The sequence below is a fragment of the Mesoplodon mirus genome (genome assembly GCF_964341445.2).
Source record: "Mesoplodon mirus genome assembly, chromosome: 11".
NCBI lineage: Eukaryota > Metazoa > Chordata > Mammalia > Artiodactyla > Ziphiidae > Mesoplodon > Mesoplodon mirus.
The window spans coordinates 31,888,451-33,041,883 of record NC_138987.1 but is presented as its reverse complement, the minus strand read 5'-3'; the positions used below and the strand labels follow the sequence as shown (position 1 = coordinate 33,041,883).

Genomic DNA, 1,153,433 nt, shown 5'->3' with positions numbered 1-1,153,433 from the left:
TGGATGCCCATTTGCAAGTGGGAGCACGGAGAGATGGTGATCTGGTCTTTTGCCTTGCCTGGAGCCCTCAGAAAGACTCTGATGTGAGAAGGCTTTTATACTGGTATGTCTACAACTCCTTTGCCTTTAGGTACCTGGAGAAGATCTATTTTGAGGTCTTTTCTAGGCTGTGTCCCCAGGTAGGCATCTCCTTGGCTGAGGTCCTAGAGAGAAGAGAGCAAGGTGAGGGTTGGCTTCACTTCCTGCCACTGGGAGTCCTTTATGAGGCTAATGGGCATTTGTAAATGAAGATCAAGAACAAGGCAAACAATCCAGCAAGTGATAACTGCAAAGCTGGCCTAATCTTAATGAAATCTGCTACATATATTTATATAACTCAGAATGACTCTCTCTTGCTCGTTTTCCATGTAATTTGCTCAGATGGGTTTGGAATGACATGGCCAATTGTTTTGCTACTGACTTTGCCATATTTTGAAGAGCCCCTCAGCAGCCCACGCCATGCTCACAGTGACATCCAGCTGGTCCAGTGGGACCTCAAGCCCATTGAAAATGCATTACGTTTAACTCCTTCTCCTCCCAAAAGCCAGGAATTGTCTTTTAACCTGAATCTCAAAGACGATATGGTGGAGGGAAATGTGGGTATGATGACTACTACTGGGGTCTGATTGGCAATAATTTGCCTCCATCTCAAAACAATTCTCCATCCTGCTGTCCTCAGGGATTCCAGGGTTCCCAGAATGGAGCTCTTTAGCATCCACTGCTGTCGTTATGACTCAGCTTGCCAATCTGGGTACGAAGAAGCCAGAACAAACAGGTCACAACAAGGTATGGAAGCAGGATGCTGATGGTATAGTCTCACATCCTCACTCTGATTCATTTCCTCCCCTGGCACCCACACCTGTCATGCTTCTTCTGTGCTCTCCGTTCTTGTCTCTTTAATTTGATGGTTCTCCAAATGTGCTCTGAGGATGACCTGCATCAAAAGCAGCTCAGGTGTTTGTTTAAAAATTTTCTAAATATCTTGGGCTGTAGCCCCAGAATGTGCTTTTTTTTTTTTTTTTTTTTTTTTTTTTGCAGTACGCGGGGCTCTCACTGTTGTGGCCTCTCCCATTGCGGAGCACAGGCTCCGGACGCACAGGCTCAGTAGTTGTGGCTCACGGGCCCAGCCGCTCCGCGGCACGTGGGATCTTCCCAGACTGGGGCACAAACCCGCGTCCCCTGCATCGGCAGGCGGACTCTTGATGGCTGCGCCACAAGGGAAGCTCCAGAATGTGCTTTTTAAACAGACTCTCTGGATGATTCTTATGCTCATTCAAGTTTGAGAGCCATTCAGCTTAACCTAGATATTGAGGGGACTTTGTTCTGTTATTACAGTTCGGATCTGTCCTGTTTTTAATTTGTCCAGAGTCCAAGACTCCTTCCTATGATCCTCCCAATTCTTTTTACCCATGACTGAGATTACCCAGGTCATTTCTGATCCTTTTATCTTATTCTTTTATCTGTAGAGTCTTATACTTGCAGTTTTGTCTAGCTGAACCAGCCTCATCCCATCGCTCTGCATGGCTGGCTCCATCTCATTTTTTTAGGTCTCAGTTCAAATGTCACCTCCTCAGAGAGGCCTTCCCTGATCATCATATTTAAAGTTCTACCTTCAACTTGGTACCTATCACGTCATCCTGCTTCTTTTCTTCAGAGCATGTAGCACAGTCTGTAATCATGCTGCTGTTCACTCATTTGTGTTTGCTGTGTTATATCCCACGGGAATATAAACTTTATGAGGTCAGGAGCCTGCTTCATCTCATTCTCTACTGCATCCCCAGAACCTAGCCCAGTACCTCACATGTTGTAGGCATTCAATAAACATCTGCTAAGTGAACGGATGGATGATCGAATCAAGGAAGATGACAGATTTCAATAGAAGTCAAGCCATACATGCCATCCTCAGCAAATGGTCTGGGGGTCCTAGATGATGGAGCAGAGGCAGAGGTGCAGTGTCTCACTCTGGCATTCAGGCTTCCCCACCATGTGGCCTTAATCCATCTATTTGGACCCCATCTCTCATTAGACCCTAGGTGTAGCCTATACTCTGCTTATCACTCCCTATTCCTGAACCACACCTTTTGTATTCTTACCTCTAATACCTTTCCTCAACTGTTCCCTCTACTAAGAATTCCTACTCTCCCTTTGTGGCCTCATAATTCTACTCCTTTGAAAGCGCTGTGTATAAGACTCAATCAATAAATGCAGAAGGGGCTTCCCTGGTGGCACAGTGGTTGAGGATCTGCCTGCCAATGCAGGGGACACGGGTTTGAGCCCTGGTCTGGGAAGATCCCACATGCCGCGGAGCAACTAGGCCCGTGAGCCACAACTACTGAGCCTGCGCGTCTGGAGCCTGTGTTCCGCAACAAGAGAGGCCGCGACAGTGAGAGGCCCGTGCACCGCAATGAAGAGTGGCCCCCGCTCGCCACAACTAGAGAAAGCCCTCGCACAGAAACGAAGACCCAACACAGCCATAAATAAATAAATAAATAAATTTAAATAAATAAACAAACAAATAAATAAAAAGAATCACAGGGGAGCTTAACACCAAGTCTTTAAAAAAAATAAAAATAAATGCAGAAATATTTAGTGAGTGACTTGTAGGTGCCTGTCATTGGGGCTACAGGGCTGAAAAGCTGCCATTACCTCTCTGTGTGACCTCAAGAAGCCACTTCCTCACAGTGGGTCTCAGTTGACTCATTTGCCGCTGTCCAAGGTATTTGTGTCTCTACAGGTTCCTCTGGCTCTGAACTTACTCTGACGCTCATAGTGGAACCGTAGGCATTGTGTTAGGTCAGAGGAGAGAGGGAATATCTGGGGCAGATTCCACATCCCCTCTAATGCTGCCACATAGAAAAACTCCACTCTGTCTTTGATCAGCTCTTGTCTTCTCTCGCCTCAGTGCCTCTCAGACAGTCAGGCAACATGTAACATTGGGCAGAAATCAATGCAGCCAATTTCTAAAAAAACTAGCAGCCCCAGTGTCACATTGAGGGTCGTAACAGATTAGCTGCTACTTGGGTTCAGAGGAGTCCTTAAATATCGGGTTCCCCTGAGCACTTCCAGGAAAAGAGCTTCCCAAACCAGATTGAACCTGCCCCATAGTGAGACTCAGGTCACCTCCCTACAGGAAGAAGAGTTTGAATGTGAAGCTGCAAAGAGAGTTACAAGTGTACTGCCTGGCCAGCACCCCACCTGCCCCAGCTGGGGCCCTCTTACTGGAACAAAAGACAACAGAATGAACTTTAATTTTCCTTGTAGCCACATCCTTTCAATATGCATCTGAGCTGAATGAGAAAAGGCCTCTATAGATCTCCCCCCAACAAAATGACACGTAAGGGCTTTGGGGGTAGACAGACCTAGGTTTGAACCCTGAGCCCTCTCTTTATTGGCTACAGAACCTCAATCCTGTTGCTTATTGTTCTAGTTTTGTCTTTTGTCAAAGGAGCCATTGGGAGGATCATTAGCTATCATATGGAGCGTCTGGCAACATGCCGGGACATTATAGGTGATCAATAAATTATGTTTCTTTTCTCTTTGTCTATTATTCTTGTCCTTGCTCTGAGCCTATATGGTCATCTTTGAATATACAATTCTTTGAACACGCCCTGCCTCCCAACCCATTTTTCAGTCCAGGTGTTTGTTGAGAGGTATAAATCTCCACTGCCTGCCACAGGCCAAATTCATCCACCCAGCCTGCTGACTTGTACTCCTAACCTTGTGTATCTTTCCGGCATCATGCTTATCAAAGTCGATCAAGATTGTCTGAGCTGCATCCCAACTTCCCTCCCACGATACAGAGTTGTTTAAGGATCTGCGCATTGTATTTGTTTCTATATCCCTATCACCAGGCAAAGCACCTGGTACATAATAAGTGTTCTGATTTCTCGTGGTTGAGAGATTTGAAACAACACCCTGGATGAGGAGGAGACAGTGAAAGCAGGCGATTCAGCAGCCGATGGCTGGCAAAGAGGTCAAGAGGGACACATAGCTCTATTTGTTACAGAAATCCAACGTATAACAACAGCACTTCATAGGCAAGAAATGACTTTTTATTCTCTACACACTCATTCATTCAACAAATATTTATTGAACATCAATTCTGCATGAGATTCTGTGAGGCAAAACTAGAAATGAACTTTGAATCCAGCCTTCTTCAAATCAACCCAGTTCAGTTTGGAAAGGATGGATGAGGTAGCCCTGAAATGAGAGTCACTATAAAACCAAAGACTTGCTGTTTGCCTTCAAGGAGTCCAAAATCTGGCTGGAGAGACAAGACTAAAAAGCAAGGAGTAATTATGTATTTATGATATTAATCATATTATCTGTCACGTTAGTGCAAATATTTTGTCAGTTTGCTTTTTGCTTTTTATTTTGTTTATGTGGATGTTGACATGGAGAAACTTTTAATTTGTGTGTAGTCAAATCTATCAGTCATTTTCTTTCAGCCTCTTTGGGTATATGAGTGTGCCTATGAAGACTCTGATTGTTTCTGTGTTGGTGGGATTTTTATTTTTGCTAACTGGCAATTTTTATTTCTATTCAGTGAGACTATATTGAATTTGTAGTAAGAAAAACTTTTTTTTCCATTTTGCAAAGGATCATTATAAAAATCAAACAGAATACATCAGAATTGAACAAAGAACCTAAGTATATCCAGGAAGAGTGAAAATGTGTTCCAAACCTTCTGATTAAGAAAACAAGGAAATGTGTATTATCTTTAAGAATTATTCCCATGAAAAATGTCAAACTAAAAGAAAATAAATCTTAAGCTGTATTGAAAATTGAAACTGGAGACCCTCCAGAAAGTTCCCTACATGGAGTCTGAGAACCCCTTTCCCCCTTCCCCCAAGCTGCCTTGTGATGTTTTTCCTTTTAGGGGAAGCAGATGAGACTGTTAAAATGGACACCAGGTCTGAATATCCCCAAGAAGACAAAACCATTTAGGTCATGCAAGCAGAACTAAATTTAGCTTATTTCATGAACATAAGCTAAACTTAACTTAGGTTATTTCTTACAAATGTCACTGATAATCATAAATAAGATGACAAGTCATCTTCTTAAAATAGTATAGGATAATAACTTTTAACCAATCCCCCGCTGTCTGGAAACCCCATTGTAATAACCAATCCCTGTAAAGATTATTTATTAAAACAACTTCCTCATTTTTACTTTATAAGCTTCCTGTAATGTCGTGCCTCTGAGCTTCATATGAACTTTGGGTTTGAATTCTCCCAGTTTGTGAACTGTTCTTTTGTGAACCATAAACTCTTACTAGATACTATTTTACTGATCTGGTTTTAATTTTTACTGTTTCTGGATTTTAGACAAGACACACAGGCTGTGGCTATTATCAATTATTTTGAAGCAGGGTGCCCAGGTCTGATTGCCCATCTCAGAGATGTACCACCCCTTTGCCACATGGAAGAAAAGTGTTTGCAACCTCCTGTTTCATGTGCCTTTGTTGGCAAGCATACTCACTTGCCTGTTCTGTTGGTATCAACATCAGGAAGAAGTGTGCGTCCCTTTGGAGCTTAAATAAGACAAAAGATGATTATGAATTGGTTTTCCCATAAGGAATGGCCTGTCTCTCCGGGGGTAGGGGTTGGTTATCTGCAGGCTGTTCTCTGCTTCCTCCAATAGCTGAGTGAGCAGTAGCCACCCTGGGTCTTTGCCACTCACACAGTTTAAGACTCCCACCTTCACAAGGCATCTGGGTAAAGATGGTTCACTGAACACATATGTTTACTACTGCTCCTTCCATCACCAGTTTTTGTTCTTTGTTTTAAAGCTTGAACTTATAAAGACAAAGAGAATAGACAACACTTTTGGGGAACAGGGAGTCAGATGAACCTAAGAAAGCTAAACTGAAGCAGTGGTGAAAGCAATTGCAGTGCTTCAGAAAGGCTCAGAACCAGGCTCAGGTCCAAGTAAATATGGAGGTGAATGTGGGGCTGCAAATACAGGAGTGATTGAAAGTCTATGAAAGGAGTTAAACCCCATCCATTCCTCTACGCTTCCAGAAGAGTGGTGTTTCCACCTTGGAGATAATGAAAGAAAATGGCTAATAAAATGAAAACGAGGAAGTTGTTTAACCTTTACAATGATGGGTTGTTACCAAGGGTGCTTCCAGACAGCGGGTGATTGGCTAAAAGTGATGATCTTGTACCATTTTAGGAAGATGACTTCAGTTTTGTTTATGATTATCAGAGGCATTTACAGGAAATAACCTAAGTTAGGTTTAGCTTATGTTCTTGAAATAAGCTAGATTTTGTTCTGCTTATGCGGCTTAAGTGATTTTGTCTGTTTGGGGGATTTTCAAGCCTTGTCTCTATTTTATTTTATTGTAACAATTCTGACTAGAAATTCTCATAACAGATGGTCAAATGGATTACCTCATAGTAAAGCTCCCCAGCTGATACTAAGGTATAAGCCTTACTAAACCTTACCCCACCCACACAGGGCTTCCAATCATCTTGTTAATGCTCCTCTCTCGTGATGTGAATAGACAGCCAAATATATCCAGATATTTGAGGAGAGATTCCAGAGACAGAGACATAAAAGAAAAGAAAAGAAAGGAAAGAAAAAAATGAAATGAAAACAGTAACTTGGAGAAAATAGAGACGCTTTCAGAACAAGAAAACTAAGAAAATTAAATGCTCAGGCAGATAAGGAAAGATACTGTATTCGTGTAACAAAAGCAAGATGCTATAAAAAGGAACCTTCAGAGAGCCAAGCAGAACTCTTCAAAATTAAAAATATGATAGTAGAAATGAAAAACTCAGTAGCAAGTATGAAAGATCAATGTGAGTAAATATCTCAGAATAAAGATCGAAAAGAGAGAAATGGAGACTAATAGGAATTCTAGGGAGAGAGAATGCAGAAGACAGAGTGGAAAGTTATCTTTAAAAAAAAAAAGGAACGTTTCCAGAACCTCAGGACATGAGTTTCTAGGCCAAAAAGTCCCCGAATACCCAGCCTAATGGATGAAAAAGACTAACATGGAATTTCAGAACTCTAGAGAAGATCCTTAAAGTTTCTAGAGAAAAAAAAAGTCACAATCAAAAGAAAAAGTAGCAGGATGACATCAGATTGCACAACAATAGCAAAAAAAAAAAAAGATAAAAGACAAAAAAACATTTTACAATTCTGAAGAGCTTATGACAATGTTGAACGACCTTCAGTTCTATACTCAGCCAAAAGAATCAATGAAGTATGCACATATAATACATTATTAGATATGCAAACTTCTAAAGGTGTACCTACTCTGCATGCTTTCTCAGGAAGCTACTGGAGAAGGGTTCTACCCAAATGAGGAAGTGAGCGAAGAAAGAGAAGATATGGGAGCTAAGAAACAGATGAACCAATACAGGAGAGAGGAAAAGTGGATTCCCAAGATGGTTGTGGTGGTCCCTGAGATTGAAGCAAGAGGAGAGCAGGTGTCCTGAGATGATGATGTCTCTTAGAAGATGAAGCTGATAAAAATGCAGGGTGTTTGAGCATATTGAAGGGAGATTTACAAATAGGGCTTTGGAGATTTGTGATAGGGACACAGGAAATTATGTAACTGAATGAAAAATAAATTGTTAACTCCAAGGTTGGGGGGTGGGGCATGAGACAAGACAGGAAATGGAGTAAGTGTACACCACCTGGCTCAGCTGTGAATGTGGTTACACAGGAATGGTAACATAACCATAGGGTAAATTCTCATCTTCTAGTAGTGGGGAGTCAACAAATGATGGCCAAAACTGGGAGGTGATGATTTTGCAATATAGGTATATTATTTTGAGATAAGAAGTTTTATTCTAAAAGACACAACTCAAGCAGTTGAAAATGCTTGCCTCTGGGGAATGGGGAAGATGAGGATGGGAGCAGAGGCAGGCCAGGAGCAAGAACTGCTATTTGTCATTATAAGCCTTTTAGAGCTATTTGACTTCTCATACAATATTCAGTATATCCTTAACAGAAATTAAAATTGCATTTAAAAAGCAGATAGAAGGCCGGTGATGTGCAGGTCATCCTTGGATAATGTTTTGCACTGCATTTGATAGGAAATAAAAGGAGAGTGAAATGGGGCAGGGAATAATCATGCAATTTAGGAAAATTATGGAAATAAAATTACAGATCAAAGTTTGGCTTGGATATGAGGGGAGGTGGCCTAAGCCTGGCAGACCCTAGAACCTGAAATTCAAAGCTGCGAAGTGAAAGCACACACACTGTTTAACCCAGTTTCCATGTGAATTCATTATCATTATAGGAAAGGTAATAATTTATCTCCATTCTACAAATGAGGAATCTGAAACTCACAGAGATTGAATGACTTGGCAAAGGCAACTGACTCATGAGAAGCAGAGCTGGGATGTCAAATGCCAAGTTCAGCACTCTTTCCAGTTTTGCAGTGCCTGTTACTCTAAAAAAATTGAGCCTATCTCAAGGATGGATTATTGATACAGATAGCAAACAGCTCGAGAGGTACATTTATTTAAACAGTTATTGACTAACCATCTACATTCACTGAGATGGTTACACGGTGCTCAGCCAGGTGGTCAGTATTCATTGCCCACATGTTTTGGAGCTGGATCCCACAGAGAAATTGGTAAAATAAGGTGACTCAGATACTGGCAGCTTTAGCTCAAGAGTGGAGGCGGCTTTCTCAGACGTCTTGCCTTCCCTGCCTTGTTCTACTACCTATTTTCCGTTTGTCAGTGTTCCCTATTTATCTCTGCCTTTGGAAACACTCCAGCCGCACTACGTGAGGAAATAAAATCTGGTCTTGGTCTCAGCTACAGTGACCAACTTGTCTCAGTTTACCTGGGACTGTCCTCATTTTAGCACTGAAAGTCCCCCACCCTAGGAAATCCCTTAGTCTCAGGCAAAATGGGATGGCTGGTCAACCTAGGGGAGGCATTAGCCACCTTTAGGAATAAGAGCTAGTTCAATCCACATGCTCAAATATGATCCAACACTTTGAGAATGCTTCTCTGGGAACTCACTTTGTTTGTCTCTAGGCCATGGCTTCAGCTGACTTGAAAAGCAGGGGGACATTTGTGTGCACACGCATCCTTCTTGCTTTCCATCCCCTAATCTGATCTTTATTTAGCAAAGATCTGACTACATAATCTTGAGCAAGTTATTTAAACAGTTTCCACCTCCTCTCTGGGACTAACAATGCTTCATAGGGGTGATATAAAGATTGAATTATGCCATTTATCAAATGTTTACTACGTGCCAGAAATTATATACACTATAACTATTTATATTCTGTCTCCCATCAATAGAAGTTTCATGGGGCCTCCCTGGTGGCGCAGTGGTTGAGAGTCCGCCTGCCGATGCAGGGGATACGGGTTCGTGCCCCGGTCTGGGAGGATCCCATATGCCGCGGAGCGGCCGGGCCCGTGGGCCATGGCCGCTGGGCCTGCGCGTCCGGAGCCTGTGCTCCGCAACGGGAGAGGCCACAGCAGTGAGAGGCCCGTGTACCGCAAAGAAAAAAAAAAAAAAAAGAATGGGAGAAGTTTCATGAAGATGGGAATTTTATCTGTTTACTGTCGTATCCCAGTGTTGGGGGTAGGGGTGGTGTTGGAAAAAAAATATATATATATATATTTAATATATATATATATTCTGAATATTTGTTAGGTGATTAAATGAATGATTATATTTAGTCTTACACAAAACTGTAAGGTAGCGATTCCCATCCCAGTTTTACAAGTTAGGAAACTGATGCTCACAGAGTTTAAGTAACTTGCTATGCCCACGAATGAATGGCAGACTGAGAATTCAAAATCAGGTCTGCCCAACCCAAACGCCAGACTCTTGGCCACTGTGCTAAACTAAGACAAGGCATGTGACCCACATGGTACCCAGCCCACAGTAGAATGATAAACCCCCTTCTCACTCTTCTGTACCTCACTCTTTTATCATTGCTGCCACCAGCACAGAGACTTGTGGCCTATAAATTTAAAGCTCTGGAAACTGCTTCCTCCCTGCCTTCCTAGTGCAATGAGGTCTGTTCCAGTAGGAAGGCAGGGCCAATGGAGTGGCGTTAATTGCTGGTGACTAGTGTGCACATCCAAGCGAGGAAGTGGCACCTTCCATCAGCGCTTGTCTCTTCACATCATCCTGGGAGTAATCTGACCTGACACACCATCACCATTTGACAGGAATGTCACTGCCTGGAGACACAAAAAGGATAAACTGGAAAGCTCCTGCAGAGGGATAGCCAGAACATCTGTGTCTGACAGTAGTGGTGGCCAGCACAAGTGAGGTGCTTGCTCACCCCATTTCTCAGCCTGAAGTGCACCTCCTCTGTATCTGGGTCTGTCGAAAGTATAGGTGGAGGAACGCGTGCCCTCCTGGGTTTGCATCCTGCTGAAGCTCTTCTATGGCTGGATACTTACGCCAGCTCTTTGCTCTCTGCTTCCTCCCCTGTCACTTACCTTTTCATCCTTTTCCCAAGGTCCTCTGAGTTTTTGGAGTTTTGCAGCTGTTCTTTTATTCGCTTTTATTCTCTCTTCCACTCCCAGAATTCACCCGCATGTAGGACATACCCCTTGTCATTAAATTTATCTTTCTTCCAAAACAAGATGAAAATAGAAAGAATACATGTGTGCATAATGTGGATTTCACTGGAGACTTTGGAACAATGGGCAGCTGTCGAGAGCCATCAACTCAAAATTTCATAGTGGATTTTTTCCTAATACCACCAGGGGCCTCTTCTTGCCCCATCCTGCCCCCTCACACTGCTTAACGCACCACTGCCTTGCAAAATTCTCTCACCCTTCTTTCTTTGCCCTGCAACTCCTCCTTCCAGAAAGAACCCTGGACCTCTGAATTCTTCATTTATGACTCAGAACAGAGCAGATTTCCCTACCTCAAGATCATCAGAAACAAAGGGTCTTAGAAGATAGTTGAGGTTAAACTAAAAAGAAGAAACAGAATCCTGTTGTATTATTGTTAATATTAATGACTGTGTTGTCCTTGGAGATCACCTCTCTACCTCTTTGCACCCACAGCAGGTTGCCTGAGCTTTTAGGCAGTCCTCCCTGCCCCCCGCTCTGTACTGCTATGTGTTGAATTAGTGCTTATGGCACTGCCCCTTCCAGTGGACCACGGACATCGCCCCTGGTGGTCTCTAACCTAACTTATTCCCCCCTACGAGGCTTAGCACAGAGCAGGTGTGCTGGAAGCTGTGTCCATTTAGGCTAATTAGGACAGATGTAAGACCCCAAGTTTTCCAAAGGGACAATGCCATAGCAGGATGAACTGATCACTTTACCCAAAGCACACGCAGTCCCAGAATCAGCTCTCACTGACCTCTGTGCTTCCTTTGGAAGAAGCCTTTGGATTCAGGTCCCATCTTTACTTCCAGTGAAAAGTGGCTGCTCGCCTGCTGATTGGCCCAGTGTCCGCTTTCCCCGCTCCGCTTACGCTTCTTTCCCCCACTGGGATTTTTGAAACCACCTCCTCCAGCGTGCAAATAAAAGGTGAGTATGTGGCAAAATTGAATCACCTGATGCTGTACACAGTGTGTTGTCATTATTATCACTGCAGTGTAATAAGACGTTTTATTAATTTCTGAGAACTCCCAGCATTTCGTGCTTCCTTCTCACCCCTGCCTGTCACTTAGGAGAATTTATCTTTTCTCACTCAACTTTTTCTTCTTTCCCCACCCTTTAGGAGAACTCTGTGTTCGCTTGGAGGTACCCAGACATACTGGGCAGAATCAGGAATCTGAGTAAAGAGCGAGAGAAGACTGGAGGGACTGGGGAAAGAAGATGTTTGCTGTCGAGTTCAGGTGCTCCTTTATTTTGAGCAATGGACGAAACTTCAGAGAGGTCATGTCATCTACATAATAGAGCTTGGTGGAGGAGGGGAGATGGCAAAAATATGGCAGCTGGATGCAGGTGAGAACTTGAAGGATGAAGGGTAAGGCCCTCTGTAGCTGTGACATCCATCTAGTAGCCACTAGACGCATTCAACTCTAGAATTTCGACTTAAATAAAGTTAAATAAAAGTCAAAATTCATATCTTCAGTCATAGTCACGGTACAAGTCCCAGTTCAAGTGCCCACCAGTCTCGAGTGGTGAGTGGCCGCTGTATAGAACAGCATAGACATAGAACACTTCCATCATCACAGTAAGTTCTTTTGAATAGTGTTGCTCTAGAGCTATTGTAGGGTGTGAAAAAAAAGAAGAAATTTTTAAGAATTATTATTGTGAATTATAACTTAGGTATTTTTTATCCTAGATTTTCTTTATCCTATCCTATGCAAGTGAATGTTGGATTTTTCTTTCTTCTTTTCTTTTTCTTTTTTTGGTCATGGAGATACTTTAGACATCTAATCTTTGTTTTCTTTTGACTATAACTAGGTATAGAATTGGTTTCCATGAGTGCACGCTTCTATGAGTTCCATGGTTCTTCTTAGAAAAGCTTGCAAATATAGTTGTCAATTGGGGGGTGTCATTACATAGGAGAAAGACTATGGGAGTTGGCTTCAGAAAATCTAGGTTCAAATCCTAACTTCTTCACCTACTACTTAAAGTCAAGGGACACTAGGTGATAAGAAAGGCTCACTTTCCCACTGGTTTCATCTCGTTATGTGGGAAGAGAAATGTCAGGCAGTGAACATTTACTGAGCTCCCACTATGTACAAACTGTTCCACAGCTTGGTTCTGACAGCAAATCAAATGTGAACAAATGGGTCTTCTAGAGGAACTCTTAGCATAGCAAAGAGATAGAATACAAAGCAACCAAAAAATATCTCAGGGTATCTTCACCTAGATGTACAGACACAGGACAATCTCAAAGAATCTGGAATCAGATGGAACGTAGCATGATTTGAGTGGGTGAGGCATCCTTTAGTCCTCGTCTATCTCCTTGGGGCTATCTACCCACCTCTTAATTAGTCTTTTATGCCTGGAGGTGATTTTTATCTATATCCATTAAGTCAGAACACTCATTGGTACTCCATCTCCCAGACTTTTCAGGCATTCATCGGCATAAGTGAAATGAAATCACTTTTGCAAAGAGCCCATCACCAGATGAGGGTTTGCACCTGAAGGTCTTCGGGTCTAAAAAGATGTTTAGATTGGTTTTTGTCAAATCAGGAAATTATTTGGCCTTCCTTTTGTTAGTCTTCTAAAAATCCTTCCCAGGGATCCATGCATTTGTAAAGTAGGATGGTTGTTTGACGGTTTTCTTTGGAGTTTAAGATCTGGATGCCTGGTGAGAACTATCCCTAAATAAAACCATTGTTTAAGAGGCCCTATATCCTTCTCTTGCTTTGTCCAGATCATTGAACTGTGCTTCAGAAAGACTACAGAAAGATGGTGATTTCCCTAAATAGTGTAAAGACAATCAGAGGCTCAAGTGCATTATAATCACATATGCCCTAACCTCCTCCCTCAATCTTATGTTTCACCAATTCACTGACACATTTTTTTCCCTCCTGTTTTATGACTTGGGCAACTGGGCAAATGAAACAACATGCACTGAAGATGTTCTAACAAATCAAGCCCTAACAAAATATAACTTAAAAATCTTTTAGAGCCTTTGATAGCAGACCTCATTCCCTCTCAAACATCCATTGACTTTCCTTGCAAACAGATCTGTCTGTTAAGATAGGCAGTGTGCTCAGCAAATAATTCCTATTTCCAGCTTCCCATGCAGCCAAAGTTGGTCTGTGACATCGTTTTTAACAATAATGACAGCAACCCTATTATGACATGTAGCATTTGCCCATTTCTGTGATGTAAATGCTTCCAACATGGTTGATTTCAAGCCACCAATGGTTAAGAACTGGCAAGCAAAGTCCCTAAAGATTTAACAATCATCCCTTGCAAGCTAATAAAAGCCAGTTTTGGCAGACAACTAGTTCTAGCCAATTAGACATTGGCTGCGTTCTGCTTGAATATCTGGGAATTTTTTGCTTTTTTCCAAAAGAAGATAATGCTGGAGTTACCATGGTTCTTTTTCCTGTCTTGAACATCAATGTGATTCTGAAATTTCATCAGTAGCCTTGCAGTCATAAGACAACAAAACGAAATGCCAACATAGTAACGTAGAAAGATGGAAAGAACCATGGAGCCATGACTGTAGCTGTGGATTACCTACCTACAGTCTTCTTGTTATGTGATATAAACAGATCCCAGGTTTGTTAGCTGCAGGTGGAAGTACCTCATATATGAAAGGAGGCTCTAAGCTGAGTGTGGAGGTGAGAAGCAGGAAAGAGATGGGTGGTGTTGAGGAAGTCACCATCATAGCAGGAGGCTGAAGCTCATTTTACGTTCATGACCGAGGCACCATTTCCCTCCCCCCACCCATATGATATTTTCCCCCTTCAGTGTTTGGAGGTTATGTATTCTATTTTTACTATTTAAGAACTACCCTGGCAATTTTAACATACACACTTAATAAAGTCTTAAGTTAAAGTTACTCTCCTCCTGAAAACTATAAGGAACTCAGAACATTTTAAATCTGACCAACTCTTTCCTTGTTTGTATAACATTGTTGTCAATCATTTTAGTTCTATCTTGTTTTTTAACCTTCAAATTATCCTCTTCCCCATTCTCTCTATTTTCTCCTCTGACCCTTGGAGAAACATATGTTAAAATGTTTTTTATAGCTGAAGTTTGCATCTTTTGATCACCTGCAGTCACTCCCCTAACCTCCTCCCATCCCCGCCTCTGGTTCTCTGTTTCTATGAGTTTTTATTTTTAGATTCCACATATAAGTGATGTAATACACTATTTGTCCTTCTCTGACTTATTTTTCTTAGCATAATGCCCTCGAGTTTCATCCATGTTGTTGCATATTGTAGGAGTTCCTTCTTTTTTATGGGTGAATATATATATATATATATATATATTTTTTTTTCCATTCATCTCTTGATGGACACTTAGGTTGTTTCCAAGTCTTGGCTATTGTAAATAATGCTGCACTGAACGTGGAGGTGCAGATATCTTTTCAAGATCCTATTTTCATTTTCTTTGGATATATGCCCAGAAGTGGGATTGCTGGATCACATGGTAGTTCTATTTTTAATTTTTGAGGGGCTTCCATACTATTTTCTACAGCAGCTGTACCGATTTAAATTGCTACCAAAAATAAGTTCTGGGTATGTAATGTACAGCATGGTGAGTATAGTTAACAACTCTGTATTGTACATTTGAAAGTTGCTAAAAGAGTTAGATCTTAAAAGTTTTTATCACAGGAAAAAAATTTTATAACTACATGGAGTGATGGATGTTAAACTTAATGTGGTAATTATTTTGCAATATATACATATGTGAAATTGTTATGTTGTACACTTTAAGCTTGTGCATTGTTATATGTCACTTATATCTCAGTAAAATTGGAAAAAATAATAAAATCGCAATCATTTAAAAAATGAAATAAAATGTATCTCTCACCTATATCTCTTCATATTTCTTTTGTAATTTGCATTTACTTATCTCTGTGCTTACATTTTGCATTATTTCTTTTTTTTCTTTTTTTTTGCGGTACGCGGGCCTCTCACTGTTGCGGCCTCTCCCGTTGCGGAGCCATGGCTCATGGGCCCAGCCGCTCCGCGGCATGTGGGATCTTCCTGGACCGGGGCACGAACACCTGTCCCCTGCATCGGCAGGTGGAATCTCAACCACTGCGCCACCAGGGAAGCCCCTGCATTATTTCTTGAGATATATCCTACAATTCAAAATGACTCTGATTTTTTCCTAAATTTTTTTTACCATATCAATTCTTCTTTTTAATCTTTCTATTGAGGTATTAAAAAAAATACTACATATTCTGGGCTTCTTCAAGGTCTCGTTGTTCTCTTGCAAGTACACCTGATCATTTTTGTTCATTTCTTGTTCCTGTTTCTTTAATCATACCACATTTATATTATTTTATAGCCTGCATCTGGCAAGTCCATCTGTGGGATTGGGGTAAAAGTCAATCTTTCAAACTAAGGAGCAAAGTGCCCCTTGTTTGTGTGTTGGTCATGCTTAGAATCATGAAAACAGAATTGGAGATGAAGATGGCTATAAACGGATTGGAGCCCATGTCCCTAGGAGAGGCATGAATTCTGTGACATTCTTGCCAGCAGTACTGACCATGGCCTGAGTCCCCAGTGAGAGAAGGCTATCACCTACCAGAGCAGTACTTCCAGGTATCTACACTTCTGACCATTAGGCATTCTTGAAGTTATCCTTTTTCTCTAAGTAGAAACCAATGTTTCGAGTTTCTTCTCATAGGCCATGGGTCTGATTTCTGGAGTTAACAGAACCAACTTAATCTTTATTTCTCCTACAAACTTTCAGATATATGAATACAATGATATTCATCTTAAGTCAGTTTCTTCAGATACATAGAAATAGTTGGTAGAAGGAAGGCACAGGGTATGCAGTATTTCCAAATCTCTAGCTCTCTTAGGATAATAAACTCCTTTATTTGCCCTGAACCTAAGAGTTTACAGGGCATTTTCATAAGCAGCAGCTCCTTTATCTCACAACATCTCTGTGAGAAGAGTATCACATCCCCATTATGCAGACGGCACCTATGAGGCTCTGAGAGTTTAGGTGACCTGCTCAGACTACAAGTTCTGAATAGCAGAGTGGAGTGAGAGTTCAGTGCAGAGCTTCTGAGGCCAAACGCATGTTTTTCTCACTTGTTTTCTCTTAAGATCCTGCTCTCCTTCTGCCCATCCCTGTTCCTGAACAAACATTTTGATTTTATGATCAGTTGCCAGCTGCTGATTTAGTTTGGAAGCAAGGATTGGCTGGAACTGAATGATATTGTGTGACCATCCTAGGATTACAAATTGGAAAACTCATAAGGGAAGGGAACAGGGTCTTTATGAAAAAAGACACAGAGAATGCCACTCCTTCGGAAGAGGTAATGCACATGGGTTTAGGGTAGACAGCCAGCCAGCTTCAGTCCTGGGTTCACAGTGGCTTTGCTGATTATGGGAGATAAGTCAGGGCACCCCATTCTGGGGAATGTGAGGGACATGATTTCTCAAAGGCTCTTTGTCTCAGTCAGAGCCCAGGTGAAAGGCAGTGAATCTGCCTCATAGCACTCACACTGGCTCCAGCTTCTGGGTGCTGCTGGCTGGTACATGGTTTTGAGGCATCATTCCTTTATCCAGACAGATTTGATGTGGGGTTTGTGGCTTATCTTCAGAGAAGCGTCCCAGGGACTGGCATTCTAGAAGCATATAAACAGCATGGGCATGGAGCTTAAGCCATCCAGGTTACAATTGAATCATTAGCTTAGTTTATTCTACCAACAAATATTTACTCAGGGCTTACTCTACATCGGGGACTGTGCTAGGTGTGAGGGCACAGTGCGGAGCTGAATCAGACAGGTGAGGCTGCTGCTTTCAGGTAAGGTCTTGAGCTTGCCCCATCATAATAGCAGTGATCACTCTGTACCAGGGACCAGTGTCAAGTTCTTTCATGTAATTAGCCCTCACAAAGACACTATGGGGAAGGAAGATGTCACCTGATAAGACAAACTTAGAAAAGTTAAACAGTTTGTCCCCAATCCATGAATTAGTGAACAGCAGAGTCAGGATTCAAACCTACATCTGTTGACATCAAAGACAGTATTCTTAACAAATCTCAGTGCCTTAGTTTTATGACCTATGAAAAAGAACAACTAAATAACCCTGACTTTTTAATTGACTCATTGTTAGGATCAAATAAAAACAGTTTTAATTTTTAGCTAGGCGCAGGGCCACCTGGAGTTGACAATATTTTTCCTGTCCACCTGGGACCTAAGTGCAGTCACATGGCTCACCTCTCCTCTGCATTCCAGTCATCAGGTAAAAGGGATATGAGGAAAGGCAAAATATACCTCTTCCTTTTAAGAGTGTCATCGTGGGCTTCCCTGGTGGTGCAGTGGTTGAGAGTCTGCCTGCCGATGCAGGGGACATGGGTTTGTGCCCTGGTCCGGGAAGATCCCATATGCCGCGGAGCGGCTGGGTCCATGAGCCAGGGTTGCTGAGCCTGCGCATCTGGAGCTTGTGCTCCACAACGGGAGAGGCCACAGCAGTGAGAGGCCAGCGTACGGCAAAAAAAAAAAAAATAGAATTACAGCAGAAAGGACTCGTGATTAGGGATCAGGAACCCCGGGGTTCTTAGCTTTCTCAGTAACTTACTGTGTGACTTTTGGCAAGTCACTCTCCCTCTCTGAACATTAGGTCTTTCCTTGTGAAGGTAAAAGGAGTATAATGAGACATAAGGATGTCCATTCCAGCTTGTGTCTATGAATCAAATAGTTTTACTTATAACAGAGAGTTATTTATTCTATAACTATTTATAAAGTATCAACAATTTCAGGCACTGGGCTATGTACCAGAGCTATAAAGATGACCCAAAACAGCCTTGTTTTGGTTCACAAGATGTTTATAGTCTAGAGAAGCCAGTCGTGCAAGTCAGCAGTTATCAACCAATGATATTTGCAATTTGACAAACATGACTGAAGGTGTATTAGGGGCATAAAGAAAAGAGCTCCCAGATCTGTTTGGGAAATTTGGGAGGAATCTACAAAAAAAGGTGACAGCCAAAGTAAAACTTGAAGAATGAACAGAAATCTGCCCTACAGATTGAGCGGGGGAGCAGGTTAGAAAAAAGGGCATAGCAGGTGAAAAGAATAATGTCATCAAAGGCATGAGGAGGGCTTCTCTGGTGGCGCAGTGGTTGAGAGTCCGCCTGTCGATGCAGGAGACATGGGTTCGTGCCCCAGTCCGGGAAGATCCCACATGCCGCAGAGCGGCTGGGCCCGTGAGCCATGGCCGCTGAGCCTGCGTGTCTGGAGCCTGTACTCCGCAACGGGAGAGGCCACAACAGTGAGAGGCTTGCGTACCGCAAAAAAAAAAAAAAAAGGCATGAGGAATGAATTAACATGGTGGATCTGAGGAGGAGAAGACGATTCCAGATGGCCACAGTGCTGTCCTCGTGGAGAAGCTGGTAGGATGGGAGGCCGCACAGGGGAGCAGAGAACAGGTGAGGAAGAAACACTGCTTGATGATCATTACCCTGGATGTGACGAGGAGCTGATGAAGAGATTTACTAAGGAAGTGGCATGATCATATTTGCACAAAGGAGAAATGATTGTGGCCAAAGTGCTTGTGGTAGAAGAAGTTAATGGGAATAAAAACAGAGTAGGGGCACAAGTTAGAAACTATCCCAATAGCTTAAGGCAGGATGCTTTGTGCCTGACTAGTTCTATGACAAGAAGATGGATTCAAGAATATTCATCTATTTGCAAGACTGTTTTCAATATAGATGAGAGGATAAGGAGGAGATGGTGTTAAATTTAGTTTTTTGGCCAGGAGGGACCAGAGAGATGATTACCTGAGATAGACAATGTAGGAAAGTGAGCAAGCTTCTATGTTTAGGAGGAAAGAGATGAATTAGGAATGGATGTATGGAGGGGAAGTGTCTGTGGGGCATCTAGGTGGGCTTGTCTAGTGACAACAGGGCACAATAACCAAGAGTTACTAGGAGCCAGACACTGTTCCAAGTGTCTTATGTGTACAGTGAGGCTTTTAACCATCACAACAACCCTACATAGGTAGGACTACACTCCCCATTTACAGAGAAGAAAATAGAGGCACAGAGAGTTTAAGTAACCAACCCAAAGTCACGTATTTAATAAGTGGAAGAGCTGGGACATGAACCCTGGCAGAGGGGCTCCAGAACAGTGCTCCTAACACTGGATCACACAAGCACGAGCTATAACGTGATGGTGCTCCAAAGTAGAGCCAAAATTCTGAAGCAGAAATCTGGGCTGGGAGGAATCAGCACCTTCATCGCATGATGAACTATTAGGCAGAATGAGATAATTCCAGGAAGGAAATTAGAAGAGAGCCGAGTGTGTGACTCTGGAAAATATCAATATTTAAAAGTTGGGCCAAAGATCTCCAAAAAGATAACAAAAATGCAGGGATTAATATGGGTGATACCACACAAATGAAGCAATTAGTTGTATGAAATACTACTGACCACCTACCAAGCAGCAGGTATGGTGCTGTAAGCTTCACTGTTGTTCTTGCAGGTGTTTACTGGGGAAGAAGAGGCATAAAAATGCTCAATATAACGTTGTGATACAGGAAATGTCTCCAGGGTAGTGCAGAAGCCCAGAGGAGAGAGCCCCTAATGACTCTGGTAAGTTCTAGGAGGATTTCACAGATGTAGGAGAACTTGAGCAGAGATTTAAAGGAAGAGCAGGAGTTACTTGATTGAGAAGAAAATAAAAAGGTGTTCTAGTCAGAAGGAAAATGCTGTGTTCTGGATAAATTAGGACTCATGTTTGTTAGCAACAGCTAACCTGACAAACATGGCTTACTGCAGCAAGAAGCAGGCAGGAATAGGCAATGTCGTGTTGGTGTAGTGGCTCCACAATGCCACAAGGATGCTAGGCTCTTTTTATCATTTCCCTCTGCCATCCTTCCTTAGCATTCTGTCCTAGTGTTTATCACCTCATGGTCCCAAAGTAGCTGCTGGACTTCCAGACTCCTATGTTTACATTACCGTCAAAATGATAAGAAAGGGTCACAAGGCTGAAGGCGAGGGCTGAGGCTGTATTCTTTAAACTGTTTTCTCAAACACTTCATGTGGCCAGTACAGGTCCACGTGGCCACACCTGGCTGCAGGAAAATATGAAGAGGTGAGTACTATTAGCTGGGAACTTTGTTCTCTCTTAGTGAGAAGAAAGGGAGAGTGGATGATGGGTAGGTAATAGGTGTCTACCATGTTGCTGTAGAAAAATTGTGGGTCTGGAAGACAGGGAAACATGTCACTAGCAGTAGCTATGACTTCAGCCAAATCAGAGAAAGGCTCTGTGCCTCAATTTTGCCTTGTGTAAAAAATAGGCAGTGAGTGATATGAAACCCACCATGTCATGCCATTATTAGCATTAGGCCCAAAGGCACATCACAAAGTGCTTGGGACTAAACGTAAAAAGCTCCCCACTATGTAAAAAGAAGCACAGAAGTATCCTTTTAATCATTTTGATAAGGAGACTCAGGAAATGGACCATGATTCATTCAGGAAAATATTCTCCCAGGTACTAGGGGACATACGTGATGTGTCTTTAACTCTGCAGTGACATTTTTAGCATGTGCATCTAATGCCTTAGACTTTATTCCAATTGTAGCAGATAGGGTTTTTTTTAATTTAAAAAATTTTTTATTTTTAGCATTTAGATAAAGTGTGTATTGTTGGAGCATATTGAAACCAGATTAATCTAAGGAATAACAATGCTGGAAGCATGAGACTGTTGTGCTGGGAACCTGTCGCGCTGGGTGGTTAAGTAAGCAGCCATAGCAAGAAAGCTGATAATGCTCGTATCTGATGTGGAGGAGGTAGTCCATGGGGCCGCCCCCTCCAACAATGCCATCTTCCTTCTTTATTTCCTGAATAACCCCGCCGGTGGCAGGGAAGGGGGCAAGCTGGCATTCTGGCTGCCTGCCTGCTGAGTAAAGCCAGGATGATTAATTTCCATTTGCAGAAGGCTGAATTATCTCTGCTCCCCACATGTTCACATGCATTGTCCAATAATTTCTTTTTTCCTCCAACTTTATTTCAACATGAGTCTAAATGGGACTCTGGGCCAGCAAGTCAGGATCACTAAAGGGCTGTGTCTTTTGGGAATTAGTATGTTTGCCTGAAGATGATATTCAATGAATATTTATTATTAATAGTAAATGATTATTGAATACTTACTATGTATTGGACTTCAAGTGCATGATTTTACAGATGATGAAACTGAAGCATGGGGAGGGTAAGGAACCTACCTAATGCCTTACAGCTAATAAATAGTACAGTTGGGATTCAAACCCAGTTTTCTGGTTCCTGTATCCTTAACCACTACGATGTACAGTGACCAGATATGGCGCCCGCTATGTGTCAGACACTGTGTCACGTATGGGAATACTGTTACTGACCTTGAGGAAACAGGCTTGTAAACAAGTGTTATAAATGTTCATTGAAATCTGGATGGGAAGGTGACACAAAGGGAAATGGGCAGTTCTATCAGGGAGAAGAGGAAGGATCATGAGGAAGTGATGCTTGAGCTGTGTATTACTGGCCATCGAGTCAGGAGTCCTGACTGTCATTCCTTCCATATTCTTAGTGGCTCTGTGACATAGGGCAAAGTGACTTACCTCTCTGAGATTCAGTTTTCCCATCTGTAAAATTCCAGCTAGGTCACAGTGAGCCTGTGTAACTTTGCAATTGCCACAGTTGGGTAAAGTTGGAAGAGTTCACTGCTGTGGACTTCTCTCATGCTATAGGGTGGGGCAATGGGACAAGGAACATTTACTTTCTAATTCCTCTTCCTTAGCTTTCACGCTCTCCCCTTGCTCCTTTATCTATTAGTGCATTTCATTCTGATGAGCAGCCTAGGACCAGAAGCCTTTCCTTGTACCTCAGATGGAAGCCTGGTGTGCCACCCTCAGAACAGAGGATGTTGTAACTGTCCATGCATGGATGTGAGTCCCCCACATTGACAGGTTGGGTCACGAGGACTAGTGGACAGCCTGGCCAACCTCCCAGGACATCCATCCCAACTCAGCTTTGTTATTCTTTAATCTTTACAGAACATATGCTTAATAGGGAAACATTTGGGGATTCATGAATTGATTCACTCAATCAGTAAATATTTACTGAGTTCTTGCAGGCTCACCCCGCATTCCGTACCCCTCCCTCCCCCCCTGGCCTGAGTGAGCCAGAGCCCCTGAATCAGCCATTCCTTTAACCCTGTCCTGTCTGGGCAAAGAACAGATGCCCTCAGGTGACCTACATGCAGAGGTGGGGCCAAATCCAAACCTCAACCCCAGGAGCTGTGCAAAAAAAGAAGAGAAAGGGAAATTTCTCCCAGGAGCCTCAGGAGCAGTGGATTAAATCTCCACAATCAACCTGATGTAGCCTGCATTTCTGGAATACCTGAAGAGACAACAAATCATCCCAAAATTGAGGTGGTGGACTTTGGGAGCAACTGTAGACTTGGGGTTTGCTTTCTGCATCTAATTTGTTTCTGGTTTTATGTTTATCTTAGTTTAGTATATAGAGTTTATTATCATTGGTAGATTTGTTTATTGATTTGATTGCTCCCTTCCTCCTTTACATAGATATATATATATTTTTTCCTTTTTCTTTTTTTGAGTGTATATGTGTATGCTTCTTTGTGTGATTTTGTCTGTACAGCTTTGCTTTTACCATTTGTCCTAGCATTCTCTCTGTCCATTTTTTTTTTTTTTACTTAAAGTGTTTAGCACTTGTTATCATTGGTGGATTTATTTATTGGCTTGGTTGCTGTCTTCTTTCTTTTTCTCTATTTATTACTTTTAAATTTTTTAATTTTTAATAATTAAAAAATTTTTTTTATTTTAATAACTTTATTTTATTTTATTTTTTCTTTCTTTCTGTCTTTTTTCTCCCTTTTCTTCTGAGCTGTGTGGATGACAGGGTCGTGGTGCTCTGGCCAGGTGTCAGGCCTGTGTCTCTGAAGTAGGAGAGCCGAGTTCAGGACATTGGTCCACCAGAGACCTCCTGGCTCCATGTAATATCAAACAGCAAAAGCTCTCCCAGAGATCGCCATCTGACCACTAAGACCCAGCTCCACTTAACAACCAGCAAGCTACAATGCTGGACACCCCATGCCAAATAACTAGCAAGACTGGAACACAACCCCACCCATTAGCAGAGAGGCTGCCTAAAATCATAATAAGCTCACAGACACCCCAAAACACACCACCAGACGCGATCCTGTGCACCAGAAAGACAAGATCCAGCCTCATCCACCAGAACACAGGCACTAGCCCCCTCCACCAGGAAGCCCACACAACCGACTGAACCAACCTTAGCCACTGGAGGCAGACACCAAAAACAATGGGAGTTACGAACCTGCAGCCTGTGAAAAGGAGACCCCAAACACAGTAAGTTAAGCAAAATGAGAAGACAGAGAAACACAGAGCAGATGAAGGAGCAAGGTAAAAACCCACCAGACTAAACAAATGAAGAGGAAAGAGGCAGTCTACCTGAAAAATAATTCAGAGCAGTGATAGTAAATATGATCCAAAATCTTGGAAATAGAATGGAGAAAATACAAGAAACGTTTAACAAGGACCTAGAAGAACTAAAGAGCAAACAAACAATGATGAACAACACAATAAATGAAACTAAAATTTCTCTAGAAGGAATCAATAGCAGAATAACAGTGGCAGAAGAACGGATAAGTGACTTGGATGGTAAAATACTGGAAATAACTTCTGCAGAACAGAATAAAGAAAAAAGAATGAAAAGAATTTAGGACAGTCTGAGAGACCTCTGGGACAACATTAAACGCACCAACATTTGAATTATAGGGGTCCCAGAAGAAGAAGAGAAAAAGTGAGGGGCTGAGAAAATATTTGAAGAGATTATAGTTGAAAACGTCCCTAGTATAGGAAAGGAAAGAGTCAATCAAGTCCAAGAAGTGCATAGAGTCCCATACAGGAAAAAGCCAAGGAGAAACATGTCAAGACACATATATATCAAATTATCAAAAATTAAATACAAAGAAAAAATATTAAAAGCAACAAGGGAAAAACAACAAATAACATACAAGGGAATCCCCGTAAAGTTAACAGCTGATCTTTTAGCAGAAACTCTGCAAGCCAGAAGTGAGTGGCAGGACATATTTAAAGTGATGAAAGAGAAAAACTTATAGCTAAGATTACTCTACCCAGCAAGGATCTCATTCAGATTCGACAGAGAAATTAAAACCTTTACAGACAAGAAAAGCTAAGAGAATTCAGCACCACCAAACCAGCTTTACAACAAATGCTAAAGGAACTTCTCTAGGAGGAAACACAAGAGAAGGCAAAGATCTACAATAACAAACCCTCCCAAAAAAGAAAATGATAACAGGAACATACATATCGATAATTACCTTAAATGTCAATGGATTAAAGGCTCAAACCAAAAGACATAGACTGGCTGAATGGATACAAAAACAAGACCCATACATATGCTGTCTACAAGAGACCCACTTCAGACCTAGGGACACATACAGACTGAAAGTGAGGGGATGGAAAAAGGTATTCCATGCAAATGGAAATCAAAAGAAACCTGGAGTAGCAATTCTCACATCAGACAAAATAGACTTTAAAATAAAGACTATTACAAGGACAAAGAAGGACACTACGTAATGATCAAGGGATCAATCCAAGAAGAAGGTATAATAATTGTAAATATTTACGCACCCAACATAGGAGCACCTCAATACATAAGGCAAATGCTAACAGCCATAAAAGGGGAAATTGACAGTAACACAATCAGAGTAGGATACTTTAACACCCCAGTTTCACCAATGGACAGATCATCCAAAATGAAAATAAATAAGGAAACACAAGCTTTAAATGATACATTAAACAAGATGGACTTAATTGATATTTATAGGACATTCCATCCAAAAACAACAGAATGCACTTTCTTCTCAAGTGCTCATGGAACATTCCCCAGGATAGATCATATCTTGGGTCACAAATCAAGCCTTGGTAAATTTAAGAAAATTGAAATCGTATCAAGTATCTTTCCGACCACAACACTATGAGACTAGATATCAATTACAAGAAAAAAAATCTGCAAAAAGTACAAACACATGGAGGCTAAACAATACAGTACTTAATAACCAAGAGATCACTGAAGAAATCAAAGAGGAAATCAAAATATACCTAGAAACAAATGACAATGAAAACATGATAACGCAAAACCTATGGGATGTAGCAAAAGCAGTTCTAAGAGGGAAGTTTATAGCAATAGAATCCTACCTCAAGAAACAAGAAACAGCTCAAATAAACAACCTAACCTTACAACTAAAGCAATTAGAGAAAGAAGAACAAAAAACCCCAGTTAACAGATGGAAAGAAATCATAAAAATCAGATCAGAGATAAATGAAAAAGAAATGAAGGAAACAATAGCAAAGATCATTAAAATTAAAATCTGGTTCTTTGAGAAGGTAAACAAAATTGATAAAACATTAGTCAGACTCATCAAGAAAAAAAGAAGACTCAAATCAACAGAATTAGAAATGAAAAAGGAGAAGTAACAACTGACATTGCAGAAATACAAAGGATCATGAGAGACTACTACAAGCAACTATATGCCAATAAAACGGACAACCTGGAAGAAATGGACAAATTCTTAGGAACACATGAAACCTTCCCCTGCTCTTATTGGTAACATCCTTCAGCTGGCTTATCCCTGGTGCTGACAAAGGGTCCATACTTAATAACAGAGCATCTCAGAGCAAGTCCAGGCTGGCCTCTCTCCTTTGCTCCATGGGGAAGGGCACTGGCAGTGATGGAAACCAGCTTAGGTGAGTTGTGTCTGAGGTGCAGGCAGGACACTGCATGTGTCATCACCTGGTGTGGGGAAATGGAAGCTGACAAGAAGATGCTTTGAGGCAGGGTGGGGACACAGAGGCAGAAGCTGGGCCATCCTTTCTGGATACTGCCATGGGCTTGGAAATAAAGTCCTTCAATCCACCTGTGTGAGCACATTCTATGAAAGAAGTCATTGGGTTGGCTCCAAGTCAGGGTAGCATGTTGAGTCCACGGAAGTCCCTAGAGTTCTTCTTTCCTCTTGGTCCTCTTCCCAGGCTCAGATGGGCTTTATTTTAGGGCCAAAACACACAAAGTGTCAGATACCTTTCTGAGGACAGCTTCTGGATACTCAGTCTGAGATAAGGGAGACTGCCTGTAGTGATCTGAGGATACCAGTCTGTTTTCTTCCCATCTGATTTTTAACTCAGGGCATCTCTACTCTTTAGCTCATAGACTTCAGAGAGTTTATGTTCCTTTTTGGCACCTTATGAAGCGAGGGTGGGGTGAAACAAATTCGTTCTCTAGCAGAACTCTGACACATCTCTTTAAATGCTTATGTTTCCTAGGAGATTGGCAGCTTTTTGAGGGTGGGAATAGCATTCTGTTCATCTCTCTGCCTGAATAGCTTAGCATAAGCCATGGCACTGTTTCCAAATGGGCATTTATTTTCTGAGCATCGCCTACATATATTAAATATCATTGGGGGACAAAATAAAGAGAAGACATACTGTTTTTCCTTAAGGAATGTGTTCTCCTGTCATGAAGATAAAATATTTCCACATAAAACAATTAGGAAAAAAACACAAGTGAGTACAAACTTGGCTCTTGGCTTCCGTTTAGTCAATTTCCTGTTCCTCTTATGGGAAGGCAGAAATCAGGAATGGTGTGTGCAGAATGCAGTTATTATGAGCATTGTCATGGAAGGACTATATTGACCCAGTACTTGGTGGATTGGTGTAGTTTAGATAGACAGGGAGGAAAAGGGGAATGACTTCTCAGCAGAGGACTGGTATAAGTACAATCTGGAGATGTGCATTATTATTATTACCATTGTTTATCCATTTGAGACTTTCCATCTTTTTTTCTTTTCTTTTAAAGATTTTTAAAAATTAATTTATTTGATTTATTTATTTTTGGCTGTGTTGTATCTTCATTGCTGCATGCGGGCTTTCTCTAGTTGCAGCGAGCGGGGGCTACTCTTTGTTGTGGTGCGCGGGCTTCTCACTGCAGTGGCTTCTCTGGTTGCGGAGCATGGGCTCTAGGCGCATGAGCTTCAGTAGTTGCAGCACGCGGGCTTGGTAGTTGTGGCTCATGGGCTCTAGGGCGCAGGCTCAGTAGTTGTGGTGCATGGGCTTAGTTGCTCCATGGCATGTGGGATCTTCCCACACCAGGGATCAAACCAGTGTCCCCTGTGTTGGCAGGCGGACTCCCAACCACTGCACCACCAGGGAAGCCCTGAGACTTTCCATCTTAAATGTCTTCAGATTTATTATCGCCCAAAGATGTGGGCTCCTTTTTCCTCTACTCTAAGTTGTAGGATAGCAAAATCTCATTGGCAATCCAAAGAGAGCAGTCTGAATGCCTGCTCCATGAGGACACTGCTTGGCACTATAGTCAAAATTTTTTGCACAGGGGTGAAAACAATGATTTATATGCATGTATTATCTCTTCCACTGGAGTGCAGGCTCCTTGCAAATTGGTGTTATGATTCATCTCTAAGACCAACACCTTAGCACCAGGAACAGAACCATTTATAGGTTAAATACTCAGTATCTATTTGCTTTAGCAAACACAAGTTATCAGAATTTAGTGATCAGCTTTTTTTTTTCTTACAGCTAAGCCCCCTGAGAGCTGGTTTTAAAGAAGAAGAAAGGAGGAAAGAAAAGCTCAGGACCCAAGGTTTGAAAGTACAGGAAGACTATCTATGGTAATGGTATAGAAGGTATAGTCTGGGGGTATAGAGAATGGAAAACGTAAGGTTATGAGTGGGATTTAAGGGGAAAGGAACACTGGAAGGGTTGGCTGTGATCACTGCTTCACCTAACTTCTGGCTTTGTTGAGACTCAGTCCTGCAGATAGCAAAGAGCAAAGATGGCTGTGTGTGTGTGTTTCTTATTAAAAATAAAAATAATTAGCGATCGCAAAAATAACCTTAAATAGGGCTTAAGGAGACCTGGATTTGAATCCTAGACATGTTAGATTGCCTTAATAATTCTTGTTTTGTGCCCCTCCTTGTAGCCACATCCTTTGTCATGAAACTTTGCAACATTCTCCTATTATGATTCTGGGCTTAGGTATTTGATCTCCTTAAGCTGACAGAATGAAGTAGAAGCAAACCTTTTCCATTTCCAAGACTTGCTTTGGCCAACAGAATGAGACAGAAGTGACCACGTGCCAGTTCCAAGACCATGTGCATGTTTCCACTTGTTGTCTTTTACCTATGCCGTAACTGTGAGAGGGACCTTCCCATGCTCACTGCTGATCCCAGGAGGAGGATGAGAGACACGTGGAAGAAACTTGTCCAAAGCAGAGACCAGCCCTGACTGGCCAACTCCTGGAAAATAGGCAGATACATTATAAATCATAAATGATTGGTGTTTAAGTTGCTGAGTTTCACGTGGGTGTGTTCCATAGTAGTAGCAAACTAATACACTGGCCCTTACATATATTCACTGGGGGTGGGAGTGGGGCTTTAAGCGAAACATTGACCAGCCTGTCTCAGTCAGCTAGAGCTGCCATAACAAAATACCATAGACTGGATGGCTTAAACCACAGAAATTTATTTTCTCACAGTTCCGGAGGCTGGGAAGTCTAAGATCAAGGTGCTGGCAAGTTCAGTTTCTGATGAGAGCTCTCTTCTCTCTTCCTGGCTTGCAGATAGCTGCCTTCTTTATTTGTGCTCAGGTGGCTTTTTCTCAGTGCTTGTGCAAGAGCAGGAGGTGGGGTGGAGTGAGTGATTTCTCAGGTGTACCTTCCTCTAAGGACATTAATCCTATCAGATCAGGGACTCACACATATGTCCTTCTAAAATCTTAATGACCTCCTTAGAAGCTCCATCTCCAAATACAGTTACACTGAGGGTTAGGGCTTCAACATAGAGACTTGAGGGGGGGACACAAGCATTTAGTTCGTAACACCTTTCTTAGGCTTCTTTTACTCATAGGTGTGCCTAGTACATAATGTACATTCGATAAAGAATTGTTGAACTGAGAAGACTGGACTATATAATTTCTAAGAGTCCTTCCAAGGTGGTTTTCCTTTAACTTTTTTCTTTTGTTTTTGCCACAAAATCATCCAGAGTTCATGTGAAAGGGAGAAATGTCCTCTTCTATCGAAATGAAACTGTCAGTGAGTAGTGAGGGGCATGGAGATGCCCAACATTTAAATGCACATAAGTATATTTAATCTTATTGAGAAAGGAACTCAGTTATTTCATTCAGTGTGGTTTCTCTAGATTCTACATCTGCTTTTGACATATAGTAGGTACCTCAATATACTTACAGAATAAAATAAATTAATGATTGAGTTAATGAATCAAATAAGGGCTCATGCCTGCCTGTAGCTGTTCTCAAAGAGTTCAGGGAAATGAGGTAAAAAAAAGTCTGAGCCATTGGAGAGATGAGGTCCTCTGCTTGACTAATAGGAATGACAAAGACGGAGGCAGAGGAACTTCTGAGCTATCCTGGTGGGTTGAATTACCCTGGGCAGTCAGCAACTCCTGCCCCTGTCCTCTGCCTCCCTTCCTGATTATCCTTCCTCCCCAATGTCCCACAGGCCTGTCAGCTGCAACTTATTCCAAACCACACTCATTTTCCAGCTTCTTTCTCCCACACTAATTGTGCTTGTCTGCAGTGACTGCCTAGTTGTCCAAGAGAGAGATCTGAGTCATTGGCTTTCCTACAACTGCTCCACTGAGATGGAGAAATCCAACTTGACCTTAATTACAAGCACTGAGTTACCATTTGCTGAGGATTTACCATGGACCAGACATTGCTCTGGCTGACAAGCATGAAAGATCCCATCTAATCCTCAAAAAAACCCCATGAGGTGGGTATAATCTTTATATCATAGTGAATAAATATAGGCTCAGAAAGGTTAAGTGACTTTCCCAAGGTCACAGAGCTGGATAAGGGGATTTGCACCCATCAGATGGACTTTAAAACCCCTGCCCTAGGGACTTTCCTGGTGGCGCAGTGGTTAAGACTCCGCGCTCCCAATGTAGGGGGTCTGGGTTCGATCCCTAGTCTGGGAACTAGATCCCACATGCATGCCACAACTAAGGAGCCCACCTGCCACAACTAAGACCTGATGAGACCAAATAAAATATTAAACAAACAAACAAACAAACCCCTGTCCTTTCCACATGTCAGATTATCTCCAGGTCAGATGTTCCCTTCTCTCCCTTCTCCATTGTCTCCATTCTAAAACCGGGCACTCACCTCTGCTCCCAAGTACCTGTCACACCTCTCTAGGAGAGCTCTTATCACATGAGATTATTCATAATTATTCATCTGCTCACCTATGACCTGCTGAGAAGTGCCTTATTCTTCCCTCTATTCTCCATTCTCAGCTCAGTGTCAGGTCTACATAGCACCCACTCCATAAATACCTTTAGAAATTAATTAAATCATACATTTCTAATTATCAAATATGTTATCTTTCATAGAGTGGAATAGAGGGTTACATCTTACAAGAACTGTGACAGAGAAGAAAATCCTCCTATTCGTCCATTCTTTTCTTTAAGAACAAATCTTTTTGGTCCACCACGGGTACGTGGTTCTCTTCAGGCACACCTGCTGTAAGACAAGGGCAGGAGAATTATCCCCATGCCCCCCTGGTTGGAGGGCCTGGAAATCTCCAGGTCTTGATGCTCTTGAAAGGATTGACCTGCCATAGGATGCTTAGTGAGTCCAGCTAAGCCGGGCTAAATCAGAGACTCTCTTCTTTCTAGAAGTCTGAAGCTGCTTCACCCTCTTTTCTTACTGCATTTTCTAGACCTTGTGGCCACAGTATGTACTCTCCAAAAACAAACAAGCAAACAAACAACAACAACAAAAGGAAACAGTACCCTCCATCTTTCTGTATGGCTCTTGCTATATACCTGTACTTTCCCTTCCTACAACATCAAAGCTCAACTTTTCTTTAGCTATTTCATTCTCTCTGTCTTTCAGAATTCATGCTTGGGCACCAAGCAGACTCAAGAAAAGACTTCTAAAAATTGCCTGCCATTCCAAAGAGGGAAAATACAGCAGGACAAGTCCAATTTCCTGAAGAGGGAAGGGGAGGCAGCCATCTTGGCTGCCAACTCATTCCAACATCCAAGCAATCCCTGAATTTACTTGGCAAAACACAAACCAGCAATTACCCAAGACAAGAAGTGAAGTGGTTTTTATTCTTGCCTGCAATTTTTTTTTTAACCTACATGAGAGAAATGACTGAAAGATTTTTTTTTTTTTTTTTTTTTTTTTTTTGCGGTACGCGGGCCTCTCACTGTTGTGGCCTCCCCCGTTGCGGAGCACAGGCTCCGGACGCGCAGGCCCAGCGGCCACGGCTCACGGGCCCAGCCGCTCCGCGGCATATGGGATCCTCCCGGACCGGGGCACGAACCCGTGTCCCCTGCATCGGCAGGCGGACTCTCAACCACTGCGCCACCAGGGAGGCCCTGACTGAAAGATTTTTATCTTGCTCTCCAGAGAACCAATCTTGGCCCAACAGAAAAAAAGCACTGCTGTGTCATGTCCAATGATGAGAATATTTCTAGGATGTTTCAAAGAATCAATCATGGACCTAGAGCCTTAGGAAACATAGTGGGTGCCACAGTTTGGAGAAAATGGGTGTTTCTGTGAAGAAAGTAAAGCAGGGCTTACTTCTGATTGTCTTAACCTTAGCTTGTTCAGACTTATCTCTGTCCTCACGCCCTAAACTTCAGCATCTTAGGAACATGAGTGCAATGACTTCTGAAACCAACTACCTGGAGTTAAGCCAAACCTCACAGGTTAAGTTCCCAGCCCTCCATGAGACTGCTTTTAATCCAGACATCAGTCACAGCACTGGGGGTTCCCAGGCCCCCTTGTTTCTGACCAGCTGTTGCAACTCAGGGGTTCTCACTACCTCTTCAGGTTTGATAACTCACTAGAATGATTTGCAGAACTCGGGAAAACACTAGACTTATAATTACATTGTTGTCATAGCAAAAAGATACAAAGGGAGGGAAGCATAAGGTGAGGTCTGGGAGGACCCTAGACAAGAAACTTCTACTGGGCTAGGACGTGCACCCTTTGGTGCACTGTGGAGCTCACTGGAGCTTATTACTGGGATTTAATTACATGAGTATGATTGATTGGCTCATTGGCCACTGAACTCAATTTCCAGCTTCTCTGTCCTTCTAGAGGTGAGGCTGATGCCCCATGACACAAAGCCCCAACCCTCTAATCACATGGTTGGTCTTTCTGGCATGACCAGCCACCATTCTTAGGCATCTCATTAGCATAAACTATTTAGCAACCCGCCAGGAGTCACCTAGTTAGCATACATTGTCAGGTGATCAGATGTGGTCCAGGTACTCACCAGGAATAACAAAGACGCTCCTAATACTCAAGAAATTCCAAGGATTTAGAAGTTATCTCCCAGAAATGAGAACAAAGACCAACTAAATTCTTTATGACACAGTGAGGAAGCCCAGATTCAGTCTGAAACATGATCTAATGGATTTCACCATTTAACTCTTCTCAGCCTTTGTCTCTTTAGACTGAATGATCTTAACTGATTTAGGGTGCCGCCAACTCAGCATAGGATTCTGAGAGTTCAAACGCCTGAATGTCTTCTTGGATCGTCCATCTCACCGTGTAATCTTGGAAAAGTCTCTTAACTGTCTGAGCCTCAGTGTCCCCAATCACAAATGAAAATGTTAGACTGTAATATCTCTATGAACTACATCAAACTGATGATTCTATGGCTAAGCCACTAAGGCTCTCTGACACTCAATTTCCTCATCTTTAAAATGAGGGCTGGATTAAATGATTTCTAAGGTCTCTTGCTGAGCTAATAATCATGATTTAAGTACCTTAAGACCTTCTCAACGTGTAAGGAAAAGATGACTCATCCTCATTCCACATGACCATACCATTTTCTAGTTTATTGTTCTCTCCTCTCCAGGAATAAGATGTTGGCTGGCTACTACCTTATCAGCAGCCTCTCACACAGATGCATGAGAGGATGCCAAAGATTTTTCTATCTTAGTTCTGGAAAAATGAAAGAAACAGAAGGTAGGAAACAAGAATAAATTTAAAGTCTGTGCCATAGAAGGCTGGGTAATGGACCAACCAAGAAGGCATGGCTAAAAGAGTTTTTGTCCCCTAGATAGATCTTAATTTTTCATTAAATACTGTGTTGCAACATAAAGGAAACCATTTACAAAAAAAGGACCTCAATTGCAAATGTGGCCATTTTCTAACTGTCAAGCATACGTGTTTTTCTGGAGGCCCATGAAACTTTTGTACTTAAAAATATGGGGCTTCCCTGGTGGCGCAGTGGTTGAGAGTCCGCCTGCCGATACAGGGGACGCAGGTTCGTGCCCTGGTCTGGGAGGATCCCACATGCCGCAGAGCTGCTGGGCCCATGAGCCATGGCCACTGAGCCTGCGCATCCGGGTGAGGCCGCAACAGTGAGAGGCCCGCGTACCGCAAAAAAAAAAAAAGAAGTAAATAAAAACTACATGATAATGCTGCTGATACTCCCCAAAGCAAAAGCAAGAAGTGTCCCTTTTGTGGTTCCTAAAGCCCCCTGTTCCATGCCTTTGCCATTGATGTTTGAAAAAAGAAAATCTATTTATTCCTGTGTCTGACCCTCTGAACCAATAGCTTCTAAACTTTTTGATCATACGTCCCCAAAATGGGTATAAAATTTGAGCACATCCCCCAAACATATAGCTTTTATTTTTAAATCACATGTCTTATTTTATTAAAATATATCTATTTTACACAAAATAATAGAAAGAAAAGAGAGCTAAGTTAAAAATAAATTTATTTGCAATAATTTTATTTAACATGATAATGAAACAGGAGGGAAGGAAGCAGGGCACAACCTTTGAAAGAATGGCATAGCCTGAGGACATTACATAAACTGATTAGAACTTAATGGGTCCAAGATGGCGGACAAGTCGACTTATTCCACTAGACCTTGAGCCTCAGTATATGCTCACATCAGCAAGCTAAAGGACACATCCACAGGCGCCATGACAGTTCCAAGACTGACCATAAGGATCAAAAAGTGGGCAATGGCCCAATTCCTGGAAATTCCCATCCTTCCTAAAGTAGTTGGAATATTCCTCCCACTCATTAGCCTATGAAATTACCCACCCTATAAAAACTGACAACCCCATACCCTGGTGCCTTTCTCACCTTCTGAGATGGCCCACACTCTGTCTGTGGAGTGTCCTTCTCTCTAAATAAATCCACTTCTTACCTATCACTTTGTCTCTCACTGAATTCTTTCTGAGATGAGACATCAAGTACCTGAACTTCATTAAATCCTGAAACCAGGTGTGTGATCTCAGTTGGAAGACTGTGGGTTATGGCAGGGTTCGAGTCCCAGCTGCATGGGTTCAAGTCCCAATCTGGGTTTTGGCTGGGTTCAAGTCCGAGCACAGAGGTTCAAGTCCTAATCTGAGGTGCATGGTTTCAATAACACCACAAAAATCTTGTTTCTTTCACTAAAATATCTCAATATTAAAAATATTTTAGTGAAGACAATGTGATGAAATATGCTTTATTATTTTTGGAAATTATAGTTTGTTATAATGTGATACAACAGTTTGAAGATTTGGCTCAAAATCCAGTTTATTTTGATGTTTGATTTTAATGGTCATCATAGCTGAAAATTATAAAACCAAATAGTACAGGATTCAAATAGAAGAATTGTGTCATTGGCTGGGCTGATTAAATCATAATAATTATTTTTCAATTATGCAAAGGTTTTAGTTCATATCTGACAAGTATATTTTTATAATCCCTCAGATTCACCGCTTTTCCTACAAACAAAATGGGAGGTACTGCATTGCTATATATGTGCGTGTGTCTCTCTGTCTCTCTCTATGTATTATATAATACATAAAATACATATATAATATGTATATAATATTTACTATATTTATATTTAATGTTTACATATTTATAATACACTTTATATTTTTAGAACAGTTTTAGGTACATAGCAATTTAGTAGACATTAGAGAGTCCCCATAGAGCCCTGTTCCTTACCTGCACTGCTTCCCCCATAATCAATATCCCATACCAGGGTGATAGATTTATTACAATCAACCTACATTAACCCATTACTATCACCCAAAGTCCATAGTTTACATTAAGGTTCACTCTTGGTGTACATTCCATGTGTTTTGACAAATGTGTAACATGTATCCACCAACAATGTATCACATAGAATGGTTTCAGTATTCTAAAAATCCTGTGTGATCCCCTATTCATCCCTTTCTCCCCCAACTCCTGGCAACCATTGGTCTTCTATGGTTTCCATACTTTTGGCTTTTACATAATGTCATATACTTGGAATCATACAGTATGTAGACTTTTCAGATTGGTTACTTTCACTTAGTAATATGCATTTAAGGTTCACCTCTTTTCAGGGCATGATATCTCATTTCTTTTTAGGGCTGGATAACATCTCATTGTATGAATGTACCAAATTTTGGCAATTATGAATAAAGCTGCTGTAAATATCTGTGTTCAGGTTTTTGTTCAGATATAAGTTTTCAACTCTTTTGGGTAAAACCAAGGAACACATTGTCAGATTGACTAGAATTGGACACACCAGTATCAATTAATATTTTGCTTTAAAAAGATACAGTTGTCTACATATAGAAATATTTATAGATATATTATAATATAATAATAATAATATAATATAATAATAATATTATTATAATAATATAATATTATAGATACTATATATATACTATATATAAGGCAATTGATAGACACACACATATTTTCTCATTCTGTTGGCTGAGAGGACCTGGAAACAAAGTCACCTCAGTAGCAATGAGACTACCTTGCACCCAGATCTTGGTTTTTAATAACGTTTTCTAATAAAAGGATCTGGTGCTCTTGGAGAAGTGGCTGATTCTAAGACTGGGGCAGTGAATTTACAAGATGACTCTGGGGCATCTTGTAGTTCCAGAAAAATAAGAAAGTGGTTTTTGTTTTGTTTTGTTTTGTTTTAATTACAGTGATGGAGGATGTAAAAGGGACAAGGAAGCATATTGAAAGGGCTCCCAAAGGAAAAGCTGGAACAATTTGAACAACAAAATAAGATAATATTCTACTCAAAGTATAAAATTAAAATCTATGAATGCATACTGATGTAATAAATTAATGAATAGGTAAGTGAGGGAGAAGAGATACATCTCCTACACAGAAGAACTCCAAATAACTTACACAGATAATCCACCCTCAAGGAGTTGGAGCAACTCTTTCCACTCCTTAAGTGTGGACCATACATGGTGATTTCCTTCCAAAGAGCACAGTATGCAAAGAGGGAAAAAAGAATACAGGGGAGAAACCTGACAAACGCTGCCTTTACCAGATGATCAAGGTTAACATCTTGAAGTGAGCATTCATGATGCTAGTAGATACCCTTGATATGATGTAATGAGAATGGCGTTTTACCTCTGGTTTTCCTCCCAGGAACTCATCATCCCAGTCAAAACATGAGAAAAACATCAGAAAATCAATTGAGAGGCAGTCTCCAAAATACTGCCAAGGTCATCAAAAACAAGGAAATTCGGAGAAACTTCATAGCCAAGAGGAGCCTAGGAAGACATTATATAGATATTATGTAAATATAAATATAATGCGATGTCCTGGATGTATCCTGGACCAGAAGAGGCATATTAGGTAAAAACTAAGGAAATCTCAGTGAAGTAATGACTTTAGTTAATGATAATGGATCAATATTTCTTCATGAATTGTGATAAATATACCTTAGTAACGTAAGATGTCAATCAATAATAAGGGAAAGTGGGTGCAGGGCATATGAGAACTCTGTACCATTTTCTAATTTTTCTGTAAATCCAAAACAATTCTAAAACTAAAACGTTATTTAAAAATTTTAATTGATATTAACAAATTGCTCCATTAAAATGCAACAATATATACTTCCACCACCGATGTGTGAAAGTTTGTTTCTCTCTACCCTTGACAAAAGTGAATATTATCAATCCTTCTAATATTTGTATATTTGAAAGGTGGCAAATGATATCTCACTGTTTAAATTTGCATTTTTAAATTACAAAAGACATTTAGCATCCCTCTTCTCATTGATTGGTTATTTATACTTCTTTTTCTACAACTGTATGTTGCTATCTTTGCTCATTTTTCAAACTGGGTCATTGGTGTTTTTCCTGTGTAGAGCTTTTGGTATGGTTAAAAAAATAATCCTTTTCTTTAATAGGCTTGCAATTTTTTGCAGATTGTTTTCTTCTGACATTCTTTCATTTTTTAAAAATATGCAGAAATTTAAACATTTTTAGTAATCAAATCTCTCTTAATTTACAATTTCAGAGTTTCATCACACTTCTATTTTATTCTCAAACTAAGTCCTCAGAGGCTTGATTACTATACATGGGTCCCTTCAAGCTAGTCCCTAATTATTTTAGGTGTTCTTGAAAAGATGTCTCACATGGGTTCACAATCCACTGTCAGTTGAAATCCCTCCTGGGCTTTGCTCTTGTTCTTCTGCTGCCATGCCACTTGTTTTCTGAAAGCCACATGGAAACATGTGCTATGTCAACCCTGGAGACACTAATCCCCAAACCAAGAGTACTGTCCTTCCATCATGTCAGGTTCCAGTCCTCAGGATGTCGGAATAGGTCAGTTCAGTGCAAATACATTTGTAAATTTGTTTCCTGTATATATCTCTGATAACTCACCAGTTACTCTTAATATCCTTTGCTGATTTCTCCTAACTTCCTGGTGATTAAATGCCAGCTTTATGCTGCAGGACCCAGACCTTGACCTCCTCTCTAGCAACAATCATTTCTTGGATGATCTCAGTTCATTTCATTTCAGGCTCTAGCTAGTGCTTCCCAGTGATATACATTTCCAGCTGTAATTCTACTCCGGACCTCCTCTCTCCTCTCCAGACTCATATATCCAAGCCTAGGCAGCCTTTCCACTCATTTACTTAATAATCATTTCAAGGTTCACGTGTCCAAAATTGAATTCCTGATCTTTGCTCCCAGTCTTCAACACCACGGTAACCGGGAACTCCATTATTCCGGCTACTCAGGCCAAATTTTTAGAGTCATTCCTTACACTTCATCCCATACCTCATATCCAATATGTCTGGAAATTCAGTTAGCTCTAACTTCACAATATATCCACAATCCAAACATTTTCCAATACTCCTACTCATAAGACCTAGGTCACAGTCACCATCACCTCTCTTCTGGAATATGCTTACGCCTCCGAATTGGTCCTCCCACTTCAGGCTTTGCCCACATCATCTATTCTCTATACAGCTATCAGAGAGATGCTTTTAAAACATGTCAGAATATTTCACTTCTCAGCCTAAAACCCTCAAAATGGCTTCCTCTATTACTCATGAAAACCCCAAACCTTACAATTGGCCTCAGGTCCTAAATTTTTCTGGCTCCCTGCTTTCTCCCTGAGCTCTCCCCACCCGGGGCTCTTTGCTGTTCCTTGAATACACTAAGTGTGCATCCACATCATGGCCCGGGCCCTGGCTGTTTCCTCCACCAGAACACTCTTCCCCCAGATAACCACGCGATTCACTCTCACCTCATTGGGTTCTCTGCTCATATGACGTTTCTCCATGACGTCTCCTCCAAACACCCTAAAATGACAACTCCCCTCACTCTCTGTCATCCTGTTACTTGCTTTATTTTCCACCTTTGCACTTGTTGCCAGCTGACATACTATTGTTGTTTATTTGTTTATTGTATAACTTCCCCCACTAGAGTATAAACTCTGTGTGGAAGAGATACATTATTATTTCACTAGTTATATCCCTAGCAAAAAGAATAATGCCGGGCTTCCCTGGTGGCGCAGTGGTTGAGAGTCCCCCTGCCGATGCAGGGGACGCGGGTTCGTGCCCCGGTCCGGGAAGATCCCACATGCCGCGGAGCGGCTGGGCCCGTGAGCCATGGCCACTGGGCCTGCGCGTCCAGAGCCTGTGCTCCGCAACGGGAGACGCCACAACAGTGAGAGGCCCGTGTACCGCAAAAAAAAAAAAAAAAAAAAAAAGAATAATGCCTGGGGCTTAGTATATATTCACAGATATTGGTTGAATAAGTGAATACATCCCATTATGTGCCTGGCAGCCAAATGTGACGTAGCCCCCGAGCTCTAGATCTGATCCTGATCCCACCTCTTTCCCTTTTTCCTCCTAAGCTGTGGCCATATTTATTTTCCCTGGTGTTTCAGAGACCAGCACATTGGGCCACTTCATGTTTTCCTGATGAATAGAATTGAATTCCAAGCACCTTGCAAACTGGAGAGGGGTCCAGAAGGAGAGCAGAATAGGATCTCTGGGAGCAATTTCACAGTATGACATCAGGGCACGTGAGCAAAAGCACAAAGTAGAGACGGCTAATGAGTACCTTGTGCCAGATCTACAGTCAATGTGGATGCAGAGATAAGTGAACACAACTCATTTTTCTGTGCCCTTTTTCCTTCCATAGGATCTCATTTTCTCTATTGGATTCCAATTCCTAGCCACTCTTGGAAAAGGAAGTAGGGTCATGTGATGGAAAGTGTCCTAGCTTCTTAGAAAGCCTTGGGTTAGAATCCTGCCTCTGATACTGAGAGCTGAATGAACTTGGACACATCATTTAATCTTTGGAAATGTCACTTTCCTCACTTGTAAAAGGCAGCTAACAATGACTACCTCAAAAGGTAGGAAAAAACCTTAATATCCCAAACCCAACATAAAACAAGAACTCAGTAATGTAAATTGAACCTATCAAGTTGGCAGGAAGTGATCAACCTTATATATGACCTGACATCTGTCTGGCTTTATTTATAGCATCCACTGATGGAATTTGGTGTGTTTGTCTCTCTTTTAGACTCTTTCCCACTCCTTTCTTCCTTGAATATCCTCTTGTCTGATTCTCTGGACCCATGAAATTTTTACATCAATCTGATTCCTCTATGCACAAGACGGTGAACTCTAAGTTTTAGAACAAAGAGAAACAGAAGAGAAGGTAGTTGGGTATTTTTATCTGGAGAAGTAGGAACCAGTTCTCTCTCTCTCCCTCTCTCTCTCTGTCTCTCTGTCTCTCTCTCTGTCCTCTGTCTCTGTCTCTGTCTCTCTCTCTCTCTCACACACACACACACACACATTGCCCACAGAGATGGAAAGGAAGATATTTCCATATCCCTGCCCCCACACTGCCGGCTACAAAAGCTGAGCTGCCTAATAGAGCCCTGGGATGCCCCCTAAATGCATCTCCCCCGGTGTGATATCAGCAGGTTCCATCATTAGGAAGCAGCAAGGGCAGGTGAGGGTTTAGAATAACATAGGCCCCTGGGGCATGCAGAGCTGCCTTGATGAGAACAGGTTGGGGCGCCCTCAGGAGCTCTGGTTTCTGACCCACGGGAGGGAAAAAGAGGCTTCAAGAATTAGAACAAAACTTGAATTCTGGGAGGAGGAACTGTCCCCAGCACCAGTGAGAGTTATCCCAGGAGTGATATACTTGAAAACATTAGAGAAATTAAAAGCCACCTCCAGGATGTGTTTGTCTGAGCTGCTACTGCTATTTCCTTGGGCTCCCCTCTGAGTTCCAATGCACTGCAGAATAATTCTCACCTTGATAAAGACAAATTTTTCTTCCCAGCATGGTGTCCTCAAAAGGACACCTTTTAGGGCCATAAAACTCTGTTTGAATTCCATCTTTGCCAGTCAGTAGTGGTTGGCTTCAGGAAAGTTACATAACATCTCTGAGCTTCAGTTTCCTATCTATAAATTGGGAGTAATAACATTTGTCTCTCAGCGTTGTTTGAAGTATCAAAGGAGAGGGCATATGTGTAATATGAATATGGTGTTGTCAATCATTTCTCATTTGCATAGAATGTTTCCATGTGGCAAAGTCCCTGTCTCTTTCCCAGTTCTCTGGAGATTTTCTGAAGCAGGGGTATAAATGTTAACCAAAGGGAATGTGATTTACATTCCTATCATTAGTGCTCCCTGACCGTGTTATTTCTCCCATTTTCCCACCTCACCAAGATCTGTCCTCACCTCCTTTTCTCTTCAGAAAGAGAATACGGTCACCCATGGACTACTCTGCATAGCTTGTCTTCCAAAAACTGGTGTCTTTGAACTGTCTTGTATTTCTCACCTCTGCTATCAACCAGGGAGGCCCAAGTATCCTATCCTTATAAATAAAGGTAACAGAGTATGCAGCAATGCATACTTCTCTGCTTTAACTCTTTTATTTATTTATTTATTTATTTTATTTATTTATTTTTCTGTGGTACGCGGACCTCTCACTGTTGTGGCCTCTCCCTTTGTGGAGCACAGGCTCCAGACGCACAGGCTCAGCAGCCATGGCTCATGGGCCCAGCTGCTCCGTGGCATGTGGGATCTTCCCAGACCGGGGCACGAACCCATGTCCCCTGCATTGGCAGGCGGACTCTCAACCACTGCACCACCAGGGAAGCCCAACCCTTTCTTAATCCTTTCTTCATATAGTCAGGACAGAGTTTCGTTAAAATTTCCTAAGAATTTCACTCCTCTGCTAAAACGCTCAGGTGGCTTCCTATCTCAAGAAGAGGTACAGGCCTTTACAATGACCTGCAAGCCCTTCCTTTGTCCTTCCCTCTGTTTTTCAGGTTTCTTCTCTAAGCTGAGAAGCAGCTAAGAGTGCCAAGGTGTGTCATTCCTTCATTCTTCGCTCTAGGTGAGCAGCAGAATAATTTTCCTAGGTAACCAGTCTTAGTACTTCACTTTTATCTTAAAATGGTTTACCAACTTATGTTTGTTTATTGGGGAACACTGAAGAAATTAATTTAATTCATGAGCTCTGTAGTCAGGCTCCACCCCATGGGATCTGTGTAACTCTAGGAAACTAAATCCCATTTTGCCCATTTTATTTATAAAATGAGGATCATAAGAATACCATATGTAAAATCTCCAGTACACTGCCTACCAACTAGTAACTAATAAATAACTGGCAACTAGTTTTGCTGAATTATATGGCAGAACCCAGACTCTTATTGTATCAGGTAAGACCCTTTTTAATATCATCTAAACCTACCTAACTTTTAGACTGATTTATCTTGTCTCTGTGTCCTAATGGATAGTGTTTTCAAGCTATATTTAATTTTTCATTGTTACCTAAAGAAATTATGTGTTTTCATAACTGCCTTGCCTTGGTCTCCATTTCTACTTGGCAAGGACCCACTCAATTTTCAAGACCCAGTTCAAAAACTGGATCAAGATAGTAGACTGAATTCACCTGCTTTTTATACCTCTTGCATAAAAGTCCCTTTGGATGATAGAAAAGGTATTATAAAAGACAGTAAATACTGAACAGCACTGGAAAATGTAAAAGGATGCCATCAGTGGGCCATTTTTGATGTATATTTAAAATATAGAAAGAAGTCAGAATATCTCTACTTCTGACTATCTGAGAAACTTTCGGAAAAACTCCTGCATAAAAAAAAATACTTGGAAATGATGGATAAAATATTATAGGCATAATTTTAAATGCATAGCTGAGCTTCTGAGAAAGAAGGATAAATCTCCAGGGATCTGAAACAGAGGGAGATGTGAAAATTCAAGTTGTAAGCTGCCACCCATGTAGAGTTGATCCTGGGAGCATTTGCTATGCTTATTAACCAAGAGGTTTGAGTTTTAGTGGCTGTCACAGAAGAAAACAAGGTCTTTGTTTTCTTCTTGCAACTGAAACTCTGCACAAACCTGGAACCCTCAAGAGGCTACACTGTGGGTAAATAGTGTGTTAGGAAAACAATGTCTCCTGTAACAAAGGAGACTGCAAGGGTAAGCGCCTGTTGCAGCATGGGGTTTGGGAGGGAAAATGTCTTCCCTGTATATTTGTACTCCTGGGCGGCCCATTAGGATGAACTGAGGTTCTGAGACACCCCAAGCACATCAGGGTCCCTCTCAATAACAAATGAAAATCTCTCAGGAAAGAAATGCCTTCAATTTAAGCTTCACAGGGTTTTGAAAGCTGGAGATATACTGAAGAAGATAGCCAAGTTCAAGAGGGAGAGCATGAGAAAATCAAATCAGAGAGAAAGATGCAGCAGAAAGAATAAACACCAGAATTAGAGCCACAGTAACCTCAGCAAATAGAATTATTTGATTCAGAATATATATGTATAGGTAGAAAATTAAAAGCTGAATTGAAAATATACAAAATGAACAATATACAATAAAAAATACAAAGTAGGGGTGACAAAGAACCAAACAGATCTTCTTATAAATAAGATATACTTTTCCATATAGGCCATTACAGAGTACTGAGTATAGTTCCCTGTGCTATACAGTAAGTCCTTATTAGTTATCTATTTTATGTATAGTAGTGTGTATATGTCAAAAAATCTAAATTGAGTGGATATATGTATATGTATATCTGATTCACTTTGCTGTACACCTGAAACTAACACAACAATTTAAATCAACTATACTACAATAAAAAATTTAAAAAGATATACTTATTATTATTAGCAGTTTAGTAAATGGTTTTAAAAAGAGAATAGACAAATTTTTGAAATGGAATAAATATTAGGAGATTTTCAGAATGCAACCCAGAGAGTAAAAGAGAGAGAACACGTAAGGCACAGAGAGTAAACAGAGAAATTTACAAGACATATTGAACCAGATTTCTAGGGAAGAAATTGAGAGAATGGCACATGTGGCAATTGTTGAAGATATAAAGGGTAAAATTTTCCATAATTGATAAAGGAATCATGTTTTCAGATTTAGGAAACAATGAATACCAATCAGGATAAATTTTTTTAAAATCCACATTTGAACACATTGTTATTATACTGAAGAACACAAAAATAGAGGAAATTTGCTAAAGCAGGAAAGAAGGAAAGACAGAGAGAAAAATAGCTTCAATTTAAAATTAATAGCTTATTATTATTATTTTTTCCTTTCTTCCTTTCTTTGCAGTACGTGGGCCTCTCACCGTTGTGACCTCTCCCGTTGCAGAGCACAGGCTCCGGACGTGCAGGCCCTGTGGCCATGGCTCACGGGCCCAGCCGCTCCGTGGCATGTGGGATTTTCCCGGACACGTACCCATGTCCCCTCCATTGGCCGGCGGGCTCTCAACCACTGAGCCACCAGGGAAACCCTAACTTATTATTTACAAGGAAAAAAAAAGAGTCAGTTTATTACTAAAAGTTCCTTACTAACGAATGTCAGAAAGACATTCGTTAGTAAGAAGAAACTTGTGTCCAGAAGAAGGACTTAGATACGAGAAGGAGTAGTGAGCAATTTAACAGATAAATGTGGTAGAGAATCTTAGAAGTATTATCTATATGAAACAATGATAATAATAACAACAACTAACTTGGAAGTGTATTAAAGGTAACTTGGAAATAACAATATACTGGGTAATAATAAAAATAATATACTCATATGATAGCAAAACTCTTCTAAGTTCCTTGTATAATTCTGTAGGAGATTGTACACTTAATTAAATTTTAATGATTAGTACAAAGAGAAAAGCAACAGGGTGTAACTAAGAAAAAACAAACAAACAAACAAAAAACTATTTGATAAATTAAAAACAAGTCGGGACATATATACTACCAAACGTAAAATAGCTAGTGGGAAGCAGCCACATAGCACAGAGAGATCAGCTCAATGCTTTGTGACCACCTAGAGGGGTGGGATAGGGAGGGTGGGAGAGAGACACAAGTGGGAGGGGATATGAGGATATATGTATATGTATAGCTGATTCACTTTGTTATACAGCAGAAACTAACACAACATTGTAAAGCAATTATACTCCAATAAAAATGTTAAAAAAAAAGTCAGGAAAAGAGAAAAATAACTATAAAATAGATAAAATAGAAAGCAAAATAGATGTAATTTCACATATATATGAATATACAAATATATAGTATTTATATACTATGTATATACTGTATCTATATACAAGATATTTACATTATTGTATATAAGATAATCATGTGCAGTATTATATACACATGTAAATATATATATATATATATATATATATATATATATATATATATATATAGGATTTTTATAACTTGGTGTCATGGATGGAAATGTGTCTCCCCACTCCCCAAATTCATATGTTAAAGTACTAATCCTTAGTACCTCAAAATGTGATCTTATTTGGAAATAGGGTCATTGCAGGTGTAAATAGCTAAGGTGAGGTCACCCAGAAGTAGAGAAGACCCCACATCCAATATGACTGGTGTTCTTAGAAAAAGGGTAAATATGGACTCAGAGGCATACACACAGGGAGGACACATGTGAAGATTAAGGCAGAAATCAAGGTAATGCTTCTGTAAGCCAAGGACTGCCAAAAATTGTCATTAAATAACCAGAAGCTAGGGTAGAGGCATGGAACAGACTCTTCTTCACAGACCTCAGAAAGAACAAAAGCTGCTGACACCTCATCTCAGACTTCTAGCCTTCAGAACTGTGAGACTATAAATTTCTATATTTAAGTCATCCAGTTTATGGTACTTTTCACGGTATAGTTATAGCAGCCTTAACAAACTAATACACTCAGCTACATGTGTTTTGCAAGAGACGTGTATTTAAAAGATAAGTACAAACAAAGGTTGAAAGTAAAATAATTAGAATAAAGATGTATCAGGTAAATTCTGGAAAAAAGAAAATTTGTACATTATAGTAATATCAGAATTTTAAAAATAACCTTAAAACTAAAGCTTTGTGGTAATAAAAAGGATCACTATGTGATGATAAAAAATAAACTGGGAGAATTTGATAATTCCAAAATTGTATGCATGTTACATAGCTACATGCATATTACATACATGTACATATATACATACATACATAATTTATGACAGAAAAATAAACAGAATTCAAACTTAAATTGAAAAAAATCAAATTATGGTGAACAACACGAGGATATTTTAATACACCGTTCTTGGTATTCAAAGAAAAGGCAGACAAAAAAGCTGAGTATATAAAAGAATAGTACAACACCATTGACAAATAATTTGAGCAACATAATTGACAAGCTTGATCTAAGAGTACTGAGACCCTTGACCCCAACTCAAAGAATATACATTCTTCTTGAGCATATAGTCAATATTTATAAAAATTAATATCTACCAGATCATAAGGCTAGTCTCAACAAATTTCCAAAAATTATTATCACATGCATCATATTTCTTAATGCAATGCAGTTTTAATTAGAAAATTTTAAAAATTAAGTATTTCAAGAAAGAGCAAGGACTAGAACAATGTAAATAATACATATCACACTTTATGGGATACAAATGAAGTCACAATTAGAACAAAACTAATGTTTTATAAAAATTGTGCTAAAAATCTGAAAATTGATCAGATAAAAATTCACCTAAGAATTTAGAGTAAAATAAAATGGAATTAAAACAAAGAAAATCAAATAGGGGGATAACAAAGATAAGAACGTATAACAATAAATAGAAAACAAATTTAAAATGGACAGGAAATCAATGCTAATAGTTTTTTTTAGACTAATAAAACAGATGAACTAATAAAATAGATAACCTGGCATGATTTGTCATACAAAAAAGAAATAAGGGCTAAGTAAATAATATGAGGATGGAATAGAAAAGAGAGACAGTGAGTGAAGATTCAAAAGATAAGTGAAAGAATGCTATTTTAAAATAGATTTTAAAATTTTATTACATGGACAACTTCCTAAGCACAAAGAAAACATAGCTTACTAAAACTAACACAAAGGAAAAAAATCAGAATAGACCAATATCATTAAAGAAATTGAATATGAATTTAAAAAAATACCACCATAAACAGATTTACAGGTGAGTTCTACAAAAAAAAATTAAGAAACAGAATTCCAATATTATGGAAATTATCATAGAGATATCAAAGAGTATTTAGACAATACTATAGTTTTACTATATACGACTAATAAGACTTTTATACCAATACCCACAATGATTCTTTGAAAATAAAATGACAGGTTTATCACAGTTATGAACTTAGAGGCCAAAAGTTATCAAAATATCTTAGCAATCTTGATAAAGTTGGGTTTACTCCAGAATACATGAACTTAATATTAGATAATCTATTATTGAAATTCACCATATTTAGAGATTATAGAGAAAAATCATACAATTTTCTCAATAGGGAATGAGAACACAGTGGATAAAGATGAATACACATAGGGCCAAAAATTCTTAGCAATTAAATTAGAAGAGAACTTTATTTCATAAAATGTATCTCTATAAAACCTGCAGAAATTGTCACAATTATTGGGCAAAACATTAGAATCTCATGCCCTATCATATCAGAAATATAACAGGGCTGTCTGCTAGTGCTGCTTCTACCGGAGGACCTCGTCAGGGCACAGTATTGCTGCATTGCTCAAGGTGCATTACTACGTAAATGGTGTTCCTTAGAGTCCTACAGCACTCAGCCTGTATGGCGTTGCATTGAGGTCTTATTAGCAGAACTAGAAAAGAAACAAAAAATATTAGGGTTGAAAACTTTCCTAATTCCCAGATACTATGGTTGCATATGTAGAAACTCCAAGAGAATCTACGAGCAAATTATTAAAATTAATAAGCACATTTTCCAAGTTGTCTGGACATAAAATAATCATACAAAAGATATTTGTTTTCCTATACACCAGCAACAAATGGTTAATTAGATAATGATTATTTACAAGGCAGAAAAACGATTAGATACACAAAGGAAAAAAAATCTAAAGAAAGTGTGCAAGACCTTTATGATGAATATTATGACATAGTATTGTTATAAAACATTGTATAGGGACTTCCCTGGTGGTCCAGTGGTTAAGAATCTGTGCTTTCACTGCCGAGGGCCCCTGTTCAATCCCTGGTCAGGGAACAAAGATCCCACAAACCATGTGGCAGTTTGTGTAAATTACATACAAAAATGGGAAAATAGCCTGTGTATCCTGATAGCATTAAGATTACAAAGCTGTCTCTTATGCCCAAATATGTGTAAGTATTCAAATAATTCTTGTTAAAATCCCAACAGGGTTATTTGTGGACTTTAACAAATTGATTCTAAAATTTATTTGGAAAATTGATGAGCCAAAAATAGCCAATTTCTTTTTGAGAGAGAAAAATCTGGTGAGGGGACATGCCCTATCAAATATCAAAAATAAATTCCATAAATACATAATATTTTTAAAGCATGGCTTTTAAAAGGAATAGACAAATCAAACAATAGGCTAGGATAAAGAGCCTGGAAACAAAACTGCATAAATAGAAACTTAACAAATTAAAATAGGCATTGCAAACCAGTGGAAAAAGGAAAGTTTATTGAGTGAAAGATGTGGGGCTATTTGATTATGTATAGGGGAAAATGGATTCCTAACTCATTCATATATAAAAATATATTCCAGGTGAACTCAAGACCTAAATATAACAAGCAATCTTTTTAAGCTTTAAAAAAAAAATTGAGAAGGCTATCTATATAAACTTATGGTAGCAAGGTTTTATTTTAATAAAACACAAAAACATAGAGCATAAAGAAAAGTTACCTTATACTACATTAAAATCAATAATTTTATAAATCAAAGCTTATGTAAATAAGTATAAAGACAGACCACAAATTGGTAGAAGATACCTGCAATTCAATATGATCAATAAGAATTACTACCTAGAACATATAAGAAATCCCTTAGCAATAGAAAGATAAATTAACAAATAAAATGTTAATTTACAGAGGAAATAACAAAATATCTCCCAAAAATGAAAAGATACTCTATTTCACCAACATTCAGGGAAATGAAAATTAAACATACGAGATACCCTTTCATACCCACCAGTTAAGCAAAATTTTAAAAATATGACAATACTAAGTATTGTGAAGATGTGGATAAATGGGAACTCATATGCTGTGGTGAGGTTGAAAATTGTTTCAAACACTTTGGTGAACAATGTGACAATATCTATTAGAGATGAAGATGAACATACTTGATGACCCTGTGCTTATAAATCAGAACACTAAAAACAAAACATCAAAGGGAAAGAAAAATAAGGCATATTGGATTGGTCTAAAGAAGAAACAAGTACAGAAAAAGTCAACTCTGAGGAGAAGCAACTACTGATGTTAAAGCTAGTTCTCCCATAGAAACTCCAAAGAAATGCCGAGCTAAGAGTGAACATATACAAAGGTCTAGAGGGAACATGAGGAAATCATCAGATAAATTAATTAAAGGACTAAATTGGAAACAGTTGCTCACACTGAACTTCTCTCCCTCCTCCATTTTGAACATCTGGTGGCAATGGCTTTTGCCCGTGGGAAAAAGCCTTGAGAACTAATATAAAAACAAAGGGGATAATTTTTCTTGGAAGGGCTCTTAGCATAAGTGCTGGCACTGGAGAAATAAACATATAGTCTGAGGTCAATCTGTAAGAATATACATACAAACATAGAGAACATTTCATTTTTGAAAAAGTCAGTTCCTGTCAAGGTCTCCAACAAAGTAGTTGGAAGTGTAGGTTTAACTTGGGAGACTTAACATGTTCTGTGTCCAGAGAAACAAGATAGGACACTCAGGTGTTAAAGTACAGAAACTTTATATATTCACCCTTCCCTTCATTTGCCATCACTCATTAAATGCTTTTGTAATGTTCAGGATTTAGATTCATTGACAGGTAAACGAAGATATGCAGTCAATCAAATAAAGTGTATAATAGCTTCCACTCTATTGTTCAGTCTAGCCTTAATCTACTGATCAAGAACAGCCAAGAATCATCAAGTATTTGAATAAACATGCACCTTGAAAGAGGGATCATACTGAATAGTCAGAAAAACTGTCCCCCCCCAAAAAAAAGAACCCCAAGTACAATTGAGGTTATAGAGAAAGTACTTCAGAATAAATAGAATTAATATCCTTAGGGAGATTAAAAAACCATCTGCTATGAAATAGAACCATAGTTCTGGAACTTACAAATAGGATAATTAGAAAAAATATATTAATAAATAAATAACAGAATATGAATAGCTGAAGATTCAATTAATGAGCTAAAAGACTGAACCAAGTAATTAGCCTAAGACTATAGGGCAATAAGATGAAGAGTTGAAAAATATGAGAGAAGAGTTAAGCGGTATTAAGAATAGATACAGAATTTCCAATATCTGTCTGTTGATATGTTCAGAAGGAAAACTTGTAGGCAAAGGAGAGTGGTAGGCAGAATAATGGCCCCCCAAAGAGGTTTATGGCTTAATCTCCAATCTGTGAATATGTTATGGTACATAATATAGTAGACTGGATAATGGCCCCCCAGATATTTCCATGTTCTAATCCTCAGAACTTGTGAATGTTAATTTATCTGGCAAAAAGGGATTTTGCAGGGGGCTTCCCTGGTGGCGCAGTGGTTGAGAGTCCGCCTGCCGATGCAGGGGACATGGGTTCATGCCCTGGTCCAGGAAGATCCCACATGCCGTGGAGTGGCTGGGCCCATGAGCCATGGCCACTGAGCCTGCGTGTCCGGAGCCTGTGCTCCGCGACAGGAGAGGCCACAACAGTGAGAGGTCCACGTACTGCAAAAAAAAAAAAAAAAAAAAAAAAAAAATTGACTTTTAATTAACAGAGGTTCTAATTTTAAAACAATGGTGAGAGACAATATCAGGAGAATTTCTGAGGTTTTGAAACAATTGAAATTAAAAAAAAATATGAAGATTGCAAAAGAAAATATAAACGGGAGGAAGGAAGAAAGAAAAGGAAGGAGGGTGGGTGGGAGGAAGAGAGCCTTCCAGAACCAGAGCCAGAAGAAAGATGGTTGTCCATCCTGAAGATGATCAACAGGCCACAGGACTCCTAGTGAGGCACTAAGAAGAGGATTCATGTCTTATGTGGTAGGTGAGAAGAACAGAGAATCACGTTGGGGGCTGAGATTAAGCTGGTGGCTATCAAAGGCATTTGTACCAAACAGGAATTCCTGAGTTAAACATTGCTCACACTCTGAAAAGTTAATTTTTCTCACAACCAGGAAATCTAGAGTAAATGGATGCTGGTGTAGGGTCAACAATTCAAGAATGTCCAGATGATGTCTCTGGGATCTCTTGTCTTTCAGCATCTGCTTGTTGTCTCATGGTCTCGAGAAGGATGCTGTAACTTAGGATTTCATGTCCAACATCCATGGTGGAAGAAGAGAAAAAAGACAAAGAATCTAAGCTCTGTCCCTTTTAAATACTTTTCTAGAGCTCCTTCCATGATTTGGGTTTGTATCTCTTTGGCTAGGGCTCTGTCACATGGCTACACCTGGCTGCAAGGTAACCATGGAGATGGGGATCCTGGGTAGGAGTGTGTCTGTTAATCAGCAGGCTGCCACTGCACTCAATTCTAGATCTAACTGGTAGGCTTGATTCCTTGTCCAGTCTTTTAGGACTGGAATGCATCCTTGCTTAAAACTTTCTATGCTCCCCATAGCCTTAAAATGAGCTTAATCTCCTAAATATGACATCTAAGATTTTCATGATCTGGATCCTGTCTATCTCTTTGTCTTCATTTACTAATCCCCTCTGACTGGCACATAAAACTCCTCTCTGGAATAATTTGCTATTTCCTTTGCATGCTAGGCTACTTTATCTCTTCTCAGATGCAGTTCCTTCTGCCTAAAATACCTTTTACTCCCCTGTCTGTCTAATTAGTGGTTATCCTTCCTGACACCTCTTTCAGGAAGCCCTCCCTGACTCCAGCATAGAATGCTGTCAGCACCCATCCTCTGGGTTCCTGCATCACCTGTGCCCTTCCTTTCAGAGCAGCAACCAATCTTTATCACAATAGTCTGCTTATTTGTTCTATATCCCTTATTGAATTGGGAGTTTTAGTGGTAGAAACTATGTTGTTTGTCATTGCAATCACAGTCCCCGAGATAGTAGCTGCTAAATTAATGTTTATTGAATGAATAAAGGATAACAAGAAAGGAAATAATATGCCACCTCTATCATTCTACCAAGCATAAACCTCAAAACACTTGGAGAAGGCATTTCTCTCCCACAAGATAAAGCAACATCTGGCAGGCATCTGCAAGTCCTCCTCTGTTGAGAAACTTCTGGGAAATCAGAAATGCATGTAATGAAAGGTTTGGGCTTTTTTCTTCCATAGGGTGTTCACTGAGCCCCATGGAGAGCTATGGGGAGGGGCTTAAGGGAGCAGCCAAGCAGAACCTGATTATATATAAGCTGTCAAATTGCAAAAGAAATCTTTCTCATGCTGGACAGATTGCTTGCTGAGGATCATTAACCATTTAGGACACATGATTTTTTTTCCTTTAAAATTGCTTTCAAACCTAGCAATATGAAAATGAAACCCCATTATGACAAAATCATCTTTCATTCATTATCCGAATCTCATCCTTCAAGTGTGATTAGGGAGAATTTGAGGTTGTCTCCCACTCCCTGAGTTAGACCAGGATCAATAAAATGATGACGTTGGTTGAGAGGGGATGAGATTAGGTTTAGAAGAGGTGGCCTCCATCTACTTATATATATTGAGCTCCTACTATGTACAAGAAACTTAACACAAATTATTACATTTATTCTTAACATGATGAGGTATTTATTATTATAATGAAAAAAGTGAATCTTGAAGAGCATAAGTAAATGGTACAAACTCACAGGCAGTGCCAGAACCAAGATCTGCCATTATTAGTTAATTAATTTATTCATCCAATAAATAAATAATTATTGACTGCCTAATGAAAATTCCATCCCTGGATACAAGAGTCAGAAAAATGTAGTCACAAGACATAGTATTGGTTGTCACAACTGAGAGGGGTGGTACTAGCATCTAGTGAGTATTGGCCAGGGATGCTGCTAAATATCCTACAATGCACAGGACGGTCCTCCCTCCCCAGCAAAGAATTATCCAGCCCCAAGTGTCAATAGTGCTGAGGTTGAAAAACCCTGATACACACAGACACATAGGCACACACACTTCATCACCATGGCTGCCAACCCTCTCACTCACAATTTCTTTATAAATACTTCAAAACTGATGAATGTCAACTCTAAATTCAGAAAATCTATTTTTATTGAAACCATCCAGATTATGGCACTGTATAGACACATGTTATGATTGAATAAACAAATTAGGAGTAGATAAAAACTGGAATTTATAAGATTAAATTAGTGTTATTAATTTAACCCATTAGAGGTACTTTAAGCACTTTTCCATGTCTTTAATAATTATATTAAAAAGTTAAAGACCGCAGTTTTCACAAGAAATGAGTAACTAAATGGTAGGGTCCTTAGGATTCTCTGAGGTGTTTTGGTTTGAAATTTGTAATAAAATTTTTCCCTACAGAAATCCAAGAAGATACCAAGACATTCTTGTTTGTAGAAGTACAAAGCAAAATTAATTCTTTTTATAATAACAACAAGAAGAAGAACAGTAACAATTCAGTCAGACTTCCATGTCCTAAAAACTGTGTATATCTCTTAAGAGAAAGAAAATACAAAGATAGCTTAAATAATATTGGGAAAAAGCTCATAAAATATTTGCACAATTAAAAACTGAGGATACAAAAATCTAAAGATAGACACTAATGAATTCATGTAAGTGGCCTCTTCAAAAATCATCCCCAAACCCTTAATTGCCTACTCCTATGCCTGATTCACTTTACAGGAGCTGATGACAGCAAGGAATTAAAAAAAATATTTATAGAATAAAGAATGAATAGCAGGCAAAAGTCCTTGAATTTACATTTTTATGACTTGGGCAATAGCACAGAATAGTGGCAAAGGGTATGGGTCTTGGAGTTTACAGCCTAGAATCAAACTTGGCTCTGCCATTTATTACTTGTGTGACTGTGAGCAATTCACTAGCCTGTCTGTGCCTCCTTGTCCACCTCTGTAAGTAGGGTAAGAATAGAACCCAACTCACACTTTTAAATGTTTAATATAAGTAATGCACTTCAAACCATGCTTAGCTCATACTAGACGCTACATAAATATTAGGTGCTATCATATCCGTGTTGTTGCTATTGTGACAGATATCATTATTATTTTTTGTAAACTGATAAGTGGTTGGAGAGTTGGGGTCATTATAGAAGAGAAGCAGGCAAAGCAAATGATCAGAACTGTGCAGACCGGAGACCCAGTTGAATTTGCTACATCAGTTGGACCCATTCACTGTCACAAATTAGGGGTCACTTCAACTTTATTTTCTTCCTGAGCTCCCAAGCCCTAAGGAATATTCTCTTTCTGTACCGTCTTCATCTCTCACCTGCCTCCTAGTAAGACTCTGCTTTTACTCTTGCCCAATGAATAATAACAAATAATAGCTAACATTAATTGAGTGCCCTGTTCTAGTGCTTTAAGTGAATTTACTTATTTAGTCCTCATATCAACACAGTCATTTAGGCACCTTTAATATCCCTGTGTTGACAATGGAAGAAAACCAAGGCCCAGAAGGGTGAATTAAATTATCTAATGTAATTGTGAATTAAATTGTCTAATGTAGCTGGTAAGTGAGTGATTCAAACACAGTCCATTTGATTCCAAAATATCTCCTCTTTTAACCACTATATAATAGAGGAGGGCCCTTTTCTGTTCTTTCTATGCCCCAAATGTTGTCTCTGTCTAAATTAGCCATGAACTTAAAAGCATTCAGGAACCAGGCAGGTAACAAAAATATGGGAAGGCATTAGATATAATTAAAGAGAGTAGTAGGCCTGCAGTAAATTAGGAACTTATCTAGTTTTCTTACAAACACTGTATGTGTCAACCAAAATGTGTTTCTGCTGGATTCAGCCCATAGTTTGAGAATCAGCAACACTGCTTTGGCTACATCTCAGAGGTCAGTGTTAGTTACTCCCTCTTTGGTGCTCCCGTAGCCTTTGTGTACTTAGTACTTCATCTATAACAGCATCAAGTAGGTTGTTAACACACAATTGACTGAGCGCAGATACATGCAATATGGTGCTGTCCAAGGTGTCCAGGTGCCTTCCTTAACCTTCAGTCTGGTAAGGAGACAGACCTACACTAATGGTACTCAATAAGGAGATAGACCTACACTAATGATATCCAATATGGAGACAGACCTACCCTAATGGTACTCAATATTATAGCTGCTGCAGCGATAGAAACCTGTCCAGGATCAAGTAGGGGACCAAAGGAGAAAGGGGTGAAAATGGTCAGTAAAGGCAGCAAGGAGGCAAAGACTGTTGAGTCTTTAAAGATGAACAGTGACCAACTACCCGTCGGGTGAAGCCATGGAAGGAACAGAGAGCAAGGGCATTCTAGGCAGCATGACTTAAGTCTTGGAGTCTTGAACAGCCTGGAATTATCAGAGAAATTCAGAAATACCCATCTGGCCAAAACTAAGGAGGTACAAAGGGGAGGGGACAGCAGAACAAAAAGCAAGGCAAGAGTTTTTGTTTGGATACAAAATTTACCCTGTGGGCTAAAGAAAGTACTGAAGAGTTTAAAGGTGACAAATACCATGACCAGGAAGGTTAGGTACAAGATAATTTGAAAAGGTGGGTGGGAGATAACATGCTTCTGGATTTTTTGGATGGGAAAGGAGGCAATGAAAAATATTTGAGAACAATAAAAATTTTGAGAGATGGAGAATATATGGAATCTCAAGGACTTGTTAACTAACTGGGTCCAGAAGAATGAGAAATAGTCTAAGATGATGGCCAGGTTCTTGGCTTTGGAAGGATAAGCACATAGTAGTGTCATACAAGGATATAGAGAGTATGGATTAGAAGAGCAGGATTTGGGGGAGATATACTAAGTTCAGTACAATTTCAGGTGCTTGAGACATATCTGGGTGGAGGTTCTTAGCAAGGTTTTAATACATGGGTCTGAAATACAAAGAACAGCTCTGGGCAGTAGTTGAACCTGTGAAAGTAGATGATTTCAAGTGTATGCAGACTGAATAGAAGGGAAAAGATAAGATCCAGGACAGGACTCTGGGGAAATAAGAAGATATAAGGGGTAAGAAGAGAAATATAAGGCTGCCAAAGCCACTGAAGGAAGTATGATCAGAGATAAAAAGAGAACCGCAACAGAAGGAAACCAAGTCAATGTCACTGAGGATGCCAAAGTATCCATTGCATTTATCAGCAGAGTGGACAGTGGTGACTTTGCTGGGGGGCAGTGCCAGTCAATAGATAAGGAGGATCTTGGTGGCAGCGATTGAATGGTGATAAGTAAAGAAGTGGAGACAGCAAGTGTAGAAAATTATTTTTTTAAAAAAACAATATCTGCTATTTTTATTTTTTTTTAAATTTTATTGGAGTATAGTTGATTTACAATGCTGTGTTAGTTTCAGGTGTACAGCAAAGTGAATTAGTTATACATATATCCACTCTTTTTTTTTAGAATTCTTTTGAGGAGCTTGGCTCTGAAGATGAAAGAGGAAAGCAACTGGAGGGAAATAAATGGTTGAGGGAGGGTTTTCTTACTACAGAAGACATTTGAGTACTTTCCTCATCTGAAAGGAAGCAGCCAAGAGGGAGAGAGAGTCTGCAAATACAGTGTCTGGGTTGAGGTGGGAAAGCATGAGATCAACAGCACTGGTGGAGAATGTCCACACCCAGAAAAGAGACCACAGCCTATGAGCCTGGGAGAAAGGAGGTGTAAACGCAAATAAATGTATATTTTAAGCATCCCACAGGAAGTGTGGGAAAGCCTCATCTGACACCATTGATTTTCTCAAAGAAGTAGGAAGGAAGGACCTCTATTCTGAGTACCATTTTCATAATCACATGGCTCACCCTCCACAGAGTTGCTTCTGGGCTTCTGTCTCCATGTGTCCTTGTACTTTCCCAGGCAGTTGGAGGGCTTCTGCTGCCATAACAACAGGATATGGCATTTTAGATTAGTTCTTAAAGTATGTGTGTGTGTGTTCATACCCACAAATGGACTTGAGTGTTCTAGTAAATGTGGTGTAGATATAGGCTGGAGTGTCTAAGAGTGCTAGACTAGGTGTTTCTGTGATTATGCATGTGGATAATAAGTTGGCAAGAATTTGTGAGTCATTTTTCTGTGTCAGTATGTGGAGATGGAGAGGCAGCAAGTGAATGTGAGTATCTCTTTAAGGTATGAGTGTGTTTGAGTATGTTAGCATGATGATGTGTACACAAGGCAAAGTTTGGTGTCTAGGCGTGTATGTGCAGCAAGTAGGTTTCTGTGGGGAAAAGCTCATAGGTGTATGAGTTTTCAGTGGGTACGATCAAGTGAGTAGGTACATGTCTGTGTATGTATATCTGTGTGATAGTAAATGTGTGTGAATGTGCATATGGTGGTGTGAGAGTGTATATATGAATCTGAGTGTGCGTACACGGGTAGCTACCAGAGCCTACTGTATGGCGTTAAAGTCCTTATGAAGACTTGTTAAAATTTTCTGTCTGCTCTGTTGCATTCTCCACACAGATTTCAAATTTTATTTTGACCATCTTCTATGTCAGTAGACCCTGTGAGCTGGTCTTATGTTTCACCTGGTGTTAGGGGGAGTCTCATGCAGGGGACTTTGTGGAAACCTTGTAGGTGTGTAACTAAGAGAGTGATAAAGAGCAAGTGTATCAGAGGGTATGTGAGAACAGTGGTGTTGTGTATATGTTTGAGTCTGCATATAAGTTGTATGTGAGAGCCGACTTTGAGAGAAAAGGGAAAGAGCCCAGCTCTCTTTCGATGAGTATTTATAGAGCAAATTCTACATGTCAAGCTTTGTTCCAGATGCTGGGAAACAATAGTAAACAGAAAATCCAGTTCCATCTCTCCTAAAGCTTACATCTAGTGAGGTGTGACAGACCATAAATGAATAAGCTGATACATAACATGTAGGGGGTGAGAAGTATTTAGAAGAAAAATAGAGCAGATAAAGGGGCTGGAGAGTGATGAAAGGCACTCTTTTATATAAGATGGTCCAGGAAGGCCTCTCTGGGGAGGTCACCTCTGAGCAGAGGCTGGTTTGGGATGATGGAACAAAAGGTGAGGTAGCTGGGGAAGGTGTTCCTGAGAAAGGAAAAGCAGGAGTACCCAAGCGGGGAAGGCTTGTGAGGTGTTGAGAAGAGCAAGGAGGCCAACGTGGCTGGAGCAGGGTGATGCAGGGAGAGAGTGGAATAGAAGGACGAGAGATGGGTCAGGAGCCACAACATCAGAAGTTGGCGTGTTATTCTGAGTGCACTGTAGCAAGTCAGAGGAGAGTTTTATCAGGGAAGTGCCATGAATTGACAACAGTTTTATAAGGATTGCTCTGTATGCTGTGTAGCATTTAGATTCAAACAAGAATAGAAGCAGGCGGTGCTTTGTGACCTCCTGGAGGGGTGGGATAGGGAGGGTGGGAGGGAGACACAAAAGGGAGGGGATATGGGAACATATGTATATGTATAACTGATTAAATTTGTTAATAAAAGAAAAAAGAATAGAAGCAGGGAGACTGAGTAGGAGGCAGCTATGGCCGAAGTCCAGAGGCAATGAAGAAGGTGAGAAGAGGGCAGACCATCTAGAAAGTAAATCAGAAAGGACTGGATGAGGCACTGGAATGCAGTGTGAGAAAAAGCAAGGGCTCAAGGGGATTCCAGGATGTCTGGCTTAAGCTACTGGAAGGATGAAGTTACCATTTACAAAGATGGGAAAGAATACAGGAAGTGCAGGATTAGGGATGGAATCAAGAGTAAGCTACTGGACATGCTAAGTCTGAGATGCCTGTTGGATTTCTCAGTGGAGATGTCAAGTAAGCATTGCTCGTAGGAGTCAGCAGTTTGAAAAAGAGCTCTGAGATGGAACTAGAAATTTGACAGTTAACAGCCTATAGCTGGTATTTAAAGCTTTGAGACAGAGTAGAGCCTTGTAGAGAGCACCTAGAACTGAGTCCCGGCATGGAGAAGTTGCCTCAACATGCTGAGTTCAGGAAATGGCAAAAGATCTCACAGAGAGACCCTGAAAAGATGCCTCTAGGAAGGTAGCAGGAGAGCCATTTGATTCTGTTGTCCTAAGACCCAAGTGAAGAGAATAGTTCAATGAGAAGTGAGTCATTATATGTGTCAAATGCTCCTGATGAACAAGTTAGATGAAGACTGAATAGTGGCTCGGATTTGGCACCATGGAAGTCATTAGTACTTTGACTTGAGCAACTTCCATGAAAAGGTGGAGATGGGAGACTGACTGGAGCAGGTTTAAGGGATGCAGCAAGCTGGGTGGGGACAGACATATTCCAGCTTATTATAAGGCACCAATGACAGCTCTTGTGGCCTTGGGGCCGTATGGCCCATTGGCTGGGTAGGGTGTGGATTAATAACTTGTTCCTGGTTCAGAATAAGAGAAAGCAGTGGCAGGGGTTCCCTTTGGAGAAGCTAGACACATGGTGACATTCTCCAAGGGCTGATAGTCATACAAAAAGGGACTTTACAGCTCCATGTTCAGAGTTGGCCAGTGTACGGTGAGGAAAGAGAGGCACCCTATAGAGGATCTGAGTTGCCAGGATCACCAAGTCCACCCTCTCTATTAGGGGAGTAACCAAGGCCCAGAACAATCTCTATGATTAGACCAGGTCACATAGCAAGCTGAAGGAGGAACAGAACCTTGAGGGTCTATGACTCTCAGTGGTTTACTCTTTCTAATCTTAGGTGGTAAGATTTCTTGGGCCAAAAGTCCGCAAACCAGAATCTCCAAAAGATTTTACCCAGGGATATTGAAAATTATGTTTCTGGAACTTAATGATTTCAGGCAAGCATTTGAATTCTACTAAAACATAAAATCCTCCTGAATCCTTAAGTATTTAAGTTATCATAAGTTAATATAAATAAAGGATTTGAGATCAGACTTTGACCAGTGGTAGACAAAGGAAGTATGAAGGCCCTGATCACCATGAAATGTAACAGAGCTGGGGAGCCTGATGGAAAACACGGATGTGCCCAAAGTTTAAATCTACTTGGGTCACAAAGCACCGAGCTGATCTCCCTGTGCTGAGGAAGGAGATATGGGGACACATGTACATGTACAGCTGATTCACTTTGTTATAAAGCAGAAACTAACACACCATTGTAAAGCAATTATACTCCAATAAAGATATTAAAAAACAAAATCTGCTTGGGTGAGAACACCAATCAAATACAAGACAGGGCGGGAAGATCTGGTCTCCAAACCAGTCTGTGTCACTTGAGTATTACATGATCTTAAGCACGTCATTTGTCCTCTTCACGTCTTTAAGACATGAACAATAATCCTCTATCAAAGGCCTGTTCTGAGAACTGAATATTGTTTAATCCTCATTCAACAAATATTCTTTAGAATTCTTTAGAACCGCTTGAGCATTGGACATAAACAGATTTGTGCTCACTGGGCATAAACAGATTGTCCTCAGCTCATGGCTGCTCCATTCTCTTTCCAGCTGCTCCCTGGGTGGAATGCAAAGCAGGGGTGAGCTACCTGACCACACGGTCAAGGATAACACCCCAAGGAAGACAGAGGAACAGGCCAAATGCACCAAGGGTGCTCTTTACCTAATGTGTGCTCTGGAAACTGCCCTATGGAAACCGAGTTTGAAGAAAGTAAATCCTATTTTCCCTCCACCTCCCTGTAATGTCAGAGGAGGGTTATCTCCATTCATTTTTAAACTTCTGTTTAGGTTTAAGTTTCAAAGAGATCATACATGAAGTCGCTGCCATTTACACATGTGTGCTTTGGGAAGAACTTCTTACATGCCCTGTGGCTCAGCTTCTTCATTTGTAAAATGGGAGAAATATAGTATCTTTCTCATAAGGAGGAATAAATGAGTTAAAATGTGTAGAGTGCTTAGAAAAGTGCCTGGCACATAGTAAGTGCCATTATTATTATTCTGTATAAGGATAGCTTTAAGTTTAGATTGCTTCCACATAAGCCTATTAGACAAATTCTTCAAATACTAGGCTGCACTTCCAAATTTGCAAGAAAGCTATGGGTCTCTGCTAAGTATTAGGATATAGGTTTGGCTGCATGTAACAGAGACCCCAAATAAGGGTAGCTTAAGCAAGATGAAGGTTTATTCTTTCTCACAAAAAGGTTGAGCTGGAATATATTCTCCACAAAGCCAGCATGAGGCCAGTCTCCTTCTCTACTGTTACTCTGGCTTCCCTGGAGTTTAGCCCATGTCTGCATGGCCCACGGTGGCTCATCACCCTCTCCATTTCAGCCTGGGGGCAGCGGGAAAGAGGAAGGTGAGACCATGAACTGGAGGCGTGATCATCAATTTGGCTTGCCCTCCACTGGCCAGGACTAGTCCTGACGCCACATCTGGGGTGCTAATTCTCTATGGCCATATGCCTGACCTCAAATTCTGTTATTCTGGAAGAAGGGCAGAATGCATACTGGGGGACAAGCGTCTGTCACACTCTTGGAGTTCGCAATAGAACATCTGTTTCCAAATTTCAGGCATTAGGGCATAACCAGAGGTTAAGGCAGCAGTTCAGAGAAGAAATTCTGGCTGCCTCAGTTTAAATCCCAACCTTGTTGCTCACTGGCTGTATTACCTTGGGCAAGTTACTCAAGCTTTCTGTGCCTCAGTTTCCTATCTGTAAAATGCAAAAAATAGTACTATTCAACTCATAAGAATTAATTATACAGACAAATCTATATCTATATCTAACTTAGACTATGGTCACTTTATAGCAAGCACTATAAAAATGTTTGCTATTACTGTATTGATGAACTCTTTGTTTTTACAGACGTCTTTTTTTTTTTTTATTAAGTTTAACATGTATCTAACTTCTTCCAGGGCAATGGTATCTATGTGCAGGTAGTACATGAGGTATAGTGTACCAGTTACAGACAAGCTTTTTTCTAATATATTCTAATTTATAATAAAACAAAGCCATAAGTCCTAAAATATTGCTGTAGAGGTTTATACATGAGACACCTGCAATCATCTTGTCCATCACCATTGCATGTGCCCCCCGCAACCCCGCTTCAGGAAATAATACCTGACTTACAACCAGAAGACTCAGACTCCAATTATTTGCTGTTTGACCCTGGGCTGTCATTTCCCTCTTCTGACATGCAATGTCCTCCTCTATCAAATAAAAAGAGAGTAAAGTCTATCTCAGTATGGTACCGTCACAAAAACAGAAATATTGATCAATGGAACAGGATAGAAAGCCCAGAGATAAATCCACGTACATATGGTCACCTTATTTTTGATAAAGGAGGCAAGAATATACAATGGAGAAGAGAGACTCTTCAATAAGTGGTGCTGGGAAAACTGGACAGCTACATGTAAAAGAATGAAATTAGAACACTCCCTAACACCATATACAAACATAAACTCAAAATGGATTAAAGACCTAAATGGGAGGCCAGACACTATAAAACTCATAGAGGAAAACATAGGCAGAACACTCTATGACATAAATCACAGCAAGATCCTTTTTGACCCACCTCCTAGAGAAATGGAAATAAAAACAAAAATAAACAAATGGGACCTAATGAAACTTAAATCTTTTGCACAGCAAAGGAAACCATAAACAAGACCAAAAGACAACCCTCAGAATGGGAGAAAATATTTGCAAATGAAGCAACTGACAAAGGATTAATCTCCAAAATTTACAAGCAGCTCATGCAGCTCAATATCAAAAAAACAAACAACCCAATCCAAAAATGGGCAGAAGACCTAAATAGACATTTCTCCAAAGAAGATATACAGACTGCCAACAAACACATGAAAGGATGCTCAACATCACTAATCATTAGAGAAATGCAAATCAAAACTACAATGAGGTATCATCTCACACCTGTCAGAATGGCCATCATCAAAAAATCTACAAACAATTAATGCTGGAAAGGGTGTGGAGAAAAGGTAACCCTCTTGCAATGCTGATGGGAATGTAAATTCATACAGCCACTATGGAGAACAGTATGGAGTTTCCTTAAAAAACTAAAACGAGAGCTACCATACGACCCAGCAATCCCACTACTGGGCATATACCCTGAGAAAACCATAATTTAAAAAGAGTCATACACCACAGTGTTCATTGCAGCACTATTTACAATGGCCAGGACATGGAAGCAACCTAAGTGTCCACTGACGAATGGATAAAGAAGATGTGGCACATATATACAATGGAATATTACTCAGCCATAAAAAGAAACAAAACTGAGTTATTTGTAGTGAGGTGGATGGACCTAGAGTCCATCATACAGAGTGAAGTAAGCCAGAAAGAGAAAAACAAATACCTTATGCTAACACATATATATATCGGAAAAAAAGGTTCTGAAGAACCTAGGGGCAGGACAGGAATAAAGACACAAACATAGAGAATGGACTTGAGGACACGGGGAGGGGAAAGAAAGATAAGACGAAGTGAGACAGTGGCATTGACACATATCCATTATCAAATGTAAAATAGATAGCTAGTGGGAAGCAGCCGCATAGCACAGGGAGATCAGCTCGGTGCTTTGCGACCACCTAGAGGGGTGGGATAGGGAGGGTGGGAGGGAGACGCAAGAAGGAGGGGATATGGGAATATATGTATACATATAGCTGATTCACTTTGTTATACAGCAGCAACTAACACAACAATGTAAAGCAATTATACGCCATTAAAGATGTTAAAAAAAAAGTGTGTATGGTGATTCTGTGTCTCTGGCCACAGACGATTAGACCAAGAGATGGGAGGTATTTGACTCAAGTCAGCCAACCAGATTCTCTTTCCCAGGGATCTGGAAATAGGAGAGGAAGACTCCTGAATAGAGAGAGGCAGAGAGAGAGGCAAAGAGAGAGGCGGAAGGTGGAAAATCATGTGGCCAGAAAACTCCAGAGCTGTGGTTGGTTATTATCCACCAAGTGGACTGGAGAACAGAGAAATCAGACCCACCAAGCCCGAGTGGTGATATGGCTTCTGTTACCAACAGCTTCCACCAAGACTTGGCCATCTGAGATCAAGGTCCATGTCCTCCCATATTAGAATACTTTCTATTTTTATTTTGCTTAATGTGTAAGTTGGTTCCTGCTATTTAAAAAATGCCCCTACTGCTCACACACCCTAAAAAAGTTCCAGTCAGCTATGAAAAGATAGAGCTTCCTTGAGGGACAAACTCAGAAGTTCTGGGCTGAAAACAGACTCAGAATCTGTCCTGTGGGTGATGACACCTCTAATGTGCTAGGTTTCCTTAGGTCTGACCTGCATGAGTTGTCTCAGAAAAACTCCTTGTCACTCAGGTAAAGGAAGAGTTTACTAAAAAAAAAAAAAAGGTTTACACTTTACCCTAGGGGTGGAGATCCAGAGAAGTTAAGTTACCACTTATCCAGGGGCTATTTCCCACAAGTTGCATCATTCAATTCCCAGAAAACTTATCTTTACTTCCCCTCACCCCTTGCAAATGAGAAAATGAGAGTGAAAGAGGTTAAGAAATAAGAATCGAGTTAAAATAACAGTTGGGTGCTAGAAGTGGAACTTGGAGCCTGGATGCTCTACGCACAAGACAATAATTCCTCTTGCCTTGAGGACCCAATATGATTATTCCCTCAGTTTTCAGCTTCACCCACTCTCTGGTGCTGGCATCAGCCTGCCATCCACAACTTCCAGAATTTCTTCCAGGTGCAGAGAGTACTTAGCACTTGGCCAGTCCAGTGGTTCTCCAGCTTTGCTGTGGTCAGAACCTCCTGGAGGGTTTAGGTAAACACAGTTTATTGGGCTTCACCACTGGAGCATCTGATTCAATAGGTCTGGGGTGGGACCGAGGTGTGCATTTCTAATAAGATCCCAGGTAAAGTTGATGCTGCTGTTCTGGGGACTGCAGTTTAAGAACATGGCCCACCCCTTTTATTTGACGGGTGAAGATGTTGAGGTTCAGAAAGCAGACTTCCTCAGGTCACACAGTGAGTAATGGAAACTTACAACCCAGACCTGCAACTCCTCATAGACCGTCTTTAATTCTGCTTTAACCTGCTCACGCATCTTTCAGGGTGAACGTGAAGGTAAAAGTAAGTATAGCGGGAATTTTTCAGTTCCTCTGGGAAAGAATGATTCAGGATGCAATTTAGACTTACACTAAAAGCTAGAAGTTTGGTTTCCTAACTTTTGGGACTATGTACCCTTTCTCTGTTCTGTGATGTTCTCTCTTGGATGAGAGTACTGGGTTATATAAGGACTCTTGTATTTCTCAGTAGTGGGATGAGCATCCTCTTCCCTGAGTTCATGTCCTCATATAAATTAGGAAACTCTGCTACTTACTAATCATGAATGGTTTGGCCAATTTATTAATCTCTATGACCTTCTCCATCTACCTGTGAGAAAGGAGTGATCATAACTCCCTCACAGAGCGGTAGAGAACATAAAATGGTGTTTAACAGAGTATCCAACAGAGCCCCTGGAAAGAGGAAGTCCTCAAGAACTGTTAGTTCTAGGGGCCTCCCTGGTGGCGCAGTGGTTGAGAGTCCGCCTGCCGATGCAGGGGATACGGGTTCGTGCCCCGGTCTGGGAGGATCCCATGTGCCGTGGAGCGGCTGGGCCCGTGGGCCATGGCCGCTGGGCCTGCGCATCCGGAGCCTGTGCTCCGCGACGGGAGAGGCCACGACAGTGAGAGGCCCGCGTACCGCAAAAAGAAAAAAAAAAAAAAAAAAAGAACTGTTAGTTCTTCCCTCACTTCCCCTTTAAAAACAGAATAAAACAGCTCTAGATTGCTATAGGAATCAGCATAAGAATAGAGTATAAGACCTTAGAGATTACCTAGTTCAGTCTAAGTATTTTGTAGATGGAGAGACAGAAGCATGAATAATGAAAGTTGGGTAGAACAGAGAACTTTTCAAGGATGAGGCTGTACAATCTCCTCTATAGTTTTTTTTTTTTTTTTCTAGGATAGAGTGTATTTACACATGCAGTGGCCCTGCCTGAAAGCTAAAATTTAGATCAAATATATTCTAGGTGCCATTAGACAATATATGAAAAAACACATTGTAAACTGAAAAATTGAAGAAGACGACTTACCTTTGGGGGCATCTTTTACGTGTCAAACACTGTAGTAGACCCTTTGTTTGTTTGATCTTAACAACAACACTGTGGGGAGGATATTACTTCTCTGATTTGCAAATATAGGAGGAAAATGAGGTCCAGGGAGATAGAGTAGCTGGTCCAAGGGCACAAAAGATAGTAAGCAGTAGAAGTTGGTTTTTTTTTTGTGTGTGTGGTACACAGGCCTCTCACTGTTGTGGCCTCCCCTGTTGTGGAGCACAGGCTCCGGACGCGCAGGCTCAGCGGCCATGACTCACGGGCCCAGCCACTCCGCGGCATGTGGGATCTTCCCGGACCGGGGCACGAACCCGCGTCCCCTGCATCAGCAGGCGGACTCTCAACCACTGCGCCACCAGGGAAGCCCCTAGAAGTTGGTTTTGAACCAGGTCTGTCTGGTTCATAGCTCCTGCTTGTGTGTGTTTATACTCTTGTCTCTCATTCTTAAGACTTCATACTTGTGATGTACAAATGCTGTCATTGTGTGTATACAATGATGCCCCACATATACCAAGGACCACTTGACAATCTGGCACCTAAACAAGGGTGCCATTTGCATGCAAACTCCACATTTGTTAGGGTCACTGGGTATCAAAGTCAGGTCTCCTTTAGGGCACTGAGAATGAGCAATTTCATTAACAAATGAAATAGAGATGTATCAGGACGCATGACATCCATCCATAGCCATTACCTGTACCCTAGCTGTCACATTCCATTTGGCTGTGTACAGAGAGGGGATCTCAGATCAGCGGATCAACAGTGGCTTGTCTGAGCTGAATACTGAGCAGAAAAGTCAATTACAGAGAAACGGCCAACACTTGGGAATATCTCCTTCTTGTGGGTTATCAGACCTTCACATAGCTAGAGGGAATTGTAGTAAAGTTGAAGAGCTGTTACACTAAAAGGGAATAGGCTTCTTAAATTCATTCCATTTCAGCTCCGAGGGGTAGACATAGGGCCATGGGATGGAAGTTACTGGGGATCAGACTTAGCTTGACACACAAAAGAGCTTTTTATTCATTAGAAATGTGCAAAGATGAAAAAAGTGACTTTCTAAGGTAAAGAGGTCCTTGTCACTGGAGGTGTATAAATACAGCTTTCATGAATGTTTTTAGGAGATATTGATGATAACATTCAAGCAATAAATAAGTGGTTGTAATATTAGGAATTCCTTCTCTTACAAATGGGTCAAGGTTCTGATAGCAATATTGCCAAGGAAGTTAGGAATACCCAAATCCTAACCTCATCCCAGTGACATCTTCCCTGTGAGGTTCTTGAGGAAACTGTACTTACAAGGAGCAATGGAAAATGAGAAACAAAAAGAATACTTTATGATTGATTGGGCCAGTGTGTTTTACGCCAAAGCGAAAAACTTATATCGCTAGATTACAGCAAAAGCTCTACCTATACGTCCATTAGGATTTCCACCTTCCTTCAAGCCCCAGTGGGTCTTAAAATCACAAGTTTTCTGAATTGTGGGGCTGGTAATGAGAACAAAATGATGACATGCTTGTTAGACATGCATGCAAGGAAGAAAGGAGAGGAAATCATGATAACCAGATGCTATGTGGGCTCTAGCTTGGCTTCCAACCCAGCTGCATGGAAGTAGCATGGAGGGAATACCCCTGTGCATTTATGCAATGTTTTGATGCATGGTATCACTGTGCACTACCAAATGTGGTATAATGTGCGATCTGGACTGTGACACACAGACTGATAATTCTCTTGCCCTCATAGAGGATTGGCAAGGATAGGTGAGAGGAAACTTCTCCTCCCACCTGAACATTATACCCCTGGCACTTAATAGATGAATCAGACAGTGGAAGGGCCAACGAGTAAAAGCTGCAGTGAGGTGCATTTTTGAATCAGTTTTAGGAAGGAGTTTCTAATGGAGTTGTTTCCAAAATGGAACAGGCTGCCTATTATAGTACAAGTTCCCTTAGAGCAAGGACACTTTCTTTCTTATTTCTATATCCTTCAGGATATCTAGCAAAGGGCTTGTTGTGGAGCAAGTGTTGAGGAACGGTTTGCTGAATATTGGCTCAGCACATCCCCACAAAGGCCAAAAGAACATTCAGAAGGCTCCAGAGGAGCTTCTCACATGAGATTGGTCATTACGATACCTGGGCTCTAAAACATCCATATCTAAAAGTCAGTGTTTCCATGTCTTGGCTATTATAAATAGTGCTGCAATGAACATTGGGATGCTTGTATCTTTTTGAATTAGAGTTGTTGTCTAGATATATGCCCAGGAGTGGGATTGCTGGATCATATGGTAGTTCTATATTTAGTTTTTTAAGGAGCCTCCATATTGTTCTCCATAATGGTTGTACCAATTTACATTCCCACCAACAGTGTAGGAGGGTTCCCTTTTCTCCACACCCTCTCCAGCATTTATTGTGGATAAAGAAGATGTGATACATATATACAATGGAACATTACTCAGCAATAAAAAAGAATGAAATAATGCCATTTGCAGCAACATGGATGGACCTAGAGATTATCATACTAAATGAAGTAAGTCGGACAGAGAAAGACAAATGTCATATGATATCATTTATATGTGGAATCTAATAAAAAATGATACAAATGAACTTATTTACAAAACAGATTCACAGATCTCGAAATCAATCTTATGGTTACCAAGTGGGAAACATGGGGGAAAGTGATAAATTAGGAGATTGGGATTAACATATACACACTATTATCTATAAAATAGATAACTAATAAAGACCTACTGTATAGCACAGGGGACTCTACTCAATGTTCTGTAATAACCTACATGGAAAAGGAATCTGAGAAAGAATGGCTATATATAGGTATAACTGATTCACTTAACTGTACACCTGAAACTAACACAAGATTGTAAATCAACTATACTCCAATAAAAAAAAAGTGAAATGGCATAAAGCAAACTTTCAAAAATAAAATAAAATAAAATAGTCAGTGCCTTGAAGTTTGAGCCATATTTGTATATTTCAAAAGGGGTTCACGCATACTGTGAACCCTGGTAATAAACCATAAAACCAGTCTTCTAAAGACATGGATGTGATTTTTATTGATAGGGGAAATTGAGATTATCTGGAATGATAGAAAGAATTTGAATTAAGAGTCAGAGACCTGGATTGCAGTAATGATTGGAAGAGATGATAGAAGGTGATAGATTGTAAAGGAAACTTGCACAGTCATTGCCTTAGACTGGCTTGGGTCTGAAGACCAGCTCTAGCACCACAGTAAAGAGTCCAGATGAGAGGCCAAAGGTGAAGGGGGCTTAGGTTTGGTAGCATCCAAACCAAAAACAAGTGTACAGATGTTGCTATATTAACTCTCTGAGACAAACCTATGGTCACAATGGGGAAATTCCCAAGTGACAACTTCCTTCTCTTTCATGGCTGAGGGGCCATAGAGGTAGCTTTTAAAAGTTGTATCTAGACTGCTTTGGGCAGTACAGACATTTTAAAAATATTGTCTTTCAATCCATGAACACAGAATGCCTTCCCATTTATTTGTGTCTCTTTTAATTTCTTTCATCAATGTTTTGAAGTTTGCAGTGTACAAAGTCTTCACCTCCTTGGTTAAGTTTATTCCTAAGTAGTTTATTATTTTTGATACTATTGTAAGTGGGATTGTTTTCTTAATTTCCTTTGCAGATGGCTTGTTGTTAGTGTATATAAATGCAATTGATTTTTGTATGTTGATTTTTTTATCCTGCAACTTTACTGAATTTATTAGTTCTTTCAGGGTTTTTTTCTTTTTGTGGTATGTGAAGTCCTTAGGATTTTTTACATATAAGATCATGTCATCTGCAAACAGAGATACTGTTATTTCTACCTTTTACGTTTGTATTCCTTTTATTTCTTTTTGTTGACTAATTTCTCTGGCTAGAATTCCAGTACTATGTTGAATAGAAGTCATGAGAGACAAGTTGCATCCTTGTCTTGTTGCTGATCTTAGAGAGGAAGCTTTTAATTTTTCACTACTGAGCATGCTATTAGCTGTGACCTTGTTACATACAGACTTTAATATGCTGAGCTACATTTCTTCTATACCTAATTTGTTGAGTGTTTTTATCATGAAAATGTGTTGGATTTTGTCAAATATGTTTTTCTGCATCTATTGAAATGGTCATGTGATTTTTATCTTTCATTCTGTTAATGTGATGTATCACATATAGTGATTTCTGTATGTCAAACCATCCTTTCATTCTGGGGATAAATTTCACTGCATCATGATGTATGATCTTTTAAATGTGCTGTTGAATTTGGTATGCTAGTATTTTGTTGAGAATTTTTGCATCTATGTTCATCAAGGATATTGGCCTGTAATTTTCTATTCTTGTAGTATCTTTTTCTAGCTTTGGTATCAGTGTATTGTTGGTCTCATAAAATTAGTCCCAGTGGTATTTTTTGTACAGAAATAGAGAAAAATTCTAAAATTCATAGGAAACCACAAAAGATCTAGAATGGCCAAAATGACCTTGAGAAAGGAAAACAAAGGTGGAGGTGTCATACATCCTGATTTCAAAATATATTACCAAGCTACCATAATTAAAACATTATGGTTCTAGCAAAAGGACAGACATACAGACCAGTGGAATAGAATACAGAGCCCAGAAATAAACCCATGCATATAAAGTCAACTGCTTTTTGACAAAGTGCCAAGAATACACAATGGGGAAATGATAGTCTCTTCAACCAATGGTGATGTGAAAACTGGATATCCATATGAAGGAAAAGAAAGAAATTGGACCCCTGCTGTACACTATACACAAAAATCAACTTAAAGTGGATTGAAGACTTAAATGCTAAGACAAACTGTAAAACTCCTACAAAAAAACATAAGGGAAAACATTCTGGATATTGGTCTTGGCAATAATTTCTTGGCTCTGACATCAAAAACACAGGAAACAAAAGGAAAAAATATACAAGTGGGATTACATCAAATTGAAAAGTTTCTACACAGAAAAGGAAACAATCAACAGAATGGAAAGTCAACATACAGAACAGGAGAAAATATTTGCAAACCATATCTCTGATAAGGAGTTAATAACCAAAAATATATAAGGAACTCCTACAGCTCAGTAGCAATAAAATAAAATAACCCAATTAAAAAATTGGCCAAAGACTTGAACAGACATTTCTCCAAAGAAGACATACAAATGACCAACAGGTATGTAAAAAGATGCTCAACATCACTAATGATCAGGGAAATGCAAATCAAAACTACAATGAGATATCATCTTCATATCTGTTAGGATGGCTATTATCAAAAAAATAAAGGATAATATGTGTTGATAAAGATGTGGAGAAATTGGAACCCTTTTACACTATTTATGAGAAAGTAAAATAACACATTGTCTATAGATACCAGTATGGAAGTTTCTTAAAAAATTAAAAAATAGAACTACCATATGATCCAGCAATCCACTTCTCAGTATAAATCAGAAGAATTGAAATCAGGACCTCAAAGAAATACCTGCACTCTAATGTTCATTGCAGCATTAGTCAAAGCAGCCAAGACAACCTGTGTCCATTTACACGAGTGGGTAAAGAAAATGTGCTATATACATACAATGGACTATTGTTCAGCCTTACAAAAGAAGGAAACCCTGCCATTTGTGACTATATAAATGAATCTGGAGAACATTATGCAAAATGAAATAATCCAGCTATAGGAGGACAAATGCTGCATGATTCCACTTATATGAAGTACCCAAAATAGGCAAACTCATTGACACAGAGTACAGTACTCGCTACGAGGGGGTAGGAACTGGGGAAAATGGGGAGTTATCATTTAATGGGTATAAATTTTCAGCTTATGCTAGATGAATAATATCTAGATATCTGCTGCACAACATAGAACTTACAGCTAACAATACAGTATTGTGCACTTCAAAGTTTGTTAAGTGGGTAAATCTCATGCTAAGTATTCTTACTACAAAATGAAACAAAACAAAACAAAATAAAAACAAAGGGACTCAAGGAAACTTTGGGTGGTGTTGGATGTGTCTATTTCCTTGATTGTGATGATGGTATCATGGGTGTTTGCGTATGTCTAACCTATCAAATTGTATACATTAAATATGCGCAGTTCCTCGTATATCAATTATACCTCAGTACAGCTGTTCTATATGTTTCCTTTAAAAAAAATCTTTTCTGTATTTTGCATTCTTTCTGCACTGAATATGACTCCAAAATTTATTTCATCAGTCTAAACTACTTCTTTGAACTTCAGACTCAGATATCCAACTGCATCCTTGATATTTGTACTTGGATGTTTACTGTGTAGCTTATTAAACTTAGCATGCCCCACACCTGATCCTCCCACAATCATATTCATCTTGGAAAATAATAACTCTACCTTTCCATTTGTTCAAGTCAAATCCTTGAGGCCATTTTTCACTTATTTCTTTTTATCTGCAGCTCAGATCCAATCCATAGCAAATCTGTTACCTCTACCTTCAGAGCAGAACCTGAATTTGACCATGTGGTCAATTATGTATTCTCCAACTATCCTGACTTCTTTCCTTGTGATGCTCCTACCTGTGGGAGAATTTTTCATCTTTGCTTTGCTGAACTCAGGAGCAGTTCTGTGACTTGCTTTGGCCAATATCTCTTTCCACAACTGCCAGTGATCCAGATGGAAGCTATCTTGACAGCCTGGGTCTTGAAGTAAAAATGACATGAATCAGAGCCACAGACATTCCATGAAGCACATGTACTTCAACAAGAAATAAACTTTTGTTGTTCTATGCCACTGAGATATCAGATATCTTTTGTTATCATGGCATTATACTTCCTATTTTGATGGTCACAAATCATTTCTGGTCACCGTTACTGTGACTATACTAGTCCAAGCCTCCTTCATCTTCAGAAGAGAGCTTGCAATAGCTTTCCTGTTTCTATTCCTTCTTCTTCAGTTTATTCTCAACACAGTAGCTGAAGTGACCCTTTGAAGACAAATTGAATCATGTCACCCCTCCACTCAAAACCTTCCAACTCTTTTTCTTCTTACTCAAAATAAAGGATGACAGCCTCGCGCACTTGTTTACAAAGGCTTACGTGACCTTGCAGGGCCATTTCTGCCACTCCATGCTCAACACCACTGTCTTTCAGACCTCATAACCTACTCCTTTTTCCCAACCACTGAACTTCAATCACCTAATCTCCCTGATCTTCCCCAGACATGCTAAGTATGACCATACCTCTTAGCCTTTGCACCTGCTGTTCCCACTGCCTAGTTGCTCTTCTCTCAGACACCCCATGGCTCCTCTCTCACTTCCTTCTGGTCTGTGCAGTGTTCCTATGCCCCACAACTTACCTTTAAGCACTCCTTCTTTTTCTACCATTCTTTATTTTTCTCCATAAGGTATATTATCACCCGGCATGCTATACATTTACTTTATATTCACTATCCATCTCCTCCACATAAAATGTTAGCCTAGCAATTATACTCCAATAAAGATGTTTTTAAAAAACTGTAAGCCTCATGAGGGCAGGAACTTTGTTTTGTTACTAGATATATTCCCCAGTATTTTGACTTGTACTCAGCACATGGATCAATAAATATTTGCTAGTCAATGAATAAGTGAACTTTTGTATAACCATAAAAAGTAAATTAAAAACAAACTGAAAAATGGGTAGAGAAGAAAGTGTTTCTTTAAAAAAGCAGCTTAGCCATGGAGGAGACAGATATTCACATACCAACATGTCTCAAATTTTGGGACTATATTACTGAATGCTGGATTCATTCAGAGTGGCGTCACTGATATATTGAGCTTCTTACTTTGAATTCAGTTGGCACCCTATATAGTTGGCACAAAGTTACTCATGTCTCACTTAAAAATAAAATTCCTTTAAAAAACTCTCTCTGTTTTGCAGATAACATCAATTAAAAATCAACTAAGAAAAAGTTGAAGTAAAATGTTACTATATTTTATATTTTGGTACAACATTACAGCTTTCAAAGATCTTTTGCATTCTTTTTCTTGAGAAGTCTTGTTCATCCTCATTTTATAGCTGGGGAAACAAAGGCTCATAAAGGTGAAGTGACTTGCCCAAAGTCATAGCAGAAGAGAAGTGGCAACACCAGAATTCTAACTGTGGCCTCCTGCCACCAGAGCCAATGATCTTTTTTTTTTTTTTTACTCTCCAAGTTACCTCACTCTGCATAAGGTCCTGTATGAAATATAATGCCATGAACGAAAATCCCTTGCAAATGGTAAAACCTATGACAAATGCTTTTTATTGTTATTATTTTTATTACCATTACTATTACCATTCACATGGCTTATTTTGAAAACTGTGACCTCACTGAAAGGGTTTGGATGAAAGCATCTCCCGGGGTCTTTTTCAGCATCAGTAGTCAATAATTTATTTTCCTTTAAGATCCTCTGGCATTACTAAATGGGCCTGAGCAAATCCTTCCAGAAAGATCAAAGAAAAGCCTGTCAGGGAGGAGAGAGAAACATGAAAAAGTTCAGCACCTCAAAAAAAGTAATTATTTCAGAGCAGGAAAAGCCAGCCAACAAAAACACCATGCTTGAGGGTTGCAAATGAAAGTGTCTTTTCAACCATAGCTTTAATGGAAACCACTAATGAATTAGGGCACCCGGTAAGGAATAAATAACAGCTTCAATAGCGGTTGGGGCTAGGGTGGATTACAGATGCTGATCTAAGACAGCCAAACAGGACACGGAAGGTTGGTTTTATTTTGCTGGAAGACACTAGCATCAAGCGTGTTCATGACTTTTTCATTTCTTTCAACAAATGCTTATTGAATGCCTACTATGTGCCAGGCTTTGCTGTAGAGATAATTCACTTTCTAGTTGTGATAATAAGTAAGGAAGCTAACAGGAAACAAGTTAAAGAGTTTGTGATCTCTCATTGACTTAAATATTCAGCTTCTCCTTTAAATATTAAAGACTTGGAAGAAGCTGCCTAGGTAGCTAGGTGCTTGGGTAAACTGAAAAAGATGTATTTATTGGTGGGGATACGCTCTGTAGTAGTTTGCTGGGGCTGCATAATAAAGTACCACAAATGGAGCGCTTAAAGGACAACTTATGGCCTCAAGGTTCCAGAGGCTAGAAATCCAAGATCAAGGTGTCAACAGGGTTGGTTTCTCCTGAGGGCAATGGGCAAAGGATGTGCAACAGGTCTCTCTCCTTGGCCTATAGATGGCTGTCTTCTACTTGTGTTTCTTCACATCATCTTCCCTCTATGTATTTTTCTGTGTCCAAATTTCCTCTTTTTGTAAGGACACCAATCATATTGGATTAGGTCCCACCCTGATGACACCATTTTAATGCTATTACTTCTTTGAAGACCCGTTTGCCAAATAAAGTCACATCCTGAGGTACTGGAGGTGAGCTCTTCAACATATGAATTAGTGGGGGGGACATAATTCAACCCATAACGCACCCCTTCTCAGGCAAAACAAGCCATGATAGGGGGTAGACAAGGTGGTAGTTTAGTTCAATTGAACTAAAATTTAGTGAAAGCCTAGCAACCCATGAGGCACTAAGTATTGATATCTTCAGAGATGCCTGGGACATGGTCCCTGCTCTGCATAGTCATTATATTCATGTCTTACTGTTTAGTGAGCTTCACACTAGAGGCCAGGATCTCTGCTAGACACCGGGCATACAAATATGAATAAGAGGTGACCCTAATTCTCTAAGGAAAATATAGAAACACTTATTACATAATGAGAAAAAGCATCTGACCCAAAGTTGGAACACCAGGGAAAACATCACTTTGGAGGTGACAAGCTGAACTAAATCTTGAAGGAGGAATGGGAGTTATCCAAATATGATTGAGGTATCCATTCCCTTCTGTATTAGTCAGGGTTCTCTAGAGACACAGAACCAATAGAACCAATAGAATGTGCATGTATGTATGGATAGATGGATGTATGGTCTGGTAGATAGATAGATAGGTAAATAAGTTAGATAGATAGATAGATAGATCAAAGCTATCTATCAAGAGATCAATTTATTTTAAGGAACTGGCTCACATGGTTGTGGAAGGTGACAAGTCCCAAATCTGTAGGGCAGGCTGGCAGGAAAAGTAGATGTTGCAGCTTGAGTTCAAATGCAGAATATAGGGAAAATTCCCTCTTCCTTGGGGAAAGTCAGTCTTTTTTCTCTTAAATTGATTGGATGAGGTTCACTCACATTATGTAAGGTAAACTTATTTATGCAGAGTCTACTAATTTAAATGTTAATCTCATTTGAAAATACTTTGGCAGCAACATCTAGATTAGTGTTTGAACAAATACCTGGGCACTGCAGCCTAGCCATGTTGAAATATACAATTAACCATCACTACCTCTGTCCCCTGTGTACTAGGGGACACAGAGCATAGTAGCATGACCTGGTCTTACTCTCAGAGAAAACCATGGTACATCCTGCCTCATTCCACCTGGCATCTGGTGATCCTTTGGACTAGCTCACAAATGACCTAGGTGTTGCCAGGAGGCATCCTCATATGGTAGATGATCATATGATGTGTGAAGACTTTTAGCACACTTAGGTAATCGATTACACTTACTCAGTGAGAGATGGTTGGCAGACAAGTTCTTACCCAAAGTGATGCTTCCCTTCTGAGATTCCCAGATACACCATACCCAAAATCTGAGAACAAAGGGCACTGTTGCTTAGGATGATAAGACTGCCCTAGGGGGCTATCCCTTGGGCTACAGTGCAGAGTTGTTTTCCCAATCTAGAACAGCTCCTACACACTTCCATGTTTCCCCTGGCAATAGACTTGTTTCCCTACTGGCCTAGTGATATCTCTATCCCTACTGATATTAGGACCATTCCCAGGAAACAAATCTCACATCCGATTCATTCAATTTCTTCAGAGCAGCAATCAGTAACTGGCATTAAATTAGTGTGTTTTTCTATCTCCTTCACTAGTATATAAGGACCCTGTTATTGTTTTGTTCACTGCAATTTCCATTGTATCTAGAAGAGCTTCTGACACATGGTAAACATTCAGTAAATAATTGCGGAAAGAAAGGAGGAAGGGAGGAAGAGAGGGATGGGTGATCCTCAGACCCAGGCCCCTCCCTTCTCCTGACCCTTTCCTTCCCAGTATTTTCCTTGGGGTCACATCTCTCTAAGCCTCTTCCTTTCTGACTCTCTGGCTCATTAATAAATGATCATGGACCTTAGTAACATTAATCACTAATACTTATCAGTTGCTTGCTATATACCCAGCACTATTCTAGGTGCTTTATGGTAAATCCTCATGACAATCCTATGAGGTCAATACTATTATCATCTCTACTTTACAAAGAAATGGAGGCACAGAGAGATGATTAAACTTGCAAAGGCTGAAGAACTGATATATTGGGCAAAGCTTAGATTCAAGCTTAGACAGTCTAGATGCAATTCTGTCCTTTTAACCATCGCATTATTTAACACACACACACACACACACACACTACAAGCCCACTTGTTTTCTCTTCCCTTGAAGGTAACTTTGTAGAAACTTTACCTTATGCCAAGTTACCCAAATTTGACAAAGGTTGACAGAAGGACTTACTATAGCTCTGTAAACCCTCAAAGTGATATCTCAGTGAGTCACTGGGTCACACCTCCATAACTCCCTCCATATTCATTGGGAAATCTGCACTGCCTAGTCTACGACTATTGGAATCAGCAGTCCACACATATTTTGCTATAAATTGTACTGACACTTGGAAGGGTCTTAGGATTCCCAGTTCTTTTATTCTTTTAGAGTTGAATCACATATTTTGGTTTTATCTCCTAATAGCATTTATTTTTAAAAATATTATCATCATTTTGCTATGGCCTATATTGGGCAAGCTATAAATGTACTTAGAAAAAAAAATGATTTTTAACATTTTTACATATTACGCATAGTGCCTAATACAAGGCTGAGCACATAAGACAGATGCTAAATAAAATACGAAATAATTGTACTCTGACTCATTAGGGCATTTCTATCAATTCAGTTCATCAAGCTGTTAAAATCTAGGCATATTCATGCTGAATTGCCAAATCATCTAACCCCATTCACGTGCTATATGGACACAGGAATTACCCAACATTTTCCATTTCTTTCACAAACCAAACAAAAAATTCCTTAATGCAACATTCAAATACTCTCCCAATGTGGGCCATCTTACTTTTCCAGCCATGTATTTTGCCAGGTTCGCATATTTCCTAACACAGCATGTATCTTCACAGCTTTGTACTTCTGCTTATTATTGTCTCTTCTTAGAATGGACATCTCCCATTTTTTCTCAGTCTAGATAATCTTATTTATCCTTCAAAGCCCAGCTAAAAATCATTTTCCCCATGTAGTATTTATTGATAACCCTAGAGTTGGTTATTCCACTCTGTGGTCCCATAATTCTTGGTACATAAGGTAATGACAGCACATAATGTAATGCTTTGTGATTTTTAAAAGGAAACATATTCATCCCTGTATCTTTACTACCTAAGGGAGTTCCTGGCATGAGCTATGCATTCATGAAACTTTTTGCATGATTGCTTTGATCCCATATCCTTTTAAAAAAACCAAGCTGGAAAATATCCTAATATTCATTAATATTCATATAAAATATCCTAATATTCATTAATTAGAATCATTTGCATGCTTTGGCTATATATCCATCCAATACCTTGAACTACTGACTGACAACCAAGCACAAAACATTCCAGACATATTAAGATTATAAATTTAAAAAACCTGAGCAAGAAATGCTCATAATTTCATAATGCTGAATTCTACTGAGTTGGATTATAAGACCCAAAATGTGTCTTATTGGCAAGCTAAAGAAAGCAATTTTATTTTATTTTATTTTTTTTTATTATTATTATTTTTTTGTGGTACGCGGGCCTCTCGCTGTTGTGGCCTCTCCAGTTGGGGACCACAGGCTCTGGACACACAGGCTCAGCGGCCATGGCTCACGGGCCCAGCCGCTCCACGGCATGTGGGATCTTCCTGGACCAGGGCACGAACCCGTGTCCCCTGCATCGGCAGGTGGACTCTCAACCACTGCGCCACCAGGGAAGCCCCAAGAAAGCAATTTTAAAAATAGATTGTTAAAGTATCTTTTAAATAGTTGTTTTTCTTGATAATAGAATTAGTTCACACTATTTGCACAAAACTTGGAAAATACAATAATATATGAAGAAGAAAATAAAGCAAAACCTGTAATCCCACATTTCCCCCAAATAACCACTATTATGCTATTTTATTCTAGTTTTTTATTAGTGTATTATATAAAGCATTAGTGACAAAAATTCAATAAAAGTGTTTAACTATTCTATTCTTTTCACTTAATATATTCTGAGCCATTTTCCATACCATTAAATATTATTTGAAAGCATGATTTTTATGACAATACTACATGCTCACATTTGTTTAGCTGTTCTCCTCTTGTTACACATTTAGATTATTCCCTTGTTCTTTTGCTTCTATTAAGCAACATTGTGATGCACATGCTGTAGCAGAAAGTTTTCTCCAATACTGGCTTGCATGAAGTAGCAGGATAATGTTTTAAGATTCTAACTTGCATGCCCAGAGACTGTGTGGGTATAAATTTATGGACTATGTTTCTTGTCCAGACTACTTTGGAAGAGCCAGGACCTAGGAACAAGGATGAGACCTAGGAACAAGAATGGTCATTGGCCATTTGTTGACCTGTTTGACAAAAATTCTCAGGTGATGGGATTGTATGAGGGGTCTTTGGTCCTTAGAGGAGGGGCTCTGGTCCCAGAAGGATATCACATGATGCCCTTAAAGAGAATATGCCATGTGGTCACACAGGAGCTTTAACCTTCTTCAGGATGTGTGGGACCTCATTGCAGGGCTCACTGACTGTTCTTAATCAGGAGAAAGGAGAATGCTGGGGCCAAACCAGAACGCTCTTGGACAAGAAATATGGAAATCACCTCAGAAGCAGCAAAAGTAGCTCAAGACTCCATATCCAAAGAGACTGCCAGCTCAAACCCAAGCAGAAATGAAGTTCATTTCCCTAAGGGAAGATCCTAGGGCAATCTGGTCAATTCAATGCAATAAACACACGCCTCTAGCTCTGAATTCACTCAGGTTCTCATCCTGGCTTTGCCTCTTGGAGCTTTTTGAGCCGGTAGGGAACCACTCTATGTCTTGGCCTCCTTGATTTAAGACAATAAATAATATCTATCTTGAGTTATATCTGTAAGGGTTAGAAGGGCTTTATAAAATAGTAAGAACAGTGTTGTAGCATATAGTGCACAGTTTACAAATAGCAAGAAGAGGAAGAAAAAGGGAAAAGAGAAAGGAAAATTGTATTATGTCAGCTTCGCTGGGAAACAAACTCTGAGACAGAGATGTGTGTGCAAGAGGTTTCTTGGGGAATGATCTCAGGATCACCACCTCTGAGAGACTGAGGGAGGCAGATAGGACAGAGGGAGAAAATAAACGGCTGTGACATGGCAACCGAGGCTCTGGCCAATCCCAAGGGTGCTCTGAATCTGGGATGACCCTTAAGAGTTGTCCTGAATTATGGCAAAGGAGCCAGGCCCAGCTCCCGAGCAACGACCTGTCTTTGGATACAGGGTGGCCCCAGGGAGATGTGACCTTGGGTGAGGCAGCTCTCCTCAGCCAACAATCCCCGTGTGTGGGGGAATGAGTGTGTCGGTCCTAAAGAAGGGACCTAGATGGCAAACTGTTGCATCCCCTACAAGGAGAAAAGCTATTGTTCAACTAATGCTTCTACCATGTCCCAGACACATCTTCACAATAAAATGGAATATTTTCAGTGTTTGCTTTGTTCCAGGCACAGTTCCAAGTTACAAATATTGACTCATTTACACTGTAAAACAGCCCTAAAATAAGAAGTTTTAGTGACAAGCCCACTCAGAATGATTAAAAAATTGACGCACCATTACCCAGCAGTACACATCAGACGCAGGATTTGAACCCAGTGGCCTAACTCCAGAGTCTGTACTCTTAACCTCAAGGATAATAGAAGATACTCACTGCTCTGAAGGAACTTGCTGTTTCATTAGCTGTGAGACAAATTCTTGTTAAAGGCAGTGATTAGTTATCTCTTGCAGCCCTAACAAATTAACATAGATTTAGCAGGTTATAACATCACCTTCATATCATCTCACAGTTCTGTAGGTCCAAAGCCTGGTGCAACATGACTACACTGGGTCTTCTGCTGAGTTGTCATGGGGCTGAAATCAAAGTGACAAGAAGGCAGGTTCCTTTCTGGAGGCTCTGGGCATCCACCTACTTCCAAGCTCATTCAGGTTGCTCACCAAATTCAGTTCCTTATGGTTGTAAGACCGAGGTCACTATTTCCTAGCTGGTGTCACCTGGGAAACAGTGTTTGCTCTGAGAGGCTGTCAGCACTACTCCTGTTTTCTAACTTTCCTCCCCCAGTAACAACAGGTTGAGTTCTTCTCCTGCTTCAAATTTCCCTGACTTCTCCATCTGTCTCACGTTTCTTACTCCAGCCCTTTTGGTGCTTTTAAGGGCTCATGGGTTAGATTGCACCCACTCGATAATCTGAGATAATCTGCCTATCCTAATTGCAACTGCTAAGTCCCTTTTGTCGTGTGACATAACATATTCATTTGCAGTATCCAAGGATTAGGGCAAAGACATCTTTTGGGGGAGGGGGCACGTTCCACCTTCTACCGGCGTTTAGGGCAACAGTCACTCCAGGCTCATCATCACAATGACTGTTCGCTGTGATCTTTACCTTTACACCAGGCAGAGCTCCCTGGCAAGCTATCCATGCAGCCAGTATCCAATAATGATGAGGGTGGGGCACCACAATTCAACTGTCAGTATTATTTTGGCTCTTTTCCTGCTTAATATTTTACTCCCCCCTTTGCTCTTTAATTTGCCTGCACTTTGGCCTTCTTGTTTTTATCTCCCCCCTTTGAACTCTGTCCTTGTTCCTTGGGCTTAATAAAGAAGGGGGCTTCCCTGGTTTCCACCCATGTCACTTAAATAACAAGGCTCCTCTGGTTAGCCAGTCCAGGAAACCTCTCCACCTGACTAATCCCTCCTTGCACTTCTCCAAGACCTTCACTGCTCAGCCTCTGCCTCCCTCTCCAGCTCCATTTCCCTCTGCTCGGAACCTTCCCGCCACAGGAGGGCAAGAACAGTGTCTTATTCCTATCTGTAGGCACAGCTTCTATAATAGTGTCTGGCATAGGGTAAGCAATCAATACAAGCTTGTCAAATTTTGAATGGAAGAAAGGTGGATGGATGGTTGGGTGAATTAAATAAACAAAAGAACTCAATTAGTTATGGTATAAGAAACATTGCCTTTTCTTAAGTGTGATGATTCATGAGTTAGGTCAGCAGGGTGAAACCCAAATTTATTTTGCTTTATAGTGTACTTATTAAACAAATATTTACTGAGTGCCCCTATAAATGAGATTCTATAATGAGTTCTGTTGGTGATGAATAAGACATGTTCCTTGGTCTGAGAGAGGTTTACTTTCCATCAGGGAGCATAGCTATGTACACATTTGTTTCCGTTTCTCTCCTCCGTGTCTTCTGACCCATTCCTTCCTCATTTATGTTTCTGCCATTCTGCCTCTCCTTCCTAAATCAATCCCAATATGTTGACCTATGCCAGCAATTCTTCAAAGAAAGAAATTGCTCATCATAGGTTCAACTTTAAAAACTAAGTATTAGAAAGCGTTTGAGAGCCGGTTAAATGTCTTTATTGGCAAGAAAGAGAATAAAAAAAGAATTTAAAAGAATTTTGTTATTTTTATTGTTTCATGGTTACTTCTGAGGTCATTTGCATTTAACTTCCATCTTTCTGACATAGATAAACCAGTTTTGCTGCTGATTTCATGATCAAACCAAATGAGAGAAGAACCAAGGCCATGGAGAAGCAAGACGACTGCAAGCTTTGGGACCAGAGAGGCTGGGATTTTCTTGTTCTTTTTTGCTGTTGTTGCTGTTGAGGTGAAATTCACATAACATAAAAGTAACAATTTAAAAGTGAACAAGTCAGTGACATATAGCATATTCACAGTGTTGTGCAACCATTACCTCTATCTAGTTCCAAAACATTTTCACCACTCCAAAAGGAAACCCCATATCCATTAAACCATTACTCCCCATTCCCCCTCTCCAAAGCCCCTGGAAGTCACCAATCTGCTCTCTCTCCATCTCTATGGATCTTGTGGTTCTGGATATTTCATATAAATGGAATTATATAATATGTCACCTTTTGGTTTCTGGCTCATTTCCCTTAGCATAATGTTTTTGAGGTTCATATATACACATTGTTGTATGTATCAGTACTTCATTCCTTTTTATGGCTGAATAATATTCCATTGTATGTATTATATATACCATAATTTGTTTATCCATCCATCCACTGATGGTTATTTGGGTTGTTTCTACCTTTTGGCTATGGCGAATTACGTTGCTATGAACATGCATTTATGTGTGTTTGTATGAGTATCTGTTATCAATTTTGGGGTTATATACCTAAGAGAGGAATTCTTGGGTCATTTATATATATATATATATATATATATATATATATATATATATATATATACACATATATATATGTTTAACTTTTTGAGGAACCATCAAGCTGTTTTCCACAGTGGCTACACCATTTTATATTCACACCAGCAATGTATGGAAAGGTGTTCCAATTTCTGCTATTCCTTGCCAACACTAGTTATTTTCCTCTTTTTCCCCTTAAATTATAGCTATGCTAGTGTGTATGGAATAGTATCTCACTCCTTACCCATCATTTTCCATATACTCCATTTCCCACTTTCCTTCCAGTTGGAAAGGGCTTATTCTTCAGAACTTTTGCCTCTTTCATACCTCACTATCTCTAGGAAACCCCACAGTCCTCACCCACTCCAGACTAAGCCCTTTAATTTTGCAGGGATGCCTTATGGGTTCTTGCAAGTTATCAGAAGATCTGAGTTCCAGCCTCCACCCACAGTATTCTAAATAGGTGGTTTGGAGGAGGCGACTTGACCTGGAGTAGCCTTATTTGTTAAATACATGGGAATTAACATCTCTCACAGGGTTGATATGGGACTCAAAGAGGGTATGAATAGCAAATGCTTTGTTGTGCTATTGTTCTTATTGGCCAGAAGGACCGGATCTATTTTGACTGTGTTTCTCCAGCATAGGATCTGGCTAACAGTAGAAGATCTGTGATGAATGAATGAATGACTATTATTATCATTACTATTTCACTGTGGAAATGGCATAGAGTTGGAAAAGATATTCCAGCTCTTATTTAATCAAAGAAGTGTAACAGATTGAAGTATGTGCAAACTGGAGAGTGCATAAATCTAGTCCTGCAAAAGGATTCCTTCCCCTCCCATATGGTGTAATCCTCGGTCTACTTGCAAAACAAGGTAGCAGGCTCAAAAGGCAACCCACTTTCCACCAGCCACATCTTGCTGGCATAGTCCTGGCCACAATATGACATGGGAAGGCAGAGGTATTATGGTCTCAGTTCATGAGCCGTCCAGGCCCTGGCTTCACGTGGAGAACAGACGTATAGTCCTTTCCATGCATGAGGTATACTTGGTCCTCATCCCTATTTGGGAAAGGGGTCTCCAACCCCAGCTACCTGTATCTGATTCAAATCCCACATTTCATAATAGTTTAGCTTCAGGCTTACAACTCTGGGTTCTCCATTATCTTTTTAAAATGCCTTTGAATACAGCCATGTTCTTCTTATTATCATATAAAGTATTTTATGTACAGTTTCTATGCACCTGGATCAGGGAGAGAAGTTTCAGAACATGCTCACATCTCTAAATAACCCTAGAGGGATCTTTGTTGCTCTTTCTACCATTCCATCAACCAGGGCTGTCTGGTTCACATTACACTCTCTCCACCTATAATCAAATAAATAACTATCAGGGAGTAACTTATATAAGTAACTCTCATGTTTGGTCTTTAAAACAACCCTGCGTGGTAGAGGTTTTAGTATCCTCCTTTTACATCAGAGGTATTACTTTGATATGTTCAGGATGCTCATGTGAAGTTGGATTCTTGCTTTATTCTGACTCTCACTACCATTAAATTTGATGTCTGGGGCTTCCCTGGTGGCGCAGTGGTTGAGAATCTGCCTGTTAATGCAGGGGACACGGGTTCGAGCCCTGGTCTGGGAGGATCCCACATGCCGCGGAGCAACTAGGCCCATGAGCCACAACTACTGAGCCTGCGCATCTGGAGCCTGTGCTACTCAACAGGAGAGGCCACGATAGTGAGAGACCCGCGCACCGCGATGAAGAGTGGTCCCTGCTTGCCACAACTAGAGAAAGCCCTCGCACAGAAACAAAGATGCGACACAGCAAAGATAAATTAATTAATTAATAAACTCCTACCCCCAACATCTTAAAAAATTTTTTTTGATGTCTTACACACTATATGGATGTGAGAAAGGGAGCACACACACACTTATGTGCACATACATGCACAGATACCCATATACACACACTGTAGATACACTTTTTGGTCCATGCTGCTAATCAAATGTTGAAAGGATCTTTGCTTAAGGCTTTTCAACATAATTACTTACTTCTCAGCTGTTTAAATAGCAGCAGAATTGTTCAGTTGTCTTTTCCAATTGGATTGATTGAAGAAATCAAGGCCTTTTCAGTGAGCCCAGCCTATTAGCAGGCTACAGAATTGGGTGCCCTTTGCCCCTTCCCAACCCCTTTTTCCAGAAGGCAGGGGATATGGAGAGACAGGGAGCACCAAATCTGACAGTAATGGGCTATAATTGAGTTCTCAGTTTGTTTTAACTGCCTGGGTGTGATTGCCTGTGAAAATGGTTTGATTTTATGCTCTTTGTGGAGCTGCGTCAAGCCTCATTTGAAATAACAAGGGCTTTCCCTTCCTTTGCTTCTGTTCAAAGTGGGGATGAGTGGAGTGGGGGAAAGGAGGGAGGGTATGTTTCCAAGAGAGCTTGCAAGGGAAGAGCTGTAGTGATCATGTGCAGAAGTGAGCGGACAGATGGGGGAAGCAGTGCTATAAAACTGCCCTCAGGCAACCTGCAGCCTCCGCAGACGACAGGTGGAATCTGTATCTGGCACCTTACAAACTTCTCCTCCAATCAGCAGCTGTTCTGTGAGGACTGGTCAGGCAGGCATTTGATGAGACCTGCTCCCTGTCTATGTACAATGATAAAGCATAAGGGAAAAGTAGGAGAGGCCCTAACTAGGGCACCATAGAACCCATACTGTTCATACTGCCTTGTCCTGGCTATGTCTTACAGAGGCAGAACTCATAGCTGTGATGTCCAGTTCAGTAGACACTTGTAGCTACTGAGCACTGAAAATGTAGCTGAATTGAGATGTGACTGTGAGTGTAAGATACACACCAGAGTTCAAGGACTCAGTGTGATAAAAGAGCTTAAAATATCTCAGTAATAATATTTTATGCTGATTCAATATTGAAATGATAATGCTTTGGATATATTGTGTTAAATAACACATATTATTAAAATTAATTTCTCCTCTTTGTGCTTTATTAATGTGGTTACTGGAAGATGTGAAATTACATGTACGGCTCAAATCATATTTATATTCGACAGTGTTGGTCCGAAGACCAAATCCAGCACGCTTCCTTAGGCTCCCATAGGTTGCAGTGGTTAGAACTGAGTTCCCCACATGGCAAACTCACTTTGGCAACCCCAGTGTAGCTCAGTTTACTATACATAAGAATGGCTTTAAGAGTCCTTAATTGCTGCAGTAAAAGCTCAAAAATGCTTGATATTCCAACTCCAAACAGAGTCAGAGCTGCAGGATATCATGCGGGCAGAACTGGGAAAAACACTTAAGACAGCACAGAAGTCACAGTCCCCAGGAAGGCACTTGCCACCTTTGCCATCCACTTTAAATCCTTGTTCTTCTTCTCTCTGTTTATATCATCACCTTTCTTTCTTTGCTTTTCTTTTTTTCTCCTAATGCTGGAGAGTCAAACTAGTATTGATTAAATAGCTACCATGCGCTAGGTTCATGCCTATGATCGTCACAAAACATTCCTATGAGGAAGGTACCATTGTCCCCATTTGAAAGATGAGTAAACTAAGGCTCAGGGAGCTGAAGGCATTTGCCTGAGGTCACACAGACAGTATGCAGCAAAACTAGAATTCTAAATCCAGACAGTCTGAATCCAGTGCTAATGCTGATTCTGTTCCTTAATTCCACCACTCTCTTTCCCATTTTGCTAAAGCCATCTCTGGCTGTTAATTTTAATACCCTCACCTTCACTTAGTCCAAGCAGCCCTGGGCTTCATGCTTCACAGGAAGGAAAAGTATAGGACCAACAGGGAAGCAGCCTTGTCTTACCCTTTGTAATAGATGCATTGTCTTGCCTATTTTTTTCTTTTTGATTGGTTGATTTCCCACCTCCATATTCAGGATTTTGTCTACCTTGCTGACAAATCTGAGAAATGTACAAGCAGAAGTGAGGGACTACTCCATCCTGGATGTCCACTTCCAACTTAACTGGGTTGCTCACCCTTTGTCCTGTACGTTTCATTCTTGCTGGTGTGACACTTCATCTTTTGTCCCAAAGCCTAGGATGCTCAGAGCCACCTACTCTGGTATAACCTAGTCGACTTCATCTCTAAGCCTCAACTTAAGTGCCTCCTCCTGTTGGAAGTACTCCCTGATCCTGCTCAGCAAGACATGATCTCTCCCTGCACCTGTCTTATGTTGTTCAGTTAGCCCTTTTCATCCTTGTAATACAATGATGACACGTACCTCTCATCTCTCCTGCAAGGTTTTGAAGGAGAAATAGGCACTGTGATTATTACGTGGACTTTGGAGGCAGAGGGACTTGGGTTCACAGTCTGGTTCTGCCACTTACTAGCTCTGTGACCTTAGGTAAGTTATTTAAACGCTCCAACTCTCAGCTTCTTCTTCTCTAACATGGAAGGACAAATGATCCTCAATTTATGAGGGTTCAGTTTAGGATTTTTCAACTTTATGATGGTGTGAAAGAGATAAGCATTCGAACTTTGAATTTTGGTCTTTTCCCTGGCTAGTGATGTGCAGTATGATACTCTCTCTTGATGCTGGGCAGCAGCAGTGAGTCGCAGCTCCCAGCCAGCCACACGACCATGAGGGTAAACTAGCGACCCACTTACAACAATTCTGTACCACACAACCATTCTGTGTTTCATTTTCAGTACAGTATTCAATAAATTACATAAGATTTTCAACACTTGATTATAAAATAGGCTTTGGGTTAGATGATTTTGCCCAACTGTAGGCTAATGTAATTGTTCTGAGCATGTTTAAGCAGGCTAGCTAAGCTGTGATGTTTGGTAGGTTAGGTGTATAAAATACATTTTCGATTAATAATATTTTAAATTTATGATGGGCTCATCGGGATGTAACCACATTGTAAGTTGAGGAAGATCTGTACTCATATCCATATCACAGGTGTTACACTAATATCTACATCACAGGTGTTGAAACCTAGCTCTACCTCTTACTAATCCTTTGACTTTAGATATCTCCTTGAGCCTCGATTTCTTTATCCTCAGAATGGGAATAATAATACTCCTCTAATAGGTTTTGGGATTAAAAGATATCATATGTAAAATGCACAACACAGTAAAATATGACATAAAGTGGGTATTCATTCAATGTTTACTGAATGAATTAATAAACTAATAAATGAGGATAATGGTTGTCAGGTCCAAGGATACACAACAGACAAAATCAGAGTTAATTCTGGCTTATTTAAAGGCTACATGACCACTTATTGAAGATCTCACATAAAAAATGAAAGAATAATAATAAGAACAATTTAGTGAGCAATAAGCAAATATTTTTAAATGGCACCTGATAACCTTATGAGACAATAGTTATTACCACCAACGAAGTTCTGTCCAATTTAGAATTCAAGCTCCTCACCACTCCATCATGTTGATACTCATCAGATGGGGGAATCCAGGTTTTTTGGGAGTCAAGACACTGTGAGTCTAAGTGATAGAAAGGAAGCTTAAGATAGCTTAAGCCAAGGGGGAACTTATGATTCATATAGTTGGGAAGATAGAGGTCTCTGAGAATTGAAAGAACTCCTAGAACCCTTTGTTCTCCAGGAGCCCTAACTGTACCCACCCAATTTCCAGCTGTTAAAATTTGCATATTATTTAGGCATCAAATCAAGTGCCATTTCTCTTCATTACCTTTCTCCTTCTCTTCCCTTTGAAACACTAATTGCTCCAATCTCAGATTTCCCTGAATATTTTGTTTATATAAAAGTACTTGCCATATTTTGCCTTATATTGTAGTGGTAGTTATCTTTGTATTCACATATAGACCAGTTCAGCATTCTGGGCAGATTGGATGCTTAAATATTTTTGAATAGATTGATGGATAGATCAAGAGATGGCTTGATAGGTACATGGATAAATGGGTAGAGGTAAGGTGAACATGTAGATGAATGGTTAGATGGATAAATAAATGAGAGATAGAAAATATATTGATGGATAGAATTGTGGTTGGATGAATGAACTGAAGGATGGATGGGTACAAATAAAGGGACGGAAGGAGATATTGTATGGGTGACAGATTGATGTATGAATGATTTACTGAATTAGTGGATGTATAGGTGAATGGATAAATGGGCAATGAGATGGGTTGCTGAATGACTCAACCTATGCATTTGAAGGACACCTGTTCCTTTCAGGTATGCATAGACATTTAGTTCTCCCTTGTATAAATAAAATATGCAGCCAGCACAACTTTCCTTTTTTCCATGGTAAACCTCTTAGAGGACATCAGGAAAAGTTGATGTTTTCTTTAGATGGAGACTGAGGAAATACAAGTAAAATGTTACCTGTGTTGTGGTTTTTGTATTACACATCATAATGTGTCTGAGTATCTTACTGAAGAAGAAATGGAAAAACAGATTTTATATAAATATGTGAGAGTCCATTAATCTTGGATTCTGAGAGTAATGCTGCCCACTTTGACTAGGGAGAGAGAAAGAGGTTGGAGGTGAATGGAGCAGGAAGATGGACTGGTTCATCATGTATTATCACTCACGGGGGGAAAACAACACTCCAGGAGGTAAGTTCCGCTTGCTCCCTTTACCACACTCTTTGTTGCCCTCCTGCCACCAGGCTCAGCTGCTTTCTCAGCTTTGGAATGAGCAGAAACAAAGTTGTATTCTGGAGCTAAGTCATAAGGAAAAGTCATATAAGTTCTTAGAAATAAAGGTAGCACCCATATTCTAATCCGACTCAATTGAAATAGAATAGAACCATCACTACCCTGGTATTAGATGTAATATGTTTCAGAAGCTGTACAAAAAAATTGGTCCTTAGTGACAGGCAAATTTCATTTGTGTCCAAATTCTTTCTCTTATTGAGGGACTTCTCTTTCTAGCATCATGGTCACCTAGGTGTCTCCTAGTAGCTCCCTGCTACCAACCCTCTTGCTGAAAACAATGTCAATGCTAGATAAAACATTTTTATACCTTTTTGAATGCACTTTGAGCTGGCAAGAAGTTCAGTGATGCTTATAATAAGGACCTAGAGATGTAAGGGTAGCATGAGGGCATTTTTCTGATCTTTGTGAAACTTAAGTTTTTACAGCCTTACAGGGCTTAGAGACAGAATACAAAACTCAGAGTCCACCCAAGACAAGAGGATGTCTAACACAGGATGTCCCAAATAAAGCTAGGCTCTACAGGGCTTTAGTACACTTTAGTGTACAGGAGAATTAGAAATACACATTCTGGAGGATTGCAAAGAAATTTGCAATAAAAGAAGTTTGCCCAAGAAATCGTATCAATGAATGGAGAGGAAAAATATCCCATGAGAAGTTATAAACACAAACCAACCATTATACAAAGTTGCAGTCAGAAGTTGCTCTCTCTGTTGAAAGTCTAGCTAAGAATTTAGTTTAAAATGGTCCTAGTCCTCTTGTCCCAGGCAGTTGGTAGAAACCTGGGTCAATCGTCTCCAGAATAACTATAGGTAAAGTTTCAAGGAAATGTGCATGTCTCAATAAAGTAAAATATTAACTGTATACAACATTTTATAAGCTAGACCTTGCTTTCTCCCTCAAAATTACAGTTACCAGCTTTCAAAATGGCAAGCTTTCATTTGGGTCCTGGAAAATTTAGCTTTATTTGAAAGAAGAAAATAGAACGGAAGAGAAGACTAAAAATTAGAATGAGAAGGAGGAGAAGGAGAAAAAAATGCAAATGTATAGGAAGAAACGTATTTTACATGAGTGTTACTCTATTTCTGGACATACAGACTATGGCCAGTTTCAAGTAATATAAATAATGCTTAAAAGGGTATATTTGCATTCAAATGTTTGACTGGATTCTTTTTATGTATGTGAAATAATTTCCTAAAAGTATAATAACTGAATTAAAGTGACTGAACATTTTTATATCTTCTAATTCCTGATGGAATAACTTATACAAAAGAGCCTTATGAATGTCAGTGATGTAAAATATAAGGGACTTAACATTATTTTTATGAAAAGGTAGGGAAATATGAAGAGTAAGAAAGGCACTGAATTTTAGTTTGATTAATTCACTAAGTATCTCTTAAGCTCATGCTTTTTATTAAGGAAATCCAAGGTGCTGAGGATACTACCATAAGAAGTAGTCACAATCTTTGCCCCCCAGGAACTAACCATAAGTAAAAGGAGATGGATAAACAGTGTATATCCATGCTTGGAACTGTGCCAGCACATAGCAGCTGTTCCATAAATATTTTCTGAATTAAATAAACAGGTAGTTAGAATACAATGATGCCACAATAAGGATGTAGAAGGGATTTTTCTGCGAGCCTAAGCAAAGGCAGGATGTAGATTTGATGGAGAACTTACAGAACCAGTTTCATGGTAAAAAGGTGGTGCCCTGGAATAAGATGTGAAAGGTGAAATTCTATCTACTGCCAGGAGTCTCACTGGGAGATCTGGGAAGCAAATGCTAGCAGTCTTGTGACGGTGGTGGAGAGTGGAAACACACGATACCTTGAGTTTGAGCCTTACTGAAAATTCCCAAGATGCAAGCCAGAATTATGAGCTGCTAAACACCTCTTGTCTCAGGAACTTGAAATTTGCTGTTTTCCATGTCTGGACCACTCTTCCCCGAGAGAGACTATGGGGAAGAGTGGTCCAGACATGGAAAACACTTCCTGTGGATCAATATCACTTCCTCAGAGAGAATTTTCATGTCCCTCTTGAACTCCATACCCCTCTTACCCTGCCTTATTTATCTCCATTTTACTACCAGCAGACTACTCTTCTTATTTGTTAATTGTCAACCCCCTGCAAGAAAATGTAGAAGAGAAGGATATTTGTCTCTTTCATTCACTATTAGAACCCCAGTGTTCAGAACAGGCATGCAGTATGTAGCAGAAGTTCTGCATAGTTTATACTTAATAATACTCATTAAAGATGTGTTCTTACCACAAAAAAAGGTGGGGGAACTCAAGATATTTTTAGAGGTAATGGATGTCTATTACCTTACAGCGATGGTTTCACAGGTATATACATACATCCATACTCATCAAATTGTGCATATTAAATATGTGCAGTTTTTGTATATCAATTATACCTCAGTAAAGCTGTTCAAAAAGGAAGCTCAATAAATATTTGTTGAATGGATAAATGAATGAATAAGTAAATAAAGGTGATTTTGCCTGAAAACCCATCTTTTTTTTTTTTTTTTTTTTGCGGTACGCGAGCGGGCCTCTCGCTGTTGTGGCCTTTCCCATTGTGGAGCACAGGCTCCGGACGCACAGGCTCATCGGCCGTGGCTCACGGGCCTAGCCGCTCCGCGGCATGTGGGATCTTCCTGGACCGGGGCACAAACCCGTATCCCCTGCATTGGCAGGCGGACTCTCAACCACTGCGCCACCAGGGAAACCCTGAAAACCCATCTTATTTAGCTACTTAGTTCTTGTAATAACGGCCATTCACTGAGTGATTACTATTTTCAATCACCATGTTGATTTTTATTTGTACATTACTTCATGTAATCACCCAAGAAATGTATGCAATGAGTCCTATTTATTTCTCATTTTATAGAGAAAAATTTTACAAGACAGAGAGGTTTCAAAATGTTCTTGGTACAGTAGTTTTACTTACTGTTGTTGGTTTTCTTGCTTTATTTAGCATAAGGAGGGCTTTATATGTCATCTTAATTATACCATGTAACAGCTAACATAACAGAATGAGGTCATGGAGGGAACATGGGATTTGGAATGGGGTCACCTGAAGTCTAGCTCAAACTGCACGACTATGTGGGCCCTCACTTTCCCCATCCATAAAATGAAAGCTCCACCCTGCCTCCCCTACTTCACAGGGATATTGTGAGCATAATGCAAATTAATAAATGTGAAGGTTCTTGGCACGCTATAATTTGCTATACAAATCTGGCTATACTTTTGTAACTATCCCCTCAGGGGAACTAAGTGTGAAAGATCTGAAGTTTCTGAGCTTCCAAGTTTATCTTCCTTTGCATATTTCATTTGCCTAACTTTGGTGGACAGGATCATTAATATTAATGTTCATGCTTCATGAATTATGCACCTGAACCAAGAAATTTTTCTTCTACCTTTCCCATCTTATACTTCATTTCACAAGCCCAGTGAGCTTCAGCCACTAACAAAGACCCCACAGAAAAGGAAGATAAGATGTGTCCTTGGGATGGTAGAACATGGGGCCATTCCCATACCAGGCATCATCCACTGCCAGCAGAAAGTCTAGACTTATCCTTATACCAGCATGCATTTACATTTCCAAGTATTGATTTCTGTTTTCACAAAAGTCCAATTGGGCCATTTGCCACCTACTGACTCAGGTGGAAATGAGGTTGGAAATGCCTCTAGTGGAATTCTGGTTACACGCTCAGTCAATGGCTTGTCCACAAAGTAATGGACCCTGAGGAGGCACACTGAAGATGTAACTTTAAAGGAAGAGAGGGAAGAACATACATATTTGGTAAATAATGATGTTCCTACCACATTTCCACAGCAATCAACAGGTGCCAAGGGAGGTGGGAGGAAAATGCTTATGGTAGGGAGAATAATGCCCCCACCCCAAAGATGTCCACAACCTAATACCCAGAACCCGTGAAAACATTACCATACATGACAAGGCATTAATGTTGCAAATAGAATTAAGGTTGCTGATCAGCTGGCTTTGAGATGGGTCGATTATCCTGGATTATCCAGGTGGACCCAGTGTAATCACAAGAGTTTTTAAAATGGAGAAGACGGAGGCAGAAGAAAATGCATGTCAGAATGGAAAAGACTCAAGTTGCCATTGTTGGCTTTGGAGATGGAAGGCGGCCAAGAGCTAAGGTGTGTGGGCAACCTTTAGAAGCTGGAAAAGGCAGGTAAATACGTTTTCTCCTAGAGCCTTCAGAAATGAGTTCAGCCCTACCAGCACCTCGATTTTAGCCCAGTGAGACCCATTTCAGACTTCTGGTCTCCACAACTGCAATATAATAAATCTGTGTTGTTTTAAACCACTGTTTGTGGTTATTTTTTACAGAAGCAATAGGAAACTAGTACAGTGCTAACACTCTGAATATCATCTACAAGTTTCTGATCTGAGTTTCTGGCTCATTGCCCTGAAAGCTAGAATACAGAGATGCCAAATCAATCCAGAAATGACACGATCCAGGGCATTATCCCTACACTAAAAGCAGTGAGTTGAAAGATTTGCCTCTTCTTTGAGTCTCCACTTATTCATCTCTGAGAGGGCTGGACATTGGTCTCTAGAGTTCCCTTAAGTCCGTAAACAAAGTCTCCAGGAAAGTTTTGCCATGTGGCTGGTCATTACTGTCCTGATGGGAATGGAACCGCTCATGTGGCTGTAGAAGACAGGTGTACAAATACCAAGACTGTTTTAAAGACAATTCACAAATACATGAGACATTTCATAATGTTGCTGTGTTAGGTATTCATGGCTGTATAAAAAATTTCCCCCCAAATTTGCAGTGTAAGACAAGGAACATTTGTTATCTCACAGTTCCTGTGGGTGAGGACTCTGGGCACACCTTAGCTGGGTGCCAATGGCTCAGCATCTCTCACTAGGTTGTAATCAAGGTGTTATCTGGGGCTACAGTCAAGACTTTACTGGGCTAGGATCTGTTCCCAAGCTCACTTATGTGGCTGCTGGCCAACTTCAGGTCCTCACTGGCTACTGGGTAGAGAGATTACTTCCCTGCCATGTGGACTGCTCATAGAGCAGCTCACAACAGGGCAGCTGGATTCCCTCAGAGAGAACGAGCCACAGTCTTAATGGGGTCTAACATCTGAAGTGACACTTGCTGCTTCTCCTGTATTCTATTCATTAGAAGAGAATTAATACGTCCAGTTTGCAGTCAATTGCTTGGGACAGATGATGACAGAAGGACATGAATACCAAGAGGTGAAACACCTCAGATGCCCTCTATAATACACAGAATGATGAATCAGTAAATATCCCCAACTATTACAAAGGATAATGAGTTTGATTCTCAGATAAGGGGGAAAATCATATTTTAGTATGGTTGGTTTGACCGCAAGTCAGGAGATTGATCTAATGATGCTGAAGCCATGTCTTCAAACCCCTCATGGGCTTACCACCTCAGCCTGGCCTGGGTCTGCTGAGGATGAAGGATGGGAGACTTTCAACTGCACTCCTGGTACAAGATAGCATCATTTCACATCTAGATGATTGCAATAGTTCCGTAATGGCCTATTACCTTTTAATCTTGCTCCTTTTCAACTCATTTTCTACAAAGTAGCAAGAATATCTTTAAAATAAATTATGCCACTCTTCTGCTTAGAGATCTTTCAATGGTTCTTATATACTTAGGATAAAGCCTGAAATTCTTACCAGACTGCAAGACCAGCATGACCTGGCAGCTGCCTATCTCTCCAGTCTTGTTTCAGACTTTTATTTCCCCTTATTCCCTGCTCTCAAGACACCATATCCTTTTTTTAGTCCCTTGAACCTACCAAATTATTTCTTGCCCAGGGTCTTTATACAATGCTGTTGCTTCTTGCCTGACACAAGTTTCTTTGAACTCTACCTGGTTAATTTCTACTTAGTTTAAATGCCATGTATTCAAGTGATGTAATTTGTAATTTTACAAGTGGTATCCTTGTTGAAGGTCTACTTTTTCATTTGACTCCAAGTTTTAGAGGAGAAAAACCATATCTCATAAGCTCACCACTATATATCAGCATCTTTGAAAAGTGCCTAGCACATAGGAGCTTGATAAATAGTTAATGAGTGAATGAATAAAACTCAGGACCCTCCAAACTCTAGCTTGGACAAGCCACATCTCCTACCTATAGGTCTTAGAAGAACTATATACACAAAGAAATAAGAACAAGGCAGGGAACTTACATGAGAGTCGAACTCTAATAATCATGTAGGAGCTCTTTTTTCCTATACTTGTTAACTCTAAATATAGCCTTACATCAATCAAGCTGAAGGTATACTCTGTCTATTTCTTCCCATTGTTCAAATATGTATCCTAATTACTTCAATGAACATAGAGGCACCACAGATAAAGATACAGAGGAAAAAAGAATGTTTGCTCCATAGAGTAGAGCCAACCTTGCTTAGCCTGCCACAGACCTCTCAGCCTGGGGCAGCATCTATAGGACACACTGTCTCTTGGAAGAAAAGAAAATGGATAAAAGGAAGAGAAAGAGAAAAGTAAGACTGTACCATCACTGCTTGTAGAAGGAAGAAAGAGAAGGGCATGTGTACCATCCTTTTATTCCCTTGAAAGTTCTACCCATCAGGATCATGGTTCTCATAAAATAGCCTGGAATAAGATCAGCACTCCCCTTCCAACTCTTCCTCCCTAATAGGGGAATGTCGTGACCTTGAGCCTGCTACATCTTTAGGGAGGACCAAAGATAAGAGTGGAAGAAGCATGGATTGGGGCCCTGGGCTCTATTTCCTAAAGAACAATAACAGCAGTTATTGGAATGAAGTGGTTCCTGTGTATGTGGAAAATTGAGGTGCCATCTTGAGGATTTTATTCTTTCCCCTTAAATAACACTAACGTTTAAAGAGACTTCACATTTGTTATCTTATTTGATCCTTATAGCACCTCTGCAACATTGGTTGGGGTAGGACTTTGATCCTATTTGAAAGATGAGAAAATCTAAAAAAAAGAGTGGCTATATGTATACCTATAACTGATTCACTTTGCTGCACAGCAGAAACTAGCACAACATTGTAAAACAACTATACTCCAAAAAAATTAATAAAAAAAGAAAGATGAAGCAATAGACTTAGGTCAATTGCAGACATAGAGAATGGGTTTGAGGACACAGGGAGGGGGAAGGGTAAGCTGGGACGAAGTGAGAGAATGGCATGGACATATATACACTACCAAATGTAAAATAGATAGCTAGTGGGAAGCAGCCGCATAGCACAGGGAGATCAGCTCGGTGTTTTGTGACCACCCAGAGGGGTGGGATAGGGAGGGCGGGAGGGAGACGCAAGAGGGAGGAAATATGGGGATATATGTATATGTATAGTTGATTCACTTTGTTATACAGCAGAAACTAACACACCATTGTAAAGCAATTATACTCCAATAAAGATGGTAAAAAAAAACTCTCCTCATTAATTTAAGCAAATTCATTCACTCATTTAACAGCTATTTCATCTCTCCCCCTGCACCCCCTCCAAGTGTAGTTCCATGGGGACAGAGACAACCACATCAATTTCTTTGCCTTCAGGAATGTTTGCTCCCAGGAAAGTTTGATGAATGAATAAAGAGCAAAGAGAAAACAAAACAAAACAAAACAAAAAAACCGAAAAACAAAACAACAAAACCCTGCTGGCACTGAAATATTTTGAAATAACTCTTTTTTTTTAAGTCTATGATTTTCTATTAAATGATATTTCCCAAAAGTATTAGAGGATCTAAACTTTTTGTTAATTTATCCATGTATTGGTGAAAATGCCGTTTGGCTGTTAAAGATCTATTTTTTTCCTCACATATTTCTTTCTTCTTCTTCTCCCCCTCTTTTTCCACCTCCTCCCCTTGCTTGCTCATTCTTTGCTGAATAATTCAGTCCTAAGTCTATTAGGTGGGACACAAGAGGATAGGCATCTGTATCGAAAGGGGAGAAAGCTGTGGTGCTCGAGTCCCGGGCCAAGACCAGGGAGCAGGGAAGGGCCACGTGTGAGGGCTTCCCTGAGCAGAGTAACCTGAGTCCAACCAAGTGAGGAGGACGTCCGGCAAAGGGGCAGCCTGGTGTGAAATGTCAGGGCCTTGAGCATGTGTGGAGGTTGTCCACATCAGAGGAGTCATCACAAGTGTGGTAAGAGGGGCATCCACAAAGAGGAGCAGCCCTCAGGGTCCAGGTGGGATGAGAATGTCTCTTCGGGTAGGGAAGGGGAATTGCCCAGCCTAGGAAGTGAGAATCTGAACAGGAAGAAGAGCATGAGCCCCAGGAAGAGCAGGCTATGAGGAGTGTCACATGGGGTGAGGTGAGGGGATTAGCTTACTGTGGAGAGTCAGAGAATGGCCAAAGTGAGGACGGGTGACTGGCAGGGGCTCTCAAACCCCAAGCACAACCCTCAGGAGAATACTTATGTGTTGGGGAAGCCTGGTTCTGGGGTATCCAAGACACAGCAGGGTGAAGAGGTGTCCAAACAGGGGGTGGTCCTGCACAGCGTGTTGTAATTCAAAAGGAGTGTGGGTACCATCTGCTCTGGAGGAGGGAGAGGAGATAGGAGATTGGTTGTGCCAACAGATTGATCAAATAAGTAAATAGAGTAAGGATAGCAGGAACCATTTGGAGAAGGGACATACAAATACAGAAAGGCAGAAAATTAGAATGAAAACTGTAGTGCTGGGCTTCCCTGGTGGTGCAGTGGTTGAGAATCCGCCTGCCGATGCAGGGGACACGGGTTCGTGCCCCATTCTGGGAAGATCCCACATGCTGTGGAGTGGCTAGGCCCGTGAGCCATGGCCACTGAGCCTGCGCGTCCAGAGCCTGTGCTCTGCAATGGGAGAGGCTACAACAGTGAGAGGCCCGTGTACTGCAAAACAAAAAACAAAAAAACAAAAAAAACAAAACTGTAGTGCTAAATTACAATCAGAATGAATTCATGGTCTTTGATACAGACAGAAATAAATGTAAATGTGTGAATATACACACATACATTCCCTGGCTCTGTCCACCAAGAAGATGTGGGTGTAGTGACATCCCAGTAGCAATGAATACACCTAGAGCTCATATCTTGGTTTCTTAATACCATTCTCCAGTAAAAGAAACCTGAACTCCTAGGCAAATAGCTAATTTCAGGAGTGGGGCAGGGAAACTACAAGATGAGACTGAAACATCTTGTGACAGAGAGAAATAATAGGAACATTTTAAAGGGGTGTAAAACCCAGCTTGAATGGAACCTCACTGGCCAAACTGGGAACAACTTGAGTAACCAAATAAGTAAGGATAGTCATAGATTATAATACACTGAACAAAATAGAAAACCGTGAATCCATACTGAAAAAAATAACTTAAAACTGTGAAGACAATGGCATATTTACATAATGTCAAAATACTTTCCCATAAAATACTTATCAGTTACAAAAGGAAGAGTAGTGACTTTACAGTGGGGAAGCCTGGCAGACACCACCTTAATCAAGAGGTCAGATAAACAAATGGAATCAACCAACCCTTGACGGGATGCAGTGAGAAGAATGTAGCATCACTTCTGCAATATTTCTGCCAAGAATGCAGAACCTGAATCTAATCATAAGGAAATAGAATATAAAACCAAATTGAGAGACATCCTACAAAATAAATGACCGGTACTCTCAAAAGTGTCAAGGTCATGAGAGTCAAAGAAAGATTGAGAAATGACAGAAGAAGACCAAAATCACATGAAACTAGATGCAATGCATGATTTACGTCAGTCTTTTAGCTATAAGAGACAATTGGAGAAACTTGAATGGGTCTGTGGAGCAGGTGGTGGTGACGTATTGATATTTAGGCTACCTTCCCGATTTGAGTGATATCTCGTGGTCAGGTAGGAGAATGCCATTGTTTGTAGGAGATACACGCCAAAGTATTCTGAGGTAATTGGACCTCAGGTTGCCAACTCACTCTCAAAAGTTTAGAAGAAAAGTGTTTGTACTGTGTTTGTAATCTTTTGGAACATTTCAGTGTTGTTTCAAAAATTTTGAAAGGCAATTGGAGGGATAATGCTTCATTGGTTAACAAAAGTCTTTGTTTTGATTAGAATTAGTCTGATAACACTGCTGGGGTTTCCGTCCCCCTCAATCAGAAATCCTGATTTGTAGTCATGAATATCTTTGATCCACTTTAAGGAAGTGGTAGAAGAGGGAAGAAATTAAGCATTTCTTACATGGTTGAATACACCGTATTTTCCAATTTTTGCAATTCCTGGAGGAAAAGACTACAAAGAGGACCTTAGTAACAGTAACAGCTAACAATTTCTGGGAGTCTTCTATGATCTAGGTATTATTCTATGTGTTTTGTATTTATTAACTCAGGTTAATACTTTCCACAACCCTATGAGATGAGGATAGGTTTTATTAATACCACATTTTATGGACAAGGCCACAAATCTGGTTAGTAGCATAGTTGAGATTTAGACCTGGGTAGTATGACTCTTGGGTCCACAACTACTATGTTGGTAATAATAACTATTTTGGTGATAAGTATGTAAAATGTCCAAGGCACAGCACTAGTAACTTGCCTTGTTTAATAGTCAAGTGAACCCTATAAATTAGAGTTTTCAGATAAGGGAAATTTGACCAATGATACACAGTTAGTAAGTAGGGGAGCAGGAATTCAAACCTAGGTCTGTTTGACCCTGAAACCTGGGCCCTAAGCAACTATACTACATCATCTATCTGACGGTGTAAAAGTCAGGAATCCTAGAATTTTACTGTGCTTTTCCTTGTTCCCCATGAGGTTTGGATTCTTTGTGCAACGTCATTTAAAAAAAAGATAGAAATGAGGTTTGATGTTTGTCAAACCCTGTTAGCAGCTGTCATGTTTAAGTAATCCGGTCCTGTGAATTGTTGGTCAGTTAGTCAATATACATTTTTTTAAAAGATTTATTTATTATTTATTAATTTATTTTTGGCTGCTTTGGGTCTTAGTTGCAGCACATGGGATCTTTGTTGAAGCATGTGGGATCTTTCGTTGTGGTGCACAGGCTCCAGGGAGCATGGGCTGTGTAGTTGTGGCACGCAGGTTCCAGAGCACATGGGCTCTGTAGTTTGCGGCACGTGGGCTCTCTAGTTGAGGCACGCCAGCTCAGTTGTTGCAGTGCATGGGCTTTGTTGCCCCAAATCATGTGGGATCTTAGTTCCCTGACCAGGGATTGTACCCTCGTCCCCTGAATTGTAAGGCGGATCCTTTACCACTGGACTACCAGGAAAGTCCCAGTCAATATACGTTTGAACAACCTTGTCTAGCAGAAATCTGACTTTGAAAGTCTCCCTCACACACACACTGCTCTTGTAATTCATCTTTTTGAAAGGCTAAGCTGATCAAAATCTTCTAACAGGCAGCCAAGTTGTTTCCTGAAACTTCACCTAATGGCTCAGAAGCAGCGGTACTTTGCAGAATTTCCTGTGCTGTCACTTCTGAAATGGAATGACTGGAAAGGCTGGACTGTATATAAGTGAAACCAAATGTCAAAGGTAGCTCTTTCTGTTGTCTCAGAGTTTCAATAGAGATCCCAAAGGCTTAAAATGTATAATAGGTGATAGGTACCCCCATATCCTAAAATGAGATGCCATATCCCCCATATGGGACATAGAAAGGACATGATAAAACTGGTTCTGCCAGCAAAGTCCCTTACCTCCAGCCTGTAAAAATATTTGCCTGCTGCAAATATTTAGAGAGCGGAGCCCTTTGGAGAGGGCTGTTGGAATGCCATAGGGTCTCTTTTCCTTTTCCCCCTCAAGATGGAGGGAAAGGGCTATAAGTGTTGACACTAAATTAGATAATAGAAGATTAATGGGATTACAGAGAGAACTTGGCCACGTCCTTGGAGATTAGAAGAGCGTTAGAATGGCATGAGCAGCTGAGTTGACTGTGAGTAGAGGTCTACTGGGTGAAAGCCATCCTTTCACTGATGGTGGGACAGAGGCGTGTATTTTCTTAGACCAAATATCAGTCACAACTGAGAGAGATTGCCTAGAGTGTCTCTGAAGAATCCTGTCCATGAGGATATCTAGAGACACCCAATCAGAGGATGAACTACCAGAAGACCAAGGACTGATGGGAAACACAAGATTGCCCCTCAGAGAACAAGTTAGCTTCAGTAAAGGAATTGCCCTGATGGAAAATCCCAAGGAAAACACACAAAAGTGATCCAAGAAGGAGAAGTCAGTTTTAACTGTTCACCAAGCCTAGAAGCCAACATCAGCTTCCAACAATGTCAGCCATATGAAATTATTCCCCTCTTCATTTGGGCTGACCCTAAAGGTGACAGAAGCAGCACATTCCCAGTGGAGTAGAAGGTGATCAAGAGAAAGACAAAAGCCAACCATACTCTGTACCCACTAGGGGCCAGTTTCCACCTGAGAGAGGGGATGGGTTTAAATTTGAATTATGTTTGGCTTTACACTGCATTATTCGTTTGAACTATGTGAAAGTGTCCTTTACATAGATAAAAAATTATCAAACACTGGCAATTTCTCATGGTTCAGCCTAAAACACTAGATTGGATTAAACAGTTTAATTTCCAAAATGAAATTACTCTTGAGAATGAAAGGAACTCAAAAAAGTTGTGGTATCTGCATGAGATTTCTTCCAGGGTCAGGGTAAGGACTGACCCTGGTGTAGTCCCCCATGTACTCAATCCTTGGCTGTGAAAAGCCCAAGGCGACTGTGACCTCAACATAAAAATGCTTCAGTGGGTCCTGAAGGTGTCTCAACTGGGAGCTGTCAGCCAACTCCACCCCTCACAGCAGGTTCTCTCTTGAAGGGAGGTTTTAGTGGGACACTCTCATGTCTGTACATATAACCTACTTTACAAATGGGGCAATTGAGGCCTGGGGAATTTGGGTACCCTGTCCAAAGTCACTCAGTAACTGACAGCTGTTATTCTAACCCAAGTCTATCCAAAAGTGAAATGTTTTCCACCACAACAAAAGGACAGAAGAAAAATAACATAGATGAAAATGTGTAGCACATCGGACATTCTCTCACTGTTACCCCCCGTTGTTTTCACTCTCTCCTGATTTTAACCTTCACTGCCCCACCCAAGCCTTATCTTTCAGTCTTTTTTTACTCTTACCCAAAGGTCGGGCTATACAAAATTTTCATAGACATGTGAGCACCCCCATCTGTTTCCTGTCTCCATGGCTTCATACATGCTGTTCTCCCATCTGGAAAATCCTCTCTGCTCTTGTCTTCATTGGTGGCTGTTTATTTTCATCAACCATTTATGTCTGCCTTTTGCCTTTGGCCAAATGCCTTAAGTTCAGTGGTCTGTGTATGATTCATCACTGTTTCTTCATTCTGTGGTCCAGTGCCAAACACATAGTAGGGCTCAGAGAGTATTCTTGGAATGAATGAATGAACAAGTAAATGAATAAGCAGCTATTATCACTATGAAAAATCATTCCTGGATCTTTGATCTTCCTCCTTTTTTTCCCATTTGTCCAATCAGGTAAAGACGAGGGCATTACCCAAGCAGCTCCATGAGGCCATTGTAATAGACATTTCTACTGTTTACCAATACCCAGTTCATTTCTACTTTGGGGCACACAGGGATGAGTGCCCTTATTTGCCTAAAATAGAGCATTAGGATTGGCCAGTAGGGCTTAATTTGAACAGTGAAATGTAAGCAGAAGTGGTACGTGCACTTTGGAGTGGAAGTGTCCCATTGCCCGGGCTCTCTTCCCATGCCAAGGAGCATCATAGGAGCATGTATTGCCATGGAAGTGCTTTAAGTCAAGACCTGGAATGGGAGCCACCACATGGCGGACAGCTGCTCTAAAGAGGTACCCACATTGACAATAGACATAACGGGAGCAGGAAATATACTTCGGTTGTGTTAAGTCAAGCCACAAAATTTGGGATTTGTTTGTTACTCTGTAACCTGGCACGCTTGACTAACACAGGCAGGATCTCATAGAACATGATAACTAGTGAAACTGCAGTAGTTTACACATTGTTCCATGTGTCAGACATGAACTTGTTCAACTTCAGATTCCCAGGTCCCATCCACAGAGATCTGAGATTCTCTAAGCTTGAGTTAAAGTTTAGGAATCTGTTTTGATTAAGTTTCTGGTGAGATAGATGTGCAGGCATGTTTGGGAACCACTGCATTACAGACTATTAAATGTAAAGTTTTTTTCATATGAAAGGCTTTCCCACTTGGCAGAAGGGACCAGCCCAAGGATACCCCATATGTACTAGCAGTATCTGGATTGATATCACTGTATTTCTAGTTCTTCCCATTCTTCCACACTGCTCTTGTTACCAAGTCCAAGCTTATACTGCTCGCCACATGACAGGCTAATAAATCAAGAGACAAGTTGTTGGGGCAAGGAATAGTGATTTTATTCAGAAAGCCAGCAGGCTGAGAAGATGGTGGATTAGCGTCCCAAAGAATAATCTTACCCAAGTTAGAATTCAGGCTTATTTTATACTGAAAGGGGAAGGGATGTGGTTGGTTGTTTCAAACTTCTTGGTGTCAGAATCCTTTTTTCTTGCAGCTGTCCACAGAGGTCAGGCCACGATGTTCCTATAAACCTCCAACAAGAAAATTGTTATTCACTGTTCTGCAACTTTTTATCTCTATATGAATGGAAAATGTTATGCCCTTGAGAATGGACTATCCTGTATATTTCAGGCTATAGTCAACATTCTTAACTTGTAGTCAAAGTAATAGAATACAAAGGAAAAAGAAACAGATCTAATATGGAGTCAGATTTGTTCTTCCTTATTACACTCTAAGTCCAGGTTCCACTGCATATCAACTATACAACCTTGGACAAGTCACTTCACTTCTCTGAGCCTGCTTCTTTGAACATAAAATGAATAAAACCTTCCCTACTGGGTTGTTAGATGGATTAGAATGGGCCTGAATTGAATTCATTAATGACATTCAGTAAATGGTTCTTACTATCATGAAGAGACTGCAGTCCAGAGAGTCGCATGAACTTGCCCGAGATCACACAGCAAGTTTGTGTAGAGGATGGAACAGATCACAGGATTGCTTCTACCTCCCCGGCTACACATCTGTGTAACTGAACCAGGAGATGGACCTTCAGGTAAGAAACGACCTGGGCAGGGTTAAGGAGAGCAGCAAGCCAGCTCTGCTCTGTGGGGCACTGGGGCATGGCTGGCTGGCTGCCTGCCTGACACATCAGTTCCCAGATACCTGGTCCTAAGTGAAAGCCCACAGGCAGGCAGCAGGAGTGCAATCTCTCTGCAATTAAAAAGCTAATGGCTTTTAAATGGAGCTGCCCCTTAAGCCAGCAAAAGACAAGTTGCCTCCAGTTCTCCAGGTCATAATAGAAGATGGAGAGAGAGGAAGGTGGAGCTTTTAAGCCCAACCCAAAGCATTAATTTTAAATGACCCCAACTCTTCCTTTCTTCCAGCCCACAGGCAATGTCTTCTCTGAAGTGTGGGCTAGGTGTTCTTTGTATGGGTAGAGAACTCAGACCACTGGGATTTGGACCAGTTTAGCTATTCTCTTCATACCCAGCAAGTTCTGGGGCCTTCTGGTTGGGTTCAGGGATCAGTCACTCACTTGACAAACACATATGGAGCTGGTGCGATGCTGCCAAAAGAACCCTGGCTGGGAGTTATGACACTTAAATTCTCCTCCCAGCTCTGTCACCCACTAGCTGTGTGAACTTAGAAAGGTCACTACATTTCTCTGTGCCTCTTCATCTATGAAATAACAGAGAGGCTGGTTGAATCTGATGATGATGATGATGATGATGATAGGCAACATTTATTTAATGCTTACCACTTCCCAGGCACTGTTCTAAAGGCTTTACATGGATGAAATTATTCAATTCTCATTAATCTCATTAGTCATTCCCATTTTACAGATGAGTAAACTGAGGCACGGGACATTTAAATAACTTTCTGAAAGTAACACATTTGGTAAGCACAAGAGCCCTCATAGTCTCAACTCTCATAGTCTGGCTTTTAAGAATGTGTTCATAAACATTGTGTTCTTCTGGCTCTCTAGACTCTGCCTAGCCTTCCAGGACATGGTTCCAAGGAGTACTGGACCTCCTGCCCTCAGAGTTTTCTTCCTTAGTAGGGAAACAAGACCATCACCATATTGGGCATGGTGGTCTGAAACAGACTAGACTACAGGAGTTTAGGGAGGAGAGAGGACGGGTTCTAGTGGTCAGGGAAGGCTTTGTGGTAATGCTGAGATTAAATATGGTTCCTGCACGGTAGGCAGGACTTGGATAAGGAAGGGAAGAGAAGGCAGACATTTCTAGTAACAGAAATGTATCAGGCAAAAGCCTAGAGGTTAGAATGCACATGATGTCTAAGCCAGAAAGCATGGCTGAGGACACCACCCCTTTTTGTAACCATTTATTCCCTTGGAACACCCCTGCACCATCCTTCAAGGCTCAGCTCCAGCATCACCTCTTTTCCCAACCCCTTCATAACCACCCTTCACCCAACATAAAGTTGGCTACTGTCATCTCTGCTACACCTTGCCTCTTCTGCTGGACTGTGAGCTCCTTGTGGTCACAGATGGAGCTTTTTACTCTTTCCCATCTCTGTACCCTCAGTTTACATAGCCTGGCACCATGTGATATGCATTAGATGATTAATTCATACTGGACAGATTTACACCAAATGAGGTTGGGGCATGGTGAGCTCTGACTGGCTATCTGAAAAGTTTGGATTTGATATGAATTTGGGCTGAGGAATTGAATGATCCTGGGCAGAGGAGTGACCCCAAAAAATTTGTGTTCTACAAAACCCATATTGGAGTGCCAAAACTTGGGGTGGGTGGGACAATAATCTTTTGCCTGGATTTAAGACCAGAAGAAGAGGAGATACCAATGATTCACACTCTATAAACTTTATGAGGCTATTGGTAAGGATGAGGATGACGGTCATGGTGCCGTTGATGGTGGTGATGGTCAAGTTTGTCTTTTGGGTGCTGTTCTTCCAAGAATCCTTTCCCTAAATGAGGAATATTTTTTACCTATTTTTTTCCTTAGGATTTCTCTCTGCCAGCTCCCATTTTGCTTTCAGGATCTAAGACAATGACTTTCACATAGTAGGTTAAAAAAAATGAGGATGGAGGAGGTGCCTTTTACAGCTTCCAGCACTTCATAAATTTTAGGTCAAACACTCTAATTGAAGATTTCCGGGAAAAATATATTTTTTCATATTACCCAGGTAGGCTATTTTAGCATTATACTATACTTAAAACTCAGTAGTTCTTTGCAGTTAATCAACCACCCTCCAGCTACATCAGAGACACAGGAGAAGGGGGGAAAAAGTTGGATCCTAAACCTAGAAGCTCAGAAGTGCCAAGAGCATTTCTTTAAAAAAGTGAAAGTAGATGGAACTCAAGACAAATTGGGATGAACAGCTTTGAGGTCATTCAGACAAGGAGGAAGGTGCCGAAAACTGCTCTAATCCCAGAGCTGGGCAAAAGAATTAGCAGGCACTTAGAGGTCTTATCAGCAAAACTAGAAAAGACAAGCAAAAGAATAGCTTTTTAGAAATAACTAGAGAAAAAATTGAGCTTCTCTGGTTGAAGAAACAGGGAGCTGAAATTGCAGGGACACTTAAACCTTCAGAATATAATTGTTCAGATTTTAGAGAGTGTCTCCAGAACCTGAGAGGTAAAGCCCTGGCTCTTTGAAAGAACACACACACACACACCGATAACCACAGTAAATGACTGCTACAAACAAAAGAAGCCACCTGGACTTTAGAACCTCATGTTTTATAGCCACATCTTACAGGTATGCAGGAAGACCTGCTACTCATTTGAGGGACCTCTTAAGAAAAAATAATTCTATCTTCTCTTAACCCCATCTGGGCCTTATTAGGTAATTACGGCTCCTGGGACCCAGCTGTCTACACAGGACTCTTCATTAGGAAGACACAATACAGCTTCAGGTCCCTGGAACCTGGGGGGAGTCAACATCTGACAAGATACACCCCAGTGAGATTGCACATGACATTCGCTCAAACATAAATATTTACACTCCCACCTCCCTCTCCGTCAACACCAACCACATATCCTTTAAGTACACATTCAAACTTTCACTACATATTCATGTGCACACAGTACACAATCATACATAAAGCCAATCACCCCTACCCAACCTAACTCCACCTCTTCACTAACTCAGTGAGCTACCTAATCCCATTTGCACTATCATAGCAAATTCCTTACCATTCCCTTACATATACTCATATGCATAGACACCCTACTATCACATCACCTCTCATATCCTTTTATTTTTTTATAAGCCATGTGCTGTTCTAAAAAAATTGATGTTGTATCAGTAGATAAGATAGAGATGGACTCTGCTCTCACGGAACTTACATTCCAGTGGACAGATAAACAAATAAAGTATATAAATAAGATAGATTTAGACAATAGTAAGTGCAAAGAGGAAATTTAAACAACTTAATGTCATAGAGGCAGAGAGTCGTTGAGCAGGATCCATGAACTCACACCCCTACTACTCAAATGCATTATACCTCAGACTCCTTTTCTGCAAATAGTCCTGTTGCAGGAAGGAGAGTGGGGTTGGAGAGGATGGTCATGTCCCAGGTCTCAGGCGAGTCCCTAGGATGGCTGCCAAGTGTGGGTTCTTGGCTTCGCACAGGAAAGAATTCAAGAGAGAGCCATAGTAATGTGAAAGAAGTTTTATTCAGGGAGAAACACACTCCATAGGCAGAGTGTGGGCCATCTCAGAAGGCGAGAGGCCCCAGGGTATGGGGTTGTCAGTTTTTATAGGAGTGGGTAATTTCATAGGCTAATGAGTGGGAGGAATATTCCAGCTATTTTGGAGAAGGGGTGGGGATTTCCAGGAATTGGGCCACTGCCCACTTTTTGACCTTTATGGTCAGCCTCGGAACTTCCATGGCACCTGTGCGTATGTCATTTAGCTTGCTGATATGTTACAATGAGTGTATACTGAGGCTCAAGGTCTAGTGGAAGTTGACTCGTCTGCCATATTGGACCTATTTGGTTCTAATCAGTTTATGTCATGTCCTAGGGCTATGTCATTCTTTTAAAGGTTGTGCCCTGCCCCCTTCCCCTTTCTCAATCCCACATGTATACCCTAAACACAAGTACATTTTCCTCTGCCACTCCAGCACTCCTACAGACAAACAACTATACACATGACTCTTTCTCTACCATGATGTACAACACACCTGTTTATATACGAATATATCAGTTTCACACACACATTCTCCCCATCACAACTACCTTACTTGCCCACCCATCACACACTCTTATACATGGATATACCGCCACATAATTCCCCACAACCAAAGTTCAACTTCACTAACATGCAACATGTCTCTGCAGGCACCACACATCACGACACTCTGGTACCTATAGATTGCACATTCTATTTACACAAAGATGCATTCACACACACTTCATTCACACACAAACACACACAGCAGAGATCAGCTCGGTGTTTTGTGATGACCTAGAGGGGTGAGATAGGGAGGGTGGGAGGGAGGCTCAAGAGGGAGGGTATATGGGGATATATGTATACCTATAGCTGATTCACTTTGTTGTACAGCAGAAACTAACACAACAGTATAAAGCAATTATACTCCAATAAAGATGTTAAAACACACACACACACACACACACACAGCAGATCTTGCATTTAGCCCCATTTTGCTCACAAGGGAGTGCATCTGGTCTTGTTTACCAATTTACTTTAAGAAATACAACTCTTATTATTCCTCCCACCAGCCCCAAGGATCATTCAGTCTGTAGTTCTGTTAAGAAAAGACAGAGCTTACTTGGATCTCAGACTAAATGATATCTGTAAACAGTGATAGGAAGAAAAAAACAAACAACTTTATTTGGTTGAGATCCAAGTCAGGAACTTGTTTGCCATTTCCCTTGAAGTCAAAGCCATAGGGAATTTGCCTCTTCCTTTCCCTCCCCTCAGTTTCTTAGTTCCACCACTGGCCAGAAACAAAGATTGTTGGAAACAAAGATTGCTCCAAACAGAGGTCTACTGAAGTCAACAGCATGGGGATGTGGCTGACTCTACAATGAGTAAAATAGTCACATATCTGCCCACCAAGCTGGAGGGGTGGGAGTGCTTTAGAGGAGGGAATGGCCCAGAGATCATTCTGGCTTATCGGTTTTCTATTGCTTAGTGACTTGAAACAACACCCATTTATCGTCTCAAAATTTATAGATAAGGGCCCCAAACGTGGTTCTCTGCGTAGGGTCTCAAAGGCTGAAATCAATGTATCAGCCAAGATCTCATCTGAAGGCTCTGTGGAGGAATCTTCTTCCCAGCTCATTCATGATTACAATTTTGTTCCTTGCAGTTATAGGACTTAAGCCTCCATTTCTTTGTTGGCTGTCAGCCAGGAGCTGCTCTCTGCTCCTCGAAGCCCTCCATATCCTATGCCATCTAGGTTCCACCATCAAATCCCTCTCACATTTTGTATCTCTGACCTCCATCTCTGACTTCTAGACCCAGATCTAAAGGGCTCATGTGATTAGGTCAGACTCACCAGGATAATCTATCTTAAGGTCAACTGATTTAGGACCTTAATTACATCTGCAAAATATCTTCCCAGTAGAACTTAGATTAGTGTTTGAAAAACTGGGAGAAGGTGTGTGTAATCATGGGCTGGGAATCTTGGGCTCATCATAGAATTCTGCCGACCACACCCAGGGAGTTGGTATCTGTCTCACTTCTCCAGGATTTCCCTCAGCCCTTACTTAGCCAGACATCTCCATTTCCCCTTGAATGTAAGCTCCTGGCTTTATTCCATTCTTAACTAATCACTGTGCTGAGGCCTAAGAGTGTACTCTTTCTACATCCAGCCTTCAACTATTAACGATTAACATACCCCCTCCATCATCATTTTGCTTCATCTCACAAAGCCAGGGCTTTCCATTTTTCCTCATAATGTACTCTTGACAGCCTTATTTCTCCCAACTCTGGCCTGCATATTATATTCTAAGAACCATGAAAGAACCCTGAAGGGGCATTTAAAATTCACCAAGTCCAAGTCTCTCATTTTGTTGTTAGGGAAGCTCAGAGAGATTGTTCAAGGTCACACATCAAAGTGTTGTTAGAACTACAGCAACCCTGGTTACTTCTGATCCATGAGCCCCAGTGGGGAAGACATGAATCTTCTCACCCAACGAACCAGGGCAGGAGTCCTGGTACAAGTGACAGGAGGGAGAAGGAACCCAATACTTGCTGAGTCCACTCCATGTGCCAGACACTGGGCTGGGCATTTAACACTCCACATCCTAAACTCTCATATTAACCCTCTGAGTTGGTAGTTCTCAAGGGGGGCAGTTTTGCCCCCAGAGGACATCTGGAAGTCAGTGTCTGGAGAGATTTTGTGTTGTCACAACTAGGCACAGGGGGTGGATGCTACTGGAATCTAGTGGGTAGAAGCCAGGGATGCTTCAAACATCCTACTTTGTGTATGATAGCCCCTAAAACAAAAACTTCTCTGGCCTAAAATGCCAATAGTGCCAATATGGAGAAACCTTGCTTTGAGTTAAAGCCTACCATTCCCAGTTCATATGTCCCCATGATTCTCAGACTGCACCAGACTTTTAGGCAAATTGGGCTATAACAATAGTAATTATCTTTGCTGTGTAGGCTGTTACCTTCTCTCAGGCTGAAAAGACTCAGTTTCCCTCCATGTTGTCTCATGTGTGCCCATGAACAGTTTTCTCTGCATCTAAAGGCACTCACCAAGCTCCTCCTCAACTTCAGACCTTCCAGATGTCTCCTGGCTAGGGCAGTGAGTACCTGTGCAGCTATATGAAGACACCTCGTCCCTGCCTCTGAGGCTCACTGCCCAGCACCCTTCTTCTGGGCACTGTTACAGCCTCTATTTTTGGTGATACCCTGCAACCCTTGGAATTCCAAGATGGCACTCCCTTCTTAGGAACACACAAAGGGCTCCATAGAGAAAAGTTTCCCCCTCCCCAGCCTGGGCATCTCACTTGATCCTCTCAGCCCCCAATCAGGGCTGCCTGAGCAGCCATATATCAAGGATATTTTTAAATGGCAAGGGTAGAAAGCATTTCTTCCGTTTCTGCCTGCATCATCCCTTTCTCTAGGATCTGGATGCAAGGTTAGGCATCTAGGCTAAAAGAACAATTTGTGAGATAAACAATGTTTGCTTCTCCCCATTCTCCTCCCCTCCGCTCAAGCACTAATTGTGTTCCTTCCATCCAACCTCTTAAGCAAGTAAACTTATGAAAAATGAATCCTGGGGTGTCTACCCTACAGTCCTTTATAGCTGCCCCTAGACATTTTTCAGGCCAAATCTGGGATGTTTGCTACATACCAAAGAGGAAAGTGAGACTCAGAAACATTAAGAAATGTGCCTAAAAGTACACCATAGTTAAATGTTGGAGCCAAGATTCTTTCAAGCTCCAAAGTCTGTTCTGGGAGCATCTACATATATCTGCAGAGATGGAATCAACTACCTAGCTTCTTCCCAAGTGTGAGAGAATTGTGTATCCATAACTCCCTGACTCCACCTGTCAACCACAAAACTCAGTCATCCTAAGGCCATATTGTATAAAATAAATAGTGAAGACAATTCCAGCTTCTCCTTCTCTATGTTCTTTATTTCATTTAAATTAACATTTCATTTCTTTATATTATTTATCCTAAAATGTGAGTTACATTAAAAAGTCATTTGGTACAGCAGAAATTAACAAAACATTGTAAATCAACTATAATTCAATAAAAAAATTTTAAAAGTCATTTGGCTTAAATTTACTCAGTAATAGGGCAAGCCCCTTTCTACATGTGTATTAGGCCAAGATGTCCCATCTGATTTTTCTGAAGTGCATTCATTTCAGTCTTTTCTCCAAAATTTGGGGTCATTCTCCTCCCTCAGAAGAGCTGTATTTTCATCTGGTTGGAACCGTTCACCCCAACTCTCCTTCACTAGAGGTTCAAACTGCTGGCCCATTGCTTCCCTGAGTTTCTGGTTGAGCAAAGCCTGGGTCTCCCTCCTCCCAAGATTCCCCAGGCTATTCCTCTCAGTTCAGAGACACCTTTCTGTCCCAGTTCCCATGGGAACAGAGGCTCACATTGCTGAGGGCTTGTGTGACCAGAGGATCAAGATTTCTTTGTGAAAACTTATTGTGACACACAATGGGCTCTATCTCCGCACTCTGACCTCCTCCACCTCTTCTAGCCCAATGCCTGCTTAATCTTGCAATGCATAAGAATCAACTGAAGTGGGGGTCAGATTCAAGGGATCTGCAGTGGGAACCAAGAATTGGCATTCTTTTTGATTTTAGTTATCCAGGAGACTCTGATATTTAGCCAAGCTCAGGAACTACAGTTCTAACCAATCAGCAATCCTGCCAAGACATCCCAGGACCCAAGGCTTCCCACTAACGAAGGTTAGGGGCAGGTAGAATGGTCCCATTTCCAAATCGAATTTCTTGCCTCTTTCAATCATTCATTCACTCACAGATGATTATTAAGGACCTGTCATGAGTCAGACACTGCTTTCAGGTAACAGTCCATGAAGGGACAATAGTCTTCATCAAGAAAGCATCTACAAGAGCTCTCTGTCCCTGGTCCTATTCACCCAGTGTCATCTTGGCTCTAGTTCAGATTTACCCACCAGGCACTGAAATGTAAATGTACCCAGAGAGCTTGGATTTGAAATGCTGTGCGTGTGTGTTGGGGAGGGAGTGCAGGTGGTCAGGAGGACAGGATAGGAGCAGCACACGTGTAGATGAAAAAGCTCGTGTTCAAGTGGAGGTTGATGGATTGCTATACTACTAAAAAAGTAAAGACACTGGGTCAGCTGGGACCAATGATATAGCTGCATCATGAACAAAAGATTACAATGAATCCAATTCTGGTCAAATATGGTCTATCGTGGAAAGATAATTCTAATTTTTCTGACAATCACAAAAGGGTCTGTTGAGAATCACCAGGCTCACACTTTAGAATGATAACCAAATACAGTTTATTCTATAACCTTCTATATTATAAACCACAAAAGCCATGTGCTGATATTTCTAAAGTTTTCCTAAGAGTTACTAAATTTATTAGTACCACATGTTTGTAGTAGAAAATGAGTTAAGTAACATGTCAAACAAATGCATTTTATAAAATATAGAAAATAAAGTATAAAGAAGAACATTAAAATGACCCTTAATTCTGCTATCCACCTATAACCTTTGCCAAAATTTTGGTGTATGCATTTTCCTCTCTCTCTCATTCTCTCTCTCTCTCTCATACATATATGTATATGCAAATATATATGTATATATTTATATTTAGATGAAAAATTTCATGCATTGCATGTTGTCATTTAACATTGTATTTTGAGTTGTTTATCCCTACATTACATATTTTCAAAATCACCTCCATCAATAAGTATTTAAATCTGAAAGTTAGTTTTACGCCAGACACTAGGTTTGGCTCTGCAGGTTTGAAGGTGACAAAACACACGTGGTTCTTTTCTTCATGGAACTTACCATCTAGTGGGAGGTAAGAAAAGAGAATGAATGTGAATTGAGATCTAGGGGAGGAAGACAGGGCAATAGTTAACCCCTCCTCTTCTCTGGTGAAATCTCTCTCTTCTCCATTTCTCCTTTCCCCATTCAGTGTCATTTAAGAAAAGAGCTAGGAGATTTATCAGACTGCAGAACCTTTACAGTCCAATAAATCACAAAGCTCAAGTCATTTGAGCTGCCAGAGAGCTTTTACCCGGGGTCTACTGAAGGGTATATTTGTGCTTACATGTCAGCCACTTTCTGAGGTTTATTCACAGTCCTGTTCCCTGGAAATTCTTCCCCTTGTGATCCTGGGACCAAGAGTTCAGTGAATGCTCTCGCAGGAAGAGATGTTGTGGGACTAAAGGGCCTCCCATAGAATAATTCTTGCAGTCACATGGCTGGAGGAGACCTCTAAGGACATCTACTCCAAACCCTCCATTTACAGATGTGGAAGCCAAGGCTCAGCGAGATTTTCCGATGACCTTTCAATGTATGGAGGGAGTGATTTGCTCAAGGCCATCTAGTAAAGGCCACCTAGAGTGAGAGCCAAGGCTACAATCCCAAGTAGATTCCTTTGACCTCTACCAGAGAGTATCTGTATGTGCAGCTGCGATGTTTATTGATATTGCAGAATTACAAATTATATTTTGATTTTAAGTTATAATAATTATCTTCCCCTTAGGATGAGAATTGCTGGACGTCAGAGATTTTGTTTTAATCCCCATATTTTAATACTTGGCATGTAATGGGAATGGAGTGAGGGATAAATGAGTGGATACATGGATAGGTGGCTGGTTGGCTGGCTGACTGGTTGGCTAGATGAATGGATGGATTTAGGCAGAAGCTTTCTCCATCCTATCTCTTCCTCGAAATGTGATTTGCCTTTGGCATTACTCTGGTGTTTTCAAAGGTACTAAGCAGTGCCTAGCATTGAACAAGAGAAAATTGTAAAATTGAATGAATTTCTTTTTGATGCCTTGCTTTTTCCCTGGTCAGTAGGTGTCTCTCACAGAACATATATCTTCTTACCCCTAGAGATGTTAGGAAACTTCCTATTACGCCACATCACCTGAGCCTGTTCTCTTCACCTGTTTCCCCTTTGTTGGAGCTTTGATAAGAATGGTTTTTCATCAAAACTGATCTGTCGTGTCTCCCATTCACTCATCTCTTTATTAATTCTTCCTCCACAAAGAGAAACTTGGTACTTGTCACACTTTTCTCCTTTCCGTTGTCTAGATGTGAGCTCTTAGGGTCACCTTTGAGTCTTATCTTAAATTCCACAGTCAAGTTGTCATTAAATCCACGTGCTTCTCCCTCCATAGCATCTCTCTGTTCATTTGCTCTTTCCTACCTCTGGTACCATTAACTTATTTCAGGCCCTCATTCCCTTTCTCCTTGTCCATTACAATGACAACCTAATTGGTATCACTCTCTTGCATCTATTCTCTTATTTTGATTTGTTTAGTCTAGCACTAAAGTGGTTCTTTTTCTGGTCATATTACTCACTCCCCTCACACACTTGCACATACCTATTCACACATGCTCATACATATGCTCACATATACTCACATTTTCTCCTCCTAGCGATGACTTCACCATTTGCAAAATAGGGTCAGGGACTCTTTCTCATGGTTATGGTGCCATGTAAATGAGAAAATATTAACAAGTACTGTCATTTATTAGGTATTTACTCGAGTGGAGCACTGCATCATTGTATTTACAGCATTATGCCATGTATCTCTCATGATAGTCCCAGAAGGTAGGTATCTTTCACCTTCACTTTATAAATGAGGACACTGAGGCATAGGGCAGTTAAACACATTGCCCAAGTTTAAGCAATAGATTCTGAATTTAAACCCAGGAAGTTTCCTTTAAAAACCATGTACTCAACTGCTAGAGAATACCATTTATATTTTATTATAAAGCACCTAGTAAGCTGTCTGGCAAACTTAGGTGCTCACATAATATTTTCACTTATATCCCCTACAGAAATGTTGATGGCACACAAGTGGACATTTAATATGCTGTTGGATTGAATGCAATTGGGGTTGGAACTCCCAGTTTTATTCAAGTTGGAGTAGCTTGTATCAAGGCAACCCTCTTGCCAAGAACAACTATGAGAGCTGAATCAAGAGTGACAACTTCAATAACATCTACAAAAACAGCTGTCTGAGGGCTTTGGAGAGAAAGCAAGGCAGCTAGGACATGAGAGAAGGAGTGGGTTGACTTGTTTGCCATGCGGGGTGGGCTACAGCCTGCAGCAGGCAAAGACTTTGGCCATCTGAGGGGACTGGGGGGACAAACATTGGAGTTCATTGTTGCTAAATCAGCCAGGACATGAGGGGTTGATACTCTGTATTCTGGTTTGAAGACTTCTTATATCAAGGAGTTGGTTGAATTTGGACCCAAAGGCTTCAGCACTGCTCACTGCTGCTTCTGGTTCAGAGCTGATTTACCACTACTAGAAGCAACTTGAGGAAGAGATTTTCCTCCCCTCACCTCCCACATCCCATCAGTGTACTTCTGCCTTCTTAATATCTCCCTAATCTGCCCTTCTTTTCCATCCCCAAAGCCTAAGTTTGCTGCCTTGAATTGCTCAGATCTTCACTATCCCTCTCCTGGATTACTAACCCATCTCCCTGCCCCAGGCTCTCCCTGCTGTAACCTGTTCTTTTTGCAGATGCTAAACCTATCTTCCAAAAGCTAGAATCTGATCAAAAGATTCCTTGATTCCATATATATGTGTTAGCATAGCTGATTCACTTTGTTATACAGCAGAAACTAACACACCATTGTAAAGCAATTATGCTCCAATAAAGATGTTAAAAAAATACATCAAAAGATTCCTTGATTAAAAACATTCTAGACTTCCCACTGCTCTCAGAAAAGAAAAAAAAAAAGTACAATCTTGTTAGCATGATTGGACTTGTTAGCATGATCCAAATGTCTATTTATGCCCTGGTCCCTTCAAATCTTTCTAGCTTCTCACCCTCTGATCTGTCACCACAGCCCACTTCAGTTCTCCAAATTCTCTCCACACATTTCCATATAATATCTCTGCTTCAGGAGAGAGTCTCACCCTGTAACTCCTGCCTTTACCCAGTTAGTTATTATTAGCTGTCATACCCAGCACACATAATTCTACCAGGGCCTTCCTTAAGTGGCCTTTCTCTCCCTCCCTTGTGGCTGGACCACATGACCTTTCTTATGTTATTGCAGCACTTTGTGTATCACTCTCTCTCAGCATTTACTATGCCAGGGAGAACTGGCTAGCTACTCACTTCTTGCCCCACTCAATCATGACTTTGCCAAGGGTAGAGCTGATGTGGTTTGTCTGTACATCTCTAATGTATAGTGTGGCTCTTGCCCATCACAGCAATATGTTTTGAATGAATAAAAACAAAAGGCATATGGAAAGAAATGAATATTATGATAAGTGCTTCCAGCTGCCAGCTTCATTCAAACTAATCTAGGCTGAGCTGAGCCCAGAAGCAACTCAACAAGCAAGACATTTTTTTCAGGTCTTATAGCTCCAGAAATATTGGAGTGAGGTTTCACTCAGGACTCTTTGGTTGCAAGTCACAGAGGCCCAATTCAAACTAGCTTGGGAAAATAGAGGATATTACTGATTTACACACTGAGTCCACAGCAAGGTCAGGGAAGGCCCACAACAGGGAGTCTAAGCTCACCTGCAGAGTCACCCTCTCATGATTCAACTTCTGTCTTCCAGCTTCATGCTCCTAGATCAGCTTCTCCATTTGACAAGGGATTTGAGTAATGGTAACTTCAGGCTGACATCTTTACAGTCCCTTTTCTACTTTAGAAAAAAACTTTTCTTACTCTGCTTCAGTTCTCCAGTTGGGAAGTTCCAGGAAGGACTCTGATGCCCCTGGGTTGGCTCGTGTGCTCTCCTCCCAATGGACTAACCACTGTTGTTAAGAGTAAAGCACTCAGATTTTGTCCAAATTGGGCCATATGCTCATCTGTAGCCTGGGAAGAAGGTGGAGTCAATAAGAGGATGGCAGTTCTCCCTTTGGACCCTGTGGCTAGGGAAAGAATAAGAGGAGGAGAGGTTCCTCTGGCTGCCACAGTCGAGGTGGCTGGGGCATCACTGGAGCTAGAAAGCCATGCCAATTTGCATTAATGAAACATTGTTCTAGAGGACAATTTGGAAAAGTATGAAAGGGAGGTGTATCAACTTAGCTGCATTAAAAAATATATAGTATGGGGCTTCCCTGGTGGCGCAGTGGTTGAGAGTCCGCCTGCCAATGCAGGGGACGGGTTCGTGCTCCGGTCCGGGAAGATCCCACATGCCGCGGAGCAGCCCGTGAGCCATGGCCGCTGAGCCTGCGCATCCGGAGCCTGTGCTCCGCAACGGGAGAGGCCACAACAGTGAGAGGCCCGCGTACCGCAAAAATAAAATAAAATAAAATAAAATATATATATATATATATATACACACATATATATACATACACACACACACACACACACACACACACACATATATATATATATATATATAGTAGCTTAAGATAACACCCTTTAGTTAGCTCACAATTCTGTAGGTTGACAATTGGTCTTGGCTTACTTGGATGATTTTTCTGGGCTTGACTGGGTACATTCCTGAATCTATAGCCAGCTGCCAGTCAATGAGTGTTTTTGCTTTGGGGTGTTGACTGGCTCAATTAGGGTGGCAGAGGTGATGGGGCTGTGTATCCCTCATCTTCCAGCTGGATAGACTGGGGTTGTTAACACAGCAGTTCAGCGTGGTTCCAAGAGAATGAACAGAAATGTGAGACGTGCCTTCAGTCTGAGGCTCAGAATTAGCACAAGGTCACTTTTTTTTTTTTGACTCACTGACTTTTAAATATTTATTTTTTCATACATTTACTTAATTCAAAAATCCAAAAGACAAAACTGTAAACAGTGAGAAGTCTCAGACTCACCCAATCATCATCAACCTAATATACCCCACCTCATTCCACCAGAGGCAACCACTGTTATTACTTTTGGATACATCATTCTGGGGGCACAAGGTCACTTTTGCCATATTTTATTCATCAAAGAAAGTCACAGGACAACTCAGATTCAAGGAGAGAGAGAAATGGATCCTACCTTTCAATGGGAAAAGCTGGAAAGTGCAGGGAGAAGTGAGGAATTGTGGCCATTTTTGCAAACAGCCTACCATAGAGGAGAGAAGTGGGAAAGTTAGAGGAAATAGAAGTGAGGGGCTGGCATTTAGGGAGGATAAAGGAAACAGAGGGACTAGAATCATGAACAGTGTCCTCAGATGACCAGGGAGTGTAGCCTAGTGGGATTTGAGGGCCACAGAGTTAAGTTCAAGTGTCATCATGTGTCTGGGGAGCATGATGGTAGAGTCCGGAGGACAAACATGCTGTGGTCTTAGCTTCATGGCACCGAGTTCCAACACTGCCTCTTTGATGCTTCATCAAGTGTTTCTTTTCTTTGGCTATCTCTAGGAAGACATTGAGACTCTGCTTTGGCCTGGGCTGGCCAGGGACAAGAACAAGCCAAAGAAGAGAGGCGTATCTAAAGCAGATGTAAGTTTGGTTCTCTCTTTTTGCTTATGCATTTTGCTCTATAAAAATTAAAAAGATAGGGCTTCCCTGGTGGTGCAGTGGTTGAGAGTCCGCCTGCCGATGCAGGGGACACAGGTTCGTGCCCCGGTCCAGGAAGATCCCACATGCCGCAGGGCGGCTGGGCCCGTGAGCCATGGCCTCTGAGCCTGCACGTCCGGAGCCTGTGCTCCGCAACGGGAGAGGCCACAACAGTGAGAGGCCCGCGTACCACAAAAAAAAAAAAAAAAAAAAAAAAAATTAAAAAGATAAAAGGAAGGCAGCCCCTGCGTTCCACTAAACTGGCTGTTAGGAGACTCCGGGGGTGAATTAGCGATTGTGTGTTACGATGATAGCATCTGGTTAAGCTAGCAAAATGGCTCTTCGACTCCATCAGTAGAAGGGGTGGGTGGGAGTTCTCACAGTATCTGAGAAAGCCAAGCATTTGTTCCTAACAGGCAGGGTAGAAGCTGCATCTGAGAGAAACTCCTTATTCAGGAGTTTCTGCCTGGGGCAAATACACGAGGAACTGCCAAAGGAAGTGGGTGGATGGGGGGAGATTGAGGAGGAAGCCCTGGAAAGAGCTCATGGTGGCAACAGAAAGCCTGCATTTGTGAAAAGTCCTTTCTGCCACTTTCAAACTGGGTAACCTGGGGCAAGTCAGTCTCTGACCCACAGTCCCCACATCTGCAAAATAAAGATTATATTAATATCTGCTTCAATGGAAGATGTTAAGGATTCAATGAGATAAGCTGGTAGTGATGTGAAAAGTTTAAACACATGGCATAGTCCTTGCTATTTTGAGGAAGTTGAGTTCCGCAAGTCAGAAGCGAGATACTGAAGGAATGATAAAAATGTCTTCCCTGAGCTATAAAACTCCCTGCTCCCATTCCATGGTTCCAAATAAATGAAATTTCTCTAATCAGAAATTTAAAGGAAAAGAGCTCACCTATAAATGTTACCCTGCATCAGGAATTCTGGAAATATTTTCCCCACATAATTATTCAACACGTGTGGCAACATGGGTTGAATCGTGACCACTGGGCACACTATCCCAGGCTTGGGTGTCCAGAGTTTCCTCTCCCTCACTGAAACCCTGGGAAAGCCACCTTGGTTGGAGAGATCATGCACTAAGGGAGAGCAAACATATCTGCATTTAAACCAATATGATAAAAATAAATATCATCCACATTAAAAAATTATATCTCTTTTTAAAATATAAAATCAGGAAATAGAACACATACAATTGCACTAAAGAATTGTTTACTATTTCTTTGTCAGTGAAGTCAGGGAGTTTGTGTGTGACTAAAACACATCAGTAATTATGCCATTAGCATACATTGCAGCATCTGACAGTAATACACATGCATTCTTGGGCAAAGTTTGTGTGCAGTGAAGCTTGTAGCTGCTAGGTGGAGAGGCTTCAGGAACCGGAGGTGGGGAAGCAGTAAAATGGTACCAAATAATTTGGGCACAGAGGTGGGTGAGAGGGAGGAAAGGAGTAAGGAAGACAAAAGAGCATATGATGTGGGGGGAAGAGTGTAAGTTCCAAGGAGCATTGGGTATTTTCTTTTTTTCCTTTTTTTCTTTCTTCTCATCATCGTTTCCTGAGAGCATTGCAAAACGCTGGCACATAACCTGTTTTCAATAAATACTTACTGAACAAATAAATAAAAAGTAAATGAAAAGCAGACCACAAATCAGGTAGCATCTCAGCCAGGGTGGAATATACATTAAAACAATCTACTTTGAGAAAGCCATTCACAATAGACGATATTATATCAGTTCATTAAAGTGAAATGTCCAGATTAAGCAAATCTATGGAGACTAAAAGAAAGTAGATTAGTGGTTGCTTAAGGCTGGGGGTTTGGGGGGAAATGGAAGTGACTGCTAATAGGTTGAGGGTTTCTTTTGGGGATGATGAAAAAATTCTAAAATTGATTATGGTGATGGTTGCACAACTCTGCGGATATACTAAAAACTATTGAATTTTATACTTAAATGGGTGAATTGTGTGGTATGTGCATAGTATCTCAAAAAAGCTGTTACATTTTTTTAAAAAATAGTACACTCTGAATGCTATTTTTCCCCCGGACCTAATCTGTAAAACCCCTAGAAGCAAACACTTTGGCAACAACATTTCCTCGAAGGAAGAAGAAACAAGCCTTTCTACTCTTCTTCCTGGAGCCGTCTCTGTCTCTGTCTCTGTCTTTCTCATACGCATCTGGGACTGTGTCCTATGCCATGAGTCCATAGCTCGGAATGCCACCTCCCTGCCAATGTCCCTGCCAGTGTGTGTGTGATCATGGCAGCAGCAGCTTCCCTGGTTTAGTTCAGAAGCAGTACAAAGTCCGGTCGGGCTGCTCAGCCTGGGGCAGACTACAGCTCAGGGAAGCAGAGAACACAGACACACTGGATGGGCATCTCCTTTCAGTAAGAAGAAGAAGCAACAGGACTGAGCTACTCCTGAGCAGTTCCTCCTTCCCAATCCACCAAGGGAAAAAATCGCAACTTCCACAGAGGCAACAAGTGGAGCTGGAAGGGGAGAGTCGACAGATGTCACACTAATTTCTGTCCCCATACATGGAAGGGAACAGTAGGGACAGGAAGGAGATGTTCCGTCTTCACAAATACTTGAGAGGATCTCTGTAAAGCACACAGCAGATGCCATAGCAGGCATTCAGTGATAATAATAACAGCAAAAATAAAAGCAATAATAGTCATAAACGTTGCTGAGGTGCAATGGGTGCCAGAGACGAGGTTAGGACTTCCTGTGCATACTTTCATTTAATCTTCACAACAATCCTAGGAGGCAGGCATGAGTAATAGGTCGAGCCAAGTGAATCCACCAATACTTTAGTGTTGAATATAACAGGACTGCTTTATTTTCCTACTTTACAGACTGGAAAATAATTTTGATTATTATTATGGTTGTTGCTGCTGTCAATGTACTTGGTCAGTTTTTGAATTCACAGAAGCCCCTCAAATGAAATGTAATGTCAGACAGGTACAGTGGCGTCTTCTTCCTTTAATGGGGCTGAATTTGCATTGGGTCATCCTCCCCATCCTACAGCAGTCCTCCCTATGCCCTGGAGCATATTCCAAAATTGGGGTGGGGGGTATTTCGTGGCTTATTGTGTGCTCATCCTGGGACCCACCCTCATCAATAATTTTATCAGTTGGGGGAAGATTTAGCATACTGAGAAAATGTGCAGATGACATAGTGCCAAGAGAGCAAGGTGAGCAAGCATGATTCAAAAAATCTAATTTAGAGCTTACATCAAAGTGATTAAATTCAATTAGATTATACACAACAGGAATAAACTCATTCATGAATGCATGCATTCTTTCACTCAGAAGATATTTATTGGGTGTCTACATATGCCAGGCACTGTGCTGGATGCTGGGGATTCAGAGACCAACAAGGGAGACAAGGTATCTATGGTTGCTCTGTTGAGCTTACACTCTAGTTCAGGAGACCAACTATAAACAAGTAGACCAATAAGATAATTACCAACTGTGACAAGTGCTATAAAGTAGGATGAAATGAAGTGTAGGTAGGTGGAAAGGGGCTCTTTCGAGGTTTGTGGTTTGGAGTTTGGGAAGGCCCTGCATCGTAAGAAGGAGGCAGTCATGAGAAATTATGGAGTGGAAAGAGCTTTTCTGTCCATGGCCATACCTTGGACCAGGTTCCTGAGCTGGGAATGGCCTTGGTGAGTTTCAAGAATTGGACCAGAGGGACTGAAGTGGAAGAGGTGAGGAGGAGGAGAGTGGCAGGAAATGAGACGTGAGCAGGGACCAGATTGCACAGGGCTTTGGTAAGGAAAATGAGCCTTACTTTTTGTGACTAAATATGTGCTAATCCCCTCAGACTCAAAAATTACCTGCTCAAATACTTGACGAAGGAGAACTGGTGGAGACCGTGAGCTTCCTTAATGATCAAATTGTGCCATGAGTCAGCATAGCAAGAGCAGGCTATGCCTATGGAAAGCTATTAATAGAGCTATGTTGTTCCTTATAAAGGAAGTGAGCATCTAGTCCCTCTGGGACACTCAGCACACAGCTGTGATCCTCTGTTCAGACCTGAGCACCACACATTCAAAGCAGTGTCAACAAACTGAAGCACATCTAGAAGATGGAAAACAAAGTCTGGAGGGTCTGTAAATAACTTGAAGTGCAGAACCATTGAGGAAATTGTGGCTTCTCAGGCTGAAGAAAAAGAGATTCGGGATGATCTAGGAAACATGGACTTTAAAGTCATTGTCTCATTGAATCTGTCCAACAACCGTTGTGAGGCATGGAGCATTGATCCCACTTTTTATTTTCCATGAGAGGAAACTGTCACTTAGGAAAATTCCTTGCCTAGGATTTCATAACTGGTCAGTAACAAGGTAGGATTTGAACTCAGGGCCAAGTTGGCATTCTTTTCATTATGTCTTACTATCTTCAAGAGAAAGACACTCATTCACTCTTCATGAGCCCATAGGACAGAGAGAGGTAGAAGTTATATCGAGACAGGAGTGGTCTCCAGAGGAGGAGGAACTTCCTAGAAACATATGTGCTGTATAAAAATGGGGTTATGCAGCATCATCAGAGGAGGTATTTGGCCCGAGGCTGGGGGAACTTTTGTCTAGGGAGCTGTGGTGGGATTCCACATGTCAGAGGAGGATGGACTGGGGCTCTGAAGTCCCTTTCAGCACCCACAAGGTTCTCTGGTCGTGTCTCCGGAACAGTTTCCACCTATGCAGAACTAGTATGCTCAAAATAATATGGGAGGCATACAGAACCATGGAATAGAATTGAGCATCCAGAAATAAACCTATACATTTATTGCCTATTGATCTTTGACAAGGGAGCCAAAGAAAGAGAATGTCTGATAAATCCCCTCCTTCTCCTTGAACAGTCCTAGGGGATAAGCCTCCTACAGCCTCATGGCTCTAGCTCTGTTCAAGGTCATCCAACACAAAGTGGAACTAGTCCGTGGGCTCTGATTTGACTTCTGGCTCTGTTCCCCCTTTTGGATAAAGAGTCCTATCTCAAGTTGCTGGCTCAGGAATACTGCACAAACCCTTCTTCAGAACAGATTCAAGTCCATTACACAGATCTATCTGGCACAGATATGAGGCTGATGTCACTCTAGACCCAAGTTCCATAGAAGAAGAGAGGTCAGGAGAGTGGAATTTTCCTCTTTTCCTCTCTTCTTAAAGAACTAATCATTTAAAATTAGGAGGAAAATCCCTACACATAGATGGATATAAGCATGACCACACCTTCTGCAGGAGCACTATATTATTCATGTTCACTGTACATGTTAAATTAGCAAATACATCCATGCAACTTACATTCCACAAATGAGCAAACACATACACAAAATCACCATACATGACACAGTAATTCCAGATATACATACACACACCTTTCTACACACTCTGAAGCCTCCATCTCCCTCACAATCACAAATATTCAATGCATGTGCACTTTCAAATCCCCCCTCATACAAGTGCATGCACACATGTGGTACAGACATATTCACAAGTGTGTACACACACCTATTACTAACCAGAACCATTAGTAAACTATTTCCAGCCTTCTTGATTTTCCTGCAAAGTCAGAAAAGGACCCTTTCTTTCTCCCCAAGCCCCCTACATGTGGAAGCAGATGGGAAAACTTCCTGTGTGTATCAGAGGAAACAAGTGCTCCCTGCCTGCATACAATCTCATCTATAAATAAATGTAACATCACATTCCCTGGTCCCCTGGGTTTGGGGATTAGTTAGGAGCATGGGTTGGTAGTCTCTAGATAAACAATTACTCACATCTCCTAAATTGGAAACCAGGTGATCTCGGCCAGCTGGAAAAGTATGAAAAGTCCTCCCTCTTTGCCTTGAACAAATGAACTCTCTCTCTTCAAATACCCTTTAGCTAGCAGAAAAGCAGGAGATAAGAAGCAAATGGAAGGCTTTGAATCTCTCTTTTATTTCATAAGAACAATGTCTTTCTTTTTCACTTTTTTTACTCCACAGAAAGTGCTAATGAAATTGTAAACCAGTCTAAAAGCTCATGGAAGGGGAGAGAAATAAAGTTGTAGACACAGACATTCCAGCCTCAGACATGGTTTTCCTCTTCCCCCCAAGTCTCATTTTCCCCATCAATGGAATGAAAAGAACTCATACGAGACATATCCTGGTGCCATTCCACATCTAATGTCCTATGCAAGCTAATATTTATTGTAAAACAAATGTCAGACTGACCTGGGTTCAAATTCTAGCTATGCTGCTTACCAGGCAACTTCAAGTAAAATAGTTAATTTCACTAAAATTCCCACTTCTCTTCTATAAAATGGGGAGCTAATACCCACCTTGCATGATTATTAGAGGTGGTCAAAAAATGACATAATAATTGGGAAACACTCTGTAAAACATAATGAATCTAAAAGCATTAGTTGTTTGTTGACTTGGGGAAGTAACTCAGTAACTCATTTCCCATATTTGTAAAAGTTGAAAATTGTAGAGAATAAATGTATGTAAAGTGTAGTGCGTGGCACAGAAAATAAAAAGTGCTTAATTGTGTGAATTTCTTCTATTACAGTAAGATTAGGGTATTACTATAGAGCTAATATCACACACATAGTATTTTTATGAACTTTTCCTCTTTGTAGGGGTCTTGCCCTACATCTGCATATATATTATAATCTCTCTAAGGACACCAGGCAGCAAAGACAATGCTTTTTCTTGAAAGTCAGTGAAATATATTGAACCAAGGGTCGTAAGGTCAGAGATATGGTCCTGGTTTGGCACCTACATGCTGGATAATTCCAGGGACTCATCATTAGGACTCTCAGGTTCTCATTTTTCTCATTTAGACAATATGGATGCTACTAATCTATCAGTGTTCCACTTCATATGGCTATTGTGAGAATCAAATGGAATAACCAATGTGAAAGAACTTTAAAATGTATTTGGTTATTAATCAGGTCCCTCTGAAAACATCAGGTAAGACTAACACCACGGTGAAGTACTCCTTTTTATTTCTGGACCAGAGACTCTTCTGCTGAGAGATAATAAGACCAGCAGGAAGAACTAGCAGGGAAGACTCAGCCACAGCAAGCTCCCCATTCAGACAGCCTTTTTGTATGCATGGGCTACTTTTCTACTCCCCTTTCCAGAGACACCAAGGCAAATGAGGGGCCCCAGTAGGAGCCCCTCACCAAAGCCCTCCTCAACAAAGAGACCCCAGCAGCTCCCTGCCCCCCAACCCCTACCAAGGAAGTCTATTCCACTCCATCAGGCAGCACCAGCAGGGACAAAATGGGAACCCTAGTAGCACCAGATAAACCAAGCAGAACAAAAACAACACTGCAAATTCACTGAAAATTAAACTACTTTTGGAACCAGAGTCCACAAAAGTAGGCTAAGGCCCATACACAAAACCAAAATTAAATGATTGCCTGCTAAAATAAAAGATTTAAATAGAAGCAGGTGTCTCTCAACATAATCGATGTAATTGATACAATAATAAAATCATCTGTCATACCAAGAATGAAGAAAATCACAACTTGAAAGAGAAAAGGCAATTGATGCTGATACTGATCTGAATCCAATATTGGACTTATCTGACAAGGATAAGTTTTTTAAAGCAACTGTCACAAAAATTCTGCAATAATCAATTACAAGTTAAAATTTCATTAAAGAAATAGAAGTTATTTTTAAAAACCAAATGGAAATTATAGGACTGAAAAATGCAATAACAAACATAAAAAAAAAAAAACTCACAGGATGGGCTCAATAAAAGAGTGTAGATGACAGAGGATAGAATCAATTAACTTATGGACAGAACAATAGAATTCACCCAATCTGCACAGTGGAGACAAAATGAACTAGATTAAAAAAAAAAAAAAAGGAACAGATCTGTGAGAAAATAACAAAGATCCAACATTCATACATCAGAGTTGTAGGAGGAAAGAAAAAGAGCATGGGGCTAAAACAATATTTGAAGAAATAATGACTGAAAACTTAATAAATTTGGTTAAAAACAGAAACCTATGAATCCAAGAGGCTGAGCTAACCGCAGGCAGGATAAACCCAAAGTAATCTGCACCAAAATACAGAATAATCAAAATTTTGAAAGGAAGTCAAGGAAAAAAGTCTTGAAAGTGATCAGAGAGAAATGACACATCACCTATAACAGAATTCAAATAAAAGAGAATTTCTCATGTGAAACCATGCAAATTGGGAGGAAGGAGCTAATTATATATCCAGTGAAACTGTCCTCAAGAATTAAAGGGAAATAAAAACATTCTAAAATGAAAGGAAACTAAAAGTATTATTCTCTAGCAGACTTACTTTTAAAGGCAGTCTTCAAACAGAAAAAAAGAAAGAAATTATGAAAGAATATTGGAATATCAGGAAGAAAGAAAAGATCAGAAATAGGGATATACATAAAATAGATTTTTTTATTCATGAGTTTTATAAATCATATTTGATAATTGAAACAAAAATTACTAAACCACCCAATACTCAAGACAAAGATACTTAAAAATGAGAAAGGAAAAGGGTTCTAAATCTCAGTAAACAGTCTACACTTCTCTTGAATGTGCAAAATGGTGATGCTAGTTAGCTAAGTCATGTATGTATATTGGGATACTCAGAGCAACCACTCTGAAAGCTACACAAAGAGATACACTCAGAAACACTATAAATAAGTCAAGATGGAATCCTAAAACTTGTCAAGTAACCCTTGAGAAGACAAGAAAAGAGAAACAGAGGGAACAAATAGAAAACAAATAATAAAAATGTCAGACTTAAGCCCTAAGATATCAATAATTACCTTAAATGTAAATAATATAAATACACAAATCAAGAAATGCAGATTGGGAGTGTGGATTAAAAAAAAACACCCAACTACATGTTGTTTACAAGAAACTCACTTCAAATTCAGTAGCACAAGTAGGTTGAAAGTAAAAGAACAGAAAAGATACACCATGCAAACATGTTTTTTTGTTTGTTTGTTTTTTGTTTTTTGTTTTTTTTGCGGTACGTGGGCCTCTCACTGTTGTGGCCCCTCCCGTTGTGGAGCACAGGCTCTGGACGCGCAGGCTGAGTGGGCATGGCTCACGGGCCCAGCCGCTCCGTGGCATGTGGGATCTTCCCGGACTGGGGCACGAACCCGTGTCCCCTGCATTGGCAGGCGGACTCTCAAGCACTGCACCACCAGGGAAGCCTGCAAACATGTTTTTTAAAGTAGAAACAGGTATATTAATATGCAGGACCAAATAGTTTCATCAGAGAATTCAACCAAACATTTAAATATGAATTAATACCAATTTTACCAATTAATACCAATGGCTTCCAAAAAACAGAAGAGAAGGAAATATTTCCCAACTCATTTTATGAGGCCAGTATTACCCTGATACTAAAATCATACAAAAACATCACACACAGAAGAAGAAAACTACAGACCAATATCTCTCATGAACACAAACACAAAATCCTCAACATAATATTAGTAAACTGAATTCAACAGTGTATAAGAGGAATTTTACACTCCATGAAGAAAGGACATTCATTTCAGGGATACAGGGCTGGTTTGAAAATTAATGTAACTTGCCATGTCAATAAACTAAAGAAGAAAAATCACATGAACATGTCAATTAATGCAGAAAACACATTTGGCAAAATCCAACAGCCATTCATGATAAAAATCCTTCACAAGTTAGGATATGAGAGAAATCATATCCACTCAATAAAGAGTATCTACAAAAGTTCTACAGCTAACATCATATTTAATGGTGAAAGATTGAATGTTTTTCTCCTAAAATCAAGAACACAGCAAGGAATCCTACTCTCACAACATTCCATGTCACTGGGGGGTGAGAGGCAGGTGGATGTGATCATAAAAGAGCAACATAAGGGACCTTTGTCCTGTTGAAGATGTTCATTATCTTGGCAACTGTGGTGGTGGCTACATAAACTTACACCAGTGATAAAATTGTATAGCACCTAATAAACATATAAAAATGAGTGCAAGTAGAACTGCGAAATTCTAAATAAGATCAGTAGACTGTACTGTTGTCAGTTTCCTGATTGTGACATTATACTACAGTTTTGAAAAATGTTACCATTGATGAAAATGGTAAACTGTGTAAGGGATCTCTGTATTATTTTTTACAACTGCATGTGAATCTACAATTATCTCAATAAGCATTTCACTTAAAAAAAAAAAAAGAAAAATCAATCAGGTGGTGAGCCATATTTGGCTTGTGGCCTTAGTTTACAGACTTCTGATCTAGACCATTGTTTCTCAATTCTAGAACACATTAAAAATCACCTGGGGAGTTTTAAAACTAAAGATGCCTGGGCTGGGGCATTGTGGCCAAGCCGGCAGAGTAGGAAGACCCTGAGCTCACCTCCTCCCAAAGGCACATGAAAATTACAACTATTTACAGAGCAGCTGTGTACAAAAATGGCCTGAAGACTACCAGGACAATTTTTCACAACTAAAAATATAAAGAAAGAACCACAATGAGATCAGTAGGAAAGGTGGAGATGTGGTATAATCAAGGTCCATACTCCTGGGTAGGTGACTGACAAACAGAAGGATAATCACAACTGCAGAGGTTCTCCCCATGGACCAAGGGGTCTGAACCTCACATCAGGCTCCCAAGCTTGGGGGTTCTCCACTGGGAAGGCAAGCCCCCAGAATGTCTGACTTTGAAGGCCAGCAGGACTTGTGTATGAGAGAGCCAGAGGGCTATAGGAAACAGAGACTCCACTCTTAAAGGATGAGCACAAAATATCACACATTCTGAGTCCCAGGACAGAGGCAATAATTTTAAGGAGACCAGGTCAGACCCACTTGATGATCTTAGAGAGCCTCCTGGAGAGGCTGAGAACATAGACAATGTCAGCAGCCAATTTTTTTTTAACATCTTTATTGGAGTATAATTGCTTTACAATGGTGTGTTAGTTTCTGCTTTATAACAAAGTGAATCAGTTATACATATACATATGTTCCCATATCTCTTTCCTCTTGCGTCTCCCTCCCTCCCACCCTCCCTATCCGACCCCTCTAGATGGTCACCAAACCACCTAGCTGATCTCCCTGTGCTATGCAAGCAGCCAATTTTTGGAGCTCATTCTACCATGAGGAGACTGGTGCCATCAAATAACACTCTGGAGTCCTCCCTGTAGCTTATTAGCCCCAGGGAGTTACCCATCCACCAGTGGGCCAGCACCAGTCCCAGGACTCCCTGGGCTGCACAACCAGCTACACCAGGACCTGACCCCACCCACAAGCATGACAATAGCCACCTCACAAAGCAGGGCTTGGCAGCCAACTTGGCCAGAGGCCACCCCCTACATACCAGTGCACCCACAGTTATCAACCCCACAACAAGGGAAGGGCTCACACAGCCCACATAGGGAGCACCCTTAGAGGACATAGCTCTGATGACCAGAGGGAAGTGTGCTGCAGCACCCCGTAAGATGTATCCTATATAAGGCCCCTTCTCCAAGATTGGGAAACATAACAGATCTACCTAATATGTAGAAATAAACACAGAGAATTAGGCAAAATGAGGAGACAGAGGAATATGACCCAAAGAAACAAGACAAAACCCTAGAAGAACTACGTGAAGTGGAGATAAGCAATCTACCCAATAAAGAGTTCAAGGTAATGATCATAAAGATGCTCAACAAACTCCAAAGAAGAATGGATGAACACAATGAGTTCAACAGAGACTTAGAAAACAGAAAGAAGAACCAAACAGAGCTGAAGAATAGAATAACTGAAATAAAAATACACTAGAAGAAATCAACAGTAGGTTAGAAGATACAGAAGAATGATTGGAGAGCTGGAAGACAGAGAAGTGAAAATCACCAAGCTGAACACAAAAAAGGAAAAAGAATTTTTAAAATTGAGGATAGTTTAAGAGATCCCTGGAACAACATCAAGCACACGAACATTCACATTATAGGGGTTCCAAGAGAAGAGAGAGGGAAAGGGGTAGAGAACTTATTTGAAGAAACAATAGCTGAAAACTTCCCGAACTGGAGAAAAGAAATAGACATCTAGGTCCAGGAAGCACAGAGAGTTCCAAACAAGATGAACCCAAAGAGGTCCACGCCAAGACACACTGAATTAGAATGACAAAAATTAAAGGTAAAGAAAGATGAAGAAAAAACTTTTGACAAAGCCCAACATCTATTTATAATAAAATTCACAAAAGTGGGTATAGGCCATACAGACCAACATAATAAAAGCCATATATGACAAACCTACAGCCAACATTATACTTAATGGGGAGTAACTGAAAACATTTGCTCTAAAACTAGGAACAAGACAAAGATGGCCACTCTCACCATTATTATTCAACATAGTATGGGAATTCCTAGCCACAGCACTCAGACAAAAAAAGAGAAAGAATCCAAATTGGAGAGGAAGAAGTAAAACTGTCACAGTTTACAGATGACATGATACTATATATATATAAAATCCTAAAGACACTACCAAAAACTATTGGAATAAATGAATTCAGTAAAGTTGCAGGATACAAAATTAATATTTTATTAATTTTGAAATTAATGTGCTCTATACACTAACAGAAATCTGATGTGCTCTATACACTAACAATAATCTTTTAATAATACACTAACAATAATCTTTTAGAAAGAGAAATTAAGAAAGGAATGCCATTTATACCATTGGTGCAATACCATTGCACCAAAAAGAATAAAATACTTAGGAATAAATCTAATCAAAAAGATAAAATACTTGAACTCCAAAAACTGTAAGACATAAATAAATTGAAGATGACACAAACAAATGGAAAGGTATACCGTACTCATGGATTGAAAGAATTGATATTGTTAAAAAGACCATACTACCTAAGGCAATCTATAGATTCAATGCAATCCTTATTAAAATACCAATGGCATTTTTCACAGGACTAGAGCAAATAATTCCAAAATTTGTATGGAATCACAAAAGACCCTGAATAACTAAAGCAATCTTGAGAAAGAAGAACAAAGCTGGAGTTATAATGCTCCCTGATTTCAAACCATACTACAGAGTTACAATAATCAAAATAGCATGGTACAGGCACAAAAACAGACATGTAGATCAATGGAACACAACAGAGAGCCCCCAAATAAACCCACATTTATATGGGCAGTTAATCTATGATGAAGGAGGCAAAAATACACAATGGGGAAAAGATAGCCTCTTCAATAAATGGTGTTGGGAAAACTGGAAAGCTACATGCAAAAAAATCAAAATGACTACTTTCTCATGCTATACACAAAAATAAAATCAAAATGGACTATAGAGTTAAATGTAAGACCTGAAACCATAAAACTCCTAGAAGAAAACATAAGCAGTACTTCCTTTGACATAGGTCTTAGCAATAAGTTTTGGATCTGTCTCCTCAGGCAAGGGCAACAAATGCAAAACTAAACGAATGAGACTACATCCAACTAAAAATCTTTCACACAGTGAAGGAAACTATCAACAAAATGAAAAGGCAGCCTACTTAATGGAAGAAGACATTTGCAAGTGGTATACCTGATAAGGGGTTAATATCCAAAATATGTAAAGAACTCATACAACTCAACATCAAGAAAACAAACAACCAGATTTTAAAATGGGCAGAGGACCTGAATAGGCATTTTTCCAATGAAGACATACAGATAATCAACAGACACATAAAAAGATGCTCAGCATCTCTAACCATCAGGGAAATACACATCAAAACCACTATGAGGTATCACCTCATACCTGTCAGAATGGCTAACATCAAAAAGATAACAAAGAACAAGTGTTGGTGAGGATGTGGAGAAAAGGGAACCCTCATGCACTGTTGATGGGAACATAAATTGGTGCAGCCATTATGGAAAACAGTATGTAGGTTTCTCAAAAAATTAAAAATAGAAGAACCACAGGATCCAGCTATTCCACTTCTGAGTTTTTTCTCAAAGAAAACAAAAACACTAAATAGGGGAGGGAGATTAAGAGGTACAAACTTCCAGTTATAAAATAAATAAGTCATAAGGGTGCAATATATAACATAGGGAATATAGTCAATATTATTTTAATAACAATGTATGGTGACAGATGGTAACTAGACTTATCATGGTGATGGTCTTGTAATGTGTATATATTGAATCACTAAGTAGTACACCCGAAAAAATACAATTTTGTAAGTCATTATACTTCAATTAGAAAAAATAAAATAAAATTGCCTGGACTGTACCCCAGAGATTTTCATTGCTTTGGTGTGGGGGCCAGGCTTGCTTACTTTTTCAAAGCTCCCCAGGTGTTCCAGTTAGATTGGAGAACACTTGCTCCCTTAAGCATAAAATGTCAATCATTCTTGCCCTCTTTTTTCCCCCTTATCCCACATTTAATCAGACACCAAAACCTAGAAGTATACCCACAGAAAACTCTTAAACATTTTCTATCTATCTCTCAAGAATACCAGTGCCTTAATCCTGGCCTCCATCACCCATCACCTGAACCAATATAACAGACTGTAGACTGCTTTGCTTGTCGCTTGCTTTTCTAGAAAACTAGCTCTAATGGTATTTCTGAATGGCAAATCTGATGGTGGCACTCTTTCGCATCAAATCCTTTGTAAATTCCACTTTGCCTGAAAGAATACGTCTCTGTATTCTTATATTTCATTTGGCATGTTTCATCTGGGCCCCAGCTACCACTCCATACTCATCTCCATCGTATACACCTGTGTCCCTTCCACTCATATAGCACTTCTCACTATCCTCTGGACATTCCTGGATTTCTCACTTTGCAGAGGTGCTTTGTACCTCTGCACACACTAGGCCTAAAATCAACTTTTTAAACCTTCTTCACTGGGAAAATTCCTGCTTTTCTCTCAATACTCAATCTTCTCAATGAAACCTCTTCCAGGAGGAGTAGCTCTTCACTTCTCTGTGGCCCTCTCCACATCACCTTGCTCATTCCACCTCTCTGTGCATCCATCCCCACACTCCATTGTATGTTTCTAAAGTCAGTTGCCAGGTGGGTACTGGATGTCTGGTATAGGACTTGGAACATAGCAGCATTTTAAAATGCTGATATAATTGAAATGAAAAATGGAATCAAGGGACCTATTAGAACCCTAATCCTGCTACTCATCCTAGCGTCTTGGTGTAAATATCTTCAGGAAGCCTTTTCTAAGACCCATGAATGAGGTGTGATGCCTTCAGCTATTTCCCCAATAGCACCGTGTTTTTTCTACCGTAGCACTTAGCACATTTTCTCCTATACTTGATGATTTAATTGTCTGTGTTTCCTACAGGCTATAAGCTTGATGAGATATGGGTCTGAATCTTTGTTGCTTATTGCTTTAAGCCTGTGCCTGGTATAGAGTAGATGCTCAATAAACAATGGTTTCATGTGAACTGTCTCTTAGTACATAAATAATCTCTCTTCTTTGCTTCTTACTCCAAATCTACAGTTTCAATCTCTCAACATAATCTCTTAGTAACAGGATATACTATTTCACTGTCTCAACATAATCTCCTAGTAATAGGATATACTATTTCCAAGCCAAATTGTTGGACCATCTGTACTTCCCTGACTTGGGAATGTCCTTGCTGCCCAAGTGGTGAAGAGGTGACAATACATGACCAATCTGCTTTGTCAGGACTTGGATGTGACAACACTGTGCCTGCTGAGCCTACAATACTCAACAATTCCAATGGGCTTTAGGACTTGCTTACACTAATTACAGAACGTACTTCTGTATAGGGAACAGGAGAGTTTGAACTGAATGTAAGGGATCCCAAGAGGGGAGGCAGCTTTGAAATATGCAGTGTTATCATCGGTGCTCTGCAAATTGAGTTTGGGCTGAAATATGAGTTCTGTTTGCCTGACTCAAAAGCGCCCGGTGAAAACATTAGTGTTACTATAAAATATGGTGACACGCTGGAGCTCACATGTTATGCCCAGAGGCCTCCAATAAGACGATACAGCACAAACTGTTCTCCTTTATTCTTTTATTCAGTGTTTGTGGGAGTTGCCGATCTAATAATAAATTCTTCTTCTAGGGAAGAGAGCACCAGATGAGTACAAGACAGCATTTTTGATGAAAAAAAATTATGCATGTTGGGGGAGGAAATCACTTTGAATTTTTTCAGCTCCTGCCATAGAAGAGGAAGTGGTACTGGAAAAACACATTCATTTATTGTCATAGCAGCAGAACAGCAGGGACTCCACACTGTCTGTTTTTCTAAGAAAGTAAAATGGAGCCACAGAAGAGTTCCTGAAAACTAATAGCAAGATGGAACAGGGACCAGAATGTCAAAATGTGCCACCCCTCTTTTGACCAGTAAGGTTCTGGGGAGAGCCCCATCTAAAAGGAAAAAAGCATGTCCAGTCTGACTGCAAAGACATATGCTGGGTTTGTATAGAGTGGGATGAACTTGACTGTGATACACAGAAAGCCTAAATAAAATGTTTCTAAACTTTGTAAATTTAATTACTCCATAAATTTAAAAAAATGTTGAGCATGCATCACCAATATAACTCCCTGTCTCTCCCTCACCTTCCATGAGGAAAATATAAGCTCCATAAGGACAAAGACTTTGTCTTATTCCATACTGTATCTGAAGAGCCTAAAACAGTGCCTGGGGCACAGTGCGTGCTCAATAAATAATCATTGAATGAAATAATAAACATATGATAAATACATGTATAGTTATTTATAAATTATATTCATGTACTAAACAAACTAATGTATATTCATGTAGTAAAATATTATGCAAAATTTAATGCACATTGGAAAAGGGAAAACTTTAAAGAAAGAGATATAAAGATGAATAGTAGTTCTAGTGATTTCCCCCACCCTCAAGTATTTCTATCTACTCACTTTGCATTGGATATAAAATTCTTTTTATACTTCAGGGTGAATATGAATCACCAAGGAAACATTTTTTAAATGAATATTTTTATCCAGCCCTCAACTCTCTCTTCCCCCCAACCTTTGCCTCAGATTCTGATTTAATAAGCAAGGCTTGGAAATTGCATTTTTACAAGTCCAGGGAAACTATGTTCTAGGTATAGCACTTGGAATTACACGTTGAGAAACGTGTTATAGAGAAAGTGTTGACTACATGAGGTTCAATTCACTCCAGGTCCAAGTTTCTGGAGTGAGCCAGCTCTAGCTTCCACAATGATGGAGTTCTTTGGAGCCTGGCTTTACAATGGCACAATCTAAGATCACCTACAGCAATGCGCAATGCCTCGGCCAGGTTAGGTTCTGGACATCTATCTTAGAACCATGGACAGCTCCCGGGAGCCTATCAACTGCCCAACTCCAAAGAACCTCCTAAGCATCTTTCTCAGCTGTCTGCTGCCCCCTATCTGGGGCGTGCAGAGCAGTACAGATGTCTGTAAGATGTGGAGCTGGCCTCTGCTCTCCAAGCCCTCAACAGCACCTGCAACTGTTCACTGTACTGGCTTCTCAATTCCCATATCTACCTTTGTTTCTTCTCTATTTCTTCCTTCTCCAGGATGTTCATGGCACCGACCAGCAGTTCACATCAACATCAACACTTCATGGCCACATACAAAGCCAAAAAATGAATCAAGAAATGTGGGGATGAGAGAATGGCAACTTAAGTGGGGGAAACTGACTGATGAAGCATATGGTGGCAAAACAATTCTACTAGCATATATTAAATTTCTACTGTATGCCTGACACTCTGAAGGAAGCAACCAACTTAAATATCCTTTTTTTCTTTTTAAAAACTTTTAATATTTTAGATCATTTTAGACTTATGGAAAAGTTACAAAAATAGTATAGAGTGTTTACATTTCTAATGTAAACAATTTAACCATAGGTCAATTATCAAAATCAAGAGATTAACATTAAAGACTATTTAAGTCTGACCAGCTTTTCCTTAATGTCTTTTTCCTGTTCCAGCCAGCTTTTCCTTAATGTCTTTTTCCTGTTCCAGAGTCAAATCTAGAATCCCACATTCCATATATTAGTTACTAGTCATATTTCAGTACCTTTGAATTGATGACAGTTCCTCATTCTTTCCTTGTTTTTCATGGCTTTGATATTTTTGATGGATGCTGATCAGTTATTTTGTAGATTGTCTCTCAATTTGGGTTTGTCTGATGTTTTCTCATGATTAGCTTGAGGTTAGTGACATTGCTTGAGTTCTCTCAGTGGCCAGAGCTAGGAAATATAAGCATACATACATACATATCTAGTTTATTTATCTATATAGCTATCTGTATATATTTTAGAATCATAAGTTCACACCAATATCTCCAATTTCAATCCAATGCCACTAAGTTGATTCCAGCCTTTTTCCTTTCCTTACTTGTAACTTCCTTCTCTGAAAAGATACCTGGCTCTCATTACCTACAGTTTATTCACTTGTTTGTGCAACAAGTATATACATGCAGTAACAGAACTGTAATGCATACACTATGAGAATACGGTATTTATGCACAGCTTTTTTTGTCTTTAACCTTAGAGCATCCTGTTAAAAACAAAAAAACAGAAAACCAGCTTTCCAAATGTAGTGTATCGTTGATGTAAATTTATGGTATATGTGTGTATGTTTGTGAGTGTGTTTTACTCAGTACCTTCCCTGATTTAAATGCTCATACTCATCCTATTTCCCAAGTGTAAACTGAATTTAAATCAGTAGAAACAGCTGTTAATATACCAGATGACTATAGTAGGTGAAGGAACAGTATGAGTGTCACGGAAGGCATTCTGTCTCAGACATTATCTCCTTCCTGCTCTAACCCTTTTGATCTGTATTCAGACCTGCTCCACAAAGCTTAGGATTAATCGCTTGTCAGTTTTGCATTAAGCAACAGCCAAACCTTCTCTGACCACTGTTTTCCAAAGTCTGTGCTTCCACAGACATCTGTAATTGCCTCTGTCATAGCATTTATTAGAAACTATCTTTTTACTATTCTGTCCCCATCCGTCCTCTACCCAAGACCCTAAGTCTTCGAGAACAGATATTTTGCCTTACTTATATCTCTATCTCTATTGCCTCTCTTAATGCCCAGAATGGAATTGGCCCTCTATCAATGTTTTCTGAATGACTGAATGATTATGAGTCAGATTGGGGCAACTTTGTTTAAACTGTGTCCTTGAATCCCTGCAGCAGATCACCCAATGTGCTTGCCAAAAATGTCAACCTTGGGCCCTACCCGGAAGTCTTAAGATTCATTAGATTGGGGAAACACCTAAGGATCTGCAGGTTTTCAAGACACCCAAGAATTCTTATTTACTTTGAAGTTTGCTAACCACATGCATGCTGGTGGTTACTGCTGATACAGTACTGACAAGAAGAGCTTGGTGGAATGGAGTTATCAGTGGAGGCTTCTTGAAAGAGGAGTTATTATCTGACTTTTTGAAGATGGATCTGACCAAGCCAAGGCAAGGGCAATGTACCCACATAGCAAAAGGGTTGATAACAACTATTTCACGTCTCCTTCAGTGATCTGGGAGAGTGAAGAAGCCTTCAGAATTTTTTCTCAGAAGTCCCAATCCTTCCCTATGAATAAGGTTACTATTTATACATAAATGTAGAAGTGTGTTCTGGGACTGGCTCTGCCACTAAATCTCTGAATAACCTTGAGAAATACTACTAATAATAATAATTACTGCTATAGTAATACTATTATCATTATCATTATTACTTACCAAACATTTAAAATATTCCATATACTCTGCTAAGCCTTCTGTGTGCATTTTCCCTGTATATTGCCCTTAGACCTAATTACTATTATAGTTTCTATTTTTTCATGAGGACATGCAGATTCAGAAAGACTCAGAAACTTTCTCAAACTTGCACAATGACCATTTTCCTCATCTGTAAACTGGGGATAATATCACCTCCTTCATAAGGCCGTGATGAGTTTTAAATTATAGGAGTTGCTGGGAAATTTTCTGGGTGAAACTCAAAGAGCTATTGACAATCTGAGTTTGAGGAAAAGGGTTGGGAGTTGGCATAAGAGAAGAAGATCAACATTCCTCGTATATTATTAAGTACTTTATGAAATTTGTGTGAGCTTTCATTATAATAAACAATTAAAAAATAAAATAAAAATAGGATATAGTGAGACAAAGTAGAAATTGGAAAAAAAAAAAACAGAAGACGGCTACCAGCCCTGGGCTAGAGAGACAAAGAGAAGGGACAGCATTACTGGAGCCCAAGGGTCAAAGTCATCTGTAGAAACTGGAACCAAAACATGTTTGTCCAAGGAAGCTGGAGTCATTAAGGCGATATAGTTCCAAGTAGAGACAAGGCAGATTGTGAAGGAAGAAATACTCTGGTGTGACAGATTATTTAATATTCAAAAATATTTACTCCTTGTCCCACCACCATAGAAAAGTAAACTTTCCTACTCCATTGATGTTGAGCTTGGCCTTGTAACTTGCTTTGGCCAAGAGATATTAGCAGAAATGACATAGGCAGAAGCTTCAAGTATGCTTGCACAGTTGACTTGCTCACATGCACTTTTGCCATTGCCACACCAAGAACATGCCCTGAGTAGCTAACTAGTCCCTGAAGAATAAGGGACACTTGGAGTAGAGTGTGGAGTAGGGATGCCTCAGATAACTAGCAGAATTGAATCATGGAGCATAGTTCCTTCAGCCACTACAGCTCAAAGCAGAGCTTCCCCAAGAGATCCACTGACAAAGGAGCCTGAAAAACATGCTTGCTATAGCATGCCACTGAGTTTTGCTATGACATAGCAATAGCTGATGGATACTCTTAGCCTCTCCCTTCTTTCTGTTCTCCAATCTTCCACCCATGCCTCCCATTGGCTACACCCAGAAGCCAGTTGATGCAGGATCGTTGGAAATACAGCCTCCTTGTGATGAGGTCACCTTCCAGGACAGTGTCCTGGCTTCTAGTTGAAGAAGAATACTCCTGAGAAATAGAGCTACTGAGAAGCAATGAATGATGTGATAATGATGATAATAAGGATGTGATGATAAAATAGTTAAAATTTATTGAGCATTATTACATCACAAGCAGTTTTTTTTAAGTTCTTTAAATGTGGTCATTTAATCCTCAGAACAACCTTATGAGATTGGTACTAATAAATATCTATTTTACTGGTAAGAAAATTGAGGCACAGAGAGGTGACCCAAGATCACATAGCTCATAAATGTCAGGGACAGTGTTTGAACTCAGGTAGCCTGAACGTAGAATACGGAACTTTGACCACTACAATGTGGTGTGAAAACCCTGTGTTTTTTTTTTTTCTTTTTTTTTTTTTTGCGATATGCGGGCCTCTCACTGTTGTGGCCTCTCCCGTTGCGGAGCACAGGCTCCGGACGCGCAGGCCCAGCGGCCATGGCTCACGGGCCCAGCCGCTCCGCGGCATATGGGATCCTCCCAGACCGGGGCACGAACCCGTATCCCCTGCATCGGCAGGCGGACTCTCAACCACTGCGCCACCAGGGAGGCCCAAACCCTGTGTTTTACATAGCTGTAGTTAATAGATACGAGTATATGAGTAGGGGTGTGTGTGTGTGTGCATGTGTGTGCGTGCGCACACATCTGTGTATGTGTCTGGCAGTGATGTGAGGATCCCTGAAGCTTAATCATAAGCATTGTGAATTTACAAGCTTTGTTCACCCTGAGGAAGATGAATGGGGAAGAGACTGGGCTAGGGCACTGCATCTTGGAGCCAGGTTGATGAAGCTGAAGTTGTAAATCCTCCATCTGGTGGCAAACCCTTCTTCCTGGGGAGATTGCAGCTGACAAGCAGAGAAGAGGGAAGCTGTCACCTGGACTATGGACATGACTGATGGGGGCCTTCTCTGAGAGCCCGGGCAGCAGAGGGGCAGAGTAATGTGTGACAAGGGTAGCCCTCTATTCTCTTCTCAAGCATAGGAAGAAGGGACAACCCAGGGACTAACCCCAAAAGCTCCAAGGGATAACGGGCTTTGGAATGAGGGAAACCTAGGTCTCAATCAGGGCTGTTCCTCTTATCAGTTAAGTGACCCTGAGAAGTCATTTAATGTCTTTCAACCAACCCACTGATGTAGGCGATTCACCACATGAAAATTGGATGATAACATCTCTCAGACATTTGTCAGGGAGATTAGTAACATAGCATTTAATAAAATACTAGCTTGGAGGCTGGCATCTGGTAATGTTCAATGCTTGCTGGAGACAAGTTGTTTCTCTCTTTAACTGATGGTAATGAGACTACTAGTGGTAGTCAGTGGTTTACCTATAATCAGACCCCAAGCATCAATGACAGCACATTCTATAAGAAACACAGTTAAAAGTAAATGCCACCCCAGGTGTTAGATGTGGTAGAGCCAGGGGGCTATATGCATGGACTTTGGCAAAATTTACCTGATTTCTAAGTCCAACCTCACTGCTCACCTGCTCTCTGGCTTGCAGCAAGCTTGTTAAGGTCTTAAAGCCTTAGTTTCCTCAATTGTGAAATGGGTGATAATAACAGTGCCTCTACCGTGGGGGAGTGATGAGAGCTCTTTGAGTTCATGTATTTTATGCACTTGACACAGGCCCTGGCACACAGTAAACTCTTGATGCTCGCTACTCGTGATCATCCTGGTGCATGATATAGATGCATTGATCAAGGCTATGGGCTCTAGAACCAAACTAAAGAAACTCAAAACCTGGTTCTGCCAGTTCCCATTGTGTAGTAAGCAACCTTGGACAGCAACTCAGTCTTCCTGTGTCTCAGTCTGCCCACCTGTGACATGATGATAACAATGTAATCTTCATGGAGGTTGCTGTGAAGATGAACTGAGTAGGTACATGCAAAACACTCAGGATAATGCCTGGCTTGAATAAGGACTCAATAACCGTTACATTGTCTTAATTTCTAAAAAGTATCTACTGCTGGGGGGAGCAATGGGCATTTTATCAGGTCACAAGATCACTGCATATATACACAAAATTCATTGTGTCAGGGACTTGAGTAGAAACGACCAAATAAAACACCAAAGAAATACTTAGGAGAAAGGGATTAAAAATAAGCAGAGGTTATTGATTGGGCAGAAAATGAAATTAGAGGGTAGTTTCCAAACTCTATTAAACAGAAGAAAACATACAAATGACTGGTGTTTATAATACAGATGAGGTTCTTAAAATTTTATATAGATATAATTTATATATTTATATTTATGTATTTTACATATGTGTGCACATATACATTTTGACTACATAAAATACAAAAAAGTGGCAAAAGATAAAGGATTCTCTATGAATAATATCTAGGAAAGTTAACCTGGTCTATAGTTATAGGAAGCAGTGTGGTATATAACAGATGTTGAGTAATGTTTGATTGAATGAATGAATAAGTAATGGGGGTATAACTCAAAATTATGAACTAATTTAATACATGGTCAAAAGAGTGTGGAGACCTCTGGTCTAGAGAATTATTTTCCAGTTCCTAGCTCAGGAATCCAAACTCTTCCCATCTCAACCCCACCTCCCTCTACTTTCTTTTGTTGCTCCATCCATCCTCCATCTATTTGTGATTGCGCTGCATCCTCCAAACATAAGTTGCCTGCTTCCCTCTTTGTTTGAGATATCCTTCCTTTTGTCTCTGCTAATCTCCAGCTCATTCATTCAAACCCTATTTAAATGTCCCATCCCCTGTGAAGTCTTTCCTAATTCCCACAGCTGTTTCATCTTCCTTGCTTCTGTATCATCTTGTATGAACTTTTATTACAGCTCTGATAACAATGTGTTGTAATAATCCATTTTGAATCTGTCTCCCCCTTCCCTACTTAACTGTGATGGGACAGTTCTAGGAACAAAATAGATTCTTAATTTCTATTTGTGAAAAAATTGAACAAAATAATGGATGGATGGATGGATGGATGGATGGATGGATGGATGGATGATGGATGGATAGATAAGTGAATATTTTCAACTCCTGGATGGACTCCTGCCCTCCCCCCTTCCCTTCTAGTAGAGACTTCTTCCTCTTCTGATTGTCCCTGGAGGACTTACTACATTATTCTCTCACCCTTCTTAATCTTCCATCTTTGCATATCTTGCCTCCTCTTTACTTTCTTATACCTTTCTCACCACTCCCAACACTGCCCCCACTATATCCATACCTGATCTTCTGAGCTACCTGTTATTTCTCAAATGATTTTTTTGCGTCCAAGTCCCTGACTGATCTTTATGATCTCAAAAGTCTTCTAAGCTACCCACTTGGCTCTTTCTTTCTCAACATTTAGAATTCTTGTCAGGCATCACCACTTCCAGCAAGTCTTGAACAACCAACCCAGACTCTTTAAAAGAGTCTTTCAGGATTCAAGTCCAGCTACACTAGGACACCATCCTCCTCCACACCCTTGCTGTACATTCCTTTCTAGTTGATACACTTGCAATGTGCCTGGAAATCTTCCCACTGCTCTGGCTCAGCTTCCAGGCTGCCTGCTGCGACACATGGAGCTCTGTGTCAAACTCGCAATTAACAAACTACTGTATTTAAGCTAATCTCAACCTAATTAATGGTTGCTTGAGCCATCGGTGCTGATAAAGCAGGGCTGTTCCTGCTCAGGCAGCTCTGCTTCTTCCAGACTCAACCGTGTCAGAGCAAGGATGTGGCACCTACCCAGCCTCCTTCAGAGCCCAGGGGTTTCTTAGTTCAGTCACAGGGGGTTGAACATGAAGATGACTTTGCATTTTCCAGCCTTCCAGAACTCTTGGGAAGTGCTCTCCTGGGGACCCAGCTCCAGTCGCCCCCCCTACCTACCTTAGAGTTGCCTTCAGGAGCCTCCAACACTCAGTGAACTATTTGCCAGGCAAATTTGCTTACACTTAGTCAAAATGACATTTTGCTGGTGAAAACTTTTCCAAACTTTTTCTTTAAGGATTAAGGTAACATTAGCATACAGTTTTAAAAATTATACAAAATTAAAATTTCTCATTACTAAAATATTACATTCTGATCACAAACGATTTAAAAAATATGGAAGAATAAAAGGAAACACCCCCCTTCTAAAGGCAACCTCTTTACTTTTGACATATTTCCCTGCAGTCTTTTTCTATTTTTATTCTCAATGTTTGCATTGTTTCAATCATTCTATGAATGCAATTTTGAATCTTGATTTTTTTTGACCATCAAAGTTTTATTATTATTATTAGCATCATTATAACTTCATGGATTTTTAAAATAGATCTTTACTGGAGTATAATTGCTTCACAATAATGTGTTAGTTTCTGTTGTACAACAAAGTGAATCAGCCATATGCATACATATATCCCATATCCCCTCCCTCTTGAGCCTCGCTCCCACCCTCCCTATCCCACCTCTCTAGGTCCTCACAAAGCACCGAGCTGATCTCCCTGTACTATGCGGCTGCTTCCCACTAGCTAGCTATTTTACATTTGGTAGTGTATATATGTCCATGCCACTCTCACTTCGCTCCAGCTTTCCCGCCCCGACCCTGTGTCCTCAAGTCCATTCTCTAAGTCTACACCTTTATTCCTGCCCTACCACTAGATTCATCAGTATCTTTTTTTTTTTTTTAGATTCCATATGTATGTGTTAGCATATGGTATTTGTTTTTCTCTTTCTGACTTACTTCACTCTGTATGACAGACTCTAGGTCCATCCACCTCATTACAAATAACTCAATTTCATTTCTTTTTATGGCTAAGTAATATTCCATTGTATATATGTGCCACATCTTTTTTATCCATTCATCTGTCGATGGACATTTAGGTTGGTCCCATGTCCTGGCTATTGTAAATAGCGCTGCAATGAACATTGTGGTACATGTCTTTTTTTGAATTATGGTTTTCTCAGGGTATATGCCCAGTAGTGTGATTCCTGGGTCATATGGTAGTTCTATTTTTAGTTTTTTAGGGAACCTCCAAGGGAACCCTCCTGCACTGTTGATGGGAATGTAAATTGATACAACCACTATGGAGGACAGTATGGAGGTTCCTTAGAATCTTGATTTTTAATTAATATTTCCTAAGACCTTCTTTTGCCTGCTATGGATATCAATATACATCTCAAAAATAGCAAAATAATAATAGTTCATGTTGAACATTTACCTTGGTCCATAGTACATATTACTATGTTATAAATATTTTTCAAACTTGGATCTGTACACTAATCTTGGGAGGTAGATACTACCATATCCATTTACCCACTCAGGACAATGGGGCTCAGAGAAATGAAATAACCCATCCAAGTTCACAGGGCTGGGAAGCAGCAGAGGTACACTTTGAATTCCGATCTTCTAGACCTCAAAGCCTGCTCTCTTAACCATGAAGCATACCACCGCCTAAAAACACATTGACCAGTTTTCTCTACACTAACGTTTTTTGCACGTATTCATGGGAGAGAAATCTATTTAGATTTTAATAGATAAAAATCTATTTAGAGTTCAAGCATTTTGGGGATTTTTTTTTCTTCTTAGTAGGTGATTTCTAGTAAACTATGTGATAGATAAGGCAACAGCAAAAGAGAATGGAAGCCATAGGGATTTCTCTTTGTCATCAACTTAAACTTCACCCTCAAGTTCACATTATCCTTTCCCTGATTTTATTATCATAATAACATGATCCTATGGCTATCGATATAAGAAGGGCTTGGAGCATGCAGATTTAATTTGAATGCTAACTCTGTCACTTGCTGCTTCTGTGGCCTTGAATGAGTTACATACACCCTTAGTTTTCTCATCCACAAAATAGAAATAATAATGCTTTTCCTACAAAGATAATTGCTTTGAGTCTTAAATAAGCATAAATGAGTCAATAGATGTAAAGCATTTCAGAGTGTCCTTGATAATTAGCAGGGTATGGTAAATACTTCTTTATGTAAGACTCAACACATTTAGGGTTTTAGGTTTCCTAATAGTATATACGATCATTCATTCAGTCATAAATTTTTGTTTTTACTAAGAACCAGTCCTTGAGCTAAATTAGAGAGATGTAAAGATTAAAATTTTTTACTCATCTCTGCATTTTTCTCTGTCTCTTCTGAGAGGTCCAGACATTCCTGCCTAAAAGTGGGGGCTGGGAGAGAAAATAAACCATAGACCACTACAGTGGCTCCAGCTTCAAACAGCTTAATGGACCAGGAGAAGCAGCAGCTCTGCCAGCCCAGTGTTCCTCCACACAGTGGTGGTTCTGGGTGATGCACTGTGGCATGAGGGTTCCCATTTATTTCATTATTTGTACTAATCACAGTTATAGATTAGTTGTTTACCCAAGAAGAATCTGAAAATGTTGGCCCCTTAGAACTCCCTTTGCACAAGGCTCATCTTCTTCTCCTTCTGAGTTCCTTCTGTGTGGAACAAATTTTTGCCAAATAATTCTCTGGATCTGCTTAAAAATTGGAGCTGGGTAGAACATTGGTTGCTTGTCTGTAGTTATGATTGATTTTGTTAACACATGGATTGGTTCCTTATTTCAATATCATTACAGTGGGGTGGCTCCATCACCAGGATACAACTTTCAATATCTGTACCTTCTGTTCTATTCAGACAAATTCTGTATACACACACAGCTGATTTCATTTTTATGATCACATGGGTATAAACATATAGCAGCTCCTCTTTCTGATTTTCTGATGCTCCATCTGCCTGTGTACTTTTTTCTACGTCTCATTCCTGTATCTTATTCTACTTCCATTAACTCATATTGATAATTTTTCCTCATCTGATATAAAACACTTCCCTTGTGATCAATACTGTTTATTTAGAAGAGCTCACCATGTAATCGGGTAGACAGACATAAAATCAAATATGGAAAACATCATTAGGGAAAACAATCTTCCATCTGAACAGTATGCACACGGTAGAGTGGTGACATGGAGAGGAGTAGTTAATTCTGCTTAGAGCAATCAGGAAAGGCTTCTCGGGAAGTAAAATTTGATTTGAGTCTTTGGGATTCAGTATGAGACTTCCAGACATCACCCTAAACAAACAAACAAGGCGAACTGAGAAGTTAGTCTGAGGACATAACATGTGCAAAGATGTGGAAGCCCGAACCATGATGGACCAAGTAGTTATTAGGTTCTTCAATGTGGCTAGAGCATAGGGAGTGTGGGGTTGAAGGTGGAAGATGAGAATGGAAAATATGTTTGAAGCCAGATCACAAAATGCTGTAGGACTCTACAGGGCTTCAAACTGTAGGTGATAAGGAGCCATTAAATAAGAAGCAAGCAAAATAAAAATCTGTAATTAATTAGTAATCATTTAGTGAGCCCAAAATAAAGTGGCAGACACTGTACATACATTGCAAGCAGTCTACATACATTTCATGTAATTTCACTGTTAGAGATGAAAGGGAATTAAATGAGATTAAATGACAATGTCATATGGTATTTACAGTTAGTAACCCAAGAATGCCTGGACCCTGCCTAGGAAATCATTCCAATCCTACCAAGAATTTCTAATATGGATAGTAAATACACAAATTTTAAATCCAGCCTTGTCACACTAAGTCTGCACTTCTAATCTTGTTTTAGAATGATTGTTGGTGACTGGGTGGGGAAAACCTTGGAAGAAGTAGAAAGAGAAGCAGAATGTTACTGCATTAGTTAAGGTAAGAAGAAACTAAATTAAAGAAGTGACCCTGGGAAGGAAGAGAAGAAAACAGATTGGAGACATATTTAGGAGACAGAATAAACAAGACATTCATTGAAAGTGAAAAGTGAGCAAGAGAGAAAAAACTGTCTAGGCTGCAGACTCGAGATCTCAGGGGATAAAGAACAGTGTGGAGAACACTCCAGCTCTCTTGCAGCTGTCCTCCCATCCAGAACCTCAGAGTGTCACATCTTGAAACTTTTTGAAATTTCCCCCAAATGCCAGGACACTCACTGCCTCAGCCTTCCTCTGTAACTACTGCAAACCCAGAGATGATTTAACTGCCTCCTCTCAAACTTCTCCCTACTTTTGATTTGCAACTAACTCTTTCTTGTTCTGCAATAATCATTCTTCTAGACACAGCTCCTTCTCTGCCATTTCTAGCTCAGCCAGCTCCAGTCCAACACAGAGCCAATTTCTCCTGAACTCCTATAGCACTGTTTGTAGAGTGATGGTAAATTGCTATTTATTTTTGAATCTCCAATGACTGGCACAGTATCTGGCACATAGAAGACAAATGAATAAATAAAACTTGTACTTGAGTTTTCTGAGCTTAAGTTTCCTTGCACATGAAAAGGGGATAGGAAATCCTATCTCAGTGCATGGTTTTGAGGATAAAATGTGATTTTAGAAAAGAAATGGTAAAAGTGTCTTTCAGGTTGCATTGTACAATGTACATGGAAGGAAATACTATTGTCCTCATTACCATGAACAATGGTTAATTATATGTGTCAACTTGACTGAATCAGGGAGTATCCAGACATTTGGTCAAACATTATTCTGTGTGTATCTGTGAAGGTGGTTCTGGATGAGATTAACATTTGAATTGGTAGAATGAATAAAGCAGATTGCCCTCCCCAATGTAGGTGGATGCCATAAAATCAACTGAAGGCCTGAATAGAGAGAAAAGGCTGACCCTCCCCTGAATAAGAGGGAACTTCTCTTTTCTTGCATTCAGACTTGAACTGAAAACTCAACTCTGCTTAGGTCTTGAGTCTGCAGCTTTCAGATTGGAACTGCAGCCTCAGACAGGAAATACACCATAGGCTTTCCTGCGTCTCCAGCTTACCAACTGCAGATCTTCGGATTTGTCAGCCTCCATAATCACGTGAGCAAATTCTCTATAATATTGGGTTGGCCAAAAAGTTCATTCGGGGTTTTCAGTAACGTTTTAGGGAAAAACCTGAACGAACTTTTTGGCTAATCAAATACATCTCTTTCTTAGTTAGTTAGATAGATAGATAGATAGATAGATAGATAGAGATCCTATTGGTTCTATTTCTCTGTATAACGCTCGCTAATAAGACATTATTATTCCTAAGGTCAACTCCAGAATTCTTCCCTTCTAAGAAACTCACACTGAGATCCAACCCATGATGAACAGAGTAAGAAATGCTACTCTGGGGAACTTGGGCAAATACAAGTTACAGGGACTGGAGTGGACTGAACATGTGGGGATTGGGCAGGAGTGACCAGCAAAGCCAGCAGCAAAATCCACATATCTACTAAGCAAGAAACCTCAGAACAGTCCTCAAAACCAGAGCAGGAGTGACGACTGGACAATCAAGTACTGGAATGAGACATGACCAATCATGTAAAGATAAGCCACAGGGTCGCAGTCTGATGCTTCTAGTTTACTTTTTGTTGTAACGTATCAGGATACACTCTGATTATTTCAGAAAATAGAATGAGAAGTGAACAGACAAAATAGCTGTCCAGCTATGGGCATCTCTAATAGGTCATGAAAATTATTAAAAGATCCAGAAATGCAGAGTGAGTTTTGACAAGTGGTTCAACACTTTAAACAAAAAAAACCAAAAAACAAAAAAAAGGAGAGGGTGCCAGGGGCTATTTTTTAAGTGGTAGCTCCAACTTGGTGGGATAACGGGAGTGACATGGTGCCTTAAAGAAATCAGGTAAATTAAAGACTCTGGAGGAAAGTCTTTTCATTTCTTTCTTCATTTTAAAAAATATTTGAACCTAAGCATTCACTTTCCGAGAGTATTTCTCTCTAGAAACCTGAGCAGCCTGAATAGCCATGGATTTGTGTTGGAAATGAGCACTTCCAACAGAGCTTTATACTCGTCTGTCAGGTCCTAGTCTGCCCTGAAACAAATTGACTCTAAAACTGTGAAAACACCATCCCCTGGCTCTACAAGGTCCTTGGGAAACATGTCCTGGGACAGCAGATATGCAGGGGAAATATGAGTGGACTGCCCTACCTGAAGGGAGACTTTGATCAATGGATTCTTGAATGTCCAGGAAGGACCAGATATAAACAACATCGGCCTTGCTGTAAAAGACTGTGCAGAGCCCTTGATGTAGGAGCTGCCCAGTTTTGAACCAATCATAAAAGGCACAGACATGATAAAGATCAAGCTGGAGGATCAATGCTGGGTCCAGGCCAAGTCGCTGGTGGAGCCAGCTGAACGTTACTCAGTTTCAAGGTCACCTGCCTGAATCAAGAAAGGTTACCAATAATATATGAGGCAAAGTGTGTGTGGCTCGTTGGCTTGGGTTGATCTCCATGAATTCATATATTCTTATAGAGGTACCCATGCATTAGTAGAAAGAATATATTATCTTCTGAAAGAATTATTTTTTTAACATCTTTATTGGAGTATAATTGCTTTACAATGGTGTGTCAGTTTCTGCTTTATAACAAAGTGAATCAGCTACACATATACATATATCCCCATATCTCTTCCCTCTTGCATCTCCCTCCCTCCCACCCTCCCTATCGCACCCCTCTAGGTGGTCTAAAAGCACCGAGCTGATCTCCCTGTGCTATGAGGCTGCTTCCCACTAGCTATCTATTCTACATTTGGTAATATATATATGTCCATGCCACTCTCTCACTTTGTCTCAGCTTACCCTTCCCCCTCCCCATATCCTCAAGTCCATTCTCTAGTAGTAGGTCTGTGTCTTTATTCCCATCCTGCCCCTAGGTTCTTCATGACCATTTTTTTTTTTTAGATTCCATATATATGTGTTAGCATACGGTATTTGTTTTTCTCTTTCTGACTTACTTCACACTGTATGACAGACTCTAGGTCCATCCACCTCACTACAAATAACTCAATTTCGTTTCTTTTTATGGCTGAGTAATATTCCATTGTATACATGTGCCACATCTTCTTTATCCATTCATCCAATGATGGACACTTAGGTTGCTTCCATGTCCTGGCTATTGTAAATAAAGCTGCAATGAACATTGTGGTACATGACTCTTTTTGAATTATGGTTTTCTCAGGTTATATGCCCAGTAGTGGGATTGTTGGGTTGTATGGTAGTTCTATTTTTAGTTTCTTAAGGAACCTCTATACTGTTCTCCATAGTGGCTGTATCACTTTACATTCCCACCAACAGTGTAAGAGGGTTCCCTTTTCTCCACACCCTCTCCAGCATTTATTGTTTGTAGATTTTTTGATGATGGCCATTCTGACTGGTGTGAGGTGATATCTCATTGTAGTTTTGATTTACATTTCTCTAATGATTAATGATGTTGAGCATTCTGAAAGAATTATTTTTTAACACCATTTATACCACTATAAGCTCTGAGACCTTTTATAGATTTATATAGCCTCTTTGATTTATCTGTTAAATAGAAATTAAAATGCTTTGGGTACAAATAAGAGGAAACCAACTCAATCAAGCTTATGGAAAAAGGAATTTGTTGATTCATGGACTTGTATCATTAAAAAGTCCAGAAAAATACAATAGTTGGGCAAGGCCAGATCCCAGGGTTCAGTCAAAATAGTCAAGATCCTGTTACTCTCTCCAGTTCTCAGATAGCATCTTTCCATATGAAGGAAAATATGGCAGCTGGCGACTCCAGACTGATAGTTTATTTCCAATGGAAATAAGTCCTTCCAAAAATTCCAGCAGAAGGTACCATGGAAGATTCTCATTGGTCCAACTTGGACCACATTTCTATATCCCTAAACAAATCACTTTGGCAAGGAGAATAGGATATTGTTATGAAAAGAGAGATACAGGAAAGGGTAGTGCAGTGGTGAACTACATAGTATATAGATAAAAGGAACAGATGTCTGTACTTGTTTCCTTTTCTATATTTTTAGGACCAGATGAGATAACTGCTTGGAAATCGTGTTTTAAAGTGAAAATTCTTACAAAAATTCAGATATGTCTAGCACTTAACATAGGGATAGTCAATGTTAATGTTTTATTTGTCCACAAATAGCTGAGAGATAAATGTGGGATCTTTTCTTGCATTTTCTTCCCACATTGAGTAATAGAAAGGTACAATTCTGGAATAATGAGACCTGAGTTCAAATCTAGACTCCCCTCTGTTACCAGATGCATGATCTAGGACATGATCTACCAGCTCACAGGACTGCTAGGAGGATTAAAAGAAACATACTATGTGGAAGCACTTTGTAACCCAGAGAGCTGTATGCAAACATAAGACGAAATAAAGTTATGAAGCCATGTTACAGTACAAAGAGAGATGGGGAAAGTGCGAATGGCCAGGAGCTTAAATATCCCTCAAAAGCCTGCAGGGCAGCTTCAAGGCCTGAGGTGGAAAGGTCAGTGAGACTCAACTCTTTGGAGTGGTCAGTTACCAAAAAAAAGGGGCAGCTTGGGGCAGTCACTAATGCCAGGGTCTCTTGGTAGATAGTGTTAGTGGAGAGAAGACCAGGTTCAAGACTTCTCGCCATACCAGCTTCTCTCCATCATCCAACATCACTCTGGTCCTACAAACTATACTTCATTCCCTTTAGGAAGAGTCCAAGAATGAAAGGACTCTAACAAAATAAAGGCTATGCAGAAAGCAGAGCCTATTGTTAATATCTCATTACCCAAGATTCAAGGATAATATTCACAACTGCCTTTACGGGGGCTGGGAAGGGCAGGGAGAAGGAGATTGGAGAGGGTGCTTTGAATGATTGGACTAGAGTACATGGATGTCTTCTATACTAGACTCTTTGATTTGATCTTACCTGATGAGCCCTGCCAGATAGAGAAAAAGAATAGCCCTGCTTTGTGTCATGCTCCACCTAATTCATTGATTCAACTGAAATACTTTACTCTTATTCTCTAAACTTCCCACAACACTGCTCAATGCTATTCTATTACTTCATTGAGTCCCTACTCTGTGCCGGGTCCAGTGCTGGAATCTAGGGTGTGAGAATGAGCAACCCATGTTCCCTGTCATCCCAAGGAGCCCAGGAGGTAAGGACAGTGCAGCACGATGGATGCTATGGCAGGGGGAAGCACAGGTGAATTGGAAGAACAGAGGAGTGGTATCAAACACAGTCCAAGGAGGCTTTCCAAGAATGCTTCCTGAAGGAGGTGATTGCTAAGCGGAGTTGACATTATCCAGGCAAAGGAATGTGGGGAGACCATTTTGAGGTAAAGAAATACAAGAAGCAGCATAATATGTATAGAGATTATGAAAAGGTGTGTTCTACCAAAGGGCAAAGTGGAAATGAGTTTGTTGAGGGGGTAATATCAGTGTGTAAGGAGCATGGACCTTATCCTGTAGCTGTTAAGGAGCCACTGAAGGGCCTTACCTGGAGTGTATGGTCTTATTTTTATTTCAGAAATATCTTTATAGTGTCTGCATGAATGATCTATTAGAGGTGAAGCTGGATATAGGAATTAGAGAGCTAGAGCAATAATTCATTTGGAAAATAATGAGGTTTTGAATGAAGACAGAGCTCTAGTAGGGATGAGAGAAGAGAATTAATTTAAAAATATATATGTAAGGTAAACTTGGCCAGATAGGCAACTAACTGATTGAGTACAGAGCTGAGGGAGAGGACAGAATCCAGTATAACTCCCAGGCTTCTGACTACGGGAACTGGTGGTACCATCAAATGATTTAGGGAAAAGGGAGGGACAGGCTTAATGTGGACCATGATAAGTTTGCTTTAGAACATATTTGAAACAGTGATGTTCACAGAACCTCAAAATGGAGAGGTCTGTTAAGTAGCTGCATCCACAATTCTCTGTGTTGGGGAAGATACAAAGGTGAGTATCACCAGACTAGAGGTGGTAGTTAAAACCACAGAAGCATGTGTTATTGCTCAAGGATAACTTAAAGACTGATGAAAGGAGTTAGCTGTGTGTGCCAAGAATCCAAGATGTAAGGGAAGAAAGGAGGAGGTAGACCAGATACAAGATGCCAAAAAAAGAATGGCCAGAAATGGAAAGACAAAGAAGAGAGAAGTCTCAAGATGGAATGCAAGTGGTCATTATTATCAAAAGCTACTGAGACATCAGGGGAGCTACAGACTAAAAAGAGTCCTTTGGAGGTGACAATTAGGAAGTCACAGGTGAGAAGAGAGATTGCAATTGAGTGTGATCAGTTTGGGGGAACAAATTAATAGCATCCCTACCTTCCTAGTCTGTGGGCAGAATCAACTGAGACATTAAGACAGAAAACTCAAATGGAAAGCAAAATGTAGCTTAGAAGTGTAATGGAAGAGGCTGGCTACTTCTTCCTCTCCCTTGAATTCACCTCTTCCCTCCTCAATTTAGTTCTCTTGGTTGCAGAGTAGAGTGTATCTGAGTGAGCTTCCTGCAGGGATAAACAGATAAACCTGAAAGAAGGGGAGGAAAAAGTTGAGGAAGCAGGCTTCAGCTTTTTTCCAATATCATCAATCAGACAAGTCTATCCATCCCCAGAAAAGCAGAGGGAACAGTGAGGCTATCTTTTTGGTAAAGTTTCATTCTGGGAGGGAAGGAAAAGTTGCCTTCCCTCTTTGAAACAAAAATGACAGAGAAAAATATCATATGATATCACTTATATAAAAGAAATATAATATGATGGTGCTTATATGTGGACTCTAAAACAATGATACAAATGAACTTATTTATAAAACAGAAACAGACTCACAGACTTACAGAATAAACTTATGGTTACTGGGGGGAAGGGTTTTGGGTGAGAGATAGTTGGGGAGTTTGGGAGTGACATGTATACACTGCTATATTTGGGATGGATGGCCAACAGGGATGTACTGTGTAGTTTAGGGAACTCTGCTCAATATTATGTGGCAACCTAGATGGGAGGGGAGTTTGAGAAAGAATGGATGCATGTATGTGTGTGGCTGAATCATTTTTGCTGTATACCTGATGCCAGCACAGCATTGTTAATCAACTATACTCCAATATAAAATAAAAAGTTAAAATAAATAAATAAAATTAAAAACAAAACAAAAAAACCCCCCAAAAATTATAAGGGAAAATAATGTTCTCTTCTAGCAGTGGTGGGGATAAAATCCAAATTTCAAGACACTGAGGAATGAATGAAAATGAGGAAGTAGAGGCTGCCAGTGTAGATAACTCATTCTGGAGGCCCAGCTGGGAAGGGCAGGAAAGAAAGATTGGAGAGAAGAGATTTGAATAATTAGGTTAGAGCACATGAATGTCTTCGATACCAGACTCAGATTTTGTCTTACCTGTCCCAAGGCCACGACTCCTTAATTTCAATTAACATTATACCCAGAGGCAAGAGAGAGACTTCCTTGTCCTAACCAAGCTGAATCAGCAAAGTTGGTCCTTTTCCCTCAAATACAGTAGTTTGTTCTTTGATGGTAGAAGGAGCGCTGGGCTTGGAGTCAGAACATCTGGACTCCAATGCCAGCTCTTTTACTTACTCCTTATATCACCTCGAGTAAATCTTTTACTATTCTGAGCCTCGGATTTCCCATCTCTGAAATGGAAATAATTGGCCATATCTCATAGGGTTGTTGTTAAAATCGACTCAGATGGAATCATATCAGATTAGGTTAATATCAATAGGAGAATGCACATGATATGGCCTCTGCACATTGCTCAGGTGCTCCATACATGCTTATTGATTCTAAATCTATTTACTGGCAACAATGTTCTTCTATAAAAGCATCTAAGAACTACAATTTAGGACTATTACACATGACAGTTAGTATACTGTTGTCCCTCTGGGCAGACTCCCCTTTTATTTACATATAAGAAATATCAGGCTAAGAGTCTGGCTGACTGCTCAGAGCACAGTAGTGTCCTGTCAGAATCACTCTTTTCTAGAGTTAGGTACCAATTTTGCCAATTTGGATTCTCAATTTTGTTTCAATACCTAGAGGTAATCTAACTTAAAGGGCTAGATCAACACTGTCCAAAGTTACAAGAGACCTGGTATGTAATACAGGTGCCAATATGTTTTTAACAAATCTCCTATTCATTGGTGATAATATCCAATGTGTTATATTTATTTACTCAATCATTCATTCAATACTTAGTTTTGTTCTGTGCCAGATATTGTGAATACAAAGATGAACAATAATGATCTCTTACCTTGAGGAACTAATGGTCTGTTAGCAGAGAGGCATGCAAATAGATGCATGCAAAGCAAGAGATGAGTGCAAAATTCCAAGTCTAGGGACCTCAGTGCACTGAAGAGAGGTTAACCCTGCTTGGAGGAAATCAGGAGAGATTTCTTTCTTTTTTTTTTTTTTTTGTGGTACGCGGGCCTCTCACTGCTGTGGCCTCTCCCGTTGCAGAGCACAGGCTCCAGACGCGCAGGCTCAGTGGCCATGGCTCACGATCCCATCCGCTCCGCGGCATGTGGGATCTTTCCGGACCGGGGCATGAACCCGTACCCTGCATCGGCAGGCGGACTCTCAACCACTGCGCCACCAGGGAAGCCCCAGGAGAGATTTGAGAGTAGCAGCTGCTTGAGCTGAGTCTTGGAGGGTAAGTAGGAGTTTGTCAGATGAAGATGGTAAGAAAGAGCACTCCAGACAGAGGCAACTGTGCTCTGGAGACATGAAACAGCCTGCTCATTCTAGGAACTGTTCGTTCTGGAAACAAGTTTAGTGGGAATGGAGGGTTGGATGCAAGTGATGGAAGCCGCAGTGGAAAGTGGAAAAGTAGATGCCGGGATTCTGATAGTTGCTTTCCTGGAAAAGGGAAAGAAGGGAAAAATGGTGTAAATCTTCTCTCCTGCCCCCATTACAGAGCAGCCCAGAATCATGTAATGAAAGCTCTATTTTTTGGTAGGACTATACTGAGGAAACGTTGAGGGCTATTGGATTATAGTATTTCTGAGAGCTTCGGTAAACTCTCAGAAGTGAGGCAATTGAAAGAGCACAAGTTTTGTTGCTGGAGAGGTGATATTCAAACCCCAAATGTATATTTTATTAGTGAGAGTGAAAGGTTGTTCAAGGCTTAGCCTTGATTTCTCCATCTGTAAAATGAGTATGACCACAGAAGAGAAGAGAAGAGTAAATGAGAGATTGAATGTAAAATCAGAGTAAATGCTCAAAAATGTTATATACTTTATCCCAGCAGGACACTACGGGGCCTTCCCAGGACAGACACTACAACCACCCCCATGTCCTCAGCCTGCCTCTTGTCTATAGAAAAAAATTTAGCCAAAGTATAAATTTAATCACAGAATTGAGAAAATGAAGAAATAAAGGAAAACAACCAAACAAGACAAAATAATAATAGCCATTAAGTAAAGTCAAGAACATTTAGTTCCTCCTCAAGGGCTACAGATAATATTCTGAGCCATATCCTTTGAGCTGTTTTGCAGGTACTGAAACCCCCACCAGGTGGAAGAAGTTAACTATATGGTCACCAGACTGTAGCCATGACATAAGCTGCTCCATCTTGCACAATTCCAAGAATTGGCCTCAAGGAAATGGGAACATGTCTTTGGGCTAGTCATACAATGTCCTGGAATTTCATTTTCCTCATTTGTAAAATAAGGGTAAACTTTAAACACCTTGTAGAGTTGTTGTAAGAAGAGTTGAGATTTGTTTTCCAAAGTGTGCTGTTTTTTGTTTGTTTTGTTTTGTTTTGTTTTCAAAATGGTACAGGCATTTTGGAAGACAGTTTGGAGGTTTCTTACAAAACTAAACTTACTCTTAACATACAATCTATCAGTCGTACTCCTTGGTATTGACCCAGAGGAGTAGAAAACTTATGTCCACACAAAAACCTGTACAAGGATGTTTATAGCAGTTTTATTCATAGTTGCCAAAACTTGGAAGCAGCCGAGATGTCTGTCAGTAGGAGAATGGATAAACTGTGGTACAACCAGGCAATGGAATGTGACTTAGTGCTAAAAATAAATGAGTTATAAAAACATGAAAAGACATAGAGGAAACTTTTATTACTAAGTAAAAGAAGCCAATTTGAAAAGGCTACATACTGTATGATTCCAACTATATGACATTCTGGAAAAGACAAATCTATGAAGACAATAAAAAGACCAGTGGTTGCCATGGATTTGTTGGGGCAGGTGGAGGAATGAATAGGTGAAGCACAGAGGATTTTTAGAGCAATGAAAAGACTCTGTATGATATTATAATGATGGATCCATGTCATTATAAATTGGTCCAAATCCACAGAATGCACAACAGGAGTGAACCCCAAGGTAGACTATGGACTTTGGTTGATTATGATGTATCAGTGTAGGCTCATCCACTGCAACAAGTGTACCACTCTGGTGGGGGATGTTAATAACGGGGGAGGCTGTGTGTGGGAGCAGAGAGTATATGGGAAACTTCTTCACTTTCCTCTTTATTTGTTGTGAACCTAGAACTTATCTTTAAAAAGTCTTTTAAAAAATGTGTTTCTTGGGTCACTACAGTTCTGCCTTTGAAGGGGTATAAAGAAACCAAACAGATAAAGTCTGGGACCTCTCACTCCACAATCCAGAGTAGCTCCATATTGGCTCCAAGATTTTAAGCATTTGAAAACCCTTAAACTCTCATTTATTCATTCAGGTACTCACATATGTATAATTTGTTTTGCTATATGCCAGGCACTGTTGTAGACTATGGGGATATGACAGTGATCAAGACAGACAAAGTCCTGGCCTTCATGGGATCATATTCTCATCGGAAATGTTCACAGGACTGAGGGGAAAGTGATTATTATTTTACCAGAGGATTGATTCTAAGAAAACCAACAAGTCTGGCTGCCACTTGGAAAACATGTGAAATCTGAGTCTGGAAGCCAAATCTCTATGTCATATTTCTCAAGAAGTTGTGCCCATCTGGCCAAAAATGCTTTTGCTCTGGAGAAAGGGAGTTGCCAAATGCAGGATGGGTTCCAGTGGAATAGCCCAGGCATCCTTCCCCGAGTTGGGGCAAGAAGCCCACTCTTCAAAGTAACTTGCCAAACATCCTCTTTGTGATATGAAAAATTCACCACTCTCCACTCTAATCATATAGCTGCTTAATCTGCAATCAAAGGCTGTCTGTGGATTGCCTTGGGCCAGTTTTTCCTAGGCATGGGTCATTGCCGTGCCACTTTTGAGGTATTTTCTCTCTCTCTCTCTTTTTTTTTTGCCATATCCACATACCTTCATTATTATTATTTACTCACTATACAGGTTTAAATCTACTCACATTTTACTCAGATTTACTTAAATAAGAATCTCTAGTAAATAAAAAACTGGAATCATTTTCCAGAAACCATAAGGTATGCATAGGGAATAAATACTACACAGACAAAATAATGTTACTAAAATCTAAAGTGCTGTCTGCTAAAGATTTTGAGCCCAAGACTTGCTCTCTCTTTGTTAAAATGTACTATCGCAAGGGTTAGAATCCTGCTAAAGATATGCTGACACTAAACTGAGACTTTCTGCTTGCCTTAATCAGAAATATGGAAATTGAAAAAGAACTGTCTCAGTATGTGACTCAATGTTATTTAATTCCATGGTCACATACCACCTAGATGCATCTCACACACCACCCATTGACCTAAAATAAATAGACTGCCGGATAGTTCTCTAGCAAAGTTGTGTGTATTCGGGATAGGCAGAGAATTGCAATTGGGGTCTGCAACCATGGTGAGCCACGTGCAAGTCCCCACATGGCAAGGGAAGGAGAACCCTTTTATAGAGGAGAAAAAAGAAATTGGGAGGGCTGTAGTAAACAAGGAATCTATGGCTTTTCATTGGCTGAGTCCTTTCCAGGAAAGAAGAGGAGTCTTCCTTCCTCCTGTTGGGCTCAGCTGTCATGGCAGGGCATGAAAGCTCCCCCTTCAGGTCTCCTAACTCTGTTCAATTGTGATTTCTGTTTGTTAATTTTTAATACACCTAAACTCATTTCAAGCCCCACCAGTGCTGAGTGCTCCACTTTGGGGAAGCTGTTTTTTGGGAGCTTGACTTTTGTAGACCTTAACATTACACTCTGTGACTCCTCAGATCTAGCCGACCAGCCCTGGATATGCTTCCACACATCACCTGGTCTGTGAGCCAGAGATGAAGTCCCTGTGTCTCAGCTCCAAACTCATTCTTTTTTACTCTGTTTCTGATGCTGAGGCTGGGACTTTGCAAACCACAGTTCCCCCTTACCAGAGGGGTTCTCATTAAATTCTGCCAGTCGGAGGCGTTTGAAGGATTCTGCATGGCAGGAGGAGGGAGAAGGGACTTGCTCCTCTCCTTTTGCCTGTAGAAGTTTCTGTTGGTTTTGCCCGAGCAAGAGCCTTTCACCTGTCGTGGGCATTGGTTCCACTCTCCAGACTTTTTACGCACTTCCAGGATCAGCCTCATTGCACCCCTCAGAGATGCCCTTGGCAGCCGGTCAGTACCCTTCCCTTGGACCATACATCTGTACCTCATCTCCACCAGGACCTGTGAACTTCTCAGGTACCACCATCAACAGGGCAGCACTCTATCTTCAGGTATCTGAGTCCCAGCTCCTCATAGCCCCTCTTCCAAGTCATTAGGTTTTGGTGACCCCCAAGCTCTCCCTTTGTTCCTGTAACCCTAGCAGTGGTGGCTGCTTCCTAAAGTTACTATCTCTGTGGTGTTTCAGCGCTCCCTTTTGGTGTTTTCTGTTCTCCAGCATCTGTTAACCAATTCCTTTCATCAAATTCTCTTGGTTGAAATACCTAGTCATTTTTGTTTCTTGACTGCACCCTGACGGACAAGTATTTGCTTACATCTTTCTCACTAGAGGGAACTCATTAAGCACAGAGATCATTATTAAATATTCAACCAGTGTTTTCTGAATGCTTCCTTTACAGAAGGAAACAATTTCACACTCTTGTTATCACTGCTGATCATCCCTTCCTACTTCTGATTCAGTGCCCCTGAATCAGGGGGAGCTGCTAATCTGATTAGCTAGCACCCAAGACGTTGGCTTTACATCATTCCCTAGTGGTCAGTGTTCCCAGGAGCCACGCCCTCTTCCACACCACCACTTTCACTCTACATTGGGTCAGACCCCTTTTAGGATCTAGCCATCTTTTTCTTTCCCCCACAGACAACTCAAAATATGCTGTTCATAAGATTTTGATTCAGAGGAAAATAGGAATCTCACTTGGACCTCCAGGGCTAAGCCCAATAATAGCTCAAAACAACTTTTATCATACATAGTGATCCCTCTATATCCATGGGTTCTGCATCTGCATCTGCAGATTCAACCAATAACAGATTGAAAATATTGTTTTTAAAAGTCCAGAAATTTCCAAAAAGCAAAACTTGGATTTGCTGCATGCCAGCAACTATTTATGTTTCATTTTCACTGTATTAAGTATCATAAGTAACCTAGAGATGATTTAAAGTATACTGGAGGATGTGTGTAGGTTACATTCAAATATTACACCATTTTATATAAGGAACTTGGGCATCCATGGATTTTGGTATCTGCAGGGGGTCCTGGAGCCAATCCCCCATGGATATGGAGGGATGGCTGTGCATTGGGGTTTGTGGGTACTGGATCTGTTAATGATAAAGTGGAACTTCTACATATCCTCCTATTGGTTTTTGTGGGTTTTGCTTCCTTAGGAACTTGGTAGAGATGAGAGTTGTATTATTTTCTATTACTGTATATCAAACCACCCCAAAACCTAGTGGATTAAAATAATGACTATTGATTTGCACATCATTCTCTGGGTTGGCAATTTGGACAGGGTGCATCTGGGATGGCTCATTTCCACTCCACCTGGTGTCAGCTGGGCTCATTCATGTATTTGCCATCAGTTGATGGATCAACCAAGAGTTGGCTGTCCCTGGATGCCTGATGATTGCCTAGGGTGATGGGGGCAGCTGGACCACATGTCTCTCACCATCCAGTTAGTCTGAATGTCTTCATATGGTGGCTAAGTCCCAAAAGCAGCAAGACAAAGAGAGTGAGCACTAATGTGAAAGTGATTTTCATCCCTTTTCTACCATTCTATTGGCCCAAACCAACCAAGTCACATGACCAAGCCCGGAGTCAATGTGGGAAAGGATATGAGGTATAAAGCCTTGCATGGTTTGGGATCACACTCACCTTTCTGGTTGTCTTTAGCTAGACTCCCCCCCAACCCCCACCTCACCAATCTCCTTCCTCCAGCCTTCTACCTGCCTCACTTCAACCCTATCTTATGATATAGACTTATGAAACTAATTGCATTCCCTACCTTCCCCATGTTTACTCGCACCTCTGGCCCTTTGCGCATGCTATTTCCTCAGCCTCGGACTCTTTTTTTTTTTTTTTAATTACCACCATCCCTCCTCTGCTTCTTGTGACCAGCGCTGGTCATTCTTCAGCATTAAATGCAACTTCCTACTGGAAGCTTTCTGCCAATCCTCTGAGACTGTGTAAACTTTTCTTAAAACATGTTTCCATGGCACCCAGCTCCTGTCCTATTACATAAGATATGGAACTTGTCTGTTTGCTTTTCTGTACTCGCACCAGACTATGGGTTTTGTAAGGATAAAAATCATGCACATTTCTGTGCCCATAGCCCATCAGATTTGTTTTCTCTAACCTTCCTGAACAAAGAGTTCTCTAGAATAGAAGAAAATGTTTCCCTTTTGCATTATGATGGCATGAGAACAGGGCAAGCTCAGGACATTGAGACATGACATCTTCCCATCCTTTCTGGACTCATGTTTGGTTAATGTGCTCTATAATTGGCTTCCTGACTTTGAAATGTTCTCCTCAGGAAGCAGTTTACCTACCAAACACAGTTACTCTAACAACACGCTCCCTGGGGGTATTGCTGGGGTGGAGAAGAGAAGATTTAACTGCTAAATATTAAGATTTTTTCCCTATTATTTTCTTATAAAGATCTTATATTCATTGACATAAATGGAGAAAAATTGACCCGCATGGTACAACAACAGAGAGATGACTCAGACAGCTAGATTAGAATTTAACTGCTCAGAGCTGTACCTCAACAGAACCCTCAGTGTTCCTGCTTATAGGACATGTGCTGCAGGGCAAACCCCAGGAGTACCTTAGTGAATAACCATTGTTTGACCTTCCAGGCTTGGAAGGACATCTTGTTTTTGATCAGAAGGACCCCTCACACACATACCATCTGACCACCCTAAACATCAGCGTGGAAACAAGAGAAACTGTTGCAAAGTAATTAGTCACCTAAAAAGGTACATCTAAAAGTCTATCCCCCTCAACCCCAGTGGTCATTGTATTTGTATGCCATATCTTGTTCACAATGTACAAACACAGCCTCGTGCATAGAAGACACTTAATTATCATATGATGAATAAATTGATGGTGTTGGTGAACAGGAAAATAAAGTCCATATTCAAGCCTGTGTTCCAAGTGTGTAAAATTATGAACAAGGCATATCTTCTAGAAGGTGTTGAACAAGTCTTTGTTGAATGAATGAAGGAAGCTGAGGCCCTAGAGAAGGTCAACCCTTCCAATAAACACATTAATCTCAGGAGTCAGCCTCTTCATTTTGACATTTCTTCCAAAGAGAAAGTCAATTATCCTTGAAATCTGACCCAACACTTTGTCTCTGCTTATTCTTGAATATATGAACAAAAGAAAAAATAAGAAAGGTCACCTGGGGAAATAAATTTTAAGATGGTAAGCTTCGAGAGAGAGATTTGATTCAATCTGGAACATCCAAGATGGAAACTTAATATGTAGCAATGGAAGAACACAGGCAATGCCTCTGTGCAGAGACAGGAGTCCTGCCTACTGCTTTTCCCTCCAAACTTCTATCTTGGAAAGATGCAAGGTCATTAGAACATCAAGGCTGGGTCTGAATAGAAGACAACTTGGTTCTGCACCTGTTCAACTATATAAACCTACAAATTCATCTCAATATGAACAGAAAGACAGCATGTGGCATAAAGCAAGAGTTCCGTGTTACAGGTTGATAAACCTGTGTTCAAGTTCAGGCTCTCCAGATAACAAACTCTAGGAACTGCATAAATTATTTCCCCTTGGGCTTCCCTGGTGGCGCAGTGGTTGGGAGTCTGCCTGCCGGTGCAGGGGGCGCGGGTTCGTGCCCCGGTCTGGGAGGATGCCACGTGCCGCGGAGCGGCTGGGCCCGCGAGCCATGGCCACTGAGCCTGCGCGTCCGGAGCCTGTGCTCCACAATGGGAGAGGCCACAGCAGTGAGAGGCCCGTGTACCGAAAAAAAAAAATATTTCCCCTTTTCAGGCTTTAGTTTCCTCATCTGTAAATAATGGCAATAATGTTTCAGATTGTGGTAAGCAGTAAAAGAGAAAATGATTTATAAAGAAAAATGCTACATAGTGCAAGCGGTAATTGTCACTACTATAAAGACAGAGCTCTCATCTACAGAAACTTAGAATCTAATCAGAGAGATAGATCTGTGTTTAAAGCTGGAATTCATGGAAATCTGTATTCCTAATCCATTTGTTCCTTGAGTGATTTTCAACTGTTATTTGTTCATTTAACAAATATTTATTGAACATGCACAACTGGTCAGATAATGTGCTGGGCACTGAAGGGATATCATGGCAGGAAAATCTTCTCATGGGCCTTCTAAGTGAGTGGGTGACCTGCAGACACACGCAAACGGGATGTTGAAAGCTTCTTAAGATAAATCCCATTTGGTTGCCTCCTCTCTCTTTCTTGAGTGCTGTGATCACTCTAGTTATTTTAACTGCCTGATCTTTGAAGGCAAATGAGTTGGCAACAACTGGGCAAACTATTTGGCTTTTTCTGTGTGTGCTGAATGTGATATATGAGCAAAGAAGAAGGTTAAAATAAGCCTGGCCATGGAATGGAAATGAAATCTTGGGTATGGAAGGACAAAAATCTTGGGGATTGCAAGGATTCCTAGTCTGAAAGTTTTCATTGACATTAAGAATCCAGTTTAGATGAAGGAACGCCTGTGTTTTTCCCTGGACTGGCTCTTTAGACTGAAGTTTTAGAAAGGGGGCCTTTGTAGAGGTAGGTACTTGTCTATGTGGCCTTTTTCTCTAAAGTCATGACTAAAAGGAAAGAAACTTGATGACTCCTTCTTCAGGAATGTAGACAAAACAAATCGTCATCTTAGTAAGAAGGACTCTGAGGAATAGAAACATGGGAGAGCTTGGGAAAGTCCAACACTTTTTTTTTTTCATTTCCTTTTTCATACAGATCAGCAGTGAAAACCCTTAAAAAAAAAGAAAAAAGAAAAAAAATAAGGGACCACTTCTTTAGGAGAAGCTGAGAAAAGAAGATGTGAGTAAACTGTTTCCACTCTGCAGCCAGACTGGCTACCAAGCAAAAGCCTGGGTGGGGTCTGCCTCAGGCAATGCACTTCCAGGGCCTCTGCTAATGGGAGAGTGGGGAGAATTAGCTGTTTGGATGCTGACCCTGACCAAAGAAGGCAGCCTGGGCCTGACCCTCAGAAAGACCAGGGACACCTATTGCAATAGTGTTGAATAAAAGTCTTCTTTGCCATTTTAAGTGTCAGAATAATTTTATTTTTAACACGAACTCTAGAGAACCTATAGAATAAGGACCAGAGACTGTGACCCACAGCCCTGAGCTCTTTATCCCAATCATTCAAATTTATAGGTTCATACTACTCTACCCATAGCCTGACAGAGGTCCACTCTTTTATGGATCATAGGGAAGCCTTATAGCAGGTCTTACTATTTATAATCTTCTCTGTTGCTATCCACTCTCCACAATGTGTTGGAGAGTATTTCTAGAGCATGCATGACAGGATAAATTGACGGCTCAAAATCCGGCTCTGTGAAGAGTGAGGTTGGGTTACCTCTGAGTTTACATATGGAGGGCTGGAAGCCAGATGCAGCCCTCTGATGTGTTTGTTTGACTCAGAGAGTCTTTTTAAAAGAATAAGTTAGTTGGCACTTTAACAATGAAAATCAACCTGGAGAGTTAGCTAAAAGTCTAAATTTCTTCCCTTGAAAAAATGGAACATCAGGCCATAATGGGTCAGCATTTCTAAAGGCAACAATCCAATGGAGAGCAGGGGATGTTGTTCTCCTAGATAAGGCATGTATCCTCCAGTTTGTCCCAGTCCCCGCCATTCCCTATCGCCACTCCATTGAGTTATTTAACCACCTAATCTTTGAAACCATATGTGTTTTTAACAACTGGGGAAACTACTTGGCTCTTTTTTTTTTTTCTTGCTCTGTGGGGTATGCAAGTTAAGGGGAAGAGTAGAAATGTACGTAAAAAATGTTGGGTGGGGAAGGAAGAAAAATTTGGGGAAAGGTATCAGAAATGGCTAATGGAAAAGTTTGATGAAGCAACCCACATCACCTTCCATAAAATCTCTGCTTTTGAATGCTTCTGTCATTAGCTTTGAGAGTTATAGAAAAGCACTGGGAATCAGCTAAAGGTGGGCACAACTCAAGAGCAGAGACTGTCTAGTGTGTAGGCTCAACAAAGCATGGCCTGTGGATCTTCCTGGTTACATTATTCTCCTGCATTAAATCTATGTCCCTCTTTCCTACTCAACTGTGGGCTTCTCATGAGCAGGGACCATCATTTTTCCTTTGTGTCTCCTGTATCTTTCTATCACTTTCCTGATTAAATCCAAGTTCCTGAGACTAGAACAGAGGCCTCCAATATTTGATTTACTTCCCAATTCTTTTTTCTCACTACTTCCTCTGAATGATAAACTCCATCATTACCAAAATGTTTATAGTTCTCCAAATGCACTTTATTCTTCTACACCCTTGTGCCTTCACATCTGATGTTTCCACTACCTGCAATATCAAACTTCATGAAGCAAATATAAATTTTTTCTTCAAGCCTCAGTTTAAGTATCTCCTTGTCTTTGAATTAAACCTGGATTCTCATTTTTCCACAGGCCAAATGAGTCATTCAGGTGTCTTTGTACATATCTGCATTGTATCTATTACATTCATCATACTGTGGTATACTTGCATCTTTACAGGATTATCATCCCAAAGGTATTCAGGGCAAAGGATAATAGTAAATGTATAATTCCATAGCTCAGCCTCCACCAGTTAATGTTCTACAAATGGAACATTGGCCCATCCGTGAGCCTTTCTCTGACCTTTAACCCGTGTGCTCTCTGCTGAATGGATGAGTGTGGGGATGGATAAACGCATACATGGCTTAAGAAATGAAAAAATGATTCCTGAGGTATCCTAAGGAGACTGCTATCCTCCGTGCCCATGTTGTCTTGGTTCCCACACACAAGGATGAATCCCCTCACACCCAAACTATCTGTAGACTTAACATCCCTACCATTGCCTGATGGAGCCCTATACCTGTGTCCTCCTAGCCTAGAAAGTGCTATTGCAGATGCTACTGCTTAGCATCCATAGTGCCTAAGGTTCTGTCTCTGGTCACAGAATCTCTCATGCAAGGGGCCAAGTTAAGCCTCTGGCATGATTCTTCAAAGTATGCTTCATAATTGGACCAGCAGATGTTCTTTCCCTCTTGCCTGTCATTTTTCTTACCATGCAGTGAAAGTCTTCCAAAAGGGATAAACCCCACAATGGGAACGTTCTCATTTATCAGCCACTCACACCATTCTCTGGGTGTTTTTTTTTCCTGCTTCTATGGAGCAAATTCAGTGCCCTCCATAGGGGAAGTTGCCCCTTCAGAGAGCTCGCCCCAGTTTCCAGGCACCTCCCTTAGCTTTCTGCTTCCTCCTCCCATTTCCAGTTATATCTCATTCAGCAGGCTTGACTTAATTCTTGTGATTCTCTTGGATACTTTTGTCATACATAGAGGTTGACCTCTCTCACTAGACAGAGGAGGAAGAGTAGGAACCATCTCTTCTCATATTCATGGCACTTAGCCCCGCACTGGCCAAAAGCAGTTGATTAATAATTACTTGTTTAATTAATAACAGTCTTAAAACCTGGCATTTAGTTGTAATAATAACTATAATACTAATGACACCTACAATTTATTGATTACTGGCATACGTAAATTATGTCATTTAATTCTGCCCCGAATCCTGAGTGGTCATATTATTTTTTCCATTTTCCAAACCAAGGCTCAGAAAATGTATGTGACTTGCCCAAAGTTACACAGTTTAAAAGTAGTACCCACATTTTTGATTGGAAGGAAGACCTGATTTCAAAACACATGCAAGAGTAACTATGTGAACGTTTCCATTTGGAAGTAAATAAACAAATAAGTGGAGTCTAAATATTGCAGTATAGGCATGGTCATATCACATCCACAAATGCTATAAAACTGCACAGCCCTTATGAGAGGCAGATTCCTGGGGTCTTAGAAGCAAGAAGCTCGGGTACCTTTCAGTCTTCAAATTGTTGCTTGGCTGGTGAAGAAGACACAGGAGTTAGAGTAGGGAGGGGGCAGGAGGAAAGGGGGAGGAAGTCGACAGAATTTTGCTCTGTTCTGTTCCTCGTTCTTTGGCTGGACACACATTTTTCTCCAATTCAAAAAGAAAGGGAAAGACAAGACAGAGATCTCTTTTGCCTCCCTCTGCTCTTCCTAAACTCTCAAGCTCTTTCCCACAGGTCCACAAAACTATCAAGTATCCACTGAAGTGGAAAAAAAAAAGGAGATGTTTTCTATACTTCAAGTCACAATCCTAGGAGCACCTCTGGGACGGATCTTTCAAGGAAAAGGCTTGATCCGTTACCTCAGTAATTACACCGTCCTCCACAAATTCCCCCGATGATTCCAGCAGACCTGTCTCTCACTGGAAGAGGTGACCCGGGACAGGAAGAGCTTCATCTTATTGATGCAGGTGAGAGGGGACTCAGAGCCCTCTTCTTTAAGTGGATTTTGCTTGTGTCCTCAAGACTAGGGCTGAGAGCGGTGTTGAGCCTTCTTGCTGAGCACACTGTAGTTCCCCCAAAGAACTGGCATCAGGGGCATGGAGGTAGCTGGGCATTGTGAGAGGGGTAGCAGAAATCTAGGACTTCTGGACTTCCCTCAGAGGCTCAAACCTGATATGCTCTCTCTGATCTCAGGAGTTTTCCCACTTGCTGTTCTCTCATCCTCAAAATGTGCTTCTCTGGTCTCTTCATCCAAACAATTTGAACCTAGACTCATGATCTCAGCCAAAATATCACCTCCTCCAGAAAGTCTCCCCTCACCTTCAGATTTTGTCACAGTAGTAGACTGGTCAAGAGTGTGGGAGCTGGAATCCCTAGGCCTGGAGTTGTACCCATAGCTACCACTTACTAGCTATGATCTTCGGGCAAATTACTTTACCTCTCTGTGCTTCAATGTTCCTTTTTAGTATAAATTGGGAGAATAATGTTGTCAACATTAACTAAGTTACAGCATATAAATCACACAGAACAGTCCCTACTATGTAGTAAAAATTTCATAACTGTCAGTTATTGTCATTATTATTATGATTTTTCTTTATTGCACTTTGGCACTTGCAGTTATTTGTTCATCATCAGCATTTGCCCTGAGACTTCAAGATTCAAGAGGTTCAGTGAGTGTGTCTGTCTTATTTACTGCTGAATTACAACAGCTTTGCATGACACATCCAAATACTGAATAGATTTTGAATAATGAGTGACTCAATCAATGAACTGAAAATCTTCAGCAAACAGTGAAGTGACACCAGCTCTCTCTAAGAATATCTATCATGTTTTCTTTTAAATCCCTAGCACAATTTCAGCCTTCCAATAGACAAGAAAGAAGTATTTGTGGATAAAACAATGATATTTTGGGGGAAGGTGGAAGAACAGTAGAAATAAGAAACGCAATCGCCAAGCATGTGCCAAAATGCCAGAAAGGGTTTGTTCTTGCAAGCGTTTAACATCCAATGAAAATCATCTAGGATAAAGGGGCTAGCCTTGTAGCAACCTATGAAAACACATAAAAGGAAGCACAGTGGTGGCTGCCAAATGAATATGTTTCAGGCAGCTGAGGCCAGGTTGTGCTGTGGGAGGTGAAAGCAAAAATAAATACCTTGGGCTTCCCTGGTGGCACAGTGGTTGAGAGTCCGCCTGCCGATGCAGGAGACATGGGTTTGTGTCCCGGTCCGGGAAGATCCCACATGCCACGGAGCAGCTAGGCCCGTGAGCCATGCCCACTGAGCCTGCGCGTCCGGAGCCTGTGCTCCGCAATGGTAGAGGCCACAACAGTGAGAGGCCCGCGTACCGCAAAAAATAAGAATTAAAAAAAAATCTCACTACTTAAATCAATGAAGTTTGATTTCTGCTCCTGCTCTTGTGCAGCGCTGGTCTACAGGGAGTCCCTGGAATCACCCAGGCACCAGGCTAACAGGGCCTCTACCATCTTGTAATGTCACCATCTCAACACAAGACTTCACAGTTTTCAGCAGCAAGGGGAAGGGCACAGAGAACCACACACCCACCAGTTCAGGGAAAGAAACAGAGTCTTGGATCATTTGGGTTCTGATCCGAGTTGGCACCACTGGATCTGAATCTTTTATACAATTCCTAGAAAGCAAAAGTCTTTGGAAGTAGAGCGGAAGTAAAAATGCATTATCTGAAGAGCCAGTACCAGCATTTTTCTTAAGGAGGAAAATGTCTGTTTTTTTTTTAAGGAAAATACTTTAGGAAGCTACTTGGGGTAGAAGGTGGTACTCTGAAAGCATGGATGCTGGCAGGGGTTCTGGGAGCAAATACGCCATTCTGCGTGAGATAAAAGAGACAAATTATACTCCAATAAAGATGTTAAAAAAAAAGAGACGAATTCAAAGGAGAGGAAATCTCGTTTGTTCCTAAGAAGGGAAAGATGGTTAAGAGAATGAAATGATGTTCTTGAGATCTAAACCATGCCCCAACTTTCCTCTCTTACATTCATGTCTTCGGTAAAGTCAACTGACACAAAGACTGCTTAATATGAGCCTATTGTGCGTGAATGTGTGTGAGCGAGGCTGAGTTCCTATTTAGGCTGACCATGTATGGAACCAAGACACCATGCACTCTCGGGTGAGATATCCTGTAGAGCAGGGAAGCCAAAAACCCCGCCAAAGGCAGCTATGAAAAATGTAAAGCCCCTGGGAACCGTCAGAAATACGGGACAGTACTTTGAATTTCCGGAGACTAGGATGGAAGCCAAAACACATCTCATTTAGATCACACGAGATAAGAAGAGTCTGGCTGGAATTTGGGACATCTATAAATTAAACACTCATGAAAACATTTCTTCTTTAGTGCCTTGCAGTTGTAAAAATTGCACACTAAAAAACAAAAGAGTTCATGGGAAGAACGGATTGGGGAAGATCATTCAAAACTATTTATAGCCAGAGCACTCAGAAGACAATCATAACCATAGTACAAATACTAACAGACTTAAGTGCACCAGCAAATATACGCAGACCAGAGTAAGTCGTCAGCAGCTTTACACCTGGGCTTTATGTCTCCTTTGACTAACAATTTCATTAAAATTAAAAATACGACCCAGGTTGTAACTTTTTCCCTGAATCCATCCCTTTAATGAGGGGAAAATGTCTTCCCAGATCCTCTAGAAGGTTAACATGTGGAAAGCACAGTAGTTCTTGAGGCCATCAAACTAGCCATTACATGTACTAACATTTCAGGATCACCATCTTCTGTTGCAAGCTCTTCTTTAATTATTGGAAAACTTGCTCCTAATCACATCAAAGCATTAATATGCTGGGGGAAAGCTGTGAATGAACTAATGTGACTTCTGCATTACACAGACATCATGTCCTTCTTAACTGCTCACGTAGGAGATAATTCATGTCAATGAAATGTGTTGACAGAACAGACAGTACTACTTGCTTCTCTCTATCCTTTTTTTGGTTTTTTAAAGGAGGAGATGGAAAATTTAGGGCATCTTGGGACCCACTGAATTACCCATTTGAAGCCCTGCTTACTCCAGGGAGCATCCCTGACAACAGAGCGATGACAATGATCTTGGGCATAAAGTCAGAGAAGTCATGGAAATCATGAAAAGACTCTTCTCTGAGCTCCGGGATCTTAAAAATTCTGTTCCTCTTTCAAGACTGAGTTTTGTCTTAGAAACATAATTATAGTTTCAGAAACTTTTCATTGTCATATATTCATTTTTAGAGCCTTTCACTTATTCATTTGTTTTTTTCATTAAATATATATTAAGTGGCTGCTGAGTTAAAGGGAAGGATACAAGACATGGATATATATTAATGTATATGTTTGTTTTCTAGGCTATCTCCCCCTCTAGATTCTGAAATCATTTACATCAAATGTTCATCTCTCTATCCTCACGGTCTAAGTCATGGCCTAGCATAGAACAGGTCTCCATAAATCCTGCTAAGTGAATGAATAAAAGGAACTTACTTACTTGGCAGTTAAACCACATGCCTTGGATCCAGAAGAGCCACATTTGAATCCCTTTTCACCACATAGATAAAACCATAGGCAGGTTACTAAACTCCACTAGCCCCAGTTTCCTTGTATGTGCAGCAAGAGCAACAATTAGCTGTTGTGAAAACTAAATGAGTTAATGAGTGTTAAACAGCACCGTACACGGTACAATTCATACGTTCAATTAATGTTAGTTTGTTATTATTATTACTATTATTTCAAATATATGAATAAGACGTGCATCTTGCCCTCAATTTGTATATCGATAGATCAGTATGACTCTAGAGATCATTTAAGTAATCGTTTTACTGGGGAGACTGACTCAGAAATGTAGCGATTTGCTCAAGGTGGATTTAATAAAATCAGTTAAGTGATGGCACCATGACTAGAAGAGTGCTCTAAATCCTAGTCTCTCTGTTGATCCAAGTCCTCTTCTGAATCTATCTTTTACTCCTTACTCCCACCCAATGTCTGGAGAAGAGAAATAGATGCTACGATTATTCAGACATACAAGTTCTCATGTTCTTCCCTGTGTGTCACAGGTGTTACCTTGGAGACTTGCAGTATCCCATGAAGAAGATATACCAAATATCATCATCTCCATGAAGCAGTAAGTGTTCTTTACATTGCAAGGAATAGAAGATTCAACATAAGCTAGATTAAATAGTAGAGGAGATTGTTGGCTCATGTGATAAGAAAGAGTGAAATATGACAGGCTTCAGTATGGCTAATCCAGTAGCTCCATGATACAACACTAAAGACCTTGTTTGAATTTAAAAAAAAAAAAAAGGACCTTGTTTGTTTAGGTCACAGCCCTGCTCTCCAGTGTCAGCTGCATCCCAGGGCTGGCCTCCCATCATGGTCACAGAATGGTGACAAGCAGCAATCTTATGTCCAATAGAAAGCAGAGAACTCCATCTCATAATCATCAAACAACATCTTGAACTCTATGATAATTGGACCACCTCTGAACCAATCCAGGTGATGAGGAAACTTCCATGTGCCAATTGGCTTAGACCTATGATATTCTCAACCAATCACCGTGGAAAGTGAGGTGGAATTAACCTGATTGGCTTGGACCACTCAGGGTCTATTCCATAGCTGTGTGTGGGGAAAATGCCACCAAAGATAGATGGTTGTTGCATAGTGGGAAAGAAGTAGAATGGAGAGCTGATGAAATACACCCGAGTTACAAATAAGGAAGACTAAAAGGGAAGCTGGGCATATTGGAGCTATATTTAGAATAAGGTTTTCTTGATTCTCATGCCAGTATGTTTTTTCTGCTATTTCCTCACTTCCACGAGAAGTGGGTCAATTTATTATTGATTCTATTTTTGCTCTCCTGGGTGAGTGAGATGTGGGTGCCCAAGCACTGACAACAGGGATGCTTTTCTCATTGCATCACTACTCGATATGTACCTGGTCTATGCTATTGTCTGCAAAGGATTAGAATGAGCTTGGGGGACCCCAGAGGTCAAAACAAACCTGTGCAAATGCAGGTACTTTTCTTATATATATTTGTAAATGTCTTCGAGCCTTTTCATTGTTAGCACAAAAATCAACCCAACATTACACAATGCACAGTAAATAACTGAGTGAACCGTGTCAGTGTCATCTTGAAGATGCCGTCCCTGAAAAATATGGTGCTGGCACTTAAATATCAAACATCATCATAAGTTGTGTAAATAAGAATTCTTTTGTCATCTTGAGCACCAGAATTGTGCATTCAGAAATGGTTCTCCATGTCTGGTCGCTTTATACTCCTCTGGAATTTCAATTCCATGCAATGAATTTGGGTTTGGATGTCAGTGTCTGTTTTCAATTCTATTTACTTGCCTCTTTAATGAATTTTTTCTCTGATAGCATTAGCAGAAACTCTTCAGCATGAATGTCTGGGAGAGTTCTTTGAAGTACCTGCAATGGTGCTGCATTTGGTTCCCCTTCTGTGTGTCATCTTAACCTATCCAGGGTTTTCCTTACTTCACCTTCAGCACCAACATTGTGATGATGTTTTCCTGTCCCATCTTGAATGACTGCATGTTATCCACATCCTGACAAGTTGTACATTGGGCATTGCATTCTCTTCTTTTCACAGAGTCAATACTGTTTACTTCTATCTCTGTTAAAAGAATGGAAATGGCAATAAAAACTATTAATAATGTAGCATTGGCTTTTCTTTTTGTAAGCGTACTGTTTCTGCCATATTTCTCTGAGAATTTTCAAATAGAGATGTCATATTGCCAAGCAACAGTAGGGTTATTATTAATTTTTTCTTTTGTAACCATCTGGCCAATGGTCACTTGTTTACCGCTAAGGGAAATCTTACTAGTGTCTTATGGGTTCAACACCAGTTCTCCTGGGCTGGATCAGCCTAGGCACCGGCCAAGGGCATAGTGGTCTATGCTAATTGGAAGGTAAGTGTGGGAGCATACCCACTAACACCTCTCCAAATAGTGGCAGACACTTCTTGAGGTCTACCATGATCATACCTCTACAGAACATTAATTCAAGGGAAGCATTGCCCATTTGTCCCAGGTGATGGGATAGTTTTAGGGGGGTTAATGAGATGCCTGGTATCTCTTCATACCAACAAGCTCCTTCTTTCAAACTCCACCCTTATTGAATGACCCAGCCAGGTCCAACCAAATGTCCAGTGACATATTAATGCACTGTGCATGGCAAGATCCCATCCTCTACCTGTCATTCTCTGTGCATTTCTCTAACTGTAGGATTCTTCCTCCAGATGCACAGTTAATATAAATCCTGCTCTTCTGTAAAATTCAAATCCCAGCCCTCTACCTAACCCTATGTGGCATCACCAGTTAGGCTGCCAAGGCAAGAATGGTTATTGGCAATACAGTCATAACACAATTATCGGACCAATAATACCTGAGAGTATCTTTTATGTATTAATCCTATAAATCAAAGTGTAAATAAATGTTATGGGCTATTTGAACCCAGGGGTATTTTCTAAGTGTGGATACTTTTGACAGGACCAAACTTCAAGGACATTATAGTGTAGACCAAAAGTCTCAGTGGTCATTTTGGACAGGACCAAATATCAGCTAATAAATTTTAGAACATTTTCATCTCCCCCAAAAGAACCCTTAATCATCACTCCTAATCCCCACATTAACTCTTCTCAAAACTCTCTTTATTGAGAAATATGCCATAGATGCAAAGGAATAATTTAATATATATGTAAAGTTTAAAAACTGAAAATAAAACAAACAAAAAATAAGGCTTTGTTGAATAAAGAACTAATGAGTAAAAGATGATGCTAAAAAGTGAAAATAAAACAAATCTCAAATATTCATTCCCCTGATGGAAATATAAAACATTGCTAATACTATTGATGCTCCCTGTGCTTTTCTCTGATTTCATCCCCTTACTTTCCTCCTAGAGGTACTCAGTGTCCTGAATTTTTAAACATCAGTTTGATTGCATTCCCTGATAATTTTAGAAGAAATACATGTGTTCTTAAACTATGTGTTAGTTAGTTTTATCTGTTTTTGAAAGTTGAACAAATGACATCAAACTGAATATATTCTTCTGCAACTTGTTCTTTGCCCCCTCAATGCTATGGTTCTTGAGATTTATCCATGTTGATGCTTGTAGCTATAGCTAGTTTCACTGCTTATTTATGTTTGTTGTATGAATGAAGCACAATTTATCCATTTCAAAGAAGACATTTTAGTCATGGTTTTTTGCAATTCTGAGAAAAACAATGCTGCAATAAACATTCTTTACATGCCTTTTATTTATTTTTTTTTAAATTTAATTTTATTTTATTTTTTTGCTTTATAACAAATTTAATCAGTTATACATATACATATGTTTCCATATCCCCTCCCTTTTGCGTCTCCCTCCCACCCTCCCTATCCCACCCCTCCAGGCGGTCACAAAGTACCGAGCTGATCTCCCTGTGCTATGCGGCTGCTTCCCACTAGCTATCTACCTCACGTTTGGTAGTGTATATATGTCCATGCCGCTCTTTCACTTTGTCACAGCTTACCCTTCCCCCTCTCCATATCCTCAAGTCCATTCTCTAGTAGGTCTGTGTCTTTATTCCTGTCTTACCCCTATGTTCTTCATGACATTTTTTTTTCCTAAATTCCATATATATGTGTTAGCATACAGTATTTGTCTTTCTCTTTCTGACTTACTTCACTCTGTATGACAGACTCTAGGTCTATCCACCTCATTACAAATAGCTCAATTTCATTTCTTTTTATGGCTGAGTAATATTCCATTGTATATATGTGCCACATCTTCTTTATCCATTCATCCGATGATGGACACTTAGGTTGTTTCCATCTCTGGGCTATTGTAAATAGGGCTGCTATGAACATTTTGGTACATGACTCTTTTTGAATTATGGTTTTCTCAGGGTATATGCCCAGTAGTGGGATTGCTGGGTCATATGGTAGTTCTATTTGTAGTTTTTTAAGGAACCTCCATACCGTTCTCCATAGCGGCTGTACCAATTCACATTCCCACCAGCAGTGCAAGAGTGTTCCCTTTTTTCCACACCCTCTCCAGCATTTATTGTTTCTAGATTTTTTGATGATGGCCATTCTGACTGGTGTGAGATGATATCTCATTGTAGTTTTGATTTGCATTTCTCTAATGAGTAAAGATGTTGAGCATCCTTTCATGTGTTTGTTGGCAGTCTGTATATCTTCTGTGGAGAAATGTCTATTTAGGTCTTCTGCCCATTTTTGGATTGGGTTGTTTGTTTTTTTGTTATTGAGCTGCATGAGCTGCCTATAAATTTTGGAGATTAATCCTTTGTCAGTTGCTTCATTTGCAAATATTTTCTCCCATTCTGAGGGTTGTCTTTTGGTCTTGTTCATGGTTTCCTTTGCTGTGCAAAAGCTTTTAAGTTTCATTAGGTCCCATGTGTTTATTTTTGTCTTTATTTCCATTTCTCTAGGAGGTGGGTCAAAAAGGATCTTGCTGTGATTTATGTCATAGAGCGTTCTGCCTATGTGTTCCTCTAAGAGTTTGATAGTGTCTGGCCTTACATTTAGGTCTTTAATCCATTTTGAGCTTATTTTTGTGTATGGTGTTAGGGAGTGATCTAATCTCATACTTTTACATGTCCCTATCCAGTTTTCCCAGCACCACTTATTGAAGAGACTGTCCTTTCTCCACTGTACATTCCTGCCTCCTTTATCAAAGATAAGGTGACCATATGTCCGTGGGTTTAACTCTGGGCTTTCTATCCTGTTCCATTGATCTATCTTTCTGTTTTTGTGCCAGTACCATACTGTCTTGATTACTGTAGCTTTGTAGTATAGTCTGAAGTCAGGGAGCCTGATTCCTCCAGCTCCATTTTTCGTTCTCAAGGTTGCTTTGGCTATTCGGGGTCTTTTGTGTTTCCATACAAATTGTGAAATGTTTTGTTCTAGTTCTGTGAAAAATGCCAGTGGTAGTTTGATAGGGATTGCATTGAACCTGTAGATTGCTTTGGGTAGTAGAGTCATTTTCACAATGTTGATTCTTCCAATCCAAGAACATGGTACATCTCTCCATCTATTTGTATCATCTTTAATTTCTTTCATCAGTGTCTTATAATTTTCTGCATACAGGTCTTTTGTCTCCTTAGGTAGGTTTATTCCTAGATATTTTATTCTTTTTGTTGCAATGGTAAATGGGAGTGTTTCCTTGATTTCACTTTCAGATTTTTCATCATCAGTATATAGGAATGCCAGAGATTTCTGTGCATTAATTTTGTATCCTGCAACTTTACCAAATTCATTGATTAGCTCTAGTAGTTTTCTGGTAGCATCTTTAGGATTCTCTATGTATAGTATCATGTCATCTGCAAACAGTGACAGCTTTACTTCTTCTTTTCCAATTTGGATTCCTTTTATTTCCTTTTCTTCTCTGATTGCTGTGGCTAAAACTTCCAAAACTAGGTTGAATAAGAGTGGTGAAAGTGGGCAACCTTGTCTAGTTCCTGATCTTAGTGGAAATGGTTTCGGTTTTTCACCATTGAGGACGATGCTGGCTGTGGGTTTGTCATATATGGCCTTTATTATGTTGAGGAAAGTTCCCTCTATGCCTACTTTCTGCAGGGTTTTTATCATAAATGGGTGTTGAATTTTGTCGAAAGCTTTCTCTGCATCTATTGAGATGATCATATGGTTTTTCTCCTTCAATTTGTTAATATGGTGTATCACGTTGATTGATTTGCGTATATTGAAGAATCCTTGCATTCCTGGAATAAACCCCACTTGATCATGGTGTATGATCCTTTTAATGTGCTGTTGGATTCTGTTTGCTAGGATTTTGTTGAGGATTTTTGCATCTATGTTCATCAGTGATATTGGCCTGTAGTTTTCTTTCTTTGTGACATCCTTGCCTGGTTTTGGTATCAAGGTGATGGTGGCCTCGTAGAATGAGTTTGGGAGTGTTCCTCCCTCTGCTATATTTTGGAAGAGTTTCAGAAGGATAGGTGTTAGCTCTTCTCTAAATGCTTGATAGAATTCGCCTGTGAAGCCATCTGGTCCTGGGCTTTTGTTTGTTGGAAGATTTTTTATCACAGTCTCAATTTCAGTGCTTGTGATTGGTCTGTTCATATTTTCTATTTCTTCCTGATTCAGTCTTGGCAGGTTGTGCATTTCTAAGAATTTGTCCATTTCTTCCAGGTTGTCCATTTTATTGGCATAGAGTTGCTTATAGTAATCTCTCATGATCTTTTGTATTTCTGTAGTGTCAGTTGTTACTTCTCCTTTTTCATTTCTAATTCTATTGATTTGAGTCTTCTCCCTTTTTTTCTTGATGAGTCTGGCTAATGGTTTATCAATTTTGTTTATCTTCTCAAAGAACCAGCTTTTAGTTTTATTGATCTTTGCTATCGTTTCCTTCATTTCTTTTTCATTTATTTCTGATCTGATTTTTATGATTTCTTTCCTTCTGCTAACTTTGGGATGTTTTTGTTCTTCTTTCTCTAATTGCTTTAGGTGCAAGGTTAGGTTGTTTATTCGAGATGTTTCCTGTTTCTTAAGGTGGGATTGTATTGCTATAAACTTCCCTCTTAGAACTGCTTTTGCTGCATCCCATAGGTTTTGGGTCGTTGTGTCTCCATTGTCATTTGTTTCTAGGTATTTTTTAATTTCCTCTTTGATTTCTTCAGTGATCACTTCGTTATTAAGTAGTGTATTGTTTAGCCTCCATGTGTTTGTATTTTTTACAGCTCTTTTCCTGTAATTGATATCTAGTCTCATAGCATTGTGGTCGGAAAAGATACTTGATACAATTTCAATTTTCTTAAATTTACCAACGCTTGATTTGTGACCCAAGATATGATCTATCCTGGAGAATGTTCCATGAGCACTTGAGAAAAATGTGTATTCTGTTGTTTTTGGATGGAATGTCCTATAAATATCAATTAAGTCCATCTTGTTTAATGTATCATTTAAAGCTTGTGTTTCCTTATTTATTTTCATTTTGGATGATCTGTCCATTGGTGAAAGTGGGGTGTTAAAGTCCCCTACTATGAGTGTGTTACTGTCGATTTCTCCTTTTATGGCTGTTAGTATTTGCCTTATGTATTGAGGTGCTCCTATGTTGGGTGCATAAATATTTACAATTGTTATATCTTCTTCTTGGATCGATCCCTTGATCATTGTGTAGTGTCCTTCTTTGTCTCTTCTAGTAGTCCTTATTTTAAAGTCTATTTTGTCTGATATGAGAATTGCTACTCCAGCTTTCTTTTGGTTTCCATTTGCATGGAATATCTTTTTCCATCCCCTTACTTTCAGTCTGTATGTGTCTCTAGGTCTGAAGTGGGTCTCTTGTAGACAGCATATAGATGGGTCTTGTTTTTGTATCCATTCAGCCACTCTGTGTCTTTTGGTGGGAGCATTTAGTCCATTTACATTTAAGGTAATTATCGATATGTATGTTCCTATTCCCATTTTCTTAATTGTTTTGGGTTCATTATTGTAGGTCTTTTACTTCTGTTGTGTTTCTTGCCTAGAGAAGTTCCTTTAGCATTTGTTGTAAAGCTGGTTTGGTGGTGCTGAACTCTCTCAGCTTTTGCTTGTCTGTCAACGTTTTAATTTCTCCATCAAATCTGAATGAGATCCTTGCTGGGTAGAGTAATCTTGGTTGCAGGTTTTTCTCCTTCATCACTTTAATTATGTCCTGCCACTCCCTTCTGGCTTGTAGAATTTCTGCTGAGAGATCAGCTGTTATCCTGATGGGGATTCCCTTGTGTGTTATTTGTTGTTTTTGCCTTGCTGCTTTTAATATGATTTCTTTGTGTTTAATTTTTGACAGTTTGATTAATATGTGTCTTGGCGTATTTCTCCTTGGATTTATTCTGTATGGGACTCTCTGTGCCTCCTGGACTTGATTAACTATTTCCTTTCCCATATTAGGGAAGTTTTCAACTATAATCTCTTCAAATATTTTCTCAGTCCCTTTCTTTGTCTCTTCTTCTTCTGGAACCCCTATAATTCGAATGTTGGTGCGTTTAATGTTGTCCCAGAGGTCTCTGAGACTGTCCTCTGTTCTTTTCATTCTTTTTTCTTTATTTTGCTCTGCAGCAGTTATTTCCACTATTTTATCTTCCACCTCACTTATCCGTTCTTCTGCCTCAGTTATTCTGCTATTGATCCCATCTAGAGTATTTTTTATTTCATTTATTGTGTTTTTAATCGATGCTTGATTCATCTTTAGTTCTTCTAGGTCCTTGTTAACTGTTTCTTGCATTTTGTCTATTCTATTTCCAAGATTTTGGATCTGGGAAATAGAATCTTGGATCATCTTTACCATCATTATTCTGAATTCTTTTTCAGGTAGAGTGCCTATTACCTCTTCATTTGTTAGGTCTGGTGGGTTTTTATCTTGCTCCTTCTCCTGCTGTGTGTTTTTCTGTCTTCTCATTTTGCTTATGTTACTGTGTTTGGGGTCTCCTTTTTGCAGGCTGCAGGTTCGTAGTTCCTGTTGTTTTTGGTGTCTGTCCCCAGTGGCTAAGGTTGGTTTAGTGGGTTGTGTAGGCTTCCTGGTGGAGGGGACTAGTGCCTGTGTTCTGGTGGATGAGGCTGGATCTTGTCTTTCTGGTGGGCAGGTCCACGTCTGGTGGTGTGTTTTGGGGTGTCTGCAGACTTTTTATGAGTTTAGGCCACCTCTCTGCTAATGGGTGGCGTTGTGTTCCTGTCTTGCTAGTTGTTTGGCTTAGGGTGTCCAGCACTGTAGCTTGCTGGTCGTTGAGTGAAGCTGGGTGCTGGTGTTGAGATGGAGATCTCTGGAAGATTTTCGCCGTTTGATATTATGTGGAGCTGGGAGGTCTCTTGTGGACCAGTGTCCTGAAGTTGGCTCTCCCACCTCAGAGGCACAGCACTGACTCCGGGCTCCTCAATTTGGGATGATGTGTTGTCTATTCATGTATTCCACAGATGCAGGGTACATCAAGTTGATTGTTGAGCTTTAATCCGCTGCTTCTGAGGCTGCTGGGAGAGGTTTCCCTTTCTCTTCTTTGTTCTCACAGCTCCTGGGTCTCAGCTTTGGATTTGGCCCCGCCTCTGCGTGTAGGTCGCCGGAGGGCGTCTGTTCTTCGCTCAGATAGGACAGGGTTAAAGGAGCAGCCTCTTCGGGGACTCTGGCTCACTCAGGCCGGGAGGGAGGGAGGGGCACGGAGTGCGGGGCGAGCCTGCAGCGGCAGAGGTCGGCGTGACGTTGCACCAGCCCGAGGCGCACCGTGCGTTCTCCCAGGGAAGCCGCCCCTGGATCCCGGGACCCCGGCAGTGGCGGGCTGCACAGGCTCCCGGAAGGGCGGTGTGGGCAGTGACCTGCGCTCGCACACAGGCTTCTTGGCGGCGGCAGCAGCAGCCCCAGCGTCCCACGCCTGTCACTGGGTTCCGCGCTTTCAGTCGCGACTCGCGCCCGTCCGTGGAGCCCCTTTAAGCAGCGCTCTTAATCCCCTCTCCTCGCGCACCAGGAAACCAAGAGGGAAGAAAAAGTCTCTTGCCTCTTCGGCAGCTCCAGAGTTTTCACGGACTCCCTCCCGGCTAGCTGTGGCACATTAGCCCCCTTCAGGCTGAGTTCTCGCCGCCTGCCCCAGTCCTCTCCCTGCGCTCCGACCGAAGCCCGAGCCTCAGCTTCCAGCGCTGTGCGCCCCGGCGGGTGAGCAGACAAGCCTCTCGGGCTGGTGAGTGCCGCTCGGCACCGATCCTCTGTGTGGGGATCTCTCCGCTTTGCCCTACCCAGGTATGTGGGGGGTTTCTTGCCTTTTGGGAGGTCTGGGGTCTTCTGCCAGCGTTCAGTAGGTGTTCTGTAGGAGTTGTTCCACGTGTAGCTGTATTTCTGGTGTATCCGTGGGGAGGAAGGTGTTCTCCGCGTCTTACTCTTCCGCCATCTTACCCGGAAGAGCCCTACATGCCTTTTAATATTCCTAAGTATGCACTTATATAGAGTATAGCCCCAGTTGTAGAAAGCTGGGTAATAGGGGAAGACCCTGTTCAATTTTATTAAGTAGTGCCAAGTTGTTTATCAAAGCAGTTGTTCTATTTTCCACTCCTTCTGTGAATAAATGAGATTCCTATTGTTTCACATATTTGTTATTATTAGACTTAACTTTTTTTCAATTTAATATATTTATTTTGCCTTTCTCCAATTAATACTGAGGTTACAAAGTTTTGTCACATTTGTATTAGCTAGTCATGCTTCCTGTTCTGAGAAATACCTAATTTTGTCTTACACTCATTCCCTATTTTGTGATTTGTCTTTGCATATTGTTTCATAGGCCTTCACTATACATTCTGGATACTAATTCTTCCTTGGTTATACCTACTGCAAATACCTACTTCAAATTTGTGGCATATGTCTGTGGTGCCTTTTGATGAGTAAAAATTCTTAGTCAAAATTATCAAACTTTTCTTTATGGGTCACATGTTTTTGAATCTTGTTTAAAAAAATCCTATCCTTTATGAGATCAGAAAGACTTTCTTTTATACTGTCTTCTGATAATTTAAAAGGTTTTCTTTCACATTTAAATCTTAGATCCATCTGGATGTGATTTTAATGTGTGATGTGTAGAAAAGATCCATCACTAATTTTCCATATGAATAAGCACTTGTCAATATATAATGAAAAATAAGCTAATGCTTCCATTGATCTGAAACATCAGCTCCATCATATATCATGACTCCATGTAAGCAAGTGTATGTGTATGGTACTTTATTGTGTTCTTTTGGAATAATTATCTCATTTTGCACCAGTACAACAGATTACTAACTATTATAGCTTAATAGTGAGTCTTGATATCTGGCAGGGTGAGTCTCCATTGGGAGAATCTTAACTACTAATTGGTTCTCCCTTAAAATTATTAGAATCAATCTATCAAGTTATGTGAAAATTCTTCTTGCGATGTTGATTGGAATTCTGACAAATTTAAAGATGAATTTGGAAGGAATTGGCATAGTTATGATATTGAGTTTTCCTGTCCATTAGTATAGTATCTCTTTCCTAGTATTTGCGTTTTCTTTAATGACCTTCATATAACATTTTACATTTTTCACCATAAAAGTCCTGGACAACTTCTCATATATTTTGGTGATTTTAATTTTTTGTAAGTATTGTTGGTTATTGCATTTTCAACTTGACTGTTGCTAGTGTATAGAAATGGAATTGAATTTTTTGGCGGGGGTCTCAGAGCAGCCTGATGCTCTTTTTTTTTTTTTTTTTTTAAGCTTTTTAGCATCTTTATTGGAGTATAATCGCTTTACAATGGTGTGTTAGTTTCTGCTTTATAACAAAGTTATTCAGCTATATGTGTACATATATCCCCATATCCCTTCCCTCTTGCGTCTCCCTCCCTCCCACCCTCCCTATCCCACCCCTCTAGGTGGTCACAAAGCACCCAGCTGATCTCTCTGTGCTATGCGGCTGCTTCCCACTAGCTATCGGTTGTATATAGATCTTTTTACCTGGAAATTTTGCTAAACTCTCTTATGCTTTATGAGAATCTTCTATAGATTCTTTGAAATTTTTGATATAGATGATCTCATCTTCAAGTAATGACACTTTTATTCTTGGTTTTCAGTGCATTTATCTTTTACCTCCTTTTCTTGTTTTATTTTGTTGACTAGAAATTTCCAATAAAATACTGAAAATAACTGGTGATAGTTATCATTCTCATCCTTTTTCTGATTGTAAAGGGAATACATTAAATATTTTATGGCTGAGTATGATATTTACAGCAGGGTTAGCATAGGAATAATCTTTTTAAAGTTATTTTTTTAATTTACTTAATTTATTTAATTTTGGCTGTGTTGGGTCTTTGTTGCTCTGCGTGGGCTTTCTCTAGTTGCAGCGAGCAGGGGCTACCTTTCGTTGCAGTGCATGGGCTTCTCATTCTGGTGGCCTCTCTTGTTGTGGAGCACGGGCTCTAGGCGTGAGGGTTTCAGTAGTTTTGGCTCGCGGGCTCTAGAGCGCAGACTCAGTAGTTGTGGTGCACGGGCTTAGTTGCTCCGCAGCATGTGGGATCTTCCCGGACCAGGGCTCAAACCCATGTCCCCTGCAATGGCAGGCGGGTTCTTAACCACTGCACCACCAAGGAAGCCCAGGAATAATTTTTTAACTCCAAATCTGAGAAGTGTTTTAATGTTATCATGAGTGGGTGTGGAATTTTGATAAATTCATTGAGGTGATCATTTATTAATAATTTCCCTTTAACTTGGAAAGCAATGATTATAATAATAAAATTTCCTAAATTTTAAAACAACCAGACATCCTTGGAAGAAACTCAACTTGGTCATGTTATATTATGTGTTTATAGGTTTATGGATTGTTAGATTTGGAGTACATGTATGTATTCAGGAGTGAGATTGCTCTATAATTTTCTGTTATTATAATAGAAGGTTATGGTACGGTTTTGTTGTCTAAGATGTGAAAGACAAAGAGTTGGGAAATTTTTCATCATTTAATTTACTTTAAAACATTTATTTTAACTTTACATATAGTAAAATTCATTCTTTTTGATGCATATTTGTTATGGTTTATTTTTCTATTTCAGCCTCCAAATGCATAGATGTGCAGTGATAACTCGACCAGTGGCTAATGGTGTTAAATATTTTTCCATGTTCCATCCATATATCTTTTTTGTTAAAGTATCTGTTCAGATCTTCTGCTCATTTTTTAACTGTGTTATCTGTTTTCTTATTGTTGCCCTTTTAAAATTCTTTATATATTCATATACGTATACATATACATATAATACATATATATGATTTACAAATATTTTATCACCCTTACAATATTTGTCAGTTTTCAAGTTTTGATTTCCTGCTCCAACTGGCCTGTTATTAATTATTTTACAGAATCCTCAGGTAGTTGATTTTTATTTTGGGGGGGGATCTAGAGTCCTTAGTTGTAATCAGTGGGAAAGATAGGCTATAAAGAACTAATTTCATCTCAGCCTGCACCAAAAGTCAGTCAGTTTTTAATTCTCAAAAGGTTTTTATGAAAGATTGGAATGATCATTCTCTTTATGTTCTATAGAATTCACATATAAGACCATTTGAGCCTCTGCGAGTAGATTTTAATTATCCTCATGTTTTGAAATGGTCATAAGATCATTCAGTTATTCTATTTCTCCTTTAGTTGATTTGGTAATATACATTTTGGAGGGAATTTGTGATTTCACTTAAGTTTTAAAATTTATAAGCATAAAGTTATTCATAATATTTTCTTTCTAATCATTGTTTTATGTCTAGTCATGGCTCTCTTTTGTTACAGTATTCTTTAACTCTGGCTCCTCTTTTTTTGGGAGGTGGCATGCCAACCTTGACAGAGGTTGACAAATACTTTATTGTTTACAGAGAATGACTTTATCTTCTTTTTATACATTTGCATCTTTATAATTTCCTTACATCTATTTTCTTTGGATTCTTGCACATATTTTATCTGTAACTTCTGTAGTTGGATGTTTATTTCATTTCTTTCCATCTGCTCAGGACTGTAAGCATTAAAAGCTATACTTCCCCTCTATTTAATATTTTGTTTTATTCCATGAGTATAGGTTTGTGGTTAAGAATTCTTAGGATAGACTCTTGTATTTCTATCAGTTGTGTATTTCTAATAGTCTATTCCATGGGGAAAAATATAGCCTTTCTTTTGAGGCCTCTCTAGTTTCCAGCCAATTTTACTAGCCCCACATGACAAGCACATGCCCTGTTGTTCTCTCCCCAAGAAGAGCCCATCTGAGTATGACATGCCTGATTCTCAGCCTGTGTCTAGAGTGGCAGGACCCTTGGGGAATAAGTGGCTCACAAACATCCGCTCACCTAGAAAAGGCTTGTCTCTCTCGAGAATTTTCATTCTTCTATTTTCCTTTGTTTTCACAACCCTCAGATATCTTTTAAATTATGAACTTTGCAGTTCACTAATTTTTTTCCAGTTAATACAATGGGAATGTGAGCCTGCTACAACCTACAACGTATCACTTAGAAATAAAAGTCCTCTTTGTACATTTAAAAACTAGTTATTAGATTCTTATAACTCATATTCATATCTCCAGTCCTGAGCTCTGAACTCATTCTTCAGTTCATATGTTCTATTGCCCTCAGACCCATCAACCTGAACGTCCTACTTATTCTTCTAACCCAGAGTATCCAAAATGGAATTCATCAGGCACTGCCTCCCATACAGGCTCAGTCCTCTCACGCTCCCTGCCTCAGCTGATGGCACCACCATCTCTCCAGTCATCCAAGCTGTTTCCATAAACGTAATGTGAATTGCTACCTGCTTACCTTATATCTGTAACCGTAATGATTGGTTAATGAACAAAACCTTGACTCAAGATAGGCCAATCAGAATGCTTCCCTGGGAATTTCATGCCTAATTCTGAAATAAGAGGGCTTTTCCCATCTGGAAAGACATGCACCTATAGCTATTTAAGACCATGGTTCCATTCTGATGGATAAAGCAGAGCTGAGAGGGTGAGACAGTAATGATAGCTCCTGTTAACTGAGCACTCACTATGTGCCTGACACTGTTTTTAGTGCCTTGCATGTATTAACCATTTAAATCCTTACAACAACCCTATGAGGTAGGTACTATTATTCTCCCCATTATACAGATGAGAAACTGAGGCACAAAGGAATTAATTATTGGGCAAGATGGCCCAGTGCCAAGGCATGACGACAGCAGGCAGTCTGGCTCTTCTCTTAGCCACTATGCTATACTGCCCTCTGATGGTCAATCAGGCATTGCAGCTGAAGCACATCACAGGCAAAAGCATGATCATGTGCAAGTTCATGGTAACAAGAATTCCCATTTGTATGGAGTAAACATTTCTATGGAAAAGAAGCAGGAGATAAAACTGAACAACTAGCTTGTAGGTCACATCCTAAAAGCTCTTCAGCTCTTCATTGCTATGTGAGACTGGACTCCATTCTGTTTTCCTGAGGTCAGTGCAGTTAAATATATGATCAGGCCACAATGCAAATGCCAGTGTTCAGAGTCACCAGGCACAACTGTTGAAGCTGTGCACTGCACAAAGGCATTTAGCTGTAGGGACCAGTGGGGGCTGAAGTCCAGCTTGTGCATCTCTCCAAACCAGAGTTCTTGAGCAAGGAGTAGCCACCTGGAGATTGCACCTGTTTATAATTTGCACAAAGTACTATATGAACTGGCAGGCACCCATCATCTTCTCTGCTGTGTTTTCTTGCTCTTAAGAAACAGGGAAACCTTTCACAGAGGCCACTACTGAGGGCATCTCCAGTGCCAGGCAACTAGATGTTTAAATGCTCTGACTTCCAATTGTTACACAATGCAGTGTGGTAAGTTATAATGTCCCACTACAGAAAAGAGCTAAGGTGAAGAGAGGCTATGTCACTTGCTCAAGGCAGTGGGACCAACACTGAAATCCAGGTCTCACTCCAAGCAGCAGTGAGATTTTTAGTCCCCGCCCCCTACCTCTTCAACATCAATGTTACACAAAATTTTCACCCACGGACACCATGCTATTAATGTGCCAGTGCCAGGACAAAGCTGGCCCGCTGGTTCCTGATCAACCACATCTAGGACCAATGACCCTGCTGAAGTCTCCCAGCAGCCCAAGAGTGGTTAAGAAGATCAGCTTCTGGGCTGGAAAAGCGGATGGAGTGGACTGCTGTTTGCTTTGAATCCCATCAGGAAATAAAGCACGGAACACAGGTGAGCAGTGTTCCTGGCAGCAGACGAGAGTGAAAATGAAATCCAAGCTGCCAACTCGCACCTCTCCTTCAGTTTAACAAGTATATTATTGTCGAATTTGTATCTACAGACATGCCAGTTATGGTTCAAAGCCCTTTCTGTTTTAGCCACAACTCAGTCACTCAGAATTGGCAGGGAAGGATTTTAAAAAAGAATACTTTTCAGTCATTGTTCTCCAAACTGAATCTTAAGTTACTGTGACTGCATGTGAGAACCAGTCAGGGGAGTCCCCAGAGGTTTTTCTCGGGTCAGTGAAGAGGGCATTTTGCCCCACTTCCATTCTCTGGTCTTTAACTGGTACCATCTTCAAACGGAATATTTTCCCTGGAATTGTTTAAAATTTCAAACATCAAACACAGCCACCAGGGAATCCTGGTTGAGGGCATAGAATCCTTGCTGAGCCAAAGGAAAAAAAAAAGTGATTCTGAATGAAGGAACTTACTTCCTTGAAGAGATGCTACTGTTAAGACCTGCAGATGGATGAGGGGTCAGAGAAACAAGAGATTTATTGTAAGAAATAAGAAAAGGAAGGGAAGCCTGCCATTCTTGTATATGCTTAGTGTTGGGTGCTATTCTAAAAATGTATACTTATTACTTCATTTAAACATCACAACAACCTGAGTGGTCAAATACCATGATTATCATCCCCTTTTACAGATGAGGAAACTGAGTCACTAAGTTAAATAAATCACTCAAAATCAAAAACATTGGTAGAACTCTGGTTGAATGCAAGCAGTTTGGACCAAGAGGCTGTGTTGTTGACCACCATGCCACATGGCCTCTTGGTGATTTATTTGCTTCAAGAGGCATTTATGAAGACAATTCTCACACACCTGAACAGAGGAAGAGCTTAATGAAGGTACAAGCAATGTGTTATGGGTGCATACAAGAAGAAGCTGGAGAGAGTGGAAAATTAGAGACCACTTCACAGAATGGGTAGCTTTAGACTGGATCTTGGGAAGTAGGTAGGATTTTGAAGGGTTACAAACAAGAGGAGAGGCATTTAGATAGTTCCCTCTCTTGAGCTCAGTTATGCAACTTCTTTTTGGACATTCCAAATTTTGCCATTCACTGTGATTTCAACTCAGCATATCTGAAACTGAACTCAATAGTTTTCCGCTCCCTCCCAAATTGTTTCTCTTGTACTCTGCTTTAAATGGTGGTCCCTCCATTCCCTCAACCACCCAACTTAGGAATCCACCTTGATTCTCCACCTCAATATCTCATCAACAACCTTCCTGTGTCTCACAATCATATTTTGACAAAAAACCCATTTATCAGGAGGGTTTGGCCTAAGGGACACACAGAAGAGTCTTTGGGAAATTCTCCACAGGAAATACCCTGAAGTTAGTCCATGGAGAGCACACGTAGGAACAATTCAAGAAGCTTGGTTTGTTAGACTTGCACTAACTTATTTGTTAACTTGGTTTGTTAACTTGTACTGACTGCTGCAAAATGAACCCATCTCCTTGGGTCTCAAACTCCTCTTCTGTAAAATGGTAGGAGAAACAATAAAGAATAAAAGTTGGTGGACTAAATTATTTATAAATTCCCTTTTAGTTTAAGCATTCTTTTATTCTTTGCTTTCTTACCAGTCACTTGCAGACTTAAGAATTTACAATAGATCCCATTTTGTCTTCATCAAGTTTTTTTTAAATTGATTTTTATTGGAGTATAGTTGCTTTACAATGTTGTGTTATTTTCTGCTGTACAGCAAAGTGAATCAGTTAGAAGTATACATATATCCCCTCTTTTTTAGATTTCCTTCCTATTTAGGTCACCACAGAGCACTGAGTAGAGTTCCCTGTGCTATACAGTAGGTTCTCATTAGTTATCTATTTTATACATAGTGTCAATAGTGTATATATATCAATCCTAATCTCCCAATTCATCCCACCCCCTCTTCCCCCTTTGGTATCCATAAGTTTGTTCTCTATACCTGTGTCTCTATTTCTGCTTTGCAAATAAATTCATCTGTACCATTTTCTAGATTCCACATATAAGCAATATTATATGATATTTGTTTTCTTCATCAAGTTTTAATTAATCCTCTTCCTATCCTTCATAAATTCTGAAGCAAGAAAAAGCTTAATGCACCTGTGCATTCTGTTTCCTACAAGGTCAGAAGGCCCAGTGAATCACCTCACTTAAGTCTTCCTGTCCCCATCCTAGCTATGAAGGTTAGCCCATTGGTTCCTCTATCCTAGATCAGAGGGCAGATCTAAACGGCCTGAACAACACTTCCTTTTCTATAAACCACACTCTGATTCCTGCCTGGGTCTCTCAGGATGAAGATTTTTCTCAAGAAGGGGCATCCCTTGACCTGTCGTATCAAGCCAGTCATATGGCAAAGAAAAAAAGAGAAAAATTCACATGAGAAAGAGAGAGAAAAGTCTAAGACAGAACAAGAAAACGAGCATCATAAATTCCTCAAATTTGAAACAAATCACAAAATAAAAATGTACCCAAATGCAATAAGAAGTTGATTTTTCCATCCCCAAATTCCACTCCTTCCCCCTCCGCCAAGATCATAGCTCAAGACTGTGTCTTTGACAAACAAAGAAACTCTCCTTTGAGTAAAATGAGGCAGAAGAAACCTTGAGCTCTTCTTAGAAGTCAAATCGTGTCACAACTGCACAGTCTGTCAAATAAAATGTAGGTGTTCAGTCGATATCTGTCAGGTGAAGAGTGAATACATTAACATTGTTATGTTCTTCTCAACCGTATAGTTAATAAAAAACTCCAGTTCAAGCCATCATAAATATTTGACCAAATAAAGCAAAGTTTCTTTCTTTCTTTTTTTTTTCAACCACATGGCTTTTGGTTCTCTGCTAATTCTGTTTTTATTTTTGTTTTAGAAATTTGTCAATTGAAAACATACTGTTATCATTCCATTCATTTCATGGAAGAGGAAACTGAGGTTCAGAGAGTCTAGGCACTGATGACAAGTAATAAGCTGTGAGGGGAGTCAGGATTCAAATCTGTTTCTATCTGACTTCCAACTTCGTACCTTTTCCATCTCACTGTGTGTTGCTAGGGAGAGATGTGAGCAAAATTTAAGACAAACAGGTTCAAGTTTTATCATCCTCCTGCCCTCTAGCTTGCTGAGAAAGTAGAACTTTATGTTCCTCTTTGCCTGTTCAAATATGCCTCTTAGAAGCTGCATCAAGAGGGAGATAGTGTTTCTTGAAGGAGTATCCTTGTCCCATGTCTAGAAATGATGACATTACTGCAAGGCTAATATTGCATTACTATGGATTTTTTTTTTTTTTTTTTTTTTTTTTTTTTTTTTTTTTACTTAAATGAAACTAAGGAGTGTTTCAGCTGGGACCCCCTCCTCCTAAAAATCCATCTTAAGATGCTGAACGTGCTATCACGTATATCTTGTTCTTCTCTTTCATTACAAAAAAGAGTAGGGACAAAATAGCCTTCTTTCCAGGGGTGCAGGATGATGGGGAGAGGATGATAGTTTTTTCCTTTTGCTCTTTCCTATCACTGTAATCCAATCTATTCCACTTGTGGTTTAACAAAATTTTTATACCCCTATTGATTCTTGTGGAGACCACTGGTCTTTCCAAAAGACTTGGGCCAACACTGCAAAGACCTCAAAGGCCTAAGTCAAACTCTTAGAGATATCAGCATTAGCTGGCCTATCTGGACTTTAGCTTAACTGAATGTAGGCAGATACTAAATCTTGGGGGGGGGAAAGGGAATGTTTATACACTGTAAAGGTTTTGGTCTTTCAAAAGACTGCCCATACACTTGTAATTTTTAAGTTTCTGCTCTTTAAAGATAATTTTTGTGATATTTCAGTTTCTGTATCTTGTCAAGGTAAAATAATAGTAAAACTACTGCTTGGATAGTGCAGGTATTCATCAATTAGTATTGATACATATTACATTGGTACATACTCACCTATGCCCATGTATGAGTACACACACACACACACACACACACACTCACACACACACACAGAGCAGATCCTTTTCCACCCCTTTCCACTTTAGAATTGTTAGAGAGGAAGTCTTATTCCTACTACCTGATGTTTCCTTGTACATGAATTAATATCCACTAGTGTGATTCCCCTGCCTCTTGCTGACACTTCACTCCCTCCTCCTCTGGGTGGGAGGGGCAGTGCCTGTTCTGATAATGAGTTTGAGAAGAACCAGGTATGTGTAGATACACCTCTTCCACTCCTGTTATCTCTTTGGGAACACCCTGCTCTGAACCATGTGATAAGTTTACCTGTAAAGTCTCCCCTCCTGTGGGTGAACCTTTTCCCAACCCTGTCTTAGGTGGGTGGTAAGCCTGTCTCATTCTGAAGCTTAGTATCAAAAGCCCATGGTGGCAGCTCATCCAAGCCACCTACCTACCTTTAACAATGCTAATACCTTGCTCACTGTTCGCTGGATTCCTTTTTCTCTCTCAACTGGCTCAGGACACAGGCAGGGAAAAGAGGGGAATTATGTGTGTATTTATAACAACAACCCTCAAAAATTACAACTACAGTCGCCCTCACTATCCACGGGGAATAAGTTCCAGCAACTGCAGCAGATACAAAAACCTGCAGATGCTCAAGAGCCATAGTCGGCCCTCCGTACACATGATTCCACATCTGCGGATCCAGGCAACCCCAAATGGTGTAGTGCTATATGTATTTATTGAAAAAAATCTGCATATAAGTGGACCTGCGCAGTTCAAACCCATGTTCAAGGGTCAGGTATCCTTCCTTTTTCTAACCTACGAGCAGACACTGGCTAAAGGAAGGGAACAAACACAGACTATATTGATGGAACACAAAACCTCTCCCTAGATACCAGCTCTCAAATATCCCTTCCATTATATGGTGGGGGGGGAGGGGAGGGAATCCTGACTTCCTTTCTAGACTCAGCCATGAAACCAGCACCATCACAGTACTGCCAAATAAGGGACAAGCACCCCTGTGAGCATAGCAGCACTATTCATAATAGCTAAGACATGGAAACAACCTAAATGCCCATGGGCAGATGAATGGATAAAGACGATGTGGTACATATATACAATGCAATACTACTCAGCCATAAAAAAGAACGAAATAATGCCATTTGCAGCGACCTGAATAGACCTAGAGATTATCATACTAAGTGAAGGAAGTCAGAAAGAGAAAGACAAATACCATACATACCACTTATATGTGAAATCTAAAATATGACACAAATGAACCTATCTATGAAACAGAAACAAAATCAGGGACATAGAGAATAGACTGGTGGTTGCCAGGAAGGACAAGGGTGGGAGAGGGTAGGATTGAGAGTTTGGGATTAGCAGATACAAACTGGTATATGCAGAATGCATAAACAACAAGGTCCTACTGTGTGTAGCACAGGGAACCATATTCAATATCCTGTGATAAATCATAATGGAAAAGAATATGAAAAAGAATGTATATATATGTATAACTGAGTCACTTTGCTGTACAGCAGTAATTAACACAACATTGTAATTCAACTATACTTCAATAAAAAATAAATTAAAAAAGAAGACACTTCCACACTCCCCTCATGAGCACAGAGGTCCTCTTCTGACCCATTTTATAGATTCGGCACCTCTCTAGGCTGCACCTCCCACACCTATGCAATGGGGATAATAGATAATAGTGCTGCCCAGCTCATAGGGTTACTGGAGGATAAAAGAAAACAATAGATGGAAAGAACTCAGTTTCTGACACTCCAGAGGTCTCAATAGAGTTTATCTAGATTTATTACTTCTTGATTTTGTTTTTACTTTATGTTGTTAGTTTTGACAATGAGGCCCAGGAAGGTTATGCATCTTCACGCAAACACTCGTTTCACAATTCGGCATCTGTTTGCTTTGACATCTCACCCATCTTTCATCTTGTTGTTAGTGAAATGCCAAATTAGCCTAAGTGGGCAGGTCTCCTTTTTAAGTGAATTGAGTTAGTCCTAATCATTTTTTTCAAAGTAACCACGTTTAATCAAGAGAGACAAGACCTCTGTGTGCAAAAGAGTCCTCGCTCAGTCCTTCATTGATTGGTAAAGGTGTTCATGGCATCAGCCTATAATTAATTACACTGACCCCAGAGGTCAGCGTTTCCATTATCACTGGCTCTATCATGGATGTGCCTAACGTGAGGGAGAAAAGGAGCAAGGGAAGGGCCTAATGTGCCCTTCAAGACAGTTACAGTCCTGTGAGACTCATGGGAGCCACAGTTGCAGTAGGAGCAGATCAGATCAGGAGGAAGCAGTGATTTTAAGAGCGTGATAACAAAAAAACAAACGACCCAATCCAAAAATGGGCAGAAGGCCTAAATAGACATTTCTCCAAAGAAGATATACAGATGGCCAAGAAGCACATGAAAAGCTGCTCAACATCACTAATTATTAGAGAAATGAAAATCAAAACTACAATGAGATATCATCTCACATCGGTCAGAATGGCCATCATAAAAAAACCTAGAAACAATAAATGCTGGAGAGGGTGTGGAGAAAAGGGAACCCTCTTGCACTGTTGGTGGGAATGTAAATTGATACAGCCACTATGGAGAACAACATGGAGGTTCCTTAAAAAACTATAAATAGAACTACCATACGACCCAGCAATCCCACTACTGGGCATATACCCTGAGAAAACTATAGTTCAAAAAGAGTCATGTACCAAAATGTTCATTGCAGCTCTATTTACAATAGCCAGGACATGGAAGCAACCTAAGTGTCCATCATCGTGTGAATGGGTAAAGAAGATGTGGCACATATATACAATGGAATATTACTCAGCCATAAAAAGAAATGAAATTGAGATATTTGTAGTGAGGTGGATGGACCTACAGTCTGTCATACAGAGTGAAGTAAGTCAGAAAGAGAAAAACAAATACCGTATCCTAACACATATATATGGAATCTAAGAAAAAAAAAAAAAAGGTCCTGAAGAACCTAGGGGTAAGACAGGAATAAAGACACAGACCTACTAGAGAATGGACATGAGGATATGGGGATGGGGAAGGGTAAGCTGTGACAAAGTGAGAGGACATATATACACTACCAAACGTAAGGTAGATAGCTAGGGGGAAGCAGCCACATAGCACAGGGAGATCAGCTCAGTGGTTTGTGACCACCTAGAGGGGTGGGATAGGGAGGGTGGGAGGGAGGGAGACGCAAGAAGGAAGAGATATGGGAACATATGTATATGTGTAACTGATTCACTTTGTTATAAAGCAGAAACTAACACACCATTGTAAAGCAATTATACTCCAATAAAGATTTAAAAAATAAAAGAGTGCAATCAATTAAAAAAGAAAAAGAGCGTGATAGTTCAGAGCTCCAGGGCACTGAGCAGAAAAGGTATTGGCCTCTAAGTCAGGAGTTCTGGGTTCGAGTCACCTATCTGCCTCTAAGTAGCTAGATGAACCCTGGCAACAGAAGGGAACTAGCATTATTGAATGCTTGCTCTGCCAGACTGCTAAGTACATGATTTTATTTCACCTCTTTAAAATCACCATGAGAGAGACATTATTCCTCTCCAACTTACAAAGAGTAAAAATTAAGCTCAGACTAGCAAATACTTACTTGAGGGCACACAGCTAGTAGATTACAAATATGGGATTCAAACTCTAGAGACTGACTTGTTGCCCTGCATCCTTCTGTCTCCAGGATACCATGCTTCTAAACCACAAGGTGAAGGATGCCTCTGCATCACAAACTGTTCACATGTTGCTCATCAGCCAAGGAGAAGCTCTGTGCCATTTCTTTCATGATGCTGCTTCTAACCTCAGCTAGATATTATATCTCTTTATCCTTTACATGCCAGGGTTATGGTCAGTTAGTGGAATCTTGTCATTACCTATGCCTCAAATATACTAGCCCTTTTAAAAACATTTTGCTTGTGCCTATAATAGACATAAATTATTAGGTCTTCCCAAAATGTCTCCCTTCCACTGGGAACAGCAATTTCTTTTCCTGGAGCTTCTTCTCCTGCAGTTCCAGCCATGGTGTTCAAGTGGGTACCACTGTCTTCTTACAAACCCTATCTCCCTGATTACACCAAGTTCAAACCAGTCCATCACGATACCACGTCTCTCATCCTTTCTCCACTCTCAGTTGATTGGTCCAGACATGAAACAAACAAAGGAGAGACTCTGAAAAAGTGGAAACAACAAGATTAAAAATGTAGAACTCATCGGGGGCTCTGTCCCATACCAAATGGAGAAAGCAGTGTGTGTTGGAACAGACTGAAGCAGAGATGCAAGACCAAGGCAAAGGGCATCCTGGTGGTGCTCAAAACCTCCATGTCCCGTTTAGCTGCATGTCTACACTGCCTACCATTTTGAAGTTCAGCTGATACCAGGGTACCCTTGCAACAAATTCTACTTTTTGCCTTCCTAATTTCAGTATAGTGGTAACTAAAATATCCTAATTTAATATCTATCCACCCACCTTGTGGCATATATATATATATATATATAGAGAGAGAGAGAGAGAGAGAGAGAGAGAGTCAATCCTCATTATTCACAGATTTCATAGTTACAAATTTGCCTACTTGCTAAAATTATTTGCAACCCAAAATCAATGCTCATGACACTTTTGCTGTCACTGGTAGATGTGTAGAGAGATGAAATATTTGTTTCTGACATGCATGTTCTCAGCTGAGGTTGAACAAGGCATTGGTCTACCTTCTTGTTTCAGCTCATACTGTAAGACTGTAAGACTGTGTCCTTTTCACAGTCTATTTAGTGCTACCTTTTTATATTTTGTTGGGAATTCTGCTTTTTATAATGGCCCCCAAGCATAGTGCTGTGGTGCTGAAGTGCTGTCCAGTGTCCTAAGTACAAGAAGGCTATAATGCACCATATGGAGGAAATAGGTGTGTTAGATAAACTCATGCAGACATGAGTTATGGTGCTGTTGGCTATGAGTTCAATGTTAATGAATCAACCATATATATTAAACAAGGTGTCTTTAAGCAGAAACACACAAAAAAACAAAGTTATGTATTGATTGGTTAATGGAAATCCTGTGACAGGAGGTTTGCAGGAACCTAACTAACCCTGTATTTCCTCTAGGAGCAGTGGATCAGTATTTGCTAATTCAGTGTTTACAGTGACTTATAGAATATAACTACTGTGACTAACAAGAATCAACTGTGGATATAAATAATACACACATATATCATGTGTATATATCATATGTAGTATATATAATATGAATATATGTGTGTATGTGTTTATATATATAACTACTATGAAAAATGAGAATCAACTATAGATAGAAATACATGCACACATATATCATATGTTATGTATATCATATATAGTATACATAATATGTATATATGTATGTATGTGTGTGTGTGTATATACATCTAGCATAACTACTGTGAATAATGAGAATCAACTGTGTATGTACATGTCAATTCTTATTATGCATACACACATATGTATGTATGTATATAAAGAAAACATAACTACCATTAATATGTATATATACATATATATGTATACATATATGTGTGTGAGAGAGGGAGAGAGAGAGATTTATTATAAATATTTTCCAAAAATCCTTTGATGGGCTGGGACAATTTCATACACATTCTTGACCCGTTTTCTCACCAGTACCCTACTTTACTCTTACTATTGAGTAAATAAATGTCTGCTGAATGAAAAGATGTTGATTGTCTCACCTACCTAATCAGATGCTGATTATCAAGCACCTACTGCATCACCTTAGACCATGTTTTATGACTCATCTGCACAGAAATCCTGCAGGAGCAATCATAGCCACTCCCAGTGAAAGGACAGCTGCTTATCCTGGGTGTACCCACTGTCAGGGGCGTGCTGATTGAGGCTATGTGAACCCTGGTCTCTAAACCAAATTGTAGGTTTGGAGAGTAACTTCAGGAGGAAGAGATGAAGTAGAAGCATGGGCTCTGGTGGTCTAAATACCTGAATTCAGTTCTCGGCTGCATACTCATTAGCTGTGAGCCTTTGGCTGGTCACTTAATATTTGTTCCATAAAATACTCCTCTTGCTATGAGAAGGTGCTCTAGACAAACCCTTGACCAGCAGCCCTCTAAGATGTGTGCCAGTGGGGATATCCTTGCAGTCACACAAAGGATGGGGTTCTAGAGAATAACACTTTGCTCAGTGAAGTTTTAGCAAGTGTGACATTGTCAAGATTTAAAATATGCCTGCCTGTTTAGATTTTCCCTCTTGTGCTTCTGAACCATATCACTATAGGAAGAACACGTCTAAAGAAGCTATGCTCCTCTGACTTGTGCCTCCCAAAAGATATGTGGAACAGAGCTGATCTGACCAACACTCAGAACTTAAGCTCCAAGCAGAACCATCTGTGAATACCTGAGTGAGAAATACCTGCTTATTATTAAATGTCACTGCATTTTATGGTGGACTTATGTAGCATTAATATAATGATTATTGACTAATACAAGAGGGATAATAGAAATCTCAGAATGAGATTAAATTAGAAACAGAGGAATGAAAATCTTTGGAGAAGTTACAAGTGGGTATTAGTCAGGGTTTTCTAGAGAAACAGAAACAATGGTGTACATATATATGAAGGAATTGGCTCATGTGATATTAGAGGCTGACAAGTCCCAATATCTGCCACTGGTGAGCTGGAGACCCAGGAGAGCTGGTGGTGTAGTTTCAGCCTGAAGGCCAGCAGGTTCAAGACCCAGAAAGAGTCAATGTTTCAGCTCAAGTCTGAAGGGAAAAAATAATGATGTCCCAGTTCAAAGGCAGTCAGGCAGGAGGAGATTACTCTTATTCAGGAAATACTCTGCTTTTCTGTTCTATTCAGGCCTTCAACTGATTCCATGAGGCCCACCTACATTAGGAAGGGTAATCTGCTTTACTCACATTACTACATGGTCCAGTCAAGTTGACACATAAAATTAACCATTACAATGTGCAAGAATGCTCCCAAAGTAAAGAATAAGACAGAATATTGAAAAAACTCATATAATACCAAACAAGATAGAAAAGAGAAGCCCTCAACTCAACATATATATATTGAAACTGAGCACTAAAGGACAAGGAAAAAAATATATAAATGCTTATAGAGAAAAATGGCAGGTCAAGTAAAAAGGGATAACAATTGGCTTTTGGGAGTTTGGGACTAACATAAACAAACTACTATATTTAAAACAGATAACCAGGGCTTCCCTGGTGGTGCAGTGGTTGAGAGTCCGCCTGCCGATGCAGGGGACATGGGTTCATGCCTCGGTCCAGGAAGATCCCACATGCCATGGAGCTGCTGGGCCCGTGAGCCATGGCCGCTGAGCCTGCACATTCGGAGCCTGTGCTCCTCAACGGGAGAGGCCACAACTGTGAGGGCCCGCATACCGCAAAAAAAAACACAAAAAACCCCCCCCAAAAAAACAGATAACCAACAAGGACCTACTGTATAGCACAGGGAGCTCTGTTCGATATTCTGTAACAACCTAAATGGGAAAAGAATTTGAAAAAGAATAGATACATATATATGTATGAGTGAGTTAGTTTGCTGTACACCTGAAACTAACACAACATAATCAACTATACTCCATAATCATAATCAACTATAATATAATCAACTATACTCCAGTATAAAATAAAATTTTTTTAAATAAATAAGGACCATCTTTAAGAAAAAATAAAGCAATATAGCATAGTCAAATTCAGCTGGACTAATTGCTAGCAACATATCATTGGGCAAGTTACTTAAATTCTCTGTGCCTCCGTTTCCTTGTCTATAAAAAGGGCTAATAATGGTAATACCCATTTTTATGAGGGTCTTTATGAACAATAAATGGATTAATATACATTGAGTACCTAGAATAAGATGAGGCACATTGGAAGTGATATGTAAGTGTTTACTACTATTATTTATGTAAAAATTGTAAAATTAGCACCAGATGCTGGAAGACAATGACATAATATTTTAAAGTGCTGCATGATGGGAATTTTGGATTTATATTTCACTAAACTAAAAGTTAAAATTAATATAAAATGTATTCTTGGATGTTGAAGTTCTTACAATATTTACCTTTAAAAGCCCTTTATGAAAATATTCATGGAAGAAGAAATATGGCAGGAAAGGAATCAGAGAAATATGGGAACAAGAGGTGGGACTAATGGGACTCAATAAAAGTTGATGTTGTTTAAATAAATAGTAACTAAAAATACAAGGAAAGGAAAAGCATACTTGTGACAGTACAGAGCAAAAGTTTTTGAATAAATCGAATTGGTAGGGTACATGGCTAGGTAGGTATACACCATGAGAAATTAAATCAAATGTTCATGCAAAAATGTGCACAAGTGTTCATAGCAGCATTGTTCTTAATAGCCAAAAAGTAGAAACAACGCAAATGTCCACCAACCAATGAATGGATAAATAAAATATGGTGTCCATATAACGGAATATTATTCAGTAATAAAAAGTAACGAAGTGCTGATAGTTTCCACAATGTGGATGAACCTTGAAAGCATTGTGCTAAGTGAAAGGAGCAAGTCACAAAAGACCACATATTTTATGATTCAGGTTATATGAAATGTTCAAAGTAGGCAAATCTATAGCGTCAGAGAGTAGGTAAGTCGTGTCTAGGGCTCAGGGGTGGGAAGTCAGGGGAGGAACATGGGAAGTGACTACTGATGGCGCAAGGCTTCTTTTTAGGTTAATGAACATATTCTAAAATAGATCCTGGCAACGGTGGCACAACTGTGAATAGACAAACTATCAAATTGTACACTTTAAATAGGTAAAGTGTATGATACATTAATTACATCTCAAAAAAGAAAAAAGAGAAAAGTTTGAGCAAATTTAAACAAAAATGCTTCAAGAATATCATAAAAATAATTCTAGGCAATAATCATTTCAAAAAGGTCATCAAAATGAATAAAATATTAATTTCAGAGTGAATATAAAAGAATTTTACATTTTAAAGGTCAAAAATAAGACCAAAACTTTTATATATTAGATGGGAAACTTATAAAAACAATCCTTGAGAATGACTTTAATATACCTTTCTCAGACTTTGACAGAATAGGAGGTGAAAAGAAGAAAATGACAAAGAAGATTTAATATTTAAACAACATGATAAAATTAATAAGATACGTATACAATTATATTGACATCAAACAGAAAACACACCTTTGTAAGCATTCATGTGATCTTTACAGAATTTAATTATATAGTAGAAATTGTAGAGGCCATAATCTCTGCATTGCATTAAAGCTAGAAATTAATCACAAAGTGTAATCAAAACAATGTGAAAAAACCATTTGGAAATTAAACATTCTATTAAATAAGGACTGGTTCAAAGAAGAAATAAAAAGTGTAATTACATGCTATTTAGAAAATAGCAAAAATGAGAAAAACGTTTATCAAAACCAATGGGAAAAGGTTACACTTTACCTAAAGTCAAATCCCTAAAAGCTTTCATTATTAAATAGAAAATAATGTCATTAGAATCACTAAGCATTCAATCTTAAAAAAGCTAACTAAAATAACACTAAAATCAGCATCAAGAAAAGAGGAAATGATAATGTTAAAAGCAGATACTTGTGAATTACAAGTAAATAGAATTATTAATTAAACTTTGGAAGTAATTCCTGGATTCTAATAATGAGAATGTGATTAACACGTGATGTCCAGAAAGACTTCTCAGAACAGCATATAAAATGCTGGATAAAACATGGGCCTTAAGTTTTTAAACACATGGTTCAGCTGGCTAGGAAGAAATAAAAATCTTAAAAGGCCAAAAAAATTAAATAAATAAAAAATGTAGAGAGATAAGTAAGCCTTGTAGCACCATTTGCCCTCAGCAATTTTGTCATGCCCTGGTGACCTGGAGTGTGAGTTTTAAAAAATTCCACATGTGATGGGGACTAGACATGTAATCAGAAGACAAAACCTAGAACACATAGATGGAAGACCCTTGCACAAATCCAAACCCCCCTAAGGGCAATGCCATCCTTGGTAAACTAAACACACACATACACACACACACCCTCAGAGATAGACAGACAATATGGATTCTGGTCTCTCTTGAACTTGACTCAGGCTTCTGTGAAAAATATGAAATAAAAACAAAAGCAAAAGGCAAGATTTCACCCAGGAAATCCTTAACACCAAGTTTATACTCACATGAGTTTTAACTACCTTGACCATTGCCCTCAAAACTAAAAATATATATATAATGTAAAGTGTCCTGGAATAAGAACCCTCCCTAAGCCACTGGCAGTAGCAAATGTATTTCTCTCTGGAGAAATGTACCTTAAATTCACACCTCAAAAATTCCCGCAGATAATGTTTCACAAAACATCATCTTATAATCGTCAATCACAGGAGCTATGGGAAAAATTAAGCCACCATAATGTGAGGCAGCTGAAACAACTGATCATACTCACAATGACTGTAGATATGGGAATCAGCAGATAGACAACATATAACTGAATATATAATGTCTTTAAAACCAAAGGAATTAAAGTGATTTACAGTTCAATATAATCCCTTTTAAAATCCCAATAACTTTTTTTTTGAAAAAATAGATAAATCGTTCCTAAAATTCATATGGAATCTTGAGGGACCCTGTATAGCCAAACAAAGTCTTGAAAAGGAAGAATAAAGTTGGAGGACTTACACTTCCTGATTTCCTTACTACAAAGCTACCAAATCCAGCAGCAAAATTAAAAAAATTATTCACAATGACCAAATAAGACAGCTAAGAAATGCAAAGATCACTTATAAGGAGATCTATTAATGCAACATTTCATATGAATATACTTAAGGAGAAGAGAGGGGTAACAACTCTAACAGAGGAGGAAAAAACAGTCAGTAACTTTCAAAGTACATCCTATAAACCTCCCAAATTTGTTTTTTGGGGGAGAAGAGAAATGGAAGATTTTTTTTCACATATTAAGATTTTGAATCTGAAACTAACTACTAACATTATCTTTAACCATGAAAAACTAACAAGAATTCCTATTAAAACTATAGGCAAAAGCAAGCAAGCAAACAAGATGTTCGTTGTCATCATTATCATTTGCCATTGTTCTGAAAATTCTCAGCAATGCAATTAGCATGAAACACGAAGAAGAGATATGATTATCAAAAAGATGACAAAATTATCACTTTGTACAATAATGCAATTATATTCTTATAAAACTCCAGAGAATGAATTTTTCAAACATCTTTCTAGTTAGTTTTGTAAAATAGCTTCATTGAAGGTATTAAGATCTGTATTTTTCATATATATCAATGATAATCCATGAGAGATTGACAAAAAAGACATTTTACCATGGTAACCAAAACATAAAATTCTGAGGAAAAAAAAACTTGAAGAATGAGTAGGGTCTATGGGATACACTCCAAAATTTGCTGAAAAATAACAATAAACATTTTTAACATACAGCCAAAAAATATTCATGTATGAAAGATTTGTACATTAATTCTTCTGGGATTAATTTATGAACTTAATGAAATTCTCATTACAATCCTAATGGAATTTGTTTGGAACTTAATTATTGGATCCTTAAGTTCTCCTGGGGGGGAAGCAATAATAATACAAACAAAGCAGATTAATAAGAAAACTACTGAGAACTTTTAAAAAAGAGTGATTAGAGAGAATTTTCTTACAAAAAACAAATGAATCAAAACATATAACCATTAACATGTGTGATAAAAGCCAAAGGAGAAATATCATTAGAGGGGGGTGGTTAAAGAAACAGGACTGGTCCTTGGGGCTTCACTGGTGGTCCGGTGGTTGAGATTCAGCGCTATCCTAATTGACTAGGGAAACCTCACACATCAATGAGGAAGTGAGACATTATTCAGGATATTTTATTTTATTTTTGTTTTTTGTTTTTTCTATTCAGGATATTTTAATGGAAAGATTCACCATTGGGTTAGCCTCAACCAAACCACTACAACAATTCTGTGCTGATAGAGTTGAAAGTTTAAACAAACCCAGAAATCAGAAATCCAGTGGGGAGTGCAGGAGAGTTTTCAACTGTCTTCAGTTAGTCAGAGCTTCTTTATCAAGCCCTGCTTCCTTCCTCACCCCTCACCCCACCCCCATCTAGCCCCTCATCAAGTCTCATGAAACTGAGCGCAATAGCCTGTCTCTAATGCCTCCCCATCTCTCCAAATCCTCTGCCACCTCACCTGCCCAGGCCACTCTCCCCTGGACCACTGCCATTGTCTCCAGGGGTCTTCTGGTTTTGTGTCCTTCCAATCCATCCCCCATCCAGTAACAAAAGTGACCTTTGTCACACGCAAATTCATTTGCATTATTGCACTTCTTACTTCCCTTTCTGGCAATCTATTGAGCTTAAGATACATTCCAAAATCTGAAAACTCATGTTATCTGATCCCTCACTGCCTCTCTAATCCCAAATTTGCTCATCTCCTCTCCCTCATTCTTCTTCTCTGGCTACATTGCATTCATCAGTTCCTCAGAAGAAGCTTGGGAAGAAAACAGAAACAGGCAATGGAAGAAATCTCTAAGAGAAAAGATTGATAGCTTTGATTACATAAAATTTTAAACCCTCTTTACATAAAAAGTCATCATTGAAAAAAATCGTCATACGAGGATGAGAGATGATGAACTGGAGAAGAAGGATTTGCAATAAATAACTAGACCAGGACTCAGATACACTGCTACTTAACAAGGCTTTTCAAATTAGTGAGATAAGAACAAAAATTCCGTTTGGAACCTGGGTCTGGAATATGCCCAGGAAATTCACCAAATAAATGCTTAAGGCAGATAAACATGTGAAAGATTTTCTTCCTTACTTAGTCAAAGAAATGAAAGTTTGAACTACAAGATAGAATGTTTCACCTATTGCTTTTGTAAATATTTCTTTTTCTTTTTAAAAAGGTTTGTATTGAGTTATAATTTATATACACTAAAGTTTGTAAATGTTCAGCATACATAGTTTTTACATCCATGTAACCACACCCAGGTCAAGATATAGAACACTTACAGCCCCGAAGAAGTTTCTTTATGCCCCCGTCTAGTTAATACTTCCCTCATAAAAAGTAACCATCATTCAGACTTCTGTTTCATTAGCTTAGTTTTACCTGTTCTTCAATGGGACAAAGACAGGATTCTACAAAATGTCCTTTTCTGTATCTGTTTTGTTTTGCTCATACATAGAAAACACCTCAGTGCATCTCTTCATTCTCTTTTTGATGGACATTAGAGTTGTTCCAGTATGGATCTCGTATGAACAGATTTGCTATGATATTCTTGTATACTTTTTTGTGGACATATATATTCATTTCTCTTGGATATAAACCTTGGAGTTGGACAAGGATTGCCTGGGTCATATATCTGTCATACGTTCAGCTTTGGTAGATAACGCCAGGCAGTTGTCCAAAGGTATTACACCAAGGATTGGTGCTCAGGCCTTCTATAATGAAGTTTGTTGCTCTTTCCTAGAATGTGAAAACAGAATGCTCTTTCCTTCTTTTCTACCTTCCTCCCCTCCTTCCTTCCATCTTTCTCTCCCTCCCACCCGCTCTTTCCCTCCTTTAATCTCCCCACTCAACCTGTCCCTATCCCCATCCTCTCTCTCCCCCTCCTACACCATTTCAGACCACTTACAGCTACAGATGCTTCTGGCCTGAACAAGCCTGTAAACTAGATTCCGTGCTCCTTGCATCAGCAACTGCTTAATTAGAGGCACACTTTGCGGTCCAGCAAAGTCTCCGGCAGCCTAATGTGTCTCTTGGAGCTGCGCTTCTGCCCGTAATTACCTCCAACTTTCAGTTCACAGAAGGGCGAGAACATCTGCATCAAGAGTGATAGGAAAGCCCTTGCCCAGGGTTCTCTGCAACAAGAGAGTAAAGCAGGGAGCCAGCACGAATACACATTCAGCGGGCCATCCTTTACTTCCTCCGACACTCCCTCAGTATCTCCTGTCCCCTGTCTCTCTTGCCCAAGGGAGAGGAGTTCGTTTCTAACTCTGGAGCCAGTATTTATTATTTAAATGGGAGAAGAAGGAGAAAATGAGGCATGCATGGAGCATAGATTCTTAAACGTAAGAATACTGAGGCATGTTGCAAAGTTAGTTGGTCCCTAATAATTAAAGGACCAAAGTCGCCAAGTGATTCCTTTTTCCAATAGACAGAAGATTCAGGTCTTTCCTTACAATATCAGTCCTCTCATTTCCAATTCAATACCACCATGTTTAACTCTCTTCAGTACCCACCCCATGCCAGGCCATGGGAATTCAGTAGTGAGAAAAATAGAAGTGGTTCCTATCGTGGTAGTTCTACAGTCTAGTTATATATGAACAAGGCATTGCTCAATTATTTACTTAATAACTGTTTCACGTTGGGAAGAAATGTAGAGATCACGGAGGTGTAAGAGAAAATTCCAAGGGTCTTGAAGGAGGGTGAGAAGGTCAGGAAAGGCATCACCGAGGAAATGACAGCTGTGATCTACAGGATGGATGGGTGTTGGGGAGTTGAAGCGCCATGGACAAGATAACCTGGAGTGAGAGGCTGCTGTGTTGGTGGGAGACAAAGGGCCAGAATGACAATCAGGCACCAGAAATTACCAACTTCTCTGGTCGTTCCCATTAAAATACCACAGGCATGCGAAGGGTTACTCTAGTTTCGTTTGTTGGAGCAGAAAGAAGAGAAACTCCGTCTGACAGTTCCCATTTCTTGAGCACTTATGATGTCCCATGCATTAAAAGTATTTTCTCATTTAATCTTTACACGCATCTTTTGAACTCGGCCCTCTTATCATCCTCATTGTCCAGAAGTGGAAACTGAGGCACAGAGCAGTTAAGCAAACTTCACTAGGTCGCTCTACTAGTAATTTCAGAGCCAAGTACACAAAGAATTCCTGTTTGGTGGAAGCAGCAGCAGCCACCAGCCCTCTTGGGCCTCCTCTCTAGTTGCAAATATACTGTTAGCACTAGGGTTCCCACCCAGTCTTAGTGAGGCCAAGAGGCTTCCCAGGGGCCCCTTATTTCCTGAGGCCACAGTTGTTGGTCCTGACCTTGCCCAGCCAATCTTCTAAGGTATGTCCACCCAAGGGACCCAGAGAAGCCCAGGAATGGCATGAGGAAGTCAGCAGAACAAATCTTGTACATTCAGCACGATGTCACCAGTGTAGCAAGCATGAATTTGCTCCACAAATTTCAGGTTAAAAAACACTTCAAAATGTGTTCTTTTTCTGAACTGAATGGAATCTGGCTTCTAGGGCCATTAGTGGGTAGATCATTCCTCTTTCTAAGGTCACCTGAGGGCTCAGAGGGACAGAATCAGTACAAAACAATGTTGTGGGTACCACTGTTCTTTTCTTCCCTCCAGGCTCATTCTTCCCAGCTCCCTCTTCAGAGGCTTGGACCTCTCTTATTCACAGGAATTCCAGCCCTAAAGCCCACCTTTGGGGGAGAAAATGTTCATTGCCCTGTTGGGGCAAGTAGAATTCAGCCCTCCATTTGCTACCTGGCAGAAGCGAAATAATATATCACTTGGTACTTTCTATATAAGCTCATTTTCTAATGAGCTTAGGGGAGAATCAAGTTATCCTGTGTGTGTGTGTGTGTATGTGTGTGTGTGTGTGTGTGACAGAGAGAGAGAGAGAGAGAGAGAGAGAGAGAGAAGGAGAGGATAAAAATCTAACTAGTAGAAAATACTCCAAATAGGAATACCAGTTGTCTCAGCATATTGAGATTTGGGATGATTTTTATTTCTTTCTTTATACTTTTCTCTATTTTCTAAATTTTCTAAGACTGACTTGTATTGCTGTCATAATCAGAATGGAAACAGTAGAAGTCCTCCCTCTCTTCCCCCTTCCTTCCTCTTTCCCTCCCTCCCTCCCTCCTTTCTTTCCTTTTCTTTCTTTCTCTTTATTTCCTTCTTTCTTTCTCTCTCTTCCTTCCTTCCTTTCACTTTCTTTCTTTCATTCATTCTTTCTTTCTTTCTTTCTCTCTCTCTCTCTCCCTTTCTTTCTTTCTTCCTTCTTTCTTTCTTTCTTTCTTTCTTTCTTTCTTTCTTTCTTTCTTTCTCTCTTTCTCTCTTTATTCAGCTCTGTATAATTGCAGGATGCCTTCACTGAGCTCCTGGAATTCCACTGCACTTTAAGCTGCATTTTTGTTTCCTTCTGTTTAGCTGCCATGAACAACCACTGTTATTATCACCAGCTTTCCTCCTGCCTCACGGTCCAGAGAAATGGGAGCTCAGAAACCCAACCTCCTCCTCTCACAGCTGCAAATTAGATCTAAGGTTGTGGTGACTGTGACCCACGCCTGGAGTCCAGAATTGAGAGGGAATTTGTTGAGGCCACCTGGGTCTCCATTAGGCTAGGAGGAGAGAGAGGGAGACAATTGGGACAAAGGGACCTAAGGTGATGCAGTGCTGGTTCTGCAATTTTGTGTGTTTTGACAAGAGTAATTTAGTTCTAATTACTGACAATAATTATTTCGCAGCCCACAGTGGGAAGCTGTCAGGCTTGTAGCTATGTGGATTCCAAGGACCTCTACTTGGACAATGCCTCTGATGTGAAGCAGTTTGGATGCTGAGGGCTCTCTGGTATGAAAGGCTGAGCCTAGAGATGAAGGGGGAGTGGGGAGGAGGAATTCCAGGAGGGAGAGAGCTGATGGAGACCAGGCTGATGGCCAGAGCATCCCCATCAGAACATCTGCCTGTGGAAAGAACACTGGCCTCAGGACCAGGAGGCTTAGCTCTGATGCTAACTTGCTGTGCAAATGCTGACCTCTTTAAGCCTCAGTTTTCTCATCTGTAAAGTGGTGATGACATAAATGCCAACCTCACAGGCTTGTTGTCAAGATTGAATGGAAAATTCTAGAAGAGAGGGCCTTTGTTGGGTTTTGGCCTCCCAGCACTCTTTCTACTCTTTTTTTGAGTTAACTACACTTCAACTTCCATCTGAGGAACCTCTCCCTCCCCCATCTTAGCTCATATGTCTCAGGGGGCTTTTCTCTTTCAGATCAAGTGGCCCCAAGCCAATCAGTGCACGCAGCTCCAAGGCCCTCAGGTTCACACATGAAGAATGTGTGTGTGCAGGTTGAGTGACAAAAGCCAAATGGAAATAGTACATGTACCCAAAGTGACGCCAGTCAAGCAAATTGAAATGTCAAGTCTTCTTTCCTTTTTCTTTAAACCTAAGATTTGAACTATATTCATTCAGTGTAGGAAAACTGATTAATTCATGCCCATCAAAAGGTCTCTTTGTGGAATGTCTTTGGTTTTCAAAAAGCATGAGTACAAATTAATTATTACTTAACAGATGCACTCTTAGATATAGCCTTCTGAAACATTCAATCCCAGGGAGAAATTAGCTTCAGGGATGCTTGGGTGTTAAAAATGATGAGATCCTAACAAATTTCCTTCTATCTCTAACAATCTATTATCATCCTGTGGAAATTGTAAGCCTCCTGACAGGTGGAGGGGAGTACCTGAGGATCTGGGAATGTAGGTCAACAAACCTGAAACCACACTGTATTGTCAGGTGAAGGAATGGCCAAAGAAGTGACATTGCTGGTCTCTTTCCATGAGTTTTCTCAATGAGGTCTCAAAAACCTGAGAGGTAGGAAGATTATTCACATTTTACAGATGGGAAAATTGAGGCTTGAAGAAGTGAAGTAACTTCCACGAGGTCACCCATAAGAGAGCAGTGTAATCAAGTTGTAAGGCAGGGCTTTAGAACTTTAAAGGGGTGTATGCACAACATCAGGCCCAGCTCCCTCAAGCAGGCTCAGAAACAGGAGTTGAAGTTTCCTGACCCCTGGATTGTAGCTCAGTTGTTTTGTTGCTGGAGCCAGTAGTTCTAGTGTTGGAACTTCTTAATTCCCCAACTTCTTAAGAGAGACAAAAGAAGCAGTTCCATGGGTGGGTTGGTTCTGCAGTGTCATTCTGGGGTGTTCTAGGAGCCCAGACTGCTGGCCACTCCTCCAACACTTCCAAAGATTTTGAGACATCCTACTCCTCTGATGAAAATACTTCCTGCTGAAAATATCTACTGTAGTCTCTGTTACCTGCAAATGATTCCTAATCGAGTCAACTCCCAACCTCTCTCACCATAGAAATTGCCTTTCTTACCCGAGAACAGGAGGAAAGGAAACAGCCAGAGTGTTTGAACACAAAGCAGAACTCATCCGTAGGGCTTATTTTCATTTCTTTACCCAGTGGGTTCCATCTTCTTACCCTGGGATAGTTATATCTGGAGTGAGTTTGGGGCCATTGAATCCACTTCTTTCTTTCCACTTTGCTGCAGAATTGCTCACAGAACACATTTGTTTAAGGAGCAGTGATGAACCTTCTTTCTTAGATGCCCTCTAAGGGTAAATCAGCATTTAGGAAGGGTTTACAAAGGGTTTAGCAAAACTTTGTTCTAGCTATACCTTCCACTGATATACCACACTAGGCTCTGGAATACGGCCTCAGAATTCATGTTGGGGAAGCGTAAAAATTTCTGTGACCAGAGTACGAATGAGCACATTCTGGGAACTCAAAGGTACCTCCAGGACCACCTTCATCTTCCTCCTGCTGGAAGGCAACATGGTTCTCTGGAGCCCCCAGGTCTAGTGTAAGCATTTCATATTTATACCAGTTTTCCATAATACCATGAGACCATGGACATGTATTTAACTTTTTGGTGTTATTGTTGCATTGACTGGAAAATTAGGATTAAAATGGTACCTATGTACTCCGTAAAGAGGTTGTAAGAATTAAATGAAATAATGTGTACACTTCGCTTAGAAGAGGTCCAAGTAAAATTACGTTCTGTATAAGCATTCACTATTATTATTGTTCACTTACTGTACGAGGTGGACAATATTTCTCCATGTTACATTTGAGGAATCTGAAGCTCAGAGAAGTGAAATAACTTACCTAAAATTTCCGCTGACACTTCCTGTCTGTCAAACAAAATGTCGCCCTACTTCCTGACCCAGCACAAAAGCTCTCTTCTCTGTGAAGCTCTTTCTGTTACATGCACACACACACACATACACCCTCCAGGTTAGAGGTACTATTTCCTTTCACTCTATTTTGTATTTCTCATAAGACTTAACACATTTTAGCATATATAGTTTACAGGAACACTAATATCATCTCCTTTTATAAATTTCAAGACTCTACATGACAGAGACCATATATTCTAGCATTTGAATTTGCCTCAGTGGCTAGCATCGTGCCTTCCGCATAATAATTATAATGACCACAACATGGGTATGTGGACTTTCAGTTTATATCAAGCTTTCATTCAAGCCCATCATTCAGTTCTCACCATCCCCCTATGGATTGGGTATTGATCTCCACATCTTACAATACAAAAAGAGAAGCTGGGATATGTGATGTCACACAGCTCATGAGAGGTAGAGTGGGGGTTTGAACCTAAGTCTGACATCAAAGCTCGTGGTTTTTCTCATGTGCTGCTATTATTTCAATAAGAAGCTTTGGTGTGGAATGGGATGGGATGGAGTGGAATGGAGTGGGATGGAGTGGAAGAGGATGGATTGGAGACATGAAACATAGTGATGAGAGGTGAGGTGAGCATCGTGTGTACAGGTAGAGCAGGACACATTATCAGAGTCAGACAGTAGAAAAGAACAGTACAACTTGACCACTGGACCATGTTTCCACAATAAGACCACTTGACCCTTCCTTTTCTTCAAGGCTATTGTGAGAGTGAAGTGAGGAAAAAAAACCCTGAAAATGTTGAGGACAAAACCGTGCTCCCTGGAAATGTAAAGGATGGTTAATGGCATCCCATGTTATCCCAGGGACAACCAGGAGATGACAAGTCTTCTGGGCACCCTCCCAGTCAGAAAGTCTTCACCTGGCAATGCTGACATTGCAACTATTGAGGGCAAGCAGTTGTTTCCTCTCCTCTCACAAATGCAGTGTCTGTTTCTCTTCCTCTTCCCGGAGCTAAGATGCCAGAACAGAAGGTGAAAACTAGATCTACCAGGCTCAGGGCAGCTTAGAGGAGTTGAGTCCCTGAGACAAGTCTGGGTCACATTTCTAGCAGGTCAGCCAAAGACCAGAGCCCCTCTGGGGATGACATTGGAAATCTGAGGGGGGCTATGTAGTAATCCAAGACCTTATGTTTTGGTCAGCATCTGGGCACCCTGAGCTAAGGCAGCAAGGATCCACTTCATCAGAATAGGTTTCATGCTCAGAACTCCATTTTTTGATGTATTTTATACAGAAAAAAAGATGTCTTTCTCTGTCTGACTTATTTCACTTAGCATAATGTCCTCCAAGTCCATCCAAGTTGCTACAAATGGCAAAAGTTTGTTCTTTTTTACGACTGAGTAGCATTCCATTATATATATATGTATATGTGTATATATATATATATATATATATATATATATATATATATAATCTCACACCTTCTTTATCCATTCATCTGTTGATGGACACTTAGGTTGTTTCCATATCTTGGCAATTGTACATAGTACTACTATGAACATTGGGGTAAGTGAAATAAGTCAGAGAAAGGCAAATACTGTGTGATATCACTTATACGTGCAATCTAAAAAATACAACAAACTAGTAAATATAACAAAAAAGAAGCAGACTTGCAGATATGGAGAACAGACTGGTGGTTACCAGTGTGGGTGGAGGCAAGATAGGGGAGGGGGAGTGGGAGGTCCAAACTACTGGGTGTAAGATAGGCTCAAAGATGTATTGTACAATGCAGGGAATACAGCCAGTATTTTGTAATAACTGTAAATGGAAAGTAACCTTTCAAAATCATATAAAAATTTTAAAAAATTAAAATTTAAAAATGATGGACACTCTTTCCACAGGCAACATGCTGCACCCTGGACGGGAACTAGACTACAAGGAAGTTCTGAGCCACATCGACCCAGGTGGAGGCACAGGGGTCAGAGCAAGTCTAGGAACAAAAGTTTTCTGATACTGAGTCCCAGGAACTCCCTGCTAGCTGTCGTCTAAGCATCAGAATTGACCAGGCTGCTCTTCCAGGTGGAGCACAAGAGTTTCCGTCTTCAGAATTTTCCATCTTCCAGGTCCTATGTCTGCCCCATCTCCACAAAAAATAAAGATATCTGGTGCCAGTTGAATTCAAAGCAAGTCATGTCCTTGCTTTACTAAGTGATGGGATGTATCATATGTTATGGGATGGAATCTTGGAATAACATCTTGAGCTATGGACCCCCTACACTCTTAGACATTTCCAGACTCTGAAGATCTATTTATATGAGAGTCCAAGGAGCACATGGCAGGGCCGATGATTAAACACGTGGTGTGATCAGAGACCAAGGCCACACATTCATTCATTCTTTTTATTTTTCATTTATCAAACATGACAAATAAAAGATTGTCCCTGACTTTAAGGAGCTTGCACAAGACAGACATGTAAATAAATGATTATGTCCTTTGAGCAAAGCGCCATGCCGCCAGCAAGCATTTTACTGTGCCGGCTCAGAGGAAGAGCATCTTAATCAGATTCAGGGGATAGAGGGAAGGCTTCCAGGAAGAGAGGAGGCTTAGCTTGAATACTGTAGGATAAGAACACGTTCGTTGGATGACTAAGAGGGAGAAGAACATCTGTGGAAATATTTAGTTTACTCAACATGTATTTGCTGAGACTATATTACGTGCCAAATCCTCTGCTAGTGTCTGGAAATATATGGTGAATGAAATAGACATGGACCCTGGCTTCATGGAAATTGCACCTAAGTACTTACCATAATACCATATAAACTCCCGCTTGGCATCCTTGATAGAAAAATTAATTGGAGAGAGATTTATTTTATAGAAAGTGGCAGCAAGGAATGGGTGAAAGTTAAAGAAAAGCTGGAATCAATGCTTCTATGGAGACAAGCAATGACTTTCAGTTTAGGAACTTGAACCAAAATCCTAGGGAACAGAATGGTGGGATGGGGTGGCAGGTTGATGCTACAGTAAGACTGAATCTGACGAAATAGCTATATCTCTGCATCTTTGGGTAGAAACCAAAGCTTTATAACCCCGTGAGAGAAGGCAGTGTGGGTAAAATGGAAGGTGAATCCCCAGGGATCCACTTGATTTTTGGAAGAGAAGACATTTGTTAAGTTGTTAAGGAGATGGAGGGATATCTCACCTCAGTAGCCTTGAAGCAGAGACAGGATGACCCTTCAGTTCAAGGGTCACAGTGGTCTGTATCAAGGGAGGGAGAGCTAGCAGGTGCCAGGGATAGAAGGAAATGCTGGGTGCAGCCATTGGTGTCCATCATAAGGCACCCTCATGGACCGCTGCAGAGAAGGTTAGAAGGATTTGGATGGGTGTGGTCCTAAGGACTCCACGATAGGGATTGAGCGAGGGTATTAATTTTGGCGTGGCCCCAGAGAAGTCATGATACCCCAACTCGAAGGCCACCACCTCTTGTTTATTAAGACCTTCCCTCTTTGAGATCAGAACACCAGACCTCAGGCCAAGATCCCTTGAAAGACAGAATGGCCAAGGAGGTAAAGTGAGCCTGACTGACCAGTTTCAACATGGGCAGTAGCAACTCCCTTTCAAAATGGTGTAAAAGAAGTAGAAGCAAAACCAGTGGCCCATGTTGGGAATAGCAGGGTACTTTGTCACGGACTTTGACATAAAAGACAAATGCCTCCTCCCACATCAAACATCCCTTTCCCCTCTGAGCTTTCACACTCTCTCTCCCACTCTTTCTGTTTCAAAACATCCTACCTCTCCTTACTACCTGTGAACTTTCTTTATCTTACCTAACCTCACCACCACCTGCCCCATGGTGTTAGGTTGGGCTGAACCCTCCGAAAACCCAGAACTGCCTACTGTTCTCTGAAAGGCCTTTTCTAGGGGGTACAGGGCTTGATTCTCTGGGGCAGGAGCCAGGATGTGAAAGTAGAGATCCGGGAGAGGTGTTTTTGTGCCTTACACTCCTGTGTCAGCTTATTACATAGTATTTCCTGAAGGCAGCATTTACCTGGGAGGGAGAATGATGAAGAAAGAACCCAATGACAGGATGGGTGGGAGAAAGTGCATCAGGGGCGCAGCATTCAGTCTCATTTTACAAGTGATGAGAAACGGGGGCTCAGAGAGGTTAAGTGACTCAGCAAATGTTACACAGCTCACAAGTGGCAGAACTAAGCTGTGAACCCCGGTCAAATTTGAATTCCAAGTTCAACTTAGAAATTACATTATACCCACAATAACCATCCCAGTTAACACGTGTTGAGTGTTTATTATGTGCCACGCCTTGCTCTAAGCACATTTGACATGAAATAACTCACCTAGTTCTCACAGAAACCATGAAAAACGTTAATATTCTCCAAGGTAAGCACTCACACCCATTTTACAGATGAAAAAACGGGGGTCACCCAATTAGTGGGTGACAGCAGCAGGGTTTAAATCTAGACAGTCCAGCTCCAGAACTCATGTCTTAACTTCTATATCATAGTGACTTTCTAATTTTTGCTTATGATCAATGATCACTTCACTATGCCCTTGACAGAGAAATCTACACAGGACAGTGCCCAATGAATGGAAGGCAAAGTGATCCTTGATTTTATTAGCTGGGACTTGGGCTGAAAGTCCAATGCAGAGACCTCTGGCAAGATGGGCAGGGCAATGTACAGCACCCTTTCCCCTAAAATAAGCTTAAACACTTCTAACCCCAACAAGACCCAAGGCCTGCTCTATTTTAACACCAGGGCTGTATCTCAGGTCTTACCAGCATGAAGTAAAGTCAGATCCCATGGAAGGGGTCAAGATTAAGAATCCTTAATCTGCATTCCAGATTGTAAGGAGGTAGAACTCAAAGCCTGCAGAGGGATTTAAATTCAGCCAGGGAAGAGTTTGGACCCAGAAGGTCCAAATGAAAAAGATTAATGAAGAAGGTTAAAATCATTTGCTGGAGAATCTCAACCTAGAATTGTTTAGATCATATCATGGGCCACTGCTTTAGGAACCTCACTCTCCAGGCTAAGTTAGAAGCCAGTGTCTTGGAACTTGTACTCCAAGCAGATACAAGAAGGGGTAAGACTTAATGTTGAGTGTCCCAAAATCTCAACTTTGACTTTCTGAAACTGCCTTTTTGCAATCAGGCTTGAGGTCAAAGTGGCCCCAGCTGTAGGGGACAGAGAATGAGAAGGTATTAAAGACATCTTTGGCATATGGTGGTCCAGAAATTGTGCTTAACTTCCAATGGGGACATCTTGGAACCACCCTGGAGATCAGTAAGGAAGTAGAGAAGTGAAGTTATTGGCCAAATCCCACTTGTGCTGATTTATTCCCTTATCCCACTGTTGTCAGGAGTCTCAGAGGGAATGTTCCGCTTTATTCTTCCACTTTAAATAACCATTTCACAGAATGTGAAACCATTTGAATGGAGTCCCTGAAACAATGGGCTTAGCTCCTGGCACTTAGATGCCCTTTTCTTCCTCTCAGTGCCCACGTGTAAAAACACAGGTTCCAGTTCTACCTTTTCCCTTCTGAGCAGTGTGACATTGGGCATGTTACTTAACCTCTCTGAGCCCTGGATTCCCATGTGTAAAACTGTGAAAGATGTTAGTGATGGTACCTAATTCAGTGGATAATTATGAGGGTTAAATGAAAGAGGTGTAAAATGCCTAGCATCATGCTTGGCACATTGTAAGACCATAATAGATGTTGCTAATGCATTAATTTTTTTCTAGCTTTACTGAGGTATAATTGACAAACAAAACTTGCATGTATGTAAGGTGTACAACATGATGTTTTGATATACATATACATTGTGAATGATTAACACAGTCAAGTTAATTAACATATTCACCATGTCAAAAGTGGGAGGATGCCACTGAAACAAGTTCCAGTTGAAACCAACTCAGGGATTTTCACTACCCCCAGATCTGCCATGTTAGCCAGTGAAGAAATTCCACATCCTTCCCCACCAGTGTCTTCCAAGCCATCAGTGCCCGCCTCATGCTGATGTCAAGTTCCACAGCAGTCAATGGGCCACATCGGATGGGCAGGTGCATGTGGCCCGAGGGAAGGACAGACAAGAGGGACTGGCAGAAGACTCCAGGAGACATGAAGTCAGAACCCAAGATTCTGGGGACCATGCACACTACAAGGCTCCCTCTGTCCCAGGAAGTTCCAGGACTCTTCTTCCTAGAAAGTTCTTGAAAAGAAATAGAGAAAAAGAGGAAGAGAGAGAAAGCATTATTTTACTGACTTTAAGAGCCCTGACTTTTTAATCCAGCCTTCCAAAGAGAAAATGGTTTGTTTCACAATGGTTTCACAATTTCTTTGGAGTCAATGGTCCTGAATGCATTCCTTGAAACAGGCTCTCATAAATCTGTATATGCACAAGTAAAAAAGATAACGAAGTGCTCCGATTCTGAGAAGCAGAAGTCCTTGACAATTAAAAGACCCAAAATGCATTCATCTCAAATTCTTCTCTTCTTGGACCCAAAGACCTTTCTTCTCATTCTCACTCATTCTCATAATAATTCAATCAAAGCAGCACCCTGAGCATATTTTCTTGTCCAATTTGAAGCAACCCTTGTATAGAATACAAAATAAATAAGAGAATGGGGCCCCTATTCTCAAAGAACTTAGACCAGGGGCAAGGTAAATTCAATTATTTGCCCCACCAGTCAGGTGCTAGAGCTATAACAGTGTCCCATATACATTCTTTAGCCATATGGAAGTTAAAATCTATTGAAAATAGGTAGTGGGCAAAGCCAAAGTTAAACTCAGGGGCTCGGATAAGTGGTGAGGACACAGGGAAGAAGCTGAAAGTGTAACAGGACAAGGCTGATACTGAACCCAAGTTCGGCTGCTCGCCACTCAAAAGGCCAATACTTGAGAGACAAGTGTTGGTGGAAAAGGGAAAGTTGCTTTATTCAGAAAGCCAGCAACCTGGGCAGATGGTAGACTAATGTCCTAAGACCATGTTCAAGTTGCCGGTTAGGAGACAAAGCTTTTGTGTGTGTGTGTGTGTGTGTGTGTGGCACGCGGGCCTCTCACTGTTGTGGCCTCTCCCGTTGCAGAGCACAGGCTCCGGACACGCAGGCTCAGCGGCCGTGGCTCACGGACACAGCCGCTCCGCGGCCTGTGGGATCTTCCCGGACCGGGGCACGAACCCGTGTCCCCTGCATCAGCAGGTGGACTCTCAACCACTGCATCACCAGGGAAGCCCAGACAAAGCTTTTCAAGGCAGTGTGAGGGAATGGGCTGCAGGGTGTGTGATCAGCTTGTGCTCAGTTCTCGGATTGGTTGGCATCAAGGTGAAGTTCTGAGCATCACCAATCTTCTAGTTTCAACCCGTCTGGGGTCTACATGCTTGCGGTTAGCAGTTTTCATCTGGTGGAGGTCTGCTTCCTGTTAAAACAACTTAGGAGTGTGCGTCAGACCTTTATCTGTATCTTTCGGGGAACTGGGAGTTTGGTAACTCTGCTAAGTGGCTGGTTTGTAGTCTAAAGTGTTACCAGTTTCCTGGCCCAGCAAGTATTCTTTGTTTCTACATCTTCATATTTCTCAATCATTAACTCTTGAACCAACCTTTTGAGACTCAGGGGAGGACCTGGGAGACTAAAGCAAAAGGGACACAAGAGCTTGCATTGCAGTTTCAACGCCCCCCCCCCCTTTTCTTTGATACCCCTCAACCTGGAGGGGAACACGTGTTGGACAAGAAAGGGAATAACATTTTATATAGAGAGTGCAGAGGAGTGCCTGCTCTGTGCCAGCGCTCTGAAGGATGCTTTGCATGTCCTGTATCATTTAATTTGACAAGGAAAGGGTAGAGACTGTGCCACTTTGTGAGGAAATTGACTGCCTCCAGATCGTATAAAGGGTATGATGAAAGAACCCAGATTTGAAGCCAGTGTCACTCTAAGTGTGCGTTCTTTCAGCAATCACAGAAGTGCTACAGCTTAAGACGCTGGATCCAGGGAACAAAGAATTGATTGGCTCCCAAATAAGTCGTGCTAGTAAAGCAAATTCCTCATCTGGTATTGAGGGTCACTGAAACGGGCGTGATTCACCACAGATTGAATATGTGCACTGTTATTTCCCTGCCTCAGGTGAAAGCCTCCTGCTTTGGAGAGTTTCTGTTTCCAACTCCCCTTTGAGTGAAATGAAAGATTCCACCATTTGTTCCTGGGAAGCATCTGTATTGGTTCTGTAGGGTGGCCACAGCAAGTTACCACACACTTGTGGTGAAAAGTTTACACAACAGAAATGTATTGCCTCCCAGTTCTGAAAGCCAGGAGTCTCTAGTTCAATCAGGGTATCAGCAAGGCCACGCACCCTCTGAAGTTTCTAGGGGTGAATCTTCTCTTGCTTCGTCCAACTTATGGTGGCTCTGGGTGTTCCTCGGTTGTGGCAGCATAACTCCAATCTCTGCCTCTATCTTCACATGGCTTTCTTCCTTGTGTCTCTGTGTCCTCTCTTCTTTTTATTTTTTTACTTTTTATTTTTTTGGACTTAAGTATGCATTTTTAAAAATTAATTAATTTATTTATTTATATTTTTTTGTGTGTGTTAGTTTCTGCTTTATAACAAAGTGAATCAGTTATACATATACATATGTTCCCATATCTCTTCCCTCTTGCGTCTCCCTCTCTCCCACCCTCCCTATCCCAACCCCTCTAGGTGGTCACAAAGCACTGAGCTGATCTCCCTGTGCTATGCGGATGCTTCCCACTAGCTATCTATTTTACGTTTGGTAGTGTATATATGTCCATGCCACTCTCTCACTTGGTCCCAGCTTACCCTTCCCCCTCCCCATATCCTCAAGGCCATTCTCTAGTAGGTCTGTGTCTTTATTCCTGTCTTACCCCTACGTTCTTCATGACATTTTTTTCCTTAAATTCCATATACTCTCTTCTTTTTATAAAGAAACAAGTCATTGGATGTGGGACCTACCTTACAACCAGGATGATATCTTGATGTCCTTAATTAAATATATTTGCAGAGACCCTATTTCCAAATGATGTCATATTCTGAGGTTCCAAATGGATAGTTTTGGGTGATGGTATTCAACCCACTACTGAGCCTCATCATCCATTTCTTTGTTTTGTAAAGACAACTAGATGTTAGTCAACTCAAAATAGTTCTTTCCTAAGCTTCATACTAGGACATGAGGAAAAAGTGGAAAGGACATTGTCTACACTAACCTGAAAAGGTTTTATGATTTGAGAGGTGTGGTAGTGACAGCATAGCATATGAGCTGGGAGATAATGCTTTTAGTATTAACCCCATTGTTTGCCAACAGTGGGACCTTGGATAATTTATTTAACGTCTCTAGGAGCTCCATTTCTCAGATAAGGAAATGGAGGCTTAGAGAGGTTTAGAAAGAGCTAACCATCCACCAAAGATTGTTGTTCTCTTCAGTAGTATAGGTTATTGCTTCAAAGTAATTGACCAGCCAAACATTACATTTCAAGTTCACCTTTCATCTAATTGGGCCCTTTGCAAAGATCTTGCCAATGGAATGTGTGTCACCTCTAGGCTGATTGGCTAAGTGGTTACACTTCTTCTCTCCTCTATTTCCCCGTATCCAGATTGAACGAAGAGGATTCTGAGGGCTTCTGAGAGGGTGGAGCCCCCAGATGGGCAGAACCTGAGTTCCTGAATCACCATATGGAAGGCCATCCAATAACAAGGAGCACAAATGTCAAACTCTTAAGTGGGGCTTCCCTGGTGGTGCAGTGGTTGAGAGTCCGCCTGCCGATGCAGGGGACGCGGGTTCGTGCCCCGGTCCGGGAAGATCCCACATGCTGCGGAGCGGCTGAGCCCGTGAGCCATGGCCGCTGAGCCTGCGTGTCCGGAGCCTGTGCTCTGCAACGGGAGACGCCACAACAGTGAGAGGCCCGTGTACCGCAAAAAAAAAAAAAAAAAAAAACCCCAAAAAACTCTTAAGTGAACAAGAAATAAACATCTATTACATATCCCTTACATTTGGCACTTCATTTGTCATCGCATATAATATCACCCTAAATAATACCTTACCCAAAGTTATGAAATGAGTGGGCTGAGATGCAACTAAAATCTTCCTTTAAGCCCCATCTTCTTCCCACCATACTTTCCTGTTTCAAGATGTGAAAGGGAACAGGATCTGGACTCAGGCCAGAATCTCCATCCTAGAATCAAGATGAGCATTTGGCTGGAATAGAGCTTATCCTTAGGATATCTTATCCTTAGGATACCCTTAGGATATCTCTTAGGAAACTGAGTTTGATGGATGCAGTACAGAAAAGCAAGTGCTAAAGGGCGTCACAGAGTAAAACTGGAAATGTAGATTGAGTGAATCACCAGGAAGGTTGCTGAGGGTAAGTTCAAGGCCAAAATTGCAGGGAAATCTCCACATCAACCGGTGAGCCCTCAGTTTCTGCCAAAGGAGGCGTCTTTGAGATGCAGGGTAACCTCTTTCAGACCTCCACTTCCTCATTTTCCATACAACCAACCCAACACAGAAAAACTTCTCAAGATATTTTATTGTTCTTTTAATAAACCTAAGTCTCTCTTCTCTCTCCTGCCCCCACAATGTATGGGCCTACTGTTAAAAAATCCCTAACAACAAATTCAAACATCAGATATTAAAAGTCAACTGTTGAAGTTTAAAAAATAAAATTAAAAGAACGCTTTCTTGTACAGCACAGTGCTTTGAAAAGCCTTTATATTTCCCATTATTGAAGTGATGGTATTTTATTCAGCCCAACATAAGAAATTTGAAGCCATTGTAGAATATCCAGAGGAAGTTTGCAGATGGAATTTTCTGTCTGAGATTAAAAGCATGTTTGAGCAAATGCTTAGCATTTTATTATACATAGGAGATCCCATCAGAGCTCGGGCTTGGCTAGGTGGTGGAAAGTCCTTTATTGCTGCATTTAATACCTTGTGTTATACTAAATTTTGTACTTTCAGTGCACTGGATTTGAAGCCTGACAGACTTGATTTCAGGAATTCATCATAAGGTTTTGGTCTTTGGAACCCAAAACAGTTCTCAGATCCAGCCAGCCTGGATCAGAGACACTTACAAAGGACAATGACAAATGGGAAAACTCAGGAAAATTTTATTATTCATTGGGCTTGTGCCTAAAGTCCCATGCAGAACTCTCTGGTAAATTTAACTGGAGAATGAAGAGGTTCACCTGAAGCCTGGGAGAAAACGATCTACTCCAACCCCATGGGACCAAACCCTGCATTCACCAGATGACAACATTCAAGTTTGAGAGAGAAAGAGAGAAGGATGGGAAGAGAGAAAAGAAAGAGAGAGAAGCTATTATCATCCTAGTGCTGCCTTTGTTTGGATAGTCACCCTACCCATTAGGATACCGAGCCTAATCAGATTTCTCAAATTTACCTATCACATGAAGAAATCCTGCGTGAAGGGTGAAAGGAAAGCAAGGTTGAAGGGGGAAGGGAGACAAATCATTTGGATGCATCTCACATCCTAAAAACCTAGCCTTCCTCAAAACCCATCCCTTATAAAGCAGAAACTAATTTTAAAAAATTAAAAAAAAAACCCATCCCTCCCTCTTACTATCTGTGTGCCCTTGGGACAGTCATTTGTCCTTTTGCCTTGACTTTCCTCAGATGATTGACAGGGGCAATAAAAGGAATGAAATACATAAAGTTTCTAAAGCGATGCCAGGACTCTGTAGAGGTGGTGCCATTTCCAAGTCAGATCAAAATAGGGCCCTAGAGATTAGGTAGAAGTCTGAGCTGAAGATGAGGGTCAGGGGGCCTCAGGTGGCAAAGTAAGGAGGATGCAGGTCTGAGGGGGATTCAAAAGTAGGATGACAAGCCAAGAATGAGAACAAGTACTGAAATTCCTGGTTTGGAAGAAATAAGAGTCAGGCTCACCCTGGGGCTGGAGGACATGTCACCATGAGGTCCTCAGGTAGATTAGGTATCCAAGGATATTTCTTTTTCCTCTGATTAAGAGGCTGGTTAGTTCCAGAGCCTGAGGCAAGCCAAGCCTGCTATGGGGACTAACTGGCCTGTGCTGTAGGGGATTGGAGAAATATGGGGGCAGGGAGCCAGGCAGGTTTATAATGAATTCCAGGTGCCAACCTACAAAGGAAGTGGAGTCTGGCAATCACAGGCCAAAGAACTGCCAACACTTTTTTTTTTTTTTAATTTTATTTATTTATTTATTTATTTATTTATGGCTGGGTCTTCGTGTCTGTGCGAGGGCTTTCTCTAGTTGTGGCAAGTGGGGGCCACTCTTCATTGCAGTGCGTGGGGCCTCTCACTATCACGGCCTCTCTTGTTGCAGAGCACAGGCTCCAGATGCGCAGGCTCAGTAATTGTGGCCCACGGGCCCAGTTGCTCCGCGGCATGTGGGATCCTCCCAGACCAGGGCTCGAACCCGTGTCCCCTGCATTGGCAGGCAGATTCTCAACCAGTGCGCCACCAGGGAAGCCCCTGCCAACACTTTTGACAACTGTCATTTGGTTTAATTGTTCTGAGGTAGCATTGCTCAGCACTAAATACACTTAGGAGGCTTGCAGAGAACTTGGATATTCTGGTGGCCACAGTGGCATGATGAACAACTGAATAACTCTATCAAAGGTGGGGGGTGGGCAGGGGAGGGCAGGAGACAGCTGTGAAGGGAACTGTGCTGCTCTATTGTTCTGGCAGAAAAATATCCAGGACTCAGAGCTCAACAGTTCCTCTTCTGGGCATGTGCAAAGGATTTTCCTTAACCAGAGCTATTAGGTGAAGATTATAGAAAGTAAACAGTAATTACTTATATTTATTAAACATTTACAATTTTCAAAGCACTGCATAAGTGCTTTCTAAGGATTATCTCATTTAACCCTCTAAATAACCCTATGGATTCAGAACAATTATATACCAATTGTTTAGATGAGGAAACTGAGGTTTATGTACGTTAAATAATTTACCCAAGAACACATAGCTTGTCAGCAGCCCATCAGGAGCTCACACCAATGCCCATACCCCAAGCTACATTGTCATGTCGCCAGGAACCTAAGGAGCTGACGAAAGCACATATTTGGTGCCATTTCCACTAGGATACATTTGGCTGCAAGTAATAGATTGTTTAAGAGTAGCTTAGAGCCTAAGAATAGTTACTATTTGCTTAATAAATTCAGTACCTCATCAATGTAAGGTCTCTGGCCAAAGTTTCTGAAGTTTTCTTGGCCTTTCCCTTGTGGTCAAAAGGTCCTGTTACAGCTACAAGTATTACATCCCACCTAACAGCTACCACCCCATTTCTCTGCTCCCCTTTACAGGGAGGGTCCTCAAAATATTGGATTGGACAGAAAGTTCATTTGGGTAGTTAAGGAAAAACCCAAACAAACATTTTGGCCAACCCAATAATTTTTCCATGCCCTCTTGTTTCTCCTTCACCTCCAGCTATTCTCTCTGGAACCAAATCCAATCAAGCTATTTCTTTTTTCTACCAACCCCACTGAAACTGCCTCTTTGAAGGTCACCAATAATCTCCACATTGTCCAATCCAAGAGTCAATTCTCAGTCCTCATCTTACTCAACCCATTAGCAGCATTTGATACACATGACAACTCCCTCCTTTTTGAAACACGGTCTTGCTTTGCTTCCAGGATATCACTCACTCTTGGTCCCTCTTTCTGGTCATTACATCTCAGTCCCTCTGCTGGCTCCTCCCCATCTTTTCCAACTTCCAAATGTTGGTATGCTTCAGGGCGCAGGAGTTAGACCTCATGGTCCTGTGCTTCATACACAATCCTTAGGTAACATAATCCAGCAAGGCTTTAAAAACCATTCATAGGGCTTCCCTGGTGGCGCAGTGGTTGAGAGTCCTCCTGCTGATACAGGGGACACGGGTTCGTGCCCCGGTCCGGGAAGATCCCACATGCCGTGGAGCGGCTGGGCCCGTGAGCCATGACCGCTGAGCCTGCGCATCCGGAGCCTGTGCTCTGCAACTGGAGAGGCCACAGCAGTGAGAGGCCAGCATACCGCAAAAAAAAAAAAAAAGAAAAAAAAATTCATAAACTCATCACTCAAAATTTTATGTCTCCAGCCCTAACTTCCAGACCTAAATATAAAACTGACTTTTAAACATCTCCACTTAGGTGTCTTCAAAGTTTACATGCCCCAAACAGAACTTCTGATCTCATTTTCTCTCCCAAACTTAATTCTTCTTCAGTTTGACCCTCCTCAGTAAATGACAGCTCTATTCCTCCAGTCACTCCAGTCTTAAGTATTGGAATTGTCTTTGTCTTTGTCTTTCACTTTTATCGCCCCACATCCAATCTATCAGAAAATTGTGTTGGGTCTATCTTTGAAATAAATCTATAATCAGACCACTTCTCATCACTTCTACTACCTGTCTGGTCCAAACCACCCTTATCTCTTATATGGGCTATCACAACAGCCTCTGACTGTTCTCTTTGTCTCCACTTTTGGCCTATTACATTGCATTCTCCAAAGAACAGCCAGATTCATGTTTTAAACACACAAATCACTCCAGAACTCTAAATGTTTTAACAGCCTTCTTACTCACCCAGTCCCCTTCCAGAACCTAAAAAAGTCCATTCTCTGCCCTTCACTACCTCTCTGATCTTAATTCCTATCACTCTCATCCTATCTCAGTGTAACTGTGGGCTCTGACCTACTAATAGCTTATATAATCAATTTAGATAGTCATGACCAGAATTTTTAATGAAATAAACAGAATAGACAACATCAGAGTGCAACGCACAGGATAAGGGTAAGTATTCCTTTGTGAAATTTTGAATTCAGTGTGTGTGTGTGTATGTGTGTGTGTGCAAGTGAATGAGTGTGTGTGTACTCTGTTCCAATAGAAAATTTATGTCTCGCTCTAGGTCATGGTCCAAAAGTTTGAGCCCTAGCTACCTCTGCTCCAATCATTCAGATTCCTTTATAATTTCTCCAACATGCCAATCATACCACTGCCTGAAGGACTTTGCCCTCTGCCTGGAATTCTCTTGCACCAGATATCTGCTTTCTCACTTCTTTTCAATCGTTTCTCAAAGTTTCCCTGATGAGCGAGGTCTTCTCTGGTCACATTATATAAAATAGCACACCATCTCTATCTGCCCAGGCCTGCTTAAATTTTTTTTCATATTGCTTCTCACCACTTGACATACTATAGATTAATTTTTTCAACTAGTTCCTTGTCTGCCTTCCTCCAGTATAAGTTCCATCAGGGTAAGGATTTTTCTGTCCTGTTCATTAATGTTTCCTGGCAAACAGTGGGGACTTAATAAATATTTTTCAAATGAATGAATTATACAACTCAAATAATATCCTTCTAGAGATGGGAATAAGGTATTCTCCCAGGATATTTGATCTCTCTCATTAAGAAGAGGTAGGAGAAGCCTCCTTTGAAAGGCTGGGTATACTCAAAATTGGGAAGGAAGAAGATAGACACCAGGGTGGAATCGTGAGCTAAAAGCTTACAGCTTCTTTAAATGAGTTCCTTACCCAGCAGACCAGTATTGGCCTCTGTGTCTGGGCATCAGATGGGAAGCCTTCTTATCTGCCATCCCCTGTTCCTGGATCAGACTCAGGACAGGCCCCAGCTCCAATTTAAATAGCTGTGAGAGTTTAGTTGGTCCATCTCAGGGGATAACAACACATTCATATCCCAAAATGTTTAATGAACATTTCTGTGTGAGGCACTGCTCTAAGTTCTGGGGATAAAGCTGTGAATAATATAGACAAAGTCCCTGTTCTGATGATGTGATAATAAATTTTAGAATAATTAAACTAATAAAGTAGCTTCAGCTTGATGTAAGTGCTGTGAAGAAAATTAAATAGGGTACTGTGATAGAGTGACAGAAGGTGGAGGAACAGAACAATAGTAAACAAGGCAGGTTAGGGAAAACCTTTCTGAAAAGGTACATTTGAGCAGAGATAGGAAAAATTATGTGGTAGGTTATATCACTGCTCTTCCAAATATAGGCAGACCTCACTGCGCACAGGAGTGTGAGATCATAAAAATGGCCATGCAAGTGCAACAAAGCAATCTTAACAACAGGAACAATTATGATTGTTCCATGGCCTTGAAAAATGTTTGTCAAAACATCACGCTTACTACAATTTAGAAATCTATAGAGAAATGAGAAAATTTAAAAATGAATACAGTAGGGCTTCCCTGGTGGCGCAGTGGTTGAGAGTCCGCCTGCCGATGCAGGAGACACGGGTTCGTGCCCCGGTCCGGGAAGATCCCACGTGCCGTGGAGCGGCTGAGCCTGTGAGCCGTGGCCGCTGAGCCTGCGCGTCCGAAGCCTGTGCTCCGCAACGGGAGAGGCCACAACAGTGAGAGGCCCGCGTACCGCAAAAAAAAAAAAAAAAATGAATACAGTAGTTCTATTTTCCTTCCTAGGTATCCCGTCTCTGTGATAGGATTATACGTTTCTGCCTCATCCCCATTAGATTTGCTGAGGACAGTGGAACGTAACTTCAGAGCAAAGTTTTAAGAGCTAGCTCTTGGTTCATGTCTCTCTTTTCCATCTCAGTGGGGTCTGCTCCATAAGCTACCAAAGTAAGCTGATGTAGAACAAAGCTACAGACAAACCCCAGTGCTCCTGTAAGTTTAATGAGAAACAAACCTTTATTGTTCTAAGCCAGTGGTTCTTAAACTTTAGTGTACACCGAAAGCAACCAGAGGGCTTGGTAAAACAAGAGAGATGGGACCCATCCCAAAGTTTTTCATTCAGGAGGTCTAGAGTAGAGACCAAGAATCTGCATTTCTACCAAGTTCCTAGGTGATATTGATGCTGACTGTCCAGGGGCCACACTTTGAGAATCACTGTTCTAAGCCACTAAGATTTGGGGGTTCAGTTGTTATGTGGCATAACTTAGCCTACACTAACTGGTATAGAGCAGAACAAACGAGTTATGTACAGATAGAGAAAAAGAGCAATTCAAGTTGAAGTTACTTCAGGGCTTTGGAATTAAACAGTTTGGAATTAAAATCCTTACAACTACTTATCATATGTCAGGCATTGTGCCAAGATTCATGAAAATGAGTGAGAGTTCCTGATCTCAAGAAGTTTATATCCTTGGAATGTTTATCTACATTAAAAAAAAAAAGACTCTACTTTCATTACCCAGCAAAGTAATGTTTATGATTCCTCTAGGTGACTTTACACTGAATCAAAATGGACCAATTTGAATATTTCTCCCAGAAATTTAAAATTTGATTATAGGTATTCTAGTTAAGCCTGACCTATACTTACAGACGATGTTAACTCAAGATTCTATTGTGTGGCCAAAGAGAGCTTGGCATGTGTAATGAGGAGTAAAAAAAAAAAAGCCTTAGAAGAATATGAAATAATTGTTCAAAGAAAAGTAAACATTTGAGTTAAAGAGATTGTCCTGATGTCTTTCCAGATTCTGGTTCCAAATTTTTTCTGAGACTCAGCTACTTTCTTTCCCTTGGCTGACATGAGACATATATTTTTATAATGAAGTCCTCTGATCCCTCAAATATATATATATATATATATATTTTTGCTTTAGCAATCTCCAGTGGATATCTATAATTTACTCTCAAAGAATTATAAGAATGGAGATTTTAAACAAAAATACAATATACCGTGAGAAGTATAATGGCATTAGTCCATTGGATATACTCTGAATGGTTTTGATGAGTTTGATCATCCTAACAACTCTGGCAAACACATTATCCTTATGCTCTAAAACTGCAAGACAGATGTAATGATATGTTTCTTTGCCAATATTTAAATATATAATAACTCATCAAATTCTCATCTGACCAGACACTGCTTTTAGACAGGATGCCATATAGGGATTGTAGGAGGTGGGATGTTTGTTCTCAGAGCCAAGGAGGGAGTAGTCTTAGAAGGAAGAGACTTTATGTTAAGAGTTTACCTTTTCCACCCCAATCTCAACCCCAGGTACTGGAAGGGTCCCCTGCTTGGTCTTAGTAACCAACTTAGACATGTTCCTTGCACAAAAGAACTTGAATTCTTACCTTGATCATTGATGTGTGACATTATCTGCTGGAAATGTTTGTTCTCATTTTCAAACTGAGGTCTGTTCAGGGCACACACTACCAATGGACTGATGAGGCATAACTGCATCTCCAGGTGCATTCATTTCTTCATCCATCCATCTATCTATCCAGCCAACCAGCCAGCCAGCCAATCATCCATTCATTATTCATTAAAAATCTAATTCTCAATCACCTATCATGAGTCAGATCTCATGTTGTAGATATTCAGGCACTGCAGATATAAACATGAATACAATATTATTCCTACCTTCCAGAAGTCTAGAGTAGTCAAGACTACTTATGGTAGTCAAGAGCATAGACTTTAGAGTTTCTTCATCTTTAAAATGATGACTTGTTCATCATAACTTATTTTAAATATTCATTGAGGTAATGCATGTAAATAAAGCACTAAGAACAGCCTGGTATTCCGATAAGCATTTAAGTATTTGCATAGTGTGTGTGTGTGTGTATCTCCATACTTTTACTTTTAACCTATGTCCTTATATTTAAAGTGGTTTCTTGTAAATAACATAGTCTAGTGTTTATTCTTTATCCAATCTGAGCATCCTTGGAGTATTATACCATTTTGATTTAATGTAATCATCAGTATGATTGTGTTTTAAACTACCATATTGCACATTTGTTTTCTTTTTATTCCATCTGTTCTTTGTTCCTTTTTTGCTATTTTCCTTCCTTTTTTTGAATTAATTCAGTATATTTTAGTATTTTGTTTTCTCTCTATGATTGTCTTCTTGACTATACTTCTTTCATTTATTTTCTTCGTGGTTGCTCTGAAGTTTACTTTATACAATTTTAACTAATCGTGCTACCTTCAAACAATATTATACCACTTCATGGATAGCATAAGAATTTTATAGCCATGCACTTCCTTGTCCCCCCTTCACATCCTTTGTTTGTGATATTTTTATCTTACAGTTCTTTTCCTACATGTGTTATAAACCTCACAATATATCGCTAAAACTTTTGCTTTAAACAGTTAACTTCTAAAGTAATTAAAAATGAGAAAAAAGGGAGTTCCCTCGTGGTCCAGTTGTTAGGATTCAGCACTTTCACAGCTGTGGCCCCGGGTTCAGTCTCTGGTGGGGGAACTAAGATCCTGCAAGCTGGGTGGCACAGTCAAAAAAAAAAAGAGAGAGAGAGAAAGTATCTTATATTTATTCCAACATTTGCCACTTCTGGTGGTGTTTATTACTCAGAGTAGACTGAAATTTCTATCTGATATCCTTCTCCTTCTGCCTAAATAGCTTAACAATTCTCATAATGTATTTTGTTCTTAAATTGGCACAGCTTTATTTTTCCGATTATTTTTTTTAAATATTTTCACTGAATAAACAATTTTTCTGGTTCAGTCAAATATGTCACTCCAATGTCTTCTTGCTTGTATAAATTTTGATGAGAAGTCTGCTGTGATGGTTAAATTTGTTCCTCTGCATGCTATATGATTTTCTTTTGCTCTGGATTTTCTTATTTTCCCATTATTATTAGTTTTTAGCAATTTACTTACATTTGTGTAATTTTCTTTTTTTAATTTTTTGAAATTTTTATTGGAGTATAGTTGATTTACAATGTTGTGTTAGTTTCTGCTATACAGCAAAGTGAATCAGTTATACATATACATATATCCACTCTTTTTTAGATTCCTATCCCATATAGGTCATTACAGAGTATTGAGTAGAGTTCCCTGTATACAGTAGATCCTTATTAGTTATCTGTTTTATATATAGTAGTGTGTATACATCAATCCCAATCTCCCAATTTATCTCTCCCCTCCTTTCCCCCCAGTAACTATAAGATTCTTTTCTACATCTGTGACTCTATTTCTGTTTTGTTAATTTTCTTAATGTTTGGTCTTCTTAGGAATCGTGAGCTCTTTGGTTCTGTGAGCATATCGTTTTCATCAAATATGGACTTTTTTTTAGCCCTTATTTCTTTAAATACTCTTTCTGTTCCCCACTTCCTTCTGAAATTCTAAACACATATGTTAGATTGTTTGACATTCATGCACAGAACATGGCAGATTTTCTTGTAGCCTATTATGAAATATGTGAGTTATCTAAGGTTGGGGTTCCTGAGCAGTGATGCAAACACTCCTGGGCCCCTCTATGTTGCTCCTGTGGGATTTGGGAGGCCAGGAAAATCTGAAGCTGCCCGCTGTGCTGTGCTGTGAGCAATCAATGCCCTTTGGCTCTGACACAGGAATTTCATGTCTTCTGCCAGCATCCAGGAAAATGTAGCAGTACATCAGAGTTCTTGATAGTTGACTCCATGTCATACCCTATACCACACAGTCTAGGCTAATTGTGACAATTCTGTCCACTTTTATAGACATACTTAGGTATGGACATGAGCTCTGATTGTAGCCAATGAGATATGAGAGAAGCTAACATCATGGTGCTTGTGGACAAAGCTACCTGTTTTCCAAGAGAAAGAGAAGAAGGAGGAGGAGGACAGGAAGGAGAAGAAGAAGAAGAAGAAGAAGAAGAAGAAGAAGAAGAAGAAGAAGAAGAGGAAGAGGAGGAGGTGAGGGGGAGGGGAAGGAGGGGGAGAGGGAGAAGGAGAAGGAGGGAAGGAGGAGAAAGAGAGGGAGGAGATTTCTTCTCTCTGTTTCTCTGTTTCTGTAGGATGGTGATGTCTGAAACTAACAGAAACTGATTTAACCTGGTTAAAAAAAAATAAGGAAGGAAGTTTATCTCAAGGAAGCAAAGTCTAAACGTAGGAAGCTTCCAGGGCTAGTTGATCCAGTAACTCAACCATGTGGTCAAGGACGCAGATTTTTTCCATGTTTCTGCTCTGCCATTTTCAGCATTTTTTACTAATCTTTAGACTGATAACAAATGACTACTCATCCAAACACATTTAGAAGAAAAACAGGGCAACAGCCTGTGCTGCTTCCACTTGCTTCTCCATTCTGCTCCACTGCCCTGCCTTCTTCCTCCTCTACCTCTCCCCCCTTCTCCTTCTCTCCCACTTCCCCTTCCCCTCACCCACCCCGCCAACCACAGATAGCCAAGTCTGCACTAAAACCACGGAGGAGGGATGCTGCTTGAAGCACTGAAGAGGGCCATCCTGATGATGCTATGTTCACCAAGAAGGAGGCTGCTGTGGCTAAAGCTAAGATCATCCCAAAAGGATGCAGCTTTTTCTGGAGACACTGCCAAAAGCAGAAAAAGAGAAAGCAAATATAAGGCTTTTCTCCCTCTGACAGTATCTCCGTGTTGGCAAAACTGAACAAGAAGCCAGATGGCCGGGGTGTTCAGGAAATGTAATTTACACAGGCTCCCAGCCTCAGCATTACAGAAAGAGGTAAAGGCATATTATCTCTACTGGAGAAAGGAAAATGCGCCGGAAGGAAAAAGATGATGATGATGATGGTGGTGATGAAGATGATGACAACAACAATGTTGGTGATGATGAATTTGATGATGACAATAACGATGGTGACAGTGATGGTGATGATAACAGTTACAATAAAAATACTAACAACAGGGCTTCCCTGGTGGCGCAGTGGTTGAGAGTCCGTCTGCCAATGCAGGGGACATGGGTTCATGCCCCGGTCCGGGAAGATCCCACATGCCACGGAGAGGATAGGCCCGTGAGCCATGGCTGCTGAGCCTGCGTGTCCGGAGCCTGTGCTCCGCAACGGGAGAGGCCACAACAGTGAGAGGCCCACATACCGCAAAAAAAAAAAAAAAAATACTAACAACAGCAGAAAAATTAGCATTTGTGACCAGGCCCTGTTCTAAGCACTTTGAATGTATTTGCTCAGGAGGGAGAAGGAAGGAAAAGAGGAGAAATCAGAGGAAAAGAGCAAAGAAGAAGCAAGCCCACTGCTCTGAGATGTGGGTTTTCATCCCTGAGGAACTTCGTTTTGTCCTTGTTCTTGCTCACATCCCTCCTCTAAACACACAAAGGAGAAAAAAATTAGCATGTATTGGATAAGAAGCCAGGGGCTAGACATGGTGCTGAGGACTCTTCTGCCCGTTACCTCATTTGCTGTTCACGGTAATCATGTGTTAAAAAGAGAACCAGGGGCTTCCCTGGTGGCGCAGTGGTTGAGAGTCCGCCTGCCGATGCAGGGGACAGGGGTTCGTGCCCTGGTCTGGGAAGATTCCACATGCCGTGGAGTGGCTGGGCCCGTGAGCCATGGCCGCTGAGCCTGCGTGTCCGGAGCCTGTGCTCCGCAACGGGAGAGGCCACAACAGTGAGAGGCCCGCGTACCGCAAAAAAACAACAACAAAAAAAAAGGGAACCAGGACAAGACAGGTTAAATAACTTGCTCACTGCCAGCAAATAGCTCAGAGACAGTAATATTTAATTCTTTCTGATTTTAGAGGTTGTATTCCTTCAAATTAAGTGAAAAGAGTAAAAGCTGTTCTTATCCAGATATCCAAACCCGGTGCTCATACCTGCGTCCTCTCAGAATGCTGCTTCCATCCACAAGAGATCCAGGGATGCAGTGCTGTCTTTTAACTGGGAATCTGAGTGAGTCTGGAGCCTCTGGCCTGGGGCAACCCACTCTGGCTTAAAGAGGATTTGCTTTGAGAAAGGGATTTTGAAGTTAACAGTGAAAATAATCTTCTCCCCAATAGAGTGAAAATAGCAGATCATGAAAATCTGTCAAGTGTAGAGTAATTTAAAAGAAAGAAAATTAAAAGTGCTATCACAACCCACCTCCCCACCCCCCCCAAAAAGGGGATATAATTCAAGACATAATGAATTATCTAAAGTAAATAGTCACAAATGACCAATAAATCTTTTTTTCCAGCTTTATTGAGATATTATTGACATATAACATATGTTTAAGGTGTACAATGTGATAATTTGATACATGTATATATTCTGGAATTATCATAAAAATGTGAGTTAACATTTCCATCCCTCACATAATTACCATCTTTTTGTGTGGGTGATGATAACCGTTAAAATCTAGGCTTTAACAATTTTCAAGTATGTTATACAGCATTGTTAATTATAGTCACCATGCTGGATATTAGAGCCCCAGAACTTATTCATCTTATAGCTAGAAGTGTGCACACTTTGACCAACATCTCCCCATTTCCCCCACCCCCAGCCCATTGTAACCACTATTCTACTGGTCATTTCTATGAGTTAGGCTTTTTTAGATTCCACATATAAATTAGATCATACAGCATTTGTCTTTCTCTGTCTGACTTATTTCACTTAGCATTATGCCCTCAAGGTCCATCCATGTGGTCACAATGGCAGGATTTCCTTCTTTTTTATAGATGAATAACATTCCACTATACATATATATATATATATATATATATATATATATATATATATGTATATATATCACAACTATTTTATCCATTCATCCATCAGTGGACACTTAGGTTGTTTCCATGTCTTGGTTATTATAAACAATGCTGCAGTGAACATGGGAATGCAGATACCTCTGCAAGATAGTGATTTCATTTTGGATTCATACCCAAAGTGAGACTCCTGGATCATATGGTGGTTCTACTTTTAATTTTTGGAGGAATCTCCATGATGTTTTTCATGCTGGCTGTACCAATTTACATTCCCATCAACAGTGCACAAGGGTTCCTTTTCTCTATCTTTATCAGGATTTGTTATTTTATGTCTTTTTGATAATAGCCATCCTAACAGGCATGAGGTGATATCTCATTGTGGTTTTGATTTGCATTTTCTGAATGATTAGTGATATTAAGCATCTTTTCATGTACCTGTTGGTCATCTGTATGTCTTCTCTGGAAAATGTCTATTCAAGTTTTTTACCCATTTTTAAATCAGATTTTTTGGTTTTCTTGCTATTGAGTTGTATGAGTTCCTAATATATTTGATAAGGGGTTAATATGCAGCAGACTTTTTTACAAGGAGACACAGCTTATAAGGCTCCCTGTGTATGAGTGCCTCTGTTGGGAGGGTAGCTAGTCAAGTTCACGTTAGTATGAAAGGATTTACTGTCCTTTCCTAAGAGACCTTTTTGATGATTGAAGAAAATAAAAACATCCAGGCCCTGGTGCTCAAGGCCAGAAGGAAAAGGGACCGCTCCATTCATATTCTATCACTGTTGGTTTCTGCCACTGCAGACATTACACTTTTTTTTAGTGACATTGCACATTTATTATCTCATAGTCTCTGTGCATCAGGAGTTCCAGCATGGCTTATAGTTCCCTGCTCAGGGATCACAAGGCTACATTCACGGTGTTAGCCAAAGCTGGGTTCTCATCTGAGGCTAGAGGTCCTCTTCCAAGATCATTCAGGTTGTTGGCAGCATTCAGTTCATTGCAGTTGTAGGATTCCTAGTGGCTTGCTTCTTCAAAGCCAGACACAGAGAGAGAGAAAGAGAGTCTAGAGTGAACTGGTCAGCAAAATGAGCCTTACATAACATAATCGAAGGAGGTCCTATCACCTCTGACATATCCATTGGTTAGAAGCAAGTGACAGGGCCCATCCACACTGAAAGGGAAGGACTCATACAAAGTTGTAAACACCCAGGGTTGAGGATCACAGAGACCACCCTAGAGTCTGTCTGCCATAACCACTGGGGCTGTAGAACACAGTAATGACAAGATGCTGGTGAGAAGCTCCGCCGCTTTCTTACTTCCTCTCTCCCTATCTTGTGCCTATAACTCACTCTTTTCCTACCTTGCCCTCCCACTGACCCCGTAGACCATGCAGCTTCTGATCACACCTCGCATCTCCCTAGAAACAACACAAGAAGTTTTTGCTGCTCAGGGCTCTCCTGACAGGTCCGGGAGCAGGAAACAAGGCCTTTGAGTGCTGTGTGTGTGTCAGTGGATACACGCCGAAGACCCCGGCACCAGGGCCTATTGTGGGAATGGAGAGGAAGGTATTAGCAGGTGATGAGAATAGGCAGGACTGTGTTTAAACCTTCTCCCCCATTTAATCTCTTATTGACCAAGAAACATCACAAGGAGGTGTCTGGGAGGAATTAACTCTAATCCTTTCCAACTCACCAGCGCTGTCCTCTGCCTGGATGCTCCACTGGGAATCTGTCAATCACGGAGGATCCTGGGTAATCAATTATGATGTTCACACAGCACCTTCGGAAATGCATTAGCTCTGGTCCCACCAATACATTTCACATTAAGTAAATCACAATAAAAGTGAGATCTGGAGCATCACAAATGAATTAAAAGAGGAAGGTGAAAGTGGGGGATGACAGGCATGGCATAGGTTTTCATTTAAATAGGAAAGGAGAGGAGATTTTAAAAAAAGAAAAACAAAGGGAAAGGAGAGAAGAAGAAAGAGAAAGGAGCTAATTTTTCTTTTAAAACTTAATTCTGCTGCTATAAACTGAGCCAGACAAGACCCCTAGGAACCTGCTTGGAGTACTTAGGCCTGATAAAAGTGAGATTCACAGTAGTAAATATATAACAAGAGCCAGGTGGTCCAAGATCAGGGTCTTGCAGATGAGAAAGAAGTCTGGTCCCTGTGTCTTGGGTCCATATTGCCCAGCAAGCAGCCTGATACAGAGCAGATATTCTGGAAATGTTTGTTAAATGAACCAGTCTACTGATATTTTCTATACCAATGTTTAATCATGTTATCACCCCTCCAAAGTTCTGGTCACCCTATTTTCATTCACCCGTCCATCAATTCATCCATTTATCAGATGTTTATTGAGTGCTGCCCCATCTGTGCCAGTCACTGGGATAATATACGGTGACATATCAGTGATTCAGATAACAAGGTCACTTTCCCCACACATCCCTGTTACTGGGCAGATGTTCATAAAAGCTAGAAGATGTTAAAAGTGATAAGTATTACTTCAGGACCCATAGGAGAGACATTTAACTCCAGTTTTATGGGATACAGAGAACATCTGGGATCTAGTTACATCTAAGTTAACCTAACAAGTGAAAGTAGGCAAGGGGGCTTGGGACCAGGGTATTCCATTCAGAGAGAAGAGCATATTCAAAGCCCTGATGTCAAAGTAGCACATCAGAGGAAACCAACGTGGTTCAGAATGACAAGATCAGGGACCAGGTACAAGTTATGAAGTATAAGAAGTATAGGGTTGTCTGAAATATAAGCCTGGAGGAATAAGCAGGGTCAGATTATGTTTCGTATTTTGTTGTAAGGGCAACAGAGGCCTCCTGGAGAGTTTCAGGTAGGAAAATTGGCATAAGCCAATTTGTGTTTAAAAAGTTTTACCCCAAGCATAGAGAATACACTCAAGGAGGTAAAACTAAAGGTAGTAAAACTAGTTAAGAGGGAGGCTGAGACAACACAACAGTCCAGGTAAGAGATAAAGGTGACTTGAATGTGGGTAATAGTGGAGGTGATAGCGAAGCATGAAGAGATTTTGGAAACAAAACAAAACTGGCAGAACTTAATGGCCAGCTGTGCATGGAGCGATAGTCAGGAATGACTTTCATCCTGGTATCTCTCTTGCTCAACTGCGTAGTTGGTGGTGTCATTTACTGGTGGAGTAAGAAGGATTTGGGAGGGAGAAAGAGGATGGGTTTAAGTTTAGAGGAGTTCATTTATCCATGGCATATCCAAGCAGGGATGTCCAGTAGGCTTCAGGAGAGAAGTCTCGGTGAGAGGCATCAGCATATGGGTGGTGATCAAGGTCATGGAACTAGATGAGATTATTCAGGGAGATGTGGGTCCTGCAGCCATGCCTTGCCCTTCTCATTCCTTCTTCCCCAGTCAGAACCTTGACTCCCAGCCCATAGCAGAGGTATGAACATGGCTGAGCTCCACTAAAATGGACTTTGCAGCAGCTTTGGCGGGGGGGGGGGCAGCTTCTTTAGCATTAGGTTTGGACAACAGAAAAGCTTTCTGCTGTTCTCACTGTGATTCTTAGAGCCAGAAAGATGTATTTGGAACGTTGGCTATTTTTACACTGCCTGTATTCGCTGCAATTATTTCCTTTCAGTTTCCCTTTAGTGTTTAGTAAAACTCTTTCTGAAATTACCAGCCTGTCTCAGTTGTGTTAAAGGGATAGAGGAAAAGGGAGTTTTGTCAGGCTCGGATTCAACTATTGAAAGGGTAGCTGTGGCCCTTGAGTGCTTGACATGGTGTCACAGGAGGAACCAGCCAGGAAGAGACCCAAACGGAAGGTAAAACCCTGGGGAATGGAGTGGGAGCCGTGTGTACATCTATCCCCTCTTACCTGAAGATGGTCTTCCAACCTGATTCTCTGCTCTCACTTGTTCTGTGACGTATGGTGGAATATTGTGAAAAGCAAAATGATATAGAAGTCAGACAGAAATGACTTTGATCTCCATCCCTGCCATTTAACAAATTGAGAGACTTGGGGCAAGTTACTTAAAGATTCTGAGCCTCTGGGCCTCCCTGGTGGCGCAGTGGTTGAGAGTCCGCCTGCCGATGCAGGGGATGCGGGTTCGTGCCCCGGTCTGGGAGGATCCCATATGCCGCGGAGCGGCTGGGCCCGTGAGCCATGGCCGCGGAGCCTGCGCGTCCGGAGCCTGTGCTCCGCAACGGGGGAGGCCACAACAGTGAGAGGCCCGCATACCGCAAAAAAAAAAAAAAAAAAAAAAAAAAGATTCTGAGCCTCTGTTTTCTCATAGGTAAAATGGAAATAATAATAACCAACTTCTAGGTATCGCTAGAAAATCTCTGTAAAACTCAAGGCATAGAGTAGGAACTCAATAAATAGTGTCTGTTGTCATGATTATCCCCTGAGTAACCGTAAGGAGTGAAAACAGCTGAGGGTTAGAATTCAGAAGTCAAGGATGAACCTAAAGGAGCTGAATCAAGGGAACTAAAAGGCAAAACTGGGTCAACATTGAGGTCAAAGCCAGGCAATGGGTTCCAACCCATTTGGTCAGAAATAAGAGGCCTGTAGGAAACAGAAGCATAGAGCAGAGAGGAGATAAGAGGCCCAAGCCTTCAGAAGATGCCAACTTGAGACCAAGTCATGCCCCAGTCCTTGCATTTTTGTATTTTTTCTGGTGGGACAGAAGCTTACCCATCAGCACAGGTTCCCCCATGATCTGAGGTTGGCCAGTGGCCAGAGGGAGCAGGTGCCTCGAACATAAGAGGGGATTCTGATGTCCTTTCTGGGATGATGGAGTTATTAGCCTATTCACACTGAACCCCTATTGCTTGCCAGTGACTCTGGGTGTAGCCTATATGCTCTATCTACATTCTCCATCTACTCTGTCTTTCAAGTCCTAAGAAACAGAGTGGGAGGAGACCTCAGCAGCACCCCCATCTTAGCACCTTTCAAAGACTGGTGAGTGACTACAGAAAGCAACTCCTGGCCTCCAGCCCATTTCCTCCCCCTTGCTAGTTGTCTGTATTCCTCTTCCCACCTCCTACGATGGGGGAAGGTGGATGGACTTCAGTCACTTCCTAGGAATTACAGTTGCAGAGATGACAAGATGGCTAAGAAGTAGGTATTTCTGGCACAATTCACCATTTTTTTGGTAGATATTTATGATGCCAGAGATGAAAGGGCTCATGAAATCACAAAATCCAGGGGTTGCAAACTCAAATGTGGTCACCTCAATCCTGTGCTCTCTTGAACCTGGGAGACAAGGTACACAGGCCAAAGTGGTACGCTCTCTGAAGCATCTGCCAACCAGCGTGTGGCATTCTCCTGTGGGTTTAGGACTGATATGTCACAAGAGAATGAGCTTCAAGACTTTTATTCAGTGGTTGGTAGATAAAAAGTCATCTCTCTGCTCCTGGATATGAGTGGGTGAAAAGGTAGCCTTGGGAGCTGTCAGCATCTATATTATTTGTTTGTTTTTTTTTTTGTGGTACGCAGGCCTCTCACTGCTGTGGCCTCTCCTGTTGTGGAGCACAGGCTCCGGACACGCTGGCCCAGCGGCCATGGCTCACGGGCCCAGCTGCTCTGCGGCATGTGGGATCTTCCCGGACCGGGGCATGAACCCGCGTCCCCTGCATCGGCAGGCGGACTCTCAACCACTGCGCCACCAGGGAAGCCCAGCATCTATATTATTGACATGAGAAGTCAGCCTGAGATCAAAGACAAACTACAAAGGAGTAGAACCAAGACACCTGGGGGGAAATGGACCTGCAGCCCCATATCCATGGTGAGCCCCTAAATGAAACAAACCCTGAAACCTGCTCTCCTTCTAGTTTCTTTGATCACTGCCTGTAAACCACCTTGAGTCGACTTCCTATTGCTTGAAATACCAGAGCTCCCTCTTAATTTACTACCTAGAGACTCCTACTATTCTTCTCTCACTTTGGATCAACATGGGCTACAGAAAAGTAAATCCCCATTACCACACTCTTTTCTGGAATGTTGACTACCCTTTTGATCTTTGGAAAATTACTTAACCTCCACATCTCAGGTTTTCTATCAACAAAATGGGATAATAATAGACCCATCACAGAGAATGTGTTCAGACCAGCACCTGAGGGCTCACTGTACATTGGTAACTGTTAGTACCACAGTAGTAACAGCAGTGACAGTGGTCGTATCAGTATTGGTATTATTACCCACGACTCTATTTCTGGGCAAATTCTTCGTTCTCTTCCTTGCTCTGGGGCCTGGAGTAAGTCACTGAGGATAAGAGTTAACTTCGTATTCAATACCCTTAAGTCTGGGAAAGAGTCTGGGTCTAAGAGGGGCATGGGAGGGGAGACCTGGCCAGTGTCAGTCAAGTGGAGTGTGCTGGCATCTGGATGATGAGAGGTGACAGCCAGACTGAGATGTCTTATCATAAGAGAGAGGAAACAGCTGAACAGGCAAGTTCAAAGCAAAACCCTTACTGCTTTGAAGTAGCCTATCCAGGCAAACTGAAGTCAACCAAGTCTAAAGGTGAAGAGTCAGGTCAAAATTCAGGCACAAATTAGAACAGAACTAGGGTAGGGCAGGAAGAAGGGTTCTAGGGAGATTGCTCTCAGGCCATGTGATCTATGGTGAACTGGACTGTTTCCTCTAGACACTGTTGTCACCAAGGGAGTTGGCATGTTCCCAGCTCCACCTTACAGGTCATTGGTTGTGTGGGTTATGGGGATGGGGGCAGGGGGAGCTGCATTAAAGAATCAGGGTCAGGGTGGACAAGAGCTACTGAGGATTCAGTGTCAGTTATTGTGAAGCCCCTATGGGTTCTGTGATTCTGTGAACCCTAAGAAAATAGGGGCAATCATTCCTGTTGTTTATTTTGTGCAATTGTCAACATCCAATGGCATCCTGAATTTTTCTTATGGCAAAGTAGTCACCAGCCTGCCTGATGCCCTCCTGATCAGTCCCTTCTCCTGCTACCAAGTCATTCCAGGTGGATAGAACAATTTTCCTGGGAGACCAAGAGATATCACTTTGCTTTCTTCATAATACAATTTGTCTCTGATAATCCGCTTGTCATATCTAACTTTCCCCCTCTCTACCAGCAGCGACAAGGGTCCCTCTCATTACATGGCTGTCAGGCTTGCTCCAGGCCAGCCTGCTGCAGAATTAACATGTCATATCCACCTCACCATGGGGACCTGCGGGGTGTCAGAGACTCAAGCAACTGAAATGCCCGAGGGAAAGAGGACCAGCTGCCTGCGTCGTTTCCCATCTTCAGTACCACAGCCAGCTCATTAAGGAGTGCGTTGGAAAGTGCTTTTGAACTTAAAGCCAGGAGGACACAAGTTTGTAGGACATTTTACACCTTCCAAAGCACTTTCTCACATTCTCAGGTGTGAAGCAGGCCGTGGGGAGGTGATTATTTCTCTTTTCACAGAGTTAGCTGCCATGCTGCCGAAAAAAATGCCAGAACTCTGAGTATGGAGCACCCATCTAAGTAACGTCTCTGCTACTAAAAAGTTTGTGACTCTGTGCAGTCACTTAACTTTTTCAATCTTCAGTCTTCTTAGTTCCAAAATCGAGGCAATAAAACAAATGTTAAGAGGACATGATCAGATGAACATGACTTTAAAATGTTTTTATAAATTCTAAAGTGCTGTAAACATTGATCCATTATAATGATTCCATTATGAAGCTGCAGCTCAAGCTGAAGTGACTAAGTGTAAGCAAAGGCAGGAGGGCAGGAAGTACTATGGGGCCAAACTCCTCAGGTTCCAGTCTCTGTTCCTCCTCTTCCTCACTCTGTGGCCTGGGATAAGTTACTTCATTTCCTTGTGGATCCATTATTGCATCTGTAAAATGGAAAATAATAAAAGCTACCTTGAGGTTTATTTTGAGGATTAAGCAAGATAGTGCAGGCAAAGTACATACAGAGAGGCTAGAACATCATAAATGTTCAGTGAAGAGTTGGTATCATCATCATCATCATTATCCACTTCTAGTTACTAAACTACAGGATCAGAATCCAGAATCCATGATTCCTGGTCCAGTGCTGCAGAAGTCTTCCCTCGATTTCATGACTCTAATGACCCTGACCTCAGACCACAGAAGGGTAGAGCAAGGGGCACTGGCAACCACAGCCCACCTTTCTGTTATTATAAACAAGACAACTGGAAGGGCTTCCCTGGTGGTGCAGTGGTTGAGAGTCCATCTGCCGATGCAGGGGACACGGGTTCGTGCCCCTGTCCAGGAAGATCCCACATGCCACGGAGCGGCTGGGTCCATGAGCCATGGCCGCTGAGCCTGTGTGTCCGGAGCCTGTGCTCTGCAAAGGGAGAGGCCACAACAGTGAGAGGCCCGCGTAGCATAAAAAAAACCCAAAAAAACAAGACAACTGGGGTTCAGAGAGGAAACTGAACCGCCCGAGGTCATAGGAAGTAGGGAAAGAGTTCAGACTTCAACCCAAACTCCTCGGTTCTCAGTGCAGTGCTCCTTCCACCATCCTGCTGAGTTAGAGACCCACAGATCATAGAACTGCAAAATCTGTGAAGGACCATCTAGGTCTCATCCATTACTCATGATGGGAGGCAGTCATGACGCAGCAGACAAGGAAACAACATTGCTACTCCAAGGTCCTCCTCACTCACCTCAAGTCTCCTAAGAAACTTCACACTGAACACCAAAGTCAAAATGAAAATCTAAAAATTCCAAACCAAAAGAAGAAACTGCCTTCAGAGAAACAAAAGTGAGAAACATAACTTACTTGTCAACAGATACCAGCAATGGCAGAATACAAAAGAATGGCCTCTTAAAGCTCTGAAAAAAGCAATTGCCAGTCTAGAATTCTACTCAGAAAAATCGTCCTCCAAAAATGAAGGTAAAATAAAGGCATTTCCAGAAAAACACAAACGGAGAGAATTTGTGGTCCACAGACTCACATTGCAAAAAATGTAGCTTTTTGGAATGAAGAAAAATTACTCCAGATGGATGCATGACAGTTCAAGAAAGAATGACCAGCATCGGAGAAGGTAAATAAATAGGTCACTTTAAGAAATATATGGATAATTTACAGCAACAATAATAGCAATGCCTTGTGAAAAGTATAACAAAAGCTGAGGGAAATATATGGTAATAATAGAAAAAAATAAAAAAGAGATAAGTGGAGTTAAACAACAGTAAGGATGAAGGAGTGTTCTGAATGTGATAAAATATTAATTGTAGGTAGGCTATAATAAGTTTAGAATGCATTTGGTAATTTCTGAGGTAATCACAAAAAATGATGTTGAAAAATAGAAAAAAAATTAGAGGAGGCAAAATGGAGTAGTGAAAATACATAATAAATACCCCAAATGTAAACAGGGAGTAATAGAGCAAAGAACAGAAAGGACATATATAAAAATACCAACATGCTAAATTTGATAACCTTAATCTCAATTTTATCAGTAGCTGCATTGAATTAAAATAAATAGTTCAATTAAAAGATTTCCAGATTGGAGTAAGAGAAAACAAGGCCTACCTATGTGTTAATTACAAGAATTACATTTCAAATATAAGGGACGGGTTGAAAGTAAAAGGATGGAAAATATGTATCACATGATATTTAAACACTAAGCAAAAGAAAGAAAGTTTGGTTGTATTAATATCAGATGAAGGTAACATTAAGGGAAGAGTTATGGTGAGTGAAAAAGAGAAACATATAATACAATAATAAGAGTCAATTTAAATAGAACATATAGCTATCCTCAAGTTGAAAGTACTTAATAATAAACCTCTAATATATGCAAACTTTAAGTAGAGCTAATGAGAGAGATAAACAAAACAACAATAAGGGTTGGATATTTTAACACATGTATCTGAGTAAATCATAAAACAATCATAAAAAAAATAGTGAGTTTATAGAAGATTGGAACAATATGACCAAATCTGACCAATCTGACCAAATGGGATACATCCAACAATGCAGAATTCACATCTATTGCAAGAGCACATGTAACATTTATCAAAATAAACTATACTCCAGACTACAAATTAAGTCTTAAAAGAATTCCAAGGAAGGAAATAATTAATGTGTATACTCTGACAAACTCAATAACAGAAAGATAACTAGAAAATTTCCAAGTGACTGAAACTTAGATAACATCTCAAAATAAACCATGTGCAAATGGAAATCTAAATGGAATTTAGAAGATAGTTTTATCTGAACACTAAATATCTCAAATGCTAGATATCTAAATTTGAGGAATGAAGTGAAAGTAGGACCTGGGAAGAAAGTATATATTTATGTGCATATTTTAGAAAAAGAAGAAAAGTTGAAAATCAATTATCTAAGCTTCCAATTCAATAAACTTGAGAAAAACACCAAATTAAGCCCAGAGAATGTTAAAGAAAACAAAAATAGAAGCACAAAATATTATAAGAGAATATAGACATAAAATAGAGAAATTAACACAGCCAAAAGATGATTCTTAAAAAGATCAATAAAATGAATAAAACATTAGTGAGATTAGGAAATATAACAAAGAGCAACTACAAATTACAAGTATCAGAAATAAAAAGTTACATTCTTATAGAATTTGCTGGTATTTAAAGGGTAAGAAAATACTATGAAAAATTTTATGCCAATACATTTATTAAGTAGATGAAATGGACAAATTCCTTCAAAAACACAATTTACCAAAACTTTTACTGGGAGAAACTGAAAATTTCTGTGAAATTTTCACAGTGAAAAATGCTGTAACTACATGGCTTCATTATCAGATAGTGGACAAGCAAATAATACAAACCTTTTTGAAACTCTTCCAGAGAACAGTAAAACAAAGAACACTTGCTAACTTCTATTATAGTTCTGTATAATCTTGTCCCAAAACCTGAAGAAAACATTGTAAGAAACAAATTAAGGTCAATATCCTTCCTGAACAGAGAAGAAGCAAGTCAAATCAAAATATCAGCAAATCTAGACAAAAGACCTGTATGCAGAAAACTATAAGACACTGAAAAAAGAAATTAAAGATGATACAGATGGAGAGATATACCATGTTCTTGGATTAGAAGAGTCAATATTGTGAAAATGACTATACTACCCAAAGCAATCTACAGATTCAATCAAACAGATTCTATCAAACTACCTAGGGTGTTTTTCACAGAACTAGAACAAAAAAGTTTACAATTTGTATGGAAAAACAAGAGACCCCGAATAGCCAAAGCAATCTTGAGAAAGTAAAATGGAGCTGGAGGAATCAGGCTCCCTGACTTCAGACTATACTACAAAGCTACAGTAATCAAGACAGTATGGTACTGGCACAAAAACAAATATGGATCAATGGCACAGGATAGAAAGCCCAGAGATAAACCCATGCACATATGGTCACCTTATTTTTGATAAAGGAGGCAAGAATATACAATGGAGAAAAGATAGCCTCTTCAATAAGTGGTGCTGGGAAAACTGGACAGCTACATGTAAAAGAATGAAGTTAGAACACTCCCTAACACCATACATAAAAATAAACTCCATATGGATTATTAAAGACGTAGATGTAAGGCCAGACACTATAAAACTCTTAGAGGAAAACATAGGCAGAACACTCTATGACATAAATCACAGCAAGATCCTTTTTGACCCACCTCCTAGAGAAAACGAAATAAAAACAAAGAAAACCAAATGGGACCTAATGAAACTTCAAAGCTTTTGCACAGCAAAGGAAACCATAAACAAGACAAAAAGACAATCCTCAAAATGGGAGAAAATATTTGCCAATGAAGCAACTGACAAGGGATTAATCTCCAAAATTTACAAGCAGCTCATGCAGCTCGATATCAAAAAAAACAAACAACCCAATCCAAAAATGGGCAGAAGACCTAAATAGACATTTCTCCAAAGAAGATATACAGACTGCCAGCAAACACATGAAAGAATGCTCAACATCACTAATCATTAGAAAAATGCAAATCAAAACTACAATGAAGTATCACCTCACACTGGTCAGAATGGCCATCATCAAAAAATCTACAAACAATAAATGCTGGAGAGGGTGTGGAGAAAACGGAACCCTCTTGCACTGTTGGTGGGAATGTAAATTGATACAGCCACTATGAAGAACAGTAGGGGGGTTCCCTAAAAAACTAAAAATAGAACTACCATGTGACCCAGCAATCCCACTACTGAGCATATACCCTGAGAAAACCATAATTCAAAAAGAGTCATGTACCACAATGTTCATTGCACCTATATTTACAATAGCCAGGACATGGAAGCAACCTAAGTGTCCATCAACAGATGAATGGATAAAGAAGATGTGGCACATATATACAATGGAATATTACTCAGCCATAAAAAGAAACGAAATTGCATTATTTGTAGTGAGGTCGGTTGACCCAGAGACTGTCAAACAGAGTGAAGTAAGTCTGAAAGAGAAAAACAAATACTGTATGCCAACACATATATAGGGAATCTAAAAAGATAAGAAAAGATGGTTCTGAAGAACCTAGGGGCAGGACAGGAATAAGGACTCAGACGTAGAGAATGGACTTGAGGACACAGGGAGGGGAAAGGGTAAGCTGGGACGAAGTGAGAGAGTGGCATGGACATATATACACTACCAAATGTTAAATAGATAGCTAGTGGGAATCAGCTGCATGGCACAGGGAGACCAGCTCGATGCCTCGCTACCACCTAGAGGGGTGGGATAAGGAGGGTGGGAGGGAGACGCAAGAGAGAGGGGATATGGGCATATATGTATATGTATAGCTGGTTCACTTTGTTATACAGCAGGAACTAACACAACATTGTAAAGCAATTATACTCTAATAAAGATGTTAATATAAGTAAAAATAGGCCACAAACTTTAATAGGCACTTCACAAGTAAGAACACCCAAATGGCCAATAAATCCTTGTGAAGTTGTTCAACATTGGGAAAATGCAAATTAAAATCACAATAGGACACTAGCTCATGCCCACCAGAATAGCTAAAACTCAAAAGATGAATTCCAGATTTTCTCAAGAGTGGCACTTCTGTGTCATAAGTGACCAAAAATTTCCACTCCTACATATGTGTAGAAGGAAATGAGTGCTTATGTCCACCAAAGATTTGTATAGAATTTTTATATCAATTTATTCATAACAGCCAAATCCTAGAAATGACCAAAATGTCCACCAACAGAAAAAGTGATAAAATTTGATATACTGGGTATGAAATACTGCACAGTAATAATAAGAAACCATTCAAACATAGAACAGCATGAATAAACCTCATAGGTATTAGGTTGAGTAAAAGAAGCCGGTAGTTTCCATCTTCTGACTGGCCCGTGATGGATACAAGTATACACTATGTGATGTCATTAGACATTCCTGAACAGACCAAATTAAGCTACGATGATAGAAATCAGAATAGTAGTTACCTCTGGGGTGGTGATATTGACCAGGAAAGGGTAGGAAGGAATCTTCTGAGGTGTTGGTGGTATTCTATATTTTGACTAGTATGACAGCTACACAGTCATATACATATGTAAACATTCATTGAGTTCCTCCCTATGTGTAAAAAAGAGAGAGAAGTATTGAATCACCCTTTGAAATCCATTTTCTTATTACATTACCTTTTTCTTGTCAAATTATAAGCACATTTTTATTTTATAGATACCGTGTTGATCTATTAGCAATATTAAAATCTTCAGATCTATTATTTATTGATTCTTTCCATTGATTTTGTTTATGGTATCTTTTGTCATACAGAGTTTAACATTTTTATATAGACAAATATTCTTCTTTTAAAGCTTCTGGGCCTGTAACTATGGTTAGCAAGTTCTCAAGGTCCCCGATTGTACATGTTATTCCCTGGATACCATGTAAGATTTTTATTCATTCTTTTTTATGTATATATTTAAACCTTTAATCTATATAGATTTTTTGTACATAGTGTGTTCTATGGGTTGAATTGTGTCCCCTCAAAATTTATATTTTGAATCCCAGCCCCCAATGTGACTATATTTGAAAATATGGCCTATAAGGAGGAAATTAAGGTTAAATGAGGCCATTAGGGTGGGACTCTGACACTATAGAATTAGTACCCTTATAAAAAGGGACATGAGAGAGATATTGCTCTCTCTTCACTATGTGAGGACACAGTGAGAAGATGATCATCTACAAACCAGAAAGAGAATCCCCATCAGAAACCAAGCATTTCCATGAGGTTGATCTTGGAATTCTTAGTCTCCAGAACTGTGAGAAAATAAATTTTTGTTTTTTAAGCCACCCAGTCTATGATATGTTGTTATGGCAGCCAGAGGAGACCAAGACAATCTGTTATGAAAATCTATTTTTATTTTCTTCCAGGTACATAATCAAACCCAAAAGATTTTAAATAACCTTTCTTTATCCCAAATATTTTGGGATCAATGTCTGAATTCTCCATTCTATTACATTGATAAGTTTGCCATCTTTATACACATTTCAATGCCATATGAAAGAACAAAGGCCCAGGAGTATCCATTAAAAAAAGAAGAATACTAAGTATTCAGGCTATACTATAAAGCTCCTGAAATCAAATTACTATAGTGTGGCCAATGGGGATAAACTGAGAAGTGCTTTCACATATTGCTGGCAGAAATGTGAAGGCCAAAGCATTTGTAGAAAACAATTTTTCCAACATCTATTAAAATTAATAATACATATTCCCTTCAATGAGCCATTTCAATTCAGAGTATATACTTATAGAAATGAAAGCATAAGTACATAAGGGCATGAATCCTGGGGTGTTTATTTCAGTGTTGTTCTAAGTGTCAATGAACTGGAAATAAAGTGAACGTCCATTAATAGATCAATGACTGAGTAAACTATGGGACATTTACATAGAATATTATGTAATTCATTATAGAAAATTAATTAAAGCTATCTGAGGACATGGAAGAATTTCCATAAGGAACTGTTGAGTGAGAAAAGCAAGATGCCTGAAAGATTGCATACTGTGACTCCATTTGTGTAAGGTGAACAATACCAACAAACTCTTGATATGTATGTGTATATAATAAATATCTATAAAGAATCATGTGGATACTAAGAGAAATATGGAAGAATTCAACATAGGTAATTCAGTATACAGTGAGAGCAAGAGGGAGAAAAGGATTAAGGATGTGGGAAACAAAGACCATACTAAGGCGGGAGCAGAAGCAGGAGCGTCAGTGGCGGGCCCAGTGGCTGGAAGCCAGACTCACCACACACACTGCTCTCTTTTGAAAGGAAAGAACATATTTTCACTTGAAACTCTCCTTGGAAATAAAAAAGGGGAGAGGAACCTTCAAGATGGCAGAGGAGTAAGACATGGAGATCACCTTCCTCCCCACAATCACATCAAAAATACATCTACATGTGGAACAACTCCTACAGAACACTTACTGAATGCTGGCAGAAGACCTCAGACTTCCCAAAAGGCAAGAAACTCCTGGGTAGGGAAAAAGAGAAAAGAAAAAAACAGAGACAAAACAATAGGGACGGGACCTGCACCTCTGAGAGGGGAATGTGAAGGAGGAAAGGTTTCCACACACTAGGAAGGCCCTTCGTGGTCGGAGACGGGGAGCGGTGGGGGGGAAGCTTCGGAGCCACAGAGGAGAGCGCAGCAACAGGGGTGCAGAGGGCAAAGCAGAGAGATTCCCGCACAGAGGATCCGTGCGACCAGCACTCACCAGCCCGAGAGGCTTGTCTGCTCACCCGCTGGGGGTGGGGGGTGGGGGCTGGGAGCTGAGGCTCAGGCTTCGGAGGTCAGATCCCAGGGAGAGGACTTGGATTGGCTGTGTGAACACAGCCTGAAGGGGGCTAGTGCGCCACAGCTAACCGGGACAGAGTATGGGAAAAAGTCTGGACCTGCCTAAGAGGCAAGAGACCATTGTTTCGGGGTGCCAAAAGAGAGGGGATTCAGAGCACTGCCTAAATGAGCTCCAGAGACAGGCATGAGCTGCGGCTATCAGCGCAGACACAAGAGACGGGCATGAGACACTAAGGCTGCTGCTGCAGCCACAAAGAAGCCTGTGTGCAACCGCAGGCCACTATCCACACATTCCCTCCCAGGAGCCTGTGCAGCCTGCCACTACTAGGGTCCCATGATCCAGGGACAACTTCCCCGGGAGAACACATGGCGCACCTCAAGCTCTGCAACGTCACACTGGCCTCTGCCGCCGCAGGCTCACCCCGCATTCAATACCCCTCCCTCCCCCCAGCCTGAGTGAGCCAGAGCCCCCTAATCAGCTGCTACTTTAACCCTGTCCTGTTTGGGCGGGGAACACACACCCTCAGGCAACCTACACGCAGAGGTAGGGCCAAATCCAAAGCTGAACCCCAGGAGCTGTGCGAACAAAGAAGAGAAAGGGAAATCTCTCCCAGCAGCCTCAGGAGCAGCGGATTAAATCTCCACAATCAACTTGATGTACCCTGCGTCTGTGGAATACCTCAATAGGCAACAAATCCTCCCAAAATTGAGGCGATGGACTTTGGGAGCTACTGTAGACTTGGGGTTTGCTTTCTGCATAGAATTTTTTTCTGGATTTATGTTTATCTTAGTTTAGTATTTAGAGCTTATTATCATGGGTAAATATGTTTATTGATTTGATTACTTTCTCTTTTTATTTTATATATGTAAGCATTTTTTTCCTTTTTCTCCTTTTCTGAGTGTGTATGTGGATGCTTCTTTGTGTGATTTTGCCGGTATAACTTTGCCTTTACCCTTTGTCTTAGGGTTCTGTCTGTCCGTTTTGTTGTCGTTGTTGTTGCTGTTTTTAGTATAGATTTCAGTGCTTATTATCATTGGTGGATTTGTTTTTTGGTTATGTTGCTCTCTTCTTTCTCACTTTCATTTTTTTATTACTTTTTCATTTATAATAATTTTTAAAAATTTTTTATTTTAATAACTTTATTTTATTTCATTTTTTTTCTTTTCTTCTTTCTTTTTCCCCCCTCCCTTTTCTTCTGAGCCATGTGGCTGACAGGGTCTTAGTGCTCCAGCCGGGTGTCAGGCCTGAGCCTCTGAGGTGGAAGAGTCGAGTTTAGGACATTGGTCCACCAGAGACCTCCCAGCCCCTTGTAATATCAAATGGCAACAGCTCTCCCAGAGATCTCCATCTCAATGCTAAAATCCAGCTCCGCTCAACGACCAGCAAGCTCCAGTGCTGGCCACCCCATACCCAACAACTAGCAGGACAGGAACACAACTACACCCATTAGCAGAGAGCCTGCCTAAAATCATACTAAGTTCACAGAAACCCAAAAACATACCACCAGGCATGGTCCCGCCCACCAGAAAGACAAGATATAGCCTTATCCACCAGAACAGAGGCACCAGTCCCCTCCACCAGGAAGCCTACACAACCCACTGAACCAACCTCACTCACTGGGGGCAGAAACCAAAAACAACAGGAACTACGAACCTGCACACTGTGAAAAGGAGACCCCAAACACAGTAAGTTAAGCAAAATGAAAAGACAGAGAAATACACAGCAGATGAAGGAGCAAGGTAAAAACCCACCAGACTAAACAAATGAAGAGGAAATAGGCGATCTACCAGAAAAAGAACTCGGGGTAATGATAGTAAAGATGATCCAAAATCTTGGAAATAGAATGGAGAAAATATAAGAAACATATAACAAGGATCTAGAAGAACTAAAGAGCAAACAAACATGATGAACAACACAATAAATGAAATTAAAAATTCTCCAGAAGGAATCAACAGCAGAATAACTGAGTCAGAAGAAGGGATACGTGACCTGGAAGATAAAATAGTGGAAATAACTACCACAGAGCAGAATAAAGGAAAAAGAATGAAAAGAATGGAGGACAGTCTCAAAGACCTCTGGGACAGCATTAAATGCCACAACATTCAAATTATAGGGGTCCCATAAGAAGAAGAGAAAAAGAAAGGGACTGAGAAAATATCTGAAAAGATTATAGCTGAAAACTTCCCTAACATGGCAAAGGAAATAGTCTATCAAGTCCAGGAAGTGCAGAGAGTACCATACAGGACATATCCAAGGGGAAACACACCAAGACACATATTAATCAAACTATCAGAAATTATATACAAAGAAAAAATTTTAAAAGCAGCCAGGGAAAAGCAACAAATAACATACAAGGGAATCCCCATAAGGTTAACAGCTGATCTGTCAGCAGAAACTCTGCAAGCCAGAAGGGAGTGGCAGGACATACTTAAAGTGATGAAAGGGAAAAACCTACAACCAAGGTTACTTTACCCAGCAACAATCTAATTCAGATTCGACGGAGAAATTAAAACTTTTACAGACAAGAAAAAGCTAAGAGAATTCGGCAACACCAAACAAGCTTTACACTAAATGCTAAAGGAACTTCTCTAGGCAGGAAAAGACCTATAAAACAATAGAAGGAAAAGACTTACAAAAACAAACCCAAAACAATTAAGAAAATGTTAATAGGAACATACATATCGATAATTACCTTAAAGGTAAATGGATTAAATACACCAACGAAAAGACATAGACTGGCTGAATGGATACAAAAACAAGACCCATATATACTCTGTCTCCAAGAGACCCACTTCTGACCTAGGGACACATTCAGACTGAAAGTGAGGGGATGGAAAAAGATATTCCATGCAAATGGAAATCAAAAGTAAGCTGGAGTAACAATTCTCATATCAGACAAAATAGACTTTAAAATAAAGATTATTACAAGACCAAAGAAGGACACTACATAATGATCAAGGGATCAATCCAAGAAGAAGATATAAAAACTGTAAATATTTATGCATCCAACATAGGAGCACCTCAATACATAAGGCAAATGCTAACAGCCATAAAAGGGGAAATTAACAGTAACACAATCACAGTAGGGGACTTTAACACCCCACTTTCACCAATGGACAGATCATCCAAAATGAAAGTAAATAAGGAAACACAAGCTTTATATGACACATTAAACAAGATGAACTTAATTGATATTTATAGGACATTCCATCCAAAACAACAGAATACACTTTCTTCTCAAGTGCCCATGGAAAATTCTCCAGGATAGATCATATCTTGGGTCACAAATGAAGCCTTGGTAAATTTAAGAAAATTGAAATTGTATGAAATATCTTTACCGACCACAGAGCTATAAGATTAGATATCAATTACAGGAAAAAAAAACTGTAAAAAGTACAAACACAGGGAGCCTAAACAATACATTACTAAATAACCAAGAGATCATAGAAGAAGTCAAAGAGGAAATAAAAAAATACTTAGAAACAAATGACAATGAAAACACGACAACCCAAAACCAATGGGAAGCAGCAAAAGCAGTTCTAAGAGGGAAGTTTAGAGCAATACAATCCTACCTACCTCAAGAAACAAGAAACGTCTCAAAAAAAAAAAAAAAACCAACTTAACATTACACTTAAAGCAATTAGAGAAAGAAGAATGAAAAAACTCCAAAGTTAGCAGAAGGAAACAAATCTTAAAGATCAGATCAGAAATAAATGAAAAAGAAACGAAGGAAATGATAGCAAAGATCAATGAAACTGAAAGCTGGTTCTTTGAGAAGATAAACAAAATTGATAAACCATTAGCCAGACTCATCAAGAAAAAAGGTAGATGACTCAAATCAACAGAATAGAAATGAAAAAGGAGAAATAACAACTGACACTGCAGAAATACAAAGGATCATGAGGGATTACTGCAAGCAACTATATGCCAATAAAATGGACAACTTGGAAGAAATGCAGAAATTCTTAGAAAAGCACAACTTTCCAAGACTGAAGCAGGAAGAAATAGAAAATATAAACAGATAAATCACAAGCACAGAAATTGAAACTGTGATTAAAAATCTTCCAACAAACAAAAGCCCAGGACCAGATGGCTTCACAGGAGAATTCTGTCAAATGGTTAGAGAAGAGCTAACACCTATACTTCTCAAACTCTTCCAAAATATAGCAGAGGGAGGAACACTCCCAAACTCATTCTACGGAGCCACCATCACCCTGATACCAAAACCAGACAAAGATGTCACAAAGCAAGAAAACTACAGGCCAATATCACTGATGAACATAGATGTAAAAATCCTCAACAAAATACTAGCAAACAGAATCCAACATCACTTTTACAGGATCATACACCATGATCAAGTGGGATTTATCCCAGGAATGCAAGGATTCTTCAATATACACAAATCAATCAATGTGATGATACACCATATTAGCAAATTGAAGGAGAAAAACCAGATAGTCAACTCAATAGCTGCAGAAAACGTTTTTGACAAAATTCAACACTCATTTATGATAAAAACCCTCCAGAAAGGCATTACCTCAATATAATAAAGGCCATATATGACAAACCCACAGCCAACATCATTCTCAATGGTGAAAAACTGAAACCATTTCCTCTAAAATCAGGAACAAGACAAGGATGCCCACTCTCACCATTATTATTCAACATAGTTTTCGAAGTTTTAGACACAGCAACCAGAGGAAAAAAAAGAAATAAAAGGAATCCAAATTGGAAAAGAAGAAGAAAACCTGTCACTGTTTGCAGATGACATGATACTATACATAGAGAATCCTATAGATGCTACCAAAAAACTACTAGAGCTAATCAATGTATCTGGTAAAGTAGCAGGATAAAAAATTAATGCACAGAAAACTCTTGCATTTCTATATAGTAATGATTGAAAAATCTGAAAGAGAAATTATGGAAACACTCCCATTTACCATTGCAACAAAAAGAATAAAATATCTAGGAATAAACCTACCTAAGGAGATAAAAGACTTGTATGCAGAAAACTATAAGACACAGATGAAAGAAATTACAGATGATACAAACAGATGGAGAGATATACCATCTGTTTCCAACCATATATATACCATCCGTATATTCTTGGATTGGAAGAATCAACATTGTGAAAATGACTATACTACCCAAAGCAATCTACAGATTCAGTGCAATCCCTATCAAACTACCAAGGGCATTTTTCACAGAACTAGAACAAAAAAAATCACAATTTGTATGGAAACACAAAAGACTCCAAATAGACAAAACAATCTTGAGAAAGAAAAATGGAGCTGGAGGAATCAGGCTCCCTGGCTTCAGACTATACTACAAAGCTACAGTAATCAAGACAGTATGGTACTGGCACAAAAACAGAAATATAGATCAATGGAACAGGATGGAAGCCCAGAGATAAACCCATGCACATATAGTCACCTTATCTTTGATAAAGGAGGCAAGAATATACAATGGGGAAAAGACAGCCTCTTCAATAATTGGTGCTGGGAAAACTGGACACCTGCATGTAAAAGAATGAAATTAGAACACTTCCTAACACCATACACAAAAATAAACTGCAAATGGATTAAAGACCTAAATGTAAGGCCAGAGGAAATCATAAGCAGAACCGACATACATCACAGCAAGATCCTTTTTGACCCACCTCCTAGATAAATGGAAATAAAAACAAAAATAAACAAATGGGACCTAATGAAACTTAAAAGTTTCTGCACAGCAAAGGAAACCATAAACAAGATGAAAAGACAACCCTCAGAATGGGAGAAAATATTTGCAAATGAAGCAACTGACAAAGGATTAATCTCCAAAATTTATAAGCAGCTCATTCATCTCGATATCAAAAAAACAAACAACCCAATCCAAAAATGGGCAGAGACTTAAATAGACATTTCTCCAAAGAAGATATACAGATTGCCAAAAAACACATGAAAGTATGATCAACATCACTAATCGCTAGAGAAATGCAAATCAAAACTACAATGAGGTATCACCTCACACTGGTCAGAATGGCCATCATCAAAAATCTACAAACAATAAATGCTGGAGAAGGTGTGGAGAAAGGGAACCCTCTTGCACTGTTGGTGGGAATGTAAGTTGATACAGCCACTATGGAGAACAGTATGGGGGTTCCCTAAAAAAGTATAAATTGAACTACCATACGACCGAGGATTCCCACTACTGGGCATATACCCTGAGAAAACCATAATTCAAAAAGAGTCATGTAGCACAATGTTCATTGCAGCTCTATTTACAATAGCCAGGACATGGAAGCAACCTAAGTTTCCATTGACAGATGAATGGATAAAGAAGATGTGGCACATATATACAATGTAATATTACTCTGCCATAAAAAGGAATGAAATTGAGTTATTTGTGGTGAGGTGGGTTGACCTAGAGTGTGTCATACAGAGTGAAGTAAGTCAGAAAGAGAAAAACAAATACCGTATGCTAACACATATATATGGAATCTAAAAAAAAAAAAATTGTTCTGAAGAACCTAGGGGCAGGACAGGAATAGAGACGCAGATGTAGAGAATGGACTTGAGGACATGGAGAGGGGGAAGGGTAAGCTGGGACAAAGTGAGAGAGTGACATGGACATATATACATTACCAAATGTAAAATAGACAGCTAGTTTGGAAGCAGTCACATAGCACAGGGAGATCAGCTCAGTGCTTTGCGACCACCTAGAGGGGTGGGACAGGGAGGGTGGGAGGGAGACACAAGAGGGAAGAGATATGGGAATATATATATACATGTAGCTGGTTCACTTTGTTATACAGCAGAAAGTAACACACCATTGTAAAGCAATTACACTCCAATAAAGATTTTAAAAAAACCACAAACAAACAAAGATCACACTAAGGAAAAGCAGGTATATGACCACTTTCATACATTTATGTAAAATTGTGTGTGTGTGTGTGTGTGTGTGTGTGTAGTGGAATATGTACATAATCTTTTAACTAATTTTGACACTAGAAGAAAAGATACTGAAGATTAATTAACTGAGTTTAAGCCCAAGAAATTACAGTAAAAACCTGAGAAACAGGGGATGAAACAGTAGAGACAATATTAAAAAATAAAGAAATAGAAAAAACAACTATAAAGTTGAGTAATAAAATTTTTTAAAAACTAGTTATTTTTAAAGACTAATAAATTCAACCATCCTCTGGCAAGACTGATCAAGGAAAAAGGAAGGATTGCTTACAGTAGCACATAGAAAGAAATAGAGATCTGATAAAAGAAACAACAGATTTTCCTAAGAATCTAGGTTTGGAAGAGGAGTTAATGTTCACTGACTCCACCAATCTAAAAAGTGATGGAATTCTCATTCACCTTAAGAGTGTCTATAATCGTGTGTAGCTACATAACTATTCCAGCACTACAATGGGCTTACAATAGGCAGATCTGGATCAAATTACACATCTACAACAGCAGGACTATGAGAATCCAATTCAGTTTTCCAAATATTTATTGAAGCTTTACTCTGTGGCAAACCTTGTGCTATAAGCTTTATCTGCTTTCTAATTTAATCTTCACAGCAATCTTGTAAGGTAAGAACTATTTTGTTTTTCAGATGAGGAAACTTCAACATGAGGAATTAAATAATCTGTCCAGAGTTAACTAGCTTGTAAGTGATAGAGCTGAAATTATCCCAGGTACTTGGAGCCTCAGTTTCTCATCTGTAGAAAGTAGCTAAGTGACCTCTGTCTCAGAGGGAGGACATCAGAACAAAGACATCAGGGGGGTGAATGTTGAAAATTACAAAGGGTGGATGAATATTACCTGGTCTCCAGAGACAAACAGATCTGGTTCAAGTCAATCTCCGCAACTGAAAAGTGGTCTTGAGTGAGTCTCTAAACCTCCATTTACAGTTGCCAGATTTAGCAAGGAAAAAATACAGGAAGTTGAATTAAATTTGATTTCAGATAAACAATGAATAATTTTTAGCATAAGTATGTCCTAGACCATATCGGGGACATAATTGTACTAAAAAAATGTTCATTTGAAATTCAAGTTTAACTGGGCAGCCTATACTTTATCTAGCAGCCCCACCTCACTTTTCTTATCTGAAAAGATGCATAAGGTGAAAATAACTGCCCAGCACATTAGTGTCACTGAGTGTGCTAATTGTCTCCAAATATCCATCCTCTATCCTCTTCTCCCTTACTGACAGAACCTTGATTTGTAGCTGAGCATATAGCTACCCAACTAAATAACTACATTTCCTAACCTTCCTTGCAGGAAGTTGTGGTCACGTGATTTAGTTCTGTCCAATGAAGCAGTCAGAGGACTATAGAGTGGATTCCCCAGAACTTGCCTTGAAAGTTAATCAAAGGATATGTCCATCCTTTACCTCCTTTTCCTCCATTCTATTTCCCAAAACATGGATGTGATGGCTGGAATTCAAATAGCTATCTAGACCATATGGATTTGCCATGAGGCTTGTGTCTGTCCTATGGTCTGCAGTCACAAGAGTTGGAAAGACTGGGAAGTAATGACCATTAGCAGTGATCCTTAACTTGCCTGCATATTAGAATCATGTGGGCAGCATTTAAAACTCCCAATATCTCAAATGATCAAATTAGGAACTTTTTGGGCATCTGTATGTTTAAACGCCACATAGGGTTACATTATTTGGCCAAAGTTGAGAATAGCTGTTTTAAGTTCTCTTCTTTTTATTTTATTTATTTATTTTTCATTGAAGTATAGTTGATTTACAATGTTGTGTTAGTTTCATGTGTACAGTAAAGTGATTGAGTTATATATATATATATTACTATTTGTATAATTAATATATATATAAATATTAAACATATATATATATTCTTTTTCAGATTCTTTTCCCTTATAGTTTATTATAAAATACTGCATATAGTTCCCTGTGCTATACAGTAGGTCCTTGTTATTTATCTATTTCATATATAGTAGTGCATATATGTTAATCCCAAACTCCTAATTTATCCCTCCTTCCCCTTTCCCCTTTGGTAACCATAAGTTTGTTTTCTAAGTCTATGGGTCTATTTCTGTTTTGTATATAAGTTCATTTGTATCATTTTTTAAAGATTCTACATATAAGTGATATCATATTTTTGTCTCTTTCTGATTTACTTCACTTAGTATGATAATCTCTAGGTCCACCTGTGTTGCTGCAAATGGCATTATTTCATTCTTTTTTATGGCTGAGTAATAGTAATATATATGTATGGTGGACTATTACTCAGCCATAGATGTGGCATATATATATATATATATATATATATATATATATATATATATATATATTACCATAGATGTGTTATATATATATTACTCAGCCAAGATGTGGTGTATATATATATATATATATATATATATATATATATATTTATATATTTATGGTATTTAGAGAATTCGTTAAAACCCAGAACTAGCAGTGGGATGCACCCCTCAGAGATTCTCATTCAGTATAATTTGCATTTCTAACATGTTCTCAGGTGGCACTGATATTGTTGGTCCACACACCACACTTGAGGAGCACTGGTCCAGAAAATGCCAAACCACACCTGCCTAACACACCTGTATACTAAATACCATTCCCCACCAAGTGACAGGATATCATTATGAAGATTCTCTGGACATATTGTTTCATCCTGAGGAGGCTTATTGCTGGAAGTTGCCTTTTATTTTTCCTTTGTCATCTACACGTCCCTGCAAAAGTCTCAGAAGCCATTTAGAAAAATAGAGAAATCAGGTCATCAACACGTGGGAGCATTACATTTGTCTAATAACTGGGAAGCAAATGTTGAACTTCACTAATAATTTGAAGGATAAAAATTAAAATCATATTAACCTATCAAATTGTCAATGATGGATTTAAATATCAAATGCTCAGTGTTGAGGAGGGCATCATGAAATAAGTGCCCCCATTTACAGCTGGTGGAGGATTAATTGGTAAAAACATTTTGGAGGGTAACATGCAATAGTGTCTATATCAAGATCCTTAAAATGTTCATGCTCCGTTCTCTTCTTAATTCTATTTTTTAAATTAATCCTAATAAAATAAATAGAAACACACACATGGACAACTTTGTCTGAGGCAGTGTTGTTTTTCATGTTGAAAAGCTAACTGCAAATTAAGTGTCCAGAGCAGTAGGGAGAGGGGCTACACATATTTTAGTGAATTCAATATAGTATAGAGGACAAGAGGAGTGATTTTTGCTCTAATTTAGAAGAGTTCAAATCCCAGCTGTGCCAATTGCTGGCTGCATAACTGTGGACAAATCACTTAATATCTCTTTGCCTTGGTTTCCTCATCTGTAAAATGGATATAATAATATTAACTACCTCAAAATGTGTAATGGTTAATTTTATGTATCAGTTTGACTGGGACACAGAACACACAGATATTTGCTAAAACATTATTCTAGGTGTTTCTATGAAGGTGTTTTGGGGGGGCTTAGACCAATTTAAGTAAATTGTCCTTCCTTAATGTGGGCCTCATTCAATCAATCTATGGCATGAATAGAACGAAAAAGGCTGACACTTCTCCAGATAAGAGAGAATTCCTCCTACCTGACTCCCTATGAGCTGGGACATTGCGTTTTCCCAGCCCTTGAGATTCAATTGAAATATTGGTTCTCCTGGGTCTCCAGCTTGCTGACTGCGGGTCTCTGGACTTGTCAACCTCCATCATCACAGGAGTTGATTTCTTACAATAGATCTCTTTCCATAGATAGATAGATAGATAGATAGATAAAGTATATTTGTTTTATATGTGTGTGTGTGTGTGTGTGTGTGTGTGTATATATATATATATATATATACATATTGGGCATTTTTATGGCAGGGACAGAGTGGGACTAAACCTTATTAAAGGATCAAGAGGTCACACACTTCCCATCCTTGGGACAAGGGAAAAACTACGCATACACAGAAGCCTTCACGGGGTCAAAAAGGCAGGAGATGCCAGACCATAGTAAGTCCTGCTATCTCCTCCCCGAGGCCTTTGCAGTGGGATCCATCTTAACTAAAGGGTGCGTACACACCCAGGGGAGGGTCCAGAGGCAAATTAGCCATGGGGTCAAAACAATACGATTGGCCAAAAAGAAGACAAAGACCCAGAAGACTGCCCCCTCATAAAGGATTTAAACTTCCCAAAGGCGCGACTCTCAGAGTTCGCCCATGCGTTTTTCCTCATGTACTTTGCTTTTCCAATAAACTTTTTACTTTGGTCTTTACCTTCTGCCTCCTTGCCTGAACTTTTTTCTGACAAGGCAGGTAAGAACTAGGGACCCAGGCCCTAGCTGCTGGCCCCTGTGGTCCAGTGGTTAGGACTCCCGGTCCGGGACCTAAGATCTTGCTTCCTGCTACTGCTCGCTGCCGCTTACTGCTGCCTGCATCCAAAACCAATACCAGCTACAGCTTTCCACCATCCTAAGCTGGGAATGTTCACCCCATGCTTGTGCTTTTCTCTCTGCCCAGATGTATTCTTCCTAGTCTTCTGCATTTGTCAAAATACTTCCCATTTTTCAAGGCCCAAAGTGGACTGTCGTCTTTGAGCGGCCTTTCCCAACTCTCCAGGCAGAGTGGAGCTCTGCATCCTCTGAGTTGCCCGGGCAGTTGGCAACCACCCAAATGATTCTCTCGTGTTGTATCTCCCTAGACAACTAGAATGTGAGCTTCCTGAGAGCAGGGATGGTACTCAGCTTTGTAGCAGGAGCTCAATGAATACAGATCTGATATTAAAGTATTCTGTTCAGTTTCCCCTCAGCTGTGACATATCCGTAATGGTATCCACAAGCTCAAATGTTAAATGGAGAGACCATTCTTTCTTTCTTTCTTTTTTTTTTTTTTTTTTTTTTTTTGCGGTACGCGGGTCTCTCACTGTTGTGGCCTCTCCGGTTGCGGAGCACAGGCTCCGGACGCGCAGGCTCAGCGGCCATGGCTCACGGACCCAGCCGCTCCGTGGAATGTGGGATCTTCCCGGACCGGGGCACGAACCCGTGTCCCCTGTATCGGCAGGCGGACTCTCAACCACTGCACCACCAGGGAAGCCCCAGAGAGACCATTCTTGTCTACTTTGCTTGGTTGGCAGGAGAATGTGAAGCTCCAATAGGTTACTGAAAATCTCTTATTCAGAGAGTTTCAAAACGATCCCAAAGGATCATGATAATAACCATGAACTTGCCTGACTCCAACGAAGCAATCGGGGCCCAAAACAGTGCTGTGGGCAGAGCTTTGCTTTACACTGCTAGAAATGAAATCTTTCCAACTGCATTCACCTGAATAATTGAATGGTTCGTTGCTTGGGAGAGGAACAATTGGGTATTCAACTGTTGGGAGAGGAACAACTGAGTGCTCTCCATTGTTTGGGAGAGGACGGATTGAATGTGCCATTGCTTGAGAGAGGAACAATTGAGCATGAAACTATTTGGAAGAGAAATAATTAGGCATTCCATTGTTTAGGAGAGGAACAATTTAATATCCCATTCCTTGGGAGAACATTTTAAGACAGACTTTCACCAATTTAGGAGGCTGTTCTACCTAAAAATGTTACTTTCCAAGTCATTTATTTGTTTGGAACGGAGAACACTTTTACCCAGAGAAACAATGTTTGTAATGATTTATAGATTTGTAGGTTTCTAGAGTAGCACCTTCATCCCCTCAACATCTATTAACTTTCCATTATATTTGAAGTAGAGTGCTGGCTTCAATTTCACTTTCACCACACCACTTCTGATAGTGCATCAGTAAGGAAATGCATACCTAAATTCAGCCCTGGATGGTGAGAGTTTGCATTCCCTGCCTTCTCTGCAAAAATGTGACCTCTTCTTTCACTGTCCCTGTCATTTCATTTCTTCACAGGTAGAACAGACTAGATAGCCCAGCCTGGTCACTCTCTCAATCACTCTATGTAAATTGAAATCAGTTCTGTGTATTTGCAATAAAGGAAAGGAACTCTCTAGGCCATTCACTCCTCAGGATGTCCTGAATGTCCAAAAGTCAGTGTTACACCTCAGGTTACTAGAGTTCCATTGCTTTATATTTCTTATCTTCCAAGAGCGAGTGACAGTGAGTTGTACCACCTGCTAAGCCATTGGGACAAGATTTCTTTTTTTTTTCTCTAGTTTTTTTTTTTAAGTATAGTTGATTTACAATGTTGTGCAATTTCTGCTGTACAGCAAAGTGATTCAGCTATACACATATACACATTCATTTTTTATATTCTTTTCCATTATGGTTTATCCCAGGACAGTGTATATAGTTCCCTGTGCTATACAGTAGGACCTTGTTGTTTATCCATTCTAAATGTAACAGTTTGCATCTACTGATCCCAAACTCCCAGTCCATCCCTCTCTCCCCACCTCTCCCTCGGCAACCACAAGTCTGTTCTCAATGTCTCTGGGTCTGTTTCTCTTTCATAGATAAGTTCATTTGTGCCATATTTTAGATTCCCCATATAAGTGATAACATATGATACTTGTCTTTCTCTTTCTGATTTATTTCACTTAGTAAGGGACAAGGTTTCAAAGCATTCACTTTCTCGGAGCTGGTTGCCTCTTCTAAGCACAAAATAAATCTCTGACAGTGACAATGTCCTTCAGATAGGATTTTAAATACATCCTTCCATCTTTCCTTCTCTCCATCTTTATATCTGTGATAATTGTTTGCAAAACTGGCTGCCATAGTTACCCTCCCTGTGACCACACCCTTGGGTGGCCCCCTCCCATGCTGACTCTGGGCTTAGCCATATAACTTGACTGATCAATAAGACAACAGAGAATGCAGGGCAAGCAGAGAATTGAAAAGTGTTTATGTATTTAGGGCTTGCTCTATCTATTCTTAAAACTCAGCTATCATGTGAGCAAGCCTAGCCATGTTACCCCTGTTGCCCCAACTGATGGGCTTTCAACTTCCAGGTGTATGAGTGAGGTCACAGATGACTCACTCAGTCACCAGTCACTCCACCAGGTGACAACAAGCTCATGAGCAAGCCTAGCAAAGGTCAGCCAAGCTGGCTGGCCCAAACCAAAAGAAATAGTTGCTGCATGGAATCAGAAGCTGGAAAAAATGGTTGTTATCTTAATCCTGTGAGTTTTGGGTGGTTTATTACACAGCAAAAGCTAACTGGTATGGGAATGGATACCTAAAAGTTGGGAGCTGTTATAACTAAAATCTAAAACATGTGGCATTGGCTTTGGGACCAACGGATGGAGCCTGGAGAAAAGGCAAGGGAAATGTGAGTGAAGACTAGGAAAGTGGTAAGCAAACAGTTAGTGGAAACTGGAAATGTGGTGAGGAAACTGCAATAGAAATATCAAAACAATTACCTATGATATATAGTGGTGGAACAATTAGTAACACTGACATCTGTGGTAATACACGATAGCCAATGTACTTTAGGACCTTAGCAAAATTATTTCCAAGCATATTGTTGAAAGAGTCAATTGGCTTATGCCTGTGATCAGATACAGGAAAAAGAGAAGGTAATTAATGGAAGAATTGTTCATTTTGAAAGTAGAATTTTGAAGGCACAGAAGGGTCTGGATTTGCTGGATCGTAACATAAATGTGTTTTTCAATCCCAGTCCCAGTCTTTCAACCCCAGTAAAAGATTCTCAAAGTAAGTGATAACTTCAAAGTAAAGGTGAATTAAGGATGTGGCTCTCAGAAATTTCATAAAGACCTCTGAAAAATTTAATGTGCTACCTGTAGGACATTCTTAGCTAGAGAAAAGGGCTTAGAAGAATCTTACAGCAATTGTCCCAGAATAGAGACAGGCTTTATATATTTTTTCAAGAGAGAGGTCTTACAATTTGATACATAGAAAACCCACAAAGTGTTGAGGGACTTGTATCAGTAAAAGGGCCATCAGCTTTGACTGGAGTTGACTGATATTGCTCAAATTGCTAAAAGACCTCTAGGGTTCCCACTTTAAGTGGGCATAAAGCAAGCAAAAAAATCTACTCAGCTGCCAACACAGGTCATTTCTTATGGAAAAGAAAGAATACCTCAAAGGTAGTGTTGAGAGCCAAGATAATGGACCCCTGAAAAATAATAGACTTGGAGTCCCTCTCAAGATGTTAAACTGAGTCCTGATCAAGGAACACTTATTGTCTCCACAGTAGGTATACAGGGCAACATCTCCCTGGAGGGGTTTCAGAATTGCTATGGACCATGATTGCTATGTGCCTCCCATTATTTTCATTTTTATGATTGTCCTTCCCTGTGTTAGTATGGTATTTTGTGGGTCAGTTATCTCTTTTCTAGTTTAAGATCTCTAGATCAAGGGGACCCACATTCAAAGAACTGCACCCATGGAGCCTCATCCATATCTGGACCTCATGTAGTTCAGGAGATCCTAGACTTTAATCCTGATGCTCTAACTGGATGATATTTTAGAGGATCCAGAGATGGAGCAAACATATTTTGCATGTGGATGGAATGTAATTTATTTTGCACAGGGCAGACTGTGGCAGATTGTAAAGGTAACCAAAGATTCTTCTTTAAAAGGCTTGCACACTGGGGTTTTCACTCTCTTGCTTCTCTTGGAACCTGCCATCATTTGAATAAGCATGGGCTAGCCTGACATGTGAAAAAGCTTTAGCTAGCCTGCTGGCTGATAATAGATGTGTGGCACAGCTGCCCCTGCTGCTCCTAGACAGAAAACCACCAGAAATTTGAGTGAAGCCATCTAAGTCAACCTACCAATACCAAACAATAAAAAGTGAATGCAAACATATGAGCAAACTCTGCTGAGATTCATTGATCCCAGCCCATGCAGAAGATCTACCCATAAGAAATGTGAGCAAAAACTGACATACCTCCAAATACCTATGATCTACTATTAACCACCTTATTAAAATGGTACCATAAAACCATTGGAATAAATTATATATATTCTAATTTGGACACTTTAAACATGCTCCATCTATACCATGTACTTACCACTCCCCTCATCCATTCAAAACAATGTTTCCTCCTTTATTTATTACAGAGAAAAGTTTCACCTCTTCCCTATCTAGACTGTAAACTTCTTTACCAAAAAATATGGCATAGTGGTTAATTGCACATAATTTGGAGTCACACTATCTGGGTTCAACACTCAACTTCATGACTGCAATTTCTGTGACTTTGAGTAAGTCATGTGACCTCACTGTACTCAATTTTCTTAGCCCTAAAATTGGGATAAAATATTACTCACCTCTAGGGCTGTGGGAGAATTACATGAAGTAATATGTGTTATCTGCTGACAATAGTGCCTGGCACTTACTGATAGTGAGTTATATGTGTTTCCATTATTTGAGGTCCAAGATGAGTTTTAGACAATGCCAAATGCCCCTCACTTCCTGGTGCTTTGATTGGTAACACATATCTATAAATAAGTAATCATTAATCAAAGATGTGGGGAATTCCAGGGATTAATTAGACTATGAGGCAGTGAATAATAGATGTAATATATTCATAATGTTGTCAGTATAAGGTATTTGTACAGCACTTTTCCTTTGAGGATCTGGGAGTGTTCATCAACCACTATCACAACCATCTCTGCCACCTGCCCTGTTAAGTTCTAAGCTTAAAAATGGGTAGGTGAGGGCCTCCCTGGTGGTGCAGTGGTTGAGAGTCCGCCTGCCGATGCAGGGGAAACGGGTTCGTGCCCCGGTCTGGGAGGATCCCACATGCCGCGGAGCGGCTGGGCCCGTGAGCCATGGCCGCTGGGCCTGTGCGTCCGGAGCCTGTGCTCCGCAACGGGAGAGGCCACAACAGTGAGAGGCCCGCGTACCGCAAAAAAAAAAAAAAAAATGGGTAGGTGACTTCTTACACATGAGTGCTGTATTTTATTATTAGAATCTCCCTTCCTATGCAGAGAAAACAGGAAAACACCTGTTGTACCATCAGAGTCTGGCCAAGGCTGAGAAGAGGAGCCTCCAGATACTCATATCCCACCTTCTTGATAGAATCTACCATGTGGTGTGAGGGCACTGCTTTTCAAAAGACCTTTATCAAATCCCTGGACAATCAAGCAGCACAGTATCTTTGAAGGCAAAGTTACAACATTGTTGCATGAGACAAAATCTGGAAATGAGTCCTCCATAAGCCAGCACAGGTGGAATTTCCCTATAGACAGAGGAAGGATGAATAGATAATTCCATGAAAAGAGGAAGCTTCCTCAATACAAGGAGTCTTCTTCATTTCCTCAGACATGAGGCATATCATCCTCAAGCCACCTGTGGTCCCAATAAGAATGAGTACCATTGAACAAGTTGGGCATAGTATGTTGGTATCAATAAACACCTGCATTGACTTAATCTGTCCTTGCATCCTGGATATTTGTAACATATGATCCTTTACTCTGCATCAGAATCTCCAGGGAGCCCACTAAAAATTCTGATGCTGAGTTCAACCCAGATGTATGGAGTCCATGCCCCTAGGGTGGGTGGGGCCTGGGAAGCTCCTCTTAAGGATCTCCCCAGATGCCCCTTGTGCACACTAATGTGTAGCTCTGGTGATGACTGTGCTATAATGACAAGAAGCACAGCACAGAGAGGAGACTTAAATGTGAGGAAATGGTGCATCGAATATCCATTCTTTACAAGTTCCTCCTGTAATTAAAGAGAGATAGAGAGAGTGAATGTCTGTATAGAACACTTTTTACATCAAGATCTGACACACATACCCATAAACATACACACTTAACCAAAACAAAATTTTCTGGAAATAATACTTACAAAAACTTCCTGACACAACTTGAATTTCTTCTATCTTTTTAGTATATTTTTTAAGAATCCAGTCACATTCAACTAAATTGGTTTTTTCCACCCACCAATGGATTGCAAAAAGCATTGGTGTGGAAGAATTGGTGTGGTGGTGATAGTGGAAATAAAGGTACGCAAGAATCAAAGCTTGGGCAATGAGAGCAAGTGACTAGTATTGATCAGAAAAAAAGATATAATGGAACATCCTTTCCTCCTCTTGTCTCAGCGATGATTGTCTAGTCCCTTTCATGAAATGGATGTTATGAATCCCCTAAGATAACCAACAATCTTGGGGAAAATGAATTGAGAACAAGAATAGTAGTTAGGCAGGAATCAACACACTGAGCTGTGAGAAGGGAGTAGAGTAAGATGATTTTGCTATTTGTGGAGACTCTTAGGTTTATACCAAAGTTGTTTCTCATGTAGGAAAAATTGTGCTTAGGTCAATATGAATCTGCAAAGAGTCAGGAGAAATTAAGTTCTGCGTTGTGGCCGAAACACCGAATTTTCCACAACGTTCTTTTGTTCGTTCAACAAATATTTGAGTGCCTAGTAGAACTAAGGATAGAGCAGTGAACAAAAAAGACAAAATCTCCTTCCTTCATGGAGCTCATATTCCACTGGAAGAAGGCAGAAATCTTTTTTAAGTGAGCCACATATGTGATATGTTTAATGTAGGTGTTAAGGAAATAAGGAAGAAAGAGTGACAGGAGGTGTGGGGAAAGGGCTTCAATTTTAGATAAGGGTGGCCAGAGAAGGTCTCACTTGAAAGTGCTTGTAGAGGGTAGAATTGTACCCTCCCAAAAAAGATATGCCTAAGTCCTAACCCCTGGTACCTGTTAATGTTATTTGGAAATAGGGTCTTGGTAGATGTAACCAAATTGAGATGAGGTCCTACTGGGTTAGACTGGGTCACAATCTGATGACTATTGTCCTTATAAGAAGGAAATTTGGACATAGACATGGAGAAGAGAGCAGCATGTGAAGAGAGAGAGGCACACGGGAAAGGCAGCTATGTGACAGCAGAGGCAGAGATTGTAGTTGTGCAATTGCAAGGATTACCAACAACCACCAGAAGCTAAGAAGAGGTAAAAAAGAAGAATCCTCTTCTAGAGGCTTCAGAGAGACAGTGGCTCTTCCAACAACTTGATTTTGGATTTCTAAGCTCCAGAAAGGAGAGAGAACAATTTCTGTTGTTTTAGGCTACCCATTTTGTAGGACTTTGTTATGGCAGCCATAGGCAATGAATGCAATGGCATTTGAGGATATTTATGAAAGCAATGGGAGAGCATCCCATGTGGATATCTGGGGGGAAGAGAATTCCAGGCACAGGGAACAGCCAGTGCAAAGGCTCTGAGATGCGAGCGTGCCTGACATGTTCAGTGATGAGCAAGGAGACCTGTGTGGCTGGAGCAGAGTGAGCAAAGGGAGTAGCACAAAATGAGTTCAGAGAATCAGTGGGAGCCAGGTCACACTTGGCTTTGTAGTTTTATAAATAGTTCAGCACTTACTTTGAGTAAAAGGGGGAGCATTGAACAGAGGGGTTACTTGATGTGACTTCCATAGGAAGTAGGATCACTCCATCTTCTGCAAAGAGAATAAGTTAAAGTAGAGTCAGGGTGGAAACAAGGAGATCAGTTAGGAAGCTATGCAAACGATCCAGGAGAGAGATAATGGTGACTTAGATCAGAATGTGGCGGGGTTGGTGGTGAGAAAGGGTTAGGTTCCGAATATGTTTTAAGGTATTGCCAACAGGATGTTCAGTCAATCGACCCCCACAGCTGTCTCCAGAACATCACAATCCTGATTTCTATCACTGTAGATCAGATTTGCATTTTGTGTCTTGTGATTTTTGCTCAGCAAAATGTGTTTGAGATTCATCCACGTCAGTAAATGTACCAGTAGTTATTGCTAAGTACCACCACTATATGGATGTCAAATAATTTATGTATCAAGTCATCAGTTGATGGACAGTTGGGCTATCTCCAGTTTTGAGCTATTATGAATAAAGCTTTCAGGAAAAGTGATTTACAAGTCTTTGTGTGGATATATGTTTTCATTTCTCTTGGGAGAATATCTAGGACTGGTATGGCTGGGTAGTATGGTAAGTAAATGCTAAACTTTTTAAGAAACCATCAAACAATTTTCCAAGTGATTGTATCATTTTATATTCTCATCAGCAGTGTATGATTTCCAGTTGATTCATATCCCTGACAACACATGGTATGGTCAATCTTTCCAATTTCAGGCATTCTGCAGGTATGTAGTAGTGTCTCATTATGGTTTTAATTTTCCTTTTCTGCATCTCCAGTGTTGTTGAGTATCTTTTCATGTGATTGTTGGCAATTCACTCATCTTCCTTTGAAGGATGGAAATCTATAGTTTTATTGTGGTATAAATATACAATAAATGGCACATGTTTAAAGTGTGTAATCTGATAACTTTTGATATACAGATAACCTGTGAAACCATCTGTAACCTTCCTTCAAAGAGTGTTGGACTTTGTTCTAGCAAATGTTTAAGTTACTGGATAATTACCCATTCTTTCTGAGGTTTGTTTTGAAGCTTCATTAGGTTGCATTTACAGTAGACTTTAATCCAGACCAGTTTATCCTTACTACTAAAGTAAGGAAGGATTCTTAGTACTAAAGACCCCTCTGGGATCTCTACTGAATGCCTGATGTTCAACAAGGACTCTCCACTCAAGCTGGTGGGAGCTCTAACGTCTCCAGCCCTGTATGGGATCTGGGAATTATTTAACTTACAGCTCCCTGGTTGTTCTTTGTCCAACCTTGCAGTTATACCGTATGCATTTGTGTAATGTATCAGTGATTCAGTATTTGTCTACAGACTCAAGAAAACCGTGTTCAGATGTCTGGAGCTTTCTTTTTACTTCATTCTCTTCTCTGATTCTCTTTCCCGCAAATTCCAGCCATTCACCTCCTCAAGCTCCGATCTTTGTCTTCTCAACTTGGTAAGACCATAATGTTTTTCCTGAGATCCCCCTCGCTGCATCAGGGTCTAAAGAGTGCCTCCATGGAGGAATCCAGAGCACTCACTGAGCTCACGATCTTTCAGGAATCAGACTCTGTACTATCTCTTATTCAATGTCTGAAACCTGGGTTTTTTCCTGTATATTTTGTCCAGTTTTCTAGCTATTTACAGCAGGAGGGTTAGACTTGTCCCAGTTATTCCATTATAGCCAAAATAAAAATCTTGTTTGGCTTAAGTATGTTTATGAACACAGATTTAAATATATTTTGTAGTCTCTTTTTTGCCAATAGTTGTCTAATAAAGGTGGCTTCCAAGTCTTTTGGACATATTCCCATTAAGTTATAACCGCTTTCTGGGTTCTAGGAAAATGGTCCAGGCTCATCTTATTATTTTGTCTGTCCAAGATCTGGAGTCAGACATTTCTACAGAGTGCCCTAGTTTCTTCTATTTGGAAGTGGGATTTGGGGACCACACTATGAGTGCTAGGGGTACTCACAGCTACAGGATTGGGCATTGTATCTAGTTCTTTTCAGTGGACTAAGCTAGAAAATAAGGTTTTTGTTTTCTTTTTCATTTGAGGAAATTCATTATGAGTCATACTCAAACTTCTAAATCAAATTCAGGACTAAGGAGTTTTTACTTATTCTCTTCAACCTGACACCTTTACATCTTTCCCCCCACACTAATAATTCTAGTTCTCAAGAAATCAATATAAGCACTCAACTTATCCCACAATGTACACACAAGATTCTCAGAATAAACATACCAACACTACACCAACATTACCATTACTGCAGATGTTTAAGTGTATTCTATAGCTATTTTTATCCATAGAATATATGCCACTAGAGATGCAGTCAAATTATTGTGTTTTGAAGTCACTCTAAATAATTCTTCTCTATTTGGTTATTGAACACACAGTTAAAATTCATTTCTTTCACTTTGCTTTCAATCTTTAGAGATTGTTATCTTCTAAATTTGATTTTGCTTTGTAATTATGTAAAATGTCTTTCTGGTTCCAGAGTTGAGTTTAATTCAGAGATATTTAACTTCACCCCCTATGTCCCTCATCTTGTTTCTTCATTGCTCTTAGAGGTATGCGTAACCTTTTTCATTTGCAGTTTTGGTTTATCTTCCCAGCATTATTATAAATATGGACCTAGAGTCTGTCATACAGAGTGAAGTCAGAAAGAGAAAAACAAATACCGTATGCTAACACATATATATGGAATCTTAAAAAAATGTTACTGATGAACTTAGTGGCAGAGCTGGAATAAAGACGCAGATGTAGAGAATGGACTTGAGGACATGGGCAGGGGGAAGGGTAAGCTGGGACGAAGTGAAAGAGTGGCATGGACATATATACACTACCAAATGTAAAATAGCTAGTGGGAAGCAGCAACGTAGCCCAGGGAGATCAGCTTGGTGTTTTGTGACCACCTAGAGGGGTGGGATAGGGAGGGTGGGAGGGAGGCTCAAGAGAGAGGGGATATGGGGATATATGTATGCATATGGCTGATTCACTTTGTTGTACAACATAAACTAACACAGCATTGTGAGGTAATTATACTCCAATAAAGGTGTATAAAAAAATAAATATTTGTATATATACATATATATACATATATAATTTATAGCCTCACCCATATTTTCTTAAATTACACGTTTTTGTCCATTTTGTTTACTTGCTTAATTTACTTCCAGAATATATTTTGAGATCACTCCTCTGCTGTTTATAAACATACTCCTTCTTATAGCCATGTGGCCATACCAAAGTTTTTTCAACTAATGCCTTGTTGATGTACTGCATTTAAGTTTTTCCACTCTTTCATGCAGCTTTCTTTTTGCCGAGGAGTATTTTTAGTCTCTTCTTTAAATTTTATGAAATCTTTGACTCTATAGACAACATGAATCTTTAAAGATAAGTTGGGGGGTAATAGGTGGAGAGAAATACACCCTGTTTATGTCTTATTTCAACTTCACGAGCGTTATTGACCCTGTGCTATGTCCAAAGCACTGTGCTAAGTGTCACAGGGGACACCAAGATAAAGAGAACCATCTTGCCCTAAGGGGCCCCAAGTGAGTCAAAAAAGAACAAGAGACAATCAGTTGTGTAATAAAAGGCACAATAAGATCAGTGTTACAAGAGAATTATAGATGAGAAGCCAAAGAAAAAACATGTGATGACTTATAGCTGGGAAGGATCAGATACAACTTCATGATGGAAGAATAATGGATCTTTTAAACCATTGCAAAAATTTTGACCAACATAGGTAGAGGAGGATAGGCATGCCAGGAAAAATTAAGGACATAAACATAGGTGTGCTCAAGGGATGTGTGAGATGAAGCTTGGGGGATTTAAAGGGAAACATTCAGAGGTGACATAGGGATAGCACAAAGTTATGGCTTGGGAGTCAGACACTGGAGTCCAAGTCCTGGATGTTCACTTAGACTCTGTTCTTCAGCAAGTTCACTCAACATGTATGTTTGCTTATACAGGACCTATTGTGAGTTTTCCTTTGTCCAATTGAGTCCTAAAATAGAATTCCACAGTGTCCGACATTGTTGATGACCTCCTTCTTAAAACTCTTCACCTTGGATTTCTGAGATTACTTCCCCATTTTCTGAGACAAACTACTTATTCTCCTCCCCTCTCATGGGCTGCCTTTCTCCTAAGGACACGGGGAGGAGCTACAGCTTCAGAGGAAGGCTGGCCTTTGTTCTCAGCACAGAGCTCTTCTTCCCCAGGTGTCCACCTTCTTGGTTTGGAGAATGTACTGGCTTCTATGGCAACTACCTCTGCTACACACTCATCTCTACATACACATCTCTTCCCTCAGATACCTCAAGAGCATTTTTCCAAGCCTGGGATTCTGGTTTGCACCAGCAATGTCTCAGCCATCTTATGATTATATGTCAGAAGAGTTTCCCCAAATCATCTTTCCCAGCACACCTTATTCTTTGTTGCCATATAAATTCCTTCAGACATTGTGATGCAAAATTACCCTTCATCTCTCCTCAATAACAATAATACTGATTGCTTGATAGCTGACATTTTAACGTATATTCAACAAATATTTGTTGATTGCCTATTTTGTACCAGGCAATGTTCTAGACGTTGAGGATAAGGTCGTGAAAAAACACCTGGATGAGGCTGTTATGGAGTATGCGATATATGCCAGGCATTCCGCTAAATATTTTATGTCCATTGGGTGGTTGAATCCCTGCAACGTCTGTGAGATCAATATTTTTGTTAAGTCTGTTATATAGGTGAATAAAATGAGTGTTGGTTAGAGTAACTGACATGATACCCGAGCTTGTATCCTGCTCTTCCTCTGACTAGTTGTCTAATTTTACCAAGTTTCTTATGACTGCTCTGTGTCTCACTTTCCCTGTCTGAAAAATGGGGATTATAGTAATTCCCTCATAATACCTTGTGAGAAATAAATGAGCTCTCACATGGAAAGAAAGTAGAACAGCACGTGGCACATTAACAGTATTTCATAAAAGTTAACAATTATTACTGTGTTTCCAGTCTTATCAAATGATATAACATTCATTTGTTTAAGCATTTGTCCCATTAGATCATGAGATTCAAAGGATCTCGATTTTGGTTTTTTTCAGTTTCAAAATCCTCATGTGCACAATGGGGTTGTTAATTCTTACTTTGCAGCTGTGTTGAAGGATTACAGAGAAGGTTTTCTGTTTATTTAAAGCACTTAGCACAGTTCCTAATCTATAATAGATGCTTAATAAATTTCTATTTTTACAATTATTATTATTACTATTATCACTAATAATTCTTCAATGATTAGCACAGTTCTAGTAATGGAAAGAGTGTTCAAAAAACATTTTGTGACTCAAATGGAAATAAATGGGATAAAATTGATTCAGAAGCACCGCCCACCACCCATGGGACCTGAAGGATTACCATTGCCTCTCTCTGTTTCCTGAATGGCAACTCTTCACTCGCTTTGGTTAACACCAAGCAGTGAGGGCTTACCCTTGTTAACTACTTAAAAACTAATATTGGGTTTGCAAAAACTGCTTTTTAATAATCTTCAACAGCCCTCCAGAAAACCTCATTAGCAGACACCGAATCACTTGGGGCTGTGCAGAAGGAGGTTTGCATGCATGGCTAGAGGTCGTTAGCTCCCTTTTTTCTCTGACTGAAGGCAGAGCATGTGTTATGGACAAGTTCCACGGAGACCCCTCCTCCAAGTCTCTGAGTGTCACCTCTTCTTCCTCTTGCCCACCTTATCTAGGGGCTCGGAGCTCAGTCGCCTGTCAGCTGACCCGCCAGACTCCAGACTTTTCCTGCATGGATCCTCCCTGGTCCTAATAGCTAGTCATCATCCCTCGGCTCAAACGCCCAGCATGGAGCCCTATCACCTCTGCCACTAACTCTGAGTTCTTCACAGGGGCCCCTTCCCACCTCCCTCTCTTGCTTCTCATGACTCCCCCACACTGAGACCATTTAAATCAAGTGAATCAGGATGTTCTGTCCCAGACCCACATTTTCCCTGCTTCTAAGCTTTTGCACATGAGGTTGCCACCAGCCAGATTGCCACAGCTCACTCCACAATTGTCCCTGTAGCAATGTGGGAGAGGAGAAAGAACTCAGGACATGGACTCTATAGATAAGGGTTCTTATCCTATTTTTGTCCCTAAACAATTCTTTGCTGAGAGCAAATACATCACTCCATGGTCCTCTTGTTCTTCCTCATTGTTCAAAATATTGCAACAGTGTTGACATTTAGGGCCAGACAATTCTTTGTTGTTGGGGCTAGGGCAGGGCGGGGGGTGGGGGCGGGCACCCTGTACAGTGTAGACTGGAAGCATTCCGTACCTCTACCCACTAGATGCCAGTAACTGTCCCCTTTCCCCAGTCATGACAATCAAAAATGTACCCATACATTGTCCAGTGTCCCCTGGGGAGCAAAACTGCCTACAGTTAAGAAGCATTGCATCACACTGACTATAAGAACGTTTGTAATATTCTACCTGGGATACTGTAATTTTCCTCTTCACGTGTCTAGTTCCTATTGCTATCAGGAATAGCAAATACTTATGTAACACTCATTTTACACCTAACATTGTCCTTAAGAGATCTACTTATGTTAATTTATCATCACCTATCCTAAAGTAAGTACTTTTATTGTGTCCGTTTTATAGATGAGGAAAATAAGAGTCACAGAGAAGTTAAATAACTTGCCCAGAGTCACATAGTCAGAATTCACTCCCAAGCAGTATGTCTCCAGATCCCTCTTCTAAATCCATAATGTCTCTTGAAATAAGCAGGTATTTTGAAACAAGAAAGATCTAGGTTTACATTCCAGCTCTGGCACCTATGAGCTCCAGAGCTTTGGGCAAGTTGGATCTCTGATTTCCTTAGTTAGCAAAATGGAGATGAAAATACTTATGTTGCAGGACTGTTTGAAGTTTTAAAATAACATATATATGTGTGTGTGTATATATATATATATATATATATATATATACACACACACACACACACACACACACACACACACACATATATATCTAGATATATATCCATCTCCTAGAATAAGTCTGACCCGTAGAAGATGCTCCATGAAGAGAGCTGATGGTGGTGGTGGTGACCAAGATAAAAGAGGAGTTGAAAAACCAGGAGAGGAGAAACTGTAAAATCCTAGAGAAAAGGTCAGTGCTTTTTTTCTTCTATATATTCCCATAGTCCAGACAGTGCCTGGCATAGAGTAGATGCCGTATCTCTGTCTTTCTGGACCCCCAGAGCATAGGCTGGCAAACTACAGTCCACAGGCCAACCCGGCCCACCATCTATTGTTGCTAATAAAGTTTTATTGGAAGCCAGCCCCACCTGTTCACTTAGTCATTGTCAATGACCACTTTCATGCTATAGTAGCAGAGTTGAGTAGTTGCAACGGGGACCAATGCCCACAAAGTCAAAAATATTTGCTATTGGGCTTTTTACAGAAAAGGTTTGCCTACCTCTCATGTATAATTTGAAGTAGAAAACACTAAATGTGAAGATCTCCAATATCCTTTCCTGGCTCAAATACATCCAGTGATTTTCTGAATTCCCAGCTCCAAACTCACCCCTTCCACATTATCTTTTGTAACTGACTTCACTGAGTTCAGGCTTTGCTGATTACTTTTTCTCACTGTCCCCCTTGCACCCTCAGATGAAGGCACTATGCTATTAATTTTCACCATCTCTCATGTTGTCAATCTGCAGGTGTCTCACAATTGCTTCCAGCATGTCCTTCTACAGACAGACTCCCAAGGGCTGTTCAGTGTTGTTGCCAAAGTTGCCCTCTGAAGCTTTCTGACAGCCCAGCTGCCAGCTTCCAGATTGGAGAAATGACACCAGCCTCACATTCAAAGGGAATAGACTCAGGCAGGCCCACAGTTGACCATCCCTTTCCGTCTTGGTTTTCCCTCCATCCCTACTAGTGGTTCCAGATCTGGTTGGTTTCCTGTAGATCTCACCATGACACTCACCAGCTATCAAAACTCCTCTCTATCTTGATCAGTTACAATATGACAAAGTTCTCTCTTAAGAAGAATTCAGAAGCTGGATGGGAAGAATAAAACAAGCACAAAAGTATAAACAAAAAGAAGTTCTGAGTCCATTTTGCTTTCTAGAGATGAGTGCTTAATTTTTAAGGTAGCTTCCAACTCTGCAATTCCATTATTCCACAGAGTGATGCTGTGGTATTAACAGATAGGGTATTAAACAAATATAGATTGGGGCCACTTACCAGCTGTGCGACACTGAGGCATCTCTCCTCATTAGGGAAGAAAATTCTTAAAATAAGTTCATATCCTCTTGCCATAGCTGCAAGGGAGTTTGAGGAAGTGAGCACCTATCATTTTCAGCATCTGTCGTGGGAAGTGGTCTATTCCAGAAGGAAGAAGAGGGAGGGGAATGGCTGTTGTTCAGGAGCAATCAGTGTTTGTCATCATGAGTTACTACTATTCATGAGTTACTACTATTCAAATAAAACACCCCATTTCTCTATACAACTATGTAGATTATCGTTTACAAATGTCAGCTACCCAGAGGGCTCACACTGTGAGCCTCTTTTCATTTTTGCTCCCAGAAAGACAGGGCTCTATTCATTCTAACAGATGCTTTTTTCCCCTTCGAAAGGCTTGAAATTTCTAACAAATTCTTTGGGTCACCTTTCCACAGCCTGGCAAGATTGGCACATTGGAGATGAGAAGGGGGGATATGGTAGCTTAGTATCTGAATATTCACTGTCCCCATGTAGCCAACCCTCTTCTAATTACTTTCTGTGCATAATTGTATTTAATTCTCATATCAGCTATATGAGGTAGATATGATCACCACCAGAGTTAGGGGACTAGGGTGAACAAGTTGGGTGCCTAGGACTAAAATTTTAAGGAGGCACTTATTCTCAGGGCTGAGCCAGTGACCTCCCTGAACTGACATAACCTAGAGAGTGGGTACCTCCTTAAATTTTGCACTGTAGGCTTCCCATTCACCTTAGCTTCATCCTGGCCCTGATCATCACCACTGTATAGATGAGACCATCAGAGAGGTTGTAACTTATGGAAAATTACATTCCTGAAATTTGACAGTCTGCCTGACTCCAGAGAACTCACCCTTAAACACTGGATACTGCTGCTTTGAGTACGCGTGATGCAGGCAGGTACCATGGAAACAGGGTGGAGGTCTGTTAAAAGAGCTGGGCCCAACTGGTAAACCAGACATCTTAAAGAAACAAGACTCCACTTCACTGATAAGCTCAACCATTAAGGGCCACATGTTGACCACAACTGGTAGAAAGAAGCTGCCTCACTTCCCCTCCCTGGTTTGCTGTCAGTCCCACCCGTAGCTCCAGCCCATTTGTTCCATTCCTCCTCTGTGGCATTTGCCTTCCCTCCTGATGGAACACACCTGCAAGTCCCTATAGCACTCCTGAATCTCTCTTCCAGGTAATTAATTAAAATCTAAAATAGAGCATTACCCCACACCTCCCTGGTGTCATTCAACAAGAGATCATCTCCCAACTGGATATCTTGTTATTTACCACTTTTTAGTTTAGATTTCCTATATGGTAAGCATTGAGGAAACTGAGTAACAGAGTTCTTTTTCACCCCCAGGTGAATGTCACAAGACAGTTTGTCTAACTGTGCCTATGCTCTTCTAGTTAATCACAAGAATCTGAGTATAGAAAAAAAAAAGCCATCTGGTCCCTAGAAAAGGGAGAATGTTCAAATGGTGTTTAATATTTGACTGGCAAGTGCTCAGTAAGTTGTTATGATGTGTGAGACACTGTGCAAGTCTTTGCCAAGGACACAAGGACACATGTGTTGAGCTGCTGAGGCTCTGCCCTCCCTCTAACTTAAAGTTATTGGCCAATTAACACCTATCCATAGACCCATCCTGCCACAAATGTGGAGACAAATTTTTATTACTCAAGTAAGGGGTACATTGCAAAAGACATCCAAATCTGCCCAGCCCCACACTTTAGCTTTTATTTCCCTAATTAAATGAAGTGGCATTGTGCTTTATCATTTAACAGCTAAGCCTCTACATTATATCCCACATTTAGGAAGTAGGTGTCTCTTATCTCGCTAGGCACATGCAGCTCCTTTCCTATCCTTGGCTAGACTTCATGGTGTAATGGAAAGAACATGGACTTTGGAAGGAGTTAAATCTGTTTAGGAAAACCTGAGCTGAAGCAGGAAGATTCCCTCTTAGTCTAAATATAACCTGTTGATACTAGTTAACACTTAGATAGCACTGATCATTTGCCAGGGACTGTTCTGAGTGTTTTATATAGATTGACTCATTGAATCCCCATAGAAACTCTGTGATTTAAGCACGATTATTATGTCTATGTTATCAATGAAGAGATCTAAGGCACAGAGGGTTTAAATTTCTTGTCCAAGTTTGCATAGCAGAGAGTGGTAGAGCCAGGACAGCCCGGTAGTCACATGTGAGAGACTGTGATCTTAACTGCTACACTTCACTGTTTCTCATACAGAATTCTTGGACAGAAGTAACGACAACAAAAATTAAAATGCTGTTGCATTTTTAAACAATGGGGATGATTGTCAGATGCCACAAAGAGCGAATTTAAAGCAAAGAGGTAAGCAGGAGCTGAAGTAAATATCCAAACTGGTATTAGAACAAAACATGGGGTTTTGATATCCATTCAGGATCAGGGACTGAAACCCCAGTTCCTAGGTGACCAGAAGAAACTTCCTGTCATAGAATTCATAAAAATTCTAAGTAAAGTATTTGTAAAAAAATGAAAATTCCCCAGAAGTTAAAAATGATGGGAAAATAAAGAAATATGGTTCAGAAGGGAAATTATTGTTTTCCCTAGAGTTTCAATCTCTAGTGACCAAGAACTTAGGTTTTAACAAATCATGCACCCAGTGGACAGTTGACATAACCTAGGACTTGCTCAGGATGAAAGTTGAGTTAGGAATCCCTATGTAAAGACAAGACTCTCAAAGTGATTCAGGAAAAATAAATTTTTAAAAACTTGCCCTCCAGAAGGCATGGTTGGGATATTTGCTTTTCTCTGGGTAAAGCAAATTAAAGCCTCCCCAGGACTCTCTACCCCTAATCTCTACCTATCCACACATGAGTTTGGGTCCAGAATTCACATGTGCTATATAGTCCAGAAAATATCTCAGAAAAAAGATGTAGCTGTGAATAGTCCAGTGCTGTAGAAAACATGGACAGCAACAAAATTGCAGAACTGGACTCATAAAGACTCTCAGTATTAGAATTAACATAAGGGAAATTTTAAAATAAGTATAAATAACATATTTAAAGAAATAAAATATGGTATTAAAAGTAAGACAAAAGATCAACTCCCCCCCCCAAAAAAACTATCAAAATTGATCAGGAAATTTTGAAAAAGAACCAAATGGAACTTTAAAAATAATAACTGAATAAATAATACATTAAGTCCCCTACACACAAACCTAAAAGTTGCAAACTTTCAAAGATGTGAACGTGTGTTCCATCAACTTCAGGCGTGAGTAAAATTGCAGCTTGCCCGCCATCTCCTATTGCTGACAATCTTTCAGCTCTACCATCTTTCACCTCCTCTCCCTCCTCCAGTCAGTAACTCTTCTTGCCTGTTCATTTGATGCCAGCCCCTGCAAGCCAGCTGTTGTACTGTACTACTGTACTTTTCAAGGTACTTTAGTCTAAGATTGAAAATGTTTTCTTTATTTTTCTGTGGTTTTTTATGCATTACTTGTGTGAAAAGTATTATAAACCTATTACAGTACAGTACTATTTAGCCTATTGTATTAGTTGAGTACCCAGGCTAACTTTGTTGGACTTACGAACAAATTGGACTTATGAACATGCTCTCAGAATGGAACTCGTTTGTGTGTAGGGGACTTACTGTAATTAGAAACTCTATGAGTAGATTACATGGCAGATTATGAAGAGATGAAGAGTCTCGGTGAACTGGAAGATAGGTTTAATTAATTACCAAGATTGTAATCAAGAAAGACAAAAAGACAGGAAATATGAAAAAAGGAGTCATAGAGGATAGAGCTAGGAGGTCTAATAATCAACCAATTGGTTTCCACACAAGACAATAGAAAGACTAGAGAGACAAAGGTCATACTTAGGAAGATTACTATCTGAAAAATTTTCAGAAACACTAAAAGGCATAATTCCACAGGTTCAGGAAATCTAATAAATCCCAGAAGACAAAAATGCACGTTACTGTCAAAGGGGCTACAGAATGACAGAGGACTTCTCATCCACAAAAATGAAAGCCAGAAGGTGATTGAATAATATCAAAAGTAGTGAAAGAAAATCATTGCCAATCTAGAATGTATGTATTCAGAGAAAGCATCTTTTAAGAAAAAGAGTAAATAAAGATATTTTCAGAGAAAAAAAATATTTACTACCAAGAGACCTTCATAAACTATATATTTAAAAAGGAAAAAAATGTGAGCCTCAAAAAAAGCATAAGATACAAGGAGACATGATGAAGGAAAGAAAAGTAAATGTGGGAAAAGTAAATGTGGGTGAATCTAAATAATTTAGAATTGTACACAGCTATAAAATGACATCTTGTTTGTGAGGTTAAAAAGGAACTAAAAATAGGCATCATTTTTATTATTGGAGGGTAAGAAGCATAAAAGCATTCTATGGTCCTTTTAGTGTTCAGGAAGATAACAAAGATAAACTTTAGGTTACTTTAAGTTAAATATACATATTTAGACATCTAACCACTAAAAGAATAGAAATAGCTAACTTTAAGACTAACAGTAAGAAAAATATAATATGAAAGATCTCTGTTCACAAGATGACACCAAAGGAGATGACACTGATAGAAACATATAAATTAAAAACAAACAAAAGTAAAATATATTATCTTTATTCCCTTCCACTGCTTAAAGAAGGAGCAATGAACTTTGCTGATCACCTGAGCTGGAGGAAGATGTCTCCACAGAATGACTCCTTAAGTTAGGACATACAGGATTCGCAAAGTAAAACAGCTGCAACTAAAGATGAGCTTGTAGTAAAAAGAAAATTATAAACTACATGAGGAATAATTGTCAGTGAGAGTCAGTAGACATAGCAAATGTCAGAGTCACATCCCAAGAACCAAGGATGATGATGATGATCATGATGATGATAATGATGACGATAACAATAATAATAAATAAAGCACTATTCTGTAAACATAGGACTCGGTTTTACTGAAGTTAAGCAGTCTTTCTAGTATTGAGTATGTTACCTTTTACCCAACATTCTGACATTTTGGAGCCAAGGCCAGATTGGGAATGGGGCTTCCAACTTAAGTATGTTTACAGTATTCGAAGAGATAAAGGAAGGAAGAGAGTCAATAATATAATAACTATAAAAAAATTACCAACAGATTTGAAAAAGAACCAAATACAAATTGAGGAAGTGAAAAATATAGCAATAGAAAACAAATAAAACCTCAGTAAATAGATTGAATGGTAAATCTTTAATTGAATTTCAATTCTACAACCTACTGATTAACATCAGTTAGGCAAATTATTTTATTCCTCCAAGCCTTTGTTCCTACATTTATAAAATGGTCTATGAATAGCTATCACATAAGATTATTGTGACATTTAAATGAATAATATACATAAAGCCTGGCATATGGTTAATCTCAACCTTGTTCATTTTCCACATGCCTGCCTAGTTTTTTTTGGGGGGGGTTGCCTTGTATTGTAGTTATTCTTATACTTGACTTTTCCACTACCGGATTGTAAGTTCTTCACAAGCAATAATAATAAGTTTGCAAAGAGAGGGTTTTGGATAAATAGAATTTTATATATATACATAATATAAAACATAACAATATAAGGAAAATAAAATATATTTGAAAATGAAGTAAAGTAGAAAATGAAGGATCACTATCCAAACACACTCAAAAAAAAAAAAAATCTGAACAACTGCCCCAAATTTGAATTGATAGTTCCTGGCACTCAGCCACACTTATTAAAGTAGCTCAGTAGTCAGCAACTTTTTTCTGTTAAAGACGAGGGAGTAAATATTTTAGGCTTTGCAGATCATATGGTTTCTGTTGCAACTACTCAACCCTGCCATTGCAGTGCAAAAGCAGACTCTATGTAAATAATTGAGCCTGGCTGTGCTCCAATAAGATTTTATTTATAAAAACAGACAGCAGGCTGGACTTGGCCCATAGGCCATAGTTTGCCAACCTCTGAAGTAGGCTACTTTTTGCTATGCCCCTTTGCCATTTAGTTCCTGCATTTTCTAGTCCTTATCACGCTATATGGACATTATGAGTAGGCACATAGGCCTCCTTTACTAGACTAAAAAATTCTCCAGTTTTGGAGCATGAGTGATTCAATTCTGCGACCCTCAGTAGTAGCTAGCCAAACGTTGGCACAGGATAGGAGCTCTATACATACTGACTGCAGAAATGAAAGCTTGAGTGATGGGGTCTAATATCCTTTCTCTTGAATCTGTAACAGTCTTAGGACTTACTTGACTAAGAGGATGTGACAGTAATAAGAGGGGGACTTTTGAAGATGTGACATAGCAAATCTCACTGCTTCTGCTTGGGTTTTTTGAAACATTGTCTCATAGTCCTGAGCAGCTATTTAAGAAGTCAGACCGCTCTATAAAAGAGAACATTTGGAGAAGCAGGTGCAAAGACTACATGAAAAAGAAGAGTGACCTAAGACTGGCCTTCCAGTCCCCTCCATCAAGGCACCAGGGATGCAAACAAGTTTTATTAGACCCTGGAGTCCAGCCCAGCCATGGGTTGAAGACTGAGTGCTAGGTGATGCAACGTGGAATAAGAGAGTCATCCAACTGAGCCCTGTCTGAATTCCTGACCAAGTCATGAGATAAAACACAATGGTGGTTGTTTTGGGCCACTATGTTTTGGGATGGTTTGTTACACAGCATCAGATTATTGGAACTCTTGGAGATGTAACTATATCAAGGAGGTAAGCTCTATCTGTGTCTCTGGGTACCACTGTCTGAGAAGCAGTCTCCTCCAGGCAGCCTTAGAATTTTCCTGTCCCATCCTTCACTTTTCCAGAGGGTTTTCCCAGCTTATGATGACCTTTGAAAATCCTGCTTTCAGGATCTAGACCAATCCCACAGATCCCCAAAGAAAGGTCTTTCTGGACTCCTCCAGGCCATGGTCAACACTTTCTTCTCTACAAATAGATAGTATGTATTTCCTATACCACTCTTTGGAAATACTTCCATCACTATTATGTAAAATTGTTGTTTAAGTCTTACCTGGGTTTTTACATTTTATGTTCCTATATTTGTGGGAGATTGGGCTGTATGACTTCTGAGTTCTCTTTCAGCTCAGCAATTCCAAGGTCACATCTAGGATAGCTGCATACGTTAGCCAGCTTTAAACTTCTCTTTAGCGATATAGCAGGGATAAAGCCTGGAGCAAACCGCTGGGGATCACTCGATGCACAGGCAGAAGGGCAACAGGTTCGTGGGTGTCCTGTAATCTCTGCACCTTGCAGTGATGAGTACTTTGATCTGGGCACAGCTGGAGAACCAGTGGGCCTGGGCTCCAGAGAAGGGACCCCACCTTTTTTTCTCCTTTTGTACTGCGCGAGCATGTAAGTGACCTTGCAAAGGGAAATACACATTTTGGACTTGTGTACCAGGCAGACTGAGATGGGATGCTAGATATTGAGACGAGCCCTGAGGATGACCAGATGCTTAACACCTGGAGACCTTGGAAAGCGAGCGTCAGGCATAGTCCCTCCCACTAGGGGGCGGGGCTAAGACCCAGCTCACTGGTTGCCTGGCAGCTTGAAGAGAGCTGGAGGGGTCCTTCAGCCATTCTAGGCTGCACTGGGAGGCTTGTCCCATTTAGCTTTTACGTTGCCCCATAGGCTAAAACAATCCTAAACCACCGTCTTTGCATTGCCAGGCCCCCTCCCCTACCAGTGTTGCCCTATGGAGAACAAACAAACATGCCTTGTACCTCTTCAGTGCTGTCAAGAATTTCTTTTTCTCACACTCCGCATCCTTGAGCAGTCCTTCATGAATCCACAGCAGATGTTCCTTAGTCCTTTCATTTTCCTTTGTCAGAGGAATTGTAATCGGCTGCGTTTTAATTAGGATCTCCCTCAGGATATTCCGGCTTTCTTCCACACCCGGGAGTTTGCAGCTTCCCTCTTAGTGCACCAGGCTGATTAGATTTCTTAATTCTCTAAAATTTGCTGTCTCGAAGCCTAATACCCTTGTAGTGCTGAAGTCTTTTTCTCTCCCTCTCCTCTCCTTACTCTGCTCAATCCAGGCGGCCGTCCCTGGTAAGGTGCTTATTCTCTGACTTGGGATCCCTTTCTCGGGAGGGTAAGTTGGCCTCAGAGATGGAGCCTCTCCTGGGTGAACAGCTTTGATGAAGTTGAACAATGCCCTCTGCACTGATTTGGACAGTCCTCCTCCTCAGCAGACTGGCCTTCACCCCACTGGGTTGGATCCAATTTGCAAGGACCAGAATAAGCCGAGCACAGGTTGTAGCTTCTCATTCATTCACCATCACTCCTTTCATGAATTGTTATGGGGCTCCTACGATGTGCAGTGGAGATATCATGATAAACATGGTTCTTAATTGCTTCGAAATTATCAATACTATCTAGTGGGAGAGACCAATCAGTGGAAAGACAATTAAACACCCTGTGGTGCTGTGAAAGGGGCTTTGAGCAAAGCAGGACACCTAGGTGGGCATCTCACCAATCTTTGGGGTATAGAGAGGGATTTCTGGGAAGAGGGACATCTACATTGAGACTTGAAGGGTAAGTAGGAGTTTCAGGCCAAGGAGGTTGGGGATGGGGTGAGAAGGCATGGTAGAAAAGAGGAGAGTATTCTAGGCAAAATGAAGAGCTGAAGGCAAGAGAGAGTGAGGCTTGTCCCAGGACCTGCAAGTAATTCATTGCTTCTGGAGTGTGATGCAGTGGGCAAGGAAGTGAGGCAGGAGGTGTGTGTGAGGAGGGTTGAGAGCTAAAGATGGCAGAGCAGGCGGAGGCTAGAGCGTGCAAGAACCAGGGAAGCAACCAGAAACCGTGTTAATCATTTGCATTGCATCTGGTTGAAGTGTATCTCTCCCCTTTCTGCCCCTTACAGTGTGGACTTCAGGACCTGGCACATCATGCTCGCAGGAACTGGGAGAGTCCATCACTACTCACACTCTAGTTAAGGCTGGTCCTGGCTGCAAGTGCCATCAAAACCTACAACACACACCATCTCTGCTCTTTGAAATCTGCAAATCTTCTGACCAAGGAAACAGTCTGGAAAAGACAAAATGGGTCCAGCAGAGTAAATGGAAAATACTTACAGCCTCAGTGAACCAGGAGCTGGGTGTTCTGGGCCCTTGAAGAAGAAGCCAGAGTGATGGGGCAAAGCTGCTTTCGGCTTTCTATGGTCAGAAACACCCTCGCTCCATCAAGCATGGCCCAATAGCCACTCCAGGTGGATTCTGTCATTAATACTTGTCACAGATATATGGATTGCCTTTTTTGTTTTTTGAAGCTTTGAAATTTTAGAGTTTGTCTCAAAAGCTTCTTTGGGGGCTAAAGGATAGAAGAATGGAGGAACAGGGCAGTTATTTGTTATTTCTTATCCAGATTCAGGGCAAAGCAAAGGAACAGAGCTCTCAGGAGGATTCAAGGTGAGGATAAATAGGAATTCATGGAGATCAGAGATCAGAGCAGGCCTGGAGTTAGGGAACTAGGATAGGAAGAGATTAAAGGCCCAAAAACATCAAAAATGGAAGTCGGGGCTTCCCTGGTAGCCCAGTGGTTGAGAGTCCGCCTGCCGATGCAGGGGACACGGGTTCGTGCCCCGGTCCAGGAAGATCCCACATGCCGTGGAGAGGCTGGGCTCGTGAGCCATGGCCGCTGAGCCTGCGCGTCCGGAGCCTGTGCTCCGCAACGGGAGAGGCCACAACAGTGAGAGGCCCGCGTACCGGAAAAAAAAAAAAAAAAAAAAAAATTGAAGTCGGCCAAAGGACAAAAACCACAAAATCCCAGGAACAGGTTGGACCAAACTACCAGGCTGAACATCACCAATTATCAATCAATTGATAACACTGCTATCGATGTTAGTTGATAATGATTGTTATCATTAGTAACATGATAACTATTGTTATCAATTGATGACACTATCAAAGATCACCATTAATAATCACAATGTGCGTTTATCAGGCACTTACCATGTGCTGGGCACAACAATTTACAGAAGATGGATACACAAATACATACACACTTACGTACATACATACACACAGTTAGATAGCTAGGTGAGGAGGTAGATAGATAGCAGTACTGTCTGTGTCCTGTTGCCTCTGATCAGTAGATAAAATCTAATTACTTCGAAGCCATACTTGGGCAAAGTGCTTCCAAAGTTAATAAAAAAAAGTTTAAGGCTTCCCTGGTGGCGCAGTGGTTGAGAGTCCGCCTGCCGGTGCAGGGGACGCGGGTTCGTGCCCCAGTCCGGGAAGATCCCACATGCCGCGGAGTGGCTGGGCCCGTGAGCCATGGCTGCTGAGCCTGCGCGTCCGGAGCCTGTGCTCCACAACGGGAGAGGCCACAACAGTGAGAGGCCCGCGTACGGAAAAAAAAAAAAAAAAAGGTTTATATTGAGCAAGAAAGACACACAGGCCCTCTTATCAGATTGAAAAGTTATGCTAGTGAAAAACTGAATCTTATATGTTGCCCTGGGTGGGGGCGGGGACTTTTGACAGAATATTAAACCTTGAGGGACAAAGTATCTGATTTTTTTTTTTAACTCCTCCAGGCTATTGAAGAAAAACTGGGGAATAAAAAGTCAAGAGTGAACCCAGGGCAGATGGTTCCCAAGTCTCTCCCTAACCCCACTTCACCTCCGTGGTTTTCTATCTGTCCTTACCCAGCAACAGAAATAGATGCAAGCATCCTGAGATGCAGAAGGAGGCTGAACCCTTGATCACTGCTGGGGAAGGATGATGGCCTGGGAAAAGGGGGAGGGGGCTTTGTGAGAAAGGCAGGAATCTACTTGACATTCTTCACAGGCTGGGAGATTGTCTGCCAGGGCGCCTGGAGGCTGGCAGCTGGGGAGCTGCTGTAAAGGCCCTAATGCAGCACGATTAGAACCAGCTAGTTGAAAAGATGGTTAAAGAAGAGAAATCTTTAAAAATGAAAGATGCCCATCTTAAAAATTGTGTTCCAACCTGAAACATACTCATGCATATTTGTTTGCCTTTAGCCATAGGGCCCATATCTTTTTTTCCACAGCATCCTGCAGATTGGATACCCTCCATCTTCCGGTATAAACCTCCTTTACATTTCAACTTCTAGTTTCCAATCCTTTAAAATGGGATGAGAGTGTAGAAACCCACGTGAAGCAATCAGAGTGAAGACTCATTCTCCATTTGCGCTACTGTTTTCCAACCACTTACTATTACCTCACATATACTTGATGGAACAGCATTTTTAAATGACTTGGCTTTTCAAATTTTTCTGATTAATTTAACTTCATTTTTATGGAAATGCTCTATTTCCTTTTACATGCACATTTTATCAACTTATATAATTTCTAATTAGGTTAAAGTAACAGGAGTAGCAGGATATTAAATGGAATTTTTACTGTTGACCCAGAATTAGCAAATGGCAAAGTAGCATCAAGTAGCCCACATTCTAAAGGGAACTGAGAATATTGGGCAGCCACACACCCGCTCGGAGTGTCAAGGGGAGTCTGAACCCCCAAACGTCTCTTCTGTATGACCAGATCGCTTGGGGAAGGGATGGAATTCCAAGACAGCCACAGAGTCTAGGAGAAGGGATGGAATTCCAAGATAGCCACAGAGTCTAGGGGAAGGGATGGAATTCCAAGTTAGTAACAGAGTCTAGGGGAAAGGATGGAATTTCAAGCTACCAGCAGAGTCTAGGGGAAGGGAAGGAATTCCAAGATGCCGGCAGAGTCCTCATAGATGTGAGTATGGTTTTGTTCCCCTCTCCCCGCAGGGGAAAGAAAGGGTCACTCCTTCCTCCAAGACATGAAAGAAAGGCTCTGAGGGCATCACCAGTAAAGACTGGGGACACTTCATTCTTTGGTGAGATGTTGGATGTACTTTGCATTTTCTGATCTCCCCCGGTTCCATGCCTATTTGGGCAGAGGGAGAAGAGGGCTGGGAAGAAACGCCAGGACAAAGAGGAAGAAGCAGCATAAAAGCCTGCACTCCCGCAGTTGTGGTTGGGAGGAGGGGTCTCTGGTGGGCTAGTGGACACTGAAGAATGTAGCCACGGGCTGGGACCAGGGAGCTGGTCATTGTTGAGGAGACTTTCTTCACAAAAGTCTGAGTTGGAATACAGGGAATGAGCAGAAGACGCTACATCATAGCACCACGCAGCAGAGGAGCCCCCACCGAGGACCACACGTGTGTCCCAGAGAGTCAACGTTTAAGTGTCGCTGGCAATCAGTGATGGACACAGCTGGCTTACAGCACGATTCATTTCTCCCCATTGCCAATTTGTGTCCCAGGAGTTAGAGAGAAGAGACGCTGGTAATCACTGTGGAGAGAAGAGAGTACATTTAGAAACTGTATCGGAATGTACATATAAATAGATACCTAAACAATAAAAAAAAGATAGTAAATCTCTACATGGTACCTACTAATAGGTACTACTCTAAACACTTTACTTGTATATGAATCCATTCTAAATATTCATTTGCATAATTGTAAGACGATAAAAGAATATACACAACATATGCATTTTATCCAATAAAAGAATTTATTTATTCAGGAACAGGTACCTGTGGCAGATACTGTTAGTGGTTTACTCACCAGCTCTCCTTCTTTCTTCTTCCTTTTTAACAGAACCCAATTTTATTCTGGGCAAAAAATATACCCAACACCAAGTGGTGAATCATGATTTTCTTAGGCTTTTCTCCTTGCCACATGTCTGTTTCTTCTCAAGAGGTAAAAAGGAAAGTGTGCTGGGAACTTTTCAAAAAGATTTTGCTTTTCTGAGTAGAGACAGATCACTGAAGCTTCTCCTTCCCCCCTTCCTTCTCCTTGGATTTGGATGTGGTATCTGGCACAGAAGAAATCATTTTGCATTTATGAGGTAATAATTATGATTATGAAAAGCCAATGTGCTAAGGATAGTGGAGCAGAAAGATAAAAAGATTCAAAGTTTGGGGCTTCCCTGGTGGCACAGTGGTTGAGAGTCCATCTGCCGATGCAGGGGACACGGGTTCGTGCCCCGGTCCGGGAGGATCCCATGTGCCGCGGAGCTGCTGGGCCCGTGAGCCATGGCCGCTGAGCCTGCACGTCCGGAGCCTGTGCTCCGCAACGGGAGAGGCCACGGCAGTGAGAGGCCCGCGTACCGCAAAAAAAAAAAAAAAAGTGGTTTTGTTTAATCATTGCTTAGGTTTTATGCTATTAATAATAGCCACCCTCAAAGAGACTTATTCCTAAACTACTACTTATCGAGATTTAAAATCCCTTTTGATACAATTGTATCAATTGTATATTAAGAAACAAAATAAGGTTTGGAAGACTTGAAATGAGTTCATAAGAAGAATAATATATAAATAGTACTGTAACTATGAAACATAATTCCTATATAATTAGTCAACCTCAAATAAGAAGGGGTTAAATGACTCTGAAACATGGTTCTGATTAGAAATATATATATCATCACAGAGTTTTATCAAAACAAGGAAAGTTACGTTCTCATTAGTTTTCTGAGCATGTCTGTTCTAATTATAAAAGGATAAGATTTAAAAATGAAGCAGAAGAGATGTGCATCAGTAGCTGGATTTCTTGAGCAAGGCAGAAAAAATTGGGGGGGGGTACTTGATAAGTAAAAGGATTGCTTCAGTACTAATTAGGAATAAATAAGAAGATAAGTTACACTCCGTATTGAACTTCATCAACTTTGGTTACCCCAAACCATCAGAAGTTAACTTGCACTGGGATTTATCAAGCACCCTGTATGTTTCTCCTACATTTGCTGAAGATGCGCATTCAGATCCAGGCTGAAAGGTACTCCAAGTGAATATTAACCACTTGGCCCCAGGAGTCTCCTGAATAGACCACTCTTGATACACAAGTAAACCTAATCTGAGGAAGGCAGTAGCAGGACCTTCAAATTTTGAAAAGCAGTGGCTGGAAACGTATCTTGGTCAAATCTCTTTTGCCGATGACAGAACCCAACTCAAACCAGCTTTGAAAGGATGAAGGGTAGCGGTTTGTGGCTCACTCGAAGGAAAAGTTGGGTATTCTAGCTTTAAGCAAGGTTGAATCCACTTGGTCAGACAATATTGACAGAAATCAATCTCCCTGTCCCTTGACTCTGCTTTCCATTGTTTTGGCTTAATTTTCAGTCAAACCTTCTTCATCACGGTTGGAGGAGTGGGGATAAACGGCAGAAGCTCCTACGAGTTCCATGCTTGCACTATTCCAGCCTCAAGGCCAGAGGAAAGAAAGCTTCTCCTTTCTAGAAGTAGCAACAAAAGCTTTATAATTGCATCTTACTGATGCCCAGATGGGGTTGCATACGCCTTGATTTGGTCTGCTTAGACTGCTATAACAATGTACTGTAGATTGGGTGGCTTAAACAACAGACATTTATTTCTTACAGTTCTGAAGCCTGGAAGTTGAAGATGAAGATGTTAGCATGGCTGTGTTCTGATAAGAGCCCTCTTCCTGGCTTGCAGATGGCCACCTTCTCACTGTGTGTCCTCATATGGCAGAGAGAGAGGGCTCCAATCTCTCTTCCTTTTCTTATAAGGCCACTAATCTTATTATGGGGATCCCACTCTCATGACCTCATCTAAACCTAATTACCTCTCAAAGTCCCCACTTACAAGTAACATCACTTTGCAGGTTAGGGCTTCAGTGTACAAATTTGAGATGGGAGACACATTCAGTCCTTCATACCCATCCTGAGCCAACTGCTGTGGTGAAAGGGAGAAGGCTGTGCTGTGAATGGCCAAGCTCACAAGAGCTACGTACCCTTCCCTGGGGCAAGGGGTGAAGTCAGCTCTACCTGAAGCACACAGACTAAGCTAGGAGCACTTTCCCCAAGGAGTATCAGGATGCTGTAATAAGGAGAAGGGGGATGGATCCCTGGTAGGAAAAAGCAGATTTCTTCTACAGGTAAGGAAAGTTCTTTTTTTTTCTTTCTTTTTTTTTTTTTTTTTTTTTGGCAGTACGCGGGCCTCTCACTGCTGTGGCCTCTCCCGTTGTGGAGCACAGGCTCCGGACGCGCAGGCTCAGCGGCCATGGCTCACGGGCCCAGCCGCTCCATGGCATGTGGGATCTTCCCAGACCGGGGCACGAACCCGTGTCCCCTGCATCGGCAGGCGGACTCTCAACCACTGTGCCACAAGGGAAGCCCAAGCAAGGTTCTTGAACTGCCATTAATTGAGCGTGTCCTATGTGCTGAGAAAGCTACATGCACTGTGTCGTTCATCTACACAACCACTTTCAGAGATAGATTTCATTATCCCTATTTCACAGTAGAATACACTGAGACTCAGAACACTTAAGAAACTTTTCCCAGCATCACAAAACTAGTAAATAGAGTTGTGGGGACTCTACCGCAAATACATCTCATCTCAAAGTGCTACTCCCTGGTGTTCTGCCTTCTGTTGTGTCATTTACAAACCCACCAACATGTCAAGTGAGTTCCTCCTCAGTTTGAGGTGGGCGTAAGGTTGGTACTTATCTTCTACAGTCTTGGGACCAGCAGGTAATTTCAACGTTGAGCAGAGAATTGAACAGGACCTTGAAGAGGCAGAGTTAGTTACTTCTGAAGAAGACACATTCAAAATTATAAATACTGAATAGTCTAACTCCATTAGAAATGTAGAGAACAGGAAGGAAGGGAGGGAGGGAGGGAGGAAAAGCGAGCTGGAATCATATCCAAAATGTTGAGAGTATATGCTTCAAGGAGTTAAAATGTAAGGGATTATTTTCCTCTTTATATTTTTCTGATCTTTCCAAATTTTCTACCATGAGAATGATTTATTTTTAATCAGCGGAAAATTTATTTTTAACAATCCTGGAAATATAGGGTGAGGAAAGGTAAAATAACCTCTAAGATATTTGAATCAGGTCAATAACCTGGAAACAGCTGGAAAAATCTTGTCAGGTTTCTGTGAATGAACTTTTTAAAAATAAAGCATTGGAGTTAATAGCAAATTCTCTGCATGAACAGAAGTTAATATTTTGATGCCCTCCAGCACTCACTTGGAGGCCAGCAGCACACAGTTGTTATATATTAACAACCTGGACACGGGTGCAAATTGCAAAAATTTGCTGAGTCAGCCAAGCTCCCAGAGTTGGAGGAGATGAAGCAAAGACAAAATCTGAGAACTCTTTCTGGAAGACCCCGAGCTTCTGGGATCACAGGCAGATGGAAAGGTGAGCCATGGACCTGGAAAAAGAGAAAAAAATGGAATTTTCCCCAGGTATGCAAAGCGCCAGGCGATTCTTGTTGGGGGCTCCCGCCTGGTCACCACCTAAAACCTTTCTTCCTGGTGAAATCTGAGAAAATAGTCCTCATCACAGTCAGGGCCCCTCAGGCCTCTCTATTCATCACAGTTTGCAAACTACTTTCCTATTTACCGTCTCACTGTACTCCAGTTGTACAAAAGAATGTTTTTGTTTTTAGGATATACATATTGAAGTGTTGGGGGTAGGAAGGCATCAAACTAGCCACTGAAATTTTTCAGAGAGAGAGAGAGAGAGAAGGAAAGAGGGAGGGAGGGAGGGAGGGAGAGAAAGGCCTACACACAGAGAGAGAGAGAGAGAGAGAGAGAGAGAATGATAAAGCCAATCGGTATATAAAGGTAGACATAGAAATATAGGGATAGATATGAAATAATAAAGCCTGTTGATGGTTGAGAAATCTGAGTAAAGGTTACAAAATATTTCTTTGTGCTCTTCTTGCCACTTTTATGTCAGTTTGAAACTATTTCAAAATAAAAAGTTTAAAAAGAAAGAAAATAAGCACTTCTAATAGGGCAAATCTGGAGTAGATGGGCACATCTGAAGCAAGTTCTCATGGCATCTGACAAAGAGGCAGGAAGAAGGCAGAGGGTTGAATATGGTCATGGGTGGGGCTCGTGAAGTGTATATTGCTCGCTCCCAAAATGAGCTGGACCTGACTTGACTGCATTATTTTTCCTACACAAGTCACTGTCTGTAGAGGACAGTGAATCTCCAGCCACACACCTGCCTGGAGAGACATCCTAACCCATGTGAACATCTTGCCTTGGAACCAAGGATTAGAGATAAGGGGAAATTAGCTGTTTATGACTCCTCTAATAAATAGACTTAAGTCTTAGGAGTATGAGTGTTAAAATCATTTATTTCAACTGGTCCATGTGGATGAGTCATTGAGGATTGTAATAAGCTGTTCTTATAACTGAAACAATGGAGCTTACCCATGAGCTGAACACCAAGTCTCTCACCTTAGCTATAGTGAGATGGCCCAGCAGAACAAAAATCATCCTGTCTTCAGCCCAAACGAAATGGATAGACCACAGGGACCCTGCCTGTGGCAAGATGCCAGTGAGGTGCATTAGACTCAGTGCCCAGACTAGGACAACATCTGAGGAAATGGCACACAGAGACATCTTAAATAACTTGTGTGACTCGTTCACAGTGTTTCAGAGGACTGTCAATACCACCCAGTCATGGATTAAATTTCAAATCCCCTACATCAGGGTCGGGGGGCAGCTGCTTATCATCCTCAATAACCCATGGTCTATTTGGAAGAACAAGTCCCTTTTCCATTTTGAAGATGAGAAAAGCCCAGAGATTAAATGGCTTGCCCAAAGGCACACAGAACAAGACTATAGACCTGAAAAGTGCACATTTTATAGTATATCCTCTTAATTGTACATTTCACCTGAGCCACTTTTAGAACTTGTGGTTTTCCACACTGTATTACCATCTTTTATGTCCTTGTCCACTAGACAAAAAAAATTTGTCAACAAGGTCTTTGTAGATTTTGTTTTGAATTTACCCCAATCCTAGTATAATACCAGTTATGTAGTTAATGTATAATAAATGTTTGTTGAGTAGATAGTAATGAAACCCTAGTGGTCATCTAGCCCAGTGGTTTTCAGTCGTGGCCGTAGATTAGATTTATCTTGGAAGGTTTATTTAAAAATCTCAGTGCCCACAAAAAGAGTGGATATATGTATATGTATAACTGATTCACTTTGCTGTACAGCAGAAACTAACACAACACTGTAAATCAACTATACTCCAATAAAAATTCAAAAAAGAAATAGAAAAACCTGCAACTCCACTCTAATCATGAAAAAAATATCAGACACACACAAATTGAGGGACACTACAGACTACCTGACGAGCACTCCCCAGACCGTCAAGGTCATAAAGTCGGAGAAACTGTCACAACCAAGAGGAGCCTGAGGGGACATGACAGCGAAATGTCATGTGAGATCCTGGCTGGGATCTTGGAACAGAAGAAGGACATTAGGGGAAAACTGAGGAAGTCTGGATTTTAAAAAATGGACTTGAGTTAATAACAAAAAAAGAAATTACAATTAAAAAAAATTTTAATTAAAAATAAATAAAAATCTCAGTGCCCAAGACTCACCTTAGACTGACTAAATCCAAATACCTGGGGATGAGGGAGGGGATGTGGGAAGGGAGAGGTTCTATATATCTTTAAATTTCTCCAAGTGATTCTAACATGCTGCCAGGATTGAAAACAGAGATCAAACCAAATTTTTCAGGTGCAGAATTGAGGAACGGGGAGAAGAGAAATGGATTTGTCTAGGTCTTACATAATTAAATGCTATGACAGGGACTGGAAGGCTCTTTTCCTGGCTCTCTGCCCTATAATCTTTCCAGTCATTATGATGCTTCCTAATTCATTCATATTGCTTGGAATGGAATGAGATAGGATTAAATGGGGTGGCATAGAATGGAAAAGGATGGAACGAAGAGGAATAAGATGGGATGGGAAGGAGTGGAATGGGAAGGGATGGAAAGGGGTGAGATAGGATAGGATGAGATGGGTTATAATGGCCTGGAGTGGAATGGAGTGGGATAGAGCGGAATGAAATTGAAAGGAATGGGATGGGAAGAGATGATATGGTATGGAAAGGAATGAAATAGAAAGAGCTGTGATGCAATACGGTACCCTGCAACATGATGCGATAGAATTATAAAGTGGGAAAGACACCGTCAAGCAGAAAACGGAACATAGATGACAGCCCCTAGCATTCATGTCAGGAAACAACCTTGCACCTGGATAGTGCGCTCCATACTCAAAATTCTGGGTGATTTAGTTCTATGTTCTTCTATATTTTCTTCTCAGAGAGAAATCCATAATATGAGCATCTGACTTTCCAGTCAGGAAGATCTGGATGTTTTTTATCCACTTGCCAGCTAGGCAACTTTGTAAAAGCCCTTCACATCTCTAAGTACCAAGCCTCTCAATGGGAAAAATATACCTATGTCACTGGGATTTAATGAGAAAATGTGAGATATATGATAAACATGAAAGTGCCCAGAGGAGAGCTTGGCATGCAAAGGTACAAAATATATTTTATTCTGATTTTGTTCATTTTTGCTTTCTCAGCACTTGACTGCCACATGCGCAGTGCCCCAGAGTGACTGAAGGGCTAGGCTGAGCCTCAGGTTCTTCCCCCTGGAAGAACCTCATTTCACCATCCTACACTGAGTGACCATGTCTGACTTGAATGTGGGGTCATGAACTACTGGGGTTGCTTTTGGAAACTTAGCCTCTTACCAAGTAAAATTTGAAATATTTTTATCCAAAATGGAGGACAAAAACATCAGTGAACTTAATGGAAAATATAACAACATGAACCACCTTTTTTCTTAACAAAGCCACAAAAATGAGGCATCATTATTAATAATGGAAAGTGATGCTTCATTACACTTGGCACAATTTGTGATTTTATACTTATTCTTTTTTTTTTATTTTTACACTATCTCCCCTCTAGACTATAAACACTGTGAAGGCAGAAATTAAGTCCTACTCATCAATGTTTCTATAGTGCCTAGTGGTGACCAGCACATGATAAATGCTAAATAAATGTGTATTGAATGTGTGACTAAATGGATGGGATTTTCTAGGTCTGCAAGGTCTTCTTAGATCACTTGCAGCACCGTGTGACTTTTGTCTGGTTTGCATCCATCTAACTTCAAACAGTCTGTTCAATTCTAAAAAATTATCCATGGAGTGTTGAAATACAGAATATGGAATTATTCATATTCTAATCTCTTCCAACATCAGTTTACTGGGACTCATCCTGAGAAGAGGTACCTTAATTCCCCTAGGTGCAGCCACTTTGGAAGACTTTCCCTATGTCCTGATTCTCGAAAGGGCTGAAGATGAGGCTCCAGGGACCTGGACCTGGAACTATCCCCTAGAGTGATCCTGTCACCTGCAGATGCAAAATCAACAGTTTTCCAACTACTGTCTAAGGTAGCCAAGTAGTGGGGGACCTCGGCAATCAATGGAGGCTTGGAGAGGAACAGTCAGATGCCAAAGCCCATCTGGACAAGAGTCAGAGTAGAATGAGTTTCTGTTTCCTGGCTACCTGGGTGTGTATCCCAAATCCACCAAGTGAGTGCTCTGTGATCTCGGAAAATCCCGTCCATCATGAGTGCCTCAATTTCCTCACCCTTCAAGTGAAATGGGATAACAGAATATGTTTCACGTGGGCTTCCCTGGTGGCGCAGTGGTTGAGAGTCTGCCTGCCGATGCAGGGGGCACAGGTTCGGGCCCAGGTCTGGGAAGATCCCACATGCTATGGAGCGGATGGGCCCGTGAGCCATGGCTGCTGAGCCTGCGCGTCCAGAGCCTGTGCTCCGCAACGGGAGAGGCCACAACAGTGAGAGGCCTGCGTACCGCAAAAAAAAAAACAAAAAACAAACAAACAAAAAAAAAACAGAATATGTTTCACGGGATTGTTGTGAGCCATAAATGAAGTAATACAAATAAAGAAATTAGAACAGAACCCAGTACATGGTAAGCACTTTGTCTTTGCTGTTTTTATGGTTATCCATGGTAAAGAATGAACAAGTGTCAACACGAGACCAAGTAAGAAGACCTCAAAGAGGAGACACAGGAATGGTGACATCACTTCATCGGATAGAGCACTGGTGTGACCGCATGCTTTTAGAGGCCAGCACCACGCCCTCTGGACCATGCCATAGCTGTCTTAAAGTTTCCAGAAACACTTGATGCAATCCACTGCTGAATGCACGAACAGCTCCCTGGAACAAATGCATTATGTTCCTCTGCCTAAATTCAGGGTTGACTCCATCCTCCCCCATCACAGGTTCCTGAAAAGACCAACTTGAAACTCATATCAGCATTTAAATTGTCAGGATGTGATTAAGCCTTAGAGAAGATTAATTACTGACTTTCTTAGGTATTAACCCCCTCCCCTGCTCACGTTCCCTACCCCCCACTAAGCCTCTGAAGGGATCTAACATTACAAACAAGGATCTAATTAGCAACTTGAATTCAGTTTTAAGATCTTCTGTGAAGGTTTGGTCACAGATGCTGCTTTAATCTCTGAGGATTATTCTTCAGCATCCAGAGACACTTCGGTTACTTTCCTGGGCCTTTGAGGAACTTTATCTTATTTGAATACTGCTGCCAGCTTCAAGGACCTGCTGAGAAGTGGACCCAAGTTTAGCCCTTAGAGGGCTAAAAAGAGCTCTCCTTCTAGCATTGGATTTCCTTCCCATTCTATTTTCATCTTCAGAGGAAGCTAACTCCCCCAACTTGAGTTTCTCTTGGTTGGGTTGACAAGGGAAATATGAGTCTTCAAATGCTGGCTTCAAGTTGGGAAAGATACAACAGAGCTCTGTTTCGCTTGCCAACCCAAAGGAGCAATCAAGCTCTGATGGTCACGGCCATCAGTATGGCCTCTGGAGCTCATGTTCCTTCCCTCCCCCAGTTCCCACTGCTCTGCCCTCATTAGGGGTCCACATCGCCTCTTGCCTGGACCACATCTACCTCCACTCCACTCCCCGTCTGTCTTCACTCCTACATAACTTTCACACTACAGCCAGCTTCACGGTCTTCAATGCAACTTTCACCACATCCCTGTGTCCAAACAAAAGCTTCAGTGGCTCCTGGCTGCACAGTGACCAAAATCCAGAGTCCTTACTCTGGCATTCAAGAGCCTCCCTGCTATGGATCCAAACCACCATATCTACCCCTCTTTTACCCCCACTGACCCACCTCTATTCCAGCTCTTCAAGCTGTAGGCAGTGGCTCATTAAGAAGGTCCTGAAATCAACTGAGTGTATTGTGACCAGCATTTTTAATGAGGTTTACAGCAAAATGGCAAATATTTACTTGGCTTTTCCTTAAAGCAGGCTCTGTGCTAACTCCTTACAAAGACTCACAGACTTTTCACACTGACCCTATGACATAGGCAGCATTGCCATCCCTGTTTTACAGATGAAGACACTGGGGCCCTGTGAGTTTAAATAAGTTGCCTAAGGTGGTTAAGCCAAGCTTGAACACAGGCACCCTGGGGGCAGAGGCCATATTCCTAACCACTATGCTATACTGCCTCCTATGGTATAGCACTATACGGAATAGAATCAAAAATCCAGGGTGCACTGCATCCATAAGGGTAAGTGTTTCATGAAGTTTTGTTGCAGATGAATAGATAGGTATACACACAAGTATAACAGAAAATGTGTGCCACATTGAGGGCGCAGCGTAAAATGTGTCTTACAGGGGCTTGAGGTCGAAATGTGTGAAACCCACTCTTCCAACCAAACTGAAGGGCCCTCCAGTGGTTGCTCACACTTCTCTGCCTCCGTGCCTTCACCCACTCTGATCCCAGCACTTGAAATGTCTTTCCTTATCTTTTTCCACCTACACATCTTCAGTCCAAATGTCATCTCCTCCACAAAGCCTTTCTAAGTTCTTCTCTCCATTCTGTCTTCTAAAGTAGAAGCTTCTCAAGGACTTGGGTGCATTAATTTCCCCATCAAGACTCGCTTCTTGAATGAGGTTTATCCTCCTAGAGGTTTTCACTCTTACTCCCCATTAGTTTGATGGTTTTCTGGTATTCAACTTCTTTCTGTGTCAGTTCAGGGCAGAAGGAAGTGTGGTCCCCAGACCAGCAGCTTCAGTACTACTTGGAAACTTGTTAGAGATGCAGATTTTCAGATCCCATCCAAGATCTATGGAATCAGAAATTCTGAGGGTGAACAACAGGAATGTGTGATATAGCAAGCCCTCCAGATGATTCTGATGTTTGCTCAAGCCTGAGAACCCCCGGCTTAAGGAAAAGTCATTCTTATTCAATATCAGGGAAGATTTTCCTCTGTGAATCTGGGCCAGTTGGCTGCAGTGCAATGCTGATGAGGACAGGGTCATGGGATCAACCTCATGGATTCAGGTAAGTGATAGATATTTCTCACCTACATGCTGAACTCTAATTTTAACCTTTGTGAAATTCTAGGCTATTTAGTCCTAAGAGAAACTATGGATGCTTCAATGCACATCTGCCCCTTGCTCAAGGCTAACTGGCAGCTCTAATTTACTACTGCACCGCCTTTGCTCATTCATGGAGCCAGGCTTGGGCCATGAGCTATCAGCAGCCAGAAGCAGGCAGTAAAAGCAAAACCAGGAATGGACAAGTATATGTTTAGAGGCCAAGAGAACTTGGGCAGGATACCAGTCTGTAAGGCAAAAACATTTTAGGAAGTATGGCCAAGACAGATTGCAAATGATTATGAATGACAATGCAAGTCCATGTGGGTTTAGAATGGTAATAAAATTTCACAGGACATCCAAGGTCACAAAAATAACAAACATGGAAGGCTTGGGAGCTAGCTCTTGGATACAAAAGCATTTCCATGGACATTTTACATTTGGAAACTCAAATGCACATTCTAAGAAGTGAAGAAACAAGATTATACAGTCAGGAAGTGGCAAGTCCAGCTTTTGCTGTCCCCAGCCTCCCTGTCCCCAGGGAGCTGCCTAGTTTTCTGAGCCCTGCTCCAACTCTCTGTTCCTTTTCCTGTGTGCTCCAGCCACACAGTCCCAAATACCACCATGCATGATCCCACAGCTCTGCACTTTCTGTTCGTTCTCCTTTAAGTATGCTTCGGCTGCCCCCTCCTCACCCTCCCAGTCTCAAATTCAATGCTGCTTCCTCAGAGAGGTCTTCTCTGACCACTCAGCCTACCTTTGCCCCTGAATTATTTCCTGAGAGTGTCAAGATCAATGGCCACACCTGGGTGGCTTAAAACAACAGAAATGTATTCTCTCACGGTTCTGGAGGCCAAAAGTCTGAAATCAAAGTGGCAGCTGGGCCATGTCTCTCTGAAGGTTCTAGGGGAGAACCTGGTCCATACCTCTCTCTTGGTTTCTGGTGGTCGCCAGCAACCACTGGCGTTCCTTAGCTTGTCGATTCATCACTCCAGGCTCTGCCTCCATCATCCCATGGCATTGTCCTCTCTGTGTCTGTGTCCATGTTTCCTTCTGAAGGATACCACTCATGGGATTAGGGACCCACATCGACATCGTATGAACTCATCTTCATTTGATTACATCTGCAAAGACCCTATTTCCAAGTAAGGTCACATTCATAAGTACTAGGGGTTAGAACTTCAACATATCTGTTTTCAGGAGGTGCATCTCAACCCACAACAGCCCCAGACACTTCCTACCACAGTATCCTATTTTATCATCTTCATAACGCTTATCAGTTCATGAAGTTATCCTATTTATTTATAAGCATATTCATTGTCACCCACTCCCATCCTCAATTAGAAAGTTGAGTATCTTTCCAGCCAGGGTGCCTCTCTATCTGTTCACCACTGAATCTCCAGCACCTTGAATGGGGCCTGCACAAAGTGGTGTTTATCACATATTGGCTGACTAAACTGCCTCTCCCCACTGGGATCTTTAATTACATGGACCCACCAATCACAGGGATGAGTGTATGCCCTGGGCTGTCCAATCAGGATCATTTTAAGGATAGACTGTGGGAGAGAGGGAGCCATGCTCTTTCTTATGAAGCTGTTGGCTATGCAGAGGATTGATGGTACCGTAGGGATGCCAAATAAAATACGGAATGACTAATACATGTTTTAGTATAAGTATATCCCAAATATGGCATGGGACATACTTATACTAAAACATGTATTAATTGTCTATCTGAGATTCAAGTCTGAGCCTTCTGTATTTTTATTTGATAAATCTGGCATTTCTATGATGTCAGATTCAAACTCCCAGCAGCCACACCCTGGGAGAAAATGTGCCTGAGAATGAAACTTTTCTAGAAGAGAACAGAGCCAAGAGAAAAAGACTGATTCCTGATAATATTTTCCAAGTGCCTGTATCCTGTCATGCCTAAATTCTTCTTTCACCACTGGGAATTTCCAGGAATCTGGGTCAATAGAATCCTCTTTTTTTTCTTTCCTAAGCTTTTTTGAATTAAGTTTTTGTCACTTGCCAATGAAGGAGTTCTGGTGAATACAAGTCACCTTCCAATCAACGCCAATTCATAGCTTCGTGAACAGCTGAAAGTCCACGATCTCTCCATTTCACTCCTCGTTTTTCTACCAGTTTCTTCAAGTATCCCTATTTCATTCTGATGTGTTCTTTGTGTTCAGGCCAGACATCTCAGCTGTCATCCCTGGATCTGCATCATCAAGTCTCATCAAGATGCAGAGCAAGAATCAACAAGACACAAAACTTCGCATGGTGATATTGATCACTTTTCAGAGCATAAATTCATTATGTCATACTATGCAAATCAGGAGTGATGAATGAGAGGTACCACAAAAGGTGAAGAAGAAGGCAGAGAACCTCATTCTACTGTAACAGAAACCTCAACAGAGCCTCTGAAGAGACAGGCACCACTGCTTGGTCTGGATGCTGTAGGTTTCCTGAGCTGCAGGACCCCAGCCTTTCAATCCCTTTTCCAGCTTCACTGCAGAAGTCCAAGAGAAGAGCCAGTTGACTATACAAGAGTGACAGCAAAGGGTAAGGCCCACAGAGGGAAGGGAACTTCCCAGATGGCATTACCTGCAGATAATGTGTGCATTATTCCTGCTGTAAAACGTGTCCCTTTGGTTCTGCATCATTAATCTTCTCTTGTTGAAGTGGCAGACAGTTGGATTTAGTTTTGATAGATCCTGATTTGATAAAGATTGACTGTTTCATTCCAGGCAGAAGAGAAGAAAGAGGCCTAATACTACCGTGCCAGTCCCTTACCATCTGGGCAGGAGAGAAGAGAGAAAACTCATGGCAAGGCCAAGAGATCATTCAAATGGCCACAGTCAAGGTCATTGACCTCTACTCAAATTAAACACTCAGGCTTCTGATCCCAGTATTTGCCAAGCATATACTTCATAAATAAAGATATTATTTATCCACTAAATATTTATGAAGATTAAAAAATATACAAACACTGTGCTATGCACTTGGGAAACAATAGTGAGCAAATGTGAATGTAGCCCCTTCACCCTTGCTTCTCTCGTTGGGAAGATGGACATTGATAGAATAAATACTCAAGTAAATGAAAACATTATTGTTGTAAATGCTTCCAAAGAAAGAAACATGTAATATGAGAAAAATGAGAGGTTCACCAGACTTCATTCAATATTCAACAAGTATTTGTTGAGCCCCTGCTCTGTGCCAGATACTTGTGGGTAAGTGACAACCATACTTTATTCATCCAGGGTTTGAATCTGTTTACTAACTGGAATTATTTACCCCCCAGTTCAGAAGCTCATCTCAGTTCCAGCTTGTGTAATGAATATTCCTCCTATCCCATTGCCCACTTCCTGGTTATCACCATCCCAGAATAGACACTTGCCATACCTATTAGTTTAAGCCCACAGAAGTCCAGGGTCTGCAATTAGTCACCCTGGGCTCTCAGGAAAGCAGGGCACAAGCAAATGAGCTCTTGAATCAGAATAGAGCAGGCTGTTATTTTGTTTTTGGACTCCATCTGTGAGATGGGGTAGGACTGAGAGAATTAGAGAGTAAAATTAATGTAGTACCCAACTGATTAACATTCAGGAGCTCTACGCTTTGCTGATGATTCATGAGGTGGGAAGTTTGGAATTTTAACTGCTATATATTGGCCTTTGTGGGTTTTTTGCTTTGTTTTGTTTTGTTTAATATTCCTGGCTGCCCATGGCTTCTCTCCAAGTGATGGTCCCTGTAATAGACCTACCCACCACAGTCAGCTGAGGAAAACCAACTGGTTGCTTCCTTGCCACAAAGTCTTCCTTGCTCTTCTACAAAGTCTTTCGGCTGTTGGACCAGACTCAAAATTCTCAAAAATTTTGCAAACTTAGAAAGCATCTTCCAACGGCTCTGGACCCCAGCATCTCTTGGGTTAGTCAAGTCTTTTGACTGATGGTGAAAACAACCCACTTTAAATTAGCTTAAGCAGCAAAAATAAAATGGGAAAGGATTTATTAGGAGACACATGTGAGTTACAGAACCCAAGGGAGTATCACGTCACTGGGCTCCACAAGGGTCTGGAAGCAGGAACTGGGAAGGCAACAGGGAGCAAGATGGCCACAAGTCAGTATCCTCTGTGTCCCCAAAGTTTCTCATCTCCACTGACCTCTGTGTTACCTGGATCATTCTTTTCCTCTGCAGAATAGCTGTCTCTTTGCTCTGCACACAGATGGAAGGATGACTACTCTACAGTTCCTGCATTTCCACACCCTTGTTTTCTGCCACACCAGAGACAAACTAGCTGTAATTTTGCTCTGAAGTTGTAAAATTCAACCATGTATTCATTTAACTACACTTATGAAGCACCTGCCATGTGCCTTAGACGCTGTTCTAAGTGCTCGATAAATATTTACCCATTGATGGGGCTTCCCTGGTGGCGCAGTGGTTGGGGGTCCGCCTGCCAATGCAGGGGACACGGGATCGTGCCCCGGTCCGGGAAGATCCCACATGCTGCGGAGTGGCTGGGCCTGTGAGCCATGGCCGCTGAGCCTGCGCATCCGGACCCTGTGCTCCGCAACGGAAGAGGCCACAACAGGGAGAGGTCCGCGTACGGCAAAAAAAAAAAAAAAAAAAAAGTCTGAATTTCTTTTCTTTTCTTTTTAACTGTGTGGGCATGTTTTTCTGGTGATATTTTGGAAAGTTTGGGGGGTTTTTTGTTCTAGTGGTTGTCTTTAGAACTATAACTACATGTGATACTTAATTCTCTATTCTTTAGCCAGTGTCTGTCAGCTCCCTCATATGAACCACGACAACAGTACATTTCCTCTTCCTCTCACATCCTATATCTTTCATTGCCACCCAATTTTCATTGATTCGTTTTTTAAAAATTGAAGTATAGTTGACTTACAATGCTGAGTTAGTTTCAGGTGTACAACAAAGTGATTCAGTTATACATATTTATATATTTTTTCAGATTCTTTTTTTTTTTTTTTTTTTTTTTTTGCGGTACACGGGCCCCTCACTGCTGTGGCCTCTCCCGCTGCAGAGCACAGGCTCCGGACATGCAGGTTATTGCAAGATACTGAATACAGTTCCCTGTGCTCTACAGGAGGATCTTTTTGTTCATCTATTTTATATATAGTAGTGTATATCTGTTAATCCCAAACTCTAATCCCTCACTCTCTTCCCCTTTGGTAACCATAAGTTTGTTTTCTATGTCTGTGAGTCTGTTTCACAAGTAAATTCATTTGTATCCTATTTTAGATTCCACATATAAGTGATATCATATGATATTTATCTTTGTCTGACTTACTTCACTTAGTATGATAACCTCTAGGTCCATCCATGTTGCTGCAAATGGCATTATTTCATTCTTTTTTTATGGCTGAGTAATATTCCATTGTGTGTGTGTGTGTGTGTGTGTGTGTGTATATACCACATCTTCTTTATTCATTCCTCTGTCGATGGACACTTAGGTTGCTTTAGTTAATTCTTACATTTTAAAATATACTTCTGTTACATGATTTATCAGCTTTAAATAACACCTGTTGACCTCTGGTTATGAAAGATTAAGAAGGCAGCCTATGTAACATCACCTTCCACCATGTTTCCCTCTTCTTCTTCCAACTTTTCTTAATTGAAAATTTCTACACTGTGAAAGTTTACAAGGTTTTGTTCTGTAATCATAATCCCCAGGTTTATTTTAGTCTTAGTTCCGTAGTTAGATGGATGCCACACTCATTGTGAGCCTTATTTTTGTGATTCCTCCTGTCATCCTGAAGTTCATCTTCTGGTCACTTCTTCAAGCAGGGCTCTTGGGAAATGCATTCTGAGTTACCGCACACTCAAGAAGATCCATCTTCTGCCTCTACATGCAATTCATCTGTGTAAAGAAAAATCATTTTGTCACATTTTTTCTTATGAATTTTGTAAGTATTGCTCCACTGCTTTCTTCCTCTAAAAATTGCCATGGTGAAGACTGAGACATTTCCAGTGACTGGATACTTTTCCTGGTTGCCTAAAATATTGATTCTTGACTTGTAAAGTCTGTTGGCCTAATTATTGTATTATATGTCTCAGGGTTGATCATCCTAAACCAGTGTCTCCAGGGTATGCCTGTTCCTTTTAAAGTATGTGTGTGTCTGTGTGCACATGTGTATAATTTCTGAAAAATTTTCATGAATTATGTTTTGATTATTTTTCTGTTCCACTATTTTAAAAGACATATTTTATCACTATGCTAAAAAAAAACCTTAAAAGAAAAAAAAAAGTAGACCATCCATTATGTGAGTTATAGCTCCATTATCCATATTCCATTGCCATCATTTTATGTCTAATCAATTTTAATCCTCTGACCATGGCCATTTTATTTAACTCACTTTTCTTATTCTCTCTTCTGTGTCCCTTATTATGTTTTCAGCCATGCATAGTCTATTTATGTGCCTCTGCCAATAAAAAAAAACCTTCATCCTTGTGATGGTTTTACTTTTATCTTTCTCTTTTTTCCCCCCTGAGTTCTGCCAGCTCATACTTAAACTCTTTTTGTTGTTGTACCATATTTTCTCTGACCTATTGTATTCCCGCTTTAAACTAAATTTATGGAGGTGATTGTTTCATTGAGGTGGGTTATTTTTTAATGTAATGATAAAATATGTCTTTTTAAAAATCTGCTTTATAGTAATTCTTTATAGAAAGACTGATGAAGCCCCAGAGCTTGACTTGATCTTTAAATGCACCCAATCTTTCAACCAAGACACACTCACATACAAAGAAGACACTCACAACCTCAGCACTGCAGATTGTCTTGGAAATGCTCAAGACTAAACTCATCATGTCTGTATTCCTGTTTGTCAAAACCACCAGAGTTCTAAGACTCTCTGGATATCCGTTATTGTTTGGACTCTCATTCTCACATGGCAAAGTTTATCCTTTAGTCTAACCCTCCCCTACCTTGCTTCATTTCTGGAAAATTTTCTTCTCTGCCTTCTGGAATTCAGAGTCCATTATCAGCAAAATTCCTTATAGTCTCACATCTGCTCTGAAATACCCCTTCATCTTTCCCATCTAAGTGAAGCCTGGCCCTAACTGAGGACAGTTTATCTCCTACAGAGCTTTTCAGAGCTGGCTGATTTCCCCCACATCCCTCTGTACCACTGGACCTGGAGGTGTGGTGTTTACCTCTCTTATTCATCATTGATTTTTTTCCAGACAATTTTCACTCCTTTCTCCTTGAAAAACATTGGCTGTGAATTTTATACCATGAGATTATATGACAACGACCCCTCCTGCTTGAAGTTGTCTACAGAAACCTGGATCGATCCCCCTCATCCCTCAAAGATTTTAACACCTCAATCTCTGCAGCTCCCTACAATAATATCTGAATTATTTCAATATCCTCATGTAGGATCTTCCCAATACTCTATTCCCTAAGTTTCTTTGACCCTTCTGTTCCAATGATCTCATTCCCCACCTAACTTAGTCTCTTGTTCCTGTAATCAAATCACAGGTAGGTCTTATCATTGTTACTGATTGCAGTCCCTCCTGAACGGTTTCAGGCTCCTAAGCCCTACCTCCTTTGAACTTTCCAGCTCATTCTTTTTATTTTCCCAACACCAATAATTATTTAATCCAATGAGGACCTTCAGTATACTGATTCTACCATCATTTTATTGTCCCCCACTTCATATCCTTACCTCCTTCTTTATCCAGCTCAGACTTCACATTCCCTTACGTTTATCTTCAAATACCTTGCTTTTTTTCTCCCTTTAATATATTGGTCTGGGGAAAAAAAAACAGAACCTTGGTTAAGTACTTCTTACCCAGACAATTGAACATGTTCAGGAAATATGCACATGCAGGTGCATGCACGCACACACAGACACAGACACACACTTTTGCTTGGGCTTACTTTAAATCTATGACCATTAAATTCACACAAGCCCTTTAGGAACACTCAACAATCATAATAATTTCCCTTAGATCCTTCACTTTCCCTCTCCTAGACAATAATTTTGCATTTTCTCCTTTCTCCTCAAATCTCCTGCCTCATTTTGCTCTTGGTTGATTATATTGCTTTCTGTTTCTTTGAAAAAATGGAAGCAACAAGAACTCCAATCTTCTCCCCCCACCACATCCATGAAACTACCAGATTTACTCCCATATACTGTGTTCCCTTCTGTTGTCAACAATGAACTACACATGCTCCTGTTAAAAGTCAAATCCTTCTCCTCTACAGGAGATCCCATCCTGTCTCACCGCCACAAGATTATTGCTCTTACATTTGTCTCCTCCCCTTTCTCCTACATTATCAATATTTCTCTTTTAAATAATTACCATAAGCATACTAACATGCTTACACTCCTTATGTTAGTCAGGATACTCCAGAGAAACAGAATCGATACAAGATAGATAGATGATAGACAGATAAATAGATGGATAGATTGAGATAGAGACAGATACATGAAGAGGTTTATTATGAGGAATTGGCTCATGCAGTTATGGAGGTTAAGAAGTCCCACAGTCTGCCATCTGCAAGCCGTAGACCATGCAAGCAAGGAGAGCCAGTGATGTAGTTCCAACCCAAGTCCAAAGGCCTGAGAACCGGGAAAACCAGTGTTGTGGATCCTAGTCCAAGTTCAAAGTCTTGAGAACCAGATGATATAAGTCCCAGCCTGAGGGCAAGAGAAGAATCAACTTCCCAGCTCAACAGTCAAGCTGAGAGAGCAGATTCTTGCTCCCTACACATTTTTGTTCTATTCAAGCCCTCAACAGATTGGATGATGCCCATCCACATTGAGGAGGGAAATCTACGCTGAAGACTGCTTTACTTAGTCTACAAATTCAAATGCTAATCTCATCCAAAACCCACTCACAGATACACCCAGAAATAATGTTTGACCAAATATCTGGGCACACAATGACCCAGTCAAGTAGATGCATAAAAGTAACCATCACACTCTTCAACCCCACTTTCCTGCAGGTCCTACCGCATTATTCTGCTTCCCTTTATACTAAAACTGATGTACTTCCTCACCTCCCATTCTCTCCGGATGTTATCCAGTGGGTTTTCATCTTTACCCTTCTGCATCCTGATAAATGTCATTCTGTCCTTCAGAAAACTCTGGGCTCTTCTGCCTCCCCTGGCTCACCTGCAGACTGCTTCTTGGGTTTATGATTTGTCTCTGTGAATTTCTCACTCAGCGCTATCTTCTCTGCTTCTCCTTCAGGTCAAATTGGGTCCAGGGAAACTCCTGCCATAAATTTACATGTCAGTTCCTGTCCTTTCAGATAACGGCTCACCAGGTTTGCCCTCTGGATATGTCATGAACTTTGGAGAATGTGTTTGGCCATTTTCTCCTGAGATCTGTAGCTGTGAGCGTGCTTTCTCTGCACGTGTCCTCCCCTCATTTGATCTTCACTATATTTGGCAACTCCTCTCTATAAGGAGCTGTGGTTCAGGGTTACAGATGTCTCCTGGCATCACCAGAGATGGAGATTTCATTTCTTTCCACATAATCTTTGTTGCTTTGAGGGTGACCTCCAAGAGGAGGAAGAAGAAATAATCTCTCTCTCCACCATTTGAAACTGCAAATCACAGGGTATGTGATTAGTAATTTCCTTTTAAGAAGATAAATCTGACCACAGGATTTAGGTTGGATTGGGAGTAGAAAACCAACAGGCAGGGACACTACTTAGTAATGGCAGATGGTCAAAAAGAGGTGTCCAGGAAGCTGTTGGAAGTGAGAGCCCGAAGAGGTTAGAGAAGAATTGAGCAAGATGGTACCTTTAGAAATGCATTCACTCCAGTGTCCTAGTCAAGGCTGTTGTAGATAACAAAAACTAATGCTTTTTAAATTTTTTAAAGATATTAAGGCAGGGAATCAAATGCTTATAAAATCATTATAAGCTCTGGAGAAATAAGTTCTAGGTAGGGAATGATCAGGAATGACTCTCAAAGAACATTCCAGAACTGGCTCATCAAGGGAACCCCTGCAACAATAAGGCTACTAGGAAATCAGAAAGCCAGTGTTCTAACTACTGCTTCCACAATCCAGGCCTCAGGAGCCCAATGCCACAACTGTTGGATCCAGGAACAATTCACCTTAAGAGTAATGTGGGGTTTTGGAAGCCACCATTAGCATGTTGACCCCTCTAGAGCCAGAGTGGTCCTGACACTGGCAACATAGACTCTTCATATGTGCTCCCTTCCCACTCATCTCAGTTTTTTTTTTTTTTTGCGTTACGCGGGCCTCTCACTGTTGGGGCCTCTCCCATTGCGGAGCACAGGCTCCGGACGCGCAGGCTCAACGGCCATGGCTCACGGGCCTAGACGCTCCACGGCATGTGGGACCTTCCAAGACCGGGGCACGAACCCGTGTCCCCTGCATCGGCAGCCGGACTCTCAACCACTGCGCCACCAGGGAAGCCCTCATCTCAGTTTTGAATCCAAGTCTCACATGTGTCTGATTGGAAAAAATTTACATCAAAAACTATACCTTCAATGGAGAATGTCATTTTTAGATTCCTAAACTGTCTAGTTTAGAAAAGCGTAAAAGAAGAAAATTGGAGCAGGTGATGAGCAAAAATACCCAAATTTGGTCCAACTCTCTTCTCCCTCCCCTTGAGCTCACTTCATTGATACTTTTGCTGCTATTAGCGTGGATTCCCTCAAAGCCCTTTCTTTATTCCCCAATCCTCTCCCACAAATATCTCTGTTACTCTATATCACATACTATCATATTTGCTTATCCTGACAGCCCTAGGTATTATTAACCCCCATTTTATAAACAAGGAGACTGAGACCCATAAAAGGTGAAATAATTTGCCTAAGGTCACCCAGACAGTAAATGATGGATTTGGGACTTAGTCTCATGATCTAACTTTGAATCCCATTGTCTTTCTTCTGCCTGTTAAACTCATGAACTTCTTTGACTATGTCTCCTTCCAAACTGAGAAGGGCATCAGCCTCTCCTGAGAAAGTAAAATAGGTTTCCTAATCCCTATACTTTTCTGAAGCCTGGTTACTCAGTACCCCTCACTGCTGCATGTCCTAATGGTTAATGTTGTTGCCAGCCTGGCTGAGGGCTACACAGAACACTACCCTGTTCTTAAGGGGCTGCCATCTTACTGGTTGCTGCATTTTGCCTGTGTGGATCATCAATCAAGTTTTCCCTCATTGGGCAAAGTTATTGAGGGTCACTTGCTCTTGAGTGTCTAAAAGGTAACTTCTGTTCTCTCCAACCAACAGGCCTGTTCAGTCTGTAAACTGATTGGGGCCCATACTGGCCCCAACTTTTTCTGATAACCATAACTTCCCTCCATAAATCTGGCCAACTTAAACATCTCCTTAGTCCTGGACATGCCCTTGCTTTCATGACTTTGTTGATAGCTATTCTCTCTGCCTGGACTTTCCTTCTCTTTTCCAATGCCTGGGAATCCATATCTTCACTCATCTTACAAGATTTATCTCAATCAACCCCTTTTCCACACTGTTTCCCTTGAATTCTTGAGCAGTTAGAGGTAAGTTCTTCTAATTTTGAAACAATTTTGACATTTCTATATATATCTCTACTATCACATACCTGACTTTCTACTTGGTACTAAATAAACATGATGTAGGTTGATTACTGGCCCCAAACCTTTTATTCCTCTGTGGTAATACTATATACCTATACTGTTGGCATGGCCAGATGTACTTGGCTTTGGGCTTTAACACGTGACTTTCTTTGGCCAAAGGGATTGTTATAGAATGTGATACAAGGAGAGACTTGAATTGTACTTGCGTAGCCAGGCCTGTCTTCTTGCATTTCTGCCTTTTTCCAGGAAGAGAACATCTGAGGGTAGATGTTGGTCAAAGAAGAATGGAAAGCACACGGAGCAGATTTGCACCCAAACGGCAGCTTCAAACCAAGCCCAGCCTAACGTAGATAAGCCAAATCCCGGCCAATCCAACATCTACAAAAGTGAAAAATACATGCTTGTTTTGCATGCCACTGTGATTTTTCCAATGCTTTTTTTTTTTTTTTCTTTCTGGTATGCGGGCCTCTCACTGTTGTGGCCTCTCCCATTGCGGAGCACAGGCTCAGTGGCCATGGCTCACGGGCCTAGCTGCTCCGCAGCATGTGGGATCTTCCCAGACTGGGGCACGAACCCGTGTCCCCTGCATCGGCAGGCGGACTCTCAACCACTGCACCACCAGGGAAGCCCCTCCAATGCTTTTATACAGCAGTAACAGACTAACAGCCACCAATGCAACTTCACCTCCTTTCATAGATTGTGTACTCCTAGAAGGCAAGCTTTCTATCTTACTCTATGTACAGCTTTGTGACAGCAACAGTACCTAAACATTATAGGATGCTTACTATGTATCCTATGAAAAAGCTGAGGTTTAACAAGGTTTAATAGGTTATCTAAAGTTTCATAATGAAGTCGAAATGTAGGTGGGGTTCAAATCCATGCAGCCTGTCTATAGAAGCTGATACATACATCCACCTACATAAAATATGTTCAAGAAAATATTTATGGATGGAAAGGAGAAAGAAAGAGAAAAGGATAAAAGAAGAGGGGAAATAAAGAGCTCTATAATTTTTCTTTTATTTTTAAAAAATATTTCTACATTTGCTATTGATATTTTAAAAGTATAATTGTGATTTACACCCTTGAAGAGAATGTTTATCATTTTGCCTGCTCAGAGGTCATTCCTTTTTTAGAGCACCTGACATTTTAGGGAGCACTTGCTCTCACATGTCTTGGAGAAGTGTACATCCAGGCAAGGACTTCTCATTACAGAACCCTTCCACCTACAGAATTTCCTTCTCCCTGCCACAGAAGAGACAAGGGATGGGCTTGTGACCCAAGCTGACCCAGTTGGCTGCTCTGTCCAGGACTCAGGTGAATGATGGGAAAAAGAGCTGCAGTCAATATCACAGGAATGTGTGCATGCCAGACCTCCTAGTTGGGAACCATGGCTGAGGCTCCTACCATGAGTTCTCCTGAGCTCCTCAGCTCCTCCCCACTTCCGTGCCAAGTCCCAGCCCCCTTTAGGTCTATGAGTTCCCCACACTCTTCCAATTTATCTTTCACCTAAGGAAATCCAGTGTTGGTTTCCGTTGCTTGTGACAACCCCCCCCCAATAGATTCTATTCTTTTCCCCCAAACAAGCCCCTTAGTAATGGAACTGTGTGCTCCATTTTCTTGGAATCATGAATAACCTAGGTTTTGAAAGAAGTTCAAGGACACGTTGCTTGTTAGTTGCTCTTTTGTTAACTGTGGTCTGCAGGAGAACAGCTCTGAGCCAATTAGCCAGTGGTTTGCCAGAAGGGGAAAATAAACGTGATCTTCTGACACTTTTCCAGTAAAAGAAAAGATAGTAAATATTTGAGCTTTGCCAGCTCTATCACAAATACTCAACTCTGCTATTGTAGTACAAAAGTGTCCTTAGACAGTATGTAAATAAATGGAGCTCAGAAGCCTCCCAGATACCCCAGACCTTAGGCACCGTGCTCCACCTTTGACCCTCAGGGCAGTGGAAACTTCCGGTATGCCCACCCCATTTGGCCCTGCTGGACCCCCTGATCAGGTGAACCCACAGCACCTGGTGTAGTCCTGGATGGAATCACAAAATGTTCAAACTGGATATAACTTTAAGCACATCTAGGCCAACCCCTTCACTGAAAAAATGAAAATAAATGAGGCCCTTGTCCAGAGTTGAACAACTTAGCAGCAGAGCTAAGACTAGAATGAGGGTCTCCTAATTCCCATCCAGCACTCTTTCCACCCCACCACCTGTTCTCTGTTGCTAGTGTTTTGTTCTCATTTAAAAACTACACAAATTAACACAACATTGTAATTCAACCATATTTCAATAAAAAATAAATTTTAAAAAAACTACACAAGTAATATAGTGGTTAAGAGCACAGTTTTGGGGAACAGACCACTGGGCTTATATCTTAGCTAAGGCACTTACAACTCTCTGACCTTGGAAGAATCACTTTCCTGTCTGTACTTCAGTCTACTAATCTGTAAAATGGGGATAATTATAGGATTATCCCCAAAAGACTGTTATGAGGGACAAATACCATAAATATGTTAGCCTAGTACTGGGCAGATACGGCTCTAGATGAATATTAGAAATCATTATGATTATTCATAAAGGAAGTAACCTTGAATATCAATTGTTCCTCATTTTAGAATTTTAACAGAGATAAAGGGACCTGACCAAGGTCATATATCTTGAAAATGGCATACTGTTCCCACACACCATGCATGTCTTGTCCAAGCCCAGTCTACTGTCAGTAATAATTGACAGGAAATCTCAACCTATTCAGAGCTTATTGACTCATGTAACTGAGAAGGATGGTTGCTGATTTCTTCCGTGCTGGGTCCAGCTGCTTACATAATGGTCCCAGTCTCCTTCCCTATTTCTCTCTCTTCTCCCACCTTTCTCCCACCTCCTGGCCTTATTTCGCACTGGGTTGGCTTCATCCTTAAGTCCTCACATGGAGATTCTTGCATCTCCAGACTTAAATTATTTTTACAGATAAGAAGTCCTACGAAGAAAAAGAGCTATGATTTCCCAGTTGTTTCTGCAATAGTTCTGGAACCATGCTGATTGGGTCTATTGCAGTCAGGTATTCAAAGCTGAAACAATCGCTTTGGCCAGGAGCACTTCAGTGATTAAGCCAGGGCTGACTCATGTGCCCATTTCTGGATCTGGGTAGGATGGAGTCACTGCCACTTAAATCACATAGACAGGGTGTAGGAAAGAGAGCCAACACCAGAAGAAGACAGGATGGAGACTGCAGCCAAGTGTGGTCAGAATTAGGAGCCCTATCTTTTCACTCTTGTCCAATGGAAAGATACCAAAAGCACCCATTTGCCATCACTTCTCTTCCCCTCTGGCCTTCTCCATTCTGTCCATCTCTCTATTCTGCTTCATCTCCTCCTTAGGACTTAAAAATTCTAGACTCCTGTGTAGATTCCAAAAAAATATCCACATCCACACCTGAGCTCTAGCCACTGCGTACAACAACTTCCTGCACCAAACATAGAAATGTGGTAACCTACAAGCACAGTTACCTTTGAAGCTGATCTGGAGGCTCAACCAAGAGGGTGACACACTTCTCTTTTCTTTAGCACCTCAGACCCCCCTCTTGGTCAGGGACTGTTGGCTCCAGCACTGGCCTCATCCCTCAGCAGCTGGAATCCACTAAAGAAGACACAGTGGGAGCTCAGATTTGCTGAGAGCCACCATGGCTTTGAACACTGCAGGGGAAAGTCAGAGTCACCCTCTCCTACTGATTGTAGGATTTCAACAGCAAGCAGGCTGTCTATTTGCTTCTTCAGAAGGCTTGGGGCCTTAGAAAGGGGCATATGCTTTGGAGGCATTGGTTCTAATACCCGATCTCCAGTTAGTAGTCAGTGACCTTGGTTGGGCAGGGCACGTAGCCTCTAAGACAACTCAGTATTCTAATCTGTAAAATAGGAGCAACGATAGCTAAATTCCAGGGGTGATGTGGGCATTAAATGAGATAATGCATGTGTTGACCTCTAGTGGTTACTCAGCACTCTTTGGTCCCCTCCCCCTTGACCCCTTCATTTTTCCTCTTTATGGATCAGTCAGGACAGACACAGGGAGGACACAATATGAAGGCAGAAAGCGAGATTGGAGTGATACACCTATAAGCCAAGGAATGCCAAAGATTGTTGGCAAAGGGCAGAAGCTAGGAAGGATCCTCCCTTAGAGCCCATAGAGAGTATGGCCCTACCAAAACCCTGATTTTGGAAGCACGAGACAATACATTTCTGTTTTCTAAGCCACCCCATCTGCTGTACCTTGTTATGGCAACCTGCAGAAGCCAATACAATTAGCTATTATTATTATGTGGTTAAAAGGCTTCTTGAGGACTTCCCTGGTGGCACAGTGCTTAAGAATCCGCCTGCCAATGCAAGGGACATGGGTTCCATCCCTGGTCCGGGAAGATCCCACATGTCATGGGGCAACTAAGCCCGTGCACCACAACTACTGAGCCTGCGCTCTAGAGCCCATGAGCCACAACTACTGAACCCACGTGCCACAACTACTGAAGCCACGCACCTAGAGCCCGTGCTCCACCACAAGAGAAGCCACCGCAATGAGAAGCCCATGCACCACAACGAAGAGTAGCCCCCGCTCACAACTAGAGAAAAGCCCACGCACAGCAATGAAGACCCAACGCAGCCATAAAGAAAGAAAGAAAGAAAAAAAAAAAAGCCTTCTTGAATACAAGGACAATTTCATGCCCTTCAGACATCCTCTTTGGGTTTCTGGGGCCCTTTGGGAGCCTGGAGAGAGCAGTCTGGTTTGCAGAATCATAGGAGATTTTACTGAAATCATCCTTTTTATGACATCATGGAAACAAAACCATGAATATCTCCTGCCAGGTTCACTAGGTAAGTTTTAACTGAGGCTTATATAAGTCACACACACACAAAACACCCTGCTCCTTTTCTAATGGTTCCTAGTTCTCATACAGTTTCAACCTAACTTCCATCACCATAATAAGCCATATCCCACGACAAGCAACAGGAATGTCATATACAGAGACAAGGAGAGCCAACCAGGCAGTGCAGCCTCTGTCCCCATCTCAGAAGGCTTGTCATGAGAGGTCACATCCTAAGTGGTTTACTTTCTGCATTCGATTCTCTTTCCCATGAGCTCTGAAAGCACTCCACAAGGAATCAAACTTCAGACAAAATCTTGGCACCAGGTATATGACTTAAAATCTTCCTCCATGTATTTTTCCACCCAACTTCTTCCTGGTGGTCACATCAGCTAGAAGGTATATATCTTACTGGATTGATGCATACCAATAGAGGACATAATTGGTAGCCCACTCAGCATCCATTTGTCCATTTCTCCCTCTTCCTCTTCCATAAGCTATGAGTCGCAGGAAACCCACCCACCCTGAGTTCAGGAATAGGTCCTAATTGGTCAATGTGTAGTTTCATTTCCCTGGCCAGGGCTTGGTGCAGGACTGAGCAGTACCCAATTCAGAAACATAATGTAGGAGGGGAATTCTGCAGGTGGGCTAGTGAGAAAAATTTCCTCTCTCAACCAAAGAGTGGGAGAGGGAGATGGGAAAGGGAAGAGAAGACAGAGAGGAGAGAGAGAGAGATGTAATCTCTTTTCTTTTCTGGGTCTGGATATAATACCTTTAGCTTAAGGATGAAGACAACACCCAGGATAGCAGAGGAGAGATTTAGAAAGTACCTGGATCCTTGTTAAAAAATGCTGAGTTGCTAAATCAACCAATTTGGAAAACTGACATGTTTGGGGGTATTTTCTACTACACGAACTTATAACTTTTCTTTATTATTTAAGCCAGTTTGAGTCGTGTCTGATAATAGCAAAATAAAAGCATTTCAACAAATAAAATATATATATTTTAAAGCAAAATTACAATACTGAAAATAAAGTTTATCTTCTTCACTTACCAAGAGCATTTTCTTATGTTGGTAGATAAACTTTATAAATTTAATTTTATAGAGAGATTATTTTATTTTGAAAATGCATCATAATTTACTTAACTATTCACATATAATGGGCTAATTAGATAATTTCATTTTTCATTATTATAAATAACATTGAAATCAACATCTGTAAACAACCCTTTTTAGTTCCTTAAGCTAGATCAGAGAGGTAGAACTTCTGGTTCAAAAAAAAGCTTTTTGAAGTTTTTTGATATTGCCAAATTGCTTTCTAGAAAGACTAAATCCATTTAAACTTCCACTAACATGATATAAGAGAACCTATCTCACCACAATGTAAATCAAAGGCAATTTATTAAGATAAAAGAATAGTATTCTCATTTTAATTGAAATGTTTGATTACTAGTGAAGCTATATTTTCCTTTGTTTCCTGGCCACATTTATTTTTCTTCAACAAACTGCCCATTCATATGTTTACTAATTTTTAAATTGAGGGTTTATACTTCCTTGCAGACTTGTAAGAGCTCTAGGACTAATATGTGCAATAAACTTTAAATTCATAATTTATTTTAACCCTCAAAATAATTTTGTTAGGTAGGTTTGATTAAACCCATCTTACAGAAGAGAAGATGTAGTGTCAGAGAAGTTAAATAACTTTGTAGCCGTCAGAAGGGTGTGTTTCAAGGATGAGTACAGGTGTGCACACACAATACCAACTTGCCATTTGCCATTTGAAGTGACTCAGCTGTCACCCAGGCTCTGTTCTTTTTCCAGCAGGTGAACCTTTATATCTGGATAATTTTCTAGTTCTCCATGCAAAAGAGATATTGGTAAATATAAGGGTGTATGTTTTCCACCATGTATGTTTCCTATTCTTTTGATATAACCTTAGCTCCCTGAGAGTAACATATTTCCACCATCGGATTACCCCACAGTGTGGCAACTGTAGCAATAAACACAAATGTTCCTAATGCATGAAATCTGGCCAATAACTGCCTTCACCACCTGCTTCTTGCTTGTTAGCAATTGCAGGGATAATTGCATACTATGCTTGCACTGACAGGTGATACAAGTGGTAGTGGGATACTTTGAGCTCCCATTTTGGTAGAAAGTATAAGAGTAATCCAGAGGAAACTGGCGGGGTATATCAGGGTTGGGAACCATAGAGCAGTGGTTTTGAAGCTGCATATAAGAATCACCAGGGAGATTTTGAAAACCCCTATACTTCAAGTCATACTCAATACCAACTAAATCAGAATCTCAGGGGGTGGGACCCAGACATCACTGTTTTTACAGCCCCCCCAGGGGATTCCAACGTGCAGCCAAGTTTGAGCACTAGTGCTGTAGAATCACACCCCTGATTTTCTGTCTTGAAAAGGAAACCTTGCACAAAGAGATCCATAAAGGCTCCAGGGGAGAAAGAAGAAAGGAAGAGCTTAGGTAGAGCTTGGAGATCTGGCAGGACCAGCCAGCCCTCGCTGGGATGGTTTCTTCACTGCCTGCCTCAACTTGAGGGTGTCCTTTGATTTAAAAGTAAGATACCGCCACTGCTTTGGGTGATTGATGTTGAGATATTTCCACCTACCTTTGTGTAAACTCATACGCTGAAAAAGCTCATTGTCTGAAGAGAAGGGTATGGGTCAAACACGGAGGCGGGTCCTTGGCTTAGAAACCAAGTCATTGTTAGGAGATGGAGCTTTTTTTAAAAATTTAATTTATTTATGTTTTGGCTGCGTTGGGTCTTCGTTGCCGTGCGTGGGCTTTCTCTAGTTGTGGCGAGCGGGGGCTACTCTTCATTGCAGGTGCAGGCTTCTCATTGCAGTGGCTTTTCTTGTTGCACATCACAGGCTCTAGGTGCATGGGCTTCAGTAGTGGCAGCACGCGGGCTCAGTAGTTGCGGCGCACGGGCTTAGTTGCTCCACGGCTTGTGGAATCTTCCTGGACCAGGGATCGAACCCATGTCCCCTGCATTGGCAGGCGGATTCTTAACAACTGCATCACCAGGGAAGTCCCTTATTATTTTATTTTTTTTAAAAAAAGAAATCTCTCTTGAGCCCATGAAAAAGATACAAGCTTGAAGATGAAAGGACCCAGGGACCCTCCTTGATGAGCATGATGATGCTATGAGCACTTCCCAAACCCCAAACCCTTGTCACATCCTTCTGAGGGAGATGGTTTCCTAGAGGCTGGGGACTCATAAGAGGATATCCCCCGCTACTCCCATACAAACGAAAATAAAAAGGGCAAGCGTGCTGAAGGAACTCCTCCTCTAAGTGCAGTGAACTCCTGTTTCATCTTTGCCTCCTTTGGTTCTTCCACCTCCCCAGTGGGCTTTCTCCTGAGGCTAATTAAATCGTGGCTATTTATGCACAAACGTGCTTCAACATTTTTGTTGTCCCAGAAAAACCTTCCTCCCCCATGATCACAATCCGAACTACTTCTTTATCTTCCCTTATGGTTATGTGTTTTCTACTCTCTCTTTCCCATTATTGTTATCAAAACTCCTCTGATGTGGAGCAGCAACCACAGTTCCTAATTTGCAGACGAAGAGGTCAAGAGCGTTCCCAGGTCCCAGACCTACTCAGTGGAAAAGCTGAGAAACAGTGAGACACAGATGTGGCCAGAGGGATAGACAGTAGCTCAAAGACAATCAGAAAGCAGATAGATGCTCAGAGATTCGAAGAAAGAGAAAGACACAGAGATTCTGGTGGATGCAGAGACATAGAAACATAGGAGAGATTCCAAGTCAGTCATAAAAGGGCTTTACTTCCACTGGAGGCAAGTCTTAGCAACAAAACCTACTCACAGGTGGTGTTGGGTCATTTCTGCTTCTCAGTTTCCCCCTGTGCAACTGCTGGGAGTAGAACAGGGATGACAAATGAGTTTCATTTTGTGTGCCAACTCCAATCAAACGACAGTCACTTATGCACTGTATTGACAAGGATTTGAGGCTACACCTGGGTTCATAGAAAAAGACTACAGTGATGGATTAGCAACGTCTGCCAAGGATGTGGGTGACGAGAATTACAGCACACATGCCAAGTGTTCTCCGTCTCTGAAGTAGATTGTTTCTAAATTCTAATTTCGGCTCTAACACTCTATGATTCAATGCAACCATGGCAAAAATGCAAGATGTTTTCACCAGACCACATTTTCCTCTAAAATTGTAACTATTAACTGCCATCATTGGGTACAAGGAAAAAAATAGGATAGAAGGAATATTTAAAGAGAGAACATTTGTGGGTTTTCTTATTTTCTCCCAGAGCTTCTAGAAAAATGAACATTTTAGAGTGCTAGAGGCTGCTTTTTGCTTCCCTTGAAGAGATGGAAAAAGGGAGACAGCTGGAAAAATTTAGGACAGTTCTAAATTATTTAAGACACTTTGCTTTACTTGTACTTTCCAAAAAACACAGGCACCAAGTTTTCAGTCCCAAGCACCCTGCTCACTCAGTAAGACACATGGAAGCTTAGGCTGTGAAAACGAAATAACCACAGGGTGTGCTCAGAAACATCTGAAAGCTGGAGTTTAGTGATTCGTGTTTTACAGTGAGGGTAATCAGTCCTCCAGGAATTGAAATCTGTAAAGGAGTAAGGACGGTTGGCAAGGCATTCAGACCCAAGGTGTTCAGAGGGTGGTGATCTTGGGGAACAGAATTGTCTAGCGTGGGGTCTAGTACAAGGCTGCCCTTGGGGGTCTAGCCCTCCTAATTACCTTACAGAGGAGGCAGCTCTATAATGAGATGCTCTGGGCGTGGGAGTCTAAAAGCCAATTTTAGATTCTGAGTATTTCATATTTCAGAAATCTGTTTCTTTCTTTCTGACTCTTCCACTAATGCTGTAGATAAGGTCCTCATCAACTTTCACCCAGACTCCTCCTAGGGTCTTTTATCTCTTCTCTTTATCTCTTATCTTGACCCCTTGGTCTATCCTCAACACTGCAGCCAGGCTGATCTCTTCAAAACTCATACTTGACCATATGGCTCCTGCTAAAACCCCCTGAATGACTCCTTTTACCTTTGGATAAAATACAAGGTCCTGAAAATATCCTAAGAGACTTCGATCCCTACTTCATATGCTACTAGTACCAACGTAGTGGAGTTTCCCCTACATAGTGTGCTCTATCCTACCTTTAATCCTTTGATCGTGTTGCCATCTGGAATGGCTGATCTATAGCTGTCTGCCTGGATAACTCTTTAGTCCTCCATTTTGCCTCCTTCTTCATATCATGACATTTATCATATCTTGCTATAATAAATATATTTGTTTCTCTACTCTTCCAGACAGGAGCACCTTGAGGATAAGAACCACATCTTACTCATCTGTAAATTTTGCCATCTAAATACATGCCAGGCACCTTACAAATCTTTACCGAATACAATGAATGAATGAATATAAAGAAAGTACCTACCTTTTACAAGACTCAATCCTGTTCTTTAGCAAATTTACCCAAAGAAAGTTACAGTGTATCTTAAAAAGGATTAAATCAAAGTCAACTTGAAATTTTAAATGGTGTAGAATAGTCTACCTATTGCTTTTCTACTAATCTTCCCATTTTGACCATCTTCTCAGTGAAACCTTAATCAGCTCCCCACCTCTTCTTGATCATGTGGAATTATTGTTCCTTCTCATGGTTTCCTTAACATCTAATTTCACATCTTCATTTCAACACAAAGTAAATTTTAATTTTATATACCAATAGAAATATGTCTCCTCAGCTAGAATATGAGCTCCTTTCGAAGGCAAAAATTGTGGCTGATTTGTCTTTGCAGTAACAGATTCACAGTACAGATAGTAATCATTTAATAACTTTTAAAACAAACAAGTAACATTATTATATTTTATATTTATTAAGTACTTATTTAACTTTCATGGTAACTCTGTGAGGTAGGTACTATTGTTATACCTATTTTGCAGATGAATCAACTGAGTCTTCTAGATGGTAGGAGACCTGTCCAAGGTTACATTATTCCCAAGTAGCTGAACTGAAACTTGAAGCTAGACCTGCCACACTATGAAGTGCCTCTGTGGATGAATGGGTGGATGGATGGATGACAGGCAAACTACTTGGGTTCTAAAATCAAAGGGAAACATTAGACATTCTTCCCCACCACTACCACCATCAGCCCATCCCCATGTCTTGAGAAGACTGATAATTCCAGCACTCACTGAAAATAATGATTTTGTAATCGAGCAGGACACTCCGGGGCCTTTCCAGGACAGATTCCCCTCCCCATATCTTCTGCCTGCCTCTTGTCTTTGGAAAAACTTTAGCCTCCTAGGCCTCCCCCAAGTTCCAAAGAATAAATTTAATCAGAGAAGTGAGAAAATGCAGAAAGAAAGGAAAACTGTCAAGCAAGACAAAATAATAACAGCTTAGCCATTAAATAAAGTCAAGGACTTTTAGTTCCTCCTCAAGGGCTATAGATCATATTCTGAACCATATCCTCTGAGCTATTTTGCAGATACTGAAACCCCCAGAGGCATGCAGACACCAGACCAGTTGGAACAAGAAGGTTGATGATGTTGACTCCCCACTACCTCACCACCCACCAATCAGAAGAATGTCCACAAGCTGATCACGCACCCCTCCACCCTCCTCCCTCACTCTGTCTTTAAAAGCCTTTCCCTGAAAGCTATTGGTGAGTTTGAGTCTTATAAGCACTAGCTGCTTAGAGTGCTTACTTGGTGCCCTGCAGTAAACGCTGCTCTTTCCTTAACCACAACCCGGTGACGATAGCTTGGCTTTACTGTGCACAGGCAAGCGAACCCAAGTTTGGTTTGGTAGCAATCTTAGGGGGAAGCAGGGGAGAAAATCTGGGAGGAGAAGCCTAGACTGATTCACCAAGAAATGATAGTTTCTTAGTAACTGCATCCTATCTGAAAATTTATTTTAAGTTATAGGACCTAAGTCTTTGTCCAGATTTTTTCATTCTTTTTACTCGATGAATACTACTAAATTATTGGGTGTGCCTGTGTGTTGGAGTCTTTTCCCTTTTTACAAAAGAAATATTGACATTTCATTTTGTAAAAAAAAAAAAAAGATTATTGTGTTCCCTTCTAAACAGTATGGTAGATGATGGCAAGAGTTTGGTCTCTCTTGTGTCCCTAGCACTTAGCACAGCTCCTAGTATACAGTAGGTGCCTAATAAATACTTGTTTTGCACGTGAACAGACAGCACCTACCATGTAACCTGGTTCACTGGTGACCCAATAAAGACCTTTGGATCATGCTAATAAAGATGATGGCAATTCACCCACTCATTCATTTTTCCATTTACTGAGGACCTACTATACACTAGCCACCATATCTTTATTTGTGAGCAAACTAAGTTAGGAGTATTTGGTGGTCTCTCTAACTTTATTTTACATTCTCTCCTAAAGTGCATGAGCTGATATCATGTGGATCCTATGCCTTTTCATTCCTAAATTTTCGTTTTCCTTTTGCTGTTTTTGCAGTCCAAAACACTATGCCTATTTTCTAGGTATAAAGTTTGTATTTTTTAAAAACTGGGTCAGAGGATTTTGATCCCGATACACCACAATGGGATAATATGATAGATTAAGCCTAGATGGTCACAATTAATTCCTTAACAGACTTAATTTAATTTCTCTTCTCCAATAAACCCAATTTACCTCAGTGGAGGTGTGACACATCTGATTAGGCACAACACGGCTGAGAGCAGCCGGCCTTACAGAGAAAGGGTTGTGTGCGCAAAACGATAACAGATCAAAGCTGAGGGGCATCCTCAGCAGTGTGATTCGTTGTAATTTAGCAGAACCTCCAGTTTTGTTGTCCCTTAGTTGCTCTTTAATTGGAGAGATAATTACGCTGGGAGAGGGTGGGAATGGGGTTGCAGGATCAACCCTCACTTAGCATTGGAATTACAGGGAGAGAAGAGACTCCTTCAAGGAAATAATTTTATAGTTTTTGAATGCTAACTCAAAGTCAGAATTCAGCTCCCATGGAGTCCTACTGAGGAGAGAATGGGGTCAATTCCAGTGTTTCAAAGATAGCCTCTTTTCTCAAGAGCATTTACAGAAACTGATTTTTAAGTCAATGTGCAAAGTATTTTTTAATTGAACAATTGATTAAGTACCTATTGATGCTTGGAGCACAGAAATTTTGGACCACACTGTTTGATGTACTCTGCATACTGAGGGTAGCGAAATTATTAAGACACACCAATTCTTTCACTAGTTCTCCAAAATTTTAGAGGTTGAGGGTTGCAGACTTTGGATTTCCCCCAGCCAGTCATCATTGTTAATTCTCCCTGATAATTTGATAATTATAAGCATTTACTGAAGCATTGATAATTACTTCAGATATTTGAGATCTCATCCTTTATAAGGACAATTTCATCATCCTACCTCTAATTCCTTTAGTATCCTACCCCAAAACATGATAAAGACAACTGACTCTGTGTTTTTCACTCTTGCTCATGCCCTGACAAGCTGTGCAGCCTTAGGCAAGCTACCTAACCTCTCTGAGCCTCAGTTTCTTCTCAGCATGAATGAGGATAATATGACCTGCCAAATGGAGGTCAAATAAAGTAACAGAAAGTACCCATTAATATGTTCTCCATAGAACATAGTGCTTTCTTTCCTAGGAGTCACTACAATGACACACTGCCCATGGAAATATTTCAAACAATTTCCAGATTAAGCAAGAAGGCATCACGATCAGGGGTCCTCAAATGATAGCAGGAAAAAGAAAGACAAAAATACCTCTTAGTTGTGACTCTGTGAACAGAACTGAATTTTAATTAAGCAACAAGATGAGAGACACCATGCATTTCCAGGGAATTATGGAGCACCATAGGGGGTGTTGTAAAGTAAAAGGCTTCAGGCTGAGTGACTTCAGAAGTTCACCAATTCCACTGAAACATGGAGCCCAGGATGTCTTGTTGCAGACAGGAAGCAATATCTATCAGTGAAAATAGGAGAGAACTCTGGTGGCAAGACCAAGAGGATCATCAGAGGGAAACGTTTGATTCTTTTGTCTGAACAGAATAATCCAGAGCTCTTTCCATGTACTGCTGAGCACACACTCAAAAGTTCTTGATGGACAGATGTTAATATCTTATCCAAAGTTGGTTCTGCTCATGTCAGCATCAGGACCAGTGAAAGTAGGGCAGGGCACGTGCAAGGAGGGATGTAAGACCTGGAAAGCTAAGGCTGTCTGGGAGGCTAGGATAGTGAACCAGCAGAGAATAAGGAATCATCAGAGGAATGACAAATCCAGCGGAATCTGGAACCTGGTTATGGAGGCAAAGTTAGGACCGTGGCACAAGATTCTGAGTGGAAATTCTGATCACATTTCAGGACTCATTCATTTCCCCAGAGCAATGCCTCTCTACGCACAAGGCATTGTGTCGAGTGCTCAAGATATGGTTTATTACACCCATTTAATAGAAAAAGAAATTGAGCCTCAGAGAACTTAAATATATAAGTTCAGGAATTTCTCCAAAGTTACACCGCTAGTACGTGATGAGTGAGGATTTCAACCCAAGTGTTTGATTTACAACCTATACTCATGATTGCTATGATATTATGAAATATAATGGATACATTCAGCCAGATTCAAAATTCAGAGGAGACACTTTCAAATGGGAGGAAAGTTGAGGTCAGAGTACCACAAAGGGTGAGAGTGAAGCTACAATGTGGGTTACAGTCCAAAATGTTTAACTAAAATTTGAAGGACAAAGCAGTTATATGGTCCAGAATGCATGAAGATAGTCTGAGTAGCAGGGGTCAAGATCCAGACAAGTAGAACAAGGAGTCAGAACAATCTTTATATTGTGTCATCCCACTGCCTCAGCCTGGGAGCTTTTATATACTCCATGTTGGAAAGGGTCCTATCCTCAGGCTTTTTAAACTACTCCCTAGAATGCTCCTTTGCCTTGTCTGCTTGGAGAATTCTTACTCACTGGTCCAAAGGCAGAGGTTGAAAACTGGTGCCCCCATAGCATCCTGCAGACAGGTTTAGTTCACCAGCACAATGTTCTTTAAAAGGTTAAATCCAATGCCTTTGGAGAGGACAGGTATTCTCCAGGAGCACGATGCTTCTCTTTTCCCTGTTGTCCCATATCTGGTCACTTTAATATTTATTTTACCTGCCTGGTCCCTGAATTTGTAAGCCCAGCTCAGGGCATCACCACCTCCATGAAGGTGTCCCTGATTCACTCAGTCAGAACCTGCCCCCTGCTCCCTTAGCACCTTGCACCTAACTCTGTCACAGAGCTTGTCACACGGCCATTCTGCTGGTATGTCTTTCTCCTATGTTAGCCTGTGAGTTCCTGCAGCACTTGCTCCTATCCTTGTTCATTTCTCCAGTACTCAGCATACTGTAAGGAACATAGAAAGAACTCAATAAATGGTAAGTGGATGAGTAGGGCCTTGGAAGACTTCCCTGCCAAAGTGCAAAATATGAGGCCCAGGGATAGGATGACGATTGACATGGTAACTCACTGGTTGTCTTCATAGATATCTACACAGCCAGTGCTATTTTCAGACCAAAAGACCAAGAGTTTGGGCCTCAGATGGTTGCCCTAAATATGCTACTGATAAGAGCAGAGGTCTTAACCTTTGGCATAAATGCCCATAGTGGGAGCCATTCACAGTGGCATTCCAGCTGGTGGTAACCATACGGGAACCTTCTCTATTCGCAGCTTCCTTTCTCAGAATGGATATGGTTGGTGGTGCTCAACTTACGTGATCCTGGGATGCGTACCTAGTCTCTCTCTCTCTCACACACACACACACACACACACACACACACACACGTGCCACTCCAGAGTCATCATCATCTAAGTTAGCCTAATATAGAAAGTGTGGAATTAGACATCGCAGCAAGTGGTACAGCACAAGAAAGGGCAACAGGCAAGAAGATGTGGTGAAAAAGAACCCTGGACTACTAGGGAGGCTTGGGACTGAGCCCAGCTGTGTCACTAATAACTGTGTGAACCTGGGCACATCACTTATAGGGCACGTGGTGAGATGCTGGGGGAGAGCTACAGGAGACATAAAATCCAACTCAAACTGGCTTGAATAAAAGGGGATCTTATTGACTCATGTAACAGAAAAAAACCAAAACAACCAGAGTGGACTGAACTTGAAGCATGGCTCGATCCAGGTCCTTAGGTGATGCAATTGGGACTGTTTCTCCCCACCTACTGGCTCTGTTTTTCTTTGTGTTGGCTTCATTCTCAGATGGCTCTCTTCAGCTGGTGGCTCTCAGAAATCCCAGGCTTAATATTCCTGGGCTTGAGTCCAGCCCACAAGAGAACATCTTCCTCCTAATAATCTCAGAAGTCATGAGATCAGCTCCAGTGGATGTTTAGGGTTACATGATTATACTTGGAGCTGCAGCTCAAGTCAGTTCACCTTAAAGTCAGAGGACCTCTGGGCTTTTTTGTTGGTCCTCTTTTTTCTTTCTATAATTTCTCCCTAGATGGTTTATCTGGTCCCTTAGTTCTAAACATCTTCTATACCCTGAAGACTCTCGAGATAGTCCTGTAGCTCTCTTTGGAACTCCAGACTCATGTATCAAACTATCTCCTTCACACATTTCTATTTACATGTTTATTATTCACCTCAAATTTAAATTCTTAGAATAGAATTGTTGATATTCTACCCCAAACCCACTCTTCCCCTAGTCTTCTCCATTTCATTAAATGTCACCAGATGAAAACTTAAGGATCAACCTAATTCCTCACTGTCTCCACACTCCACGTTCACTCCACCAGCAAGTCCTTTTAGCTCTTCCTTCAAAAAATACATCCCACATCTAACCACTTCTAACATTTGTAGTGTCCTCCTAACCAAACTCTCAGCTTCTTCTTTTGTTTCCTATATTTTATTCTCTACATAGCAGCTGGAATCATCTTTAAAAGATATAAATCCCTCCCCTACTCAAAACTCTCCAGTGGAATATATTCACTCAGAATAAGATCCAAATTATTTCCTGTGACTCACAAGGTCCTACTTAATACAGTCCCCGCCTTTACCTCTCGCTCTTATCTCATTCTACTCCCGTTACTCACTCTATGTCAGCCACACTGATCTTCTTGCTGTTTCTCAAAAATGCCAAGCTAGTTGCCACCACAGGGACTTTGTATCTGCTCTTCTGTCTGCCTGAAATATTTGACCCCAGAACTATCATATGGCTTGTTTCCTCATGCTATTCAGTTTCTACCTCAGTGCACTTCCTTCAAGAATATTTCCCTGTCATGCATATATCCAAACAAAACTATAATTCAAAAAGATACATGCACCCCAGGTTCAGAGCAGCACTATTTACAATAACCAAGACATGGAAACAACCTATACACCCATCAATAAATGAATGGATAAAGAAGATGTGGTATATATACACAATGGAATATCACTCAGCCATAAAAAAGAATGAAATAATGCCATTTGAAGCAACATGGATGGACCTAGAGATTATCATACTAAGTGAAGTAAGTCGGAAAGAGAAAGACAAATACCATATGATATCACTTATATGTGGAATCTAAAATATGACACAAATGAGCCTATCTACCAAACAGAAAGAGACTCACAGACATAGAGAACAGACTTGCCAAGGGGAGGGGGGTGGGGAAGGAATGGATTGGGAGTTTGGGGTTAGCAGATGCAAACTGGTATATACAGAATGGATAAGCAACAAGGTCCTACTATACAGCACAGGGAACTATATTCAATATCCTATGATAAACCATAATGGTAAAGAATATAAAAAAGACTATATATATATATAAATAATTTCCATCACATATTCTTCTTTTCCAATTTTTCCCAAATTTTATATATGACCTACTTTATTTTTCTTGATAATATTTCTCTCCTCCATAACTTGTATACTTCTTTGTTTATGTCCTATTCTCCCTACTAGCATTGAGACTCCATCAGGGCAGGAATCTCATCCATCTGGCTCACCACTATGTCCTTCATACCTATAATAGTACCAAGCATGTGGTAGGAGCTCAATAATATTTCTTGAAGAAAAGAATAAACTGATAGTGGAAGATGGGTCACCATCTAAAAAGAATCAAAGTGATTTAACTGGAATAAGGATAAAAGAATGGTGGGCAGGTACTGGCCATAATGTATCCCTATATAAAATTATCTGGTAATCAGATCAACCCATTTTCTGAGAATTCCCAGTAACTAAGAGGTACCACACGTAGTAACACACATAAGAGTCCAACCTTTTCCTAACTCATCCAAAATACTAGATTTATTAAATATGTTATGTTCAAGAAAGACTATTGAGATTGATACGGGACTCATGTTCTGGGCTATTTAGACTCTTGGTTAAAAAATTAAAAAGCAGACAAGAAGTTTGTGGAGAAGCTGTCAGAAGTGAGGTTGCATGGTACCAATGAAATACAATATCATGCATTTCCTGTTAGCATCAGAACACATTGATTGAATATTTTCATTTTCCTTTTTTACACAAGAAGAACTATGAAGATGGGTATTTAAGAAATTAAAGGTAAAGATTCCATCATCCTGAGCGGGGCTGATTTGATTTCATACATAAAAGTTGAACTACTTAGAATGTGTGAACTAGATCATTCTCTTCCTATAAATACAACAGAGCAGCCTAACCTATTTTCAGATGACGTGACACCGTTTTTCTTTTTCCTTCCTAAAGCTTGTATTAAGAGTCTGATCTTAAGAGCAGGTGATCAACACCGCGACCTCATTTGCAATGATGAAAATCTGAAATTTTTTTTCACCGGTTTTCTTTACTCTCTTTCAATCAATTGCCTTGAGATTTTAGAGATAGCTTCATTGATTTCCCAAATCTCCCCAACCACCCTCCTATCAATACTGAGTTCAAGGTTACAGGAGGTACCATTTGTCTTATTGATGTAATTCCTCCTTCTATTTCCACTGGCCTAGCTTGGATCAATTTTATTAATAATACAATTGGTATCTTTCCACACTCATCTCCTCCCTCAACCCCCAAATACATTTCAACTTTAACCTCCCCATTAAAAGCATTCACTCTTTCTTAGAACATTCTGAAAAACTGCACTCTCAAGAATAAACCCTCCCTTGGTTGTCTCTGAACTGAGGGTATTCGACCTTCAATAAATGTTCTAAAAACTTCATGGTGTACTTAAGAAGGTACAAGCTTAGGGAGTCTTTGCTTCCAATGTTTGCATGTTCTTTTCATTGCAAAGTGTTCAAAAGTCCAATCTCACTTTACTTATCTTTCTACTATGAGCGATCATTCCTTTTATGTGTTTCAAATCCCATTTTTTTTATTGTAAGCTTCTTGAAGGTAGATATTGTATTTTAGCTACCTTTGAGTCTCCCCTATGGCTTAGCAAAGAGCCTGGCACATAGGAGGCATTCAATAAGTATTTGGAGAATGCATAAGTAAGTGAAATGTTAAGGTTTCCATAGGGACACATATGTTATCCTCTTACAGATTTTCTAGAACATAGACTCAAAATGAGTGAACTGACTCAACTGGACTAAGCTTCTAAGAGGCTGGGTGTCCCTTATCTCTGTATCCCCAGTTATGAACAAGCACAGCTCATGACACAGAGAAGTAAGTCTTGTTAAATGATAGAATAACAGCAATACTTCAAATTGTATGTTTACTAGAGAGAAAAGTTGCATATAAAGGTCCTTGAATTCCACAGGATGCTAGACATTTTCTGCTGGGAAGACAAACTTGATGAAAGGCACTTTATGCGTTGAATGGTACCCTGAGTCCCCAAAAAGATAAGTCCAAGTCCAAATCCACAGAACCTGTGAATGTGACTTTATTTGGAAAAAAAAAAAAAGTCTTTGAAGATGTAATTAAGGATCTTGAGATCATCCTGGATTTCCTGGTGGGCTTTAAATCCAATGACAAATGTCCTTAAAAGAGACAGAAGGAGAAAATACACAGCAAAGAAGAGAAGGTGATGTGAAGATGGAGGCACAGACTGCAGTGATGTGGCCAGCAGACAGCACAAGCTGGAAGAGGCAAAGAAGGATTCTCCCCTAGAACCTCCAGTGAAAATGCAGAACTTGACCCTGTGAGGCATTGGGCGTCATGACTGCAGAGGGATCAGGCAGCCTGAGTGGAGAGGCGCCTGCCACGACCACGCAGGAGAAGGGTCCTGGAAAGCGGCTACAGAGAAACCTCCCATCTCAGCACCTTGCTTGCTAGTCACCTCTATACACCGCGGGCCTCTTCTTGGCTTCGTAATTTTGCTCAGGTGCCTTTAATTGGATCTCATCCCAATCTCGAGTTGCAGGTGTGGGATCTGCAAAGTGTAGTTTTTCGCTTTCTGACCTCCAACCAGGAGGAGGATGATGTGAGGTTAGACAAGCCGACTGCCAGTCCCCGTGACATCCCACTCGTATGTGGAGAAGGCGGGAAAGTAACTGCCAACTGGCGGAGTGAGCAGCCTTGCTGAGCATCAGAAAAGTGGCCTAATAGAGCCAATCGGCAAGGACTGGAAAGGAAGGGCCAGATACAGCAACTTATTCAAGGCTATAAAAGGAGGAGCTTGACATGCCCACACCACTGAAACTCTAGAAACTTTCCTGAGTGAATTACAACAGGAGAAAATCAGACTTCTCTGCAGTGGACGCTTGACGCATTTTTAGAAGCCTAAGCTGTGTGGCTGACAGGGTCATGGTGCTCCGCCTGGGTGTCAGGCCTGAGCCTCTGAGGTGGGAGAGCCAAATTCAGGACATTGGTCCACCAGAGACCTCCCAGCCCCTTGTAATATCAATCAGCAAGAGCTCTCCCAGAGATATCTGTCTCAATGCAAAGACCCAGCTCCACTCAACTATCAGCAAGCTCCAGTGCTGGACACCCCATGCCAAACAGCTAGCAAGACAGGAACACAACCACACCCATTAGCAGAGAGGCTGCCTAAAATCATATTAAGTTCACAGACATGCCAAAACACACCACTGGACGTGGTCCTACCCACCAGAAAGACAAGATCCAACCTCATCCACCAGAACACAGGCACCAGTCCCCTCCACCAGGAAGCCTACACAACCCCCTGGACCAACCTTACCCACTGGGGGCAGAAACCAAAAACAACAGGAACTATGAACCTGCAGCCTGTGAAAAGGAGACCCCAAACACAGTAAGTTAAGCAAAATGAAAAGACAGAGAAATACACAGCAGATGAAGGAGCAAGGTAAAAACCCATCAGACTAAACAACTGAAGAGGAAATAGGCAGTCTACCTGAAAAAGAATTCAGAGTAATTAGAGTAAAGATGATCCAAAATCTTGGAAATAGAATGGAGAAAATACAAGAAATGTTTAACAAGGACCTAGAAGACCTAAAAAGCCTATAAACTATGATGAACAACACAATAATTGAAATTTAAAATTCTCTAGAAGGAATCAATAGCAGAATAACTGAGTCAGAAGAAGGGATAAGTGACCTGGAAGATAAAATAGTGGAAATAACTACCACAGAGCAGAATAAAGAAAAAAGAATGAAAAGAATGGAGGACAGTCTCAGAGACCTCTGGGACAACATTAAATGCACCAGCATTCGAATTATAGTGGTCCCATAAGAAGAAGAGAAATAGAAAGGAACTGAGAAAATATTTGAAGAGATTATAGTTGAAAACTTCACTAACATGTGAAAGGAAAGAGTCAATCAAGGCCAGGAAGTGCAGAGAGTCCCATACAGGATAAATCCAAGGAGAAACATACCAAGACATATATTAATCAAACTATCAAATATTAAATACAAAGAATAAATATTAAAAGCAGCCAGGGAAAAGCAACAAATAACATACAAGGGAATCCCCATAAGGTTAACAGCTGACCTGTCAGCAGAAACTCTGCAAGCCAGAAGGGAGTGGCAGGACATATTTAAAGTGATGAAAGGGAAAAACCTACAACCAAGATTAATCTACCCAGCAAGGATCTCATTCAGATTCGATGGAGAAATTAAAACTTCACAGACAAGAAAAGCTAAGAGAATTCAGCACCACCAAACCAGCTTTACAACAAATACTAAAGGAACTTCTCTACGCAGGACACACAAAAGAAGGACAAGACCTACAAAAACAAACCCAAAACAATTAAGAAAATGGTAATAGGAACAAACATATCAATAACTACCGTAAATGTAAATGGATTAAATGTTCCAACCAAAAGACATAGACTGGCTGAATGGATACAAAAACAAGACCCATATATATGTTGTCTACAAGAGACCCACCTCAGACCTAGGGACACGTACAGACTGAAAGTGAGGGGATGGAAAGAGATATTCCCTGCAAATGAAAATCAAAAGAAAGCTGGAGTAGCAATTCTCATATCAGTCAAAATAGACTTGAAAACAAAGACTATTACAAGAGACAAAGAAGGACACTACGTAATAATCAAGGGATCGATCCAAGAAGAAGATATAACAATTGTAAATATTTTTTCACCCAACATAGGAGCACCTCAATATATAAGGCAAATACTAACAGCAGAAAACTGGGAAATTGACAGTAACACAATAATAGTAGGGGACTTTAACACCTCACTTTCACCAATGGACAGATCATCCAAAATGAAAATAAATAAGGAAACACAAGCTTTATATGACACATTAAACAAGATGGACTTAAATGATATTTATAGGACGTTCCATCCAAAAACAATAGAATACACTTTCTTCTCAAGTGCTCATGGAACCTTCTCCAGGATAGATCATATCTTGGGTCACAAATCAAGCCTTGGTAAATTTAAGAAAACTGAAATCGTATCAAGTATCTTTTCTGACCACAATGCTATAACACTAGATATAAATTACAGGAAAAACTATAAAAAATACAAACACATGGAAGCTAAACAATACACTACTAAATAACCAAGAGATCACTGAATAAATCAAAGAGGAAATCAAAAAATACCTACAGAAGGGCTTCCCTGGTGGCGCAATGGTTGAGAATCTGCCTGCCGATGCAGGGGACATGGGTTTGTGCCCCGGTCCGGGAGGATCCCACATGCCATGGAGAGGCTGGGCCTGTGAGCCGTGGCCGCTGAGCCTGTGCATCCGGAGCCTGTGCTCCACAATGGGAGAGGCCACAACAGTGAGAGGCCCGCGTACAGCAAAAAAAAAAAAAAAACACCTACAGAAACAAATGACAATGAAAACATGATGACCTATATGGGATGCAGCAAAAGCAGTTCTAAGAGGGAAAATTTATAGCAATACAATCCTACCTCAAAAAACAAGAAAAATCTCAAATAAACAACCTAACCTTACACCTAAAGCAATTAAAGAAAGAAGAACCAAAAAACCCCAAAGTTAGCGGAAGGAAAGAAATCATAAAGATCAGATCAGAAATAAATGAAAAAGAAATGAAGGAAATGATAGCAAAGATCAATAAAACTAAAAGCTGGTTCTTTGAGAAGACAGACAAAATTGATAAACCATTAGAGTACGCAATCAGTGAAGAAAAACAAATAGAAGGAAACTAAATTGGAAAAGAAGTAAAGCAGTCACTGTTTGCAGATGACATGATACTATACATAGAGAATCCTAAAGATGCTACCAGAAAACTGCTAGACCTAATCAATAATTTGGTAAAGTAGCAGTATACAAAATTAATGCACAGAAATCTCTTGCATTCTTGTACACTAATGATGAAAAATCTGAAAGAGAAATTAAGGAAACACTCCCATTTACCATTGCAACAAAAAGAATAAAATACCTAGGAATAAACCTACCTAAGGAGACAAAAGACCTGTAGGCAGAAAATAAGACACTGATGAAAGAAATTAAAGATGATATAAACAGATGGAGAAACATACCATGTTCTTGGATTCGAAGAATTAACATTGTGAAAATGACTATACTACCCAAAGCAATCTATAGATTCAATCCAATCCCTATCAAACTATCAATGGCATTTTTCAAAGAACTAGAACAAAAAATTTCACCATTTGTAGAGAAACACAAAAGACCCTGAATAGCCAAAGCAATCTTGAGGAAGAAGAACGGAGCTGGAGAAATCAGACTCCCTGACTTCAGACTATACTAGAAAGCTACAGTAATCAAGACAGTATGGTACTGGCACAAAAACAGAAACATAGATCAATGGAACAGGATAGAAAGCCCAGAGATAAAGCCACGCACCTATGGTCAACTAATCTATGACAAAGGATGCAAGGATATACAATGGAGAAAAGACAGTCTCTTCAATAAGTAGTACTGGGAAAACTGGACAGCTACATGTAAAAGAAAAACACAAAAATAAACTCAAAATGGATTAAAGACCTAACTGTAAGACTGGACCCTATCAAACTCTTAGAGGAAAACATAGGAAGAACACACTTTGACATAAATCACAGCAAGATCCTTTTTGACCCTCCTCCTAGAGAAATGGAAATAAAAACAAAAATAAACAAATGGGACCCAATGAAACTTAAAAGCTTTTGCACAGCAAAGGAAACCATAAACAAGATAAAAAAACAACCCTCAGACTGGGAGAAAATATTTGCAAATGAAACAACTGACAAAGGATTAATCTCCAAAATATACAAGCAGCTCATGCAGCTCAATATCAAAAAACAAACAACTCAATCCAAAAATGGGTAGAAGACCTAAATAGACATTTCTCCAAGGAAGATATACAGATTGCCAACAAACACATGAAAGGATGCTCAATATCACTAATCATTAGAGAAATGCAAATCAAAACTACAATGAGGTATCACCTCACACTGGTCAGAATGGCCATCATAAGAAAACTACAAACTATAAATGCTGGAGAGGGTGTGGAGAGAAGGGAACCCTCTTGCACTGTTGGTGGGAATGTAAACTGATACACCCACTATGGAGAACAGTATGGAGGTTCCTTAAATAACTAAAAATAGAAGTACCATATAACCCAGCAATCTCACTACTGTGCATATACCCTGAGAAAGTCATGTACCACAATGTTCATTGCAACACTATTTACAATAGCCAGGATATGGAGGCAACTTAAGTGTCCATTGACAGATGACTGGATAAAGAAGATGTGGCACATATATACAGTGGAATATTACTCAGCCAGAAAAAGAAACGAAGTTGATTTACTTGTGGTGAGGTGGATGGACCTAGAGACTGTCATACAGAGTGAAGTAAGTCAGAAAGAGAAAAACAAATACCATATACTAACACATATGTATGGAATGTAAAAAAAAAAAAGCAGTTCTGAAGAACCTAGGGGCAGAACAGTAATAAAGACACAGACTTAGAGAATGGACTTGAGGACATGGGGAGGGGGAAGGGTAAGCTGGGACGAAGAGAGAGAGTGGCATGGACATATATACACTACCAAATGTAAAATAGCTAGCTAGTGGGAAGCAACTGCATAGCACAGGGAGATCAGCTCGGTGCTTTGTGACCACCTAGAGGGGTGGGATAGGGAAGGTGGGAGGGGATAGTTGCAAGTGGGAGGGGATATGGGGATTTATGTATACATATAGCTGATTCACTTTGTTATACAGCAGAAACTAATACAACATTGTAAAGCAATTATACTCCAATAAAGACGTAAAAAAAAAAGAAAGAAGAAAGAAAGAAAGAAAGAAAGAAAGAAAGAAAGAAAGAAAGAAAGAACAGAACTTCTGGCCTCCAGAACAGTGAGAGAATACATTTCTGTTGTTTTAAGCTACCACATTTTTGGCAATTTGTTTCAGCACTGCAGGAAATGAATACAGACACTTACATTGAATTCTTGTCCCACTGAAACCTCTCAACTTCTAGTATTTTCATTTTTTCACATGAAGAAAGGTGAAACACATAGAAGTGAAGTGATGGTGGTCTCATAGCTGGTCAATAACACAGCTGAGATTGAAAAGAAGGCTCATGTTTGAATAACAGTTCAACAAATTTTCATTGAGACCAGGCTTTTGCTCCCAGCCCAGGTGAGGCTCTGGGGATATAGACTTAAATAAGATGTGAGATCTACCTTTGAGGAGCTTTCAGGGAACATACTACATTATACCAAAGCCCATGTTCTTTCTTGTGTATGTGCTGTGAAAAGAAACTTAGAAGTTCAACCTACACACGTGTCAGTTATTTCTTCCACACTGGCTTTCCAACCTAGATACCCTGTGTACCAGAAGACCATCTAAGTTGTCTACCACAGATCCTAGGTGCAGGGAAGGAAAGGAGGAAGAAGAAAGAGAAAGCCAGTCTATAAGGAAGTGGTAATGAAGGAGTGTTTTTGCCATGGAGGACATTGGCTATCTGATACACAGCTGGAGGCCAGTTTGGCCCTCTGGGGTAACAGAGGTTTTAAAAAAAACTGTCTTTCTCAGGAATTCCTCAGACATTGAAAACCAGCTGTTATATTCTACCTATGCGTACTCTTTTTTCAAGTACCTCTATCATTTGTGCACTGCTTTATAGTTTAGAAAACATTTTCATCATATATTAACATGTTTAACCCTTCCCATGATTCAATAAGGTAGAAATATTTTTTTCACTTTGTAGGAGAAGAAGTAGTTTCATGGATATTAAGTGATTTTCCAGGTCAAAGGTAGGATCCCAACCCAAGAATTCTGAATATACATTTCCCTACATCGGCATGTGAAAAATTAGGGGCAGGGCCACTTTGTATCAGAGGAAGCTAGTCCTCCAATATCCATTCTCCCCTTCAAATTTTAGCTAGGCATGTGGCCACTCAAAATAAAAACGTTTCCTAGCCTCTCTGGCAGCTAATTATGGCATGTGACTAAATTCTAGCAAAAAGAAACATGCAGAAAGTTTACACAGAAAAACTATGTCCTTTTCTCTCTGTTCTCCCAATTCCTAGCTGGAATGCTGATGTGATGGCAAGACTCAGGCAACTATCATGGACTATGAGGTGAATGCTGTTTGAAATGGTAGATTAGCTACTAGAAAGGAGCTGGGACCCAGTGGTCATGGAAATGTCTTATCCACCTTGGATTATCTGTAGTTACCTGCATTTACATGGGGGAGAATAAATTTCTACCCATTTTGTTTAATTTATTATTACCTTGATGTTTCTGCCATTTTCTGTGAAACCTAATTTTAACTGATATGGTTTCTAAACTTACAAGGAGACCAACTGCTTTAAAATCTCTTTGTTTTAAGGTTCAGGTGGCTTACTAGTCTTTTAAATTTCTTAAAATGCTTTCATTGCCTGAAAACTGTGAAAATAGAGGGACATTAAACAATTAGAACTGCACTGAACTGTGGAATAGTTATAAGGAGTTGGGATTTCGTTAAGAATTATTGATATCAATACTGAGTCATTCTATTTCTCTTACGTCTTGCTACAGGTTGAATTATTGCCTGTTATAGAGATTGGTTAAATAATTGGGTTTTGTGTAGTCAGCTTATTTCATTCTGTTTCTTTTTTTTTTGTACCTGCTTTATTGAGACGTAATTCACACACTCTTCAATTCACTCATTTAAAGTATAAAATTCAATGGTTTTTATATTCATGGAGTTGTTGCAACCAGCACTACAGTCAATTATGGTACATTTTCATCATCCCCCGAAAGAAACCCCATGCCCTTGAGCAGTCACTCCCCACTCCACCTATCCCTCCACAGTCCTAAGCAATCTACCAATCTATCTCTATGGGTTTGCCTATTCTGGATATTTCATATAAATGGCATCATGTAATGTGAACTTTTCGCCTGGCTTCTTTCATTTAGCACAATGTTTTTAAGGTTCATCCATGTTGTAGCATGTGTCAGTGCTTTCTTTTTTTGCCAAATAGTTTTCCACTGTATGGATATACCACATTTTACTTATCTAATCATCAGCTGATGGACACTTGGGTTGATTTCAATTTGGGGCTATGATGAACAAAGCTGCTAGGAATATTCCTGTTTTATCTCCACTTTGAAGAGTTCTAACCATTAGGAAGTTCTTATTCACAGTAAACCACATTCTAGTGCTCTCTAAGTTACTACTGGTCTTAATTTAATTTCTTGATATTTATTTTAGATGACAAAATATGGTCCCATTAGTAAACTGGAGTTCTGTCATAACATCACAGGAAAAAACAACTTGTTCCTAGGGTTGGAGATTAACAACAGCAGCAAAGATATTAACACCAAAAGCAGGAGCTACCAATTGTTGAGATTCTCCTATGTGTTTATCACTTCCCATTAATTCAGTTGATGCACCTTAATTTGTTTAATAATTCCCCTATTTCTGATGGATTTGTGTTGCTCGCATTTTATAACATGAAGGTTAACATTTCAACAACCACTTTCATGCAGAAAGTTTTTTTTCTTTCTTCCAGAAGTATTTTCTCAAGATAAATTCACAATACTGCTGGTGACAAAGATAAACCGTCTTATGCCCTTAATGCTTAATTGCCATATTGATTTATAAAAGCATATAGAAATACTAATTTCAGCACACTTCACCATCCGTGGGTTCTAACCTTTAAAACTTTTACAAATTTAATCAGTGAAAAACACAAAATTCTCAATAATGCCTTAATTTGCATATCTTTGATTACTTCTTTATTGTTTTGTTGAGGACTAGGGCTGGGTTACCCTATAGAGTTTTTTTTTGCGGTACGCAGGCCTCTCACTGTTGTGGCCTCTCCCGTTGCGGAGCACAGGCTCCGGACGCGCAGGCTCAGCGGCCATGGCTCACGGGCCCAGCTGCTCTGCGGCACGTGGGATATTCCCGGACCCGGGCACGAACCCGCATCCCCTGCATCGGCAGGCGGACTCTCAACCACTGCACCACCAGGGAAGCCCCCTATGGAGTCTTTGTGGAAAATTGGAATTAAATGAACACAAACTTTAACCTAATATCCTTATGAACAACTGACCAATGGGGAGATAACATGTTTGAATTAAAGGTGATTTCCTGAAACAAGAGAGAGCCTCAGGGGAATTCCCCAGAAATGGCTGCAAAACTCAGTTGCATTGAATGTTTTATCTTCATTAATGATTTGGGAGAAAAGAGTAAACAGCACTGAAATTAACTTCACAGATGGCTCTAAATTGAGACGATTGTAAATTGCAATGATTAATGAGAAATTACACAGGGACCAGAAAGGTGAGAAGTAGCAATACATAAGCACCAATCCATCCTGGGAAACAAGGCTGCCAGAGAGGGAAAGCAGAGGCTTACATCCAATACAAAAGTGAGGAGGTGCCACATGCCCACACCCACCAGACACCCACCCAGCACAGGGCAAGCACCAAGGTCTCTCAGGTCTCCACATGCCACCTGCTCTCTCATCCCTGACCATTCACACATGCTATTCCCTTTGCCTGAATATCTTCTTCTCCCTTATTTACCCAATGGACTCCTCTGGGACTTTGTTCAGATAGCAGTTACCTCCTCTAGCTGAACTTCAACCCCTGCCCTAACTTTCCTCCACACTTTAGGGGTATGCCGCGCCTACAGCTATTTTAGCACTTTGAAACCACATTATGGAGTGATAGAAAGATGGCCACAGTGGTACAGTAGCTTTTGAATCCCTTCCCATGAAACCATACAGAGGAACTAAGATAGCAAAACTGAAATTCCACAGACAGTAAGTATCTACAATGCAACCAGGTGACAAGATAGCCTCAGGGACACCATAACAAGACCCAGTGAAGACAAACCATGGCTATTTGTGCTTCATGGTGTCAGCATCTGTATCCAGTAGGAGAGGGAAGCAGGGAGGAATCTAGCAGGCTGAGCCCAGAAAAGCCCCCAAACTAGCATCGTATATTCACTAAGAAGTGCAGTGAGTCAACTTGAGAATAACATGACACTGGGAGAAGTTTCCTTCATAATTTGTGAGTGAATGCCAGGGGGTCACACAAAGTTGAAGGAGTCTATGCCCTATAAACAGTCAAAACTATCTGGTCAACATACCATACCCTTTCAAGACCAAGCTTCACACTGAGGAAAACCTCTGGAAATAGAGTTGATATTGAGCAGGATAGAGAAAACAGGAACAAAGGTCAAAGAAGTCCAGATAAAAGTGGAGGGAGGAAAAGCAACCATGAGCTCTCAGAATTCATAAGGCCTTGACTATTTAACACTTTGCAAAAACAACAGAAAAGAGAACTCCAGAGCTCTAAAGCTAGAAAATCTATCCTGACCCATCTGTCCCTCCAAAGGGTGCAGGAAAATAAATTTTATTTGAAAATGAGCATGAGAAAAAGATTATGCTTAAATTCCATCAAAATTATTATAAAAACAGCAAAGGAAGAGAATAATAATGTCCTTATATATAATAAAAGAATGAACCCCCAAAATTTTTAAAGAAACAAATGAAGCTGTTTAAAACCTAATATTTCCAAGGGATCTAAAAAGAAATTAGAGTCAATGATAGAAGATATGAGCTAATAAGATAAATAAGAATAAGAAGTATAAAAAAAGGATGACAAAATTAAAGAAAAATTTAGAAACAAACAAACAAACAAAAAAACCCCAGTACTTCAGAAATGAAGACTGAAATAGAAAAAAACGGAAGAGTAAAGAAACACAACAGATAATGCCTTAAAAGAAAGATGAAAAGGAGGAATTTTTAAATAAAAAGAAATAAAGAAATAAGATGAATTTTTAAAAGAAAGTGACAAATATAGAAGGTAGTCAAAGATGATCCAACACGTGTCTAATTAGAGTTCTAGAACAAGAAAATCCAAAGAAGAGAACAAACCCTAAATCTATAGCTCAGAAAGACTATCCGAAAATTTTTTTAACTTGACACTGCATTTAAAATGGCACATTATATACAATCAACCCAGGTCAACTAATATAGAAATATATTCTAATAAAATTGCTTGACTTTAAGGAAAAAAAGTCTTAGGGCATCCAAGCACAAAAACCAAGTCACTTATAAGGGAAAAATAGCAGATTGTCATCAATTGTTTTCAGAGCAATACAGTATGCCAGAAGATAATAGGTAATATATTTAATATATTCAAAGAAAGACAATGTGAATGCTGAGTGCTTGAAGCCAGTCCTAAAATACCCATTTGTATGATTCCATTTATATGATATATCCAGAATAAGCAAATCTACAGAGACAAAAAGTAGATTAGTGGATGCCAGGAGCTGGAAGGAGAGGGAATGGGGAGTTACTGCTAATGGGTACAGGGTTTCTTTCAGGATGATGAAAATGTTCTGGAGTTAGTGATGATGATTTCACAACCTGCTGAATATATTAAAAACCACTGAACTGTACACTTTAAAAGAGTGAATGTTATGATATGTGAATTATATCTCAATAAAGCTGTTAAATGAAAAAAAGGAAAAGAAAGAGAATGTGAGCCAAAGATTTTCTATCTAGCCAAGCTGACTTGCAAATGTTTCTCATCAAGAAAGTGCTCCTCCTGTATATACACTTGAGTGTGAGCTTCAGTTAACCAAAATCACTGGACTATTAAATATATATAAAGGTTAAGTATATAAAAACTTGTTTGTGTACTTGTAGCGTATATATATAGAATATATATATATATTATATATACTTGTAGAACTGATGCTATTATAAAATGGGTGGGAATATAGGGAGAGTACACAAGAATTGAACTAAGTTGGTTGATGTGCAGTTATTAACTGGGAATTACAAAGTATTACTTTGGGATGGGGGATGAGAGGAGGAAGAAAAAGCTGTTAATTAATTGCAATCGTTCATAACAGAGAACCAATAGACCATAACCAAAAACTGAGGGGACTGAGGGTGTTAGTATACAGATGAAGAAAGAAATGAGACATATCTATATATACTGCTATGGAGTAAATCCCAAATTATATGTTTAAGAGAAAATTTAAAAATATAGAAACATGCATACAGCATGCTCCTGTTTATTAAGAAAGAGGGTTATATATATATATATATATATATATATTTCAATTTTTTAAAAATCAATAAAAGATAAACCATGGATTTTTTTTTTTTTTTTTTTTTTTTTTTTTTTTTTTTTGCGGTATGCGGGCCTCTCACTGTCGTGGCCTCTCCCGTCGCGGAGCACAGGCTCCGGACGCGCAGGCCCAGCCGCCATGGCTCACGGGCCCAGCCGCTCCGCGGCATGCGGGATCCTCCCAGACCGGGGCACAAACCCATATCCCCTGCATCGGCAGGCGGACTCTCAACCACTGCACTACCAGGGAAGCCCCATGGATTATTTTTAATTGTTATCTATAAGGAAAGGAAGGACTAGGGTGAAAGGTACAGAGATAGAAACTAGACTCGTCTGAATATATCTTGTCTTATACACTTGGTTTAGAATCATTATTTTATGTAATTGTAAACTAAAATAAAAAGTATTGGCTAAAAATTAAAAATAAATCAAGTTGACAACAACAACAAAAATCCCTAAAAATCTATCTGATTTGTGGCAGAGAGGAATTATTCCAAATAACTTTAAAGGACAGTAATTTTAACTGTATAGCCCTAGTGAGCTATAGTCCAAGGATTTTTTTTAAAATACAAAATAAAAATTAACTGTTCTCAGTAATCATGTTATTAGAGATAGTGTTGGTATTATTCTTCTGCTGCGATGTAATAATAAAGCAATACTAATTGCTTTCTCTAATACTCTAATTCTATTATTCCCAATTTTCATGAGATCAAGCATCTCAGAATAGAAGACAGGAGATATAGATGTAATACAGAAAAGATTAAGGAGAAACCCTACAATCCTGGCATTGAATTGGAAATATCAGTATAAACTCATGATGTAGTTTCTCTTAGAAAATATTTCTTAGCACTGTCTACTGAAAAGACCTAACACATTGAAAACCCTAATAGCAATGAGCATCCTTAAAGCACAGATTGCAGTCTTGACTTTTCTTTTCCCCGTAGAAGAAATCAGGTCTCCTGGCAGAAACGACTGAGTCTCTATCTGAGGCAAGAAATGCACAAGGTGAGCCTAAAACATTATTAATATAAGTTAATATTTTAATATAAATATTGCCATACCGGATTCCTAGGAGACTCTACAAGAAGACCAATAGCACAATGTCAGAAAGGACCCAGAACCAAAACGAAGAGACGCCCATTGACCAAAAATAGGACATTTTGAGCATCAGGGGAAAAATAACTTCAGAGGGTTAAAATATAACAAATTGATTTGCACTCGTGAGTGCATAATGATGTTTTAAAATTTTAAACTAATTGGTCACCATTGAAAGATATTAGAGAACTCAGTTTACTACTTTTAAATACTTGACTTCCTTTACTTCTAGGCAACAAAACAGTAGAGGAAAAAAGCTGATTTTTCTAGAATCAGTAATTCTATACCGAATCAAGAACTCAATCAATGAATCAAAAAGGAGCAATAAATTTGGAATGTTGCCATTTTGTAAAAAGTGATGAGTACAGCCAACCAGTGATGAGTATGTAGAGTATGCAAGAACTAAACCTCTGTGTTGAACACTACCAAGATTCTGGAGTTGTTTTTTATGACATGATAATAATAGCATTACCTGATAGAGAGTTACTGGGGTTCTGCTTTGCTTTAGTTTAGCAGGAGCAAGAACAGTAGAAGCCAGGCTTGCAGCAGCCCAGATAAGAGTTGATGAAACCATGAACTAATGGCAGTGGAAAGTGATGGGGCTGAGAGATGTCCTAGAGGTAGCATCCACAAGACCAGGAAAATGAATAGAGGGCATCAGGGAGAGAAAGATGTAAGAAGCAGTCCAGGGATGCCTGGGTGAATGGTGCTACTTTTTACGGAGAAAGGACACGCTGGGAGGTGAGGAGAAGGCTGTTATGGAAGGGGAAGATGACGACTTTTGTTTTAACTTAAAAGGGGTCAAGCAAGACTAAAAATACACTCTATTTGTGTTACCAAGTCCAAGTTCTGCTCGCCACACAACAAGCCAATAAATCAGGAGACAGGGTATTGGGGGTAGGAATAATGAGTTTATTTGGAAAGCTGGGAGTCTGAGAAGATGGAGACTAATGTCCTAGAGAACCGTTTCACCCAAGTCAGGATTCAGGCTTCTTTTATACTAAATGGGGAGGAGGTGTGGCTTGTTGTTGCAGACTTCTTGGTATCAGAATCCTTTGTTCCTGCAGCTGTCCTCGAACTCAGGTCATGATGTTCCTGTAAACCTCCAACAAGACAAATGTTATCCTCTGTTCTGCAATCTTTTATCTCTATATGAATGGAAAAGTGTTAAACAGTTAAAGGTCAGAGCCTTGAGAATGGGCTATTCTGTATATTTCAGGCTATAGGCAATACTCTTAACTGGAAGAAAAAGCAATAGAATACAAAGGTTAAAGTAAGAGAAACAGATCTAATATGGAGTTCGATTTGTTTTTCCCGATTACATTTATACAGTCCAGCTGCTCAGTAAGCAAAGCAGAATCTCAACGCAGACTGCAGGTATCAGAAAGGTGGTGATACGAGTGGAGGCCCCTCCCAAGGTCATGTGCCTTTCCTGACCTCCAAGCCGGGCTGGGCCTACAAAATCCCTGACAGATGGGTGTGTTCCTGCTTCCCCACCTCTGACAGGAAAGGCAATTTTCCTGACTTCTCCCGGACCCCAGCAGTGTCTGACAAGGCCTGTCGTTAGCAGGTTTTTCTCTTAGTAAGCAGGTAGCATTCACCCCTGGGGTGGGCAGACTACAGAGTATTCGTCAATAATCCCTTTTATCAGGGCTTTCAAGATTTGGCGTTGGAGGTAGGATTCCTGGATTTCTGGAGTCTTTCTGAGCCTCAACGTTGAAAAGGCCTCCTTCCAGAAGTCTCTTTCTTTTCCAAAAGTAAAACACACTGTGAGAGATCTAAGCCATACAACTTTATTTGGGAGCTTCCTATGGTGGCAATCTCTTACTGGTAGTGGTAATAATAAAATAAGAATTATAAAAATTATAATTTATTTACTACTTTTATTATATTCCAGATATTGTGCAAAGGGCCACTGAGCCTGGCAGGAAGCGGGCAACATGAGTCTTTCTAGTCGAAGCTGGCCTTTCCCAAACAGAGAATCAGACTTCAGTGAAGCAAGATGCTACCCACTCAACCCCATAAAAGGGCAGGACCTTCCTTCTGCCCGTCCCCACTACTGACCCCAATTACCTTACCAGAGATGCAGGGGGATATATAGTTTGAGAAGCCGAGGTTGTTCCACTTACTAAATGGATCACCTTAAGTGACATAATTTCTCAGATCCCCAGTTCCCCAATAAAATGAGGAAAATGGACAAGACCTACCTAACAGTGAGCTAGTCAAGCTAAATTTGTCTAATGTATGTGAAAGCACTAAATATCAGGCTTGGTACACATTCAGCCAAAACATGGACATAGCATCCCCCATCACCACTACTCGGGGACTCAGGACTTCTCTCTTGTGAGTCATGACTTAGAGGTTGGGTTTGGGAACTGGATACACCTGGGCACACATCTCTAGGTCATCATGAGCTCTCTGAACTCTGCTCATCTGTAAAATGGGAACAATGACAGGGGCTCCTTCTCGGGACTTTTCTCAGGTCCAAGTGAGATCTTACATATAAATCTCTCAGCATAGAGGCTGGCCCGCCATCATGTTCCTCAACAAGGTTGTTATAGAATGTTTGGTTTGGCTTTGTTTTCAAACGTCTCTTCTTTCATTTCCCCATCATGTGCTAGCAGGCACAGAGTCCACTGGCACTCATTTGAGAGGACAGTGTTTGAACCACCACTCAGGCTGGTCTGTGGATGGGCAAACTCAGAGCCTCATCACGTTCTAACAATTCACAGGGAACACGATGTGGCCCCAGACTGTATTTTGAAAGCATCCTTTTATTGGCTTCTGGGGAATTGATACCTCCTTCCAGATCTTTATTTTAGAGATATCGCTACTTAAAAGGGCAAAAAATGTTCAAGGGAAGAGAATTATATTCTTGTTCTCAGACGTTGTTCTGGAAAAGGAACAGAAAGTGCTCCCAGTAGGTCGGCATCAATACAATTCTACATTTAATGGTGTGGTTTGCTTTTGTGAATTCTTTATTAGCTGGTCATTAACAGCGTAATCACTGATCGGAATCAGTGCAGAGGGAGGAATTTCTTTTGAATCTTAATTGTAAAGCAGATGGAATGAGTTTGTGTACTGACCTGGGAATGGGCCTGAAGACATCTTTCCAGTGGAGTTGAAACAAACAAACCAGCGCACACACAGCCTGGCTCCAAACTCAGCCTAGAAGGTGACAGGGAAGGAAAACCAGACAAACCTTCCTTGGGCTGAACTCTGGCTCCGGTGACAAAGGGTTTTGAAATCTTGGTTGATCACTAGAGAGACAAAGGCTAGAAGGATGGTCAAATATATTCATCAAGCTTGTTCTGAGCCCCTAATAAGTACCCTGACCTGGAAGCTTACTACATACCAACCACACAACCCTGGGAAAGCTCCTTATTCTGCCTGAGTCTATTTACCTACCTATAAAATGGGAATAATAATGCCTACTCAAGAGGACTGCTTTGAGATTTAATGAACTTCTGTCTGGTACATGGTAACTGTTCATTATGAACGATGATAATTGCAGGTGATATTTATTAACTGTCTACTCTGTGACAAGTGTTTTATATGGGTTATCTCATGTAACACACACAATCCTGTAAGTAGGTATTCTTATTCTTTTTTAAAAAAACAGAAAATTTAGACTTAAAGAAGGTAACTTACTTTCCTTGGTTTCAAAGCCAGCAAACATATGCTAGAACCAGGTTTTAAACTCAGATAATTTTATTTCAAATCTCAGGTCTTAATTCCTATAATATCGTGGTCAGCGACTGAAGCAGGAACATCTGGATTCATCAATAGGTAAACCACCATCCTGGCCCCCCAATAGCTTGCAGACTGATGGGGGAGTCAGACATGTAAACACATCAATGACCCAGCAATGTGTTAAACACTGGAATAGAGTCCCGGACAAATGCTGTGACTATATCAAGGAGAGAGAAGCTGATCTGCCTGGTGGAGTAAGAAAAGAATCACAGAGGAGGAAATATTGAAGCTGAGGAGCTCGCCAGGCTGAGAAAAGGGAGGGGTGGTCAAAACAAGGAAATGGTATAGCAGTTACAAGTTCAAAACATCCTGAAAGGGCACGCTTTGTCCAGGCTAAGATGGGAAGTCCGGTGTGCCTTTAGTGGCTGGAGTGTGGATTGGGAAGGCAGAAAGAGCTCTGCATGGAAAGTTTACTGGAGTCAGATTATGAAAGGTCTTACGTATGGCAAGTTTGGGCATTTGTCCTGTAGAAACCAAGGGGTGAATGGCAGTTAAGCAGAACAATAAATGTATCAAATTGTGTTTTTTAAGAAAACTCTCTGATAACAGTTTGGGGTAGCAGAGGCAGAACTGAAAAAGGTGAAAACGACTTTAAAAATTCGATAAAGCACTGGTGAGTGACAGACAAATTAGAACACGGTGTCAGCAAACTGTAGCCTACAAATGAGGCAGGATGAGTGCCCTGGTCCAAGAATGAAAGGCATGTCCTAAGATGGGGAATCGTGTCTGCATAAAGGTCAGACACAGAGATGGGGAGGCTTTAAAATGAGAAATGAAAGAGGGGAAATGCCCAGATAAAAACCGTTTGCTTGAGGAAGATAAGCATGCATTCAGACATACAATAAGTTCATATTAAGTGCTTATTAAATTGTAGGCACTGGGGACACAAAGATGAACACATCGCTGTAGTTCCTGACCTCAAGGAGCACAGAGTCAATACTCATGAAGCACATAGAGCACAGGAGGGTACCAGGGGTCACATGGGAAAGACCTTGGAAAACATGCCCAGGTTTCTCTCCACCTTCCTGCAGAGCAAGCGTGGATGATTAAAAATTTGACCTGGTGGTCATCACCCAGGGGAGCAATGCACTCCCAGAGCATCACAGGGACCTGGTGAAATAGAATTTAATATAGGATGACCAGGACCTAGGAAGGTATTCTTTTTCCCTTCAAAATAAAAAGGATGTAGATTCCATAGACCCAACATTTGTGACCCTAAGTGACAATGGAGCATAAGTATCTGTATCAACATTTGAATAAGATAGAACAGCTTGTCGCCATTTTAGGAACATAAGAATTGGAGTTTTGCCAACCTAGGTTCTCTCCTGTTGAGCTTCTGAGTGATCTTGATTGGTAACTTCATCTTTCTCCTGTTTCTACAGCCTCTTCATCTGAAGAGTGTGGCCGATAATATCTTCCATCTTCCACCTAGGTTTGTGGTGAGGAATACATGAGGGGACATTATGAAATGCCTATTGAAGGGACTAGAATGCAGTAGAGTATTACAGTGCTGGAGTCTCTGAAGAAGACCTAAAATATTTATCTCTCCTCCCTGTCCAGATTTCTAAGCAAGGATAGAAACAAAACACAAGAGTATTCCATTATAACCTATATGGAAAAAAAATCTGAAAAAGAATGGATATATGTATATGTATAACTGATTCACTTTGTTGTACACCTGAAATTAACACAACCTTGTAAATCAACTATACTCCAATATAAAATAAAAATTAAATTAAAAAAAAACGAGTAAACATGGAGGTCAAATATTAACTTTTTTACTGCTTATGTGCATAAGGAACCACCTTGAAATGTAGTGACTTAAAAACAATACTTATTTTGCTCCTAAAGCTGCCATTTGGACATGGCTGAATGGGAACAGCTTGTCTCTGCTCCACTCAGCATCAGTTGGGGCAACTTGAAGGTCAAGGGCTAGAATCACGTGAAGACTCAGTCACACAACTGGCAATTGATGCTGCCGTCAGCTGGGACCCATGGCTGGGACACTGATAGATGTCTTCTCCATACACTGGCTGGGTTCCATGAACAAGGCTTCCCAGAGGACCAGGCAGAAGCTGTATTGCCTTTTATGACTTAGCCTTGGCATTCATCTGGTGTCACTTCTGCCATTTTCATAGACCTGCTCAGATGAAAGGGTGGGGACATATATTCTCGTCTCTTGATGGAGGAGTATCAACATCACATTTGGGATATATATTGGTGCAGTCATCTTTGGAAAGTACAATCTGCCCCACCGAGAGATGCTAACCTGTCAGGCTAAATTATGGAGGAGGGTTTAATAAAATGACTATTGACAAGGGTGTGGGAAAGGTTTAGAAAATGACCTGGACCTAGTTACCATGGAAGCTGTTACTACATCTTAGCCTAAAGGGATAACAGGGAGGAGGGTTGCCTGACAGAGCCACAGACTTCAGTAAGGAGGACAACCAAAGGCAGTCAGTCCAGAGAGAGCCAAGGGAATAAGTACCCCACCCTCACTCTCCTCCTTCCTTTTGATCTCCTTCTAGACCCCCCAACCCGAGTCTGCAACCAGAGGGCAAGGTAGTCTGTTGATGCAGGAGACAGTGTGAGATGCAGCAGAGAACAGAGAAAGTAGACCTGGACCTGAAGGGGCAAACAAAAGTCATACGGCACAAAATCCATGTTGGAAATGGATCAACTATCTTCCAGCCTCTCAGTCTCGAACTAGGACCATCAGTAGGAAGTTTGCATTTGCAGAGCAGATAGCTTTACCCTGACAATTGCCCCCTATGGATTGTGTAGAGAAGGAAGGAGAAAGGGACCATATCAGTCCCCTCTAGCACGTTAGTCCAAACAGAAATGGGGATGGGTCACCAACTGGACAATTCACTCCATCACTCTGGAGGTGGAAGATGCAAAGGGGGTGGAGGAAGGGAAAGTCCCAATCAAGAAATTGGGTGGGCATGGAAGGGAGATTCCCCCCAACAGGGTTCAGTCATTCTCTCCCTCTTGTCTACCTGCCCCTCGTCTCCCATTGAAAAGGAAACAATGACACCAGGTGATGTGAGCGGAGTGTAGGGTAGAGACAGAGATTTTTGTCTGTATTAAGCCAGCAGCACAATCCATCAATTTCAGGCACATCAAACAGACCAGTTTAAAACAAAAGACTTTTCATTGGATTTCTGCATTTCCCACGTACACAAATAATACGAGAGGAGACAAGCAATACCCGAGCATCTCAATCTTCCTCCTTCCAGATCCTAACAGAACCTGACATCCTTCAGCGCAACTTCTCAAATAAACAGCCAGGAATGGACAGGAGACAAATGCTTTGTGCAAACACCAATAATTCTCATTCTATCCTCTTACATATTGACATGTTCTAGCAGTAATCTTTGTTGTTTTTAAGCTGTTCTCCTTTGGGAGAAGGTGAAGAGGCTCAGAAGGCAATTCCAATGATGGAGAAAGCAGAAGAGGAAGAAGAGTGACGTGGGAGATGGTGGCCTGGCAGTGGCCTCCTCTGGGAACCCACCCCGGACCTCCCAGACCTCTCTCCCTCTCCTTTTCACTCCCCCAACACGTTGAATCATATATGGCATCTCTCTGTTCATACGGTCCACCCTCCAAAGGGCAGAGGCAGCTTCTTCCAGGTAGAGGCTGTATCTTTCTTACCTATATAGAGCTCAGTACCTGGTTCATTACACATGAGGTGTTTAACAGCATGAAATAGGGTAGGTTGGAGTGAACACACAGCTAAGGAGATAATTGTAACATTCTTCCTCTTCTTCACTTGAAATGTTCCATAAATGATACACGGGAAATTGCTGTACAAACCATAACACATATAATGCATTATACTCGTCTGAGTGCTGAGAGGTGTGTGCTAGTCAAGACCCAGGAGCTCCATGGTCAGACTAGTATAGACTATTTCAAATCCCCAAAATATGGCACTATTGTTAAAAGCAACATGGTATTGGTTCAAATCCCAGCTCAACTAGCTGTGTCACACTAGCTGTGCGATTTTGATAGAGTCACTTACCCTCTCTGTGCCTTGGTTTCATCATTTGTAAAATTGGGAATATAGGGCTTCCCTGGTGGCGCAGTGGCTGGGAGTCTGCCTGCTAATGCAGGGGACGCGGGTACGAGCCCTGGTCTGGGAAGATCCCGCATGCCCCGGAGTGGCTGGGCCCGTGAGCCACAATGGCTGAGCCTGCGCGTCTGGAGCCTGTGCTCCGCAACAAGAGAGGCCGCGATAGTGACAGGCCCGCGCACTGCGATGAAGAGTGGCCCCCGCTTGCCACAACTAGAGAAAGCCCTCGTACGGAAACGAAGACCCAACACAGCAAAAATAAATAAATTAATTAAGAAACTCTTTAAAAAAAAAAAATTGGGAATATAATAGAATCTACCTCATAGAGTGGCTTGAGAATCAAATGAGCCAATATATAAAAACTTTTGGAACAGTACCTGACATAGAGCAAGCACTATGTTAAAATTAGCTACTATTAATAAACATCTTTATTTTCATTATTAACGTTAATAACTTGTATCTGGCTACTACCCCAGTCTCCTGCAATTTTAGAAGTGGAGCAAATCTTAGAGGTCCTGCATTCCATCCTCCTGCCACTGCACCTCTGATGGGTAGGTGCACATTGCCACACTTTTGTCCCCATAAAATTCAGTGAGGTAGATATCATTATTCCTCCATTTTATAGCTGGGGGAACTGAAGTTCAAAGGGAAAGCTACCCCTGGTCACACAGCCAGGAAATGGTGGCATTTTAATTCCAACAGAGATCTCCATACCCTCAACCTTTAATCAGCTCTTTTTTAGCTGGAGTCTCACTCTGGGCTCCAGTCATTGCGTGTGAGCTAGTCTTCTCTCTCCCACCCGCTATTTCCTCTTGCTCCATCCCCTCCAACCACTTTAATAAGTGTAAAAATACTTCTACTGATCTACTTATCCATAATTTTCTGAACACCCACATGTGCCAGTCATTAGCATGTGTGCTGTGGGTACAAAAATGGAGTCTAGAGAACTCTGAGTTTCTAGTGCCAGTTAAACATCCATTGGGTCATTTCATGATGGAGACAGAGGAAGAGATGGACAGCTACAGTAAAGGTCTCAGGCTGAGGTCCCCCTGCAAAGCCAAGCCTCAGTCAGGGGTTTACATGCAGGTACTTTGTTTTGGAAAGTGAGCCTGGCAACAGGAGTGGGAGACTGGATAGTGAATCGTAGAAGAAGGGGAACCCATCTAAGGGCATGAGGCATAACGTGAAGTTGGTCCCCTGCAGTGGACAACAGGGACACAGTTCCCCTGAGGGCTTCAGAGGAACCGTCTCGAATGAATCTCAGAATCGTCTACCAACATTTATCCACCAGCTCTTATCCTCTATGGCTCAGGGGTTCACCATGAGGTGTTAATTGACTGGCACTTCCAGATAGCACACCTTGAGTGCCACCCAGGCCTCCCACAAGCATCCTCTGCTGGAAATCCAGAGATGCCCCGGGACAGAAAACAGTGCAAGTACATTCACCTGGATGCAGCAGGTGGCTTCCGTAATGGCTGGAACAAAAGGAGGACCAGCAAAATCAGCATCAGCTAAGAAATTATTATACAAACAAATTCTCATGCCCCACCCCAGACCTACCAAGCCAGATACTCTGGGGGTGGGCTCAGCAAGCTGTGCTTTACAAGCCCTCCAGATGATTCTAATGCACACTCAAGTTTGAGAACCACCCGTCTACAGAATTGTGGCACAGGATACAAGACGTGTCTAATACAGGTAACTGCACTTACCCGTAATTCTAGCAACTGAATATTCAAATAACTTCAGATCCCAAAGTAGAAATCTGCAGATCACCTTCAACTCTTCCCTCTTTTCACTGTTGTGGCCTCTCCCGTTGCGGAGCACAGGCTCCAGACGCGCAGGCTCAGCGGCCATGGCTCACGGGCCCAGCCGCTCCACGGCATGTGGGATCTTCCCGGACCGGGGTACGAACCCATGTCCCCTGCATCGGCAGGTGGACTCTCAACCACTGCGCCACCAGGGAAGCCCAAACTCTTCCCTCTTTCTCATCTCCCATGTCCAACACAGCCTCGGCCATTACAATAATTTATTGTTTATGACTACAAACGGGGGTGGAATTTGCCACCCTAAAATTTGTCTCTTTGTCATAAGGATTATTTTGAGTTGACTGTTTTTTTTCCAACATTTTATTATGAAAAATGTCAGATATATAGAAAAGTTGAAATGATTTTACAGTGAAAATTCACCATCTAGATTCTAAAATGAACATGTTACATCACTTCATCTAGATCTACATCTATCCATCTATCAATCCTTCTATTTATTTATCAGTCAACTTTTGGATACATTTCAGAGTAAGATGAGTTCTTGAGTACCCTGACCCCTAAATATTTCAGTGTGTGTAGCATAAACTAGAGTTATTACTTGTTTAAAAGAGTTTAGTATTTGTTTAAGGCTATTTTTTTTCTCTTGAGGTAAAATTTGCATAGCATGGAATGCATAAACCCTAAGGGCGCCATTTGATGTGTTTTAACAAATGCATACACCTGTGTAACCCAAACCACCAACAAGATACAGAAAATGACCATTATCCCAACCCGGTCTGTTATGCCCCTTCCCTGGCGATCCCACTCCCCATCTCTCCAGAGGAAACATCTGTTCTGATTTTCTTCACAACGGATTAGTTTTGCTTATTACAGAACTTCACACAAGTGGAATCACACAGTACTCTTGTATAAGGCTTCTTTCTCTCAATGTAACGTGTTTCAGATTCAACCACATTGTTTCTTTATCTGTATTTTTTCTGATATCCCATGTTTTTCTGAGCGACCAGTTCAGTAGTGCTCCTTTGTATGAATATACTACAGTTTGTTCTATTTATGGACACCTAGGTTGTTTTCTGGGTTATGGCTGTTATAAATAAGGTTGCTATTAACTTTTGCCTACGAGTTATTTTATGGATTTATAGTTCCATTTTTCTTGGGAAAATTTGAGCCGACTATTTTTTATGAAACAAGATACAGGAGAAGCTGTAAAAAATCAAGTCAAAGTTACACTTTTGTAAGAGACATCTATATTTATAGGGAACTCTCCATTTGTAAGGGTGTCACTCTCTCTGTACCTGGAAGAGAAAAAAGATTCTAAATCTCTAGAAATCCTTATCGATAGAGAATACATTGACTTAAATCTGTGTAACAAACATTCCCAAGTTTACTGTGCTTTTCCTAGTAACCTCCCATAACTGCCTACCACACCCCTCACACACATCATCTTTTGTCTTTAGAGGGAGATATTATTTAAAATAGTGGCTTGAGCCATTTTGGAAAATTACTGTTTTCTTGCGCCTCTCCCACATATACGGGATGGGAGGTATACATGTTATTAAACTTTTGTTTGTTTTTCTCCTGTTAATTTGTCTTCTATTACAGGAGGGTCTCAGCGAAGAACATAGAAGGAGAAAGGAAAAATTATTTTCCCTCTCCCTCAACTACTTTCACTACAAAAGAAACCACATGTCCCACAGCCTAAAATTACTATTACTATTTAGCCCTTAGAGAAAAAATTTTCCAACTCCTAAAATAGAGAGTCCAGAAATTGATCCACACAAATATGGTCAGTTGATTTTTGACCAAGTTGCAAAGGCAATTCAAACGGTAATCTTTTCAGGAAGTGGTATTGGAACAATTATGTTTCCATGTGCAAGAAAATGAACCACAATCTATATCTTGCACCTTATACAAAAATTAACTTAAAGAAGGTAATAGACATAAATGGAAAATATAATCATATAAAACTCTTATAAAAAAATTTCCGCAAAAAACAAATTGCGACCTTAGGCAAAAATTCTTAGACATGATAACAAAGGCATGATCCACAAAATAATAACTTTATAAATTATGGTTCATTTTAAAAAGTTCTACTTTGCAGAAAGGAATGTTAAGAGAATGAAAGGGAAAGCCAGATACCGAAAGAAAATATTTGCAAATCATATATCCACACACAAAAATTTGTATTTAGTATATATAAAGAAAGTAAAAACTAAGCAATAAGAAACCAAACCTGATTTTTAAAATGGGCAAAAGATTTGAACAGATACTTCACCAAAGATATTTGGATGGCAAATTAAAAAATGAAAAGATTCTCACCATTGTAAGTCATTAGGGAATGCAAATTAAAATCATGAGATATCCCTGCACACCTGTTAGAATGGCTAAAATAACAAATTTTTTTAAATCAGACACTACCAAGTGCTGGTAACTTCAGAGAGCACTGGATCTTTCATGCTTTGCTGTTGCGAATGTAAAATGATACAGGAAAATATTTCAGCAATTTCTTATAAAGTTATAAACATACATTTATTGCCTGGCCAAGAAATCACACTCCTTATATTTACCCTAAAGGAATGAAGATGTGTTTGCTTAAAAAAACTGTATGTGAATATTTATAGCAGCTCTATTCAAAATCACTCCAAAAAACTGTAAATTACAAATAAGTCCTTCAGTAGGTGAGTGGATAAACAAACTATGGTACATCCGTACAATGGAATACTACTCATCAATAAAAGAAACAACGTATCAGTAGTCACAGCAACTTGGATGAATCTCAAAGGCATTATGCTGTGTAAAGGAAGCCAAGCTTAAAAGATTATATGCAGTATACTGCATGACATCTTAGCAAAGACCAAACTATAGGTAGATGCCAAAGGCTAGGAATGGGGACAGGTGAGACAACAAAGGAACAGCATGAGGGAGATTTTCTAAATCATGGGGCTGTTCTGTGTCATGATTGTGAAGGTGGTGACACAAATCTATGTAATAAAACTCATAGAACTGTACAGCAAAATAAAATGAGTTTTGTTGTTTATAAATTAAAAACAAACAACCAAAAACAAAATCTAGAAGGTAGGCTCTGGGGTCACTTTATCTATTTGGTTCCCAGCTGCAACTCTGACTGGCTGTGTGAACTTCAGTGAGTCACTTAACCTCTCTTTGCCTCAGTTTCCCAATTTGTAAAATGAAGTTAATATTTTCTGACTCATAAAATTTTTGTGAGGATTAACTGAGAAAATCATATAAAGCACCCAGAGTGTGGCATATTAAATAAACATAATCATAATAAAAATTACTCTTATTATTAAGTTTAGTCCACTTGTTACACTGAACTGATTTTACCTTGTTCAAAAACTGATCTCGAGATAGCTACAGCTCTGCGTCTGAAGATGTGAGCCCTGTTGGTTTTCAAAGTTAGGGCTTTTGGGGGCTCGTCTCTCAGGTGCAGGTCCTAAAAGTTTCCTGAGTTTCTGGGAAGGCCTGGTTTCCCCAAAGGAACGATTTCTGGTAGAATTCGGGAGGTCTGACCCAAGAAAAAAAATCCAGTATAGCCAATGAATTGAGGACAAGAAGGTTTCCAATCAGCACTTCAAGATGGCGGAAGAGTAAGACGCGGAGATCACCTTCCTCCCCACGGATACACCAGAAATACAGCTACACGTGGAACAACTCCTACAGAACACCTACTGAACGCTGGCAGAAGACCCCAGACCTCCCAAAAGGCAAGAAACTCCCCACATACCTGGGTAGGGCAAAGCGGAGAGATCCCTACACAGAGGATCGGTGCCGAGCGGCACTCACCAGCCCGAGAGGCTTGTCTGCTCGCCCGCCGGGGCAGTCGGCACTGGGAGCTGAGGCTCGGGCTTCGGTCGGAGCGCAGGGAGAGGACTGGGGCAGGCGGCGAGAACTCAGCCTGAAGGGGGCTAATGTGCCACAGCTAGCCGGGAGGGAGTCCGGGAAAACTCTGGAGCTGCCGAAGAGGCAAGAGACTTTTTCTTCCCTCTTGGTTTCCTGGTGCGCGAGGAGAGGGGATTAAGAGCGCTGCTTAAAGGGGCTCCACAGACGGGCGCGAGTCGCGACTGAAAGCGCGGAGCCCAGTGACAGGCGTGGGACGCTGGGGCTGCTGCTGCCGCCGCCAAGAAGCCTGTGTGCGAGCGCAGGTCACTGCCCACACCGCCCTTCCGGGAGCCTGTGCAGCCCGCCACTGCCGGGGTCCCGGGATCCAGGGGCGGCTTCCCTGGGAGAACGCACGGCGCGCCTCGGGCTGGTGCAACATCACGCCGACCTCTGCCGCTGCAGGCCCGCCCCGCACTCCGTGCCCCTCCCTCCCTCCCGGCCTGAGTGAGCCAGAGTCCCCGAAGAGGCTGCTCCTTTAACCCTGTCCTGTCTGAGCGAAGAACAGACGCCCTCCGGCGACCTACACGCAGAGGCGGGGCCAAATCCAAAGCTGAGACCCAGGAGCTGTGAGAACAAAGAAGAGAAAGGGAAACCTCTCCCAGCAGCCTCAGAAGCAGCGGATTAAAGCTCCACAATCAACTTGATGTACCCTGCATCTGTGGAATACATGAATAGACAACACATCATCCCAAATTGAGGAGCCCGGAGTCAGTGCTGTGCCTCTGAGGTGGGAGAGCCAACTTCAGGACACTGGTCCACAAGAGACCTCCCAGCTCCACATAATATCAAACGGCGAAAATCTTCCAGAGATCTCCATCTCAACACCAGCACCCAGCTTCACTCAACGACCAGCAAGCTACAGTGCTGGACACCCTAAACCAAACAACTAGCAAGACAGGAACACAACGCCACCCATTAGCAGAGAGGTGGCCTAAAATCATAAAAAGTCCACAGACACCCCAAAACACACCACCAGACGTGGACCTGCCCACCAGAAAGACAAGATCCAGCCTCATCCACCAGAACACAGGCACTAGTCCCCTCTACCAGGAAGCCTACACATCCCACTAAACCAACCTTAGCCACTGGGGACAGACACCAAAAACAACAGGAACTACGAACCTGCAGCCTGCAAAAAGGAGACCCCAAACACAGTAACATAAGCAAAATGAGAAGACAGAAAAACACACAGCAGGAGAAGGAGCAAGATAAAAACCCACCAGACCTAACAAATGAAGAGGTAATAGGCACTCTACCTGAAAAAGAATTCAGAATAATGATGGTAAAGATGATCCAAGATTCTATTTCCCAGATACAAAATCTTGGAAATAGAATAGACAAAATGCAAGAAACAGTTAACAAGGACCTAGAAGAACTAAAGATGAATCAAGCATCGATTAAAAACACAATACATGAAATAAAAAATACTCTAGACGGGATCAATAGCAGAATAACTGAGGCAGAAGAACGGATAAGTGAGGTGGAAGATAAAATAGTGGAAATAACTGCTGCAGAACAAAATAAAGAAAAAAGAATGAAAAGAACAGAGGACAGTCTCAGAGACCTCTGGGACAACATTAAACGCACCAACATTCGAATTATAGGGGTTCCAGAAGAAGAAGAGAAAAAGAAAGGGACTGAGAAAATATTTGAAGAGATTATAGTTGAAAACTTCCCTAATATGGGAAAGGAAATAGTTAATCAAGTCCAGGAGGCACAGAGAGTCCCATACAGAATAAATCCAAGGAGAAATACGCCAAGACACATATTAATCAAACTGTCAAAAATTAAACACAAAGAAATCATATTAAAAGCAGCAAGGCAAAAACAACAAATAACACACAAGGGAATCCCCATCAGGATAACAGCTGATCTCTCAGCAGAAACTCTACAAGCCAGAAGGGAGTGGCAGGACATAATTAAAGTGATGAAGGAGAAAAACCTGCAACCAAGATTACTCTACCCAGCAAGGATCTCATTCAGATTTGATGGAGAAATTAAAACCTTTACAGACAAGCAAAAGCTGAGAGAGTTCAGCACCACCAAACCAGCTTTACAACAAATGCTAAAGGAACTTCTCTAGGCAAGAAACACAACAGAAGGAAAAGACCTACAATAACGAACCCAAAACAATTAAGAAAATGGGAATAGGAACATACATATCGATAATTACCTTAAATGTAAATGGACTAAATGCTCCCACCAAAAGACACAGAGTGGCTGAATGGATACAAAAACAAGACCCATCTATATGCTGTCTACAAGAGACCCACTTCAGACCTAGAGACACATACAGACTGAAAGTAAGGGGATGGAAAAAGATATTCCATGCAAATGGAAACCAAAAGAAAGCTGGAGTAGCAATTCTCATATCAGACAAAATAGACTTTAAAATAAGGACTACTAGAAGAGACAAAGAAGGACACTACACAATGATCAAGGGATCGATCCAAGAAGAAGATATAACAATTGTAAATATTTATGCACCAAACATAGGAGCACCTCAATACATAAGGCAAATACTAACAGCCATAAAAGGAGAAATCGACAGTAACACACTCATAGTAGGGGACTTTAACACCCCACTTTCACCAATGGACAGATCATCCAAAATGAAAATAAATAAGGAAACACAAGCTTTAAATGATACATTAAACAAGATGGACTTAATTGATATTTATAGGACATTCCATCCAAAAACAACAGAATACACATTTTTCTCAAGTGCTCATGGAACATTCTCCAGGATAGATCATATCTTGGGTCACAAATCAAGCCTTGGTAAATTTAAGAAAATTGAAATTGTATCAAGTATCTTTTCCGACCACAATGCTATGAGACTAGATATCAATTACAGGAAAAGAGCTGTAAAAAATACAAACACATGGAGGCTAAACAATACACTACTTAATAACGAAGTGCTCACTGAAGAAATCAAAGAGGAAATTAAAAAATACCTAGAAACAAATGACAATGGAGACACGACGACCCAAAACCTATGGGATGCAGCAAAAGCAATTCTAAGAGGGAAGTTTATAGCAATACAATCCCACCTTAAGAAACAGGAAACATCTCGAATAAACAACCTAACCTTGCACCTAAAGCAATTAGAGAAAGAAGAACAAAAACATCCCAAAGTTAGCAGAAGGAAAGAAATCATAAAAATCAGATCAGAAATAAATGAAAAAGAAATGAAGGAAACGATAGCAAAGATCAATAAAACTAAAAGCTGGTTCTTTGAGAAGATAAACAAAATTGATAAACCATTAGCCAGACTCATCAAGAAAAAAAAGGGAGAAGACTCAAATCAATAGAATTAGAAATGAAAAAGGAGAAGTAACAACTGACACTGCAGAAATACAAAAGATCATAAGAGATTACTATAAGCAACTCTATGCCAATAAAATGGACAACCTGGAAGAAATGGACAAATTCTTAGAAATGCACAACCTGCCAAGACTGAATCAGGAAGAAATAGAAAATATGAACAGACCAATCACAAGCACTGAAATTGAAACTGTGATAAAAAATCTTCCAACAAACAAAAGCCCAGGACCATGGGCCTCCCTGGTGGCGCAGTGGTTGAGAGTCCGCCTGCCGATGCAGGGGATACGGGTTCGTGCCCCGGTCTGGGAGGATCCCATATGCCGCGGAGCGGCTGGGCCCGTGAGCCATGGCCGCTGGGCCTGCGCATCCGGAGCCTGTGCTCCGCAACGGGAGAGGCCACAACATTGAGAGGTCCACATACCGCAAAAAAAAAAAGCCCAGGACCAGATGGCTTCACAGGCGAATTCTATCAAGCATTTAGAGAAGAGCTAACACCTATCCTTCTCAAACTCTTCCAAAATATAGCAGAGGGAGGAACACTCCCAAATTCATTCTACGAGGCCACCATCACCTTGATACCAAAACCAGACAAGGATGTCACAAAGAAAGAAAACTACAGGCCAATATCACTGATGAACATAGATGCAAAAATCCTCAACAAAATACTAGCAAACAGAATCCAACAGCACATTAAAAGGATCATACACCATGATCAAGTGGGGTTTATTCCAGGAATGCAAGGATTCTTCAATATCCGCAAATCAATCAACGTGATACACCATATTAACAAATTGAAGGAGAAAAACCATATGATCATCTCAATAGATGCAGAGAAAGCTTTCGACAAAATTCAACACCCATTTATGATAAAAACCCTGCAGAAAGTAGGCATAGAGGGAACTTTCCTCAACATAATAAAGGCCATATATGACAAACCCACAGCCAGCATCGTCCTCAATGGTGAAAAACTGAAACCATTTCCACTAAGATCAGGAACAAGACAAGGTTGCCCACTCTCACCACTCTTATTCAACCTAGTTTTGGAAGTTTTAGCCACAGCAATCAGAGAAGAAAAGGAAATAAAAGGAATCCAAATTGGAAAAGAAGAAGTAAAGCTGTCACTATTTGCAGATGACATGATACTATACATAGAGAATCCTAAAGATGCTACAGAAAACTACTAGAGTTAATCAATGAATTTGGTAAAGTTGCAGGATACAAAATTAATGCACAGAAATCTCTGGCATTCCTATATACTGATGATGAAAAATCTGAAAGTGAAATCAAGGAAACACTCCCATTTACCATTGCAACAAAAAGAATAAAATATCTAGGAATAAACCTACCTAAGGAGACAAAAGACCTGTATGCAGAAAATTATAAGACACTGATGAAAGAAATTAAAGATGATACAAATAGATGGAGAGATGTACCATGTTCTTGGATTGGAAGAATCAACATTGTGAAAATGACTCTACTACCCAAAGCAATCTACAGGTTCAATGCAATCCCTATCAAACTACCACTGGCATTTTTCACAGAACTAGAACAAAACATTTCACAATTTGTATGGAAACACAAAAGACCCCGAATAGCCAAAGCAATCTTGAGAACGAAAAATGGAGCTGGAGGAATCAGGCTCCCTGACTTCGGACTATACTACAAAGCTACAGTAATCAAGACAGTATGGTACTGGCACAAAAACAGAAAGATAGATCAATGGAACAGGATAGAAAGCCCAGAGTTAAACCCACGGACATATGGTCACCTTATCTTTGATAAAGGAGGCAGGAATGTACAGTGGAGAAAGGACAGTCTCTTCAATAAGTGGTGCTGGGAAAACTGGATAGGGACATGTAAAAGTATGAGATTAGATCACTCCCTAACACCATACACAAAAATAAGCTCAAAATGGATTAAAGACCTAAATGTAAGGCCAGACACTATCAAACTCTTAGAGGAAAACATAGGCAGAACACTCTATGACATAAATCACAGCAAGATCCTTTTTGACCCACCTCCTAGAGAAATGGAAATAAAGACAAAAATAAACACATGGGACCTAATGAAACTTAAAAGCTTTTGCACAGCAAAGGAAACCATAAACAAGACCAAAAGACAACCCTCAGAATGGGAGAAAATATTTGCAAATGAAGCAACTGACAAAGGATTAATCTCCAAAATTTATAAGCAGCTCATGCAGCTCAATAACAAAAAAACAAACAACCCAATCCAAAAATGGGCAGAAGACCTAGACATTTCTCCACAGAAGGTATACAGACTGCCAACAAACACATGAAAGGATGCTCAACATCTTTACTCATTAGAGAAATGCAAATCAAAACTACCATGAGATATCATCTCACACCAGTCAGAATGGCCATCATCAAAAAATCTAGAAACAATAAATGCTGGAGAGGGTGTGGAAAAAAGGGAACACTCTTGCACTGCTGGTGGGAATGTGAATTGGTACAGCCGCTATGGAGAACGGTATGGAGGTTCCTTAAAAAACTACAAATAGAACTACCATATGACCCAGCAATCCCACTACTGGGCATATACCCTGAGGAAACCATAATTCAAAAAGAGACATGTACCAAAATGTTCATAGCAGCCCTATTTACAATAGCCCGGAGATGGAAACAACCTAAGTGTCCATCATCGGATGAATGGATAAAGAAGATGTGGCACATATATACAATGGAATATTACTCAGCCATAAAAAGAAATGAAAGTGAGCTATTTGTAATGAGGTGGATAGACCTAGAGTCTGTCATACAGAGTGAAGTAAGTCAGAAAGAGAAAGACAAATACTGTATGCTAACACATATATATGGAATTTAAGAAAAAAAAATGTCATGAAGAACATAGGGGTAAGACAGGAATAAAGACACAGACCTACTAGAGAATGGACTTGAGGATATGGGGAGGGGGAAGGGTAAGCTGTGACAAAGTGAAAGAGTGGCATGGACATATATACAGTACCAAACGTGAGGTAGATAGCTAGTGGGAAGCAGCCGCATAGCACAGGGAGATCAGCTCGATACTTTGTGACTGCCTGGAGGGGTGGGATAGGGAGGGTGGGAGGGAGACGCAAAAGGGAGGGGATATGGAAACATATGTATATGTATAACTGATTAAATTTGTTATAAAGCAAAAAAAAAATTAAATTAAATTAAAAAAAAAAAACTGATCTCTTCAGGGGGTTTGCACAGCAATTCTCACTTAATTCAGAATATCCTTATTTCTCATAGCAAGTTTTTCATCTGTACCAGATTCAGAAGGATTTTATGAATTTTGTACTTTATCCTTTTAAAGACCATGAGGTCATTCCTACGTATTACACTGTCTGTCTGTCTCCCAGGTTTCAAAGGTTTTTCAAGTTTGCCAGTTTAAACTAGTTTGGGGGAGGAAGTCAGGACCGAAAATTGGAGTCCAGAAATGGCATGGTGTCATTTGTTTAACACTGCATGGTTTGAATTCTTCCCAGCTAGTCTTGAATACCGTCACTTTGATGGAGTGAATTGTGATTCTTGACACATAACAACAAATGACTCACACACTCTTCCTCAACCGTGGAATTTTCTCAGTTATTCTTTTCTTTCCTGTCCTGTGGTTCTTGAAATAATCTCTTTTATATTCCTTCCATCCCCCAGCCCCTAGGTTCCCACCAACCCTAACACTCTAAAATAAGGAGATGTTGGCCTTTGATATGCCATTTTAATCTTCAAAGGACTGTGTCTCCGTTCTCCTTCGCAAATCATCATTAGTTTTCTTTAGCATATTTTCCACCGGAGATAATTGTTGTGACATGTCCTCAATTCCTTTCTAATGAAAGTGGAGCGTAACCTAAGGCTTTTCAAAATTTGAACAAAAGGATCTCATCTCAGTCACACAAAACACAATCATAACCAGCTGTCAGTTCAATGGCTTAACAAATGTATACTGAACATCATTTGTGCCATGCACGATAGGAACAAACATGACTAAGAACGGCCCCATGGAGCCACAGGATTCTCAGATACTGCTGGTGAGAGTGTAAATTGGAATAACACTTGAGAAAACAGTTTGCCATTATTATTAAAGCTGAAGATGTATACCATGACCCAGCCATTCCACTCGTGGGTCTATATCTTAGGGAACCTATGTGCATGTGCTCCAAGAGAAGTGTCTAAAAATATTACAGAGCATTGTTCCTTACAGCACCCAAACTAGAAACAACCCGAAGGCGCATCAGCATTTGAATGGATAATATATTGCTGTATGTTTATACAATGGCACACAGAAATGTAAATTATTTAACGACAGCTATGCACAACAACGTGGTTGAGTCTCACAAACACTGTCAAAAAAAGAAGCCAGACGTAAAAGAGTACATTTGATTTATATAAAGTTTGAAAAAGGTATAACTAAGCCATACTGTGGTACAGATGGTGAGTAAAAGATAAGTATGAAATGGCTACCATAAACTCAAGAGTTAATGGTTACTTCTAGCAGGGAAGGGAACGAGTCATCATTGATGTTTCTGGGATATCAATAATGTTTTATTTCTTAACTTGGGTGGTTATCTCATAAGTGTCAATTCATACTCATTTAACTATATATACATATATACATTATATATATGTGTACCTATAGTTATATATATATCTCATGCTATTTTCTTATATCAATTTCTTATGTCAATTTATACTCATTTAACTATATATAACTATATATATGTGTATAGTTATATATATCTCCCTTATGCTATTTTCTTATGTATATCATGTTTCGTAATAAAAAGGTTTTTAAAAAGGTAAAATTAAAAGAGAAAAGTGGAGAAAGAGATCCCACCAACTTTCTCTCACTGGATGATGCAAAGTGCATGGAGCAGCTCCTTAAAGACTCTGAAAAGTAAATAGCAGCAGGTAGACGAGGGAAGATGAGAATCTGAACCACCAGATGGGAGGTGTGTTTACCACAGTTTTTCCTCCAGTATTCCCTAGCCGAATGCAGTGCGGCCTGAAGCCAGGAGGCGAGCCTCAACATGAGCAGAGAGCTCCAGAAGAAGCTTCTAGCTGTGGCTCCAGGCACAGGAAAGGAAACTGCTAGCACTCAGAGGGAGTACAGAAACACTCACTTTTTCCTTCTCTCTGTTCTTACGTACCCAGATCTGAAGAAATCTTGTGTCGTCAGTGGCAGAGGCCCCTGTGGGAGGCCACTAGGGCCAAAACTCTGAGAGAGGGGATCTGGTTCTCTGATCTGTACAACTGTGATCCCTAGAAGCTGGGACAAATATTGATTTTTTAAAAAAAAATACATGTTTTTATTTTAGAATAGTTTTAGATTTACAGAGAAGTTGTGAAGGTAGCACAGAGAATTCCCATTTACCCCACAGGCAGTTTCTCCTACTGTTAGCATCTTACGTTAGTTTCTTTTTCTTTGACCTCCCGCAGCTTGGCCCTGGATACAGGCACAGGTAAGTGGTTGGTGCAGCAGTGTACCTAAAGCCCCACCTTTCTAACCAAAGGAGGGGAAAGGGGATCCCAAAGACATAAGGGAGACAGAGGAGCTCAGGAAAGTGACTGCATAAAGTGGTCAGTGAATTCCTGTGCTCACCCCCATGCTGTGCCCACATGGGTCTGGTCCTAATCAGCATTCCTAATACTGAGAACTGAACCAACAGCTCTACCATTACTCATGTACTTAGACTGACCCCCAGGGGGTGCAGACGCGGGCAGACCTAACCGCACTGTGCAGGTTTGGAAACAATTGATATTAGAATCAGGGTCCACAGAAGGGAGGTTAGAACTTTCCACCTGAATCTAAGCAGATTGATTTCCTACTCATACAAAAACGTTCAACGGAGGGCCCAGAGTTACACAACAGACTATTCAAAATGTTCAGAATCTAATCCAAAATTACTGAGCATACCAATAACCAGAAAGCTTGTGACTCCTTTGGGGAAAAAACAGTTAAAAGATGACACAGATGTTGGAATGATATGACAAGGGGTTTAAAGCAATCAATATACAAATGCTCCAATAAGCAATTGTCTACAATTTTGAAACAAGTGGAAAAATAGAAAGTCTTGTTAAAGAAGTAAAAGATATATCAAAGAATCAAATAAACATTAAAAATAGGAAAATTGAAATTTAAAAAAAACCTCCCTGGCTGAACTCAGTTGCAGATTAGAGATGACAGAGTAGATATTTAGTGAACTTGAAGTATATGAATAGAAATGATCCAACTTCAAGAACAGAGAGAAAAACATTGAAAAAAATAAGCTGTCCCTCATAGACCTGTGGCACTATAACAAAAGTCTAATATTTGTGTTATCTGAGTGCAAAGGGGGAAGATAAAGAGTGTGATGGTAAAAAATATTTGAAGAAATAAAGGCTGAAAACTTCCCAAATTTGGCAAAAGACTTAAAGCTACAGATTGAAGAAGCTCAATGAATCCCAAACAGGATACCCTCAAAGAAATGCACATACAAAGACACATCACACTCAAACTGCTGAAACTGAAGACAAAGAAAAGGATCCTGAAAGCAACCAGACAATGTATTAACTAAAGGAGAACAGTTATTCAAATGACTATAAATTTCTCATCAGAAATCATGGAGGCCATAAAAAAAGTACTATAATATTTTTAAAGTGCCGAAAAAGAAAAATTGCCAATCTAGAATTCTGTATTTAGTGAGTTCAGAGCTGGCAGTACAGAACTGGGAGTCAGCAGCATAATAGGAAATAACAGTGCATGTAAAATCCATGCAATTAGCTGAGATTACCCGAGGAGACACATCTAATAGGAAGAACCCAGAGCCCATGGTAGAATGCTGGGAAACCACAAGGGGCTGGCAGCTGAGAACAGGGTCAGTGAAAGAGACCAAGAAGAAGTGGTCAGAATTGAGACCAAGAGAAGCAACAGCTTCACAAAAAAACAAGAGGTCAATAGTATCAAAAAAAGCAGTGTGGGGCTTCCCTGGTGGCGCAGTGGTTGAGAATCTGCCTGTTAATGCAGGAGACACGGGTTTAAGCCCTGGTCCGGAAGGATCCCACATGCCGCGGAGCAACTAGGCCCGTGAGCCACAACTACTGAGCCTGCGCGTCTGGAGCCTGTGCTCCGCAGCAAGAGAGGTCGCGATAATGAGAGGCCCGCGCACCGCAATGAAGAGTGGCCCCCGCTTGCCACAACTAGAGAAAGCCCTCGCACAGAAATGAAGACGCAACACAGCAAAAATAAATTAATTAATAAACTCCTACCCCCATTATCTTCTTTAAAAAAAAAAAAAGCAGTGTGATTCAAAATAAGAAGAAAGGTGCCTGCATTTATTGTCCACTTAAGAGTACAGCCTCCCTAAAAAGGAACCATAGTGCACTCACTGTTTGGGGGATTGTAAACTGGTTCAGCCACTATGAAGAAGAGTATGGAGTTTCCTCAAAAAAAATGAAAAATAGAACTACAGTATGATCCATCAATCCCACTTCTGGGTATATATCCAAAGGAAATGAAAACTGGTTATGGAAGAGAGACCTGCACTCCCATGTTTATTGCAGCATTATTCACAATAACCAAGCTATGGAAACAACCTAAGTGATGTCAATGGATCAATGGATAAAGAAGATGTAGTATATATACACAGTGGAATACTATTTAGCCATGAGGAAAAAAAGGAGATCCTGCCATTTCTGACAACATGGATGGACCTTGGGGACTTTATGCTAAGTGAGATAAATCAGACAGAGGAAGACAAATACTGTAGGATAGCCCTCTATCTGGAATCAAAAAAGAACTGAACTCACACAAACAGAGGGTGGAATGGTGGTTATCAGGAGCTGTGAGTTGGGGAAATAGGAGAGATGTTGTTTAAGATACATACTTGCAACTAGTAGATAAATAAGGCCTGGAGACCTAGTATACAGTAAAATGATTATAGACAACAAAACTGTATTTTAAGCATTAAACTTGCTAAGAAGATAGATCTTAATTGTTCCCACCACTGGAAGAAATGATCTTTATATGATGTGATGGAGGTGTTAGCTAACTCTACAATGGCAATCAATTGCAATATAAATGCATCAAATCAATATGATGTACCCCTTAAACTTACACAGTGTTATATGTCAATTATACCTCAATTAAAAAAAAAAGAGGGGTATAGGCTTTCAAATCCATCTCACTGGGTTCAAATCCTGGCTTCACTAACTCAGAGCCTCAGTGCCTTCATCTATAAAATGGACTGATAATAGTTCCTGCTTCATAGATTGCTGTCCAAAAAAAATGGGCTAATGTGAGTAAACACTTGGCACAGTTGCCTGGCACAAAGAAAGTGCTAGATAAATATTAGCTACTAATATTTCAGTGCCCTTCCTGCTGACTTTCCTGGCAAGAGTCAGACCTAACATATGTGGAAGCAAAATGAGGTAAGCAACCAACCCCCCACATCAGCTGGTCTCACTGCAAACACATCACGATTGCCTTCGCAGCAAATTCTGCCATCAATAGAGCTTCAGCCCTTCTCTGAAAATGCTCAGAGAGCACAGTGGAAACCCAATCATGGGTTTATTGGGACCTTATTTTCTGACTGTGCCATGTAAATAAGCCTTATCTTCCACATATAATTCAAAGGCAGCATGGTATTTATATAGGAACTGTAGGCCAGTTCTTCAAAGATCATGGTTCTAGCCCTGGATTCTGCCACCAATGGGCTGTGTGAGCCTGGGCAATTCCATTGACTTCTCTGAGCCTCGTTCCCTCTCAGTACTGACATTTATCTTCCCGTCTCATATAATGCCTGTAGGGCTTGAGCAGTAACTGACAACGGACTCTTCCCCTCCTTCAACATTCCTGAGAATCTTCAAGATGCAGCTGTGTCTAAAGTTGCCAGCCTGAGACTTACCTGGGAGATCTTGAAGATCAGCAGGCCAGTATGGATGATGGAAGGAGTGATAACATCACTCCATAGAATTTCAAATCCCCTTCCAAGAGGTCAAGAGGTTACCCAACCTTTCTGCCATAATGTCCATGATGGAGGTCTCACTACCCATCAAGACTAAACCCTAAAAGCCTGCTCCACATTTGAACAGCTCTTGCCATCCAGAAGTCCCCCTGAGGATATGGGAGGAGTAGAATCACCAGCACGAGTCAGGGGACCTGGGTGCCAAGCCGAGTCCTGACCCCAATTAACTGTGAGACCTTGGACAAGATACTTCCCCTCTGCAGGCCAGTTTTCCAGAGCCCATGGGAACCACCCAAGGAGATAAACAAAAAGCAAGTAACTTTCCAACCAGAATACTTTGTTATGGTTTAAAAAGATTTCCCACCCACCCCCGTCCTTCTCTATCTATTTGGGTGGCATTTAATGTCCATGGAAATGTAGGTTTTAAAGTTACCGTGGCAAAAATGCTAGATGACAGTGATGCAAAATGGGATGAGGGGAACTTCATCTTATAACTGCTTCTCATTCAGGGGCACAGGAAGAAATCAACTCCCCATCATTTCCCAATTATTTCTCCTCCTGAAGCCCATTAAGGCTTTCTCAATTCATAATCAATACATTAAGTCCCTCTGTTTTATAAAACAGTTCATCAATATTTTATGGTTTTAATAATTTATGTTTTATTACAGAAGCAGATGGAACTTTACAACACACAAGTTCTCAAGAGATGACAGAGGAGATAGAAAACCTGAGTTGCAGATTCTGGACTTAAATAACCAGCTTTTCCAGGCCCCTGCCTCCAATTTGGAATTTTTGGAGGCAGAATGGTGGCTGGGAGATGACCCACCTGATTAGACACTTCACGAAGGGAGACACCATGTCTGCTTATTTCTTGACCATCTACCCCGTGTCCAGCATTACACTGAATACTCTACAGGCATTATACCATCAGCTCCTGCCAATAACCTGATGACAGACTGAAATCATAGTAGAGTAATCCTAGTTCAGGCCTACAAAATACAGTTGGGCAGCCATAGAGGATCTGGTCCCAAACATGTCCCTGCACCACTGAGAACCTGAACTTTCTGAACTGTACCAAAGCCAAGGACAGAACCAGCCATTTTTAGAATATCTGCTAGCTGCAACCTGGTAGTCTCAAGGACCTCTCCTTGCAACTAGGCAACCATTTCAGACCCCAGCCAATCCTTGCTTAACAAGCACCCTTACTTCTTGCCAGCTCCAATCATAATTCTTGACAAACCACATATGTAACTAACTGTGGCCTTGTGAGTTTTGCTTTTATAAGCTTCCTTCATTTTATGGTCCAGCAGAACAAACACAGTTCAAGTGCTTCTTGAATCTGTGCTTCCCAGGCTGCAGTCCTAACATAGCCCAAATAAACTCCTCTTTTCTTCAATCAGGTCTTTGTTTCTGAAATTTTGATAAACAAACCATAGGAAAAAAGTATTATTGTCCCCACTGCCCAGATGAAGAAACTGAGGCTCAGAGTTAGCCAGTAACTTAGCCTAGTCAGCACAACTAGGAAACGGCAACACCCGGATTGAAATGAAGTCGTCTGACTCCAGCATCTATGCCGTTAACAGCATATACAATGGTCAACATATCTTCCTTTGGAAACGTTTATTTATTGAGCACAGACTTTTCTAAGCATTGAGGACTCTGAGATGGACCACACAGGCTCAGTTTTCTCCTATATTAAATAGGGCATAAAATAGTACCCACCTCACAGAGCTTTCATGAGGATTAAGTGAGCTAAGAGACATGAAACTATTAGAAGAATGCATGACCCATGATGTACACAAATTAAATGATACTTTCCTGTTTTTCACAGTGGGTATATAGTCAAGGCCATTTTCCTGATGAAAATATATATAATCTTCCTATGCATATTTTCCCAGTGAGTATTTGTCTCATTCAGGATACATCTCTGTAGGTATTTTAAATAACAAGTCTGTTTTTTCTTCCAGTATGTATTTTTCCCTGTGCATATTTTTGAGTGGTCATTTCTCCTAGAGAAAATTTTTCTTGTAGACATTTTTCCCAGAAAGGCTATTTCTCCAGAGGTTATTCCCACCCCCATCCTCCCTGTTTATTGCAATGATTTTTTTCTAATGGACACTTTTCCTAGTGAATATTTTCATGGTGAACATTTTCATAATTAACATTTTTCCTAGGGAGCATTTTTAGTGAGAATTCTTCCTGATGTGTATTTTTCACAGTAGGTACTTTGGCTAGACAGTATACATTTCCGTGGAGAAGGAAGTTTGTCTCCAGTGGTTGTTTTTCCAAATAGGCACGTCTTCTCAGAAGTTACATGTTTCTCCTTGAGTGTTTCCACCAAGAAGCATGATCCTCATTATGAACTGAATTTTGTCCCCCTCTCCCCACCATATATTGAACCCTAATCCCCAGTGTATTTGGAGATATGTCCTTTTTAGGAGGTAATAATTAAGGTTAAATGAGTTCATAAGGATGAGGCCCTGATCCAATAGGAATAGTGTCCTTATAAGAAGAGACAGAAACACCAGGAGTATGTGTGCACAGAGGAAAGGCCATGTGAGGACACAGCAAGAAGGCAGCTGACTACAAGCCATGGAGATTGGTCTCAGGAGAAACCAACCCTACTGACACCATGATCTTAGACTTCTAGCCTCCAGAACTGTGGGAAAATAAGTTTCTGATTTTTTAAACCACGCAGTCTGATGTTTTGTTATGGCAGCCCGAGAAAACTAATATAGTTCCCAGTATTTAATATTTTTCTGGCTAAAGCCAAAATAGCTATGACCTTTGGCCACTTTCTGCTGGTCCCTCCAAAGCATCCCTTGCTCACTCCACATTAAGGCTTAACGCAGTAGAAGCAGAAAGCCTATACTGGCCTATGGCTCCCTTGTGTGATGATAAAAGAAAATACCATCCTTAATCCAATTTACTTCCCAGCCTGAAGCCCTCCATAACTCCAGCCCTGCAAAACCAGCTCAACAATGAGTGCCTTGTTCCCATCCATGCAGCCCGGAGGTTGTACTACAAAGTTGCAGACACATAAAGATTCTGAGGAGTGCAGAGAGGTGGCTTGGGTCATTTTGCCTGGATAATCATATGGGAGGGGGCACCTCAAGAATCCTCTCCTCAAGGTCCATCCCTTCCATCCTGAATATGGTTCCAGAGACCTGGATTTGGGTTTGGAGTTGTTCAGACCCTCTCCACTAGAAGGCTTTCAATGGAGAGGGGCATAGCATTTGCCCATAGCATTTATACATTCACACATTAGACTTTGAATAATCATATACTAACTCTATGTGAGCATAAGGAGAAGTACTGGGCAAAACAGACCAGAAAAGCCCGAGAGCCAGGCTGGTGGGTAGAGATTATATTTGAAAAAGATATTTCACCTTTAGCCTCCCAGCATTACATTCAAAGTTCCCTTCCTCTAGCTTCTATCCACATTTAAACTTACACCCCACACACGGGCTGATGGATTCCATGCCTTCTACACAACTCCACACAAAAAATCCTTTACCTTCTTATCTCGATCTATTTTTTCTCAACAACAAAAATAATCAAAAACTGATTCATTCTGAAGTCCAAACAACTGATAACAACTAATAATTTCACTCCTTCTCCCCTTCCCATTTTTTCTCACACATTCTTTTAAAAGAATCAAAGCCTTAAATTAAAGGAATAAAGATCCACCATATAGAATTTCCAGGATTAGCTAATTGGGGGATAGATGATTGGCAGGTAGTGACCTCTGCTCTGTACTTCGCTCTACCTTTCCCACACCTGGGTGATGTTAGAGAAACAAAGGTGTCTTTCAGGGCATCAGAGTGGCACCCGAACGAGATCCTGAAGATATCAAACAAAGCACAACAAGATGCTCTCACCCCTACCCAGGACAGCACAAGGTATTCTGTAGAGTGAGAATTCCATGAAAAACAGGTTCACCAAGTGTCATAAAAAGAATAATGACCCGGGGCTTCCCTGATGGCACAGTGGTTGAGAGTCCGCCTGCCGATGCAGGGGACACAGGTTCGTGCCCCAGTCCGGGAAGATCCCACATGCCGCGGAGCAGCTGGGCCCGTGAGCCACGACAGCTGAGCCCACGCGTCCGGAGCCTGTGCTCCGCAACGGGAGAGGCCACAGCAGTGAGAGGCCCGCGTACCACACACAAAAAAAGAATAATGCCCCATCCCCCCACAAAGATGTCCATGTCCTAATCCCCAGAACCTGTGAACATGTTACCTCAACATGGAGAAAGTAATTTAGCAGAGATGAGAAGATTATCTGGGATGATCCCTATAGGCCCATCATAATCCTTATCAGAGGGAGGCAAGAGGGTCAAGGTCAGAGAGAGAATTGTAATGTTGTGCTGCCAACATTGAACCTGTGTGAAGCGATCATAAGCCAAGGAAATGAGGTGGCTTCTAGAAGCTGGAAAAGGCAAGGGAATGGATTCTCCTCTAGAGCTCTCAAGAGGGACACAGACCAGCTGGGACCTTGATTTTAGCCCAGTGAAACCCATTTCAGATTTCTATCCCCCAGGATTGAAAGATAATAAATTTGTGTTATTTGAACCACTGAGTTCATGGTAACTTGTTACCGCAACAATAGGAAACTAATATACTATGGCTAAAGCCACTGCTTTGTGGTTACATGATTTTTCCATCAGCCCAGAGCTGACCCTCAGATATCCCATTATAGTGAGGGAGTAGATTATTTATCAAGCTGATGATTGTAGTGGATGGAATGGTGGCCCCCAAAATGGTATGTCCAAATCCTAACCTCGGGTACCTGCAAATGTGAACTTATATGGAAATAGGGTCTTTGCAGGTGTGATTAGGCTAAGGATCTTGAGATGCTATTATCCTGGATTTAGGGTGGACCCTTATAAGAGAAAAGAGAGAGATTTATGAAACAGAGACACAGATGAGGTCATATAGTCAGAGATTGGAGTCATGCTTTCCCAAGGCAAGGAAAACCTGGGGCCACCAGAAGCTGGCGAAGGCAAGGATTCTCCTCTAGATTCTTTGTAGCTAGTTCAGCTCTGCCAACACCTTGATTTGGGTCTTCTGGCCTCATAAACATTGAGATAATAAATTTCTGTTTGTGAAGCCCCCAAAATTGTACTCATTTGTTATGGCAGCCAGGATACAGCTCAAATGCCGCCTGTATCATCAGCCTTCTCCCCATGATCAGGAAGAAGTTATCTCCCCCTCCTCTGGGTATCTCTGGTCTCCTCTTGGGCAAAGAAGAAGAGGGCAGCATGCGTGGAGCATAACAACATACTGTAGAGCCTCTTTGGAAACACTCATTCCATCCCAACACCACCCCCTTCAGGGTCTCTTTGTCCCCATCTTAGTTAGAAGTACAAAAATAAGCTCGGAGAGGGTAAGTAGGCCAAGGTCAAACAGCCTGCAGCTGGGCACAGGATGCTGTCAGGACTCAACCCAGCCCTCTGTGGCTCCTCCCTCATGTTTTCTCCACTGCACTCTGCCCAACTCTTGTGGCATTTATCACTCCTGCCTCTGTTCTATGTACTTACATCCATGTCTTATCTTTAAACTAGACCAAAGGCCCTTGAGGGTCCATGTTGGTTTCAGCTTGAATCTCCTCACACCTCTGGCATCTAGTAGATGTTCACCAGGTATCTGTGAAAGAGAGAGGTGAAAAGCAGGGGTAGAGGGGGAAATAAGGAAAGGAGAGATGGGGGGATGGAAAGAAAAGGTGGAGGGAAGGAATCAAACATATATTAGGCATTTCCCCTCTTTTCTGTTGTTCTATTACTCAGGCCCCAGTTCTGTCTCTTACTACCACGTGCTTCTGGTGGACATGACTGGCACTTACCAATATCCATGCTCTTTTCTCCAGGGGCACACAGTTAGAAAACATTTCCCAGTTGCGCCATAGAATTGAGTTCTAGACAATGAAATGTGAGCACAATTGATGTGTGTCACTTCTATGTCTGGCCCATAAATGCCTCCTTGGCATGATCCTCACACTCTTCCTCTAGCTAAACAAAGATGTCTCTGAGGACTTGTAGCAGGAAGGAGCCACAAGGTGGAAGGAACCTGGGTTCCCAAGAGACTGTATGCAGCAGAGCCCAGGCCTGCCCACGCTGCATGTAATGTGAGTGAGAATTACAACTTGACTGCAGTAAGCCACTAAAATCTTAGGAGTCTTCGCCAGAGTAATTAGCTTACCTTGGACCATTTATTAGCCCTCTCTGAGTCTGAATTTCCAGATTAAGTAAAATAAAGCAATTGTGCAATTTCTAAGATGACTGGCCATAAAAAATCTGCAGGTCTCTGACTTTCTCCAGAATTCATTCCAGGTCTTCAGGGATAAAATAACAAACAAACTAACAAGCATGTCCATCCACCAAGTGGGCTCTTAGTGTTATGTGTGTTATGCTCTGAAGAGATCCATTTCTTTTAATAATAGAACAGCAGATCCATCCATAATTGGCTCATTCTGAAACAGGGTTTCAATTGACTGAGCCTTGGAGCATTTGAATGCCATAACAGAAAATCAGTCAGCAATTGACTGAATTTAACTAATTTCAATTTGTGGGGTGGCTTCTGATTTAAACACCATATCTTTTTCCCCCCCTATCACACAACTCCTTGCTAGCTGAACACCTACAGAAGGATGATTATTCTAAATCTTCCAGCTAAGTTCCCTGGGGGTACCGTCTGTTTTGATGGAACAAATATGCATCTTGATCTCCTCTGTTTGGGAAGTTTGGGGCACACCTAGAGGGAGTGACAGTTCTCTCCTCAGGCTAACTCTATTCACTGACAATAGTGAAGCCTTTCCAAATTCCCTTAATACTGGCTGCAGGTGAGATCCACCTGGGAAGGTGAGAGAAAAAAGATGTGTTTTGTTTGTTTGATGACAATGATTGATCTTCCTAATGGTCCCACTATTTCCCTGCTTGCCCCCTAGAGTTTACTGTCAACACAGCAGCCAGTATGATCCTGTTAAAACACAAGTTGGACTACGTCACTCCTCTGCTTGCAGAATTCCAAAGAATTCTATCTTATTCAAAGCCAAAGCTAAAATCCTTCCAAAGGCCCATGAGGCCTTACATTTTCTGGTCTGACTACATTTTCTTCTCATCTCTTGTTCTCCCTCCATCCCAGCCACATGTACTTTCTTGCTGTGACTCAATCACCCTAACCAGACTCCTGCCTCAGGGTCTTTGCACTTCCTGTTCCCTCTTCCTGGAACACACTTCCCAAGATCTCTTTGTACCTGCCCATACTTCCTTCAGCTCTATTCCAATTGAGAGTTCCTCCCTGAAAATTCTATTTATAATTATAACTCCTCTCATCAATGGCACTGCCTAGCCCCCTTCCCTGATGTTATAGTCTCTGTAGCTCTTTTGATATTCTAACTAGCATACCTAGATTTTATTTTATTGTCTACCTAGTCCTTCTTGAATACTCTGTGAGAACTTTAAGTTGTTCTTTTGCTGCCATTCCCCTAGCACCTAGAAGACTGACCAGGACATAGTGAGCGCTCAATAAATATTTGTTGAATAGAACAAAAATTCATTCTGCCCTTGGATTTATCAAACGATATTAGAAGCACCTTGCATTTAACATATTCCATTCTGTGCCCTGGGAAGGTGTCAATTGTTTTACCGCAACTCTTCTGTAATTGCAATTTTGTCACTCAAAGGTAGAAAATGCAATGGCATTGCCCCACTCTGAAAAGCCAGCCTGGGGAGAAGGAAGGCATTGCTGATCTCAGAGACCCTTCTCACTCAGGGTTGGAGATACCTGGGCCACAGCAGAGGTTTCTAACCCAAGATGTATGGATCCCCTGCTTCAGAAGGCCTGTAAATCCCCTGAAACTACAGGCAAAAATGTGCGTGTGACATAAATATATGCTCATTCATTCTTTCCACAACACCTAAATATAAGTACCAACACCTTCCTGGTTCCTCTTGGGTTATAAAAAAAAAAAAAAAAAAAAAACCCAAAACCCAAATGCCCCTGCCCTTGTGCAGCTTACATTCTTGTGAGGGAAGAAACATTAAGCAAATATATGTTTCTGTCAATAATAAAGCTAAGAGGCCAGAGAGTGACCAAGCTGGCAGGTGCTGTTTCAGGTAACATGAGCTGGAAGCTCTCTTTGAGAAACTGAAACTTGAGCAGAGATCTGAACAGAGTAAGGGACTGAGCAGTGCAATCACCTGGGAGACAGCAATCCAGGCAGAGGGAACAGCAAAGACAGAGACCCCGAGATGAGAAAGTCTTGGCCTATTCCGGAGATGGGAAGGAGGCCAGTGTGGCTGAGTGTGGTGAGTGGCGGGGAGGATGGCAGGAGAGGAGGACAGGGATGGGGCGGAGGGAGCCATGGGGGAATGGAGGTTTGTAGCATCCTGCGGGGCAATGTGCAGACTTTGCATCTGATTTAGCTGGGAGGACAATGTGATTCCAGCTGAGGGCTGTGAGCAAAGATGTAACATGATCTGACTTGGGTTTTAAGTCTCTCTCAAGCTGCTGGGTGCAGAACAGACTGAAGGGGGCAGTGTCGAGTAGGGAGATAATTTTGGAAGCAAATGCTGTGATCCACCTGACAGTGGACAGCCTCGACAGAAAGGTGGCCACCAAGAGGTCAGAAGTGGGGTTGCTGGCTGATTACATGTGGATGTATGTGCATTTTGGGGAGCGATGGTCTTTATTGGTCATCTGTTTCTCCTGACAGCCCAGCATGCATTCCTGCTTCTTCTGGCAAAAGTATCTCCACTTTACCTTTGGTGAGTATGGAACTGTCCCTCAAAGTTCCCAAGCTTCCCCTAGCTGAGGGGCCAGCCCTGGGCTCAGCTAGGTCAATGAGGTCCCTTCCCTGGAAAACCGTGTCTTCAGCAGAGTGTCATAGGTCTGAAATTGGGACATACTCACCCCGACAGTGGGGAAGGGGCTGCCGATGAGTTCTGCTAATTCCATAGCAACAGAAATGCACACATCAAGGGGGCTGATTTGCTCCCCTTTTCCGATAATTGGAAGTTCCACATTTCCTTTGTTTGCATCATCCTATTATATATATAATATATAGAATTATATATATACAACTATATATACGAATACTGTTGACCCTTGAACAATGCGCATTTGAACTGCCCAGGTCCACTTATTGCAGACTTTTCTCGACAGTAAATACTACAGTACTACATGATCTGAGGTTGTTGAATCCAAGAATTTGGAACCACAGATACAGAAGAATCACAACTTCATATACAGAGAACCAACTGCAAGTTATATAGAGATTTTTGACTGCATGGGGGGTCAGCTCCCATAACACCAACATTGTTCAAGGGTCAACGGTATATACATATATAAATTCATATAGACCATGATATATTATTTTATATAATTGATTATGTTATGTGTTATGCTATGGTATTCTATATGTGTTAGAGTTTCTGTCATCAACCAAATAACCTTAGTTGTAATCAGATTCTCAGACCACAGACTGGTGGTTGCCAAGGGGGAGGGGTTGGGGGAGGGCTGGAGTGGGAGGTTAGGGTTAGCAGATGTAAGCTTTTATACAGAGAATGGATAAACCACAAGGTCCTACTGTATAGCACAGGGAACTATATTCAATATCCTATGATAAACCATAATGGAAAAGAATATTAAAGAAGAATGCATATATATGTATAACTGAATCACTTTGCTATACAGCAGAAATTAATGCAACATTGTAAATCAACTACACTTCAATTTAAAAAGAAAAGAATAGTGTTCTGGAGCTTTATTAATCAAATTATGGCCTGACCAGCATCAGCATCACCCAGGTGTTGGTAAAAAATGCAGACTTTCAGACCCCACCCCAGTCCTATTCAATCAGCATCTGCACTTTCGCAAAATTCCCAGGTGATCGCTATGGAAGCTCGAAGAGCACAGCAGTGTGAGCCGTGTGAGAGCCAGCACGATGTGGAAGGAAGCTGTCAGACCCGGATTCAGGAAACCTGGGTACTAGACTTGGTTCTGTGGCTAAATAGTCATGTGATGTTGCCAAGTATCTTTCCTTCTAATTCTCTGCTTTTAATTTTCTCACCTTTTACCAAAAATAGACGAAGTAGATCTATGACCCACTCGCTGTATGCTCCCATGACACTCTGTACGTACCCGTATTCCAGCATGTGACAGAGAACATTATAACCCATTAAATGTCCATATACCCCACTGGCTGGAGGAGGAAGCAGCTTTATTCATTCACAGAGAAATATCTGCGGAGTCCCTTCCGTGTGCCAGGCCTCTGCAATGTTCTGAGATACCTGTGTCTGCCCAGATCTGTACTAGTGTTCAGGAAATGGTTTTGAACAAATGATTTAATCAGAGGATTCCTTTAGAAACCAGTTAATGCATTAAATGTACCATCAAGAGTGGTTTTTAATTATTATTACAAGAATCATCTCTTTAGATACCTCTCTAGTTCCAACAGCCTATGAATCTATGGAATGAGTTGCTTATCACTTAAAGGGTTAGCAAGGATGCATTTTACCTTCTGGAAATCGCAGACCCTCAGCTAATGCTCTTCTTAAAGAAATGTCACCAGCAGGTTATTCCAACCCACTCATAGAAACCTTCTTAGAAAACAAGGATTAGTAGATAATTCACCTGCCTAGAAAAAACAGGTGCTAACTTCTACTTTATGGATAAGCTTTTGGGGAGGGGGTGATTAAAGTAACTGTTTCCATAGCAACAGAAATGCACACATTAAAGAACGTACTGTCTTGCTTAAATCTATTTATAAAAGAACGTGCCGGAAACACAATTAGGGAAACTAACAGCAGATGAAGTACTTGGGCTCTGGCTTAATTGTCTTCCATCATTTAGCACTCAAGAAAAATGCATTGCGAGAGGGTTGAGGAGTCAGTGACTGGGGGGGTGCGCACCAAGAGGAGCACGTGACTTTCCTGCATCACTGCAGAGTGCTGAGCCCCTCCAGAGCCCCGGTATTCCCAACCACAAAGCTGCAGCTCCTTCTGCCGGAACCGGAACTGGCCCCGTTCAGTTTTTCAGGGCTGGCCAGAGTTGTAAGTTAGTAAGCCATCACCTTAGAGGCCTGATTTAATTGTCCCCTATGGCTTACTAGCTGCAAAAGTCTTTATTGTTGACCTGAAATTCCCACCGTGAGATTCCCAAAGCTTCATCTATATCCCCTGCCTCTTTCCCAAAACTCATAATGCTACCTGGTGCTTCAATGGTGCCACTAACTCAACATTTTTAAAGCCACCTGCCCTTCCTGACCAGCTTCCTCTGTCCCATCACACTCTCTAGCACCCAGAACTGATACCTCCCACATCCCTAAATCTTGCCCACTTTTTCTTCTTACTTGTCTCTTGCAACCTGTCCATCATGGTGACCAAAGATTTCACAAAATGCAGCAGAGCCCGGCTGGATGCAGGTCTTCTGGGGACAGTTCTTGGCCCTTTCTTGGGCTACATCCCCTCTCCCATCACACACTCTGGTCCTAACCCAGGGAGTACCCAACTGTCTAAACCCAGTATACTAAGCAAAACCTTGACCACGCGCCTCCTGAACTTCCCAGCCCAGCCCTTGAGGGTCAGATGCTGGTGCAACTACATGCTGTTCTAATTCCCTGTACAGCATCACCAGGTGGGTTTCAGCCCTCACCTGATCTTGTGGAAGTTGTGGTTCTGTGCCTTCCCTCACCACGGACCTCTTCATGGTGCACAGCACCACACAGGGTGAGCCCAACTGTCAGTGGTGACTGCTGGTCTCTCTCCCACATCCTCTTATGCTCCACAGCATCCACAGGCTCTTGTTCAACCTGGAAAAAGACCACCCGGAATATGCCTGTGTCTCTCTCACTAATGAGGCAAACCCAATAGAGCCACCTGCAATCAACACAGACTCCTAAATGGAATACGATGTGCCTCTTCTCATCACATGGGTTGATAATGACCCAACACTGCAACAGAAAGAGGAAATCATAAACACAAGCTCAAGAATACACAGCAACCTTGCTTGTTCAACCAGCTCTCCTGGTCCATTTCTCTATCACCCTTCTCCCTCCCTGAAAAGAGTAAATCTTCCATCTTTCTTCTGTAAAGACTAAAGGTCAGGGTGCTGCTGGAGGAACTTCAACGTCAGGTCATCTTCCTCAAGCCAAGTCCAGGTTCTCCTCAAACAAGCCAGGTGCATTCCCTTGGGAAGGGCTGCCCCCTCTCCCTGAATCTCTTTCCTCCAAGTCATTGTTTGTTTGGTTCCTTTTGAACATTCTGTTCTCAGCTCGGAGTAACCTTCCTGGACCACCCTGTCTAAAGAACGCCCCCTTCCCAAAAAAGTCATCCTCTGTTTGTTCTATTTCCTCCATGTCATTCATCCCTGCTTGGGATCATTTTGTTCATTTATGGCTTCACTTACTTATTTTCTATTTCCTCCACTTGGATATAACATTTGTTGAAACAGATACCTTGTTGGTATGGTTCACCACGATACCCCCAGGGCCCAGAACAATGCCTGGCGTGAAGTAGGAGTTCAGCAAATATGCATTGCATGAATGAATGGTTTGCTCATATAGCCTAATGGTTAGAACCACAGGTTTCTTCCTTGCTGTACAGGCTGACATCCTTGCTGTAAATCCTGGATTGAACCTTTAGTAGTTACCTGAGCACAAACTGTCTAAGGTCTCATTTTTTTCATTTGTAAAATACAGTCATTTATCTCATAAGATGATTGTGAGAATTGAATAACACAGGTCAAGTACTAAACACAGTGTCTGGCCCATAACCTCAACAAATGGAAATTATCATTATCTTCCTATTTTCCCCTATTCTATTTTATAATACTTTTCATATTATTGCCAATTAATAGAAGTTAAAATTCATATTCTACCTCACCTATAGAAAGTTTTCTTAAGGAGTCTCTGGTCTAATCCAATCCTTCCCTAGTGCCGTATGGAAATCCTATCTCCTCACAAATTACTGTAAAATAAGAACAGAGTGCTTATTTTTATCGAGCATCTACTGTACTCAGGCACTTGGCATACATCCTCTCTCACCCTCAGGGAACCCTGCCAGGGAGAAGGCAGACACTGACAATTGTCACACAATATCCACTCTACTGTCCTTCTTCCCTGACAGAGCCCTGACTATTGGGGGAGGGAGAGCAAAGAGAATATTTTTCAGCCTCTTTTCCTTACCTTTATTCAAGTCAGTGGTATCTGGGCTCTTCTGTCCTTTATTCAAGTCAGTGGTATCTGGGCTCTTCTGTCCAAAGTAGCAAAACCTAATCCTAACTTTTACCATAGGCATTATAAGTCCATGTTCTTGATAAACAACCGGAAGCTCAGAATGAATGAATAATTTGCCTCAGATCACACAGCTAAAAAGTCACCAACCTGGTATTTCAATGCAGACAAACTTCATTCCCATATACAAGTCTTTCCCATTAATCTGCAAGCTCTTTCTCAACTCAGAGCAGAAGGGATCTAGAGGGGCTTACCTCAAACCCTCACACACTAGGGAATCCTGAAGGATAATGATGGTGGGTAATGCTACAGCTGTCCAAATTCCAGCCTTCAGCTCAGTGTCATACTCAACTGGCAGAGAGGCAAAGGTACCAACATGGCCCTGGGAGTGGATAGAGGGATGAGATGGAAGGGGTCCTCCTGCGTCCCCATGGCTGTACCAGTGGCCCAGGGACCAGGAACATCTACATGATCCAGGGAGAGGACACTGAGTTTCCAAGGGAAACATCAGAGCAGCAGCCTAGTGATGGAGCAAAGCTACCACAAAAGCAAATAACCAAGACCACAGACTCCAGCAGTGTCAGCACACATATCGACCCACAAAAACAGATGACACCAAACAACAATAACAGCGACAACAACAAAGCCCACAATAACGAGTATGTCAGATGAGTACAGGAGCCCCTGAAAGGACTCGCAATGGTGAAGGCTGGAAGAACTTGAGCAACAAAATAAAGTACTATTGGGTTATAACCCAAACCATAAAATAAATATTCATGAGTCTATGCAAATCCTTGAGTGAGTAGATAAATGGGAAGAAGAGAAAAATCTCCCACGCAGAAAAATTTGGAAAAACTCCACCCTCAAGCAGGTGGAGCATCATTTCCCACTCCTTAGGTGCCAGCTGTGCAGAGGGACTTCCTTCCTAAGAGGACGATGTGGCAATTGGGTAGGATAACTTTACAGTGGAGAAGCCTGGCATATGTGACCTTGACAGATCATCAAGGTCAACATCAACAGTGATAAGCCATGTTGACAATGTGTACGCTTTACCTCTGTGATCTTCCTCCCCCAAACCCATAGCCCCAGTCTGATCATGAGGAAAACATCAGACAAATCCCAATTGAGGGACAGTGTACAAAATAACTGACCAGTACTCGAGACTGTCAGAGTCGCCAAAAACAAGGTAAGTCTGAGAACATGTTACAACCGAGAGATGCCTAAGGAGACACGATGACTAAATGTAATGTGGTGTCCTGGTTGGGATCCTGGAATAGAAAGAGGATGTTGGGGGAAACTGAGGAAATCTGAATAAAGTATGGACTTTAGTCAATAATAATGTAGCATTATTGATTTCTTAATTGCGACAAATGCACCATACTAACGTAAGATGTTAAAAATAGAGGAGACCGAATGTGCTGTCTATGGGAACTTTCTGTACTATCTTTGCAATAGTTCTGTAAATTGAAAACTGTTCTAAAATTAAAAGAGTATTAAAAATACAAAACAGATGGCATCAGACAAAGTGTGCTTCAGGGCTCTGCACATCCGTGGAGATGCTCTGACCAGCCTCTCTGCAGCAATGACCAGTAAGGATCCCAAAGATTTGATCTGAATTCAAAGGCCCTGTTTCTCTCCTCCCCACCACCTCTTTAAGGTCACCTAAGACATGTTCTCCCTTTTTACTCAGATTCTAACTTGCAGAGAAACAAGAGTAGGGTAACACTCTGAAAATCAATGAATTAATTATCACAGATAAAAAAGGAGCTTAAAACACTGGACTTTGATTACTGCTTGGACCCATCCCGAGGGGTGGAGATACTTGAATGATAAGAACAGTCGTGGAGAAATAAAAAAGCTGCATTTATGCTGCACATATTTTTTTATTTTATTGAAGTATAGTTGATTTACAATGTTGTGTTAATTTCTGCTGTACACCAAAGTGACTCAGTTATACACATATATATATATCCTTTTTCATATTCTTTTTCATTATGCTTTATCACAGAATATTGAATATAGTTCCTTGTGCTATACAGTAGGACCTTGTTGTTTATCCATCCTGTATATAATAGCTTGCATCTGCTGACCCCAAACTCCCACTCCTTCCCTCCCACATCCCCCTTCCCCCTTGGCAACCACAAGTCTGTCCTCTATGTCCGTGAGTCTGTTTCTGTTTCATAGATAGGTTCATTTGTGTCGTCATGCTGCACAGTTGAATGCTATGTGAATAAACGTGTACCTCCTCTATCCATGGGGCATGTTTGGGATTCTTAGGGATCTGTGTGCCATTTTCACCAGCCCTCACAGGCTGATTACAACTCCGCATCAGGCCACCCTGAGGCTGCCGCCATGATGCCGAGAGACAAGGTATATGTAGAGGCCCCATGGGAGTCCAAGAAAGGGAGGGCGTGGAAAGGGAGGGCGTGGAGAGGAACTCTACTTCATAGAGTTCCTTGGCATGCATAATGGTCTACCACTCAAATTCATTGAACTCCGCAGATGGATTATGAGGCCTGCCCGGTACAGACCATACTTGAGCCCGCCAGAATGAAGAAATCCATACCTGTCCCTGATCCACCCCTCCGCTGGAGAAATTTCATTGATCCCAACTGATGCCGGGGTCACTTTTTCTGGAGCAGAAGAGAATGGGGGGCCAGCACTGAACAATGCCACTGGTTTTTCTCCTTATTTTTCCATGTTCAGATGGGAAACTAGACCACCCATTGTTCTCTGCTTTGGGTGAGGCGACCTCTGGAGAATTATTTAACATGTAGCTAATTTTAGAAAAGGTTTGGTGGATCCAAACCAACTAATGTGATGTGGTATTATAGAGACGAATAAGGAAGTGTGAAAAACGGGAACCATGGCTTGCTAGGGAATACTAGATAAGAAAATACAGCTAGTGGCAGGAAACACTTGCTCGTGTTCAGGAAGTTTGGCAGCCTGCCTTAAGTTCCAACTATAGAGGGAGAGTAGAACAGGGTGACCCACAAACTCAATCTAGAGCCCAGTACTTCTCCCCCTTCTCCCCCACCCACACCCCCTGACTGTGAATCAGTGGATCTGGATTGGAGTCTGTGAATTTGCATTTCTTACAAGCTTCCGGGTGATACTGACTGCTGTCCCAGGGACCACACTTTATGTCACACTGATATGAATAATTTTTTTTTTTCTTTTTTTGCAGTACGCGGGCCTCTCAGTGTTGTGGCCTCTCCCATTGCGGAGCACAGGCTCCGGACTCTCAGGCCCAGCGGCCATGGCTCACGGGCCCAGCCGCTCCGCGGCATGTGGGATCTTCCCAGACCGGGGCACGAACCCGCATCCCCCGCATCGGCAGGCGGACTCTCAACCACTGCGCCACCAGGGAAGCCCCGAATAATTTTTTTTTTAACATCAATCTCTGGCCTCCTTTCCCCGAGATTGATTCAAATGGTCTGAGTTGGGGCCCAGGCATCACTGGTGTTTTGTAAGAGCTGCCAGGTGGGGCTTCCCTGGTGGTGCAGTGGTTGGGAGTCTGCCTGCCGATGCAGGGGACATGGGTTCGGGCCCTGGTCTGGGAGGATCCCACATGCCGTGGAGCGGCTGGCCCCGTGAGCCACAATTACTGAGCCTGCGCGTCTGGGGCCTGTGCTCTGCAACGGGAGAGGCTGCGATAATGAGAGGCCCACACACCGCGATGAGGAGTGGCCCCCACTTGCCACAACTAGAGAAAGCCCTCGCACAGAAACGAAGACCCAACACAGCCATAAATAAATAAATAAAAATTAAAAAAAAAAGCAAAAAGAAATCTGAATGAAGTATGGTCTTAAAAAAAAAAAAAAAAAAAAAAAAGATCTGCCAGGTGAGTCTAATATGTAACCAGGACTGAGAAACACTGCTGTAGCCCATAGAGAACTTACAGGAGGACACGGACAGTGCACATACATACACAAACACACACATATACATAGATGGAGTCTGATGGGGTCTGACCAGGCAAGAGGCAGAAACATAACAGAAACATTCAAGGAGAAACTGAGCATCGCTACCCCTAACTCCATAGGACATCAGGAGAACAGTACAGCAGGGAGTCAAATTGTAGAGATGGGTGTGTGGGGGTGATTTGGATTGCAGGGTTCTGGGAGTTCAGCTTTGAATGGATCCTTTGGAACGTTTCAGTGTACAAGAGTGGAAGCTGAAAACATCTGAAGTAACCTAGAAGTATATGGACCCTCAAAGATTTAGGGCCATGGGCTCCAGTATAGAATTGAAGGATGTACTAGTACTTAGTCCCAAATAAAGGAGTTTAGGCTCAGTTACTAACCATACTTTGTGAATGTGCCATCCACAAAAAAATGCTTCCAGGTCTAAAAGATATGGTTCAGGTCCCTGAATCCCTGAAACCCTCCCCTATTTGGTGTGGGGTAAAGGGAATTCCTAAGCAAACCTTAATATTCTTGGGGAAGGGGAAATGCAAAATTCGCTAAGGAATGAAACAAGGGAGAAAGTGTTTAGTCATTAAGCCACTAAATAAATATTAACTGAGTAGCTATTATGTGTCAGGTAAAAGCAGTGAACAGAACATCTCTTTTCCCATCTCAGTGTATGTGAGTTTCCTCCCTGCCTGCTAGACGCATCCACATTGCCTGAAGATGTAGGATTGTCAGAGAAAGAATGAAAAGAACAGAAAGTTATAAGCTGTAGGGGATTTGATAATAAAGTGTTCTCCCATCCTGCTTGATGCACAGTTACTCTTCAAGGCTCTGCCCCCAGGATCTTCCTGCTTGAGTTCAGAGATAAGTTTTGACTTAAACTGGTGAATTTAAAAGAAAAAGTGATTAAACAAGGACTCAGTTGAACACATGGGCTGAAAAGTCAAGGTCCCATTGAACAGAGGAGAACTAGTTTCCTCCCCTGCCCTAGTTAGAAGTTTGGTTAGCAAGCCCGTCCTAACGAAAGCTGCTCTCACGGTGTCTGGAGTATAAATTGACATTCATAACACCCATCCAAGGAGTGGACAATAATTTCATCTACTATCCATTTATTTTAAAAGTAATTGCTTATCTCCTACTCTCATTAAATCATTTATTGAACACTTACTACATATTATATTCACTGGGGATAGAAACGAAGGACAAGGCCCCATTCTCAAGTGGTTCACAATCTAATGAGGAAAAAGGACAGATAAACAGACTGTGGTGGAGCAGTTTGATGTGTGCTGTGATAATATATATTTGCAGAGAGGGAACTCAACCCATGTGGGGAGAATTGAGAAAGGCTTTCCAGAGAAATTAACATCTGAACCAAAACCTGTAGGACAAGAAAGACTTGGTCTATGTCATGAGCTGAATTGTATCTCTCCCCCCACACCCACAAATTCATACATTGAAGTCTTAACCCCCAAAGTGATGGAATTTGGAGGTGGGCCTTTGGGAGGTAATTAGGGTTAGGTTAGGTCATGAGGGTGGGGCCCATCATGAACGTGGGATTAGTGGCTTTATAAAAAGAGGAAGAAAGATCACTCCCTTAACCATGTGTGGACACAGAGAGAAGGTGGTGTGAATGAAAAATGTTGCCTGCTATTATCAGCAAACAAAGGTGCTGCGGACATCAAGCCCTCAGCCACTGCATCTCCCTCAGCAGTGCATCCTGAGGGGACTCAGGATAAGAAAGAACAGATACTGGCCCTATATAGCTAAGGTGCATATCAAAGGAATGATTTCAGTGAGCCCAGACTCTTGCATCTTCCCATACATAGAAAAACGCTAAATTCATTTACTTGAAATGTCTGGTTTTCTTTAACTAACAGTAACCTTTGATGTTCACTACATGGTCTTTGTATCCGGGCTCCTCCCTTACCTCTTCAGAGCTGTCCCTCAGAGCTATCTGAGAGGCTGTCTTCTGGACTTAAGTCCTCAGTTTTGCTACCAAACAAAACATAATTCTCAACTTTTAGGTTGTGCATTTTTTTTTTAGTCGAAGTTTCCATCTGAAAACCAGGAAGTGAGTTTTCACCAGGCACCTTCATCTGAGACTTCCCAGCCTCCAGAACTGTGAGAAATAAATGCCTTTTGTTTGAGCCACCCAGTCTATGGTATTTTTTTTTAATAGCAGCCCGGGCAGATTAATACAGGCTAATAACAAAAGGAGGGACAAACATCCTAAATAGCAGGAACAGCACAAGCAGAGTCCCAAAGGGATGAGTGCCTGCCATGTTCAGGGAGCTCCAAGCACTTCTGGAGTACACAGTTCCCATATTACTTCTGCTATAAGGAAGGTAACAATGACAATGACAATTATAAGTAGAAAACAGCAGATAACCAAGAGCTAAATTGCGCACTACCAACCTAATTAAGATGTACACTCAAGGAAGGGCAAGTTCAGTGAACGCTGAGGGCAGGGGCTATGAAGCAGGGAGGATGTTTAGAGAAGGTATGGCAGCAGAGGGGGCAGGCACTGGCCCCAAGCCATGAATGGAATCCAGTACATTCCTATTTTGCATCCAACTGTAATATGAACATGGCCGCCTCTCTTTTCTCAACCCCTTTGCAGAAGTTTTCTTTCCACCAGAAGCTGTTGAGGGACTTTTATTTGCCTAAGGAAGATTGGAGAGGTCATGGCTTTGGTAAATGCACATGGAGCTCATTCAAATTGAATAAAGTACAGTTTGGCCAAAGGATTATCAAAAGGCTTTGCCAGGCTGGTTACACAGAGGCTGTGTTGAGTATCCTCTGATAACCTTCCCTGTGCTGGGCTGTACATCTATGACCACCTTTTAGAGCACTTACCCCCAGCAAAAAAATAAAATTATGCCTTGAAGTGGAGGTGTGATGTACAAGAAAGAGACACACACAACTCTATTAAACCACTTAGCACCACCATCCTCAGCCACTTGGGACCGGAAAAGATGGTGTGTTTGAAGGGAGGTGTTTAAAAAAACTCTTTCCAAACACGCACAGAATTCGTTTTTTCTAACAACTAAGAAACATTTTCAGATACTTTGCTGTGATGGGGTATTTCAGAAACATTTGTGTATTTAAATGCCAGATTCTTAAGACTGGTTATTGCAGAAGTATGAAAAAAAAAAGATTCTATTTGAAGAAATTTGTTTCAGAATTCACTCAGTGGTTTAACATGGGGGATTTTTTACTCTTTTTCAACCTTTTAAGCATATCCAGGAGTGCTTGGGACCTTTAAGGACCTTAAGACCAGCTCCCTACCTCTAAAGTTTCTTCTCTTGAAACTCTTCAGTTTATCTACTACATTCAAATACTGCCAAAATCTCAATAATTAACCAAACGTTTCATGCTTTTCAGTTCCTTTGTTTCTGTGCTGTTCCCTTGCCCTAGAATGAATTTTCACCCCTGTTTGCCTTTCCTACATCCTTTGAAATAGGTAGAGACATGACTTCCTCCAGAGCCTCCAAGATAAAATTTACTCATTTCCTCTCTTCTGCAGCAAAACCTGTGACTTCGGTCCCTACTCTTGGCCACTTGGACAGTATAAATGAGTTTCTGCCCCATGCTCCCTGGCTTATAAAAATGGAGAGTCACTGCCATAAAAAATAACGAAATAATGCCACTCGCAGTAACATGGATGGACCTAGGAATGATCATACTAAGTGAAGTAAGTCAGACAAAGACAAATATCATATGATATCATTTATATGAGGAATCTAAAAAAAAGATATAAATTAACTTATTTACAAAACAGAAATAGACTCACAGACATAGAAAACAAACTTATGATTACTGGAGGGGATGGGGGGATAAATTAGGAGTTTGGGATTAACATATACACACTACTATGTATCAAACAGATAAATAACAAGGACCTACTGTAGAGCACAGGGAACTGTATTCAATGACTCAATGTCTTGTAATAACCTGTAAGAGAAAAGAATCTGAAAAAGTCTCTCTCTCTATATATATATATATGGCTGAATCACTTTGCTGTACACCTGAGGCTAATACTGTAAATTAACTACACTTCAATTTTAAAAAGTAAACAAATAGAGACACCAGAGGGCAGACAGCTGAAGCAAGAAGAACTACAATCCTGCAGCCTGTGGGACAAAAACCACACTCACAGAAAGAGAGACAAAATGAAAAGGCGGAGGGCTATGTACCAGATGAAGGAACAAGATAAAACCCCAGAAAAACAACTAAATGAAGTGGAGAAGGCAAATTTACAAAAAAGGAATTCAGAATAATGATAGTGAAGATGATCCAGGATGTCAGAAAAAGAATGGAGGCAAAGATTGAGAAGATGCAAGACATGTTTAACAAAGACCTAGAAGAATTAAAGAACAAACAAACAGAGATAAACAATACAATGACTGAAATGAAAAATACACTAGAAGGAATCAATAGCAGAATAACTGAAGCAGAAGAACAGATAAATGACCTGGAAGACAGAATGGTGGAATTCACTGCCGCTGAACAGAATTAAAAAAAAGTATGGAAAGAAATGAAGACAGCCTAAGAGATCTCTGGGACAACATTAAACACAACAAAATTCCATTACAGAGGTCCCAGAAGGAGAAGAGACAGAGAAAGGGCCCAAGAAAATATGTGAAGAGATTATAGTTGAAAGTTTCCCTAATATGGGAAAGGAAATAGCCACCCAACTCCAGGAAATTCAGAGAGTCCCAGGTAGGATAAACCCAAGGAGAAACACACCGAGACATATAGTAATCAAACTGACAAAAATTAAAGACAAAGAAAAATTATTAAAAGCAACAAGGGGAAAATGACAAATAACATACAAGGGAACTCACATAAGGTTAACACCTGATTTCTCAGCAGAAACTCTACAAGCCAGAAGAAAGTGGCACAATATATTTAAAGTGATGAAAGGGAAGAAGGAAGAACCTACAACCAAGATTACTCTACCCGGCAAGGATCTCATTCAGATTTGATGGAGAAATCAAAAGCTTTACAGACAAGCAGAAGCTAAGAGAATTCAGCATCATCAAACCAGCTCTACAACAAATGGTAAAGGAACTTCTCTAAGTGGGAAACACAAGAGAAGAAAAGGACCTACAAAAACAAACCCAAAACAATTAAGAAAATAGTAATAAGAACATACATATCGATAATCACCTTAAATGTGAATGGATTAAATGCTCCAACCAAAAGACACAGACTTGCTGATTGGATACAAAAATAAGACCCATGTATATGCTGTCTACAAGAGACCCACTTCAGACCTAGGGAGACATACAACTGAAAGTGAGGGGATGGAAAAAGATATTCCATGCAAATGGAAATCAAAAGAAGCTGGAGTACCAATACTCATATCAGATAAAATAGACTTTAAAATAAAGAATGTTTAAAGAGACAAGGAAGGACACTACATAAGGATCAAGGGATCAATCCAAGAAGAAGATGTAACAATTATAAATATGTATGCACCCAACATAGGAGCACCTCAAAACATAAGGCAAATGTTAACAGTTATAAAAGAGGAAATCAACAGTAACACAATAATAGTGGGGGGATTTAACACCTCATTTACACCAATGGACAGATGATCCACACAGAAAATTAATAAGGAAACAGAAGCTTTAGAGGACATAATAGACCAGACAGATTTAACTGATATTTATAGGACATTCCATCCAAAAACAGTAGATTACACTTTCTTCTCAAGTGCACACGGAATATTCTCCAGGATAGATCACATCTTGGGTCACCAATCAAGCCTCGGTAAACTTAAGAAAATTAAAATCAGATCAAGCCTCTTTTCTAACCACAGCGCTATGAGATTAGAAATCAATTACAGGGAAAAAAACGTAAAAACATTAACACATGGAGGCTAAACAGTACATTACTAAATAACCAAGAGATCACTGAAGAAATCAAAGAGGAAATCAAAAAATACCTAGAGACAAATGACAATGAAAACACGATGATCCAAAACCTATGGGATGCAGCAAAAGAATTTCTAAGAGGGAAGTTTATAGCAATACAATCCTATCTCAAGAAATAAGAAAAATCTCAAATAAACAATCTACCCTTACACCTAAAGGAACTAGAGAAAGAAGAACAAACAAAACCCAAAGTTAGTAGTAGGAAAGAAATCATAAGGATCAGAGCAGAAATAAATGAAATAGAAACAAAGAAAACAATAGCAAAGATCAATGAAACTAAAAGCTGGTTCTTTGAGAAGACAAACAAAATTGATAAACCTTTAGCCAGAATCATCAAGAAAAAGAGGGAGAGGACTCAAATCAATAAAATTAGAAATGGAAAAGGAGAAGTTACAATGGACACTGCAGAAATACAAAGCGTCATAAGAGACTACTACAAGCAATAAAATGGACAATAAAATGGACAACCTCGAAGAAATGGACAAATTCTTAGAAAGGTATAATCTTCCAAGACTGAACCAGGAAGAAACAGAATATAAACAGACCAATCACAAGTAATGAAATTGAAACTGTGATGAAAAATCTTCCAAAAAACAAAAGTCCAGGACCAGATGGCTTCACAGGTGAATTCTGTCCAACAGTTAGAGAAGAGCTAACATCCATCCTTCTTTTGAGAAGAAAAAAAAAAAAACTGCAGAGGAAGGAACACTCCCAAACTCATTCTACAAGGCCACCATCATCCTGATACCAAAAACAGACAAAAATACTACAAAAAATGAAAATTACAGGCCAATATCACTGATGAATATAGATGCAAAAATCCTCAACAAAACACTAGCAAACAAAATCCAACAACACCTTAAAAGGATCATACACCATGATAAAGTGGGATTTATCCCAGGAATGCAAGGACTCTTCAATATACACAAATCAATCAGTGTGATACACCATATTAACAAATTGAAGAATAAAAACCATATGATCATCTCAATAGATGCAGAAAAAGCTTTTGACAAAATTCAACACCCGGGCTTCCCTGGTGGCGCAGTGGTTGAGAGTCCGCCTGCCAATGCAGGGGACACGGGTTCGTGCCCCAGTCCGGGAAGATCCCACATGCCGTGGAGCGGCTGGGCCCGTGAGCCATGGCCACTGAGCCTGCACATCCAGAGCCTGTGCTCCGCAACAGGAGAGGCCACAACAGTGAGAGGCCCGCATACCACAAAAAAAAAAAAAATTCAACACCCATTTATGATAAAAACTCTCCAGAAAGTGGGCATAGAGGGAATCTACTTCAACATAATAAAGGCCATATATGACAAACCCACAGCCAACATTGTTCTCAATGGTGAGAAACTGAAAGCATTTCCTGTAAGATCAGGAATGAGACAAGGATGTCCACTCTCACCACTATTATTCAACATAGTTTTGGAAGTCCTAGTCATGGCAATCAGAGTAGAAAAAGAAACAAAAGGAATCCAAATTGGAAAAGAAGTAAAGCTGTCACTGTTTGCAGATGACGTGATACTATACGTAGAGAATCCTAAAGATGCCACCAGAAAACTACTAGAGCTAATCAATGAATTTGGTAAAGTTGCAGGACACAAAATTAATGCACAGAAATCTCTTGCATTACTATACACTAACAACGAAAGATCAGAAAGAGAAATTAAGGAAACAATCCCATTCACCACTGCAACAAAAAGAATAAAATATCTAGGAATAAACCTACTTAATGAGACAAAAGACCTGTATGCAGAAAACTATAAGACACAGATGAAAGAAATCAAAGATGACACAAACAGATGGAGAGATATACCATGTTCTTGGATTGGAAGAATCAACATTGTGAAAATGACTCTACTACCCAAAGCAATCTACAGATTCAATGCAATCCCTATCAAACTACCACTGGCATTTTTCACAGAACTAGAACAAAAAAATTCACAATTTGTATGGAAACACAAAAGACCCCGAATAGCCCAAGCAATCTGGAGGAAGAAAAACGGAGCTGGAGGAATCATGCTCCCTGACTTCAGACTATACTACAAAGCTACAGTAATCAAGACCGTATGGTACTGGCACAAAAACAGAAAGATAGATCAAAGGAACAGGATGGAAAGCCCAGAGATAAACCCATGCACCTATGGTCAACTAATCTATGACAAAGGAGGCAAGAATATACAATGGAGAAAAGACATCCTCTTCAATAAGTTGTGCTGGGAAAACTGGACAGCTACATGTAAAAGAATGAAATTAGAACACTGCCTAACACCATACACAAACATCAACTCAAAATGGATTAGACACCTAAATGTAAGACCGGACACTATAAAACTCTTAGAGGAAAACATAGAAAGAACACTCTTTTTTTTTTTTTTTTTTTTTTTGCGGTACGCGGGCCTCTCACTGTCGTGGCCTCTCCCGTTGCGGAGCACAGGCTCCGGACGTGTAGGCTCAGCGGCCATGGCTCACGGGCCCAGCCGCTCCGTGGCACGTGGGATCTTCCCGGACCGGGGTACAAACCCATGTCCCCTGCATCAGCAGGCAGACTCTCAACCACTGCGCCACCAGGGAAGCCCAAAAGAACACTCTTTGACATAAATCACAGCAAGATCATTTTGACCCACCTCCTAGAGTAATGGAAATGAAAACAGAAGTAAACAAATGGGACCTAATGAAACTTAAAATCTTTTGCACAACGAAGGAAAACATATACAAGACGAAAAGACAACCCTCAGAATGGCAGAAAATATTTGCAAATGAAGCAACCAACAAGGGATTAATCTCCAAAATATACAAACAGCTCATGAAGCTCAATATTAAAAACACAAACAACCTAATCCAAAAATGGGCAGAAGTTCTAAATAGACATTTCTCCCAAAGAAGACATACAGATGGCCAAGAGGCACATGAAAAGCTGCTCAACATCACTAATTATTAGAAAAATGCAAATCAAAACTACAATGAGGTATCACCTCACACAGGTTAGAATGGTCATCATCAAGAAATCTACAAACAACAAATGCTAGAGAGGGTGTGTAGAAAAGGGAACACTCTTGCACTGGTGGTGAGAATGTAAACTGATACAACCACTATGCAGAACAGTTCGAAGGTTCCTTAAAAAACTAAAAATAGAATTACCATATGACCTAGCAATCCCACTACTGGGTATACACCCTGAGAAAATCATAATTCAAAAAGACACATGCATCCCAATGTTCATTGCATCACTCTTTACAATAGCCAGGTCATGGAAGCAACCTGAATGCCCATCAACAGACGAATGGATAAAACAGATGTGGTACATATATACAATGGAATATTACTCAGCCATAATAAGGAACGAAATTGGGTCATTTGTAGTGATGTGGATGGACCTAGAGACTGTCATAACAGAGTGAAGTAAGTCAGAAAGGGAAAAACAAATGTCATATATTAACGCATATATGTGGAATATAGAAAAATGGTAAAGACGAACCGGTTTGCAAGGTAGAAATAGAGACACAGATGTTGAGAACAAATGTATGGACACAAAGCGGGGAAATAGGGGGTAGGATGAATTGGGAAATTGGGATTGACATATATACACTAATATGTATAAAATAGATAACTAATAACCTACTGTATAAAAAATAAATAAATAAAATTAAATTTTTTAAAAAGTAAACATAAAAATGGAGAGTCAGAACCAGCTTCAGAACATGACCTTTTGCTCCTCATCCACCTCAGACACACATCTTCCCTAGCTCTCCCCCAGGCTTATTCCAAAGCTCTCTCAAAGCTCAAGTGGGCATGTTCCTTCCCTGGTAAGTGTCAGTTCTGTGTCCATTCTCTTGATGAACATATAGGTACATGGATGGATGCACATATAATGATATCTGACAGTTTGTGCTATGAGCTTTTCTAAGTACATCCGGTGTCTCAACAAGTGGATTATTTCTTACTCTCAGTCTTTATAGGCCTGGGCCTATGGGGCAGGGCAAACCAAAGGATCAGCCTCATATTGGCCAACTGGCCAAGAATGAGGATTGAATTCTAGGTATTCTGATGAGCACTTAATAAAATTTTTGGCACAAAGTGCTGTGGAAGCACAGAGGATGTACCTGCTGATTTTGCCCGGGGAACAGAGATAGCTTCACAAGGGAGATGCCCTGTGCAATCATTACATCTTTGCCAGTGCATCCCACACTGCAATATGGGCTTATATGGGCTTTTTGGTAGTACACAGATGAAGATTTAAGTTTAAAATATGTGTCAATTTAAAGATAAGAAATAGTAAAAGTGGAATATGGGTTTGGCAAAAATTCGAACAACTCTAGTTTATTACATACAATTCTATTTGCTTAATTGATGAATGCCATTCTGTCTTTACTGTGAGAGTCACTAATCTATTGTTTTCAAATATTAATTCTTTTGATCTTCAGAACAATTCTATGAAGTAGATACTTTACTGTGTTTAAATCCATAGGATAGAGAAACTAAGGCACAGAAATGTTAAATAATTTACCCAAGGTCATGGAACTAGCAAGTGGGAGGATTTGATCCCAGGCAGTATAGGGTTAGAACCTATACACTTTGATACTATAATATGTTGCCTGCTATACAGATAACCATAAGAAGAACCATAAGCTCAAGGAAGGTAGGACCTGTATCTCCTTTTTTCCCTCCACTGTATATCCAGCCCTGAGTTTACAGCATGGCTCATAATAGGAGCTAAATATTAAATATTTTTGAATACATGGATGGTAGAAACAATGAAAAGGACATCTTTTGGTTCTGCTGATCACACCATTGTTTATGTCAATTTATATATTTTTCTTCCCTTCAGACCTTCAGACCTGAGATTCTTAAATATAAGAACTGGATTTTATTCATCTCAGGTTCACTTTGCTGTACGCCTGAAACTAACACAACATTGTAAATCAACTATACTCCAATAAAAATTTTTTAGAAAAGAATATAATAGGTTTCCTCCCTTATACTGGTTCCCCTGAAATGAATTTCAAACTTATCATTTTCAAAACTTTACCTTGCACTCACTTTTCCAAGGACACTTCTGTGACATAAAATGAGTGTACCCATAAATCAATCAACTTACATTATGCACATATATCTCACAGTGATGCCCACAGGAAAGGGCACAGAGCATTCTCATCAGTTAGTTCATAATTCTTCTGACAAAATTATGAGATGGTTACCCTTTCAGTTGTAATTAGTGACATTATCCAACAGAGTATGGTACAGAATAGTGAAGAAACTATGAACTTTAAAGTTGGACCCACAGGGGTTCAAATTTCAGCCTGCCACTTCTAGTTATATGCCCTGGAACATGTGACTCCTGAAAAAAAAATGGAAATAATAATGTCCATCTACATGGGGCATTGTGAGATATCGTACGTCAAGTGCCAGACACATAGTAGTTCTGAAATAAAAATTTCTTCCTTTCCTTCTTTCACATGATCCTCTATATTCATAAAAAGTTATCAACTACATACTATTAATAAGAAACACCTAAGCTAGAAAAGAAATGCCTTGCCAATGTCTTGACCCCTTTAGTCAACTACTCAAGGAGTCTGGTTATCCAAGGAGAAGACTAAGACAGACTAGCAATTGAAATAGTGTAATAGGACTGACTTTCCCAAATACTTTCAGGAGAATTTTAGTGAGTTCTTTGAAAACTCAACAAGGGGAATTTCCATTGTACTGTTTCCTGAGGTGAGTGATGCAAGCTCCAGCAAATTATATATAAAATATGTACACATGCACATACTCAGTATTATGGTGTAGTTTTCGAAAATGTGTGTCCCAGAGTTGGACTACTTAAATTAAAACTGAGACTTCAGGGCTTCCCTGGTGGCACAGAGGTTGAGAGTCTGCCTGCTGATGCAGGGGATGTGGGTTCGTGCCCTGGTCCGAGAGGATCCCACATGCCGCGGAGCGGCTGGGCCCATGAGCCTTGGCCACTGAGCCTGTGCGTCTGGAGCCTGTGCTCCACAACGGGAGAGGCCACAACAGTGAGAGGCCTGCGTACCGCAAAAAAAAAAAAAAAAACCTGAGACTTCACATGTATTAGTTGTGTGTTCTTAGGAAATGTATATCTAACTTCTTTATGACTCAAGTTTGTCATTTGTAAAATGGAGATAAGAATATTATCTGCCTTTTAGGGTTGTTTGGAGGATTGAATGAAAGAAGACACGTAGAACACTTAGAACAGTGCCTACCATGTTGGAAGTACCCAAGAAATCATGCACAACCAAATATTAATAGGGTTATCTGGGTGGTAAGATGATGGCCAATTCTCAGTACTTTATATTATTATATATTTCCTGAATCTTTTACAGTGTGAGTGTATCAGTTTATCCTCACTCACACACACCCAAAACCTTAATTTTGTTTTGACATGAGAGATTTTTTTTAAACTGAGCAGGCTTTAATTCAAAGAGGTGAGAGTTGGAGACATATATAGAGTCAGTGGGTAGAATCCAGGAAGAACCAACAATTGAAGATTGGGCAATACCATCTAGAGCAATTTCTAGGGGGAAAGTAGCTGCAAAAGCTTTTTACTAGATGGCCTGAAACTGCAGGCCACAGGAGTGAAAAATCCTTAAAGTAAGATCCAAACTCGGACTTCCCTGGTGGCTCAGTGGTTAAGAATCCACCTGCCAATGCAGGGGACACGGGTTCTATCTCTGGTCCGGGGATAGAACATGCTGCTGAGCAACTAAGCCCATGTGCCACAACTACTGAGCCTGCACTCTAGAGCCTGCAAGCCACAACTACTGAAGCCCTCGTGCCTAGAGCCCATGCTCCACAACAAGAGAAGCCACCACAATGAGAAGCCCGTGCACCACAATGAAGAGTAGCCCCCGGCTCGCCCCAACTAGAGAAAACCCGCGCACAGCAACAAAGACCCCAACGCAGCCAAAAATTAATTAATTAATTAATTTTTAAAAATTAAAAAAAAAAAAGATCCAAACTCAAATACCAGCAGGTGATATGAATGCGTGATGCTGAGAGGTTGCCTCACCAGTAGGGAGTGGTGGGAACACTGCAGAAATGACAATACACAGCTCATCTAAAGAGGGCAGCTCTTGCTTGCTGTGACCGTGCAAAGTTTCCAGATCTTGTGATTTTTTTAAAGACAACTCAAAAACCTGGAACTTTGAGTAAAATGTCCTAAATTTTAAATGTTGGAAATTAAATTTTAAAAAAATATTGAAAGCTAAACATGTCACAAAGCCATCAGTTTACAACCAATGCATTAAAAGCTCATCTCCATCCAAAGACGTCTGTAGCAGAAGCAAAGAAAGTTCATCTAAAAACCAACAGGAGGCAGGAGGGATGCCCAGAGGACGGCGGAATCGAAGGGACGGAAGGACCTGAATTTTTTTTTTTTTTTTTTTTTTTTTGTGGTATGCGGGCCTCTCACTGTTGTGGCCTCTCCCGTTGTGGAGCACAGGCTCCGGACGCGCAGGCTCAGCGGCCATGGCTCACGGGCCCAGCCGCTCCACGGCATGTGGGATCTTCCCGGACCGGGGCACGAACCCGTGTCCCCTGCATCGGCAGGCGGACTCTCAACCACTGCGCCACCAGGGAAGCCCGACCTGAATTCTTGATGATATTGTTGAAACAATAAACCAGTTACAGCACTATCTCCTGTCTTGCTAAAAAATAATAATAATAATAAATGCTTAATGGTTTCATCTACTATCAGCCAGATCTTCTCTTACTTGGAGCCAAATGCATTCTGACATACACACGAAGCCAAAGAAGATCAGGAATAATCTAGAGAGAAAGGTAGCAGTGGGGACAGGCAACTGCCTCCAAAAAATGTAATTTGTTTGCTCAGTCTTTCTACAAATATTTATTCTGTAATGACACTTTGCACTGGGCTAGACACCAAGGGTTTTGAGGATAAACCAGATTCAGCCTCAGCTGAACATTTGCAGCTCATCTCCATGGACTCTAAGCAAAAAAAGAGCAGGTTTAAAAGATGAGGCCATGTAAATGGGCTGCTTGTAGGTACAATCTAGAGGACAGTTTCATGGCAGGCAGGGTGAAGAAATAAATCTGTAGACAGGCCTTTGGCTGGTTGCCAAGAACGTGGAGCCTGTGTACAAATGTCAAGGACAGAGTGCTCACACGGTGACTCCCATGCCTTATTTATAACCATTTTCATCTGGCTGCTATCTGGGAAGGCCCTGGCTCTCATCTCCTCGTCACTTTCTTGTACAGTCCAAATTGACAGCGTAATTTCCAGTTCTCCCTTCTCAGATACTCGCTAGGCCTGGGAATGAGTAGATAAGCAGGGTAGATGGCTCAGGAGAGAACTTAGGGAGACTGGGGCACCTGGGAGGAAGAAACTGGCTGGAAATCACTCTGCCTTAGGGAGATGAGCAGGAAGTTGTTATTCTCAGGGTGTCTGTCTGTATCTCCTCCCTCTAATCTCTCCACCACAGTCTTCCTAACTCTAACCCTAACCCTGGCATAGACACTGATGCCAGCTCTGGGGAAAAACTGAAGCAGATTCAACCATCTCAGAAAGTTGAGTAAAGTAAAAGATGAGGGCCAGGTGTGTCCATAAGAAAGAACCTCTTCTCTTCTTGTTTCTACGTCTTTATGCCCAGAAGTGGGAGCTGGGCAGATGACACAAAGGGCAGAAAAGAGAATTTCTTCCCAAAAGAGCCCCATCTCCTTCTCCAAAGACCCTCTCAAACTAGGAGAGGTTTTTTTCACCTTTCTTCCTCAAAGCAGAATTTGCCCAATGTGGCTAAGGCTGGGCAGCACTTAATTACTTACAGCACACAGAATACTGGTGTCAAGGTCCCACATAAAGTTCAAAGACTCATAAAATTTCAGATCTGGAAGTGAATTTAAACACCATATTGTCCACCCTCCACCCCATCCCAAGCTTTAATCTACTCTGCAAAATCATTTATTCACTCAACAAACATTTCTTGAACACCTACTGTGTGCCAGGCACTGAGAACAGAACAGTGAACAAAACAGGCAAAGATTGTTGCCCTCACGGGGCTCACACTTGAATGCCAAGTGGTTGTCCTAACTTTGTTTGAATAAGTGAATGAGATCTTGCAAGCTCTGGGGCCAGAATAGCCCTTCTTGTGCCAAGTCTGATTTCTACAAGGTTCTTCCTTTCAATGAACCAAAATATCCATTTAAGTCCTTCTCCTCACATGCACTGAGCACCTACACAATTCTAGGGCATTTAGCTTGACACTTTCACTTGCCTGTAATTTTATGTTCTTCATAATGACTTTGCAAGGAAAGTATTATTTATTCTCATTTTACAGCTGGGGAGCTGAGCCATAGACAGACTATGTGACTTGGCCAAACTGGAATACAGATCCTGCCACCTGAAATCAGACTTGCTGGTCAAAGGCAGCCCAGGACATCCTTGCTGGGCCCCATCCAGACAGAAGAAAGAACAACCTTTCTCCCTGAGATGGGTTCTTGGGATGAAAGCGGTTTGACCCCAGCTGACTGCGATGAATTCAAGAAAGAACATTTCTTCCTTCGATACCCTTGCTTTTATAGGAGCCTACAGAGAGGAAAGTTCCCCCACTTCATTGCTGCCTGGAAGGAATCTTAGCTGTTCCCAGGAATTGCAGAGTAATGCTCTCTTCCGGAAGCTTGTTCTCAAGGACCCCTTGAAGCCTGCAGACCACCCTTCACCAGAAAATTCTGTAGTTATTAGGCCCCCTCATTGCTGCTCATTTCATTCAAGTAGGCTTTACCACAATGCAGTGACTCAAATTTCGGGGGAGCTCTGGTCTAGTCCCTTTCTTTTTACAGATAGGGAAACTGAGCCACAGAAGCAGGCAAACTGTGGGCTTAAGGTCATGGCCAGTAGGCGGAAGAGTTGGGACCAGGAGTCAGAAGGTTGTGAAGAAAGTCTTGGTCTCATGTCACATCAATTGGGTGTTGAATAGATGCCCAGACCTGGTGCAGTGGAGCAGCAGGGACTTTGTGGCTGTCAGCAAGGGAGGCACTGTCCAGAGGGCTCTGGAGTGACCCACACCAAGCTGTGTGACCTTGAGAAAGTTACTTAGCTGCTCTGTTCAGCAGCAGCATCTAAACAAGGTAGATAATAATGATGGTAATAGTACCTCTGTCATTCACTTGGGAAGATTCACTGAGATACTCTTAGCACACAGCCTGGCCTATGGTGAGAGCTCAAAAAATAGGGGCTGCAATGGTAGGAACTGCTGGTGTGTACTGAGTATCTACAAGATACTAGATACTGCTAAACATTTTACCTGCATTAGTTCCTTTCATGCCTTCCACTCCTTTTTTGTGTGTGTGTGGTACGCAGGCCTCTCACTGTTGTGGCCTCTCCCGTTGTGGAGCACAGGCTCTGGACACGCAGGCTCAGCGGCCATGGCTCATGGGCCCAGCCACTCTGTGGCATGTGGGATCTTCCCGGACCGGGGCACAAACCCGCGACCCCTGCATCGGCAGGCGGACTCTCAACCACTGCGCCACCAGGGAAGCCCCTTCCATTCCTTTTTAACCCTACTTCACTACACAAGAAAAGACCAAGACTGCTTAAGGCAGATTAGAACCTGGTTCTAGTCAGATTCCAGAGCCTGTGCATTTAAACATGACACATATCTGCTCACACTGAGAAGGCACAGTTTCCTAGATAAAACATTGGCCAGATGGACCACCCCCACCTTTCTGTCTGCAACTGTCCCCTCCCTTGGGGACTATGAACTCCCCAAGAGTAGGGAGTTACCCATCGTGTTCATTACACATCCCTAGAACTTGATACACTTGGGTGCTCAGTATTGGTTGAGTAACTAATTGAAAGAAAAGTAGTATCTCAGACAATGTCACTTGGAGGAAGAGAATGAAGGTGAGGGATGGCTGTTCAATCCACTCCTCCTCCCTTCCTCCCTGTGATTTCTCTTTCTCCCTCCCTCCCTTCTTTTCATTACTGAGAAGATCACACAAGCAAAGCCTTGAAACCCATCTCTCCTCCTTACCCTTCCTATGTTATTTCTGCTTCTGGCAAACTGATTTTTGACTAACTGTCCTATATCTTCCACGCCCTCTCTACCGCTAACAAACTCCTAATCATCCTTCAAAACCCAACTGAAGTGCTACCTCCTCAGCAGTCTTTTCCTCTCCATCAGGGAATATAAGCACGACTCCCCAGGCTCTGAAGGACTTTGGCTGTTGTTCACAGTCCTGCTCTTGCACCTACGAGGCTGAAATCTTTTCTCGCCACCAATGCTATATCTGTCCTCCTCCCCATAGTAAAAGCTACCTAGGGGCAAGGACTGAGTCTTCCTGTCTCTACCCACATCATCAAGCAGAGAGGCTGGCAGCTAACAGGTGCTCAGGAAATGTATTGAATAAATGAATGAATGAATGACCAGCATGTGTCCAGTATTTTTTAATAGAAGAGTTGTCATTCTGAAGGCAGTAGCATTCAGATGTTCCATAGCTATTTCTTAAGTGCCTACTCTGCGCTGGGTACAGTTCAAGGCCCTGGGGCTAAAGTGTTGTACAAGGTAAGAGATATAAGAAGCAAGTACAGGAATAAACAAGATAGGTTATATAGTCATGATGCTATGCGGAAAATAATGCAGGGAAAAATGTAAGAGAGTCACTGGGGTTTCTTATAAACAAGAGGTCAGGATGGCCTCTCTGAAGAGCTGAGACCTGCATAACCAGGAGCTGGTGGGAAAGATCAGAGGGCAAAGCTATACTAGGCAGAATGAACACTGAGAGATGTGCTCTCAGGAAGAACATGCTTATCATGTTGGAGGTAGAGCAAGGGGACCTGGGTATCTGGTGGGGTGGGAATGAAAAGGGTAGAGGAGATGGGCTTGGAGACAGTATGTAAGGGTCGGGTTATTCAGGCTCATGGACCATGGTAAGGACAGCAGAGGGTTTCCAACAGAACGGTGACTTGATCTGCATTTTGTTGTTGGGAAATCACTCTGGCTCAGGTGAAAAGGATGGGTTTTGACGCAATAGTAGGAGTAGACACAGGAAAACCAGTTAGGGGGCCATTGCATGAGTCCAAGTGTGAGCTGATGACAGCTGATCCAGGATGTATAGTGGTGATCGAGAGGGGAGGTGAGATTCGGGAGGTGTTTTAGAGGTGGGACCTACAGACCTTGCTGGTGTGGTCGGTGCGAAGAGTAAGAGAAGAATGTGAGAGTAGGGTGATGGCTGTTTGCACAAGTGCATTTCTAGGCTAACACATTTCCGTGACTCCGATGCTTCTAGAGAGGATCCCTTTCGTTTCACCCCTCCACTTCCACTAGAAGGTCCTGGAGTGTGAAATCGACCAGCACACCCGGCTGCCTTCTTCCTATTCCCCAACCCTTCTCCGTTTGCCTCCTGAATCTTTTCCTCCTCAGAAGCACTGCCTGAGCCTGCAAGTCATTGCTACTGATTTCTCCAACAAATGTAATTTGGGAAGCTAGTCTACTTTTTTTAAAAGCATCATTTGTACACAGGAAAGCGTTATGTTGGGGCTGTTGGCTTCCACGGAAAGCAGTGCCATCTCGGGCATGGTACAGCACTGGATGAGTCAACAGTGCCGGGGGCTGGGGACTGTAGCATTTCATGAAGCGCTGATTCCTTGCGGGAATTTCATGTCTTGGGGGGAAGTGGCCTGAGTCGATCTCATGCCTCTTTGCCTCGTGGTTGCTAGAGCCCTTTGAGGAGGTTGGGAGCCTCATTACAACAAGAGCCTATCATAAACCACACCCCATCGACTCCTAGGCCATGCTATGAAATTGACTCCTTGCACTTTATTTTCATGGTTTAAACAACAAATGGGGGTGTTGGCGGCTGGTTTACAAAAATCCAAAGATGGAAAATGCACCCCACTTCCTGACTGCCCATTCTTCCCTCCTCCCACCGACATACATTTGTCAGACTGAGCACCTCCCCAGGTTCTCAGAGCATTTAGTCAGTCGAACAATACACATTCATTGAACACCTCCAAATGCTCTGGGGTTACAGCCATGAGCAAGATAGAGGCAACATCCCTACTCTCATGGAATTCACATTCTACTGGGGAAGGGGAGGCTGAAATAACAAACGAGGTGATTTCATAGAGTAGTGTAACAAGGAAAACAGAATTGATGGCTATAGAGTGACTCCAGAGCAGGGCCTGGCAAACATTTTCTGTCAAGAGCAAGAGAGTAAATAGTTTTAGCCTTGTGGGCTGTAGGGTCTGTGTCACAACTACTCAACTCACCTGTTGCAGGATGCAAGCAGCCACGGACAACATGTAAAGGGATGAGGAATAAAACTTTATTCCCAGAAACAGGTGGCAGGCCCAGGGACTATATTTTGCCCACCCCTGCTCTAAGGGGAGGTGGGAGGAATATTGAATAGGATGGACTGAAATAGGATGACATTTAAGCCAAGGTCTGAATAATGAGGCAGAACCGGCCACCTAAAGATTAAAAGGGAAGGCATTCCAGATAAGGAGACGACCGCATGTGCAAAGCCCTGAGTCCTGATTATTTCAGGAGCAGAAACACCCACCCACGTGGCGGGGCAACAGGAAAGAGAGGGAGAGAGAAAGGTTGGCAGGGATCAGGTTACAATGGGCCTCACAGCCCATGATGAGGCCTGGCACATAGTAGGTCTTCAATTAATTAATTATGGCTCTAGCAATGGAAATTTAAGGAGCTCTAGATCATTACCCAAATAATTTAGATGACTTTCCATAATCTATGTTCAGTTCTATGTGCACCAATTCTAGACTCTTACTTTGCTCCTGTGATCAAACTCCCACTTAGAACCTCAGTTCCCTGAATTACGCTTTAGCCTTGACTCCTAAATATTAAGGGGCCCACCTGTGCCTAAACCCTGCCTCCATAACCTAACTTGAGACCCCAAATCTTCCAAAACCTGGACCTCATTGACTTAACCCTCAGGAATTCTTGCCTGTGGCCCCTTAGAAGGGAGACCTCTACTATGTGCTAGCTGCTAACAGGTGGAGACTTGTTATGACAGTTATTAGAAATATACACAAATATTCTAGTTCTTCTTTTACCAGGTTCTTCCTCGTCCCTGGAAAGTTTTATGTAATTGGTGACTTACTTTAACCAATGAACTGTAAACAGACAGAGCATGTGTCACTTCCAAGTAGAAGCTTTAAGAGCATAGGTACAAATTGTCACCTCTCTCTCTCTGCCACCATGACTGTGGAAGTATCTGCCAAGAGGGAGCCTCTATCTCACCCATGTTGGACATACAGTAGCAGCAGAAATAAACTCGTGTTGTGTTAAGGCACAAAGACTTTGTGGTTATGACTGCAGCATGGTGATCTCCACCATCCTGACTTACACAGAAATGAGTACTTAGAAGTAAGAGACTGTCGTAACAAAAATCTAAAATATGCTACATTGACCTAGAAGTTGGACAGTGGGTGACTCCAGACATAAAAAATTAAGTCAAGAGACAGTAAGCCATGGGAACATAGGAAAACAGCAAATCTAGGAAATATGGCTACTACAAAGCTGTGGATATAACCATGGGCTCGCAGGAGCTACTAGAGGCTAATTCCGGTCTCTAGAAGCTCACACTCTGTGGAGAGCACATGTAAATAAACAAGGAAATACAATGCATTTTATAACAAATTCCATGGTAGAGTCATGAACAAAGTCATAGGAATCAGAGAAACTGAGGTGGCGTGAATACTACATTTAATTGTACAGTAATAGTAAGATAAGCGGGGCTTCCCTGGTGGCACAGTGGTTGAGAGTCCGCCTGCCGATGCAGGGGACACGGGTTCGTGCCCCGGTCCAGGAAGATCCCACATGCCGCGGAGCGGCTGGGCCCGTGAGCCATGGCCGCTGAGCCTGCGCATCTGAAGCCTGTGCTCCGCAACAGGGGAGGCCACAACAGTGAGTAGGCCCGCGTACCGCAAAAAAAAAAAAAAAAAAAAAAAAAATAGTAAGATAAGCGGGCCAGGCTAAGTTTGGTAGATTATGTAGGCTGTGTGAGGGTAGGGATTTGTCTGTCTAAACCTCTGCTACATTCCTAGAACCCTCCTAGGGACTGGTGAGTAGGTGTTTTATAGATTTTTGTTGAATAAATGAATCTTGAATTCCAGAAATATAGTGGTAAAATAGTATTTCAGGCAGAGGCAAGAGCATATGCCAAGGCATGGGGCTTACCTCTATAGTCTAAGGATTTCCACTTACCTGCATAATGTGATGTGCCCAGGATAAGAAGGAGGCTGAGGGAGACATGAGAGAAAGGGTCAGGATAGCCTTGGAGAAGTAACCTAGGACTCTGATTTGCAGACATCCTTGCATGCTACACTGTGTGTGGCTATTAGCTTAGAGAGCAGGCTACTCAAGGTTAAATATCTACAGGGATAAGGAAGAAAATATGAATGTGAAGTCATAAGATGTTGAGATAACATGTGCTGGTGAAAACCAGGCCAACTTGACGAACTGTTGGTGCATGTTCTCCTAAAGGCTTTCAATTTGGGATGTTTAAAAATATGGTGATGGCCAAACACAGCATGTCTGTAGGTCATAGACCATTTGTAAGGCACGAGTTTTCAAATCCTGCTAAAAGAGACAGAAGCCAACAGAAGTTTCTAGAAAAAGAGTACAAATCCACAATCCATTATCCGTAATCTTAAAATTCTAAAAGCCAACAACTGAAGACTTTTTCATGAGCTTGGCACAAACTCATCCTGCAGCGAACACTAAACTTACATGAAGATGTTTATAATCTTTATCTGTCCCTCTTCATGTGAATATTCATACATTTTACTCTTATGTGTCTGAGGATGAGGTGCTGGCCCAGAGTACACTGCTAGACCTACATAATGTGCTGTATCTTGATTTTATTCCGAAAGATTCTGAACTTTTGGAGCACTCTGTTTAAGTAAAGGATTATGGACCTCTAACACGACCAGATTCATAATCTTTAGGTGGAAAACTCTGGCAGCAGCGTTAATGATAAACCAGAGGAAGGAGGGAAGGAAGTTGGTGAAGGGGCTGTGAGCAAACCAGTGGTGATAAACATTGACAGATGCACCAAGATGGAAATTGTGGAAATGGAAGGGCTTGTGGGCTATTTCCCAGTCAGATCAACACAACTTGGTGCCTGATTGGAGGTGGGAGGTAAGAGAGGAAGGAATCCAGGATAAGCCTCATGCTTCTAGCTTGTAAGACTGCACAGATGGTGAGCCATCCACCACAAGAGAAAATCGAGAATGATTAGAAGTAAGAAAAAAATGATAAATGCCAGTTTGGACCTGTGCGTGTGAAGTTCTTCTGCACCATGGTGTTGGAGACATGTGGTAGGGAGTTAGCAATGTGGATCTTGAGTCCAGGGGAGAAGCTGGTGATGGAGGTACAAATTTAGGAGGGGTAGTGGTTTGAATAGGGTCCCTCCCCCAAAAGATATGTCCAAGTCCTAACCCTTGGTAACTGCACATGTGAACTTATTTGTAAGTAGGGTCTTGGCAGATGTAATTAATTTAAGGTTGAAATGAGATCATCCTGCACTTAAAGTGGGCCCTAAATCCAATGACTATTGTCCAAATAAGAGAAAGAAAAGGGAGATTTGAGACACAGGGAGAACACAGAGGGAAAGACATGTGATGATGGAGGTGGGGATTAGACTGATGGGTCTGCAAACCAAGGATTGCTGGAGCCACCAGAACCTAGGAGAGAGCCATGGAACAGAGCATGCCTCAGAGCCTCCTGAATGAACCAACCCTATGACACATTGATTTAGGACTTCTGGCCTCCAGAACTGTGAAAGAATAAATTTCTGTTATTTTAAGCCACCCAGTTTGTGGTAACTTGTTATGGCAGCCCTCAGAAACTAATACAGAAGGGTTTTCAGGTATTTTCAGTCCCAGAACATGGTGAGGGAGGAGAGAGGTGGATCAAGGACAGAAATCAGGCGACAACAACCTTGAGTAGGAAACATCACAGTGACTGAGAAAGGGCAGTCAGAGAGGTAAGACAAGAACCGGGAGAATGGAAGGTCAGAAAGGCATGAGCTCCAGGCAGGAAGCTGTGTTCCACGGTGTCAAATTTTGCAGAGAAGACATCTAGGATTAAGGCTTAGAAGAGAATATCAGATTTAGCAATAAGGTCATTGATGACATTGAGTTGGAGCAGTTTCAGTAAACTAAGCAAAAAGTAATATGTGAGAAAAGTGAAATCAGTAGAGAATTCTTTCAAGACGTTTGGTAATAGTGAAGGGGAGACGATGGCCATGTCAGTAGCTTGAGAGTGTTCAGAGTCAAGAGAAAAGGTTTGTAGGATCGGAAGCATGAATATGTCTCAGGCTTTTGTGGAAACTAGTGCTAGGCAAGGCTGTCAGTGTAGGAAAGAGCAAAGAAAGTGAAAGAGCCAGGATCATCTGACAGCGACAGTTACACGTCTGTCAGCATTTGGTAATAGAGTACAGAGTATTTCTTAATATAGAGCTGTCGTTGGGAAGCAGGTACCCAGTGAGAGGCAAAATTTTCCAGCCTCCATTGCAGCCAGATGGGGACCTGCAATCAGTTCTCGACAGTGGAGTAGAGTGGAAGTAGTGAGTCTCCCCCAAGCCATGGTGGGTGAGATGTGGGTATGCTTCGTCTACCCTTTTACTCCCCATCTCCAACTGGATGCAGAGGATCTCACAGCCCTTAGAGATGGCAGCACCACAAAACTGAAGGATTCTGAGTTCCTGAATCACCACTTCCCATTAATAGGAAAATCCACAATGGACTGTTATATGAGCAAGAAATAAAGATTGGCTTAAGTCACTGAAATATGGAAGCTCATTTGTTGTAGCAGCTAGTGTGTCTCGAATACAGACTGCATATTATATTTGTCCAGATCTTAAACTGCTGGGTTCCCAACACCTGCCAGAGAGCTCAGCTCCTACCAGACTAACCCACTAAAGACCATCTGCCTGTCAAACACCTGGTACCTGTCCCATCCTAACTGAATTCTTTCATTCATTCAATATAGAGGTATTAATCTCCTACTACGTGTAGTACACTGAGTTGGAGACAGGGATACAGCCATAGATGTGATGGAGCCCTGCCTTCAGGTATATTATATTCTAAAGGGGCAGACAGAAACTAAACAGATAGACACATAAACATATAATATCAGGTAGGAAAATACAATGTGCTATAAAAAAATAAATAAGGCAGAATAAAGGGATAGGAAGTGATGGACGGAGTATGGTGCAATTTTAAATAGATTGGCCTGGAAAGCCACTTTGAGGATGTGACACTGATGCAGAGACTTATATAAAGTGACCTAGCAAGCAAAAGAAGAGCTGGAGGAAAGGTAACCCAGACAGAGGGAGCAGGTCTTGCAAAAGCCCAGAGAAGAGCATGTGCTGGGCGTTTTGGAGAACAGCAGGGAGGCCAGTGTGGCCAGAGAAGAGCAAGAAAGGCAGGGGGGAATGATAGAGGTGAGGCAGAAAGATAACGAGGGGTCAGATTATGTCGGGCCATGGCGAGGACTTCGAGTCCTATTCTAAGAAATAGAGAGCCGCTGACCCTGCCTAGACTCCCAGGCAGGCAGGATTTCTCCCGCCACTCCTCAAGAGCCAGTTACTTCCTTGCAGACCTGTGCAGCTGCCAGCGCCCAGCTCCTGCCTCTCTGTTCCCACCCTGTCAACTTGATCTGAGCTCCCCTGGGTACTGAGCCGCCAGACTACAGGGTGCATTTGCCAAGGGTGAGCAAGGCAGAGGAAGTGGCTTTTTTTCATGGAGAGGTGATTCCTCTGCAAAGAAAATAAAGCTCATAGGTTTCCTAGGGGAGAAGCAGCACCCACGAGGCAGTGAGCGCTAGGTCTATATTTGAGCTGAAAAACATGCAGACAGGCGGGCGGGAGCCCAAACACAACTGCTTCCGCCTTCTGCAATCGCAAATGAGTAATTTTGCCTCCTGGAGTTTCAGGAAGCTCCTCCAAGCTCTGAAACAGAGCCTTTCCTCATACAAGAAGGCTGCAAAGATACGTGTGAGGGCTTTGCGGCCTCTGCAGATGGAAACACTTCTAAGAGCAGCAATAACGCACATTTGCAATCTGCACTTCACTCATCCTATCCACGCTGCTCCATCTTCACAGCAATCTAGGATGGAGCCTGGACAACTTAATTCTACAAAGGAGGACATTCTGGCCATGAGAGGTGAAGTGTTATGACTATAACATCACAAAACCAGTGATGAGATTTTTCTCATGAGCCACATTTAAAAGTAATCATTATTCTCACCAACAGTGTAGAAGGGTTCCCCTTTCTCCACACCCTCTCCAGCATTTATTTTTTGTAGATTTTTTGATGATGGCCATTCTGACATGTGTGAGGTGATACATCATTGTAGTTTTGACTTGCATTTCTCTAATAATTAGTGAAGTCAAGCATATTTTCATGTGCTTTTTGGCCATCTGGATGTCTTCTTTGGAAAAACATCTATTTAGGTTTTCTGCCCATTTTTTGATTGGGTTGTTTGGTTTTCTGTTATTGAGCTGAATGAGCTGTTTGTATATTTTGGAGATTAATCCCTTGTTGGTTGCTTCCTTTGCAAATATTTTCTCCCATTCTGTGTGTTGTCTTTTTGTTTACTTTATGGTTTCCTTTGCTGTGCAAAAGCTTATAAGTTTAATTAGGTCCCATTTGTTTATTTTTGTTTTTATTTTCATTACTCTAGGAGGTGGATCAAAAAGATCTTGCTGCAATTTATGTCAGAGAATGTTCTGCTTATATTTTCCTCTAAGAGCTTTATAGTTTCCAGCCTTATATTTAGGTCGTTAATTCATTCTGAGTTTATTTTTGTGTATGGTGTTATGGAGTGTTCCAATTTCATTCTTTTACATGTAGCTGTCCAGTTTTCCCAGTATCACTTATTGAAGAGACTGTCTTTTCCCCATTGTATATTCTTGCCTCCTTTGTCATAGATTAGTTGACCATAGGTGTGTAGATTTATCTCTGGACTTTCTATTGTGTTCCACTGATCTGTATTTCTTTTTCTGTGCCAGTACCATACTGTTTTGATTACTGTAGCTTTGTAGTATAGTCTGAAGCCAGGGAGCCTGATTCCTCCAGCTCCATTTTTCTTTCTCAAGACTGCTCTGGCTATTCGGGGTCTTTTGTGTTTCCATACAAATTGTAATTTTTTTGTTCTAATTCTGTGAAAAATGCCAGTGTTAATTCAATAGCAATTGCATTGAATCTGTAGATTGCTTTGGGTAGTTTAGTCATTTTGATAATATTGATTCTTCCAATCCAAGAACATGGTATATCTCTCCATCTGTTTGTGCATCTTTGATTTCTTTCATCAGTAAACCAGTACAGCCACTATGGAGAACAATATGGAGGTTCCTTAAAAAACTAAAACTATTTTTTACCATATCATCCAGCAATCCCATTCCTGGGCATATACCCAGAGAAAACCATAACTGGAAAAGATACATGCACCCCAATGTTCATTGCAGCACTGTTTACAATAGCCAGGACATGGAAGCAACCTAAATGTCCATTAAGAGAGGACTAGATAAAGAAGATGTGGTACATATATACAATGGAATATTATTCAGCCATAAAAAAGAACAAAATAATGCCATTTGCAGCAACATGGGTGGACCTAGAGATTGTCATACTGAGTGAAGTAAGTCAGACAGAGAAGGACAAATGTCATATGCTACCACTTACATGTGGAATCTAAAAAACTGGTACAAATGAACTTATCTACAAAACAGAAATAGAGTCACAGATGTAGAAAACAAACTTATGGTTACCAGGGAGGGAAGGAGGGAAGGGATAAATTGGGAGATTGGGATTGACATATACACACTACTATAAATAAGATAGATAACTAATAAGGACCTACTGTATAGCACAGTGAACTCTTCAATACTCTGTAATGACCAATATGGGAAAAGAATCTAAAAAATAGTGGATATATGTATATGCATAACTGATTCACTCTGCTGTACAGCAGAAAGTAACATAACATTGTGAATCAACTATACTCCAATACAAATTAAAAATGAAAAACATAAAAAATTGTTAGTATTGCCAAAGTAATTCATACAATGCAAAAATGTTGAAAATAGAAAGTGTAAGTCAACCTATAGTCCCACCACCCACAGCTGCCTTCTGGTAACAGCATGGTATGTAATTTTAGAGCTTTTTCTATACATATACATATGTGTTTTATTGTTGCTTATTAAAATATTTCATTATAAAAAATTAAAAAATAAAAGTAACCTTTATTCTCTTGCTTGAAATTATCCATAGGTACTTAAAATTCAAACCCCTCCCGAGGTCCTGCAACATCTTATACCAGGGACCAGCTAACTACAGACCACCACCCAATTCTGTAAATAAAGCTTTATTGGGACATGGCCATGCCCACTCATTTGCATATTGTCTATGGCTGCTTTTGTACTACAATGAAAGAGTTGAGTAGCTTCAGACTGTTAGGACCCCAAAGGTGAAATATTTGCCATCTGGACCTTTACAGATCAAATATGTCGACCTTGCTCTTGAGGACCAGTCCAGTCCCTTCTCTTATCTCTTCTGTCCTCCCTTTTACTCAGTTTTTTCCAGACACCTTAGTCTTCCTTCCCTTCCCCAAATAAGCCTGGATTTCCTGCCTCAGGACCTTTGCACTTGCCACTCTCCCTGCCTGAAACATTTTCCTTTGTGATTTTCACACGCTGGCTTCCTTTCACATTTCAGGTCTCAGATCAAATGCTGATTCCACAATCTCCACATCTAACAGGACCTCCCAGTCCTATCTCAAATTCATTCCTTTTTTTTTTTGATGGCCTATATTACTTTCTAAATTATCTTATTTGTTTATATACTTATTATCAGAGTCTCCCACTAGAATAATAGCTCCATGGGAATAAGTATCCAGACAGTCTCAGTCACAGTTAAATCCCTGATATATAGAATAGTGTCTGACACCTCCTGGGTGCTTCATTGTCAACTGCTAAATGAATGAGTGAATCAAACGACTAATGAGTAATTCATAACTGTCCTTACTCTACGTCATAGTTTCTCATCACTGGCTCTGTTGACATTTGGGTCTGGATAATCCTTTGCTGTGAGGGGCTGTCCTGGGCATTGTAGAATGTTCAGTAGCATCCCTGCTCTCTATACGCCAGATACCTAGAGCAACAGCCCACCACCACCACCAAATTGTGACAACCAAAAATGTCTCCAGATATTGTCAAATGTCTTCTTGGGGAAGAAGGCACCACTCCCAGCTGAGAACCTCTGGGCTATGTGGTTTAAATTTACCCCTGGAGCTTAAAACATAACAGTAAGCTTTTACACCAAACCACAATCATTCCATATTTCTAATTAATTGTAGTTGTACCTACGGGTACCCCTGCCTTGGGGCCAGCTCCTTGATAAGTTGATGGGATGGCTCCTCTAAGGAAGTAACAGCATTGATTTGGACACAAAAGTGCGAAGTTAGAGACCACTTTAGTGTTTTCAGTACAAAATGATTCATAACTGGAGAGTCAGAAGGTATAGAGCTATAAGTTATTACCACGTTCTGGGCAGACACCACAGTAAAGAGATGCTGTTGTGTAACAACGAGGGTGGCAGGGGAAGGAGGCAATGTGAACAGAGAGGCCAAGGAGCTCTCTTGGGGATTTGGCCATTTACAGGGCATCAGAATTGTCGATGTGAGTGTTTTGTTAAGTCTTCCTCCATGACAACAAGAAAAATGGATGAGAACAGGGACGGAGCAAATGTACCAACTGGCAAGGGCTGCCAGTGATCTCTGGGGTCCGCAGATGAAGGAAGGATATGGAAAGTCATTTAGTGATCTTGTTTTCTACGAGGAAAATGCTGAGTGCAGGGAGGCTGACACTGCTGCAATTTGGCTGCAGCTGCTGCCTTGGATATAAAGGCTGGTCAATGTATTTTGCTCAGTTCCTGGGCATGGAGTCTATTTTAATAGCTCTAGCCCCCTTGGGGCACAGATTAATGAGCCACCCAATGGCTAGAGCCCTGCTCACCAGATGAATGGTTGCAGATGACCCATGGGACACCGTGGTGTCAGCCAAGAGGAAGGACTCAGGTCACACAGGCTTCCCTGAACTATAAGCTGCGTTTTTCTGATGAAAGTGGGATTTGGAGGGGAGAAATTGGGTGGCACAGCCGGCATCCAGGAACCATGAATGTTGAAGTAAGTAAATTTCTCCCAGACTGACTTCCCATGGGTCCTTTTCCCCTCCTGAAAGCCTCCAGGGATGAATCCAGCTTCCTATTCCTCCTTTCTGCTGCCTCTATTTCTCAGATTTGTCTCCCACCAAAGACTAGTTTCAAATTAGGATGCAGTCCTGGCTCCCAAACTTTACTGTGGAAAACAAGCCCACAGTTTTTTCTTCCTAGGATGTCAGGACTAGGGAATAGAGAGGGATGAATATAAATAGCAAGAGAAGAGAAATGAATGTAGTGGAATCTGTTGTTTTTAATTTATCTAGCATCCATTGCCCCTTCTGATTATAACACTCACATGTTAGGGGAGATCCACTGCCCTCTACCTCTCAGTCTTAGGAATCTGAGCTATGGCTAGACTCAGCCATGCCAGATTCAGGGGTAGGCACATGGCCCAGTCCCGTGCCAATTATGGTGTTCCATCTTTGTTCATGAAAAGGGGGCCAGATGGACAAATGACCCAGGTCAATTCAATCTTCATTAATTCAAGTTCTTATGCTAAAGAATTTAAAGAGGAATGTTCCTTCTGCCTGGATTGAGGAGAGAACAGGATGAAGACTACAAGCTGCTGGAAGCCATTTTGTCTCCACTGGTAGGGAGCCCACCAATGGAGCCAACAGTGAAAGGTAGCACCAGGAGATGGGGACAGCATGACTGCATCCTGATGACCACTTGATATAGCCATGCCTGAATCTGGCCCTAGTCTGAACTTGCCAATTACATAAGATATTCATTATATAGAATACTCCTTTTGATTTTTTTTTCTCAAGCATGTGTCAGTTGGGTTTGGTATCTCTTGCAACAAAAGAATCTTGTATTTTAACTGAAAAGGTTCCCAAACTCTCCAAATTTCACAGAGACATGATCTTTGGTCAGTATTAGTTTCCTCTAGTCCCTTTGATTCCTAAGCCCCTTTCTTAAACAATGGGTGGGTACTTCCTTATATCTAAGAGTACTCCTTGTTTAATCCCAGTGCTGGAAGCTACTAAATAAGTGTTTATTGAAGACCAAATATTATATTCAGAGCACCGCACTTGGTTTTTAACTACTTTTTTTCATTTAACTTAGGTTATAAGAACTCGTGATACATAGTCTTACTCTCAGTTTAAAGATGAACAGGGGACTTCCCTGGTGGTCCAGTGGGTAAGACTCTGTACTCCCATTGCAGGGGGAGTGCAGGGGGTTCGATCCCTGGTTGGGGAACTAGATCCTGCATGCATGCCGCAACTAAGAGTACGCATGCCGCAACTAAAGATCCCATATGCCCCAACGAAGGTCCCGTGTGCTGCAACTAAGACCCTGTTCAGCCAAAATAATAAATAAAATAAATAAATAAAATATTAAAAATAATAAAGATGAACAAAGTGTGATTCAGAAAATAGATAAAGTGCTAAAAGTCATACAGCTAGTAAAGGAGAGAGTGAACATTTAAACACAAGACGCCTTTCCTTGGTCACAGAAGCTCTCCCATTGAAGCCTGAAGTTACAACTAGGAAGAGCTGTAGTTATGTACTGCTTGACGATTCAGGATTAATAATATAATTCACCATCTGAATCCTCACTAGAAGCCCAAGCTCTGGGCTAGGTACATCACCCATAATATTTCTAATACACAACACTGTAAGATAGGAATTGCTTTCTCTTCATTGTCATCTCTTTTTTTATAAAGGAAGATACTGAGACTCAGAAAATGTTAAATAACTTGCCTAAGGTTATGCAGTTAGTTCAGGGAAAGATGGAACACAAAACCACAGAGACTGTAAGTCACTGCTCTCTCCAGGAGCCAAATTTTCTCCCAAGTCTCAAGTGAGAAATTAGCATCTTAAGAACTTTGTTTTCTCCCACATCCACATATCCCTGACATATAAGAGAAAGTTCTTCTTAGGACATTTCATCATATACCATCCACTTAAATACTTCATGCAGGAAAAGCTTGAATCCCCAGTTAAAATAAGATACTTGGAGGCTAGGTCCATGACGTACACATCTACACACCCAGAGGCAGAGCTGGTGCATCTTTTTTTTTTTTTTAACATCTTTATTGGAGTATAATTGCTTTACAGTGGTGTGTTAGTTTCTGCTTTATAATAAAGTGAATCAGCTATACATATACATATATCCCCATATCCCCTCCCTCTTGAGTCTCCCTCCCACCCTCCAGGTGGTCACAAAGTACCGAGCTGATCTCCCTGTGCTATGCGGCTTACAATATATATTGATATATATAGTGTATATGTCAATGCCACTCTCTCACTTCGTCCCAGCATAGCTGGTACATCTTAAATACTTACTGAAGACATAAGGCAATCCTACATTGTTTCCATACCTTTAGAGCCTCCACTTACACATTTTCCCCAAGTGTGGTCCATGGAGATTTCCCCAGGAATTTTGCTAAAAATGAAGATGCCCAGATCTGAACCCAGGTCTACAAAATCAGAATATATAGGATGAATGGATAAAGAAAATGTGGTATAGTGGAATAGTGTGTGTGTGTGTGTGTGTGTGTGTGTGTGTGTATAAAACATATATAAATGATATAATTTATACAATACAAATTATAAATTAAACATAAAATAATATAATTTATGCTATATATAGAAGTATGTATTATATATAATATTCCAATGAGTATATTATTAATATTTATTTTTATACCTATATAAATAAATGTTATATAAGTATTTTTATATGTATAAATATATTTACATATAAATATATAAATAAATTTATATATACACTATATATAATTATATATAAATATATAAATTATATGATATTTAATTATATTGTATATATAATTATATATTGTATTATCTATAATTATATATTATACAATTACTATATACTATATATCAATTACATGATTTTTATACATTATATATAATAGGCCAGTAAGCCACACAGTCCTTATATTTATATATAACACTTACGTTGAGCTCTGAATGTTGGGTAGGAAATAACAAAGTACACAGGCAAATTGTTGCAGGCATGATGATCGGCATGTGCGAAGGTCTTGAGATGGAAAGGTGAAAAGAGGGTTCGAGAAAGGAAGGAGGAAGGAAGGAAAGGAAGAGAGTCTATGTCTTGGAGAGAGAGGGTGAAAGTTCTGTATTATGAGGCTGGTGAAGCACATCATGGAGGGGTCTGTACACCACAATCAGATCTGTAGTTTTGAACTATCAGCCCAGCTGCTTTGTAGAGAAGAGAAGGGAAGAGGACAAGGGTGAAGGCAGGAAAACCAACAGGGAGGCGATTGTTCTCCAAGCAGGAAAGGAAGGTGACATGAACTGGGTGGCTCTAGACAGTAGACACAACAGTATATTGGGAAATAGAAACAACAAATCTCAGTGACCAATCTGATACGATGGTTAGGAGAAGAAAGAGTTGCACATGACGAGGTGGAAACTCCAGAAGAGAACCAGCATCTGTCCGGGGGTATGATGATCTTGGTCTTAAAATTGTTGAATTTAAGTATATATCAATCAAGGCTCAGTTTTAAGCAACAAAAACCCCTCTAGTTATTTTAAGCATTAGTGGATTTATTTCCCAGATAGGTGTTCTCTCCGTTCTCTCTTACTGTGTAACAAACCACTCCAAATTTTGTGGCTTATAACAAGAGCCATTTACTTAGCTCACAATTCTGTGGGCTGTCGATTTGGGTTGAGCTTGGCTGGGCAGTTCTTCTGGTCTTGGCTGGGTCCCTCTTGTCTGTGCTCAATTGCAAATTAGCTAAGCCTCACTGCATCTGTTAATTGAGTGTGATGAGTACAACTGGGCCACGTATTAATGATCATTTAGCAGCCTAGCTTGAACTTTTCACACAGCTTCTGAGAGGGTTACGAAAGGGAAAATGCCTCTTAAGGAGTAGGTTCCGAATGGGCCATGTTACTTTGCCTCATTCTGTTGGTTAAACCAAGTTACAAGGCCAGCCCAAATTCTAGGAGTGGGGAAAGAGACTCCATCTCTCAATGGGATGACCTGCAAAGGTTCATTGCAAAGAGGCATGGATATTAGGAGGAATAAGGATTGTGGCCATTTTTGCAAATAATCTACCATGAGCACTTGAAAAAAAATCATTGTCAGGATTAGCAGAACATGCTCCACACTCAACCTCTAAGAACGAGTTGCTCATTCTTACCAGGCAGCTTCTGCCTCTGCCACAATCAGGAAGGCTACACCAGGACCACTGATTTCAAGAATACACTACTGTCTTGTGATCCCATGATCAAGAAGCCTCTTGAGCTGCCCCTTCAGCAGGAACTGCTGTTCCACATGCAGGAAGGCAGTGACTGGAGCCTGGAACCCTGCTGCAGAAAAATCCAACCTCCCAGCTACTCCAGCAAAAAAAAAAAAAAAATGGCCTCCACCTTCCAAACCTCATGCAAGTGCATATAATTGATGGAATTGATGGTTTTGATCCATAACTTCAAGGGAGTCTGGGAAATGTAACTGCTAACTTTCCAACCTCAGTAGTACAGGAAGGTACTCTAGAAGGAATCTGGAATGAATTCTGTGTGCCATATCACCATATATATCTTATATATTGTGAAAAAGCCAAGGAGAAATAATAAGGAAGTAACTGGATAGATGCAACTGCAACCTGGGTAGGGGTTCTGGGCTGATCTGAGATTTGAACAAAGACCCGAGCAGGTGTAGGAATTCATCACTGTATGCCTAGGACTCATGCCAAGGTCAAACATCCTAACCATTCCTTGAATGTAGTTAATATCCAATCCCTTTCCCACTGTCTCAGTGATTCTTGCTTCAGGAGAGGAATATAATAGAAACATTCTTCAATTACACCAAGGAGACCAGAGTCTAAGCTTGTTACTCAATAGCTCTGAGAATTTGACCACCCTCCCTCCTCCCGCAGCCTTGGTGTTTTCCCCTAAGCAGCAAGTTGAGTAGGATTTGTCTACATGGGTGAATGGCAAAAGCCTCTTTCAGCAATAGAATCTATGAGAGTTCCATATTCCAATCTACAGGTCTGATTCATCCTCCACCTCCAGAGTCTCTCTGTTGAATGCACACTTAGGTACAGCAGGTAAAAGGGCTTATTCACTTGACACTTGACAATTAAAGCAACGGAGGTGCGCTGGATGCCTTCCAGTCTGTCCTGTTCCCTACTCCTGAGGAGCAGCAGCTGTGCCCCCAGCACTGGGATCCCTTGTTTCTTTTTCCCATTCCACTCCTCCCTCCTATAATACCTACCCCCATCCTGCCCTGGACCTGGTCTCTAATGGTGGCCAATTATAGGACATAATCCATTTGTCCTACAAGAGCAGCTTAATAGCTGGGATCTCAGTAAACCCCTAATCCATCCATTACAGACTCAATAGTTACTCAGGGACCAGCCAGATGGTTGGTAAAGTTGTTTGAGGACCACAGAGCTTTGCCCTGAGGGGTTATTCAGTGGAAATCAAGGGTCACCTGAGAGAGGTAAGTAAAACGGAGCAAAAAATCTAGATACTCAGCAGTTCCATCTTTTTATCTAATCGAAGTATATGAGAAAGAATTCAGCCAGAGCAGTCCTCTAGACATAAAAATGAAAAATAAGAACGCTGTTTATATTTTTGGAGACCACACACACAGCACTTAGCAGAATGGTCAGCATCCAAAGTCTTGGCATCCTGGTTACAGGTCTCGAGTTGCTTCTTACACAGGAACTGAGTAAAGACCCCTCTTTCCCATCTCTCCTCCAAAATTTGAGTCCTGAAAAGATAATCTCTTCATTCCCGCTCATCACCCCCTCAAAGCCATCTTCCAACAACTAGAAGTGATCTTCTTTAATTATAATCTGTTGGTGACTCTCCGTTGTGCTCCTGTACATCATACATGAGACCTTTCATGATCTTCCACTGACCTCTCTGGCCTTGTCTCTTGTTACAACTTCCTAGTCCAGGCTACACTCCAGTCCCGCTGAGCTTCTTCTATGTTCCTGGAAACACCATATCCCCAGTGTCTTCAATTTCTTTGCACGTGCTTCTCCTTCTTCCTAAAAGAGTTCCTCACGCATCACTCCCGTCCTGTATCTGGATTCCTCTAGCTCCTGCCTTGGAACTTTATCCAGGCACCTGCTTCTAAAAGACCTCTTTGATCCCAATAGAGTGGGTTTCAAACCCCCAAATTGGGTTTCTCTTGTCCTCTTCTCAGAGGGGGAGCTCATGAGGGTAGATATCACCTTATTGCTTGTCAGTGTCTGGCTCAGAACAGACACAGAGTAAAGGTTAGATTTTGAAAATCAATCAACCAATCAATGCATTAGACAATCAACCATCTCTGAGGATATGAAGTGTCTTACTGGGTACCTCAGTAGTAGACCCAGTACAAATGAGTTCAAAATTACAAGACCAAGGCTTTGGATTCAACTCACAAATGGTCCAAATAACACTACTGTGAATCTTGGCCAGAGACGAGATCCCTAACCTCACACCAAACCTGATGATCTGTTACTAGGGGTATCCAGAGGACGGAGTACCAACCCAGTAGCCCATCCATTTCTCCAGACTGGCCAAAAAAAAATTATTGGGTGATTACTAGGAATCAGGCATGGTTCCTGGTGCTGGAGATTCAAGGGTAAACATGTTTGACAAAAGCTGTGCTGTCTTTAAGTTTCCTTCTAGAGAGGAGACAGTGAATAGAGAATTGAGCCCATAAATGAACAAGAAACTCTAGTTGAGTGTTAAGTGCTATGAAGAAATCAAAATAGGACAATGGAAGGTTGAGTGACTGAAACAATCTGCTCAATTCCAGCGACTGAGAAGGCTGCTCAAAGGCCACCGAGAGATCACCAAAGAAGTGACTCATGAGCTTGAATGATGCTCAATGGTGAGAAGCATCAGGAGGCAAAATTATGAGAGCATCAGTTTCCAGAAAGATGGGGAAACAAGTGCAAAGACTCTGAGTGGGGGTCAAGTTTGGGGCATTCAAGGACAGAGAGGCAGCCAGTGTGGCTGGAACTCAGTGAGCAAAATGTGGGAAGTGCCGAGGCCCAAGAGGTCAGCAGGGATCAATGATGTACAATTGTACAGGCCACCTGAGAAGTGTATTTTACTCTAAGAGCAATGGGGAGGGGTCAGAGGGCTTTAAGCATGGGCATGATGTAATGTAACTTAAAGGATCACTTTGGCTGCTATAGATAGAGGAGATAAAGGGGGCAAGAGAAGGAGGAGAATTGATTAGAAAGCTATTGCCACCATCTAGGTAGGAGGTGACATGAAAGATGATGGGGCCTCCATGGAGGTAATGGCAGTAGAAATGGTTAAACAGTGGTCAGATGGGGCAGGGGGAGAGTTAGCCAACAAGACTTGCCTTTGCAAGGGGTTAAGGGAAATAAAGAAACTGAGAATGACTTCTGGTTGTTTTGTTTGAGCTTCTGGGTGGGTTGTGCCAATATCACTGAGACGGAAAGTTCTGGAAGACAGATTTGAAGAATAAGTGTCAACCATTTGCCCATGTCACACTTGAGATGTCCATACAAAGAAGCTGAATTGGACATGTGAAAGGGATAATGGATATGTGGATCTGGAGCAGAGGAAGGTCAGGCCCAGAGATGATAATTTCAACATTATCACCAAATACATGGTTTATAAAAGCTTGGGCTGGATGTGATCACTCAAGAAAGAACACACACAAGAAAAGGACCCCCCCCCCTGGGCCTCCCTGGTGGCGCAGTGGTTGAGAGTCCGCCTGCCGATGCAGGGGATACGGGTTCGTGCCCCGGTCTGGGAGGATCCCATATGCCGCGGAGCGGCTGGGCCCGTGAGCCATGGCCGCTGGGCCTGCGCGTCCGGAGCCTGTGCTCCGCAACGGGAGAGGCCACAACAGTGAGAGGCCCGCATACCGCCAAAAAAAAAAAAAAAAAAAAAGAAAAGGACCCCGGACTGAGTGCAGGTACACTTCGTTATTTTGCAATCAGACAGAGGATAACAAGTCAGCAGGGGAGAAGGACAAAGCTAGTGAGGTAGAAGTGAAAGCAGGAGAGGGTGGTATCCTGAAGCCAAGAGAAGCCCAGCACCTGAGTAGATAAAGCTAGAAAAGCCCAAATCAATCACCCCTTCTGGAAGGATGTTCAATCAGTGATGCCATCTCCATGGAGAAAGAGGGGCACTTACTGAGGAAACAATGTTGGGTAAATAACTGTATGATAATCGATAACCATCATCAGGGAGAAGAACAATTTGGTTCAAACAGTAATTACAAGCTAAAATCACAGATCATGGTTTGAATTAATTTTGAGAGCTTAATCTGGAAAGCCCCAGTCCCAAAAATATGTGGAGACCATCTGGACAGGAAATATCATGAGAGATTCCACTCTATCCTTTAGATAATGTTGCCATAGTGACCATTAATTTAAAAAAAAAATTCTTAATATTTAACTCGTTTAACACATATTGGCTTTGCAGTGTTTTTAACTGTAGTTAATCACTTATAGTTTCAAAGTGAAATGAGATGCTTCTGGTACAGGAGCCAGAAGACCACCAGAGAAAAGAAGATTGATTTCAGATTGTTCTAGATGCAGGGACCCCTTGGGAAGCTGTGGATAGAACTCAGGAGTCTATAAAATTGGGTGGCAAAAAATTTTTCATCTTTATTTTTACTAACCTCTGATATTTGGCATTTCTTTCAGTGCCTTTGACTCTGTCACCAAAAGAATCAAGGTATTTCTGCATCATATCAATATTAGAGTTGTTGCAGACATCTTGAAATGTTGTTTACACTCACCTACTACTTTGAAGGAGACCTCTCTCTAGATCTTAATATTTAATGTGTTAATAAAGAAGTACAGGGACTTCGAAGCCTGGTGGTGCAGTGGTTAAGACTCCGTGCTCCCAATGCAGGGGGCCCTGGTTCGATACCTGGCCCAGGAACTAGGATCCCACATGCATGCCGCACTAAGCGTTCATATGCCAAAACTGAGGAGCCCTCACGCCACAACTATGGAGCTGGCAAGCCACAACTAAGGAGCCCTTGAGCCACAACTAGGGAGGCCACCTGCCGCAGCTAAGACCCAACGCAACCAAATAAATTAATTACGTTAATTAATTAAGTAAAAAAAGAAGTACATACACTGCTAAATCATGGTGCTTATTTGTTTTTTGTTTCATCAATATTTTGATAGCTGAATTTCAATGTAATTCCTTAGTACTCCCTTGTGTTTTATTGTATGTATTTAAAAGCATTACTCTGAGAAGGGGTCCATAATCCTCACCCTACTATGAAGGAATCTGCGATGCAAAACAGATGAAGAGACTGTGTCTAGAAGGAAGTCTGGGACCAGTTGGGGAGAACTGTTTCAGGAAAAATAGAGATGGGTGACTCCAGGGCAAACCTGTTCCAGAAGAGAAAGTATTCAAGAAGGAAGATACCACACATGAGAAGAACAGAGCTAAGTGGAAACTGCTCCTCAGAAAATCCAGAAAACATCAAGTAGCTCTTAGTACCTGGGAACAGCAAAGAAACAAGCACCCACTTTTGGAACTATCTGAGGCAGAAAAGCCCAAAGCAGGAATTTTATAATAAAGGTTGAAAAAGACAGTAGTGCAGGTGACAGATTATCACATTAATGGTTTCCAATATAGGGATGCCAGATTTAGCAAATAAAAATATTGGGTGACTGGTTAAATTTAAATTTTAGATAAACAAAAAAATAATATTTTAGGATAAGTACGTCCCAAATATTGCATAGGACATACTTATACTACAAAAGTGAACAAAGAATAATTTTTAGTGTATTTCCCAAATATTGCATGGAACCTACTTACATATATTCTTTACTTATCTGAAATTCAAATACAACTGATTGTCCTGTGTTTTATTTGGCAACCCTACTGATAAATCTTGACTCCCAGCACCCATATGTTTGCATGCCCCTCCCACATTGGCTCTGGCCATGTGACTTGCTTTGGCCAATAATACATCAGCAAATGTAACACAGACAGAGACTTGCTAAATGCTCTGCAATGAGGCTAATACTTTTGGAATGCTGCTGCCACCATGTGAGGAAGCTTGGTTTAGCCTCTTTGAGGATGGAAGACACCATGAAGAAAGAAGCCCAGTTGGCCAGTTGGCTTAACCCCAGCTGACCCTCCAGCTGAATGCAGCTGCATGAGAAGCCCATGTGGGCCCAGCAGAACTACTCAGAGTGCCAACCCACAGGATTGTGAAAAATAACAAATTGTTGCTGTTCTGTGGTGGTTTATTATGTAGCAGCAGATAACTGATACAGTGCATCTTCTTCAAATTCACTTAATGAAGATTCTGGAGCACCTACTATATGCCAACCACTAAAATAGGCAGATGAGCTGTAATTCCCAGAGTGCTGTGATTCACCTGCATTAGAATCACTCAGATTTCTTTGTTAAAAATCCATATTCATGGACCAGTACAATTGAAACAGAACCTTTGGAGGCTGGACTGAGTAATTTGCATTTCTGACAAGCTTCACTGGTGATATGTAATCCTCTTTAGAGTCTGAAGTTTACTGCACTAAAGAGACATAAATTCAGGAGACACTGCTCTGCCCCCAAGCTATGCAACCTAGGAAAGGAGACAGAGAGATACACAGGTACCTACAATAAAAGACAGAAGGAAATGACTGCCCCAAAAGTGTCTAAACAAAAACTCAGTGAGCCACAATGAAAGGTTAGATTAACTCTGAGAGGGAGGAACAAGAAGGCTTTGCAGAAAAGAAAGCTTTAGAGCTAGATCTTATAGAATGAGCATGGGTCAGGCCAGGGCAATGGGAAAGTGCTGGGCTAAGCAGTTGGGTTCCTAGGTTTGGGTCTCAGCTAATAACAGCCACCATTTATTGAGGAACTATTTACCATTTGTAAAGGAATGAGCTAGGCTCTTCATACGTACTCTTTTGCATCTTCACAAAAACTCTTCAAAGTAGGTACTATGATCCAATTTCTAAATGAGAAAAGAGGTTCAGAGAGAAGATGTCATTTGCCCAAGGACACACAGCTAGGAGTTGGCAGGTAAGGATTTAATACCTGTCTGCCTGACTCTATATATCAGGTACCTTTCACCACCAGCATCAAGGAGGCAGCTCACCCTTCTGGACTGGCCTCCGTTTCCTCATCTATGAGATGGGACAGGATGCACAAGATGATTTCTGAGGCCCCATTATTGGAGCCTAATCAACTCTACTCTGGATAATGACAGTACTTGTTGAGTGGTGGGGAGGAGGGAGTTTAGCAACTGAAGGAGTGAACCTTAGCCCTTGGGGATTTGTCTCTGTGTCAACTTGGGTTGCTACAACAGAATATCATAAACTGGGTGGTTTGTAAACAATAGAAATTTACTTCTCACAGTTCTGAAAGCTGGAAGTTCAAGATCAGGGTACCACCATGGTCTGGTTCCGGTGAGAACCCTCTTCTGGGTGGCAGATGGCCAATTTATTATACCCTCACATGGCTGAGAGCAGAGAGAAGAAGCAAATGCTCTCATGACTCTTATAAGGGCATCAATCCCATTCATGAAGGCTCCACCCTCATGACCTCAACCTCATGTAATCCTAATTATCTCCCAAAGGTTCCACCTCCTAATACCATCCCACTGTGGGGTAGGGTTTCAGCATATGAATTTGGAGGCTGGGGGACACAAACATTCAGTCCATGACAGAACCCAACCCAGACATGCCAGCCGCAAACCATCTGCCCGTCCCTTTTAATAACTGTAACTAAGGACTCCGCTTGCCTCCCTCTCGAGGAAGAGAATGAGGGGGAAAGATAGGGTGAAGGGAGGGATGCAAGTGAATAGTGAATAATTGAATGATTATTTGAGAATAAGTGAAAGACTGAATGAATGATTTAATGCATAATAAGTCAATAAATGAATAATGAAGAAACAGGTGGCTGAGGAAACTCTGGTAGATTGGTTTCCATTTCCTCAGTCAAATTAAGAGGAAAATCAAGTGCCTGAGAGCAAGGCACAGAGTGCGAATGTGTTTCTCTAGACAAGGAGAGTTTAGCAAGCATGGACTAAGGCAAGGAGTAAGACAAGGTGTGAATGGGTGGCAAGACCGACCTGCATAGCCTTGGCCTTTGACCGTCCAGGAGGAAAGGCAGAGAGGACCCAGCAGAGGGTGAAATAGCACCAGAGCCCTGGGGTGGTGACAGCAACCCTACACCAGATTGCCACGAAATGAAGGCTGAGTGGGGAGCATGTAACACTGTCTACACAAAGTTCTACCCACAGTGGGAGAGAAGCCACTAATTGATGATGAAGTAAACAGGGAGAGTTCACTGCAAAAGGTCAGAGAGGCCATTCAGATGCCTGCGTGGTGAAGTGTTGGAATCATCAGACTCTGAGACTGTGCAGGCTAGTGTGTGATGGTCAAGGGTATCAGCCCATGCTGAGAGCCCTTAATTCTGTACTAAATGAAGTCAATTCAGATCACTTAATTAACTGTGTTCTGAAGTTTTCTTACTTTGAAGAGAAAAAAAATACTTTCATTTTATTCTGATTTCTGAGACAATTAGACTAGGCTCTAAGACTATGCATGTAAGCACTTGGAAAATTATGAAGTGTTTTTAAGTGCAAGAGATTGCTTTGTTAAACAATGGAATCTGCCCAGAAGGGGAGAAAAGGGACCAACATTTATAGCGTTGGCCAAAACGTTCGTTGGGGTTTTTCCATGAGATGTGTTGGAAAGACCCAAATGAACGTTTTGGCCAACCCAATATATGCCAAGCAGTGTACTAGGCATTTGATGAACATCAAATCATGTAATCCATACAACAACCCTCAATGGTGTCTTGTTGTCTCAATTTTACAGGTAAGGAAACCCAACCCAGCAGTATCCAGCCAACAAGAAACTCCCCAGTTCAGAGGCTGGCCGGGGGCTTGCCTCCAGGACTGGGATTTGTGTGTCATTGTTTGATTTCCTTTTTCAGGGCCCAACCCAGAGAGTTCATCTCTTCCAGTATTTGCCATACGAAAGTCCCTGTTCCATTGCCAAAACACATTCTATTAATTGAATTTGGGAATCCAGACTAGGGCCTAATATTTCAATATTATTTAATCCTATTGCTTCCTCCTAGTTAAAAGGGTAAATGGACTTCCGGGTAAGATGGCGGAAGAGTAAGACGCGGAGATCACCTTCCTCCCCACGGATACACCAGAAATACAGCTACACGTGGAACAACTCCTACAGAACACCTACTGAACGCTGGCAGAAGACCCCAGACCTCCCAAAAGGCAAGAAACCCCCCACATACCTGGGTAGGGCAAAGCGGAGAGATCCCCACACAGAGGATCAGTGCCGAGCGGCACTCACCAGCCCGAGAGGCTTGTCTGCTCGCCCGCTGGGGCGCGCAGCGCTGGAAGCTGAGGCTCGGGCTTCGGTCAGAGCGCAGGGAGAGGACTGGGGCTGGCGGCGAGAACTCAGCCTGAAGGGGGCTAAAGTGCCACAGCTAGCCGGGAGGGAGTCCGGGAAAACTCTGGAGCTGCCGAAGAGGCAAGAGACTTTTTCTTCCCTCTTGGTTTCCTGGTGCGCGAGGAGAGGGGATTAAGAGCGCTGCTTAAAGGGGCTCCACAGACGGGCGCGAGTCGCGACTGAAAGCGCGGAGCCCAGAGACGGGCGTGGGACGCTGGGGCTGCTGCTGCCGCCGCCAAGAAGCCTGTGTGCGAGCGCAGGTCACTGCCCACACCGCCCTTCCGGGAGCCTGTGCAGCCCGCCACAGCCGGGGTCCCGGGATCCAGGGGCAGCTTCCCTGGGAGAACGCACGGCGCGCCTCGGGCTGGTGCAACGTCACGCCGACCTTTGCCGCTGCAGGCTCGCCCCGCACTCCGTGCCCCTCCCTCCCGCCCGGCCTGAGTGAGCCAGAGTCCCCAAAGAGGCTGCTCCTTTAACCCTGTCCTGCCTGAGCGAAGAACAGACGCCCTCCGGCGACCTACACGCAGAGGCGGGGCCAAATCCAAAGCTGAGACCCAGGAGCTGTGAGAACAAAGAAGAGAAAGGGAAACCTCTCCCAGCAGCCTCAGAAGCAGCGGATTAAAGCTCCACAATCAACTTGATGTACCCTGCATCTGTGGAATACATGAATAGACAACACATCATCCCAAATTGAGGAGCCAGGAGTCAGTGCTGTGCCTCTGAGGTGGGAGAGCCAACTTCAGGACACTGGTCCACAAGAGACCTCCCAGCTCCACATAATATCAAACGGCAAAAATCTTCCAGAGATCTCCATCTCAACACCAACACCCAGCTTCACTCAACAACCAGCAAGCTACAGTGCTGGACACCCTAAGCCAAACAGCTAGCAAGACAGGAACACAACGCCACCCATTAGCAGAGAGGTGGCCTAAACTCATAAAAAGTCTGCAGACACCCCAAAACACACCACCAGACGTGGACCTGCCCACCAGAAAGACAAGATCCAGCCTCATCCACCAGAACACAGGCACTAGTCCCCTCCACCAGGAAGCCTACACAACCCACTAAACCAACCTTAGCCACTGGGGACAGACACCAAAAACAACGGGAACTACGAACCTGCAGCCTGCAAAAAGGAGACCCCAAACACAGTAACATAAGCAAAATGAGAAGACAGAAAAACACACAGCAGGAGAAGGAGCAAGATAAAAACCCACTAGATCTAACAAATGAAGAGGTAATAGGCAGTCTACCTGAAAAAGAATTCAGAATAATGATGGTAAAGATGATCCAAGATTCTATTTCCCAGATCCAAAATCTTGGAAATAGAATAGACAAAATGCAAGAAACAGTTAACAAGGACCTAGAAGAACTAAAGATGAATCAAGCATCGATTAAAAACACAATAAATGAAATCAAAAATACTCTAGATGGGATCAATAGCAGAATAACTGAGGCAGAAGAACGGATAAGTGAGGTGGAAGATAAAATAGTGGAAATAACTGCTGCAGAGCAAAATAAAGAAAAAAGACTGAAAAGAACAGAGGACAGTCTCAGAGACCTCTGGGACAACATTAAACGCACCAACATTCGAATTATAGGGGTTCCAGAAGAAGAAGAGACAAAGAAAGGGACTGAGAAAATATTTGAAGAGATTATAATTGAAAACTTCCCTAATATGGGAAAGGAAATAGTTAATCAAGTCCAGGAGGCACAGAGAGTCCCATACAGAATAAATCCAAGGAGAAATACGCCAAGACACATATTAATCAAACTGTCAAAAATTAAACACAAAGAAATCATATTAAAAGCAGCAAGGGAAAAACAACAAATAACACACAAGGGAATCCCCATCAGGATAACAGCTGATCTCTCAGCAGAAACTCTACAAGCCAGAAGGGAGTGGCAGGACATAATTAAAGTGATGAAGGAGAAAAACCTGCAACCAAGATTACTCTACCCAGCAAGGATCTCATTCAGATTTGATGGAGAAATTAAAACCTTTACAGACAAGCAAAAGCTGAGAGAGTTCAGCACCACCAAACCAGCTTTACAACAAATGCTAAAGGAACTTCTCTAGGCAAGAAACACAACAGAAGGAAAAGACCTACAATAACGAACCCAAAACAATTAAGAAAATGGGAACAGGAACATACATATCGATAATTACCTTAAATGTAAATGGACTAAATGCTCCCACCAAAAGACACAGATTGGCTGAATGGATACAAAAACAAGACCCATATATATGCTGTCTACAAGAGACCCACTTCAGACCTAGAGACACATACAGACTGAAAGTAAGGGGATGGAAAAAGATATTCCATGCAAATGGAAACCAAAAGAAAGCTGGAGTAGCAATTCTCATATCAGACAAAATAGACTTTAAAATAAAGACTACTAGAAGAGACAAAGAAGGACACTACATAATGATCAAGGGATCGATCCAAGAAGAAGATATAACAATTGTAAATATTTATGCACCAATCATAGGAGCACCTCAATACATAAGGCAAATACTAACAGCCATAAAAGGAGAAATCGACAGTAACACAATCATAGTAGGGGACTTTAACACCCCACTTTCACCAATGGACAGATCATCCAAAATGAAAATAAATAAGGAAACACAAGCTTTAAACGATACATTAAACAAGATGGACTTAATTGATATTTATAGGACATTCCATCCAAAAACAACAGAATACACATTTTTCTCAAGTGCTCATGGAACATTCTCCAGGACAGATCATATCTTGGGTCACCAATCAAGCCTTGGTAAATTTAAGAAAATTCAAATTGTATCAAGTATGTTTTCTGACCACAATGCTATGAGGGAAGTTTATAGCAATACAATCCCACCTTAAGAAACAGGAAACATCTCGAATAAACAACCTAACCTTGCACCTAAAGCAATTAGAGAAAGAAGAACAAAAACATCCCAAAGTTAGCAGAAGGAAAGAAATCATAAAAATCAGATCAGAAATAAATGAAAAAGAAATGAAGGAAACGATAGCAAAGATCAATAAAACTAAAAGCTGGTTCTTTGAGAAGATAAACAAAATTGATAAACCATTAGCCAGACTCATCAAGAAAAAAAGGGAGAAGACTCAAATCAATAGAATTAGAAATGAAAAAGGAGAAGTAACAACTGACACTGCAGAAATACAAAAGATCATGAGAGATTACTATAAGCAACTCTATGCCAATAAAATGGACAACCTGGAAGAAATGGACAAATTCTTAGAAATGCACAACCTGCCAAGACTGAATCAGGAAGAAATAGAAAATATGAACAGACCAATCACAAGCACTGAAATTGAGACTGTGATAAAAAATCTTCCAACAAACAAAAGCCCAGGACCAGATGGCTTCACAGGCGAATTCTATCAAGCATTTAGAGAAGAGCTAACACCTATCCTTCTGAAACTCTTCCAAAATATAGCAGAGGGAGGAACACTCCCAAACTCATTCTACGAGGCCACCATCACCTTGATACCAAAACCAGACAAGGATGTCACAAAGAAAGAAAACTACAGGCCAATATCACTGATGAACATAGATGCAAAAATCCTCAACAAAATACTAGCAAACAGAATCCAACAGCACATTAAAAGGATCATACACCATGATCAAGTGGGGTTTATTCCAGGAATGCAAGGATTCTTCAGTATACGCAAATCAATCAACGTGATACACCATATTAACAAATTGAAGGAGAAAAACCATATGATCATCTCAATAGATGCAGAGAAAGCTTTCGACAAAATTCAACACCCATTTATGATAAAAACCCTGCAGAAAGTAGGCATAGAGGGAACTTTCCTCAACATAATAAAGGCCATATATGACAAACCCACAGCCAGCATCGTCCTCAATGGTGAAAAACTGAAACCATTTCCACTAAGATCAGGAACAAGACAAGGCTGCCCACTCTCACCACTCTTATTCAACCTAGTTTTGGAGGTTTTAGCCACAGCAATCAGAGAAGAAAAGGAAATAAAAGGAATCCAAATCGGAAAAGAAGAAGTAAAGCTGTCACTGTTTGCAGATGACATGATACTATACATAGAGAATCCTAAAGATGCTACCAGAAAACTACTAGAGTTAATCAATGAATTTGGTCAAGTTGCAGGATACAAAATTAATGCACAGAAATCTCTGGCATTCCTATATACTAATGATGAAAAATCTGAAAGTGAAATCAAGGAAACACTCCCATTTACCACTGCAACAAAAAGAATAAAATATCTAGGAATAAACCTACCTAAGGAGACAAAAGACCTGTATGCAGAAAATTATAAGACACTGATGAAAGAAATTAAAGATGATACAAATAGATGGAGAGATGTACCATGTTCTTGGATTGGAAGAATCAACATTGTGCAAATGACTCTACTACCCAAAGCAATCTACAGATTCAATGCAATCCCTATCAAACTACCACTGGCATTTTTCACAGAACTAGAACAAAAAATTTCACAATTTGTATGGAAACACAAAAGACCCCGAATAGCCAAAGCAATCTTGAGAACGAAAAATGGAGCTGGAGGAATCAGGCTCCCTGACTTCAGACTATACTACAAAGCTACAGTAATCAAGACAGTATGGTACTGGCACAAAAACAGAAAGCTATATCAATGGAACAGGATAGAAAGCCCAGAGTTAAACCCACGGACATATGGTCACCTTATCTTTGATAAAGGAGGCAGGAATGTACAGTGGAGAAAGGACAGTCTCTTCAATAAGTGGTGCTGGGAAAACTGGATAGGGACATGTAAAAGTATGAGATTAGATCACTCCCTAACACCATACACAAAAATAAGCTCAAAATGGATTAAAGACCTAAATGTAAGGCCAGGCACTATCAAACTCTTAGAGGAACACATAGGCAGAACACTCTATGACATAAATCACAGCAAGATCCTTTTTGACCCACCTCCTAGGGAAATGGAAATAAAGACAAAAATAAACACATGGGACCTAATGAAACTTAAAAGCTTTTGCACAGCAAAGGAAACCATAAACAAGACCAAAAGACAACCCTCAGAATGGGAGAAAATATTTGCAAATGAAGCAACTGACAAAGGATTAATCTCCAAAATTTATAAGCAGCTCATGCAGCTCAATAACAAAAAAACAAACAACCCAATCCAAAAATGGGCAGAAGACCTAAATAGACATTTCTCCACAGAAGATATACAGACTGCCAACAAACACATGAAAGGATGCTCAACATCTTTACTCATTAGAGAAATGCAAATCAAAACTACAATGAGATATCATCTCACACCAGTCAGAATGGCCATCATCAAAAAATCTAGAAACAATAAATGCTGGAGAGGGTGTGGAAAAAAGGGAACACTCTTGCACTGCTGGTGGGAATGTGAATTGGTACAGCCAGTATGGAGAACGGTATGGAGGTTCCTTAAAAAACTACAAATAGAACTACCATATGACCCAGCAATCCCACTACTGGGCATATACCCTGAGAAAACCATAATTCAAAAAGAGACATGTACCAAAATGTTCATAGCAGCCCTATTTACAATAGCCCGGAGATGGAAACAACCTAAGTGTCCATCATCGGATGAATGGATAAAGAAGATGTGGCACATATATACAATGGAATATTACTCAGCCATAAAAAGAAATGAAATTGAGCTATTTGTAATGAGGTGGATAGACCTAGAGTCTGTCATACAGAGTGAAGTAAGTCAGAAAGAGAAAGACAAATACTGTATGCTAACACATATATATGGAATTTAAGAAAAAAAAATGTCATGAAGAACCTAGGGGTAAGACAGGAATAAAGACACAGACCTACTAGAGAATGGACTTGAGGATATGGGGAGGGGTAAGGGTAAGCTGTGACAAAGTGAAAGAGTGGCATGGACATATATACACTACCAAACGTAAGGTAGATAGCTAGTGGGAAGCAGCCGCATAGCACAGGGAGATCAGCTCGGTGCCTTGTGACCGCCTGGAGGGGTGGGATAGGGAGGGTGGGAGGGAGATGCAAAAGGGAGGGGATATGGAAACATATGTATATGTATAACTGATTAAATTTGTTATAAGGCAAAAAATTAAAAAAAAAAAAAGTAAAAAAAAAAAAAGAAAAAAAAAAGGCACAGGCACCCCAATGTTCACTGCAGCACTATTTACAATAGACAGGACATGAAAGCAACCTAAATGCTCATCAACAGACAAATGGATAAAGGAGATGTGTTACACATATACAATGGAATATTACTCAGCCATAAATAGGAACAAAATTGGCTCATTTGTAGAGACGTGGATGAATCCAGAGACAGTCATACAGAGTGAAGTAAGTCAGAAAAAGAAAAGCAAATATATATTAATGCATATATGTGGAACCTAGAAAAATGATACAGATGAACTGGTTTGCAGGGCAAAAATAGAGGCACAGATGTAGAGAACAAACGTATGGACACCAACAGGGGAAAGTGGCATGTGTGGGTGGTGGTGTGATGAATTTGGAGATTAGGATTGACATATATACACTACTATGTATAAAATGGATAACTAATAACAATGTGCTGTATAAAAAAATAAATTAAATAAAATTCAAAAAAAAAAAGGGTAAACGTAAAAGTTGGAAAGAAGTATTCAATCCAATAGACCCCTAATCAAGGGTCTCTTCCAGTGGAAATCATGATACATTTTATTTACATAGAATGTCACAAAATTCCAGGCATCTCATGCCTAACACATTCAAGACTGAAGCCTGGGTTTTCTCTGAAGTTCTCCCACCCTTCACTATCCTTCCTCATCTCAGTCAACGTCACTGGTGTCGTCCTACACAGCTCAGGCTGTGTGTTTAGGAGACATTTTTTATTTTCTTTCCTTTACCCCCAACTTGTTCCCCATGAAACCCTGAGTCCCAAACTCTTTTTCTCCATCCTCATCGCCAGCCTCACGTCCTACCATCTCTCACTCAGCTCCCCACCATGGCTTTCTAACTGGTCCTCCATTTCTAGTCTTAGCCCAATCTGATTCATTCCCACTCAGACCATCTTTTTAAAACATAAGTCATCTTAAATTGTTAAGTCATCTCCCTGCTTAGAGTCTTCCAGTGATCTGGGGTGGAGTTCATAGCATTGCACCAGTGTTCATGCTAGCTTCTGAAAAAGGTACCATGGAAGACGTCAACATTAGCAGAACCTGGATAAATGGTATCAGAGAACTCTCTATTATCTTTGCGACTCTAAATCTAAAAGTATTTCAAAGTTTAAACAACTTGTTTTTAACCTTCCAGAGATTTCCCTTTGACTTGGACTAAAATTCAAACTCCTTCCTACAGCCCGCCTGCCCCCCGTAAAGAGTTCTTGTGACCATCCCATGCTCCCCTGCTCCATTCACTGCAGGTTCTTCTCCTAGAAAATGCCAGTCCTCAAAAGTCCTTCCTCACTCCTGGGTCTTTGAAACTGCCATCTTCTGGCAACGCCTTCCTCTGTTCTTCATGTTGCTTCTTTCGGGTCTTCGGGTCTCAGATGCAAGAACTGCTGCTCAGTGTGTCTTTCCTGACTCCCCACCAAAAGTGGTTTCTTCCCCTAGTCTGCCTGCACCTGACTGTGGGCTCCCTGAGGGCAGAGACCTGATCTGTCTCATCACCCTTCTATCCCAGCCTCTAACACACTGTCTGGTACATGGAACACGCTCGCTATGCGTTCTCCTTTCCATCGTCTTGCAACGTGATTCCAAGATGCACGTTTGGTGTGTTTAAGGCTCTCTATCTCTGGCACCAGGATTGCCTTCACAGGAACACTGGTCTTAGGGACCTGGAGAAACTTGTCTTCATCAAGGTATCATGGAAATAGACAAATTGTAGAATTTACATTCCCAGCCTATAGTCAAGACAGTGGACATTTTGAACAAGGTTGATAAAAAAGAATAAGAAAAACTCCCTTCTGCACACTGCTTCTGGTCCCATTTCAGCCCTCTCCCAACACAGTCTGTAAAATGGGTATGGAAAACATGATAGTGAGAAATGGAAGAAATAAGCCTGCCACTGAGAACTTCATCTTTAATTCAGATAAAGGTGACTCAGGAGACATCCTTCTGTCACCCCCTTGAAAGCTTTTGATATCATGTGAACCTCTGCTCAGCATTTTAGTGCCTGGATTCCCCCTCCCCCTTCCCCCATATCCTAGTTCTATGGATCAGGCCAATATCAAAGTTACAGAGATTCTACATGTCACCCATGGGCAAGGGACAGCCTTCAAAACAAACAGAGTGCACATCACAGTTGTTTAGTGAATAAGAAAATGTAGTGCATGTCACAGTTCTGTTTAGTGAATAAGAAAACGTAATACAAATATCTGTCATTTGATGAACACTTTATGGCATGCAAGGGGCTGAGGGAAGGGTTTTGAGTGAAGTGTTTGCCTTACATGATCTCATTTGATTCAACATATTGTTTTGTTCAATGATGTCACCTAAATGCCTAGGATAGGCACATAGTATGTACTCAGTAAATTTTCTATAAATGAATGAAGAATCCTCTGACGTAGGTATTGTTCATATCACCATTTTTTGGATGAGGACCCTGAGGCTAGGGGAGACTAATTTGGTCAACATGATACAAGCAGAAAGTGGGGAATCAGGATTGAACACATGTCCAGTCTGAGAGCATGTGCTTTCCAACTTTAACAGCTAATCATCACAGCCCCTGCTTCCCATTCAAAACTCATTTTGGATTCAAGGCTATAATATTGTCTAATTCTAAAGCACAAATGCTTAATAACCCCCATAATCTAAGGATAGTCACCCTCACACCCAAATACTTCTCTGTTGACTTTCCGGATGATTGGACCTGCATGCTATTCTGAATGAAAGAACAATCTTACAAAGAGACCTTTCTACAAAATGGCATTTGCCCTTTAAATTTGAAAGTCACCCGATACCATTTCTTTCATTAGTTCAGGGTTACTGAATTTCCACTTACTTTTCCAATCTGAAGATATACAGGGAATACATATGGGTTAGAAAGTCCAAATCAGTTTTGCTGAGTAACCCAAGCGTAGAGACACTGGTTTGATTGGTAATCTCACCAACCTGCTGGTCAGAACTCAGGGGTGGAAAGTCTTAAATAGCTCTACCAGCTCACAAGTCTTCACTTCCTTATATGGGAAACAAGAAGCCACAGGGGGAAAAAAAGTAGGCAAGAAGGCAAAATGGGAGTCAGAGCATCTCTTTGAAAATAAAAACAATGATAATAAGTGATGTTTATTGAACAGGACAATGGTCTAAGAATACAATGGGAATGAGAACCCTGGAGTTGTGCAATATGGCAGACTCATACATGTGCCAACAACTGTACTAAACACTTTACACAAATTCTCTCAATTAATTCTCACAATAAAACTTTGTATAAACAGCCTTATTGTATGCAGTTTCCAATGCAGAGAGGGAGGCTCAGAGAGAAGAAGCATCTTTCCCAAAGTCACACAGCTACCACATGAGAGAAGAATTTTACCAACTACTATGAAAATCAGCAAGACTACAGAGAGGTCCTGTGCACTTGTGAAATGCACTGGGCTTTAGGAGACTTGAGTTTAAGACCTGAGTCTGCTTCTCACCAAATATGTTTATGGGCTAATCCCTTCCCTGCTCTGAGCCTTGGTTTCCTCATCTGTAAAATGAGGAGACTGGGCCAGTTTATAGAGGGGTTGCTGCTGTGGATCATTGGCGGTTGGAAAAACAGAGGGGTCTAATCTAGTGTAGATTAAAGCGGAGAGAAGACAGAGGGGGTCACAGGAGATTATGTTGGACCTGAGATTTAAAAGATCAGTAAGAGTTTATTGGGGATTGAACTTCAGGTACTGGGAAGAGCATATTGTAAGGGATGGGTTAGTGAGCATACTTAGAAAACCAAGAGAAAATGACACTTTCAGGGAAGGGCAAGTGGGTTGGTGTGGCTGTCCGTTCACCCATTTAGCAAACATTTATTGATAGCACAGGTGTATCGGGCATGTTCTAAATTGATGGGAAGAGATGGAGTGGAAGGCAGGGACAGTGAGAGGAAATAAAGAAGTTGGGTGGGGAGATCATGAAGAGCCTGCTGTGCTAAACAAAGGAAAGCAGCGTTATCTTCGAATCTCTGGTGAAGTCCAGAAGGATTTTAAGCAGGGAATCATATCAGCACACTTGCAGGATATTCGGGGAAGGAGACCAGTTAGGATGTGGCAGATGATCAGAGGGAAGGGAGGTGTTGCCCTGAACTGGGGCAGCACTGGGAGCTGTGGGTGGAAGCAGTGGTAATGGAGGAAAGAGAGTAGATGCATAAGATCTTAAAGAGGTGAAAACTGTAATATAGAACTTGAGAACTGGTTGGATGTAGAGGGAAAGGGAAAGAAAGGAATTCAGAGGATGGATAGATGAATGGATGGTAGGTTTGGATATAACGCAGCTCAGTTCTGTTTTAGACAAAATGTGACTCATATTTTTTCTTCACATTCCATAAAGAAGCATTATGTCAAGTCCTCAATATTTTCCCAAGTAAGTTACCCCAACTTCATATCCAAGGACATTTGTAGTACACATATTCGAAAATATCAATACTTTTGTTACCTACAAGTGTTCTTGGCCTTTTCAATAAATAGAAATTGATCAGAGGCCAGACAAGAAATTCAGTCAAGGCTTTACTGGGCCCCCTGCTGCAGCAGGGAGGAATGAGGACAAACAACAGGTCTTCTTGCTTGCTGGGTCCCTGGGGGTGGGCGGAGGGGGGCAAGTTGGTTCCTTACATGGGGTGAGGGTAGGGGTGTGTCCAGGGGTCGGGTCTGAGGGGTGGCTTAGGTGTTTTGCCCACCCCATCGGTGGTGTTGTGTGCAGGGGAGTATGCAGTACCGTGCTTTTGCTCCTGGCTCTTCAGAAGTGGCAGTTGGACTTTTTGGTCTCGTTGTATCTTGTTGTCCAGAATTTACGCCAACTGCACATGCATGCAGTTATTTTTAGTCCCTATGGTTTCTTTGTATTTTGTTGCTCAAGGAGACGTCTGTCCAGGTACAAGCATTGCAGCACTGCAGCAAAGGGTCCCAGGTCCCAGCCTGTCTCACTTTGAGCTTCAGAATTACGTTTAAATAATTTCCTGTGTTTGCCTCTGGAAACCCTGTGGGTCACATTGTGAGTAGAAGAAGGTCCACTGCGTGAGAAGATAGGAAATATCTATTTCTGCATCTTATTCATAGGGGCAGGGGAGAGGGGGAGCTTCTGGAGAGCAGTGGTCTCCAATCTTTTTGGCACCAGGGACCGGTTTTGTGGAAGACAATTTTTCCACGAACTGGTGGGAATGGTTTGGGGATGGTTCAAACGTATGACATTTATTGTGCACTTTATTATTATTACATTGTAATGTATAATGAAATAATTATACAGCTCACCATAATGCAGAATCAGCTTGTTTTCACTTGCCACTCACTGATAGGGTTTTGACAGGAGCCTGCAAGCAATGGATTTATTATGGTCTCTGTGCAGTCAAACTTCTCTGCTAACGATAACCTGTATTTGCAGCCGCTCCCCCAGCGCTAGCATCTCCGCCTCAGCTCCACCTCAGATCATCAGGCATTAGATTCTCATAAGGAGTGGGCAACCTAGGTCCCTCGCATGTGCAGTTCACGGCAGGGGTCGCACTCCTATGAGAATCTAACGTTACCACTGATCTGACGGGAGGCAGAGCTCAGGAGGTCATGCGAGTGGTGGGGAGCGAGTGATGGGGAGCGACTATAAATATAGACGAAGCTTCGCTCGCTGGCCCGCCCTCACCTCCTGCTGTGTGGTCCCGTTCCTAACAGGCCACGGACCGGTGCCAGTCCACGGCTCCAGGATTGGGGACCCCTTCTGTAGATCACTTCCCTTTTCCTTCACTTTGTTTTTAATCTATGAAATGAAGTAATTGGGTATCTATCCAGCTCTAACATTTTCTATGTGGAATTAAATGTCTCCATGATATTATCTGGAACATCAGAAAATGTGTCTTATTAAATGCATTTACAGTAATGAGTATGTCCACCATTTATCTAGGTCTGTTACCTTTTAGGATAATTTCCTCCTAATCTCAACACCATATCTCAATTGCAAGATTGCCTGGATTTAAACTCAGCCCTGTCAACCACTAGCTATGGAATCTTGGGCTGGTAACATAGCCTCACTACATAAACCTATTATTTTTCAGAAGGATATTTGAGAGAAGAAACAAATGTGTCTCTCTTAAAGGTGATAAAACAGGAAATAGTCACTAGGTTAAGCTTCAGTTCTTCTCACTTCTCTCTCTTCAACCTGCTCTCCTGCTTCTAGAGCTAGAATGACTTTGGTCTTCAGTTATATTACTGGAATAAGATACGAAGGATGTCTTTATTTTCCTAACACTAACATTGCCCCTGGAAACCTGGGATTGATTTGGTAGATACCCAAGACTCAGCAGACACTTTCCCTTCCCACCTCACTCCACCAAGTGGAGTCCTCCCACCAAGAACTCCAGAAACCTTGGAACTTTAACTTACCATAAACTGAAAAAATGATCACTACTGATTTTACAGACATCATACTTACATTTTCAAATTTGATTCACTAAAACAACTTTCAATCACCATAGATGGTTAAGCCCAATCTTCAACCTTTTTTTTAAACTCCAAATGAAGTTTGAACCATAATATCTTCTTCCTGACCTGTCATACCACCTGAAAGTCTACTATAAACATACTCTTAATCAAGTCCTACTATAAATCTAAAACCTTAAATGTTTACCAGCTCATGCCAGACCACTTTCCAAATCAACAAGAATGACAAACAGAAGAATTAACCTTGGTATGGATGGACAAGTACAGGAGAGAGAAATGATAAAAGTTAATTCCTACTATGGTATAATTTTCACAGGGGCTCAGACCAAGTTAAGAAGTGCAGAGAATTAGGGGTTCTGCTCTTCAGAACTTACAAAAAGGCAGAAAGACAATGTCAAATGACCTTGATAATTAATGTATAAGAGGGCCAAAGAAAAAGAATGTGGAATCAACTATGTGAATCAAAGTCCTTTTTTTGTTTGTTTGTTACCTTACAGTTTCCAAACAATTTCCATGGCAATAATGATAGCCAAAATATAGCACATATCATGTAGGGTATTAAAGACCTCTACAGGTATTAAACGTATGTACCAAATGCACTGAGATAGAGCAGCAAACAGAAGCTCTTCTTCATTACCACGTCCAAACTTAAATTCAACAAACCACAAAAGAAAGATCCATTTCCTCTTCTAAAAAACCCCACTCAGGCTGTGGCAGTAACTCTGTGTGTTCTTGAATCTAGAGAGGCACATAGCAATCTTCCAAAGCACAGGGAGAGTGAATTGGCTGGGAACAGTAGTCTGGCTAGGGTTTGTCATCAACATAAGAAATGACATTTATCTCCCAGTGTGGAGTAAATTCAATCTGAGATGGCTCTAAAGGGCCATCTCTCTTCAAAAAGCCCTAGCACATGCTTCCTACAAAAAGGAATGTTCTGGTCTTCCCTGGTGGCGCAGTGGTTGAGAATCTGCCTGCTAATGCAGGGGACACAGGTTCGAGCCCTGGTCTGGGAGGATCCCACATGCCACGGAGCAACTAGGCCCGTGAGCCACAACTACTGAGCCTGCGCTTCTGGAGCCTGTGCTCCACAACAAGAGAGGCCGCGATAGTGAGAGGCCCGCGCACCGCGATGAAGAGTGGCCCCCACTTGCCACAGCTAGAGAAAGCCCTCGCACAGAAACGAAGACCCAACACAGCAAAAATAAATAAATAACTAGACTCCTACCCCCAACATCTTCTTAAAAAAAAAAAAAAAAAGGAATGTTCTGCCTTCTTCCTTGAAGATAGTGGGTTTTATCTGAATGGATTATTACTTTGGAGTTTAAGGGATGGGAAGGGTTTGAAAGAAGTAACACTGTGGTTTATCAAGAATTGATTCTGCGAGTGGAGAATTTTAACTCCATGTCTGTGACTGCAATCTCAAGGGTCATTTGGTGAATGCTTTCTTCTGACTCAGACATTGCCTCAAACTTCACATCCTCCTTTCCAAGCTTAGTTCCATACAAAACTCAATAGCACATCCACTAGATAATATGGCTAGAGAGGTTGATGAAAATGCTTGTTCCAAGAGATATAAACTGGAACTTAGGAAAAATCATGTAGTCATTAGAAGCATCTGCTTTGAGATCACAGTAGCAAATGACAGCCAAATGACTTGACTTTTCAGAAATGTGTTTTCCTCATTTGTAGAATGGAAGTCACAAAATTAACCCTAAAGGGCAAAGGTAAGTCTTAAATACCATGATGCCTAGAAAACACTCAGCATGGTGCATGGCATGCCGTGTGATAAGCAAACAATGAATGGAAGGCACTAATGTAAGTGAACAACGAGGAATAGCAACAGAAGAAAGTGGTATTCAGAAAATGGGCACAACCCAAGCCCTGTGGGTCCTCGAGACTTGTCACAAGCCTGGAGCTGTGAACATGCCACCAAAGTGAAGGAGAATACGACAGTGGTTTTCTATTGGAACATCCATGAGCTTGATAACAAGGACCCCTACCTTCTTATCTCTGTACTATTAATGCCTAGTAGCATGGACCTTGGCACATGGAAGATGCTCAATGAATATTTGAATGAATAAATGAATGAATCAGTCCAAAATCAACAAAGTTAAAACCAGCACAATAATAACATCAAACACTTCTATAGTATGTACTAAATGCCAGGTTCATGTGGGAAACACTCTAAATAGTTTAACTCATTCAGTCCTCATATCACCTCTACAAGGAATGTCCTACTATTATGCTCATCTTAAGAATGATGAGACTAAGACACAGAAGAGGGTACTAATTTTCCCAGTTGCACACAGATAATAAGCAGAGCTAGAATTTAAATCCAGGCAGACTGGTTTATGATTCTGTGCTCTTAAATCTAAATGTATTACCTACCTCAAAAGAGAAATTTGCTAATTTAAAAAAAAACAGTTTATATTCATTTGGGGGAAATTGGAATGTACAGAATGTTAATCTTTTGGTTTGCTTCCTTCTAGGCTTTTTTCTATCCTTATTAAACAGATTATAACCACAGCTTACATACAAATTTAAAGCCTGCTTTTAAAGGAACTCACTACATAATTAACTTTGCTACAAATATCTTTGAAAAGAATTTTCGCAAAGTAAAAATAATAAGCATATTTATTACTTGCAAGTAATAGTACCCAACCCCAAAGTTGGAGTCCTTCTCAACCCTTCTCGAACTTAGGGACTCTGACAGAGCTTTCCTCCCAGAATATGAATATGGAATGTGGAAGCTAATGGTGCTTGACTGGTGCCTTGACTTCACATGCTCCAGTACATTCCATCGCTTTCCATCTAGCATAACTGTTCCCTCCACAATCTACTCAATACCTTCCTCCCTCTGCTCCCCTCCACATCTCCCAGCTAGGGGTATATTCGGACGACTGCTATTGAACATAGCAGGGGACAATAAGTACTTGTTTTTTCCTTTAAGTCCTTGTTCGTTTACCCTCTGGGGCCTGTGAGTTATGATCTACAGAAGGTAGAGTCTGTGCTTTTCAAAAGCAGTTAATAAAGTGTTAACAGCTGAACCTTTACATCCTTTGCCCATTGCTGCTATCCAAACACAGCGTTTATTAAACCTTCCTACATGTTGAAAAGAATACACCAGGTACAAGATTTGGAAGCCTTTATTTTCCCCTGATATTGACCTGAAATATCTAAGTAAGTTCCCTTATTTCTCAACATTATTTCACCTAGGAATATATAAGCCAGGGTAAGGATTCTAAATTTGGCTGATTAGTCATATCTCCTGCATAATTTGGTTTAAATACAAATTCCTAAACTTTCCCTATCCCTCCTAGATTGGAATATCCAAGGGTAGGACCCAAGATGTTCTGTTTTTAAAAGGCCTCCCAAAATATATCTGATGGCCAGTCATGTTGGGAACCACAAAACTAAATCAAGGTATTCTTAAAGATACTGGGTAATTAAATTTCAACTGAAATGTTAGCTTTTCACACGGAAAACATTAATCACATGGAAAACATTAATCAAGATATAACTCAATAATAAAAAGACAACCCAATTGAAAGTGGGCAAAGGATCTGAATAGACATTTCTCCAGAGAAGAAATACAAATGGACACAATAAACACATGGAAAGATAACGCCATTAGCAATCAGGGAATAGCTGATTAAAACCATAATAAGATATCACTTCATAACCATTAGGACAGCTACAATCAAGAACATAGATAATAACAAGTGTTGATGTGGAGAAATTTGAGCCCTCATACACTGCTGGTGGGAAAGAAAAGCAGTGCAGCCACTGTGGAAAACAGTCTAGCAGTTCTTCAAAAGATTAAGCATAGAGTTAAAATATGACCAAACAAATCCACTCCCAGTTACACACACAAAGGAAATGAAAGCATATGTCCGTACAGAAACCTGTATGCAAATGGTCACAGCAGTACTAATTATAATAGCCAAAAAGTAGAAACAATCCAAATATCCATCAAATGATGAATGGATAGATAAAATGTGGTATATCTATATAATGAAATATTATTTGGTAATAAAAAGAAATGAAGTGCTGACAGATGCTATAGCATGGATGAACCTTGAAAACATTATGCTAAATGACAAGTCACAAAAGATCACATATCGTATGATTCTATTTATACAATATTTCCATAACAGTCAAATCTATACAGATAGAAGCAGATTAGTGGTTGCCTAGGGATGGGGGGAGGGAGTTACGGGAAGTTGGGAATGATTGCTAGTAGGTACAGGGTTTCTTTGCAGGGCTATAAAAATATTCTAAAATTGATTTGGTGATGATTATACAATTCTGAATACACTAGAAGAAAACATTAAATTATACACTTTAAATAGATGAATTGTATGGTATATAAATTACCTCTCAATAAAGCCGTTTTTTAAAAAATCAATCAAGACAACCAATTAGCTCAGTCAGACAATTGTCATTGCATCATTAAGATAGTCAGACACAACAATCAGACATTTTTGACTCAGTCCTTTCCTTTGTCTGGATATGCTAACCATCCCAAAATAGAGTATCTTACAATGGCAATCATTTATTTAGCTCATAAATCTGTGGGTCCCCTGGGTGGTGCTGCTGGGCTGATCTTTCTGGGCTAGTTCATATGTCTGTAGTCAGCTAGTCAGTCGTCTGGGGGCTGACTAGAGTGGTCTCCACTGCAGTGATTCATATCTGCCTCACGTGATCTCTCCTTCTCCAATGGGCTAGCCCAGCTTCGTTCACATGGAGACAGTGGAGTTCTAAGAGGTGAAGTAGAAATCTGCCAGACTTCTTGAGCCCTACCCTAAAATTGGAAATTGGAACACGGTCACTGCCACCACATTCAGTTGGATAAAGAAGGTCATAAAGCCAGTCAAGATTCAAGGGGGTGGAGGTATGTCCCTGAAAAACCACATTGCAAAGGGCAAGGTTACAGGAGGCATTAAATAATTGAGGCAGCTTTTGTAATCAATCTATCCCATAGTCTTTGGGGCCATAAATCTAGCTTTTAACTTAATATTAACCACTCATCTTACAGGTAGCACTGGCCATGTTTATTGCTTCTTCTTGCAAAAGAGATCAGGCATACTTGACCTTCCATCAGATTTCTTGGTTGAAATTAGATTTAAAACTTCTCTAGGCTACTTATTTCAAAAAAAATGTTAAGGTTAAATACAGAGAGTATTCCATACTTATTTGCAGTAGAAGTCTTATGATCCATGGATATAAATAAGGCAGAGTTCAAGCTACCACATACTAGAGAGATCTGAGATTTCTCAGAATTAAAAAGCTATTTAGGGGGACTTCCCTGGTGGCACAGTGGTTAAGAATCCACCTGCCAATGCAGGGGATACGGGTTCAAGCCCTGGTCCGGGAAGATCCCACATGCCGCGGAGTAACTAAGCCCATGCGTCACAACTACTGAGCCTGCACTCTAGAGCCCGTGAGCCACAACTACTGAAGCCCGCGTGCTACAACTAGTGAAGCCCACGAGCCTAGAGCCTGTGCTCTGCAACAAGAGAAGCCACCGCAATGAGAAGCCCGCACACCACAACGAAGAGCAGTCCCCGCTCACCACAACTAGAGAAAGCCCGCACGCAGCAACGGAGACCCAACGCAGCCAAAAATAAATAAGTAAATAAATAAATAACTTTATTTTAAAAAATCTATTTAGGTAATACCTTCCTTGGAATGAAAGCAGAGTACAGAAAATTCTTACATATCCAGTGTAATTCACCCATTCCAATCCGGTCAATTTACTGTGACCCCCGTGTAAGACACTGGGGATACAAGAAAGAACAATACCCTATCCTTTCCTTCTAGGAGCAGGTTGAGGTGAGAATAGGAAAAGAGAAGTTGCATTCTAGAATCCAGAGTGTGAGAGAATTTCAAGAAGGATGGCCAGTGAGCGGCAGCAAAGGCATCTGAGAAGACTGCTAGAGGGACAGTGAAAAGGATCCATTGGGTTGGGCGGAGCTCGTTCACTCTATAAATGTTAGTTGATTGCTTCTCAGACTTTTGGCTAAGACCAAGTGTAGTATCTGCTCTTATCAGTTTAATATAAACGTTAGTTGAGAAGTTACAATGTGCTAGGCCCTGTGTTGAAGGCTACAACACAGGATTAGTAAGTCTCCTGGATCTCAAAGGACAGGCCAGTGGGAGAAAATAGACATCGAAATATAGCAATACAGTGTGAAGAAGTGTTTTGATGGACGTTATTGGCCTCCTTACAAAGTGTGCTTTCAATGGAAAGAGAGCCAGAGCAAGAACAAGACCGCTGCAGGATGGATAATGAGGGAAAGATAAAGATAATAATAGTAATTGAGGAAAAGAAGAAATCAGGGAGAAGCTTGAGGGGAAGGTTGAGTTCTGGGAAGTTTTCGGCTTGTTTTGTCTTTGCTTTTATTTTGCTACGTATTTTGCCCAAGTTTCACAGTATGTTTCAAGGTTACCGGAAGAAACCAGTAAAAAAGAAGAGCTTGAAAGTAGAGGTGGGGGGAAAGCAATAGCATTGCCTCCTAGAAGGGAACTGGACCCAGGACCCATGAGGAGGATTTATGTGGAAAGGAGTGGGGACCACTTCTTCCTCTGAGCACGAAGAAAAGGAATAAACTGGGGCGAGTGCTCATATTTTTTAACCAAATATCTGAACACAGAGCAATTTGTGTCACTTTGGGTCAAACAGAGGCAGTCTAGAGAGATTTACTTCGGATTCAAAAATATTGCCATTTCCAGTTATTTCTAAAGTTTACTGGAAGAACAAAACAGAATTATTGAAACTGGGGGCTTCCAGGAAAGCACTGACATGTGTTTGCTTATATATTCTTTTTCAGAGATGGATGTGAGGGAAGTTGAAAGAAGTCATGGCAGCATGTCTCCATTTTCTTGGTGGGGTTAGAATAAGGTCATCTGTTGAGAGCAGCGGGGTGCAGTGAAGCAGGTAGCTTTCAGGAGAAAGGCAATGAGTCGGATCAACTGACACAAAGGTGGGAAAGGGTGCCAACCAGGGGTCATCTCCCCAATTATTGGGAACATCTGAAGAGGGGTTTATATATTCTGGGATAGAGGCTAACGAGGTCGTGCTGGTATACGGCAAGCCTAATTAGGAAAGTTAATCAGATGCAAGATTATCCCAATGAATTCATGCATTCCAAAGCTCAAAAGTTATGATTTGGGGGTTGCCTGCTCTTTTGGACCCTGTACGCTGCCAACTCTCCTCTGTTACTGCAGATAACTGTGTCAGTGCCATAGAGTGTCTCTATATACAGATGTTCAGGGCATGTCTCACTTTTCCTGGGTGCCACTTGTCTCCAGGCTAGCTTGTTGTCTTGAAAACAGTAGTACTTGTGTTTGTGCCTGGAAGAACCGCACAGCCAGACTAGAAGGCTACCAAGCCTTTGACAGTGTGTGAGTGATATGTGTACCGTCCTCATTCCTAAAAATACGTACTCTCCATCTCCAAAACGTCAGCTCCAATACCTCTTATTAAAATATGCTTCCTCTTTGTGACCGCCTGGAGGGGTGGGATGGGGAGGGTGGGAGGGAGGGAGATGCATGAGGGAAGGGATGTGGGAACAGATGTATATGTATGACTGATTCACTTTGTTATAAAGCAGAAACTAATAAAAAAAAAAAGAACGCAAAAAAAAAATATGCTTCCTTATTTGCTAGGAGCAAATAGTTGAGGGAGATAGCTGACATTTTTATATTTTTCCTTTCTTCCCAGTAAAGTTTAAAATGACTGTACTAAAAAAAGATTCGCTGGCTACTTTATTCATAATCTTGATGTAGTTAAAAAAAAAAATCCCAGTACAGGTTTTGGAGTCAGACAGTTCTAGACTAGAAAGTCAGCTCTGTTATCTGGGGTCTGTTAGGTTTGCTGAGCCTCTGTTTTGTTCTCTGTATTATTGGGCTAACTATACGTACACAAATATGGGCACAGAGTGTGTCGACAGATAGTAGAAAGATAGATGATTGATAGAGAAATGTAGACAAATAATAGAAATGATGATGGCGATGATGATGATGATGCAGGTAGATAGATACTATGATAGATAATAGACAGTGAAGGAGAGAGAGAAGAAGAAAAATGCACATGTAATTCAAAGTACACTAGTTAAGAGCACAGGCTCTAGAAATCCAAGATGTTTCCATTACTAGCTATGGGAACTTGGGAAAGATCTGCCTCATAGGATGGTTATGGGGATTAAACTCAATAAGCCTTTAAAATCCCTCGCCCATAGTCATATTAATAACCAATAGTTATTGCATGTCTATTTTGGGTCAGCGTCCAAGCTAAGCAATCTATGCACAGTAACCTGCTTAACTCTCCCAAGATCCCCATGAGGAAAAAATTGTCCCCATTTTCAGACAAGAGGATGAGAGTCCAGGCAGCATGAATAGCCAGGAGGTCTATGCATTGCCCAACGCTATGGCTGCCATCCACAAATGGAAATTAAGTAACTTGCCCAAGGTTATATGGGAAGCAAATAGTGGATCAATTACCTAAATCCAGGTACACCTAATATCTAAATAAATTTGTGTTTTTAACCCCTAAACACCTTCTACCCTAAGCACTATTTATTATGTTACCCAAATTAGGCTGGTTGAAAAATCAGTTTATTCTTCAGAAAGGTAAAGAAGAAGGGGGGAAAAAATTGTTGAAAAGATTCTCTTGACACGTCTCCCTTTCTTCTCTGACCCTCCGTCTGGGGCACTGCACAAATTCCACTAGCCAGCCTACAAAGCCAGCTTACACAGATTTAAATTTTGTGTGTGTGTGTGCTTAAGCTCCGGTTGTTCCCTACTCTCCATTAATTGGGTGTGGCTTGTCCTTTGCAAATCCATCTGCTAACGTCCCTTATTCCCCAACCAGTAGCTACTGGCCACTCTTGCCTCTCTGTCCTTTAGTGTTTGCCAGGGAACAAAAGCCAACTTAAATCGTAGCCCTAGGAGATCTTAATTAGGAAGTCCGTGCGCTGTTCTCTTCCTCCTTGCTCGGACAGATTCCATGGCTGAAGGCCCAGACCTCAGCACAATCAGAAGAGTGAAGACACTCACCAGCATTTAGGTAATCCAACCTGGAATAGACACTGAAGGTACCAGCATGCAGGCTCCAGCTCACTCAGAGGTTGTCAGCCTCTCACCCTAGCCTGCTCTTCCACCTGTGACTTCAGCCCACTTTTTTCCTCCTTCTTAGAGTCGTCTCCAGATGACATATGTATGTGTACCAAAGGATTTAAAGTAGGGGAGTAACATAGCCAGACTTTCATTTCAGAGAAAAATCATCTGACAGAAGAATGGATTGGAGTGGGGACAAAACTAGAAAAGGGAACTGGAAAAAGCTATTGCAACCTGGCCAGAAGTCAGATTGAAAAGTAAAAATGGAAGGACAGGTATGACTCTAGACATACCGGAGGAATTTCCTTATGTTACTTGCCCCAAGTCTCCCATTTTGCCCCAACCCCAGGCTAGAAATAGTCTCTTTCTTCTCAGAATGCCTCTTTTTATTGATAATTCTCTTATGGTCTTTACAATTTTCACCATCCATTATAGCTTTACCTACCCAACTGGATTGATGCATTTGATGAGTGGGACTTTGACTGATTCATTTCCCCTCATTGACCCAAGTCACAGTTAGCCACAAATAAATAAATTCATAGAATGAATTAATCTTTACAAGTCAGGAAAGAAAGATTTTGGCAAAGCCAGTGAAGGGTAAACCTGAAAAGAGAGCTGTAGCAGTTACTTATTGCTACATAAAAAACCATTCCCGAAACGTACTAACTTAAAACAGCAACCATGTTTTAGTGCTTACAAATTTACCGGTGAGATGGGTGGTTCTGCTGATCTGGGCCAGGCATAGCCTGTATCAGCTGACCTCACTCTTGTGTCTGTGGTCATCTGGCAGTCAGCTGAGGACTGACCAAGTGAGACAATTGTCAGCTGAGCAATGAGGACTCCTGGACCACGTGTCTCTCATCATCCAGCATGCTAGCCTGGCTTGGTTCTCATGGTAGCAAGGCAAGATTCCAAGAGAGTAAACAGAAGTGTGGGAGGCCACTTGAGGTCTGAGCACAAAACTGGAACAATAGCATTTCTTCTGTATCCAATAAGCCAAAGCAAGTTGCACAACCAGGCCAAATTCAAGAGGTAAGGAATTAGAGATGGGGAGACCTGACAAGTCACTGTTAAGGACATAGAAATAGGGAAGGGTAGATAATTGGGGGCATTTCTGCAGTGAATCTACCATGGGGAATTTCCAGACACAGTTTTGGTTGAGGCAAAACAATCCCTTATCAGCAGTGACCAAGAGAGAGATTTGCTTAATGATACAGATGATGATAATGATGATGATGATGGTGAAGGTGATGATGATGATATGATGGTGATGATGATATTGATAATGATAGTGATGGTGGTGATGATGATGATTATATAGATAACACATCACAAGATTTCTTCTCCATAAATCTCTTAGGTAAATAGAGATTTTTTTGTGATCCCCATTTTACAGATATGTAAATATAGTTTTCAAGCAGAGAAGTACCTTACTCAAGGTTATCTATCTACTAAGATAATAAATAGCAAAACTGGCAACAAACATACAGAATCACCTTATGGAATGTGGGACAGCTGGCTCGGGACCCAGCTACAGGGAAAATTTGACAGAGGTTTCCCTACTTGGCTGGGAACTGCAGAAGACTTTTTATTGAGGTTTCTTCTTCCTATTGCATCTTCTTTCTCTTCTCATCCCTCTTGACTATTCCTATTCCTGTTAAGTCTGTTTTTCAGATTTAGTTCATAATGTTTTATAATAAGACTTTTTCACTGCTTTATAGAGATATGGAGAGGATTAACACATCATTTAATGTTTTCAAAATGCCTTCAGCACCTTGGAATTAAACATGTCACGTGCAAATAAATAAATAAAGGCTTTAGAGTAGAGACATTGGTCTTCTCTGAATTATATGCTCAGAGCGTCTAAATGCATGCATGCACACAGACAGCTGAAAATCTGCTGATTCCAGTAGACAGGGACCAGGAGACCCTAAAATTTGCTCTTTCACATGTGGTATTAGAAGGAAGAGGTGCAAAACAAAATTCCATCACCCACCACATTTTCTCTCTATATATGGAGGAGATGGAAATAAAGAAAATATGCTTTCCTTAATGTTTGATAATGCAAGTACACACACACAGACACACACATATCTTTTTTTCTTTTTAACATCTTTACTGGAGTATAATTGCCTTCCAATGTTGTGTTAGTTTCTGCTTTATAACAAAGTGAATCAGCTATACATATACATATATCCCCGTATTCCCTCCCTCTTGCGTCTCCCTCCCACCCTCCCTATCCCACCCCGCTAGGTGGTCACAAAGCACTGAGCTGATCTCCCTGTGCTATGCAGCTGCTTCCTGCTAGCTATCTATTTTACATTTGGTAGTGTATATATGTCCATGCCACTCTCTCACTTTGTCCCAGCTTACCCCTTCCCCTCCCCGTGTCCTCAAGTCCATTCTCTACGTCTGCGTCTTTGTTCCTGTCCTGCCCCTAGGTTCATCAGAACCTTTTTTTTTTTCAGAGTCCATATATATGTGTTAGCATACGGTATTTGTTTTTCTCTTTCTGACTTACTTCACTCTGTATGACAGACTCTAGGTCCATCCACCTCACTACAAATAACTCAATTTCGACACACACATAGCTTTCCTATATTTTTTCATCCCCTCCTCTCCCTGTTCCCTCTCCCCAAACCTCCTCTACTTCTCCAGGATCCAATCAGCTGGTGGGTGACTGAGCAATGAGGGGGAAGTAGAGGGTCTGCTTTAAAATAGAGACAGAAGAAAGTTTGAAGCCTACAAGCAGGCAATATCTAGTTTATTAGCACATTTTTATACTGATAACCAGTTTATTGATAACCTCACTGGTTCCTGCAGAGAGGGTTTCCACCCATACTATCCAGTCCTACCTTCCTGACCCAGATAAATATCCCCCTGAGAACTGAGCATGCATGAAAGCCTGAGGTTGGAGGGAAACTCTGGAACTCATAATTTAGCTGAAATTATATGTGGATTGAATAGGCCTTTGTGGGTTTCCCTAAAACCACTTAAAACATCTTCTCTTTGGAAAATCCATTTCAAGTCCTAAACAAACTGATGTATGAATGGAGTTTCAGAGTAAAATTTATGGTTGTCAAGCGTCTGAATTTATACTCAGATAAAGCAAATCAAATGAGAAAAAGTCTCCAATGCACCCCTCCAACCACATGGTGCATTTTCAATCAACTTTTTTAGAGCAGTTTTAGGGTCACAGCAAAATTAAGAGGAAGATACATGGACTTCCCATGGACTCTATGCCCCGACACATGCATAGACTCCCCCATTATCAACATCACTCACCAGGATGGTACCTTTGTTACAACTGCTGAATCTATGTGGACACATCTCATGACCACCCAAAGCCCATATGTTACACTGGGGCTCACTCTTGGTGTTGTACATTCTATGGGTTTAGAAAATTTATAATGACATGTATCTACCATTATAGGATCCAACAGGGTAGTTTCACCTCCCTAAATCATGGTGCATGTTGGTGAATCATTTTTCCTTCAAGGCTGCTCTTGACTTTCATTTTGGCCAGATCAGAGGATTGGGCAGAATAACACATCCTGTGAGTGGCCCTAACCTCCACACAATGTTAGATGAAACTAGGGATGAAAGATGTGCAAAGAAACCAACGTGTACCGGGCATCTCCAGACACTGGTTAAATTTTGTTTTTCTGTGTCATCTCATTTAATGCCCCCTACCCTTCAGGGGTGGATATTTTTACCTACATTTTACTTATGAAGTCAATGGGGTTAAATATCTTGCCTTAGGTCACTCACACAGCTCTTAAAGGACCGTAAACTCCTTAAGGAAAGGGAAGTATCTCACTCATCTTTATATCTCCCTATGCCTCACACAGGACCTGGCAGAAAATAGGCCTTCGGTACATATTGGCTGAAGGAAACTTAAGGAAATGGCAGAAATAGATTTGAAACCCACTCCTCTCAGTCTCCAAAATCTTTGCATGTTTCTACTGAACCAACCTCTATGTGTATGTATAACCATAGAGTTTTCATCCTGGCATAGGAAATACCCAAACCTGAAAACCTGTTAAGCTATTTGTCTTTGTTAAGCTCCCTTCCTTCCTGAAAATGAAATATCACTGGAATCCATCTTCTTTGACAGTACAAGTACTTTTTACTCCTCTTAGACACCTATATTCTCATTGCCTTTTCCTACTTCCAGAGCCAGGCCCTGAGCTAGAGAAATTCCCAGTAGATAAATTCATGCTTCTCATAGAAAGACATTTTGAATAAGACCCTTGAATTCTTGGCAAATTACCTATTTAGTTTTCAGAACAATATACAGATAAGCAATTCTCATTTTGTTACTAATTAGGGTGTTGGACCCAACCCTACGAACCTGAGCATGATCTTGCCCCCAGGCAGCATGTGGCACCAGTTTCCCACCCCTGTCTTCCTTACTCACTGAGCTTCCACCACAATGGCCCCCTTGCTTTGGACAAACCCACACTGCTTTTACCACAGGGCCTTTGCACTTGCTGTTTCCTCTGCCTGGGTCTCTCTTCCTGCAGAAACTACGTTTCTCACCTCCTTACTTCCTTCTGGTCACAGCTTAAATGTCACCTTCTCAAGATGCTGTTCCTGACCACATCCCAAATACCCTCCTCTACCTCGTCATTCTCTGTGCCCTTAACCTATTTGCTTTCTTCCCAGTACACTACTGACATATCACAGGTGGATTTGTTTATTATCTTTTTCTCTTTCTCCCACTAGGATGTAAGTTCTTTATTTGCTCACAGCCTAGAACAGTGCCTGGAACTTAATAGGGATTCAGTATTTTTTGAACGAATGAGTAAATGAACGAATGGAATCCTAATGTCATGGATGGCAAACACATGTGACTTCACTCCCTTCTTCTGTGTTCATTTCAGGCCTCATTAACTTGTCATAGTAATCATTCCTGCTTGACCAAGATAGAGTCTCAGAATCCTTTCCACACAGCACTCCAGACAGCAGCTACCACCTCACTGAAGTCAGCACTTGCAAAGAAACACATTAGCCCTTCTCAGGCCAGTGTGGTCTTCTACCCTGGGGAACAAAGCTGGGCCACAGATCAGGCAGTTGGACCCTCATCTGTCCCTCTGGCTTAAGGCCAAGACTATACCCAGCCAAGTGGCTTATTCCTTTGTGTCGTAATTTCCACTAAGTCCACAACCTGGACCTCTGTCTTGCCCCTGAAGCATACTGGAGCTGCCTTGGATGGCTCACAATAGCAAATTGTGCATTCTCTCTTCTCAAATCTGCATTCTGTGACTTCATTTGGTAGCTTAAAAATAGCCATGGTGGAAATATTTACACTACAGAAATTAACAAGTGCTACAAATCGGGCTTTTTTGGGGGGGGGCAGTTGTTAGACCATCGCATCACTTCCTAACTTCCTAGACCTTCTAAGTTCCAGTAAGTAGGGGAAATGTGGAAAACAAATACAAAGGGAATGTTTCTTTCCTTATCTAGAGCAGAAGTGGCCTAAGACACGCATGAGAGTCTTCCAGCCCAGGGCCCCAGTCTGGTTTCTGAGGGAGCTAGAGGTAAGGGAAGTAGAGCCCCCCAAAAGGAAGCAGTTTGGGTTACAGGAGAGACAAAGAAGATAGCAGCTTGCTACAAGAAGGAGGCCATTCACCTCTTTGTTTTTTCCAAGGAAACTCCACTCTCCATCCTCATAAGCAGCTGGTAACTTTATAAGAGCCCCTCCTTCCAAATGGGAAGGTGAGGTGTGAGTGGGGGAAGGGACCTGGAGAGGCTCTGAAGAGTAGCATTTGTCCAAGTGCAGCTTTTCTACAACTTGCATAAGAGTCCCCCAAGATGCATGTTAACATTTTCATCACCATGGCACCACCCCACACACGTGTGCTGATCAAACCCAGAAAATGGTATTTAGAAAAATGCATTCCAATGAGCACAAGTGATTCTTAGTCTTGATAAAATGAAACAGACTCACTTAGAAAAGTCATTTAAAATGTACATATCTGGGCCTCATAACAGGATATACTGACTCAGCAGGTCCAGGGTAGGGCCTTAAAATCTACAGTTTGATGAAACTTTACAGGTGATTTTGGTGCTAGTTCAAGTCAGACTTTGCAATAAACACAGATTTTCTTTTCTTTTTTTTTTTCCCCCTAACAGGATGAGCTTTTTTGAATTTCTAACTTCTTTGCCAGAAAATCTGGGAATTTTCATCAGACTAACACTGCTAAACACATATTGGACACAATGTGAGCAGGCTTTGTTCTGAGCCTTTTTGCGCAGATTTACTTCATTTAATTCTCAAAGCAAGCCCACGAAGTGGAAATCTTTATTGCAGAAGCAAAGCTATTATTTTTCCCACTTTACAGATGAAGAAACTGAGGCTTGGAGAAGTGAAGCCATTTCTATGAGGCCAAAACGCTAATGAGGCAAAGCCAAAATTTACACCCAAGCAGTTTGATGCTAGGGCCTATACCCTTAATCATTAAGCATATTGCCTCCCAAAGACTTTCAGAATAAAAAAGATTTAAAAATTAATTTAAAAACCTCACCAACTGAGCAAAAGAATTTTTTTAATCCTAAGCATTTCTCCAAAATGTCAAATTCCATTTTTATGGATTTTCCTCATATAGAAGTCTGAACTAGTTAAAATAGATTTATATGGGTGGAAAGCAATCAGAATAATTGGTTTGAGTAGCACAAAGTAACCAATAAATTAGCTTGAACATGACCTTTCTGAGGTGGCCTTCTATTTTGTTCCTATTCTCTGGCCCTGAATTGTCGCTCACTAATTGGTAGTTTGTTCTCAGTCGGGCTGCTGTTTCTGACACTGGGTAATGCATTATGAGATAATCTACTTTCTGTGACTTCACACAGTTCCCATGGCAACTGTCAATGCCATTTCCCTGCAGAACGGCTGCTTCATTTGTTCCAAATGTGCTGCAGGAATGTAAACATCTTCTATAAAAATGTCCACTAAAATGACAGTCTAAGCAAAGGATGACATTTATATAATTACAAAAGGGAAACTATCTATAATTATCCCAACTTCTTCCCCCAGATTAAAAAAGGAGGGGTAGGATTTTTTTGGTTGTATTTTATTTTAACTTTTTTGTTTGGGGAAAAAAATAAGGGAAAGGTTTACTTAACAAGACTAAATTGAAGAGACACAACACTTCTGTGAAAAGACCTTGTTCGTTAAAGCTTTAGTTCATTGAAGTCGAGGTGGCAACATTTCTAGAAGGAAGATATCCATCAACCCAACCACCCCAAATGCAAGGCAAGTGCTCACCGGGAGCACTGCCTCAGATGACCTAGACATCTTGACATTCAAGATTTTCTTGGTCGATGGAGAGAGTTCTTTATTTTTAATTCTTTCTGGCTAGCTATCTGTGTCCTCAAAGTGAGCTCCTGAGGAAATTTCTCCAATCAAAACTTCAAGATGAAATCTCAAAGTGAAGAAAATCAGCATCTGGATTTTTTTTAAAGCTTTACTGAGGTGGAATTGATATACAAAAATATGCACATAGGGCTTCCCTGGTGGTGCAGTGGTTGAGAGTCCACCTGCCGATGCAGAGGACACGGGTTCGTGCCCCGGTCCGGGAAGATCCCACATGCCACGGAGCGGTTGGGCCTATGAGCCATGGCCACTGAGCCTGCGCATCCGGAGCCTGTGCTCCGCAACAGGAGAGGCCACAACAGTGAGAGGCCCCGCGTATCGCAAAAAATAATAATAATTATTATTATTATAATTATAAGGTAGGGCAAAAGGCAAGAAAAACCATCTGAAGAGACAAAGCAATCATCAGAACTAGACTCAGATATGACACAGATGTCACGATGATCTCTCAGAGGATTTTAAATAACTATGATTGATATATTAAGGGATCTAATGGAAAAAGTAGACAACATTCAAAAAATAGAAGGCTAGACTTCCGGGGAAGATGGCGGAAGAGTAAGACGCGGAGATCATCCTCCTCCCCACAGATACACCAAAAATATAGCTACACGTGGAAAAACTCCTACAGAACACCTACTGAACGCTGGCAGAAGACCTCAGACCTCCCAAAAGGCAAGAAACTCCCCACGTACCTGGGAAGGGCAAAGCGGAGAGATTCCCGCACAGAGGATCGGTGCCGACCGGCACTTACCAGCCCGAGAGGCTTGTCTGCTCGCCCGCCAGGGCGGGCGGCGCTGGAAGCTGAGGCTCGGGCTTCGGTCAGAGTGCAGGGAGAGGACTGGGGCTGGCGGCGAGAACTCAGCCTGAAGGGGGCTAATGCGCCACAGCTAGCAGGGAGGGAGTCTGGGAAAACTCTGGAGCTGCCGAGGAGGCAAGAGACTATTTCTTCCCTCTTGGTTTCCTGGTGCGCGAGGAGAGGGGATTAAGAGCGCTGCTTAAAGGAGCCCCACAGACGGGCGCGAGCCACGGCTGAAAGCGCGGAGCCCAGAGACGGGCGTGGGACGCTGGGGCTGCTGCTGCCGCCGCCAAGAGGCCTGTGTGCGAGCGCAGGGCACTGTCCACGCCGCCCTTCCGGGAGCCTGTACAGCCCGTCACTGCCGGGGTCCCGGGATCCAGAGACGGCTTCCCTGGGAGAACGCACAGCACGCCTTGGGCTGGTCCAACGTCACGCCGGCCTCTGCCGCTGCAGGCTCCACCCGCACTCCGTGCCCCTCCCTCCCCCCCGTCCTGAGTGAGCCAGAGTCCCCGAAGCGGCTGCTCCTTTAACCCTGTCCTGTCTGAGCGAAGAACAGATGCCCTCCGGTGACCTACACGCAGAGGCGGGGCCAAATCCAAAGCTGAGACCCGGGAGCTGTGGGAACAAAAAAGAGAAAGGGAAATCTCTCCCAGCAGCCTCAGAAGCAGCGGATTAAAGCTCCACAATCAACTTGATGTACCCTGCATCTGTGGAATACATGAATAGACAACAAATCATCCCAAATTGAGGAGCCAGGAGTCAGTGCTGTGCCTCTGAGGTGGGAGAGCCAAGTTCAGGACACTGGTCCACAAGAGACCTCCCAGCTCCACATAATATCAAACGGCGAAAATCTTCCAGAGATCTCCATCTCAACACCAACACCCAGCTTCACTCAACGACCAGCAAGCTACAGTGCTGGATACCCTATGCCAAACAACTAGCAAGACAGGAACACAACGCCACCCATTAGCAGAGAGGCTGCCTAAAATCATAAAAAGTCCACAGACACCCCAAAACACACCACCAGACGTGGACCTGCCAACCAGAAAGACAATATCCAGACTCATCCACCAGAACACAGGCACTAGTCCCCTCCACAAGGAAGCCTACACAACCCACTAAACCAACCTTAGCCACTAGGGACAGACACCAAAAACAATGGGAACTACGAACCTGCAGCCTGCAAAAAGGAGACCCCAAATGCAGTAAGATAAGCAAAATGAGAAGACAGAAAAACACACAGCAGGAGAAGGAGCAAGATAAAAACCCACCAGACCTAACAAATGAAGAGGTAATAGGCAGTCTACCTGAAAAAGAATTCGGAATAATGATAGTAAAGATGATCCAAGATTCTATTTCCAAGATCCAAAATCTTGGAAATAGAATAGACAAAATGCAAGAAACATTTAACAAGGACCTAGAAGAACTAAAGATGAATCAAGCATCGATTAAAAACACAATAAATGAAATCAAAAATACTCTAGATGGGATCAATAGCAGAATAACTGAGGCAGAAGAACGGATAAGTGAGGTGGAAGATAAAATAGTGGAAATAACTGCTGCAGAGCAAAATAAAGAAAAAAGACTGAAAAGAACAGAGGACAGTCTCAGAGACCTCTGGGACAACATTAAACGCACCAACATTCGAATTATAGGGGTTCCAGAAGAAGAAGAGACAAAGAAAGGGACTGAGAAAATATTTGAAGAGATTATAATTGAAAACTTCCCTAATATGGGAAAGGAAATAGTTAATCAAGTCCAGGAGGCACAGAGAGTCCCATACAGAATAAATCCAAGGAGAAATACGCCAAGACACATATTAATCAAACTGTCAAAAATTAAACACAAAGAAATCATATTAAAAGCAGCAAGGGAAAAACAACAAATAACACACAAGGGAATCCCCATCAGGATAACAGCTGATCTCTCAGCAGAAACTCTACAAGCCAGAAGGGAGTGGCAGGACATAATTAAAGTGATGAAAGAGAAAAACCTGCAACCAAGATTACTCTACCCAGCAACGATCTCATTCAGATTTGATGGAGAAAATAAAACATTTACAGACAAGCAAAAGCTGAGAGAGTTCAGCACCACCAAACCAGCTTTACAACAAATGCTAAAGGAACTTCTCTAGGCAAGAAACACAACAGAAGGAAAAGACCTACAATAACGAACCCAAAACAATTAAGAAAATTGGAATAGGAACATACATATTGATAATTACCTTAAATGTAAATGGACTAAATGCTCCCACCAAAAGACACAGATTGGCTGAATGGATACAAAAACAAGACCCACATATATGCTGTCTACAAGAGACACACTTCAGACCTAGAGACACATACAGACTGAAAGTAAGGGGATGGAAAAAGATATTCCATGCAAATGGAAACCAAAAGAAAGCTGGAGTAGCAATTCTCATATCAGACAAAATAGACTTTAAAATAAAGACTACTAGAAGAGATAAAGAAGGACACTACATAATGATCAAGGGATCGATCCAAGAAGAAGATATAACAATTGTAAATATTTATGCACCCAACATAGGAGCACCTCAATACATAAGGCAAATACTAACAGCCATAAAAGGAGAAATCGACAGTAACACAATCATAGTAGGGGACTTTAACACCCCACTTTCACCAATGGACAGATCATCCAAAATGAAAATAAATAAGGAAACACAAGCTTTAAACGATACATTAAACAAGATGGACTTAATTGATATTTATAGGACATTCCATCCAAAAACAACAGAATACACATTTTTCTCAAGTGCTCATGGAACATTCTCCAGGATAGATCATATCCTGGGTCACCAATCAAGCCTTGGTAAATTTAAGAAAATTCAAATTGTATCAAGTATCTTTTCTGACCCCAATGCTATGAGACTAGGTATCAATTACAGGAAAAGAGCTGTAAAAAATACAAACACATAGAGGCTAAACAATACACTACTTAATAACGAAGTGCTCACTGAAGAAATCAAAAAGGAAATTAAACAATACCTACAAACAAATGACAATGGAGACACGACGACCCAAAACCTATGGGATGCACCAAAAGCAGTTCCAAGAGGGAAGTTTATAGCAATACAATCCTACCTTAAATAACAGGAAACATCTCCAATAAACAACCTAACCTTGCACCTAAAGCAATTAGAGAAAGAAGAACAAAAACATCCCAAAGTTAGCAGAAGGAAAGAAATCATAAAAATCAGACCGGAAATAAATGAAAAAGAAATGAAGGAAACGATAGCAAAGATCAATAAAACTAAAAGCTGGTTCTTTGAGAAGATAAACAAAATTGATAAACCATTAGCCAGACTCATCAAGAAAAAAAGGGAGAAGACTCAAATCAATAGAATTAGAAATGAAAAAGGAGAAGTAACAACTGACACTGCAGAAATACAAAAGATCATGAGAGATTACTACAAGCAACTCTATGCCAATAAAATGGACAACCTGGAAGAAATGGACAAATTCTTAGAAATGCACAACCTGCCAAGACTGAATCAGGAAGAAATAGAAAATATGAACAGACCAATCACAAGCACTGAAATTGAAACTGTGATAAAAAATCTTCCAACAAACAAAAGCCCAGGACCAGATGGCTTCACAGGCGAATTCTATCAAGCATTTAGAGAAGTGCTAACACCTATCCTTCTGAAACTCTTCCAAAATATAGCAGAGGGAGGAACACTCCCAAACTCATTCTACGAGGCCACCATCACCTTGATACCAAAACCAGACAAGGATGTCACAAAGAAAGAAAACTACAGGCCAATATCACTGATGAACATAGATGCAAAAATCCTCAACAAAATACTAGCAAACAGAATCCAACAGCACATTAAAAGGATCATACACCATGATCAAGTGGGGTTTATTCCAGGAATGCAAGGATTCTTCAATATATGCAAATCAATCAATGTGATACACCATATTAACAAATTGAAGGAGAAAAACCATATGATCATCTCAATAGATGCAGAGAAAGCTTTCGACAAAATTCAACACCCATTTATGATAAAAACCCTGCAGAAAGTAGGCATAGAGGGAACTTTCCTCAACATAATAAAGGCCATATATGACAAACCCACAGCCAACATCGTCCTCAATGTTGAAAAACTGAAACCATTTCCACTAAGATCAGGAACAAGACAAGGTTGCCCACTCTCACCACTCTTATTCAACATAGTTTTGGAAGTTTTAGCCACAGCAATCAGAGAAGAAAAGGAAATAAAAGGAATCCAAATCGGAAAAGAAGAAGTAAAACGGTCACTGTTTGCAGATGACATGATACTATACATAGAGAATCCTAAAGATGCTACCAGAAAACTACTAGAGCTAATCAATGAATTTGGTAAAGTAGCAGGATACAAAATTAATGCACAGAAATCTCTGGCATTCCTATATACTAATGATGAAAAATCTGAAAGTGAAATCAAGGAAACACTCCCATTTACCATTGCAACAAAAAGAATAAAATATCTAGGAATAAACCTACCTAAGGAGACAAAAGACCTGTATGCAGAAAATTATAAGACACTGATGAAAGAAATTAAAGATGATACAAATAGATGGAGAGATATACCATGTTCTTGGATTGGAAGAATCAATATTGTGAAAATGACTCTACTACCCAAAGCAATCTACAGATTCAATGCAATCCCTATCAAACTACCACTGGCATTTTTCACAGAACTAGAACAAAAAATTTCACAATTTGTATGGAAACACAAAAGATCCCAAATAGCCAAAGCAATCTTAAGAACGAAAAATGGAGCTGGAGGAATCAGGCTCCCTGACTGCAGACTATACTACAAAGCTACAGTAATCAAGACAGTGTGGTACTGGCACAAAAACAGAAAGATAGATCAATGGAACAGGATAGAAAGCCCAGAGATAAACCCACGCACATATGGTCACCTTATCTTTGATAAAGGAGGCAGGAATGTACAGTGGAGAAAGGACAGTCTCTTCAATAAGTGGTGCTGGGAAAACTGGATAGGGACATGTAAAAGTATGAGATTAGATCACTCCCTAACACCATACACAAAAATAAGCTCAAAATGGATTAAAGACCTAAATGTAAGGCCAGAAACTATCAAACTCTTAGAGGAAAACACAGGCAGAACACTCTATAACATACATCACAGCAAGATCCTTTTTGACCCACTTCCTAGAGAAATGGAAATAAAGACAAAAATAAACACATGGGACCTAATGAAACTTAAAAGCTTTTGCACAGCAAAGGAAACCATAAACAAGACCAAAAGACAACCCTCAGAATGGGAGAAAATATTTGCCAATGAAGCAACTGACAAAGGATTAATCTCCAAAATTTATAAGCAGCTCATGCAGCTCAATAACAAAAAAACAAACAACCCAATCCAAAAATGGGCAGAAGACCTAAATAGACATTTCTCCACAGAAGATATACAGACTGCCAACAAACACATGAAAGGATGCTCAACATCTTTACTCATTAGAGAAATGCAAATCAAAACTACAATGAGATATCATCTCACACCAGTCAGAATGGCCATCATCAAAAAATCTAGAAACAATAAATGCTGGAGAGGGTGTGGAAAAAAGGGAACACTCTTGCACTGCTGGTGGGAATGTGAATTGGTACAGCCAGTATGGAGAATGGTATGGAGGTTCCTTAAAAAACTAAAAATAGAACTACCATATGACCCAGCAATCTCACTACTGGGCATATATCCTGAGAAAACCATAATTCAAAAAGAGTCATGTACCAAAATGTTCATAGCAGCCCTATTTACAATAGCCTGGAGATGGAAACAACCTAAGTGTCCATCATCGGATGAATGGATAAAGAAGATGTGGCACATATATACAATGGAATATTACTCAGCCATAAAAAAAAAACGAAATTGAACTATTTGTAATGAGGTGGATGGACCTAGAGTCTGTTATACAGAGTGAAGTAAGTCAGAAAGAGAAAGACAAATACTGTATGCTGACACATATATATGGAATTTAAGAAAAAAAAATGTCATGAAGAACATAGGGGTAAGACAGAAATAAAGACACAGATCTACTGGAGAATGGACTTGAGGATATGGGGAGGGGGAAGGGTAAGCTGTGACAAAGCAAAAGAGCGGCATGGACATATATACACTACCAAATGTAAGGTAGATAGCTAGTGGGAAGCAGCCGCATAGCACAGGGAGATCAGCTCGGTGCTTTGTGACCACCTGGAGGGGTGGGATAGGGAGGGTGGGAGGGAGATGCAAAAGGGAGGGGATATGGGAACATATGTATATGTATAACTGATTAAGTTTGTTAAATAAAAAAAAAGAAGAAGGCTAATGTAAACAGGTAGAAACTCTAAGAAACAAATCATGCTAAAAATAAAACACAGGAATAGAAATGAAAGATTCTTCCAGTGGGTTCATCAGTAGACTCGACACAGGCAAGGAAAGAATCAGTGAGCTTGAAGATAGTTAATAGAAACATCCGAAAATGAAATGTATACAAAGAGAATAAAAGAAAGGGGAAAAAATTAGAGCATCCAAGAATTGTGGGACAACATCAAAAGGTATAACATACACATAACTGAAACACTATAAGAAGAAGGAGAGAGTGAAACAAAAGAAATATTTGAAGCAATAATGGTTGAGAATTTTCCAAAATTAATAACACCATCAAACCACAGGTCCAGAAAACACCAATGAGGATAAATAAAGACAAAAACAAAAATATTAAGACATTCATATTCAAACTGCAAAAAGACAAAGAGAAAAATCTTAAAAGAAGCCAAAAGAAAAATACACTTTACCTATAGAAGAACAGCAATAAGAATCACAGGGGACTTTGCATCAGAAACCATGCAAGAGAGAAGAGAGTGGAGTGAAATCTTCAAAGTGTTGAAAGAAAAAAAATCATCAACCTAGAAATCTATATCCAGCAAAAGTATTCTCTAAAAGTAAAGGAGAAATAATGACTTTTCACACAAACAAAATTGAAGGGATTTCATTGCCAAAACACCTTTCCTATAATAAATGTTAAAAGAAGTTGTTTAGGCAGTAAGAAAATTATATGGGTCAGACTTGGATGTGCATAAAGAAAGGAAGAACAAATGAAGGTAAAATGAAAGATTTTGTTTTTCTAATTCTTAATTGATCTAAAATATAACATTTTTAAGGCAATAATGGTAACAGTGTACTGGGTGACTATATCATATGGATAAATGAAATTAACAGTAATATCACAATGGATGGGAACAAGGAGTTGGGAATACTCTGCTATGAGGCACATGTAGGACCTGTGAAGTAGTGTAGTATTATTTGAAACCAGACTCAGATTATTTGTAAATGTATGTTGCAAATTATAAATGGAGTGTCGTATCCTGAATAGGATCCTGGAACAGAAGAGGGTATTAGGAAACACATGAGGAAATTTGAATAAAATATGGATTTTAGTTAATAATAATGTATCAATATTGGTTCATTAATGATGATAAAGGTACTATATTAATGTAAGATATTAATTACAGGAGAAAGTAGGTGTGGAATATATGGAAATTCTCTGTGTCATCTTGTGACTTTTTCATAAATCTAAATCTATTCTAAAGGTAAAGGGAAAAGAGTGAAACTCAGAGAGATGATCCTGCTAGTGTCAAGGAAGGAAGCGAAGAAAGCTGCCTCTGGAGAAGGGCAGTATTTAAGAGCTGAGGGGCTCAGTCCTACAACCACAAATAACTGAATTCTGCCAACAGCCAAAAGGAGCTTGGAAGAGGACCCCAAGCTCCAACTAAGAATCACAGTGTGGTCAACACCTTGATTGCAGCCTGATGAAGCCTGAGCAGAGGCTCCATCTGATCTGTGCCTGGATTCCTAACCCAAAAAAAACTTTAAGATAATAAATTTATGTTGTTTTAATCTGTGACATGTGTGGCAATTTGTTATGCATCAATAGAAAACAAAGGCACAAGGCTTCCCTGACTATTCTAACCCCGATGTATGTGTTTCCCCTGGGGCTACTTATCCCTTTTATCCATCCAACTTACATATATTAAGACCTACTATGTGCTACACACTGTGATAAACAATGAGTAGAGAGTGGTAAATGAAATATACTCCTTGCCTTCTTGAAGCCTAGAGTGTGGTGAAAGACTCAAGCAAACATCATGTAGATGCTTAATTTACAAACAATGGTAAGTTCTATAAAGGGAAAAAATAAGATGTGGTAAGAGAAGAAATTTTTAAATACAGGAGGGTCAGAGAAAACTTCTTTGAGGAAATTGCAATTAAAGCTGAGACCTGAAAGATACACGTGAATTGGCCAGACAGCAAGTGGGAGCAGAGAAGATAGGTCCTGAGAAAGGAAGGAGCTGGAAGGTTTTTAGGACTTGAAAACCACCAGCCTGATGGAAAAACCAAAGACAAAGAGAAAATCTTGAAAAAAGCCAGAGAAAAAGGCCAGCATGGCTGCAGTGAGTGGTCAAGGGGAGAGAGGCAGGAGGTGCGTGTGGAGGAATAGACAGAGGTTGACTGTGTAGGGTCCCAAAGGTGGGGATACAGATGTTAGGAGTTTATGCTGAGAACTCTAGGAAGCCCCTGAAGGGTTTAAGCAGGAGGGTGCTCAGATTTACTGTGTTAGAAAGTTCAGTCTGCTGATGGAGATCAGACTCTATGGGGGTAAGAATGGGCTTGAATAGAACAGTGAGGAGAGGACTCCAGAAGCCCAGGTAGGAGACCAGCCAGGCAAAAATGGTTGCCATAGATATGAAGAGAAGAAGACCTGAGAGCAACTCAGATACTGGAGTAGCTGGACTTAAGGTGGGTTGATGAGAGCATGAAGGAAACAGCAATGCCAAGGAGGACTCTGAGGCATCCTTCATCCTGGATGAAAAGCAGGTGAGGGAGGCTAAGGAAGATGTCCACCAATTCTCTTTCAGGACCGCACCTTTCTATTACTATTCCCTATGCCTTACATACTCTTCCCAGGCATCTTCACTGAGCTAGATCCTATTCTACCTTCAGAACCCAGCTCAGGGGTCAATTCTTCTGGGAAGCAACCCCTGACCACTGAGCCTTGTTTCTCTTCCTCTTGTCCCCGAGCATCTGGGCACCACTCTCATAGCACAGAGTGTTCTATGACATGTCTGTGTACTCCCTTGTCCTCAAAAGCAGGAAAAAATGCACTTCAAAGCTATTTCCAACTAGAGTATATTTGGCACACAATAAAGTTTTACTGCATGAGCGAGTGGAGTAAAAATTAAGAAAGATTCAACACTGAGAACCACTGCTCCTCAGCACACAGCCCAAATGTGAGGAATAAACAACAGTTCTCCGACACACGGAAGCAAATGCCTTTAAAGGCGAGAAGTGAAGTTCATGCTCTGTACTCCAAGGCAAGACATCCTCGAAGGAACTGAGAGCCAGTTCACAATTTTAAGAAATATGACTTATCTGGTTTCTTCATCCAGAACAGATTAGTTGAAATTTATGGGGGGTTGTCTCCCTGACAATAAGCACAGAACAGGGAAACAAAATGCACTTGACTGTTGAAATTGGGGCCTCTTCCTGCAAAAATGCAGCCAATGTGTGTCTATTCTCCAGCCTGTGACCACATAACTGCAGATTTTAAAACAAGGTAATTGTAAAAATGAGCATTTACATTGCACTGTCCACAAACAAGATTCATCCAGTCTTCTTAGCAAATGTATGAGAAGTAAAGAAGCTTCCTTTCAAGGAAGGATAAATTTAAAATTTTGGAGGTAAGAGGGGGTGAGGTTGGCACAGAATACAGAGGGAGAGGAATATGAGATGGAAGAGTATTCACAGGGCTCTTCACAGGTTTGGGGATGGTCTGGGTGGTAGTATAAGGGGCTTTGCTTTTGAGCCTTTACTTTATAGTTACATGCAACATTTTTTATTTGCATGTAGGAATTTTAAGACACAGTTTGCTTGCCCAGGGTTACAAAATTAGTCTGTGGCAGAGTTGGTCGGCACTTCAGTTCAGACTTTGTGATTCTAAATCTGGTGCCACCTCTACTACTGTTTGGTGCCACTGTTGCATAGCAAGTATCGCCATGAGCTGTGTCATAGTGCATCCAAACTAGTATCTATGCGTGACAGGGGTATCCAGGGAGGAGACATGAGCATCTGCTTTGGTTAATACCACAAAGTTTAATAATAATGATGCCTTTGTTATTATTACTCTTATGGTTTTTGTAGTGCATGGATGTACATTGCCCCACTCTATATATGTGGAATCTAGAAAAATAATACAGATGAACCTATTTCCAGGGCAGGAATAGAGACACAGATGTAGAGAAAGAACATGTGGACACAGGGCGGGAAGGGGAGGGTGGGATGAACTGGGAGATTAGGTTTGACATAAATACACTACCATGTGTGAAATAGATAGTTAGTGGGAACCTGCACTATAGCACAGGGAGCTCAGCTCGGTGCTCTGTGATGGCCTAGATGGATGGGATGGGGCGGGGATGGGAGGGAGGTCCAAGAGGGAGAGGATATATGTATACATATAACTGATTCACTTTGTTCTACAGCAGAAACTAACACAATACTGTAAAGCAATTATACTCCAATTTTAAAAAATGATGATGATTGGGCTTGCCTGATGGTGCAGTGGTTAAGAATCCGCCTGCCAATGCAGGGGACATTGGTTCGTGCCCTGGTCCGGGAAGATCCCACATGCCGCGGAGCAACTAAGCCCGTGTGCCACAACTACTGAGCCCGTGCGCCTAGAGCCCATGCTCCACAACAAGAGAAGCCACCGCAGTGAGAAGCCTGCTCGCTGCAACTAGAGAAAGCCCGCGCGCAGCAACGAAGACCCAACGCGGCCAAAGATAAATAAATTTTTAAAAAGAGAGACAAGCCAACTTCTGCTGAGAAGGAACATCCACCTTGGACTGAGATACACCAGAAATACATCTACATGAGGAGCGACTCCTACAGAACACCTACTGAACGCTGACAGAAGACCTCAGACCCCCCAAAAGGCAAGAAACTCTCCCACGTACCTTGGTACGGCAAAAGAAAAAAGAATAAACAGAGACAAAAGGAAAAGGACGATACCTGCACCAGTGGGAGGGAGCTGTGAAGGAGGAAAGGTTTCCACACACTAGGAAGCCCCTTCGTTGGCGGAGACTGCGGGTGGCGGGCGGGGGAAGCTTCGGAGTCGCGGAGGAGAGCGCAGCAGCAGGGGTGCGGAGGGCAAAGCGGAGAGATTCCCGCACGGAGGATCGGTACCGACCGGCACTCACCAGCCCGAGCGGGCGGGGCTGGGAGCTGAGGCTTGGGCTTCAGTCGTATCACAGGGAGAGGACTGGGGTTGGCGGCCTGAGGCCTGAACACGGCCTGAAGAGACTAGTGCGCCACGGCTGGCCGGGAGGGAGTCCGGGAAAAAGTCTGGAGCTGCCGAAGAGGCAAGAGACTTTTTCTTCCCTCTTTGTTTCCTGGTGCGCGAGTAGAGGGGATTAAGAGCGCTGCTTAAAGGAGCTCCAGAGACGGGCGCGACCCGCGGCTAAAAGCGCGGTCCCCAGAGACAGGCGTGGGACGCTGGGGCTGCTGCTACCACCGCCAAGAGGCCTGTGTGCGAGCGCAGGTCACTATCCATGCCCCCTTTCAGGGGAGCCTGTGCAGCCCGCCACTGCCAGGGTCCCGGGATTCAGGGACTATTTCCCCGGGAGAGCGCACGGCGCGCCTTGGGCTGGTGCAACGTCACGCCAGCCTCTGCCGCCGCAGGCTCGCCCCGCCTCCGTACCCCTCCCTCCCCCCGGCCTGAGTGAGCCAGAGTCCCTGAAGCAGCTGTTCCTTTAACCCCGTCCTGTCTGAGCAAAGAACAGACGCCCTCCAGCGACCTACACGTAGAGGCGGGGCCAAATCCAAAGCTGAGCGCGGAAGCTGTGAGAACAAAGAAGAGAAAGGGAAATCTCTCCCAGCAGCCTTAGAAGCAGTGGATTAAAGCTCCACAATCAACTTGATGTACTCTGCATCTGTGGAATACATGAATAGACAACGAATCATCCCAAACTGAGGAGGTGGACTTTGAGAGCAAGATTTATGATTTTTTCCCCTTTTCCTCTTAAAGAGTGTGTATGTGTATGCTTCTGTGACATTTTGTCTGTATAGCTTTGCTTCCACCATTTGTCCCAGGGTTCTATCCGTCCGTTTTTTTATGTTTGTTTATTTGTTTTGTTTTTAATTTTTTTCTTAATAATTATTTTTATTTTAATAACTTTATTATATTTTATCAAATTTTATTTTATTTTATCTTCTTTCTTTCTTTTTTTCCTTCCTTCCCTCCTTCCTTCCCTCCTTCCTCCCTCCCTCCCTCCCTCCTTTCTTGCTTTCCTTCTTTCTCTCTTTCTACTTCTACTAATTCTTTCTTTCTACTTTTATGCCTTTTATTCTGAGCCGTGTGGAGGACAGGCTCCTGGTGCTCCAGCCAGGCATCAGGACTGTGCCTCTGAGGTGGGAGAGCCAAGTTCAGGACATTGGTCCACCAGAGACCTCCCGGCTCCACATAATATCAAACGGCGAAAATCTCCCAGAGATCTCCATCTCAACGCCAACACCCAGCTTCACTCAACGACCAGCTAGCTACAGTGCTGGACACCCTATGCCAAACAACTAGCAAGACAGGAACACAACCCCACCCATTAGCAGAGAGGCTGCCTAAAATCATAATAAGCCCACAGACACCCCAAAACACACCACCAGACGTGGACCTGCCCACCAGAAAGACAAGATCCAGACTCATCCACCAGAACACAGGCACTAGTCCCCTCCACTAGGAAGCCTACACAACCCACTGAAACAACCTTAGCCACTAGGGACAGACACCAAAAACAATGGGAACTACGAACCTGCAGCCTGCGAAAAGGAGACCCCAAATGCAGTAAGATAAGCAAAATGAGAAGACAGAAAAACACACAGCAGGTGAAGGAGCAAGATAAAAACCCACCAGACCTAACAAATGAAGAGGAAATAGGCAGTCTACCTGAAAAAGAATTCAGAATAATGATAGTAAAGATGATCCAAAATCTTGGAAATAGAATAGACAAAATGCAAGAAACATTTAACAAGGACCTAGAAGAACTAAAGATGAAACAAGCAACGATGAACAACACAATAAATGAAATTAAAGATACTCTAGATGAGATCAATAGCAGAATAACTGAGGCGGAAGAACGGATAAGTGACCTGGAAGATAAAATAGTGGAAATAACTACTGCAGAGCAGAATAAAGAAAAAAGAATGAAAAGAACTGAGGACAGTCTCAGAGACCTCTGGGACAACATTAAATGCACCAACATTCGAATCATACGGGTTCCAGAAGAAGAGAAAAAGAAAGGGACTGAGAAAATATTTGAAGAGATTATAGTTGAAAACTTCCCTAATATGGGAAAGGAAATAGTTAATCAAGTCCAGGAGGCACAGAGAGTCCCATTCAGAATAAATCCAAGGAGAAATATGCCAAGACACATATTAATCAAACTGTCAAAAATTAAATACAAAGAAAACATATTAAAAGCAGCATGGGAAAAACAACAAATAACACACAAGGGAATCCCCATAAGGTTAACAGCTGATTTCTCAGCAGAAACTCTGCAAGCCAGAAGGGACTGGCAGGACATAATTAAAGTGATGAAGGAGAAAAACCTGCAACCAAGATTACTCTACCCAGCAAGGATCTCATTCAGATTTGATGGAGAAATTAAAACGTTTACAGACAAGCAAAAGCTGAGAGAGTTCAGCACCACCAAACCAGCTTTACAACAAATGCTAAAGGAACTTCTCTAGGCAAGAACCACAACAGATAGAATAACGAACCCAAAACAATTAAGAAAATGGGAATAGGAACATACATATCGATAATTACCTTAAATGTAAATGGATTAAATGCTCCCACCAAAAGACACAGATTGGCTGAATGGATACAAAAACAAGACCCATATATATGCTGTCTACAAGACACACTTCAGACCTAGAGACACATACAGACTGAAAGTAAGGGGATGGAAAAAGATATTCCATGCAAATGGAAACCAAAAGAAAACTGGAGTAGCAATTCTCATATCAGACTAAATAGACTTTAAAATAAAGACTATTAGAAGAGAAAAAGAAGGACACTACATAATGATCAAGGGATCAATCCAAGAAGAAGATATAACAATTGTAAATACTTATGCAACCAACCTAGGAGCACCGCAATACACAAGGCAAATACTAACAGCCATAAAAGGGGAACTCGACAGTAACACATTCATAGTAGGGGACTTTAACACCCCACTTTCACCAATGGACAGATCATCCAAAATGAAAATAAATAAGGAAACACAAGCTTTAAATGATACATTAAACAAGATGGACTTAATTGATATTTATAGGACATTCCATCCAAAAACAACAGAATACACATTTTTCTCAAGTGCTCATGGAACATTCTCCAGGACAGATCATATCTTGGGTCACCAATCAAGCCTTGGTAAATTTAAGAAAATTGAAATCGTATCAAGTATCTTTTCTGACCACAACACTATGAGACTTGATATCAATTACAGGAAAAGATCTGTAAAAAATACAAACACATGGAGGCTAAAGAATACACTACTTAATAACGAAGTGCTCACTGAAGAAATCAAAGAAGAAATTAAAAAAATACCTGGAAACAAATGACAATGGAGACACGACAACCCAAAACCTATGGGATGCAGCAAAAGCAATTCTAAGAGGGAAGTTTATAGCAATTCAATCCCACCTTAAGAAACAGGAAACATCTTGAATAAACAACCTAACCTTGCACCTAAAGCAATTAGAGAAAGAAGAACAAAAAAAACCCAAAGTTAGCGGAAGGAAAGAAATCATAAAAATCAGAGCAGAAATAAAAAGAAATGAAGGAAACAATAGCAAAGATCAATAAAACTAAAAGCTGGTTCTTTGAGAAGATAAACAAAATTGATAAACCATTAGCCAGACTCATCAAGAAAAAAAGGGAGAAGACTCAAATCAATAGAATTAGAAATGAAAAAGGAGAAGTAACAACTGACACTGCAGAAATACAAAAGATCACGAGAGATTACTACAAGCAACTCTATACCAATAAAATGGGCAACCTGGAAGAAATGGACAAATTCTTAGAAATGCACAGCCTGCCAAGACTGAATCAGGAAGAAATAGAAAATATGAACAGACCAATCACAAGCACTGAAATTGAAACTGTGATAAAAAATCTTCCAACAAACAAAAGCCCAGGACCAGATGGCTTCACAGGAGAATTCTATCAAACATTTAGAGAAGAGCTAACACCTATCCTTCTCAAACTCTTCCAAAATATAGCAGAGGGAGGAACACTCCCAAACTCATTCTACGAGGCCACCATCACCTTGATACCAAAACCAGACAAGGATGTCACAAAGAAAGAAAACTACAGGCCAATATCACTGATGAACATAGATGCAAAAATCCTCAACAAAATACTAGCAAACAGAATCCAACAGCACATTAAAAGGATCATACACCATGATCAAGTGGGGTTTATTCCAGGAATGCAAGGATTCTTCAATATATGCAAATCAATCAACGTGATACACCATATTAACAAATTGAAGGAGAAAAACCATATGATCATCTCAATAGATGCAGAGAAAGCTTTCGACAAAATTCAACACCCATTTATGATAAAAACCCTGCAGAAAGTAGGCATAGAGGGAACTTTCCTCAACATAATAAAGGCCATATATGACAAACCCACAGCCAGCATCGTTCTCAATGGTGAAAAACTGAAACCATTTCCACTAAGATCAGGAACAAGACAAGGTTGCCCACTCTCACCACTCTTATTCAACCTAGTTTTGGAAGTTTTAGCCACAGCAATCAGAGAAGAAAAGGAAATAAAAGGAATCCAAATCGGAAAAGAAGAAGTAAAGCTATCACTGTTTGCAGATGACATGATACTATACATAGAGAATCCTAAAGATGCTACCAGAAAACTACTAGAGCTAATCAATGAATTTGGTAAAGTAGCAAGATACAAAATTAATGCACAGAAATCTGTGGCATTCCTATATACTAATGATGAAAAATCTGAAAGTGAAATCAAGAAAACACGCCCATTTACCACTGCAACAAAAAGAATAAAATATCTAGGAATAAACCTACCTAAGGAGACAAAAGACCTGTATGCAGAAAATTATAAGACACTGATGAAAGAAATTAAAGATGATACAAATAGATGGAGAGATGTACCATGTTCTTGGATTGGAAGAATCAATATTGTGAAAATGACTCTACTACCCAAAGCAATCTACAGATTCAATGCAATCCCTATCAAACTACCACTGGCATTTTTCACAGAACTAGAACAAAACATTTCACAATTTGTATGGAAACACAAAAGACCCTGAATAGCCAAAGCAATCTTAAGAACAAAAAATGGAGCTGGAGGAATCAGCCTCCCTGACTTCAGACTATACTACAAAGCTACAGTAATCAAGACAGTATGATACTGGCACAAAAACAGAAAGATAGATCAATGGAACAGGATAGAAAGCCCAGAGATAAACCCACGCACATATGGTCACCTTATCTTTGATAAAGGAGGCAGGAATGTACAGTGGAGAAAGGACAGCCTCTTCAATAAGTGGTGCTGGGAAAACTGGACAGGGACATGTAAAAGTATGAGATTAGATCACTCCCTAACACCATACACAAAAATAAGCTCAAAATGGATTAAAGACCTAAATGTAAGGCCAGAAACTATCAAACTCTTAGAGGAAGACATAGGCAGAACACTCTATGACATAAATCACAGCAAGATCCTTTTGGACCCACACCCTAGAGAAATGGAAATAAAAGCAAAAATAAACACATGGGACCTAATGAAACTTAAAAGCTTTTGCACAGCAAAGGAAACCATAAACAAGACCAAAAGATAACCCTCAGAATGGGAGAAAATATTTGCAAATGAAGCAACTGACAAAGGATTAATCTCCAAAATTTATAAGCAGCTCATGCAGCTCAATAACAAAAAAACAAACAACCCAATCCAAAAATGGGCAGAAGACCTAAATAGACATTTCTCCAAAGAATATATACAGACTGCCAACAAACACATGAAAGAATGCTCAACATCATTAATCATTAGAGAAATGCAAATCAAAACTACAATGAGATATCATCTCACACCAGTCAGAATGGCCATCATCAAAAAATCTAGAAACAATAAATGCTGGAGAGGGTGTGGAGAAAAGGGAACACTCTTGCACTGCTGGTGGGAATGTGAATTGGTACAGCCACTATGGAGAACGGTATGGAGGTTCCTTAAAAAACTACAAATAGAACTACCATATGACCCAGCAATCTCACTACTGGGCATATACCCTGAGAAAACCATAATTCAAAAAGAGACATGTACCAAAATATTCATTGCAGCTCTATTTACAATAGCCTGGAGATGGAAACAACCTAAGTGTCCATCATCGGATGAATGGATAAAGAAGATGTGGCACATATATACCATGGAATATTACTCAGCCATAAAAAGAAACGAAATTGAGCTATTTTTAATGAGGTGGATAGACCTAGAGTCTGTCATACAGAGTGAAGTAAGTCAGAAAGAGAGAGACAAATACCGTATGCTAACACATATATATGGAATTTAAGGAAAAAAATGTCATGAAGAACCTAGGAGTAAAACAGGAATAAAGACACAGACCTACTGGAGAATGGACTTGAGGATATAGGGAGTGGGAAGGGTAAGCTGTGCCAAAGTGAGAGAGAGGCATGGACATATATACGCTACCAAATTTAAGGTAGATAGCTAGTTGGAAGCAGCCGCATAGCATAGGGAGATCAGCTCGGTGCTTCGTGACTGACTGGAGGGGTGGGATAGGGAAGGTGGGAGGGAGGGAGACGCAAGATGGAAGGGAAATGGGAACAGATGTATATGTGTAACTGATTCACTTTGTTGTGGAGCAGAAAGTAATGCAGCATTGTGAAGCAATTATACTCCAATAAAGTTGTAAAAAAAAAATGAATGCATGTTCCAAGGCCTTGATGAGCTAAACCAATTATGCAAAGAAAAATTTAAAAAAATAAAATAAAAGATAAAATTAAAAATTGATGATGAAGTAAATTAAAAAAAAAAAAAAGAAAATTTCTCAATTGCATCACAGCCGCCCCGCAAGACAAGTCGTATTGTTCCCATTAAACAGAAAAGGAGATTCAGATTGAGTTAACTCATAGACAAGGTGGTGTTGAATTCATTTCTGCCTGATTCCAAAATGTCATTCTAGCCACTAGTCTCTTCTTATAAGGTAGGTCTCCACTCAACCTCCTTATCATGCTTCTTAGCAGTAAAGGATGGTGCGTGCAGGATTGCTCAGACCCTGACCCAGCAATCACCGTGCCTACTTACATAGGGGACAATTACAGAATGGCTATCAAGGCTGCACTTCAGCCAGAGCTTCCCATGAGCTGAATTCGTCATTGTGGCGTTCAAGTAAGATGCTGAGCGTGTGGCTCAGATCTCAGGGCTAAGCATCCCAATGCCTTCTGACACTGAGGGTGAACATGCTCAAACAGGCATGCAGCAAGAGAGACACAGACAGACAGAAAGACAGAGAACTGACTCCTCAAGAGGGTCCCTGAGCCCATCTACCCACATAGCCACCTGGATAAGAGGGTGGAGATGCTGGGGGTCATGCCTTTGTAGTCACAGTGACCTGGACCTTGGGCAATCTGATGAGTAATTCCACACCCTTTTTCCTTCCTTATAGCGGTTCGATGCTTGAACCGCGCTGATGGGAATAGACAGGGTGTTTACTCAAGACCTAGACGGTGCCTTCTGTGTTGCTTCTGACACCAGACTTAATGAGCCCAGGCAATGCACTGGCCTTCCTGTCTACTGCAGCACATCATCCTGATGTCTTCATGCAACGGTTCTCAGAGAGTTCAAGGTCCAGCTCTGGGTCATAAGTGAAAGTGACCCTTTCTCCCTTCCTTCCATGCGTGTCGCATGGGCTGGTTCCCTCCTGGCATCGTACTAGACAGGGTCTCATGTGAGCATCACACTTAACACCTTCCCACCTGGAACCCCATGACGCTCCTGCAGGTACCCCTTTGCCTTGGCATGTTATTAACCAGAAAAGCTGAGGGTCATTTGCATCCTTGGAGATGCTAATGTCAAGAGCAATTGTGAAAGTACCTAAAGTCCAAGATCTCTCTCAAATGCTGCTCTTTAAGTGTCTCCCTCAAGAGAAGGGTAACTGTCATCAGTCTGTAAACATTAAGCTGGTTTCCAAACTATAGAATAGACTCTCACCCATTCCATTCCATGAGTAATTTTTTTCTTAATATATATAATTCCCCGGAGAATAAATCTCAGCACCCACCAATCTCCCTCCCTGCTTTATTTTTCTTCACAGTTCAGATTTTCTTTTCTACATATTCTGTTATTTACTCATGTTTTGTTGATGGTTTCTCTTTTTTACCTGCACTAAACGTATGCTCCATGAGGCCAGGGCTTTTGGTCTGGTATCTTAGTGTATCTCCTATACCCAAACAGGGAGAGGTATATTCTTGTACTTGGTAAATATTTTTTGAATAATTGAACAAGTGAATATTAGAAGAGGAATTTTTTTTTACGTTTCTAGATATGCCTGACAAGGTGAGTTTTTTTCCCAAAAACACTGTGCATGAGATAATAGCGAGTCACCTCCTATTTAAGCTCTTCCTAAATCTCTATATGAGGCAGCTCACTCAGTCTTTCCTGGGTTATTACTTCACATTTGCAAAAGTTAGATGTAAGATGTTCAACATCAGATGTTAAACAAGTTCTGAAGCCATGCCTCATCTTGAACTTCCATTTTTGCCTAAGCCAGTCTGAGTTCAGTTTCTGTTGCTTGCAACCAAGATTGTTGATCGGTAGTATAGAGGAGGGAGCAAACAAACCTGTTCAGCAAAGATTCCTAGTGAAAAACTCTGCTAAAAAGTACAGACTAACGTTTATACAGCACTATTACGAGCTAACAGTGCTCTTTTGTGTGCTTTATATATATGAACCCATTTAATTCTCACAACCACTCTATGAGGTCAGGACTATTCTTATGCCCATTTCATAAATGACGAAACAAAAGCTTAGCAAGGTAATGACCCGCCCAAGTCACACAGCTGGTAAGTGTTAGAATTGGGGATTGAACATTAACAGGCCACTATGCTTTACTGCGCTCACCAGCTTAAAGTCCATGTGAGAGGATCATGGTATTAGAAGAAAAGCTATCCAGAGTAATTGGCCCCTTTTTGTGTCCTATGAGATACCTGGAGATACAAGGACAGTGTGCCTATGGGGGATACCCCTGACAGGACATATGATAATGCCCAGCTCTATGGGTAATTGACCCAGGTGCCCACACTGACTAGCTGCTGTGCCCATGCAAGCAACTCAGCATGCACATGGCCAGCAGGCTGGACTTCTAGCAGTGACCCCTACTGGCTAATCCCCACAAGCAGCTCTGGCCAGCTTTGACTTCAATCACAAAATCTTTTCCTAATTGAGTTTATTGCCTTTTTGGCAGCTCTCACAGGGCAAAGGATTACTGCTTGATAAAAGGAAAGTTTTTACTGACGTGGAGTATAGAAACTTTAACTTGTAGTTAGTGCAATATTGGTCATACATGGGGAGGGTGGGTTCCTGATGTTAAAAACCATAGAGCACAGTTGGGGATAAAAAACAGTAGAATATGTTTAACTGTCAAGAAAGAAAAAGCACCATTGTGTTCATTCCCTGCCTTAAAGTGGAGTAAACATGCAGCAATCGTTCTGGAGTCTAAACTGAGTACAAGTCAGATAGTAGGAGTGATGATTCATCCAGCCCTCAGCATGGATTTTTAGGTTGTACAGACCTAAATTCAAATGCAAGAGCCAATACGAGTTGCATGATATTAGGCAAGTGATTTAATTACATCAGAGTTGCTGTGAAATCAGGTTCCACCATGCTTAGCACGGAGTAGCTAAGAGTAGCTACACAGATGGTCATTTCCATTTCCCCTTGCTCCTGACACACTTTACAACTGTAAAGAATAATTACTCAGGGTTAAAGTACAGCAGGGAGTGCAGTGACAAAACAGTGTCTGGACATATTACGCTGAAAACACCCAGCAAAGTCCAAAGGGAAAAAAAATTAAAAGAGACAGTAGAAGAGAAGGAAAGAAAGCAGTCCAGAAGAGTCTTTTTCTAACTCTTACCCTAACCAACGTAAATCACTCAACATGCCTGGGCCTCAGTCTTCTTGCCTATAAAATGGGAGCATAGGAATTAGTCCATTTTATAATATAAATATTTAGAGCTATAAATTTCCCTCTGGGCATATCTTTAACTGCATTACAAAGATTGTTGTGTGTTTTTATTTTCATTTAACTCAAAATATTCTCCAATTTTTCTTATGATTTCTTCTTTGACCTATGGGTTATTGAGGAGTATGTTTCATATTCTGCAAATCATGGGAATATCCCAGATACCTTTGTGTTATTTATTTCTCATTTTATTCCTGGTGGTCAGAGAACATTTTGAGACTTGATTAATGCCCATTTTGGTGAATTCTACATGCACTTCAAAAGAGTGTGTATTTTGCTATCAATAGGTAGAATATTCTATAAATGTCAATAAGGTCAGGTTGACTGGTAGTGTTGTTCAGGTTTTCTATATCCTTTTCTGTCTACATGTTCTATTAATTGCTGAGAGAAGAGTGCTGAAATCTCTAATTGTAATTGTGGATTTGTCTATTTCTCTTTTCATCAGATTTTGCTTCATATATTTTACGCTCTGTTATTAGGTATATAAAGAACAAGGATTGTCATGCTTTCTTTTGAACTGACCCTCTTGCCACTATGAAAAGTGTCTCTATATTCCTTTTATCCCCCAGCTTTATTGAGGTATAATTGACAATACAAAATTGTACATTTTTAAAATGTACAACCCAATTACCTGATATACATATGCAGTGTGAAATATTCATCACCAAGCCAATCAACATATCCATCACTTCATAACTTTACCATTTTCCTTTTTTTTTCTTTCTTTTTTTTTTTTTTACGTAGTGAGAACACTCATGATCTACCTTCTCTGGAGAACTGGTGTACAGCAATGTGACTATAGTTGACAATATTGTATTCTGTGCCTTCCAAAGTCTACTTCATCTGATGTTAGTACAGCCACTCCAGCATTCTCATACTTAGTGTTTACATTGTACATCATTTTCCTGCCTTTCACTTTTTACCTATCTCTGAATCTTAAATGAATTTCTTATGGACAGCCTAGAGTTGGGTTTTGCTCTTTTTATCCATTCTGACAACCTCTGTCTTTTGATTGACCATTTATATTTAGACCATTTATATTTAATGAAATTATCAATATGACTGTCTATTTATCATCTTGCTATTTGTTTTCTATTGTCTCATCTGCTCTTTGTATTTATTTTTCTGCCCTTTTAAAAAATTATTTTGTAGCATTCCATTTTATCTCCACTGTTGGCTTATTAGATACAATTTCTCTGTTTTATTTTTCAGTGGTTTCTATAGGCCTTACAATATGAATCTTCAATCGATTATAGTCTATCTTCAAATATTGTTATACCACACATATAAGACCCTTACAGTAGTATACTTCCTTTTTTCCCATTCTTTGTGCTATGGTTGCTAAACATTTTCCTTCTACATACATTATAAACTGCAGAATACATTGTTATTAATTTTTGCTTGAAGTAGTCAATTCTTTCTTAAAGATAATTTTTAAGAGAAGGGGGAAAGTCTTTTATATTTACTTATGTATTTACAATTTCTAGAGTTATTTATTCTTTTGTATAGATTTCATCTGGCATTATTTCTCATCAGCCAGACTGAATAATTCCTTTAATAAATCTTGTAGTACAGATCTACTGGTAATAAATTCTCTCAGCTTTTGTTTGTCTAAAAATGTCTTTATTTTGTTTTCATATTTGAATGATAGTTTCACTGAGTATGGAATTCTATATTGACAGTTTTTGAGTTTTGGTAGGTATATTAATCTGCTTGGACTCCCATTAAAATACGTCATAGACTGGCTGGTTTAGACAAAAGAAATTTCTTTTCCCACCAGTCTGGAGGCTAGAAGTTCTAGATCAAGGTCCAGCGTGGTCAGTTTCTGATGAGGGCTCTCTTCATGGTTTGCACACAGCTGTCTTCTTGCTGTGTTCCCACATGGTATAGAGAGAAATCTCTAGTGGCTTTTCTTATAAGGACACTAATCCTATTGGATCAAGGCCCCACCCTTATGGCCCATTTAACCTTAACTACTTCCTTACTCAAAATACTGGCACGCTGAGGTTTAGGGCTTCAACATACAGATTTTGGGGTGAGAGGGACATATATTGATACATTCAGTCCATAACAGGGGGGGTTTTAAATTTTAGATCATTGAAGATGCAAACCCCTTGTCTTCTGGTTTGCTCCATTTCTGTCAGGAAGTCTGCAGTCATTCTTGTCTTGACACCCCTGTACATCATATGTCCTTTTTCCTGGCCACTTGGAGTTTGTTGAACTTCTTGGAACTGTGAGTTTATAGTGTTCAGCAAATTGGAAATTTTTCAATTATTATTTCTTCAAGTATCTTCTCTGTCCCTGCTCCTGTCTACCTGGAACTCCAATTACACCCATATTATATCACTTGATGTTGTCTCACAATGTCAAGAGTCACATGTCACCAAGGCTCTGTTCATTTTTTCTTGTTTTAAAATTTCTTTTGATTCAGTTTGGATGATTAGATTATTTCTGTTGCTACATCTTCAACTTCATTTGATTTTTTTGCAGTGCCTCATCTGTTAATCCCACCCAGTGAACTTTTCATTTCAGACATTGCATTTTTCATTTCCAGAAGTTTCATTTGGTTCACTTTTTATATCTTACTCTCCTTATTATGTTCATATTTTCCCTTAAATCCATGAGTATATTTAAAGTAGCTTTTTTTTCATGTCTTTGGCTGACTATACCATCAGCTCTGTTATTTCTGGATCTGTTTAGATTGCCTGGTCACATTTGTTTCTTTGTATGTGAAATTTTTTATTGGATTAGATTGTTGTCTTCCCTTAAAAAAATGTTGAGTGTTTTCTGGCAGGCAGATATTTTACTTGGAGTTCATTCTTTTTAGGGTTGTTTTTAAGCGACCTCAAGTCATCTTCCCTCTGGGTCCACTCTAGCCTCACTACTAAGGCATGACACTTCTAGATCTCCACAAATTGCCCTGGGTGTTCAAAGTCACAATTCAAATGTCTTCAGCCCTGTGTGAACCCTGAGAATTCTTCAACTTATAGGTTACCAGTCACTCTTTGCCCAGCCTCGTGGAGTTTCACCCTACACACATGGCTTAGTGCTCAGCAAAAGACTCGGATGGACTCCCATATATATTTCCAGAGTTCTCTCTTTCTATCTCTCTCTCTCTCTTTCCCCATCCTCTCTGACTCTATGCTCCATAAATACCAGCCACCACAACCTCCCTGGACTCCAATACCTGTCTCTTCATCCTAGCAAGACTACCGCGCAACACAGTCAGGACTGTGCCTACAAGCAAAAAGCCAGGACAATGGCAGGGATCACACTTTTGTTTCATTTCTCTCAGGAGCCATCATCCTAAACTGCCTACTATCCAATGACTGAAGACAGTTTCATATATTTTATCTTATTTTTTAGCAGTTTATAGTGGAGGGCAAGTCTAGTCCCAGTTACTCCATCACGACTAGTAACAGGAATCTGGTCCCGTTTTAAACTCTTTTTAGCCACAAAATTCTCTTTTTGAAGGAAATCGGTCATAGAATCACAATAGAGCAGAGGGATAAATGTGAGAAATTTGGAGTGCCTCTGAATTTAAATCGTATTCTTGGACATAATTCTTTCATTATTTATGGAACCCCTTGTTGCTCCACTGTAGGCATGACGTTTGAAAATCATCATCTAGATCAGTCTCAAAATTGCTAGACCAAAGAAGGGTCAAAATGACCCTTTGGGATACTGGGGAAAATACTAGAATTTGTCTTTATTTTCAACTCATTTTAAAATTTCCATTTTGGATAAATGTTTTATGATTAAAAAGCATATTAGCATGGTAGTACATTTAAATACTACTTTATAAATAGACAACTATACATATGTAGGTCAAAGGATGTGGGTTTTTTAACTAATAGGAGTACATGATCAAAATAGATTGAAGGCCTCTGGACTAGATCAGGGTCAGTAAACTTTTCCTGTAAAAAGCCAAATTGTAAAATATTTTAGACTTTGGAGACCATATGGTCTTTGTCAAAACTACTCAACTCTGCTTTTGTAGCATGAAAGCTATATGTACATAAATGAACATAGCTGTGTTCCAACAAAATTTTATTTGCAAAAACAGGTGGTGAGCTAGATTTGGCCTGCAAGCTGTAGTTTGTCAATGCTTGGGCTAGGTGATTTCTGAAGACCCTTTCAGCAGAAGAGTCTTTTGGCTCAATCTCCATCTACAGACTAGAATGGGACAGAGTAGAGTATCTTTGATACCCCCAGCTCCTATACGTTCTTCTTAAAGGGCTAGCATGATTTATGCCACTTAATCCTAACCCCCCACGTCTACAATCCCTTCTTTCACAGCTTTGAAATATACAACAAAAATTCTTCCAAAATCAAAAAGTGGTTAAAACTCAGGCACTGGAATAAAACAGAAGTTAAAACCCTAATGACACTATGTAGAGCTGGGCTCAGTTTCATTATTTCTGTGGCTTTCCATCCTCATCATGTGTAAAATGGGGACTCTGAGCTAACTAGCAGGTCTGCTGCACTGATTGAAAGAGATAATGTATTTGAACTTGACACAGTAGGTAGACAATAAATGCTAGATTCCTCCTCTAGTCTTCACTCTGGGCCCTTTTTGCCCTCCAAAACAAAAAATGGAAAGAGGAAAACAGGGTGAGAGCAAATGGAAAGATGGAGAGAGGGAGAGAGGGAGGGAGTTTTATTATTCCTTTGTCCCTCTACCAAAAGTTTTGCTTCTTTTTTTTTTTTTTTTTTTTTGTGGTACGCGAGCCTCTCACTGTTGTGGCCTCTCCCGTTGCGGAGCACAGGCTCCGGACACGCAGGCTCAGCGGCCATGGCTCACGGGCCTAACCGCTCCGCGGCATGTGGGATCTTCCTGGACTGGGGCATGAACCCGTGTCCCCTGCATCAGCAGGCGGACTCTCAACCACTGCGCCACCAGGGAAGCCCAGGTTTTGCTTTTTGTGTTCATGTGCTGGGAAGGGTGAAGCTCTTTTATACTTTTGTCACACACCAAGGCACTGCCCTAAGGTAATGGGGTGAGGGAAGGAAGGTAGGTAATGGCCAGCAGAATCTATTATACATCCCTTAAGTTAGCTGTCTCCAAAATAAGGTGTCTGCACCAGGGGTTTTACAAAATGATCCAATGGGGCATAGGGAGAAAACGTTAGAATTTCTCCTCATATTTACTTTTTACCTCATCTTTTAAAAATTTCTATTTCTGATGTGTTTTCTCATGTATTTAACATATAATACTGTAGTACATTCATGTAGTTCATCAATAATTATATATTTTATTTTTAAATATTTACTTATTATTTATTTATTTTTGGCTGCATTGGGTCTTAGTTGTGGCATGTAGGATTTTTTTGAGGCATGCAGGATCTACACTGTGGTGCGCAGGCTTCTCTCTAGTTGTGGAGTGCAGGTTTTTCTCTTCTCTAGTTGTGGCATGCAGGCTCCAGGGCGCGTGAGCTCTGGAGTTGTGGCACGTGGGCTCTAGTTGAGGCACGCAAGCTCAGTAGTTGTGGCACATGAACTTAGTTGCTCTGTGGCATGTGGGATCTTAGTTCTCTCACCAGGCATCTAACCTGTGTTCCCTGCATTGGAAGGCAGATTCTTTACCACTGGACCACAAGGGAAGTCCATATATATATATATATATATATATATATATATATATATATATATGTATATTAAAGAATATGCGCAAAAATTTTTCCTGATTGTGATCCATGATCAAGGAGATAAAAAGTTGGGGAGGCTTCTGTGCTTGGGCTTGACAGGTGCATTCAAACACACTGATGTGTCAGGGGATTCAAGGAGCAACAGGATAAATTTGGTGCATCATCTTGGGGGATCTATGTTGTTCAAAGATTTTTTCCTTTATATTAAAACAAACATATTTTGGAGTTGAATGCTAAATCCACATAATATATATATATTTTAATTTAAGTTCAACATAAGACTTCTAAGAAATTTTCAAGGAGTGACTGTTTCCTTCAGACATACCCCAGACCACTCAAGAGTATGAGTTTATGCTCTTCTGTCTGGAAAATTAGAGACAGTTTGAGAAACAGTCAGACTGACAAAGGACCTCCTTGAATGAAGTTGCTCTTGGGTCTCTGAATCCAACTAGTCCCAAAATACAGACTGTGGGTGATATTCTGGGTGCATAGCCTAGAGACACACATAAGACTCCTAGAACAATAAAAACAATAGTGAACATTTATTGAGCACTATTCCATGACAAGGATTTAATCCATATCATGCCATATAATCCTCCTAATAATATTATAAAGGTAGATGTTATTATTATCCTCCTACTGCTAAGGATTTGTGGTAGGCAGACTTCTCAAATGACCCTCGATGACCTATGCTCTCATATGATCCCCTCTCCTGGAGTGTGGACCAATGGATATGATGGATATCACTCCTGTGATTATGTTACACTATACATCAAAGTAGGTTTTTGCAGACATGGTTAAGATTCCTAACCAGTTGATCTGGGTTCCAGCTGGGTGGGCCTGACCTAATCAGGTGTTCTCTTAATAGGGGTCTAGCAGTCACAAACTAAAGAGATCAGAGAGACCTGCTCCTGCTGGCCTAGAGGAAAGCAGAGAGTTTTTGCTGTGAGCTGCCTATGGGGGTTACATGCTAAGGAATTACCGGCAGCCTCTGGGACCTGAAAGCGTTGCATGACCAACCTCCAGGGAAAAAAAGGGGGGACCTTGGGCTTAAACCACAAAGAAATTAGTTCTGCCAACAGTCTGGGAGCTTGAAAGAGGACCTCAAACCTCAGCTGAGAATCGTGCTCCTGGCCAACACCATGATTTCAGGCCAGTGAGACCCTACACAGAGAACTCAGCTAACTCGTACCCAGATACCCGGCCCATGGAAACTGTAAAATAATGCAACCGGGTGATTTTAAGCCACAAAGTTTGTGGTAATTTGTTATGCAAATTATGGAAAACTCATACAGGAAATTAGGAAGCTTACCTGAGTTTCCAGGTAACAAGAGGTGGTGTCAGAACTCAAACCCAAGCCATCTTGGTCTATTTATGCACCCATTCCTTCATTCAACACTCTTCCCAGTCCTGGAAATACAGCAGTGAAAAACAGGTGTTCCTACACTCATGGAGATTCCGTTCCAGCGTCTCCGGAGCTCTTGTTATTAATGCTATACTACACTGCCTACCTATCAGCCAAAGGGGCTATAAAACAAAGTCTCATATCCCTAAGTAGGAGAGGGGATTTCAGATTCTTGTGAAAGGGTGAACTTTCCCAAATAAGAGAATGGGAAAGGCAAACCAAGATGAGATCACCAAACCCAGTAAAATTCCCATATACTGTAATTTTCCTTGGGATTTCTTCTGGGATTCAGGAGGTCTTTCTCATGTAGATCAAAGAAAGTCAGTATGTGGGGCTTTTGCCACAATGTGGTTTGTGATAAATTCAATCTTATTTAATCTGGTTTGTTTCAGTGGGGTTTTCTTCTCTAAACAGGTTGTGATTCTTTTTTTTTTTTTTTTTTTGCGGTACGCTGGCCTCTCACTGTTGTGGCCTCTCCCGTTGTGGAGCACAGGCTCCGGACGCGCAGGTTCAGCGGCCATGGCTCACGGGCCCAGCCGCTCCGCGGCATGTGGGATCTTCCCGGACTGGGGCACGAACCCGTGTCCCCTGCATCGGCAGGCGGACTCAACCACTGCGCTACCAGGGAAGCCCGTGATTTTTTTTTAATAAAGATACTCAAGATAACTTACAGATTTTCCGATGTGGTCTTATTTATTTATTATTTTTAAGAGTCACTACTTTGATGGCAGTGTCTGGAGAAAACGGACTGGAACGTTGACACTTGTCTGGGAAGGCTGTAGTGGAAACAGCGACTCCCGCACGACTCCTGCACAGCAGCGCCCAGCAATGTGGCAGATGTAAAGGAGGTCTGTTGTGTGGCCGTGTCCTCAGAGAGACAGACAGAAAACCCATAAAAATGAAAACCTAAGAGGATAAAGCTCCACAGAGGCAAACACTAAGGCACACCCAGGAAAGTCCATGGACTTTGGAGCCATCCAGACCTGGGTTTGAATTCCTGCTCTACCCCTCTCTACCTTAGTAGATTTCCAGAGTAATCTTAATGATAGCAATAGCCACCATTTTATTATGTGCCTACTGTGTGCCAGGCACAGTGCTGAGTCCTATGTATACACTACTGAGATCAATAATTCTCATGAATCTGGAAAGTACAGTACGATCCTTATTTTATAGGTGAGAATGTAAATCTCAAAAGAATTCAGCAACCCGCAGAGCATCACCCAGCAGAACAGTGGTGGAGGTGAGATTTCAACTCCAGGTCTATTTAACTCCTCAACCTAAACTCTGAGCTTCAATTTCCTAATTTATAAAATGAGTTTAATAGTCTCCACTTCATTGGGTTGAGTAGAGGAATAAACGAGATAATGTCTATAAAGTGGCCAAAGGTTGGTGCTCAGGGCTTGTTAGTTTCCCTACAGAAGAAGCTATAGGGCTGCAGGAATCCCCGTAGGCTTCCTGGAGGAGGTGTGGCCTGGGAAGGATGGATTAGACTCAGAGACCATTTTGAGTTCAAAGCCTTTAAAGCTACCTTCATTTTGTTTCTGGTCAGGCTGCCGGGCACCATGCAAAAAAAGAGAAAACTCTGCCCATTCAATAACCACAATGTATTCTCTTTCTTCTCCAGGTAACTGACTAGGGGGAAGGCATCTGTGAATCAGCTGTTGATGCAAAGGCTCAGTGCTGGGCACACATCAGGATGCCCGATTCGTCTGCTTTGCAGAACAGCCTCATAAAGAGGCAACAGTGCCCTTCTCGAGAAGTTATAAGCTCTTTTCCATTTGAGTTGACAGGGAAATATTTATCCAGGGTAGAAAAATCCTCCAGGAGGGCATTACATGAAAAAAAAATAGAAAAAAGAAAAAGAAATTTCTCGCTGTCTTGGAGAAGTAGCACTTCCCTTTTGACATTTCATAAGGCATAAATTTGATAGCAACAGAAGCCCCAGAGACACGCTGTTAGCTAAACTGTGGGTGAAGGCATATTGCCAAGGAGCCCGGGGAGTGAAGTGTCCTTGCCTTTGTTATCCTGAGCACTGTCTTGTCTACAGCATCTCTGGTACACATCTTCCTTCCCAAGGTTAACTCACCGGGGACTCCAGCATCCAGTTTACCATCTTAAAAATGCATGCTTTAATCCACACCCGTGGTTCCCTTTCAGAACCCGTCCTGACACTGAACAACTCTGGGGTCTGAATTTAAGAAATCTGGCCGAGCTCTCTGGGGCCTTGCAAGAACCAATTCTTATTGTTTCTGGCTGCCTTTTAAAAGTCACCCCCTTGTTCTTGAGTAAGAGGGAGAGAGAGCTGGACTGCCATCCGGATGGTAATATTCGGGCCAAGGGGAGGCTTTAGACAAGGGTGCATTTACTCAGTGCCACCAGCAGCTCAAGGTGGGTTTCAATGAGGCATTTGCTGCACTACTTTAAAAAGAAAAATTTTTTTAAATAACAGTTGGGCAGCGTTCAGAATCTGATCCTCGCTGAGATGAATTTAGGAATCTCCTTAGTTAATGAGAGAAGGCTGGCTTGCCATGGCTCTTGAACTTTGGTGTACTTGATTTACCTGCTTGTTTTATTGAAAATATAGATTCTTAGCCCCCACTACAGGAAGGTCTGATTCAACAGGGTGGAATTCTTGACTCTGCATTTTGCAAGTAGGTATGATTTTGAGGCAAATGGCTAGGGAGTCAATTCCTGGAAACTTTGATAAAATGAAAAGAGAAAGAATTCCTGGGCATATACCTGGAGAAAACCATAATTCAAAAAGATACATGCACCCCAGTGTTCACTGCAGCACTTTTTACAATAGCCAGGACATGGAAGCAACCTAAATGTCCATCAACAGAGGAATGGATAAAGAAGATGTGGTACATATATATATATAATGGAATATTACTCAGCCATAAAAAAGAACAAAACAATGCCATTTGCAGCAACATGGATGCACCTAGAGGTTGTCATACTGAGTAAAGTAAGTCACACACTGAAAGACAAATGTCATATGATATGGCTTATATGTGGAATCTAAAAAAAAGAGTACAAATGAACTTATTTACAAAACAGAAGTAGAGTCATGGATGTAGAAAACAAACTTATGGTTACCAGGGGATTGGGCAGGGGGGAGAGGGACAAATTGGGAAATTGGGACTGATATATACACACTACTATGCATAAAATGGATAACTAATAAGAACCTGTTGTATAGCACACAGACCTGTACTCAATACTTTGTAATGACCTATATAGGAAAAGAATCTAAAAAAAAAAAAAAAAAAGTGGATATAGGTATATGTATAACTGACTCACTTTGCTGTACACCTGAAAATAACACAACTTTGTAAATCAACCATACTCCAATAAAAATTTTTTAAAAATAACAGAAAAAAACTCTGGAGTCAGAAAGCAGCATCCACTCTGATTCAAATCCCCACTAGGTCATTGACTTGCTGTGTGACTTTGGGCATGGGACTTAACCTCTCTGGGCCTGATTTCCTCATCTGTCAATAAACCTCTGTCTCGGGGAGCCCGTCACCATTTGGATTCCTAATCTACTGAATCTTTGGGTGGAAGAGAAAAGGGGAGAGGAACCAACATTTGACTGAGCCCCTACGATGTACCAGCCATGTGATCTCCCCCCTCTCAGCTAAGTATTTCTCCTTCCCAAGTCAAAGAGCCTACGCTAATCTGCTTGAGCTTCTGGAAAATACCCTCAGGGCAGTGGTTTCTGACCCGTATTCTAACCAAATTGTGTGTGGTGGGTTAATTTTGTTCAACACACCTTGGTTCTTTTGTGAAAGGAAAGTTGGTATGCACGAGTTATTTAATGCAATTCAGTTTCATTTATTCAGCAAGCATTTACTGAGTTCCTACTGCACCCCCGGCCCTGTGTGAGACACTGGGGATCCCATATGGAACAGACACCAGGCTGCCCTCCCTGAGCTGGGCACACGGGCCTTCCTGGCTGGCCGACAGTGCGAATTTATTAGAAGCGACTGGAGCAGACACTGCCCTGCTCATCCTGGGTGAGGAGAGGCTGAAGAGGAGCTGGGAGGGAACGGCCCAGGCTGAGCTGAGTCAGAGTTTGGCTGCTCTAAGATGCAAGAGACTCAAGCCAGGTGAATTCAAAACACTTGCTTAAGATAAATAGCAAAATAATGATAATGTGATATTTAAACCGTGGCATCCAGGCTTCTTATCAACTGTGCAGGCATGTAGGGAGAAGGCCAGAACAATGGAAAAGCCACACACACACCCTTAGAGAGGAACACTATGACATGAACAAGCAGGTTTTCTCCAAATGTGGTCCCCAGGCCACTGGCCACACAACCACCTGGGGAGCTTATTTAAAATTCCTCCCTCCTACACTATTGGTGGGAATGTAAATTGATGCAGCCACTGTGGAAAACAGTATGGAGGTTTCTCAAAAAACTAAAAATAGAACTACTGTAATACCCAGCAATTCCACTCTTGGGCATATAGCCGAAAAACCCAAAAACACTAATTCGAAAAGATATATGCACCCCAATATTCATAGAAGCACTATTTACAGTAGCCAAGACATGGAAACAACCTAAGTGCCCATCGACAGATGAATGGATAAAGAAGATGTGGTACATATATACAATGAATACTACTCAGTCATAAAAAAGAATGAAATTTTGCCATTTACAGCAACATGGATGGACCTGGAGGGATTGTGCTAAGTGAAATTAGTCAGACAGAGAAAGACAAACACTGTATGACACCACTTATATGTGGAATCTAAAAAATACAACAAACTAGTGAATCAAACAAAAAAGAAGGAGACTCACAGATATAGAGAGCAAACTACTGGTTACCAGTGGGGAGAGGGAAGGGGGAGGGGCAATATATGGGTGGAGGAAAAAAGGGTTATTATGGGATTATAAGAAATCATGTGTGTGAAACTTTTGAAAATCGTAAAACACTATATAGAATTTAAAGAATCTTTCATTCAATTAAAAAAATGAAAAAAATTTAATTAAAATAAAATAGAACTGAAATAAAATAAAATAAAATGCAGATTCCTGACACCCTTCCCCCACCCTCACTCCCACCTCTGCCAAAATTTGCTGATCAGAACCCAGAGGGGGAGGGCTTAAAAACTGCATGTATAACAAGCTCCTTCCCACCTCTTCCCCTCAGTGAACCTGCTACAGCTACTCTGAGAATTACTGGAATCTTTCTGTATCTAATCCACATAACTTTTGTAGTAGATGTGTCTTCCTCCTTTTTGTAATTAGTGGCAATAAAATTAATAATTTATAATGTTTCCTGAGCACTTTCTATCTGCCAGGGAGTAGTCTAGGCACCTCACATATAACTCATTTTATCCCCACAAAAAAAACCCTATTTTGGTCCTATTGTTATCCCCCATTTTACAGATGGAGAAACTGAGGCACAAAAAGTTTGGTGACTTGCAGGAGGGACGCAGCCAAGATTCAACTTCAGACCTACAGGTCACATAAGAAAAAAATCCCCATTTTCCAGACCAGGAAAACTGGTCCAGCATCCCAGGGTGAGTCAAGTCAGAGTTGGAGGGTTTTATCCCTTTCCCAAAGCCTCTTTGGACTTTATGCTAACCTGGTAGGAGGATCTAATTGTGTTCTAACTATAAGGGAATCAAAAAATACAAAATACAAAGATTTCTCCCTGGCACCCCAAATGAGTTTGAGTAACATAGTCTGAAAGATATCTACAGATGTAGACTAGTTTCAAGACCCAGAATCCAGGATGGGAGTGAGGGGTGCCAGGGAGAGGTCAGTGTTTTTATCCAATGAGACCTTTTAAAATAACATGAATGACCCCAATCTGGGCTGGCTGCAAAGGGCTTTCAGATCTTCTAGTGGTTCTCAAGCACCAGGCAGGCTAAGGACGGGCTTTGCAGAATCCTCTAAGCCTATTAAAAATACATATTTCTAGGCCCTCACCTAGACCTACAGAATCAGAATCTCTAGGGTGGCATCAGAAAATCTTTATTTTTAACACACTCTTCAGCTGCTCCTGATACAGGGCCAGGTTTAGGAGTCCTTGAGTCCTTGTCATTATGAATCTATTTATATCCTAAAATGGCAAATCTGGCTTAGAGATCATTTAGACCAACTCTTCGTTTTATAGATAAGAAAACGAAGTCTTAGAGAGGTGTTGCCTGTCCAAGTTCCTAGACCCAGGGGGGGTTAACTGTGGCCCATTTAACTTTGAGTTACAGACCCGGATCTAATTTCAGGATCAAATTGGTACCACTGAAATACTCTTGAATATTAACTTTTTTAATGGCTGAAAAGCAAAGCCAAGTTTCTCATTTAGATTCTTCTATCCAATAAAGTAGGGAATTTGAGTCAGAAGAATAGGCATCCTCACACCCCATCAGATTCAACCAAGTGATTTCCATCATGAATGGGGGGGAAATGCATCCTGTGAACCTTTTTATTTATCTGCATTGGTCTTCAAGTATTAAGCAGAGTTGGTCCTGAAATCAGGTCCCCAGCTCCTTATACGGCTCCCAGGAATGTTTTGCTCTCCATCTCTCATTGGCCCACTCAGTCGGATGGATGCCTGTGGCTGACTTAAGTCTTTCAAATCCTGAATGATCCGGTGACCTCCTTAGTCAGACCCTAATAGCCACTCACCTGCAACAAACAAAATGCAAATGCATTCTGCACGTGCTTTCTCCCTGTGGCAGGTTTGCACACAGAGGGTTGTACACACCGGTGACATCTTAGAAAAAAAAAAAAAAAAAACATGTCCCTGACCCTGGGAACAGAGGCAGATGACAGGAGAATAAACAGGCCATCTGAGTGGGTGTGAGAATTGGGAGGACAGCTGCAGCTGTTACCACCTGCAGTTCCTACCAAAATCTCTCCCTCTAGGGCTTTGTCCCTGCAGTCTTTGTTTGAGCCACCGAGTCCAGGCTTGTTTATCTTGCTGCTGGCAAGCTGGGTGCTTTCCTGGACATCTGTCTTCTTAAACCGACCAGAGCCTGCTAGGAGCCTTGAGCCCAGTGTGGTGCCTAGCATCCAGTGGGCACTCACAAAAATATTTGGTGAATCTTTGAACTGGAGTTACCCTGATATCCATATGTTTCTTGGGCTGCTTTCAACCTAATAGCTGATGCCAAAGTGAATTCCCCTGGATTTTTACCCAACAAGCACTGAGAGCCTGCTCTTTGCTGTAGCCATGTTAAGATCAGTGAAATAGATGCCCTCCTCACCAAGAGGCTGTAATCAGGGGAAAATGTGTGTCTACACATTCACGTCACCCTTATGTAAGGCAGCCTGTGATGAACACAACTCAAAGAAGTGCAAAGAGGCAGGCAGCCCAGTGGGAGAATTCCTCCCTGACTGTCTCCTTTTTGTATATATTTTTAACAGCTTTATTGAGATATCACTGACATAAAAACTGTATATATTTAAGGTGTGCAACTTGATGTTTTTATATACATATACATTGTGAAATGATCACCACCATCAAACTAATTAATATATCTACTACCTGTACGTAGTTACCGTTTGTGTGTGTTGAGATTTAAGTTTTATCTTTGTAGCAAATTTGAAGTATACAATATAGCATTGTTAACTAGAGTCAGCATACTGTACATAGATCCAGAACTTCTTCATCTTGCATAACTGAAACTTTGAACCCTCTCCCCAGCTCCTGGAAAACATTCTACTCTTTGCTTCTACGAGTTTGACAATTTTCAATTTCACACATAAGTGAGATTGTGCAGTATTTCTCTTTCTGTGTCTTTCTCAGTTTGTCTAACATAATGCCCTCAAGGTCCATCCAAGATGTTGCAAATGGCAGGATTACCTTCTTTGTTAAGACTAAGTAAGATTCCACTGTGTGTGTGTGTGTGTGTGCGTGTGTATGCCACATCTTCTTTATCCATTCATCTGTCCATGTTTTCATGTCTCGGTAATTGTGAATAATGCTGCAACCAACATGCGAGCGCATACAACCCCCAACCCACTACAGGTTGTCTACTGCCTGTGGACCCCTCTTCAGACAGTAAACTCCTCAACGGTGGGGATCTTTGTTTCTGTTTGCTGATCTTGCCAAGCACCTGAAACAGTGGCTGGCACATAGGAGGTGATTCACAAACATTTCTTTTTTTTTTTTTTTTTTTTTTACATCTTTATTGGAGTATAATTGCTTCACAATGGTGTGTTAGTTTCTGCTTTAGGACAAAGTTAATCAGTTATACATACACATATATCCCCATAACTCTTCCCTCTTGCGTCTCCCTCCCTCCCACCCTCCCTATCCCACGCCTCTAGGTGGTCACAAAGCACTGAGCTGATCTCCCTGTGCTATGCGGCTGCTTCCCACTAGCTATCTACCTTACGTTTGGTAGTGTATATATGTCCATGCCACTCTCTCACTTTGTCACAGCTTACCCTTTCCCCTCCCCATATCCTCAAGTCCATTCTCTAGTAAGTCTGTGTCTTTATTCCTGTCTTACCCCTAGGTTCTTCATGATATTTTTTTTTCTTAAATTCCATATATATGTGTTAGCATACGGTATCTGTCTTTCTCTTTCTGACTTACTGAATGATTTTGATCCAGATGGAGTCTGGATTCCAATCCTCTCTCTGTTGATTATCATCTCTGGGACCTAGGACAATGCTTTTTTTAACTTCAGTTTCCTTATCAGTGAATCCAGAATAAGGACAGTTGTGAGGATCAAAGTTCATAAAAAGAAGTGGTTTTCAACCAATGGCATTAATGTCACTGTGATCATTGTATTAACTTAGTGTTATTATTTTTAAAAGGCACAATATCTTGGGAGAGAAGGCGATTACTTATAACCAGCCACTGATTCTATCTTTTATGTATCTTTTGATAGATACTTGTGGCTTTCAGCCAAGTCACAGAAAACCAGTGGCTTAAACAATTAGGGATTTATTTTTTCTTATATAACAAGAAGTCTGGAAGTAGATCCCCAATGTCAGGCCTTTTGTCTCTACAATTCTCTTGACCAGGAGTATTAAAGTAGTAGTAAAAATGTCTATTGAGCATTTATTGTCTATCTCATACCATGTTAAATATTGTATATAAATCACATTATTTGAGTTTCATGACAACCTTATTAGGTAAAAATTGTATCCCATTTTACAGATGAAGAAAAGGAAAATGAGAAAGGTTCTTGGTTCCATTTCAGGTGAGCCGAACTAAGATTTTGAATGCTAAGAAAAAGTAGGAGGTTGCCAGGTGGATTAGGGTAGAAAAAAGACATTTTAGAGAGAAGAAACAGAAAAAAATAGGGAGTTTCACCAAAGCAGGTGATTTCCCAACAGGAGTGGCAGATGGGCAAGACCTAGAGAAAGAGGAAGAGGGGGAAGCAGGCAAAGATCAGACAGGGAAGAGCCCAGGTATCACACAGAGGTGCATGATTTTTACTCTGCAGATAATTGGAAGCCATAGAAGGAAATTACACAGACAAAGGACATCATTCAATTTGCGTTTTGGAGACAGGAAAACATTCAGGAGGTGACCCCATTCATCCAGACCAAAAAAAAAAAAAAAAAATGAGTTGTATCAGAAGGACAGTAGTAGTAGAGATTTGGGAAAGCTTCAGGACGTACCTTCAACAGTCCTGGTGGATAATTTGCACATTGGGCTGAGAAGATGAGGGTCACTCCTCAGCTTCTGATGTGGTTGTATCACTCATCTCATTTAACTCTTTATCACCCTTCGAGCTAGGTGTCAGCCTTTTTTTTTTACAAATGAGGCCATTGAGACCGGGAGAAGGTAAGTGGCTTGCTCAAGGTCACACCAAGTCTGTGATAGAGGCAGAAAGTCCATCTGGCCTCTCCAAAGCCCAGGATCTTGCTACGAATGACCCTAACTGCCTCTATCCCTAAATTAGGAAATGAGTCTCTATCCTCAGCGCTTCTTGTTTGTCAGACATTAAATATGGGATGACTTATATATAAAGTGTTTCAGTTCCTCACTAATCCGCAGAGTATTTTGCCCTCTGGTTTCTTTGCTTGACTTTCCTTTTGTTCTCTTTTGGGTAAATGCCATGTTGCAGATGGAAAACAGTAACCCCATTTAATGTATACTCATTTTTTTAAATTAATTGATATTGGAGTATAGTTGGAGTATAGTTTATTAGTAGAGGACAGGCAAGATTCACCCTAGTCTCCAGAGGAGGGATGAACAAGAAGAGTTAAGTGGCATGAACCCACATGTACCAAGGGCACGGCTTCTGTGTGGTCATGAAAATCCGTGCTTGTATCTACTCAGTTTGTGAGCAGACATGGGTTCTCTAGCTCACCCCCATCAGTACACATCCTGGGTTAATCCATGGGAGATTTTCTTAGTTGTTTGCTGTGACTGTTATACCCTCTCCACTACCTCCTCACAAAAAAATTACCAAACCTGCAAAAACCACGATACAATTGAATCCAATGTGAGAATCAGTGAAGGGTCCACCTTCATGAGAAGGCTGGCTCAAAGCCAGAGCAAAGCCAGCCCATACAGTCAGAGAGACCACTGAAGGTTGCGTTGTAAAAGGTAATGTTTCAGTTTATCAAACACCTACTGTGTGCATGAGATAATTGTACAGATTATCTCAGTTAACATTTATAATATCCCTAAGAAGCAAGTACTATTATCCTCTGCATTTTGAAATTTAAAAATAAATAAATAAATAAGGGCCAGAGAGGTCCAGTAAGGTGCTCAAGACCCTACCATCTCTAAGGAGCAGAACTTGGGTTTGAACTCTGTTCCATCCGATTCCATGTTCTTGCTCTTAAGTCCTATACTCTCCAAGTTCCCAAATTAAAGGACTGGGTCTGGCCTGCAGAGAGGAGAGTCTGGGGAAGAGACTGACAAGGAAGCCATTACTTTTTTTTTTTTTTTTTTGATTCCCCATTACCCTTTCTGCCTACCCACCAGGCACTTTGCTCTTACATTTAGATAGTGTTTAAGAAAATTGGAACAAGAGCAAAGACCAACTATGTGACCCTACATCCTGCTCTCATCCCCAAACCCTGTAACTGGTAAAATATATTTGAAAGAGCACATCTGTAGCAGGGATGAAAATCAATAAAGGACAAGTGGATCAGAGGAATATCTGAGAGACTGAAGGCAAATTGGATCAGACCACCGATAGAGGGAAAACATGACCTGAAACACCTGCAGGGGTTTCCCAGGTTCTGGGGTTGCTCCAAGATTAGAGACAATGCATGAAAAGGCTCTGAAGCAAACATCAACGTGATTGGCTGGGGAGCCCATATTTTAAGCATCCAGGCCCTTAGCCTCTTCTGTGTCTTACATCTTCTTATGCCAAGCAGTGGGCAGGGAGGTTCCTGTCCCACCCTCCCATCCAGGCTGGAGTTACGAGTGTAGGTGCTTTGGTTAAAGAACCTAAATAATGCCCAAAGATGCTTGGTAACACCAAGAAAGAATGAGGAGCCCCCATACATTAAGAGAAAAAATTACTGAAAGGCCATCCTTGGATTATGTCCTATTGTTTCCTCATAATTATTAGAGACAGGTGGTAACAAAAAGAGACGCCACAGACAGGAAGGTAGGGAATCTCAAGAACAAAGATAGGCCTATAACCTAAAATCACTGAACACCTGAGGAAAAGCAACACCCTGAGAGATGCATATGTCACCAGCCTTAAAGGAGAGGGCTTCCCTGGTGGCACAGTGGTTGAGAGTCTGCCTGCCGATGCAGGGGACGCGGGTTCGTGCCCTGGTCCGGGAAGATCCCACATGCCGCAGAGCGGCTGGGCCCGTGAGCCATGGCCACTGAGCCTGTGCGTCTGGAGCCTGTGCTCTGCAACGGGAGAGGCCACAGCAGTGAGAGGCCCACGTACCGCAAAAAAAAAAAAAAAAGGAGAAGGAAATCTTGTCATATGCTGTAACACAGATGAACCTTGAAGACATTATGATAAGTAAAATAAGCCAATCACAGAAGGACAAATACTACCTGATTCCACTTGCAAGAGGTATCTAAAGCAGTCAAACCCATAGAAGCAGACAGTAGAATGGTGGTTGCCAGAAGCAGGGGGAAGGGGAAATTGTTCAATACATATAGTTTCCGTTATGCAAGATGAAAAATATCTCCAGTTCTGCTGTACCATAATTAGCATATAGTTAATGATACTGTGCTGTACACCTAAAATTTTGTTAAGAGGGTAGATTTCATGTTATGTTTGCTACTTTTTTTTTTAACCACAATAGAAAGAGAGAGAGAGAGAGAAGGAAGGAGGGAGGGAGAGAGGGATGGAAGGAAGGGAGGGAGGGAAGGAGGGAGGGAGGAAGGAGAAAAGAAAGGACTGATTCTTTTCTAGAGCCTTCAGAGGGAGAATGGCCCTGCCAACACCTTGATTTTAGCCACCTAACCTCTGGAACTGTGAGAGAACACCTCTCTGTTGTTTTATGGTCATTCAGACATTTGTTTCAGCAGCTCTAGGAAACCAGTGTCTAAGCTCAACAAATGGAAGAACTAATGCCCAAGGAAATATCAGAGGGGAAAAAAAAAAAAAAAAAGGAAAAAGATTTTAAAAGAAAAGTAAATATTTTCGTAGTAACAAGGGAAGATATCCATGAAATAGAAATAGGCTCTTAAGAGACAGAGCCATCATGGATAACATCCTAAAACTCAAAACCAGTTGGATAGTCTGACACACAGGATGGACACACCTGGGGAACAGTGTGGGAATATGGTAGGTGGAGCCTAGGAATTCTCCCAGAATGCTGTGGAAAGGAATAAAAAGGCAGAAAATAAGAAAGAAGATTAAGACACAGAAAATAACTTGAAAAGACCAAACATCTTCAAACAGGAAGTCTAGAGAATGGAGGAAATATAGGGAATTTAAAAATGAACAAGAAGACATTTCCAGAGTTCACGAAAGACAAAAAACTTCAGACTCAACGGGTGCAAGAATGCTGAACGTTGAACAGAAAAGACAATATTTTGATGTTACAAATTTGGGTCCTTCGCACATAAGGTGCTCAGAGGGAATTGGGTTCCCCACCCTCACCCCTAACATTTATATTAGTCACATCGCTGTATAGAGGCATTCTCCTTTCTCTCTCCAATGCGACTTCTCCGTTACCTGAAATGCAATAAAAACATCGGTTCAGAATTCATCCTTGATTCTGGGCCCATATTTGTGGTGTATGGAATCGGAAGTGCCCATTTCAGAAGAGGCCTATGGTGTAATTAGAGTTTATCAGTCTCAGTAGTGTGTATTCATCAGAAGTTCATCCTGTTTGACACAGTCTTGGCCTGTGACAGGCTAAAGCTTTCATCCCTGCCAAATTAGAGGGGAAATCAAGATAAGGAATCATCTCTGAGATCCTTTATTGCATATAAAATGTGCAAAACGCTAAAAAAAAAAAAGCTCATGTAACAATCTGTTTGGATAATATTGTAACGTATTTATTGGAGATGTTGACATGTAAGTGAGAAAATTATTGTTCATAAAGTGAAATGGACTGGGGATTATAAGAATCTCTGACCAGATAACAAAAATAAAGAGCTCCATAAACTAATCAAATTTTTTAAATTAAAAGAGCATTATCTGGGCTGTGAGATATCAATTTCATAAACATGGTTCAGGGCTGGCCCTGGGTGAGGTCTAATGTCTCTTGAGGAGTCAACAAATTCATAGGATTATTTTGTTAATCAACCCTTAGGAGACAGAATCAGACAAAAAAACATTTTACTTAGTAAATGAAACATTTAATTTGGTGTCTCTTTCTATGTTAGTCTGTCTTTAGAGGAATCCATATCAAGACATATAACAACAGCTTCCCAATAATTGTTTGACAGTTACTATGCTACTGGGTGTACCTTTCAAATTTATAATTAGGAAGACTTGGCAGATGGGACATATTGATCAATAACATAGTCAATTTTCTATTATGGAAATAAATTGACATTTCCACTGTAAAAACATTTCTTTCAGTACCTCAGAACAAAACTACTTATTTATGGCAAGAAGGTAACTAAGGGGAGGTATAAATGTTAGGCAAATTATAGTAGGCACTTACCAGGTTTTTTGACTACACTACATTTTCAGTATCCCTAGGAGGTGTCAGGTTTGCTCAGCAACATCCTTGCAAGAGTTCTGCCTCAGGTCAGGACAACTGGACCCAATACTTATCTTACTGTTCATCCAACCAAGGTCACTGCTATTGGAAATGGAGTTGGCATCCATGGAAGGTGGGAGGCAGAGGGAATACAGAGCACAGATGTAGAAATCAGAGCTGTACATAAATCTTGGCCTTGAACTTGAACACATTGCTGACTCTCTCGGAACCTTAGATTCCTCATCTATAAAACGGACCCAAAGGTGCCTAGAGAGGGACTGAGGGGCCTCAGGAATGGAAAGAAAGACATTTTAAAGGTTTGGTGGCAGAGCTACAAATTTCTGCTTTCCCCCCAGGACAGACTGTATTTGCCACAGATGGCAGCAACAACCTCTCCCATCACACATGCTCTTCTACAAGGTGACCTAGATTCTCCCCCACCGACATGTGGGATCTAATTACCTCCCTTTGAAACTTTTTTTTTAATTGATTAATTTATTTTTATTTTTGGCTGCGTTGGGTCTTCGTTGCTGTGCACGGGCTTCTCATTGCGGTGGCTTCTCTTGTTGCGGAGCACGGGCTCTAGGGGCATGGGCTTCAGTAGTTGTGGCACATGGGTTCTGTAGTTGTGGCTCGCGGGCTTAGTTGCTCTGCGGCATGTGGGATCTTCCTGGATCAGGGCTTGAACCCATGTCCCCTGCATTGGCAGGTGGATTATTAACTACTGTGCCACCAGGGAAGTCCCCTCCCTTTGAAACTTGAGCTCATCTCCTGACTTGCTTGTAACCAGGAGGGTGCGTCAGAAGTGACTCTGCGACTTCCAGGACTAGGTCAGAAGAGGCCAGGCAGCTCCCACGTGGTTTTTGTGAAACCAGGCACCATGCTGTTAGAGGGCCATGCCACCTGGGTGCTCTGGATGAGTTATCCCTGCCCAGGTACCAGACCAGACCTCCACATGATCCCAGCTCCCGGGTGTCTGAGCCCCACCAGCCATTTGAGTCTCCCCAAGACAAGCCATCCCCTTTGCTCCCTGCCTGAATTCCTGACCCACATAATCTGTGAGCTGAACAACACAGTCACAATTTTACACCACTAAGTGTGGGGTGGTTTTTTATGCAGTGTTAGTGACAGGAACACTCCCCAGTGCAGATAACAGGTAAGCACATGCATACACACACATGCATCCTCACCCATAAAGGGGAGTGGGGCAAATGTTAAAGAAGAAATATTGACTCACTAACTCTCTATGTGGTCCAGTTTCCCCATCTGCTGATGATGAGAAGGTGAGATGATGCTCCCAAAGGCCCTCCCAGCTCTAACATTCTGCTCCTGTGATCTTCCCTCCCCCTCCCTTCCATTAAAGCCCAGTCTGAAATTCTTCAGGTTCTCTGAGATATACATGACTGACAACTCACTAGCAGTGGTTGTATTTTAGGTAGCATCAAAGCCTAAAAGAGAAAGGAATAAAGCTTTGATGGTAGAATTTCAGAGCCAGTGGTTACTTTTTTAGATGACAGAGATGTGGTTACCCTAAGTCTTGAAATCATAACACTATCTGCATAGCCTTGTGATGTAAATGAGTTCTACTAGACACAGTGATTGTTGTTTCACATGGAGTATTACCACGTGTTGATGCACATTTGGTGCTGAGTACTCTTCCAGGCACTGTGCAAGCATTATGCTCCCACCCCATCATGAGTGGTACCTGCCCTGACACCATGTTTGAGAACATAAAGAAATCTGTCCCCTGGGGAGATGAGTCTACTTGAGACTTCTACACTAAATGTGGGTCCGTCCAGCCCAACGTTTTTCAAATCTCACTACAGTGAAACACTTACGTTTTATAGTCTGAATCAAGGTGTTTTTCTGATAAAAATTGAATAATGTTAATTTGCAGGAGAAATATATTAATGAAGAGGATTTTCAATTTTCCTCCCGTAATTTTTTTTTTTTTTTTTTTTTTTGCAGTACGCGGGCCTCTCACCGCTGCGGCTTCTCCCGCTGCAGAGCACAGCCTCCGGACGCGCAGGCTCAGCGGCCCCGGCTCACGGGCCCAGCCGCTCGGCGGCATGTGGTATCCTTCCGGACCAGGGCTCGAAACCGCATCCCCTGCATCGGCAAGCGGACTCTCAACCACTGCGCCACCAGGGAGCCCAGGGAGGTCCCCCCCTAATTTTTTTTTAAACCTTTGACATTCGGCACCACTTGCTGGCTAGGAAAATCAGTTCTAGCTCAAAGGAAAGGAAAATGTTGAAGCAATTATGAAAATGGGCTCTGGAGTTAGACCAGGGTTCAAAAAAATGAACAAAAGTTAATCAGCCACTAACTGCTGTGTGACCTTCGGTAAGTCACTGTTCTAATGCTTAATTCCACTATCTGTAATATAGGGCACCTATAGTTCCTTCCTCATAGGGTTGAGTTGGGACTAAAGGAGATTATGCATTAGGTATAGTGCCTAGCATGCTTAAATAGTTAGTCAAAGTTTGCTGCTTTTATTAATAAACTGTTCCTGTATCACTACAGGCAGGTACAAGATAGAAGGAAATTTTCAAGGTGATTTTGACCTGCCAGAGAAAGTCTTAGGAAAAAGGGAAGTTTGTGTAAGCACACATTCACATCTGAGTTTTGCAAAGTAGATAACTTCTTACAATAAAATTTCCAGATTAGTTGTTTTATTTTCACTGTTCTGATATAAAAATACCCTAGAGAAAAATAATACAGTGAAACAGGAAAAGCATGGCCTTTGGAGTAGAACAAAAATGGATTCTAATCCTGGATTAGTTACTTATCTTCTCTGAACCTTGGTGCAGACGCTCATTAAGTGTTCCATAAATATTTACAGAACAGAATTCTAAAATTTTTATACTATCTACCTTTTACTTTTTTAGGATTAAATGAGATAGAGAGTGAAAATACCTAGTTCACAGATGCTAGCTGGCAAGTGACCGTTTTCTTTATCCATACATTATTTTTTAAGTGCCTGCCATTTTTTATTAAGAAACTCCAACTTCGATTAGTTCTTTTCATCCTGATAAATGTCAGTTCTTCTGTTTATCATACAGATAACAGTTTTAGCTACAGAGCTGGTTTCATTGAATATACTCACTCTGTTCTACCCCAGAGAGTCTCTAAAACTACATGCTTTGTGGACAAAGCAATGATGCTTCTCAGGGGAACTCAGAAGTCACACAGATATTAATCCTCATCCTTGTGAAAATAGGAACCACTTCATTTTTCATTAATTTAATAGATAGCTGAGTTTGCTTTTATCATGGACACACACACACACACCCCTTGAGTATGGTGTCTCATAACCATGAAGTCTGATATGGTCATGGAATCATTAAACTCCCTTCCTCTGGGGATAAATTTAGACCTCTGTGACTTCCTGAAAGAAGATCATTTGTTTCACCTTTAAAATTAAGGAGTAGTGAGGGAAAGTTCCGGTGATTCTTTTTTAATGTTCAGCAATTTCTACTTTTCCACTTAGAAGCAACTAAATTCACATCACATGATTCACCTTCCTGCCATAAATCTGGTGATCAATCTAAAATCCCCATCAACCAGGCATTTCCTAGGTAACCGACCCCAAGTGGCTTTAATGGACAGCCCATAACAGTCAGAAACCAGCAAGAGAAAGAAAACACCTGTCCTTCGTACTTTTTCTCAATATGCTTAAATAATTAAAAACACCATCAAGAAACTAATCCATAGATAAGATGACATGTAAAATATGATGGCATAGTCCTCCTCTACCTTCATTGATTCACCCTGAAGAGGAAAGAGCTACTCAAGCCTTTACTTGTCCCCAAAGAAATTTCTTCCAATCAGGCTTCCCTGATTGTTCCACAGTGATCAATTCTTGTGTAGCCTTCTCTCACATTCAGTCTAAACAAGGAGTGTCCAAAGCACAACCAGTGGATCAAAAACAGTCGGCCACCTGAGTCTGTAAATGAAGTTTTGTTGGAATGCAGCCAAGCATATTCATTTACTTTATCATCTATGGCTGCTTTCACACCACAACGGCCAAGTTGAGTAGCTACAACAGAGACCGTATGTCCCTCAAAGCCTAAAATATTTCCTATCTCACCCTTTGCAGAAGTTGGCCTGCCCCTTTTCTAATCACCAATAAATACATTTTGTGTGCTGTTTATGGTGATGAAGATCTACTGTTATTTGAAACCCCCCTCCTCCACATTAAGATTTTAAGTTCTTTGAAGCTGGACCACCTCATGTAGTTTTTCTCCAATAATACTATTTCACATTCACTTCTTGCTTGCCAAAGAACTTTGATGTGTGAGCTGTCATGTCCCACAGAGTCTAGTATAGTGTTGAGCAAACAGGAGACACTTGAAACATATTTGACTGATTGATTGCCTTTCTCTGATTTATTTCAAGCTCTAAGCAATTGAGCCAATGGTTATTTTTATCACTGACGTGATAGGTCATGAAGACCATCACAAATCCCTATATCAAATGGAGGCGGAATATTTCAAACCATTGTATGAAATGGCTTTTTTGTAACATTTCTGGTTGTCACTCGTTTCCATCCAAATCCTTTCAAAGTATTATGTGATTTTTTTTTTCCACAAGAGACAGTGCTGTTTCTGTAGAAAAGAACAATGTTTAGAGTCAGACTTGAGCTAAAAATCCCAGCTTAACCACTTCCTAGCTTTGAGGCCTCAGCCATATGGCTTATGTTTCAGTATCATTTAGAATCTAGACCAGTCAGAAACATGTTCTTCCTTTCACTCAGATGTCTTAGTCTCACTTTTCTACGTAGCAGCTCCACAGAAACAATGGTTTAGAATTTACCAGTTCCTGGGAAATCATATTGGTGAATCGTCTTTTTTAATTGTATACAAGGGCATAGACCAACCTAAAGTCAGATAAATTCATTAAGAAAAAGCAATGATGAGAAGCAATGTTCAAGGCAGAAAATAAGTGATGCTGAGAAATACACATGCCTACCTGAGAAGCTCTGGAGTGATGTGACATTTCTTGTCATTGATTTGACCTACTTATAGCTCTTCCATGTAATAAATGGCAAAGCACTCAACACTACTAAATATTCTATTTCTGCCCAATGTATAGTTAATTTTAACAGTGCTGTCTAGGGGCTTCTCTGGTGGCACAGTGGTTAAGAATCCGCCTGCCAACGCAGGGGACACGGCTTCGAGCCCTGGTCTGGGAAGATCCCACATGCCGCGGAGCAACTAAACCTGTGCACCACAACTACTGAGCCTGTGCTCTAGAGCCCACGAGCCACAACTACTGAAGCCTACAAGCCACAACTACTGAAGCCCGTGTACCTAGAGCCTGTGCTCCGCAACAAGAGAAGCCACCACAATGAGAAGCTCACGCACCGCAAGGAATAGTAGCCCCCGCTCGCCACAACTTGAGAAAGTTCATGCACAGCAACGAAAACCCAACACAGCCAAAATAATAATGATAATAATGCTGTCTAGTTATTTTGTGCTTGGTATCATATAAACCAGAGGACCTCTTTAAAAAAAATTGAACTTACCAAGGAGATTTCTTTACAAAAACAAGTTGAACATGGTCCAACTACTTAATACTGTGGCCAAATGTAAACCTGATGTTGAAGTTTTTAAATGGGAGATTTATGTAATTATTTTGAGTTAATTCTCTCTTTACTCCAGGTATTAGATGCTTCTTTGTTGGAATCTTGTATTTACTGGATGCTTCTTTTTGTTGGATAATTTATAGAAGAGCCTCTGACAGGGATTATGCAGCTGGAAAACAAGAGCAAGTGTGGAAAAGAGGTTTTTCAACTATATGAGAAGACAACATAGTCACTAGCAATTCTGCACACAATTGCAGGTAACCAAAGCCATGAATTACCTTCCATTTTGCTGTCAAATATATGATTATTAATACTATAATAATATAATATTATATTATTTGACAGCAAAATGGATTTTATATTTATATTTGAATATGGACAGAGCTTATGTTATGGGAATTCACTTCAAATTAAATAATGAACCATGAATACTTAAACTTGAGCATCCTTCAGAACTTTAATAATGATAAGTCTTGGCTAATAAATAATAACATTCTCCCCATGGCACTTATCTCATTTGATCATCACAGTGATCCTACAAGGTAGGCCTGGCTGGTATTAAAATTCCTATTTTATAGAGAAAGAAAGTAAGCCTCAGGGAAAACAAGAGCTTTCTCCATGCATACTACTGGGTTTTAAACTCATATCTGACTTCAAATCCGTTGTGGTTTCCAATCCTTTATCGATGTGCCATCCTCTGCTCTTCAGAAAAGGGGCAAACAAGGTCTCAACAATTGTCCTGCGTTCTCCCTCCCTACAGAGTCTATATGGCTTCTGACTTTTTCTCTGGTTTTGTCTCTCAACCCTAATCTGCACCATCCCCTTGGGAGCCATTATAGAATTCAATTTCCCTTTTGGGGCCATACTTCTGGCTCCTTGTTGTTTTAGGGTAACTATTCAGTACTACCCAATGCAGCTGCGAGACCTGAATCTATTCCTCTCTACTGCTGGCAGTTAGTACCAGCTCTAATAAGGTGTTTTGGCTTGCAAAGAGTCTCTGCACTTCATTTACTCTGGGAGCATATGTTCAGAGACTAATAGTAGAGACTAGAGTTCTGCCTGGGGGCCGGGGATTGAAGAGGAGATGAAGACTATGAAGAAAAAATTCTCCATCTGGCAGGCCACTAGAGTCAGTTTTAGTCCCTATGGCTAGAGGAACAAGACAGGTAAGATTGTTTTACTGAGAAACTTTATGAGACTGAGCAAAATCAAAACTTCTTTGGAGCCTTGTATAGACATTTATTCAGCAAATATGTAATAAGAAACTACTGAGTGCCAGACACTGTTAATAGACACTAAAGAAACATCAGGGAATGAAATAGGAAAAAATTCCTGCTGTCATAGAGCTTACATTCTGGTGGGAGATGCTGCAATAAACATAAACAAAAATATATACATTTTAGTCTTCCAATCCTTGAATATGGTATATGTTTTGATTTTAGTTATTTTACTTCTCTCAACCATGTTTTATAATTTTTAGTGTACAGATCTTGACTTTTGGTATATTTAGTTTTAAGTATGTTTTTAATGCTGTTGTAAATAGAATTTTAAAATTTCATTTTCCAATTTTTTCCTACCAACATATACAACCCAGTTGATACGTTTATATTGACCTTGAACCATGCAACCTTGCTAAATTCACAAACTATTTCTTGTAGTTATTTTGTGGATTCCTTAGACTTTTCTATGTAAATGACCATGACGTCTGCAAGTAGAGACAGTTTCACCTCTTTCTTTCTGATCCTTATGTCTTTTATTTCCTTATCTTGCCTTATTGCAAAAGCTAAGATGCTCAGTACAATATTAAATAGACTGATGATAGTGGTTGTGCTTGCCTTATTCTTGACCTTGGGGGAAAGAATTAAATATTTTACTCTTACTTATTATGTTATTCAAAGTTTTTAAATAAGTGTTCTGTAACAGATTAAGGAAGTTCCCTTCTATTCCTAGTTTGCACAGAGTTTTTACTATGACTTGGTATTGACTTTTGTCAAATGTGCTTTTACATCTACTGAAATGTTAGTATGGCTTTTCTTAGTTATTCTGTTACTATTATCAATTATATAAAATTCTTAAACACAGATATATATAAAAAGTTGTAGAATAAATGCTATAAAGAAAAATAAACAAGTTAAAGGGAATGAGACTAATGGGAAGTGCTGTTTCAAACAGAGTGAGCAAGGAAGACTTCTCTGAAGAGATAATATTTGAGTAAAGATTTAAATGAAGGGAAGGAGCAAGCTATGCAAAAGTATGAGGAAATATTCCAGGCACCAAATAGTAGAAGATGGGTTTGAAGAGATAACCAGGGGCTGAACATACAAGCCCTTGGAGGCCATTGCAAGGAGTTTGGGATTTTGTTCTGAGACCCTGGGGAATCATCAGTAGGTTTTCAGCTAAAGAGCACCATGAAGTGATTTATTATTTTAATAAGATCATTCCAGCTGTTATGTGGAGAACTGAATGTAGGTGGCAAGAGTGGAATGGGGAAATTAATCAGGAGACTGTTTTATTATGCCACCAGGGATTATAGCATCCTGGATTAGAATGGTAACAGGAGGTGGTAAAACGTGACCTGTTTTGGATTTTCTGTTGGATTGGATCTGGGCCCAAGGGAAAATGAGAGTTCAGGGAGAACTCCTAGAGTTTGGAGCCTGAGAAACTGGATGCATGATGGTGCCACTAACTGATGGAGGAGAAGAAGACTGGGAGATAGAATCAAGAGAACAGTTTTTGCCATTTAGATATTCACCTCTTTAGGTGAATTCAAAATAGACAGCTGGGGCTTCCCTGGTGGCACAGTGGTTGAGAGTCCGCCTGCCGATGCAGGGGGCACGGGTTCGTGCCCCTGTCTGGGAAGATCCCACATGCCGTGGAGCGGCTGGGCCCGTGAGTCATGGCCGCTGAGCCTGCGCATTCGGAGCCTGTACTCCACAACGGGAGAGGCCACAACAGTGAGAGGCCCCTGTACCACAAAAATAAAAGAAAAAAACATTAAAAAAAAAAAAAAAGACAGCTGGATATAGAGTCCTGGAGCTCAGGGAAGAGGCGAGAGTAGTGAAAAAAAATGGAAGTCTTAAGAACATAGATGATATTTAATTCCACAGGGCTAGGTGAGTTCACAAGGGATGTGAGAGTAAATAGAATTATGTACTGGGAAATTCTAATACATGTAGTGTCAAGAAGAAGAGGAAAGACCAGCAAAAGAGGTTGAGAAGGAGAGCCAGTGGGTTAAGAGGAAAATAGGGAGGACTAGGGTGCCTCATAGCCAAGCGAAGAAAGGATTTCGAGAAGGAGGGAATGATCCACTGTGTCCAAGGCCCTAAGAGGCAAAGTGAGATAAAAATCAAAAATTGAGAGGCTTGGGAATGTGGTGGTAACTGAGGTAACCAGGGATTGAAGGCATGATGGGATCAGAGTTGGGGATCTTATAGGGAAAGATGGGTTCCCAATTTTCATTATGGACTCCCTTTAGGGACTAACCTAGTGGATATTTAGATATGGGAGGCCGATTGTAATGGTCTTATACCAAGAGCTCATAGATTTCTGGGGGCTTCCTTCAATGCTATGATGGGTTACATCATGAGATGTCTCTCCCCGCATCTGCACAGATGCCCACACCCCCAAGTCCTGGCAGTTTGGGAAGGACTGAGTCACTCTGCTCTGCATGGACCGAGGAAGCATCATGATGAGTGTGAGGTCCAGTGACAGCTGCAGGCATTGTTTAAGCAGATTCCAGAGTCGTCAAGATCAATGATGGGAGCTGGAACAGGAGCAGAAGGTCACCCTTTTAAGGGTTCCCCCCAAATGGCCTACATTCCTGCTTGAGAGGGTATGGGTGGAAAGCTTCCTTGTCACTGTAATTTGGACGTAAGTGTGAAGTGACTCCATTCTATAGTCATGGGTGGATGAGGCCAGAGGACATAGAAGTTAAATTAGGCAACTGTTCTAATATCGAACCTCCTTGCAAAACCTTTCCCAAATAACTCACTTCCTGCTCCCTCTCTTTTTAAAAAAAATTGTAAAATTTGCCTTTTTTGAAAGCATCCCTAGAGCAGCAGTGGTTCTTCAGAAGTTAGATTTCAAGGGATATCTTCATTTGCAGAGCTATCCAGAGTCGAGATGTTAACAAAGTAAGTGAGAGAGTGGAGAACCATGGGGCCGTCACGTACACTGTGCAAGTTCTTCTGCACCAGGGCACCCAGAACAAGGAGTGCTGTTTGCTAATTTGAACGAAGGCACCATATGGGCTAATGGCAGTCCTGAGTGCATAAACTTGAAAGCAAAACCAGAGCATATGTCCAAGAGGCAACAGAGTACTCTTCCTCTGTATAAAGTGGGAGGACATGGACCTCATTTATGGGAAGATTCAGGTGAAAGATGGAGAAAGAGATCTGGTTACTTAAATACTTCTCAGGTTCAACAGCTTTTTAAGCAAATCTTTTCAAAAAAGGCAATTATGATATTTTGTCTTCAGTTCTATGTGAGGTGGAGGGTCTCTCAACATCTGTTCTAGCTCTAATAAGATATACACTTCTGTGTTTCCCTTCCCTTTCTGAGGGTTAGGATCATAGTCTAATTCATCTTATATTCCCAGGATTTGACCAAAAGTGGATACCGAGAACATGCTGATTGAATGGAACTGAGCAACTCATTGTATGTAACATGTGAAGTTTCAGTTCTAAGATAATTCTGAGCTCAGAAGTTTAATCTTACAAAATCAGAATGGATACTAAAAATAACGAATTTTTATTCAGAGCTCTATATGAATTATATTATTTAATCCTCACAGTGTAGTCTGTAAGGTAGATACTGTTATTGCCTCTTTTACAAACAATAATAACAGTAATAATAAATAATACGTAGTGTTTAATATGTTCCATGCACTGTTCTAAGCACTTTTGCTTATATTAACTAATTTAATCCTCCAAACAAACCTTTCAGGTAGGTACTGTTATTCTCCCCCTGTTAATAGCATGATAGCAGCACTGAGTTGTAATTAACACACTTAGTAAGTAGCAGAGCTTGGAAACTCTCTGGCTCCAAGGTCCATAAGATTACATTGCCTCCCCAAATTCCCCAGCCCAAATAATAAACATTCCAGGATTTTTCAAAACGTCTATATTGACTTCCATCCAAAAACCAATTATCATTCTGAACTCTGAATCCAAAAGATTCTGTGTTCTTAGGAGGGGAGGGAGTAGCAAGAAATGGGAAAGTGAGTCTTTGAACGTATTTAATCCCAATGAAGCCTTGATGGGAGAAAAAAAAATCAAGAGTTTAGAAATGTTATTGCAAAGCCTGACTGCACCCTTTCAATGATCCGTGTGCCACCCTCACAGTAAGGGGCTCAAGTACAGATTTCCCATTTGGTCGTTAACCCCGATTGTCTCACACCCCCCACAGGCTTGCCAAATTTACTTTTAACTGCTCTCAGCACTGAGACAGAAGGGGGGCAGGATAATGAGTCTCCACAATGTATAATTATTGTGAATGAGCAGAGATAAACTACACCTGTCAAGATAAATGATCAGCATCCGAAATCGCTGGTTTCTCCATTTACTGTTTTGTAAACTCAAGTTATTCACCCTTGCTAATTTCTCCCACTGCCGTTCCCACAATTTTTTCCCCTGATTTTAGCCCCTAGAGTTCTCTCAGAAGGTGCCTGTCACCCCCAAATTCTTCTGAGGTTAAGAGAAAAGCTTGAAGTAAATTGTTCCTGCAGGAAATGAATTACTAAATAGCTAGAGTTCCCTGAAAGTATGTCAGACAGGGACTGGTTCATTGTGGCTCCATCTATCAGCGTTCAGCCCTTCAATAATATCCCCTTTTTATTCTTTTCTAAGGTTCTGCCAAAGTGACAAAAAGACAATGGTGCCACAGCATAGAAGTCAGGCTAATTTTAAGTGTAACTGTATTTAAGGAATGTTCAGCCAACAGTATTTTGGATGCAGAAACACTTATTTCCATAGTCTCCGAAGTTCAAATCCAACTAACAAAACTATTGCCGGTTCTAAGTCTGAGTCCATACTTGTGTAAAGTAACTGTCTATGTGGTTTTTAATGAGAGTACACTTACATCTTTTCCCTGTGATTTTTAAAATTTCTTACTACCTGGGTCTATTGCTCTGGATTCTCAGGATGCAAGCAACAGAGAAAAGGAAGGGAGCTTTGTTAGAAGGACAATGAGGTCACTCAGCAAATCAGAGAAAGGACAGAACAATCAGACAGCATGTCGGCAATAGGGACACAGTTCCTCCTGGGGGACCAGATCAGATTAATTTTAGCACCCCTCATTCTTTTGAGAAAAGATCTGATTGACCTTGAGAGAGCCATGTGTCCAACTGCAAAGGTGAGTGAACAGGATACTATGAAAAGTGAGCCTATAACCAGAGGAAGGGGAAATAAGAACATAAAGAAAAATATATATAGCTTACACCCTGTGTTTGGTTTGTTACTCCACACAAGGAACCCTAGGCTTCCAGAATTTAGTTCCTGTTTCAGCACATACTCGGGCCCAAGACACAAGTTGGTCTTTCTTTGAGTTCTTTGATGACAAGCAGCTCTATAAAAGGAAGGGTTTCTGGGGGTCGGCACACGAGGTTGTTCAGACCATGCTGTTTCCATGGACCTGTCCCTTGTTGGACTGCTCTGGAGGTTCAGAGTTTAGGGAGAATAAAGACTGTGTAGCTGGCCTCTCAGAAAGAGCTCTCACACGCTCTCAATCTGCTGGTGATCCTGTGGTTAACTTCACCTTGAGTGTGAATACATCCAAGTATGATATTCAAAGCCTGTAGTAACCTGCTTGGCTCAGCCTCCCCTGCCCCCTCCAGAACAGATCCAGACCCTGCTGTGCCAGGAATTGCCCCTTTAGTTGCTGGATCATGGGCGGTCCAAAGGCTGCAGGGGGAGGGGAGAAACTGGGGTGGCCGGAATATTGGCAGGAGCACTCAGGGGTCTCAGCACGGCAGCTGTTTACCAACCAGTACAGAATATTTCAGTAGGTGAACATTCTGTATGGCTGTGCTGGTGTGTTTCTGATATCAGCCCTACATATAGCCTTGGAAGACTTAAGCCTATGGGTCTTTGGGATTTTTAAGCAGATAAAATCTAAGAGCAGTCTTAGTGATGAGAAATTTTGATTGAGTAAAGAGAAATAGAGGGGACCAAAAAAAAGGGAGTTGTGAAAGAGAAAGAGGCAGATACAGCACAGACCAGATGTTTACTACTCAGCCAGTCTCAGAGAGCCTGCCTTCTTCCCCAGAGCTGCAGCCTCTGGGGGCCCACCTGTTGCTGTCGTGGAAGCGCTGACTGAGACCGCCTGCCCTGGCCAGACACCACAGTAACCATTCACATGAGCTATCTTAAACAGGAGGTCCTGGTAAGGAACACGGAACTAACCAGCCACCATCAACCGGAAGAATTTGGGAAAGGTCAAAAGGAAACACCAGACCATATGTCCTACCAACCTCCAAGAATCCTCCTCGCTGGAATCCATCTTGGCTGAGCGATGCACGTGTCCCCCAGAAGGACCCTGAGTCAGAGTGATTGGCCAGAGATAACCCGGAAACTAACCCCATTCCCATAAAACCCGAGCCTGCGAGCCACGCGGCAGAGCAGCGCTCCTGGGTTCCCTTACCCTCCTGCTCTCTTCCCCGGGCGCCCCTTCCCAATAAAGTCTCCTGCTTTGTCAGCACGTGTGTCTCCTCGGACAATTCATTTCCGAGTGTTAGACAAGAGCCTGCTCTCGGGCCCTGGAAGGGGTCCCCTTCCCTACAACAGAGCCAGTCCTCAGGAGCATTCTGGGAGCTCTAGTTTGGCCTTGGCATCAAGCCCTTTGCTGCTCACCGGAATTAGACAAGTTGCTCCTGTTGGATTTGGGTTTCAGTCCTATTCTTGAGCAAGAGTTCCCACAGAGTGACCCATTATTTAGATCCTACAGTCACCCTTTGTCCCCTGGAACCAGCTTCTGTTCCAATAATATGCCTAGGATCTCATTCCCAGCCTATGACGGGGGCATGGGCTGCTACACACTGTTTCCCCTTCCATTCATCCATTGGGCCATTCACAAATATTCCCTGGGGACTCCAAGATTAATCAAAACACAATCCTTATCCTCCAAGAACAGAATATCCTACACTTTGAGCCCTACCTTGTGCTGGGAGCTGACTACCTGCTCATGGAACTCTTAGAAAGCGACAACCTACTTGGCTTTTTGGTTTACTCCCACGCCTAAAATTGCAGAAGTGGCACTCTACCCATTTGTTGGGAAAGCTGAGTACTGGAGTGGTCAGTACAGACTAGAGAACTTGGATATTAGGACTCATCCTTCCTTTAGCACTAGAAGCTGCTCCATCCCCCCGAAATGGTATTAATTTAGCTCTCTTAGCCCCCCTTTCATGTTTCCTGGTCTTACTAAGTAACAAGACACATCTAGCCACATCCCCAGTGTAGTACCCTTAAACTCCTCCAAATTTCTGGTTCATCATTATCATGGGGACTCTCATGTTTTCCCTGTTCCTTGGGAACTCTAAGGCCAAGGGCTGTACTAGTCTGTACAAAATGTGAATGTTCAGCTTTCCCCAAAGCATCTGCTTTAATATAAAAACTAGGGCTTCCCTGGTGGCGCAGTGGTTGAGAGTCCGCCTGCCGATGCAGGGGACACAGGTTCGTGCCCCGGTCCGGGAAGATCCCACATGCCACGGAGCGGCTGGGCCCGTGAGCCATGGCCGCTGGGCCTGCACGTCAGGAGCCTGTGCTCCGCAACGGGAGAGGCCACAACAGTGAGAGGCCCGTGTACCGCAAAAAAAAAAAAAAAAAAAAAAAAACTATATTAGCTTAGAGAGGTCACCATAGAAAAAGTCATCACCAAAAATAGGTTATTAATTCACAAGATGCCTGATTTTGAGATGTCCTACTTTGTTACCCTAAATTTCAGACTTTGCTATATCCATATCCATGACTAGCTGCTATATAGATATCGTGGTGTTTACAGAATATAGGAAATTGGAAGCCTTGGTTGAAATAAGTTTGAAGATATACTTGTCCTTCAGAGAGAAAATAAGCCCCCAAAGGCAAAATGTCACCTGTGGCTAACAAGCAAATTTTTGTTTTTATTCAAAGGCAACCAGGACGCATAACTGGTGAAAACTGAGAAGGTATGAGATTGTCTTCCTCCATTGGTTCTGTAGTGAAGGGAAACCTGCCAAGGTGAATGGGTAACATTGGATTGGCTGTATCTTGTCATTGCATCCTGTCAATGTCACAAGATGTAAAGAGGGAACATTGCTAGGAGCAAATGGCCATTGGCCTTCAGCCCTGCAAGAGCCTGTCTCCCTGATTCATCAACCTCGAATACCCAGTGTTACCTGGTTCTGACCCTCTTCCCAGGCCCACTCAGTACATTGCATTCTAACCTGGTCCCAACCCCCCAGGCTTCCAATCCCATCCCTCTTTCCTGTTGATGGCCATGGTTCATTTTGAAGGCCTTGTGTTCAGTCCCTCTTTCCCTCCTTCCTTACTGTGACCTTGACTAATATTTAGAAGCCATTTTCAGCTTCTTTGCCTCTGGATGCTCTGGGAAAATACCTTTCCCAATTCTTTTTGGCCACTGGGCACTAGAATGGTGCCTCCAGGAAAAAGAGGACTGATAGACAAGCAGTCATTCTCCAGAATAAGCTAACATTTATCTTTCCCATAAATACTAGCCACGGCAGGAGACCATTCCCTTACAAAGAAGCTGTGAAGTCTATTGCCTTTGTTTCTACCTGAGATTTCATGAGGTTTTGTGCAAAACAAAACAAACAAATCCCGATTTGCTGCCCAAGTGGTGAATTTGGATGGTATGTGTACACTGTGGCTTCCCTTTGGTTAGAGCAGCAGGGCCTCCCAGCTGGGTCTTCTGGGCCCGTTCTTGGCTGTTGAAGCCATCTCTACAAAAGATACTCATCACTTTTGGCAATTTGGTACATTGTAATAATTGGCAGCTTATGTGATTGACAACAGAGCCCTTAAAACAGATTTTTTCTCTCCTGTCCTCTTGTCAAAAGTTCAGGAATTAATTGTTCTTCCAGAGCATTATTGAGAGAGTTGGGGGAGGGTGTGGAACTCAAAACAAAACTGATTCCCCGTGTGAGAAATTTTCTGAACACTTTCCATCATGCACCTGCTTGCTGGGCAATGAGATTTGTTGGGAAGGATGTATGAAAAGGGAAAGTGACTCCTAGATTTAATGTGCTCCTGGATTTAGTTGTTTATAAAAGCAGGGAAGCAAAAGTGGTTTCTGGTTCTGTTCTTTAGAAAATGTTCGTGATATACCTCAGTCTCACCATGTAAAGCTCCAGCAAGTTATGTTTTGGTAGCAAGAACTCTGGACTCTGAATTCTAGATCTAACTTCTGCCCCCAGTGCGTCATGTGACATAGAATACATATGCATTTATTCATTCACAGATATTTACTGAGCACCTACTATGTGCCAAACACTCTACTAGGCACCAGGAATACCTACATAAGTACTGTAGACACCACCCCTACAGTGCAGAGGTCATGTAAAACTGGAATTAGATCCAGCAAAATGGAGGCCAATGGTGACTCTAGTGGGAGCCATCTTCCATGAAGTAATAGTGTCAGAAGCTTTGGGGTTGGGGGGATGGTTTAAAGAGTGACAGGTGGGAGAGGAATTGGAAGTAGCAAGGACAAACAAGTATTTCTAAACTTTTCAATAAGGCAAACATATCTGAATTGCCCATGCTTAGAGAAGAGACATTATAGGTCAATCCCCCTCCCTCAGATATAGCAAATGGATAATGCCAAAATTAACCACTTGATGGGAGATTTCTCTCAACAGAGTTTACATTCGGAATGATTTGGATTCTGTTCTCCTGGAACAGAATGATTGTCATCTCAGCAAGGCTTAACCAAGGAAGATTTTCTATCCTATGTCTACAGTCTTACCCTCAAATACCACTGATTCTCTGGTATGGACTTTGGCAACTGTAACATGAGCTTAGACTAAGGGCTGGGATCTTAAACACAATTTTGCTTGGGGTAGATGCTCCAAGGACTGAGAATTGACATGTTTAAAAATTTTGTGGATGTTGGGTTAGTTCTGGGAAAATCTTATGCATCCTATTGATGAAATCCTTTCTTGACTAAAGCTTCTGCTCTATGTACCTCTTTTTTTAATAGCAAAATTTATCAACAGGCAAAAGAACAGTACCTGGAACATAACAGACACACGTACACACATACGTACATATGTATGTGTACGTGTGTGTGGGTTTGTAGTTGTTGTTAGTATTAATATTATTTCCGGGACTTAATCCTCCTGCATCTGTAATCGGGACTTTGATGATGGATGTTCACATAACACTGGTAAATTTTTTTTTTTGATGTGGACCATTTTTAAAGTTTTTATTGAATTTGTTACAATATTGCTTCTGTTTTATGTTTTGGTTTTTTGACCAGGAGGCATGAGGGATCTCAGCTCCCTGACCAGGGAGAACCTGCACCCCCTGCATTAGAAGGTGAAGTCTTAACCACTGGACCTCCAGGTAACTCCCACACTGGTAATTTTGAATGCTAAGCAGGTGGTCACAGAAAGCTACCAAAAAGAAACACTTTTATACATAGTAGAATTTGAAAAACTATGAAATTGATCATTATAGTTCAGTTTGGCAGGGATGGAGAAGCCTGGGTGAATGGTTCTTGAGATACCTGTGTTAAGATGCAAGTAACAGATAACACTGATACAACCGATCTAAACAGTAAGGAAGATTTAAAATTTCAAATTGCAAGCATCCTGAGGTAAGGTGGCTTCAGAATTGATTAATAAATGTTCAGTGACATTATTAAGGACCCATCTTTCTTCCCTTTCTCGATTGTACCATAGTATGAACTTTCTGCTTGGTGAAATCATGATCATAGGACGGCTGCTGCCATTTCAAGCATTACATGCAAACACCAAAGTGTCCAAAGGAAGGATGGGGCTGTCTCTTCTACTGTGTCCCTTTTTGTCAGTAATGAGACCTATCCCTCAAAGCTGCAGCATATTTCTCACATCTCATTGGCCAGAACTGCCTTAAGTCATAACTCTAAACCAATTTCTGGCAAGGGGTATGTGCTTCAATGGTATATTTAGACTAATAAGGATTTCCCCTGGAGCTGGGGGCTTTGCCAATAAGGGAGAAGGGAGAACGGCCTTGGCAGTAGGCAGCGCACACCGTCTGTACAGCAGAATTCCTGTATGGCCAGCACGTGGGCAGTTTGCAGACTGGTTGCTTTGCAGAGAATAATCAGGCCTCCTGGGATACCTTTCAGTGAAAAGGTGTGGTACATATATACAATGGAATATTAGCCATAAGAAGGAAAGAAATTGGGTCATTTGGAGAGACATGGATGGACCTAGAGACTGTCATACAGAGTGAAGTAGGTCAGAAAGAGAAAAACAAATAGCTTAGGAGTGTTTTATAAACAAATATTTAACAATGAGCTGCTCTTCTGAGCTAGGGGTGCTAAGGGAACAGACTTGGAAATACTGCCTCAGGCTATTTCCTGCTAGATGTGCATTTATGGACACTGACCAAAAACTTTCTATGCACAATGGATATTCCAAACTTCCCTTAAGACCCCCTGGCTGGAAGAGTCAGTTACACTACAAATTTAGTGTGAGATTGTGATTTATAAAAAGAAATATGTATTTGGTCTTTGTCCTTTCGGGGCAGGGAGCTCCTAAAACCCTTGGAATTTCCTAAGTGATTGAAAGTATCTTTTGTTATGTTAATGAGATGACTTTTGGACTGCACCTAAGGTTGGGGGCTGGTTGCCAGGAAACCAACTTGTGTTATTAGAGGGTTGGAGCTTTCAGTCCCACCCCCTGACCTCTAGGGAGGGGAGAGGGGCTGGAGGTTGAATCTGTAGTCTAATGGCCAGTGCCTTAGTCAACCATGCCGATGGAAAAAAGCCTCTATAAAAACCCAGAGGATGCGGTTCAGAGATTGCAGGTTGGTGAACACGTGGAGGTGTTGGGAGAGTGCTGTGCTTGGACAGCATGGACGCTCCATGCCCTTTCCCCATACCTTGCCCTGTGCATCTCTTCCATCTGGCTGTCTTGTGTTATATCCTTTTACTGTAAACTATTGATCTAGTTAATAAAATGTCTCATGAGTTCTAGTCTCTCTAGCAAGTTAATAGAAACTAAGGGAGGAAGGGGTCATGGGAACCTCAGATTTATACAGTGGTTCCGAAGCACAGGTAACAACCTGGACTTGGGATGGGCATTCTGAATTGGAGTGTGTGGGTCATTGGAACCTCCAGTTTGTGGCCAGTCATCCTGGGCTTGCAACTGACCTCTGAAGAGGAGGGAGGTGGGGCAGTCTTGTAGACTAAAACCCTTAACCTGTGGAATCTGATGCTATTTTGGGTAGCTGGTGTCAGAATTGAGTTGAATTGTAGGACATCAGGCCGATGTTGCAGACTTGCTTGGCGGTGAGGGGGAAAGCCCCCAACATCCCCGCATGTTGGAATCAGGCCTACAAACCTAAAAGACTACCTTATACCATCTGCTAGATTCTCACGGCCTCCATTAGTCCAGAAACAATTACAGATGATTCTCTTTCCCCTGATGGTTTACTATGGCCCACAATCTACTCACTAGTACCAATTTCTATACCAATGAGTGTGGCAAACAGCAGCTAGAAAATTATTTTACTGGAAGGTTATTGCATAGCTCACAGAATTAATGGAAGGGAGGGACAAGTAGGCTCAGAACAAATGCAGAAATGAAAGGCCGCTAAGATGGCAAAACCGTAATCAACACCATGCCTCAGAAAGAGTCTGGTTAGGAGGCCACTGTGGGTCCTGTCACGCCTGGGAAGCCACTGCTGCCACCCCAGCTTTTCAATTCTACCATCGCCACAGGAACCGTCTCCAGTTGACCTGGGGGTCTGCTTTGCTCTCTCAGATGTCAAAGTCTTCAATGGGGACATTTGATTGGCTCAGCCTAAGGCACCTGCTTATGTCTTAGTTCCCAGAGAGTGGGGGGAGGGAATGTCTGCCCTGTAATAGATATTTGGATATTTATTGTGTTTTCTGGCTGCATCGTACCTTTTGATCGCCTTGTAATCTCTGGGTAATCCACCCCCTCCCTGACAGGTCCCATCTTCTCAAGGTACCAATCAGGAAAACAAACTTTTCGCGTCCCTTTGCACTCTTGGCCCAGACATGTGACCTCAGCTCCACTTATCAGCAGGGGACAACACAAGGAAATGGGTTCTATGTGGAGCTTCCATTTTGTGGCACTGCTGGTTGCAAGGTCAAGTTCCCCATGCAGAAGTGGCATCTGAGCTGCAGGAAGAAGCCTAGTTCCTAACAAGGGTGTAAGCTCTAGCATCTAGTACTCAGTGGCAGCACAGAAGTTTCCTCATTGGACCAGCTCTCCAGCATGGTGTGAGGCACGGTTCCTAATCTCTTGAGCCCATTTCTTCTGCCCTGCCAGTGATCTGTAAATGATCTCTCTTCTGCTTAGTCATCTAGAATCACTTTGTGTTGATCACAATCAAGATCCCTAGCTGATGATGTATCTCTCTTCAATTTCCACATCTGAATTTGGGAACTTGCCTTCTACCAAGATCTAAATAATGGGGATTTCCCCCAAACAGGAGTGGGTTTCTGATCCTGGAAAGCAAAAAAAAAAAAAAAAAAAAAAAGCATTACTAGTCTGAGTGTACTCTTGCATACATAATCTCCAATTCTCACAGTGGTCTCTTAATTTGTTATTACTATACCCATTTTAGAAATGAAATAAATCAAGGCTCAAAGAGATAAAGCAACTCCTGTGAAGTCACTAAGCAAGCAGAGCTGCTACTAAGCCCATTAAGTTCTGATTCCCAGCGAACATTCTAAGCCAGATCTTTCTAATTCCTAACTCTTTGCTATTTTCCACGATGACACACCTTTTTGTCAACAGATAGTAAAAACACAGCATGGCACCAAACACAAAAGCCAAGATCTACAACAAATCCTTCCCTCCAGGGAAAGCACATTCTTCCTGGTAGTAAATTTTGAGGGTTTTCTAAACAGAGTCCTTATATAGGAAGATTCAGTAGGGTGACAATGTCCTCACCAAGAGTTTCCGCAGCAAACACGGGGTAGGGGTCGTGGGGGAGAACCTCTTCTGCTGGTTCTTGAGGCCGCACTGCACCATATCTAAGAGTACAGGGTTGGGAGCCACACACACCTGACTTTGAACCCTGACTCCACCCTCGAGCTGTAGCATCCTGGGTGCATTTCTTAACCTCTCTGAGTTTCATCTTAGTCTTCTGAGCAACGGGGATAACAATAGAACCATCCCCATCGTCATGAGGGTTGAAAGATAATGCATTTAAAGCACTTAGAGAGCGCAATGTCTGACATACATTAAATGCCCAACAAAGGTTGGCTATTCCTATCCTCGGGTGACCTTTGATAAAAGACAAAGGCATTCCACAGAGGAGCAAGTCAGGGAAGGGTTCAGAGGGAGACTGCCGTTATGTAGCTGAAGCCTCACGTTGGTCCAACTTGATCCTGAACCTCTACCCGAGTGAATTAAGGCTGAGTTTTGTTTTATTTTTTCCCCAGGGAGATGATAACATCCACCCTCCCTAATTCACAGAGTCATTAAGTGGACAAAATAAGATAATGTATGTGCAAAAAAAGCACTAGGAAAAAAGTTAAGTGCCATAAAGTTGCAAGGTATTGTTGTCCTTATGGCTGTTATTGTTTTTGGAAAGCTTTTACACTGGTAAATAATAAGACTTGCCCTTGAAAGCCCGTTAAGTATGTAAGGTCTAAATATGTGGAAAAAAAAAAAGTTTGTGGAATTTAAATTAGTCTGGCAAAAGGAAGGTTGAACAGGGTGATTTAATCATTTTTTTGTAACTTGAACATTGCCTCCATAGGGAAGGTTATGACCAAATCGTCTGGTTTCTACTAAGGTCTGAACAATAGGAAATTAGTTTCAAGTGCAAGTGGAAGAGATTAGATTAACTCCAAGAGATTTCATTGGAAGGATTGAAGCTGTCATATGATAAAGGCTATCTGTATAACAGGGCTTTCTAGAATGAGGAGCCCAGGTGGATGCTTTGACAAAAAAACGTTTATAAAATAAGATCATGGCTTTTATTCTAAAGGTAAGTGGGGATGGGGCATGAATTCCTCAAAATGGAAACTCAGAGCTGCGCAACGGATTGGAAGTGGTCCCGGTAAAGCCACAATGACTGAAATCCCATCCCATTCCCACTGGGAAGGAGATGGATGAGGATGGGATGAGAGGTGCCATCACAAATTGTAATAGGGAAGAACAAATCTGACTCCATACTGGATCTGTTACTTTAACCTTTGTATTCTATTGCTTTTGCTACAAGTTTATCACTAAAGGGATGTAGCCTATAAGCTTAAATTATACATAATGGCCCATCTCTGGGAACCCGGACTCCCAGGTGATGAACCTTAAGCTAAAATACCTTTGTTTAGCTCACAGGAAACATCCTGACCAGGCCTACCTGTGAATGACTGCAGGGAGGAAGAAATTAACACATCCCCTCCAGAGGCTGACCAGAACCAGGAAATGTTTGACTTTTCTCCCTCCCCTTTTAGTATAAAAGAAACCTGAATTCTCACTCAGGCAAGATGGTTCTTTGGGATACTAGTCCACCATCTTCTCGGTATGCTGGCTTTCCAAATAAAGTCACTATTCCTTACCCTAACGACTCGTCTCTCGATTTATTGGCCTGTCATGTGGCAAGCAGTATGACTTGGACTCAGTAACAAAACCAACTCAGTTTAGAGTCAAAGAAGTATTGACAGCTTTCAGATAATCTCCCTGCTTAGGATAGGATATTCCCAGAATATGATTTAAGAATAGGCTACATAAGGAGATTAAGTAGTTCTTCTAGCACAAATTAGAGAAATGCAGAGGGAAGGGGCAGGGAGACATCACAAAGGGTAGAGCTGGGTTTCCCCACATCTCCTTAACAGAGGCAAAACTGAAAGACAAATGGAGAGATAGAATATTGTTGGAGAAAATCCCAGAACTGTGCTGACTTTGATCAGCATTAATTCATGCAAAGTTCAAGGGACCATGCTGCTCATTGGCAATCCACTTATTCATCTCTTGTTGATTCCCCCAAATGCCCTCAACAGCTGTTCATGTCCTATTCTTCTCTGCAAGATTCTCCCTCCTACTCACTAAGCTCCAGCTACCCTGGCCTTCTTTTGGTCCCTCAAACCTACCACGTTCTCCTGTTTCATTGCTTTGCACATGCTGTTTCTTCTACTCGGAATATCTTGTGCTCACTCATTGCCTGAATTACTCCTACTTCAGATCTCAGCCTAAATGTCCCTTCCTTGGAAAGATCATCCTGAACTCTAGCTTTGGTCCTTTTCCCATTATACCTATTTCGTTTCCTTTGCAGTATTTCCCTAATTAACAATTATGTATGTATTTATCTTTGCTTAATGTTTGTCTCTCCAACTAGATCACACTCTCCATGAGCGAAGGAACACATACCTTCACATCTGGCACCAGGCTAGAAGAGGAGGCCCTCAAAAAATCCGGTTAAACACATGAATGTTAAAATAAACTTGAATGTCTTCATTGGAGATATTTTCCACCAGCATTCAGCACATACTTTACCTAGGTTGGGCAGGAAAGAGTTAACTCATTACCACAGTCTCAATGGAAGGGTGAATCCAAAGCAACTGTTAAACTAATTGTTAGGGTAATCTGGCTGGCTTTGGTGTGGCTGATCTGATCACCAAATATGTCTTCTTGTGTTCTTCTTATGTTTGGTTGAAGTGGATGATTGTTTTCAAGAGAAGATGCAGTATGTAAATTCTCACAGCCTGCTTCCATTGGGAAGTTGGAGTATATACTTTTCACTAAAATTACAACACCAAGCAAATCCTTCAGCAGCTGGTGCTCATAAACAAAGGCCCTATAACCAGGCACAAGAAAATAATAAGTTGTGATTGTCTCCCTCGTGAGCATGAAATAGCTTTGGTTGGTCACACATTGCCTTTTGCAACTTCTTACAGCACAATAACATGGAAAAGTGGGCCTCTCAATTGAGTTTTTATTTTTACCAACTATGCAGCTATTGATGGGGATGGAGAAGCAAACAGTCATGGGTCACCTTTATTGAGCCAGTGGAAGCAGCAGGAGCTTGAATTCATAGATAGACCCTTCCTCTGTTTGAGAAAGTCTACGTCTCAACTAATGAGGATCTGAAAGGTATAGTCCCCACAGGTAAAGCAGTATAGTGATGAACAGTGAAAGGAAGGGTTGAGAATTGTAGTTTTGCACACCCCTCTTGTTCACAGTATCGGAGAGCCAGGTGGCAGGAAAAGAGAAGATTCATTCTCAATCCAGCAAGCCATATGTGACCCAAGTTAGCCAGGGAGGGGACATTGGGCCAGTAGCTATTTGTGCCCATCAATCTCTGCCCAGCTGTAGATCTAGAAAACAGTTCAAAGCTACCACTCTGAGGCTTAAGTTAAGGGAAATCCATCATCAGTGTATTGGTAAACACTGCATGTAGGTGGATTTGTTCTTATTTGAGGATAAACAAGCAGGAGACAACAATTATATGAAGCCAATGAAAGCACTACAGAATAAGGGAAAGGGAAGAACATCCTAAAGATTTAAGGAAAAAGGAATTCTGTCAAAATGATTTACTGTTGGAAATAAAGTAATACTTTAGAACCTGCCTGACATCCATAAAACTGGAGCAGAAAGTCCAAGATTGTCAAGACAAAGAAAATGAAGTTAAAGGGGAGACAGATGACATAAATAAGAATCGTAAGGAGAACAAAAAAATGAAATACAACTAGAAAAATTAACATGTACAATAAAGCAGTAAAGAACAGAAATGAACATATGGAAATGTGGATCAGTGCAAGGGAAGACAAACCAAGGTAGCCCTCCCTGAAGGTATATATCAATGACAGGGTGTTAAAAATAACAAGATGGTGAGTGGTATCTATATTAGATGACACATATAGACAAAATATATAGGGAACTAACCTGCATCTTTCTCCACCTCTTCCCCAGCCATTACTCAAGGTTGTGAACAACCTTTAAAAAGCTCCTACAGCTTTGTTTTAGCAGCTCAGAGATCTACCTCCAAATTCATCTCTTAGTCTGTGCTATGATCTTAATTTGTTCTGGTGCTCGCATATTACAGAGGCAAAATGGCAGAGTGGTTAAGAACACAGACTCTAGAAATAAAGTATCTGTGTTTGGATTCCAGTCCTACTATTACTGTGTAACCTTTGGTAAGTTATCTGACTTCTTTATGTCCTATTTATCTCATCTGTAAACTGGTCATGATGATGATAATACAGGTGTCCCCTGCTATCCGAAAGTAGAGCGTTCCTATGAGACCTTTTGTCAGCTGAAATGGTGTAAAGCGAAGAAGCAATGACCTTAGGACACATCTTGCTAACAGATTCTCAAAATAGAGGGACATGAAGCCCAGATGCTCACAGGCACAGTTCAAAGCTATGGCAGCTTGATGCAGAGATGCTCAGCAGAGTATAGACCTCCGGGAAGGAGCTTGGGTGGGGCCACTCTTACCGCTTGGGGTGCTTGCTGCCTCGGTCAAGGTTCCCTGCAAAACAAATGTTGAATGCTATTTTTGCTTTTTGCCTTTTTTTGTAAAAGCAAAAATTCTCTTCAGATTTCTTTTGGTTAGCGAAAACAGCTACTAATGTAGGTCTTCCATAAAAGAGACGTGGCGTAAAGTAAACTTTGGAAAAGTGTTATAATAATAACACCCTCATAAGGTTTAGTAGGATTAAATGAGCTAATGCATGAAAGTGTTGTGAACAGTACCTAGTGAATTGCAAATCCATGGCAAGTCATTATTCATATTTTCTGCATTGTCCTTGGTTTCCTCTTTTTTAATTTAATTTTTTACTTTATATCGGAGTATAGTTGATTTACAATGTTGTGTTAGTTTCAGGTGTACAGCAAAGTGATTCAGTTATACATATACATATATCCATTCTTTTTCAGATTCTTTTCCCACATAGGTTATTACAGAATAGTGAGTAGAGTTCCCTGAGCTATATGGTAGGTCCTTGTTGATTATCTATTCTATATATAGTAGTGTGTATATGTTAATCCCAAACTCCTAATTTATCACTTCCCCCCATGTTTCCCCTTTCATTACCATAAATTTGTTTTCAAAGTCTGAGTCTGTTTCTGGTTTGTAAATAAGTTCATTCATATCATTTTTTTTAGATTCCACATATAAGTGATATCATATGATATTTATCTCTGTCTGACTTACTTCACTTAGTATGATAGTCTCTAGGTTCATCCATGTTGGTGAAAATGGCATTATTTCATTCTTTTTTATGGCCGGGTAATATTCCAATTTAGTATGATTAAATGAAGTAATGCATGAAAGTGTTCTGAACAGTGCCTCTCAGATTGCAAATCCATTGCAAATCATTATTCATACTTTTTTTTTTTTTTTTTTTTTTTTTTTTTCTGTACGCGGGCCTCTCACTGTTGTGGCCTCTCCCGTTGCGGAGCACAGGCTCCGGACGTGCAGGCTCAGCGGCCATGGCTCACGGGCCCAGCCGCTCCGCGGCATGTGGGATCTTCCCGGACCGGGGCACGAACCCGTGTCCCCTGCATCGGCAGGCGGACTCTCAACCACTGCGCCACCAGGGAAGCCCTATTCATATCTTTTGCGTTGTCCCTCGTTTCTTCCTCTCTACTCAAACCTGGTTGATATTTCAGGGTTGATACTTCATTTGAGGCTTTCAAGTGAAGTTCTGGACTTTGGGCTTTCCCTTGGCTCTACTCTCTGGAGCCCATGGAGCTCTTGGATCCCCCCATACCCTGTCGGGGGCTGGTATCCCAGATCCCCACATAGGGGAGTCAGGCTAGAATTATTACTATTTTTTGCAAAGGAAGTGGAATAAATAAAACAGATGTAAACATAATTTAGTAAGAAATATGCTCAGATTTACTTTGTAGAGTTAAGTTGATTAACATGTAGGGATGGGGAAAAGTCAGTATTTGGAAGCTAGTAAGGTGGGTTTTGCAGTATTCCAGGTGAGCTAAGGCAGTAATGATTTGGATGAAGCAGTGGGAATGGATTTGAAGGATATTTTGAGGGTAGGATGGACAAGGATTGGTGACTGAGGAAAAATAGCGGATGAGTCAATGAAAAGTTAAGAATTTAACACATCACCTTTTAATTTTTCCCCCTCTATCCATTTGGCTGTGAGCCACTAAAAGAACAAGAACTGTCTTTATTTTTATTAAAATTCTCAATGGTCAGCATAGTAATTGATACACAGTAGGTAGGGATTCAGATACTATTTGTCAAATAATTCTAGACCCAACTTACCTTTCCACTTTCTGAGCCCTTAAATAAATGTGTCACCTTAGCCAGTCACACCTCCTGCTTATCATCTTTGCTGCTTCTTAAAGCTTGAAACTCCTTCCTTTTACATATGGTCAACTCTTGTCATATCTTCAGCCCAATGAGAACCTTCTGCTTTTAGACATTTTCCAAAGACTCGATGAACCATGGTAATCTCTTTCTTCCAGAGCCACAGCACTGCTTATCTTTACTGCATCTTTCAAGAATACTCAATGACAACTCTTCATATTTATCTAATATTTGCAAAGTCATTTAACTCTTCAAAATAAATGCTTGTCTCCTGAATTGGATTTGGAGATTCTCAATTCTAGGAACCACATCCATATTTCTTTCGTCCACCTTTCCCACCACTCCTACCCCATAGAATGTGTAGCACAGTAGTAATATGTGAATAGTAGCTACTATTCACATCATCATTCTAAACACTCAGGTTACATTTTTTAACTTCTTAAGTGAGCAATTAAAAAAAGTATTTAAGATGAGAAATCCCTGACTTTCCAGCAGAACTTGGTAAAACACTGTCAGAAATTGCACTTCCCTTGCTTCTAGGCATACCCTAATCTCCCATGAGAGATGAGAATAATTTGAGGCTTGGGTTTGGAGTTTAACTGGGACAGCAATGACTGCCCCACCCACACAGAGGTCATCGATCTAAATCCCCTAGTTCTGTAACCATAGCATCCTCAAGTCCAAATGTACAGAAGTAAAAGCCAACGTTCCAGTTGCCATGGTGGAGAAAAGAGCTGTTACGGGAACTTTGAGTCATCAGCAGTTCTCAAGTCAGGTTCTTGCCAGAATGTAGATCTTCAAAGGTCAAAGCAAAGGTTCTGGAGGCAGGATCCAGCCCCCATGATAGAAATACTGGCAGTAACTATGGGGTAGGGGTGAGGATGGTTAAAGGACCAACCAAGCAGTTTGGGTCTCAGGATTTGCTTCAGCCTCAGTGGGGGATTGGAGTGTTAAATAGATCCTCAGGCAAAGGAAAGTTGTGGTTCAGTAGACCAAGATGATGGGTATTAGATGAAGTGTGAGAATTGCAGGTTAATGCTCATGAGGCATCTAGGTCTCTGTTCATGCCAAGCATAAAATAGCAAATGATTCCCAATCCAAATTTCACTCTTGGGAAGAGAGGGAGTGCCTCGTACTCTTCCAGGATCAGCTGTCATTGCATCCAGGAATAGGGAGGAAGAGAATTGCTGAGTCTGAGTCTTTGGACAGGAGGCCTTTTTGTCTATATTGGTTAGGATTTTTTTGGTTCCAAGTAAGAGAAACAACTAAAACTTACACAGGTAAATTTATTGGCTCATGTAAATGAGGAATTCAGAGTGAGGTTAAGTTTCAGGGCTGGTCCTATTCAGTGGCTCAGTGGCGTCCTCAAGGGTCCTAGAGCAGGCACTATTAGTTTGTACACAAGAACCACTTCCTCTCCTTCTTTGTTAACAAAACCCAACAATGTTCCATTTCCAGAAGGTGAATCATGATTAGTGTGAGTCAATCCTAAGGGTGAAATATAGTAAAAGAGAAAGTGCTTTCTGCCTGCCTTTTTCTTTCTGCTTTGGATGCCGGTTTGAGAGCACGATGTTTGGAGCTACCACAGCCATCTTGTGACCATGAGGCAACACATAAAGCCAATATGCAGCCGATGGCAGAGTAGTAGACTGGATATAAAGATCCTGGGTCCTTCAAAGTGAAAGAGCGGCATGGACATATATACACTACCAAACGTAAGGTAGATAGCTAATGGGAAGCAGCCACATAGCACAGGGAGATCAGCTCGGTGCCTTGTGACCGCCTGGAGGGGTGGGATAGGGAGGGTGGGAGGGAGACGCAAAAGGGAGGGGATATGGAAACATATGTATATGTATAACTGATTAAATTTGTTATAAGGCAAAAAATTAAAAAAAAAAAAAAAAAGATCCTGGGTCCTTGATGAAACCACTGAGCTGCTGTACCAAACCTGGACTTGCCCACCTTGAGATTTCTCATTATGTGAGATCATTATTTAAAGTTCTATGAGCTGGGTATTCTGTTACAGGCAGCTCAAAGAAATCCTAACTGATACATATTGGGTTTTCTGTCTTTCTGTGCTCTGCTGTTCTCCGTATCAGTTTTATCCTTTGTGGCAGCAAAATGACTGCAGCTTTGTGTCTGTGAACCATGTGGTCCAGAGGTGAAAGAACACTTTCAGTAGTCCAGCATCCCAAAGTCCCAAGAGTCACCTTGATTGGACCAGCCTAGGTTGTCTACTCAGCCTAAGCACCAATGATGGTAGTCAGGAGTGTGGAATGCATTGATGAGCTTATGCTATTCAGGGTCTGCTCCTGGAATGAGAGACAGGTCATGTTCAAAACAAAAATCTGGACTCGTTTAGCAAATGCTGTCAGTACCTTGTTCATCTCCCCTAGACCCACCTTGGGGATCACCTCCATCTTTGATGGACAGCTTCCATATACACCTGTAACTCTCTGCTGTGGGTATTGTCTGGCCAGGGGAGCATGGTAGAACTACTAGGAACTGACCAATTTCCAGAAGCAACCCTCAAAAAGGAAGGGATTTGGTGGGTAAATACACCTCTAGGTTTCTTGGCCCTTAATGGGACAATTCCAAGTTATTTTCTATACCTGCCCCATCCAACACAGTAGCCACATGTGGTTATTTAAATGTAAATAAGTTAACATCAGATAAAAGAAAAGATTCAGTGTCTAAGTCACACTAACCTCATTTCAAGTGCACAGTAGTCACAGGTAGCTAGTGGCTGCCATATTGGACAGGGCAAGTATATAACATCCCCATCACAGAGAACTTGTTTTTGTTTTTGTTTTTTTGTTTTTTGGATAATGGCATTCTATACAATCTCTTAGGGGGTCCTTATCAGAAGAGCACCCACTGACCATTTATTAATTCATCCCTTATTGGTCTTCCTCCCTTTCCTATTTCATTTCCTCACTCTCACTGAAGCTTCCAAATAAGTTTCTTGCCCCCAAATCCTTGTCTCAGGGTTTACTTTTTGGGGAGCCCTACGAACACAGTACCCTTGGGATGAGAAAGGGGATATAGGATGTGGTTGACTACCGACAAGACAAGTGTCCTCCACAGCCTTACTACTCAAAGTGTGGTCCATGGACAGGAACTTGTTGGCAAAGCAGAATCTCAGGCTCCACTCCAGGCCTGCTGAATCAGTACTGGCCTTTTAATAAGATTCCCAGGTAATCTGTATGCACATTGAGGTTTGAGATGTCCTTATCTATGAGTCCCTTAGATAGAGAGAGGGGGAAAAAAGAAAGACCTCATAAAATATAGCCACACAACTATGACAGCCATTTAAACAGAAGTTTTTTGCCTAAAAGCCCCAAAAGGTGTAAGCCATCATCTTTTATTTCAGGACTTTGAAGTCTTTACCAATGTTTGAATTTTTTTTTTTTCATTTTTGTTTTGAGGGTCTTGTGATCCACTGGCTTGAGGTCCCCTTATCTTTATGGGGGCCATGATCTCAGGAGAAAAGTTCACTCTGTCCTTTAAATTGATCTCTTTAGCACTGATGTTTCCTTCCTGTCTGCAGAGGGGCTTTGGGTACCCAGTTGAGCATTTTGTCATAAGGTGATCAGGGTGCTATATACCTGGCAAGGTTTTCCTCTGATGGACTTTCACAGTTAGTGAGTGAATAAACTCTCTCTCCTAAAGACAGTGGGATTCTCCATATAGAACCAAATTTGTTCTAATTAGCTGGCTCTGAGGTTTTCGGTGGCAAGTTTTCTGGATGTTACTAATGCTATTTTGAGAATACCTGTACCTTGCCTGCTTAATGAACACGATGATGGGAACATAAACTATTTTTTTTTTCCACTCGGAAAGACTTCATCCCCATTCTCTGTCTCATGTCTCAATTCTAGACTTGCTTTGTTTTTAGTTAAATTATGTTCAAATCACATTTCTATTAGTGTTAATTTGGTGGCTTTTGCAATGTTCTTTAATTCTTCAGCTAGCAAGTAGCTTGTTCCCTGCTTAGCCCTGATGGAGGCATTTTGTTCTGCCCAGGAATGTCTTTTGATTATTGGCCTCAATGACAGAGAAGAGTTTCACACCCAGTGCTTAAATTTACATCTGAAATGTGTCTGGATATGACATCTTTTGTAGATATTTCTGCAGTATTGGTTAAAGGATAATTAGGTTTCTCCATATCTGTGCAACCTGAGTGCTGTTTGATTCTTGACCCTCATAAAAGACAGCTTAACCTTATTTACTGGTAAGATTGGGAAATATATTATGTGACAGCTAAGGATTTGGAAGCTCTGAGAATTTGATTGCTAGATATTGAAGTCTACAAAAAATTGGCGGCAAATTTATGTATAGTCAGGGCTGATATTCAGTTGTTTTGACAAACATTACTTGTTAAAATATTGAAATCCTTCCATATTGGCTGTTGTGTCCCCTCCCCCACCCGACCATTCCAGCTCTACCCTGCCTCTGCCACTGCCCTCCTCAAGGAATCCACACACACACACCCACCCCGTCCTCCCACCTCCACCTTCTCACCAGAACCCACACTAAAGATTTAATACCTGGCCTACCAGGTGCTTCTGATCTTGAGGAGACAGCAGTGAGTGGAGGCTTGCAGCAAGATCTTAGTTCCCTGCCCAGAAATTGAACCTGGGTAGCCTGGGTGAAAACCAGGAATCCTAGCCTCTAGACCAGCAAGGGCTGGAGGCTAGAAGCAAAGTTCCCCTGGCTCTTGCCCTGTTTGAAAGCAAGAATGTTTCAAGGAGGCAAAAACTGTAAAAACAGGTACAAAGTTTATTATTTGAGACACAGCACAATAAGTGGGAGAGCACACAGAGAAACAGTTTATTTAAGACAGAAGCAAGGCAGAGATGCACAGCCGGAGAGAAAAGGGTGTGGGCATCTTCTCTAATGAGGCGGAGAGCCCCAGAGAGGTGATCAAATCACTTATATAGAGCAGTTCTTCTGGGTCTTTGTTTGCCTTTGGCCAATTATCTCACTTCTTTTTCCACACCTGACCTGTCCTAGGTCCCTCTCTGACATGCATGCACATCTCTTAGCCAAGATGGATTCCAGTGCAGAGGCCTATGGGAAGGTTGACAACACCCATTATGGGGTGGCAACCCTTCCCTTTTGACTCCCAAAGAGACTTTCTGCGCATGTGTAGTCAGGGAGGTCTCCTTGACCTCAAGAATGAGAAGTATATGGTCTCTTTATCTTTTTTTTTGCAGTACGCGGGCCTCTCACTGTTGTGGCCTCTCCCGTTGCGGAGCACAGGCTCCGGACGCGCAGGCTCAGCAGCCATGGCTCACGGGCCCAGACGCTCCGCGGCACGTGGGATCTTCCCGGACCAGGGCACGAACCCATGTCTCCTGCATTGGCAGGCGGACTCTCAACCACTGAGCCACCAGGGAAGCCCGGTCTCTTTATCTTTTTTTTTTTTTTTGGCGTTACTTGGGCCTTCCACTGTTGTGGCCTCTCCTGTTGCGGAGCACAGGCTCACCGGCCATGGCTCACGGGCCCAGCCGCTCCGCGGCATGTGGGATCTTCCCAGACTGGGGCACGAACCTGTGTCCCCTGCATCGGCAGGCGGACTCCCAACCACTGCGCCACCAGGGAAGCCCCGGTCTCTTTATCTTTTATCCAAGCAGGACTCAGCTCCCCCTTGCTCCTGCCATCATCTTTATCTTGGAGTATCTGTCCACAGGGGACAGATTTCAGCTGCTCAGCGTGGGGCCCATCTATCTCCTGCCTCACTTCCAGGACTCTCGTCTATTGCTAGTGCCCCTTTGGCTGGCTTTCTTCCCTTAAGTTGGTTGGTGGATGCCCTGCTGCATAGGTTGCTTAAAAACTTTTCATGTCACCCCTGTGAGGATGCATTCATCTTGCTACCTAGCACTTGAAGAACATTCAAAACATTCAGAAAACAGCCCTAAAATCTTAGAAGGGAGGTTGTATTTGGAATAGTAAAAATAATTGGGTTGACTTAAAGATGGTGACAGTATCTGGCCACTTTCATCTCAATTAATGCAATATTCCTTTTTCTGTTGTATATCTTGGAAGCGAGAAAAGTGGGGTGACTAAACTCTCGACTCATGAGTCAAAATGGGACTCTGGTCTTTTAAGACTTAATGCCCGATTTGCCTCCAAACTTTGCACCATGCTCTTGTTTTTAGATTCCAGTTTCATCAGTACCCAGAAAATGAGACTTGGAAAAACGGAGGTGAGAGCAGGTTTTCCTTCTTCCCCTTTGAGATGCTTTTAGGGCCCCCTAGTGACTGTTTTGAGACAGGTTTCTTACGATTAGGTCTCCTTGACCCTGATTTTTAAAAAAGAGACCTTTCTGAATCTCTCCCGTGACAAGTGCAATAACTGTGTGGAGATAGATAACAGTTGGTTTAGAGGGCTCAATATTTTTTCACTTCTCAGTTCTTAGCAAAAGCAGTGCAGATTTCTTAGAAATAACAGATATATCACCTTACATATTTTATTCTGCATTCCTCATACTATATTATGTCATAGCTGAAATCCTTTGAAAACATTTATATCCGGTTTGTGTCAAAGGGCTATATAATTCATAGACAAGTACATCCTACTTTTGGAGATATAGATAAAATCTTCTGCTGGTGAGGCAAAGGAATTCTTTAAATGTGGGGCTTGATGTGATATTAACTAACAGAAAGGTTCCGTTTGTGGAATAATTGTGTGGCAACATTCCTGTCTTTTACAGCGTGAGATATTCCACTGACTTTGAAACACTGCAACACTCAATTGATAGAACGGAGCTTTTACACCTTTAAGGTGGTTATTAACTGATGCAAGTAATTTTTGTGAAATCCTTGAATAATGAATATATCTTCAGTGTACCTTGCTGACCAGGGTGACTCTTGCTCCCTCCCCGACCATGGGCATATTTTTCTTTATAAAATACAATGTCGAGAATGCACTACACTTCGGGAAGTATAATGGAGATGTTCAGTTTCCACATGCTTATCTTTTAGTTTCTGATGTTATTCCATTATTTTCTCCTTTGCTTGTAAATTTCAGGTCTCTCCTTCCTCAGTCACATTAGCCTTATTAATATGCAAATGTATTGTAATAATGTATTTTACACCACTAATGAAGTGAAGCAAAGCAATGAATAAAAAGAAAGCCCAAATTCTTGCCTTAACTTTACCCTGTTCCGGGGCAGGGGTTGGAGTAGGGGAGGAGGAATAGAGTTGGAAGCAAGGACAGTCGGCCGCAAAAAATAAAAATGATCCCTTTGTTTTCAGCACGTTCTAGAACAGAGCTGCATGTCATAGGAAGAAAGGAGCAGCTTTGGAGCTAAAAGGCTTGGCATTAAACTTTGACACTTTAATGGTCTCTAGGATATTAGATAATATTTTATCAATATAACGTTCTTCTCCGACACGGTAATGGCATCAAAACCAGATAAGATCTCCTGTCCCTGCAAACGTGCAGGGTAAGCCTCATCCCCGCAGAGATAGGACAGCAGGACCCCAGCTTCACAGTTAACTTATCCCGAAGCTCCAATGCAAACGTTTTTTACTTCTTCGCTGGGGACGCTGTTGTGCAAACGCTACCTTCTTTTGGCGTTCTCCTCGGCTCGGTGTGCCACTGAGATTAGGTAAACAGCGCTCCAGAGCCGGGGAAGAGCGGATGGTGGTAGTGGTGGTGGTGGTGGGGTAGTTCGGGGGTGGAGGGGTGGGTTGGGGGGTCGTTGCTTAAAGGGGCTGGAAGAGAGCGGATGGGGGAAGGGTCCCGGCTGGGTCAAGCTAAAGGCCGTAAGCCGGGTTATTTAGGCAGGAGCCAGGTCCGGAGGGGAGCGAGGGACGAACCTCCGAAGCACTTGGGTCAGCGCGGCAGCCCAGCTCGGGGTGCCGAGCTGGTGCGTCCTTTTCTTACGCACCCCCTCGCTTCCCCACCCTTGCACTTTATCTCTCTTTTTGCATCCTTCCCGTGCTCCTTCTAAGCACTAGGGTGGGCTTCCCGCTGCCTCCTCGGGGTCCAAGGGCTAAGAAAGCCGGCGGCCCGCCCGGCTGGGGAGAGGTGGGGATCCGGGGGGAAGGGGACCCCAGAAGCCCTGAGACCGAGCTGACCAAAATCCCGGGAGCTGGATTACGCGCCGGAGCTCCGGTCTCCCAGAGTTGTCCATCCTTCTGCGCCCTCTTTCTCTCCCTGCGTCTGCTTTCTCCTCCTCTGGGTTTTCTCTCCAGGCCTCCTCCTTTCAGCCACTCTCACACGCCCTCCCCCTTTGCCCGGACAATTTCACTCACTCCTTCCTATAGGGGACTCTCGGCGCCCCACCCTCGTCTTTAGAATTGGGAGGCTGGAAGTCCATTCAATGGGATATATTGCGCTCAGGGTTCTTGTGCCGGGAGGGAAAGAGCAAGAATGAAATCGTAACAGGGAGGGGGCGTGCTGTGCGTGCCTGGGGTGTGTGTGTTGGGGGCGGGGGGGGGCAAAAAATGCAGTTTCCCCGAAGAATAAGAAGCCTTGGACCGGATTCTTGAATACGTAGCCCCAAATGATGCTGTCAAAGCCCTTCAACGTGGGTTCTGGCAGCCTCAGCCTGTCCCATACTCTGCCCACCTTCGAGAGAAGCGGCGACCCGAGTAGAAGTGGAGGCGGGGAAACTTCCTACTTCCCACGACGGCTGTTTTTTACAAGGAAGAGTGGACAGTCTGCATGGCCTTGCGAGCCTGCAAGAGTCTCTACGGCAGCAGCTGCGGACCCGTCCCGCTTCCCTTCCCCCTCTTTCCGCGAGGCTCGCCAAGCCCGAGGCGGCCGGGAGCGGCCGGGGTGGGGGGAGAAGGGCGGGGAGCTCCCAGCTTGCTCGCTTTCTTCCCGACCCGGGCCATAATCCCGGCTCCGGGTGTTGCTTCCGCCTGCGTGTGAGCGAGCTGAAGAAACAGAAAGGAGGAGCCTCGCCGGGGGGCGGGGCCTAGGCGGGGGCGGCCTCTCGGTCCGCGCGGCTGAGGCGCCTGCCATTGGCCGGCCGCGCCGTCACGGGGTGGGGGCGGGCGGCGAGGCGGGCGCCGGCCCCGCCCCCGCTCGGAGCCCGGCCCGGGCTTGCGGTCCCCCCCAGCTGCACAGACATGACACAGACACACTGTCACTGCAGCTGCTGAGCGAGCCCGGCGCTTTGGGCACGCGGCGGCGGGGCTAGCCTGAACCCCGGACCCCAGAGCTCGCCCGCCCGCCCTCCCCACCGCCGCCCCCCGCGCGGCGGCCCCCGCCTGCCCGGGCGCGGGAGGCGGGGATCGCTCGCCGGCTCCGGCCAGTGGCGCCCGGCTGCCGGCGGCGGCTGCAACAGCCGCCCGGCTCCGAGTGCCGGGCGCTCGGGGAAGCCGGCGCGTTTCGGAGGCGGCGGCGGCCGAGGCCGGCGAGCGCTCCCGGCGGCACCGGGGCCGCCCTCCTCGGTTCCCTGCACGCACCGCGCTGTGCCCCGCCTCCGCTCCGGTGACCTTCCCGGGGCGTCTTCCCCGGCCCCGCGCCCCCGGCCCCGCGCCCCAGGCCGGGGCGAGGGCCTCTCCAGCGCTTCCTTACCGCGGAGCCGCGGGCGGGCGGCGCAGGCCCGGGGGGAGGGGTCGCCGAGGCCGGCTGCAGCGCCCCCCCCGCCTCCGCGCTCTGTGCTCGGCCGGGCCGGACCGCCGCTGCCCCGCCGCCGCGCGGGAGCCCGGGAGCCCGGGAGCCCGAAGCTGGGGGCGCGGCCGCGCTCGCCCAGCCGGGCTGGGAGCGGGCAGGCCCTGCCCTGAAGGGGCGAAGCGGCGGGGAGCGCGGGAGGTGGATCTGGCCCCGGCGGCCGCCCGGCGTCTCTCACAGCGCCCCCTCCCCGGGCTCAGACCGAGGCGAACCCAGGCCCCTGCCCATGCGGGGCGCCCCGGGCTCCGTAGAGTCCCCGGGGCAGGGAGCAGCTCCAGGCAGCAGCGCCGGAGGGAGAGGAAGACGGGACTGTGCTCAGCTCCGGCGGCCCGGACCTTCCCCGTCGCGTTGGGAGGCGGGGGCCGCCCCGAAGTCTGCGCTTGTCACCGCCGCTCGGACTAGGGCAGCGCCTGCTGGGACCCCGACCCGGAACCCCTGCGCCTCGTAGGTGGCAGCGCCGCGGCGCCACCCAGCTCCTCCGCGGTCTCCCTCTGCCTGGCGGCAGTCACGGCCAAGGTAGGAACCCCGGGGTTGCGAGAGAGCCGCCGCGGGGGCGCCCTGGTGAGCGGTGCCGGACAAGTTCTCCGAACCTGTGGCTCGTACCCCCGGTACTCGGGATGCTGGCGAAGAGAGAGGGAGTGAGGGCACAGCTTCTGCCGCCTGGGCCCGGAGCCCTGGAGAGGCTGGAGGTAGAAGTCGCCGAGTTTCTGATGTCCCCCAGGACCCGTCCCAGGGCCTGCCCTGCTCCTTAGGCTCATGGGCTGCTAACTGAGAGCGAGGAGGAGTTTCCCGTTAACACCAGGAGGCGATGTCGACCTCCCTCCCCCACAGCTTGCTGGCTGTGAGCACGTGTGCTTTGGGGGAACCTGCTATGTTTAGAGCTGTCCCTTTGGGCAGTCCCCACCTGCCTTTCCTGGCGTGATGCTGTGAAGAACTTTTCTTTGCTCCTTGTTGCAGAGTCGAGGCCGATTTGGGATGAGAGCCACAGCTTGCGAGTCTCTCTATTGGACAGAGCGGTTGGGTGGCAGCGATAGCAGTAGAGAGGAAACCCAACCAGTGTCAGTCCTGCTGGACAAAGCTGCTTGTGATGAGTGGTCACTGGGTAGCGATCTAGACAGTCTTGTGAAAGTCACTGTTTCTGAAGGGTGGAGTGACTGACTCCAAAGTTTGTGCATCCTTAAGTTATTTTGCTCAATGCCTTATTACTGTCTTTAAAATTTTACTCTTAAGGAACCTCAGTCCTGCAAGCCTACCCTTGCCCGTTTGAAATTTATTAAACCTGTGAGCTTTCCCTGGAACGATCTGATTTTAAATGGGTCACTTAGGAGGGAACAGATTGTCTCTCCTGCACTGAACCATCCCCCCGGGTGACCCTGTTTAATGGGGATGGATTTTTTTCGTCCCTGAGCCGACGTACCTCGGTTGAGCAGGTTTTTGCTGAATTCTGAATCTGTGAATTTTGTCACTCGGTCCATTAAAATGATCTCCCAAGGGAGCAAAATAGCAGCTTACACTTTGCGTGAATGTCACAGGAAGTTTTACAGGGTCTTATGTAAGTGCCGCAAGAGAGGGCTCAGGCTTCTGCTTCCTTCATGGGCTGGGGGTGGGGATGGGGAAGGGGTGGCAGGTGGACGTTCCCCTTCCCTAAATTGCAGGTGCCATCCCTCTCTGGCATTGGTGGAAACCCAAAGTGCTTATTCACTCCCTGCCAGCATGCAGTCACTTCAGGTTAATTTTCCTCCTCACCTCTCCCGTCTTACCACCTCAGGAGTCAGCTTTGGTAGACTTAAGATAAGGGAAGGTTCTAAATTAGGAAAGGAACACGTGGAGGTTTCTCTTCTCATGTCTCACAAAAGGGTGACATGAATGAATTACTCACGGGCATGGTGGGTCCTCACTGGGGATTAAAAAAAAAAACTGGCTTGAAGGTTTCACACATCTCTTAGTGTACCTTTATTTTTCAGGAGTACACTTTAGTGAAAATTGCTTGAGGGAACACACATTTATCGAGCCTGGCCCTGTTAATTCCAAACTGGGAAGAGAACTAATTGGAACAGAGAGGCAAAATCGTTAAGATTTAGATCTTAGTGGGTTTTTGAGAATGGCTGGGAAAGGAAACCAGTCTCGCTAGTGGTATAGAGAGGTTTTTAAAGAAAAGATGGTATCGCTCTGGAGTGGGTGGAAGTTGCTAACAAGTATAGGCCCTCTGGCTTCACTGAATGAAGTGTGCTGGGTTGGGGGTTAACTTTTTGGCGTGGGATAATGCAGATTCTTTTGCCTTTTAAAACATAACTAGAAGGGCCTTGGGAATGAAATGAAAGGTTTTTCCACCTCATCGTAGGTCCCAGGAGTGCTTCCACCTCTTGGGAAGGAGGTGAAGGTTTCCTGTGGTTCTGGGTTCCTGAGCTGTGCTTGAAAGTTGATGCAGCAGTGTCTCCATCTTTCAGCCACCTACAGTGGCAGGACACTAGGGGGGACTAGTTCTGTATTCCACCACTGATGAACCTGTGTTACAAAAGGCTGTGGTTTATCTTGAAGGCTCAGGAACCTAACTTTTTGCTACCCAATGCATGCTTGCACTAATGAGTGGGTTCCAAATGCTTAAGCGATGGGCCTGCTTACATCTAAAGTGTCATTTGGGCAGCTCAGAACAGGTTAACTGCAAAGTATTATGTGAGACTGAGCAGGCTCAGTGATAATCTCTAAGTAAGTGAGGGCTATAAATTTTGGGGAGACAGAACCTCCTGCAAACTCCATCCTTTGGGTATTAGACCGTGCTAACTCTAAGTTCCCTGGGGGTTTGTAATCAAAACTCCCCCCTTTGGTTTTTGGGCTGCACATCTGCCATCTTCATAAAATCATGTTACCTCCATTCTAGATGGAGTCTAGAACTGACTCCATTAAGCTTAAAATTTCTCACTGTTATCCCCTTAAAAGTACATACCTTGTATTTATACAGATGTAACGTAACATTTGGCAGTGTGGTTGCGCTTTCATCTCAGATGCTGTCTCTGCACTTTCAACGGTATTAAATCATTAGTGTCTAGGTGTCTTCCAGCAGAAATTGAAGATAATTCTATTTCCGCTGAAGAACAAAGCCGCAAGGCCCAGGCTTACCCACCGTGGCCAAGTCTTATCAAAGCTGACTCCAGAGGTGGGCAGACAGGAAAGGTTGGAGAAAGAGTGTAAGAAGAGACTACCCAACTCAGAATACTGGCACGAAGAGAGGCAGATGTCGCCAAGATTTAGGACTTCCTGGATTCTTATATATATATATATATATATATATATAATTTTTTTTTTTTTCTCCGGTATGTGGGCCTCTCACCGCCGCGGCCTCTCCCGTTGCGGAGCACAGGCTCCGGACGCGCAGGCTCAGCGGTCACGGCTCATGGGCCCGGCTGCTCCGCGGCATGTGGGATCTTCCCGGACCGGGGCACGAACCCGTGTCCCCTGCATCAGCAGGCGGACTCTCAACCACTGCACCACCAGGGAAGCCCAAGACTTCCTGGATTCTTAAAGACCCAGTGCAGCATATAGAGTTAGACTCAGCATTTGGATCTGTGAATCTGCATGAGTTATTACATTTCCTAGAACTCTGGAGTCTGGTAGACTGCATTTGTGATCCTTTACTCATATGTATAGTGCATATTTAGGTACTTTGAGGAGACCTTTTGTTGTGGCATAAGGAAGTGGTCAGCATAAAGCTTTATTTCAGTTATCGAAGGCTTTGTAGATTGATTGTCATAGGCGCAGTATAGCCAAGGGGTTAGAGATTATAACAGGAGAATGCTATTAAATTTTCCATTGAGCATCAGTTAGTGAAAACTGGTCATGGGGAATTTATATACTGTGATCTTAAGGCATGAATGAAATCTTGTGAATTTCAAGGAAGCCACATGGCAGAGGTCAAGGAAGAAAGTGACTCAGGATCCTGGCCTTCCTTAGGGTCCATGAATAAGGTGAAGGTGTCTTTGCAGCCAGAGATTCTCAGAGAGTGGGGAGCACATGGGGCCAGGGCTGTAAGACCCAGGGGACTGAGAACTCCAGGCACCCTGTCATTGACACCCCTTGGCGATACAGCCACCTCACGGGATCTGCTAGTGTTGATGAGGCTTTGCGGTTGTGCTCCAGAGCATTTGACATTGAGAGGTACTCAGGTCCTCTGTTCCTCCCTGACCACATTGACATGCGGAGAGACTTTTCTCCTTTTAACTTAGCAAGTAACAACTGAATGTCTATTATGTGACAGACGCCATGCTCTGTGTAGAGGCTGCAGAGGGTCCACGATTAGTTTATAGTCTTTTGGGGGCAGGCAGACGTTGAACCATTGCTGTGAGCTGCTCATGTACAGGTTTGTTCAAAGTAAAACCTTGAGTTTGCCAGGATAGTAGAACAGGAGGGAATCCCATGCAGAAAGAACAGCATGGAAACCTTAAAATATGTAGTGTGAATGGAGAACAGTCAGTAGTGTGGCTGGAAGATGGGCTGTTCTGGAAGAGGAAAGCTTGCTGTTAGCAGGGAAACAATTTAATAGGATTCCTAGTTTCATGCTCTGTGTGTTCAAGCCGTGGCAAGAATGTTGGCTGGATAAGCTCCAAGAGTACCAGTTGATTATCCCACATTGTTATTACAAACAGAAAAGGACATTTTTTTTCGTCCTTTATCCTTCTATATATAGCATGTTGCCTGTTCTTTAAAAACCTATTAGCAACGCAAATAAAGAAAGGGTCACTTATCAACCCTAAGTCTGCCCTCTTGTGTATGTGAATTACATCTGGGGCTTTCACTACGTGATTATGCAGCAGTGGGAGAAATGACAAAGTTACTTGACAAATGATAGAGTGGCGGAGGGACACAAATTTTCCCTGTGAGAGTGTGTTCTATGTTGTCATATTTACTTCTGGGTAAAGTTATGGCTGCAGTTAACATTTGAACAAGGTTCTTCTGTTTGAATCATCTCAGTTCTGGCCTCAACTTTCTTTGCTGTTGGAAAAGGAAGAGTTTTATAGTTTTGAGGATGGGTATGGGCCTGCCTATGTGTGTGTTTTGTGGAATGAGGAAACTATGAAATAAGGAAGAGATGCAACGATGTAATGGCCAGAGGATATTAGAGAGAATGGAAAACTGCAGTTGTTGGAGCGATCCCCAGGGTCAAATATATTTAGTTTTTCTGAAACGGGAGCCAGGAGGACAGTGGAGGTAGAAGAAGCCCCAGTGTGTGTGTGTGTGTGTGTGTGTGTGTGTGTGTTTGTGTGTGTGTGTGTGTGTGTTTATTTTGTCTCTGTCATCCTTCCCTGAGTTGAGTTGACTGATAGGCAGGGTGGTATAAGTAAAATCTGGAGATCTGCGTTCTCATCTTGCATCATCCTATGCTAACTTGCTGTGTGACCTTAGAATACATCTTGACCTCTCTGGGCTTCAGGTGCCGTCTCCAAACTTCAGTGCGTTTTTCGTCTTGTAACTAGGAATGTAGAGGCTCAGAGAAAGGGCTTGCCTAAGTTAGTGGCAAAGCTCAGACTATTTAGGTTTTCTAGCTTTCCAGCTCTGAAATGGGAAGAGGCCCGACCAGTTCCAAGGTATACTCTACCTCGCAATATCAAACACTACAGGTATGCAGTGCTGAAGAGAAGAACCACAAAGTCTTCTCTGTGTTGGTTGTAGATTCTGTAGACTTGTAGATTGCATTAGAACTTCTCTGATACCTTAAGCCATTCATAAGCAGCTGGGCTTGCTTGCTAACTTCTTATGTATTGTGGAAACCCGTGGGTTTGGGAATGTTACCTACTCTTTGAGAACTGCTTGAGGATGATGTGCTTTGTGATAAAAAGCAGTGCTGAAAATTTTAATTGTTTCCAAATTAAGTCAATGAAAGCTGAATTGAGCCTGTGGTATTCTGCAAAGCCTGGGCTCTAAACAGGGAAAGGGGAATCTTCTCATTTTGCCAGGGAGGTTACCTCGTAGGGGGAGCCGGGGGGTGAGTGTGAAGGGAGGGATGTTGGGAAGAAAAACAGATTCAGAAAAGCAGTTGTGTAAAAGTACAAGTCAGGAAAATTGCAAACCGACTCAATTTTATGCCACCAAATTTGTGTTGCTAGAGAGAGGCTTCCTCACCATTCTGGCACTGATGCTGTCCTGGGTGGAGAGGGCAGTGCTTATTGGAAAGAGGAGATTTGAAGTTAAGTACAATTATAAATGTAAGGTTTGTGACATTATTATTTCAACATTGAAGCTAAGCATAGGAATGGCCTGTTTTAGGAGAATTTTTCACTCTTCAACTGTTTATTCCATAATTGAAGCTAAGTGTAAGAATGCCCTATTTTAGGAGAATTTGGCTTATAAATCTTATTTTAAAAGCAAATAATTTAAGAGAAGTAATTGTTTGGGGTACAAAAGGATTTTTATTTTACAAAAAGGATTCATAGCAAGCATCTTTTTAATAGCTAGTCCCTTAATTGTATTTCAGGTTATTTGATTAACGCAGTCATGATGGATGCTTTTGGGAGCCTTACCTGTTACAGAAAACCAAGGGTTTTTCAAATATAAACTTTTCCATGTTTTAACAAATAACTCACCGGGTTCACCTGCCAAGGAGGCTAATATTGAACCGTGTTACAGAAAGAAGGACAGTAGTTACATAAACTTTGTAACCACTGACAGACCACGTGGTGTTACTTTGCTCACTTACTGGGGGCAGGTTTCTGGTTTAACCACTGTTCATCCTGGAGATTGCAGTCATGAGTACCACCTGTATGAGTTCCTCAGTCACCCTCACATTCTGCCTCTAAGGATATATCAGGAACAGAAGTGGTTTAAAAAGGAAATCAGGTAAGCGTTTCTAGGATTCTGAGTTTTCCTAGTTTCAGAGACACGGAATTAATTTTGTTCCGCCTAAGTATATGGTAGAGGCAATATGCATGAGATATTTACAGAAAAAACCCTCGAAATTGTGCTCGCTCACGAAATATCTAGGGCTTTTGGTTTTTTTGTTCCTTCATCTCTTGTGAAAGTTTCCAAAAAAGAATTGGTTCTAGGAATGAAAGAAAATGTAAGCGTTTAAGGCTCCAGAGGTAATTTTGGGTAACCTGGAGTGGTAGATAATCACAGACTGGGGCTAGAATGGGAAGTGCAGCCTCACCCATGATTTTAGCCGCTTTCGTCGCATTATGGGGCTGCGCTTTGGACGCGCAGCAAACGCACATGGAGATGGAGCCCTGGCTACTGGGCGAGGCTTGCTCTTAATAGAGTCCTTTTTTGACATACCCAGGCCAATTGGGAAGAAAGGACTTCCTGATCTTTCCAGCTCTCCACGGTAGCATTAGAATTTAGGGGAATTTACAGCAGAACACAGGCATGAGGGGAATTCATTCTTCCTCTTTTTTTTTTTCTTTTTAATTTAAAATCAGTAGTGAATCATGTGGACTCTTCAGTGTTGTTCTGTGACTAGAGACTGCCTTGATGCATTAAACACATGTTTGTTATTATTAAGGTTAACATTTTTGTGGCTAACTGGGAACCATTCCCTCCCCGCTTTTGTTTCCAGAACAGTTGCGTAGGTTCTTAATCTGCCAACACTGTTTGTGTACCAGCCTCCTTGGCTGATGTCAGCTCTCATCCGGGAAGGGAATGGTATTTTGTGGTTGTCCGGGGAGCTAAGAGAGGCGCAACCCAAGTGATAAGCAGGATGGGGCTTTTCTTGCTTCCAGGCATGGTGCCTGGTACTTAGTAGGTCTGCACTGAATAAACAGTTGTGTCCACACAGAATGATTTGCGTTCCAGAGTTGTGTTTCCAGCTCCGGGGTGGGGGTGATGGGGAGGGAGAGGTGAGTTGATCCCAGCAGACTCACAGCCTGGGACTCCTTCAGACCTCTCCCGAAAGCTGTTATTTTAAAAATGTGAAGGACATTTCAGATCAGCGAAATGAATTCTCTTAGGGATTCATTGTTGTGGTTCAGACATTGACGGCTTTGTAAAAAGGCAAGGAAAGTACAATCCTGGAATGCGGCGTGTGTTTCCTTTCCTCTGAGTTTGTAGGGCTTTTGACTTATCTGGCCTGGGAGGAGGGAGCAGGCTCTCATGCTTGTTCGTGTGTGCATGTCAGGGCGCCTTGAAAAGCATCTTAAATACCTCAGGATGGATTGTGGGCTATGATCTTTCCGGCACCGGTGATGAATGTGCAGTGACTTAGATGTGGATCGGGCCAGGGCTCCCACGTTCAGAGGACGAAGTGAGCCCGAGAAAACAGGGGGACTCGAGTGCTTTTCATCCAGTAGGAAGGACTCTCCTCTCTGCCATCTTGGCATCTTCTCCCCCTTCTCTGTTGGTGCGAATCCTTCCCGCCTGGGCTTTGTAAGTACTTATGGATGCCTCCTCCATAAGTGGAAGGCAGATCTGTGCTGTTGAGACAGCGCGGGGGCTGCAGGAGACCCTTGAGCCCGCTCGACCTTCATTTCACAGCTCTGGAAACTAAGGCTGAGGAGGTCGAGAGAATTATCCAGAGGGGAGGCAGGTCCAGAGCCCCTGCTGCCTGACCACCTTATGTGGCCCAAGGCTCCACTCTGCCTCCTCACGCCCCCTGCTTTCTGGTTGTCTGTTCTCTGCTCCCTGCCCTTCCATCCAGCATACTCGACTTCAGTCTTTTCCTCACACACGTTCTTCGTGCTCTGCTTTTGTGCCAGGTGCTCTTCTGTTTGATCATTTTGTGTCATTTCATCTTTACGGTAACCCTACGAGGTGGGTGGTCTTACTCTTCCATTTTCCAGGTATGGAAGCTGAGGCTTGCCCAAGTCACACAGCTGTGGAGCGTGGAGCCGGGACTTGACTCACAGCTGTTCTGCCTCCTCTGTCTGCTGTCTCTGTGCTGACCTGGTCCCTAGTCAGAATCTCTGCTTCCTGCCTACAGGCCCTATACACTCTGTCTCCTTGGTTAACATCTACTAAGCCAACATTCACTCATCAGCCAACATTCATGAAACTCCTGCTCTGAGAGGTGTCGGCTTGACATCAGGAGCAGGGAGGTGAGGAAATCACCTGCCTGCGTCATCTAGTAGCCTCGTCTCGGTGAGGGAGGTAAATACTAATAAAGACGTGCACAGGGCAGTGGGCACTGTGTCTTGGTAGCATTATGCTTGAGGGAATCAAAGAAGGAGAAAGTATTAGATTGGGTCTTGGTGAATAGGAGCTGGAAGGATAGAGTGAGAGGGAGCATCACCTAAAACACCCCAAAGGCCATGCTTGTTCCCTTCTACTTGGCGTTGTCAATATCTGTATACTTTCCCTATTCTTTTCCTTATGTGTAAGTGCCTTAAAGCCCTGGGACTGGGTTGCACCCATCCGGCTACACTTCTAGCACCTAGGAATCCTTCAATAAACATTTATTCAGTTAAATGGAAAGCCTTCTGTCCTTGCCTTCAAGCAACATAGTTAGAGAGATTGGGGGAAAAAACATGTGTGAGAGGTTAAACAACAATAGACGATTCAAGTGAACAGTTCAGAGCGACAGTGGGAATGATGTGGCAGTGCGGTGAATGTTTGTGGATTATTGGAACCCAAAGTTGATGGGAGATCAGAGGCGGGAGTTTACTTTAGCTGCTTAAAGGCAGTGGAGGTAGGATTTGCCTTGGGTCCTTGGACCCAGGATGATTAAGGTTTGAATGGAGGAGTTAAAGGGAGGTAGAGCTGCCAGCTTAGGTTGCCGAATGCACAAATATGAATTCTGGGCTTATAAAGTAAGTCGGCTTGGGTTTCCATCAGCTAGGAGCTGGAGGTGAAGTTGGCAAAGCTAGATTGGGGCCGTGGACTTTCGGAAGGCAGGGCGACTTTTGATCGGGAAGAGGGTGGACGCAAAGCTCTGTTTTAGGAAGACGAACCTAGTGGCAGTATCGGGGCCAGATTGGAGTGGGGAGAGATGGTAGCTGGGAGGTCGCTGAAGAGGCTTTTGTACTAGTTCAGATATGAAGTTCTAAAGGCCACTGAGCTAGAACTGGTACAGGCGGATGGAAACAGGGAAGCTTGGGGATTTCCTCTGATCCCAGTCATTGGTACTGAAGTCCGAGATGGTTTTCATTGCCCACTGGAAAGCGGCCTCACTGGAATGAGGTCTGCTTGTGACACCAGCACTAGTTCTTAGAATGGCACTTTCTCCCTTGGCCGGGCTGGGCGTGGGGATGGGGCTGGGCTGAAAATGTCCTCTCCGCAGCCTCTCTCGTCGGGGGTTTGTTCAGATGAGCCCAGGGCGATAGAACAACCTTTTTACCTAGTCTAGGATGACACCCAATAAGGGGTAGAATGTAGAAAATTCTTCTCTTCCTCATGAGTGGTTCCCAAAGCAGCTGTGGAGGGCCAAGAGCGAAATTATTGGAACTCTGACACGTGGGCTCCGGATCCACCTTAAAAGTGAAGCTGGGCCATGCTTCCCGTGACTGGTGGTGTGTCTCCGCCCGAGGAGGGCCTTGCTGAGAGACTACAGTACACTCTTTTCAGGAATGTGGAGTAAGCCATTCTGGATAACAGAATTTTTCAAATAGGATAGTCCAATTCCTTATAGGGAGTCTTTATTTTGAATCTTTAAAGAACGAGGGCTTTTCTAGGATGTTCTGTGTATTTACCCTCACTGGCTCACTCTCAGCCACTGGAAAACATCCATCTTTCTTATCAGGACACACAAAGCTTGTTGTGCACTGGCCCCTGCCTCTCTCTGCAGCCTCATCTTCTCTTGCCAACCGCACGCACCACCCACCAATCCCCAACTCATTATTTTCCTTCTTTACTGCTTATTTTCCCCCAAATCTGCCAAGCTGTGCACCTACCTCTCCTTCTGGCTGATAAGCTCTTTCCCTCTTTATTTGCTTGGGATACTTCTGTTTTTCCTTCAAAACACAGTTCAGGCGGTCTTTCCTTCAAGCTTCTCCTGATACTGGGCGCTGAACTGTGTCTGTCCTTGGACTGGCTCCTCCTGCTGTGCTTTTCTGCACCGTGTTTCCCGAGCTTCCAGATAGCTGGCTTGCCCGGAGTGTGGGAGCCCTTCAGTAAAGATGGCATCTCATGGCTCTGGGGAGTCTTCAGTGTTTTATTACTGTCTGCCTGTACCATGCTGTCTACCCTGTAAGTGGTGGGTGGTGGTGGTAGTGATTTTGGATTGCACTGAACTTGCTGTTCAGGCATAATACAACCTTTTCTAGTTGAACCTTGAGTATTATGCTGTACTTCAGGGGTATTCCTGAATCTAAAGAATGCATGCCCCTTTGCTAATGACCAGATGGTGGTGGGCCATCCCTGGGGCCCATTGATGCCTTCAAGGAATGTGGTGCAGGTGGTGGAGGAGGTGGAGAAGGAGGGGGAGGGGGAGGAGGGGGAAGGGGATGAGGAGGAGGAGGAGGAGGAGGCGGGGGAGGCAGGGGGGTGGGGGGGAGGAGGAGGAGGTGCCTTTGCTGCCTTTCCTGCTCTCTCCTTGCTGCATTTCTCTGCTTTTTCCATTTTCTCAGATCTTCAACCTCCTCGTTCCTCTCCTCTTAGGCTTTTTTTTTTTACAAATTTATTTTATATATTTGGCTGCGTTGGGTCTTCGTTGCTGCGTGTGGGCTTTCTCTTGTTGCGGCGAGTGGGGGCTACTCTTCGTTGCAGTGTGCGGGCTTCTCATTGCGGTGGTTTCTCTTGTTGCAGAGCATGGGCTGTAGGCACCTGGGCTCAGTAGTTTTGGCTCGTGGGCTCTAGAGCGCAGGCTCAGTAGTTGTGGCGCACGGGCTTAGTTGCTCCGCGGCATGTGGGATCTTCCCGGACCAGGGCTCGAACCCGTGTCCCCTGAATTGGCAGGCAGATTCTTAACCACTGCGCCACCAGGGAAGCCCTCCTCTTAGGCTTTTTAAACCCTGCTGGAATCATCGTCAGACAATCTAAAACACATCCTTTCTTCAAGTGTTTGATTGAAGGCCTTATCCTCAAGTGTTTTCTTTTTTCTGGTCGCGGTGTTGGCCCCTAGATACTGATGGAGACTTTGACTGTGGTGTCTGTTTACTAGGCTTAATACCACTCCACATTCCTAGAGAACCCATTGCAGAATTGCAATTATTATTGATTGAGAAATTATCAAACAGTGACGGGGAGTGGCTAGGGAGGACTGGATGAATTTGTGCAGAAGCTCAGCATCAGCGCCCAAAGACTCTTTGCTGGATAAGCACATGTTTATGTTGGATATTTATTATTGCCTCTGGTATTTGTGAGGTCCATTTGGGTTTTTATTACACTGCCCTTGTAAGCCAGGCATTGGTGCTGCATGAGTAGGTTTGCTTAGTGAATCACAGAGGAGTGATAGATGAACCCTGGGCTTATCAGATGGTTTGTGTGATCCAGGTACTGTGCCTTATGAGCCTGTGCTTGGCATGGGCACTGATTACATGGTTCAGGAAGCCCTTCGCTTTTCCTGTGGGGGACGGACCTAATGCACACTGAAGGATGCTTTCTCTGGCTCGTACTTTTCGACATCTTCCTTTTCGTTCTGCTCGGGTTTATCCATAACTCCTGTTGACACAGCATTTTTGAGCTCATTAAATCTGTTAATGTGTGTGTAATGCTTGGGACAGGAGCTGGTACACAGAAAGCACTCCATACGTATTAGCTGTTGTAATTGATGTTTGTATTTAGAGCCTCTCCCTCACCCTTCTGGTGGTCGTGCTTGGTAAAATAAGAAAACAGCTCCCGGGATGAGGAAGGAGAACACCGACTTTCTCTGTTCAGCCCTGTCCAAAGGTCTCAGAAAGTTCACAGAAGCCCTGAAGGTAAAGGCAAACACTTGCCCGCTAATCACCCAAGGCCATTTTTCAGGAGCTTTTGGTCCACCTTGCTATCTACTCTCACTGGGATTTGGGCTCCAACTGGTAAGGTGGATGAGAGCCAGTGAAGGGTATAGGAAAGGACTCTTGGCAAGTTGTGATGAGCAGTATTTAAAATAACAGTAACATATTTGTTGAGGTATGATAATGTTGTAATTATGTTTTTTAAAAGACTATCTCTGAAAAAAATATAATGAAGTATTTATAGATGAAAAAAAATAATAATGGATTCCAAGTTTAAAAAAAAATAAAAAATAAAAAAATAAAATAAAATAACAGTAACAATAATAATGGGTGGTCACAAAGATAGCTCCCATTTATCAGTTGTTTCTTGTGTGCTTCTGAGAAGTGCTTGACGTGCACGGTGCTTTTTGTTCCTGCAGCACTCTGAGCTGCAGTTTCGTTTTATGGGGGAGGCAGCTGAGGTGCACAGAGGTTATTTGCCCACATGGTAAAGCCAGAGACGGGAACTCAGTTCTATCTCCAGAATAATTTCCTCTTAATCTCTGACCCATGATCCGCTAGGCCAGGTGTCTCAGCACTGGAATATACATAACCCTGGTGATACAGAGCCTTTCCTGGAGTATTGCAGCTGTGGATGGTTTTAAGGGAATCAATTTCCAGATTTTCGACGTCATATATGGACCCTTTCTTGAAACTGATTGGACTGAGACCACCCCTTTTCACAGTCATTTGTCCCTATTTTATAAAGGTACATCTCTTGCCCAACACTAATCTTGCTCACGTGCGTTGCTCTGAGTATAAAAACCTTAAGGGGCACTGAACAAAGGAACTGTGAAATTGGTGTGTGGGAACCTTCTAATCAAGGCACTTTACAAGGCTGCCCCTTTCCACATGCTTTTTTACTTGTTTAAACTTGGTGCTAGAAACAGGGCATACGGGGGCCCCTTTCTTATGCTAAGGAATGATATGAAATTTTCAGGTCTGAAGAAATAACTTGCTTTTAACTTTTTAAAATGAATGATGGGTATCAGATTGTTAGATTCTGTTTAAAAAATATGATGTGGAAGTTTTATTTTAAAATGCTCATGTTTACAATATGTTGGAAATTCTATTCTTAGAAGGTATTCAGTTTATGATGAAAACTTTAGACGTCAGCCTAAAAATAGGCAAGGTTTTCAAATTTCAGAATTAAAAAAAGCTTGCAGATAATTGTACTATACTTACCCCTAAGATACTGAAGTTCAGAGTGGAAATTCTGAAGTTGTTTTCTGCCACAGACCCTTCTGCACCAAAATATTATTTTTTCATAGAATTTCAGGGGCATCAGTGTCTCCTAAGCCTCCATCATTGCACTCCTGATTAAGCACCCTTGAAATGATAGGGAATTTCAGTAAAATGTAAACATAGTTTAAATTTTGATGAAACTTTTATATATGTAGTTAGACGTGTGATCTTGTATACTAGAGTGCCTTAGTGGCTCAGCAAGGACTGTTTCAGACATAACTGATAGAAACCCAATTGACACTGACATTAAAGAAAAAGAAATGGACTTTATCTGCTTCAGTAACTGGAAAAAAAAGGGCAGCTTCAGGTAGTGCTGGATCCAGGTCCTCAAATGTCACCCTGAAGTCCTTGCTTTGTCTCTTGGCTCTGCTCTCTTCTGTGCTGGCATCATTCTCAGGCAGAGTGTCCCTGTCAGGTGGCAGGGATGGTCCTCAGGAGCCCCAGGCTTACATCCTACCCATCTCACCATCACAGCTGAAGGAGAGAATTTTTTTCCCAGTAGATGTGGTGAAAGTCCTGGTCATGATCTGGTTGGAAGGGCCAAGGTCACATCCTTGAACCTGGTCAGGGGAGGTGGGGTCCGTCCTATTCGAATTGCTTGGGGAGAGGAGAAGGGGGCTTCCTGAAGAGAAGCTGGGCAAACAGAAAATCCCAACATGTTCTGTGGGAAGATTAATCTGAAGACCTTGAAGATCAAATGGACTACCGGTGTCTTCTCTAAAACCCTCTCACTCTCCTGGGTATGCTTCTTCCCTTCCATGCACCACCAGCCAACTCTCTTACCTTTATGATACCCATCTGCCCACTGACAAAATGACATTAGTGATACCGTCTGTTGCCTGCTTTGGTAATTTCAAGACTCTTAAGGCAGTGCCTAAAATCCCTGACTTAATGTATTTTGTGATTTCTTTTTTTAAAAAAGCCATTAGTTATGCGATTAAGAAAAAGAAATTAAAAATTATGGAACTCCATCTGTGTTAGTTTGCTAGGGCTGCCATAGCAAAGTACTAGGGATTGGGTGGCTTAAACAAGAGAAATTTATTTTCTCACAGTTCAAGAGGCTGGAAGTCCCAGATGAAATTGTTGGCAGCGCTGTTTGTCCTGAGGCCTCTCTCCTTGGTTTGCAGATGGCCATCTTCTCCCTGTGTCTTCACGTGGTCTTTACTCTGTACGTATCTGTGTCCTAATCTTCTCTTCTTACACCAGTCATGCTGGATTAGGGCCCACATTCATGACCTCATTCAACTGTAATCATCTCTTAAAAGACCTTTTCTCCAACTACAGTGACATTCTGAGGTCCTGGGGGTTAAGGCTTCAGCATATGAATTTGGGGGGCGGGTGGTTCACTCTATAACACATCTATTATTTTAACTCTGTGAATGGGTTATATTTTGAAAAATAATATTAATACCCATACCTTGTTTAAAACCCAAGTTAGTAACAGGTTCATCTGTTCAAATGCAAGCTCAACTGTTTCAGGGATGGTAAGTTTGATGCAGTTTGCTGTTTGGGTATACTTTTCCCTTCAATAGGAGTAGAGAGAAGACAGTGTAGAGATGAACACTGGTGGTTTGAGTTTGTAAAAGATGCTTGGGATCCGAGAGTGGGAATCTGGACCTTTCTCGTCCTTAAGCTCAATGCTGCCTCTGTTATTGCAGTAACAACTTTCCTGAAATCCCCGAAGGGTACACTCTGGTTGTGAAATGAGTTTTAGGACTTTTGTGGAGGGAGTGTGGGGTATGCAGCTGCCTGCAGGCAGGATTCTTCCTGTTTCCACTGGAGCAGTGGTTGATCTGGCTGAGAGCTCTGCCGGGCTCTCCTTGTGCCAGGGGTGATGTGAGTGAAAGAGAATCTTGCCACCCTACCTTTTGCATCTTAGGGAACAAAGTTTGCAAACGAGGGGGTTAATGAGTCACTTTGATCCAAGTCACTAAAGGGCCACCGTCGCATCAGAAATTGCTTTCCATTCACACCCAAGGCTCATCCTTTTTAAGCGCCTCAGATGACAAACCTGTCCGTTATTCTCTGCTAAGCAGTTGTCACTGTTCTCTTCCCGGCGTTAATTATTGTTTTAATATGGCTTGCGTGTTCATTGTCTGGTCTGTCGATGTTTGTAATGGAATGTCACAGCCGAAAGGAAGTGGGGAATAGGTAGCAGCTTGTCAAATGGTAGTCTTTTCATGTCAAAACCCAAAAAGTCTCCCACCTGAATTTTGCTTACCTACAATCCAGAAATTCCAAAACTTAAGGGTTTGGAAAGCAAGCTGCTACAGGACATGGTTGAAGTGCACATGTGTTACCTGGGAGGACGATGAGCTTTTGAAAAATCCATCCACATAACATCACTCCTTCATAGGCCAGTGTGAGTGGTGGTAACTGATTTGGAGATTGTCTTTATTGAAAGCAAATGCCAGTCTCGGAGAGTATAGGACCCAGGAGCAAGAAGTTTTTAAAAAAAAATTATTTATTTATTTTATTTTTGGCTGTGTTCTGTGCGAGGGCTTTCTCTAGTTGTGGCAAGCGGGGTCTACTCTTCATCGCGGTGTACGGGCCTCTCACTGTCGCAGCCTCTCTTGTCGCGGAGCACAGGCTCCAGACGCGCAGGCTCAGTAGTTGTGGCTCACGGGCCTAGTTGCTCCGTGGCATGTGGGATCTTCCCGGACCAGGGCTCGAACCCATGTCCCCTGCATTAGCAGGCAGATTCTCAACCACTGTGCCACCAGGGAAGCCCGAGCAAGAAGTTTTGACCAAGCAAAATGTTGTTTGCTAGCTCATCTTGGATAAAGCACTTACCTACTCTGTATTAGCTACATATGGCTGCTGTAACAAAGTGCCACAAACTGGGGCACTTAAAACAACAAGTGGAATGTTTTACAGTTCTGGAGGGTAGAAGTCTAAAATCAAGCTGTCTCAGGTGTCAGCAGGGCCACGGTCTCTCTGTTGGCTCTGGGAGAGAATCGTTTCTTGCCTCTTCTAACTTCTGGTGTTTGCTGACAGTCCTTGACGATCCTTGGCTTAGAGATGCATCACTGCAGTCACATGGCCGTCTTCTCACTGTGTGTCTTCACATCGTCTTCCCTCTGTGTGTGTCCCTGTGTCCAAATTTCCCCCTTTTATAAGGACACCAGTCGTATAGGGTTAGGGCTCAGTCCAGTGACCTCATTTTAACTTGAATCCTCTGTAAAGACCCTATTTCCAAATATGGTCACCTTCTGAGGTCCTGGAGATTAGAACTTCAGCATATCTTTCTCGGGGAACACAATTCAACTCATTACTCTCCTAGCTTTATTTTTCCTCCTTCAGAAAACAAGGTCCATCTTCAACCTAAGGTTCAAACACAATCATAAGAGAAAGCACCCTAGAAAATATATCCGCCGGGTGATGGCAGAATGCCCCATGGGATGTTACATGTCTCTTATTTCCACGGTATCTCGGGAGCATTTGGATCTAATACATGACATGTTCTATGCAGTTTTTCTTTCTCTTTTGGCCGTGCCGCGTGGCATGTGGGATATTAGTTCCCTGACCAGGGATTGAACCCACGCCCCCTGCATTGGAAGTGTGGAGTCTTAACCGCTGGACCGCCAGGGAAGCCCCCTGTGCAGTTTTTCAATTGGAAGTCCTTTGGGGTGGTGTGACCTGGGCTGTGTGTTTGGTGGAAACTTGGAGCAACTTGCAAGTTGGCAAGATTTGCAGGGGACGTTCCACCCAGAGGGTGGAGCTGTGGCCCCTTAGAGTGGCCTGTGGCTGTGGCTGCATTGTCCTGACTTGCTGGCCACTCACTGCCGCTCCGCAGTACAATTTGGATGTAAATCCTGAGATATCTGTCCCAACTCCTGAATCTTTCATGGAGAGCATGGGAATGTGTAGTAGTTTTATTGGTTTCTTTTCATGAGTTGTATTTTGATATTCAGAAGAGGTTCACTGGGGCAGAGGCTAAGAATGCTTTCAGAATATGCTTCTCTTTTGCCTGCTCCTAATAACTTGCAGTGGTAAGTAAAGAAGCGACAAAACAAACAGACCCAAAACAACCCTCAAAACCCTCACACTGACATTTAAAGGATTTGGCGTCTTTAACTGCCTTTTACATACAGCATAATTATGTGTTGCTGTCAGAGTATATGTACATGTAGATGTTTTCTTTGAGATGCTCAAAGCTCTGCAGAAGTCTCGCTTTGTTGGCTAGCTCTTAGCTCTCTCCCCATCAACTGGTTCAGAGTTTTTAGGGGCTGCAGGTCATGGATGCCACTTGCCTCTGTTTCAGTCCTTTGTTCACTCCTTCAGTGAACATGCAGTTGTCAGTCATCTGCTGTGTGCCAGGCACTGTGCTGGGCTCTGTGGTGGGGGAGGAGAGCAAGGGCCCTGCCTGCGTGGAGCTCTCACTCTGGGTGGCCTGGTTCGTTGTGACTGGGTTCGCTTGTCTCCCAGATCTCCATCCTGTTTGCAGGCAAACCTACCTCCTCTGCCACCTGCCCCTGGCATCCTGGGCTAAAAGCTACCGTATATCTAACTCCATTTGGTATTTATTGGGTTGTTACACCAAACTTTGCAAAGCCAGAGAGGCATCACTTTGTTAGAAGGAATCCTCTTTATTCCACTCCCGAGAGGCCACTCGACAGGCTTTGATGTCCATAAAACCCAGCTCCAAATCTAACACAGGAGAGCTTGTAACTTTTTTTTTTTCCTTTGCCTTTTCTGAATTTGACCCCTTTATAGAGTATTTTGAGAGTTGGGCTCCATCGGGTGGGTTTTATATCTGTGCCTCTCGGATGGGCCATGAAGTTCTGGGATCAATTTTGTTATATGGCAGCCTCGCGCAGTGGTGCGGTGCTTGGAAGCATTATGGCTCAAGAAGTGTCTTTCCGTGGCGGGATTTCAGTGTGGTAATTGACATGGGGATGCCTGAAAGGACTATTGGTGTCTCCGTGCCGCACACAGGAGTCCACAGCCATCTTGCAGAAGAGCTGAGGGGATTTGTTGCCCTGCTCACTTCTGATGGGGAAGTGGGTCCCCTGTGGACATCTGGCCCAGCACATTCTGTCCTTGGGTTCCCATCCTTCCATCCACTTCCTGGTGGGTAACACTGGGAGAGGACTTGGTTACAGTATTTAGAATGCACTGTCCTGGAAGGCAGCTCGAGGGATGAGGGGCAGGAGGGAAGATTTCTACACGGATCGGAGGAGAGGGCACTGGGGGCAGATGTCTCGGACAGTTGCATAATGGGTCGGTTTTTATTTTAAGATGAATCTTGTAATGATCTTGTTGAGAGAGAGGTGGAAAGAAAAGTATTATTATCTGGCCTAAAGCTCCGCCTACTCCCTCTGCATCTTAGAGAAATACAGAAACCTTCCTCTCCGGAGAGGCATGTGGACCAACTGGTTTGTTTGGGCAGATGGGACAGTTCAGCCCAGGAGGTCAAAGGACCTGCCCCAGGTCACACCAACTTAATGGTAAAACCCAGGCCCCCTGAGTTCCAACCTCTGACTGTCTCCCTCCAGCCCAGGCTGCCTGCCACATGATTCAGTGACTCTTTAAACATGACTAAGGCCGTTATTGGGCATATGGGCCCCCAAAGAAACAGCACAGCCCTCCTGGTAATGGTTGGGTATCTTTCGGATTGTTGCAGCTGTGACCACATTGATGCTGAAAGGAATGCCAGGCTGGGTCTTGTTTTTTAAGCGGGATCTCATTGCTACGATTATCAAATGTATCTTTTAAAGATGAATATAAAACAGCTACCCTCCCAAGCAAATCATAAAACAAACTATGCCCTTGCCACCCAGAACTACAGAGGAACAGCCGGCTCTTCGTGGTGCGGAGAGTAATGGCTGCAGTATTAAAACAATGATGGGAAAACCAGGAACCAAGAGCTGAGAGGCGGGGAGGAAAACAGTCCCGCAATCCCCCAGGGATAATGGGTCTCAGCGACAGGTCTGTGTGATTTATTGGGCTTAATGTACTTATTTTTATTTGTCCCCTTCAACACGGAGTTTTGTCCCTGAAGAGATTTGATAATGGCTTGTTTGCGGTCACTTAGACTCCAAAATAAAGCGCCCCATTTTGGCTGTCTGGAGATCCGGCGGCCTCATTGGCATTCCCCCTCCGATTTCACCTTCACTGGCCGAGATGGGACGGATGGAGATAAGGCCTTCTTAGCCGCCCTTGCGTTTTCCCATCACACCACCATCGCAACTCCTACCCTAGAGACAGGGTGGCTCCGTGGCTGTCCAGACCCGGCCTGCTTCCCTCTTTCATCTGGTGCTACTTTGGGACAGCAGGAAGGAACCCCTCATTCTGTCCATAATAATAGATCCCTGGGGGGCTTCCCTGGTGGCGCAGTGGTTGAGAGTCCGCCTGTCGATGCAGGGGACACGGGTTCGTGCCCCGGTCTGGGAAGATCCCACATGCCACGGAGCAGCTGGGCCCGTGAGCCATGGCTGCTGAGCATGTGCGTCTGGAGCCTGTGCTCCGCAACGGGAGAGGCCACAACAGTGAGAGGCCCGCGTACCGCAAAAAAAAAAAAAAAAAAGATCCCTGGGACTTTGTTTTCCCGAACCACCAGTGCGAGTTTACCGGTTGCAGCTTTTGGGGTAAGCAAAAATAAGAACAGAGGAGTAGGTGTGGGAGGTTTTCCAAAAGAATGTGCTTGATTTAAAGGCTGAAGCGTGTCCGGGTCGTGGTGGCCAGCTGTTTTGCTGGAAGACTCCAGGGAACATATCAGAGGACTGGACGCCTGCCTGCAGAACTGCCCCACACCTGCAGAGGTGTGGCCAGAGAACTCCACGCTGCAAAAGACTGCGGAGATGGCTGGAAAAAGAAGCTCCAAGTCTTTTCTGATCCCACGTGTCCTCCCTTGAGGACCTCTGCTGGAATGCCGTTGGCAGGGAAGGGGCTCTGGCATGTTGCATCCACACTCGGCCCTAGGGCGGTGCTTTGAGAGACTCTTGCTTTCCCTGTGAGCTTATCTGTCTAATTATAGAAAACTCAAACAGTGGAACAGAAAAAGACTCCTTTCAGAAGTACAATGATAGCAAAAGTCAGAAGCAAACGAAGGATGGGTATTGGGGGTGGGCAGTGTCCCTGGTATCCTGTAGGTGGGGCACTGCCAACACTGTTATGTTTGCACATCCTAGCGAGGCAGTGGCATCACTGAAGGGCCGATGGTGCTGGCAGCGTTCCATTGCTCTCAGGTACTTGGGCGCCCTTTACTCTTCCTCTGCTCCTATACGTCTTAAGAGGCCCTCAAGCCAACCTGACTCAGTATAGGTACACGTGGGCCTCGACAGTGTCCGTTGTACCCTGTGATCCAGGAATTCTGCTTCTGGGTATATATACCCCAAAGAATCGAAAGTAGGGACTTGAAATGGGTATTTGAACATCCAGGTTTACACCAGTGTTACTCACAATAGCCAAATGAAAGCAACCCAGATGTCCATCGATGGATGAACAGAAAAACACAGTGCGGTTATATCCATACAATGAATGTTACTTGGCCTTAAAAACAAGGATTTTCTGACACATGAGCCATCATGGATGAACCTTGAAGGCATCACGCCAAGTGAAATAAGCCAGTCACAAAGGACAGATAATTATGATTCCACTCATACAAGGTACCTAGAGTCGTCAGATTCATAGAGACAGAAGGCAGAGTAGAGGTGACCGGGGCCTGGGGAGTTAGTGTTTCATGGGTACGGAGTTTCAGTTTGGCAAGATGAAAAGAGTTCTGGAGATGGATGGTGGTCATGGTTGCACAACAGTGTGAGTGTACTTAATGCCACTAAACTGTACACTTAAAAATGGTACATTTGGTTATGTATATTTTACCACAACGAAAAAAAAGTGATACCCTGTGACCTCCACATCCTGATGTTCATGCCCTTGTGTAATCCCGTCCACTTGGGTGTGTGTGGGCAGGGCTTGTGATTCGCCTCACCAACGGAATATAGCAAAGGTGATGGGATGTGACTCCTGTAATTGCATTTGCTGGCTGACTTGCTGTACGGGCTCTCCTTGCTGGCTTGATGCTGTTGGCGAAACCCACGTGGCAAGGGACTGTGGGTGGATTCGAGGAGCTGAGGGTGACCCCCAGCCATCAGCAAGAAGGTAAGACCCTCAGTCCTGCAGATACGAGGAAGTAAATTCTGCCAGCACCCAAGCTTGCAGGTAGATTCTCCCCGAGAACCTCCACCTGGGGATGCCTTGATGGGAGCCTTGTATTTTTGTTAAATAAATTTATTTATTTATATATTTTTGGCTGCATTGGGTCTTTGTTGCTGCGCGTGGGCTTTCTCTAGTTGTGGTGCACGGGCTTCTCATTGCGGTGGCTTCTCTTGTTGGCGGAGCACAGGCTCTAGGCACGCGGGCTTCGGTAGTTGTGGCACGTAAGCTCAGTAGTTGTGGCTCACGGGCTTAGTTGCTCCACGGCATGTGGGATCTTCCTGAACCAGGGCTTGAACCTGTGTCCCCTGCCTTGGCAGGTGGATTGTTAACCACTGCACCACCAGGGAAGTCTCTTGATTGGAGCCTTGTGAGTCTCTATTTTGCTGAAGACTCACCTAAGCCATGGCCAGACTGTGAGTCACAGAAACTATGATATAAAGTACTGTTTCAGGCCACCAACTTTGTGGTAATTTGTTACACAGCAATAGCTAACTAATACTGAGCCTCACCAGAGACTTTTCTGAATTTATTCCATCCTCACTTTCCACGCCGGACACCTCAGGCCTCTATCACCCCTTCTTGTCCACTGGGAGTGTGCAGATAGCCTGTTTTTCTCTTTTCTGTTTATGTTCAAATACTTTCATTGTTAGGGTCACTTCATCCCTCTGGCTCCTTCCTGTTCTCTTATGGCTTGAGGAGTTTCTGGCTTGAGGAGTGTGTCTCATGGTTTTTTAATTTTTATTTATTTATTTTTTTATTGAAGTATAGGTGATTTACAATGTTGTGTTAACTTTCAGGTGTATGGCACCTGATTCAGATATATATATATATATATATATATATATATATATATGTATATTCTTTTTCAGATTCTTTTCCATTGTAGGTTATTATAGGATATTGAGGACAGTGGTTTTTAGTGCAGTGACTGAGTCCTGAGACTCAGGGTTCCAACTCCACCCACCTGTGTACAGTTGAGCTTTCCTCTCCATCCCCCACTTGCTCATGCGTTGGCCTAAACCCATATCTTGCCTCTTGGTCACAATGCTCATGACACAAAATATAGGTAATCACATTTTTCTGGGGTGTCTCTGATTTCTAATATTCTGCCTCACTTGTTGTCCCCATAAACTGTGAAGCTGTCCCAGATATTCTGTTTTGGTATGTAAACTCTGATTGGACTGGCTCCCTTATAATAAATTAATGAAAGCCACTGCCATTTTGGGGGCACCTTCTGTATGTCAGACACTTGATTAACAGTTGTCACTGTGTCTTTGCATCAGCCCCAATGAGGTGGATGTCACGTTGCCTGATTTACAGAGGAACACACCGAGATGCAGTGGGGTTCATTTTCTTGTCCGAGGTCACATGGAGCTTGTGTGTGTCCAAACCAGAATTAGAACTCCAAACGTGCCCTCTAACTTACCTGCCTTGGAAGAGTACAGGGGTATTTCTCCCAGATCCCGTGTCCCAGTTTTGCTTGGAAAATAGTGTTGCTACACACAGGCCACCTGGAAGGTTCTGAGGATTCCTTCCTGCTGGACCACAGTGGGACAGTGTGGGGTTGGGGGCATAGCTGAAAGCTTAAATTGAAATAGTGAGGGAGGGACTTCCCTGGTGGCGCAGTGGTTAAGAATCCACCTGCCAGTGCAGGGGATGTGGGTTTGATCCATGGTCCGGGAAGATCCCACATGCTGTGGAGCAACTAAGCCCATGTGCCACAACTACTGAGCCTGTGCTCTGGAGCCCGCGAGCCACAACTACTGAGCCAGCATGCCTAGAGCCCGAGCTCCGCAACAAGAGAAGCCACCGCAATGAGAAGCCCACGCACCGCAACAAAGAGTAGTCCCCGCTCGCTGCAACTAGAGAAAGCCCACCCGCAGCAACGAAGACCCAGCGCAGCCATACATACATACATACATACATATATTTATAAGAAAAAAAGATAGTGAGGGAGACCAGGTGGTCAGGGGTGGAGGTCCAGCCGGGGGCAGCTGCCCTGGTGAGGGGGAGAGGGAGTGGTTCTCAGCCTCGGTTGTATGTTAGAATCATCTGGGAAGCTTTAATGTCTACTGATGCCTGGGCCCCACTCTCAGAAATATTGATTCAGCTGGTTTGGGGCACAGCTTGGGCAGTGGGGTCAAAAACTCCCCAGGAGATTAGCATAATCCCCCAAGATTCAGAATCCTGGAAGGAGGGCCTTTGTATGACAGGCGGTTGGGCAGTGGGTGGAGAAGATAGAGGCGAAGGATGGCGGCCTGGTCCGGACACTCCCACAGCTCTCCCTCCCCATTTAAAGGCAGACCCTGTGTGCTTCTAGCCTTAGACTTGTAGAGTCCAGGCCCACAGGACTGGCTTCTAGGAGCCCAATCTGGGGAGCCGGTAAGGCAGGCCTGTGGATTGGATAGATCCCTGCATCTTAAGCGCCATCAGCCCACACCTCAACACGCAGTGAAAGGGACGGAGGGGTTGGGACACACACCCAAAAGGCCTTAGTAACTCAGCAGCTTGCATCTGCACGGGCTGCCTTTTGCCATTGCTTAGAGTTAGTGGTTAAATCTGGGGTTGGTGGTTTTCCCATGTCACTCAAGTACCTCTTGATTGCAAATGCCTTGTGGGTAGGGACCCCATTTTTTTTTTTTTTTTTTTTTTGCGCGGTACACAGACCTCTCACTGTTGTGGCCTTTCCCGTTGCGGAGCACAGGCTCCGGATGCGCAGGCTCAGCGGCCATGGCTCACGGGCCCAGCCGCTCTGCGGCACGTGGGATCTTCCCGGACCGGGGCACGAACCCGTGTCCCCTGCATCGGCAGGCGGATTCTCAACTACTGCGCCACCAGGGAAGCCCGGGACCCCATTTTTGTGTCTGCTAGAGGGAATGACGTGATAATTTATCTGTCCTGGGTGCTTTGAACAACTTCATTTGGTGATTGATTTAAAAAGCCTTTCAAAGTTAAAGCATAAAGAACCTAAGGTCACTGAGGGAAGTAAAAAACGTGGTGGTTTTCCTCCTATTTAAGTGTGTAGCTCTCTGTTAACTCCACTCGCTGGCTTCCTCACTCTGCTCTGATTTTTCCTATGGCTTCACCGTTTGTTGATATGCTGTGTAATTTTCTTGAATATAAGCTGTTGACCTCAGAGGTTTCTGGCCCCTCATTGCACATTGAAGACTCTCAGTAAATATGTGTTGAGTGAATGAGCAAATGGTGGCTTGTAGCTGGGGTCAGTGGGATCCAGAGGGAGACATAGACTCATCTAAGACTCATTCCTTGGCTTGAGCTCCAGGAGGGAACTGCGGGCTTTTCTGGGGCAGGGGGACTAGAGAGCCGAGGGTTAGTTTTATTTTGCCTTGCCTCTTGGAGCAGGTGTCTTCTTTCTCAATTAAGATTTTTTTTTTTTTTTTTTTAGCAGTTACCTTGTAATGGAAAACGACACTTATGCAGGCTTGTGTTCTTTTATGTCTCCTAAACCGAGCCCTTTCCCCTGCTGTGGCTTCAATAATGCATCATTTCATAAGTTCACGGACTTTAATGTGCTTCTGCTGAACCTCTAGTCTCAGCTAGGTAGTTAAATGGAAATTAACCGCTGTGGTTTGATTCAAAGTCACCTTTTCACCTTCTCTCTCTTCATCCCCTCCCTCACCCCACATATGCAAAACAGTGTCACGTTTTTCTTCTTTTACTGAGAGGGTGTGATGTGTGTGCGCACATGGGCTCCCAAGTGTGAATAGATATATCGATTCACTTCGTAATCAGAGAGCCATAAAAAAATAACAATGTGTACCTACAAGTTTTTGAAATTCCACCTCTCCAGCTAAAGTACAGTGGAGTCTAGGGACCCACCACAAGCTAATATTTAGGGAGAGTGGTACAGATGTACCAGATTTAGGACTCACAGTGGCTGCTGGTAAGTTGTCCTGTCTTGACAAGGCTCTGAAATTTACTCAGTATTCATTCATTCATTCATTCAGTGCCTGAAGATTATTTTATATGTACGAGGCACCTGGGTGGTGGATGTGATTCGCTATGTGTATTAATGACCCCAATTCTTCACACCTTTCTGAATTCCTAGCCAAAGATCATAGTATATTTCTGCAACTTTTGACTTTGGACTTAATTGTGTGGCTTACTTTGACCTGAAGGATAAAGCAGAGGTGGCGGTGTGCTAGATCTGAGCCTAGGCCTTAGAAGACCTTGAGTGTTTCTCCTTTTTTTTTTTTCCCTGCCTCTTTGCCTTTGCTGCAAGAACAGCCTACCCTGGTAGTCCAAGGAGAAGCAGGATGGGAGACACTTGGAACAGAGCTACTCAGCCAACCCGAGAGTCTTCAGTGAGAAACCAAGCCCACCCTCAATCAGCCAAGTCCCAGCTGACCTGTAGATGCATTAGTGAAAATGAATGATTGTTGCCTTAAGACACTGCTTTCAGGGATGGTGTGTTACGTGGCATGATTATGCAGCAGTTGGCTGATATGGTGGGGTGTGATATGACTCCTGTGTGATGTGGATCCTGTTTGAAAGAAGTCCTGGAGTTCGGTGATGGTGGCAGGAGGGCCAGGATAAGCTCATTGACTCGTACAAGGTAGAGAAAGTGCTGAAGTGCCCTAAGAAAGGACTCAGTAAGGGGAGTTTAAGTAGGGAGAGTCTTCTGCTAATTCGGAAAGATACATGCACCCCAATGTTCACAGCAGCACTGTTTACAATAGCCAAGACATGGAAGCAACCTAAGTGTCCATTGACAGATGAATGGATAAAGACGATGTAATATATATATACATACATATATGTATATATATATATACACACACACGTACACACACACAATGGAATATTAGCCACAAAAAAGAACAAAACAATGCCATTTGTAGCAACATGTAGATTTGTAGCAATCTCTTAGTATGGAACCTAGAGATTACTATGCTAAGGGAAGAAGGTGAGACAGAGAAAGACAAATATCATATGATATCACTTACATGTGGAGTCTAAAAAATGATACAAAGGAACTTATTTACAAAACAGAAACAGACCCACAGACACAGAAAACAAACTTGTGGTTACCAAAGGGGAAAGGGAGGGGGAGGGATAAAATAGGCATTTGGAATTAGCAGATACAAACTACTATTTATAAAATAGATAAACAACAAGGTCCTACTGTATAGCACAGGGAACTACATTCAATATCTTGGAATAACCTGTAATGGAAAAGAATCTGATTCAGTATAACTGAAGCACTCTGCTATATACCAGAAACTAACACAACATTGTAAATCAACTATACTTCAATTAAAAAAAAAAAAAAAGGAGGGAGAGTCTTCTGGGTGAGTGATCAGAGAAAGCCTCATGAGGGGGTGGGCTTTTGAAAAGGTGTTTTTAGGTGATGTTATCAAAGTTTAGAATAGAGAGGCATTGACTAGGTTTCTGAGTTTAAAATATGTGATGTTTCAAAATTGATTTCTCATCAGAGCCAAAACACTATGCCAATTTCTCATTAAATATCTAATGACCTTGCTACCAAAAAATAAATAAAGACTCAAAACTACGTTGGTATCAGAAAGCAACACCCCCGTCTGATAATAGCCAACATTTACAATTCTCATCACAAAGAATTATCCAGCATGTATTTGGCTTACCTACTGAGTGCCAGGGATCTGCTTGCTCAGCATTTTATAGGCATGATCTCATGTAATCCTCATCATCATCTCAAGAGACAGTAATAGATAACTCCATTTAATTCCATTTTCCAGATCAAGTAACCAAGCCAGAGAGGGGAGGTTATTTGCTAAAGCCAAGCAGTGACATCAGAGTGCCATTCTACTCCCTGCACCTGACTCTCCTGTTAGATTGGCATCCTCTCCATTCATTTCTCTATCACCAGCACATAGCATAGGCTTGGCACAGAGTAGGTGCTCAAAAGATGTCTGCTCAAGGAAAATATGAATAACTATCTTAAAAACGAATAATGGCGTCATCCATGTCCGAATGGAAGTCATAGCCTGGTAGGGAGACAGATTCCTGAGCTGACTCTTAGGAAACAGTCAAGGTCAGTGGTGGAGAGATAGGAAATATAAGTATTTGGGAGAGCCCAGAGTGGGTGCCCTTGATATAACCGAGAAAGGTTAACGCCTTCTAGAAGTGATAAACTCTGGAATGAGTCTCAGATGAGGAGTCTGAACTAGACAAGGGAGGCCCAAGTGGCTTGCGTGCAGAGGAGATGTGAGTTTACAGCTTATAGCTTCTGGAACATGGTAGATGCTCTGTTGTAAATGTTTATTGTTCTGACCTGTTGGGTGAGGGAGGCACTGGCCGTGAACCTTTTGAGCTGCTCTGACCAGTAAAGCTATGAAACTTTGAGTCTCTGCATTCTCTTCACCTCTTTCGTTCCAAATTTTCCAATGCTTGTCCCTTTAGGGACACTGAGGCAGCACAACAAAAGGAATTGGAACCTACTCTGTCCTAGAGAACTTGAGGAATTGTTGCCTAATAAGGCTGGCTTATCACCAAGATAATGATCCTTTTGAATAGTCCTAGGAATTGTGCAGATATAAGATAAACCTGAAGTATCCTCTGGTAACCCAAATCTTAAGGTTTTTGAAACTATTTACTGAAGACTCTTGATCCAAATATGAATCCCGGCTCCAGCATTTACCTGTGAGATTTTGGTTAAGTTCCTTAACAGCTTTCTGAGCCTCAGTTTCTTCACCTGTGAAATAGGGATAAAATCCACATCCTAGAAATATTACTCAGCCATAAAAAAGAATGAAATAATGCCACCTGCAGCAGCATGGTTGGACCTAGAGATTATATACTAAGTGAAGTAAGTCAGACAGAGAAAGACAAATATATGATATCACTTATATGTGGAATCTAAAAAGATGATACAAATTAACTTATTTATAAAACAGAAACAGACTCACAGACATAGAAAACAAACAGGGTTCCCAAATGGGAAAGGCGGTGGGGGGGGGAGAGATAAATTAGGGATTTGGGATTAACAGATACATGCTACTATATATAAAATAGGTAAACAACAAGGACCTACTCTATAGCACAGGGAACTATATTCAATATCTTGGAATAACCTATAATGAAAAAGAATACATATATGTATGTAAAAGGAATCACTTTGCTCTACACCTGAAACTAACACAACATTGTAAATCAGCTATACTTAAATATAAAAAAAAAAATCCACATCCTAGAGTTGTAAAGGTTAATTTAAAAAAGACAGTAGCTAGAATTTTTTTTTAAGCACCAACTATGTGCCAGGCACTCTTAAACCTCTGTATGAATGGATTCATTTGACATTTTAAGTTCTCACCAAAAAACCTTACAATGGGGTAAACATGATGATGATCCCCACTTTACAACATGGAGTTTATAACTTGCCCAGATTACAGGACTAGCTAGTGGGGGAAACCCCAGACTCATGCTCTTCACGAACCTAAGCTGTGCTGTCTCTGTGCTGGTACCCAGCAGGCACTCATGGGCCCCGAGTTCCCTATCCCCTTCTCTGTGCAGGGCTGACCACCATTGTTCTCCTCCTGCCCTGAGGACCTGGTCGGGGGCTTTCCTCTCAGCACTGACATGGCAGGTAGTTTGTTTGCCTGTGTGTTTATCCCGTGAGATTGCATACTTCACCAGGGTAGGGACCGTGTCTGTTTTCCTGGACCACACTGTATTTCTGTTCCTAAGCTTAGTACCTTTTCCACATTGAGCACTCGGTAAGTACCCAAGAAATGAATATACTTCTCTCCACTTCTCTCCTCTTGCATCTTCTGGTCACTCAAGACCATTCTCCACTCAAGGTCTGGTTCAAATGATCCCATCCTCTTCTGGAGAAACTAGTGGCTGGAACCTGTCTGTGATGCTGGCATTTTATGTCCGTCCCTCTGTGAGTGTTGGGTGAGCCCCTGGGGACCCCCAGAGCACACCTCCCCACCTCGAATGTTCTCCATCAGTGGCGTTGACATAAGTTGATTGAACAGAGGCCCCATTTGAAGAGAGTCTGACTTCTGCCTCTGCTAGAACTTCAGAAGGGATCAAGAAAAAAAAAGTTTATTTATGGTAGCCATTTTTCAGAGTTTCCAAAGCTCCCAAATCTCAAAGTTATGAATGGATGGACTCCAAAGCATACGTTTTCTTTTCTCCCATTGAGAAGGATGTCACAAATGGTGCTGGGGAGTGCTGGTCGGTGCACAAGTCTGCCTAGCCCCAGAGGGAGCTGCCTTCCTGGGCTTTTGCCACGAGAACTGTCAGAGAGCTACGCTTGCAAACCTGACAATTAAAACAGAAAGATGAGAAGATTGAATAAGAATCGTTTTCATTTATATTGAATGAAGGGGCTTGAGGAAAGGCTTATGTAATTAAAAAAAGAACCATGGCGCTTTGCAGAGGAGCTCGGGGAGAGTTTTAGAGGCTCCTGTCATTTCACTGCACCCAGTTCTTCAAAAGGTAGGATTTTCTTTGGGGGAATGAGGTGGGGTCCTGCATGAAGCTCAAGCTTTAGGGTCAGGCACTACCTCGATTTAAATCAGGCCCTTGCATATATCCAGAGAAAACTATAATTTGAAAGGATACATGCACCCCAATGTGCATAGCAGCACTATTTACAATAGCCAGGACATGGAAGCAACTGAGTGTCTATCTACAGATGAATGCATAAAGAAGATGTGATACATGTATACAATGGAATACTACTCAGCCATAAAAAAGAATGAAATGATGCCATTTGCATGGATGGATATAGACATTATCATACTAAGTGAAGTAAGCCAGACAAAGTCAAATATCATATAATATCACTTATATGTGGAAACTAAAAAAATGATGCAAATGAACTTATTTACAAAACAGAAATAGACTCACAGACAGAGAAAACAAACTTATGGTTACCAAAAGGGAAATGGGGGGGAGGGATAAATCAGGAGTTTGGGATTAACATATACACCCTATGTATATAAAATAGATAAACAACAAAGACCTACTGTATAGCACAGGGAAGTATACTGAATATCTTATAATAATCTATAAGGGAAATGATTCTGAAAAAGAATATACATATATAACTGAGTCACTTTGCTGTACACCTGAAACTAATACAACATTGTTAACCAACTAAAATAAAAAAAAATTAAAAAAAAAAGAGGAGGGACTTCCCTGGGAGACCAGTGGTTAGGTTAGGACTGCATGCTTTCACTGCTGAGGGCCCAGGTTCAATCCCTGGTTGGGGAACTAAGATCCTGCAAGCTGTATGGTGTGGCCAAAAAAAAAAAGAAATAGAAAAAGAAAAAAATAAATTGGGCCCTTGACTAAGTGTCTGTCTGACTTCAATCTGCTAAAAACACTGCTGGTTTTTCACCTCTAAAACAGGTGAAATATTTTCCAAGGTTGTTGTGAGCATTGCGTGAGGACATATTTGAAGGTGCTTTATAGGTAGGAGGGCCTCCAATGTTGGCCACTTTCTCACCCCCATCCATGATATACAAGCATTCTTCTTACATTGACCCACCAAATGCACAGCCTTTCCTGGATTGGAAGGGCCACGGAGAGGCAGTTGAAAATGCAGCAGGGAGGGGTTTTTTGGAGGTTGTCGAAGATTTTGACAAAATGGAAGGGAAGAAGACTCACTACGAATTGTTTCTCAAACAGTGTTCCTTCATGGGCTTGCAGGTGTTCTCTGAGTCACTTTTTTAAATTAAATTTTTGGCTTTCATTGACATTTTAAAAAATTGACACTTTGGGCCTCCCTGGTGGCGCAGTGGTTGGGAGTCCGCCTGCCGATGCAGGGGATACGGGTTCGTGCCCCGGTCTGGGAGGATCCCATGTGCCGCGGAGCGGCTGGGCCCGTGAGCCATGGCCGCTGGGCCTGCGCGTCCGGAGCCTGTGCTCCGCGGCGGGAGAGGCCACAGCAGTGAGAGGCCCGCGTACCGCAAAAAGAAAAAAAAAAAAAAATTGACACTTTGATGTTATCTCAAATTAATGCAAGCATCCTCTGGGTCATCTGCGTGACTACGAATAACCAAATACCGCTGGATGGGCACCGATGAGTCATTGCTTGGGCACCAGATGGTCCCTCTTGAGCTGAGGAAAGCTCAGGAAGGAAGGATGGAGGAGGCTGGCTGTGTGAAGGGAGCATCCGGGTGGTTCCACGGTGTTTCCAACCTCAGGAAGGCACGAGGCTGGGGGCACCAATCTCAGAAGAACCCGGCTGATCTGAGCAGAGCCAGCCGTACTGTCTCGGGAGAGTGATGGTTTAGGCTTAGCATCTACTGTCACTTTAAGTCCATTAAACTTGTTTAGTGTTGAACTGAACCACAGCAAGGCACCTTGTGAAGGCACTTTGGCTTCAAGGCTGTTTTAGAGTCACCAGTTCTGGGCCTGTGTCCCTCATTTGATGCTCATGCTCTCTCTTCTCTTGGCTTGGAATTCTGTTTTCCTTCACCACCCCTGCCCGCCACTGCCAGCCCCAGTCCTGGATAATTCCGGCTGTCATCTTGCTCTCAGTTTATGTACCATTTCCTCAGCCCTCTCTCACCACCTTGCCCACGTAGAAACTTGCCTTCTGTGTTTTTAAAGACCTTTGAGGCCGTGTTCCCAAGTTGATTTCCATGGCTTTTACGTAGGCTGTTTTGGTTCATTTCTTTCTTTGGTTGATTGCTGGACTGGAAGCTTCTTGAGGGCAGGGCATGTCTTTTTGTCACTGTCCTCAGCACTGTATCCTGCACAGTGCCTGGCCCTTAGCACTCGATAAATACTATTTAAATTTTTTTTTATTTTAATATTTTACATTTTAGTGCTTATATAATACTGGAATAAAAACGATTTAAGCCAAAATAGAGTTCCTTGCCAACTTCTTTTCCATACAGGTGGCTGCTGGTCACTCAAGTTTGAGGAACATGGTGTAAGAGGGATTGCCTCCTATTGGGATTGACATGTACACGCTACTATATTTAAATAAACAACAAGGAGCTGGACTTCCCTGGTGGCGCAGTGGTTAAGAATCCGCTTGCCAGTGCACGGGATGCAGGTTTGAGCCCTGGTCCGGGAAGATCCCACATGCTGCAGAGCAGCTAAGCCCGTGCGCCACAACTACTGAGCCTGCTCTCTAGAGCCCATGAGCCACAACTACTGAGCCCGCGTGCCACAACTGCTGAAGCCTGTGCTCCTAGAGCCTGTGCTCTGCAACAAGAGAAGCCACTGCAATGAGAAGCCTGCGCACCACAACTAGAGAAAGCCACACACCCAAAAATAAATAAATTTATTAAAAAACAACAACAACAAGGACCTAACATGTAGCACAGGGAACTCTGCTCAATATTCTCTAATAACCTAAATGGGAAAAGAATTTGATAAAGAATTTAAAAAAAAAGAGGGATTGCCTGTGGGAGAATGACCGACCTCAGAGGTGAAGGAGAAGGAAAGGGAGAAGTAGTAATGAACTGAGTCCATGTGTCCTTGCTGAGCACCAGGGACAGGACTGCCCCAGGCCAGTGTCCTCTGGGTCCGAGAAGAGGGATGCAGCCTGGAACTCATCTTGGCTACTTCCTTACCTGAGAGACTGAAGGGGAAGTTTGTAATTCAGGGCTACACTCTCTGGGTTTGATGTCTCCTGAAAGGTCCTTGCAAGGGCTGCATTTTTGTCTTTTAATGATGTTTGGAGAGGCCAGTCTTGAGCGGGAGGAAGTTGTAGCTCCGGTGCACTCACACTCACCCCCAGAGGGTAGCTGAACTGCTTATGCCAAAAGCTCAGCCTCTTAATGGGCGTCACTCACTAGATTTCATCGTAATTATAACTTTGTTTTAGTAGCTTTTTACAGGCCACAAGGCACGTTAACAGGCCTTTTAGTGCTTCATCAAAACCACAAGGTCCTTCCCAAAACCAGGTGATGGGCAAACAGTCCCATTTCATAGGTGAACAGACTGAGGCTTAGAGGGATTGATTTGCCCTGGGAGCTCAGGACTTCAAGGCCCTATTCCCTCCACCGTGCCACTTGCCACCTAAGGGAAGGGCATCTGCCTCCCACGGTGCTCCTGGGCTCCAGTCTGGGGTTTCAGCTGCCCCCTGCCTTCTGCAGGGGGTCATCTAGGATGCCAGCTTGTGATGAAGTGGCTTAGTGGCAACTTAATTATATCTTCAGCAACTTAAAAAAGGATAGATTCTGTTCAGCTCTATGAAACGCAGTGTTGCTTGTGAAACACACCTCCTGTGCCGTATACATGGGATTTGAAAGCAACTTCTGCCATTGCCTGGAGTGGGTGACTTCGTATCGTCTGAGCCTCGATTTCTGTGTGGGTGAAATGGGGATAGCAGTGTTGAATCAGGGCGTTGGCGTGAAAAGGAGTTTTCATTAGAAAACTGCCCTGCTCATCATACACACATTCCACTTAGTATTCCTAGTCCCCCCAGACGCTTACCTGTTATTTTATTAAAAGGACTTTTCTGGTGGAAAGTCTCCCCGGTGCACTTGCTGTTGGTACTATCACGGGCTCAGGTGACTCTGTCTTTATGCTGGGCGCGCACGTTAGAAGCGCAGGGAGCTTGGGCTTCAGAGCCAGGAAGGAGGTGGATTTGAGTCTTCGGGAAACCTGGAGACGCCCCTGTCCCTGTCCCTTGGAGGCTTGGCTTTCGGAGTTGGCGTGTGTGTGCCACCAAGATGGTGACTTGGCGGGAGTGGGAGGCCTCCCTTCCCTGGGCAGGCAGATCGGAGGCTGGGTTGCGGCCCCCAGCAGTGTAAGCGGTGACCTGGAGAATCTGGCTGCTCTGTGGGGTGGTGGTGTCTGGCCTTTGAGGGCCTCCTGCATCTGGTCCTGCTCGGCTCCCACTGATGGATCACTTGCATCGTTGTGACGCTGCAGCCAAACTCACAGTCGCTTGGACGTGGCCCCAGCCTTCCCAGGCCCTTTGCGGGGCTGACACGGTGCTGGGGCCTCAGAAGAGAGATGGGGGTAGATACGAGGGCAGCTTCTCCCGGACAGGGTCAGCCTGAGCACCGTGTGTAACGAGCACGCTCTTTAATGCCAGCAGAGGAAAGAGGGCCCGCGTACAGTGACCCAGGCCCATGTTCTTTGCAAATATACAAGTGCTTTCTTTAAAGTGATGCATTGCCACAGCCTGGAGGGAAGGCTCACTAATGACTAGTCCATGGGAGGAAACCCATGTGGACCGAGGCCCATTCTGTGGGCTCAGTTCCCGCCCTCGTGGGGCTTAATGCTCTGGTTGGGGGGAGAGACGTGGTGTTGTGAGCAGAGACCACCCTGTGGCAGACCTGCGTTCAAATCTTAATTTTTTTTTTGGATTCATCTCACAGATATTTACTGAATCCTACTGTGTGTCAGGCACTGCTCTCAGCACAGTGGGACTGTTTAATAAACTGAGTGATAGACGTTCTTGTCCTCAGGGAGCTTATATTCTAGCTGAGGGAGGGTAGCGTGTGTGTGTGTGTGGTGGTAAGAGTTTGCAGGTTTAAGTTAAGTTGGTCACAGAGGGATTCTCAGGGAAGGTGATTTTTTTTTTTTTTTTTTTGCGGTACGCGGGCCTCTCACTGTTGTGGCCTCTCCCGTTGCAGAGCACAGGCTCCGGACGTGCAGGCTCATCAGCCATGGCTCACGGGCCCAGCCGCTCTGCGGCATGTGGGATCTTCCCGGACCGGGGCACGAACCTGTGTCCCCTGCATCGGCAGGTGGACTCTCAACCACTGCACCACCAGGGAAGCCCCAAGGGAAGGTGATTTTATCAAATACCTGAGAAGGTGAAAAAATGAGTCATATGGAGCCCTCTGGGGAAAGAGCTGAGGCCGAGGTAAGGTAAGTGGCCCTGAGGCCACTTTTCAGTTGCTAATTGAGAGGCCACAAGGCTGTCCCCCGTGGCTGGAAGGGAGGGAGCAGGGAGGAAAGTAGTGGGGCATGAGGTCAGAGAGGAACAGGGCCCAGTTGTTCAGGCCCTCGTGGGCCGGGGCCATCGGAACAATGGCGTGAGTTACTCATTTATCAGGGGCACTGGGACTATTCTATGTTGAGGATTGCCCATCGGAAGCAAAGGAGGCAGGAGTGCCATGTAGGAGGGGCTTCATTTCAGGCAGGCCATGAGGTTGACTTGGCTAGGGCTACAGTGATGGGAGGCACTGAGAAAGAGCTGATTCTGGGTCTCTGTTGCTTACAATCTCTGTGGTCCTGGGTGGGCTACTCACGCTCATTGAATTTTCATTTCCTCAGTGCTACAGCGGAGATAATAAAAACCTGCTGCACAGGGTGGTTACAAAGTGGTAGTCAGGCATCGGCCTGGCTCTGGAGGGGCACTGCCCTCATGCTGCTGGCCTTGCAAGTTTATGCGTTGCTGCTTCCATCATATTGTAGGGAAAGGCTCTTAAGTTGCTGAGGCTGAAACATAAAGATAACTTCCCACTGCATAGGCTCCTCCAGTGTTGGCGGCCAAGGAGGTCTTTAGAGAAGTTCTAACCCGACCTTCTTGAGTTACTGATTCGGAAACCGGGGCCCAAAGTGACAAGTGTTCCCATTTTCCACACAATTCGTCCAGCTTTATGTCACATCTCACGGCCCCTGTGGATTTGTGAAGAGGCCTAGCGATTTGTGGTCCAACGTGAAGAAAATTGGATTATGGAGCGATAAATTAAAAAGAGTGTTTGATCCGTCTGCTGAAATCCCCATAATTTTGGGCTCCTGGAGTTCAAGGTAATCCTAGCAGAGAAAGCAGGGGAAGGGTGGAAGAAAATCAAAATTTCGTCTCAGCTCTGTAGGCAGGGAATGCACACTTGTTGGCGCAAGATCAAATCTCAGGAATACACTAGCGATGCTGGAGTGAGGTAGCCAAGTGCATTTTATTGCTCTGTGGAATGTATGGAACTTGGATTTGCAAAGTGCTTTATTTACCCCGCGTTAGTTACTTTATATGACAGGGGTCAGCATTGCTCTTTAACAAGAGGACCCCTGCTTTCCTTGTAGAATTTCATTCTGGGTGTTTTTCCTACACTTTAACCATGTCCCCTGCTAGGAAGTCCCCTGCGCCCTTTCTGACTGCTGGGGACAGGGGTGCTAGCAGCGTGGCAGATCTGGATAGAAGCTGGGCCAGCTTTAGACACAGGCTCATTTGCACTAGGTCATTGGCCCTTGTCTTGATGCAGAAGGACAAGGCATATCAAAGGACAGAGGCGGTGTTGCTGGTGCAGAAAGGGTGCTGGGGAGGACTTTGCTCCATGTCCATCCGTGTCCGTCCTGGTTGTCACGGCTCTGAGGGCTTTTGCAGCATCAGCTTAGCATCCTGGAGAACAAGCCCCAGAGGTCAGTGTCGTCCTGTCCACGCACAGGAGCGCGACCCCCAACTTCAGCCCCTGATTTCACCCACTGCCTTTTAACCCCTTGTAACAATGTGCTGTAACTTGTTTCCCGAACAGTCCAGGCTGAACCGCGGTGAAATTAACACTGTAGATGAGTCTTTCTCAAAATGGGATCCATGGGTCTGCAATCTGTATGTTCTGAGAGAGGAAGCTGCTATTTCCTTTCAGTACTTAAAAAAAAATTTTTTTTGGCCACTTGGCGTGGCTTGTGGGATCTTAGTTCCCTGACCAGGGATTGAACCCAGGCCCCAGCAGTGAAAGCACAGGGTCCTAGGACCAGCAGGGAATTCCCAGGAAGCTGTTCTTTCAACAATACTTTTTAAATTGGGGACATATTTTTAGGATAAATAACAAAGCAAAACCTTGCTGTGATTCTTAGGTGAGCTCATTTGCAAGGGAAACGCAGTTTCAAAAACTAAGACCTGTGCTTTGTAACCAGCTCCCTTCTCCCCTTTAAAGGGGTCAGTTTATTACGCACGTTTGGGAAACTTGGTAATTCTAATGGTTTGACCTTCTGTTTCTCAAATTCCTCTCTAGGTAGTGAGACTCAGGTCAACCTTCCCACACAGATGCTCACCTTCCCTTCCAATTCTCCACCTGCTCATTCGAGAGCCAGAGGTGACTTCACCTGCCAACGTTGCGCAGGGACCCCTGGGGGCTCCTGGGCTGTTGGAGACTTTGAGCAGTTTGCTCGTTAAGCTGGACATAAGCCATGTGGTGCGTCTCGTGTGCGGAACTCCTTTTCTGGCCCCAGGGGGCTGGTAACTATGCTTCTGGAAACCTGGTACACGGAAGGCATCTGGAACGTTAGACTCTCCATATGGGAGCCTGTCAGGGAATGTCATCACAAGTCGGCCTGGTGGCCTCTGTGGCATCTTAATTGAATGTAAAAAAAAAAAAAAAAGCTACTTATAAAGTAGAAGGGGCCAATTTGGAAGGCTGGTACCCAGTCTTTGCAAGCAGAAGCCAAAAAGTACATTCACATGTATAGTAAATCTTCCCCTCTTCCTTCCATCCTTCTGCTTCGGTGTTTACTGCCCACAAAATGGTACGTATTTTTGTGGGCATAAGTGAGGGACAGGGAGGCACCTGCTTCCAATACCTGTGTCCTAAGAGGGAACAAAAACCTTCCTATGAAAATTGTTTCAGAATTGGAAAGCAAGATCTTGCCGAAGGTTCAGATGAAAACATCTTAGGCTGTGACGTCTGGAAGGTTAGGTAAAACTTTGGCGGAGGAAGGAAAACATCAATTGTGTGAGGGCAGCCTGCTTCACTGAAGTGACCGGAATGTGGCTGGTAGGTCTGGGACGTTGAGCCAGGCCACAAGGAAGAGGCAGGAGTGTGACCGTCGGGTCCTGGGTGGCGGGGACTCGGCATGACTCTTGCAGTGAAGAGGAGTGAGTCTGGATCTTAGCTCCATCTCATGCAGCTGGGTGACCCTGGGCAAGTGTGTAGTATATTTCTCAGTCGAGCCTCAGTTTCCTTATCTGAAAGCTGGCATAATAACAGCTATCTCATAGGATGGTGACAGGGCTCAGATGAGGACGTACGTCAAAGTTCATTCTTTTTTTTGGCCACACTATGCGGCATGCAGAATCTTAGTTCCCCAACCAGGGATCGAACCTGCGGCCCCTGCATTGGAAGCACGGAGTCTTAACCACTGGACCGCCAGGGAAGTCCCTAAGTTCACTCTGATACCTATTTGCTGAGATTTTGATCAAGACTATTCTTCCATCCCATCTGACTTAGACCCAAAGGTCCTGAAACATATGGCAGTTGTGCAAGATCCAAAAGACTGTGAGATTATACCTTTTGCTTCAGCTTATACCTTGTTTTCTTGGCCATCCAGAAATGCTTTCATGTTAGTGTGGGTGGGCACAATTTGGAGTGCTTGGTTAACCCAGCAGTTAATAAAAATGGAGAGGTGGCAATTGGTGTTACCAAGCTGCAGTCGAAAGCAATGCATTTGGCCTCTCTCCATGCAAACAGATTGGCGGAGAAGCCGCCCATGGGGAGGAACATGGGAATGCGGGAAAGGGAAGCTGGTTGGTAAAAGGGACTCAGAACAAAAACCAGGGTGTCAAGATGGGTTGGTTGATTATTTCATTCAGTCAACAGATATTTATTGAGTAACTCCTATGTACCTGATACTGTGCCAGGAACTGAAACTGTACATATGGACAAGGCCTGGCTTCTCCTCTGAAGACGCTCAGGCTGTCATGGACGTAGTAGACATGTAAGCAATGAATTCTAACACTGTGAAAAGTACGGGATAGATGGGGTTTAAAGTTCATGGGTGACCAAAGGAAGGAGGGATTCGTTTTATGAAGAGGGAGAGAGCAGTTTAGACTTTATGGAAAAGGTGGTCTGAGCCAGACCTCGCTGGGGGAAGAGGTGATTCTAGCACAGGGGACCACAGGAGCAAAGGCTGGGAAGTGTGAAATGAAGGGGGGATTCGTAGTTGTTAACAGGAACTGGGATTGAATTCCAGTTCTGCCACTTCCTAGCTGGCTGACTGGGCGAATCATGGAGCCTTCCTGGGAGTGTGTTTGCTCATCTGTAAAATGGGCATAAAGAATCCAGGTATCGTGGGATATGGAGAGGATTCACTCTTGCTTCACGTGAGGCACACCTGGCCCAAGGTGACCCCTTCTGTGACAATTAGAGCTCGGAAGTATCCCGGGTTCCTTGAGTGTATCCTGTGTAAGAAAGAGCTGAGACTGGAGATGACATCTAGGGCCAGGTATCATAGGCATGGGAATGTCATACATCCTGATCTTACCTCTGCAAGCGCTCACCAACACCGTGGTTAAGCCATATCCCCGCCTCAAGGTACAAGACAATCTTACTGTTTAAAACACAGCCACCCACTGGTGGCAAGTAACTGAATGTTAGTTGTTCGTTCTTTTCTGGGGTGATGGCATGGAGAGACCGCTTTCTCAGGGGGCAGATGTGGAGATGGGGGTGAATTCGTATCCAGCACTGGAAAGAGCTCGGCTCAGCATTGAGCTAGACCCAGAGTTGAATTCTCACCCCACAGTTTGTCAGCCTCTGCAGGTCACTTCATCACTCCCAGGTTTAGCTTCCACATCCATGGAATTTGGTCTAAAAGGTATCTACATGTCGAGAGGAAACACATTTTAAGAACTGGGATGAAAATTCCTTTGAAAGAGGGAACTGCCTTTGTGTGGGAAGACACCTTGATAAGCTAGAACAGAGCAGCCCAATAGAAATATACTATAGGCCACACATAGAATTTAAAAATTCCCAGTAGCCACATGAAAAAAAAAAAAGGTAAAAAGAAATAGGTGAAGTTAATTTTAATAATAATAGGTCAGTATAACCAAAATATATTAAAAAATTCTTGAGATATTTTAATTATTTCATGCTAAGTCTTTGAAAGCTGGTATATATTTTATATTTATAGCACAATTCAAGTGTTCGGTAGCCACATGTGGTTATGGCTGCTGTACTGGACAGTGGACATGTTGGGAGGAGCCAGAGCCACAGATGAAGTGACTTTACAGGGAAAGTGAGTTTTCTTCCTCCCTTCTCTCCCTCCCTCACCTTCCCTCCCTCTCTCCATCTGTCTCTCTTTTAGTCTCTCTCTTCCTTATTTGGTTCCCCTTCCTGAGAGGGCTGAGAAGGTAAATGACCAGTGGAGACCACTGTGGATGCTCTGGGTTAGTGGGTTTTCATGGAAAAGGAAGACAGAGATAAATTTCATGGACGGATGTAGGGAAAGGCACAACTCACTGGGAATTCTCAGAAATCACAAAAGCAGTAGCAGGCAGACTGCACTGAGTGCTTACTGTATGCCAAGCACTATTCTAAGCATTTTACTGACTCGTCTTATATACAGAACCCTAAGGGGTAGTCATTACTCCCATTTTCAGAATGGGAAAACCGAGGCACAGAGAGGTTAAGGAACTCAACCTGGAGACAGTACTCTGTCTTCAGAGCCCTGCTGTGCTGGATGCCTCAAAAAATTTTGGAGTGGGGCTTCCCTGGTGGCGCAGCAGTTGAGAGTCTGCCTGCAGATGCAGGGGACACGGGTTCGTGCCCCGGTCCGGGAGGATCCCACATGCCGTGGAGTGGCTGGGCCCGTGAGCCATGGCTGCTGAGTCTGCGCGTCCGGAGCCTGCGCTCCGCAACGGGAGAGGCCACAACAGTGAGAGGCCTGCGTACCGAAAAAAAAAAAAAAAAAAAAAAAAGGTTCTTGGCTTCTGTGTGGCTGGTTTACACCAGAGGGCTGCGGGGTGGGGAAGCCCCAGGGATCATCTGGAGGAGCCTGAAAATAAGCCTTTTGAAAGGAGGAGTGTTCTTAGTTTCCTTCTCTAGGTCCGTGCCTGGTCCACAGTAGCTGCTCGGTGAACATTTGTGCAAGTCAGTGAGGATGGGCTGGCATCACTGGATAGGATGGTCTCTGAGTCCACTGGGCGGCCTGCAGGTGCAACTGTGCCCTTATGGGATGGCTTTGTGAATAAACCCTGGGGGGAGGGGCCCATGTGGCAAGATAGCCAGCTTGTTCAGATCCAGAGTTCTCGCTTTGAGCTGAGGACAGAGGCTGATTTATACGTCCCGTGCCAAAGCTTTTTTTGTTTTTCTAGTAAATTTAAAAAATTGAATTATAGTAAATATATTCTAGGAGAAACGAGGTACAAAAAGCATGTCGTGTACTGCAGGTATGCAGGGGAGTCCACTTGTATAACCAGCTCCCAGATGAAGAAATAGGACCTTACCAGTACCCCGGGGTCCCCCTTGGCCCTCCCAGAGGTGCTGGCTATCCAGGCTTCTGACTCCATGGACTCCCTTTGCATGCCCACGCTTTCTAGTGAAATCTAAGTATTGGAATGGTAGGGAATCTAGTTTGTTACAGCCCTGCATCCCTCATGGTCTCCAGGGATGGGGTTCTACCCTGGTTCTTGTGTCCATTGCACAGATGAGAAACTGAGGCCGAGAGGCTGTGCAGCTTGCCGAGGTCTCATGGCTTGAGAATAGATCACTGATTCAGGCTCAGAGCTCTGGTGCTCCAAAGCCCGTGTTCTTGACCATCCCCTGTGTTTTCTTCTATGACATTTTGTCTACGATCCCAAGGTTGGGATGTTCAGGTTGAGATTCCCTGACGGCGCAATTTCCGGGGGTGGCTGCCATGATGCTGCACTGGATTTATCCTGAAGGCACGCTCCCGGGCCCAGGGGGACTGAAGGCCACACCTCACCTGCCAGAATGACTTGGCTAGTGGAGCCCATCCCCAGGTGGGGCGGCAGGAGGCATCAGCATGTGGGGCAGGGGGGTTCCTCGTGGCCCCGTGCTTCCCATCTCCGCTTGCTGCTGACAAACACGCTCAGGCTCTGGCGAGAGAAGCTTTCAATTAACCAGAGTCCAACAACTCCCTCCCACTGCAGTGGAAGTGCTCTGTGCTGCCAGATTCAAGCTGAAGGCGCTGGTCAGCTCTGGGAGGCAAGGCTGGGGCTGCTGCCTGGGGCACCTTGGATTTCAGCACCGGTCATCGCTGTCTCGGGATGGAGCCAGAGTGGCAGACAGGGGAGGGCAGCCTCTGTCCAGCCTGCAGGCCCCTGGAAGTGGTCGGAGGTGGGCATGTATACGTCAGGCTGAGGAGCTTTTCTCTCTGCGTGTCGTGGCCGCCTGCCCCCTCCACTCCCCAGTCAAGAGAGACAGGTGGCGGCTGTGATTCTGCAGTTGGCCCCAGCCATCGAGAGATTTGCCAACAACTCTGGAATGGAGATACCCCCCCAGCCTCTTTGGCCCGGAGAATGCAGCTTGACCCATCAAGTCGCACACAGGCAAGCAGTTCCCTGAGCCTGGCTTTCTCTCCAGTAGGAAACTAGTGGAGAGCAGGTAGAAACATAAGCGATCACACTAGGCTCTGTGCCCCTGGGACGGAAATTTAATTCAAAAAGGCAATATAAAATCACCCCTCTGGAGGCAATCGTGTTTATCAAAATAAAGCCAGTATTATTACGATAAAGCTAGTGAGTGAGTTTACTCTTTGCTGGCCGCTGGGCCTAACAGCAGCAATTGAATGGTGTAGCTCTGAAGCCAGACTGTCTGGGGGGGTGGAGTCTGCATCCTCTGCTCAGCTGTGTGACCTTGGGCAAGTTACTCGACTTCTCCGTCCATCTGTGAAACAGGATCACAACAGTCCCTAGCGGAAGTTGTTGTGTTAATGAATTAATCCACATTAGGCACTTGTCTGACATGTTGAAGTTCACATAATGATGGTGAAGATGTGTCTAGGGTCAGTTACAGGTATTCTGGGTGGTTTAGTATTCTGAGTTAACAGACAAGGAAACTGAGGCACAGACAGGGTCGGTTCCTGGCCCAGGGTTTCACAGCCAGTAAGTAGCAGAGGTGGAATTTGAACCCAGAGCTACCTGATGGCATGCTTTCCACTGAACGGCGGGCAGAGCCATTATTGGCTTACTCAGGATTTATTGCCTGAGGATTAAATTTATTTGTGAACAACCCTCCTCTCCCAAATAGTTCCAGTAAAAACAGGACAAATTCTAATTACTTTATGACCCATTAAAACTAATGGCCAGTGAGTGCATGGCCCCATTCCAGCTGCTACATCTCCACTGCCTTATTATTTGGGTCACCTCCTCTGTGAAAAAGTTTTGCGGTCAGATCAAATTAGAGGTGCTTCTTTTCTCGCCACGGCTGTCGGCTGTGCCCCTGAAAGAGGAGATACCTTGATGTGTGAGGACCTTCCTGGTGGCATTTTAGGAGCAGGGAAGACCCACTTTTTCATCTGTATCTGTGCCCTGTGTCCTTAATGGGAAGTATGCCCGTCACCCCAGCTGGCTGGGCCCTTCTGACTGTCCGTGCCTCTTGTGGCCCATCCTTGGTGTCCATGTCGAATCTCACAAAGGACCAAATCAGCGAGGAAAGATGAGGTTTTGGGTTTGACAAAGGTAGGATGGCACAGTGCAGTCTGCAGAAATAATATACCCTTTTTTCACTTAAGTTCCCTGAGCAGAGGCAGGAACACAGAGGACCAGAGGTGCGGCATAAAGGGGGAGGAAGAGAGATTAAAAAATACACAGTGTGGTAGGGATGGGGGAAGAAATGTCAGGGTGGGAGGGTGAGAGGGGAGGGCATGGGGCAGGAGTGGAAGTGGGGAGGAGGGAGGTGCAGTGGGTGACTTGAACTTGGATTTTTGTGACATGAGAAGGGTGGGGCGAGACCTCACAGGAAGCAGATCCTAGGCCTGGTGGATGGGGGAGGAGGAGGAATGTGAGAGGCAGCCTTGGGAGGGTGAAGGGTGCGTATGAATAGGAGAAGGGGCTCTACAGTTTTTTTTTTTTTTTTAATTGAAGTATAGTTGATTTACAATGTGTTAATTTCTGCTGTATAGCAAACTGGTTCAGTTATACATATATATACATTCTTTTTTGTTTGTTTTTTTGCGGTACGCGGGCCTCTCACTGTTGTGGCCTCTCCAGTAGCGGAGCACAGGCTCCGGACACACAGGCTCCGCGGCCATGGCTCATGGGCCCAGCCGCTCCACGGCATGTGGGATCTTCCCGGACCGGGGCAGGAACCCGTGTCCCCTGCATCGGCAGGCGGACTCTCAACCACTGCGCTACCAGGGAAGCCCCTACGTTCTTTTTTAAATACTCTTTTCCATTATGGTTTATCACAGGGCACTGAATATAGTTCTCCGTGCTATACAGCAGGACCTTGTAGTGTACCCATCCTGTATATAAAAGCTTACATCTGCTAACCCCAGCCTCCCACTCCAGCCCTCCCTCAGCCCCCTCCCCCCTTGGCAGCCACCAGTCTGTTCTCTATGTCCTGATTCTGTTTCTGTTTCATAGGTAGGTTCATCTGTGACAGGCAAGTGGAGGCCCATTGTTGGCCATGTAGCTGATCAGTGGCAGAGTTTCCTGATCCTGATCCAGTGCTCCTTGGCCATGCCTTGTTACCTCTCGGGCCAGAGGGAGACGGTTGCTGAGCCGGGTTTGCTGGATGGTTCGGTCGGGACATCTGCAGAGTTGCCCTTCTGCATCAGAGCTTCCCAAGGGATGCCTGGCCCCGGGACTGGAGCCGGGCACCATTTGACCCCATTCAGAAGAGACCAGACCAGTGAACCTCACAGCGCTTCGCTAATCCGGGACAGCTCAGGCTGATGGAGGCGTGCCTCTGTTGTGCGCTGCTTATACCAGGGGTTAAAAAAAGAAACACTCACGCCGATCCAAGGGCTTTCTGTGGGCAGTGCCGAAATAATAAACCCAAACCCAGAGTCAGGCTGCTTCAGGCGTGAGGTTGCGTGTCCTACGGGGCCAGATTCTGGCAGCTCCAGGAGGTAATCAAGGCTGCCAGAGGCGGTCAACTCCGTGCCCTCCTGTGGGGTGGCCTCCCCATTGCAGGGCAGAGGTGAGTTGGCATGTTTTCTGTTCAAAGGATCTGATTTTTAGTGGAAGAGGCGTGTTTGTTTACTCAGTGAGGCCAGTGCCATGGCTCTTTACCAAGGCCAGCTCCTGGTGTGAGTGGGGCCTGGCCTCACTGTCCCTGCATTTCACATCTGGTCCTCATGGTCCAGGAGAACTTGCTTCACAGATGTGAAAACTCAGGCCCAGGGATGTAATGACTTGCCCAAAGCTTGTCAGCGGCTTTGGTGGCGGTGGTGGTGATGATGATGGTGAGGATGGTGAGGATGAAGGAATTGGATGATTGCTGCTGTGTGTTTGCCTAGGGAGCCTGTGAGGTTCTGTGATAGCGAAGGCTGTGTTCATTAATAACAGGCGTGGCTAATGTGGGCTGTGTGTCTGCTCAGTGCTCTGCAAGGTCCCACTGGTTCAGGGAACGACTGTAAGGCGGACGCTATGTGTTCTGTTTACAGTGGAAGCGACAGAGGTCTGGGTCAAGTCAGAGCCTGCAGTCTTTCTGCTAAGCCGCCCGCCGCGTGATGACCGTGGCAGCTTGCTGTGTGTGGTGTGATCCTGTGGGTGGGAGAGTGGCCAGCTGAAAATTGGTGACAGGACACATCTTTTATTCTAGCTCCTTCTTCTTTGGCTCCCAGGAACCCAGGTCCCTGCCTCCCTGACATACCTCCCACTACCCCTGTCCCCATCCCTTTTCCCAGGGCTGTGTTCTCCTCTTTGTTGATAGAGATAGACTGTATCTATCAATAGAGGGATAGTTTAGCTGAATTAACATTCACCATCACTAGTTATCTATTGGCTTTAGTTATCCAAGGCTCTGACCCTAAAAGCATTTTTTCTGAAGATGGCCAATTACCTCCGTTCCCTTCACTATGGATGAGTAATCAAGAACATTGCATGTTGCCAAGTATCTTGTTGGTCAATTGCGTGGTGGAAAAAATCTAGTATTTCAGGGAAAAGTTGCAGAGAGAAAGAAACAAAGGAGGAAGGAGGGAAGAAAGAAAGATGTGTGTGTTTGTGTGTGTTTGCTGGGGGTGGGGTGGGGGGAGGGTAGGGTTGGATTAGCCTTAAAATAAGAAATAAGCTTGAAATTGAAGGTGCAGCTCAAACGTCACCTGCTCTGAAACCATGTGCTGTTTACGTGGGCAGATTTAGGTACCTGTCCTCAGTCCTCCAACAGTACCTCTCTTGTGACTTCAGAGGTAAGACTTATCGGGATATATGGCAATTTGATCATTTCCATGTCCATCCTGGGCTGGTGCTGTGTGTTTTATACTGCCATTACCTGACCCAGTGCTGGCACATAGTAGGTGCTCATTAAATGTTTACTGAAATGACTTAGTGCCTAAAAGCTTTGGAAGAGAGGAGCTTTATGGCACTCTGCCTGCTTAGGACTCCGGGTAACCTAATTACTCCTTTCCTGATTTCTGTTGTCCATATGGGCCTGGGTCAGTCTTCATGGCTAAAATGAACTAATTTAAATTTAATTTGAACTAATGGGATGTATGCAAGCCACTGCTCACTTGATTAATTTGTTTGTATCATTTGATAAGCATTTTAAGGGGCAGCTAAGTACAGAACATTCCGTTTGGCAGGCGGACTACGAAGTTGAGAGAGAAGGATGCGGGCTTTGAAACCAGGTTCAGGTCCAGATTCGATACTGTTCTGGCTTTAGGTGGTTCTGGTGGGTAAGAGCACAGATTCTGGGTCTGGGTTTGAATCCTGATCCTACCACTCACAAGCTGTGTGACCTCAGGCAAATTACCTAACCTTTCTCTGCCTTACTTTCCTCTTAAAGTGGGGTAGCTTCATGGGATTGTTGTAGGCTTAGGGTTTTTGTGGGGATTAAATGAGTTACTCTGTGTAAAGCACTTAGAACCCCGCTGGTATCCGTTATTGGTAGTATTTGCTTTTAATTAAGCTTCAGTGTCCTCGTGTAAAACCTGACTTTTTAGTACTTAAGTCTTCATAGAATTGTGATGAGGATTGTATGAGTTTCCTGTGGCTGCTGTAACAAAATACCACAAACTGGGTGGCCCCAAACAAGAGAAATTTATTGTCTCACATTTCGGGGGGCTAGAAATCGGAATCAAGGTGTATCAGCGGAGCCCTCTGAAACCTGTAGGGTAATCCTTCTCCCCTCTTCCTAGCATCTAGCCATTGCCAGCAATCTTTGGCGTTTCTTGGCTTGTAGACCCGTCACTCCAGTCTTCTGTCATCACATGGTGTCCTGTGTGTGTCTGTCTTCCCATGGGTATCTTTTTATAAGGATATCAGTCATATTGGGTGAAGGGCCCATTCTCTTTCAGCATGATCTCATCTTCATTACATCTGCAATGTCACTGTTTCAACATTAACTTGATCCCACTGGGAGTTAGGACTTCAACATGCCTTTGAGCGGACACAGTTCATCCCATAGCAAGGATGAAACGGGAGAACCCATGTGGAGCACAGAACCTAGAACGAAACAGTGCCAGTAAACGTTAACTGTGCCTGTTCTTATTGTTACCCTGTTCTTATTGTTACCCTGTCCTCACTGTCATGGTGACTGCCCTTGGCTGGGTGACCTTGGACTGTTCTCAGGGCATCTTTGAACCTCAGTCTCCCATGTACTAACTGTGAATGGTGTGGCCCATGGCAGGCGAGCGAGGTACTCAACCTCCCTGATGTGCATTGTCTCATCTCTGAAATGGGGAGGAGGTAGACCCACCTCCCAGGAGGGACCTGCTAGGCAGCATGGGGTGAGGGCGAGTGTGTGCTCGTGGCCCAGACACACGGGGCTTCCCATGCTTGCCACCCCTTGTGGGCCCCTGTGGGTGCCACTGTGCAGTCCAGAGACTGCATGGGGTCAGGAAGGCTCAGAGGTGTGTCTAGACGTGCGCAGGCTTGGATTGTCCAGACCCGCAGTTGCTTTGCAGTCAAAATGGGAAAAAAATATTTTTCTCCACTTGGGAGCTGAGCAGATTTGCTACAGAGAAGTCTAGATATCTATGGAAACAGTCCTAATTTTAGCCTTGCTACACTTAATGCCAACTCGGAGAGTGCAGTGTTGGGTCAGGGCCCAGGGACTGGGGAAGTTGAGCGGCCTGAAAGGGTCAGAACAAGTGCAGAGTAGCCAACTGACAGGCGAGGAGTGGGAGGATGCTGCGGAAATCTAAGTGGTTATCAAGGGGCTGGGATTTTCTTCAAGGAGAGAATGGGTCTAAAGGGAAGGGCCTGGAGGGATGAGCATGTATCAAAAATTAGTCGTTTAAACTGAGGGATCTCCCTTCCCTCTCCCTGTCCAAATTCTGCTCGTCTTCAGCTTAGTTCAAGAGCACTATTTCCACTTCCTACCTTGGGAATCAGCCACTTCTGCTCTGAATTTGCATCATCTTTTATAATTCTGTTGAAGCATTTATGTCAGCCTATTTAATTGTGAGGTGAATTCATGTCCTTGCTGTCCGCCACTTGTTTTTGAGGCCCTCACGGTCAGCCATGGCCATTGTCCTGTCTGTATGCCGAGCCTGCCATGGAGGAGACATGCAGAAAATACATAACAAATAGAAATGGACATGTCTGGTGATTTCTGGTTGACCAACGAGGGGTAGGCAGTTGTTAGAAAGGGGCATTAAACGTGTGAGTGTTATAAAGTGTACAGAAGCGCTTCCAGTGGGAAGAATCAACTTGGGTGGGAATGAAAGTTGCCTGTAATTCTGCTAAGGACATGTTGGGGAGGGCCAAAGCAAGAGGAAGCCATGGTGTGGTGGGAGTTGAATGCTATGGGTGATGGAAGACATAGGCGGAGATCCTTTTAGGCCATGCAGGGAGCATCACTTCCCTCGGGTCACCCCTGTCCTCCTGGCCAGGTCAATTCTTAGTGGAAATCACTGTAGAATATCAAGCATAGGAAGAACCTTAGATCTCACCCGCGTCTGTGTGTTTTGAAGTGTGATATTCAAGACAAGTATTTTTACGTTAATCCTTGGTGATTTATTTTCATGTGTGAGACCTATCATCAGCACACGTCCTGGTCCTGATGTGACCATTTGGAAGTACGTCTTATGTGGATGGAAGAGGTTGCTGGGATGAATTCTGGTACTGAATTTCCATATGCCCTGTATTCTTTTCAGCAGCATGTAAAGCAACATGGTTGTAAACTTGGGAAGGTCGTGTGCAAGAGACTGCAGGGTGGGCAGCATGGACCCGGTCAGGCTCCCTCCTTTGAGTGATAAGGAGGTGGGTGAGGCCCAGGTAGACCGGATGGCCCTGATAGATAGTGACAGGATTGGGGCCTCGAACCACGTCTCCTCTTGTCTGCCCATCTTGACATACTAGATAGAATTTAAACTAGTTCCTACCGAATACAAGTTACTCACTTAATCCCACAAACAGCGTTGTGAAGCAAACACTATTTCTCTGTATTACACAAGGCTGAGGCTGAAGGACTTGAAATGACTTGCTGGGGCCTGCCCTGCTGGTAAGATGAAGATCCAGTGATTCCACATAGCCCCTCCCATGACTTTTAGCTGTGTCAGGGAGCTGCAAACCTACCACAATGAGCTTTAGAGTTTGGAAGCAGAAACACATGCAGAGGTGTGGTGCCATCTGTCTCTTTCTGGGAGAGCTCCGCCTCCTGAGTCCTAGAACCCAGGCCAGCATGCAAGCTAAGCTGCTCAGGCCAGCAGGCCAGTCTGGGGCTGGGTAGGAGTTTTCTGGGCAGCGGGATATCTCCTTCTTGGGTGGCTCTGTGTGTCCAGAGCCAGTGAAAGGCTGTTTGCCCAGTGGGAGAGGTGGGTGCCAGCTTCCCCGTTGGTTCTGTTCCCCCCTGGGTAGTACAGAGGAGAGGGAGCTGGCCCTGCTGACAGGGTGAGTCAGAGCACATCCCAGAATAGAAGCCGGAGGGCATGCATGTGAAGGCCTTCTCTATGCCAGTTGTTTGGGTTTTAAGATTCATGTTAAAGATGATTAAGCATTCGTACATAACTCTGCTTGTGGACTGCTTTGGGATCATTTATTAGTGTTGCTTGGCAATAGATTTCTGAGCTAGCCACACCCATCATGGGATAATTAACTGAATCACCCAGGGCCCAGCTCCCTACTTACGCATCTATTGAGCCTCGTCCCAGCTCCCTCCATTCATTCATCATTCATTCATTCACTTTTATTAGGCACCCCCTTTATAGGTGGCTTTCTATTTGACAGCATTCCCTTTTTATTGTTGGGGGTATTTAATATGTGGTAAAAATGGAAAGGTTGGTGTTTCTGTTGCGTCAACATCATCACCCCGTTTATCAAGACTGTACGCTCCACGAGGGCAGGGGCTTTGTTCACGTCTCTGTCTCCAGTACCTAGAAGAATGCCTAACACATAGCAGGTGCTTTGTGAACATTTGTTGAAAAAAACGAGTGAGTGAACTGAGCGTCTGCTGGGTGTTGGGCCTCATGGCAGGTACTTTACATAAAGGCCTTTCTAACTCTCCCAACAACCCGTTCTTCACTGTGCCTATGTCTGTCCCTCATTGTAGGGTATCAGCTGGTGAGTGTTTATACTGCTGTCGTAAGCATTATTGTAAGCACTTGCCCAGCAGATGTTCCTCATCATGAATGAATGATTTAGCTACTATTATCCCCATTTTACAGATGCGGGAATGAGGCACAGAGAGGTTACATAACTTGCCTAAGGTCACACAGATCCTCTAGCATCAAGCCATTTTTCTTTATTTCTGTGCCATCGCCATCCAAGAGAACTTTGTGCAAGATGGAACTCCCCTGTATCTGCTCTGTCCACTACCCACAGGTGGTTACCGAGCACCTGAAATGTGTTAGTGTGACTCAGGAACTGGTTTTTAAATTTAATTTTAATTAATTTAAAGTTAAATAGCCACGTACTGCTAATAGTGAATAGTATATTGGACAGCACATCTCCGTGCGACACTATCTCTAAATAATAGTAACAGCTCACATTTATTGAGTACTTTCTATATGCTGAAATTTTAAAAACTGCTTTACGTATGGGAAGTGATTTAAATCAATCCTCACAACTGCAGAGGACTTAACAATGGTTAGAGATTAAGTACCTCTTCCCACCTCCAAGATTTTACAGAAAGGAAGTGGTGTATCTGTATTCTACCCCAGAGAGAACTCTGTCCGACCCCAGAGTTTTAAACGATCTCCCTGCTTTTCTCCCTATCTTCCATGTGTATTGCCATGAAAAATGGGATCTCATTCTTCCAAGTGTTTTTCAACCCCAAACACAATCCACTGCACTTCTTGATAAAGGAGTCAACCCATCTGCAGGCTTGCGAAATCACTGTTCCCACCAAATGACTCATTTAGGTTGAAATAAAGTTGAAGTGGAGTTGTGTCAGTGTCACTCTGAAAAAAGAAAACAAGGTGCCAGTATTCCTTACCAGAATGTTCACTAATGAAAACAAACCAACCAAACGAAACCTACTTCTTGATGTAGTGCCGATAATATTTTAAGGTCAGGCTGGGAAGGAGAGAAAGTGGAGCTGAAATTTTCTGCATCTTGCTGGGTGGAACAGGTGGCTGCAGCCTGTGGGCATGGTGATCAGATTTGACTGCTCCCAGCTGCACCTTCCCTTCTCGAGGTTGGGTGAGTGAGAGTGGGCTCTTTGTCAGGGCTGGGGTGACAGCAGAAAGCAGAGGCCCCTGAATTTTGTTCCACCGTAGAGGTCAGCCATACTTGGCGGTAAAAATTCATCTGAATGTGTTCTGCATGCTGCCCTGGGCCTGTCATGTGTGCCGGTGGCTTATCCAGAAACTGAACTGATCTTGAGGCAGGGCCAGGAATTCACGTTAGGAGCAGAACTGGGGTAAAGGTGATTGGTAAAGGCACATGGAAAGAGAGTGAGAGAGAGAGGCTGGAGGGATGAGACCATGTCAGGAGCAGCACAGTCCAAATACAGGTGACCACAGGTCATGAGTGCTTTGGGTTTTGATAAAAAGGAAAAGGAGAAACGTGACCACAGGGCTCTGGGGAAAGCCTTGGTTTGAGGGCTTTGATTGACCAGTTAAATCCATATTGTTCTTCCTGTTGCTCTCTAGGCAGTCATGCAGCTTCCCAAGCCATCTCCATCTTTTTCATCGCTTTGTCTGTTTGTCCATCCATCCATCCATCTACCTATCCATCCATCCATCCATCCACCCATCCATCCATCCACCCATCCATCCATCTACCTATCCATCCATCCATCCATCCACCCATCCATCCACCCATCCACCCATCCATCCATCCATCCACCCGTCCACCCACCCATCCATCCATCCATCCATCTACCCATCCACCCACCGATCTATCTATCCATCCACCAATCCATCCATCCATCCAACATTTGAGTCTCATCTCACTTTCCACAGTACTGGGGATAGTGTGGTGAACAAGGCACCATTCCTACCCTCAAGGAGCTCTCAGTCTGGTCTAGAAACATGTATGTGGACATGTGTTTTCTGAAGCAAGTAAAGGAAGGCTTTGATGCTCTGTATCCCAATGCACTTTGCTGGTGTAGCTTTCCCTAGTAACATGAAGCCAGCATTGGTTTCTCTACTTCCCCTCTTGTCTTTATCATACATGTACTTGTTACGTGTATTGTGCTTTGGGATATTTAATGTATACTCAGTGTAGCACTTTATTGCATCTTTATGGTAACCCTCCTGAAAATATGGGCCTCCCTGAGAGCTAGTTCAATTGTAGGCACAGGTAGGGATTATTGAGGTAAATCAGAGCCCTTAAACCTGGAAGGGACCTTAATAGTCATCAGTGGTCTGCAGGGTCGCTCCCAGACTTCTCCTCTTTGCCCCTTTTAGATAAGGTCCATCTGGGAAGATTCTGTCATGAGCCATTGTCGGTCAGTGGAAGAAGAAAGGGAAGGCCAGCCTTCCCTGAAGATGTAATTGGAGCCAATCACACCTCTCTATGCTTCACGGTCACCAGGAAACACGGGAGGGATTTGTTTTGCCAGACTAACAAATGTAGGATTTTGCATATTTACTTTTCATTCAAGTAAAACAAATCTGATGTGAACATGCCAGTTTGTTTGGCTACAAAAAAATTCCAGGTTGCTATTGGTGTCTTCAAAGTAGGGAACCACAATTTACAATTTTTTGAAAATAAAGGCACCCCTACTCCCGTTTTATTTTTTTTTAATTTTTATTTTTTTTGTGGTACGCGGGCCTCTCACTGTTGTGGCCTCTCCCGTTGCGGAGCACAGGCTCCGGACGCACAGGCTCAGCGGCCGTGGCTCACGGGCCCAGCCACTCCGCGGCATGTGGGATCTTCCCGGACCGGGGCACGAACCTGTGTCCCCTGCATCGGCAGGTGGACTCTCAACCACTGCGCCACCAGGGAAGCCTCCTACTCCCCGTTTAGTCCTAATAAAGTTAACCTGAGCTGAGAACGAGTCCAAGGCCTGGCCCAGACACCTGCACGTCTGGGGATGGCATTGCCCAGGCGTCGTGAGGTGTACAGCAGGCTGTGGACCAAGCCCAGAGGGCAGAGATCCCCAAACTGCTGAAAGGAAGGACAGCGACATAATGGGAGTTTACTTTGTGTCAAGGACTTGATTCATGTTGCTTTATGTTAATTGTCTCAGTTACCCAGGGAGGCTATATTCTTCTTCACTTTAGAAATGAGGAACCTCTATAAGCCCAGTGAAACCCATTTGGGACTTAAAACCTTCAGAACTCTAAGATAATACATTTGTCTTAAGCCAAAACAAAAACAAGCAAACAAACAAAAAAAACAGGAAAAAAAAAAAGACTTGAGGGACGACATGCCCAAGGTCAAACAACTGTTGAGCCGCAGATCTGAGACTTGAACCCTAATCTGTCGGCTGCTGTGTTTCCATCTGCCAGCCTGCGGAGGCCCAGTGTGGAGGGAATCTTCTTTCTGTTATCACATTCACAGGATCTCGGGTAACTCGGCTGACGTCTGTGCTGCCTGTTTTCTCATCTATAAAATAGGGTAATAATAATAGTAATATCTTGTAGGATTAGTAAGGATTGAGGTTCTTCAGGTAAAACCTGCACATCATAAGCACTCAGTACATCTTAGCTTTAATAGATAAAAAGCTCTAATAGTAACATCAATGATTATAGTTTTGACAGTTTTTACTCCTCATAACAGTTTTGACCGTTGTGTTGCTGGACTGCCCCTTCTTTGTCAATAGACTTGTTGTTGTATTGATGAAGACACAACTCTTATAACAAGAATTTGTGTTGTGCGATATCAAGCCCACATGCAGCATCATGGTAGCCCCCGAGGACATGTAGCAGAGCTGGGATTTGAACCTAGACCTGTCTTGCCTGCACGTCCACGTGCTGCCTCTCCTGGGACCCCGGTGTCCTGGCTGGCAGTTCCATCTCCGTGGTCCTGGTGACTCTGCTTCTGGCAGCTACAGTGTCAGGTAGGCCCTCCCTGAGTGAGTTGATTATAATCTAGTTGCGGGGGAACCTGAAGCTCTTCTGGAGAAGTGAAAAGGCAGGAGCTTGCAGTGTCCCTCAAGGCTGGGCTGGAGTTACTGCTCAGTGACTGACTGCCCTCTGCCCCCTTCCCTGGGAAAGTCCGGTGTTGCTCCTGGCAGGGTTCAGCTGTCACCACCGCAGTGAAGCCCTCCCTGATAGCGGGACCCTCCACTGCAGGCTCCCAGGCGGAGTGAGCGGAGTCTCCTTTGCTCCCGTAGCAGTTTGTGTGAACTTCTGTTGTGGCCTTTTCCATTGTGTGTTCTTAGGGGTCTGTGTGTCTCATCTCGTCTGCTAGCCGTGAGCTCTAAAGGACGGGGGGCTGTGTCTGAGTTAGAAACGTCTGCTTCTGGCCCAGATCTGATCCTCCTCTTCCGGGGCCACGGGAATGATTCCCTTCCCGGCTCCTGTCCGTTAGGCAGGGCTGTGCGCCTACTTCTGGCCACAGGGTGCTGAGTGGAGGTGACTTGCGTACCTCCTGCTACAGCCTTTCTTTGCTGGGGAGCCAGTGGGGCTGGAGGGAGCCGTGGGAGCAGGACTGGGGGTGGCACCCAGTATGTGATGGGGGCATCTGCGAACCCTGATCCCCATGGCAGTGTCGGGCTGCCAGGCATGGCAGTGTGTCCTTTCTGCAGTGGGGACCCTGAAGCCTTTGCAGGGTTCACAGCTGGGATTCGAGTCCATGTCTGACTTGTTCTGTGGCAATGTGCTGCCACTGGCTGGTCCTCATTTCTTGGGTTGTTGTGATAAGAGTAGGCTAAAGGTGTGTGTGTGTGTGTGTGTAAGGGGGGTGGGTGTGAGCGGGGGAACATTTAGCAAAACGGCGAGGCTTGGTTGCCTGGGCAGAGTGGGTGATGCTAAAGGCTGCATCCTTCGCCCAGGTATGGCTGGCCTTGGCCACCAGGTTAACTGACGGGAAAACCAGTTCACTGTTATCTCTGGACAGATGCCAGCTTCCCTTTAACGTGGAGTCTTGGTGAGAAGAGCAGGACACAGCTGTGCTTGCTGACCTTTTCCTCGCTGCACAGATGGGAAGAGGGGATGCAAAGAGCAGGAGGACAGACGGGGACAGGGAGCCGAGGTGGAGGCTGCCTGGGCAATCCCCCCTGCCCCCTTCCCCATACACTCTGGCTAAGGAGGCTTTGGAGCCCTGGCCAGCCTATGATTTCTGGGAGCGAGGATGCGGGTGCATCTTTCCCGTTCTGGCAGTTGGCCTGAGAGGCAGTCTGGCTCGGGGGGTCACGACAGTGGCCTGGCGATCGGCCAGGTAGGATTCGTCCCCACTTGGCCTAGTTGATTCCAACGAGGCTCACATTCATGAGTACTTAAAGTGTGTTCCAGGCACTTTCCACACATTTATTCTCAGAATGGTCCCGTCTGAGCTCTGGACAATTCTGCTGCCTGCAGGGAGGCTGGGTGACTGTCCTCAGGCCACACTAGAGACTAAGTGGAGAAACCAGGTTTGCACCAGGACCTCTGACTCCGGAGTTTCCCAACTGCTCTGGTTTCTCTTCCAGGTGTTTATCAACTTGTCTGGGTCACAGCTTCCTTTTTTTTTTTCTTTTTGTAAATTGAAGTATAGTTGATTTACAATACTATGTTAGTTTCAGGTATACAGCAGAGTGATTCAGTTATATATATATATTTTTTTTTTTTCCAGATTATTTTCCATTACAGGTTATTACAAGATATTGAATATTGTTCTCTGTGCTGTACAGTAAGTCCTTGTTGCTTATCTATTTTTTTTTTTAATTTGCGGTACGCGGGCCTCTCACTGTTGTGGCCTCTCCCGTTGCGGAGCACAGGCTCCGGAAGCGGAGACTCAGCGGCCATGGCTCACGGGCCCAGACACTCCACGGGATCTTCCTGGACCGGGGCACGAACCCGCGTCCCCTGCATCGGCAGGCGGACTCTCAACCACTGTGCCACCAGGGAAGTCCCATCTTAACCATTTTTAAAGGTACAGTGTAGAAGGGTTAGCTACATGCGCCTTGTTGTGTAAGCAGTCCCCAGAATCCTTCATCTTTCAAGACTGAGTCTCCATACCCTTTAAACATCCCTTCTCCCAGCCCCGGCGACCACCATTCTACTCTCTGTCTTGATGAGTTTGACTACTCTCTAGGTACCTCATGTAAGTGGAATCATACTGCATTTGTCCTTTTGTGACTGGCTTATTTCACATTATTTCACAGGGTCCTCAAGATTCATCCATGTTGTAGCATGTGTCAGAATTTAAGGCTGAATGATATTCCCTTGCATGAATAAACCGCATTGTGTTTCTCCATTTATCTGTCAACAGACACTTGGGTTTGTTTCCACCTTTTGCCCATGTTTTCTTGATTTTATTAATCGGTTGAGAGCAGCGTCACACAGCTGCATTTAAATCCAGGCCTCTGTTTGATACTCAACGTCTGGCTTCTTTTTACTGCTAAGATCCTATAGTTGTAGAAGTTGAGATTTTTGATAGATGAGGGAATGATGTTTTCTATAAAGGGGCCAATGGGGAAAGTTCTAGAAATGTTGGCTGAGGGTCTTCAAGCTCCTCCTGCAACCTAGCTGCTGTGGTGCTGTTGCTTTTCTACCTGAGCTTCTGCAGTGACTCGCCAGGTGGTTCTGAGGCGTCCCAGGGTGGGAGGGCGGGGTGTGTAGCAGCAAAAGCAGAGAATGCCTGGTTTCTGGCCCTGGCTCCGCCTCACGGGACGAGCCTGGGTCCACCCCTCCTCTGCTCTGGGCTCAGTGAGTCATCTGAAGAGTGCAGTTCTGGATGCTGTCCCCTACCTGGAAGTTTCACGTGCCTTTGAAGTCTGGCCCTGCCTGTCCAGAGAAGTACATTCACCTGGCTCTTGTTAAGCCTGAGATGGCTTTGGACCTGTTTTTTGAATCCCTGCTCAGACAGTACTTCTCCCAGAAGCCTTATGGAGACCCAGTTTATATCACCAGAAGCCACAAAAGTGAAGGCTTTTTGTTTGTGTTCTGTTGGTGCCCATGCTTTCCCCAAAGTGTACTTTCTTTATGTACTTGACTGTATCCCAGTTTGTTGAGTTCATGTAAAGCTCTTGCCTTTCTTTTCCTATTTAAAAACCTGATTGTCTTGAGTTGCCATTCTGAAATTAGCAAGTATGGTAATGTGACATTATTATCATCATATAGGTTTGAGTTTGCACGGGTAGCTCCCTTGAGGCTGGAATTTTTTTCTCAAGTCCTGATACATGGATGGCACAGTCACGGGGCTTATGGTGGCACAGGCAAGACCTCCTGTGGGATGTGCCAGAGTTTGTGTCCAATCCAATCTGTCATCATTTTCTGTTTAAAATAAGCGTTTTGTTTAAATAGGAGAGCCTTAGTTACCAATTGCTAACATTTATATATCAACAACTATAAGAAAGATTTAAATACATGTTTCCTTAGTCTGTTCCCTAAGAAACTGACCTTGAATTCTTACTTTAGCTCAACCTTTCTCTGACCCCATTTCTTACAGTTGTGTGTCCATTGGGGATGTTTATTGCCCCCATCTCTTGAACTCCAGCATCTGGGGCCTTCCTTGCTATTTGAGTGTCAACAGCTCATAATGAATTGTCTCCTGCCCTTGAGGGGAGTCTATTTCGTTTCCTTCCAGGGCAAAAGAGGCGGTGGGTGATGAGATGAGCTCCCAGAGGTCGCCAAGCTCTGTCTGCCCCACGAACCTTGACTTAAGGTGCTATTTCTGCCTTTTCTGCTTGCTCTTGGCAAAACAAAAATTGGAAGAAAAAGAAAAAGATGATGACAGGTTCATCAGACAGCTAACCTTAGAGGGGCCTAGACTATTTTTCAGAAACTACATTTAGAAGCAAATTCAGAGGCATCAGCCCTTTTTAGAGCACCTGTCGCGGGCCAGGTAAGATGAGAAGCATTTTCAGAGTTTTATTAAATCCCCATGGAGACGCCTCTGAGTTCAGGGCTCTGTTCTGGTTCTCCCATCACGGAAGACATAATGGCTTCCTCATGTTTATGCAGAAGTGATTCTAAGTCCCAGCTCCAGTGGGATTCTCTCTCTCTGTCTTTTCTTCTTTTTAATTGAAGTATAGTTGAGTTACAGTGTTTCAGGTGTACAGCAAAGTGATTCAGTTATATGTGTATATATATTTTTCAGATTCTTTTCCATTATAGGTTATTACAAGATATTAAATATAGTACCTTGTGCTATGCAGTAGGACCTTGTTGGTTATTTATTTTATATATAGTAGTTTGTATCTGCTAATCCCAAACTCCTTATTTATCCCTCCCCCCATTTCCCCTTTGGTAACCATAAGTTTGTTTTCCATGTCTGTGAGTCTCTTTCTGTTTTGTAATTAAGTTCATCTGTATCCTTTTTAAAATTCCACATGTAACCGATATCATATGATATTTGTCTTTCTCTGTCTGACTTACTTCACTTAGTATGATAATCTCTAGGCCCATCCATGTTGCTGCAAATGGCATTATTTCATTATTTTTTATGGCGGAGTAATATTCCATTGTGCGTGCGTGCGCGCACGTGTGTGTGTGTGTATACATGTACTATATATACGTACCACATCTTCTTTATCCATTTCCCCATGTGTCTTGTTCTCTTTGCCGACGGTTGGTAGATTTCTTTCTTTATCACTGCTAGGAGCTGCAGAGACCTCAAAGGCTTTGTTTTACCCTTTTAGTTTGGTCTTCACTGAGGCCCTGAGAGGGGAGTAACTGCTTAGACCCTCCACACAGCTGGTTCCATCAGGAATGGTTTCTCTATTTCTGTGGAGGGTGTGTGGCTTTCTGGATGGAGAGCATTTCTGGAGCAGCACGGCACCCAAGAGCTGATACAGCCATGCTTGTGGAACATTCTGGAAACTCTTCAGTGGAAGTCTGGCATGGAGCTCTCTTCCATGGCTCCTCCCACCTTGGCTCTGACCCTGCTTCTAAAAACAGAGGCCATTCCTTACATTCATCACCCAGGGCCTGGGTCCACGGGAGGCCCCCTCAGTAAGCAGCCCTGGGGTGAAAGATGCTTCGCAAACAACTCAGGCTGAACCCTGACTCCGTCATTTATTCTTTGTGTTCACTTAACCTTTTATGCCTCAGTTTCTTTATCTTAAAGAAAAGAAAAGGGAGGGGGGTGAGAATAATAGTCCATGGTTTTGCTTCAAGGACTCAGTGAGCAAAAATGTTTAATGCAGTCAGGTATTTTTGTTTTATTCAGTAGATTGCCGGGGGGTGCTCAATACATATTCACTGAATGACTGTACGAATAAGGAATCCCTCCTCTGCACCTCATTTGCCCCACTTTGAAAACTGAGGTGACAGCACGTGACCAAGCCCCGCTTCTGAAATTCTGACTCATTGTCTGGGGCTTGGCACATGCATTCTGTAAGCAAGATTTCCAGATTCTCCTGTGCGGCCCTGGTTAAGGAGGAGGGGCTTGCTGGCCTTCGAGGTCTCTTTCCTGGTTCTGTGTTGGACACGTTGGGGACAACTGAAATGACCTGCTAATTGTCAGCGTCTTCTCAGTGGTCACTCCACCCCTCCACCTCCCACCCATCCTTCAAACCCAGCTTAAATGTCACCTTCCCTATCCCCGGATGGAAGGCACCCCTCTCTGCTGGATGCCCCACAGTCCTCCTCCTCAGCTTCTGTGATGCCTCTGTCAGCTGGTATGAGGTGTGTCATCTTTATCAGGCCACAGGCTAGCTGAGGACAGAGTTTCCCTGATTCAACATGATGCCCCTCACAGCACCTTCCCCAGCCTCTCGTATCTAATTGGGATGTCATATATTTTTAAATATGTCACCAGGAAATATATGAAAGGCGATTTCAAAAGCTAACCTCTTTGGTTTTATGTGTGTAAGCCACAGCTGTCTCCCCGGAGATTCCTTCTGTACTTATTCAGACCAGTAACAAAGGGCATCTTTGTTAGATGGGTGTTTTTTATAACAAACCAGAGACATTTAGGGGGAAAAAAGTGATTTACTCTTCCTTTGTAATTAGCCTTGATGATTAGACTATCTTTTCCATTACGTTTTATTTTTACTTTCCTGGAATTTATCAAGTAGCCTCTTTTCTGTGAAGGTTACCCTTCAAATGAGTAAGGGAGCTTGATTAGAGTGCTGGGAGATTTACTTTGTCTTTTTAAAAAAATAAGGAATCTGCTGGAGAGGGCTGATGTGAGCAGATGGGTGAAAGGTCAGCCCTTGAAATATAAAAGAGGGCTTCTCTTGAGAAACTGAAACTGACACCCCAAGGACAAGATTTTTTTTTTTTTTTTTTTTTTTTTTGGCTGGCAACTGCTAAAGTAATTAATAGTCACTTCTGTTTTTCAAATTAATTTTATATTTGACAAAGCTTCCTGACTAGTCCTTCATGGCTTATCTTTTATGTCCAGGGCAAGTTCCTTTTTTTTTTTTTTTTTTTAAAGCACATTAATAATTGCATTTATCAACTATAACTTTACCTTAGGTATTTGAATGTTTTTTTTTTTTCTTTTTGGATACAGGTAGATTTCAGAGTTAATTCTAGAGTGCCTTGGTGGACTACTTACCCCCCATAAGACAACTTATTCTTCTTGTTCAGGGTCTAAAAGGAGTGTCATGTGAGGCCGGGCTGGGTGCCTGCTGCGTTTCTGCCTGTCTGGTTGGGACTCAGCTGGGGATTTGCTGAGAGCAGTTTCACTTTCACGCTTGCTTCCTCATGTCCATAGCTGAAACAGAGGTGTTCTTGGAGGTGTCCCTGGAGTGTTGAGAGCAAAGAGCAGAAGGAAGTACTTTCATCCATCCATCCATCCATCCATCCATCCATCCATCCAATGACTATTTAGTGCCTACCCCTATCCTTGTGTCTTCTGAGGATACACAAGACAACCCCGAATCCTGTCCTTGTGAACATACTTCGGCACCAAGCTCTTGCCAATGCAGCTTATGTGGGAAGGGAGGCGTCCTTGCTGTCTTAAGCATGCTTATTTAGTATCACAACTCTGTGCAGTAGATATTGTTAGGGATTGTATACACACACACACACATCTGTAAACGTTATACTGGTGTGTGGCGTTTTGCAGATCAGCTCCAGCTATGGAGTTTTGCAGTCTGGGCTTGAAAATAGACTCTGCCTCTTACCAGCTGTGTGATACTGAACTTCAACCATTTATAGCCTTGTGTCCTCTGCTGAATGAGGCTAATGGTTGGAACTACATCTCGGGGTCACTGAGATAACATGTGAAGTGCTCAGCAGATGGCCTGGCTGCACAGGGTAAGCTCTTGGTAGGTTGGAACCTTAACAGGGGAAGAAAAATGTTCCTCTACCCTGTTAGATTCATTGGCCAGACCTGTGAAATAAACTGACAAAAGACAGATTAACAGAAGAAAAGTCTACACATTTTATTGGATGTTAAACGTTTTACGTGGCATGGGAGTGGGGCAGAGGTGGGTGGAGGAGGTTTCATAGAGAGAAGAAAAAACCCCCAAAGTAACAGCTAGGATGGGAGGCTTGTATACTATTCTGACAAAGGAGGATAAGTTTGTGGAGAAGTGACAAGACAGAGGAAGGGGGTTTAGGGGCAGTAAATTGTGGGAAGGTACGTACATGGGGGAATGGCAGAAAAAGGTTACTTGGCAGGGTTTGTTTATGTTGATGCTTCTTGGTGTCCTCTTCATCTCTGATGATCAGGAAGCTTTCCCTGCCTTCCTGGTTTTGGAAGATGGGGGCACCTTCACGGGGGAATTTATAGCCTGCTTTCAGGGAGGTAGGATGAGTCTTCTTCCCTCTCCCTATGTCTGCTTTTTCTCAATGCCTTCTGTTCACAATTGTCCTTATGCCAGAGTGGCATCTTTGGGTGGGGGCGCATATTCTGATCCCCTACGGTGTGGATCCATAGATGTATCCTAAGCCTGTGGGAGAGGGAGAAAGCAGAGGCTCTTCCCAGTTTCAGACCTCACACTTCCACCCATGAGTCTGGAGTCATTCCTGCTTTCAGTCCTGCACCAGGATGATCTGAGATCTGGTTTGTTGTTGGAAAGGCAGAGACTCTGGGTGCTCCCTGGTTCCACCACGTAACTGCTGGGCAGACTCAGACACATTCCCCGACCTCTCTAAATCTCACTTTCCTCATTTCTGAGCTGGGATCAGGATGATGCTCATTTTCATGGTCACTGCCTCCACTTCCTTCATCTGTTTAAAGTTCCTGTGGAGGAGGCCTTCCCGGACCACCCTGCTTCTTATTCCTCCCCGGGCCCAGCACTCCCAGTCCCCTTGGCTCTGCTCTGCTTTTTCTTTTTTGCCATAGCACTTATCACCTCCTAACACACTGTAGGATTTATTTTTTTTTAATGTATTATGTTTATTTTTAATTATCTTGTTCCCCCATTGGAATGTCACTTCATTAAGGGCTGGGATCTTTACTTATTTTGCAACCGAGACCCCCTTGAAATTGCCTGACACAAACAGGTACTATGAATAGTTGAACAAATTACTGAGAAAAGAAAAAAAAAAAAAAAAACCACCCCAGCAACTTCTGACCACTGTCAGCTTGGCACTGGACGGGCTCTGATAGCTGGGCCCTGATGTTCTCCTAGTGGACATGAAGAATTTCACAGCATGCTGACATGTGACAGGGTTACTCTGTGATGATGATAGAACAAGACAAAAACAAGACCACTCCATAATCAAGACGGGGCACAGATAAAAATAAGAACATCGTGCAGTTTGCAAAACTGACCAAGCACCTGCCTCTCTCAGAGCATCCGAATGACTGCTGTGTCTTTATCAATTACAGCCAGAGCCCTGTGTTCCTGATGCCTCCTAGGTAAACGTTTACAAGGATACCTGGGCAGAGCTTTCCTGCTTTATGACTGCACCCACTGGAGCAAAACTGTTTCTCCTTGAACCCTCCCCCAAATCACTGAACAAGCCCAAATCTGTACAGTGAGCACCCCCTAACATCCTCTACTGAGATACCAAGGTTCTCTGTGGCATGGTAGTAAACCCAACCGTGTCTGACTTCACGTGAGTTCCTGGTGGTCTTCGGCTGGAGGCTTCAGCACCACGTCTCATGGTGAATAAAACTTTGTAACTAGGCATCACTCTACAACTGTGTAGGTTATTACAGTCGGCCCTCCCTGTTCACGGGTTCCTTATCCACGAGGATTCAACCAAGCGCGGATTGATTTTCAATCTCCTGACTGAGGTTGGTTGAATCCGCGGATGTGGAACCTGCGAATATGAAGGCTGACTGTACTATGTCATTTTATGTAAAGGACTTAAGCATCCATGGACTTTGGTATCTGGTGGGGGGGAGGGGCGGGGGTCCTGGGACAATCCCCACTGGATAACGAGGGACAAGTGGATTACTAGCTAAACAAATTGAACAGATGTGCTATCTGCTGGGCCTGAATTTTCTAATCTGCAACACGAGAAGGTTGACCAGATGACTGTCCTTACAGGTGTCACGTTCCGTAATTCCTGAGTACTACTAAGCATTTACCATATGTTGTACACACAGGGACTCTAAAAGGTGGCATCTTGGAATTTCCTCCTGGGCTGCAGTGCTTACTTGCTGTGTGGCCCTGGGCAAGATACAGAGTCCTGAACTTCAGTGTTTAAACTGTAACGTTATGGTGCTGTTGGTTAATAATAATATTAATAAGAATAATAGCATAAAATTTCTAAGAGCTTACTTACTGTATTACCTGCATCAAGCTCCCATTAATTCTCACAATAACTTGAAGAGGTCAGCACTGTTACTCCATTAAACCCGTGAGGAAATGGAGTCACAGAGGAGTTAAGTAACTTTCCTAAGATCACACAGCTTAGTAGCATCAGAACTGGGATTCAAACCTAGGTTTTTGTCATATTACATCACATCATATTGTGATTTCTAAGCTCAGACTCTTAATCACAACACTAGTGAACTAAGGTGGTTGCTCCTTAACAGATGTCAAACCGTTTTTAGCGTGAACCCTGCTTTAAAGGGTGCACAGTTTAATTGCAGGGCTACGTCATACATACACTTGCTGGTAGTTGAAACAAACCAGGATGTGATAGAAAGCAAAAACGCGGGGGTTGGGGTGTACATGCCTCCAGGCATGAAGATGAGCGAAAGGGAAAGTCTAGTGGAGTGGCCTGCTGGAGGACGAGGTGAACTCCAAGAGGCAGTGCCCGTGAGAGGGGCATGTTGGAGGTGGGGCGGAATTAGAAGAAGGAGGGGAGCCGACGAAGCCCCAGGCTTACTTTTTGACCAGGTGAGGGAGGGGCCTAGGATCCAGCTGCTACCTTTAAACCATTTATCCTATCCCCACCACTCTAATTGCTCAAGGATTTAAATGGGAAAATGTGTTAGCCAGATTATCCTCCCAAATAAGGTTCTTCAAAGGTCTTACCTGTATCAAAAGGAGGAGGCATTCCTTCTGTGGAATTTCAGATGAGGATGAGGATGAAGATGATAATAGTACTGCCATCTCCCACTTACTGGGTGGTAGATATCAGACACTATCCAGCGTGTGCCTCATTGTCTCCTTTAGCACGTAAAGCAAAGTCATTGTTGTCCCCTTTTGCAGATGAGGAAACTGAGGCACAGAGAGGCTAAATTACCCACCCACAGTCACTTGGTTTTATAGCCTATATTTGAACGAGGTCAGAAGGACCTCAAGCCCCAAAGCTTTAAGACTGCTCCCTGTGTCCTTACAGATAATTCTCGAACATAAGACCTATTATTTAGGACGGTCATCTTTTAGATGGGAAAATGGAGGTTAGAAGAGGTGAGGTCCCTGTTGGAAGGCTGTGTTGTTACTGGCGGTGGGGACTGGGTTGGGGCCTGGATCTCCTCATCAATCCAGAGAGTTAGTATGCCTTTTCTCTGGATGGATTTGATAGGTGCAGTTATGGCTGCTCTGGTTTCTTGGACCTCCTTCCCTTTTTTGGGTGGGGAAGACCTAAGGCTACAGAGCCAGGGCTCCCATCCTGTCTCTACCCCTGACCAGCCATGTGACCTGGGACTTGTTATTTAATCTCTCTATACCTTCATGTTTCCGCATGTGGAAAATTGAGGTACCAGGGTTGTGATAGGAACTAATGGAACTGGTATAGTTAAAACTCTTAGCTCAGTGTTTAGACGGTAGTGAGTTGCCTGTGAGTGCTACCTAGCAATGCATTGCTTGTTTGAGGATTGTAGTCCTAATCGGAGTCTGTTGCAGTATGCTGGGGTCCCCGTTCTTCCCCCTGCCCGAACCAGTATCTCCCCAGAAATATGGATATTGTTGAAGATACAGTGAAATTGATGGGGTGCTGGATGGTGGGGTGGAGAGGTACTGGTTCCTGAGAAAATGACATTTGCTGGCCGTACCCACCCAGGTGGTTGGGGTGTCTGTAGAGTGGACCTGCCTGTGTCTGCCAGATGCGGAGTTTAGGAGACAGGCTTATTTTGATGCAGCATCCCATCCTGGGGTGACTCAGAGAGGCCAAGGCATTGCCTTGTGATGAAGGCTAATGACACACCATCACCCCTAGACCAGGAATGGCACAGGGCTTAGAGGTTATATTCTGTGTATCTTTCTGTGCGTGGTCCCTGTGGCAGAGCTGGTGCTTGCTGAGAGAATGGTTCAGGAACTGTCCTCAGTGGTCAGGCGCAGATGAAGTAGACGGGGTAAGCAGTTGAAGAACAGCAGAGAGAGTGCAGAGAGATGGGGTGAGGTGGAGAAGAAAGGAATTAGCCTTTATCATGCAGTTAGCCTTTTTAATCCTTTGTGAAAACCTTAGGAGGTCGCGAATATGGTCTTCCGATTTGGAGACCAGAGAGGTGTCTCAGATAAGGTATTTGCACAAGGCTAGTTAGGGGTGGATCAAGGAGCTGATCCCAAGTCCCCAAGGGACTCTCCTCAAGGGATCAGTTGAATACCAGTTGATTCAGAATTAGGGATCTGTAATTGGTGGGCATGCCTTTGGTGAGACCACTGGATAAGGGTCCAGTGCCTGGCAGCGTGCAAGGAGTGCTGGGTATTCCCATGGCTTCAGGAATTCCCTCGTCTGGCAGAGGCAGAGGGTGGGCTCCTGCTCTGGGACAGGTTATAATGGGCCTCTTTCCTTCTCTTCATTAATCCTGGAGGGAATGGTCCTCACTTTGAGGGATTCCGTGGCCCTTGAGGAATAGGAGGAGGAAGAGAGCTGCTGCTGAAAACTCTTATCGCCTGTCCTGTCTTATTCCACTGTCTCCTTGGGCCTACAAACCTTGTTTAAAAACCACTTAAGGGGCTTCCCTGGTGGCGCAGTGGTTGAGAGTCCGCCTGCCGATGCAGGGGACGCGGGTTCGTGCCCCGGTCTGGGAAGATCCCACATGCCGCGGAGCGGCTGGGCCCGTGAGCCATGGCCGCTGAGCCTGCGCGTCCGGAGCCTGCGCTCCACAACAGGAGAGGCCCGCGTACCGCAAAACAAAACGAAACAAAACAAAAAAAAACCCCACTTAGCCACCATCTGGTTTCCCTCCGTATACGCTGTATACTTTAGATGTAAATAGGTTCGTAATGAAAAATATTGGGGTGGCTGAGATAGACTGGGTGGGACACTTTTTATTAGTCTTTTCCTGATAAGCTACCCACTTGTTGATACTCTGAGCTTGCACGTCAGATATAAGGATTAGTAGCCTTCTAGTGTAAAAAAAAAAAAGCCTACAGAGGACAAGAAAAAAAAAAATCTGTGTTGCCCGATTTAGTTATGATTGCTCCTGTCTCTGGCTTCTTTTGTGGGACAGTTAATTGACTGCAGGGAGTGGCTGTCCCTCACCACAACAAGTTCCAAGTCATGAAGTGGAACGGTGACATTGATCTGTCTTGGGTACCTAAGCCTTGGCTACATAGAAACAGGCTGCTAATTTTGTAACCACCAGTTAGTGTTAGTGGGGGAGGCAGGAATTACTGGTTTGATTATTGATCGGGGGCTGTGGTTTATGCTGAGCCTATTTGGGGGGGGAGAAAACTGATAAATGGGTGCTTTAAGGCAGTAAAAAGATGGAGTCGTGGATTTTTAGGCAGTTGTTTTAAAAAAAGACAAAATGTGATATGGTGAAGAACAGGATTTGCCTGGCTTTGCTTAATTTATAATCTGAGAAGACAGTGGGAATTTTTAGAAGTCTTGGGTGTATCACACAGTACATCTGGTGGAGTTCTTGTGTGAATTAATTGATAGTATAAGAAATCCACTGGATTTACTGGTATTGCTTGTTAATTCAGGAACTATTTATCAGTCACCTATTGTGTATAAAGCACTGTTCTGGACACATGCCAGAATTTAAACTCTAACTATTAACATGTTAAGTGTATCTTACTGAATTTTAATTTTTTAAAGATTAATAATCTCAAATCATTAAGTAAAAGGTTTCAGAACAATAGTAGGGTTTAATGCAATGTGGGTAAAAATTTAAAAATATAACGTTATGTGTTAATCTACGTGTGAAGCATTTTGGAAGATACATAAGAAGCTGAAAAATAATCTGATATAGAAAGTGGCCATCAATGGTTACCAATAATACAAAAAAGAGATGTTATGTGCCTCCTGATGGAACTTGAATCCGGTCAAGACCCTGGATCTAACTCTGGAATCACCAGAAAGTTCATGTTAAATGACAAACAGAGATGCAGCCAGGAGAATTCAGGCAATGGGAAACTCTGTGGAAAAATGACTCAGTTCTTCATCAAATTAATTATGTGGAAAAACATAATGGAGTAGTGACCTTGGATGTCAGATGATGTTGAAGAATTAATGTTTTTATTTTTCTTAGTATGGTAATGAAACTGAGGTCTAGTTTTTCTAAATCTGTATATTTTATATAACTATATTGAAATATTTTCAACTAGCTGGATAATATATTGGAGATTTGCTTCAAAATAATCTCAGGGATATGGAAATGGGTAGGGTAGAGATAAAACAAGACTTGGTAATTGTTGATGCTGGGTTATTGGTACATAGGGGATTTCGTTTTTTTTGACTATTTTTCAAATATTTTTGACATTTTTCATAATAAAATTTTTAAGTGAAATCATCAGTCTAGTCTTGTTTTTTATCCACTCCACATTGAGAGGTGCCATAAGGTCCATTGTAAGTAACATCCTGAAATATTCCAATTTGATGTGATCTTAGAAAAATGATCTAGTTTGCTAACACCATCTTCTGAGTTCCTAGGATTCTGTGTTTCCTAGAGGGAAGGGAGAGAGGCTTAGGTAGGTGGGGCTTCACGAATCCCACAAATGCACTCTGATCACAGCTGCTCCACAGTATGTTTTATATATTGGAGTTTCCCCGTGTAAGATTTCATTTGGGATGAATGTAAGGTTGGATCTTAACAGACAGCACTGCGAAACAGAGGAAAGCTTCAAGTGAGCTTTATTAGGGGGTGCTCCCGGGAGAGGTTCACTGGTCCGAAAGGGGCCAGAGAAGTCGCACCCGGGCGAGGGTTGGGCAAGATTTTATAGGGGAAGAAGGGAAAGGGGTGTGGTGAATCTGGGAGGGCGCAGGGTATTCCTTATTTGGTGGTGTCTTCGGGTATCGTGGTAATATCTGGTGTGGGTTACATCAGTCTTGGGACCGCTAGTCCCGCCCCTCGAAAGGCTGGAAGGCTGGGCCGGGTGGAAAGCCCCCAGGTCAGTTCCTGGAACTGGGTGGTCCGGAGAGTTTCGGTCTGATGCAACCTGTGAATCTGATTGCGTTCCCCTGCCTCGGGCCAGTTGGCCTTACAATGAAAAGGTGTTTTTACTCCTTAAAAAGAAAGTTTGGGAATTACCGCCTAATTTTATAAACCTGGAAACTGAAGCCCAGACAGGGAAGGTGATGTGTCCACGTTTGCAGGCAAATTGCAGAGCCCAGACCTCTTATTAGATGTTCCTTGCATTACTCAGTCGTGCTACTGGTTACCCCTTACACTTTCTGGGAGCTCCCTGGCGGTCCAGTGGTTGGGACTCTGCACTTCCACTGCGAGGGGGCACAGGTTTGATCCTTGGTCGGGGAACTAGGATCCCGCATGCCACGTGGCCTGGCCCAAAAAGAACCTCCTGCACAGGGTCCTCCAGGAAGATCGGTCACCTGCATTCCGGATTCCAGTGCTGCTTTGCCCAGAAAGTGGAAGCTGGGCTGACATCCTTCTCCGCGTGCAAAGAGCCAAAGAGAAAGCCCCATTAGAGATGTACTTGCTGTGCACTCCACGCACCCCAGTGTTGTCTTTTACTAAACTCCTGGCTGAGTGCCTGTGCCAGGGAGCCTTGTAGGAGGAGGAAGACATTGAATTTGGGGAACAAGCAGTTCCGTTGAGACTCTACATGGGCTAGAAAGCCTGTATATTGAACACAATCATTTTGAATGCTTGTTGTGAAACCTAGGAGCCTCGGAGGGGCTCAGGAGATGCCCCCATCCTTCAGGGCCAGGGGCACAGGTGGAACACAGAACCCAGGTGTGTAGGGCTGTTTCGGTAAATTGAAGGTTTTTCTTCTCCACCCCCCTCGTCCAGATATCCACCTAGGAAAAGAGGGGGACTTTTTTTTTTTTTATATTTTTTGGCTGCGTTGGGTCTTTGGTGCTGCACACGGGCTTTCTCTAGTTGTGGTGAGCAGGAGCTACTCTTCGTTGAGGTGCGTGGACTTCTCATTGCGGTGGCCTCTTGTTGCGGAGCACGGGCTCTAAGCGCGCGGGCTTCAGTAGTTGTGGCTCGTGGGCTCTAGAGCGCAGGCTCAGTAGTTGTGGCGCACGGGCTTAGTTGCTCCGTGGCCTGTGGGATCTTCCTAGACCAGTGCTCAAACCCGTGTCCCCTGCATTGGCAGGCGGATTCTTAACCACTGTGCCACCAGGGAAATCCCTGAGGGAGACATTTTGGTCAAGACTTGGCCAAGTTGGGCATGGGGAGAGGGTCTGGCGGGACATATGGGGAGGGTGGTGGTAGTCAGTTTGGGTGCACTTTGAATGAGGACCCATAAATATCTTTGGTCTTTCTGAGACCTCAGCCTTCCGCCCTTGCCCGCCTCTGTTCTTTTTTACTCTCTTAGTTTGACATTTAGAACAAGGCTGTTTAGCATTATGGAGTGTATTCAGAACTGAGTTTAGGATTAATAATCTTTAATGAATGTATACTGTGTACTCTGACTCTGGGTTATGGAGATGGCTAAGACCTAGTACATTCTCAAAGGTGCATAGTCTAATAATTTGATGACAAATAATGCAAAAGAGCTCAATTTTATTGAGTCTTCGCTCCTTGCCAGGCAAACCTGGTGATGTTTTATCTGCGTTTGGTCGTTTAGTTCTTGCAAAAACCATAAAGGAATTACCATTAATAACTTGATTGTACAGATGGGGCACTGAGCTCAGAGAGGTCCTGTAACTTGCTTGATGTTATCGAGTGACTAATAAGTGCTAGAGCCAGTATTTGACACTAGGCAGCTGTCTCCAGAGCGCTCGCTTATACCACCATGCCCTACTGCCTTCCTCTGTGGAAGGGACAGGCTCATGACCCATCGCAGTATGGTTGAGCCCAGCCACAGAAGTACGCAAGCACAGAGGCAGTGCAGAAGGAGAGGTGACCTACTCTCATGAGTGGGGAAGAGAGAGGAAAGATCAGGGAAGGCGTCAGAGAAGAGGTGAAACCTGGGCTGAGTTTGGGGAATGAAGAGGAGTCTACCAGGCAGGCTGGGAGTAGAAATTCCAGGCCAAAGGAACAGCACGTGTAGGAGTCCAGAGGCACAAGCAGGTACCCTGTTTGGGGAACGGCAGGCGTTTTTTTTTTTGTGCTGGGATAGAAAATGCAAGTAGGAGAGAGCAATCGATGACATGCCGGAGAAATTTTCAGGGGCAGTATCTGTGCTGCTTTCCAGTTCAGTTATCACTAGCCACATGTGATTACTTTAAAATAATTAGAATAAAGTTAAAAACAAATTGTTTCTCAGTCTGTATAGCCCATGTAAGTAGTGGCTACCATATTGAATAGCACAGATGTAGAACTTTTACATCATTGCCGGAAGTTCTGTTGGATAGCGCCGGGCTAAATCATTTTCTTATTTGGCTCCTACCTGGCAGGCTGGACCCAGTGTTCTGTGCCACCTGCACGTGTCAGGTTTTAGAGGGTGTTGTGTTTGGGGGAAGAGTGTGTGTTGGCTGCCTGGGCCTGCTGTGGCGGGGCGGTGGGGGGATGGTATGTACAGTTAGAGGAGAAGCACAGAGCAATTTCTCAAGATGTGAATATTGGTAACTTTTTTAATGCACTGCTCAGATCAGTATGTAAAAATCCCAAGAAATATGTCATTTCCCCTCTAAGCCAGCAGAGCTACCAGTTTCATTAAAAAAGCAATGGCAAATCTATTTTTAATTTTATTTTTTATTAAAAAAAGCCCTCTTGCTTGAGATTCTAATCTCCAACTGAAAATAGGTGTCATTTTAGAGTTGCATATAGCCAGTGCAATAACATGCATTGATGGTACTTAGTAAATAGGAGTCGATGCTGTACATTAGCGTAGGGACAAAAATAGGTCAAAACGCTTTTCCTTTTTCCTTTTGAGTACAGTGTTCTGGCTTTGCAGATGGTGAGGAACCATTTAGAGCTGTAAAGGGATTTTGATTTAGATAATGGTCACCTTCATTTAATTTTACAAAATTTATGTTTTGTAAAAGGGACTTGGCTTTCTTTGAAGTTCTGTAGGCAGTCGATCAATATTTTAGAATGTTATTTGTGACCAAGAGATTCGGTTTGGGAGGCTTTTTGTGATTTACTCTCTGTGTTTTAAACCAATTTGCCACTATTTTTGGAGTACTTGGTTTCAGAGATTGCTACTTGAGTCTTTCCTGATTTTGTCTCCTTGTATCTCTGTGACTTTGGGCAAGTCACAGAGTCTGTAGTGGGCACCTCTTGGTTTTCCAACTCAGCGTTTATTCACCCTGCTCAAGTTTTCTTTGGAAATCCACACTTCAGCCCATCCATAAATTTTGGTATAGATGATATTGCATAACTTTAGGGTGAGACATATGACTCAAATTATCCCTGACCACAGTAATTTGGGTGGGCACGTGGCCTCCTCAGGGCCAATAAAATGTGATGGGGTGGGGATGGGGATCATCCCTGGTGGTCCAGTGGTTAGGAATCCGTCTTCCAGTGCAGGGGACGCGGGTTCGATCCCTGGTCAGGAAACTAAGATCCCACCTGCCGCGGGGCAACTAAGCCTGCGCACTCTGGAGCCCCCGTGCCACAACTGGAGAGAAGACCGCGTGCTGTGTCGAGGATCCCGTGTGCTGCACCTAAGACCCAATGCAGCCAAATAAATAAATAAATAAATAAATAAATATTTTAAAAATGTGATGGGGGTTTTGTAGAGACTGTTGAGGGACGTGTTTGTGTTCTTTTCCAGTGGCCTTGAACCTTAGAGGATGTAACTGTGCACATCCTTGCTATAGCCTACCTAGCAGCTGCCGCTCCACAGCTTGGCATCTGGGAATGAAGTCAGTATGGATAAAAGCAGAGCTGAGAAATGGAGAGAGACCAGGTCACACCATAGACCTAGATCAAACCTTACCTGACGGTAGATCTACCCTTGGGCTTTGTAGATTAAAAGCCACTAAATTCTGTGTTTTGTTTAGACTAGTTTTTCTATCACTTGCCACTGGAAAAGCCCCCTTCCAATCTCTGTGAGACTTTTTTTTTTAACACATTTGTAAAAGGAAGTAAACAATGAGTATTTATCTATGACCTAGGGTTGTTGTAAGGATGAAAGTAGTAAATATCCAAAAGCATTTTCAAAGTGGTAAAACCATGATCGGATATTACATATCTGCAAGGGGTATGTGCTAGAACCTTTCAAACCAAATTTTGACTTTGTATTTGTTAGAGAGCAAAAACTTTTCACAGATCAAAACTAACAGAAGAGATTAGACTATATTATGACACTCAGTATTTTCCCAAAGTGAGTTGAGTTCCAAAAATAATTTTAAATGAATATATGTGAAAGCAGTGTTTAAGGACTAGAAGTAAAACTGCAAAAGGATTCTGTATCTATTTTTAGGACCATTTTTGTTTTCCTGAATTAGATCCTTTTTTTTTTTTTTAAAGTGTATGTGGCCGTGATTAATTTTCCTAGATTTTTAAGCAGGAGCTGTTCATTATGGGGGGGTGGGGGGTGCATGTTTGGTGCCGTGCTAGCTGTTTTGCCTATGATATTGTAAAATTGAATACTTTTGTATGAAATACAAAGTAGGAAAGAATCCCAAACCTAGTCAGTATGGATGTGTGTTTCTTACATTATACATTTTCCTCTGGAGGTTTCATAGTCTTTTACTTTCTGCAATTCAGAGGCATTTTAGAGGCATGTTCTCAAATGACCTGGCCTGTTGGATCATTTCATGATTTTATAATCCACAAGTGACTGGAATGAACGGTTTTATGTTGTATGCAGCAGAAAGGGCCTGGGCTTTTAAGGTTTTGTGGATCTGGGTTTGAAACCCTGGCGTCCACACTCCCTGGGTCTGGGTGACCTCATCTGAAAAGATAAAAGATCATGGTTCTCTGTAGTGTGTTTGATATGAAGATTAAAAGAGGCGATGCATGTGAAAGTGCCTCATACCTAGTAGGTAGTCAGTAATCACTTTTCTTATGTTTTTTATTCATGTAAATGAGACGTTTTAAGGCAGTTGGCCTGGCTCTAGGGAAATTAAGAACTTTATTAAAGAATCAATTGGTCTCTATAGCTTTCATCTTCTAATTCTTTAGGCTACTAAATCTTATTCTCACTAGATGTTCTGTTTTTGTGATCTGGACTAGTTTTGGTAGAATGATGAAAATGTCTTCTGTTTAGGCATGCTAAAATATGTTTATTTGTTCATTCATTTATTCATTCATTCAACAAATATAATTCATTCTGCCCCAGGTCACCTAGAGGAAATATTTTTTTCTTTTCCTATTTCTTGTCTTCCTGGTAGGTCTGTGAACTGGGCTATTTCTGAAGCTGGTATTGAGGTAAAAGTAGAGTTTTCCACCAAAAATTCCATGTTGGCTCCCTCTCTTGGGATAGATTTTTCTGTCATGAAAGTAGTCCATTCCTTTCATTTTTCCTCCCCTGATGCAAATAATCATCAGAGAGCAAAGGACAATTTTTAACAAACATGATTTGAGGTCCTGGTGGTTCTATGAGTCACTGAACACTGAGTGGAGGAGATTGCAGCAGGCTTAGTCCCAGCATAGAATGTCAGGAGGACCTTGACGTTCCGACCATGTGATAAGAGATAGCAATGGGGAATGGTCTAGAGCAGGGATTGGCAAAACTGTGGCCGGCCACCTGTTTTTGTATAGCCCACGAGCAAAGAATGGCATTTACGTTTTTCAATGGTCCAAAAAAAAAAAGAAAAAGGAAAAAGAAAAGAAAAAAACAAAAAAGAATACCACTCCGTGGCATGTGAAAATTACGTGAAATTTAAATGTCAATAACTGTAAACAAAGGTTTGCTGGCACACAACTACACCTATTAATTTACCTATGCCTGTGGCTTCTTTCTGCTACAGTGGCAGAGTTGAGTAGTTGCAGCAGAGACCTTATGGCCCCCAAAGCCTAAAATATTTACTCTCTGACCGTTTACCTAAAAATGTTTGACGATCCCTGTTCTAAAGTAGAACTTCCTTACTCCTTGCACCCTGAAACCCCGTGGAAAATGATAATGTTTGCACAGCACACTGGGGTAAATGGAAGGGGCCCATTCTGGCCCAGGGCTGGAGGTGTAGCACCTCAGTACACCCAAAACCCCCATTCAGAGACCACTCTGGCCTCTGGCAGAGGCATCAGTCCCACCTGGGGCCGTTTAATACGGACACTCTCACCTGGGTCAGCTCTTTTCCTTTGGCTTCTTGAAGATGCTTCAAGACTTAAATGTTCATGGTCACCTACAGACGTTTCTATAGTTTGCAAAGGCTTTCCACTGATGCCTCTATCTTTTCCTATTTGTTATGACTCTCTAGTTTTGCCTTTCACATCTGGTTCTGGTCCTCCATTTGAATTAGCCTTTCTTGAAGGTGTTATGGGCAGGTATGAAAGTGTTTGTTGTTAAGAAATTTATAGTGTTGGGGAAACGGACTTACATATATAGAATAAAGAGTATTACAAAGACTCTGTGCCTTTGACATGGCTGTTTTGGAATCTGCCACATTCTCAACACCTGCCAGTGGAAATGGCCTCAGCCTTGTTGAATGGCCTGCCCTAGGAATATGCGCTCATTGGCTTCAGAGTGGGCAGGTGGCACACTGGCCATTCCAGAGTCTGGGCAGCATCCTTTGTAGCAAGCTAGCATATCAACCTGTGTGTGATAATGGTGTTAGTTACATGCATCTTTTGAGAATCTTCACTAGAAATATAGAGAGAACCAGCCACTTCGTAGCAGGAAATGAAGCAGGAGAGGAATTCATTCCTATGGCCAACAGTCATGGCATTCCTAGTACAGATGAGGTGTTCTTCTAGGGACATGAGGAAACAGACAATCCCTGCCTTCTTGGATGTTATATTCCAGCGTAAGGAAATATGAAAAAAAATTTTTTTGAAAAAGATCGGTGCCATGAAGGAAATAATCCAGATTGGGGGCCAGAGAGTGGATGGTGAAAGGGAAGGGTTACGTGGTTAGGGAGGGCCCCTTGGGGAGGGGACAGCTGAAGGCTATGATAAAGCTGCCATGCAAAGACAGGACAGTAGAGAATTCTAGGCAGAGGGAATAGCAAGTGCAAAGGTCCTGAGGTGCAAATAGACCTGGCTTGTTCAAAGGACAGAGAAAAGCCATTGTGGCTGAGATGTAGCAGTGAACGTGAGGTTGGAGAAGACAGGGCCAGATCTCATAGACACAGGGAGCAGCTGAATCAGCCTGTGGCCAAACTCACACTCACCTGGCTGGATCCAGCTGCCTGGGTTCCAGCTGCTGGCTCTGTATTGCTTGCCTGTAGTACAGCTGCTGTTCTGAGGTTCTGGGAGGGCCTGTCTCCCTTTTGTCTTCTAAGTGTTCCTGGGAAAATGGCATTATCTGAGCTGGCTTCATTGAGTCGCTGTTTTTTGCAATCAGATACTGATCACAGCTAGGACTTACAATGTATTGGACCGTGTCCTCACACTTCGTATGGATTATCTAATTTTTTTCCAAGGAAAAAATAGATATTTGATCATTCCCATTTTATAGGTGAAGAACCTGAGTCACAGAGAGGTTGAGTTACTGGTCTCAAGCAACCAGCTAGGAACTGGAAAGGCTGATGTTTGAACCCAGGTGGCTCGTTTCTGAATCTGTGCTGCCCCTTGAAATCAAAGGACACAGCTGAGGCATGGGGTGGAGCTCGGCGGCAACAGAGTGAACGTTGAATCCTAGGGAGGTGTAGGCAGGTGAGGTTGAGGCTGGCTTGGTGCAGGCATAGTGAAGGTGCCGGGGTTCGTGGTGTGCAAGGAAGCGGCAGATGGCCGGAAAGATAGGGCGGTTGGTCCTGTTGGCCAAGAAGAACCTTCTGCTTTCCCAGCGGACTGTGAATGGTGAGATTAACACTTAGTTGGCACCACTGCATGCCAGACATTTATTCTTGTATTTAACCCTCCCAGCAACCCTGGGAGGTAGCCTTGACCCAGTGTTACTGGGGTGTCATGATGCTTAGAGGGGTAAAGAGCCCCCCCAGGGTCACCTAGCAAGGAGGGCACAGAGCCAGGATTTGAACTTCTGAACCATCTGACTCCTTTGTTTTTCTTTCCATCACGCCACCTCTGTCCCGCCTGCAGGAAGCAGACTGAACAAGAGGAGAGAACTGCTCACTGTCAGCTTTTTCTGGCTGTGATTCCCTTCAAGGGGCTGTTATAATTTGGCCTCTTCCCCAAAAGCGCTTGTTTGTGCACATGTGCACACCGACCCCACCACAGACACACACAGAGTTCTGCGTGCACATTGAAGGGCTTTGCTGAATCCCTTCTGGGGTCCCAGAACCCTGTTGCTGACGTTGCAAAGTCAGGCTGGACACAGGGCTAAAATGGTCAGAAGAAAGAGTGATTCCTAACTTTGGGTCTTGTCCGGATCTTTCTGGCCAATAAGCAATGATCTTGTTCATCTAAATAGCATAACTTGAGTGCCTAGGCTGTGTCAGACCTGGGGTCAAGAGCTTATTACGTGCCTGATGGCATTTCCCTGTTGCTTTAACCCTAGGATGTGGGTCTTGTGATTTTCTCTATTTTAAAGACGACAGAACAAAGCTTAGAACCAGAGGGATTTATCCACGCCAGGTGGGCTCGGAATCCTGGATTCTAACTCGGCTCATAGTTACCCTGACTCTGAAAGTAGTCAAGTTGCTGTCAGTGCCAGCGCGTTCTTAGCACGAGTGAACGGGTGCCGGGAGATAGTGCCAGGTCCTCAAATGTCATTTCTCACCTGCCTCTGTGCTAGGCAGCTCAGATCCACGAGCCTGGGGGATGCTATTGAATTTCTGGTTCCGTCTTGAATGCCCTCCAATGCATGAATTAATGTGACTGTGAAGGCGTCGCACACTCAAGGAGGGGTATAGAAAATGTGAAGTCCTTGCAACCCCTCCATCGCAGGCTGCAGTGCCTTTAATCCCCACTGACACAGCTCTGAGCCATCCAGGGGGTTGACAATCATAGGGGGTTTGCAGATACTCGTCTGCCATTACAGACCCCAAAGTGCAGAACTGTAAATGAAAAAAAAAAAAAAAACACTTAAGAATGCCACATATTGCGTAAATGCTTCTCCAGCAGTAAAATATTATACCGACATAAACCCCTATAAACATGTAATAATAATTTACGCCTAGGGCCTCCCTGGTGGCGCAGTGGTTGAGAGTCCGCCTGCCGATGCAGGGGATACGGGTTCGTGCCCCGGTCTGGGAGGATCCCATATGCCGCGGAGCGGCTGGGCCCGTGAGCCATGGCCGCTGAGCCTGTGCGTCCGGAGCCTGTGCTCCGCAACGGGAGAGGCCACAACAGTGAGAGGCCCGCGTACAGCAAAAAAAAAAAAAAATAATAATTTACGCCTAGGCACCAACCATAAAGTGAAATTCAGCTCCGTCCAGTTTTGCAAGAATCTTCCCTGGCAGAATGTGCTAGCCATTGTGTGAATTCTCATCTGGGTAAAGAAAAACAAAATCCATTGCCGTGAGCATGGTTATTCTTTGAAATAGCTTTGGCCTCAAACTTTAGAGGGAAACATTTTTCCTGCATAGCAAACGCTAACTGTATCATTTCTAAAACCACAGCTTTGTTGCTGAGGCATGTTAACACGATAGAAACTTTTACTCAGAGCTGATGACTTGCTCCTGTCTGATTTTTTTCATTTACTTAAAGAAGAATGAAATAAATGAGCGATGCTCTTCCCCCCTGCCCCCAGCAATTTCCCTTTGAATATTCACTTTTATGGTTTAACTTTTTAGAACAGAAACTTTAATAGTTTGGCTTAAATGTTTAGGGTCAAAACTATAGAATGAGAAAAAAATCGCTTATATTCTCAACACACTCCACTTATTTCTGAAGGTAGATATTTTATATTTATTTGACTATAGTTATCATTTATCTCCTCCTGTAGGCGTAAACTCCATGAGAGAAGGGACTTCTTGATCACTATAATATCCTTAGCACCTTAAAAAGATCTTAGCACATAGAAGATACTCGGTAAATATTTTTGAGTTAACTGTCAGATCCTCGGAAAGTGGTGGGAACAGCTGATTCTCTTGAATCTCAGCTTTACCACTTGGTGGCTGGCTGGCTTGGGCAAGTCTGAGATTCCAGTGTTCCCGTGGTAAAATGACAATAATCACACATTGAGACTGATGCATCTCGGGGTGTATTGATTACTTAGGGCTGCCATTACAGAGGACCACAGACTGAGTGGCTTCAAAAGTAGAAGTTCATTTGTTCACAGTTCTGGAAGTAGATCAGGGTATCTGCAGATAGTTTCTTCTGAGGCCTCTCTCCTTGGCTTGTAGACGGCCGTCTTCTCCCTGTATCTTTACAGGGCCACCCCTCTGTGTATGTCTGTGTTCTAATCTCCTTTCCTTTTTTTTTTTTTTAAATATTTATTTATTTATTTATTTATTTTGGCTGTGCTGGGTCTTAGTTGTGGCACGCGGAATCTTTGTTGCGGCATGCAGGCCTCTTAGTTGCAGCATGCATTCAGGATCTTAGCTCCCCGACCAGGGTTCGAACCCGGCTGTCCTGCATTGGGAGCATGGAGTCTTACTCACTGGATCACCAGGGAAGTACCTAATCTCCTTTCCTTATAAGGTCACCAGTCAGATTGGACCAGCCTAGTGATGTCATTCAACCTCCATTACTTCTTTAAAGACCCCATGTCCAAGTGCAGTCACATTTTGAGGCACTGGGAGTTAGGACTTCAATATATGAATTTGTAGGGGATAGGGAGGATGGGGGAGACACAGTTCTGCCCATAACACAGGGTTATTGATTTGATTATACTTGTAATTGGTAAGGTGCTCTTCTGTGTTTAGGTAGTACTGAAGAGTTTAAAATCTAATTGAGGAGATAATCTCATTAACAGCATAAAAGTCAACTCACTCTACAGGCTGGTATATTCTAAGCTCCTTGGTGAGCATGGTGCTTTCGGGGTTCTGGAGAAGACTTCATCGCACCCGCACAGTGGGACATAGGAGCGTTCTCCAGAGTGGCTTTTCCAGTTGAAGGTACATGTGTGCCCTGGGGCTTATTGAATCCCTGTGGCCTGCCTTTACCCACGTGTGGGCAGGGCCACACCTCAGACACTACAGGGTGCCTGCCAGGCCCTGTCTCGTCTCACCTAGCAACAGTGGTCTAATAATAGCAGTTATTGTACGCCGGACACAGTTCCAGGTGGGCCCCCCTGTCGCGCGTTTCAGCAAACTCCCCCAGAATCGCACAGCATGTGCTGGAGTCTGGATTTGAATCCAGGGAGTCTGCTCCCAGCTCTGTGTTCTTCTCACCTACTGAGGTATTGTGGATCCGTCCTCCTGGATGCTCAGCCTTGCTGGCCTGGGACACAGGTCGGTGAGCCCGGAGGCAGCTGGAAACCCCCAGGAGCAAGTCTGTGGCTGTAGCTCCCTGAGCCTCTGACAGCTAGTTTCAGGGTTCCATGTCAGCCCTGAGAGTGCTCCCTTGGGCCGGGGCTGCCCGAGGCCTGGGGCGGGCACGAGGTCCCAGCACAGCCAGGAAAAGGCGGCAGCTGCTGAAGAGCTTCCCGCCCACCCTCCCTGCAGCTCTTTCCCGACTCCTGGTACCTTTTCAGCTCTCCAGACCTGTCTCCTCATCTTCAGATGTGCTACTGGAGGACTAGGAAAGCAGACCCAGAGGAATGGTGCTCACATGCACCCAAATGCAAACCAAAATACTGCATTTTTATGAAACACTTGTGAAATTTTCTCTTCGTGAAATTTTTTTGGTCACTCCTTTGCTCTGTGTAACCCCAGAATCTCTGCCAACATGTGATCAGTGTCATCACCACCATCACTATTACTGTTTCCACCAGCACTGTCCCCACCATCACCATTTTTCTTCTTCTTCTTCTCCTTCTCTTTCTCCTTCCTCCCCCTCCCCCTCCTCCTCTTCTTCTTCTCCATCATCACCGTCACCACCATCATCATTTATCACCATCATCGCCATCACCACCATCACCACCATCACCATCATCACCATCATCATCATCATCATCATCACCTCCAGCCTCTAGAATGCTTGCATGAACCACCTGACATACATGAATTCATGTAATTTGAATAACAACCCTGGTTGGTCGTAACTTGCTGTGATCCTCATTTTACCTCTGAGGAGACTGAGGTGTTAAGTGAGTTGTCCACAGTCATACCGCTGATAACCGGCAGACGTGGAATTCAAAACCAGGCGATGTGACACAGTGTGCACCATTCCTGACTCTCACGGAGGAAATGTGTCCCTGATGGTTTCCTTACCCCTGAGCTGGGAAGAAGGAAGGACTACAGCCGCCAGCTCCCTTTGCCTTGGCATCTGTTGGCGTTGGTTTCCGCTCCTCCCCTGAGCTCCCCGAAGTTTTGTGTTCTAATCGAATGTGCTCAGCGCTTGCTCATGGCAGTTGATTAAGCTGGACAGCCTCTTTCTGTACTTCAGAGATGGAGGGTCCCTTGAAGACAGAGTGGCCATGGGTCTCAAACCTTGAGGCTGAGAGCGTACACCACCACTGCTTTCATAAATGAGCTGAAAGCACACTTGGCTCCCAGCCGGAAGGACCCTGTGGACACATGGGCAAATGGTTTGTTATGTGTCATGGCGATACCATTCCTCACGGCCCACAGCCATTATCTTGCCTAAGCACATTTGCTTAGAATTTCTCCATCTCATCTTTTCCTGGGGCAAGTCACCTATAATCTCCCAAGCAGGGACCTTGCCCACCTCCTGCCTTCACCGTCAAGGAAGGGTGTTTTCGTCTCAGGATGCCTGGAAGCTCAGTGGCTCCTGGCTCGGAAGGAGTTAAGTCCAGCCAGGCCGCCTCCTGGGAACCTGTCCCCCTGGATCACTGTTTGTTTTCATCTTCATTATCTTGAACGACAGTGCTGTCAGCACCCGGGAGGGGTCCTTGAACAGCCAGATGGTGGCTGGATTTTTCTGCCAGTCATCAGTTTTCATCTGACTGCAGTGCCGGTGCAGGGGGTGAGTTATTTCTCAGCACTCCCCCTAACTTCTACTGTTCAAGTACATTCCTCCAGGAGGCCTTAAAGGGACTACCAAGGCTGGGAGAATTCCAGAGAGGTAAGGTAGTGGATTCACTCATTTAATAAATATTGACTGAGCACCTACTATGTGCCGGCCACTACATCAGGCACTGGGGATACAGGAATGAACAAAGGCAAGACCCTGCTTCAGTGGATCTTATATTCTAGTAAACAGAGAAACAAGTGAGGGGCCGAGAAGGGAAGATACAGCAGGTTACTGTACAAGGGGTCAGATGGTGATCAGTCCATGAGTGATGGGTGGGATGTTGTTTTAGAAAAAGAGATTCTTTTTTTTTTTTTTTTTGCTGTACGCGGGCCTCTCACTGCTGTGGCCTCTCCCGTTGCGGAGCACAGGCTCCGGACACACAGGCTCCGCGGCCATGGCTCGTGGGCCCAGCCGCTCCGCGGCATGTGGGATCTTCCGGGATCGGGGCACGAACCCGTGTCCCCTGCATCGGCAGGCGGACTCTCAACCACTGCGCCACCAGGGAAGCCCGAAAAAGAGATTCTTAACAGCCTCTCAGAGAAAGTAGCAAGTGATCACAGCACCGAATGAAGTGAGGAAGCAAGTCACCTAGATAAGTGGGGAAGATCATTCCAGAGAGAGGGCAAGGGCAGGGCCCTGAGGGCAGAGTGTGATTAGCAAGAAGGCTTTGGTGGCTGAGTACGGTGGGGAGGGTTACACACCCATTTCATGTGCAAAGAATTCTTTTCTTTCTCTCATTCTAATATTATTACATTTTCTCATGTGTTCATTCATTCAGTGATCCTTTACTAAGGATGCCATTGGTGCCAAGCACTGCTTTAGCAACTGGGGATTTAGAAACACGTATACTCCTTTTGGGAAACCCCTGGGGTACTGGGTGCTGACATTGAAGGCACTCCGGGAGTTACCATTATCTTGCTTTACTGATTCGTGGCACTCAGGCCATCCACATCACTTCTCTTGCTTACCTCTTCCGTCTCTCTTTAGATGGCTTTCACCTCTGCAGAGAGTGAAAAGCCTTCCTCTCTCAACCCAGCATCCTCTCCATCTGCCTTCATCACCAGGCTCCAAAGAAGGGCTTATGGAGACGGCATTGACTTTCTCAGCTTGGCCACCGGTGTCTGGCTTCCATCCCACAAGCTGCTGTATGTGCCGTGGGCAACCTGGTCATCACAACTAAACATGTCTCTGCAGTCCTCACCCGTCCTGAACTCACTCGCTGATCTCATCACACTGACACCTCCTTCAGCAGAGGCCTCCTCTCTGCGCTTCTGGAAGAGGGCTCTCCTGGGATCCAGCTTGCCCTTTGAGCTCTCCCATCCAGTCCCTTCCTGCCCTTCAAAAGCAGGTCACCTACGGGTAATGTGGCTTTTTCTCATTTTTGAACTCACCCCCTTGGGGCGTGGATGTATTTTCCCACTTCTCCTGCTAGCAGCTTTATACTCGGTGTGTCAAATACAGAAAGAATTCTTCATCTTCCCTCCTCCGCTCCCTCTATCTGCGAGTACCACCTGTGTCCCTGTCTGCCATCCCGTGTCTTCCGATCCCGCAGGATCTCAGGAATTCTCCCAGGACTGTCTCTGATATCCATCCCTTTGGTCCCATTTCTACCGCTTTTCTCCTCCCTCCCCACCCTTCACCCCCCAGATCCTCCAGAGAATAGTGGCTCTCAAGGCTTTGCGCTCAGCTTCACCAGCACCCAGGAACTTGTTAGAAATGCACGTTCTTGGGCCCCACCCAAGATCTACAGAAGCTGAAACTCTTAGGGATGGGGCCCAGAAATCTCTACAGATTTCATTCACCTCACTCCATTCAGTGCTGTGATCACTTGCTACTTTCTCTGAGAGGCTGTTAAGAATCTTTTTCTAAAACAACTCTAAGTCCCCTACATACAAACCTTCAAGTTGCGAATTTTCAAAGATGTGAACGTGAGTTCACATGTCCAGTCACATAACTTAGTTCACGTGTCTGGTGTACATTGACGTGCACACATCCTCTACAAGTGGTTGTGCTCTTGTGTACTTTACTGTACAGTTCTGTATAGAGTACAGTAGTACAGTATCTTTATTTCAAGCCCAGGATGTCTGGAAGCAAGTGTAAAAGCAGCGGTGATGTAGCTGGTACTACTGTACTTTTCAAGGTGCTGTACTGTAAGATTAAAAATGTTTTCTTTATTTTTTGTATTTGTTTTTTATGTATTATTTGTGTGAAAAGTATTATAAACCTATTACAGTCCAGTATGCTATAGCCAATTGTGTTAGTTGGGTACCTAGGCTAACTTTGTTGGACTTCACAAACAAATTGGACTTAGCACGCTCTTGGAATGGAACTCGTTCGTATGTAGGGGACTTACTGTGTTTCAGCAACAGCTGTCCAGATGGTCCCGATGCTCCCTAATGTTTGAGATCCAGGGAGGAAGATAAGTGCTTCCTTTGCAGTGTCTATGGCTCATTCTTGCTCCTCCAAGCAGCAATGCACCATGATGCCACCTTACTTTCTCCAAGAGCAGCCCCGATCTCATCCCTCCTCTCATCAGCCACCTCTCGTGGTCTCTGTATCAGCCACTGTGTGACAGGTTTGAGTTCACACTGTCCAGGTGTGAACCCAGGCCAGAACGCTTGGACTTTTAATCTCCAGTCTGCTGGGCTAACACAGAGGTTGCTTTTTTGGTAAATGATATCCCTTTGTAGAGATGTGGCTCATTTTATGCAGTAGATGGGTCCCAAATTTTATACATGATGGATTTTTCTGGGTGGGGAGGGGGAGGAAGGTAATAGATTACTATTTTCAAGGAACTCTTAAATGTCCTAGGAGAAGCCATGGATTGAAATAGCCCTTGTGTGCTTGGGTGGATCTTCTGGGTAATCCCAGCAAATCACTTTCACTTCTGGCTTCCTCTTTTCAGTTGGAGGAAACAGGAATTAGCTGATTTCCAAGGCTACTTCCAGCTTGGATATTTTAGCTCGGTGACTCTTACTCATCTGTTTTGAAAGGTTACATATTTGATTTTCCTAAGATTAGGTAAGAAGAGAACTGTAGCAGGATGAAAAATGTCCCCCAAAGATATCAGGTCCTAATCCCTGGAACCTGTAAATGTTACCTTATTTGAAAGTAGGGAAAAAGCCCATTGGCGATAATTCTGGATGATGGGGGAGGGGTGGGCCCTAAATGCAGTCACATGTGTCCTTGGGAGAGGAAGGCAGAGGGAGATCCTCACACCCCAAAGAGGGGAAGGTGAGGTGACCAGAGGCAGAGACTGGAGCCTTGCAGGCACAAGTCATGGGATGCTGGCAGCCACCAGAAGCTGGGAGGGGCAAGGAACAGATGCTCCCCTGGAGCCAGCACAGCCCTGTGACACCTCGATTTTGGACTTCTGGCCTCTCAAGCTGTGAGAGAATGTTTCTGTTCTTTTAAACCACCAAGTTCGTGTTACAGCAGATAGAGGGAATGTTACCGCAATTGAAAAAAAAAAAAAAAAAGATGCTGTAGAAAAGAAGAGAAATGGCTGTGTCTGTGTTTAAAATGTGTCCTGGACGGCAGCTCTGCCTGTCGTTGGCGTCAGGGTGTGGGGCCGGCGGAGTTTCTGTCCTCAGCAGTGTCCCTTCCCAGCTCGGTTCTGACGATTTCCTGAGCCTCCCCGCTCTGCCTTCTCCCTCCTGCGTGGCAGTTTCTGTCTCGCATTCTCAGCTGCTTCCTCCCCGCCATGATGCTCCCGCACGTCCACACCTGCCCTTCTGTTCTCACTGATTTCGGCTTGGGAGTTTAGCAGCACCCAGTCCCTGTTGGAGTCAGGGTTGACAGGCAGCGGGAAAAACTAGGTGGGCTTTGTCCTCTGTCTCTGTCCCCCTCCCGTATCTGGAGACTTGATAAGTATCCCTATTCTGAAATGAGCAAACTGGCCTCTGGAATGTTCCTTTATGAAGTTTTTCCTTCACAGTGGCATTTGGGGCCCCTCCATGGTTTTGTGTAGTAAAGGCCAGTGTTCTCTGTAGGGTGGACTTAGATAATTGTCTGGGATGCTTAGTTATTAAGTTACTCATTTATTGGTCAACCACTAGAATCACAAATCAGAGCATTTTTAAGACTGGTTCTTGGAGACAGCCTGATCCATTTTCCCCATCTTGTGTGTAAGAAAGAAAAGGTCCAAGCTGTTACCTCTGGGATGAGCTTTAGTAGAATGAATGGGACATTAGACTGATCCTTGCTGCCCACCTTTCCACCCTCGCCCTCCAGACTGTGCTAAGATGCTCTGGTGGACGATGGCTGTCACTATACTTAAGTTTATGACCAGTTAACGTTTATTGAGGTCGTACTATGTGCCAGGCACTGCTTGTTACCCTTTTTCCTCTATTAAGTCATTTAATTCTCATTACAACCCTATGAGGTAGGTGCTATTATTAGTAGAAAGTGTTTAGAGTTTATAATTGGTCAAACCTTTAAATTCGGGAACCATCCTCTACTAGTTAAATTTTTCTTTTTATAAATTTATTTATTTATTTATCTATTTATTTTTGGCTGCATTGGGTCTTCGTTGCTGCACGCGGGCTTTCTCTAGTTGCGGCAAGTGGGGGCTACTCTTAGTTGTGGTGCATGGGCTTCTTATTGCGGTGGCTTCTCTTCTTGGGGAGCACGGGCTCTAGGTGCGCGGGCTTCAGTAGTTGTGGCACGTAGGCTCAGTAGTTGTGGCACACGAGCTTAGTTGCTCCGCAGCATGTGGGATCTTCCCGGACCAGGGCTCGAACCCGTGACCCCTTCATTGGCAGGCAGATTCTCAACCACTGTGCCACCAGGGAAGTCCTCTACTAGTTAAATTTAAGGCTCTTGTGTAAAATGGGGATAGGAGTGCCTCAGGCCCTCAATACATGTTTATAGGTGAAAGGGATAGATAGGTGAACAGGTAAGTCACAGACTCAGAGAAACAGATGTAACTAAGAAGCATCAGTCAATAAAATGTTAGCGAGATTCAGGGGAATGTGTGTCTAATGGGAACATGTGATGTGAACTTTTGGTTCTGTCATTTTCTAATCTGTAAAATGAGGGTAATAATATATACCTTATAAGACTGCTGTAAGGATTAGATAGGGTAATCATGTAAGTGAAGTACCTAAGCCAGTGCACCGCATAATGACATGAAATCAGTGAACGCTCAGTGAATGGCTGCAGGCGATGTACTTAATGTAGACGAAGAAAGCAGTGTCATGGGCTGTGGGGTGCCCTGGGGTAACCGTAAAGTCTTGTACCAAGATCTGCCCTTGAAACAGTACAGATGACTGATTTTTTTTTTTTTTTAAAGAAGACGTTGGGGGTAGGAGTTTATTAATTAATTAATTAATTTTTGCTGTGTTGGGTCTTCGTTTCTGTGCGAGGGCTATCTCTAGTTGTGGCAAGCGGGGGCCACTCTTCATCGCGGTGCGCGGGCCTCTCACTGTCACGGCCTCTCTTGTTGCGGAGCACAGGCTCCAGACGCGCAGGCTCAGTAGTTGTGGCTCACGGGCCTAGCCGCTCCGCGGCATGTGGGATCCTCCCATACCAAGGCTCGAACCCGTGTCCCCTGCATTGGCAGGCAGACTCTCAACCACTGCGCCACCAGGGAAGCCCCAGATGACTGATTTTGAGCAAGGACATCTTGACCCCAAAGGGCAGCAGAAAGAGCTGTACCCACCAACGGGCCTGGCTGGAAATTTCCTTCCCATCAAAGGAGAAGGTACAGTGCATAGAGGGTGCTGTTGGCCGTGTGCAGATGCATCTGTCCACAATCACAGTGTGGATGGTCATGAGTCATTGGCTCTGTCCTCACATGGAGGGCAAGAACAGGGGGCACCCCATGTCATCGGGGGCGGTAGATGGAGCTCTGCTCTTGTAGAAGGATGGCTGCGCCTAATTCCTTTTCTAGTTACAAGTTCCATGAAAACTTGGGCAAGTTACTATAATTATTTTTTCCTTCCTGATATCTAGCAAGATCGCTAACTTAGATGACTGTGTACTGACCTCTACTCTGTCCCTGGCAGTGTATTAGGGTCTGGGAAGACAGGAGGAAAAGACATGGTCTCTGTCCTTGGGTCCTTGGGCAGCTTACAGCTCCTAGTGGACCCCACTGCAAGGAAGCAACAGTGACACACACACAGATGCACAACACAGACACACACACAGCCCTCGGCAGCCAAGGTGTGTGTCATGGTCTGAATATAAGCTTATGCAGTTTTCTCATCGGAGGGCCTCTCGGCAGATGACTCATAAACTTGTTATTCTTTTTTAATATACCATTTATATTTATCAGGATGGATTAGGTTATGCTACTTATATGAACAACCCCCAAATCTCTGTGGTTTAAATAACAAAGATTTACTTCCAACTCAGGTAATGCATTCATCTACGGTTGGTATGTGTGTATGTGGAGAGAGGGGTCCTGCCCCATGTTACACTCTGGGACCCAGGCGGGTCCCACCACCTGGCATGTCAGAGCTCACAGTGGCCAAAGGAAGTGGGAACCTGGGGAGTCATGTTCTGGCTCTTGAAGGCTGTTGCTCACAGTTCTTTGGCCAGAGCTAGTCACCCAGGCACTGTTCACTTCCAGGAGCTGTGGAAGATTAGGTTTACCTGTGACGGCGAGAAGAGGAGCCAGCGGATTCCTGACAGCCTGAAGGACCCACCCCTACACTATTCCAACTGGCTTCATGTTTGAATTCTTAAGCTAGAGGATATACCAAAAGTGCCCTTGAAAGAGGAGCTTGAGAAGCTGGCCAGAAACACGAGTGACAAGTGGGTCTGACCTCTAGGAGAAGTATAGGAAAGCCGTGTCCACCGACTATCAGATCAAGTGGATCTACTGTGTAAGGCTGATGGCCTGGACCCCTTTGTAGCTCCCAAGGGCACACCTAATGCTGTTGCAGCTTGAGTAAAATTTAGTGCTGCACAGTTTCTTTGCCAGGCAATGTGCCAAGGTCACGGATAGGTGATTAACTGGGATCATTAAGAAAAATTTAGCATATATTTATTATATTGATTGTAAGATCAGGGAAGTGCCTTTTTGCTTAGTTAAAACTAAATGTTTTAGCAATAAAAACAGTAACACTTGTGTTACCTAAAAAAGTCACTTAAATGGTACCTGGGGAGTTGGGGCATTGCTGTTCGTAGTTTTCCATTTCCTTCCTGTGTAGACTTGATCATTTGGGCAGACTTCAGTCTCACTCCCTTGTTCTTATTTTTTTTTTTTTCTTGTTCATCATGCTTATGATTGTTGAGCATTTCCAGCGATGTGTTGCAATTGAGCTACTTTGGTATAAGCACATGTGTGTACGTACACACGCACACACACACATCTTTCTGCTAGGAGAAATACGGGCTTCAGCAAACAGAAGGTCACTGGTTGGGGTCAGAGAGGATACGTGGCATCCTTTTGGTTAGTCTCGCCTGTTATCTCTGCTCTGTTCTCCTCACAGGCTCTTAGGCATCCTTTATACAGGTGGTTGGAAAGAAATCTTCTTAAATATCTTTGGCTCACTTCCTGGAGATCTTCACTCCCTAACAGTCAAACAAACATTTGTCAGCTAGTTTTTACCCCCAAGGCATGGCAGGGAAAAAAGAGAAGTGTCATGTATCCTTCCCCTCCCACAGCCCTGCCCTGCCCTGCACTCTGGGAGTTTGCAATTCCGAGATGGGGAAATAAACTAGGAGGTACCTACTGTGTGCCAGCCACTGTTCCAAGCCTATTCTGGGTACATCGTCTCATGTAAGCCCATAATAGCCCTCAGTAGCTGCTGTTTTTCCACTTTTGCCATGAAGAGATTGAGACTCGGAGAAGACCGCCAACTTTGTCCCGCTTACGTGGTAAGTGGCAGCGTTTGTATGCAAAGCTAGGATTCTTTATTATTCCAGCCTGTGTTCTTGTCACAATGCCTGCCAGCCAATACGAAGCAATTAGAGATCCCTAACCCAGAGGAGGCTCTCAGGAGGGCAGAGATTTTTGTTTGTCCTCTTCACCGTTGTGCTCCCAGTGACGGAGGGAGAGCCTGGCGTAGATGTAGTGATGATGGAGAAGGGCTCCTGCCTCTAAGGAGCGTACAGTCCAGAGCAGTGAAACTGACAAGTACCTTTATCATGGCAGTGTGGGTGTCAGCTACCGTGGACCTCAGCACAAAGGAGGGTGCATCCCGTGAAGCTTTCCAGCAGAGGTGTGGGTTTTAGGCAGCTTGCATCTTGAGCAGCAGCCTGGAGAAGGACTGCAGGGGGCAAGTATGGAGGTAACGAGGCCAGTCGAGACCTTGAGTGAGTGTGAATGAGAAGGGGCTGAATTCAGACAGTAGCAGTGGGATGATGTCATTACTAAGGGTGGCACTTGTGGGTGTTAAGCATGGAGGATAAAGGAGCAGGGAGAGTCCGGGAGGACCTACACATTCCTGGCAACTAGGTGGGTGGTATAGTGGATGAGGAGGAAGACCAGGTTTGACAGAAAAGATCATCCTGTTTCGAATAGGATGAGAACATCAGCTTTGGAGTCAGGCACTGGTTCTATATTAGCTTTTTGACCTTGGGCAGAATTCTTAACCCCCTGAGCCTTAGATTCCTATATTATGAGAATACTAATTATAGCTACCTTATAAGGTTATTGTAAGGATGAAATGAAATCATGCATGTAAGGCACTTAAAGTTTGACATGTAAATGCTGGCTGTTAGTAATTATTAATTACTAATAATTAAAAACTAGTGATGAATATGGATAAACTTACCATAGTGGGGAAGTTAATATCTGGTAACCTCTATTCTCCTTTAAAGAGTTGGGGCAAAATGCTATAGGAGATGGGCTTCCCTGGTGGCGCAGTGGTTGAGAGTCCGCCTGCCGATGCAGGGGACACAGGTTCATGACCCGGTCTGGGAGGATCCTCCATGCCGCGGAGCGGCTGGGCCCGTGAGCCATGGCCGCTGAGCCTGCGCGTCTGGAACCTGTGCTCCACAACGGGAGAGGCCACAACAGTGAGAGGCCCGTGTACCACACACACACACAAAAAAAAGCTATAGGAGAAAATAAAGAGGGAAGGAAAAATATTAATCAAATATCTGTCATATTGCCAGGGTCTGTGCTCAGTTCTCTACACTGTGTTTTGCAAATTTTCATTGTTTAATTATCATAACCATCCTGTCAAGCTAGAAGAATGGTGCCTAAGGTAGAGCCGGCTGAGTAGACCCAAGAACGTCTAATGACCCAAGATGTTTGTTTCCTCCTCTCAGAATGAGTATGTTGGGGAGAATAAAGGAGGAGGGTGTCTCTGCTCCACACAGGACTCAGGCTGCAGGAAACTCAGCGTCCACAGGCGAGGGCAGGGGCGTGAGCAGTGAGGGTGGGACCCACATCACTGCTGCTTGCGTCCCACCGGTTAGAACTTTGTCACATGGTCACCCCTCACTGCATGGAGACTGGGGAATGTCTCACCCTGCCCAGGGTTTGGTGGACAGTTGCCACTTTGCACAAAGGGCCCAACATATAGGTGAAGAAACTGAATTTCTGAGAAACTAGCAATCTGCCTTAAGGGCACATAGATTATTTATAGGGAAGGTAAGATTCACATTCAGGTCTATCTTCCCCCCCCCACCCCTCATGGGAAATTAGAGGCTGGTTAGGGGGCTCTGTGGGTTAACTGCAGTGGATTTGGTTGGATTCAGTATTTCATGAAGTGAGTAAGTAATAAACAAAGGAGGGGTGTTTGAAGTTAAGATAGTTGAGTCAACTTCTAGAGGTTGTCCAGGGCTAGGAGCTGGACAAGGAGACGTGGTGGGGAAGGTTGTTGGTATCAGGAAAATAAATGACATGCTAAACCAGTGGTGTGGATGAATAGCCACAGGCCTGCTAGAGTTGCCCTGGATGGCGATATAATTAAAAAGCGGGGTGTTGGGGTGGGAACCTGAGATTTCTTAGAGGACGGCAGAGGGATACAGAGCTTGTGGCCGGAAAGCCTGAACTTCAAAAAAAGTCATCTCGGGCTTCCCTGGTGGCGTAGTGGTTGAGAGTCCGCCTGCCAATGCAGGGGACACGGGTTCGTGCCCCGGTCCGGGAAGATCCCACATGCCGCGGAGTGGCTGGGCCCATGAGCCATGGCCGCTGAGCCTGCGCGTCCGGAGCCTGTGCTCCGGCAACGGGAGAGGCCACAACAGTGAGAGGCCTGCATACCGCAAAAATAAATAAATAAAAAATAAAAATAAATAAAAAAAGTCAGCTCGAGCATTTGTATATGTGGAGTACCTTATTTTTTGTTTAGCCCTGCCATGCATATTATAGAATATTAAACCAATGGTGGGCTTTGAGCTTGCATACCACTGGGAGGAGATAAAATGTGATGTGATGATGGACCTGACAGAAATTGGCTGTTGTGATCAATACCTTTGGATTATAAAGACCACGGGGGCCTGTGTGAACTTTCAAGTTGCTTGCCATCTGGGATGAAGCTGCTGGTGAAATCGATGAGTCCAGTCTTCTCCAAACTGGTGGTCTTTGAAGTTGCTTTGGAACGTGGGGATCAATCAATCCATCAACACGTATTTATTGAGCACGTACCGTGTGCCCAGATATTTACAGCACCAGTTCTTAGGATGGCAGTGGGAAGTAGGAATGAGGAGTAACCTGCAGCCTTAGCTGGAATCCCGTTGTAGAGAGGATGCCCTCCTGGGGAGTGGTTGAGGGCTAATAAGTCATTTAGCCATCCCAGGGAGCTCACAGAAAACAAAGCCCTCGAAGTTGGGATGACCTGGATTCTCATCCACTGAATTCTGTGAGCCTTTGACAAGTTACTGGGCTGGCTGGTGTCCTCGGGTGTCTCATCCGTTTAAAAATAAACAAAAAAGCATGGGCAGATCCTCTTTGTTTTTGTTACCCAGTGAGTATTTGCTGTGTACCATCTGCTCAGGTCCACAGGGCACAGAAGGGTAGGACACAGAGCTGCTACCCTGAAGAAGCAGCAGGATCAAGATGAATACATGCAGGGGGCAAGGCAGGCTTCTCCAGACACTTATGAGAACCTCCATCGAGCAAGGCTTTTCTCAAGGGCCATCTGCCTACCTGCCTGCCTACCCTATAGTCAGTTACAATCCAGTGCAGCTGCCCTGAGTGGATTCCCGCCCCCCCCCCCACTTTCTTCCCCTCTCCTCCTTCCCTTTCCCTATTATTCATTCAGAAAATATTTACTGCACACCTACAGTTTATCAGGCTCTGGAGAGACACGCATGAATGCGTTGACAGGGTCTCTATCCCGGTGGAGTGTACATTCCCATTGGATTGGCAATCTATCAACAAGTAAACAAGCTGATTTTGGATCTTAATCCGCGCCTGGAATAAACTGAAGGCAGGGGTGTGGTGGAGAGTGACCCGTGGTGGGGCACGCTGCAGGGGAAGGTCTGTGCAGGCTTCTCTGGGGGATGACGGCAAGCCAGGTCCCGAGAGGCAGAAGGAGCTGCCCGTGACTCTGGGGGACCAGCATCTGTCATGAGGGCGGAGGCTTGAACCAGCCTGTGCAGAGCAGGAATTGAAGGAGGCATGGTGGGCGGACGTCTCAAAACTTGCTAAGAGGATGTGGGTAGACTGTTTGGATATTGAGAGACATGTAGGAAACCGTAGACAGCCCCCCTCACCCCCCCCCCCTTTTTTTTACTAGTACCTGACACATAATGAAGCTCAGTAAATATTGTGAACGAGTGAGGGCACCCAAATATACCACCTGTGTTTTTTTGTTGTTGTTAATGTTGTCTTTTTTTTTTTTTTTTTTTTAACTAAAAGACCTTCTCCCAATTTTTGCATTAAAATGCCCTGGCTGTCTAAGGACGGTTAGTCCATACACACGAACAAATTTTTTAAACTGTACTCTGACCCTGAGCCTGGGGGCCGCCACGTTGGAATCCTGAGCCCCTCGCTCCCCTGTGCCCCACCTTGAGTAGGAGGGGAAATGCCACTTATTCAACTCTTATGAACTGGCCCTTGTGTCATAGGGAGATTTGAATATTTGTGCTGGTATGAGTAGGTATAGCAATATCCCCATTTGTATAGGTGTGAACTGTCCAAGGTCAGATTCGTTGTGGAACTGGAGTCTAAGCCTGTAAAGGCCCTTTGACCACCTGCCCCATTCTTGCTGCCCCTGTTCTTGTTGCTTCCTCCCTCCCTCCTTCAGCTTCCCCACGTGTCCAACGTGGCTAATGATTTTGTCCCGTCTTACTGCTGACCCCCTCGATAATATTGACCTAGCGGAAGTTGTAAGGCATAACTAATAAAAATGACAGTAAAGACTTTTGCCAGTAGAAGGTGTGCCACTGCCTGCTGATTCATGGAGGAGCCCGACTATGATGGGAGGGCAGATCTATTAGGCAGCTATTTAGCCAGCAGGTTTTTCCTGCCCCCAGTTCATTTAGGAAGCTGCATCCGGCTCCTGCAGCTCCGTCCTCTATGGTTTTGCTATGTTCCCTTCTGTGATCTCTCACGTGTGGACTTGGTGGCCTTGCGACCACTTGAAAGTGCTGCTGCTCTGGGAGTTGGGTTTGCTGGATGCCATGCTGGGTACCCAGCCATGGAGGCTCTGGGGTCTGCCCCGGCGTCCCTCGGTCTAGAGAGAGGAGGCAGATGAGGTGAGCACGTGCAGGGAGGAATGGTAGGGCCGAGAAAGGCCCCTGAACACACAGGGCTGTGGAGCGCCTTGGCTCTGGGTGAAGGAGAGGAAGGAGACCGTCAGGGGAGCCTTCCGGAAGGAGTGACACCGGCAGAGTCTGAGACATGGTCCAGCGCAGGGGTCAGGAGCTTGAACTCCAGAGCCCAGCAGCCCCCTTCTGGCGGGGAGACCTTGGGCAAGGTATTCACTGTCTCTCTATGGCTGTCAAATGGAGATGGCAAGACTGTCATCATGGCATGAGAGACAGGAGGGCTGTTGTGAGCAGTAAATGAATTTGTGCACGCCAGGGTCTTACAACAGTATGTGATACATGAGGACTTTAAACCCGAGTGAGTGTGCACACGTGTGTTCCGAGCAGGGACATCAGTACCTGCACAGGCCGGTGGTGGGAATGGGCTTGCACAGGGCAGGACTGGAGGCAGGTGCTGGAACACTTGTGTGGCTGGCAAAGGGGAAACTGCTGAGGCTCGAGTGTATGTATTTGACACTGTGTGTGTGTGCGTGCACACACACATATGACATTCACCCAGTGTCTTAGTTCTAGGGACAGGTTGTGGTGAGTGAGGACAGGTTGAGTAGGATGACTTGAGTGATTGAGGCACTTAGAGGTGGGTGACAGTCCATCAGACTAGCCTTCCAGGAGAGCATTCTGGAATTTGAGATGATTGAGTGCGTGTCATGGAGGGGATATTAATTTTGGAGGCCAGACAGACCTGACTTAGAATCTTGGCCCCCAACATATCTATCATTATCTATCTATCTATCTATCTTATCTATCTATCTTATCTATCATCTATCAATCTTATCTATCTATCTTATCTATCTTATCTACCTAGCTTATCTATCATCTATCTATCTTATCTACCATTCATTTATCTATCTTATCTATCTATGTTATCTATGTTATCTATCTTATCTATCTATGTATGTTATCTATCTATGTTATCTAGCCATCATCTATCTTATCTATCATCTATCTAATCTATCTCATCTATCACCTATCTTATCTAGCTATCTTATCTATCTAGCTATCTTATCTATAATCTATCTTATCTATCTATCATTCATCTATCTTATCTATGTTATCTATCTATGTTATCTATCTACCTATCATCTATCTATCTTATCTAATCATTCATCTATCTTATCTATCTATGTTATCTATGTTATCTATCTATCTACCTATCATCTATCTATCAATCTTATCTATCAGTCTTATCTATCTATCTTATCTATGTATCTATCTTATCTATCTATCATCTATCTTATCTATGTTATCTATCTATCATCTATCTATCTTATCTATCATCTATCTATCTTATCTATCTATGTTATCTATGTTATCTATCTATGTATCTATCTTATCTATCATCTATTTTATCTATCTATGTTATCTATCATCTATCTCTTATCTATCTACCTATCATCTATCTATCTTATCTATCTTATCTATGTTATCTATCTATGCATCTATGTTATCTATCTTATCATCGATCTTATCTATCCATATATCTATCTTATCTATCATCTATCTATCTTATCTATCTTATCTATCTATCTTATCTATCTATCATCTATCTATCAATCATCAATCTATTTATTTATATTTATGTATGTCTTATCTATCGATCAATCGATCTATCTGTCCATCCATCTAGCTACCAGTCATCCATCTCTATTTACTTATATCTATATATGTTTTATCTATCTATCTACCTATCAATCATCTATCTATCTACCTACCAATCAGTCATCCATCTCTATTTATATTTATGTATGTTTTATCTATCATCTATTTATCTACCTATCAATTAGCCATCCATCTCTCAATTTATTTATATTTACATATGTTCTCTCTCTCTCTCTCTCAAAGCCAAACTACCTCTTGAGGATTAAGCCAGGCAGGAGAATCGAGATGCCGCCCTGCACTGCTCCAAGATGATTTTTCACTCCTCGTTTCTTTCCTACACAGGCCACACAGCGGGGTGCTCTCTGAGTCAGGCCTTGAGTTTCCATCTCTTAGACACTTTCTGTTCGTGAAAACAGTGCAGGCGTCCAAATGCCAGGCCATGCCTTTGTGTGCTCATTTAATGAGCAAATTGAATGCAAAAGAGGAAAAATTTGGAGATAATTGGACTCAGGAGGGTTGCCTGTTTTGGGGGAGGTGATGAGCAGTTGATAGTCTCGTAAGAAGTGCTTATGATGATCTACGCGTGGTTCAGCAGCTGCACTCCTTCCTTCTGAAGCACCTCTCCCTAAGGCGAACCCTCCCTGTTCTCTGCAGACGCTGAACTCGCAGGGCGACGGTGCGGCTGTGAACACACATACCTTCCAGCGCCGTCCCTCATGGGAAAGGCAGTGAAGGAGCTCAGATCCTCGCTGCAACTCTGTGTCGAGACTTCATTTTTCACAGCCAGCCAGCCTCTTTCCTTAAGTTGCAGCCCCAAGTGTGTGGTTCCCTGGGCTGGGTTGATGGACAGGTGCCTGCACTCTACACAACCTTCAGTTCCCAAGATTGGGTCTTGGATGCAGAGGGTTCTGTTGTGCGATTGTAGAAGCCACTGTCCAAAGCCAATCGCTCATCCACTTGTCCTAGAACAGACGAAGGCCGCACAGTGCTTTTTCTCTGGTGGCGGATTCGCCCGGCATGAGGAAAGGAACATAATTGGAAAATGGGCAATATTCACAGAGCAATTACTGTGCCCGTTAATGAGGTTTACATGAAGGCTTCCAGTGAATGGATGAAGAACAGCGAGTTTGGCATTCATATTGAACAGCTGGACAGCTTGATAAGGGAGCAGACGAGGGGGGCCCAGGGCTTAGCCAAGGGGATAAGGACCAAGGAAAACCCTCGCCTTGGCTGGCCCCTTCGTTGGATCTGCCGTGGTCTCCTTACTGTTCTGGGAGATACTGAACACATTAGACTCCAGCCACCAGACTGCACCTCCCCTGCCAAGAGGCTGTGGCTAGGCTGTGGGCGCCCATCTCCCTTGGGCTTTGCTCAAAGTGTAGCCAGTGGCAAATCGTTAAATCTCCTTTTCTTGGTGTTCTCATTAGGGATTGAGGTGACTTTTGGGGGACTGTGTATCTTGGGAAAAGTAGCATACCATTTTGAGTGTGAAGATCTGAGTCTAAATCATGGTCATCAGTAATGTCAGTGTGTTCCTTGGACACATTATTTGCAGGAAGAGAGGCAGTTTCCTCATCCGTAGGAAAGGCAGTCTTACACAGATGAACAGCTTACACAAAATTACGTTATGCATATGGTGCTCGCTGTATCATTCAGTGTTCTCCAGAGAAACAGACCAATGGGAGATATAGATATAGATACATATAGATACACATACTCCTAGAGGCTTTATTTTAAGGGATCAGCTTACATGATTGTTGGGGCAGGCAAATTTGAAATCTGTGGGGCAGCCAGCAGGCTGGGACCTCAGGCAGGATTAATGCTGTAATCGGGGTGCAGAATTTTTTCTTCTCTGGGAAACCTCAGGTCTTGCTCTGAAGGCCTTCAACTGATTGGATGAGGCCCACTCACATTATTGAGGTTCCTCTCTTTTACTTCAAGTTATCTGGCTGTAGATGTTACCCACATCTATATACAAAATACCTTCACAGCAACACCGAGATAGTGTTTGATGAATAACCGTGGACTCTAGGCCAAGTTGACACATGAAATTAACCATTACAGTCACTGTCATTGTCATAGGTATGTCAAGAACCAGATGCAGTCTTGGCCCCATTGGAGACTATTGGAAAAGTGTCATTTGCTGGCCTGACATACACCCCGGTGTCTTAGCTCCAGGGACATACCGTGCTGGGTGAGGTCAGGTTGGGGAGGATGACATGAGTAGTAGAGATGCTTAGAGGAGGATGACCGTCCACCAGACTAGCCTTTTCAGGAGAGCATTGTGGAATTTGAGATGATTGAGTGAGAGTCATGGAAGGGATATTAATTTTGGTGATCAGACCAGACTTAAAATCTTGGCCTCAAAGCGTCTTCTTGCTCACCCCACATTATGATCAGTAACTTAACCCTAGTGATGGTCTTTTTAATTTTTTCCTTAAAATGGGAAAAACTAATTGTTATCTTCTAGACTTGTTGCAAGAGTGTGGATTATATCTGGCATGATTTAAACACTCAGTAAATAATTGTTTCCCTCCCTGTATATCTGTTCAGTGTTCATGGAGTTGTTTTAATGTGACAATTGTTTTAATCTAAAGATTCTCCAGTAAGGGCTGTGAAGTTGGGAGCATTGCAGAATGTAAGAGATGGAACTATCCATCAAGACGGGAAGAGTGTGGTGGTCAAGAATGCCTGGGCTTCCTGTGTTCATAGTGAAAATGCGTTTCCCCACGACATCTCTGAGCAGAAAAGATGGAGCATCGTGAGGCAGTGCTTTGTCATTCAAGCTGAGAGCCAAGATAGACAGAAGTGGAGGGTTTCCTGATGGTTGTGTCCAAATGGGACCAGCAGCACATCACCTCCTCTGAAGATGAGCACTCACCATTCTCAGTCCTGTTTCATGTATCCCCCGGTCTGTTAGGCAGAGGGGACCCTATGTATTAGACACACCTGTCTTCCACTGACACGTGTTGCGGGGGACAGTATTGGTACCCTGTTCTGTTTCTGGTCGTGGGATACTTGACTGTCACATGGCAAACAAAAGAATCTATGTGACACTAGTATATTTCTACAAGCTTGACATCCTGTTGCTTCTTAGAAGGGCACTTCCTTTTTTTAAAAATATTTTAATTTAATTTTATTTATTTTTTTATACAGCAGGTTCTTAGTCATCAATTTTATACACATCAGTGGATACATGTCAATCCCAATCTCCCAATTCATCACACCACCACCACCACACCCCCGCGGCTTTCCCCTGTTGGTGTCCATACGTTTGTTCTCTACGTCTGTGTCTCTATTTCTGCCCTGCAAACCAGTTCGTCTGTACCATTTTTCTAGGTTCCACATACATGCTTTAATATACGGTATTTGTTTTTCTCTTTCTGACTTACTTCACTCTGTATGCCAGTCTCTAGATCTATCCACATCTCTACAAATGACCCAGTTTCGTTCCTTTTTATGGCTGAGTAATATTCCATTGTATATGTGTACCACATCTTCTTCATCCATTCATCTGTCGATGGACACTTAGGTTGCTTCCATGACCTGGCTATTGTAAATAGTGCTGCAATGAACATTGGGGTGCATGTGTCTTTTTGAATTATGGTTTTCTCTGGCGATATGCCCAGAATGGCACTTCTTTTTTTTTTTTTTTTTTTTTTTTTTTTTGCGGTACGTGGGCCTCTCACTGTTGTGGCCTCTCCTGTTGAGGAGCACAGGTTCCGGACGCGCAGGCTCAGCGGCCATGGCTCACAGGCCCAGCCGCTCCGCAGCATATGGGATCTTCCTGGCCCGGGGCACGAACCCGCGTCCCCTGCATTGGCAGGCGGACTTTCAACCACTGCACCACCAGGGAAGCCCAATGGCACTTCTTAATGCAGTAGATGTTTCTAATAACACCACTGCAATAGACTGAATGTCTGTGTCCTCACCACCACCCCCAATTCATATGGTGAAATCCTAACCCCCAAAGTGATGGTGTTAGGAGGTGGGGCCTTTGGGAGATAATTATAATTAAATGAAGGTGGAGCCCCCATAAATGGGATTAGTGTACTTACAAGAGTCACCACCACCTGCTTTTCACCATGTGAGGATATAAGAAGTTGGCAGTCTGAAGCCCAGAAGAGGGCTCTCACCAGAACCTGACCATGGTGACACCCTGATCTTAGACTTCCTAGCCTCTAGGACTATGAGAAATGAACTTCTGTTGTTATAAGCCACCCAGTCTGTGGTACTTTGTTATAGCTGCTTGAATGGACTAAGACAATCACTGAAACCAACGCTAAACTAATAGTCTGCATTTATATACTAATTTGATACCACCTAATGGGAAGAAAAAACAGAAAGCCACCAGAACCAATCACATTAAATATACCTGTATTTTATTTGTCTTTTTCTTTCTTTGTCTCCTTGAGGGAGCTGTGAACTCCTTGAAGGACAGATGGTTTTCTTTTCATCTCTGTGCTTCATTGTCTAGCATGGGGCCTGGCATGCTGTCAGGCCCAAGTCTGTGTTTGTTGGATGAGTGAACAAACTGTGAAGGAATGTGTTGATCCATGTTGTGCCATTGGCCTGGACAGCTGTTGAGGTTTGACTGTACTTAATGGAATGAATTGCTCTACACAAAGGAAAACTCAGCAATGGACCTGCATCCTAAGGGGGGCACCTCAGAGGGTCTGAGAGATGGATGGGACAGCCCGGCGAGGCCTGTGCCATGTGCGCCCTGACCTGGCAGATGAAAGATGAACGTGTGATTGAGGTCTTACCAGTGACAACCCACCCTGGCTGGAACATGCACGCTGGGGGGGCTCTAGTCTGAATCCTGGTTTTCCTTAGAGACTAAGTAGGTGGAAGTGACATTGTGGTATGCAGAGCCATCACTTGGGCACATATCTAGGGGAAGTAATGACAGGGAAAAGACAATACATGCCCAAAAGAGCCTTGTGCAAAACGAAACTGCCTGTCACAAGCTATGGGCAGGTGAGCTTCTCTGCTGGAACTGTAGGAAGGCAGAGTAGGGCAGGCACAATTCTCAGGACATTTCAGAGCCTGTTGGAGCTTAGCATGGCCTTGACCTTATGAACTGAACCTCTGGGGCCTCTTGTTCCTGGACCTTCAGATATCAAGTGCCCTTGAGTAAGAAAAGAAATGAGGTTTGGGGTTTTTTTTTAAACTTTTTAAAAAAATTAATTAATTTTATTTATTTTTGGCTGTGTTAGGTCTTCGTTGCTGCGCGCAGGCTTTCTCTCGTGGTGAGCAAGGGCTACTCTTCGTTGTGGTACATGGGCTTCTCATTGTGGTGTCTTGTTGAGGAGCACGGGCTCTAAGCACGCAAGCTTCAGTATTTGTGGCACATGGGCTCAGTAGTTGTGGCTCGCGGGCTCTACAGCGCAGGCTCAGTAGTTATGGCGCACGGGTTTAGTTACTCTGCGGCATGTGGAATCTTCCCGGACCAGGGCTTGAACCTGTGTCCCCTGCATTGGCAGGAGGAGTCTTAACCACTGCGCCACCAGGGAAGACCAAGAAAAGACTTGAGATTTTAAGGTCTATATCTACATGTGTTAATTGTCTTCTGCATTGGCCCACCCAGGTTAAACCTATCAAAACATTTCTACAAGTCTCTTTTTTTTTTTTTTTTTGCGGTAAGCGGGCCTCTCATTGTTGTGGCCTCTCCTGTTGCGGAGCACAGGCTCCGGACGTGCAGGCTCAGCAGCCATGGCTCACGGGCCCAGCCACTCCGCGGCATGTGGGATCTTCCCGGACCAGGGCGTGAACCTGCATCCCCTGCATTGGCAGGTGGGCTCTCAACCACTGCGCCACCAGGGAAGCCCTCTACAAGTCTCTTTTAATGGCATCATTATGTCCCCAAGGTGGACATCTCAGAGTCATCCTTAGAAACTCTCTCTCTCTCCAATTTCCCCTCTCCTTGGCCCTTCCTCCCTTAGGTCGTCCAGTTGAGCCCTGTTAGTCCATTCCCTCGTGGTGTCGCCAGCAGGTTTTTTCATCTCCATCTGTCACAGCTCTGGGCGGGGTTCCCATCATCCCTGGCCTGGAGTGTTGGCACTGGTGGCCGGCCTGGTCTCCTCCTCCCTGTGTCTCCTAATCCATCATTCTCATGCTGCCGCTGTGGTTTTTCTAAAGCCCGAGCAGCTCAGGGCAGCCCCTGCTTAAGCCTCCTTGATTACTCCTCATTGTGTGTAGAAAAAGTCCGAACAGCCTAATAACATGTATAAATAAATCTGTTCCCAGTTGGGCTCCAGCCTTCCTGGCCTTGGGCCCTACCTCAATATACCAGATCTCAACTTCCCCACTCAGTAAATCTGACATATTCTCCAGTGTTTCCAAGATTTGGGAATTCTTTCTTTTCTTGGAAAGCGTATTAACTTTTTCTGCCTTCCAGATTCCTCCTTATCCTTCAAGACTTCAGGTTTTGTTGGTTGAACTGAATTGCATGCAAATGATGACTAAGAAGGTGCTGAGACCAGCACCAGGCTTCTGTGAAGTGCATTGCTTTCCTTTAGTGGAAATTCTCTCCAGCTCAAGCCGGGAGTTCCCCACAAGGGAGCCTAGTTTGTTCATGCCTTTACTCGCTCTGCTAAATTGTGTTTTATTAATGTGTGTGATTGTACTGATGCTCGGGCTACTGTGATCATGACTGGTAATTGCCTTAATGAGCTATTTGTGAGAAATACAGTAATACCAGTAGGAATGAAAGCAGACCCCACCACAGCTGGTGATGCAGTAGCCCTCTGGCTGATTTCAGGGAGGAGCAGCCTGCAGGATTCTGGCACTTAAAATAAGGAAGAGCTCCGAGTTCCCCACTTATTTTGAACACTGAATTTACCCAACTTCCACTCACAAGTTAACCATGTGCATTTCAGGAGGCTACTTGATGCTGGGTTAGAAATCTCAGAGGCAGACGATAATCACAGTTTTCCACATACTGTGTGTCCACCCGAGGCTGGTCACCTGGGGCTCCACTCCATGCTGTTTTCACCATGCAATCCAGGATGGTGAGGCCATCCCATCAGGACCATTGCTGGTCATCCTGGCAGAGAGAGGAAGGCACACAACTGGTTCTTAAAGCTTCCTCTTCATCGCCTGTGTTCTTATTTCATTGGCCAGAGTAAGTCATGTAGCCGTGCCTGGGCAGAGCAGTTCCATCCTTATGTGCTCAGAGCCTGACGAATGATCTTTGTGAACAGCCTGAGGGCCACCATCGCACGGTATAGCCATGTGTGAAACACTGGCTCCTTTTGCCGCATCCTCAAAGAAATAGAATCCCAGTGCACACTTCGCCCTATGGACTCCATCCATCTCTCGTGTCAGATCTTAAGCATCCTTGGGATGGGGAAATTCTGGGTCTTATTTATGTCTGTTTGATCCCAGAGTTGTGCAGAGTGCCTCCCTCACAGTTTATAGATACTCAACAAATAATGGTTGATGACATTTATACATAACTGAAGAAGGCTTGTCATCTGGGTTACCCCCACTTCTTTGTGTCAAGCACCTTTGTGATGGCGAGGGAGGGGAGGGGGTTCATATGTTCTCTTGCTGACTCCTCCCAGCTCTCTGGCAAGGCTTCATCCTTCTTATTCCAGATAAGGAGATGGAGGAACTTAAAAATTTAAGACATGGTTATGAAAAGGAACGCTTACTACATAAGCACTTACTATGCGCTGGTCCCTATTCTAAGCACTTCATATGGATTAACTCCCTCCCCAACAGTCCTGTGAAGCAGATGGCTGTCATCCTGATTTTGCAAATGGTGACACTGAGCACAGAGACGTTGAGAAGTTTAGCCAGGGTCACGCAGCTTGGAAGTGGCAGAGCTGGGATTTGTATCCAGGCAAGCTCCCTCCAAGGCTTTGCTCTTTATGACTTGCTGGGGTCTTACCTGCTGCATCAAACTACTGATCAAGCTGTGTTTCTCGGAGGCGCCTGGTTTGAAAGTGCAAGGAAGAAGATTTGAGGTCAGCTCTGAGTCTCATTGTCTCCCTCAGAGCAGGGCAGCTGGCATCCCTGAGAAGCTTCAGAGGCCTGAACACTGCTCTGGGGGCCAGAATCCAAAGATGAATAAGCTCTCTTCCCATTTTCAAGGAGGTCATAGTTGGGGATGTGTTGTATTACAGATAATTTCAATATAATGATATAGCCATGTTCCTGGAAAGCGTTCAAAGAGCTTATTTGTCTTTGTCCAATATGTGGTTATATAAAGAGGTGTTTCTGCTGAAGACCGTGTAAGCGCCACATCTAGAAAATATGCCAGATTCATTTATATGGCTCCAGGCTGTCCTGGAGGCCAGACTCAGAGACCCTGTGCCATTCTAATGCATGTCTGTAGCCAAGTTTGTGCAGCCACCTCTGGGTTTGGTTTCGCAGTCACGTCTAATCCTCGCAGCTCCTCCAGGGAACCTTGCTTGAATCTGCTTTTGCTTCTTCATGATATGAGCCATTTACTCATTCATTCATTCATTCATTTATCTACCTGTCCATCCATTCATTCACTTAACAAACACTTATTTTGGCCTACTGTTTTTTTTTGTTTGTTTATTTTCCTCAGCATAGGAAATACTGCGGTGAATAACACAAAGACTGTTGTCATAAGCTTAAATTCTACTGAGGGGCAGTGAAAGAAGTCAGACACTAGAAAGGTGTCCCATGTTGTAGGACTCCATTTACGTGAACTATCGAGAGTAGTTAATCTACAGAGACAAAATCCAGGTTGATCATGAGCAAGGTTTTCCGGGGGGTGGGGAGGGAATGGGGAGAAACTGTCCAATATATAGGGGTTTTATTTGGAGTGATGGAACTGTTTTGGAACTAGATAGAGATGGCGGTTGCACAACATTTTGAATGCATTAAATGACAGTGGATGGATGGTTTGCTTTAAAACAGTTAATTTTATGGTATGTTGCATTTCACTTTAATAAATTTTTAAAAATAGTGAAAAAAATTCTAGGGAGGAAAGATGGACATTAAACAAAGTTCATAGTGATAGTGAACATTTTAGAAATGGAAGAAAAGAAAGGGAAAGGAAATGGGGCATGACAGGGCGGGGAATGATGGCTGTCATTTTAGACAGGGATGTATCAGGGGACGATTGAGGGAGCCCGAGGGAGGTGAGGGAGAGAACGTCCCAGGCAGAGGGCACAGCCAGGCAAAGGGCTGAAGAGAGCAGGCCGTGTTACCAAGTCCAAGCCCATACTGCTCGCTGCAGGACAGGCCAGTGAGTCGAGAGACGAGGTGTTGGGGCGGGGAATAGCAGCTTTATCCAGAAAGCCAGCTGACGGAGGAGACGGTGGACTAGTGTCCCAAAGAACCCTCTTACCCGCATTAGAATTCAGGCTTTTTTTATACTAAATAAATGGGGAGGAAGTGTGGCTGATTGCTGCAGACTTCTTGGTGCCGGAATCCTTTGTTCTTGCAGCTGTCCACGCCGCAGGTCAGGTCACAATGTTCCTATAAACCTCCAACAAGACAAATGTTATTCTCTGTTCTGCAACCTTTTATCTCTATATGAATGGGAAAATGTTATACCTTTAAAGGTCAGAGCCCGAGAATGGGCTGTCTTGTATATTTCAAGGTACAGGCGACATTCTTAATTTATAGCAAAAGCAATAGAATACAAAGGTTAAAAAAATAGATCCATTATGGAGTCAGATTTGTTCTTCCCTATGACAGCCCTTGTATTCTAGGAACAGGCTGAGTGAGGATTAAGAGTGAGACAGTGCTGTCTCTAGCTCCCAAATGCCTTATACAAATTAGCAAGAGACAGCCCCTCGGAGGTGCAGCCCCAGTGCAGGGCTCAAGAGGGGGGCGGATTGGATTTCCACCCTCTCTGTCCACTCCCCTTGTTCAGGGCACAATGTGCATGGGTCACATGGTGGCCCTGCTAAGAGCTGAAGTCAGACAGGGAAAATTGCAGGTAGAGTCTTTACTCCAGTTGAAATGGAGTGAGAGAGCCGCTGGAGGTTTCCCAGCAGGGGAGAGATGACCTGCTTGCTTTTCAAAAGGACCCTCTGGCTCCAAGGGTAAAGGCAGAGAGGCTGGTTAAGAAATGAGGACAGTAATTCAGTCAAGAGATGCTGCTGGCTTGGACCAGAGTTGCGGTAGTGACAGTGGTGGGAAGTAATCAGAATCTGGATGTGCTTTTGAGGCTGGTTCAACACACTGGATGCAGAAACTAACAGAAACAAAGGAGTCCATGGTGAATCTAGTTTCTCATTTGAGCAGCTAGAAGGAAGTGGGTGGGGGGCTTCCATTTTCTCTAATGGGGAAGATCACAGAAGTAACCAATTTGGAAGAGGATGTTAGTAGTTTGGTGTTAGTCTTATGGAATTATGGATGCTTTTTAGGTAGATAACCACGTGAAGACACTGGGCCGGGCAGGTGGCCATGAGCCTGGGGTTCTAGAGCAAGGTTGGGCTGGGAGATAGAATTTGGGAGTTGCCAGCACTTAGGTGGCATTTAAGGCCATGCGCCTGGCTGAGGCTGGCTAGGAAATGAGTGTAAGCAGAGAAGGCGAGGCTGAACTTGGCTGCGCTCTCTCCATGCTCTGGAAAAATAAAATCTGCGCTGCACTGGGAACATGGGGGGCTAATTTTATTTTTAAAAACAGATTTTTTTTTTTAAAGCAAAGAGTTGCAGTCTTACTCCCAGGGGAAAATAAAAGCAGGTTGCTCTTGGTATCAAAACCACACAAATACAGCTGGCTCTCTGCAAAATGTTCCGTGGGAAGCAGTGCCCAGGTGTGTGCTGATAAATGTTTATTGTACTGAACAGCAGTGAGCATGGCTGTGGGCCTCTTGCAGCCCTCTTTTTCGTATGTGTGTCTCTAGCAAGTAAGAAATTATCTGGGATTCAGAAGGTGCCAAATACATGTTTGAGGAATGAATGGTGGGATGGTCCTTGCCTTCTGTGCTTGGAGAGCAAGGTAGAAAGATCCAGTTTTATTATTTTATTGTGAATTTGTGGTTTGAACAAAAAAGGCTTGTCTGTACCTTGGTTATTGGAGATAAGGTCCACCTTCATGGGTTGAAGTTTCAAACATTTTGCATATAGGGATCCAAGGCAACTGCCAAAGAGAAATCCCAAAGTGCTATGAACAAAGGCAGCATTGCTGGAATCAGTGAATGACTTCCCAAGAAGACTAGTCTAGCCAAAATTCATTTGTGTGTATCCCCTCTGCAGAAGAAGTTGACTTAATGAGCCTGACTGCTGTGCATAGGAAGCCCTTGGTTCGTGTCTGAGAACTTCTATTTTAGGAGGGACGTCACCCTGCCCAAAGCTCAGAAGAGTGGCTGACTGTGCCTACCCCACTTATACAAACAATATAGTTTACACTGAACACTTCTCTCCTTCTGGGAGTCTGGACTTTTGGTACATGTTAGGCAAAGGATGCCTACCTGACAGTCCTCAGTAAAAAACGCTGGGCATTGAGTCTCCAAAGAGCTTCCCTGGTGGATCACATGTCACCCATGTTGTCACAACTCCTTGCTGAGCAAATTAGGTATGTCCTGGGGGACTCCACTGGGAGAGGACCCTCGAAGCTTGAGCCTGGTTTCCTCAGACTTAACCCCACCTGCCTTTACCCTTTGCTGATTCCACCTGGTATCCTTTGGCTGTAATACGTCATAGCCGTGAGTATGTGGGAGTCTCTGCTGGGTCCTGTGAGTCCTCCTAGAGAGTCATGGAGCCTGGGGACCTCTGACAACCCCACCCCCTTTTTTGGTTGTTTGCCTTATTAAACCATCAGTCATGTTACCTTACAGACCAGTGAATGCCCTTAGCATCTCCTGGGTCCTCACTCCATACATAACACATCGTAAAATGGTCAGATCGCCAGGCAAATTTGCCTTTAGAAACCAACTCACATCCCCACGTGCTTCCGTGGTTGGCTTGTTCCCAAGACAGTTCCACATGTGGGGCGCCGTGTAAGCTACAGAGATGATAGACGTAGACAAACACAATCTCAATTTGAGGGAGAAACTGTAAGTTCTACAGAAGCAGAATTCCTCAAACTTTGGGGAAATAAAGCGCTCTGCCAGTTTCCTGATGTAACGGTGGCTTTTATTAAAGAGAGGTTTATGACTCTTGTCTTGGAGGAGTTCCAGAAGTGACTGTAAGGCTTTGGTAGAGTTGGGTGCTTTGGAGAAAGAGTACTTTGCTCTTCCCTGGTCTACCTCACTCTTCTTGTAGTTTTCTTTGCTCTGTCCACCCATCGACCCATCTTCCTACCCATCCACTTGTCTGTCTACCTGCTCACCCACGTACCGTTCACCCACCCATCTAGTGTTGCCGGGCAGCTTGTTGCATTACTGAGTGTTGATGATGAGTTGTGCACTGGGGTACAGGAATGAGTTGAGTGGGGTCCCTGCCCTCCTGGGTGTGGCCTGGGGAAGGGAGATAGACATGGGAACAAATACTTCCAGGTGGAAAGTGATGGGTATAAGACTTCTTAGGGTCACACAGGAGGGTGTGCCTAATTCATCCTAGTGGGGAGAGATGTAAGGTGACAAGTGAAGTTGTCACCCTACCACATGTCCTAGGAGATTATCCGAACAAGGGGGCCAGTGCAGGGGCTCTTCCCTGTCCCTGTCTTCAGGACCATTTAAGCAAAGCAAAGGGAAGAAGACCTCCTCTTGTGGGAGTTCCCCAAAGGTTAATTTAAAATATTCTTTTCATTTGGCATTAAGCTGGCACAGAGCCACCCATTAGTACATAGCTGGGGACACAGCCATTTCCTAAAGCAAGTGGCAATTACCCTCCCTCACCTGCCAGTGCTAATCAAAGAAGACACCCAAACTGAGTGGTCTGGAACATTCAGCAGGGCCAAAGAACATTTCTTTAAATGCTAATGGGGTCGAAGCCCCCTTTCTAGTGCCTTCTTTGCAACTCTGAGCCCTTTACGGTGGGAATGGCAGTTATGGAATTAGCAGTTGTGAGTTGAAGAAGCCGAATTATAGATTTTATTTTTGGCTTTGCCTCGGGTCACAATTCCTCTTGTTTCTGATGTACGTTTTGTTTGAGAAACTTGACCTGATTTCTGTATTCAGAGCATTCTTTAGTCCTCGCTGTCTCAACCAGACCTTTCCATTGCACAGATGTTTGTTCACCCGCATTTTTTTTGTAGTTAGTTATCCGGAATGTGCTCTCAGGACTTTCCCAAGGTGGTCTGAGCGAAAGAAGGTATTACGCATTTTCTAATAATAATAACAAGAACAACAGCATCAGCAAACACTGTGTGTTGAGTACTGTGTAAGTACTTTATATAGTTCAACTCCGAATTCTTAAAATAACTCGTGAAGCAGGTGCTATAATTACTCTCCCCGTTTTATATATGAGGAAACCGAGTCATAGGAGGGTTAAGGAATTAGTTCAAGTGACTTTACTAATCTTGGATTAAAAAAAGGGGTGGGAGGACACACAAGGCACAACTCATAAAATAAACAAACAGCACAGGGAGATCAGCTAGGTGGTTTGTGACCACCTAGAGGGGTGGGATAGGGAGGGTGGGAGGGAAGGAGACGCAAGAGGGAAGAGATATGGGAACATATGTATATGTATAGCAGATTCACTTTGTTATACAGCAGAAACTAACACAGCACTGGAAAGCAATTATACGCCAATAAAGATGTTAAAACAAACAAACAAAAATGATAAATCGGGCTTAATCAAAGTTTAAAATGCTGCTTTGGCAGATGAGTCTGTTAAGAGGCAAAAAGATAAGCCACTGACTGATGGGCTGACTTCAGGCGAGATTGACCAGGGCTCCAGCTGTGTCTCAGGCAGATTTCTAGACTGTCCTCTTCCCCCAAACACCGTGGGTTCTACAGTCATTGGAGCAACTCAGACCCATGGGGACCCTGAATCAATCACTGGCGTGGGGGCTTTGATTGCACTGATTGGAACCAACCGTAAAACTTGAGGTGGTTAGACTCCTCTCCAAACCCAAACAGCTGGCTCCTCTGGGACCTTTTGGGAAGAGGAGAGAGGAACAAATGCCTGGGGGGTAAAGCAAGCAGATGACAAGGTCCAAAGGCCTCAGAGGTCACCTGTACCAAGCAAGGTGGGGCTCTGGGGGCTCATCCGGAGAAGGGAGTGTGCTGTGAAGCAGCAGGCACAGCTGGGAAGGTGAGCGCGGTCTCCTTTGTCCCCTTTCATCCGCCTACTTCCACATTTATTTGAAATCCAGCCGCCCACTCATGCACCCACCGACCCCCATCAGTTTCTTTTTTAAAAATTATTCTTTAAATGTATTTTTAATACAATTTTTAAAGGTTACTTCCATTTACAGTTATTATAAAATAATTGGCTATATTCCCCATGTTGTACAGTACTTCCTTGAGCCTATCTTATTCCCAAGAGTTTGTACCTCTCACTCTCCTACCCCTGTATTGCCTCCTCCTTCCACTGGTAACCCCTAGTCTGCTCTCCCTATCTGTGAGGCTGCTTCTTTTTTCTTATATTCACTAGTTTGTTGTATTGTTTAGATTCCACCGATCAGTGATATCATACAGGATTTCTCTTTGTCTGACTTATTTCACTTAGCATAATGCCCTCCAAGTCCATCTTTGTTGCTGCACATGGCAAAATTTCGTTCTTTTCTATGGCTGAGTAGTATTCTATTGTATATCCCATCTGTTTCTCACGTTCTTTGTAGGGTCCCACTTTAATGAGCACCTTCTAGCTGCTTTTAGAAGAGGCCAAGTCTTACTATGTCACCTTTAAGGTAGAAATGTCCCCTCCTCTTCCTCCTTGTCTCTGTCTCTCTGTATTTCCCCAGGGTCTTTCACTAGAGGGATTTCGCTGTTTTCTTTCAGTTTTTTTATTGTGTTTTTCTCTGGCATGGTAATTTTACAAGGCAGATACAGTTCCTGACACCTCTCCTCCTTCGATGTATGGTTTTAAAGGTTTATTTTGCTTTTTTTTATTAGCGTTTGGGTAATTTTGGATGCCCCTCCCCCCAAGTGTGTTAAGACATCACGGCTTCCTCCAGGTACCCCCGCCCCAATGTTTTAGATTCTTAACTGATGCTTCTTTTTTAAAATTTTCTTTTAACTTTTAATTTTATATTGGAGTAGAGTTGATTAACAATGTTGTGATAGTTTCAGGTGTACAGCAAAGTGATTCAGTTGTACAAATACAGGTATCTGTTCTTTTTCAAATTCTATTCCCATTTAGGTTTTTACAGAATATCGAGCAGAGTTCCCTGTGCTGTGCAGAAGGTCCTTGTTGGTTGTCCATGTTAAATACAGCATTGTGTACATCTGCAGCTTCTAATGTTTTAGGTTCTTAGCTGTTTGTTCTTTATTTTTCATTGAAACGGACTCTCAGAACACGTTCTAATATGTTAAATTAAATTAGATAATGCCGTATCTAATTTATGTCTGTATTTCTGCATTTCCTGTGTAATATTTGAGCACTTAATATGTTTTAAGCATTTATATATATATGGTAGCTTACTCAGACATCACAAAATCTCTGTGAGGTAGGTACAATTGTTAACACATTTTACAGATTAGGAAACTCAGGCCCAGAGATGTCAGTTGACTTGCACAAAGTCCCACAGCCTATAGGTGGCAGAGGCAGGATTTGAACCTAGGCAGTCTAGCTCCAGAGTCCACACTCTTAATCATTGTCAACTGTGTTTACACACACACACACACACACACACACACACACATTTATACAACTCCATGTACATATATCCATTAATGCTGCCAGAATCAAATTGTTTACATCTATGTAGACGATAATTATTATGGTTAAGAGTTAACCAAGTATGTACCGTGCGCCGGGGCGTTTTGCTAGTTTTTTACTTACATTATTCCACGCTGAACTTTCAGCAGCCCTATGGCTTGCTACTATTGTCATCCCACTTTTTAGATGAAAACACTGAGGCTGAGAGAGTCAAAAATTTCTGTTGGGTGACACAGTTGACAGAGATGGAGCCTGAATCTCTTTAGAGATCAGTTCTCTTTAAATAGGACCCACAGCAAGGATTACCACCCACTGAGCCCTACTCCATGCTAAAGACTGAGGAAACTGCTCCTTTCATCATTGTATTTCAACCATCCTCTGGTATTTTGGCCTCATTTTCTATAAATGGTACTCCCTTTACACTCTGGAGATGGTCCCACTTGAGGTGATTGAGTCTGGCTGCTGGACAGATGAGGAAACTGAATTTAGAGAATTTGTGTGACTTGCCCAAGGCTACAGGGCAGTGAGAGGTTGAGTTGGGTTTGAAATATCTGCCCGAAGAGCCAGGGGGATCAACGATCATAGCCATCTGGTTCCTCTGCGATCTGCTGCCCACGTGCTCCTCCTGAGAGCAGTTTTGGCTGAAAAAACTAGGTCTGTAGGCAGATGCGTCACGCTCCAGCCCGAGTCCTCAGGCCCAGTTGGGACTACTGGTGCCTGAGATGCCAGGGCTTTTGGCCCCTCCCCCCTCTTTCTCCTTCCTTTCCCTCCCTCCCTCCTTCCCACCAAACCCCATCTTTTTGGTCCAGTATCTGGGAAAAGACACAGCGTCCTTCAGCATTTGCAAATTATTCACACATTATGTGCACAGACACATGGGGTCCAACCACATACTTCACAGACCTGAATGTGGGTCTGGGGAAGATTGTGGATTTGTGAGTTTAGGAGGGTGGGCATCTCATCAAGCGTGGACTTATCTTTGTGCTTTCAGCCTTACAATATCCAAGCCCAGGTTATTCTTTATTTTCCTTGCAGTTGGAGGAGAGAGAGGCCCAATAGAAAACTTGGAAACCAAACACATTCTTTTGCAAAAAAACCTTCAAAAAACAAAAGAAAAGCTATCTCTATCCATTCTGTTTTTGTTAGTTTTTCTTTATTTTCAGATCTATTTACATGAAAGCAAGAAATTCTCACACCAGCCTTCTTTTATGATTATAACAGAGAGGCAATGAAAAGACAGAGTTTTGAGGAGAAAAGGGTGCTGACCTTATTTAAATAAGCAGAGGCCTGCAGAGAGGAGGAAGTAATGCAAACCTGCCAGGTAGATTAGGACAGGAGCTGGGAAGAGTCCTACGTAGGGAGAAGTTTCCTCGTGTTCTTGGGGGTGGCAGGAGGGACTCGGAAAGTGACAGCCACCATCCATATTCTGGAAGCAAAGCTGTGCTCCTGAGGGCTGGGGAATTCTTCACTTTTCACTCAACAGCCTGCACTGGGTTTCCGGTTTGCAGGTGGGAATTGGCCAGTGGAGACTTTCATTTCCTACAATGGAACTGTAGTAAAACGAACCTGAAGTCCTAATTTAAATAAATGTAAGAGAGCTGTTGGGAGCAGCTGTTCCCTGGTTGGGAGTGTTCTTTCTGCCCAACTGTGGGCGGCAGTATGGATGCCAGGCAGGAGCTGAGACCTCTGATATCCTTCCTCGTTTAAACCTGGAAAAGGCTAGTGTCCGTTATCAGATGGGGCTGTTGGCTGTTTCCTTTCTCCCCCAGCTGTTACATTTTTGGAAATTGGCAACCCTGGAATGATCCAGGGTGGTGAGAAAGAATGAAATTTTAAGCTTTTGGGACATGTTTTCCAGGTCTTCTCGGGACCACTAATATGAGTGACAGTGCACTATGGAACACCTATCTCGGAGATGCCTTGGGAGTGCAGTCAGGCATCTCATCAGTTGGGGTGGCATTGCCTGTGATGCCTGAGCCAGTCGTGGAACTCCCTTCTCCAGATGCACTCAGGGGTCTTGGTTCTTTTTGTGAAAAGTCATTCGTGGATATTGAATAAGATAGCATTAGACGGTCAGTGTTAGTCCCTTCTGCCCCTCACCCTGTGTGGCCGCTCCACCCCGCCCTCCACCTGCCTTTTGCTTTCTTTTTTTCAGGGGTGGGGTTTGGGGATAACTCCTGGACCCAGTGGGAAGGGAAGTCTGTATTCTCCTGGGGACTGAGTCACGTTGGGTAGGGAAGGGGGAGAGAGAGACTGGTGTGGATGGTGGGGACAGGGCCTTAGCAATGCCTGCATTTCCTATGGAGGAAAAGTCTGGAAGCTTGTTGTGTTTTTGGGGTGTGTGCTGTTTCTTTTTAAATAATTTTTATTGGGGTATAGTTGATTTACAGCGTTGTGTTAGTGTCAGGTGTACAACAAAATGAATCTGTTATAAATATACATATAACCACTCTTTTTGAGATTCTTTTCCCATATAGGCCATTACAAAGTATTGAGTAGAGTTCCCTGTGCTATACAGTAGGTCCTTATTAGTTATCTATTTTATATATACTAGTATGTATGTGTCAATCCCAGTCTTCCAATTTATCCCCTCCCCCGTTACCCCCCGGTTTATTTTCTACATCTGTCACTCTGTTTCTTGGTGTGTGCTTTGCTTTTCGTTCTTGAACACATGATGAGGAGTCTGGTTTGTAGTGCTGCCCTTAGGGCATGAAAGATGCTTCTCATTCCTTCCTGGTCCCCCACATCCAGCCCTCTAAGTGGGCATCGCTAATAACAGGTTTCCCTGGCCATGCTTTTCTCCTCTAACCTGTCTCATCCTAGAAAGGCTGCGGTCCTAGTGTATCCTGTTCTTAGAGTGACGGTAATGCTGGCCTTGGACTTGGTGCATCTGAGTCTGGACACTGGCCCTGGGTTGGTGGCAGGAGCCTCGGCATCCACTCAGCCTCTCCGGCATCCCATTCCTCATATAGAAAAGGGGAAAATGATAAGAGCGTCATTTACCCATTAGAGCTGTTGTGAGGATTGAGTGAGATGATGTTATCCAGGGCGTATCCGAGCATGGAGCTTAACAAATGCACACATGAAGATTTCATTCTCCCTTGGAAACAAATAAGACTTCACAGTATTTTTACTACAGAGATGGTGGTAGTTGTTATTCGTGGTAATGGTACTGGGAATACTATTGCTAGTTGTAGTCGTAGTGAGCCCTTGGTGTAGCGTCAGTATGCAAGTCCATAAGGATTTCTCTATAATAATCAGCAGGCTTATTATATAGAAAATAACATTCTACTAATGTCATGCTAATACTAGTGGTAATATATTAATAAATAATAATATAACAATGATATTAATCAATAATATTAATGTATCATTATTGTTAGCATATGTTAATAATATTAATATATCACTTGTTAGCATAATAATATGCTAATAACAATATGCCAATAATAATGCAACTTAGAGTATGATGCCTATGGAAATTTATCCATAGAGCGCCCCAAAGCCTAATAATAAGGCACTGTTAGCAGTAAAATATTCCGTACAGTTGAGTTTCCAGATGAAAGAACACTTTGCCTTTTAAGCAGCGAAATTTCCAAAAACAAAGCCCAAACTACATGATTTTTTTTTTTTTACATCTTTATTGGAGTATAATTGCTTTACAATGGTGTGTTAGTTTCTGCTTTATAAAAAAGTGAATCAGCTATACATATACATATATCTCCATCACTCCTCCCTCTTGCGTCTCCCTCCCACCCTCCCTATCCCACCCCTCTAGGTGGTCACAAAGCACCAAGCTGATCTCCCTGTGCTATGTGGCTGCTTCCCACTAGCTATCTATTTTATATTTGGTGGTGTATATATGTCCATGCCACTCTCTCGTGTTGTCCCAGCTTACCCTTCCCACAACCCTGTGTCATCAAGTCCATTCTCTACATCTGAGTCTTTATTCCTGTCCTGCCCCTAGGTTCTTCAGAACCATTTTTTTTTCTTCTAAGATTCCATATATGTGTGTTAGCATACGGTATTTGTTTTTCTCTTTCTGTCTTACTTCACTCTGTATGACAGACTCTAGGTCCATCCACCTCACTACAAATAACTCAATTTCGTTTCTTTTTATGGCTGAGTAATATTCCATTGTATATATGAGCCACATCTTCTTTATCCATTCATCTGTTAATGGACACTTAAGTTGCTTCCATGTCCCGGCTGTTGTAGATAGAGCTGCAATGAACATTGTGGTACATGACTGTTTTTTTTTTTTCATTTTGCTACAATATGGATCTTTTTTTTTTTTTTCTGTACGCGGGCCCCTCACTGTTGTGGCCTCTCCTGTTGCGGAGCACAGGCTCCAGACGCATAGGCTCAGCGACCATGGCTCACGGGCCTAGCTGCTCCACGGCATGTGGGATCTTCCCGGACCAGGGCACGAACCTGTGTCCCCTGCATCGGCAGGCGGACTCTCAACCACTGCGCCACCAGGGAAGCCCTGGATCTTTTTTTTTTAAACATCTTTATTGGAGTATAATTGCTTTACAATGGTGTGTTAGTTTCTGCTTTATAACAAACTGAATCAGTTATACATATACATATATCCCCATATCTCTTCCCTCTTGCGTCTCCCCACCTCCCACCCTCCCTATCCCACCCATCTAGGTGGTCACAGAGCACCGAGCTGATCTCCCTGTGCCATGCGACTGCTTCCCACTAGCTAGCTATCTTACAGTTGGTAGTGTATATATGTCCATGCCACTCTCTCATTTTGTCCCATCTTACACTTCCCCCTCCCCATATACTCAACATGACTCTTTTTGAATTATGGTTTTTTCAGGGTATATGCCCAGTACTGGGGTTGCTGTGTCGTATGGTAGTTCTATTTTTAGTTTGTTAAGGAACCTCCATGCTGTTCTCCACAGTGCAGTATCAATTTACATTCCCACCAACAGTGCAAGAGGGTTCCCTCTTCTCTACACCCTCTCCAGCATTTATTGTTTGTGGATTTTTTGATGATGGCCATTCTGACTGGTGTGAGGTGATAACTCATTGTAGTTTTGATTTGCATTTCTGTAATGATTAGTGATGTTCAGCATCCTTTCATGTGTTTGTTGGCAATCTGTATATCTTCTTTAGAGAAACGTCTATTTAGGTCTTCTGCCCATTTTTGGATTGGGTTGTTTGTATTTTTGATATTGAGCTGCATGAGCTGTTTGTAAATTATGGAGATTAATCCTTTGTCAGTTGCTTCGTTTGCAAATATTTTCTGCCATTCTGAGGGTTGTCTTTTCGTCTTGTATATGTTTTCTTTTGCTGTTCAAAGCTTTTAAGTTTCATTAGGTCCCATTTGTTTATTTTTGTTTTTATTTCCATTACTCTAGGAGGTGGGTCAAAAAGGATCTTGCTGTGATGTATGTCATAGAGTGTTCTGCCTGTGTTTTCCTCTAAGAGTTATATAGTATATCTGGCCTTACATTTAGGTCTTTAATCCATTTTGAGTTTATTTTTATGTATGGTGTTATGGAGTGTTATAATTTCATTCTTTCACATGTAGCTGTCCAGTTTTCCCAGCACCACTTAGTGAAGAGGCTGTCTTTTCTCCATTGTATATCCTAGCCTCCTTTATCAAAGATAAGGTGACCATATGTGTGTGGGTTTATCTCTGGGCTTTCTATCCTGTTCCATTGATCTATATTTCTGTTTTTGTGCCAGTACCATACTTTCTTGATTACTGTAGCTTTGTAGTATAGTCTGAAGTCAGGGAGCCTGATTTCTCCAGCTCTGATTTTCTTTCTCAAGATTGCTTTGACTATTCGGGGTCTTTTGTGTTTCCATACAAACTGTGAAATTTTTTGTTCTAGTTCTTTGAAAAATGCCATTGGTAGTTTGATAGGGCTTGCATTGAATCTGTAGATTGCTTTGGGTAGTGTAGTAATTTTCACGGTGTTGATTCTTCGAATCCAAGAACATGGTATGTGTCTCCATCTGTTGGTATCATCTTTAATTTCTTTCATCAGTGTCATATAGTTTTCTGCATACAGGTCTTCTGTCTCCTTACGTAGGTTTATTCTTAGGTATTTTATTCCTTTTGTTGCAATGGTAAACGGGAGTGTTTCCTTAATTTCTCTTTCAGATTTTTCATCATTAATGTATAGGAGTGCAAGAGATTTCTGTGCATTAATTTTGTATCCTGCTACTTTACCAAATTCATTGATTAGCTCTAGTAGTTTTCTAGTAGCATCTTTAGTATTCTCTATGTATAGTATCATGTCATCTGCAAACAGTGATAGCTTTACTTCTTCTTTTCTGATTTGGATTCCTTTTATTTCTTTTTCCTCCATGATTGCTGTGGCTAAAACTTCCAAAACTATGTTGAATAAGAGTGGTGAGAGTGGGCAACCTTCTCTTGTTCCTGATCTTAGTGGAAATGGTTTCAGTGTTTCACCATTGAGAACAATGTTGGCTATGGGTTTGTCATATATGGCTTTTATTATGTTGAGGTAAGTTCCCTCTATGCCTACTTTCTGGAGGGTTTTTATCATAAATTGCTGTTGAATTTTGTCGAAAGCTTTTTCTGCATCTCTTGAGATGATCATAGGGTTTTTCTCCATCAATTTGTTAATATGGTGTATCACATTGATTGATTTGCATATATTGAAGAATCCTTGCATTCCTGGGATAAACCCCACTTGATCATGGTGTATGATCCTTTCAATGTTCTGTTGGATTCTGTTTGCTAGTATTTTGTTGAGGATTTTTGCATCTATGTTCATCAGTGATATTGGCCTGTAGTTTTCTTGCTTTGTGACATCTTTGTCTGGTTTTGGTATCAGGGTGACGGTGGCCTTGTAGAATGGGTTTGGGAGTGTTCCTTTCTCTGCTATATTTTTTGCAAGAGTTTGAGAAGGATAGGTGTTAGCTCTTCTCTAAATGTTTTGATAGAATTCGCCTGTGAAGCCATCTGGTTCTGGGCTTTTGTTTGTTGGAAGATTTTTAATCACATTTTCAATTTGGGTGCTTGTGATTGGTCTGTTTATATTTTCTATTTCTTCTTTATTTGGTCTCAAAAGGTTGTGTTTTTCTAAGAATTTCTGCATTTCCTTCAGGTTGTCAATTTTATTGGCATATAGTTGCTTTATTGGCATATAGTAATCTCTCATGATCCTTTGTATTTCTGCAGTGTCCGTTGTTACTTCTCCTTTTTCATTTCTAATTCTGTTGATTTGAGTCTTCTCCCTTTTTTTCTTGATGAGTCTGGCTAGTGGTTTATCAATTTTGTTTATCTTCTCAGAGAACCAGCTTTTAGTTTTATTGATATTTGCTGTGCTTTGCTTCATTTCTTTTTGATCTGATCTTTATGATTTCTTTCCTTCTGCTATATTTGGGCTTTTTTGGTTCTTTTTTCTCTAATTGCTTTAGGTGTAAGGTTAGGTTGTTTATTTGAGATGTTTCTTGTTTCTTGAGGTAGGATTGTATTGCTATAAACTTCCCTCTTAGAACTGCTTTTGCTGCATCCCATAGGTTTTGGGTCATCATGTTTTTGTTGTCCTTTGTAGGTATTTTTTGATTTCCTCTTTGATTTCTTGAGTGATGTCTTGGTTATTTAGTATTGTTTAGCCTCCATGTGTTTGTATTTTTTACAGCTTTTTTCCTGTAATTGACATCTAGTCTTATGGCATTGTGGTCGGAAAAGATACTTGATATGACTTCCATTTTCGTAAATTTACCAAGGCTTGCTTTGTGACCGAAGATATGATCTATCCTGGAGAATGTTCCATGAGCCCTTGAGAAGAAAGTGTATTCTGTTCTTTTAGTATGGAATGTCCTATAGATATCAATTAAGCCCATCTAGTTTAATGTGTCATTTAAAGCTTGTGTTTCCTTATTTATTTTCATTTCAGATGATCTGTTGATTGGTGAAATTGGGGTTTTAAAATCCCCTACTGTGATTGTGTTACTGTCAATTTCCCCTTTTTTGGCTGTTAACATTTGCCTTATGTATTGCGGTGCTCCTATGTGGGTACATAAATATTTACAATAGTTATACCTTCTTCTTGGATTGATCCCTTGATCATTATGTAGTGTCTTTCTTTGTCTCGTAATAGTCTTTATTTTAAAGTCTATTTTGTCTAATATGAGAATTGCTACCCCACCTTTCTTTTGATTTCCATTTGCATGGAGTATCTTTTTACCTCCTCTCACTTTCAGTCTGTATGTGTCCCTGGGTCTGAAGTGGGTCGCTTCTACACAGCATATATATGGGTCTTGTTTTTGTATGCATTGAGCCAGTCTGTGTCTTTTGGTTGTAGTATTTAATCCATTTATATTTAAGGTAGTTAATGATATGTATATTTCTATTACCATTCTCTTAATTGTTTTGTTATTGTAGGTCTTTTCCTTCTGTTGTGTTTTCTGCCTAGAGAAGTATCTTTAGCATTTTTTGTAAAGCTGGTTCGGTGGTGTTGAGTTCTCTTAGCTTTTGCTTGTCTGTGAAGGTTTTAATTTCTCTGTCAAATGTGAATGAGATCCTTGCTGGGTAGAGTAATATTCATTTTAAGTCTTTCCCTTTCATCAGTTTAAATATGTCCTTCCACTCCCTTCTGGCTTGCGGAGTTTCTGCTGAAAGATCAGCTGTTAACCTTCTGGGCATTCCTTTATATGTTATATTTTGTTTTTCCCTTGCTGCTTTATAATTTTTTCTTTGTATTTAATTTTTGATAGTTTGATTAATATGTGTCTTAGTGTGTTTCTCCAGGATTTATCCTGTATGGGACTCCCTGTGCTTCCTGGACTTGATTAACTATTTCCTTTCCCATATTAGGGAAGTTTTCAACTATAATCCCTTCAAATATTTTCTCAGTCCCTTTCTTATTCTCTTCTTCTTCTGGGACCACTATTATTCGAATGTTGGTGCATTTAATGTTGTCCCAGAGGTCTCTGAGATTGTCCTCCATTCTTTTCATTCTTTTTTCTTTATTCTGCTCTGCAGTAGTTAGTTCCACTATTTTATCTTCCAGCTCACTTCTCCATTTTTCTGCCTCAGTTATTCTGCTATTGATTCCTTCTAGAGAATTTTAAATTTCATTTATTGTGTTGTTCATCATTGTTTGTTTGCTCTTTAGTTCTTCTAGGTCCTTCTTAAATGTTTCTTGTATTTTCTCCATCCTGTTTCCAAGATTTTCGATCATCTTTACCCTCATTTCTCTGAATTCTTTTTCAGGTAGACTGCCTATTCCCTCTTCATTTGTTTGTTCTGGTGGGTTTTTACCTTGCTCCTTCATGTTCTGTGTGTTTCTCTGTCTTCTCATTTTGCTTAATGTTCTGTGTTTGGGATCTCCTTTTCACAGTCTGCAGGTTCACACTTCGCATTGTTTTTGGTGTCTGCCCCCAGTGACTAAGGTTGATTCAGTGGGTTGTGTAGGCTTCCTGGTGGAGTGGACTAGTGCCTGTGTTCTGGAGGATTAGCCTGGATCTTGTCTTTCTGTTGGGCAGGACCCTGTCCCCTGCTGTGTTTTGGGATGTCTGTGAGCTTATTATGGTTTGAGGCAGCCTCTCTGCTAATGGGTGGGGTTGCGTTCCTTTCTTCCTCGTTGTTTGCCATAGGGTGTCTAGCACTGTAGCTTACTGGTCGTTGAGTGGAGCTGGGTCTTAGCGTTGAGATGGAGATCTCTGAGAGAGCTTTTGCCATTTGATATTACGTGGGGTTGGGAGGTCTCTGGTGGACCAATGCCCTGAACTCAGCTCTCCCACCTCAGAGACACAGGCCTGACACCCGGCTGGAGCACCAAGACCGTGTCAGCCACACGGCTCAGAAGAAAAGGGAGAAAAATAGAAAGAAAGAAAGAAAAAAATAAAGTAAAATAAAATAGTTATTAAAGTAAAAAATAATTATTAAAAATAAAAAAATTAAAAAGTAATAAAGAAAAAGAAAGAAGAGAGCAACCAAACCAAAAAACAAATCCACCAGTGATAAGAAGCACTAAAATCTATACTAAAAAAAAAAAAAAAGGACAGAGAGAAACCTAGGATACATGGTAAAAGCAAAGCTATACAGACAAGACCTCACAAAGAAGCATATACATAAACAGTCACAAAAAGAGAAATAGGAGAAAAGATATATATCTTTCCTCCCAAAGTCCACCGCCTCAATTTTGGGATGATTCATTGTCTATTCAGGTATTCCACAGATGCAGGGTACATCAAGTTGATTGTGGAGCTTTAATCCGCTGCTTCTGAGGCCGCTGGGAGAGATTTCCCTTTCTCTTCTTTGTTCGCATGGCTCCTGTGGTTCAGCTTTGGATTTGGACCCGCCTCTGTGTTTAGGTTGCCTGAGGGCATCTGTTCTTTGCCCAGACAGGATGGGGTTAAAGGAGCAGCTGATGCGGGGGCTCTGGCTCACTCAGGCCGGTGGGAGGGAGGGGTACAGATGTGGGACGAGCCTGCGGTGGCGGAGGCCGCCGTGACATTGCACCAGCCTGAGGCGCACCGTGCGTTCTCCCGGAGAAGTTGTCCCTGGATCACGGGACCTTGGCAGTGGCGGGCTGCACAGTCTCCCTGGAAGGGGGGTATGGATAGTGACCTGTGCTCGCACACAGGTTTCTTGGTGGCGGCAGCAGCGACCTTAGCGTCTCATGCCCGTCTCTGGTGTCCGTGCTGAGAGCCTCGGCTTGCGCCCATCTCTGGAGTTCATTTGGGTGGTGCTCTGGATCCCCTCTCCTTGCGCACCCCGAAACAGTGATCTCTTGCCTCTAAGGCAGCTCCAGAGTTTTTCCCGGACTCCCTCCTGCCTACCTGTGGTTCACTAACCCCCTTCAGGCTGTGTTCGCACCGCCAACCCCAGTCCTCTCCCTGGGATCTGACCTCCGAAGCCCGAGCCTCAGCTCCTGCGGCTCTGAAGCTTCCCCCCGCCGCCCCCCGTCTCCGCCAGTGAAGGGGCTCCTTAGTGTGTGGAAACTTTTCCTCATTCACAGCTCCCTCCCACAGGTGCAGGTCCCGTCCCTATTCTTTTGTCTCTGTTTTTTCTGTTTTCTTTTGCCCAACCCAGGTGTGTGGGGAGGAAGGCACGTCGCCTTTCTTGCCTTTTGGGAAGTTTGAGGTCTTCTGCCAGCGTTCAGTGGTGTTCTGTAGGAGTTGTTCCACATGTAGATTATTTCTGATGTATTTGTGGGGAGGAAGGCGATCTCCACATCTCACTCCTCCACCATCTTGAAGGTCACCCCCATCTTGAAGGTCTCCCCCAAAATGCATAATTATTTTCTGGAAAATGTCTAAACTTGTATTTGTCTCCCTTCTCCAACAGGCAAGTGTGCATCTTCTTTAAACTTTTCATTCATATGACTCATTTCATCTTTGTGCCGTAGTGTAATCCATGGGAATTACTGAGGTGTGAAGAACAGTTTGCCCCGACAGTAAATGGCCCCAAACTAGCCTGCTTTTGTAGTTCTTGTGACCGCTTTTGATTGTTCATCTTTCTTTTGCGCTGCTGTCAGACCATCCTCACCAAGCCTAAATTGCTTGGTGAAAATTTGAAGATGGCTATGGCTTTTTCAGTATGGAGCTCATAGGCTTTTTAATTTGAACGATTTATCTTATCACTTATGAGATTTTCTCAGTTACTTCTAGGAAAGTGGGCTGTTTCTTCATTTAAAGTCTTTATAGGTAATACAAGTTATAAAACAGAGCTCTTTATGTTCTCTTAAGGAAATTTGTTTATGGTGTATAAAAAGAAAAGTTACTGTAGCTTTTTTTGGTAGAATTTTTACCTGAAGTTCACCTTGAAAGGACATGTGTCTGTGGGCATTTTAAGGCAAAACAACAAAAAAAAATGAGGATTGAAATTTCAGAAGTAATCTAAATAAATATTCTATGGTATAGGTATAGGATAGGTATTACTATGAAAAAGAAATTTGAACCAGCTTCTGGAAACGCCTGTCAATTCTGTCATATTTTGCTGAATTTAGGAAGGTGGTATGTCAGATTGGTCGATCCTCTGGATGTGGAGTTTTTCCGTCTCTGATGGGCAGGATAAACCCAAACTTTGGTCAACCTCTACCGAGGTACAGTTTGGCCTTTCATCGCATCTTTGAAGGCAAAAGGATAGATGGAAGTCACTGGGTGGTATGAATTCTAAGTACTTCTGTGGAATCATAAATACCTCAAGGAAAACATCTATCTTAGTTTTCTTTGTATTCACTTATATTTATTGGCTCTTGAAGCACTTTGGAATAGAGTTCCAAAGTTGAAAATGTTTAGGGCTTAGAGTAAGAAGACATGGTTTAAATTCCTGCTGTGTCCTTTCGTGATTCAGCTGTGTCCCCGAGTCTCAGGCTCCCTTCACAGATAACTATTCAGTGGCTGCTTTGTTCCAGGTGCTATGCCAAGTGCACAGACACGGCCAGGAAGCAGCTGGACACTCCATCCCTGCCCTCGTGGAGTTTACAGTGGGGCAGGGCTTTGTCAGCTCTGTCATTCCTGTCCTCCTGTTCAGTGTTTGGCCACATCTTCTTAGGACCTTATTATGTGTATGGATACCTTTATGGTAATAAGAAATGTATACCATTCTCCGTAAGCAGCAGATAACCAAAGGAACCATCCTGTGTTCGAGTCTGGCCAGGTGCTGCTGCCAGCCAAAAGCTTGGTGATGGGAATTCTCAAATCCTCAGTTCCCCTTGTCAAGTGTTAGGGGCTGTAAGGATATACTAGCGCCATACTGAGGGTTGAAAAGGGGGGAAGAAACTTGCTCACTGAGTCTTTTTAAACTAAAATAGGAAAATTTTTAAAAACTGAATTGAATGCTTGATTTTCTTACTGTGATGGAGCTGAACTCTGCCTGATGGGGAACCTTCACGGAGGAGGTGGGGGTTGAGCGGGGTCTGGAAGGACAGTTAGGCGTTGACCTGGCAGATAACTGGGAGGAAGGAGATTCCAAAAGGCCAGTTATAAAAATTGATTTTATTTGCTTTTGAGATGTATATTATTATTATTATTATTATTATTATTATATTTATTTTTTTTTTTGCGGTACGCGGGCCTCTCACTGTTGTGGCCTCTCCTGTTGCGGAGCACAGGCTCCAGATGCGCAGGCTCAGCGGCCATGGCTCACGGGCCCAGCCGCTCCGCGGCATGTGGGATCTTCCCGGACTGGGGCATGAACCTGTGTCCCCTGCATCGGCAGGCGGACTCTCAACCACTGCGCCACCAGGAAAGCCCTGAAATGTATATTATTTAATATCTAGTGTCACGTGTAGAAGTTTGAAATTGTAGAAATTAAAAGACATTTCTCTTTTAATGAAGAATATTGAGACTCTATCATGAAGCCTTGTTTTTAAGAGGATCAGAGGGGAAAACGCCCTGATTAATCCCCACCTGCTCTCATTTCCTACTAAGGATGAAAACATCACCTCTTGGATTAAAGTTACCTGCCTGCCTCCTGGTCCTCAGGCCCTGAAACTTGCCTCTCCAGCAGTTTCGCAGAGGTTTGGGTTAAACCGTAAGTCAGGGAGTTTCAAAGATCTTAAAAGCTTTTTGTAGTTCCTGTTTAAGATTGGGTGAAAAATAATATCAGCCATTAGTTGAAATAAAGTGTGATATTTACTTTACTTAGAAAGAAGCAAGCCCCTGACTTTATGGAGCTTACACTCTAGAGGGTAAGAAAGTAAAGAAATAAAATAACCTTGCAAATAAATGTATTTGGTAAAGATGGTAAATGCTAGGAAGGAGAGGTACTCCCTGAGCAAGTGAGAATTGAGACTTGTGGGGGATGTTAAGGGGATTAAAGGAGAGAAGGATCTGGAAGGCAAGGATGCAGAGGGACCCTCTGGAGGGAGTAGGGAGAGAGCTGGGTCTCCAATCTCCCTCCATGGTGCCTTTGTATAAGGTCAGAATATTTCATACCATTTCCCAGCTCCTGGAAAAAAAGAATCCATCTTCTCTTAGGTGACCTCTCTCAGCTCTGGAGAGTCTGAAGTGGAATTCCAAGAGCTGTAACTGTGACTGAATGTGCCTCATTCCTCAAAAGAGAAGTGTCCTTTGGCTATGGAGTAGCAATATTGAATCTTACCTTGATAGCTGATGATGGGGCAATTGGGAGACACATATATTGGGGATGCTTTATTATTCCGATTAATGCACTTGAATATGAACCTTGGTGTTCCTTTGCATTATAAAGTGCATGCCATAGTAAAAAATTAGAGTTTCCCTCCTACCCAAGGGCCTTATTAGAACTTGGAAAGCCTCCTTCCCGTCTTCCCATCATCTGAATAGTGTGCCCTACTTATGCCCCAGATGACAGGCTTCTTACGGAATTCCTCGTTTCCTGATGATCCTGAGTCTTATTATTTGAGTTATGCTTTTACTACTTACAGGATTTAAAAAAAGAAGAAGAAAAAGAGGCAGTCAGAGTTGGCCTCCGGACAATTTAGATCTCCCTGTGGCTTCCAACACAGGGCATTTTAAACATTCTCTGCCTTTTTCCTTTCTTGTATTTCTTTGTACAACCCTGCCCTGGTTGTGGAGATTTAATATGGCATGCCTGCAAATATCTACTCCTTGTTTGCCTGGAAATAGTGTACAAATTGGATCAAATAGCATTTCCTTTCTCTCCTGACAGCTTGGATTTTTTTTTTTTTTAAGTGGCTTTGACGGGAGTCAGGGCCAGATTATTAAATCATCAGGGTGACCCTTTCTGTTCATCAGCCGTTAATGAACTTAGAAAACTGGGATCTCATCTGGCAGACAAAATCATTTTGTTTGACAAACAGCTTAAAGTATTTGTAAATAAGAACAAATTGGGGTATGTAATTTTCTTTTCCCCAGTTGGGCCTGTGATCCGAATGCATGGGTTTTGGAGTTTTTTTCCCTTTTTAAACTTCTCAAAGGTTGGTAGAAATAAAGCACTGGATTTCTTCATGTTTTAGTTACTTCAGTTGTGTTAATTGTCAGCCTGGTGGATCCCCGAACATAGCAGTTGTTCCGGAATTAATGGGTGAGGTGTCTTAGAAAGAATGCTAGGAAGTGTGTGAGTGAGAGATGGTTTGACCAGTTACTTATTAAGTGACTTTACTGAGTTAATATCTCTGTACCTCAATTTCCTAATTCATAAAATGGATAGTAAAGTAAAAGGTATATACATATAGTGTGTGTGTATATACATACTGTATATATATATTATATACTATATGTATATATACCATACATAGTATATATATTATTGTATATGTGTATAATTGTATGTGTATATATATTTTTAAAATTTATATATACATATAAGTAATATATTCATTTTGTGCTTACTGGTGCCTACAAGCATCTCCTGAAAACAGAAAGACAGACCTCTTTGAGGGTAAACTGTCACTTTCATTGCAGTCTTTCAGCATATTATTTAATCTTATATTGGAGTACCTAAACTCTGAAGTGGTTTAAAAAGAAAATTAGGACATTAGAAACATTTACCTTCCATTTCTATTCCCTCAAATTTAGGGGAGCATTCAGAAATGCTTTAGTTAACCTCCCGGAGTCTTGCTCTCGGAGGTGTGGTGGGAAACAAATGGTCTGGAGTCTGATTGCTGTTCCATTCTGGTTGTGTGGTATTGGGCAAATTGCTTAGTTTCCTCTTCCATAAAATGGGGATTGTACCACCTCGTTTACGGGGTCGGATTTCCGTAAGACACTGTACGTAAGGCCCTTAACATGCAGTGCTTGGTACAAAGAGACTCTGCTCAGGGTCTCATAGAAAACAGTACTATTGGTGGTCGTAATATTGTTTCAGTCATCGGCAGTAAAGCAATGGCTGCAGTTAGTAAACAGGACAGAAAGAGAGTTCTACTTAACAGAGCATTGGGGAGGGGTGGCTCAAAGGAGTCTGCGTCAGCTTCACCAAAGAGGTGACCTTGACCTCTGAAGGGTGGACTGGGGGCTGTCATTCACAAAAGGAGAAAAAAGGAAGAAGGAAGTGAAAGATCATCTTAGTGGCTCAGCGTTGATTGGTTTTACCAACTTAGAAGTTCCATTTGAGTCCATAGGACCTCTTTACGACCCACTGATGAAAGAAGTCTCCAGTCCCCCCCTCCCAGGCCCCTGCTTACAGCAGAGCCTGCTGATCAGTGGCCACCTGGGGATTTAGAGCCTCTTCTCTACCCAAGAGAGTCAGAATCATGCAGTGGCACTGAGGCTGCTGTTTTTACGATCCTGTCCCCTATCTCTTGTCCTCAGCTAGATTTCTCACACACAATAGGCTGCAGTGGATATTTGTTTGATTATATTAACAATGACAACCCTTCTGCCTGAAGTACCTCTAGTAGACCCCTCTTCTTCCTTTCATGGAAACTCTCATTTCTCAGCTTTCTCTCTCTTTTTCCCATCCCCGTGTTCCAGTCTGCCTCCCGGTAAATCTCAAACTGTTCTTCCAAAAGTGTTCTTTTCCTTAAAAAAACATAGTCCCTGTTCAAAGGAACTCACTCTCCGATGAGAGAAATCCAGACCCAACAAACTAAAATATATTTTGCCAAGTGCTATGATAGGAGATCAGAAGACAGGTGTTTGACCCCTTACATGATCTTGAGGACGTCTCTTGTCTTTCAGGAGATTTAGTTTTTTATCTGTAAATTGGGGACAATGACATTCATGTCACAGGATTATTGTGTAGATTAAAGCAGGCAAAAAACTAGAGTGTGCTGCCTGACACCTTTATGTCTAGAAATGGCTCAGGGTAAATAAGGTTGACCAGTAGAATCTTTTTTTTTTTTAACTTGATTCTTTATTTTGGTAGGGGCTCATCTGTGTTATTGGAGCCTGACTATTCTGATGCCAATGGTATTTTTTCAATTGTGGTCTAGTTTACATGCCATAAATTTCACCCTTTTAAAGTGTACAGTTCAGTGAGTTTTAGTATATTCACCAGACTATGTTACTGTCACTACTGTTGACTTCCGCAACGTGTTCATTACCCCCAAAGACACCCCATACACATCAGCATTCACTCCCCACCCTCCTCTTCCTCAAGTCCTGGGTAAGCACTTTTCTGTTTCTGTGGATTTGGACTGGGAGATTCTTGAAGGGTTTCTCTCTCCTCCATCTTGAATGCTTCCAAATCATGAGTCTTCCTATATTTAGGTCCTTTAAACCTTTTAAAAAATATGTGTTGATTTGATAATGATGATGATGATGACGATGATGATGATAAAACTGAAACAGCAACTTGAGAAGATTAGAATTCAGAATCTAGACTTAATTCAGTCCTGTGCTCTCTGGATAACTTTGGATTGTCATTCCCTTGTCTGAGCCCCAGTTTCCTTATTCAGATAATTTGTATTGGATTCAAGAACTACTCCCTCCCCAACTCCCAACTTCTCTGTTAGGTTTAAACTCAGTGATTTTGAGTCTGTGCGTGTATATATATATATATATATATATATATACCTTTTATATGCTTGTTCTTTAAGTTTCCTGCTGCTTTCTCTTATCTACAAAGCTGGAATTGCCTGCTTTCTTTCAGTTTCAGTGTTCTAATAAATATAAAAATAAGTGAATACATTATGTACACCTTTTGTGTGTGTGTGTGTGTGTGTGTATAAAACAGTGACTTTTTTTTTCAGGCACCTCCCCTCTGAGAACTAATGAGACAATTCATGTAAATTACTTAGCAGAGGGTTTGGCACATAGTAAGTACTAAGTAAAAATTCTTTGCTAGGTGAATGATGGGTCACCCTGGGTAAACCAGTTGACCTTTGCCCATGGGAACTTGTTAAATTAATTGTCCCAGATGATCCCAGTTGGAAGCTTTTTTGATCTTGGGATGGGACCTCTGATATCTACTCTCTTTCCCTCTCTTTGCCTTCACTGGTTTGTGGAACACGCCAGTGTGAAATCATAGATTTGGAAAAACAAATGCCATGAGAGGAACAATTTACCTTATCCTGCTCTCTTCACGTGGCATGGGAAAATGAAAAACGTCCAAATGAAGACAAATTTATTGGATACCAAAACCAGCAGGCTATTGATCCTTAAAGCCAGACAGCAAGGTTATGAATCGGGTGATAAAATGAAAGCATTTAGCTTGACTTCTAAGATGGGGACAGTTTTGTGTGTTATCACAGCTCTTGGGTTCTCTGACAGCCCCACAACTAATGAACTAGCAGTTCTTAACTAGACTGTTTACTTTATGTGTTGCATCTGTCTAATGTGTTGGGTGAGTGAGATATATTGGAACAATTTGATTTTTTTTTAGAAGGCTGGATGCCTGCGATTTAATCTGATTTAATTTGGAAGTGGCAGGAGCATTAGCTGAGAGTTCTTACCTGGAGCTAGAAAAGGAGGAGATTGTTAGAAGCCATGAATAGTCCTGCACCTCTGCAGAGGAGAGTTTTAAACCTCCTGATGGATTTTGGAACTGATAAGCAAATGTTGTGTTTCAGGTGTCAGAGATCAGTGTGGGAGCCTGTAATTATTTTAATTGGATGCCAAGGCCCAGAGGGAAGTGAGTGTCCAGTTGGGTCATGGAGTAAGGTGCTAGAACTAGGTATTCTGAAGCTTGCTTTATGCTCTTCCTTTCACACCATTTAGAGTGTTGAGACCATAGTAGCTTTCAGGCTGTCCTGTCCATCCTCCAGTTGACTTGAGTCAGTCCTGCTGCTCTTTGACCCATGGCCTCTGGGGACCAGGTATCCCTGTGACCCCATAGAACTGAAACGTCTCTTCCTGACTCTACCTCATGGTGGTTTCTTTTCTTGACCTTTGTGTGATGGGGAAGGTAACTGTTATGGGATGAATTGTGTTCCCCCCAGGGACTTACCTGGTGGCACAGTGGTTAAGAATCCACCTGCCAGTGCAGGGGACACAGGTTTGATCCCTGGTCCGGGAAGATCCCACATGCCGTGGAGCAACTAAGCCTGTGAGCCACAACTACTGAGCCCGCGCGCCACGGCTACTGAAGCCCACGCCCCTGGAGCCCGTGCTCCACAACAAGAGAAGCCACCACAGTGAGAAGCCCACACACTGCAATGAAGAGTAGCCCCTGCTCGCCGCAACTAGAGGAAGCCCGCACACAGCAACGAAGACCCAATGCAGCCAAAGAAGATAATTGTGTTTCCCCCAAAATTTATATGCTGAAGTCCCAGCCCCCAGGACCTCAGAATGTGTTCTTTTTCTGGAAATAAGATGTCATCATTGCAGTTGTCATTAGCTAGGATTAGTGTGAGCCCTCAAACATGTGATGGCCAGAGTTGTGGTACCCCAAGCCGAGGGATAACCAGAAGCTCAGAGAGAGGACTGGAACAGGTCTTCCCCTAAGTGTCTTCAGAGGGAGCATGCCCTACTCACATCAGAATCTTGGACTTCTAGCCTCCAGACTATGAGATGATAAATTTCTGCTGTTTAAACCAGCCAGTTTGTGGCACTTTGTTACAGCAGTCCTAGGAAAGTAATGCAGTAACCCACTAAGCATTCTATACCATGAAAGTACAATTAGTTACGAGAGGGGAAAAAGTAAAGAGGAGATTGTACCTTCTTATCCCACTCCCAGTTCTTTTGTTTTTTAATGATCAAACTGTCACTAAGTGCTTGATACATTAGTGTTCATTCCATAGCTGCTCTGAACCAGATAACATGCTGGGCACGTCTCCACCATATTGAATCCTGGTCCTACCCCATACTGTGTGTGTAACGTGTGGCATGTTATTTTAAAACTATTTAAATAAATAAATTTATTTATTTATTTTTGGCTGCGTTGGGTCTTCGTTGCTGTGCGTGGGCTTTCTCTAGTTGCGGCGAGTGGGGGCTACTCTTCGTTGTGGAGCACAGGCCTCTCATTGTGGTGGCTTCTCTTGTTGCGGAGCACGGGCTCTAGGGCACGCGGGCTTCAGTAGTTGTGGCACGCGGGCTCAGTAGTTGTGGCATGTGGGCTCTAGAGCACAGGCTCAGTAGTTGTGGCACACGGGCTTAGTTGCTCCACGGCATGTGGGATCTTCCTGGACCAGGGCTCGAACCCGTGTCCCCTGCATTGGCAGGCGGATTCTTAATGTGTGACATGTTATTTAACCCACACTGAGCCATGGTTTTCTCAGCTGTACAGTGGAACTATGATACACAACTATTAGGAGTTCTAGGAGGATTAAACGAGATATAAATGCTGTCAGGCGCCCAGCATAGAGCCAGGCACACAGTAGATGCCAAGTAGATGCTGTTACTTGAGCTCCCCATGTGCCAGCTTCTAGAAATTTAAAGCCATTAATAATAATAAAGATGCTTCCTTATGGGCATAAAACAAAGGGATTTAGGTAACCTCAAGAAAAGCCATTCTTCTCAAACAAGTACTTATACACGAACATTCTTGGTAGCATTGTTCACAACAGCCAAAAGATGGAGACAACCCAAATCTCTCAACCGATAAATGGATCAATAAATGTGGTACATGCGGGCAATGGAATATTATTCAGCCATAAACAGGAATAACACACTGATACAGCCTAGAACATGGATGAACCTCAAAAACATTATATGAAGTGAAGGAAGCCAGACAGAAAAGGCTGCATACTATATGATTCCTCTTAAATGAAATACCCGGAATTGGTGAATCTAGAGAGACAGAAAGCAAATTGGTGGTTGCCAGGAGCTCAGGGGAGGGGAAAGTGGGGAGTGACTGCTTAATGGTATAGGATTTTTTTTTTTTTGTAGTGGTGGAAGTTTTTTGGAATTAAATAAAGGTGGTGGTTGCCCAAAACTATGAATGCACTAAATGCCACTGAATTGTACATGTAAAAATGGTTCATTCTATGTCCTGTGAATTTTACCTCAATGAAAAGAAAATCCATTCTTCTTTAATTGCAAGGATATTTATGTGGCCCAAATCAGGGGAACATGGAACAAGGGTTAAAATATGGGAGTCATCACAAAGGACAGTTAGATATCATGGAATCTGGAGGCCCTTCAGCATCTACTCTTTAATCTACGAGAGATGTTTTCTGTGATCTGAGGCAAATAATGTTTCTGTCCCTCTAAAAGAGGAATGACCTTTGTGGCATTCTTCCTCTTGTGGCTCAGTGACACCGTGACTTTTCCCCCATTGCAGCCCATGACCAGGACTGAGTCATGGGCCATCCCCCAACCAATCCCTGGCAAAGGAGAATGGTGTTGCTCCAACACACTGAGACCAGCTGTGATTTATCCCCTGCAGCCGGAGGTCCCCTCTCAGCACAGTGCTGCCCCACTGTCTTCGTCCCTTAGGACTCCGTAACACAGTGCCATAGAGTGGGTGGCTTATGAACAGCAGACGTTTATTCCTCACAGTTCTGGAGGCTGGAAGTCCAAGATCAGGTTTCAGCATGGTCGGGTTCTGGTGTGGCCCCTCTTCTGGTTTGCAGACTGCTGAGTTCTCCTTGTATCCTCTCATGGTGGAGACAGCCCCTTTAATAAGGACACTAATACCATTCAGGGGGCCCTCATAACCTAATTACCTCCGAAAGACCCCTACCTCCGAATACCATCATATTGGGGATTAGGATTTCAATATATGAATTTTGAGGGATACATTCATTTCATTGTACCCACACATGGGCCAAATCAGCATTTTGTTAACAGAAATGTTCTCCAATCAAGGACATGGCTCTAGGCTTGGCTCCCAGCCTTCTGGTTGGCCTCTGGGTTGCACTTTCTCCTGCACTGACTCAGTCCTCACATGGCTTGCAGAGGTGTTAGCTTCCTCATGCACAGATGCTGTAATTCCTGCTCACGGATCTTCAGTAGCTCCCCAGGAGCTGGGGAATGAAGTTGATGTTCTCCTTCACTTAACATTCAAGGCCGTCCCAGTCTCATTCCCTCCCCCCGTCAGTCTTGTTATGTGATGCCTCTGCGCACTGTCCTTTGGAAGGATAGTTTGCTGCCATCCGCTGGCCCCAGACATGCCCTTCTCTTCTCCCAGTGGTTCCCTCTGCCAAGGATGACTGCTCTTGTCTTGCCAGCCTTTCGACATTGTGGCATCCTCTTGGCTCAGATCAGATGTTTTTTTCCTGAGACCCCTGCCTCCCCTGGTCCTACCTTGTGTTCATGTTCATGGGATCTGTGTCTGTCTGTCCTCTGTGTTCTCATAGGGCTCCTCAAGGGTGGGGACCCTGTCTTATTCACCTCTGTAACCCTGGCCCCAAGCCCCAGGCCTGGAATAGAGCGTATGCCCAGTAAACATGGCCTGTGTAGAATTGATGAATGGCAAAGAGTTGAGAAAAAGCACAGAACCTACTGCCTTCATTTTCATTTGCCACAAGAGATATTTGCATAAAATCTCCATCGGCCTCTGAACGTGGAGGAAAAAATAGACTCTGCAAGTTAGACACGTAATCCTCCAACAGTCGGGAAGACTGGAGTGCATTTTGCAGTATCGGCCCTTGTTAAATGCTTATGAGCGTTTGCTTAAGCAGAATGAAAATGTGAGGCATGCCTGCATAAATCATCCCTTTCCAGAATGGAAATCAAAAGAACGAAGACCAAAACACTCCGATGGGTGGCTTCATGGGTAGCCTCGTGGATGTGATTAAAAGCTGATTTAACATTCAGAAGAAAAACATAAAAATCAGCCTTCCCGGAGCTGGAGTCTGACCCCAGGAAAGTGTATATCCTCAGGAAAGATCAATTTGCATTAAAGATCTCTTTGGCAATTCATTGTTGAAAGAGGTTAATATTGTAAGTGGAAATTTTTGATTGCTTCACGATTCTTTTTCCCCTTTTTTGCTTCACCACCTGTGTCATCCCAGAGAGAGCTCTGTGCTAGAAGTGATATTCTCACTTCTTGCCCATTGATGTCTTTACCAAGCTTGCGTTCCTGCTCTTAAAAAGCAGAATCCCGGTTGTATGGTATGATAGAAGGGAAGGAAATTAGGAAAAGTACCTAGGATGCAGGCCAATGCACTCCACTTCCCCAGGCCAAGGGAGGAGATTTTGGAGGAGAAGATGGCCACGGTGAATTTGTAGTTCTTCCTGGCATGTTCCCCCTGGAAACATGCTCTGAGCCCTTTAATGAGGGATGGATGGGTCCCCCCTGAAGAAGCGGTGCCTTAGACCATGGTTTCCCAACCTCAGCCCTCTTGTTATTTTGGGCTAGATAACTGTTTGTTTGGGGGCTGTTCTGTGCTTTGTAAGATGCTTAGCATCCGTGACCTCAACTCACGAGATGCTATAGTAGTACCCCATTCTCTCTAGTCTTGATGATCAAAAATGTCTCTTAGACATTGCCAAATGTCCCTGGGGAGAGGGCAAAATCATCCCTAAAAGAGAACCACTGTTTTAGAGGCTTACAGTGTTGCTAAGCAGAAGTTAGTCTAGTAGCAAGAGGAGGCGGCAGTGGAAAGGCAGGGGAGTGTGAAGGACATGGTGCCCTTCCTTCACCTGGTGGTCCTCCACCGAAAGGTATGACTCGGGTGGACCTGGAGTGACTAGGTTGGCAGGAGTCACCTCGAGGAGGCCTTTAATGCCTCCCTGAGGAAAGCACTTTGGGTCTGAAGCCAGAAGTCTTGGGGTTAATCCAGTGCCCCTCTTCCCAGCTGTGTGAACTGAGTTACCTAACCTTTTGAGCCTCGGTGCCTTTATCTGTAAAGTGGAGCCTCCCAGATAGGTTGTGAAGCCTGAGTGACCTCAGGCCTTGTGGAAGTGTCAGTGTGGTGCCTGGCATCCTAGTTGCCCAATGAACGTTGCCCTCTTTCCTAAGCGCTCCCAAGGCTGGTTAAATCCAGTTCTCTCTAGTTCTGCCACCACCCGGCTCAAGGTTGCTATTTATCCAGCCTGCATTACTGCAAAGCCATCAGCGTTCTCTGCCTCAAGTCCATTGTCAAGCCCGCAGCCAAACTTACTTCCCTAAACAGGACGGTGTGAAGGCCTAGAAGATATTTAAACTGGTACCGTCCAGCATCATGGCTCTGCAGCACCTGAAGTGTGGCTAGGTCAAATGGAGATGTGCTGTTAATATAAGGTACCCTCTGGATTTTGATGATGTAGAATGAGAAAAAGAGCGTAAAATATCTCATTAATATTTTGTATTGACTATGTGTTAAAATGCTAATATTTTAGACATGCTAAGTTGAACAAAATGTATCATTAAAATTAACTTCTCTTATTTACTTTTTTTTTTTTTTTTTTTTTTGCTGTACGCGGGCCTCTCACTGTTGTGGCCTCTCCCATTGCGGAGCACAGGCTCCGGACGCACAGGCTCAGCGGCCATGGCCCACGGGCCCAGCCGCTCTGCGGCATGTGGGATCTTCCAGGACCGGGGCACGAACCCAGTCCCCTGCATCGGCAGGCGGACTCTCAACCACTGCGCCACCAGGGAAGCCCTCTTATTTACTTTTACCTTTTTAAAAGTAGGTGTGGAAAACAGGATGAGTTTTGTAAGAGTAGCTATTGTCTTATCCAAGGAAGCATATTGGTTCTTCATGGGAGAATCATTTCCTGGTACTAAGTATTGAAGTAGAATTTGTTTCATGGGGCAGTCCCTTTTTAAAGAACGGAAGTTGTCCCCTTATAAAGAGCAGTACCGTATTGAATAATTGCTCAGCACATTTCTTTTTTTCCTCCTGGCAGATGTTAGGATGTTCTTTCCTTTGTATAGTACTCCCTTTGCTGATATGCACCACCTTGAGGCTGGGCCAGGGCACAGTCATATTTATTAATTCCCTCTCCTCCTTTACATAGACTGAATGTTTGTGTCCCCCTAAAATCTGTGTATTGAATTCTAACCCCCAATGTGATGGTTTGGGGAGGTGATTAGGTCATGAGGGTGGAACCCCCATGAATGGGATCAGTGCCCTTATAAAAGAGACCCCAGGGAGCTCCCTCACCTTTTCCACCATGTGAGGACACAAGGAGAAGATGGCCACCTGTGAACCAGGATGCACCCAGACACAGTCCTCACCAGACACAGAATCTAACAGCGCCTTGGTCTTGGGCTTCCCAGTCTCCAGAACAGTGAGAAATGAATGTGTGCTGATTAAGCCACCCAGTCGATGATATTTTTTCTATAGCAGCCTAGATGGACTAAGATGCCCTTCTGCGTGCTTTGTGGATGTCACAGCAAGGAGGCAGTAGTGTCTGTGGTGTCTTTAAAATTTGATGGTCAAGCAGCTAAAATTCAACTAATTCATTTTTATGTTATTAATACTACTGTAGTATCTCACGTTATTGTGTAATTGTATTTGGGTTTCATTTGATCTCCCTTGATCCTTGCGACAGCCCTTAATGCTTGATATTGCCATGGGCCTTCACAAAAAGAGATGGGAGGTTCTGAGGTATTGAATGACTTTCTGAGATCCTACAGCCTATGTGCAAAGCCCAGGTCCTGATGCCCGGTCCTCTTATAAATGCTGTGAGGTCCGTGTGAAATTCCCGCTGTGCCTTGGGGGTTGTTTTTTAAAACATAATTAGAGGGCTTCCCTGGTGGCGCAGTGGTGGAGAGTCCGCCTGCCGATGCAGGGGACGCGGGTTTGTGCCCTGGTCTGGGAAGATCCCACATGCCTCGGAGCAGCTGGGCCCGTGGGCCATGGCCGCTGAGTCTGTGCGTCTGGAGCCTGTGCTCCACAACGGGAAAGGCCACAACAGTGAGAGGCCTGCATACCGCAAAAAAACAAAACAAAACAAAACAAAACCATAATTAGAAACAAAACAGGCAGAACTCTCAGGCTGCAGGTAGAGTGTCCTAACTGCAGAGTTTTGGGGAAATGGGTGGTTGAAAACTGGGTTCGTGACCCTAGGGAGGCCTCTGCCCTTGATCTGAGCCATCACAGTGGTTCCGAGGTAAAAGGACCTGTTTCCCTGGAGCAGGAGAATTTGACTTCCCAGTGGGATCAGGACCAAGTAAGTTGGTGGGGATGGACCCTTTGAGACCTTAAAACACAGTGAACTCCACGTTGTTAGTGTTTGTTTCAAAGCATATTGCATGTGGCTCTTACTCTTGCAGTGCACATGATCAGTTTTTAAACAGTGCCTCCCAGGCCAAATGCCATTCTCCGAATGAAAAAAGAGATCACGAGTGCCAGTTGGACAGCAGAAGCTACAGGTTCATCTGCAGGAGGGAGAGGCTTTGGGGCCTGATGTGCAGAGGAGGAGGTGGAGGAAGGAAGAGACTGCTGGTAGGCCTTTAGGAGGGATGCTCCAGATCCAGTGCCTCTTGTGTGCTCTTCCTCTGGGGGCAGAGAAAGGAGAGAAAGTTACTGAAGTGAACTTTGCAAGGGACCTCAGACGTAACAGAGGGTTTCTGAGGGGCACACCATTGCTGCAAGGACCTACTTGAGGTGCTGTGTGGATTTTGTTTCTCATATTACAGATGGTGTACAGTCAGACAGCTAGCTGGCAGACTTTTGTTTAAAAGGGCTTTGGGAGCAATACAAGTGACAGCAAGGTGCCTGCTTGCCGAGGCTCTCCCAGCACCTTCATCTGTTCATTTAAACAATGCCTTCTATGTGCCTGGGTACTCATTGAATATAAAGCAGTCATGGACTTGGCCCAAGTGGAGATGACAGTCTAGTGGGTGAGGCAGCCATTCAACGAGTAGTCAAATAATTGGATAATTCCAAAATTTGGTGAGTCCTGTGAAGGAAACACCCAGGGCATGGTGATAAAGTGAAGTGGGTTGGGGAGGACGATACTTAGGCTTAGGAGGGTCCAAGAAGACCTCTCTGAGTTGGTAGCTTTCAAGATCTAGACTTGAAGAGATGCAGCCAGATCTAGACTTGCCAGCAGTGTGACCCTAGAGATAGTTAGAAGTTAGCCAAGCAAGTCTTTGTCGGCGTGGCAGAGAGTTTAGGATTTGAGAGCTGGGGGAAACATTGAATGATTTCAAGCATGATCAGAGATAGGAGGTTCTGCAGGAAGCACACATGGGAGATGATGGTGGATTTGATTCATATAGTGGCAGGAAAACTAGAGAGAAATGTGTGTGTTATGGGAAAGAGTACATGTTTTAAGGGTGAACATGGCAGGATGGGAGGATGCGTGGACTTGACAAGATGAGAGGGGTAAGTGAGGCATTGAGAATGGCTCCCAGGTATCTGGTCTGAGCAATGGAGTAGATGATGTTGCCCTTTATGGAGGTGGGAAAGATCTAGAGAGGGACGGGTTTGGAAGGGAAATCAGGAGTTGAGGTCTGAGGCATGTGCCGTAGAGGAAGATCATGATACATGTCAATCTGGAGGTCAAGGGGAGGCTAGGGTTAGAGATACAAAGGTGGGAGTCATCAGCCTAGAGATTCTTTTACAAGCCATTGGAATTGGGGATATCACCTGGGTAGAGAAACAAAGATGCATCCCCAACTGATGCCTGGAACACTTCCTGGAATTTACCATTCCGAAAAGAAGAGGTTTGGCGAGAAAAGGCATATATGAAATAAATATCTCAGGGACTTCCCTGGTGGTTCAGTGGTTAAGAATCTGCCTGCCAATGCATGGGACATGGGTTCGAGTCCTGGTCTGGGAAGATCCCACATGCCATGGAGCAACTAAGTCTGTGTGCCACAACTACTGAGCCTGTGCTCTAGAGCCTGTGAGCCACAACTACTGAGCCCATGTGCCACAACTACTGAAGCCCACGCGCCTAGAGCCTGTGCCATGCAACAAGAGGAGCCACCGCAATGAGAAGCCCGCGCACCGCAACGAACAGTAGCCACCACTCACTGCAACTAGAGAAAGCCCACGCCCAGCAACGAAGACCCAATGCGGCCCCCCCGCCCAAAATCTCAGAGGATAGGAGAGTGAGTTTACCAGAGAAAGAATAGCAGCGTTTCTGAGCAGGTGACCGCCCATTTGAAACCAGAAATGATTAAAGGGAACGAATCTGCCTGCCTGAGAGCATGATTTCATACCCTAACGTTTGGCTTCCCACGGAAAGCCGTGGAGAACAAGCATAGTTGTGTTCGTTCATTTGAAGCATCAGATTTCTCCAGGCTAGTACGGTTGGAGAAAAGGAGGGCCAAGGGAGGTGTGAGTCCTTGCAGAGGGAAGTTATAATCATAAACCAGGGCATCTGAGCCGAATAAGTGAAAATATAAGGAAAATCTGGACCTGGATGAATAGTAATGAAGAAAGCCAGTGGATCGAGGTTCCTGAAGACAGCGAAGCATTTGTGTAAGGGCAGCTGGGGAGGCGACCAGAGGGGGCTGGGCGGCCACTCATGTTGACATTTGCTGTCTCGGAGGTTGTTCTAGAATGTGAACCTGGCCCACGTGAAGTAGCAGGTATTGTGAATTGGCTATTTGCGTCACGATATTAAGGTGGAGAGGCGTGGTGAGAACTAAAGTCTTCCAAGAAGGAGAGGCGTGACCAGGACTTACTTGCTTAATGACTGACTGGGGGTGCCTCGGAGGAACAGTGGTCTTCCTGCGAGGGAGGGGCAGAAGATTCGGTAGCGACTACTGGAAGCTGGGAGGGTGGAGACCCACTTCCTAGTCCTTAGGTCTGTGGACAAAGAATGCCACCTCGGTCACTGCAGCCGCCCCCAGTGGTGCGCTTTGAGGAGCCTCAGGATGGGAAAGAACAGGCCCTACAGAGCTGAGGTGCAGATCAAAGGAATGATTTCAGTGAGCCCAGACTCTTGCATCTTCCCATACACAGAAAAGCGCTAAATTCATTAACTTGAGATGTCTGGTCTTTAATTAACAGGAACCTTTTGATGTTCTAGCTACCTGGTTTTTGTTGCAAAACTCCTATATATCCTGGCTCCTCCCACACCTCTTCAGAGCAAACTGAGGGGCTGCCTTCAGGGTTTGAAGTGCTCAGAAAGTCCACCGAATAAAACAGAATTCTTAACTTTTAGGGTGTGCTTTTTTTTTTTTTTTTTTTTCCAGTTGTTGTGTGTTTGCCTTGAGAGAGTAGTGGAAAGACTTTTCCCTTGGGAAAGCAGTGGTCCAGGGGACAGCTATGCATTCCCTTAAAAGCTGGAGGTAGAATGAAGTGAGGGGAAGTTGAGAATAAAGAGGAATGTGTGGGTCACACAGTGGAAGTTCCACAGGATTTCATCGTTGGACTTGGGAGGAAAGAGTGGGCTGGAGGTTGTGTGACAGGAGTAGTTTGTATGATCATGAACATCCAGGGAGGCTGCTGGCTCTCACTGAGAGATTCAGGCCTTGACCCACTCAATACATGTTTCTTGATCACCTCCTTGTGTGCCAGATACTGTGCTGGCAACAAGCAAGCAGCAGTGGCCAGAATGGACAAGGTGCCTGCCCTTGAAGTATCTGCTCTGACTGGGAAGGTTCAGACTGGTCATCAATTTTGTGTCCTGTAGCAAAGAACTCTTTTCCTGTTTTTTTCAGAAAATACTAGAATTTGAATCCCAGGGTTTTCAACAACTAAATCAGTGTCCTTAGCCTCTTTTAGTGTCAACTTTCCCTTCTGTAAAATGGGTGTGGTGGTGCCTCTGTGGGTGGTGTTGGTGTTGCTCAGTTATTATTCAAATGTGCAAGAATTGCTTTTGCCAGGAGGTCAGGGTGGGTCATCAGAGCTGCCATTGGTCCATAAGATGCTTGTGTTTAATTAGAAAAAGGCGCTTTTCCTTCTAGAAACTCTGCTTCTATCAGTCAGAGAACGGTTGTAGTAAATATGCAATTGAAGAAGTCCAGGAAGTGAATGGTGCTCCCTCCTGCACTGGCTTGTCCCTGCAGGGTGAGGTGAGGGGAGAGGCCGGCTTTGGGTATTAACCAGTTACTTACTAAGCGCTTGAGTACAGGCCTCTCAAACAGTAACGTGCTCTCGAATCACTTAGGCTCTTGTTAAAATGCAGATTCTGATTCATTGGGGCTGGGGTGGGGCCGACATTCTGCAGTGGCTGCTGGTTCGGGGACCACACTTTGGGTTGAGATGGCTACTGTAAACCTTTGTCTTAAATGCTGGTAGAAGACCTGGATCCTTTGCCCTTAGAGGTTTTGGTCTGATGTGGAGAGATGACAGGAAATGATTAGAAAACAATTAAGTGATCAGGAACGTGCTCTTGACACCTATTGGGGTTTAGAAACAAAGAGAAGGAAAGGCTCTAGGTCTGGACTTGCCAGAAAGGTTTCACAGAAGCAGTAAGGACTTGAAATTCCTCCTGAGGTCCAGCAGAGGAGGTAGGACACTGTAGCATGGTTGGGGTATGTGTGAGAGGATGGCTTGGGTATAGACATGAGGTGGGGTTGTCATACCAGCAATAATACAAATAATGATAACAGCCAAGCTAACGTCGGCAGAGGTTCTATCTGCTGTAGGACCTGTTTTATGAGCTCTTTGCCCTCTTAGTACAGGGGTGACAATGTTATGACTCTCAGGATTCAGCCACCCTTTTAGTTAGAAAAATTGGTGGCCCAAGTCTGTTACTTGTCCTAGGATCAGTTTGGGATCCTAAGTGGTTCTGATGGGTTTGGCCATTGTGTTCCTTAGACTTTGTTTTTGGAGGTTACTTAGATTTTTATTCCCTCTTCATGTGCATTGTTTCAGGACAATCCACACGTCTTGAACACCATAAAGATCTATTAAAAAAAAAGAAAAAAGAAAAAAACACAGCCTCTGGTGTTGATCAGAGATGGCTGAACACAGCAGTGTTTGGAATGTGGGCCTCTGACTGGGGTCTTTCAGGTGGGAACCAGCAACCCCTCGAGGGTATATTCCCAACTAGGATCCTACATATGTTAACTCACTGCCCCTAGCATGTAAGGTAAAAGTAACACGTATATACTACACTGTCTGCACTGAGGTGTTTTGAATTGAAAGCAATATAACAAGAAGACATAGTGATTTAAGCTTTTAAATATTTTTAAATGATGAAAGGAATGCATACTCCTTATATTTATATAATATTTAGGAAAAGTATATGTTCATGTATATTGAAATTATCCATATGCTATACCCAGAGATAACTTTCAACACTTACACCTTTTTCATATCTATAGCTACGTAGGTATTTATATGTTTATATACAATTTATTACATTGGATTGAAGGATACTTGCAATCACATTTTATGTTCAACTTTGAATCCTACCTTTTGTGGCTTAACAGCTCATGGGAATTCTTCTGCCTCATACAGTATATTTCATAGATGTGAATTTCATTGGTTAAGACAAATGGGAGAAGACAGATGGAGTAGATATTTAGGAGGAGAAATTGACCAGCTTGGCTAAGGAATTGGATGTTGGATTTGAGGGAGGGGCATTTAGAGATGACTCTTAGACACCTGGATTAATAGGTGAGGCCTTCTCCCTTTCCCCAGGCAAGAACAGTTTAGAGACTGGTTTTCTAGTTAATGCATCAACATTTGCACATGCTTGGGATGTAATTTCCAGCCCACCTCTGGTTTCTTCCTTCCTTTCTTCTTCTTATGTTGATACCTATATTAACTTCCTGGAGGAACTTCTGATATACATTGAGATTTTTCTTTAAAATGTGTTTCTAGTGCACAAAGGTGCCATTTAAAAGTCAGATTCATGAAGGAATATTTTTTACCTGCTGGGTTTAATTTCAGATGCCAGGGTTATCATAAAAGGCAAACCACCCTAGACTCTGTTTTAAAACTTTGTACGAATTGTGACAGTTGAAATTAACGTCTGCAGATGGAGAGAGCAAAGGAGGAAAATAAGTGTTGTAAAGAGTCTTTTAAAATTTTTAATTTTATTTATTTTTTTATACAGCAGATTCTTATTAGTCATAAGTTTTATACACATCAGTGTATACATGTCAATCCCAGTTGCCCAATTCATCACACCACCATCCCCACCCCCCAGCCGCTTTCCCCCCTTGGTGTCCATACGTTTGTTCTCTACATCTGTGTCTCTATTTCTGCCCTGCAAACCAGTTCATCTGTACCATTTTTCTAGGCTCCACATATATGTGTTAATATACGATATTTGTTTTTCTTTTTCTGACTTAACTTCACTCTGTGTAACAGTCTCTAGATCCATCCACGTCTCAACAAATGACCCAATTTCGTTCCTTTTTATGGCTGAGTAATATTCCATTCTATATATGTACCACATCTTCTTTATCCATTCATCTGTCGATGGGCATTTAGGTTCCTTCCATGACCTGGCTATGGTAAATAGTGCAGCAGTGAACATTGGGGTGCATGTGTCTTTTTGAATTATGGTTTTATCTGGGTATATGCCCAGTAGTGGGATTGCTGGATCATATGGTAATTCAATTTTTAGTTTTTTAAGGAAACTCCATACTGTTCTCCATAGTGACTGTATCAATTTACATTCCCACCAACAGTGCAAGAGGGTTCCCTTTTCTCCACACCCTATCCAGCATTTGTTGCTTGTAGACTTTCTGATGAAGCCCATTCTAAGTGGTGTGAGGTGATAATACCTCATTGTAGTTTGATTTGCATTTCTCTAATAATTAGTCATACTGAGGAGCTTTTCGTGTGTTTCTTGGCCATCTATATGTCTTCTTTGGAGAAATGTCTGTTTAGGTCTTCTACCCATTTTCGGACTGGGTTGTTTGTTTTTTTAATATCGGGCTGCATGAGCTGTTTATATATTTTGGAGATTAATCCTTTGTCCGTTGATTCGCTTGCAAATATTTTTTCCCATTCTGAGGGTTGTCTTTTCGTCCTGTTTATGGTTTCCTTTGCTTTGCAAAATCTTTTAAGTTTCATTAGGCCCCATTTGTTTATTTTTGTTTTTATTTCCATTACTCTAGGAGTTGGATCAAAAAAGATCTTGCTGTGATTTATGTCAAAGAGTGTTCTTCCTATGTTTTCCTCTAAGAGTTTTATAGTGTCCAGTCTTACATTGAGGTCTCGAATCCATCTTAAGTTTATTTTTGTGTATGGTGTTAGGGAGTATTCTAATTTCATTCTTTTACATGTAGCTGTCCAGTTTTCCCAGCACCACTTCTTGAAGAGACTGTCTTTTCTCCATTGTATATACTTGTCTCCTTTGTCATAGATTAGTTGACCATAGGTGCTTGGGTTTATCTCTGGGCTTTCTATCTTGTTCCATTGATCTATGTTTCTGTTTTTGTGCCAGTATCATATTGCCTTGATTACTGTAGCTTTGTAGTATAATCTGAAGTCAAGGAGTCTGATTCCTCCCGCTCCATTTTTTTCCCTCAAGACTGCTTTGGCTATTCGGGGTCTTTTGTGTCTCCATACAAATTTTAAGATTTTTTGTTCTAGTTCCGTAAAAAATGCCATTGGTAATTTGATAGGGATTGCATTGAATCTGTAGATTGCTTTGGGTAGTATAGTCATTTTCACAATATTGATATATCCAGTCCAAGAACATGGTATATCTCTCCACCTGTTGGTATCATCTTTAATTTCTTTCATCAGTATCTTATAGTTTTCTGCATAGAGGTCTTTAGTCTCCCTAGGTAGGTTTATTCCTAAGTATTTTTTTCTTTTTGTTGCAATGGCAAATGGTCACTTAATTTCTCTTTCAGATTTTTCATCATTAGTGTATAGGAATGCAAGGGATTTCTGTGCATTACTTTTGTATCCTGCAACTTTACCAAATTCATTGATTAGCTCTAGTAGTTTTCTGGTGGCATCTTTAGGATTCTGTATGTATAGTATGTCATCTGCAAACAGTGACAGTTTTACTTCTTCTTTTCCAATTTGTATTCCTTTTATTTCTTTTTCTTCTCTGATTGCCATGGCTAGGACTTCCAAAATGATGTTGAATAATAGTGACGAGAGTTGACATCCTTATGTTGTTCCTGATCTTAGAGGAAATGCTTTCAGTTCTTCACCATTGAGAATGATATTTGCTGTGGGTTTGTTGTATATGGCCTTTATTATGTTGAGGTAGGTCCTCTCTATGCCCACTTTCTGGAGAGTTTTTATCATAAATGGGTGTTGGATTTTGTCAAAAGCTTTTTCTGCATCTATTTAGGTGATCATATGGTTTTTATTCTTCAATTTGTTAATATGGTGTATCACATTGATTGATTTGTGTATATTGAAGAATCTTTATATCCCTGGGATAAATCCCACTAGATCATGGTGTATGATCCTTTTAATGTGTTGCTGGATTCTGTTTGCAAGTATTTTGTTGAGGATTTTTGCATCTATGTTCATCAGTGATATTGGTCTGTAATTTTCTTTTTTTGTAGTGTCTTTGTCTGATTTTGGTATCAGGGTGATGGTGGCCTCACAGAATGAGTTTGGGAGTGTTCCTTCCTCCGCAATTTTTTGGAAGAGTTTGAGAAGGACGGGTGTTAGCTTTTCTCTAAATGTTTGATAACATTCACCTGTGAAGCCATCTAGTCCTGGACTTTTGTTTGTTGGAAGATTTTTGATCAGTTTCAATTTCATTACTTGTGATCAGTCTGTTCATATTTTCTACTTCTTCCTGGTTCAGTCTTGGAAGGTTATACCTTTCTAAGAATTTGTCCATTTCTTCCAGGTTGCCAATTCTATTGGCATAGACTTGCTTGTAGTAGTCTCTTAGGATGCTTTGTATTTCTGGGGTGTCTGTTGTAACTTCTCCTTTTTCATTTCTAATTTTATTGGTTTCAGTCCTCTCCTTCTTTTTCTTGATGAGTCTGGCTAATGGTTTATCAATTTTGTTTATCTTCTCAAAAAATCAGCTTTTAGTTTTATTCATCTTTGCTATTGTTTTCTTTGTTTCTATTTTGTTTATTTCTGCTCTGATCTTTATGATTTCTTTCCTACTATTAACTTCGGGTTTTGTTACTTCTTCTTTCTCTAGTTCCTTTAGGTGTAAGGTTAGATTGTTTATATGAGGTTTTTGTTGCTTCTTGAGGTAGGCTTGTATAGCTATAAACTTCCCTCTTAGAACTGCTTTTGCTGCATCCCATAGGTTTTGGATTGTCGTGTTTTCATTGTCATTTGTCTGTAGGTATTTTTTGATTTCCTCTTTGATTTCTTCAGCGATGTCTTGGTTATTTAGTAACGTATTGTTTAGCCTCCATGTGTTTGTGTTTTTTACGTTTTTTTCCCTGTAATTGATTTCTAATCTCATAGTGCTGTGGTCAGAAAAGATGCTTGATATGATTTCAATTTTCTAAAATTTACTGAGGCTTGATTTGTGACCCAAGATGTGATCTATCCTGGAGAATGTTCCGTGAGCACTTGAGGAGAAAGTGTAATCTGCTGTTTTTGGATAGAATGTCCTATAAATAGCAATTTATCTATCTGGTCTATTGTGTCATTTAAAGCTTCTGTTTCCTTGTTTATTTTCATTTTGGATGATCTGTCCTTTGATGTAAGTGAGGTGTTAAAGTCCCCCACTATTACTGTGTTACTATCGATTTCCTCTTTTATAGCTGTTAGCAAGCTGCCTTATGTATTGAGGTGCTCCTATGATGGATGCATATATATTTATAATTGTTATATCTTCTTCTTGGATTGATCCCCTGATCATTATGTAGTGTCCTTCCTTGTCTCTTGCAAGATTCTTTATTTTAAAGTCTATTTTATCTGATATGAGTATTGGTACTCCACCTTTCTTTTGATTTACATTTGCATGAAATATCTTTTTCTATCCCCTCACTTTCAGTCTGTATGTGTCCCTAGGTCTGAAGTGGGTCTCTTGTAGACAGCATATAGATGGGTCTTGTTTTTGTATCCATTCAGCAATCCTGTGTCTTTTGGTTGCAGCATTAATCCATTCACGTTTAAGGTAATTATCAATATGTATGTTCCTATGACCATTTTCTTAATTGTTTTGGGTTTGTTTTTGTAGGTCCTTTTCTTCTCCTGTGTTTCCCACTTAGAGAAGTTCCTTTAGTATTTGTTGTAGAAGCTGGTTTGGTGGTGCTGAATTCTCTTAGCTTTTGCTTGTCTGTGAAGCTTTTGATTTCTCCATCAAATCTGAATGAGACCCTTGCTGGGTAGAGTAATCTTGGTTGTAGTTTCTTCCCTTTCATCACTTTAAGTATATCATGACACTCCCTTCTGGCTTGTAGAGTTTCTGCTGAGAAATCAGCTGTTAACCTTATGGGAGTTCCCTTGTATGTTATTTGTCATTTTTCCCTTGTTGCTTTCAATAATTTTTCTTTGTCTTTAATTTTTGCCAATTTGATTACTGTGTGTCTCAGCGTGTTTCTCCTTGGGCTTGTCCTGTATGGGACTCTCTACGCTTCCTGGACTTGGGTGGCTATTTCCTTTCCCATCTTAGGGAAGTTTTTGACTGTAATCTCCTCAGATATTTTCTCTGGTCCTTTCTCTCTCTCTTCTCCTTCTGGGACCCCTATAATGCGAATGTTGTTGCATCTAATGTTGTCCCAGAGGTCTCTTAGGCTGTCTTCGTTTCTTTCCATTCTTTTTTCTTTATTCTGTTCTGCAGCAGTGAATTCCACCATTCTCTCCTCCAGGTCACTTATCCGTTCTTCTGCCTCAGTTATTCTGCTATTGATTCCTTCTAGTGTAGTTTTTATTTATTTATTTATTTTTTTGTTTGGTACGTGGGCCTCTCACTGTTGTGGCCTCTCCCGTGTGGAGCATAGCCTCCGGATGTGAAGACTCAGTGGCCATGGCTCACGGGCCCACCCGCTTCACGGCATGTGGGATCTTCCCGGACCGGGGCACGAACCCGTGTCCCCTGCATCTGCAGGCAGACTCTGAACCACTGTGCCACCAGGGAAGCCCTAATGTAGTTTTTCTCTCTGTTTGTTTGTTCTTCAATTCTTCTAGGTTTTTTGTTAAACATTTCTTGCATCCTCTGGATCTTTGCCTCCATTCTTTTTCCGAGGTCCTGTATCATCTTCAATATCATTATTCTGAATTGTTTTTCTGGAAGCTTGCCTATCTCCACTTCATGTAGTTATTTTTCTGGGGTCTTCTCTTGTTCCTTCATGTGGTACACAGCCTTCTGCCTTTTCATCTTGTGTATCTTTCTGTTAATGTGGTTTTTGTTCCATAGGCTGCAGGATTGTAGTTCTTCTTGCTTCTGCTGTCTGTTGTAAAGAGTCTTAAAAAGTATTATTTAAATAGTAATGCCACTTGAGTTCCGCTCCATATATATTCCTACTTTCCTCTAAATTATAAATTCTTCTATAGCTTTTCCAATTATATTTCTGTCTATTGCACTTTTTTTTTTTTTTTGGAATGGGAGCAAACAGTGGTGATATGTTTGACCCTGGGAAAGAAAATAATAAGATTCAGTATGATGGCTTTAGTTTCCAACAGAAGGAAAATGCCCCCGTGGCAAAGCTGTTAGAGTGAATTACTTAAGGAGAAAGAGCCTGAGGTGTCTCTGCCCTAGGTGTGTGTAACTTTTGGTCAGCTCATCCATCTTTCTGGGCCTTGGTTTTCTCATCTATAAAATGGGGAGGAGGGCTTCCTTGGTGGTGCAGTGGTTGAGAGTCCGCCTGCCGATGCAGGGGACACGGGTTCGTGCCCCGGTCCGGGAGGATCCCACATGCCGCGGAGCGGCTGGGCCCGTGAGCCGTGGCCACTGAGCCTGCGCGTCCGGAGCCTGTGCTCTGCAACCGGAGAGGCCACAACAGTGAGAGGCCCGTGTACCACAAAAAAAAAAAAAAAAAAATGGGGAGGAAAAAATAACACCTTCCTCATAGGCTAGTTTGAGAATCAAGCAAGTAAAAAAACACTGGAAGGTGCTTGACACGTAATAAGTGCTAGTTACTTTTAGTTGCCTTTACCATAATTAAGTGAACTGTGAAAAAAAAAGTGATTTTAGTGTAATGGTACCTACCACCTGAAGGTGGATTATATAGGTGGGTCTTTCAGGTTTAAAATACCCATGTGCCATGTCAGTGAAGACGTATTTGTTGAAATCTATTTTCTACCAAACCCTGTTGGGGCGGGGGAGGGTGGGAATGGCGAGAGATGAAAAAATGTAAGTAAGGCTGCTCTTTGGTGTTCTGGAAGGGCGGTGGGGTCACGTCTGCCTTGTGCTTGATCATCTTTGCTAGTCACTTATTCTAGGGCGCTCTCATTTAAGGCTTATACCATCCCCCACTACAGAGGGCAACGCTTATGTTATGGATGGACAAAATGAAGCTTCCCCAGAGACGGGGGCCTTGCCAAGGTCACAGCTAGTCAAGTGTGGCAGCTGGATTTGCATCCAGATCTTTCTAAGTGCACAGCCTCTCCTCACAGAACTCCCTCTTCCTGAGAGATCACCAGCATTGCTGTGCTTCTCATCGTTAGTGACTAGCGGAGTTTGTGTGTAGGGTTTGTTTCCCTAACTTCAGATCAGAAAACTTCCCTAGGGGGGACTTCTCAAGTCCACATTCTTTTTTAAAGGGATTTTTCTTTTTCGGGTTTCACTTTCTCGTCCACACCCTCCAGCCCTGTGGTCTTTGATCTATTTCCAAAGAGGGCCATTTAGAAAATCCCATCGGAGTGGTCACAGAAGAAAGCTTAGCCTTGACAGCTGAGGTTGGCCCCGTTGGGTGTTTATTGCCGGCAAGTTGCCGAACCCAGATTCCTGAAGCTTGAGAGGGTCGCCTTTGGTTAGAATCTGATTCCGTTTATTTGTTCGACAGACAGTTATCAGGCCCTGCAGGTGACAGGCGGTAGGCTAAGTCTTAGTGAATACAAGGTGAGTCAGACGCGGCACCTACCTTGTAGAAACACCAAGCCTGGTGCGGAAGGAAGACACTTAAACCAGACTATTGTCACTTAGGGTTTAAGGGTTACGGCAGAGGGAAGGACACATTCAAGGGGACATTTAAACCCCCTCTTTGGTGGTCATCCCTTCCTCAGGAATCTGCAGCCTTTTATAACTGTCTGCCGTGGCAGTTCTGCTCTGTGAAGGAGGCTCCACGTGGACTTTTCTCTCCACCTCCAGCCACTGTGATGTCTGTGTTGGGAGCTGCGAGGACATGAGATTGTATGGTCTGTTGGTTTTTAAATTTTTTTGTAAGTCACGTGCCTTCCTGGTCAGGTACTCAGATGAAAGATCATTCGCCCTCTGCTCGGTCTGGATTGACCTTCTGTGTCTTCTTTGAACCTGTCTCAGCCAGCCTTCTGCGTGGTCCACGATTGTCCCTCTGCAGGCTGGTTGTAGGTTGTCTGTCTGCTCCTCTCCGGTCTCTGCATGTTTGAATTGTTTCATGCTTTTCTGGACATGTTCTGTGAAAGGGTGGAAGCTATTAAGACAGTCCCTGTGGAGTGTTTGTAGGTTTTCCCCTGTGATTGAGATGTAGCCTCCCGCCCATGACGTTGGGGCCTCTCCAGTCTCCTTTCCCTTGAGCGTGTTGTCTGGTAACCTTGCCCGCCTTCCGCAGTTCCCTCTGCCGGGAACACGGGAACTGTTTTGCCCTCTTGACTAAACATGGATGGGTCGGCACTTTCATCTGTCCTCCCATAGAGGTCTGTGCAAATCTCAGTCATCACATTCTTGGGGTTCCTGTGGATGTTTTATGTTGGTCTTTCTTGTTAGATGGTGTTCTTTAAAGCCAACCCTTACTCTGGTCACTTTTGAAAACACAGTACCTGGTGAGTGCTTGGTACATGTAAGGTGCTAACTAGGTGCTCTTTTAATAAGTGTTTAGTTCAGGCTTCAAAACTCACCTAAACTATAAAATATATGCGTGTATGTATGTATGTGTGAGAGAGAGACAGATCTGTTATAGTTTGTATCATCCTGTATTTGTTTATTTTGTAAAGAACTCTCTCAGTTTGGGTAGACTGCAAGACTGCAGCACCATCTCTTGGGATGAAAGGTTAGCAGGAAATTGTAGATGAGTCGAACCAGTCTCAGGATCTGCAGGATATTTCTCTTTTGCAATTTGCATCCATTGACAGTGCTAAGAACTCAGCCCTTCCTCTTTGCTCTTTCTTTCAGAAAGTATTATGAGGGAGGCCGAGGACTCCACGCTCCGGGCAGAGAAACGGCGCTGGGATTAGGGATTGCCACTTCCGAGAGGATGCTGGGAATCTGCAGAGGGAGACGGAAATTCCTGGCTGCCTCGTTGACTCTGCTCTGCATCCCAGCCATCACCTGGCTTTACCTGTTTGCTGGGAGCTTTGAAGGTAAGAAGGAAGCTTTCCCACAGGGAGAGGGATGGAGGGAAGAAGGAACACTGGCTGTGTCCCAGAGTCCTAGGAAAAACCTCCAAGTCTTCTAATCCCAGCTTCTCATTCTGTAGAACAATGGAATTTTGATGCCCGATGACAGGAAAAGATTTGCCTAGGTTTACAGAGGGAATGAGAGGGAGTTGGTAATGGGAGGAGGAAAAGCTAAATAAAAAAGCAAAAATAAGGCGCCCCTGGATGCAGCAGCGTGGCGGAGGTTACACAAACGTCAGATAGCAGCTGTGCAGGCTGATCGCCGTGTCGATAAAGGGGAAAAGGTTGGGTCCTGGGGGGATTACTTAGCTGTTTGTGGAGTAAGATGTTTCATTCATTCTTTCATCTATTCATTCACTTATCTGCACATTCAGCATTTTGCTACTGTTTAACATCTGTGCTAAACCAGGTACTGGGAATCCGGTGATAACAGATTTGGACCTTCTGCGTGCAATGGAGGAGACAGGTTAACATGTGATCTCTGTTCATTGCTGTACATGATACTCTGTTAAGATAAGGCAAGCCCAGGGCGCTGGGGGAGAGGGTGATTGAGGCTGTCAGGCGGGCTGGGTACAGAAGATGAGCAGTGATGACGACCCGACCAGCTGAGTACAGGAGCTCAGCAAAGGAATCGCCTTCCCCAAACAAATAACAAATGCTCATCCCTGCCGCGTTCCCGAAATCCACAGAAAAGACGAGTCTCACATCCTTTCCAGCCAGCGGTTTCAAATGCAGTGCAGTGTTCTGAGTATCAAAGATGGTTTTCTAAGCTTCGGGGAGGGAAGGAGTGGCAGTGTTGAAGAGCATACTTTCTGTTTATTTACCCCAACACTTGAGTTAAAAAAAAAAAAAAATATATATATATATATATATATATATATATATCTCTCAAGTGAAAACCTGTCTCCAGGAAGTCACTACTGTGTTTTTTTAATGCATGTCCTTAATGCATAATTTTATTGACAGCTCAAGGCTACCTTTTAATTAGGAGTTCACTGCCTGAGGTTTGCCCTGAGGTCGCTAGGCTGAATATAAATGAGGTGGAACTCTGTGCCTGCATAGCAGGGAAGGGCCCAGGGCCACACCCCTGTCCCTTTCCTGCCCCAGACATCCCTGGAGTAGTAGAGCTCTCATCTAAGCAGCTAGATAGATTATGCATGGCAGTGGATGGTTAATTTTTGGCACAGAGATCAGAGGGAGGAAGGTGAGTTGGTTTTGGCACTGGAAGAGGTCGAAGGAAGCATCCTCCAGGGATGATGGACGAGACCCTATGAACGAAGGCCAAGGGCATCGGTACTGGCACGGGTTGAATACACTAAAACATTGACTTTGCCAGTATAACTATAATGATCATAGTATAACAACAATAACTATAATGATGATAACAATAGACACCGTAATATTTTGAGCATTTCTACATGCCTGGCGTTGTTGTAAGGACTTGACACCTGCTAACTCTTTCTCCACAATAATCCTATGTGGCGGGGACAGATGAGGAGGGCAAGGAAGATCAGCTTCAGTGACGTCCCCAAGGGCCCAAAGCCAGGCAAGATGTGGCCTGGATTATTGGACTTGAGAGCTGTAATACCATGTTGTGGATCGGGCTTCAGTGAGGGTAGACTTCGGTGGGGGGCGGGAGGTGGTGCTGACAAAGTGTCACATGATGTTTTTGGATGTGTGTGAGGGAAATTGTACAATTTTGATTTTTCACTCATTGGTAGAAACCCAACATCAAATAATTTTGGCAAAAAGGCAATTTGGGGACTAATACAAGTAGTAAGTTCAAAGGTAGGGCTAGCTTCAGGCAGGGTTGGATCCAGGGGCCCCAGTGATATTTCTGTAGCTCTGTCTCTCTACTTTCCTTTGCTCTACTTCTCTCTGCTATGGTTTCTTTCAAGAGTAGCTTTTCCTACACAGTGAAAGCTTTGGCTTACAACTTATCCTTACCAGTCCCTTGTAGAAAAAGGAGGACTTCCTCCCCCTAATTCTCCAGCATTACCTCTGATTGGATTGCCTCTGGTCACTCGTGGTCTGGAGAGCACTCACTGTGGTTGGGGGAGGCTAGTGAGGGCAGCCATGAGCCCTGTGCCTATGTCTGGTCACAGGGTAGAGAAGAGTTCCCTTAAGCATGCGGAGGGAAACTGGGGAGAGGTGGCCCCCAAAGGTAAATGGTGCAGTTCCCCAAAGAGGAGAAACTAGGAGTTGATCTGGGTTTTGGAGAATTCATACCTGGCTGTGCTTAGTGATGGGCTGATATTGACTTGAAGGTCACTTTACAGCATCATGCTCTCTGGTCCAGCCCTGGCCGATAGAGGGACTGTGCTCCTTGACTTTGAATGATTTTATTAGGCTGGCAGATAGATTACATTAAATAGGGGCTGGATGACGTGGGTACATTAACAGAAGCATTCTAGCTAGAAAGATGAAGGTGACGGATTTCTTTTACCGGGTATCAGTCCACCGGTCCACTGCATTTATTTCTGGATGCTACCATTTAAGAACAATCTAGACAGGTCAGCACATTTAGGAGAATATAGGTGAATGATCGTGTCAACTCAAACCTTGTTTCATACTAAATAGTGGAAAAAATGGGGCTGTTTGCCTTGGAGAAGCAAAGGCTCCAGGTGTACAGGATCAGCTTCAGCCAGCAGTCAAAGGGCCATCACCTGAAAGAGATCAGGCTTACTCTGATGGCCCTTGAGTCTATGGAAGGACGTGGCAGGGAGCCAGATGGCAAGCTCCTCATAATAAGGGTCATTCTGTCCACTGCTGGGACGAGCTGCCCTGGGAGGGAGGGATGAGAGGTGTGCAAACAGAAGTGTGAGCATCAGGGGCAATTGCACAGGGTGATCTGCCTGACCCGTCCTGACCCAGAGACCTTGAGACTAGAAAAGGCTGAGTGTTTATCCAGAGACAAAGGTTTCCTCCTCAGAGTTCCTGCTGGTTGCCCCAGGCATCGGTACACTTCCAAAAGAGCCTGCAGAGACATCCTTTTCTCTGTAGTTAAACATAACAACTTTTCAGTCCACTTACTGATACCCTTGAGTTTTCTGGTTCAAGGCAGGTGGAGCCATAAATAAGGGACAAGAGTAGCTGCCTGGATTCATGGTAATGCTATTCAGGCTTTATGTGGGTGTATTTATTTTTCAACCCTGTTTAATTTCAATGGATCATCTCCTGAGAGCAGAGTCTAGAACTCTCCCTGAGATGTGGATGCTCTTAGCAGAAGACTCTGGAGTCAGATTACACGCAGAAGCACGATATATTGAGAGAGCCCTGGCTGGGGTCAGGGTCTCAGGCTCTAAAATCAACTCAGCCAGAGTAGTTGGTGATTTGGGGCATGATCATGCCTCTCTCTTTACCTCTTCCTGCTTGAAACGACGTTGTAGAAAGGAAGCTCACCTGTTGGTGCACTAACATTCTACACGCTTATGATTCTAAGCATTGGGTGTGAATGAATTGGAAATGAGCAGAATCTTCTCCAATTAATGGGAAATAGGACAGGAGGAGGGAATAGGCTTATTGTGATTTGCTCAGGAGTGTGGATCCAGGATCAGTGCATAAAAGTTATGGCGAAGCAGGACCTTTCTCAGTGTAAGAAAGAACGGCTGTTCTGACACATTCGCCAGGCGTTGGAGTGCACCGTCTGGGAAAGCATTGAGGTCCCCCTTCCCAGAGCTGTTTGTCAAAGGCCAAGTGACCATTGGTTGAGGATGCTCATCAGGGGATTTTTTTTGCTGGTGCTTTAATCCCGAAGTTCCTAAATGCTATGACTTCATTTCTTCCCACACCCTCCTCTGTTCCTCTACCATCTCCATGAACACCCCCAGCTACCCGTGCTCCAGGCTCTAAGCCTTCATTCTCTTCCTTCTTCATTCCCTCCATCGCTTGGTTGCCATATCCTGTTGAATCTGATCTTGACCTCTTGCCTCTGTGTCTCTCGTTTCCTTCCTTTCAGCACCTCTGATGCCCTGGCTCAGCTGTCTGCGTTCATCCTTTGGCATCAGGACTGATGTGGCAGCCATCCTCGTCTGCCCTCCAGCCCCATCTCCTCGCACCCTCCTCACATTCCCCATCCGGCCACGCTAGACTTCCTTGATGCTGGTGTGCACCGCCCTCGGTCCTCTGGACTTTGCACATGCTGTTCCTTCCCCTCCTGTCTTTGCCTGCCTGCCTGAGATCCTCCTGTCTCAGCTTAAACATGATTGCCCCTCACCCTTAACTCGCTGGCTTCCTCAGCTACCCCGTCCTGACCCCGCCCCCGCTCCCCACCAACTCCTCATCCTTTCTCCTCCCTCCTACTCAGGGCACTTCGTTTTTCTTGTTTTTAATAATTGCTGTCTTCACGACTGACTACAGGCATCAGGAGGGAGGTGGTTCACTCTGTCCATCCTTCCATCTCTAGCCCCTACTACGTGCCAGGAGAACAGTTTGTCGAATGAGCGAATGAGCGAAGGAATGTGCACTCTTCTGCCTTTAAGTGCTGACAGCTGTCTTCATTGCTTCTCGGATTAACTCCAGACTCCTTCTCGTGGCTCTGGGGTCTTTCACAGGCTTTCTCCCTTAGCTTCTAATTTCTGTCTTCACTCAGGTGAGGGTGCCTCATCCAACACCCTGAGAAAACGCCTTCATTTTTGCTCTTTCTGCCCAGGATAGAGTTCTCTGTTTCCACAACCCTTCCTCCCAGCCTGCACCTTCAGTGCCCATATTCAGTGTCATTTTCCTCTCGTGTCTGATCCTGTATGGAAACTTCTCTGGCAACACTCACCGAGGGGTATTTTGCTTGTTTGGTATCTTTCGAACCATTTGCCTGTGAGATTCTTGAGACAAGAGTCTGTTTTACTCATCATCACATTCCCACAGCCTGAGCATCCCTCTGGTGGGTTCTTAGTAAATGTTGGCTGGAAAGGGTTCTGCTAGTAAGGGCAGCGGGAGCCAGTGCTCTGGGCATCTCTGATTTTGAGACCTCAGGATAGGGTGCCAGGAGCCTCACCTGCCTTCTGGTTTGGGATGTTAATTCTGGGACATGACTAGTTCTGCTTCAACACCCCTCCACTTGAATTTAGAGCATGTCTGTTATTTTCTGCCAGAATCGCCTTTTCTCATGGGCATGAAAGTTTTGTTTGTGGGGTGTGGTTCTTTCTTTTCTGCCCATCAGGGAGATGACGTTCAGCTGCTATTGAGTTAGCAGCAGGTGGAAAAGGGTGCTTTTCAGTGGTTCAGAAAATTGTTTACACGTTGCCCTCTGATCCTTTATAAGCAGCTCTGCGCAGACGCTGCGCAGACGCTTCGCAGACGCTTCCTGTGGTCAGGGAGGTGGGCCGGCGAGGGTGTGGGTGTTATTTAAAGGCAAATGTCTTCAGAGGCTGCAACGTCCGGAACATTTAAAAGCAGTGTCGTGAACAGGCACAGGATATTAATTCCTAGCCGATTTCAGCCCGCACCTGCATCTCGTCGTTCCTGAAACCTCTTCACTGTTCATGCGCTTCTTATCAACACAAACTCCTCCTGAACTGAATGGCTTGAGAGTCGTCACTATAAATTTCAACCGGAAGAAGTGAGGTCCTGACATCTGACCGTTTTGCAGAGTTGCAGTGAGAACCAGCGTTGTAAGTTAAAGCGTTTTCTTGGTTTTATCGTCACAGGGGGTCACGGGGCACGTGAACAGAGGAGTAGGGGAGATGCGGGCTTGACCAAACATGACTGATTTCCCAGCCCTGCATCCCCTCTCCCCATCCGTCAGCCCAGACACGGTGCCAGGAGGTCTGTGAATTCGGACCGTGCAAGGTGCTAGCGGTTAATGTGCTGAAGCTTTCATTAGCCCCTGAGGCTAGGCTGTGGGGCAGCTTTGACGGCAGCCCAGTTATTCTGCCTTCCTGCCAATGGCCCCGACTTCATACGGATATTACTGTACAAGGGTGTTATGGGGTATGAGAACATAGGATGCTGAATGTGAAGTGAGATGGTAAGGGTCATATAAAAGCCATATTGATTTTTTTACAAAATAGATCAGAAGTGAAGGGCTTTCCTAGCCGGTGCTTACTAGTCCCGGTGCCAGGCCTAAGCAAAAGCCTACAACAGATGAGAATGTGCAAGTGAGACTCTGTGAGTGGTGCCCCGCCACAGGGCACAGGGGCTGCGTGTGTCTGCGGTTCTTGCCTTGGGCAAAAAGGCATCTCTTCAAGGTCTTAGAAGCTGAGAGGGCAGGGGAAGTCTATCATGATTTTATTTGGTTGTGAGTTGGTTGCTAAGGTAACCTCTACTTTCCTTAAACCCAGCTTTTGATGTTAAAATCATATCGGTGATCTTGCTGGGGTGGAGAAAATGACCCTGATGCATCAGTTGGCTGCATCTCCTGCATCTCCTGGAAGAGCTCATGGCAAGAGTCTTAGACCATGAGTCAGGAAAACTGGTTTCCACTAATCCCAGCAGCTGCCTTGTAATAGTTTCCAGCGGCTGCTGGAGCCAATTACCACAAATGTAGTGGCTTTAAAAAGCACAGATTTATTACCTGAACAGTTTCAGAAGCCAGAAACCTAAAATGAGTCTCATTGGGCTAAAGCCAAGATGCTGCCAGGGCTGGTTTCTTCTGGAGACCCCAGGGGAGAATTCATCTCCCGGCCTTTTTCATTTTCTAAAGGCTGCCGTTTTCCTTGGCTTGTGGCCCCTTCCTCCATCTCCAAGGCCAGCAGAGTAGCATCTTCAAATTACTTTTTCTGACTGTGACCTCTGCCTCTGTGGTCACATCTCCTTCGCTGATTGTGACCTTCCTGCCTCCCTCTTACAAGGACCCTTGTGATTACATTGAGCCCATCTGGATAATCCAGGATAATTGTCCCATCTCAAAATCGTTAATTTAATCACACCTGCCAAGTCCCTTTTGCCAGGTAAGGTAACATAGTCACAGGTTGTGGGGATTAGGATGTGGACATACTTGGGGAACCATTATTTGGCCCTCCATACCCCTCCCCCCCAGTCCTATGCTCCTGCATCCCCTCCATCTTGTTATTGTTCTTTAGAGACAAAGTAAAGTGGTGTTGTACCATCTACTTTCTCATATGGACATCTTACCCTGCTCCAGGAGTTTTGGCTTCAATAATTTTGATTTGACACATGACTATCTAGCAGGACTTAGTGCTCATGAAAAAGGCATTGTATTCAGGCATGTTTGCCTGTTCAAATAATTTTGGATTATAATACATTGCCTATAATAGGTGCTTCATCGGGAACCAGTGATAGGTTAAGGTTTTCTGAAATGAAAGGCCCAGAACTTCTGCTCTTTGGGGGTTCTGGTCTGCAAGTGATTTCATTTATTTTTTTAGTTTCAGATACCAATTTAACAAGTGGAGGGGGATTTCATCAACCTGTTGATGGTTAAGGAGGTCTGTTAATTTTAAGTAAATGAGAGCCACTTGTGTAACTACGTGGAAGACTCTGGTGTTATCAGCCCAACATATCAGTTCTGTCCCCAGCCATCTACCAGAGAGAAATGTGTCCACATTAGCACAAAAGACGTGTAAGAGCACGTTCACATCGGTGTGTGTGAAATGCCTGTCCACAGCGAAAATAAACACATAAATAGTGGCATATATATTCATATATATATGAAGTACAGCAGAGCCATGAAAATCTACCCACAGATAATACTGCACAAAAGAAGACAGACACAAAAGAATAAATACTGTATGATTTGAATTATATGGGCAAACAGTAATTTAGGGGTGGAGATGAGACTGGGACAGGACAAAAAGAAGACTTTGGGGTGCTGGCAGTAATTGAATTTACTTTTTAACCTGTGTGATTATACAGGTGTGTTCACTTTGTGACATTTCATCCAGTTTTTCATTTATGATTTGTTTACTTTCCTGTATATGTTTTATTTATTTATTTTTTAACCTATGCAGGTCTTGGATAAGTACCTGAATTAAATAAGTAGCTGAATTTGAAGAGCTGGTGTGGGTCTTGCATTCTCTTCAGCTGAGGGATTTTATTAACCTTTGGGATTTAAGAATCTATGTCACTGTTTAACTTTGAAATTCAAATGCTTTTGAAGCATGGGACTTTCCTATGGAGATAGATGTTTAACGTTTCTGTGTAACCACATTTCCATTTTTTCTTCCTTCTATACCTCACCATTTGGACATGTATTCCCCCTGTGAGGGTCTGATCACAGCTCTGACTTCAAGATCGGAAATTTGCCCATAAAACCCTAATTCTGAAAGAGTGTTTTCATCAATTTGAAACAAGACCAGTATTCCTACCAGAACTCTGGCAATGACATAGCTCCAATTAATATTAAAATGATATTATTTCATAATATGGACACCAAACCACATCGGATAAACATTCCCATCTGCATTAGTCAATAAACATCTTCATAAAGCCGTGGTGCCTGGAAAAAGAAAACTTTTACTGTATTGTAGGAGATAGGAAAACATGAAAAGGCTATGTACTATTTAAACTACAACTATAATGGAAGCAATAGCCCTGTTTATTGCTTGTTAAACAGTAATTGGCTGCCTCTGGCCTGCAGGTGTGTTGGGCTTGGCCTGCCAACTGCCTTTACCGTTTTTGAATTCATTATAAACAGTTAAAAATGTGGAGATTGCACATAAAAATCATGATATCTGGCTTTTCTTAATAAAAGGGAAATACCTAACAAACTGGACCCTCATTTCACGATAGCACCCATTGGCTGGAGCTGAGTAGTAGCTGTTCCTTTGCCCATTGTGTGGATGATCCACTTTGTCATGGTCCCTGCCCTCCCTGGTTGTCGCTGTGTCATCCCGTGCTCAGAGCTGAATTGAGAAGAAAGAGCCCCTGGTCTTTGCTACCTCACTTGCTGACCCCGGTTGGGCTCATGTTAACTTCTTTTTTTTTTAAACATCTTTATTGGAGTATAATTGCTTTACAATGGTGTGTTCGTTTCTTCTGTATAACAAAGTGAATCAGCTGTATGTATACATATCTCCCCATATCCCCTCCGTCTTCGGTCTCCCTCCCACCCTCCCTATCCCACCCCTCTAGGTGGTCACAGAGCACCCAGCTGATCTCCCTGTGCTATGTGGCTGCTTCCCACTAGCTATCTGTTTTACATTTGGTAGTGTATATATGTCCGTGCCACTCTCTCACTTCATCCCAGCTTACACTTCCCCCTCCCCGTGTCCTCAGGTCCATTCTCTGCATCTGCATATTTATTCCTGTCCTGCAACTAGGTTCTTCAAAACCATTTTTTTTTTAAGATTCCATATATATGTGTTAGTGTATGGTATTTGTTTTTCTCTCTGACTTGCTTCACTCTGTATGACAGACTCTAGGTCCATCCACCTCACTACAAATAACTCAATTTCATTTTTTTATGGCTGAGTAATATTCCATTGTATATATATGCCACATCTTCTTTATCCATTCATCTGTCGATGTACACTTAGGTTGCTGCCATGTCCTGGCTATTGTAAATAGAGCTGCAATGAACATTGTGATACCTGACTCTTTTTGAATTATGGTTTTCTCAGGGTATATGCCCAGTAGATTGCTGGGTCGTATGGTAGTTCTGTTTTTAGTTTTTAAAGGAATCTCCATACTGTTCTCCATAGTGGCTGTATCAGTTTACATTCCCACCAACAGTGCAAGAGGGTTCCCTTTTCTCCATACCCTCTCCAGCACTTATTGTTTGTAGATTCTCTGATGATGGCTGTACTGACTAGTGTGAGGGGATACCTCACTGTAGTTTTGATTTGCATTTCTCTAATGATTAGTGATGTTGAGCATTCTTTCATGTGTTTGTTGGCAATCTGTATACCTACTTTGGAGAAATGTCTGTTTAGGTGTTCTGCCCATTTTTGGACTGGGTTGTTTGTCTTTTTGGGGGGGGGGCGCGGTACGCAGGCCTCTCACTGTTGTGGTCTCTCCCGTTGGGGAGCACAGGCTCCGGACGCACAGGCTCAGCGGCCATGGCTCACAGGTCTAGCCACTCCGCGGCATGTGTGATCTTCCCAGACCGGGGCACGAACCCATGTCCCCTGCATCGGCAGATGGACTCTCAACCACTGTGCCACCGGGGAAGCCCGGGTTGTGTGTCTTTTGATATTGAGCTGCATGAGCTGCCTGTATATTGGGAGAGTAATCCTTTGTCAGTTGCTTCATTTGCAAATATGTTCTCCCATTCTGAGGGTTGTCTTTTCGTCTGGTTTATGGTTTCCTTTGCTGTGCAAAAGCTTTTAAGTTTCATTAGGTCCCATTTGCTTGTTTTTGTTTTTATTTCCATTTCTCTAGGAGGTGGGTCAAAAAGGATCTTGCTGTGATGTATGTTATAGAGTGTTCTGCCTGTGTTTTCCTCTAAGAGTTTGATAGTGTCTGGCCTTACATTTAGGTCTTTAATCCATTTTGAGTTTATTTTTGTGTATGGTGTTAGCGAGTGTTCTAATTTCATTCTTTTACATGTAGCTGTCCAGTTTTCCCAGCACCACTTAGTGAAGAGGCTGTCTTTTCTCCATTATATATTCTAGCCTTCTTCATCAAAGATAAGGTGACTGTATGTGTGTGGGTTTATCTCTGGGCTTTCTATCCGGTTCCATTGATCTATATTTCTGTTTTTGTGCCAGTACCGTACTGTCTTGATTACTGTAGCTTTGCAGTATAGTGTGAAGTCAGGGAGTCTGATTCCTCCAACTCCATTTTTCTTTCTCAAGATTGCTTTGGCTATTCGGGGTCTTTTGTGTTTCCATACAAATTGTGAAATATTTTGTTCTAGTTCTGTGAAAAATGCCCTTGGTAGTTTGATAGGGATTACATTGAATTTGTAGATTGCTTTGGGTAGTAGAGTCACTTTCACATTATTGATTCTTCGAATCCAAGAACATGGTATACCTCTCCATCTGTTTGTATCATCTTTAATTTCTTTCATCAGTGTCTTATAGTTTTCTGCATATAGGTCTTTTGTCTCCTTAAGTAGGTTTATTCCTAGGTATTTTATTCTTTTTGTTGCAATGGTAAATGGGAGTGTTTCCTTAATTTCTCTTTCAGATTTTTCATCATTAATGTATAGGAATGCAAGGGATTTCTGTGCATTAATTTTATATCCTGCTACTTTACCAAATTCATTGATTAGCTCCAGTAGTTTTCTGGTAGCATCTTTGGGATTCTCTATGTGTAGTATCATGTCATCTGCAAACAGTGACAGTTTTAATTCTTCTTTTCTGATTTGGATTCCTTTTATTTCTTGTTCTTTTCTGATTGCTGTGGCTAAAACTTCCAAAACTATGTTGAATAATAGTGGTGAGAGTGGGCAACCTTGTCTTGTTCCTGATCTTAGTGGAAATGGTTTCAGTTTTTCACCATGGAGAACACTGTTGGCTGTGGGTTTGTCATATATGGCTTTTATTATGTTGAGGTAAGTTCCCTCTATGCCTACTTTCTGGAGAGTTTTTCTCATAACTGGGTGTTGCATTTTGTCGGAAGCCTTTTCTGCATCTGTTGAGATGATCATATGGTTTTTATTCAATTTGTTCTTATAATTTATCACATTGATTGATTTGTGTATATTGAAGAATCCTTGCATTCCTGGAATAAACCCCACTTGATCATGGTGTATGACCCTTTTAAGGTGCTGTTGGAATCTGTTTCCTAATATTTTGTTGAGGATTTTTATATCTATGTTCATCAATGATATTGTTCTGTCATTTTTGTGTGTGTGTGTGTGTGTGGAAAATCTTTGTCTGGTTTTGGTATTGGGGTGATGGTGGCCTCGTAGAATGAGTTTGGGAGTGTTCCTCCCTCTGCTATATTTTGGAAGAGTTTGAGAAGGATAGGTGTTAACTCTTCTGTAAATGTTTGATAGAATTCGCCTGTGAAGGCATCTAGTCCTGGACTTTTGTTTGTTGGAAGAGTTTTTTTTTTTTTTTTTTTTTTTTTTTTTTTGCAGTACGTGGGCCTCTCACTGTTGTGGCCTCTCCTGCTGGGGAGCACAGGCTCTGGACGCGCAGGCTCAGCGGCCATGGCTCACGGGCCCAGCCGCTCCACGGCATGTGGTATCTTCCCGGACCAGGGCACGAACCCGTGTCCCTTGCATCGGCAGGCAGATTCTCAACCACTGCGCCACCAGGGAAGCCCTGTTGGAAGATTTTTAATCACAGTTTCAATTTTGGTGCTTGTGATTGGTCTGTTTATATTTTCTGTTTCATGCTGTTTCAGTCTCGGGATGTTGTGCTTTTCTAAGAATTTGTCCATTTCTTCCAGGTTGTCCATTTTATTGGCATCCAGTTGCTTGTAGTAATCTCTCATGATCCTTTATATCTCTGCAGGGTCAGTTGTTACTTCTCCTTTTTCATTTCTAATTCTATTCATTATTCTCCCTTTTTTTCTTGATGAGTCGGGCTAGTGGTTTATCAATTTTGTTTATCTTCTCAGAGAACCAGCTTTTAGTTTTATTCATCTTAGCTATTGTTTCCTTCATTTCTTTTTCATTTATTTCTGATCTGATCTTTATGATTTCTTTCCTTCTGCTAACTTTGGGGTTTTTTTTGTTCTTCTTTCTCTAATTGCTTTGGGTGTAAGGTTAGGTTGTTTATTTGAGATACTTTTTTTGTTTCTTGAGGTAGGATGGTATTGCTCTAAACTTCCCTCTTAGAACTGCTTTTGCTGCTTCCCATAGGTTTTGGGTCATCGTGTTTTCATTGTCATTTGTTTCTAAGTATTTTTTGATTTCCTCTTTGATTTCTTCAGTGATCTCTTGGTTATTTAGTAGTGTATTGTTTAGCCTCCATGTGTTTGTATTTTTTACAGATTTTTTTCCTGTAATTGATATCTAGTCTCATAGCATTGTGGTCGGAAAAGATACTTGATACGATTTCCATTTTCTTAAATTTACCAAGGCTTGCTTTGTGACCCAGGATATGATCTATCCTGGAGAATATTCCATGAGCTCTTGAGAAGAAAGTGTATTCTGTTGGTTTTGGATGGAATGTCCTATAAATATCAATTAAGTCCATCTTGTTTAATGCATCATTTAAAGCTTGTGTTTCCTTAGTTATTTTCATTTTGGATGATCTGTCCATTAGTGAAAGTGGGGTGTTAAAGTCCCCTACTGTGATTGTGTCAGTTTCTCCTTTTATGGCTGTTAGCATTTGCCTTATGTATTGAGGTGCTCCTATGTTGGGTGCATAAAGTCTATTTTGTCTGTTATGAGAATTGCTGCTCCAGCTTTCTTTTGATTTCCATTTGCATGGAATATCTTTTTCCATCCCCTCACTTTCAGTCTGTATGTGTCCCTAGATCTGAAATGCATCTCTTGCAGACAGCATATATATGGGTGTTGTTTTTGTATGCATTGAACCAGTCTGTGTGTTTTGGGTGGAGCATTTAATCTATTTACATTTAAGGTAGTTATTGATATGTGTGTTCCTATTACCAGTTTCTTAATTGTTTTGGGTTTGTTATTGTAGGTCTTTTCCTTCTCTTGTGTTTCTTGCCTAGAGATGTTCCTTTAGGATTTGTTGTAGAGCTAGTTTGGTTGTGCTGAATTCTCTTAGCTTCTGCTTGTATGTAAAGCTTTTAATTTCTCTGTTGAATCTGAATGAGATCCTTGCTGGGTAGAGTAATCTTGGTTGTAGGTTTTTCTGTTTCATCACTTTAAATAAGTCCTACCACTCCTTTCTGGCTTGCAGAGTTTCTGCTGAAAGATTAGTTGTTAACTTTTTGGGGATTCCCTTGTATGTTATTTGTTGTTTTTCCCTTGCTGCTTTTAATATTTTTTCTTTGTATTTAATTTTTGGTAGTTTGATTAATATGTGTCTTGGTGTGTTTCTCCTTGGATATATCCTGTATGCAACTCTCTATGCTTCCTGGGCTTGATTGACTATTTCCTTTCCCATATTAGGGAAGTTTTCAACTATAATCTCTTCAAATATTTTCTCAGTCCCTTTCTTTTTCTCTTCTTCTTCTGGAACCCCTATAATTCGAATGTTGGTGCATTTAATGTTGTCCCAGAGGTCTCTGTGATTGTCTTCAATTGTTTTCATTCTTTTTTCTGCTCTGCAGCAGTCATTTCCACTATTTTATCTTCCAGGTCACTTATCCGTTCTTCTGCGTCAGTTATTCTGCTAATGATTCCCTCTAGAGAATTTTTAATTTCATTTATTATGTTGTTCATCATCGTATGTTTGCGGTTTAGTTCTTCTAGGTCCTTGTTAAATGTTTCTGTTATTTTCTCCATTCTGTTTCCAAGATTTTGGATCATCTTTACTATTAGTTCTCTGAATTCTTTTTCAGGTAGACTGCCTATTTCCTCTCCATTTGTTAGGTCTGGTGGGTTTTTATCTCACTCCTTCACCTGCTGTGTGTTTTTCTGTTTTCTCATTTTGCTTATCTTACTGTGTTTGGGGTCTCCTTTTTGCAGACTGCAGGTTCGTAGTTCCTGTTGTTTTTGGTGTCTGTCCCCAGTGGCTGAGGTTGGTTCAATGGGTTGTGTAGGCTTCCTGGTGGAGGGGACTAGTGCCTGTATTCTGGTGGATGAGTCTGGATCTTGTCTTTCTGGTGGTGGGCAGGTCCACGTCTGGTGGTGTGTTTCAGGGTACCTATGGACTTATTATGATTTTAGGCAGCCTCTCTGCTAATGGGTGGGGTTGTGTTCCTGTCTTGCTAGTTGTTTGGCATAGGGTGTCCAGCACTGTGGCTTGCTGGTCGTTGAGTGAAGCTGGGTGCTGGTGTTGAGATGGAGATCTCTGGGAGATTTTCTCCGTTTGATATTATGTGGAGCCGGGAGGTCTCTGATGGACCAATTCCCTGAACTTGGCTCTCCCACCTCAGAGGCTTTGGCCTGACACCTGGCTGGAGCACCAAGACCCTGTTAGCCACCTGGCTGCTGCTGGGTGACTATGACTTCCACAAAAAGCACTGAATGAAAAGGTGAAAAGCTGAACACAGTTTTCATTAGTGTGTGGAACTTTGGCTGTGTTTCACATCTCCTTTATTCTAGGACCAAAGCTGAAGAAGTATCTCTCTCATTTGCATGGCAGAGGTGAAAGGGCCATGTTAACTTTTTGAGTTTGGACGTTTGGGCTTACTGTCTGCCTCGGGCTGGGCTAGGTATTTTACATACATAATCTCATTTTTTCCTCCAAACATCTTCACTCTTGTCCCATTTTATAGATGAGGAAGCAGGCTGAGGGATCTTCAAGTCTTTGGCCAGGGTCACCCAGGTTTAAGTAAGGGAGCTTGTATTGGAACCCAGGCCGTGACTGTAAAGAACCTGCAAACTGTGCTCTCCCAACAACTTGCAGATATAGAAACAACTGATGGGTGATATTTTAAAGTGAAAATGCTTAAGTTCCAGACAAGGACAAGACAAACCCTGAGATGGAAACAGGGGCCATCTTGGACGAGAAGGCAGACCATGTTCTGTGGCTGACAGGGTTATCATAAGCCAATAATAAGCAGAAAATTCAGTTAAACCCTTAATGCAATTTGTACTTTGTTTCTGCCATAGACTCATACAATTATGAGCAGGAATGGATTTTAGGAATCATCTAGGCAGGCTTACAACCTAAGCAGATCAAGCCTTTGAAAACTACCCAAGGACTTTACCTAGAGCAGGAGCTGATGGTGAGGGAGTGTGTCCCTAAATGACAGGTGACACTTAAATCACAGGGTGACGATAGACAAATTGCTTAACATCACTGCTGGTCGGTTTCTCCTCCACGAGAAGGGGAACAAACTGTGTACCTCATACACATGTTAACAGGCTAAGTAGAGTACATGTTATAGAATGGCAGTAAGTGTTAGATTTCTTCCCCTCTCTTGTTTTCCTAGAGTGTTGGAAGGTCATCCTAGGAAAGATCACCAACCTGGTCTAAACAAGGTCCCTGAGGCACCCAAGGTCTAGAGCATGTGACCTAATGAACCAAGGTCAAAGCCTCAGCCAGTAGTGTAATTGGAATCACCACCTGATTCACTGCTTGATATTGATGTGTCCGTTAACATTTTTAGTAAAAGCAAAAGGTGAATGCCCCATTTGTTCCTTTCTATCCATCTGTATTTCCAGACATTTGCAGTTAGAAAGCAGGGGGTTGGGAGGGAGGAGGCAAGGAGACACAGACGTATATTGTAACTGTAGTCATAAATACGCCTGCAGGCAATCATGAACCCATCGGCCACATTTGGGGAAAGTTATTTCACACGGTTGACCTGTTGTGAGAACATTTAAAGAGTCACAAAGAGAAAAGGACCCTCCTCTGATGCAAAGTGGAATCACTTCTCTAAAGATTTTTCTCATGGGGTGTAGCTGAGTCAGTACACTTGATTCAAATTCCCAAACCTCCTCTTAAATGCTGTGTGTCCTCAGCTGAGTAACTTAACCTCTCTGAGCTCAAATTGTCTCTTCCAAAGTTGGAGGTGCTGCTTCCTACTTAATAGGGGTTTTGTGCAGATGAAAAGGAGTCCATCGTGCCTAGCGGAGAGTAGATTTACAGAGCCGCTTTGTGTTCAGCTGGGTTCTATATGCTGACTGCTCTCTGAAGCAAGAAATTGCTTAAGGAGTCAACAGAGTTGAGTAGTTAAGATCGCAGTGTTTGGAAGAAACCTGAAAATGCAAGGTTCCTTCTCTTTCTAGGGTGGGCCCTTCAGGTAGTGGGTATTTGTCATTTGTGCCCCAGCAGAGGGCACTCCATGCCCCATCTCCTGCCCATCCTGACTCCTCTTGGTGCACGGCCAGTGCTGGGTGTCGAAGCTTGCAGTGACTTCCCAGAAGGAAGTGTTTCCATTGCACCAATAGGTAGCAATTGCAGGTAGGTAGCGGGGTGGTGTTGAAACGGTCCTCCCACAACCCCATCAGGGAGGGGAGGGTGTTCTGTTTCCGAGATGAGGTGGCTGAGCTTCAGACTCCTTAGGTGGGTCATCCACGATGCTTCATTCCTTCAGCAAACACCATCAGTCACTGTTTTAGGACATTGGGGACAGAGCTATGAATTACATGAGCGTGTCTCCTCCTGTCTAGTGAAGGAAGAGAGATGATTCACAGACAGTTTCATACTCTGCTGAGTGGTGATCCACGCTACAAAGAAGGCAGGAGAGGCTTGCTGAGGAATGGGGAGGGGGAAAGTGCTTTGGATAGCGTGCTCTGGACAGGGCTCTCTGAAGAGCCGGGCAGAGATCAGGAGGGAAATGCATTTCAGGCAGAGGGAATAGCAGAATGTGCAGCGCACTTGGTACCTCTGCAGAAGAACGGGGGGGAATCGGGGGCCAGAGGGAAGGGAGAGGAGGGAGCGGGGTGGACGAAGCCAGGAAAGGTGGAGGACCCATCTCCCAGGCCTTGGGACAGCGTCTGAGAACCTGTGTTCTGAATTCTCTTTGCTCATCCTGTCTCTTCCTTGGGAAGCAAGCCATCTGGACTTGCCTTTGGCTGCTAACCTAGGACGAACCTAAGAGTATTTCCTCCTCCGGCCTGTAAGGAAGTCACCTGGATCTCTGGTTCCAGAATTGCTAGATGATAAGAATCACCTGGGCACCTGTTGAACATGCAGAAGCTCAGCCCACCCTGGAGCGATACTTGGGAAGAATACAGGGCCAGGGCCCTGGCCCGGGTCTGCTAAATGGGAGTCTGCGGGGGAGGTGCCCAGGTATCTGCATTTTTAACACGGGCCTCAGGTGATCCTTACCTTCTGGCCAGTTTGAGAAGTTTGCCCTGGCTAAAGTGAAGCCTCTGGGTGGCTGATCTCAGCTCCCCTCCTCAGCCCCCGACCTCCAGGACTTGAATTTCATAAGGTTGAATCAGGTAGGTGATGACAGCACTGACTGAGTGCCTGCTGTTAGTCTCACAAAGCAGCTTTATCTCCTTTGACATTTAAATCTTCGTCCTGGGCTTCCCTGGTGGCGCAGTGGTTGAGAGTCCGCCTGCCGATACAGGGGACACGGGTTCATGCCCCGGTCCGGGAAGATCCCACATGCACTGGAGCGGCTGGGCTCGTGAGCCATGGCCACTGAGCCTGCGCGTCCGGAGCCTGTGCTCCGCAATGGGAGAGGCCACAGCAGTGAGAGGCCCGCGTACCGCAAAAAAAAAAAAAAAAAAAAATCTTAGTCCTCACAACCAAGTTCCTGAGGGTGATATTATTATCCTCACCTAATATATCGTTTGTGCTTCTGTTAATCCCATGTGTTGAATTGCACCTCACTTACATAACTTACCACCTTTTCAGAGCTGTTGTGTAGACTTAATGGTGTGTATTAGAAAAGTGCCTGGTGCATAATGAGTGCTGGAGAAATTGTTATTAGTATTTACTGTGATTTCTACACCCTTCAGATGGTGAGGCCTTGCCTTCTGTAGTCAACGCCGAATCCTTAGTCTTTGGCACAATACCTGGAATAAAGCAGATGCTTAATAGGTGTTGAAGTGCCAGAAATGAGGATGATATTACCTACTCTTCATGGAGCATTTAAATCCTTGACTTGCATTAACTCATGTGTTCCTCAGAACTGCCCTATAAAGTAGGTACTGATATTCCCATTTTACAGATGAGGAAAATGAGGCACAGCAAAGTTCAAAAATCAGTTCAAGTTTCCAGAGCTAGTAAGTGGTAGAGTTAAGATTTAACCCAGGCAGTCATGTTCACCAAGATCTAGCCAAGGTTCCATTAACCTCTTAAGTTGACATTACTGATCTTCCTCTTTTCTGTGTAAGATTCCTTCCTCCTGCTCTGTTCTCCAAGGAGATTGGGAAAAGTTGGTCATTTCCTGTGTATAAATAACCCTTCACATATACTTGGAAAAGGCACTAGATTCAAACTTCTCCAGGCTAGGTGGGCTCAGTTGTGCTGACTTTTCAAACCATGGCTTTTCTTTGCTTGCCTTCTGGGCTTAGCTGCCAGGTGCCTCTGTCCTGGTTGCTGATTGGCCAGACTTCAGGGACAGGTAAGGGTCAGTCTTTTCTGAGCAGTAAGGTAACTGGGCCCTCGCCTTCCCTTCCCAGGAGCCGTACCTGTGATTTATGCTCCCTAGGATGCTGTGCCTGGCTCACTCCACAGAGATTTGGAGCAGTTGGGGTTCTAGAACTCTTGAAGTCAGCAATCCAGAAATGAACGCAGGCACACCTTCGTGCCGGGAGAGGCTGGGCACACCTGGGGGCTCGTTCTGGGGTGGCAGTGAGGGAGAAGGGTCAGGAGAGAGAGGAACATCTCACACACGGCTGTATTTCATGTTTCGGATAAACACTGAGGTGAGCGACATGGAGGGGCGGATAAGTAAGCGTCTCTGGGAGTGAGTATTTACAAAATGTTTCTATTCCTCTCTCACCGGTCTCTTAATAGAGAGTCCTGCTCAGGTGGCTCTCTGAGCAGAAAGGAGTCTGCTTTTCCCTTTGGTCCACTTCTCTGCCCCAAACAGTCTCTGCCTTGCTTTCCAGATGCTTCAGTGACAGGTTGTAATCAGAAAGAGACCCTGGAATTGCATATTTTCTCCGCTTCTTCACTTGTTCCGTTCGCAGGTGACATCGCGGGTCTCCTCTTGGCTGTGAGGGAGTTCCCCTCTTCTGTCCTTACTATAGGATAGTGGAAGTTAACACTGGCCAGCGTTTGCTTTGTGCGCTGTTCGAAGCCCCTCTCTCAGGTGGGACCTGCCCTCATCCCCTCTTATAGATCACGTGCAGGATGTTAAGAATCTGCCCTGCTTCCCTCGTGGTGCAGTGGTTGAGAGTCCGCCTGCCGATGCAGGGGACACGGGTTCGTGCCCCGGTCCGGGAAGGTCCCACATGCCGCGGAGGGCTGGGCCCGTGAGCCATGGCTGCTGAGCCTGCGTGTCCGGAGCCTGTGCTCCGTGACAGGAGAGGCCACAGCAGTGAGAGGCCAGCGTACCGCAAAAAAAAGGAAAAAAAAATTCTGCCCTGGACACAGAGCTAGTGTGTGCAGACTTGGCTTGTGTGACTCAGAGCCCTTGCTCTTAGCCACTGATGCTCAGCCTCTTGCTTCCCTCTTGGGCCGCCTCTTCCTCCCTCCTTTCCATTCTGATCGGTAGCCTACATGGAGATCTTCCTCTGTGCTGAGCACCATACCAGTGACCAGGGGTCAGAAGTAAGACTTAGACACAGAGGAGTGAAACAGCCTGGGTGGAAGGGAAATTTGAAGGTGTCGCATGTACATCGTGAAGCATTTCCACTGCCTATCAGAGAGGAGCATCTACCTCCCAGGAACGAAGACAGCAGATCGGAGAGGGAGGGGCACAGCTCTGCAGCCAGAGAGCTCTGGGTCTGTGCCACATAGCAGCTGTGTGACCCCAGGTGCGTCTCTTACTTTTTCTAAGCCTCAGTTTTCTCATGTATAAATGGGAACAACCGTACCTCCCATACAGATCTATTTGAAGGTCTGAGTGTGATTTAGGGAGGCAACTGGTGCATATTGGGCTCTCAGTAAATCCCAGCTCCTTGTTTTATTACATTTATTTTTGATGAGGTCATTTATCAGTGAACTTCAGATCTGTAATTGCAAATAAAATATAACATAAGAAAATCTCTTGGCACATAGTTGTTGGCCAATAATTATAAAACAGAGGCTTCATTTACATGCAGTCAGACAGGACTTGTTGCCAGCATCATGAAAAAGCAAAATGAGAACAGAGAGTGGCTAAGTAGATGGCTCAGGGTCACTCTGCTCGTAAGTGGCAGAGCTTTCTCAATGGACCTGTAGCAGCTCTGGGTCAAGCTAGGCTAGCACTGTCTTCCTCTTAGAGAAAATGAAGACCCAGGGAAGCTGAATATATCTTGTCCAAGTTTTCACGTCATTGGCACCTAGAAGGGACTTCATCACGTAACAGCCACGTGGCACGTCAAGGACTCTGTTTCCTAATCTGTAGGATGGGAGTGAAACTGTCTGCCCTGACTTCCCCTCAGAGTGGTTGTGGAGATCAGATGAAATATTCCACGAGGAAGAAAACCATGAAGTATATAAAGGTGAGCTGGCCTGACAAAAGACAGGTAGAATTTCATTACCAGCTCGTAGTTTTCCAGGGCTCCCCTATTGAGTCCATTTCCATTTTCTAGAAACACGGAAAGCATTTGGAAACAAGAAGCTATTTTTGGTCCACACAAGGATCTAGGGTAGAAGTCAAAAGATGAAGTACTTCTTCCCTCTGAATGTAGTCAGTAGCTGAGGTCTGTGGGATAGAAGATGGGGGCACTTAGCCCCATAAGAGAATTTCTGAATTTATTACATGCCCCATTGCATCATTCAGAGAGCAGCCTCGGAGCCTGAGTTCACACCTTCGCTCTCGCAGCTGCTGCCCGCCCTTGAAGGCCCAGCGGCAAGCCACACCACCCTCCTGGTGCTCTTCCCAAAGCCTTTTTCTTCCCAGCCCCTAATGATACCTCTTTCCTCCATCCACCGCTAGGCATTTTAGAAGCAGGGTCTGCAGTCCGGTGTTGATTTCATACTGCCTCATCTACTTATTCATTCACTCAAGAAAAATTCATTGAGGACCTGCTATGTCCCAGGCACACTGGGTACTTTGGAAATACTCCAGTCCTCATGGAGCTTACGAGTCAGCAAACAAGAGAATGACGCCTGCGTGCGCCATTTAGATATTGTGGTCAGGAAGGACTTTGACGACGTGACCTTTGAGCTGAAGCCTGAAGTATAATTGTGAGCCAGCTGTGTGGGGACAACACCCCGGCAAAGAGAACAAGTGTAATTGCTCAGAGGCTGGAAAGAACTGGATGTGTCTGGGAGAAGCTGGTGGAGTCCAACAAGTCAGCGGTAGATGAGCAAGAGGATACGGGGTCGGAGATGAGGTTGGGGACGTAGGCAGACACCCTGTGGACAGGCCACTGAAAGGAGTTTGGACGCTTTTAAAGTCCACGGGGTGTCTGCCTGAGTCTAGGCTGACGGCAAGGCTGTGTGTGTTAGTGTCCTGTTTCTGCTGTAACAAACGATCACAACCAGATTTATTGAAACAACACAGATTTATTCTTAGAGTTTTGGAGATCAGTCTAAAATGGGTCTTGGGACTTCCCTGGTGGTCCAGCAGTTAAGGCTCTGTGCTCCCAGTGCAGGGGGTCTGGGTTCAATCCCTGGTCAGGGAACTAAATCCCACATGCCGCAGCTAAGACCCGCCACAGCCAAATAAATCAATGTTAAAAAAATAAAATCGGTCTCACTGGGCCAACATCGGGGTGTTGGCAGGGCTGATTTCCTCCAGAGGCTCCAGGGAGGAGGCTGTTTCTTGCCTTTTCCAGGTTCTAGAGGTTACTTGCATTCCTTTGCTGTTGGTGCCTTCCCGCATCTTCAAAGCCAGGCATCACATCATTCCAGCCTCTGTTTCCATCATTACGTCTCTCTGACCCTGACTCTCCTGCCTCCCTCTTATAAGGACCCTTGTGATTACATTGTACCCACCCGGATAATTAGCATAATCTTTGCATCTTTGCATTAATTTAATCACATCTGCAGAATCCTTTGAGGCAACATAGTCACAGGTTCAGGGATTAGGATGTGGACAGCTTTAGGGGTCATATTCAGCCAGGCATACCAGGTGTATGTTTCCAAACAATCGATCCTGGTGTCTGTAGAGAATGATCTAAGGGGCATAAGAATTTAGCCCAGGCCTCCAGCTAGGTGACTCACGTGGTCATCCAGGTGAGCCGTGAGGTGACCTGAACTCAGACGGTGTCAGTGGAGATGAGGCGGAAGTGGCTGTCTGGAGACAGGGTTTGGAGGGAGAGCCTCCAGGTCTTGGTGATGTTTGGACTGTGAAGGTGAGAGACAGAAAGGATCAAAGATGACTCCCAGGTCTTGATGGGAGCAAGTGGATGCTGGGTGGAGAAGCCTGGAGGGAGGGCAGGTGTGGGGCAGGCGATCGATGGCTGGTTTGGGACATGAGAGAGTGAAATAAAGAGAGAGCAGAATAAAGATCTGACAGTAAGCATCCCACCCTCTCACACCTGGGCATTGGGACCCTTGAACCACTGACACCCAGCAGGAAGGTGAGCTAGGACTCCAGTGTCAACCATCTTTCCTAGGGGAAGAAAAAAGATGTTATATGGAAAGAAAGATTGGGCTGCCTTATTCACTTCCAGAGTGAAGTCTACACTGTACTGTAATTTTTATCATAAAAATATGGTTGAAGTATAGCTGGAGTGCCGGCTTTATCAGGCGGTGCGCTCAAGGTGTGCTGGGGTGGAAAGCGCATGGGTGGTGAGTCCGATTCCTCCACTCTCTAGCTGAGTGGCCTCACAGCCGCCCTTGACCTTTCTGACCCTCGGCTCTTCACTCTTTGGGGAGTGGTTGTGATACTTAAGTGAGTTAATACGTGAGCCTTGAATGCATGGTGCCAGGTGAACAGGGCTTGTTCTGCAAGTATTAGCCTCCTTTAAGGGAAAAGGGATGCGAAGGAACGTCACCATCATCTGTAATAATAATAGCCACTAATTTATTGAACACTTACGCTGTCTGTGATTTACACGGATTAACTCATTCAATCCTCGCAACCACCCTGTGAAGTTGGTCCTGGTATTACCCCCACTTACAGGTGAGGACACTGAGGTCCAGAGAGGTTAGTTGCCCAAGGTCACTCTGCTTGGGCTCAGACTCGCCTGCCATTCTGGCCCCCAGGGACCATGCTTTGACTTACTAAGCTATACGGTCTCTGCGTGTAGAGAGGAACCATTGTCATCCCCGTCTTACAGAGGAGGAGACTGAGCCACCAAGAGATGAAATATAGAAACACAGCGGGTCGCTGGTAGTTGGCACGTTTCTCACTGATGGATGTTAAAAGCTGAAGCTGGTCCTGCTGGGACTCTGAGTCCAGGATTTGTTCTTTATCCTGAGCGAGGCTCCATCTGGAGGGGCAGCGTGGATCCAGGCTCAGATTCTCTTCCCCGGCTCGCACCCTCCTTCTGGCCCTGGGTCTTGGAAAGGCTGGATTTTTTTTGCACGGTTGTCCCAGGGCGACTGCCCTTTTCTCCCTTCCAGAGGCTCTGACTGTGCTGCCTCACTCAGCATCTTGTTCCCCTGCAGCCCCTCCCACGGGTCTTCCCCGCCCCTGCCTGTGGCTTAATGAGAAATTACAGTCCTGGGTGTGGGAGATGGGTTGGTGCCTCAGCCAGTATCCTGCTGCTCTAAGGACTCCCAGCCCAGCGGGGTTGGGTGTAATTGCTGGCTCAGCGTTTCTGTGCTCGGCGTGTGCACATGTGGGCATTTAGGAAAGTCTCAATTCCACTAGAGATGCTTGCAGCCCCCCCGCGGGTGACCAACGTTTGATCTTCAGTTGCTGCTTTTTCTGCAGATATTTACGTTCCTATCAGCTTGGAAGTGCCTGGAAGGTTCAGACTGGCTTTGGGTCTCTTGAAATCCCCTACTGTGCGGTGTCCACAGTGGGAGTGATTCAGTTGTTTTTAAATTTGTCTTGTTTTTTAACTTACCTGAGGGAGCCGTGTTATTGCATGATATGTCAACTTTGTTTTTCATTTTTGTTTTTTGGGGTATAGGTTAGCTATAGTGTTGTTAAGACTAATCTACAGGCAGACCTCATTTTATCGCACTTAACTTTATTGTGCTTCGCAGATGGTGCATTTTTTACAAATTGCAGGTCTGTGACAACATCAAATCTATTGGCACTGTTTTCCCACAGCATTTTCTCACTTTGTCTCTGTGTCACATGTTGGTGATTCTTGCAATATTTCAGACTTTTTCATTATTATATTTCTTACGGTGATCTGTGATCAGTGATCTCCTTTTTTTTAATTGAAGTATAGTTGATTTACAATGTTGTTAATTTCTGCTGTTCAGCAAAGTGATTGTTATACATATGTATACATTCTTTTTTATATTCTTTTCCATTATGGTTTATCACAGGATATTGAATATGGTTCTCTGTGCTGTACAGTAGGACCTTGTTGTTATCCATTCTGTATAGTTTGCATCTGCTAATCCCAAATTCCCACTCCATCCTTCCCTGACCCCTCCTTGGCAACCACAAATCTGTTCTCTATGAGTCTGTTTCATAGGTAAGTTCATTTATGTCATATTTTAGATTTCACACGTAAGTGATATCATATGTTATTTGTCTTTCTCTTTCTGACTTACTTCACTTAGTACGATAATCTCTAGTTGCATCCATGTGGCTGCAAAGGGCATTATTTTGTTCTTTTTTATGGCTGAGTAGTATTCCGTTGTACATATGTACATCTTCTTTATCCATTCACCTGTTGATGGGTATTTAAGTTGCTTCCATGTTTTGGCTATTGTGAATAGTGCTGCTATGAACATAGGGGTGCGTGTATCGTTTCTAATTATAGTTTTGTCCGGATATATGCCCAGGAGTGGGATTGCTGTGTGATCAGTGATCTCTGATATTATTACTGTAATTGTTTTGGGGTGCCACGAACCACACCCATATAAGGTGGTGAATTTAATCAGTTGTTGAAATGACAACAGTGCATTTGGAATATTACATAAATTTAGTTGATAAAGCTGCAGCAGATTTCGAGACCATCGACTCCAACTTTAAGAGAGGCCGTACTGTGGGTGAAATGCTACAAAACAGCATTGCATGCTACAGAGAAGTCCTTCATGAAAGGAAGAGTCAATGGATGTGGCAGACTCCGCTGTGGTCTTATTTTAAGAAACTGTCACGGCCACCCCAGCCTTCCGCAACCCCCACCCTGATCAGCCAGCAGCCATTGACATCGAGGCACGACTCTCTGCCAGCAGAAAGGCTACCGCTTGATGATGGCTCAGGTGATGGTTAGCATTTTTTTTTTAAACAATGAAGTATTTTAAAATTATGGTTTGTACATGGATTTTTTTAGACATAATGCTGTTGCACACTTAAGACTACAGTATCGTGTAAACGTAACTTTCATATGTACTGGAGAACCAAAAAAATTCGTGGGACTCACTTTACTGTGATACTTGCTTTATTGTGGTGGTCTGGAAAACCCCACCCGCAGTATCTCCCAGGTGTGCCTGTAATGAAAAGCTGGGGCAAAGAAGCCTCCATACTTGTAAGGCCGCAGCATTTATTCTATATGCGTGTACTTTGTGTTCCCGTGAGCTGATGATTCTACACACAGCACAGGTAATATGATCATCAGACACATTTTGGTGATGACTTGTCCCCTTGTATGAATCCCAGACTAGCCCCCCTTCACATTTGAAGTTTCTCGCGCACTTAATGAAATGGTTCCAGTTCACTCTGTGAAACACGAGAGTAAACGTTGTTCTGCATGAGGTTTGCTCTTCTGGGATTCTGCCATTCTGAGTCCACATTTCCCAAGCCCTTAAGCCCAGTTGTCAGATGCTGTGAGATTGGGGGAATCAGGAATCTTGAGCTTATTTGAGATGAAAATTCACCCACTGTTTGAGTGAGTGAGGATTAGTAGGGAATAGAGGAGGAGATATTCCTTTTTGCTGCCTTTTTTTTTTTTTAATGACCACCTTTGAGAAAGATCTCAATACTTTTGAATAGACCTGTGTTACCCCTGATGTATTTGTACATTTCATTGTTTCATTGAGGTTTCTTCTGTGCAGCCAGCTGATTTTTGGTGCCTCTGTTTTCCACTCCCCTGTTTTCCTGTTAGATGATGGGACAAATATTGATTAAGAAGCCAGCGTATGGTTGATACTGGACCAGAATCTGAGAAAGACACAAAGAGGGTTGAGCCATGGTCCCTGCCCTCAAGAAAAATTGTTCTCTTTTTGGTCTTAGGGGACAATGACCTTTTTCCATGTGCTCATTCCCCGAGGATAGTGGGTCCTTGGAGGAAAGCAGGAGGTGAGGTGATGGAGACACTGTTTAATGGGTAAGGGAAGTTACAGGATGGTAGGAAGCAAGCATTTAAGTCTAAGAGTAGCCGTCTTAGACTTAAATGGGAGGATGGCTCCCAATTGCAATGCACAAGAATTACTGTAGTAGAAGTATGTACGCCTGTCTTTGGGGGTCCAGAAGGAAGGACTCGTAAGTATCTGGGGATGTCCAGGAAAGCTTCATGAAGAAGGTGCCTCTTGGGCTTCCCTGGTGGCGCAGTGGTTGAGAGTCCGCCTGTCGATGCAGGGGACACGGGTTCGTGCCCCGGTCCGGGAAGATCCCACATGCCGCGGAGCGGCTGGGCCCGTGAGCCGTGGCCGCTGAGCCTGCGCATCCGGAGCCTGTGCTCGCGGCGGGAGAGGCCACAACAGTGAGAGGCCCGCGTACCGCAAAAAAAAAAAAAAAAAAAAAAAAAAAAAAAAAAGAAGGTGCCTCTTGGGCTGAGTCTTGAAGCATGGCCTGGAGTGGTCCATGGAGAGTGGAGTTGGAAGACCCTTGGTTGGGATCTTGAGATTGCAAGGGGGTGACAGTCTCTCTGCTGAGATCATTCAGTCTTTGAGATCAGCATGTTTAACCAAATTGGTCCAGTGGTCTTAGTAAAAAAAAAAAAAAAAAAAAAGCACAAAGTACATCTGATGCTCTACGGTCTCATGCAGTGCCTCAGCTAGCAGGTTTCTGTCATAACTTTCGAGCCTTGAAGAAATCCTGTCTTCGTACATTCAGGGCGTCCCTTTCTGCTTCTGTATGGTATTGGCGAGGCACTCTCATCCCTTCCCCCACCTCCCTCCACACCCCCATCTTTGGCCCTCAGTGATTCTGTATTAATAGAAGCGATTAAGCTGCCTCATCTCATCAGGGAGGAGATATTAATCTTCATCAGGCCCGGGGAGGAGCTGCATTGTTTTATTTCTGTTCTTGCTTCCCTGCCCCGCTCCCCCCACCATGAGCTCAGGGGCTGCTCCAGCGTCTGTGGGGAGCTCTGTAATCTGCTCCTGCAGATGCGTTTCCGGGGGTCACTTCTCTGCCCTCTCTCCCCTAGCCTCCCTGCATCGTGCACTGTAATTGAAGACCATTGTCAGGAGATGGACGGAAGGGAAAAATGTTCCCTCAAATGGAAGCTCCCAGCTTCATTGTCCTCGCTACTGCTGGGGAAATTAGAACAGGGCAGTACCACAGCTGGAAGCGGTAGGCTTTTTAGGTTTATGAAATCCTCTTCAGCCCTTGGAGAAGTACGCCAGCACCTGGGTGTCTTTTTAATGCTCTGTTGCTGTGACTAGCGGTGAACTGAGGATGCCGGGGGGCTGGGGAGGGGCAGGGGCAGGAGGAGGGGAAGCTTGAGAATCACTCAGAGAATTAGGAAGGAAAGGAGCTTTTTCCCAAGCTCAGCATCCCAGCTCTTCCTGCTGGTGTGAACTGACTGCCAATAATAGCTTATCACGCATCGAGATTCTATTATGTGCCAGGCGCTGTGCCGGCACAAGTAAATTACGTACATTGTCTCATGGAATCCTCACAAATCAACTTGCCAGATGTGTATTGCTGTTCCGTTTTTCAGATGAGAAAACCGAGGCTGAGAGTTTCAGTGCCTTTGTCCCGGTGGCATGGGGAGCAGAGAGGGAACCAAATTCTGTCCTTGGGAAAAAGCTCCTTTCCATCCTCATTCTCTGAGTGATCCTCAAGCCTCCCTTCTTCCTGCCCCCTGGCACCCAGCATCCTTAGCTCATTGCTAACGTTCTGCCCACTGTACCTAGGAAGGCAGTGCAATTTATTGTCCGGGCTGGAATGCTTTAAAGGATGAAAGAGGATGCCGTAAGTAATTAGGCTGGGACAGCAGGCATTAGTGGGGATGCGTCCAGGGTAAACTAAGAAGCTTCCATTGCAACTGGGGGCAGGGGATGCTTCCATGCTCCTCTTGGAAGCAGAGATGGCACAGTGCACATTGTCGCCCGCCCCTCATCTCATCTCCCGCACAGCCCCCAGCCCCCAAACCACCACCAGGAGTCATCCGAGGTATGTGAGAGCCCCACTGGCCTGCCACGTGCCTGGTGCAGGAGGGCCTGATGAGTTTGCTTCCACAGTGAAGGATCTCAAATACCCACTGCCCCTTCCGCTTAGCACACAGCCTTCATACCCAGACCACCTCGGAGGATCTATTGAACTCCCTCTCCTCGGAGGGATTGGCCTTCTTTGCAGCCTTTGAGCACACCTGGATTGGGGAGATGGTTCTTTTTCCCAGATGGCTCTATTTTCATTCCACCAGCAATATTCTTACTCAGAGGGATTCCCAGGACATTAAATTAGCAGAAAATGACATTAGCGCTAAGAACCAAACTTGATTATCTGAAATACAAGTATTTATTGTAAGTAATCAAACAACCTCATCTCTGCCTCCCCACGCCTAGATCATATCCTCACACTGAATTTTATTAATGCCATTTTGCTTTTCGTTGGCAGCATTTGGGGCGGGGTGGGGGGCAGGTTGTCTCCAAAGCACAGAGTCTGCAATGATATTATGTATCAGCGCAAGGCAAGTTTGTCTGTGGCTTTTTCTCATGTAATTTGCTGGCTCTCCAGGTGGTGGTCCATGGATATGAATGCTAACACAGGCCACACCCTTCTCCTCGACATGCCCCACCTCCCTCCTATCTGCACGTATCACTCTGCTCACTTTTTCTCTAACTTGGCAGATATTTGTATGCCTTGATTTTTGCCCCCATCCTCTGCTTTTTTCCCTGAGAAAAATTCCACTGTCCAACCCCCAGTCCCCTTGTACTTGAAGCAGTCCCCAACTCACTTTTTGCTCCTGGTCCTTACTTGTCCCGTTATTAGTGTGCTTTGTGCAGAATTGGTGCTTAATGTGTGCCGTAAATGGGGCAATGTTATTGCTACCTCATCAAGTTGTTAAGGAGTTAAGTAATGCACGCAGAGCACAAAGTACAGAACCAGGCACGTAGGAATAAATATTAGCAATTGCATTTCGTAGTATTAAACATCAGGAAGGTGATAAAATGTCAGTATTCAGTGTGTCTCCCCCCAACCCCAGCTGAAGTGACATTTCCTCTAGAGTAGGGGGCCGTATCATCTTATTCAGTTTTGTATCCCTGGGGCTGACTGCAAGGTGCTGGTAAGTGTTCAGTGAATTGAATTGTTGTAAGATAATGGTCCACTTGGGGAAGTAAGGTTTTGATAAAGATCCTTTAGTCCCCTAAATACCTGGGGGCCAGTGTGTGGCGGGGGTGAGGCACGGGGCCCGAGATTAATTAGAAAGAGTTCTAGGATGAATGAGAAGCAGATGACAGGCATGGCAAGTCTGTTGCAAGCACACAGGGTCATTTTGGGCTGCTGCAGAGCTGATTCCCAGTGTTGACACGGGGGTGCCACAGCCTCTGTGAAGAGGGGAAGAGGATTCCTTCCAACCTGTACAACACTGGAGCCTTGGGTGCATTGGGGGAGGTTTGGCCTCTAGTGTGATGATGCTCCTCCTTTCTAGAATCTGTAAAATAAGCTGGCTTGGTGTTGGGAGAGTTAAACAAATTTTATGTAGATTACCATCCCCTCAAAAGGGTAAAAATGAAAATCAAGTCAGAATGGATCGTAGACATAAACATAAGAACGAAAGCTGTAAGACTGAGGAGGAAGCATAGGAGTAAATCTTTGTGACTTTAGATTAGGCAGTTGTCTTAGATGCGACACCAGCAGCACAAGCCAAAAGACAGAACAATTGGACTTTATCAGGATTTAAATCTATTGTGTGGATACTGTGAAGAAAGTGAACGGCCAGCCTAAAACACAGGAGAAAATATGTCCAATCATATCCGACAAGGGACTTGCATCCAGCATAGATGAAGACCATTTGTAGCTCAACAAAGATAAGACAGCCTAGTTTAAAAATGGGCAAAGGGGGGCTTCCCTGGTGGCGCAGTGGTTGGGAGTCCGCCTGCCGATGCAGGGGACACGGGTTCGTGCCCCGGTCCGGGAGGATCCCACATGCCGCGGAGCGGCTGGGCCCGTGAGCCGTGGCCGCTGAGCCTGCGCGTCCGGAGCCTGTGCTCCACAACGGGAGAGGCCACAACAGTGAGAGGCCCGCATACCGCAAAAAAAAAAAAAAAAAAAAAAAAAAATGGGCAAAGGACTTGAGTAGACATTTCTCCAAAGAAGATTTACAAATAGCTAATAAGCACATGACAAAGGGGCTCAACATCATTAGTCATTAGGGGATGCAAAGCAAACACCCAGTAGGGTATCGCTTCACAGCCACTAGGGTGGTGATTATCTTTGTGGGAAAGTCGTTACCCTTGGACCTTGCTGGGGGGAATGTCAAATGGCCCAGCCACTTTGGAACACAGTTTGGCAGTTCCTCAAGGTTACACACAGCCTATAACCCAGCAATTCTATTCCTAGGTAAATGCCCAAGAGAATTGAAAACAGATACTCAAAAACTTATACATGAGTGTTCATAGCAGCTTATTCATAATAATCAAAGAGTAGAAACTACCCAAATGTCTATGAATTGATTTAAAAAATGTGATTTAGCCATACAGTGGAATACTATTCAGAACTAAAAAGGAATGAAGTATTGATACATGCTATAACATGATTGTACCTTGAAAATGTAAGTGAAAGAAGCCAGCCACAAAAGGGCATACTTATAGATTCCATTCATATGAAATGTCAAAATAAGCCATTCCATAGAGACAGCAAGTAGATCAGTGGTTTCCAAGGGTTTGGGGGAGGGTAAGATGGGGAGTGACTGGGAGTGGGTACAGGGTTTCTTTTTAGGTTATGAAATTGTTCTGGAATTAGATGGTGGTGATGGTTGCACAACTCTAGGAATATACTAAAAAGCATGGGATTGTGTACTTTAAAAGGGTAGATTTTATGGTATATGAATTATATCTCAATAAATATACCTGGAGCTGCTCCAGGTAAGGCGGAACCTGGAGGTCTGGATTTCCTTATCTGTTCATTCTCCTGACCTCACGCCACAGGGTGTTCCCTGAGATGTCCCCACAGTTGCAACGGACACAGTCTGAAGGACTCTGTGGTCCTCTGGCTTGCGTATCGTCTAGTTCTAGGAAACTAATATGAGTGAGCCCAGGGCAGCAAGAGAAAGTGTGGAAAAGTTTCTCTTTCTGTCTGCCCCTGACTCCCTGGGTGTGTACAGGGTGTGCCTGCCAGCCTCCCAGTCTAAAGAAGTGGGAGAAGGTCATTGTGATGACTTGACACTTAATGGACAGATCAGTTCTGTGCCAGAGTTGAGGTGAGGTTGTTAGGAAAGAGAACCATGAACCCCAACTCCCCTCCCCATTGAAACGTGAAGGTGGAATGGGACTTCCCCGCCAGTTCTTGGGCCGAAGGCAAACAAAGGGACAAAATAAAAATTATCTTGCAGATGACCAAAACAGTCTTTCAAAGCACCACACTGTTGTTTCAGTTCCTTGCTTAGACCCCTGCAGTGGTTTCTTGTCACTAATAGGATGATAGCCATTGTCAAGGCCTCCAGTTACCTTGTCCCATCTCCTATGCCCTGAGCTGTCACTGGCCTGCTTGCCAGACAGTCACGGGGTCTCCCAGACCTCCATTCACTTGATCGTGCCCACACTCTTTTCTGCTGTCCTGTTGGTGAGCTTGTACTTGTCTTTCGGCATCCAGCTTTTCACCATGTTATGGGTTGAATTGTGTCCCCTGCTGCCAAAAAGGATGTCGAAGTCCTAACCCCCAGTGCCTGTGAATATGACCTTATTTGGAAATAGGGTCTTTGCAGATGATCAGGTTGAGATGAGGTCATTAGTGTGAGGCCTAATCCAATATGACTGACATCCTTATAAAAAGGGGAAATTTGGACACAGACATGTACAAAGTGAGGACACGGGGAGAATGCCATCTACAAGCCAAGGAGTGCCTGAGGCCACCAGAAGCTAGGAGAGAGGCCTGGAACAGGTTCTCCCTCACGGCTCTCAGGAGGAACCAACCCTGCTGGCATCTTGATGTTGGACTTCCAGCCTCGAGAACTGAGAGAGAATACATTTCTGTTGTCTGAGCCACCCAGTTTGTGGCAGCCCCAGGAAACTGATATATGCCACCTTCATGAATACTTTTCTCCACCAAACCATTCACTTCTTCTGAGTCCCCTAGCTCTTTTTCATTTGATTATTATACTTAACATATCACATTGTATTTACTTCTGTTTGTCTCTCTAAATAGAATGTGATGGTAGGGAGGATCTCTTTGAATTCCTAAGGTCTAATGGTGTACATGCCATACAGGAAGGATGGATGGATGGGTGGATCGATAGATGGATGGGTCAAAAAGTCAGCTAATCTCTTTTGATTTCCTGCTTCCAAAAGAGAAAAGCCAAGTTCTTGGTATCAAAGTTTAAAATGCAGATTACCATTTGAAAGATCCATGTGTCATCTTTATTTGAGTCTGTCTTTGGCAAGCAGTGTTGAAGGATGCATATCCCAGTGTGAATAACTTTGGATGTGTTAAAAGAGGTCACCAGTGTTTTAAGTTCATTAAATTAATGTTGTCATTTTGAATTGCTGAGTGTGTTGAGGATTGTAAACTGTTCACCACATTTCCTTGATTCTGCAGTAGTGTCATCTTCAGGAATGTTGGGTATATTAAAAATAGAAGATTTGCTTCACACCAAAGAGTCCTAGACCAGGAATTAAACAACGCAGGTCTACCGCTTAATGGCGTGTGGATTTTATTTGTTCATCCATTTAGGCGTTCAACTAAAATTTGAGTGCCAACTTTCTTCCAGGAACTCTATTGAATATTAGGGGTACAGAGGTAAAAGCTATAAGCACTTTCCCTTCAGGGGCTTATAGTCTGGGGGATGTGAGAGAGGTGAATGAAGCAAAATTACGTAATTAAAAGTGGTATGATGGTAGTTAGCACAGGGTGCTGTGGAACATGGAATAGGATACTCAGTCTCCAAAGGTGATTGTCAGAAAAGACTTGTCACAGGAGGTGATTTGCCTGGCCACAGGTAACAGGGTGGGTGGTGTTCTGGACACAGAAAGGTATATGCAAAGGCACTGAGACCTGTGCAAGGCCCCACAGGCAGATCCCGGAGAGTATCTGTCTCCTTCCTCAAACAAATGAACTTGACCTTGATCTCATTCCCATGAGACAGCATTCATGGGGGGTTCAAAGCCACAGGGCTCTCAAATTGCATTTCTCTTCATGTTCTGTGGTCCAGCTCCATCCCCAGGACTACACTGTGGTGGCAGAAAGTGACACTAACACACTGAGATACGAGTGCTGGCCCTTTCTCTTCACTTGGTTTAGCAAAATACTTCTGGGGCCTTGGTTCCCTCGTTACAGTATATATGGAGTAAAATCTACCACCTCCTTTAATGTGAAGATTGAATCAGATAGTGAATGGATCACTCTTAGTTCAGTGCCCAGCCCAGAGTGGGTACTAATTAAATGGCTTAATCAAACCCACCCAAGCTGCTTTGTTTGATATCTCAGAGCAATCTGACATCTCTTGATTCTTTTTAACCACATAACAACGCTGTCATGAGAAGCAGAAAACATTTCTCTTTAGGGGGGCCAGTTTGGGAGGTGCTCTTGCTTGTGAAGCCCTCTTCCTGGCTATCCTTAAACTTACAACTCCCGTGCATTTGCCCTGTTTCGCCTTGACCTTCGTGAAATCTTGGTTCTGCTGCCAGCCTTTGCCTGTTCCCGCTCACCATGGCAAACGATTCTCCCTACGTTGCTTTTCCAAATCCACTCACATCTCATCTGAAAACCTCTCTCTTTCCCTCCCTCATATTGCCTTAATTTCTCATTCCTCTGCCGTTAAATGGGTATTGACTTCTGTTAAGGTGAACATCAGGATTTATTGAGTGGAAGGTAAATACTGCCAGGGGCAGGGAGGGGGGAATGCTGCCTCCTTCCCCCCACCCATCCCGTCCTGCTTGTTGTTTAGAGAGTTAGGCAGAGTCCCTGTGTGGCACTCCCAACTGTTGCTTTGGGGGAATTGCCCACGGTGGGCCTGGGCAGGTAATGAACACTTAACAAGGTTAAGAGGAACCTCATGCATTTTGTATTAGAGCATTCCCCGTCCTGGCACCATGCTTGACACAGGGTGGATGTCAACAGATACTCCTCCCTCCCTCCTTTCTTCCTTCCCAAAGTATCTGGAGAGGCATTTGGCACTCCTGCCTTCTCTGGGCAAAGGGGAAGGAATACAGGATTCGTATGATGAGTGTTGCCACAAGTTTGTCAGTATTTGCACAAAGCTAATGTTTCTGCTCCAGAGAAGAATTAGCCCCCAAAATGTTAAAGCCGGAAGTGATTGATCTGCATCTCCTGAAGTTGCATAGTGGTGAGTGCTGGCTCAGAGCGGGGAGGGGAGGCCTAGAACCACATGCCAACTCTTGGCAGAGCTGGGCTTAGAGAGACTTTTGGTCCATGCCCTCGTCTTTTCCCTGTTTCTTGATTTTCTCATTTTTGTTTCAACCTGTCTGCCTATCTGGTGCACTCTATCGCACTCTACCTATCTATTTACCTGCGTGATAATTGGAAATACATACTTGGTTTCTGCCCTGGTTCCTGACACAGAGCTGGTTCCCGAGTGATATGGGTGAGAGGAGTGTCTTTTGTTATTCCTAAGCCCTTTTCAAACATACCTGAGTTTATGCTAATGAGGTGACACCTGATGGGCCCGAAAATAGCTTTAGGACTGGGCCGTTGGGGACTGGTTGTCAGCACAACCAACTGGGAGGGGAGAAGGCCTGGGCCTTGAGTTAATCCCCAGTGGCCAGTGACTTAATCAGCCATGGCCACTTAATGAAAGCAAAGAGTTTGGAGAGCTTCCGGGTTGGTGAACACTTGGAGGTGCTGGGAGGGTGGTGCCCCCTGATGGCACGGATGCTCTGTGCCCCTCTCTCCTCACATCTACCCCACACATCTCTTCCATTTGGCTGTTTCTGAGCTGTATCCTTTATAATAAACTACTGAGCATAAGTAAAGTGCTTTCCTGAGTTTTGTGAGTCAGTCTAGCAAATCATCGAACCCCAGGAGGGGATCTGGGGAACTCCAGACTTTATAGCTGGGTGGTCAGTGATACAGGAGGCCCAAACCTGTGACTGGTGTGTGAAGTGGGCCGCAGTCTTGTGGGGCTGAGTCCCTCACCTGTGGGGTTTGCACTAACTCCAGGAAGTGAATTGGATTGGAGGACACTCAATTGATGTGAGGGAAGAAAAAACCTGCATATGTGGCGTCAGAAATGTTGACTAGAAACAGTTCAACCTGCCCGTTGCCTTATGTTGTTGTCATTTTATAGTTCGGAATGGTCCTCACCAAGCTGTCTTTGGGCAAGTTAATGTCCCAGTGGCCCAGTTTTTTCAAATAAAGGGTATTGTGAGGATTAAATAAGCAGGGTTTCTGAACCTCGGCACTTAGACGTGTGGGGCCTGAAAATTCTTTGTATTGAATGAATTTGGGCAGTTTACCCAGCCTCTACCTGCTAGATGCCAGAGCACCACACTCCCCATTCCCAACACACGCACGTAAGGTTGTGACATCAAAAATGCCTCCAGACATTGCCAGATGTCACCTGGGGCAAAGTCACCCTCAGCGGTGAAGTACTGGCATAGAATAAGACATCATTAAGTGTTGTCAAGAACATGCTGTTCTGATGATGATGATGATGATGTAGCTCTTGAATTTATGCCCCCGGGTATTTATGTAGTGCTTACTGTGTACAGTGTCTGGCACTGAGCTTGGAGAAACAAAAAAGGAGTGTAAACCTGTCGTCCTTGCCCTCTAGGGGGGCCTATGATGGGGTAGGAGAATCTTCTGATATTGTCTCGAGTGTTTTGTTTAGACCTAAATACATCAGAAGGACAATGGTGAGGCAGGCTTACTGGCTCTCAGGCCTCTTCCTGGTGGACAGGTCTCTTCTTTTGATTCCCAGTGAACATGGCATTGCGGAACGGGGAAGACCTCGTTGGCTGGTCCCCTGGTTCCTGATGAACCCTGGCCTGAGAGAGACTGTCCGAGACTCAGAGTGGCTGGATCTTTGGAAGAGCAGACACTGTCGGGTTGTCAGTGCTATTCTCCTGTGCATTCAGAATCCTTCCAGGACCTGGCGGGCAAAGCACTGCCACCTGCCCTGTGCGTGCCCCACGCAGCAGCAGAGGGGTCCTCTCAACCCACAGCCACATTGCCCAGCGCCTCTGCTCCAGACTCTCCATCAGACCAGACCGTCGGCCTCCAGGATCTTCCGGAGCTGGCCCTCCTCCCTCCCGCCTGTGTCTCCTTGCTTTATTTTCTTCACAGCCCTGATCACCCCCTTACCCATCCACTGCGTTTTGCCATTGTTGAGGCTGTTGCTTGTCTGTGTTCTCCCGCTAGAATGTGGATGCCCCCTGGGCTGGCAATTTGTCGATCTTGTTCGGTGTCCAGAAGAGTGCCTGGCATGTCCTGGACACTCAGTAATAGCCAGTGAATGAATAAATGAATGAACGGATAGATGGACAGGGGGGCAGATTCTTGCTTGAGGAAGGAGACATTAAGATGACTCTGTGAGAAAGACAAATAACATGGGATATCACTTATAGTGGAATCTAAAAAAATGGTTCAAATGAGCTTATTTACAAAACAGACTCACAGACATAGAAAACAAACCAATATGGTGACCAAAGAGGGGGATAGTGGGGGAGAAGATAAATTAAGAGTTTGGGATTAACACGTGCACACTACTATACATAAAATAGGTAAACAACAAGGACCTACTGTGTAGCACAGGGAACTCTACTCAGTATCCTGTAATAACTTATAATGGAAAAGAATCTGAAAAAATATATTTGTGTGTGTGTGTATATATATATATGTATAACTGAATCACTTTGCTATATACTTGAAACTAACACAGCATTGTAAATTAACTATAGGTCAATATAAAAAAAAAGAAAAGATGACTCTCTGTTAATACCAAGCTGCTGAGAGTGTGCAGAACCTTTGTTCACCCTTTCCTGGGAGGGACGGGCCTCCAGTACCATTAAGCTCTGAGTGAGGTCAAGTCCATGTTATGTCAACCCTTCCCTTCTCTGTCTTGAGAGAATTGTCTCCTGGTTAATGAGCCCACCTGCATGTACAGATGAAGGCATGAAGAAGTTTGTAGAACTCGGTGGCTGGCAGCCCCGGGTTTACGTCTCTGATCCCCACAGCATTGTCAGCCTTGTCTTTGTGTCCTGGGCTCTGTGTTCTGGGGCCCTTGCTGTGCTCTGTGCTTTGCTCATCCCCGACATGCAGGAGACCTTTCCCTCCTTCTCATCTAATGCATGAGGGATTTTTAGGAGGAAATAGGAACATGCATTTCCTCACCGTCACTCCTCTAACGGGCTGTCTTGCGCTCAGCGTCGCTCAGGGAATCTGCCTGTGACCGTGGCCCACTCCCTCGCCCACGTACCTCTTGCTCCCCAGCCTGTGTTTCCTTGCACGTGTCCCCTCTGCTGTCCTCTGTCGCTCTTGCTTGGCATCCTGCCTGTTCCCCCGTCCCCCCCACCCCACGCTGTCCCTGGTCCACACTTTTCTCTCTACTAAGTCTCCTTTGACCCTTCCCCTCACAGCTTGGTGCTGCCTTTTGCAGCTGACGCGTCAGCATCATTCCATTTCTAAAGCAGGAAACTGATTTGGTCTGAACTGGCCCCAGGTTTTTCCTTCTGGTGCTTCCAGATCCTGAAACCTGGGGGGGCTCCACGGAGCTCCGGTTCTTTATGTCTCAGCACAGAAAGAATTCAGCAAGAGGAAAAGTGATAGATGCAAAGTGATTTATTAGAACAGGATGCTAGTGAGGCTTACAAGTGGGTGGGCAAGAGGGTGCCGTGCCCCGAGAACTTAGTGGGCTACAGTTTTATAATCAAATGAAAGGTGGGGAGGGGGAAAATACCACCTTCTTCCTCATTCTTGAGTAGATGTTGTGTTTCCATCCTCAGCTCCTTTTCCACATCAGGTGGGGGAGTTTTCTTGTCCCTCCATGGTCGAGCCAGGACTGTCATGGCACAATGGAAATGAGCAAAAAGGTGGTAATGTATGCTAAAAATGGCAAATCATTTCAGGTTTCAGTATAATGTCACCCTTTCCGTATATTTTTGTTTTTAATGTGCCCAGAGGAGCATGTCCTAGGAAACATTAACTTACTGAGCTCACTGGGCAGGATGTGGGTCTCATGCCACCGTCATTTTATTGTTTTGGGTCTTGTCTTGTGCTCCTGTTGCATGGTTTTGTGGTTAAGCAAACCTGCTTTCTTGAGTCATCATTAACTTACAGGGGTTGCCCATACTTTTTTCTTTGCTTACAATCCGCTAGTGGGATTAACTATTTAATTACCTACTTTGTCCCGATCAATTCCTCACTTTCTCCCCTGTGCTGGCTGCCACCAAGGGCTGGGCTCAGTGATGAATCCCAGTTGCATCGGTGGCCAGGGCCAGGCTCTGCTCAGGCTGAAGGTGGTGTTGGGAGCTGTGGGCATGAGTGAGGTCCCCCAAAGACACTGTAACGCATGGGGAGTGGGAAAAGAAAAGGGAGTTTGGGATGGCTGTGTGGATGGCAGGGTCCTACAAGACGGGACTTTTTTCCTTTAAAGTCCAGCACTAATACCACCTTCCAACAGTGTCTTCCTCCTTTTCTGAATCCTGTGCCCCCATCCCCTTTTACCGTGATTCCTTGGTGAAACCTCATATATCCTTTACCCAAATGTGCCTGTATCACAGCTGTTTCTGTGTGTGTGTAAGATCCTTGGAATCAGCAACTGCCTTTTTCATTCTTTTCCCCTCCGCACCTGACAGAATGTGGCACATAGTAGGATTTCAACCGTGTCTGTAGACATGAACTGGCTGGTAGAAGAAAGGAGGCATGGGGGTGGTAGTATCTAGAAGTTCTTTGCATATTAACGAAGTCCTAGACTTATTACTTGAGGGGTCCAGAGATGGCATGCTTCCTTTCCTCCCTGATCTTGGGGCTTGTGCTGCTTTCACCAAGAACCCAACTCTGGCTGGCTTTGCCGCCAGCCTAGAAATTCATTACTGCATTTCCCCTTTTACAGGCACTTCATAAAATTCTTTTAAACTTAGAACTTTTGTTTCTTGTACTTGCCCCTAATGACTGTCTTATTTGAATTAGCCCTTGTTAGCTCTTATCTGACCTTGCCTTCTGCCTCCTTTTCTTCCCTCCATTCTTCTAGAGATTCCAGAGGAATCTTTCTCAAAGGCTGTACCCCTCCTGCTCCGAAGCCTTCCATAGCTCCTTCTTGCCTGAAGAGCAAGAGAGTAGGCCAGTCTCGCATTTACTACCATCCAGGATCTTCCTCCAACTTTCCTTTCCAACCCTATCGATCCAGTTGGCCCTCAGCCACCAACCTCAGCTCCCACTTATAACCCCAACTCTCAGCATACCTGTGCTTTGGCCATCGGTGTTGGTTCCCCAAATGCGTGTGTCCCTCTTCGGTCTCTGTGCTGTTAGGACCCACCTCCTCCCTAGGCCAACCCCATCCTCTCTGCAGAGTCCATCTTAACTGTTTCCTCTACCAATACTGCTCCCTGTTCTGTCTGCTCAGAATTATGTGTTCCCTCCTCATTACTGCCACAGCGCCTCCCTGCATTGCAGGAGTTGTTATGACGTGCCTTCTGCTGTGACTGTTGTGTGATTTTGTCTGGCCGCTCGATTCCGAGGGCAGGAATGGTGTGTCCCCATAACATCCATTTAGTTCCATACACATCGTAAGTCCCAACTTATTTTCATATCATTGAAGGACTTTGAATATCGTCTTTATCATGTTTGGTGTCATTGCCATTTTCATCATCATCGTCATCATTGATAACTTCATAGTGACTTAAAATTGACAAAGTTAATTTCTTATCCAGGTGCTTTGTTGTACTTCTGACCAACGGGTATAAAATAGTATGTCAAAGACAAAGCTAAAAAATAAGAAAAGGAGTAAGGGTTGCACACAATGCTTTTCTGTTCCCATTTAGCACCAAGGAAGATACTGCTCAGACCAAATCAATGGCTTTACGTGCAGAGGGGACATGAAGTCTAGAGCTTCTATGAGAAAATAATTTTGTTTGTCCTTAAACCACGTATAGTTTTTCTTCTGTACATTTAGCCTGTACTAACCAATCAGCTTAAAAGGAGCACCACCCATGTTTACTCTCTGGCTGCCCTGGTCTTACATCTGTCAGATTTGTACAATGCTCTTCAGTCAGAGCCTAGATTTGACTTAAAAGACATCTGTTCCAGACACCTCGTGAAAATGTTCATGAATGCATTTCTTCTTTGTAATCTTTCTTATTCTTTGCTTCAGTTTATCCAGACCTTTAAGTTAAGTGGGCAATCTCTAAGTTAATGATCAATCCCCCATAACTGTCAAGTATTGTATTTAGAAGAGACATACATATTCAAATTATCACGTAGTCTTCGTAATAAAGCTAAGAAAACAGGTATTTTTGCCCACAATCTCTGAATGAGACAATTGAAATTCAGAAGGAATACATGTTTTGCTGTGATTCAGTGACTTGCCCAAGGTCACACAGCTGGAGAGCCAAGATTTCAATCTAAAGCCAGTGGCTCCAAGTTCAGAACTCTTTCCCCTATACAACAGCTGATCCCAAAGTCACTTTTACTCAAAAATCTCAATCATACAAGTGGTTGCAAATAATAAAGCCCAGTTACGTTGTTTAGTTGACACCACACTACTGAATCCTACTTCCTTCTGACTTTGTTTTTGGTTTTGTTTTTCATCCAAAAAAAATTTTTTTTTTCTTTTTTGGCCACGCTGCATGGCATGTGGGATCTTAGTTCCCCGACCAGGGATCGAACCCATGCCCCCTGTGTTGGAAGCATGGAGTCTTAACCACTGGACCGCCAGGGAAGTCCCTCCATCAAAATTTGATTTGCCTTGAATGCTCTGAATTTCTGGCTTCCTTCCACTCCCTCGGGAATCCCATAGGCACTAGGGACCCAAGGAATTGCCCTTCCAGAGCCAAGCCAGTGCTCTGCGTGGGAGTGGCGGTCCTGGAGGGCCAGGCTCTCCTTCCAGCAGCCCTCTGGCTTCAGTTGCTTCAGCTTTTATTAGCACCCATCTTCTGCGGTGCAGCCAGATCCCTTCAACCAACCATTTCACTCCCTACTTAACCCCCACCCACTCCACAATGACTTAGGACAGTGTAAGTTTTTGGATCTGTTCAGCATGGCCCCTGTCCACCTTGTATCTCTGGCCAATTCCTTTTCTGACATCCTACATGTTAACCTTGTATAACCACAAACTGTCCTCGCTAGCCTTGGACCCCAGGTGCGTGCTGGTCTACCAACTCTCAGAAAAGAGTGATTTTTAAAAGGCCCTGATATGTAGCATTTACCCATTTCTAAGGTGTAAATTTTCCCACCAGTAGGAGCCAGCTCCGGCACCCTACTGGAGCCACACTGCCTGGAATACCCTTCTCTCCTCTCCTCTCCTCACCTCGCTGATTCTTGGCTGTTGTCAAGACTTAGATGTTGCTTCGTCCAGGATGACTTTCTCAACCAGCACCCACCTGTCCCCTGCCTGGCAGAAGCTCTGTGTTTCCACATGCCCCCTTGCTAACACAGATTATAAATAGCACTTGCCAGCACAGCTCATAATTGTGTGTGCTTGGACATCTTCCTTCTGTTTTCTGCACTCTGTGGGTGGGTACCAGCTGTGTGTTTTTTTTTTTTTTTTTTTGCGGTACGCGGGCCTCTCACTGTTGTGGCCTCTCCCGTTGCGGAGCACAGGCTCCGGATGCGCAGGCTCAGTGGCCATGGCTCACGGGCCCAGCCGCTCCGCGGCATGTGGGATCTTCCCGGACCGGGGCACGAACCCGTGTCCCCTGCATCGCCAGGCAGACTCTCAACCACTACGCCACCAGGGAAGCCCCCAGCTGTGTTTTGATTCATTTCTCTAACCCAATGCTAAGTGCAAGGTCAAAGACAGAAGATGTTCAACAGATGTTTGTTGGATGGAGGCGTGTTTTGACTTTAAAAGGACAGTAACCTTTGTACTTAGCGCAAGAAGAGGATTTTGTGTTGATGCAAGTTCTAATCCTGCATATTTCAGTTGCAAGACATACAGGTACGCTCAGGTTCGAAGAGGGGGATGGCTGTGTTATTTATGAGACTGGGGTAACGTGCCTCAAAACCCAGGAGCAGGAAGTACAGCTCAGTCTTTGCCTGAAAAATTTGAAATCAAGGCTTTTTCTTCTAGGAGACCATAGGGTCGGTTTCTTCTAGTCCTGTCTCCATGTCTGTGTCTCTCCATCTTTTTCCTCTGACTCTCTTGTTCTCTTTCTCGTTCCTCCACCCCCATGTCCTCTCCTCAGTGTCTCTGTTCATCAGCTGTGTTCTTTTCCCCTCCACCTGTCCAGCTTGCTCTGTTCTTTCTTCTGCACAACCCAGTATGGTCTTTCAGCCCCAACTCTGAATGCCTGTCAGCTTAGTCACCTACCACTGGTGAGAACTTCTTTTTGTGCCTTCTTTAAAATTTCCAGGAGAATAACTCTGGTTGGCTCAGCACTGCTGGTTGAAGCCCCCCTGTTGCCATCTTGGATCAGGCATCCCTGGCTGGTGTGATCAGTAGAGGGGCAGGCGGAGTCAGGGTGGACACACAATGACGAACTTGTCCAGGACATTCAGAAATAAGGTGCTCCCCTCTAAATGGTGCAATCCCGGCTGGTTGAAGCTACAAATGATGGTACCTTGGAGTTCGGGTGGAGTGGCCACTTCATTCTCAGTTAAAATAATCATGGATCAGGAAGGAAAGAACTCAGCCCATTGACCATGTGGCCAGGCAGCTCATTATTGGCTTATGTTGTTTCCACCCAATAAAAACCTAAGTCTATTAAAATCATCATGGCTGCAGCTTCCGTGATTGCCTTGGAGAGTCCAGTCAACACATTAATTAATTATCCTCAGTGTGAACAGATTTCCTCTAAAAAGCTTCCTGTCTGTTTATTTTCTTAGCCTCATTCTGTGCCTTCCAATTTGTTCACCTCGTTCCCCTCATAAATTGGTTGGTCACTGTCTTAGATTTCTCCCCAGCATCTGGTTTGGCTCTGCACAGTGTGGTCTGGTGAGCCAGCTGTGGTTCTGATGGATTACACTTAGCCAAGAATCCCCGGAGCAGGAAGGTGGGTGTTTGTTATGGTCTGCCTCTTGGATCAATACCTCAAGGAATTGACATCCTTGGGCATCTGCTCTCTAGACACAGTCAATGTGCTAATAAGGGACTGTGAACTGATGATAAGTAATAGCTCATTTGGCTTGATTGAAGGAGAAGTACAGATAGTACCTAGAATTGTCTGCAGTGCAACAGAAAAGGTTGTCTACACTGCAGTTCGTGATTGAGGCTTTTAAAAATTTTTTAATTTATTAATTTATTTTTGTCTGCGTTTCTGCATTGGGTCTTTGTTGCTGCGAGCGGGCTTTCTCTAGATGTGGTGAGCAGGGGCTACTCTTGATTGTGGTGTGTGGGCTTCTCATTGCGTTGGCTTCTTTTGTTGCAGAGTATGGGCTCTAGGTGCGCGGGCTCAGTAGTTGTGGCTCGTGGGCTCTAGAGCGCAGGCTCATTAGCTGTGGAGCACGGGGCTTAGTTGCTCCGCAGCATGTGGGATCTTCCCTGACCAGGGCTCGAACCCATGTCCCCTGCATTGGCAGACAGATTATTAACAACTGCACCACCAGGGAAGTCCCTGAGCCTTTTTTTTTTTTTTTAATTTTTTTATTTTTTGCTTTATAACAAATTTAATCAGTTATACATATACATATGTTCCCATATCCCCTCCCTTTTGCGTCTCCCTCCCACCCTCCCTATCCCACCCCTCCAGGCGGTCACAAAGCACCGAGCTGATCTCCCTGTGCTATGCGGCTGCTTCCCACTAGCTATCTATCTTACGTTTGGTAGTGTATATATGTCCATGCCGCTCTTTCACTTTGTCACAGCTTACCCTTCCCCCTCCCCATATCCTCAAGTCCATTCTCTAGTAGGTCTGTGTCTTTATTCCTGTCTTACCCCTATGTTCTTCATGACATTTTTTTTTCTTAAATTCCATATATATGTGTCAGCATACAGTATTTGTCTTTCTCTTTCTGACTTACTTCACTCTGTATGACAGGCTCTAGGTCCATCCACCTCATTACAAATAGCTCAATTTCATTTCTTTTTATGGCTGAGTAATATTCCGTTGTATATATGTGCCACATCTTCTTTACCCATTCATCCGATGATGGACACTTAGGTTGTTTCCAGCTCCGGGCTACTGTAAATAGGGCTGCTATGAACATTTTGGTACATGTCTCTTTTTGAATTATGGTTTTCTCAGGGTATATGCCCAGTAGTGGGATTGCTGGGTCATATGGTAGTTCTATTTGTAGTTTTTTGAGGAACCTCCATACCGTTCTCCATACTGGCTGTACCAATTCACATTCCCACCAGCAGTGCAAGAGTGTTCCCTTTTTTCCACACCCTCTCCAGCATTTATTGTTTCTAGATTTTTTGATGATGGCCATTCTGACTGGTGTGAGATGATATCTCATTGTAGTTTTGATTTGCATTTCTCTAATGAGTAAAGATGTTGAGCATCCTTTCATGTGTTTGTTGGCAGTCTGTATATCTTCTGTGGAGAAATGTCTATTTAGGTCTTCTGCCCATTTTTGGATTGGGTTGTTTGTTTTTTTGTTATTGAGCTGCATGAGCTGCTTATAAATTTTGGAGATTAATCCTTTGTCAGTTGCTTCATTGGCAAATATTTTCTCCCATTCTGAGGGTTGTCTTTTGGTCTTGTTTATGGTTTCCTTTGCTGTGCAAAAGCTTTTAAGTTTCATTAGGTCCCATGTGTTTATTTTTGTCTTTATTTCCATTTCTCTAGGAGGTGGGTCAAAAAGGATCTTGCTGTGATTTATGTCATAGAGTGTTCTGCCTATGTTTTCCTCTAAGAGTTTGATAGTGTCTGGCCTTACATTTAGGTCTTTAATCCATTTTGAGCTTATTTTTGTGTATGGTGTTAGGGAGTGATCTAATCTCATACTTTTACATGTCCCTATCCAGTTTTCCCAGCACCACTTATTGAAGAGACTGTCCTTTCTCCACTGTACATTCCTGCCTCCTTTATCAAAGATAAGGTGACCATATGTCCGTGGGTTTATCTCTGGGCTTTCTATCCTGTTCCATTGATCTATCTTTCTGTTTTTGTGCCAGTACCATACTGTCTTGATTACTGTAGCTTTGTAGTATAGTCTGAAGTCAGGGAGCCTGATTCCTCCAGCTCCATTTTTCGTTCTCAAGATTGCTTTGGCTATTCGGGGTCTTTTGTGTTTCCATACAAATTGTGAAATTTTTTGCTCTAGTTCTGTGAAAAATGCCAGTGGTAGTTTGATAGGGATTGCATTGAATCTGTAGATTGCTTTGGGTAGTAGAGTCATTTTCACAATGTTGATTCTTCCAATCCAAGAACATGGTACATCTCTCCATCTATTTGTATCATCTTTAATTTCTTTCATCAGTGTCTTATAATTTTCTGCATACAGGTCTTTTGTCTCCTTAGGTAGGTTTATTCCTAGATATTTTATTCTTTTTGTTGCAGTGGTAAATGGGAGTGTTTCCTTGATTTCACTTTCAGATTTTTCATCATTAGTATATAGGAATGCCAGAGATTTCTGTGCACTAATTTTGTATCCTGCAACTTGACCAAATTCATTGATTAGCTCTAGTAGTTTTCTGGTAGCATCTTTAGGATTCTCTATGTATAGTATCATGTCATCTGCAAACAGTGACAGCTTTACTTCTTTTCCGATTTGGATTCCTTTTATTTCCTTTTCTTCTCTGATTGCTGTGGCTAAAACTTCCAAAACTATGTTGAATAAGAGTGGTGAGAGTGGGCAACCTTGACTTGTTCCTGATCTTAGTGGAAATGGTTTCAGTTGTTCACCATTGAGGACAATGCTGGCTGTGGGTTTGTCATATATGGCCTTTATTATGTTGAGGAAAGTTCCCTCTATGCCTACTTTCTGCAGGGTTTTTATCATAAATAGGTGTTGAATTTTGTCGAAAGCTTTCTCTGCATCTATTGAGATGATCATATGGTTTTTCTCCTTCAATTTGTTAATATTAAATTGGTGTATCACATTGATTGATTTGCGTATATTGAAGAATCCTTGCATTCCTGGGATAAGTCCCACTTGATCATGGTGTATGATCCTTCTAATGTGCTGTTGGATTCTGTTTGCTAGTATTTTGTTGAGGATTTTTGCATCTATGTTCATCAGTGATATTGGCCTGTAGTTTTCTTTCTTTGTGACATCCTTGTCTGGTTTTGGTATCAAGGTGATGGTGGCCTTGTAGAATGAGTTTGGGAGTGTTCCTCCCTCTGCTATATTTTGGAAGAGTTTGAGAAGGATAGGTGTTAGCTCTTCTCTAAATGTTTGATAGAATTTGCCTGTGAAGCCATCTGGTCCTGGGCTTCTGTTTGTTGGAAGATTTTTAATCACAGTTTCAATTTCAGTGCTTGTGATTGGTCTGTTCATATTTTCTATTTCTTCCTGATTCAGTCTTGGCAGGTTGTGCATTTCTAAGAATTTGTCCATTTCTTCCAGGTTGTCCATTTTATTGGCATAGAGTTGCTTGTAGTAATCTCTCATGATCCTTTGTATTTCTGCAGTGTCAGTTGTTACTTCTCCTTTTTCATTTCTAATTCTATTGATTTGAGTCTTCTCCTTTTTTTTCTTGATGAGTCTGGCTAATGGTTTATCAATTTTGTTTATCTTCTCAAAGAACCAGCTTTTAGTTTGATTGATCTTTGCTATTGTTTCCTTCTTTTCTTTTTCATTTATTTCTGATCTGATTTTTATGATTTCTTTCCTTCCGCTAACTTTGGTTTTTTTTTTGTTCTTCTTTCTCTAATTGCTTTAGGTGCAAGGTTAGGTTGTTTATTCAAGATGTTTCCTGTTTCTTAAGGTGGGATTGTATTGCTATAAATTTCCCTCTTAGAACTGCTTTTGCTGCATCCCATAGGTTTTGGGTCGTCGTGTCTCCATTGTCATTTGTTTCTAGGTATTTTTTAATTTCCTCTTTGATTTCTTCAGTGATCACTTTGTTATTAAGTAGTGTATTGTTTAGCCTCCATGTGTTTGTATTTTTTACAGCTCTTCTCCTGTAATTGATATCTAGTCTCATAGCATTGTGGTCAGAAAAGATACTTGATACAATTTCAATTTTCTTAAATTTACCAAGGCTTGATTTGTGGCCCAAGATATGATCTATCCTGGAGAATGTTCCATGAGCACTTGAGAAAAATGTGTATTCTGTTGTTTTAGGATGGAATGTCCTATAAATATCAATTAAGTCCATTTTGTTTAATGTATCATTTAAAGCTTGTGTTTCCTTATTTATTTTCATTTTGGATGATCTGTCCATTGGTGAAAGTGGGGTGTTAAAGTCCCCTACTATGAGTGTGTTACTGTCGATTTCTCCTTTTATGGCTGTTAGTATTTGCCTTATGTATTGAGGTGCTCCTATGCTTGGTGCATAAATATTTACAATTGTTATATCTTCTTCTTGGATCGATCCCTTGATCATTATGTCGTGTCCTTCTTTGTCTCTTCTAGTAGTCTTTATTTTAAAGTCTATTTTGTCTGATATGAGAATTGCTACTCCAGCTTTCTTTTGGTTTCCATTTGCATGGAATATCTTTTTCCATCCCCTTACTTTCAGTCTGTATGTGTCGCTAGGTCTGAAGTGGGTCTCTTGTAGACAGCATATATATGGGTCTTGTTTTTGTATCCATTCAGCCAATCTTTGTCTTTTGGTGGGAGCATTTAGTCCATTTACATTTAAGGTAATTATTGATATGTATGTTCCTGTTCCCATTTTCTTAATTGTTTTGGGTTCGTTATTGTAGGTCTTTTCCTTCTGTTGTGTTTCTTGCCTAGAGAAGTTCCTTTAGCATTTGTTGTAAAGCTGGTTTGGTGGTGCTGAACTCTCTCAGCTTTTGCTTGTCTGTAAAGGTTTTAATTTCTCCATCAAATCTGAATGAGATCCTTGCTGGGTAGAGTAATCTTGGTTGCAGGTTTTTCTCCTTCATCACTTTAATTATGTCCTGCCACTCCCTTCTGGCTTGTAGAGTTTCTGCTGAGAGATCAGCTGTTATCCTGATGGGGATTCCCTTGTGTGTTATTTGTTGTTTTTGCCTTGCTGCTTTTAATATGATTTATTTGTGTTTAATTTTTGACAGTTTGATTAATATGTGTCTTGGCGTATTTCTCCTTGGATTTATTCTGTATGGCACTCTCTGTGCCTCTTGGACTTGATTAACTATTTCCTTTCCCATATTAGGGAAGTTTTCGACTATAATCTCTTCAAATATTTTCTCAGTCCCTTTCTTTTTCTCTTCTTCTTCTGGAACCCCTATAATTCGAATGTTGGTGCGTTTAATGTTGTCCCAGAGGTCTCTGAGACTGTCCTCTGTTCTTTTCAGTCTTTTTTCTTTATTTTGCTCTGCAGCAGTTATTTCCACTATTTTATCTTCCACCTCACTTATCCGTTCTTCTGCCTCAGTTATTCTGCTATTGATCCCATCTAGAGTATTTTTTATTTCATGTATTGTGTTTTTAATCGATGCTTGATTCATCTTTAGTTCTTCTAGGTCCTTGTTAACTGTTTCTTGCATTTTGTCTATTCTATTTCCAAGATTTTGGATCTGGGAAATAGAATTTTGGATCATCTTTACCATCATTATTCTGAATTCTTTTTCAGGTAGACTGCCTATTACCTCTTCATTTGTTAGGTCTGGTGGGTTTTTATCTTGCTCCTTCTCCTGCTGTGTGTTTTTCTGTCTTCTCATTTTGCTTATGTTACTGTGTTTGGGGTCTCCTTTTTGCAGGCTGCAGGTTCGTAGTTCCCGTTGTTTTTGGTGTCTGTCCCCAGTGGCTAAGGTTGGTTTAGTGGGTTGTGTAGGCTTCCTTGTGGAGGGAACTAGTGCCTGTGTTCTGGTGGATGAGGCTGGATCTTGTCTTTCTGGTGGGCAGGTCCACATCTGGTGGTGTGTTTTGGGGTGTGTGCGGACTTTTTATGATTTTAGGCCACCTCTCTGCTAATGGGTGGCGTTGTGTTCCTTTCCTGCTAGTTGTTTGGCATAGGGTGTCCAGCACTGTAGCTTGCTGGTCGTTGAGTGAAGCTGGGTGCTGGTGTTGAGATAGAGATCTCTGGAAGATTTTCGCCGTTTGATATTATGTGGAGCTGGGAGGTCTCTTGTGGACCAGTGTCCTGAACTTGGCTCTCCCACCTCAGAGGCACAGCACTGACTCCTGGCTCCTCAATTTGGGATGATTTGTTGTCTATTCATGTATTCCACAGATGCAGGGTACATCAAGTTGATTGTGGAGCTTTAATCCGCTGCTTCTGAGGCTGCTGGGAGAGGTTTCCCTTTCTGTTCTTTGTTGTCACAGTTCCTGGGTCTCAGCTTTGGATTTGGCCCCGCCTCTGCGTGTAGGTCGCCGGAGGGCGTCTGTTCTTCGCTCAGACAGGACAGGGTTAAAGGAGCAGCCTCTTCGGGGACTCTGGCTCACTCAGGCCGGGCGGGAGGGAGGGGCATGGAGTGCGGGGCGAGCCTGCAGCGGCAGAGGTCGGCGTGACGTTGCACCAGCCCGAGGCGCGCCGTGCGTTCTCCCAGGGAAGCCGCCCCTGGATCCCGGGACCCCGGCAGTGGCGGGCTGCACAGGCTCCTGGAAGGGCGGTGTGGACAGTGACCTGCGCTCGCACACAGGCTTCTTGGCGGAGGCAGCAGCAGCCCCAGCGTCCCACGCCCGTCACTGGGCTCCGCGCTTTCAGTCGTGACTCGCGCCCGTCTGTGGAGCCCCTTTAAGCAGCGCTCTTAATCCCCTCTCCTCGCGCACCAGGAAACCAAGAGGGAAGAAAAAGTCTCTTGCCTCTTCGGCAGCTCCAGAGTTTTCCCGGACTCCCTGCCGGCTAGCTGTGGCACATTAGCCCCCTTCAGGCTGAGTTCTCGCCGCCAGCCCCAGTCCTCTCCCTGCGCTCTGACCGAAGCCCGAGCCTCAGCTTCCAGCGCTGCGCGCCCCGGCGGGCGAGCAGACAAGCCTCTCGGGCTGGTGAGTGCCGCTCGGCACCGCTCCTCTGTGCGGGAATCTCTCCGCTTTGCCCTACCCAGGTATGTGGGGAGTTTCTTGCCTTTTGGGAGGTCTGGGGTCTTCTGCCAGCGTTCAGTAGGTGTTCTGTAGGAGTTGTTCCACGTGTAGCTGTATTTCTGGTGTATCCGTGGGGAGGAAGGTGATCTCCGCGTCTTACTCTTCCACCATCTTACCCGGAAGCCTGTTTTTTTTTTTTTTTAAATAGAACTTCATTGGAGTATAATTGCTTCACAATACTGTGTTAGTTTCTGTTGCACAGCAAAGTGAATTAGCCATATGCATACACATGTCCTCATATCCTTCCCGTCCCTCTTGAGCATCCCTCCTATCCTCCCTATCCCACAACTCTAGGTCATCACAGAGCACCAAGCCAATCTCCCTGTGCTAGGCTGCTGTTTCACACCAGCCAACTGTTTTACATTCAGTAGTGCATACGTGTTGATGCTACTCTCACTTCGCCCCAGCTTCACCCTCCCATCCCATGTCATCAAGTCCGTTCTCTATGTGTACCTCTTTATTCCTACCCTGCAACTAGGTTCATCAGTACCATTTGGTGTTTTTTTTTTTAGATTCCATATATATGCGTTAGCACATGGTATTTGTTTTTCTCTTTCTGACTTACTTTACTCTGTATGACAGACTCTAGGTCCATCCACCTCACTACAGATAACTCAGTTTTGTTTCTTTTTATGGCTGAGTAGTATTCCATTGTATATATGTGCCACATCTTCTTTATCCATTCATCTGTCGATGGACATTTAGGTTGGTTCCATGTCCTGGCTATTGTAAATAGAGCTGCAGTGAACATTGTGGTACATGACTCCTTTTGAGTTATGGTTTTCTCAGGTTGTATGCCCAGTGGTGGGATTGCTGGGTCGTATGGTAGTTCTATTTTTAGATTTTTAAGAAACCTCCATACTGTTTTCCATAGTGGTTGTATTAATTTACATTCCCACCAGTAGTGTAGGAGTGTTCCCTTTTCACCACACCCTTTCCAGCATTTATTGTTTGTAGATTTTTTGATAATGGCCATTCTGACCAGTGTGAGGTGATACCTCATTGTAGTTTTGATTTGCATTTATCTATTAATTAGTGATGTTGAGCATCTTTTCATGTGCCTTTTGTCCATCTGTATGCCTTCCTTGATGAAATGTCTATTTAGGTCTTCCTCCCATTTTTTAACTGGGTTGTTTGTTTTTTTGATATTGAGCTCCATGAGCTGTTTGTATATTTTGGAGATTAATCCTTTGTTGTTTCATTTGCAAGTATGTTCTCCCATTCTGAGGGTTGTCTTTTTGTCTTGTGTATGGTTTCCTTTGCTGTGCAAAAGCTTTTAAGTCCCATTTGTTTATTTTTGTTTTTATTTCCATTACTCTAGGAGGTGGGTCAAAAAAGATCTTGCTGTGGTTTATGTCAAAGAGTGTTTTTCGTATGTTTTCCTCTAAAAGTTTTATAGTGTCTGGTCTTACATTTAAGTCTTTAATCCATTTTGAGTTTATTTTTGTGTATGGTGTTAAGTAGTGTTCTAATTTCATTCTTTTACAGGGAGCTGTCCAGTTTTCCCATCACCACTTATTGAAGAGGCTGTCTTTTCTCCATTTTATGTTCTTGCCTCCTTTATCATAAATTAGGTGCCCGTGTGTGTGGGTTTATCTTTGGGCATTCTGTCCTGTACCATTGATCTATATTTCTGTTTTTGTGCCAGTACCATACTGTTTTGATTACTGTAGGTGTGTGGTATAGTTTAAAGTCAGGTAGCCTGATTCCTCCAACTCCGTTTTTCTTTCTCAAGATTGCTTTGGCTATTCGGGGTCTTTTGTGTTTCCACACTAACTGTAAGATTTTTTTGTTCTAATTATGTGAAGAATACCATTGGTAGTTTTATAGGGATTGCATTGAATCTGTAGATTGCTTTGGGTAGTTTAGTCATTTTCGCAATATTGATTCTTCCAGTCCAAGAACATGGTATATTTCTCCATCTGTTTATGTTGTCTTTGATTTCTTTCATCAGTGTTTTATAGTTTTCTGAGTACAAGTCTTTCACCTCCTTAGGCAGGTTTATTCCTGGGTATTCTATTCTTTTTGTTGCAGTGGTAGATGGGAGTGTTTCCTTAATTTCTCTTTCAGATTTTTCATCATTAGTGTATAAGAATGCAAGAGACTTCTGTGCATTAATTTTGTATCCTACAACCTTAGCAAATTCATTGATTAGTACTAGTACTTTTCTGGTGGCATCTTTAGGATTTTCTATGTAGAGTATCATGTCATCGGCAAAAAGTGACAGTTTTACGTCTTCTTTTCCAATTTGTATTCCTTTTATTTCTTCTTCTTCTCTGATTGCTGTGGCTAGGACTTCCAAAACTATGTTGAATAACAGTGGTGAGTGGACATCCTTGTCTTGTTCCTGATCCTAGTGGAAATGCTTTCAGTCTTCACCATTGAGTATGATGCTTGCTGTGCGTTTGTCATATATGGCCTTTATTATGTTGAGGTAGGTTCCCTCTATGCCCATTTTCAGGAAAGCTTTTATCATAAATGGGTGTTGAATTTTGTCAAAAGCTTTTTCTGCATTTATAGAGATGATCATATGGTTTTTATTCCTTAATTTGTTAATATGGTGTATCATGTTGATTGATTTGCATATATTGAAGAATCCTTGCCTCCCTGGGACAAATCCCACTTGATCATGTTGTGTGATCCTTTTAATGTACTGTTGGATTCTGTTTGCTAGTATTTTGTTCAGGATTTTTGCATCTATGTTCATCAGTGATATTTGTCTATAATTTTCTTTTTTTGTGATATCTTTGTCTGGTTTTGTTATCAGGGTGATGGTGGCTTCATAGAATGAATTTGGGAGTGTTTCCTCCCCTGCAATTTTTTGGAAGAGTTTGAGAAGGATGGGTGTTAGCTCTTCTCTAAATGTTTGATAGAATTTGCCTGTGAAGCCATCTGGTCCTGGACTTTTGTTTGTTGGAAGATTTTTAATTACAGCTTCAATTTCATTACTTGTGATAGGTCTGTTTATATTGTCTATTCTAATTCTTCCCGGTTCAGTATTAGAAAGTTGTACCTTTCCAAGAATTTGTCCATTTCTTCGTGCTTGTCCATTTTATTGGCATATAATTGTTTGTAGTAGTCTCTTATAATCCTTTGTATTTCTGCAGTGTCAGTTGTGATTTCTCCTTTTTCATTTCTAATTTTATTGATTTGCATCCTCTCCCTTTTTTGGGGGATGAGTCTGGTTAAGGGTTTATCAATTTGGTTTTTCTTCTCAAAGAACCAGCTTTTAGTTTTATTGATCTTTGCTATTATTTTCTTCATTTCTATTTCATTTATTTCTGCTCTGATCTTTATGATTTCTTTCCTTCTGCTTACTTTGGGTTTTCTTTGTTCTTCTTTCTCTAGTTGTTTTAAGTGTAGGGTTAGATTGTTTACTTGAGATTTTTCTTGTTTCTTGAGGTGAGATTGAATTGCCATAAACTTCCCTCTTAGAACTGCTTTTGCTCTGTCCCATAGGTTTTAGGTCATTGTGTTTTCGTTGTCATTTGTTTCTATGTATTTTTTAATTTCTTCTTTGATTTATTCAGTGATCTCTTGGTTATTTAGTAGCATGCTGTTTAGCCTCCCTGTATTTGTGGTTTTTACAGTTTTTTTCCTGTAGTTGATTTTAAATCTCATAGCATTGTGGTCAGAAAAGATGCTTGATATGATTTCAATTTTCTTAAATTTTCCGAGGCTTGATTTGTGACCCAAGATGTGATCTCTCCTGGAGAATGTTCAATGTGCACTTGAGAAGAAAGTGTATTCTGCCACTTTTGGGTGGAATGTTCTATAAATATCAGTTAGATCTATCTGGTCTGTTGTGTCATCTGGTCTGTTGTGTTTTTATTTTCTGTTTGGATGATCTGTCCTTTGGTATAAGTGGGGTGTTAAAGTCCCCTCCTATTATTGTGTTACTGCTGATTTCTCCTTTCATGGTTGTTAGCATTTGACTTATGTATTGAAGTGCTCCTATGTTGGGTACATAAACATTTATAATTGTTATATCTTTTTCTTGGATTGATCCTTTGATCATTATGTTGTCCCTCCGTATCTCTTGTAACAGTCTTTATTTTAAAGTCAATTTTATCTGATATGAGTGTTGCTATTCCAGTTTTCTTTTGATTTCCATTTGCATGGAATATCTTTTTCCATCCCTTCATTTTCAGTCTATATGTGTCCCTAGATCTGATGTTTTGTAGACAGTATATATGGGTCTTGCTTTTGTATCCATTCAGCCAGTCTGTGTGTTTTGGTTGGGGCATTTAAACCATTTACATTCAAGGTTATTATTGACATATATGTTCCTATTACCATTTTCTTAATTGTTTTGGGTTTGTTTTTGTGGGTCTCTTTCTTTTGTGTTTCCTGCTTAGAGAAGTTTCTTTAGCACTTGTTGTAAAGCTGCTTTAGTGGTGCTGAATTCTCTTAGCTTTTGCTTGTCTGAAAAGCTTTTGACTTCTCCATAGAATCTGAATGAGATCCTTGCTGGGTAGAGTAATCTTGGTTGTACGTGTTTGTTTTTCTCTTTCATCACTTTAAGTGTGTCCTGCCACTCCCTTCTGGCCTGCAGAGTTTCCACTGAAAAATAAACTGATAACCTTATGGAGATTCCTTTGTATATTATTTTTTGTTTTTCTCTTGCTGCTTTTAATATTCTTTCTTTGAATTTAAATTTTGTTAGTTTGATTAATATGTGTCTTGGTGTGTTTTTTCTACAGTTTATCCTGTATGGGACTCTGTGTTCTTCCTGGACTTGGGTGACTATTTCCTTTCCCATGTTAGGGAAGTTTTCCACTATAATCTCTTCAAATATTTTCTCAGACCCTTTTTTTTTCTCTTCTTCTGTGACCCCTGTAATTCGAATGTTGGTTCATTTAGTGTTGTCCCAGAGGTCTCTGAGATTGTCTTCAATTCTTTTCATTCTTTTTTCTTTATCCTCCTCCTCGGCAGTTATTTCCACCATTTTGTCTTCCAGCTCACTTATTCGTTCTTCTGCCTTCATTATTTTATTATTGATTCATTCTAGTGTATTTTTCATTTCAGTAATTGTGTTGTTCATCTCTGTTTCTTTGTTCTTTAGTTCTTCTAGTTCTTTGTTAAGCATTTCTTGTATTTTCTCAATCCGTGCTTCCATTCTATTTCCGAGATTCTGGATCATCTTTACTATCATTACTCAATTCTGTTTCAGGTAGATTGCCTATTTCCTCTTCATTTATTTGGTATTGTAGGTTTTTACCTTGCTCCTTCATCTGTGACATATTTTTTTGCCATCTCTCTTTTTTTCTTTTTTTTTTTTTTAATGAGTGGGATTGTGTTCCTCTTTTACTGGTTGTTTGGACTGAGGCTTCCAACACTGGAGTTTGTAGGCTATTGGGTATAGCTGGGTCTTGGTCCTGAGATGAGGAACTCTGTGAGACCTCACTCCCATGAATATTCCCTGGGGTCTGAGGTTCTCTGTTAGTCCAGTGGTTCAGTCTTGGATCTCCCCACCACAGGAGCTTCTGCCTGACCCCAGGCTCATGAATCAAGATTCCACAAGCTGTGTGGGTGGCAAAAAATAAAGAAAAAAAAGAACAATAACAAAGTAGAAAATAAAATTAGACTAGGAAACTAACATATGTTAGAAAATAATGTAAAAATAAAAATATAGATGAATCAGCAACCGGAGGTACATCATTACCACAATAGTAAAAAAGAGGAGGAGGGAAAAGAAAAAAAAAAGTGAGGGGAAAGCCTTGGCTGTGGAGAGTGGGGCATAAGCAAGGGCGAGGCTTGGGTGTTGGGTGGGACCAAGGCTCAGGACCCACAGGACTGGAAAAGGTCCTGGGGGCTTTGGGGGAAGTGGGGCTTAGGCTCAAGGAACAGCAGGGGCCAGGCATGCCCCCCACCCCTGTTCTCAGAGGGCAGGGAAACTCACCTGGGAGCCCAGCAGGCTTCCTGGGCTCGAGTGGGCAAGGCAGACGCCCTCCTCTCTTCCCCTGCTCCTCTGGTCTGGGGTCTGGGAGTGCCCCTCCTGTCTGCCTCTCCTGATCTCCTGGGCCTCAGGGTCGCCGATCTTGTCTGGCCTCCACTTCTCCTCCCCCCTCTGTCCCCCCTGCATCCTACCGGTTCACTCTGGGATTCCTCCCATCTCCTTGGGGGTCAGAGTCCCCCACCAGCTGCCGACAGGCGCCCTAGTTGTGGGGAGACACTGACTCCATGTCTTCCCACACCGCCATCTTGACTCCTCCCTCCCTGAGCCTCTTTTTTTTTTTTTTTTTTTTTTTGCGGTACGCGGGCCTCTCACTGTTATGGCCTGTCCCGCTGTAGAGCACAGGCTCCGGACGCGCAGGCTCAGCGGCCATGGCTCATGGGCTTAGCCACTCCGCGGCATGTGGGATCTTCCCGGACCGGGGCACGAACCCATGTCCCCTGCATCGGCAGGTGGACTCTCAACCACTGCGCCACCAGGGAAGCCCGTGAGCCTCTTTTTGAATGGCATATATTGCAAAGTATTGCAGGAACCTGGAGCTTAGAAAGAGAAACGCTTTAGAGCTGAGATGGAAGGAATAAAAGAATGATGACAGTTAAAAGGATGTCTCAGAGATGGAAATTAATGGTGTCAGGAGTAGGGAGGCCCACCCCAGGAGGGCTGGAATAGGGGTGGACAGCCTGACAAAGTGACTTCTAAGGAGTATATTTGAAATGAAATTTTAGGACATGGTTGGTTAAGTGGTTCCATGTATGGTTTTGGTGGCCTTCATCCTTCATGCATTAAGTTTCCTTTTCCATTTGTTGCACCAGAGAGAGAAGTAAGTGCCAGTTGGTTTCTTAAGCACAGTCATTAGTGCTTGGGATGGTTTACAAAAGAAGCATCTGTTGGGTCAGCAGCCTTTTCAGATAACCTGTGGCTGAGAGCACTCCTGCCCCACTGTGGGTACTGGGGTGTCCTGGAGTGGATTTCTTGGTCCTCAAGGGCTCCTCCATAGCTTTTTTGGATTTCTACAGTGTTGTAATCTGACCCCAAGGAAGTGTACTGAGTAGGTGAGAAGAGAGTCTGGGGATTATCAGTACTGGAAGGAAAAAAGCCCTTACTCTGTGGTAGCATCTGGGGGCAGATTTACAAAATACTCTTTGAAAGAGGCCCTTGATGGTAAACGTTGGTCATGGACTCTTGGAGAGTCAATCAGAGGCACTCATTGGGATGTCTCCCCATAGCTCTAGAGTGTTTCACCACTGGGTGTTACAATAGAATAAATAGGTAAATGGTACACTGTGTGTGATGGGTGGGTGGGTGGATGGATGAATGGATGGATGAGTCAATGAACGTGAAGGAAAGAAGAGATCCAGCAGCATGACTCGTAAACAAACACCTTTTGTTCTACTTGGGGAGGCAGAGGATAGCATACATAGCAAAGAGGAGTATCTTCTGTGTATCTGTTGGGAATCGTTTTGGTACTAGTAGCAGAAAAACCAGCTAACAGTGGCTTAAATAAGAGTGTATCTGTCTTGCTCTATAAGATCTTGGAGGGAGGAGGTTGTTGCCCTCAGTCCTGTGGCTCAATAACCTGGTGCTCTGGGTGCGCATCTCTGCTGGCCTTTAGGTCTCCTCATGTTTTTGCAAGATGGTTGTAGGAACTTTAAGCCTCAGCAAGTACTGAAAGCCATCCCCTCCCCCAAGAGCCACTTTTTAAACATTTACCACACACCTCTACGTATATGTCTTGCATTTTGTAGCAAGTAACAACCTAGTTAGAGGCTCAATGTATATATTTTTGAATGAGTGCACGGGTGTCGTAGCTCTTTGTTCAATCTGAATTTCAGATAAAATGCTTAACACTTTTTAGTATAAGTATATCCCAAATATTGCATGTGACATGCTTATACTAAAAAAAAATTTTAGTTCATCTGAAATTCAAATCGTACTGGGTGTACTGTATTTTCCTCCTAAATCTGGCAACCCAAGGGCATAGGAGTGACTTTATGGAAATAGATTTGACGATTTGCCTCTATTTCACAAAGTGAGGGCTACCTGTTTGAATCCTTCTTAAGCATATGGGATGAGGTGGAAATTTGGGCATCGATTGTGCAAAGGGTTGGAACAATTTATCTAGAGGGAAACATGAAATTGGAATTAGTAGTTAGTGATGGAGAATTAACTCAAAATTCAATAAATTGTGGATGGTTTGTAACTCCTTAGAGATATTTCTTAGTGTTGGTTTCAGAGCAGTGAAAAGAAAGCCCACTGCCAGCTGGGACCCACAGCATGTCAGTACGGGGTCATTTGCTCAGTGACATCTGTCTGTGATCACAGGAGAGATTTGAGCTGTGTCTGAAAGTAGGGCAACTTTAACCTGGTGTGTCTGATGCCACCGGAGTTGCAGATGGGGGTCTGATTTTATATCCCTGCTACCTGTCACTGGATGGGGGAGTTTGGGAGAGAGAATTTCGGAACCTAGAACTTGTTTGAAATGCAAATTCTTGGACTCCACTCCAGACCTACTGCCTTGGAGGTGTAGGGCCCTGCATTCTCACATTTTAGCCAGCCCTCAAGGTGACTCTGATGTCCACTTAAGTTTGAGAGCTACTGTTTTAGTTGGTGGAGAAGCCATGGAAGAATGTTTGCCTTGCAGTCAGCAAAAGGGCCACTGCAGTTTCAGGGATGGGAGCACAGCTGGCCTGGAGGGACCACTTGTGGACGAGATAATCACCCAGATGTTACCCCGATATCAGGGTACCAACCTGCCCTTAGGAATATTAACTCAAAGAAGCAGGATGGCAAGGGATCTGTGGTGCCTCTGAGGAGCAATGGGGAGGGCTCCTGGGATGGTGGAATGGCTCATGATGTGAAGATGTGGGGAAAGACCGGTGGTAAGTAAGTACCATGGGTTCTAGTCCTGCCCTGGCCAGGAACTTGCTGCCCAGTTGCTTGCTTTTCTCCAGACCTCAATTTCTGATTGTGTAAAATGAGGAGCAGCCTAACTCTGATTCTTTTTAGCCCAAGCTTCTCATGCAAAAGACCAAGAGAGCAGAAGACGAGGATTCCCACTAGCTGAGCGTGTCTTTGGGTCCCCCTCCTTGCATCCAGGCCCCTTCCTCTCCATGTTTCCCTCATTTGGTCTACCCCATTCGCACAAGAGTTCTTCGGGCAGCGTGCCTCCTGAGGACATGAGTTGGGGACTGCCTGTGACTTGAATTCCAGAGGACGACCTGGAGTGAGCCAGGGGGGCTTGGAGGACTTCACAGCTGAGTTGACATTCCTAAACTGTGGGGTGGACAGGGGGATGCTGGATGAGTAGACTAACCTGCTGGGCCTCACTTTTTCCATCTGAGTAAAGGGCTGAGGAACCCAGACTCGGCAGGGCGTGGTGATGAAATGAGACGAGGCGTGGAGTGACCAGTTCTCTCGCGCCCCTCCTGCCACTCCCGATAGGATCATCCCAAAGACCCCTCACTCATGCTGCCTCTGCACCTTCAGAGGCCGCTGCTCAGGACACATGAGGTTGCCATCCTGCAACCTTCCATAATCTGAGGTGGCTTACGTTGGAATTCAGGGCGCACAGGAGGCCAGAGTGAGGTTTGAGTGGAACAGATTGCTGTGTGCCGTTGGCTGGTCTTGGAGGGGCCGGTGATGGGCCTATGTGAGGACAAGTTGGGTGGCAATATGGGATGATGTCATGGTCCATTTTACCTGGACACTGCAGATTTTTTCAAGTTTCTTTTGTTTTTCTTGTCTTTGGTTTGTTACTCAGGTACATTTGTATTACACTTATCAATTGAGCAATTATATGATCAAAACAGTTATTACTTGTCTGTATCTCCAGTGTGGTGTCTTTTTTCTCAATTTTGACTTTGCCCATTTGATCCTGTGAAGTAGGTATAATTCTTTTCCCTGGTTTACAGATGAGGCCACAGGCTTAGTGTGAGGGAAGGGGGTATTCCCAAGGGTGCCCAGGCAAAGAAACCAAGATTTGAACTAGTTTGTCTGATTCCAGAGCAGACACTTTCCATTTTTCCAGGCACAGATCAACTTTTTCATTTCTTTGGAGTTATGTGATCATGGAATAGAGTAGGAAGACAGACCATTTCTGTCCTGCCGGTCACTATAGTTCCCACTACCCTTGCAGCTGTCTTAGCCAACTTAGTAGAAAAGCAGGAGGCAGTCCTCAGTTGCCTGGACCAGTTTGCAAGATGGTCCAGTTCATCATTATTGACTGGTGGGGACTGATTTTTAATGCTATCAAAGAATAAACAGATACAGGGGTTTACCATTTATAACTTAAGAAATTTATACCTGGGAGGGGAGGAAGCCCAAAACAAAACCACCAACTAGGTAATTAAGGAACTGTCAGATTAAATAGAGCGTCAGCCTGGTTCGCCATGTCCAGCCGCGTGTGTGCTGGCTGGTGTGTTTAAAAATAAACCACCAATAACTACAGTGATGAGTGAACCCCAGACTGTAACTGATGTGCTTCCAAAAGCCAGAGGTGGTGCGATGCATTTATATACTAGTGGCATAGCCAAGGTGGGAGGTTCTTAGTGAAAGGCTGTCTGGGGATACATTTTAACGTGATTCCAGAAGGAAGCGGAGATAGCCCTCTCGTTTTTGTTTATCCGATTCCGATTCGGGGGAGGCAGGGGGAGCTGGAAAGTTTTTAAAAACCTACTCCATCCATTTCTTTAATGATCATCTGAACAGCTAAACCTTCTGGAACTATTATGTATAATTGTTCTCCAAGCTGTATCCATTTTCCCTGCTCTGTAGATATATCTATTTCCCCTCCTCCTCTTTAAATAAAACTGATTAATTATAAGACATTGATATGAAATGAAGCTCCGAGCTTCTTAGCAGTTCTCAGCCCCCAAGTGATGTGGTGCTGCTCTCAAGATGCAGAGGGGAGATTTGGAGGACAAACACAAAACAAATTAGCCGTGGGGATAGGCGGCTTAGGTGGCTGTAAACGAGTAGCTGTCATTGTCACCCTCACCAGATATTTATAACACACTTCTGTGAGTACAGCTGCCACGTGAGGCAAATTCCTGAAGGCACTAGAGTCTGTGCCGTGGGAACATAATTTAAACTTGACTCTGGTTGAGGCTGCTGAGGGATGTTGGGGGCCAGGGTTACTGGCTCTTCCTCCCCCTGTTGATGCCTCTACTCCCTGTTTTGTTGTTGTTTTTTGTTTTGTTTTTAAAGACGAGTATGTTACTAGCTTTTGTCGCTGGCCTCAGTAGGTTGCATGATACCCATATGTGTATACACACATACACACATATTCTCCCTCTCTCCATCCTCCTCTCCATTCTTCTCTCCCTCCAACCCTCTTTCCACCCCTCCGTCCCTCTCTCCATCTCTCCATCCCTCCATCCCTCTCTTTCTCAACTGCTGTGACTCTACCCAGTCTTGGTTTCCTCCAATTCTCCACCTGTTCATTGCTGTGCCTTGGCCATCTTTGGAGCCAAGTTGAGATTTCCTGATATTTTTCCACCCATGATGGAGTAGAATGTGTGGCTCACCTAGCTGCCCAGCGGACTGTCATTCTGCAGGGCCTCATAGCCAGGGGGTCCCTGGCCTCAGTGAACACTCCCCTTGAAGGCCTCAGGTCCCATGAACCATCTGATCCTGCCTGCCTCAAGACCACTTGGATGCTCAGGGAAGGACCATTTCTCCAACTGAGGCTGACATCCTTACTGGTCCAAGGCTGTTCATGTCCAGTGTTAGGCCTGGCATCCAGGTTCCTAGCTTCCCAATGAAGGTAGCATCCTCCATCTTGTTCTTCACCCCACAAGCTGTTGAATGGGGTACAGGAGTGATTAAAGCTCTCTAGAGGCGAACTACCTGGTGTTGAATCTTGGCATTAGCTTCTACTGGTTGGATGATTGGGGCAAGTTACTCTACTTCCCTGGACCTCAATTTCCTCGTCTGTAAAATGGCACACCACTAACTATGCAGCGAGCATGAGCTCTTATCTTTATTTTGTGAAACCTGGAAGAAGCAACTTTTATCTAAATCCCACATTTCTGCTCGCTTTCCCCTGCTCTGTGCGCTTTTCTCTCTGTCTGCTCTCGGGTGTTTCTGCTCATATCTTTTGGCTGGCGGTGGCACGTATTTCTTTCTGAACAGCACCGTATGAATTAGTCTGCTGTGGGCAGCTTACCTCCTTTCTTTACAGTAAGATGATCAATGCCATTCTTGGTTTCCAGAGCATTCTTCAGACTTTTATTCCATTTGGTATTTTAGGACACATTTAAATGCAAGTAAGGAGAATTTGGATTGAGGCTGGGTAGTAACAGAGTATTGTAATACAGAGGTTAGAACCCTTGAAAGAGATCAATCCAGTCTGCTCTTGGAGTCTCCGTTTCTTCCTCTCTTGCTGCAGCTACAATTTGTCTGTCCTTCCGTCCCTCTGTCCTTCCATCGCTCCATCCCTCAGCTCCGGCAGTTGACAAACTTCGTAGCCCCAAGGCCACTCTTTGGCTTTGCACCTTAGCACAGACTCATTTCTCTCTTCTGTCTTGTTTCCACTTGTTCACCTTGCAAAACTGCCACCCCTCTGAGGAATTAAGTTGGGAGTCAGGTGTTTCTCATCCCGTTACCTCTCATACAATACCTGGTACCCTCATGCCTTCTCTGTGCCTAGCAGGGTGCCTCATACACAGTACGGGCTTAGTAAATGATGAATGAATGACATCCTAAAACAAGGGTTTGGAACAGTTTGTTATCAGTGCTCTTTTCCAGTTCTGTGATTTGTTGCTTTGGAAATGTCTAAAAACTAACTGGTCTTTTGAGAAAAAAATCACACAGTATTTATATTCCACTCTCGTACCCCACTTCTGGGGCCGTGACCTGTTGAAATGTGTCCCTGGTTTTCAAGAACTTTGCTCTCTTCCCTGAACCTCTATACTAGGTTAGTTTTCACCCCCATACCACCCTTCCTTTATCAGTGTAATTTACTATGTATGTTTTTATTTGGTGTTTGGATTGTGGTCTCCCTTTCCTGTGGCCTATGCCTAAGCCTGTCTTTTCCACCAAACAACAGCAATGCCTCACACATAACAGACACTCAATAGATAAATAAATGTCCCCTTCCAATTCCAAAAAAAAAAAGAACTTTTCTCTCTTTCTGTAGTGTATGAGACCTCCTCAGTGCCCTTGAATCATCATGCCCGCCGTTGGGGCCACCTTCCTTGATTCATTCTACTCCAATCAAAGCAGTGCAGTTGGAATGCTCTTAATTCTTCAGAAACCACTTGCATCGTTTTGTTCCTCTGCTCAGGAGAATCGAATGGGTTTCTGGTGCCCATTGTGTCTGGTCTAAACGCCTCAGTTGAAAGGACCATTCATGGTCCCTCAGGAACCCCCTGCGCTCTGTAGTTGTCAGTGCCACCCTCCTTCTCCAGACAGCCCCACCTCCGTTTTGTCCCTTTGCCCATGACATGTAGTATGGCTTCTGTGCCTTTATTTAAACCATTGTTCTTCCTAACTTGCTCAGTACCCTGGTCAAACCACGTCCACGGTCATCCGTTAGACCCAGATCTAGCTATTTCCTAGGGTCAAGGCCAGGATTTCCAGTTTGGGTTTCCCATGTAATTCTTTGATTCACTGACTCCTTAAAAACTAAATGCATTTTAATATAATTTGCATTATATTATTCTGCATTGTCGAATATTTTTTACCTCCTTGAATTACTTGTAAATGCCTTGCTTTCATGAGCTATTGTCTTCCGCTTCTTTGGAAACCACCCATGGTAACTCTTTGCTCATAGAGTTACTCAGACAGACATTTGTTGAACAACGATTACATTTTCCAAATAGGAGCACAGACCCCAGGGACAGTGGAGTTAGATAACGACTGTGAAATTTTCCTTTTTTTTCTACCTAGTAAGAGTCTGTCAAGAGAAGAAAGAACATCAGGTTAGTGTTGTGATTAATTCTAAGGGGAAAGTTTAATTGGTCCCAGGGCTCTCTATTATGCTGTACCTGGGCAAGGGACGTTATCCTCAAGGGCATTTCCGTTTCTGTTGATGATGCTTCCCTGACCTGCTGGCTGGGTCGAGGAAGATACACTGTATGAAAGAAAGGTACTGATTTGGGTCTGATACAATCCTCAGCCATCAAGCAGCAATCCCAGTGTCACCTCCTGCAGCAGAATCATGGAATTTAAAACTGAGAGGGGTCTTTTGAGGTTGCCTTGACTACTCCATCCATTCATACATACATTCATGTATCCAACAAATATTTATCAGCTGACTACTCCATGCAAGGTTTTCCACTAGGCACCATTAAGAGGCTGTTAGGAAGCGTGAAATCCAATTTGGAGAACAGGCATCAATCAAATGGGGGGTCCTGAGGGTTGGCCTGATTCTACCATTGAATGGCCTGCAATGAAGGTTTTTTAAAATTGGTGCATTGCAGTGGAGAATGTATAGAGCTACCCAATCATGGTGTCTGGACAGCCCTGAATAGAGGAGAATGAGTTATGATGATAGACAGTTACTGGCTCAACAAAGAGCAGTTTCAACCTGAGTAGTCTTGGCGTGTTCAGTGCAATTAACTACTGGGGGTAAAATTATCTAGACCCTGGGTGCACGTCCCAGTGTCACGCTTTTTAGATCTGTGACTGTCTGGTAAGCTGTTGAACCAACCTGAGCACTTGCCAGAGGCAGCTCTTTCAGAGCAAAAGTATCATGTTTTTTGGGGTTTTTTTTTGGTTTTTTTTGCGGTACGCGGGCCTCTCACTGCTGTGGCCTCTCCCGTTGCGGAGCACAGGCTCTGGACGCGCAGGCTCAGCGGCCATGGCTCACGGGCCCAGCCGCTCCGCGGCATGTGGGATCTTCCCAGACAGGGGCACGAACCCATGTCCCCTGCATGGGCAGGCAGACTCTCAACCACTACACCACCAAGGAAGCCCAAGGATCATGTTTTTAGGGTCTAGGAAATACGGGTTTGAATCCTAGGTTTGCCACAAATGAGTGGTATGGCTTTTGAGAAGTCATTTACTTCCTGTGTCATTTACTTCCTGTGTCTCGTGTCGCTCAGTGGTATAAAGATGGTAATGATTTTGATGGGTTGACTTGTCCCCCTCACCATTCTTATGTTGAAATCCTAACCCTCAATATCTCAGAATGTGACTATGTTTGGAGATGGGACCTTGAAAGAGGTAATTAAGGTAAAATAAGGTCACGTCCAGTCTGACTGTTGTCCAGTATGGACAGTATGACTGTCCTAATCCAGTATGACTGTTGTCTTTATAAGAAGAGGAGATTGGGACACAGACAGAGGAAGAAAGGGATATGTGAAGACACAGGGAGAAGATGGCCACCTGCAAGCCAAGGGGAGAGGCCTCAGGAGAAACCAACCCTGCCAACACCTTGTTCTGGGACTTCCAGCCTCCAGAACTGTGAGAAAGTAAATTTCCCTCGCTTAAGACAGACACTCTGTGGTCCTTGGTTATGGCAGCCCTAGAAACCTACTACAATGTGACAGTCACCTGAAGAGGCACAGTGACTCAGAAGACATGTTGTCATATGGTGTCTAGGGTAAGGTGTGTGACACAGGGCAGGCATCCTGGCAAAGCCAAGTAAAACAGGTTCAGGCTGGCATCTCCATCCAGGTCTCTGTGGACACAGTCACTACCACTGCCACCTTCTATGGCACCCTTTCTGGTGGATAGACTCAGGGTCTGGTGTAGCATCGTGTTAACTAGATTCCTTTATAAATGCAGCTTCTCTTCAATCTGTGGAGGCTGGTCACATGGCAGTGCTAGGCTCCATTGAAAGCACTTTTTCCCCTTCAGGCCATGTGGTGGTTGAGTCCTGAGCTATCCATCTTGGGAAATGGTCAAAGACCTTTTTCCTAAGGGTCCTACAAGGTGATATTTGGGGCCGCATTGTTCTCAGCCCTTCAGACTTCGTCAGCCTGCTTGAGTGTCTCTACCTCTGAAAAACCTTGGCTTGGTCCAGCTGACACATGTGTACAAATGTCCATTTGATGGGTCTCTGCTTGGAGATTCTGCAGACATTTTCAGAGCCAAGGACACATTGGTTCCCTCGTTTTTATCTCTCTGGCTTTCTCAGATGTGCTCGCTCTTGTTGATCTTCATGGGGGTACTTGCCCAAGGCCTGCACAGTACTACTAAAATCACAACAGTGACATCAGCCACTTGGGTGTGTGGGTAGCCAGTGGGAGTCAGCTCCATCTGGAAACTAAAAAGAGAAACACAATCCTCTTCTTTTTCTTCCCCCGGACTTTTCTGTATCTTTGCAGGTAGACAGGGCCAAGTAGGGAATTTACAAATTGACACCTTTTTTTCCCCAAGCAGCTTGATGTTTAAAAAAAAGTTCCTTTGATTCCAAAGAACTGGGAGCAGGGAGTAAGTTTGGCCGGGAAGCCAGAGCAATTGGAGAGAGGTGGCGGTGGAGGGTTGCTGATGCATATGTGCCTGGAGTCCTGTGTGCTTGGAAAATCTCGGTTGTACACTGCAAATGTAGCTTTCAACCCCAGCAAGAGGAACCTGATAACCAGCTGTTAACACCTGGAGACTTCCAAAGTTACTATGAAAAGAGCATCTCTGGCAAGCCAAACTTGACTTTATGAATTTTGTTATTTTAGGTCAAATGCTGTTCCTACTCATCTGGGCATTCCATGTATTTTACTGATGGACACGCAGTAAAACCATCAGGCTGCTGGTGCCAGAGGGCATGGGAGGTGTCCCTTTAGCAATTGGCAGGAGGATGACAAAGAGAAAAGCACATCCCGCTCATATCAGGGTAGTAAATAAGGGGAGTGGCTTTCCCCCTTCTTCCCATTTCTTTATTAGCCGTAACATAATTCAGCTGGAACTGGTCTCTGTGTGCCAACTCTGGATCTCCTGGAGTTGATGGAATTCTTACTTGATGATGGAGGTAATGATTTCTTCTTCAGTCTGCTTTCAACCTGCAGTGTTACCAGGATGTGAACTGGTGTAGGATCATGAAGACTGTGATGGTAGCTGCCTTAGGGCAGACAAAGGCCAACGCATGGGTTTATACCTGTGCATTTTGAGGACAAGAACTTCTAATGGTAGGTTAGTTGTGCAAATGATCTGGGACCCAGGTATCTTGTCTTGATTTGCTGAATCCTTTCTTTAAAGCTATTCAGGCATTCTTTGCTAAGAATCTCCCCCACTCCCTCCACAGGGGAGTCCATAATTACATCACATTGTTTAATAATTTTATTAGTGTTCATGAGGCCAAGACTTACTTGCTCCAGGTCACACAGTGGGTTGCTGGCAGAGCTGGGACTTGAACCTGTGACTTCTTTCCCAGCCTGATGCTGTTCCCCTTATACAGAGCTACTTTTGCCACTTTCTAGGAGTCCTCATCTTTCTACTCTTGCCTCTGCACTGCAGAGGGTGCCCCGAGGGGGAGCCTTCCTGTACTCTCCTGGGCTCTGATGAGAGGGTCCGTCTTAGCCATTGGAGGCCTGTGTCGGGATGTGGGCCGATCCTTGTGAGTCTCCTTTGCTGTAATGGGAAGCAGCCCTCAGAAGAGAAAGACTTGCAGTTGTATGCAGCCAGTCGGATGGCGTTGAAATAAACGCAGCACAGATCAAACTACACACAGCCAGCACATCGCCGGGAAGAGGAACCAAAATGGAATGCTGATTTTTCTCACCATCTTCTTTAGAAACCTTCTTCCTTGCCACCCACCGGATGATGCTGGCTGTTGGGGCAGTCTAGCATTGAGATGAAATGCTTAGGTTTGGGAGACAGCCCTGTGTTCAAATCCATTTATTGGTGGATGTATTTCCCATTTATAGTCCCTGGGACCCTTAAAGGAAGTCACTTTTCTGAGCTTCAATCCTTTCATCTATAAACTGGGCCTATTAACGTCTCGCTTATAGATTTTAAGAGAGTAAAAATAATAGATGAACATAAAGTGCTTTGCACAGTGCCTCAAACGTATTAGCATTCAGCGGGTCGGTGCTATTCTCATCAGCAGCAGCATCATCGTTTTGACTGCCTCATTGACTTGGATGGATGTGGGAGTGTACGTAATAAAGTACCCAGTCTAGAACCTGGCCTGCGGTTATCGTTAATAAATGAAAGCTGTTGTAGTCGTGTGGGAAAGCTCAAAGGTCTGAGTAATTCAGCAGATAACACAGAACTGGAGGAATCTGGGACTTAGATTCTTCTCCCAGCCCTGTCTCCAAAGAACTGTATTGCCCTGGGCCAGTTGTTTTGTTTTATAACCTCCCATTCTGCATCAGTTGCATGGGGGTAACTGAGCTTTGTGGGATACTGAAAAGAGAGAACAGAAGTGAGGTGCCTAGCTCGGTGCTGGAGCTAGGTTCATCCCAAGAACTATAAATTGTGCTTACCCTTTAACTCAGTGATTCTATTTTTAGGAATGTACTGTTCTCACATACAGATTCTAAGGGAAAAGGTGGAGCTGGGTAGAGTGGAGCCTGTCAGTGGGCTTCGTAGCAGCGCTGTTTACAGCAGCTCAGATTGAAGACTCCACACGTACCCAGCGTTGTCAGGCATCTTGGGTGTTTTAATACCATAGAGCCCTCTGGGGCTGTGGGGAATGTCAGATGCCTGGGAAGCGTATGTGGCTTTCAATTTGTGGGGTGTCCCATTTGGGAGGGAGTTGAGCGGTGGTGTGAAGGCGATGACCCGCTATTTTAACTGAGGTCCAGGGAGGGCTAGCGATTTTCGAAATCATTCCATTGAGCACCGTTCCCTGTGGGTCCCCTGCTTTGGCCACAGCCAGAGCACTGCCTTGGAACCTCTGCGGGGCCTGTCGCGGGGCCTCAGGGGTTAGGAGGCAGTGGCAGAGCAAAGCCAGCTTGTTCGGATCCGGGGCTGCTTAGATGCGACCTAGGTGATTCCTTTGGCAGCAAGTGACATTCGGCAAAGGGCCCGGCTGACAGAGGCCTTGAAGAGGCGGGTGTTGCAGGGAGAATGTGATGCACGGAGAGGGTAGGAGGGCAGGGAGCCTGGGAGTGGCTGCAGTTGTCTGTGTAAAGGCCATTCTGTGTGCAGACCCTGGGCAGAGTCTTGTGGGTGCAGGACAGAGGGATGGTCTCCTCTGCCTGGGTTCTCTGATGGTTCTTGTGCTTGGGGAATGGAGCTTGGTCACACGCGACTCGGGGATCCCCCGGTGGCACCGAGAGTGTGCCCAGAAGGGTGACGATTGTACATCCTCAGAGAATCCAGCAAGGCGGTGTTCACAAAGCTTTTGGCCCCGACTGAGCACTCAGCGTGTCAGTTGCCTTCCCCCTTCCTAGAGGTGGGGGTCGGGGGGTGGTTATTTCAGCACGTGGCCTTTTTAGACATATTACAGTAATCATCTGGTCAGAATTTCGGGGAAAGCTCCTAATTTCCGGCGCCGTCTGGCTGTCCACTGATGCATACTCATCTCTGATTGCAGCTCTACAAATATAGGTATGCGTCTTTGGAAACATTTGAATGGAATTGGGGGCGGGGGGCTGGAAATCGTTACATCTACCAGCTGGTTATTCCTTCTTTTCGTAAAGTCATTACAGCCTATGATAAAAGAAATGAGAGTCAATAAAATGGGGAATTAGGCATGTGGTAATTCCTAAGATTTAAGACCTAAAAGTTTGACGATTCAGTGCTTTAGCGATCTTATTCTATCATCCCTTCGCTTGATATCCTTTAGCCAGCAGCTCCATATTGAGGATAATTCAGCCTGGTACACACATCCATTTGTGATCTGGCCCGTGGCTTTGCCTCCTCAGCTGGCTTCATCTTTCTGACATTTTTCTTTAACATTCCTGAAGGTGTACCTCAAACCGTGTAGGTGTATAAATTTCCTGTGGCTGCTATAACAGATTACCACAAACTTAGCCCCTTAAATTAATACAGTTTTATTCTTGTATACTTCTAGAGGTCAGAAGTCCAGCATCAGTCTCTCTGGGCTAATGTCAGGCTGTTGGCAGGGCTGCATTCCTCGGCTTGTGGCCCCTTCCTCCATCTATGAAGTGCATGTCTCTAATCTCTGCTTCTGTTTTCACAATGACCTTTTCTCCGATGCCAGCTCTTCCTGCATCTCTCTTGTAAGGATTTTGTGATTGTGTCAGGTCCAGCCAGATAATCCTGGATGATCTCCCCATATCACGGTCTTTAATCGTACCTACAAAGTCTCTTTTGCCTTATAATGTAACATTCACAAATTCCAAGAATGAGCACTTGGGCATCTTTGGGAACTATTATTCAGCCTACCCTAACATGTCTTTGTATCTTGTGTTCTTGCTGCCTCCGATGCCTTTTCCTGCCTTCTTTGCCAGGCTAGCTCCTTTTCAGAACCCAGCCTCAGGGTCTTCTCTGTAAGAAGACCTCCTTGGACCTCCTTCCTCTCCGGTCGCATTGATCTGGTAACGTGCCTCTCCTCCTTGCTTACCTAACGTCTTGCACCTGTACCCTTAGTAGCATTATCACACACCATATAGTTGTCAGTTTGTCCCAGTCGTCCTTGCAGACAGGGACTGCATTGTAACCACCTTCTTATTCCTACCACATAGACCCATGGCTGCACTTCGTAGGCACTGGTTGATGGGTGTTCAGGGGACCAGGGCAGGAGCACACCTCCTACCTTGAAGACATTGCCAAGGAGAAGCCCTTTGTCCTGATTTCCATGCAGCCTTGTGGGCCTGGAATTGCAGTTCCTCCTGGGACCTGAGTCCTTTGGGCTTCAGCATGTCCAGGTCCCATGTTTTCCTGTCCCTTCTGCTGTCTAATTCCCTCTGTTGGACTGCAGGAGATCAGCCTAATGAAGTGAGAGCAAAGAGACAATTTCCAATTAACATGTATATTGCTTTGCTTTTCTGTTTCTTGGCCAGGCTCTGAGGACAGGGATGGCTGCAGAAAATGTTCTTTCATCTAAGTGATGTCCCTGTGGGGGGCTGGATTTGGGCTTTTTGCTGGGCTGTGGAGAAGAGTGGGTGTGGTAGACTCATGAGCCCAGGAACAATGAAGGCACAGAAATCAATGCAGAAACTGAAAGTTCGATTCAGTCATTTATTGAGAACACACTGTGTGTCTGCTCCCATACTAGGGCTTGGTGTCACGGATTAATGTCTAGCACTTATTAAGTAGTTATTACACGCCAAACATTGTTCCTAGTTCTTCTTTTTTTTTTTTTTTTTGCGGTACGTGGGCCTCTCACTGTTGTGGCCTCTCCTGTTGCGGAGCACAGGCTCCGGACGCACAGGCTCAGCAGCCATGGCTCACGGGCCCAGCCGCTCCGCGGCATGTGGGATCTTCCCGGACCGGGGCACGAACCTGTGTCCCCTGCATTGGCAGGCGGACTCTCAACCACTGCGCCACCAGGGAAGCCCCCTAGTTCTTTAATTCTATCACATCTTTGACTTGATAGAACTGCCTTGTGAAATATAGGTCCCATGATTATCTGAGTTTTACAGATGAAGAAACTGAGGCAGAGACAAGTTGCCTTAAATGTTTTCAGTCGCACTCCAGTAAGTGGCATGGGCTCCAGAGCCCACTGCTGTACCACCTTGCTCATGGGAAAGACTCAGTCTCTCTCCCCAAAATACTCATGGTCTGGAGGTGGCATCTGAACTGATGGCACACTGAAGGGTGAGTGGATCCACGGGTGGTCAGAGGCTTCAGAAGCAGGTAAATAAAACAAAAGCAGGGAAGTGTGAGGGCAATTATTTTGTCCAGGGAAGAGTGACTAGCAATTCAGGATGGTGAGTAGCAATTCAGGATGGTATAGGTGGCTTTTAGAGTTGTAGGAAAGATTGACAAAGAACGAGAGACCTGGAGGGACAGGAGGATGTAGCCAGAGAATGCATTTCCCAGTCTGTGGTCTGGAGGTGAGCAGCTGGAGGTGAAGATGATGATGACAGTAATGTCTCTCCAACTGTGATGGACATACACATTTCCCGGGATTTTGTTAAAATGCAGACTCTGATTCATAAGCCTGGGGTGAGCTGGTGAGTCTTCCTTTCTGATGAGCTCCCAAGTGATGCCGATGTAGTCGCTACCTGGGTGATACTTTGAGCAGTGAGGTGTAGGGGGGATGATGGTGCTACAGGGAGTGTGGGTGAAGGTGCTTCGAAATGATGCCCTTATTTTGCTGTCAGGCTAGAGGGTTGGGCGGGTCTGTGATCATGTTCTCAAGAAGAATGGCAGTAGGTGGAGAGGAAGATGGGGCGTGGGGGCAGAGGTACTCCGCAAGAGGAGGAAGAACCTGGAGTTTTGCAGGTTCATAGGAGGCCGTTGGAAAGAGAGTGGTGCGTCAGTGACAGTTAGCCTCGATGGCATGACAGCAGGTCCCCTGTAACAGTGGTTTCACCAGAGGGAAGCTTATTTTTCTCTCACATCCAAGAAGTCAGGGTGTTGGCAATGTAGCGTGGTGCGGTAGTTTAACGGTGTCGCTAGATCCCAGGATACTATCTTGCAATTTTGTCATCCTCAGCTGTGCGCCGAAGCACCTCAGTGTCCAGCGTGGCTCTTCGGTGTCAACATCCTTGTAGGCCAGCAGCCAAGAAGAAGCAGGGAGAAGGCCAGGACGGGCACGCAACTCAGAGGGCAAACTGCCTCCGGGTGGCCTTCCTGAAGTCCCACAGCCATGCTTAGCTGCCCTAGAGGCTGTTGGGTATACAGTCTTTTCTCTGGCTGCTTTACTCCCCTGAATGGAAGCCGGGTTCTCTTCCTAAGCAGACAAGGGAGAATGGCTCTGGGCTGGCAACTTGGCTGGCCTTGCCGCAAGTGGAATCCATGGTGAGCATGTAAAGGCGGGGTGGGGGGAGTGGGTGTCGGATTAATCAGATTTCAGCGCACACCTGAGTGATGGCCCCCTATGCTCATGGGGCTCTGAATGTTCTCTCACCCTCTGCTGGTCCTAGTTCCTTAGTGCATCTCTCTCCTCTACCATAGAAAACCTATCCAAAACCTTCCTACCCTACATTGCCACCTCCTCTGAGAAGTCCACCCGGACTCTTGAATCAGAATCTGTCTTCCATCCTCTGAATGAAATGTGGTCTTAGCACTTCCATCAGCCTTCATTTCATTCCATTTTATATTTTATTTAGTCATTTGCACACGTACCTCTTCAGATTTCGAGGCAGCAACTGTCCCCCAACGCGGTGCCTGGCATAGGATGAATTCCCAGGACATTTTAGTTAAACTTCAGTGAGTAGTTAAACTTGAGTGATCAAGTTGCTGGCATGTGGTGCTGGGTGATTTTCCTGAAATAGGGCTTCTCAAACTCTAGACTCCATCAGAATCAGCTGGAGGGCTGGTTCTAACAACTCCCCCTTCCCCCAATTTCTGATTTAGGAGACTTGGGGGGCCTAAGGATGTGCATTTCTAAGACGTTTCCAGATGATACTGATACTGCTGGCCCCAGGACAACCCTTCAAGAGATCATTGTCCTTGAGAAACACCCAGATTTGTTTCTTTCCCCCGGGAAAACATGCAATGTAAATTAGGCCCGAAAATAGACATGGGAACTCAGTACAGGAATATGAAGTCAATGGATGAACTAGTAGAGAAATATCTGAGGTCAAGAGTGCATTAGAGTTTTGTTTCAATTTTTTCCTCAAACAAATCTCCTATATCACCTAATCTTAGATGCTGCCAATTGTAAGACACACTGTTATTTTATATAAAGCCAAGAAACTTAAAAAGGCTTTTAATTAAGCTGTGACACAATGCTTTCTCATCCCTTTGAATCTTTGATACTTACTGTTTTTTATTTTTTTAACATCTTTATTGGAGTATAATTGCTTTACAATGGAGTGTCAGTTTCTGCTTTATAACAAAGTGAATCAGCTATACATATATCCCCATACTGATTGAAAGAGCCCTTTTAGACCTAGTTAGGTGGGTTTTATCGTACTTTACTGCTCTGCCTACATATGAAGGAAAGTATGGGCAAGGATGTTGGTTCAGGTTTTGGTTTTTTTTTTTGTTTTTTTTTTTGCGGTACGCAGGCCTCTCACTATTGTGGCCTCTCCCGTTGTGGAGCACAGGCTCTGGATGCGCAGGCTCAGTGGCCATGGCTCACGGGCCCAGCCGCTCCTCGGCATGTGGGATCTTCCTGGACCGGGGCACGAACCCGTGTCCCCCACATAGGCAGGCGGACTCTCAACCACTGCGCCACCAGGGAAGCCCAGTTCAGGTATTTTTAAAATTAATTAATTAATTTATTTTTGGCTGCATTGCTGCCCACAGGGTTTCTCTAGTTGCGACGAGCAGGGGCTACTCTTTGTTGCGGTGCGCGGGCTTCTCATTGTGATGGCTTCTCTTGTTGCGGAATATAGGCTGTAGGCACGTGGGCTTCAGTAGTTGTGGCTTGCGGGCTCTAGAGCTCAGGCTCAGTAGTTGTGGTACATGGACTTAGTTGATCCGTGGCATGTGGGATCTTCCTGGACCAGGGATTGAATCCGTGTCCCCTGCATTGGCCCACGGATTCTTAACCACTGCACCACCAGGAAAGTCCCTGTTCAGGTATTCTTAAAGCTTCTTCGCATTGAGCCTCACTCTTTGGAATCCCTTCTCTGCAGTGTCGTTGCCATTTGTGTTTTCTCCATTGTACCGTCCTCCACATCGTTGTGAGCATCAGATTGCTTGTAAGAATCCTGAGAGGGGGCTCCCCTGGTGGCGCAGTGGTTGAGAGTCCGCCTGCCGATGCAGGGGACACGGGTTCGTGCCCCGGTCCGGGAGGATCCCACATGCCGAGGAGCGGCTGGGCCCGTGAGCCATGGCCGCTGAGCCTGTGCGTCCGGAGCCTGCGCTCCGCAACGGGAGAGGCCACAGCAGTGAGAGGCCCGCGTACCGCCAAAAAAAAAAAAAAAAAAAAAAAGAATCCTGGGAAAGCATTTGTGCCCACTTGGCAGCTCTGTGGAGCTAGCCTACTCCTGGCTCCTCTTTTGGGAATGTTGTGGACACATTGGACCCTCCACCTGCCCCTTCCCACAACCATTTGGGGCATAGGGGTTCAAAAGTGACCCGCGGTTGTGAGTGTACTAGTGATGCGGCTTTGTTACCACTGCTGTACGTGCTCTAGGTATTGCTGGAGGCCACTTGATTTCAGAGATGTTAGAATGTGCAAAACAGTTTGTCCTAGAGTTAGCACAGTTTAAAAACCATCCACCACGTGCTGGGCACGTGTTCCACTGTCATGGCTTTTCCGTATAATCCATCTCAGCTAACATTTACGACGGTTGTCAGAGGTCAGCGTTGTGACCTCAGGTGTAGAGATGAGGGCCTTGGATCCCCATTAAACATGCAGACAGGTGGCATGCATTCACGCTTCAGATTTACTGAGCTCCTACGATGTGCCAGTCACCATTCCAGATACTGGGAATACTGAAGTGGAAAATAGGTACAGTCGGCCATCCGTATCTGCAGGTTTCACATCCATGGAGTCAACCGACCATAGATCAAAAATACTCTGGAAAAAAAATTCCAGAAAATTTCAAAAAGCAACACTTGAAGTTGCTACACACCAACAACTGTTTACACAGCATTTACATTGTATTAGGTAAAATAAGTAATCTAGAAGTGATGTAAAATCCACAGGAGGATGTGTATAGGTTAAATACTATGCCATTTCATATAAGGGACTTGACATTTTGGTATTCACGGGCGGGTCCTGGAACCAATCCCCCACGGATATCAAGGGATGGCTGGTTATAAGATTGAATCATATCTGTGCTATAAGAAGAAAACTCAAGATATGCCAGGTATTACGGAAGACTTTTTGAGTAAACACTAGAGTGAAGTGAGGGTGCTTGCCATACAGATAACAAAAGGATGCAGGTTCCAGCCAGAGGAAATTGCAGATGCAGATGTCCTGTGGCAGGACTGTGCTTGTCTTATTGGAGGAACAAGTCTATACAATTTTTACCTACAACACTATGAGAGTAAATGCTTGGGAGTTTCTTCCCACACCGGTCTTCTGACTCTCAGGACTCCGACTGGTTGTCCTACGATTTAATGCTTGCACTAACTACCCAAAGTTAGTTCAGACCCCATGGCTTAAGGGCTCAGTTCCACAAGACTGTCCCCACTTCAGATTCCACTCAGATGTCTCAGGTTGGCACCTGTACTTCTGCTCAACTGGGTATAAATTCAGGGGGTTTCCACAACCCCCCCATCTTTGGAACTCAGGGAAGTGCTTTACTTACTATCCCTGGTTTATTATTAAAGGATACAAGTCGGGAACAAGGCAGGGATCACATATGCACCCTCTCTAGGCATGCTTCTCCCAGGACCGTGATGTGTTCATCAGCCTGGAAGCTGTCTGGACCCTGTCACTTAGGGGGTTTATGGAGGTTTCATTGTGCAGGCATGATTGGTTGAGTCACTGGCCATTGGTGCTTAACTCAGTCTCCAGCCCCTCTCCCCTCCCTGGGCATTGAGCATGGGCTGGGGCTGAAAGTTGCAACCCTCTAATCACACCTTGGTCTTTCTGGTGACCAGACCCCATCCCAATGCTCTCGAGGGGTCCCCAGTCACCATTCATCTCATTAGCATACACAAGACACTCATCATTCCAGAATTCCAAGGGTTTTAGGAGCTGTGTGCCAGGAACTGGGCACAAAGACCAAATATGTTTGTCACAGCAAGGAAGCCAATGGAGCTAGAGCAGTGGAAGCTCAAAAAACGCGTGATCAGTAGCCCAAGCTGGGATGTAGCTGGGCTGTGATTTCCAGATCTTTGGGTTCTAAGTTCAGGGTTTGTCCACATGCAGGTAAGTATGGGAAGCCACTTAAGATTACATCCTTCTCTGTTTCCTAGAGTGTGTTCAATCTTTTAAGAAACAAACGTCTTGATTAATTCAACTGCAGTCACAAGGCAGAGCAGAAAAATGTTCTCATTGTTGTCACCATTGTGCTGCCTGGGAAGTACCCACAGTATCTGGCTCCTGAGTAGTGGTTAAACCAACCCAGGTAATGATGACAGCAGGTGTGGGAAAGTGGACAAAGGAAATGACATAGAAATACAAACATTTCACTCCCAGTGCATGTTCTCAAAATAGAACACGGGACTTTCAACCCCTTCTTCTTTGAAGAACGTTGTCAAGAGAGAGACTCTAGTAGCGCACTGTAGAAGAAAGAGCAGAGATCAGGGTTTTGATCCCCGCTCTGCCAGTAATTAGTCATGGGACTCCCACCTATTAGAGTTCAGTTACAGACTAGAGAATGCATGAGTTTAAGTAGAAAAGGATTTGTTGCCATTATCAGGTGCCTTGCAGAATTCCAGGAGAAGCTGGAGGCACAGACTGTCAGCTGAGGGGCAGTTCTTGGAGCCTCCCAGAACCAGATCGCCAGGGAAACTGTGGTTAAGAAGCCACTGGGACAACTCTCCCCATAAGGACCACCTTGTCTGCTGGGACCTGTGAGGGCAGCATGGGCACCATGTTTTTTGGTACTCATGAAGTTCAGGACTGATCTCGAGGATCTAATTACAGATGCTTCTGGAAAATACCAAATATCTCTTATTTATACTTGCCAGAAAAGAGTCAAGGCAACAAAAGAGCTGCCCTACCCCCTGATGTTCATTTTTGTGTCTAATCTCACACAGGTGTATCTGCTTGGTGAAAACTAAGTTTCACAGTAGGTGTCCAAGGTAAAGGCATTTGGAGAATGTCTGATTTGTCTCTCAGTGTATGTAGGGGAAATGTTAAAACAATCCTGTTGTAAATGGGAGAGGATAAAGGGAAACAAAGGGAGGTAAGGTTTCTGCACTTCACTCAAACTAGTAAGCTGTTGGCCCTAGTAGGTGTTGCTAAGTTATGTAGATATAATGCAATATTCAGAGCAACCACTCCAAAAGCCATACAAAGAGATACATTGAAAAACACCATCAGCAAATCAATGGAATTCTAAAGAAGAAGCTTGAGGACCCCACAGAAAGCCAGGAAAAACTACCATGAGATGCCACCACAAACCCACCAGAAAATGGCTAAAATTAAAAAGACTGACAACATCAAATGTTGGCAAGGATGTGGTACAACTGTAACTCTCATACTTTATTCGTGGGAATATAAAAGGGTTCCTCTGCTTTGGAAAGAAGTGTGGCAGCTTCTTATAAAACTAAATAGACACCTGTCCTCTGACTCTTCCATTCCAATTGTAGTTGTTGCGAAAACTGCAAACAACCTAGGTGCTCATCAATAAGAGAATGGATAAATGTGATATATTAATATGACGACATAGCTCATGTTGAGCAGTACAAAAAACCAGACAGCTGATACGTGCAACAACGTGGGTGAATCGCACAGATGTTACACTGTGAAAGAAGGCATACCCAAAAGATTATATACTTTGATTCCTAATGGACGAAGTTCTGGGATGGGAAGAACCAATTTAATGGAAATAATTTAAAAAGTGCTTACATATGGGGAGTGTGGGCAGAGATTTGAGTGGGAAGTCGGTTGAGTGAATTACATCATTAGCCCAATATGGTCTGTATCTTAAAGGTGGTTTGGGTTACATAGGTATAGATATTTGTCAAAACTCACCAATGGTTGGTCTGTGCATTTCGTTGTATGTAACTTTATTAAACCCAAGTTAATGCAGTACATACCAAAGTGGCTAGAGGATAATGGGCTGACGAGTAACTTACTGTTTGGAAAAGCATTTAAAAAATGGGTTGATGGATGACTAGAAGGATAGGTAGGTATGATATAGCAAGTGTGGTGAGATGTTAATAATGGTAGAATGGGGGTGTGCTCAGAGCAGGGGGTCTGAAGAAATGGCTCGTCTGTTTATAACACACCCAACAGGAAATCAGGGTTCATTGTGACAAGGGGCACAAAACTTGTGGCCTTCCTATGAACAGATACCCAACACGTATCCCCCCTTCACCTGCACATGGCTGGTGGGCAGGACCAGTGGGACAAGGCTCAGTACTGGAAGGAAAGCTACAGTATTTAGTGGGGGTGTTTGCCACCTGGAGCCTGTCCGGTCCACGTGTGGCTGGGCCATGAGTGGTGTTATAGGCATAAAGGCTTTGAACCCCTCTCTTCAAGGAAAAAAGAAAAATAGATTCCGTGTATATGCCATTCTGGAAAAGGCAAAACTATGGAGACAATAAAAAGATCAGTGGTTGCCAGGAGTTTGCGGGGGAGGGGAGATGAATACATAGAATACAGAAGTTTTTATGAGTGGTGAAAATACTTTGTATGACATTATAATGATTTTATGTCATCATACTTTTGTCCAAACCCATAGAACGTGCAACACTATTCACTCCATAAAGCGAACCCTAAGATGAACTAGGGACTTTGGTGATTATGATGTGTCAGTGCAGTTCAGCCTTGGTTAAAAAAAAAAAAAAAAAAAGTCTTAAAATTAACACTCAGGGTAGACGTTTTTGGCAAAACCTTTGTTTCACTTTCATATATGTATACACATTATATAAGGGTTTGTTGGACTGTGATGTAAAATGTGCTTTTTAGAATAAAAAAGTTTGCAGGTTACTGTAGTTATACTGGCAAATAAAAGCACAAATTAATGTAAAAAGAAAAAAAATAATGGTAGAATGTAGGTGTAAAGATATACATGTTCACTGTAAAATTCTTTTACCTTTACTGTATGTTTGAAAACTCTCATAAGAAAATGTTAGGGAAAAATCTTTAAAAAAAAAATCATAGAATGTGTGGTTCCTTCCTCTCCTGCCTCAGGTGGTGGTTGGTTGTTAAGAAAGTTAGTCCAGCTGTCTGGCAGTATGTTATGGGACACAGTGATTTTTGCTGAACTGAATACAGAGCAGAAAGGACTCAGCACCATCCACAGAAGATGCCCAGTCAGGACTTAACTACTTCTCTTGGTCTCAGATGATAGTCCCAAACTCTGATTGCTTTGATTCCCCATCCTGGCATCTCCACCCCAGAGTCAGTGCCAGCCATGCAAAGACTACAACTAGCCATTTCAGAGGTTATGTGTCAACTTTTATAGTTGGAAGGGACCAAGGGGGACTACCTAATCCTATTTCTTTTTTTGTGCGAATTTACCTAAATCAGTTGGGTCATGCGAAAATCTTAGATGATTTTGTTAGGTAGCAGTAGTGGCCAAAAAGTTTGAGGTGAAAAAGGGTTAACTTCCCACTGCATCCTCACTGTATTCATTAGTCAGGAGGCATCAGGTGATTCAAGCAACCTGAAAAATATCAGTATCTCTGCCTTCTGTCATTTCAGATGCTCTGGCCAGCACCTTGCAGACAGGCTCATGAGAGGCAGGCATGGCGATGTTATAGGGACCATTGCTGTCACCCTCGTAACTGGTATGAGGGAAACAGAGAGCGGTCTTTCCAAACAGAGGCTAGAAACAAGACTGCTTAGGGATCACCCCTGGGATGGCATCACTAAGGATGGTGCCAATCTCTCTAGGTTTTCAGTATGTTTATGAAAAGGAGGAGAGAACCTCTAAAATATTTTAGCCAGCCCACATTTCTTGAAAACCTTCTCTCACCAATGAGCCCTCTTTTCTAACATTCCATATGCCATTTAACAAGCTGCTATGTCACTAAGAAAAACTCATTCCAAAATTCACTACACCCAGATATTGATAACCTACTACCTACAGCCTACTTCGGGGTTGAGGTTTTCCAAGTAGAGTGCCTCTTGTTTTAATTGTCATGAAGTATACATAACATAGGGAATTCCCTGGTGGTCCAGTCGTTAGGACTCCATGCTTTCATTGCAGGGGTCCAGGTTTGATCCCTGGTTGGAGAACTAAGATCCTGCATGCTGCGTGGCATGGCCCAAAAGAAAAACCAAAAGAACAAACCGAAAAAAAAAAACCCAAAACGATATATATACACACATGACAAAATTTACCACTTCAACCATTTTTAAGTGTACACTTCCATGGCATTAAGTACCTTCACAATGTTGTGTAACCATCACCACGATTCATTTCTAAAACTGGTTCATCACTGCAGCTTCTCATTTCCCCTCCACCAGCCCCTGATAACCTCAATTCTACTTTATTTCCATGAATTTGCCTATTGTAAGTACCTCACATATGTGGAATAGTGCATTATTTGTCCTTTCGGGTCTGGCTTATTTTATTTGGCAAAATATCATTAAGGTTCATGCACATAGTGGCATGTGTCAGAATTTCCTTCCTTTTCAAGGCTGAGTGATATGTCCTTGTATGTATGCACTGCATTTTGTTTATCCATTCATCTTTGGATGAATATTTGGGTTCTTCCACCTTATGGGGAGCGGGGGACTGTGGATAATGTTGCTGCCCCTTTTTTAAATACCTAAACTTTATACAAAGTACATATCTCGATAGCATATTTTGGGGGATGATGTTTACATAGGGAAAATATTTATGCTGCAAAAATCAATATATTTTAAATAAAATAATGTATCGTGGTAAGTATTAAGTCCTAGACCAGATACAACTGGTAGAAAATTGGAACTGTGTGTAGACATTCTGAGAAGCCTCCAAGCATCAACAAACTGGGGACGTGGGCCTGAGCTGCTGCTGGTGCTGAGGACAGACAGATGGCCTCACGCACAGCAAGCTCACGCTGACAGCCACACGGACGGTGTTCTGATCAGGAAGCACCAGGTTGTTATTTTTTTTTTTTTTTTTTTAGCATTTTTACATCCTCACAAGAGAATTTGTCACTTCTGTACAGGTGTTTTATGTTTATGATGTCTTTATTTCATTTTAGGAAATCGGGAGGAGGGAGTTGGTTTCACATCTAATGCATTGTTAAGTTTTAATTACAATCTTAATTTATAATTTTAATTATAACTTTTCCCAGTGAAAATTGTGGGAAATTGGTTCCCTGTTAGCTTTGTGGCACACGACATTTTATTTTCAGGAATGAATTATTGGAATAACAAAGGAGATGCTTGCCTTTGAAGATATATTACAGAAAATGAAACACAGAAGAAGGAACGTGGGTGCAGAGGCAGGAAGAGTCCTGGTCCCCCAGAGTTCTTGGTGCTTCCTGGAGAAGAGCGTGGACCCCCCTTCCAGGCCCTGGCCCTCCCTGGTTCCTTAGGAGTCTCCTGTTGGGTCCATGTCAGAACCATCAAAGGGCCCAGAGAATAGGAGGAGGTCAAGTGTTAAGAGGAGTCATAGCCTTTGCCACTGCTTGTTAAAAGTCAGCCGTGGGGCTTCCCTGGTGGTGCAGTGGTTGAGAGTCTGCCTGCCGATGCAGCGGACACGGGTTCGTGCCCCGGTCCGGGAAAATCCCACATGCCGCGGAGCGGCTGGGCCCGTGAGCCATGGCCTCTGAGCCTGCGCGTCCGGAGCCTGTGCTCTGCAACGGGCGAGGCCACAGCAGTGAGAGGCCCGCGTACCGCAAAAAAAAAAAAAAAAAAAAAAAAAAAAAACACCACTCAGCCGTGATGGGCCAGGACACACCGGGAGGCTTAGGAGAGATGAATGGGGCTTGGCCAGTTTTTGTGTCTGAGCGTGTAGGGAGATGTACGCACGTGAGCCAAGAGACATGTATTTTGCTTGCTGACTTGCCCACTCCTGGCCTGTGAAGGGCTGTGTTCCAGTCTTGGACTCACAGGCTTTCTTACTGCACAGTCAATATTTGCTGGTGAGAAATGAGTCCACTGGTACCGCCACATCCAATACTCAGCCACACTGATTCTCTCTGATCAATGTCGTGTGCGTGGCTTGTAGTGTTAAGGCAACACCAAATCTATTTTTAATTCTCCCCTTCTTCCCATCTTCTGGAAAAGCGTGAAACCACTCTTCCTGACCAGCGGCCTCTCCTCCTCCTCCCCCAAATGTCAATTGGATTAACACGTTGTGGTTGGGGATGCCTCCACATCCGCTTACAGCACGTGGAAAGCAACGGCCTGGAGTCTTTGTGGGGTTTCAGTATTCATTCTCTCTTGATAATGTCCGCAGAAATTTACTCTGTTCTCAAGCCAGAGGGTGATGTGTGCAACTGCCAGGGCTGCACAGTCAGGCTGGACCCTCCCCAGGCGAGGGCTGTCGGGCCTGCTGCCTTACTGGCTCTAACGCAGCTTCTGGAACTAGAAAGGGACCTTCATGCTTTGAAGAGGTTCCAAAGCAGGGTCCATGGGAGCCCCTGTTCTGTGCAGCGCCAGTGGCTTTGTGGTGCTGGATGAGTCCAGAAGAGTGTTGGGTGGATAGATGCTGTGTGGGAGGACCAGCCCAGTGGGACGCCCTCCCCGGGCTGGCCTCGCTGGCTAGAGGGACCCACTAGGCCAGATGGAGATGGTCCAAATGCTGACCTTCAACTTGGTTGCCTTTGTCAAGGTCTTGGGATCTCTCTACCCAGCCCACCCCTTTTTTCTCTTCCCTCTTCTCTGATTTCTTTGCCTTCTTGCTGTCTGCCATCTCACCTAAGGGGAAAAGGATGCTTCTCCCTCTTTTTTTTTTTTTTTCTCTATTCCATGCTCTCTTTCTCTCCTTTCCCTCCCCCGTGGTCTCTAGTCTAAGGAGCATGGAGTGTATTTGAATTCCATCTCCTGTTGATTATTGGGTGTATTAACTTGGGTACCAGCATCTTCAAGGGTTGACTGGGGATGCAGATGCCTACATCTGGGGTGGTTGGGAGGACTGAGTGATCAGAGCAATCACTAAAACTCGTATAGCTCTGATGTTTATATGGCACTCTCTGGCTCTACGTGTGTGCACTGAATCCTCATGACCACCCATGGGACAAGACTGTTATCCTCAATTTAGATGAGGAAACTGAGGCCTAGAGAGGTCCACCAACTTGCTGAAAGTCATAGAGCTATTATAGGGTGAAGCCTGTGTTGGCCCCCAGCCTGCCTGGCTCCTCCCTTCACACCATGACAGGATTACCCATGGAAGCATCTAGTACATGGGGAAATGATGTGTATTGAACGTCTATGGGTAAAAGTTCTTTAACATGCATTCTGGAAGATGTATTTATAAGTATTTAAAAGATTATTTATTCATATCATTTTTCTCTCCATTTTATTTTTTTTAATTTTATTTTTTTATACAGCAGGTTCTTATTAGTCATCAGTTTTATACACGTCAGTGTATACATGTCAATCCAAATCGCCCAATTCATCACCCCCCCACCCCACCCCCCACGGCTTCCCCGCCTTGGTGTCCATACGTTTGTTCTCTACATCTATGTCTCTATTTCTGCCCTGCAAACCGGTTCAACTGTACCATTTTTCTAGGTTCCACATACATGCGTTAATATACGATACTTGTTTTTCTCTTTCTGACTTACTTCACTTTGTATGACAGTCTCTAGATCCATCCACGTCTCAACAAATAACTCAATTTCGTTCCTTTTTATGGCTGAGTAATATTCCATTGTATATATGTACCACATCTTCTTTATTCATTCATCTGTCAATGGGCATTTAGGTTGCTTCCATGACCTGGCTATTGTAAATACTGCTGCAGTGAATACGGGCGGGGGGCATGCGTCTTTTTGAATTATGGTTTTCTCTGGGTATATGCCCAGTAGTGGGATTGGTGGGTCGTATGGTAGTTCTATTTTTAGTTCTTTAAGGAACCTCCATACTGTTCTCCATAGTGGCTGTATCAATTTACAATCCCACCAACATTGCAAGAAGGTTCCCTTTTCTCCACACACTCCCCAGCATTTGTTGTTTGTAGATTTTCTGATGATGCCCATTCTAACTGGTATGAGGTGATACCTCACTGTAGTTTTTTTTTCCTTTTTTTTCACATACACACACTCTATTTTATTTTTACAAGAGAGAGTAAACTGACGCCAAGCATTGTAAGTGGATGACCACAACAAAAGCAACAGTGATTGCAATTACCAAACGCGAAACACACTCATACTATGTCATAATATTGACATTCAGTCCAGTAATCCTCCACTGTAACAACTCCTTTACTTTGCAGTGAAAATTGATTTGTATATTTTTTGCCTCTGAGTCCTTGTGGGATTTTTTCTTTTTATTCAAACAAAGTCACAAAAATTATAATCATCCTCAGCAGTTCACTCAGACCCATGTAATTATTTTTTTTCATCTTGATCTTCTGTTAGCACTTTTATGAATTCATCAGTTTTCCATTAGAGTTCTGAAAATGCTTATTCATTCAGTTCAGCAGTATAGTCAGTTACCTGTCCTTGTCAGAGTCTTTTCCATGAATTCCTTGAAGATGGGTTTCATCCCTTTTATAGGAACATTTTTGCAAAAGCATCAGAGTACACCCAGAACTGTCTGTGAATGACAAAAGACTTACAAATGACCATGGTTAAAGATTTGATGAAAGTTCATAATAATGCAATTCACAAGGAAATTTAGTTATTTCTGAGATATACATTTTAAAGTAATAACTAGAATTATGACTTATAATGTTATACCAGAACATATAAGATTTTTAGAAATTTCATGTAATGTCTGAAACATTTATATTAACATATTTCCATACAAATAACCCAAAGAAAGTTTAGTATTAGTTGTTTTTGTTGTATGTTTGTTTTTTTATACTGCAGGTTCTTATTAGTCATCAATTTAATGCACATCAGTGTATACATGTCAATCCCAATTGCCCAATTCAGCACACCACCATCGCCAAGCCCCTGTGGTTTTCCCCCCTTGGTGTCCATATGTTTGTTCTCTACATCTGTGTCTCAAATTCTGTCCTGCAAACCGGTTCATCTGTACCATTTTTCTAGTTTACACATATGTGTGTAAATATACAATATTTGTTTTTCTCTTTCTGACTTACTTCACTCTGTATAACAGTCTCTAGATCCATCCACGTCTCAACAAATGACTCAATTTTGTTCCTTTTTATAGCTGAGTAATATTCCATTGTATATATGTACCACACTTCTTTATCCATTCGTCTGTCGATGGGCATTTAGGTTGCTTCCATGACCTGGCTATTGTAAATAGTGCTGCAATGAACATTGAGGTGCATGTGTCTTTTGGAATTATGTTTTTCTCTGGGTATATGCCCAGTAGTGGGATTGCTGGGTCATATGGTAGTTCTATTGTTAATTTTCTGAGGAACCTCCATACTATTCTCCATAGTGGCTGTATCAATTTACATTCCCACCAACAGTGCAAGAGGGTTCCCTTTTCTCCACACCCTCTCCAGCATTTGTTGTTTGTAGAGTTTCTGATGATGCCCATTCTAACTGGTATGAGGTGATACCTCATTGTAGTTTTGATTTGCATTTCTCTAATAATTAGTGATGTTGAGCAGCTTTTCATGTACTTCTTGGCCATCTGTCTGTCTTCTTTGGAGAAATGCCTATTTAGGTCTTCTGCCCATTTTTGGATTGGATTGTTTGTTTCTTTATTATTGAGCTGCATGAGCTGTTTATATATTTTGGAGATTAATCCTTTGTCCGTTGATTTGTTTGCAAATATTTTTTCCCATTCTGAGGGTTGTCTTTTCATCTTGTTTATGGTCTCCTTTGCTGTGGAAGAGCTTTGAAGTTTCATTAGGTCCCATTTGTTTACTTTTTTTTTAATTTCTATTACTCTAGGAGGTGGATCAAAAAAGATCTTGCTGTGATTTATGTCAAAGAGTGTTCTTCCTATGTTTTCCTCTAAGACTTTTATAGTGTCTGGTCTTAAATTTAGGTCTCAAATCCATTTTGAGTTTATTTTTGTGTATGGTGTTAGGGAGTGTTCTAATTTCATTCTTTTACATGTAGCTGTCTAGTTTTCCCAGCACCACTCATTGAAGAGACTGTCTTTTCTCCATTGTATATCCTTGCCTTCTTTGTCATAGATTAGTTGACCACAGGTGCGTGGGTTTATCTCTGGGCTTTCTATCTTGTTCCATTGATCTATGTTTCTCTTTTTGTGCTAGTACCATATTATCTTGATTACTGTAGCTTTGTAGTATAATCTGAAGTCAGGGAGTCTGATTCCTCCATCTCTGTTTTTTTCCCTCAAGACTGCTTTGGCTATTTGGGGTCTTTTGTGTCTCCATACAAATTTTAAGATTTTTTGCTCTAGTTCTGTAAAAAATGCTATTGGTAATTTGACAGGGGTTGCATTGAATCTGTAGATTGCTTTGGGTAGTGTAGTCATTTTCACAATATTGATTCTTCCAATGCAAGAACATGGTATATCTCTCCACCTGTTGGTATCATCTTTAATTTCTTTCATCAGTATCTTATAGTTTTCTGCATACAGGTCTTTTGTCTCCCTAGGTAGGTTTATTCCTAGGTATTTTATTCTTTTTGTTGCAGTGGTAAATGGGAGTGTTTCCTTACATTCTCTTTCAGGTATTTCATCATTAGTGTATAGGAATGCAAGAGATTTCTGTGCATTAATTTTGTATCCTGCAACTTTGCCAAATTCATTGATTAGCTCTAGTAGTTTTCTGGTGCCATTTTTAGGATTCTCTATGTATAGTATCATGTCATCTGCAAACAATGACAGTTTTACTTCTTCTTTTCCAATTTGTATTCCTTTTATTTCTTTTTCTTCTCTGATTGCCGTGGCTAGGACTTCCAAAGCTATGTTGAATAATAGTGGTGAGAGTGGACATCCTTGTCTTGTTCCTGATCTTAGAGGAAATGCTTTTAGTTTTTCACCAGTGACGATGTTTGCTGTGGGTTTGTCGTATATGGCCTTTATTATGTTGAGGTAGGTTCCCTTTATGCCCACTTTCTGGAGAGTTTTTATCATAAATGGGTGTTGAATTATCTCAAAAGCTTTTTCTGCATCTATTGAGATGATCATATGGTTTTTATTCTTCAGTTTGTTAATATGATGTATCACATTGATTGATTTGCATATATTGAAGAATACTTGCATCCCTGGGATAAATCCCACTTGATCATGGTGTATGATCCTTTTAATGTGTTGTTAGATTCTGTTTGCTAGTATTTTGTTGAGGATTTTTGCATCTATTTTCATCAATGATATTGGTCTGTAATTTTCTTTTTGTGTAGTATCTTTGTCTGGTTTTGGTATCAGTGTGATGGTGGCCTCATAGGATGAGTTTCGGAGTGTCCTTTCCTCTGCAATTTTTTGGAAGAGTTTGAGACGGATGGGTGTTAGCTCTTCTGTAAATGTTTGATAGAATTCACCTGTGAAGTCATCTGGTCCTGGACTTTTGTTTGTTGGAAGATTTTTAATCACAGTTTCAATTTCATTACTTGTGATTGGTCTGTTCATATTTTCCATTTCCTCCTGCTTCAGTCTTGGAAGGTTATACCTCCCTAAGAATTTGTCCATTTCTTCCAGGTTGCCAATTTTATTGGCATAGAGTTGCTTGTAGTAGTCTCTTAGTATGCTTTGTATTTCTGCGGTGTCTGTTGTAACTTCACCTTTTTCATTTCTAATTTTATTGATTTGAGTCCTCTCCCCCTTTTTCTTGATGGGTCTGGCTAATGGTCTATCAATTTGTTTATCTTCTCAAAGAAGCAGCTTTTAGTTTTATTGATCTTTACTATTGTTTTCTTTGTTCCTATTTCGTTTATTTCTGCTCTGATCTTTATGATTTCTTTCCTTCTGCTAACTTTGGGTTTTATTTGTTCTTCTTTCTCTAGTTCCTTTAGGTGTAAGGTTAGATTGTTTACTTGAGATTTATGTTTCTTGAGGTAGGCTTGTATAGCTATAAACTTCCCTCTTAGAACTGCTGTTGCTGCATCCCATAGGTTTTGGATCATCGTGTTTTCATTGTCATTTGTCTCTAGGTATTTTTTTATTTCCTCTTTGATTCTTCAGTGATCTCTTGGTTATATAGTAATGTATTGTTTAGCTTCCATGTGTTTGTGTTTTTTACATTTTTTCCCCTGTAATTCATTTCTAATCTCATAGCATTGTGGTCAGAAAAGATGCTTGATATGATTTCAGTTTTCTTAAATTTACTGAGGCTGGATTTGTTACCCAAGATGTGATCTATACTGGAGAATGTTCCATGCGCACTTGAGAAGAAAGTGTAATCTGCTGTTTTTGGTTGGAATGTCCTATAAATAGCAATTAAATCTATCTGGTCTATTGTGTCATTTAAAGCTTCTGTTTCTTTATTTATTTTCATTTTGGATGATCTGTCCATTGGTGTAAGTGAGGTGTTAAAGTCCTCCACTATTATTGTGTTGCTGTCGATTTCCTCTTTTATAGCTGTTAGCAGTTGCCTTATGTATTGAGGTGCTCCTCTGTTGGGTGCATATATTTGTGTAACTGTTATATCTTCTTCTTGGATTGATCCCTTGATCATTTTGTAGTGTCCTTCCTTGTCTCTTTTAGCATTCTTTATTTTAAAGTCTACTTTTTCTGATATGAGTATTGCTATTCCAGCTTTCTTTTGATTTCTATTTGCATGGAATATCTTTTTCTATCCCTTCACTTTCAGTCTGTATGTGTCCTTAGGTGTGAAGTGGGTCTCTTGTAGATAGCATATATATGGGTCTTGGTTTTGTATCCATTCAGCAAGCCTGTGTCTTTTCGTTGGAGCATTTAATCCACTCACATTTAAGGTAATTATCAATATGTATGTTCCTATGACCATTTTCTTAATTGTTTTGGGTTTGTTTTTGTAGGTCTTTTTCTTCTCTTGTGTTTCCCACTTAGAGAAGTTCCTTTAGCATTTGTTGGAGAGCTGGTTTGGTGGTGCTGAATTCTCTTAGCTTTTGCTTGTCTGTGAAGCTTTTGATTTCTCCATCGAATCTGAATGAGATCTTTGCTGCGTGGAGTAATCTTGGTTGTAGGTTCCTCCCTTTCATCACGTTAAGTATATCATGGTACTCCCTTTTGGCTTGTAGAGTTTCTGCTGAGAAGTCAGGTAACCTTATGGGAGTTCCCTTATATGTTATTTGTCACTTTTCCCTTGCTGCTTTCAATAATTTTTCTTTGTCTGTAATTTTTGCCAATTTGATTACTATGTGTCTTGGTGTGTTTTTCCTTGGGTTTATCCTGTATGGGACTCGCTGCGCTTCTTGGACTTGGGTGTCTATTTCCTTTCCCATGTTAGGGAAGTTTTCAACTGTAATCTCTTCAAATATTTTCTCTGGTCCTTTCTCTCTCTCTTCTCCTTCTGGAACCCTTATAATGCAAATGTTGTTGCATTTAATGTTGTCCCAGACGTCTCTTAGGCTGTCTTCATTTCTTTTCATTCTTTTCTCTTCATTCTGTTCCGCAGCAGTGAATTCCACCATTCTGTCTTCCAGGTCACTTATCCATTCTTCTCCCTCCGTTATTCTGCTATTGATTGCTTATAGTGTATTTCACTATAGGTCATTTCAGTTATTGTGTTGTTCATCTGTTTGTTTGTTCTTTAATTCTTCTAGGTCTTTGTTAAACACTTCTTGCAGCTTCTCGATCTCTGCCTCCATTGTTTTTCCGAGGTCCTGGATCATCTTCACTGTCATTATTCTGAATTCTTTTTCTGGAAGGTTGCCTATCTCCACTTCATTTAGTTGTTTTTCTGGGGTTTTCTCTTGTTCCTTCATCTGGTACATAGCCCTCCGCCTTTTCATCTTGTCTATCTTTCTTTGAATGTGGTTTTTGTTCCACAGGCTGCAGGATTGTAGTTCTTCTTGCTTCTGCTGTCTTTCATGCCGCCCTAGTATTGAAGCTCCCACCCCTGCTCCTCAGGCTGGGTCCCCTCCTTTTTAATTATACTCTTTCTTTTTTTTTTGTTTCCTCTTTATGCTTCTACTTACTCCCTTCTCTTGGGGACTTGGCCCAGCACTCCTTCTTTCCTTTGGTCTTTTCTACTTTTTGGACTACCTGCAGTTCCTCCTTCCCTTTTAGTTTGTTTTTTCCCCAGAGATCCCCCTTCCCTTTTTGTCTCCCTAAATTTCTCCTCCCAGCCCCCTGCTCCATGCCTTTTTTCTTCTTTTCTTTCTTCCTCCCTCTCTGTCTCATCTCTGTGCTTTTATCTATCTTGATACTTGCCAAACCAAATCCTGAAACTCCAGCCGGGTTTGAAGTCAACTCCCAGACACACAGCATGACACAAGCCCCAGGAATCATGCCAGCTTGGGGCTTCCTGTTCCACGATGCACAGGAGCAGAGGGTGGATTATGGCTCCTTGAGCATCCATCCGGGTTCACTGTGTAGTGACTCCTGTTACAGGAAATGGACCACAGGCAGAGAGAGATCACTGCAGCATGACTGTGGCTGAGAATTTCATCTCCCCAGTCAGAACAGTTCGGAATGAATTCTTGCATTCCTCATAAGTTAGCCAGACACACACACACACACACACACACACACACACACACACACGCACACACACACACACACGCACACACACACACACACACACACACACACAGGCAGGCAATAAATTTGTCAACCCGTACAGTAATACACAGTTCTAAATATGGGCATGGTAGGAAGAGAGATGGTTACTGTGGGAACTATAATTTTTAATTTACTGGCTTGGAGCTCTAAAGCAGGGCCTGGTGCTTAATGTAGTGTTTTTACATTTGGGTATGTGCTCAAGAGAGACATAAAATCTTGCAAAGCTCCTCCTGAACTGGAGAAGGTTCAGGCCAATGGGGGGAAGGGGTTGAAAACTTCGGGAGGTGCAGTGGGGCCAAGTAGCGAGCATGTAACAGTCAGAAGGGAAGAAGCAGACAGATCCTGGGAGCCCAGCTAATTAGCATGGCGGGGGGGCTTAATGACCAGCCAAGGCCATTTCTGTCAACTTGCAGATGAGGAGACCCAGGTCCAGAGACAGGGCTCAGAGAGGGGTCGACGTGGCCAGGGAAGGAGGGGCAGGAGCCAGAGGAGGTGTTCAAAGCAGTGCAACACACGGGGGATTTGGACTCCGAAAGTCTAGGCTTAAAGAGGGGCTTACCACTTAGGTTCTACCTTCTGTGTGCCAGGCAGTGTTCTCAGCAGTTAGGACTCGTTTAATCTTCAGCGTGTCTCTGTGAGGCAAGTACTGCTCTTCTTGCGGCTGCTTTATAGATGGGCATTATGGTAGAGAGGGCATCAGGCCTGGGTTTCATCCCAGGCATTCCGGCTCTTGAGTCCCTGCGCTGAACTGGCTACGTTTCACTGCGTTTAAATCCTGACTTGGTTACTTCCTAGCTGTGTGATCTTGGGTAAGTTACCTAACCTTTCTGAGCCTTGATTTGTTCCCCAGTAAAATGAGGACAATCAGACCTCCCACACGTGGTTGCAATGAATCTTGGGAGAAAACGAACATATGGAAGTTCTCTGCAGGCATGACGTTTTATTGTTTACCATCCATGGAGAGAAGCTGATTGAGGGCCCTTTTTTTAAAATTGAGGTATAGTTGATTTACAGTGTTGTGTTAGTTTCAGCTGTAGAGCAAAGTGATTCAGTTATACATACATATGTTATATTTTTTTCAGATTTTTTTTTCCATTATAGCTTGTTACAAGATATTGAGTATAGTTCCCTGTGCTATACAGTAGGTCCTTGTTTATCTATTTTATACATGGTAGTGTGTATCTGGTAATCCCAAACTCCTAATTTATCCCTCCCCCCACCTCCCCGCACCCTTTCCCCTTGGTAACCATAGATTGTTTTCCTTGTGAGGGCCCTTTTCTTGAGGAATAATAGGACAAGAATTGGCATTGGGGATATTTTAACTTCTTAGGTAGGCGTCCCAAGTTGGCATCGCGTCTACCTGATGAACAGGCCCTCTTACTGCCTCCCCTCCCCTTCCCGTCCTGCCACACTTGGCCAGCACAAGCTGTACCTGAGCCATTCCCCCACCTCCCAGCGTTTCGGGCTGGCAAGGTTTCTGTGCAGCTCTCTTGAGCGGAGTGGGATGCAATGCCTTTTCCAACATTCTTTCACTCCATGACTGTTTATTTTGCACCTATTATGTGCTACCCATTGTCCTCAGCTCTGGGGGTACATTCTTGACTAAGAGAGTCTTTGTGCTCATAAAACTTGCTTTCTAATAAGGGCAATGGATAAGAAATTCTGTCCACTAGCAATGAATGTTATAAAATAATCAAGGTAAAGAGATGGAGCCCGAGGGCCTGAGTGGAGAGTGGGGTTTTGGGACAGGGAGGACTTCTTTGAAGAGGCCGTCTTGGATTAGAAGGCTGAATGGAGCCAGGGGATGGAACCAAGCTAGGATCTGAGGGAATAGTGTCCCAGATAGAAGGAATAACACATGTAGCCATCTGGAGGCCCAGCAAGATTGATGTACTCAAGGGACAGCAAGGAGGAGGAGGTGAGAGCAGAGGGCCAGTGCCAGTGGTGTGGGCCTCATGGATGCTAGTAAGGAGATGGGTTTGATTCTGAGTGCAGCAGGAAGCCTTTGGTAGAGGGTTGCCAGATAAAATAGAGGGTGGCAGGCTTCCCTGGTGGCGCAGTGGTTGGGAGTCTGCCTACCGATGCAGGGGACGCGGGTTCAGGCCCTGGTCTGGGAGGATCCCATGTGCCGCGGAGTGGCTTGGCCCGTGAGTCACAACTGCTGAGCCTGCGCGTCTGGAGCCTGTGCTCCGCTACGGGAGAGGCCGTGACAGTGAGAGGCCCGCGCACCGCGATGAAGAGTGGCCCCCGCTCGCCGCAACTAGAGAAAGGCCTCTCACAGAAACGAAGACCCAATACAGCAAAAATAATAAATAAATTAATTAATTTAAAAAAAGAATCTGATTTATATTAAAAAAAATACAGGGTGGCCAGTTAAATTTGAATTGCAGATAAACCACAGTTAATTGTGTAGTTTGGACATAACTGGGCATTCTGTATTTTCATTTGCTAAATGCTGGAACCCTACATCCATGGGCTCAGAGCAGGGGCCTGCTGTGTGGAGAGAGTGTTGGCTGGAAGGAATTTTGTAGTCAGAACCGGGATGGAGGCTGTTGTCTCCCAAGACAGAGTTGGTGTTGGTCCAGGCCATGGTGTTCCCAAGTGGAGGTGCTAAGAAGTATTTGGATTTGAGATATATTGTGATACCTATGGGACTTGGTGATGGATTGGATATGCCAGGGAAAGAGAGCCAGGCAGTCCTAAGCTGGTTCCTTAAGCTCTAGCTCACGAGAGGAAGTATTGAGTCTCAGGCCCTGGTCAACTGTGGACCACGTTGCCTGCTGTATCCCTGAGCTGTGACGGGCTAAAGATTCAGGTGCCCACAGAAAGGAGAGTCATTTGCCATGTTTTGCTGCATCTTTTTACACTTGCTAAATTTATATGCACTCCGTATAGGTAGATGGATCGATAGATACTGCCATAGATGAATATATCATCTTTTGAGCCGTTATCCTGTGCCAGACCTTCTGCTAATTGCTCTCCACGTCTGTCTCCCTCTTGTTTGAGTCTTGCACAACCAGCTGGGGTCGTGCTGGGATCGTCCACATTTTACAGCTGAGAAAGTTGAGGCGCTGTGAAAACATGACATGCCTGCTCTTTGCTTTATTGGTGTCAGGGTTATTTCTCTGTTCTCTACAAGGTTGTGGGCATGCGAGTACCAGACCCACTTTCAGCCCTCAGCAGGGACATTGCTTAGATGAGGGACATCTTCCAAAGCTGTCCTCATCCTCAGGACCAGACTCAGAACCGAGATCTGATTCCACAACTTTATATAACAGTGATCTCCGTCTTCAGTGGGAATAAAATCCACAGAGGAGATTTGTTAAAAATGGCACATTCCTGAGACCCTTGCCTGGGATTCTGGTTCCATCAGACCGAGGTTATGGCCTGGGAACATGCATTTGGACAAACCTCACAATTGATTCTGATGCCATTATTTCTGGAGTATGCCAAACATAGAAAACCCCTGCTCCCCCAGATGTCCCAGTGGGGCATGCTTGGATTCCATAATTTGGGTATTAGCAATGCAATTTTGAATGCAGTTTGATAGCACGTGTTCCTCATATTCCTATTTTCAGGAATTTCCACACACTTTCATAGATGCCTCCAGGAGGATCTGCCATCAGCATTTCAGGCAGAATCGCTCTGGGTGTCTCTTGCATATTAGTGCCCTCATGTTGGCTCAGCACTCCCCTAGCGCCCAGGGTTTCTAGGTCCCCATCATGCTGCCTTCTCCCTGTTTCTCATCTCTAGGACCTATGCCAGCTGTCCCCACACGCCTTCCTGAGCCAGATGCTCTTTTCCTCCCCCTCGCTGTGTGCAGAGTTTAAGGGTGGATTTCAGTGGGCTCTGTCTTGATTACGTGCTTATTCCCAGGGAAACCTCTGCTGTCAGGAGTCTGGAGAAGCATGGCAGTTCCACCCTAGGAAGTCATCAAAATGAAGACTCAAAATGCTGTGGGCCCTCAGCAGATGTCATAGGGCACCTTAAGGCAGTGAAGTAAAAAGCTCAGAGCCTTGGCTGGAACAGCAGGAGGGGTTGGGGGTGGAGGAAGGGAAGGCGACTGTAGGAAGGCAGATAGGATTGGTGTGCCATCTTGGCCAGATGTGCAGGGGGTTGGTGGGAGGAGAGGGTCGCGTTATGTCATAGGTTCTCTGCTTCTTGGATACACTTAGCTGACTTGGCAACATTTTTCTCCATCCCTGGGTGCCTGACTCATAACTAACGAGAAACTTGTCATGACAACACAGTGACCCCAAATGAGCTAGGTCCTGAAATTCTGCAGTTCCCATGGCGTTCTGTGCAGCCATAACTGTTCCTAAATGAGCCACCCCATTGCTAATAGGCAGTACTACTTAGGAAGCCAGTGAAACATGAGATTAGACCTCAAAGAAAAGGTCCTCAAGGGGTCTCCTCATCAGTCTTGTTCCTTGAGGGTAGGTTGCGCCCTGTGGGTACCAGGGACACGAGGGTATAAAACACATGGATGGCTCAGGACCAGTCTTTGTGCTCTAATTGGTCTCTGTCATTGTATCGTGGTTTTCTCATGTTTCCTCTTAGTTGTCAAGGTGTCGGTGGTGGGGAGCTTGGGTTGAGAAAGGGAACAGGTGCCAGAGAGAAGGAATTCCAGTGAGAGGGGTCATACGACACTCCTTCCCCAGACACAATCTGTATTCACCTTGGGTACCACCGTGATGATTTCTGATGCTGCTGACTTAAGGGCAAGCACATTTGGTACTAAGTCTTGCTCCGTGTCTTACTAAAGACCTTCTCACTGTAAAACTCTTATGTTAGTATCTCGGAATAGTTTACTTTCAGCACCTCCCCGCTCTCCTGGCTGCCGTGGCAAGGGACAGCTTTCCAGCTAGAGCAGTCTTGTCACTATTCCTCCCAGCCCTAGTAATATGAAGATGCTGCCATGTCCCAGACTCTGTGGAGGCTTTACCTCCATTAAAACAATTCTATTCTAGTAGTTCTGGACCCACAGTTGGGCTTTTCACGAAGGGCTACAGAGAGGGTCCCCACTCTCCTGGTGGTGCACAGTCGGCCTTCTGGGAAGAGAGGCAGGCGTGGTAGATGGTTCACTTACCGTCTCCACCATTTAGCAGCTGTGTGACTTTTTGATACATTGCCTAATCATTCTGGTCCTCAGTTTCTTCTCTAAAAATCGAGATGATGACAGCATATGTCTTACTGTGTTCTAAGGCTAAAATAAAAATGCAAAGTGCCTAGCACTTTGTTACATGGGAGCTTATAATGTGTTACCTATTGTTATTTCCATCACTGTTACTGTTCCTCTTACATGGTGGGTTGGAACCAGGAAACCTGGGATGAACTTCTTGCTGTTGGTGTCACTTTTTATTTTTTTGGCTGTGCCACACAGCATGTGAGATCTTAGTTCCCCCACCAGGGATCAAACCCATGCCCCTTGCAGTGGAAACACGGAGTCTTATCCCCTGGACTGCCAGGGAAGTCCCTGTTGGTGTCACTTTGGGCGAAGAATTGGCTTCCCAAGTCCCAGTGAAATCAAACCACATGTCTCTGGTGTTCCCTTGGGTTCAGATAACACAGCGACAGGCACACAGCAGAGTGTCTGGCCCACAGTAGGTGATACATTCATAGGTGTATTTTCACCGAGCTTCTGCTTTACAGCACATTATGCGTTAGTTGGTGTAGATCCAGCAATTCAAAGATTCGTGGTCTTGGGGTGGGATAGGGAGGGCGGGAGGGAGACATAAGAGGGAGGAGATATGGGGATATATGTATATGTATAACTGATTCACTTTGTTACAAAGCAGAAACTAACACACCATTGTAAAGCAATTGTACTCCCATAAACATGTTAAAAAAAAAAAAAAAAAGATCTGTGGTCTCTGCTTTGCAGCAGCCTTCTGTTTTCTGAGAACACAGATGTGACCAGAGAGGGTTTCACACAAAGAGATAGTTGCTGAAATGGAAGGCTGCATGCAGGGCAACAGAACCAGTCAAAGAAGAGCTAAGTCCTTCCTGCTGGAGTTGGAGGACTTCCATGGGTGGGTGTTAGAGGGATTTGAGAGTTGTGTAAGAGTTTCCCATTTGGAGGAAGTAGTAGAGGCCTGGTGACAGGGAATAGCATGGGGTGCTCGAGGAGGGGAGAGAGGCCAGGGCCAGATCACAGGCCATTTGTTCCATGTATCTCTCTTTAGGCTAAGGTTCTTCAGCTTGAGTATCTTGCCAGCCCTCTCCCAAGCAGTACAATTTTCACAGACATAAATAATTCTCATTATAATGTTACTTACATGTGCAACTTGGTGCAACATCTGTGAAGAGATAGCTTGAATCAACTGGAATAGTACAACACACAGGTTTATATAATATTTCTAACAAAACTGCAAAATCAACAAAAAGTTCAAATTATCAACATGATTTTATTATGTCAGGTGGTGCTGTGTTACTCTCCCAGCATAAATATGGGATGGACCGTGGTTTCATAGAATTTGGAATGCCCGTGGGCCACGTTATGGCTTGCCTTTCCTTGTTGCTTTCCTCTCTTCCCACTAGAGAGCCCCAAACTACTTTGCCTCCTTGGCCTTTGTATGGTGTCACGGCGTCATTTAGGTATCTAGTCTCTGTTCTGTTCTCACTAGCCCAGGACACTTAAGGTCGTGGGTACAGCCTGGGACTAGCATGACCATAAACACAGGTGCAGAAGCGGGCAGTGACATTGGGCTCCACTCTAAGATGGCTGTCCAGATGATCCTGATCGTGCTTCTATGAGGTTTTAAAAGATTATCCTCAAAGTGAAAATTCCAAATTAGCAAACACTTTCTGAGAACACAGGGAACGCCCCCCCACCCCAAATGACAATTGAGAAATAGAAATCCAAAGGGAATATTTGGTGCAAATCTAGTTGACAGAATCACTCTAATATAGAGTGAAGGAATAAGGATTATTATTGTTATATGAGTGGTGGTAGTTACTAATATTATGGGAAATACTTATTTTAGCAAGTGCTTAAATTGTGCTTACCGCATGCCAGGCACCTCTCTGAAAGGTTTATGTATGTTATCTGGTTTCATCTTAACCACACTCCTTTTAAGTAGGTATTATTAGTGTTCTTATTTAACAGAGGAGAAAGATAAAGCACAGAAAGTTTAAGTCACAGGCCTGAGGACACAGGGCTAGTAAACAGCAGACCTGGGATTTGAACTCGGGCAAGCTGGCCCTAGACCCCTTGCTCCTAAAAATTATAGACAGGGGGCTTCCCTGGTGGCGCAGTGGTTGAGAGTCCGCCTGCCAATGCAGGGGACACAGGTTCGTTACCCGGTCCGGGAAGATCCCATATGCCGTGGAGCGGCTGGGCCCGTGAGCCATGGCCGCTGAGCCTGCGCGTCCGGAGCCTGTGCTCCGCAACGGGAGAGGCCACAGCAGTGAGAGGCCCGCGTACTGCAAAAAAAAAAAAAAAAAAAAAAATTATAGACAGGGATTGACTTTTCAACTCCTCTTTTAATAGCCACCTACTCAAATAACTAATGACCAGTTTCCATTATTCAACGTATGTGTTTAGGGGTTGCCAACTCGTTAAAGTTTAATATTCAGAGCAGTGCTGTCACTGCTATTTGACAATTTCAGATATAAATCTACCTTAAAGATGTACAAGTACAAATTATGCAATTTGATTTTTAAGTGCTTTTCCGGCAATATAAATAATGAAAGGTGTTGGAACTGGCAGGTATAGTACATTAAGTTGAGTGCAATTAAAACACTGTGCTATTTTTAAATGAACGAGAAAAAATAAGAGGTGAAATTACGAAATCTGAATCTGTCTTTGCAGCCTCCTCCAGCTGATAACTGGGTGGGTGACTGCAGAGGGTATTAGTAACATTTATGCTCTGGATTTCGAGTGTGATGATAGTCACATTTAACACAAAGAGCACTTTGATTTCGCTTCTGCGTAACAGGCAGATGACATTTCCAACAACATCATCTTTTCAGTTTTTTTTGAAAGCAGATGACAAGGGGGTATTCTGGGAAGACATCTGAGTTGAAATAATGACTTGCCTGCTGGGTAGTGCCTCCATGAGACATCTGAAAGTCAGGATTCTCTTTGCTAAATGCAAGAAGAATCTGCATCTTTCACACTCATGGGTGGGCTTCGCCCTTTCCAAAAGGCAGGAGTCTGTTCATTGGGACCCAGGGGGATGGCACAACTGTTCAGGTTGTTTTTCATGTCCCTCCCAAAGGCTCGATGGATGGGCCAAGAGCTACTCCCAGCTACTAGTTACTGTAAAACCCGATGGGTACGTCTTTGTTTATCAGAGATCTCTTTTGGCCTCCCCCTCAGTTCTGGAAGTAGAAAGGTCCAGGCAAGAGACCACTGACTGATTCTGTTGTAAACATGCCTGTATCTCTGAATTCACCTGAGTGTGTTTCCCAGGGAAGTGGTCCTCTCACTTACCTGTCCACTGACTACCCTTTATCAGTGTTCAGAGACTCAGTGGAGATCCCATTTTGTGAAACTGGCCTGCAGCCCCTTGTTTTGGGTGACCCAAATGGGGACAGTTAACAGCTTTAGACCTGAACGTAACTTCCTCAATTTGGAGTCCCTGTGTATTAGCCTGCTGGGGCTGCCATAATAAAGTGCTGCAACCCAAGTGGCTTAAACAAAAGAAACGTATGGTCGCTAAGATTTCTGGAGGCCGGAAGTCCAAAATCCAGGTGTGGGCGGGGCCATGCACCCACAAAGGTGCTAGGGAATGGTCTTTTCCAGCCTCTCTCCCCACTTCTGGTAGCCCCTTGACTTGGGGCAGCATCACCCCAGTCTTCCGCAGCCTTCTCTTGCATGCATGTTTCTTTCCAAATTCCCCGTTTTCTAAGGACACCAGTCATACTGGGTTAGGGGTCCGCTTCATTGGAGTCTGACCTCAGCTTAACTAAGTACATCGGCAACTACCCTATTTCCAAAAAGGGTTCCGTTCTGAGGTATTGGGGGTTTGTACGTCAGCATAACAAATTTGGGGGAGCCCAGGTCAACTCATTACAGCCTGTAACCAGCAAGTGGCTGGCACATAGATCAATTCCTACATTGATTGTTCAGCCCATGAAGGTTTGAGGACTCGCTTTGTGCTAAGTGCTCTTCTAGGTGCTGGAGGTAACCAGCGAGCAAAACCCACTCCTTGATCTCAGGAAGCTTGTATCTTAATGGGAGAGATAGATATTAAGTTTAAGCAATAGAATGTCAAGTGATGGTATGTGCAATGAAGAAGGATGGGGAGGCAGATAACCTGCGGTACTTGGTGTTGGAGGCTATCTGAGATGGAGTGGCCCAGGCAGGTGTCTCGGCCCTGGTGGCCTTTGGGCCAGAACTTCACTGAAGTCAGGAGTAAGCCATGGAGTGATCTGGAGAAGGACTGTCTTAGAGATGAATGCTTAGTTGTACATTTGTTAAACAGTACATGTGCGTACACTCAGCTCAGGAAGGTATTTGGGGAAGGGGTTATTTTTAAAACATCCTGTGAATATTTGGGAGTGACTTCTGATAAATAAGGGATGGGCAAAAGTGTTCAGGGAAAAGAGAAAAGCAAGTGTTAGGTTCAGCGTGTGGTAGAACTGCCAGAATCTTGTGTCATCTTCAATCTGAACATGGGCCTTGAAAGCCATTTCAGAGGCCTCAGGGCATTCTCCCCCTGTGTGAATCTTGGATTCATGGGGTTTCAGAGAAACTTCACGTCTGTTCAGACCCTCCTTCCCCCGATGCAGAAATGAGCCTCCTCTTCTGACCTTTCCCCTGGGGCTCAGCATTCGGCCCTCTCCCCTGAGCCGCCTCCTGGATGTGTAACTCAGCTGCTCTATTTCAGATAGCTCACTGGATGGGCAGCTCCAAGCTTCACTTGCTGGCCCATGGAGATCTTTATTCCTCTGCTTTTTCTCCTTGCCGGAAGTGTCGGTGTCCTTGTTTAAATGTTTCGTGCCCTAAACCAGCGGTTCTCAGGGCTGACTATATGACAGAGCCATCTGAAGGGCTCTCCAGATGGGCAATTCCCAGATCCATATTAAATTAAAAAAAATATAATGGCATACTTGCTGAATTGGAGTTTTGTGGGTAGGGGCCTGGGAAATAAATAAATAAATAAATAAATATATATATTTTTTTATATATATATATATACACTATATATATATATATATTTTTTTTTTTTTACAAAGCTCTAAACATAATTCTGCCATTAAGACTCACTGCCTAAAGCATTGAGACTGTTTCCCCAGTGGTCAACTCTTTTACTAGTAGAACATCGAGAAAAGGGAATAGATGGGGTGTCACCTCTACCTCTACCACGATGTCTTAGCCATCAAGATGCAAAACTGTCTCGGATGTGCCCCTTGCTCGTGGTAATCACGAAGGGTTCTTTCTGTACCATAGTGCGCTCTCCTCAGATTTGTGGAGGATAAATCACATCAAAATCACAAACTGTCCTCAGATCTCAGCACGTCATTAAGAAACGCTGAGAGATCTGGGTCAGCTTGGAGAAGCAGAAAGAGAGCTGTTCTGAGAGCTGCTTCTAGTGCTCGTGCTAAAAACAGAACTTGAGCAGAGATGTATCTCTCGTTGCCTAAGGACCATTTGGACAGAGAAATCAAAGAAATTAATGAGGTTTCCTGGTCTAGCATCTCCACGTTGAAATCTCTTATAAAGTGAAGAAGAAATCTTTGCAGTGCTACTTACCCCAACCATGCCACCATGTGTCCTGTGTACACATTTAGGTGGTGATTTATACCAAGTTATTTATGTCGATTCAGACACTTTTTTGTACCCATTCGCAGCCCCTGTTGGAATTTACTGTCAACTTTTTTGAGTCAAATAGGTGCCCTTGCTTTGGTTCTTACTCCCTTGTGATTTGCCTTTTATGGGGTTAAAAAGCAGCTTTCTGAACTGTTGAGTAGTATCCCTTTACATAAAATAAGAACAGCCTTTGCCACAATTGTATTATTTTAGTTTTGCATGTTGGATTTTTTCATGCATCTGATTATTTTTATCACTCTCATTTGGTCTCTCTCCAAGTCCTCTAGATTCTTCCCGAATTGAGTAAACACATCCCACTCCTTTTAAGTAATTTTTTGATTCCAGCTTGGCTTTGTGTGCCTCCAATCTGTCTGCTATTTCTCTCGCATTGTAGAGCCCCATCATCCTTCCTCTCTTTCTGATGTTAGGTATGTTTGAGGTGAATGCCAGCTTCTCAAAGAACTGGCCTTCACCCGTGGCTCTGGCGGGCATTCCTAAATGTTTGGCATCACAGGCCTACTCCATCCTTGGCTGTGGCTGACTGGACTAAGAATGCATCTGACCCACCCCTGGTTATTCCCTGTACTTGCTTGTGACCCGTTGGATGCTCCATCCCAAGAATTTGGACAAAGAGACACTGGACATAAGCCGTGGGTCTGGAGCAGAAGGAGAGGGTGGCCTCAGGGCAGTGGTACCACTCTGGCCAGTGTACTCGCTCTCATGTCAACTGGGGGTGTGAAGGCATGTACCTGAGAGCCAGCAGAGGACACCAGCTGGTAGAGCAGGGAGAATGTTGTAGATCCCTGAGGAAAGCACAAAGGAGAGACTCTCGGGCTTCTGAAAGAGGGAGGTTGGGAGGGAAGGAGGAAGAGAGGGAAAGGGAGGGGGGGAAGGAGGGGAGGAAGGGAAGGAGGGAAATGGGGAGGGATGGAGCGAGGAATTGGGAGAGGGAGATAAGACATGGAGAGATAGCTGCCTTGATTTCCAGTGGCTTTCCAGCCCCTCCAAGACACAGAGTACTTTGTTCCTACACAGTTTCTGTGGGTTTATGGTAACCTGTCCTTTATCAAGTTGGCTGGTTTGAGTGAGTTTCTGTTCCTTGCCCCTAAAGATTGCAGACTGAATCCCCTTTGGATCTGTTCCATCTCAAGGCCCATCTCCTTATGGCATGGTGAAAAGCACCTGAATGCTGAAAGCCCAGCATGCCTGGATTCTACTCCTGGCCCTGCCGTTTACGGCCTGAGTGGCCCTGTGCAAATTATTTAAAGGTCTCTGAGCCTCAGTTCCTTCTTTTGTAGAATGGGGATAAAATGATATTTGCCTCACAGAGTAGGGTTTTATGAAAATTATATAAAAGTTTGGGAAACATTTTAATTTCCCTTCTGGTGTGAAATCCAAGCTCTGTGTTATTGCTTTGAAGGATGTGAGAGTCATTCTTTATTATTTTGTTGTTGTTGAGATATAGTTGCTATACAACATTATATAAGTTACAAGTGTACAATATAGTGATTCACAACTTTTAAAGGTTATACTCCATTTATAGTTACTATAAAATATTGGCTATATTCCCTGTGTTGTACAATATATTCTTGTAGCTTGTTTTATACCTAATATTTTGTACCTCTTAATCCCCTACCCCTCTATTGCCCCTCCCCTCTGCCCTCTCCCCACTGGTACCCACTAGTTTGTTCCCTACATCTGTGAATCTGGAGAAGACTTGTTTTTGACCTTTAGTTACAGGGCTTGGCAAATTACAGGCTGCAGGTCAAATCAGGCTCACCGTATGTTTCTGTAAATAAAGTTTTATTGGAGCACAGCTTTATTTATATACTGTCTGTGGCTACTTTGAGCTACAAATGACACAGTTGAGTCTAAAATATTTAGTATCTGGACCTTTATAGGAAAAGTTTTCCGACCCCTGTTCAAGGATCTCAGTGTCTCGATGGGAGTTAATAGACTTTAACTTTTATTGTATAGCTCTATTGGTCTTTATGTAGTTTGACTTTTCGCTTCCTTGTCTAGTACATTTGATGCCATTCTCAGTTCTCTTTTACTTTCTTTATAAACCATTTTTAGCTAGCTATTTTTTTCTCCCCTTTGAATCTGTTACTGTATGACGTATAGGTTGAACCCACCAGACACACTGTCACATGCAAAGAACTGCATGCGGCCAGTGACATGGCTCAGAGGATTCTCCCACCTGTAACTGACTGGCTCTTGCTCCTCTGGTTTCATCTCCAGAGTCTGGCTTCCTTGGGGAACCTCAGAGCTGTGACCTGAGTCTCCCAAGGACAGTGAGCACTGAATCTGCATGAGCCACTTTTTGATGTTTTGTGCAAAAAATATCCTTTGTTACCAAAATATCACCTACAACTTAGACTGCTGGTGTCTGTAATGCATAAAACCATAGAACTGTCTTTTGGAACCAGAATTTAAGTAAGCATTAGAAAAAAAAAAAAAAAGGTCATGACTTGGTGAAAGTATCATGGATGTCGAAGACAGATCTTTGTCCAAATCTCAGGCCCTTTCACGTACCAGCTGAATGACCTAGGACCAGTTGCTTAACTTGTCTTTGCTTCACTTTACTGTCCTCTAGACCAGAGAGAATATTTCCTTCAGAGAGGTGTTGGGAGGATTAATTGAAATAAAGCATATAAGAAATTAGGGTTATTGCCCTGCACGCAGTCCTTAAGTGTGTGTGCTGGGTCGGGGGTGGTCTTGGAGAGCTGCTTAGAGACAGTTCTTTGGGAAAGTCCCTCAATAGTGTAGTACTGTTTATACTGGAACTTGCTGGGATTGGAAGTCTTCAGAGAACATCAGTTTGCTGAGGCCTTTAGGTCCTGCTGCATCAGGCAGCCCATCACCTGAACCCCCCGCCCCTCCCGTTCACACTGCTCCCCCGACGATGGCCTTTGTTCTGCATTATGTTGTTTGTTCTCCAGTTTTGCAGATATGCCAACCTCCTTGTCACCTGAGGGCTTTGACTTCCTGCCCTTCTGTTTTGGATTTTCTACCTCTTCCAGTTTTGCCTAGTGAATTCTTTCTCATGTTTCAGTCCTTGGATCAGATCTCACTTTCTCAGGCATATGCCTTTTCTGAACCTGTCCAAGTCAAGTTTTCTTGAGCTAATTTGTTCAACAGTGCCAGGTGCTGCAGGTAGTAGAATGGAAGTCAAACACTTGAAGTCAAGGACTCTGCTAAGTGAAGGAAGCCAGCCATCAAAAGACACATCTTGTGTGATTCCTCTTATGTGAGCTACCTAGTGTGGTCAAATTCATAGAGGCCAAAAGTAGAATGGTGGTTGCCAGGAGCTGAGGGAAGGGGGAATGGAGAGCTGTGGTCTGATGGGTATAGAGTTTCGGTTTTGCAAGAAGAAAAGAGTTTTGGAGATGGATGGTGGTGATGGTCACACAACAATATGAATGTACTTAATACCACTGCACGGTACATTTAAAAAATGGTAAAAACAGTAAATTTTATGCTGTCTTCATTTTACCACAGTTAAACACGGCTTAAAAAAAGAAAAGAATGGATCCGAGTGGATCAATCGGAAGGCCATTTGCCACAGTCGGGGGAGAGACCGCCTGGGAGATTAGCATGTGGAGTTGCTGGTGGGGATGGAAAGAATCCGATTTCCCTGCGAGGTGATGGGGAGATGAAGTAGCTAGGACTAGATGATGGGTTAGCTGTGGTCCAGTTTGGGATTGAGGGGAGGGGGCAGCGTTAGTGTTGAGTAGTTCCTGGGTCTGAGGCCTGCCCATCCGGTGGAGACATTGACCAAGACAGAGAATCTTTTTTTTTTTTTTTTTTTGGCGGTACGTGGGCCTCTCACTGCTGTGGCCTCTCCCATTGTGGAGCACAGGCTCCGGACGTGCAGGCTCAGCGGCCATGGCTCACGGGCCCAGCCGCTCCGCGACATGTGGGATCTTCCCGGACCGGGGCACGAACCCATGTCCCCTGCATCGGCAGGTGGACTCTCAACCACTGCGCCACCAGGGAAGCCCCAAGACAGAGAATCTTGATGAGGTCTCTCACAGCACTTTGTACTTATCACAAATATGACCGAGTAATTAAGCGGGGATTGATTATATGCCTGTTGAACTGTAAATAGCTCCCAGGGAAAAACCGTATCTGCCTTCTTCCCCAAGTGTCCCCATCACCTAAATAATGTCTTGCACACAATAGGGGCTCCATGTCATATTTGTGAGAAGCAAATGATTTGTGGTTTGTCAGATCTACCTTTCCATTGACTGACTTGGTTCTTAACTTCCTTTATAGGGTCAAGGGTTTAGGGATCAGTACGTAATACCCCTCTCTTCCACATATGAGATGAGAACACATTGAGAGAGAGAGAAATAGGACCAGGCAGAAAGAGATCAAGGTACTGCTTTTTGTTGAAACCACTTGGAGAATGAATGTGTCTCCACAAGGTAGACTTATTTCCTCACCCAAATCAGACCATCTTAGCAGCATAGCAAACCTCATCAGGGCCTCTCCGTGGGGACTCGTGACATATGCTCCCTGCAGGCAGATGGACCCCGAAAGAGCAGGGAAGCAGGGTCAGGCTGAGGGCGAGCACCTCCTTCACATAGACTCTGGATCAGCTGTGTCACTCCTCTTCCCTGGGAAGGGGTGAGTGACGACTGGGATGAGAGCCCAGGCTTGTTTGTTGCTCTGGTAGAGCTCATCCCTCCTGGAGCCCTGAGCAGTGAGGTGGAAGGGTTAATAAACAAAGGATAGCTTTTCTTGCTGCAATTTTCAAAACTAGTAGGTTTTTCTGGGGGAGGTCTTGGGAAGGGCCAAAGTCTCTTGTTCCCTGATCATTCTCTTTCCTACATAAGAAAAGGAGCGTGAGATGCAAATGTGCTCCTGACTCCTTTACTGGGCACTTGTTCTAGGCCAGCCTTTATGACATCCTTCTTCTTCCTTCTTTCGAAGACCCAGGGTGGACAGGATGACTTTGATTACCTGTTAACCATAATGGGTTTTTTTTTTTCTAACTTCTGGACATGCCAGAGAAGTGGGGGTGATGTAGTCAGTTTAGCTTTAGATTGATAAAGCTTTTCTGTGACTGGTAAGAAGATTTTCTTCAATATAACATTTTAAAGGAAAAAAGAAACCTTCATGTAAAACGTTTTAGGAGATGGGTTTTCAGTATGCTTTATTGTAAATCACACAGGCAGACGAGAAGAGTCAGCATTCTTAAAACCCTTAGATGACACTCCAGAGAAATGACAGCATGCCTTGTTTCAAATGTTTCTTGACAATGGACTATTATTCAGCCATAAAAAAGAATGAAATAATGCCATTTGCAGCAACACATGGATGGATCTAGAGATTATCATACTAGGCAAAGTAAGTCAGAAAGAGAAAGACAGATACCATATGATATCACTTATAGAATCTAAGATATGACACAAATGAACTTATCTATGAAACAGAAACAGACTTGCAGACATAGGGAACAGTTTTATGGGTGCCAAGTGAGGGAGGAATAGACTGGGAGTTTGGGATTAGCAGGTGCAAACTCGTATAGATAAACAACAAGGACCTACTGTATAGCACAGGGAACTATATTCAATATCCTGTGATAAAACATAATGGAAAAGAATGTGAAAAGTTATACATAACTGAATCACTTTGCTGTACAGCAAAAACTAACATGACATTGTAAATCAACTACACTTCAATTAAAAAAAAAACCCAAAACAAAAAACAAATGCTTCTTGAAGTTAAGCAGTTCAGAGTTCACCATATAGCTCTTTCTCGTTTTCTCCAAAAGTTGTTTTAGGAATTAGAGGAATAACCAGGCATAAGCTTTGGTGATGATGCAGAAAAAGGAAAAGAGATGTTAGCAACCCACTGTGCAAGGGGTCGAGGCAGGACTTATATTCATTGTAGGTTGACTGCTTTTAGAATATGGAGCACACATATATGAATGCTAGATGGTGATAACTTTTGTCTGTAAAGCATTCTACACTTTACACTGTGTTTTTCCTTAGGTTCAGTGGATTAGATGGTGTTGCCAGCAGAGAGCTTATGACGGCTTCCGTCAGAAATGCAGAAATGGTCTGCTTCTCACCCCCCACTCCTCAGGTGGACTCTACCACGTGGTTTCCACATGACGGGTGTGAAATACAGCAATTCCAAGAATTGGGGAACGTCCAGTTAAATTCGGGTGGTATTTTTTGCAACAGTGAAGCTTAAAACTCTTGTGACAACCCTGCCCTGCCCCAGCCTCAGAGTGAAGGCCAAGTTCATTCATGTGCTTACAAGGCTGTATGGGATCTGCCCCGTCTGTCTTTCTAGCATCTTCTCTCATCGGTCCTCACCTTGCCCTCAGTGTCTTAGTCATATGAAAGGATTTTATGTCTGCTGTAAGTATTGTGTCTCTGGGCTCTAATCCACAGGTTTCTCACATTTTCTCATTTCTTGGGGCCCTTGGTGTAAAAATTTTAGTAATTTTTTTCACCCTGCCCATAGGCCAAATGAAATACTTAACTATTACATTTATTAAGCGGTTATGTCCTAACAGTTTAGTAGCTGTTTGAAAAAACAATGCACATAAAGTGAAGGAAAAAAAATTTTTACATTTCACTCTGAAATAACCACAACTATTTCCTTGTGGGATGTTTACCTGTTGGGCTGCACAACTTCTCAAACCTTAGAATCAGACTGGACACCCGTTGCACATTGATTTTCACGCAGCTACTGCTTTTTATCACAGCAAATTCTGAAAACCCAGCTTTGCAAAAAATAGGGAATGTGGTACAATCTAACGTGGAAACCACGAGCTACCTTGAGCTGGTTCGCACAGGAAGTGCCCAGCAGATACTGAGAATTGCTGTGCTTCTCTGGAACTTTTAAAACATCTGTGGTGCTGCTGGGGGTTTACTGTGTCACACTGGGGCACCTGGGCACAGAGTTTGGGAACCATGGTTCTGAGCCTTTGCATGTGCTGTTTCCTCTGCTTGAATACTTCTCCTCTCATCCTTCAGCTCTTAGCACGGATACGATGACTCCTAGAAGGTTCCCTGAACCTTTAAGACTGAGCTCAGGGGAGCGCTTCTGCATGCTCCCCTAGCACACTCTGTCCTTAATCCTACTACTTAATCTCTTTGCTCTGTCATTTTGTTTTGACTTATCTTTCTGTGCACGGGGCTTTCAGTTCCTCGAGGGAAAGGGACTGTATATTCATGTTGTCATATTGCAGATGCTTTGTAACTGTGTGAATTGAATGAATGAATGAGTGAGTGAGTGAGTGAAACACCTATTGGATCTGGTTCAGAATAAGCTTATACACTGGAGGAAATCAAAGTAACAGTTCCAGACAGACAGGTTGACAGCTACAGGGCTCTTTTCATTTGTAGGAGGATGTCTTTTGAAAAGACCTGACCTTAAGGACATGCCATGTCTCTTTCCTCCCATGGCCTCATTTGCTCCCTGGCCACTTACTACAGACCTCCCTGGGTACAAGCACGTCGTCCTCCTGAATTATTATACAAATAACAGTGGAGGCCAGTTTGATTCTTTTGCATTTATTCATGTTGTGAGACATTGACCCATACACACATCTCTTTGCCTCAGAAATTGTAGTTGTAGCTTTATTCAAATGTGTTTGTTCTTTTCTTGAGAGGGAGATATATTATGTTGCCTGATGGCTTGAACTCCCGGCACCCTGTAGCATTCTAGAAAATACAGTTGTGCTGCAGTCATTTCACTGGGAGGTGATAGAGACTTGGGGACTGTGGCACAGCTCCTCTCAGAGGGCACAGGACTTGGGTTTTATACCAGAGCGGGTGGGAAAGGTCACCCCAGGACTCAGCTAGCAGATGGTGGCCATTCAGATGCCTGTTCACTGTCCTGTATATTTCTCGTGTCTGTTCCTGGAACTAATGTAACATCAGGAGCCTTCTGACATGATGACTGTCCTCCACCAGGCTAAAATGACTCAGATGGCTTTTCAGAGCCCTGTGGACGTTGTTTTTCTTTAGTTTTGCCTTACCTTTATAATATGAGGATGGTAATGCTTTCATCTGCATGGATGGCTGTTTTTACTCGTAAATTAAATAACAGTGCGTGGACGTTGGCTGATCATAACAGTAATAGTAATACCGAGTCCTGTGTATCTTCACTTAGGAAGAACATTATGTCTTATTCCCATAAGAGTCCCTGTCCTACGTAGGCCTTTCCCACAGCCTTTTAAAAAATGCATTTCCCAAATGGCCCTGGAAAGTAGACAGAAAAGTTTCTTCCCTGTTCATTGAGGCTTAGAGGTATTAAATGACTTGCCCGAGGTCAGCACAGCTGGGAACCCCTCTGTTTCCTCCTGTGTGATGGCTCCCTTGCTGCAGGGGAGGATTTTCCTCACTTCTGCTGCAACTGTATGGGCCTCGAAGACTTTGTCACACAGACTGAGGCTTCAGGACTGAAGGTCTGCTCCAGTGTTTCATGTGGAAGGCCAAGGTGGGCTGAGGGGTCTGCAGAGATGCTTCAAGTCTGCTGTCTCCTGACTTTCATTTTTGCAAAGGAAGATCTGTTTCTGTGCTCCTTTTCATGTCATTAAATACATATCATCTTTATAACTTTAGAAGGAGTATAAGAAGCAGCATAGGGCTTCCCTGGTGGCGCAGTGGTTGAGAGTCCACCTGCCGATGCAGGGGACACAGATTCGTGCCCCAGTCCGGGAAGGTCCCACATGCCGCGGAGCGGCTGGGCCCATGAGCCATGGCCACTGAGCCTGCGTGTCCGGAGCCTGTGATCCGCAACGGGAGAGGCCACAACAGTGAGAGGCCCACGTACTGCAAAAAAAAAAAAAAAAAAAAAAAAGCAGCATAGTGTGCACTAGAACAACTTCAGGGAATGTGAAATAGCACAAGGAGAATTCTGTTCTCCTTCTGGTCCTGCTCCCAATATTCCCAGAGATATTAGGCAAGTGCCCATGGGCCCCTGGATCTCACTTGCCTCATGGAGAAGGAGGCACAGTTATTCCTTCTCCACCTGCGTCACTTCACGTGAAGGACCGATGGACTAGCGCACCCACAGATGCTCCAAATTGGTCTCACGGTGTTCTACCAATGGGAAGGAGTATTGAGTATTATTTTTATCAGAAGCTCATGGGAGGTTATTTCAAAACCAGCATCCAAGTGACTTGACTGATGTAATAAGATCAACTACTACTAAGAAATTTTTACCAAGCCTTTGTTTCGTACCTAACATGGGAAGCTAAATGCCTCCTGTGCATTATCGTATGTATTCTTCCCGGCAGTGCCACCAAGTAGATGCTCAGTGGAGGATTTCCTAACTCACTTCCACTTAAGAACACACCCAGTCCCCAAGCGTTCCTCCAGCCCCTCTGTCACAGCACTGTTCACTGCCTAGGGCACGTGGAGTCTCCTCCTGTTGGCCTGCTTTCTAGTACCATTTGGCACTGCTGATCCCAGTGTGTGTGTTCTTAGCAAAAGTCGTTTTAATCTATCATCAAGGCTTTTATGGTGTCCCTTTACCATATAATTAAATAATATAATTTAATATAACTTAATTATAATTTAATTAACAATACTATAATTTAATTATTACATAACACAGTGACATAGTACAGGAAGAAGCATTTCTGTAAACAGCTAAGTTGTATATTTTGGAATGGCAACCTAAATTGCCATAAAAAATAGCCATCAAATTAAATGTAACCAAGACAACTAAAAAAATGGGGGAAAAGATAAAAATGAGAAAGGAATTCTGTACTCTGATTACTTCACAAATGTCTTTCTAAGTTTTCCCTACATTTTAAAGATACCCAAACCAAAAGCATCTGGCAATTTCTTTGTGGTCTCAGCACATGAAGCAGACAGGCAGTGTAGAATCTCACACCCTGGGTATGCTCTTACAGAGGAAGCTTTAGCCTCCTACCAAAAGGCTGTCAAATGAAGGCACGTACATAGGTTGTAAATTAAAATAAAATATTGTTAGTACGTACATACCCTGATGGTGCCATGTAAGAGGGTTCCTGCAGAATCTTCACTCCCATTTTATAGATGAGGGCATTGAGACCCCAAGAGGATCATGGACTTAACCAAGGATGAAGAGACCCAGAATTCATCATTTATATTGTTTTTCATCCCATTGTCTGTTTCTGTCTTTGGAATGTCATGGGTATAATCTTAGACACCCTGTAAATTTAGACAGTCCTGGCAGCTTCCTTATTACAGGCATGTCCTAGCACCTACAAATGACATTGGTCTTTTAAAGTCCCTGATATTTCAAGCCATGCTAAGGACAGGGTCGTCTCTATACTCCTGGGAGCGAAGGCTTTTCCCTGTGTGGCATCCTTTCCTGTGGGAGGAGAGACAAGCTCAGTAACTTCTTTCCTTCTCAGAAGCCAAGATAAATGTCATAACAGAGATAAGCCATCAGATACTTGGAATTTGATGCCATTTGCATTTCCTTCTTGCTTCTTCCGAGCTAAAGCTTCTTAATCGACAGGTGCAAAGATTGAAAAGTGTCAAATATGTGCGGAGGATAGAAACCTTCTTTTTGGAGAAACTAATAACTGCGCCATCACCCAGTAGAATAACCCAGGCATGTGTGTGTGCATGCCCACGTGTTCCAGACTGGATAATCACAGGCCTTATAAGACACGTATCGTGGTAGAATGCATCCTTGCCAGAGCTGGAGAGAAAGGTCTCTTAGCTGGGGATTTGGACAAATGGCGTATTTGGGGATGTGGGGTTTATTTTTGCTGAATATCTGGCTTGATGAGTGTGGAGAAGCACATGCAAAGCAGGCTGGAGCCCCACCCTACCCAAACCTCCCCAGGGCTGCACAATCAGGAAGTGCTTCTCCCTCCCATTGTGGCTTTGGAGGGAAGCGTGCTTTACATATGCAAATACCAGCCCTGAGTTTCACTTAATAATTATCAGCTGGAGATTCTATTGATGAGCAGCTGAGCTACTCATCCAGAGAGTAACTGTGAGTTAACCATTTCTAGGCCCCCCTGGGTACTGCTGCTTCCAACCAGTCTCTGAATACTCTGGTGATTGCAGACAAAGGTTTTGATTCCCACTATTCTTCCCTTCTCCTGTCTGGCCTGAGCCTGGCAGCTGAGTCTTCCTGACCCCTTTTATTATCATGTGTGCATCTTTCCTCTGCCCCACCTCCTTTCTGTTTTATACACTGCGGAAGGCAGAATAGATCCATCTCTGTTTGCAGCAGTGGGATGCTTACAGCTCCACAAATAATGGCCTTATGTTCACCCTGCAGTAGCTCTCAGGCTTAGGCGACCCATGGCTGGCATTCTTTTAAAAGGACACAAGAGGGAGACCTTCAAGATGGCAGAGGAGTAAGACGTGGAGATCACCTTCCTCCCTACAAATACACCAGAAATACATCTACATGTGGAACAACTCTTACAGAACACCTACTGAACGCTGGCAGAAGACCTCAGACTTTCCAAAAGACACCCTCAGGCAACCTACACACAGAGGCTGGTCCAAATCCAAAGCTGAACCCCAGGAGCTGTGCGAACAAAGAAGAGAAAGGGAAATCTCTCCCAGCAGCCTCAGGAGCAGCAGATCAAATCTCAGCAGTCTACTTGATGTACCCTGCATCTCTGGAATACCTGAATAGACAACGAATAATCCCAGAATTGAGGCTGTGGACTTGGGGAGCAACTGTAGACTTGCGGTTTGCTTTCTGCATCTAAGTTGTTTCTGGTTTTATGTTTATCTTAGTTTAGTATTTAGAGTTTATTATCATTGGTAGATTTGTTTACTGATTTAGTGGCTCTCTTTCTCCTTTTTTTTATATATAGATTTTTTTTTCATTTTTCTCTTTTTGTGAGTGTGTATCTGTATGCTTCTTTGTGTGATTTTGTCTGTATAGCTTTGCTTTTACCATTTGTCTCAGGGCTCTGTCCTTTTTTTTTTTTTTTAGAGTTTTTAGCACTTGTTATCACTGGTGGATTTGTTTTTTGGTTTGGTTGCTCTCTTCTTTCCTTTTTTAATAACTATTTTTTATTTTAATAACTTTTATTTTATTATATTTTTTTCTTTCTTTTTTGCTCGCTATTCTTCTGAGCTGTGTGGTTGACAGGATCTTGGTGTTCCGGGCGGGTGTCAGGCCGGTGCTTCTGAGGTGGGAGAGCCGAGTTCAGGACATTGGTACACCAGAGGCCTCCCGGCTCCATGTAATATCAAATGGTGAAAGCTCTCCCAGAGATTTCCGTCTCAACGCTAAGACCCAGCTCCATTGAACGACCAGCAAGCTACAGTGCTGGACACCCTAAGCCAAACAACTAGCAAGAGAGGAACACAACCCCACCCATTAGCAGAGAGGCTGCCTAAAATCATAATAAAGGCAGAGACACCCCAAAACACACCACCGGATGTGGTCCTGCCCACCAGAAAGACAAGATCCAGCCTCATCCACCAGAACACAGGCACCAGTCCCCTCAACCAAGAAGCCTACACAACCTACTGAACCAACGTTACCCACTGGGGGCAGACACCAAAAAACAACGGGAACTATGAACCTGCAGCCTCTAAAAAGAAGACCCTAAACATAGTAAATTAAGTAAAATGAGAAGACAGAGGAACACACAGCAGTTGAAGGAGCAAGGTAAAATCCCACAAGACCAAACAAACAGGAAATAGGCAGTCTACCTGAGAAAGAATTCAGAGAAATGAGGGTAAAGATGATCGAAAATCTTGGAAACAGAATGGAGAAAATACAAGAAACTTTTAACAAGGACCTAGAAGAACTAAACAGCAAACAAACGATGAAGAACACAATAAATGAAATTAAAAACTCTCTAGAAGGAATCAATAGCAGAATAACTGAGGCAGAAGAACAGATAAGTGACCTGGAAGATAAAATAGTGGAAATAACTACTGCAGAGCAGAATAAAGAAAAAAGAATGAAAAGAATTGAGGACAGTCTTAGAAATCTCTGAGACAACATTAAACGCACCAACATTCGAATTATAGGGGTCCCAGAAGAAGAAGAAAAAAAGAAAGGGACTGCGAAAATACTTGAAGAGATTATAGTTGACAGCTTCCTTAATATGGGAAAGGAAATAGTCAATCAAGTCCAGGAAGTGCAGAGAATCTCATACAGGATAAACCAAGGAGAAACACGCCAACACACATATTAATCAAACTATCAAAAATTAAATACAAAGAAAAAATATTAAAAGTAGCAAGGGAAAAACAAAAAATACCATATAAGGGAATCCCCATATGGTTAACAGCTGATCTTCCAGCAGAAATGCTGCAAGCAAGAATGGAGTGGAAGGACGTATTTAAACTGATGAAAGGGAAAAACCTACAACCAAGATTATGCTACCCAGCAAGGATCTCATTCAGATCTGACAGAGAAATTAAAACCTTTACAGAGAAGCAAAAGCTAAGAGAATTCAACACCACCAAACCAGCTTTACAAAAGATGCTAAAGGAACTTCTCTAGGCAGGAAACACAAGAGAAGGAAAAGACCTACAAAAACAAACCCAAAACAATTAAGAAAATTGTAATAGCACACATATCAATAACTACCTTAAATGTAAATGGATTAAATGATCCAACCAAAAGACATAGACTGGCTGACTGGATACAAAAACAAGACCCATATATATATGCTGTCTACAAGAGACCCACTTCAGACCTAGGAACACATACAAAGTGAGAGGATGGAAAAAGACATTCCATGCAAATGGAAATCAAAAGAAAGCTGGAGTCGCAATACTCATATCAGACAAAATAGACTTTAAAATAAAGGCTATTACAAGAGACACAGAAGGGCATTACATAATGATTAAGGGATCAATCCAAGAAGAAGATACAAAATTGTAAATATTTATGCACCCAACACAGAAGCACCTCAATACATAAGGCAAATGCTAACAGCCATAAAAGGGGAAATTGACAGTAACAAAATCATAGTAGGGGACTTTAACACCCCACTTTCACCAGTGGACAGATCATCCAAAATGAAAATAAATAAGGAAACACAAGCTTTAAATGATACATTACACATGATGGACTAAATTGATTCTATAGGACATTCCATCCAAAAACAAAGGAATACACTTTCTTCTCAAGAGCTCATGGAACATTCTATAGGATAGATCATATCTTGAGTCACATATCATGCCTTGGTAAATTTAAGAAAATTGAGGGCTTCCCTGGTGGTGCAGTGGTTGAGAGTCCGCCTGCCGATGCAGGGGACATGGGTTCGTGCCCCGGTCTGGGAAGATCCCACATGCTGCAGAGCGGCTGGGCCCGTGAGCCGTGGCCGCTGAGCTTGCGCGTCCGGAGCTTGTGCTCCGCAACGGGAGAGGCCACAACAGTGAGAGGCCCGCGTACCCCCCCCCAAAAAAAAAGTAAAAAAAAAAGAAAATTGAAATCATATCAAGTGTCATTTTCAACCACAACTCTATAAGACTAGATATCAATTACAGGAAAAAAATCTGTAAAAATTACAAACACATAGAAGCTAACCAATACACTGCTTAATAACCAAAAGATCACTGAAGAAATCAAAGAGGAAATCAAAAAATACCTAGAAACAAATGACAATGAAAACACGATGTTCCAAAACCTATGGGATGCAGCAAAAGCAGTTCTAAGAGGCAAGTTTTTAGCAATACAATCCTACCTCAAGAAACAAGAAACATCTCAAGTAAACAGCCTAACCTTACACCTAAAGCAATTAGAGAAAGAAGAAGAAGAAATCCCCCAAAGTTAGCAGAAGGAAAGAAATCATAAAGATCAGCTCATAAATAAATGAAAAAGAAAGGAAGGAAACAATAGCAGAGATCAATAAAACTAAAATCTGGTTCTTTTAGAAGATAAACAAAATTGATAAACCATTAGCCAGACTCATCAAGCAAAAAAGGGAAAGGACTCAAATCAAAAGAAGTAGAAATGAAAAAGGAGACATAACAACTGACACTGCAGAAATACGAAGGATCGTGAGAGATTACTACAAGCAGCTCTATGCCAATAAAATGGACAACCTGGAAGAAATGGACAAATTCTTAGAAAAGCACAACCTCCCGAGACTGAACCAGGAAGAAATAGAAAACATAAACGGACCAATCACAACCACTGAAATTGAGACTGTGATTAAAATCTTCCAACAAACAAAAGCCCAGGACCAGATGGCTTCACAGGCGAATTCTATCAAACATTTACAGAAGAGCTAACACATATCCTTCTCAAACTCTTCCAAAATATAGCAGAGGGAGGAACACTCTCGAACTCATTCTACGAGGCCACCATCAAAAACCAGATACAAAAACCAGACAAAGATGTCACAAGGAAAGAAAACTAAAGGCCAATATCACTGATGAACATAGGTGCAAAAAATCCTCAATAAAATACAGAATCCAGCAACACATTAAAAGGATCATACACCATGATCAAGTGGGATTTATCCCAGGAATGCAAGGATTCTTCAATATATGGAAATCAATCAATGTGATAAACCATATTAACAAATTGAAGGAGAAAAACCGTATCATTTCAATAGATGCAGAAAAAGCTTTTGACAAAATTCAACACCCATTTGTGATAAAAAACCCTTCAGAAAGTAGGCATAGAGGGAACTTACCTCAACATAATAAAGGCCATATATGACATAGCCACAGCTAACATCATTCTCAGTGGTGAAAAACTGAAACCATTTCCACTAAGATCAGGAAAAAGTCAAGGATGCCCACTCTTACCACTATTATTCTACAGAGTTTTGGAAGTTTTAGCTAGAACAACCAGAGAAAAAAAAAGAAATAAAAGGAATCCAAATCGGAAAAGAAGTAAAATTGTCACTGTTTGCAGATGGCATGATACCATACATAGAGAATCCTAAAGATGCTACCAGAAAACTATTAAAGCTAATCAATGAATTTGGTAATGTAGCAGGATACAAAATTAATGCACAGAAATCTCTTACATTCCTATACACTAACGATGAAAAATCTGAAAGTGAAATTAAGGAAACACACCCATTTACCATTGCAAGAAAAAGAATAAAATACGTAGGAATAAACTTCCCTAAGGAAACAAAAGACCTGTATGCAGAAAACTATAAGACACTGATGAAAGAAATTAAAGATGATAGAAACAGATGGAGAGATATACCATGTTCTTGGGTTGGAAGAATCAACCTTGTGAAAATGACTATACTACCCAAAGCAATCTACAGATTCAATGCAATTCCTATCAAGCTACCAATGGCATTTTTCACAGAACTAGAACAAAAAATTGCACAATTTGTATGGAAACACAAAAGACCCCAAATAGCCAAAGCAATCTTGAGAAAGGAAAACGGAGCTGGAGGAATCAGGCTCCTGGAATTCAGATTATAATACAAAGCTACAGTAATGAAGAGAGTATGGTACTGTCACAAAAACAGAAATATAGATCAATGGAACAGGATAGAAAGCCCAGAGATAAACTCATGCATATATGGTCACCTTATCTTTGATGAAGAAGGGAAGAATATACAGTGGAGAAAAGACAGCCTCTTCACTAAGTGGTGCTGGGAAAACTGGACAGCTACATGTAAAAGAATGAAATTAGAAGACTTCCTAACACCATACACAAAAATAAACTCAAAATGGATTAAAGACCTAAATGTAAGGCCAGACACTATAAAACTCTTAGAGAAAAATATAGGCAGAATACTCTATGACATAAATCACAGCGAGATCCTTTTTGACCTAACTTCTAGAGAAATGGAAATAAAAATAATAATAAACAAATGGGACATAATGAAACTTAAATGCTTTTGCACAGCAAAGGAAATCATAAACAAAAGAAAAAGACAGCCCTCAGAATGGGAGAAAATATTTACAAAATGAAGCAACTGCCAAAGGGTTAATCGCCAAAATTTACAAGCAGCTCATGCAGCTCAATATGAAAAAAACAAACAACCCAATCCAAAAATGGGCAGAAGACCTAAATAGACATTTCTCCAAAGAAGATATACAGATTGCCAACAAACATATGAAAGAATGCTCAACATCACTAATCATTAGAGAAATGCAAATCAAAACTACAATGAGGTGTCATCTCACACCAGTCAGAATGGCCATCATCAAAAAATCTAGAAACAATAAATGCTGGAGAGGGTGTGGAGAACCTGTGGCACTGTTGATGGGAATGTAAATTGATACAACCACTTTGGAGAACAGTATGGAGGTTCCTTAAAAAACTAGAAATAGAAGTACCATATGACCCAGCAATCCCACTACTGGGCATATACCCAGAGAAAACCATAATTCAAAAAGAGACATGTACCAAAATATTCATTGCAGCTCTATTTACAATAGCCAGGACATGGCAGCAACCTAAGTGTATATTGACAGATGAATGGATAAAGAAGAAGTGGCACATATATACAATGGAATATTACTCAGCCATAAAAAAACGAAAGTTATTTGTAGTGAGGTGGATGGTCCTAGAGTTTGTCATACAGAGTGAAGTATGTCAGAAAGAGAAAAACAAATACTGTATGCTAACACATATATATGGAATCTAAAAACAAACAAAATCGTTCTGATGAACCTAGGGGCAGGACAGGAATAAAGACTCAGATGTAGAGAATGGACTTGAGGACATGGGGAGGGGGAAGGGTAAGCTTGGACGAAGTGGGACAGTGGCATTGATATATATACGTTACCAAATGTAAAATAGATAGGTAGTGGGAAGCAGCCACATAGCACAGATAGATCAGCTTGGTGCTTTGTGACCACCTAGAGGGGTGGGATAGGGAGGGTGGGAGGGGGATGCAAGAGGGAGGAGATATGGGGATATATGTATATGTGTAGCCAATCCATTTTGTTATAAAGCAGAAACTAACACACCACTGTAAAGCACTTATACTCCAATAAAGATGTGAAAAAGCAAAAAACAGAAAAACTGTATGTTAGTAAATAAGTTTGGGTAATCTGGAAATTAAAAAAGGACACAAGAGGGGGAGGGGAGTGGGGGATGGACTAGGAATTTTGGGTTAGTAGGTACAAACTATTATATACAGAGTGGATGGACAACAAGGTCTTACTGTATAGCACAGGGAACTATATCCAATGTCCTGGGATAAACCATAATGGAAAAGAAAAAAAAATGTGTGTGTGTGTGTGTATATATATATATATATATGAATCACTTTGCTGTACAGCAGAAATTAACGCAGCATTGTAAATCAGCTGTACTTCAGTTTAAAAAAGTAAAATAAAATAAAATAAAGCTGATAGTGAAAGGACACAAGAAGACTGCAAGGCAGGGCACCCAGGATGTCTAGATCAAGCTATCAGGAACTTTTCTCCTCCCTGCTTTTCCTTTTTTTAATCCTGTGTGTGCTTGCCCTCTGGGACATCTGATAGTGTATTTGGGTCGCTTTGTCAGCCTCACCCGTTCTAGCTGTGTCTGAGCAGAGTTCACTGGGCTGTTAGAAAAGGTTTTTTCGAATTCTCTTCTTATTCATCTTTTTGCAGAAAGTTCCTTAATTTCTTGATCCTTATTGAAACTGTCCTGCTACTTGTCTATCTTGTAAGTGTAGTACATGCAGGGTGTCCCCACTTGTCACGTGGGAATGCAACCTTTATTTCCTTCAGAGAGTTATTTAGAGACAGAGGTGGAATGAAAACAGGGTTTCTGGGGGGAAGGGGTGTATCAGTTCAAGCTCTTTCCTTTGTTTGCAGAACGTCTTGGCAAGTTACTTTAGCTCAGTGAGCTTCTGCTTCTTGAAAATGGAGACAATAAAACCCACCTCAGAGATTTGGGACTTAAATAAGGTAATGTGTGAAACTCACTCAGCCAACACGCGTGGTCAGTAAGGGAGCTATAGTTGTCATCCTCATTCGAAACCCAGTTCCTGTCATTGAACTGTGAGAGTAATTGCTTGTATTCCTTGCCTTGGTCATTTAGGACCTTGACTGCGTGCGTATTATGTGGCTGGTTCTAGACCCTGGAGATATAATGGTGGATGAGACAGATCCACAGAAGACGCTTCCACCGCGGAACTTGTCTTCTAGGGGTGGAGACAGACACACGAAGGAAACAAAGAAATGTCTCCTTGGGGACAGTACTGTAATGTGTGCAGCGGAGAAGAAGAACCAGAGGCGTGACAGAGACCAGGGCTGACGGCCGGGCAGGGATGGGGTTTCAGAGACTGGTGTACAGATTCTTCTCTGAGGATTGGTACTCAAGCAGGTCTCCCAATTAAGATCGTGGAAGCCAGCAGCAAGTGCAGAGGCCCCAGGGTGGGACAGTGGTCGGTATATTCGAGAACATCGGGAAGGCCAGTGTGGTGGCTGCAGAGGGAATAGAGGAACATTCTAAGGTCAGGAAGATAACCCCGGTCAAGGTTTTGTTGGGCCATGTAACCCACGGTAAGATGTTTGGGTTTTGTGTTTAGTTTGATGGGAAGCCATCCGAGGGATGGTTTGAGCAGGGTGGTGGGGGGGTCTGAGGACCATTTTTAAGTGTCATCTGGCTGCTGAGTGGTGAATAGCCTGAAGCAGGGTGGCCTGGTAGGTGGCTGTTGCATGAGTCCAGGTGGGAAATGGTGGGACCTGGGCTGGCGTGGTGGTGCCACGAGTTTGGATTCGGGGTATACTTTGAAGGCAGAGCCAACATTCGGATATATTGCTAATGCAGCGTGCGTGAGAGGTGAGGGAAGAAATTCAAGGATGAGCCCTAGGTTTTTGACCTGTGCATTGGGAACAACAGTGATGCCGTTGGCTGAAGGGGGGAGCGGAAGGTTTAGGAAGGGCTGTTGTTTGGATGTGAGGACATCACGTAACTCCTGAGTCATCGTCTCTTTCCGCAGTTGGGGACACATAAGAATGCTCATTGCTTACAGACCTGGTGCTGGGCTCTCGGGAAACAAAAGTGACTCAACGTGGTCCCTGCCTTCCCTGGCACAGCGTCTGCCCCGAACAGGTGCTGAGGGGATGGAAGTCCCAGTGCCAAGCAGTTTGCATGAACAGCTGCTACAAACGTAGTAAGAGCCATCACCTTAGATCCATGGTGGGAGGTTACAGGAAATCCAGTTATGGGGAGAGGAGTGGAGTGGCCAACCCACCCTGGGCAGATTGGAGAAGGGTTCCTCAAAGGGAATTTTGAACCAGATATTGGAGAAGCAGTGGTCATTCACCAGGTGGTAAGTCCTGCAAAGGGAATGGTACAAATACTTAATGCTTATTCCAATTGCTGGTCCTGCCAGCCAGGATCTTAGCATAGGGCTGCCATGTGTAAAGGCTTTGGAAATACTGGATGGTGAAGATCACTGGTTCTCGGAGGTGCTCTTCAGGGCCAGAAGATGGAGTCAGAAAGTGCAGGAGACTTCAAGAGCAGTTCCAGAAAGTCTAGAAATCCTCGAATAAGGGTTTCCTCTTGACAGATCTGTTCTGATGTCTTGACACAGCCTCTGAGGTCAGTCCCATTAGTACAGCCTCGGGTGGGCCTCTGGCCTGCAAGGGGCTCTTCTCTTCAGGGCCAGGAATTGGGGTCTGGTACTGGAGCATCACCATCCAGGCATCCCTTGGGTCCTCTCTAAGTCCTCCCTGTACCCAAGCCCATGCTTCCTTTCAACTTGCTGAGGAAAATCCTGGGTTTGCCTCACAGTGGAGCTGAGTTGAGGGTCCTTAGTTTTATTATTTTTGCTTCTGTGATAAGGTTGGAGGCACCTTATAGAAAAATCTTCATCATCCCTGGAGTAGGACTTGGAAGAAAATAACCATCTGTCAAAAGTAGAGATGGCAGGTTTTGCTTAATAGGTATTAGCACGATATTTTACCCAAACATCTATCTTGCTCTTGGTATAATGTCTTATCTTTGCCAAGTGCCCATCCTGAAAAATGCTATTTCTGTCAAGCTGAGCTCCTGATAAAAATCTTCTATCTACCCCTCCGCCCCCAGTCTATCCTGATAAAACCTCATTCTTCATTTCTAATTTCCTCCCAAGGGATGGTTTGGATTTGTCAGGAAGGGGTGAAAAAAGGATGATAAGGGTTTTTCTTTTCGTCTTCTTTCTTAAAATTTTGTTTCCATATAGATGCTCATGGCAATTGGAATATAATTTTAAGTAAGTCAAGCTGATAAGGAGTGGGGGGCGGGTTGGAGACTGTGAAGAAAGGAAAAGGAGAGAAAAGGAGAGAAGTCATTTATAGGCAAGAGCATGTTCAGTCAGGCTTTTGGTTGTTTTCTCTTGTTTTTCATTTACAGTTGAGCCGAGGATGGTAACATTGATTTCGGTGACGTGGCAGTTTACAGGAAGGGGATGCTATTGAGGGAATCAACCACATTCACAAAAACACTTGCTTCCTCTTCCCTTTGAAATATGCAGGAATATTCTTGATGGCAGCTACTCGTGCTGGTGGTTGGCTCCGTAGCCATTACTAGCTTTAACCAGTGCAAATCAAGCGTCCTGCTTGTCTTTGATAACTCTTTCTTCTGATCTGCTTTCCAACTCCTTTTTTTCAGTATCTCATCAGGTCTAACTGTACCATGAACATTGCAGGCCAGAACTGGGTTCTCCTGATGTAGTGCAGCCTGCGTGAGGTTTGCCCGAAGGGCAGAGGTTTTGTCTCAGAGCCAGTTCAGTGTAGAGGAGATGAGGTGTGTCAGAAAGTCCCCAAAAATCTGATGCAAATCAAGCCAGTCCTCACTGACACGAGACCTCCTGAAATGCCAGAAGTGGGAGAAGGGATTTTTTTCCCTATGTTAATCCTCGCTTAAATGCAGCCCAGAGAAAGAGAGCTTTTGCTCAGATTGGCATGTGCCTAATTTCAGATGCAGCAGTGGATAAGCACACTGACCACCATCACTGACGTAGAGCATGGAGACTACTCTCTTGCCTTCTAGTCATGCTTTGCTCTCAGTTTTCCTCTTTTACCCCCGGGACATTCATGAAAGTACCATCCTCCAAAAGCAGGAGAATCTCCAAGCCTGAGGGTACTGTTTGGTGGTCCCCCTTCCTCCCTAGATGAGCAGAGCGTCCTCGTTCACATCTGACACAGTCCAATGAAAGAGGCACTCAGGATGCAAGGCAGGCGTTCTTTTGGGTCCTTTTTGCAAGAGTCCCTAACTCTTTTCCCTAGATCTGAATTCCGCTCTGGCACTTCACCCCTGAAATGAGATGATCTAGGAGCACTGGGGAGGAGAAGGGGGCAGAATGGATGGGCCAGGGCTTTGCTGTTTGTCTGGAGTCCCGAAGCATCTGCTTGCTGCCTGCCATTGAAATCTTCCATCTCTCTGTAATCCAAACCAGACATTGTTGTCAGTACTCACCATTAAAATTCTTTTTTTTAATTTAATTTTATTTTTTAAATTCTTTTTTTTTTATTTTTTTATAATAGTGTTTACTTTTACTTGTTGACAGTTTGCTTTATTTATTTATGGCTGTGTTGGGTCTTCGTTTCTGTGCGAGGGCTTTCTCTCATTGTGGCAAGCGGGGGCCACTCTTCATCGCGGTGCGCGGGCCTCTCACTATCGCGGCCTCTCTTGTTGCGGAGCACAGGCTCCAGACGCGCAGGCTCAGTAATTGTGGCTCACAGGCCCAGTTGCTCCGCGGCATGTGGGATCTTCCCAGACCAGGGCTCAAACCCGTGTCCCCTGCATTAGCAGGCAGATTCTCAACCACTGCGCCACCAGGGAAGCCCCTTTAAATTCTTTTAAAATGTTTTTTGATAAATAAATATAGCCACCAAGTATGACAGTGTGAGGCCTATGGAAAGTACGGGTTCACATTTTTAGAAAAGGACAGTTTTCAGTATCCTTAGTGCGACGAACGTAAAATTTTAAAACCTTGATAAAGAGTCATCCCATGTAGCTTTATTTATGTGAACAAGATTTTAGTTACCGAAAACAAAACAAAACAAAAAAAACAAGCCTCATTAAAAAATTTTTACCATAAAATATGATTCTCCCCAACATATATGATTTGCCACTCTTGGAACATATTAGTGGGATTATATAAGGGCTATGAATATTTCATATAAAATAACACATATATTGCTAAGGTTAAAAAAATCCGTGGAAAAATATGAAGTCATATATCTTGAGTGCTGCCGAAGAGAAAATGAAGGAGAAATTCTAGAATATTTCTGAGTCCAATTTTATACAGTCAAGGTCCATGTTGGTGACTTGGGGATGTCCAGTTCACGTTTTACAAAGGATAAAATCATCTTGCTCGTTTTAGTTTTTTTTTTTTTTTTTTTTTGCGGTAGGCGGGCCTCTCACTGTTGTGGCCTCTCCCCTTGCAGAGCACAGGCTCCGGACGCGCAGGCTCAGCGGCCATGGCTCACGGGCCCAGCCGCTCTGCGGCATGTGGGATCTTCCCAGACCGGGGCACGAACCCGTGTCCCCTGCATCGGCAGGCGGACTCTCAACCACTGCGCCACCAGGGAAGCCCGCTCGTTTTAGTTTTGATGTCTTTCCTAATAAAGGGAAATGTTTCCAACTATTGCAGGTGAATGGAATATGTCTCAAGAGACTCTGGGAGGGGAAACACCACTTTCTCAAACTCAGCCGTTGGAGACCACCAGTAAAGCTTGGGTGTCTTTGAGGCTATGCAAAAAGTGATTGAAGTTAACTCAGTAAGGGCAGAGAGTGAGCAAAGGTGATTGGAATATAAATTTATTTGGCTCTCACACACTGGTTGATTCTCCAGATTGGAATAAACATCACATTTTCCGGAATGCACTGTATTCTTCCCTCCAATGGTTGTTTCTAAACCACCTGGTGACCTAAGAACTCAACCCTGCTGTCATGCCATTCAATTATATTAAAAAATAGAGCACTAAATACATTATCCTTTGTCTTGTTCGGAGACGATTTGAATGTTACCAACAAAGCCTTTCTGTTAATACTTAGATCCCTTGGACATCAAAGAGAAGTAAGATGGGCCAGATTTAGAAGTGGAAAGATTCAGTTACTCTGCTGTGAGAACCAACTGCCTCAGACTTTCAGAACTTAGGATATTTGGCCAAAAACATTTGAAGCTTTGAAATCATTGACCCTGAAGTTTCAAGGGGCAAACCACTGACATCGTTGCTTATTAGGACACCCTTAAGCGCTTCTCTCCAAAACCCAGCTATGGCTACAACAAATCGGTGCTAAAAATGTCTTCATTTTCTTGACTTAATGAAGCTCTTTAAGACAAAGTTCCACAAAATAATTTCATGGAGGAAAAGAAGTCAAACTGCTTTTACCCTATCATGATGAGACAAATCTAGGCTTCTTTTCCTGGCCTGCTGGTTGCTAATTCTTTTCAGAAGCTTGCCGGGAGCTCTGTTGTGTTTGGTCTTTGCCAAAAATGCTCTAAGGTCCTTGCTGGAACTCAAGTTTGCTTTGGTTGCCAAAGATGATTCCAGGAAATGACTCTGGGGCATTTTTGGGTAAAAATGTTCCCTGTTTATCCTGTAACAAGCAAACAGCCTTTTCATGTCATCACTCCCTTTTTCCTCCTCTGGGCAAATCTGGTTCCACAATTCCGGAACTTGGGAAAATAGCTCCACCCAGACCTGTGTCTTACTCTGAACCTGTAACCTACCAAGAGTGACAGCTGAGCTTGTGATGTGTTAGTAGACTCAGCTGTCATGTGGAGATCCAGTGATCACAATTTAAAAGCAGTTTTTAAATGTGAGATTTTAAAGATTGAACTGAGTTTTCTAAATTTTTCTAAAATGACTTTGGCCACAATATTTAATTTAGTTTGCAATTTCAAAATGCATTGAAGGAGGGTGCGGAGTTTTTATGTTGATTGCAAGGAAGGCATTGTGCTTTTTAAAATTACAAAACACTTACTTAATGAATGCAACCTTATGTGGAAGGCGAGAAATTGGAGTAAATCATTGGAATGAAGTGATATCTTGGTCATAGAGGGCAGAGTCTGGAACCAGGGAAGCCTGCAGGTCTGGCAGCTGCAATAGTACCACCCTGCTTTGGGAAGAGCTCTCATCCTGGAAGGAAGGGGGATTGATAGCAGCAACACAGCCCCAAGCGTGGAGGAGCTAGAATGCCGGGCAGCCTAGGTTATAGGAAATCAGGAAGGCCCTGGGTTACATGATGGGAGCTATTCTAACAATACAGTAGAGACTGGAGCAAGGGCAGTACCGGAATTAAGTGCGATAGTGCTGCTAAGACCTCTTTGCATCAGAGCCCGTTCCTTAAATTTGCCTTAAGGAGCAAACAGTGGCAAATGGGGTTTATGGTGTCTCAGCCTGAGGATTGGGGGAAATGCCTAAGCCAGGGTTTCTCAGCCTTGACTACACATGAGAACACGGGAGGGTGGCTGCTTTTTTTTTTTTTTTTTTTTTTTGCGGTACATGGGCCTCTCACTGTTGTGGCCTCTCCCATTGCGGAGCACAGGCTCCGGATGCGCAGGCTCAGCGGCCATGGCTCACGGGCCTAGCCGCTCCGTGGCATGTGGGATCCTCCCGGACCGGGGCACGAACCCGTGTCCCCTGCATCGGCAGGCAGACTCTCAACCACTGCGCCACCAGGGAAGCCCGGGTGGCTGCTTTTTAAAATGCTCATAACTAGACCGTAACCTCCAGAGATTCTGAGCTAATTAATCTGGGATTTTTTTTTTTTTTAAGCTTCCCAAGGGATTGTAATGGTAGCCAGGATTGAGAACCACTGGCTAAGGGACCAGGAGATGAAGCAGAAGCAACAATAAACTAGATTGGACTTATTTGGAGAGGGGCAAATAGGAGTCATTGTGATTTGGGGCAAATAGAGGAATTGATCTGGAGCCAATGAACCTGAGTTCAAGTCTTTCCCTTTGCTGTCTGTTGCTGGGATGACATTGAACAGGTTAAGTCATGTGTCTATTTTTTTTTTTCCATTTGTCAAATAGGGTTAGTTAGAACACCCACTCCATTAAAGTGTTGTATAAATTAAAATGAGATGACACAGCTTCTAAGCACTGGAAATGTACTCAATAGGAAGTGACCAAGTGTTTGTTGAATTTTATAGATGACCGTGAAGCAGATGGAGAAGCTTCTGTACATTGTCAAACTGCAAAATGTGGTGGGAATAGGGTTTTCATTAAGAACATCCCTGGCACCTGTGAGTAAGGCTGGCAGGACCAGGGAGAGATTGGAAGTGGGGAGACAAACCGAGGAGACCAATGTTCTAGAACAAAGATCCACAAACTAGGGCTTGCAGGCCAAATCTGGCCGAGCACTTGTTTTTGTAAATATAGTTTTATTGTAACACGGTCATGCTCGTGTGTTAGGAATTTCTGTGGCTGCTTTTGTGCTGCAAAGCCAGAGTTGGGTCCTTGCATCAGATACCGCGTGACCTACAGAGTAAAACTAATTTACTCTCCGGGCATTTACAGAAGAAGTTTGATACCCCTGTTTTAGGATAAGATTAAAAGGCTGGGTTTGAGATGGAATGTTCGAAATAGAATGAGAAGAGCTTCAAACATCAGGAGAATTGGCAGGCCCTGGTGACAGATTGTACATAGGGGGATTTTGCCGTATAAAGGGATGCAGTGTCTTCATCGTAGGTAGAATGATGCAGGGGGACAGCCTTCCTGAAATCTGGGCATGAGTGCAGGATTGTGGTGTCCTTGGCCAGAAAGATCTAGGACTGTCACCACTGGAAGGGGCTGGTATGAGCCCACAACATGGCGGTCTCAGGGCTGGGGTCCCTGCCTCCATTAATGAGCCCCCCAGTTCTGTCTGCAATGGTGGCTATCACAGTGTGAAACGCCAGTACTTCAGAGAGAGTCAGTGCACACAAACTGATTCAGATCATCACTTAGGACGTTTTGGATGCCAAGTCCCTAATCTCTGTCACCGTACTGCACGGAGGTTGATTTTCAATTTACCTTTTTTGTTGTGAATCTTAGCTGTTTTGATTCTTAATTCAGAGCATTCATCTCAAGTAGATTCAGAGATTCAAATCTGATGATAAATTCATGTTTGTTGAGAAGTTTGGGAGGGAGGAGGAAGATGTTGTCAACTGAGATTTTGAATTATGTTTGACATTTTAAACTCCAAGTAGGCTGAACTGTAGATCAACACATATAGGCATTATGTGACAGAGATGCACCTTGTGTACAAATACAGTGCAGATCTGGGGGAAAAAAAAGAAAAAAGAAACCTGGAAGGAAAGGTAATAGAAAAGCAAAGGTCAGAGGGGCTTAGAAAAGAAGGATCCTATTCACTGTTGTCTTTATGTGTCCTGCCTCTGGATTTGGTGGGGTGGGTTAGGGTGGGTGGAAAGGGGAAATTTGAGTATCTGCTCTGATTAGGCCTGATGCTAGGTAATAATGTACACACACCGCTGTCTCCCATTTTACATATGGGGACAGCGAGTCACAGAAGTTAAGTACTTTGCCTAAGGTTAATTATTAGTAGGTGACAGAACCATAATTCAAACTCAGCTCTTTCTTATTCCAAATCCCATGCTTTTATGACTAGATCTGATTTGTTTGCTTTTCTTGGTTATCTCTCCCTCTTCCCCCAGCAATTAACCTTATCATGAGGCCACTTTGTAAGTACAGTTGATCCTTGAATAATGCAGGTTTGAACTGCATGGGTCCACTACATGCATATTTTTTTCAATGAATACGTTTACTATATGATCTGTAGTTGGTTGAATCAGCAGATGTGGAACCACAGACATCGAGGACCAACTCTAAAGTTATACGTGGATTTTCAGCTGCGTAGGGGATCCATGCCTCTAGCCCCCAGGTTGTTCAAAGTTCAAGTGAACTGGTAGTTGAAGGTTTGGTTTGCTAGATCTATTTTTTTCATGCCTTTTTTTTTTTTTTTTGAGTTCTAGATGCCGGTCCTTCCCTTCATCCTTTCTTGAAATGCTTGTTAAGTGCAGGCAGCGTGCCAGGCCCTGAGGACAGAGAGGCTGGGTACTGGGCAGTGGTACTCAGTGTGATCTACAGAGTGTTGTTGGTCTCTGTACTAGTCAGGGTTGTTCAGAGAGACAGACAAATAGGGTGTGTGTGTGTGTGTGTGTGTAAAGAAATTTATTATAAATAATTAGCTCATGCAATTATAGAGATGGTCAAGTCCCATATCTGCTGGGTCAGTTTGCAAGCTGGAAACCCAGGGGAACCGATGATGTAATTCTAGTTGAAGGTTGGCAGGCTTGAGACCCAGGAAGAGCCAGTGTTTCAGTTCAAGTCCAAAGACAGGGAAAACAAAACAATGTCCCAGCTCAGAGGTTGTCAGGCAGGAGGAATTCTCCCTTCCTAGTGGGGGAAGGGTCAGCCTTTTTGTTCTATTCAGGCCTTTGACTGTTTGGCTGAGGCCCGCCACATCAGGGAAGGCAATCAGCTTTACCCACTCTGCTGATTCAAATGTTAATCTCATCCCAAAACACCCAGAATAAGTTTGACCCCATATCTGGACACCCCATGACCCGGTCAAGTTGACATATAGAATGAACCATCACAGCCCCCAAACTGTTACTGGTCTTCAACAAGGCAAGTATGGAAGTTGGGGGCAGGCATGTTGAGAGCAATTGGACGTGCGTCAGGCATGCGATCAGTGGACCTTGTCTTGATGGCTAGGGTATGGACCAGTTTGTTGAATTCAAGTGAAGAATTGCATGTAGGGTAAGCTATGTATTAGGCATGTATACTGGGCCAGCATTTTATCCAAGATGGATTGGAGGGAAAAGCTTCAGTACTGCCAGTTTGAGAAGTAACTGCTGTGGGTTCAGTCAGTGGTTTCCATAGGCGATAAAGTCCCACGTGATGGGCTTTATAATGGCGACCTAGACACGAAGAAAGAGGAGTGTTCCTGGGAGAGACCAGGGCCCAGAAGGCATCACAGAGATGTGCAGACCACTTCAAAGAGGGCAGGCCTTGCACTGTCCTAACCCTCCCCCCACTACATCCCCCCAGAGGGTTAGCAAAAGCAGGAAAAAAAGGGGTCAGGAGCCAGAGAGATGTGTAGTCCAGGAACAAAAGCAGTAGGCAGGCTGAATGAGCTGTGAACATGGCAGGGCAATGGGCCCCGCTGTCTTGACTTCCGGCCACGCAGCACTGGATGAGTCGGCTGGGTTAGAGATGCAGGGTCCATCTGTACACGAGCCCATGGAAAGTTAGAGCCGAGAGGTGCCCATCTCCAGGACACTCCCTTTCAGGAAGAGAAAGAGGAAGGGGCCAGCTCAAGGTGATGCACCTTTCAAACACACACAAACTAGCAGTTCCAGTTCTGCTGTTTATTGAGCCCTTACATGCCAGGCACCGGGCACAGTATAGCATGTGGCTTTTTCCAACATCTGCTCCCCCTCCTTGAGGCCTGGCTTTTATTATTTTATGTGTCTTCATTGGTGACTCATCTGTGGAGTTTTAAGGCAGAGAAAACACCTGCAAGTCTTTGAGAGCTAAGTTTGGTCAAAACCAGTTGGGATCTAAAGCAGGAAATGGGCACAGGATACTGAGAGCATTTTCCCCCTCACTACCCTGGAATTAGGATTGCTTAGGGATTACATAATTATGCCTTTATAAGCACGTCATCAAAGAATTAGAAATAAGTAAACTGGGGGGGCTTTTGGGAGAGGAGCTAGAGGAAGTGACCGGACCCCCGTGGGAAGCCTGCCTGCTCCTCCATTTAGCCTCTGGGTGAACTTTGACCTGCCTAAGGCTGAAGGAAAGAAGGTTCAGAGATGCCACATATCAAAGTAAGTGAAGGTTTGTTGGCCACTTTCTCCCACGTGCCACTCAGAGAACAGCCCGTGTTCAGAAAATGGACAGCCCTCCACACCCTAATTTACATCATCAACTCATCTTGCCCGTAATATCACCTGTCTGCACCCCTACCCCCCGACTTGGACAGGGGTTGCAGGAACTAATTGACACCAAATACCTTCCAATGAGAGTTCAAGTGGTTGGCATTTCAGTACTTAAGCCTCCCCCATCACCCTTGTAAGGTTAGCGTTTCTACTTGCATTTCAGGGAAGGGAAAACCAAAGCTCATAGCATTTAATCTCTCCAAAGAACAAATTCAGAGTTCCCATTTGTTGTATATTTTCCAGAGCTTCCTGGGTTCCTTCCCAGAAGTGCCAGGGTCCTTTCAGAAGAAAGAAGACCCCTCAAGCCCCAGAGCAGCTGTACCTCCAACTCGGGCCATACATTCAGGCGTTCGGCCACATGCAGTCACAGAGACCTTGTTTCCAGTTACCACAAGGGGAGCACGGCTTAAGCTTGTAGAGGCTCAGTTTCCTCATCTGTGATGGGGACACCGATTGCCTCCTGCTTGTGCTGTGATAACCCAAGACATTATCAGTGTGAACCACCCAGCCCCTGCACAGAGCCATAGCAGGTGCAAAGCGTAACTGCCCTGCCCACTGATGGAAGCTAGATGATCGTCCTCCCCACCCCTGCTTGAAGGGTCAGTGTTGGCTGAGAAAACACAGTTGCTGTTGCTCCCTTCTCTTTTTCATTCTCAGTGGAACTAATTTGGTTTTACCAAAGGAGACAGGTTTCAAAAGCCTGGGTCAGCTTGTAATCAGGCAGCTTGGTAACAATGCAACCCTAATCAACCTGTGATCTCACATCCCCATACACTCGGCCTTGGCCTTTGGTCGGTGGTCCGGAGCAGTGGAATTCAGCGAGTCATATTTGCTGTGTTGATAGCAAAGGACCGGGAGCTCAGGCGTTTAACTCTGAGGTGATTAAGAGGGAAAAAAGGAGTCGTGTTTGTGAAAACCCAGAGACACATCAAAGAGCCCTGGGCAGAGGCAGGCACAGTAAGGCAGCGCAGGTGAAACTCGCAGGGTGTAATTCATCACATTCTTTGATTCTCAAGTTTTGTGAGTCACAGAGACTCCCTGGGACAGTTTGCAAGCTCAGTGGGGTCTGGGCAGGAAGGAGAAAAACTCCAAGTGTGGAAAAAGAGTGTTTTTTTAGCAGGAAGCTGAGAGAGGGTAATTTTTTAGAGATGTGATTTTTGCTTGGTCTTCTCTGAGGCGGCTGTGTTGTAGCTGGATCCTGGGATTTCTGCAGCATGAGAAGAGAGGAGGGAGAGTTTTGGTTGTGTCTTGTGTCCCTGGGGCTCCTCAACAGTAAGCAGGCATTGAGCACTTACTGTGTACAAGGAGTTATGCTAAATATCCTTGGGAGATGAGGTTTTTACATTAATAATTTTTAAATCCGTGGCCCTGTATATAGCCTTTTATGAATCTGCATTTAAGGGGGTGTGTACAGGCTTGGGTATAAGAGAGACCTGGGTACGAATTTTGATACCACTGGGTTCTGATTGTGTGACTTTGAGAGACCTACTTGTCTTCTCTGTGTATGATTGTTAAATAGACTGTTTCTGCCCTCAGTTTCATGATTATGCTCCTACGTTCTTCTTCCTTTTTTTTTTTTTTTTTTTTTTTGCGGTATGTGGGACTCTCACTGGTGGCCTCTCCCGTTGCGGAGCACAGGCTCCGGACGCGCAGGCCCAGCGGCCATGGCTCACGGGCCCAGCCGCTCCGCGGCACGCGGGATCCTCTCGGACCGGGGCACGAACCCGCATCCCCTGCATCGGCAGGCAGACTCTCAACCACTGCACCACCAGGGAAGCCCCTTCTTCCTTTTTGCATGTAATTATTTTGCTCTCTTGTTGTGGACACATGCATCCACCCTTCCAGTATTTATCATATATTATGATATGTTTCCACAAAGATAAGTAAGAGCCAGTTTTTGTCCTCGATGAAAACCCAATCTTCATAGGAAACATTTAGTAAAACAATTTACCAAATCCAGTGTGACAAGCACATATTTTTCTTAGTGCTGTGTACGAAATGCTGTTGGAATATGCTGATAGATATTTTATCTGCAAATTGAAGAAGGCTTCCCTTGGGAGGTGATGCTTCTGAAACTGGGTTTTGAAGGATAAATAGGAGTTCACATAGGAAGAACTAAATTAACTTAATCATTATTAATACTTCTTTATTCCTTCTCTTCTTTTTTCCTCTCCTCCACTTCCTCCTACTCCCCCCCCATTCTCCTCCTTTCCCTCCTCCTCCTACTTCATATTCATGTTTTATTGCTAACAAGAATATCTACCTGGAAATGTGCCAAGTAGGGAAAAGAAGACAGTGCATTTAATTAGGAAAAAATATATTGTGATTGTCTTCTCTAAACAGCATGTTAGTTTTTTTCTTAATTGAAGTATAGTTGATTTACAGTGTTGCGTTAGTTTCTGGTGTACAGCAAGTGATTCAGTTATACATATATATACATACTCTTTTTTCATATTCTTTTCCATTATGGTTTATTACAGGATATTGAAGACAGTTCCCCATGCTATGCAGTAGGACCTTGTTGTTTATTTTATATATAGTAGTTTGAATCTGCCAGTGGCAAACTCCTGCTAATTTATACCCCCCCATCCCCTTTGGTAACCATAAGTTTGTTTTCTATGTCCCTGAGTGTCTTTCTGCTTCATAAATAAGTTTATATGTGTCATATTTTAGATTCCACATATAAGTGACATCATATGGTATTTGTCTTTCTCTTTCTTACTTCACTTAGTATGATAATCTCTAGGTCCATCCGTGTTGCTGCAAATGGCATTATTTCATTCTTTTATGGCTGAGTAATATTCCATTGTGTATATATCCCACATCTTTATGCATTCATCTGTTGATGGACACTTAGCTCTTGGCTATTGTAAACAGTTAAACAGCATGTTTTTCATCACCACGTTAAGTCATTCTGTTCTCAACTTTGTTCGCAGTTCAGTCTGGATGCGTGTTTATTTACACCTCACTTTCCACCCGCTTTCGCTTCTAAGTGGGACTGCAAAAGGAGCCTGGACATCTGGGGGAGGGGGAGGGGCCCGTGGGGTTCTATTCGGCTTTAACTCTTCCCGTTCTCTCCGCACCCGCAGATGGGAAGCCGGTGTCTCTGTCTCCGCTGGAGTCCCAGCCTCACAGCCCCCGGTACACGGCGTCCAGCCAGCGGGAGCGCGAGAGCCTGGAGGTGCGCGTGCGCGAGGTGGAGGAGGAGAACCGCGCGCTCCGCCGGCAGCTCAGCCTGGCCCAGGGCCACGGCCCGGCCCACCGGCGCGGCAACCACTCGAAGACCTACTCCATGGAGGAGGGCACCGGCGATAGCGAGAACCTTCGGGCCGGCATCGTGGCAGGCAACAGCTCCGAGTGTGGGCAGCAGCCGGTCGTGGAGAAGTGCGAGGTAAAGAGCACCCGGAGCCTTCCAAGGTCCCAGTCCCTACATGGCCCACACCCACCCCTTGCAAATGCCGCCTGGAAGCGTGGCCAGGGGCCTGGAGAGAGCTGGCGTTCTTGGCTCAGACCTGGGCCTGAATCTGGCTTGATCATTCACTTTGCTGAATGGTCAGGCAAATCGTTCTAAGCTTCTGAGCCTCAGCTTCCCCACCTGAAAAATGGGCATAAGAAGGCCTGCAACCGCAGAGATATTAAGAGCAGCAAACAGAACCTGCTGCTTGTTTCTTTGTGGCTCATTTTGACACGCTCAGGATTTCTATGCCTAGCTGTCATCTTGGGGGGCCCCTGTTACTTAGCTTCCAGGGGGCATGGTGCACCTGGCCTTGAGGCCCTGCTGGGCAGTTCCCCTGAACCTCATTCTCACTTTACACACAGCTTCTGTAATTCAGAACCAGAGACTTGCTTATCTAAAGCAGTTCTTTGAACTTTTATAGCTTTGTATCATTTTCCGCCTTTTAGAGTATTTCTTAGTAACTCTTTGGTCGTTTGGAAAACTTACCCACTCCCTCTCCCTCTTGCCCCTCACCCCGCCCCCGGTTCATGCATCCATGCTTATGTGTGCGCTGCATATGCATGTGCACACACGTGAGTGCACACGCACACACTCACGCACTCCTTTTCTGCTTCCTCCAGTCCCAGTGGAGAGGAGTTAGAACATCCCTGTTAAGAGCAAGCCCTTCTGGGACAGACAACCTTAGTTCATTTTCCAGCTCTGGTGGTTTCTGTTGTGAGTGCTTGAGCAGGTTACCTAACCTCTCTGAGCTTCAGATATGTCTCATCAATAAACTTTAGAAAATAATACCTGCTTCCTGCAGTATTTGTGAAAAGGAAATGGGATGGCCATATAAAGCCACAAATAGTGTCTGGTGTATAGCATATTTTCAATTATGGGTAATTTTTGTTATTTTTAGTTAGATGCAGATATTACCTGCAATTTGTTTATTCCATTTCCTGGCTACATTCTCAGAATGTTAGACTTCAGACGCCCTGAAGAGAAAACAGTTTGCAAACTGTAAGATGCTGTTCACTTGAATGTGGTTTTTAGTGATATTGGTGATACTGTGTAGTATGCCATAAGGGGATATGGGCTTATTGAGTGACGTAGGCTCAGTTCTGTGCAAGGTCAGTGGTCAGGGAGATTTTAGACTGGAATGGTCAGGGGGAGCCCCTGAGGATAATAGGATTTCTCATGGATTCCCAAGCCTGGTTGAAGTGTGGGCTGGTGGAGAGGCGGAGGAAGGTAGATGGAGGACATCCAACAAGGAGTGTATGTGTGAGTAGGAAAAATATGAAGCGAGGTGCTATCAAGCAGGAAAGGATTCAGAACACAGTGAGTTGGTCGGTCAGGCGAGCACAGAGAACCTGGGCAGGGAAGCAGGTGCTGCATAGTCATCATTCATCCAACAAATATTTGCTAAGCCTCTGTTATGGGTCTCACAGTGTTCTCTGTGCTGGGAAATAACAATGATTGAAAAAGAGACAAAACTCCCTTTCTTCTGGTTCTTATGTTTTGAGGTAGGAAGTGAGGAAGAGATGATAAACAGAGAAATTCGTATTATTACCAAACCTAGGTTTGGCTGCTCGCTGCTCATAAGCCAATAATTCGAGAGGCAAGTGTCAGTAGAAAGGAAAGGTACTTTAATTGGAAGAGCTGGCAATCTGGGGGGAAGGTGGACTCATGACCTGAGACCAACTCTGAGGATTCTGCTCAGCCATGACAGTTTTTAAAGGGGTACAAGGGGGAAGAATCTCAATGAATCACTGAGGCAGGAGGTTGGATTCTGCAGCATTCTCCATTGCATGCAGACGGGCTGACTCTTTCTTCAGATGTTATGTTGCCTGCATGATCTACCTGCAGGATTCTTAGGGGGGCTGTTAGGGGTAGAGAGCTAGTCATTTTTTAACTGCTTATTTCTTCATTCTTGCTTCTTTTTATATAAGAAAAGAATCAACAGGTTAGGCAAGGCATGGTGTGCATTCAGGACAGCGTAAGTCAGGAGTTAGGTTAAATTGCCTAGTGATCTCATTCCTATAATTAGGTTCTGACTACATGCCAGGCCCAGCCTCATTTAATCTTCCACAACCATTGCCAGTGGCCTGTGTAATGGAAGATCTTTGTTTTGCATCTTTGGGGACTTAGCAACTTTAACAAATTCCCTTGGTCTAGGCTGGTCTGGGATGGCCCCTAATTTGGGGATATTCTTTCCCTGCCTGGGTGAAGGCTGGTTTGATTTCTTACAGATTCTGTGCTCTCTGGTTATGGTCATGGCATCAGTTTAGAGTGTTGGCTGGCCCAGAGGGAGGAAATTCTTTTCTTCGAGTGTGTTTACATTATTGTGACTCAGGCTGACTTAAACCATCAACTATGATCAAGGAGGTGCAAAACAGAAAAGGAAAAGGAAAAAATGGGAAGACACAAGTGTAACAGAGGGAGAAAACAGAGGATTCCTCTTCCTGCTGTAGTCTCTGTGGCCATTGTCTTCCCCTGCTCAGCTGAGATACACACATCCTACTGATATTTCTAAAGAGGGCTTCTGTCCCGAGCGCCCCACCAGATAGCATGGGCAAAGGCCATTGGCTTTCAAAATGGGAGACAAGAGCCCAATTCTGGTTCCTCCATACCTTGATGGCCATGTGGCACTGAACAAGTTACATCACTTTTCTGTGTGTTGGCTTCTTCGTTTGTAAGTTATGGATTAAAATCAAGTTCCTGCCTCAAACTATTTCAGTGGTGACAGTGGATATTAGAAATTTAGGCAAACAATAGCATAGTTGGGTTAGCAGTTGATTTCACTGTGATTTATCAAACAATCCCAAGTTAATGGTGGCTTTGCATCTTATTTCTGTTTACATGTAAGAAGTCTGGAGCTACTGGTGTAGGGATGTTCATGCCAGGATGCAGGCTTCCTTTATCTTTCACCCAGCTGGCTTGACTGGCATTCTCAAGGTCATCTCATGCTCTTTAATGACTATCAGAGCTTCAGCCCTATCATTCACATTCCAGCTAGCAGGAAAGAAGAAGCATTAAGGTGGGGCATATCAGTTTGCTTTAAGAACACATCTCAGAAATTTCACAATTAGTTCCTTTTAGAATACATTGGCAGAACTTCATTTAGCTGCTACCTTTAGCTGCCACCTATCTGCAAGGGAGCCTGGAAAAGATAGATTTTCTTTAAAGAAACCATGTTCTTTGTTAACATTTTGGAGTTTTGCTCCTAGAGAGAATAGATATTATGGTTATGGTGAATGTTCTCTGTCAAATGAGTAGTTACTGAACTCGGTTATACATTAGAATTATATACCAAGCATGCATTTTCATGGGACCCACCACAGAATCTACTGATTGAGAATCTCTGAGAATAGGGCCCAAAATATCAGTATTAAAAATACGCATCCCATTCTGACTGTTGTGAGATGAATGGCCATGATCAAAAAATCTAGAAACAATAAATGCTGGAGAGGGTGTGGAGAAAAGGGAACACTCTTGCACTGCTGGTGGGAATGTGAATTGATACAGCCACTATGGAGAACAGTATGGAGGTTCCTTAAAAAACTACAAATAGAACTACCATATGACCCAGCAATCCCACTACTGGGCATATACCCTGAGAAAACCATAACTCAAAAAGAATCATGTACCACAATGTTCATTGCAGCTCTATTTACAATAGCCTGGAGATGGAAACAACCTAAATGTCCATCATCCGATGAATGGATAAAGAAGATGTGGCACATATATACAATGGAATATTACTCAGACGTAAAAAGAAACGAAATTGAGCTATTTGTAATGAGGTGGATAGACCTAGAGTCTGTCATACAGAGTGAAGTAAGTCAGAAAGAGAAAGACAAATACCATATGCTAACACATATATATGGAATTTAAGAAAAAAAAAATGTCATGAAGAACCTAGGAGTAAAACAGGAATAAAGACACAGACCTACTTGAGAATGGACCTGAGGATATGGGGAGGGGGAAGGGTAAGCTGTGACAAAGCAAGAGAGAGGCATGGACATATATACACTACCAAACGTAAGGTAGATAGCTAGTGGGAAGCAGCCTCATAGCATAGGGAGATCAGATCGGTGCTTTGTGACTGCCTGGAGGGGTGGGATAGGGAGGGTGGGAGGGAGGGAGACACAAGAGGGAAGGGATATGGGAACAGATGTATATATATAACTGATTCACTTTGTTATGAAGCAGAAACTAATAAAAAAATATGTATCCCAGTGATTCTGTGATAGTGGAAACTGTTTAGAAACCCCTGCTTTAAGGGACAACAAAAATAAATGATGGGGTTCACTTTATCCTTGTGCTCTTTGAGAGATAAAGACCTCGAGCTTGTTAATTGTTACTATAACTTATTTTTTAGTCTTTTGCACCTGAGAATTAGGTTTTGTCCATTTGTGTTTATCTTCTCTTAGTGCATCTTGATAATGTTATGTCTTAGACCCTTAAAAAGTTATTGTTTGGTGGACTTCACCTGTGATGAACCCCAGGTCCTGTTCGAGGTTTCATAGATGAATTAGAAAGTCCTGACCTGCTTGCATCTTATTTCAGTGTGGTCTACTATGGGGGCACGCGTGCCCTGAGATGCTGTCTTTATACCCATTAGCAGTGTGCTTCTTCGGTTTTCATCACTTGGCATATTTAAAGATTTTTGGGAAAATTCCATAGAGGCAGATGAGAAATGTCAGTCAGTGGAGTCAAAATAGAATCCTCCCTTCATGGGAGCACTCGTGGTTACAAGTGCTGAAGTGGGTCCTGACACCCTGTCAGTGCACAGGGCCTCGTCACCAAGGACATTGTCATCGTATCTGGTTGTGCTGAAACTTCTCTGGGCTATGACAAGTATTTCTGAAAACCCTCCTGAGATGATGCCCGGGCTGTCAGCTGAGATATTTGGTGATAGAAATCAGGGGCCTTTGCCAGTCCTTGTGCCCTTTTGTCAGTTTCTAATGGTGTGGCCTTCAAGTAGCTGCCCATTTTATTCTTGCACATATCTGTTGTCAGGACGATGCTGCTTCCATGAGGGACTGGTTTCTTTGTGCCTTGGGACTTGGAACAGGATGATCCTCTTTGATCTCCACTTCTGCCTATGTGTGTACAGATGTGTGCTGCATTTCTCTTGCATTTCTCATTCTGGTCTATTCTGGGAGTCAGCTTATGGTACAGCACAGAAATCACTGAACTGGAGTCCGAATTTCTAACCAGGAATCTTTACTTTGCCACTCACTAGCCATGTGACCTTGGGCAATTCAGTTACCCTCTTGGAGTCTATTTCATTATCATGAAATGAGAATAATAATGTGTTCTTCCCTATGCAATTGTGAGGAGGAAATGAGATAGCAGGTGGGAAACTGACTTTGTATGGGTTTCACATAGACTTATTATGGATATTCCAGTTCTCAATTGCTGCCTAACAAATCACCTAAAACGTAATGGCTTGAAACAATGCCAATCATTTTATTAGCTCTCCTGGTCTCTGTAGGTCAGGGATTTGAGAAGGGCTTAGCTGAGTGGTTCTGGTCTGGGTGGTGGTGGGTGGGGGACTCATGCAATTACTTGGTGGCTGCAGCTGGCATGGTGAGGACTGGAACCATGGGCGCTGGCCCAGCATCTCTCTTCCCTGTTGTGGACTCAGGGTCTCTCCATGTGGTCTCTCTCTATGGCTGGTTTGGGCTTCCTCACAACATGGCGGCTCCAGGACGGTCACCTGCTTCCATGGCAGCCAATGGCTTTAAGTACAGGTATCCCAGTGAGCAAGGCAGAACAGAAACACTTTTAATGACCTGGCCTCAGAAGTCACACAGTGTCACTTTTGTTGATAGTGTAGTCTGTTAGTTGAAACAGTCACAAAAGCCCACCCAGTTTGAAGGGAGAAGGAGCACACATCCCATCCCTCAATGGGAAGAATGTCAAAGAATTAAAACAGCAACAGTTGATATTGTTATTATGAAAAGCCAGGTGAATGGTACTGTCTGATGTCAGACCACCCTTGAGGAAGTATCTCTTTCCTTCTATTCCATGCCTTGAACTTCATTCAAAATGAAATAGTAATGTAATAGTAATAAAAGTTAACATGTATTGAGCCCTGAAAGTGTAGGCGACACCATGCTAAAGCTTACATAAAATATCTCATTTAATCTGCATAGCATACTTTCTTCCTTTTATAGATTAGAAAACTACTGCTGAGAAAAGTTAGATAATTATTGCGAAGTCACACTATCTGGAAGAGGTGGAGCTCACATTTAAACCTTGGCAGTTTGCTTCCTAGAACCTGTGCTCTGAACCACTGTGCTGGGCACTTCATAAATTAGAGCTGCTGGGACCCGTGTTCCCATCAGCTCAGAACTGCAGTCCTTATTCTGTGCCTGGCAGATGCCTTACCTCAGAAGGCTTCTGGGTGACAGTCGCGATATGGAGGTCATCTTTCACCTCGGGGGCTGTCGCAGCCCTATGAGGGTAATCATTCCTCTGTGGGTCTAAGCAAGGATCTGTCTGTTCTTTAAAAAGAAGCTGGGTTGTTCTAAGGTGCCTGCCAGATTGTGACTGCGTTTGTCAGCTCAGTGGGAGTTTACCATTTTGCTTTAGGTTTTATGTTTATAAACCTTGACACCTCTTATCTGCATTTTCTGGACCCATAACAAACCTCCAAGAATTTTGATCTACCTTTTTACTTTTACTTCATCTTCAAGGTCTTTCCATAATCACTCCACAGTGGAAGGGTTTGCCCGCAATCTTTTCATACATCACGTTGCTGTTGAAAGATACTCTTACAGCATTTGGATACACATTTCATTAGGTTCATACGTTGTCTTTGGGGCTCCTCAAAGGACGTAAATCTACTAAAATATCCTTGCTAAATGTCAGGCCCTGGAACTAGGGGATGTTGTACTGGAGGGTACCTAGTAGGACTTCTTCTGCAGTGATTTTCAGGAACCCTAGTTCTCAGTGTGGTCTTTTGGGTACCTTCCTTGAGTATATAAATTATTTATTGCTTCATGGCAAGTTATTACCAAAACTTAGCAGTTTAAAACAACATGCATTTATTATCTCATAGTTTCTGAAAACTGGGAATCTGTGAGCAGCTTAGTTGGAGATGGAGGCTCCAGATCTCTCCTGAGGTTGCAGTTAAGACATCTGCTGGGGCTGCATCAGCTATAGGCTTGATTGGGGCTGGAGCATCTGCTTCCAAGCTGGCACACTGGCCCAGCTGGGACCTCACTTCCTTAAGACTGCTTGAGTGTTCCCCTGGTGTAGCAGCTAGCTTTCCCCAGAGGAGGTGATCCAGCAGAACAAGGCAGAAACCACAGTCTTTTTTATGATCTAGCCTTGGATGTCATGGACCATTACTTCTGCTAAGTTCAACTGGTCACACAGACTCACTGATACAATGTAGGAGGGGCTGCACAGGACATGGTTCTCAGCTGGCAGGGATCTTTGGGGTCAGTCTTGGGCTGGCTTCCACACCATGGCCATGGCAAGGGGCCCTTTCTCTGGCAGCCTCCTGGCTGTGCTTACCCCGAAGCAAGGCTGCCTTGATCTGCTTTACCTATTGTGCCCTCTTGTAAAGCTTACTTTGAAAATGTGTCCTTAAGAACAATGACAACAAATAAAGATGCAACCCTCACATTTTAAAGATGATGAAATTAAAGCAGGGAAATATAAAGGGTCTTACTTAAGATGACACAGTTGCTACCACAGCCCAGATGACGACGCTCGTGGCTCACCTCCACATTCCTGGGTTTTCTGCCTTCTTGTATTGAAAGAGAGGATAAAGGCAGTGCCAGCATTCGACGGTGGCGGGAACTGGGCATCTTTGAAAGCCTTCCTTTCAGCAGTAAGGGAAAGACTGTTTCAGTTCTTACTTGAAGAGGAGTAGAAGTGAGGGCAGAAGGAAAAAACCTGATGCCTAGCTTTTGAGAATACTTAAGGTTCAAAGCCGGTTAATCCCTGGTGGTCCAGTGGTTAGGACTCTGTGCTTTCACTGCTGAGGGCCTGGGTTCAATCCCTGGTTGGGGAAACTAAGATCCCGTAAGCCACACGGTGTGTCCAGAAAGAAAAAAAAGGCTCAAGGCCTCAAATTCAGAGCCTTGAGCATATTATAAACTCTCTTATAATAATAATAGTTTAATAATGACTGCTGATGTATATATCTACTACGTACAGGATGCCAGGCTCTAAATCATGAGTCATCTTACTTAATCTTTCCAACCCTGTAAGTTGACACATTTATTACCCCTTTTCTATAGATGAGGAAGCTGAAGTCCCAAAAGGTAGTCCTGTATCTTGAAAGATGGGGAAGAGTTTGTGACAGGTGCGGGGAGGCGCTAGAGCATCCTAGATCGAGGGCACATCATGGAAGCAAGAAAGCTCAGTGCATCATCTAGCTTGATCATGACCTGAACAGCGTGAAAGGTGGAGGCGGGCTGCTGATGGTAATGATGTTAATCAGACCTGCTTTCATTAATTGTGCAGGTATTAGGTGCCAGCATTGAACTTGACATACCTTAGCTTAAGAAATCATTTTAATCATCCTAATTTTTTTTTTTTTTTTTTTTTTTTTTTTGCGGTACACGGGCCTCTCACTGTTGTGGCCTCTCCCGTTGCGGAGCACAGTCTCTGGACGTGCAGGCTCAGCGGCCATGGCTCATGGGCCCAGCCGCTCCGCGGCAAGTGGGATCTTCCCAGACCGGGGCACGAACCCGTGTACCCTGCATCGGCAGGCGGACTCTCAACCACTGCGCCACCAGGGAAGCCCAATCATCCTAATTTTATAGATAGGGAAACTTAGGCTTAGTGAGACCATGTAGTGCAGATCCAGGTTGTAATTTTTCTTTTAATTTTGGTTTAAAAAAACCCCCTCAAAACATGAAATTTCTCTTCTTAACCATTTTCAAGTGCACGGTTCAGTTATGTTTAGTATATCCACATTGTTGTGCAACAGATTTCCAGAACTTTTTCAAAACTGAGACTCTGTTCCCAGTGAGCAGAGACTTTCCATTTCTGCTTCTCTCCAGCCCCTGGAGACCATCATTCTACTTTCTGTTTCTGTGATTAGTCTATTTTAGATACCTCTTATAAGTGGGATCATAGAGTATTTATCTTCTTGACTGGTTTACTTCACTTAACATAACGTCCACAAAGTACCCCATGTTGTAACGTGACAGGATTTTCTTCCTTTTGAAGGCTGAATAATAATTCATTGTACAGATAGACCACATTTTGTTTATCTGTTCCTCTGACAATGGACACTTGGGTTGCTGGCACCTCTTGGCTGTTGTGAATAGAGCTGCTGGGAACGAGGGTGTGCAAATATGTTGCTGAGGTCCTGCTTTCTATTCTTTCGGTTATATACCAAGAAGTGGGATTGCTGGATCATATGGGAATGCTGTTTCTAATTATTCCAGGAACTGCCATACTCTTGTCTTTAGTGACTGCACTATTTTACACTCCCAGCAACAGTGCACACTGGTTCCGGTCTCTCCACGTCCTCGCCAGAGGTTGTGAACCTTATGTGTGTGATAGCCTGCTCTGTCCACTGGAGAAGCCGACTGTGAACTGGTCAGGAAGGACTTTGAACTAGGATGCCGTCTGGCCCTTTCTCACCCCCACCACTACCTCCCTGGCCCGTTTCATCTCCAGCTTCATGTGCCGTGAAGCACACCCAGAGATGGAATTTCACGTGCTGACCGTCTATGAAGACGTGTCCATGGGGCCAGCCACTGAGGATGCCGTGGGAGGGTCATTGGCTGCAGCTGCCCCCAGGAAGGGGCCGACCCTCAAAAAGGCAGCTCTTGGCAAGGAGGCTGTTCCTAGCAAGTGGGGCAACGCACACCTCATGAAAGGGGACTTAGGCAGCGTATCACGGAGTCCACCGCACGTGGGTTATTGCAGTAGCTTCCTGACTATTCTCCCTGCTCCCACCTTCCTTGCTTGCTCACCTCCCCCGCCAGGTATGTGCACACTCAGAGCATCTGTTCTTAACTGGCAGCTAGAGTGATCCTTTTAAAATTTAAGTCAGATTGTGCTGTTTCTCGGCTTTGAACCCTCCAGTAGCTTCTCTCCTCACACATAGGAAAAGCCGAGTTCTTAAGGGTGCCTGGGAGCTCTAGAAGAGCTGCCTCACGGACTTCAGCTTTCCTCCCTGCCGTCTTTCCCAGGCTGCCTTTCCACAGCTCCCTGTTCCACAGGCGGCTGCCTGGTATCTCAGGGTTGTTTCCGCTGCCTGGGACACTCTGCCTGGACACCCAGAGGCCTCATTCCCTGATCTACCTCAGATTTTTGCTCCGGTGTCACCTTCTCAGGGAGAGTTGTCCAGACAACCCCACTTTAAATATTAGCCCTACTCACCAGCTACCCATCCACATGCCTTCTTCCTCCCCTGCTTAATTTTTCTTCCTAGACTCCTCATCGTCTAGCATTCTATATAGTTTAATTATATGTGCCTTTGTTTGTTTATTTTCTGTGTCCCCCCAAGTGGAACGCCAGCTCCCGTGATGGGGGGGCAAGGATTCAGTCTCCTTCACTTGCTGCTGTATCCCCAGCAGCTACAATTGAGCCTGGTACATAGTAGGTGCTCAATCCATGCTTGTATTATGATTGAGTACTTGGCAAAGGTGTGTAGGCTTTTGGAGTCAGGCTGGTCATCCGTTGGCCCCATAGATGGGATTGTGATACATGTCAACTGTGCTGGGTATGGGGCTATATTTAGACAACCCACCTGCCCCAGGCATGGGTTTACCCTAATAATTAAACTCTTCTTGACCCACCCAAAAATCAATCTCACCCTTTCACATGTCTTCCATGAAACACTTGGGTTTCTGATTCCTCAGCTTATGATGCTCTTCATAACACAAGAAAACCCACCCTAAAGCAGACCAGGAATATGCCGGTGGGGATGCTGGGAGATCATGCCCTTGTTGTCCATTTATTGGGCCTTGGCCACAGAGGACGCAGTCACCACTCCCTGGAGGTTTGGCCCATCCCGTCCTCTCACCGGGCCCTGTAGGCCCTGTGTTCCACCTGCCCCCTTGCGCAGCCCCTGATGACTTGGCTTCCATTATGGTTGGAAGGGGTCTCCTTCTCTTTTCTACAGGGTGGAAATAATTTTGTCTTCTGGGTCGGTGGATCAGTATTTTGCGTGAATAGAAAACATTCGGTCAGTGGTTTCCCAAGAGAGTAGGGCCTGGGCAGTTTGTAAGATTATTTTAGGTGGCACGTTAGCAATATATTTTTTTAAATGTCGTAGTTAACATGTGTGTGTTACTGAGCCACGTTGTGTGGGTTGAGTGGCAGGAGTCTGAGTTCTCCAACCCCTTTGCCTCAGACTGGCTGAGGCGAGGGGCCTCGTACCAGTTACTCATCTGCTTTGTCTCACTTCCTTCCTCTTGAATTCTGGAAAATCCTGGGTATGAGGAAAGCTCTGTATATAGAACTTCTAAATCCCTCTTTTTATAAAGGAGTCACCGAGGATCAGAGAGGGTAGGTCATTTGCCCAAGGGCACCCAGGTGGCCAGAGGCAGAGCTGCGCCACTGTCCTGATGTCCAGGGCTTTGCTTTTGCGCGGGAGAAGCTGCGTCCCGTGTTCTCCTCCCCTGGCCTTTTCATCACCCTGGAAGAGTCGTCGATTCCAAGGCGGTGGGAGAATGAGGTGGCTGTGCGGGAGCACTGCCTCTGCTTGTCTTGTAGAAGCGGGGCTGGGGGGTGCTTCCTCCTTCTCGGAGTATCGGAAACAGATTCTGCGAAGACCCCTCCTCCTCTCCCAACCTAATCCCAGCTGACACCTGTGGAGCGTTTAACCGGAGACACTCTTCAAAGTGCTTTACACACAGAGCAGTTCTCAGGAGGAGTCCCTGGACCAGCAGTATCGGCGTCACCTGGATTCGGGGGATCCTCAGGCCGCTGCTCTGAACCTCCTGAATGGGGGACTCAGGAGGAGGGGCCCAGCGCTCTGTGTTAGCAAGCCCTCCAGCGGGCCTGATGCACGTTAGACTTTGAGGACCACTTACCCTCAGCAACCCCTTGAGGGTAAGTAGTATTATGTCCCCGTTTTACAGACGAGGAGGTTAAAGCCAGGGGAAGATGAACACCTTCTCGTTATGCTGTGCGTGCAGTCGGTCACGTGAACGAACATCAGTTCAATAGTGCACCTACTTACACTTACTTGTCTGACCCCCCCAGCTACACAGTGGAGTGTCCAGTTTGATCTCCATTTTACAGGTGGGCCAGTGAGGCCCAGGGGTGTTAAGCGACTGCTCCAAGGTCACACAGCAACTCAGCTTTGAAATTATGGCTCAGACCCAGGTCTCTTCACTCTCGTTGGGTTTTCCCAGCTAACTGGCTCCTGCCTCTGTCGCCAGCTGTGTGCCTCTCCCTGGCTGCCATGGGAGCATCTGTCCTCTGGGAGGTCCTGCCTCTCCACCCCCTGTTCCAGCAGCTGCAGTCCAGAATCCGGGCCGAGCCTGACTCCCCCCAGCCCCTCCGCACATATGCCAGCGTTTAAATAGGTTTCCCCTCCCATTCCCAAAGGCTACCGGTTACGAGATGCTTTCACTACGTTGTGCCCCCAGGCAGAATGCCTGGCCTTCAGGGTCGCTGCTCATGGGGTCGCTGGTGGACACATGGCTGGCTGGACTGTTGATTACTTCTGCTGGGGCCACAGTTTTCTTCCATCCCTTGGTTTGGTCTGAATTTCTTTAGGGACAGTGGTTATTTTTCTCTTGCATGCCTGTATGAGAAAACAGCCCTATGGGGATTTTTTCCTGTTGGAGGGCAGTTCTCTTTCAGGTTACATGGAGACGGGCAAACACCCAGTTATAAATCCCTGCTAACCCTGAAGAGCAGCCGTGAATATTGCCCTGGTCTCATTACTAGAATGCCCTCTCTTCCTGGAAGCTCTCCCTGCCTCTGCTCGGTCTGGGGTGCTGCTGGCTACTCTGGGGGCAGGGACGCCAAGCTTGCCACCACCGAAGCCTCTGCAGTCCCCGCTGGGGTTGTCTGGTTGGCTCTTTCTCTCTCTTCACTTGACCCGGGGGATGAAGGCTGATTGACGTTTCGATCCTTTGAGCCCAGCACAGTGCCTGGCACATCAGTCTCCAAAAACACTCCAGTCATGTCTGCATTCTTCCTGCAGGCCCTAAAAGTAAAGGTCACTCACTTGACCCCAGTGGCATCAGCAATGAGAGCCTAGCTCTGGCGCTCTAACCTGTATCTTTGGGTGTAGCTTGCAGCACTGTAAGTGAGCAGGAAGCTTTACTGGCTTCCTTAGAAAGAGCCTTGTGGTCCCTGTGTCTGAGAATTTTGTATAGAGCCTTAAAATTTTGTTTTAAGTAAATTTTTTTTTTTTGGCCGTGCCACACGACTTGTGGGATCTTAGTTCCCTAACCAGGGATGAAACCCTGGCCCCAGCAGTGAAAACACTGAGTCCTAACCGCTGGACTGCCAGGGAATTCCAGAGTGCCTTAAAATTTATAACTACAATTGATCCATTCTCAAGTTTGTTATATTGATGCTCTCCTGCCTTGTTTTATTTTATGGATTGGTGATATATCTATGGATGCTCCAAAATGATCTGTGGTTCCCTTCCAGCCACCAGGACAAATGGGGTGCTGAGAAAGGATCACTGGAATTTGGTCTGGTCTTGGCAGGAAACAGGGGGACACTCACAAAAGAGGTGGAGAGGGTTTAATGCAGGGTGAAGGGGAACCAGCGAGGGTGGTACAGCTCCCACGAGGGAGTCCCTACAACGCCTGGGCCCGAGAGGTGCAGGCAGGAGGCCCTGTGGAGCCCAGCAAGAAGTGGACATAAAGAGCCTTTGGACTCACGCTAGGATCTCCCATTGACCAAACTCAACCAGGAACCAGAAGCAGGAGGAACCCAGTTAATTCGGTCTAAAAAATTAAGGCTCTTGTGGCACAGAGCCAGTTGGAGAAGGGCAGCGAGTGAGTCTAGAGGAGCAAAGAAGAGCATCACCACACTACTTGCAGACTTTTTGACCAATAAAGCAAGTATGACATCTACCAAGTATAGGGCAGAAGTGGACCAGTGGTCACAGAATCTGAAGTTTAGACCTTCCCTTTGGGAGTTGGAACGTCCACGTATCTGTGACCCTCTTTAAGCCACCACATTGAGAAACTTGAAAACCTGGACTTCATAGCTTCAGACCAGAAAGTTCTCATGGTAAGGCCATGTGTGCACCCCTGCGCTTTCAAGGAACCTTCATCCCTGTTCCCGGACTGTCTCCACTCCTACCCCAAGCCCTGCTTCACTCCTGCCATTTGCTTCTGCACCCACAAAATTTGGGACCACCCTGAACTCTTCCAAGCGCGTGTTCGTGACACTCCAATTTTCTGCTTGCCTGGGTAGCAGGGCTCTGCCGCAGCGGCTCCAGAGGATGAATTTATTCATGGTGGCAGGTGTACTGGATGAAACTAAAGAGATTGGAAAATTATGTAAAATGTTTGAGAATGTGCATGCTCGTGCTTACATTTAATGGGCCCATTTGAAAACGGCCCTGAACCCTGAAGCCAAGACAAAGTTTGATATCTCGGAGGCCAGGTGTTTAAATATTTGCAATTCCAAAGAGCCTGATTCAGCTTGCTTTTCACCCATTCTCATCCCCGCCTTGGTTATGTCTCCCATGTGCAGGCGTTTCCCTATCCGTTTCCTTCATGATTTAAACAGTGACGGTTGCATCCACATTACAGGCTTTGATTCCTAGTCTTTTGGAGATATTATCTGGAGATAAGCAGAGCTGTCATCATTTTACAGGTGGAGAAGTTGAGACGTGCAGAAATGAGTTTGAGAAAGGTGGCTTTGGGGCCCCGTGAGATCTTAGCCTCCGCCACCCCCCTCCCCATCCTGAAAACCTGGACCTCTTGCACAGCATCATTGTTTTGGTGGAATGCCTCCTGTGCCTTGTAGGATGTTGAGCAGCATCCCTGGCCACCACCCACCGGATGCCAGTAGCCCTGCACACCCCCAGGAGTGACAACCCAAAATGAGTCCAGACATGGACGCCCGTTCTGAGGGAGGCAGAGGGGAGTGAATTAGCCCCTGTTGAGAACCACCGCCTCCCAGCAGGGTATTTTAAGATCTTGAGCATAGGAGATTGTTAATTGGTCTGAGATGGGGCTGGGGCACAGGGTGTATTTTTAAAATCTTTTGGATGTTGCTGATGTACCACCAGCGGGGTGAAAAATCTCTTTTGCAGAATTCAAATCCCATCTCTCAGCCTGTTTCCTGATCTATAATACTGAAATAGTAACACTGTACTTGCCTTGTACAACTAAATCTGGCAATCTTTGTGCTAAGTACAGTACCTGGAATGTAATAATTTGCTCAATAAATATTAGCTCTTAATGCGGTGATTATTCGTCTCTTTTATCTTCCCTCGTCCTCCTTCTTGATCCCCAGGTATAAGTCTGGAGGAGGGACCCTGTAGCCCTGATCCAGGAGTCGGGGTTTGTGTATTGGGTGTGGGGTTGAACATATCATGGAGCCAAGGGCACAGTAGATGGGTCAGGCAGGGGAGGGCCCGACACACAGGGCGAAATGGGGTTCTTTGGGACGGGGAGAGGGGCAGGTGCAGGAGTGAGAGGCTCTGAGAATCCCGCAGTTGCGGGTGAACCCGTGATTTCAGGATTTCTCGAAACGAGGATCTGGATGAAGCTGAGCTTCAGCTCCTGGCATTGAGAGTGGGGGGCCAAGGTGCAGTGAAGGAGTTGAAGAGGTCTTGGAAGTGCATTCCAGGCTCTTGGCTGGTTTATCCTTGAGATGGTTAAACTCCCCTTGGTGATGTCAGGAGGCACCGTGCTGAAAGTAGGTCTGGGGAAGCCTGTGTGGCAGTGACCAGGACGTCAGAACTGCACTGCAGTTGGAAGTGGCTCATGAGGATAGCAGGGCGTCTGGAGCCATGCCCTGGGAGGAAGGGCCATGTGTGTGGTTCTGAAAACAAAGAGGCACCTATCAAGACCTCTCCCTCGAATTTCAGTATTGGGTGCCCTGGGGAACGTATTGGTTCTGCCATACTCCCAGGACAGAACAGGGCTGGAGTGGGTGTTAGTACGCAGGTTTCAATTCGAGGGAGGCTGTGCTTTGGTAAAAGGACAACATGGAGAGGCAGGAACCCCCCATTTCTTCCAGCTGTTCTGAGAGAGGCTGGGCAACTTTCCAGTCTTTGTCAAGTGTGGCTCCCACAGAGGATGATAATTGTATGGTACGAGGAGGTGAATAGGAAAAATTGCTGGCAGCAGAGGGCAGCCAAGCCTGAGGGGTAGCCCTGCCTGGTAGCCTGGAGATCTCACTTGAAGAGATGAGCGTGTTCGTTGCCTGTAATTCATTTCACGGCACACCAAGGTGCCAAGTCACCCCGTTTGGGAAGCTTAGCTCTTGAGGATGTTTTTGTTATGAGTGGACTGCAGTGTGCTGTATTTCTGCACGTGGCATAGTTCCCTTCCGTGACATCGTGCAGGACACGTGTCGTGCCCCTCATGTTACAGTGATTGGTTAATGGACTGACTGGGGCCCATAGGTGTTTGTTGGTCCCTTTGCTCTGTTATCAGGTTACCCCTGACCTGAGACATCTTGTGAGAACGTTTCCCAAACTCTGAGCCACCGCGTCTCTGTCTGAGATCCCCGATTGTCAGTTCATCCTTTCAGGGCATATTACTTTCTCTTCTCTTTTTACCAATTGTCACTGTCTGCAGGCATGGGGGCCCGGGACTCACTGTTTACCTATTCAAGCCATTTGCCATTTCTCTCATCCCCAAAATGTAATTGAAAAAAGCCTTAATGGTTTCCAACTGATGATAGCTCCATAAACCGATTAAAAAGGCCTTAATAAAACTGTCTCGAGTTATTCTTCACAGCTGCCGCCAGTGCTTTTTGTGTCTCAGTGATCCCAGAAAGAAATAAGGGCACTTTTTTGTGCGGTCCAAAGCGCCAGGAAAGTCCTCTTCCTCCATCTAACTGCTCCCCTGCTTTCTTTGCTTCCCAGACAATCCACGTTGCCATTGTCTGTGCCGGATACAATGCCAGCCGGGATGTTGTCACCTTGGTGAAGTCTGTCCTGTTTCACAGGTAAGCGTGACCGTTGTCCTCTGCGGGCTCACGTGTGTAGCTGCCAGCTTGTGCCTTTCCTCCAGGAAGGGTTAAATAAAAGCAACATTTCTCATCAATCATTTAAGCTGCCATGAAAATGTAATTATTGTCTGAAACCCTGGGGGAGATTATCATGTTAATAATGTTTAACAGGGCTTCCCTGGTGGTGCAGTGGTTGAGAGTCCGCCTGCTGATGCAGGGGATGCGGGTTCGTGCCCCAGTCCGGGAAGATCGCACATGCCGTGGAGCGGCTGGGCCCGTGGGCCATGGCTGCTGAGCCTGCGCGTCCGGAGCCTGTGCTCCTCAACGGGAGAGGCCACAACAGTGAGAGGCCCGCGTACAGCAAAAAAAAATAATAATAATAATGTTTAACAGCAGTGATGAGGTGTCCTCTCGCAATGTTTAGAATTGTAGCTCTTAGACCTTAAGGGACCTTCAAGCACACTCCAGATTTGCTACTTCAGTTTCTTCATTGCCTTCCCCCGCCTGACAGTCATCATACCTCCATTTACACTTCCCTGTTGACAAGTTGTGTTATGGACTGAATTGTGTCCCCCTAAATTTTATCTGTTTGAATCCTAAGCTGCAGGATGTCAGAATGTGATTGTATTTGGAGACAGGGCCTTTCAAGAGGTAATTAAGTTACAATGAGGTCATATAGGTAGGCCCTAATCCAGGATGACTGAGGTTTTTATAAGAAGAGAAGATTAGGACAGAGGGACAGCCATTTACAAGCCAGGGGGAGAAACCTGAGAAGAAACCAACCCTGCTGACACCTTGATTTTGGACTCCTAGCCTTCAGAACTAGAGAAAATAAATGCCAGTTGTTTAAGGCACACGGTTTGTGGCGTTTTGTTATGGCAGTTCTAGCAAGCTGATACAGGATGCTTATTCTATTCCAGTGTAGCCCATCCCACCTCCGGGTGTTTCTCACCATTAGACAGTCCTGCCTTATATCAAACTGAACTTTCCCAACTGGTAGATTGTGTGATGAAGTCCATCGGTGCCAGTGCATCGCCATGGAGACAGTCATACACAGGATGGATTCCTCTTCCACCTGGAAACGACAGTCCCTCCTGAGTCCTCTGTTCTCCCAGTTAAACGCCTGCCGTTTGCTTTTAGAATCCTTTTTCATGGCCCTTTTCTTCCGTCTCCTCACTATTTTGATGGATATCTAGTTATGTGCAGAGTGTATCCAGAATTGGGCCTACAGCTCCAGCCAGTGTCCTTGGGCTCTGCTCTAACATTCTTTCTTACCAAGGGTTTGGATGAAGCTCATCCATAGCTGCAGCGAACAGCATGGAAATGTATCAGATAACCACGGCAGGATCCAGAAGGGTCTTAGCAGTAGGAACAGTCATGAAAAGCTCCCACAGTTTAACTGAACAGTGATCAATGTAAAGTTTTACACCCAAATCTGTCAACAGCATACATGGAGATGGGAGAGATGGTGGACACCCAAGACATACCCACCCTGCAGGAAAGTGGGATTCATCTTGTGTCCACTTCCTCTCTCAGTCCCCCAACCAGCCCATCTATCACTGATGCCTTGAGGTCCTCCGTCCTAAGTAATTTTCATTTCCACCCCTTCCCCTCCATCCCCACTGTGACTGTCATAGTTCATGTCTACATGTACTCTCAGCTGTGCTTTCTGTCTCCCTGACCCATCCTCCCTAATGTCAGAATGATATTTCAGACATGCAAATCTGATTTCCTAAAACCTTTCCTTAGCTTCTCCTTGTCGAGGGAAGAGAATTGAATCTCTGTGGCACACAGACCATCCGGGATGTGACGTCATTCTCAGCAGTGTTCTCTTTCTCCTCCTTGCTGTTTTTTCATGCTCCAGCAGCACTGATCTGCTCGTAGGTCCCCACCCTCTCCAAGGTGCGCCCTGCCTGTTGTTTTCCTCTTGCTGCTCTCTCTCTGCCCATTTCTCCCCTCCCCCTGCCTCTCCCTGCCACCCCAGTCTGGCAAACTCCTTTTATCCTTGAAGCCTTTGTGTAGGCATCATTTCTAACCAGAAGCCTGGGTCGGGGCTCCCGTTCTACCAGCCCATAATACCCTGTGTATCTTTCTATCATTATATTTATTACATTGTAATTTATTTATATATTCATGTTATATCTTCTGTAGTAGAATCTGGGGCTTCTGGAGACAAACACTGTACCTTATTTTTCCTGTTTTCCCAGTATCTCAGCAAAGTACTTAACATGTGTTATATGCTCAGTAAGTGTTGACTTGTTTAATAAGTGAACCTAGGAGACTGCATTAATAAATAACCTGGGGCTTCCCTGGTGGCGCAGTGGTTGAGAGTCTGCCTGCCGATGCAGGGGACGCGGGTTCGTGCCCCGGTCAAGGAAGATCCCACATGCCGCAGAGCGGCTGGGCCCGTGAGCCATGGCCGCTGAGCCTGCGCGTCCAGAGCCTGCGCTCCGCAACGGGAGAGGCCACCACGGTGAGAGGCCCGCGTACCGCAAAATAAATAAATAACCTGAAGAGTGTTAATTCAGCCAGTTACCTACCAGCCCAGATTTAGTTCGATTTCACATTGAGGCCGCCGTATAGCTCAGTGATGTCAGCACATCATCTCGCTCTTGAGACTTTAGTATGTGTATGAGTTAATAGCTTTTGCCAGGAATCAGTTCATCCCCAAACTGACTTGGTTGAAAACAACATTTCTTAGCTTAGCTGTTTGTACTGAACTCAGGTGGCTGGTTCTTGCTGGGCCCCCAACGTTCCTGCAGTCAGCTGGCAGGTTAGCAAAACATGAGATTCACTGCCTTCTGGAGCAGGGAGAGGTGAACAACCAACAAATACATTACAGGATCAGTTACTGCTAGGGGTGCTCAGGTTCTCCTTGTAGCTCTGTCCGGTTGCCACTGTGATTTCAGTTGTACGTCTGAGGAGGAGATGGGAATGCCGAATGAAGAGGGGCCCTTTCCCAACACCATGGCTTCTGTGCATTTTTGAGACTCATGGTTCTGCAGCCTTCATCTGCCCCTTGAAACCAGGCATTATGTAGGCTAAGCATTGAATCAGATGAGTGGTTCTCAGCCTTTATGTGTTTATTCCTGGTCTCCACTAAAGAACTCGGGTCCCTCCCTGTTTGAAAAAGAAAGCCCACTCTTTAGAGAAGAGTATTTGCATGATTTCAGGTAGTCATGCTCTTTCTCAGTTATGGCACATTTAAGGTCATAAAACCTAAATAATTCCAATAGTTGTTGAAATCGTAAGAATCCTATTGAGTATAAGCTTTTACTTCTACGGTAGCTGAAGCACAAAGATGTTAAATTTAAAAATAGCAGTAGTGGGCTTCCCTGGTGGCGCAGTGGTTAAGAATCCGCCTGCCAATGCAGGGGACGTGGGTTCGAGCCCTGATCCAGGAAGATTCCCACATGCCACGGAGCAACTAAGCCCATGCGCCTCAACTACTGAGTCCACGTGCCACAACTACTGCAGCCCGTGCACCTAGAGCCCACGCTCCACAACGAGAGAAGCCACTGCAATGAGAAGCCCGCGCACCGCAACGAAGAGTAACCCCTGCTCACCGCAACTAGAGAAAGCCTGTGCGCAGCAATGAAGACCCAACACAGCCAAAAATAAATAAATAAAATAATAAATATATTTTTAAAAATAGCAGTAGTTTTATTATCAGCTGCTGATGGCATGCCATACTTTCATGGAGGCATGGGGACTTGAGAAGAAAGCAAATTCTCAGTATGTGGTATGAACATTCTACACCCCACATCAGTGACTACTTGATCTCTTTGGACCGAATAGCCAATTAAGTCCCTCCCATCCTTGAAATTCTACAAATAAGAATTATTCTGTGAATTGATATGCTGGTGATAATGATTTGAGATATCAAGACAAAAGGACCTTTGAAAGACATTCAGCCCAGAAAGTCCAGCTATAAATAGCTTCATTGTTTCCGAAGCACGCTATGAGGATTAACTAATACTTGATTATAAAATACTTTGACAAATGGAGTACCTTCTTAATGTTAATACTATAGTGGTGCAGGATGCTTCTTTTGGCTTTCACTGTTAATTACAGTAATTAGATTTATTTTCCAGACAAGATATTTAGCAAAATTTCATTTAAGGTTTGCTTTGTCACATCAAATCAAATTTGCTTAATGACAGTGGGCACACTATATTTTAAAAGATAGTAAAAGTATTATGGGCACTCTTATATGCTGATGCTTGCATTAAAAAATTGCTGTAACCTTTTAGAAAGAAAGTTCATAGTATTATGACCAAGACATTCACCCTATCTGCTTTAGGGAGTCTGTCTTAAAAGGATAATCCTAATTACAGAAAAAAGTTTTTGCGAAATATTGCTTATAATCATAAAAATTCAAATACTTAAACAATAAGTCTAAATAATGTGATGTCCTCTTATAGTAAACCATATTCTTAGTTGGTTGTAAAAAGTATGTCATAACATGGACAAGTGATATTTTATGATATAAGGTGAGTGACAACACAATTCAAAAACTCATGCATAACATCGTTCCACGATATAAATACATGCACACATGTGTGGCATGCATACAGATACACATATGCATGGTTGAAATACAGGGGGTGAAAGAATAGCAAAACATACATGAAAAATGGAATTTTTGTATATTGTGTCTGGGGTAGTAGAAATACAGACGATCTTGGTTTTGTTTTCTCTTTATATATATTTTTGGTCATCTTACTCTGCACCCTCTGTGATGAAGAAAAAAGGAGGATGAGAAAAATAAATACAAAATAAATGTGAGCAAAGGTTTACCTAGTAGAAAATAACACAATATGTGTCTGTGTCACCTAGATGGGAGACTACTTAAAGAAAAATTGGGGGGATGCCTATAATTCCAATCCCAGTTGCAGGTAAACTGGGAAGTATAGCTGCTCTTCAAGGAAACCGAGCTTTTAGTGAGCAGAGGAAAAAGTATATATATTCACTTAGTCACTAAGTGCTTACCTCCTGGGCAGGAAGGTGGACCAGCTTGTAAACATTTAATATTTGTTTGCTGGGGTGATCTGCTTAACTGTTACTCCACAGCCCTGTTGGCAGGAAGAAGCTGGGTGATTTGCCTTACTTTGCATGTCAAACAGCTGGGGTTTTTGTGTGTGGGTGTGGGTGTGGGTGTGTGCGTGCGCGCGCACCAGTCTTTTTTTTTTTTTTTTTTTTTAGCTTTACTTGTGCCTCTCAAGAACAGAGAGGATAAAACAGCATCTTCGTGACCCGTGTCTGCCTCTAATTGTCTTATTGCTTATTCAGGCTTAAACTTGTTATAGAAGCAGTTTCCAGATTTTGAAGGGAGGAACCTAGGATTTAAGTAAAAGAAACCAGAAGTAGGTTCTGATTCTGGACTTTCCATCTATGAGCTGGTGACCCAGCAGGTCACTGTACTTCTTGGAGCTTTGCCTTGCTCCCCAACCTCTCATAGAGCCCTGTTGTGAATATCAAAAGAGGTAATCGATGGGAAACATTTATGTATTTTATTTATTTAACAAAATAGGAAGGTAGTTCTCATTCTACATCAGGCTGTGTTCTGAGTGTTTTTCAGATATGAATGCATTGAATGTTCATGTAGTTCCATGGTGTGGTTACTGGTATCCCCATTTTATAGATGATGAGACTGAGGATCCATATGTGAAATCAAGGCTCAGGGTCACAGAGAGGAGGGGCAGGGCTGGGTTTGGACCCAGTCAGTCTAGCTTCAGAGTCTGAGCTCTTGAAAAGTTACCATTTTGAGTATCATTTTCTGAGTTTTATTTTCATTCATCATTTTGGGTGACCAGTTAGACATTATTATTATTCCTGTGATTTCCATTATCATCCTCATTCCCCCCCAGGTATGTGTTTTTGAGGTGTTAAGTATAAATAGTGGTTTTAAAGGCCTGGACATTAGTGTTCTAGTAAGACTTAAGAAAATCGCATGGAGGAAAGAAAAGAAAATGGTAACTATGTGAGGCAATGGATGTGTTAATTAGCTTGATTGTGATGATGATTTCACAATGTATACATGTATAAAAATACCACCTTTAATGTTTTCAAAGTATTTAATGTACACCTTAAATATATACAATTTTTATTTGTCAGTTTTACCTCACTAAAGTTCAGGGAGAAAAACAGCAAGGACATGTAGAATCTGTGAACAGGTAAAAGATCTATGCTACTTAGTCACGCATGTGTATGTAAAACCAAAAAGAATTAATTCGTATAGTTCAGATGCCAAGGATAGGTCATTGTATTTGACCTTCATCCCAACCCTGTACAGTGGATGCCGTTACTCCCACAAATGGATGAGGAAACAGAGGCTCAGAGAGGTTAAATAGCTTGTTCAAGGTCACAGGTGAATAAGTGATGCTCCTGGGTTTCCAGCCTTGGCTCCGGCCAACCCTGGAATCCATGCTGCTTTTACTACACCATGAGGCCTTTGATTTGCTCTGTTCTTCTCCCCTGGAGAGCTTTTCTGACATGATACTGACTTGTCCTCGATTCTTCCCACATTATCAAGGCCACTTGTCCTCCCCCAAACCAAGAACTCACACTGAAAAACCCTCATTCGGGCTGCTGTGGTTTTCTGCAGTGAGTTCCATTTACATCTCTCAGTGTAACCGATTCACTGAGCATTCTAGTTGCTGTCACAGGCTCTTTCTTTTTCTAAAACTGCAATTCCATTGTAACCTTAATAATTAAGGATTATTTCAACTCAGCTGTCCCTGTATATTTTAATAAAAAACAGACCTTGGATTGCCTTACAGGGACTGTGGCACATTCCTGACAAAATAAGAAAGGAAAAGCAGGGAGAAAGCTAGGGTTTAATCATCTTTGCCTCTTTGTATTACCATATTTATTGCATCCCAGCCTGGAACAGGGGAGCAGTTAAGGAAACCAGAGGCAGCAGGAGCATTGCTCATTATGAGCAAAATCTGCAGGCTGTGCTGAAGGTGAAGCATGCACTTGCTTCCTTCTTTGTTAAAAAAGTGTGATCTGGTCTGAATTAGAACAGACCTAGTGTCTGTGTTGCTTGAACCCAACCAAGTGGACCCCATTGTATTTGAAGATGTGTACTCAAGCTTGCCTGTTCAGGTAGAAGCCTTTGCTCATGGGCTTAAAGCTCCCAAAATGCATATGTAACTGGTGGACTGGTATAAAAGACTATTTCAGATGTTATATAGATGTAAAATTAAATAACATTGAATCATATATTAAGAAAATTATTCCTTTCATGATTCTTCTGAATGAGTTCTTATTATCTTCAGTTTATGATACTCATTTTGGCCTAAATATGTTCTTAACATCTGTGTAACTCTTGCTAATTTACCTCTGGACAACAGAGAATAGGATGGAGGCTCATCACCTCTGGCTGATTTGGGGAATTGGAGGCCTCTATCTTTGAAACATTTTTACCTTCCTGAGTTAGGAGCCAATTGCAGAATAAGACTCAGAAGTTACACCTGGAGAATGAAATATCACCTGTACTGCTGTTAGTCCTGAATTGTGGGATGTTCTTTCAATTGTGGGTTCTTTTTTGGCCTCATGAATTGGGTTTACTTACAGTCTGAGCCAACCTGGACAACTGCAGGCCTTCCCCACCTGGGCAAGTGATTTACTGTACAACACAGTTCCCCAAGGAGAGAAGCTCAGAGACAGCTGAACAGACCAGTCCTCAATCCCTCTCCCAAACTCGTAGGTCAGACCATCACTCCACAACTCAGACCAGTAAGTAAGCATTGGGATGTAAATCACATACCATGAAATTCACTCTTGAAAAGTGGTTTTTAGTACAGTCAGAGTTATGCAGCTATCACCACTATCTAACATTAGACCATTTTCTTCATCTTGTAAAGAAACACCCATATGTATTAGTAGTCACTCCCCATTTCCCCCTCCCTCCATCCCCTGGCAACCACTAGTCTACTTTCTGTTTTTATGGATGTGTTTATTCTGGACATTTCATATCAACAGGATCATGTACTATTTGGTCTTTTGTGACTGGCTTCTCCTACATAGCATAATGTTTTCAAGGTTCATCCATGTTGTAGCACGTGTCAGTACGTCATTCCTTTTTATTGCCTAGTAATATTCCATTGTATGCATGTACTACATTTTGCTTATTCATCAATTGGTGGCCATTTGGGTTGTTTCTACTTTTTGACTATTATGAATAATGCTACTCTGGATGTTTGTGTTCAGGCTTTTGTGTGAATATATGTTTTCATATTTTTTCATATATAACGAGGAGTGGAATTGCTGGATAACTCAGCAATGGTAACTTTGCTCAATTTTCAGAGAAACTGCAAAACAGTTTTCCAAAGCAGCTACAGTCATTTTAGAATTCCACAAGTAACAAATGAGAGTTCCAGTATCTCCATATCTTTACCAACACTTGTTATCATCTGTCTCTTTATTTTAGCCATGTCAGTGGGTGGGAAGTGGTGTCTGAGTTTTGATTTGCATTTCCCTAGTGACTAGCGATGTTGAGCATCGTTTCCTGTGCTTTTTGGCATTTGTATATCTTCTCCAAGAAATGACCATTCAGATCCTTTGCTCCGTTTTTAACCTGGTAACTTGTCTTTGTCTTGAATTGTAAAAGATCTTTACACATTCTTGGTTTTAAGTCCCTTATCAGACATATGCTTTGCAGATATTTTCTCCCATTCTGGGGCTGTCTTTTTCACTTTCTTGATGGTGTTTTCTGAAGCACAAAAGTTTTTAATTTTGAAGACCAGTTCATCTGTTTTTCTTTTGTTTTTGAGCTTTAGATGTCGTATCTAAGAAACCATCACCTAACCCCAAATTAAAAGACTTACTCTCACATTTTCTTCTAAGTGCCTCTGCACCTAATTTCCAGGTAATTGTGTCCACTCTGAGGGAATTTGGTTCTCTTTGGTAATTATTCATTTGTCCATTCATTCATTCTTTCAATAAACAATCACTGGATGATTATATCTACAAGGAACTGTTAAAAATCTGAGGAAAAGATCATCAACAAAATGTAGCTTCCAGTGCCAAGACTCCATCTAACAGGGAACAGTTGCAAAAATCTAAGTTTTGAGCTCTGATATCAGTGGGAGACACTAGGAAAGGGCATCTGACCCATGGAATGGCTTCCTTGGAGCCGTGGCGTCTAAACTTAGAACAGAAGGCTGGAAGCAGGAAGTGCGGCAACGTGTAGGCGGTTGTGGAAGCCATGACAGCGTGAACACAGCCTGTGGGAGAACGTGGCCAAGTCCTGGACCTGACTCATGGCCAGGCACTAGGGTTGTAGAGGGGGTTAACGAGAGAGTAGGTGCTTTGTGAAACGAGAGACTCTCTACCCTAGACAGCTCACATTCTAGTGGAGGGTGGAGATAGACCCGCCGATGAAGATGGAGATTTCTAATGCTAGTCAGTGCTAGACAGAAACCAAACAGGGCAGTGGGGTGGGGAGTGATGGGGAGGGAGAGGGACATTTTGGACAGAGTAGCCATGGAGGGCTTCCTTGAAGAGATGACACTTCGGTTTATTCTTGAAGGCGGGATAAGAGGTGGCCACATGCAGGTCTGCAGAGGACAGTGGCTGGAGTGCAGGAGGCACGAGCATGGACAGGGGGAGCTCATTGAAGGTCCTGTTAGCTCCAGGCTGAAGGCTGTATGGTGAGCAGGGGATCATGTGATCATTTTAGAGAGTTCAGGGCTTACAGGATGGACGAGCTATTGGAGGGAACAAGCTCAGAGATCAGGGAGAGAAGGGGTGAATATATTCATAAGATGTTACTGAAGGTTAGTTGGGATGATAATAGCTAATATTTATGAAGTCCTTACTGCCTGTGAGTCACCCTTCTAAGTTCTTTAAATATTTTAACTCAGTTAATCGGACAGTAACTATGAGGTAGGAGCCATCAACATCAAACCCATTTTACAGGTTTGGAAACTGAGACTAAGATTAAAAAGCTCACTCAAGGTCACATCATTTGTGACAGGACCTAGATAAGAAGCAGCCAGGCGGTTTGGCTTCAAAGACCCAACCATGAGACTAACGCTGCCTCTGGGGACTTGTGGTTGACTGGGTGTGTGGAACATGGGCGGGAAAGGAGCCCAGGTGACAATCCCATTCCTAGCTTGTGAGTGTGGGTGAATGGTGCACCTTTCACTCAGGCAGGGAATTCAGGAGGACGGACATGTGTAAGGGGCCAAGAGAGGACAACACAAGCCCCTATTTAATATGCCAGGCGCTGTTCCAGAGGGTGGGATACACCAGTGAATGACCAACCAGGTCCCTGTCCCCATGGAGCTGACATTCTTGGTTTGTTAGGAGGGTTGTAATTGGGTCGTCTTGATTCCAAGGGGCCCATGGGATATGAAGTGGACCATCTGGTTGGCAGCCGGATTCAGAAGTTAAAGCTCAAGGGCGACATTCTGGCTTACCCAGGGGCTCTATGAAAAGTGGTCTGGGCCATGCTTTCAGGTGCTTTCCTCGTGGCTGCTGGAGGTGCAGTTGACGGGACCCACATCTTTGTGATGGTACCCAAGGTGGAACATTAGCAGAGCTCCTCCAGGTGTTCATCCTCCCCACGATGAGATGTGAGCTACTGCTGGCTAGACCGCATTGGATTGCTGAGACAGGGTCAGCAAACTGTCAGGGTCCTGGTGGTCCCCTGAGCTGGGGACTGTGTGTCCTCTGATTAAGCGTTTTCTTAGTTGTCTAATGAGGGAGGCTGATGAGGCTCACTGACCCCTTTGACAATGCAAACACCTAGTTTAGCCCTAAAGATGAGCCCAGTGTCTTTCTGGAGTTACACTCCCTTCTGGAGAGATGCTTTAAATAGACCAGAGGAAGAATGCAGAAGAGGGGGAAGGCCTCATACAAATGCTTGCACCGGGGCTTCCCTGGTGGCGCAGTGGTTGAGATGCAGGGGACACGGGTTCGTGCCCTGGTCCGGGAAGATCCCACCTATCGTGGAGCGGCTGGGCCCGTGAGCCATGGCCGCTGAGCCTGCGTGTCCGGAGCCTGTGCTCCGCGACGGGAGAGGCCACAGCAGTGAGAGGCCCGCGTACCGCAAAAAAAAAAAAAAAATGCTTGCAACGCCCTCCTCTGAGAGCCTGTTCCTCTTACCCACGCTGGTCCATCTTCTGCTTGGTACCTAGATTAACCTCCTGAATTACAACTTCAATCTGCTTCCTGCTGAGCTCCCCAGACCTTGTCTGGCTGTCTTCCTGTTGTTAATACTGTCTCTCTCTCCTTTTTTTCCTCCCCATTCCGGGCATACACTAGGTGTTCAATAAACATTGTGTGATCCACTCAAATAAGACTATTCTTTCACTGACATACGGTGGACTTTCCCACCTCTGTTCCTTTCCTTATTCTGTTACCTCCTGCAGAATGCCTTCCTCTATCCTCCATCTTTTTGCATCCAAAGGTCCGGTTTACTTGCCACGTCATCCATGGACACTTCCTAGATTCTCCACTAGTGAGAAGTGGTCTCTCCCACCCTTATACTCCAGTGGCATGTATGTTCCTCCTTGTGGAACCATCCTGTACAGTTGTGCAGGTTGTTCACTATCCAGTTCCAGGAGTACCGTCAGTATCTTCAGGTGGCTCCCTGGGAGCTGTGCCATTCCCAAACTTTGCGGCTCTGTGTGTAGCCCAGTGTTATGGCACACCGGTGTTCTAACGTTTATGTGGTTATTTGTATTCTTTCTCTGTCTCTGCCAGATTGATTGCTGCCTGAAGAGAGAACTCTGAGCTCATTCATTGCCTAAATCCCTATTCTGCCTTACTTGCTGCTTGATAGCTCTTTGTTGGGTGTTTATTCATTCAACTCATTTTTTGTCTGTGAATGGAAGAATTAATTGAAAATACTTTATTTGAAAAGTGACGCAAAAGCAGTAGAGAAAATAACAGTTTCATAAGTTAATGTAGATAATAGTTGTCCTAGTCCATTCAGGTGGCTATAGCAAAATAGCTCAAACTGTGTGGCTCATAAACAAGAGAAATTTATTTTTTTTCTCAGTACTAGAGGCTGGGAAGTCCAAGATCATGACACCAGCATGGCCTGACTCTGGCTGGGGGCCAACTTCCTGATTACAGACTGAAGACTTCTCTCTGTGTTCTCATGTGGTCAAAAAAACAAGAGGGCCTCTTTTATAAGGGCACTAACCCCTTTCAGGAGGACTCTTCCCTTGTGACCTAAATACCTCCCAAAGGCCATACCTCCTGGTATCATCACCTTAAGGGTTAGGATTCAACATATGAATTGGGGGTGGGGGGCAACGAACATTCAGACCATACCAATTGTTAGCATATGTTGAAATATTATATGCCAGGTATTTGCTAAGTGCTTTATATACATCACTTAATTGTCACAATTACCCAATGTACTACTGCTTACTTACCATTACTGTTTCTGATTTGAAATGAAGAAATTGAGGCATAGAGAGATGAAGTCACATGCTTTCGGTCTCTCGGTTAGTCGTTAATGCAGCCAGGGTTCTGACCCAGATGTCCTGGAGCAGAGTGCCAGCCCTGGACCGTTGATGCAAGCGTGCCCTCAGCTGCTTTTACTTCTTTTTTTTTTTTTTTTTTACATCTTTATTGGAGTATAATTGCTTTACAGTGGTGTATTAGTTTCTGCTTTATAACAAAGTGCATCAGTTATACATATACATATGTCCCCATATCTCTTCCCTCTTGCGTCTCCCTCCCTCCCACCCCTCTAGGTGGTCACAAAGCACCAAGCTGATCTCCCTGTGCTATGCGGCTGCTTCCCACTATCTATCTACCTTACGTTTGGTACTGTATATATGTCCATGCCTCTCTCTCGCTTTGTCACAGCTTACCCTTCCCCCTCCCCATATCCTCAAGTCCATTCTCTAGTAGGTCTGTGTCTTTATTCCTGTCTTACCCCTAGGCTCTTCATGACATTTTTTTTCTTAAATTCCATATATGTGTGTTAGCATACGGTATTTGTCTTTCTCTTTCTGACTTACTTCACTCTGTATGACAGACTCTAGGTCTATCCACCTCATTCTTATGGGAATGTGAACGGTGACAGGGAAAGAGGGGCGCTGGCTTTCTTCCCCTGTTGTACCAGTGTTTCTTGAGCACCCATTATTTGCCATCCTCTCTGCTGGGCACTGGGGGTGGCGATGAAAAGATGGTTCCTGTTCTCAGAGGCCTCGCGGTGGAGAGAAGGAGCCAGGTGTTTGAATTTGTATCACACAGTGCTTTGCTGTAAGTGGTAGATTAGCTTTTCATTTGAGGTGCCCAGTTAGCAGGAAAAGGGAGGGATGAAGATGGGCTCACAGAAGGCTTTGAGGAGGAGATGACTGACAAAGGGAGTTTGAAAGGAAGAACAGATACTCAGGAGCCTCCAAGTATCAGGGGAGCATCCCAGGGAGAAGGAACAACCCAGACAAAGATACAGATGTGTGGAAAACGTGGTGTGTTGGGGCAAATATGAGTATCTTGATCTGTTTAGTATTGTTACCCCATGTCTAAAATTAAGCCATCTCTCTACTGTGGATAAAAATGCAAGCTGACATTTATACAGATTTATCTTCATTCATTCTTGATACATAAGACTCCGGTCACGGCTCGTGGGAGAGGGGGCTGACTGTGCCAACACTGAGGGCTAAAGGGACCCTCTGACTTCCAAGTGGCTGTCTAGCTGTCTCTGGCTTAGCGTCCAGGTAAGTCACTGGCCAATGAACAAATACACCATCACTCCCTCATGCCACCAGTCATCACCTAGGACTGCTGGCAGCTTCTGATAGGGAAGCTACCTATAGGGCTTCCAGGGAAGCTGTAAGGCAGGCATGCCCCTTCCTTCTGAGTATAGATAGTTTTTTTGTTTTGTTTTGTTTTGATTTTTGGTTTTTTTTTTTTGTGGTATGCGGGCCTCTCACTGTTGTGGTATCTCCCGTTGTGGAGCACAGGCTCCGGACGCGCAGGCTCAGCGGCCATGGCTCACGGGCCCAGCCGCTCCGCGGCATGTGGGATCCTCCCGGACCGGGGCACGAACCCACGTCCCCTGCATCAGCAGGTGGACTCTCAACCACTGCGCCACCAGGGAAGCCCTGAGTATAGAGAGTTTAATGGGGGAGTTTGCAGTGTTCACGCAGTGGGTGCCATGGAGAAATTCAGCGGTGCTGATTGCTCCTGTGGGTCATTTGTTCAGCTCAGCACCCTGAGCACCTGTTATGTGTTTGGCAGGTTGGCCTTGGATAATAACTGTCTTCAGGTCTAGACTCATCTACGCAGTTCCACCTGGCTTTGCCACCCTCACCTTAAACTTGGTATACCCAGTCCCAAACCCATCATCTTCCTCCAGTGTGCCTTTCTTCTTGTAGCCCCTGTCCTGAACGAATCACCACCAGCCCAGGAACCCCAGTGTCTTCCTCTTCCTCTCCATTTCCCCCATATCTAAGATCTCTTCTCCTGAAATTCCTCTAGCTTCCACTTCCCTGTTGCTCTTCCCCAGACACTAAATCGGATTCTTGTTTCACATTCACCTAATCTCCTAAACGAGGTGTACACCTCTGTTCCCCTTAGCTGCCCACTGTCCATCACCTATCCCACTCTTCATTTCGTTTATTGAACTCCTACTGCATCCCAGGCACTGAGTGTGATCATGGGGCTCTCCATTTCAACACAACTGGCACCATCCTTTACTCACCTGAGCTCACGGTCGAGGGGGCATGCAGACCAGTAAACAGGCAACTGCAGCCTAAGGATGGGCACAGATGCTGAGATGACTGTGCATTGGGAAGGGCCCCTGACTTAGTCATGGGTCGTCAGGGAAGGATTCTAAGAGCAAATGATGGCAGACCTCAGAAGTGAAGGCTGGGTGAGAGAGAACCAAATGCTGAATGGGGGCTGTGGAGGCGGGGGGTGGGGGGGAAAAAGGAGAGGACAAGGCCATGAGAGCAGGGATGGTGTCTTACCACCATGTCCTGAGCATCCTGCTCGCCACCTGGTGAACAGTGGGTGTTTAATAAGTATTTATAGAAGGAGCAAATGCAAGAGGGTTTCCTGCAGAGTAAACGGTATGTGCAAAGGCCCAGGTGGAGAGAGAGCACGAGGGTAGGGGGAATTGAAAGAAATCTGTGTATCTAGAACTTAGAACAGGGCTGGGGAGCGATTGCAGGAGGCTGAGAGCTAGGGCGCCTGTTACTCCCCCCACTGAGCTGATCCAATCCAGACTGTTTAAGCGGGCGCTCGTTGCACTGCTCCCTACGCGCTTGCATCTCTCCCCTTCTCTGCTCGAACCCCCGAGTCCCTGCTAGCCCTTCCCTTCCCACCACACTCTCAGCACCCCCTGGGCTCCAGCCAGAGTCTCGTGTTATTCTCCTTGGATCGAGTCCCCTCTTCTTTGCCAACAATAAAGTCATTTATACTTCAGGGCACTACTTCCCCCACCTCTCACACATTCTTCTGACCCGGTCCAGATTAGCCCTTCTTTTTCTTTACTCTTCTGGAACCTTGTGTTCCGTTGTAGCTGTTATCACAGTCCACCTCCTGTTTATATTTGGGTTTATATTGAACTGTCTCTAAAGAGTAAGAACTCCTTGAGTTTGGGGTGGGCGAGGGCATTCTCATCTTTGGATTTCCAGAGGGGCTCATTCGTGGTATTACGATGTATGCTGTTAACTCTTACTAGAACAATGATATTTCTGATAATAGTTCTTCTGGGTTGAACTTCTGGTTTGTGCCTGGCGGTCCCTCAAGAAGGCGTATCTGCTGTCTGTTATTATCCCGTCTATGTTTGTTGTTGAGATGCATCATATATTGTACTTCTTATCTCATCTAACTGACCCAGTAGCCCCTAGAGGAAGTTTTTCACATTTTGCAGAATGAAGAAGCAGCAGTGCAGAGGTATAAGGGACACGCTCAAAGTCCTCCCCTCATAGATCTGGGCTTCAGACCCATTTCCATTTGAATTGGAAGCTTTGCCCTTGTGTACTGCTGGTTTGTAGTTTGGGTGCTGGCTCAGTGTAACAGCGGGTCAACTGAGGTAGAATGAATAAAGTCTTTAGAAATACTACAAGTGAGGGTGGGCTGATACTCAGTTATGGGAGCCCCAGGTGATGCCATCGTGGCTGCCTGTTTCTCTTTCGGAGAGGAACAGGCAGAAGATAGGACTTAGTGCTGTGCTGGGAGAGAAGTGCCTTGCCCGCTCCACACGGCCGGTCCAAAGACCTCATCCTTTGTCCACGTGCTTCTGCACTGATGCCGGTACATCCAGGTGGTAAAGATAAAGCGTTGACCAAATTGTTACACATGCTCTACTTAAGATTTCTAGAAATACAGATGCCCTAGTAACAGGTATGGCGGTTGGCTTGCATTGAATGTCACCAGTGATTTTACCCTCTCTGGTCCTTGGTGGCCACGTCTCTGAAATCCTGAGGTTGGATGAGACATCCTCTCTCCTCAGCTCTGACATCCTCCCCAGTAGGTAACATGCCTGATTGTCCTTCATCACTGCTGTTCGAAACTGGCCACACGTTACCAGCTGGTAAGAGCGTGTCTCTGCAGCCTTGGTTCTCCCTCCTGACTCTCCTCCTCTCCCTGCCCACAGGCGGAACCCCCTGCATTTCCACGTCATCGCCGACTCCATCGCCGAGCAGATCCTGGCGACGCTCTTCCAGACCTGGATGGTGCCTGCCGTGCGAGTAGACTTCTACAACGCGGATGAGCTCAAGGTACCGGTGGGAAGGGAGGTCAAGCAGGGTGCTTTTCTTGTTTATGGTTTAGTAGACAGCAGCAAAGGCAGAAATGTCAGCGCGCAAACTGGAAATGTCCAGGGTATAACTGAGGGTGTTTGCCACTTGAATCTGATTTGATTATCTGAAGCATTAAAGCAACCATTTCTTGAGCACAGAATGCGTGTTGGTCTGTGCAGTTCTGGCCACCAAGGCTTTCTGCGGAGGCTGGAGGCTACTGGCCTGGTCCGTACCTAAAGAAGGCCTATGGTGGCCAATATCTAGAGAATTCTGTTACCCGGTGAGGTCAGCGCTGAGTCCGACAGGCCTGGGTTTGAATTCGTATGTTGTCATTTACTGGTCATAAGACACAAAGTAAACAGGCTATACCTTTGGATCTGTTTTTCCATGAGTAGAAATGTACTTATAACACCAACCTCATGGAGTAATTAAGAGGCTCAAATGAGAGAACATATGTGAATGTGCTTTAAAAGACTATGTTGAATAAATATTAAGGATTATGTTGGGCCAGAGGGTTTCAACCAAGGGAGACTCATTTGGCCACGTCATTCCCTTGCTTAAAATCTTCCTGTGGTATCACATGGTCTGCATCAAGCTTGAGATTCACAGTCTGATTTAAAAGTCCTGCATATTCTGGCTCTTGACTCTTCTTCCAGTCTCATCTCTGGCCATTCTTGCAAATATGCTTATTACTCAGCTCGAAGAAACCACCTCTGGGCTCTCTGCCCTCCCTCCTGCGTTTGAGCCTTTGCTTCTGCTGTTCCTTCTATCTGACACCCTTCCAGCTACCTGTCACACCTCCCACTCATCCTTTAGGACTCAGCTCCATGGCTGCCCACTCTGAGAACTTCCCATGACTCCTCCAGGAAAGAGGAGGATGTTTCCTGTTCACTTGCCCGTCGACTGCTTTAGTTTAGAACCTTCTTAACAGGGGACGGGGCTGGGAGCACATCTTGTTCTTTTCTGTATTTCTGGCGCATTTGTTGGTACCCTGTAATGCTTGTGGATTTAACCAATTGCTGTTATTAGTGGAACATGTAACTTTGCAGAAACCGTTGCTACTCTGTCTCCAGTCACCTTGGGAAGGACTAAACACCTAGGCATGAGGCAGATTTTAGCAAATTGCTTGGTCTAAACCTCATAAAGCCATTATCTTTTCATTTCAGAGCCATAGCATTTTAAATAGATCACAAAGATGTTGGCCAGAGTTGCTCATTTTCCCATATTTCAGGCTCTGAGGTTGATCGAGATGTTCAGAATTTAGCATTTGGGGATTGTCGTGGTAATTTGTGTGCCATTCCAATCTATTCTGAGCTCAAATTGATTAACACTCTTAAAAAGGGAAAAACAAAATTTAGCAAATTGCTGCGCTAATTAAGGTGAAAGCAAGCCACTCTGTCTCCCGGGGTCTGAGGGCCAACACCATGGGGAAAAGCAGCAGGAGGGGAGGGGGCCACGTCTGGCACAGCATGCCTGTTCTTTCTTAGAGCAGTCCTGTGTCTGTGCCCCGTGCAAGCCTGCACCCCCTCTGCTCTTTGAGGAAACACGAAGTAGTTGAAAACCCCAACTTCATTTCCCATCTTGCCATTAAAGAGCTATCTGATTTGGGTTCTGAGCCTTGGCTTGATCAGCTGAAAACAGGTGGAACCCTGCCAGCTGTGGAAGAATATATTGGATTAAATAAGATAACTCATGTGAAGGCCCAGCAGTGCCTGAAATGCAGCAGGTTCCTGACAATCCCTCATTAATATAGGATTAAAATGCTCTTGATTGAAGGCCCATAGGCCAGTTGGGAGGTTGAAAGTTAAGGCACAGTGGCCTGTAAGCTGCCCCTGGGAACCCCAAGGCTTCCTTAGGGTCTTGGAGGAGAGGAGGGGACTGGTGTGGCGGAAGACTAGGGCTCTGACTCCCTCATGCCCACAGGAATCCAGGTATCCATTATTTTTACACACTGGAGTTTTATCCATTTGAACTGAGGACTCCATGGCTTAAAAAATAAGAATTAAAAAAAAATAACAATCTGATGTGTTCTAAAGGCTGTCGTCTCCAGAGTCCTGCCCTTGACCCTGCCTTCTACTGCTGACTCTGCCATGAAATGTCCCTACCATCTGCTTTTTATTTCCCTACCTCTTAAAACGTCTATCACCCACAGTCCTGTATCCCGTGAAGCAGTTGTCAGAATCTGGTAAGGACAGTGCGTATGAAGGCATTTAGTAAAACATAATTTTTCTGTAATTCATGATAACAGTCATAATAACTTATACATAATTCTGCTCAACATATCTAAACCGTGGTCTGCCCACTCCCCCCGACCTGAGCCTCTCCTGGAACCTAACACCACCACCTGCTTAGCTGCCCATCCAGAACTGAGAGTTTGCCTTCGATTCTCTCTCCGAGCATCTGGCCATTTGAGGTCCTAGCTAGTCTTCGTCTCCCCTGCTACCATCCTTGTCTAAGCCTGCGTGCTCGGTCGCCAACACAGCAGCAGTTTTTTGCTTTGCTTTGTTTTCCCAGACAAGTCTTTTCCCTTCTCCTCCGCTCACGTCTCCTCACCCACATCTGTTCTCCGTCAGTAGCATGAGTCAGCCTTTCCAAAGGCAGGCCCAGCCACACCTTCCCCATCCTCTGCGTAAAACCTTCGGTGATTTCCGGATGCTGCTGAGATGGAGACCACAGTCCTTAACGGAGTCGAGTTGTTCTGCGCAGTCTGGCTCCTACCTCCTCCTGACTGGGTCCTCTACTGTTAGCACCATTGATCCCACTGGATCTCCCAGTCTGCTCTGCGCCTTCCCTTCCGCTGGGGGCCTTTGCACAAGTCATTTCTTCTGTCTGTTGTACTCTCAGCCTGCTCTCCCCCGCATCGCTAATTGAGTCCACGTTCTCTTGCTTAAGCTCCATGTACACAAGGAAACTTCCCTGCCTTCATCATCTCATAGGGGTTTCTTTGTTGTATCTTCTCGGAGGATCACATACGTTCCTTCAGTAAACTCGCTGTGGAGTGTAAGCTTTCACGCCTTTGTGTGATGAGCTGGTAAATGTCTGTCTCCCCTAGAGTGTAGGCTCCAAAGGAGCTGGGATCCTGTCTGTTTCTCATCACCTTGTAACCTTAACACCTGCTCAGCAAACCTAAGCCATGATGATGCCTCACCTATGAAAACATTTGCTAAATGAATGATACACACTAAACTCAGCACTGGGTGCCTAAGAGGCGGAAAGCCATTAGGAAGAGGTTTCAGTTTTGTTTTGTTTTTAATTGAAGTGTAGTTGATTTACAGTGTCGTGTTAATCCCTGCTGTACAGCAAAGTGATTCAGTTATACATATATATGCATTCTTTTTTAATACTCTTTTCCATTATGGTTTATCATAGGATATTGAATATAGTTCCCTGTGCTATACAGTAGGACCTTGTTTATCCATTCTGTATATAATAGCTTACATCTGCTCACCCCATGCTTCCACTCCATCCCTCCCCCAACCCCATCTCCCTTGGCAACCACCAGTCTGTTTTCTATGTCTGTGAGTCTATTTCTGTTTCATAGGTAGGTTCATTTATGTCATATTTTAGATTCCACATGTAAGTGATATATGGTATTCGTCTTTCTCTTTGATTTACTTCGCTTAGTATGATAATCTCTAGTTGCACCCACGTTGCTGCAAATGGCATTATTTCATTCTCTTTTATGGCTGAGTAATATTCCATTGTATATATGTACCACATCTTCTTTATCCATTCACCTGTCAATAGACATTTAGGTTGAGGAAGGAGTTTCTTGATCACTGTCAGGATTCACCACATTCCTGAGGCCCCTTGTGGCTCAGGGCATGCGCAGACAGCCAGGTATTTGTCTACCAGTGACCCTGCAGTGGCATAGATGAGGAAGCTCCATCTGTGCCAACCCGCCTTAACATCCCAGGAGCAGCTGTGGGACAGGTGGAGTGTCTTTCCATGACAGGTAAACCAGGAAGGGAACACACTGAAACACCATCCATTAGATGGCATTAGAGAAGGGATGGATGATGACATGGAATGGTGCTGTGTTCTTTACTTGCATCCAGGAAACATGTCGGATGGTAGCGTCAGCAGACACGTAAGACGGCCTCCCCCGATAGGAATGAGAAATCGCTTTGTACAGCTGTTGGAAATGGCATTTCTCAGAAATACTCCTGTGGGCCCCTTATCCTATCTGTTAGCGCTAAAGAATGGAGTAATAGGGGAAAGGAAGTTATGAAGGATCAGTGCATGATTAAAAATGAGCTGTGAGGGCTTCCCTGGTGGCGCAGTGGTTGAGAGTCCGCCTGCCGATGCGGGGGACGCAAGTTCGTGCCCCGGTCCGGGAAGATCCCACATGCCGCGGAGCAGCTGGGCCCGTGAGCCATGGCCGCTGAGCCTGCGAATCCGGAGCCTGTGCTCCACAACGGGAGAGGCCACAACAGTGAGAGGCCCGCGTACCGCAAAGAAAAAAAAAAAAATGAGCTGTGAGAAATTTGCGCTGGACTGGTGTGCTTCTCTCTGTAATGACCAATTAGTGCGGATTTGCAAATAGTGATGGCTCAGCCTGCTCGTCCCTGTGGCCTGTGAAACGCTCACTGGTCTTTCTTTCTTTTTTTTTTTTTTAAAGATGTTGGGGGTAGGAGTTTATTAATTAATTAATTAATTTTTGCTGTGTTGGGTCTTCGTTTCTGTGCAAGGGCTTTCTCTAGTTGTGGCAAGCGGGGGCCACTCTTCATCGCGGTGCTCGGGCCTCTCACTGTCACGGCCTCTCTTGTTGCGGAGCACAGGCTCCAGACGCGCAGGCTCAGTAGTTGTGGCTCACGGGCCTAGTTGCTCCGTGGCATGTGGGATCCTCCCAGACCAGGGCTCGAACCCGTGTCCCCTGCATTAACAGGCAGATTCTCAACCACTGCGCCACCAGGGAAGCCCTCACTGGTCTTTCTGATGTTTATGTGGCCCATTCATTTCCAGCTTCCGAGGCCCCAGATCAACAGGCTACTGGGCCTGAGTGCCCCAAACTCTACCCAGGACATGCAGCTCCTGTCATCAGGGGAAGGGAGCAGCAGGTCAGGGATGATGACTTCTTTTCGTGTGGAGCTTTGCAGGTGGTGGCATGCTCTCACTCACTTCTCAGGACTACCCTGTGGGGTGGAGAGAGGAGTTTCGTTACCTCCATCTCACAGGCAGTTTATAAATTGAAGCTCGGAGTTGAAGGATATTTGCCTAAGATCAGGCAGCTAATAAATGCCAAGGCAGCGATTTGATTTTTCCCTTTCCAAATGAAATGATATGAGATGCATGATTGTGTAATTCAGTAGACACGGAGGTGGGATGGATCTGAAGGAAAAGAGGGGGACATGGGTTGCAGCCACTGGATGAAGCTGCCACTGTTGAATTTCACTTGAACTCAGAGTTCCTGTTTTCAGTGACTCTGAACCCCATAGGCTGTGGTGTAACCTCTACTATTTATGGAATACTTTCTTTTTTATGTTTACATGGTTCTCTCATGGAATGCTTACAATAACTCTGTGGATTGGTCCTATTATGATCCCCATTATACAGATAAGGAAACTGAGGCTTAGGGAGGTTAAATAACCCCAAATCACATGCATAGCTAGTATGTGGTAGAGCTGGGATTAAAACCCAGAACTGACTCCATAATCCGTGTTCTTTCTCCTGTGTTCTGGTTCCTTCTCTGTGGCCTGTTTTTAAGCTAAGATACTATAATTGTGTCTAGACAAGGATCCTCTGAGCTCTCGGTGGTGTTCTTTTTTTCTGGTTGTTCCTGAAGAATAAATGCGTTAAGCATGACCCCTCCATTTAAAGGCCTGCAGCGAGCAGCCTTCCTGCTGGGGACCAAAGTGTGTCTTACTAATGATGCTGCTGAGGGCTGGGACAGCCCCATCACTGCCATCCAAGGATCATTTTCTAAACTAAACAGTCACCACTCTGGACAGTTTGCCTTAAATCAGCAAGATATTTGCCAGTGTTCAGACGAGGCCCTGCATGCCCAGCAGCCTTTGATCTTGCCCCTAGTTGGCCCGGGAAGTCACCCCCAGGCCTCCACTGGGGTGAGGATGATCCCGAGCTCATGAAGGGAAGTGGCTGGCACCGGGGCTGTTTCATGATTCCCCTGTCTAGCTGGGAGCCCTCATTTATCTCCTTTTCTCTTAGACCTGATGCCTGCTCATTACCAGCATCAGAAAGATGATGAAGTGAGATTCAGGGCTGTGGTCACAGAAAACATTGATGGTTGACTCTAAAAGTTGCCATCCTACTCATACTCAATTGCCTTTGTGCTGGTCCCTATGGAGTATTATAGAGGTTCTCTTAGATAACTGCCATCTTTCAGCACCTGCTGTCCTTTGGGAGACAGACTTCTATTGTTCCTCTCACTGGGGGAGGGAGACACTACTGCCCGCCCCATCTGTTTCCTCGGAAGATATGCCTCCTGAGTGATGTGCATTTTCATTTGGGAGGGATTGATAATGACATGAACTCATAGGGTCTCAGGGTTAAAAAGAAACCCAATACTCATAGCTATTTTTTGACAAATGAGGCCCAGTGGGGGTTAAGCAAGTCACCCCAAATCTCACATATGACTCTTCTCCAAATTGGATCTGGATTTTATGATCCAGGCCTGGAGTACAGTTCAAAGGGACCACACACTTGGCAATGGCCAAGCTTCCATTGCAGTGACCAGATACCCCCATGGGCTGGAGCCGTTCCAATTAGACTTGACCTGCAGAGGAGAGACAGAAGGTCTGGGACATGTGTCTGTCATAGAGGGTAGGATCTGCTCGGAGTTGCCCTGCAGAAGAAAGAAATGAAGCCAGGTGGCCTTTAGAATTGCCTTGTCCAGTTTCACCAGTAATATGGTAATGATGAGAGTCACACAGAGAACTTAATCGTCTTTCCACGTTGGTAGCTCTAGCTCCCCTTTATTGGTAATGAAAAAATGCAGTTAACTGAGGTCTTGTAATGGAAAGCATGGTGCTTGGCACATAGTAGGCCCTCAGCAGATTCTATTTCCTTCCCTTCCTCTTTGGTATATTTGGAGATGGCTGTGATTAACCTGTTAAATCTTCTCTTTTCCAAACCTACCACGTCAACACACCTTCTCTTCCTCTACAACAAAGGAACAGACGACGGCTGACCACTCATCAGAGGGCACATGTTTTAGGTTATTTTTCTAGAATAGTTTATGGATTTAGGCTCTTGTTCTTTCTCTCCTTGTGGGTCAAACGTTATGCAGGAGGGCTGGCTGAGGTTACATATTATGTCCAGGTCTGGAAAAGTTGACATTTCCCCATTTTCTTTACTGCTTTGCTGGTTCCTGGATTATCTGAATGGTTTTTGAATGGGAGAGCTGGTTCTGTAAGGCCTGCAGTGCACCTCAGGCCTTTGTGTTAGGCTTTTCTCTCCGATAACGAGTGCGAGATCACAGAACAGACGTGGATAAGTGAAATGCGTAACATACTTTTCTGTATTCAGAAGACTGATCTTTGGCTTTTAAATATCAGACATGGAACATTGTAGACAACTAACAGAAATTGTAATCTGTGTTAGAAAAGAATCTTTCTGTGTCAGTTGTACAACTCACTTTGTACACAGGCAAATGTCTCTTTATGTAATGGAGTGTCCTAATGAATGGGCTCTGTCCGCTTCTGAAAATCATAGAATCTTAATTAGGAAGGAACGTGGCATTCATCTGGCATAACCTTCCACTTCCTTCTATAATATTCTATGTAAATGGTCATTAATCTTCTGCTTTTCAGTCCTTCCAGAGATAAGAGATCATTACCTCCCAAAGGACCTTGTTCCATATTTAGAAACTCGATTAGAAATGTTCGCCTTGTGCTGTACTGAAATCTTCATCTTTTTGATCCCCCTGCCCCCATTGGTCTTGAGCATTAAGAAAGACTGAATGTGAGTGTATATATCATTGTCTGGTCACTTGTCTGCCTTCCATACTAGACTGTGAGAACCAAGAGGGCAAGGCCTGCAACTTTTTTCTTTAGGTCCAATGTTTAAGATACAACCTGGCCAATGATGGCTCCCAGAAAATGCATGAGCTCTGTTTGGGGTCTGCAGAGTAGGTCAGCCAGGTGTTTGAGGACCTAGCATATCTACTAAGTCCTCTCCTCGTCATCCCCATGCCTTCAACTATAATCCGAATGGCAGTGCTGGGAGCCTAGTTGACACTTAAATTTATCCTCTGACGCGTTAATGTGATAAGTGGTTTCCGAGTTTTTACCTTCCTTGAATGGGCTCACTTTTTTCTCTATCTCTTATGTCTACCATTCTGTATGGTTCTTCCGAATATAACAGTTGTTCCAGATCTGTGTATGTGACATGCCCCTCCTGGAGCTCAGACTTAAAGTCATTTAAAGCAATTTAGTGTCCCCTGACCCACCTTTTCCCCATCTTGAACATTGATCCCTTTCCATTTGCATTGCTGTGGTCTTCTCGTCCATTACCCTTGATAAAGAAGGAAATGCTGGGCTTCCCTGGTGGCGCGGTGGTCGAGAGTCCACCTGCCGATGCAGGGGACGCAGGTTCATGCCCCGGTCCAGAAGGATCCCACATGCCGCGGAGCGGCTGGGCCTGTGAGCCATGGCCGCTGAGCCTGCGTGTCCAGAGCCTGTGCTCCGCAACGGGAGAGGCCACAACAGTGAGGGGCCTGCATACCGCAAAAAAAAAAAAAAAAAAAAAAGAAGGAAATGCTTTCCTGGACCTGATTTCATTGTGTCTCTTCAAGAATCCCACGCTATAGAAACAGCGTATGTTTTCTTTGGTTAAGAAGGAACTTACCAAAGGTATTAGCAGAATTCTGCTAATCAGAGGTCTAAGTGCTGCTGAAATCTCGTTCTCTTGGACTTCAGTGCAGTGTTATTCTCTGGTACCACAGGTCTTATTTGTACGGAATTTGAGTTAAACAACCTCAGTGATTCAAGAGAGAAGGTGTAATGATGGGTTTTGGAATATGAGTTGGATGCCCCCCACCAAAAAGAAAAAGAAAAAGAGACACCAGAGGTATTTGATGGATAGTGAGAAAGTAGTGGGCAAAGTCAACTGGAGATTATGGTGAGGTTAGAAAATTTCTACAGTGAGAGCAGGAGTTTTTGTCCAAATGTTTTGAAAGGATAAAAGGCTGGGTTTGGGGAGTGAAATGTTAGAGCTTCTAAAATGTATTTTAGAGGTGGTACATTTTTGGCACGTTACCCTGGGATGAAGCGGCTGAGTTGGTGAAAAGCTAATGAAAATTAAGGGCTGCAGGCACTTCAAAGTCAAGGTGTTGGATGGTCCCTCCAGAGTTTGATGAAATACAAGAAAAATTGTCACGAGCTAAAAAGAATTCTATGCGTGTAGATCAAAAGGGGCCCTTACAATCCAGGTAAAATCAGTGGTAAGTTGCCCACATCAGGCTATATACCCTAGAAAAAAAGTATTTTTATTTATTTTATTGAAGTATAGTTGATTTACAATGTTGTGTTAATTTCTACTGTATAATGAGTGCTTCAGTGATATATATGTGTATATATATTCTTTTTCATATTCTTTTCCATTATGATTTATCATAGGATATTAAATATATCAATAGTTCCCTGTGCTATACAGTAGGACCTTGTTGTTTATCCATTCTCTCTATAATAGTTTGCACCTGCTAATCCCAAACTCTGAATCCATCCCTCCCCCATGCCCCATCCCTGTTGGCAACCACAAATCTGTTCTCTTTGTCTGTGAGTCTCTTTTTATGTCATAGATGAGTTCATTTGTGTCATATTTTAGATTCCACATATAAGTGATGTCATATGATATTTGTTCTTTTCTCTCTTACTTCACTTGGTATGATAATCTCTAGGTCCATCCATGTTGCTGCAAATGGCATTATTTTGTTCTTTTTTATGGCTGAATAGTATTCTATTGTATATATGTACCACATCTTCTTTATCCATTCATCTATTGATGGACATTTAGGTTGTCTCCATGTCTCGGCTATTGTAAATAGTGCTGCAGTGAACATTGGGGTACATGTATCTTTTCAGGTTATAGTTTTGTCCAGATATATGCCCAGGAATGGCATTGCAGGATTATATGGCAAGTCTATTTTTAGTTTTTTGAGAAACCTCCATATTGTTTTCCATAGTGGCTGCACCAATTTCCATTCCCACCAACAGTGTAGGAGGGTTCCCTTTTCTCCACACACTCTCCAGCATTTGTTATTTGTAGACTTTTTAATGATGGCCATTCTGACAGGTGTGAGGTGGTACCTCATTAGAGTTTTGATTTACATTTCTCTAATAATTAGGAACATCGAGCATCTTTTCTTGTGCCTGTTGGCCATCCGTATGTTTTCTTTGGAGAAATGTCTATTTAGGTTTTCTGCTCATTTTTTGATTGGGTTGTTTGTTTTTTGGTTACTGAGTTGCATGACTGTTTGTAATGTTTGGAAATAAAGCCCTTGTCAATCACATCATTTGCAAATATTTTCTCCCAGTCTATTAGAAAAATATTTAAATTATAAAGAACAAAAAAATTCTTCCTTTAAGAATAACTCTCATTAATAAGAATTGATTATGTGTGAACTTAATAGCTTCACAAGCATAATCTTATTTTATCCCCACAATAAGTCTTGAGGTGAGTATAATTATTTTCACCCATTTCCAGGTGAGGAAATAGAGGCTTATAAAAGAGACTTGTTGAAATTACTCAGTACTGTGGAACTAAACTGTGAATCCAAGTCGTCTGACTCTTGAGTAATGCCATCCAATAGAACTGTAATGATGAATCATGTGTAATTAAAAAATTTCTAGTAGCCATATTTGCAAAAGCAAAGTGAAACAAGTGAAGTGAATTTTAATAATACATTTTATATAATCCTGTATATCTAAAATATATTGATCAATATTTTAAAAATTACTGATGAGATATCTTGCACACTTTTTTTCCCCACACTAAGTCTTTGAAGTCCAGCGTATGTTTCATGTGTCCCACCTTGGACAGCTGCATTTCACGGGCTCGACAACCACGTACGGTTGGTGGCTGTGGACTAGGGGTAGAGCGTCATATCTAAGGCAGCCTTATAATGCAAGGGTAAGAGGTGGAGGGAACCATTCTGTGTTTGAAGAATAAAAATTCTCACTATAATAATAAATGTCCTAATAAAGTGTCTACAGAGTTTTGAGCAAGACAGAGACCTGAGAATACCAGCCAAGTTTCCTCATGTATAAAGGCAACAGGAAAAAAAAAAAAAAAAGATATGTTATGCAAGTGCTCACACAATATGCACCAGTGTATTATACTTCTTGAAGAAAGAATCATCAGTTACTTGCCAGCCAACCAAAAAAGTAATCAAAATGAATATTCACAAATGGAAGAGGTCTTGTTCTAAAGGGGCAGGCAGTATGTACTGGAAGAAGTTACACATGGAATGATCTGTAAATAATTGTTTTAAGTTAGTTGCAAAGCTGAATGCAGATGCCAAAAGTTGCTCTTGCAAGCATACAAATAACCAGATGATCACAGACATTTTGAAACGGCCTTAGAAGTGTGTTGGATTTAAAAGCTGCTAAATTTCTGCTGTTTTGTGGGGTAACTCAGATGGTATTTTTTTAGCCCTTCATTCTGATCATCAGGGAAAAAAAGATGTTTCTGGAAAGGTCAAAGGTGACCGCTGGTAAAGTTATAAATAGATTTAAAACTACGTTATTAGAGATGATTATCGCAGATGAAAGAAACTCTACATAAGATAGGTAAGAAGCAAAGAAAATGAGAAAAATATTGGATGTCCATATGGGGAAAAATGAATTTTGACCTTCACTATATACCATATGCAAAAATTAACTTGAATCTCACCCCTCAGTGTAAGAGCTACAAATACAGAACAGTAGAAGGAAGCAAAGGAGAAAATCATAGTGACTTTAGGTTAGTCAAAGATTTCTTCACTAGCATACGAAAAGCACAAACTAAAAATGATACTGATAAATTGGACTTCATTTAAACTGATAGTTTTTGTTCTTCCAAAGACATTAATAAAATAAAATGACAAGCTACAGACTGGAAGAAAATACTTGCAGAGCAGATGTCTGACAGAAGTTTTCTATCTGGAATATATAGAGAGAACTCTTAAACAATAACAAGAAGACCAATGACTCAGTTTGAAAATGGGCAACATATTGTAAGGGACTCATCACCAGAGAAGACATAGGGATAGCGAGTAAATCCCTGTAAAATGCTCAACATTGTTAGTCATCAGGGAAACGCAAATTAAGATCATCATGGGATACTACTTCACACTCACTACAATGGCTAAGATTAAAAAGACTTAAAATAAAAAGTGTTGGGCTTCCCTGGTGGCGCAGTGGTTGAGAGTCCGCCTGCCGATGCAGGGGAAACGGGTTCGTGCCCCGGTCTGGGAAGATCCCACATGCCGTGGAGCGGCTGGGCCCGTGAGCCATGGCCGCTGAGCCTGTGCGTCCGGAGCCTGTGCTCCGCAACGGGAGAGGCCACAACAGTGAGAGGCCCACATACCGCAAAAAAAAAAAAAAAAAAAAAAAAAAAAGTGTTGGTGAGAATGTGGAACAGCCAGGACTCTCATACATGGTTGGTGGAAGTATAAAATGGTTCAACCACTTTGGAAAACAGTTTGTTAGTTTCTTAAAAAGTTAAACACGTACTCACAATATGGCTCAATGATTCCACTCCTGGGTGTTCATCCAAGAGAAATAAAAATGTACATGCACACGAAAATTTGTATGTGAATATACATAGCTTTATTCATAGAACTTGAGTGTCCGTCAGTTGTAGAAAACAACGGTAGTATATCCATTCAATGGAATGTTATTCAGCAATGAAACATATGACACATGTAACAATATGAATGAATCTCAAAAGTGGTATGCTAAGTGAAAAAAGCCAGACAGAAAAGACTGCACGTTACATCGTTTCATTTATGTGAAATTCTTGAAAGCATGTCAGAAGTTACTAGGGGCCAAATGGCAGTGTGGTGGGGATTGCCTTCAAAGGCGGGGCATGAGGAAACTTTTGGGGCTGATGGAATTGTTCTGTGAAGTGATTGCTGTAGCAGTTGCAGACTATACTTTTGTTGAATTGTACATTTAAAAGGGCTGATTTTAAGGACTTCCCTGGCGGTCCAGTGGTTAAGACTCCACACTTCCACCGCAGGGGGTGATGGTTCAATCTCTGGTTGGGGAACTAAGATCCCACATGCCGGGCGAAATGGCCAAAAAATAAAAATAAGTTTAAAAAAATATAAAAATAAAAGGGCTGATTGTAATGTATTTAAATTTTTTCTCAAAGCTGAAAACTAATGCATAAAATACTATTCCAGATGTAAAACCAGCATCATTTCTTTTAATAAATATAAATGCTTTAAACTCTTCTTTTGTTGGACAAAACTGATGCTTGATTAAATAATAGTATCTTAACTGTGTGCTTACTATCTTTAAGAAACACACCTAAAATAAATTATAAAGTTTAAAAATAAAATTTATAGTGTCTCAGACTTACGAAGACAAATACAGTAAAGATACGTTAATTGCAGATGAACACACATATAATTAAACACATTTAATTAGATAAAATTAATAATTTTGAATTGATGAGTGTGATATCCATAAGAGGATGTACTAGCCAAGCTATTTTCCAAGTAGAAATCTTCCAAATATATAAAGCAAAAACTGATAGAAATATGGGGTATATTGGGAGAGTTTCAGCCACTAAAAGCGCAAATTGTATTGTTAATGACAAAGATAGTTTTAAAACTGTAATCAATATCAATAGATATCAAATTTCATATCCATCAAATGGAATAAAAATGATTTTTCAAATGGAATAAAAATGGATTTTCAAGTGTTCATGAAAAAATTACATAAATTGAGGGCCAGAGAAAACCTCATTAAAATTCAAATCATAAAAATTATATAGGCCCCATTTTTGACCACAGTGTAAGTCAGAAACAGACTTTTAAGCCTATTCTCTATGTCTGTGAGTCTGTTTCTGCGATTTGGGTTTTTTTTTGCGGTACGCGGGCCTCTCACTGCCGTGGCCTCTCCCGCTGCGGACCACAGGCTCCAGACGCGCAGGCCCAGCGGCCATGGCTCACGGGCCCAGCCGCTCCGTGGCACGCGGGATCCTCCCGGACCGGGGAACGAACCTGCGTCCCCTGCATCGGCAGGCGGACCCCCAACCACTGCGCCACCAGGGAAGCCCTGTTTCTGTTTTGTAGATAGGTTCATTTGTGCCAAGGGAGGGGGAGTTGGAGGAGGGAAGGACTAGGAGTTTGGGGTTAGCAGATGTAAACTATTATATATAAGATGGATAAACAACAGGGTCCTACTGTATAGCACAGGGAACTATATTCAATATCCTGTGATAAACCACAATGGAAAAGAATATTTAAAAAAAAAGAATGCCTATATGTGTATAACTGAGTCACTTTGCTGTACAGCAGAGTTTGGCATAGCATTGTAAATCAACTATACTTCAATTAAAAAAATTTAAAAAAAAAAGAAACAAACTTTTAAATGGGTGGTTCAAGATACTTGGAAATTAGTAGAGGGTGAAGAATTTTTCTAAATGCTTATTTAATCCAAAAGGAAATAAAAACTAAAATTATAGCCTACTCTGAAAATAGCAAAAGAAGAACATTTCACTTTAAATTTTATGGCATGTGCCCAAAGCTGTCACTGGAGATGTTTTAATAGCGTTTAGTGCTTTCACTACTCAAAAACAAAGATGATGATAAATGAATCTAACATTCCACTTGGTAATTTAGACAAGAACAGTGGTGTGGACCTGAGGAAAGCAGAAGGGAGGTTAACAGCAGAAGTCCATGAAGTAAGAAAAATGAAAAACAGAAAACTAAAATTAAAATTTTGAAAGCTGGTTCTGTATATAAGAAAATGGCAAACATCTGGCAAATCTAATAATGAACAATAGCAAAAATATTAATAAGCTAAAGAGTAAAGATAGTATGCAACAATACACATAGAAAATGATAATAGCAATAATAGCCAACATTTATTTGGTATTTATCACATACCAGATAGAGTTGTAAGCATTTAAGTGGATTATCTCATTTAATCCTCACAATGACCCTTTAAAACTAGTGCTATCGTGATCCCATTTTGCAGATGTGGAACCTGAGACTAGAGACAATTTGGCCAGGGCATTTGGGTTAGAAAGGGGTGGAAACAGGAAAGAAGCCCTTCAGCTGGTTGTGGGTCTGGGTTTTAACCCTACAGGTAACACTGTAAAATCCCATGCTGATTTGTGAAATGAGTGAGGTGTAATCCTGTGTTTGCCTGAAATAATGTTTGCATTTATTGCTGCCAATCGCCTGAGGCACTGTCAGTCCTAATTACTTTGAATTAAATTCTCTGAGGTTTGTCAGATCTAACACGTAGCCTGAGTTGAGAGCACACACCATTGGATGGTACAGTGTCAAGGGATTGTACTAATTCTCAAGATTCCCTCCCCATAACCAGCCACAGTTTGTCATCAAGCTAAAGACCAGTGTGTTTCCTGGCTTTTCTCTTCTGGAAGGTGGAGTTCATTTCTAGATTACATTTCTTCAGAGAGTAAAGAATTTGGGGTCCTAATTTTGTTCAGATGTCTTCTCTCTGACTCGTTATTAAGCCAGACCACGATCCTTATCTTCTCTCTCCTGTACCCCACCCATGGTAATGAAAGCAGAAGTTCAAGGGCTGCTTTCCTCAGGGCAGTGCTTGGGTTCAGGAATTACTTATAGTCTAATTTTCCAACTTTTAGTTGCTTTTAATGTTTGTAGTTTTGCTTTCATGCCAACTTATGTTTTATTCATATAATATATATAAACTATAAATATATGTATATAATTATATGTATTAAATACATAATTATATGCATAGGTATTATATATTTATAATATATATCTTAATATATACTGTATATATAAGATCTATATAATATGCATATAATATGTATATATTGTGTAAAATACATACGTAAATATATATGTTTGTGTATTAAATTGTATACATATCTCCCATTGAAAGGGGTTTTGGGTTACCTAGTTCGCCATGTTACCTGAAATGTCTTCCCTCCCCAACTATCATTTAGAGCTCAGGTTAATCTCAAGGACACTGTTCTTGGCCCACCATTCTATTAATGTTTGAGTTCCCCTCCTAATTAGGCTGTCATGCCACTCTGTGCTTCCTTTGTCATAACACTTGTCATTGTATAATTATTTGTTAAATATCTTCCTTATATAATTATTTGTTAAATACCTTCAAGGCCTAAGTGTTGGTTATAAGTCTGACTCATCCACTACAATGTGAAGTCCTCTGGATGGTCTTGCCCACCCCATCACTGTTCTTAGCATAGTGCTTGTGCACAATTGACTCTCAGTAAACATTCGGGTGAAGAAGTCTTGATAGGGTTACTGAGGCTTTTCCTCCACTCAGCAGGGAAGAGTCCCAGCAGCAGTTACTTCTCTCTGCTCTGAATATGAAAAGGAAAGAGTGATGTCTTATGTTTTGGTATTTATCAACCCTTGCTTGACGAAGAATTAGCAACCTATAGAGAAAGAACAGATTATGCCGCAAAGGGTGTTATTGTGAAGATTGTGAATTTGGGAAAAGATGATGAAACACAGTGTCGTCGGATACAAAAAATGAATTAAAGAGTTAAGTTTAAAACAGGACATTAAACAAAACTGGAAGAAAAATAAGAACATTTCATCTAAGGGTGAGGAAAATTTGCGTATACCCAAGGGAAATGGGGGGAAAAAAAAACTGTCAAGGGAAAAGTCTACCAGATTTGACTAATTAAAATGGGGAAAAAAAGGGAAAAATTCTGAATGTCAATCAGCAATTGAAACAAAATTAAATGGCAAGTGATAAGTTGGGAAAATTATACTTTGAACAAACATAGCAGGTAACATATATAAGGGGTTCTTACAAATCAATGGGAAAAATAAATAGACCAATGGGAAATGGGTAAAGGATAATAATAAAGGAATTCACAAAATAAAAGAAGCAAATGGTTTAAAAAATATATATATATAGAGAGAGTAATATAGCAATATTACTAACTATTCAAAGCAACAGGAAATAAGATTTTTATATCTAAATGGCAAAGGCTTTAAAAAATGTATCACCTAATACTGGCAAGTATCCCTTGGGACCAACTCTCATGAAAGTGTCTGTTATAAATGAATGTCAGAATACTCTTTCTTTTTAATAGTTTGGCAGTACTTATCAAGATTCTTTAAGAATATATACAAGCTGTGAGTCAATTTCCAAGTACGTTTGGAGCTCATTGTGTGGGTACAAAGGAAAACTCTCATGTATCTCTTCTTTAACTTATGGTGGAAACAGAAGAACTGTTTTGAAGATTGGACTACAAGAACAAGAAAACTCAAATTCAGAGATCACCACCATCAATATATTATTTTTTTTTGAAAATTAGCAAAGGACTGTGCTAAAGTTTTCTATGAAGGGGACATCTTTGCAGTGGCTGGATTTGTTGTTTTGTCAGCATCTTCACCTACAAGCAGAGATGGTAAACTTTGCTTATTGTTGAAAGCATCTGAGGACTTCAAATCAACTGTTCATGTTTATGTTAGACCTGTAAGAGATTTTTCTACAGAATCAATGTCTTTAGCTCGAGCCACACATTATGTATATACACCCCTGAATCAACTTAAGAGTGGCATTATTGTCCATGTCTATGGTGTTTTGAAGTTCTTTTTGCCTCCATATGTAAGCAAAGGAACTGCCGTGGGGCTGACAGGGTCTTGGTGCTCTGGCCAGGTGTCGGGCCTGAGCCTCTGAGGTGGGAGAGCCATGTTCAGGACATTGGACCACCAGAAACCTCCCAGCCCCATGTACTATCATTTGGCGAGAGCTCTCCCAGAGATCTCCATCTCAACGCTAAGACCTAGCTCCACTCAACAACCAGCAAGCTCCAGTGCTGGACACCCCATGCCAAACAGCTAGCAAGACAGGAACACAACCCCACCCATTAGCAAAGAGGCTGCCTAAAATCATAAGTTCACAGACACCCCAAAACACACCACCAGACATGGTCCTGTCCACCAGAAAGACAAGATCCAGGCTCATCGAACAGAACACAGGCAGCAGTCCCCTCCACCAGGAAGCCTACACAAGCCACTGAACCAGCCTTACGCACTGGGGGCAGACACCAAAAACAGCGGGAACTACGAACCTGCAGCCTGCAAAAAGGAGACCCCAAACACAGTAAGTTAAGCAAAATGAGAAGACAGAGAAATACACAGCAGATGCAGGAGCAAAGTAAAAACCCACCAGACCAAACAAATGAAGAGGAAATAGGCAGTCTACCTGAAAAAGAATTCAGAGTAATGATAGTAAAGATGATCCAAAATCTTGGAACTACAATGGAGAAAATACAAGAAACGTTTAACAAGGACCTAGAAGAACTAAAGAGCAAATAAACAATGATGAAAAATGCAATAAATGAAATTAAAAATTCTCTAGAAGGAATCAGTAGCAGAATAACTGAGGGAGTAGAGAGGATAAGTGACCTGGAAGATAAAATCGTGGAAATAACTACTGCAGAGCAGAATAAAGAAAAAAGAATGAAATGAATTGAGGACAGCCTCAGAGACCTCTGGGACAACATTAAGTGCACCAACATTTGAATTATAGGGATCCCAGAAGAAGAAGAGAAAAAGAAAGGGACTGAGAAAATATTTGAAGAGATGATAGTTGAAAACTTCCCTAATATGGAAAAAGAAATACTCAAGTCCAGGAAGTACAGAGAGTCCATACAGGAGAAATCCAAGAAGAAACACGCCAAGACACATATTAATCAAACTATCAAAAATTAAATTCAAATAAAAAATATTAAAAGCAGCCAAGGAAAAGCAACAAATAACATACAAGGGAATCCCCATATGGTTAACAGCAGATCTTGCAGCAGAAACTCTGCAAAGCAGAAGGGAGTGGCAGGAAATATATAAAGCGATGAAGGAGAAAAACCTACAATGCAGATTACTCTACCCAGCAAGGATATCCTTCAGATTCGACAGAGAAATTAAAACCTTTACAGAGAAGCAAAAGCTAAGAGAATTCAACACCACCAAACCAGCTTTACAACAAATGCTAAAGGAACTTCTCTAGTCAGGAAACACAAGAGAAGGAAAAGACCTACAATAACAAATCCAAAACAATTAAGAAAATGGTAATAAGAACATACATATCGACAGTTACCTTAAATGTAAACGGATTAAATGCTCCAACCAAAAGACATAGACTGGCTGAATGGATACAAAAACAAGACCCGTATATATGCTGCCTACAAGAGACCCACTTCAGACCTAGGGATACACACAGACTGAAAGTGAGGGGATAGAAAAAGATATTCCATGCAAATGGAAATCAAAAGAAGGCTAGAGTAGCAATTTTCATATCAGACAAAATAGACTTGAAAATAAAGACTATTACAAGAGACAAAGAAGGACGCTGCCTAATGATCAAGGGATCGATCCAAGAAGAAGATATAACAATTGTAAATATTTATGCACCCAACATAGGAGCACATTAATACTTAAGGCAAATGCTAACAGCCGTAAAAGGGGAAATCGACAGTAACGCAATAATAGTAGGGTACTTTAACCAATGGACAAATCATCCAAAATGAAAATAAATAAGGAAACACAAGCTTTAAATGACACATTAAACAAGATGGACTTAATTGATATTTATAGGACATTCCATCCAAAAGCAGTAGAATACAATTTCTTCTCAAGTGCTTATGGAACTTACTCCAGAATAGATCATACTTGGGTCACAAATAAAGCCTTGGTAAATTTAAGAAAATAGAAATTGTATCAAGAATCTTTTCTGATCACAATGCTATGAGCCTAGATATCAATTACAGGAAAAAATCTGCAAAAAATACAAACACATGGAGGCTAAACAATACACTACTAAATAACCAAGAGATCACTGAAGGAATCAAAGAGGAAATCAAAAAATACCTACAAACAAATGACAACGAAAACACTATGACCCAAAACCTATGGGATGCAGCAAAAGCAGTTCTAAGAGAGAAGTTTATAGCAATACTGTCCTACCTCAAGAAACAAGGAACATCTCTGATAAACAACCTAACCTTACACCTAAAGCAATTAGAGAAAGAAGAACAAAAAAACCCCAAAGTTAGCAGAAGGAAAAAAAATCCTAAAAATCAAATCAGAAATAAATGAAAAAGAAATGAAGGAAACGATGGCAAAGATCAATAAAACTAAAAGCTGGTTCTTTGAGAAGATAAACAAAATTGATAAACCATTAGCCAGACTCATCAGACAAAAAGGGAAAGACTCACATCAACAGAATTAGAAAAGAAAAAGGAACAGTAACAATGGACTCTGCAGAAATACAAAGGATCATGAGAGATTACTACAGGCAACTATATGCCAATAAAATGGCCAACCTGGAAAAAGTGCAGAAATTCTTAGAAAAGCACAACCTTCTGAGACTGAACCAGGAAGAAAGAGAAAATATAAACAGACCAATCACAACCACTGAAATAGAAACTGTGATTAAAAATCTTCCAACAAACAAAAGCCCAGGACCAGATGGCTTCACAGGCGAATTCTATCAAACATTTACAGAAGAGCTAACACATATCCTTCTCAAACTCTTCCAAAATATAGCAGAGGGAGGAACACTCCCAGCCTCATTCTACAAGGCCACCCTCACCCTGATAACCAAAACCAGACAAAGATGTCACAAAGAAAGAAAACTAAAGGCCAATATCACTGATGAACATAGATGCAAAAATCCTTGAGAAAATACTAGCAAACAGAATCCAACAGCACACTTAAAGGATCATACACCATGATCAAGTGGGACTTATCCCAGGAATGCAAGGATTCTTCAATATATGCACATCAATCAATGTGATAAACCATATTAACAAATTGAAGGAGAAAAAAGATATCATCTCAATAGATGCAGAAAAAGCTTTCAACATAATTCAACACCCATTTATGATAAAAACCCTCTGGAAAGTAGACATAGAGGGAACTTACCTCAACATAATAAAGGCCATATATGACAAACCCACAGCCAATATTGTTCTCAATGGTGAAAAACTGAAACCATTTCCACTAAGATCAAGAACAAGACAAGGTTCCCAACTCTCACCATTGTTATTCAACATAGTTTTGGAAGTTTTAGCCACAGCAATCAGAGATGAAAAAGAAATAAAAGGAATCCAAATCAGAAAAATAGTTAAACTGTCACTGTTTGCAGATGACATGATACTATACATAGAGAATCCTAAAGAAGTTACCAGAAAACTACTAGAACTAATCAATGAATTTGGTAGGGTTGCAGGATACAAAATTAATGCACAGAAATCTCTTGCATTCCTGTACACTAATGATGAAAAATCTGAAAGAGAAATTAAGGAAACACTCCCATTTACCATTGCAACATAAAGAATAAAATACCTAGGAATAAACCTACCTAAGGAGACAAGAGACCTGTATGCAGAAAACTATAAGACGCTGATGAAAGAAATTAAAGATGATACAAACAGATGGAGAGATATACTATGTTCTTGGATTGGACAAATCAGCATTGTGAAAATGACTATACTACCCAAAGCAATCTACAGATTCTCTGCAATCCCTATCAAACTACCAATGGCATTTTCATAGAACTAGACCAAAAAGTTTCACAATATGTATGGAAACGCAAAAGACCCTGAATAGCCAAAGCAATCTTGAGAAAGAAAAATGGAGCTGGAGGAATCAGGCTCCCTGGCTTCAGACTATACTACAAAGCTACTGTAATCAAGACAGCATAGTACTGACACAAAAACAGAAATATAGATCTGTGGAACAGGATTGAAAACCCAGAGATAAACCTATGCACATCTACATGTAAAAGCATGAAATTAGAACACTCCCTAATTCCATACACAAAAATAAACTCAGAATGGATTAATGACCTAAATATGAGGCCAGACACTATGAAACTCTTAGAGGAAAACATAGGCAGAACACTCTGACATAAATCACAGCAGGATCCTTTTTGACCCACCTCCTAGAGAAATGGAAATATAAGCAAAACTAAACAAATGGGACCTAATGAAACTTAAAAGCTTTGCACAGCAAAGGAAACCATAAAGAAGACGAAAAGACAACCCTCAGAATGGGAGAAAATATTTGCAAATGAAACAACTGACAAAGGATTAATATCCAAAATTTTAAGCAACTCATGCAGCTCAATATCAAAAAAACAAACAGCCCAATCCAAAAGTGGGCAGAAGACCTAAATAGACATTTCTCCAAAGAAGATATACAGATTGCCAACAAACACATGAAAGGATGAACAACATCACTAATCATTAGACAAATGCAAATCAAAACTACAATGAGGTATCACCTCAAACCAGTCACAATGGCCATCATCAAAATGTCCACAAACAATAAATTCTGGAGAGGGTGTGGAGAAAAGGGAACCCTCTTGCGCTGTTGGTGGGAATGTAAATTGATACAGCCACTATGGAGCACAGTATGTAGGTTTTTTAAAAAACTAAAAATAGAACTACCATACGACCCAGTAATCCCACTCCTGGGCATATACCCTGAGAAAACCATAATTTGAAAAGAGTCATGTACCACAGTGTTCATTTAATCACTTTTTACAGTAGCCAGGACATGGAAGCAACCTAAGTGTCCATTGACAGATGAATGGATAAAAAGATATGGCACATATATACAATGGAATATTACTCAGCCATAAAAAGGAACGAAATTGAGTTATTTGTAGTGAGGTGGATGGGCCTAGAGTGTGTCATACAGAGTGAAGTAAGTCAGAAAGAGAAAAACAAATACCGTATGCTAACACATATTTATGGAATCTAAAAAAAATGGTTCTGAAGAACCTAGTGGGAGGACAGGAATAAATACGTAGATGTAGAGAATGGACTTGAGGACACGAGGAAGGGGAAAGGTAAGCTGGGACGAAGTGAGAGAATGGCATTGTCATATATACACTACCAAATGTAAAATAGATAGCTAGTGGGAAGCAGCCCCATAGCACAAGGAGATCAGCTCAGTGCTCTGTGTCCACCTAGAGTGGTGGCATCGGGAGGGTGGGAGGGAGACGCAAGAGGTAGGAGATATGGGGATGTATGTATATGTATAGGTGATTCACTTCATTATACAGCAGAAACTAACACACCATTGTAAAGCAATTATACTCCAATAAAGATGTTAAAAAATAAATAAATAAAAATAAAATAAAATAGATAGCTAGTGGGAAGCAGCTACATAGCAGAGGGAGATCAGCTCGGTGCTTTGTGACCACATAGAGGGGTGGGATGGGGACGGTGGAAGGGAGACCCAAAAGGGAGGGGATATGGGGATATATGTATACATATAGCTGATTCACTTTGTTATATAGCAGAAACTAATACAACATTGTAAAGCAATTATACTCCAGTAAAGATGTTACAAAGAAAAAGACATGCACCCCAGTGTTCATTCCAGCACTATTTACAATAAATAGGCAGGTCATGGAAGCAACCTAAACGCCCATCGACAGCCGAATGGATAAAGAAGATGTGGCATATATATACAATGGAATATTACTCAGCCATAAAAAGGAATGAAATTGGGTCATTTGTAGAGATGTGGATGGACCTAGAGACTGTCATACAGAGTGAAGTAAGTCAGAAAGAGAAACACAAGTATCATATATTAACACATGTATGTGGAATCTAGAAAAATGGTACAGATGAACTGGTTTTCAAGGCAGAAATAGAGACACAGATGTAGAGAACAAACATATGGACACCAAGGGGGGAAAGCTGGAGTGGGGGCGGTGCGATGAATTGGGAGATCAGGTTGACATGTATACACTAATATGTATAAAATAGATAATAAGAACCTGCTGTATAAAAAGTAAATAAATTTATAAAAGGATATATATGAGCTGTATGATGCAGAAATTCGTGGTCATACAGAAACAGAGTCTAAGAATCTCATTTTGGTATTGTTTGTTTATGAGTAGCAAATGTTAGACACAACTTATATCCCTACAGTGGTGAAAGGGCACATGTGAAGCTTTTCAAAAATTACTCATTTTAGTAAGATTTTTATTGAATGTTGCTTGAATAAGTGAAAAGAGAAAATACTTGCATTGTGATATTAAGTTATAATAAAAAAAAGACACCAAGCTACTTCTCCTCAAATTTAAAGTCATCTATATAAGTAATAAAATTATTGTAAAAGGAAGAACATATGGTAACATTTAATAGGTTCCCTCTGGGTACAGGAAATCTAGTTCTCTTTGTTGTTGCATTTTACAAAAATTGTATAGTAGCACAGTTTTTTAAAAAACACATTTTCCTTCTGAAAGAAAGGAGGGAAAGAGGGAGAGAAGGAAAGAGAAAGATAGGGACCTGAAGCAGATAGGGAACCGGAAGAGAAGCCTTGTTCTCCCAGTGTGAAGGACAGCGTGGCGTGTGCACGGGTAAAGTGCACATGCGCTCTGGGGTCTAGCCTGTCTGCATGGGAGTCGTGGCTGTCCGGCGTGTGACCATTTTTGGAAGAGGGGCTTGTAGGTGAGAAGCTGGCTGGAGGGGCACCTAAGAGTTTCTTGGGGCTGTATGTCCATTGGCGAGTCCACCCTTTTCACTTAGATCATATCTGAGGTGTCTTTGTGGGACAGATCCGGAGGCAAATGTGGAGAAGGATCATCAGGAACTCGCCTCACAGCCTTTTGTGCGGCCCCAGTGACACTTGCTTTATTTGTGTGGTCATAATATCATTGGTCCATCTATTCTAGACTTACCATTTTAGACTATGACAGTTCCCAAAGAGAAGGTGTAGAAATGTTTTGGTTAAAACACAAGTGTTTTGGTTCCTGGTCTTTGACATGATGATCTGATATCAGTTAGATTGCTTTTGGTGCATGTGGGGAAAAAAAGACCCCAGTAAAGATGACTTAAACGACCTATTTCTCACATAGCAAGAAGCCCAGTGGTTGGCAGTTTCATGCAAGTTGGTAGTCATGCTGGGGTTTCTCTTGGGCTTCTCATGGTCAGAGTGGTCATTGCCAATCCAGTAGTCATCTCCTCACAGCATAGTGGGAAGGAAAAAGAGAAGCCTTATTCCTCTCTATCAGGGAAGGAATCTTCTCCCCCAAGTCTCCCAGCAGACTTCTCCTCAGCTGCATTGGCCACGATCATGTCCTTTGCCCCCTCATGTCTACAGAGGAGACTGGGCAAGTGAGGGCTTCTGTGTGTCTGTGTGTGTATCTGTGTCTGTTGCTCTCCCCTTACTTTCTTTCTTTAATCTGTGATTTCTGACTTAACTAGTCTGGAGTTTGGGTTGGCTAACTTTGTTGGGATTTTCTGAGGCACTTAGTCTGTAAGTGCTTTATGGGAGTTCCCAGTCCCTCTAAGACCAAGGTGGATCGACTGCCAATAGTTTCCATTTTCTTAGCAGCACAGAGCAACTGGCTGGCTGGGGAAAGCTGATGCTAACTCTAATTAATAGGTAGCTGAAACAACTAGGTAGAGGAAACAACTCAGGTCTGTACCTGTGTACAAATCAATCAGTAGATAAGGATTTGCTGAATACACAGTATTCCAGGAGAATTCAGATGTAGGAAAGGCAATGTCTTTTCCAAGAATTTAGTGGAAACTAAAGAAATAGGGAACAGTGCAATACCAATCAGTTACCAGGTAGATAGGCAGGGAAGGCTTCCCAGGAGAGATGGGACTTGGCACTGGACCTTGGGAGCTAGTGTGATTTACAGAAATGAAAGGTGGCATTCCCCATGCTAGGTACCTCATCATCAGAAACAGGTGTAGAGCTTTTTATCTTGCCCTATGAATTAATGATAGCTTTCATTGCCTGAAGAAGAGAATAGCTTCCCCCGAGCAGAACTCCTTTGCCTGCTTGTGATCTGCTGAGCTTAGCTGTAAAACTTAATACCCTGTCATTGCAATTTTTCTGTCAGAAAAGAAAGAAATGCATTTCTTTTATCTGCCTGGCACTTCTTTCTGTTTTTCACTTATGAAGTCTACACCTTTTGATAATAGAAACACCTAATAAACCAGTACTAAACTATCTCCAGGGGCTGCTCAGGATGGCCCTAGGGGAGTGGAAATTGGATTATTTTACCTCTGGTCTTCACTGTCCAAATAGTCAATATGTCTACATTTGAATTAAAAGCAAATGGAATGTCTCCTGTATGCAGAGTATCTTGGAAAGCACTAGAGGAGTTTCCGAGGTAAAAACTGTGAACCTACCACAGAGGATACAAAGGATGCCCATATAGAGGAGATAGATACATGTGTGCCAGAGTGTATTACCCACAGAGTAAATAAGGGAGAGAAGCATGCTTAGTAGTGGATGAGTGTGGACCTAACCGGCCTCACATTTGGAAAACTGAACTTTCATTTTATAGTGTGCAGAATCCATTTTAAAACCAGTTTCCCTGCCCTATTCAGTGGGTTTGAGGGCAGAAGAGGCAGCTGGGTGGGATAGGCATTGTTTGAATTCCTGCCTGAGGTTCTGTTTCTCTTACTTATTAGACAATGTGCAACAGATAGCCAACTCTTGCCCCGTGGGGCATTGCTGAAATGAACAAATAAGTCCAAGATCCTGATATTAAGGGTGATACTAAGGGTCTCAGGTCCAGAGACCTAGTGACAATATGGGCAGTATGTCTTGGCAGATGAGTAGAAAATCAGGAAAGAATAGAGTTGGCACATCTGCTCCAGACTTACCATTGTGTGCCATGGCAGTTCCCCCAAAAGAAAGCACAGAGGTATTTTTGTTAAAAGCTACCTACGTAGACTGCCTTCATCCCCTCCAGGTGACTGCCTTGAAAGGCAGATAGGTTTTAACAGCAGACTTGACAGGATTTGGACCTGTTGGATGTAGCAGTAGAGGGAGAGAGGGATCAAGTTCAACTCATAGAATTCTGGAACAAGATGGTGGGTGTATGGTGGTATAGTCTTAAGTTGGGGAAACTGAGGAAGCAGTAGGCTTTAGTGGGAAAAGCAAGAGTTCTGTCTGTCATCTAGACTTCCACTTAGAGATGGTAGGTATGGAGTATACTATATGTGACTGGGAGCTGTCCAGAATAAAGACGTTCTCATACTTAACGTGACTTCCCCCGCCCCCTACATAATTGCATAGTGCAGGATTAGCTGATGCACAAGTGTGCCTTTCTCTAGGGGTCCTGCTACAAGGTGAGCACTGGTTAGGGGACAGCTATGTACGTCCTGCGGCTCTGATCCAGCAAAAGGAATCTACTCACCCCCTTTCGGGTAGGGCAAGCATGAGCGTGCTCTTGACCTAGTGACATTAACATCTGGGGCTCCGGTACAGGGGAGCCTGAACTTCGGTGCAAGCATTTAGAAGATTGTTAATCAACAGCAGGCGCCCAGCACCTGGAGCTTAGAGTCCTTGGTTCAGTGTGAAGGTGAGTTTAGGATGAGGCTCACCCGGTTGGCTGACGAGGCCCTGAGCCTAGTGGAAAAGTGGAATCCCTCTTGCTGGGAGCAGGGCACCCCTGGGCCCGGAGAGTTCATTGCTGCCAGGCAAGAGAGATTTTTCCTTGAATCCACTCCTGGACAGTCTTGCTTGTCTCAAGTTTGTATTCTTTCATTTGTAAGCCTCATTTAATTCTCTTTCTTACTTATGGAGTTGTCACTTTTTCTTCCTGTAAGTCAGGATGCTGATGACTTTAAACCCTTACCTCTTTCTTCAGAGGCAGTTCCTTAACTCTGGATAATGCAAAACTTTCCAGTGGTCAAAACTAAACAAAACGTATACTCTTGTACCAGGATCAAATCAAGATCGTGCTGTTCATCCACACACAGTTTTCTGAGTCTTCGCTAAAGCTTCCAGACAAAGTGCCTCAACTGTTGATGTTCTGGGCCAGGTGACTCTTCATTGTGGGGTCGTCCTGTCTGATGATATGTAACGTCATCCCTGGCATCTACCCATTAAATGCCAGTAGCACCCTTCCCCTCATGGTGTGACAACCAAAAAACGTCTCCAAGCATTACCAAATACCCTTTGGGGGGAAATTCGCCCCTGGTTGAGAACCACCACATTAGAATCTGAAAAAATTAGTTGTGACTCCACTGTTTAGACAAGCCCTGACTGACCTGTAATGCTCTGGAAGGCAGTGAGATGGAAAATTCAAGTCACTAAGTCAGAGACCAGCCAAATGGATTTATGTCTTTTTATTCCCAGTCACATGAAGCGTAAGCAACATCCAGACGTTCCTTACTGGACACCTGAACTGTGGGCCCCATGGTGATATCCATTCATAACTCTCTGACCTCACTTGGGACACCAAGGGGCCAGATCCTGTTTGGTCCCTAACTGAAACACAGAAAGCAAGCCAGAATTATTTCTAAACAAGGATAACTTTGAGTAGGAAACTTGGAAACATTTAAAATTTTGCATGTTGCACCATGTCACCAACTCGATTTTGGCAAAAGGTGCATATAGGTGTTAAAGTGTGAGTTTTCTTGCTTAAGAACAGTAGACAGGACTTCACAGTCTATAAATTCTGTCTGCCTTCCATGATCAAATCACAGCATTCCATGGGGGCGTTAGAAGGCCCTGGGCTTCAGAAAAGTGATTTTCCTGAAGGTCAGAAGAGGTGAGTTTCAGCCCTACCATTTACTAGCTGAGCGATTTTGAACAATGATGCTTCGAAGTTTTAGTTTCCTGTATGTAAAATGGAGGTATGAATTCCTTCCTTGCTTAATTCACGGAATGTTTTCAAGAACGAAATGAAATAAAAGATGTGAAACTGCATTGTAAACTATCAAACGCCCTACATCCATGATTATTATTACTGTCCTCATTCCTATTAGCATTTTTGAAAGATGGACATCTTTAGAAACTGACCGTTAAATATCCTTTTATATACTCAACTCTCTTGGCTAAAAGCTTATCTAACTAGGATATTTTCATTGGATTTAACCACTCAGCCGGGCTGAATTCAAGAACCCCAGTGGGTTTTAAATCTGCTCACTACTGGCTAAATAATACGTTTGAAGAGAAAATAGCAAGCGATGACCAACATCTTATTCACAGGCATAATAGCACTGCTGAAGCTCCCCTTTCTCATCCCCTATTGTTATTAATATGATGTTATTACTTAACGTACTTTGTGTCCCAGAGTGTGCTTGTTGCCTTTACATTATATATACATAATACATAAACCGTACGCTCCAAAACCAGCCATTATGAAGAAGTGAGGGGAGATCACGGGTGGCGGTGGCTGTGGTAAGGCACTAGCGTTCCGAGCTCCCTTACTATGATCAGACCTTTTTTCTGCTTGTCTAGCAATGAAATATTCCTTATTCTAGATTCAGAATTAACTAGCATCTCGCGAGTGCAGATTCTGTCAGGCACTCTGCTAGCTGCTTCCACATACATCATCCCATTTTCAGTCTCCCGGAATGAATGTAAGTGGCTTTGTCTCCATTTTTCAGATGCCGAATCTGAGAGAGCAGGGGATGGACCAGGCTCCAACTTGGATTTTCCAACTCTGAGTCCAGTGCTCATTTCATTATTTCAGGTTGTTTCCAGATCAAGAATGCTTAAGTATTCCCACACCAGGGAATTAAAAACAAAAAACATCTATCGATAGGGACTTGATAGTATCTGTGCAAATTATAGAGCTGGGCCGTTAATCTGGGTGTTGATGGTCCCAGCCAGAAGTTAGCATTGATTGGTTGGTTCATTTCCCCAGTTGTTGGGTACCTCAGGCTTGATTGCACAAAGGAATCACTTGGTAGCTTTTGTAATGCAAAACAATACCCGAAAAACAGTGCCAGCCTCTCCCCTTAATTGTATATTAGCATCACTCCTGTGCGATCTTTATCAATCCAAAACAAGCAGTGATGCCAGGCCCCCCCACTAGATATCTCAAATTCGTTTTTCTGGGCAGGCCTGGGAGTGGGCCCAGGTGATTCTAATCTGAACCACTGCTCCATTCGGTCTTCATCAGCGTTGTGGAGAAGGACACCCAGACTCCAGTTGACCTTTGCTCTGGGCCCTTGATAGATAGCATTGCTCATGTAAAAAAGGCCAAGCATCAGAGGCCGAGATTTTTCCCTGGCACCCTCTTGAGGTGCTAAGGATTAACAGATACACACTACTATATATAAAATAGATAAACAACAAGGACCTACTGTATAGCACAGGGAACTGTATTCAACATTTAGTAATAACCATAAGGGAAAAGAACTGAAAAAGAATATATATGTATGTGTAACGGAATCACTGTGCTGTACACCTGAAACTAACACAACATTGTAAATCAACTATACTTCAATTTAAAAAAACGAATCCATTTTAACGGTCTTTCTGGATCTAGACTTATTTTTCAGGCTTCTCTTTCTGCTTTTTTTTATTTGGGTGTTGTTAACAGTTTTCTTAGTAGAATGTTACTGGCCACTTGCCATCCTGCAGATGTTGGAGAAACATTTGTGCTGAGAAGGTTGGTGACTCCTCATATGAGTTGCATTGACTGTCACTCTGTTGCAGTGTTCATTTGTGCTGCAAATATGAGCTCGATATAGGAGTCACCTTCACCTTTGCTGATTTTAGTTCCATTTCCAGGTGCAATTAGGGCTCCATCCCAAGCTTCCTAGTAAGACTTTATCTATAGCTTTCACTGCCTAATGATCATTTGAATATCTTATTTTTTTTGAATATCTTATTTGAGTCAGTTTCCAAAATGATTAAGATTTTTGGAACGAGGCAAATCAGATTTTCAGTTCCAGCTCCTGTAATTCTTTAAGATTGTGTGACTTCCTTGATGTCTACTTTATGAGGGATATTGTGTGACTTAAAACATAATATTTGTAAATTGCTTATAGTGTCTACTACAAAGTGAGTAATCAACAAATGTGGTGGTATTGTCATTATCATAAATATAATAATATTCTTTTCCTTTTAACTGTGATCTTCTAGGAAATAGGAACGTTCCACATTTATTATTTTTTTCCTTAACATCTAGTACAGAGTTTGCACACAAAAGGAATGTTTAGATAAATGAGTCTTTTTCAGAATTAGGTGGTTTTTTTTTTTTGAAGGGGGATTTAAAGCATTAGGAATTCCTTTGATCGGTAGCCAAATCCCCAAGTGGAAGTAAAGGCTTAAATGGAATTATCTTGTAGCACTCACCATTGTCTATAGTACTTTCTAAGGGTGACATTCTTTTCCCTTCTGCATTCTCACATATGATCAATTCTAAATCTAGACAAGTTAGGCAGCTATATCCTCAGCACCTGGTTTCCTTGACAACCCTTCATATAAATGGTAAGGGCCTGTTATGGGGGGGGGTGAATGCCAATATAACTACAGTCTTAAGTCATCTTGAAACAAGGCTTTCAAGGTCAAGGCTAAAATATTTGAAATTATAATAAGACCTGTAGTTAATATTTCCTAGATGCATCACAAGAATTGAGTAAAGGCATCATCTTTTCAGGGGTGACCAGTGAAGAGGCTCATTTTTGGCTGTGAGCTGAGAGAAATTCTGATTGTCATTGACAGGGTTTACTTTTGGATCTTTTTACTACACCAGGAGACTTTTGCCTTCCATGTTTCATTAAAATAACTTTTAAACCAACCAGAAATTAATTAAGTGACACCTGTGGTTCATCCTCCTTAATCCTCCTTCCCTGCTTGTCCTTGGCCCTCCCCTTGCATTTCCAGTAAAGTTGACCTGTAGGGTGGATCCTTGGAGCTGGGAACAGAGAGTGTCACCAGCAAAGGCTTCACCTCCAAAGGATTACAGATCCCTCTGAAAGCGAAAAGCGCCTCATTAATGAAGAGCAGCATGGAGTCGCGTTAATTGCAGCCTCTGAGGCTGTCCTTTAGATGGTTCCCTGTGAAGGAGGTGGTGAGAGTGGAGGAGGAGGAATGGGGGGTGAGAGGGTGAGAATGGGTAAAGTGTCCTCAAATCTCCAGGCGAACTTGAGAACAGATCACTGTCATGTTTTATGATTAAACTGCCTTCTGATTAAATTCAGGAAGGCAGGAAGAACTGCTAGACTCAGCAGATGCAAATATCTGGACTCAGGTTTGGGGTTATTTATCAATTTTTGCACACTTCTTGTGTGCTTTGTGGCTCATTTGGTGTCATATAATCCTACAGAGTGAAGTTTTTCAACCTTTTGAAAAATTTATTATTACCCACCGCCAGGAGCCTTTTTAGATATTTTAAAATTGTACTCCCCCCATTAGATTTTAATAACAAATCACAGTAATATCCAAGATTTTTTTTTTTTTTGCTCCCCAAGAAGCAACTTTTGCTTTTGTTGCAAGAAGCAAAAATTTTGCATTTTTTAAGAATGAATGCTGAGAGGGCAGACAGCAGAAACAAGAAGAACTACAATCCTGCAGTCTGTGGAACAAAACCCACATTCACAAAAAGATAGACAAGATGAAAAGGCAGAGGGCTATGTACCAGATGAAGGAACAAGAGAAAACCCCAAAAAAACAACTAAATGAAGAGAGATAGGCAACTTTCCAGAAAAAGAATTCAGAATAATGATAGTGAAGATGATCCAGGACCTCGGAAAAACAATGGAGGCAAAGATCGAGAACATGCAAGAAATGTTTAACAAAGATCTAGAAACATTAAAGAAAAAACAAACAGATGAACAATACAATAACTAAAATACAAAATACACTAGAAGGAATCAATAGCAGAATAACTGAAGCAGAAAAACGGATAAGTGACCTGGAAGACAGAATGGTGGAATTCACTGCCACGGAACAGAATAAAGAAAAAAGAACGAAAAGAAATGAAGACAGCCTAAGAGACCTCTGGGACAACATTAAATGCAACAACATTCGCATTATAAGGGTCCCAGAAGGAGAAGAGAGAGAGAAAGAACCCGAGAAAATATTTGAAGAGATTATAGTTGAAAACTTCCCTAACATGGGAAAGGAAATAGCCACCCAAGTCCAGGAAGCTCACAGAGTCCCATACAGCATAAACCCAGGGAGAAACACGCCAAGACACAGTTATCAAATTGCCAAAAATTAAAGACAAAGAAAAATTATTGAAAGCAGCAAGGGAAAAACGACAAATAACATACAAGGGAACTCCCATAAAGTTAACAGCTGATTTCTCAGCAGAAACTCTACAAGCTAGAAGGCAGTGGCATGATATACTTAAAGTGATGAAAGGGAAGAACCTACAACCAAGATTACTCTACCCAGCAAGGATCTCATTCAGATTCAATGGAGAAATCAAAAGCTTTACAGACAAGCAAAAGCTAAGAGAATTCAGCACCACCAAACCAGCTTTACAACAAATGCTAAAGCAAGTTCCCTAAGTGGGAAACACAAGAGAAGAAGAGGACCTACAAAAACAAACCCAATACAATTAACATGGTAATAGGAACATACATATCAATAATTACCTTAAATGTGAATGGATTAAATGATCCAACCAAAAGACACAGGCTCACAGAATGGATACAAAAACAAGACCCTTATATATGCTGTCTACAAGAGACCCACTTCAGACCCAGGGATACATACAGACTGAAAGTGAGGGGATGGAAAAAAGGTATTCCATGCAAATGGAAATCAAAAGAAAGCTGGAGTAGCAATACTCATAGCAGATAAAACAGACTTTAAAATAAAGAATGTTACAAGAGACAAGGTAGGGCACCACATAATGATCAAGGGATCAATCCAAGAAGATATAACAATTATAAATGTATATGCAGCCAACATAGGAGCACCTCAATACATAAGGAAACTGCTAACAGCTATAAAAGAGGAAATCGACAGTAACACAGGAATAGTGGGGAACTTTAACACCTCACTTACACCAATGGACAGATCATCCAAACAGAAAATTAATAAGGAAACACAAGCTTTAAATGACACAATAGACCAGATAGATTTATGTGGTATTTATAGGACATTCCATCCAAAAACAGCAGATTACACTTTCTTCTCAAGTGCGTGTGGAACATTCTCCAGGATAGATCACATCTTGGGTCACAAATCAAGCCTCAGTAAATTTAAGAAAATTGAAATCATATCAAGCATCTTTTCTGACCACAACTCTATGAGATTAGAAATCAGTTACAGGGAAAATAACGTAAAAAACACAAACACATGGAAACTAAACAATACGTTACTAAATAACCAAGAGATCACTGAAGAAATCAAAGAGGAAATCAAAAAATACCTAGAGACAAATGACAATGAAAACACGATAATCCAAAACCTATGGGATGCAGTAAAAGCAGTTCTAAGAGGGAAGTTTATAGCTATACAAGCCTACCTCAAGAAACAAAAATCTCAAGTAAACAATCTAACCTTACACCTAAAGGAACTAGAGAAAGAAGAACAAACAAAACCCAAAGTTAGCAGAAGGAAAGAAATCATAAAGATCAGAGCAGAAATAAACGAAATAGGAACAAAGAAAACAGCAGTAAAGATCAATAAAACTAAAAGCTGGTTCTTTGAGAAGATAAACAAATTGATAGACCATTAGCCAGACCCATCAAGAAAAAGGGGGAGAGGACTCAAATCAATAAAATTAGAAATGAAAAAGGTGAGGTTACAACAGACACCACAGAAATACAAAGCATCCTGAGAGACTACTACAAGCAACTCTATGCCCATAAAATGGACAACCTGGAAGAAATGGACAAATTCTTAGAAAGGTATAACCTTCCAAGACTGAAGCAGGAAGAAATGGAAAATATGAACAGACCAATCACAAGTAATGAAATTGAAACTGTGATTAAAAATTTTCCAACAAATGAAAGTCCAGGACCAGATGACTTCACAGGTGAATTCTATCAAACATTTAGAGAAGAGCTAACACCCATCCTTCTCAAACTCTTCCAAAAAATTGCAGAGGAAGGAACACTCCCAAACTCATTCTATGAGGCCACCATCACACTGATACCAAAACCAGACAAAGATACTATACAAAAAGAAAATTACAGACCAATACCACTAGTGAATATAGATGCAAAAATCCTCAACAAAATACTAGCAAACAGAATCCCACAGCACATTAAAAGGATCATACAACATGATCAAGTGGGCTTTATCCCAGGGATGCAAGGATTCTTCAATATATGCAAGTCAATCAATGTGATACACCATATTAACAAATTGAAGAATAAAAACCATATGATCATCTCAGTATATGCAGAAAAAGCTTTTGACAAATTTCAACACCCATTTATGATAAAAACTCTCCAGAAAGTGGGCATAGAGGGAACCTACCTCAAAATAATAAAGGCCATATACTACAAACCCACAGCAAACATCATTCTCAATGGTGAAGAACTGAAAGCATTTCCTCTAAGATCAGGAACAAGACAAGAATGTCCACTCTCACCACTGTTATTCAACATAGTTTTGGAAGTCATAGCCACAGCAGTCAGAGAAGAAAAAACAATAAAAGGAATACAGATTGGAAAAGAAGTAAAACTGTCACTGTTTGCAGATGACATGATACTATACATAGAGAATCCTAAAGATGCCACCAGAGAACTACTAGAGCTAATCAATGAATTTTGTAAAGTTGCAGGATACAAAAGTAATGCACAGAAATCTCTTGCATTCCTATACACTAATGATGAAAAATCTGAAAGTGAAATTAAGGAAACACTCCCACTTAACCATTACAACAAAAAATAATAAAATACCTAGGAATAAACCTACCTAGGGAGACAAAAAACCTGTATGCAGAAAACTATAAGACACTGATGCAAGAAATTAAAGATGATACCAACAGATGGAAAGATATACCATGTTCTTGCATTGGAAGAATCAATATTGTGAAAATGACTATACTACCCAAAGCAATCTACAGATTCAGTGCAATCCCTATCAAATTACCAATGGCATTTTTTACGGAACTAGAACAAAAAATCTTAAAATTTGTATGGAGACACAAAAGACCCCGAATAGCCAAAGCAGTCTTGAGGGAAAAAAACGGAGCTGGAGGAATCAGACTCCCTGACTTCGGACTATACTACAAAGCTACAGTAATCAAGACAATATGGTACTGGTACAAAAACAGAAACATAGATCAATGGAACAAGATAGAAAGCCCAGAGATAAACCCATGCACCTATGGTCAACTAATCTATGACAAAGGAGGCAAGGATATACAATGGAGAAAAGACAGTCTCTTCAATAAGTGGTGCTGGGAAAACTGGACAGCTACATGTAAAAGAATGAACTTAGAACACCCCTAGCACCATACACAAAAATAAACTCAAAATGTATTAGACACCTAAATGTAAGACCAGACACTATAAAAGTCTTAGAGGAAAACATAGGAAGAACACTCTTTGACATAAATCACAGCAAGATCTTTTTTGATCCACCTCGTAGAGTAATGGAAATAAAAACAAAAATAAACAAATGGAACCTAATGAAACTTAAAAGCTTTTGCACAGCAAGGGAGACCATAAACAAAACGAAAAGACAGCCCTCACAATGGGAGAAAATATTTGCAAACGAATCAATGGACAAAGGATTAATCTCCAAAATATATAAACAGCTCATGCAGCTCAATGTTAAGAAAACAAAGAACCCAATCCAAAAATGGGAAGACCTAAATAGACATTTCTCCAAAGAAGACAAACAGATGGCCAAGAAGCACGTGAAAAGCTGCTCCGTATCACTAATTATTAGAGAAATGCAAATCAAAACTACAATGAGGTATCACCACACACCAGTTAGAATGGGCATCATCAGAAAATCTACAAACAACAAATGTTGGAGAGGGTGTGGAGAAATGGGAACCCTCTTGCACTGTTGGTGGGAATGTAAATTGATACAGCCACTATGGAGAACAGTATGGAGGTTCCTTAAAAAACTAAAAATAGAACTACCATACGACCGAGCAATCCCACTACTGGGCATATACCCAGAGAAAACCATAATTCAAAAAGACGCATGCCCCGCAATATTCACTGCAGCAGTATTTACAATAGCCAGGTCATGGAAGCAACCTAAATGCCCATCGACAGATGAATGGATAAAGAAGTTGTGGTACATATATACAATGGAATATTACTCAGCCATAAAAAGGAACAAAATTGGGTCATTTGTAGAGATGTGGATGGATCTTGAGACTTTCATACAGAGTGAAGTAAGTCAGAAAGAGAAAAACAAGTATCGTATATTAACACATATATATGGAACCTAAAAAAATGGTACAGATGAACCCATTTGCAGGGCAGAACCTAAGACACAGATGTAGAGAACAAATGTATGGACACCAAGGGGGGAAAGCGGCGGGGGGTGGGGATGGTGGTGTGATGAATTGGGCGATTGGGATTGACATGTATACACTGATGTGTATAAAATGGATGACTATTAAGAACCTGCTGTATAAAAAAAATAATAAAATTCAGAACTAAAAGAATATGAGATGGTGGTAATGTAGAAATAGATAAGCAGAACAACAATGAAAGGAAACATAAATGGTATCTTGAACTTTCTTTCAGAATCTTAAAATGCACCTCCAAAAATAGGTATTTTATACCTAAATCCTTAGTTTATGTCATGTTTAATGTCCATTAAAGCTCAAAAATTAAATATCAAAAAAGAAAAAAAAAGAAGAATGCTAAAAAGTAGTTAATGGTAAGAGGAGAAGAATTTTTTTTTCTTTGCATTTACTAGAAAAATGATTGTCTCCATTCTTAGTAGGAGCTGAGTGTGTGTGTGTGTGTGTGTGTGTGTGTGTGTGTTTGTGACTTTTAGCTGGGTCCGCTTTATTCCTGGGTTCATTCTACATCACATTCTTGCCCCTTGGTTCCTCATGATTTCGTTCTGTACATGCAGGCACATAACACACACTTGAAGATTGAAGATAAAGAGGTTATGATATAAACCAATAAAACACCATACCATCTGACTTAGAACTAGAACAATATCACCAAAGATACCTGGATATCTTCGCATTCCATTACCCTACCTCCTCCAGCCCCCATCAAGGTAAACCCCTAATGGGAATGCTGTAATAATGCTTTTTGAAATTGTTTTTTTCTCTCCCCAAACTGTACTGTATTCCCCTCCAAACATTCATCTGGTGTTTGAATGAATGAATGAAGCAGTTCCATCAGTGTATTCCCCTCACAAGGAATGGTTCTCAGTAAGCATTGCTTGTTTACATGTATTGTTTTGGTTTTTCAAAACTATTCATTCAGTGCCTCTGTGTGTCAGACACTGTGCTAAGTAGACATACATAAACACATACCGCGCACTGTAATAAGAATTGCAGCTTCTAGAAATATTAAGTCCAGGCTACACAGGAGCTAATGCAGTTTTCTCCTCAGTGCATTGAAAAATCTATTAGTTAAGAAGGCAGCAATATTTCAGGAAATTAAACCACTGTAACAGTCCAGTTCACAAATCAGAACTTCCGATGCTTTGAAATGCTCCATTTCATAACGTAAAGTATTCAGAGAATTTCAGACGATCCATAAATACTCCAGGGACCAATCCCCCCAAGCTTCACAGAGCTAAATAGAGGATGCTTCTTGACAGGCATGAGAGAGGAAGGGGTTTTGTTGTCACTGATATGAGGGGGAACATGTTTATAGATTCGTGATCACATTCCTCTTGATTCACTGTGCCTTTGTCCTCATTCTCGAATTAATTATGCTTGTGGAAGATGGCTGCTCAGTAGATTTCTGAATAATGAGCATTTCAGGCGAAAGCCAGATAACTCACTTTGGGCTGGCGTTTTATTTTCTGAATAAGTGTTCCTTGATGCCTAGTAGGATTGCTGTTGCCAGTAAAGACCGACTTAGGGCTCTTACAAGGTTTTCCTCCAAGACTCCATTGTGGGAAGATGTGAAATGTGTAACTTAGCTCTCCTGTTGGTACTGGTTACTCAGAATTTCACAGGAGCTGACCTAGAGCTGCTTTTGCCGAAATGGGATTTCTGAGTTTAGAAAGTAGAACAGCCAGGAAACCTTCATGCCATGAAGCATAGGGTCATCTAAGGAACGATGATCTTCCACCAACACTTTCTTTTGTTAGTCTTTGAGAGAGATCCTCTCTCCCTATACATCCAACCGTGTCAAGTTCAGGTGGGACTCTTAAGTTTAGGGCTATTATATATCTTGTTTCTGGACAATAAGCTGGTTGGTGATCCAATATAAATGATTCAGCCAACAGGCCTTGAGAAATATGGTACCTACTGTATCTCCTAAATTACTGTTTCTTAGGGTGTAGTCCACTGCTATATCTAAAATGGATAACCAACAAGGACCTACTATATAGCAAAGGGAAATCTGCTCAATGTTATGTAACAACTTAAATGGGAAAATGTATAACTGAACCACTTTTGCTGTACTCCTGAAACTATCACAACGTTGTTAATCAACTATACTCCTATATAAAATAAAAAGTTTAAAAAAAAAAAAGGAATTCCATGGAGATCTGGTTAACAATACAGATTTCTGGGCCCTACCCCAGACCTGATGAATCATCACCTCTAGGTATGACCCTGGGAATCTGCATTTTCTGTAGGCGTCCTCCAAGGTTTTGATGCCCATCAAACTGCCTTCTGTTAATCTTTCTCTTCCGTGGGTTGCTAGAGTACATTCCAAAAATACAGTTGAGATTATGTGTCTTTGCTAATGAAAACCTTTTTGTTGCTTCCCACTGACCTTAGGATATTGGCCAGAGTTCTTTATACATATTCTCCATATACCGTACTTCATACGGTATTATCTAACGTCTCACCCTTTCCTCGTTTCCCACAGCCTTTCCCATCACTTCCAGCTTCAAGCTTTATCTGGACATATCAGATTGTAGTTATTTTACACACACATACACACACGATTGTCTATTTATATCTCTGTGCCTTCACTGATACTATAATACCTCTCCCATCCTGCTTTTCTCCCAGTATTTGAAAAACTCAATTTTCACCTGATTTGTCATGATCAAATGTAAGGCTCATCTTTTCCAGACATTTCTGATTATTCTCCTTCCCTTCCAACCACCCCACCTTGACTGTCCTTCTTCTAGATCACTGCTATACATATACCTGGAGGTATCATAGTCCAGTTCTTACCATTGCAGTATCACAGATGTGGTAGCCAGTTTCCAAGATAGCCCTTGATAATCCCATCCCCTGGTACTCACACTCTTGTCTAGTCCCTTCCCACGTTGCCCAGGGCTGACCTGTATAATCAGTAAGATGTGGCAGAAATGACACCATGTAACTTCTGGGGCCGAGTCATAAAAGACATCCTAGCTTCTTTCTTGTTCTCTCTTGGATCCCTCACGCTGGGAGAAGCCAGCTGCCATGTTGTAAAGGCGTCCAGACAGCCCTATGGGGGTGGTCCATGTGACAGAGAACTGAGGCTTCCTGCTCACAGCTGGCATCCCCTCCCAGGTGTGTAGGAGTGAGCCTTCTTGAAGCAGATCCCAAGCATTTAGATGTCTGTAGGCTCAACCGACGTCCTTACTCCAACCTCACGAGGAATCCTGAGCCAGAGCCACCCACCAGATAGGCTCCCAAATTCCTAACACAGAAACTGTGTGAGGTAATAAGTACTGCCGTTTTAAGCTGCTGTGTCTTGAGGTAACTTGTTATGCAGTAAAGGATAATGAATATACACTAGACCATAGACTCCTCAAGCACCAGCCATGTTTTATTCATTGTGGATGCTGGTCCCCAACCCTTCCTTGGTACCTGACCCATATTAAGTGTTCTGTAAATGCTGATTTAAATGATTCCAACTGAGCTAAACTGGAGCATATTTTTGCTGGCAAGGGCAAATACAAATGCAGATGACTTTATCTAGTAGGTAAGAATCTCATCTTTTCTGTCACTCTAAATATAATTGGTAACAATAATTAAAAATAATAGCCAGGGGCTTCCCTGGTGGCGCAGTGGTTGAGAGTCCACCTGCCGTTGCAGGGGACACGGGTTTGTGCCCTGGTCCGGGAGGATCCCACGTGCCGCAGAGCGGCTGGGCCCGTGAGCCGTGGCCACTGAGCCTGCACGTCCGGAGCCTGTGCTCCGCAATGGGAGAGGCCACAGCAGTGAGAGGCCCGCATACCACAAAAAAAAAAAAAAAAAGAAGCCAGTACCTATATACAGCATCAGAATTCTCAGAAGCCTATAGAGTATGTTCTGTGAGGATGCTTATTTTATAGACGAGAAAACAAAGGTACATTGAGGTTTAGTTACGTGCCCAAAGTGACCCAGCCAGTGAGTGATGGAGCCAGGATTCAAACCCAGGCAGTCAGACTCTGGAGTGCATGCTGTTAACCAATTGAAAAGCTAATATTGAGTGCTTATGTTATAGCAAACACTGAACCAGGCCCCTTAGTTCTCTTGCCTCATTTAATGCTTTTGCAAAACTCATGGGATATGTATTTATGTTCTCTATTTTTTGGGTGAGGAGTTTGAGGATTAGAGAGATGAGCCTACCACTGGGAATCTGGCCATCCAGACTCCCAAGCTTATGCTCAGTTCATGACCCCCCGTGGCACTGTCCGGAGTCCCCACCCCATTCGAGCTCCTCACCCTCCATTTCTCAACAGTTATGTTCTGAACATACAGGTTGGTTGCCAAGACGACCACTCAGAAATGACATGAAAGACAAATGACTTTTCAGATATTCTGCGGCTAGGATGGTTTTTCCTTTTTAATTTTAAAAAACGGGTCATGGTGATTTGTAATCCATAGGAAAATGTTGGTAGGGATAAGAAATGTATTTTGAGTAATAAATATTTCCAGGATAATGAGGTAATGAGGAAAGCTTCCAGATTACAAATAGAGCAACTCCCTAGGAAGGGAGCAGGACAAGCTACTATTATCCCTATTTTTCAGATGAGAAAATTAAGGCCCAGAGAGACTTCAAAGCCAGGAGTATCCAACTCCAAAGTCTTCATACCTACTTGCCTTGAAAAAGTGCTTCTTGACGAACATAGATTTGGCTGGGTTGAGGCAGGGGCTTGGCTATGTCCCTACAGTAACTAATCTAGGAGCGGAGAGCATGTCGGAATAGGCCCGGGGCTGTGGGAAAGGTGAAGAAGAAAGAAACACTGGCATCATTTCAGAGTACAATATCTAGGGCTGAGGGACTGAAATATGAGGTAGGGGGAAGGACTTGGTCCTCATCCCCCAAATTTCAGGTACTGAGATAATAATATCTGACCTTTAGACTAGTTGGAAGGGATGTAAATAAGGTAGCACATAGAAAGCTCTTCCCACAATGCCTGACACCCAGTAAACACTCAGCAAATGCTAGATAGTATTTTCTGTTGTGATCATTACAGGAGCATCCCAATGCCTCCTTGAAAACAATGCCTGTAAGAAGAAATAGCTTATTTTTGTGTATGGTGTTAGGAACTGTTCTAATATCATACTTTTACATGTACCTGTCCAGTTTTCCCAGCACCACTTAGTGAAGAGGCTGTCTTTTCTCCACTGTATATTCTTGCCTCCTTTATCAAAGATAAGGTGACCATATGTGCGTGGGTTTATCTCTGGGCTTTCTATCCTGTTCCATTGATCTATATTTCTGTTTTTGTGCCAGTACCATACTGTCTTGATTACTGTAGCTTTGTAGTATAGTCTGAAGTCAGGGAGCCTGATTCCTCCAGCTCCATTTTTCGTTCTCAAGATTGCTTTGGCTATTCAGGGTCTTTTGTGTTTCCATACATATTGTGAAATTTTTTGTTCTAGTTCTGTGAAAAATGCCAGTGGTAGTTTGATAGGGATTGCATTGAATCTGTAGATTGCTTTGGGTAGTAGAGTCATTTTCACAATGTTGATTCTTCCAATCCAAGAACATGGTATATCTCCAGATATTTGTATCATCTTTAATTTCTTTCATCAGTGTCTTATAATTTTCTGCATTCAGGTCTTCTGTCTCTTTAGGTAGGTTTATTCCTAGATATTTTATTCTTTTTGTTGCAGTGGTAAATGGGAGTGTTTTCTTAATTTCACTTTCAGATTTTTCATCATTAGTGTATAGGAATGCCAGAGATTTCTGTGCATTAATTTTGTATCCTGCTACTTTACCAAATTCATTGATTAGCTCTAGTAGTTTTCTGGTAGCATCTTTCGGATTCTCTATGTACACAAAATTAAGCTCAAAATGGATTAAAGACCTATATGTAAGGCCAGAAACTATGAAACTCTTAGAGGAAAACATAGGCAGAACACTCTATGACATAAATCACAGCAAGATCCTTTTTGACCCACTTCCTAGAGAAATGGAAATAAAAACAAAAATAAACAAATGGGCCCTAATGAAACTTAAAAGCTTTTGCACAGCAAAGGAAACCATAAACAAGACTAAAAGACAACCCTCAGAATGGGAGAAAATATTTGCAAATGAAGCAACTGACAAAGGATTAATCTCCAAAATTTATAAGCAGCTCATGCAGCTCAATATCAAAAAAACAAACAACCCAATCCAAAAATGGGCAGAAGACCTAAATAGACATTTCTCCAAAGAAGATATACAGTTTGCCAACAAACACATGAAAGAATGCTCAACATCATTAATCATTAGAGAAATTTAAATCAAAACTACAATGAGATATCATCTCACACCAGTCAGAATGGCCATCATCAAAAGATCTAGAAACAGTAAATGCTGGAGAGGGTGTAGAGAAAAGGGAACCCTCTTGCACTGTTGGTGGGAATGTAAATTGATACAGCCACTATGAAGAACAGTATGGAGGTTCCTTAAAAAACTTCAAATAGAACTACCATACGACCCAGCAATCCCACTACTGGGCATATACCCTGAGAAAACCATAATTCAAAAAGAGTCATGTACCAAAATGTTCACTGCAGCTCTATTTACAATAGCCAGGAGATGGAAGCAACCTAAGCGTCCATCATCGGATGAATGGGTAAAGAAGATGTGGCTCATATATACAATGGAATATTACTCAGCCATAAAAGAAACGAAATTGAGGTATTTGTAGTGAGGTGGATGGACCTAGAGTCTGTCATACAGAGTGAAGTAAGTCAGAAAGAGAAGAACAAATACTGTATGCTAACACATATATATGGAATCTAAGGAAAAAAAAAAAGTTCATGAAGAACCTAGGGGTAAGATGGGAATAAAGACACAGACCTACTAAAGAATGGGCTTGAGGATATGGGGAGGGAGAAGGGTAAGCTGTGACAAAGTGAGAGAGTGGCATGGACATATATACACTACCAAATGTAAAATAGATAGCTAGTGAGAAGCAGCCACCTAGCACAGGGAGATCAGCTTGGTGCTTTGTGACCACCTAGAGGGTTGGGATAGGGAGGGTGGCAAGGAGGGAGATGCAAGAGGGAAGAGATATGGGAACATATGTATATGTGTAACTGATTCCCTTTGTTATAAAGCAGAAACTAACACAGCATTGTAAAGCAATTATACTCCAATAAAGATGTTAAAAATAAATCAATAAATAAAATTTTTTTAAAAGAAGAAATAGGCATCATTTCCTGACAAAACCAGCCTCTTTCCCTGCTTTCCCTTGTTTATCAAAGGTCAGAAACCAGCCTCACCCCTGAGATACCACTTTCCTTCACGCCCTGGGTTTTAAGCACTCACCTTTGGGGATGTGTCTTCTGTCAGCCCTTTACCTCCATCCTCATGTCACTGTTCTGGTCAGATTTCCTGAGTAACTTTTCTTTGGACCACCCAGCATCACATGAACCCTAGAATCACTTGCAGCACTTCACAGAAACTCCCCTTGGGGTCCATTCCCCCAAGGAACTGGCCACTTTGGGAAGGTGAATCTCCCCTTGAGAGTATCCACCATCCCCTACTTTACACAGAAACCCTTAAAACCTGGGATTGCTTTTGTTCCTTTATGTAAGTGCATTAGGTGGTATTCTTGAGCACAGTTGGATTTTTTTGCTAATTAAATGTCAGAACATGCTGCTTAGAATTATTAACAGCCATTGCAAGGATAATAATCTTTCCATTAACATAAACCTAACTTTCATTCCTATTATTGTTTTAATTACATGAACCATTTCGCGTGCTGAGTGATGAAGAACACTCTAGGATATTGCTTGGCTAGGCGGTGGTGTTTCTGTAGGGTACTCTGGGGTGGGTCTGCATGATGCCCTCCAGGTTTCTGCACCTTGCCTCTGAGGATGGACTTCTCCCCGTTGACCCCAAGACTTAACGTCCCTGGTTGGACTGAAGTTTATTGTAGGGTGGAAGTGAGATCAGTAGCAGTGTGGATTGCACCAGGAGAGTGCCCCGAAAGGTCATATGGGTGACCACTCCCACCCATTTTTTTTTTCCTCCTAAAACCAAGGATGTGCAGTCCAATTTGGAGATCCACCAGAGGGGGCTTCACGTTTCCTAGTAGATCCCAGTTTGTGATTTATTAATCTTTTATATAGAAATATAGGAAAAATCGGTGGGTGATTTATTTTCCCTGTCAAAGCTATCTCTATTCCCTACTTTCCCTTTACTGTCAAAGGTACCATAACTCATCACGCTCCAAATCCTGAATCATCTGAGCCTGGGTAGTGCTGGCACACATTCACTAGGGGAAAGGAAGTGGGCTTTATGGATACTGGATGCTTTGTAATCCTCTCAGCAATATTGTGATGTGAGTGTCTTTAGCTCCCATTTTGCAGATGAGAAAACTGAGGCTCATGGAGGTTAAATGACTTGCTTGAGGTCACACAGCTTATTGGAAGTGGAACTGGTGCTAAAGCCCAGGCTCTGGGGCTCAACAAGCTGTGCCTCTTCCAGTGTACTGTGCTGACCTGGACCCTAGCAATTACAGATACCTCTTCTCCTAGTTGAGGAAAATGCCAAAGGTAGCATTTGAACCCAGGCCTGGCTAACTCTGCAGTCATGCACGTGATCAGACATTTTTTGAGAAAAGACTATGTTGTTACCATAATACAAATGACATTGTCCCTGCCTCAAGGAATTCCAGTCCAGAGCAGGAGAGAGACATGGAAAATTAGACACAGCATGATGGCTTGCTGTGCTGGAAGAAGGGAAACAGCTTGCTTTGGGAACCCTCGCCCAGCCTGGGGCAGCGGGGAGGGGCGGCTGGAGGGTGGTACCTTCTAAGTTGGAACTCGGAGGAAGAGCAGGGTTTGGATAGAGGCAGAACGTGTTCCATGCTACTTCTAAGAGAAGGAGCCATTTATGACAAATGCATCTGCTTCTCACCACACGTTCTTTCCCCCTGTAGATTCCTTAGTTTTCTTTCTGAATACAAACTCATTCAAATGCTTCCTTTACGTCTAATTGAACACTCTAACTTAATTGATTATGTATTAAGTTGGGGACTTGGGGCGACATTCAGGCCTGGGCTCATGTTAAGATTAATTTATTCCTGTAGTCCTACTGTTCTGTAATGCATCTGAGTGCCTTGCGTGTGTGTAAAAAATAAAGTCAGAAGTTGGAGCCATCTAATTAGACGGCTTAACCCAATGTGCTGGTGTTCGGTCTCCACCAAGCTCTCCTGCTTTGATGGTAACCAAAATGGATGAATAAGTTAATCAAAGGTCTGATGAAATAGCATGGCTCTGCAGCATGGGCCGATGATTGCCAAGCTTCAGTTCAGGCAAATTCTCAGGGGAGAGAGGAAAGTGAGCTGAGTTCCCAAGGCCAAGGCTTAACATGAAAAAGAGTTATATAAAACCCACTGGAGGGAATTACTCGAAGTCCTCAGACCTCAGATCTCAGATCTTAAGATGATGGCCAGCTCCATTACAGCTTTAACAAAATAGATAAGCGTAACAGTACCATTGAATGGTCATTTTTAATGACACAAAAATGGAATATGACTGAAAGAAATATATCTACCCAGGAACAATTAGGTACTGGTTGCAAAAAATATATATAGTATGATTCAATTTTTGAAACCTTTATTTCTTGTTTTGTGCCTATTCTTATTTCCTCCAATGAGCCTATATAATTTCTATAATAACAAAAATCTTTTTTAAAAAAATCTGAGCATAGTGTTTGCATGTGATAGTTATTTCATAAACATTACTTTCCTTCTCCCTTGATTCGGATACATTTTCTTTCAAAAGAACTTCATGTGCCATGAAGTTACATGAGCAGATCTTTAAGAAAATATTCATTCATTTACTCAACAGATTTTTATTCGATGCTTTTTATGTACCAGGCACTATTTATAATGGTTATACAAAGAAATTAATGTAGTGATTTTTTTCCCTTTCTCCTGCTCTCGCTCTTCACTGCCCTGTCTAGTCTGAAGTTTCCTGGATCCCCAACAAACATTACTCTGGGATTTACGGTCTGATGAAGCTTGTCCTCACCAAGACTCTTCCCGCCAACCTGGAGAGGGTCATCGTCCTTGACACGGACATCACCTTTGCCACCGATATTGCAGAGCTCTGGGCTGTGTTCCACAAGTTCAAAGGTAATGGTAGCTCATTTCTTTTCTGGTATCTTTGAAGGTGTCAGCATGTCAAGAACAGTGATTTTTTTTTTTCCCAATGTGAGGTCAACTCTTAACAAGGTCATTCTAATGAAACAGACAAGGAATTATAAATAGAATTGAGCATCAGTTTTAGTACTGCCATTTGAAACATGTTAAACTGGAATTTGCTTTTGTTTTTTTAATAATTGAAGAGGTAAGATCTGTGTTCATAGGAAGAACCCAACTGAGGGTTGCTGAATTGCTTGGTAAGAGACAAATATCGAATGTGTGTATTTTGTATGCGGATAATTGAGTTGACTTCCTGGTGTGGAGACATGCATTTGTCAGTTTTCTCTTTTTATCAAATGATACTTTGATTGCCGAGAAAGCCTGTGAGGTGGTGATGGGTATTGATTATAGAGTGTTTGCAAATGTCCTTATGGCTTCCATTAATGTTATGGTTTATCATTTTAAAGAAGTATATAAGTTTGGCTTTTTAAGATGTTCCTTCTAATCTAGTTAGTTTCTGTAGCTCTTGTCACTGCCCCAGGGTATGTGCGAGTATAAGGTGGGAAATTGTGAGCCCGATGGGTGTACATAACTCTGGTGTGGATGCATGAGAGAAGTGGCAAGTTAGCACAAACCTTGGACTGTTATTTAATACCCCTCTTCCAGGGGTCTTCCTTAAAACTGCATAATTTTTTAATTTTATATTCTCAGTATTAGACAAATACAATGAGAGATAAATATGGCAGTGAGATTTTTGTTCTTCCGGCTTCTGTACTCTGGCTTCTGTGTTTAAAATTCCTCCTGCCTCTTTTCTATAGCTCCTTATCCTATGAAAGTGAAATACTGCTTAGTGATTTTAAATCACAGCATTTTCATGAATCAGAGGATATTCCAGTTGGTATCTGTTTTCGTTCACGGACAGAAGAGTAAATTCCTCACCCACTCCAGTCTCTGCCTGCTTCCTTCTGGGGGCCTCCCAGCTCTGGGGTAATTGACAAAGTCCTCAGCACACCATGGGGGGAAACACTCTCACCCTTGGACTCTTTTCCTTGCCAGGATCAAAACTTTCCTTACTCGTGTCGATAATGACACTAGTAAAGACATCATTTAGCAAAGCTGTTGAAATGGAGTGTGTCTCAGCTTTCTGATCTCTTCTTCATAGAATGTTTGGATCTGTCTTTTTATTTCACAAATAAAGGAACAGAAGCTTGGTAGGATGCAAGGTTCTACCCGGAGCTGAGACCAGAATGCCTGTGTGTGTTGGCTTCCCTGTGCATCTCTTTTCAAGACCCCCTATCAGGTCTGCTTGTTTTTTCTGATTACACTCAGCTCACTGGGGACAGTTTTTCTATAGTTACGTGGTTGAGTTGGCGAAAAAGTTCTTTCGGGTTTTTCCATAAGATGTTATGGAAAAACCCAAACGAACTTTTTGGCCAACCCCAATATTTTATTCCTATTTTCATGCTGATGTTCAGTATTCAGTGATGTATTTATTCAACAGGCACTTATTGCATCCCCACTGGGTGTCACTGGCTATAAGGAGTGGGCTCTGGCTATAAGATGAGCAGTGGGGCTTCCCTGGTGGCGCAGTGGTTGAGATTCCACCTGCCGATGCAGGGGACGCGGGTTCGTGCCCCGGTCCGGGAGGATCCCACACACCGCGGAGCGGCTGGGCCCGTGAGCCATGGCCGCTGGGCCTGCGCGTCCGGAGCCTGTGCTCCGCAACGGGAGAGGCCACAGCAGTGAGAGGCCCGTGTACCGCTAAAAAAAAATAAAATAAAAGATGAGCAGTGAAGGGGAGTGAGAGTTATCACCTCTCCTGAAGGGGCTAAAACTGTGTCAGTATAACAGCAGAGGTGATGATCGTGTCTGTCTTGCCGGATAAGAGTAGCGGTTGTGGGCGGTGGATGCCCACATCCCCCTTTGGAATAAAGGGCTTATTCCTCCAGCTGCTGGGAGCATTGCCTGCAGATGGGCTCCGCTCTCAGCCCCCTTTCGGGATGATCTTAGGTGAAGAGAGTCACCTTGCCTGGGGCCATGCCCCCTTCCTGGGGCGCCCCACATCATGGACTGACAGATGCATGTGGAATCTTGCAGGATCCACTGTAGCCTTCCCTGGAGTCTGCCTGGCAGCTCCATTTCTCCCTCTGCCCAGTCCTGATGCTGTTCCTTCCCTTTCATAGGTACTGTTCCAAGAGCTCTCCCTGAGTTAACCTCCTGCGTGCTCACTCCCATCCTGGAGTCTGCTTCCCAAGAAACTCAATCTGAAAGATTCATTCAGAACTGCAAGTCTCCCCTGGATAAGTGTAACTCAACAAAATCCCTGGAACAGTTGGCCACTAATTGTAGCCTTGTAACTAGGAAATCACATTTATTCTGTTCCGGCCAGGACCTGCCACAGTGCTGGTGGGGTTCTGTCGCCAATCATAACAACAGTAATAATGCTGGTGTTAAGTCGTACCCGTCCCATATCATCTGTGGAAGGGAAAGCTCCCAAGGCTCCTGTTGCTCCCAGAGCTGGCCCAGGGATTTGGACTTGGAGGGCTCTGAGACTCAAGGCAGTTTCTGGGGTAGAGCAGAATATATGGGTCAGAGTCAGAGCAGGGGAAATTTGAATGTGTGGAGTTGATTTAATAGGCTTCGTTTATTTGTTCATTCTCTCACTGGTTCATTTCTAGCATTAGTTAGGCCTCCACTGGAATATATTAGATGCTGTTGTTAGAACAGGACACCTGCCTTCAAGGAGCTCACAGACAAGGCATACTGTGTTCCATTTTTATCTATCACCATCAAAGGAGTATAAAACATCTGAGGTTTTCCCATGCCCACCCTAACTTTTCTGGGAAAATATGGAAGTGAAAAGAAAATAAGTAAGCTCTTATCTTTTTCATATGATACTCTTTTGTACAGGGTTTGTTTTTTTGTGTGTGTATGTGTGATTCTTTCTTTCTAAACTGGAATGATTAGAAGCCAGGTCATGGTACAGGAAGAAAGTCCCTTAGGACAGACCCATAAATGTAGAATGCACTGATCCAAGAGGGAGAGTTCCCCTCTCATAAAGGCAATCGCAGTTGACATCTTCACTGTAAACATTCTGAGTGATGTTGATGCAATTTGGCCTTGTTGGTTTTTCTCTGGTTTGGAACAGCTAGTTACCTGGGGCTGCAGTGGCTCTTGTGTTCAGTCCCATATAGGCTTGACTCCTTGAGGATGCTGTGAAATTGCCCTTACCTAAAGTCATTACATGGAGAACCTAGTAAGAAGCTTTTTAGTGAGGACTTAGACCATGCTCAGCCTCTGCCGTGGGCAGCTTGGTGTGCCTCTTGGGGATGTGCAGGTGCTCCCTGAGCCCTGACTTCACCTAAGTTGCAGATGCTCCCCCCTCAGCATCTGCACCCTGATCAAGCCTGCTCCAACTGCTGGAGGATTTTCAGAGCCTCTCATTCTTAATAGGAAGAATCAGACATGCCACTGATCGCTAGAATTAGGAGTCACGTTTACTGAGCTCCTACTAGCTGCCAAATAGTTTGCTGTTGGGAGTGTTGCAAGAATAAATCAAGTTCAGTCCCTATTCATTTGAGTGTATATGTGAATGGGGGAGAGAGACGATAAACCAAAAAAATAAAATAAAATATATAGTGTATTAGGTGGTGAATAGTGCTTAGGTGGAAATTAGAGAAAGGAGATAAGAGATGCCTCTGTGTGTGAGTGTGTGTGTGTGTGTGTGTGTGTGTGCGTGCATGTGTTATTTTAATATTCAAATAGGGTCACAATGGAAGGTCTTACATGAAAAGTGACATTTAAGCAAAAATCTGAAGTTGAGATGACAGGCATGCCAGCTGTCTAGAGGAAGGGTAGGAATAGTGTCCTAGCCAGAAGGAACAGCAAGTGTGAAGTTTCACGAGTGATTTGGCCTGACTTATATGAGGACTCAGATGGAGTTCAGAACAGAGCAGAGTGAGCCCAGGAGAGGGGCGAGGGCTGGTGAGGTCAGATCATGGGGACCTTTGTAGGGCAGTGGGAGGATTTTGTCTTTCCCTTCAGAGATATGGGAAGCTGATGTCTGGCTTTGAGCAGAGGAGTGATGTGATCTGATTTACATTTTTAATGGATCATCCTGGCCACGGAAACTATTTCTGAGATGGTTGCAGTCATCCAGGTGAGCCATGTTGTGGACTCAGACCTGGATGCGGCAGTAGGGGTGAAAGACGTCATCATATTAGGTACATTTTGAAGGTCAGATAATCAGGATATCCTATTGATTGGATGTGGGGAGCAGAGACATAGGAGTGGAGGATGCCCCAAGGTAGCTGGAAGGGTGAGGTGGCATCTGTGAGATGGAAAAGGCCGCAAGAAGAACAGGTTATGGGGGATGATCAGGAGTTTGGTTTGGGGCATTTTTAAATTTGAAATATACCTAACTGGACATCCACGTGAAGATGGGAAGGAGGCAGGCAGATAAAATGAGTATTTGTAAAGCAAAGGGAAAGTAACTGTTGTTTCCTAAGTACTTCTTCTGTTCCCAGCACTGAGCTAGAAGCTTTGCACATTTGAAAGTCAAAATAAACTGGGTCCAAGAGAGGTTAAATAACTTCCCATGATCAAAGAGCTATTGCACAGCATGGCTGAACCCAAACTGTTTGGCTCTGGAGTCTGTGCTCTCTCTGCTACCTGCTGCGTCCCCTCCAGGCTTCCTGACGGCATGGAGGAGGGCATGCCCATCACCTGGGAGGCACGGTCTGCATCTTAGTTAAGGTGTGGCCGCCGATCATGAGTCAGCTTGACCCCTGGGTGCCATAGTTTTCCATAAAAATTTGGAAATAATACCTGATTCTAGAAATCTGGGGAAGCTGTTGTAAAGGCACAAATAATAAATGTGCAGGCTTAATTTGAAGCTTTTGGAAGAAAGCCGTGCAGAATTGTCAGGATAGTATTTGTATTCATAAGGACAAATGCTTTCCCTTTAAGAAGACCCTATTGCCATAGTGTCAAGTTCCGACCTCAAAACAGGTATGGTGAGTGGAGCAGTGCCTTGCCCCAGAGGCCATCCAAGAGGCCAAAGGCTTACTTGCTGCAAAGTGGGCTTCTGCAGCTGAACCTGGGGCCCCAATCTGACATTTGCCAAGGGCATTTTCCGGGCTTGTTCAGCACTTCAGGTCAGTCAGTGCAAAAAGGTGGAAGTGTGTGCTCAGCTTCCCGAGTCATCCTTTTCCGCTTTGTGAGTAGAGCCTGGGTACAGAATGTCACCACCCTTTGCCTGATTTCATCAAACAAGCCTTCTGACAGGTCTCCTATCCTCTAGCTTTCTCCTGGCTTCAGTCCATCTTCTCCAGGATGACCCAGCCGTGCGGCTGACAGGGTCTCGGTGCTCCGGTCAGGTGTCAGGCCTGAGCCACTGAGGTGGGAGAGCTGAGTTCAGGACACTGGTCCACCAGAGACCTCCCAGCCCCTTGTAATATCAATCGGCGAGAGCCCTCCCAGAGATCTCCATCTCAACACTAAGACCCAGCTCCACTCAATGACCAACAAGCTCCAGTGCTGGACACCCCATGCCAAACAACTAGCAAGACAGGAACACAACCCCACCCATTAGCAGAGAGGCTGCCTAAAATCATAATAAGTTCACAGACACCCCAAAACACACCACCGGACGCAGGCCTGGCCACCAGAAAGACAAGATCCAGCCTCATCCATCAGAACACAGGCACCAGTCCCCTCCACCAGGAAACCTACACAACCCACTAAACCAGCCTTACCCACTGGAGGCAGACACCAAAAACAATGGGAACAATGAACCTGCAGCCTGCAAAAAGGAGACCCCAAACACAGTAAGTTAAGCAAAATGAGAAGACAGAGAAATACACAGCAGATGAAGGAGCAAGGAAAAACCCACCAGACCAAACAAATGAAGAGGAAATAGGCAGTATACCTGAAAAAGAATTCAGACTAATGATAGTAAAGATGATCCAAAATCTTGGAAATACAGTGGAGAAAATACAAGAAACATTTAACAAGGACCTAGAAGAACTAAAGAGCAAATAAGCAATGATGAAAAATGTAATAAATGAAATGAAAAATTATCTAGAAGGAATCAATAGCAGAATAACTGAGGCAGAAGGAAAGATAAGTGACCTGGAAGATAAAATCATGGAAATAACTACTGCAGAGCAGAATAAAGAAAAAAGAATGAAAGGAATTGAGGACAGTCTCAGACACCTCTGGGACAATATTAAATTCACCAACATTCGAATTGGTCCCAGAAGGAGAGAAGAAAAAGAAAGGGACTGAGAAAATATTTGAAGAGATGATAGTTGAAAACTTCCCTAATATAGGAAAGGAAATAGTGAAGTCCAGGAAGCTCAGAGAGTCCCATACAGGATGACTCCAAGGAGAAACACGCCAAGACACATATTAATCAAACTGTCAAAAATTAAATACAAAAGATATTAAAAGCAGCAAGGGAAAAGCATACAATAACATACAAGGGAATCCCCATAAAGTTAATAGCTAATCGTTCAGCAGAAACTCTGCAAGCCAGAGGGAGTGGAAGGACATATTTAAAGTGATGAAAGGGAAAAACCTACAACCAAGATTACTCTACCCAGCAAGGATCTCATTCAGATTCAACAGAGAAATTAAAACCTTTACAGACAAGCAAAAGCTAAGAGAATTCAGCACCACCAAACCAGCTTTATAACAAATGCTACAGGAACTTCTCTAAGCAGGAGACACAAGAGAAGGAAAAGACCTACAATAACAAACCCAAAACAATTAAGAAAATGGTAATAGCACACATATCAATAACTACCTTAAATGTAAATGGATTAAATGATCCAACCAAAAGACATAGACTGGCTGAATGGATACAAAAACAAGACCCATATATATATGCTGTCTACAAGAGACCCACTTCAGACCTAGGAACACGTACAAAGTGAGAGGATGGAAAAAGACATTCCATGCAAATGGAAATCAAAAGAAAGCTGGAGTAGCAATTCTCATATCAAACAAAATAGACTTGAAAATAGACTATTACAAGAGACAAAGAAGGACACTACATAATGATCAAGGGATCGATCCAAGAAGAAGATATAACAATTGTAAATATTTATGCACCCACCATAGGAGCACCTCAATACTTAAGGCAAAGGCTAACAGCCATAAAAGGGGAAATCGACAGTAACACAGTCATAGTAGGGGACTTTAACACCCCACTTTCACCAATGGACACATCATCCAAAATGAAAATAAATAAGGAAACACAAGCTTTAAGTGACACATTAAACAAGATGGGCTTAATTGATATTTATAGGACATTCCATCCAAAACCAAAAGAATACACTTTCTTCTCAGGTGCCCATGGAACATTCTTCAGGATATATCATATCTTGGGTCACAAATCAAGCCTTGGTAAATTTAAGAAAATTGAAATCGTATCAAGTATTTTTTCTGACCACAACGCTATGAGACAAGATATCAATTACAGGAAAAAATCTGTAAAAAATACAAACACGTGGAGGCTAAACAATACACTACTGAATAACCAAGAGATCACTGAAGAAATCAAAGAGGAAATCAGAAAATATCTAGAAACAAATGGCAATGAAAACACGATGACCCAAAACCTATGGGATTCAGCAAAAGCAGTTCTAAGAGGGAAGTTTATAGCAATACAATCTTACCTCAAGAAGCAAGAAACATCTCAAACAACCTAACCTTACCCCTAAAGCAATAAGAGAAGGAAGAACCAAAAAGACCCCAAAGTTAGCAGAAGGAAAGAAATCATAAAGATCAGAGCAGAAATAAATGAAAAGGAAACAGTGGCAAAGATCAGTAAAACTAAAAGCTGGTTCTTTGAGAAGATAAACAAAATTGATAAACCATTAGCCAGACTCATCAAGAAAAAAAGGGAAGAGACTCGAATCAAGAGAATTAGAAATGAAAAAGGAGAAGTAACAAGTGACACTACAGAAATACAAAGGATCATGAGAGATTACTACAAACAACTATATGCCAATAAAATGGACAACGTGGAAGAAATGCAGAAATTCTTAGAAAAGCACAACCTTCTGAGACTGAACCAGGAAGAAATAGAAAATATAAACAGACCAATCACAAGCACTGAAATTGAGACTGTAATTAAAAATCTTCCAACAAACAAAAGCGCAGGACCAGATGGCTTCACAGGCGAATTCTATCAAACATTTAGAGAATACCTAACACCTATCCTTCTCAAACTCTTCCAAAATATAGCAGAGGGAGGAACACTCCCAAACTCATTCTACAAGGCCACCATCACCCTGATACCAAAACCAGACAAAGATACTACAAAAAAAGAAAACTACAGGCCAATACCACTGGTGAATATAGGTGCAAAAATCCTCAACAAAATACTAGCAAACAGAATCCAACAGCACATTAAAAAGAATCATACACCATGATCAAGTGGGGTTTTTTCCAGGAAGGCAAGGATTCTTCAGTATATGCAAATCAATCAATGTGATACACTATATTAACAAACTGAAGGAGGGAAACCATATGATCATCTTGTTGCAGAGAAAGCTTTTGACAAAATTCAACACCCATTTATGTTAAAATCCCTCTGGAAAGTAGGCAAAGAGGGAACTAACCTCAACATAATAAAGGCCGTATATGACAAACCCACAGCCAACATCGTTCTCAATGATGAAAAACTGAAACCATTTCCACTAAAATCAGGAACAAGACAAGGTTGCCCACTCACACTACTGTTATTCAGCATAGTTTTGGAAGTTTTATCCACAGCAATCAGAGAAGAAAAAGAAATAAAAGGAATCCAAATCGGAAAAGAAGAAGTAAAATTGTCACTGTTTCCAGATGACATGATACTATACATAGAGAATCCTAAAGATGCTACCAGAAAACTACTAAAGCTAATCAATGAATTTCCTAGAGTAGCAGGATACAGAATCAATGCACAGAAATCTCTTGCATTCCTATACACTAATGATGAAAAATCTGAAAGAGAAATTAAGGAAACACTCCCATTTTCAATTGCAACAAAAAGAATAAAACATCTAGGAGTAAATGTACCTAAAGAGACAAAAGACCTGTATGCAGAAAACTGTAAGACACTGATGAAAGATATTAAACATGATACAAACAAATGGAGAGATATACCATGTTCCTGGATTGGAAGAATCAACATTGTGCAAATGACTCTACTACCCAAAACAATCTACAGATTCAGTGCATTCCCTATCAAACCATCAATGGCATTTTTCACAGAACTAGAACAAAGAACTTCACAATTTATATGGAAGCACAAAAGACCCCGAATAGCCAAAGCAATCTTGAGAAAGGAAAAGAAAGCTTGAAGAATCAGGCTCCCTGTCTTCAGACTATACTACAAAGTTGCAGTAATCAAGACAGTATGGCACTGGCACAAAGACAGAAATAGAGATCAATGGAACAGGATAGAAAGCCCAGAGGTAAACCCACACACAAATGTTCACCTTATCTTTGATAAAGGAGCCAAGAATATACAATGGAGAAAAGACAGCCTCTTCAATAAGTGGAGCTGGGAAAACTGGACAGCTACATGTAAAAGAATGAAATTAGAACACTCCCTAACACCATACACAAAAGTAAACTCAAAATGGATTAAAGACCTAAGTGGGAGGCCAGACACTATAAAACTCTTAGAGGAAAACATAGGCAGAACACTCTATGACATAAATCACAGCAAGATCCTTTTTGACCCACCTCCTAGAGAAAGGGAAATAAAAACAGAAATAAACAAATGGGACCTAATGAAACTTAAAAGCTTTGCACAGCAAAGGAAACCATAAACAAGACCAAAAGACAACCCTCAGAATGGGAGAAAATATTTGCAGATGAAGCAACTGATAAAGGATTAATCTCCAAAATATACAAGCAGTTTATGCAGCACAATATCAAAAAACAAACAACTCAATCCAAAAATGGGCAGAATACCTAAATAGCCATTTCTCCAAAGAAGATATGCAGATGGCCAACAAACACATGAAAGGATGCTCAACATCACTAATCATTAGAGAAATGCAAATCAAAACTACAATGAAGTATCACCTCACACCGGTCAGAATGGCCATCATCAAAAAATCTACAAACAATAAATGCTGGAGAGGGTGTGGAGGAAAGGGAACCCTCTTGCACTGTTGTTGGGAATGTAAATTGATACAGCCACTATGTAGTACTGTATGGAGGTTCCTTAAAAAACTAAAAGTAGAACTACCATACGACCCAGGAATCTCACTACTAGGCATATACCCTGAGAAAACCATAATTCAAAAATAGTCAGGTACCACAATGTTCATTGCAGCTCTGTTTACAATAGCCAGGACATGAAAGCAACCTAAGGGTCCATCAACAGATGAATGGATAACGATGTGGCACATATATACAATTGAATATTAGCCATAAAAAGAAAGGAAATTGAGTTATTTATAGTGAGGTGGATGGACCTAGAGACTGTCATACAGAGTGAAGTAAGTCAGAAAGAGAAAAACAAATACTGTATGCTAACACATATTTATGGAATCTAAAAAAAAGGTTCTGAAGAACCTAGGGGCAGGACAGGAATGAAGACACAGATGTAGAGAATGGAGTTGAGGAAGCTGGGAGGGGGAAGGGTAAACTGGGACGAAGTGCGAGAGTGACATGGACATATGTACACTACCAAATGTAAAATAGATAGCTGGTGGGAAGCAGCCGCATAGCACAGAGAGATCAGCTCGGTGCTTTGTGCCCACCTAGAGGGGGGGTGTGATAGAGAGGGTGGGAGGGAGATGCAAGAGGGAGGGGATATGTGGATATGTATATACCTATAGGTGATTCACTTTGTGATACATCAGAAACTAACACACTATTGCAAAGCAATTATACTCCAATAAAGATGTTTAAAAAATAAATAAAATTAATTTTTATTGGAGTATAGTTGATTTATAATTTTGTGTTAGTTGCAGGTGTACAGCAAATTGAATCAATTTTACATATACATGTATCTATTGTTTTTCAAATTCTTTTCCCATTTAGGTTGTTACAGAATATTGATCAGTATTCCCTGTGCTATACAGTAGGTCCTTGTTGGTTATCCATTTAAAATATACAGCTAACATTTTGAAGCATTTATTCTGTGCCCGCCACTCTGTTAAACTTTGAGTAAACTCATTTAAGCCTCCTGACACTCCCTTGAAGTAATTACTGCTCATGTTCCTGTTTTAAAGATTTGAGAACAGATGGTTCAGGAGACCAGCTTACCCGGAATCTCAGCTCTTAAATAGAGCTGGGATTTGAACTCAGCGAGTCCAACTCTAAATTCAGTACTCTACCTTTCACCCTACTGTCCCTGGAAGAGCAGGTGGTGGGTCTTAGAGTCTCTTCGGAGAGACCAAAGTTAGATCTAAGAAAGAACTCTAGGTGACCATGTAAAGTTTGTAGAGGGTGGGCCCAAAGCGATGTAGGCATTTAGAGAACAGGAGTGTCGGGCAAAATCAGAGACATAGGAAAGTGTGGTTCTCCTAGGATTTGAGAAATAAAACCTCAGTCTCCAGAACCCTGGCCCAGCTTGTGACATTCCAGGACACCCTGTTTAAAGTAGCTGTGAGCCCCAAGAGCTCTCCCCGTGTACTCATCATTGTCCAGTAGAATAAGCCAGAATCAGGGCTCGCCGAGGGACTCTGTGAGCACAGGCAGGTTACTCGACTTCTCTGGGCCTCAGTGAACCAGGAACCATGCCAGCGGGGTCCTTGCGAGAAATGCACAAGATGTCGTGCATTATTCTTCCCATGTTCCACTTTCTCTAAGGACTCCTGCCAGCAGGTATGGGATCATGGCAGACACCGTTAATGGGCGTCTGCTCCATTACCTCACAGCTTTGTCCACAAAGCCATTGGGTGGGCATGGGTGGCTATAAGTGTACAATAATGTAAAAAAGCTGAATATGAAGAACTTTGGAAGTATTATTTTTGAAAAGACATTTGTAGAGCCTTTGTGGTTATATAATCACTTGCCTTGAAGGGGTTTTTGGCACTCTTGGACCTTTCCACAGGTGTCTTTCCTTCTTACCTGGTCATGACCGGCCCCTCCCTCCTTTGCCGCTTCCCCTCCCCTCTCCCCTCACTCCCTTTCTCAGTGGAACTGGTGGGGTAGGAGAAGCTTTGAAAGGAAGACACCAAGTTTAAATCCCTGCTGGGCTACTCATCAGCAGGCTGACTTGGGGTGTTCGTTTAACCTCTCATCCTCACCTCTGCACCTGTACAAGGAAAATGCTCACATTTTCTCATAGCGATGTGAGGTCCGAGGAGGTGATTCACTGGTCCCGGCACCCAGTGGTTGCTCTGGCCCCAGGAGTTCCCTTCTCCTTTCCTTCCTCCTCTCTCCTGTGTCTAAGTTTGTTCTTATTCCCTGCGCCCCTTCACTGACCTCCAAATGAAGCTTCCTCCCTTTAGCTGGTGTGAAAGGAATCAAAGAAGGCCTTTCAGGACGACGACGTAACCTGTTTAAGCATCTTGTGGGGAGGAGACTCTCTGCGGTCAGGGTCCTGTTCATCTCACATCGGCTCGTGACTGTTTCTAAACCTGAGAGCCTGCTTTGCCACAGGGAAGAGAAACAGAAACTTTAAAAGATCTAAAGCCTCACATAAAGTCGTTTACAATGACTCCACCAGCCAGTGTGTGCATGGGTGATGTGCTGTTAGTCCAGAAGGCTCTGGAATTCTAATGGGAGCCAGCCACTCAGGGTGTGTGGTCTCTGTTGTCAACCACAATATTCCACTAAAAGACTGAGGCATTTCTTTATCATCTGGGCATCGTTTTAAACATTCTCCTGCACTCCTAGTATTGACGGAGCTCCTTCCTCACCACCAGTTTTCATTGTTTAGTTCTGTTTTTTACCTTCTAATTCCTGGTTGATTTTCCCCTCAGAAACTCCCCGAGGCCTCTTTTTTTTTTTTGCGATACGCGGGCCTCTCACTGTTGTGGCCTCTCCCGTTGCGGAGCACAGGCTCCGGACGCGCAGGCTCAGCGGCCACGGCTCACGGGCCCAGCCGCTCCACAGCATGTGGGATCTTCCCGGACCGGGGCACGAACCCGTGTCCCCTGCATCGTCAGGCGGACTCTCAACCACTGCGCCACCAGGGAAGCTCCCTCCCCCTTCTTCACACCTGTTATCCGGCTGCCTTCCACACTGAATCCAGGAACTACGCTCTGCTTTTCTCGTTACATGCTTCACGGTGCTTGCATTTGGCAAGCTGAGATGCTCACCATGGGGAAACCTCAAGAATTTTATTCCTGGCAAAACGGGGGGAGAGGTTTTCATTCTTTTTCAGATTAACGGTGAAGTGGATCTGCCTTCTCTTACTATATTAGAAACATTCTTTACCTTCCCTGATTCTCTTTTGTGCTGTAAACGTCGGGGAATGGTATGGTAATCACTGCCCCATAGGCTGCATTTTGGTGGTTAAGTCGCCAAATAGCTCTGCCTTACACAGTACTTAATAAATTATCTTACCTTCCTTTCCTTCTGCGTCTTTGTTTTCGTCTTGTTCTTCAACCTGAAACTCCTGAGCGTCGGGGGAGCAGAAGCTTCCCTGCGTCCCTGCCCCTCTGCCTCCCTGCCCACCCTGCTTCCCTCCCCTCTCCCTGCGTCCCTGCCCCCTGCTTCCCTCCTCTTCCGCCCCCTGCCTCCCTGCCTTCCACGTTCATTCAGTCACTCATTCTTTCATTAATTCATTACCTATTGAGCCCTTGGACCTGGCCTAGGTCCGGGGGATAAAATAGTAAATAAGACAGGCCGACCTGCCCCCCACTCCTCTCCGTGCTAATTCCTATTAGCTGCTTTTTCTGTGTCGGGCGCCAGGCTATCTCATTTAGCCCTCAGAAGTCCTTAAGTGCCTGAGATCATACAGTGAGGCAGTGGCGGAGCCTGGATGGAAGCCAGGCCGCCCCCAGGCTGACCTCAGAGTCCACGCTTTTAACCACTAGATTCTAGATCCAACTCAACACACAGTTACATTAAAGTGTGGAAAGTACCTTGAAAGGCGGAATTCAGGGTGAAGTAGAATCACAGGTTGGGGGAAAGCAGTCCTGGCCTGGAGGGTTGGGAGGGTCAGGAAGGCTTGTGAAGGAAAGAGGCATGAGGACATTAGCCTCCATGGCCCACTTAGAGGGAGTGCCGTACCCAAAGGCCTGAGGTCCGGAGAGAGGAGCGGTGCAGACACTGAAAGAAACATCGAGGTCTCATCCTCAAACAGATCAGGTGGGCCCTGCCTTTGGTCCTTTGCTCTGCTGTCCCTCTGCTGGGAATGCTTGTCCTCCAGATCTCTCCGTGTCTTGCTGCCATAACTCCCTTTAAGTCTTTGCTCAAATCTTAGCATCTCAGTGAGATTTCTGCCAATTGGCCCCTTTCATCCTATAACCTGGGATACCATCCCATCCCTCACACCCTGTTCTTTTCATGTTGTTTATAGCATCCATCATCTTCTAATCTAGTTGATTACTTACTAAGATTGCTATTCTGCTCCACCCAGTAAGCAAGACAGACCCAGGTACCGGGGACGTGGCTGGCTTTACCTGGTCATTGTGTGTCTTTCCTGCTAATACATAAATACCGTGAGGGCAGGGATCTTTGTCTTGTTACTGATGTGTTCTCAGCACTTAGAAAAATACCTGGCAGGTGCTCAGTTACTAAATGAACAAAGAAACATGATTCTAGGTGGTTTGCAGAGCGGGAAATAAGGCAAGAGAACCATGAAGGGTTTTGTAAATTACAGCTTTGGATTTTATCCAAAGGTAACTGAAAGACAGTTCAGAGTTTCAGGTACAGAAAAGGATGCTCAGATTTTCAGATTTGAAAATTTTCAGATTTGGCTGCAGTGTGGGGATGTTCTGAAAGCAGGGAGCAGGAAACCAGTACCTTGAAAGAAAGTTTTGGCAGCAGGTAGGAGGCTGGCTACTGCTGCACTCCAGGCAAGATATGATAGTGGCCTATAGCAGGATATTGCCCTCGGGGGCGAGCAGAGGACGTGGATGAGAGATGAACAGGGAAGTAGAGTGGATGAACCCGGGTGACGAGTTCATTGCTGGCCATGTGGAGATGGAATGAACAGGTCTGGATCTTACAAAAGAGGACGGCTGGAGGTATCTTCAGGTGTTTCCTTATTGGAACGAAGTCGAACTGTTTTATTAAAATGTTCTCACCGGGTTATGACGGTTTCCTTTTCTGGACTTCCAGGTGTAGAATCCAGGGGTGCCCATGCTGTGGCTTCCGGCCCTGAAGGGAGGGTGGCTTGCTGGATCTGCTGGATCTAATGGGAGGCGGTGGCAGATGGGGATCTGCAAGTCCAAAGGCTGGGCGAGGTGTGATTGGTGAGCTGTGGTTAGCGAGGAGGGGAGCACACTTCATCGGAGAAAGGGTCACGGAGCTCACCCTGGTTGTGTCAGGAGCCCCTGACTGTGCAGCCCATACCCAGTGAGTGATGTCACCTCCTGCCTCGAATTGCTGCTGCATGATCAAGCCAGCCACATCCTGAGTGTCCCCGTCTGCACAGCTCCCGGAATGGGGCAGGACGGCCACTCTGATATTTACATCCCCAGGAGCCCCCAGTGGGGCGCATGGGACTTCTGTCCACTCTGTGACTTCCCTTCATGCACAGGGATGCAGGCTGTCTGTGACATGAGCTAGAGGAACCCTATGGGGCCCATGTGGAAGAGGAGGAAGGAGATGTTTCTAGAAGTGACTGTGAAGTATTTCTTTCCCTTAGTCCTTACCCAACTCAAGTGTCCACTCCCGGAGTGACAGGACAGAGCAGCCCAGGGCCTTTCCTACGGTTGACCCCCGTCCATACTCTTCCCATCTTTATAACCTTGGCACTACTCAAATCTCTGAACCTCCATTACCTACAGGCAAAATGGGGATGATAACACTGTGAGGGTGATGTGAGATTGTACTTAGAAAGGTCTCAGTGCAGTTCCTGACAGAGAGTGAACAGCAACAGTGTTTTGCTGCTGCCGTTTCTAGTATGAGAATCATTTTTCTGTCCTCACAATAAGGCAGCTATCTACATACCTAAGAGATTCTGAGGGGAGGATCTTAGAGGAGATGGTATTAGTCCTCCATGAGTAAGAAAAGTTCCCCAAATATCCTCAATCAAGATGAGGAAGGGTAGGGGCTTCCCTGGTGGTGCAGTGGTTGAGAATCTGCCTGCCAATGCGGGAGACACGGTTCGGGCCCTGGTCTGGGAAGATCCCACATGCTGCGGAGCACCTGGGCCCGTGAGCCACAGCTACTGAGCCTGCGTGTCTGGAGCCTGTGCTCCGCAACAAGAGAGGCCGCGACAGTGAGAGGCCCGCGCACCGCGATGAGGAGTGGACCCCGCTCGCCGCACCAAAGAAGGTCCTCGTGCAGAATCGAAGATCCAACACAGCCAAAAATAAATACATAAATTTATTTTTTTTAAAAAAAGAGGTGGGGGGCCTGGGAGGGTCATGTGAGAATAAGAGTCAGGATTTTATCCTGTTTGGAAAGAGCTGGCTGTGTGTCTTAATGGGAAGATCAGAGACGGTAGAGTGTGACCCTCCCAGGACCTGGGTGGAGGCCCGGCTGTCCCAAGCAATTTACACTTCAGTTTTAAAGGGAATGATGTTTCAGAAGCAGAATCTGTAATTCACCTGGTCCTTTGCAGGGATTTGTTATCTCAGTTCTTCGATGAAGGGCTTTTCACATTTTATGGTTTCTGAAATTGAGATGTGACTTAACCAGAGCAACTTGACTGATGGTCTTTTTCTCCTGGAAAATGTTTTGCTATATCCTACGATCAGTGCCCCCTTACAAGCCAGAAAATATGGCGTTATTATTTATATTAGTATTATTTCTCTAGCTTTTCCTTTTATCTTAGAGCGGTGGAGGAGAGATGGATGGTGGGTAGGGCTCTGGACTGGAGAAGGAAAAGCTGAATTGGGAGGCTGATTAGAATCAGTGAGAGAGAAGGATTTTTGGGTCTTAGTGGACTACTCCTTGATTACCTTTTATTGTATGACCACAGGGTCCTGGGACATTGTGCTGTTGCTATATTTGGTAAATACCTTGCCTGTATATCACATGTTGGAATGGTTACCACCTCCTGATGGGCCCACGGGATTTTTTTGAAAATTTCAGGGAGAGATACTGAAAAGTTTAAGCATTAAACCTAAAACTACAGGAGGTTACTCTGCCCAAAGGTCTTTTCTCACTCATTCAGACACTCCATAAATATTTACTGAACACCTACTTGGTACCGGCCACACAAGTTATTCTCTCTAATACCTGGGCCATTAAACATTCGTGTGACTAACTCATCCTTATTTGAAAAAATCAGATACTTCTGGAACCATTTTAGGGTTACTTGCTATTAATGTGAATTACTTAGCCAGATTGCTTTTCTAATATTTTTCTGATATCAGCTGCCTTGAGTCAAGGAGATTTTGATTGTGAACGTAGCTGTTGTGGATGCATGAAGGGGAGAGGGCTGTCCTAGGTCATCCTGGGGGGAGGGAGGGGGAGGGGCAGGGTGGCACCAAATAAAGGCACGAGAGACTTAGTGGGAGTGACGGTGAGAGACAGGTGCAGTCCAGGTAGTGGAAAGAGGTGAGAAGCAAATACTCATCAAATAAATTTATGGAGACAAAGACAAAGCCCATCTTTAGAATCATGTGCTCAGAAAAGAAGCCTTTTTTTCTTGTTTATTCTAAAAGTATCTGGGGCCAAAGGGGTCTTCCGTGAAGGTTAGCTCTGCTCTGAGTCTATATTAGTGAAATACCGAATTGGATTAACAGACATGTGATAGCCCAGCAGTAACCTAATGATCATTTACAACTGTGTTCTCTGAGCAGGACTTCTGAGTTGTGGGGTGGAGGGTGGCTTTCAGTATTCAGAATTACCTGTGGTGTCTTTGCAAATTGTGCAAGTCCAAGGCCCACTCCCATCTCCCACCAACAGCCTGGACAGCACCAGTGCTTTGACAACCATTGCCTTCCTGCAGGGTTTCTCCACCTCAGAGCTCTTGACATTCGGGGCTGGATAATTCATCATTGTAGGGAGCTGTCCTGTCCATCCCTAGCCTCTACTCACTAGGTACCAGTTGCACCCCCTTCCCCAGTTGTGACAACTAAACATATCTCCAGGCGTCTTCAAATGTCCCCTGAGGGCAAAGTCCTCTGTTGGGATCCACTTCCTTAGTGGCCCTCCATTACTGACCAAAAGGTGTAGGATGTCAGGTGCTGGTGGTGGTGGTTTAAGTGGTTGATAGTGGCTAGCCCCAAAGAGGAAATGAAATCTGAACTTTCTACCACTTGTTTACTAGTTCATATCTTGGAGACCCCCTTACCACGTGCCCTTTTTGAATGACTTTCTGAGTCAGCCCTGTGCCCAAGCTCCTATCGTGTGTGCTTCAGACTTCCTTCCCCTTCTTTCTTATATTCGACACTAGCCTCCAAGATGCTTGAGCTATGAATTTTCTCCTCTCCTAGGGCCACAGATAGTTGAATAGCCAGTAGTAAATTTCCTCTTTCAGAAGGGAAATAAATGTATTCATTCCCTTGTACCTGGAAGGAAACGTGATACCAAGGGAAAGTATGATTGAATTGACCCGACTCAAATGCATCCATAGCCGTAGATTTGGGGGTAGGACCCACTGGGGTTTACAGTCTTCCCTCGAAATTACAAGAGGATCCAACGTGCTGCCCATCTACAGACTCGTGAAGAGAGGAAATCCTGTCATTCTGTGACTATCACCAGGACACAATTTTTTTTTCTCCTAAACGCATATACGTAGATTATTAGCAGAATCTAATATATGACAAGGACGGACATGGCCTGTCAAGGAAGACAAATAGCTGTTCTCTTCTCTGTGCAGTACGCTGGGCTTGCCCATCTGGGAGAGTGCAGTGGACAGAGTTGTGTGTGCTGATTCTTTATTGAGATGGATGGAGGGGCCGTTGAAGGGAACACTGTCAACTGGTATAGGACCAGGTGAAATCACCAGCTTCCCTAGAAACCAAAGGATATTTTTTTTTATTAACAACCGTCTCCATTCGACAAGGAAGCTTGGGTTTCTGTTTTCTTGTTTGCCTTTTGATGGGTCTCAGGACAAAGAAGGTATGACAGTTTGGGTCTTCTCTTCTTTACTGCTTAGACGTCCAAAGACCATATCCCATAATGGCAAAAATTCTTAAAAGATTAAAAAGAGGATTTCCCAAATCTAGCCAGTAATCTTTTTTGGGGTGTTGGTGGGGAGGAAATGATGCTGATACTAGTATATGAAAAAAAAAAAAGAGGCATCCCTTGAAGGGTTTTGGGTGGAGGTGAGGAGGAAGGGAGGGAGGGTTGATTGGTAGGGATGGAACTCACTTTTTTCTTTTTTAAAGTGAACTTTTAAAATTTTGGAACAGTTTTTTATTTACAGAAAAATTGTGAAGTTAGTACGGAGTTGCCATATACCTCGCACCCAGTTTCCCTTATTACTATCTCGCATTAGTATGGTACATTTGAGGGGTAACTGGCTTTGATGAGATGCCTGGTGCAGTCCAGACTCTGCATGCAGCCTGGATGTTCCACATACATTAGCTCCTTTCATCCTCACAACAATCCTGACAGACGGCTAGTCCAAGCCACATCTTACAAGAGGGAGAACCAATGCTTAAAAAGGTTGAACAACACACTCAAATCATCTAACTGGTTAGTGGGAGAGCCACAATCTCAGCCTCTTTCATTTGTGGATTCAGTTCACAGGTTTTAAAGCACTTCTCCTTGTCATTCTAGTCAGTACTGAGCTATAAGGATGGATAAGATGATTCGCCAGCCTTCATGAAGGTGAATTCTAGTTGAGAATTCAGAAGGGCAAATAAATACTAAGAAAGGACTGTGGTGAGAGATGCGGGGCATGTACCAAGCACAGTGGTGCCATCATGGGAGGGGGAATTAACTTCGGGGACTGGGAAAGTCATCACTCACAACATAAGATACATGGGTCTTGTGGGTTGGCTCTAGATCTCCACATGGGAAAGGGGGACCAGGGAGAACAAAGTGGACCAAACTCACAACATGAAACAGCATGGCATGTTGCCTGAACTTCAGGGGGTTCCCTCCAGCTGGACCAGGTTGTACAAAGAATTGAGTATGGGAGGATGGATTGGAAACATGATGGAAGATGGCAGAGTAGGCGGGAGGTAGATCATGGAGGGTGTGGTGTGGCATACCACGCCAGGGAATTTGGGCTTTTCCAGAAGATGGTGAGAATCCACCAACAGTCTCTAAGGAGAAGAGTGATCTAATCAGGCTGGTCGGTCCTCAGTATAGAAAGGTGATTGAGCTGCAGTGGGTGAATGGGCTGGATGGTGCAAAACCAAAACCAGAGTCCAGTTAGTCGCCCATGTCAATAATCCAAGAAACAAACGATCATTGCCTGAGCTAAGGTGGAGGTAAGATGCAGCAACATAATCAATTATAAATGGGTGTCCCGATAAGATGTGGTACAAGAGAGAGATTTGTCCCTATTTTCCCAGTTTAGTAGATTAGGTGGGAAATATAAGAGAAGGCGTAGATTTAGGGTGAGAAAATAAGTTCAGCTCTTTTAGCTCTGTGATTTTGTGCTGCTGGTGGTTAATGTTTATATAACAAATGCTTCCTTATGATGCACTACATTTGTGCTTCACAAATAGAAGTTCTGACCTAACTGCTCAGCATCCATGCCCCCCCCCACTCCACAAACATCAGCAGAATGTCCCTTTTTTTTTTGAAAACCATGTCTCTCCTTGTCTTAATTGGTTTTCAGTGTGCGTAAAGGGTGGTGATTCCATCCCTGACTGCAGGACATGACCCAGTCCTGTCCACCAGCAGGTCCCTGGCTCTGGTGATTGGTCCAGGGTGGTTGTGTACCCGAAGCTGAGCCAATCACAACTAATGAGTGTAGGCGAAGGACTTTTGTTGGAACTTCTGGGAGAGATTTTCTACTACAGTTGCTAAACTATGAGAAGGTGATTGGAACTTCTGTTGGTCATTTTTCCACTGTGTCAAAGGTCCCCAAGACCACCCCTAGATTCAGTGGTCTATTAGGAGGACTCATAGGACTTAGCATGAGTCAAACTCATGGCTATGACTTATTACAGCGAAGGGCATAATGCAAGATCAATAAGGGAAAAAGGTTCATGGGGTGAAGTCTGGGGGTAGCAAGGCTCAAGCTTCCAGAATCTTCTCCCAGTGGAGTCACACAGGACACACTTAATTCCTCCAGCAGTGAGTTGTGGCAGCATGTGTGAAATGCTGTCCACCAGGAAAACTCATTAGAAACTCAGCACCCAAGAGCTTTAGTGGGGGCTGGTCATATAGGCATCCTCTAGCACATAACAAAATTCTAGAATCCCAGAAGGAAAGCAGGTATTCATCATAAACCATAATGTTTGCACAAGCAGTTTTAGACACATTGGGCCATTCTTACCAGGGAATAGTGGGAACCTTGCTGGAACCCAGGTTCACACGAGCCAGCCAAGGGCCACCTTTGCAAGCAGGCCTTTCTAAGGATGGCAGTCTCAGGCTGGGTGTGTAACCTCTTTCCTGCACAGCCACTCTGTCTGAGAGTGAAAACAAATCTGAGATCCTGAGAATAGAGACAAATTACAGATTACACGGTGTTGCAGTCTCTAGTTCCAGCCATGCCTGAAGCAAAATTTCCCTTTTTTAAATTTCTTAAGTCAGTTTAAATTTCTGTTACTTGCAGCCTTAAGGAGCATGCTGGCTAATAGAACCCATTCTAAATAAAGTCTTCTTTTTTGGTTCCTTTCCCACAAATCCTCATCACCATTTCCTCTCTCAGGTCCTCCCTGGTGACCACGATGGGCCTGTAGTCGACGTTTATAAATTTTTGGTACGTGAACAAATTTTCTTTAGCATTTTAGAGGATCATTCTGTCTAGATGGGAAAGGTAGATTTTGGAGGCTGTTTACCTATAAATGTGACCTAAATTGAAAGTTTGACCTGGCTGAGTATCTTCTTGATCTTTCCTTTTACAAATTACTCTGCCCTGAGAAATGGGCCACTGCTCCTGCTAAGTAGTGCCTCCAGCTCTGGTGCTGTCCTGGGCTTTCTTCCTTGTTTGGCCTAATTACTTTTGTCATCATTCAAGCCTTCCCGGGACATCAATTACAAAATATATCAGTGTTTGTCAAAGCGGAGAGGTGACATGTTGAAAGATAAATTTTCTTTTCAGTCTTGTATGGAAGCAGTAAGAAACAGGGGAAGTTGTAGAGTGGCTTTGCTGGCATGCACGCCTGGAGAAAATATGTCTGGAAGGAATGAATCTTAGAGGTTGTGAACTAATGCAGGGCTTTTTGTTGCAAAGGTAAAGAAAGACCCAGAAGGTCTTTCATTTGTGTGATACAGTTGCAGGAGTACTTAACTTGGATGTGGGTCTCTGTTCTACCATTCCTAGCCTCAGGCAAGTCACTCTCCCTTTCTGATCCAAGGATATCTGTTCAATAAGTATTTATTGAATGACTGGTGAAGAGATGAATGAGTCTGTAAAATAGGTTTGACTGGGGGATCTCAGTGTTCCTTTCAGGTCTGTGAATCTGATACAAATTCACACTGGCAGAAGCAGAGCCAGAACCATATAAAGTATGAGTCCCTTTGATGTCTTTCTTGCCCTCATGCTCTGCATTTATCTTCCAGCAAATCCTGCTGGCTCTGCCTTCAAGGTATATCCCAATCCGAGCCTGGGTGATGCTAAAAGTCTAGTTACAGTAGTTCCCCCCTTATCTGCAGGGATGAGTTCCAGGACCCCCAGTGGATGCCTGAAAATGTGGATAGTACCAGACTCTATATACTATGTTTTTTCCTGTACATACCTATGATAAACTTTAATTTATAAATTGGGCACAGTAAAAGAGTATCCGAATTGCCAACATCACTACTCTTGGCTTTGGGGCCATTGTTAAGTAAAATGAGAGATACTTGAACACAAGCATCACGATACCTCGACAGCCCATCTCATAACCGAGGCAGCTATTGAGTGACTGGTGGTGGGATAGGGAGGGTGGGAGGGAGGGAGACGCAAGAGGGAAGAGATATGGGGACATATGTATATGTATAACTGATTCACTTTGTTATAAAGCAGAAACTAACACAGCATTGTAAAGCAATTATACTCCAATAAAGATGTTAAACAATAAAAAAATAAATAATTGAGCATTTAAAAAAAAAAAAGTGACTGGTGGACAGTATACGCCGGATGGAAAGATGCTTCACAGCCAGAGGGGGACAAAGCAGGGACAGTGCACAGTTTAAAACTTATGAATTCTTTATTTCTGGAATTTTCCATTTAATGTTTTTGGACCACAGTTGACCATGGGTAACTGAAACTGCAAAAACTGTGAATAAGGGGGGCAGGGAGGGATTACTGTACTGAATAAACAAAATTAGGTCTTCAGCCTCTGTGACTCTTTGGGTTCTACAGTACTCTTTCTCCCTTTATGCTCCTATGAAGTAGCAAATCACAGATGCCCTGGAATCACCCCAGGGGCTTGCACCACTGAGGTTATATCCAGGCAAGAAACAGTATGTAAGGCTGGAATGGAGACACAGAGTACAGGGGAATGATGAAGTTAGCCCCCAAACAGAGTTCCATGAGAATTTAGATCTCCTAAGAGTGAGTGGTGACCCGCTGGCTCAGCCCAGTGAGAATCTCAGAACATAAATCTGGCTTCCAAACCCATGCTCAGTTCCAGCCTCTTATTTCTGGAGACAGCCTAGGAAGCCATTACAGTGGGAGGTGGGCTTTCGAATACCTCTGGATGCTTTTCATCGCAGCATACAGTAGGTGCTTATCCCCAAATGTTTGTTTCTCTTAGGTTTTTAGAGATGCATTGATGGCCTGTGACATCAGTGCACTCTCTCTCTCTCTCTATGTTTGTGTGTGTGTGTGTGTGTGTATTCGTTTCTGGGAAGAAGGTATGTATTCTTTGTAGAACTGTAAGAACAGAATTCCAGAGAGGACAGGGAGAAGGCAGCATAAAGGTGCCCCTGGGCATTATTGTAATAGTGAAAGGGATTCATCTCCAGAGGCAGAAACAAGAATTTACTGAACGCTTTGAAGAGCAGACTGCTCTGTCCTGGGCATCATTAAGGTTCACTAGACGTATCCCCTTGATATGTATGTTATGAATAAAACAGTGCCTATCCATGACACACAGAGAAGAAAATAAAACTCCTACTACCTAGAGTTGAATGTCATTAACATTTTAGTGTATTTCCTTTCAGGCACTTTTCTGTGCATTTAAAAAAAAGTGTTTTTAATATATAAATTGGGATTGTATTATAGTAATGTTTATGTACTAATACTTTTTCTTTACATATTACAACCATTTCCCCATGTTATGCACCATGTCATTTGTTATGCTTCCTGGTATTCCACGGTGTGTCTGTGTTGTTATTTATAAACTCAAGCTTTGGATTCTTGGGTTGTTTTCAACTGTTTGGGGTATTCTACAATAAAAAAGAGCAAAATGCTAGCCCTCTCCTTTGAATCTTATAAGGCTATGGCCCGAGGCTGCTCACATACAGACGTCTGTAGATGCTCTGAGCTCAACAGTGTGATGTCATGGCTATAAAAAGAGTCAGATAGCCCCGGGGCCAGGTCCCAACTGTCTGTGTGATCTTGGATGAACCAGTTAACCTCTCTCTGCTGTACATTCCTCGTATGAAACCGGAAACCTTCTCCACCAGTTCACAGAGACTGGCCTGAGGACTGGATCACCAGATCCTCTACCTCTCTGTTCCCTTCAGTCCTCCCAAAGGCAGTTGTATTCCACACTGGCTGCAGGTTAGAATCATGGTCGGGGGAGGGAGGCTCCTTAAAAAGAATGATGCCCAGGTCTACCCTGTACCAACCAAGTCAGAATCTCTGATCTGGGCACTGGACATCCATACTTTCCAAGCTCCCTATGTAACACTCAAGTGCAGATGGGTCCATACTCACTGCCCAAAAGTGACTGACTCAGGATCTGCTGGCTACTGCAACAGAAGAGACATTGTGTCTTGGCTGTTTTGTCACGGGGGTGGCAGGGCAGGGTAGCATTTAGGAGAAGTGCTTAGAGACAGGATTAAAATCCTGACGCTTGTGCCTCCCAGGGAAGTATGCCGACCTGTTTACTTTGAGTCAAGAGCTCAAACGGTGATCAAAATCCAGTCCGACATCACAAATACCAGAAAAGGTCAGGGCTAGGCTGATGGTGGGATCAAGCACACACAGCCACGCTGGGCTGACCCTGGATCAACTCCAGACTTTCAGCTGGCATGCAGTGCAAGGGGAGACTCGGCCAGGCCTGGGCACACGGTGCCCCAGCCACAGAATGGAGGGTCATGTGGCTCTGTTGCTTTTACTGCAGGAGGAGAAATGCCATTTTCTCAGTGGGGATTCTCTTTGACTCATTAGTGAAGTTGGCATGTGGTTATTTTGTAGCTTCTCTGCAAATATTCATAGAAAGAGAAGAGAAGCTGAAGGCGGGAGGTGTGCATGTTTACTGAGTTTGTATTCCGTGCAGCCCTTCTCGGTATTGAAGGGACGTCTCCCTCACCCCAAGCCCATGGCCCACAGTGCAGCTGAGGGTCCCAAGTCACATGGCCACCAAGTGGCAGAGATGGGGATTTTGTCCCAGGTCAGCAGAACTTCAAAGACTGCATTTTCCCCTTGAAGCGACACATGGCAATAGTTCAGGGGATTTAATTAGACCATTTCTAGATAATCAGATCTTGATTAGGACAATTAGAAGGAAATCCCATCGTAGTCTATTTAAAGGAACTTTCCACATATATTTTTCAGGCCAGCCGAGGTAATGGAACAAGATGTACTTGATCAGGTCATTTGCCCCTTTGGACTCTCATGGGAACCCCACTGGCTCCTTTAATAAAAGAGCATCCCAATCCTCAGGGATGGCAATGAAGTGAGTGTGAAGTACAGAGGCCCATGGGCTTGGGGAGCTTACCTACAGGCCTTTTATTAAAAGAGCTGGCGAGAGTCCCTTGCCAGGCCTTGCTTACTCTTTGTATCCAGGTAGAGATGTAGGCGCATCAGTACTTTCCATACATTTTTGACTGTATCCCACAGTAAGAAATACATTTTACATCACAATCCAAAAAATATATGTGCGTATGTGTGTACACATACCTCTATACATATATACAGACATATATACAGACACGTTAGTAGATGTGCAACTAAAACAATATCTTCATAAAACAGTACTTAACCTTACTATGTTCAATGAATTTTTATATTTCCTAATTGATTTGGTGTATTTTAATTTTTGAAATGCTTGTCAAACCCAATCAGTTATTTTCACAACCCCCTAATGTGTGGCAAACTCTAGTTTCAAAAACACTGGACTGGAAGGTCTCTTAAGGTACCTTTTAAATCCATGTTAAGCATTCTGAAATTCAGCAAAGCAGCCTATAATCAGAGAAGAAATCATAAACTCATTTTCTAGAATCCATTTGCTGGAAGGGGCCACAGGGATCTCACTGAGGCTGCTTCCCTCTCACCTGGCAGACCTCCACTAAAATGAGCTAACGCATTTGGGGGTGTCACACAGTGGTGGGCACATAGTAGGGGACTCCGTACATCTCATTTTCCTTTCCTCCCAGGCAAGTGTCATGTTTTATTCATCTCTGTATTCCTAGCAGCTGGTATAATGCTCAGCATCGGGCTCAGTAAATTGATGGGGAAAAATGAAAAAAATGAGTCTCGATTCTCTTTTTTTACTTAGCCTTTGGGGAAAACTGCACAGTCTGCCTTTTATCATAGAGTTCGTTTTTTAAACTAGTTTCAGTTTAGTTCAGGAACATGTATTGAATGACCTACTATGTGCCAGGCAGTATTGGGCATGGAAGATACTAAACAATCCACAAAGAAAGGAAATTCCTATATAAATGGCCAAAGGGAAGGAAGAAGCAGAAATAACTGCAAAGTTATGTGGTTGTTGCTTGTACAGAGAGGTTACCAAAGTGCTGCGGGGGCATTGAAAACCGAGAACCAGTTCTGCTCAGGAGTGGCAGGGAAAGGATACAGAGGGGAAGCACTTGAGCTGGGCTTTGAAGGTCAAGTAGGAGTTTGTGAGGCGCCAAGTAGAAGGGAACTTCAGACAAAAGAAACACCTTGGAAAAGGCATGGAGGAATGGCCCTGCAGGGTAGATGTGGGGCACAGTGATGGTGGGTGGGCTCAAGCTCAAGGTTCATGGGGAAGCGGGTGTACAGGGTGGTTAGACGCTTGGCTTTTGGGCACAAGACTCTGGTCTGAATCCCAGACCTTCCTCTTTCTACCTGTGGTAGAAAGAATAATGACCCCCAAAGATATCTTCGTCCTAATCCCTGGAACCTATGAAAGTTAACCTTTATGGCAAAAGAGACCTTGCAGATGTGATTTAGTTAGGAATCTTGAGATGGGAAGATTATCTGGGACTGTATGTGTGAGCACTAAATGTAATGAGTTTCTGTGATATAATAAATATATATATATTTGGTCTTTGTCCCCGACTCCTCACACAGAGTTCCTAGACTCTTTGGAATTTCCTGTGTAATAGGAGCGTCTTTCGTCTTTTATTCTAATGATGCCACTCTTGACCCCTAGATAGCTTTAGGATGGGGCTGGTCACCAGAAAGACCAAGGCATGATTAGAGATTTTGAACCTTTAGCTGCACACCCCCAACCTCCAGGGAGAGGAGAGGGGCTAGAGACTGAGTTAATCACCAAATCACAGTGATTTGATCAATCCTTCTATGTACTGAAACCTCCGTTAAAAACCCCTAAATGATTGGATTCAGTGAGCTTCCTGATTGGTGAATACAAGGAGGTGCTGGCCCCAGCGGGGAGTGGTCCACCCAGAGAGAGCCCGGATGCTCTGTGCCCCTTCCCATATACCTGCCCTATGCATCTCTTCCATTTGGGTGTCCCCAAGTTGACTCTTTTATAATAAACTGGCAATAGTTAAGTACTTTCCTGAGTTCTGTGAGTGTAGCAAATTATTGAACCTGATAGGCAAGGGTTGTGGGTACCTTGGGGACCCGATTCTGGTGACTGGCCCCTAAAGTGAGGGCATCCCGTAGGACTGAGCCCTTCAACCTGTGGGGTCTGCGCTGAGTCCGGGTAGTAAGTGTCAGAATTGAATTGGGTTGTAGGACATCCAGGTAGCGTCCACACAGAGAATTGGCTGTGGTATATAGATGATCTTATTTGCAAAGCAGAAATAGAGACACAGATGTAGAGAACAAACATACGGATACTAAGAGGGAAAGGGGGAGTGGGATGAATTGGGAGATTAGGATTGACATATATACACTATTGATACTATGTATAAAATAGATAACTAGTGAGAACCTACTACATAGCACAGGGAACTCTACTCAGTGCTCTGTGGTGAGCTATATGGGAAGGAAATCCAAAAAAGAGGGGACATATGTATACATATAGTTGATTCACTTTGCTGTACAGCAGAAACTAACACAACATTGTAAAGCAACTATACGCCATTAAAAATTAATTTAAAAAGAAAAGAGAATTGGCTGGTGTGAGGAAAATGCCTGCGCATTTGGTGTCCCAGGTGTTATAAGTAAAAGCAGTTCAGAGTATCGTCAGAGGAGGGGGAGGGAGAGAGATTTGAATGCAGAGAGAAGCCATGTGATGACAGAAGCAGTGGCTGGAGCAATGCCCCCTGAGGACGGAAGAAGGGACCACAAGCCAAGGGGTGCAGGCAGCACCCAGAAACCGAGACGGGCCAGGAGTCGGAGTCTCCCTCGGAGCCTCCAGAAGGACACAGCCCTGCCGACACCTTGACTTTAGCCTAATAAGATTTTGTATTGACCTCTAGAACCATGAGGTAGTAAATGTGATTTTAAACCACTGAGATTGGGATTGACATATATACAGTAATATGTACAAAATAGATAACTAATAGGAACCTGCTATATAAAAAAATTAAATTAAAAAAAATGAAATAAATAAACCACTGAGTTTGTGGTAACTCAGCAATTAGGAAACTAACGCAATACCTAGATAGCTTTTGCAAATGACCTCACTGCTTTAAGCATGGGGATAAATGGGAATAATCATAGTGAACTGGCCAGCTCGTAGGGTTCCGGTGAGGCTTGCATATGTAAACTTTAACATGAGGCTTAGCCAAGGACCTGGCATGTAGTAAGGCCAGGAGGCAGATAAAGATGAGCTAAGAGAAGCAATCAGAGATGGGCTTTATATCTTATTGAAAGTGCTTGTTGATGTGTCTTTGTTTCTGGCGAAACACAAGAGGAAGGGAACCACATCTGTCCAGTCATCACTGTCTTCCAGTGCATAGCGCAGGCCCCAGCCTGTTTCACTTTCCATAATTAACTGGTAAATGATTGAACACGTGCTCTGTTGTATTTAGAGGTTCTAAATCAGGGCAGGGAAATGAACAGCACAGAAGCTGTTTAGAGATGGAGAGGTCCCAGGTAGGAAGACCAGTGCGGCCAGCACAGTGATCCAGGTGAGAGATGGCTTTTCTTCATATGTGGTTAAAATCCCTCATTGTTGCCCTTTAATGCTCAGGCCCTTTCATTATGTTCTCCGAGCAAGAGAACAGCTGCAAACTGTCCTCAAATGTTCTCTCCTCTACCATTAATTTGTTCTTCTGCCTTCCCTTTCCAAGCAAAATGACCCAAATTACTTTGGCTTTCCCTTGTTCAGGTTGCAGTATTGCAGTGCCTGGCAGATGTTACAGGCGATGGCCCAGAGGACACGTTTGGCTTGCACATGTGTTTTAAGTGACCCACACGTACTTTTTAAAAAAATGTGAATTATAAAACAGGATTGACCATATGAGCTTATTGTTATGCCTTCCCAAAGTCCACTAAATTGGAAGGAAAGGAGTAAAGAAAAGACATAGTTCACAAAGACAAAGGTAAGAGGAAAAGAGAAGAGCAGACAGGGTGCATCACTAAGTCTGGGAGCCAGAATGCAGGTGGAGGGGTGGGGACTGGCATCTCAGAGCAGCGATCTGATTGGGCAACAGGACAGCAAACAGGTGCTTGGCTCTGCTGACCTCAGACAAGGCTCAGCCATGAGAGGCTCCAGGTACCCTAAATGCAGCATGGAATGCGTCTGAGTATAGAAACAGGTGGAAGCCCAACCCTTTCTTCAGCCTGTGCAGCCAGATAGCCATTCCTCCCTCCCCCCACCCCACAGTGCTAGAGCTTTTCTCTTGGGACACACTGTACCCACATGGCTCAGGACACAGCCCACCATGCACAGATGGGGCTGGGCAAGGCACTGGAGTGAAAATAGGGAGACGACCTGAAAGTCTGCATCCAGAAAGGGAAGACCCCTCAGCCCCCTCCTCTACTTCGAACTTAGGTCTGAGGCTGGTTTTGTATCCCCCAGACAAGAAATTGTATGATGTCTCTAGGGAAATGACCCAGCCAAAGAGTCCAGTACTGATGTTTAGGATACCCACACCCCACTGGGCTCATTTAAGGTAATTTTAAGTTATTACTCTCAGTTTCAAACCCACCCTTCTGGACTGTACTCTGTGATACTAGACTGGGACTCTGCTGACATTTCAGTGTTGCCAGAGGCTCCTGGGAAGGTGTATACATCGGGGCAAGAGGGAAACTGAGGCTGGAGGGGATGAAGGGTCCTGCTTCTGCTTGTCTGCTTTCTGTTTTTGGCAGAACCATCCCAGCCAGGCTTCCTCATCTGGTTGCGTCGTTCATTCCGATCAGCAGCCCTGCCTTGTGATGCCCCCTTCTCCGAGGCTGGATCTTTGTGCTATGGGCCCCCTTTCCAAGCTCCAAAAGCCTAGTAATCCTAACTCCTTCCTGTTACCGGCCCAGACCTAGGAATGGCAGTTGTCACTTTTAGGTGCTATTTATAGGGTACCTTGGTATTCCCCTTTTGCTTTTATATCTCTCATACCTGGCTAGCAGGTCTTTAGTAACATCTCTCTGTGTGGAATTCCTGTTTCTTAACTGGACCCTGACGGAGGGACCCAGTAAAATCCCATGACTTGCTTTATCACCTTTTAATGAAACCCAACCACCAAGAAGCCCGCCCCCATGAGATGTCAAAGGGTATAAACTTCCAGTTGCAAGATTAACAAGTTTGGGGATCCAATGTGCAGCATCGTAGTTATAACTAATGATACTGCATCTCATATACCTGACTGATGCTGAGAGAGTAGGTTGTAAATGTTCTTACCACAAAAAAGAAATGGCGACTGTGATGGGACGGAGGGGCTACCTAACACTATGGTGGTGATCATTTTGTGGTTTATAAATGTGTTCAGTCAATACGTTGTACACCTTAAACCCACACGGTGGTATGTGTCAATTATATTGCAATAAAGCTGGGGGTAAAAAAAAAAGGTAGAAAAGAAGCTCACCCAAGACTCAAGGCTGCCAAGCCATCTTCAGTGCCTCACTCATCTGTACTGTGAAGAGTCAACAGATACTGGAGGAAAAGCAAATGGAAAAGTCAGAGGTCAGTTTTGACAAATTAAAAAAAGGAATGGGTAAGAAACAGATAAGGCAGAGAGAAGCAGGAAACCTCAAAAAAAGCTGAAATTGGTGTCCTCAGAGAGGAGAAAACAGCTATTTCAGTCATAAAACATGAACAGAGCCCATGTTTTTTTTTTAAAAAAAAGGATTGTTCAGAACACAAGCACTCTAGGAAATGAAAGATATGAGAGTCGACGTTTTACAAAATGGTCAAAAGTTAGAAGACCAGCTTGAGCAGATCTCCTTAAAGTAACACAAAGAGACAGAGGTCTAGAAAAGAAGAGATAGAAGATAATTAGAGCATCATTTGGGGGTTTTCTACATCTAATTAATAGACGATGATGAGGAAAGATTTTTTTCTTTTTTTTGTTTAATTTTTATTGAAATATAATTGATTTACAATGTTGTGTTAGTTTCAGGTGTACAGCAAGTGATTCAGTTTTATATATGTGTGTGTGTGTGTGTGTGTGTATATATATATATTCATTCTTTTTTTTTACATTGTCTTCCATTCTCCATTATAGGTTATTGCAACATATTGAGTCTAGTTCCCTGTGCTATACAGTAGGTCCTTGTTTGTTATTTTATAATTTTTCTTTTTTAAAGCATGCATTTCCAGATTGAATGGGCTCACCAAATGCTTAGCACAATGAATAATTAAGAAACACCAATTCGGGCCTCCCTGGTGGCGCAGTGGTTGAGAGTCCGCCTGCCGATGCAGGGGATACGGGTTCGTGCCCCGGTCTGGGAGGATCCCATATGCCGCGGAGCGGCTGGGCCCGTGAGCCATGGCCGCTGGGCCTGTGCATCCGGAGCCTGTGCTCCACAACGGGAGAGGCCACAACAGTGAGAGGCCCGCATACCGCAAAAAGAAAAAAAAAAAAAAAAGAAACACCAATTCATATCCTTGGGTGGGAATTTCTGACCCTGGCACTTATTAACATTTGGTCTTAAGAAAGTTACTAAGTAGTTTTGGGCTTCTGTTTTCCTGTAAATGAGGATGACAGTACTTGGGCCCTCATAGAACTGTCGTGAATGTATATCATAAAATATACACAGACATCTAGCATGGCTCTTGACACAGTATTGCATAAACATTTTAGTAATAATAATAGGTAATAATTCTTTCAAATGGCTTTGGGCTCATGAGAAAGAAACACAAGCTAACATTTATTGAAAACCAAGTGCCAGTCACTGGGTTCACTTTTCTCCACTTTATATTATCCCATTTATTACTGGTAAAAAGCCTCAAAGTCTGGGTGTTTTTCATGCGTTGTGTTGAGAAACTGAGGCTCAGAGAGCACTGCCTGATTTCTCAGCTCATGTTATGCTCTGTGCCTCTGAGAAGGGGAATTGCATGCCAGCAGAGGCAGCCTTCCGCAAAGTTTCTGAGGGACCATATGGGCAGACAGCCTCTTCGTTGTCTAGCTAATTTAAAAACAGGAAGGTATTCCAAATAGAACTTAGCTGATGGGAATAGTCCCAAGTGAAGTCTCGCTCTTTCAGGTATGGGCAGGTCCACTCAGCAGCTGACAACGTTAATAAAATTGTCAGGCAGCTATTAGAATAGCTCAAAATTATCCAGATTTTTATAGGTACCTGAAAGCGCTGAATACCTCTTGCTTTTGCTCATAAAATGAACATCTGTTAGCTCCCAGAAGACTGATCTCTGTACCTCATGGCTGGACCTCAGGGGCTCCCTCCTCCTAGGATGCTCAGTTGTATATCGGGTTTTTACCCCCTTCTCTAGAATGCTCCCTGTGGTCAATGCATGTGCTTGATGTTTCTTTGTTCTAAATATTTTTACCTTTTTTTAAGTTACCCCCACAGAAGGATCTTGAAATCAAGCATTCGGATTCAACAAGCGTGCCTTGAGCTGTAACCTCCCATGTGTCTTGCTCTGTGCTAGCCCTTTGGTACACTGGTTCATCTCTGTGGCCATTTCTCATGAATCAATAACTGGACATTATCTAGCAGATATTTCCAGGCCAACTGTGCTTAAACACCGTGCTTAGCAACCGGGGAGGAATGAACACATACTTGTTGTATGTATAAAGGAAAAGGGTTATAGAACTGAATACTTTCTTTCATTCTGATGAATCAGAATAGTCTGAATGTTATGTCTTAGAAACACCAGGAGGAAGAAGCCTAGAACTTAAGCAACTATTAGTAATGGTGATGATGCTGATCATTTGCATACAAGAACTATGCTCACCTGTTAGCTGTCTACACTTTTTTTTTTTTTTTTTTTTTTTTTTGCGGTACACGGGCCTCTCACTGTTGTGGCCTCTCCCGTTGCAGAGCACAGGCTCTGGACGCGCAGGCTCAGTGGCCGTGGCTTATGGGCCTAGCCGCTCCACGGCATGCGGCATCCCCCCAGACCGGGGCATGAACCCATGTCCCCTGCATCAGCAGGCGGACTCTCAACCACTGTGCCACCAGGGAAGCCCAGCTGTCTACTCTTGAGTCAATGATAGTCATCCCCTCTTAGCCTCAGTTTTTTTATCCATAAATTGGGGATGAAAGATTTCAGCCGTAGAGTGTTGGTATCTCTATTATTTGAGATAATCCATCCATGGGAAAGACACAAATTGGCACCTGCATAAGAGAAGGGCTCAATAAATGGGTGTTCCATAGTCTCCCCCTTTTCAGGACTTGTACGTCTATGCATTCACCTTTACATGCACAGACCCATCCTAGAGTCTGTGGATATGGAGACAGGTATAAAAGGTGTTACAGGCGGGGGAAGAAATGGGGCATTGAGAGATTAACAAGCCCATGGATCTCATTGTACAAGAAAAAGAAGTTTTATAGAGGTTAATACCATTAGCACATGATGGAGATAAAATAAGGGATATATCTGGTCCTCCTCATCCGTGTTATATTCAGTTCATTCATTAATTAAATGCAAATATTAAATACCCACTATGTGCCAAGCATGTCAGAGTTGTATACCATTGCTGCCTCTAAGTTCATTTCAGAATTGTGCTAAAACAGCTTTCTGGACCTTCTTGGTGCTCCTGAGGCTTCAAGCCCTTGCTTATAACCCTGCCTTGCGTGTGTGCAGCCTCTGTTATATGCATCCATTGGAAGGAAACTCATCGGGCAAGACAATCTTCTCTATTTCTGGGCATCTTGAGAAAACTTTGTTTAAGCCTAAACCAATGGCTCTCTTACTTCCTCTCTCTGGTTTGAGTTCTGTTCTTGAGACCTTATAGACAAGGTTGATTGATTCTCCTCTGACTGTCCTTCAGGTAACTAAAGGCTGCTTTCACAGCCGCCTGGGAGCTTCTCTTCTCTAGGCCAAATAGTCTGAATTCCCCTAGGAACAGGATTCCAAGTTCACCAGGACCTTTGCCTGGGGTCAGCAGCGCACAATCACAAAACCAGCATTAGGGTCTTATCCCTGTTGCACTCTGCCATCTTCTAGCTGCGTGACCTTGAGCCAGTGAATTAATCTCCATTAGACTCCTCAAAAGGAAGTGGATGTCCCAATGGTGTCCAGCCCCCGGCTCATGAGAGGATTCATTGATGTAGTTTTGCCTAAGAGTGTTGTACTTGGAGGGGGGTCCCAGTTGTCCACAAGTGCAGTGCTACTGGCGTGATGTGGTCGGGTCCGAGGTTATCAGTGAGGAGACTGCAGTACAGTCAGGACAAGCGCGTCTCCCAGTGGCTCATCTGTTCGTGAGAACCAGGTATCAGTGCCCTGTCACCATTAAAGGACCACGGGGAGGGTCAGTCTCTGCAGTGCCTGAATGCCTGGTGTGTACACCATGGGACTTAATGGCCAGTCAGTAAGATACAGTCTTTCCAATAGCAGGAAAATGACCAAAGAATTGCCTCAGAATCCTGAGTCTATCATGTAGGTGGGTGTTTCTCAAATTTGAACGTGCATCACAGTCTTTCCCCTAGGGAGCTTTCAGATCCTGATCCCCATCCTTGAGATTCAGATTCTGCAGGTACTGGGGTGGGGCCTGTACTCTTGTGAGTCTGGTACATTTGTCTTCAGGGGTCACGGGAGTGTGAATATGCCTAGCTTCTCAATGCCTAAGTGAGCTGAATCATGTAAGGCCAGAGAAGACACAGTGCCTGGAGAAGGCGGAAGATTTCCCCGTTATTGTTTTGTTTTCATTTTTAGTTTAGCAGAGAAGTATAAAATTGGTGTCGTTAGGAAGCTTGTCTGATAGCTTAAAACAGGCGTCAGCAAAACAGTCTTTCCCAAGAGAAAATGCACACGTTTATTTTGTCCAGTTCTGGGCCAAATGCTATTTATATCATGTCCATTAGGAGAGCTTTTGGCTACAAGTACCAGTGTTTTAAGCCATAAGGAGGCAGGGAATCCAGTGCCTATGCAACAGCTCAACAATGTCTTCAAGACCCCAGATTCTTTCCACCTTTTTTCATTCTCAGCACATTAGCTTTTTGTCTTCATGATTCTTGCCTCTTGGCTGCAAGATGGCTGCCATAACCCCAGACATCTTATCTTCACTCCAGGGTCTCAAGCAGGAAGGAAGAAGCAAGGCCAAAATTCTTTCTCCTTAGGAGGCTCTGCCTTTTTATTCAGGATAAGACCCTCCACAGCAGACTTCCCTTTACCTCTCATGGCTTAGAAATTGGTCACATACTGAATCCTGGACCCTGTCACTGCTAGTCGGGAAGGGGATTACCATGACTGGCTTGTACAGATTATTAGTCATCCCCAGGAAGAAGTAGAGGCCTACCTTTCTTGAAATCAGGAATTTCCACCTGCTGCCTAAACACAAAAGCTTGGTTCTTTTAGCAGGAGAGAAAGGGGAAGCTGAGAAGGGAGAAGTAACTTTCCCAAGGACACACAAACAGCAAAGGATAGTCAGTGGTCAAATTTAGGTGTGGCTTTGAAGCCTATATGCTTCCTACTTTGCCATCCTGCATCTCTTACCACACAGACTTCTAGTAAACCAGAGATACCTTGTGTTCAAGCAAACCTTAGAAATGGCCTGATCCCTTGCCCTCATTTCACAGATGAAAATATTAAGGCCAACATCAGGTAAGCAGTTTACCTAAGTTTACTCAGCTCTTTGGTGGGCTGTGAACCACACTGCCTTTCTTTTGGTTGACTGTGCTGGTTCAACCTGAGGGACACATAGCAGGCAGAGCATAGAGAGCAAAGGGGTTGGGTTGCCAAGGCAAAAGGCCATGATGGCACTCAGTGGCTATGATCCAGGGATTAGAGAGGGATGGCCATTTCCTCTTCTGAAAAATGTGCAAGGTAACTTTTGAACTTCCTTTTGGAGACTTCTTTTTTTGGTAAGGCATGACTGGTAAAAAAGATACTGGGGAAGGAAAAGACAGAATCGAGAAAAAAATTGCTGTTTCATGTTTAAGGAGTGGGGTAATGGAAGTGGAACATTGCAGTTTGTTCATGGTGGGTGTACAATAATTGTAGTGGATGCATTTCTCCACCTTGAAAATAGGGGTAATAACAATAACTGCCTCTCAGGAGTGCTATAAGACTAAATGACTCCACGTACGTAAAATGCTTAGAACAGTGCCTGCCACTTAGTAGATGCTCATTAAATAATATATTGTTATCATTAATATTGGAAATTCTGCGAGATTTGACCCTCTAGAACCCATAGTTTGAAGGAGAAGAAAGCAGGTACAATACTTTGTGCAAAGGTCTGTTGCTAGAACTTTCCCCCCCATATTTAACCCTTCCAGGAGCCTGAGAGGTGAATATTAATATTCTGATTTTACAGAGCAGAAATAGGGGACCCAGAAAGATGAAGCTGTTTGTTCAAGTCCAAAAATTCGTTGACACCAATGCTAGTGTTTGTTTTGCTCTTCCAAACTGGAATCCGCCTCTGCCTACAATTGGCTGTGTGTCACTCTGGGGTAGGGTGTGATTTGTCATTTAGGAACACCAGGTCATCTTCCTTCTTCCCCTCGGGCCTTCTCTCTGCTCTTATTTTTCCCTCTTGCTATTGTAATTCCTTTTAGCCAAACGGCTAAAGCCCCTTTCTGTTTGTTTGCCACCCTCCTTTAATGGGGTCAACATCTGGCCAGATAATTCTACCATCCACAGAGGAACCAGGGAGCCTTAGAGTCTGGGTCAGAAGGTGGTGTCACACCTAATACAGGGACATATTAAGTCATCTTGATGGAGAAAGACGACAGTAGTGGTTAACGTTGGCACTCACCTTTGAGGGAGTCTCTGAACTGATCCCCATCCCAGCACCACCCACCAAGAGTCACGTGAAAATTGATCTCCACTGGGAAGATAAATCTCACTGCCCTTACTCTTGTACCCAATACATCACCCACCTGGCCCTTTGGAGACCCTGCCATGTGATAGTATCATTGTCATTGTACCTGTGTTTCTCAAGGTTGTTTTCAGGACCACAGGCCAGAAGCATGTGGGGCATCCCTGAGAAAGCCTAGCTCCCCAGACCCACTAGGCTTGTCCTTGAGATCCATATTTTTCACCAACTCCCTCGGTGGCAGGGCTGCAGTCTTTGGGCCACGCTTTGCGAAATGCGGAGCGCAGCCATGAGCTGCTTGGGAGCAAGTCTGTGATTCTATCTTTGTATTCCCAGCACCTTGCCTGGTATATATATATTTTTTAATTGAATGGTGAGTTAACTGAGTTATTTGATTAATTAGTATACGAAGAGAACAGAAGGAACTCCCGGAAATGGGAAGTTCTAGTGTCCTAAGAGTAAAGGAAAACAGAATAAATCAAAGTTACCCTGAAAGATCAGAATGGCCTTTGTGATTTAAGGACTTGTGTTTGGCTTCCCTGTGTGAGCTCTTCTCGGGGCCCCACTCGCAACAGGCACTGTCCTGCTTCATGCACACTGACACTATAGGCTCTGGATCTTGTACTCTGCAGAATTTTAATCTCAAGCCAAGCCCTCAGTTGGGGAACCTCACTGAAATGTAAACAGATGCCTATACTAGATCGATTCATCTGATCAATGCCTCCAAAGGCCCCAGTCCGGCGTGAGCATCACCTTCTCTCTCAAGTCCATTCTTCTCTCTCCAGGCCAAGCAAGGTCCATCTCTCCTTCATATAAGCACCGTCTGTTTCTGGAACAGACCTCTTTAAGAGCTTTGCATTATAGTTATTGAATATGTTCATGTATGTCTCCCTCATTAGACTAGAAGCTCTTGAAGACAGAACTTCAAGTGCTATGTACATAGTAGGCATATAAGTCTTTCTTGAATGAATGAATAAATAATGGAATGACCAGATTCTGATGCCAGTTCTGCTTCTTCATAACTACCTGACTTCATCTCCCTGCCTCTGATTTTCTTGAATCTCAGAAAATGAATGATTAAGCAGTGCATCAGGCTGTGAATGGAGGAAGATACTGAATGGTGGGCTGAAGGCCCTTTATGATCATTTATAACATGTAGCATAGAGACCAATCACTTTAGCTCATCTTCCACAGTTATAAGAATATTGGTTAACTTTGCTTTGATCTTTTTTCCCTAATACTAATTTTTTAGCAGGCATTCATTTACTGGGTCTTTCTTCAGGTATTATATTGGGCAAGCCTATTTCTTTTTTTTAATAGCAGCTTTATTAAGACATAATTCATATACTATAAAATTTATTCTTCCAAAGTAGGCAATTCAGTGTTTTTTTAGTATATTTAAATATTCAGAGAACTGTGCAGCCATCACTACTTTCTAATTTTAGAACATTTCGATCACCCCGAAATAGATGCCTCTTCCCCTTTAGCAGCCACTCCCCATCGTTTCTCTGCCCTCCAGTACATGGTAACCACTAAGCTGTCTCTAGGATGTGCCTGTTCTGGATATTTCATATACATTGACTCATATAGTGTGTGACCTTTTGTGACTTGCTTCTTTCACCTAGTATAATGTTTTCAAGATCCATCCATGTTGTAGCATTTGTCTGTGCTTCATTTCCTTTTAAGGTCAAATCATATTTCATCCTGTGGATGTATCACATTTTTTAAAATGCATTCATCAGCTGATAGACATTTGGGTTGTTTCACTTTTGGCCGTTATGAACAATGCCGCTATGAATATTTGCATACATAGTTTTTGTGTGGCCATATATTTTCAGTTCTCTTGGGAATGTACTTAGAAGTGGAATCGCTAAGTCATATAGTGACTCCTGTTTACCATTTTGAGGAACTGCCCAACTGTTTGTGCCCAAGTGACTGCACCATTTGCAAACCTGTATCTTAGACTTAGCTGTTTGTGTGCTAAGAACACCAGTGCCCTGTATCTTCACTGCGTGCCAGCTAATCGGACAGGTGGAACCAGTGATGAATGCTGAGCAGAGAACTGCAGGATCTTCTCATCACTGCAACCACTCTGGGCACCAGTTCAGACCTGATGAGTAGGTCCAGGGCACTGGGTTAAAACACAGAGGATCCTGGGTATAGGGGCCACCTAGGAACAGATGAAGTTGTTTAACCACGAATGAAGGCACGCTACTATTTAAGAGGTAGATGTCCATGTCTGGGGCCTGCATCCTAATTACATATCATGTATCACTTGCATTTGTTTTTCTTTATTTTCAGTGGCATGCAACAAAATTATTTGAGAATCTATTTTTTGCAGTTTTCAGCTTTCTTCGGCCTCTTTTTTTCCTTTGCACAATAGTCACAGTCAAGATTCTTAATACCTCCAATCTCTCATTGGAGGTCACACCTTCTAGGCGGCAAATTGTGCTGATATCATGGCCCTGCAGTGTTGGTGGAATTTGCACAGGACACAGTTTGTTTGAAGACATCTTGTCTCTGGGCCTAGATCTTAAAGAATCAAGCTGAGCGTATTATTGCCAGAAGGTCAAGGGATCCCTCTGTTCGTGAGGGCAGAGCGTGTAGTGAGACCTTCCAGAATGGGGTCAGGGTTGACCCTTGTCCTCTGTCCTCCCTGCCCTAATTATGTGTCTCAACCGAGATGGGACTTCCATCTTTATGACAATAGCTGCCTGATGGAAAGATTCTAAACCAAGATTAAACATGTAAATGCTTCCTAAACCACAAGAGCTGTGTATTAAATTAATAAATGCTTAACCATCTCAGGGGTTACAGCCCTGCTGCGTTTCAGACAAATTCTCTGGAGTCCCTCTTGCTGGGTTTCTTTACCAGAATAAACTACCTCTGCCAACCAGAGATAAATTTAGTAGATATACATGGGGGAGAAAGGGCCCCTGTACTGTGCCATCTCTCACCGGGCTAAGCTCTGCTTATGACTTCTGTTTAACTTGAGGATCTTTTTTTGAAATCACTACCTTGCGAATTTTGGTAGACCAGTGATCTCAGCTAACCAGGAAGAGGGAAGGAGCTTTCTTGGACCTCCAGAGGTCACCCCATTTCCGTTTCCTCACCCCCATATTGGAATGAGAAAAGAGATGGGCTGACCCTACGACCTCTGGGATGGAAGACATTTGTCTGGCACCTGAGATAATTCTAGAAAGAGGTGGTTAGAGAGAATGGGGGGGCTCGGGAAAGTGAGGATGGATGAGATGTGGTCCCAGGACTGAGTCCGAAGTCTGCTCTGCACAAGGAAACAAATTTTACATCTAATCCTATACTTGGAGCACTAGAGATTTTATAAGATGACTAGAGTATGAAGAAAAAATCAGTAGATTAGAAAGGAAATAGTATTAGTGGTTGCCAGGAGTTAGGGATGATGGGGGAGGGGACAGTGCAAGGGAGTGGCTATGATTTTTTAAAGGGTCGAATTAGGGAGATCTTTGCGGTGGTGAAACAGTTCTGTATCTTGATTGCTGTGATGGTTTCATGAATCTACACATATGATAAAGTGGTATATACACGTGATACCAACGTCCGTTTCCCAGTTTGTATACTGTAGCTATCTAAGATGTCACCACTGGGGGAAACTGTGATGGGTACATGCACTATTTTGCAACTTCCTGTGCATCTATAATTATTTCAAAGTAAAAAAAAAAAAAAATGTTTAACCTGGGAGGAAAAAAAAGGAAATAGCAATGCAAACAGAAAAAAGTAAATGATATGATGGACAGTACAAATAATGGCATAGCATCAAAGCAGATATAACCTCTGTTAGGCTTCTGACAAATGGTGACATTTAAAACAGGAGGGCAGCCACACTGTAACTAATGTGGTGGCTGTCATTAAGATTTCCCAAGAGGAAAATGTCTGTGTTTCATGTCACAGACAGTGGGCTAATCTCAAAATTATATACAAAGAACTCCTAGAAATTAATATGGAAAAGACCAATAACCATGGTCAAAGAACATGAATACATAGTTCACAGAGGAGGAAATACAAATGGTTCTTAAACATAAAAAGAGACTCAACTTTCCCCTCTCAAAAATTTTTTTAAAAAGAGTAATGCAAAAAAATATATATACTGAGATACCATTTTTAACTCTTAGGTTAGTGAAAATCTATAAATTTGGTAACACATTCTGCTGGTGATGCTGAGGCCCTCTCAGGCTTTACTGGTGGCAACACAAGTGGATACAGCCCCCTACAGACTCATACTTGGCAGTCAAGACAAAATTCCTGGAATAGAGATGGCTACGTGTGCACCAAGATTCATTTTCCCCTTCTACAGTAATACAGATGCAGCTGGAAAGTGGCTAAGCAGATAAGGAAAGCACTTCGCAGCTCCCTTCCCAGGCATATTGCATGTTCTTTCCAGTGGGATATGACTAGAAAAACAGTATGTACGCATGCTTGTGAATGTGTGTGCATGTTTGCAAAGATGGCCATAAGTTCTTCCCCTCCCTATGCTTATGCCCTGTGCCATGACCTTGCAGCCCCTCCCATCAGGAGGAGGCGTCTGTCTTAACTTCCTGAATCTGGCCTGCCCTTGTGGCTTGTTTCAGCCAGTGGAACACAGAAGCAAACGCCAGGAGCAGAGACCTGAAAGTGCTTGCACTGGGGCTCACTCTCCTGCTGCTCTTGGAAGCCTCCTGCCATGATATGAACAAGCCTGGGCTAACCTGTCAGAGGATGGGGAACCATGCAGAGAGAAGCCCCTGTCACCTGAGCTGTCCTTTGAGGACTGTCATATAGTAGCCGTCGCCAGCTGATCAACCAGCTGACAACAGATGCTGAGCAAGACCAGCTAAGAGATCAGCCGCAGCCAGCCAGATCCAGAGAAGCCCAGCTGAGTCAGGCCAGATTACCCACCTGAACCTTTAAGCCACTACATTTGGGGCGATTTGCTACACAGCAGCGTTGACTGATACAGTGTCCTAATTCTGAGACAAGGTTTTTCAGACCTGCATATGCCCCCTCCATGTTTTCTTTTCACCATGTCCTGAGATAACTCATAGTTCAAAGCCAGTGGAATATCTCGTTTTTCAGTCAGGCAGGCAGTACCAACAAATACTTATCAAGACTCCACTTTGCCAACTGCTGGGGACTGAAACTCAGATGCCTCAAATTCAAGGAGTTTACCCTCCAGCAAAGGGGGACAATGCATGTGAACAACGCAGGAGATACTAGAAACATCTCAAACACTGGTGAGTGCAATGATGGGAATAAAATGAGAAGGTTGGTGTGCCTTTCCTAAATTGACAAGGAGAGAAATAGGACCCTTAGCAACTCAGCACTCACCTTTTACAACTGAGGGAAGAGAATCCCAAACTGAACAAGTCACACAGTGAAGGCTCGTGTTTTGCACAGTAATCCCATGAACTTCTATCAGGCCGTGTTTCACAGGGTATTACTGAAACCAGCACAGGAAGATGCAGAAAACTTTACGAGGTTAGGCAGAGCCCGGCTAGGATTAGAATTCAGATGTGGACCTGGGAAGCAGTCAGGGAACTGACTTTGATTCAGCCCAATGCCCAGGAGGGTAGTGGAGGCATGTGTTAGGGGCGTGAGTTAGAGATAAATGAGTTCTGTGTTCTGTGGGGAGAGGTGTGAGTTACCTGTGACGCTTGTTGGAAACAGAAGCCTAGAGGGTCCTTTCTGCACAGTTGTGGGATCCAGGGAAGGACGTTTTATCAACTCTGCATGTGCATCTCAGACCCACAGCAGCTTAAGAACCGCTGGAGTAGATGGACAGTCTCTTAGCCTCTCTACAAGAGGAGGCCAACCAGAGCAACTTTTTAACCCTAAGGAGAACACAGTGCTCTTTAAATGAATATCGAGATGAAACAGATCCCCCTTTCCTTAAGAACATGACTTGGTAATCTCTTTTATGCCCCAAATTAAAAACAGAATGTGGGCTGGTGATGTAGCCATCCAGATCAGGCCTCTAAAAGATTGGTTTTCCTTTGCCTTTTTTTTTTTCTTTTTCTCCTTCTAAAATACTAAGTTTCTTCTTTTGGTTAAATGACAGACTTCCCTCTGTAGAGGATGTAAAAATGGCAGTGATTTAGATGAAGTCTGGGAAGGACTGTATGAATTTTTTTTTTTTATTTTGGAGGTAAACTCCTCAGGGGTGGAAGATGGGGAGACTGGAGTCTGATCTGGGACCTGGATATCAGGTCCTGCAGGGTCTGCTTGATTTTTATCAGCAGCTCAGGTAACCAGCCTCAGGACCTGTAGCATAAGGTGGGTTTTAGAGGTAACAGTGCCCCCTTCTGGCGTAAGTGGATTTTTAAAGTATAACGTGCAAATCCTGAGCCCAGTGGCACTTTTTTCCGTCTCTGAGGTGGTGGGATGCTTGCCCTAGCCTGTCTTCCGTCTCCTGTGGGATGGACCCCTCTCTGGGGTGTCTGTGCCCTCCCCCATGTGGGCAGCTCAGGGGCCTGCGAGTTTTGCCAGAGATCACTGTGCTGAGTGAGTTCTTCAATCTCGGACTTTCACTCACCATCCTTGCGTATCCATGGGATTCTTTCCCTTTGACGGTGGTATCAGGCTGCAAGTCAAACCTTGTATTTTCCTTTTTCTAAAAGCATTACCACTAGCTGTCTATGTGGGATTTTCTGTGTGCATATCTGTGTGCTTTTTCCTGGGTGTATCAGCATGTGATCAGAATCTAAACCTTTACTGGTGACCACCACCAACACATCCCTTTCCCTGTCCAGTCATCCAGCAGGTCCCCCCGAGGGGAGATCTGGCACTCTCTTTCCTACAGGCCTCATTTCTCCCTTATTGGCTCCTACTCTAGTGAACTGTCTGTGGCCTGGTGACGTGGACAGGCCCCACTGGGCAGACAGTGTATGGTTCACTGCAACCATCAGCACAGGTGGAGAAGCCCCATACGCCTGGGTTCAGATCTTGAGTTTGCCGCTTACTAGCTGTGTGACTTTGAGCTGGTGATTGGACTTGTGTGGGCCTTGGTTTCCTCATATGCAAAATGGGGATGATAATACCAGTATCTAACTCGCAGAGTTAGCGTTGAGACTCAAATGAGTGAATGTATGTTACACATTTAGAGCAGCAATTAGCATAGAGTACCCAGTTCCTGTTTGCCATTATTCTAGCACCTTAGCTTGAGGCTTAAAGTTATCCTGTGGTTGTCTTCCTGGCTGTATTTCTTCAGGGCTCATCCTGGATCCCATTGTCTTGGGAACAGGGAGCCTCAGATCACAGAAAAGTCTGTAGGGGTTGGAGTTACCTAAGACAGCTAGGAAAGTAAACTTTTGGTCTCATTTAATTCCAGTTATATTGTCTAGACCCTGATCGCTGGGGTCCAACTTTGTGGCCTAAATTTTCCAGAGGAAGCCACTATTATTGACCCAGATCTACCCCTCCCTCCTTAGGGTACACTGCCTCGATCTCATGCACATGTAGGGCAGGAGCTGGGCCAGTTCCCGGCCATGCACCCCCATTCCTGAGTCGGGGATTCCTACCTGGGATCCATGGATAGATTATAGCAATTCTCAGACCCCCTCAGAAATTGTGCACAAAATTTTGTGTATTAGGTGCATTTTTGGTGGAACTGCCCCACAGAGGTCATCATTTTCTTAGAGGGAAACTGTCCTAGAGGTTAGAGTATATCCCCAATACTTGATGAGTGGTGATGGGGAAGGATATACTTGTAGCTATTTCCCAATTTTTCATCCTACAGGTGCTTTTTTTTTTTTTTTTTTTTGTGGTACGGGGGCCTCTCACTGTTGTGGCCTCTCCCGCTGCGGAGCACAGGCTCCGGACGCGCAGGCTCAGCGGCCATGGCTCACGGGCCCAGCCGCTCCGCGGCATGTGGGATCCTCCCGGACCGGGGCACGAACCCGTGTTCCCTGCATCGGCAGGCGGACTCTCAACCACTGCGCCACCAGGGAAGCCCTACAGGTGCTTTTTGAAGTCACCTAGAGTTCACTTGCCCGTGGCTCAGGTTGTATGGCCTCAAGATCATCAGTCTAGACTTATTTACAATTAAGGAGAATATGCAGAAAGGAAAGCCACACGCTGCCCAACAGAGCTGGGGATTCTCATCAGCGCTTCTGAATTATTCACACTCCCCATTCCCTTTATTAACGGAGGTAATAATGAGTTGACAGCAGTTTGGAGGCCCAGGCCCCAACACAAGAGTGTTTGGGGTGTTTTTTTTAAGACTCCAGTAAACATATAAAGAGTAAATGATGGTGTCCCCATGGGCTTTTCTGTGAGATTCTTGTCATCACTCCCTAGTAAACGAGGGACAAAGGGGCTTAAATAGGAGAAAGTTGATGTGCTTTCCCTGGTTAATGGCAGCCTTGTTCTTGAGGGTAATCTTGGCCAGTACTCCATGAATGGAATGGCAACAGGCAGGACCAACTTTGTAATTTGTAGGGTCCAGTGCAAAATTACATGTGGGGCCCTTTTAGAGAAATTGTTATCAGTTCCAAAATGGTGACAGCTGGTGACAGCAGAGCTTTGAACCAAGCAGAGTCCTTCTCAGCACAGGGCCCGGTGTGACTGCACACGTCCCAGGACCCTGAAGCCGGCCGCGGCAGGGATGCTGGAATGTGGAGCTTCTCCCCCATCCGTACTTCCCTGCAGCCCACGGGCCCTCTTACTGTGCCTTCGTCATGCCAGGCACACGCCTGCCTAACGGCTTCGTGCTTGCTGTTCCTCTGCCTGGAAGGCTGTGTCTCCAAATCACCCTATAGCTCCCTCCTTTCCTCTGGATTTCTGCTCAGATGTCACTTAGCGGCGATACCTCAGCCTCCCTTCACGCTCTCCCTGAATCCTTTTCGGCAAAGACGTGACTCTCATTATATATTTCCTCGTTTATCATTGATTGCTGTCCTTACCCCAGCGAAGTGGGAACTCCTGGAGGGCTGGGGCTCGGTTGTCTTTGCCCCCGCTGTCCTCTTTATGGCTGGCACAGGGCTGGGCACACAGATGTTGCACACAGGTGTGTATGGAGTGCACAAGCGGGGATGCTTTGGGCCAGGTGACGAAGGCAAGCCAAAGGTGAGAGTTCAAGGAAACGGTGAGGGTTTGCTCTTGACTCTTGACCTGCTTCTCACTGATCTTCTCGGGCAGAAGCACTTTCTTCCTCCTGGTCTCCATCCCTCTGGATGCCATTTGTAAGATTCAGGACCCTGACCATGAAGCAGAGGAAAGGCCTTGGTGTAACAGAGGCTGAATTCATCACTGATTTTTGAGCATCTGCTGAAACACCCTACTCTCCAAGGCGTGTTAACAGCTGTTGTGGAGGAGGGGACTCTGAAGGAGCGTGGCTTCAACAGGGTCACCTGATCCTTGCCTGCAGGATTCTCAGAGCCCTTTGTATGCTACTACATGTTGCGTTTCACCAGCTTATTAGGCCACGGGAACCTCTGCTTTACCAAGCATTGCAGGGCACCAGTGATCTGTGAAGTACGCATGGAGACACCCTGGTTTGGTGGCCTGCACGTCAGGAGGCTGGCTCCCATCCTCCCTCGGCACTACCTCCTAGGCAGATTAAGTCAAAGGACTGCCACTCCCTCTCCTGGGTTCTACAGTCCGCAAAACGAAGGCAGCTTTTCTGCTTTTTACTATTGAATGTGTGTTCTGGGTGAGCCCAGGGTTCTCGTCCAGCTCCAGCATTCTGGAAAAGACAGTCCTGGCTTCCTATTCTCTGATCCCTGTCAAAGTTAATTCATTTATTCAACAAGTATGTGTTCAGTGCTTACCACATGCCAGGGATTCTTCTAGCCCCTCAGAAAACAGCAGTGAAAACCAACAAGCCAAACCTCTGCCCTCCGGAGCTTATTTTCATAAAGGTTCTGGCTGAACAGGCTGGCGGGGAAGTGTTGGCTGTCTGTCAAGGTCTGGATGGATCACTTGGCACTGGCAAAGCCACTCGTAATGCTGTAAAGGAAGGAGCACTGGGACCCCAAGCCTAGAGACCCAGGTTAAGGTCCAGGCCTCGCCACCAGCAAGAGTGACTTCGCGATCAAGGGCTTGTGCTCTGAAATCACTCCACGCAGGTCCAGTCTTGGCTCTACTGCTTGCTGAGGCCTTGAGCACATAACCTCTCAAGATCAGTCTGGGTTTGTTTTTGTCTTCATCTGGAGGATGGGGTCAGAACACCACCTGTTACCAAGGAGACGCTGCACATGAAGCACTGAGCCCAGGGCCTGGTTCCTGCTGTTCACGTGATGCTATCAGTTGCTTCCTGTTATCACATCCCCAGCCAAGTTAGGCAAGTCACTGTCTTTGGACCTTGCTGTCTTCTTCTATAGAGTGAAGTGCTTGTATAAGCCTGTATTTTAGACTCAGTTTAAATAGTATTGGAATGTAGATGATTGTCCCTCCTCCAAATATAGACCAGCCGACTGAAATATGGCTGTGTGAGATGTCTACATCTCCATGTAGGTCCAGGCACACCTCAGAACTGGGGTTCCAGACCACTGCAGTAAAGTGAAAATCGCCATAAAGCAAGCCACACAAATTTTTGGCTCCCCGGTGCATATAAAAGTTATGCTTACACTCCTCTGTAGTCTGTTAAGTATGCGATAGCATTAGGTCTAAATAAAAACAACGTACATGCCTTAATTAAAAATACTTTATTGCTAAAAAATGCTCACCATCGTCGGAGTCTTCAGTGAGTTGTAATAGTAACATCAAAGATCACAGATCACCATAACAAATTTAATAATAATGAAAAAGTGTGAAATATTTTGAGAATTACCAAAATGTGACACAGAGACATGAAGTGAGCAAATGGTCTTGGAAAAATAACACTAGCAAGCCTGCTCCACACAGGGTTGCCACAAGCCTTCAATTTGTAAAACAAAAACAAAAACAAAAACACAGTATCTGTGAAGTGCAATAAAACGGAATATGCCTGTATATCTATATATGTATGTTTTACATGTGTACATAAGTCTATGCATACATATACCTATGCATGTGTGTAGGTATGCATCATCACTGGTGTGTGTGTACACACAGACACACACACACCAGCTTTCAAGTCTCCAGAGCTTTCTGCAGTTCATTACAACCTTTCAGCCAGCATTCTAGACCTGAAACATGCTGCTTTTGCGCATGTGGGAATGCTCCAAGGTCAGAAAAATGAAATCCTGACCCTTCCAATGCAAGAATTATATCATTCCTGTTGTAATTCAGGGAGATCTTGCTTACTTTCCTCTTTTGCATGTGTTTGTTTTATTTCTGTTTATTTGAGAGCCGCCTCTCCCTCCCTGCTGGATCTACTCATCAATCTGCTTACCACTTACAGATTTCCTTGGGCAGAAGCATCTTCTTGGGCTGGTCCGCATCCACCTGCCATTTGTGAGATTCAGGACCGTGGCCCTGTAACAGTCTGGAATAGGAACGAAAAATTGCTTGAATTGCTCTGTGCTCAATATTACTCTGATTTCAGAAGAGTTAGCCCATTTAGCACACAAAGGAATCTCAGCCAAAATTTAGACATGGGTAGCTTTTCCTATTACCTTGAAATTAGTGTCGATTACCCTTAAATTATTGAAGATTGACCACCATGCAGAGTCGTTTCTCCTTTCATTAATCTTACTAACTGGCTGCATTTGTTACAAATCTTTTTTACCCTGGCCAGCACATGGTTCCTTTTCTGCAGAAATCCTCCTCTCCTGCAGTGCTTTTTTTTTCTTTTACAGCACTTACTTTTATTTGAGCATTTGATTAATGGTCACACCAGAGCACATCCTGACAGCCTGTGTTTCTACCTGTGTTTCACCAGCCAAGGCATCTGGATGCAGTGTTTGCATCTTCTGGGCTCCTCGGGTATTAAGCACCTCTTTTTGCAAAAACCTTGGTCAGAGTGATACAACACATCTAGCTCAGGCACTTAAAAAATAATATAAAAAATAACAGTGAATATGCTTCCTCATTATAGAATAAAGCATATGCATCACAGAGTATGTTGGAGACTAGAGGAAATCTGGAGGGAGGAGACAGAAATCATATATCTCCTACTACCTAGAGATCGCCATTATTTGATCAGTTACTTCCAATTTATTTTTCTGCACATTTTTAAAGATAGTTGTCTTCCTTCTGTGTGCAATTCTGGTTCCTGCTTTTTATTTTCACTTAACACTATTGATCTTCATAACTATCTCTTTCACTGGCTGGGCAATGTTCCATCTAGTGATTTATCATCATTATTATTTTAAGACATTCTCCTGTTTTTGTCCAGTTAGGATGTTTCTGACTTTTTGTAGATTTAATGAAGACTTTGTTGAATTTCTTTAGCATGTGTCATTCCTTCTTTCGGATTCATTATTTAGTAAAAATTAGTAGACTGTGATTTCTGGGTCAGGGGACTTGAATTTTCTTAAGGTTCTTAATCTACATTGTTAATTTTCTTCTTAAAAGGCATGCGACGCTTTGTAGTGCAACCAGTGATGTTAGAGAGAGCCCTAGCTGAGGTACATTTAATGTTTTTGCTCATAAGGAAGTTCTGCCCGTGACTTTGATTTTTCTTTAACAGGGTGGTTTTGATTTTTTAAAAAAAGGAAAAAAATAGTGACTTTCAAAAAAATTATTTTAGTTCTATGACCTGCCCACCAACCCACAAGAAAATGGTTCCATTTGCTGGGCTTCAGTTTTCCTCCCTGTAAGATGAAGAGATCAGATGAGGTGATGCACCATGGTCGCATCCCTGTGTGGGGGGACGTTACAGTTGGACAGTTTGACCAAAGCTTCTCTTCTGGTGGAGTCGAAGGAGGAAAGGCTGGCCACTAAGTAGAAAAATGACATCCTGTTTCATGGGGGACAAGCAACCTTGACATCACTCAGATTTGTCTTACCGAGATGGAGTGGGGAGAGATGCAGGATGCCATGGAGGCGGTTAGAGGCGAGAAGACACGCTGCGTGTAAACGCATTCCTTCTCCTGGGTGAAGCGTGCCATCCCTGTCATAAGGGCTTGGAAATGTCCCAGCTTTGGGGGAGTTCATTCCCTAGACCGGAGTCATCCTGTCTTTATGGGATTAATCTCAGTAGTGAAACTGCTTAGTTCACCTAAATCCTTAGAATATTTGGGAACTCTGATAACAGAGCCAGAAAGGCTCTGGGGTTTATGATGCAAAGCTGATTCCTGCTTTGCTCTCTGTCGTAGCAACATGGATAACGTGTAGAAAACCCCTTTAGATGCCAGGGAAATACCACCTGTGCTGTCTGTGTCAAAGCCTTCAAGCCTCCTTAACGGTGTAAAGGAGACTCGAATATTACCACTTAAGGTATTAAGCTTCCAGATCTCTCCACGTAAAGGCCTAAGGAAGTGCAGACACAGGTGCAGCTCATGTGGGTGGTACCGGCAGCATAATGAAGAAGTAGCAGTAAAAGCTGCATGTGAAGATACCCAAGTACAGCTGCCACATGTGGAAACATCTGTCCAAATGGGAGCAGAATCTGCCTCCCCCAGATTGGTCTCATTAGTCATTTAATAACCCATCAGTACAAGAGGAAGAGAGTTGCTTTGTGTGTGATGGATGGTTTGACACCATAGTACTATCATGGCACTCTCTACCTTCAGTCGTGTGCATTTGTCTATGAGCCTGTCCCCCTTTCAAGAGCGGGAACCACGTGCCTGTCATCAGAGAGCCCTGGGCATGTAGCACAGACTTCGGAATCAAAAGCTAAGTCAGTTTCTAGCCTTTGCAGGTTTCAATTCTTTTATCCATCGAAACATAGGTGACATCACTCACCAGCAGAGACACTGGTGGATAGCATAGTCCTTAGTCAATACGGCCCTCTGGAGCCAGGTAATGTGGGCACACATTTTACCTTTCACCTTTTATTAGCAGAGTGGCATTGGCCAAGTGACTTAACCTCTCTGTGGCTCAGTTTCCTCGTCTGTAAAGTTCCTAAGTCACAGGGTTGTTATGGTGATGAAATAAGTAGATACGTGCAAAGCACTCAAAGGGAGTGTGGGACCCAGCAGGCGCTGTGTGCACGTTCGCTGGCATCACTGGCATTGCCACAGCCATCCAAGGGAGCTGCAGGGACTAGGATTCATACCACGATGCCACTTGGTGCACAGCGGGCTTCATAACTGGTTATTGCTATGTCCATGCCTATATCCTTTACTCTCTGCACATCGCCTGCTGACGGGTGGTTTGTTGAATGGAATAATTCCTCAGGTTTATTCTCTAACCTTTTAGGTAGGGGCCAGAGTCATCACTTTATCTTATTGGTGTATTCACACATTCTGGGTCTTTGGGTCTGAAGTTTTCATAAGGAGAAGGTTGGGGATGAGTCCTAGAAGTGAAGCACAGGGTGCTTTTCCTAATTGCTGAGTCCTCAGTAGCTGAAGCCCAGGTAATCAGGCACTGCTCACTTTTCCTTTAATCTCTCTGTGATTCATTCTGTCCCAGTGGAAAGCAGAATAGAGAGATTGTAAAATTCCTGATTAGATTTTGAAGGGAAAAAGCAAATAAACAGGGACTTCTCTGGCAGTCCAGTGGTTAAGACTCTGCACTTCCATTGCAGGGGCCTTGGGTTCGATCCCTGGTTGGGGAACTAAGATCCCACGTGCTGCACGGTGCGGCCAAAAAAACAAAACAACAACAACAAGAAAAAACAAACAGGAAAACAAATAATTCATTTTTAAAAATCCCACCTTTCAATAGATGTCCCCCTGTTAAATATAGCACTGTTCACCGTGCAGTGTCTGCTGAGACCCGCATGGCTGTTGTTCTTGTGGCCCTGCCTCTGCATTGCAGGTGGGAGGAGCGTAATGGTGAGGCCAGTGGTTCTCAACAGGTGGCCCAGGGCCCACAGCATCAGCACCACTTGGGAACTTTTTAGGTATTCACATGCTTGGGCTCCACCCGAGACCTACTGAACCAGAATTTCCGGGGGTGGGGCCCAGAGTCTGTGCTTTAAAAACCCTCCCAGTGATTCTGACACATGGGAAAGTTTGAGACCCATTGGGTTAGGCTGAACATTTTAGGCAGGTGATCCCTTTTATAAGACCAGCCTAAGACCTGATATACCTGCTCTTTTTCCTCACTCCCCTAGCAGATATATACCTGTGACCACACAATCAGAGCGGTAAATTGAAGCCAATTAGCAGCTAAGTAACTGCCAGCACTTGTCACCAGGGTAGTTGTTAGTAATTAGCACTAATGACTCTAAAAGGAAAACAGTTGTGGATCAAAGACATCCCACCATTTGAATTCACTCTGAGTTTTTTCAACATTCTCCTGCCATGTTTGTCTTTTACATGCAAACACCATCTCAGTTGGATGGATGCTTCTCTTGAGACAAGACTGCAAGAAGTAGTAACACACAGTGCTGTTTTTTAATGCTTGCCAGAATGAGCTGATTCAGCTGGGGTGTAAGCAAAAGTTATGAATCAACCTTTTGGATGCACCCTGCATAATAACTATAGAGATGTCAGAATATGCATTGTAACTTTTTCCAGGAAGCAGAAAGTGATTTATCGGCATGACAGAAATTGATGGATGAGTTCACCAAATGACAGTTCTTTCTGAGTTTTGGGAGAATAGACCCAAAGAGAAGGAAAAGAAACTAAGAAAGGATAATTTTCAAATAGCAAGTCGAATATGTAAACTTTGGTGTTGAGTTACTAAATGTATGGAATTGAGGGGCTTCCCTGGTGGTGCAGTGGTTAGGAGTCCGCCTGCCAATGCAGGGGACACGGGCTCGAGCCCTGGTCTGGGAGGATTCCACCTGCCACAGGGCAGCTGAGCCCATGTACCACAACTACTGAGCCTGTGCTCTAGAGCCCGCAAGCCACAAATACTGAGCCCGCCTGCCACAACTACCAGAGCCCACGTGCCTAGAGTCTGTGCTCCGCAACAAGAGAAGCCACCACAACAAGAAGCCCAAGCACCGCGACTAAGAGTAGCCCCTGCTTGCTGCAACTAGAGAAAGCCCGCGCACAGCAACAAAGACCCAATGCAGCCAAAATAAATTTATTTTTAAAAAAAGAAAATTGAAGTATAGTTGATTTTACAATGTTGTGTTAATTTCAGGTGTACAGCAAAGTGATTCAGTTATAAATATACATATATATGTATCTATATATTCTTTTAAAGATTCTTTTCCATTATAGGTTATTACAAAATATTGAGTATATTTCCCTGTGCTGCACAGTAGGTCCTTGCTAGTTCTCTATTTTATATATAGTAGTGTGTATATGTTAATCCCAAACTCCTAATTTATCCCTCCCTCCCCGCTTCCCCTTTGGTAACCATAAGTTTGTTTTCTATGTCTGTGGGTCTATTTCTGTTCTGTATATAAGTTCATTTGTATCTTTTTCTTAGATTCCACATAAAGCGATAACATATGGTATTTGTCTTTCTCTGTCTGACTTACTTCACTTAGTATGATAATCTCTAGTTCCATCCATGTTGCTGCAAATGGCATTACTTCATCCTTTTTTATGGCTAACATTCCATTGTGTGTGTGTGTGTGTGTGTGTGTGTGTATAGGCCACATCTTTATCCATTCATCTGTCGATGGACATTTACATTGCTTCCATGTGTTGGCTATTGTAAATAGTGCTGCAGTGAACATTGGGGTGCATGTGTCTTTTTGAGTTATGGTTTTATTTGGATATACACTCAGGAGTGGGATTGCAGGATCATATGGTAGCTCTGTTTTCCATTAAAAAATAAAAACAGAGCTATCAAATGTAGGTTTTAGAAAACTCTTCCAAGAAATGATGAAGGATAGAGTTAACATGACGCTCCCATCTGCTTGTCCATCAACGTGGTGTGTGTTGGAAGAGGGGAAAGGCTACTTTGGAACGCATGGTGCCCCTTCCAGTTGGCAGTGACTGTATCTTTTTTTTTTTTTTTTTTTTTTGTGGTATGCAGGCCTCTCACTGCCGTGGCCTCTCCCATTGCGGAGCACAGGCTCCGGACATGCAGGCTCAGCGGCCATGGCTCACAGGCCCAGCCGCTCCGCGGCATGTGGGATCCTCCCGGACCGGGGCACGAACCCGTGTCCCCTGCATCGGCAGGCGGACTCTCAACCACTGCGCCACCAGGGAAGCCCCAGTGGCTGTATCTTACTTACTGACAGTCTTCAGAAGATTGGATTGAGTTGAGTGGCGCTGGAGTGAACAGCGTCTGATTTGGGCTGTGTGAAATTCTCCTGTTCAGTATAGATACTGTGTGCTCTGCCGTGATCAAAGCTCATCACTGTGAAAGTTTTTCAAGTTGGCAGATGTTTAGTTGTGCAGGGTCTTGTTAATTAGCAGAGGGAGCAAGTTATCAAAGGGAAGCCTGGCTGTCTTAGCTGTCTCCTTTCTTCCCTCAACCCAAAGGTATAAGATTAGGAACACTTGTTTTAAAAAAAAAAAACTTGGAGGGGCTTCCCTAGTGGCACAGTGGTTGAGAGTCTGCCTGCCGATGCAGGGGACATGGGTTCGTGCCCCGGTCCGGGAGGACCCCACATGCCACGGAGCAGCTGGGCCTGTGAGCCATGGCCGCTGAGCCTGCGTGTCCAGAGCCTGTGCTCCGTAACAGGAGAGGCCACAACGGTGAGAGGCCCGCGTACCGCAAAAAAAAAAAAAAAAAAAAAAAGAGATGATGCCAAAAGTGACCCACTGTCAGCATGACAAGGAGTCCTGAAGGCCTAGGATGCCCACTTGCCTTGCCTGAATCATCAGTCAGCCTGTGCACACACCCCCCCGATGACGGGACCCACTACCTCTCACCACAGCCCACTGTGCCTCCTCCAAAGAGCTCTGGCTTTTGAAAGTTCTTCCTCTTCAGCCCCAAATCTCCTCCTATAACCCCCTGCCTTGTTTGGGTTTTGCCCCTCATCATACAGAATCAATCCTCTTCCCAGCATTACCTTTCCAATATCTGGAGCATTTCTGATGGACCTGGTGAGGCTCTTCTTCTTCCAGGGAACCATCCTCACTCCCTGCAGTCCTTCTAGGGCCGGGGCTGACGTGCAGGCTGGGCAAGGGGTGATGGGAGCCCATCTGGATCCTCTCTTCTCCACTGCGTGACGGTGTTACAACAGCTCCGGATGGAAGTCAGGGAAGCATCTGGGTGGGCCACGGGAAGGATGTGCCGCTCGGGCAGGCTGCTTGTTCCCTTCATTGTAGCCCCTGTCCAAGCCCAGGGCTCCTCTGTGCACCTCGGGACATGGGAGAGGACAGGAAAGGACACAGATGGGCTCCTGAAGCCATGTGCCTGCTCAGTCCTGAACAGACTGACAAACAAAAACTCTTCAGGAATGTGCTGTGTTCTGGGTATTTTCAATGTTGAATATTGAGCTTTTAGAAATGGAGCAGCTCAGTCTGTCTGGCTGTCAGCCCTTCACTGCCTCCTCACCCCTGACGCCTTCGGCCACTGCCTACCTTCTGACCTGGGCTGACCCACCTGAGTTTTGTCTCCACGTCCAAACTAGGATGGTCAGCAAACGCTTGAGTAATGCAGCACCTGCCTGAAAACATGATTAACTGTGCTTCTGAATTCCGTTTGTTGTTTCAGTAATCACAGCGTCTAGGTAAGGGATGAACTTTTGTTAACGCCTCTATTCCCTTTTAGATGCGGGTATCTTAAGGCAAATGGGATGCTAACACTTCAGGTGAACTGTTTCATCTTGGAGCCAAAGCAGCACCATGAGTTGGTTCATGCATCTTGCACGGATGTGGAAACTAAAGCTTGGAGAGAAAAATTCACCTGCCCTATTTCTCATGGTTTAGCAATTAGTGGAACTAGGACTCCAAATCCCAACTGTTCACTCTAATATTTGAGCTCTTACTGTTCTTTTTTTAGACATAGTGCAGATACTGTAAAATCCACCCATTTATAGAGTACAGTTCAGTGGTTGTAGTATATTCAGAGTTGTGTGACCAACACCACAATCTAATTTTAGAATTTTTTCAACATTCCAAAAGGAAACCTGTCCCCATGAACAGTCACTCCCCATTCCACCATGCCTCCAGCCCTAGGTAACTGCTAACCTACTTTCTGTCTCTGGATTTGCCTGTTCTGAACTTCTCATATCTATGGATTTATACAACATATGGCCTTTTGTGACTGGCTTCTTTGACTTAGCATAATGTTTTCAAGGTTCATCCACATTATAACAAAGATCAGGATTTCATTCCTTTTTATGCCTGCATGGTATTCCATGGTATGGATATATCACATTTTGTCTATCCATTCATCAACTGATGGACATTTAGGTTGTTTCCACTTTTTGATTATTATGAATAATGCTACCTTGAATTTTCATGTACAGGTTTTTGCATGGACTTATGTCTTCATTTCTCTTGGTATATGCCTAGGAGGGGAATTTCTGGGTCATGTAGTAAGTCCATATGTAGCATTTTGAGGAACTGCCACAGCATTTTCCATGGTGGCTGCAGCATCTCCTAGTCACCATTCTTGACTGCAGGAATCACATCTTAGGTGTTCTGGGCAGACCTTCCCCACCTCATTAGTCTAGTTTAGTAACTCACCTGGTGATTTTTTACTCTGTTACACAAAGCAGGAAACTTTCTGAAGCATACCTGATTGGGATCTCAACTTTGGGATACGCCACTTCTGTAACTTCGGGTTTATCAAGTGTTCTTTCTCTAACAGCAAAGTGAATTGATGTGATGAGAATCAGTGAACTGAAGGATCCCGTGAGGTGCAGGATATAAAGCCTGGCATAGACCCTAGCCCACAATAGGTACTCTTTCATTCACTCAACATTTATACTTAAACTCCTACTATGTGTTATCAAAGCACATAGCAGGAGCCGAAGAGGTAAGCAGTGGACAATACAGACAAAAGTCCACGCCTACCTGTCTTCATCTTCACCTCTCCACACCTCCCTCTCCCTGGCTCACTCTAGAAAGACTGGTGTTCTGTGTTTCTGGAGTGCATCATTCTCCCTTGTACCTCAGGACCTTTACAGATGCTCCTCCCTCCTAGTGGAATTTTCTTCCCTGTGTTCAGATCAGTTCCTCCTATTTTATACCTACACAGACATCACGCATTACCCCTTTGTAGCACTGATCACGGCTGTTAGTTTACATTTATCTGCATTTGCATGATTCTCTAACATCCATATCCCCCACTAGACTATAAGCTCCAGGAGGGCAGGGCCTGGGCTGCCACTGTTCATTGATTTATCCCCAGTACCTGGCACACCGTAGTAAGTGCTCAACCAATATCGAATGATGGGATGAATACCCGTTCCTTTCCCTGTCATTACAAACTGTCAGACGTGACTTGCTTTAAGCTGGAAGGCAGGCATCATCCACATCATGCCTGGGTGAGTGAACAAGCCGCCTCGTTGTGCAAGCCGCCTGCCACCCTGTCTGGACCACCATGTTCAATTAGAACATGCGATGATGGACAATCAGGTGTTTAGCAAGGTTGAGGTAAAGAAAGACTTGGAGCACTTCCTACCAGTTTCAGGAAAGAACCGCAGAGCGCGTGAGATCAGAGCTGAGGGCTGCCAGTGGGCGACTTCAGGGAAGCCAGCCCATCTCCTTACTCCACAATAAAGTTAATTAATCCTCCCCCTGATCCATCTTCCTCCCACCCTGTGACCACTGCCAGCTACTGATCATCACAGGTGCATGCGTCCAGATTCATGCCCCATGAGGCTGGGCTCTTTTTGTAGCAAAGACACAGGGACGACCTCCCACCCTCTCTCCAAGCCAGCATCTTCCGTTTCCTACTCCTGTTCTTGGGAGGAACAGCGCCTCTCCCCAGCCGCTCTGCTGCTCACTGCCTTTGAAGTATAAGTAATAAACTTTTACAGATGGTGACAAGAAAAGCCTCATTAGCTTCGTCCCTGACTTGGAGAGTGGCTCTAATCCTCTTGCCTTCTGAGTCCAGCTTTTTAATGTATCATTTTCAATCCGGTACCTCTCAAATTCAGCCCTGCAGCTTCTTTGAAGTGTCACAGCCCCCCACTCCGTTGGTTCCTCTTTATGTTCCAAGCCTGTCTGTGGAGGGTCCTGGGCTGGGCCGGGAAGCCTCCTGTGGGAGCCCCCAGAAGCCTCCATCCTTTCACTGATCCAGCGATCACGGTCTGCCCCCTCTCCACTGTACTCGCATCTGAGCTGAGGGCACTTGATCCTCCTCCAATCCTTCTGGGGATGGCAACTCTTCCTTTAGTTTAGCAGTGAATTCGCATTAGGCCATTTGCTTGGATCGGCTTCTGTGTTAGCAAGTACTAAAGTAACAACGATAATAGCAAAATGACGTTAGTAGTCGACCTTCGATTTATTGATCAAGCTGGTCATTAGTCTAACGGCTTCATACATATTGCATTGTTTAATCTCCCAACAATCATGTAAAGGAAGGTGCTTTTTTTTTTTGAATCCCCACTTTATGGATGAGGACACACAGATTTAGGGAGGTTAAGTAGCTTGCCCAAAGCTACATAGTCAGCAGGGGGAGGTTCTGCACTTAGAATCAGGCAGAGTGATGCAAGTACATGCACTTAACCACCTTATAAACCAGGAAGCAATGGAACGTATTTTTCTTTAACAAAAACACACTAGAATTTGTATATCCGAATGGTCTCCCATGGGCGACTCTGCACTTCAACAATATTTTTCCCTCCCTTTAATTGTCAACATCATGGTTTTCAAAGGGTGTTTATTCCTGTCATTGGACAGGTAAGATTAGGAGTTTGGGGAGATTGAGATTATGTAAGTGCCTTGCTTCTTCCTTCGCTGCCTAAAGATGTTCCAAAGCTTAAATGTAATAGTCTTTTGAGAGAAGCATCTCCCACTTAGCACCTAACTATTGGCAAAGCCGTGTGCTAAGCACCAGGGATTCAAAGGTGAATTAGACCCACTTTCTACTCTGAGAAGCTTATACAAAGAAGAAAATAGAAACATATAAGCAGATTTACATACTATCTCATGTATACATATGTATTTTAATGTATATGTAGTATATGTATGATATAAAATGTACTATATGTTTACATATCTCATAATTGTTGTAAGGCTTGATGACATGAGGTGCTATGGAAACACAGAGCATTAGGAAAAAGTCAGAAGTAACTAATAATATATTGCATTGATGTTCATGCCTTGCTCTAAAAGTTGCTCTTATTTATTCAGCAGGTTCTAGACACTTTGTATGTTTTATCACATTGAGAAACTGACAAGAATAGAGACCTATGCTTCTGGCAATGATCTTGCATGAATCATCTCTGCCGAAGTACAGGACTCTTTTTAGACACTGTGCAGAATATACTTATGGTAGCTGGCACTTACATAGCCCTCACTCTCAGCCAGTCACCATGAGGCAGGCATTTTATCATGGTCCTTAGTTTCTATTGAGGAAACTATTTATATTTCTACTGAGGTTACTTCATTTACCTAAGAAAATAGCAAAAGTAGGGTCTGAACTTGGCAGTCTTGCTCTTAAGCCTGGGATTCGGGTCCTTCTCCAGGTGTCTCAGAATACTACAGACAGAGCCCTGTTTTCATTGACAAAAGCAAAAAACAAAAATAAACAAACATAAAAAGAAAACAAAAAACACAGTTGAATATATTACTTATTTCCTTGCCAGGCAAGGGAACGCACACCAATGAAAAAAAATTACTGAATAGATGGCAGAGAGAAGACTTCAGGGTTTTTAAGTGCAAAGGGGGAAGGTAGGATAGGAGATAGAGTCTGAAAACTGTGTGCTGGGTAGGATGGAATGCATTCATAGGTTTGTACCTCAGCCTTGTTCATCGGCCAGGAGAGAGGAGAGGACATTGCATTAGACCCCAATCACGGCAAGCTCTAACTTGGTCTTTTAACAGCTTCAGCTGTTTCAAAGCAGCTGTATTGAAGTACAAATTGAGTTTTGATCTCTCCTAGGCAGGTACTGGTGGGGCTGGGAATCTTTCTTTTTACACTAAATTCCAAGAGCTGCATGAGTGAACAAGACAGACACCAGGCTTGTAGATTTCTAATTGGGGGAAACAGACCATAGACAAGCAAGATAACTCAGATGGTGGTTAAGTGCCCTGAGGGGTAGAGGAGAGCCACACGATGGAGATGGAGGGGTGGGGGTAGGAGGCTCTAGGAGGCTACTGTTTAAAGTCACAAAAGATGAGAAGGTTCAGGCAAGAAAAGACACCGTCACTTACGAGAGGAGGAGTGCTCTAAGCAGACAAGGGCTCGTGTGCAGAAGCAGGCGAGGGTTTGTGATATTTGAGGAAGAGAAAGGAAGCCAAGGGCCCTGAAGGGTAGCAGGTGGAGGGGTGGGAGTCGGGGACTAGTTCATGGAGGACTTCCTGATGAACTGCAGGCAGGGGACAGAGAGAAGAGAGGAAATCCTCACCTGTTCCTCAACTTGGGGCTTGAATGGCATCCGTGAATGGAGTTTGGTTCTCCCTCTGAGCCCCAGCGTGCAGTCCTCTGCCTGAGGCATCACAGGAAGAGGATAGAGACTCTAGAACAGTTTCCTGCCCTCTCGTGGACTTGCTGCGTGGTCCTGGAGAAGTGGATTATCTCTCTTCGTTGTGAATTTTGCAGAACCTGTAGGTGTTTTCTAAGCAGCAGTGGCAAATAAAAAAGGAGACTCCAATTCCTGGTCTTAGCTGCAGTGGCGATACCAACTAACCTAGTGCCTTGAAGTAAGGTCTTTAATCTCACATTTCTCATCTGCAAAATGAGTATAGTAGTTAAGCTACCTACCTGTGAGGGGAGTTGCGATTCTTCGTTGCAATAACTGGTGGGGAAGCAGTTTGAAACAGTTGAAAAGATACAGATTCACAAGGCATTGATGTTATTGATCTGACCAATTGAAAATATAAATGGCAGCATAGCATCTAACTTTTTGGGTTTTGTTTGTTTGTTTGTTTGCGGTACGTGGGCCTCTCACTGTTTTGGCCTCTCCTGTTGCGGAGCACAGGCTCTGGACGCGCAGGCTCAGCGGCCATGGCTCACGGGCCCAGCCACTCCGTGGCCTGTGGGATCTTCCCGGACTGGGGCACGAACCCCATGTCCCCTGCGTCGGCAGGCAGACTCTCAACCACTGCGCCACCAGGGAAGCCCCGCATGTAACATTTTGATGCAGTTGTCATCGTCATCATCATCTACCATTGACTGAACACTCACTCTGTGTTAGGCACTGTGCTGAACGCTTTCACGTGCATTAATCTGTGTTGTATCTTTAGTAGCAGCTCAGCCATTCCAGTCATTTACACAACCCATCAGGTAGCATTTAACCTAGGGAAGCTCATCTCCATGACTTTTTACAACAGCACCAAGAGGCAAGTACTGCTCTCTCTGTTTTACAGTGAGGGAAACGGAGAGGTGTTGGTTAGATTCAGTGTTCAGAAGCATGCAGCCTGCAACTGGAAAAATTCCAGACCTACACCCAGGGCTGTTTGTCTTCAAAGCTGATTGTCTGACCACGAGGCAGCACTGCGTCTTCTCGGCAAAGTTCTCTACAGCTGTAAGCATGACCTGGTATCTACAAATTATCTAATACTCAGACTCAGTTCCTTGGGCTGAAAAGGTTAAAAAGCAAACTTCTCTTGGGCATTTACCCTTGTACCTGTGTTAAACTGGGATGTGCATCACCATGCTCGGAGTAGCATCTTTTTTTTTTTTTTAAGACGTTGGGGGTAGGAGTTTATTAATTAATTTATTTATTTTGGCTGTGTTGGGTCTTCGTTTCTGTGCGAGAGCTTTCTCTAGTTGTGGCAAGCGGGGGCCACTCTTCATCGCGGTGCGCGGGCCTCTCACTATCGCGGCCTCTCTTGTTGCGGAGCACAGGCTCCAGACGCGCAGGCTCAGTAGTTGTGGCTCACGGGCCTAGTTGCTCCGCAGCATGTGGGATCCTCCCAGACCAGGGCTCGAACCCATGTCCCCTGCATTAGCGGGCAGATTCTCAACCACTGCACCACCAGGGAAGCCCTGGAGTAGCATCTTTTAGATGAGAACCTTTAAAAGGGATTGAGCAATTGCTGTGCCCTTTGCAAACAGAAGGCGCCTTATGACTGCTCCCCAATCAGAATATGGAGGGCCCTAGTCAGCAAATACGTTAGGAGAGCTTCTTAATTGTGTCAAGAGAATGGGCACTGATATTTGTTAGCTTTGTACTACGTGAATGTGGACCAAAGAGATAGGCTACCTGGGGCCATAGGGTAAAATGAATGTTTTTGAGTCCAGTTACGTGGCTGTGAATCCCAGTCCCAAGATATCCCAGCTTGGGTCCCCTGGGGCAGTGGTTCAACTACTCTGTCCTCAGTTTCCTCATCTGCAAAATGTGTATGATAGGTCTGCCTACTTCATAGGGTTGTTGAGGGGGATTAATTGGGGGGCAACTCATGTAAAGCCCTTTGGCCAATACCTAGACCAGCACTCAGAGTCAGTCTGTCATTTCCACTAGGCTGAGCAATCGTGTTACTTCCACAAAGGCACTTAAAGATGCGGGCATGTAAAAAAAAAAATACCATGCCAGTAGGGACATCCACTTAGAGATGATTTTTACCAGGAAGGTAGCAGAGATAGGTTCTTTCTCAATTCAAGAGAGTACACACACGTGACTCGCCTGAGCCCGACTACCCTCCTCACTTACCCAGCCATTAAACATAATTTTGACTTTGATGGGGTACTCTGATATTTCCTCATTTTGCCCTGAAAATGAGATGTTAGCAGGCAGCATGGTAGAATACATTGCCTTTCAAGACAAAGTGCACGTCGCCCCCCATTGCCCTCCCAAGGGGACTCGCTAGTATGTCAGATGCTGTTCCAAGACCCCAGGACAGGGTAAGTATGCCCTTCTATATGGTAAGTAATTTAAAACATTTTCCCATTAAAACACAAACAAGTATGAGATAAACTTTAAAATGCACACAAACGATTAAGATAAAAATTGAGACTTCAGAGAAATCACTCACTCACCAGCAGACTCCTTTGGGCTCTTAGGGATTTTGTTAGTGACAGAATCTGCAGAGCTCTGGGAACGCACAGCCTGTGCCTTTGGACAGGTCAGCCGAAGTCCGCACTCTGCTTCCTGCTTGCTGTGTAACCAGTGTATTACTCAGAGACTCTGTTTCCTCTGCTGTAGAGTCAAGATGATATTGCTTTCCACTTCGACCGATTTGGGGCAGTGTCAAAGGAGATGACCCATGTACAGGTAGAGCACAGTGCCCAGCAGGCGGCTGACACGGTATAATTGCCCACCCTCTTTCGGCTTCACTTGGCATTGGAGAATCAAGGTGGGCCAGCTGTGTTGCTGGGCCTTGCAATCTGCAGCACAAGCTGCTGGCTCTCTGCGTCTCCCAGCTGCAGAGGCTACATCTGGAGCCTGGAGTATCTCGATGCCTTTCCCTCACATCTCCTTTGGTGGCTCATTGGCTTATCTGTCACCTGCCAGTGGCCGACCAGTCCCCATCAATCTTGCTGTTACCTATTCATCCGCCAGCTTTTTCTCTTTTCTGTCATCACCCCGTTAGTATTTCAGCAGCACTTTTCTGGCACCCACTCTTTGCAGAACTCAGCAACGTTTGCATCTTTCGGGTTTTCAAATATTCTGTGAAACTTTTGTCATCTGTTGAGTCCTGTAGCCCCTTTAGTGGGTCAGTCCCCATCTCAGCAGAAATTTGCATTACAGCTGCCTCTGGAATGCTTTGCTTTTGCCTCTGACCTTGTCTGCATTTCATAGTAATTCAGCTACATCTTGAGTTCCTCTTCTTCTCTGTGTCCGTTGGACAGTTTTGCTTAGTTTCAGCTATGCAGGCAGTGATAGTCAAAAAGATGGATGGATTCATACTATCCATAAGCTTTTCAAACCTACCCAATGCTGGGCACAAAAATGAGGCTATAAAACTTGTGATGGAGTTCCAATTTCAGATTAACTGTCTTATTGTATAGGCAAAGCCCTATGTGATTTCCTCTTGATAGACAAAGCTAAGCTCAGGGGAAATGCAGCCAACCAGCACATTAATTAAAAGGAAGTTTTGAGAAGATTCTTTCATCTTCAAAATTTCCTCTCACCTTGAAATCAGCGCCTGGCATTGTCTTTTAAATTATTGAGTCCTGGCTGGCTGGGATAGCTCAATTGAGAATATGCATTTGTCTTAATAACTTTTATCAGCCGTTCTGTCTGACCCTCCAGGGATGCAGGTCTAGCGACCTCAGTCTCTTCCTACCCGCATGCAGCTCTATATAAAAACATAGTTCCTGCCTGTGCCTAATTAATAATTCTTTAGCTGCATCTTACATAACCACATGTAGTAAATGGCCAGCTATTCAATAAGAGTATTTTTGTGTCCTCAAGCTTCTGGAAGTCCCTAAGCTTGGAAGTAGACACAGAACAACCGTGGTACTAATGACAATTCCGCAAACTGTATGCCAGCCCTATCGTGTGAAGATATGAACATCCTCTTAACTGCCTTAAAAGCCAGTGTTGTCCCCTCTTTACAAGGGCATTCTGAGACCCAGAGATGTATCTGCCCAAGATGGTCTCACAGATATTTCAGTGGGACATGGGGTGCCAGGCTCAGTTTTGTCTGAGTGAGCTGCTAAGGTTCTTTCCAATTTCTAAAGGACAATCTATAAGCAATGTAAAAGAGAAAAAACATGGGACTAAGAGGGAAGAGTCCCCAGGGAGTTGGCAGCAGTGGTGGGAAGAGGCTAACAGCAGAGGAGGTTTATGAAGTGAGGGCAGCTCTGCAGCTCAGGCTTGGGGGTAAAGGGCTACTGAAGTGTCAGCTTTGAAGACGGAGAGCCTCTCCGCCATATTTGAGTATGAAAAGTGTTGGAGGTGATGTCGAGGGTCAGTAACCACCTCTAACTCAGCTCAGGCTTGAAGGCATTGCACTGTCTCTTTAGTGAGCAGATAAGCTGTACAGAATTCCCAGGAACTGTAGCACCAGCTGTGGGGCATGTGGGTTTCATCTCACTCTGGTCAGAGACTGGAATCGGAAGCATTTCAGTAATACACTGGGTAACAGTACATGTATTATAGTGAATCTACAAAAGTTGATTTAGATTAGTAATGATTATAGGAACCACTCATACGTCCTGAGCAATTTCAACGTTCCGGTGCTGTTCTAAACACCTTCAGTCTATTATTTCATTTAAATGGCACATGAGTCCTTTGTTGTCAATGAGTGAGGTGGAAAGAAAAGCAATCTTTCAAATAAGGACAACATGGCGAGGTTCCTCTTTTATTCTCTATGATAGGGATGCTGGGCAGGCTTTGCAGTGGGTGTTCCATGAAAGTTTCTGGAATAAATAAATGAGGATGGATAAGACATAGTCCCTGCCCTTCAGGAATTTGAACCTAGCAGGACTAACATATACCTAAATACATCAACATAATGTAATATCACATGATACTAGATAAATCAAGGTATTCACGATGTATACGGAGAACCCAGTTGAGAGAGGATCAGAAAAGCTCCAAGAAAGTACTGTTGCCGTCAGGGCTCGGAGGAGGAGGTGGCCGTGTGTGCAAGGTGGGGAAAGTGCATGCCAGCAACTGTAAGCCATGCAGGTGTATAATCTCTGCACGTCCAGGTGCGGTGACCTTCTGTCTAGGTGGGAACACCACCTACCCCAGCCCCACCTGTGCGCTCCCATCTTTCTTCACCTGCCTTATCCTCCTTACCTTCACCTGAGCTTTTACAGTATCGTTTTGTTTACTGTCTCTCTTTGCCACTAGAATGTAAGCTCCCTCAGGTCCGAGCTTTTGTCTGTTCTGTTCTTTGTTCTGGTCCTAGTACACATAACACCTCTCAACACGTGGTAAGTGTTCAATAAAACTTTACTGAGTGAATGAATGAATAAATGACAGTTTTAAAGGATTTAAGAAACGAATTAATGTAACGTCTAAATATAAAAAAAACTACCCCCCATTCCCATCACCCATTTTTTGGCCTCTGTAGCACCATCACCATTTGACATTCTATGCATCTTAATATATTTATTTCTCCGTTGTCTCTCCCCTCCGATTACAGTGTAAGCTCCATGAGGGTAGGGATCTGATCTTGTTTTCTGTTGTCTTCACCCCCATATCTTTAGCACCTAGCGTAATATCTGGCACACAGCAATGCTGGATAAATATTTGTGGAATGAATGCATGACTGAATGAGGCGGCCGCTGGGGGATTGGTTGGAGAAGGGGCGGTGAGGGCAGAGGGCTGGAGAAGTGACAGTGGGAGATTTGGCAAAAGGTATATAGCTCCACTGTGAAGGGGATCCCATCAGAAGCCAAGACTCCCGGGAATGGAGTGCTCTGTGGAAATTTTGAAGCTGGGTGGTGTGATCACATGTGCATTTTACAAGGAGCATTGGCTGTGGCCTGAGGGAGGCTGGGAGCATGTCAGAGCACTAGTATATGCTAGGTTAAACCTAGACTCACCACTCCTTGCATTTGGGGAGTGGCTCCTAAGTGCTAGATTATCAGAATTAACATTGTCAGGGCAAATGGTAGGGGAGCCATTTAGCTTGTAGGAGTGGATTCTGTATGACTTTTTAAAAAATGTCTTTATTTTGTTTTTGCTAATTAGTGAAAGATCTGAAAATGTAATACCTTTGAATGGTGCTGAACTGTTAGTAACCATAGCTACTAAAGCTGTCCTATGAAGCCATTAAATGCCCCAAAAGCACTTTGTCAGGACAGCCCACCAATGAGAACAGCCTTACCCCGTTGGCCCTGACAAACTATTGGAAACATGCTGAAATTTCACGAGCTTCTGAGGAATTGACTCTCAAGGCCTCCTGTTGATTTTTCTATTTCTCCTCTCATAACTTATTTTCCATCTCCCAAGTCTATCCAATAGAACTTTCTGCAATGGTGGAAATAATTTATACCTGCACTGTTCAGTAAGGTAGTTGCTAACCACATTGGTCATTAAGCACTTGAGATGTGGCAGCTGTAACTAGGGGAGTACCTTTTAATTTGATCTAATTTTGATTAAAGTAAATTTAAGTAGCTACATGTGGCTGGTGGCTACCGTATTAGCACAACTCTAGACTTTTGGATCATCTCTGTCTGAAATTTCACCAAATCTTCTGTGCACCATTGAAGTATTTAAGCCCAGGACTATCCCGGTTGCTCCAGAAAAACGCCCTTCCTGGGAAACAGAAATGGCAAAATCCTTCAGCAAGGCTAATGTGAGTTAGAACAACTGGGGTTAAATAAGATTTTATTTGTAAAAATGCTTCACACACTGCCTGACTCATCGTAAACGCTCAGTAAAGGTAGCATTTACTTAATCCTTGCAGTAACCCTAAGGGGAGATCCCATTACCTCCATTTTTGCACGTAGGGAAACTGAAACACCAAATTTTAAATCAAGTGCCTGAGATGGTCCTGCAGCCAGTGAGTAGCAGAACAGAGATTCCTTAGCCAAGTCTCTTTGTGCTTTCTGTTTTCCCTTCCAAAAACCAAACTTGTTTTCCAGATTTCAGTGCGTTTTATCACCTTACTGTGCTAGATGAGGTAACCTCTTCACAACATCAACACAAACACTGCCTCCTTTGCAGCCCGTTCTCCCATCTCCCTTATTCGATCCTGTGATCCTGACCCTGGGAGATGGATAGGCACTCTCTCTGATTGCCCAGCTTGGCAGCTGGAGGGAAAGGCCTTTAAAACCAAAGTGCTCTCCACAGGTCCTGACTGGGGTAACTCATGAGCCAGAAAAGCAGCCAGAGGAGTGTGTGTTGGGGGAAAGGACTTGGAAGAGAAAAGAAAGATCATAGGCTGCTGCAGAGAAGCCATCAGACTGATGTAAATCAGAGCAAGAGGAATTGACGGTCTCCACCCCTAAGTGGAGTAGGGTCCAGGGGATTCGGCAGACCTGTGATGAGGAGGACAGGAGACTACCTTCTAATTCCTGGCACTAGTGACTTGCATCTTTCTCTCCAGTTTGAATGAGATTCTTTATCCCCATTGCCTGGATCCACGTTTTGTTGATAGGAGATGCTCCGTAACTATCTGTTGAAGGGATGAACAGGTGAATGAGTGAATCATTTGATGAGCATAAACTTGCTGTTGCCCTAAAGCCCTCTTCCATAAAATAAAATAAATTTAAAAAGGTGTTTGCTCCTGCAAGCTTACAGCCATCTAGAAGGACTGGACTGCAGTCACTTACCCGGAGAGAATGTGAAAAGGGATATTTGCGCCTGCAATTCAGATCTAGCATTTTGATAAAAGTCACAGAATTACAATAAGATACAGTTATATAACCCAGTAAACAGATTTGATAGGAATCTAGATATGTTCTCCTAAATGAGTTACGGGAGATTTAGCGGCAGCTGTCTGAGGATCCTGTAACCCTGAAGCCAAGTTTGGGGAGTGAGAGGAGGACAGACTCAGCTCGTTTCCCGTTCCCCATCGGAGGGGCGGAGGATTCGACTGGCACCCGTTTGGATAATCCCCGTGGGATTAGTGCAGTGTGACAGTTACATAAGGAGTATTTAAATAAGATTTGGATGAACTGTGTGAAAATTAGCTCCCCTGCCTCTTGGTGCTCTCTTTCTCCCTCTCTCGGAAGTTACATTTAATCTGATGGATGGAATTTCTCGGCCTTTCTTCGGCTGTCTCTTCTGTTTAGTCCAGCTGACTTTGTCAAGGCATCTCGGGTGCCCTCCATGCTTGGTTTTGATGCTCTGTTTGAGAATCTCGGGCTGGTTAGCCGATAGGTAAATTAATGAGATAATCTAAATGAAAGCAGTGACAGTGGAAGGAGGTGGATGACTTGGGGTAGTTGAGGTTAGACGCACAGGTTAGACGCATAAAGAAAGCAAGTGAACCCTGCTTTCTTTGGGCTCGTGTTGTTTTCTCCATAGAGTCTGTATAATAGTGAAGAACAGGGAGATGGAAGAGCCTTTGGGCATTGGGTACGCCCAGCCCTCTCACTTAAATGAGCCAGGAGACTGGGGCTCAGGGAGGGCAAGCCACGTGCTCAAGCTCAATCCAAACATTAGCAGCAGAGCCCACACCGGCCGCAGGTCTCCTGTTCTGTCCGTGTCCCTCCCTCCCTTCCCTCTGCTGGCAGAAGTGCCAGGGAGCAAATCTGCAAAGACCATCATTTGTTCCTAGCAGCTCTTGACTGTTGGCAAAGAGAAGCATTCGCTGTTCTCAAGATAATCTGGACCCGTTCCTTCAGCATCCTTTTTGTCCTTGGGCACTGGGGATATAGCAGCAAGCAAACAGACAAAAATCCCTGTCCTCATGGAGCTCATATTCTCCCCTGGGAAAATGCGTAGAGATAGGTTTTACATGGTGTTACCTGCCTTGGTGAAAAGCAGGTCAGAGTTGGGGGGCTGAGAGCGCCAGTGTGCCCGGGGAGGGGACTTTATGGTAAATGGCAGGTATGGGTCAGAGAGGTCTCGCTGATAATGTGGCACTTAGCTGATTGTTGAATTTGGACAGCGACCTAACTTAAAACCCAAATTCAAAGCAGTAATTTGGTAGAAATCAGGACAGGATTTTTTTTTTAATTTTTTAAAGCATCTAATTGACAAAAAGTCATTGAATATCTACTAAAATGTTCACAGTGCCAATCTCTAATTCATGAGATTACAATTATTTCTATTTCGTGTATTTTTTTATTTCCTGAATTTCCTATACGGAATATGTATTCCTTTTGTAATTAAAAAAAAAAAAAAAAAACACAAAGACTCATTGACATTGGGTTAGGGGATTTCACTGCATTGAAGCGGCAGCAAGCCAAGGTGGCTGGGAGTGAGAGGTGCCGGCATGCAGGGGAAGAGAGAGACTGAACAGGAATAACCAGATGGGGGCACGGCTTTAGTCCTGGCTCAGCATCTCCTGACAGGTTTAACTAAAAGAATTCAGGGAAGGGAAGAAAGAGCAGCCATTAAGGTCAGCAGGAGAGTAGTTCCTCAGCCTCTGTGACATCTGTGTTCTCCAGTTTGAAGAACCTTCCTGCCTGCTCTTCCCTCCTCCATTTAAGATGTGAGAGTCCTCAGGCCCTGTAACATTGCTCCCACCTTTAGATGCAGAAACGCTGAGAAGACTGGGAAAGAGGAATTCATCATCCTTTAACATGTGTTTTCCAGAAACATTATTCCCTTTCCAAGTATGATTCACAATAAGATTTATTGAGTAAGTTCTGTTCCTGCATTTAAATCATGATGCTCTTGGTTTTAGAGGGAGAAAAGACTCTTAAGTAGTCATTAAGTTGAAACTCTTCAAGATTAGGGACCGTGGCTCATTTTTCTTTGTATTACCCGTAGCACCTAGCCCCATCAATATTGATTTTATTTGAAAAGGGTGTTTGATAAAGTGAAAGGAACAATGGAAATGTATCTAACTGATTTTTTAAACATAGGGACATCAGAATCTCCCCAAGTTGTCCGCTATCCCAGTTTCTTTATTTGGTGAAGAGTGTCTTTGAAGATTTGGATGTATCTTTGGAGAGAGAAATGTATTTGTAAGGTGGAAACAGTGATCACCAGCCCAGATCACTGCTTCCCACTACTTACACCCACTGTCTCCTCAGATATGCTTGAGGATTAACAGAAAATCGAAAAACCTTGCAACTCTCTTGGCTGTGGGTCTCACTTTGCCAAACCACCGTGATGACTGCACACGCCACCAGCCTATGCCCAGCCGTAGACAAAACTTCACAAGGAATGGGATGGATGTACCTGATAATAGGTTACATCACTCCTGCCTCTCCTAGACTGTTACCCCTTTCAGATCTGCAACCCTTTGGCGTGTCATCCCTGTTTCTGAAGAGGATTCTAAAATCCAGTGGCCCACTGCCCTGCCTCCATCTGTTTAACTGAGTGAAGATAATTTAATTGTTCCTTAACAAGGCAGGATCTGCAGTGCCTCGTGGTTATAATTAAGAGCATCAGTGATCAGTTATAAGCATCTATTATCCTGGTGTGGTCCCCTCCTCTTTAGTTCACTGTGGCTACTCCCCTGCCCACTCTCACTCACCTCCCTCTTAAATAAGGTGCCTAGAGCTTCCATCTCACAATTTCTAACCTGCCTCTTCACTGTTCTTATCCCCTTCCCATCCACCCTTTCCTCCCCAAGCTCCCAGTGTCTCCCCAAGCTTTGCTGGACTGCTGGTCGTACAGGAGAGCACTTCCATTAATACACAGTAAATAAATACATTAATATGATTAATTAATTGAGATCTTGGATCTGCAGGGTGATTCTAGAAGTAGAAATGCCTTCTTTTCTGAGAAAAGTTTGGTGCCTTCTGAATTTGACCTACTGCTATGGGGCCTTTCTCTCTGTACTCAGGCAGCAGTGTTGCTGGCCCTCTGGATGATACCACAGAACCCTTAACCCTCAAGTGTGACCCACTTCTAATGCAGATCAGCCAAGACTTTCAAAAAGATTGAAATTTTGCAATCAAAATGTAGGGGGAAAACAATACTCATAAATAGAACATAAGAAGCATAACAACAACCGGAAGAAGGTAGAAGGGGGCAGTTTCTGGTGCTGCAGGGGTTAGTTTGCCTTGAGGCCTCCTGGCTGTGTCCTATCTCACATGCAATCTCCGCTTTGCTGATTTCCCGGCATCACATGAAGAGGACACCACACCTGCCCCCACCATCCGCCCGGAGCCGCTCCAGTGCTCAGCCTCCTGGCAGGGCCATTGTCAGAACAATGGAGCCAGCTTCCCATTTTGCTTCCCCACCCTCAAGGTCGGACAAGGGTCCTTTAGCTCAGCTTTCTCTTCTAAAGGAAAAGGAAATGACCCATTGATTAACATCTCCCTACTGGAGGGACCCTCCTTTAACATGTAGGAAGTAGACTCACAGATCCAGAAACTGTGAGTCCTTTGAGGGACTCCAAATTCTCAACCCTGTCTATGACCTCTGTGTCTGTCATTCAAAATTTTATTGTCCCAACTGAGACTACCACTGGCTGACTTTGCTAAGAGTACTGGTATGGTTTCTCTAGGAGCAATTTCTACATGAATTGCCAGCTTCTGCCTGGGTTGGTGGTAGCTCTAAGGGGCATGGTTTACCACCTTGAAGAAAATTCCTTTGATCATCCAGTAGATAAATTAGTGATACACCTGGAGTGAAAGATGGTGTTTTTTTCTCTCCTGCCTAAGTATTGCTTTACCACTAACTATTTGACAAGTAAGGAGAAAAGGAAACTACAAATGAAAAATTGGGAGGATGGATGAGGAAAGGGAAGAAAAACACCATTAAAAAAATACTGAAACAAACCACTCTAGGGGAAATGTACAGCTCAGATGAAAAATAATGGATCAGTATTTCAATATGTAAAATGTTCCTACAAATCAATAAGGGAGAAAGAGAAGAATGGCCAAAGGACTTGAATGCTCCTCACTGAAGAAGAAAACAAGTCAGTTGACACATGTAAAAACTTCTATCTCACAAGTAATCAAAAAATGAAAAATAAAACAGGAATTAAGCACTGGCAGTACGTTATATATATAGTTCCAGTGATAGTAAAGATGAGAAAAATGTAAACCCTTCTTGCTGGAGGAAATTGCAAAAGCGTTTTTGCAGGACAACTTGACAAAATGTAACTAATTTTTAAAATACACATATATGTGGCATAGCATTTCATTTCTAGGAAATTATAGGAGATGAAAAAAAGGTGGTCTTATTATTTATGATAAGACAATACTTAAAACAAATCCAACTTCTGAAAACAAAGACTTGTTAAATTTTGGTGTGTCCATATAACAAAACAATATGGAACTAGTAAATAAAATGTAGAATTTTGGCATGAGTAAATGTTGATCATTCATTGATCAGCTGTAAAAGTGGGTTACATAATAATTCTACTGTTATCCTATTTTTGTCAAAATATATGTCTGTATATCCAAACATGGAATAAAAGTCTGATTACATTCTAATATTACCTCTAGGTGATAAGATTACAAGTAATTTTCATTTTCTTATTTATGCTTTTTTTCTGCTTTGCACATTTCATGCAAGGAACACTTTTTTGTTTTGTCATCAGAGATAAAGGTAATATATGTCTAAAGTTATTGGAAACATGAGATTTGATTTACTGAGATTCCATTTATGTGCAGCCTTTGGAGAATGTGTTCATTGTCGAAAGCAAAGCCCAGGTCTCTACTACTCGAATAGGACTTCTTTCTGGAAAATACTCCCAGAGAGGACAGGAAAGTCTGGTGTGGGGCACTACAGGGCTCACCTTTCCTCCCTGGACAGAGGGAGGGGCAGAGAACCAGAGAAACGAGCAAGAGATTTATACCCACTTGACTTCTTGTTATTATCCTTTTTTTTTTTTTTTGCGGTACGCGGACCTCTCACTGTTGTGGCCTCTCCCGCTAAGGAGCACAGGCTCCGGACATGCAGGATCAGCAGCCATGGCTCACGGACCCAGCCGCTCCGCGGCATGTGGGATCTTCCCGGACCAGGGCACGAACCCGTGTCCCCTGCATCGGCAGGCGGACTCTCAACCACTGCACCACCAGGGAAGCCCATTATCCTTTTTGATTAAAAGATACATCAAGACGTGAAACGGATGGGAAAACCCATAAAACTTGTTTTACTGCATCATAAAAGGCTTGCGTTTCTGACACTGGGATCACGGAGGGATTAATTGACGCTGTCAGTCTCTGCCTTGCGATCAGAGCGCGCTCCAGTGGGGATGGCGCGGCCCTGCTCCGCGATCCATCCTTAAAGCCGCTGAGGGCGCTACTCCTTCTCCCCATGCTGCTGCGACCCCACTGTGTTCAATTCAGTCAGTGTTCTAGGTCTTCGTAGCTCCTGGAGGGCAGAGACCTTGTCTTGTGGCGTTCCCTGAATTTTGTACGTCGCTTAGCCCGCAGGAGACATTCGTATTTGTTACTACCCCTCATTCTGGATTATATGAATATTAAAGTATCTGAATAATTTGGGAGAATAAACAGATCAGGGAGCAATCTGCGAGCAGCTTGATCTGTTAGTGAGTAGTCATCCTTTAGAGCCAGTTTTCCCAGTGGTAGCTTGGCTTAGTTTTCAGTCACTCATCTCTTCATTCAACAAACATTTATTTAGTTTCTACTACTGCCAGGCACTGTTGTAAGTCCCATTGGATACAGAAGCAGCTAACAAGGGACAACCATGCGGTTTTTAGGGAGTTTATATTCCAGGAGCATTGAGGTCAGCTCATGCCTTTGTTCCTTCGTTTCCTGCCTCCCTTCTTCACATTCTTCCTTCCTTCTGTCCATCTACCATTTATTGAGTGTTCATCAGGTGCCAGGTGCTGTGCTAGGCATTGGAGGATACCAGTGAACAAGACCCCATTCCTATTCTGAAAGGGCGTAGGGTTTAGTGAGGGAAATGAGACGAGGTCAGGGCTATCCATAAGACCTATGCCAGGCATAACTTCAGGGTGCCAAGGGGGCCACATGGGAGCACCCTCCACCAGCTACAGCTCACCTCTTTCCTGGCCACAGAGGTACCTGTCTTAATCTAGTTTCTTTTTTTTTTTTCTTTTTTCTTTTTTTCCATCTTTATTGGAGTATAATTGCTTTACAATGGTGTGCTAGTTTCTGCTTTATAACAAAGTGAATCAGTTATACATATGATCCCATCTCTCTTCCCTCTTTTGTGTCTCCCTCCCTCCCACCTTCCCTATCCCACCCCTCTGCTACTGTAGCTCGCCTGCTCTGCCCAGAAAAGGGGGGCTCAGAAATCAGGCATCGAGAAGTAAAGAGATGTCGCCATGCTGCCAAAGCCACACTGGTGAATAGTAAGGTTCCTTGAGGAGATAGCTGCTGACATATGCATTGCAGCATGCAAATAACAAGGCTCCTTGAGGAAATTAGTAAAATCCTTGATGTCACCCACACATTGAGTCACCTGCTATGTTCTGGGGGTTAAATATTAAAAGATCTAAGTCTCAGAAGACCCAAGGTCTAAGCCCGAAGGAGCATTCCGAGGAAAAGATAGCTAGCAGGGCGCACTCACACCTTTAAGTGCCAAGTCAGTGACTTGACTGTCCCTATGACAGGAACTCTGTGAAATAAGAGAGGCAAGAAACAAACTCTTATCGAGCACCTGTTAGATTCCTCCCAGGCATTGTATCGGTTGCTTCCATGTGCTATCTCATTTAGTTTTCACAGAAATCCTGTGACAAACAGTTCGTTACGTTTTCACAGATGATGAAATTGTGGTTCGGAGGGGTTAATTGACTTGGCTGAGGTCACAGGTATCGAACTGCTAAACTGAGTTCCCAAACAGCTGTCTGACCTCTTCATCCTGCTGCAATTAGGAGAGCAGCATGGAGGAGAGTGTACCCTTTGGCACTTTATTTGAAGTTCTCTCCCAGCAATTATTCCATCCTACTTTGTAGTGCAGCACCGTGTCCCAGACTGGTTTGTAGAACACAAGATGTTAATAGGTGTTTGTGGTTAAATACATTGGGGAGACACCGAGTTAAACAGGCTTAAAGAGAGAACTCCTTCATGTCTCCTATACCCCTCCATGTATTGTGAAGCTCAGAGGAGAAATGGTGGCAGGTGTAGTGTCCCCTGGAAGCCCGTTTGGGAAGTATTGTTCACTTAACAAGCATCTGATAAGCTGCTGCTCTGAGAATGGCACCTGAGGTCTGTGCTTTTGCTCCCTCTGGACTGCAAAACAGAGATTGTGTTGTGTTCCTCCCTCTCTCCCCATGCCCACTGACTTGTCATAGTCAAAACTTAATTAGTTTTCTCAGGGTATATGCCCAGTAGTGGGATTGCTGGGTCATATGGTAGTTCTATTTTTAGTTTTTTAAGGAACTTCCATACTGTTCTCCGTAGTGGCTGTATCAATTTACATTCCCACCAACATTGCAAGAGGGTTCCCTTTTCTCCACCCCCTCTCCAGCATTTGTTGTTTGTAGATTTTTTCATGATGGCCATTCTGACTGGTGTGAGATGATATCTCATTGTAGTTTTGATTTGCATTTCTTTAATGATTAATGATGTTGAGCATTCTTTCATGTGTTTGTTGGCAATCTGTATATCTTCTTTGGAGAAATGTCTATTTAGGTCTTCTGCCCATTTTTGGATTGGGTTGTTTCAAAAAGACTCATGTACCAAAATGTTCATTGCAGCTCTGTTTACAGTAGCCAGGACATGGAAGTAACTTAAGTGTCCATCAACAAATGAATAGATAAAGAAGATGTGGCACATATATACAATGGAATATTACTCAGCCATAAAAAGAAATGAAATTGAGTTATTTGTAGTGAGGTGGATGGACCTAGAGTCTGTCATACAGAGTGAAGTAAGTCAGAAAGAGAAAAACAAATACTGTATGCTAACACATATATATGGAATCTAAGGGGAACAAAAAAAAGGTTCTGAAGAACCTAGGGGCAGGATGGGAATAAAGAAGCAGATGTAGAGAATGGACTTGAGGACACGGGGAGGGGGAAAGGTAAGCTGGGAGGAAGTGAGAGAGTGGCATGGACATATACACACTGCCAAACGTAAAATAGATAGCTAGTGGAAAGCAGCCGCATAGCACAGGGAGATCAGCTTGGTGCTTTGTGACCACCTAGAGGGGTGGGATAGGGAGGGTGGGAGGGAGGGAGACGCAAGAGAGAGGAGATATGGGAACATATGTATATGTATAACTGACTCACTTTGTTATAAATCAGAAACTAACACACCATTGTAAAGCAATTATACTCCAATAAAGCTGTTTAAAAAAAAGAGTGGGAAAAAAAAACTAGTGTCTGAGTGGGTGAATGAAACAGGCCTTGACCTTGACCCTGAAGAAGGTAGAAGAAATAGCTGTAAACTTAGAAGAGGGCTTCCAGGAAAAAGAAGTCATAGGACCTGTGACTCAAATGCACAAATGGAGATGCTGGGTGCTGGGGAGATGTAGAAGGAGGTTTTGGGGAGGCAGAGGGTGAGCATTTTAGACTATGACAATCTAGGATCCTTTCTCTGGGCATTTGGACTATTTTTATTGCAATGAAAGGAACTTGGCAGGAGTTCAAGAGACAAATGGTGGTCAAAGGCTTGAATTCTCCATTTATTATGGATTCACTGCAATTCTTAGCATTACCTAGGTCATAGCCATACTGCTTCTAGCCCATTGCTTGAAGGGGGAATAATTCAGCTGAGCCCTAGGACTGGAGGAGTTTACTGACATTTGGTGGGGCGGGTAGTGATGGTGAGGTGCATCCACGGCTGGGGGAGATGCACATGACCATGGATAGCTTTTGTGGGTATGTTCTGAACTCTTGTGATTTTTCTTGGACATGAAATTAAGGTCCCATTAGGACAAACAGCTTTCTTTCACCTTATTCAGAATACTGATGGACAGAAATTTCCCTAATCTTTTGTTGAACCGAAAGAGCAAGCCTGCATGGTTTCTAAACAAAGAGGGACTTCTGACAAAGAATCCTTAGAGGGCATAATGATCAAATAGAAACTTTCAACAAAGGACCCTTGAGAGATTGCAAAAATCCCCTTTCCTTAAAACTGACAAGTGAATGCTTTCTTGGAAGGGACCTATTGGTCTTGCCTCACTTTTGCTTAAGTGTTGTAATTACAGTCTGTTGATCCCCTCCTGATTCATTGAAGAAGGAAGAATCTATACACTCAAGTGTCAGGATTTCTCAAGCCCCAGGTGGGAGTTTTTCTCGGAATATTCCTAACAATACCCTTGTTACCAGTGGCACTTTGAAAATTGGAAGTCACAGTAAAGCTCATAGCTCTTCTCTGTCATCTCTTTGAAAACTTTTTCCAGGAAAGTTATTTCTGCATGACCTGAGCAAAGAGAGCGTGTGACAGGCTCATAAGGCAGCCCCTATAAGAAGTTTCTTCGTGTCCTGGGCAGCCCTGAGCCTCCCCACCACCCTTCATTTCAAGCAGAAAAAGCTGAGGAGTAGCAGGTGTGTTAGTCTGCTCAGGATGCCATCACAAAATACCATAGACCAGGTGGCTTAGACATTTTTTTCCTCACAGTTCTGGAGGCTGGGAAGTCCAAGATCAAAGTGCCAGTGCGGTAGGTTTCATTATGAGGCCTCTTCTCTTGGCTTCATAGATGGCTGCCATCTCACTCTGGGTTCACACGACCTCTTCTTTGTGTGCGCGGGGAGCACACGCTCTCTGACGTCTCTTCTTATAAGGTTATTATAAGGACACCAATCCCATCAGACCAGGGCCTGCCTGCATGACCTCATCTATTCCGAATTACCTCCCAAAGGCCCCCTCTCTAAATCCCATCCCACAGGAGTAAAGCCTTCAACATAAGAATTTTGGAAGGATGCAGACGTTCAGTACCTAACGTCAGGGTAGCACATCGCAGTGCACTTCTGCGTAATGTCACTGAAGCTTGATATGCACTTGCTACTAAGTCTAAGCTTGTCCTGCTCGCTGTACAACAGGCCAGTAATCGAGAGACGAGTTGTTGGGGTGAGGAATACCCAAAGAACCGTCTTGCCTGAGTTAGGATTCAGGCTCCTTCTCTACTAAAAGGGGAGGGAGAAAAATCAAACACTTCCTGCTTCCCATCAGCCTCTGGAGGGAATGTGTTCATTTCTTCCTCCCTGCAGTCATTCACAAGTGGACCTGGTCAGGATGCTTCCTGTGAGCTTAAACGAAGGTATTTTAGCCTAATGCTCATTACCTGGGAAGCAGGGTTTCCAGAGATGGGCCATTGGCCATTATGTATAATTGAAGCTTATAGGCAACATCCCTTTAGTGATTAATTTGTAATAGAATACAAAAGATTCTTCCTTATTACACATTGATAAAGAAAACCCTGTGCGGGCTTCCCTGGTGGTGCAGTGGTTGAGAGTCCGCCTGCCGACGCAGGGGACACGGGTTCGTGCCCCGGTCTGGGAGGATCCCACATGCCGCAGAGCGGCTGGGCCCGTGAGCCATGGCCACTGGGCCTGCACGTCCGGAGCCTGTGGTCTGCAGCGGGAGAGGCCATAATGGTGGGAGGCCCACGTACTGCAAAAAAAAAAAAAAAGAAAACCCTGTGTTATCTATACCCTGACACTGCCATTGTGGTCTCTGATTCTGTCCCTTTTTGTTCATGACCTTGCCATGCGCTGAGGGCCTACCTAATTAATACTCAGTTATTCCCTGGGGGTGTAGGTATGGAACAGAACAGGAATGAAATGTTACCTTGTTTAAATTACAGCCTTCTCTAATTGCACCTATCCAGACTGTGGGTTCTGAATGGTGTACTGGTGACAGTAATATGATTTAAAAGAATGGCTAATTGTTCAGTGTGTTAAGTATATCTTAATAAAGTTGTAAAAAAAAAAAAAAAGGTAAATAATGGGAAACTGATGCTGAGTATCCAGAATGGACCAGGAACTGGACTAAACATTTTCTCTGCATCATCTCCCTCAATTTGTGTTCAGAATGATCTCTATCATGTAAATTCTATTATTATCATCCTTACCAAACAAATAAGGCAGCCAATTCGGAAATAGGCAAATTGGCCTTGACTGGTAGGGTTATGGAAGAAGAAAGGGATGAAACAGGAATTCGAGCCCTGGTGGTCCAACCCCAGAACCCACCTTCAATTTTGGATCAGGCAAGATTTCAGAAGAAAACTTCTTCTCAATGCACTGTTTTACTCCCCAAAGCTCTATTCCAGTGAGTTGACTCCCTCTCCCCTATCCCAAAATTCAGGTCTTCTGCCTCTACCTGGTCACACCCCTTATGGTTCCTAAAGGTGGGTATGTATAAAGAGAGGTGTGGCTTGACACAAGAGGGCATGAGGTGTCTTGGTAAGTCCTGATATTTCAGAAGCAGATGCTCCTGGCTTCTCACTTCCATTTGTCTGTCTTCTTTTTCAACCAATTCTCCCTTGAACAAAATCACTTCAAGATTGCACATGAGCAGCTGTGCTTTGGGTGCAGGCACTTTTGCATCTTGCTGACAGCTGAGTTTCCTCTGGGGACATCAGCTCACCCACAGCACCCTGCTCCTGTTCTGCCCACCTGATTGTCCCGCAAGCTTTGGTTGACTTCTGCTTGTAACCACAGCTTAATCTCACAGGAAACTGTCCTCCAGTTACTGCTTATTATCTCAAAGCGGATGTTCAAGATGAGACTCAGGATCACGTTTCAAAAATATAGAAGGTGGGCTTCCCTGGTGGCGCAGTGGTTGAGAGTCCTCCTGCCGATGCAGGGGACGCGGGTTCGTGCCCCGGTCCGGGAAGATCCCACATGCCACAGAGCGGCTGGGCCCGTGAGCCGTGGCCGCTGAGCCTGCACGTCCGGAGCCTGTGCTCCTCAATGGGAGAGGCCGCAACAGTGAGAGGCCCACGTACCGCAAAAAAAAAAAAAAAATATATATATATATATATATATATATATATATAAAGTATTTGTGCCTCCAAGTCACAGAGAGCATACTCTCAAACTCACACGTATGCAGGCAGAAGGGAGGTAATGTCAATACACAGAGCTTTCCAAATGCAGGTTGGTAGGTATTATGTCTCAGGAATTGTAACTAAGTGTGTCACCTGTTGAGTTATATTGCCTTTTAAAGGACAGGCTAAACACAGTGGCCACAAATACATGTCTGAGACCCTTCGGGTAAAAAAGACTATCCAGATTGACTGACTTTGAGGTGCCTTTGAAAGTCTGTGGTCCTGTGATATTATGATTCCTTTTCAGAAGCCAGGCCAACCTGTAAAAATGTGTTGGGGAGCCACTTTGTGTTAAACTATAAGAATATGAGATGTCTTCACATTATAGGATGGTGGGAAGATGTGCCTTGATACCAGCCACACATTTCTAGAAAGGAGCATGAATATGGGGTAAAATGTTGGTAACTCTGAGAAAAATGCACTCCCCTTTTCTTTTCTTCTCCCTCGCCTCCCATTAATTTAATGATATTTTTCACCACTTTCCATGTGCAGCCACTGTGTGTATGGGGGTATAAAGAGTAAGAGGTGGTATGATTTTGAAAGTACAGTGTATTTATTATTTATTTATTTATTTATTTATTTATTTTATTTTGGGGTCTTCGTTGCTGTGCACAGGCTTTCTCTAGTTGCAGCTCTAGGCGCACGGGTTTCAGTAGTTGTGGCACATGGGTTCAGTCATTGTGGCTTGCAGGCTTAGTTGCTCCGTGGCACGTGGGATCTTCCCGGACCAGGACTCGAACCCGTGTCCCCTGCATCGGCAGGCGGATTCTTAACCACTGCGCCACCAGGGAAGCCCTACACTGTATTTTTAAATGTTCGTGTTAATAGGGTGTCTAGTTCATCCCACTTTGCCTGGAGCTCTCCTAATTTAGCGTGAAAAGTCCTATGTCCAGGAACCCCCTCAGGACAATTAGTCACCCTTATGCTCAGAATGACCGTGCAAGAAGAAATCATGGGGTCATCATATGCAAGCATCAACAGGTAGAATTCCTGTGCATGTGACAGCGACACATGCAGAAGGACGCAGGTGTGGTTGTGTTGGTGACTCAGGTACTCCACGTGGCACTGCTGTTGTTGTCATTAGTTTACAAAAGGATGAACAACTCTTGGTGAAATTCCAAACAAAACGGAGTACAGTCTTCCCTCAATTTCCACAGCAGTGCATTGCTAGAAAATTCAACATATATTGACACGTGAAGAAACACTTGGCATTTGAAAGTAAAATATGACTTGGATTTTATACAAGATGATTATTGACATTTTTCACTTAAATGGATACCTCGTGAGGTATTTGAAAGCCATTAGAGGCAAGGAACAGTTCTTTGTTGTGTGGAATTGCCCCGTACACTGCAGAATATTGATCATCCCTTGACTTTGCCTTCTCCATTTAGCCAATGGCATCCTTCAGTTATAGCGACAGCAGAAACCACCTGCTTAGATTTCCAAAATACCCGCTAGAAGGCAGTCTTGTCCTCCTTGGACACCATTCTACTAGATATATGAGAAGAAATAAATATTTAAGAAGAGAGAAGGTACAGCTGGATCCTTCTGCTGTCCTCTTCTCTTTGGTCTTTTTTTTTCCTCCATCATCAACTATAAACTGTTGAAATTTTCTTTAAGTACAACATCCTACAAAGTGCTTGGAAAAGTCTGCAGATAGCTACCGTTTTTGTTCCCAAACAGCTCAAAGTATGCTTGGACACGTAAGCAACCTGAATGTCCATTGGCAGATGAATCGGTAAAGAAGATGTGGTATCTATAGACAATGGAATATTACTCAGCCATAAAAATAATGAAATAATGCCAATTTCTGCAACATGGATGGACCTAGAGATTATCGTACTAAGTCCGTCAGACAAAGACAAATATCATATGATATCATTTATATGTGGAATCTAAAATATGGTACAAATGAATATATTTACAAAACAGAAACAGACTCACTGACATAGAAAACAAACTTATGGTTACCAAAGGGGAAAGCGGGGGGAGACAAAATAGGAGTTTATTATTAACAGATACACACTACTGTACATAAAATAGATAAGCAACAAGGTTCTACTGTATAACACAGGGAACTATATTCAATATCTTATAATAATAAACTATAATGGAGAAGAATATGAAAAAGGATATATATATAACTGAATCACTTTACTGTATATCAGAACCTAACACAACACTGTAAATTAACTATACTTCAATTAAAAAGAAAGAAAGGAAGAAAGGAAGAAAGAAAGAAAGCCAAAGGATCGGCTGTAAAATGACACCCAGCACTAACTCAGGGATGTCTGCTCACCTCCAACTGCAGCTAATAGTTTGGGGGTGTGCTTTCCATCCCTTTCCCAGCTCTCAGCTGAGCCTCCACTTCTCATTTATGGGTCATAAAATCAGCCCAGTGTTTCCAGCTTCTTTTTGTCCCCTGGCCTGGCAATGGAAGGGAATGAAGGAGCTAAGACCCACACCTGCCAGGGTGGAAGAGTGTCCTTGGTAGTCTTGTGTTTGCTCTCAACCAGTTACTCAATGTGTTACATGTTGGCATTTTTTGGAGTGAGGTGAGGTTCAGTGGTGGGAAATGAGATGTATAAGACATAAGAGGAGGGCTTCCGTGGTGGCGCAGTGGTTGAGAGTCCGCCTGCCGATGCAGGGGACACGGGTTCATGCCCCGTTCTGGGAAGATCCCGCATGCCGCGGAGGGGCTGGGCCCGTGAGCCATGGCCGCTGAGCCTGCGCGTCCGGAGCCTGTGCTCCGCAACGGGAGAGGCCACAACAGTGAGGGACCCGCATACCACACACACACAAAAAAGACATAAGAAATTAGAGATGAGAGAGAAAAGAGACCTGAAAGAAATTATGGAAGAAGCACATTGAGAATGTGAGCAGGTGTTTTGTACTGCTCTAGAAGCAACAGTAATAACAACAATAATAATATAAAATAATAAAATATAATAATTATTGTTGTTTTCATACTTCATGAGGTTGGTTTTGGACTTTCCCAAATCCATGTCTCACTGCTAGAAGAAGGACTTAAATGTTGAACCTCACCATATTTATAAGTCACTTTTAGAAAGATTATCATATACAGTCATCCCTTAGTATCCGCAGGGGATTGGTTCCAGGACTCCCAGCAGATACCAAAATCCACAGATGCTCAAGACCCTTCTATAAAATGGTGTAGTATTTGCATATAACCTGTGCACATCCTCCATATACTTTAAACCATCTCTAGATTACTTATAATACCTAAAACAATGTAAATGCCATGTAAATAGTTGTGAATACAATGTAAATGTTATGTAAATAGTTCCCTGTGCATGGCAAATTCAAATTTTGCTTTTCAGAACTTTCTGGAATTTTTTTCGAATATTTTCTACCCGGGGTTGGTTGAGTCCACAGATGCAGAGCCCACAGATACGGGCCGACTGTGCAGTCCTCACGACAACCTGCTTCCTATCCCTGTTTTACAGACATGTAACCTGAGGCTCAGTGAGAGTGGGTGATTTGGCTAAGGTCCCACAACCAGAAAATAATTGGCTCGTATCCACTGATATGGTTTCCACAACACTACACTACTTTTTGCACAATGGGTACTTGTGGAACGAATCTACATTAAGCATGAGGTGTGTAGGCTACACCCTAAGAGGGATGGCAGGGCCTGCTCCCCCACTTATGGAAGAAGTGAAACTCAAACTAGACTAGAAATGTGGGGAAGATTTTCGGACGGGAGTGAGGGGCTCTTCCTGGGAGGCGAGGGAGAGGGGTACATGCAAGGGAGCTGGGAGGCTTAATAATGAGACCAGGGTTATGGGGCCAGTAGGCACTCATGTGTGTTTTGACAGAGAGGGGAACGTGGAACAAAAGGAACAGATTCTGAGGTCTTTAAGGTCAAAGATTGTCTATTCATATTTATATTCCCAGGATTTGGAATATAGGTGCCTCAGACAGGGCAGGTACCTAATGAATGTGGCCTTGAAGGTTGTATGTGCATGTCGAAGCCAAACCAAGGCATTTAGTCTTGAAGATGTCAGCCAGAGAGAACCTATCTGCCTTTTCAAGCCCATTTAGATACTGTGGTTTCTAATTAATGAAACTCACACGTCCTGGGGAATGATGAACAGTGAACATGGTATTATAGGAAGAGCAATCTGGTAGGGTTGTGAGTTGGAGAAAGGGTACAGCCAGAGGTAGGTCTGGATGTAGGTCTGGATGCAGGTCTGAGCTCATGAGGAGTCCAGATGGGAAGAGGTGAGATTCCATGAGACCCTCAGGTGGTAGCTTTGGGTAATGGAAAGACCTGGGCTTTGTGGTCTCACAAACCCGGGTTTGAATCCTGGTTCTGCCACTGTCTAGCCGTCTGCCCCTACACAAGTCGCCTCAGCTCTCAACCTCAGTTTCCTCATCTGTAAGAAAATGGGGATTGAGATACGTACTTCAGAGAGCCACTGGGGTAAAATAAAGCAGAGAATACATGTGAAGTTCCTGTTCCTAGGAAATAATCAATAAATTCTATGGCTTTTTGTCTTTCTTTTTTCCCAAAGGAATTCTTGATCAAAATTTGATAATTAATTGAGTTCAAGGCCCCAGATGTGTTGCCTAAAAATGTTGACCATGTTAGAAAATTTAGGACTTTGGGTTTTTGACATGTTGAATTTGAGTGACAGCCTAGGTAGACTCTGGTATGGAGTTGGTGACGTGGGACTGAGAATAGAATTGATAGGAGTGAGTAGCTCTCAGGACACTGATGTGGAGAGTCCTCAGCAAAGAGGACCTTCCTGATGAAAGATGGTAGCATCAGAGCAGAGCCTGGGCTCCTTGTGTTTAGCGCACGCATCAGCATCGCCACAGTTTAGGAAACAGGCTGTTTAATTCCTTTGGACAGGATGCTTCCCAGGTGTTACTGTCAGATTCCTCACCTTCTGCTACAGCTAGCAAGATGGGCTGCAGGTGGGGCTTCCCTGGTGGCACAGTGGTTAAGAATCCGCCTGCCAATGCTAGGGGACACGGGTTCAAGCGGTAGTCCGGGAAGATCCCACATGCCGCGGAGCAACTAAGCCCGTGCGCCACAACTACTGAGCCTGCGCTCTAGAGCCCATGAGCCACAACTACTGAAGCCTGCGCACCTAGAGCCCGTGCTCTGTAGCAAGAGAAGCCACCAAAATGAGAAGCCCGTACACTGCAACGAAGAGTAGCCCCCGCTCACTGCAACTGGAGAAAGCCCGCGTGCAGCAACGAAGACCAAACACAGCCAAAAAATAAAAAAAGAAAAAAGAACATTTTTTTTAAAAAAAGAAAAGATGGGCTGCAGAGCCTCACCATGACAGGAGAGAAGCTGGAGCCAGGGACTTTGTAGCATCCTGGATAGGCTTCTCCACAGATGGGCGGAACTGAAGAGGGAGGCTTTGGGTGGCTTGGGACTCAACCAAAGCCATTCCAGATGTTGGAATCGGAGCACCCTGCTCTTCTGTTGCTTTCTGCCCATGTAAAATTGAAATTATCCAGAGAGCGAGCACCAAGTAATGAAGTCTGGGTCACTCCCCGCCTGTCTCACTAAATGCCACTTGGAACCAGCGCCTTTACATTTGACAACAAAATCAATGAATGAAATATCGCAGGGTTGAAAGCGAAGCTGCACAGAATTCATTATGGGCGGCGCTGTGTTCCCAGGGATGGAAAGGCTTGGCCCTCTGTACTTTACCTTCTGGGAACATCAACACATCCACTTAATGAAACTCGAACCTTCTGTTAATCCTTCACCTTATTTGCTTTTAAACTTGACTCCTTTGAACAAAACTCAGAAGGCATTCTCTTTGGATTCTGACTCTTTATGAATGAGCTGTAATGAAAAAAATGGAATATGCATCAGTTAAGGGGAAAAGGGACTAGTTAATTAGGAAAACGGTTGATGAGATTAGAGGACTTTTTCTGTTAAGCGCCGGGTCCCCTGTGTGCCAACACCATTTCCTTGGAATTGTTCTTTCCTTCCGAGGATCATCTCAGTTCTGAGCACACTGAGCTGAGTGTTACAATTTGTACAGATTCAGAGATAGCCATGGGGTCAAGGCAAAGAATGGTGACCAAGGGAAGGGAGGGTGTCTCCTTCACTTTCCCTTGGAGAACTGAAACAACATTATTGAAACAATAATGTCATTCCTTCATAAGTGATGAAAAATAGGGTCGGGGTGAGAGAGTGACCTCTTAAGGTATGTGTGTGGCAGAGTGGGGAGAACAGAAGATAATCAGGGGAGGGTGAGGCAAGGGCTGGTTGTCCTGCTGCCCTTTTGTTACAAGAAAGTGTTCTTTCCTTGAGAAAGCAGGTGTTTAAGTGAGGGATCAGGAAAGAAGGAAAAACATCTAGGATCATAGTTAATGGCTCATCTGGGGAATACCTTCAATTTTAATCCAGGCTACCATTTTTTCTTTTTTTCCTTCAACAAATATTTATTGAGGACTTACTATATTCCAGGCACTACTGGGCTCTAGATATATAACAACAGCTCAACTGCCAAAAAGTTCATGTCCAAGTATGAAAGAGAGGCAGGAGAAAAGCATAAACATGATGGGAGCTATGAAGGAAACATAAGAGATTGAGAATTAGAGAATAAGGATCAGGGAGCTACTTTGGAAAGAGAGACATGAAGGAACGCTTCTCTACAGAGGAGGCATTTAAGCTGCAAGAGGGCAGAGGAGCCGACCCTGAGAAGAGTAGGGGAGAAGGTGGAGGAGAGCATTCCAGCTTGTGTGGAGCCTGAGGTGGGAAAGAACTGGTGGCCTTGGAGGAACAGGAAGTCCCCTGTGGCTGGAGTAGTGAGTGACAGTGTTGAGAGAGATAGGAGATGGACAGGGGCTTGTTCCTACAGGGACCTGGAGGCCGTGATAATGAGTTTGCGTTTTATGTTTAAACAGAGTTTTGTAGTGGGGGACTGAGATCTGTAGTGAGATCTGATTTGCATTCCAAAAGCCTAACTTGTTTGCACTGTTGGAGAATAGATTGGAAGAGCCAAGCATGGAAGCAGTTAGCAAAGCAGCATTTGCCCAGAGGTGGCTAGACCTCACATGCATTTGGGATGTGCTATTTTGCATGCTAGGATGTGGTTGATGAGGGAGAGGGGGGAATCAGGGTTGACTTTCACCTTTCTGGCTTGAGCAACACAAGGAGGGTGTGGTCACCACTGGTCGTCCTTTTAACAAATGTTGGTGGCCCATCAGCACTGTGCTCTAAACCAGGCCAGGGCTGAGGAAATGGATGTGAGTGGAACACAGTCCCTGCCCTCACTGGGTTCACAGTTGAAACAGGAAGACACTTAATAGAACGTTGTAGAACCTGGACGTACAGGCATGCAGCTGGAGGTATTTATCAGAATCCCCAGTTAACTTATTCTCCCCATGTTCTCCCCCCTACTGGTTTTACTTGTTTTGTAGAAATTGTTACATTTTTGCTTTTGCTTATATATTTAAAATATATGATACATATTCTGCATGGAAAGGAATATGTATAATATTTATATTTTGTTTAAAGCATAATAAATCCAACATCCATATATCCACCATCAAGCTAAAGAAAGCAACTTTCATCAAACCCTTTGAAGCCCTGTGTACACTTTGCCCAGAGTTAAACTTTATTCTGGATTTTGGAATTATCAATTCCATGCTCTTCTTTGTAGTCGAATTCCCATGTTCCCAAACAATATATTATTTATTTTGCCTCTTTTAACTTTATGTAAATGGAAACATTCTGCATAGACACGTCTATGACTTCCTCTTTTTTGCTCATGTTCTCTTAGTGGGATGTATCATTGTTGTGGCATGTAAATCGAGTTCATTCATTTTCACTACCATGTATGAGTAAGTCACAGTATATCAGTTCTTTTGTCACAGGTCACTTGGGCTATTCACAATAATACTTCTATGAATGTTATTTTAATATCTGCTAGGGCACATGTCTCCTAGGGTTTTCCTGAGGGGTTACATAGGAGTGGGTTTTAAGTATATATGCTCAACTTTATTAGTGATCATCAATGATTTTGCAAAGTGGTAGTTACAATTTACATTCCCATCCTAGGGATTAACAGTTCCCATGGCTATCCATCTTCAACAGTATTTACTCATTAGTTTTCCTTTCAAATATCTTTGCCAACCTAGTGGTTGAAGAATGATATGTCAATGGCATATTAATTTACATTTTTTATTACTAATGAGGCTGCACATTTTTAGTATGTTTATTGGCTGGTTGAATTTTCTATTTTAGAAATATTTGTCCATGTCTTTTGCGCATTTTCAATTGAGTTGCCCATCTTTCCTTTATTGATTTGTGGCCACTCTTTATATGTTCTAGACACCAAGCCTTTGCCAATTTTATGTGCTGCAAATATTATCTCTCGGTTTATTATGTCTTTCCACTTCTTTTAATGGTGCCAATTCAGTCGATACACTGAAATTCTTAATTGTGGTGTAGTTGAATTTATCAGGCTTTTCCTTTATGGCTTGCATGTTTTTGTATTTGGTTTAAAAAAATAAGCCATACTCTGGGGTTATAAAAAATATTCTACATATTTTATTCTATTTTTTTTAGAGTTTTGCCTCTCATCATTTAATTCCTTCATTCATATGGGAGTGATTCGTATGTGAAGTATGGATAAAGGTTGTTTATTTTTTGTAAGGTAACCATTTGTTCCAAGATAATTTTTCAGGTTACCTTTCCCTCCTTTATCTGTCAGAGATCAAGTTCCTACACATGAATGACTGTTGCATTGGTCTGCTCGTATATCCGTATGTCTGTACCACATTATGTAATTATACCTTTATAATAAATCTTAACAGCTGGTAGTGCTAGTCCCCTCACTTGTTCTCCTTCCTTTTTAAAAACTTTAAAAAATTGAACTATAACAAAAATACAGTATGTGTGAGTATATAGCACAATGAATTACCACCCTCTTGGCTATTCTCAAATACACGTTTTAGAATAAGTTTGTCAAGTTCTATGCATGTACATAAATACACACACATACACACACACACAATGGGATTCTGATTGGAATTTTATTGACTCTATATCCATAAATCACTTTGATGAGAATCGTTATCTTTATGATGAGTCTTCCTATCTGTAATCATGATTTGTTATTCTTTTGGTTTGTTCTTCTTTAATATCTTCCAATAACATTTTACAGTGTTTCCCATAAAAGTCTCACACATCTTTTGATAGTGGTATTTCTGGGTACCTGATATATTTTGTTGACATTGCAAATGGTATTTTAGTGTATTTTTTGCCTGTTGCTGGTATATGAAAGACAATTAAATTTTATTATCCAGAACCTACTCTAATAATTTATCAATAGACTTCAACTTTTTTATAACATAAACACATCCACTAATAATGTCTTTTTATTAATAGGCTTAGTTCATATTTGCCTTTTGGATATTTTTTTCATCTTTTTATTTTCAATTTTCTTTCTGTTCAATGATACATAGCTGGAGTTTTAAACAATTTTGTTTAACTGTCTGTCTTTCTCCCAGGAAGTTTAGTTTATTTACCTAGATGTCTGTTACCAATATGGTTGGTGTTATTTCTGCCATTTGATTTTGCGCTTCCTATTTGTCTCACATTTCTTTTTTTTTTTTTTTTTTGCTGTACGCGGGCCTCTCACTGCTGTGGCCTCTCCCGTTGCGGAGCACAGGCTCCGGACACACAGGCTCCGCGGCCATGGCTCGCGGGCCCAGCCGCTCCGCGGCATGTGGGATCTTCCGGGATCGGGGCACGAACCCGTGTCCCCTGCATCGGCAGGCGGACTCTCAACCACTGCGCCACCAGGGAAGCCCCTCACATTTCTTTATTTCTCCTTTCTTACCATCTGTGGATTGATTATGAATTTTTATTTCTCATTCCACTTTTAACCTCTACTAGATTGAAAGTTACATAGTAAGAATCTGAACATGAATACTTAAAGTCTGAAATTAATATCTTCCCTCTTCTAAACAATGTGAGAGCTTTAGAATGCTTTATCTATAATCACCTCCTCCTGAATTATGTGCCTGTTTTTGGGGGGGGGTTGTTGTTGTTTTTTGCTGTACACGGGCCTCTCACTGTTGTGGCCTCTCCTGTTGTGGAGCACAGGCTCCAGACGTGCAGGCTCAGCGGCCATGGCTCACGGGCCCAGCCACTCTGCGGCATGTGGGATTTTCCCGGACCGGGGCACGAACCCATGTCCCCTGCATCAGCAGGCGGACTCCCAACCACTGTGCCACCAGGGAAGCCCTATATGCCTGTTATTTAAAGTATGCTTGTTTATTTTGTTTTTGTTCTATTTTCATTTGTTACATGGTATTGTTGATTTTCACCTCGTAGCTTTTTAAAATTTTATCTATAAATTGGCTCTTTTCTTTTCTCACTATTCTTTCTCACATTTCAGACTTTCCTTCTGGGATCATTTTCCTTCTTCCTGAAATATATCTTTTAAAATTTCCTGTAGTGAGTGTCTGCTACTAGTAAAATCTGTTTTTGATTCTTTGAAAAAATGTCTTAATTTTGCCATTCTGAAGGATGTTTTCACTGGATCTATAATTCTAGGTTGACAGTTATTTCCTCTTGGCCCACCAAGGATGTTATTCCACTCTCTTAGGGCTTACATTGTTTCTGTTGATAAGTCAGCTGTCAGTCATTTTTCATTTGTATACCTTTTACTTGGTTCATTTTCAAATATGCCAGGTCATTTTTTGACAGTTTTCTTGTTCTTTTTTGTACTTTTTATAGTCTGTATAGTTGTCTATTCATGTATAACAAATTGCAATAAAACTTAGTAAGTTCAAACAAGTCACTTTATTAGGTCTTGCAGTTTCTGTTGGACAGAAATTCAGGAATGGCTCAGCTAGGTTATTCTCTTTTGGCAGCTCTCGTGCAGTTGCAGTCATATGTCAGCTTGGGCTGGATAATTGACTTTTTTGACATAAAAATGATATTGTGTTATGGTTGTTTGTATTTTGGTTTTGGGGTTTTTTTCAGCTTCATTGAGATATGATTGATAACATTGTAGAAGTTTAAGGTCTACACCATGTTGATTTGATACACTTATATATTGCAAAATGATCACCACCGTAGTGTTAGGAAATACCTCCATTATGTCACATCATTACCATTTCTTTTTTTGGTAGTGAGAACATTTAAGATCTATTCTCTAAGCAACTTTCAAGTATATAATATGGTATTATTAACTATAATCACCATGCTGTACATTAGTTCCTCAGAACTTATTCATCTTTTTTTGTGTGTGTGTGGTATGCGGGCCTCTCACTGTTGTGGCCTCTCCCGTTGCGGAGCACAGGCTCTGGATGCGCAGGCTCAGCGGCCATGGCTCATGGGCCCAGCCACTCTGCGGCATATGGGATCCTCCCAGACTGGGGCACGAACCCGTGTCCCCTGCATCAGCAGGTGGACTCTCAACCACTGCACCACCAGGGAAGCCCCTTATTCATCTTATAACTGGAAGTTTATACCCTTTGACCAACATCTCCCCATTTTCCCCACCTTCCAGCTCCTGGTAACCACCATTCTACTCTCTGTTTCTATGAGTTTGGCTTTTACAGATTCCACATATCAGTGAGATCACACAGTATTTATCTTTCTCTTTCTGACTTATGTCATTTAGCATAATGCCCTCAAGGTCCATCTATATTGTCCCAAATGGCAATATTTCCCTCTTTTTATGGCTCAATAATAGTACACTCTGTGTGTGTGTGTGTGGTGGCGGGGATGACATTTTCCTTGTCCATTCATCCACAGCTGTACACTTAGGTTTTTTCCATGTTTTGGCTATTTTGAATAGTGCTACAATGAATATGGGAATGCAGATATCTCTTTGAGATCCTGTTTTCAATTCTTTTGGATATATACCAAGAAGTGGGATTGCTGGATCATATGATAGTTCTGTTGTTAATTTTTTGAGGAACCTCCTTATTGTTTTCCACAGTGGCTGCACCAATTTACATTCCCACCAACAGTGCACAAGGGTTCCCATTTCTCTACATTCTTGCTAATACTTATTAACTCTTATCTTTTTGATGATAGCCATTCTAACAGGTGGGAGGTGATATCTCATTGTGGTTTTCATTTGCATTTCCCTAATGATTTGTGATGATAATGTACTTTGTGTGTACCTTTTATATCTTTGGAAAAATGTCTTTTCAGTCCTCTGCCCATTTTTTAATCAGACTGGTTTTTTGCTATTGAACTGTAAGAGTTCTTTATATATTTTGGACATTAACCCCTTATCAGGTATACGATTTGCAAATATTTTCTCTGATTTCATAGGTTGCATTTTCATTTTGTTGATTGTTTCTTTCAGAAACAGAAGCTTTTTAGCTTGAAAAGTCCCACTCATTAATTTTTGCTTTTGTTTCCTGTGTTTTTGTTGTCATATCCTAAATATCTTTGCCAAGTGCTTTTTTCCCTGTTTTCTCCTAGGTGTTTTATAGTTTCAGTTCTTATATTTAAGGCCTTAATCCATCTTGAATGAATTTTTGTGACTGGTATTAAGATAGGGGTCTAATTTCGTTTTCCTACATGTGGTTATCCAATTTTTCCAACACCATTTGTTGAAGAGACTGGATAATTGATTTAAGATACACTTACATAGCTGGCAAGTTGGTGACTACTGTAGGCCAGGGGCTTTATTTTCCCTCCTTGGGGGCTCTTCACAGTACATCTTGAGAATCCTCATGACATGGAGACTGACCTCTCTCAAAGTGAGTAAACAACGAGAGAGAGAGAAAGAATATGAATGAACCAGGCAGATAGAGAAGGATAATGAACCAGCAGAGGTTGTATCCTTTTTATCACCTGAATTCAGGAATCATATAGCATCACATGTGTCACATTCTATTCATCAGAAATGTCACTGAAATGAATCATTCAATAGGAGGGGGATTAGACTCTACCTTTTTATGCAAAAAGAATGAAAGAATTTGGGAATATATTTTAAAACCACCACCTAATTCTTGTTATTTCTTTTAAATATATTAAACAGATCTGCCTTGTGTTCTATATATATTAATTCCAATGATCAGTCTTTTGGGGTCAAATTCATTGTTACTTCTGCAGGGTTTGTTTCCTGATAGATTTTGTGATTGTGGGTGTGTATGTGTGCGTGTGTGTGAGTTCATGTTCCTTGAATATTTATCTGTGGGAATTGAGGCCAGGTTCTAAAATACAGTCCTCTAGAAAGAATTTGTATTTGCTTCTTTGTTTTTTATTTTTATTATTTTTGGCTGCATCGCGTCTTTGTTGTGGCATGCAGGATCTTCACTGCAGCATGCAGGATCTTTCTCTTGCAGCACATGGGCTCTTCGTTGCGGCACATGCGCTTCTCTCTAGTTGTGGCATGAGGGTCTTCTCTCTCTGGTTGTGGCACTTGGGCTGCAGAGCACGTGGGGTCTGTGGTTTGCGACTCGCGGGCTCTCTGGTTGAGGCACGCGGTCTTGATAGATGTGGCGCATGGGTTTAGTTGCCCTGTGGCATGTGGGATCTTAGTTCCTTGACCAGGGATGGAACCTGCATACCCTGCATTGGAAGGCGGATTCTTTGCCACTGGACCACCCGGAAAGTCCCTGTGTTTGCTTCTGCCAAGCAACAAGTTTCACAGTGGCTATCAGACCAAAAAGATAGCTATGAATTCTGGCCCCCAAGCTACCCAAGGGTGAGCCTAGAGTTAAGAATTCCAAGTAGAGACCTCTTTATCATTGTCTTTCACCCAGACCCAAAACCAAAACAATTTTCTTACCCTCTTCTTCTACAGGGCCAGCTTTCTACCACTTCACCTACCAAGGGTATGACTTTTGGGGGATTCTGGATTCACGCTTTGTTCTCCAGGCTGCTTTTGTACAGTGCTAGTCTTCTGTTCCTGCATTTGACTCATTTAAATCAATGCCTCATGACACTAGTGATGGGCAAGTTCCCCAGCTTACGTACTGCCTTCACCTTGGTTCCCTCTCTGGGTTTGTGCTTTCTTACCAGTTTTCCTTAATGATTCTGAAGAATTACCTTATTTTCTTGCCTACTCATTTTTTCTTATACATACATTATATGTATGTATAAATTCATACGTGCATTTATACATTCATATAATCCTTTTTTTTTTAATCCAGCATTTTTAGATGTTCCCTACCAGGGTTTTATTTTATTCTTCAGGATATATTCCCTTCCATAGGGTCAGGTACTCATGGACCTAAGATGCACTTTAAAAATACAAATTCCCTGGCCCAACCCAGACTTAGCAAATTAGAATCTTCTGAGATGGGGCCAAGTACATATATTTTTTTTAAGAAACCTCCCCAGAGGATCCTGATGTCTGCTACTGCCAAGAGATAATTATTATAATGAAGACATGGTCCAGAAGCAACAGAAGTGCAGCAAGAGAGCTAAATTTGGCCAAGAAAGTTGGGGAAGGCTTTATAGAGGAGGAAATTGCCTTTTTTCCTACACGTTCCCTCTTATCTTCAAACTGCTGCAGTTAGCTTTATGGTATGTAAGCATCTCCACATCAGCATCACTCCGTGTATCTGAACGCCCCTGGGGAATGTCCCAAGGCAGCTATCTTCTCACCGTGTAGCAAGATCATGTGACTTAGCCTACCTTGTGGTGTAAGACTCCCCAGCACTTGCTAATGCCCATCCACACGTCTTTCCATCGCACGGGCTCAGGACCACCAGTAGTCCAGCTTACAGAGCAAGAACCCACGTGCATTGCTCTCTGGTCCTATTGAGGGTATGGAGTGGGCTGTCTGAATTGACAGGTAGAGCATGAAAGAGAATTTCAACTATATTGCCTGGGCAAGGAGGATTCTGCCTAGAATATAACTCACAGAAGGTCAGATCCCATTCTTACGTTATCCCGAGCTGTACCAAACCCTATCATGTCCATAGAGCTTTGCTTGACTTTCCTCTTCACTACCCTGTAAAGACTTTCACACCTAGTAGATTTAGTGGACCACACCCCTAGATCCACTTTAAAAAGAGATACTAAACAATTTGAGAGGCTTCCATATCTGGAGTCAGGAAGACCTAGTTTTGAATCCCAGCTCTATAGCTTACTAGCAGCATGACCACAGGCAAGGGACTTCAAATTTTCTGAGCCTCGCTTTCCATTTCTGTTCAATGGAAGGTAATAATATCTATCTTCTAAGATGATCAGAAAACTTAAGTGTCCTATACAGTGTCTTCTGGGCACTTCTGTTTGTTATTTTTCCTTTTGCTCTTATGGTTCTTAAAAACCCTAAGGGATAAATAGGACAAGGATTATTTTCATGTTCTTCTCCTGTTCAGCAAATTGGATGTGCACACACCCCTGCATACAGGTCAAGACCAGCCTTCTGTCTCCACATGTCGACCCTAGTTTACGAAAGTTTCCAGACTGCAAGCATGCAAGTAAAGGAGCTTCTCTCTGCCCAAGTCACATAAGTTGCAGAAGTATGACTTGATCGAATATCCTGTTCCCAGTCCACGTCTTTCTCTCTGGCCCCCTTTGGCTTCTCAATTCTCACCTGGAATGTTATTCCAAATCTACAGAAGGTGACCAGACGGCATGCTGAGTTCTCTCCGATCAGAGCTACAGCTGCCCCCGTGTACAAGCTCTTTCAAATGATTCACCATGAGGAGCCTTACACCTAAGTTCCTGGGTCAGCATCTGTCAAAAACTGCATAAATGGAGTGGAATTAGAATCTCTCGGGGGCTAAAAGGTTGCATTTATAACAGGTTCTTCCATTCCTCTGATGCCTTTCATTCAATGACACCTCAGCAGAAAGTTAATTGAAATGGAAAACATCAAGCACAAAGGCAAAAAGGACTTTATAAGTTGTTCAGGATAGTCTACACTTTGATTTAAGCATAGATGCAAAAGTCACAGGCAAACCAAAAACTTTGTTTGAAAACTGTTAAGACAGTGATATTTACAAAATCTTCCTTTCTCTAAGAAAGATTCAAAATACCCAAAATGGGGAGTATTGATTTAGCAAATAAGGTAGGTCAGGGTTCTTAGATCATATGGGAGATTTTTTGGTACAGACGGATTAGCGATTATGTCTATGTCTTAAGCAGCTATGGAATAATTGACAGCTGTAGAATCCTAGACAGTCAGAACTCAACGGGGCCTTTGGGATTATTTTATGGAAATCTTTCACAAAAGTGTAGGTCAGGGTCTCAGAACAATTGGGCCTGGCCTAGAATTCAGGTCTCTCGTTGCATATTTCTAGTATTGTCCGTAGTAATGGCTCAGATTATCACAAAGCTGGCCATAATATAAGAAGGAAATGTACAAACAAATCATCACTGTGTGATAGGAGAATTGCTCCCAATGAAGGTATTTTAGAGCCACAAGCTTTTTCTTTGAGTTAGAGTCTACTGATTAGAGTTATGTGGCATTTTTCTTACATAGCCTGCGCCCATAATGTTATTTCCAATTCCAGTTATTTAAAGCAGAGTTAATATTTAAAGGCATTCCTCAAGCACTGGAATCGAGAATCCAACTAGATTCTTAACTACTTTTCTGAGTTGTCTAGTACAATAGCATTTTTTTTTAGCACTCACCCGTATCAAATATTTTTCAAGAATTCAATGTAGTTTTCAGAGAAACAACTGTCTTTTCACACTCGTAATTAATTGACATAATTAATCCATTGACATAATATTGACTGAGCATACTTAATTGCAACAATAAGAACTGGCGTAAACAGGTTTGAGAACAACCACAACTCACTCTTGGTAAACACACAGCCCAGTGGGTATAGGGACAGGGATGGGCCCACGTGCTGGAGAGCTGTTCCTCATGAACTTTGTTCTGCGTGCCACGTGCATTGGTCAATGTAAAACCACACCTGGGAAAGAAGGGAAGGATTGGCAGCAGGCCATCAACATACTGCAATCCAGTCCCTCCCTTTATGGACCCAGGAAAGAAAGAAAGGTGACCTGGTCGTCTTATCAATGTACTAATGACAGACCTTCCCTCAGACACACTCCTAGTACTTTCTAGGAGAGAGTTCTTATCTGTGGATCACTTTTAGCAGCATGTATTGATACTAGGATTGGTATGATGTCTTAGTCTGTTTGGACTGTGGAAACAGAATACCATAGACTGGGTGACTTATAAACAACATATATTCATTCTCAGAGTTCTGGAGACTGGGAAGTTTAAGATCAAGACACCAACAGGTTTGGTGTCTGGTGAGGACCTGCATCCTGATTTACGAATGGCCATCTTCTCGCTGTGTCCTCAGGTGGAGAAGGGGGCAGGGGATCTCTCTAGGGTCTCCTTTATAAGAACACTGATCCCATTCATGAGAGCTCCACCTTCATGGAGCTAATCATCTGCTAAAGGCCCCACCTCCAAATAGCATCACATTGGGGATTAGGGGTTTTTTGGGGGGTTTTTTTGTTTTGCGGTACGCGGGCCTCTCACTGTTGTGGCCTCTCCCGTTGCGGAGCACAGGCTCCGGATGCACAGGCTCAGCGGCCATGGCTCACGAGCCCAGCCGCTCCGCGGCATGTGGGATCCTCCTGGACCGGGGCACGGACCCGTGTCCCCTGCATCGGCAGGCGGACTCTCAACCACTGCGCCACCAGGGAAGCCCTGGGGGATTAGGTTTTGACATATGAATTTTCGGGGTACATGAATATTCAGTCTGTAGCATATGGTAAACAAATCTCATCAGTGGGTTTGTGGGACATGGCTCCATGGACAATAGCACATAAATGGTACATCTGTTGGAATATAAAATAGGGATGTTTCGTGGTGACATGGCTCCCTTTAGTGTAAGTGATGGCAGAATACATAGCTCAGAGACCTCGTATGTTACATCTGGACATCTAGGGTTACATTTGGGTTACATCTAGGGTTACCTTCGGTAGAGGAAAAAAAAAAGAGCACTTGCCAGTGCGGGGAGGAGTGGTGGCATGACACCGCCGTCCTGGCTTCTCTCTGCCTCTCTCGTGCCTCGTGGTTACTTGACACTAGGAAGGACCTCTGATCCTTGCAGATCTGACCCTTCATGTCATTTCAGTTAATCCAGTGCACAGATTCAATGTACTTCAATGAAGAAAGCCTCTGATGTATGTTCACAATGCCACGGGAAAAGGATAAAATGAGTGGTTTTCTCATTTTTCAGGTTTCTGAGAAAACTTTGAGAGAACCCAGACATGTAGTGGAAGCCAGAGGAAGTGAAATGGTCACAGGAACTGGAGGTCAGGACAGGGTTACTCCTGCATGAGTTTAGCTAGAACCAATGAAAAAAACCAGGATCCAGGAGAGAGAGACAGTCAGAGACAGAATGAGGAGGAATTGGCCGCAGGCTGCTGGTCAGACGTGCTCCAAGTCAAGGTTCATGTGCAGGGCCTGGTCCCTTGGTGATATGGGTGAACCCTTCTCTCCTTTTTTTTTTTTTTTTTTACCATCTTCATTGGAGTATAATTGCTTTACAATGGTGTGTTAGTTTCTGCTTTATAACAAAGTGAATCAGTTATACCTATACATATGTTCCCGTATCTCTTCCCTCTTGCATCTCCCTCCCTCCCACCCTGACTCTCTGTACATCAGCTGTAGCTTTATAGACTCCACCCACCGGGGTGGGGTCATTTCAGTTGCTCTCTGGGAGACTCGACTGAACATATGGATTTGTCCACATTTGGAAGTCTGTGAAAGGACAGCATCTCAAAGTCTTAACTCTAAGAGAGTCACAAACCTTTATATGGTGACAGTGAAGTCAGCTGGTCCCTGGTCCCCTATTAGACACCAGAGAATGGGAAGTTTTCAAAAACAGTTTTCAAAAACTCATGTACGACAAGTCACAATCAGAGACCGTGCAAGACGTTTAAACAAACAGGAATCTAACAGGCACTATGTTTGCACAAACACTCTGTTTTATTTATTACTCATTTAGAGCCGACGTTTTTACAAAAGGTTTTAGGCAACTTATAAGAAAAGTTGCCATAATTTATGGACAAGCATCATATCTGACTCTGTTTTGAAAGTTGAACTCTGAGCTTCTTGGCCATCTACTTGGTCAGTTAGAGGATCCTTGCTCCAAAAGAATATATATCATTTATTTCCCGTGGACTCAGGTTAAACCTGTTGTTTAGTTTTGAAGGGAATTTCTCCCCTGGGATTTCCCAAAAGGAATACTGACCTAGCACTGCGGAGGGCACTGTCCTCAAGATCAACCCTGCTGTAAATGCAACAGAGAGTTGTTTTTTGTTTTTTGTGGTTTTTTTACATCTTTATTGGAGTATAATTGCTTTACAATGGTGTGTTAGTTTCTGCTTTAGAACAAAGTGAATCAGTTATACATATACATCTGTTCCCATATCTCCTCCCTCTTGCGTCTCCCTCCCTCCCACCCTCCCTATCCCACCCCTCTAGGTGGTCACAAAGCACCAAGCTGATCTCCCTGTGCTCTGCGGCTGCTTCCCACTAGCTATTTTACGTTTGGTAGTGTATATATGTCCATGCCGCTCTCTCACTTTGTCACAGCTTAACCTTCCCTGCAACAGAGAGTTTTATAAAGCACTTCTGTTCCATGTCCAGCTTCATGCTTTCCCCTAAGAGCACGGGACTTCAGTGCAGGCCTGGGCAGTGTGGGTCAGGCACACAGGACTCTGTGATTCTCACACTGGCCTTCTCTCTGCTGGGCCTTTGGAAGACCTACATAGCAGATTATCTAGGGTTAATTTTTGGTAGAGGAAAAAAAAGAGTATTTTGTAAACTATAATGTAAATTAATTAAAACGGTCCTCATTCTGACCAAGAAAAGAGGATGAGCCATCTGCAAGGGAGTCCCACTCAAACTTCTAAACCTCTGGGCTGAAGGGATGTGTCATTTTTCTGCAATTTTTGGTCTCTACGCGAATTGGGCATCTTTCCCCTCCTTTGGTGGCTCTGAAATGTTATTCTGACATATCCACCATGCAGCCAGATGCCTTCCTGACCTATTCATTGTCAAGCAGCCCTGAGCCCTAAATAAGGAACAAATGTCATCCCAGGCCTACTTTCATCCGCCACTCACTACAAAATCGGTGACCTTTTCCAGATCAAGCCTGAGACAACAGCTTCTTTGTGCAGCCAGCCCACCTGAGACAGGCCCGCCAGAGCCGTCCCTACAGTGCCTTTCCTGGAGGCCTCCTGTTCATCCTCAACTCTTTCTGCTTCCCCTGGCATTCCTGTGAGCAAGGAAAATGTCCTTTCTCCTCAAATGTCAGCTCAGCTCTGCTTTCCCAGCCCTGCCCCCCATCTTCTCTAGTGGAGGCTCCACCCTCATCCCTCTCCATCCTTTCATCTACTTTACTTTCATGCTCTCTCTCAGCACCGCTCGGCATTTTATCATATATCTATTTGTGGTCCAGCTCCCCTACTAAAGCGAATGTGCCAATAGACAGGGACTTCAGGGTTTTGGCTTTGTTACGTTGTTGTTTATGACTCAGAACCCGGAACAGTGCTTGGCACATAATTGGTGCTTGGATGGATGGATGGATGGATGAATGGATGGGTGGGCAAATTTAGATTGAAATGCAGTCTCTGGCTCCTTATGAAAAGTGACTGCTTCGTGGTCATCACACACACATGCTTTCTCCCCTCTTGCTCTCCCCCACCACTGCCCAACCATCTCCATGACTTTACCAGACAACATTGTTTTCTCCCTTGAATTTGGAAGCCTCCATTTAGTCTCTATCAGAAAGGATATCGAAACTATTAAGAGGCAAGGTCTTGAGCGTTGTTACTGTTGGTGATTTAATGCCATGCCAAGAGAAGACCATTAGCTGACTGTTACGGGTATGTTGTCCTTGGCTTGCTAAGAAAGGACTCTGTCCCAGGAGGGCAGCAATGAGCAGGCTTGTGGAGGGTGGCTTCACTAGCAGAACCCCCAGTGGTTCATGTGGCATGTTTGCTGCTCAGGTTTCAGGGGTGTTAGGTGAGAACAGTCTGTGTCAGGGCCTGAAGGAAGCCGGGGTCCATCTACGCACCCAGTTCTAGCTGTTAGTTTCAGCAGCCTTCATTTCCAAGTTGATATGGAGTGGCTGAGAAGCACAATTTTGTAAAGAAACAAGGGTTCTGGTCCATACTCATCTGTGTGATCTTGAGAATATCATTTCCCCCCGCTGCAACTCAGTTTCATCTGTTATACCCTGAAAAGGTTGGACTAGATGATCAGTAAGGTTTTTGCCAGGTGTAATATTTTTAACTATATTAAGATCTCCTGTTTGTATGGTGTTCAAATTTCCTTTTAAAGTTTGCCTGTTGTTAGCATGCCTCCATAACACATATTTCAGTCTGTCTATTGGGTCATGTGCTTTGTTTCCTTGATGAAGCCGCAGCCTTTACAAGGGGGAGAACCCTGTCTTATCTATAGATTTGGCACCCAGAATCTGGCAAAATCCCCAATACTGGTATGTTCGGTGAACAGTACAACCCAGCCCTTTCCCCTGCATTTGCTTACCTGTTGGTTGTGCAGTGAAACATCCCAAAGACAGGTAACTTGTGCAAAATTCATAAACCATCCATGCATAGGTTCTCAGAATCTGGTCGCCCTTGCATGCCATCTCTGACACCTCTTAGATGTAGAAACTTCTTTTAATCCCCTCTCTTCTCTTTCTCCTTTAACTTCATCCCAGTAAAACAACACTGAGGCTTTGGGGTCACACTTGGATCCCAGCTCCGTCATTTGCTACTTAGCTGTGCGAAACTGGGCTGGTTACCTTCCATCTTTGAGCTTCAGGTTTCTTAATTGGAAATGAGAATAATAATACTAACTTTGCAGGGTTGGTTGCAGAACCCTCTAGCACAGCACCTAAGAGGTACTAAATAATTTTAGTTGTTCCCTCCCGGGCTTAGTTCAAGACACCCCTTCCCCTCAGAGCTTTCCCAGTCAACCCTTGACAATTGTTCTTTAGGTGTCTTGGTTTATGACATCTCTATTATTATCTGTCTTGGAACATCTGAACTGACTTCTGCAAGATGGACTCTAGGATGCTAACAGTCAAGGAGCTTCATGGCACCTACTGAAATGTTTCCTCCTTTCTTAGCCTGGTGTCCTGAAAACAGCGGGTGCTCAATTCATGCTGTGTGATGGCAAAGCATCTTCACCACGTGCCCTTGGTTAGGTCATGAGCCCTCGCTCTGCTTTAGTTGTCTCATCATTCAAATGAAAAGTTTGGTCCAGAATATCCCCCAGGCCCTTGCAGCTTTGATATCCCATGCTGTGATGCTGTGCCAGGTTTCTTACAAAAGTACAAAAGCCTCATCCTCAATGCAGGAGTTTCCCTCTACACAGAGGGGCCTTGCTAAACACGAGAGGCACAGTCTTCTTGCATGAGCAGCTGGGGCTCAGCTTTCCTTCAGAAGTGGACTGGCTTGGCCAGGATATTGTTTCAGGGGGAAAGACTGGCACTGGTTTCTCTCCTGGAAGAATATGCATCATGACACATGTGTAGCAGGCATTGCCATCCAAAGTTGGTGAGAGGAAGAGATCTGAGGAAGTCAATTACGAGTCTCACCATAGGTAGAGCATCTTGTGAAGGAGAGGCGGGGCAGCTGTAATGAAGTGGTGGTAAATATGAGCTTGGGGGTCAAGACTGCTTGCCTGCAAATTTCAGGTCTAGAAAGATCTAATACAGTGACAGTCCAGAATCCCTACCTTTAGATCCTCATTGGCTTCTCTTGACACAGCCAGGTGGAGGCCTTCTGCTGGGGGGAGGCAGGGCGGGTGGGGACATGCATGTCCTCTTTTAGGAAGACTCCTTTTCCGGCTTCTCTTCCTCCTTTGTTCAACAGCAGCAAATAGTTGGGGGCGAGGGGCGGGGGGGAAGCAGCCTTCCACCTTGGTCTTCTTCTCCATTAACCTCTCCTGTCCATGAGCGTATGTTTTTAAAGATCATTAAAGATCAAAATCTGCGGTTTGGAACTCAGGCGTAACTTAGGAAAAACAGAACTCTTTTTTTTTTTTTTTTTTTTTTAGTCTCTGCTTTACAACAAAGTGAATCAGTCATACATATACATCTCTTCCCACATCCCCTCCCTCCTGCGTCTCCCTCCCTCCCACCCTCCCCATCCCACCCCTCCTCATCCCACCCCTCCAGGCGGCCACAAAGCACCGAGCCGATCCCCCCGCGCCACGCGGCCACCCCCCACCATCCATCCACCCCACGCCCGGCAGTGTATACACGTCCATGCCTCTCCCCCGCCCCGTCACAGCCCCCCCCCATATCCCCAAGCCCACCCCCAGTAGGTCTGTGTCTCTATTCCTGTTTTACCCCTAAGTTCTTCATGACCTTTTTTTTTTCTTAAATTCCATATATATGTGTTAGCATACGGTATTTGTCTTTTTCTTTCTGACTTACTTCACTCTGTATGACAGACTCTAGGTCTATCCACCTCATTACAAATAGCTCAGTTTCGTTTCTTTTTATGGCTGAGTAATTGATTGCACACAAATTGTGCTATATCCGTACTTTGGAATACCACTCAGCAATGAAAAGAAATGTGATAATAATATATGTAACAACTTGGATGAATTTCAAAAACATTATGCTGGGCTTCCCTGGTGGCGCAGTGGTTGAGAATCCGCCTGCCGATGCAGGGGACGTGGGTTCGTGCCCTGGTCCGCGAAGATCCCACATGCCGCGGAGAGGCTGGGCCCGTGAGCCATGGCCGCTGAGCCTGCGCGTCCGGAGCCTGTGCTCCGCAATGGGAGAGGCCACAACAGTGAGAGGCCAGTGTACCGAAAAAGAAAAACAAAACATTATGCTAAGTACAGGGAGTCCACCATGCAAAACTACGTGCTCTGTGATTGTGATTCTTTTTATGTGCAATTCCAGGAAAGGTTAAACTGTGGTGACAGGAGGAGATCAGGGGCTGCCTGGAGTGAGGTTCTGGGAAGTGGATTGGCTGCAAAAGAGCCACAGGAAAACCTTAGGCTGTTGGAATAGTTCTATATCCTGATGCTGATGATGGTTACATGACTGTACACAAGTACCACAATTTGTCAGACTACACTTAAAATGGATGAATTTAGTGAAGTTTATTGTTCTTCAATAAAGCTTAGGGAAAAAAGAATGACTCCATAATTTCTGGCCTAAGCCACTGAGCAGCTGGAGAGAGTGAGCTGCTATTTCCTGACCTGTGTGACGCTGAGGGGAGAGCAGGTACAGAGGCGAAAAAAATCAAGATTTTGATTTGGGATATTTAAGTCTGAGATGCCTATTAGATGTCCAGAGTAGAGGTGTCAGGTGGGCAGTTGAATTTATGATTCTGGAACTCAGTGTAGAGGTTAGACTGGAGGTATAAAGTTTGAAGTTATCAACATATAGTTGGCACTTAAAGCAGTGGCCTGGCGTAGATGATGGAGGACGCGGGGCAGGGATGGAGAACAGGAGAGCTCTGGGGGGTGAGGGCATCCGGGCCGTGCCAGCATTTGTAGTGAAAATTCAACAGGATAAACTGGGTAAAAATATTATTGGCCTATTGCAGTTATTCCTACCGTGCTAAGGTGAAATTCACGTGGTTTCATATAAATAGCCATTTTTAAACGTGCAGTTCAGTGGTGTTTATTTACAGCATTATGCAGCTCTCTCCTCTCTCTAGTTTCAAGACTTTTTCATCACCACAGAAAAGCACCATGTACTCATCAAATAATCACTCCACATTCCTCCCTCCCCCCCATCCCCTGCTAGTCACTGATCTGCTTTCTGTCTTTACGGATTTGCCTGTTCTGGATATATCATATCAAAGGAATCATATAATATATGACCTTTTGTGTCTGGCTGCTTTCATTGAGGATAACGTGTGTGAGGTTCATCCAAGTTGCAGCCTGTATCAGTGCTTCGTTCCTTTTTATGGCTGAATACATTATTTTATCTTATCATTATTCCACGCCTTTTCCCACACCGACTCCTGAGCGTGCATGAGTGAGTGTTCTTGCCTGAGAACTTTTCTCCTTCCATCCTTTCTGCCTGGGCTTTCCTTCCTCCTCGTCCCTGTGCTGATATGAGTTGCACTGCCTTTTATTTTAGAGGCGCAGTCTACGTACTCCTCAGTGACTGACGCACACTCAGCAGCACCCCTTCTGCGTCCCCCAGGACACAGACGAGAATGGTTTCTTAGAGTCCCCTCTACCACCTCTTTCCTGGAGCCTGATTGGCTCCAAACACAAGCTAAATTGCTGTTTTTCCAACATGAACGTTCAGCGGACAGATATAGAACCTTCAGACACTGTCCACAGTACGCTGAGCCCTGGGAGATCTGGGGTTACAAGAGCAGTGGTGTCTACCCCCTTTCCCCACGCGACTCATCCTCTTACCAGATTGCAGGGGAGTAAGCATTCTCATTTCTGCCTCTTGGTCTGGCCCTCGACCCAAGCATGTCGCCTGCATGCAGGTCCCTTGGATGCTTGTTGACCGTGATGTATGTCTCCAGCCCTTACCTCTCCCAGCATCTCTAGGCTTGTGTGTCTCTAATGTGATATTTCTAAAAGATTGGAAAAAAGTAAAACCCTTGGTTTTTTACTCGGCAAATCATCCACTAATGCATTCCCACACAGCAGCAAGAATATTCTTTTCAGAACATTCAGATCACGTTGGCCCCTCACTTTCAGTACTGCCATGTTGCATCACCCAAAGGGGCACTGTTCCCATTGTCTTCTTTGCGAGTGGTGCTCTGGTGTTGTGCCTGAGACCCTTTACTTTCGCCCCCTGCTTGTCCTGCCTGGATAAACCTCCTTACTCTGGGCCCTGACCCACAAGGCCCCACAGGTGTGTCCTGCCCGCTTCAGCCTCATCTCTCTCACCATCAGCTTACCATCCTCTCCTTGGCCTGCGTGTCTCAGTCCCACTGGCCTTGAGTCATTTGAGACGTGTGTTTTCCTCCCGACACCAACTAATTCTTCAGTTCTCTGAAAACACCACGTAGGTGTCCTACAGTTCTGTTCAGTTCTGACACTACTACCCAGTGTTAGCTACAGACCCCACGGGTTAAGGGCTCAGACCCACAAGACCACCTGTACTTCAGACACCAGTCACAAGTGTTGGGTCCCGGGGTTACCCACATTTCTGTCCAATTTGGCTACAAAGTTGGGGGTTTCCAGAACCCCCTCTCCTCAGCTAGGTTTGCTGATTTGCTAGAATGACTCACAGAACTTAGGGGAGAGCTTTATTTACTGTTACTCGTTTATTATAAAGGATGCAACTCAGGGACGGCCAAATGGAAGAGCTGCACAGAGCAAGGCATGGGGGGAGGAGCGTCCCCTCTAGGGCCCACCACCCTCCCAGAACCCCTGTGTGTTCACCGACTCAGAAGCTCTCAGCCTGTAGCCTGTTGTTTAGGGGTGTGTGTGGAGGTTCCAGCAGGCAGGCGTGGGTGAATCACTGACCACTAGTGATTAACGCGATCTCCGCCCCACCTAACTCTCACCCGGAGGTTGGGGAGTGGAGCTGAATACTCCAAGCTTCTGATCAGGGGTTGGCTTTTCTGGCAAGCAGCCCCCATCCTGAAGCTGTCTAGGGGCTTCCGAGGGTTTCCTCATTAGAACAAAAGATGTTCTTATCACTCGGGAAATTCCAAGGATTGTAGGAGCTCTGTGCCAGGAAGCAGGGACAAATACCAAATATCTTTCTGTGACACCACAGCCTTCATCTTGGCCAGGCTTCCCACTGCAGGGTTTTAGCAGTCACTGTTTGCCTTGCCTTGACACTCTAAGCATCTCCCTTCGGATCTTGATTTAATCCTTAGTTCTTCAGGTAACCTCCTGGCTGACGTCTCCTCTTTCAGACCCTGTGCATTACTCTGGACCTCTCCCTCCCAGTTCTTTCAGAGTCACAGTTCCACATTTGTTGGTGTGATTGTCTAGTGACCTTGCCCTATGGGATGGCTGAATTATGTGTCCCCAAAAGTTCATCTGTTGAAGTGCTAACCTCCAGGGTCTCAGAATGTGACTGTATTTGGACTTAGGGTCTTTAGAGAGGTCATTAGGTCATGAGGTCATTAGGATGGGCCCTGACCTGATATGATTAGTGTGCTTGTAAGAAGAGGAGATGAGGACACAGACACACAGAGGCATGACCCCGTGAGGACCCAGAGAGAAGGTGACCATTTACAGGGGCAGGAGACAGACCTCAGAAGAAACAACTTGCCAGAACCTTGGTCTCAAACTTCTAGCCTCCAGAACTGTGAGAAAATAAACATCTGCTGTTTAAGCTACCCAGTCTGTGGTACTTTGTTACAGCATCCCTAACAAACTAATACACACTACAAGGATGTTAGCTCCACCGACGGCAGGGACCATCTCAGGGTTTACCCATCATTGCATCCCCGAAGCCCAGCACAGTGCTTGGGCTTGCTCTATATGTATTCAGTAACTATTTGGTGAATGGATGAATGACCTCTCTCAAGGTGATGACAGACATCTTTGAAATATGGACGTTTCATAAACCCTGTACTGAGTGGTTCCAGGCCAATGTTCCTTTACCTTTCAGTATCTCTGTTTTGAATTTCCTGCCTGTCTTTCCTCCCTGAAGGCGCATTACTTCATCTCAATAATCTGCCCAAAGACCAGCCTTAAGAATATAGAGAGATTTTGTGCTCAAGCTTCCTGAGTGCTTCTCAGCCAAGCAGGGGCCTCTCCTGGTAACTCCCACCTTCCAGGCTGTGTTTCAGACTGTAAAGTTTGCTCAGTATCTGGCCTCTGCATAACTAGAGTATCAATGAGTAATAATGCTGTAATCTCAGAAATGCTATTGGGGAAAAAAAATTAAGTAATATCTACATAAGACCCAGAAAGGCTTGGTAATAATGATAATACTTAAAGTTGAATGGTAGTTTACAGCCTTTCATTTCACTCTTAAAACAATCTTATGATGGCATGATGGTGAATTTTATCATCATCCCTTTTATAAAATGAAAATAATAACAAAATAATAAAAAATAAAGTTCAAACATGGAGTAGTCTGGGCTCCCCTGGTGGCGCAGTGGTTGAGAGTCCGCCTGCGGATGCAGGGGACACGGGTTCGTGCCCCGGTCCGGGAAGATCCCACATGCCGCGGAGCGGCTAGGCCCGTGAGCCATGGCCGCTAAGCCTGCGCATCCGGAGCCTGTGCTCCGCAACGGGAGAGGCCACAGCAGTGAGAGGCCCGCGTACCGCCAAAAAAAAAAAAAAATGGAGTAGTTTGGGCCCGGGTTGCACAGTGAATAATTGGAAAAGCCAGAACTTAAATGTTGCCCTTTGAATCCTGCAAGCAAGTGCTTTTTCTGCAACCCCAGTGGGAAAAGTTAGAGGATTGCTCCTAGGCACTATTATTAGTGATTCAAGGAGTGTCTGTGAATGAAGGATCTGAAAGATACCAACCAACTGTGTTTAGAAAGAGACCCGACCCAACAGGTCCATGGACGGCCGTGGTAGCTGGACGCAGGCCAGCCCTGCTCCCCGAGCCGAGGCCTCATCTGAGAGGTGACGGCAGCCGAGCGTCCTGGGAGTCTGTGTGATAAAAGCAGCCTTGGAAGGGAGCCCAGCGGCTGGCTCCGCATCCCTTTTTCATTTTTCCCGTTTCCAAAGACCAAAGATCACGGAAGGTAGAAGAGAGAAATCATTATTTGAGACTGAGCAGGAGTTTTTAAACTGTAAATTAAGTTAATGCGGGCCCACTTGGCGCTGACTTGGGGGATAGGGAAGCTTGGTCTTGCATCTCGGCAGCTGGAATATCGTTATCTGGACCTTTATTGGATGGCAGGCTCTTTTCTGAGTCTCAGGCCTGCCTTTTCTGTTCTTCCTGGATGTCCCTGGGTAGGACATGCCCTCAGCTCAGCGCCCTGGGATTAATGCTGAAGGAAATTAGACTCAGAGTGCCCCGATGGGATCCAGAGGACTCTGCAGAGTCCTAGACCCCTGCCTGCGGTGCCCCAGGGGGCACCACAGGCAGGAACGGGAGGGCTAGACACCTTGACCAGCCTTTCCACCCATCCTCTCTAGGTCCTTTGGAGCTTTGCCCACAGCTGTGCCAGCTGCAGCCCTTCCCCTGGGGAGAGAAATGCCTTGCAGATTGTTCCTAACCATGAATTTAGGTGTAAAACATAGACTTTTGCAACAGAGAGACTGGAACACAAGCCCCAGCTCTGTGGTCCTTAGTCACATGTCCTTGACACGTGACTTTCCCTCTCTTAGCCTCAGTTTCCCTTTTGAAAGATGAGATGAGCACCATGCCCACTTCACTGGGGTTGTGGTAGGGCATTCTGAGATGATGCAAGACAAGCATGTATCCCGGTGCCTGGGCAAAGTGCTCACCGAGCAGGGGCTGCCCTGAGAAGAACAGCCTCCCCTCGCAGGGCAGCCACGCACACACACGCAGTACAAGTGTGAGAACATGTGTGGGGACAGCCCAGCACGAGGAGGATGTTAAGAAAGGCGTTGCTAGCCTGAATAAAGAGATCTCATGGTCAGGTTGGAAGGGAGCTTTGAGGTCATCCAATCTTGTGTTTCTGCTCAGTGCAGGTAATCCCCCGCCTACAGCATGCCTGCTGGGTGACCTCCCACTCCCAAAGGTCCCCAGACCTGCTTTTTTTTTTTTTTTTTTTTTTTCTTTTGGCGGTATGCGGGCCTCTCACTGTTGTGGCCTCCCCCGTTGCGGAGCACAGGCTCCGGATGCGCAGGCCCAGCGGCCATGGCTCACGGGCCCAGCCGCTCCGCGGCATATGGGATCCTCCCAGACCGGGGCACGAACCCGTATCCCCTGCATCGGCAGGCGGACTCTCAACCACTGCGCCACCAGGGAGGCCCCCCAGACCTGCTTTGCATCAGAATTCCTGCAGCTGTCCTTTGCAGAGAGACCCCCTGGCCTCACCCTGAGAGAATCTGCTTCAGTAAGAGTCCGGTGGGGTGTGCAGAGAGCAGCCAAACCAGTTGAGAAGCTTTTTGCAGAGATCATGCAATCCAGAAGGCAGTGTTTCCTTTACTGCTGTATCTCCAGCAGTTGGTACAGGGCCCAGTGCACAGCAGGGACGTGGTGAATACCTGCTGGATGGGGGTGGAATCACGCAGCCTCGGAAGCCATGCTCGGGAGCTTCTCCCTGGAAATGCAGCTCACTTCTGTCTGGGTGAACTCCAGTGATACTTACGGTCTTGCTTACAAGAAGCAAAATCTATCTTCCTTCAATCTTAACTCATGCAGCCTATTTCTACCTTCTAGAGTGACACTGATTCTAATTCCTCTTAGAAGGGATTATCCCTCAGCTATAGAGGTCAGTAAGGGTGAAGTATTTTTCTCCAAATGAAATCAGGGTTGGCTGAACAAGGTATAAACTGGAGCCGGGGGTGCTTCATCAAGCAGCCCCAAGGAAACAAAATGATGGACAGCAGGACCTTTTTAACTAGAGCACACGGATTCCATCTCAAGGACATGCAACATAAACATGGGGCACATAAACCTGGTTCAGGGTCCCCAATGCAGCCCCGTGAAATAGAAACCTTTACCATTTTACAGAGGAGGAAGCTGAGGAACTAAGAATTTGCCCAGGCTTACCGTTCAAACGTAGAAGAGCTAGAAATGTGAACCAGATGAGAATTATATTAAAGTTTAAGGAAAGAAGAGGAGGCCAAGTTGGAGAAGCTTAAGCATAAGGAAAAAAAAAAAACAGGGAGCGTAGAGCCGGTGGTGGAGTCCTATATCTTGCGCTGACGGCGTGTTTCTAAACACCTCCATCCCCTTCTCTGGGCTTCATCTGTCAAACTAGGCAGTTCCAGAGGAATTATTAAGTTCTCCGCAGCTCATGTGAACCTCTGTGTTCCCAGAGTGCATTTAGCTACAACCAAACGGAAGAAATCGGAGCTGTGAAACCTGCAAGTTCCGAAACAGTCCTTTTCAACCCTTTCAGGGCTGTTTAAATACCCTTTTGTGTCCCACCTTCTCGGGAGATGTTTTATTATTCTACACCCACTAGCCCACTAGCCGGGGGCACCTATGGCTGTGAAGCGGTTCTTTCAGATGTTTAGTAAATGGCAATGTGATACTCCTATGTTTTCCTTATTACAGCCATGCTGTAGTCAGACACGCATGGAAGAATGGTACTATTAAAGGCTTTTCTATTTTAAAATAGCTTAGTCGAATAAACATGAGGTTGGAAGGGCAGTGTTGTTTTCCCTGCTGATACTCAGGACAGCCCCTGGTGATAACATTTTAATATTCCCCTGCTGCTCTAAGCACAGCTGGTTTGATGTGCAGCAGTGGTTGGCAGACTCCCTCTGTGCACCCAGGAGCTTTCCTGGGGGTGGGAAAAAGGTAACACTGGAAGCATCCATCATCAGGGCTAGAGCTACCTGCTCCTGCTGTTTACCCGGAGAGGCTAACTAGTGCACAGCCATTTCCACGCCATTCACATAGAGCTCACCAGTTCTGGATGGTCTAGGTTTGTGGGTTGTAGATAATATTTATTTTTCATTTCTTCATTCATTCATCCAGCCAGCCATTCATCCACACTGTACTAGGCCTCAGGAGCATTACATTTTTCACTCAAGGAAGCAAAGTCATTAAATTTGTACTTTTAAAATATTTCTACGGCTGAGTAAAGCAAAATAGAATGGCAAGGGGCACCCCTGAGGGAAAGGTGATCAAGGATGAATCTGCTAAGGTATCAGGGAAAGAGAGATGGTGAGGATAGAGCAAGGAAGGAGATGAGTGTGAAAAATAATAGATAAAATCTGTAGGAGTTGGTTTTGGCAATGATGTGAGGGGTGAGGAGAGGGGGGTGTCAAGCTTGATTCAAAGGTCCTAGCTTCAGTGACAGGTTAAACCTTGACGCTACTAACCACAAAAAGGCAGGAGTCGGACTGTTATTTAGGAAGAGAAAATTGTGCATTTGATTTTGATCAGTTTGAGTTGAAGGTGGCTGTGAAAGAGCCAAATGAAGATAGTTGGATTTAAGAGTAAGAAGCTCTGGGGCTTCCCCGGTGGCGCAGTGGTTGAGAGTCCACCTGCAGGGGACACGGGATCGTGCCCCTGTCTGGGAAGATCCCACATACCACGGAACGGCTGGGCCTGTAAGCCATGGCCGCTGAGCCTGCGCGTCCCCAGCCTGGGCTCCGCAATGGGAGAGGCCACAACAGTGAGAGGCCCGCTTACCGCAAAAAAAAAAAAAAAAAAAAGAGTAAGAAGCTCTGGAAAGTAGTCTGATATGGAGATGGGTGATGATCTTCCCCTCAGTGGTATTTGAAGCTGTTGAGTTAGATTCCATCATCCAAGGATACGACGTAGAGCAAAAAGAGGGGGCCAAGGATGGGAGTTTGGGAGCCCAGCATTCAGGGGAGGCAGAGGGAGGGGAGCCCCATGAAGGAGGCGGGGAAGGAATGTCCAGAGGGAAGAAAACAGCCAGGAGACTAGTGTTACAGAAGCTAAAGGCTTCAAAAAGTTTCAGTGGGGCTGGGGAAGGGCCAGCAGCATGGCAGCTGGGGGAGCGGCTGGCTGAATTTCGCAGAGTCCAGCCTATGCAGCTAGGGTCAGTGCTTGAATCGGAAAACTTAGACTTTCTGAACAGTGACCATCACAAAAGGGAAAAAGGGAGATGCCTTTAGCTGAGCATCTACCACGAACCAGGCACCTTACGGTACTATCTTATTTATCAATACATCCATTCTTAGAGGCAGGGGGTGGGGATTCTATTCTTGCCCTTTTACTGATAAGGAAATTGAGGCTCAGAGAAGTTATGCCTTGGTCAAGCCATACTGAACTGGAGCTTGAACTCTGTTTTGCCTGGTTGTAAAACCCTTTGTCTTTCTGATTTATACCTGGTGGGCAAATGCCCCGCCTACCCTTTCCACATTCAGTGTGCCACGTGGAAGCATCATCAGTCCCTGCTTCCCTGGGGCCTCACCTCCTGAATGGCAGCAGCCCTGCCTTGAGCCAAACGCTGCGGAAGGAGGGAACCAGGGGAGTTCCCAGTCTGGAGCCATCCTTCTGCTGTCTGGTGACACCGACACCGGGGCCCCAGCAGAATAGCAAGCTTGTTCACTCTTGTCTGGCTGTTAGTGGTGATGTATGAATAAGCAAAGAAGACAGCTTCATTTTCCTAAGTTAACTTGTGCCGAGAGTAAGGAAGACGGGAAACAGCGCACTTAATCATAACCACAGGGCCAGCACAGAAAACAATGACAGAGCCTTTTCTGTTCATCACAGTGTTTTATTATAATAACTCCTATTATAGAGGAGACAGGCGGTGTGGAATGCTGAGGGCGGCAGCACACCAGCATCCCGCGTCATCTCCCCGAGAGGAATCCCTGGGATTGTACCTCTTAATGGGATAGCAAGCCCAGGATGGGTTTGCATCATCAGGATTAAGGCTTTAGACTTTGACCTCTGGAGACCAGGCTGTAGCTGCCACCTGGCTGGTGAGCTGGGATTGCCAGAGCTGTGAAAATAAGCTGTCTCATATGTGCTGTCACCGGGGACCTGAGGACAACTATGCCCAGAACAGTGTTCCAGGGCAGCACTGCTACCCGAAAAGCTTCGGGGGAAGCTTGGCAGCTTGGAGGTCTGTGTGGAAGGGGCAGGTGTGGCCTGCAGTGTGGCAGGGGCTGCAGTAGACAGGAAACGGGCATCCCCCACTCTCCCCATAGAATCCACTATTCCCTGCCCTCCATTCCTCCTACTTATCAGCGTTTCTGTCATTGCAAGTACCGTGCTGCTTCATAATTGTTTACCTGTCTCCTTCCAACTGCCTCTAGGGTGCAGACTATGTTTTATCTGTCTTTGATTCCTTAGTATTTTGTGTGGTATCTGACACAAAGCAAACCCTCAATCGATATCAAACTGAACGAAAGTGTAGGTAGGGTAAGGATTGTGTCAGCTAAGGAAGGGAGGGGACAGCTGAGAACGAAGATGCCGAACCCAGGCCAATGGGGCAGAATATTGGGCCAGGGAATTCTGGGTATGATGATAAGAGTAGATACCTACTGAACACTTTACTATTTTCTGGGCGTTGGTAGTGGTGATGTTTGAATAAGCAAAGAACACAGCTTCATTTTCACAAATTAACTTGTGCCTAGAGAAAAAAAATGTTTAATTCTGAGGTGTGTACTTTTGTCAACGCCATGTTATAAATGAATGAAGAAACAGGCACAGAGAGGTTAAGTAACTTGTCTGAAGTCACACAGCTAGCACCTGGGTGAGGAGCCAGGATTGGAAACCAGGCAGACTGGCTCTGCCATACACTTTCTTCACCACTTTACTGTACTCAAGAAGTGTAGGGCCTCCCTGGTGGCGCAAGTGGTTGAGAGTCCGCCTGCCGATGCAGGGGATACGGGTTCGTGCCCCGGTCTGGGAGGATCCCATGTGCCGCGGAGCGGCTGGGCCCGTGAGCCATGGCCGCTGGGCCTGCGCGTCCGGAGCCTGTGCTCCGCAACGGGGGAGGCCACGACAGTGAGAGGCCCGCATACCGCAAAAAGAAAAAAAAAAAAAAAAAAAAAAGAAGTGTAGCACTGGAGGCGGCCACTGAATTCTGCTGGTTGATGCGCTAAATTTAGACACCACATGAGTTTTATTGTTTGCTAGGGGCCCTGCAAGGGAACCTCACTGATGGCCAAAGCTGGGACAGAGCTCCCAGACCCTGATCAATAATTCTCAAATTTTAATGTGCATCCAGATTACCTGGGGATTTTTTTTTTTTAATGCAGATTACTAGACCCAGTGGCCAGAGTTCTTTCTTTTTTTCCTTTTTTTTTTTTTTTTTGCGGTACGCAGGCCTCTCACTGCTGTGGCCTCTCCCGTTGCGGAGCACAGGCTCCGGACGCACAGGCTCAGCGACCATGGCTCACAGGCCCAGCCGCTCCGCGGCATGTGGGATCTTCCCGGACGGGGGCATGAACCCACGTCCCCTGAATCGGCAGGCGGACTCTCAACCACTGCGCCACCAGGGAAGCCCCCAGAGTTCTTATTTAGAAGTGTTATGTGATGAGGGAATTAGTATGTGATATTACCCCCATACTCCCAGATCCTGAGAGATAAGACAAAGGAGAGCAAAATGTCACCTTATTTTACTGATAAAAGTTAAATCGGAGGTTTTGACTTAGATGTGCATCTACGGTGGATATTCATAATACCAACCCCAGAGCTGGAATCACCCACCCTGTCACAGGAAGCATGGGGCGACTTCAGCCTCATCCGGAGGGGACCTGCCCTGTACAACTGATCCAAGGTGGAGCTCTGCTGGCACACTGGCTCCTGGGAGGAAGAGGAAGGAATGGCTAGGCCACCTGAACTCGGTTCTCTCTGAAACTCACCAGGTCAGGTAACTCCTTCCCTGCCCTTGGGGAAGAGGAAGGATTGGGGTAAGAAGCCAGGAAATTCCTCCTTCACAAAAGGAAAGATGTAGAGGGAAGCAGCCTTCCGGTCACAGTTAACTTCACAGTTGAGGCTTGGGAATCTGCACTTTTAACAAGAAGCCCAGGTGTTTCTGTAGCAGTTGGTCCTCAGACCACACTTAAAGAAACAAACTTCTAGAAGGACTTGTGCTAGATGGCCAAAAGAAAACCATTTGGATGGGGTCACTGTCTTTCAGAAGCTGACCGATGAGTTTGAATGATGATATTTAAGAAGAGCTATTACAGGGGCTTCCCTGGTGGCGCAGTGGTTGGGAGTCCGCCTGCCGATGCAGGGGACATGGGTTCGTGCCCCGGTCCGGGAAGATCCCACATGCCACGGAGCGGCTGGGCCCGTGGGCCATGGCCGCTGAGCCTGTGCGTCCGGAGCCTGTGCTCCGCAACGGGAGAGGCCACAACAGTGAGAGGCCTGCGTACCGCAAAAAAAAAAAGAAGAGCTATTTTTAATATGCCCCAGCCCCTGTGGTTAGCCCTTAACACATATGAAGTCATTTAAACATGTGAAGTCACAGCAGTTAGATACTGGGGCAGAGAGAGGTTAAGTAATTTCTTCAAGGCTGCCCAGCTAAAAAGTGGCAGGGCTAGAAATTGGAACCAGGCAGCCTGGCTCCAGCCTTCCCCTCTGGCTACACTGCTGCACGTGGTTCCCGAACCATGGACACAGACCTCTGCAGGGGTGAAGGCAGTTAGCCCAGGGTATTCACAAGCCCACTTGCAAAGCCCAGCTGTCGCTTTAATCATCGACAAAGCAGCTAATGAATTCATCTAAAAAAGCAAAATGAAATCTTAGTAGCTGTTTATTATTTTGCCTTCTCAACCAGTGGATATTAAAATTACAGCTATCATGGTGCTAATTAAGGATTTTGTTTTCTTAACCTTAAAGAGGACTTGCCTATGTGAAAGGGCCGCTTGCCACCATCAAAGGATATGCAGCCCAGGTGCAAAGTGACAGAAGGAGAATTTGGATGTTATTCTTTGAGATAACATGGCTTAAGGTTAACCATGCAAAATTACTCCTTCTTTGAAGATGAAGCCCTTGAGTTGAAGGCTCCAGTAGAGCAACCCATATAAAAGATGCTTTCAGGTGCTGCCACCCCATCTTTGCAGTTTTCCATGTAACTGAGGAAGATGCCAGAGTTCCCAGAGCTGACTGAGAGAATATCTTGATGTTGGCGAATGGGGAGAGGATGAAATGCTTTGCAACCTCAGCAATGTGGGGACACTAATACACTAACATAAGTGGTCTCCATTCAGGAGAGATTTACGCACCAGATGTCATTTATTTAGCAGACATTTATTCATGCCTATTAGTGTGTTAGATATTATGCAGTCCTTGCCCTTGGACAAATGGAGAGGTGGACATTTACAGATGAGGTGTGTGTGCTTGAATATCACCCATTCCGTCCTTGACAGGACATAAGTCAGCCGATGGCAAAAATACCGGGAGGAAGCGCTAAGTAGAGATGTCCCCCCATCTAATGCGGGAATTCACAGTCTGCTTCTTGCTAGAGATGGGCCTTTACTGGTAGGGAGTGGCAGGGGGCAAGGCTGGCGGGAGCTGTATGAGTAAGACATGGAGATGAGGGCATTTTCGTGTGGCTGTTAGAAAATTCATCTGAAGGAGCAGGTCGAGGCAGAATACAATTCACGAAATATCCAAAAGTGGAACTTGGACTTTCAGATGGCTGAAGATTACCTTTCCTGAAGTTCACATGGCCACCCTGAATTCCATGAAACATTATTCCCCTTTATCGGTTCTGAGCACATGACACCCTTCTTTCATCATGCCAAAAAAAAACCATGGTGGCGCCAACCAGGGGTCATTAGTAAGAATGAACCAGCTCCCCCAAGGACCCCACGTGCCCTTTGAGTCCCAGCCTCAGAGTGAGGTTATTAAACAGGCTCTCTAACAAGGTTACAGCATCAAGACTCAGCACACGGCTTTCTCGGCTGAGGGCGCTGCGCCTTTCAGATCTGTTTTGCACGAACGTCCCAAGCTTGTTGCGTGTGGAATTGATGAGCTCTTGCACTTTCTGAATTGGCGATCTGTTTTTCTGAGGGGTTCTACACGTTTTGGTTGTGATTATATACAGTGACACAGTGGGTGGTAGTATTTCTCCTATGCCGCTAATTTATGGATTTGTGCTGGGGCAGTGATTTAGATGGGAGCTCAATAAATTGATCAAATAAATTACACCAAACCCACACACCATCATTTCAGGGAGCTGTCATCACACCAAAGAGGTTCTGTGTCACCCAGCGTGGTATTCCAGGAGAACCGTTGTGTTTTCTTCACGGGTTGCTAGGCTTTCATTTGGTCAGAAAGGGCTTTATTTCTCAGACTGGCCAACAATATAAGGATTTTAGCTCCAGAAGACATCAGTTAGCCGTGGAAGACAGTGCCCATTAGTCCTGGGACCTTTAGCAAGTTACTTAAATTTCTGAGTCTCATGGGGCCTCCCTGGTGGCGCAGTGGTTGAGCGTCCGCTTGCCGATGTAGGGGACACGGGTTCGTGCCCCGGTCTGGGGGGATCCCACATGCCGCGGAGCTGCTAGGCCTGTGAGCCATGGCCACTGAGCCTGCGTGTCCGGAGCCTGTGCTCCGCAACGGGAGAGGCCACAGCAGTGAGAGGCCCGCATACCGCAAAAAAAAAAAAATTTCTGAGTCTCAGTATCTCATCCTGTAAAATGTGGGCTTATAATTTCTACCTCAAACGTTTGTTATAAAGGTAAGCAGTAATGCGGAGACAGTGGAAAGAATCTGGATGTCAGATAACTATAGATTCATATCCTGGCTCCAGGATATGCAAGTTATACAAATCATAGTCCTCAGTTTCCTAGTTTGTAAAATGCTGTTGATAATAGTTGCAAGGGAATACCTTCTGCACATGGCATGATAGGCTTGTCTAATAGAAGATAGTTGATTCTGATGGTTACCTGCCCCACCTAGAAGGCCTGAGTCCAGAAACATTAACACTCTAAGAAATTGGGGTGAGCGGAGGTGCTAAAGCTGCTCAGAAATTGATTGAGAGACCTGACTCGCCTTTGATGTTGGCCTCAGTACAGTAGAGGGCGAGGCCCAGGTCAAAGCCAAGCGCTGGGGACAGAGAAGCAATTGTTCCTCTAGAAAACACGCCTGCCTTGACATGATGCTTGTTGACAAAAGACAGAGTGGTTGTGAGAGTAAAAACGCTGCAAGAATGTGGCTCTTTTCTGGGGGCTCCCTTCTCATTAACCAAGGGTCCTTTCTTCCTCTCTGAGTGAGAAAATTACCTCAGCTCCTGCTTCAAAAGCCAGTAAATTAATATACATTGGGAAATAGTGAACTGGAACATTTGAAGAAGAGTATGTCAGTAAATAAATATGTGTTACGTGAGTTAAGAGATAGATGGACAGATGGACGGATGAATAGTTTGGGATTCTGGCTTTGTCACAGATTAACTGGATGACCTTGGACAAGTTAATTAAGTACTTACTCTGGGCGACCTCCATTTCTTTTCTATAAAATAGGGATAATGAAAATGGCTGGGCTGCCTCAGTGTGAGAATTAAACATATTAATACAAGTGAAGCATTTAGATAAGAGTTTGGCACCTCAGAAAAGCTCCCAATAACAAAATCTGTGTTACGATGATTTGCCATTGTTGTATCTGCTGTTCAGTACTCACCGTCCCACGTGGCTTGGCTTCTTTTAAGACCTTTGCATTCTCTGTACTTCACAGGTCAACAGGTCCTGGGCCTGGTAGAGAACCAGAGTGATTGGTACCTCGGAAACCTGTGGAAAAATCACCGCCCTTGGCCTGCCCTTGGAAGGGGCTACAACACAGGTAAATCATGATGGTGGCTTGCTGGGGGTGGGACAGGAGGTGGGCCAAAGCACGGGAGAAGGCCACCTGGTTGTCTTAGTTCTGCACTGGATGGTACATAAGCCGTTGGCCTTCTGGTTCTTGCTTAGGGCTGCAGCTACAGGCAAAGTCGCTACTGGGCCGTGGCAGTCCGTGGCATTCTCACCAAAAAGCCCCTCTCCTGACTGACTGTCAGCCCCAGATCCAGCGGGACAGCTTTACGAGTGTGACCTGTAGGTTCCTTGGCTCTGTTAATAGAGACTAGAGATCATCGTGTCCACTTTAGGTCCCCAGGGTCTGTGTGCATCCTCAGCATTCAAGATTCATCTTTGTATGGGAAGCAAAGTTGCTGATGTGTATTGACTCAAAGTTTCTTGTCAGAAGTGACATAATTTCTTTTTTGTTTCATTTTGTTTTGTTTTTTCCCTTTTTTTGTATAATTGAAGTATAGTTGATTTACAATGTTGTGTTAGTTTCAGGTGTACAGCAGTGATTCAGTTATACGTGCATATATATCTTTTTGTTTCAGATTCTTTTCCCTCATGGGTTATTAGAAAATATTGAATATCGTTCCCTGTGCTATACAGTAGGTCCTTGTTGGTTATCTATTTTATATATAGTAGTGTGTATATGTTAATCCCAAACTCCTAATTTATCCCTCCCCCCTCCCTTTCCACTTTGGTAACCATAAGTTTGTTTTCTGTCTCTAGGGCTATTTCTGTTTTGTACGTAAGTTCATTTGTATCATTTTTTTTTAGATTCCACGTATAAGTGATGTCATATGATATTTGTCTTTTTCTATCTGGCTTACTTAGTATGATAATCTCTCGGTCCATCCATGTTGCTGCAAATGGCATTATTTCATCCCTTTTTTATGGCCAAGTAGTATTCCATTGTATATATATACCACATCTTTATTCATTTGTCTCTCAAGGGACATTTAGGTTGCTCCCATGTCTCGGCTATTGTAAATAGTGCCACAGTGAACATTGGGGTGCATGTATCTTTTCAAGGAAATGACATAATTTCTGCTAACATGAAATTGGCTAAAGCATATCATGTGGTCATGCTCACCTTCAAGTAGTGTGGCCAAGTGCAACCCGACCATGTGCCTGGAAGGAGAAAAGGCAGAAATATTTGGTAATTGGCACTTAGGGATACCACAGCCCCTAAACACCATGCGTCTGAAATCAAATCCATTGTCTACCTTCCTGCTAACCCAAAATGTGCACCTCCTCTTTTCTTTCTGTCTCTATTAATAGCATCATTCATTCATTCATTCTTTGTGCAGCTCTTGTCTGTCTAATGCTTACTGTGCACTAGGCCCTATGCTAATACACCAGACACAGCCCATGACCTCATGGAGCTTATAAAGGATGAAACTAGAGCAACCTCCCTCTCCTGAGGCCCAGGTCCTGCCACTGTCTACCTAGGAAATGCCTCTGAATTCTGCCTCTTCCCCTCCATCCTCTTTGCCACTACCTGGAGCTGGAACGTGGAGCTCCGGGGGCAGAAGGGTAGGTCAGGCCAAGAAGGGCTGGGACTTGGCATCTGGGACCAGCTGTACTGAGTTGGGGCAGGGGTCTGGGGATGGCGCCACCTGAAGGTGATAGGTGGTAGCCTGTCCTGGACGCTAAGGTCAGTCTGCAGTGGTAAGAGCCAGACTCAACTCTGAGAGCTGAGGGTCGGATTCCTGAGAGGTCAGATGCAAACATGGAGCCCCAGAGGCCACAGGAAAAAGGCTGAGAGTCAAGCTTCCAGACGTGAAAGTTCAGAGATCAGGTCAGAGTGGGGTCAAAGCTGGAATAAGACAAGGAAAGAAAGGTCCAGGGTCAGTGTCCTGTGCAGCCAGAGATTAGGGTGGCCTTCATTGAAAGCTGTCCTTTGAACTGGGGGGACATTCCTTTAGCCAACATTTGCCAGAACGTCCAGGCATGCCTCACGGGATGTAACACCTACCAGGCATCACAGCCTGCAGGGGTTGCAATGGAAGAGTTGTAACCACCAGCCCTTCACAGACCCAGGCTGCATCCTGGAGGCTGTGCTGGGCATTCACCCGTGAGTTGCTGGATGGTGGGAAATTCTGGGGAGTCCCTGAGAGGGGCCAGGTTCAGGGAGGGGGCCCAAAGGGGCTCAGAGCAGCAGCTTTTCTTAGCTGATTTAGAGGTATTTCAGTGTTTTAATAATGGGTAAGCCTCTGCATCCCAACTAAGTATTGACCAGGTGCTGTCCCTGGTGCGTTCTAGGTGTTCGTCTCATCTGATCCTCACACTAACCTCTTGAGACAGAGGCTGTTCTTATCTCTATTTTATCCCCAGGAAACTCAAGCTTAGAGAGTGAGAGGATGTAGTCTGATAAGTAAGGAGCCTGCTATTAACTGCTAACCTTCCTACTTTGAACTTTAGTGGCTTCAGGATCAAGAATACTTTTTTTAAAATGTGGAGTCCTAGACTCTTGAAAGGTCTGGGGAGGGGTCCAGGATTCTGCACTAAAGGAAACCTCCAGGATGTTTCTGGAGCAGAAGGTCCAAGGGTCTGCTCTGATAAAACGTGGCACCCCATTACCCCTTCCTGCAAGCTTCCCCAGGAACTGTTTTCTCAGCGCATTTGAGGCTGGACCCTTTAGGAGCCCACAGTGGGCCAATGAGAGGGCTCCCCTTGCTGCTTTTGCTCAGCAAATGATCACCTCATGTTGATCTCCTGTGCCTGGGTTTCCACACATTCACTCCCGGCTTTCCTAAAGCTCGGGACACCCATGCTTATAAGGTGGGAGAAGGGGCATCTCAGGTAAGCCCTGCTGTGTGTTTAGTTCCTGCCTTCCACAGCATAGAATAATAGAAAATGTCACATGGAGATAAACTGCCATGCCTCTAGGACACAGCATCGGGATCATGGTTATCTACGTCAAACAAAAACCACCGGTCATCAATCTGGGTTTGCAGGAGGGAGAACAATGTAGCACACTGGGGAATTTATTATGACCAAAATGGCATGTCCCCTCCTTCAGGAGACAGACAGGTACCTAAACCCTCTGCAGCCCCTACTTGATATACCAAGGCAGTGAGTTGCTTCCCTTTCTTGCTGCTTCTAAAAGGGCAGAGCAGATGGGAAAAAGCCCTGTTAGAAGTGATGTGCCCATTTAAATAAGCCAGTGACACCAAGTGATCATTAGAAAAGGATTTCTGCGACATCAAAATGCATTGACTTTCATGCTGGGGATTTGTTATTTTAAGACTGAGGATTCTGCCACACATCAGTGGATGAGTCATCCAGACACTTAGATTCTAATGGAAATTGTCAGGACTCCACTGGAGAGAACCTGCTCCCCTGAATCCCAGCGCATCTCAAGCCTCCAGACGGTTTATCTCCAGCCGAGCCCCGTGCCCCGTGCTGAGCCTTCAGCTTGGTGCTGGGAAACCAAGACAGGTCTGGTTATGCTGGAATTTAGCCATTTATTCTCTGGGAGCTTGGCCAAGTTGCTTCACCTCCTTGAACCTTAGTTCTCTCCCTTATAAAACAGGATAAATAACAACAGCACCTAGTGTGTGAGGGTTAATGAGGTAACTTGTTTAATGAACTTAGCCTGTGTCCTGTTGCATTTTTCTGCCACTTATTTCATCAGGGAATGGGATCCACCTGCTTTAAAAATGGTGGTTACCCGGTTCCCTAGGGTTTGCTGAGGTCTCCTAAGCTCTCAGGTCAGAAAGAACCAGTACATTTTCTTGCTTTTCCCCAAATATAATGCAGTCACCTTGCAGTTTTTAATCTCTCCACTAACTAGAAAAGGTTAACTTTTCATATCATTTGAGAAAAAAATGACAATGTTAGTTTGTATATCAGCCGATTCTACTTTGAAAACCGCCAGACAATGCATAAAATGTTGGAGCTGGAAGATCTGCCTTTAAGACTTGACCTTGATGCTTTTCAACTTTGTGCCTTTGGAGAGCTGCTCAAGCTCTCCAAGCCTTGGGTTCCTCATCTGTGATCTGAGAATGATAGTCCTACCCCAGAGCCCGCTGTGAGGCTCCAAGGTGGTGGTATAGTTACAGGGGAGCTGGTCAACCCAAGTGCTTTTGGAAGTTGGTGGTTGTTTTTCTTTCTCCTCCTGACCACAGCCTAGTATCTGTTTTCAAGTCATTCAGGTTCAGCCACATTTATCAGATACAGCTGCATTCACCAGGCATCCTACAAGGCACCTTACCATGCGTCATCTTTGTTAATTCCTAGAATTTTCTTGTATGCTAGACACTGGCCTTTGAAGAGCCAGCCAGTTTCCCTTCCTCTTTGTTTTTCTTTCCCAGTCTGCTTGCACAAAGCCCCCAGGATCCTAAAAGATGAGGGAAGATCTGCCCACCTCTCCCACTCATCCCCCTCCCTTCTTCCTGGAGCGGTTTACAACTTAATTCCCTATTAAGGGAGCTGCTAAACCACAGCAGCTGTGGATGTGCAGACAGACGCCGCTCAGGGTCCTTGCTACAGCCATTCAGGTGGAATAAAGGAGAACTCCCATATCCTTGCGCAGAGATGTGTCCATCGCCGACCATTCTGTCAGTTCATCATCTCCTACGTGCAAGCAGCTGTCTGCAGGACTTTAAAAAACAAACAAATAAAACCAAGATTATGATAGTCTCATAAAGATTCAGCCCACTTCAGTTCATATGGCTGAGAGTGAGTATCTTAAAAACAAACACCGGCAAAGAAGAGAAAGGAAAAGAGAGCTCCAAGTAGCAGGTGATTGGAGAAGGGGCCGGGGAAGGCAGGCCAGTAGAAAGAAGATGGCACGTTTACAGGAGGCTTGTCCGCACAGGATCCCAGACGTTACTCACGGAGAGGATGTGTCCTCCCTGAGACATATTAAGGATATAATATTAACCAGAAGATGTGCTTTAAGGAACAATTTAAAAATAAAATGCATCCTGTTCCTTTCAGTCCCCAAATTAGGCCAGAGACAGGCAGATGGAGGCCTGGCTCTCCAGGGAGGGAGGAAGAATTTCTCTAGGAATCCTTATCTACAGAACAACAAAATTGGGACATTCAAGGACTGACTCACCTCTGAGGTTGGAGCAAACTGGGCTGTGAAGAAGTAAAGGGAAGGAAATTCATGGTAAAGTCAGACACCGTGGCGAATTCCACGGTGGCGATCAAAGGAGCCAACATTTGACAACTTGCTCAAGAGCTGTTAAAGAAATAGCTTTAGTGGGACAACTGGCAGTGTGGGATGTAGGTCTACCCTCTGCTCTCCCTCTGGCACCTGGCATTCTGCAACCCTAGGCAAGTCTTTTCATTTCCCTGAGCCCTCTTTGTCTCTTGGGTCAAGAACCAAGATCTCTTCATGCTCTGAAGGAATATTGGGATTGGATGATTTCTGTCTGTAATAAATACGTCCAGAGAAACCAGATTTAAATGTAGTTTCTTCCTGCAGCACATGCTACTGAGTGCCTGTTATTTGGGGCAGAAAATTATTTTTTAAAATGTGATACCAATTGGGCTTCCCTGGTGGTGCAGTGGTTAAGAATCCTCCTTCCAATGCAGGGGACACAGGGTCGATCCCTGGTCCGGGGAGATCCCACATGCCACGGAGCAACAAAGCCCATGCACCACAACTACTGAGCCTGCACTCTAGAGCCCACAAGCCACAACTACTGAAGCCTGTGCGCCTAGAGCCCACGCTCCACAACAAGAGATGCCCCCACTCACCGCAACTAGAGAAAGCCCACTCACAGCAGCGAAGACCCAAGACAACCAAAAAAAATAAATAAATTTATTTTTTAAAAAAAGATGATTGTCTAGTAGAGGACAGTTTGCTTATCTGTAAATAAATTCAGTGTGACTTGAGCCTCTAGCCTGACTGAGATTCAGAGTTGAACATCAGCCCTGCCATAACCCTGGACCAGCATTTTCTAGACTAATTCTAGGAGATATTGCAGGTGATGGTAGTATGTGTTCAGAAACTGTGAACCGTGGACAGCTAAGGTTGAGAAATCTGCATATTGCATCCCTCCCTTGGAGATTCAGATTTCATGTTGGCATATTAGAGATGCTGGAAAGTCCAGAAGTAAAGCTGTTAAACCCACCAGCATTCCCCACTCTTACTTGATCGTAGAACTATGGAAACAAGTTTGGAAACAACCTCCCCTACCTATGTGAACTCGGAGGACAGAGATGATCACTTTTTGAGCTCTGTATCCCAAGCCCTTGGTGTAGAAGTATTTAAATGGAGTTTGTAGAATAATCCCTATGAAAGATGCTTGCTGTTCAAGGAACGGTTCATGTGACACCACACTTAATAGAAATGTTACTGACTTTTGTTCTGCAGGTTCTCATTCATTTTTCTACTATAAGGACATAGGCACCATAAAATTGTACCTTCTTAATCAACATCCTCTGTGTCGTTACGTATCTGAAGCCAGTCGCCAGCTAGCAGCCCTCCAGAACTTTCCATGGGAAGGAATGGGGTGTGAGATGGCTTTAAACCTCTCACCCTACTGATTGGTGGGTCGCCTCTAGCTAGCCCCAATTTCTGTCTTCAAGGGTGACATTCTAATTCAGATGACACGTTCTGGCTCTTATCAAACTATCAGAGGCTCACACCTCCACCTGGACACTTCCACCCACTTTTCTGAATCACTTAAAATGCCTGTTTAAGATGTTACTTTCCAGGCCCTAACCTGGAGAGACTGAATCTGAATCTTTAAAGATGAGGCCCGGTAACCACTATTGTAAACATGCTGCCTACATGTTCTGATGCATACCAGCCTCCTAGGTCAGACTTGCATGGCCATTTGCACATCAAGCTCCAGTTGAACTTGAGTTCAACTGAAAAGCTCCATGAATGACTGTTCAGCCAAAGGTTCCCAATTCCGTGCTCCTGTAGTAGATTTATTGAGCCTAAAGCACAGACTTAATATTTATCTCTGGCGAGTGTTACCGGAGTTAGGCCAATCTTTGTGGCCTTTTATTTGACTTCATTTTAGTTTTCAACTTCAGGTCAACTGCAGAACTAATGAAAATGCCTTCTGTTCTTTCAGCCAGTGGCCTTGCCCCGTTTTTTGTAACAAATGTCTTGAGTGCCTCTTTTACAACCCTGGAATAAAATCCAAAGGTTACCTATATTACATGGTCTACAAATATAATGTCAGAAAAATCAATACAGTTCCCTAGCTATGATATAAAGAAAAAAAAGGAAATTCATTTACTATAAAATAATACTGACTGCAATGTGTAATTGCTCAGGCTTGGCTATAGTCAAAGACATAATGAAGTTAATGAAGTACTAGATGCTTGTATGCCTGTGCTCGGGAGAGAGCTGTCTTCAGTGTGGCAGCTACAAAGCAAGATGGTTCTAACGGGAGACTGGCGGTCCAGGTTCCGTGAGCGGGGTTTGCCATCTGTGAGAAGTTTTCCAATCTAGTGAACAACTCTTCAGGCAGCAGGAAGTACCATCTTTGCTTGATTTGTATTCCAAGTTCAGTGTCTGTTAAATGGTGCCCCAGAAAAGCACTCTGTTTTGGAAGTAGTATTAGTTTCAGGCTCAGATAGTTATGACAATTATACACAAGTATAACACGCACGTCCAGTGGGACCCAAGCAGGATGCAGGCATACTCTTCATTGGGCCAGCCTGTCCCAGAAAGGGATTCTATCCCCATTAAGAGTCATGAATCCGGGCTTCCCTGGTGGCGCAGTGGTTGAGAGTCCGCCTGCCGATGCAGGGGACGCGGGTTCGTGCCACGGTGCGGGAGGATCCTACATGCCGCGGAGCAGCTGGGCCCATGAGCCATGGCCACTGGGCCTGCGCGTCTGGAGCCTATGCTCCGCAATGGGAGAGTCCACGACAGTGAGAGGCCCACGTACCGCAAAAAAAAAAAAAAAAAAAAAAAAAAACAAGTGGGCCCCACAAGTGTGGCTTTTCAGCATCTTTTGATAGGAACTCTGTCTTTTGTCCAGTGAAGACACCTGGGGCTGAGGTCTCCCTCCCCAGAGCTGACCACTCATTTGTCTATTCACTAGGCAGATATTCATCAGACACCTTTCTTGGCCTGGGGATGCCACTGACCAAGACAAAACGGAGCCCTATTCATGGGAGGTGGCTTGTCCTTGTGGGAGAGAAACAGTCTTGCCCTGGTGTCCTTTGGTGCCATCTCCTCCTGGCCTCCTGCACCCACCCAGCGCCAGTCTTTCTGCCTTCCCTCTGTTCCTTGAACACGACCCCTGTGAGCCTCTCCAGCTGCAGACTGCAGCCTCATGCCCCCACCCTGCCTCTTCCTCCTCCACGGTGTTTATTGCCTTCTGGCCTATGACCATTCTGTCCATTTTCTTCTTAGTTATCTGTCTCTTTCCAGGAGGATGTAAGTTCCTCAAGGGTTGTAATAATTCTGTCTGTTAATTTTCCTGCTTTATCTCCCGTACCTAGAATCATTCCTGGCATATACTAGACATCGAGTAGGTATTTGTGGTCGAATGAAATAAATAATTTTGGAAGATGCTGTTTTGAAGACAGTGACATAGAACAGCGGTTATCAGTGGGCGTGGGTGGCAGATTTGGTGCCCCAGGGGACATTGGCAGTGTCCAGAGACATTTTTAATTGTCACAACTAGCGAGATGCTCTTGGCCTTTAGTGGGTAAAGGCCAGGGAGGCTGCCACACATCCTGCAGTGAACAGGAGAGTCTCCTACAGCGACGAATTGTCCATCTCAAAATGTCAGTAGTTCTGAGTCTGGGAAACCCTGACATAATGTGATGGCTGGGAAGTATGGAGGGAATTGGATTCTTCTAGAAAGAGCCATGTTTTACAGAAGGGTTCTCTGAGGGAATAACATTTGAGCTAAAGACCTGAGGACTGGAAGTTGTAGCCATGCTACAAGATGGCTTGATCTACAAGATCTAGAATAATAGCACTCCAGGCAGAGAGAGAGGGGCAAGTGCAGAGACCCCCGAGCAGGAGTCGACCTGGATGTGTGTGTTCCTTTCACATCATCATGCCTCACCTCCCCTGGTCAAAGACACCAAGCAGGCCTTCCCCAAGCCCCAGATCATTAGCCCATGTCTGGGCCATTCCTGTTCCCCCTGCTACACTCTAGTAATGCTCAAATCAGATCCTCCAAAAGTTCAGATTCCGAATGCCATCGGTTCTGCCTTCCATGCCCTCTGAGCTCTCGATTAACATGCTTTCGAGCCATGCATCTGGTCCTGTTTTCCCGCCTTAACTCTAGAGTTTGTAAAGACCACCAGCAGCCCAGAGTGAATCGTGGCAAAGCACAGCATCGGGGAAAAGAGTCTTCCTGGGTTGGCTTTGGCTAACTCTCGAGTCACGTGGCCCCTGCTCTTCCTTGGGCACTCCTTCAGCCCTGCTGGCCTCCTGACCGTTGCCCAGTGCATTCGACCCTGGGCCTCAGCCCTCTGCCCAGACTGCTCTTCTGCCAGCCTCCCGCACTGCCCCCCCCGCCCCCGCTTGTCCCATTACCTCCTTCTGGCCACTTGGATGTTATCTCCTCATGGTGGGCTTCCCTGACCATCGTATCCAAAGTAGCACCCTCGATCCCCTCACTCAGACTGATTATTCTTCATTGCACTTTCCAGCAACATTATAAAATATATAAATCAAGTAAAAATATCAAATATAAAAATCAAATAAAATTTTTATTATTCCCCTGCTGCCTATTTGGTAGGCAGAATGGCCCCCGCAAAGAAGTCCATGCCCTAATCCCTGGAACCTGTGATTATGTTATGTTACATGGCAAAAGAGACTTTGTAGCTGTAATTACGGGCCTTAAAATAGGGAGATTATCCTGGATTATCCAAGAGGCCCAGTCTAATCACAGGAGTCCTTAAAAGCAGAGAACTTCCTCTACCTAGAAGCAGAACAGATATTGCAGAAGGGAATTCAGATTTGAAGCATGAGGAAGACTCACTGTGCCTTTACTAGTTTGAAGATAGAGAGGACAAAGTGATAAGGAATGTAAGTAGCCGTTAGGAGCCAGTAAAGTCTCCCAGCTGACAGCAAGCAAGAGGGGAGCTCAGTCTTACAACCGCAAGGAACTGAATTCTGCTAACAACGCGATGAGCTTGGACTAGATTCTCCCCTCAGAGCCTCCAGATAAGATCCAAGCTGGGGCTTCCCTGGTGGTGCTGTGGTTGAGAGTCCGCCTGCTGATGCAGGGGACACGGGTTCATGCCCCGGTCTGGGAAGATCCCACATGCCGCGGAGCGGCTGGGCCCGTGAACCATGGCCGCTGAGCCTGCGTGTCCGGAGCCTGTGCTCTGCAACAGGAGAGGCCACAACAGTGAGAGGCCCGCGTACCGCAAAAAAAAAAAAAAAAAAATCCAAGCTGGCTGACACCTTGATTTTGACCTTGTGAGAGTGCAAGCAGAGATCCCAGCCCAGCCCAGCCCCTAGATTTCTGACCTATACAACTGTGAAATAATAAATTGATATGTGTTAAGCTCCTAAGGTAATTTGTTATGGCAGCAAGAGGAAACTCATATCCCTGACTTTGCCCATAAAGATGCAAGTTCCATGAGGGCAAGGATCTTGTTTTGTTTATTCCTATGTCCCCATCTGGGACATGGAAAGCTCTCAATAAATATTTGTTGAATGAGTAAGTGGATTCCAGCCTTCTGCTCTCCTTCCTTTCTGGGCATGGAAGGGAGCATGGAAAGCTGCTGGTGGGAAACATTCTGTATTCCCAGTTCTTACCGTGTGGCGCATTCAGTAGGCAAAGCCCTCAGCAGGTACTGGCCTGGCATTGGACCCTGCACCAGGAGTAGAAATTTAAAATAAGATGTAGTCTCTGCTTGCACCATCATCACCCCCTGCCCCCTACAGGTGGTCCACCATAGACTCAAAGATCAGGAGGTTAAGGACAACTAAATGCCATGTGGTTGGCTGCTGTGATGGAGGGGCACATCCATGGTACAGAGAGCTAAGGTAGAGACCTGCTTGGATGCACTGAGAAGAGTGTCAGAGCCAGGAGGGCTGTAAGTGGGGAAGGTGGAGTGCATGTTCCAGGCCAGCAGAGCAGCAAGTGTGGAAATACTTGGCAGGGTCAGGGAACAATGCATAGTTTGTCTATTTAATTTAATCAACGTGGTCTCTACCCAGTATACAGGGAGTGCCTAAGTGCCCAAACTCTGTCTCCATCCTTTCTAGTAGAATGGCCTTGGGCATATCCCTTCATCTTTTTTCCATTTTGGGGGGTGTTTTGGCCGACTTTCCTCACCTGTACAATAGGGGCGTCAGTACAGACTCACAGGATTGCTGGAAAGATTAAGTGAATGGAAATACCTGGCAAACAGGAAGTACTCAACACAGGGTAGCTAGGATTCCTGGCCCAGCCGTGGAGATAGATGGGAGGTTCATGCAGGGTAAGCAGTGAGGCTGGGAACTGGGTAGGTCTAAGGTCTGAATGCTAAAGAGGCAGTTCAGCTTTATCCAGCAGGCTGGTGGGGTTTTAAACAATGCACAGTTTTGCTCCAGGCCCTAGGGAGAAACCACCCTCACCCAACATCCTCTTCCCTTTTTTATTGTCTCCATTTATGTCTTGTCCCTGAGCCAGGTTTTCATCTCCTAACACAGAGGAGCAGCCTGTTCAAATGCTACTCCCATCAGCAGGCCCCGGGCACTTAACCCACCGCATTGCCTTCAGCAGCACTGGGTCCTCTGAAGTACCCTCACGACGCAGCCAAGCACAAGCCCCACTGCTTATCGGACTTGGTTGGGGGGACCTCTGATTATACTGAGCTGCTAAAGAGTTTTCCCAGCAGCATCCTGAAAAGATGGCAAGCTTGCCCATCGCCTGCCCTCCTGAGCCAAAGCCACTGTTCTAGAAGGGTTACTCTGTCATTCCTTCCTCCTTCCCCTTGCACGGCCTCACGGGAGAGAATGTGTATTTAATTTGAGGCTTCCAGAAACTGACCTTCAGTGCAAGGAGACTGCCCCCAACTTCTCCTCACCCTCTAAGAGAGACCTTTTCGCCAGAACTATTTTCCGTATAAATGATTCTTTCTATTTCCTGGGTAGTTCTGATGGTGGTCTCATGGTTTTTCTTCCTCTTGGATAAGTAAATCACAAGGCTTCTGCATGCTGCATAATGGGAAACAAAACCAAAAGAAACCAAAACCAAAACCAAAACTTTTCCACCGAGCTGGTCCTCACCTGCCATTGTCCAGGTGAACTAGAATGGCTGCATCTGTCCAACTGGAGAACAGGACACTGGGCGCTCCTCCTGAGTTTGTCGCTTACTGCTTGTGCATCTGGACTTAAGGCAGTCAGTCCATCTCTCCAAGCCTCAGTGTCCTCTTCTGTGAATTGAGAATAATGATGCTGTCTTAGTCCTTTCAGGCTGCTATAGCAGAATACCATAGGCTGGGGGCTTATAAATGATGGAAATTTATTCGTTCCGGGGACCGGCAGATTGGAGGTGCCAGCAGATTCTTGTCTGGTGAGAGCTCACTTCCTGGTTCATAGACGGCCGTCTTCCTGGTGGAAGGCATGAGGGAGTTTTGTGAGATCTCTTTTATAAGAGCAGCCTCCAGAACTCTGAGAAAATTCATTTCTGTTGCATACACTACACAGTCCATGGTACTTTGCTATAGCAGCTCCAGCCACCTAACACAGAACGTAATTTCAGTTTTTTTTTTTTTGACATAGGCAGGTGGTCTCTGACTAAAAGATCCAGCTAGGCCTTTGAAGCCATGAGTGATGGACCAGTGGCTAAGTAAAGCAGAGCCCTTTCTTTGCTGTGGGTAACTCTACCTGGCTCTGGCATTTCAGCTCTGGGGCTAATTGAACTGACCTGGCCTGTTAGTGGACAGAAGAGGTGGCCATTTCCCGAAAGTGTTTCTGCCCCACTCTGCTGATCCATGCAAGGTCACTGGTTTCTGTGTCACTCATTCAGGTCCCACCACCCTGATACCTGTGTTGTTCAGTTTGCAGTGCAAGGGAGAGAAAGGGAACGTGTGATCCTGAATCTTCCTGCCGTAAAGAAAATAATTGCATATTCGTTCAGTGCACGGTTTCCTTGAAGGCATATTTATGATGAGAAGAGGCATCTGATTTCCTGGAGGTCTCTCAAGTTCACAGTCCCCGTCTCTTCGACTTGACTCGCCCATTCATGTGCATTCACTCACGTAATCCCTGTTTTAGAGGAGCCATGGTGGCACAGAGAGGCTAATTGACTTCAGAAGTTATCAGAGCTAGTGAACAACAGAGCCCTGTGCTTAAGCCTGCCTTTCAGTCTCTTCTCAGGGCTTCGGTGCTTGAGATCGGTGGAGTAGTCGCTGAGATCTGTCCCAGAGGGTTAGTCCAGCCCCTTCCCCGATACACAGGAGTAGACAGCTGTGGACCACCTTGTAACCTGCTGCCGTCTACGAATTGAGGGCCCAGTATTGTGTCCAGATCACCAGCTAACATTCACTGAGTGTTTACTTTGTGCCAAGCCTATGCTAAGTGCTTTTCATGCTTTATCTCATTCAGTTCTCACTATATTCTATGTAAGGTTTACATGATTATTCAAAATCATACTTTAGAACGTACTTCAGAATCATGGCTGCACATTGAAATCACCTGGGGAGAATTTAAAAACCGTGAGTCTAGGGCTCACCTCAAACCATCAGAACCTCTGATATGGGACCCCTCCATCAGTAGTTTCTAAAACCATGCAGGTGTACACCTAAAACTAACATAATATTGTCAATTATACTTGAATAAAAAATAAAAATAAAATCATACAGGTGATTCCTACCTACCAGATATCCTATCTACTAGATAGGAATGCTTCCTTATCTTTCCAAATATTGCATCATAAAGACACTCATTTGCACTTTACTACCTTTCTTTGGAAAGGTACTAAAGGAAAGAGTACCTTTCCTCTTTATCCCCTTTGTCCTGTTTTCCTAACCATCACCAGACTCCAGGACTCCCTAGCTATTTGAATTTGTGTATATTCATTCAGCTCAAGATATTTCGAGTATTAGCTGTGAATAATATCAGGCCCCACGCTAGACTCTGGGGATGCTTAAGTGACACCAGAATCCTAGCCTCAGATGGCTACTGTCAAGAAAGACGTAGGATAATGCCCTCCAGATTCATCCATGGTATCCAAATGGCAGGATTGCTTTTTATTTTTTAAGGCTGAATAGTATTCCATCGTGTGTGTGTGTGTGTGTGTGTGTGTGTGTGTGTGTGTGTGTACACCTTATATATACATATACTGAGGAAACATTTTCTTAATCTTCTTTTATAGATATCTATCTATCTCATGTTTTTCTTTATCCATTCATCCTCAAAGGACTTGTAGGTTTTTCCGTATCTTGGCTATAATGCTGCAGTGAACATGGTGTGTAGCTATCTCTTCAAAATACTGATTTCAGTTTCTTTGGAGAGTTACCTGTGTTACCTGTGTGAGGCGATGGATGCATTAATTGTCTTGACCTTGATAATCATTCTACAACATATAGGTATATCAGATCATCATGTCGGACACTTTAAATAATACAGTTATGTGTCAACTATTCCTCAATAAAGTTAAAATAAAACCAACCTTAACAAAAGACTGAGGAGCAATTGCAAGGGATTATCATACATAAGTACCCAGATGGAGGAGGTGCAGGGATTCCCCTCCAGTGGTTTGTTTGCACCTCTGTCCTTGTCTGGATTACCATCCTGTGCTTTCCCTGGGACTGACAGAACCCAGCAGAAAAATGTGAGTGACATCACAGAAAAGGAGAGAGCCGCCTCCTAGTCATCTCCTTGAGAGCTGTTCCTGTCAACCACCTTTATGCTTAGACATGCCCTCCTCCCCCACCCCCGCCTTGTCACCCTGGGCCCTCAATTACCCAACCTCCTCTTACAACATAGGCGACATTTCTCCACAGCAGGTCAGAGGTATCTGAATCAGAACGGCAAGACCGATCCTGAATTGGTTAGCAGAGCGCTGTGGAACCTGCTCTAAGTAAGGGAATCTCAGCTCAGACAATTACCTGAGAGAAATGGCTCAAGTTGCTGTCCTTCCCAGGCAAGCTTTGCCGGTCGGACCCACATGTATTCAGTGCAGACCGAATGCCCAGCGCAGTGCAGGCAGGCTCATCATCAGCTCCGCTCAAGGGGACAACAAAAGCAGTAGAAAACATGAGTCCTGTCTTCAAGAAAAGTCTAGCATCAAGTTGCAGCAGCAGCAAATATACTGAGGAAACATTTAACCCTTAATCTTATTCTGAGTCGATGTCATGTCTTCCTAAGGAATGTTTAACTGTTTACAGCAGGGGTTGGTTCATGCCAGATTTACCCACCACCTGCTTTTGTTTGTCTCAAGAGAGGAATGCTTTTCACATTTTTTAACAACTGGGAAGAGAAATCAAAAGACAAGTATGTTTTGTGGCACATAAAAATATGAAATTCAAATTTCAGTGTCCAGTAATGAAGATTGATTGACACACAGCCACACCATTCATTTTTGTTTTGTCTGTGGCTGCTTTGGGGATAAAACTGGCAGAAGCTTGAGTAGTTGCAACAGAGACTTTTTGGCTCACAGAGCCAAAAATATATAGTCTGGCCCTTTAAGAAAAAGATTACCAGTGAAAGCTTGCAGCTTAGCAGAAAGAACATAATTTGGGGAATCCAGACTTGGATCAGGATCTTGCCTGTGCCACTTAGCTTTCCACATCAGGAAGATGAGAATAAGAAGATGTCCTTAATAGGCTGTTGTGAGGATTCAATAAGCTATTGTAAACATAGCACAGAACCCAATGATCTAGAACTAGTATAGATGCTCAATAATTATTGGTTACTTTCACCCAACTTAGTTGTTATGCAAATATGATTTCTAGGCACTGAAAGGACAAAATTGCATGAGATCTAGTCCTGCTTTTAACTGGAGAGAGAGACATCTCCAAAGATAAAGGGGAAAGGAATGGACCTAATGTATGTATGTGATCGGTTAAAATCTTTCCTCCCCACCTATCAGGGAGAAAGGGAGGGAGGGAAGAAAGAAAGGAGTTACAGGTGTGATTACTCCCTAAAGTAATTAACCAGGATTCTGTGGTTGAGGATATCAAGGACAGACCTCTCTTGAGGAGGAGATGTTTTAGCTGAGACCCGAAGGGTGCATTGGAGCTGGCCATGGGCCTGGCCTGGGAACAAGAACCCAACAGCCCCAGTGGGGGCACGGGCTTGCCTTGTTCTGGAACTGACTGCAGGGTGAGGGGCAGGAGAAGCTTGAGGTGAGACTGGGAATCAGGCAAGAGCTTTCTGGGCCGTGATGGGATGCTCTGGAGTTTGGATTTTGTTCTGTAACACAGTGGTAAAGACAGCCCCTAGCTGAGCACATCAGTGATCTTTTGTACATTACTAATTAGTAATAATGACTAGTGTAAGATTAATTCCTATTTATCATTCCTCGATCAATACTAATTGTACAGGACCCCCCCCTTGCATTTCAATAAGCTATTTATTACTGTGCTTTGCTTTGCCTACCCATGTCTGATCCTCTCTCCAAATGTTCATATGATTGTAGGACATCAAGGGACACATTCCTAATTCTGTGCTCCAACTGTGACTTAGATGGCTAGGGCAAAAAGGACTCCCAATAGCCTTCACTTATCATTCAGTATTTCCTAGAGAGGTATTTATCGCTACATCATCTCCCCACCCCTCTCTCTGGCCCCTCATGGCTCCTTCAACACACAGATGGGATAATCCAGATGGCTCTGGACTGTGGAGCATGGCCGTTCCAGCACCTTCTACTGCTTTATCTTATCACAGTACTCCCCCATTTCCTCCCTTTTTTGGAATTATCACCAAGAGGTACCTCAAAATCTTTGTATAATTAAAGTAAAAAGTTTGTATTTGAGGAAAAAATCCACAGGAGTAATTCTGCACAGGGTAGAATATTCCTCAAGGGAAACTTGCCTCTGGAGAAAAGAACTGTATCGTTGCCTCCATTTCACAGATTAGAACAGAGAAGTTCAGTGACAGTCCCAGTGTCACACAGCCAGGAAGCATCAGAGACCAGATTCAGTCCCAAGTCTGTCTGACTTCAGACCCTAGCTCTTTGCAAAACCCTCTGCTTTGGCCCAAAGGTAGCAAGTGGGCTAAGGAGATGGGCCAGAGAGAACTTCCTGATGTGAAGTTTGTGACTCTTCTGGCTATGATTGGGAGATGGACAGTCATTTAACACAAGGGCAGTGTTTTGACTTCCTGGCCTGATTTGTCCGGGCTCCACCCATCCTGGACAAGCTAACTGCACTGTACAGAGCCTCTAGGATCTCTGTTTTTAACCAGTTTATTTGTGTGTATCAAAGCCCTTTTTCCAATTAGCCATTCAGCAGGTATTAATTGAACTTCTGTTAGGTACCTCCGGGCAGGTCCTCTGTCTTATTTCTGAACTCATTCATTTATTTATCAGCTCAGTTGTAAGCATTCTCTGGGTCTGTCTGCCAGGCCTGCCATAGGGATGGGTTCTCCTGCCCTGGAGAACTCAAGAGGGGACCCCGAGCAGCAAGATGAGTAGTGTTAAGGGAATAGCTTGTGGGTGGAGAAGAGACACGTGGCCAGCTGTGCTTCAGGGTCCAGGAAGGCATCCAAAGAGAAGGCTGGGAAGGACGAGGAGCAGAGAGAGTAGGGGGTAAATGGAGGCAAGAGGGAGAAAGAGCAAATTATATTTAGCTCAGTTAGAGCTCAGAATTTCATGATTTTTTCTTCCAGTGTTATAATCGACATACAGTGCTGTATAAGTTTAAGGTGTAGAGCATAATGATTTGACTTACATGCATCACGAAGTGATCACCACAGTGAGTTAATGAACATCCATCCTCTCACATAGATACAAAAGAAAAAGAAAAAAATATTTTTCCTTGTGACGAGAACTCCTAGGATTTACTCTCTTAAGTTTCGCATGTAACGTACAGCAGTGTTAGTAATATTTATCTTCTATATTACATCCCTAGCACTTATGTATCTTAAAACTGGAAGTTTGTACCTTCTGACCACCTTCATCCAATGCCCCCTCCCCATATCCCACACCTCTGGTAACCACAAACCTGATCTCCTTTTCTGTGAGTTTGGTTGGTTGGTTGGTTGGTTTTTAAAGTATAATTCCATGATTTTAAAGAGATTCATAATTGTTCAGAAGACATCCAGTTGTAAGAGGGCTGGGGGAAAAAAAAGTAAGCATAGCTTAGGAAGTCTGCATGCCCTTAAAAGCCAACATCAGGAGGCCAGCAAATTCCTTTATTTTCTGATCCCCACCCTCCCAATACAGAGTCCATCCATCCGGGATCCTCTTTGGTTATCGTGATTCCTAAGAGTCCCCCGGAACAATTGCTGACAGGTACAGCTCTCACCACGCTTCCCCTCCCCGACTTAACAGAAGCAGAAATTTGTTTCTGGGGAGACGTCTCACCCTGCATTAAAGAGCTCCTTAAAAGGATAAAGGGCTTGGTTCCACTTTCCCCCACCCCCTTCCTTCTTTCTGTGTTACTGGAAAAGTCATCAAGGGAAGGACACTGATTACTCTTGCCCAAAAGCTTGAACCAGGGATCATTTTGCACATTCTTGTTTTTTGTTGTGGTTTTTTTGGTTTTTTGCAGTACGCGGGCCTCTCACTGCTGTGGCCTCTCCCGTCACGGAGCACAGCCTCCAGACGCGCAGGCTCAGCGGCCATGGCTCACGGGCCCAGCCGCTCCGCGGCATGTGGGATCCTCCCAGACCAGGGCCCGAACCCGTGTCCCCTGCATCGGCAGGCGGACTCTCAACCACTGCGCCACCAGGGAAACCCCATTTTGCACATTCTTTAAAATGATTGACACCACAGAAAAGCTGGGTTTAGTTCTCCCTTCTCTTTCCCCAGCACGCAGTGCATGCCCTGCTAATCCAATTTGGAGGAAATCCTCTCCCGTGAACGGGACAGCCTGTGGGTTTGCCACATCAGGCTGGCAGAGAGCAGAGAGCACATCCATTCGTGAAGGTTCAGACCCCAAAGGTTTACCACGGCCTCCTTGCCTGCCAGATTCACTTTCTAGTAGATAGGGCCCTTTGTGTGCCCACAGGAATAATGTTAATAGTGCTAGCTAACATTTATTGAGCAGTTGTTATGAATGTGATACTTCAAATGGATTATTTACTTCTTTAATGTTCACAGCAGCCTAAGAGGCAGGCACTCCTCACCGTCCTGCAGTATATCAGCTCGCTCAGGGCCTTTGCACTTGCAGCCGATTCTGCCGGGGTTCTCGCCCCATTATCAGCGTGACATGCTTCCTCGCTTCCCGCAGGTCTTTGCTTAAATAACATCCCCTTCTCAGAGAAGCCTTCCCCAACCACCCGTTGAAAATTTCAACAGGTCCCCCACCTGAGTCTTCCTGCCTTTCTATGCTCTATCATTATCATCATATATCATCTGTATGTTTAACCTACTTAGTTTGCTTATTGTCTGTCTTCTATTTGTGTAAAGCCTCCATGAGGATAAGGATTTCTGTTTTCAGAATGGGTTCTGGTACATAGGAGACTCTCAAACAGGTATCGATTGAGTGGGAAAAAAATGTAATATCACCATAACCATTTTACAGGCTAGGAAAGAGAAGTCTACAGACATTCCCACACAGGCCCCAGGTTCTATGGAAAATAAGTAATGGATCCAGAATTAATCTTCATCTCGGGCCTCCAAGTCTTTACAACACTACAGGGCCAGCACTCGACCAAATCCAAAGCCTTCTCTAGAACTATGGTTGCTCTAGGAAACAAGGAGACAGAACTGCCTACTCACCCCATTGAAATGTCCCCTTGAAGTTGGCTTTGGTACAATAGGGATTCGCATTCATAGAAGAACTATCTCAGCCCCTCCTCTGCTCTGGACTCTTGCTTATTGAGATCCAACTCCCCGGAAAGAATTCACTTCAGTTCAACACAAGTGCAGGTCATTATGCTCCTCTTGAGCAGACCAGCTGTGTGCTGGAGATGGTGTTGGAAACTGTGGGTACAGAGGACGTGAGATACAGGGCCACCTGTACGTATCTGCAGTCACTGCATCTCAACGTCGCAGGCGTAGACTGGGTTACATAGTGCTTTTCTGCATCTGGTTTCCTGTACTAGTCACGTCCTACTTCATCTTCTCAACAACGGTATTAGAAAATGCATGGGCTTGGGAGCCGGATGAAACTGTGTTGGGCTTCTTACTTACTAGCTTCTTAGTTACTTACTCAGTATTTATGGGATGTTTTAAGGAATAGAGGTGATGGGCATCCCTAACACGGTACCTGGGGCCCCTGCCTGGGGCCTGGCAGGTACCTAGTAGTGGGCTGCTGCCAGCTTTGTTAGCTGTCAGTGTCATCATTTATTTTTGGTCAGCTTATGAGTGGTGGATTCAGTGCCTACAGGTGAATAGGAGCTTAGTTTGGGTTTTAAGAAAAGCTGCCCCAGGTAATAGCAGTAGCACTTATTTAATTGAAACTAGCCTTTGTGTTAGTCACTGTGCTGCGTGGTCTACTTTATCTTTTTTAATCCTTATCACAGTCCTATGAGTTATTCTTTATACCTATTTTACAGAAGAGTACACTGACCCGTAGAGCAGTAATTAGGTCACTTAACCAAGGTCATGCAGCTAGTAAGCATGGAGCTGACATGTGGATTGATGCTGGGACCTTTCACCTCTGTGGTCAGATCCCCACGTAATCCAAATATGGGACTTGGGAAGTGGCTCTCTTCTTGCTATCATTCTCAAACTAGTCAAGGAAGCAACAAAAAGTATCAAAGCTGGAGTCCATAGACTTACGTTCAAGTCCTTATTCTGCCATTTGCATAAGCATCGCAACTTTAGGACATTCAGCTCACTTCTCTGAGTCCTGGTCTCCCCATTTATGGAAGGTGAAGAGATTGCCCTAGATGATGTCCAGGGGTCCTTCCTACTGCATGGACCTCTGATTCAGAGAGACAGCCCCTTCTTTCAGCCTGCTGCAAGCCTGCAGGATCAGCCACACTGCCATTGGAGTCAGAAAGACCTCGATGGAAACCTCAACTCTGCGGCTCATGAGCTGTACAACCTCAGTTTCCTTACATGTAAAAGAAGCGTGACCATCCCAATTTCACAGGGGCAGTCAGGGGATTAAATGAAATAACATACATGTAAATAGTCAGGATCCCATCATCTCCTCAGGTAATTCAAGGTATTTTAATGAAGGGACTGTTTATGGGATGGACAGAGAGCACTGAAGGTGTCAGCAAGGAGACTGAGGCACCGGAGACCAGCAGAAGCGGCAGCTGTTACCAGCTCTGGGCCAAGAGATACGCGTTAGTTTCCTAAGGCCGCCATAGCTCAGGACCACGAACTGGGTGGCTTAAGTGGCAGGAATTTATCTTCTTACCATTTTGGAGGCTGGAAGTCCAAGATCAAGGGTTGGTTCCTTCTGAGACCTCTGGCCTTTCCTCGTGAGATGGCTGTCTCGTCCCTGTGTTTTCACATGGCCGTCCCTCTGTACCTGTCTGCCCAGGTTTCCTCTTCTTATAAGGATGCTGGTCCTCCTCGATTAGGAACCTCCAATGACCTCATTTTAAGTTAACACCTCTTTAAAGACCCCACCTCCAAATAGAGTCACATCCTGAGGTCCTGGGTGGGGGTTCGGACTCCAACATATGAATTGGGGGAGAGGGGCACAGTTCAGCCCATAGTAAGATACAAAGAAGAGGTGATGCTGCCAGACACCAGTGAGAACTAGAGCCGTGGAGGTGGCTGCCCAGAGGAAGCTGCAGGGGAGGGGGAGGGGAGACAGGCCCCGCTGGAAACACCGCCCAGGCTCGAGAGCGCGCAGGGAGGATGGCACCCTCCTTCCTCCCACCCTCCAGTCTGTCGCGATGCTTCCGATGGGAACTCTGCCCCCAGGGATCCCAGGCAATTCCGTCTGTGATGGCCGTGAGCTCTGCATACCTCCCCGGCTGTTCTTTCAGCACCTGCTTGTTCCTCGTGTGCATGAACGATTGAATGATGAAAAGATACGTAGTGTGCCCTTCCGTGTGGGTTCACTTTGTTTAAGTTGGAAATGGCAGGAAGGCTCCTTGCCCTTCCACAGTCCACTAGCTCGGCGCTCAATCAGGCTCTAGCGTACGTGCAGCTGGTCCGCACTGCCCGGCTATCCGAGCCGTCTCACCCTTCTTGGTGAGCAAATGAGACATCATCCTGTGCAGTGAAGCATCTAGCCAGGCCGGTAGGGAGATGAAGGCTCAATATTTGTTAAAAATTAAAATCTCCATTCCAACAAGCCAAGCAGCAGATCGGACTTCTGTTCAGGGAGTAGTTATTTTTCAGTACCTGATAGAAAGCCCGTGGGGCTGTGGACCCCCCAGGCAGGCTCTGTGGCACTGTGCTCGGCTCTTGCATCTACCTCTGGCTTTTCTGAGCATCAAAACATGCTCCATTTTGTTCAGTGGGCATTTTAAGATCAACACCTCGGACACTCTATATTTTTCCCCTATACAGATCCAGAAAATACTTTCTTCAAACTGAAAGAGACAGGCTGGAGAGTCTTTAATAACTACCTTAACTACAGTGGGTTTGCACTCAACAGAAATGTATACAAATGACACCAAAAGACATGTTCAAGAATGTTTATAACAGCTTTCAAAACTGGAAGCATCCCACGTGTCCGTCAGCAAGGTAATGGATAACTAGGGTGAGATATATTCATAGTGTAGGTAACGATCCAGAATTAAATGAACAGACTACAACATGCAGTAATGCAAATGGACTTCACAGAAATAATACTGAGCCAAAAGGCCAGTCATAAGAAAGGTGACGGGCTTCCCTGGTGGCGCAGTGGTTGAGAATCCGCCTGCCGATGCAAGGGACACGGGTTCATGCCCCAGTCCGGGAGGATGCCACGGAGCAGCTGGGCCCGTGAGCCATGGCCGCTGAGCCTGCACGTCCGGAGCCTGTGCTCCGCAACGGGAGAGGCCACAATAGGGAGAGGCCCACGTACTGCAAAAAACGCCCCCCCCCCAAAAAAAAAGAAGGGTGAATACTGTATGATTTGATTTATATATAATTCAGAACCTGATAAAACTGAACTATGGTGTAAGAATTCAGGATAATGGCAGGACAGTGGGTGTATGTGTGAATATAAGGGGGATTCTGGTCTGTTCATGATGTTCTGTTTCTTGGTCCAGGTTCTGATTACAATGGTGATTTCACTTTGTGAAAGTTCATCATGTTGTGTACTTAGGATCTGTGTACTTTTCTGAATGTATATTATACTTCAGTAAAAAGTTTACTTATAAAAATCTTGGTTAAAAAGTATTTGCCAGCCACCAAAACCTTTATGTTCTCAGTCCTATCACAGTTCTGTTCAGTGAGAAGAAGAGATATGGTACAATTCTGTTCTCTTAAAGGACCGCTCCCCATGACATGAGATCTGAACCCACCTCCTTTTAAAGGAACCAACCTTGCTTGCCCAGAACACACCTCTCTATTTCAGTGCCCACAGCACCTCCAAATGCTTCAGAGCAGGGACCACTGTGTTTTCCATTTCTGTGTACCTAGTGCCTGGCATGTAGAAGTCGCTTGATGGACATTTATTGAAAGAATTAATGAGTGAGTGAGTGACCAGTCTTTTATAAGGTCTGAGCAGCCCTTTATACTCCATCCATCCACACTTTCAGAAATCCCAGCAAAGTCAGGGAAGGCTTCAGGTGGAAGGATTTCCATTTTCTCTCTCTGATAAAGAGCTTTTGAGAAGAAAAAACACTTATAAATTAAAAGGTTCTACTTTCGCTTTTTATGATCAAAAGTGAGTCCTAGGTAAAATCAGCAGGGGATTTTAAAGTAAGTGAATTTTAATAAACTCACCTTCTATTGGGTCATCATGCATGAGAAGAGAACTCTAGCGCTTCAAAGCAGAAGAGAGGAAAGTCGAAATTATGTGGGTCATTGTCATAAACATTTCCAGGATGAGGGCCGGCATCTTCCCCAGAGCCTCCTGTGTAGCCAACCACTCAGTGCCCACTTAAAGTTTTGTTTCTCTGGTTCAAGCCAGTGAAGCCACAAGAAACGCTAAAGGACCAAAGAATAAATCTTCATTTTCATGTATCAGCCCTTACAGTGCAGGTGGAGAGCTGAGAAAATGCAGGTGGAAGTGAAGGGAAAAGCAATATTCTACCAGCTTCCTGGGGGAGAGCAGGGGCACAGGGAAGAGGTCCTGGTAAATAAGTCTAGAAGGTGTTGGATATGGTAACCACCTTTGAGATTCGCCATGCACACTGATAAAACCAACACTGTTTAACTTTATTTAACCCACTATCTCCTAAACTTATTTAGCATAGCTAACTACCTGCTTCCCACAACACCTATTAGCATCCTGCAGAAGGCCATGGAAAACACTGCCTTGAGGAATAAAAGGTTTAATCTGAAACCTGCTCTGAACTGGTCTGAAGGCATCAGGTAGCCACTTTGGACCTCAGTTTCTTCTTCTGAATTAAGGAAGCGCATGATCAGAATTGACCAAGTCAGTTCTAGCCGTATTCTTTAGCTTGGCTGAAGCATGAAAGCTGGCTCCATGGAAAGAAAGAAAGAAAGAAAGAAAGAAAGAAGACAAATGGCAGAACCTCCTCTTAAACAGCAGGTTTTCATAACATGAGCTTAAGGTTGTCCATTTGCTGAAAGGGTTTTAAGGCGTTCTCCTGGCCTGCAAGAGGTGGTCCAACACAGGCTGCGAGGTTGTGGACTCAGATGGAGAAAGAAGAGGATTTCTGTGCCGTGTGGGAGGGAGAGTTGATATAAGTTAGCTCTGGAACAGTGTGCTGATTTAAATATTTCTTGACTACACCCCATGGTCCCTTATACCGGGTTAGAACCCACCTGTGCGAGCAGCTTCAGTCACACAGGGCCACCCTGCCTCTTCTGGCCTTGTATGCTTGGTCTCTCCCAGGTTCTGACACATGTAGTCTGGTTCTGGCCTGTGGTCTTCACAGAGTCCCCCAAACATTCACATTACTGTTCCTCCAGGAGCTCCCTGACTTGTTTTGGTTTTAGGCCACCGATTCAGCAAAGTCTCGCCATATTTACTATGGGCATGTACAGAGACACACACGCACACCAGGAGGCAGCATGGCGTGGCTGGAAGACCACAGGGCTAAGAGTGAGACTAATTTTGCCACTCACTAGCTAAGTGCGAGCCTTAGTTTCTCCATCTCAAAAATGGGGATAATTCCATCGACCTAGCAGGCTTGTCGTAAGAGTCGGAGGTCATCTAGGTTATGCACCTTGTCTTTAGGATACAGCAGTTGCTTAATAAATAGTAGGTGACAGTCATCAGCATTGTCACCATTTTTAATCTGCTCTCCCTTTTACAGTTGCATTGGTAAAAATCAATATCTGGCTCATTTTTTTAAAAAAGCATTATTTTCTCTCTCCACATCCACATCCAGCTTCCTTTCCCTGCCATATTGGCTACCGAGATGTTACTACATATTCAGTTTGGGGGAAAAAAACATTGTCCTCTGATCCACAGATGAAACAACGCCCTTCCTCTGGACCAGATGTTCCCAGGAGAAGCCTTTGATTTTTAATTTATTTATTCATTTATTTATTTAGTGTCGGTCTCTTAAGCTCCCACGCAGCACAGCAGGAGAAGGTAAGGCTGTGTGAGCCCCACGCATCCCAGCCAGCTCCGTTGGGAGAGCCTTTCAAATTCAAGGCATGCTGCCTCTGTGCAGAGTGCTGGCCTCCAGGGCAAAGGGCTTGCGCTGTGCTCCCAGACCCCAGTGGCAAGCATGGAAAGGGCAGATCACGCAGCAGCAAAGGCCAGAGTCAAGCTTTTTGGCACCCCTGTCCCCCTGACAGCAGGGAAGCAGTGTCAACGTCTGTCTGGGGGCACTTATTCCAAAGCCAAAGCTGTGTTGTTTCAGCTTGAAAGGGTCCAGTTTCAGAAGGAGCCACTTTCATCATTTTAACTAGGGTTCACTTAAAAAGCTTGTTCCCACATTGCGTGTGTGCACATGATTTGGATTAATTCAAGTGGGAATCAAGCAAGTTTAATGCGTGATAATTAGGTACCTTAATGAAGAAATGTATAGTTTCTGTAACTGTTATTTACAGACTTTTAGGTACCACTTCATATTTCCAAAGGCCTTCACAATCATTAATTAGGGTATCTCCCCAGCACCATAGGAGTTAGGTCAATAAGTAGTTAGAGTTATGTTTCCCTGGAAATGTTGTTTTTTAGCTCTTGTACAATCTGGGTACAAACTCCCAACCTTTGAAGAAGCAGGCAGATTCTCTTAAAGTACATATTCGTGTGATTATATTTAACAGCTTAAACAGACTCCTTAGCTGCTTACGAACGTAATTTACTCACATGATTATTCTTGGGGTGGATTTTCTTTCCATCAATTTCTTTTCTTCCTATGGGTTGTATCCCTTAGTGGCCACTTGCAATAACCCCAAGGGACATCTTAGTCATGCTGGTAGTGACACCCTAAGTGACTATTGACAGAAGACTAAGAAGCAATATGGACCTGGCAATATGTCACTTTTTTTTTTTTTTTTTTTTTTTTTTTTGCGGTACGCGGGCCTCCCACTGCTGTGGCCTCTCCTGTTGCAGAGCACAGGCTCCGGACACGCAGGCTCAGCAGCCGTGGCTCACGGGCCCAGCCGCTCCGCAGCATGTGGGATCCTCCCGGACCAGGGCACGAACCCGTGTCCCCTGCATCGGCAGGCAGACTCTCAACCACTGCGCCACCAGGGAAGCCGTATGTCAAAATTTTTAAGTGTGCAGTACATTCTACACGCACAAGGAGATTTTTAGAGAGACCCGTGAGTTCAGGCTCATAGAGGCGTTTTGGGTATGGACATTTATTCTCAATGAATATTTCTCAAGTCAGCAATATTGAGTACTGTTCCTACTGTACTCAGTACTTTTTTTTTTGATGTCATAGAATCTTTACTTCAAGGTAGGAAATAATAAATCATGGCATATACCAGATGCTTTTAAAGATATAATTTTTAAGTCCTAATCATCTTGGAGTTAATGTGTGATTGTCCCTTTATTACAAATAAGGAACTGGGGCTTAGGATCCCAGTGACTTTTTTAAAGAGATACTGCAATAAGTGATCATATCAGGACTCAAACCCAGGACTTATGTTTCCAAGTCCAGCACAGTTTTCATGTTACACACAGCTCCCTTCTGTGATAGCTACAAAAATGCCTGTGTTCCTGGAATTCATTCTACTGCATCAGTGTGAGGATACAGGGATATTTATTACACAAATAACCTGTGGTTAATTATAGATTTATGAGCAAAGACAAATGTTTTCACCCATGCTAGACAACTTTATGCAGCCTCTTTTTAATTGTCTTTTTTGAGAGAAGAGAGGGAAATGGGTCATTACCTTTTAAGGTCTGCTATTCAAATGTGGTAGAAAAGATCTGCTGCCTGATTGACATTCACAGCCCTGGAGGGAGAAGTCTGTCTGGCCTGACCTTCAGCAGGTAATCCTCTGCCACTTTTAGATTTCAGTTTCGACATCAGTTATTTCAGGAAGCTTTTCCCGAATGGTCCCCCCACACCCAGATCACAGTCAGTTCCCCTGTCCCCGGTTCCCCACAGTTCTTCACGCATCTCCTATCTGTCACTGTTTTCCATTTTCTTGGTTACCCATCTCCCTTCCCTGTTAGGCCTTGCTCCCCAAGAACAAGGACCATGTTTTACAAACTGCTGAGTCCCTAGTTAAGCCAGTGAATAGAACTGTGGGAGTTACTCAAAAGGTGCCTCTAAAATGAATTGTGTGTACATTATATTTCAACATCTGTATGCGCTGCAGTGTGCTTGCCACCAGAAGTTTAGTTTCCATCCATCACCCTACAGTTGACCCCTTTTATCCATTTCACCCTCTCCACCTTCCCCTCTGAGAACCACGACCCTATTCTCTGTATCTATGTGTGTATAATGTTGTACACATGAAACTTATATAATGCTATAAACCAATGTTACCCCCATCCATTTTTTTAAAAAACAAATTTCAGTTAGGTTGCACATAGTAGGTGCTCAATAAATAACTGTTGACTGAGTGAGTAAAAGAAGAGATGTGAAAGGCACTTTAAATGTAGATTCCATGAGTCTCTGTGATGGCCTGTTTTGTAAGAGAAAAGGAAGATGGGGCAATTCAAGATGTTTCAAGACAAATAGCACCATCAACACAGCAATCCTTGTACAACATGGGAGGCGGTACCCCAGCTGAGCGCTCGGAAGTGTGCCCAATGAATTGGGATTAGGATGTTTATTGCAGCACTGTTTATAAGAACAGAAACATGGGAAACAGCCAGAATGTCCTTCAGCAGCGGAATGCACAAGTAAACTGTGGTGCAGCTATACAAGGAATGAATAAAGTGATTACAATGAATAAACTAGATGCTGAAACCGTAACATGGTTAACTCTTAAAAGCCATAACATTGGGTGAAAAGGTAAGTTAGAGTAGAAAATATGCACTGTGAAACATACTGAAAATGCCATATATTGTTTATTAATATATGCATAGAGAATACAAATTAAAAAAACATGCAGGGAAATGAAACCCAGTCACTCCAGGATACTGGTTACCCTTGGGAAAGGGAGGGCTACAGTGATATGGTGGAACTTCTCATTTACCTGTGACATTTTATTATAAACAGCAAATGTGGCAGTATATTAACATTTATTAAATCGGGGTGGTAGGTTTTTGTCATATTAGTTTTGGTACTTTTCTGTTAGTTTGAAATAGTTCATGCTTCTAAAAATTAAATTAAAATCACACAAAGGAGAAGGTTGGGTAACTGGGAGAAGGACCCTACATTTCTGCCTTTAGTCTTCTGTTCTGGACCATCCCCCCACCTCTTTTCAACTAGCCTGGCAAACTATATGGAGTCACATCTGCCACTTAGGACTTGCTAAGTCTTAACACCATTTAAAAGCATCAATTCTCAGCTCAGTCTCCAGAGACTGATAGATCTACCATTGATGCCTCCAGAGGCTTCAAAATGTGCATAAGTATCTTTCATCATTGTTTATAGTTTCTGCATTCCTCATTTTTTTCTATATATTGGAGCATCTAGCCCTAATTCTAAATCTAATTAGCATTAGTTTCTGCAATAAGATTTAGTGAAATTCTCTTTCATATGTGTGACTGGAATCTATTTTCTTGAATCCATCACTATATTCTCTTGTTTTGTAATGCTGTCAGTTTTTCTTTCCTTTCTCCCCCAAAGAAGCAATCAAATAATACCCTTGTGGTGAATTTTGCTCTTTCTAAAATTCCTCCCGTGTTTGGGGAACACTTTCAGTGGTGTGCTGGACCTAACTCCCCCTGGCTCAGGAGGGCCAGTTGTGCTCAGTCCTTCCCAACTGCTTGTTTGATGACATCACATCAGTAGCTTGAAATCGGCCACAATGAGAGTATTTACACCATGGCAATCAGCAGTCGCTACAAATCAAGGTTCGGGGTGTTTTTCCCCTGAAGAGCTAGCTGGTGGTTAAACATTTACCAGCCTACCACTAGGGGGCGTGACAGTTTTCTGAGTTTGCAAGGCAAGTAGCATTTTCCTCCTTTTACCCAGGTAGAAACCAAAAGTCAGAAAAGGAGAAGGCCTTGGCCTGAGTCACAGAACTCCCCAGAGGCATTGCTGGGGCTCTGGTCTGTGTGGTATAGCTGAAGAAGCACCAGCTTTGGAGTCAAGCAGATCTGAGTTTGGATCTCGTAGAGCTGCTCTTGTACTGTGAACTGTTCAAGTGTTTGACCCACCCGCCCCCCTCAGTTTCCCCACCTGCAAAATAAGGATGACAATATTTACCTTATCGATGCGCAAAAAACCTAACAAAGCACAAGGGAGATATGCAATAAATATGATTTGCCCTTCTGACTTACAAGTTCAGATCTCTGTGTATTATCCCATTCTTCCCATAACCATATATATTTTATTTCAACTCTCTCTACCTGAACAAACACCTTTCACTAAATAGTGAATATACTTTTGGGCTTCCCTGGTGGTGCAGTGGTTAAGAATCCACCCGCCAATGCAGGGGACACGGGTTCGAGCCGTGGTCCGGGAAGATCCCACATGCCACAGAGCAACTAAGCCCGTGCGCCACAACTACTAAGCCTGCGCTCTAGAGCCTGCGAGCCACAACTACTGAACCTGCACTCTAGGGCCCGTGCTCCGCAACAAGAGAAGCCGCCGCAATGAGAAGCCCGCTCGCCGCAACTAGAGAAAGCCCACTCGCAGTAACGAAGAGCCACCGCAGCCAAAAATAAATAAATAAATAAATGTATTTTTTAAAAGAATAGTGAATATACTTTTTCTCCAAGTATGTGCCACTGGAATAAGTAGAAAAAAGTCTCAGTGTTGACATTTAAGTGTGATTTGGGGATCAGTTTCTTTCCAGCAATCTTAGAAAATGTACTAGGTATCAACTAAGATCATTTTTCAACTGCCTGGAGTTTTCTCCACTGACTGTTCTGCTGAGCTAAGCTTCCTGAGGAGTATTGACTTCGGAGGCCATCGGGGCCACAATTCCATCCACCAAAGTAACTGCAGTGGCCTGCAGGGACATTCTCTTGGCTGTTCGTGTTCTGTGCTCTGTACTGTCTCTGCATGCTCTCACCGACCTGGTGGTAGACATTTGCTCCTAAGCCATTCAGCTAAGCCAAAATGTATTTTTCTTTTTAGACTTTTACTAATGTATTTTTACCTGAATAATACATTTAGTTGTTTTTAACATTTTAAAAAATACAAAGGTGTATACAATGGCAATTTCCCTTCCTAGACAATCCCCCCCTTCATTCAGGTCCCTCCCCATGAAAACTAACCCCCAAAAAAGAAGGTGAAAAGGAGGAGGAAGCAGCCTCTGACTATTAGTTTCTTATGAACCCAAAGGCTCTTGGAGCCCCATCTTGAACACCCAGCATCAGCACAGCCTTCACCATAGTTTCCATCTGTGTTGATTCTGTTGGACCTAAGAAGTCTGTTGAAACCAGGAATATTGCAACGAGCTCATATGGCTTATCAGTAGGTATAAAGCAAATTGGCAAAGACATACCCAGAATAAAGTCAGAGAGGATCTGCTTTGTTTCTGTAAAGATAAATGGCATATGTTGTATAAACACCATCCATCAGCTAACCCTAGGTAGGTTGTCATATACTTGGAGAAAAACATAAGAGAGAATCTGTGCTTACAGGTGATGTACTATGTGTCAGGTGCAGTGCTAGGTTTTTTTTTTTTTTTTTTGGTGGTAAAATAAACATAACATAAAAATGCCGTTTTAACCATCTTTAAGTATACAGTTCAATGGCGTTTGGTGCATTCACGTTGTTGTGCAACCATCAACAGCATCCATCTCCAGGGAGTGCTGGGCTCCTTTGCCCATCTCACTTAGTCCTTGGGACAGCTTCTGAGGTCTGTGTTAATGTTCTCCACACAATGAGGATATTTCAGAGAGATTGTTTAACGTCTCATCCTGAGTACCTGGCAGAGCCTGGGGTGAATCCAGTTGTGTTCATCTCCAAAACACGTAGACAGGTGTGCCTCGCTGTCTCTCTTACTGTCATTTTTTCCCTCTCTTCCATCCTATACTGTTGTCTAGGGGTGATCCTGCTGCTTCTGGATAAACTGCGGAAGATGAAGTGGGAGCAGATGTGGAGGCTGACCGCAGAGAGGGAGTTGATGGGCATGCTGTCCACATCCTTAGCTGACCAGGTCAGTAGCCAGCTTAGAAGGTACTGTTATTCCTGAGCACCCTGCTGCTGTTTCTCAAACTTGCAAGTGGCTGAGTCTGCATTATTTTTCCAGATCTGTATGACTGCTTACTTGGATAGATCTGCCTTGTACTTGCCAGCCTAAGACAACAGCACTCCCCTTAGTTCATTCCCCTTGTTCATTCGTGTGCGTGTTCAGCAGACTTGCCCTGCACACTGTGCGTGCCAGGGAATATGTTCAGAAATAGGATTACAGAGATAAATGAAGGACACAGTCCTTGGCCTCAGAGAGCCCATAGTTTATTGAAGAAGAGTCATAAGTAAATGATAATTTGGTGTGTTAGGAGGTCACAGTCTTCATCTTGGTGTAGAACATCCAGTGCCTGCCCCCTGAGATTCCAGAATACCAAGGCATATTTCCCAGACAGGGTTCCATTTTCCTTTCTGGCAAATAGAATCTAACTTTTTTTTTTTTTTTGGTACGCGGGTCTCTCACTGTTGTGGCCTCTCCTGTTGTGGAGCACAGGCTCCGGACGTGCAGGCTCAGCGGCCATGGCCCACGGGCCCAGCCTCTCCGCGGCATGTGGGATCCTCCCAGACCGGGGCACGAACCCATGTCCGCTGCATCGGCAGGCGGACTCTCAACCACTGCGCCACCAGGGAAGCCCTAGAATCTAACTTTTGAAGCAAATCCTTTTGCTTAAATCCTATACTATGACCCCATCCTCAAGGGAAATGCATTTAAATAGAAGGAACAAACCTCCTTGGCTGGTGAAACCAGCTTTTAATCCAGGCAATCTGAAAAAGCCCATGAACTCCACCAACATAAATTCATTAAAACCCCATTTCTCATTTTGGCTAAGAAATACAGAGGCCTGAGCCTTTGACGTTGAATCTACCAGGGTCACACATCTAGATTATGAGTTTCCCATGGTATAAGTGGCCATCTTGAAATGTAAAGACGATTTCTCTGAGTTCTCTGCATTTTATCCTTTCCTGTTTAACCAAAAAGCAAGCTCACTCTCCCTGTTTTTGTTCAACATTCAGTTGTCTGATTTGTTGAATTTTTGCAAAGTTTTCTAATGTGGAGGAAACAAGAAACTCTGTGGTGTTAGTTTACTATTTTTTTTAGCATTGTATTTCCCAAGCAGCCAGAAACTGATTTCCTTTTTCAAACGTGAGATATGGTATAATGAATGAGTTAAAAATTACCCAGGTAGCTGTTTTAAACCTGAGGGGAAAATTGTCCTCCATCATCATATTTCAAGTCAGGTCATAATGACTTGAGTGTGTCCCCAAAAGCTAGCAATTGCCTGTCCATGTCCAATGAGGATAGTTTATTCAGCCATCTCCTGCGAAGGCCCATAATTCACCTCCCGACACCACCTGTCAGCAGCTAGTTAATATGTGTGGCCTGGCTGGTGCAAGAGCTTGGAGAAGAGCTGGAAAGAAGTAAAGCCTCCCTAGAAAAGTCAGAGTTGGATTTGGAAATGCAGAGCACGGGCACAGGCACCCTGGCCTGCAGGAATCCCAGGTGCATCCATCATCGAGTCTGCCCAGCGCCCCAGGGAATGCTGCTGAAGCAGGATATATAATTTGTCTCAGCCCCTCAATAGGGAAAGCAACCTGTCATCACGCAGTTGCCTCTCCAGGAGGCTCAGGATGGATGACACAGGGTTCCTCGGTGAGGTGAGAAGAGGGGCGGAAAAGTGACTTCATTTATTTTATGCTGGCTTGGGTGGAAAAGACGCTCCGTGTCTGCCCCCTTTGCTGGATGGTGCTCACTGAGACCAGCAGGACCCGTGAGCTTCAAGTCAGTGTGGGGCATTCCCCCCTCTCTATCCAAACATGACTGCTTGGTCTCTAGAGATAAAAGGCAAGGGAAAGGCCCTGAAGTGCAAGTGAGCCTGTGCTCCGAGCAGGAGGCTCAAGAGAGATTGCACAGGAGATGTGGTGCCTCAAGAGCCAGCGTCACAAGCTGAGCCCATCTGACTGTTTTGACTGTATCTCTGGCTTTTATCCCCTAGGATATTTTCAACGCTGTCATCAAACAAAACCCCTTCCTCGTGTATCAGCTCCCCTGCTTCTGGAACGTGCAGCTGTCAGACCACACCCGCTCTGAGCAGTGCTACAGAGACGTGTCTGATCTAAAGGTAGGGTAAGGAAGGCCCTGGTGGGCGGTGGCAGAGGGAAGCTGGATGGGGCAGCGCCCTTCAGGGGGATGATTGGCTCGGAGCTTTGTGTGCAGTGTGGTGAGAGAGAGAGAGAAGGGCGCAGAAGAGCAAAAAGAATGGGCTTTTATTGGGGTTTTTTTGTTTTTTTTTTTTTTTTTTTTGCGGTACGCGGGCCTCTCACTGTTGCGGCCTCTCCCGTTGCGGAGCACAGGCTCCGGACGCGCAGGCCCAGCGGCCATGGCTCACGGGCCCAGCCGCTCCGCGGCACGTGGGATCCTCCCGGACCGGGGCGCGAACCCGTGTCCCCTGCATCGGCAGGCAGACTCTCAACCACTGCGCCACAAGGGAAGCCGGGCTTTTATTCTTTGTTTTGTTCTCCGCGCCCCCCCCACCCACCGCCCTGTTTTGGCTTTCTGGAAAGCATCAGGCCTCCCAGCACAAGAACCAGCTTGTGTGGTTATTCTTCCTGCTACCTGCTGCTGGCTGTTTTGGTTCATGTTGGCTCCCCAAATCCAGTCATTTAATTCAAATGAAAACATTTATTGAGGGCCTCCTTTGTGCCAGGTGCTGTAGATATGGATATGAATAACTTATTTTCTACTTTCAAATCATTCTTGGCAGAGAGGAGCAGAGAGACATGTAAGGAAATAAATGTAAAAAAATATGACAGAAGCTATGATAGTTATGGATGAGGTGAGATGCCAGCAGGGAGAAAGGACAGTGATAGAAAAGCCTTTATCATTGGTCTCTAAGTACCAAACACAGTGGTAAGACCTGACAGGAGGTAGACAAAGAAAAAGGGGTGTGTGTATCAATTACCTACTGCCACAGATAATGCTGCGTAACAAACTATTCTAATAGGGGCTTAAATCATCAACCATGTATTTAGTTGATGAGTCCACAGGTTGACTGGATGGTTGTCTGATATTCACTGGCTTAGCCAAATGTCTATGGTCAGCTTCAGATGGGGTGGCTGTGGCTAGGGCAACTTGGTTCTCCTCCAGTGTCTCCTATGTCCTGTCAGCAGGCCAGTCTAGCTTGTTCTCACGGCAAAGCAGAGGTGGAAAAGGAAGCCCTAGGGCACACAAGGAAACCCGAGTCCTTTTTGCTGACATCCTATGTGCCAAAGTAACTGTGTGGCCGAGCCCAGAGTTAAGGGGTGTGTCAGAATTCCCTACCTATAGTCGTGAAGGGTTGAAAGAGTGAAGAACTGACCTCAGCTATTAAATGACAGATTAATGATTTGAACCCAGGCCTGTCTGACACCAAGTGTGTTTGCCCTCTGGCTGTAACAGAAGAACTAGATACATGCATCCATAGAGAGTTTGTTTCATTTAAAATTTATACCCATTGCCCAGGTGACGATGTGGCAACAATAATTGCAAGTTATAAAAAGGAAAAAGGGACCCAAACCTTGCTTTTCTAACAAGTCAGGCTTCTCTTATTGGTTTCTGGTCCGTATCCACATTATGTACATATTATGTCTTATTTATAGTCAAAATTTACATGGAATTTTGTATTCTTCCATTGCTTAGCCATTCTGGTTACCTTAGTTGTTTTCAAACTTTCACAAATATAAATATTGAACAGCTCAAAGTTCACACCTTCTCAGGAGTGAAATCACAGAGTCAAAAATAAAGAACTGTTTTTTAATGCACTTGAAGTTCATTGCAAAATCTTTAAAACAGAAATACCTGCATTATTCGTTCTTTAAATCGGCATTTATGAAATTCCTTCAATATGTCATGTATTTGTTAGACATAAGGAAAATAGATGAAATGCACAGGAATATTTCCAAGAATATCATAAACTAAAAGTTCAAAGGGGAGGAGAATAAAACCAACCCTATAAAGAACACCTAAAAATACTGCATAAAAATTTTTTAACGTTTTGAAAGCATAGCTGATCAGTTCATAAAGTAATTGAAGTAATAAGCAGAGGCCAAAAAACAGTAATAAAGTGTGACTCCAGAATGATAAGCAAAAAGCAGCTGCATCTGACATTTGCTGGGTATTTGCTTATCCTTGGTGTCTGGGAGCCTGGTATAAATGTAGGTAGCTGTATAATTATTATTCAAACAAGGGAATGATACCATGGGTTGCACTGGGATAATAGGCCTAAATCAAAATCAGGCAACCCATATGTATAGCCATTCTGTTGAAATGCTATGTGTGGGAACTTGGGCCCCAACACGAAAAAAAAACAATTAGAAGACCCTGGCATAAAGTCAGGATCCATGAAGAGTGATATCCTCGGTAGATAAACAGTTTAAAAACCCATAGTATAGGAGGAAACAGCAGAGATTGTTGCCTGTTTCATTCTTTGCTTTTGGTGGAATAAGGGAGAAATGTTTCCCCTGAGAATTCCTAACTTCAAGGCTGTGCTCATATTATTTGGGGAGCTAAAATTATATGTGTAGGGCAGAAATACAAAGAAAAAAATGAAAAATTTCCAGACCCCTGGGAGAAACAAACAGAAATCTGATCTTAAAGAATACTCTCAAAAACAAGACTTCAGAATCCTTTAGGTGGAGTCTCTAGAAAAATGAGTTCTCAGTCAGTTATCACTGAACACACAAGAAAGTAAGCTACCATGAGAGAGGGCAGAAACTGACCATAGAATTAAACCTCAAAGACTACAAGTATTAGACTCATCAGGCATGAAACATAATATAAGCATTTGTATTGTATAAAAAATAAAAAAAGAATATTGAAAGTAGGTTAGAGGAACAAGAGATTCTCAAAGATGAATAGGCCTATTTAGATCAACTAGGACTTGTAGAAGTGAAAAATATAATTATTGAAATTATAAATTAATTAAATGTGTTAAGCAGTAGATTAGACCCAGCTGAAGAGAGACTTAGTGAGCAGGAAGAGATATCTAAGGAAATTACCCAAAACACACACACTGAAAAAAAGAGATAGAAAAATAAAGGGAAGTTAAGATATCGGGATATGTCTAATTAGATTATCAGAAGGAGATAAAGAGAAAACTGGAAGTGAGGCATCATTGGATGGGGTGGTGAATGGGAATTTTTCAGAACAGTTAAAAGGTATCCATAGATACAAGAAGGATTGTGTTTACCAAGCAGTGTAAAGAGAAAGCCATATTTAGACTTACAGTAGTGAAATTGCAGCACCCTAAAGAAAGTTGATTTTAAAAATAGCCAAAGAGAAAAGACAGATTCTCTACAAAGAAATTCCACATGTGTGATGAGAGTTCCAATGGCAGAAGCCAGAAAAGAGTAGAAAGAATATCTTCAATGTGCTGAGAGACAATAACAACACACTGTATACCTAGCAAAACAATCTTTCAAACATGAGAGAGGAATATCCAGATGAGTAAAAACAAAGACAATTTACCACCAAAATACTTAGGCAAAGAAACGTCCAAAGGAAAATGTACTTTGGAATCCTTTGGAAAATGATTCCAGATTCAAAAAGGAATGTTGAACAAACAAATTAGAAATGTATTGAAACTCTGAACAGTTTCTAAATGATAGCAATAGTAGTAATAATAATGTAATTTGTTTGTTTAAAAACATTATACCTAAATTATCAGGCAGCGACATCGTGTAAGTCAGGAGGGAAGTGATGAGAATTAAAGTACTCTTTGAGGTCATTGCTTTGTTGAGGAGGGGGATGAGATATTAAGTTTAGCTGCTAAGCTAGGTATGCATGCTAACATTTCAAGGTTAAGCTCTAAAAGAATTGGAAAAAATGGGTGGGATGGAATGGAATAAGAAAAACCAAAATAACCAACCAAAATACCTCAGTCGTTTAAAAGAAGAATTAGATGCAAGAAAAGAAAAATAAATCAGAGCATAGAAAAAGTAGGGGGAAATAGAGAACAAGAAATCAAAATGATATAAATAAGTCCAGATATATCAATAATCAAATAAACTAATTTTGCCAGTGAGAAGATAGGTTGTCAGATTGACTAGGAAGCAATATTCAACATATGCTATTTATAAGAGACATGCCTGATACAAAACTACCCAGAAAGGTTGACAGTAAAATTATGGGAAAAGAATATCAGGCAGATATCATCCCAAATAAAACTGGGTGACTATCTTGATATCAGACAAAGCATTGGTAGGTACAGAGATGGTCACAACTTAAAAACAAAAAGTTCACCAAGAAGATATAAATGCAGATTCATTTACTCAATCTCTTAATGTTTTTGAGTCCAGTGATTCTTCCGAGTTCTAGGAATACAACAAAGATTAAAGCAAACAAAAGCCTCTCACATGTGGAACTTTCTCTCTAGGAGATAAAGCAGAGTTATAGGAGATAATACTGTGAACAAAATTATGTCAACAAATTTGAAAACTGTGAAAGGAACATATTCCTAGAAATGTATAATTTATCAAAACTGACTTAAGAAAAAAATATGAAGTCTGGATTATTTTCTAGTCATTAAACTTTCTTACAAAGAAAATAGTACCCCTAGATAGATAGTGAGAAGAAGATGTTTTACCAATTTTTTTTTAAATCAAAAGGTATTTCCAGTTTTTAGTCAACTTTTCCAAGGAATAGGAAAAGAGGAACACTTTTTAACTCATTCAGTGAGGCCAGGATATCCTTGATACCAAAACCAGACAAGGAGATTACAAGAAAGGAAAATTGCAGGCCTATCTCATTCAGGAATACTGCTGTAAAAATCTTAAGCAAAATATTAGCAGACTGAATCCAGCCATGTATAAAATAGATCATACATCATGGCCAAGCTGGGTTTATTCCAGGAAATACAAGAGTGATCTAACATTGAAAAAAATCCACAAGTGTCATTTAGCATGTTAACAGATTAAAGGAGAAATACCATCTGATTATCTAAATAGATGCAGGAAAATTATTTGATAAAATTAAATATTCATTTGTGACAAAACCTCTTATGAACAGAATCTACTGAAAACCTACAGCAAACTTTTGCTGAGCATTTGCTTAGCGTTCTGCTAAATAATTAAAACAGTAAGGTGCCCACGAACACCGACACATTTATGGAAATTTGATACATGACAAGGTGGCATTGCTGGCCATTGGAGAAAAGATGTAATTTTCCATAAATGGTGTTGAGACACCTGATTATGTATGATAATCAGGAAAAACTGAAAATGGGTCCCTGTCTCACACCATATACAAAACTTACTCCAATGGATTAGAGACTTCAAAGTGAAAGGCCAAATTAAATGTTGACTTTTTAAAAATTAGGAAATTAGCCTATGACCTTAGAATAGGGAAAACACCAAAAGCATATATCATAAATGAAAGAGTCAATGAATTCAACCATGTTGAAATTAATAACTCCATCAAAGTGGCATCAAAAAGAGAAAAGAAGGGCTTCCCTGGTGGCACAGTGGTTGAGAGTCCGCCTGCCAATGCAGGGGACATGGGTTCGTGCCCCGGTCCGGGAAGATCCCACATGCCGTGGAGCGGCTGGGCCCGTGAGCCATGGCCGCTGAGCCTGCGCGTCCAGGGCCTGTGCTCCTCAATGGGAGAGGCCACAATAGTGAGAGGCCCACATACCGAAAAAAAAAAAAAGAGAGAGAAAAGAAGAAAAAGTTTCAACATATACAACTAAGGACTAGTAAACAAAGTATACAAAAATTTTGAAGAGAAATGTGTAGAATATAAATTCATTTCACAGAATTGCAAAGAAAATGGCCAATAAACACTTGAAAAGATGTACAACCTCCTTGATAATCAGGGAAGTGAAAATTAAGACCACAAATAATTGAAAAAGTGGTACTAATCAAGTCTCATTTAACAGTAAGAACTCTCCTGTAGTGTTGATGGGAGTGTAAATGTATACAACCAAATTGGGAAAACACTTTGGCACCATATTGTAAACTTGAAGTAATACCTATTTTATAATCTAGGGCTTGGATGTAATTGGTCAAAAATTGCAGAAAGCATTCCACCAGCTACCAGCGGGCAAATGGTGACAGACTGAAGTCAGGCTATGTGTCCTCATAATAAATGGCATTGTTTGACTAGGCAGCGGCACAGTAGACTTAAAAGCTCAAGTCTTATTTTCATATCCAAAAGAAAAGCAATAAACTTCCACAAAAATCAGTGCAACTAAAAACCTTGGCAGGCCTTATTGAAAAAGGAAGGAAATTCTGACAGCCTACAACGTGGATGACCTTTGAAGACATGCTAAGTGAAATACTCCAAACACAAAAGGACAAATACTGTATGACTCCACTTATATGAGATAACTAAAATACTCAAATTCATAGACACAGGAAGTAGAATAAAGGTTACTAGGAGCTGGGGTGAGGGGAGAATATGGAGTTAATGGGTACAGAGTTTGAGTATGGGATGATGAAAAAGTTCTGGAGGTGGATAGCGGTGATGGTTGTACAACAGTGTGAATGTACTTAAGGGCACTGAGCTATACACTTAAAAATGGTTAAAATAGTAAATTGTATGTATATTTTACCACAATAAAAAAAAATCTGGGGCTTCCCTGGTGGTGCAGTGGTTAAGAATCCGCCTGCCAGGCAGGGTACACGAGTTTGAACCCTGGTCCAGGTAGATCCCACATGCTGCGGAGCAGCTAAGCCTGTGCGCCACAACTACTGAGTTTGCGCTCTAGAGCCCGCGAGCCACAACTACTGAAGCCCACGCGCCTAGAGCCTGTACTTCTCAACAAGAGAAGCCACCGCAATGAGAAGCCTGCGCACTGCAACGAAGACCCAACACAGCCAAAAATAAATACAAATAACATAAATTTTAAAAAAAATCTGGGGGTGGAGGGACCTTGGCAAGTGCCCTATTAAATTGATTGTTTTTAGGAGGATTAGTATGAGTTTCATTAAAGAAACCAGTCATAAGCCAGTATATTTGGCATGATTTCTGAGCACCTCTAAATTGGCAGCCACAAAAAGGAAAAGAAAAAGCTTCATAAATTAGAGGAGACTCTTCATTTGCAAACTTTCAACTTATGTGTTTTACAGATGCCAACAAAGCTTGGTCTCCAAGTGTATGTCCCATCTGCCCACCATATACATACCAATGTGTTCATGCTGCCATATTTATTGAGTGATTACTATATGCCAGGTACTGTTACAGGTCCTAGTGATGCCGCAGGAAAATAGACAAAGCCATTGGTCACGTAGAGTTTAGGTGCTGGTGTAGCAGATGGCTGTGCCTCTTTGGCATTGCTTAGTGTTGCTTAATTATTGTCACTTTGAACCTATCAAATGAAATAATTTGTGAACCCCCTTGGGCAGCCTCTTCTATATGTGAACAGAGGAGTTTCCATCAAATGACAAAACCATGAAGATAGATTTAAACCAAGTTTAATCCATATCTTTTTAGATAAACCTAAAAAAGAAGTCATTTTATCACTGATAGCTTATCTAACAAAATCTGACACAGAACCCTAAAATGCAGGCAATATATGAAAGCAGAGCTGTCCTGGAGGTGAGGAGAGGCTTAGGGGATGAGGGAGAGAGACTGGAAGGCCTGAGCACCACCCTCTGGGTCATATCAGGGTCTGGACATTGATGAAGAGCCTGAAGAGCTGGTCCAAGAACACAGCATGTCTGTAGGTCCCTCCAGGCCAACCTGGGCCTCAGATTCCAGGGAAAGGTGTATCTTAGTTGTTTTCTTTCTTCTTAATTTTCTTTCTTCTCTTCCTCCCCCACTTTTTTTCATTGTGTTCAACATCTATGAAGGAACCTCCTGTTTGCTAGTTATTATGTCCCTCCCTGGGGAGTATCCAGCGTCCCCTGAGCTCTGCTCTCCATCACCTCACATTCTGTTGCCCCAAAGGGTAGCCAATCTAAGAAGCTCACCTGTGGGATCCACAGGGACCTGTGCTGGGTCAGCTGATAGAAAACGTCAATTTAAGCAAGACTTATAAAACTGTATTAACCTTGACTGTCCTTTTGGGCAAATCCAGGGCCAGGTCTTTTTGTGGCTGATTGTGTTGTAAGGTCACTTAAGTGACTCTCCATCTGTGTCCTCTGTGGTTCTCGGGGTCCTTTCAAGTTGAGCAGGAACTTAAGGACTCCCATAAAGCAAGTGAGGGGCAGTCCTGGACTTTTGCATTTCCCTCACTCTTATATAGTCATCTCACCCATGCCTAATCCGACAGCCAATTTTTTTTTTTTTTTTAGGAACTTCTTTTTATCGAGTTGTTCCAGAACGTTTGTCTTGCCTTTCGTGGAAATAGCAACTCTCACCTAATTCAAAGAATGTTTAATTTCATTTCCAATTACATTTGAAGTGGCATAAAAACACATTTGGTAACAAACACAGCTCCCTCCTGAGAACACAGGGCTCAGGTGTAGCTGCAGACAGGCTCCCACTTCCTGCCAGAGAGGAGTTTACCAGCCTTGGCATCTAGCCTGCCCTGGGTGTCAGCTGACACCTTTGTGCTGAGTATAGGTTAAGAGAACATCTAAGGGGAGGAGTGGTCTCACTGAGGAGTCAGAAGAAGTATCTAGGATTTTGGAGCCAAGCAATCCTGTAAATTCTGACAGTTCTACCTCTTACCAGCTGAAGGACTTGAGTAACTCACTTAACCTCTCAGGCTCAGTTACAAAATCCTCGATAAAATGGGGGCCATTCTTCTTGGCCCCGTTCTCAGCCAGGCCCCTTGAGTGCTCCATAGAAATGCACTTGACCTTACCTCAGTCTTTTATGTTTCAAAGACCTCCATTTTTATCTCTTCAGTCCTAAAGCTTGATGACTCAGCCTTCCCTGGCTGAGTCTTAAATTAAAAGAGAAGGACCCAGAGGAGCAGCTTTTCATTCCTTCACCAGGAGTGCACACTCAGGAGACCAGCAAAGACGCTGTGTGCTGGCTTAGAGCCGGGAGATTGCAAGAGATTCCAGGAAATCGTGTCTAGCCCTTGAGTCTTTTTTTTTTTTTTTTGTGGTACGCGGGCCTCTCACTGTTGTGGCCTCTCCCGTTGCAGAGCACGGGCTCTGGACGCACAGGCTCAGCGGCCATGGCTCACGGGCCTATCCACTCCGCGGCATGTGGGATCCTCCCAGACCGGGGCACGAACCCGTGTCCCCTGCATCGGCAGGAGGACTCTCAACCACTGTGCCACCAGGGAAGCCCGCCCTTGAGTCTTTAGTGGACTGTTTGTTAGAGAAGGAAGCCCTGGTCAGAAATAGTGGGTGATGGCCAGGAAGTGGCAAGCAGTGGGTTCAGTCCTCAGGTCTGTGAGAGTTACTGGAACCCAGGGCTGAGTAAGCCACGGTTCCTGCCCTTGGGAAGGTCACAGACTATTTAGAATTTACCAGTAAGGAAACAGAAAATCCCAGTGCAGCCTGCTAAGTGCTGTGAAGCAGGGAAGTAAAGGGGGCTGAGAGCAGCTGCAGGAGCCCTGTCTAGTTGGGAGCGTGACGCAGACTGTATCTTGGAGGGCTCTCTGTAGAAGGTCTGAGCTGAATCTTGATATCCAAATTCTGCTGCTTCCTCATCTTCTGCCCTCACGTCACTCTTCAGCCCCCAAACACCCAGGCTGGCCCTCTTCCCAGTCCTCCCTCCGTCCCTCCCCTACTTAGAGCCCTGGAGAATGGGGAGTGGAAACTCACATGCAAGTTAGAAAGAGTAAACCAGATGCTGGGTAGGCAAGCAACAGGGACCACGCCATTGCTACAGAAACAGCTGCCCAGAATGTACTGATCCCTTTCTGGGATTGACAGGAAACACATCTCATCCTTTGGGGTCCTGGTCACAGGACCAGGACCCCAAAGGATGAAATGGCATATTCCAGGTCAGTTGGGTGGGAATGGTGTTCCAAGTATGGTGTCACTTAATCTTGACAAAAGTCTCACAGGGTGAATATTGTTCAGTTTGTTTTATAAATCAGAAAATTAAGAATCATACAGATTAGTCACTTACTTGCCCCAAATCCCACAGCTCAGTACGACAGAGCTGAGATTCAAACTCGTGTCTGTCTTACTCTCAGTCCAAGGTTCTTTCTTCTGACTTGGGACTGAGTTCCCACCTGAATGTATTTTCCCAGGAAAGTATTTTACGTGAGATAATGATTCTATAGGATTATTCTGTGTGAGCCCTCTTTAAATTAAGTGCGTTTTTGAGGGCTAACTCCAGAACAGAGACCGTTAATGTAACGTTCTCTCCTTGAAACAACATGTGAATTTGAAGCAGCAGGCACAGAGCCTGAATTTTTGAATTGGGGCTGCGTGCACTTAAAAGAAAAACCCTAAAGGAGAGGAGGAAAACCAAGAGAAAACATGCCATCCATATGGGGAAATGATGTGTGTTCCAGAGGCAATCTGTAGCATTTGCATAAAAGGAGTAGCACATAACTCAAGTTTTAAAACATTTTATAATACTTAGAGAGGTGTCAGATTTCACATCTTCTGGGGAAGACGGGGGCCACCATGTATTAGCGTATTGAGCTTGCCATAGCTAAGCTGGCTGCAGTGAAAAATGAGGCAGGGGAAGGCAGAGAGAGGGTACTAAGAATGATGAATGGTAAGGTCGATTTTGGAGGATTAGGATGGATTGAGGAAGGAAAAACAGTTACTTTGGGGAAGAAGATCTAAAATTTAGAATTACCGCCTTCCAACCAGATCTCTCTTTACTTCAGGCCAGTACCTGTTTGATTTCATTGCATGACCCAAGTCCGAGGACTGTAAGTGTCTTCTTGTCTCTGTGCACCACTGCAGCTGGTAAACCCGAGGAGTTCTGGGATTAAATATGAGGCAGCTGGCCCCTGTCCAAGTAGTCCGTCTTTTGGCACCATTGCTCTAGGGCTCATACCTGGGAATCGCCCATTCACCCAGCGGAGTGCAGAGTACCCACTGTGGGCTAGGCTGCAGGGCTGTCGCTGGGCTACTTACCCTCTCTTCACCTTGTCATCTGAGAAAGTGGGGCAGTAATCACTCTGTAGAGGAGATGTAAAGATGAAAAGAGGTGATATATTAGTACAGGGTTATGAGACATGTAGTAAGCCTAGTATTCTTTTTTGTTTGTTTTTTTGTGTTTTTTTTAATTGAAGTAAAGTTGATTTACAGTGTTGTGTTAGTTTCAGGTATACAGCAAAACTGAATATATATATATATATATATATATATATATATATATATATTCTTTTTCAGATTCTTTTCCATTATAGGTTATTACAAGATACTGAATATAAATAGTTTCCTGTGCTATACAGTAGGTCCTTGTTGTTTATCTGTTTTATATACAGTCGTATGTATCTGTTATGCCTAGTATTCTTACTATTTTTTTAATATCTTTATTGGAGTATAATTGCTTTACAATGGTGTGTTAGTTTCTGCTTTATAACAAAGTGAATCAGCTGTAGGTATACATATATCCCCATATCCCCTCCCTCTTGCATCTCCCTCCCACCCTATCCCACCCCTCTAGGTGGTCACAAAGCACCGAGCTGATCTCCCTGTGCTATGTGGCTGCTTCCCACTAGCTATCTATTTTACATTTGGTAGTGTATATATGTCCATGCCACTCTCTCACTTCGTCCCAGCTTCCCCTTCCCCCTCCCTGTGTCCTCAAGTCCATTCTCTACGTCTGCGTCTTTATTCCTGCCCTGCCACTAGGTTCATCAGTACCGTTTCTTTAGATTCCATATATGTGCGTTAGCATGTGGTATTTATTTTTCTCTTTCTGACTTACTTCACTCTGTATAACGGACTCTGGGCCCATCCACCTCATTACAAATTACTCAATTTCATTCCTTTTCATGGCTGAGTAATATTCCGTTGTATATATGTGCCACATCTTCTTTATCCATTCGTCTGTCAGTGGGCATTTAGGTTGCTTCCATGTCCTGGCTATTGTAAATAGTGCTGCAATGAACATTGGGGTACATGATTCTTTTTGAATTCTTATTATTAATAATCTGTCAGTATTGTTCCCACTCTCTTGGGGTAATTTTCAGTCAGCTGGTAGGTAAAACCTGTAAACAAGGGATCTTCTTGCTCATCCATTCCATGAGTGCTCACATTTCACAGACCAGAAGCAGGAACCCACAGAGGGGAAACGGCTTGCCCAAGGTTAAGCACTGGTGTGTGTCTCATCATCTTGTGCCCTGATACTGTGCTGGAGAAGGACCTGCTCAGTGGAGGGGACTTTGGGTGCTTTAAGCTTTAGTCTTTTGTCTTTGCCTCAACACTCACCCATTCTTGGCTTATGTGGTAATTTTTAGAATTGAACTCCTTTGGTTGTTATTGATTTAAGTTATCCATCACTGGCTTGGTTATGCATAGCTGATGAAGTTCAGATGCATTTATTCCTGGAAACATCAACAAGATCTCTAGAAGCAAGGCCATGGCTCTGGAGAATTTGCCCTTCAATAATAGCACTTTGTGGAGTACGTATCTAAACAGTTCTAAGAACTGTTAGTGAGATTTCTTTAAAACAGAGGAGAGCTGGGGAGGGGTGGGGAGAGAGGAGTTCCGTGTACCATATACTGTACCAGATACCCTATTATGATATCCTGCAGCAAGGAAATCTGATCGATTTTATTGATTCCCCAGCATTTCCCCCACGTATTCTATGTCAACAACCAGAACCATGACCATGGAATGGCTTGTGGAACAGGTTCTTTAGAAGCCCACTGTAAGAAACAGTTCCCTGGATAATCTGGGCTCTACTAAGAAGGAAAAGGATTCTGAGAGAGGGGACCATCAACTAAGCAGTACTTGGTAATGATGGACATCAAACCACTGAAGTTTCTAGGAATGTGGAAATGAGGGATTTGATAGGGAACAACATTTTTGCCTAAAAATCCCTATAATGAGGAAAACAATTTCAAATATTTATTTCTAAAAGTTCCATCTATATTACAGGTTCTTTGTAAAAGTCGTTACTTTTCCATTCATCACCTTTACATTGAAGGGTCGGATTCAGATGTGTGTGTTTTTTCCCAAAAGCATGAGATAGCATACCACCGACAACCATTTTTTCATAAAAACAGAAATGCATAAATCGTCTTTACGTATGCCATTTATTATAAGTCCTTTGCCATGAGTTAACCAGCTAAGCTCTCTGTTGGACAGAAGATTTTCATTGTCATTCCTCATGTCTTTAGAAAGTATTGTAAAAATTCTATATTTTCTGTCTTGTCTTTATAAAGTTAACCAAATCAACAACATCTAATAGTACTAATGCACACTGGCTTCCAGTGTTTTGTTGCAAACTTGCCTATCCGTGATACAGAAAAGGAATTCAGTGTGGGGCACTGCCTCTGTAACTTTTCTTGGTATCCTTTCGTTATTCCAGTTAAAGCAGCTGTACCTTCAGTCATTCCACATATACACGCTCCATAAAACATTACCATCATTAAAGTAGGAATTCACTGCTCAGAATATCACTTCCCCAGGACATCTTTCCTTTAGTGCTCACTGAAAAGTTGTTCTTTGTGTATTTCATTTTCTAAACAGAGTCTTGCAAATAGCATAAGATGACACATGTCAGAATCCTCTGTACTTGGATTTAACTCTATAGCAAATCACCCATGTAATTTGTTTTAATACTAGTTTCTCCAGGCTTTCATCATTTGTTTTCTAGGATTCTTCCTATAATATTTGCTGACCCAGGAATTTAATGCATTTGTTACCAGATTATCTTCTGTGTGTTTGTCCAGCCATTTTTGCCAAGGCAGGAAAAACAAGTGTTTTCCTTATTGGATTTTATTATCTTTCATTTTGATGTACGAAATCTCCAAAGAGACTGCAGAACTCTTTTCATGGTGTTTAGTGAAACATTGTAAATTTCAAGACTGACTATCACAAGACTTTAAACGTCATCAAAAATTTATGGAGGCTCGTCTTTATATTCTGAATGCTTTGTTTTTAAATGTCTTGCTAATCATGCATCTCTGTACTAACGTTAAGTAATATCTCAAGGCATAATACACACTTGGGGTGAAGTTCTTTCTTAACGATCATGGTTATAAATGGTTTTTGAAATAGTCTTGAGGATTTAATTTTGTTTTAACCAACTTCTTGTCAGATCTAATTAGATGGGTATTTCTCTACTTGGAGATGTAGCTAAGGAAGAGCTTATATTGGGAGCAGAAGTGTCAGCTCAGCTGTTTTCTTGCTGGTCCCAAAAGCTTGTGTTACTAGTATTCTCAACCTCTGGTTTCTTTGTAGAACTGGTTTGTGTTTTTAATATACACTTTTATTTGGAAGAATTTTAGACTTGCAGAAAAATTGTAAACGTAATACGTAGAGTCCCATGTGCCCCATCCAGTTTCCCCTGATGTTAACATCTTATGTAACAATGTTGAACTTGTCAAAACTGACACACCAACGTTGGTGTATTGCTATTACTAAACGTCAGGCTTTAGCTGCATTTCTCACCAGTTTTTCCATTCCTGTCCTGCTTCCTTGGTCTCCTTTGGTCTCTGACAGTTTCTCAGTCTGTCTTTGTTTTTTCATGACTGACCTTGATACTTCCAAGGCATGTACTGTGCCACACATGTTACTACTAAGGATGCTAACCACCTTTCTTTCACTAAGGTGGTCTTTTCAGGCTTCTCCACTGTAAAGTTACTGTGTTTCCCTTTCCTTCTTCCTTTTTTGGAAGTGACTTATCTACCCCACACTGGAAGTGAGGAGATTAAGTTTCACTTCCTGGGAGGGGGTAGAATCCACGTACATCACTGGGTTCTTCTCTGGGGAGATTTGTCTCTTTCCCCCAATTATATTTGTTTCTTAAATCATGTATTCATAACCCCAAGGACTCACATGTATTTATTTTGTACTTTGGGCTAATAGTGATAATAATGCAGGGCTCTTTTTAAGTCCTTTGTTCATTTTATGAGTTATTTTCATTAAAATTATTGTTATCATTAAATAATATTAATAAATGCACTAAAATAGATATAGTATGATTGGTAGAACACTTGGCCAGGTTTATTCCTCAGTACATTTCAGTATGCGAGGGCTCGGTATCCTGCCCTCTGCACTGACACGGTTAGATATGGGAGCTCAAAGGACATAAGACCTCACTCCCTCTCCTTCTCTCTCTGTCCCTCTATCTTGCTTTCTTTCTGCCTCTGCTTTCTCTGTCATGGCAGGGTGACTTCTGGCAGCCTCCCCAGCCAGTAGGTAGAGCTTCGTCATTCAACAAATACATATTGCACGCTTGCTGTGGACCAGGCACCGTTCCAAGCACTGGTTATACGTGGAAAACCAGACAATGCAGGCCCTGCTCTCCCCAGCTTACATTCCAGTGCAGAATACAGATATCAGACAAGACAACAAATGATCAAATTGGTCATTTCAGGCAGGAAAACATGCTATGAAGAAATCAAAGCAAGGGAACATAAGAGTGACTAGCACACATGATCCCATATTGAAAAGAGAGACCCTCTTTCCCTCCATGACTCTGCAAAGCAACTCTGTTGACCCTTCGTGGGACCCATGCCCACGAACGGTCTGGAATGTCTCATTGATCATCCTGAGTCACACGCCCTTGCTGTAGCAGGTCAGGCCTGACCAGTAGCCCTGTTAGAATCATCGGAAGAAGGCAGGGTCTTGATCTGTGAAGGAAGGGTGCAGACCACACGGAAAAGCAACAGCAGGCCACTACAGAAGATGCCTGCTGGGATCCTGGAGGCCAGTTTTGCCTTCTTGGAGTTTCCAAGCAGTGAATCACAGGGTGCCCACCCCCAGGGGCATTACTGACATTCCGCCAAATCGACTTCTCAACCAACCTTGGTAGAATCCTTCAGCTGAAGGGTCCCTGCCTGTCTCTAGAGGTGAAACCCACTTCCCTCTGTCCTCCTTGTCCTCAAATCAGCAGAGACACTCCCTGGAGGACCCTGTGGGGACTCTGTGAAAGTGAATAGAGTCTTAGTAATTAATGCCTTAGAGAGGGAGCGCACTGGGCTGGTTACCATCCACAGGTCACATGACTGCAGAGAAGCCGCATTAGGCAACGCCATGGAGGATCCTGTACCGAATGCATCGCTTTCTCACTTCCTGCTCTCAGAGGCCCATCGGAATTCTTCAGACAGGCCAGAATCCAGTTCAAATTGATTGCTACCCCCATTATATAGCAAAAGAACCAGAAACATTAAACGTGACGAACATGAGAGAACAGAGCAGGATCTTCTTGGATTCATAACCCTCCCAGCCCTGAGTATTATCAAAGATAGCTATTTTTCTGTTCTCATTTTTTTCCCTCTTTACAACGTCCAGCACCTCAGGCAGGGAAAAATAAGACATGTTACAGGTGACAGAACAAGAAATGACAGGCTATAAGACAGGGCCTCGGATGCATGCACTGGCCTAAGTGTCTACATTTTCCAGATGAGGGGACTAAATAATCGCTGAGTTTCATCTGTTTTCTTCCTCTTTCCTGGGTAATGTTTTTGTCTGGGAAGAATTTTTTTTTTTTCTGGGACTTGTAAAAAATCAAGGAACAACAGGAACCTTTGTAAAAGCAGGCAAAGGGTCACAGAACAGCTGTGGCTTGAAATCTTGAGTATCAAGGACACTGTTTTTATTTAATAGCCACTACCTGGTAATTGTCAGGAATGGGAAAGGAGAAGGGAGAGAGGTGGAATAGAGTCTTTAGCAGTTGGTGGAGGGAAGAAAAGAACCGGAGTGGATTCCATGGCAGTCTGCAAACGTTGACCGGACCTGTCACTGTGCATGCAGAGTTGGACGAACACAAGTCTTGCATTCAAGGAACCAACAGTCTAGGTTTAAATACAGACTGAGGGACAGCGTCACTTTAGAGAAGATCCCATGGGAACGGACCACGTATATTCCCGAGACTCGCGCATGCTGAGCACCAGTCTGCTCTGGGCTCCATGGTGGATACCTTTATATCTCTTGTCTCATTGATCCTCTGAAACAGGTATTATTATTGTTTCCTTTGAACAGATTGGAAAATAGAGGTTCAGAGACATTAAGCTGTTTGGGTGGCAGAGTTGGGAAGAAGCAAGGGTGGCATTTGCCTCGCTTCCCCGCCTGTTAGCACTCTCCAATCTCTGCCCAGTGTGTTAAACCCACCTTAGCGCTTTCCTTTCTGAACAGCCCCCTCTTCGGGCCTCTCCTTGAGGTCCAGCCGGGAGGAGCCTGGCCCCTGGCGTGGCGTCTCCTCTGGGCTGTGTTGTCTGTGCCCATCCTGCCCTTCTGCCCCAGGCTGCCTCCACCTGCAATTCCTCCTTTAAGTCTTGTTTCTTAGTCCTCTTTCCTTTCCTGTCTTCATCCAGCCTTCCTCGTTGGTAAGGTGGATGACTCATGAAGCCTAAAACCAGATGTATTTTGTAATGTGATGAGCACGTGTGAAATGCCTTCACGCCCATCAATCCATCAGTCCTGGTCTTGACCACAAACTGCAAGGCAGTTGCTGTTATGTCCCTTTTATAGGTGCGGGACTGTCTCCATGATACTAGGCAACTATGTGCAGGCCACCTAGCAGATAAGAGCTGGAGCTGGGGCTGGGATCAGGTGCGTGTGCTCATCCTTTTCTAGCATATATCATAATCCTGAAGAGGACAAGGAAAGGGACTTGTGAGACCATTGTCCTTCTCCTTGAAATACCAGATAAGGGAAGAACAGAGGGAGCTTAAATTCCTTCAAAAGAAAATGACAAGCTGTTTGGCCCTTAGATGAAGAAAAGGGGAATATGTTTCTCTATCTGAAAGCCCACATGAATAGGGCTTTTATAACTGATTTGCTATAGACAGAATGTGAGGATTATTGAGAATGTCGTCATCATGATTTCCATTCTTGAACCAAAGGGCAGCTATTGAATACTAACTACCTGCCAGGCAGTATAGCACTCAGGAAGAATAATAAGTCATGGTCCCTGCTGGCCCGGAAATTCATATTCCAATGCTGCCAGGTGCAGGAATGTAAATAAATAATTACCAGAGCATGCAATGAGTTCTCTAATAGAGTTAAGTACAAGAGCCTGTGGCACACTGAGGAAGGACCCAGCAACTGCCTTAGGTGTTATATTAGGAATGCTTACAGTGAGAATCAGAAAACCCAATTTGTAGTGGCTTAAAATAAAATAGGGGGTTTGAATTTCTTTCCTAAGAGTCCTGGAGTAAGCAGCTGTAGAATTGGTTTGTAGATCAGCAGTGGGTTGACTTCACAGTCACAGGATGGCTGTCAGAGTGCCAGTCATCACATCTCTGTTCACAACAGGAAGGTGAGTGGGGTGGGAGGAAGACAGCACTTTATCTGAACCTTGTGATTAAGAAATCAAATATATGCTTTGCCATGTGTCTTTTTGAGCAATCCTGTGTCACATGGCCACCCCTAGCTGCAAGGGAGTCTGAGAAATCAGAGAGACGAATCATCATGATTGCTTGGATCTTAAATGGATCATGAGCCACTCACAGGGGCTAGGGACATTGCAACTACAAACAAAATGAATGTTCTTTTAGAAATGAAGAATAGAGTGGAGAGAAAGACTACTAGGTGGCAACCTTCTGGCATGAGTGGTCAGGGAAAGAGTTACAGAAGAGGTGCATTTGAGCTCAGCTATGAAGGACAAGCAGGCATGAATATGGTAGAGAAGAAATAAAGATATTCTAAGGAGGGGGAAAAAGGCATATGCAAAAGCACTGAGTCATGGAAGACAGGTTCAAGAAATATCAGGAAGTTCTTTTAGCCTGGAGTTAGAGTTGGAATTGTAAGTGGGAACCAGTTTGCAACAGGCTTCACTGCCAGTCTAAGGAGGACAGTTGTTATTCTGTGAGCCAAGAAAGTCAGTGGAGGTCTTGAGACAGAGACCCATTTTCCAAATACCCCTTATCTCTGTAACTGGGAACACATAAGCCCCGTGTTCTTATTCACGTGGCATTTGCACACAGGTTCTGATATCCTAGCACTTTTGCCAAGAAATCAGAATTATTTTTATGAGCCCTGTGGGTTCCAAGTACTTGAGAAGCGGAGTATGGGCTAAACTCTTTCCATGGCCGTGTCCTTGTACTGAGGTCTCGTTTCTGTCTTTGAACTGCTTTTTCCTGCGCCCTTGATAGGTGATAGTCTCTCGTTTCTCCTTTAATCACGTTGACTTTTGCTGTCTTCCCGGATGATGTTTAAGTTTCCTGGACAGTAATCAATTTTCATCAATTTCTCAGGCTCATTGCAGGCTGACTGCAAGTCTGTACACATACTCAGCCTTTACAGACATTTCAGATCCAATCAGATCACACCCCTGGGGCCCCTGATGCCTGGTAGCTTCTGCAGCCCACCTGCCATGCAACCTGGATGCCTCCTTCTCTACTTCCTCCCAAGCTGGAGGTTCAGCCCATGTATATGAGAAGTCCTAAGTCACCCCAGCAGCCTGCGTGTCCCAGGGATGGTGCCGTGCCTATGTTTGGGAGGGAAGCGTGGGTTTCATTTCTGATCCTGTAATCTTCTGAGAATCTCCTGTTCATTGCTGTAAACAGTCAGTTGATGATTACAGACATGGGAGAAATAAGAGAGAGAGAGATTCCTCACGTCTCTACCTCTTTGGGTTTGAATCCTGACTCTCCCACTTTCTAGCTGTGTAACCTGGGGCAATTGGCTGAACTTTCCTTACCTGTAAGATGGGATAATGAGAATATACTTGTAGTATTAAGTAACGTATAACTGAGCCATGACAAATGAAATGTCCAGAGCAGTGCTTGGCACATAGCAAACATCCAATATATGTTAGCTGCTAATATTAACAATAATAATTATTACTGTGCTCATGTGTCCCAGCAAGTGGAATAAGTTATGATCGGTTTTCACAAGCGTCATAGACTCACATGTACTTACCAGCTTCTTGCAGAAACGTATTTTGGGCACATTCCCAGTGTCACTTTGTCTCCTGTGTGTAAGCTTGTCAATGTATGTCATCTACACCACCAGCTTGCTGGCCCTGAGCCAGCGATGGTGGGTAATTCTGTCCCTCAAGGGACCAGGAAATGACATTTCTCAGTAGTCAGACATGAGCTGACGAGAATTATCAGCAATACTCATCCTGAGTTGGAGTTTCAGAGGCAGGTGCGTGGTTTAGTGGGAGGAGAGGTGGCCTGGGAGACAGAGCTGGTCGCCACTTCTCCCTCTGCTGTGAGTCTGGGCAAGTGACTTTCTCCCTCTGGGCCTTGGTTTCTCTATACTTGAAGTAGCCCAGCCGAGAAACGATCACCAACAACTTCTCTTTACCATCTCTTTAAAAGCACGAGTCATACTTGTAATTTAAAATGGACAGTTACGTAATGCCTGCCTCTTCCCCTCAGTTGTAGGTTCCAGAAAGAGAGTCTTGGTCTTTTGTGTCCATCTCTGCAATCACAGCCCCTATCGGTGCCTGGCACAGAGTCGGTGCTCATTCTAGTATTGAATGAATGAATGATGTGGCAGAAAGAAAAAGATCTGGGAGTAAGACAGGCCTGCCTGATTTTGTATTAGGATTGGCTACTTACTAGCTGAGAGACCTCAGGATTATTGTCTGTAAAAGAGGGATGATAATAGAAACAACGTTACCAGGTTGTTTTGAGGATTGAATGTGAAACCACACAGACACATACACACAACAGTAACAGCCCTGGCCTGTGTCTAGCATATAATGGGTATTAGGTAAACAATAGATATTACTTACTTCTCTGGAGCCTAGCACAGGGGAATGGAGTATTCTCTGTTCTGATGATTAAAAACCTAGGTGGAAAGGTATATCTGAATATACGTTAATAGACTTTGAGTGGGCTTACCTATTACAGGGCAGCTAGGTTCACGGGGTTTTTTAAAACCCCCTTGGCCTACCAGTGACCCACCATCTTCTCCCCCTACCTTCCTTTAACCTTTGCCGCTTGTTACATAACCTCAGTATTTACCTGTAGATGATACACAAACCCAGATCCCTGGGCAGACACAGAACAGGATGAGACATGATAGGGTAAGAGATGACCTGGAGGGGGAGGGCAGGGAGCACCCGGAGACCTGCATCCTCGTCCCAGCCCGGGCCTGGTCCAAACTCACCACGTGATCTTGGGCAAGCCACCTCTCCTCTGCAGGCCTCCCTCTCGGCACCTGTAAAGTGCTCAGCCATTGACATGGAACACGATAGCAGTCAGGGACCTGGGGGTTTAGGTTCAGAGCTGGGTTCGTGTCTCAGCTCTGCAACTTACCAGCTGTGAAATACAGGCAAGTCAAGTACCATCTTTGTAAAATGTACAGTGGGATTCAAATGGGCTCATGACACAGTGTCTCCAATGTGCCTGGTAGATTGGTGAATGATAAGTGACGATTTGTTTGTCTGGGGACTCATAGGCCAGCCCTGATTTCCCCTTAGTTAAAGTTTTTCCCTGTTGAAGAAGCCCAGGTTTCCTGAGTCAGATGCACATCCATCAGCCTTCCTGCTGGCTTCAGCACTTGGCAAGGACCAGAATCTTTCACAGCAAAGACGTGATCCCCACTGGGTATGAGTGTCACCAGCTCGCATGCAATTATTTTAATGCCTGGCCCGGGACCTTCTCCTGCCTGGGTTGGGTGTATTCTCAAGGGAGTCTTCCCTCTCCTTCCCTCTCGCACACTTCAGAGGGCACAGGAGGAGAATCGCACATTGTATACTCATCCGTCCCTGAAATGCACACACCGCCAAGTGGCCTCGTTCCAAGGAGCGTCTGCTGTCCCTTTCTGCCCTCTCCTGAGTGTGAGATGCCTGCTTCCCTCCTCAGGGCTGCCGTGGACCTCCTGCTGGCGGGAGGGAAAGGAGGGCAGAGCGCTCGGGGTGCAGATGGGTCCCATCTTTGAGGGGGAAGAGAACCCACGTATATGGAGCCACTGTGACATGCAGGCACTGTGCCAGGCATTTGTGTAACCCTCTTATAACCACTTTGTGAAGTTGGGGTTACTGATCCCCTCCTTGCACATGAGGAAATTGGGGCCCCAGGAGACGCAACAAGATGCCCAAGGACATGCACAGCTAGTGAAGAGGATGGCTGGGATTCAGACCTAGGCTGGTTTGACAGCCCCGGTTCTTGCTCTGTTGGTACACCTTTGCTGATTAGGGGAGAGCCGTGATGCGGTTTGGACCAAATAGATTTCCTGTTATTCGCTGTACCTTGAGAGAGAGGGGCTTGGTCTTACAAAGCAGTGTTTCCCCAGCTCAGATGGTCAGATAGGCTGTCCGTCCCGCCATGGGAGGAGAGAGTGAGAGCCCAGGGGGGCCAGTGGGGGAAGAGGAGAGCTATGTTGTCTCTTCTGTAATGTGATGCAGCGTGAAAAAAGAAGTCTTTAGAACCTGGCTTCTCCTGTTCTCCACAGAGTAAAGAGCTTTGGAGTCAGATTTATTCAGATTTATGTTTGAATCCCAGCTCCAACATTTACCAGCTTTGTGGCCCTGAGCAAGATACACCTCCATAGTTTCTTCATCCTTTTTTTTTTTAATTTTTTGACTTTTTAAAATTTATGTGTGTATGTATGTATTTATTTATTTTTGGCCACGCCCTGTGGCATGTGGGATCTTTGTTCCCTGACCAGGGATCGAACCCGCACCTCCTGCATCGGAAGCACATAGTCTTAACCACTGGACCGCCAGGGAGAGTCCCCATTTTCTTCATCTTTAAATTTGCATTCCTTGTTAGGGTCATTGTGAGGATTAAAGGAAGACAGTGGATGTGAAACAATGTGGAGCAACATAAGGTTCCACTCAGAAATGATTCCCCAGCCCAGGGGGTGAGCCATGCCCCCAGGCTTCACAGCTGACTCCTAACCAGCGTCCCTGGTCCCCCTTTGAGCCCTCCCACCCTGCCACTCGCATCTCCTCCATTACAATCAGAGTCATCTTCCCAAAACCCAGAGTTAGTAATTCCCTGCCCCCTTAAAAATCTCCAGTGATGCAGTCTGAGTTCAGAACATGGTCCCATGGGGCCAGGATCTCCCCTGTCACCTCTGCAGCCACATCTGCCCCCCTCCCCCCACCCAGGCCCTGTCTCCCCTGGAAGCTCCTGCTGGGCCTTCAAGCCCCAGCACAGGTACCTCCTTTGTTGGTTTTTTTTTTGGTTTTCATATTTTTTATTTATTTATTTATTTCGTTTTCTTATTTATTTATTTATTTGTGTCTGTGTGTGTGTGTGTGTGTGTGTTGAAACATTGAAATGCCTTTATTTTTTAATTTTTTTTACATCTTTATTGGAGTATAATTACTTTACAATGGTGTTAGTTTCTGCTTTATAACAAAGTGAATCAGCTATACATATACATATATCCCCATATCTCCTCCCTCTTGCGTCTCCCTCCCACCCTCCCTATCCCACCCCTCTAGGTGGTCACAAAGCACCGAGCTGATCTCCCTGTGCTATGCGGCTGCTTCCCACTAGCTATCTACCTTATGTTTGATAGTGTATATATGTCCATGCCACTCTCTCGCTTTGTCACAGCTTACCCTTCCCCCTCCCCATATCCTCAAGTCCAGTCTCTAGTAGGTCTGTGTCTTTATTCCTGTCTTACCCCTAGGTTCTTCATGACATTTTTTTTTCTTAACTTCCATATATATGTATCAGCATATGGTATTTGTCTTTCCCTTTCTGACTTACTTCACTCTGTATGACAGACTCTAGGTCTATCCATGTCTTCTTGATCCTCCCTCCACGATTGCCTTCTGTTACCTGTTTGGGGACATGGCTCCCCAGCAGACTGTGAGCAGGGGCAGGCACTGCCCGCAGAGGCAGAGGCAATGCCTCTGACCATCTCCCAACTCCGTATACTTTAGGCACTTAATAGTTGAAGCCAGCACGTATTAAGCGCATGTCCTTACCACTTACGTGCTTTACTTGTATTAATGAGTTGCTTTTTCACGGCAGCTCTGGGAGACAGTGCATCCATCAGTCCTGGCTGGAGGCAAAAACCATACCAATTATTTGAACAGAGAATTTAATCTTTAAAAATGATAACTAGACATAAAGCATTCACTTGGTAACTATAAAAGCAAAAAGAGAAAATTGCAGGAAACAGTTCCCACCCCTGGAGCTGAAGGAACAGAGGGAGGAGGTAGGAACTATTGCAGCTCCGGGCTGGAAGCCACACTCTGGGGTCAGCAGGCAGCTCCAGAGGGAGCAGCACCAGGCGGGGACAAAGGACCATGACGCTGCATCTGAGTTTTGAAAAAACTGCGAAGTGTGCTTAGCTGCTGCTGAAGGAAAGAAGTGCCACCACTGGCATGGAGAAAGGGGTAGGGACAGGAACACAGGACGGGGCAAGTTCCTTTTTCCCCCTCCAGACCGTGTCTTCTTCTCACTGCCCCCGTTGGCAGTGCTGAACAGGCAGACACAGCAGAAGTAGGGTTAGCAGAGTCCTGGCTTCAGCATCACAAAGCAGGTTTGGAGCCAAGAGATGAAAGCTCAAAGACTGGCCTTGGCAGGAACTGTTACTATTCCATTTCACAGATGAGGAAACTGAGGCAAAGAGAGATTAAGTAATCTGCCTAAGGTTAAATCACTACCTAGAGCAGAACCAGGATTTGACCCCAGGCAGTCTGGCCTCAGCACCCTAGCTCTTAACCCCTGGACCGCAAATGTTGAATGAATGAATGAATGAATGGGCAGGCCCCAGGTAGTACTCAGACCAGTGCCCAGCCATGCCTCCCACAAGCACAGGTCGTTCCGGCCTGACTGCCTCCTTTTCACCTGCCAGGTCATTCACTGGAACTCCCCCAAGAAGCTGCGGGTGAAGAACAAGCACGTGGAGTTTTTCCGCAACCTCTACCTGACCTTCCTGGAGTACGACGGGAATCTCCTGCGACGGGAGCTGTTCGGCTGCCCCAGCGAGGCTGACGTCAACAGTGAAAACGTGAGTGGTCCCAGGGCTCGGCCACGCAGGCAGCAGTGGCCTCTCTGCTGGTCTGCCAAGGACCTCCGGCGCCAGCCCCCATGCCAGGCTCAGGGCAGGCCCAGGAGGAGCCAGGCACCATCCCCACCTCGGGGCGGTGGCCAGGGGGACAGGCACATCAGCAGATCACTTCTGTGCTCGTCCCTGTGGATGCAGAAGGGGGTACGCTCGCCCAGACTAGGTGAAGTCAGAAGGGAGCTGTCAAGCAGAGGAATCAGAGTGAGCAAAAACACCAGTGAAACAACAGGCAAAGGGTCTCTCCACAGCGGGAAGCTCTGAGGTCTTTGTGGACATGACACCCACATGGGAGACCCAGGAATCAGGGTCAGTGCCTGGGGTGGCACAAAAGGTTTTCACAAATGGTCACAGGCATAGCTGACATCTACTATATTGTCCAGTTTCTTCACTGTTTATCATTCTTTTCGTACGTTGTATCTCATTTGATGCTCATAGAAACCCTCTTTTTTCCCCAATTAGAGTTGAAGACATTTAGGCACAGAGAGGTTAAGCAGGTTGCTCATGGTCACACAGCATGTAGGAGCAAAATTGAGACTGATTTGAAGTTCTGAGGAGCAGGATGTGGGGCAGCAGCTCACTGCAGTGGAAAAGGTAGGGCATGTGCGGTCAGGCTGACCTGGGTTTGGCTTCAATCCCTTCCGATTTCCACCTGTGTGACCTCAGGCAAGTTACTCAACCTCTCTGTGCTTCAGTTTCCTCAGCTGTCAAGTAGAGATAAGAAAAAACGGTTATAGGGCCGTTCTGAGACTAAGTGAGAAACTGCATGTAACGCACCTAGCTCAGCATCTGCCATATGTTAGATGCTTGATAAATATTTGCTCCCTGCCCTTTCCTTGACCCTTAGTATTAGACACAGAAGTAATTGGTCCATTCAGCCAACAAACATTTACTGAAGGCCTTCTTATTCTGAGCACTGAGGATTCATAGGTAAATAAGGGCAGTGGTCCCTGCTCTCATGGTATTGATGTTCTAGTTAATAACTAGATGAACTATCAGGAAAAATTACCAGCCAGTGGCAGGTGCTACATAGTGACATATGAAGTCAGGGAAGACTTCTCTGAGGAGGTGAAATTTCATCTGAGACCCAAATTCAAGAAAGAGGCTTGGAAGAGAAAAGGATCAGGGAAATACAAATCAAAGCCACAATGAGATATCTTCCTATGCTTGTTAGGATGGCTCTTATCAAAAAAGCAAAAGATAATAAGAGTTGGCAAGGATGTGGAGAAATTGGAACCTTGTACACTGTTGGTGGAATGTAAAATGGTATAGCTGCTATGGAAAACAGTATGGAGGGGCCTCAAAAAATTAACAGTAGAACTGTCATGTGATCCAGTGATTCCACTTCTGGCTATTCTGGGTCCTAAAGAATTGAAATCAGGATCACAAAGCAATATCTGCGTTTCCATGTTCACTGCAGCAGTATTCTTAATAGCCAAGCTATGGAAACAACCTAAGTATCCATCGATAGGTGAATGGATAAAGATAATGTAGTAAATATATATATATATGTAGTAAATATACATAGTAAATATATATGTGTGTGTGTGTGTGTGTGTGTGTGTGTGTATGAATATTATTCCACCTTAACAAAGAAGGAAATCTTACCATTTGTGACAAGATGGATGGACCTGGAAGACATTGTGCTACGTGAAATAAGTCAGTCATGGAAGGACAAATATATGCATGAGTCCAAATATACAAGGCATCTAAAATAGTCCCACGTATAGATGCTGACAACAGAATGGTGGCTACCAGGGGATGGGGAGAGGGCATTGTGGGGAGCTATGTTCAGTGGTTATAAAGGTACAGTTATAAGTAAGTTCCAGAGATCCACTCTACAACCTAGTGCTTATAGTTCACGGGGTACTGTGCACTTAAAATGTATTCAGGAGTGTAGATCTCATGTTAAGTGTTCTTACCACACACACACAAAGAAAAAAACCAAGACACTTTTGGAGGCAATGGTTATGTTTATTACCTTGAATGTGGTGATAGTAACCTGAGTATATACATATATCCAAACTCATGTTTTCATTATGTGTCATTTTTTGTGTGCCAACTATACCACAGTAAAGCTGGAAGGAAAAAAAAAAAAAAAAAAAAAGAACAGCAAAGGAAGTACATTCCAGATGGAGGAAGTTGCTGGTGCAAAGGTCCTGAGGTAGGGCAGGTTTGATGTGTGGAGCTGATGGATGGCCTGTGTGCCCGGGACTGCTGGGGAAGGAGGAGAACAGGAGATGCAGAGCAGCAGATAGCCAGGAGGCAGGCTGAAAGGAGGCTGGAAGTAGGTTAAAGAGTCAGGATTTTGTTTTGTTACTGTTGTTTTTTGTATTCTTATCTTGGATGTCAGGAGAATTCTTTTAGGCTCCAATGGCAGGGGAGGGCGTGTGTGGAAGCTCTTGCGGGCTTACACTCACCTGGCCCTGTATCAGGATGACTGGTCACACGGCCACCCCTGCTCTCTGTCACTTGGCCCCCAGGTCACAGTGGCGTTGCCTCTAGCTCCAGCCCTTCTCCATGTCACCCTCCATACCTTCCTCAGCGTCTGGCCTTCTTTACCACTGGCAAGAGAGGAAAGAAAACCACTAAGCACTTGACCTCTGTCTCAGATTCTGGGAAGCCCTTAGAGGTCTCGACAAACACTGTGTTCTTCTGGGTTTTCCTTCCGTTCTCTTTACTCACATCAGTATTTGTTGTCCTCATCAATATTTGAGCACCCATTCTGCACTCGTTCTCCAAACATTAAATATAGACTCTTCTCCTGCTCCTTTTTTTTTTCCCTCCACGGAAGAGGCTCAAATAAAAAGCCTTGCAGATTGACACCATCAGGTAATCTCCGGATGGGTGAGTTCCCGTGCTGCGCTGCTCGATGCCTTACAAAGTGAAACTCCCTTTAAAAATGACTCACCAGCTCTTCCTACACCGGCTTCCCCTGGTGGGTCATCAGAGGGCAGAAGTCTTTGGTTGTCCCTCTCGGAATCTGTGACTGCATTTACTTGTTTAACACGCACGTGTGAGAGCCGGCCACCTGCCAGGCACTATGCAGGGCACCGTGGTTGAAATTGGAGGCTGGCCCACGCCCTACAGAAGGTGCTTGCCGTGGACCAGTGTCAGAGGTGGCAAGAGGACAGTCCGCCCGGGTACAGGGAGGGCCATGAAGGAGAGAGCAGCCTTCTTTGAGGCTCACCTCAGCTGTCCCCCCCAAACACTCCCCTTGATGCTGAGCCCACATCCACTACCTTTCTGCTCCTCCTACACCCCAGGCTCTCCCCGCCCTCCTTGGGAAGCCCTTTGTACTTGCTTCCCAAGTCCTGGGACACCCTGACCACCCCCCAGCCTCGGGTAACCCTTAATATCACTCTCTGTGATGTGCCCTATTTTCTTTTCCTCAGCGCATACCTACTATCCACAATTATTTGATTCATGTCATTTTTTTCCTAGTTTTTTTCCCCAGATATAAGAGACTCTGCCTGTACCGTTCACCTCTGGGGTGCCCTCCCCTAGAATGGAAGCAGGCACATAACAAGCACTTAATAAATGTGTATGGAATGAACTGAACAAGTAAGAGGGAAGAATGAAGGACCAGACACAAAGGAAGAGCAGATGAAGAAGTAGAGAGTTCGGAGAGAACGTGCTGGTAGTTTCTGTACCAGAGCAGAGGCATGTCAGGAGAGGGGCAGAGAATGACGCTGACCGAAGGGCCTGGGCTGTGCTTCGTAGTTTAGACTTAATCCTATCAGTAGTGAGGAGTCACCAAAGGGCATTAATCATGGTCACATTTACATTTGAGAAAAATCACTCCATGTAGAGAATAGAACGGAAAGGGTGAGACTGGAGGCAGGGAGACCACTGAGAGGCCGTTGCCGCATCCCAGGCCAAACGATGGTGATGGGGCTCTGACCAGGGGCGGCAGCCGCGGGGATGGAGAGGACAGATGGATTGTTTTGTGGGTGCTGAGAACGGGAGCAAGTGCAGCTGGCAACCATAAACCGAGAGGGCAGGTCCCTGTGCTCCGCTTCAGTCAGATGCCCCTGGCTGGACAGGCCCGCAGCGGCAGGGGCTGGAGCAGGCGGAGAGTCTGTAACATCGCAGCCTGGAATTGTGTCTCCGCGGGGAGCTCCACCCCTGGTCCTTTGCAGCATGCTGAGTGTTATCTGCAAACACAGCCATCGGGAAAGGGTAAGACCTTGTATCTGGCCCAAAGTGGAATGCTCCCAGCTTTGGGGAAGAAGTCCTTGGAACTATGACAAGCACACAGTTAGTGGTCGTCTCAAAGACTGGAAGTCAGGGACCTCTCCATTGGACTGCAGATCCCAGATGGGAAAGGGCTCAGGTGGCAGGGTCTGAGTCTCAAGACGCGTTCCTCCATTCAGCAAATAAGTCATTGAAATGGTCACCAGCCACAGGGCTAGTGATCCTAGGGGAGCAAGTGCAGATCGAAGCCTGATTCTCACAGTGCTCGTCTAGTGAGGGATGCAGGCAGGCACAGGGTTGTCATCCAGTGTGATAAGTGCCGGGACACTGTGATGCTCTGAGAGCACACGAGAAGGGGAGAGCAGGTATGTCAGGGAAGACTTCCTGGAGGAGGTGAAATTCGAAGGATGAATAAGGCGGAGTGAGAAGGTACGGAGAGTGGAGGGAGCGGCACAGGCAGTGGAGACCAGAAGTGAACACGAGCACGGCATACTCGGCTTCCAGTGCAGCCAAAGTGAGCACGTGGAGGGCTGCACAAGTTCATTTTTGTATTATTATGTCTTCACGGAGGTGATGATGATAATAAGGGTGTGAGCTCTCTGGTCAACCCAGATCGCTCATTTAATGGACGTAGGACCTCAGAGAGGTCACATGGATGCTCTGAGCCTTGGGTTCACCATCTGATAAATAACTGGGGACAGTGATGCCTTTGCCATAGTGTCTCATGGATAATTTATGTTAAATCACCAAAAATAGGACACCCAGAACACAATGTGCATTGAGAAGGGGGTTTATCACAAACCACAGTGCCCAACCTGTCTGATCATAATCTGTCGTTCCATTAATGGGTTTGGGGATTTTAAGATTTTTTTTTCTAGGAAGGCCTGGCAGAGAGATGAACCTACAGAGTCACTTAGAAATCTGTGTATGATGCATGGGAGGGGCTGTCACATTTGCTCTGGATCAGACAATCCCAGGTAGATTTCTCCTCCAACAGGAGACTCTGGGTGGGAGGAAGAGGCCATTTGGTTGGTCTTGGTGCCAGAAAGAGAGAGGGAGAGAGAAAAGAAAAAGGAAAAGAGGGAGGGAAGGAGCATGAATTCAGGAGGTTGGGGGGTTCAACCCTTCAGTAAGCAGCAAACCCCATTTTCCAGCCTTTGTTTGGGGTACTTGCTCCAAAACGAGATGGTTTTGTTTGGAAGAGCTCGGGCTCCAGCTGCAGCGTAGAATGACAGTAGCTGATGGGACATAGCCACTCCTGTCCCATAGTTTGTCTGGGCATCTCTCCCTGGAACCAATAAGTTAGTCTGTGTAATGCAATAAGCATTCACTTGGCATTAGTTACTATAATTTGATTGAAGTCGCAGTGGAAGCTAGAATTCTATATATTAGCATTTCTCTCCCCTTTCCTCAGCAACCCAGCTGCTCAAGCATAGCCACGAAACCCTGGGACTCCACAGAACACGGCTGGATAATCATGGATATTCTCTACCCCCTAATCCATGCAAAAATCCTTCTACAGTGTCTCTAACAGGCTTACATCTGGTTTCTGCTGGAATCTTCCCAAAGACAGGGAGCTCACCACCTCCAACAGCTTAGTGCACTGTTAGAAAGCTCCAGATGCTAACCCATTCTTCCTCAGGTTGAGTTGAAAATCCCCCCTTCTGGAAAGAATCCATTAATCTGAGTGGATTAATCTCATTAATCTTGGGTGCAGTAAAAAAAATAAGGACACCCCCTGTGGTCCCCAACAGCCAGGTAGATAGTGGAGCTTCCATACAGCGTGTTATCCAGAAACATGTAACTCTCCCCAAGCATTGTATTTATAGAAGGCTGCTTTGTCATCAAGAGTGCCTTGCTCCACCTCAGGGAGTTTTCCAGATAAAAGAAACTCACCTTTCTAAATGCAAAACTATTAAAATATATGTTATTATAGATGTTTTCCAATTTGGATGGGAATCTTACTAAAGTACATGCCCTTCCTTAGTAACCAAAGTATACCAAACTCAATTTACAATTTTCAGTGACTAAGGTTGCACTGAGTAGGCTGAGGGGGCGGGAATTGGCCAGAGGAGGGAAGATGCTGTTTATCCTGGCAGGAAATGGCCTCAGACTGTTCGCTGCTTATTCTGCAGATGCCTTTCTGACAGCTGTCACTTTCACTTCATCAGCTTCAGAACAACCCTTTCTGGGCTCAACCCCCTGTTCATCCTTCCCGTGGCAGCCAGAAAAAGGAAAACCAATGGTACTGAGGTCAGAAAGTCCAGTGGTAAAAGAATTATCCACTGTCACGTTAGAAGTTAAATTACGAAACGTAGCAAACGCCTAAAAAGTGAAAAAAAGCGGGCTTCCCTGGTGGCGCACTGGTTGAGAGTCCGCCTGCCGATGCAGGGGACGCGGGTTCGTGCCCCAGTCCGGGAGGATCCCACATGCCACGGGGCAGCTGGGCCTGTGAGCCACAGCCGCTGAGCCTGCACGTCCGGAGCCTATGCTCCGCAACGGGAGAGGCCACAACAGTGAGAGGCCCGCGTACCGAAAAAAAAAAAAAAAAAAAAAAAAATGAATAAAAGCAAAAAGACTGGATACCAATGAGTTTTCACATTTATATGTAATTGTAAGTCAATAGACAAATGTCTGCAGACTTGGAGTTCCCTTATCCGATGCCCACAGCAGACATCACTAATTGATGACCCCAGTTGTCCATCTGGGCTCAGCCCCAACCCCAGTATCCTCACCAAGACAGCACTCCAGAGAACCAGTAACCATCCCCAAGCAATAACACAGGAGATGCGGAAGCCTGTTGGGCATCCGCGCACTAGGCCTTCATCATTCTGTTCTCTCCTGCATGAGGAGAGCTCTCTGTGCTGCTCCAAGACCTTTCTCTGCTTCTTCTAGCCTTTGACAATTGGAGATTTCCTGCAGGGAAAGCAAAAGGGAAATGCAACTTTAATCTTCACCACAATCAAGGGAAGGAGGCGTTACGAGTCACTTTTCACAGATTAAGGAAACCAAAGCTCAGAAGAGATGAGTTACGTGCTCAAAATCAAGCAACTCCTACATGATGGAGCCATGATGGGAAACAAGGTGGCCCTAACTTTGAAGTCGTAGACCGAGCGAGGCCATGCTTCTCAAGTGGATGTAGATCCCTATTTAAAATTAACATAAGAGGAGCTACAACTCATTCAGCGATTCTCCTAGTTGCTTTTACTTTATATCACTGTTCTTACAAACAGTATTCTTCTACGAACCCTGCAAGGTAGTTATTATTATCATTATTTTTTAGAGGAGAAGACGGAGGCTCAGCGATATGAAATCAGGGGACAGGTTGGTGGCAGCTCTGGAACTGGTATCAGTCTTGCTGAGTAGTCTTTTTACAACTGCTGAAAACACTCCATGATCTAAAGTTGTAATACTTACCCCAATCCCAGCACCCCCATCTCCCAGAGCTCGTGCCTTTATTTTTCTCCATAGCACTTATCACCCTTCGATGTATTATATTCTGGACTTATTTATTTTGTTGGTTCTGTCTCTACAACTAGAATGTAAGTTCTGGGACTGCAGGGATGTCTGTCTGTTTCATTCATCAGTGTATCTTTATGCCTATGAAAGACTGCCTGGTATGTGCTTGATACATTTTGTAGAACCAATGAACAAGTCTTTGTCTTGAAGTATTTGTGGTGCTCTGGAAAGATCCCTGTACTTAACATCAGAAAACCAGGCCCCAGGACTAGATCTATGCCTTCAAGCATAACTCTTGGCTTCCCTGAGCCTCAGTTTTCCCACCTGTAAAATGGTCAGTAAACAAACCCAGCCCAGGCTGGTATGTGCGTTGAAGGGCTTAAGGTATGCGAAGGGCTACAGGCCACAGGCGGTCTCCTTATGAGTATTGGCCAGAAAGCACGTCCTGGATGCCTTCCCATCCAGCTGCTCTCAGCCCCCTGCCTCGCCTCTGAAATGAGGGCTTCCACGTTCAACCCCCTCGTGCTACAAGGGTGATGGGCCGCCTGTGGGGTCACATCCCCTGATGCTAAGCTCACTAAGAAGAAAAGACAACGGCCTCACGGTGGCTCAGTGAGAAGTTAAAATTAAGACACATGTAAACAGAAGCTACCAGGGAACAGATGGCTCTGTGGAAACAGCTGTATCCCAGACAAACCCCAGAGAAACCCCAGAATGCATTGTTGTTCTCACGTGCGGGCCGCCTGTCACCAGCTCTTTAATCACACAGCGGGCAGCGGAGCCCAGGGTGGATGGCGTCCAGAGCCCTACAACAGGCTGCCCGAGGCCAGCCTCCAGTGACGTTCCATGGCGTGTTAAGTTCCAGAGCCTGAAGCATCACAGTGTTTGCCTGGGTGGCCAGGAGAGGGGATAAAGGTGGGAGTCACGGTCCAGATACTCAGAGGGTGTGTCTGAGCCACGGGGATACATCCTTCCTTCACACACCTGGGCTCTGGCTGTCACCTTTCCAAACCCGCCAGGTGCTCAATTCTCCTGTGCCTCTTGTCAGTCGCAGCCCCCGCCCTCTTCTCCTTTTGGCTGAATCTTCCTCCCCTAACTGGCTCCTCGTGCGGTAGGTAAGAGGACAGCTCTGGAGCAAGACTGCCTTGCATAAGATGTTAGGAATACTCCCTTTGGGATTTCAGGCCACTCAAACTCTCTGTGCCTCAGTTTTCTCGCCTGTAAATGGGAATCAGGTAGGACTCCTCCTACCTGGTTGGCTTGATGAGAACTAAGTAAGGTAAGACAGGTCAGGAGCTTAGGTCAGTGTAGCACATAGCACATCCCCCGACCTTGAGTTTTGTTTGCATTATGAATACACAGTTTTACAATTGCTAACTTGCTTCTTTGTTTCCCCACCCAGACTGTATAAACAATTTAAGTGCAGAAATGGGTTCATTCCCCATTCCTAGCACAGGGCTTGGCATAAAATAAGGGACTATTAATTGTGTGCAATGTACCCATTAATACTGATAGCTGGGAGGGAGCAGACCATGCCTTTTTCTTATTTTCTCAGAGCCTCAGTCAGTGCTCAGCAGACCCTCTCTGAACCGTCACTGAATGGTCCATGCTTCTCCCCTCCCACGAAAGAATGAAGGTGGCCCATGCTTTGGTTTCCTTGGAAAACAGTGTTTTGGGTTCCTGGAATTTTGTTGATTAAAATGCACAGCAGGCAACCAGCGAGCTGGTAATTTTTCTCTGCCTGTCCACGTGGTTTAATAAAACTTAACCACTTCATGGAAACCCCAGGGAAGAGCCCTGAGTTAGGTTCCAAGAGACGTGACTTAGAGCCCCAGCTTTTCCGTGCACATCCCTGGTGCTCCAGTTTCCTCATCCATCAACTGGGGGCAAGAGGGCAGCCCTGCCAGTCTCATATAGACACTGGGAGGAATGGATGAAGAAATGGATATCCAGGCCGCTGAAAGTGAAAGCTGAAAGTGTAAAGCAACACTCCTGAGTGTTATTTTAACCATCAGATGTTTCTGCCCATTGTCCTAAAGCATCAAAAGGACAGGTGTCGGAAGACGAAAGGGTGGCCTCGGGGCTTCCCTGGTGGCGCAGTGGTTGAGAGTCCGCCTGCCGATGCAGGGGACATGGGTTCGTGCCCCGGTCCGGGAAGATCCCACATGCCGCGGAGCGGCTGGGCCCGTGAGCCATGGCCGCTGAGCCTCTGTGTCCGGAGCCTGTGCTCCACAACGGGAGAGACCACAGCAGTGAGAGGCCCGCGTACTGCAAAAAAAAAAAAAATGTCAAAGATAGCTGAGAACGTCTCATAGATCACTTGATCACAACCAATTCCCCGAGTGGCCTTTGGGAACATATGGGTGTGCATTTGGAGTTGTACACAGCCGTCTGGAGAATCCTGCGAACATTTATTGGGCTGGGGCCCTGGAAACCAACCGCCCTGTGGTATGTGGGACAGACGCACACAATGAAAAGGTACCCCACACAAAATGCCAGTGACACCGCCTGTTATCTAGTGGTCCAAACCCATGAAACCTCAGTAGTGTACAGTGAGAAGTGTTTATGGATGCAGCTCTACTGATCTTGGCCAGGCTCGCTCACGTGACAGGCAACTGGGGAGACTCCACTCTGCTCCAGCTGTCTCTCCTCCCCCAGCAGGCTAGCCAGGCATTTTCCTAAGAAGCATGCACTTCCTCTCGAGCCCTAGCCTCAGGATTGGGGCATCAGTGCTTCCCCCTCCATTCTGTCTGCCAAAGCAAGTCACAAGTCCAGCCCAGATTCAAGGATTAGAGAAATCGGCTTTGCCTCTGTAGTGGGCAGCACCAAAAGTCACATGACAAAGGGGAAGGATATGGGGGAGGGGGCAATGAAGAAACTGGAGCATTGAATGCAGTCAGCTGTCAGAGCACACATCTTGAGAAATAATATCATAGCTTAACCTGTCAAGGCAGTGGTCTTTTTTTTAAAATAAATTTATTAAAAAAACAAAATATTTTTAAAAAGAAAAAAAGTCTTTTTTCAGGAATACAAACACAAAAATTACAAGATCAGCATGGTATTAATATAAAGCAAACTAAAATTTACCATGATTTTGAACTACTGGTAGAGAATAAAGAAGGATAATCCATTTGACCTTAACAATAAAATCATTAGAACTGTAGACAAAAGAATAATCATAGCATATCACCTAGTTCAAGGCAGTGGTCTTAATTGATAGGTCATAGAGAAGTGAGTGAATATATTTTCTTGTTGGTTTAGAGATTTTATATATATATATATATATATATATATATCTTTTTGGAAAAATATTCTGTTGCATTCAGCTCTTAATAACCCTAGTCATGTAAAGTTTAACCTATATTCAACTATATGTCATCATGTGATGGACAAGGTTCATGTAACAGAAGAAATATTGGAAGCAACCATGTGACCTTTGGCAAATTATTATTTTCTTTAAATAAGTTTTATTGAAATACAATTTGCATATGATAAATCCACCCATTCTAAGTGTACATGTATTTTCACAAATGTGTACACCCAAATAACCATCACTCTGAGCATGACATAAGACACTCCCATCACCCGAAAAAGTTCTCTCCTGCCTATTCCCAGCCCATTCATTCTGCTACCGCACATCCACTGATTGAATTTCCATAACTGTCGAAGTTCTTTTATTGTTCATTGCAATTTTTCACCTATAAGGCGAGCATAGTCAGTCACACCTGCCTGGGAGGGATATTGTGTATCAGGCAGCTGCTTATCGGCAGATCTGGAAACCTGTATATCTGCGTCTGCTTATGTGAAATGCTAAGTTCCTAGTTCCCTGTTAGCAGGACAGCTCACTCTTTCACTAGTTGGGTAGGAAGGAGAATAGGAGAGGTAAGTAAAGAACTCCTACAAGCAGATTAATAAAGTAAAAGACGTCAAAGCATTAGAAGAGAGGGAGAAAAAGAGTGGGTACTGAGACTGATTAAACTTGGATGAAATTAAAAGAAAAGATGTTTTGTTTTGTTTATGGGTTTGCGTTTTCTTTCCAATACCTGGTACAGAGATTGAAATCTTTAGCTCTGGAGAGAGAAAAGCACCAGGTCACACAAAGGTACTGCTCCATTTGGTTCCCGTTAACTCTGTTCATAGACAGTTTCCCCCGTTATTTGAAATTGTTGTGCTGGGTCATGAAGGAAAACATTTTTTGTTTTGTATAAGGACTTTGTGGTTGCTTATACCTTTGTCAGCGCCACCACCATCACTGTTAGCTCAGAGCGTCTCATTCCTCAGAGGGTGAGGCAGCTGCCTTTTATCCTCACCTCTTTGAAATCAGATTAAATTGCAGAGGAAAATGAAAACAGGATCCTGTTCTTCTCTGATTGGCCCATCAATAAGGTCCAATGGGTACCAAACTCAGGGGAGGACAGGGCACAACAGGTAGGCGCCCTCGGGGACTTTCTTCTTGTTGCCAAGCCCTCCTGCCTGCCTTTCAGCTCCAGAAGCAGCTCTCTGAGCTGGATGAGGACGACCTGTGTTATGAGTTCCGGCGAGAGCGTTTCACCGTCCACCGAACCCACCTGTACTTCCTACACTACGAGTATGAGCCCACTTCCGACAACACAGACGTCACCCTGGTTGCTCAGCTCTCCATGGACAGGTAGGCAGACGGGCCCTCACCCTCCACACAGTCCCCTCGCCGCTGTCCTTCACCCAGTCGAATGGAGAAGGGAGAGATGGCCTCACAGGCTTAGAACCTTGAAGCCTGATAAGACAGGGCTTATGTCTTGGGCTTCCCTGGTGGCGCAGTGGTTGAGAGTCCGCCTGCCAATGCAGGGGACATGGGTTCGTGCCCCGGTCCAGGAAGATCCCACATGCCACAGAGCGGCTGGGCCCGTGAGCCATGGCCGCTGGGCCTGCGTGTCCGGAGCCTGTGCTCCGCAACGGGAGAGGCCACAAAGGTGGGAGGCCCGCGTACCACAAAAAAAAAAAAAGATAGGTCTTATGTATCATCCCTCTCCAGCACTGAAAACCAAGGGCACCTGTCTCTTGATGGTGCTGGTTGTTTGTGAGGATGAAGAATTGATTCTAAAAAAAATAGAGCTCTACTCAAATTACCTCAAGGAAAGGGGGAGTGTATTATAGGGAAACACATGGACTGGACCCACAATTGCTGCTGGAAAGCGATTGCTGTTTGTTTTCCTTATATGCTTGTTGATGCCAGCATCATTCCTGGAGCCTTTATCAGGAAGTACTGACATGATCCCTGCCCTCATGTGGCTTATGGTCTGTTGCACTGATTCTCCACCTTGACTGGGGACAAATTGAATCACCTGAGGAACTTTTAAAACAAATTCATGGTCAGGTTCCATTGCAAACCAGTTAAGTAAGAATCTTTGTGGGGTGGAGACCTTGAATTGTTTTAAGTTGCCATGTGCGGCCAGCATTGAGAAAATGGGACTAGCGGTATAAAAAGAGTAAATAATTAAATCAAATGATTATAATTGTGATAAGTGCTTTGAAGGATGAAACACATATTATCAATGTCAAGTGAGAGACCTTCTTTAGGTGGCGTGGTCAGGAGAGGTCTTTCTAAGGAGAGGACATTTCTGCAGAGACTTGAGGATGAGAAAAGGAGTTAGGTATGTGAGTTGCTAAGAAAAGTTTTCCAGGCAGACAAAACAGCAAGTGCAAAGGCCCTGCAGTAAGAAGGGCCTTGTGTATTCAGATACCTGATAGAAGACCAGTGTGACTGAAGCATCACTTGAGAGGGAGCTTGAGAGGAAAGTTGCATGAGGTTAAGTTTATAAACATTAGAAACTCATAAAACATTTGGGTTTTATTCTAAACGTGGTTGAGAACCTATTGTAGAAATTTACACAAAGTTGTATGCTGTAATTTATATTTTTGAAAACATCTCTCTGGCTGCCAGGAGGTGAATGGATTCAGAGCCTTTCAGGTCTCTGCAGTTTTTCTGTACCTGGCCGTCCTATGTGCCTTCTGCGCACCTCGGCTAACCAGCTTCCTCTTTGATTTACTGATGTCCACAGTGGCTGCCCTTGACCCAGTTTCCTTCATGTCATTCCCCCTCGACTCCCACAATTAGGAAGGGAGTTTAATGGTCTCATTCTGTCTTTGAGCCACTTTGGAGATGCCTGTCCAGCCTATGGATGAGATTCCATGGGGTTCGTTTTAGGATTAAATGAATTAATGCCTGTAAAGTGCTGAGGACAGTACCTGGCACACCTAGTAAGTGTTCAATAAATGTCACTTGTGATTAGTCACGAGTGATTGAAGAATGAGTGAACAAACAAAGGAACAGCACTGGGACACGAAAAGGTTCACAGACAGTAAGCAGTCTGGGAGCTCGGGAGAGGGAGGGCGACCTTGCCTCCGGAGGCAACCGGGAATGATGCGTGCTGAGAGCGGCTGTGGGAGCAGGTTCCTTTTTGCTTTGTGAGTCCCTCTGCTTATTAGCAAATGACGGCTCACAGAATTAATGGCTTCGTGGCTAGTGGTTTCCTGGAGATGCACAGCCTCCGGGATACCTGTCAGAGAACTTGCTGACCATAACAGGTAACAAAGGCCAAACGGGATAAAAAGGACAAGCACAGAGCTTCTGGCACCAGCTGGGTCTTTGACCTGCTATGTCATCTCAGGAAAGGTCTTTCCTTCCTGTGGCCTCACTTTTCTCATCTCCAAAACTCACGTGACTGCTCAGCAGATACTATGTAAGCATCTATTAGAATCATGTGCCAGCCTCTTGTGGGGCTGGGACTACATAAGAAGACCCTATTCCTGCCTTCAAGGAATATGTAGTGTATTCAGAGTTCAGACCATGTATTCGTTTTCTATTGTTGTTTAATCACCACAGATTTTGCAGTTTTAGAAACACATTTTTTTTTTTTTAATTTGACGGTGTCTGGGTCAGGAGTCTGGATATGTGTTAGCAGGTTCTCTGCTTGCGGTCTGAGGCCTGAAATCCAGGTGTTGGCTGGGCTGCAGTCTCATTTCGGAGTCAGAGTGCACTTCTAAGCTCGTTCAGGCTTTGGCAGGATTCAGCTCTAGGACCGAGGTCCCCGTTTCCTTGCTGGCTGTTAGCTGGGGTCCTTCTGAGCTCCTGGGGGCAACCCTCAGGCCCTCTCAGCATAGCAACTTACTTCTTCAAAGCCAGCAGGAGAATCTCTCCAGTCTGTTATATGACATAGTCACAGGAGTAATATCCCATTGTATTCCCAGGTTCCGCTCGCACTCAAGGTGGGGGGGGGTGCTACAGGGTGATACACCAGGGCAGGGGCAGGAGTCTTGGGGCCAGCTTAGAATTCTGGCTGGCACAGGCAGGGAACAGGTTCTGACAACAGAGAGATGCTCCAGGAGGAGCCCCCATCCTGGCCGGGGCAGAGAAAGGAAGAGAGGGCATATGTCCCCCAGGGAGGCTGAGTGGACTGACAGTGGAAGGCTCGTAGGGAGAGAAGGAGCCCCCTGCCAGCCCCCAGGTAGAGCGTGCAGCATATCCACAGGATGGAGAGGATGCCAGGCCCTCTGGGGCACACACGGTTAGAGCTCAGGTGCTTGTGCTCAGGGTGAGGGTGAGAAGAGCAAAAGATCTCGGCCAGGTAGGCAGGGCTTGGGGAAACCGGGTGAGGTGGGCAGCCCTGCCAGCTCAAACCTGCCAGGCTCCCAGTGAGGCTCCATGAGGGACTGGCCTAGACCAGTGTCCCAAGTCACCCCTCCCCTTCCTTCTCAGCCTGGATGTGCACACCCTTCCCCGCCAAGCACAACAGCAAGTCACCCACCGTAACAACTGCTCTTTACATTTATTTTTCCTTCTCCTCTGTGCCATTTAAAATGAAAACAAAACCTAATCCTTAATATTCGTGCTGCATGATGGTCTAGATTGGTCTTCTGTTCTCCAGGCAGCATAAATGTATCTCAGTCCCCTCAGATGAGGCACCTGAAGCCCAGATACTACGATCTGGCCAGGTGAGTGAGTTCCAGGTGATCCCAGGTTCCCATCAGAGCATCCTGGTTTTCCTTGGTCACGTTCACGACTGCTCTTCGTACATGCAGCTTGTCACCAAGATATTCTTCATCAAGATCAGTAGCCAGTGGTTACCTGCAAACTCAGGTGAAAATGTGAGACTCTCTGGGAAAGCCCAGGGACATACTTACATTCAGTCAGTACTTGCTAGGTCTGTATTCTCTGACCACAGCATCTGCACATGGTAGGTATTTAGGAGAGAGAAAGTGATGTAGGGGGAGAAAAAGAGAGGAAGACTTGGGTTCAAAGTCGAGTTGCACCACTTCCTAACCGTGTGAATTTGGGCAAGTTATTCAGGCTATTTGAGCCTCACTCTACTTACCTATGAAGTGGCAATAATATCGTCAAGTTCACAGATGGCTGTCTGGGTTTTATAAAGTAAGATGCTGGAAAGTGCCCAGTGATTAGCAAGTGGGCCACGAATATTAGCACACTTTCCTTAATGTTTTTCACCTCTATGCTGGCTATGGCCTTTGCTACCCGGAATTTACAAACAATTAGAAGACAAACATTTTTAATTATTAACAACTCAAATCCAGCCTTACGTATACACTTGTTATTAACCAAAGAATACAGACAGGACAGAGCCCCCCTTTCTGTGGCCAGCCCGAAGCATCCAGCCTGGGCTGCAGGAAACCCGGCAGGACCTCCCTTCCCAGCCAACTTAAAAGAAAGCCCCAGCACCTCTCACATCTGCTGCAAACGCTAACCTCAGATGCCTTCCCTTCAGAGCACACACATACACCAGCATGGCAGGCGTGTGATCCCCTTGACACGCTGTGACAAGTGGTGCCATCCAGACAATACCTCAGAGAACCCAAGGAATTCCACACCCCAGCAAGAGACACTTAGCGGGACATAATCAAAAATTATAAAGCAGTCACACAGGTGGATGAAGACGGCAGAAATTCCTCCTTCCACGCCGCCATCCCACATATCCAATTATGATGCAGCAGGCTGACTGGTGCCTGTTGGATTGATTTTTAATTGAAGAAACATTTCGGGTCTGTTTGTAAACCTTTGAGTCAGAAGTAGGCCCTACGTGAGTGCCACAACGAATTAGGGGAGCCAGCATGCAGGCTCCCGTGCCCAGCTCCCTCTAGAATTCCGTTCAGAAAGAATGAACGTTCCCTGCTGCAGCTGTGGAGCTGGGAGGGCTGCTTCTCACCCAGGCACTCACTCAGGAAGCTTCCCTCCCATCCCAGCAGCAGACGAGAATGGTTGAAAGGACAAAGCAGGCCGGCTAGGAGGGATCCTGATCGCAGCATCCCTGCCACCTGGCCGGGAGATGCTTGCTCTGTTTCCTGCTCCTTGAGTGAAGTCCTTGAAGTACCAGCTACAGCTCCAGGGAATCGTGTGGCTGATGGGCCTTCTCTCTGTTTTCTGCAAGCAGGAGAAAGAGAACATGAGCTGAGCTAATGGGGTCCCATCCTGTAGGTCCCACCCCTCCGCTGGCAACACATTATCTTCTGGGAGCTTGTTAGAACACAGATGCACGGACCCCATCCCAGGCCTGCCGAACGGGAATCTCTACAGTGGGTCCCAGGGATCTGTGTTGTAGTAAGCCTCCTAGGTGATCCTGAGCCAGCTGAAGCTTGGAGAGCATCGTTCTAGAGAGTGAAAGGTACTCCTTTCCCCATGTAACAGCCAGGGCGATCTTAATCCGGTCACATCATGCTTTCTCATTGCCTTTAGAATAGTATTAGAGCCGTCCACCGTGACCTTGAAGGCCCCCTATGACCCGGCACCTGCCCAGCCCCCAAACCTCCTCCCCTTCTGCCCCTCATTTACCTGTGTGCCACCCACACTGGTCCTGTTTCTTCTTACTTGAATGTGCTGAACTCTGTATCCCAAGGGCTCTTCCCTCTTCTTGGAAAGCTTTCCACCCAGGCTTTCTCAAGGCCAATCCTTCTCATTATCCGGGGCTCACGTTGACCTCTCCTGCAGGCCTGCCCTCACCGTCATCTTTATCCTGTTTCCTGTTCTGTTGCCCCTCTGGGGCTCAGTTCACTCTGAACGTATCTTGGTGTGTTTATTTCTTCTCTCCAGAAGTGCAGGAACCTTGTCTTTCTTGTTCATTCTGGGGCCCAGGACAATACCTGCACATTGCAGATGCTCACTGGATATTTGTTGGAGGACCAGGTGTTTCAAAGGGAGGAGTGGAATGTGAGGAGGAAATCACAGCTGTCATGTACGAGTGCCTGCTGCACGTCCAGCTCTGTGACAGACACTTGAGCGTCATAAGTAAGCAGGCTGTTCACACAGCGGCGCTCGCAAGGTTACAAGAGCAGCTCCGGGCAAGCCCCACCAAGCAAGCACGTTTCAGCACCTCTGCTTGTGTCATGTGGCTAATGCCCCATGGACCAAAGCATGTCCCATGGCCAGCTCAGAATCAGTGTGGCGGAGGGTATTACCAAAAGGTGTAGATAGATAGAGGGAGAGGAATTTGTAGCCATTTTGTCATCGACAAAGGTATTAGTATCCCCTCTATGCATATGTGGAAATGGAAGCTCAAAGAACTATTGTCACTTGCCCAGAGATACTGACACAGGTCAGAGTTCAAACCCAGTTCTGCGTGAGCGCAGAACCCATGGTTGCCCTCTGTACCCCGCAGCCTGCCTTGCTCTGTGTACCAGATTGGAGTCGTCTGCCTTGTAGGCAGTGGGTTCCCCATTCCAGCAGAGGCTGAGTGGCCACCTGCCCAGGCTGCTTGACCAACCAACATTCTAGAATTCCTTCCAACCCCAGTCTTTTAGGTTTCGAATCAGCCATCTCTCTGCCTGCTCCCTTTCACCTACGCAGACTGTCTGGGGCTTCCTGTCTCAGTAGGACTCCCTGGGGGAAGCCCTGCTTCTTTCTAGGTCTTCCAGACATATCTCTGGCCATTCCTGAGCCTTTGCCCTCCTCTTCCCAGCATGAAGCGATGACGGGCTCTGTGGGGGAGGGGAGAGAGCATGGAACAGAGCATCAGGACAGGGGGTCCTCATGTCAGCCCTTCCTCTCGTACACGGTGTGCTCTTCAGCACGTCATGCTCTTCTCTGAGGCTGAGGCCTTTCATCATAACAGTGTTATAATCAGACTAAAAATCTCAAAGATTCTTTCCAAACGGGTAGGAATTACCCTTTTTTTTTTTTTTTTTTTTTTTTTTTTTTTTTTTTTTGCGGTACGCGGGCCTCTCACTGTTGTGGCCTCTCCCGTTGCGGAGCACAGGCTCTGGACGCGCAGGCTCAGCAGCCATGGCTCACAGGCCCAGCCGCTCCGCGGCATGTGGGATCTTCCCGGACCAGGGCACGAACCCGTGTCCCCTGCATCGGCAGGCGGACTCTCAACCGCTGCGCCACCAGGGAAGCCCCCATTTTTTGAATTAATCTTTGTCTCTTGAAACACTCTCCGTTGGCCCAGGTCCTTGCTGTGCCAGATCTTTTGTCTTCCTACGTAAGACACCAAAGAAAGACTCAGCACAAAACTCAACAGGAACTGCACAGGGACAGACCTTAGGGAATAGGTGTGGGGAGAAACAACCAGGAGAAGGATGGAGACACTGGGGGATCTTGGACTCCAAGAGAGACCAAGGAGAAGGAGGAAGGAATAGAGGGAAGCTGACACCAAGGTTAGAACACATTTCTGTTTGGGGAAACAGGTGATGAGAAGATATTTGGGGACATCTTTCTCAGCCAAAAACCAGTTCATGTTGAGTAGTGGTCTGGATACCTGGCACTGGGGTCAGACCTGGGTGCGAATCCAGCCCCTCCACTTTGTAGCTATGTGACTTGAAAGAAGTCATTCCACCTCCTGGAGCTTCCTCACCTGTAAAACAGTGATGAGAATCTCCACTATGTTTATAGCATTACTGTAAATGTTACAAATTTACATTTACATTTTGGACAAAGCCAAAATGTGTTGGCATGCTGTGAGCAACAGATAAATGGTAGAGACTTATTGTATCATGATCACACTTTATGCATCATCATCATTATGATGAAGCTCGCTCAGTTTGTCTGTTTGACTGTTGTTCGGGTCCTGGCAGAGAGCTTGGTTTTAAGGGAAAAGAGAGACTGGAGCTAGTGGCAGAGAGACAGAAGTGATTGTGCCATGATTCGTTTTCACTCAGTGAGTTTCTTTGGAACATCTGGCACCATTTCCTGTAGAGTCTGCATGGATATGATGTTTGTCACATCAGCAGCCCCTTTCTCCTGAGAACCCTAAGTATTTTGTGTCTCTGTTCTCACTCTAAACTTTTCGCAGAGGTGGGAAGATGGGGCTGGACCAGGCAGGGCTTGCCCCCTGCTCGGAAAACTCAGACACAGAGTCCAAAACCAGGTCAGTGGGAGAATCCACAGCAGAAGCTGGTCTCTCTTCACACTCGGTCAGACATGCCTCCTGCATCCACTCCCTTTAGCAGCTCTGATGTCCACATAGTAGAAATTATTCTTACCCTGTACTCCCCAAATCTTAAAGGATTGGTACAAACATCTCTCCCATCCAAGTGCAGAGTCCTCCCATTTTGCAGACAATGCAACTGAGGTGCAGGTGGGATCATTCAAAATCCCAGATTCTCAAGAGCCCAGCAGGAACCAGGGCCCTTGTAGCAGAGGCCGAACACAAATTTCAGTGGAATCAAGCATTGTGGAGAATGTAGTGCCTCTTTCAAAACTGGCTGGGGTCAATTTGATTAACAAGTGCTATAAAGTATGAGAAATGGAGGACATTTTACCCTGATGAATATCTTAATCCTCCTTAGTGAAAGAGGAAGCAAATCCACGAAATACCAATTCACAGAATTACTGAGAGGAAACTGAAAGTCCATCAGGGAAGCCATTGACACAAGATAGGTGTGCCCATTTTCTTTTGTTTAGAAGCGTGGAAATGCATGGAATCTATTTCCTGGTAATTGTCCGAATAAAGTGGGCATTCTGACCAGGAGACTGCTGATTATGTACCTCTTGCTGGGTAGGGAAAAATTGAAATAGGCTTTTGCTGTTTCTTAACCATAGATTTTATGTACCAGGCACTTCTAATGCTTCTGGGGGGTGGGGGGAGGGAACATTTTTATAGATTTCTCTTCAGACATTTTTGCAGAACCCTCTTGGTTAGGATCATCTTTCGTTTTTTTCTCTGGGCTCTGTTCCCACCCCACCCTCTCTCTCCCTGGCTCAGCACCTTTTGGGTAGACTTGCAAAATTGCCTGGCGCCCTGGAGCAATAAGCGCTCTGAAAAATGAAGACACCGTCACCCCAGGCTCACTTTTGTCCCCAACATTCGCATGTTTTTTTTTCCTTGCCTTTGCCAGACACCCAAGAGTGTTTTCTTCTCACTGTCTTCAAAGTCCTATCCAGAAACCTAGCCACACACATTTGGTGCAAGTCCAAGAACCAAAGCTGACTGGACATCTAGAACCTCAATTCCTTCATCAGGAAAATGGGGGAAATGACAGATGGGGCACAGGTTTGGGGGAAAATTCTGGAGAAGTGTCTGGTGCATAGTAATGAGTCAGTAATTGTGGTTATTATTACTCTTGTTTTTACTGCTTGTTTTAATGCTCCTTGTAACTCATGGCCTCAGTTTGGCTAAATCTCCTATGGCTGGTCCCTGCTTCAGGAGAGTGGTAGGGCTGCTGTACACCTTTGCTGAGGGAGAAGGAAAGGTATAGGAGTTTTAAGCTGGAAAGGGATCTTTACATCATTTACTGTATTTTTTCCCACCCACTGTTGAAAAGAGGAGTCTGAAAAGAAAAAGCTTAGTATAGTGGGATGTGACTCTCTCCATATCACCCCTCTGGATGGAAGCATTCAAAAACTAGACACAAAAAGGTGAGTGTTTTTGTGCCCATTTTATAGATAAAGGAACTGAGGTTTGGTTATTGGCCTCCATCACACAGTGATTAACATTTAGAGCAGGGGTTTGGATTTGGAGCTGACTGACCAACTGTGGATGGAGATGGAGTTCCCCAGCCCCAGGCTAACGGACGGGACGATGCGTGGATACACAGATGACACCTGTATATGCAGATGAGGCCCGCGCATGCGCGGATGGGTCAGGTTTCCCGTCTCTTGCAGGCTCCAGATGCTCGAGGCCATCTGCAAGCACTGGGAGGGGCCCATCAGCCTGGCCCTCTACCTGTCGGACGCTGAGGCCCAGCAGTTCCTCCGCTACGCACAGGGCTCTGAGGTGCTCATGGGCCGCCACAACGTGGCCTACCACATCGTGTACAAGGAGGGCCAGTTCTACCCCGTGAACCTGCTGCGCAACGTGGCCATGAAGCACGTGGGCACGCCCTACATGTTCCTGTCCGACATCGACTTCCTGCCCATGTACGGACTCTATGAGTACCTCAGGTGAGGACCCATGGGGCTCAGGCGCGGGCAGTGCCGGGGCCGAAACCCCCCCTTAGGATCGTCATCTAGTCCAGTGTTCCCTCTGTCAGTGGGTCAGCCAAGACCCAGAAGGGGAGAGCACCTGCCCAAGTCCACCCATAGATAAATGGCCCCTGACTGCCGGGTTTGGAGGGGCAGTTAGGCTATCAGGTGTCTGCATTTTTACGATGATCAGACTAGAACCCCAGTTGGCCTCATGAAATGTTTATGGCAGAGCTTGGTCCAGGAAGCATCTCCTGTCTCCCAGTCTAATGCTCTTCCTATAGCTTTTATGAAAACATATCATTCCTCTTCCAATTTTTGGATCAGACAGCCTTCATCTAACCATTCTAGGAAGATCACTGCCTTTTCTGGAAAACAAATCAAAGTGGTGGTGATAGCTAACATTTATTGAAGTGCTCGCTGAGTGTCAGGCACTGTTCTGAATGCATGACAAGTGGGATTTCACTTCCTCCCCTTGCGGAGTCCCTGCCACGGGTACTATTATCATTCTTCATGTTCCCAGAAGGAGACTGGGAGCGAGATGGGGAGCTCACACTAGGGTGGGAGCTGGGGTCAGCCAGCCAGACTCTCTGTGACTCCATCCAGCTCTCCCCATGGGGGGCAGGGTCGGGGGGCGGGCAGGCGTCCAGCAGCTGGGGAGAGCTCTCAGCTTGTTGCATTTATTATGGAATAACAAACCATCTGAACTGGAAGGGACTATAGAATTCGCCTGGCCCAAAAGTCCCCACGTGAGCAAACTAAAGTCACAAGATGTAAATAGTCAAAATTTGTTTTAATCCTTTATCACTGTCGTTTGTCAACATGAGTTATCTCTGCTGCCAAGTGAGTACCTTCCTGATCCAGGTACCATGAGGCGTGGTTTGCATATATTAATTGTCCCACTGGAGCCACACATCAAGCCCAAAAGGCAGGCATGGTTACCCCCTCCTTTTTATTGTGGTGAACGGTGAGGCTCAGAGGAGCAAAGTAACCTGCTCAGGTGCACCTAGGCTGCTCCAGGATTTGAACCAGGATCTGTCGGACCCCAGGTCTGCAGCCTGCCCTGCTTCATACTTGTCTGGCTGCTCTGGGATTTATGACTGTCCCAAACAGAGCAGGGTCTGAATTCTCTCTCTCCTGGTCTCTTGCCCTCCCCCACTTCCCTCCCTGTGTGTGTGTGTGTGTGTGTGTGTGTCTGTCTCTGTCTGTCTCTGTCTTACTGTCTGTCTCACTCTCAAAAGAGCTCCCACAAGAGTCTTTAAACCTTTGGTACTAAAGCCAGAGCATGGATGTGATACGAGCTCCCTCCCTGCCCTGCTCTCTAGATCAAGGGAAGGCAGACTGTTCTCTGTCCACTTTCTGAGTCAGGTTTCCTTCCAGGGTTATCTTGGGATGCCATAGCATCAGTCTCTCCCCTCTGAGCAGGTGGAGTCCCTTCCAGACTGTCTTTATTAAGAACAACAGGTGATGAGAAAACCGTAATGCAAAGAGTCATGCACCACAATGTTCATTGCAGCTCTGTTTACAATAGCCAGGACATGGAAGCAAACTAAGTGTCCATCGACAGATGAATGGATAAAGAAGATGTGGCATATATATACAATGGAATATTAGCCATAAAAAGAAACAAAATTGAGTTATTTGTAGTGAGGTGGATGGACCTAGAGTCTAATACAAAGTAAGTCAGAAAGAGAAAAACAAATACCGTATGCTAATGTGTATGTATGGAATCTCAAAAAAAAAAATTCTTATGAACCTAGGGGCAGGACAGGAATGAAGACGCAGACGTAGAGAATGGACTTGAGGACACAGGGAGAGGGAAGGGTAAGCTGGGATGAAGTGAGAGACTGGCATGGACATATATACACTACCAAATGTAAAATAAATGGCTAGTGGGAAGCAGCCGCATAGCACAGGGAGATCAGCTCGGTGCTTTGTGACCACCTAGAGGGGTGGGATAGGGAGGGTGGGAGGGAGACGCAAGAGGGAGGGGATATGGGGATATATGTATACGTACAGCTGATTCACTTTGTTGTAAAGCAGAAACTAACACACCATTGTAAAGCAATTATACTCCAACATAGATGTTTTAAAAAACAACAACAGGTGAGCGACCCCGAGTCAACATAACCCTCAGTCAGGGAGGATGAGAGGTGTCTTCCCAAAAAGCGTTGGCTGTGGCAGGGAGCTCTATGAACCCTAACTCCTGACCCTGCAGGGACACCAGCAATGGAGCTGTCTTCCAGCTCCAGCTGGGCCTTGGGATCCCAGTGCGTAGAGTGAGGGCGCCCCCGTGTGGCTAGACAGCACTTTCAGCCCCTGATTGCTGTGAATTATGAAACCTCTGCAGCTTGCAGCATGATGATGGGCTCTGGGTGTGTCGGGCGGGGCTTCCAAGGGAACAGACGGTAGGGGTGAGGGCTGCCCTCCCCCAGCAAGAGAGAGGCTTCGCTATTGGACCACAGCCCACCTTCTGGGTCTCTTCTGCGGGAGCACCCTCAGAGACTTCCTTCCAGTTAGTTGAAGGTGAACTGGCCCCATCTTAAAAGTCTGTGGTCTCTGCTCCCCCATCCAAAGACTATATAATTTTGCCTCGTGGGCCTCGTGATTTGAAAAACATTACACATGAACAGACTGCGTTTTCTGTCATCTTCCTATGTTTTATTGATCAAAGACGTCAATAACTGCTAATCATGACCTTACCCAATGTGAGATAACTGGTATTGCCCATTAATTAGCATTTCCTTACTACATAGTCACCTGAAGTTGAGTTGGCCTTTAGCCACCTCCTCACAAGAAGGTGTGTGGTTCCCCTCAGGCATTTTGAAATATTGCAGATTGCTCCTGAAACCCCATTCCTTTCTTCACAGGCCCTATAGGAGTCCAGAGACCCTGAGTTGAGAATAAGTGATCTTGTCCAGTGCTCTTTTACTGCACATGTGAAAACAGACCAGAGAAGCAAAGCAACTTCCGTCTAGAGTGAAAAGATAGTGGGACTTTCCGGATTCTTTCTTCTCCATCCATAGTATCCATTCATTTAGTGAGTAACCATTTACGAGGCACCTTAGGGGCCCCCATATCTGTGAACCACACAGATAGGATCTGTGAATCTCAGAGCTTTAGACCAACAGGAATGACAGTTGAGCAAAGACACAGACTCCTTAGGTACTGTGATGGGTGTGTCCTCTCCCAGGGTTATCAGCCTCATCTGGGGGGAGGCAGTATAGGAAAAGGTGTCCTCTCCCAGGGTTATCAGCCTCATCTGGGGGGAGGCAGTATAGGAAAAGGTGTCCTGGAGAGGTTAGATCTAAATGGAGGGCTGAGGCTGAGCTGGAGTTTGCCAGGAGAGGGGACGATGTTCCAGGTAGAGAGAGAGATCCATTCTGGAGAGGCAGGTGGCCAGAGCCCTGATGGGGAGAACAGCAAGAGATGATGTGGCCAGAAATGTAAGCCAGGGTGGGTCCCTCAGGACTTCTCATAAAATATGCTAAGGAGTTTGGGCTTTATGAGGCGGGGTCGGGGGTGGGGTAATGGAAGATCACTGAGAGAATGGCGTGATTAGATGTGCATTTAAGGAAGATCACTCTTGTTGCATCAGGGAAGGATCACAGTCAGTAGGGCCAGAGGAGATAAGTTAGGGGACTCTTGTGTTCATTCTGGTGAGAGATGTTGGAGGCCTAGCAACGGGATCAGAAGTAGCAGCAGAGACAGGTAGATGGACCAGAGAGAGATTCTGCAGCTGAAATCAGTAACTGTCTGCAAAGGTGGCTGGGCTTTGGAAGCAAGACAGGGAACCTCTTTCAAATGTTGTCACCTGAGACTTCCTTTTCAAAAGCCTGTACCTAGAAGTCCTGCCTGCTTTGGCCTGTGTCTCGTGCTGGCCCCCTCTTGGTCTGCTGTGCCCACATCCTTCCTGGACTAAGCAGGATATCATGGCATTGACTCTGATGTCACGGTGGACAGGCACCTGCTGCGACCCTGGTTCCAGCTTGCACTCTGTGCCGTAAAAAACTGTGTGACTTCCAACAATTCTGTTTTTTTCAACCTGTTTCCTCATTGTGAAATGAATAAATGGACTTATATCAGGAGTCACAAATACACATGCCTGCTGGGGCCAGGACCTTGGCCTAAAGGAACCAAGGATGCTGAGTACAATTCACTAGGGAGACTGGAGCCCCCATCTCAGGCAGCTGCCACCTGTGCATTCTGATGTGGAATTATTGCTCTGGAGAGGGTGGAGGGCAAGGCGAAGGTCTTTATATTTTTCAAGAGGAGCTAGAAATCTGGATATTCATGTTTTAATTTTTAGTGTTGACACTGATTTTTTTTTTAATTTAAACACTGTTGAGTCAGACCAAACATGTCTTCAGGATGAAGATGTCTTTCATCCCCACAGACCACCAGTTTGTGACCTCTGACCTTTTTTTATATTGGAGTATAGTTGATTTATAATGTTGTGTTACTTTCTGGTGTATAGCAAAGTGATTCAGTTATACATATACATATATTCATTCTTTTTTAGATTCCTTTCTCATATAGGTTATCACAGAATATTGGGTAGAGTTGCCAGTGCTATACAGTAGGTCCCTGTTGGTCATCTATCTTATGATATAGTATTGTGTGTGTGTGTTCATCCCAAGCTCCTGATTTATCCTACCCCCCGGCACCTTTCCCCTTTGGTAACCATAAGTTTGTTTTTGATGTCTGTAAGTCTGCTTCTCTTTTGTAAATAAGTTCATTTGTATCTCTTCTTTTCATTAGATTCCACATATAAGTGATAACATATGGTATTTGTCTTTCTCTGGCTTATTTCACGTAGTATGATCATCTCTAGGTCCATGCATGTGGCTGCAAATGGCATTATTTCATTCTTTTTTATGACTGAGTAATATTCCATTGTATATATGTACCACATCTTTATCCATTCCTCTGTCGATGGACATTTAGGTTGCTTCCATGTCTTGGCTATTGTAAATAGTGCTGCAGTGAAAATTGAGGTGCATGTATCCTTTCGGACTATGGTTTTCTCCAGATATATGTCCTGCGCAGGAGTGGGACTGCCAGATCATATGGTAGTTCTATTTTTAGTTTTTTAAAAATCCCTCCTGTTCTCCATAGTGGCTGTATCAGTTTACGTTCCCACGAACAGTGCAAAAGGGTTCCCTTTTCTCCACACCGTCTCCAGCATTTATTGTTTGTAGACTTTGTGATGATGGCCATTCTGACCGTTATGAGGTGCTAACTCATTGTAGTTTTGACTTGCATTTCTCTGATAATTGGTGATGTTGAGCAGCTGTTCATGTGCTTCTTGGCCATCTGTGTGTCTTCTTTGGAGAAATGTCTATTTAGATCTTCTGCCCATTTTTTGATTGGGTTGCTTGTTTTTTTGATATAGAGCTGCATGAGCTGTTTGTAAATTTTGGAGATTAACCCCTTGTTGGTATGACCTCTGACCTTGATCATTTCTAGGAACTAGAATTTTGAGAACTGGTAAGGAATACGATTCTATCAGAAGTCCCAAGTAAGCGTGCACTATCCTTTTCATGTGAAGATAACCATATTGACTTGCCATTAGCTTAAGGAAAAAGTTCTTCTGTGTGAGGTAAGTGTTATTACAGGTGACCAAACTGAGGCCCCAGAGAGGTTAAATCTTAGTGTCAGAGGAGGAAGGTGGCCACCCCTCTACAATAGCCTGCTCATTAACGGAAGGGGCTAGATCCCTCTCAAAACTCAGGATAGCAGAGCAGGCTGATTGGCAGCCCTTTGATTAGACCCCCAAACACTTACCCATATCACCCCTTTTGGGGAGCCTACTTAGTTACCAAAAAAAGTTCAGCATCGTAGCTCCCTGAGCAGTTGCTTAGCAACCAGCTATTATCATAGCAAAAACAAACACATCAACTGGAAAATAATGAAATCGGTTACATGCATAGGCATAGCTGCAGAGTTTCACTAAAATATCACTCCCACCCCTTCACCTGGGTCTTCTAAAAAATGAGGGTGGAGATGTGCAGCTTTCACTCCTGGTTTCAGAAATGTCAAGTGAATTTCAGCAGGCGTGGCAGAAGCCACGCAGACCTGCCTTTGCCTGCAGGTTCTACCGTGCTTATCAAGGATGTGACTCTGGGTTGCTTATTTCGTCTCCCCAGTCCTCTGCTTCCTCAGTTAGTAAAGGGGCTAGTAATAGCTTCTTGCGGGGGTCTAGCAGGTGTTCAACAGAAGTTAATTTTCTGTGCTTTGGCCCATTCTCAGCGCTCAGAACTGAACGTCTTTGCCAGGCCCCTGCCCATAACCCCCACTGTTGCGAACTGCCGCCTTCAGTACAGCCTGGTAACTTCGTGTAACCATCTCTTTTTTTTTTTTTTAATGAAATGAGGAACTATATACTCATGCTCATTCACTCCAAAAACTATTGAGTGAGCACCTACTATGTGCCAGACAGTGTGCTGCATTGTGACAGTGCTGTCTCTGGATTCACTCGACCTGCATCTCAACGCTGAGCACTCCTTACTCGGCGTTTACTGGACCTTGGGAAAGGTACTTAACCCTCAAACTTTCCACCTATGAAGTGAGGATCATATTCTTTCTTCCCTTTTAAGGTTCTGGGAAGGTTAAATGGAATAGTACTTGGAAATCACCTAGCACATGCCTGTCATGTTCTACATTCCACAGATACACACTGTGCATCTGCCATGACCAGGCTCTGTTCTAGGCACTAGGGCTTTCACGGTGCACAGCACAGGCCGGGTTCCTGCCCTCGTGGGGTCACATTCTAGGGGGCACTCCAGCTGCACGCACTGCTGCTGCTCTTGTCACTATCAATACAGGTACAGAGATAAAAAAGATACGGGAGCTCAGGCTCACAAGATGACGACCCAGTGTGGGTGGGCTGGGAAGTCCTCAAAAATAGGTGATAGTTCAGTTCAGGCTTTAAGGACCAATAGGTATAAAGGCATGAAATATCTTGGCATGTTCACGGAATGTTCCAGAATGGTAGAGGCCTAGACAGCTGTCAGCTGGGACGTCCCACATCCATGAGACTGGGGCAGGTTTCTCGCCTCTTTCTCTAACCCAGCAGAATCCTCATCTTTGTTCAGTGCTTGAAGCTTTAAACCTCTGTGCTTTGCTTTGCAAAAATGTTGCCTCGCTTTCGAGGGGACAAACGTGCCACGTTGGTTGAGACTATATCCTGAGAGTGTACAGTAGTGACAGATTCCAGTTTTATTGTGTTCTCTGCAGGATGACATCTAACCGCCCTCCCCCATCACGTGTCCCCTGGCACATGATGGCGGCTTTGTAAACACTAGTTGAATGAAGGACAGAAATGTGAACAAGGCCAAGGACAGGTGGCGCCAGGCGAGGCTGACTGGCTGCTCGATGAGGGACATTACCAGGTGGCATTCCCTTGTGTACATTCGTCATTTTGTTTCTACTGTAACATTTAACATTTATTGAGCACGTATTACAGGCCAAGCACTGTTGCCAGCACTTGCGCATGTATTTTGTCATTTAACCTCATCACAGTTCATTTAACAGATGAGGATGCCTGGGTGAAATAACATGCCCACAGGCACAGCATCACTAAGCAGACATCTTGCTTATCTTGGCTTATCCAAAGGTGTTCTGTGCTTACCGTCTTTATAATATTTGTTTGTTTGTTTTATTGAGGTATAGTTGATTTACAATGTTGTGTTAATTTCTCACAGCAAAGTGATTCAATTATACATATATATTTACATTTTTATATTTTTTTCCATTTTGGTTTATCACAGGATATTGAATATAGTTCCCTGTGCTATACAGTAGGACCCTGTTGTTTATCCATCCTGTGTATAATAATTTGCACCTGCTAACCCCAAACTCCTACTCCCTCCCTCCACATTCCCCTTGCCCCCTTGGCAACCACAAGTCTGCTCTCTACGTCTGTGAGTTTCTGTTTTGTACATAAGTTCATTTGTGGCATATTTTAGATTCCACATATAAGGGATATCATATGGTAATTGTCTTTCTCTGGCTTATTTCACTTAGTATGATAACCTCTAAGTCCATGCATGTTGCTGCAAATGGCATTATTTCATTCTTTTTTATGGCTGAGTAGTATTCCATTGTATATATGTACCACATCTTCTTTATCCATCCATCTGTCAATGGACACTTAGGTTGCTTCCATGTCCTGACTATTGTAAATAGTGCTGCAATGAGCATTGTGGTACATGACTCTTTTTGAATTATGGTTTTCTCTGGGTATAGGCCCAGGATTGGGATTGCTGGGTCATATGGTAGTTCTGTTTTTAGTTTTTTGAGGAACCTCCATACTGTTCTCCATAGTGGCTGCACCAATTTACATTCCCACCAACAAGGTGGGTGGGGGGGTTTCCCTTTTCTCCACACCCTCTCCAGCCATTTGTTTGCTGTTGTGCTTAACCTGTTTATTGATCCAAGTGCCTGATGGGCTGATCTCTACCATCACCATGACGGCCATGATCATCCTCACAGGTTGTAGTTATCAAGTGCATTCTATGCGTTGAGGAACTGTCTTAAGCTCTATATGAGATAATCCATTTAATTTGTACAAAACCCCACAGCCCGAGTCCTAATATATCCCCATCTCAGAGAGGATAAAACAGTGGCACAAAGATGTAACTTGCTGGAGAGTACGAGCAGGTGAGTGTCCAGGTAGGGCCTGAATCTGGGCAGGCTGCCCCAGAGCTGCCCTCTGAACTGCAAAACTCTTGATGGCCCCTCCAGTTAACCTCCAGCTCACAGCTAACCCGGGGCAGCACATAGAAAGCACCACTGGATGTTCAGCCGTGATTGCTAACGGCAAACGGGGCAGTGAGGTAATTAGATAGGAGTGAATAAGGATGTTGAGGAGGACATGAGATGCTAACTGTAGAGTCCCTGGCACAGAGCCGGGCGCAGTCAACGACAGCTTTTTCTTTCATTAACATGCCCCAAAAGCGCATTCTTAGCTTCTCTTTCCTTCCTGCCCCTCCCTGCCTGACAGCTTCTCCCTCTGGATGTGTTAATGCCATCAATTCAGGAACCACCCAATTTTGCTGGCCCTGGGGGCCCCCCAGCTCTCAAGATGACTCTGCCCCTCTCTGCCCACATCCGTGTTGTGTCTGTCTTACAGTGCCACTCCCTGTAGGCAGCTTTATCTCCCTCATTTGCAAGTCCTTGCTGTTGTCCCCACACACCTCCTGGAAGCCTGTCTGCTGGGAACTCATTTCCTAGGCAACTATAATAGAATCTGAGCAAACCCCATTACCTGGCCTCCTGTGCAAGCAAGGCCTGGAACAGGCTGTGCCCAGGTCTGCCTCCACAGTTATCTGAGCAGATGATAAGCACAGCTTAAACTCTGCCCCCTCCGCCCTCTCTGCCCAGAGGTAGGTTGCTAAGTCCTGAAAAGTATTATTCAGATGATTTCCCATTGCTCTTGCTGGAAGCCATGATTCTATCTGGTACTCTTGAAGGTAGGCAATGTAAGGGGTGTGGGGGGGCAGCTGGGGACCAGAGGGCTTCTCAGAGCCACAGACACACATGTACACGTGCACATGCACCTATCTGTGCTTCTCACCGGTTGCTGGTATCCGTGGCCACGGTAGCCCTGCTGCTTCTCACCATCTGCCAGCTTGCTCCCTGGTTCTGTTTGCACCGCGCCCACGTAGTTCCAGGAATAAGCTGAAATCAGAAAGGTACGGGGGAATCTCAGCCTTCTCTTCAAATAGGGATCACCCCAACCGTGCCCATCTACACCTCGTGAGCCTCGTGGGAGGATCCTAGGGTGCAGGCGGCCTGTGCAGGCTGAGGAAGGGAGAGAGACGTTTACAAACACCCTCCATGCACCTGGTGTTGTGCTAGGTGCTTGACATATGTTTTTTGGGGTTTTTGTTTGTTTGTTTTGTTTTGGCCATGCTGCGCTGGCATGCGGGCTCTTAGTTCCCTAACCAGGGATCGAACCCACGCCCCCTGCAGTGGAAGTGCAGAGTCTTAACCACCCAACCACCAGGGAAGTCCCCAAATGTTATCTTTTTTAATCACAAACGTTATCATTTTTTAAATGCAAAAGATAAACTTGATCAAAAGTCGTATGTATTTAAGTGGCAGAAGTACAGTTGCCACCCAGCTCTGTTGCTTCCAAAGGGCCCTCTTCACAGTACCACCCTCTCTCTCACATAAGACGACTGCAAACTGATTCCTTCATTCCCTACGTATTTATTGCATGCCTGCTGTGTGCCTGACACAGTGCCAGAGCTAGAAACATAACCATGAACAAGGCTCGTCCTTGACCTCGAGCCTCGCAGAGCTGATAGGTACATAAGCAGGCACTCTGCGTCTTATTACCACTGCCACCACCGCCATCCTCGGTGAGCAAAAAAGTCCAGGATGATGCCCACCGTCCCTAATTATTAGAGAAATGTGCATCAAAACTACAATGAGGTATCACTTCCCACCTGTCAGAATGGCCAGATCAAAAAGTCTACAAGCAGTAAACGCTGGAGAGGGTGTGGAGAAACGGGAACCCTCCTACACCGTTGGTGGGAATATAAATTGGTACAACCATTATGGAGGACAGTACGGAGGTTCCTTAAAAGACTAAAAATAGAACTACCATATGATCCAGCAATCCCACTCCTGGGCATATATCCAGAGATAACCATAATTTTAAGAGATACGTGCACCTCAGTGTTCATAGCAGCACTATTTACAATAGCCAAGACACGGAAGCAACCTAAGTGTCCATGGACAGATGAATGCATAAAGAAGATGTGGCACATATATACAATGGAATATTACTCAGCCGTAAAAAAATGAAATAATGCCATTTGCAGCAACATGCATGGACCTAGAGATTATCATACTAAGTGAAATAAGCCAGAGAAAGACAAATACCATAAGATAATCACTTATATGTGGAATCTTAAAAAATGATACAAATGAACTTGTTTACAAAATAGAAACAGACTCACAGACATCAAAAACAAACTTATGGTTACCAAAGTGGAAGTGGGGAGGGATAAATTAGGAGTTTGGAATTAACTTATACACACTACTATATATAAAATACATAATCAACAAGGACCTACCGTATAGCACAGGGAACTCTACTCACGATTCTGTAATAACCTATATGGCAAAAGAATCTGAAAAAGAATGGATACACGTATATGTATAATGGAATCACGTTGCTGTACACCTGAAACTAACACAACATTGTAAAACAATTGTACTCCAATATAAAATAAAAAGAAAAGTCCAGGACGAACCAGTCCCAAAGAAGATGTAGCCCTATCATCAAGGGGGACACATCAAGGCCAACAGAGGTGGGCAGGGGAGGTGCAGGGAAGCAAAGTTCTCTAATTGGCTGCACACAAAGCCTTAAGAGAAAGCGTGATACTGTTCTGGGGTTTCAGAAACAGACGCACACTCCAGCACAAAGTTCTTTCCCTCCTCCCATTCCTTGTAATATAACTTTCCTGTGAGTGAGTCCTGGGAACTTGTATGAGCATCGCTTGGATTCCTTACAACACAGGGTTGATTAAACAATGGGCTCTCTGACATTTGATGCTGTGGACATCTGAGGCTCAGAGAGCCGATGTCTCATTCTCTCCTGGCATCCTGACAGCAGCCCCAGTGCCTTCGGCCCCATGGTTCCAAGCAGTTTGTCACTTGTCAGCACCAGCCTCAGCCATTCATTGCACCAACACAAAGAAATCAGCCCAACCACTTCTGTTATAGGAGTGGAAGCTCTCGTGTCTAGAGAGTGAGGATCTCCATCCCTGCCCAGGCAGTAGGGGCAACAAGATGTGTCCAGATGGTAACCAGCATCAAGAGGGCCGATGCATAAAACAATTACCCTGATCAAAGCCCAAGAGGGTGAGAAGATGTTCTCCAGAACTCTGGGACGTTGTTCTAAAGCTAAGGGCAGCGGGAGTGGTCTTTAGCACCAAGTGTAGAGAAAAGAAAGATGAGAATGGAGAAGTCTGTTGGATTTGACAGTGAGGGGCCATTGCCAACCTTGGCCTGATCCAAGGAGTCAGAGGCGGACTGTAGTTGTTAGAGAAACTACTGGATGGTAAAGAAAAAAAAAAAATTAGTGCAGGAGTCTCAGTAAGCCAGGAGGTCATCGCCCGTCTCTGCACCCCCAAACACTACCTGTGTTCTAGCCTCTGCCCAGTTAGCTGCTACAACGTGGGATCCACCATTGGGATGCCATGTAAGGAGCACCAGCATGCAGGCTGCAGCCTGCTGCCATCGCCCTCCATCCCCTTCCTGACCTCTCCCACCAACTGCCTTAATCCATGAGCTCCAAGAAACTCATTGCTCTAGCTGCAAAGTCACCACATTAACAGACTTGGTCCACATAGATCCTGTGATTATTGATCTTTCCAGGTTATTTTTACACTGGTGCAGCCTTAATTCATACAGTGATGATTTTATCATCATCATCATTTGTTGTTTTAAGGCAAATTACTTAACCTCTCAGAGTTTGAATGTCTTCTTCAGTAAACTGGGAATACTAGTACATATGTCATAGTATATCAGCAATGATTCAAGGAGTAATGCCTATAAAGTGCCTGGCACAGTGCTTGTTACTGAAATGTTGAAGAAGTACAAGCACTTTTGATTACTGTTTATTGATCACTTACAATGTACCAGGTGTGTTCTAAGAAATTCAGTTCCCCTGAATCCTATATGCTTTCTTATTTCCAAATTTTGCAAATACCTTGAACCCCCTCCCCTGACTGGCTAACTTCTGCTTTTTTTTTTTTTTTTTTACTTATTTATTTTTGGTTGAATTGGGTCTTTGTTGTTGTGCACAGGCTTCCTCTAGTTGAGGCAAGGGTGGGGCTACTCTTTGTTGCGATGTGCGGGCTTCTCATTGCAGTGGCTTCTCGTTGCGGAGCATGGGCTCTAGGCGTGCGGGCTTCAGTAGTTGTGGCGCACGGGCTTAGTTGCTCCGTGGCATGTGGGAACTTCCCGGACCAGGGCTCAAACCCGTGTCCCCTGCATTGGCAGGCGGATTCTTAACCACTGTGCCACCAGGGAAGTCCCACTTCTGCTTTTTAGAACACAGCTCAACCAATGGCATTTTTCACAGAACTAGAACAAAAAAATTTTGAATTTATATGGAAACACAAAAGACTCCGGGGCTTCCCTGGTGGTGCAGTGGTTGAGAGTCCGCCTGCCGATGCAGGGGACACGGGTTCGTGCCCCGGTCTGAGAAGATCCCACGTGCCGTGGAGCCAGCGCCTCCAGAGCCTGTGCTCCGCAATGGGAGAGGCCACAACAGTGAGAGGCCCGCATACCGAAAAAAAAAAAAAAAAGACCCCGAATAGCCAAAGCAATCCTGAGAAAGAAAAACAGAGCTGGAGGAATCAGACTCCCTGACTTCAGACTATACTACAAAGCCAGAGTAATCAAGACAATATGTTACTGGCACAAAAACAGAAATATAGATCAATGGAACAGGATAGAGAGCCCAGAAATAAATTCAGGCACCTATGGTCAATTTAACAGAGAAAAGACAGTCTCTTGTAATACTGTGCAGTGCAGATTTGCCTACCTGTGTCTTTCCAATTCTGTCTTCTTAGGTTATAGGTCCAGGAATGGGCCTGCTGGATCATATGGTAGCTCAATGAAAAGACAGTCTCTTCAATAAGTGGTGCTGGGAAAACTGGACAGCTACATGTAAAAAAAAATGAAATTAGAACATTCTCTAACAAACACCATACACAAAAATAAACTCAAAATGGATCAAAGACCTAAATGTAAGGCCTGACACTATAAAACTCTTAGAGGAAAACATAGGCAGAACACTTTTTCACAGAAACCACAACGGTATCTTTTTTAATCCACCTTCTAGAGTAATGAAAATAAAACTAAACAAATGGGACTTAATTAAACTTAAAAGCTTCTGCACAACAAAGGAAACCATAAACAAAATGAAAACACAACCCACAGAATGGGAGAAAATATTTGCAAATGAAGTGACCAACAAGGGATTAATTTCCAAATTATACAAATAGCTCATGTAGCTCTATGTCAAAAAAACAAACAAGCCAGTTGAAAAATGGGCAGAAGAACTAAACATATTTCTCCAAAGAAGACATACAGGTGGCCAATAGACACATGAAAATTACTCAACATCACTAATTATCAGAGAAATGCAAATCAAAACTACAATGAGATATCACCTCACACCAGTCAAAATCACCATCATGAAAAAGTTGACAAATAATAAATGCTGGTGAGGGTGTGGAGAAAAGGGAACCCTCTTACACTATTGGTAGGAATGTAAATTGATGCAACCATTATGGAGAAGAGTATGGAGTTTCCTTAAAAAGCTAAAAATAGAACTACCATATGATCCAGCAATCCCACTCTGAGGTATATATCCAGAGAAAACCATAATTCAAAAAGATACATGCACCCCAATGTTCATTGCTGCACTGTTTACAATAGCCAAGACATGGAAGCAACCTAAAAGTCCATCACAGATGAATGGGTAAAGAAGATGTGGTATGTATGTGTATATATATATATATATATATATATATATATATATATATATAAAATCAATATTACTCAGCCATAAAAAAAGAATGAAACAATGCCATTTGCAGCAACATGGATGGACCTAGGGATTATCATACTAAGTGAAGTCAGGCAGAGAAAGACAAATACCACATGATATCACTCATGTGTGGAATCTTTTTTTAAAAAAGATACAAATGAACTTATTTACAAAAACAGATTTACAGATATTGAAAACAAACCTATGGTTACCAAAGGGGAAAGGTGGAGGTGGAGGGGTAAATCAGGAACTTGGGATAAACACCCACACACTACCATGTATAAGATAGATAACCAACAAGGACCTACAGTATAGCTCAGGGAACTCTACTCAGTCCTCTGTGATAACCTATATGAGAAAAGAATCTAAAAATGAATGAATATATGTATATGTATAACTGAATCACTTTGCTGTACACCTGAAACTAACAAAACATTATAAAACTGTACTCCAATAAAATTAAAAATTTTTTTAAATGTATCATCTTAACCCATCTATACATTTTAAAGTGTATAGGTTAGTGGCATTAAAAGAATATTCTCATTGTTTTGCAGCCATCACCATCATCTATCTCCAGAATTCTTTGTGCCTTCAAAACTGGAATAACTCCCCATTCCCTCTGCTCAGTGCCTGATAATCTTTAGTATACTTTTTGTCTCTATGAAAAAATGAAAAGGCCGTAGCTCAGTGATGGGAAGTTACACACCAGAGAGCCTACACTTGTGCCTCTCTCCCTCCCTCCACTTTGGGCTCTGTCAGGACAGAGGTTATATCTGTTCACCCAGCTCTGGACTCAATATTTCTGGTCTGGCTTCATAAATATTCACTAATTAATGAATATATTATTCTTAGTTCTCTTCATAACCAAGCCTGTGAAGTATTTATTATCATCAAGATAAGGAAACAAAAGCCCAGAGTTAAGAAAATTGCCCATGATTACACGATTAGTGAAGTGGTATTGAGATAGAATCAGCATCGTCTGATGTGGAAGGTCATGCTCTTTTTCTCACTCTTCAGCCTCTCTTCAAACTGGCAGCCCCTGAGAGAGACCCATTCCCCACATGTATTGAAAATCGTTCTAGTAGGCTCCTCTTGAAACATCAGACTATCTGGCCATCCCATAAGGTAGCACCTGTATTACATCAAGGGCCTCGTAATTGACCTCCCAGCTTCTACCCAGGTGACACTACAGTGGGCTCTCAACACAGCAGCAGAGTGATTCTTTTAATCAACACAGCAGCAGAGTGATTCTTTTAATACAGAAAGCAGATCCTCTCACTCAGCTCAGAGTTCCCTGGTGGCTCCCCATCTCACCGAGTAAGATCTCAAGACCTTTGTATTAGTTTCCTGTTGCTGCTGTAAGGATGCTGAAAAGGGTCTGTGGAGGCTAAAATCAAGGTGTCAACAGGGCTGCTCTCTGAAGGCTCTAGGGGAGAATCTGTTTTCTTGCTGCCGGGAGACCACCCACATTCTTTGGCTTGTGGCCACATCACTCCAGCCTCTGCTTCCTAACTCCCTCTTAGAAGGATCCTCTCTGTTACACTGAATCCACCTGAATAATCCAGGATAACCTTCCTGTCTCAGCATCCTTAGGCACATCTGCGGAGTCCCTTTTGCTGTGTAAGGTAACATAGCTGCAGTTTCCTGGGATTGGGAGGTGGTGATCACTGGGGGAGAGGCGGGGGAGGCGTTTGCCCACCACACCCTTCAGTGATCTGTAAGGCCCTGTATTATCTGCAGCACCCTCCCCCTCCCCCAGGACCTTTCTGGTCCCCTTCCTAGGTACTCTCTCTGTTCCTTACTGTGCTTTTGCCATTAGGACCTTTGCACTGGCTGTTTCCCTAGCCCAGAAAGCTCTTAACCCAGGTCACCGCATGGCATGCTCCCTCGCTTACTCCAGGTACCTGTTTTAGATACCCCCTTCTCCATGACGCCTGCCTATTTAAAAGTACAACCCAGCCTCCACCTCCGGCATTCCTAACAGCCCTCACCCAGCTCCGTTCTCTCTCAGCAGGTCTCACTTTCCAACACACTATGTGATTCACTATTTGTTCTTCTCGTCTGTCCCCCACCTGTAAAATGTCAGCTCCACGAAGGCAGGGATTTCTGCCTGTTCTATTTACCAGTGTATCCCAAGTGCTTCAACAGTGCCTGGCACAGAGTGGAACAAGCGAGGAACCAATGAAAGAGCAAAGTGGGAAAATCCAGGGTGGGCGCCAGGCTTTCTGAGCACGGTCAGGCTGGCATGAGAAGAGGGACGGGCACTCATGCCGATGGCCAGCGCACATCAGTGCTTGTCACCTGCCAGGCACGGATTAAGCATTTTATGTATAGGAGCTCATTCAATCCTCACAAACACCCTCTGAGATTAATGCTGTGATCACCATCCCCATCTTTACAGATAGAAACTGGGGAACAAAGAGGTTAAGTAATCAGCCGGGTTGCAAACCTAAGCCTCCCAGCCTCAGAGCCCTCATCTTCACCACTGATGAGGTGACGTCATTAGAACCACACAATGCATCCCTGTTTCTTATTTCTCTGAGACACTTTCCCGTAATCTCTTCATGCCAGGAACCTGGGCTGTTTTCCTGGTGACAGAGACCTGCCTCTAGGGCAAAGGATGGAGTTAAAGAGAGAGGAAGAGAGGGAGCGCGTGTGTGTGTGTGTGTGCACACACGCGTGCATGCATGTTTGTGCATATGCAGTCAACTGCCAGAGTCCGTCTTCAGGTTTGGTCATTTTAAGCACCAGGAAGCCCATCTACCTAACAGTGTACTCTTTCATGCTGTTTCTTCAACTTAGCGCTAAGCCCCATGAAAGCCTGCAGTCTCTGCCCACCTCCGTCCCCTCAACTGGCACAGAAGGCTTGCTACTCACACACACACCCCCACCGCAAACCCGGTCACCAGTTTTACCAAATGCGAGCAAAAAAGGCCATGAACTATTTGCATACTTGAGTAAACTAGCACGAGACGCTGAGGGGAAAAGATGCACAGGGGAGGAGATGGGGGACTTGGAAGACAGACACCACCCAGCTCCCAGTTTGCTACCAGGTCGGCTCCACCAGACTGGAAGGGATGAATTTACTCTGTCAGAAACACCTGAATTGTTTTTGACATGAGGAAGAACTCGAGGAGCTGGCTGGAGACCGAAATCAAATAAACTCTGTTTCCATCAAGCAGGCTGGCAAGCCAGAAATCTGTCCTGGTTGTGGGCAGTTGGTGGCCTTTTCTGAACCCTCTGCCCTCGTACTTTCTCTTGCACCAGGCCCAGTGGGAAGCTGAGCTGGGAAAGGGGACGCAAGCTCATTTGTGACTCAGTTATTCCAAGTCAGGGGCATGCCTGGCTCTAAATGATTATTTCATCCTCACAGCAGTTCTGATTGGTAAGAGAGGAGTGTTACCTCCATTTTACAGATGGAGAGCCTGTGACTACAGTGTCGCCAAGGTCACAGGAGGGTGGCAGGCAGGACCTGAACCCGGTGCCAGCTGCCTCTGAGTCACTGTGTTTGCCGTGCTCTGTTATACCTGCAGGTTTCTCATTTACTTCTGTAGATACCTAGGGTGTCTTTTACAAGTTTTCAGTCCAAAAATGTTCTAGTGGGTTTGTGAATATTGTTGAAGGGGTCCTGGACAAGGGCAAGTGGATCAATCAGGATTCTTCAGAGAAACAGAACCGTAGGATGGTTAGATGGCTGGATAGTGATTTTAAGGAATTGTGATGACTGGCGAGTTGGAAATCCATAGAGCATGTCAGTAGGCTGGAAACTCAGGCAGGATTTCTATGCGACAGTTTTGGGGCAGAATTCCTTCTTTCCCAGTTAAGCTTAGTTTTTGCTCTTAAGGCCTTAAACTGACTGGAGGAGACCCACCCACATTATCAAGGGTAAGGGCCTTTACTTAAAGTCAGCTGATTCTAAATGATAATCACATCCACAAAATACCTTCACAGCAACATCTAGACTTGCTTCTAAGGCAAAATGGGGGTTTTATAGAAGCCTCTTCTTGGAATAGAAGATAATTCCCCCTCTCATGGTCCCTGTGCATAGGGGCAGCTCTGAGCTATGCTTCCCTGTGTGAAGCCCTGGCCGGGACCGACTGTGTGACCAACCAGCTGGGTACCACAGCCCAGCCTAATTGACACGTAAAACTAAGCATCAGGAACAGCAGCCATCATGTAGTCAGCACCTAGTATGTGCCAGGCACTGCGCCAGCACTTCTGCATGCACCGTGTGCTTTTTCTCATCAAAGTATTTAACCCGTGCATGAACTCGGAGACTCAGAAGGGTTCAAGTGACTTGCCCAAGAGGAGTGGTAGAGTCAGCTAGAAACCACGTTTGCCTGGTTACTACTGTACCAGACTGCCTTCCAAAATCTTCAGTTTGAATACTCTAGATTAACCAGTCTCAGAGAGATGAATGATGGGACCCAGAACCACTCAGCTGGTCAGAGCTGGCTCCAGAACGCAGGTTTCTTGGCTCCCAGGCCAGCCTTCCCACCTCGCCATCCTGCCCTCCCCTGCTCCTGGAAGATTCTGCACTGGAAACACTCCATCCCCTGCTAGACTTGCTTTCCAGGTAGAGCATGGCCACAGACCATGCAACTCCAGGTGATCAGCAGGCCCAGCCAAGGTAGTATGTGCCAGCAGGACACAGTGCAGGAAAGCCCAGGCTGCCATTACCATCTCAAGGAACAGATGTGCTCAGAGTTGGTGCCCTGAAACCACTTTCTGGCTGAAACAACTTCATAATGAGACCCATTCAGGACATCAGTATCAAAGCCTCCTTGAGCTGAGGCTGAAACGGACCTATCTAGCGGCAAATCCATCTCCGTGGCATTTTGTGTTTTAGCGAGATTAAAGGGAATTTGCAGAAAACACTTGAGAGTCTGATGCTCTCTCTGCAGAGGGAAATAAGGTTTTCTAGGACTTGATTTTGTAGGGCATGCTGCTGACTGGGTCTACTTACTCTGGGCCTTGCAATATATTGGTGGTTTTGTTGCAAGCAACAGAAACCAGTGCTAGGCACTTAATTAAACTGAAAAGAAATCAAAGCGGGGAAAATGTTCAATGGTTTATCTTATGGAATCAAAGTAGGATTTGGAAAACCAATACTTGAGACCATAATTAACCCTGGGCAGCTCCGGGCCCCTCTGCAGTAGAAGTTCAGAAACCTCTGAGTGTTGCCTGATGTTAGGGCAAGTCAGCTCTGTGATCTCCAGTCTCTGCATCTGTTCAAATTTCCAAGAGTGAGAAACTAATTTGCTCAGCCCAAGTGTCTACCCCTGAAAACCCAGCCCTGGCCAGGGCTTCACATGTGTCAGCATGGCTCAGAGCTGCCTCTATGTACGGGGACCATGAGAGGGGGAATTATCTTCTATTCCAAGAAGTGGCTTCTATAATAACCTTGACTGTAATAGTAACTTGGGGTTTATATAGATAGAGACGTCCATGTTCATAGATCTCTATATCTACTGTGTATGTGTGTACACTTCACCATTCCCTCAATAGTTCAGCCCTCCTAGCCTCCCACTCCATTTCCATAGCAATCATATCTTCAAATAATTAGCTGCAAATGCAATCTCGAGCCCCAATTTAGAGATACTTGCCCTTGGGCTTTAAGCATCCTGAGACATTTCAGATGAGAATGTAAGCACCAGGTGGGAAGAGACTTTGGATGTTTTGTTCTGTATTTCCAAGTGCCAAGCACAGTGCCTGGCACATAGTAGGTGCTCGGTGATTGTTGAATGAATGGCAACCACCCATCAGTGCTGGGACATCTTCCCTCCTCCCTCCAGGGGCTTCGCCATCTTGATCCAAGGGTATTCTTTAGACCCATATGTCCCATCCCTAACACCCATATCTGTAAATAAGGTACATACCTCTCCTGGGGGAAAGGTAATGAGCTCCAGCTCTGCCCATGACCAATGTAGGGTTGATACGAAAGAGAATGCCTGGCCGTCAGTGAGAAAACTTCGGGTGTTCGTATGAAGTCATTGCTTAGAGAAGACAAAGAGAGAAATGCAGGCCAGAACGGAGTGACTCAGACCTCCGGTCCTCCAACCAGCTACATATAGCTCACCCAGATTCTATCTTGGTGTCATTGTTTATAAATCTCCCCTGAAATAGTGACATGAGGGCCATATATTATTTGGTATATAGTTAACGTAAGCATAATTATAAAGGGTGAACTGCAACTGATATTTGGAGGATTCCCACGTCAATTTCCAGTCCATCTCAACCACCACCTTTGCACTGGGAGCTGGTGAGACCCCTTAACCAAGAGTAGTTTCCGAGACCTGACCTGCTTCCAAACCCTGCTACCTGCTACCGTTCTTCCAGGATGGCCGCTCTGTTCTTGTCCCATGCTGGCCAGGGCTAACATGTTACTTCCCTGTAGGGTGACTGCTCTTTGCAGACCAGCCCCAGTCCCTGCGTATGCACAGGCTCAGAGTCCTGTTGAGTGAAAGTGACTTCAAGCAGTAAGCAGTTGTATTGCTCTGGAGGGCTGCTGCTTCCGGTATTTTTGCAAAATGCCTTCAATGCCTCGCATTACCCCAAGGGAGACTGCTTTCTCTGTCTCAGAGATAATGAGCAGACAGCCCAGGCTGGCCTGAGACCTGAGGGTCAGTGGTCTGAGCAGGAAGCCCGCATGAAGTATCAAAGCCACGGCCAAAGAGATGCTGGAAGGTGAAGCCAGGGAATAGGACAGCACTGCAGTGTAATAGGGACCATTTGTCGCTTCCAGCCTGCCATGTGCCAGGTGTACCAAACAGTACTAGTATTTCTGTTACCTTGTCCGGTCTCCACAGCAGCTCAGGGGCGAGTTATTATTGCCCCATTTTAGGGAGGAACCTGAGGTTGTGAGAAGCTAAATCACTTGTACAATATGGCAAGACTCCTAAAGCGGCAGAGCCAGGATTTCAATCCTGTCTGTGTTCATTACAAGCCTCGTGCACTGTGACCTTTCTGGGCCTTTCTCTCTTTCAAAGGTTGGCCACAGAGCTGGGCCATGGCAGATACATCCAGAAGGCAGGACATGGGTCTCAGAGGAGCAGAAGGCCAGGCTCAAAGGCCAGGAGTGAATGAGAGGAAGAGGGATAGCAGAGCTCGGGCGCATTGGCTGCTGGCCGCGTGGGGTGTGTCTGGCCATTTTGAAGGCTCAGGATCTGAAGGAGGGGAAGGATTGAAGAGTCACAGAGACAGGACCCACAAATGCCCAAGTTGGTGATCACCTCATTAGCTTTATGTCCAACTCTCCTGTGGCCAGTGGTGCACTAGGAGCATGTGGCCGACCCAGCGGACCCAGCAAGTAGGCAGATCTCCAAACCCTGTGCGTCCCAGACACTTGGCTTTTGCACTTGGCTCTGACAGGGGCACACACTATGCAAGTGAGGGAGGGCCCCCAGCCTCTCGGCTCACTCTCCAGGAAGACGCCGCTCTCTGGTCCAGAGACAGCAGGACTCCCGAGTGGCAGTGGACCAGCTACCTCCCCGGGTAGACCAGTTGGCCTCCCCGGGCCTCGGCTCCCCCATCTTTAACCCGAGAGGCTGACCCCTTCCCTCTGCCAACCACCTCCACTCCATCCCGTGGGGAAGGCCTCTGCCTGGCATCACGAGGACCCTGTCTCTCTTCCTGCCCACTCTCCAGGAAGTCTGTCATCCAGCTCGACCTTGCCAACACCAAGAAGGTGATGATCGTCCCTGCGTTCGAGACGCTGCGCTACCGGCTCTCCTTCCCCAAGTCGAAGGCAGAGTTGCTGTCAATGCTGGACATGGGGACCCTCTTCACGTTCAGGTGAGTGGCCCTCACTGCCGCCTCCTGGGGGAGGGGGAGCCTGAAGCCCTTCTCGCTCCTGGGAACCCAGGCGCCAGAGCTGCTGGCCCAGACAGTTGTCATGGCCTTAGACCATTTTAAGGCCAAAAAAAGCACCGCTGGCCCCAAACTGTGTGCTTGGAGTGTTGTTTCTCTTCCCACGTGCCATGCGCTTTTTGTACATGGGTGATCGACCTGTGTGTCCACATGCAAGGACAGGAACGCTGGGCAGGGCAGTCAGCTTATTTCTCTTCCTACTTTACTCAGTTTAAGTTCCACTCCTGTCTCCCGGCTCTGATTCCTCTCTTGGTTTGTTCGTCCATTCAGTCGTTTGGTAAGTGCGTTTCGTCGTGGAGGCCGTCTCCCTTTTTCTTGTGGGTGGTCTGTTCTCCGAGGTCCTCGGGCCTGGGATGGGCAGCAGTAGCTTCAACCACTGAAGTCATCAAGGTGACTCCAAGGTTGGACACAACAGATGTGGCAGCTGACTTTCCTGTTGCCCGAGTGACAGTTTCGAACAAACCTTTCATTTCCCTGACTTCCTAGAACCCTAAGTCGTGCAGAAACATCGCAGAAGAGCTACCCTTCCACCTGTCCAAAGGGCCCAGAGAGACTGCAGGATAGCACAGGTGCTGATGGCTTCTGTCTGCAGGGGACAGGCTACAGCATTAAGGGCAGCGCCCCTGGGAGGGGAGTAGGAATCCTGCTCGGTCTCTTGACAGAGCAGTTGGAAGAAAGAGAGTTGTGCCTTCCTTCTGCTTCCATTTTAAAGAGAGACCTCCCTTTTGAACCGTGTAAGAATGGCCAACACTTCCTTTGAGATAAAGAACATACATTTCTAGGCAATCTGAATTTTATTGGAAAGATCATAATAACTTAGGTCTTCATACCACTATTAAGTCACTAGAAGTTTCTGGAAGGTTTTCTCAAACATTATTTTGTGAAATAATTTTATCAGGTAGGTTACTCATGCAACAATTCAGAGATGCTCCCTTTTCACCTTTTATACAGATAAAGGAACTGAGGAGTGGAGGGGTCCTGGGGGAGTCAGGACTCAAACTCCAGCCTTCTTCCTCCCTCCAGAATTCTGGAAAGTAGCCTCAAAGAGTTAATACCCCACCAACCAATCCTCCTTTCTTTTTGGAAAAAAACAATAACTTCCATTTATTGAGTGCTTAACATGAGCCAGGCACTGTGATCAGCTCCTTTAATCCTCACAACAAATCCATGAGGCAGATATGTTGTCCCCATTTTACAGATAAAGAAACCGATGCTCTGAGAGGCTACATAACTTGCCAGGCCACACAGCCAGTATGTGACAGAGCCCAGATTCAGCCCAGGTCTGAGGAACTACAGAGCCTGTGCTCTTAACCGAAGTACCATCAGACCACTGATCAAGTCCTGAATTTTCTTACCAGTGTTTGAAGATGCATGCAAAAATAGAGACTCTAGATGCCATAGCCTGATGGCTGACCACCTGGCAAATTTCCAAGACATCCTTCCTTCCTTCTCCATCCCCAGATTATTTAAGAACTCATTTCAAGACCAAGTCCGTGGGCCTGAGAGCTGGGGTTTGGCCTGCTGTGTCCGTGATTGCTGCTCTGGCCAACAGCTTGCAAGCCACCATGCCAAGTGCTAAATTACAGACCTTCCCTCCGAGAAATTGCTTTTGTCACCTTCCCTCCAAATGATGAATTCTTAAGCCTCCTAGCAGCTGAAACCTACTCCATACTGCACCTGGAATGAGAAATCACCCACACAACTACACATCCATCCTCCAGGACAGCGGTTCTGAGTGTGGTCCCTGGACCACTAGCATCAGCATCCCCTGGGAGATTGTTAGAAATGCCAAGTCTCGAGCCCCACCCCAGACCTACTGGATCAGAAACTCTGGGGGTGGAACCCAGATATCTGTTAGGAAATAGTCCTCCAGGGGATTCTGATACACACTCATGTTGGAGAACCTCTGCTCAAAGCAGAGTGCCCCGCATCTCTTCTAAGCAACATCCCACATGGTTGTACCCAGGAAATCTCTCTCATCACTATGTTTGTAGGCTGAGGATGGTCTCAGCAAGTCCTGGAGACCATTGTCTACTGATCTGACAGTAGGTTTCTTGGGGCGTTGTCTGAAGCTTTTCTTTCTAGAATGTTCTTTTTCTTGGGCCCCATCTGCTGTTTCACTAGAGCCTCAGCCTCCTGCCATCTCTTTGGAGCTTCCAGAGGCACATTCCTGCCCCACTAACTGGCTTCTGTCTCAGGTACCTCTCAAGTTTTTAGAGTGCTCATTCATTCATTAATCTGTTCAACTTAGTGCACAGCCATTGACTGCTTGCTCTAGATATAGGCCAAAGAGTGTGGTGACAGTGACATATAAGAAAGATAACCCAGCATAGTGGTTAAAGGTCCTGGCCCTTGAGCCAGGCTGCCTAGGTTTGAATCTCAACTCCGCCACTGCTATCTGTAACTTGACACTGGGCACATAGTAAGAATTTAAAACTATAGGTATAGCATGTACAATATAACCAGTATAGAGTAAGTGCTTACTAAATACTGGCTTATTATCATTATTGTTGTATGGTTGTATTCATTTTTATTGCTATATAACAAATTACCACAAGTTTTTTTTTTTTTTTGCGGTATGCGGGCCTCTCACTGTTGTGGCCTCTCCCGTTGCGGAGCACAGGCTCCGGATGCGCAGGCCCAGCGGCCATGGCTCACGGGCCCAGCCGCTCCGCGGCATATGGGATCCTCCCAGACCGGGGCACGAACCCGTATCCCCTGCATCGGCAGGCGGACTCTCAACCACTGCGCCACCAGGGAGGCCCATACCACAAGTTTTAAAGCTCAAAACAATACAAATTTACTATCTCACAGTCTCTGAGGGTCAGAGGTCCAAGCATGGAATGGCTGGATTCTCTGCTTAGGGTTTCGTTTGGCTGAAATCAAAGTGTGGGCAAGGCTGCAGTTGTCCCTAGAGTGTGTGGTTCTCCTCCAGGCTCACTGGTCGTTGGCAGAATTCCTTTCCTTGTCATTGTAGGACTGCCATGTGGCCCCCATAGGCATCTCAGGCATGGCTTTTTGCTTTCTTCCAGACTCAGATTTAAAGGTTCACATGATTAATTCAGGCCCACCCCCCATAATCTCCCTTGTAATTATTCTAAAGTCAACTGATTAGTAACCATAATTACATGTACTAAATCCCTTTTGCCATATAATGTAGCATAATCATGGAGGTGATACCATATTCACAGGTTCTGCCTCAAGAGGGAGAACATTATACAAGTGCAAGGTCACCCAGAAGAGAGTCTTCTGCCTTCCACAATGGTCCCTGGTAGGAATGACCCTATTACAGACTAACATGCAGTTCCATATAAATGACAGAGAGCACTCCAGAAAGTCATGTACCCTTTCATAGTGATAGCCTCTTCATTAGTAAAGGATGTAGATAGTGGACTGTATTCGTTGCTGTAACAAAGTACTACCAACTGGGTGGCTTAAAGTGACAGAAACTTACTGTCACCATTCTGCAAGCCAGAAGTCCAAAATCAAGGTGATGGTAGTTCCTGGCTTCCTCCAAAGGCTCTTGGGAAGATTTCTTTCGTGCCTCTTTCCAGCTTCTGGTGGTGGCCAGCAATCCTTGGCGTTCCTTGGTTTGTAGGTGTATCACTTCAATTTCTGCCTTCATCTTCACATGGCATTCTTCCTGTGTATCTCCATATCCAAAATTTCCTCTTATAAGGACACCAGCCTTTGGATGAGACCCTGCAGTAATCCAATGTGACCTCCTCTTAACTTGATACATGTGCAAAGACCTTCTTTCCAAATAGGTCACGTTCTCAGGTACTAGGGGTTAGGGCTTGAACATAGCTTTTGGGGGGGCAGAGGACAAAGTGCAACCCACAACAAGGACTATATCAGCACATAGCTCTTCGTCCTCCAAACCAGCAGCATTTGGAAAGCTGAGCTTCCTTCCCTCCACTCAGTGGCTTTTCTCCATGTGACCCAGGTACCATGTCTGGACTAAAGGCCACGCACCCACAAACTTTGCCAAGTGGCGGACCGCCACCACGCCTTACCGGGTTGAGTGGGAGGCCGATTTCGAGCCGTATGTTGTCGTGAGACGGGACTGCCCTGAGTACGACCGGAGGTTTGTGGGCTTTGGCTGGAACAAGGTGGCTCACATCATGGAACTGGATGCCCAGGTGAGAAGAGTGAGACGTTATGGACCCGGTGCTGTGGGGAAAGGGGAGGCCTGGATCTTAAAGCTGGAAGGGCCTTGGAGATAAGACGCAGGGACCAGAGAAGGAACACAGCATGTTCAGGGATCTAGAGTGAGACCATGACAGTACTCATTCTCAGGGTTGTTGATTCCCAAACCTCTTCTCTTTCTTCTCCCTTGGGTGACAGACAGTTGGGTTCCCAGCCAGGACTCAGACACATGTGAGTGTCCTGTGACAAACCATCTCACCCCCTCATCCTCATTCAACCCAGTGATGAAGGCAAGCAAATGATGACCATTCATCACTCAGCCTGTGAGTCATGTAACTGACACAAAGCACTCTAGCACTTCGGTATAAATGACACAAAGCACGCAGCTGAGGAGCAGCTATTTATTCTACCCTGTAACTAAAAGAGTGATGATGTTCAGGCTGTATTTAATCATGAAACCTTTTCATTCATTCAACTAATACTTAATTGAGCACCTACTTCAAAAGAAATCTCCTGCAGAATTCTAATAGGTAAAACCAGGGGTCTGCAAAGCTTTTCTCCAAAGAACCAGATAGTAAATTTGGGAGGCTTTGTGGGGCCTGCAAGTTTCTTTTTCAACTACTCAGTTCTGCCATTGTCGTTCAGTTGTAGACAGTATCTAAAGAATGGACGTGGCTGTGTTCCAATAAAACTTTATTTATTAAAGAACCTGCAGCCGGCCAGACACACCACAGCTTGGCAACCCACGTGTCAAACAAACAAAAGCAAAGCTATTCTGGTTCAGTTAGGAGAAGGATGCTTAGGCCACTCAACCGCACCCTTTGGTCTCTCTGTATGCTATTCTCCAAGGCACCTCCTCTTGGAGCACAGTGTAAATATTTCTCAACAGGAACATCCTGAATTCAGAAAAAGCAATGGATACTCAGTGCTGGCTGCCCTGAGTCACCTGGAGAACTTTCCAACAGTTTCAGTGTGTTTGAGAACAGTCCCAGGTGATTTGAATAAACCTCTAGGGTTGCAAACCACTGATGTAGATAGAAGGTTATGGAATAGTGTCCATATTTAACAACGGAGAACACGACCTTTAGTGTCCATTTTTTCAGTCTTGGAGGTGGTCCAGTGCTGCTCACAAACAGAAATGCTTAGTCTGCCTCAGCTTCTGCTTGAAAGAAATGTCGTAATATTCGTGCATCCAGCAGTGTGGTGAGGTGAACTGGTTCAATAAAGTTAATTTTTCCAGCACTGAGACCTGGGCTTTGTTTTAGACAATTTTGACAGAACTCTTGAAAATCTGTTGCATATTTTCCTTGCTTTGCCAGACATAATTTTACTCTTTCTAGTGATTTAGGGAGATAATGAGTACACACCTGACAGGTAATCCAGCCACACCTATAGGAGCTGTTGGAATTGGTAGGGCTCTTTGTCCCCACATGAAACATCCCAAACAGCTAAGCTCCGGGAGTTCTTGCATTTTCTTTTCATGGTTTTTCTCACTCCTTTCTCACCATCAACTGTCATTTCTGGCTGCTGTCAGTATTCCTCCACCTGTAACAGCTACCCTTCCCCATCTTGAGGTTTCCCTTTGAGTTTATTCTGATCTGCTCTGGGCTGGGAAACTAGATGACCAAAGCTTATCAGACATTCTATCCAAAATCAGAGATTGTAATTCTGAGTGCAGCTGGGCTGGTTCTCCTTTGAGTTACACATCCCGAATTTATGTCATCTGTTTTGGCTATTTAGAGGCATTTTATTTTTTATCTGAGTTCCTGTCTATATTCTGCAAAGTGGAGAATACCATACGATGATTCATAGTAAGGCTGTGTGGGTGAGCATTTTGGTTTTTGTTTGTTTTTTGTTGGGGTTTTTTTGTTTTGCTTTTGAGAATTTTGTTCTTGATGAGCTTCCGTCCAGTGGAGCATCTTTTTCCTCATTCCTTTTTTGTCCCCTCTTTTGTACTAATCTGACGAGACTGTTAAATCTCCTCAAATCCTATGAGAAGTCACATAAGCAGATATCACTTAATCGAGCAAGAGAGTCTCCTGTGGCTTGCGTCATTCTAGAGCAAACATGTGGGTGTGTACTCACACTTAACCAGGAACGTTTTATGGGCCATAAGCTCTGCCCAGCACTCTCCATACATTACTGGTCATCTCTCAAGGTGGGTATTATTACTTTCACTTTATAGATGGGAAAACTAAGGCTCAGAGAAGCCAGGTAATGTGTCCAAGGTCATGGAGACAGCCCTGTACTGCTCCCCTCCACATGGTGGCGCTGCCCTGCTTCCTGGTGTCATTCACCACTTATTCCTTCGCTTAGTCAGGCGGCCATCCGCTTGGGTGTTCATCATACATCACTGGGGGCCCTGCAGGTCTCACACTGCTCTTGTCTGCTTCCAGGAGTATGAATTCATCGTGCTGCCCAACGCGTACATGATCCACATGCCTCACGCCCCTAGCTTCGACATCACCAAGTTCCGGTCCAACAAGCAATACCGCATCTGTCTCAAAACCCTGAAGGAAGAGTTTCAACAGGACATGTCCCGCCGCTACGGCTTTGCTGCCCTCAAATATCTCACGGCCGAGAACAACAGCTAGCACCAAGAAGCCCGTCACAAGGGAGAGACGTTCTACAAGGGGGAGAGCCACTTGCTGTTTGGGGCCCAGCCTTCAAACTCAAATTGAGCACCACTTTTTTTGGTTTGTTTTTATTTGTCTCTTTGGCCCAACAAAGCTGCCCTCACTACGGAGATCTGGGACAAGGATCCGGCCAGTCCCTCTCTGGCCCATGACCCATCACTCCCAGAGCGTGGAAAAACAGCCCACCTACGTGGTCTCTCCAAGAATGGGACACAGAGGGCGAGAGGGAGCAAGGGGGTTATCCTACCGCAAAGGCACACCACAGGCAGGTCTTCAGGATATTCTCATTGCTTTTTTTAAAAAAAAAAAAAAAAAAAAAAAAAGAGAAGGCAGGGTGTAGGGGTTAGCCGTCCAAGGAAATAAAAGCAAAAATGTCTCTTCATCAGAGAAGACTTTCTTCTTCACCCTGCAGTTCAACTGGGTATCCAAAAGGAGGGCACACCAGTGATCAGAACTGTTTGGGAAAACCCAGTGGGGACACTGTACTTGGCAGGACCTAGAGGTGGGATTAGTTGGTTCTTTATCCTCAAGGTCACTCTTGTTTTGGGGGATTTTGTTTATTTGTTTATTTTTGGTCTGGGAATCCCAAATAGAAAACCTGATCCTTTAAGGCTCTGAAGGAAAAACAGCTGCCTTAGCTGACGTCCCTCTATCAGCAGCGGCCCAACAAGGAGGACGGGAGTCTGCGGCCAATATTTACATGGGTCGCCTTCTTCGGGATGGTCACCGAGGCCCCATGACCTTGAATTCCCTACTCTCCAGAATCCCGGGGCTCCGATGGGGACTGTGGAAGTACAGAGACCAGCTGTTTTACAACCAGTCACGTTCTCTACTGGCAGTGACTGATTCATGGGGACAGGGCTTTAAAGGAATGGTTTCCATGCACGCGAAAGGTACGAACCTCTCAGGCCTTTAGAAGAACTTTCGTAATTCACTCGAGCCCAGTCCTGAAGATTCACAAGCCCGTTTGGAGAACTTCAGGAAGAATGTGTTGGGCTCCACTGTGCTCACGTCCACTCGCTGCAGCTGGGACGAGGTCATGACCTCAGGCTCCCTTGGGGACCCATCCAAGGGTAGGCCAGCACCTTTACCGTTACACAGATTGAAGGGACACTGGACTTTTTAGCCATTTTCTTGAATCTTCAATGTTAATGTTGTGTTTACATTGATGAGAACAAGAGTCAGGGCCCTCCTCTCTGCCGGGCTGTTTGTATCAAGTTGCAGTGTGACCAGCAAACGCTGCATCAATAAACGAAAGTACAGACTGTTTCTTCCCCACTCCCCTCCCAGTCTTGTAAGGAGCTACCGGACACACTTCCGTGTAGAGAGCAAAGTCGGTAAACAGCAACTTTACACTTTCTGTTCTCTCGTTGTGTTCTCTCATTGCTTGAACTTGAACCTCTTTTTTCTCTTTGCCTGAGGTTAGATCTCACTTCATGCTCCAACCCTCAGAGCATTTTCACATTTTCCATTTAGCTTCTGTCTCAATACTGAAGGCCAGATGTTTTAGGTAGCAGATGTGGGCCAGCAAGGTAAATCGTGGCGACTGTCCTGTTAATCATGAAACGCCGCAGCAGCAGCCTGATTTATGAGAGGCCCTCAATGTGTTACGCAGTCACGGGCATTCACTCAGATTTACTGAAAAATTTAGGAAAACTATTAGGACTAATCCTCACACAGATATGCATAAGTTTGTGTGTGTGTATATGTCTCATCTGTGTGTGTGTGTGTATATATATATATCTCACATACATAAATTACATATAGAGTATTTGTCATTACAAAAGTTATACATAAATACTGTAAAAAGCAAAACATCACAAAAGTATTCAAAGTTCATGTTAAAGTTTCCTTTTTCCATTGGTGTGTGGGAGCCAGCTTAGACCAGCTCACGACAACTTATTGTGCACATCTCTTTCCTACTCCTGTGTTCAGTGACATCACCTTTGTAGCGTGAAATCATCCGTGATTGGAGTAGTTACACCATGGAAATCAGAAAACATCACAAATCAGGGCCCTGTCACCCTGAGAGCAGGTTGTTAAACATCTCCCCGCACACCACTGCTTTTTCCTCTCCCCTGTGCATACACACACACGCACAGGCACTCAAACTTTCATATGCTGACAGCTGTAGTTCCTCCTTGTTGAAAATCAATTTCTAATTCCCTAAAGCCTTTTATTTTTTAAATTTTTTCATGGCCCCTGAATCATGCCCAGCCACCTTGCTTCTTCACATGCATTTCTGTGGGTATAGTTGTGACCATATAATCTATTATCATCTGAAGTGGGTCAGCTCTGAGAATGAAGGACGGTGCTAATTACTTTGAGACAATAGGTATAAATTGGAGGATGGTGTAGCTTCACGTACGCTGAATTTATTAAAGCCAGAAACTGACACTCCACACCAACAAGAGGAAATCCTATTTCCCCAAAGACAGGCGCCTGACACTCTGAAGCTAGTCTCACTTAAGGCTAGAACTCAGATCTTGGCTGATTCCCAAGTTCAACACAGAGGCTGCCAAGCCAGTGGAGGCTGAGGTCTGCAGCACCAACAGGGTGAATTCCCAGAACTTACATTGAGGGCAGCAGCACTTTGCCAGCCCCAGCTCACGTGTGGGGAGCTGTAGCCACTTGGGCAGAGGCAGTTGCTACAGATGCTGATTCCTTCGTATCAGTTCCCTAGGGTACAAGACGCTTGTAAATGGGGCACACTGATGTTTTCATGCTTAAATAAGCCAAAACCATCTTGGCTTTCAGTTGGGAGGAAGGAAAGGATTCTCTCATTTAGCCCCCATAATATTCAGTGTCCGAGAGAGTTGAGATATATTGGGTCACCACTGTGAAAGGACCTTTGGCATGCAGTAGCTCATTGAAGCCTTGCGGCAAAACAGCAAAGTGGCTATTACCGTTGATTGATGAGGAAACTGAGTGAGCTCTGGGAAATTCAGTAAGTCCCCCAAATTCACATAGTCAGTACATGGCAGAATCAGAACTTAAACCCAAGCCTACTTTTTAAAATCCAAAGCCACATAATCTGCAATGATGCTCTCTTCCCCAGTAGAAAAGAAACATACTAAATATTGGCAGACAAGAGGATTTGAACCTATGGAAGATGATGAGATTCCTAGTCCTCGTTCACCATCCAACAATAACCACACAGCCTAGACAGCAACCCCTCCTTAGATGTGCCAGATCTTGCCACGCTCATGGACTTTCTCAAAATTCATTTGAAATAGACCTGGGCAATCTGTAACCATATTTAGACAGCTGAGATCAACTAGGAGGGCAGTCATTGATTCTCTGAATGCTTCTCCTGGGTTATTTCCTAGATTACATGGCACAGGTAGAGACACTAAGTTCTAAGCTCCCCTTTGGACCTCATCAGCATGCTGCTTCCAAGTGAGCTCTCCAAACGCCCTGAGCTGATTTACAGAGGACGTATTTGCCGAGTTGACTAATAGCTTCTTTGTACCCCATCGTGAAAGGACAGACCCTACTTTAATTCTGTTCCTTTCAAAGACTCTACTGTCTTTGAGTTAAGGCTTCATTTGTGGTCACCAGGCCTTTAGGGAGCTCTGTGTTCGTGGAAGAAACGTGATTAAAATCCCCTCTCAGACATGGCTCCCACACCCTCTTGGTGAAGATAACAAGAGCTACCATTTACTGAGCCAAGACTTCTCTGGGAGTTGGCACTGATGGGTCCTCACAGCAACATTACAATATAAGGAAGGTATTTATCATTATCCCCATTATTTAGCTAATGGAACCGGTCCTGAGAGAAATTAACGTTACTTACCCGGAATCACACAGGTTGTTAATGGAGGTGCTGGAACTTGAACCAAACTCCAACGGCCATCAGAAACCCACGTCTCTCCACCCTACGCCGCTGTCTCCTTATACGATACCGAAATCAGTTTGGCTGCCGGGCTTATCCAGTCATATCTTCGTGTAGTTCACGATGATATGCTTTTTTTTTCCCCTTGCTTTTTCAGTCCTAAGGGTTTATTTTCCAATTTAATGCCATTAAAGTTGAGGAAAGTCGATTATCTACCAAATGCATTCTAAGAAGTTTCAGACCTGTAGAATCTAGTGTCGGGGATATCAGACTTGTTTTCATTCATTTAGCAAAAATGTTCTTGTAAGCATTCTCTAATTTCAAGGAGTGATTGATGATATCTGAAAGGAGACAATGAGGACACCACAAAGATATAGGGTTTCTGATTGTGAATATTTGATGGATTTGGTCCTTGGTTTATTCCAACACATTCAATAGTCTTCAGAGACAATATCTTCTGGAATGAAAGAATGTCAGTCAGTGCTGGGGAAGTGTTTCCCACTTGGTTCCCAAGGTACCAAGACCATCTGGTCAATGAGGCCGGGACGCTGTCACAAAATGATTGACGGGGCCTGCTCAGAGCAGAGTCTTCAACAGATTCCTGGGTACATTATGCTGCTGTGGTTTTGAAGGAAGAAAGGCAGGGCTGCAGTGGCATCAGAATAATTTCATTATGCTCTTCATCACTTCTGTATTCCACACAACTGAGCAGCTACTCCGTGATGGGCACGTGAATACAACAGTGAACCAGGCACAGTCTATTTTCATGTCATGTAGAATTATCTAGTTAGCTGAAAAGTAAAAACACAACGCCAAGATAAGTTTCACCATATTACATTCATGTAAACAGTTTATTTTTAAACTTACAGTGCAGAACAGTGGCAAGAATAATACAGATAACTTCTGTATGCCCTTCATTTAGGTTCACAGATTGTTAACATTTGGCTGCATATGCTTCATATCTCTCTGTCTATAATATTTTTTCTAAAACATATGAGAGTGAATTGTATATGTCATGCCCCTTTAAATCTGAATATTCTAGGATTTTTTTGTTTTTGTTTTTTTGCGGTATGCGGACCTCTCACTGCTGTGGCCTCTCCCATTGCGGAGCACAGGCTCTGGACGCTCAGGCTCAGTGGCCATGGCTCACAGGCCCACGGGCTCCGCGGCATGTGGGATCTTCCCGGACCGGGACACGAGCCCGTGTCCCCTGCATCGGCAGGCAGACTCTCAACCACTGTGCCACCAGGGAAGCCCTAGGATGTTTTTTTTTTAAAGAAACAAGGACATTCCCTTCTATAACCACAATGCACTGATCAAATTCAAGAAATTTAACATTGGTACAGTGCTATCATCTAACATACAGTCTACATTTAAAGTTTGCCGATTGTTCTAGCAGTGTCTTAACATCAGTAACCTCTATCACTCCTATCCCTCACTCCCACTCCTGATTCCAAGATCCAGTCCAAGACATATTACATCTTAGTTGCCCGTAGTCTCTAATTAGGAACAATTCCTTTGTCCTTTTTTGCACCTTATGACAGGGACATTTTTGAAGGGTACAGACAGTTGTCTTGCTGGCTTAGTGTTTTGAATGAGACATAGGTACACATATACAGGGCAATTCAGAAAATATATATGCATATGTGACTTTTTGAGTTCATTAATATTAAATAGCGTATGATGTAACATAAATATTTATGGCAGACGGTGCTGAAGAAGCCAGGGCTCAGAAGTTTCACCATCAGTGTGTATGCATGTGCATTGCTGAGATGGTCCCATAGGTGGGACCCTACGGCAGTACATACTGTCATAGAACACATCACTCACCCCACTCTGTTGCCTTATTACCTGACAATAGAATTGATCATGTTCTACCTGCTTAAAGTTTTGTAGCAACTTTTAAGATATATCCATTAATTGAAATACTTTGTGTATTCAGACGGGTGCATGTTATGTGTGGATATAAATGTGAACCTTCTGAGTTTTTCAGCTTGCCAGATCTACAAGAAAACAATTCTAGACCTTCCTCCAACCTCATTATCTGTGATCCCACATTAGCTATTTCATTAATATTTCCACTCTCCCCAAGTGAGCAACTTGATTTCCTTCCCGTGAATATTATGATAAACATTTTGTATTCAGACCTTTAAAGGATTAGAAATTAGGTGAGAGAAAATTCTCTCACCCCCCAACAACCAACACCCCTGAAGGAAAAGGGCCAGGAGCCCTCTTTATGTAGATTGGCTTGGCCATCTGGCCTCAAAACAAAGGGCTCCCCTCAGAAATCCCAGAAACGTCTCTGTTTTCTCGCTGGTCCACAGTCACTGCATCACACAAGGCTAGTCACTCTCAGATTCCAAAATCCCAGGAATATCTCTGTAAGTGATGCACTCTGCAGCCTAGTGTGTCCTATATATATTCCAAAACAAATGGTGATTCTGAGCTTGGGCGTTTCATCAACTCTGAGTTATTTAGAACATAAAACATAAAACCTGCAAACATAAAAACCTATGTCTAATCCAGCAGAGAAGGCTAATGGAAGACCCCAGTTTAATCATGTCCTTTGACGACAGATCTGCTTTGCACATTCTAACATTGTTCAGAGCTACCTGTAGCCAACCACAGCCACCATTTATGGAGCACTTGTGTGCTGATGGGCTAGCTTTTTTGCTTCTCTTGCCTGTTGGAATTTCATGAGAGGAAGGATTATTCTTTTCATAGATGAGGAAACCAAGGCTCAGTGAGATGAAGTAATTGGGGGAACCACATCTCAAACACTATTTTTGTGACTCCAAGGACTATTCTCTCCAGTTTTGGTGGATGGAAGTGACATGAGTATGGGGTATGGAGATAAAGACAAGGGAGACACATGGGTTCCCTCCTTAAAGTCTAAATCCTTTCCTACAGCTGCTTGGTAGTCATGAACCATTCTCAATAATGCAGGTAAGAGTGAGTCCAGAACTTGGAAGGAAGGGAATGGAACAAACATTTGCCGAACAATACATTATTTTATTTAACCATCAATAGAAAGTATGATGTGAGTATTATCCCCATTTTAAAGACAAGGGAACAGAAACTCAGAGGTTAAATAAGAGTCCTGAAAACTGAACCCAGGTCTATGTGCCCCATAGCTCAAGACATTGTTAATTGTCTGCACTGTTTCCCAGGGATTCAGATAAACATGAGATTATAGAATCTTCGCTGTTGAAAGAAACTTAATAGTAAGAATAAGCCTAGTCTTTGGGGATATGTGTGTGTGTGTGTGTGTGTGTGTGTATTTTTTTTGGCCCACACCAGTGCTTCTCAAACTTTAATGAATCCCTTGTGAGGATCTTAATAAAATCTGATTCAGTACATGCAGCCTGAGATTCGGCATTTCTGCAACTCCCACATGGTGCAAAGGCTGCTGGTCCATGGACTATAGGTAATATGGTCTCTTCAACCTTTAAGAATCAGTCAGCTATTTCCAAATATTGTGAAGCCCTGATAACATGTCCAGCAGTCATCAAAAGATCCTGCAGAAACCCCACTTAAGTAACTGATTTGTTCACTTAAAGAAAAAAAAAAAGTTACTAGGGTTCAGCAACTGTGCCAAGTGGTAATAATTCAAAGATATATAAGACATAGTTATTGCCCTCATGGAAACCCAGTTCAGTGGGGAAGACAGACAGGTGTATGAATAGTAACATCATACAGAGAAATAAAGGGGAGGGAGCCCAGGATGTGATGGAAGCTTGGCAGAAGGGTGATCACTGCAGGCTGGGATCGTGGAAGGCTTCCAAGACAGATGACACTTGGTAAAGGAAAAGTATTGATTGACACTTGTTAAAAGCAGTACAGATTTTTCTTATGGCTATTGTGGTAGGTGTCAAGATTATCACAATGGGGGGAAGATATTGGGTTCAACTCTGAATACAGAGGAGATTTGTAGACAACAAGCAGAATTGGGGGCAGGTCGGTGTATGGAAAATTACTAGGAGGAGACATCAAGAGTAGAGGGATTCTTAATCCACTTAACAAGATTCTTGCTCAAGACAAGTCAAGGACTTACACATCAAAAGGTAGAAGGTGAAGAATTTGCTCAGATATCAAGATGATCAGATATGAAAGGTGTGGGGTGATGGTTCTTACTAAAATGATTTGGCAGAATTCTTTGCTAAGACTGGGCTGGGCTAGCCAAAGACAGGTTGGGGACCTAGGTGAAGAGAGGGCTCAGAGGAGCCTGAATAATGTTTGGTCAAGGAGAGAGTCTTTGTCACATCTGAAGGAGGACATCATTGGCCTGAAGAACAAGAAGGAAAACCTGATCTAAGTGGCCCACCGAGCATGGAGAGGCCTGAAACTGCCCCATTTTTCTCGAAACTGATTTAGGCTGGATTTCCCCATGAACAGATTACATAGAATATGATTTTTAGCCTATGGATTCTCTGAGCCTTTACCTTCAGGATTAAATGTAGTTTGTAAATTTAGAACTACTCTTCTGACCTTGAACAAAACGCTTTCTCTCTCTGGAGCTCAGTTGTCTATAACATAAAGCAGTTGATCTCCTGTGTTTCTGAATACAGAATTGTTTTGATTTTGATTAGATAATAATGTCAGGAAGCACTTGAGTAGTACTTGCTATGCATCGGTCACAGTTCTAAGTGTTCTACATTTAGTAAGTTCAATACTAAGTTTAATTAGTAACCTAAGGTAGGTACTATTACTAGACCCATCTTAGAAAGGGACACATCAAGGCACAGAGAGGTTAAGTAATTTGCCCAAAGTCATACAGTCAGTAACAAAGCTGGAATCTGAACCCAAGCAGGTTGGTCCCAGAGTTTACATTCTTGACCACTAATCTCTGCTGCTTCCCTGACGAGGGATGAAATGGCATACAGTTATAACAGATCCCTCATTATGCATTTAATCTCTTTTTGGGGTGTGTGTGTCCATTTTCTATTGCTGTATAACAAATTACCACAAACTAGTTGGCTTAACACATTTATTATCTAATCGTTTCCATGGGTCAGGGGTCCAGGTGTCACTTAGCTGGGCCCTCTGATCAGAGGGTCTCACCAGGCTGCAGTCAGGTGTCAGCCATGCTTTGTTTCTCATCTGGAGCTTGGAGTCCTCCTTCAAGTTCAGTGTTGGAGGAATTTAGTTCCTTGTGGTTGTAAGACTGAGAGCCCTACTTTGTTGCTGACTGTCGGCCCAAGGCCATCCTCGGCTCTTAGGTGATACCCATCATTTCCTGCCACGTGGTCCTCTCCACAACATGGCAGTTTACTTCTTCAAAGCTGGCGGGGGACCCTCTCCCTCCATCCTGCTAAGACAGAGTCTTAGCATTTCCTTCACACCTGGACACACTGACAGAACGTTGGATATACGGTCACCTCACTAAAATTCGAGAATCAACTGCAGCGTTGGGTGTTTGGGTTTTTTTTTTTTTCTTCTTTCATTTTGTTTTATATTATGTCTTGACTTTGCTCATTTTTTTCTTTTTCATATTTTTATGAAAGAAGCAACCTTTTCCACGCACTCTCTAAGAGCCACTTCTGAATCACAATTTGAATTTGGGACCTAGGAAAATGGTCCCAATGCCTTCGGTCATCAGTAGTCAGAGATCATCTAAGGAGTAGATAAAGAAGAGTCTAGGGTCCAAGAACCCCAGAAGTCCCAATTCTTCCAAAAGTTCCAATTCTCTTTGTTCTCAGAAGTTTAGACATTACAAAACCTTCATCGAGATAGAAGATAAAAATCAAAGAAAAACTGTGAGCGAATCAATGACAACATCCTGTGGAGGAAACTCTGGTTGGCATGACCAAGCGATCGTCATGACCCTCCTCTCTCCAGGCTAGACTGGACACTCCTCAGGAGAAAGGGGCATTGCTGTGTCCCATCACTGGCACCTTGGCACAAAGGGGGGCTCAGTACACATTTGCTGCAAATTCCGAAGTGTCTCAGAGACTATAGGGCTCTCACTTTGGGTAATGCCAGGCTTGGGCCATGCCAGGTGTGGTGCCAACATGCATTGGACACTAACATTTCATTTTGAGAACACTTACATTTCTGAAAGGAGAAATGTCTCTCATCCTATCTCAGACATTTTTACCCTCCTCCCCAGTTCTTCCTTCACCATCTTCTCTCTTGTTCCCTTGTGTTCCTTCTCTTCCTGGGGTGGGTGGATACGTTCCTTTTTCCTTAATTAAATGTAATAACAGACATTCAGTGGTAACTGTGTGTGTGCTGGATTCAGCCCCATGGGCATCGAAAGAAGATACAGAGAAGAAGCTCACTGTTTAGTACAGAAGATGAACCCACAGAAATGGTCAGAGTCAAGTATGAAAAGAAATGAATACTAGGAAGCATACTTGCTCCAAGGGAGATGTTTCCTTCCTGCATTGGCTGAAAGGGATCATTTTTATAATACAGCCTGAGGGTGGTCCTTTGGAAGTTGTTTCTCTTTAGAAAGAAACAATATTCCAGCACCTAGCACTGTGCCCCTCACATAGTAGATGCTCAATAAATATGTATTGCCTGGGGAGCGAGATACCATAGTAGTCAAGAGCTCAGACTTTAAAAAGATCTCATTTTGAATCAAGGATGGGCCTTGATTTGTAAAGTGATGACACTAAGGATCCCTACCTTTCAGGGCTAAAAAGTTTATGTGAGATAGTAACTGGGACATAGCAGGTACACACACACACACACAAAGTTGATCCTTTCTTTTCCTTTTATTTTCCCTGTTTCTCTGACCCTCTCACAAGGATTCTTTCTGCCCCCAGAAAGGAAAGTCTGGGCTCAGAGCCACCAGCGGGGTAGGGATGGGAGGGAGAAGAGAATGGTTGAGCAGTGAGAGACCTGGGATGGTAGGGGCAGGATATAGGGATACCAGGAAGTAGAGAGGGAAGTACAAGATACACAGAAGAGGAAAAACAGAGGTCCAACCCCAATTGCCTCTTGTATTTTTAATTATAGTCCCTTGTAGTGTTACATCACTTTACACTTCTCATATACATCATCCATCTGCCTCTCAAAACAGTCTTGAGATATAGGCAGCATGTAGATTTTTAACCCAATAAAGCT

The 1,153,433-nt window shown here is 43.1% G+C and overlaps 1 protein-coding gene across 2 annotated transcripts; it reads left to right on the top strand.

Annotated features, from left to right (window-relative positions):
* Positions 1–541,772: 541,772 nt before the first annotated feature.
* LARGE1 (LARGE xylosyl- and glucuronyltransferase 1) lies at positions 541,773–1,143,796 on the top strand. Of its 2 annotated transcripts, XM_082634479.1 has the most exons (15): positions 541,781–542,234; positions 694,521–694,708; positions 830,524–830,825; positions 847,882–847,964; positions 864,550–864,673; positions 911,993–912,164; positions 1,032,442–1,032,546; positions 1,064,154–1,064,266; positions 1,066,293–1,066,418; positions 1,091,041–1,091,196; positions 1,103,391–1,103,554; positions 1,112,993–1,113,271; positions 1,135,521–1,135,667; positions 1,139,689–1,139,884; positions 1,142,288–1,143,796. In XM_082634479.1, exons 2-15 carry the CDS (start codon positions 694,603–694,605, stop codon positions 1,142,483–1,142,485), a joined length of 2,271 nt encoding a protein of 756 aa, XP_082490605.1. In that variant the 5' UTR covers positions 541,781–542,234; positions 694,521–694,602; the 3' UTR covers positions 1,142,486–1,143,796. The 2 variants fall into 2 exon arrangements, with proteins under 2 accessions (XP_082490606.1, XP_082490605.1); XM_082634480.1 differs by lacking the exons at positions 1,103,391–1,103,554; positions 1,112,993–1,113,271; positions 1,135,521–1,135,667; positions 1,139,689–1,139,884; positions 1,142,288–1,143,796 and adding an exon at positions 1,098,731–1,099,045 and having other exon boundaries at positions 541,773–542,234.
* The last annotated feature ends 9,637 nt before the right edge of the window (positions 1,143,797–1,153,433 follow it).

Excerpts from the sequence above, each read along its gene's own strand:
- LARGE1 (XM_082634479.1), top strand. The coding sequence starts at position 694,603 with ATGCTGGGAATCTGCAGAGGGAGACGGAAATTCCTGGCTGCCTCGTTG. Across the intron at positions 864,674-911,992 it reads ACAACGCGGATGAGCTCAAG|TCTGAAGTTTCCTGGATCCC; the intron begins GTACCGGTGGGA and ends TGCCCTGTCTAG. Across the intron at positions 1,091,197-1,103,390 it reads CTGACGTCAACAGTGAAAAC|CTCCAGAAGCAGCTCTCTGA; the intron begins GTGAGTGGTCCC and ends CCTGCCTTTCAG.